The 1,119,933-nt window shown below is 33.6% G+C and overlaps 25 protein-coding genes and 1 long non-coding RNA gene across 45 annotated transcripts; 17 read left to right on the top strand and 9 right to left on the bottom strand.

Annotated features, from left to right (window-relative positions):
• The first annotated feature begins 28,684 nt into the window (after positions 1-28,684).
• Positions 28,685-34,089, top strand: LOC128983937 (peptidoglycan-recognition protein SB1-like). Its single transcript, XM_054403213.1, has 5 exons — positions 28,685-28,819; positions 29,563-29,798; positions 30,675-30,805; positions 31,732-31,846; positions 33,825-34,089. Exons 1-5 carry the CDS (start codon positions 28,814-28,816, stop codon positions 34,000-34,002), a joined length of 666 nt encoding a protein of 221 aa, XP_054259188.1. The 5' UTR covers positions 28,685-28,813; the 3' UTR covers positions 34,003-34,089.
• A 3,065-nt stretch (positions 34,090-37,154) lies between these two features.
• Positions 37,155-42,559, top strand: LOC128988026 (peptidoglycan recognition protein 4-like). Of its 2 annotated transcripts, none has more exons than XM_054409200.1 (4): positions 37,155-37,322; positions 39,251-39,473; positions 40,245-40,381; positions 42,175-42,559. In XM_054409200.1, the coding sequence occupies exons 1-4, from the start codon at positions 37,289-37,291 to the stop codon at positions 42,339-42,341; spliced, it is 561 nt and encodes a 186-aa protein (XP_054265175.1). In that variant the 5' UTR covers positions 37,155-37,288; the 3' UTR covers positions 42,342-42,559. The 2 variants fall into 2 exon arrangements, with proteins under 2 accessions (XP_054265175.1, XP_054265174.1); XM_054409199.1 differs by lacking the exon at positions 42,175-42,559 and adding an exon at positions 41,839-42,093.
• Positions 42,560-55,651: 13,092 nt separating this feature from the next.
• LOC128983911 (uncharacterized) lies at positions 55,652-61,718 on the top strand. 2 transcript variants are annotated; one of them, XR_008489970.1, is made up of 5 exons: positions 55,652-55,710; positions 56,169-56,406; positions 57,151-57,476; positions 59,878-60,028; positions 61,616-61,718. XR_008489970.1 is itself a non-coding variant. In XM_054403174.1 (5 exons), exons 2-5 carry the CDS (start codon positions 56,178-56,180, stop codon positions 61,716-61,718), a joined length of 804 nt encoding a protein of 267 aa, XP_054259149.1. In that variant the 5' UTR covers positions 55,652-55,710; positions 56,169-56,177. The 2 variants fall into 2 exon arrangements, 1 of the variants encoding a protein (XP_054259149.1); XM_054403174.1 differs by having other exon boundaries at positions 56,169-56,401.
• Positions 61,719-67,942: 6,224 nt separating this feature from the next.
• On the top strand, positions 67,943-70,587 carry LOC128984934 (peptidoglycan recognition protein 3-like). The gene is made up of 4 exons (XM_054404303.1): positions 67,943-68,032; positions 68,368-68,557; positions 69,894-70,012; positions 70,367-70,587. The coding sequence occupies exons 1-4, from the start codon at positions 68,014-68,016 to the stop codon at positions 70,585-70,587; spliced, it is 549 nt and encodes a 182-aa protein (XP_054260278.1). The 5' UTR covers positions 67,943-68,013.
• A 153-nt stretch (positions 70,588-70,740) lies between these two features.
• On the bottom strand, positions 70,741-74,336 carry LOC128984932 (peptidoglycan recognition protein 3-like). The gene is made up of 4 exons (XM_054404302.1): positions 74,333-74,336; positions 72,344-72,557; positions 71,404-71,531; positions 70,741-70,868 (listed from the first exon to the last, which is right to left on the bottom strand). The coding sequence occupies exons 1-4, from the start codon at positions 74,334-74,336 to the stop codon at positions 70,741-70,743; spliced, it is 474 nt and encodes a 157-aa protein (XP_054260277.1).
• On the top strand, positions 74,335-77,568 carry LOC128984931 (peptidoglycan-recognition protein SC2-like). Its single transcript, XM_054404301.1, has 4 exons — positions 74,335-74,353; positions 75,091-75,280; positions 76,531-76,649; positions 77,295-77,568. Exons 1-4 carry the CDS (start codon positions 74,335-74,337, stop codon positions 77,546-77,548), a joined length of 582 nt encoding a protein of 193 aa, XP_054260276.1. The 3' UTR covers positions 77,549-77,568.
• A 758-nt stretch (positions 77,569-78,326) lies between these two features.
• On the top strand, positions 78,327-83,210 carry LOC128984930 (peptidoglycan-recognition protein SB2-like). Its single transcript, XM_054404300.1, has 4 exons — positions 78,327-78,446; positions 79,729-79,948; positions 81,602-81,720; positions 82,870-83,210. Exons 1-4 carry the CDS (start codon positions 78,350-78,352, stop codon positions 83,208-83,210), a joined length of 777 nt encoding a protein of 258 aa, XP_054260275.1. The 5' UTR covers positions 78,327-78,349.
• Positions 83,211-259,705: 176,495 nt separating this feature from the next.
• Positions 259,706-262,266, top strand: LOC128984371 (peptidoglycan-recognition protein 1-like). Its single transcript, XM_054403686.1, has 3 exons — positions 259,706-260,182; positions 261,002-261,123; positions 261,950-262,266. Exons 1-3 carry the CDS (start codon positions 259,878-259,880, stop codon positions 262,147-262,149), a joined length of 627 nt encoding a protein of 208 aa, XP_054259661.1. The 5' UTR covers positions 259,706-259,877; the 3' UTR covers positions 262,150-262,266.
• Positions 262,267-266,625: 4,359 nt separating this feature from the next.
• Positions 266,626-283,204, bottom strand: LOC128984929 (uncharacterized). Its single transcript, XM_054404299.1, has 4 exons — positions 282,950-283,204; positions 279,070-282,510; positions 267,276-267,374; positions 266,626-266,640 (listed from the first exon to the last, which is right to left on the bottom strand). Exons 1-4 carry the CDS (start codon positions 283,202-283,204, stop codon positions 266,626-266,628), a joined length of 3,810 nt encoding a protein of 1,269 aa, XP_054260274.1.
• A 4,686-nt stretch (positions 283,205-287,890) lies between these two features.
• On the bottom strand, positions 287,891-294,399 carry LOC128985858 (bifunctional 3'-phosphoadenosine 5'-phosphosulfate synthase-like). 2 transcript variants are annotated; one of them, XM_054405803.1, is made up of 7 exons: positions 294,310-294,399; positions 292,658-292,871; positions 291,706-291,936; positions 290,193-290,390; positions 289,288-289,494; positions 288,515-288,791; positions 287,891-288,000 (listed from the first exon to the last, which is right to left on the bottom strand). In XM_054405803.1, the coding sequence occupies exons 2-7, from the start codon at positions 292,847-292,849 to the stop codon at positions 287,906-287,908; spliced, it is 1,200 nt and encodes a 399-aa protein (XP_054261778.1). In that variant the 5' UTR covers positions 292,850-292,871; positions 294,310-294,399; the 3' UTR covers positions 287,891-287,905. The 2 variants fall into 2 exon arrangements, with proteins under 2 accessions (XP_054261778.1, XP_054261779.1); XM_054405804.1 differs by having other exon boundaries at positions 292,658-292,860; positions 294,310-294,326.
• An 879-nt stretch (positions 294,400-295,278) lies between these two features.
• LOC128985857 (uncharacterized) lies at positions 295,279-317,577 on the bottom strand. Its single transcript, XM_054405802.1, has 16 exons — positions 317,468-317,577; positions 315,466-315,679; positions 314,542-314,697; positions 313,058-313,264; positions 311,647-311,823; positions 311,138-311,246; positions 308,981-309,086; positions 307,265-307,287; positions 302,239-302,334; positions 301,660-301,755; positions 300,871-301,007; positions 300,050-300,245; positions 299,654-299,870; positions 298,241-298,453; positions 296,921-297,051; positions 295,279-296,349 (listed from the first exon to the last, which is right to left on the bottom strand). Exons 2-16 carry the CDS (start codon positions 315,551-315,553, stop codon positions 296,097-296,099), a joined length of 2,205 nt encoding a protein of 734 aa, XP_054261777.1. The 5' UTR covers positions 315,554-315,679; positions 317,468-317,577; the 3' UTR covers positions 295,279-296,096.
• A 12,055-nt stretch (positions 317,578-329,632) lies between these two features.
• LOC128987156 (uncharacterized) lies at positions 329,633-334,606 on the top strand. Its single transcript, XR_008490196.1, has 3 exons — positions 329,633-330,888; positions 332,502-332,761; positions 334,406-334,606. It is a non-coding gene; the product is annotated as an uncharacterized LOC128987156 (long non-coding RNA).
• A 1,427-nt stretch (positions 334,607-336,033) lies between these two features.
• Positions 336,034-372,986, top strand: LOC128988171 (ribosome biogenesis protein BMS1 homolog). Its single transcript, XM_054409406.1, has 20 exons — positions 336,034-336,245; positions 337,517-337,637; positions 338,269-338,459; positions 342,008-342,156; positions 342,929-343,184; positions 343,654-343,782; positions 350,127-350,320; positions 351,080-351,219; positions 351,714-352,337; positions 352,681-353,060; positions 354,049-354,227; positions 354,939-355,146; positions 355,582-355,733; positions 355,946-356,134; positions 360,930-361,060; positions 361,787-361,895; positions 368,329-368,599; positions 369,077-369,252; positions 369,591-369,740; positions 372,042-372,986. The coding sequence occupies exons 1-20, from the start codon at positions 336,194-336,196 to the stop codon at positions 372,240-372,242; spliced, it is 4,002 nt and encodes a 1,333-aa protein (XP_054265381.1). The 5' UTR covers positions 336,034-336,193; the 3' UTR covers positions 372,243-372,986.
• A 6,307-nt stretch (positions 372,987-379,293) lies between these two features.
• Positions 379,294-393,652, bottom strand: LOC128986308 (uncharacterized). 3 transcript variants are annotated; one of them, XM_054406605.1, is made up of 6 exons: positions 393,595-393,652; positions 386,569-386,689; positions 385,480-385,568; positions 384,816-384,996; positions 383,822-384,087; positions 379,294-382,758 (listed from the first exon to the last, which is right to left on the bottom strand). In XM_054406605.1, the coding sequence occupies exons 2-6, from the start codon at positions 386,650-386,652 to the stop codon at positions 381,792-381,794; spliced, it is 1,587 nt and encodes a 528-aa protein (XP_054262580.1). In that variant the 5' UTR covers positions 386,653-386,689; positions 393,595-393,652; the 3' UTR covers positions 379,294-381,791. The 3 variants fall into 3 exon arrangements, with proteins under 3 accessions (XP_054262580.1, XP_054262579.1, XP_054262581.1); XM_054406604.1 differs by having other exon boundaries at positions 393,564-393,633; XM_054406606.1 differs by having other exon boundaries at positions 393,590-393,614.
• A 334-nt stretch (positions 393,653-393,986) lies between these two features.
• Positions 393,987-424,067, top strand: LOC128986095 (phosphatidate cytidylyltransferase, photoreceptor-specific). Of its 2 annotated transcripts, none has more exons than XM_054406223.1 (10): positions 393,987-394,240; positions 402,942-403,060; positions 404,481-404,577; positions 412,532-412,708; positions 413,564-413,766; positions 415,449-415,605; positions 416,017-416,169; positions 416,943-417,074; positions 420,628-420,762; positions 421,835-424,067. In XM_054406223.1, the coding sequence occupies exons 1-10, from the start codon at positions 394,154-394,156 to the stop codon at positions 421,922-421,924; spliced, it is 1,350 nt and encodes a 449-aa protein (XP_054262198.1). In that variant the 5' UTR covers positions 393,987-394,153; the 3' UTR covers positions 421,925-424,067. The 2 variants fall into 2 exon arrangements, with proteins under 2 accessions (XP_054262198.1, XP_054262196.1); XM_054406221.1 differs by having other exon boundaries at positions 420,628-420,774.
• Positions 424,068-431,202: 7,135 nt separating this feature from the next.
• LOC128988000 (bifunctional 3'-phosphoadenosine 5'-phosphosulfate synthase 2) lies at positions 431,203-470,482 on the bottom strand. 3 transcript variants are annotated; one of them, XM_054409162.1, is made up of 12 exons: positions 470,175-470,482; positions 454,533-454,562; positions 441,642-441,756; positions 440,141-440,376; positions 438,973-439,111; positions 438,494-438,612; positions 437,909-438,112; positions 436,397-436,624; positions 435,210-435,407; positions 434,885-435,091; positions 433,645-433,921; positions 431,203-433,048 (listed from the first exon to the last, which is right to left on the bottom strand). In XM_054409162.1, the coding sequence occupies exons 1-12, from the start codon at positions 470,214-470,216 to the stop codon at positions 432,951-432,953; spliced, it is 1,893 nt and encodes a 630-aa protein (XP_054265137.1). In that variant the 5' UTR covers positions 470,217-470,482; the 3' UTR covers positions 431,203-432,950. The 3 variants fall into 3 exon arrangements, with proteins under 3 accessions (XP_054265137.1, XP_054265138.1, XP_054265140.1); XM_054409163.1 differs by lacking the exon at positions 454,533-454,562; XM_054409165.1 differs by lacking the exons at positions 454,533-454,562; positions 470,175-470,482 and adding an exon at positions 459,254-459,399.
• A 1,673-nt stretch (positions 470,483-472,155) lies between these two features.
• On the top strand, positions 472,156-495,539 carry LOC128985583 (putative ATPase N2B). 3 transcript variants are annotated; one of them, XM_054405197.1, is made up of 7 exons: positions 472,156-472,852; positions 475,289-475,474; positions 476,028-476,269; positions 477,678-477,855; positions 478,320-478,460; positions 491,440-491,559; positions 494,354-495,539. In XM_054405197.1, exons 1-7 carry the CDS (start codon positions 472,415-472,417, stop codon positions 494,474-494,476), a joined length of 1,428 nt encoding a protein of 475 aa, XP_054261172.1. In that variant the 5' UTR covers positions 472,156-472,414; the 3' UTR covers positions 494,477-495,539. The 3 variants fall into 3 exon arrangements, with proteins under 3 accessions (XP_054261172.1, XP_054261173.1, XP_054261174.1); XM_054405198.1 differs by lacking the exon at positions 494,354-495,539 and adding an exon at positions 492,547-494,094; XM_054405199.1 differs by lacking the exon at positions 494,354-495,539 and adding an exon at positions 492,547-494,097 and having other exon boundaries at positions 472,723-472,852; positions 475,294-475,474.
• A 5,343-nt stretch (positions 495,540-500,882) lies between these two features.
• LOC128984928 (arginase-1-like) lies at positions 500,883-511,673 on the top strand. The gene is made up of 9 exons (XM_054404298.1): positions 500,883-501,169; positions 501,621-501,693; positions 502,189-502,316; positions 502,744-502,938; positions 505,161-505,231; positions 506,135-506,191; positions 507,568-507,749; positions 509,505-509,741; positions 511,567-511,673. The coding sequence occupies exons 1-9, from the start codon at positions 501,047-501,049 to the stop codon at positions 511,671-511,673; spliced, it is 1,173 nt and encodes a 390-aa protein (XP_054260273.1). The 5' UTR covers positions 500,883-501,046.
• An 11,732-nt stretch (positions 511,674-523,405) lies between these two features.
• LOC128986460 (arginase-1-like) lies at positions 523,406-539,284 on the top strand. Of its 3 annotated transcripts, none has more exons than XM_054406842.1 (9): positions 523,406-523,738; positions 526,558-526,663; positions 527,110-527,182; positions 527,679-527,806; positions 528,235-528,429; positions 535,102-535,172; positions 537,222-537,278; positions 537,937-538,118; positions 538,990-539,284. In XM_054406842.1, exons 1-9 carry the CDS (start codon positions 523,695-523,697, stop codon positions 539,232-539,234), a joined length of 1,101 nt encoding a protein of 366 aa, XP_054262817.1. In that variant the 5' UTR covers positions 523,406-523,694; the 3' UTR covers positions 539,235-539,284. The 3 variants fall into 3 exon arrangements, with proteins under 3 accessions (XP_054262817.1, XP_054262818.1, XP_054262819.1); XM_054406843.1 differs by having other exon boundaries at positions 526,529-526,663; XM_054406844.1 differs by having other exon boundaries at positions 526,511-526,663.
• Positions 539,285-542,969: 3,685 nt separating this feature from the next.
• Positions 542,970-556,870, top strand: LOC128987126 (uncharacterized). The gene is made up of 4 exons (XM_054407842.1): positions 542,970-543,345; positions 546,920-547,156; positions 553,931-554,015; positions 555,944-556,870. The coding sequence occupies exons 1-4, from the start codon at positions 543,145-543,147 to the stop codon at positions 556,120-556,122; spliced, it is 702 nt and encodes a 233-aa protein (XP_054263817.1). The 5' UTR covers positions 542,970-543,144; the 3' UTR covers positions 556,123-556,870.
• Positions 556,871-561,151: 4,281 nt separating this feature from the next.
• LOC128985599 (inositol-tetrakisphosphate 1-kinase-like) lies at positions 561,152-629,839 on the top strand. Its single transcript, XM_054405224.1, has 10 exons — positions 561,152-561,627; positions 565,339-565,363; positions 566,184-566,282; positions 567,568-567,712; positions 571,081-571,173; positions 572,548-572,591; positions 585,284-585,443; positions 621,659-621,761; positions 624,316-624,455; positions 625,874-629,839. The coding sequence occupies exons 1-10, from the start codon at positions 561,518-561,520 to the stop codon at positions 626,143-626,145; spliced, it is 1,191 nt and encodes a 396-aa protein (XP_054261199.1). The 5' UTR covers positions 561,152-561,517; the 3' UTR covers positions 626,146-629,839.
• Positions 629,840-634,168: 4,329 nt separating this feature from the next.
• Positions 634,169-1,079,414, top strand: LOC128985324 (apoptosis-stimulating of p53 protein 2-like). Of its 6 annotated transcripts, none has more exons than XM_054404718.1 (20): positions 634,169-634,277; positions 698,090-698,123; positions 732,613-732,665; positions 756,475-756,616; positions 799,862-799,972; positions 861,959-862,014; positions 1,029,909-1,030,182; positions 1,063,957-1,064,132; positions 1,064,982-1,065,193; positions 1,066,189-1,066,887; positions 1,067,434-1,067,554; positions 1,070,104-1,070,214; positions 1,070,650-1,070,894; positions 1,072,275-1,072,552; positions 1,073,563-1,073,826; positions 1,074,650-1,074,807; positions 1,075,109-1,075,242; positions 1,076,120-1,076,286; positions 1,077,313-1,077,512; positions 1,078,373-1,079,414. In XM_054404718.1, exons 3-20 carry the CDS (start codon positions 732,645-732,647, stop codon positions 1,078,409-1,078,411), a joined length of 3,408 nt encoding a protein of 1,135 aa, XP_054260693.1. In that variant the 5' UTR covers positions 634,169-634,277; positions 698,090-698,123; positions 732,613-732,644; the 3' UTR covers positions 1,078,412-1,079,414. The 6 variants fall into 6 exon arrangements, with proteins under 6 accessions (XP_054260693.1, XP_054260692.1, XP_054260695.1 ...); XM_054404717.1 differs by having other exon boundaries at positions 634,170-634,277; positions 1,070,101-1,070,214; XM_054404720.1 differs by lacking the exon at positions 1,070,104-1,070,214 and having other exon boundaries at positions 634,170-634,277.
• Positions 669,936-678,278, bottom strand: LOC128984927 (uncharacterized protein K02A2.6-like). Its single transcript, XM_054404297.1, has 4 exons — positions 678,253-678,278; positions 677,073-677,270; positions 672,141-672,888; positions 669,936-671,864 (listed from the first exon to the last, which is right to left on the bottom strand). Exons 1-4 carry the CDS (start codon positions 678,276-678,278, stop codon positions 669,936-669,938), a joined length of 2,901 nt encoding a protein of 966 aa, XP_054260272.1.
• On the top strand, positions 723,662-728,842 carry LOC128984926 (uncharacterized). The gene has a single exon (XM_054404296.1). It carries the CDS (start codon positions 723,662-723,664, stop codon positions 728,840-728,842), a length of 5,181 nt encoding a protein of 1,726 aa, XP_054260271.1.
• Positions 1,079,415-1,082,192: 2,778 nt separating the features above from the next.
• Positions 1,082,193-1,091,725, bottom strand: LOC128987464 (TLC domain-containing protein 5-like). Of its 3 annotated transcripts, none has more exons than XM_054408320.1 (4): positions 1,091,585-1,091,725; positions 1,085,380-1,085,635; positions 1,084,197-1,084,375; positions 1,082,193-1,082,646 (listed from the first exon to the last, which is right to left on the bottom strand). In XM_054408320.1, exons 2-4 carry the CDS (start codon positions 1,085,615-1,085,617, stop codon positions 1,082,344-1,082,346), a joined length of 720 nt encoding a protein of 239 aa, XP_054264295.1. In that variant the 5' UTR covers positions 1,085,618-1,085,635; positions 1,091,585-1,091,725; the 3' UTR covers positions 1,082,193-1,082,343. The 3 variants fall into 3 exon arrangements, with proteins under 3 accessions (XP_054264295.1, XP_054264296.1, XP_054264297.1); XM_054408321.1 differs by lacking the exon at positions 1,091,585-1,091,725 and adding an exon at positions 1,091,324-1,091,389; XM_054408322.1 differs by lacking the exon at positions 1,091,585-1,091,725 and adding an exon at positions 1,089,388-1,089,502.
• Positions 1,091,726-1,092,465: 740 nt separating this feature from the next.
• Positions 1,092,466-1,096,968, bottom strand: LOC128987353 (protein dpy-30 homolog). The gene is made up of 4 exons (XM_054408153.1): positions 1,096,811-1,096,968; positions 1,094,759-1,094,844; positions 1,093,453-1,093,607; positions 1,092,466-1,092,857 (listed from the first exon to the last, which is right to left on the bottom strand). Exons 1-4 carry the CDS (start codon positions 1,096,818-1,096,820, stop codon positions 1,092,770-1,092,772), a joined length of 339 nt encoding a protein of 112 aa, XP_054264128.1. The 5' UTR covers positions 1,096,821-1,096,968; the 3' UTR covers positions 1,092,466-1,092,769.
• Positions 1,096,969-1,119,933: the final 22,965 nt, after the last annotated feature.

Below are 1,119,933 nucleotides of genomic sequence, written 5' to 3'. Positions count from 1 at the left end.
AGATTACCCAATCATTATACCTCCTTTACAATTTACAATCAGTAGAATTGATAAAAAAATGAATATGACAAGGTAAATTAATATTTTTTGTCTTAAACAATAAAGCATAATATTGTGATTACCTCAAAACAAGCACTTGTTTCCAATGTGCTAAAAAACTACTTCAAATTTGTCAACCCAACACATAGTTTTTAGCTATTTATAATTATTCCTATATTTTAATATCTTACTCTGTCTAATGGACTTAGTAAAGAAACTTAGGTAAGCCTGCGACCACAGTGGTATAATCCCTGTCAAGCCAATGGCTAAACACAAAATGCAAACCCCAAAACTGGATGTGGTGGTAAGTGGAACGTTAAGTATTTGAAATAACCTCAATACTACTGTAAAGGTACTGTGTACTTTTTAATTGTTTTTAAATGTTTATGTTAATGATCACCAATCTTATTCTTGTTGAACTGCTAAAACCATTTTATTGTATACAAAAAAAAGTATGAAAGACTCCAAAGTTATAAATGATTTAACACGTACCATAGAAGACAATATAAAGGATTTCTTGATTAAAATTTAATTACCTTCATGTAAAAAAACTACACAATTAAAAAACGCCTAATATCAAAAGGGAGTGAATTTGTTCGTAAACAGTTCAACTAAGCCATACATAAATTATTTAATTTAGTTGGGTTTTTAAAAATAAAAAATATATTTAACTTTTTTCTCATATGCAATCAAATATTTTTATCATATAAATATAAGGTTTTTGATACTCAACCTTAATTACGCGTATTGTAGGCTTACTTTTTATAATCTAACATTACATAACAACATTAACATATATTTTAAATAAAAAATATATAACACATTTTTTAAAAATCTTCTGGTGATGTAAATGTGATCAAGATTATCCTGAAATCACCATAGAATACAAATACCTGATGATTTATAACTGCGTTTAAGTGAAAGTAAATTGCCAGAGGTTCCCTAATGGAAAATCAACTGCGCCAAAAGTCACTATGATTAATCATCCTACGGTTGCTTTCTTGTTACATAAAGTCTCAGGAACGGTGATCGATATATTGTAGTTTAGTAGACTTGGCTCTAAACTTAGGTTTTGTGAACGTAAAGATGATGCATTAATTTATCGCCGGAAAGTAATCTATTTTACAACTCTTAACATTACATTGTAATGATAGTTGCAAAGTTCTGCCTACAAAAATTAAACAATGTGATGAAGGACACGTCATTATTAAGATTCGGCTTTGCATACTTTTCTAATGGATGGATGGATTATAGTGTAGGAACACATACTTTCTGGACCTCTGTAATTTTTGTTTAAATGTTTTTGGAGCACAAATAATATTCTTATCTGCATTTGATTTTTCTTTTAAATTAATTATAGTTCTCGTATAAATTTTCTTAAACCCAGGTCCGAAGGGGTTTGGTGGAAAGCTTATGAAGTGGGAAGGGGAAGTGTACAGTATTCAGGAATTCCTCTCCATCTGATTTCATTAGTATATCATTATTATTTATTTGTATTGGTCTGTAGGTTAACTCATCAATTATTTGTTTAAAACACTGAGTTTTAAACTATCTTTGACGATTGAAATGTGCGTTGAATTTTTACTCGATTCATTAATTTAATATGTCTATGTCTATAGGTGGTTTGTACCAGACAATTTCAATACGGGACATAACAGCGTAATCTTAGCTTTGTTACATATTAAAAATAAGGATACAAATGTTATGGTAAGATAAACTCCTAGAATTGTAATGGTACAGTGCTTGAAGGATAACATTTAAAAATACACCATAGGTTCAGTATAAACCGTCGTAGATAACATAATTTTCTTAAGTGGAAAAAGGTTTACCATCTAATCGTTGTATGATTTGCATTTATTGGTTTACAGATCACGTAATTAACAACAGCTATTACAAGACACAAAATCAATCACTACCTTTGACGAAAAGACTGTATAAAGACTAAATATTCATCATTTAACAAATTGGAAAATGTCACGATTAGTAATAAAGATTTCATTGCGTTTCAGGATCTGGAATCTGATGTCGTCCTCAGGTGTGAACGTCACCAAAATAAAAACAAATATTATGATACACAAGCACAGCCAAAGGGGAAAACTAAAGGTGAGCACTAGGGGAAATAATTTAATCCACCGTTGAGTAGTTATTTATATACACTAAAAACATTTGGTATATTTCACCTCATAAAATAACTATATTAAACATTTTAAAATGAAATATTTCTTAACTTTACCAAACCTCTTATGGTAACCCGATTTCCCCCAAATTATATAGTGCTAACTTATAAAATTGTAGAACGATTCATGAAGGTGAGTAAATTTAGAAAATAATTATTGTCATAAAAATAGAAATGATAAAATGAGATTATTTTATTTTTCTAAAACTATTTATAGTTTTTTTCCTTAGATATTTGGGGATTCACAATAAGGATTCAAATGCATAAAATCATGCTAATTATAAGTTTATAGAAAGTACGGGACATACAAAGGATTAATCTGATAGAGGTATCAAATCCTAAGCATGTGTTTCTCTAATCCCCATTTATGTATAGTAACCTTTCTTGTAAAATACCCTTTCTTTGCTGGTCTTTTGCCATTTATCATTATTGTATTTACAAAGGTTCGTTAGTTCAATTTGTACTCAATGTTTCCGTAATTTGTTATTTTGCTCTTAATTTCTTCATTACATTCCTCTTGTAACAGAATTCCAGTGTTTTACTGTTCCTGTACCTCAAACTTATGTCAAGCGAGTTCTGTCAAATTAAATTAATTACTAATTCTACAAATAAAGGTTACAGTATCTAAAATCCTCAATATACTGAATATTTAAATACTTCCTTACTTATCCTATAAAACTAAATCCAAAGATTTAGCATTAACTTAGGGTTTGCCAACGATGAATAAAACAGTAAAAAAGACAAATTATTATCAAAAATTATTTAAAAAAATAATTGTTTTTTTATCATATTATTAAAAAAACAGTAAAATGTTATCCATTGACGACTCATTGGAAAGAGCGTGTCGCGTAGATTTGCAAACTGGCCTTACATTTTTTTTTAAAGTCCCTTGGGCTCTGCCCCAGTGGCTTTGAAAGTTCCCATGTTATCCTTAAGGAGAACTTAACTGTTTACATTTTGATCAGCTGTATAATTTAATTGCTGTTATTTATTTTTCAATTCAATGAAACGCTTTGAGTACATTTATTTACTATTTACTAAATGCGCCCTAACACTACCCCAAAACGATTTTTGTGTTCTCAATTGGCCCTCTATCAATGACATGCGTTGCCTGTACAGCGAGACGATTTGAGAAGGAGAAAACCGACCGGAATGCTTTAGGTTTATCAAAAACTAAGATAAACATGGTCTGAGTTACACACCGGTAATTTTTGAATTTACTCTTTTAAACTCATTGTAAATATAACTGTTATTCGTTTTGAGATAACTCCTGTAATACTTTGAAATTGCTCGAATTCGAGCAACATGTGTAATTTATCAATAAAACGTTCATGACTTAGTTACAACATTATTTTAAGTAACTAAGATAAATTGAATTACCATGTATGACAGTAATTATAAACTTTTTCCTAACATATTTTTGCTCTTGATTAGTCATAATCTTTCTTTCCTTTGCAAAAAAAAAAAACTGTTCTTACATAGGCTATACTGTATACAATATTATTTTTTACGTTAATTGTATGAAACCAACCGTACACAGGTCATACATTTTTCTACCTTGAACTGAATTAATAATTGTTGCCACAAAGTAATTTATAAATTATTTTTTTCATACTAATACAATATATGATTAAGAATTTATTCCGTTACATAATAGGTTGTATTCTAAATCAAGAATTAATATTTTTTAAATATTAAATTTTGGTAAAATTTTTGACAAATATATTTTAAGATTAAAAGCCTCTGAAATCCTTGACGATGAGGAAAGACACATTTCCCCGTCACATCAGTCTTACTCAGCGCAGATCCATCACTTGGTTAAGTGACAACCGCAAGTGACACTGGTATATATCACTTTAACATGTAACACATTATTACCACCGTGACTACATTATGACCTTCTTAAGAACGGGACAATAACACCTCTTGAAATGATAAGTAGCTTATATTTTCAAAATTTTAATAATTTATTTACTCTCTTTTAAATTATAAATTTATTATTACGTACTTCGAAGACAATTACTATAGTATAAAAGTATGGAACTGCTGGGATATATTTCCATTTATGTCTGTACTTACATTATTAATCCACTTCGTTTCTTGTAATAAAGGTGATGTGTATGCCAAACATATACAGGATTAAAACGTAGATTTTAGACTTTGTTTATAAACTCATGACGTAGGTACTATGGATAGCTTTTTATTAAAAATGTATTCTTTCAATCTGTAAAAAACAGTAAAGTTATTTTTAAATATTTATTGGAATGATCAGTTCATTAGGAAATACTGCAAAATTCTGAACATTCATTAGTTAATGTTTATAGTAAAACATGCAAAACCTTGAAACCTTAATCATTCAAAATATAATAAATCGCATTGACGAGAACCACAGATTTAGGAGACGCCCTTTTTGTTAAGACGGGAGGGTTGCAATTCACAGGATATCAATCTATCAGGCCCTTCTATTCAGTGAGAAATGGCCATGAATATACTTTTCTAGGTAGGCTATACTGGTGTACCTTTGCCAATTAACACGTTTTAAGTTTAACTATTTACCTACGACAGTTTTTTACTTTCTCCCCTTATACCATAGTATATGGAGAAAGTATAGTTTTCGTCAACAATTTTGAGTTTGTGTTTTGAGTGGATACATCCGTGTTGTGTCCCCCTGGACCCAATAAAGTGGTTTTCGAAGTGATGTATGTGTGTTTGTCTGGATGTGTACAGAGCTACAGACCACACCTGTAGTCCGATTTTGACGAAATTTTTCATGTAGATACTAATTCATAATATCTCCAGGCGTTTTTTGTTTTGTTTAGAAATTTTGATTTATAATGTTAATTTTCCATAAAAACCCATAAAATAACGGAAAAATCGAATTTTCTCAAAAATGACCCAAACTATTTTAATAAAAATTAAGTATGTAGGCCTTTAAATTATGAACAAAATTGTGGAATTCCCATTTCTGTAAAAATTACGGTTCAAAGGTTATTGTTAATTATGTTATTTCCCCATAAAACGCCAATATAAAAAATGAAAATCGGAAAAATGTTTGAAACAAAAACCGATTCTGATTGAAACTCTTCTGTTATAATTCTTATAATCCTAAACAAAATAGTGCATCCCATCGTTCCTGTTAAAATTACTTTTAAAAAGTTAGTGAAAATGTTGTGATTATATCTATTAAATATCATAGTTACTCTCATCGTTTACCCAAAGGTTGTTGACGAGGTAATGGTTAAGGCAGTACCAGGTCTGCAGATGTTTTCTTCAGGGCGCAGTACAGGACTAACTACCTAATAGTCCGATGATCCGACTTCAACGGCTAGGAAACGAATTCTCAACTCATTTTGACCTCTACAGCAAAATTCTACACGATTAACTAATGCACACCCAATTACACTTATACATCCAAATAAAGTTATACACCTTAGACTTGAGGAACTACACCACTTACATTAGAATACAGTTAAAACCCTACACTAAACGATTCAGATATACATATTATTATCATTGTTATTGTTATTAATATTTTTTGTGCATTGTTACTGTTATTCATGGTCATTATGCAATTGTTATTGTTTTTGTTATGTCATAGTTTTATAGCTGTTATTGTTGATTGATTGCATCACAATTGCTGATAAAATGTTGTTTTGTTGTATAGTTTATATTCTAAGTCAGTATTGGAGCTATATAATCTTATTATAATCTTAACTGATTGTATTATTGTAAATGGCATTGCCGTGGAAAATAAAAATAAAATAAAATGAAATGGTAGATAGTATGTGTTAGATTGCTGATATCGTTTATTAAATTAGCCGTTTCAATTCATTTCTTAGAATTAAATTGTTTCACATAACAGCATTGTTTACTTTCATAACATGATAGGTTTACTTAACCACGCGGGTAATGGACCAATGAGGTTCAAGGATTGATACAGAATGAGTAAAATTGTAATGATTCAATCTTCAACTAATCAGCGTTTCCGGACAATTTAATTGTTGAGTGCTGCAATTAGTGTTTGGTACAATGTTTCGTTGCTTTACTATCAGTGGCAATGAGAGGTTATAAACAAATACCCCCGCCGCAGCAAACCTGCCGAATAAGCGAATTTCCATTTGTCTGAATTGATTTTCAGTTAAATATATTTTAATAACATTAGGTTTAACGAGTACCTATGTTTGCTGCTACAAGGAAACTAATAAAGTGTGTTTTTGAGTAAAATATTGATAGCTTAGTACAAAATAAATAAATTTGCCAAGTTTTATCAAAATATATCCATAAACAAGCAAACTACAAAATTTGACAATATTCTCCATAAGAATATAATGGGAATTTTAAATTTACAATTTTTTTAATTTTCTCCGTTACAAATAATCGAACAAAAATACTTTTATATACTAAATTATTTGTTTTTTTAAGCTCTTTAAAAAGGTCTAAAGAGAAATCGGGAAATTTTGTGTTTTGAGAGTCAAAAGTGAGAAAAACCAATTTTTACCCCATAAAACCCCCCGTAAAGCCCTGTTCCCATGGTCCGATCGTGCTGGTTTGCGAACTCATTCAAGTTTATCCCGCTTTACACCTTTAAACCAAATTTCATCAAAATCGGACAAAAATTACTCAAGTTATCGCGTTCACGGACGTATATATATATAATTCTATATATATATATATATACATATATACATATATACAAATTTGAACAAATGGTGTTTTTGGCCTCTGGGGACATCAAAATGAAAAAGTAAATCGGTCCCGGGTCTAGGTCTTACCGTGCCACCTACGGTAATAGCTACTTCCCTATAGGGAAATTCGCTAAAACATATCTTCCATTAAAAGTTATGCGTTTTTTAGTAATCAAAACACTATCGTAGATAAAGTAGTGTACAAAACCCGCGTATATATTGTTAACGACACTCGTATAAGTGCTACAGACGTTAACAGTATGTTTACCTAATCGTTGCGTAAAATACTTATTAGTAGCTTAAGATAATAAACCACTTATGTATTATTTTGGTTACAAAAAGTTTGGAGTTCTTATTGTTAGATAAACAACATTTCACTTACATTTCATTCCCCCTATATTCTTTTGTATTCAAAGTTTTTACTCTTAGATTTACAAAGACATAGTTAATAATTAAGTACTCAAAAACCACACAGGTTGTTACCTATACAGCATTACTTTCGCACTCTGTCTAATGAACATAGCGCAGTAAAGAAGTTTAGGTCTTTGTTAAGTCTGCAAACCACAGTGGGATAATCCATGTCTAGCCACTGGCTAAACCCAAAATACAAACCAACTAGATGTTGTGGTAAGTATAACGTGAAATACTTGAATTTAAATGTGCGTCACTGCAATAGCTCTATTATTTGTCAAATAGGTGTTAAAGTTTTATTTTATCGTGTTATCAAGACTATAACATAAACGGAACATTAATAACAGGATTTTAGTCGTACTATTTAACGTAGAGTGTAATTAGTTTGTCTATTTTCTACATTTGTAAATTTTTTTTGATGAGTCATAGTCAGTTATCTAACCAGCATTACGTGAGTTAGTATAACAAATTGTTACAGGTTTCTTTTGCATTTGACGTTATAATGATACAAGTGTATTTTATATGAAGTAAGAATTTTTCTGATAGTCCTAGTATTACGTATGTTACGGAGCTTGTTATTAAAACATTACATACAAAAACAGATGATATTTAATTGATCTTTAACTTATATAATTGTATTTGCATATCATTGCGTCCAGTTATGGATTCCTCACCCTAGTCCCTGCAGCAAGAGAAATGTTTATAAAGACATTCTTCATTCAGTTTCTTGGCACAATCCAAGTTACATTACCAACTTTGAGACAATTTATTTCACTTGTAGAGAGCCATACATCTTAGTTTCAATAGATTTACGATTTCAAATTTATGTAAAGTACCACTAGAACATAATACAATGGGATTTTTTGCAAACCCAAAAACTAGTATTTTTATATGCATTGTCCATGAATGATACCGGCTAATGTTTTTGCATCACTGCTTTCTTGACTTGATTGATGATCAGATGATATGCATTTAGCATTGGCGTCTACTTTGTTTAGTGTTTTGGGAATGTATTAAGAATAAGACTCAACATGGTGTTTGGCGAACCCAAAGGGCCAGTGGAAGAATACATAAAAAATAAACTGCTCATTTAAATATGAGATTTTGAACCTTAAGTTTCTAGCTGAGATTTCGGCGCCAAATAAGTGAACCACAGGTTATAAAAAGATTATTAAGTTATACATTTTTTTTCCACATAAAAGCATTTTTATTCTTTATCTTTACTAGCATTTGAGACCAAAAAACATATTGAATCTCAATCACAATAAATTCATATCACTAATCAGTAAAATAGTAAGCAATGGGCTACTTGATCAGTCTATAGAGAGTGAATTTTTATATACTTTTAATTTGGTGTGCGTTAAAAAACACCCTGTATAGCACAACACTTTTAACTGGTTGCCAAGTTTATAATCTCCTTGTTTACTATTTGAGACCCCATTACATGGTCTGTGGTTTTATTGCTTGAAAACCCACAAGTATTGTAAAATTTATGGACAACAACAAACAAGACAAAATTTGAGTTATTTAGAAAATCCATAAAAGTCTGTAGAGATACTGTATTAGAAATAATTATGCAAATACAAATAAGATAAACATAAATCTGAACATGCGACTGTTTGAATTAAATAACTTTAAAACTTAATATCGATAACCGTCATGTCTTTAAAAAAAGATATTGAAGACTTATAAAACGAAAATGTGTTTTCCACTAATCCTAAAACAACGCAATTTTAATGCCATGAAATGTTTGTTTATCCATCTATCTCCGCTAATCCGTTGACAAAGAAAGCCGCTACTAAAAGTGTTAATCCAGTTTAGTTTCCACAACAATGAATGTAGACTTATGATCTACTCACTGTATTTCTAGAATTCGTTACTTTTGTAACTAGGACTTAAAAATGCCATTTGGGTGTTCGCAAAAACATCGTTCCAACGAAAGTTTTTTCGTTTGTAATTTGACATTACCATTTGACATTGCTGTGATTTTATGAGATAATCTATAAAAGAAATATAAAAGAATTGTGTTAAAATAGGCAAAATTTAGCACAGTCTATTACCTGGGTAAATGAAAATAGGCGTGTGTTTTGTAACATAGTTCGTATGTAGTTCATTTTGTGTGTTGCATTCCGGATTACTCAAAAATGTTATACGAGAGGTTAAAATACCCCTTTCTCTCCAAGTAATCATCAAGTCGTTTATATTGCGATAGGTTTCGACGTCTATGGCATTATTTTCAAGCTGGACGTAAAATCCACTCGATGTAGGTCTTAAAAGGCTATAAAGTCTTATAAGTTTATAAAACACGAGTAACATTCTGTCACACACGAAGACAAATTGTATAAAACATGAAATGTTTAGCTATAAAAATTCTTAATACAACGCATTATTTGTCAAAAGAATTCGTGATGAGTTAGTTCCTATCTTTTATCGTGGCAGAGATGTTTTGAAACAATAATAGGCCTACTATATTTTTTGTACAATTAACTAAAGGAAAGTTGTATATTTCTTTTGCCACAAAATCACAAAAGCAATACCAGTATAAGTGAAGAAAGAGGTTTACAGACATTACTCATTGTTGAGGAAGGTCTGATAGATAACATTATGGATTGTGACCCTTTCAACTTAAAAAGTGGCATCTCTTAAACCTGTTGTGGTCCTCTTCAAAGTAGTTTTTTTTTTTTTTTTTTATCATTCACGGTTTCTTTTACTATTACTTTTCAAAAGTCGATGACTATTTAAACTTGGTCAAGATGTAAGGTATTCTTGAATATTTTGTGCCTGTATTATGTGTAATATTTATGATTGAATTTAAATTTAAATACTTATTAGTACGTCATGATTTACAATTGTCTGTCTGCAGTTATAAAGTAACTAATGTTATAAAGTAACATTTGTTTACAAAGTAACTTAAGAAAATATATGTTTACTGGTATGAATGATTTTGTAATAACATATTTTTTTGGATCTCACTACTGTTATTTTTTAATACAAACAATACTTGTTAAATAGTCTGTGCCTGATTAAAATATGTCGACCTCCTAATAACAGAAACTTATGTTTGACGTTTATTTGTTTAAAAGATTTTTTAAAGCTGGAATATTTTTTTCTTTTATGGTTTTGTCAATTTTTATATCCTAGGTTAGAAAAGGTACTAAGCTTTAAACAACTGTTGTAAGAAAGGCGTTGACAAGTGTTGGAGCAAAGACTTACAAAATATTGTTTCTAAAAATAATTATTTTTTTCTTAATTTGAAGTGGGTTACCAGGAACATTTCTTTTCTGTAGGAATTTAATTTACGTGAAAGGCTTTTGTTTTGGTTAATAGAATTAATTCATGGGAGTAATTAAATCTTAAATCACTTTTGAAATAGGTAGTTATATAGGATTTTTGTTCAACCTATTTGTTTTAATACTAAATCTATTTTCTAGCCATCAATATGTTTTATGAATATAACATAAAACAGTATTGAGTATTGTGTTCATCATGTAATGATAATTACAAATCTATTCATAAATAAAATTATCGAAAACTATTAAAAGTATGAAACAAAGATTTGGTTAATGTTCTCAGAATACACAATTTTAAAACTAAATGAACACATTTACCCTGCAAGCTTTATAAATGAAACTACAAAATGCCGCATGAATGGAGAGAAATCGCCCAATTAAAACAGTGTTAGAGCTTTGAGAGTTAAATTTACATTCGCTGAACCAAGCGCCTAATTGCTACTCAATTGCTTGTCATAGTGTATATTTTAACTTAAACATTATTTCACCTTACAAGTTAATTGAAAAAAAACCTTAACTATTATAATAACATCAACTCCAACTAAAGAATATATAAATTTTATAAAATAGAAAACCTCTCTGTAAATGCCATCATTCTCCTTTTGACTTCCTCTCTTTGTAGGTCAGACAAGTGTATGTCCTTTCTTCTTATATTACCAAGTAGCTTGCGCAAGAGGCTTCTACTGTACGATCTCTTATAGCTTGAATCAGACGTGAAGACATACACTGTACAGGGTTCGTCAGAGAAGAGCAGGGTTGCGTGTCTTGTCGGTTCTACGATTAGAAATGCCTCTCCAGTTTTAATGATCAAAAACCTTCATTACCAGCCAATTGAAAGGTGTCTTCAACCCCTCTACCCGACACTTTGACCTCAGTAACATACTGGCCGCCAGACTGGCGTGACTTTAACGAGACATTAAAATGTTGCCTGTTCATGTTTGTTTCTTGAACCTGTAAGTAGAACATATAGTTAGTCAAGAAACGGTTTAAAGCTGTACCCCATTTTTTGTCCTTGGGCGCTAGGCACGAGTCCACGATTGTTTTCCCCATTACTTCAGGCTAGATCTAGGGGTTGCGGCATTATCACTTTGATAAAGTCCATTGGTAATTTGGCAGAATTCAAACCCGGGACCTCAGGGACCGAATAAAACATTAGACCAGCTCGCTCCCCACTATACCCCCTTTGAATAACGGTAAATATATAAGCTTATTAAACTACATATAACAATTTAAAGTACAATAATTTTCTTTAGTAAGAATGACTTTTAGTAAATTTTAAGTATTATTAAAATATGTATACTATACAGAATAAAGCCTGTTTACTGTAGACCAATTACAAGTGAAGGATGGTCGTGGAAAGGCAACGATAGCTTGTATCATTGACCATGTACGCTAATATTGATGTTGAGTTGTTTTCACCATATTTTATAAAAGCTTGTAATTTTTTATGTTAAAACTAATGAGGAAAGATTTGTGTGGTTACTGGTTTGGGTATTCGTTGGAGATCGCCTGTAATAGTCAACAAACATGTCGTCTTCCATTAGAAACCCATGTATACTGTATAGAAGACTATTGAATGAAAAATAAAATCCAAACTAACCTGAGTTTAATAATAGAGGAGGTTTCTTCTTGGTCGGCACCGTTTCTTCTTCTTGGGTTTATTGTATGTACTTGCTGATAAATAAAACATAAAATTTGTCATGTCCCATGATAATAATTAGAAACTTGCAAAACTTTTGTTCTCGTAAGCTCTATGGTAACGAGGGGGCTAGAATCAAAAGTCACAACATCCAAAATTGTCGAAATTGAGTTAACAGAGGTTCCTTATAGTATTTGTTGCTAGGAAACCGAATTTGCACTTCTTTTGTGTCAAAACTCACTCAATCATACCGAAAAACAGCTTTAAATTTGGGGTTGGTATCAAAAGTCACATAATCCAATTGATTATGTTAGTTTTGATGCCAGCTGTTTTCCAGCCAATCAGCTGCCCGGTTTCAGCAATGATTTTTAGGTTATGTTTGTGGTTTGCTATTGCGGTGTTTGTTGTGTGCGCTTTCAGCAGTGATTATTAATGCTTTTTATGTTTATAAATAATTAGGATGGAATTAAATGTTACTCCTGTTGAAGAAGGTCAGAGAAGTAGAAAACGAGTTCGGCAACCACAAAAATGGACGAAAAACAAAGCCAAAGTTGCAAGGTAGGTTCTTACCTACACTTTGTACTAAGGTCTATTTAACACTATAACTATACCAAATGTATGGCAGTTTTTATGGGTTTTGCCTTATAAATTTTACTTAATAATAGGTGCTTATGTACTTAACATAATTATTTCATGATCTAATTGTTTCATTTAAGTTTAGGTAGGAATAACAACTAGGCCTACCTAGGCCTAGGCGTAGTTTATGTGAGCCTAGGCTATATCGAAGTTAGGTAAACACCGACTTTAATGTTATCGCATATGCCTATTATCACTCTTATCTGAAGCAGAGACAACCCCTATTAGGTTATTAAAAACCCTAATAGAGTTTGTTTCTGTTTCATGTACTCAGCATATGCTGCTCCGGAATACCCACAGTGTAACCATACAGATGGAAGGTTTCAATGCAAGCAACTAAGTATGCGAGATGTGATGAACTTCAATAGGTTGTTTTAAAAAAAATGTGACAGGGAATACCAAGCAAATTTCATTTTATATACTTTTTTGTATAAATTTGGTGGCTTTTTGTTTTATAAATTCGCACTACTTAACAAGTGTTTGGATTAGGCAGTATAGAACATCTTCCCGTTGCAAATCACGAGTACAGCAGCTAGTAATAAAAGGTATATGAGTGTAAACTAAAATTGTATCAAATAACGGTAATCCAAATGTTGACAAAGAAACGATGATTATAATAATAATACTCACTGATAGCAAACGATACTACAACTATACTTTTTGCGATAATTTACGGGTAATTTTTAAATTAATACGTTTATGAACCTTTCGAAATACTAAACAATACTACCTTAACGAGACTTTCAGTTCATATAATCCGTTGACAAGTAATGATTCCCCTACAAGTCTTAATTCAGGTTTATCCACCACAACAATGAACGTAATCTTATAATCTTCTTTCATTCCTTCTAGACGTCTTTGTGTATGTTATTAAGCCTTATATAGGTTGAAAATTCGCTTTCTTAACCAATAGAGCTGTGGAATAACTTTTAAGGTGAATTGTTGAAGATTTTATAGTTTTTGACTATATTTTAATTGTTAAAAATACAAAACTTAAAGTTTGGCCATCAAACTATGAATTGTTTTAAAATTTAATTATATTTGCCTTTATTTAAGAGTTTTGGTATTTGTTGTCTTAGTATACAAAAATTAATATAATTCTACCAATTCAAAATATATTTAAGTGGCTTAAAAATGTACATCACAGAGTAACAAGTCAAAAAACATAAAAATATTATAATCCAAATCTTTGTTATTTTTTGACTTTTTTCGTTTTTGTCTCATGTCTTTATTTAAAATAACATCGTGTGAAAATATAACGCTACAAAATTGATTTCAAACGGTGCTTTAACGTTAAAAGATGATTATAGAGTATTGTCCAATGGGAGTTCCTTGTAGTCCGTCAGAGATCTCGCAAAATACAGGGTGGTCATAAATTAGTGGACACATTTTAAGATTACATAAACCAATAACCAAGCAACTTAGAAACTTGGGAATTGTTTTATTGAATGGCAAACTGAAAATAGTTCTATACAGTAACTGCAAAACAATAATTACATGAATGTCAATAATTATAAAAAGTGGTTATAATAAATGTGCAAAAATCACTCAAACAGTTTGTATAAGTTTTTTTTCCTCAATGACTCTTGTTGTGGCATATACATTGCATGGATAGCATGGCATAGTTAGCATAACAAAACCAACAATGGACCTTTCTACACCAGCTGTGAATGATATTTTGTGAATCAAACCTTAAACCGACTTAAAAGTAACAATTTTACTAGGGTTCAATAAAAAGAAAAGTCTTTGGTTTAATAAAAGGAAATCAGCAATAACTGTTCGAAGAAGGTTTTGTTTAGAGTATAGCCGTAATTCCCCGTGTAAAAATTTTATAAAATGGTGGTTCAGTCAGTTCGAACGACTGGGAAGTGTCCAACATATAGTCTAAAGGGTCCTCGTCTTAAAAGAACATAACTTACAATAACAGTTTAGGTGATTTTAACCGTGTTTTTATAACTACTTTTCATAATTGCTGACATTTTTATAATTAATTTTTTGTAGTTACTGTATAAAACTGTTTTAAATTTGCTATTTAATGAACCAACTTCCATGTTTCTATGTTGCTTGTTTTTTTTTTTATTTATTTCATCTCAAAATGTGTACAATAATATATGACCACCCTGTATATTTACACTAACACATTTAATTAAATCTCAAATTACCTTGTTAGTGTTTATCATCAGGTTGAATGAACAATGTTATTTATGTTACCAGAAATGGTAAACTGTTTCAATAAATATTAGGTAGATCCTGGCTTTGAATATGATTAAAATTTTCTATTCGCTTTACCCTTTCATATGTTTTACAGTTCCTAACATAACTACTGATTATAAGGGATCGCTAACTAGTACTAAAAACAATTAAATAAATAAACAAAATAAGAAAACGTAGAATTTTTGGTGAACAAGAAGAACAAGGCCAAAGTGGCAAACTGCATGTCGGTTGTCTTATGTAACTAATATTCTAAAATGGAAAAGGGATTACTTCAATATAATTACCACTTGCTTAAGAAGGTCATAATATAACCACAGACGTAAGGTGTTACATGTTAAAGTGATGTATACCAGTGTCACTTGCGGTTGTCACTTAACCAAGTGATGGATCTGCGCTGAGTAAGACTGATGTGACGGCGAAATGTGTCTTTCCTCATCGTCAAGGATTTCAGAGGCCTTTAATCTTAAAATATATTTTCAAGGATATGTGTACATTACTTACGTGCTATTGTTGCCCGTTAATCTTTTACATTTAATGCCTGTTGTAATAAGTAAAACCAAAACGCAATTTAATTTAAGTTTTTTACTTATGGCATTATATAAAAATCATATTCCGAGGCGAAAACGAACAATTGTTATTATATTAGAAAGTTATAGTTAAAATTTCCTAATAATAATATACTTTTACAAAAAATTTTCGTCAAGAGCGCAATTTCTTTATCAAAACGGAAAATTGCTAAAGAAAACATATAAATAACTGCATTTGAAATACAAACCACTCTCCTATTCCCAGACGTACCTATCAAACTATACTTTTATAAAAAGCCTCTGTTATAAAACTGATTATTAACGAACTATAACTACGACACAAGCAACAATTAAAGTTGATGAATTCGAAGTATTCAATATCAGGTACCGTGGCTTTTGTCGTAAGATTTAGAACAACCATCCTACATATGATCCTAAATTTTCTAGATTTAAACATAAATATTGAAAATAATCATATTTTCCCCTGCAAACCTATACAGCAGGTTACAATTTACATTCCATATTAAATAAACACAGTTTTATATCAACTAGTTACAATATAATACATATTAAAATGTATTAAAATATAAACCCTGTCGATTTAGTGAATATACTAACGTATATGTTTAAAATATATTTCGTGGTTGCTCAAAGAAAAAATACTAAAAAATAACGTAAGTTTGGGACACGCCACACAACATATGATTTGTACGTCAAACGGTTGATGCCAAAACGATATTTTATCAACAAAGAGGAATAGACAGTTTTAAAGAGATATTTACTTTTCGACTTTACCTATCGTGATCTAAATAATACAGAGGACCGTTATATTTTATAAACATTTAGTTTCACAACGAATTAATTATTGACAAAACTGCTATTGGAAATTTTATTTTTGTTAATTTATTATTAATAAACATCATTACAAAATCAAATAAGGCTTTAGGACCTATCGGACATTTAGGTTACCTCGCATGTTATAATATTTATTGAAATCATGTAAAAGGTTTTTAAACAGTTTAAACGGTGTTTAACCAAACATCGATTGTACACCTTAGAACGAAAACCTACCATGGTTGTACAAAATGTGGCATTTAATTGGTTTAAACCAGTTGCGAGGAATATTGGAAAAAGTGCGTTTGACAGTTTGTTTTCAAATGCAAACGTGTAAATATGTACGCAACGCAACGCAAAGGTAAACATCGCGAGTTTTATCATTGTTGTCATTGGTCCAATCAATATTTGTTTACCCTTAAACCCTCATCTAAGAGATTATAAAGCCCACGAGATAGAGTCATAGAACAATATTGATGCGGGGAAAGATCTAAACGAATTCTCAGTATATTAGTTATAGTATATTTTTGTGATATAAAATTATTTTCGGTTGGGTAGTTTCACATTTATCCAATAAAAAAACAGACTAACAGATATCATTTCTAATTTTTATTTTCCCCCTTAAGTATTAAATGGATGAATTATTGTTATCGTCAATATTTTTTTTTAGTTTTAGTTTTGAGTGGATATATTCTTTTGCATGTCTACATGTGTGGATTTGGCAAGGCTACAGACAACACTTTTGGAACAGCTGATCAAAATGTAAACAATTATGTTCTTCATAAGGATAACATGGGGACTTTCAAAACCACTGGGGCAGAGCCCGAGGGACTTTTTTCAAAAATGTAAGACCAGTTTGCAAATCTACGCGATACGCTCTTTCCAATGAGACGTCAATGGATAAAATCGGTTAAGAAATGGCGGAGGAGTACAACCGACAAAGTTTCATGTAGCCTATTAATTATATAGATTTGGTATGCGAGTGGTATCTATGGTATCTCCAGGTAACTTTTTAATTTTTCTCCGTTTGGATTTGTAATAAAGATTTTCTAATAAAATCCCATCAAATAACGGTAGGATCAAATTATCACAAAAATGGCCCATATGATCTTGATTAAAAATGTGCAAGGTCCTTTCAAGTCAAAACAAAACAGTACAACAAAAATTGCTGTAAAACTTACTTTATACTGTCGTAATTTGTGTGATTTTCCCTTTAAAACCCCATAAATCGAAAAAAAAACTGCTCGACCAAATTCAAATCAAAACATCATTTCAAATTTACAATTATAAACAAAAAGGTACCCATCCATTGCTGTGATAATTACAGTTTAGGCGTTATTCCAGCTTTTTTTTATATTTTCTCTATAATAAACCATAGCTACTCCCACCGCTTACCTATGATAAAGGTTGTTGACAAGCTAATGGTAGAAAGTATGTATCAGATTGCTTAATCGTTTATCAATTAGTATATTAAAAGTTGAAACTTTTACTTTCTACTTGTCAACTTAATATGTTTAATTTTAAAGAGTAAGAGTTTTAACTCGAGAATTTTGACATGACGATACACAATTTACGACTATTTTTATGTAATTTAGTTCATAATTTGCCATCGTAATCCTTAAATTGTTATACACTACTGAATTTAATTTGAGATGATTAATAAAAATACCAAAGACAGTAATTGTTAATTGCATGTAAGTCAACCCTTAAATCAAGAATATGATGCCATGTAAAGGATATTAATGTAGTTCTTTGGTAAAACACCCTACCCGTAGATGAGCCATACCTTTACAGTTTTCATCTGTCATAAGCAATAGTGTAAAAACACAGAAAATAGAATTTGCGTGGAATTTTATTGCACTTTACTACACGATATTCCCTTTGACAACTCGCTGCACCATTGAAAATCTAGTTGAAATAAACATATTTTTTTACGATTTATCTTTTATTGACAAAAACCCATAAAATAATATTTAAAAAAATGTTCTGTTAATAAATTAATAATATGATATTAACTTTCTTTAATGGAATTAAAAGTAATAGAAATAGTTTAACTTTACTCTATTCCTTAGAGCGTATTTGCGTCTCAAAATATGCATAGAAGATTCTTTGAATATCGGATTTCCATATCAATAGTTTACCTAAATACAGTGAGTTTTAATGTAATATATATATATATTTATTTATTTATGTTAAACCACAGCACAAGATATGTTTAATTACTTTGTAAAATCCTCCAGAAGTGTTATTGACAATGAAGATAAAACAGACAATCTGGAATCTGATGCCGTGGTCCAGCATTTATGTACTTTATCTAGCATATAATAAAATTACAGTTTTGTTCGTACATTGCTTAGAGTTATTACAATTTTGGTTATTTTCATGTGTTATACCCTAAGCAAGCCACAACGATTCTCATCCCAATTTCATTCCGTCTTAGTCTGTCACGGTGTGTTTTAATATAATTGCTGACATTAAAACAGTATTATTTATTGTTTTGACCATATAATAAAAGCATTTAACAATTTAACCATATTTATCAAGCTGCTGTAAATATTTTGCTGTTAACCTGCACAAATAGATATGGGCTACATAATTTGGCTTCCTACATGTCGATTTCCCAAGCATAAACAAATCTCCAAATTAATCCAGGCGCTGTAATAACATGATGTGATAGGTTGTCCGAACATATCATCAATGTTGTATCATATGTCAAGTTGAGTATTCCGTGTCGTTTGATTGAACTATCAAATGTACGATGTCATATCAACGTATGATGACTCTGCAATCGTAATCTCCACAATGAATGAGCATCGACAGTTTATTGAAGATATACCTAGATAACTATTATGTAATATAGCTAACTAACTTTGTCTTATATTTTATTTTAATATTTTTTAACATATTTTTTTAAATATTTATTTTAATTCTATGTTTCAGCGTAATATTATTTTTTCTGCTAATAACAATGTAGGGGAAACATTTCTCAAAATTGCTCACTATCTTAATGTTATATTTCTATAAATTTTTAACTATTGCAATCAGCCTAATGAACACGTCACAACAAAGAAGCTTAAACCCTGGTTAAGCCTGAGGCCTTATAGGATAAGCCTGAAAGCCCACGGCTAAACAGACTGCAAGCCTACTAGCTGTATGTAGTGGTAATTATATTGTAATTAAATGTGTATTATTTTAGAGTGATTTAATCGTAATACTATTGCAGAAAAAGTTCTGGTTACATTTAAATGGTTAATGATTTTAGGTGTCACAAACCTTTTTTCAATAATGTACCATTAAAGAATTGAATTATACAGCATAATGCAATGGCTCGATTACATAAGGAACAGTTGTCTTCTTATAAGCATCATTTTTTAATAGTAGTTACAAAATGCTTTAATACGTTTTCAAGACTTGAACATTAAAAAAACTATATAAAAAAAATTAATATCTATTTTTTTTCAGTTGTTAAAATTAACAAAATATTGTAGTATTTGAATAAGGTGAAGGTTTAGAATTAGAAACGTATGTTTCATAAAAATGAATGTACATGATTAAGTAAGATAACTAAGATCATTAATACTAAAATCATATATTAGTTGTTGAATTTTCGTTTCTCATAAGTTATTTTCTGTTTCGTTCAATTATAAATTTAATACTATTAAACGTTTTATTACTGTATTCATATTAACGATTGTAATTTATTTACAAAGGAATGTTTTAATCTTTACTTACAGCAAATATTTACTATAAAGTATAATAAAAAAATGTCTATTTTCTTTTATGTATAAAAGACTATGTCTTCTGAAAACATCATAGTATAAATAACTGTATTATTTTTTAGCTTAAAAATTTGTGAAGTTTAAATATAAAATATAAATTCTAACAAAATCCTACGTGGTATTACATACGGGGAAATTAGTAGTGCTTAGACTGGGGAAATGTGCTTGCACATTTTAAGGGAATGTTTAATAAACCTAAAGTCCACTGAGCAAACTATATTATAATTAGACTGTACGATTCACCTAGAAGCACAATGAAGGGAATAGCTTAATTGCATACGGATGGAGCGAAATAGTCCAATTAATTCAGTGTTAGAGCTTAAGAATTAAATTACCATTTGTTGAAACAAACATCTAATTGCAAATGACTAATATTTTCATGAGTTGTACATTTAAGCAATTTAAAGCTTATACAAGTTGTACATATGTAAGCAACAAAAAATTTATGCTCGACTGGTAAATATTCTTTAATGTACAAGACATAATGTTTATAATGGAACAAACAAATGATACTGTTAATTTTTTATATATTAACTAAATATATAGCTAAATCAGTCGCATACTAAAAAGATTTTTAAACCCTTTAGGCATTTTCCTTTTGACATAAGAAACTAGTAAACTCCTTAAGTTATTATAAGATTTGGTGGCTTATAAGCTTATAAGCTATGGTCTACACTATATAGTCGCTATTTATAGTCCGTTCTTATACCATGCCGACCACATCCTCCTTGACTACGTTACTATTGTAAAATAATGTAGTTTGCTTGTTTATGAATATTTTTTATCAAACTTGGTAAATTTATTAATTTTATACTAAGCTATTAATGTTTTACTAAAACACTTTATTAGTTTCCTTGTAGCAGGAAACCTAGGTAATAGTTAAACCTAATGTTATTTAAATATATTTCATTGCAAATCAATTAAAACAAATGGAAATTCGATTAGTAGGCAGGTTTGCTGGGGTGAGGGTATTTCATTACGTTGTCCCTAAGGGAAAATCACTATTCGTTTAAATGTTTACATGTGTATACAGGGTGTTTTTTTTTTTAAACTTGCATCTTTTATTTATATAAAAACTGAAATAGATAGAAATATGCAGTTTGCGGGAATCATCTATTGACGTAGGGGGCCCAATTGTTTTGAATTCAACGTTACATTCACATTCCCCCCCTTTCCCCCCTGCCTACAACTTAATTTTTTTTAAAGCAAGGTACCCCTTGTGACATATCAAATGAAAGAGCATGAAAAAAGAAAATTTTTGGAGAAAAAAAAATTAAAATCGGCTCATGAATTTGTGAGATAATCTCCCACCTTTTCCTCTACCCATAACTTGTTTTTTAATAGCAAGGTACCCGCCCTTGTGACATATCAAATGAAAAATAAATTTCACCAAACAGTTTTTTTTTTCATGCTCTTTCATTTGATATGTAACAAGAGGTACCTTGCTTAAAAAAAAAAATTAAGTTGGGGGCAGGGGGAAAAGGGGGGGAATGTGAATGTAACGTTGAATTAAAAACAATTGGGCCCCCTACGTCAATAGATGATTCCCGCAAACTGAATATTTCTATCTATTTCGGTTTTTACATAGATGCAATGTTTTAAAAAAACATCCTGTATATATGCGTCTGTGAAAGCGATAGCTTGAGTAATTTATCTCAGATTTTTATACAATTTTGTTTGAAGGTAAGGTGGAATAAACTTGAATGAGTTCTCGAACAAGCATGATCGGACCATGAGAACATGGTTTTACAAGTGGCTTAATGGGGTAAAAAATGTTTTTTTCGACCCTCAAAGAAAAAAATTTTCAATTTCTCTCTATACAATTTTATAGAGTTTAAACAACAAATCATTTAATATACCAAACAGTTTTGTACGGTTATTAGTTACGGAAAAAATTCAAAAAAACCAAAATTTAATGTTCCCATGTTATATATGGAAAATATTGTAAAATATTGTAGTTTTATTGTGAAATTTTAATTTATTTATTTTACAGTAAGCTTATTTAGTTTAGTAACTAAATAATAAGTTTATTTAGTTCTACTCATATTTCACTAAAAACCACACTTTATTAGCCTCCCTGTAGCAGCAAACCTAGTTACTTGCCTTCTGTTATTTAAATAGATTTAATTTATTATCAATTCAGGCAAATGGAAATTCACTTAATCTGCAGGTTTGGTGCGGTAGGGGTATTTAGTTGTTTCTAAAACGGGATAGAATAAGGCTGAACAAGGTTTGCCTCACTTTACAACTAAAATTGTTTTGTAAAAAATACAAAATAGTGGCTAGCGGCTAAACGAATTTTGTTTCAACCTATGTTAATATGGACCTTTTTCTTCAGATTGATGAGTACTATGAGCCCCTGAAGTGTGTGACACCCCTTTATAAACACCCTATATATCCCCGTGACACTTACGGTATTAATTTATTCCCTCTCAATAAAAACATTATAACCACCAGGCTAATGACCCTGGAATTTAATGTAGTTTATAAGTACTCACTAATAATAAAACGATTATTACTCATGTTATCATAAAACCATTTTTTGTCATGCAGGCCATTATTGAGTTATTTTAAAGACTGACCCATGAGACGTTTACGGTCAAGTTCCAAGGGTCAAAATCCACAGTGTTATTAAAACTAATTAAATAATTTAAACTTAAAACTTTTATAATTATCTATTAATATATGAACAAAACACTATATTTTTTATCACTCCATTTTCATACTACTACTATTGACTCTAATATGTTCATGATGCAATTCTAATATGTTCACCTTGCCCTTTTCTACATATTAGAATTTTTAAATAGAATAGTTACACTACCAAGTGTAAAGTACCATCTAACATTCCTTCAATAGGCAATTGCCCATAAGCTAACACTAGTAATACACGGTAAGCAAAAACATGACGTAAAATTTCAATCACTCAAAAATAGCCATTTCATTAGCATCTACTTTTGAAAAAGTCCAAATCCCAGAACACTGTAATTCAATTATAGCGGATGTGCACAGCATAATTTGATACTATACTCTACAAACATAAGTGCCAAGAACCGTTACCACCCGTTTGGATTTCCAGTTATTACATGTTCATCTGTCTGCATGAATGGTTTATTTAAGACCATTTCATCTGAAAAATACATATGCGACAATTTTATTTAAACATATTAAATACACGTGTCCAAACGGTGTTAAATAAAACGTTCATAACTAACAGATAGCAAATAAAAAACGACCATTGAAATAAATATCAAATAGGTTCGTTTTAAGTAACATTTTTGCATGAATGTTACAGGTTTTTATTGTTCTAAGTAGTTAGTTGTTTACACCCAACATCCTGTATTAACGAAATAACATTAGAAACGGTTCATAATCTTTTCATCTTCTATATTGATTATTTTCAACTCATAAATATTTTTTAATTATACAAAGCTGCAATGTTTTATTTAACAAAATATACTGGTTTATGTGTGAGCGTGTTTTAACAACAAACACGTATTTATTATGAGAGTTTAATTACGTTGGAGATGAAATTATTTTGAACTTATTCATTATAAACTGTTATACAGCACCGGAGTCCTCAGCTATATTTAGGACAATACACCACACCACAGAACAGGTCTCAAGTCCAATAGCTGTTTCCTTTTGTCACTTATATTGCTTGGGAATAGTCATTCCCTAGCTCTTCATTGTCCATTCCCTCCAGAGTACTGTAATCTGGAATAGAATTGAAATTGATATTCTATTGCAAAGGAATTTAAAAGCTATTAATCGGTAAACAGTTTTAACCAAGTTGATGAATAATTTGGTAAATTACCAATTTGTATTACGGGACAGTAAAATATATTATTTAAATTTAGTTATAAAAAATAAAGTGATTACCTTTTTACAGTACAACTACATTAACATATTCAAATAGGATTGAGGGTAGGAGGGCGAACATTTCGTGTCAAATAGAATAAACCACGATACAAAGGATTTTGTATGTAAACAAATATTTAAAGTTTTTTTAGCAAGGAAATAGTTAGACAAAAATTTCCAAAAAGACTATAGTCATTGTATTTTGTGTAAATTATTTCAATAAATTCTAAATATTTAAAATAAAAAGTCCATTAAGTGCTGGCCCTAAATGGTCAATGCAAAAGTAATCGTTAACTTACATTTAATGTTCGGTTCAAGATAAGCCACCTATTGAGTAAAGTTCACGCTATTATATTGTAAAACCTAAAATGTTAACCTGAGATAATAAACTACATAATCATTTACTATAAAACGCTGAATTGTAGTAAATCACCCCACTTAAGTATTGACAACAACAGTACTTAATCTTGTATTATGTGCTTGAGACTACTCTTCAATCTAATCCGTATTCTCCCATACTGTTGTGGAATCATATTGAATTATGTATTCATTCAATGATTTTACTCTCGCATATTACAAGTGACCTTGATATTTTTAAAACTATTTAAGTTGTGAAGCTTGAGCAGATTATAAATAAAGTTGTATAAAACACAATTAAAAATATTAAACAACAAAGTCTGCTGTAAACCTTTGTTTCGTGTATCAAAGTATGGTGATATAAATCTATATATGCATTTTATGTTTATTTACTAATCGTTAAATGCCACGTTGTAAAAAAATCTCTAAAAAATGGTCTAAATTAAAATGTAAAGCAGAATAACATTTCAACAAAAGCACAAATGCAGTAACACTGACATTTTTTGAGTTGGTGAAGAACAGCAAATTGCCTAATGTTTTATGGTAAGGAGAGTTTTGCATAACATACAAGGGATTTAACGGGACTCGCAGCACCGATCCTAAGCCTGTAATATGCTTATTTCACTAATCCCCATCTACCTTTCTGAAATACTCGATCTCAATTTACTGCAAAGCTCTAGAACACAAATTATAATTTATTGTAATTATTTATTTGCTTAATGTTGTATTTTCTGACATTTATCTATAATAAGGTAGTATTTTGCGTTAAACAACATATCGTAACGCAGTGTAAACTTCTAGGTCAATTGTTCTTAACCTATATTTTGTGTTTAGAATTCTTTATATGAATGAAAACCAAACCACCCAAAAAAAGCTTATGGCATCAGAGTGAATTAGTAAATTTGGATTCTTAAAGCTTTGAAAGATTATTTTTGTCAATAAATTAATTATTTTCTGAACGAAGATTATACTCTCATATAGTACTATAATACTATAATATGTTTACAACATGGTTAGTATTGTATAAGTTAACAAATGTATTGTGAAGTTTTAAAAAATATTCTAAACATAAAGAAACACTTTTTTTAGATTGAACAAATGCAAAAAAACATTATTATTAATTTATAAAAGCTTTACTATCATACTCTCTGCTTTGCATCACATTTTTATTTATTAAAATCAACAAAGTGTTTCCTGAATTAAGGAAAATAATAAATTATACATTTTAATTAAAAGATAAACAAAATGGCATTCAGATGAGAAGAGTCTGCTCAATTACAACAAGGTTACAACTCTGAGAGTTAAATTTCCATTTGCTCAACCAAGAAGTTAATTGTAGCTCTATTCCTTGCATCGGATGTACTTAGTTTTGTTAAAAGCCTGATTGTCTTTTAAATTATAGTATATCGTATGAAATATTGGAATATTGCATTTTCGAAGGTGTATTTGAGTTTAAAATCGTGACGGTTAAAACTTTGTGGGTTTCTTTCATCGAAGCTACAAAAAAACGCTTTCTCTAATTAGCTTCAGATTACTGTTTAAATGGAAGCATAAACCAAAAGCCTTCGCATTCTTTTGTTTATTAAAATATTTTCTCAAATTGTTTACAGAGTTATTAAACAGTTACTTATGAACTCAATCTTATTGGTTTTAGTATATGCATGCTTACCATCCATATCGAGTTTTGTTATGAAAGATTAACACAATTAATTAAACCTACGTTTGAGTGTATTATTTCACAAATATATTTCGCCTTCATTTTCAAAGTTGATAGAGTAATAGTATGATAGTTAAGTATGCTATAATACGCTTCATTTTACAAATTCCTTTAAATAATCAACTTGATTGGTTAAAAATTAGAGTACCAGGATTAATATAAGTATTTGACTTTACCACGTTCAGTTAAAGGCTTGATTCAACAAAATTAGTTTTAATGACTTAATCATGTCTTACTTTAAGGTCGTACAACCATAATTAAATTTTGAATTAATACATATATTTAATTTATTAAGTCTGTACTAAAGAACCATGACACACTTGTGTCCAAACCTATACAAATATTAACCATCAAACTATTTTAATAATCACAGTACTAATGTCAACTGTTTTAACAGCGATTATTAATTGTGTGACAATCATTTATAGATAATATTGTTCAACATATATCTCATATAAAGAAGAATCGTCCCAATATTTAGAATATAGTAAGCTAGAACCTACATTTACAATTCATCTAAGTTTTTTATATCGAAAGCCTTTTTTGGAACATTTTTTCTCTTATATATAGCATTTACGTCAAATGCGCTACTACTGTACTATAGCAGCACTGGACCAAGGTAGCCACTTTCTAACTGAAAATATGCTATAAAAATAAATGATGACTATAAAAGTTTTAATAGCCAAATTAGCCGAAACTTTGTCACTTGTGGCTGTCACTTATTTCAAGATGGATGGTCCACTAAGCAAGACTGATGCGACAGGCAAATGCTTCTTTCGTCATCATTTGTGGCTTTATTTGCCATTTAATTCAATTCAGATCCCTGTTTATCCCTTATTTCTACGTTTTCAACGATATCAACTCAGCCTAATGATATTTATTGATTGAGGGTTTTATAAACAAAATCCTACCTTTATAAAGGAAAATATATACATTGTTATTTTTCAGCTCATGCTTAGAGCACTTCGCTTACATCATGACAGGCATTTGCCTTTACAATTACAATGTTTCACTTAAGAAATATAAACGTAGCATTTCTGTTAAAACCCAAAATTCAGATGCACAATAAAATTTTAACCTGAAATTTTGATATTTTCGTCAATGAGAGTACGACATTCTGAATATGTAATTTGATATATTTTAATTCATTCGATACATAGATTAGGTACTCTTTTAACAAACCTTAATGACAACACTAATAACGTTCAAAGTGAAGCTGTGAAAAGACAATTAAAATTGTGTAACCTGTAATAACCGTGGTAATCTTATACTAACATTATATTATAAGAAAACGTTTTTATTAGTTCGCTTTCTTGTCCGGTACAAATTTTTAAATCAATTTTATACTAACTTCCCGACGAGCTAGAGACTTGAAACTTGAAACATAGCTCACAAATGGAAGACAATGCAATATTATATCATTTAATTTTCATATTTCCCTTGGGCTACGCCCCATGGGCTTGTTTTTATTAAATCACTTTCTTGCAAATTTTGATACTTCCCGATGAGCTAGAGACTTGAAATTTGAAACATAGCTCATAAATGGATGACAATGCAATATTATATCTTTTAATTTTCATATTTCCCTTGAACTACGCCCCATGGGCTTGTTTTTATTAGCTCGCTTTCCTACAAATGTTGATATCAATTTTAAACGAAGTTCCCGATGAGCTAGAGACTTGAAACTTGAAACATAGCTCACAAATGGATGACAATGCAATATTATATCATTTAATTTTCATATTTCCCTTGGGCTACGCCCCTTTGGCTTTAAATTTTCTATGTTTACATTTTAAAAGAATGTAAACATATAAATTAATTTAAGTCAACTGTAAATACTTAAATTTGACAGTTAGAAGAGCAGAGGTTAAGAGGTACAGGTTCTGCTCCCAAGATATTGTAAAAATATAAACCAATCATTTCAAACTAAAGATAAAACATCTGATTACAGATAATAAGGTTTTGGGTTTTGGTTGTGTATTAAGAGGCTATATAAAATAGATTTAACATATTTACACATTAAAGACTAAAAACTAGAAAATAATTTATAAATAAAAATACTTTTAAAAAATGCCACGTTTTTAAACGCACTAAAAAGTATAAAATAATTTATACAATTTTGAAAGAATAAATACTTGTAAGATTTAAAACGAAAAACGTGGGGCGCATGCAATAGATCATAATAGTTCAATGGGTGAAGTTAATTGTTTAAATCAGCATGCGCCCCATGTTTTTCGTTTTAAATCTTACAAGTATTTGTATTAGGTCTATGTAATAGGTAGTGATTTTTATTTAAATTTCGTTTTAAAACGAGGTTATAGTTTGAGTCTTTAAATAGATAATGTTAAGTATACAGTACATAATACATCCTAAATAAGTCTTAGCCATATTCCAACGTAGTATCCCTTGTTTCATCATAATACAACATTATAGTACATGTTATCTTATGTTATATTGGCTGCTCTGATAACGTGCGGCTACTCACACCACTCTAGATGATTTAACAGTCGAGCCTAAGCTTTGTACAAAACCAACAAAAAAAAAAAACACTTTGAAATGAAATGAAAATCAAAGGAGATTTCCATGATAAGTGAAATAGTAAACGATTAGTATTTACTGGATTTTCTGTGAATTACATCAATAACAAAATGCAGGTAATATATTATATTGTTATTACAACATTCTTAGAGTAGATGTGTGTGTGTTAACTTACAGTGTAGCTAAGGTTCTATCTGGTGCATTAAGGTTTAATACACCAAACATAAAAAATACTAAACATGTTATGCAAAATGTCACCTTTAATGTATTTTTAAACAATATATCAAATGCTTTGTTCTTATTAAGATGTAAAAACACATAAGAAGGAAGGGAAGTATCAAAACAATTAAGAAACTGAGTATAAAGATTATGGGTATTAGATACAATTAAATTGTATCTATAATGTTGCAGTAAAAATACGTAAAAATACGTCAAATTTTGACGTATTTTTACACGTTTTCATAGTTTTGTACTATATTATGATTAAAAGTCACCTTGGATGGTTTCGGGTACGTAAAATGAACGGATGAACTAATTTACGAACACATTACTTATCGTTTAGTAGTTTTAGTAGTAGTTAAGTGGCAATCGTTTTAGTATAGATTTTACTAAGGTAACCAAAATCAATTTCTGTGTCTATAAGGTATCCGATGAAACTATAAATGAAACTCCCCTTTTCATTTGCCTTCGGTTAACCTGGAATCAAAACTAATATAGCCTTTTCCATATCCGATAATTAAATCATCACAAACGTTATGCTGCTTCTAAGAATATAAGCAGAGGGTATATAGCCATGCAAATTTCTAAAGCATTACTATAAATTACTTATCACATTACTTTTCCCATGAATCATTTTCAGACTAAACTCTGTAACGGATGGGACCCCCGCTTTGACTTACACATTGTGCCGAGGGAAGAATGGGCAGAGGGTCCTAGGAAGAGTTTGCCCCCCTTTACCAAGGCTGTGAAGTACGTAGTGATGACCTACAACACTCCAGCCCCAAGATGTTACAATAAGGAAGAATGTGTCAAATCCATGAGGGAACTCTACAAGTACTATGTGGAGAAGATGGAAATGGAAGATATACCTTTTAAGTGAGTACAGGAGGAACCATTTGATGAGTATTTCTAGTGTGAAAATTTCAAACTAAGTTGTTGTATTGGAGTAATATATTTATAGTGGATTTTACTTTTTTTTGCAAAGGCGGCTTTAAGTGATATTTACATGTTTTTGTTAATGGAATTTGAAATTTGTATGCTTTGGTTTTCGAAATCATGGTTTAGAAATTAAAAATTGTATAATGTTTAAGTATACAACTGTCAAAAATGCTAAAAATACGATTAGACAACATTTAAGTCAAAATATGAAATGAAGCAAGAATAATTTACATTTAACGACAAGGTTTGAAATTTGTTAATGCTTAACCAATAAATAGGTATGCTCTCAGCTTTGATAATTATTTCCGTTTTTGTAATACATAAACACTCTGAAATACAAATATACAAGCTACAACTTACAACACACCATTATTTTTTAAATAAAATATGCTGAAGATTTTTTGAATATTCAAAGTTCTGAATATATTCCTAGATGAATGTGAGTTGATTAATTAAATCACATTTATAACTCATTATTAGGCGTTCAGTAAATTACTGTACCACAAAAATAACGGTAGTATAAACTTCTAATTAACTAATTGATACTAAATTACTGAGTCGTATTCAAATAAAGTGCATGCAAGTAAATATATGAACAGTACCTAAACAATGGCCGTGAGGCCTAAAAACCACAGCACTTATATTCTCAGTCATACTTGGATCAGAATTTTAAAAATTACTAATTGTTAAGTAACATCATCATAGCTAAGAGCCCACGATAATTCGTATTTCAGAAGTGGAAGTGTCTCTATCAGGGGAAATATTTCTTAACAAAGGCCACACTATATTTTGTATAACAGAACTTTGCTTGAGTTTTCTAGTGAGTCATGATGGGACCGTGTATGAGGCACGGGGGTTTGTTGCCCAACCCTGTGGATTCCTCCCTTACTTTAGGGAACACGTCGGCAACAGATTTGACATAGCTTTCATTGGCGACTACGAACGTAAGTTTTTTACATTGCCTATTTGTAAAAGGAAAGTACCGCAGAGTATCTTACCACTGTATACTATGGTGGAGCGAGATGGTCTAGTGGTTAGAGCGCGGGGCTTCGGTCTAAGAGGTCCCGGGTTCAAATCCCGCCAAATCACCAATGGATTTTATCGAAGCTATAATGCCGCAACCCCTAGGTCTAGCTTGAAGTAATGTGAAAAACAATCCCAGATTCGTGCCTATCGTCCAGAGACAAACAAAAAACTCCTGTATACTATGCTAGATTTTTACCATTGACAACAGTAAATGATTTTTACATCCTACCCTTATACATAGTAATGGAGAAATAAATGCTTTCTTAAAAAGTTTTGGTTGCCCACATTCGTTTTGGGCCCTCCTGACAAAAATAAGTGGTTTTTAAAGTAATATCTATGTGTGTGTAGGTGTACAGAGTTACAAACTACACATGTGGCCTTACCCATCATTATTGTTTTGACAAGTTATTAGGAGAAAGTATGGGTCAGATCCCTGACATTGTTTAGGCTTAGCATTGTTTAGAAATACGTCTAATATGTGCACTATGCAGATGCAATAATTAAAGTTCATCTTTACAATACTTTAAATTAAGCTTTCTTTTATATTTTCTACCACCACAATTCGAAAGCCAAATATAGTTATCTATAGATCCAAAGTGATCTTTTGATCGAGAATAAGACTCATTTTCTCATTTCATAATATGTATATTTTTTAAACTTTAACAGGCTGGTTTATGAAGGACTGTTTAGTATTTTTAGGGTGAAATATAATAAAATATACATGTTTAAACTTTGTTACGTAGAATATATTTAATTGAAATATTTACCGGTTCTTTCAATAATATTGTATTAATAATTAATTGAATAAGTATGTAAATCTGACGAACTCTATGTATTGTTTTAGTTGAATTATATCCTGACGTGATGATGAGTACGACTATGGCCATTGTCAATATGGGGGTCGACAAAGACGTTATCAGAAAGTTCCATGATGCCCTGGAGTACAGGGATGAAAAAAGGTAAGCAGGAAGATACTTAAGCTTAATTGATTGATTTGTGTTTAGAGTCCTTGGAGCCTAGACGTCATAGCCCATAAAACAACTACAAAAGTAGGAAGACAATTTTTAATGTCACAGCGCAATTGGTTTTACAAATTACTACCACTTTGGTATTAAAAAAATGTTTTGAGATGGTAAATAAGTCTTTAGAGGCTGTTTGAAGTTAAAAAATAACATTTCTCTTATGGCATACGAATCCAAGATGGTTGTTAGCCTTCATGGACTACAATTATAAAGTGAAAAAAAGAAGAAGACTACAAGGAAAACTTATAATCTCTGTATATATTTAAAATACAATAACTTTGGTATTTGAAAAAAAAAATTTTGAATGATAAATAACCCTTCAACAGCAATTTGAAATAACCCAAGATTGCCACTAGCCTACAAGGACTATTAAACCTAGTAAATAAACATATGTATTATTCAATGAACAGATTCTTATTTTTCACAAAACAAAAAAAATATCACAGTAATAGAATTGAACGTATTACTATTTAGATTAAATTATTTAATATTTAAATGTGTTTTCCATATTGTCGTTAGCAGATTTAAAATAATAATTTGGTATTAGTATCTTGGTATATATTTGTGAACTATTTAGACCAACATGCTAAACACTGTTGGACTATGCTGGAACACGCTTCGTTTAACCAATAGTACATGTTTTAAAATAATTTATAATTTGTGGATTAGGTAAATTAACCTAATGGAATATGTAGTTTAAGATACCCTATTACATCCTACACTATTCATAGAGAACTCTTTCATAGAATGGTCAAGCATTGTTACCCTATTTAATAATATACAGGGTGATTGAAAATGAATAGCACAACTTTAAGATTTGAAAGCTCTACAAAGAAAAAAAGGTAATCCAAACACTATTTGTGGCGAATTAAGTAAGCTATAAAGTTTCGTAACTGCTAATTTGTTCGCTTGAGGCGCTGTTGACAAGGAGTCAGCGTCAGTTGATGCTAAGATGGCAACTGCTCAACAGAAAGCTTTTTGTGTTATTGAGTACGGCAGAAGTGAATGACAGTTGTTCAGCGTGCATTTCGAGCAAAGAACGGTGTTCACCCTCCTGATAGGTGGTGTAAACGTAGGTAGAAACAGCTTATAGAGAATGGTTGTTTGTGCAAGGGAAAACAGTTCTGGAAAAAAGTAAAGAACGAGTTTAAGTATCGGGTTGATATTGCTCGGAGAAAGTCATATTGAACATCTCAAAACCAGTTAGTGAATAAAAAACCCCTTTTTTAAAGTTGTGGTATTGTTATTGAATCACCCTGTATATAATAGTTTTGGTTGGACTTATAACTGAATAGTTATACAAAATTGGTTGATGTTCCATCTTAATTAACAATCATCACAAAATAAAAACACGACGTTAGATAAGTAACATTTTTAAGAAAATGTGATTTCCCTTTGATTTGATATTTAAATTATACTTTTAAAAATACTTGCATGGTAAAAAAATCAAAACCATAAGACGCGTGGTCCTATTAAAATCTTAGACACAAATAAATTAATATGCAAATACATGTGTTTTTTAACAAAACAACAGTAGTCACACTACAGTGATATGTCCTGTAGCATTAACCTATACATTGCATTAGAGTCGTTACAGTAATGAGAAATCATTACTGTGGTAATTAGTTCCCACATCAGAATGGTAGCCAATAATGGGCTAACTTTACTCAGTTAATTCTGATAATGTTAACTCATTGTATCTACTTGACAAGGGTTGAACGCTTCATTATATTAGGGGTGAATTTTTCAACCCATTAAAAAATAAAGTGGTTTAAGATATTTATTTAATTTGTATAATTAGTATTTATTAAGTACAGAAAAATTAGCAGATTTACATCAATTCAGTAACAACATATATTTTTTATGTAATGTAATCACGTTTTTAACCAAATTTTGCAATACACTTGTTTGCTAGAACACTACAAGCAGTGGCTGCAGTGAAGGAAAACAGCCCTTGGGAAAACTGGCAGCTCCAGTACATTGCAGAGAAAGTTTATGGGGAGAAATTGGAATATAGGGAATGTCAAAAAAGGCTGAAACATTTAATACCTAAAAAGAATATGCCGGTAGGAGATTTGTGTGTCATTATGTGAGTCTTTGATAATAAAGTAAATGCCTTTAGTAACTGTAAAGTAAGTAAATACGTTTTAAGTAAGTATAAAGTAAATGCCTTTACTGCTTTGATATATTCTATTCGTATGGATCGTTGAATGTGTTGTTTCCTAATTCCTTGTTAAAATATTGAAAATATTATTAACATGTAAAATGACTGTTGAGGTTATGGCATATGCATTTGTAAAACATAGATGGAGGGTCGTTTAGATATTTAAACACAATAAATGAAATGTGACTACTCAATTTAGTTTCTTTCCAAATACTAGTATAATTGTTCACAGACATATTTTAAAATTCCCAATGTCTATACATCTTTAATTTTTGCATCTAAGACAATTTTTTTTTCACTTTATGAAATCCAATTTAATTTTTTACTCATTATTTATATCATAGACTTTATGTAGCTATGAATATTATAATTCCTTCCTTTTTTAAGGTTTTATGGTATTTTTCATAGTTTTTGATAAACTGGACATAAATCCTAAAGACAGGAAAATCGATTACAATATGAAGATATTTTAACTTGAAAAACTGTTTTTTGGTTTATCTGTGCTAGATTTGAACACAATATGAACGGAGATTTATTTCACGCTATTAATCAGCAGGTTCTTTATAAATAGGATATTTACAAAGGGTAAGTTTTAAATAAGAGAGCATGCAGCTTAGAAGTGTGAAAGTTGTTGACGAAACCAATCCTTGAAGTCCACAGGGATCGGCCACCCTGTTGTCTGTCCAGTTAAAGATATAATATAATACTATAGCAATGACTATTCAAAGTGCTCTATTGAGAGAATACTAATTCTGAATTCAGATAAATCTATAACAAATCTAAATTATTGCTAAGTAAATCTTTTAAATAAACGTTGATTTATTTATAATTACATGTTTTAAAACGAAATAGTAAATAAGGTCATGTTTTGATTTACTGTTGTAAATAAGATTTATAATAACATTAGAAACATTTAACGGTATTTTCCAGTTAAATACTATCGAGTCCTGTCTTCATCTTTGCTGATAACCAATAACATTTTGGAATAAAGAAAATAATTACAAATATTGCCCAAAGTAATTACGAATAATGTGTTTAAATAATGCATAATAAACCACTGATTTTATAATTTAATGGTTAAGGAAAAAACCATGTTATTTCACGAATTTCACCAACTTCAGTCAGTTTAGTGTAAACTGTGCAATTAATACACATTTTTAAAAATACTTGTGTTATTTACACATAAACAAGTTGTTAGTTGTAATTTCAACACTGTCTTTCATCTACTCATTTACTTACAGATTGTAAAACAATCCATAAAAACATAATTAGGTAAACTATAATAGTAAAATAATTTACTGGTGCTTTTTATTTTCTGAATTACTCTTTCTATTATAAACGCTGCTTTATCACTCACACACGAACACAAATTACTCGTTGACACTCCTGAAAGTCCACAAACAAAAGTCACAATTGAGAAGGGTTACAGGAAGATGTATTGCAACCAAGTTAGAACACACAGCTTTACTCAGATAGAGTGTGTTTGTTCAAACACATACATGACTCCGGCTTACTAAGTGTATATTGACCGATCGAGATAACAAATACACTTCACCTAATCCTGAAAAACCGGTGTTCAATTTTGATTTACTGCCTGCAAACCGTTACACATACTGTTAGGCTGTTGATGTGTACGATCATTATATGCTTGATTGCTGTAAATTATTAATACCCCGTATTAATTAGGGTGGTTACGTGTGCACTCAAGCATAGACCGATTTAAATTTATTTTTTAAATTATATAACTTACTGTGACTCGGGTCAAATCTTTGGATGGTTTAGGTAAAAATGTATCTGACTCGTGCGTAATCTTTGGACAGTTTAGATAAAAATGTATCTAAGCCTTGGGTTGTTTGTTTGTAGTTTTTTAAATAAGGTCTATACATTCTCAAATAGTTTGGTTTATAATGGGCTACAATGTATAAAATCAAAATATGGTGCATTTACCAAACCTGTATGGTAGGTTTGTGGTCTCATCTTATGGTAGGTATCTTATCATATGGTAGATTCAACATATCAAGCTATCAGTCTGCAATTTACTATCGATCTAGTTTTGCCATGAAGGAGGCAATATTTATTCTTTATTTAATTGAGTTTAAAGAGATTTACGTTGACTAGAACTTTTATGTAAGAAATTTGATGTAAAAAAGCTCGTCCTATGGGATTTCAACGATTATACATGACTATTGCATCACTCTACTAACATAATGATAGATTTCTTGAGAAGCTCGACATATTGCTGGAATTTTCGATAGATATTAGTTAGACATTGTAATGTGTGGCGATCTCAATATCGATATGTATACAGTCTTATTAACGGTTGTTAAGAAATTAGTAACTATTGTCGTAGAATATTATGTTTTAATGCTAGACAGAATGGGATTTTCCTGTCAAAGGGTAACCATAATGATCCGTATAGGTAACGACCAATTTCTCTTATCACCTTTGTTTCCACAAAAAAAATTAAATAGTTATTAACAACCATTTAAGTGCCTTTTTTGGACAACCCTCCTTTTTCAATATTTTTCAGTACCTGTTTAGGCTTGAGGGTGCGTCTGGTAAGGGTCATCTTAGGTCCTATTGATTTAAAATTAAATACTGTTAAGCACCTTGTTTCTGTGAAAACTTTTTTTTGTCAACAAGACCTTTACATTCCGTGAACAATCAATTAATACTATTTCCCAAGAAGTGGAATTCATTTACTCAACATTTAATGGGCTTATTTTCAATATGTAAAAATATATTTACATGCTACATACAAGATAACTAACTTATTGTAATGTTTATCAAGTACTTGTACAATAATCATTTTAACAATTAGAACAAGCAGAGAAAAATAAGGTACAAAACTAAAACTCACTGTTGAATAAACTGTTTTTATATTCACTACTTGATATGCTTAGCATGATAAAAACTACTCCTTTAAACGAAAATGAAATAAAAACTTGAAGTTTAAGATGTGTTTATTGAACTAAGACTGACAAATTAATCTACTTTATTACTACCGAGCAATCATACAATACCAATGATTCTTTCCGAAGGTCACAATGACACAATCTACAATGTACTGTTATATAATAGTTTAGTAAACTAACTTAATATTGGTTATCAGTAACATTGATAAGGTTGGCTTGACTATTAAAAATAGTATCCGTACGTTCCCTCTTTAGCTACAATAATTATTTTATACAGGGAAATGGTCTAGTGAACAGATAATGGAAAATACTACTTCCGATGGACAACCTACAGGTGGGAGATATGATATTTAGAAATGTATTCGCATGGCTCAATCACGTCCCGGTTGAAGTTCGTTCGCTACGCTCACTCACCTTTAGGTTGGAGCTCGTTCGCTGCGCTCACTTGTTTTCAGGTTAGCTCGTTCGCTACGCTAACTCGCCTCCAGGTTGATGTTCGTTCGCTACGCTCACTCACCTTTTGATTGCAAATTAGCTGTTGTCATCAATTTTAAAAAGTCATCCCTTGTATTGTTTATAATACTTTGATAAAGGTTTTTATGTTTTAATATTTAACATTGGAGAATTTAAACGTTGTTAAGTGCACAGGTGTGCTGCGATTGGGGTTTAATACATTTGGACTTATTCAAAAGTAAAATAGTTTTCTGTGCTGCACTCTGTAGAAACACTGTGGCACTATTTCAAATCATGACTAATGCTAATACAGAATGTTGTAATTATTCAAACCTACAAAACAGTTGGTAAAAGTAAACATCTGCTTTTAAATTATATTTATTTGTAAACATTGTAAATCAAAAAGTCTGACATTGACCCACTTAAAACCCTCTGGGGCAGAGCCCTTTTGATAGATCTGCACCAAACTTCACTCGAACCATCCTTGAAAGATGCTTAATAATGCCTGAAAGTTTCATTACAATCTGTCGAGCGGTTTCGGAGTCCATAACGTATATACATACACACACACACACATACATAGTTCCTCTTTTATAGATATAGATTAATCGGGCACAGCTGACGCCAGCTTGTTTTGATATTTTAAGGCTTATTACACCGCCAAATTTGCTTACATTACAATTGAAAGGTTTGAATGAGGTAGGTAAAACATAATTTTCTCCCCTTGTTCTTGAAATTAGGCTACATTATTGCCTGAGAACGATATTTGTTATGTGTTCATCCTAAAATGCCCAAAAGCTTAACACCATGTGTAAAAAATATAATTTGGATAGTGTATAAGTAACACTGTCTACAAAAACGCTATCTTTCAATAATTCTCCTTTTAAAAGGTTCAATAAATTATGTGCAAGTATATAATAGTGATCACATGTTTTGCACAGTTTATGGCAACAGACATAATTTTGCAAATAAAAGTAGTATTTATATATTTACCAAAAGGGGAATTTTTATTTTTACACATTGGTTAATACTTATACAATGGTTTTTCATAACCATACAACCGGTTCAACCCTGAAACTAACCAGTAGGTTTGTTCTGGCTCGATTCTGGCCTAGCCTTAATTATCAGTTTGGACTAGCAAACTTTTGCCAAAAGAAACAGTCTATTTTAGTCCCCAACAAAGACACACAGATAATCTCACATTGTTCCAATTCTTTACACATATTCCTCTTAAAATATAATCAAGGTGGCAATGCACTGTCAAGCATGTAATGTAAGGATATGCTTTTGACACACCTAAGATTCATGGTTCGCTATACATTACGTTCTATCATTAGAGACTTTCTGGAAATGTTTGCTAATCAATTATATCAATTATTTTAAGTTTGGGACGCCACTGTGTGCGTATTTTAAACCAAATATGATTGAAGGATGAGTGTATGATGAGTGGCACGATCTTGTAGTCTTGTTAGGGACTAAGGCCGATATATCTCTCAGACACATCTGTTAATTAAAATTCCAAACAGCTAATGGCAACTAAGGGACTTACAGTTTATGGTGGAATCCGAACCACATTCTTGCCTTGGTATTAACTAATTGGTCTAATTACCAAGATAGTACTGTGGATAGTAGTAGTACTCACTCGTGCGGACATTAATCCATACCAGGGATTGTCGCGTCCACAGTGCATCCCTATAAATATCCACAATTCGTGACCTCCTAGTAGGTGGATTACAGGACGACACCAAACGACCCAGTCTACAAGACTTTTACAGCTTAACTTACGATCTCTGGACTTTCTTTCCCCAGGTACATATCCCCGCTCCAAGGGCGTGGTTGAGATAGTGTCCCGTACACTATGGGACTCGCTACCCCCGCGGAAGGCAGAGGCCCTACCAGGCCAGAGACTGGTAGTATGGTTCTCGGACACGGCTACTCCAGAGTGTAAGAACTTTACGGATTGCATGTCTACCGTGCAAGAGCTGCAGATTCAGCACATGGACGTCCTTAGGCTGCCAGACATCAAACACAAGTAGGTGTTAGATGATATAATAGATAAGTTCTATCTTTGAATGATTTTGATAAGGTGTTAAGGGTTTAAGGGTTAAGCTATCCCATAAGATGAGTGGTTTATGGCAGAACGTTCTCAGTTAAGACTAGAAATTGTGGTTCAAAATTGAAATCAGCTGGTAATCAAACTTAGATTGTTTTTCCTTTCTCGTATTATTCTACACTACTTTTTAAACATTCGGACTGGATAAGTACAAGTAACAGTAGTACAGACATTCAGTCGCAATGACGATTAAAATATTAAATGAAATATTAGAATATTACATTTTGTGTATTTTCTAGGGATGGAACTCTTAGGACTTTAAAATGATACTTTGATGTTCCATTTGTCGTTTTAGTTATTCTTGAGACAAAAGTTTATTTTTTTTTAGAGATTAATAACGTGTAAAACTGGCATCAGTGTTGATATTTATTCAGTTTTATTCCCTGTAATTTGAGTTTGTAGCTAAATACAGCAATATTTCTCCAGTATATTAGCTTGGAAGTAAGAAAAGGTTCTGATCATAACATATCATTTTAAATTGGCATTGGTGTTTAAAGCTACGCCTATTTATTTATACTACATGATTAGTTATCCATTTTCTCAACAGTGTTTGTAAATCTTTTTTAAAATATTAAAAACTTAAATTCACAATATTACTGTCACTTTTGTTATAGCTATTCTAGAAAGCAGATAGATTTGATACCGAACGGCAACCCTATTCTCTCTTACATGGAAGATTATTATTTTCAGTTTCCTGATCGGAGGAGACGGCAGAGTTTATGAGGGTCGAGGGTTTGGTGTCAAGCCCAGCAACGATGAATACATTAAAAAGATGTATCCTTTGGTTGAAGACACGCTGGACATAGCGTATATAACTACATTGGAAAGTACGTATTTATTACCGAAGAATATTGAATGTTGAATAATGCATGTTTATAACTGTATACCACGCATAGCAAGGGATGAAATGTCATAAAGAGCAATTTATTCAACATCCTATTGGGACAATTCATTTCTACACAACAAGTTTTAAGTTAATCACCATTTATACACGTAGGCCTACATGAAATATTTTTCAACTCTGAAAGTACTTGGCAAAATGTCTTAGAGGCCACAGACTCTTTTAGACTGCTTTTAAACTTTATATTTTCAAATAAAAAGGCTGTTTAGGGTTTAAATGACGTAAAACAATCAATTCTAAACAAACTATTAATGAGTACGTTTTAAAAAAATTAAAACCCATGCATGAGTTTGTATTGTAAAGTTTTTTTTTTACTTTCATCGCTCATCTTTTAAAAACCCATTTTTGTTAAAGTTTAAGGTTTTAAAGACCTTTGATAAACCAGTAGTAAATTATCAAAATATTTTGTAATTTTTAAGATTTTATAACAGTTATTTTCATGACAAGCGGAGTGTTAAGGGTGAAAAATGGATACAGACCATCGATGTATAAAACTAAAGCGTTATTTTAACATTTTTATTACTTGTACAAAACATCATGACAAATGATTATTAAAATGTCTTGCAACGTTTTAGTTAAGTGTACAGGGCTGAATGAAGTGCTCCGTTCTGGCCGCGACAATGCTAGATGTGCGGGACGCTTTATCTTACATGACGCCTGCAAAATCCAAAAAAATCCGCCTTAGGCTCGGGTCGCGGAGACTAGCGGCCGATCCAGTTAGTTTTATAATCAACTAGCTGTACCCGCGGGCTTTGCCCCGTTTAACTTCTTAATTTTCAAGATAAGCTCGTTCGCTGCGCTCACTTGCCTTCAGGTTAGCTCGTTCGCTACGCTAACTCGCCTCCAGGTTGAAGTTCGTTCGCTACGCTCACTCACCTTTTGGTTGCAAATTAGCTGTTGTCATAAATTAAGAAAATAATAATAGTGCTGCACCCTGTTGGCAATCCTAGTAACTTTAAAGCTATTGAACATCATAGAACAGAACCAACTTGTTTAATTGAAACAGCTGATAACATTCATTAATTCCTTTTATATATGAAAAATCATAAGGTTAACATGGGAAACTCCAGAGCCACTGGGGCGGAGCCCGAGAGTCCGATCAGAATAAAAACAACTTAGTTTTCCTATTTAATGGCTAAAGAATCGATGTACCAAATTTCAGCCTCCTAGGTAAATGGGAAGTGGGAGAATTAGTGATGAGTGAGTGAGTGAGTGAGTGTGTCAGTGAGGGCTTTGCCTTTTATATATTTAGATGATACAGACTAAAATTCTCCATTGCATTACTTACATAAGGTAATTTTTAAATATTCCTATCCTTTTTAATAAGCGCAGTTATTGGAAAATTTTACATTCTTTACCTCTAAGTTTATTTTTGATTTTCAGAGGGCGATGTACCTTCTGAGATAATGCGTGAGGCCACCATAAACTTTCTTAAGTATTCGAAATACCAAGGGCATTTGACCTTAGTTGTCCACCACGAAGTTTGGGAATGGGAACACACTGCGAGGGACATTTTGCCCTTTATGAAACCAGACTACCAACCATCAAACTCTTATGAAAGAGAAATTTCAGCGAGTAAAAGACTGTGACGAAGCCGATAATCCCACGAATTCGTGTATATAACATATAGTGTAAATAAAAAAAAGGAGATATGTTAAGTTTTTTTTTGTACGGTAAAATTTAAAAATAAAATACATTTACAAACCAAATTATTTTCAGATACCACTGACCAACCTACGCCTCTTATGCTGGAAACGGCAAGAGATCTAGTTGACTACGCTGTAAAACGTGGATACGTAGTACGTAAAGATGTTAAGAAAATTAACTACTGGGAGAAAAAATTAAAAACCGTGACAAACCTACAGTACGACAATATTTTTATTTAATACGTTTAAAAATAAACTCAAGCGTCTATAATAACGACTGAAACTTTATTGGAGATAATACTCTGATACAGAACAGGTTCTTCACCTAAAAGAGCCAGTCTTCTTTGTTTTATAGAGGACAGATAGACCTAGATATTACAGATAAGTTCTCAACCATCAGAGTACGACAACATTATATAACTGAAATTCAATATACTTGAGTTGAATTTAGAGTAAACTTACCCTTTTTTGTGATCTAGGCTATATATTTTTTTTTAACTTTAGAAGGCTAAAAAAAACTTTGTAAATGTGTTGAAATAATTAAATATAACTTATTGAGTTGATAGAGGATTAAATTATAAATCATTCTATCAGGTACTCATTTTACAGCTGAATAACTGTCAAAATGAACCAAAAGCATTGCACTTAAAAGAATTACTTAGAGAGTATACGAAAAGTAGGAGTCTATGGAAATAATGTTTATTAAAAAAATCATGATTTTTACAGTGGATATGGTAAAACAATAAACGTAACATTATTGATTATAAAAAAACCCGTTATAATAGTTTCAACATTTTGAGTGATCTGTCATATAATGTGTTGTATGTTAAAACAAAAAGTAACACAGTTGATCATAAATTAACTTTGTATGATTTGATGCCTTATTGTTCTAATAGTATCTATTCAATGGTAGCTCATATTGAAAAAGTGTTAAGCATGCCTGAAGTATTCTATAGCTGAAGACAGCTGGAGTATGGAGCTAGGCTATATTTTACAGCGCTATATTTTAACTCTGAGAGACCAGGGTCAGAAAATATTTACTTATTAAATAATTCTAAAGTTTTTTCAGCTTATTACAGTGGTTTAAAGTCCACCAGTACATTGAAGTCTATCACAAGTCTATCTATCCGTAGTACAACACAATTGATGCCGTAGTTGTCGTCGACTAAGAGGGTGTTTTGTGTACTTCATAATCCCTTTTGTTCGAATCTACACTATAAATACATTGATTTATTGTACAACATTAAGTGGAATTTCTAAAAATGCTTTCTGAACGCTTTTTGAAATAATATCCCAAGAATTTTAAATTATTATGTGGATGATTTCAAAGTATAATAAAAATGCGGTTGGATGGTGTCATAGCCGGGGACATTTTAGCGAGACGTTAAACGATAACCGTGACTCGCTGGCGAGAGTCCAAACGGCAATCGTCATCACAACACCCTTCTGCCCTTACATGAGGCGAAATAAATGCTATCACAAGAGTGCTTAGTATTTAAATAGTTTTGTGAAGCTTCCAAATTATAACACATATTTTTTATTACTTAAATGTTTATGTTTCCAATGTAATTACACTATGTTTTTATGCGATTAGAGTTTAACGCTGCTACAAAATTTAGGTAGTGATAAAGGTATTAAAACAATCTATTATATTTTTAAAGTGATACCATCAAATTTTATATAAACGGTTAAGGTCATTTACGAAATAAACATATAGGCATATGGCACATCAAAATAAAGCTTTGAGTGTGTAAATTTGCCGAAAAGTATTGATATGGACGAATTTCCTAAGGGCTCTGCCCCACAGGCTGATTTCCAAATGGCTGTACACCTGGCATGCTTCCAAAGTTTTTCATGATTTAATTTAATTTAGTTAATGAAACAGCTGGTCAGTACAATGAACTGGTGTTTGTTTATTTACTCGAAAAAGATGTTTGTGATTTGTTTGCTTTATATTTAGGAGGGTTATGTTTGGTTTAAAAAAAAGGTTGTACCGTATACGTTTTGTAAAGTATTGCTCAAAGTTTCATTTTGTAATTTAATATAGTATAATATAGTAAGCTACATGTAAAGAGGCTTGACTAAAGTTGAAGAATAATGGTATCAATATGGAGCAATTGATGCTATTGCTACACTAAGGTATGTTGTCATATACTTTTGGATCTATTAACATAAAAAGTAGGAGTTTGAAAGTAAGTAGGTTTACACTTTTAAATAAGTTTATATTTTCAAACTAAATCATAGATTTGCCGTATTTTAAAACACACATCAGAATTACTTTAATACCTCTCTAGGTCACATTTTCTTCCCGTTGCAAAGCATGGGTATAGCAGCTTGTAATATTTTTATTTAGAGTACGCATGTCATTTAGTTCGGGAGTTTCACTATTATTGAGAAGATTAAACAGATATGTGTACGTAATGGTAAGGGTAAATTTCGTGCATCTGGGCCATCGCGTACTATTTTTGCTAAAGATCAGTAATCGGGAAAGTTAGACTTTTTAGTATTGAGGAAAGAATTGCGTACCACACTCTAAACTCAACCCTAACTGACCCTTGAGATATTATCATGCGTGTTTTAACCGCTATAGGTAAGTAAAAAGTGTAATTTTTTTAATATATGGGTTTGTGCCAACATGTTTTATAGCTATAAAAAAGTATTGGTTATAATGTTAATCGAAATAATTTTATATTGTGATATTTTAAAATGTTTCTTTATTGAGTCAGCTGCTTGGTAAGCTAATTGACAGCCTATAAAAGCAATGCTGTAGATTACTCTAAAAAAATTACAAAATTTTGCATTATAAATATAATCATTTTGTATCTAAAGATTTACTTCATATATAGTGGTAAGTACGGCCCAAGCTGTTCTTGGCATATGTTAAAGGGGACAATAATCACATAATCTCATAAGACAAAATATTAAATATAAAAATAAAACACGTGAACTATTATACAACAATAGCTTATATTTTTTAAAGACTACCATGATTGTTTATTTCATGTCTGAAAAGCAAACATACACAACACAGACTATTCGTTTTACCGTCTAAATTATAAGGTATTTCCTTAAAATAATTATTCTTTTTCTGAGTCAACTAGTTGCAAAAGGTAAATGATGTTACTCATTTTCCCAATGTGTACTAAGGTACATTTATATTACTAGTTACTACAAAATAAAAGATTAAAATAAATCGTACTTTTATGGATTATATGATGTACTGATTCTATGATAATGTATTTGAATTTTGAGGCTAAATCAGTGACCATTTATGTTGATATTAAAAATGCACACAGTAGGGCCTATCTGCAAAATATTTTAAAGTAAAACTATATTACACTTCTCAAAACACAGTGAAGTGCAAAACATGGTACAAGGCCTGACACAACTGCTAGCAACTACAACGTTAAAGCTATGGCGTAATGAATGGTTCGGACGTGCTTATGACGACCATGTGGTAGAATATACTTGTGCATGTTTATCAATAAAAGCGTATAATACAGTTCATTTGCATTTGCAAAATGATGAATCCAAGGTGGATTGATTTATTTCGTTCTCTTTAATTTCATTACGAAGTGATATTTTTCTTACAGGCTTTCCTAATGGTTCTTCAGTGGACAATTTCGTTCCTAATTAATTTACAAATACAATATTAAAGTTGCCTACATGTAATGTATTAAATGGTTTGTAATTATGTATCACATACTTGTGAGTATGGACGATAAACCAACCCCGATAAAGGTTCATGCCTCAATTATATACATTATAACAAACTTCCTCTAAGGCCTAAAGTTCAAGATCAAGCACTTTAGGAGCAAATGATCAAGTGATCAACAACCTTACTGAAGATGGAGGTCAATTTAACCAACCTCTAGCTGTTCTAAATAGTCAAGCCTTAATCCCTGCTTTAATATGAAGGGCAATGAAAAAAAAAAACTGGTGAACATGTGAATCCATATCCATCCTTTGTTTACGTAAATAATGTTTCACTGATGAAAAGTTAACTAAATTACAAGTTAATTTGGTACAGAATAAAAATATATATTTAAAACATAAATCAACTTTATTTTCATAGTAGCAGATGGCATGTATACAAGAATTTGTGATAGGACAATCCAAGATTCTACGAGACTATTTGTAGTTTCATCCAAGACAAAGTGTTGAAAGAAACATTTCACAGCACCAGAACGACCATAACGAGGACGTTATAGCGAGCGGTTTAAACCACAACACACCTTGACTCGCTGGCGACGGTCCTAATGGCAACTGTTTAGTGAGGATATCAACAAATTCTCTAAACCACAAGATTAACACCAGTAAAATGTATTTTGTATCTTGGTACTGTCTCAAGATATGTAATGTAATGGTAATGGTACGTTACTAGTAATAAGAAAATAAGTGTATATTTGCAAGAAATAGGGCCTTGGTTTCGTCATTAAAGAAATACTTTGAAACCCCCCTTCCAGTAGAGTAGAAGCTATCTAATCTATTGGGCTGTTCACGCCATACTTAAGTTTATAACGCATTTTCTCAATGTCTACTTATGTTGCCTTATGTCAAATGTTGGAATATAGAAAATATGTGTTCTTTCGTACTATCAAATCAAAAGATACGTCACATGACATTATGAGATTTGGAAGTTGATGTTTCATAATCATATTTTCAGCAACAGGACTATTCTGTTTTATGTTTATAAAAATAGTACGTGCGGTTGTTGCACAATATTTCGCACTAGTACAATGTTCCGCTTCACAAAACACAGTCAAGTGCATGGTGTAAATGAAGACAAAACTACTAACAGCAAGACCGCTCTCTGCTAAATGCCACCGTAATGAATGTTTAGAACGTGCTTATAGCGTATGGCGACCATATACTGTAGGGTAGAATTTATTTATGCACTTTGTATCATCAAATTAAGTGCAAAACCTTTTACGGGTTTCTTTATTTTCAATAATAAACATTGTATTGATTTTAATTCGGAAAATCAGTTTTATTTATTTCCACTTTAAGATATTAACGCTAACGTCTTTAGTTATTAACGCCTTTCTCAATTTTAAAAATACGTTGAAACAAAACTTAAAATATCAAAGATATCGTATTAAAATCCAAAACGTTTCACCTTGAATTTATCAATGTACAATCAAGTAATTTTATGTCTTATTACCAAGTTATCCGATCATTTAAACACATAACCAAATACTGAACATGTCAACATTTAATAGACGAAACAAGATTTAATTACGTTTCAACTGTAAGCAATGTTATCTTATATTTACCAATGTAGTAAAAAAGTCACTTAATTTTAGTGTATACTCTTATAAATAGTAATTATGTATCATAAGCGTGTTTGTATGGGCCACATTAACCCTATTGCATGCTTCAAGTATGTTTAGCTGAATTTGTTTAGGGACAATCCAATTCTCAACTTAAGTAGTCGTTTCCTAGATAAAGTGTTGAAGGTAACATTTCACAGCGCCAGAACGGCCCATAACGAGGACGTTTTAGCGAGCGGTTTAAACAACGATACACCTCTACTCGCTGGCGATAGCCCAAATGGCGACCGCACTTTAATAACATCAACACATTACACTAACCACAAGATTAAGTCCTATATAGAATGAGTTTTTTTTTTATTTTGGTACTTTATATTGATAATGTAGTTAGTTTTATGGGCAGCAAGCTGGTCTAGTGGTATAGCTCGGGTCTTCGGAGCCCAAGGTCCCGGGTTCAAACCCGGACAATCACCAATGGATTTTATCCATGTGATAATACCACGAATCTCTAGGATTAGCCTAATTAAAACAGTTCCGGGCTAGAACCTAGCATCGTGGGCTGGGATGGTTGGACAGTAAAAATATTAAAAAATAGAAAGTTTTTTAATCATGATAAATATGTCAATAAAATAATGACAATACATTAAGTATTGAACTATTCCTACTACTATTTAACTATTTCTACTGTAAACTATAAAGACATTTTTATTAAAAAAGTTTAACCATTCCATTATTAGTATGTATTAAATAGCATTAAAAAATCATTTAAATAAGGTTGAACAACGAATTGACTCTGAAATGGCTAGGGATGAGAAACTGCAAGGTTACTAAAAGGGTATGGAAGTAATAAATTTTGAATCTTGTAAAAAATGACGCAACAAGGCATGTATTTTGGATACATAAAATCCCTGCAAATCGTTTTCCCTAGTAAACAAGACATGACAGCCTAAGCCTCAGTGTTCAGTAGAGTGAACCTTCAATATACGGCCTGAACTGATATTTTCGAAACGGTTTTATGTTTCCCTACTCTATATACATAATACAGTACAAATACAGTATTATAGTTTTAATCAAATTAATCAGTAATCTATAGGTGAAAAAATGTTATTAAATAATCCAATTGAAAATGTAGGCGTACAGAATCATTTGTGTTTGTTAAAATTCTGGGCCGTGTGTGGGCTAAAAGTTCTCGTTTCGTACCTCAAGTTAAGAATTTCGAGTTCAATCCTCGAAGTTCAATTAAAGGGTCAATGTTCAAAATAAATTTAGCTTCCGTAATAGTAAAGAAATTTAAGTTTTGGTACTAATAGAATCGAATATGACAGTGTATAGCTGTTAACAGATATTGAAAACAATTGGATCCAATTAGTTTATGCATCAGAATGTATGTTTAGTCCAACAAATTGATTTTTTTAATTAACGTAGGCTATAATATACGAGATATATATTTTCAAACCTGCTTTTGTTAAATACAATGTATATAAAAGTAAACTTTATCAAATTGGCTAACGTGAGCACCTAGCGAAAATAACCTAGTGAGCAATACCTTGATTTTAAGTAACAAAAAAACTAGCCTAAATCTTTCTTTACATGTAACCTTTTTGACAAAATAATAATGAACCAAATTGTCGTATTAAAAACTAATAGAATATACATTAGATGCACGAGAAAAATGCATAAGAAGTGTATAAAAGTATTACTAGCACATCAAGGGGACTGTAAAACAAAGACCTTATTAGCAATGATAACAAAAAATAAAAATTATTACGAATTCTAGAACTGTTTACATTGTTTTGTTTTGTCCTTACAAAAATTATTCGTTCCCTTACAACAATGAACCATATAACTCCATCCAGAATTGAATCATCAATTCACTACTTTCTATCAGGGCGATCGTTGAGAAACACAACCTTATTTTTAAAGAGGCATAATCTTTTGCGCAATAATCTGAAGCAAGTGTTTTAAAACCGTTTAAAACAAAACATATTCCTGCAAATTTTAAACATCTAAATGTGTTGGTGGTGTTAAAAAGTGGTTGGATGGTGTCATAGCCGGGGACATTTTAGCGAGACGTTAAACGATATCCTTGACTCGCTGGCGAGAGTCCAAACGGCAATCGTCATCACAACACCCTTCTGCCCTTACACGAGGAGAAATAACCACTATCACGAGATTGTTTCGTATTTAAATGTGTTGGTGAATTGGACAAATGTTTGCATTTTAACCAAAACGTTTCATTTAATGTTGGAAGATAATAAAGGTGTATTAAGTATTCTATGGTCTACTAAATAATGGTTTCACTGTGTAAGTGTGATATGTTTGTGGATTAGGAATTCATAAAATCTAAGTAGTTTTTTGCTCACGTAAGATATTAACACTTTTATGGAAACAATGTTTAATATGATTTTAATAATATTCTGTTTTATTATTACTTGCTGTTTATAATTTGCATTACTGTCTGTATCCTTAATTTTTTTGTGGATATTTATTCCAGGTTGGTATTCATTGGCAGACTCTTTAGGACCTCTTGGAACCAAAAAATTGTTTTACGAAATTTGATTATGTCTTCTAAATCACTTTATCTACTTCTAAATCAGTATATCACTTATATTATTTTTATCTGCAAGATAAATAAATACGTATGATAAATTTCTCTTACGTAAGATTTTAGGACTCAGCCGTCCCCAATGTTCCAGGCTAAAGTAGTCTTGAAAATTGTCGAAAATTAGTCGAATGCTCTAATTAACTACAAAGATTTAGATTTTTTTCTGGCGACAAATTTAACATGAGGGTGGAATGTCTAACTGTATCAATAGTCAAGGTTTTAGCAGCATAGACTTTAACAACATTATAAGTAAATACTTATCCTGAAACTTAACGTTCCTAATACAACTATATTTTATTATATTTTATTCTTTTATTTCAATAAGAAAACTGAATGCATCATAAGCTGCAAGGGCATATTATTAAACAATGACATTTGTACTAAACATTTTGTATCCAACTGAAAATAGTACGTTTCCTGCTCTACAAAACACGTCAGACAAGTGCTAAACACTACATACGTCCTGGCACAACTGGTAGAAGCTACAACGTTCTCTGCTAAATTCCACTATAAAGAATGGTTCTGACGTGCTTATAGCGACCCTTTACTATGTGTGGTAGAATATACTTGTACTTATTGTGCATATCTATAGAAACACTTTTCTATAGTATATCCTTCTGGACTATACACATTGGTTACTATTTGTTCAGAATGTTATGCGCTACGGTGAATAAAAGGAGAAAGTAAAACAAGTCTTTCATCCCTACTACATTGGAACAATGTATCGAATAAGCTGATTATAAATTTTTAGAATGATTTTGACAGTGTTAGTGATCACTATTTATTGAAATAAAAATCTAATATATATGTTACAATTGCATTAAAAGTTTGGATACATGGATTCAACCGAACGTAATAATTAATCATTGGAACGAAATACATATTTTATTTGACAACTATTTTTCATAGGTTCAGAGTTGTTTTTTTTTCAATTTTTATAAAGAATAAACGTATATTTATTAAATGTCAATATTTAGTAATCAAACGCATACTAAGTATTTATGGACCATTAGTACACGGCAAAATTTATTATTATACATCTGAATGCGTATATTTTTCATTAAAAATACTACCAATAAACAAAACAAACTGTATTTGTAAATGTTTAGAACAATACATGAGAACATTTGCGCAACACTTTACCTTATAGTTTGATAAATGTGTTGCTTAACTTATATAATTCACCTGTCCTATATAAAGTCATTGGATACCTAAGAAACCTAAATTATATAATTTAATTTGAAATAAATCGTGCCAGTTATTATATGTGAAAGATAAATTCCTATGGCTATTTATGGTTCTTAATACGTCAACTTGGTTTGTTTAACAAAACCAAGTTTCTACTCAAGTTGTCGATTAGTCCAAAACAAAGTGTTGAAGGTAACATTTCACAGCTTCAAATGGGCAATAACGAGGACATTTTATAGCGAGGGGTTTAAACAACGGTATACCTTGGCTATCCAAACCTACTTACTTAACTTACTTGGCCTTTGGCGATGGTCCAAGTAAATGGCAACTGTTTTATAATAACATCTAAAAATTCTCATTATTGAGCAGAAGATATTGTATTAAACTAAGTGTTTTGGCACTTAAATGGCTCAACACAGCATTGACATAGTAGTTGAAGTGATTGGTAAGCCTAAATAAGATCTTAAACAATGTACTCAGTGGGAATAATTTGTCTAGGCTAGGTTAGGTTAGGTTATTTTCAATTTCATTAAACTTGGTACATAAAAGAAGTAGTTAAGGTATGGAGGACTACAATGTGTCCAAACATAAACAGTCTAAACTAACACTTTGCACAACTAAAAGCTCTTAGAATCTCCCAAGCTGAATGCCAAAGTAATAAATGGATAGTACGTGCTTTTAGTGGAAGCAAGTGTTTAAAGGACATATGGATACTGGGTAGCTAGCCTTAAGTAGCTCTATGTACACATAAGGATAGTAAGCTGGTTTATAATAGGATTAAGTATTGTTATCATAGTTTAACCAATGAATAATCTTATTATAAACCAAAAATCTGGGTAAATACTCAGTGGACCTAATTACTATCGATTATGGTAACATATGGAATAATTATAAGTAATATGTTTTTATTTTTTATCAAGCTTTAATCCCGTTTCATTCCTAAAAACCATACTAGTTCGACACATAGGCCTTTTACCAAAAGCTTAAAGATGAATGGTGTATGCTTCGAATTTAATACACATACTTTGAAAACGTGATTTTTTGTTAATTTATATAAAGCTACACTGCTAGACATTAAAAGTGAATTTATTATTCGTTTTGTAACTATAAAAAGTTGATGAAAATATTAGCTATAAACGTAATAGTACAACAAAAGTTTATTATTTTAATTTTGCACAAAACTACTTTGTTTAATGTTTACATAATATCATTACCTAACTTTTACGCCTAACTAAAATGCGATTCATAGTTATTTAAACCAACAAAACGCAATAATTTGTTAGACCTGTGATCAAAAGTACATTTAATAATACTTTGAGTAATTAACTAATTTGATGATAAGATATGGAACTCAATTTGAATCCCTCCCAAGACAGTCTAGTTTTATATTATACTGTGAAGTTTTATCTTTAACTGTATCCTATTCTCAAATTGAATAAAAAAAAGAATGACCCAAATCACAAAAAAAACGTAATTCATAAAAAGTCATGAAATGTATTCGAAAAATTATCAAAGAACTGAAAAACATTCCAACAAGTTTTATGAATAAATTCTGAAACGTGTAAAAATAATGCAGCAAGGCAGAAATTTGGATACAGAAAATCGTTTTCTCTCAAAAACCCAACATGACAGCGTAAGCCTCAATGGTCGGCTGAGTGAACCTCCGATATGCTGTCCAAACCGATGTTTTCTAATCTGCTTTACGTTCTATCTTGACATGGATAGTACACGAACAATAATTTTAAAATTAACTTATTCAAACATTCGACCAGGCTATGTTAAACCCGTTCTAAAAACATTTGACTTTATAATTGGGTTACAGTGTTAAGCTTTGTGAGCTGTAAAACCGATACAATTGATATTCTTAGTAATAGTTTGTGTGTACTGCTAGTTATGTATATAACTTACGTATTACGTACTGTTATGCGTGTAAACTGTTATGCAAAGTTCCCTTTTTAATTGGGTTTCATTGTCAATTTGCTGTTACTAATAAATTTAAACAATTGATTTTTACTGCAATACTCCCGATGTGTCGCCAGTTGAGTGATTTTACATGGTTTTCACGTTGATGCGCGAAAAACGGGTGATTCCCCGGTAAATGTAGGAAGTTTGCCTTTTAACTTCTTTTATGTCTCGTTCTTCTAAAATAAGCGACATTATTTAAATACTATGGTATAATATGTTATGTCTTTAGAAACACAATGCGCTATTTACCACTACATTGATCACGTTGAAACTTAAAATCGAAGTCTCTTACTGATTGTGGATTTCGTGACACTTGGCTGCAGGAACAACTGCCTATTAGACTCGGGATATTACTTTTTAATATTTAGAAATTTGTCATAGTTGTAAAAAATTTACATCTCTGGAAAACGCAGATTAAAATACAGGGTGAACATAAAAGAAGTGAACAACTTTGAACATCAATTTATCGAAAACTACGGGTCCGACATCGCTGCGGTTGGTACCAGTGAGTCGGAAAACACCTTAAGTTTTGTCTCAAACAGCTGATTGCTGTCAACAATACCAAACATGAGACAAAAGATGTTATTTATTGATTTGTTTGAAAATGGTCAATACGCTCTCAGAAAAGTCTTTTTGTGTGTTAGAATTAGAGATAACTCAGTCTGCCACCAGTGTCCACTTGTGACTTTTTTTGTGGGGTATGTGAAAGACAAAGTTTTTGTTCCTCGATCCTTAAGGAGCTCCGAAATCGCATTACTACTGCAGTACAAAGTATCAATCAGACCATTCTTGAAAAAGTTTGGGCAGAATTTAGTTTTAGAATAGATGTGTGTAAAATAAACCGAGGATCTCATATTGAGCACTTGTAATATATAGGAAAAAACTTGAGAATCTTAGCTTTCTAATGGTGTATTTCACTTTCTCCTATGTAGTATAACTTTCCTGTAATCTTTCATTAAAGTTGTTCACTTCTTTTGTGTTCACCCTGTATTATTAAAATTAAAAAAAAAACATACGTTTTTGTTGTAATTACTTAGTGACTAGTACCTGTTAGTATGTTACTATAAAACCTCAGTTAAACATCTTTGAATTTTATTTTTGCACTTTACTGGTGATTCAGTACTTGTAATTTGTAATAACAATACCAAAAAGTTTGAAAAAGACATTTATACAAAGTTGACAGGAATAAATTTAAATCAAGTTACGCAAAGTTAGTAAGGTACAAAAGTGAAGAGATCTCATTAATATTCTATTTGGCTGATTTGCAAAGTAGGTGTTGAAAGTAAAATAAGTATAATTAAGAAACTAAGACAATTTGGCTTTGTAGGTAATCAACTAATAAAAAAAAAACACGTTATTTTCCTTATTATTCTTTTACAAAATTCTTAACTAAAAATTGTGTCAAATCAAAATCAGCTCTACATTGTTAAAGCTTTGATTCTAGAATAGGCCTACATAATCTCAAAAATAGTGCAACTAAACTTAATACAAATTATTATTCTTTTAACAGATAAAATTCTGTTTGAATAGTTTGAACCAGTTATTTAACTAAAGTTTTTGTGGTTAACTATGCCACCCACTAGTATTGCTGATATTAAATATAGTTCTTGGATTAAGTTTCAAACATATTATTTACAATGGGGAAATCAAAGATTATACATTCTTCTAAGGGAACATTCAACATTAGTGATTAATTTACCCGTAAATATATCGTATAGCTAAATTAATGTTATAAATAGTTTATGCAAAGTAACTGATTACAAAATATACGACAAAACAAGTCACGTTTGAAACTAAAGCTGTGCATGTTTAGTAGCTGAACGGTTAGATGTCAAAACTTCCGGCACTTGATATATGACAAATAAATGGGCGAAACGTGCTGTGTTTCCTAGACCTGCTCTGGTTACACGATTGTAGGAATGCACTTTAATGGGACATTACCTTAAATGTTGAATTACCATTTGAACATAACTTAACATTTTTTTCATATGCATATAAATTATTTCAAAATTGTCTACCTACTTTCTACGTATTTAACGTTAAAAAGGGAATAGTTACAATTTAAATGTAAATGGTTGTTCATAACGATCGAATAATAAAACAGATTTTCAGTGTGGAACTATATTCAATTTATCTGTTATCATCCTATAAAACAATACAAAATGCCATTAGAACTGTGTACGTAATAATTTCGCAAAACGTTAAACAACTAGTTCCCCTGTTGAATGAATATATGAATTTAAACCAAAACCTGATGATCTTTAACAAAGTGTAACATTACTTTGAAGCGTTACTGATATTTGATATCAGATAATAAATCAACTTTAAGCACCATGAAACATGATAATGTAGCTCCTTCGTTACATTTACACCACCTCATTAGTACTACACTATCAGTATTATTCTAGTTCCCATTACACTTCATACACTTTACTTATTTTTGGGGTTCAGTGAATGCTGTATTTTATTAATCTAATTAAAGAGCCAGTTACCAGTATTTTCATTAGGTTGTCTTTCTCTTAACTTGTACTCAAAATGTTGTCACAAATAATTCTATGTTGGAGCAAACTATAAAAAGGTAACAGCATTAAAATAAGGTAAAGGTAAAATGTGTTTTTATATTTACTAGTTTCATATTTAGAATATTTTTAGCACTATCACGTCAAAATAGTTTTAACTTCATCTGTAAAACCTATGTATCTATTTAATGAGGCTGTCTTCAAAATTGAAAGACAGTTGTTTTCATACCTTTCACTTTCATCTATTGAGACATATTTTAGGAAAAACAATTATGTTTCCTTAATATATAAAAGGAACTATTCAAACGTATGTTATAATTATAATGACTGATACTTTATTAAAAATAACTATTTTCATAATAAGCCAATGTTACAATAATGCACTTAACTTAGGTTTTTACAACAATTATTTGGTAAGACGGACTAAGTTTTTAAAATATGATATTTAACCCCGAATACTAGTACACCCAAGTCATAAATGTTTGTTGCCATAGTTAATTTGATTCGTGTTTTCTAGGTCCTTACAATGTCTAGGTTCTTAAAGGTTCTAACGAAAGAGCAATGGGGAGGTCTACCTTTAAGGACGGACTTTGAGGATGAGGTTATAACTGAAGTGGAACTCCCGGCAAAATATGTGGTTATTTCAACTACTTGCACTAGGCCATGCGTAGCCCTAGAAGACTGCGCCATTCTTATGAAAAGATATCAGGAATATTTTCATTTCAATGAACATCAAGATGTGCCGTTCAAGTAAGGTAAACACATTCCATGATTGTCCTAACGTCCAATAATTGTTTATCTTGAGAACGAGAAAACATCTGTAGACACCCAAGAATACTCTAGTAAAGAATTAGTATTTTATTTCCATGGCTATTTATACTTAAAAAGGTATAAGCTATCTGCTGACTGCGAAATCTTCCTTTAGTCCTGTATTTCGTCTTAATTTGTCAAAAATGTTTTCATGAATTGGGCTGAAACGTTTTCCTACCTTTTTTACGAAATCTTCATCCACCCACCTTAGTAAATACATTGTCTCAGCCCTCACAAAGCCCCCACAGTTTAGCATGGACGTCTAGTGTTATAAACAGACCCCATGGTTTCATAGTTCTTATTGATCCAATTTCTCCAAATGCAAGTAATTATTAGTGTTTACACATTGAACATTCTAAACAACAGAAGAGTGAGTAGTTAACAAAAAAGTTTAGCTCTTTTACTATGACCTTGGAATTTATTGCTGATCATTCGCCAACCTGCTTTTTTTTGCATTTACAAGTATTCCATCCAAACACAAAGAGCCTAACTCTTGAAATTTGCACCAAACAAAAACTCTACTATCTTTTGCTACACATGTAACTCTAATTACGATTGAACACTTAAAGAATATATACAAACAATATGTCGTTCTTTTAAAATTATTTTAATTTTTAAAGTAATTTTAATGCACAATTTTAACTAGACTAATACCCATTTTTTATGTCAATGCGAAAATTCTTTTACAGTTTTATGGTTGGTCCAAGCAACGTAGTCCTCGAAGGGAGGGGGTGGAAGACGAACTGCATAGAGTTCAAGCAAAAAGACAGGGAAGAAGTACCGGTATGGAATCCGTCGACAGAGACTAGAAAATCCGCTGAAAAAGCCAAAGATGTAATGTTATTGAAGGATTCGTTAGGATTCAAGAAACCTGCGACGAAGCAAGAGAATTTAAATAAAATAATGGAGGAAATAAGGTGGAAAAAGCTTGCAGAAACGCTTGAGACAAGTACAAAAGACAATAACAAGTATTTTGGCAAGACAATCGTTATTGGAATGATCACCGAGGTATTTTGTAAGTAACTGGTTATCCAATTCCATTGCAAGTGATCCAAGATGTCTTGTTTATTAAACACCCTAGGCCATATAAGTTGAAAATACTAACATATTTTTTTTTATGTTTACAATCTTTTGCATCTGTGTATTAACTTGGTAGAGTTATCATTGTAAGAAACATTGATAAAGTGTGTATAACTAGATACAAAAACATAAGGACATAATTGGTTGATAATCATAATATTAATAAAAAGGTTAAATACCTGTAGTACTGTCAGTGATCCTGGAATTTAGGTCAGCGACCCAGGTTTCGAACCTAAAGGTTCATTTTCAAGCAGGTACCAGTTAAAAACACATAATCCTCTTCATAACTGTGGAGAGTCGTTATAACACGTAAGACACGAACACGAAAACACTAAACATTAAACAAAATTGGCCAATTATAATACTGGTACGGTAGCGTGCGTGGTGTAGCCGGCAAAAGATGAGTCATGACCGGCTACACCACGCACGCTACCGTACCAGTATTATAATTGGCCAATTTTGTTTAATGTTTAGTGTTTTCGTGTTCGTGTCTTACGTGTTATAACGACTCTCCACAGTTATGAAGAGGATTATGTGTTTTTAACTGGTACCTGCTTGAAAATGAACCTTTAGGTTCGAAACCTGGGTCGCTGACCTAAATTCCAGGATCACTGACAGTACTACAGGTATTTAACCTTTTTATTAGTAAATTACGTGATCCAGAGGCTAAACATGCTATAATATTAATGGTTAATCTATACAGGGTGATTGATATATGTGTGCCAGCCGTTTTATTCAAAAACTATAAGAGATATCAAAAAAAGTTAAATGGTAAGTGCCTTGGATTTTTTATTTAAAAAATTGTAGTCAAAGTCAAAAAATTTATTTTAGCCGCCATTTTTCCAATATGGCTGCCAACTTTGATTTTTCTTACAGAACACCCTGTATTTTATGATGTATTCTGGTAGAAAAGGTAATTTTAAGACGATTTTATACTTGTGATTTTTTTCATAAACCTTACCGTTTTAAAGATAATAATGGTTAAAGTTTTGAAATTTCTGCATGAGAAAGAGTTTCGATGCCAGCTGTTTTGCTCCAAAACCATTCAAAATTTCACAACTTTAACCATTATTATCTTTGAAACGGTTAGGTTTATGAAAAAAATTACAAGAATAAAATCGTCTTAAAATAACTTTTTCTACCAGAATACATCATAAAATACAGGGTGTTCTATAAGAAAAATCAAAGTTGGCGGCCATATTGGAAAAATGGTGGCTAAAATATTTTTTTGACTGGACTATAATTTTTTTAATAAAAAATCCAAGGCACTTATTATTTAACTTTTTTTTATATCTCTTATAGTTTTCGAATAAAACCGCTGGCACACTTATATCAATCACCATCTATATCTATATATACTTATTTAATACGCAAACAGGTTTTTTGTGACAATTACTCCTCCGAAACTACTTACCCGATTGACATGTTTTTGGTGTCATTGGAAAGAGGGTAACGTGAAGTTGTGCAGGAAACTTTCTTTTTAGGGAAATAATGAGAGATTGAGGCCCTGGAGCCCTTTAAAGTTTCATATTTCTCCATAAGGATAACATGGAGATAATTTTTATTTACAGAAACATATGTTTGTTACTTGAAAATAGTCAAAGTCTACTACATAATGATTGCTGTGTATTATGACTCTTAATGTATACCTACTACATTTCAATCAAGGATTGTGTAACTTAAAGTTTACCCATAATAGATCTTACTACTTTATTTTAATGCTGGGAATAGTAAAATTTAGTGGAGAATAAGTTACCATGATTTAGAAAACTTTACAATAATAATTTATGTATTTAAATCACAAATATTTGACATTATTAATTCATTTGAAACTAAACAGCTGATCGACAAATCAAACAAATCATCTACTTCATGTGAATAATGTTATTACACAAACATAAAATGTTTTAACAATCTTTAACTACCCTATAACCTTGCTCGCTGCCGATAACATACTTGAACTTGAAAACTTATTAATTTACTAAATATAATACACATACAGCTAGAAAATGGCTGGACTGCTTCCCTTCTGAGGCTTCATTATTACTGTTTATTTTTGTTGTCGAGTCAATATATAATACGACGAATTTGTTTTCTAAATTCATGTGTTATTTTGCGGGGCATTGATCCGCACAGGTTCACTAGTTTTAAATTTAAACTCCGTCAATCAACTACAATACTAACCAAAACTTAAAATAAAAAATCGTTTGTCATTACAATACATTAGGTTAATATTAAGCTAGTTGTTATTACTCTGTCCCTGCAAAGTGATCTGTATAAACAATTTTTTCACACGCTTGCATAAAAATCAATGTGCCTTAAGCTTGTAATTTTAGTTTCAGGAAACCCCAGTACAAGGGCGTTGTCATCGGCCTTAAACTTAATCAAATATGGAGTCAGACACAAATACATACAGAGGAAACATCGTATTAAATATAATTTTGACCCCATATATAAAACGGACGAAACAATACCAGAATCTGATATGTAAGTAAATCATGGTACATTGAATATTTAAAAATCAAAATATCAGAATAATAGAAATCACAAAGAATTATTTCTAACATGCTACATGCTGCATCTATGTTATAACAGAACAAAATACCTATTCTAATAACCTTTATATGATACCATACAGTTTAAAATCGGATTTAAAATATTTTATAGCTCAAGCATTGGCTCTGTTTATTGTAAAACTTGTTTTTAAACACATTCTACTGCATTTCTTTTCAATTATAATCATGCATATTTTTAGTTCTTTTCTGATATTACAGCCTCTAACTTAAATGGGTTTTAAATTACAACCCTTGTAATCTATGTGAACTCATTTTGACTCAAAACTTTAAAATAAGTAGTTCTTAAACACTTTGGAGCTAATAAGCTATAAACGGGGTCTCTTAAAAGTGTAAAAGTACTATTTATTTTAAAGCTATGAGTCAAATCATTATTGTGATGAAAGGAATTACTGGCTAAAATAACCTACCTCTGTTCCCTTCATTTGTATTTTCCGTCCTGTAAATCTTTGCTTTATTATGTCATATAATGAAATATTTTGGAAAAAGTACTTTATTATATTCCTGTAATAGCAACTAAGCGTTAAATGAAGATCTTGTTATTTATTTTCGTATATGCTAATCTCTGTGTAGTTTTAGAAAGACTTTGTAGTATCAGAAGGACTTTGTATTATCAGAAAGACTTTGTAGAATCAGAAGACTTTGTAGTATCAGAAAGACTTTGTAGTATCAGAAAGACTTTGTAGTATCAGAAAGACTTTTTAGAATCAGAAGACTTTGTAGTATCAGAAAGACTTTGTATTATCAGAAAGACTTTGTAGTATCAGAAAGACTTTTTAGAATCAGAAGACTTTGTAGTATCAGAAAGACTTTGTATTATCAGAAAGACTTTGTAGAATCAGAAGACTTTGTAGTATCAGAAAGACTTTTTAGAATCAGAAGACTTTGTAGTATCAGAAAGACTTTGTATTATCAGAAAGACTTTGTAGTATCAGAAAGACTTTTTAGAATCAGAAGACTTTGTAGTATCAGAAAGACTTTGTATTATCAGAAAGCCTTTGTAGAATCAGAAGACTTTGTAGTATCAGAAAGACTTTTTAGAATCAGAAGACTTTGTAGTATCAGAAAGACTTTGTATTATCAGAAAGACTTTGTAGAATCAGAAGACTTTGTAGTATCAGAAAGACTTTTTAGAATCAGAAGACTTTGTAGTATCAGAAAGACTTTGTATTATCAGAAAGACTTTGTAGAATCAGAAGACTTTGTAGTATCAGAAAGACTTTGTAGTATCAGAAGACTTTGTAGTATCAAAAAGACTTTGTGGTATCAAAAGAAAGTGCTCGACGTTTATTAATGAAAAGTACATGATCAGATACTTTTTCCTAGCGAATCTTAATATTTGCAGCAAGATGATAAGTGCTAATTTACTATTTACTCATTACATCTTGAAAGAAACGTTAAATTTTTCCATGTTTAAGTGAAGTGCGTTTAATGTGAAGTGTGTTTATGTTACCATTGATTAAAGACAGTTGAAGGTTTGAAAAAAATAATATTGTTTCAGGCCAGTCTTAGGCTTAGGACCAGCTTGGATGACACCTAGAATGTGTAAGATCGAGGAATTTGTAAACTTATTCCAGGAACCAACAATGAAACCAATTAACTAACTGTCGTTTTATTATTTGAGAAAATTGCACGTCAAGATAATAAAGAAGCCTTTTAGCCAAATTATTTGGTTAGGTACTTACGTATTATACCAACCACACCTAATAATTAACCTAACCTAAGTGTGGTTAGGTTAGGTTAAGTTAGGTTAGGTTTGGAAGATTTTGTTATTTAATCTAATAAAAATCATATTTGGACTTATTTATCGGTGTGGTCGGTGTAATACGTAAATACCTTTGGTTAATCAAGGGAATTCTGTTTATAGTCATACAGAACGTCCGTAAAGATAAACCCTTCTGAAATTTAATGTTATATTTTGTTTTCTTTGTTTTTTTTTCATTCCCTTTGAAATAGTTTAAAAATCGTATACAATTACAAATTTATTTAAATCTATCTGTTCTAAATTATTAATGTTGTTTTTTATCCTTTAAAAGTCAAACAGCAAAGTTTTTATATACAGATATAGTCCCTATGATAACACTAGTTTATGTAAGTATTTGAATAGTAAAGGATTTATCCTTGTTTATTGTAAACACTCAAAGGCGATTTTAAGTTGACAATGCTTAAAGTAGTTGTTTGCATCGGCATACTGGGCAAAAGTAAGTTTTCTGCTGATTGGTCATAGTAAATGTCATTTAAAAAGTTAAACAAGTTAAAATAATTTTAATAGTGAAATGTAGTTTGTGACTTAGTGTTAAGAGGTAAAGTTCGTTTTGTTTTTGCTCTGTAAATCTACAATACATTGTATACAGATTGTAACGCTTGTCATGAAACGTGGAGTAGGACAATTCATTGTCACTGGACCGAATTAAAGCTGGCCTGGTTTATGAAATTAAAGGCCGAATTATGAATAATAAACAGTTTGCGTTGGACTAGTGCTTTAACCATGACGGTGATTGTATATTTTTGCGTAAAACTGGCAAAAAACCACTTGTGTTTATAGATATACGGTATGTTATTGTAAGTAAAATTCTTCAGTGGCTATAAATCTTAACCTGGAAATGAAACAATCGATTCCACTATCAATACCATGAAAATGAGGGGGCGAGCTGGTCTAGTGGTTAGAGCGCGAGACTTCAGTCCCTGAGGTCCCAAGTTCAAATCCCGCCAACCTCCAATATATAAGTGATAATGTCACAACCCCTAGGTCTAGCCTGAAGTAGTATGAAAAACAATCCGAGGCTTGTGCCTAGCACCTTAGGACAACAAAAATTACTATCAAATACCACTACACAAACCCGTTAGAAAACTAAACATAATATAAAACCATGTGTTATCTTTAACAATACTCTTGTTCCTTTACTCTTTTACATTGCCAAGATGTGCATACAAATATTTTAAAAATCAGTTTGCAATTTCAAAGGAGCTAACAATATATGTGCTCTTTTAAGTAATAGTTACGTTTGAAAATAAAATAAATATATATATATGCAAAACGATGCCTGTTAGAAACATACCACGATAAAATGTGGACAAGGCTTGTCACAGGATTTCATTTGGAGCATGTCCAATCCATTTACTACATCGCCATTAAGCGCAGAATGTTTGTTGTTATGAAATGGTTGCCAACCCGATGCGCTACGGTGTTAACTTTTCAGATTTAACTGTTAAACGAATCTTTAAACGTTTTTGTTGTATCTTTAAATGAAAAAGGTTTAATTTATATTCTTATTAATATTAGTCAGGTTAAATACTGATGTTGATATTTGGGGTTCACAGTACGAACGAGCTGGTTATTTGAGAAATAATGTGTAAAAGAATCCCAGCTTATTTCATAAACGGCATTTGCAGCTGGTGATTTACGAGAAAAATATGTCAACTTATCCTTTAAATAGCCAAGTTATTGTTTCTATCAATGGATCAATTTGAATCTGGTGGGTTGAGTACAACACTTTGTGCTAAAACCCGGGTTTAAATTATCCTTTAACAAGGCTATAACCCACATGGCTCTAGTCATCCTTTAGCCGATTTTAATGCTGTAACCAAAGATTAAAGAGGAAAACATAAAATTTCTTAATACAATATATTTATATCTCAGGTGAAGAAAATGAGTCTTTAGGAGAAGGTAGGTGGATGTGTAAAATTATTTATAAACAAATGGTACAATGGTGATTTTCTATTAGTTTTTTTAAATTAAAATTACGAATACGTACTAGCGAATTCCTAAAATTTTTTGTAAGAAGTACTGGTTCAATTCCCGGCCCAATGCAAAGACAATAATTGGTTTTGACTGATTTTCCGTAAAAGCGTATGCGTTGATTTAGTTATAATAATAATAATAAATGGTCTTTATTCAGCAAGCGTTTTTCAGATATTTACAATTCTGCTTTACAAAACAACTCTTGTCATTAACCTACTTAAACTATAAATAAAAACAATCCATCAAACAATCTAAAAACAATATAAATAATCAATCTTCTCTGTGGTGATACAATGTAAAAACAATCAATGATAGCGATCTTTAATAACAATCTAAAAAAATAATCTATAAAACAATCCATAAAACATTCTATAAAATCAATCTATAATTTAACAATCTTAAAACTATCCAAAAATCAACTATTTACAACAACAATAGTTTGTAGCAAAGAACTCAAAACTCATCCAAATATGCTTTTAATCTTTTTTTGAATGAGTTAAGAGTGTTGGCCCCCTTTACCTGATTAGGGAGAGCATTTCATTTGGAGCATGTCCAATCCATTTACTACATCGCCATTAAGCGCAGAATGTGAAATTATACAAGGCGGGACCGAAGTATGAGAAGGCGCGCCTCCCCACCGAATGCTTGACTCTGCGAAAGTGTAACAACTTGTCCTGCCTCGTGCTGCGGGCAGAGACATCTCGACGAGACAGAAGTCTCTCACACAGGTACTCAGGCTGGCCGAGCTCTATAGCTTTACGTATCAGGCTGCAGGTTAGGTATATACAAGTTTTATTTATCTGCATAATTTGCGCAGCGTTTCTGTACGGAGTTATGTGATCTCTTTTTGTACAATTGAAAATAAACCTAAGTGATGAGTTTTGTAGTCGTTGGATTTTATTCAGGTCGCCTTTTGTAATGCTGTTTCCGTAAGCCGGAAGACAATAATCAAAAACAGACAGTACTAGGGCCCTTACAATTTTTATTTTGGAATTTTCAGGTAAAATTGCTTTTAATCTATATAGACCTCGCAGCCGGCCAAGGGCTCGCTGACACATGAGGTTTACATGGTCAGATAGCGTCAGGTCTTCATCAACAATTAATCCAAGCATTTTCAATTTGTTGCATATATTTATGGCCTTTCCATTTATTTCTATCTGTCCGCCATTACCTTGTTTAATTTCTTGTAAAGTATCTAAGGGTGCAATATGGAGAACTGAACATTTCTCTTGATTCAGTTTCAATCCATGGCTCTTTGACCAGTCAGAGATCGCATTCAGCTCATCATTAATGGCATCAAAGGCCTTTGCGTAAGAGGCTTTATCATAAGATATTCGAATCTGACAATCATCTGCATATAAATGTAAATTGCTAGTTTTCACAACACTTGTAATGTCAGCAGTGTAGATGTTGTAGAATATTGGTCCTAAGCATGTTCCTTGGGGAATTCCTCTTTCTTTTGACAGGGGAGCTGATATTTCATCGATGATTTTTGTTACCTGACTTCTATTTTTGAGGTACGATTCTACCCAATTCACTGCTGACTCATCAAATCCGAAATAGTGTAGTTTTGCTAACAACAATTTGTGAGATATTGAATCAAATGCCTGGGAATAATCCAACATGACTACAGAGCTGCATTTACTAACATCCTTCATTTCAAAGAGATCACTCATGATATTTAAAAGGGAAGTGTAAGTGCTATAGTTTTTCCTGAAGCCTGATTGTTGTTTTGGTAAAATGTGTTCTGCTTCAATAAATTCAGTAATTTGTTTTACTACAATTTTCTCTAAGATTTTAGATAACGTTGGTAGTACAGATATAGGCCTTAGATGATCTACATTCGTCGGGTGTTTAGTTTTGGGCAATGGGCTTACAATGCTTTGTTTCCAAGCATCTGGAAATAACCCGGTATTCAGTGACTGATTGATCAAATGGGTGATTGCTTCAAGGCAGAACGGACTCGTTGATTTAATCATGAAAATATCAATGCCATCATTTCCTTTTGCTTTTGAGCTTATACTGTTAATTGCATGTTTTACTGCAGGTCCGTTACATTGACAAATTTAAATGCTTTAATGTCATTCATTCTGTTGGCTCTATAATACTCAATCACGTTCTGATCTGGGCTAAAAATAGATCCCATGTCAATAAAATACTTATTAATCTCATTGATGCTTGCAAAAGAATAATCATTTAGTTTACTATCCTCACCCCCTACACTGCAACTTCGTATGACTGACCAGAACTCATTTGGTTTTTTTTTAATCATTCAGGGTTTTTATGTAATATGAAACCTTCGCTTTGTGTACTAATACATTTAAATGGTTTCTAATCGATTTGTATAACAAATTACACTGGGCTGGGCACAAGAAAAAAACCCTCAAAAATTCCAGATCATCATTTATGACTTTCAAATACAATTAAAATTTTAATACGTCATTTAAAGTGAGGGACGTCAAAATATAATAGTTAAATTGAAGCTATGATTTTCTACCCAGTTTACAGCGCGGCCATGTTAAGCAACAACTTAGTAAAAAGAACTTAATGAGAAACCTTTACCAGAACCTGGTTATTTTTAAGCTTTAAAAAAGAGCACCCCAGTGGTTATAAATTACAACAAATCTGTTAAAACATTTAGAACAGTAAAGAAATTAGAAATCTGACGATTTTCAGTTGCAGTTTGTGTATTTTTATACATCTTTATTAGAGATTTAACACTGAAGATTAAACATAGAGCTTAATAGATATATGCCTTTTGTACATGAATTTACAATCGCAGCGTTAACCGAGCTACAAATCGTATATTGTTTTAGAAATCATCCCCAGCTTTATCAGGGTAGGGCACAACACTTGTCACACTTAATGTTTCATTTAGTACATGTCCGACCCATTTACCATAATCTACTGGACGGGTTTGCTGAATAATTGCATTTCAACTGAATGTTTCAATATAAATCCATGTACAATGAGAATATATAACAATATGTATCTTTAAATTTAACTACACTATGATATTATTAGGCCTAAATCAGTCTTATAAATGATCAACATAAAATCTGCACTACCAAACTTTATCAAAAATACATTTTCACACAAAAAGCATTGTTGATAGTTTACACGTAAATACAAGTACGATTTAAGCTTAAATGTTAGACTGAGTTCTACGAAGAACTATGAGTAGAAAACCACAGAGATTATAAACAAAAACAAAACTCATGCGATACATGACACATACAATACTAGAATGTCTCGCTGTGTCTATGAAGTGAAACAAGAGGTAGATTTGGTTAGAAGCTTTCTGTGTTTCGCAGAAAACCTTAATATAATTTTAAATTTGTATGAAACCAACCTGGGTGACATTGTTTCTACTCGTGTACAAACCTTTATTGTTTCAACGAATAATAGTTTATTTTCCCCGTGAAATTATGACGTTTTAGATATGTCTCTAAATCAAACAACTCGCCATTTATTTTTATCATGTAGATTATTCGTGATACAAACCCAAAAACACAATTTTAAAACTTTAAATGTCTGTTCATTAAAGTTTATCTTTAAAAACATTTTAATCTTTTCAAACATAATTCTTTCAAACTATTCAACAATTTTTCTACCTGTTTAAACACAAAATAAAGAAATTACCATTAGGTACAAAGGGTAACAATATTTCATTTAAAATACTACGTTTGCCATATAATATTGTGTACCTTTTATTGTAACTATAGTAAAAAATTAACAAAAAACTGCAAAATGTTTCAAGATTATTTATTATAGAGTCACTTTAGAATAACACCAGAAAAAAAACTGTAACATAACTGTAACTGTAACTTTAGTAAGATAAACTTGAATGAGATTTAACTTGCTAAGCCCTACATTGATAGGAAAGTAGATTACCGTAACCATATTGATTTTTTTATATGGGGCTTTTAAACATGTGTAAAGGCGATATCAGTTTTGTTAATGTATAAGTGATATTTTATATTAACAAGTCTGCGCCAATCTTAAGCTCACTCTAGAACAAATTTTGAAGGAAATCTCTTAATATACAACTGATGTTGTCATGTTAAACAATACTTGCGGGTTATAAGCTAGATGACCTAAACACAACCACATTGCCTGTGTAGTTCCATATAAATTTTACATCAACAACAACAACAATGTTTACAACCCTTACAAGTATGTACATTTTGATTTCTTTAACCATTTGCTGTGTGGCAAACTTGAACAATAGTTTTAATCTTCCTTGATTCACATAACTTTCAAAATGTCACTTTACCTGCAATCGTAAGATGTAAGAAATGTTTTTAAGTAGATTTTGAAGGATAAATTACATAGGTGCAGCCAAAAGGTGGAGAGGAAAAAGCTCTTTTAAGCATACTCATTTAGTTAATACTTTATGCATGTTTAAGATTAGAATTTAAATTTTTCTATTATAAAATAATAGTCTAGCCATACTGAAAACAAGGCTTCAATTTACCATCGTGTTTTAAAGGTTATGATTACTATTTCAGCTGTAAGTCGAAAACAATGGGACGCCAGAGAATGTAAGCCCAGAAAAAAACTGAACCACCCGGTCAAGAAAGTAATCATCCATAAGACAAATTCTAAGGAATGTTATACTAATCATTCCTGTGAGTATTTAGTTAGAAAACTGCAGAAGTTCCATATGAAAAAGGATAAGAAGGCGGATATAAAATATAAGTAAGATAATCCAAATACTTTAGCAAATAAAAATATTCCACAAATTAGGTGATTTATCATAAAATGAAATTTCTTCAATTATGTGACTTAATCGTCTTAAATAATTTTTTTGTGTTACATTTTCAAGGCTTCGCTCTTAAATTTAATGTATTACATACTATAGAGTTTTATTAGATAATAAAAAAAAATATTATTATACCTCCAGCTATTTTTATTAGTAAGGGAGTTGTAAATATAACGTTAAGGCATATAATAAACCGTTTAAATTTCCGATGCATAAAATTTGTGTTATTAATATAGGTAAAGAATTTTTACTGAGTACTAAAAACTCTAAACATTAAATGTGTAAATTTGTCTTAACTGATATCCGATTTGCTGCCCCTATTAACCTATTTTACACCCCCTCCATTATCCAAATATGTTTCTATAACAGTATAATTTTGACGCAGTAGTATATTTCATAACAAGAGTAGAAAGTGAGTCATTACATATTTGAGACCATGCTTGAAGTGCTAGATTTATAGAGCACTTTAAATGGTGAGACTATGTATAGATCCACTTTCACTCGTGTTTTGAACGTTACTTTTCGATACACTACAAAGAGTGATTATTTTTCTTCATTATAAAACTCATAGAATTTTTTAGGTTATGCTTAATAGTTACTGGTTATATTTTTATACGGTTTTATTTTTAGTTAAGTTAATATTTGATTTAGTTTTTGAAAATTGAAGCAGTTGATAAAACAATAACAAATTTTTAAGTTGTTGACAGTGGAGAATTTTTGGTTGTAAACAATGTTACTTTCGTTAGTAAACAATAGACAGCTGTTAAAAATATGATGTTTCGCAGGTTATATAGCATCAAAGAGATATCTCAACTCAAGGGGGGTTTTCTATTTTTTCATTCGATTACAAAAGATAGACTTACAGCTTAGCTAGATCCCTAATTGTAAGCTATGCAGTATGCTACATTTTAATTGCACAGGTTATTCATATAGTAATCCTTTAAGGAAAAACATGCTCAATATTCAGTAGCTTCCTTTACTTTACTACCTATCAGCTTATATGCATTACTGTATTGTATGCTGTCTACATGGTTTAAAGTTATTGGGAATTTATTGTAAATAAAACTCATCATGATTTTCGAAGGACGTGTAAAGCATTCGACATCATCATTGGCCATTAAGAGTAAGCCAAAGTGTTATACAAACTTATACAAACTAAAAATAATGTAGATTAGTCAAATTCCATCCAATGTTTTCGAAATTGAAGTGCTCAAATAACAACTATTCCCTGTGAACTTGTCTATTTACTGATACATGCATGTATTTTTGAAGCTTTCTAATCACAGTCAACAACAATATTTACGAGGGCAGAGGCTGGCAGTATCAAGGAGAACATACCGAAGGGCTGGACGACCAGAGCATCGGCATCGCGTTCCAGATGCGATACGGAGGTATGTTTTACATACTCTGTTTATATTTTGTAAGCTCTTGCATATTAAAATTTTTTTTTATCATCACTAGCAAAATTCTTCAAGCCCCAGCCTTTAAATACTCAATTAGGCATAAAAATTATCCCTGTATAAAAATATCCCAAATATCCCTGTATGGGCTCCTGCCATATGTGTTAAGGATATCATTTTCTGGTAGATCAATGAGGTGGTTATGGATGGCTATTGATATTGATTTAAATATTCCTCTGATATTAGATAATTTCAGAAAACGAATTATTGTAGCAATTGCCTACTAACAGTATATATTTTGTATTAAAAAAAAATATGACGCTAAACTCAAATATTTATTTTCAGACCGTCCACCAGACGCAGAAGAAATACAGCTGGCAAAAGATATAATTCTATATGGAATAAAAAAAGGCTACATTGACGAAGATTTTGAGGTTATACCTCACAATGCCCTTTCAGATGATATTGTCTGCCCGGGACTTGTAATGCTAGAAGAGTTGATAAATTTCCCGAAAAAATTAAAAAGACAAAAGGAAAAGGAGAAATTAAGAGAACAATCGGGTTAAAGTTTTCCTAACTCTTACTTTTCTATAACAGTAGACAGCGTAAAATTCTAAATCTAAGCTGGGTAAAAATTTTATCGTATCCACAGTATTAAAAATGTATGCAATAAAAACACATTAAATACACGCATGTAAAATAATAATAAATATCATGTTCTATCCTGCACTTTCTAGCTCATGAGTTAATCCTTCAATATTACAGTTCTCGTCAATATATCCATTTTGTATACCTTCTTGAATAACTTCTTTCACTTTCGAAACCATCAACTCGTTAGGTTGACTTCCTGCAACAGAGAAATTACGTAATTATTTATTAACATATGATAATAAAACAACGTGAGCTAAAATGTATCGTTATCGAAATGCATAGGTTATTTAAATTCATTTAATGTACTTTTGACGGTAAAAAGGATTAAATAAATCAATATACAATCATATCAATAATATTAATATGTATGTAAACGAATATACATACAGAAATCCCTGAATTAACTAGCTGGCTAATCATAAAATGTAGAGCTTTGGGCTCAAAGCATACGAATCGCTAACGGAGTTTACCTAATGATGTTATTTTCATGAGGGTTCCGGAGTAAAAGTGATTTTAACGAATCAAAGATTTGTAATAGCAACACTATGTTAGCAATGAGGATGTTACAATAATCACATTTAAGGTTAATATTTCCACCCACTTGACAAAGATTTACGTCCTGGACCAATGTTTCCTTGAAATCTGTGCTACCGTTTGGTACTTGCGCTTAAGTATTTATTTTATTAGAATAGACAAGTATTTAAGAGTTCACTGCTATATGAATATCATACCTGGAATCGGTCTTATATACGCGATAGCTAAACCATCCACGTCATGACTTTCCCCTTCATGCTGTAATGTGGGAGCTACTTGCCATCCTCTGCCTTCATATACGTGCCCATCCCCGCCAACGTAAAAGCTGAAATATTAATTTATTAATTATTTATTATATTGTAACTCTTAAAAAATTGAATGGTTAGGTTTATGAGCTCAAAATTATATACAATTGTTTATTTCAAAAGTTTTTCTAATGTTAAGAGGAAAAGTACCACACATAACCAAAGTATACGAATAGTAGAATTTTGTTTTAAACTATATGGCAGATGTCATGAAACACCACAGCTGTTTTTCTTCCATTGTTGTATCAGATACAAAACATGGCTTGTAACAATGAAGTTTGAAGCTAAAAAGCTTAAGAGCTGCTTACATTTGCTCAGCTACTAGCTTCAGACGGCTTCAATGACGTATTCAGTTTGAAATCTTGGTCATCTACTAAATTTGTAGTAATTATAACATTAAGGAGACCCATTACAACAACAATGAAACAACAACAACACAACACAACAACGACCAATGAATCTATAATTATGGTTTTTTATTCATATAGTTTATTCGCGTTAGTTTCTCTGTTTAATTATAACGGCCAATATAATAAACCTGTGTTTTTTTAGCTATAACGTAAAATTTATATATTTTTTAAATAGTTGAAAAATGCCAATACATTTCTTTAAAAGGTGGTTTAGCATAAATAAGGACGTGTTGAATAGGTGTTCAAAATATCAGTATGGTATCTTCAATAGATTACTTGCTATATGTACTTGGACTTATCGAGAATCTATTTTTAAAAAATCATTAAACAGGAAAAGGTACTGTCTCCCCTTAAAATCCCGTATAGTAAATTGTTTACAAATACTTAAATATCTTAATACGTCTTAATGAATATATTTTTACTTATAAGCAATATCAGCAAGCCCTTCGTCGTAGATGTCTTTCTTCTGCAGCTCCCTGAGGAACCTGATACAGTCTTGTACGTAGAACACGTTCCTCAAGTAAGTCTGTCCTTCTACAGCTGTCACGTACACATCGGTCACTGGATGGTCGAGGGTTGTGACCGCCAGAGGGTCCACGGCATCCCAGGTATACCGATCTACGTAGCTGGAGGGTTCTGCAATCGAAAGTAAATAAAGTTGTTTGAAAATAATGCCAGCAAGGATAACTGGTTCGTATCATCCTTGATTAAGCAGTTGACAAATTCAAAACTCGAACTTGTCCAACTTGGAATGTTTGAGTTGTTTTAATGAAGGGATGACAAAACTGTTAAATAAACAGCAGTGTAAGTCCATATAATCTGTTTAGATATAGCACTATGTTCTCTCCAACCCAAAAATGATATACGAAAGCACCTATATACCATATACCTATATAAGCAAAACATTCTGTCTGCAATGCTAACTTTCTGTAATTTTTTAGATCCTGCAAATATTTACTTCATGTTGATTATTTTTCATAATTTTAGGCTTGCACCTTTTTAATTTTTCCTTTTTCACTTAAACAGCTTAGCTTGTTGGAATGGTGGTTAGATGTTCGATCCAGCTGTCTTGGTTATAGGCTTTTAGAAAACCAAACGAAGACTGAAGATTTCTTTAGTCAGTGACAAAAATATACAAGGACCAATCAAGATCACAAAAAGCAACTACATATTCCCGACCTTTTGAAATTAATAAGCATTTTACAACCGCAATCAAGATACCTGAATAACTATATCCTTGGTTTATAGTTACTTTACATTTGGGTTAAAACACATTTATATTAGTAATTGTGTTACCATCTTGGTGAGATGGTTTACTTCTTCAATTATGAGTAGTAATATCCAGCAAATTGTTGGTGGTTTTCGTTACACGATTATTTTGCGATCCGATCTTCAAAAACTATTATTCAGAATAGGTCACATACATTGTTATTTTGACTGCGCACTGTTATTTTGACTGTAAGAATAAATTTCCTTAAATAACCAGCAACTGTGAGTATAAAAACAAAAAAATACCATAATTGAGTTTGTTTCAGTTTCTAATCCATAAAACGATGTGTTGAAGTATTGAAGGAAATGTGTAAAAGTAAGTAAACATACAGTTCCTCCAAAAATTAATTTTCGATTAGGTACCTATTTAAGAGGTAGTTTAGCCTGACAATTTTGTTCAGAATCATGGACCCTGGTTAAAACTGCAACACATTAAACCCACAAATACAGTCAAGGCATATTATCCCTGCCAGATATCATCTATGAGCAATATTTCGTTACTGAGGAGAAACCATGTGAGTTTTAAATGTTATACATTTTTTAAGTACGATTTGCTTGTATTGTATACTAGTCTTGAAAAATACTTACTTGAAGAAAATAAGCCCATCGTTTTAAAAATCCATTTAATCACAAATTATTTAAGAAATTGACATCAAAGTAAATAAACGAAAGAGTCCTCGGGAAAGCTAATTTTTACATTTTTACCTAATTATATACATTTTGAGAGTAATATTGTATTCAAATTGACATACAAATGTTACACACACATCAATATTGTTTTACTCTCAGTGAAGTTGTATTAATACTTATAAACAAGGAAGTTAAAATTGTTTTAGTCAATTAAAATTCAAAACAAACTGTTATCTTCATGTTTACAAATATTTTCGATCACAACTCTTTCACAACCGATATAAACTACAGTTCTGTAGCATGATTCATGAAAGTTTGACTTTAGCCAAACATGATAAGCCCGCTATCACCAATCTAATTTAACAATGATGATTTACAAACAGTTTCAGCTGTAAAATGGATTCATTTAACCAGTGCAGAGTAAATTTACAAGTAGCAATAAGAGCGACTAATGGAAAGTCAATAGTGCTTTACGAAATGTCAATAAGTGGTATAACGTATTATTTACCTACTCATGGGTCCTAAATTTGGAGGTAACTGAAAAATTGTATATATTAATGATTACTATATAAGCTATTATAATTTTATAGTGAGTCGGTGGCTTATTCGGTAGCGTCGTGGACTTTGGGCCCAAGGCAGCGATGTCGTGGGTTCGGATCCTGGTCACTGCCGATAACATTTATCAGTACAGTTCACCTTTGTACTGTACCGCCTCACTCCTTGCTTTACTGTAAACGTTCCACGCACGGGTGGTTAGTCTATGTGGACGGGCAAATGCAAGGTTAAAAGAGGCTCCAACCTTTAAAAAAAGCTTCCATGTTTCTTTTAGTTTTATTAGCCATAGTACACGTATTTTGACTTTAAAAAATTCCAAAAAGAAGTGTATTTTACCTATTTTTATGGTAATGCCTAGACCTGGACAAAATATAATAAACCAAACCAACAGAATACACCGTATTGTAAACTTAATTTCATTATTATGCGGACTCCAAACTGTGCACTTCAACAGCTGTTTACGTTCCATATGTGATATCCTCCATTCATATGATACTTTGGTTTAACTAAAGAGATCTTCATTTTCTAATAGCCTTAACAATTATTTTGTCTATGTTTACAACCTGTTGGATTTTCTTGTCTTACACATTAATATATTTGTACTGTTCCTTACTGTCAACATAAAAAGTTTACAGGAATAAATACAGTAATACAAACATAAAAGATCATTGAAGCTACCTTTTCATTACTTTGTGAATTTTATTATGGCTTCCAGTGATCAGAAGATCGGAATGGGGAGCCGTAGAGCCCAAGGAAGTTATCCCTCTGAAATTACCCGTCACAAAAGTAGTAATTCACCACACATGTGGAACAATATGTCCTGGGAAGAAAAAGTGTTCAGAGGAAATTAGAAAATTACAGGAGAAACACATGAATGAAAAGGGGCATGCAGATATTAAATGGAAGTAAGTCATATCATTGATATCTTTATAATAAATTTTATGTTCTCATCAAAATTTCAAATTTTATGTTGGATTTAGTTCAAGTTTTTTTTTATTATTTAATGTAAAAATGTACATTTATATTTGAGTTAGTTACACCGATTTACACTGAATGGAAATAGTTTAGTCATTTTTTAATGTGTACTTGACTCATGTTGTTTAGCTAGATATATTTTATTTGGTAGAAGTATTTTTTAACTAATGAATTGACCTAAATAATAAGACAGGATATAATGAAACTCGACTTTAGTTGAAGGTAAAACACGTCTAAATAGGTTTCAACTTCTAATGTAGAATTAGAACTCTATTGCAATACCACAAGCCAGTGGTTTTATTTAAGGTTAAGTGCAAATTTGTACTAAATGCCCTAGGTATTGAATTATATATGTCAATGTAAAATTCCATGCCGGTCAACAAAATTATGCCGGTCTAATATATTATAATAATATGTATAACATACTACTCGCATGACTTATTATGTTAGCATCTTGGTCGAGTAAATATCACATTTTCAATATTATTTTTTTCTCTTGTAGATTAAGTAGATTTAGCAGGAATGAATAAACCTGATCCAACAGCTTAATATTATGATTTTTTTAATTTTATAATCTTGCTTGGTGTTTTGGAAAATTATCCATTTTTTCACTATAGGTCTAACGGGAAAGCTGGACACGGGACCGATTGTTTTTTTTTTTTTTTTTTTTTTCATTTTGATGTCCCTAGAAGCCAAAAGTTGCCCGTTCAAATTCGAATACACCATTTAAAAATATCTATATCTGTAAGTGTCTGTCAGCACGGTAACCCAAACACCAATCATCCAATTTTGATGAAATTTGGTACAAACGTGTAAAATTAATTTATTCGAACGTGTTCAGTATGATCAGACCATGAGGACGGAGCAAAGTGTGTGGCCGATGTGGGACATAATTATGATTTTCTCAATTGAAGGATGATCCTCAGAATAAAAATATTCCTAATTTCTCTCTACCCTTTTTTGGAGAGCTAAATAAACAATTGTGTATTTTGAAGTGATTTGTACAGTGATTGGTTACGGAACAAATTTAAAAAATTTTAAATTTAAAATTCCTTTGTAATTGACATGGAGAATAATTAAAGAGTTCTAGTTTTCTCCTTTAATCCTTTAATGATGTTATTTGATGAACTGTATACATATACGGAAGTTATTTCTTATGTGTTTTTATTGTATTTTGTAGTTTCCTTGTCGGAGGGGACGGAAGGGTGTACGAAGGTCGAGGTTGGAACGTTCAAGGAGAACACGTCAAAGCCTTTGACCATGAGACCATCGGGGTCGCCTTCATGGGCAATTTCTGTGGTAAGGTAGTATTGGAGGCAAAAGATTTTTTTTTTTTTTTTTTTGGGAGGTATGTTCTGGCCACAACTTGAAATTCCTTCGCTTTTCTAAAAGTATAAGGTGACGTTTAGAAATTAATCTCTATCTGCTTAAAGATTGCCCTGAATAGATTGTGACAACGATTTGAACTTGCTAACAGGTCTTAATTGTACCAGTTTAAAGACTATGTTAGTAAATGGCCCCAAGCGGTCACGTTTATATTGGAAATTTATTTGTATTGCTTAGTGGTACAAGTGTCTTCAGTATTATTGTATTTGCTTAACGCTTACAAGCCTTAGCAGCTTGAAATCTTACAGAAAAGTGACGAAGAGATTTATTATTTTAATAAAATTAAAGACTGACTTTTTAAAACTACCTAAGCACTTCTTTCACATTGTGTAACAATGTGTGACGCCAAGCTTAGCAAAAGCGCTAACGTAGCAAATATTAGGGCAACAATTAGGTATTTCACTCCCACCTCGCCCTCCAGAATTGGAGTTATAATAATTGGTGGTTCACTTGCCCATTATGCATCAAATTGAGTGAACTCTCATTATGGCCGACGATTTTCAAGCTGTATGATATTAGGATTCCCTCCTAACTCTTACCTTATATATTTGTCTTCAGATAACGACCTGCCTCCTGACATGGCAGAAGCTTTCCGTGCCTTGGTGTACTACGGGGTCCGGTTCGGATATCTCAAGGAGGGTCATGAACTACAGACTATCCTACACACTGATCTAGACTTCACCACGTATTGTCCAGGATACTACACCATGGATCTGTATTTGGACGAGACTGTACTGGCTGCAAATGAACACTGGTCCAAAAGAAATGTCATAGGCAAACTTTGGGATAAGCTTGTAGGCTTTGAAATATAATATATTTACTTTTTAGTATGTAACCCTTTTGAATATAAAGCATTTTGTAGACTAGCATAATATTTTTATATCCATCTTGTCTCAGTAGGAATATAAATGTGATTTTACAGCTTGAAGGAGTAGTTAATGTATGCGAGTAAAAATTTGTGTAATTTACTATGTAAAAAATACTTAGAAGAATCAAAACAATCATCATGTTGTATGTTGTTTTTTCTGAATCACTGAGATATAATATATATGAGTTGAATTACAAATGTGTTTTCCAGTCAAATGCATTGTTTGAATCCCTCATAAAACTAAAGAGCTCACAACTATATATATATATATATATACATATATATATATACTTCAGAAGTACTATATACATATATCTATATATATATACATATATAAAAATTTTAACGAATGGTGTTTTTGGCCTCTGGGGACATCAAAATTATAAAGTAAATCGGTCCCGGGTCTAGGTCTTACCATGCCACCTACGGTAATAGCTTACTTCCCTATAGGGAAATTCGCTAAAATCAACCAAGGGTTTGTGAAACTATGGCTAATGTTATTAGCAAATAAAAGAGTGTTATGGCAAAGAACCGTTTTCGTTGGAGCTGAATGTATAAACCACTTAAACCTAGCAATTTGCCTGCTTACTGTTCCTTATCAAAATCATATCATGATTTTATCTGAATTATCTTTCCCATTACTGAACTTAGTTTCTATTTTGTTATGAAGCATATTAGTTTGTTAGTGCAGTGTTGAAAGTGGAAAGAATATAGTGAAAAACTATTAGCTAAATAATATAGAAAAATGGCTCTATTAAGAATTATAGGATTTGAACATTTAAAACGAGTATTTGAAAAGTTAAAATCCAAATGGGAAGATCTTGAGAAGATTCCAGAATGGCGTAGGTAAATAAAATACTTAGCCTATATACGTTAGTATAGTTTTGATTAATTATATTGAAAAGAAAATAATAATAAATAAAACGTAATATACAGTACTTATTTCTCATTTTATAAGTACATGAAGAAAAGAAAATATCCCCACCACAGCAAACCTGCTGACTAAGCGAATTTCCATTTACCTGGCTGGATTCATAGTAAAATATTCCCTTAGCCTGAAATTGTAATTTTTTAATTTCCCATTTAAATAACATTAATTTTATTGCGTACTTAGGTTTTGCTGATACAAGAAATGTATTGAGGTGTTATTTTTTGTTGTTGATTGCTTAGTATAAAACAAAAAATGTTATTAAATTTTATAAAAATATATCCATAAACAAGAAAAATTTCAACAATTTATTTATAAGCTAAATGGTTTAAGTTACCTGGCTTCGTCAAGTGATCCTTCTTCAGTATTACACTACTATAGTTTCGGACTTGAAAATAAGTCCATCTTCAGGTTAGCAAAAACGTCAATAGGTCATCAAACCAATTTGGTTAGATTCGTCGATACACTTAAAACACATACACGAACACGAAAATCATATCTTTGTTAACCTGAAGATGGACTTATTTTCAAGTCCGAAACTATAGTAGTGTAATACTGAAGAAGGGTCACTTGACGAAGCCAGGTAACTTAAACCATTTAGCTTAAATTTAGTGATCCAGAGGCTACCTCACCATGAATTTATTTATAATCCAAAAAGTTAATTTCTTTTTTAAGCTCTACAAAATGGTTTGGAAAGAAAATGTGAAATTATAAGTTTTTAGAGTCAAAACTGGGAAAACTCAATTTCTATCCCACAAAACTCATATCCCTGTCATTCTGGTTCGTGAACTCGTTCGAACAAACGTAGGTTTACGCGTGTGTTCCATATTTTTGTCGAAATCTGATCAGTTTTGCTTGAGTTATCACGCTTATGGACATATATATATATATATAAATTTAAGGAGAGGGTGTTTTTTAAACGAAAAAGTAAATCTGCCCCAGGTCTAGGCCATACCATGAGACCTACTTCAATAGCTTATTTCCTTATGGGGAATTTGCTAAAAACATAACGACCCCTTATTATTTTTACCTAAGTTTGTTTTAAAACTTGGAACAATTAATTTTAAAAGGTGTCAACATGTGTATAGAAATATTATTTTAGCAGGAAATGTCATTGAGTTTGCATTTAAATCAATAAAAATAAAAAAAGGAAATATTTACCTCGATTAATAATGCAATGCAATTTTTCTTTGCAGTCGTCCCAAGGGAAGACTGGGGTGCAAAACCACCAAAAATCTATGAAAATAGTATAATGGACGACGTGTTAAACTACCCAGTTTCCTACGTAGTCATTCACGATACGTCAAACTATGAGAATCCTGGAAGGGACTCTGAGAAAATCAAAGCGATTCTGAGAGAAATGCAGGAAGACCACATGACTGAAGACTACTTAGACTGCGACGATATTATGTACAAGTAAATGCAACAAAAATGTTTGAAACATTTCCATTTTCAGTATTAAGCACTGTTTGAATTTATTGACTTCGGTAAATTGAACCATAACATCGATTACACCTCTTTAATCAAATATTTTGGAATTTTTTCAAGCTGAAAAAGAGATTATGTATAGTATTTTGGATCACAACAAACGACATGTTAGTTAAAATAATTACAATTATGATTATAGCTGGATACCTAAGTAGTCAGAGTACTCAAATAGCAATCACAAAAACACCAGTTCAACCCTGAGAAAACCCAACAGCTTTTCAAAGGTTTGAAATTAGACACAGCTTCTCATGGTCTTGGCTTTAATAATTTGCCTTGACGATGTCAGCCAGATCATATCGCGTCATTTGCACTCACCTTGCCCGTAAATTTACGTAAAGTAAATAAAAATAACACATCAAACATATATTTACAATTATGCTGTTGAACCATAAGCCCGTAAATATACAGGGTGTTTTTTTAAAAACTTGCATCTTTATTTATGTAAAAACCGCAATAGATAGAAATATGCAGTTTGCGGGAATCATCTATTGACGTAGGGGGACCAATTGTTTTGAATTCAACGTTACAGTCACATTCCCCCCCTTTCCCCCCCTGCCCCCAACTTAATTTTTTTAAATAGCAAGGTACCCCTTGTGACATATCAAATAAAAGAGCATGAAAAAAGAAAATTTTTGATGAAAAAAAAATGAAAATCGGTTCATAAATTTGTGAGATATTTCCCCCCTCACCCCCCCGGAACTTAATTTTTTTTTAATAGCAAAGTACCCCTTGTTACATATCAAATGAAAGAGCATGAAAAAAGAAAAATTTTGGCTAAATTTATTTTTTATTTAATATGTCACAAGGGCGGGTACCTTGCTATTAAAAAACAAGTTATGGGTAGGGGAAAAGGGGGGTGATTATCTCACAAATTCATGAGCCGATTTTAAATTTTTTTCACCAAAAATTTTCTTTTTTCATGCTCTTTCTTTTGATATGTCACAAGGGGTACTTTGCTATTAAAAAAAAAATTAAGTTCCGGGGGGTTGCGGGGGGAATATCTCACAAATTTATGAACCGATTTTCAATTTTTTTTCATCAAACATTTTCTTTTTTCATGCTCTTTTATTTGATATGTCACAAGGGGTACCTTGCTATTTAAAAAAATTAAGTTGGGGGCAGGGGGGAAAGGGGGGGAATGTGACTGTAACGTTGAATTCAAAACAATTGGTCCCCCTACGTCAATAGATGATTCCCGCAAACTGCATATTTCTATCTATTGCGGTATTTACATAAATAAAGATGCAAGTTTTTAAAAAAACACCCTGTATATAAAATTTAGTGAGTTGTGATTGATTTAGATTGGACACTACAATAATCATTAGATCCAAAACGTTAATGTTTAATATCATAGGGAAAATGCTATATTTAGCAACAAAATATAGAACGTCCTTTATTGTCTCAAAATAATACTAGTGCAAATTATAAGATTAATATTTTTATTTGTTTGTACTAAAAATGTCTTACCATTTAGTTGTAATGTACTGTATTTTATATAGGCTTTTTTTTTAACAATTTATGTCTCTTTTCTTGTTTGTCTTGTGTTGTCTTATCACGTTGTCGTAATTTGTTTTATTTTAGTTTCATAGTTGGTGGGGATGGAAAGGTCTATGAAGGTAGAGGATGGACCATGGCTGGGGAACACACTCAACTGCGCAATCTTGACAGTATCGGAGTAGCCCTCATAGGAGACCATAGGGGTACTTAAAAATATTAAATATAATGTTAACTACACTATAGACAAATCGAATAAATATAGACTGCCAAAGGAAGTTTCCACGATGTGCCGCTAGAGCGTGCTTGGTGTTCGATGCGTCGTCGGCTCCTTGCTACCAGCAGGGAACGCTGCAGTGGTGTGTGCCGTAACTACACGGCACTCCTAGCGGTGGACGCCAGAACATATGCTAACCACAGCACTGCTGTCGGTCTTTATTATTTATTCTATTTGTCTATCACTACACGTATTCTTTAATGTTTATTAAATTTAGAATTGAACATTTATAGACTATTTTCATATTATTATAACGATATTTTTTATTTGTAATACTGGCCCTTATTACTTTTTTTAGTTTAATCACACCTATGTTTTATGATCAGCGATAATATAACCTTGACAAAAAAAGTTTATTTCCGTTGGTTAATAATATTATTTGCAGGAAAAATATGGAATCGGAAATGTTACCTATGATGTTAATATGGTACACAACGATTAGCTACAAAATAATTTAAAATATAATCTAGTTGTTATGAATATTTTAGAAAATCATTGAATCAATTTGCATTGTCTATTATTACATGGACAATTGAAACTAGTTAATTGTAGAACGCTGCTTTTCTTGGCACTGCAGCCACATTTCCACGGGTCTTCTTCTTTAACAATCTGTTATCATCTTCGTTGTTTTCTTTCATTCACCTATTTTAAGAAATTGACCCTAGATAATCGAATTAACCTGAAACTAAATTAATCACAAAGAAGCAGATATCTTGTACAAATAAACGGAAGATTAACTTTATTTTCTTTATGGTCAATATTTCAGTTAAAAATAAACACAAAATCGTATATTTAGTACTGTTAAGTGTACCTATCATGAGAGCACATATTTGAAAACTAAATGTTTAGTTTCAAACCATACACGTTATAACTAAAAAATCTCTTTAACCCTTGGTGTTTAAAGAGACACAATTGGCAATTGACATGAATACGAATTTTTGTATAAGACAATATAAAAAGTACACCAAACCCTAAACGATAATAATAATAGCAGACGTATGGCACAGTATAACTTGGCATTTTAAAAGCCTCTAATTGCTAAAAAGTGGTCATAAAAGTAATAAGTGAAAAATTTCAGGTAAGCCTCCAATAGGTGATTTGCTCCTAGCCACACGGAAACTTATAGAAGAAGGAATGAAGAAGCGCTATCTGAAAGCAGACGTGAAGGTCGTCAACCATTCTAAGCTGGTCAGAGGTGCAAGATGCCCCACCAAGCATCTTCACCAAGCAGTGGAGAGGGGGGTGCTTCAGCCGGACCCCGAGGAGGGGGAATGGGCGTGGCTCTGGACAGCTAAGAGGTGGCTGAACCTACTACCACAGAGGGCTATGGATCACATCAGGGGGCAGATAGACTTTTGGATTGATGAGTGGAAGACGTGCAGCACTCGTCAGTTCTTTAACTTTTACTGGAACAATTAAATCAATACGTATAATGTATTTTAAATCAATTTTGTTGTAAAGTTTTTTATTTAAAATCGCACTATGAATTTTGGTTAATTAGTAATATAAAAAAGTACAAGCATTTGTGAACAAATACGTTAGTAGCAGATTTTGGCATTGATTTTTTGTAGCTCGAGGCGTTTATGCTTAAATGGTACAACCAGTGATTCATCATAAATATCAAACGTAAGTACATGATCTGTGTTGGTTTTTAGCCCATCGGTTGACAGACTAAGTCATCGGTCCACCATTTCTTCGGGTATAACCTCAATTGAACCATATTGGGTATATGTAGACCTTCTGTTACATTGTTTACCGTAGTTCATCAAATCTCAAGAGATTATCTAGAGATTTTATTTCTTTCCAATTGAATAAATTTTGACTCAACTTAATAAACCGCAACCTAACATTTAATAACATTTATTTATTTATTTATACCAACGGTCAAACCAATACATAGATATGACAAAACGTTATTTGTTAAAACATCATTTGGGTTTAAATACAACTATTCGACTGTGTACTGTAATGACACAAACAATAAAAGTTATCTAAAAAAACTTATTAAAGTCCTATTTTATCCGTTAAATATAAGAAAATAATTATTTGACGGGTATATACACACCTTCCAGATTATATGGCAACGATTATAGGTATTGAATGTACAGAGACAAAATTAAATTACTATCGTACTATTTTGAAAGTTCAAATAAAAAAGTACACATTGAAAACATAATCTATTTTAGTATACGTATCAATGTAATACGAAATGTTTTAGAAAGATTAATAAAACGAATAGCATGCGAATATGTATACAGCTCTAAACAATGACAGTGGTTTTTGTATTGAAATCTGAAAACAATAAAATGACCACGATCAGAATGTGTTGCTGCTAGTTGACGCAATAAAGTTTATTAACTGGGCTGCAATACACTACAATGTATGGACTGACCTAAACTTCTAGGATTTTGTCGTGTTTCAAAATAAAATTATGTCTAAAGAGACAAGGACCTTTATTTCATTGTTTAATATTTTCACGTGCGAAATTGAAATATAAATTGAATCATTGAAAAATGTTTAACAAAGAAAAATAAAACACAAAACTTCAGTTTTTCATACTCACTTACTTGTAATACATACTTAATTAGTGCCATGGTCACTTGTACTCGAGCTTGGACAAGTGGCCAATACTTTGTCACCAGTTCTCTCGGTCCCCCGAATCTTCCTCTACATTTTTCATTGTTTCCATAACGTTCCAGACTTTATTCCACCACCTGGCCTTTGGTCTCCCAACTGGCATAGGCCCCCTTCCCCTCAGATTTCCCCTTACCATCTTCAATAAGCACCCCTTTTCACAAAAGATATGGTCGACCCATCTCAGTCTTCTTTTGCCTTTCCTACAATATATAGGGCTCGGAGTAGTGCAATTAAAAAATGATTACATTTATTTAACACAAATAAATACAAAGAATGCAATTCCTTAGAACTACGTTGTCTTATTATATGGTACTTGTGGAAAACGTAAAAAAATAAACAGTTCTATTAAATAACTTAGTGAGTCCAGTCTCTTCACTTGAAAAATGCATTTAGCCGCTCTCTGTGGCGTCCTAAATATGGATTTAAAACTGTAACTTTAATATTTCAGTATCTTAAAGTTTACAAAATAAGGTTATAACTAAAATTTAATTGCCTAGTATAATTTAATTCGCATAACTCTTGGTTGTGGTGACTTCTCCATACTCCATCCTCACATACTGGACAATTATATAGCTCTCAGAACTTTATTCTAAAAGGTTAAAAATAATAATTTACGTGGTCATAAGAGCTATCTATTGTAAGCTATAACCGCATACATTGGTCTTATAAATTTGTGCTCTCTGTGTTTTATAAAATGAGGAGATACAAAATTTATCCTAATATAAACAATATGCTTTGCTGTGAAAAACCAATTTTTAGTTCGTTGACACAAGTATATTTATACGATGAAATACATATAAATTGTCCACATTTTTTATATTTTAATAATTTATATGATTTTTGTTGTAAATTGTCTATTATGTAGTTTTTGTTGTTACGTCCTGTTAAATCTTTGTATATTTAATCAACAAAACAGTGTTGTATAATTTATTTCACCTAATCTATAATATTAAAACGAAACAGTGTTTTTTTATTTTACGATTCTGAATCAACCACTCGACGGATTTCCATGATTTTTGTGTTGAAAGAAAGATAACTTTGAGAACTAGGGAATGTCGAAGCCATAATTTTAGTTTAGGGTCCCAGTTTTTTAGAAATTAAGTTTAAATTTTTAAAAAGTCTAGCAGCCGACGCTAAGATTCTAAACTAGCTTTTGGCATAAAATAATGTGCTTAACATAACAGCTGTAAACATTCAGCTTTTGTGTCACAAATTCAGCATTTGGATAAAAATGTAAAGACATACTTAGGATTGACTAATTTATACTATGCGTAATGCTAATCATTGATACGTTCAAATCTTCTGTAAGAGGATGACAGATTAATTAAATATACATAGTAAAATACTAGGATGATCAAATTATTTTTTAAAGCAATCTTTGTAATCTTCGATTTGTTTTAGACCAATATAATTTGTTTTAACTAACAGCTGGTTAAATATAAACAATGGAACTATGAGGTTATTTTATTTACTCTTATTTTGTCATTGATTATAGGAAATAAGTAAGATTAGTAGAGATAATTAGACCACAGTTTAAAATAGTTTAGACCAAAATTAATTAAATCACAGTACAAATCGAGGCTCTGTACGCGAGTCTTAATAAAAAAGGATAGATGCAAATTATTTTACTGCTCCACTTTTCAAGGAAAGATTAGAAAAATAACAATGTTTACATGTTTTAATTCTTCATGGTAGCTTTTTGTTTACAATTAATGTTTGTCTGTTTTAACTTTGTTTGGATTAGGCCCGGATATATTGATGTCATAAAAAGAAGATCAATAATAATCAGGAATCACGATTTTAAATTACCACCACAACCTCAGCCGGGTTTTATATAAAGATAAACAGACGGATGACATAGATTGAACACAACGTCAACATTGACCTAGGATACTGCAATTAGACAAACCATCCTTTTATGAAATCGTGTTCAGTTGGGGGTGCCTATATCAGCGCCCCCAAACGTGAAAATATCACTTTTATTTCAAATATGAATATATTGTAGTTTAAATGAACTAATATGGTAAATTACGATGTACATTTATTCAATGAGGGTGGATAATTATCAAAGATAGAACTGATAACGGTATCGATAATAAACATTGACAATTACGTCATTAGCTTTACTAGCGTGTTTACTTTTTATATTCCTGCTACATATAAATAATTTGACAAGTTATTTTTTTTTCAAATGAATGTTATTTGAACCAAACAGCTATTTCAAAACACACTGTTATTGTTTTTACTTTTCTTTGTTTTACTTATTTATTTAGCAATTAAAATTTAGCAATTAATGCAGTGAAATTGATATAAAGGATAGGTGTGGACGATTCGTTTAATGATGTTAGGACACCAAAGTTCAATTATGTGTACTGTGAATTGTATTGGATATTATCGTTTTATTTTAGGTCGTTTCATTCAGACCTACTGGAAATTGTGTATAGTAGTTGTATTGTGGTGATAATAATTATGGAAGAGGCAGGTACCTATGCTATGGAAGGTGGTATCGTTGACTAGGTCTATACACTTCTCAATTGACTATTACTCTCTCTACTGTAGGCCTACTTATAATCAGTGTGCGTCTGTCCGAATCGGCTGCAAATCTCCCTTCAACGCTTTTCACATCGTAAAAATTGCAGAATTGCTGTTCTATTGTAAAATTATCGGATTTAAAATGCATATCGTATAGGCCTATGATGGAATGAAAAAATATTTGGTCACACAAAATTTGTTTACAAGATGATTTTTCACATTAAAACTGCAAGAAACTTTGTCTTTATATGTGTAAACTAGCTGATCTGAATTGTACACGGTTTTAACTGACTACTGATTTCCCGTACGTAGGACGGGCTAACACCTCGTATTAATTATTGCTTACGCACATCTATTTCACATCAAGTTACTAGTTTATACCAATGTCAACTCAACTCAACACTACTGTAAAATGTCGTTTGCCGTGCATGACTTAAATAAAATACAATTTCCCAGTGCATTTACAGTTAAATTATAAGTCTTATTGGTAATCATGTTATTGTAAGACTTTCCAAATAGTGGTTTATTGGTTCAGAGACTCGTGAAACTGATTGAGGAACTCAGTAAACTCCTGTAAGCTTCAACTGTCTTTCAGTGATAAATGTGGTCTGGTGTAATCCTTGATAATCTCTCACTGATTCCTCAAAGCTTTTGAAGCAGACTTCGGATGAATGTGATTGAACACACTACCTTAAATATAACACATAAATTGGCGGTATATTGTGTAGGGTTGTGTTTGAATAGTATAGATTAACTACTAATTATACCAATTTGAATAAACCGGTGTTTGTTTTACACATGATTTTATTACGTAGTAGAATCGCCTTGTATCTAATAAATAAATAACTTCTTCATCAGAATCGTACGTGTAATTAAAATACCAGAAAGTACAAAACAATTTCAAATAACACTTGTATTAATATATTTACACATTCTGTTAACTCACAAGACGGTAAATACATATGAAGGATGGGAAGTGGTGAGCGATTTCGATTGGACACTCCAATCATCATCAGACCCAATTTAAATGGCGTTCCTTTGTCCATGTCTCTGCATCGTGAAACAACCAACCGTAAAGATCTAATGTCACACAACACTTGTTACATAATGGCCACGCATTCATGAAAATGGAAGATGACGTATGCAATTTTAAGGATTGTAGGAAAGGAAACGGGATGAATGCTTGGGAAGAATTTTATATTTACAGAGACAATTTTTAAAATAGAAATAAGCTAATTAACGAACAAGTGAACTTTGACTATAGTTTTACTTATTGAAACTTATTGGCCGGTACATCCTGTCGTAGCTAATAGTAAGAGACGCCATTTGAGATTCTTGTTGTTCGCCTATTGGCTCTGATGATGATTGGGTTCTCTGATGATGCCAATCAAAATCGATCCAACACTTACCCTCTTTTATATGTATTTACTGTGTTGTGAGTAAACAGTATAAGTGTAAATATATAATTACACTTGTTATTTGACGTATTATTAATTTGTACTTTCGTGTAATTTAGAAATGTATAATGTCAAATCGTGTAATTGCCAAAAAATATATAAATATAGCAAACAAAATTTCATAATGATGATAATGAGTTTGTGAGCACATATCTTTAACTAAATAAAATACATCACTAATATATATTGCTTCAATCTACAGTCCAACAGCTAGCCATTGACATTCTTTCGCATTAACGACTATTAAATTTATTTTGTAAACTTGCATTCCAGTTTCGAGTAAACACATTAAGATACACTGAGACTCTTACATTTATTATATATGAAACATTAGTTTACTAAGATACTTATGCAAATTATTACAAATAATCATAATACTTACAGAGCCACTGGGGCGGAGCCCGAAAGGATTTTTGAGATAAGAATATGCTTTAATGTTAATCGGGAATGTGAGCTATCATCATGCCAAATTTTAGCCCAATCCGTCCAGTAGTTTATGCGTGATTGAGCAACACACACACAAACTCACAAACTTTCAGATTTATAATATTAGTAAGATAATATTTAGAAAACAAATTACGTACAACCTGATAAAATATTTAGATGCACTTTTTCCAAAAAGCTTAACAATTTACTAGAAAATAGTTAACTTTATTTTGAACCCCTCTACAGCTTACTGTCAATTCATGATCCCCTACTTTCAAGAAAGATGCAGTAGCTCAAATTAAGGTATCGAATCAATTTTTGACTGTGTAAAATATTGACGACAGTTAAAATCAACTGTTCCTTTTATTTCTAGACAATGGGGGATAACTACTTGACGTGTTTTTTTCATAATTTATAAGGTTGTCCAGTCCATTACCCTCAGATCATCTCTTATACATCTCTTGTAGCTGAAAGTTACTTATACTGTAAATAAATGGTAAATCCAGACAATATTATTCGCAGGACCGGACCCAGCTCGTTTATACTAGTCAACTAAGAGAGTAGTTGTATGAATCAAGCCTAAGAAAGGTCTTGAATACAAAGTAGTTGTGTAGCTGAGAGTAGAACTGAATACAATGCTAAAGATAAAAACGTTAAAAAGTATTCGTTGATCATGCATTGAATTATTTGCAACCAAAATCAATTGATAAACATTTTAAAATTTTCATTTCCCCAGCAAAACTGCTGCTTTCAATACACACGTTGAAATACTAATGCATTGTGATATACCTAAAGGTTACAGTTTTCAGTAAACACATTTGTCCATGCCTGACCTTCAAATAATAATAATTTGAAAATTTGATTGTTGGATAAGTTGTTTTCAATTCATTCTGTGTATAAATCGAACTGTGAAACTGGACATGTTTGCAACCCATCATATTTGTATTACTTTTGTATTGGTGTATCGCCGTTTGTAATAAATAAATAAATATTGAAGCAAGAAAAAACACCACATAAAAAAAATTCTTTTTCGCTTATGCTTAGGCTCATGAAAGCAAGAAAACAAAAACGCCATCTTTATATCGTTGTGTGAGTTAATTATGAAAACATTCACAAGACAAATGAATGTCCAAACGTGTTTTCAGAACGAGTTTCAAGTTTGTGCTTAGTGTTAGTGAGGCGAGTAAAGCCGATTATAGAAAACTGTCACAACACCATGAACTACAGATTTAATAAGATTATGTTTTCATCTGCAATCCAGTAAACAATTTAACTAACCGTTTCTATACTGAATACAATTAACTATAAAATTGAGTTTTAAAACCCTAAAGTAACGTTATTGAAATAAAGAGAATAGTATTATACCTAACCATGCAATTTAGTAAAATGTATAACTGTATATTATTTTTATCGATAGTTACAAAAAATCTTAAATTAATTTAGAATTTGGATTATTATTGATCAAAATTGTTATAATCATTTCACGCGAGCACAAGGCTCTTTACAGGGATATTTTATTTTTAAAATGTAAAATAAACAAAATTAAACTCAGAAAAATAACCTTTATGATTTTTTTGTATTCGTACTATCAAGAACAATGCATTGACAATGTAGGTCAAAACCATAGTTACCTAAGTATCACACAATCATGAAGGTCAAGTTAACTTTACCTCTATATTACATTTAATTCCTTCATCAAAGGTTTATTTTAAAAGACTATTTGTGTTGTCTCAAGTGTGTTATGTTGTGATATCTAGCTAAAACCAATTGTTTTTATTTATTTACATTAATTTTGTTTAGTTCAGGAAGAATACAATTGGTTTTGAAAATCGTACCACTAAAAATAAACAATGAAATCAAAAATATTCTGCACTAAACAATAGCAGTAGTTTCGTATGGTATGCCGATAACAATGGAATGACTACAATCTGAATGTATTGCCACTAGTTGGTTTAATACACTTTATTAATTGGGTAACAATAGTATGTGACATTCGATATGTGCAACTGTATCGACATTTTAAATTTAGAAAATCTTCCTTTTTATGTTTTTCTTTTACTATTAGTTACTCTAGTTTAGGCACAACAAGGTGTAGGAGGTTTAAAGTAATACTTTTAATGTATCTTGTCAACAAAACTAATGTGAATAGCTCAAATATACAAAATGTGTATTGCCTACAAATTACTATTTTACTAAATTTGTATAGGGTTCCAAGATGCGAAATAATAAAGTTTGACATTATTTTTATGTATCTAAAATATGATGGTTACTCTTTAAAACTGAGAAGATGAACAGATACATTTGGCGTTTTGTTACAACATTAACCTAAAGTAGGAGAAAAAAATTGTATACATATTAATTATCCTATTCAACCTAAAATAAAGCTTATCAACAAAATAGTTAACAAGGAGTGAAACTAAATCTTAATGAATCCCGTAACCTTTATACAAAAATCAATTACTAAATACAATTAATGTATGTTAATAATAAGATAAAGAGCGTAGTTTAATGAAAATGAGGAATTTAAGTCAAGTAGATATCATTAATATAGCACCACATAGGTATTTGCATGGATATAATGATGTTGTCAGCTAAATATGCAAATATATTTTTTATATAGTTAAAGCAAAGGTAAAGATAGGATATATTAAAAGTCTTACTTTGTTATCATGTTCGTTCAATTGCAAACTAAACACAAAGCTATCCGGAGGCTTACAAAGACAAACATCCACAACTGAGGCTCTAGGCTACATGTGTTCACATCCACAACTTCCCACAACAACTGTAACTGAGTTGAACAGTTCAATGAACACATAATGTTCAGTGTCACCATTAGACACAATGCCGTAGCTAGTCTTACAAAGACAAACATCCACAACTGAGGCTTCCGGCTACATGTGTGATCACATACACAACTTCCCACAACAACTGTAACTGAGTTGAACAGTTCATTGAACACATAATGTTCAGTGTCACCATGATACACAATGTAGTAGCTGGTCTTACAAAGACAAACATCCACAACTGAGGCTCCCGGCTACATGTGTGATCACATCCACAACTTCCCACGACAACTGTAACTGAGTTGAACAGTTCAATGAACACACAATGTTCAGTGTCACCATGATACACAATGTTGTAGCTAGTCTTACAAAGACAAACATCCACAACTGAGGCTCCCGGCTACATGTGTGATCACATCCACAGTTTCCCACGACAACTGTAACTGAGTTAGACAGTTCAATGAACACATAATGTTCAGTGTCACCATGATACACAATGTTGTAACTAGTCTTACAAAGACAAACATCTGCAACTGAGGCTCCAGGCTACATGTGTGATCACATCCACAACAACTTTAACTGAGTTGAACAGTTCAATGAACACATAATGTTCAGTGTCACCATGATACACAATGTTGTAACTAGTCTTACAAAGACAAACATCTGCAACTGAGGCTCCAGGCTACATATATGATCACATACACAACTTCCCACAGCTACTGAAACTGAGTTAACCAGTTCAATGAACACATAATGTTCAATGTCACCATGATACACAATGTTGTAGCTAGTCTTACAAAGACAAACATCCACAACTGAGGCTCATGGCTACATGTGTGATCACATCCACAACAACTTTAACTGAGTTGAACAGTTCAATGAACACATAATGTTCAGTGTCACCATGATACACAATGTTGTAGCTGGTCTTACAAAGACAAACATCCACAACGGAGGCTCCCGGCTACATGTGTGATCACATCCACAACTTCCCACAACAACTGCAACTGAGTTGAACAGTTCAATGAACACACATTGTTCAGTATCACCATGATACACAATATTGTAGCTGGTCTTACAAAGACAAACATCCACAACGGAGGCTCCCGGCTACATGTGTGATCACATCCACAACTTCCCACAGCAACTGCAACTGAGTTGAACAGTTCAATGAACACAAAATGTTCAGTATCACCATGATACACAATATTGTAGCTGGTCTTACAAAGACAAACATCCACAACTGAGGCTCCGGCGACATGTGTGATCACATCCACAGTTTCCCACAAAAACTGCAATTGAGTTGTACAGTTCAATGAACACATAATGTTCAGTGTCACCATGAGACACAGTGTTGTAGCTGGTCTTACAAAGACTAACATCCACAACTGGGGCTTCCAGCTACATGTGTGATCACATCCACAACTTCCCACAACAACTGTAACTGAGGTGAACAGTTCAATGAACACATAATGTTCAGTGTCACCATGAGACACAGTGTTGTAACTGGTCTTACAAAGACTAACATCCACAACTGGGGCTTCCAGCTACATGTGTGATCACATCCACAACTTCCCACAACAACTGTAACTGAGTTGAACAGTTCAATGAACACATAATGTTCAGTGTCACCATGATACACAATGTAGTAGCTAGTCTTACAAAGACTAACATCCACAACTGGGGCTTCCAGCTACATGTGTGATCACATCCACAACTTCCCACAACAACTGTAACTGAGTTGAACAGTTCAATGAACACATAATGTTCAGTGTCACCATGATACACAATGTTGTAGCTAGTCTTACAAAGACAAACATCCACAACTGAGACTTCCAGCTACATGTGTGATCACATCCACAACTTCCCACAGCAACTGCAACTGAGTTGAACAGTTCAATGAACACACAATGTTCAGTATCACTATAATACACAATGTTGTAGCTGGTCTTGCAAAGACAAACATCCACAACTAAGGCTCCAGGCTACATGTGTGATCACATCCACAGTTTCCCACAACAACTGCAACTGAGTTGAACAGTTCAATGAACACACAATGTTCAGTATCACTATAATACACAATGTTGTAGCTGGTCTTGCAAAGACAAACATCCACAACTAAGGCTCCAGGCTACATGTGTTATCACATCCACAGTTTCCCACGACAACTGTATCTGAGTTGAACAGTTTAATGAACACAGTATGTTCGGTATCACCATCATACATAATGTTGTACGACTATTATAAATATATAAATATGATGGAATTTTTATTTTGATCCTTTAGATGAACAATTAAGGCTTAAAAAGCTCTTAGGCCAGCTCAAATTTCTATTTATTAAATATTTATAATTTCTGAAAAGACTAGAATCGTGTTTAAAATATGTTGAGCTCAAGCAACTTGTGTGCATAAGGTGTGTGCTAAAGTAACAAATGATGTTGAAGACGGCCGATTTATCTTTACAGTGAACTCACCCAATTGTGTTAAAAGACAATATATCTTTGTCAGCTGTATTAATAGTGTACAATAATCAATATGTATACATATTAGTTATATTGGTTTTACTTAAATTAAATGCCATTAGTTTTATTGTTAAAATTGGAAATCTTTTTTAGTTATAAATAAAAATATGTTATGAATATTCTTATCATTTAAAGGAACTATTTAATATTTCTTTTTATTTTACCGCCATAATAAAACCTGTAATATATTTCATACATATATATTACATATTAAACAACTTTTTGCATCCGATAAAAACTGAATCTATATATGTAATCGGTAGGTTAGGTATTATTTGAGTAAGATAAGGTAAGAAATCAATTCTAATGCATGGCTTACACTAAGCGTTTTGTGGATATCAAATGCCAAAATGAGCAAATTATTGTTTCTCACAGTTTAACGTTGGAAAATATTTTCACTTTCAATGGCTCTAGAACGTTTGCTTTCCGTCTGCTCCGTTTATATATAAAGTATAAAAATCAATCACAGAAAAAGGTAAAAAGGTGAGATTTCTCGGTGGGAAATCATAACTATGGTGATGCCGCATCAGAATAGTATTCAATAGTGGTCTTTTAGTCCTAATATTGTGACTAATTGTAGCTTTTGGAAAACATGTTCATTATTCAAACAGCACATACGTACTGTACTGTTTAAAAGAAGGCATTAAAGATATAATAAATATAATACACGCTTTATGTATTAATATTCAAGGTGAATTGTTTATATATTATTACAATAAATGTTTGTGTAGGATAGAAGAGGCACATGTATATTTTTTACTGTAAAGCTTGTAAAATTAGGCCGTTTCAGATACCAACTAGTATTTATACAATATATTACTATGATGAGAGGTGTATAAAAAACCTTCGGTCCAAGGTGCGTAATATTAACTACTGATAATGGTAAAAAAGAATAAATTTCCAGCTACAAAGTTTTCATTGTTTTAATTAACTTTACGATCAAGCCTATCCAGACAGCTTCTACCAATTGAACATAGATTCTACTGGCTAATGAGAAACTTCACCTGTAATTGTTTATCAGTCAAGAGGCAAAGCTGCTCCTTGAATCAAAATACGCCATATAGTCTAGCAGTAATAGTACATAGAATGTTAAGTAGCAAGGAAGAATATAACGACATTTATCTGAGAAGACCAACTAACCTGCTTGACAAGTGTTTACCTGTCAAGAGGCAAAGCTACTCCTTGAATCACAACCCACCCTAGAGTCTAGCAGTGGCCGTACATAGAATGTTAAGTAGCAAGGAAGAATATGACGACATTCATCTGAGAAGACAAAATGACCTGCTTGACAAATGTTTGCCTGTCAAGAGGCAAAGCTACTCCTTGAATCACAACCCACCCTAGAGTCCAGCAGTGGCAGTACATGTAATGTTAAGTAGCAAGGAAGAATATGACGACATTCATCTGAGAAGACAAAATGACCTGCTTGACAAATGTTTGCCTGTCAAGAGGCAACGCTACTCCTTGAATCACAACCCACCCTAGAGTCTAGCAGTGGCCGTACATAGAATGTTAAGTAGCAAGGAAGAATATGACGACATTCATCTGAGAAGACAAAATGACCTGCTTGACAAATGTTTGCCTGTCAAGAGGCAAAGCTACTCCTTGAGCCACAACACATTCTAGAGTCTAGCAGTAGCCGTACATAGAATGTTAAGTAGCAAGGAAGAATATAACGACATTTATCTGATAAGACAAACTAACCTACTTGACAAGTGTTTACCTGTCAAGAGGCAAAGCTGCTCCTTGAATCACAACCCACCCTAGAGTCTAGCAGTAGCCGTACATAGAATGTTAAGTAGCAAGGAAACATATAACGACATTCATCTGAGAAGACAAACTAACCTGCTTGACAAGTGTTTACATGTCAAGAGGCCAAGCTACCCCTTGAATCACATCACATTCTAGAGTCTAGCAGTAGCCGTACATGGAATGTTAAGTAGCGAAAAAGAAAATAACGACATATATATGGGAAGACTAATTAATCTACTTGACAAGTGTTTACCTGTCAAGAAGCAAGTCTTCTCATCGAATCACAACACACCCAGTTATAATATTTTTATTTATGTCTTGAATTAATAAGGCCCCTACAAAAAAGCACAATTTGATAGTTTCGACAAATGCGTAAATCATCTTTAGTTTGTGTAATAATGATAGTGAAATATGTTTAAAAGCCTTAATTTTATTGATAACGTAAAATAATTATTTCCAATCACACAATACATAAACCTTTTTTCATTAAATAGCGTTTTAGTTAGTTTGTTTGGAGAAAATTACACCTATGTTGAACATAAATAATAAACAACTTATGACTACTTAAAGCTATAGAATATTGTAAGTTTTTTCTAATAAAAGTATAAATATAAAAATTGTTTATCATGATTCTTTTCTATATTATGAACACTTATCGAATGTTTCAAAAAATTTTAAATAAAATTACAATCCATGTAATTCATAATGCTTTATTTAAACGCGCCATATAACAAAACAGATTACTTTCTTTTACATTGCATTCCCAAATTCATTGATACAATGTAGTTTGGTGGACTGGCCAGAAGCAACTGGTAGAGGCACACTTAATGAAACAACTTGAACAAAGCCAGTAACTTGATACAAACCTCAGCCACGCCCGACACTGTCAAACTTACGGGCTCATACCTTTCCTTTTTAACCAAAGCCTTGCGGTATTTATCATATTATGGTAACTCTGTCCAAAACTTACATATAAAGCTACTGCAATTGTTGTTGGATATTATTAACACCCTTACAGATTAATTCTACGTACACATATTGATACATGATGCTAAGGTTAAATTTAACAGCCACGCTGTTTCTATACTCCTTTTAATGATGCCATTTTTAACGGCATATGTTTTCCAACTAACATGAGTATGTAAAGCGTAAACTATGAGTTTTAGTTTTCAATTAACTGTTCGAAATACAAAAGCTATGTAGTAATTAGAACAACGAGGGAGTTAATGTTCACGTAAATTTCTGTTGAAATGTCCTCCGTCCGATTTTATCCTCAAGACTGCAAACAAATCGTGTTAACATAATAAACCTTATCGTATATGCTATATATTAGTGGAGGGGATTCTCCATTGCAAGAAACGTTGACATCCTAAAGAGAGACAACTTATATACCAAAACACATTCCAACATTCCAATTGTGATTGGTAAGATTTAAACCTTAGAACCTCGTCTATAGATATCACGAACTAACCACGGGATCGTCTATTAAGGAGATTTCAATCATGTAAAGTATCTAAAACCTGCAAAAATAACTCTAAACTGTGTCAGATATTATCGGCTTAATATTAATACCCAAAAATTACATTACTACAGATACTTATTATGCGTTATTATAGTTCATAAGTATTTCAAAGTCAACGCTTTTATCTTTGATGTCTTTTAAAGGAACTTTAAATACCGGTATAAGATCTTAACAAATATTACTATTTTAATGAGTCGAAAAGCTAAACAGTAAATGTAGTATGTGTGTAATTCTACTTATAATGAGAACTTTGTAACTTGAAACTATTTCTACAATTCACCTTGAATCTTAATATATAAAGCGTGTATTATCGTTATTATATCTTTAGCACCTTCTTTCAAACAGTACAGTACGTCCGTGCTCTTTCCATATTGAAAAATACAGCATTTAAAAAAAACAACAATTAGTTACAATATCAGGACTGAGCAGTACAATACGATAATTGGCTACCATTCTGATGCGAAATTTACATAGTAGTGATTTCCCATTATTGTAACCAGTCTAATGCATTGTTAATGTGATTGGTTATTTCACTAAATCGTAATTACTGCTAATGAAAGTCGTGTTTTTTATAAGTTTGGTAAGAATATATGTTTTTTTTTATTTGAGAAAAACTTTTACTTTATTTCACTGATTGATCATTATAATATTTACTATAAATAACACTGATTTTATTTATAATGATGTAACAGTCCAATTTTATTTTATAAATTGACAATCTTGAACAAAATTCTAAATCTAAAGTGAAAACACAAAATGATTTAAAAATAATGAATTCATCAATATATGTATTCAATCTTCAAGTATTGGTACCAAAAGTAATTTTTTACCTAACGTGAATGTGTATGTTTGGTTCGTAAAATTGATCGTAGTTAATCATTTTTTAAATTAGTAAATCTAGATTAGTTTTTAAATTCTAGACAAGTATTTAAACCATTTCATATTAACCCTTAGTACACCAACTAACCGTTCAATTAATTTAATCTAAAAAAGTATATGGCATGTAATAATTATGTCATTTACAGTCTTTGTTAAATTATTACTATTTCACATCAAACGTATATTATCCGAAGCTGTACGCTAGTACGCATTCTGATGGCCAGTTTTGATGGTTATACATTAGACTTACTCTAAAACTTAACAGACAACAGATTTATGATCAATTTTTTATAGTATTTTTTGGATAAGCATAAATTATGTCAAAACCATCAATCCTCTACAACACGTAAATCCAAAACCTCAAAAGCATATTTTCTCTTTCTTTAAGTTCGTTTAAATAGCTTTTAGCTTTTTCCATTTAGTTATAAACTTTTGATTTCTATACGTCTGAATTATTTGATCAAGAACAATATTCAATACGCACACATATCACCATATCCAAAATTTATACTCAAGTCCTTTACCACTGATGACAAATTCAACTCTATATTAAGTAAGTAAGAGTATTATGTAAGAGTATAACTTATCTTGCATGTTTCACAAACATGAAAACGAACTCAGAAAACCCCGCAGATTCTGTTTACAAAACACGTTTCCGATTGAGCTGATCATTTATAACAGCTGCTGTCATACTTGGCAGATTTATATGTTTTTCTCCGTCTTTTATTGCCTGGATCAACAAGTAATAACAAGTATTTTTCTTATTATTGAAATACACAACTGTTGTATTTGTAACTATTCATTAATAACTAATACATTAATATATAGGTATTTTAAATTGTAAAAATTTTAAATATGGGTTTGTGTGTTGAAAATGATATTTCAGACCAGACATTGTTGTATGAATGTTAAATGAAGACCCACTTTTTCGAATAAATTTGGCCTTTTTTTATTTATATAAATTGCACTCGTATTCTGTTTACAACTCTCCAAATAAAAAGAGTACCTATAAAGTTCATGAAGTTTTGTAAAAACATTTACAAATGTAATTTACAATCTTCCTTTTTCAGCATGTTTAACACTTAACATTGTTTAACTAATGGTATTTTTGTTATAGACTTCAGTCATTTTGCTAGCCTCCCCCGATTAAAAGGTATTAGTTTTATCTTCTGTCATAAAATATTCCTATGTCTCCTCAGACCATAAGTTAGGTGCACCAATGAGCAAAATACACATGATTTAACCCCAGTACTTTAATTTTAAGGTAATATTTCCACAAGACCAATTTGAAATATTTTTCTGTAATTAACGGTGAAATACTGAAATTTAGCACAATTTAAAACCAAACTGATGTAAGATAGCACTCTAGCTTATAGATCAAAGACAACCCAGATAGGCTATGAACCAATCTTTTTTCTGGATCTTTATTGAATAAGTGCCTTAAGTTTAGGCATGCTTTTAACCATTCGGATATCCAGTCTATTGAACACATTTTAATAACACAAAATAATAAAATGATCAACTATATTAACTTTGACTTACATGTGTAATGCATAATAATGGTCCATTTAAATCACAACGTTTGTTTGAAAATAAACTGACTAACTCTATACTCCCTGTACCTTATCAACACCCTTCAAAACACATTAAAACTATAATGGTATCCTGTAATGGTATAATGGTATTGTGCTTCCTTTCTAATAATTTAATGTTTCTAACATAACTTGTTTGTGTGTTTATGTTTACAAAGAAACCTATCCTTTATCTTATACAACAAAGATATAGTGAATTATTGATAATAAGAAATAAAACAATACTTCGCTCATACACAGTTAAGTAATAACTTAATAAAGCAATCCGACATTGTTACTAACAAACGTTTTTAAATTTGAATTAACAATATCAGATTGTGTACATTTTTTGTACGTTTCCATCCAAAAACAGAATCTACTCACTGTTAGGAATTTAAAATTACCTTACCTCGTTTTTCCTATTGCTTGAAATACAATTTGCATATTCAATTTGTAACAATATATTTAAATTTAGATCAAGATAAGCTACAATATGTTTACGTATTATTTTTAAAGCATTTTAAAGCCAGACTAGCCTTTGTTCACACAGCGTTATCAAGATCTAACTTTAAGATTTATCCAAAAACCCCTTCTTCATAAATAATTCATTTAATTACACCAAAGCTCTCTTGTTTGACCTTATCTACGTTCTTTGTACAGTGTTAGTGACCTGACACGGGCTAACAACGTTTGTAGGTTTGCTGGTCAAAGCAGGTTTAATGTAATCACTTCAGTACCACGGTCTGTACGTGTAGCTAATCCCTACATTTGCATTAATGGATGTTGGAGCAAGTAGGGCTCATGTTAAGGCTTAGTATACATCGTGCAGCTAAAATGTATATAACACACTCTCTTAGGTTTATGTATATTTAGTGTAAAATATGTGTATTGTAATGTAAATAATACGAATATATAAATACTCGTACACGCATATTTAAGGAATAATTTTAAATGTCTAAAAGCGTTTATATAGCTATACGTGTTAAAAATTAATCTTAATATACCTTAAGGTACGTCAATAGGAAGAGATCAATCATTTACTTTGCAGATGCGATTCTAAAATCATTCTGCATCAAACACAGTGAATAAAACACTGATTAACCACTAGTTTTTTTTTGTTTTTTTACATGAAATGAGTAAATTATTTTGTTCCCTTTTCTATTTTCATTCCAACATCCATTCAAAGTATGCCATATTTCCCAATTTTAAGTCAGAACTTTTTGTTTATTTTTGCATGTTCTAAGTTAAATAAGCCAATTGAAGCTATGTATTGTCTTACAGTGATTTTTAACATTACAAGTATCTAATATCGTACATTTATATTGCTAGTATATTCTATTGTGATTATTGTGATGATCATTTTGGTTACTTTTTTAAATGTGTAACATAATTAGATACGAAATCTATTTTGATAGTACGTTAGTTATAAAAATCCATTCATATGAGAATGAGGGCTGTAATTATTTGAATCTATATCCATAAAAGAGGAATTATGGAGTATGCATATATACCATATGGACTCCAAAACCGCTCGACAGATTGTAATTAAACTATCAGGCGTTATTAAGCATTGTTTGTTGATGGTTTGTGTGATGTTTGGTGCAGATCCTTCAAAAGGGCTCCGCCCCACAGGGTTTTAAGAGGTTTGTACAATATATGCTTTGTGTATATGCATGTAGCTAGGGGGCTCACTGAGATTATTTAAATAGATAAAACTGAATGTGAAGAAAGTAGATTTAATATTTTTGAAATATTTTTTATAAATAAGGCTCAACAGAAAGTCATGATTAAATTTCTCCCATTAACCTATTAACAATATACATGAACAATGACAACGTCTGTAAGACAATTTCATCTATATTAAACTGAAAATGAACTTAATATTTTATAACATTGTGTCATAATTTTAATCAAGCAATCAAACAAACTAAATCAAACTAAACAACTGAGGCTCCGGCGACATGTGTGATCACATCCACAGTTTCCCACAAAAACTGCAATTGAGTTGTACAGTTCAATGAACACATAATGTTCAGTGTCACCATGAGACACAGTGTTGTAGCTGGTCTTACAAAGACTAACATCCACAACTGGGGCTTCCAGCTACATGTGTGATCACATCCACAACTTCCCACAACAACTGTAACTGAGGTGAACAGTTCAATGAACACATAATGTTCAGTGTCACCATGAGACACAGTGTTGTAACTGGTCTTACAAAGACTAACATCCACAACTGGGGCTTCCAGCTACATGTGTGATCACATCCACAACTTCCCACAACAACTGTAACTGAGTTGAACAGTTCAATGAACACATAATGTTCAGTGTCACCATGATACACAATGTAGTAGCTAGTCTTACAAAGACTAACATCCACAACTGGGGCTTCCAGCTACATGTGTGATCACATCCACAACTTCCCACAACAACTGTAACTGAGTTGAACAGTTCAATGAACACATAATGTTCAGTGTCACCATGATACACAATGTTGTAGCTAGTCTTACAAAGACAAACATCCACAACTGAGACTTCCAGCTACATGTGTGATCACATCCACAACTTCCCACAGCAACTGCAACTGAGTTGAACAGTTCAATGAACACACAATGTTCAGTATCACTATAATACACAATGTTGTAGCTGGTCTTGCAAAGACAAACATCCACAACTAAGGCTCCAGGCTACATGTGTGATCACATCCACAGTTTCCCACAACAACTGCAACTGAGTTGAACAGTTCAATGAACACACAATGTTCAGTATCACTATAATACACAATGTTGTAGCTGGTCTTGCAAAGACAAACATCCACAACTAAGGCTCCAGGCTACATGTGTTATCACATCCACAGTTTCCCACGACAACTGTATCTGAGTTGAACAGTTTAATGAACACAGTATGTTCGGTATCACCATCATACATAATGTTGTACGACTATTATAAATATATAAATATGATGGAATTTTTATTTTGATCCTTTAGATGAACAATTAAGGCTTAAAAAGCTCTTAGGCCAGCTCAAATTTCTATTTATTAAATATTTATAATTTCTGAAAAGACTAGAATCGTGTTTAAAATATGTTGAGCTCAAGCAACTTGTGTGCATAAGGTGTGTGCTAAAGTAACAAATGATGTTGAAGACGGCCGATTTATCTTTACAGTGAACTCACCCAATTGTGTTAAAAGACAATATATCTTTGTCAGCTGTATTAATAGTGTACAATAATCAATATGTATACATATTAGTTATATTGGTTTTACTTAAATTAAATGCCATTAGTTTTATTGTTAAAATTGGAAATCTTTTTTAGTTATAAATAAAAATATGTTATGAATATTCTTATCATTTAAAGGAACTATTTAATATTTCTTTTTATTTTACCGCCATAATAAAACCTGTAATATATTTCATACATATATATTACATATTAAACAACTTTTTGCATCCGATAAAAACTGAATCTATATATGTAATCGGTAGGTTAGGTATTATTTGAGTAAGATAAGGTAAGAAATCAATTCTAATGCATGGCTTACACTAAGCGTTTTGTGGATATCAAATGCCAAAATGAGCAAATTATTGTTTCTCACAGTTTAACGTTGGAAAATATTTTCACTTTCAATGGCTCTAGAACGTTTGCTTTCCGTCTGCTCCGTTTATATATAAAGTATAAAAATCAATCACAGAAAAAGGTAAAAAGGTGAGATTTCTCGGTGGGAAATCATAACTATGGTGATGCCGCATCAGAATAGTATTCAATAGTGGTCTTTTAGTCCTAATATTGTGACTAATTGTAGCTTTTGGAAAACATGTTCATTATTCAAACAGCACATACGTACTGTACTGTTTAAAAGAAGGCATTAAAGATATAATAAATATAATACACGCTTTATGTATTAATATTCAAGGTGAATTGTTTATATATTATTACAATAAATGTTTGTGTAGGATAGAAGAGGCACATGTATATTTTTTACTGTAAAGCTTGTAAAATTAGGCCGTTTAAGATACCAACTAGTATTTATACAATATATTACTATGATGAGAGGTGTATAAAAAACCTTCGGTCCAAGGTGCGTAATATTAACTACTGATAATGGTAAAAAAGAATAAATTTCCAGCTACAAAGTTTTCATTGTTTTAATTAACTTTACGATCAAGCCTATCCAGACAGCTTCTACCAATTGAACATAGATTCTACTGGCTAATGAGAAACTTCACCTGTAATTGTTTATCAGTCAAGAGGCAAAGCTGCTCCTTGAATCAAAATACGCCATATAGTCTAGCAGTAATAGTACATAGAATGTTAAGTAGCAAGGAAGAATATAACGACATTTATCTGAGAAGACCAACTAACCTGCTTGACAAGTGTTTACCTGTCAAGAGGCAAAGCTACTCCTTGAATCACAACCCACCCTAGAGTCTAGCAGTGGCCGTACATAGAATGTTAAGTAGCAAGGAAGAATATGACGACATTCATCTGAGAAGACAAAATGACCTGCTTGACAAATGTTTGCCTGTCAAGAGGCAAAGCTACTCCTTGAATCACAACCCACCCTAGAGTCCAGCAGTGGCAGTACATGTAATGTTAAGTAGCAAGGAAGAATATGACGACATTCATCTGAGAAGACAAAATGACCTGCTTGACAAATGTTTGCCTGTCAAGAGGCAACGCTACTCCTTGAATCACAACCCACCCTAGAGTCTAGCAGTGGCCGTACATAGAATGTTAAGTAGCAAGGAAGAATATGACGACATTCATCTGAGAAGACAAAATGACCTGCTTGACAAATGTTTGCCTGTCAAGAGGCAAAGCTACTCCTTGAGCCACAACACATTCTAGAGTCTAGCAGTAGCCGTACATAGAATGTTAAGTAGCAAGGAAGAATATAACGACATTTATCTGATAAGACAAACTAACCTACTTGACAAGTGTTTACCTGTCAAGAGGCAAAGCTGCTCCTTGAATCACAACCCACCCTAGAGTCTAGCAGTAGCCGTACATAGAATGTTAAGTAGCAAGGAAACATATAACGACATTCATCTGAGAAGACAAACTAACCTGCTTGACAAGTGTTTACATGTCAAGAGGCCAAGCTACCCCTTGAATCACATCACATTCTAGAGTCTAGCAGTAGCCGTACATGGAATGTTAAGTAGCGAAAAAGAAAATAACGACATATATATGGGAAGACTAATTAATCTACTTGACAAGTGTTTACCTGTCAAGAAGCAAGTCTTCTCATCGAATCACAACACACCCAGTTATAATATTTTTATTTATGTCTTGAATTAATAAGGCCCCTACAAAAAAGCACAATTTGATAGTTTCGACAAATGCGTAAATCATCTTTAGTTTGTGTAATAATGATAGTGAAATATGTTTAAAAGCCTTAATTTTATTGATAACGTAAAATAATTATTTCCAATCACACAATACATAAACCTTTTTTCATTAAATAGCGTTTTAGTTAGTTTGTTTGGAGAAAATTACACCTATGTTGAACATAAATAATAAACAACTTATGACTACTTAAAGCTATAGAATATTGTAAGTTTTTTCTAATAAAAGTATAAATATAAAAATTGTTTATCATGATTCTTTTCTATATTATGAACACTTATCGAATGTTTCAAAAAATTTTAAATAAAATTACAATCCATGTAATTCATAATGCTTTATTTAAACGCGCCATATAACAAAACAGATTACTTTCTTTTACATTGCATTCCCAAATTCATTGATACAATGTAGTTTGGTGGACTGGCCAGAAGCAACTGGTAGAGGCACACTTAATGAAACAACTTGAACAAAGCCAGTAACTTGATACAAACCTCAGCCACGCCCGACACTGTCAAACTTACGGGCTCATACCTTTCCTTTTTAACCAAAGCCTTGCGGTATTTATCATATTATGGTAACTCTGTCCAAAACTTACATATAAAGCTACTGCAATTGTTGTTGGATATTATTAACACCCTTACAGATTAATTCTACGTACACATATTGATACATGATGCTAAGGTTAAATTTAACAGCCACGCTGTTTCTATACTCCTTTTAATGATGCCATTTTTAACGGCATATGTTTTCCAACTAACATGAGTATGTAAAGCGTAAACTATGAGTTTTAGTTTTCAATTAACTGTTCGAAATACAAAAGCTATGTAGTAATTAGAACAACGAGGGAGTTAATGTTCACGTAAATTTCTGTTGAAATGTCCTCCGTCCGATTTTATCCTCAAGACTGCAAACAAATCGTGTTAACATAATAAACCTTATCGTATATGCTATATATTAGTGGAGGGGATTCTCCATTGCAAGAAACGTTGACATCCTAAAGAGAGACAACTTATATACCAAAACACATTCCAACATTCCAATTGTGATTGGTAAGATTTAAACCTTAGAACCTCGTCTATAGATATCACGAACTAACCACGGGATCGTCTATTAAGGAGATTTCAATCATGTAAAGTATCTAAAACCTGCAAAAATAACTCTAAACTGTGTCAGATATTATCGGCTTAATATTAATACCCAAAAATTACATTACTACAGATACTTATTATGCGTTATTATAGTTCATAAGTATTTCAAAGTCAACGCTTTTATCTTTGATGTCTTTTAAAGGAACTTTAAATACCGGTATAAGATCTTAACAAATATTACTATTTTAATGAGTCGAAAAGCTAAACAGTAAATGTAGTATGTGTGTAATTCTACTTATAATGAGAACTTTGTAACTTGAAACTATTTCTACAATTCACCTTGAATCTTAATATATAAAGCGTGTATTATCGTTATTATATCTTTAGCACCTTCTTTCAAACAGTACAGTACGTCCGTGCTCTTTCCATATTGAAAAATACAGCATTTAAAAAAAACAACAATTAGTTACAATATCAGGACTGAGCAGTACAATACGATAATTGGCTACCATTCTGATGCGAAATTTACATAGTAGTGATTTCCCATTATTGTAACCAGTCTAATGCATTGTTAATGTGATTGGTTATTTCACTAAATCGTAATTACTGCTAATGAAAGTCGTGTTTTTTATAAGTTTGGTAAGAATATATGTTTTTTTTTATTTGAGAAAAACTTTTACTTTATTTCACTGATTGATCATTATAATATTTACTATAAATAACACTGATTTTATTTATAATGATGTAACAGTCCAATTTTATTTTATAAATTGACAATCTTGAACAAAATTCTAAATCTAAAGTGAAAACACAAAATGATTTAAAAATAATGAATTCATCAATATATGTATTCAATCTTCAAGTATTGGTACCAAAAGTAATTTTTTACCTAACGTGAATGTGTATGTTTGGTTCGTAAAATTGATCGTAGTTAATCATTTTTTAAATTAGTAAATCTAGATTAGTTTTTAAATTCTAGACAAGTATTTAAACCATTTCATATTAACCCTTAGTACACCAACTAACCGTTCAATTAATTTAATCTAAAAAAGTATATGGCATGTAATAATTATGTCATTTACAGTCTTTGTTAAATTATTACTATTTCACATCAAACGTATATTATCCGAAGCTGTACGCTAGTACGCATTCTGATGGCCAGTTTTGATGGTTATACATTAGACTTACTCTAAAACTTAACAGACAACAGATTTATGATCAATTTTTTATAGTATTTTTTGGATAAGCATAAATTATGTCAAAACCATCAATCCTCTACAACACGTAAATCCAAAACCTCAAAAGCATATTTTCTCTTTCTTTAAGTTCGTTTAAATAGCTTTTAGCTTTTTCCATTTAGTTATAAACTTTTGATTTCTATACGTCTGAATTATTTGATCAAGAACAATATTCAATACGCACACATATCACCATATCCAAAATTTATACTCAAGTCCTTTACCACTGATGACAAATTCAACTCTATATTAAGTAAGTAAGAGTATTATGTAAGAGTATAACTTATCTTGCATGTTTCACAAACATGAAAACGAACTCAGAAAACCCCGCAGATTCTGTTTACAAAACACGTTTCCGATTGAGCTGATCATTTATAACAGCTGCTGTCATACTTGGCAGATTTATATGTTTTTCTCCGTCTTTTATTGCCTGGATCAACAAGTAATAACAAGTATTTTTCTTATTATTGAAATACACAACTGTTGTATTTGTAACTATTCATTAATAACTAATACATTAATATATAGGTATTTTAAATTGTAAAAATTTTAAATATGGGTTTGTGTGTTGAAAATGATATTTCAGACCAGACATTGTTGTATGAATGTTAAATGAAGACCCACTTTTTCGAATAAATTTGGCCTTTTTTTATTTATATAAATTGCACTCGTATTCTGTTTACAACTCTCCAAATAAAAAGAGTACCTATAAAGTTCATGAAGTTTTGTAAAAACATTTACAAATGTAATTTACAATCTTCCTTTTTCAGCATGTTTAACACTTAACATTGTTTAACTAATGGTATTTTTGTTATAGACTTCAGTCATTTTGCTAGCCTCCCCCGATTAAAAGGTATTAGTTTTATCTTCTGTCATAAAATATTCCTATGTCTCCTCAGACCATAAGTTAGGTGCACCAATGAGCAAAATACACATGATTTAACCCCAGTACTTTAATTTTAAGGTAATATTTCCACAAGACCAATTTGAAATATTTTTCTGTAATTAACGGTGAAATACTGAAATTTAGCACAATTTAAAACCAAACTGATGTAAGATAGCACTCTAGCTTATAGATCAAAGACAACCCAGATAGGCTATGAACCAATCTTTTTTCTGGATCTTTATTGAATAAGTGCCTTAAGTTTAGGCATGCTTTTAACCATTCGGATATCCAGTCTATTGAACACATTTTAATAACACAAAATAATAAAATGATCAACTATATTAACTTTGACTTACATGTGTAATGCATAATAATGGTCCATTTAAATCACAACGTTTGTTTGAAAATAAACTGACTAACTCTATACTCCCTGTACCTTATCAACACCCTTCAAAACACATTAAAACTATAATGGTATCCTGTAATGGTATAATGGTATTGTGCTTCCTTTCTAATAATTTAATGTTTCTAACATAACTTGTTTGTGTGTTTATGTTTACAAAGAAACCTATCCTTTATCTTATACAACAAAGATATAGTGAATTATTGATAATAAGAAATAAAACAATACTTCGCTCATACACAGTTAAGTAATAACTTAATAAAGCAATCCGACATTGTTACTAACAAACGTTTTTAAATTTGAATTAACAATATCAGATTGTGTACATTTTTTGTACGTTTCCATCCAAAAACAGAATCTACTCACTGTTAGGAATTTAAAATTACCTTACCTCGTTTTTCCTATTGCTTGAAATACAATTTGCATATTCAATTTGTAACAATATATTTAAATTTAGATCAAGATAAGCTACAATATGTTTACGTATTATTTTTAAAGCATTTTAAAGCCAGACTAGCCTTTGTTCACACAGCGTTATCAAGATCTAACTTTAAGATTTATCCAAAAACCCCTTCTTCATAAATAATTCATTTAATTACACCAAAGCTCTCTTGTTTGACCTTATCTACGTTCTTTGTACAGTGTTAGTGACCTGACACGGGCTAACAACGTTTGTAGGTTTGCTGGTCAAAGCAGGTTTAATGTAATCACTTCAGTACCACGGTCTGTACGTGTAGCTAATCCCTACATTTGCATTAATGGATGTTGGAGCAAGTAGGGCTCATGTTAAGGCTTAGTATACATCGTGCAGCTAAAATGTATATAACACACTCTCTTAGGTTTATGTATATTTAGTGTAAAATATGTGTATTGTAATGTAAATAATACGAATATATAAATACTCGTACACGCATATTTAAGGAATAATTTTAAATGTCTAAAAGCGTTTATATAGCTATACGTGTTAAAAATTAATCTTAATATACCTTAAGGTACGTCAATAGGAAGAGATCAATCATTTACTTTGCAGATGCGATTCTAAAATCATTCTGCATCAAACACAGTGAATAAAACACTGATTAACCACTAGTTTTTTTTTGTTTTTTTACATGAAATGAGTAAATTATTTTGTTCCCTTTTCTATTTTCATTCCAACATCCATTCAAAGTATGCCATATTTCCCAATTTTAAGTCAGAACTTTTTGTTTATTTTTGCATGTTCTAAGTTAAATAAGCCAATTGAAGCTATGTATTGTCTTACAGTGATTTTTAACATTACAAGTATCTAATATCGTACATTTATATTGCTAGTATATTCTATTGTGATTATTGTGATGATCATTTTGGTTACTTTTTTAAATGTGTAACATAATTAGATACGAAATCTATTTTGATAGTACGTTAGTTATAAAAATCCATTCATATGAGAATGAGGGCTGTAATTATTTGAATCTATATCCATAAAAGAGGAATTATGGAGTATGCATATATACCATATGGACTCCAAAACCGCTCGACAGATTGTAATTAAACTATCAGGCGTTATTAAGCATTGTTTGTTGATGGTTTGTGTGATGTTTGGTGCAGATCCTTCAAAAGGGCTCCGCCCCACAGGGTTTTAAGAGGTTTGTACAATATATGCTTTGTGTATATGCATGTAGCTAGGGGGCTCACTGAGATTATTTAAATAGATAAAACTGAATGTGAAGAAAGTAGATTTAATATTTTTGAAATATTTTTTATAAATAAGGCTCAACAGAAAGTCATGATTAAATTTCTCCCATTAACCTATTAACAATATACATGAACAATGACAACGTCTGTAAGACAATTTCATCTATATTAAACTGAAAATGAACTTAATATTTTATAACATTGTGTCATAATTTTAATCAAGCAATCAAACAAACTAAATCATAGGTAAACCAGTGCAATTGTTTTATTCTTCAGATTTAACACTAATTATTGACATTTTTTAGCATAAAGAGCGAAATTGTTGATCAATTTGTTTAAACATAGCAGTGATATGTGAAATTCTCTGCAAAGATATAAAAAAAAAACTATGTATATGACCAAACAGCATACACATCTGAATCCAACGCTAAACAATAGCGATGGTTTTTGTATGGAATTCCGATAACAATAAAAAGACCACGATCAGAATGTGTTGCCACTAGTGGACGCAATAAACTTTATTAACTGAGTTGCAATTTACGACAATTACTGGTGTGACTGACCTAAACGCTTTCAAAAGTTTGGTTTTGTTGTGTTTTAGATTAAATTAGGTCAATACTGACAAGGGTCTGCTAATTATATTACTTATGTGTGACTAGAGTCACTAGCACAATTTTGATAGTTGATCAAATAAAAATCATACAGCTCTATTAAATTTATTTTGTGGACCATTGTAAATACAAATTTTTAAACATTTTTCAGATTTATTTTGATACTGAAGTAGTCATAATTAGTTATAATATAAGAATATTAAATATTTCATCATTTGGTGATTAAAAGTTTACTTAAATTTCTATAGTAAATGCTGCACTTTATGCAACACCAGTCTAAAGAATACGACAGGCCTACATTTTACGTAATTTTATAAAAGTTAAAACTTTCTACCTTACATTTTTATTCAGAAGCCTTTCAATTAAACAAAGGCTAATCTATCACGCTCATAGTGAACTATTTTACTTATCATTTCTATTTGTATCAATCATTTGTGATACAACCACACATAGTCCTAAGATCATGTTATTTTTAATATATATCTTCGAACTTAATTTTTGCATTTTCGTGGTATGTTCAATTACATTATAAAATTGTATGAACTAATCAAACCTAAACTCTTGCAGGATTTATTTCCTTAAAAGATTTCCTTAAAGGCAGTTTATTGGTTAACTCCTGAAACAGATTTAGTAACTAGTCTAAGCTTCAACTGTCTTTCAGTGATAAATTAATGTGGTGTGGTGTAATCCATGATAATCTCTCTCGACTCTTCAAAGCTGTAAAAGCAGACTGTGTATGAAATGTGATCAAACAGTATCTTTACAATGTCATATATTTAATTAAAGATTTTGGAAGATTGGTTAACTATAGGTTGTCAATTTCCAAAACAAGTATTCTTTGTGTATTATCAGATTAAACAATAATTGTCAATTAATTTTAATTTTGTTTCTGAAAATTTCACTTTGAATTTTGAGTGGGAGTTCCTTTCAAAATCAGGCTTAGAGTAAGTTACAGTGAAAGAGATTTAGGGAATACATTTAAAATAAAGGTTATGGTATATTTATGTGTCTAATTAATGGTAATATCAAGAAACAGCTTATTAAATATGTTAATTGTTTGCCTTTGTGCTTTTTCAAGTATTTTATATTCGCTATAACACATTAAATATGCACTTAATCCAACATTTATTCAAGATATAAATTAATGTGACGACAAAAAACCTATAAAACCATAACCGTTACAGATACATTACACATTACAGACAAAGTTTATATAACTAAGTACCAAAATGTTTTTATCTACTGATAAACAGAAGAAACAAAATATATTTAATTTTGGTTTTATAAACATTGTACTATGTTGCTGTGACAATATTGAAGGGCGTTCAAGTCATTAATTAACTACATATTAACAATTTAAATGAAAATTTAATTGTAACCATATACCTTTTAGAAATACAGAATCTTTTATTTGAATTTTGGATGGAAGTCCAAACTTAACATCATCCCTTATTCATCTGTTAAAGCTGAGAGTTATAATATAATAAATATAACCCCATCAAAACCTCATTTTACCTTTATTTTTAGACCATGTTAAATTTTGAATATGTTTGTTTATAATTCATATGGTTTCCCTTATCATCGTCCTTTATTCATCTGTTGTAGCAAAGAGTTGCGTATAAATTGTAAATCCAGACAATCTTATTCGCAGGACCGGACCCTGCTCGTTTATACTTGTCAGTTAAGAGACTTGTATGAATCAAGCCTAAGAGAGGTCTTGAATACAAAGTAACCGTGTAGGAGGGTGACGGGATTAATCGTTGAATTTAAAAATATTATGTATTCAGCAATTAAAGACTAATATAAGTGTGGCTACCTAGTATTGTTTCCTTACGTCATAAGTCTTGTGCCGTTTTTTAGCTTTTTTTCTTAAAACACATGATTAACCATATGTTTTGCAGTATACTGTCTGTCAGTTAGTCTATTTTGTTCTCTATATAACTCTTTAAATTAGATTTAAATCATGTATTTTGTATATTTTATATTGCTTGAATAAAATTTCCATTTTCATTCATTATAAAAAAGCGTATACCTTATTGAATCGATTTTATATCCTTCTATCATTTCTTTTTCTCGTGCAACTACATTCTAAATTTGAGATAATTTTTTCAACGTTAAGATTTAAGGCTTTGGTGGTTTTCAAAAACACCAAAGCTTCATAGGCACGCCCAAAGTGTTTTAGTAATATTACTCAAATCAAATCAAAATCCGTTATTTCGTATAAAATAGAGAATATTTACAAAATGTAATATATGCAATAGAAATAGGTTTTAAAATGTATAGCTAAAAATAAACTCCCACATGGGTTAACTCGTGCTGGGAGTGAGTCGTATGATGTTTGGTTAGAAAGAAATGAGAAGGTTTGATAAAAAAAAAACTGTACTTCTAATAATTACAGTGCGGGCAAGACTCCAAAGCGCCAGCGGAGTCATGACATAGTAGATTAGGCCCACTATGTACTATGTACTCGTGTAACAGAAAACTATAAGCAGTCGTATATTCTCTTGAATACTATTATGATGTTTAAAATATTCTAATAGCATAAGATTGATAAACTTACTGGATCTCCGTGGTATACGTGGTAAATGTAACCTTTTTTGGTAAAAAAGTTAACTAAAATTTGAAAAATAATACTGATGAATTGCATAAAATCCATGGAATGGTTTATTTTAAATTCTATTGACGAAATTGAAAATTTTCCGCTCAGTCAATTTTTTGATGATACAATCACTTGTTATATATTTAAAAAAAAAACCAACAATCAGAGAAATTACTTGCAACTAATTACAATTAACACTAAATGACCATATTTTTACGATTCCCAATGAAATCAGCTGAAAATTTTACTCAGAGTAAAACATTAACTTAATTTGATCAATCTTTTTAAAATGTAATTAGTATTAGCAGCGATTTCGTTAAATTGTAAAGTCATAATAAAAATAGTTTAATTTTATCTTAATTAAAATATTTACTTTAATAAGCCAAACAACATGCAAACAGAGAATATCCACATGTTTTACGGGCTGAATATATGTTTGTGTAACATTTTAATGATTAGAATAAGGCTTGTTATGGAAAGCCACCACAACGACATGAACTTAGTACGTAATGAGGCTGTTGCTTGCTTCGGAAATCGTAAAAACATCAGTACTTCTAAATACGAATTACAGTACTAAATGCAATTAGGTAGGTAAAATTACTTACATCAATATCTGTATAGTTATTAGCGTATTCAGCTATATTTACGTTGGAAATATAGGATTGTTCATGCATCAAAGTTTGCCGAATTCTGATTAATCGTATTTGTTACCAATATATTCACGTTACATTCTATTGTTAAAATTTAATTTAAATACATTGGAAACTGTTTCCATTGTATATAATTTAGTTTTTAACATGCTATCTCCTACGTCATAATTTGTAAACCCCAATGTTTGTAATATTTTTAAAATCTTTTGCTTTCTAAAAAAAATCAGTCCAAACGAATTTTCACGGTAAACAATAATCATTAATATTTATTTTAAACCATAAACGTATGAAATTTTTTACTAGTTTTATGGCAACGCTTATTAAGGTCATTTTATCATATACAAACTAATATATTCAGCACAAAATAATTTCTGTGGTTTTGTATTGAACTTTGCTCGATTACAGTAAAACAACCACAATCAGTATATGTAGGCTCTAGAACGTGATTAGTTGAATTTCGTAGGCTGCAATATGTGACATTGGCTAATATGATTGGGTCGTAGTTTTTTTGTTTTGAAATACTAACTTTTATTTTCATTTTAGCTAATTTCCATTTTGTCTCTGAGGTATATAAGCATTTTTTTAAAGCATCAGTAATGATTTTTAAGTTTGTTTGTATCCACCCGCATCATATTTTAGGGTGGTTAGCAACATTTCTACCATATAACTGCATTGTTTTTTTTGTATAACCATAGATAAAATGAGTAGACGACTACTTCGTTTATCTATGATATTCCCATAAGAAATTTATTGCTAATAATTTTTTTTACATAACTATCGTATAATAAAATCGTAAAGTACTTTAATTTCTTCGTGTTGGACTCAAAATGTGCAAGACACTGTATACAATGTGGTTGAAAAGTCTCGATAGGGTCTGGGACCTTTCTACCACACTGTTTAATGACTTTGGGCCTCAAGTCATAGATTATATGCTTGTCATTGTACACGCCTAAGAGCAAGTATATGTTCAATTTTGAAACGGTGTATAAACTACATTAGGCCTAGTTATTTGGATTAAGGAGACTTAAATAAACAAGCGCAGGAGTCTTTTATTATTCATAATTCAGCCATGGTAGGATATATATTGCTCATATAAAAACTTGTTCTTTAGATAGTTATCTTTTTCAATTTATTTAGAATAGTGCAACACTCCAAAGACAATATGTTATTATTCAGATATATTGATACAGCTAATAAAAGGTTAAAATATTGCTATGGACGCAATTTAATATATTTCAAACACCTCTTGGAATGGTTTGGCGTTGTCATGTGGACGGGGTGACAAATCACACGAGTTGGCGGTTTGCAAATGGAAAAATAACAACAACAAAGAGCATTGAAACTCGGTTAACGGCTCTTTGTATGGTCGCCACAGCTGACAACATGGGATAAATCATATAGAGGCTCCACACAATCAGTATGGCACTGTTGAGAGGAATTGAGTTTTTTTTATAAAGAATATAACCACATTTATTTATTTATCCAAACATAAACTGTTATATAAACTAAACTATTTTTTTAAATAATATTGATGTAAAAACTAAATTGCCCTTGAATATGAAACGGAACGCTAATGTAATGCATTTTCCCTTCGAAATCGATAATTTAGTTTAACCTAGGCACAATGTAGTTGGGTTACTAGTTACAGACTGACCAGTAGCAACTGGTAGAGGCAGACTTAATGAGACAACTTGAACAAAGCCAGTAACTTGATACAAACCTCAGCCACGCCCAACACTGTCAAACTTACGGTCTCTTACCTTCTCTATAGAAAAAAATACTAATTAGTACATTACATTCCATTTAGTTGTAAGCATGCTGAATTGGAATAATAAATTATATTAACACACTCAATAACGCGTGTCTGGAGACTCCACATACAGAGAAGTGTGACGGCTGGGACTGAACCTGTTAACAATTCATTCTACTGATAAAACTAAGAGTATTCACCCCTATGTTGATTAGTTCATCAATGATTACCTGATCTTACTCAGTTGGAACTGATAATGACAACCCATTACAGTCAGTTGACATTATTGTATGCTTAATTATAGACTGAGCTAAACACCTTAATGCTATTATTTATAATTAAAGGTAGGCTATAAAACATAGAAATATTTTAATATACATAAAATCGTTGTTTATAAACTAGCAGCATTATATAGGAATATATTTAAGGGGCAAGAGATTTGGGTGTAGTAGATACAAAGTAGATACAATCACATTTAAAGTGGAGAAATTTTTAGTAGTGTAAAATTGATTGCGAACGCTTTTTATTATGCAATAAATGCAATAAAAATTATCGATTAATCGTTGATGCCACGCCATATACAAAATGTATTTTTGTCAAGCAAAACGACAATCTTATATTTGAGTTATTATTCAAAGCGTTTGCTTCACTAAAATTTAATGAACAGTTAGAAACAATTTGTGGAAGATAAACAGTTACATGCATCTGAAAAGACAGTCAAATCTACTTGACAAGTGTTTACCTGTCAAGGGCCAAAGATACTCCTTGAATCACAACACACCCTAGAGTCTAGCGGTAGCAGTACTTGGAATGTTAAGTAGCAAGCAGTTATACCAGTAGAATAATACAGGAGGAAAACGTCATTTATAAGTTGAAATTACAGACGAACATACTTCACATGCATATTTTCATTCCAGTTTTACATAATAGTCTAAAACGTATACGTCACAACCCGTACGTATTATATAATCACAGTTGTTATTCCTTTTGTACTGTATATTTCACTTCCCCTTCGTGCTGTTTATAATATCATATGTTCAGCAGGTATTTTATTTATTTTTTGTGAATGAATTTTAATTAAAGTCTGTTTTTTATCAAAATTAGAAACTCTCTCTTCAATTTATCTTTAAAATCTGTATTTATCTCTTCAAGTTCCAAATGTTCTGCCGATATAGTTGATGATGTTCTCCGGTATGAAAGTGGTGGATGACAAACTAAATAATATTCGTGATGGCGGGGCACTGGTATTAACGGGATACACTAACAAAAAATGCTTAAGTTGCTTATTAAATGTATTAGAATATTTTTTTATTCATCAACTGGGGTAAATTGATAACTTGTATAGGTCCATTTATTGTATTACTAACATTTTCAGACAACCTGGAATGACATTAATTATGATATTTTACCACATTTGTCTATACATTATGACATTAATTCAAATGTTATTTCGGTGAACACAATTTTATTTTATATCCATGGTACATTTTCTTACCTGGCCTATAACACAAAATATATAAATGGAATACTAAGTCTAGAGTTATATTCTAGTATATAAATAGCAATATTTTCTATATTTGTTACAACCGAAAAGGAAATATGGATTATAGTCATAAAGGTAACAATAATCATAATAATCATGCCAACGACAATAATCATGCCATAGCAAAGCCTTTTTAATACTACAGTGGTTAAACGTTTATATTAGCCTAATTTAATAGGAGTCGAATCACCTTATATATTATTTATATTTATGACATACACAGGCTGTTTCATTAGCCAGGACTATTTAATTAGCAAGGGCTATTTAATTAGCCAGGACTATTTATTAATAGCCCAATGATAAAAACTCCTTAACGTTTCAAAACAAAATTATATGTTTTCAAATTATATGTTTTATAACTATAGATATTAAATGGTTGTCAATATAACGTTCTAAGCTATATGTATTGGCAATATAACCCTACATCAATCTGACACTAGCAAAACAGAAGACAATGATAGATTGTATTTTAACACAATAGGATGAGGTCACTGGAAAGATAAATTGGCCGTCTTCAACATCATTCGTCACTTTTGCGCACAGTTGCTGCACTTCACCGGCTTCAAACTTTCCGAAACATTGCTTATCAATTACCCTATTTTCTAGATCGGATGGTAGCCATGATATAACAAAATAGCTTCACTTTGGAAACACCTTATACTACTAAACTTTAAGTGCGTATCTCAATAAAGTTTTTATTTTGAACATAATATATACGTTAAGAGCAATATTAAGCTAAATAACATTATTTTATGCTAAACATGTTACTACTGAAAAAATTTCACTATGACCTGTTGATCAGCACATTTTAGCGTAAAAACAGTCAAGATATGCTGTATGATAAAGGTTCATTGTAATTGCAAAGTATGATTACAATTCGTATTTTTTTATACTTGCTCTTTAAAGTAATTCCTGACTAAACTAATAAAGGTAATTCGTGGAACCGTCATCAAAACAAATCATAAATAAATTATCATGTTATACCCAAGAGCATTTTGACATCGTAGTATCTAGATTATACTTATTCTTTACGCTATGTTTGTGACCTTAAATGTGCTAACGTTTGTAGTTTTGATGATCAAAGCTGGTTTAAAGTAATCACTTTAGTAACACGGTCTGTACGTGTTGCTAATCCCTGCATTTGCATTAATGGATGTTGGATGAAGTGTCTCATGTTTGCAAGTAGAAAACCATCACACATAAAATTATAATAATGATTTTTTTTTCAATACTAATCTATGAACTTATTTTAGTTTGTTACTCAATGTATGTATAAATATTATTACTATAGTAATATTTATAAACAATAAAAAACATAGTCTTTTGCATATTGGTATAACCGTTGATCATAGATATATTAACATTGAATGCAAAAAAACGTTAAACTCTTGAGTGTTTAACAAAGTTAAATAGTGCCTATGTTCCTTTTAATGCTGACCCAATATAGTGAAATACAATAGTACCAAACTCGAAGTTTAGGTCAGTCACACGTACATTGTCGTATTGTGTCAAAGTTAATAAAGTTTATTGCGTCCACTAGCGGCAACACATTCTGATCATGGTCATTTTATTGCTATCGGAATTCCATACGAAACCACCACTATTGTTTAGAGCTGGATATAGATTTGTATGGTGTTTGGCACTATGTGTAGTTTTTCATATATCGGGGAAGTATATGTTGGATAAATAAATGTCTCCTAATAAATTTATTAAATTAAATAAAATAAATTTTTTTCACTTAAGCTATACATTGTACTCTACTCACAGTACAATTAACCTTCATTTCATCCTCTAATGCAAATATAGGGATCGACTACACTTAGAGAGGGTGTTGGGTACTAAATAATTACATTGAACCTGCTTTGACCAGCAAACCTACAAAATGTTGTTACCCCATGTAAGGTCACAAACATAGCGAAAAGAACCAACTTTGTAAGTGAATTAGGTTGAGCAAGCGTACTTTGAAGTAGTAAATTGATTGATTTATGAAGAAAGGGTTTTGAGATTAATCATAATTGAAGAAGGGTCTTAGTGTGTTTCACAGAATGATAATCTCTTGATATGTCTGTATCAACGAGGTTTTGTGGTGTATAAAAACATAATACATACGACGTTGTATTTATTTTATTATAATATACGTACATGAAAATCCATATTTTTACATTTACTGCAGAAAACTGTTTTATGTAACGGAGGGTGAATTTTAATTCGTTTTCACAGTGATAGAGCAACAAATAATTTTACCTCAACGACGAGCCTTACATTTTTGTATACAACACTTCTGAAAATAAAATTATTCATTTTGACACTTGGTTGGAATATATTATTGATAAAATAAAATGATTACCTTATTCAACCACAGTTGTTAGTATGATGACTAGTTTTGTTCCTTAGAACTTCCGGGTGTCCACAAAGTCTTGGTCTGATTTACTAGCTTTGCTGTACGAAAACCATTAGAGCCACACTTAACTTGTATGCCTTGTTTTGAAGGGAATTTTATCAAGTTTTATTTAATAAAATTGTTAATACCTAAACACAGCTGATTGACAACAATACAATCATGATTCAATATAATAACAAATCAGAAATGGTGAGTTTACAAGAGAAATCACCGTTTGTGTTGTTGTTTCACGAAACCCAATCACCTATAGCAGCTCAACGACTATCCATTTAATTAGGAGGATAACAGACACAATAATTGTAGAATTTGGGGGACTCATTGGGCTAAATCCGTGAGGAATTTTTTAAATCTTCACTTCACCGGTCACTGGATCGGGTGTGATGGCCTGACCAAATGGCCACCTCGTTCCCACCATGTAACTTTTTATCAATTATCAATTATCAATCATTAAGATGGGGACGCCACTTAGGTGCGTATTTTAACCCAAATATGAGTGAAGGATGAGTGTAGAATGGTGTGAGATGATCTGTGTAGCTTTGTTACTGACTAAGATCAGCTGTTTCATTAGCCAGGATCATTTATTTAAAGCCCAATGATCAGGAACAGCTGGGTCCAGTTTAACCTCCATGGGTTTCTTTTTGTAGGTATTAGTCAAGGATATTTTCTATTCTTCCCTGGTTCATAGTTTACACACACTTGTGGGAGGGATTCAGGAATTCTGTGGCGTCTGTAACTCAGGATATGCTGACTAAAAACCTGGGACAATCAGAAAAGACGTCTAGAAGGTCTGCAGGCCACTGGAGGCGCACACGTAGAGTTGTGTTACGTTTGTACATAGTTATAAAATCTAAAGAAGCTACCTGTTATATCTGTAAATAAATCTTTATCCTATTATCCCTCGTTTTCATACTATGCGGTTTCCTTATCAGACCAAGACTTTGTGGACACCCGGTACAATTATTAAATACAATCTACTATATATGTAGTCAATAATACAAGTCATTTTTTCTAAGATGGTACAAATCTGAACTAAACTTCGTTGGACGTTTCAACACACTCTCATTTCATTTAACGCGATATTTACCTTAACATTTCATTTTTCACAAAATTAGGATTTGCACACTTTTAGCATAACACAATTCTGTTATACTTAGCACTTAAGCATATTTAAACTAATAAAACCAATTTTTTTTTGGGGGGGGAGTGATTAAAACAAGCCAAGTGCAAAAGCTGAGCGCAGAGTTGACAAATGATGTTGAAGACGGCCAATTTATCTTTCCAGTGACCTCATCCTATTGTGTTAGAAGACAATCTATCTTTGTCAGATATTATGTTATTGTTAGTTCAGTGTAATATATATATTTTAATACATAGAAAAAATACAAAATATACTGTAGTTATGTTCCCCCTTCACTAGACCAGGTCGCTTCCCACTGTACTTATATTGTTAAAAATAAATAATATAAAAAAATATTAAGTAAAAAAGTAACAATGATTTTGCAGTTTTAAACTTACAAAATTTAAAGCACATATTTGGTTGTAGCTATATTTATAGCAGTAAGAGACGAAAGATGACAAATAAATATTCAACGATGACAGCAAAAGATGTAACATATACCTCAACTACAAAAGAGTTTTTTTTTAGGGAAATGTCTAAAATTACAGCATTTCTGTCAATGTTTAAACCAACCGAAAGAAATGCTTACATGCTGTTTATCTATTTAATATGTCTATTAAGTTTCATATGATTTTATTAAATATGTTTTAAAATAATATTTCAAAACTATTCATAAGGGTTAGGGAAGATGTAGAAATTGTACAATTTGTTGAAAATAAATAAAAGGTTGAACTACCTGATAGATTGAAAGTTACATAAAGAAGCAAAAAACAATGTTTAAAAAAATATGTAAATGTGAAAATCAACAAAACTGTAAGTCCACCTACAACCCATGCAATACAGAATACCCGAATGTTGTTTCAGAAAAGAGAAAAGCGAATAATAGAAATGTTGATTTTACCCTACTACACTTGAAACATACTGGCGTTGTTTAAAGAACACCACCAATAATGTTCCCAAGCTGTATACTAAAAAGCATTGTTTATGTTTACAACATGTATTTTTCAACAGATATTTTATTTCAATGCCAACCAAATTACTATAGTTTCTCAATTTTAAATCGTTATATTTAAAAAAGCGAATATCCTTGATTTGAATACTAACCAAAGGTTTTTAACCTCTCATAAATTATATAGAAGACATGTTAAGATGTTAAATAGCGTTTGTAGCTTTGTGCAATAGCTTTTCAGGTAAGTTTTATTGAAATTACATATTTTTGTCATCAAGTTTGTTTAATTTAATATTAAAACCTAGTAAAATTGTGCTTTAATGTAATATGGTTGTATTTATACATAATAAATATGAAGATTTGTTTGATATCATTTATGAGCAACGAATTAAAGGACTCATTTAAAGTTATTTTTAATTTGAGCTGATTTGAGATCTTGTGAATAAACAACCAGTCACCTGTTATCGGATATAATATTAATATGTACAACAACGATGATGGTAATATTGGCGAAACAGAATTTTTAACCAATATATAACTGTGCATTCAATCATTATTAATAGTAATTACGCTATAGTGAAACAACCGATCGCATTAACAATGCATTAGACTGGTTACAATAATGAGAAATCATTACTATGTTAATTGGCTCTGCATCGAAATGGTAGCTAATAATTGTCTAACTGTACTTAGATTGTTCTGATTACTTAGAATCGTTGTAGCTTGTAGAATAGGGTTGGTCATTTCAATAGAGTATAATTTGAAATTTAATTTGATTCGCAAACATTTTGGACTTAAATTAAGCTGTTTACATGTATATGGTATTAATGAATTTTACACGAATACAGCCCTTTTCACAAAGATCGACGACATTCTTCTGAGGAGACAAACTTACCTGCTTGACTAGTGTTTACCTGTTAAGAGGCAAAGCTACTCATTAAATCACAACACACCCTGAGTCTACCATTAGCAGTAAATGTAACGTTAAGTAGCAAGGAGTAATACAACTCTCTGGATGTATAACAAAGACATTCATCTGAGAAGTCAAACTAACCAAGCACACCTAATTAGCTAATGAGCATTTAAGGAGGCACACCTAAGGAAGGGTAACTTAAGGAGAAGTACCTAAGGTGTATGCCTAAAAAGAACCTAAGGTGTGTTTCAGAAAGTAAATCTAAGGAGTGCTTAAGGAGGGCACCTAAGGATGGATAGGTATATAATCACCTCAACCTTAGGTAAGGTTAGACTTTAGGACCTTAGACCTAAAGGAGGGACACCTAAGGAGTGCTTAAGGAGGGAAACCTAGGGACGAGCACCTAAGGAATATAGCATGATTTGAGTATTTAGTTTTAATCTTGTTTTATAACTATAATGTACATTTCTTGCTGAAAAATCGCCGTAGGGTATCTCAAATTTTGTTTACTTGTTTTTAAATTTTACACGTGCAATTCCTCACCAAAGTTAGCAATATTTTTTCCTTTCTCGGATATTAAATTTTTAAATAATTTAAAATGAGCTTAGAAACCTCTGGATGTATATTAGTTTAAAAAACTGTATTTATTAATTTTCATAAATCAGTTTTACCCCTTGTTACACAAGAACGAAAATAGTAACGACCTGTATAATACAACTAACCGATTTAGTTTAGTCTGGTTTATTGTATAATTTAAATTATAAATAAATTCGTCTCAAAAGTGCCATACTGATTGTATGGAGCCTCTATGTGATTTATCCCATGTTGTCAGCTGCGCCAACCATACAAAGAGCCGTTAACCGAGTTTCAATGTTCTTTGTTGTTGTTATTTTTCCATTTGCAAACCGCCAACTCGTGTGATTTGTCACCCCGTCCACCCCCTTGCGTTTGTAGCTTACAGGCTATTTCGTCCATGCAAATACCATGAATAAAGTGGAAAAATTTTAAAACTTGAGGCAGTGAGAAAGGATGAAAGCACTCTAAGCTAAAGGAAAGGCTTCTTTGATCAACGTTTTATAATGTTTATAGCATATTGAACTTAGCTCTCAATCATCATTACTAAGTTGCGGTATTTATGAAATGTATTTTACTCAGCCAAAAAATATTATTTTTATAAACTGTATTTTTTTATTAGAGGCTCGTTACTGATTAAAATGGTTTTAGTTGAGTTGATCAACAAACATAAAACGTCGTCCGCTTTGTTACAAAAGCGTCCTGTGTTCACCAATATTCTAGATTGAAATATTTTAAATTTGACCGCTTACGATTCCTTTTCTTTTATTTAATAAGTGGCCAAACAACCTTCAGAGCAATACTACTAGCTAAATTGCTTTTATAACTAGTAAGAATGACGTAGAAAATGATTATTACGTTTTTTAATGGTCGTAAACACGTATTTTCTTTGAATTTTTTATGACCGTTCACATACTTATATTGCAATCACGTAATAAAATACATGTCCAACAGCTCAGGGGCTACACACATGGATTTAAATTAAAATACATTCTTTTGAAAGCTGAAAAATTGTTACAAGTAAACTAAACAGTGTTATTTTGAAAAAGTAATTAATATTGGGTTTTCTAAATTAGTCAAATGATATACCAATTTGAATCAATATGTAATTGTAATGGACACAAAATGTTTAACTCATAGTCTAGTGCCTTGGTGTTCAAAATACAAGACACGGAAATAAGAACAACTCACTTGGTAAATTTATCTCAAAACACAAATAGTTGGTTACTGAGAAATTGGACGTGTTCCTATAACGGTTACATGTCATAGCCTTAAGCTTACAAAGACAAACATTTAGCTGCAGGCTTTATGTGTAAACATATCACTAACTTCACAAACCGCTGCTTAATCCTCAAGGACAGTTTAATGTTCACCATTACATCATAAAGAAATTATAAACTCTCAGTACACAAGATTAGTATTTATATGTATGTAGTAATTATTTTGTTGAATGCAATTAGAATGTGATATTAAATCATTCAGGTTTTAAGCTGATCAAACGGCTAATTATTGTTTTAGAAATTTATGAAATCATCAGGAAAACATTAAAAAAGTACTTTATGCTTGATGTACTACACACGCCCTCCAAATTAAGTATCAATGATCCGATATCTGTGTACTATGTAATTGCATGAAATATAAAGCAAAAAAGTTAGTAAAATATGTGAACCGATCATCATTTATAAATTTATGGCTAATAAGAATTTGTTATGAGTTTCTAAAATGTTTACATCATATAATACAAAAGATAATTACGTATGGACAAAAATGTAACCACTTTTGCCGTGTTTGTATTTATGCAGTGTGTGTACACCAAAACTGTTTTACAATTACAACGCTTTCAAGCCACGGTGGTTATCATTAAAGATAATAAAACCAAACACAGCAAATACAGTTTGTATTTTCCGTTGTATTCTGTCCCCCTGTTACACAACTACTTTATATTCAAGACCTTTCTTAGGCTTGATTCATACAACTACTCTCTTAGTTGACAAGTATAAACGAGCAGGGTCCGGTCCTACGAATAAGATTGTCTAGATTTACCATTTATACGCAAATCTCGGCACATGGTCTACAAATAAATGTAAAATGTACACATTGTACAAGAAATGTTGACGGAGAAATGTCATTTTTTTTATTTTCCTAGTCCAGGTTTTACTTTTAACTTTGGCTATGCTTTTGCCTTTTACTGATAGTTTAAATTTAAGAGTGTCTGGAATAATGTATATACAGTATATTGGCATCCATACAAAGCTAAGCAAAAGTATAAATACATCGTATAATTGGTTACGCGAGGAAAACGAAACCTCTGCATACATTTGTCGAACAATGCACTATTTCGCTGGTGTCACCGTTTTTCCCAACACCCAAATTTTGAACACCGAGAAATTTTTAACATAATTCCTCATTGAGTGACATCTTGTTTTTAAGGTCTTTATTACAGAGGGAAGTTTTTAAAAACTATGTCCCATATAGTGGCCATTTTAAAATACATAAAACAAGTTAATAAATAAAATTATGTAACCAAAAGTGCCTGTTATGTCCTACTTGAAATGAAGACAGTACAAAGTTTCAAAATATTTTACGCTAAGTGTTTCCACTTTCAATGAAGAATTTATCTTTCCATATTTATGATAAGCTCTGTATTTATCTAGTAGAAGATTGCAATACACATAATAGTTTGGTGGAAAGATGAATCAGCTGAACTACCAAACCGTTACCTTTCAGGAGAAAAAGTGTCATTAATCTTCCAAAGTAATTTGTTTTATTCACTGTATTCCGTACAGAACGGGTTAAAATAAATGTGACTCATCTGCAGGATGAATGATTGATCTCTTCCTATTGTCGTTGCCAACTGTCAATGATTTATAACTTTTTTTAGGATTCTCCAGCCAAGGTTGAAAAAAACAATAAAGTTATGATCTAGATGTAATTATACACAACCTAACAGCATAAGGTAAAAACGTCTGTGGTTGTAATCTAGGAATTTACCGTTTAGCTGTGAAAATTAAGTTAAAATAATTCTATTAAAAAATACAACTACAGATGGTTGATATATTTTTATAAATTTTCATATATTTTCACACACAAACTATACGAAACCACGGGTACGTTTTACTAGTCTGTTTTAGTTGTAAAGTTAGCCTTTTTACCTGTCCAATTTGTCTTATTCTGTTTAAAGTACGTTATACATTGAATTTTGGTTGCGGTCCTTAAGCTGGATTACATTATTTTAATTTGTAAATTACATTTTTTCCAATGAAAACAATAAACTGCTTGTGAGGTCTATTTAGTGTGTGTCATGGGGCTTTCGGCTAGTTTAAATCCAAACAAAATTCATAATTTTAAATTTTTTTCTGTTTTATTGTTGTGACGTTTTTAGACAAAATATTTGGCAACAATATGATATTAATTACATGCTGTCACCTTATTTTCTAAGCTATTGGATTATGTGCATTTTGGCGTGCCCACCACTATCAAATTATAATATCCCCTATCAAAAGTTTAAAAACAACACAACAATAAAAGTGATGTCGAATTTTTTTACGTAGTTCACTCTTCAACGACACACATGCAGGATGCCCCATACCATCGTGCACCTGACGTCGTTACATTTTATTGAACCATTTTACTTTGCATACCATAAATTATTTTGTACATATTAACTAACTTAACTATTTTAGTAGTGCAAGCATCTAAAAACTGTAATAATCAAAATTTAATAAAACAATTATTATTTTAATACTGCTTCATCTTATGACTTCGCTTTATAAATATTTTTACAAACCAACCTGCGCATGCTTTTGAGCAAAAGAATTATTTATCACGAAAGTTTGTAATTTAAGCAACAAATTTTGATTTACTACGGAATAATCTGTAAGCAACGTGAAGAAAGTAAAATATAAGTTTACAGTTGAAATTCCAATCGTTAACTTTTGAAAAGGTGAGGTTTTCCATTGAATGCATTCAAAATATGTTGTAAATAAAATGTGTGCGTTCATATAACTGTTTCCGTATCACTGATTCAGCCACTCCTGTTATGCTTTGTAAATTCCTACACATTGTTCAATTTTCCAGACGCTTCAGTAACCATTTAACCGGAAAACCACCAGACCATGTATTTAAAAACACTTAGTTTCTATTTTAAATTTGTATAGAAACTTAACTCTCTGACTATCTATATGTAATCGTTATATTTAATTGACATTATATATGGATTGCAGAAATTTATTGTTTACTTTGTTTCATTGCAGTAAACCTATGAATAAAACATTGTAATATGCTTACAAATATGTTCTTTTTTCTAAAGGCAGATTAAAATCTTATCTATGCGTAGCTAACTTACAATATTTTAAGTGGTAAAAGGAGAATTACATAACCTTAAGTTGTGTTATATAATAGCTTTATTTATTTTAATAACGTAACATCCATACTCAAAATGTACATTGAGCAAAAGTTTACCATTGTATCGCTTCTGTCATGAATTTACCAATCTAGGGTTGGCTTTTCTACAAATTCCAACAAAAATGTATGAACTATAATAAAAATATTTGTTATGTACAAACTTACACATATAACCAAATAAGTTATAACTTTTTTCAATGAGTTTTATTTTCCTAACCATACACAATCATACGACAAATTCAAATTATACTTTGGAATAAAACTACACAAAGGTAATCATTTAATTATATTCACCGTTAATTACTCACACTTAGACCGTAAGCTATAATGTATTCTACTTCTAATCCTTGGACACCCTTCCCCCAACATCCATTAATGCAAATGTAGGGATTAGCAACACGTACAGACCGTGGTACTAAGGTGATTACATTAAACCTGCTTTGACCAGCAAACCTACAAACGTTGTTAGCCCGTGTCAGGTCACACACATTGTACAAAGAACACTAGTAATACGGAGATAAGGTCAAACGAGAGTGCTTTGGTGTAATTAAATGAATTATTTATGAAGAACAGTCTCGGTGTATTTTATGATATAATGAAGAAGCTTGCTTCTTCTGCTAAAGCATAAGTGTAGTGGTGTAAATATTTCACAATATAATTCACAACACCCTTTACTTATGTAATTAGGAAAACTAAAAATAAAATTATAAGAAAATTCGTATAAAATGTATTATTTAATGATACACAATTAATAAAGTGATATTAGTGCAAGAAGTCTTTACCAACAAGGTAGGAGTGAAATAATTCGACGTAAACATAATTCATAACCTTGATTTTGCCACTATTTTAAGTTTTTTACTATAATAATGTCCATGAAAACCCACGTATGTGTAAGACGAAGAGATATTATGCAATAGAGGACGAAAGTTAATCAATTTCGATGTTAATAAAAAAAACACATACATTTAGTAACCTAACTGATTTATTTTTATATGTATTATTACGTTTTTATCTCAGGTTTGTAGCATATTTGCCAATAAAAACAAAATTTTGACTGAACTCATTATTTAATGTGTGCATGTTTGTAAACACTTTATTAAAAAAAAAAAATAAATAAATAAAGCTTTAATTTGCAAGCGTTCATCAAAGTACAAACTCTGTTTTTCATGACAACTTTTGTCAAATTAAGTAAATAAAACAATACAATATACATGAAATATACACGAATATAATGTAATTATGGTAAGCTAAGTGATGTATTGTACCTTAAGTTCTAACACAAAACATTTTTATGGTAAGAAAAATGTAATACATCTTGACAGCCTGGATGTTAATACAACTTATTTTATCTTCGGCAGTTAAAAATTTCACATTTAAAAGAACCTACTAATTAAAATAATAATTTTTTTATAGATAGGTTAGCAAACAAGAGTAATTTATTCTAAAATGTTGGTAATTTAAACCACACAACAAGGCCTACTTTTATGTCCTTTAATATTTTAAGTTCCCTGTTTAGCTATGATCAACCATTGACAATTAATTTATACAAGAAAGTGCTACAATTTTTTTGTTATTCAATAGTTATTAAAAGCAATATTCCTTTTTTTCAATTTAAAACTAGCCAAGTGCAAAAGCTGTGCACAAAAGAGACAAATGATGTTGAAGACGGCCAATTTATCTTTCCAGTGACCTCATCCTATTGTGTTAAAAGACAATCTATCTTTGTCTTCTGTTTTGCTAGTGTCAGATTGTTATAGTATGAACTGGAAACTACACAAAATATAGAATAAGTTAAAAAACTGTCAATGAAATTAAATATTTGTGTCGAACTGACTGATAAACCAGTCAAAATATATTGAGTTTATGAACAACTTGCTAAGCAAATAATTAAATGAATGTGATTATTTCTTTGAAAAAAAACCTACTTGTTTTAAATTTTCTGAACGAAATTATAAAAAATAATTATATAATGTTATTAAATTGAATTATAATGAACTATTTATCAAATTGATTATAAGGTTTTAAAGTATTACATTGAAAGAAGAATTCAGGTAAGACTAAAAGATACATCGATATCATACTGTCAAAACCCCATAAAACTAACATAAGGATGATATTAAATAGGTAGTAAAAGACGGTGAAATTTAGCTAACAATGTAAACAAACAGATGTCAAATATAAAACTATCTGCAAAAATAGCTAACAAAAGTTGCTAATTGAATGTATGTAATAGGATGGAAATTCCTATTAGACAGTAAATACACTGATGTATTTTGACAGAACATCATGACCATAAAATGATGTTGAATTATAAGCTAAAAGCTTAGACAGGACTACAGGCAACATAAAAAGTTAATTGGTTATACAGTATAACAAATGTGATACTCGGAATTAGTGATATAAAAAGGTTCTTATCCATTAGACACATCATACTAAGGACTTGGTTCAAAACTAACTAAAAGTTAAAGTACCAACATCTCACTACGGATTCCATGCAAGATCTCTAATGATATAATACAGTATTAAAAGTTTGTTTATTGTGCGATAGCTTGTGAACCGAGGGTTTAAAAACTATAATTTTGTCATTAATAGCCATGGTATTATTTTATTTATCAATTAAATACGGTTCATGTAATGTTGAAGTCAATTGTAATCATGCTTATATTATTGAATATGTTAAATGTTTATTTGTAGTAAAACAATTTATAAACTAAAAATTATAAATAAATTGAGCATGTTAAATATTCATAAATAAAAGATGCTTAGCATAACATACAAACATGTTATTATTGAAAATATCGCTGTGAAAATTTATAAAAACAAATGTTTGCCAATATAAAAATGGCTGAAAAAATAATCATTAGTACAAATTACACTAACTAGAAACAACCAATCTCATTAACCATGCATTACACAAGATACAATAATGAGAAATAATTACTCTGGTAATTGGATCCGCATCAAAATGGTGGGCAATAAATGGGCTAGCTTTACTCAGTTAGTTCAGATAATGGTAAACTACTACAGCTTGTTGACAAGGGTTTTTGTTTCAATATATCGTGTGTTCAATTGGAAATCAATATATATTTACTGTAGTGTACAATGCAATTAGTCAAAGGGGCGTTGCAATGTTTGAAGTTTTTAAAATCTTTGAAGATTCAATTGTGGGCAACGTTTATCATATATATCACTACTAGCCCCGAAAGTGACTCATTTTGGGGATAAATGGTTTACAACTACGACTTTATTTTATAACTAATGATGAAACCAACATAAAACTTTCTAAACTCTATAATAGAACACCTATAGGACTCCGGAATGGATTTTCGTGACGAGTAGTGAACGAGGCTTTTTATCGAGATGCAAAAAATGAAACAATGATTTTTTTGTTTTAAATAGTAAAAATTATTCCATAGCCTAGTAACGTTGTTTAAAGTTTAACATGGGTTTGCAATTTATTTAGTCAGTTGTTTAAAAATATTTCTCACACAAGTAATTCTGTTAAGCTAAATGAAAAATTCGACGGTGTGTATAAGATACAATTTTGTATGGGGAAGCCAAACGTGTCTTTTAGTGGGGAAATGTAATGCTTAGAACAAGCAATACCTTATGTTTTAAGATTAGTGGACTACTCAGCAATTCCAGTATGAGCTATTTTGGTGCACTAAGGGATTAATATAATTTATTTAAATTTTGTTGGTTAGTAATTGCATGTTAAATATTTTATCATAACGTTTGTGTGACCAGACTATTTTTTTGTACACAAGAGATATGTCAACTCCAAACTAATAAATACATTGTGAAAATAATTTTGAAGCTTTAAACAAAACAAGATATTTATTTGTGCTAAACGTCACCGGTAGCTTATGTTATACAGAAATGTTTCTATATAAAATAAAATTAAAACAGTTATACTTGGCAAATACAAGTCTCATAGTCCAAAGACATATATCTGAGAAGACAAACTAACCTGTTTGACAAGTGTTTGCCTGTCAAGAGGCAAAGCTACTCCTTGAATCACAACGCACCCTAGAGTCTAGCGGTAACCGTAATGGAATGTTAAGTAGTAAGCAGTTATACCAGAAGAGTAATACAAGAGGGAAATGTTATTTGAATTATAAAAATGTATCCAAAACTACTTTACATGTTAATACGTTTTTTAATCCTATTTGTTGACCATAGTATGCAAATCCTTACTGTAAAAAATCTTCTATGTGTAAATAATACATTTATTAAGCTAGATAAGTCGTCTTGGACATTATATTTATTCCAAATTTATTTGATAGCTTAAGTTCGTTGGTTCTATCAGTACTTTAACACCACAAGTTAGGAAAAAAAACTAACTGAAAAAAACTAACAGGGAAGATAAGAGACCGTAAGTTTGACAGTGTTGGGCGTGGCTGAGGTTTGTATCAAGTTACTGGCTTTGTTCAAGTTGTCTCATTAAGTCTGCCTCTACCAGTTGCTTCTGGTCAGCCTGTAACTAGTTACCTAACTCCTTTGTACTGAATTACCCTTTTCAAGCATATTTGTAAAACTACACGATAAATCTGTACAAACGCGTTCCAGCCACTATCTCAATTATACAGAACTGGCACATAAACTTTACTTTTTTGTGTAATGTTCTTCCATTATAATATGTGATTAATTAATCAAATGAAATAATGTATATGTTATAAGTAAAATAATTTCACATTTTAACCTTAAATTTTTATTTACGTTTGATTTACTGGTGCCCATTAGGTCAGAAGTGATTACACTTGTATATTTTTTCTACATAACATTCCTCTGCAGTATTTTGCAGACAACAACGTAGCAAAATACATACATTTTGTCATGAATGATAGAAGCTAACATATCACTTACAGGGGTTTGTGTAGTGTTTGAAACTACTAACTTGAAGGTCAAGTCCTGTCATTCAGTAATGTCTAAATGACAATATGGTTTCCAAACTACTTTAAGCTTGTAATATAGTTTAACATTATACCCTCTTCGGTAAATCCTATTTTATCAATTCAATTTGAGTGAATATCCAAATACAATTTAAATACAACCTAACCATTCAAGTTATTATAGAATCATTTGGCAGTAGATTTCTCTATTTCTTCGTACAACCGTGCAATAATTTCCTCTCCACGTTACCATGCTGATTGTACTGTATGTCCAGCCTCTATGTGATTTATACCATGTTGTCAGCTGCGGCGACCATACAAAGAGCCGTTAACCGAGTTTCAATGTTCTTTGTTGTTGTTATTTTTCCATTTGCAAACCGCCAACTCGTATGATTTGTCACCCCTTCCACATGACAACGCCAAACCGTTTCTCTGAAAGAGATAGGTGGACTATAGGTTTGTGGTCTGAGATTTATGTTCTGTTCAGGCTTAAAACATGTTTTCTTTGTAAAAAAAAATTAGGTAAATATTCTTAGAAGATACAATAACTGACTGTTTGGTTTTAAGTATTGTACCGTTCTAAGATAAGAGGTAGTAATAATTAAAAAATGCCATTCCTTTTAGGGAATTCGCAAAATAGTCCTATCAATTTGTCAAATCATTAGTTAAATTATTATAAATTGAGATTAAAACTCAAATTTGATCTGAAAATTTGCATTTAAATTCAGGTTTTACAGGATTTGCAGGAAACATGTGTGATAGGTATGGAACATTGAAGTGGTAAGCCAATCAGGATATGCCTACTGACCAAACACTTAAAGGCACTTCTTGCTCAAACCTTCCTTGTTTCTTTGGCCACCAAATAGTTAAAAAACACACTCTCAATGAAACAGAGTTCAATTGTTTGCATTGAACAGTTGTTCAATTCTTCTGAGTAAACCTTTTGAGGGTAAGGTTTTTTTGTGAATAACTAGATTAAGATGGAATCTTACAAATCCTTAATGTAATTGTAGCAGTAAAATTTTACAATTTGTCAAAACAAACCTATTGCAGCTTCGAACCTTTTAAAACAAGGTAAACACTTAAACTATCAATATTTCAAATAAAATAAAGCTTAGTTTTTTCTAGGGACTCACGATTTGGATAAGACATAGTTTCTAAATTTATAATGTACCATAAAATTATTAGGAACTCAAGTAAAAAATTTAAAAAGTGAGTAGAAAATTTTTAATTGTTAAATAAAACTACGACTATTGAACAAGAAATTATTAAGTTATTTTGCCTGACTTTAATTATTATAAATTATGGTAAAGTATAGTTGTATATTTTATAAGACAATAACCATCTAAACTATCCTACATTTTGTTATATACCGAACTATAGATATCTTAACAAAATATCTTTAGATGACAAAGACCTAAGCTACAAGGATGGCAGTTTTCCAAAATCCTTTTCAAATTCACTAATGTTATTATATATTTGTGCAAATATAATTAGACCTCCAATTCAATAAATTTAGAAAAATAATTGACCTTTATAAATTGAAATTCAACATTGAATACAAACTCAATAATAAGGCTACTCGTTCTGGAAGGATGTTTTTACTAAATCAATATGTAAAAACTGGATCTTTTCACTATTGAAGATATTTAATGACAAATTTAATTACTGAGAAATTCCCTACGTTCGTACAATTGTCACATGATATTGCCTTAGGCTTACAAGGATAAACATTTGGCTGTAGGTTGTCTGTTAAACCAAATCACCAACTTCAGAACAGCTGCTTACTCGTATGAATAGTTCAATATAATATATGATGGCAATAGCATTTGATTACAAAAAACGTCATTTTTAGTACGAATCCAGTTTCGTTGTTTGCATCCATATTGTTTGCAGCTCGGTCTTGTAATAAACAACATTATTTTAATTTAAAACTTATTTAATGCTGGACAGGTTCTTAGGCGTAAAATTAAAGGATAACTAAAAGTTATTTGTGTCCAATAATAAGAATGAAAGTGTAGTATCGTAAATTATGCTATACTTTGTAGTAGTTGTAGGGGTATTACGATTAGTATTAGTAGTTTTAGGGTATATTATTCTCATAGTTCTGTGTGGTTTATTAATTGTTTACCGGTTTGCAAACGCAAACATAATCTTATTAAATCTGTAGTTCATGGTGTTGTGACAGTTTTCTATAATCGGCTTTACTCGCCTCACTAACACTCAGCACAAACTTGAAACTTGTTCTCAAAACAGATTTGGACATAAATTGTTACAAAATCAGCGATATTTTTATGAGATTTTACAAACACAAACACTAAACCTTTATATAACTTTGTAATAGTATAGTTTTTCAAAAAAAAATTCTACTTTTAACGGTCTACAGCGGATAATGAAAATAATATTACCATGTTGAATAGTGGCAAAATAATATGTACAATCTAAAATCCTGATGATTATGAACTGTTTAACGATAAATCTATACTGAAATACTAAAAAACTGTAACAAATCTATCAAAATAAGTAAAACTTCGTTCATTTATTTTAATATCCATTAAACATTATATAATTTTTCAGTTCATTTTGTACAAATTTTCATACGGATTTTAACGTTGTACGTTTAAACTATTCATTTTTATCGTCAGAAGTTATAAAAAACTTTAGACTCAAACCCAAATTTCTTTGGTGTTACAAAACGTTTTTTTATATCGAAAACAACCGTTTACCTGCTGCAAAAAAGAGACCCTTGAAAATACAACGATTTCAAACAACTGTCGTTGCAAAAAAAGAAAAAAAATTGCCTTTTATATTTGCCGTTGTTTTTGGTCATTCAATTTCACAACTACTTTGTATTCAAGACCTTTCTTAGGCTTGATTCATACAAGTCTCTTAACTGACAAGTATAAACGAGCAGGGTCCGGTCCTGCGAATAAGATTGTCTGGATTTACAATTTATAAGCAACTCTCTGCTAAAACAGATGAATAAAGGATAGTGATACTGGAAACATATAAATAATAAGCAAACATATAAATATTTCTATATGGTATAGAATAGAAGAAAAATGCTATTTCTATGGGTTTAGTTTTATCTTTCTTTCCAGGCCTTTTCGTTAAAATATTCTGGTAAATAGTAAAAGATTTAAATTTAAATGTTAAATTACTATCGCGTTGGTTTTTGACATCACTTTTGGACAGAATCATATCACTTATAATACAGAATTAAAACGATTTACACAAAAAGTTTACCTTCTGCAGCAATCATTTACTAAAAGTCTGCTAACCATTTTCAGATTCACGGGGTAGTGCGGCTAAATGATGTTAGATGAGTCAATATTATATAAATTTAACAAATGGAAACGTATTCTACCAAACAATAAAACTATTATTCGGGGAAATGAGGCAGTTTAAATGATAACATCATCAGACAAAACAGTCGAGCAATGTATGGAACTCACAGTAGTAATCACACATTAAAGCTGTATACATAGCTGAAATTTCAATTATATAGTATTACTAGCAGAGTACCCGTCCTTCGTACGGGGTTGGCATTTAAGTATAAATGCTTATTGTAGTTATGGGAGAGGACACGGTTTAAGAAAATTTGGTCTTTTAATTTATACGGTATCCTAGTGTCCTACAGTATCTACCATAGCCCTCATTTTCTACCACTGCATCTAAACCATGAAAAAAAGTTAAGTTCTCATTGTGTACCACTACTTTTTGTTGGTAGTTGGTTAAAATTAGCTGTGGTCATAAATGCAAAAAACATAATAGTGCTGCACCCTGTTGGTAAGCCTTATACCTTTTTAATGCTATTTAATATCATAGAACCAACTTGTGAAGTTGAAACGGCTGACAAGATTCTTTAATTTCTTTAAATATCATAACTCATCAAAATAAATATCATCTTTAAATATCATCTTTATATCTTTAAATATCATGACTCATAAGGTTTACATGAGAAACTCCAGAGCCAGAGCCACTGTGGCAGAACCTGAAAGGATTTTTGAGGTAAGAATATGTTTATATGTTAATCGGGAATGTCAGCTATCTAAATTGCTAAATTTCAACCTTGTCGGTTTAGTATCTTTCGCGTTTACTTGTCACAAACATCCATCCATCCATCCATACATCCGTACATCCAAACTTTCTTACTCATAATATTAGTAGGATAAGTAAACTGTTGTAATATTGCTTGTTTATGGATCGATTTTTATCAAACTTGGCAAATTTATATATTTCATAGTAAGCTAATGATATGTTCCTTAAAATCACACTTCGTTACCCCCCCTGTAGGCAGCAAAAACCTAGGTACTCGTTAAACCTAATGTTATTGAATTAGATTTAATTGAAAATAAAGTCAAACAAATGGAAATTTGCTTTGGCTGTAGGTTTGCTGCGGTGGGGGTATTATGGAATTGTAATTTATGTAGAAAGAATACTTTGTGGTAGTACATGATTAATTCTAATTCATATTAGATACTAAGCAAATCAATCCCGTAGGTGCAATTAGTAGTGCCATTTGAACAGCTACTGTAAATCAGCTCTACTATTCGTATTTGCTAGCAGCTATACCCGTGCCTTGCAACAGGGTCAGTATGCAAATGCAAAAGAGACAATGTTGGTTCTTAGAAACATGCCAAATAATTTTCCAAATGCCAAATTTAGAAACAAAATTTAACTGTACTACTTAACTTGATGATAGTACGTTTTTGTTAACTCTTACTTACTTATGCTACCTACAATACAAAACCAAAGATAGATTTTAAGGTATAAAAAAAGAATGTATTTCATGGTTTGCACTGTAAACGAAAATTTATCAGAATAGTTCCAAACCGAAAAATAGGAAAATATGAATAAATATGGAAAATAAGGATAATTTTATGTTATTACTGTTTATATAACAATATATAAAAAAATAAACCTCATAAAACTCAGGATAAGAAAGAGCCTAGATTGATACGGCAATGATTATAGAATCTTAATTATTTCCTATATCCATGAACAATTTTTTTTACAACGAATTATTCCTTGTAAAATATGATTACAGCATTTCACAAATATTAGAACAGACTCAGTAGAATATATCATAAACATAAACAAATGAAGTAACTGAAAGAATCATGTACTAATGAAATTCAAATTACATTAACATACGGTTTGACAGCTCCATTTAAGTAATGTTAAATAATGTTTACATCCGGGCTAGTGACATCATTATTTTAAATTTATAATCCTTACCCTCTCTGTTCTAATATTCGTGTAGTATTTAATATGTTTGAACCAGCTGTGTGGAATTATGAAATCAAAATTCATTTGACAGTTAGTTGTGCTTGTTTACTTTTTTAAACTGTGTAGGTTTGTTCTTTGTTCCCATGGATACCATCAATTAATATTTACTTTTAAATCTCTCACCTCAAATTTTTGAAAGCCCACGGGGCAGAGCCCTAGGACAATATCGAAGCGGGAATAGTTCTATATGTATCCTCGGAGCTGTAGCTTCATTTGTGTGAATTTGAGCCCAGTCGGTTCAGTAGTTTTTGAGATTACCTCATACAAACACACACACACACAGACACCACCTCTCCTTTATAATAGTATAGATAGATAGATAGATAGATAGATAGATAGATAAAAGACAGGTAAGAGAGAAATGTAACTGATATTTCTACAGTATAATACATGTGTGATATTCCTACTGCTTATATGTTTCCACCCGTTTTGTGTTACTGGCAATCTATATGAAACAAATTTGTTCTAACGTAACTATTTTCTGACAAAATGAAAATTAGTTTTTGTTAAAGGTGTTTTTCTCCCTTTTTCTGTGTCTATTGACACCATTGGAACTTTTAAAAGAGAATAGTAAAATCCTAGTCTTGTTACTACGTATCTTACGTTGGTCTTTTGTCAGGTAACATCATTACTTGATAGCCCAATTATAAATGGCTTCTTGGTCCAGTAACAGTTTTGGATCCGAACCAGCTACCTTTAAATTTGAAGGCAAGCAGTATAATAACTCGAATACCCTGGCAAGGCAACGAAGGGATATTTACCTTCCAATAATTGCATGCCATAACAAGATAAGGTTATCAAACGTATATTTTAGTTTAATTATACTAGAAGAAGTCAAAGCCTATCCCCTCCTAAATAGAATTATTTTATTATAAATTAAATATATTTTCCAGTTATAAGTCTCACATATTTCACGTTAAAGGGTCTATTAGTAAATGTTTTTTTTTTTTCAATAATACTGTATTTTTTTAGAGGCTGGTGGCCTCTTTTAACCTTGCATTTACCCGTCCACATAGACTAACCACCCGTGCGTGGGGCCAGTACAGTACAAAGGTGAACTGTACTGATAAAATGTTTTCGGCAGTGACCAGGATCCAAACCCACGACATCGCTGCCTTGGGCCTGAAGTCCACGACGCCACCGACTCACTGAAATAATTACATTCCTTATAATTATGATGCTTGCAGGCTAGTTTTTTTAGTAGATCAAACATAGTCTAGTTGAATCAATAAATAAAATCTACTCTAGCTGATTAAAACATTTATTCCATGTTATTTTTTTATATTTTCAATGTAATACTTGATTGATATTAATCTTTTAAAAGACACGTGCTCTTCAATGTTTTGCCGCAATATGGATTTCCAGCGATTTTTATCAGGTCATTGGATAATCTGATTGCGTTTCGCTCTGGCTTAGGTTTCACCAATATGCTTTGATTTAAAAAAAAACACACACACACACACATTTTAACGGCCAAATAAGATGGTGGTGTTGAAACTATCGTTGCAATAATGTAACAAGTCAGTTATGTTGCTGTGCAAGTTCGATTAGCATAGAACAAGTGAACATATATATTTTGATCTTATTTAAAACAAACGGATCCAACTATGACACGAAAACTGTTATACCTCAACACTGTTTCATAAAGTATAGAATTTAGGAGTTTTTTACCTTAGTTAATATTAAGCTTAACCTCAACGAACGTCACATACTGTAAATAAAATATCTTTTAAAGCTGTTTCATCATATGAATACATTTTATTCATGGAATAAACATATAATATATCGATTAACATTCCTGCCTTTATTCGAAACTATTTGGTCGTACTGTAGTTGTAAAAAGCCTTTTTTCATATTACTAAGATTAAATTGGAATATACAATGCTAAAATACATGTTTCTCAACAATTGCCAAATTATCACCTTAGCATGGTGGATACGTATACTTTGGATATATAAAGATTTTTATACATTAAAAATTGAAAACTGAGTTGACAAAAGCAGATTTTTACTCTCAGGGGCTAAAAATGATTTGTAGTCACTAGAGAGTAAAAATGCTACTTTTTACCCACAACGCACGCATTAAAAACTGGTGTTTCATCGGCAGTATTACGAAAATGTAATTGAGAACTAGTAGTTTCCAATTTAAAAGTCAGATAATTCGCAATATTTGTAGACGTTTAAGTAATGACATGGCCTGTTTTTTATGTCTGTAATTGTATAAAATAGATAATTAATTAGTTCCATTTGTACAGTAGGCTATTTAGAGATGTAAACATAACAAGAATTCTTTACATTCGGTTCAAATCCAGAAAGATACCTGGTACGTGAAACATATTTTTTCGTATAACCTGCTTTACCTTAGACCTATAATTTGCTCAAAGGAAACTAGGCTACTTTACAATCACAGGAGCAAACACAATTCTGAAAACACTGAAAGGCTTTTACAGCGTTTGTCGTACGAATTTTCATCTACCTTTAAAGTCAACAAACCTATTTAATCGTACACCATATAATAATTTGAATAGTATTTGCTTATGGTTGTTAATTTACTGTAAAAGGAACATTTTTTACATTCGTCCACACTGTAAATATATTATTTTCCAAACAAAATGTAATATAACTAAAATGAAACAAGTGTATTCATGTGTGAGGGTTTGATTGAGAAAACGTAGGCTTAGCAAAATTCACCATCTTTAAAGTTTGATACATCTGCAAAGGATGAACTTATTGTCTATAAACAACAATAGTTTAAACGATGATTTTCTAATGATTATTTTCGGGGGATACGTGTTTTTACTGAAGTGCTACGACTTGATACATCTGCAAAGGATGAACTTATTGTCTATAAACTACAATAGTTTAAACGATGATTTTCTAATGATTATTTTCGGGTTGAACATGATTTTACTGAAGTGCTACGACTATTATGATAAATGATTTATGATGGATATTCAAAATATTTCTGAGCCCTTTTCAAGCTTTGTTTAACAAATTTATAAAAAAAGGCATTTTACTTACTCATAGGTTATCAAACTATTTAATTTAGATTTAGTTTTTTGTAGTTCAAGTTTAAAAACATATTTTACATTGATTGAATGAACGAAGTGAATTCTCATACATGACAAAATGCATCTCGTTGAAACGCAATAGCCTTAGAAATACTATGTATATCCAACTTGAAGTGTTGCACAAAGATTTTATAGCATAATATCTTGAGAATATCAGTTTTTGAAGAATATTTATTCTGTAATAATTATAAAATCTTAAAAAAACCATTTTAATTTTCCCCCATAAGAATAACATTAAGAGCTACCTTCTTCTTCTATTTTTTGTTTACATTTTACAAGCAACAATTTTGTCGTTTATTTGAGACACAGAGAACGACTAAAGTCTCTTGTTTCTTCTGTCCATGGAGTATACAGGTTTGCTTAAGAAATCTTTCATTCTACGGTTTCTAAAAAATAACAATTGGTCTACTAAAAGAAATAGGGAATTTAAAATTCATATTTAATCCACATAAGTTTATTGAAATCGATGAAAATATGTAATTACTTTTTTTTAGTTTTACAAGTTGAAGTTGTTAGTTACAGTGTCTGTAGCCGATGGTATGGTGGTTTTGTAGGTTATGTTATTGTTATGTAAGACCAGTGACCACAGACGTTTGGGGGGGGGGGGGTTGCTCGTTAATAATATTATACTTTTGTAGTGTACTGTTATCTTAACCTCGCTCAAAAGTTTAATTGAGTTGGAGCTATTCATTATGTTAACTTTAAATACTAACATTAAAGCACACTAGGCCTATTATTGCCTTTTTGTCGTCGGATCTTGGTTGTCTGCTGTTATCCTGTAGGTAGGTAGGTAAGAGCAAGAGCTCTGTGAGTGATTGATGAAGTTTTAGGGGTTTGTTTTACTTTGATGTCCATCTAGACCTGCTCAGCCTCCCTAAGACTTTTTGCACTTAAGTTAGGCCTAACTTGCGATTAATTAATGTGGTATGGTTAGTTATGATTTCATGCGTTTGCGTTTGGTAGGGTACCGGCAGTAGCAGTAACAACCTGTGTAGGCTAATTGACAGGGTGTTCCCTTGGCCCATCATGTCAAGTTCATATCAGCTACAACTTAACTTACAGTTCCGCAAAGGACCTACGAATGCAATTTATATCTTAATCGGTTGAACTGCATAACTTAAGTTTAAGTTAAAACTCTTTGGGTGGGTAAGTTAACTTTAAGTTCCGCAGAGGACCTGCGAATGCAATTTATATCTTAATCGGTTGAAATGGATAAGTTAGTTTATAACTCTCTTTGGGTAGGGTAAGATAACTTTAAGTTCCGCAAAGGACCTACAAATGCAATTTATATTTAATCGGTTGAAATGCACAAGTTAGTTTAAAACTCTCTTTGGTTAGGGTGAGTTAACTTACAGTTCCGCAGAGGACCGTGATTTATATCTTATTCGGTTGAAATATTGATAACTTTTGTACCGGTAGCGATTATTATTCGGTTTAAAAACTTATAAGTTATCGCTAAGTACTAAAAATTGTTGCTGCACTTGAATACCTAAGTTAAAACATCTGTCCTACACTCATTCAAATAAATATATCAATTATTTCTTACGTACCGGTTGTTCATTTGATATATCAAGTTCGGTTAGCCTAACCTAATTAACCAAATAAAATAATCGATATAGGCCTATTGATAGTTTGCATTTGAATGAGTGTAGGACAGATGCTAAAGTGCAACCAAAAATGTTCCCAATTTAAACATTGAATTGAGTTATAAACTGTTAAAGTTTGTATTGCTGTTAAATTAATGTAAAAATCTATCTGAGTTAAGTGAATTAGAGTTTTATTGATGTTTTGGAAATGAAACTAGGCCTAACTTTACTAAGCAAGTTATTGAATCAAAAACAAAATATATTTTATGAAAGTTTAAGGAGGGTCTACACGCAAGGATTTCGCGAACGTTTTATCTGCGCAGGTTAAACGTTGCAGTCAAGTCGTTGCAAAGAAATGCATCCACACGGTACAAGTTTTAGCACCAACTTTTAGTGTAGTTTTGCGATAACTTTCAGTGTATGTGCATGTAATATCATGGAAGATGTGTTACTGTGGTTGATTTCTGTAGCCAGTGTTACAAGAAAGCAAAGAAATAAGTCTGAGCGACGACGGCACTCACCATGGTCAAGACGTTGGTTACTAAAAAGAACCAATTTCATAATAGTTTCTCTGTTCATGTTTGAATCTGATGCTTTGTATTTTTCAAAAGTATCTAAGTCTTTTTCTTATCACAGTCACTATGTTCCTTACTCTTGACCCTCCATAAATAAGGAAAACTTCTGTAGGCTACAGTTCTATGAATTGAAAAATAAAATCACGGGAACATTGGCGAAGATCTGCGACTGTAATTAAAAAACACAGTTATACCTCTGACAGCACGTGAAGACAACACTGCATACTGGGGTTTTCTAGCGTGAAGACGGAGTTGAAACGAATGACAGTGTACACACGCAACGACTTGTCTGAAAACGATGTCAAAACTATTATCTCCGCAATAGTTTTATCGCTCCGTCTTCCGTCTCTGCGCCGTTCTCAAAAATGTGCAGTTTTGCGGTACACACGCAACGATTTGACTGCAACGATTTACTTGCGCAGGTAAAACGTACGATAAATCCTTGCGTGTAGACCCGTCTTAACTTAAAAATACAGAAACAATAACCCAAACTTGTTATGATTAGTTATGAGACTAGACCTCATAAATCAACTTAGGGTTCCAAAATGTAGTAATTTCATTTTTTTTTTGTCATACAAATTTACAAAAGTGATCAAAAAGAAACAAATTTATTAGGCTATTTTAAGTTAAATGTTTTTGTTATCTTAAGCCTATTTTTAAGCAAATTTCCCATCATAGGGAATAAGCTAAATGCTGTAGTACTCATGGTAAGACCTGCACCCGGACCAATTTGCTTTGTCATTCTGAGGTCCCTAGAGGCCAAAAACACCATTCGTTCACATTCATTTTTATGTGTGTCCGTTAACACGATAACTCAAGGCAAAAATGATCCAATTTGATGAAATATGGTAGGCTATGCATCTATTCTAACGAGTTTACGAACCAGCATGACTATGGGAAATGTGAACTATGGGAACAGTGGTTATAGGGATTTAACTAGGTGAAATTGGGTTTTTTCCTTTATTGACTCTGAAACATACAATTTTATTTACAAACAATTTAGTAGGCCTATACTAAAGCGTTATTATGGGCATAAAGGTTACAGAGAAATTAAAAAAAAACTAAATAAAAAGTATTCACATTATACAATACAACACACACATTATTGTCATGGAGAATAAACATCCTAAAACACTTTTTTAGTTTTACCGTACCCTGACGATTGCAGCAAACCTAAGTAGACTCACTAAACCAATGTTATTTAAATAGGGAATAACTTAATTGTGATATTTTAAGAAGCTACTTAAGAGTAAATCCAATCAGGCAAATGGAAATTCACTTAGTCTTTAGGTTTTCTGTAGTGGGGGTTATTTATATCATAGGCCTATGGGAAATAGTTATTTGAGAAATGTTTCGCACGAGCTATAGGCGAGTATAGAAAGTATTTTGAGTGCATGAAAGGCTGCATACACATTACACATTATATATTTCCTACAGTAACTAAGCTATAAATAAAGCATAAATGATTAGTCTTTCGAACACTGTGCCACACGTTTTTAGGTTCACAGATGATACGCATCCGGTAACCGGACATAGACTAGGCGTCTGGCAGTGATGGCACCGGGTTGTGGGGGCCCGGAACGCCATTTCTACAACGATACGATGTACTGCAATTGGCGTTTGTGGTGTAGTGGATAGAGTGCTCGGCTGATATGCAAGAGGTCCCTGGCTCGAATCCCATCGGTAACTAACTTTTTGTCAAAGATTTTGCTTAGAATGCAATTTCTTCTTAACTGTCCATCTTTTGTTAGAATTTTTGGCATTTACAATTTTATTTTATGAACAGAATTTATCCTTCATTAGATTTTTTCATTATCAGCAAGTTTGGTTGGTTAGGTTAGGTTATGACAGTAACTGTCGGATGCCTAATCCACATCCGGTTACTGGACGCGTATCCTCTGCATTTTACGTTATGTTAAATCAAATCCAAAAATTGAACAAAATAGGAAATACATGCACGCTGCACTAGATGATCGTAATCGTAATATTTTTAAGTATTGCCCACTTATTTTCAAGCGTACACGCTGTTTTGTGTTGTTTGGTTGGAATAGGCTACTGGTGTGTGGCAAAAAAAGTGTCAAGTTTGATGTAGTAATCCTAAGCAGCTATCTGTGCTGTGATCAGAGCAAGGAAGGCAACTTTGTCAGGTAACTGTAGGCAAATTAAATTTGATGCAATATTAATATTGAACCAAATTATAACTTAAACGATTTAGGGTGTATTGACATTTAATCCAATGATAAGTATTGCAGATTCTCTGTGGAACTGTACCCTTCTCTTTGAATCCCATTTAATTTGGCTTAAACATCGATAGTTGGAGCGTAATTTGGATTTAAACAATGCAGGCACTATCCCAAGTGATGAAAAAGTTATAAGTTAAGTTGGGAAAATAACATAGGTTAGGTATAGGTATCCCTTTATGGAACCTTACAGTAGGCGCAGGCTTAAAGCGTCCGTAATTTATCACAGTCGATAAAAATTCATGTGACGAGAGTTACAAAAAAATTTACCACAGAACCCCACATTACCTATTTCTTGGTTTTAAACTGGCTTGTATCACCATGAATATACAGGGTGGCTAAAAAGTAACTTGCACCCCCCTTAACTTTTCAACCATTTGAGATATTTGAAATCGGTTTGCGGCAACCTTCTTATATATAAGGGGCTACAATAATTATGGTCAATTTTGAAAATTTTGCCCTTAGGGGTAGCGGGGGTAGGGGGTAGCTCAAAATTTTCAAATGACAAGTATAGTCGAGTTTGGTATCATTTTACAGGTCTTGACAAAACATAAAAATTGACATAAAGAAAACCAAAATCGGCTCACTAATAACAAAATGGCGCCCTAAAACGTTTCAAATCCAAATAACCATGAGGGTGGCAAAATAATTAACTTGCATCCTCTTTAACTTTTTAACTATTTGAGATATTTGAAATCGGTTTGCGGCAACTTGTTTGGAAATGAATGGCTATAATAATTATGGTCAGTTTTGAAAATTTTGCCCTTAGGGTAGCGGGGGTATGGGGTAGCTCAAAAATTTCAAATAGCAAGTATAGTCGAGTTTGGTATCATTTTACAGGTCTTGACGAAATATAACAAATAACATAAAGAAAATAGAAATCGGACCATTAATAACAAAATGGCAGCTAAAAATGATTTAGACAATGGTTATAGTAATTTTGAACTGCCATTTTGTTATTAATGGTCCGATTTATATTTCCTTTAAGTTAATTGTTATGTTTCGTCAAGACGTACAAAAGATACCAAACTCGACTATACTTGCTATTTGAAAATTTTGAGCTACCCCATACCACCGCTACCCCTAAGGGCAAAATTTTCAAAGCTTACCATAATTATTGTAGCCCTTCATATCCAAACAAGTTGCCGCAAACCGATTTCAAATATCTCAAATAGTTAAAAAGTGAATGAGGGTGCAAGTTAATTTTTTGCCACCCTCATGGTTATTTGGATTTGAAACGTTTTAGGGCGCCATTTTGTTATTAGTGAGCCGATTTTGGTTTTCTTTATGTCGATTTTTATGTTTCGTCAAAACCTGTAAAATGATACAAAACTTGACTATACTTGTCATTTGAAAATTTTGAGCTACCCCCTACCCCCGCTACCCCTAAGGGCAAAATTTTCAAAATTGACCATAATTATTGCAACCCCTCATATCTAAGAAGGTACCCGCAAACCGATTTCAAATATCTCAAATGGTTGAAAAGTTAAGGGGAGGTGCAAGTGACTTTTCAGCCAAATGGGATAAATAATAGTCTACCATTACTGTAGTGGTGAACCTGTTAGGCCTAAGCCTACCATAGTGATAAAAAGATTAAACTTATCGAGAGTAGCCTTCCCTTTTATTTTAGAAAGTCATCTGAACCATTTAGTCGAACAAATGAAACACCTGAACTTGTTGTCTAAGCGCTGGCGAACCAAACCCTGTGTGATTACTTTTCTAGCATTTTGCTTTAGCTTCACGCTTACGATTAAACGCTCGCTGGTAACTTTGAACATGGTAGATATTAGCAGCGGTTTTGCCAAACTTGCTTGCAAATCAGTGCTGTGTGATTGGGTGATTGCAGTTGCTGGTAATTCGTTATTGACAGTGAGAGTTAGCCAGGGGTGTCGTACAAAAACAATTTTGGGAGGGGGACACAATTTTAATGTTTCACATTAATTATAATACACAGATTTCCCAACTATTATCTATTGTCTATTGTCTATATTTCTCAGATTTCCCGACTGTAGGCCTATTACTCAGATTCCTCAAATAGCCCAATTAATATTAAGTTTTAACTGTACAGTAGACCACAGAGAAGTAATATAAAACTTCTCTGTGAGTAGACTCCCTCTTTTCCGGACACCTTTTAACTGGACACTGGTTTAACCGGACTACACTCGACGGAAATCACATCTCTTTAACCGGAAAATTTTTATCAGCACATTGGTTTAACCGGACTCGATCGGCAGGAAGGGGCCGGTACTGAAACGACTGTTCAAATTCAAATTATTTATTTATTTAATTATTTATGTTCTCGTGGGAAAGATTTGAGAACAGTAATCACATGTCTAAATACAATGCTCTCCTAATTAAATTCTTAGTCCTATAGGTGTTTCAATTTCTCTCACAACACTCTCACATAACTCTTGAACACCAAACTGCAATGTTAAACTCACATTACTACTTACTCCCTCTGGCAAAATGACACTCAAAAAAATAGGAACAGGAAACATAGCCAACTCAATAATTGACTAAAGCAAAAGCGCAATTCTCGTAGCTTTGTATGAACTGTTATAATCGAAAGAGTGAAATAATGCATGTAGAAAAAGTTTGAGTACTTTCGTATTATACGGAGGCCACCCAAACACGGCGCACTGCGGTGGTTATCTTAGGTTGGGTTATCATAATTTTTTTACGACCAATCTGCCATCACATGATTCATAACAAAACGTGAAAAGTCCTACAAAAAAACAAATTTTAGATAACCCAACCAAACATAGCCACCGCAGCGCGCTGTAAAATTAGTGGCCTCTGTATAATGTGAAAAATTATTCCCTGTTATATTATTTATTATTAATAGTATTATCATAATAATGATTTTTAAGTTTTGGGACCTATACCCCAAAATTCAAACCAAAACAATTCAAAACAATTGTATGATTTTTTGTTCGGTTTCTATGCTATTTGATAGGTGTGGCATTAGTGAATTTCCCATAGGCTATATAGGGAATTCCAATGCTGGTCATGCTGGGTACTTTAAAACAACATGTCGATGACAGCAGTTACGGCAACTGAGGTGGCGTTCCATTGTCGTAGGTGGTGATGGAGCGCGGGTGCTCTGCCAATCTAGCATTAGCTTCAGGCCAGTTTCTGGAATGCTGCGCTGCTCGTCGGAGTCAAAAACATATTCTCCTGGGTTACGTAATCTTAGTTGTCCACCAGTAAACTGGGTTCGGCTGGCAGCTGGGGTGGAAATCATTAGCATCAAGTGGTCAAACGTTGAAGAAAGGGGTACGCATTGTCTAAGTGGCACAAAACTAGGGAATTCCAATATCCCTAACAGTTAAATTTTTATGTAACCCTGAAAAGTGGCCGGACAAATTCAGGACAGGTACACTGAGGTGGCTTAGTGTGTTTCCGGAAGACGATAGACTGATGGTTGCTTGCAGAGTAGTCTTCAGAGACTCGCCAGTCCCCCATACGGTAGGCTAAGGCTTTCAATGCCAGAGAGATGTCAGGAACTGCCTCTTCATTCCCAGGGGGCAACAAACGGTGAAAACATCACCCGTGTTCCCATTCCACCTTGTATTGAAATCCCCGCAAACAGTGACGCTACCATCGATGTTCACAATCTCGTCCTCCAGAGTGTCAACCATCTGGCAGTAGCCTACTCTGCAATGGGCTGGTTGGTTGTGAGGTAGCAGTATAACAAATATACTTGATATTTAGAACCTACATATTCATGTATTGTCATCCAATGATAATGTAGAATATTCATCCAAAATATTTCAGTTTTTAAAGTATCCCTCTCCTGTTAAACATTTTGTTTAGTCATTCACATAACAAAATTAGCAGTAGGTTGCAGTATGATAATTATTTATAATTTTAGCAAATTTCCCCTAAAGGGAATAAACTACTACCGTATACCTCATGGTAAGACTTTCCTAGACCCGGGACCGATTTACTTTTTCGTTCTGAGGTCCTCAGAGGCCAAGAACACCCGTTCAAATGCATGTATAGTATATATATGTGTCACTTAGTGCAATAACTCGAGCAAAAATGATCCAATTTTAAGAAAATTTTGTACAAACTGTAAACCTATGTTTATTTGAACGAGTTTGTGACCTAGCATGATCAGACTATGGGAACGGGGGTTTATAAGGTAAGGTGTTTTATGGGTTAAAAATTGGGTTTTCCCATTTTTGACCCTGAAACACAAAATTTCACAATTTCTTTCCAGATCATTTTGTATAGCTTACAAGAGAAAATAAATTGAAGCGTTATTTTATGCCTAACGGCTTAACTTACGGAGATATTGTTCAAAGGTTTACAGAGATATTGGTTATGTGTTACGGAGGTAATAAAAAAAAAATTTAATTTAAAATTTCCATGTTATTTTTATGAAGAATAAATAAAGTGTTGTTTACTCGTCTATTGATATATTTTAATCAGATTTATCAATTTTGTTTATTTCATACTAAGCTATGAACATTTCAATACAAAAACCCATCTGGATTCATTTTCTGTATTTCAAACCTAATTACTCATTAAAATAAAGTGATTTAAATCCTATACTCTAATATGAGCAATGTTTGCTTGTATGTATGTATTTATATATGCTTGCTTGCAGATAGATCTCAAAAATGGCTTCGACGATTTTCTTTAAATGTTGTAAATAATTTATTTCTGACCTAAAAACGAGTTTACTGCAGTTAAAACTGCCAACAAATATCTAATTACTTAGAAAAATGAAACTGAAAGTCACATTTTTTTAACAATAGTCTTACGGGTTGCTAAGTAACCATGTTAGTTGAATTAAATAACAAGAAAAAATTAAACAAAAGTCTTGTAAGTTGTAGCATGTGTTCATAAAGGCATCCACCTACAGTATACTAGCAAATAGCAAATTACAAATATAGTACAAAAGGAAAAACATCACTTGTTACTATTGATCAAAGATTATACTGAAGATTACTCGATACATTGTAGTAAAGACTAGCAGTGCGGAGTGTGGGATCTGATATGACAATTAGATTAAGGTATCTGCAATCCTAAAATGCTATGGGAAGAGAGGGGAACAGGTCTGTGACATAGGAAGTGGTGAAGGAAGTAAAAAAGGCGAGCAGTCCGGAGTGTGGGAACTGTTTATGACGATTAGATTAAGGTATCTGCAATCCTTAAATGCTATGGGAAGGGAGTAAAACAGGTTCGCTATGTAGAAAGTAGAAAAGGCGAGCAGTCCGGAGTGTGGGATCTGTTTATGACGATAAGATTAAGGTATCTGAAATCCTAAAATTATATGGTAAGGGAGAAAAACAGGTCCGTGAAATAGGATGTGGTGAAGGAAGTAGTCAAGTCAAGGCGAGCTATCCGGAGTGTGGGAACTGTTTATGACGATTAGATTAAAGTATCTGCAGTCTTAAAATGCTATAGAAAAGAAAGGAAACAGGTCCGCGACGTAGGAAGTGGTGAAGGAAGTAGTCAAGGCAAGCTATCCGGAGTGTGGGAACTGTTTATGACGATTAGATTAAAGTATATGCAGTCTTGAAATGCTTTTGAAAGGGAAGGAAACAGGTCCGCGACGTAGGAAGTAGTGAAGGAAGTAGAAAAGGCTAGCTGTCCGGAGTGTTGGATCTGTTTTTGCCCATTAGATTAAGGTATTTGCAATCCTAAAATGCTATGGGAAGGGAGGGGAACAGATCTGTGACATAGGAAGTGGTGAAGGAAGTAGTAAGGGCGAGCAGTCCGGAGTGTGGAAACTGTTTTTGACAATTAGATTAACTGCAATCCTAAAATGCTATGGGAAGATAAGGAAACATGTCCAGCGACATAGAAATTGGTGAAGGTAGTAGTAAAGGCGAGCTGTCCGGAGTGTGGGAACTGTTTATGACGATTAGATTAAGGTATCGATCTGCAATCGTTAAATGCTATGGGAAGGGAGGAAAACAGGTCCGCTACATAGAAAGTAGAAAAGGCGAGCAGTCCGGAGTGTGTGATCTGTTTATTACGATTAGATTAAGGTATCTGAAATCCTAAAATTATATGATAAGGGAGAAAAACAGGTCCGCGATGTAGGAAGTGGTGAAGGAAGTAGTCAAGGCGAGCTATCCGGAGTGTGGAAACTGTTTATGACGATTAGATTAAAGTATCTGCGGTCTTAAAATGCTATAGAAAGGGAAGGAAACAGGTCCGCGACGTAGGAAGTGGTGAAGGAAGTAGTCAAGGCGAGCTATCCGGAGTGTGGGAACTGTTTGTGACGATTTGATTAAAGTATCTGCAGTCTTAAAATGCTAAAGAAAGGGGAGGAAACAGGTCCGTGACGTAGGAAGTGGTGAAGGAAGTAGTCAAGGCGAGCTATCCGGAGTGTGGGAACTCTTTATGACGATTAGATTAAGGTATCTGCAATCCTAAAGTGCTATGGGAAGGGAGTAAAACAAGTCCGCTACGTAGGAAGTAGTAAAGGTGAGCTGTCTGGAGTGTGGGAACTATTTATGACTAGAATAAGGTATCTGCAATCTTAAAATGCTTGGAAAGGAGGAAAAAAGGTCCGCGACGTAGGAAGTGGTGAAGGAAGTAGTAATGGCGAGCAGTGTGGGAACTGGAAACCGTCTGTAACAGTTAGATTTATGTATCTGCAATACTGAAAGGTATGAGAAGGGATGGAAACACGTCCACGACATAGGAAATGGTGAAAGAAGTAGTAAATGCTAGCAGTGCGGAGTGTGGGAAATGTTTGTGGCAATTAGATTAATGTATTTAAAATACTAAAATGTTATGGAATAAGATGAAAACAGGTCCACGAAGTAGGAAATGGTGTAGAAAGTAGTACAGTGTAGCTTCGCAGAGTGTGGGAACCATTGTGTTAGTTAGATTAATTTATCTGTAATACTTAAATGCTATGAGAAGGGAAGGAAACAGGCCCATGACGTAGGAAATGGTAAAGGAAGTAGTAAGGCTAGCAGTGCAGAGTGGCATTTACAATAATGTATCTGAAATCCTAAAATGCTATGGGAAGGAAGTAGTAAAAGCGAGCATTATGGAGTTTGAGATGGATTAATGTTTTTGCAATACTAAGACTGCTTTCAGAGTAAACTCTAATGATTTTCTCCGGACAAAGCTCAGTCCCCCGGTACTATGAAATAATTCTTACATTTATAAGGGAATATTTTAATAAAAATCCAGCTAGGTAAAGGGAAATTCACTTAGTTTGCAGGTTTGCTACAGCAGGGGTATTTGAAAATGGTACAGCTCCTGGTGATAGATTGTGAAACCGATATTACTATTACTCAGCATATTAGAGCAATTGCTGTTTTTGTAACACATTGAAATATATTCTTTGATTATAAATCGCAGAAACTGGGAATATTTACCTGTTCCTTTTTGTGGATTTGATCAAACCTGCCTTAAGACGTTAGACCAAGGTTGGCTTTGCCATAAACCATCCTGCTTAATCAGCTGATATGAATATGGTTATTGTTGGCAAATTATTTGTATGTATGATATGGTCTTCGTTCATTCTCATACGCGACTTCGGAGCGTACTCCTAGTTTAGTATTAACTGATTACGGGAGTAAAGTAGGAACAACCTGATTAGTTTGGACAGTAAAAAAGTTGTATTTAAATCCTGTCTTAATAGACCATTTTTACTCTGCCTACAAAATAAAAATGTCAGGACTAGTTTTTATTTCACAAAATAAACCTGTTAATTCACATTCATTTTGTGGAACTTTATTTAATAAAAACAAACATAAATAACATTCCCACTTAGATTGCTATAAATCATTGGAAATATGAAGCCTTATAATATATGTGCTTGCTTGTTTCATGGTAAATTTTTATTGATTTGTTTAGCTTGTAATTACTTAGCCTATTATTATTACATTATTATTAAACAAGGGCTAACATTTTCACCTGCCTCTCTAACAAGGGTTTCTCTTTACTTATAAATCCGATCGTTTCATCCAATCAAAATTGATAGCTAATTCCTCTATAATGTTATTATTTCTATTATAACAATAAAAACGTTTGATATATATTTAAGCCATTTTCCCAAGATATTTGTAATACATTTGAAAAAAAACTGTATCATGCTAATGAAAACTACAATTATTTGTCTGATGTTTTTCCATACAGTTTTCTTACCAATCAAAGTAAAAAGTTACCTTTTAACTAATTATGAAAATTTAAAAAAGAACAAGGTTAGAAAAAGATTTATCATTAGTAAGATGTTGTGCTATTGACTGACTATGTATTTAAAACTAACATTGTTCATGTTTATGAACGTACTTTTTTTAAATTCTTTTAATAAATGACACTATTATATATTGTTAACACAGTGGATGACCAATTTTTATAGGGTAGAAAAAAAATAACTCAGGTTAACGGAATAAAATAGTTTGATATAAAATACAATACATAAAACGGTACCGAACGAATAACTCTACAAAACACATTAAAATAAGATTTTAAAAGCTACCAAAGTGAAAAACTGAAATTAAAACTCTATGAGTGAGCAGCATATAAAACCGCATCCAACTATAAACAATAGCGTTGGTTTTTGTATTGAATTCCGATAACAATAAAATGACCACGATCAGAATGTGTTGCTGCTAGTGGACGCAATAAACTGTATTAAAAGTGTTGCAATACACGACAGTGACTGGTGTGACTGACCTAAGCAAATAGTTTGGTACTGTTGTGTAAAAAAAGTAGGTTAAAACAGACAAGCGACTTTGATAATAGGTTTCATAGTTAAAAACCGAGTAGCCTAGACATTACGGTAGTTGGCTTAATAACAATATGAGTGTTTATAATACCCAACCCTTGTCCATGTCCTTGTCTATTGTAGTAACTTTGTATGTAATTTTGTAACAGTTAAAGTTGACTTTTTAAGATTTCATTTTGCTTAACAAGCATAAGTGTCTGCATTGGCTTGTTGATATATTCATACTTTAGTGCTGGTATTCATCAGAGCTTATTGGAGCTAATAAAAATTCAACAAGTAGTAACTTGTTACGAAAGTATTCGTTTGATAGTTATGTCAAAATAATAGCTGTTTTTGATATAAAGTTCAATGATTATTCTGATAATGGTTATATTAGTTTTATTCAATAATCTATTTCTAAGATTTAATATCGTCCAGTGAGTAAAGGCCCTAACGTCACTTGTTGCATTCCAACTAATCAAGTTAAACGTTAGGTTACTAAACAATATATGTTTTACCCTTAAAAATTGTTTAACTTGTCCGAGGGTTGGATACTATAACCACTTATGATCATACTACTACTGTACATTTACAGCAACTCATTTACAGTAAAATATTTAAGTAGCATTACGCACCAGATTTCAAAAGCTATGAGATTGTATACAGCTTAATGTGTTTTCAACCTATTTATAAAGCAATCATAGTATTGGGCACGTAGATACGATCCAACTAGAGACCCTTTCTAGGACAGTCTCATTGAATGAAATCCTGAATAGTGGTTCAGAAATTCCTGAACCAGATTCAGTAACTGGTAAACTCGTCTAAGCTTCAACTGTCTTTCGGTGAGATAGATTGGCCTCGTGTAATCCTCTAACTTCCCCAGACTCACCAATGCTGAAGAGCAGACTTTGGATTGAACTTTTGTGTAAAATATTGTGTTTGCAAATGAATAAAGAAGCTCACAGCTGAATTGAAGATTCAAGCTTCAAAAAGACTTAATTTATCATACATTACAAAATTTATATACATGAAATTAGGTCTATTGTTACTTACTACCTAAATTAGCAATAAGAAACAGTTAAACATTACAAAATACTATACATTATTTAAAATTAAAATTACTAAAATCTTCTATAACGTAAGGTGCAAGGTAAAATAAGAATGCCTCCAGTTTTTTTTTTTTTTTTTTCAAAAATTTAACTATAAATAAACTATAAACTTTAACTAAAAAATTTAGATTTTTCTTTTTCGTTTTTAAAAAGCTAGGCAGATTTCTAATAAATATTTTATCCAATATAAGAAGGTTTATTTTTTAAAAGGTCAAGTCTTGGTTGTTCTTTACCTAATAATTCTTACCCCTCGAATTAATAGGCAGAGGTAATTCTTGAGTTTTAGAAATATTCTAAAATATTTAATTGTTTCAAAAATATATAAGGCTTGAACAGTAAAATACCTATGGCTTTAAAATTTTATTTCATGGACTGGTTGATTTTTGTTTATTTTATTTTTAAGTTTAAGTTAAATAATACTGTAAGATAAAATATACACATAATTTCTAAGTACAAACTCAATCCATGTTAACTGTGAAGAGTGAAAGCCTTAATAAACCCATTGTTTCAAATGTATGTACTGTTCTTCATGTCTAGCCCCAAAGTCAAGTCAGATAATACACTAAAGTGTATGTAAAATGAAGTCAGTTCAAGTCAAACGCGGGCATTGGTCCAAACAATGTTTTTTAAAATAAATTTACAACTAAAACGAAAACATAATGTGGATGTCATATTGACATGGATCAAGACCCGTTGCTTGCTGTGTGTTCAATTAACATAAAACAAGTTAAAACCTTGTAATTTATTCGAAAGTGGGTGACTAGTTCAAACTGTGACACGAAAACCGTTACTCCCACAACTACTACAAAGTACAATGCAGTTTTTTTTTACATACCCATAACGATGCTCGTAATTTTCACGTTACTCGTTGTGTCTGTTCGTAATAGTCATAACTATTACACCAAAGTGATGAAGAGTTAGAACGTATTATGCTACGTAATTACCAAAAGGTAAGAAATTGTATTAATTGGAGAAATCAAATTTTCCATGTTGCCTTATGTAGCCTCGTCACCTGATTTGATCAGACAGATCACTAAAAGCGTGAAAACAAGTTTAAAGTATTAAATTATATTGTGAACCTAAACAACAAATATATAGAGTTGATAGAAACTTAGAATTATAATGGGCATTTTTAGTCATTTCTTTAACCTTTTAATTATTTAAGATATACAACATTCACTAAACAAAGTAACAGTCTTTTATAAAACATGTCATTACAACATCCATCACAAAACCAAAACCAAATGTAGCAATTTATATAATTTGATATAATTATGAAATTAACAAATGGTAATATGCCTACTACATATCTCAGGTATCCACTATTGACTCAGCACCATCAAATCGAATGTGATGCAACATATCTTGTCACAGAATAGACCACACTAAGTCGTCTTAAATTTTGTCTTTTTTTATAAATATTTGAGTAAAATTATTATTAAAATGTCCTGTCTAGTTTATTTTCTAATAAATGTCACCTATTTTGTAAGCCACGACCATTCGGTCAGGCTTACAAATACGGGGTTTTTTTTGGGGGGGGTTTGCAAAGAAGATAAAATTTCCCCAGAGTATAGGTGAAGAGGGCGGCAAGCTCTCAAGCCCATCTTTTTTAGACCTGGTCGTGTCCAACTCTCTACTTAACATAAGTTATCACATTCCTGACTTTAGCCTAAACAGTTTTTTTTTTACACCCACTCTTCTCCTTGGTTTAATCTGAGATGCAAATTAGTATATTAAAGTTGTAGATCTTTTCTCCGCGTGCGCCTTATATAGGTTTTTGTAAGTTACCTAAGTTATACAAATTCATCTACATTATCATAATCAAAAATGCAATGCAACAGACAATCACATTGAATTTTTTGGTTATCATTGTCTAGGTTAGAAAATTTGTTTTCAAATAAAAATAGAAATATCCTAAAATGTCATTATCCTCTAACATGACATCCTAGAGGCAAATAGTTAAGGATAGCTGGGTATAGGTTTGGTATTTTACCGACTTGAAAAAACGGGTTGAACTCAGTGAACAGTTTTACTTACTTCAATTTGTTTGGAACTTGTCTAATGGTAGAGTTTGGAGGTTCAGAGCCTGAGTTCCTTGGTTCAAACACCGATAATCACCAATTAACTTGGTCTATGTGACACCGCGACCTTCTAGAACTAGTCTGAAATAATGTATAATACCGTTCCGGTCTAGAACCTAGTGTTCCAGAATTTGAAATTGGGACATGAAAATACCAAAAACCACTCCAACTAGTTAATATTTCTTAGAAACCTATCCTAAACAAAACCTAACAAAAATATAAACTAATTAAGTTAAACTTAGATATACTAAACAATAATTGTATGCAAAGAAAATAGAATATCTCTCTAAATCGTTGTCAAGATTCAAATATATTTTATACTAAATTAATATTTGTTTACATTGTTTAGATAAATATATGTGGTTCCAATCATAAGAGTCTGGTTTATAAAACACAGTTTTACTTCCGCAAACTAAAGCTCCAATTCTTTTGGCTTCACATTTCTCAAAGGAAGGAAAACCAATTACAATTACAGGGGCAAACACAATTCTGAAAACATTGAAAAGCTTTCACATTATTTTGTGCCACCTGATTTCTACGTTTGAAGTCAGCAAACTCAGTTAAGAGTAGGAAATATAAAATGACAAATTGTTATCTTTCGTTCTCGTTTTACTGAAGATAAAGTAGTCGTTATTATTACACGGCTATACTATCTGAAAAGAATTGTGATTAAGAATAGGATCACCTATTTATTTTTATATCTAGAAATTTATTTACAGAAGGTTCTTTAAGTAAATTAAACATAAATATATATATTTTTTAATTTTCTTTGTGTGTTCGTGGCAATAATATTAATAAATGATTTATATAAAAAGTTATATGTTTTAATTTTACAACAAAACTGATACATAATTAAACACTTGTTTCAAAACGTAGGCTATAAACATATGAATTTTTAGTGCATTGTTTTTATTATTAAGATTGCTTTCCATGCAATTAAATGCTTCTTTTTATTTTAATACATCCGTTAAACACATAATTTATTTCCAAACGTATTTCGTGAACATTGACCTTTGGTACGAAGCAGCCTTGATTGACAGAAGAACAATTCCATAGTTCGGTTGAAATCTATTCCTATTTATTACAATTATATTTTAAACTTTCTGAAGATCTGGTTGTGCATATTTTATATTTTACTTTAAGCTCTGGAAAGTACAATATATAGTATTGTTACATCTATATCCAACCATATTTTACATTGAGCTATGTAGCAACATAAACGTTGCCACTACAATGTATCATTACTACTGCCAGTTTCAGCCATTGTTGGCATACCTCGACTGGTATGTCTAACTGTTATATCTGGACATTGTCTAATAGTCACATATGTTATAGTTATAATTCACAATGGAGCACAAACTATAGAATACAATAGCTGCATTCAGACTATTGTTTTGTTTTAGAGTTAATTAATAATATTGTTTTAACTTTTTAGAAAATAGTAACACAAATATGAAAGTATTTAGTAGTGAAAGGAAACAATGTATCACTATTAACAAAAACTATTTGTCTTTTTACATAATTATATAATAAAATGTTGTTTAACAAAGCCATGGATATAATAGAATAAGGTAGTTAATCATTATTGATTTTCACAAATAATAACATTATTAGGCCTACTATCTCCTAATTCACTTGCATCGTTGTTAATGGAGTACGCAAAGATTATCATCAGTTTAACAGAGGAGTTTTGTTTTACATACAATTTTTTTCACAGAACGGTTTTAAATAAATGCGACCCATCTGCAAAGAGATTGATTGATATCTTCCTATTGTCGTTGCCAACTGTCGGTGATTTATCTTATTTTTTCACATCGCTATGTAGCAGGCTGGAAAACTATTTGTTACAGCAAAAAAAAGTATGATTTATAGATAAAAGGTGTCAATTTAGCTTAGTGAATAGCTTTGATGCAGAACGATGTATTTAAATATTTGTTTACAAAAAAGTTATTAACGCGTTATGCAGTTAACTATTTATTGTCTAAAAGTTAAATCTACGCGTAGTAACAAATGCAATTGTAATATTTGTATTATTTAATTTGATTTTCATTAGTTAAATTTTTTAACCTTATTTTACACTTATGTAAACTTCTATTAAAACCAATTACGTATGTTTCTAAAACCAAAGATTCTAAAGGAACTTGCAATAGAAGTCTTGAAAATATCTATAACCCAAATAACCCACATTGTGGAGTTATACGATAAAGCTCTTGGAGCGATAAAGAACAAGAAACAATATCGCACTCCAAACTGCAATATATTGACCACCAAATGGATATTGCTTTCCACTTTGGTGTCTTATAAAAAAACAAGTGCTGAGGTGAGAAAAATTAATTGTTTGTAATAGAAATTTACAGCTGAGTACTGCCTAGGGGCTAAAAACGGGTTTTACTCCCTAGAGAGTAAAAATGCTACCTTAGACCCGCTACATATGCATTAAAGAAGGCTGTTTTTGCTGCAGTATGACGCAACATATTTTTAGCTAGCTTTACGAGATTGCTTTCTTGTTGCCGCATATACAGGGTGAATTTTAAATGAGTTCCCCCCCTACTTTTTTCTACATTTCTTAAGATATCAACTTCGGACCACGTCAGATCATTGTAGTGTAGTAAGTTCTTCATTTTGACTGGATAAACATTTTTGGCCGCCATCTTGGATCCACCATATTGGATACAAAATTTTTTTTTCAAATGTAAAGGTAGGGTTGTGACCCATTGTTTCAAACTAGAATTTTACGCTGATTACAATGCCGTAATTAGTTTTAAAAAATCTTGATCCGTTCTAAAGTTATGAGGACTTTTTATAACTTTATTTTTAGCCCATTTTAACATTGTGCATTTACAAACTAAGACCATAATCTCAAAATAGTGCTAGACAAAGATAAGTATACACCACCATTCATTGTCGACCTATTATCACTTGGTTATGACGGATTATTTTTTTCGGCCGCCATCTTGGATCTCCCATTTTGAAATGTGATAAATTAATTTAAATATGAAGGTGGTGTTGTGACCCATCATTTCAAACTACTTTTTTATGCTGAATTTAATGCCGCAATCCGTTTTGCATTTTCATATTTTTTTTTTGAAATATTGGAAATTTAAGTAAGATAATTTTAATATTTCATCAAGAAAGCCTGAGAAACAAAAACGGATTGCGGCATTGAGTTCAGCATAAAAAAGTAGTTCAAAATGATGGGTCACAACACCACCTTCATATTTAAATTAATTTATCACATCTCAAAATGGCAGATCCAAGATGGCGGCCGAAAAAAATTAATCCGTCATAACCAAGTGATAATAGGTCGACAATGAATCAATGGTGGTGTATACTTATCTTTATCTAGCACTATTTTGAGATTATGGTCTTAGTTTGTAAATGCACAATGTTAAAATGGGCTAAAAATAAAGTTATAAAAAGTCCTCATAACTTTAGAACGGATCAAGATTTTTTTAAACTAATTGCGGCATTGTAATCAGCGTAAAATTCTAAATTGAAACAATGGGTCACAACCTTACCTTTACATTTGAAAAAAAAATTTTGTATCCAATATGGCGGATCCAAGATGGCGGCCAAAAATGTTTATTCAGTCAAAATGAAGTACTTACTACACTACAATGATCTGACATGGTCCGAAGTTGATATCTTAAGAAATGTAGAAAAAAGTAGGGGGGGAACTCATTTAAAATTCACCCTGTATAGTATTGTAGCCTAAAATCAATTTAGTGTTTTTATATAGATTATTTTTTTAGTTAGCCTTACTGTGGAATGTTTTCAGTTATTATTCTTAAACAATTTTACTGGTTAGTCCTATATTTTACATGTTTTTCATCGATGAAATCTATAACATTGGTCCGTTAATTAACAATGTAAGCGCTATATACCACATGCATTTTCGACAACCCAAACATGGCTGCAATACCTAGATTGGTTATTTCCACTAACTTCGATTAGTTTTAGTTTAATTATATAAAAGCATTTACTTTAATTTAGTGTGTAAGTACGTTACCGATAGAGGAAATCTGATCTTATGTTCAAATGGAAACTGTTTATTTTATATTTAAATTATTAAATAAACTTTTACCTGTTCAATATCCTTTGATATTGTTAGTTGACGACCGGTTTCATGTAGAACGATTGGTAAAATACACTTAAATTTTATACCAAACACGGAAGACGTTATATTTAAAGAGTGGTACAGTTATTTTCTAAAACTGTCACGGAAATAATTGCGATTTTATTGTTGATCGTGGTTGATAAATATTAAGATTTTATATTTTTGACATTAACTAACTCATCAGTGGTATCAAGTATTTTATATAGGCTAAATACAAAGTAATACAACACAATTACCAGGGGTGCGATATTGACCTCCTCTGGTTTGCGCCATTCAATTTCTCTTGATAAATCCTTTGAAATGAGGGGTCACAGGATAGGTATTTACTTTTGAAAATTTGGGGCTGTCACCAAAATATCCCATTTTGGGGGCTGGGGAAAAGTTGTAACTTTGATGAAAAGGTGCAATTTCTTATGTTGTAAATATGTGCCAAGTATGGTTTTCCTACTGCAACGCGTTAAAAAGTTAACTGGGGGGCTCCAGACTTTTGCCTAACCCTGTTTGAAAACTACACTGTTGATGATATGTATTGAAATGAAATGAAAATCGTCTTTATTCTTGAGCGTTTTTCATATTACAACATATGTTTTTCAAAACAACTCACGTCAACATAAATAATATAAAACAAAGGCAACTTTCAAATCTTAAGTTAGGCTAATTAAAAATTAAAATATGTTCTCTATTCCTTTTTATTTTACCACTCTTCAAGCCATTTGTTTTATATTTTTTAAACGAATTTTCACTGTCCAACACCCCTGGCTCAGTCCTGGATGACAATATATTCCAGATTTTATTATTTATCCAGATGTATTAATCATCTGCTCTTGTTTCAAGCTATAGATATTGAATTAGAGTATATAGAAGCTTGGAGTCAGCGAGTAGTTGCAGTTACTAAATATGTGTTGAACTCTAGCAATTTATATAAATAAAATTACTATTATATAAAGTAAGCATATTAAAAATTTACGGGAAAAATTGTATCCGTCTGAACTTCTAGCAAACTGATAAGCTTCGTATTCGCTAGGGGAATCAGTCTAATCTCTAATCAGGAACAGTAGTTTGTTTAACAATGTTATCATGTAAATCAGCCTTGTAGTCAGTGGCATTTGATGGCTTTGTTCATGATGTCTCAGCCACATCTTGAGGCCCTCATTGGTATGAAGGCAAGACAGGTCTTGACACTTAATGACAGCTTTATGTCTATTTGCAAGCAGCTTTCCTACCAATCCAATAACTATTTTGCACAATAATTTTGATGTGATATGCATTATTACATTCTATTATTAGTAAATGGTAAACTCTAAATGGTTTTCTTTCAGATGGCACACATCTACTAGAACTGGAAGTAAAGCAGTGAAGAGTTTCGTTTCATTATTATTTATTTTATTAGTCTTGCCTTTTGAGTGCTACATACTCAACTAATGATTATAGAATTTAAATAGGCCTATTTTAAAACACAATTTACCACAAAGTAAATGATGGAAACAACGAATGTGAAATTTAAATCTGTTTTGTGATATTCACCCGCCACTGGTGTTAATATTTTTTGACAGTACAGTTCAATATGAATCATTGAATTAGAAAGAAAGTTAAAATCCTTTCCTCACGCAGAAAATCTTACTTGATCAAATATTAGACGCCATATATATTTTTATCAACTATCGTTTTACTTAAAAATAACCCATTGTACTTTTTAAATTACATTATTTAATAACAATAATGGTTTTTTAAGAGATACGGGAATCATCTTGAGCTATGAGTCATGTTGGAAGATCCGTCAGATTTAGAGACGAAATGTTTGTAATTTCTCCAGAGACCATCTGGTCGTTTATCCTCAGCTGTTGGCGGGTTTGTGTCAATCTGATGATTATAGTTTTTATATCGAATCAGGCTTTTCTAAGAATATTAGAAAATGCCTGAGAGCAGTGTTTTGCGAAAACACAAGACTCTACTTATATAGATAATTTGTTCAGTCACAAATTGATCTTACTCTCAGTTTAAAAGTTGTTATGCATTTTCTACTTTATTACAGGCATGCAATATAAAAAGAAATTTTGAATCTGGAATGTGCCATTAAAAGAAGCTCATAGTACAATCATATCTTTTGCACAAAAGTTAAATCTGAAAAAAGTTTTCTTACTGTAAAACTGTAAGCTTGGCAATACAAAAAAAAACTTAATTTATTAAATTGACATGTTTAATTTAGAGATAAAATATGGATTTTAAGTAACTAAAAATTAATTTCAAATAATTTTTTTCGTCTTTGATCGTTTACTCAAATGGTTTGTAAACTATAATTAAAAGGAAACTAAGACCTTATAAGCGCTTATTTGAAACTGTGCAGCAACAGAATAAGATTAATTTCTTAACAATTTACTGATGATTCGTTCAATGGTATTTCTCTGTAGGGTATTACTAAAAATGCTCAACTTTGTTGGGTTTTTTGTCGATGTTCACTGATTGAATTTTGTTAGCGTTTTTACTAATCGAATCAAACAAAGGAAAGAAAGTTGGAAACATTCCACTACTTGTTTAAAGTGTTGAATTGTGAATTATTGTTGATTGGCTTGGAAAACACTCGAATCATCACAATCGAAACAATCGAAATCATCCGACTTCATACTTCTCTGTCAAAATCTTAATAAGGAAATTTTATTCAAATTTACATTAATTGCTGCACCGTAAAGTTTGTTAACTGGTTAACATTTTTAGGTACCAGTAATATCTCAATTTATAGTGTATGAGATATTTTTTAATCTGTATTTTAAGAAATGGTGTATCACCTTTGATTATGATTTAAAGCAAAAAATATATATTTTGTTTTTCTATTATTTTTCTGCCCTGTTTGTACTTTAAGGAATATTTTTAGCTATGTTTTGAAGCTACGGTTTTTACATTTTTGCAATACTTTTTCAACAGCTCAACTAATCACAAAATATAATGTGCCACTAAACTCAAAACTGTCAAATGGGAAAACCTATTTGCTTACTTCTCACCAACTGTCCTCAATGTGGGTAACTAATGCTATTTAAAACATTGAAGCTAATTCACTATAGTAATATGGCTTCAATAATTTTTAAGGTTTGTGCAATTAATTTTCATAAAAAATATTTAACCCATTTATGACCAATATTTTACACCAAATAAAAGCATAGCCTAAGAGTGTAAAGTTTATGTAAAAAAATGTACTGTTGTGCAATCTTGACTTTTTACTTTCTCCCCCTATACCATAGTATATGGAGAAAGTATTGTTTTCGTCAAAATTTTCGAGTTTGAGTTTTGAGTGGATATATTCGTTTTGGGTCCCCCTGGACCTAAAAAAGTGGTTTTCGAAGTGATGTCTGTGTGTGTGTGTGTGTGTGTGTGTGTGTGTGTGTGTGTGTGTGTGTGTGTGTCTGTGTGTCTGGATGTGTACAGAGCTAGAGACCACACCTGTGGTCCGATTTCGATGAAATTTGGTATGTAGGTTCTAATCCATGGTATCTCCAAGCGATTTTTTCATTTTTTTGAAATTTGGATTTTTAATGGGAATTTTCCCATAAAAACCCATAAAAAACCGGAAAAAACAGATTTTCTCGAAAACGGCCTGAACGATTTTGATAAAAATTTAGTATGTTGTAGCCCTTTAAATTCTGAATAAAATGGTACAAACCCCATATCTGTAAAAATTACGGTTAAAAAGTTATGGCCAAATATGTTATTTTCCCATAAAAACCCCATAAAACAACAAAAAATAGGATTTTAGAAAAACATCCGGTTTTGATTTAACATAGTATGTTATACTCCTTACAGTTTTGATAGTTTTTTTTAATTTTTTGGAAATTTTTATTTTTAATGGGGATTTTCCTATAAAAACCCCATAAAATAACGAAAAAATATGATTTTCCCAAAAATGGCCGGAACGATTTTGATAAAAATTTAGTATGTTATAGTCCTTTATATTCTGAACAAAATGGTACAAATCACATTTCTGTAAAAATTACGGTTCAAAAGTTATTGTAAATTATGTAATTTTACCATAAAACCCCCTTAAAATAACAGAAAAATCGGATTAACTCAAAATTGGCCCGAACGATTTTGAAAAAAAAATTTGCATGTTATAATCCTTTAAATTCTGAACAAAATTTTACAAATCTCATTTGCGTATACAGTTATCTACTCTCACCACTTACACATGATAAAGGTTTTTGACAATTTCATGATGTTTCATAAGTTTTTGACAAACTTATGGGAGAAAGTATGTGTCAGAATGCTGATACCGTTTATTTACTATCTTTAGTTGAATTTCTTTAATTGTTATTCTAGCCCCACTTTATTTTTTACCAATGGGGGCTATCAATATATCTTTTCTCTGGAGCAATCATAATTATACTTTTTTAATGATTTCGTTGTAGTAATTTTCAATTTACAGTATATGTTCTGACAATCATTAGCATGCTTTTTAGCTCATACTTTGGACGAAAAAGATCGATGTACGAGATGAGGGAGTAAGATTTATAAGGTAATACTTTGTAGTCTATGATTCTTACCTTCTCCCCAAACAAATATACATATTTCCAAATAAGATGGGAACGTTAATTTTAACCGGAAATGTGTAAGAGATGATGCACGAATAAGATACTCTTTTAATTTTAATTTACTTCTGTTAAAGCCAAATTTCTTGGCACAGTTAACAGAAAATATCTTAGATTTAGTCAAGTGTTCAATCACGTCTAGTTGGACATCTTTGTTGTATAACCAAGACACAGCGATAGTCTGACAGCTCCTGTCATCTAACATAACACGTAAACATCATCTTTGTCAAGAAGACTTATTGCACTAGTAATTATTTGCTTGTAAATCTTCTATATAATATCGGTTTCTATCTCAAAGAGCTCTCAGAATCTCTTCCCTGTCACAAAAATAAAAATAGTATTTAGGAACTTAATGGAAATTCCTTTCGTCTACATCTTTCGTAAGCATGTTCCCTAAAATGTATAGATTTTTTTTTTTACTTTTGATAGTAATAGTTAATGTTGAAACCTAATAGGGTAATTTGGATTCGTATTTTTTTGTATTTATATATTTTATGACGTATGAGTTATATAAAAACACAATTGTAAAATCTTACACTTATTAAAAGCCAAAATGTTATAGCATTCAAAATATGGTGTTTCCTTTGTATTTTTTTAATGTCTCTTTACAAATAGTGTGTTATATTCTCAACACGTTTAATAGTTAAAAACTTATTTATTATTTATATTTTGTTTGGTTTATTATTTTTGTTTTTAAACTACATAAATCTATTTTACAGAGAAATCTATGCTTTAAAAATAATTAGTGATATATCTATTGGTATTTTTCCTTTGCTTCGTAAGAGTGTTGCCAGTAAAGGATGTGAAATATACGGATTTATTGGTTTGAAGTCTAGTTAATTTCTCGCGGGATCTAGTATGATCGAGCACCATTTTGATATATGTGGCTTAAAGGAATTTTACAATATTTTCCGAATGAATTTTACAATATATATATTCTTTAAATTCAGCATTATCCTATATACAGGGTGTCCCGGAACTCTCTACCAATATTTTAGGGCATTGCTCCTGGGTAGGAAACGTACCTAAATATCATATTTAAATTGTCAGGAAGTCCTTAGTTACTCACACAGCCGCCATTTAGTTTTTTCAGTTATTAATTTTTTTCTAAAGAATGGTTAAACATACGAAATGGAAACTTCGCACAAACATTTATGACAACTAGACAAAGCTACAAAAAAATTATCACGATTATTCAAACTCATAAAACAAAATGGCGGCCATTTAAAATTTTTATAAAATCATTAGTTTTTGAGTTATTTAAGAATGAAGATTTTAAACAGAAGTCTGTCATTCTCGTTCTCCAAGAAACAAGTGAAGTTTAAGCGCATAGTTTTGTACAACATATGTTATATTTAGAAGATATTACCGATGAGGTAGGACGTTTTATATGAACTTGAGCTTTCATGAGCCCTTTACTTAAAACGCAACTGGCATGGATACAAAAATAATCAGGTTAAAAAGGTCCAGCCTATAAAATTAACAACGAAACAAAATTATTCCAAACACGGTGATAAGGACTAGTCCAAAATATGTTGTCTGGTTTTCACACTTATGTAATATACTTTGACGGATACTTCTTTTTAGAAATGATTTATGTTTCAACGAGTATATTGCACAACAAGACACAATTATGTTATTTTAATGCGTGTTTATGATATAATTGAAAACTCATAAAAATTTAAGATAATTTACTTACAGCAATTGCACACGAGCATGAATTCTACAAATAGTTTTAATCGGTGCAATAATTATTGAAAATATTAGAATAAGTAATTGATGTATGGTATATTTGTATTGACCTGGTTAATGCAAACTGTATCATTGTTACTCTGGCCCAATAAGATGATTTGATTTGATTTGAATATGGTGAGAAAATTAAACAATGCTAAATGACTAGGAATTTCAAAAACTTATGATAAAATACGGAACCAAGAGTGGGGGAATTTAACTATAATTAAAGTAAAAACTTTCTAACTTGGTTGATTTATCAATGTCGTTTCGTTTCCACAGCAACTGTTTACAACTGCCTTGCCAGCTGCTTTAGAATGTGTGGTTTTCACGTACCCCGTGCTGACCCCTACAACGACCATGTGGATGAAGGTGGGTAGACTACATGTTTTTTTTTTTTCAAATTTCAAAACAATGGTGGTTCTGTTTATGGAAAATACTGAGTTGCTTTAAAAGGCCTTGGAAAGGTTGTGGGTAACATATAATTAAGATGGCAAGGTAGGATGATGCAGCATAGAATCCGTCAATCGTCTTTTCATTTATATTTTATTTAGTTACATTTTGTACTTAAGTTTTAGAACAATTTAAAGTCATTGCTACTGAATAAATGGATGATTTTATAACGCCTGGGTGTACATAATCGACTTGGTGTGACTGAAGAAGACAGCTTAAACTCCTCCTTGAAATTGCATGTAAAATGTAAATGGTATAAAAATACAACAAATATCATAACACTTTTTATAAAATACATTGCTGATAGGATTGACTCTACTGATGTTATTATTTTAACTTTGATTGTCCAGAAAACAGATAGAAACACAGTACTATTTAATTATTAGGATTTGTTATTCGTTAAGTAGGAATAATGTAAAATAGTAAGGGTAATACGCGTATTATGTAAAACTCCAATACAGTACATTTATATTTATATTTTTTAAAAGATAAATATAAACACATTTTAATAACCTCATCAAACATATTACAAAGAGAGCTTATGATAAGGTAAAGTTAAATATGAGCAGTTAAAAGCAAAGCTTTGTTAAATTGAATTTTATTGTAGTTTTTTATACTTATTTTGGTCTCATAATTAGATGATAATAATTCTAACTATGATGATATTCCTTAATAAATTACATTATATTATTTTAAAATTAACACAATCAATCTTATCACTTTTCACTTCTTAAAAATTATTACTTTAATTACAGCTAGATTTTATAATTAGTTCGCTTTACATGTATTGCATTAGATTTTTCATTATTATTGAAGTGTCACCGCTATAAATCTAACCAGAAAACCAGTTTTGTACCATTTGATTTGTGAAAACCGTTTCAAATTTGTTGTGTAGATGTTTTTTAGTTAATTGGTCATTGACCTATTCAATGTGTTTATAATTTAACTACCAATTGAAAAATCAATCATACCATGATTGTTTCATCCACTTGGAAAATCTGTATCATAGAAGTTTCGTACAGTTATATTGAAAGTATGTCTATAAAGTGTTATTAACATTTTAAAATTGCAATTCTTACGATTTTGAGAGTATTACAAGTAAATTTGAAAGTTTTTTGAGATTTTTACAAATGTGTTTTGTTTTTATAGAGGCTGTTATTGACATCGTCCATCAGCCTAACGATCAAAAGCCCCAGGTATACCATGTTGAGGGGTGCCCGTTCTACAAATAAAGAATTCAACAAGGCACGGAGAAGAATTTAAACCCAAACTACCACCCTACCTCTTTTGCATAATTTTCAAATATTCATAAACTGTATTAATCTTTCTCTGGCGTCAAGTAAAGAAATCAGAAAATCATATGTATTAAAGCCAAATTTGGTATGTTTTTTCACATTTTTTTAGATTCGCAGCAACATTGTAAGTATTTATGTACAGTTAAACGTTTGTGTTGGATATAAAAATTAACGTTTTAAAAATGTTATTTGAAATATTACTTTTAAAAACTCTAATTAATACAACTTGTTTACAACTAGTTTTCCAAAGTGTTGAATTCAGAGCGGAAAATCCTTGCATCTTTATGCGTAAGAGGTAGAGTGGCACTGGGTGTCATATATATGTAGTGTTTTATAGAATTGTAGTAAATATAGCGAGCATCCACAAATTTTGTCATTATTTGTCCATGCATGCATTCATTAAAAAGGCTTTAGTTGTAATTATACATTCATTCCTGGTTTTTGCGAAAGCGCTTAACCTTTTCTGGTTATTAATGTTTAAAATTAAATGAAAAATAAAATTGAAAATTAATTTATTTCGACAGGCAAAACTTTTAATTTTAGTATTAGTGAACTGTCATACATTAATAATTCCTTCTTTTTTTTAGTTCTTAAGAAAAAAGCTATCTGTGAAGTGTAATTTTTAACTCAAGATATTGTTTTCATGATCTGTACTTTATAAAGATTAATTTGTGAATTTTATCTTTCATCTTTCAATTTTAGGTATTTAATCTTAAAAGTTTTTTTTATTTTATCTCTAGGTAAATTGGTTAGCCAAAAAGATTTTTAATAGGAATTATGAAGTTAAATTGTGATTTTATTTGAAATACTTTTGGTGTTTGTTATACGATTAAAGGACTATTTATGAAAATAAAGTATAAGAGAACGAAGCAAGGGAAATAATAAGAATAATAGTTTGAAGGAACACAACACAAAGCTAGTGTTGAGAAATAGAAATGTTGAAATTAAAAGAAATTGAGAAACAGAAAATATAGAACATACTTTACAATGACTACAAAACAGCAACACTCAAATATTATATTTTTAAATTAACATGTTCCAAGCAATATATAACATAAAAATGATTAAATTTTGTATCAAACATACTGTATAAGAGGGAACAAAATTAAAATAACTAGTAAGCCAAAGATCATAAAAAACAAAAGTTCATTGAACTTACCGGGAGTCTAAAAATCCCCAGTGGATTAAACAAAGTGGTTCACAAATCTACAATTAGCAGAAGAACACCTTGTGGGCAGGTCTTGAGTGACCAATTGAGAGGTGTTCATGTCTACCATTCACACAACTCTGTCAGCTCATTCTATTCGCAAGGAATATTTCCCTTTACTGGTGTTTCTGGTGTAGGCTACCCCACTTTTAGATTAACTTTCAATGACTTTCGAGAGTAATTACTCTCGTAAGTCATTGAAAGTTAATCTAAAAGTTCTGCAAATTTGCAGAATAGAAGAAACCTGAGTTAAAGAATTCCTTCTTCCAAAGCCCATACCATTAATATCCTAAATTTAAAAAATATATTGTTACAATATTCTCAAATAGAGCAATGTCTGTTTGTCTGTCTATAATACCCCAGATATCTATATCTCAAAATCCATTGGAAGGATTTTGACAAAATTTTGGAATTAGAGACTTATAGCCCAAAAACGTGATTGGCAACAGCAACTTCCTCAGGAAAATTCGTATTTTGCTACACAACTCGTTTGAAAATGTATAATTTTAACATTGGCCTTATGGGTCATGTCAACAGCTGCAGTAACTATATTTTAAACAAAATAACATGGAAAATGTGAACAAAACACACTTGTAGCATCTGTTTATATTAGCTCACCAAAGTATACTAGCAAATTACCAAATACAGTACAAAGGAAAAAACATCAGTTGTATTTTATAAGCAAATATTACACTAAAGATTTCATTGTTTCTGGATTTACTGACTAAATTATTAATAACTAGGGGAAGAATATGGTTGTAGTTTAAGGATTAGATAATGTTGGACCTAACGCCTATCACAGGGAACTGTAAGTGTTGCTGAAAAAAACAATAATTTGGTAACGGAGAAATCTTAGCACTAGAGTTATGTGGTATTAGGAAAATTGCAGGATCAGAAATCGATTTGATCATATTATTATACATAATAATATTCTAAGTAAATTATTTACATCTGGGTGTTTTATGTGGTATAAAACTATTACCGTATGCTAAATCTTAATGGGAAAAGAGATAGAATTTCTTCAGAAGTAGTAGCGCAAAAATCAAGAGTTTTTGAAGCTAATATGATTTTGTTTTAATCATACTTTTATCTGCTGTCATCGGTGAGGGGGAAAGCCGAACTAATTTAATGGCTAGATGAGATCAACATTCTGCGCGAGGGTCGCTTAAACTTAATCACTATCATAAAAGTGTATCTTATTTTCGTTTAAAGTTGCATATTCTACAGTATAGTAGTACAGAGTTGTTTCTTATTTCAGCGATCAAATTTGTATGGTTTGTGATAAAAAAAATTGTTCGTAGATAATATGATGTGTCTGTTTACGATATTGTTTTAACGATTAAACCTAATTAATCATAACCGAGCAAGGCTCGGTCCCCCGGTACTAATGTTGTAATGATGGTATGCATAGCATTCTAAAAGCATGGAGAGTGACGTCATAATCTTATCACAAGTCTCCACATTCTAATTGGTCAGCGGCGCCGCACCTGACGAATATACAGGATGATCGAAACCCCGGCCCCTCGTACAATAAGTTACAATGAGTCGAATAGCAGGTTTGACATAAGCACCTTTTTTAAATACACTCAGATCCCAAGTAAAATAAGAGAGTTTTGTATCAAATATGTTTCTATTTGTGCTGGAACATTATTTTCTAGCTTTAGTTTAGTAAGAATTTGCGTTTTTAGATTACAACTAAAATATATATATTTTTTTTATTTTAAAGACCTTGAGCATTTGAGTTTCTCTGCATTTATTAAGTTGTTTTTTTACCGTGGTTGAGCCCTCTCTGGAAATGCATCAAATACTAGCAATATGTAACTAGCAGGACAGCATGATCTTTTATGGTTATTTATTAGTGTTAGTGAGGATGGTAGAATTTTGCTCAGTTAAGCCCAGTTAGTTAGCCATAGATGATATAGAGAAGTTAATAACACCAACCCAACTGCTAATGTTTTTGTCGATGTTGGCGAGGTATTGTGTAGGCTTAACAGCTTCAACTTTGCTGATAGTTCTGCCGTCAATTAAAAAACCAAATTGCTGACTGTTCATATCACCATTGGTGATGATTTAAAAGGGGGTATTTTATAGTTTCAAATGATTATGAAAATCCTTAGATCAACCTTTGTGTTTTAAACAGTTATCCAAACAACTAATATAAAATAAAACTGTTTTTTAGGGTTGAATCTCGCTCGAAAATGTAATACTTTTTATGTATATACTATTAAGAAGTGTTTCACTGTTTATTAGCAATTCAAGATCAAGATTCAAGATTTAAAATTGTGATTGCTATACATGAAAGGTGTTTTTGGTCAATTGTGGTTACATAGGTTACAAATATTTTTAAATACAAACTTAATTAATATCATTATCATCATTATGCATGCTTTTAAAATATTTTTATTACTAACTTTATGAAAACAATTTACCTTAAAAGAAAAGTCTTTTCTTTTTTATAAGTTATATGTTTCTGAGTTTTTTGCGGATAATCTCTGTGAGTGGTATGTGTCCAGCCGTCTGGGCGTCGAGGTCCATCTATTGGTGTGCGTGGTATGTGTCCTTGAATAAGTAACGCTATCCAACTGAAGGTGTACATTTGCCGTCGGGCGTCGGTGTCCATCCATTGGTGTGCGTGTTTTATCTTGTGTATCTTCAATCATGCCTTATCCTCTAGGAGTATCCTCTGGGATTTTATTATTGGCATTTGGAAAATTTACGTTGATATTAATTTGTATTTGTGTGACTATTACAATTTGTTTAAATCATGCTTTATCCTCTGGGAGCTTTGTTTTAATCTAAAATGGCACCCTGCATGTATATATTCACTTGTATGTTTATTTGAATGTATTGAATGTATATTTCCCTACAAAATTGGCTTATACAATGTCAGGACTGTCCGGCAGTGCGGGGCGCTCTAGGGTCTCCACAACAATCACGTCGTCATTGGACTGTTCCATCGGCTCCCCTGAATAAAAATATGTTAATCCCACTGTTAATGTTATCCCACCTAATAACATTTAATCTAGGTTATGGGAAAGAGCTAACCCACCCGGTAAAGGACATAAGGGACAATTCTTTGTCATGGTTTCAATTGCAGACAGTCTTATGACTGACCTGTCCCCACTTATGTTTAGGAGTTACACTCCCTCATGCCTATAGTCATAGCCATCTCTAGTATATAATAAATAAAATATAATAAAATAATATAATAAATAAAATAATAAATATATAAAATAAATAATAATAATAATAATAATAAATAAAATAATATAATAATATGTTGCATAGTTACATAGTTGTATAGTTACAAATAAAATCGAGTGAATACAACAGAATGGTTTATAATTGCCTCGTAAATTAGGCTTTAAAAACACAGAACAAATAAATGTTCATATCATATGTTTTTCTGGTAAAAGAATCTACTGGACAAGCAAAGAAGCCAGAGTTTCAACCAAACCAATTAATTTCTTTGTTATTTGTGAACTTATTGTAAGATCAATGTAATCAGAAACACAACCCAAATCAAAGTCAACATTTATCTGTACAGCGTGTCGTGTGATGATAGGTAGGACAAGTACAGGATCGTTTATCATTCCAATGTTGATATTTCCGAAAACACAGTTTACACTTGGACTGTTTGAGCGGATGTAGCTTTTGTAACATGTTGCGGTATTTTTATAACTGTGTTCAATTTGCACGTAGAAGAATAAAACTGTTTTATGGTTTTTCAACCTACTTTTATGTTATGACAAAGTAAAATAAAACATTTAGTATTGTGTTGGTTACATTTTGTGTCAAAAATAATGAAACTTACTATTTTAACTACATCAGAGGAAAATCTGTCAAACATCAGCTGGCTACGTTCGCCTTTCCGTAAGCAAAGGTGGAGACAGTATGAAAATATTTATTTATAATGTAAAAAAAGTTATCCACATTAATTACTTCAAAATCATGATAAAAAAGTACTTTGCTTGGGTTACGAAGGTTCAGTTTTTTTTTAATTTGTCTTACAGAAAATGACAGAAAGCTAAATTTGGTTTTCACCACTTTTAGTGTTGTCGAAACTATTTTAAACTTTATATTTATTTCCGTATCAAATTTACACATAGATTTGTTAAGATGTGCGGTTGTTACTTATTAACTGTATAATACGCTACAACGGGAGTAAATATTTGTTGACAGTGGATACATAATTTTTTTACCCTAGTACCATTATTACCTTCCCGGATGGGTCCCGTACAATAGTTTTTGCCACATTATAATAACAACAAATCTACGGGATAAGTTAAATACCCTCCATACACAGTACACAACGTTAAATCAACTTTTTAACATAACTGTCGACATTTTATATACGGGTAACGTTTTTAAACCCTTTCAATGATTTTTTTATTGCAATGAGGGTGGCCAAACCTGTCTAATATTTACTGTGTAAATTCGTTAAGAGCATTAAGAAGAAACTTAAGAACCTTATAGTTGAGAAACTAATACTTACAAAAACTGCTACTCTGGATTTCAAATTGTCGCGTGATCGATAAATTCACCAGATTCCAGCTAGTTTTACCCTATCTATAATCAGCGACTGTTTAGTATACAATGAGTACTGGGTAGTGCGGCAAAAAAGTATTTATGTACTACCAAACATCTCGGGGAACGGATTTTTTTTATATAAACCACCCATTTTAACAATAACTCTGAAACAAAATGCATTCATTTTACTTCCGAAAATATATTAGGTATGTATTACGTTTGAGTATATTTTCTTAGCTATTTTTTTACGATTATTATTTGATGTAAGATATGTTTGCCATTTACATCATACAATCATATATAATTATTCTTTGAGTTGCATACGCATGGCTGTTTGGATCTCTATAAAAATTACTCTGTTCAGAGCTGACCGTAACACACTGCCACTTATTCTCATCGGACACTCATTCAATATTTGCAAAATTAGGGGATTTACGAAGCCTTGAAATTCAAATGTATTGAACTGTATATGTCAACTATCTTTAAAGAACTGATCTTTCCGATTGTTGTTCCGACTCATTACTTTGAACAGAGAGTCAGATCCGTTACTGATCTCGACGACGAGCAAGACCGATCAGTCCCTAGGGAAATCTTCTAGCGAGGGTTTAGTGGCACAATCCACAATACAGACTACTGAATTATTGCTCTACACTACCATTAGTGGTAATCAAGCACTGTACTTGATTTTGTTTTTGTTTGTTCTTTTAAAACTTCCAACTTTTTTTATGTTTAACAGTTTTAGATGTTCCCTCCTAATATTATATTGGATGAGATGAGCAACCTTTCATCAAAGGTATTTGTATTGCAATAAAATATATGGGACGTATCATAAAATTAAAATGTATTATTTATTTTTGTTTATTTCTGTGCATGGCTGAAGAAAAAAATTTATTTCAAATAAATATAAATATTAAAACATAATTTTCTACATTGTTAATTTTCTTCCCGGTGAATAAATTAGGAATGTATTCATTGATCTTCGTTATTTGGAAACTACCATATAAATATTTGATAATGATTTGGATTTAGATTTAGCTTCTCTGGCCTTGTTTAAAGTATCACTGAATGAAAGTTTGAGTAAAAATCCCAACATTAACTTACATTAATAATGTATAGTTTAAAACAGTTTATGATGTTTACAAACTATGTAAACCCGGACTCCATTGATGGCCAGAAAAGATCACTGGATATAATGTGTATTGAATAAATATACAAAAATTCAATGTTAATAATAATACTTAATACCTTGAATGTAGAAGAAATTAAGTGGTCCTTTCTTTAATCTTTAAAAAAGACAACATAATAACCCCTATAGCACAATGTGTACCTGATGAGGTTAAGTAGTGATTAAACTTAAAAAGGTTTAAACGTAAAAATGCATATAAAATACATACAATAATAGATTTCTGTATTCCTGTTGTGTTTAAACTTTAATCTGTAAACCTTTTTGTCATCAAACAGTTATATTTACATTGAGACAAACCATAGCAAGAAAAAACATTTTACAACTATTTAAGGAAAGAAGAAAGCTTTTCAAAACGGTATGAATTTTGCGATGCAAGTTTTGAAACTGTTTTGTCTCAAAAAAATATCGTCACAAAATAACATACATACAAAAGGTGAATCAGTGAATCACATTGTTTGTGTGTTGACAACCGGATACGTCAGTTCCAGAGCGTTTTTGTACATGTAATATGCACAAAAAGTGTACCATTGACTGTTATTCATATTTTAGTTGAAATGAAACAACATAAATTATCTATTTTTCGTTGTTCACTTGAGTAAATACCATTGCATTTTAACCATATTCATGAAAAACATAGTTTGGTTAAAAGATCACGGTCAAATCGATTCTTAAAATTACGTTTTGACAAATTACACCTCGAGGGGGGACTTTTTTGTAATATTCTCTGTTTTTGTCTGATTTTGTATTAAAGCTTTGTTCCAGAGCATAATAGCCAAACTGCCACTGTTGAAGACCGTTCCACACTTGGATGTATATATATATTTAACACTTATATATTTAATTCTTCTCTCATTAAAACCCTTGCTCGGTCAACTATAGTTTAAAAATTGGTTCACTATTTTATGTAAAAGTGTTACAACTATTGTTTGTAAGAGCAATTTGTCAATAAATGTAAGTGTATAAGACACGGCCAATGTTTATGACTTTGTTTTTATGCTTAAGATGATTAAACAACATTAACCGATTACCAAACAAACTATGTCTAGGATTTCATCGTAACATTTTGGATACATGGACAAATGTGTTATTTTGAAAAAAAAGTCTATCAAAATAGATCCGCGGTTGAGCTTTGACAAACTGGACTAATCCTTTGACATGTTTTAAAATACTGGATTTACTGATTAAACCTAAGCTGGGAATCGTGTTTCAATCCGAACTCAACGCTGATTGTCACTCAGCTCAAACTCCGCTTTAATTAGTTTCCATATGATATTTTCTATTTACTAATGGACTATCTTATTTATATTAACTTTAAATTAGTAATTTGTCTGACCGAATATTTTTTTTATATTTGTACTTTCAATCCTTTTGGTATGATTATTGCCGTACATCTTAAACTACCAAATACAACATGTCGAACAAAGCATATTTACTAAGATATTGACATTTATCCTAAAGTATTTTAATCACTGTGTCATATAAGGCAAATTTATGCTTTAAAATGTAAACTGATTGCATTGGTTTTATAACTTTTAATTCATGAAGTTTACCTTAGCAAAAGTAATATTTTTGTTGCGTAACAATTACACAAATTGTAACAAATTCAGGTCATAGTAACCATACACGAGTTGAATATATGCTCTTATAAATATGATCGGTATAATTGTGTATTTACAATAGGGTATAAATAGCGCTACAGTATGATAAATAATTTATTTGTTCAAACGAGAAAATTAGTGCTAAAATATAAGACCAAACAAGTTTACTGGTAAAGAAAACATCAGCTACATCCAGTGAAGTGTGAACTGTTTATTTTATCAAGAAACGTCAACAATGGAATCAGCTGACATTCTCACGCTGTGTAAACATGTGTTCTGTGACGTAAAAACTTTACCGGTGCAAAGTACGGGTAAAGCTACTGATGTTTGTTTTGGCTATAGGGCTCGAAATTATAACTTTTGATTCTAAAACTAGGTTTCAAAAATATATCGTAGCATTTCTGTACGATTTCTTTACTAAAGTTAAATATAACTATGTATTTCATTACCATTAAGTAACAAAATAAAATTGACGTTCTTTGTCTTGGTAAACATGGTTTGTTTAATTATTTTAACTGGCCCTCATTTACGGAGTTGGTTCATCCGACAAAGATGTCAGTTATATTTAACCATTAGTGATGTAAGGAGATCTGTAATATTATGCAGCTCATTAAGTGTAATTTCTCAAGGGAATGCACAACCGTTTGTCTGGGGCTGCCTCAAGACTTGTGTAAATCATATCATTTAAATACATTATTTCATCAGAAAAAATCTTTTATGAGTTTTAAGTATAGTTTGGCTGTATAAAGCCTGGTCTAACGTAGTGTTTTTTACTAAGAGGGATAAAACATAAAGTTTACCTACGATTGTTTAATTAAATGACCTTTTCAAGCCAATTTGTAGATTCAAAAGATTCACTTTACCGCATTGCTAACTTACTTTACTGCACTGCTAAGGTAATGGTCCGATGGAGTTCAAGGATTGAGAGGAATTAAGTAAAATGTTATTGTTTTCAACACCAACTTATCAGCCGACAACGGCCAAGTCAATTGTTGGCCTGCCGACTCCCACTGGAAACTCACACATAACCTAAAAAAAATTAAACTAAACTATCAGTTAAGTTAACATGTGCTAAATGACAGTTGCAGGAGATTTTACTATAAGATTTTGAAAATTTTGCATAATTCTAATGAAATATACAAAGTTGAATTAAGAGCTTAAACTGTAACTGTTTTACACCTAAATCAAAGAATCGTCACGAAAAATAATATGAGTGCAAAACTGTTAATGATCATCCGTTACTGATACTATAAATAATAAAGATGATGCAGTATTATTTGTTTTTGTAAGTAAACTCGTTGAGATTTTTAAGGCACTCGCCGAAGCCATAAAACTTAAATAAGGTGTTTGCTTAATCAAGCAACACGTTACTTTTAATATGAATAACAACAAGACAAAACATCATTTTTGGCTGCTTATCCAAAATTCCTTCTAAAACAGAAAATATTATAATTTTGTTTCTTTTACATTCTTGTAGCTTAAATAAAATATATAATTATTACGTCTTTAAAATATTTGAATCGCTCTTACAAAATATATGTAGTAGTTTAGAAAAATAATACCCCCGCCGCAGCAAACCTGCCGTCTAAGCGAAATTCCATTTGGCCGAATTGATTTTCAATTGATCTATTTAAATAACATTAGGTTTAACGAGTACCTAGGTTTGCTGCTACAAGGAAACTAATAAAGTAGTGTGTTTTTAGTAAAATATTGATAGCTTACTATAAAATAAATAAATTTGCCAAGTTTGATCAAAATATATCCATAAACAAGCAAACTACAACATTTTACAATATTCTCCATAAGAATAACATGGGAATTTTAAATTTACCATTTTTTTAGTTTTCTCCGTAACCAATAACCGTACAAAAACACTTTGATATACTGAATTGTTTGTTTTTTTAAGCTCTTTAAGAAGGTTTAGAGAAAAATTAAGAAATTTTGTGTTTTGAGGGTAAAAAGTGAGAAAAACCAATTTTTACCCCATAAAACCCTGTTCCCATGGTCCGCGAACTCATTCAAGTTTATCCCGCCTTACACCTTCAAACCAAATTTCATCAAAATCGGATAAAAATTCCTCAAGTTATCGTGTTCACGGACACACACATATATATATATATATATATACATATATAAAAATTTGAACGAATGGTATTTTTGGCCTCTAGGGACATTAAAATGAAAAAGTAAATCGGTCCCGGGCCTAAGTCTTACCATGAGACCTACGGTAATAGCTACTTCCCTATAGGGAAATTCGCTAAAAGGGAAATTTTTTATCACTATTTGTAAAATACAACCATCATTTCCACAGTCCAGATAAACATATAACTTTTTTTTAGATTTTTTCAAGCTGAGATACAAGTTTGTACTGATAGAAGTAACGTTGTAACATATAAAATTGAATTGGTTATGATAATGTAACTTTCTTACATGGAAAGGCTTTCTCTTTCAGTTCTTGAACTTTTATATATGTGTTAGACACTTTAGTACACTTTTAAAACAACCATTTCTTATTCGATTTTTTAGTTAAAAATGTTTCATTTATTATAACTAGTATCAACACGTTTGCCTACATCATCCATGTATTTAGGTCTGCTACTTTTTCAAACAGTTGACCATTTAGTGAATGTAACTACTTATAATACCTTTGCTAACTGTATAAATTAAAAAAGATAAGCTTCAAAGTAACGGCAATTGAATTTCAAGTGGAAATGCATGAAATTAAATCCAAACAAACACACCACCACCATATAAATGAAATACACAAGAAGTTTGAATGTTAAAAGTAATATCACTTTCATTTTACATCAAGTAAAGTACCGCCGAAAGGGATTAATCTAATTTTGTGGCTGGCGTTTTACTATCTTCCCAATTTGTCCTTCAGGTATGCGTCTTCATGTTACTTTGTATATTAAATAGAAATAGGATGTCAAAACAAACCTCATTTACCAATGAAAAGTATCCAGTTTATTTTGTAATCATTTCATTTGAATTATTTCAGTTTGTAATTAACAAGTACGTTTTACTTCAAAAATACTAAGTTAGTATTATTTTAGAGTGTATTATATTTTTCTAAAACTTACATTAGTTTGAAAACTAGTACAAACAGTAAGAATACAGTAACATTAATTTGCATTAAAGAAATTCTAGATGTCTTAGTTAGTACGACTTAAAATCAAATTCTGACCTAAACTAGAAATTAATTCTAATAGAAATATTCAAATTTAGTGGATGAATAAGAAAAGATATTCTAAAGAGGTAAATGAAAACAGTAGTTTACGCAACGATTGTGTAAAGGTAGTTTTAATTGATATTTAACATTTTTTGTACCATCGTATGACTTTCTTTATGTGTAGAAGTTGTAACATCGCTTATCAATAGTCCACTAACAAGTGATTATTAAATCATAATTAATGTTAAGATTTGATCATAATAAACAATTTTATACTGGTGGATAATATCCTTTTTTAAATTATTCAAGAATTAATGCCAACCTTTAACTGGCCCCTACTGAATTCCGAAATCGTTTGGATTTCGCTATACCAAGGATTGGTTAAATAAGGAATTTAACGTTAATTCCGACATCAAATAGCATGTCCTGATTCATTAACGAAAAAAATATATGTCAATAAGTTTTTTTATTACAGGTCTTCAATGTCTATCTGGGTATTTGATGCGGTTTGCGTTAATGTAATTTCAAATGGTAACATCTATTCCAAAAAACCTATTTGAATAAACATACTGGGTAGTTGTATGTACCTTAAAGCGTGTATGTGAGCAATCAATAAGCTGGTTTCCAATTAAACATATGATGATACTAAACATGTGGGATTCTTTGAATAATGGATGATTACAATAACATTTTTTTGACAATACGATACAATATTGTATCAACATACAATATATATTGTATACAAATATCACTTAGTTAGATTTTTTTCTACGTTGATTATTTATCTTATTTACAAAAGAATACACCTTTAACATAAATTGCTACTATCTCTAAAGAAGCAATCGTTTTGTCTACAATTTAGTTTGATCGAACAGAAACTAAGATCAGTTACTGATCTCGACAAAAGCAAGATCGTTCTTCCCCCGGAGAAATCACCTAGTAAGGTTTAATGGCACAATCTACAATACAGACTTTTTATAAACTATTGCACTAAAATACCTTAAGCAGTGATCCGAGACGACTATAGGTTTTATATTACCACTTTCATTTGTTGCTACCATGGTTGATGTTGGCTCAAGAACGTTACCTTGCATTTTATTGACTCATATCACTCCTCACTCCTATGAGGATTTTCATTTCCTACTGAATTATACGTTACTCGTATGAATATTCTTGGTTCAATAAGTTCCTCCAACGTTTATTTAGGTAATAAACCGTTCTAGGTCCTGAGCTATCATAGCTTAAAACTTTAAAACATGTTGATTTAAAAACAATTCTAGGCCTATTTAGTATTTTACTTTCTATAATAATAAAACATAATATTTGTGAAATAATATTTTCTACCTAGATGGCATTTTTCTACAATAAAACTTCATTTCAAACGAGTTAACAAAAAATTACATCGTTATCTTAGCATTGCTAATCTTGCCGTTAGTTCCGGGATTTCTGTTACTGACAGAATGCGGGTGACACTATCTCAATATTTTTTAGGTTTCTGTTTACACAAACTGGTTTAATTTTATCAAACGCTCGTGTAAAGGTGCGTACACTTATTTAAAACTTTAAAATTGTTTTAAACATTTTATTGAATTGTTATGTGCAATCAAATGCCTTGAAAATATTGAATTATATTATCTAATAAATATCAAAGGGGTTTTTAATTTTTTTAAGTGGTAACCTTTTGTAAAGTTTCATAGATAATCTTTTGAAATAATTTGGGATATAATTTTTAAGACAAGTCTAGTTTTCAATACCTTTTAGTTTAATTTCATATATTTTACATTTGACGAATTTGGGTTATCAATGACTAGAACTAGTGGAAAAAACAATTGTTTGTGTGAGATATAAACAAACACTGGCCAGCCATAGAGTAAAAACACGCTTGTAATAAAGTAAATTCAATCGCAACATCCTGTTTCCAATATTGAAACAATATTCCCGCCAGCATCTGGAATTTCTACCCTTTCTAAAGCTTGCAGTGTATTTTGCAAAAAGGTTTTTTCATTACGGGAAACTAGTAATAAATTGCAATCAGGGTTAGAAAGAAATTTAAATTGTTTTATTTTTTCTTCAAACCCCCTATAACGATATAAAATTATATTTCCAACTCGGAAGCACGTTCAAATGCTCAAAACGTAAAGCTGACATCCTCAAATATAGAATATTTCTTCTTTGTTCTGTGCGTTGTATAATACTAGCTCCATGTCACAAAACTGTAGATATGTACTATTGTATGGTGGAGAGTAATTTTACGTTCTCAATTTTGTTTGCGATTTTTTCGAACAAAAGATAGATCCGTTAATGGACAGGGTAAAGCACTAAAGCTAATGCACCTTCAATAACCCAAACATGACAGCAATATTGGTGTTACCTTGATTGGTTTAATTTGATTAAATTTATTCGTTGCATGTGATGAAATAGAAATGGACCACGGCTCATAGATATACTTTATCAACGTACAGTAAAGTAAAGTATATATGATTAAGTAAGTTAAAAAATGACAAATACTATAACACATACAAATAAATTATTATTAATTTATTTATTGGCTATTTTAACCATTCATCTGGTAAGACCCTGTGTTTTTACAGTAATCTTAGTCATAATATTCTTCACCAAAATATAGTACTATGTTATAAAATTATATCGAAGTTAAAGTGGCTCATGTTAAAATATTAAAATTCTTTTTAGATCCTCAAATGTTGTTCTTTAGCTATACAGTATACCTTTTAGCACTCATAAAATAGAAACATTATAACGCTTAAACTAGCAGACGTAGGCTATATTATGGAATAAATTTTAAATATTTGGTGCTCGTTTGGTTTGATTTTAATATGTATTGTACGAGTGGTTGAAAAACATGCTTAAACAAATATTTGTGTAATGTCTCCTTTCCGTAACCCCACTTTCTTTTCTTGTTCTCAAGGCAAGTGCTGACTTTTTATCATTTCTCTAAGTTGAGTTCAGAATTTCTTTCCACTATACTTCAGGCTAGGTTAAGAGGGGGGTTGTGCCATTATCACATATATCTACTAGTGATTTCCGATATTTGAATCTGAAACCTCAGGTATCGGAGTCCCAAGCTGTAACGTAGAACCATCATTTAGGAAAAGTAGTGGGAGTAGCCTATTATGGAGAAATAACTGTATACTGTATAACAACACTACTATAATAATAATAAATAATATCAAAAATAAAATAATAATATGTAAATAATAATAATAGTAATGTCAGAAATGTGAAGCGTATACTGAAATTGTTTGGAATTGCAAATCATTTTGCTAATTTGGTTTCACTACATTTAAAAAAATAGTTATTCTCTATCAATTATTTTCAGCTTGACGCGAGTGACATATCCACTGAGACCGGAAGTAAGGTTGTGACGGATGTGACGAGTGAAATAGCTGAACAAACATTTCCGGAACCGCTGACAAACATTACTGTTGACCTCCTTCTGTCATTTCTATTTAGAATATCAAAAAATGTGACCTTTTTGTAATTTGTAAGCCAATAACATTGAGAGCTTATAAAACTTCTGTTTTCAACATTGGCGATTTCCTAGAGAGCCCGAATATTTCACAATGGCTTACTTAAAAGGCACTGCAAAAAAAAGATCTTTGGGTTTTAGACCCAATTAATTACATTTTGTTTCAGCTACTAATAAAATTAAACCATTAAAACATAATTTAGTAAAAATTTCAAAAAATAAATTCAAGATTTTTCTCTTGTCCCTTTTTAGCCGCCTTAATAAACAGATTTTTTTTTTATATTGAGGTTAATTTCAAAACTTATGATTAAAAGGAAGGACGAATAGTAATGAAAAGGTAAATTTAGTTAAGGCTTCACCCCCTTGCGTCAATATAAATTGTAATTTAACAGCTGTCTTTGGTTAAGCATTTTTAGTTATCAGTTAAATGTTTAACCATGGACAAATTGTAAACGGAAGACGGAACATTTCATGTAAATGGATTTCAAAAAAGATACAACACTTGCTTTATCAAACTGGTTGAAGGAGGAAAAACTATCTATAACATATGAATCTAAAAATCTAGTTTATTGATTGTAAATTAGTAGTTTTATTAAACTAACTTTGAATAAAACTAACTTTTACTAACTAGAAAAACTCAATTTTTGTAAGGAAATAGGGGATTAAATTATTCGATGTGACTATAAGAGGTTTTGAACTGTGTATCAAAATGCGCGGTTGGATACAAGTCGCCTCGTAAAGTTAACTTCAATACATAGTTTGAAAATATTATAATCATAAACTACAATGTTAAGCGTATTGATTTGCTAACCTGTATTAATTTGATTTGTATACCTGCACGGAAATTCACCCAGGACATTAATTAATTAAAATTTCACACACCTTACAACATACAGCGTTATTAGTGCAACTTTATCAATTTGTCTGACAGTTTTAGTATATATTTGTTAGCTTAGTAATATAGTTAAGCCCCGTTTAAGAATTCTATTACTTTTTTGGCAATAGAGGACAGCTTTAGAGAAGTTCCATTTAAATATTCTCTCTTCTTGTCTGGTTTAGTCATAAAGCTTGACTGCAGAGTTTATTAGCCACAGCTGAAACTGTTACATGGCTTGCTTTACTTGTATAATCACTATAACGTTTATAAACTTTAAACTCTTCTCCAGATAAACTCGGTCCTCGGTCAACCATCGTACATTCTATAGATGAGTACTTGAACTAAAATGATTTCAATTAATTGTTGAAAATACATAACTATTTTAGAAAACAAATCATAGAAAACATAAGTTCTAAAAAGGTTGGGGTTTACTAACCGAATTGAACAAAATCATTGTAGGAGGTTTTTCGTATTAATTTTATGGACTGCTTTATCATATGTTTAAATAAAAATGTATAAACAATCTTAAATATACATGGTAGTAAATGTACTAAAATCTGGTTTCATTGATAAGACTTAAACTGTTAACCTGTTGTGATCCAAACAAATCCCATTAATTCCCCATTAGTTCCCATTAGTTTCCCATTAGTTGCTGATTTCCCATTAGTTCACAAGTAACCCTAGTCTAATCGTCGTATGACATTTGAATGTAACCATCATACAATTAATTATGTTTGTATTCTATTTTATAAATAAGTTTAAAATAGATTTTAGTATCGAATTAAAAAGGCTTCCGTACTTTTACTTTAGTAGACCTAGTCATAATTACACCTGTTTTATTACGGTTCACTAAAGAACTACTAACAACAAAATAACTCCATGGTTTACAGTAACGATCATTAGACAAAAGAGTAGACCCGATGTATTTCATTTATCATGTACTTATATGTCTCGTCTTAATCAATATATTTTATGTTTTGTATTCTCAGTACCTTTGTAAGCGTATTTATTTACATATGTATGAGAGTCTTATCTTCATGTGCCAAATTGTTGTACTCCCATAGCTGTTCTGTCTTTGTATTCTAGTCACAAGTCTCTCATTGTTAAGTTTAAGTACTATTATGTAATAACTACACTATTGTTGCACAACCGTGCTCCTACTGTATTTGTATGTATTATGTAAATCAAGCACCGTAAATAAATGAAAATAAAAAATGTAAATGATGTATGAAATTTTTAACAAAGTTTTTTTCACATTATTTGTAAAATATAACCATCATTTATACAGTCCAGATAAATATAACTTAATTTTAGATTTGTTTAAGCTGAGATACAAGTTTGTACTGATAGAAGTAACAATGTAACATATAAAATTGAATTGGTTATGATAATGTAACTTTCTTACATGGAAAGGCTTTCTCTTTCAGTTCTTGAACTTTTATGGATGTGTTGGACTCTTTTGTACACTTTTAAAATGACCATTTCGTATTCGTGCTTTTTATTTAGTTAAACAAGTTTCAACCTTTATTATAACTAGTATCAATACGTTTGCCTACATCATCCATGTATTTAGGTCTGCTACTTTTTCAAACATTTGATAATTTAGAGAATGTAACTACTTATAATACATTTGCCAACTGTATAAATTAAAAAAGATAAGCTTCAAAAGAACGGCAATTGAATTTCAAGTGGAAATGCATGAAATTAAATCCAAACAAACACACCACCACCATATAAATGAAATATACAAGAATTTTGAATGTTAAAAGTAATATCACTTTCATTTTACATCAAGTAAAGTACCGCCGAAAGGGATTAATCTAATTTTGTGGCTGGCGTTTTACTATCTTCCCAATTTGTCCTTCAGGTATGCGTCTTCATGTTACTTTGTATATTAAATAGAAATAGGATGTCAAACAAACCTCATTTACCAATGAAAAGTATCCAGTTTATTTTGTAATCATTTCATTTGAATTATTTCAGTTTGTAATTAACAAGTACGTTTTACTTCAAAAATACTAAGTTAGTATTATTTTAGAGTGTATTATATTTTTCTAAAACTTACATTAGTTTGAAAACTAGTACAAACAGTAAGAATACAGTAACATTAATTTGCATTAAAGAAATTCTAGATGTCTTAGTTAGTACGACTTAAAATCAAATTCTGACCTAAACTAGAAATTAATTCTAATAGAAATATTCAAATTTAGTGGATGAATAAGAAAAGATATTCTAAAGAGGTAAATGAAAACAGTAGTTTACGCAACGATTGTGTAAAGGTAGTTTTAATTGATATTTAACAACTTTTGTACCATCGTATGACTTTCTTTATGTGTAGAAGTTGTTACATCGCTTATCAATAGTCCACTAACAAGTGATTATTAAATCATAATTAATGTTAAGATTTGATCATAATAAACAATTTTATACTGGTGGATAATATCCTTTTTTAAATTATTCAAGAATTAATGCCAACCTTTAACTGGCCCCTACTGAATTCCGAAATCGTTTGGATTTCGCTATACCAAGGATTGGTTAAATAAGGAATTTAACGTTAATTCCGACATCAAATAGCATGTCCTGATTCATTAACGAAAAAAATATATGTCAATAAGTTTTTTTATTACAGGTCTTCAATGTCTATCTGGGTATTTGATGCGGTTTGCGTTAATGTAATTTCAAATGGTAACATCTATTCCAAAAAACCTATTTGAATAAACATACTGGGTAGTTGTATGTACCTTAAAGCGTGTATGTGAGCAATCAATAAGCTGGTTTCCAATTAAACATATGATGATACTAAACATGTGGGATTCTTTGAATAATGGATGATTACAATAACATTTTTTTGACAATACGATACAATATTGTATCAACATACAATATATATTGTATACAAATATCACTTAGTTAGATTTTTTTCTACGTTGATTATTTATCTTATTTACAAAAGAATACACCTTTAACATAAATTGCTACTATCTCTAAAGAAGCAATCGTTTTGTCTACAATTTAGTTTGATCGAACAGAAACTAAGATCAGTTACTGATCTCGACAAAAGCAAGATCGTTCTTCCCCCGGAGAAATCACCTAGTAAGGTTTAATGGCACAATCTACAATACAGACTTTTTATAAACTATTGCACTAAAATACCTTAAGCAGTGATCCGAGACGACTATAGGTTTTATATTACCACTTTCATTTGTTGTTACCATGGTTCATGTTGGCTCCAGAACGTTACCTTGCATTTTATTGATTCATATCACTCCTCACTTCTATGAGGATTTTCATTTCCTACTGAATAATACGTTACTCGTATGAATATTCGTGGTTCAATAAGTTCCTCCAACGTTTATTTAGGTAATAAGCCGTTCTAGATCCTGAGCTATCATAACTTAAAACTTTCATGTTAATTTAAAAACAATTCTAGTCATATTTGGTATTTTACTTTCTATAATAATAAAACATAATATTTGTGATATAATATTTTCTACCTAGATGGTATTTTTCTACAATAAAACTTCATTTCAAACGAGTTAACAAAAAATTACATCGTTATCTTAGCATTGCTAATCTTGCCTTTAGTTCCGGGATTTCTGTTAGTGACAGAATGCGGGTGACCCTATCTCAATATTTTTTAGGTCTCTGTTTACACAAACTAGTTTAATTTTATCAAATGCTCGTATAAAGATGCGTGCATTTTTTTAAAAACTTTAGAGTTGTTTTAAAAGTTCTATTGAATCTACCATCAAATGCCTGGAAGATATTTAATTATGTTATCTAATAAATATCAAACGGTGTTTTAATTTTGTAAAGTGACAACCTTAAGTGGTAAAGGTTCATAGGTAATCTTTTTAAAAAATTTGGGGAAAAAATGTTTAAGTTAAGTATAGTTTTCAATGTCTTTTAATTTTATTTAATATATTTTACTTTTCACGAATTTGGGTTATCAATTAGTAGAACTATTGGAAAAACAATTGTTTGTGTGATAAATAAACAAACACTGGCCAGCCATAGAGTAAAAACACGCTTGTAATAAAGTAAATTCAATCGCAACATCCTGTTTTCAATATTGAAACAATATTGCCGCCAGCATCTGGCAATTTCTGCCCTTTCTAGAGCGTACAGAATATTTTGCAAAAAGGTTTTCAATTACGGAAAAATAGTAATAAATTGCAATCAGGGTTAGAAAGAAATTTAAATTGTTATATTTTTTCTTCAAAACCCCTATAACAATATAAAATTACATTTCCAACTCGGAATTACGTTCAAATTTTCAAAAAGTAAAGCTGACGTCCTCAAATAAAGAATATTAATTCTTTGTTCTGTGCATTAAGTATAATACTAGCTCCATGTCGCATGATTACAAAACGGTGGATATGTACTATTGTATGGTGGAGAGTAATTTTACGTTCTGAAATTCGTTTGCTATGTTTTCGGACAAAAGATGGATCCGTTAATGGACAGGGTAAAGCACTAAAGCTAATGCACCTTCAATAACCCAAACATGACAGTAATATTGGTGTTACCTTGATTGGTTTAATTTGATTAAATTGATTTTTCGTTTGTATGCAATATAATGATACAATAGAATGGACACGGCTCACATAGATAAATTTAATCAAGGCACAGTAAAGTAAATTATGTTACATGATTAAGTAAGGAAGAAAATAAAAATTCGGTAACAAATACGAATAAAGAATTATAAATTAATTTATTGCTTAATTTTTACCATTTACTTTTTAGGACACTGTGTTTTACAGTGATCATAGTCATAATACTCTTCACTAAAATATAGTATCACTCTGTTATGAAATCATAGCAAAAGTTAAAGTGACTCATGTTAAAATATCAAAATCTTTTTAGATCCTCAAATGTTGTTCTTTAGCTATACATCATACCTTTTAGCACTCATAAAATATAAACACTATACAAACTCTTTAACTAGCAGACTAAAGGCTATATCATGGAATGAATTTTAAATATTTGGTGCTCTTTTTGTTTGATTTTAATATGTATTGTACGAGTAGTTGAAAAACCTGCTTAAACAAATATTTGTGTAATGTCTCCTTTCCATAACCCCACTTTCTTTTCAAGCTACAAATGTTCTCAAGGCAAGTACTAACTTTTTATCATTTCTCTAGGTTTTAGCTTAGAATTTCTTTCCAATATAATTCAGGCAAAGTCTATAGGAGGTTGTGTCATTATCACACAGATCTACTAGTGATTTTCGATATTTAAATCTGAAACCTCAGGTATCGGAGTCCCAAGCTGTAACGTAGAACCATAATTTAGGAGAAGTAGCGAGAGTAGCCTGTTATGGGGAAATAACTGTATACTGTAAAACAATATTACTATACCATGGTAATGTCAGAAATGTGAAGCGTATACTGAAATTGTTTGGAATTGCAAATCATATTGTTAATTTGGTTTCACTACGATTTAAAAAATTGTTATTCTCTACCAATTATTTTCAGCTTGACGCAAGTGACATATCCACTGAGACCGGAAGTAAGGTTGTGACGGATGTGACGAGTGAAATAGCTGAACAAACATTTCCGGAACTGCTGACAAACGTTAGTATTGACCTCCTTCTTTCGTTTCTATTTAGAATATAAAAAATGTGACCTTTTTGTAATTTGTAAGCCAATAACATTGAGAGATTATAAAACTTCAGTTTTCAACCTTAGGTGATTTCCTAGAGATCCCGAATATTTCACAATGGCTTACTTAAAAGGCACTACAAACATACGATCTTTGGGTTTTAGACCCATTAAATTACATTACTAATTACAGCTACTAATAAAACTAAACCATTAAAACATCATTTAGTAAAGAATAAAAAAAAATATAAATTCAAGAGTTTTCTCTTGTTCTTTTTTCAGCCGCCTTAATAAACTGATTTTTTTATATTGAGGTTAATTTCAAAACTTATGATTAAAAGGAAGGACGAATAGTAAGGAAAAGGTAAATTTAGTCAAGGCTTCGCCCCCTTGCGTCAATATGAATTGTAATCTAACAGCTTACTTTGGTTAAACATTTTTAGTTATCAGTTAAATGTTTAACCACAGACAAATTGTAAACGGAAGACGAAACATTTCATGTAAATGGATTTCAAAAAAGATACAAAACTTGCTTTATCAAACTGGTTGAAGGAGGAAAAGTAATCTATAACATGTGAATCTAAAAATCTAGTTATAATTGATTGTAAATTAGTAGTTTTATTAAACTAACTTTGAAAAAACTAACTTTTACTAACTAGAAAAACTCAATTTTTTTAAGGAAATAGGGGATTAAACCATTCGGTGTGCCTATAAGAGGTTTTGAACTGTGTATCAAAATGCGCGGTTGGATTACAAGTCGCCTCGTAAAGTTTACTTTAATACATAGTTTCAAAATTTTTTAATCATAAACTACAATGTTAAGCGTATTGTGCTAACCTGTATTCATTTGATTTGTATACCTGTACGGAAATTAACCCAGGACTTAAATTAATTCAAATTGCACACACCTTACAACGTAAACATTATGAGTGCAACTTTTTCAATTTGTCTGATAATAGAATTATAGATTTGTTAGCTTAGTAATATAGTTAAGCCCCGTTTAAGAATTCTATTACTTTTTTGGCAATAGAGGACAGCTTTAGAGAAGTTCCATTTAAATATTCTCTCTTCTTGTCTGGTTTAGTCATAAAGCTTGACTGCAGAGTTTATTAGCCACAGCTGAAACTGTTACAAGGCTTGCTTTACTTGTATAATCACTATAACGTTTATAAACTTTAAACTCTTCTCCAGATAAACTCGGTCCACGGTCAACCATCGTATAATCTATTGATGAATACTTGAACTAAAATAATCTCAATTAATTGTTAAAAATACATAGCTCTTTTCGAAAACAAATAATAGTAAACATAAGGACTAAAAAGGTTGGGGTTTACTAACCGAATTGAACAAAATCGTTGTGGGAGGTTTTTCGAATTCAGTTTATGGAATGTTTTATCGTATGTTTAATCAAAGTAAATTAATGTATTTAAATATTTTACTTTTTGTTAGCTGAAAAAATCATACATGATAGTAATTTAACTAAAATCTGGTTTCACTGATAAGACTTTAACTGTTAAACCTTTGTGATCCAGACAAATCCCATAGTATTGTTGATTTCTGATTAGTTCAAAAGTAAGCCTAGTCTAATCGTGATATGATATTTGAACGTAACCACCGTAAAATTATGTATGTATTCAATTTTAATTGATAAGTTATAATTAGATTTCAGTATCCAATTAGTATAGTGTTCGTACCTTTTACTGCAGTAACCATAATTACACCTTTTTAATTACGTTTAAGTAAAGGAGTACAAACAACCAAATAAGTCCATAATGTACAATAACGTATATTAGTTAGAAGAGTAAACTCGATGTATGAAATTGTTAAAAAATTTAATGAAAGTCATACCTTTCTCATTTTATTTCGAAAGCGTTTTACCATTTAGTAAACATGTTTATACACCTGTTTAATTACGTTTAAGTAAAGGACTGCCAACAACCAAATAGGTCCATAATGTACAATAACGTATATTAATTAGGTATAAGAGTAGATTTGATGTATGAAATTGTTAAACAAGTCAATGAAAGTCAAGCCTTTCTCATTTTATTATATTTAAGGGTTTTACCATTTAATAAACATGTTTATAATGCATAATTTGCCTTTACAATTCATGTTATACTTAGGATATAAATAAAATAAAAGGTTTTGAATTGTGTAATGATGCCCGTTTTCAACAATACATCGGAAGTGCGAACAGCTATATAAGTAACCTTGAATCTCAAAGTCTTTAACATATTGTTGCATACAGTTACCATCTGTGCTTGAATAAAAAAACCCAAACAGGTTTACAAGAGAAGAAAACATCAGCTGAATCCAGTGAAGTGTGAACTTGTGATTGTATCAAGAAACGTCAACAATGGAATCAGCCGACGTCCTAATGCTTTGTGAACATATTTATCGTGACGATATTTACTAAACTACATCGTATTTTTGCCGATGTCTCAACTATAATGTTTGATTCAACTGAACGAGGTAAACCAGTTACAAGGTTAAAAGTTTGAAAATTATCTGCTTGAATTGATTTATATTTGCACTTTAATATGAATCATTGGGACATACGAAAACAGATTTCTGGAGCGTAAAACCATAGATTAAACATACTCCTCTAGGGAGGAAATTACCTCCCTCTAGGATATAACCTCTAGGAGGTTTAATCTCCTAAGGGAGTATGTTTAATCTATGGTAAAACGCCAAAAATTCTAAGAAATTATTAAAAAAACGATCGAATAGAAGAATTTCTACCTTGCAAAAATATATTCATTACTTTTTGCATTACATAATATCTATTATTGAGCGAAGCGAGCGGAGCGAGCGTAGCTCACTTTCCCTCACTTTGTAACTTCTTTGTAAGAGCATCAGAATGTAATGGCTTGGCCAATTGATATGAAATTTGGCCAACAGCTAAAGAATACTGAGCACAATGTTTTGGTAAAAAATATTTGCAAATTTCCTTCTGGATTTTATTTTACGGGTCACGCAATTTCGCTTGTTATTTTAATGTAAGTTAAAAGAAAAATTATATTGGGTTTGGGTTTATCTTGTTTTATTTAAATAAGATAAACATATGTTAATTGTTTGTAACTGTTTTGTTTACATTTCAACGTTTAACTTTATCCTAGGTTAAAGTTAGTTTATCAATGGAAGTAACAGTTTTGCTATGTATTCGTTTTGAGCATGGTTCAAAGACCACGTCGTAATATTGGTCGTCGCACCAATAATGCAAATATTGTAAGATAGTGGCGTCGTGAACAAGAAGAACCAGATGAAGCAGTGGCGGAAAAATCTGATAATGATAGGCAGTTAGCTAATCAATTCCAACATGAATTAGATGCACTACAATTTTATATTTGCACTAACTATCATCGCCAACAACTAACAGCATCAAACCAATCACCGATTTGTTCGCGTTGTCGTTCAAATGCAACTAAATTCACGGCGTTAGATAATATGGATGTGTCAAGTGTCCCGAACGAATTAACTGACCTGACGATTGTGGAACAAATGTTGATTGCACGAGTACATCCTGCTATGCCCATTTACAAAGTACAAGCAAATAGTCAGGATGGCCAGTTTTACTACAAAGGTACAGTATGAACTATCAGATAAATTTGTCATTCTTTAGAACTTAAATAATATCAGGCAAACAAACGGTGAATCTGTTGAATGGGAACATATTGTAGGGTGTTAGCTGCTTTAGCCATTGACAATCTTTAAATAATGCTTCGCTCATTTATGTGTCTAAAGTGTAACGGCAGACCACCCTAGTTATAACTAATAAGAATAAGGAAAAATGTGTAGTATTAAAGTTTAAATGTAAATCTAAATCCCAATTAATACTTACAAGTGATTATAAATGTAAAAAAAGTTCAACTGACTTTATTCTAACTTTAGAGAACTCACTGTAAATCCAAATAAGGTCAGATTTATTATCAATTGTTTATTGTATAGTTATAGTTTAGCATATGATGTTACAGGTTATTCCCCCTTAGCCCTTTCAATTTCTTTCGTTTTGAATATAACTGAAACTTGCCAGTAGGATGGACAAGCTATGTGGGCAGTTTTTTATTAGTTAGTAATTCCATTTTTTCAACTTTAAGGCCATTTAGTGACAATCTCTTTTTTCAAAACTTTGTTCAGTATAATATACTTACGATTTATTAGAAAAAAATGCAAATACAAATAAACTGACACATAGATAAAAAAATACATGTAAAATAGTAGCACTTGTTCCTAAGACTGAATCATATGGTTTCATATGATTCACTCTTTTTGAGTTGGAAATGAGCCTATTAATATTTTCTTCTCGACAATCAATTAATAAATCAACCCTAGTTGGAACATTGAAACCTGTAAATAAGTAATCAATAAATGCACTCGTAGAAAGCCCTATAATAGCCGAGCGTTAATATTATCCACATAAAAAAATACATCTACATAGGTTCTATGTTAAACGCATAGTTTATTTTAATTAATGGTTGAATAGGCTTAAAATGAAAAATAAATCGTTGTTAAATGCACTTAAAACTGTCACAAATCAAAATCAACATAACTGTACACATTTGGTGTGATTTTAAATAACACAAGTACAGGATTGTTTATCTTTCCAGTGTTGATGTTTCCGGAAACAAACACAGTTTACACTTGGATTGTTTGAGCGGGTGTATTTTTTTAAACAAGTTCGTTCTTTTCCAAGCAATGATTTTAAAAGTTAAATACTATAAATATTGAAATTTATGTTTAATTAAAATTGAGAAGTAATGTAAGCATTGCAACTCTTGGGTTTTATGTACAAGCAATTACAATGAAAAAATCCAATTAAAACAAATATATTTACATATTTTAATTATAAAATTTAAACTAAAAACTATTGAAAATGCAAAGCATGCCTCATTTTACAACTAAAACTCATAATATTTCCGCTATTTATTATTCAATATTTTTAAACCTGGTGTCGTTTGATAATTTAAAACTTTAACTTAAACTTTAAACTTAAACTTCCAAATAGAGGTGTTTTTGACATTTTTATTTTAAATCAGCCATTTTTGTAATTTTAATTTTTTTTGCCTCCATTTTGAGATTTTAAGTTGAATCAAGATAACTTTTGTTCTAACACTGTCCTCACCTAACTTAACATACATACCAAGTTTAGAAATTATCCAAATATAAAAATGTTTATGTAAAAATGCAAAATGGCGGATATCTGGTTAACAAAGTGATTTTGGAAAAGTATTATCCTCGATTTTCTCTTTTTTCTAAGTCAAAGGCATTTCACAAGAGAGATCACAAGAGAATAAATGTTTTCCTTATTTTAACCCAAGAAATATCCACATAAGTTATCATCCTACCCTTTTCTTAACACCCTGTATAAAAATTATTAAATAAAAAAAAGTTGTTAATCAGACTTGATTTACCACTGATAGCGGATGGTGCCGTGGCATTGTCTCAATGCAAATACCGCAACACTTCCGTCGCTCTATTTTCCTTAGTAACGCAGTTGTTCTATATTGTAAATTATAATAATTTAATATTAGTTTTAAGACTTTTTGTACTACATGAGCTTTGCTTCTCAAATAGGAAACAATCGTAGCTAAATGATACCTAGTCCAAGCAAAGAAAAAAACAGACACAGGGATCGTTAAAAGATTGCAAGTGCAAGAAAACGTTATATGGTTTTATTTTGTAGTGTTGGATGTGCAGAGTGACATACTAAAACTAAATTTTCACGAAGATTTCAATGCTGAATCCATTTTAAATATCTCTTTTTGACTTGAAGATACATTCAAACGAAAACTCTTACCATATATATCTTATGGACGTTTCATACTTTGAGCATTTTTTAATATTATTTTTCCTATATCTTCAGTTCATATGAACGCTTGCAGTTCCTTATAGCCTTAAAATATTCACTGATGTAAGGGCTTGCATTTGAGCTATTGATCATTAAAAATTTACTACTTCGTGACCAGCTACGAACCCCAATACAATATTAAATTTAACATTTTAAAAATCAGTTTTTATTAAAAGATTGATATCTTAGGCTGTTAATATGTCATCATGTTATTTCTGGGCCCATATTATTCAGTAAATGTTTGTTTGTAATTTTATTAATCACTGAATAAAATCAAATTTAAAATGAATCATTGACTTTCATTTAAAATTAAATTATTGTTGTTTTTTTATTGTCCTTAAAAAGGCATATATCCCCAATTCTAAATAACTTCAAATAAGTAATCCACAGCTAAAATAAAAGTCAATACTTTGAAAAATTATTTAAAAAATTTAGAAAAATAAGAAATTGTCATCAAAATATAATTTCCTGCAATATATGTTACTCCTTACTACTAAATAAAATTTTTATTTCGGAAATTATCCTGATTATAACTTTAACTTATTAAGTAATACCATTTAGCCAAAGGAATTAACATTAACAATTGTTTTTGCAGCAAATTATAATTAACTACCAAACTCTCTACCGAACTCTGAATCTTCAGCTAGATTAAGTTTATAAACTAGGACCAACGCGAAATTGAATACACCAGTGGTAAAATTATATCCATTAATATATTCTTGGCAATCATCCTAAATTGAAATTTTTGGTCTTCTTAATGTTTTGAATCAAAATTGTAAAGTGTATTTGGCTTATCCACAACCAAGAGACATAATTCTCTTTAATATTGTAAACGCAACCATGTAAATAATTACCAGTGGTTTCTATAACAGGTTAAATGAACTGATGAATTGATGAATCTAAATAAAACTAATAAACTAACAGTAAAATTGTGTAAACTATATACAAATGTATATTTAGTACATTGGTTTACAGCTAAAATGTTAACTTTCATAATTTTACTGCGATGTTTACAAACCAAATAAAAGATAATCCTTTGAAGGACAAGGTAAAGCACTATCGCTAAAGCACCTTTAATAGCCTTGATGTGACATAGATATTATTACTAACCTTAATAAGGTTGGCTCAATTAAATTAAATTTATCTTTATTTATAAGGTCATGAGAATAAACATAAGAATGTGGCAATAATACTCGGATGCTAAGTTTATTCTCAAAATGCATCGGTATGTCTTAAAGTATGAAAAAATACACTGTGGCAAAAAAAACTTTTCAGTGTTTTAGGATATGATTTCTCAAAAAAAAGAACAGATTTTCAATTAAGGTATTTCAGAAAATATATATATTTATTCAGATATCCACCATTTTGTTATTTATACATAAACGTATTTAACATTGAATTTTGTTGACTGATCGAAACTTGGTGTGTATTATGAACAACAGACCTTTGTTAGATTAAGCATCAAGTTTATATAAGCATATTAGGTTTGTACTCTCTGTACATCAGCAAAGCAGGAATACATAACACTGTAAAAGTTCACTTTACCCATCGCCAAAGTATTAATCTACAGTACTTATAAAATGTATAGTGTTTTTTTCTTCTTATTTTAGCAACATCGATCATGCCAGTAAAAATCACATTTAACCACTATAAAATCAATTTGTGGCCTAACCAAACAAAAAATATACAAAATTAAAATCTCTAAAATATGGATTAGAGAGAAATTTCTAAATTTCATGCTCTGAGGGGGGAGGGGATTTACAACCCCAGCTTTGACCCTCCTGGGTACAGAAACAAAGTGTATCGATTCCTGGTATAGGTCTTAACGTGAGACCTACGATAACAGATTTATCCCATATGTGAAATTCGCTGACAAAAATAATCCCCAGTCTACTAATTCGTAATAATGCTATTGTAGTGTTAGCGTATAGAGAACTTTACTTTAAAATGCTGTACTAAAACATTCTTGTAACCTGTGTTTGGCAAATGTATTTTCAACTCAACACCCTAACTAGTAAACCCTATAGTTAGTTTAGGACTTAGGGCTCTATCCACCAATAGTTTTCAATTCACTGCAAGTGTCATATCAACTAAGACCGGAAGTAAGGTTGTGACGGAAGTGACGAGTAAAACGTTTGAACAAACATTTCCGGAACTGCTGACAAACATTTCTGTTGTCCTCTTTTCTCTCGACCTTTTAAAACCTCAAACAACGTTGACCTTATTCTTTAAAAACTTAAACATCGACGTTTATCACATAACTGTGTTTTAACAGTTACTTTGTCAATCGATTGTTATGAATGAGCTTGGCTAAAACCCAATATCTAAAAACTTATTCAGTTAATTCAGCGACTGTAACCGTTAAATACATAATGACTGAGATGGCAGCGTCGTCTTGTAATTCAGCTACTAGGAGGTCACAAATTGTGGATATTTATAGGCATACACTGTGGTTGCGATGTTCCCTGGTGTGGATTGAAGTCCGCACTAGTGAGTATTACGACTATGCTCAGTATTATCCTGATAATTAGACCAATTCGTTAATTACAAGGAAAAAATGTGGTTCGGATTACACTATAAACTGTAGGTCCCTTAGTTGGCATTGGCTGTATGTGCTATTCATTAACAGCTGTGTCTAAGGAAAAGTCGGCCTTAGTCACTAATAAGATACAAAATCGCGTTCATCCTACACTCATCCTTCACTCATGTTTGGGTTAAAAACGCACATAGTGGTGTCCCCATCTTAAATAATTGAAATAATTGATAATTGATCACTTTACAGTAGGAATATTATAAATTTACCAAAGCAAATTTACATATACTTAGTTTTGATTGTGGCTATATTAGGCTTGCAATATATTAGTTTAAAATTGAAAATAAAGTGTATACCTTAATTATTGCTGACACAACAATAGTTTATTTTCAACACCAAAACGTCAAAAGTTAACGTTGTACTATATTCAACCCACGCGTTTTTTGTTTAGAAATAGTTCATTCAAGAGATGGCAATTATCTTAAGCTTTGATTGATGCGAGAAAATCCGTCAGATTCTACGGGAAAAGTCTGTAATTTCTCCAGAGACCGTCTGATCGTTCATTCTCAGCTGTCTCCAGACTTGTGATCATCTAATTTAAAACATGTTTTTCCATGAAAAAAATTCCCTTTTGAGGACTCAATAATCAATAATAATAATAATCCGAAAATAGTCCTGAAGCCCGGGCCCTAAACGTAGCTTTCGTCATCTACTATATTAGGAAAGCGCAATAATGTTTCACAGTCAATAAGACTTTACTTCAAGTTTAACTTTAAGTTTGTTGATTACATTTTCTTAAACCCGTTCATACAACAGTGAAGTCTACAGAGACATAAAACATTTCATCTTCTTGAAATGGATCGTTTTTATAATGTCTGATATAAATGGGATGTTTGATATAAGATTATACAGGGTTAGGGAAAAGTCTGGAACCCCCCAGTTCACTTTTTAACGCGTTGCAGTAGGTTTACCAAACTCGGCACATATTTACAACATAAGAAATTGCACTTTTTCATCAAAGTTACAACTTTGCCCCAGCCCCCAAAATGGGTTTTTTTGGGGGCAGCCCCAAATTTCCAAATGTAAACACCTATCATGTGTGTGTATGTGTTGACCCCTCGTTTTAAAGGGTTTATCAAGAGAAATTGAATGGCGCAAACCAGAGGTCAATATCGCACCCCTAATCAAAATGGCAGCAATTTTAATTATTTAAAATGAGCAAGCAAGATAAAGTCTGGACAGCCCCAGTTAACTTTAAAAAATATATATTTTAATACTGACCAAAAGGTGAATTCTCTTTTTTTACAAAGGTATGCTGAGTTTAGTTTTCCTGCTATAACCTGTTATAAAGTTAGTAGGGGATATTTCAAAATAACTGCCATTTTTAATTAAGGGTGCGATATTGACCTCTGGTGTGCGCCATTCAATTTCTCTTGATAAACCCATTAAAATGAGGGGTCACAATAGGTGTTTACATTTGAAAATTTGGGGCTGCCCCCAAAATACCCCATTTTGGGGGCTGAGGCAAAGTTGTAACTTTGATGAAAAAGTGCAATTTCCTATGTTGTAACTATCTGCCGAGTTTGGTTTTCCTACTGCAACGCGTTAAAAAGTTAACTGGGGTGTTTCAGACTTTTGCATAACCCTGTATATTATAGGTTTTAAGACTAGTTAATTTCTCGAGGGTTCAAGTGTGATAGCAAGTTATTTTATATCTGCAGTTGTTTTATACAAATGCTGATCTCTATTTTCTTAGCTATCTTTAAGGCCTTTATGAAATATATTAATCTAGTGAATCTTAGTATTTCATATAAGCATTTTTATACATGTAACCTTTCTTTTAAAGCAGACTAAAATACCCTAAAATAATTCATAACAATAAAAAATGTAAAGGACTTTTCGCTACACTACTTTGAGATCACCTATTTTCGTTACATGTTTATCACCTGCGAAAATTCATAATTACATTGTTTACTATGCAAAGAGAATGTTTACTTTCTTTTTTAAATCTTGCCGATATAAAAAAAAACAACATTTCTTGTTGTATCATGAACTGTTTCAATTGTCCAAAACCAAAACTGTACAATAAATGTAAATTTGGACTTTAATTAGAAGGCTTAACCTAAAGATTAAATTAGTTTTGAAATGTTCCTAGCTGTAATAAAAAATATTCCAATGTAATTTTTTTTACTAGTCTTTGTAGTGTAGCGAAAAGTGACGTTCAAAACACGATTGAAAGAGGTCATTACATGTTCTTGCCCATGTTTAAAAAATATGAAATGACTTCTTACTCTTGCCATGAAATATACTATTATCATCCCGGTATTTATCAATCAGTTTCCAATTACTACTGAGAAAAAAGACTTGTCAATAATTACATTAAAGTGTTACTTAAAATATATATTTATAAATCTCTTAAAAAAACTACAAAAAAAACTAAAACCAACAGTTACAATGGTTTAACATGGCCTCAAACTATAAAATTAAATCTATTTAAGGCAAGCACTTAAAAACTGTATAGTACTTTTACTACGTAAGTACACAAAACAGTTCTTCTAAACCAATGAATAAAGCTCGTAAGAATGTAAATCGTTTATACCGGTAGTGTAGTTTCTTTTTTTATTACTTGTATAAAAAATCACCTATTGGAAATTGAATTTTTCTGTTCGTCATGTAAGGTGTTTATGCTACTGTAAGTCTCCTTCCACCCGAAATTCGATATATTTTATGTTTCTGTAATTATTCAACTAGTTATAAGGAACAAACTCGTATATTACTGAAATGTGTTCATTATCAATACATTATTAAATAACAGAATATTAGACCACTTACTATAAACTTAAACTCATTGCGCTCTAAGAAGACCAAAGTTTTCGGAAAAATATTAACGTTAAATAGGCTACTTACGCCAAACTTTAAATCGGATTAAGCTTTTTACTGCTCCTGCCTCTTCGAAAATACTTCATATTATAAATTGTATCTTTAAAGGTTTTTTTCCATAAACGTTTGTTTTATATTGACAAAATGACTGCTATTACCGTATTACCTACAAATAAAGATATAAAATACACTAAAATGTTTAATAATTTAGTGGTGTCAAGTTGAATTATAATATTGCAAATGTTTTGCTAAACGTAATAAACAATTAACGTGAAAACAAAACTAACAAACCTATAACTTGTTTTGGAAGAGGCAGTTAAAACACCATCAAATAATTACTTCCGCTTGTAAAATTGATGAATGTAAACACATTTTTCTATTTTAAAAATGTAAGTTAAATCTTTATCAGAAATTTTATAAAAGTAATTATGTTCCATATACAGCAAATGAACTTTTTGAGTTTGGATGAAAACTTATCATTTGATAAGTAAGTAATAGTAAAAATACCAAAGAAGTATTCAATATAAAAACATTATTTTCCTGAAACATTAATCAAATAAATGTGAACCAATAAGGATTACTGTTAATACAATTTAGACAGGTTAAAAATTAACAATATATTTTACTTTGAATGTTAGAGATTTTTGATAAATTTTTGTATAACTAGTTATAACAAAGTTATACAGTAACGTTGTAAGGCTATTTTAGTGTTCATTAAGTAGTTAAGAATAAATATAGTATGGACTCGAATAAAAAACTATTCTTACAAAAGAAATTTCAGGATAAAATTATTACTTTTTTAAATCGGACGTTGTCTAAACTCTCAGAGGTAATTAATAAATAACATTTTAAGGTTCCTCAGTGGAAATCTTTGAACTAAATATTATTTCTACGTACTACATAAGCCAGTCTTACACTTTATACTAATAAACTTTGCAACGCTAATTTTGTAAAAGTATTTTTTGGCAAATCATAGCACAAGGGAATGGAAATATATTGGTGTGTTAATCTTCAATTGTGTTCCATTACACATGCATTGGTTTAAATTATTACTGGTTGAACAAATACACTTTTATATATTTAAGTTCTAATATTGTTCTAGCGTTGACCAAAGATACAACTTTAGTATCCGATAGTGAATAGTCCTATCATCCCAAAAGCGTTCTTTATTTTGTGACATTTTTTTAAGTAAACAGAAAGACATCTTATAAAATCCTCAATTATTTATTGTCATATTTTGTAACTAACTGTAGGAAGCTGATGTACAGATTCGTTTATTATTCCAATGTTATTATTTCCGGAAGCAACACAGTTTACACGTAGATTTTTTTAGCGGATGTTTATAATTTCAGTTATTCCCGTGTCTTTATAAAGAGTATTAATTTGTTTGAAATTAATCTTTAGTATTTAATTAGTCAAAGATGAGCATATTACAACAAATGTTGTAATCTACTGTATTGTTGATACTTTAGATTTTTGGTGAAACAAAGCATTATCTGTACATCTGTTTCAATTGAAACACTTTAATGTGATCTTCGTTGCAGAAATTTTAGTAGCCATTGAGCATAATTCATCCAGATAATTTTTCGTAGGTTTGGTCTAAGTATGAAACTGTCTCTCTTACCATAAACCTATTCCGAAAACCATTTAAAGTGCATGTAACAAATTCATATATTTATACGATTTTTCTGCAAGTGCAACCAAATATTTGTATACTGTTCAAAAGCATTTTAGTATTAACTATAGAGTATTATACAAAGATACCAGTGCATACTCGTTTCTTACAACTACTCAAACAAGTGAATATTTTCTGTCGTCTACACAAAAATGATGATGAAATGTCTTGAAGTGCTAACATGAGCAGAGGCGTAAGTAGCAAAAGTTTAATCTGATTAAAAGTTTTCGAGTCAACATCGATGTTGTTTCCTAACTCTGTTCCCAGAACCAATAAACCCACGGTTTAGCCAATACAGGAGTGTGTGGGACCTAACTTTTGTTTTGGCCTTGGTCTCTTTAACCATTGAAATACGGGTTTATCACGTAACAGGCTGATTTTTGGGTACGACTCTCAAATAATAAATGTTTGAAACGTTAAATAAATATGATGGAACATTCAACACTCTTATTATATTTTACGGGAAACGAACAAAACAATTCTAATGAGTACAACTATGTTTCTACAAAAATTGATTACCTACCTTCCACAATTCAATAATTTTCTCGAATACAACTATAAGTAGTTATGTAATACAGTATATGGGTGCAGTACCTAACATTAACATACCATGCAAATGAATCCAGACATTTCATGTAACCTACATTTTAAGAAGCTATTTCACTCAAATTGAATATGGTCTTTATGTCAGGAAAATTGAATAGCAAACGGACTTAAGGTTTTTTTTTAGGGATTTTCTGAGTTTCTTTCAGTCCTGTTTAATCATGAGAACTCAGTTCTGTGCTAAGCTATTTAATAACCTCTATAAATGTTATCTCGGATAAACTTCTACATTTTTCCCTGGCTCCATTTAAAATGGCTTTGGAATGAGGCAAAATTAACTAGTGGGAGGTTTTAAAGTCAGGGAATTAATGTGGTCTTTAAAAAAGGTCTGTTAAGAAACAACCATAAAAATAATTTATTTACCCCACTATGATGTTTTTAGCTGTTTAACATACGTTAATTGGTGGTTGAAAGTTACATTTTACTGGCCATACCAGCTGTCATCATCATTTTGGGGCCGAACAGATTTTTACATCCCTAGGGCCACAAAATGAAATGTTCGCTTATTTACTTAAAACAATAATTTATATTAATTTATATAAAATACACAAGCTGTATCCATAGCATTGCAATAGACTTGTTTTTTGTCAGCGCTGCATAGCAACTTTTTATTATTATTTTTCTTCAAATTATTTCTTCGCATAACCTTAGTTGTGTTGGCTGTTAGTGTACATTATTATTGGGGTGAATAGTGGTAATAGGGTATAGTGTGTTGAAAAGTACCTTTCGTACAACGGACCGAAATGGTTTTGCAGCTCTAGATCGTTTTAATTTCTCGACTTCGTCTCGAAGCCTAAAACGTCTTTTTATACGTATTTTAGCTCTACAATTTGCTCAAGCTAATAATATTTATGTAAGCTAATAAAATATAAAATATTTTGGGGGGATATATCCCCCCTCCCTGGGACCGCCACTGATAATAACTAACTAATACTATACAGTATTGGAAAAAATCCTTTTAAGAGGCAGGCGTAGTAAAAAGTGTAATCCGATTAAAAGTTGGCTGAAAGGATCCAACGTTTATGTTTTTCCGAAAACTTGGATTTCTTATACGAGAGCAATAAATTAAGTTTGTTAGAGACTTAGCCTTCTCTTCCTTTAGACTTTTACGTGTCTATCTTAAAAATAATGTTTGCAAATTCTCAAGCACCAACGTAATATTATGCAAAGTACGCCTACAACTTAATATACCCAAAGATAACTCAAACAACCGTAAGTTATGACTAAAAACAATTTATTCGGTTATATATTGAATACGATAAGCAATTAAGTACAAACTAAGGAAGCATTATATAACTAGTAGTACGCTTATTCTGCGCGTAACGGGATGAGTGAACATGAGCGCAATAATGAAAGAGTCCACCCACACCTAGCATACTTACCGGTGTCACTGGTGAACACAATAATGTTATTTGTATGGGCAAATCAACCCATGAGTCGGGGCAAATAATGGTGAGTCGGTGGCTCAGTCGGTAGCGTCACGCGGACTTCGGGCACAAGGCAGCGATGTCGTGGGTTCGGATCCTGGTCACTGCCACTAAATTTTATCAGTACAGTTCACCTTTGTACCATACCGGCTCACCCTTTGCTTTGCTGTAAACGATCCACGCACGGGCGCTTAGTCTATGTGGACGGGCTAATGCAAGGTTAAATGAGGCTGTCAACCTCTTAAAAAAACCAAATCTCAGTCAACAACAATCCTAACTTCTCGTCCATTAATTAACCAAAAACATTGGTAATATACGTAATGTATTTCCTGTTTCCCTCTCTTCTCATAGCATTTCATTATTGCAGATACATTAATCTAACTGTCACAAAGGGTTCCCACACTCCTGACTCCTCGCCCCGACTACTTCCTTCACCACTTCCTACGTCGTAGACCTGTTTCCCTCCCTTCCTATAGCATTTTAGAATTTCAAATAGATTAATTTAACTTTCACAAAGGGTTCCCACACTCCGGACTGCTCACCTTGACTACATCCTTCACCGCTTCCTACGTCGTGGACCTGTTTCCCTCCCTTCCTATAGCATTTTAGTATTGAAGGTATATTAATCTAACTGTCACAAAGGGTTTCTACACTCCGGACTGCTCGCCTAGACTACTTCCATCACCACTTCCTACGTCGTGGACCTGTTTCCCTCCCTTCCCATAGCATTTTAGAATTGCAGTTACACTAATCTAACTGTCACAAAGGGTTTCTACACTCTGGACTGCTCGCCTCGACTACTTCCATCACCGCTTCCTGCGTCGTGGACCTGTTTCCCTCCCTTCCCATAGCATTTTAGAATTGCAGTTACACTAATCTAACTGTCACAAAGGGTTTCTACACTCCAGAATGCTCGCCTCGACTACTTTCATTACCACTTCCTACGTCGTGGACCTGTTTCCCTCTCTTCCTATAGCATTTTAGTATTGCAGGTATATTAATCTAACTGTCACAAAGGGTTTATACACCCCGGACTGCTCGCCTCGAATACTTTCTTTACCGCTTCCTACGTCGTGGACCTGTTTCCCTCTCTTCCTATAGCATTTTATTATGGCAGATACATTAATATAACTGCTACAAAGGGTTCCCACACTCCGGACTGCTCGCTTCGACTACTTCCTTCACCACTTCCTAAGTGTCGTGGACCTGTTTCCCTCCCTTCCCATAGCATTTTTAGAATTGCAGATACATTATTCTAATTGTCACAAAGGCTTCCCACACTCCGGACTGCTCACATTGACTACTTCCTTCACCACTTCCTACATCGTGGACCTGTTTCTCTCCCTTCCCATAGCATTTTTAGAATTGCAGATACATTATTCCAACTGTCATAAAGGCCCCCCACACTCCGCAGCGCTCGCATTGACTACTTCCTTCACTATTACCTTCACTACTTCGTATATCGTAGACCTGTTTCTCTATTTTTCCATTGCATTTAAGTATTACAGATACGTTAATTTAACAGTCATAAAGGGTTTCCGTACTCCTTTCTTTTCACTGCTCGCCTTTCCGCTTCCTTTACCACTCTCTACGTCGGGGACCTTTCCCCCCCCCCTTCGCATAGCATTTTAGTGTAAAAATATACCAACATCTTTGAATATTTAATATTCAATGCCAACATTAAATTGAATAATGTAAAAAGCTGCTTTGTTCTAAATACATACATACCTATTTATATACTTTTAATTTAAAGGTGAAATTTAATACTGAAAATAAACGGTATATAACTGCCGACTAATATTGTTAAGTTCAATTTATTATTCTGAAAGTTGTGAAATTTAATTAGCTTAAATAACATTATTCTGAAAGCTGTGAAATTATAATGATATATATATTCATAGACGCCAAACTGTTTACTCTATGAATGAAAGAGCTTGGAGTAAAAGTCGTTCTCTCTGTCTTAAGTAGACAACAAAATTGTCGCAAAACGTAAACAAATAAAAAGAAGAAGAAGGTAGCTCCTAATGTTATTCTTATGGGACAAATTTAAAAATGTTTTTTAAGTATTTTATTATTACTACTGAGTGGAATCGTCTAGAATTTTAATGGTGTCTTTACACTGGTGTCATAACTATTTGTGCAAAATTTGAACGCTATAAGTGCAACGGTTCTTGAGTTTTAGGTGCGAACACACACACACACACACACACACACACACATACTCCAGCGGACAACTTTTCTCCGACTCCGCTATACACGATACATAGATTCGTTCACTTCGTTCACTCATCTATCAAAGAATAAACTTTAAAACGTTCAAAGTCCAAGAACATTACTAAATATGGATACCTTGTTATTTTTTCATTAAACTAAGAGTCGTCATCTAGGAAACTGTTTTATTCTTTATCAATGTGTTATACATCCTACTATAATGCGCAATATAATGTACCATGCGTTGGTTACATTTTTAAAATTGACGTCCTCAGTGTTATACAGTAAAATTTTTGAAATTTTATAAATTTATAGTTCTAATTTCAACTTTTAATAATATTGTTGCTAAATGTATTTGTGAAATTTAATGCATATCTGTACACGCACGTTTATAAAAGGTTGCAAGGTTTTAACTTGGATCGTTATAAAATAGCACGTTGTGGCTGAAGGAAAATAAAATTTAATCACAAAAGCTCCAACTTGTACAAAATTAAACTATACATCTTTAAAAAAAAAACTAAATCAATTCGATAAAATTAAAATATTGTGTATTTGCTAGGTGTTTCAGCATTGAGACCAGTAAAAACTAAATTTAGGTGTTAAAATAACAGATGATTTTAGTTGAAACACACTTGTAAACTCTGACAACATCAAAGACAACAAACACTGTTTGTTTCCAATCGTTTCGATGTACAGACAATTTACATTGTTTACTTACCTATTTTCTGGATTGGTGTGAAAACCTCATCTGTGAAATTTACTTAATTTTATTCTAGACTAAGAATTAATATTATAGAACCATACTAAATTATAAATTATATATTACGTATTATTAAATTGTTAGCAGTTAGTTTCAATATGTAACGGATCTTTGAGAAAGAGACTAGAAATATAAACTTCGTGAGGTTGGAAAAATGTATGACATTGATGAGAAGAATAAAAATTAGAACACTTAAAAATTTGAATGAAACTCCCTTAAAGATGTAATATAATAAAAGAAAAATATGACTTTTTAAAGGTCATTAATATAATTTCACATTGTATTTTTTTTTATCTTAATTGACGACAGGAGCGGTCAGACTATAGCTACGTCTTAGTTTTACAATAAAAAGACGTCCTTGGATTTTTACAAAACAACGATTATACAAGACATTGTAAAACTGAAGAGTTTAGCCTGAGAAATTGATGTTATGTAAATAAGTACACATTTGTGTAAGCCTTTAGCTAAAATATATGTAATAGCTATATTTTGGTAAAAAATAATTTATGTTGAAATTGTGACGGTTTAAAACTTGCATACAGGGTAATGGTAGTTTGAATATAAAGATATGCCAATAATGTTAATTTAATTAATCTTTTTTTCGTATCTTCATATGTGTATATATAAAGGAATGTACATAGTGTTTACATTCTAATGTGTCTTTTTTTTAGATTGTCAGGATTTACTTCCTTTCTATTATTTATATAATTGCAGCTTTGCTAACATTTATTTTTAATACAATTACAGCTTATAAACTGCCTTTCCATTTACTCATTTTTATCTAAAGTAAATATTTTAAGAGTTTTAAGTTATTTGTAAAAACTTTATAAAACCATGGAGTATGTTTTCATAAAGAAACATCCGCTCCAACAGTCCAAGTGTAAACTGTGTTTTCGGAAATATCAACATTGGAATGATAAACGATCCTGTACTTGTCCTACCTATCATCACACGACACGGTGTACAGATAAATGTTGACTTTGATTTGGGTTGTATTTTAGATTACTGTATATTGTTCCAGCAAATATCATCATAGGACACAAAATTATCATTGTTAAGAATACTAGGTCAACCAAATCGTGTTGATACCACAACTTTTAAATGCATGGGACAATATTTTTTTATAGTTTTAATGATACAATAAAAATTAAATCAAGACTTTGCTAACTCAAAGTTGAATTTAAATTGTTGACTAGAGAAAGTTTTATGTGTTTTAGTATAATATAACTTATTTTTTAATAGTATTACATTTTCTTTTTATTTGTATCAAATTAATCTATAATTTAAATTAAATTAATTTTAGAACATGTATTTTTCAATCAAGTCAAAAGTCATACCTATCTTTGTTTTAAATTAACCAAGTATTTCATTGGAATCAGTAATCTCTAAGAGGCCGGTGCAGTAAAAAGTTTAATCTGATTTAAAGTTTTCTGAAAGGATCTAACATAGATTTTTTTCCAACAACTTGTATTTCTTAAGCGTAATAAATCTATGTTTGTTGAATACGCCCTCTTCTTCCGATTTAAGCCACTTTGAAGTGCATACTCGAAACAGGTAGCCAACTTAATACAACATGAACTCTTATATAATATTAATCCTAATGCATACGTTTGATAAAAATCAAAGGCTCAAGTATTACACACATAGCTTAACGTACCTTAAAAAGAAATGTACACTTTAGGTATACTAAACAGATTTTTTTTGTATATAGTGTATACGGTAAGATTTATAAACACACAACATGTGAGCCATATAGGTTCTTATAATAAAACCAAAGTCCAATATGGGTATACAAATATTTTCCTATAAATTATAAAACTATAGCAGCGCACAATAATTTTAGATTCATATTTCAATTAAAATTACCGTTTATTTTAATTATTCCCTGGAGCTTAAAGTAAAATATTTAGATATTAATGATTTATTATTTTTTATTTAATTTGATTTAATATAGTTGTAAAATTTAATAATTTGTTTGATAAGTAATTACATAATTACCAGTTTCTCTGCCCGTGCTACGCTACGGGGTGAGAATGCAGAAAAGAATAATTTGACTTTTGAAATATACTATAAGAACCAGTTACAACACACTTACCAGGAAACATATAGGTAAAGCTCAACCGCACTTATTGATTATTTAAATGCAGATTTCTTAATGTATTACCATTAGTTTATACAGTGCATTGCATTTAAAATATGCAAATGTCTAATTCATTGACCACCAAGAAACAAATCTTCATATTAACAAATTTAATGAAATAGCATAACGAAGCATAACAGCTGAGTTAGTAAATGTTCTTAATAAAACATACATAAGAATTTAGATGGCCTGTTGGGCAAAGCCCAAAGACTTTTATTACAGGAATTGGTGAAAGGGGGCGTCTCCACAAAAAATGCTGAATTTTGACACATTGCATCGTTTGTAAAAATCTGTCAAGGATAATTTAAGGAGGACATTTTACGTTTTATGTTACATAATTTCATAATTAATAGTTTGCAACTGAAGAAATTACTAAGGTTTTGTAAGTCTGATTTGTTTCCAACAAAATTATGTAAGTTAACTTAAACAGTAAACGATATAGCAAAACTATCATATCTAATGAAGAAAGCTTGTATTTGCCTATACGTAATTTTTTTTTAAAGAAATATATGTGATAAAATAACAAGAGAGTTTCTATGAAACTCCTGAACAAACGTGCAAACTTTGACAACGTCAAAGGCAACAAACACTGTTTGATTTCAATCACTTCAATGTACAGACAGTTTTATTGTTTACTTGACGTATTTACAAATGTAGTGTGAGAATTTAATTTGTTTACATCATTTATTTATTTGTAATTTGAAATCTTTCAACTCTTATCGGTAAGTTAGTAATTCAAAATAGGGTGTCCTTAAATATTTTGTATTTTTAAGTTCACTGAAAACGTAACGGCTTTTTGAGAAAAACTCGTCAAGAAAAATTATATTTTTATCATTATGTTGTGTTTTAAAAATGCATATTTATTAATATCTAAGGGTTAAAAAAAATCCTTTATTTCATCAACACAAAACAAATTTTATTCTACTTTTAACCTTCCAAATTTTCATAAACTAAAAAAACCATATAAAACTCTCTAATTTATCTTATATTATTTCTTAACAGCTTAAAAGATTTTTAGTGTCTTCTAAGGATATTTAGGACAGATTTTTGGTTTGATATAACTTTTCGCATAAAATGTTTTAGTTATAATTTAAATACAGAGCACTCTGTCAACATTTACAACGAACTGATCCTATATATTTTCCTATATCTTAAATCACGAGTACCATATTCTCCTGGACAGGAATGCAGATATGATGTCCAAGTGTTATGATGAACGACAGGAGCTGTCAGACAATACAACAAATACATCGCTCCACTAGACGTTGTTGAACATTCGGCTATAATGTCAGATCTGTTAACTATTCCAAGACATTTAGCTCAAGCTATGCTGATTGAACATTGAACAAGGCTGTACAGACATTAGCATTGTCTTAGGATTGTATTTTGGTGAAGCAACATTAAGTTCTCTGCATTTCAAAATATTTTTGTAATCTATGATAAAATTAATTTAGGACACATATTCGAAAACTAATAAGAACAGAGGAAACTGAACTTGTTGTTACCTATATTTGGTTATAAACTCTAGACAACCAGCAACATCATTAGAAACCAACTCAAGAATTTGTCAAACTAATATATTGTTATCGAACCCGAACCAAATGGACTGATAATTTTATCATAGTGATAAGGCATTTAATCCAGTTCAATATTTACGTTCAGGATGTGTAGTTTATATTTTTAATTAATTGGTTTTTAATTTTCAATGAGTTTTTTTACGTTTACTTTCCAAATTGGTTTCGAAAGAGTATCAAGGAATATTTTGTAGCATTACAATTTTAAGCCTATAAACCTAAAAACTTTTTGGTTTTTAATCCATCTATTTCCTACTGCTGGTACTCGGTAAGTTTAAATTAGACGTTAAATAATAAAATTAATCGTGTAAAAGTTTCTTTAACTAATTTGTAACTTTATCTCTCTATTTCTCTCTGTGAATGCATAGACGGGATTGTTTCGTGTTTGGTGACAAACAATAAGGTAAAACAAAGCCAAGTTGACAAAATCAAACATCTGTTCCAGCAACTGGAGTGTAAATTGTTTATTGGTTCGGAAAATATCAACAATAGGATCATCCGGTGGACTTCACTCTTTTCTGTCAAAATCCAAATGGAAAAACTCGATTAGAAATCGTGTAGAGTTACTAAAATAATCACTCTTAATATTCTACTATGGTAAAAATATGACATACTATTAATATTTTATTATTAACTACTCTAAATAAGTAGTTTAAGAAAACTTACTTTAAAAACTTATTCCCTTCAACTGTGGTTGATGACTTTGGATTGATTAGTCAGCAAAGGTACTATAAATATAAAAAAGGTCAATTTTGCTGCTAGCCACGCCCACGAAAGAGCCATCTCTAAAACACATAGTACAAATGTTTTAGCGTACAATAGACGGCGTTATCAGCTTTTACTGGACATTTAAAGATTAGTTTAGTTAAACGAAAAAACTTTTATTTTTCTACACGATTGACTCAAACCCGCAGACAGCTGAAGATGAACGATCAGACAGTCCCTGGAGAAATTATAACGATTTCGCTGCAGAATCCGACGGATCTTCCTACATCACTCACGGCTCAAAATTGGTTCTTAGTGAGATTTACAGATCTGTTTTAGTCAATCTTAACAAATATAATGGATTAAAATATCTTAAGTAGAGTTGGTTTTATATGCGTTATATTAAATATATCTAGGCTATACAATATACGTACGTATTTTAATATTAATTTGAATACTATTAAAAGCTAACATACAATAAAAATAAAATACCCCCGCCGCAGCAAACCTGCAGACGCTAGCTAACAGACTAAGCGAATCTCCATTTACCTCGCTGTATTTCTACTAAAGTATTCCCTGAAAATTGTCAGATTTATTTCATATTTAAATAACAGTGAATTTTAATGAGGCTTCCTACAGTTAAGGTATTGAGGTGTGTTTTTTATTTAAATTTTGATAGCTCAGGTTGAAATAAACAAAATTGCCAAATTTGATTAAGATTTATCCATATACAAGCAAAATACAACAAATTATATATTCTCCATAAGAACAACATGGGAATTTTAAATTTAAGTTTTTTAATTATCTCCGTAACTGTACAACACTGTAAATTGAAAATTAAAAAACCTTTCATGCCCTCTTATCCAGCATTGGCCAATAATTAGAAGGTAAAAATTTAGGTTTTCGCATTAGCTTTATTACAAGATTTATTGCATTGTATATCTTTCAAATCGTTAAGTCAATATTACGTATGGGCGTATTCACTCCAAGATATTACGTCACTGAGAATGTGTTCACAAAGTGTGAGAATGTCAGCTGATTCCATTGTTGACGTTTCTCAATACAATCAACAGTTCACACTTCATCGGCTTCAGCTGATGTTTTCTTTTCCCGTTTACCTGTTTGGCTTCCGTTTTCGAAACTCTGAGAGATTCCGTAAAAGAAACGCTATTTTTTATATCTACATTGATTTTTAGGCCTTCGACTTTCATTTTCGACAACAATGTCCCTTTTTAACATGTAAAGTGTATCCCGGTGGAAGCTTATTTTAGGGAAGCGTTAGCAAACAGTTTTACAACAAACATAATAATTATGATTCACTAAACAATAATAATAAATGTTATTTGTAAGAGTTTGGTATAGTAATACTTATAAGAACTATGCAAAAGCGACTAGCCTCGTAACAGTTACAGCTGTGGCTAATAAACTCTTTAGGCAAGCTTTATGACTAAGCCAGACAAGAAGAGAGAATATTAAAACGAAACCTCCTTGAGTTGTTTTTATTGCCGAGGGGAATCAACCCCTTTCAAATTTGTCAGGAGTTTAATTTACTATGACATGCTAATCTTCTTTGTTCTAGACAAATGTATGAAACCTTTATTTGATATAACACATTAATACATTCAATCTGTGTATTTATTAACGTGATAATCAATACAACATGGTGTACTGGAATTATTTTAATAAATATTTAAATGTACATTAATTGCCTAAATTAACAAGTTGAATCTTACTGTTAATTGATTTCTTTGTGTTTGAGCTGGTACTGTACGCATTTTGTATTGTAGTACAAGGGTGAACTGTAGTGATAAAAATCAATGTCTGGAAGGTACTCTGAGGCCCTGAAGAGGTACTGAATGAAGAGTTGAATATTGTCTCGAATTGAATTCAAAATCAACCGTAAAGTTTTACCTGAGTTTGTATCTACTGTACTCTAACAAAACCTCCTTTTAAACATCCCCTACGTTTGACAATACAACAATGGTTGGTTTATAACTGAGAACCAACTGTTGTAACAGTACAATAGGACATTGAGAGAACAAAGAACAACTCTGGAAAATTGCGGATCTCTTCGCATGATGAGAATGATCAAAGAACTGTGTCAGGCATGACATTGTTTGGGTATAAAATGTATCATTAAATCTGTTTTGAAAGGAAGGTTCGCTGTAGTGTTTTTGTTATTTGTGGTTTTAAGTGTTTAATAATACCGTATCATTACATTTCTTTTGTATTTTTATTTACCTACTTCAAGCGATCTCAGTTAGCCGATAACTGTGCCGAAGATTTTACACCCATCTTATTAATAACGAACGGGAGGCCACCGGATGGTGGATAAGATTTTAGGTCGGAAAGATACTATGACGACATCCGATCCACTTCCAAATCAACGAAAATGAGGGTTGTAGCTGTTAATTAAAAGGACAGAGCTTGAAAAAACTATCTACAGCCTTGTATATATGGTAAACTGCAAAGCATAATATTTTTATAGATAAGTTGAAGATAAACAACGATACCAAACACATACTTAATAATCCTGTCCTTGAATGATACGAAAACATATTGTGGAAGGGCAGTTAGAATAAACTTAATTGCCTATTCTTATCAATTTATTTAAAATATCACCAATCTTGTATTCTCCCTACCCTGTACGAAACATTAGGTAAGGCTTTAATAGAAAATGTTAACCAATACGGGAAAAAAATACCTGGGAGATATAAATAATGTTTCTAATTTCATTTAGTAAGATAAATTAACTAAATTAAATAAACTTTTAACGCATCATTTTATTTCTTTATTATTTTTATCTACCTACATTAATCGTTCCCAGTTTGCCAAATATACTATATCTTTGGAATCAATTAAATCGATTGGTCAGTTAATAATACATAAGAGTAAGCTTTTTTTTTATCCGCCATTCGGCAAGTTTGAGTACAATATGAATTCAGTATTTTAATAATAAATTGTATTAATTGTAAGTTATCTATTATGATAGCGAAACTGTTTAGTATTTTATATATTAATAAGTAAAAATTATTTACACTAAATAATATTTTGTTCTAAAAGTTTTATGGTGTTTAATCACTTTCTTATATTACAGAGAACACGTTTTTGGAAAGAGTTTGGTAATACAAATACAAAGAACGACAGACTTTGCCAGTCCCTAGCGGCATTATTGGTTAAATATTGAAAACAGGAAGAATGGTTAAATTAACTTTATAACAAGCGACATTTTTACGTTCCCAGGAAACAGTGTGTATTGAGTGGAAACTTTACTTTTTTTAAATACGCAAACTATGTGTTTTACAAAGTTACTCAACACTAGAAATTTCCTACAAATAATATAAACCTATTTAATTTATTTTGATGCAAATTGGAATGAATACCATATATATTATCTTATTTTCTACATATAGGTAGTAATATTGTTAAGCATAGACTATCTATCTACAATACTCATAGGAGGGAAAAAGCCACTAAATTTATTATTCACCGCCATTTTGAATCATTTTTATTTCAATATTTTATTTTAATTATTTTAAAATTTCTGCAAATACAAGGATCATATAAAAGTACTATGTATATTAATCAATCAAGTTTCTAAAAATCAGATACACATTTTCAAACAAGAAAACCTCAATGTTTGCAGCGTTGGTTCCGGTAGTGTTTGTTCCCAGACCGTTTCAAACGTCACTTCCGCAAAGACCTTACTTCCGGTCTTGGTGTTTCCGACCTCAGAGTTCAATGCAGGTGAAGTAGATCAATATAATAGATTGGTCAGTTAATAATGCATAAGAGTAAAGTTTTCTTATAAATATTACACGAATAATTGTCCTTGAACTAAATACAATAAAGGCTTTTAAATTTATGGTCTCTATTTTGAAAACATCCATAAAGGAAGAGGATACAATTTATTAAAATCATGAATTACATGAAAAAAAATAATTAGGTAATAAGGTATTATGAATTTTTAACTGTTTCAAGAATATTTATACGCATTTAATCCAATATAAAACTCAAAATAATTTATCATCGACGACAAATTGAATTATATTCATTCAGTGAAAACTTACCATTCCAATTGCATTAATTCCGTTTAGGATTTTCAATATATGAATGGCTGTGTTAACACGAAAGAATATAAAACTAAACGTCCTACTTCATTAAATTGTTCTATAGTATTAGTAAACCTATGTATATACATTTATATGTGAGGATAGCTACGTCAATGATTTATATTTGTTCGTTATACAGACCAGCATTGTTGCGTGTAATTTATAATTTTAGCAAAACCACACATACTATTATTGAAGTGTACAGGATCAGTTTTGTTTTAGACATTGGACTATACTTTCGCATTTTGTTTGAAGACATAAGAGGTCAACGTCCGTACAAAATATATCCAGTGTAGTTTGTTCTTACAAAAGTTTATAGCTTCTAATTATTACAAATTTTTAGTTTAATAAATACTATCCCTAATGCTCATTTGTTTTATTCTCTTTTGAGTAAGTAGCAAATATCTTATACACAAATGGTTCTAGTTATTCAAGTGTATTACAATATTAATTTAGATAAACTTAAATAGAAAAGAAAACATTAACCAACCAGGAGCACACAGTCAGAGCTGTTAAAAAACTCCTTCAACAAAAAACGAAATACTTACATAGAATTAACTGAGACAAACGGTTTTGCTAAGGAGATGACTGTTTATAACATTCTCTGTAGTTTATTGCTCCAGGAATGGGCCGTGTTCTTCGTCACTTAGAAACAAACAACCCAGCTATTATATTTTTCCTTAATTTGTTAATAAAGAAATGTGAACAAAATACTGCTAAGAAATTTTTAGGACTTTTAAAATTACTTTTTAGCTGTAGCAATAGTTATTCATTTTTTTCTTATCGAATCTGTAGCCAAATAATAATAAAGTACATCATATCATTGGAAGCAGTAATATTAAAGGATTAGAAAAGCAGAGATTTGTCTAGTTTAAAGTTTGCAAAAAGGATTCAACTTTGATATGTTTTCAAAAACTTGCGAAAGCAATAAATTTACGTTTGTAGTAAACTTGGCCTTTCTTTATTGTAACCTTTTTAAAGCTGCCTTACATTTAAAACTTTGAATTGGGCCGAGTTTTAATGTTTCCTTTCGTTAAAATATTTATTATATTTTTCCTACCACTGCATGGAAATCTTAACATTGCCACAGCTGTAAACAGTACACAAAATAGCTCATTTACGGTTTAGCGGGAATGAATCGTAACCTAAATGAATAAAATTAAATGAAATGAAATTAATAAAATGAAATGAATAAATGAATGAATAAATCGTAACCTAAGTGTTATACGACTGAAAATTTAATCTTTGGGCTAGGATAAGTTAATTGAGTTATTAATACAACAATAGCTATTAAATACTATACAATTCTTTATGATGATTTATAATAAAATTATACACCTAATAGAGTGCACTTAAATAGAGGCAACTAATTTTACTTTGTCGTAATTTTCCGAGCCTCCGGTGTACAACTAGAAGTACTAAAAAATAACACTTTGGGGATCCAACCCACCAAAATTCGTTAAGATATAAAATGTAAATTTTAAATAAAATACAATGTTTATTATTACGTCAACATTTTTGAGTCGTCGTTCTTTTTTTAAGTTGGAAGAGTAATTATTAGTTACAGTATAGTAATGGTACAACTAAATACACAATTTAATCATTGTCCTTTATAGTTAGGTATGTTTTAAATTAGTTTTGTATAGGTATAATAGCTTTAGATTTGCATAAAATATTAACGTTATAGTTTTGTTTATTTTAAAGCACTTTATTAGCCAATAAAAGTAATTATAAGTGTTTTACTTTAAAATAAATAAACAACAATTCATTAAGATAATTAAGGGCATAATAATGAAAAGTATTTAAAGTGATAGAGATTATAATTTGGTGCCGTCATAGAAATGAATGTTGTGAAACAAAACCAACGTGACAAAATGAGTCGAGTGTTTCGCGGAACCACCAAAACAAACTTTCAAATTCTGACAGTGACAGAGGCGAACAACACTATTTGATTTCAACCACTTTGATGTAAAAACAATTTTGTTTACTAACATGGTATTTATTTTTTATTATTATTATTAACAAATAAAAATGGGCAGGTGCGTATTTTAACCCGAATATAAGTGAAGAATGCGTGTAGAATGAAGTATGATGACCTGTGTAGCTTTGTTATTGACTAAGATCAGCTGTTTCATTAGCCAGTATCATTTATTTAAAGCCAGGAGCATAAATGTTCACACAGCGTTCAAATGCCAGCTGATTCCATTGTTGACGTTCCTTGATACAAACAACAGTCCATACTTCACTGGGTCCTATGTTTTCTTTTCCCACTGGCCAGCTTGGTTTTTAGTCTAAGCACTGGGGTAGCAGAATACTAAAATTTAAATTAATTGCGGATTTGAATTAAAAGTAAAATAAGAAACAAATTTTGAGAAATAAGCAAATCTTTGGTTGTCACTCAGAAATTGCAATGGTGAATTAAATTATTTCAACATTTCTTATACACGGTTAATAAAAAGTCTGGAGACCCCCTGTCAATTTTTTAATGGCCCATACTAGAAAGACTAAACTCTGCACACATTTTTTGTGTATAACCGCCACTTCGTGTACATCCCCAAAATGGGGGATTTTGAGGAAACTAAAGAATTTCAAATAGTAAGACCCACCGAGTGACCTCTCATTTTGAAGGTCCTGATAAAAGCAAACCAACAACGTAGGCTAAACTAGGGGTCTCTATCTTAACCCAGTAAAAAGTGACAGTCAATTGAAATTCTCAGAAGTGAAATTTAACTTACAGCTTTCCAAGTCAGACCCCCTGTAAATTTTGTAACGACTCACACTAGAAAAACTAAACTCTGCACAACTTTGTGGCATGTTATGAAGTACTTTTTGAGTCTAATTAATTGCTAATTGGTTCGCAACCCCAAAATGGGGGATTTTTGGGGAAACTCGAAAATTTGAAAAGCTAAGGCCCATCGAGGGACCTCTCATTTTGAAGGTCGTGATAAAAGAAACTGACAACGCAAACTATAGGTATCTTAACACAGTAAAATATTGCGGTCAAATGAAATCAGAATAATCATAATTTGCAACCTTTGCATGAACCATAGTAAAAATCAAAATCAATTGGAACCAGGATACTATCTCAAACATAATTTTGTCATGGGAAGAATACGCCCATGATAAATTTCATACTAAAACCTGTGTAGGACTATAGTGTAAACCCACTCTATAGGCCTATAGATTTTCATCTTGATTTAACCATCAAAACAATGTAAAGGTTGGATCTGTCTGCTTACATTTTCTGCTTATCATACACACATGATGATTGTAAAACTAAACGCAATTTTTGCTGTAGATATGATCAAAAGTAATTATAAAACTCACTGAACTGTCCTCAGATAAAAACCGATGATTCCAATTAAAAGATACAAATCCCATACTCTCCTATATGCGACTGTGGTATTGTGTGCTAAATTGAACCTCACCATTTTGTACTAGACAAATCTATTGTTTTTTATCTGTTTTAAAGAATAATGTTTACGATATAAATAACCTAATTACAACAATATGTTTTTAATAACTTTACCACACTCGAAACTTATATGTATTACTGTAACTATTTTAAACTAAGTGAAGTCCATTTGTTTCACTTCAAACAAAGTATATTTTCATTGAAATATTAACGGCAATATTAAATATTAATATTAAATATTATTAAATATTAAATGTTAATTGAAATATTGAAATATTGAAATAGTAATGGCTTAATGTTCTCGCCGCACCAAACCTGTAGACTATGCACATTTAAAATTTTGTTATTTGATTTTGAACTAAGATACTGCATTCCATAAACAAGCAAACTACAACAGTTTTCTTTTTCTGCATAAACATATAGTCTGGAGCACTGGGGACATCGAAATGGAAAAAGTAAATTGGTCCCGGGTTTGGGTACGTGCTGCCTACGGTAATAGCTTCTTCCGTTATAATAATACATATAATTTTTAAATGTTCATTGGTCTACGAAATAAATTATCGCATGTAAAGAGAAAGAATAATTTTATGAGGAGTATATTACGTTCTGAAGTGTTTAAGATTTAAATGTTTTTTTTAATAGTTATCTTATACAAGAGTGACAGGCTTTAAATGTGTGCAGCTGTCTCTGAATCAAAGCTTTGTTCAGAAAAGAAACAAGACTAGACGAAAGAAAATTAAAGCCAAATTCCAATTGAATTGTGTTTAATCGCAAGGGACAATAACAACTTTTAAAATATTGTTTAATTTTTATTTTTACTAAGCTGGTATTTTGTCAGGATAGCTATAAGATTATTCTACTCTGTATATAATTTGAATACTAACTTTATCTTTATACTAAATACACGTTTAACCTCCTTGGCCAAAATTACCAAAGTAAATGTAAACTGCATGGATTAAAACACAGAAAATGTTACCTGGAAGTAACTTAAATCAAATTCAATAAACTCAATTCATACAATAACTGGAAGTATATACAAAAGCTATTTCAACCACAAGGTGAAACTGTAAACAAAAACCTCTCTTTCAACTTCCTCTATAAAACTTTAACAATACAACAATTGTTGGTTTGAAATCGAGAACAAAATACAGTGACAGAACAAAGAACAACTCTGGGAAATTGCTGGTCTCTTTCGATGATGAGTTGATCAAAGAACTGTGTAAGGGCTGGAAATTGTTTGATTTATAAAACGATAAATTCATCTATTTAATAAGAATAGATTGTCTTAAGTACGTTAAGGTCAATAAGTTTGGCCTATGTCAGGCTATTCATCAAATTACTTAGTACTAGTACATATAATGTCTTAAACATGTTAAGTTTGACCAAGGTATTCTACATTTTGTATAAACCCACATTTTATCACCTATATGATGCTTATTTTTAAATATAATACCATCAATAGCATTTTACTTTTTAACTTTTGTTTCTAACTACACCACGTGGCTCCTTACTATATTAACACTAACAATATCCGAAAGCACCATGTTACCGCAAACTGTTTTACATGTCTAATTAGTTGTTCCGAGGATCTTAAAGTTAAGACGTTAATGTTTATTCCTCCATTACCTTCAAGTGTTATGATCTTTTTGAAATTGTATGTCACCGTCCTTTTTTCTCCATCCCTCTAGGCATTTTGTTATAGCGCTGGTAAATAGTGTTCGCTAATAATGAAAATGTATTATTTTATTTTTAGAATGACGGAAATGCTGCTAAGGTGTGTTTTGAACCTCAGAGCTACGTCGTTATAACTTTTAAATCTTGAATTGGCGGGATTTCATTCCAGGATATGGGTTCCACGCTACAATCAACAACCCAACATTTATTCTAATATACATACAAGCTGTATATAATCATCGAGTATATACGTACTTGTATAATCTCTGATTTAATGTAAACAGGCCAATCATGTTACTGTAGGTAACACTAATATTGCTGCCATGTTTTGGTTATTGAAGGTGTATTATCTTCAGTGCTTACCCCTTTCCATTAACGGGTCTATCTTTAAGTTTACAAACGACACACAAACTGCTTTTATAAATTACTTTTAAGTACTATTCATAAACAAAATATTTTTGGGACAACATGTATGATACTGTAATATGACGTGGGTGGTAAAAATGAATCGGTAAAATTATTTCTCAATTCAGAATCGTTAAGGATTTTCTAATAATTGTGTAGTATTCAGTGATAGAACCTTTATTTATGATGGCAACACTGATTGAATATTGGAGACAGGATAAAGTGATTGAATTCAATTTAAAGCGACATTCTTCACGCTGCCAGCGGACAGTGTTTATTGAGTGAAAAGATTGTTTCTTTGATAAAAGGAAAAATTATAAGGTTTACTGAACATTAAATTGAACATTAAGTAGTTGACGTCAAATCCTATTTTTCTTTTTGTATTCCAATGTATTTAGTTATTTCCATAAACTATTTACATACCTAATACAATAGAATTATTATCCTCTGTCACTCTTCATTGTTTTGCCAATTTGATAGAAGTTCTGTCGTTGAATATTAAGCTTTTGGTAAAGATGCTTTCACTAACACTCAAAAATGTTGGTTATGAGATGTAGTGTAAAACGAAATGAGCAGATTATGCTTACATTTTGCTAAAATTTTATTGTTTACATTAACAATGTATACAGGGTGAGTTTTAATTGTCCCCCCCCCCAACTTTTTTCTACATTTTTTCAAATATCAATCCCAGACCACTTCCAAACATTGTTGGGTAGTAAGTACTTCATTTTGACAAGGTGGTCATTTCCGGCCGCCATCTTGGATCCGCCATATTGGATGCAAAATATTTTTTTCAAATGTAAAGGTGGGGTTGTGACCCATTATTTCGAACTAGATTTTTACCCTCAACGCCGCAAACCGTTTTTAAAAATCTTGATTCATTCTAAAGTTATGAGGCCATTTTAAAACTTTATTTTTAGCCCATTTTAACATTGTGCTTGTACAAACTAAGACCATAATCTCAAAATAGTGCTAGATAAAGATAAGTATACACTACCAGTCATTGCCAACCTATTTTCACTTGGTTATAAATGATGTTTTTTTCTGCCGCCATCTTGGATCCGCCATTTTGAAATGTGATAAATTATTTTAAATATAAAAGGGATGTTGTGACCCATCATTTCGGAATACTTTTTTAAGCTGAACTCAATTCCATGGTCCATTTTTCATTTTCATATTTTGATTTTGAAATATTAACATTTTTAACAAAAATATTGCAATGTTTCATAAATAAAACTTGATAACAAAAAAATTGATTGCGGCATTGAGTTTAGCTTAAAAAGGTAGTTCAAAATGATGGGTCACAACACACCCTTTATATTTAAAATAATTTATCCCATTTCAAAATGGCGGATCCAAGATGGCGGCCGAAAAAAATACATCAGTCATAAATAAGTGAAAATAGGTTTACAATAACTGGTAGTGTAAACCAATCTTTATCTAGCACTATTTTGAGATTATGGTCTTAGTTTTAAAATGGGCTAAAAATAAAGTTTTAAAAAGGCCTCATAACTTTAGAATGAATCAAGATTTTTAAAAACTGTTTGTGGCATTGTAATCAGGGTAAAAATTTAGTTCGAAATAATGGGTCACAACCCCACCTTTACTTTTGAAAAAAATATTTTGCATCCAATATGGCGGATCCAAGATGGCGGCTGGAAATGACCACCTTGTCAAAATGAAGTACTTACTACCCAACAATGTTTGGAAGTGGTCTGGGATTGATATTTGAAAAAATGTAGAAAAAAGTTGGGGGGGGGGGACAATTAAAACTCACCCTGTATATCAAACTAAATGGTAAAAACGTTTATTCTAGATTTTAATACAATTCTAAGAGTAGATTTAAAGGTGGAATTCATTGGGTCCGATAACATTTTCTGTAGGCCTAGCACAAAATTTTGTTTATTTAAAATGGTTTTCAATCACTTGGGAAAACAACGATGTTAACTAAATGCTGTATAGCCTATACAGCGCCAATACCTTAGCATGATAAATTGTTATTACATTTGTTTTATTCCAGTATACCATTTGTTTCATTCCATATCTTAGACTGTATTTTGTACTACATATTATGAAAATCTTACTTTTGTAGGACTATATTTTATTTTCTAACCTCTTGATCAATCCACCCCTGGTACTATTTATTATTACATTAAACATAGAAGAACTTTTTTAAGAAATGGAAATACACTAAAATTGTATGAGTATGAGATAAATATCGAATAACTCTAAATGTCTGTAGTAAAGCAACCTTCCTAATAGACTAATTAGCTTCGTCTTATTTAAAAATTATATAGCAAATAAGAAACAATCACAAAAAAGTTTAGTCATAATACTGATACATCATTATACTCAGTTACTATTAAATTATTCATAGTATAAAACGCTGAGCATTATTCGAAATTAGATTTTCAATAAGTGATTTCAGGAGGTTCAAGTATGCACAACGGTTTATTTTCGGAATCAATATAGCATGTACTATTAAATACCCGACACACACTACAGAGAAGTATCCAAGTTCCACAAGAGCACATACACAGTCTCACACAGAATGTTTCACACAGAATGTTTGCAGAGGTGGTTCCGGAAGTGTTTGTACCCAGACCGTTTCAATCGTTCCTTCCGGAACGACCTTACTTCCGGTCTCAGTGATTCCGGTCTTGAAGTTAAATGCAGCTGAAACAGAAGAGGTCGATTACGAAATAGAAAATAAGTAAAGAAATTTATAGATTCACAAGAGAATTTGGATTACAGTACTTACAAAGTTTTTCTTACAATCTTGTTTTTGGTGTGAAAATAAATTAAATATCGATCCTGGGTGACTAAAATGATTGTAACTAAGTAAATTTATTAACAAAAAATTGTTGTATTATTTAAATAGAAACTTTAGGCTACATAATTATTTCCATGATCCATAAAAATAGATTACAATATAGTTATTAGGTAAAACGAAAGTGTTGACATTTCCTAAGTATTTCATCGCATTTAACACAATTTTAGATCATAATGAATCTATTATATTTTAAATTCATCATCTGATCAATCTGGATTACGTTGTGTGTTATCACATATCAGCTGTAAATTTATCAGCATATCATTTTACAGAATTCGTTTAATACTGTTGAAATATCATTGCTATTAAATTTGCTAAGTACTTAGCTAAGAGATTAAATTAATAGTGCGTATAATACTGTAAGTCCAAATATTATAATAATGACTGAATGATATATTTATTTTGCATTTATAATCCCAGCTTTTATAAAAAAACGATGCAAAATAGACTAAATTAATATTGTTTTTAGAGATCGCTCAAACGATATCAAACAATCCGGGCATCGCTGCTTAGTTTGTTGGTTTTTAAAAGGATCAATAAATTAGGATACGGAACCAGATATTTTTTCAGAAGCTAGCTGGTTTTGCCGTCCTAGTGTAAAATTTGGTGACCGCCCAACATATTTGTCTACACTAAATATCACCCGTAAAGTTTATTCTATAGGTTTTCACAGTTTTCAAAAAGGTAATAATTTAGGTTATTAAATAAGCTAAGACACTTTTTTTGTTCTCATTTGTTATGATTTGTTTTTTTTTTCATTTTGCATTTTTGTAAGGAAACCTTGCAAAAACTTGTCTACTTTCAATCCAATATCAAACTCTTTTAGACAGCACTACTTCCGATCGAAGCAACATAGACTTCTTGACAGCAAGAACTATCATAATAACTAATATTAATCAATATTTTTACCAACCACGATACACGACTTTATGCATGGATTTAAATCTATAACCACAGAATAAATAAACACAACGGTGTTTCATTTAGTAATGCAAAATAAACCCAAAAGGAGCGCACAGAATTTAGCAGGTGTAAAACGTCTTCAACAAAAGAGGAAGAACCTTAAGAAGAACTAACTGAGACAAATGTGTTTGTTAACGTTGTAATTTAAGGAGGTGACTGTTCGTAACAATCTCTGGGTTTTATTGCCCTAAGAATGATCTGTGCCAAGTCATTTTGAAACAAAAAGTTGTAAAGGTTTTTGCTACATAGTATAAAGGGTGATTAAACGGTAGGAATGTTATTTACGTAGTGATTCCTTGGATCAAAATAAAGAGAAAATGAAGAATAAAACCTTTTCCGAAATCGCTTCGTAAACAAGATATCCACCATGGTGTTTTTTACATAAACATTTTTATCTTTGGATTGCTTCAACCGATCTTTATGAAACTTGGTATGTATAAGCGACCCATGTGAGAAAAAGAATCATCTTGATCCATTCATAATGTCAAAATGGCGGCTATTTTAATTTTTGCAAAAAATGGCTTATTTTATGAAATAATGTCAAGAAGACCTTTATTAAGCATACCAAGTATAAAATAAGGCATTTTAAATACTAAATAAAGGTATTCTTGAAATTTTTTTTATAAGTTTAGCAATTTTTCTGTGATTTAAATGTAAAGATTTAAAATGACAACTATTTTGCTATTTCGCACTAGACCAAATTTTTTTTCTCGCACGGGTCGCTTCTACCTCAACATACAAGTTTCGTAAAGATTGGTTGGAACAATTAAAAAAAATGTATATTAAAAAAATACAAAATGGCCAATAACTGGTTGATGAAGTGATTTTGGAACAAGTTTTATTCTTGATTTTCCTCTTATATTGACCCAAGGAATCACTAAGTAAATTATGCCCCTTCCTTTCTCGAACACCCTGAATAAATTAAGTTGCATGAAAACAATATTTATCATTTACAATGAGCATGCTGTGCATCGATTGTATACGGTAGTATGTAATATCGCAGGCAACTGGGTTTTTATAAAAAAAAAACTGGGTGAAACCTGTCGAAATCGACGGTTATTTTCAAGGCTTACGCTAATTCATCTAACTGCGATAAATTGAGTGAAATTATACATATTTTGACATTGATAAAAGATTAATAAGTGTAAAAACAATAATGATATTGATAGCGTTAGTTACCAAAAATGGTTGATCATTTAATGAATAAAATATTTCCCATACCGTACGTCATCGGAGTTATTATTAGTATGTTATCTGGTACCTCTTCCTTTGGAAGAACCTATGAGTATTAAAATCGTATTGGTGGATCTTTTGTAGTTAAACACTTCCGTGATTTCATCCAGGGATTTCATCAGTGTATATCTGCACGTTTGAAAAAAATATCGGGACGTTTACATGCATTGTTAATCAACGTATCTTATAAAGGATGCTGTGATCTAGTTTAAAAGTAATATGACCTTTCTGTTATGACAGTAGCTGCTTAAATAGTATTTACTCATTGGGCAATTTTTACAGCCAAAATGTTGTGTTATTTTCAATAATGTTACCAACGCAGTGGGCTACGGTCCGTAATATAGGCCACTGCAAATAATTTGTCAAGATAGGTACTATTTTAGGCAAGGTTTCTGTGTTTGAATGTTATTAGGCACGGTAAAGAGCACAATAAAATTTTTCTGCAGATGAATTTTCTGTTGGAGAAATATAAGCCGAATTATAAATGTCACAATGCGAATGTGAGCATTTTGTAACTCTATTATATGGGTTTTAGGCTGCTGCTCAGTGCACTTTAAGAATATAAATTTTTGAGATAAATTAAATGGATTTTGTTGCTGAGTAGCGCTAGTAAACATACACAACCCTTTTCGTTAATCTAGTAACATTCAAAGGCTCTCTAAGAGTTCAAGTTCTTATTTGTATACATATCTATATTATGTTTTCACTAAGCTGAATGAATACATCGAAGTACCCTCTCTGAAAAGTCTGCAGTATATTGCAGTTTTCCAGCTTGATGACTTTCTAAATCATGCAAATATTTCTACATAAATATTGTAAAATGTTTTTACCTACGACCGTTTTTTAATGTAGCCATTTCAGTCCAGTTCTTAGAATTGAAAAGTTTTACTTTACAGCTGTTTACTTTCATATCAGCATAGTTTCATTACATATCAGCATAGTTTTTCTCATATCCACACAGTTAATGGACCAATGAGGTTCAAGTATTGAGAGACAAGAATTAAAATTGTAATGCTACGAACATCAACTAATCAGCTGATCAGCTGATCAGTTGACCAATTTAATTGTTGACCCGACTTGTTCATGTTGATACTGGCGTATTCTTTAATTAAGTTGGTGGAAGTCCAAAAATAAATTAAATATTTGCCGAATTGTACCTGATACAATATTATTTATGGTAAGAATGCTGCTAGCAATGTAATATTTAACGAAGTTTAACAAACACGTAATTACAGGAAATCAGCTGATTATACAACAAGTCGTTGCATCACTTTCAGTAGCAATGACAATACACGAAAACATAACCTCTCTAAAAAGTTATCAGTAGTGATTGTTAGTAATTAAATCCAGATTGATAGTAATTAAAAAACGGTGGTAGGTAAAGTAGTGTACGCAACTCGCGTTATAGTCTTTACGACACTCGTAGAAGTTTTTAAGGCACTCGCCAAGGCTCGTGCCTTAAATTTTCTACTCGTGTCGTAAAGACTCACTTAACGCAATCGTTGCGTAAACTACTATTAACTCATCATTTTATTTCTTTTTTTATCTACCTACATTAATCGATCCCAGTTTGCCAAAGATACTATATATATTTGGAATCAATGAAATCGATTGGTCAGTTAATAATACATAAGAGTAAGCTTATTTTTTTATCCACCATTCGGCAAGTTTGAGTACAAAATGAATTCATTATTTTAATAATAAATTGTATTAATTGTAAGTTATCTATTATGATAGCGAAACTGTTTTAAGTTTTATATATATTCATTAGAAAACATTATTTATATTAACTAATATTTTTTTCAAAAAATTTCAGGTTTTTAATCACTTTCTTATATTACAGAGAACAGGTTTTTGGAAAGAGTTTGGTAATACAAATACTGTACAAAGAACGACAGACTTTGCCAGTCCCTTGCGGCATTATTGGTTAAATATTGAAAACAGGAAGAATGGTTAAATTAACTTTATTGCAAGCGACATTTTTACGTTCCCAGGAAACAGTATGTATTAAGTGGAAACATTACTTTATTTAAATTGGCAAACTATGTGTTTTACAAAGTTACTCAACACTAGAAATTTCCTACAAATAATATAAACCTATTTAATTTATTTTGATGCAAATTGGAATGAATACCATATTTATTATCTTATTTTCTACATATAGGTAGTAATATTGTTAGGCATAGACTATCTATCTACAATACTCATAGGAGGGAAAAAGCCACTAAATTTATTATTCACCGCCATTTTGAACCATTTTTATTTCAATATTTTATTTTAATTATTTTAAAATTTCTGCAACTACAAGGAGCTTATAAAAGTCCTAGGAATAGTAAATCAATTAAGTTTCAAAAAATCAGATACACATTTTCAAACAAGAAAAATCAATGTTTGCAGCATTGGTTCCGGTAGTGTTTGTTCCCAGACCGTTTCAAACGTCACTTCCGCAACGACCTTACTTCCGGTCTTGGTGTTTCCGACCTCAGAACTCAATGCAGGTGAAGTAGATCAATATTATAGATTGGTCAGTTAATAATGCATAAGAGTAAAGTTTTCTTATAAAGATCACACGAATAATTGTCCTTGATGAACTAAATACAATAAAGGCTTTTAAATTTACGGTCTCTATTTTGAAAACATCCATAAAGGAAGAGGATACAATTTATTAAAATCATGAATTGCATGAAAAACGATTATTAGATAATAAGGTATTATGAATGTTTAACTGTTTCAAGAATAATTATACGCATTTAATCTACATAAATAAAATTTAAATTCAATATAAAACTCATAACAAATTTATCATCGACGACAAATTGAATTATATTCATTCAGTGAAAACTTACCATTCCAATTGCATTAATTCTGTTTATGATTTCCAATATCTCAATGGCTGTGTTAAGACGAAAGTATATAAAACTAAACATTAGATTTTATTAAATTGTTCTATAGTATTAGTAAACCTATGTATATACATTTATATGTGAGGAAAGCTACGACAATGATTTATATTTGTTCGTTATACAGACCAGCATTGTTGCGTGTAATTTATAATTTCAGCAAAACCACACATACTATTATTGAAGTGTACAGGATCAGTTTTGTTTTAGACATTGGACTATGCTTTCGCATTTTGTTTGAAGACAAAAGAGGTCAACGTCCACACAAAATATATCCAGTGTAGTTTGTTCTTACAAAAGTTTATAGCTTCTAATTATTACAAATTTTTAGTTTAATAAATACTATCCCTAATGCTCATTTGTTTTATTCTCTTTTGAGTAAGTAGCAAATATCTTATACACAAATGGTTCTAGTTATTCAAGTGTATTACAATATTAGTTTAGATAAACTTAAATAGAATTTAAAATATAAACTCATCAGGAGCACACAGTCAGAGGTGGTAAAAAACGTCTTCAATAAAAAAGAACAAACCTTACGGTAACAAAAAAGAATTAAACGGTTTTGCTAAGGAGATGACTGTTTACAACATTCTCTGATGTTGTAAACATAACAAAGTAACTAATTTTACTTTGTCGTAATTTTCCGAGCCTCCGTTGTACAACTAGAAGTACTCAAAAATAAAACTCTGGGGATCCAACCCACCAAAATTCGTTAAGATATCATGTAAATTTTAAATAAAATACAATTTTTATTATTACGTCAACACTTTATATGCTGATACAAGTAATTATAAGTGTTTTACTTTAAAATAAAAAAGCAACAATTCATCACGAGTATAAAGGGCGTAAAATAATGAAAAGCGTTTAAAATTATAGATATTATAATGAACCATGCCCTCGTGCCTGCACCCAGACTAACGAAATGGAAGCGTGATCCATGCGCAGGCCCGAGGAGCGGCCCACAAAACTTTACTTAACAAAATGAGAACCATGGATGGAGGTTCAAGAACAACACGCCATTTGAGAGAAACGAGCTGTAATTAATCATTTAAATGAACACAACAACAAAAATCAACAACAATACATGAATTAAATACTCTCAATTAAACTTTAAATAAATTTAGATACCACTCTGACCTACCAACTTACAAACATTAATTTAAAAAAATTCAAAATAGTCTAATTTCAGTCAAAGTTAATTTAATTTTCATCCTTCGGAAAAATATAGGATAAATATTGAGTAATAAAATAGTAACAATAAATATATAATCTTTTCATCTAGTGTTTGGTATCTTGTATAAATTAGGGGCCCCAAAAATTGAATTTAATAAAAAAAGTAATCAAATTTTAAAATATCAACAAGTAGGCTAAAGAAATTTAAAATTTAAAAGGAATAACAATAAATAGGCTTTAAATCTTTAACAGTCACATAAAAATCTAAACATTAATTAACAATAAATGACAACAAATAACAGTGGTAACTTGCGGTAACTGTCTAGGGCATCTCAGTCACTAGGTGGAAGGGCTATGACACTGAGCAGAGAGGGGGCATCCCAGGGTCCAAGGGATTGGCCCCAAGTTGGACAAGTTTCTCTGCTACCGGTTGAAGGTCCATCTCCCAGGCGAGCAGCACCGGAGGGGAAAACCAGTAGGACGGAGAGGGAGACCATAATCCACTAGGTAGTCAGGCATCCCAACGATATAGCTCCGCCAAAATAGCTCGGGTCCATCTGATGTCCTCCTCACGGGCCCTGAGTGGCAAAACCCAGAAAACACAGTAGTCACAGTCTAAGTTCATTACCGCAAGGTTCACTGTCACACATTTGTTTTGTTTTTCACTGACTTCCAAAAATCCACAGATTAGGCCTAACATAATATTTTCAAAAAAATTATAAATTTTTAAAAGGTTTATCTCTCTTTAACAGCTCTTTAACAATATAAAACATTTTAAACAGTAACAAAAATTTAAACAAACAATTAACAGGTGAAACAGTACAAGCTCGGTAACATTAATATTTGCGGTAAAAGTGTCAGCAGGCCAGACGGGTATGTGACAGTGGTAAATTTCACCAATAGAGAGAAAAAATTTAAATTGTCTGGTCCAAAGTGGCCAGAAGAACAAGTTAACAGAGAACAATTGACACTTAAACACAGAAAAATACTTTAAAATTGACAAAAAACGTTCCATACAAAGATTTAGGCCTAACGCTACAACTCATGTATTTTTGCTAATTTCTCCAAAAGTTGTGATCCGAATTTGTTCGGAATGGTCTTAAAAGCTGGGGGAAATGTTCCAGCAGCTTTTCCAGACCATTCCAAACATTAACTCAAAGGCAGGAACCAGTGGCCTTCCAGGTTACCCAGTTCAAACCTGAATGGAGAGTTGCCAAACTAAAAATTACTGTAACTTTCTTAAAACTTGATTAAAATGACTCAAACTTTCTGGGGAGCTTTAAGAGCAGTTAAAATAACTTAATTTAACTAGTTTGGCAAGAACAAAGCAAAATAAAAGACTTTAACCTTACTTGACTGGGTAACACAAACTGAACATTTTACAAGACAAAACAACACTAAGATTTTTACGGGACACAGAGCAAAGGGCTACCAAAGGTAGTAGCCTAAGACATTTACATTTAAAGAGCAAAATAGTAAGCCTAGGCCTACCACAAACAGTCAGAAGGACCAAAAACAGACTTGGCAGTTTCTCTCAAATAGCGGCCTTCCAACAAACATTTCTCAGTCAATTCTAGGCCTAGCATTTCGGACAAAGCCCTGAATTCTATAAAAACAACAGAGAACAGGGAAACTAACTAACAAAAGGGTTCCACGACCCCAAGACTAGGTTCCAAACCTAGTGCAACATGTGTCTAACCTAACTTTAGAAAAATGTGAAAAACTCACCCAAAAGGCGCGCAGGGCGTACTAAAATTTACTCCATTGCGTAGCAGAACAAGAGGAATGAACAATGAACAAAACTGCTTTGCAAAAGGTAAAGCATAGGGACAGATGTAAAAGAATACTTTGTTCAGAAAATCCTCTGCGAGGCAAACGGCTCTGACGTCGCTGAACCTATGAGTTGCTGGCGGAAAGGGTAAAAAGAACAAAACCCCACAGCCTGGTTCGGGGTCGTGGAAGTAACAAAACGACACACTAAACTAGCCTACTATAAAAAAAAACACTTGAACCATTGAATATGAGTCGTGACATTCGCCCGGTGGAAATAGTCACGGCTCAATAATTTGGTGCCGTCATAGAAATTAATGTTGTGAAACAAAACCAATGTGACAAAATGAGTCAAGTGTTACGCGGAACCACCTAAACAAACTTTCAAATTCTGACAACACTATTTGATTTCAACCGCTTTGATGTAAAAACAATTTTGTTTACTAACATGGTATTTATTTATTATTATTATTATTTACAAATAAAAAGGGGCTGCCACCTAGGTGCGTATTTTAACCCAAATATAAGTAAAGGATGCGTGTAGAATGATGTTTGATGATCTGTGTAGCTTTGTTATTGACTAATCAGCTGTTTCATTAGCCAGTATCATTTAATTAAAACCAGGAGCAGGAATGTTCACACAGCGTTCAAATGCCAGCTGATTCCATTGTTGACGTTTCTTGATACAAACAACAGTCCATACTTCACTGGGTCCTTTAAATGTTTTCTTTTCCCACTGACCAGCTTGGTTTTTAGTTTCAGCACTAGGGTAGCAGAATACTAAAATATAAATTAATTGCGGATTTGAATTAAAAGTAAAATAAGAAACAAATTTTGAGAAATAAGCAAATCTTTGGTTGTCACTCAGAAATTGCAATGGTGAATTAAATTATTTCAACATTTCTTATACACGGTTAATAAAAAGTCTGGAGACCCCCTGTCAATTTTTTAATGGCCCATACTAGAAAGACTAACCTCTGCACACATATATGGCATGTAATGAAGTACTTTTTGTGTATAACCACCACTTCGTGTACACCCCCAAAATGGGGGATTTCAAGGAAACTACATAATTTCAAATGTCCTGATAAAAGCAAACCAACAACGTAAACTAGGGGTCTCTATCTCAATCCAGTAAAAGGTGACAGTCAATTGAAATTCTTAGAAGTGAAATTCAACTTACAGCTTTCCAAGTCAAACCCCTGTAAATTTTGTAACGACTCACACTAGAAAAACTAAACTCTGCACAACTTTGTGGCATGTTATGAAGTACCTTTTGAGTCTAATTGCTAATTGGTTCGCAACCCCAAAATGGGGGATTTTTGGGGAAACTCGAAAATTTGAAAAGCTAAGGCCCATCGAGGGACCCCTCATTTTGAAGGTCGTGATAAAAAAAACTGACAACGCAAACTAGAGGTATCTTAACACAGTAAAATATGGCGGTCAATTGAAATCAGAATTATCATCTGCAACCTTTGCATGAACCATAGTAAAAATCAAAATCAATTGGAACCAGCATACTATCTCAAACATAATTTTGTCATGCGAAGAATACGCCCATGATAAATTTCATACTAAAAACTGTGTAAAACTATAGTGTAAACCCACTCCCTATGCCTATAGATTTTCATTTTGATTTAACCTTCAAAGCAATGTAAAGGTTGGATCTGTCTGCTTACAATTTCTGCTTATCATACTCACATGATGATTGTAAAACTAAACGCAATTTTTTGCTGTAGATATGGCCAAAGGCAATTATGAAACGCACTGAACTGTCCTCAGATAAAAACAGATGATTCCAATTAAAAGATACAAATCCCATACTCTCCTATATGCGACTGTGGTATTGTGTGCTAAATTGAACCTCAATATTTTGTACTAGACAAATCTATTGTTTTGTATTTGTTTTAAAGAATAATGTTAACGATATAAAATACCTAATTAACGGTATGTTTTTAATTAACTTCACCACCCTCGAAACTTATATATATTCCTGTAACGATTCTAAACTAAGTCAAGTCTGTTTATTTCACTACAAACAAAGTAGATTTTCTCGTGTAGAAACGTTTACTGTCTCGTATCGTATACAACCAAAACCTTTTTTATTTGAAATAAAAATAGCTTAATACCCTCACCACTCCTAACCTGTAGACTATGCGCATTTCAAATTTTGTGATTTGATTTTGAACTAAGATACTGCATTCCATAAACAAACAAACTACAACATTTTTTTCATATATAAACATATAATCTGGGGCTGTTGGGACATCAAAATAAAAAATTAAATCGGTCCCAGAATTAGGACTTTCCGTGTTACCTACGGTAATAGCTTCTTCCGTTATAATAATTCATATATATTTTTTAATATTTATTGGTCCATGTATTTATATTATATCGCAGGTAAAAATAAAAATTATTTAATGAGGAGTATATTGTGTTCTGTTCGAAGAGTTTAAGATTTAAATGTTTTTTTAATAGTTATCTTATACAAGAGTAACAGGCTTTTAAATGTGTTGCACTTGTCTCTGAATTAAAGCTTTTTTCAGAAAAGAAACAAGACTAGACGAAAGAAAATTAAAGCCAAATTCCAATTGAATTGTGTTTAATCGCAAGGGACAATAACCACTTTTAAAATATTGTTTAATTTTTATTTTTACTAAGCTGGTATTTTGTCAGGATAGCTATAAGATTATTCTACTCTGTATATAATTTGAATACTAACTTTATCTTTATACTAAATACACGTTTAACCTCCTTGGCCAAAATTACCAAAGTAAATGTAAACTGCATGGATTAAAACACAGAAAATGTTACCTAGAAGTAACTTAAATCAAATTCAATAAACTTGATTCATCTAATAACTACAAGTATATACAAAATCTATTCCAACCACGAGGTGAAACTGTAAACAAAAACCTCTTTCAACTTCCTCTATAAAACTTTTACAATACAACAATTGTTGGTTTGAAATCGAGAACAAAATACAGTGACAGAACAAAGAAACATTGAGAGAACAAAGAACAACTCTGGGAAATTGCTGGTCTCTTTCGATGATGAGTTGATCAAAGAACTGTGTAAGGGCTGGAAATTGGTTTATTTATAAATTGATAACTTCCTCTATTTAATAAGAATATATTGACTTAAAGTACGTTAAGGTCAATAAGTTTGGCTTATGTCGGGCTATTCATCAAATACTTAATAGTAGCACATATAATGTCATAAATATGTTAAGTTTGACCAAGGTTTATATATATTTGTATAAACCCACATTTTTATCACTTATATGACATCAGCCTATTTTTCAATTAAATACCATCAATAGCATCGCATTTTAACGTTATAGCTTTTGTTTCTAACTACACCATGTGGCTCCTTACTATATTAATACTAACAATATAGGGAAGCACCATGTTACCGCAAACTGTTTTATATGTCTAGTTAATTGTTCAAAAGATCTTAAAGTTAACACGTTAATGTTTAACGTCCTAAAACTCCTCCTTTATCTTCAAGTGTTATGATCTTTTTGAAATTTTATGTCACCGTCCTTCTTTCTCCAACCCTCTAGGCATTTTGTTTTGGCGCTGGTAAATATAGTTCGCTAATAATGAAAACATATTATTTTATTTTTTGAAAGACGGAAAAGCTGTTTAAGGTGTGTTTTGAACCTCAGACTACGTCGTTACTTTTTAAATCTTGAATTGGCGGGATTTCATTCAAGGATATGGGTTCCACGCTACAATCAACAACCCAACATTTATTCTAATATACATACAAGCTGTATATAATCATCGAGTATATACGTACTTGTATAATCTCTGATTTAATGTAAACAGGCCAATCATGTTACTGTAGGTAACACTAATATTGCTGCCATGTTTTGGTTATTGAAGGTGTATTATCTTCAGTGCTTACCCCTTTCCATTAACGGATCTATCTTTTAGTTTACAAACGACACACATACTGGTTTTATACTTTTAAGTACTGTTCATAAAAAAAAATATTTTGGGACAACATGTATGATACTGTAATATGACATGGGTGGTAAAAATGAATTGGTAAAATTATTTCTCAATTCAGAATCGTTAAGGATTTTCTAATAATTGTGTAGTATTCAGTGATAGAACCTTTATTTATGATGGCAACACTGATTGAATATTGGAGACAGGATAAAGTGATTGAATTCAATTTAAAGCGACATTCTTCACGCTGCCAGCGGACAGTGTTTATTGAGTGAAAAATTTGTTTCTTTGGTAAAAGGAAAAATTATAAGGTTTACTGAACATGAAATTGAACATTAAGTAGTTGACGTCAAATCCTATTTTTTCTTTTTGTATTCCAATGTATTTAGTTATTTCCATAAACTATTTACATACCTAATACACTAGAATTATTTTTCTCTGACACTCTACATTCTTTTGACAATTTGATAGAAGTTGTGTCATTGAATATTAAGCTTTTGGTAATGAAGCTTTCACTAACACTCAAAAATGTTGGTTATGAGATGTAGTGTAAAACGAAATGAGAAGATTGTGCTTATCACTCTTTGCTAAAGTTTTATTGTTTACATTGTGTTAACAATTACAATTTATACATCAAAGTAAATGGTAAAAACGTTTATTCTAGATTTTAATACATTTCTAAGGTACATTTATAAGTGGAATTCATTGGGTTGGATAACATTTTCTGTAGGCCTAGCACAAAATTGTATTTATTTACGTACAATGGTTTTCGATCACTTGAGATGACAAGGATGTTAACTAAATGCTGTGTAGCTTATACAGCACAAATACTTTAGACTGATAAATTGTGATTACATTTATTTTATTCCATATCTTTGTATTTTGTACTATTATGGAATTCTAACATTTGAATGTTTATATTTTATATTCCAACCTCTTGAGCAAATCACGCCTGGTACTATTTACAATTACATTAAACATAAAAAAATATTATTTACGAAATTATAATAGACTAAAATTTTATGAGTATGAGATAAATACCGATAACCTCTAAATATCTTTAGTAAAACAATCTTCCTAATAAACTAATTAGCTTCATCTTATTTAAAGATTTTATAGCAAATAAGAAACAATCACGAGAATAAGTTTAGTCAAAATGCAATTACACCATTATACAGAACTCAGTTCCTATTAAATTATTCATAGTATAAAACGCCGAACATTATTCGAAATTAGATTTTCAATAAGTGATTTCAGAAGGTTCAAGTATGCACAACTTTTTATTTTCGGAATCAATATAGCATGTACTATTAAATACACGACACACACTGCAGTGAAGTATCTAAGTTCCACAAGAACACATACACAGTCTCACACAGGCAATGTTTGCAGAGGTGGTTCCGGAAGTGTTTGTACCCAGACCGTTTCAATCGTTCCTTCCGGAACGACCTTACTTCCGGTCTCAGTGATTCCGGTCTTGAAGTTAAATGCAGCTGAAACAGAAGAGGTCGATTACGAAATAGAAAATAAGTATAGAAATTTATAGATTCACAAGAGAATTTGGATTACAGTACTTACAAAGTTTTTCTTACAATCTTGTTTTTGGTGTGAAAATAAATTAAATATCGATCCTGGGTGACTAAAATGATTGTAACTAAGTAAATTTATTAACAAAAAATTGTTGTATTATTTAAATAGAAACTTTAGGCTACATAATGATTTCCATAATCCATAAAAAATAGATTACATAGTTATTAGGTAAAACGAAAGTGTTGACATTGCCTAAGTATTTCATCGCATTTAACACAATTTTAGATCATAATGAATCTATTATATTTTAAATTCATCATCTGATCAATCTAGATATAAATTTTAACATCTGTGATATTTTTTTTATTTTCCTTCACTCAATTAAAATAACATACCATTTCTTAACGCACATTTTTGGACTTGTACGACTTGGTTTCGGCGTTGGTATGGCGCAAGCAGGTGCCTATTACGCTACGTAACATAAAATGATGTTAAAAGGGCTGAGGAAGTAGGTTTAAATAGAAAAAAAATTATTTTAATTTTATGCTGTGGAGGTTTGGATTTCTTTATTTCTCGATTTAAGGCAGGGAAATTTGTTTCACAGTACAATACAACAGTAAATAACAGATCATTATTTAATTTATTTTTTCTGAATACAGAATTCTAACAGAAAATAAAAACAAAACCACCAACTAAAAACTTCGCTATACCTAGGCCTGGGCGTGGGCCATGAATGATACATTATTAATGTTTTCACCCAGTTTTTTTATAAAAACACAGTTGCCTGCGATATTACATACAATCGATGCACAGCATGCTCATTGTAAATGATAAATAAATATTGTTTTCATGCAACTTAATTTATACAGGGTGTTCGAGAAAGGTAGGGGCATAATTTACGTAGTGATTCCTTGGGTCAATATAAGAGGAAAATCAAGAATAAAACTTTTTCCAAAATCACTTCATCAACCAGATATCGGCCATTTTGTATTTTTTTAATATACATTTTTTTATTGTTCCAACCAATCTTTACGAAACTTGTATCGGTTGAAGCAATCCAAAGATAACAATGTTTATGTAAAAAATACACCATGGTGGATATCTTGTTTACGAAGCGATTTCGGAAAAGTTTTTATTCATCATTTTCTCTTTATTTTGACCCAAGGAATCACTACGTAAATTACATTCCCACCGTTTAAACACCCTTTACACTATGTAGCAAAAACCTTTACAACTTTTTGTTTCTTAATGACTTGGCACAGATCATTCTTAGGGCAATAAAGCCCAGAGATTGTTACGAACAGTCACCTCCTTAAATTACAACGTTAACAAACACATTTGTCTCAGTTAGTTCTTCTTAAGGTTCTTCCTCTTTTGTTGAAGACGTTTTACACCTTCTAAATTCTGTGCGCTCCTTTTGGGTTTATTTTGCATTACTAAATGAAACACCGTTGTGTTTATTTATTCTGTGGTTATAGATTTAAATCCATGCATAAATTCGTCGTGTATCGTGTTTGGTAAAAATATTGATTAATATTAGTTATTATGATAGTTCTTGCTGTCAAGAAGTCTATGTTGCTTCGATCGGAAGTAGTGCTGTCTAAAAGAGTTCGATATTGGATTGAAAGTAGACAAGTTTTTGCAAGGTTTCCTTACAAAAATGCAAAATGAAAAAAAAACACAAACCATAACAAATGAGAACAAAAAAAAGTGTCTTAGCTTATTTAATAACCTAAATTATTACCTTTTTGAAAACTGTGAAAAGCTATAGAATAAACTTTACGGGTGATATTTAATGTAGACAAATATGTTGGGCGGTCACCAAATTTTACACTAGGACGGCAAAACCAGCTAGCTTCTGAAAAAATATCTGGTTCCGTATCCTAATTTATTGATCTTTTTAAAAACCAACAAACTAAGCAGCGATGCCCGGATTGTTTGATATCGTTTGAGCGATCTCTAAAACCAATATTAATTTAGTCTATTTTGCATCGTTTTTTTATAAAAGCTGGGATTATAAATGCAAAATAAATATATCATTCAGTCATTATTATAATATTTGGACTTACAGTATTATACGCACTATTAATTTAATCTCTTAGCTAAGTACTTAGCAAATTTAATAGCAATGATATTTCAACAGTATTAAACGAATTCTGTAAAATGATATGCTGATAGATTACACAACGTAATCCAGATTGATCAGATGATGAATTTAAAATATAATAGATTCATTATGATCTAAAATTGTGTTAAATGCGATGAAATACTTAGGAAATGTCAACACTTTCGTTTTACCTAATAACTATGTAATCTATTTTTATGGATCATGGAAATAATTATGTAGCCTAAAGTTTCTATTTAAATAATACAACAATTTTTTTTTTATAAATTTACTTAGTTACAATCATTTAGTGAAAACTGGTAAAACTTTGAAAGAAATTTACCAAATTTTGAAAGTAGGGAGTTTTTTTAAGCTGAAGGAGTGCGATTTTCGGAAAACGCCGAAGAGGGTTTTGTAGAAAGATTAATTTCCTTTCGCTAAGATCCTCTCAAATCTTTTCTAGCTCTTACCATTTTCGAGCTATAGGCGTTTGAACAAAACGTGTTTTATCGTTTTCAGAGGTCCGCCATTTTGGATTTTTGTGGTGGTTAAAATTTGAAAATGGGACTTTTGCAAATTTCACCGTTAATGGAAGATCCCATACTACAATACTACCAAGTTTCAAGTCTCTAGCATGTTTCTAAGTTGTTCAGATGAGCATACTAAAGTCGGCATTTTTCAATGTTATTCTCCATAACAATAACATGGGGCTCGTGAAAGTGGCAAAAAACCTTCAAATTTTGAGATTAAAATTAAGTTTTGGGGGTCAAGGAGTAAAGTTACGGAAAAACATGTACTGTGTAAAATTTAAAGTAAAGTAAGGAGAATACAAAGCAATAATCATTTTTGAAAAAAATTATTTAAGTATGAAAAAATGGCGAAAACCGGTAAAAATTTTATAAAAGTTTACCAAATTTTGAAAGTAGGGCGTTTTTTGAAGGTTGAGGAGTGCGATTTTCGGAAAACACCTAAGGGGGTTTTGTAGAAAATTTAATTTCCTTTCGCTAAGATCGTTTCAAATCTTTTCTAGCTCTTACGGTTTTCGAGCTACATCCGATTGAAAAAAATGTGTTTTTTCGTTTTCAGAGGTCCGCCATTTTGGATTTTTGGGTGGGTTAAAATTTGAAAATGGGACTTTTGCAAATTTCACCGGTAATGTAAGATCCCATACTACAATACTACCAAGTTTCAAGTCTCTAGCACGTTTCTAAGTGGTTCAGATGAGCATACTAAAGTCGGCATTTTTCAATGTTATTCTCCATAAGAATAACATGGGGCTTGTAAAAGTGTTAAAAAACCTTTAAATTTTGACATTAAGTTTTGGGGGTTAAGGAGTAAAGATACAAAAAAACATTAAATGAGTAATAAAGTAAAGTAAGAAGAATACAGAGCATTAATAATATCTGCAAAAATAAATTATTTAAATATGAAAAAATAGCGAAAACCGTAAAAAATGTGAATGAAATTTACAAAATTTTGAAATCAGGCCGTTTTTTGAAGCTGAAGGAGTCCGATTTTCGGAAAACCCCGATGAGGGTTTTGTATAAAATTTAATTCCTGTTCCTGGATATAATCTGAGGTTTACACGTTTATACCAAATTTCATCGAAATCAGATCGTTTTTGCTAGAGTTATCGCGCTAACGGACACTTGGTTCTCGCTCTTAACTTTGCACTCTGATTTCCCTACCCCAATTTGATGCTCGCAACAACCTATCGTCGTTGTGAAATAATTATTACTTCAATATCGATTTTCGCTATTGCAATGCCAATTATATTATCACTTCGTTTGACCAAAAACTCAGTTGTAAACATACTTTACTAACGTACTCTCTTACCGCAACTTTAAAATTAATGTTTTATAATGGATTCTTTAAGTTGGAGCTTAAAATTAACTTGCCAGCCTCCTCAAATATATTCGTAAATTGTTTTTATATAACCAATAAGAAGACATCCCATCTATATGGATCAGCTGTCGCCAATTTTTTACCAAAAACTAATGTAGTTGTGTGAGCTAGTCACAGATTGCACTAGTGTCTTACACTATTTTGTACCTTATTTTTTTGTTAGAGACATATTAACTGGGTCATAAAAGTTGCTATAGCTCATAATGTAGAAACCATCGTGTAATTGGCAGAAATCAGTAATTTAGATAAGCACAATCTGTAGGTGGCTCACATCAACTAGGACAAATTTGATCAAAAACCTGGTGAGAACTTTAACATGGGAATGGAATGTCTAGTTGTATTAATGGTTTGACTGACTGCTTTGTTACCCGCTTTGTAACTACTAAACTACTATCTGCTAATGACGACTAACAGCTAGGGGGCCTGGGGGCGGAGCCCCCAGCGAGCCAAAGGCGAGTCATCTATATATAAAGCCAAAAGTACCCATGAACTTTTGAGAAAACTACAAGTCACACCCCCATAAACCATATACTTAAAATGTTCGTCATGACGAGAAACCTTGCGCAAAATTATCCATTATTTCATAAATTGCCCTATAAGGTCGTAATTGCTTTCCAAAGGGAACTTTCCATTTACCTAATGTTAAAAATACCTCAGCTGTTATTATTTGTTTGTATTAACATTACTGTATTCTGTTATGTTTATGTCAGCTTAAAACTTAACCAATCAATAGTTTTATTAATACTTCTATAGTAAAACCGGGGAGCCCGGGTGGGTAACAGCATAGACTAAAGTAGACTTCTCATCCCATTGTAAATTTTGAAGCTCGTTTTTCATGTCTAGTTCATGTACGCCACACTGAGCGCTAGTGTCGACGAAATTTTGTTTCTATTATTTTAGGGTTAATTTCTTGATTTGTGCTTTACTTTTTGGTTAAATAACTAGGGGACAATTTATTGTTTATGATTAGATCGTATTATTTGGTTAAACGAGGTTTTAAATGACTGTACTAGTTAACCGCCCGTGCTCCGCCACGGGAATATTGTCAACAATAAAAGAAATAATAATTAACAAATAATGTTTATCTTTGTATTTTATTTAGGGGTTGTTTAATTTTTTACATAAAATAGAACTGATAGTTTGCCTGTATAAACTATTTTACGTTAATCAAACCGATATATTATTTTAACTAAATGAATGTTTTATATTATTTCGAGTTTCATTTGAAAAATAAATAGTATACGAACTGGGCAATGCTGATAACCTAATAAGCAGCAGTTTATTTATTTAGATAATTTGTTCAAGTATATTCCTGTAGCCTATTCGTAGTTTTTTTCATTACATTTTTGTATGGAATAAAGATAGTCACTTTGCCTACATGTAAATCACGCATCAGCAGTTGGTCGCATTACACGAATCTTACTAAATATAATATAATAGTACTAAATAGTTCACTGATAAATTGTAGTTCCAAATATCCCAGCGTACTCCCCATCTCGAGAAGGTAAAATTTGGACGTTGAACACCGATCTTGAGTAAGATTAATCACTTACGATAAAATGTTTGTATGTTTACCAATCCTTGGCAATTATGTACAACTTGCAAGCGGATTTCCCTATGATTGTTCTGGTGGCTATAGAGAATAAATTATATTGATCAAAACGATAAGTTTCCGTCCCCTGGGTATTATTTCACATTCCATACTCAAACTTAAACTCAATTACCACTTTCATTCAGATCACTTTGCAGGAAAACTAAAACATTTTTGTGTCCCAGTTAGTCTGTTCTGACTCGAAATTCATAGATTTGAAGTAGTGACAAATCCAATCTAACGATCCCAATTCAAAAGAGTTGGTTTTTCTTTGTAGGGACTTCCAGAGCACATTTAACACCAACACCGCTCTTTACCTTTTTAGTTCGATGGTTCACTACGTGTTTTTTCGTTATGTATGTCTCTTTACGCCCGGTTAATGATTACATTTTCTTTTTCTTTTTGTACTTTTCACACCCTGGGGTTAATGATAAAGTTTTATAACACTATAATGACCCGAGTCAACATTGCCAATAAACATCAAGTCAGATACTTCTTCGCCAGAACCGAATGGTGGTCACAGTTTCTCAAGCAACTTCCCTGTGTACTTGAAAAAAAAAAATTCACTGATATATTGTAGTTCCACGTATCCCAGCGTAATCACCATCTTGAGAAGGTAAAGTTTGGTACCACTAAACGTCTAACACTGATCTTGAGTAAGATTCTTCACCTACTATAAAATGTTTGTATGTTTCCCACTCATTAGCAATTATATGTACAACTTGCAAGCGGATTTCCCCATGATTATTCTGGTGTCCGTAGAGAATAAATTATATTGATCAAAACAATAAGTTTCCGTTTCCTACTATGGGTATTATTTCACATTCCATACTCAAACTTAAACTCAATTACCACTTTCCTTCAGATCACTTTGCAGGAAAACTAAAACATTTCAAAAATAAGTTAACAAATACACTTTTCTTGATCAAAATCGTGTGTTTATAAACAGAAACTCCAAGTTTAATTATTGCATATTGAAAGTGAGGTTATAAAAATAATAACAAATGTCTGACAAACATTAAACAGCTGACGAATAATTTATTAACTGTGTATTATATTCTTCAATAAGAATTGTATTGACTCGACCTTTGAAGGGCTGTAGGTCTTAACCCTTAGAAAAAACGTGAATTCTAATGAAGTTCGGCAAATCTATGCATTATGCCCTTTAATTTGACACATAGATCTTGTGGATCGGTCCAGTAATTACTGAGAAAACACTGTTACAACTGTGTATTAAATATATAGATTAACGGGAAACAAATTGTAAACAAAACACGACCTCTACATAAACCGTACAGAACTAACAATAAAATTGTCTTCAGCAGTTCCATTAGGATGAGAAATCTACTAAATGAGTATGTTTTATCTATGGTAACAGCTAGTAAAATTATAATTTTCCAAGTCCTGATCATAATACTAAAATTAAAAGTGTCTAGATAATTTGACCTGATCATTAGAATTATTTCAGGAACAATTAAGCCTAGGAATAGTAAAACAGCTGATAAAAACCAGAATTTATTAACAGATAATAGTAAACATTTTTGCACAAAAAACTTCTTTTAGGCTAAATTATTCTGCAAACAAGGAAGGTTCCCTCTTAAAAACACTTATTATAAAGCTTAGAAGTAAAAAACAGTCATAAATCAAATCAACTTATTAACAAATTGATGACCGGCTTGAAAATGAAACAAATGTAATTAATACCGGTAATTGTCATGGTTTTTCATTGCACTAAAAAAACCTCAAAAGCAAATATTGTCTGTATTAATTATCAGATTTATCTGAGATCACTGGGATATTTTCCCAAAATGAGAAACGGCTTTGCGGAACAATACCCTTTTTGGAATGTAATATATTCTTCAATATTGCATTTTTTTCTTGATGTCGATATTCCAGTTTTAGTCCAGTTTTCAAACTCAGTGGGGTGAGAAAATGTAATTCTTTCCACTCTTCATCGTCATAGGAGGTTTTGTAGAGGAGATGGAAAATACCTCTCCTTGCTTGTACCTGAACCACATCTCGTAGATATGGACGGCTACCCAATGATAAACAAATATTTCAGGAAACGTACAGACATATTACAGGAATATTTATAAAAGAGTAAGCAAAACTGTTAATGTTACCGATAACTTATAACTATAAAAAATAGCATAGTACCGGTAATTGTAAAGTTAAAAAGAGTAGGTACCTAGCCTGTATGATAAATTTTAATTAGGTATTGCCTGAAAGTGCTTAATATTTAACTACAAAAAAAATTAATTTAAATAGCGTAATGATTTTTTTAAATATTTAAATTACAAATAAATTTTGTTGATTGCAATTGGTTCAATTAAAGGTGCTTCTTATACTTAAGTGTTTAGATAATCTTGTTGCCTGTCTCGTCTTTCTTTTCCTTTTCGTTTTCTGCATGATCATCTAATTTTGTTAGTTACTAGAACAAACAATTCTTGCAAACATGTGAGAATGTTGCCAACATACTAAGGCCCCGGCCACACGAGGCGGTTTAACCGCGCGAAGTTAAGCCGCGCGAAGTTAAGGGCTTCGACAACACATTGAATCAAATGAGAGTGGCCACACGAGGCGAAGTTTAGCCGCATGTGCGGTTGAGCCGCAACATGTCGTCCCCCGACCGCGCGAAGTTAAGCCGCGTTGGAGGGGATGACAAACGTAGTCTTATGAGAGTGGCCACACGATACGGTTCGACCGCGCGGCAGCCGCGCTTATTGGAGATATTCTTCGGACATTTCCAGTGGTTTTTGAGTTTGTTTTGTGTATTTTTTACCAGATGTGTGTTGTTCAAACATTGTTTGATACATATGAACTCCGAACTATGGTTTCGCATGTGCTCGTAAAAGGTTTGGAACACAAACAATTGTTTTTCCGCTATGAAGGGATGGACCCAATGATTAATGTTAACGTTCCAGATCACCACACGCTTTTAATGGACAATCTAACATAAGTGTTTCGCCCATGACTAAAAAGAGTGAAGTGAACTATGTTTTAATAGAGTACTGATACTGGGAAAACCCAACAGGAAGCGGTTCATCCGCCCCGTGTGGCCAGGCACTTCGCGCGGCTTAACTTCGCGCGAAGATAAGCCGCGCGGCTTAAATTCGCCTCGTGTGGCCGGGGCCTAAAGCAAAAAGGTGGCAACTGCTACTTTACTAAGATATAAAAGTGGTATGTGCGTATTAATAAGGGAATAAGTCGTATCTACAGCAGATGCGACTTTTATTGCTTAGTGAATGTCACTTACAGCTAAAATCCCCTAGTAAAACATGTCATTCGTGCAGATACGACTAACTAAAAAATACTTTTTTAAAGGAAATTATTTGTTGTTACGGCTAAAATACCTTAGTAACTGATAGGTAAAATCAAGCTGTTTTAGTAAGTATCAATATCTCAATATAGCCAAAAATTGCAGATACCCCCTTTGTGCTTAGCACGGCAGTCTTGACTTCATTTCCAGTTTCCTCAGCTTTCTTGACTTCATTCCCAGTTTCCTCAGCTTTCTTGACTTCATTTCCAGTTTCCTCAGCTTTCTTGACTTCATTTCCAGTTTCCTCAGCTTTCTTGACTTCATTCCCAGTTTCCTCAGCTTTCTTGACTTCATTTCCAGTTTCCTCAGCTTTCTTGACTTCATTCCCAGTTTCCTCAGCTATCTTGACTTCATTTGGTTTTAATTTTATCTGAATCTCCAAATTGAACGCCACTTTGTTGGCTACTACACGTAGGGCCAAAACGGCCAGGACGCAGACGAAGATACCCTTCAAAATTAGGAAATCCATCTTGAGATATTGTACGGAAGGGAAGTTATAGAATAATAGAGTATTCTCACGTTCTTTGGTGAATTAAAATTACTTAAATTTGCAATTTACACAAGATACGAGTCAAGTAAGAATATTTTTGTAACTAATAATTATTTTGAAATTTCTATGGTTACCAATAAAAATTCATTCAACCAACACTTTCAGTTCTTAAGTGTAGAAGATTAGTGGTAGTAGATTTGTCATCCTCATGGAACAGCCGAAGCCTTTATTGTTAGTTCTGTACGTCGCACTGTAGAGGTCGAGTTTTGTTTACAATTTGTTTCTTGTTATTTCAGTCATTTAAAACCTCATTTAACCAAATAAAACTATCTAATCATAAACAATAACTGGTATTCTAGTTATACAACCAAATAGTAAAGCACAAATCAAGAAAATACCCCTAAAATAATATTTAAAAAAAATTTGTCTGGCGATCAGTGTCGACGTACATGAACTAGATACAAAAAAACAAGCTTAAAAATTTACAATGGGATGAGAAGTCTAGGTAAAACCTATGCCAAAGAAAACTCCCTATTATGCATGATTTTTTTCTGAGCTCCAAAAAGACGACTTTCTAAAACAATAGCCACATCATATTTTCTGTTTTAGTCTACAGTGTGTAATGATGAACCATTATTAATTTACATAGAAATTTACTGACTTTCCATTACTGTCCATATTGTGGTTTAACATTTTTACTTTTTAGTTTGGATTTGTTTGTGCAAAGCCAATTTTAGTTTACTATTAGCAATATTTATAATACAATTATCATATTTTTTTACAGGATTTGTGACAGCCATAATAATAATTTTATTTTTTATCGCAGTGTTATTTAGATTGTTTATTATATTTTATTGTCAAAGATATTATTTATTTATCTACTGATAATTCGTTTCTATATGAAAAGAACACTATTTTAATTTACTTACATTTCCAACGGATCAGCAAAAATGTTGTACAAGCACACAGTACTGTAGAAGTTTGCACCTACTAAATGTTCTACCCTACAGTATTCCTACTGTATTTGCCCTTTAAATACAGTTCTTAGAATTGATAACTGATATGGATTTAACAATATAACCTTTTTGACAACTATGTGGAAACGACAAAACCAACCGTAACACTAGGTTGTTAACTCTTCTAGTTTGATAAGAGCTAAATTGGTTGACAAGAAACATGAGTATCCAGATGTTGCACAATTTTTATCTGAGCCAAATCCATGTTTTATTTTTATTTTAACATTTGAAATAAAATGTATTTATTTTAAAATTGTTTGCATCTTTTTTGTCAAAAATGAGAAAAACCAATAATTTTTACGCAATAAAATCCCCCGTAAAACCCCGATCCCATGGTCCGATCATGCTGGTTCGCGAAATCATTCAAGTTTATCCCGCCTCACACATTTAAACCAAATTTCATCAAATTCGGACAAAGATTACTCAAGTTATAGTGTTCATGGGCACACACACAGACAGACATCACTTCAAAAACCACTTTTTTGGGTCCAGGGGTGCCCAAAACGTATATATCCACTCAAAACTCAAACTTAAAAATGTTGACGAAAACAATACTTTCTCCATATACAGAAAGTAAAAATTATTCATGTTATTTTTGGTACCATGAGTTTAAAATTGAAACAAAATTGTATAGATCGTGACAATTAGGATGGGTGAATTTAGGTTGAATGATTGAAAGGTACATAACAACATTAAGAATCACACAATACGCTAGTTTACATCCATTCATAGGTAATTAGTTGATGAGATGGCCGTGCAAAAACAGAAGTGACGATGGAAGAAGTATTTTCACACACACGCATCCCACTGGCCAATGTAATTGACACGATCTACACTGTGCTAGTTTTGGTCCACCCTGGGGGTCCATTCCCAGTTCCCGCCATGTCTGACGAGCCTTCCCATATCCGCCACCTGGGGAGGCGCCCGATAGGAGACTAGCAACTCCACACGGGAAAAATATGGTAGAGGTGGGCGGAATCATTTCTACAATATTTAAATTTAGAAAAGTCACAAAGCACGATACCTACTGTGGAAGGTGGTGATATAGTACTTTCCAAAGACTTCCTAACTTTTTAGGGATATTACATAAAACTCTTCCAATAGATAAGAGTAATTTATATTTACAAATAAAAAGCACATGCAGGGTATAATAGTTCTGCTGCTTCCCAAAAGGTATTATAGTACTACTCCCAAAGATAAAAAATATGACTCCGGAAGTAAACATTTTGTGATGTTAAAGTATAATAAGAACCTTGTATTGAGAGATTTTCTAGAACAATAATCGTTAATAAATGTTAACATAAGTGGAAAACTTAATAGATTGTCCCCTACCCATCTGATACAGGCCACCTCTAATACTTGACCTAACGTGACTAACCTATACTGCCAATGAAGGTGTAGCCATAGAGATTAGTTATACCTACTAACTGAAGGGGTATTTTCAAGAAGAGAGAGTCTGGTCAAAATCATGTATATCCTCGAAAATGCATTGCTCCTAAATACAATATTCAAACGAACGCAATTAGCCTAGTTTAATCTCTATAGGTACACCTGTAAATAATATATAGGTGACTACAATATATATTGAAGGCCCAGTTTTAAAATAGTAATATGTACCTTAGTACGTTATTAAACTGAGATCCTGACAATCCAAAAGTAAACAAATTAAAAAATACTACGGGGCCTTTCAAATATGCAATAGTAGATTAATAATATTAACATTAATAGAATAACCCTTACTACTAAGGCCAAGGCCAAGATACCAGCCTAAACATATGAAAGTTATTATATATACTAAACCAGACAAAAAGCAGTGTAACTAAACCAACCTGTTTTCTTAGTAACGATGCAGAAGTCACAGTAGGTTTCTTAATGTAATATATCAACTAAACTTTGCAGCTATCAAACTCATTTAACACTATTCACTGTTCCGAAGTTAACAAAAGTATAACATTGTTATATCTTTACAACATATATATTAATTTAAATTGTATTTCAAGTCACTCTTTAACCATTACCAAGTAGGCCTAGTAAGAAATTTCGTTTAGTAAAGCCAATCACAGAATTAATGTTGACAGATATATTTCCTTGTATCCAGGCTAAATTAAAACACGTAAATCTAAAACAAAAGAAATTAAATGCTTCCTACCTTTGATTGACTTCAGCTGAAATTTGACCGATATGATGTGAACAAAGGCATTCATAATTATGTATTTCGCTTTGGGTTTTCTCCAATTTATTTACAGCTATGTTACTTAAAGCTCCCAGCTTCTTATCATGGTATGGCCTGCTACACTATAATTAACCTGTATATAAACATATTTTTTGTTTCCAAAACCTATATACCAATGGACCCATGCATAACCTCCTCTAATACGTATGCTCACGATTTAGCCAAACCCATGTGAAAAACATCTTTTTTATTTCACTTTACTACAAAAAAAGATAAAACCAAAACTTCAAGGTTAATAGCTAATCTAAATATGCAGTCTATTTCAAAATTTATTTTGTTTGGGGTTTATTTTACACGAATTATACATGTTTACTGTCTTGATTTAAAAATATTAGTTCCATACTGATCACTTGCGTACTATTTTTATTTCACCTTTAATAAATCTGTACGATAGAGATTAATTAATTTTTATCGATTGCTTGGTAAATTATTCTCTATGCAGCTTGATGAAGGTGTTCACATCATATTGGACTTTTATTAGCAAGACACTAGACATTAACAATGAAATAATGTATACAATTGCCAAGATACATGTACCTACGACATAAAAAATGTTCAGGCATAACAAGAGAGTATAATGTGGCTTACATTTACGTAGGCACAAGAAATGTTAATTTCGTCGACTAAAACTGTCAGCGTCGATTCAAACAACATATCGGTATTTAAATCATCCGGCGTGTGGTTGGAAAATATAAAAAATGCGTTTCTCGATAGTCTTCTTTCTGTTGATATTTTGGTTAACTGGCCAACAACACAAACTGACTAACACTTCTTCCCTTCACGTGGTTGAAATAGTACCAACTTGATTTGATGTATGTTTCTATAAGGTACTTCGAACCGGTAGAATGTATTCGTATAGTAAACCTAACCGAAGCCTGGATACAAGAAATTATTTAACACCTTAAACACTCAGATATATAAATTCTTACCTTTGGTACGACTGCAACCACTAACCTGAGAACAAAGTTGTTTTTACTATTTATGTGTTTAAATAAGCGTTAAAAGCGTATCTAAGGTACACCAGCATATACTTTGACCATAACATTTATTATACAGGGGGTATCTTCACAAGATGTTTTATGTTGTATTAAACTATCGGAATTATAACACAAAAGGAACACTTTCCAATAAAATTGGAGTCAAAAAAGCCTGCTTGAATTTCCTTCATAATATTTTATTGAAAATGGCAACTTATAGAAATTTAAATTTTGCTTGAAATGCAAAAATAAAAAACCAGTATTAATTTAGAGTTTCTTAAAGCTTAATAATTCACCCCTCAAAAATATTAAACAGAGCTTACGCAAACATAGGAGATAAAATATCATATTTTGTATTTTGTTAAGAATATACCAACGACTTATCTTAATTTTTATGGCTTTATTTTGTTGTTGATGATTTTTATCAATAGGCCTAATAACATATAAATATATACTATTTTGTTTTCAGGCTAAAAGCAGTTAAAAAAAACTCTTAAATAAGCTTGTTAGTAATTATCTTTCTATAAAAAAATGTGACCCTCGTTTGGGCTATGCTAAATTCAATTCTAAACTCCATCGTAATTGGAAATTGATTAATTCAAGGCTTAGTCACAATTCAAATACAACACTGTCCTTCAAAATGTGGTTTATTATTGTTAGCCTTAGATTAATTATTTATTTATTTATATCCTAACGGCAGCAATCAATGGTAATACAGACCTATCAAGTTAGAGATGATAAATAGGGCCAAGATTTAAGCTAATTATCCCTTAATTTACATGGGCTATCCTTATTACGATTATGACTATGAAGGTCAAATAAAAATAACTACGTTAATATTTTACCAAAAGGTTGAAAATATGTAGTTGCAAAAGTTTGTGAACTTAGCAAGAATATCAATTTTATCATTAGTACCGTTTATCAAGCCTTCATTCAGTTTTAGTAGGCCTAAATAAAGCACTGATTCAGCGAAAACATAATTAGTAATTTTCTAAAACAAAATAAGCCATATGAATGATAAAGCCATTATTTAATTATTCTAATGTACGCTAGACTAGGATATTGGGTGAGGTGAATAAAAGGTAGTATTTGGTAGTACGTACTTCTTTTTGAAGTATTTACTCGGTTTTCGGTGAATAAACATGCTAGTTGATACTAGCCCCTAGTACAAACTACATCTTGCAGGTGAATAAAATGCTAGTTCGTACTACCCCTAGTACATACTTCGTCATTTAGGGAACGTAGTATCTACTAGGCTTTTCCGGTGAATAAAAACCGGCCCGCATAGTAGTTACTTCATTTTTATGTAGTACGCTAATGGGCATGCTTCAGTTTGGTCGTTTACGAAGATGGCGATGTTTATACAAGTCCATACCAGTAAAACGTACCTTTAAATAAGAAATTTTGTAACTGTAAGAAATTACTGTGATTTGAGAATAATATTGTTGATTTGTTTACTAACTAGTTTTTTTCTTATCATTTCCTCCTATCAGATCTCTATTCCTTCTCTAAGCTTAGTCGGTTTATTTTCCATAACATTCCTCTCCGTTTTATTCTTCATCGAGTTTTCATGTTATATGTTAAAATCCTTACCAAGAGTTTTGTTGTATCATCTAAAATGTTCAACCTCACACTCTTTTCCCCTTTACCACGCCCGGAATTTTAGATTTCTCAAAGTAATAGAAATGTTTTTTTCGCAGCTCACTAATCACTATTAAAGCCCCATCACCCCCTAGCAGTACCTGGTCAACGCCATCAAAATCGTCGCCAAGCGCAGTTAACCAAATACTACTATTTGATCAACACGACTGAGAAAACCGCAGGTGCAGACAGAAATGGCAAACGGATTATCGCCGCGCGCCAGTTGTGTCTTGATTATGAGTACGTACTAGGGAGTAGTACGTACTAAGAGGGTAGTACATACTACATCATTTAGGGAACTCCTAGTACTTACTACCTAGTTCTAGCTAATTCTTATTCACATCGATTTGAGCAAGTGCTCGAACTACGTAGTATGAACTACGTAGTATGTACTACTTTTTATTCACTTCACCCATTGTCATAAAATAACAAGTAGACCATTGCGTAATCAACTTTGGTTTAATTTTTGCAGAAAATTTAAGCTTGTTTAATAATGCTTAGTAATTGAAAATACATACCAGAATTAATACTGCAGTGAATCTCCAGAACAAAGATGCATGTCGTCGCAGGAAAATCTGCATAACTATTATCACTGAATGAGTCACTTGACACTAACACTTTTACCTAAATGTCCACTAATACATACTAACAAACACTACGTGATACAGATACTGACATTCACTACAAGGTCACTACGAATACTACGGGTAGTAACATGAAATACATCGTACAGTTCAACGACAGTTACAAGACAACAATGGACCAATAAGAAACGAGCACGTCATGCGAGTAGAGGACTTGCTGATCAGCTGATCAGCTGACAGTGAAATAGGTTTTTGGGTAGTTTATCAGCCAACGTTTTAATGCACTACAATACAATGTATTATAATATTATTTATCGTATTATTAATGGAATATTAATTATATAGCCTATGTATGTATTATATACTATTTAAATTTTTATAACATGAAGAATGCAATGCAATATTTAGATCAATTCCTAATTTTGTGAATAATTGAATTGCGAATATCTTAATGCTGTGCTTGTACTATGATTTAAGAAATGTTAACTTTAATTATGCTATATTATAAGAAATGATTGTGTTAATGCATGATATACATTGTGATTAATAACATTGAGAGTTTATTACTGTGAAATGGGATAAATACGTCTGTTTCTACCTAGAGTATTTAACAGCAAAAACTATAAATTACATTGTTAGACTAGAGTCTTGAGCGTTGTAGCACAGACGATAGAATATGTAATGGTTTACTCTATAGTCTGTGGTTGTATTTTTCGACTACTGGTTGTTCCATGATCCCATTGTTGCGACGTTCCGCAATCCCAGTGACTAACGCGTCGCAACAATGCAGGCGAACAGCTGTTATTATGAGTTTGTTGTTGCTTGAATATATTGTGGAAATTTTCAACATAAATTTTCGTATGCAGATAAATGTTTGTTATTGTAAGTAAAATATATACGCAAAGAAGAAGGGAAATAAACTGGTTTTCTAGCTTACTGCTATCTCCTAATGTACACATTAACAACAGTTAGGTTGTAAAAATCTTATTTTAAAATGTTTAGATTTACTTCTAATCTGCAGTTGCTAAAGTATATTACAATTGACCACATTTAGTTGATTTGGGTTTTATTCAGTCATTTATTAAGCATACACCATTACAGATTTACAGTTACTCTTGTACGACTAGCTGAATATGGTTTTTATATTTTTCTGTCCGATATACAGTATATTTAACCCCTTTTAGGAGGTCCGTGAAGTTGGCGTACCCATATTAGCGTATCCACTTTTGATCATACCAATCGTTAGTTCATCGTTAGTTCTCGATAGTTCCCAAATTTTTTCGTTAGTTATCAAAAAATAAAAAAGTTATAGCCTTTTATAAGTGGGTACGCTAACTTCACACTTCCGGGTTCTAGCGCGTGCCGTTTTCTGATGAGAAATGTTTACATCTATATATCAATCGTTAGTTCTTCGTTAGTCCTCGATAGTTCCCAAATTTTTTCGTTAGTTCTCAAAAAATAAAAAAGTTACGAAGCATACAAAGTGGGTACGCTAACTTCACAATTGTACAATTTCCAGCGGGCACAGTTTTTTTACTATAAATGCCTATATCTATATACCAATCGGTAGTTCTTCATTAGTTCTCGATAGTTCTCCAATATTTACGTTAGTTCTCAAAAAATAAAAAAGTTACGAAGCATACAAAGTGGGTACGCTAACTTCACAACTATACAATTTCCAGCGGGCACCGTTTTCTGACTATAAATGCTTATATCTATGTACCAATCGTTAGTTCTTCGTTAGTTCTCGATAGTTCTCCAATATTTACGTTAGTTCTCAAAAAATAAAAAAGTTACAAAGCATAAAATGTGGGTACGCCAACTTCACAATTATACAATTTCCATCGGGCACAGTTTTTTTACCATAAATGCCTGTATCTATATACCAATCGTTAGTTCTTCGTTAGTTCTCGATAGTTCTCCAATATTTACGTTAGTTCTCAAAAAATAAAAAAGTTACGAAGCATAAAAAGTGGGTATGCCAACTTCAAAATTATAGAATTTTCAGCGGGCACAGTTAACGATTGGTATGATCAAAAGTGGATACGCTAATATGGGTACGTCAACTTCACGGACCTCCTTTTAGGAGTTTAATACCAGTATAACACCATTATTATTTACATTACATAACCAACTTAAATGGCTTAACAATTCAAAAAAATTAAACAATATTTTTCGCGAATTTCCCCTCTCTATATAGAAGTAGCTATTACTGTAGGTGGCACGGCACCTTAAGAACCAGACCCGGGAACGACATAATTTTTCATTCTGTTGTCCCCAAAGGCCCAAAAACATTATTAGTTCAATTTTTTATGGATACCGGTAACCTATAATACTAGTGCACCTGTTGCTCGAATTCGAGCAATTGCAAAGTATTACAGGCGTTATTTGAAAACGGAATAACCCTAAAAGTCAGATAATTTCCGATGTAAAAGAGTCAACTCAAAGATAATGTAATCAATCACTCCATACCAATTATCGAAACTAAAAACGGACGTTCTTGAGTGTATCATGTATTTATTATGGACAGCTGTCATTAATACGAATTATTCATCTGTTTAGGTAAACAGAATCTTTTCTTCATAAGATATGCATTGGAATTTTGATAGCCTGTGGGGCAAAGCCCGAGGGCTTTTATTACAGGAATTGGTGAAAGGGGGCGTCTACACAAAAAATACTTTATTTTGACACGTCGTTTGTAAAAATCTGTTAATTATTAACAGAGGAGTAGTGTTTACATGGTAAACAAAAGTGATTTTTTCTGGTGATAAACATATTTCGAAGATAAAACAAAACAACATATATCATCAAACAAAAGAAACATGTTAAATTTAATTTCAAACCGTATTAAACTGTATTACTTTTAAACTTTAAATAGCTTGGCCATTCGAAATGCCCCTTTGCGCATGCGCTAGACAAAACTCCCGCCGCGGTACTCTAAAAAAAAAACCGCTCAGCATGCGGACGTGGCGGACACTACCGCACGCCCGCGGGCGCGCGGTAGTGCGGTGTGACTTGGCACATTTGATAACATGGTGAGCGAGTTTTCAAAGTTCGCTCCTGCCGCGGGAACTAGATCGGTGTGACTTGGCCTCAGGTCTGTCCATTGTCCAAAATCTGTCTGCTCTTAGATACTAACCGTTCTGTTCTGGCATCGTACTTAGTGAAGTGGCATGCATTTCCCACAGAGTAGTTATGATACATAAAATGATCAAAATAAATCATTCATAACCTAAATAAGAAGTTACAAAGTGAAGTCATTTTATGATCATATATTTTTTTTTCTCAGTAATTTCATTTTGTCTGAAAATCTGTTCGGACCTTGGCCATGATTTTTCATCATCATTTAAGTTTCCTTACTATTGGATTGGTAAATTTGTAAAATAACTACCTAGTTATTTTTTTTTTTAACACCAGATTTTATTATACCAACAAACCTATATCAGTCTTGAACTACCTTAATGTGAAAACTTTCCCCCTTGCTAATTTAAAAAAATATGACAAATTTTAAATAGCTTCAGCTTTTTCTAAAGAAACAAAGTTTATTCCTGACAGTATTGTAAGTAACGTCAGTCAATTAAATGAAATAACAAATCTGCAATTTACATAATAACTAATTATTATGTAAGAAAGTTGTAACAATATGAGCTGTCTAGCTTATCAACACCAGTAGGCTGGATATCAGTGGCTTTTGATAAATTATGTACTAAAAAAGATTACAATGATCAAGCCTGGAAAGTGGGCAAGTCAGACATGTGTTCAAAAAACTGTTTAGTTTGTGTGTAGATTACATTGTGTTATATATTGAATGACATTATGTATTATTTGTTCTTTTTTGTGTAACTGTTGTCAATTTTACAAGATAAAGGTTGTGTTTAAAAAGTCGAGCTTGATAAATTGATACATTTTTTAATGGACAGTGTTATTTCAAATACAAATATAGATTAAGTTTAATATTTATTGGATTTTTGTAATACATGAAGGAGGACCTAATAAAAATATACTCAAAGAAGTATTTATGTTTTAAATACTTTGGCTGTCTAAAGGCTTTCGTTGTGATTATAGAGTGAATAATCAAATAAAGCTTTGTAATAAAGTACATGTTTTCGATAACAATTTAATTATATCAACTTACATTATGTCAGGAAATAACCTCGATTACGAATATGTTTTTCCTTATGATGGAAAAACACTTTGGATAGATAACGACAACGAGATAAAACCTTAGTCATAAAACATATCACTAAAAGAAATAGCTTTTACAAATTTAAAAATTTATAATCTCGAGGATAGTGGGGGACACTAGAAATGCGGAAAAAATCGAAGAAGAAAGTGCGGAAAAAACACAAAAGTGAAGAAGAATTACTTGAAGAGAAGAAAGCTGAAGAAGAAAAGAAGGAGGAAAAGAAGTTATTTTTTGAATTTATAACGAGAGACAAATGGGCCGCGGAGGAACCAAAAAATGCTTTAAGAACCTTTAGAAAACTCCCTGAACTTGTAAGGGTGTGTACAACAGGAACCCCCCCTTGTAGTGAGATAGCTGAGTGTAGTGGGTTAGTACACAATATGCAAGAGAGGGACTTTGATGAAGGAGTTCCAGACATCAAATACAAGTAAGAATTGTGCCAAGGTCAAATAACTTTCCTCCTTTTTTTCTTAGTCAAATAACACATCTGATGGTAAAGGTATTGAGCAAACAACTTAAATTCAAGAGAAAAGTTCAACTTATAATTATCAGGATTCCTTAAGGATGATGCATATCCTGGCAACCTAACCTATGGTTTCCAGGATATGCATAAATAATCATACCTATATGACTATTTATTCTTGAACACTAAACACAAAATATAGGAGACAAATCTCAAAAATACGTACTTTTCAGTGATTTATTTCTAAAGTATTGAGGTGATGCATTTTAATTATACTTTTCAGCAATAAATCTTGACCGATTTAATAACTATTTTCATTAGTTTGTTTTAAAATATGGTCATCTTGAACGCCTCAAATATTTATCGAAAGAACCTCACATGGTTTTATTTTTTTACAATTGACTTCATATATGTTACTAAAAACATTTCGATCTTAAAGTGAATATACTTATCTTTTCAGCCAAGCAAAGTTACTTCCTCATGGTCAAGAGTGAACTATATTTAATTAAAAGATGCAGTTATACTTTTATTCGTAATTTTAGTATGTGCTAAAATTATGATCCTTATATTAGCCTATTTAAAATCATATTTCTACAACAAATAGATGTACTTCCTTACTTCCTTGTTAGTATAAATGTTTTAAATCAAGCTCTTTAGGCTTATTGTTTAAGTGGAAACATATAAGGAACTATAATCAAAAATGTAGATAATATTAATCAATAAAAAAATATTATAATCTTCTTTTGTTCTTACATAAAAATGCATTCGATTTAATATTTTCAGTTTTCTAGTCTCGCCCGAAGGGGTGGTGTTTGAAGGACGTTCGTGGAAGCAGATTCCCCACATTAGAGGACAAAGATATAGAAGTCGATGTCTTCTTTTAGGTATCATAGGCGAATATCTTGGTATGTACATTTCTGACTTATTATTAGTAAGTGTACTATTATGAAATCGCTTAAGAAACCTTTGGGTGGAAAAAATAAACCATACTCAGGGAAATTATAGGTTTTTAGCTTATTTTTTTAGTTTGCTTCACAATGGGCGTGTTACTTGCACATTTAGTCCAGTATATAAAAGCAATTTTACTTTCAAAATAATTCAGAAGTAAGAGAGAAATAATTTTTCGATCTGTGAAAATATCCACTCTTGTTTTCATGTACCGGAATGGATATTAGTTAATGTACTTTATTTCTAACTGTATAATTTTATCATTTCTTAAGATAAAAAAATTGGATGTAATTTTTTTAATTTTTTATGGAAGAATTTTTCATGGAGAAATATATTTTTACCGTAAACCAAAGTGTATAAATGTGTAACTACTGCGTCTATTAACAGATGCAAACAATTAATTAAGAAGAAAACACACGTTATATTATTTCACTTTACTTCGCTCTTTCAATATACATTTTATTATATCAACTAGGTACTCCTGAGAATTAAAGAAGAGAATAGTTCCAGATCATAGTAAGGTTGAAGGTCACAAAGTTACTAATATTATAATAAACATTTAGCCTTTGCAAACATTACGAGGTGAAATAGGTCGATTATACATCTTATATGAAGGCAATTGAATGGATTTATTTTGCTTTGTTTTCAACAATGTTTCTTTCATAATTTAAAATTACTTTTGAAACTTAAATTGTTTTACACAGCTCCCTTGGTCATAGGATGTTTTCAACTATGGTTGTAACTAGTACACTTATTTATAACCTATTCATGATTTTATTTCAGATGTTATGCCACCAATACAATCTTTAAGGTCGATTGGCGATCTTTTAAACTTGGCTATGGAAGAGAAGCATCTAGATCGTCATTTTAAAATGCTCCCTTTCCAATCGTTCAAAATACCAAAACCTGATTATTTCCCACCGCCGAGAGTAAGTTTTGATGAGTTTGAAGATATGGTGCCCGAATATGAAATGTTTATTTGAGTTGTAAACTAGTCAATACTTGTAAATACGATTTGTAAATATGCGGATTTGTTATAACACATAATATGGTTGTTTTTATGGCTGTTGATATTGTTAACTGTTTTAATCCGATGTTGCATGGTGTAGTTGTGTTTTTGTCGTTACTATTGCAAAACGCTTATTTTTGTAAAAGCAGATAGTTTTTATATAAAAAAATATTTTGTTGTTATTGTTGTTTAGCTTTGCTGCACCCAACGATCCTGCAATTTGCTTAACAATGTTTTAGGTTTAACAACAAAAAAATGTTGTTATCTTAAAGCTTGTGTCGTCTTTTGGGGGATACATTCTTTGTTTTTCTTATCTTTTTTCAACTGCATTGCTTTTAATTCACACATAATCGGTCAAACCAATCGGCAAATAACTTATGTTTAATCTTCTGGAAACCACTTGGTTAAGACAATCTTTTGTGTGTATTTGTTCAATTTTCCCTTTGATCAAATATTCATATCAGTATCAAAAATTAACTGGTAACATCGGTTTTCTAAAGATTTTTTTAAGTACTGTCAATTTGCCAATGCCAAATGTCCATGTTGAACCTTTCCCATACTTCAGAAAACGCGAACAGTATAAATACGACTGTGATAAATATAATGCTTTAAGTCCAACGAGATATAAAGTCTTAAGTACTACTCTCGGTCGACTGCATGACTAACTGGCAACTGTTATTGCAAAAGCTTCCACAAGATATTGTCATTTTTCAAAATCAGTTTTCGATATTTAAGTGGAAGGCGATATATTTTATTGGTCGAGACACAATACAATTGGTTCATTTCATTTATTATATTTAGCTTGAGTTTTATTCCTTTGCTTATCAAAATTAAAACCCATTGTGAGAAGGAAAGTAAAGCCCTGATGACATTTTAATGTCAGAATATATATCTTTTTAATTAAATATCTTGTGAAAAATTATATTCTACAGTATATATATATGATACTTTTTATTTCAAGTCAATTGTTGGTAGTGATGGTTCTATGTCGTCTAAAGGATAATTGCAGATATCACCAATGATTGTTAAAAATTAAGTTTCTAGTTTCAGTATCCAGCCCAGTTTTAAGGTGTAACTTTGACCTTAATCTTTGACCTGGCTCATGAGAGTATTATATAAAATGGGTGGTGTAGTGTAACACAATGTTTTAACAGAAATACGCCTCCATGTCTCTGACTGAACTGTTTCAGTTGGGTGACTTTTGAGTACACAAAACTCAACTTTTTATAATTTTTGAACTTTTTTTTTGTTGTATACATATTTTTAGTTAAATTCTCCAAACAGTCCAAACATTAAATTGCAGCCACTGAGATACCAATGCTGTCCAATTTCTTTGGTAATCATGTCATGTGATTATTTCCCACCCGAAGATGGAACAGATTTTATTTCCTAAAACATTGGTTGCCTTTTTTTTACTAATTTATGGGAAAATGTCCACAATAATTTTTAAACAACATATACAGGGTGGTAAAAAAGTCCCTGGACAGTTAAATATTTTAAAAAATAATGCAGATAGAGCTACAATACTTGGTACAAAGTTACAGGGCATAAAACTCTATTTTAACACATATTCAGTGATCCAATAACTCTTTAGGGGGACGGCCCACAAGGAGTCGGAAGAAAATCTTAAATGGAAGCATAGGTCGATATGCACATCAAATTAAAGGTCTTCACTAGTAGATTACGATGCCGCAAACCGCACTTCAAAAGGTTGATCCTGCGCAAAATGGCAGGTGTTCAAAGATTTCTTGAATCCGCCATTTTGAATCTTTGAACGACTGCCATTTTTTACTCAGGCATTCTGTTGAGCTTGAATTTACGGCATCGTAATCTACTAGTGAAGACCTTTAATTTGATGTGCATATCGACCTATGCTTACGTTAACAATTTTCTTCCGATTCCTAGGGCTGTGCCCCCTGAGGAGTAAGCGTATAATAGCAATGTAAATTAAATGAATCTTTGAACAACTGTCATTTTGCGCAGGATCAACCTTTTGAAGTGTGGTTTGCGGTATTGTATTCTACTAAAAAATACCTTTAATTTGATGTGCATATTGACCTATGCTTCCGTTTAAGATTTTCTTCCGACTCCTTGTGGGCCGTCCCCCTAAAGAGTTCTTGGATCACTGAATATGTGTTAAAATAGAGTTTTATGCCCTGTAACTTTGTACCAAGTATTGTAGCTCTATCTGCATTATTTTTTAAAATATTTAACTGTCCAGGGACTTTTTTACCACCCTGTATGTGTTTTAAAGTCACAAGTTCTAAATATCTAAAAAATCTAAATATCAATTCGGATACAAATCGTGGCAAACGTATTACGCAAAGAAACTAAATTGTCCCGAAAACTTACTCAATAAATGAAAATAAGTACCCAACTTTACTTGTTTGGAAAAGCAACAAACTAGAATTGTCTCGTTAGGAAGGAAATTGTCGCACACCGGCATAAAGCCAAATGTCCTGGAAACACCAAGCCAAAATTCGGGGAACAACAGGACTGAATCTTTCCTGCCAGTGAATTATCATAACCAACTACACTCAGTGTGTAAGATTTGTATGCCTTTCAATTATTTATTACAGTAAAACAAAGTATTATTTTATTTCATTGTGTGGTTTTGTCCTGTGCATATTTTGGCATATATATTTCTATCTTGCTGACATACAAGATGAATTTTACATAATTGATCAGAGAATTCAAAAAAATAATATTCGATCTTAGTTTTTTTTTTCTGTAGGTACTTCAGTTGTAATTTATTTTCATTAGCAATGGATGTAAAGAAGCTCTACAAGTTAAGAATAAACACAATGTTTGACATCAATCACGCAAAATATTTGTTTATGTACATCTAGTAGAGCAAAACAATAGTAAATCTTTTAGTGGTTTTATCGTAGCTTGGGTTTGAAGAAACCGCGTTTATCTTGTTTTCAAAACTAATAATAATATTTCTATTCGAATTTTCAGTTCACTTTTCATAAAGATTTGATGGATTCAAATCGTCTAAATATTAACAAACAACGTGTATACACTTATTAACATTAATTTTGCAATACCTTTCAAAAATGTAATCAATAATTTATGTTGTTGCTAAATTTAAAAAACCTGATTTTAGAAAACTACGTTAAATAAAAGGATGGTGAATTTATTTAAGAGTTGCCCGCATCTTGTCGGATATCGACACATTTTTGGAGCCAGGTTAGAGGTAAGATTAGCCCCGACGAGGTAACATTACTTTTACATTTGTTAAAGTATTACATTGAATGTTCAAAATAACAAAGTTTTGGTGAGTAATATTTGTTGTTTCCAAATCTTTTAAGCTACTGTGCAAATAACTGTAAAAATATCAATGGTTATATTTTTGTATTATAATAAGTTAGTTACACTATATGGTCATGGATGAAAACATATTACTCTATGGTATGGTTAAGCCACAATTACACTGATTAGGTATGAACTGAAAGCAATAATATACTAATACTAATAAGAATACAAATAAATTGCCAAATAAAATACATCCTCTAAAACTACTACTACTCGATATATTTATCGTTATATTGGTTTTTTTATATAGCAATAATAATAATACTACTTTATTGCCTTGACAATGAAACTAAGGACTTGTGAGAATGTAGCTTATAACCAGATATCTTTATTAATTTTACATACGTCTTTTGTTGCCAACGACCGTTTTCTAGAAAAATACGTGTTTTCATTTCTTGTAGGTCGTCAAAAAGTTTAGACAACCAAGGTTACGTTGGCAACAAAAGGTATATAACCTCTAGAATAGTAATTGTTAGTTGTTAGTAATTGTTGTAAGTACTCCGGAAGGCAACCCCTCAAAAATTCAGATTTCTTTATTGTCCTCCTTAACATGTTCTTGTAGATTTTTATGTATTTGGGACACTTTTGGGACCATAAGATAAATAAGAGAATCTACAAGATAAGATTAAATTGTACTTCTGTGAACATAATTAAAGTAAAAAGGCATGAATATTCTGTGGATACATTCAAAACTGTTAACCATTTCAATATTATAAAATATTGAATTACCCCAGTGCTGGCTCCCACCTATTTCGATTAAAGAATTTCTACATAAACTATGGAATAACACACAGCAAATAATGATTTTTGAGCTCCGTAGTATGTGAAAAACAAGTTTTTTCTTTTATTTGACCTAGAGGTAGAAAACATACATTTTTGATTATCGTTTATAATATGAATTGTGCATTCATTATGCTTATCATAAAGTAATAAAGAAACAATTAGTTTGTTTATACTCTCGTAGTCAATTTACAAAAACAGTTTCCCGTGAAGAATATATTGGCTGAAATTTTAAATAAATCATTGACAGTTGGCAAAGACAATAGTGAGGAAATGATTAATGATTTGGCATGGGAGACTCATTCATTTCAAACCGACGTGTAAAAATATGTGAATAGATTCATTATTTTTGTCATAAAACCTTGTCCTGGTAAAGGAAACTCCATTAAAATAGCTATACAGCAATAATTTTACACGCAGTTTTTAAAAATATCTACGTAAGAATGTTTTATATTACAAAAATTATTGCATTTGGAAAGTGAATCCTATAAATAATTTAGGTGTTAAAGAGTACTACCTATCCGATGTTATCCACGAACAAATGATAACGAGATCCAATTATGGAAATCGCAAACTTTTCATTGAGAATACACAGACGTTAAAGGTACAATTTTGCATTGAGCTTGGATAATTAAACAATACCTGTACCTGAAGTATTAGTTAATTTTTCTTTTTTTCTTTAGGTATACGCCTAATTTAAACAACACCTGTATTCTTAAGCAAAGAAAACTATCAAACACGAATGCCTTTAGTGCACTCATAAAAAACCTTACAGTACAACGCACTTTGTGTCAGTTACAAATCTTGTAACGTAAACGGAAATTTAGGTTATCAACAAAATGTTCTAAAACAGTAATATTTTACCGTACAGTAACATTAATATTTGAATTGTTCCGCTTATTGCGTCCCATTAATTCTCTTGAATGAGTGTTTGTATGATTTAAATAAAATGAAAGACAAATTTAGAAATAGAGATAGTTTTATTAGCACACTTATCTTTACGACCAAAGGTACTGTGGATTCATCAAAGCCGTTGTAGATGATTTCCTTAGGGATTGATTCATCGTTCCTGTTGTTGAGATCAGTGAACGGTGTGAATCCCTGTTAACATCAAAGTAATGAAGAAGAACAACAATTGAAGAGAACTAATCTCGAACTCTCAAAAGTAATTAGGAAGAACAATGTCTCTGAGACCGACTAGTCTAAGGGATCGTTGTGATTAAAGTATATTTTATCAACTGAAATAGATATAAGAACAACAAATAACTTTAGACAACAATTCCTTAGGACACAAATCGTTACATTACGTAACCAGTATCTGATCCCTATTTGGCATCAACGTAATAAGGAAGAAAAATTCCTCAGGGATCGACTCGTCTTAATCTTCATAATCTTCATCAATAACTGATCTCAAGCTCTGTTAACATCAAGTTAATGAGGAAAACACATTTTTTAGGAAAACGATTCATCAGGTACCAAGCCATCCCAATATTCTCTGTACAGGGTTATTACAAATGATGTTCCTGATTTTGATTAAAAATATTGCTGGGTTATTTTGTTTCAAGACTATTTTAGTTGGTACCATTGGAAAGAAAAACTCAAAGAGTTTCATTTACATTGATTTGGGTGCACATCAGCTGTTTGTCAAGTCAATTGTTGTAAGTGTTGTGTAATGGCTAAATCTGAAGGCAGGAAAGCTTTTTCCAGTTGGAATATTACATTAACCAATCTGTTATTAGTGTGCAACGACACTTTAGAACCAGGTTTAAAGATTATCCTCCTAGTAACCACTATATTGGCAAGTTACACTTGAAATTTAAGAGAAATGGCTGCATTTGAATGTTACTTGTAGTAGGGCTGAACTTAACAATGTGCTGCCTGAGAAATGGAACGAGCTCGGTGGTCCGAATAATGACACACCCCTGAACTGGCCTACAAGATCTCTGGACATCACCCCCTGTATTTTTTTCTTGTGGGGATACATCAAAGATAAGGCGTACACACCACCATTATCAGATAGCATACTTGAGATCCAGCAACGTATTACCAATGCTATCGAAACAATAGACCTAGACACACTTTTCAAAGTCTAGCAAGAGCTTCACTACATTATTGACATCTGTCGTACCACAAGGGGTTCCCGTATCGAGCATTTACAGTTCTGTGTATCTGTGTCGAAACTTTTTGAGTTTTTCAAAAGTTGTAACCATTTTATTTCTTTGTATAACAAATAAAACTATATTTTATGTATGTATGAAATCATGAACACCATTTGTAATAACCCTGTATAAAATGAATTAGAGATCCCCTCATAAAGACATTTTTCTCAAGGATCGACTCGACTCAGTAGAAATCGTGATCAGAAGCCGATCCCCGTTTCTATTAAATACCGTGTCAAAGAGGATAACAATTACAATAACAATCGATCATCAAGTTTACCGTCCGTGTTCAATCTGAAACGTCGTGGTCAGTAACTGATTCAGTTACTGTTCAACATTAAAGTAACAAGGAAAACAAAACAGCGAGTGATTCCTCAGAGACTGATAAATCTAAATCGACACTGTGATAACTTCTAGGTCTAAGTAACATCAAAGTAACGAGTAGTAACACCGGTGAGAACATTTTTTCACGGACCGATCCATCTTCTCAGGATCAGTTTTGTAGATCTGATCTCACGTCTGTGGAGATCAATGTAAGTTGAGACAATGAATCAGAAAGAACTGTGATTTAGGAATTGGCTGTAAGGATGAGTTATTGTATTATGTTCTGTTTTCTGTGGAGATCAAAGTAATTATACAGCAAGAATGAATAACAAGTTGTAAAAGCCTAGTGTTCACCTGGCAATCAAAAGGTCCCCCGATCGATCCTGAGCAAAGAGAAAAGACCTGATTTTTTCCCAAGTACGAAGAAAATTTAAAAGCTTGCGAAACTAGTTTGCCAGTGGTAGCCGCTACGTTTCCACCTCACGGTTCAGTCAACCAATAAATTAGAAAACTACAAAAAATGTATATAATTCAATTTTTCTCAGACCAAAATCAGTCATTGATAAATCGAATATTGATGTAAAATGCATTGAATCTTGAGCTTATGGTATTCAAGAAACGTTCAGCTATTTAGAAAATACAGCTAATGTCATTTCTACGAACCCATGGGTGTATAAGTGGTTATAGACATTGTCAGGCGAGCACAATGCCTTTTTATTTTATCAAAACGTCACCTGATAAAAGACAGTTTAGTAGACAAGGAGTTTTGTCAAGAACAAAGAAAAGCCACAAACAAAAGCAGGCGAAACCATTTGGCTAGTGATACAGACACTTTATTTCCACCACACAATGCAGTAAAGATCAATTATAGGCTAAAACTAAAAAATACAAAGTTTATATAAATCCATGTTTTCTTAGACCAAAACCAGTTATTAAAAATTAATAATGAGTTACAATCCATTGAAAGTTGAGCTAATGGTTTTCAATAAACTTCAACAATGTAGATAATGTAGTTTCCACGAACCCGTCGTTGAATCCTATTGATTATGGTGATTTTTTTGTAATTGAAGAGACCCATTTTTCACCGCACCAGTCGTGCGTTATTTTTTTACTGTTTTTGGAGTAATTAAGCTAAATATCGTTTTGCAGGCCATAACCACATAACCCTACTTACTCACGAGCCGTAGGCGAGTGAGGAATGATTTCTCGAGTGAGGCAATTGCACTTTGCACTCTGGAGTGCAATTGCAAAATTACATAACGGATAATTTGTTAGCTAATCAGCTGTTGAATTATAAACCTCAATTGTTTAAAGCGCCATTAAAAATTAGTGGTAACTTCATAATCTAATGAAATGCATAATTAAATTTACAAGTTCATAATCTACATTGTTGTCGTTGCCTAGCAGCCATAACTTTTTTTATAGTTCAAAACTTGTAAATGTTGTTGTTGTTGTTGTTGCTTTATGGATTTGGTAAATAATACGACAAAATAATTTTGGTCTCCAAAAGTTATACTCGTTTAAGTGTTTTACTTAGCGTTTATTTTTTGAGTTGTGATACATTTTCTGTTTAATATGTTATTTTACGTGAAAGAAAAAATTTAATTTGTCATGGAATTTTTTATAAATTTCTTACCTAAGACAATAAACAACGTTAAATTTGTAAATTGCAAGTAAGTTAAACTCAAACTAATAGTAACATAAAAAGTTATTTTAATGTATTTAAAAATCAAGTTTACAAGGAAATATGCTCGATCTGTTAGAGGATGGTAAGTTCAACAATACATCTGAGGCAATCTTTTTTAAACGTTCCACAAAAAGGTGAAACGAAAGACCCGCTTTAGGTTGTAACACTGACAAATGGAGATAAACTGGAGGCGATTTCGTCTTCGTGAACTCGGCAGATTGTAAAAACACGAAAGGCGTTTGTTGTGCGACATTTACCTTAGGATTGAACATTCTTGCAGTTTATTGCAGAGCAAACGTTTAATACTAACGTGTTATAGTGTATTTAAAACAAATCTCGTACAAATTCACATGTTGCATTAAATTTTCTAATTAAATATCTTTCATGATATAATAATTTACTAGTGTACATGTTGCTCGAATTCGAGCAATTTCAAAGTATTACAGGAGTTAAAAAAGAATAACGCTATAAAACGGATAGGCTATTTACAATGAGTTCAAAACAGACAACTCAAAGATTACCTGTGTGTAACTCATGGAGATACTCACGATGTATATAACAGTAATTAACATTTCCTGTAAATATTGTATCATATTTCATAACCTGGTATTGCTTTTTAATGTTTTCTACAAACATTTCCTGACTTATAGCCATATAAGGTTGTCCATGTTTATCTTCGTTATTGATAAAAAAAGAACTCCTGCCGGTTTTCTCCTTCTCAAAATGCCTTGCTGTACAGGCAACACAGGTCATTGATAGAGGGCTAATTGATAACGAAAAGTCGTTTTGGGGTAGTGTTAGGGCGCATTTGTAACCTAATAGTTGAGATTGTCCATAGTCAGGTGCTGACTGTGATGAGTTAAGCCTATTATCATTGACTATATTTTATAGTCAATGCTATTATGCGCCACTGTTCTGTAGCTGCGGTCGTTATCACGATTACGCCTCCGTCTATGTTTCGTTGTCGTCACGTCTGAGACATTTAAAAGAAAAGAACAACAAATAAACAAATTATAGCTACACAAAACAACGATAAATGCACAAATTTAAGTTACAGTCATGCTAACACGATCCGTCATAGCGACACAAAACAACGATAAACACACAAATTTCAGATACAACCATACTAACACGATCCGTCTTGGGGGTTATGTTTACACAAACTCAAATAGTAAATAAATGTACTGCTCAATGCGTTTCAATCGATGGTTTCATTGAATTGAAAAATAAATAACAGCAATTAAATTATACAGCTGATCAAAATGTAAACAATTATGTTCTCCATAAGGATAACATGGGAACTTTCAAAGCCACTGGGGCAGAGCCCTAGGGACGTTTTCAAAAATGTGAGGCCAGTTTGCAAATCTACGCGACACGCTCTTTCCAATGAGACGTCAATTGATAAAATCGGTTAAGAAATGGCGGAGGAGTTCAACCGACAAAGTTTCATGTAGCGTATTAATTATATAGATGTATACGAGTAGCATATTCTACTAGGCAAACTATAGACTATTTATATGGAATTACCATTAACTCTGCCGGGAAAAGTAGCTATTTTCGATGACAGATGATATCAAACAGAATTTCATCATACTGTCCGGAAAACAGCCATTTTTAGTTCTCTAAATCGTAAAAAAACATCGTTTTTGGGCAATTTCAAAAATAGAGAACCGAAAAAAAACATAATGGTACATTTTTCGGTTCACTAAACTCAAAATTTGTTTATGGCACATTATAAAAATGTTGTTTAATATTCAAAACAGACATTAAGAAAACGCTGCTAATCACACGATATTTTAAGTTATGTTTGTAAACAAGTAAACATTGATGACAGCTTTGTATAACCTCAAATTATTTTGTCTAATTTTGTAATGATTAGAAGTTTATTTGGTCAAAATCCATTACTAGTGCAGGCTCATTTGTAATAAAATAAAGATTCGTGTTTTTTTTTTTTTTTTTTTTTTTTTTGTTAAAGGCAAAAACTTAATATATTTTGAAAGATGATATAGTAATCTCCAAAAAAAATTAGGGTGTCATTTTTTCCAATCCAAGATGGCGTCCAAAATGGCCGCTGTTAGGTACCATTTTTAGGTTTTTCCTAAATATCTCGAAAACTATCAACTTTTCGTATACTATACTAAATTAGGAAATTAAAGAACATTAAATTTCCTACAAGAAAAGTATATAATGTAACTATTTCCGTTCAACCATTTACAAGATATAATAAATAACTTATTCAAATACTCCTTCCATAAGGAATACATGTAAATTTGTATGTATAATAAATGCTAAACGTGACAAAACCTATCCACCTAAGGTCAATATAACCGATATTCTTGAAATATTGACAAATTTTCCAGCAATTTGACACTTTAATAATAAAAATTGGTCAAAAATTAAGGCGAGGGTGAGCACACAAAAAGTTGTAATTATTTAAGAAACTATTGCAATTAATGCGGTTTTTGTGAGACCGCCAACGCCTTAATTTTGGACTAATCTTAATGATTAAAGTGTTCAATTGCTGGAAATTTGGTCAAGATTTAAAAATTATCAAATAAAAAACCAAAATTAAAAAAAATTAATGAAATTACGTATGGACAAGTGTAGGCTCATTTGTAATGAAATAAAAATTCGTGGATTTATTTAGTTAAAAGCAAAAGATTATTCTAGTAAAATATGATGTAAGCATAAGGAAAAAATTAGGGCGTGATTTTTTCAAATACCAGATGGCGTCCAAAATGGCCGCCGTTTAGCAATAATTTAATTTCTTCTGTAGCACACATGTAATTTAAATTATACTGGAATTGGAAAGAAATGTACAAACATGAACGATTGTTAAATTACTATATTAGCCAATTAGTATAAATGATACAGTGTAATCTTTAAAATATAGTCTAACTATTTAAATCACGTTATTACTTAGTGTTCAGTGATGTATGACTGCTAAAATTTATAAACACTGTGTGATATGAGTAGCAATGGACATCAAATGTCTTCGCGCTCTTCTTTTATTCCTGGTTAACTTGTTGTGTTGTTGCAAGTAAAAGCCCAAAAACCACAGATTTCAGTACATGGGAGATTGTTTGTGCAACAAAAAATCACAAAAAATCTAAAAAATCACGCCCCAATTTTTTCCTTATGTTTACATCATATTTTAACAGAATAATCTTTGCTTTTAACTAAATAAATCCATGAATTTTTATTTCATTACAAATGAGCCTACACAGGTCCATATGTGATTTCATTTATTTTTTTTTAATTTTAGTTTTTTATTTGATGATTTTTAAATCTTGACCAAATTTCCAGCAATTGAACACTTTAATCATTAAGATTAGTCCAAAATTAAGGCGTTGGCGGTCTCACAAAAACCGCATTAATTGCAATAGTTTCTTAAATAATTACAACTTTTTGTGTGCTCACCCTCGCCTTAATTTTTGACCAATTTTTATTATTAAAGTGTCAAATTGCTGGAAAATTTGTCAATATTTCAAGAATATCGGTTATATTGACCTTAGGTGGATAGGTTTTGTCACGTTTAGCATTTATTATACATACAAATTTACATGTATTCCTTATGGAAGGAGTATTTGAATAAGTTATTTATTATATCTTGTAAATGGTTGAACGGAAATAGTTACATTATATACTTTTTTTGTAGGAAATTTAATGTTCTTTAATTTCCTAATTTAGTATAGTATACGAAAAGTTGATAGTTTTCGAGATATTTAGGAAAAACCTAAAATTGGTACCTAACAGCGGCCATTTTGGACGCCATCTTGGATTGGAAAAAATGACACCCTAATTTTTTTTTGGAGATTACTATATCATCTTTCAAAATATATTAAGTTTTTGCCTTTAACAAAAAAAAAACACGAATCTTTATTTTATTACAAATGAGCCTGCACTATACGTGCCTACAAAACATAAGAGGTTGTGTGGATTCTTTTTGTATTTTTTTCTGAAATATTGAATATTCTAATAATTTTTAAACAACTATCTGTACCGATAGTTGAAGATACTTGTTAAGTAAACTATTAAACAATGTTTGATTGACAGTTGGTTATCCCCTCATTAAAGCTTGTAAATTAACTAAAATTTTAAAGTAATTACAATTAGACTTAAATAAAAGAACAATTCAACCAGCAAATTTATTTATCCATGACAAGTCGATTACACAGTAAAAAGACATTCAGCATAAAATATACTGGTTTAACATGGAAAAATGTTATGCCGAGTAGTTTATCATTTTAAATCTAATATTTTTTTCAAAGCACTTGTAAAATACCTACAACCTGTTAAGTTAAACAGTAATGCCATATAAAATTGTAAAAGAATTTAAGAATTAGTTGTTAGTTCTTTGTCAAAAAGTTTAATTAGTTTATAAACCTATGACAGGCCAACATAAATTTGACCTTCTGGCTCATGTTCTTTTCTTCAGTTATTATTGGATATAAGTTACTTTTCAAAAGAATAGGAAACACGAAAGAATAGGAAAATAAATTGTGTTCCACTCACAATAATACAATACAGGGTAGGCCTACTAAAAGATTAATTTAATACGCACTTGTTTCTTAAAAAAGGGAATAAAGTACTATTCAGACTTGATAAATATAGAATGTGGAATTCCTCAAGGCTCAATTCTTGGGCCTTTATTAATGATCATCTATATCAATGACTTGCCCCAAAAAATTCTTTCAGAATTAATACTTATCGCAGATGATACCACAGCTTTTGTGAAAGGCAACTCAATGTCGGAAGTGCAAATTTCAGTAAACAAAACTTTGGAAAATCTCCGTGAATGGTTTACAGCTAATGACCTGGCACTAAACAGTGATAAAACAAACGTCTTATAAAAAAAAATCAAATATGATAGATATTTCACAACAAAAATTTCTTGTAGCGATTATTGGTCAAAATTAAATTGGAAGGAATATATTGATTATTTGTTAAAAAAATTAAGATAATTATTTTTTGCTTTTTCAGTTCTTTCTCAGAGTAATAATTTTGAAATTCGCTTCCATGTAGTTTGCTGTATGATACTATCTATAAGAATGTTGACAAATCAACACTCATTTCTTCCAGTAGACAAAAGCTATAGTTTTCAATAACCCTCAGAAGAATCTTTATTATTTTTCCACCCTCGTTCTTATATACGACAGCCAAGTGGAAAGCAATATCCATTTGGTGGTCAATATATTGCCGTTTGGGGCGAAACATTATTTCTTGTCTTTATCACTTCAGATGCTTTATCTTATAAATCCATTTCTCCTCAATATTGTTTTATCTATATAGTGTTTTTCAAATGATTTGTATTATTTTTCTAAAATGGTTTAATCGGTTAAGGATTTTATTACAGGGAAGTATGTTTTAGTATAACAACTAATTACTAAATTAAAAACTTTAAATAGAGTTAACCACAGTAAAGAAAATATAGATGGCAAGATGGGAATATCAAAGAAATTAAGGTCTAAATTTATTTCAAACAGGGCCGGACTCAGGACTACAGGGGCCCCGGGCAAATTTTCCAATGGGGCCCTAGGATTTCAGTTCGGGGGGGGGGGTCCTCCAGTGAGATTGGGGGGACCCCCCGGGAAAATTTCTAAATTTAGGTTTTAAATAGAGCAATTGAAGGCCAAATAAGCAATAAGTTCTATATAAAAAATTGTTCCTAAAATATAACTATTTTTACATATTTTAATTTTATACACAAAAATAAAAATGTATTGCTTTGTAGTACCAGTGACGGCATATTTGGTATGGTAGCATGGTAGGCTACCATAATATATTTGGATTAGAAGTATTGATATATTTTTGTTTATTACGTATTTAAATTATCGATTATTGCCGACGATTTGTATGGTTTTTCAATATTACTACAATATAGGTGTGATTATTTTATTTTCATAATGTTTTTGGTACCTATAGCATTCTCGTTTTTATAATATGTTAAAGTCCTAGCATGAAAATTACCATTGAGGACTTTCAAGGTTGAGTTTTTTATTGACGAGCAAAATCTTGCAATGTCTAATAAACACTCACAAGCTAACTATTTATATGAGAAACTGAAAGATGTTTAAATGGATCCAATATCGATTAATACAACACAAACATAGCATTGAATCAACGTAAGACAATTTCAACCAACTTGACGTGACCTCTAGTCTCAAAGGACAAACTATGGGAGTAAAGTGATTTAAATTGTTTTGGATAGGCGATAAGGCATTTTATGTGTGTGTATGCGCGTGCGTGAGACAGAGAGGACTAGACAGGATCCCTTATCAGCTCATTATCATTTACTGTTGCAGCTGCTTCTGCGTATTCGCTTATTTTGAATTTGACTCCAAAGACTAAATTGGAGATCAAAATTTTGACGCATAACTTTAATTAATTACTATTTTACAAAACCTTTAAATTGGACGGATAATATACTTCTACCCCTTAAAATCCTGATTGGTATATACTTAGAGGTAAAAGAAAAGAAAAACATTTAATAAAACATAAACGGAGCAATATTTTTATTTTTTAAAGTATTTGAACACCAGTGAATCTCCATTTAAAACAACACAATTTTACAAGTTACGTTCTACGTTGGGACAAGAGTTTTCATATTTATTGTATTTTTGCCCCAAGCGCGGGACCCCCTTCAACTCATTCGCCGCGGCCGTACGTTCGGGCGAGCGGCTTCATTGAAACTGAAACTTGTCCGTCACAGCCTATCACATGCTCAGCTCATGTAAACCAGGCCTAAGCGTGGGGCCCAGTGCAACTCTGAGGTAAAGTCCCTTAGGGTCAAGAATTTCATTCCTAGTAATGCCTTAAAATGCACCTAACAATAGCCTTGAACATAGGATAGCGAAAATGAAAATAAAGCTGTTACAAAAGAAGGCCATTTGGTAAGTGTCTGATCAATTTTCGAAGTTAATGATAAAAACTACTGTACAAAGGGGGCCCCTGTCGGGGCCCCCCTTGGCTCGGGGGCCCCGGGCGTTCGCCCCCTTCGCCCATAGGTAAGTCCGGCCCTGATTTCAAAGAGTTTCAGTTTAAACAGAGTGAAAACTTAAATGATACAAATTAAAATAATTGATGCAGTCTATATCCTTTTTGTTTACGTACAAACTTAATTTTTTTGTTTAATTAATTAAGAATTTAAATTATTTTAAGATACTAATCATTGAAATAATAATAATAATAATACTTTATTCTCTTGACAATGTACATTGTATAGTATACTTTTTTTGTATTAAGATGTTACATAACATCAATCATCACAGCAAAAACCATATAGGCCTATATAATAAATGTTTTAAAATAATTATATAATGAATACCTGCAAGTACTGTATATACTAGTCAAGTAACAGACAAAATTGAAATGTGTGTCTCTTTAATTAGCTTAAAAATGAAATGAAATATTATTTATTTACCCAATAAGCAATAAGTTATTACCTTTATTAATAAAACAACTAGACATTCCATCCCCATGTTAAAGTTGTAGCCAGGTTTTTAATAAAATTTGTCTTAGTTGATGTGAGCCACCTACAGATTGCGCTGATCTAAATTACTGATTTCTGCCGATTACACGATTGTAGGTCTCATGGTAAGACCTAGACCCGGAACTGGTTTACCTTTTCATTTGGTTATAGGCTTACCTAGAGGCCAAAAACACAGTCACATTTTTACATGATACCTAATTAGTTGTTTCATCAAATACATTCTTTACTTTAAAATTTCATTGTAAAATTTACGATTCATATTCACATTTGCTTATAATAAACAATAAATTAAGTATAATATAAATTTAATTTCATTCTATTGGATACTGTATTCAAAATAACAGGATAATTTTCATACATAACGGTACCACATTGTAAGTCAAGTTGATAACCAAATTTAATATCCTACTGGAACATAAGGAAACATTGCCTGAAGGAGAGAGAACAGGATTGCATAGCGTCAAGCTACAAAATTAGATTTGTACCTTCAGGCTTTGTCAGGCTTCATGAATAATTTAAACAACACAATAATAATACAAAATGTTTCTATATTATGATATGATGTTTGTCTCTAATATTTGGTTGCTGTTTATTAGTTACTAGCTGAGTACCCGTCCTTCGTCCGGGGTAGATGTATGTTTAAATGGTGCTTTTTGAAATCTGAAATTAAAAACATTGTAAAATAAGTAAACTCAAGGGAGGTGAAAAAGTTTTAATATGAACATGTTAAAATAAAATATATATTTACAATACAGACTTATAAACAATGTTTACAGCTTTCCTATCTTTTGTGAAAATATACAGGTTTTTTCCACTAGAAACACGTGAGCAAGCAACGTATAATTGCCCATGGGAGAAACATTGTGTTTCCAAATAGAGGCCTGCAACCTGTAGAGTCTGTCCTTGTGCTTTATTTATCGTCATTGAAAAAGCAACCTTTAAGGGGAACTGAAGGCGCTTAAAATTGAAGGGTAGGTTTGCTGTTGTAATGGGAATCCTGGGAATGAGTACTTCTTCCCCCTTTGCAGAACCAGTTAAAATCTTAGCTTCTATGACATTTTCTTTTAATGATGTAATTAAAAGCCTAGTACCGTTACACAACCTAGGTGGCGCTAAGTTCCTAAGTAGTATTACTGGGATTCCTAATTGCAATTCAAGCTTGTGCGGGGGAATACCAGGCAGTTCCAAGGTGTTAAGAAACTCAACAGGGTAGTGTAGTGCTTGCTCCTCTTCTGTAATTGAATCAATGGACAAATAAGATTTAACTTCACCATGAATAATGTTCATAATTTTGCTGTTTATTTTGTTCACATCGTCATTTTTGGGGGCTAAAATTGCTCTGCAGGATAACCATTCAGGATCATAGTGGTTGTTTTGTAAGTCAGGAAACACACTTGCTATAAGCTCTTCCGCAGAAGCAACCATGTGACCAAAGTTTTCTGGGAAGGAAATCATCTTATGTTGGTCAGTTTTCATTCTACCTTCACCAATCTTGAGCAAATCACCTGAAAATTGTCTGGCATCACAGTCGTTATGGAGACTTACCCTCATATTTTGAACCAAGTGATACTGCTCAATATGACTCCATAGGACAGACTTTTTCAAACAGGAATTGATTTCATCTGCTGGAGTTCCACGTTGGATAACTGGTAGGGTTTGTCTAAAGTCCCCTGACAACAAAACAACTAAGCCCCCCATTAAATCTTGACTATTTCTGATGTCTTGAAGTGTTGCATTCAATGCTTCAAATGCTCGTTTGTGAGACATTGTACATTCATCCCACACCAGTAATGTACAACGTCGGAGGACTTCAGCTCGATCAGAGGTTTTGCTGATATTGCATTGTGTGGTTTCAGCAGTTGCTAGGTTAAGTGGTAGTTTCAATGCAGAATGTGCAGTTCTTCCACCAGGTAGAAGTGTTGAAGCAATGCCAGAGGATGCAATCGCAAGAGCAATGTGATTTTCTTTTCTCAGCTTAGCCAATATGAGAGTTATAAGAAAAGTTTTACCTGTTCCACCTGGAGCGTCTAGGAAGATAATTCCTCCTTTTCTACTCTCAATCCTCTCTAAAATTGTATCATAAACCACTTGTTGCTCGGGTAGAAGTTTTGGTAACATCTCTTGTACTTGGAGCTGCATATCGTCGATGTTATATGCCATTTCTTTTAGAAGTTCAGGGTTGATTCCATTCAATAAGTTTGGAGCGGGTAAGCCAAACGAACTTAAATCTTTCCCACTCATAGACTTCACCAGTTCTTGGATATTCGTTAGGGCCTCATTGTAAACTATGTCATTGTACTGAAGGTCAGGGACGACTTCCCTGTGTCGATGTAAGATATCATCAGACAAATCATTTCTGAATGATTCCCACAAAGTTATAGGGCTTGACAACTCACACGTACTTATCAATATTGCAAATAGATGGCGTACACGAGAAGCTGAGCGAGTCAGAACAGCTTCTTCCATCGTTGACTCCCAATGGTTGTCATTCTCAAGCAGACCAAGGGCCTGACAGGCTTCTCTGTATGTGCCACAAATTTGGTTATTTACTGTCCTTAGTTGCTGAAAAGATGTAGGGCCTCTTACTTTATGAAGAAGCAAACGAAGACAATAGCACTCAAAGTTTGCCGGATGAACAGTATATACACGACCTAATGCATCTGAGTATTTAACATCTGCATAACCATGGACAGGTGTTCCTTGAATTCGGCGCCTGAATACTTTCTCGGTTGCGTTGAAAGTGAAATAGTGTGGAACTTCATGATACAAAAGTGTTTTTGCAAAATCATCATTTTGGCATAGATCAAAGAGTGCAGTCAACGTGGTTGGTGGTGGGTTTTGCAATCTTTCATTCATGTTTTCCTCATTAAAGTATACCCGCTGACCATTTTCTAGGTGTACTGATAGATGAGTCACAGTTGGTTTCCTCTCATGCACTGGGAATCCAAATATGCGCCAAGCAGCCTCATTACTACTTAAGTAACGTCCGGTTTGATAAATAGTCACTTCATCCTTTAGATTGTCTAATTGTGCGCCTTTCACCAAATTGAATGCAGCTTGGTCACTTCCCTTGTGTATGTATTTACAAACGTACTTTATGGCCTTAACTGAGCTGCAGTATTCTACATTGATGTGCGCATTGAAGATCTTAATCAAAGTTGGGCAATATGGGACAATCCAGCGGTTGTCTATCTCCACAGCAACATTTCCAGCAGCTTTCATATTAATATGACCCGTGAATCCACCATCATGTGGACTCCGTCTACGGTACATAGGATAACCATCATCATTTGTTTGGGTGTTTTCAATCAGGGGCCTTGGGTAGTGTTTCGTACATTTGCCGTCTTTCATGCATGGAGACCGTTGGTTGTAAGCACCACAAGGTCCGTGTACCATATGTTTCAGTACATACTCATGAAGAACCGGATCAGAGGTACGTTCTGGGATTTCAGAACTAATGACACTGTCAATCTGATTAGGACGGATTTTTTCACATAACCAAAGGAGGTAATGGATGTGAGGTAATCCACGTTTCTGCCACTCTACAGTGTAGATAAAGCATCTGACAGAGCCAAAAACTTCCCCTTTGTTGATCACTGCGACAAAAATCTTTATTTTTTGATGAAACACACGTGAAACAATGTCATGTCTGTCTGTTGCTTTCTGCCCTGGAAGCAAGGATTCCAATATTTCGGGCCATTTTGGATTGCATGTTAAAGTTATAAATAAGTCCGGGCGACCGTAGTTTTTAACATAGGTCAAAGCGTCTTGTGCCCTTTCACTTAAATACCTCGGAGATCCTACAAAACTTGAAGGAAGGATAACAGATTGGCCAATATCATTAGCACTCAGTGTCGCATCATTGTTCAAAGCATCTCTCAAATGCACGTAGCTCTCAGCCCTAAGTTTTTTTTGATTGAGCTTAATGTACAGTAGGCGTTCAGTTTCTATTTTGGCGTACATGTCAACTATGAACTGGTTTAGGAGCTGTCTATACCTCAAGATAGTATTAAAATCGTCTTCGCGTACCATTAACATGTACGCATAGAAATCCATTGACGAAACCTTCTTGTTTGTAGGGAGATTAGTATTTGGATCCATCATGGGGATACCAAAATGATACCCCTCTTGTCCTTTTGAGAAAATTAGTGGGTATTGTAGTGCATCGTAGAAGCGGTGAGTTTCAGACACTCGGAGAAGATTGCCATCACGTTTCCTTAATACAATGTCTCGGCTCTCAAACTCATTTCCAGCAATGACAATCGCCACTTCATCTGCAGTAGGAGCATTGTACCGGCGTTCATGTTCACCAGGTGGACGGCGGTCAGCACGAATTACAACTTTGTAGTTATCTGTTGGAAGAAGTTCCATAGCAGTTTTAAAAGAACGTACTAATTGATTTTCTTCATGAAACATTTGCTGTATATCTTCGACCGTTGTACGACAAACACCAGGTATGTTGTTGCAACGTGTGTCTGTTTCAATGTCCTGATCCCCAATAAAATATATTTGTAGAAAGCTATGGGGCTTTCCTGAAGGAGGAAGAAGGCTACCAATGCGGTGATAAACTTGTCCCTGAACAGTAAAAGTAGTATGAAAATGAGGAACAATAGTCTGAACAGATGCTCCAAAAGATGTCATTTGGAAACACATATTATATTTTCTAATATTTTGTAAGAAATCTTTTGATTCCCTTGTTTCTCCCTTGAGCAAAGTGATAAGGGGTTCAGGTGGCTCTTCCAAATGAGTAACTTTGACTTTGCCACTTGAGCAACACATTCCAACAGATTCTCCTGGCCACTTGGCTGCTCTGCAATGCCTACATATACTATTAATATGTCCAATTGAAAGAAGATTGTGGTTTTTGTAATCAATTGTTGGGTCATAATTAAATGCTATGTGTTTAAATGAATCCCACTTTCTTGTCATAAATTGTTGCCTGTCATTTCTTCGAGCGAATAATGGCTTCATGCTGTTCATTAGTTTGAGTTAAACGCTGTGCAGCGTGTCTTACTGAATCCTCTTCTCTACGTAGCAGACGCTGTTGAGGAGTTTCTTGGGACCGTAGGTAAGCAATCCTGTTAGCATTGGTTTGTAATCGAGCCTGACGACGTTCTGAAGTTTCAGAGAATCGTTGTAGTGCTGTAGTTTCTGTGTTTTTTTGCAGACGGACTTGTCTCTTTTGAAAGGACTCCCTTTCTCGCAAAGATGCCATTGCCCTTGCCTTAGCAGGACGACTGGAGAGGTTGCTCTTTTTTCTTTTAGGCATTTTAATATCCGAAAGTCCCACATGTATGTTAAAAAAGATTAAATTCCAATAAATCAAAAAAAACTTTATATAAAACTTAATATATCAAAAACTTTTAACTTTCTAATTACATTTAAAAAACATTTTCAAAAAATAAACAAATAAAAATCTCAAATCCTTTACTTACTTTTAAATTATAAAATAAAACATAGACAAACAATAATTTACAACATCTGGTTAATATTATGGTATAGCATTTAATTTGAATGAAATGAAACAGGTGATCTTGCTTCTAAAAAGCATTGCTCACTCAGCATTGAATATAAAAAAAAACTTATTATATACTATGTGAACAAACAAAAACATTAATACTCTTACTACTAAAACAAAACAAACAGAAACATACTATTTAGCTATTAAATAATAGGACTATTTAGTATTTAGTCCTACTATTTATAGCTCCTAATATTTATGCACCAAAGGCAAAGGCATATATACAACTTTTTTATTGTTGTTTTTAATTTGAAATATTTGTATATCAGCTTAGAATTAGTAAATTTAATGTCATTCAAACAATGTCATTGCAAGGGTAGGTTAAGTTAAGAGGAACTTGGTTGAAATTATACATGTAATGACCTTGAAACGCTCGTAAAAAGATATTCATTATTAGAATAGAATGTAAAATCTACAGGAAGTGTAAAAAGTTATAATATAGAGTAGTAGCTACCTCTGGATTAGAAAACATCATAACTCTATGGGTAGTAATATGAAAATATGATTTAAAAATTTGGGAAAAGGCTAATGGTGTGAAAAATATTTCGCTCAAAATGGCAAAAATATACAATTAATTATCTCCTTGAGAAAAATGTTTCAATTTTTAAGGTGTGTGCCCTACTCTAAACACATGTTAATTGTTCAAAAATGTTAAAATGATTCAAGTAAATGTGAACTTTATAATTTCACTATTTTTACACCAAACTCTTTCAATACAATTATTCACATTAGCAAAATTTTAAATAATTAATTAGGGTTAGATACAGCATCAGATATACAATCTCACTAATTTCATAAAATAAATAATCAATGAACCATCAAATATAAGAATAAATAAACATGATTGTAGAGAATATTATATGCCTCCTATTTATAAACCAGCTGTGGCATTGTGAATTAATGTGGTTTGACAGTTCAGCTTGTTTACATTTGGGTGGCATAGCAAATTGTAAACATTGTGTTTGTTCTCATGGCAGCCATGGAGACCAATCAATATTTACTTTTAAAATCCTCAACTCAGAACTTTTAAAGCCAAAGGGGCAAAGCCCACGGTCAGTATCGAAGTGTGAATAGTCCTATTATGGTCCTTGGTATGGTAGCTATATTTCTGTAAAATTTAAGCCCAGTCAGTTCAGTAGTTTATGCGCCTATTAGTAATACACATACAGACACCACAAGATTTTTATATAATAGTATAGAAGTATAGAAGATATAGATAGATATAGATTAGTTATTAGTTATTAGTTAACATCATTGTTGTCTTTTTTTAATTTGTTGTATCATAGAATTGGTGTTTATTTATTCTATGGTTGTATTACTATATTAAAAATACTATCTATAATCTAAAACAAGCGTGTGTGCGGACAAACTTTATTTTTGTCCGCGGATTTTTTTTGTTTATAATGGGGTATTTGGGCAAGAGAAATCAATTGGAGTGAATAATAATAATAATAAAACGTCTTTTATTTCAAGCGGTTTTCAGTAGCAATACTGTTTTTCAAAACTGCTCAAGTCAATACAAAAGATAAAAGAAATATTACAATAAAAATAATTGACTTATTAACTAAGAATACCTTAACTTAAATTTACAAAAGACATTTATGGAGTTCAGTCAAAAAGCATTATAACTAAGTTTTTTTACATTTTCTGGCAGTTGGTTGTATTTCTGAGGAGAAAAAAAAGAAAAACCCTTTTTACAGGCCATCCTGTCTTGTACTCCTCTCTCTCACATCTCTTCTAGATTTTAACTTATCTTTCAGATAAGTGGGTCTGCTAGTGTTGGTGACCCTGTGAACAATAGCCACAGTCTCTAACAAACATTCTGTCTGCACAGGCCACATCCCACTTTGCTTTCTGAAGGAAGATATGTGGTCAAATTTTCTCAAATCATACACAAATCTTAAAGCGTTGTTTTGCAGACGATTGATCAAATTAGTATGTTCAGTTGACAGGCTGAAACCAAAGGCAGGCAAAGCAAAATTAATGACAGGCATTACCAAGTTTTACATCTTCTGTCAGTATTTTCCTAAATCTATTGAACACCCTGAGCAAAGTCGTGACCTTTTGGACGATTGATTTTACTTGTTTTGAAAACTTTAACTCCATGTCAATTGTGAGACCAAGAATTTTAATTGTCTCAGTAGACTTCAATATCATGTTCTCCAGAATTACATTGAGATCGCGTTTGTGACTTAAAGAATGCAGGCTGCAAGAATAAGTTAAATGTAATAAAGAGCACTTCTCAAGGTCTCAAGGCTGGGAAAATCCAGTTTTTGCCCTACAGCCCTTTAAAGTACCCATATTATTGTCAATACCTTTTTGTAGCTGCAGATAATTAAACAACTGATACAGTTAGCTAAATAACTTTAACTTACCTAATAATTTTAATGTTAAATCCGAGCAAAGCTCGGTCTCCTAGTACTTTGGTTATAAAGAAGAGAAAATTGTTATTTAAATACCCGTGACACTCATTAAAAAGTCTATATGTGTTTCCATGAACATAACTCGAGTGACTGGTCCAATTTTGATTAAATTTGGGATGATTTTTTATAGCTGGAGAAACTTTATTCAGTTTGTGAACCAGCAAGATTAGGTAATAGGAACGTGTGTAAGTGTAATAGACCTTTTGAATGTTTAAAAAAAAAATATTCCAACCAATTATAAAAAAAATACCAAATACAATTTTGTATTACTTAGGGTGTACAGCTTAAAGCATTTTTGTACAATCGAAGGCTATGGAGATAATAAAAACAGTACTAGTACTAAGATTCCAATGGTATTCTTAAAATAAATTCTTTTGTAGTTTGCTTGCTTATGGATATAAACAAATACAAAAATTTTCAACTGTATAATATTATTATGATTTTGACCAAATTTGGCAGATTTATTTATTTCATACTACCAATTTCAACACTTAACAAAAAAAAACTACTTTTTTGTCCTTCCCTGTTGCAGCAAACCTAAGTACCGGTACTCAATGAATCTCAAGTTATTTAAATCAAGAACAAATCTGACATGTATGTTGATGGAAATATTTTAGTCTAAATTAATCAAGCAGAGGGAATTCATTTAGTCTGCAGGTTTGCTGGCTAATTCAAATTCAAATTCAAATTATCTTTATTTATATTATGTACAAAACGTACAATAAATAGTGTCAAGCTTATAATTACTATGTACAAATACTTAACCTAAACAAAAAATACAGAAAATAAAACTATAGCTGTAAAAATAATATCTATAGCTGTATACATTCATAAACAGTTCATCTATTGAGTAGATGGGTTTTTCTATCAAAAATTCTTTAAGTTTTTGTCTAAACTTTTTTTTATCTTTAATATCTTTTATTTCATTTGGTATTATCTTTAAAAATTTTACACCGGCATATGAGGGCTTATTTTTATACATTTCTAAGTTGTGTTTCGGTAGAACTATATTATTTTTGTTTCTAGTGTTGTATTGATGTGTTTCACAATGTGTTTTAAATTTGTCCTGGTTATTTTTTACATGTATGATACATTCGAGTATGTACAAACTAAACACAGTTAATATTTTCAAATTGACAAATTGTTGCTTTACAGACTCATTATAATCTAGATTTAACATTATTCTTATTGCCTTTTTCTGTAAAACAAGTATCTTATCTAAATTTTTCTGGGAAGTGCCTCCATACACTACTATTGCATAAGATATATGTGATTGGATATGGGAATGAAAAACTATTTTTAATGTTGCTAGGTCACTTAAATAAAACATTCTTTTAAAGGCATAGATTCCAGAATTTACCTTACGCACAATGCTTCCTACATGATGATCCCACCTAAGACATTCATCAATATGGATACCTAAAAATTTTGTACAATCAATTTGATTTATTGTGTTGTTGTCAATAAAAATATGAGGGCTACACTTATTTTTGTTCTGCCTAGTGCTGAAAGAAATAAAATTAGTTTTTTTGTGAATTTAGCATTAATCGATTGTTTACAAAAAATTCTTGGATTTGTGATAATTCTATATGAGCTGCTACTCCAAATCAATCTGACATTTAGCAGATACAATAAGATTAGAATCGTCAGCATACTGTACGAGTTTAGAACTATATATTACGTTGTTACATAGACAGTTTGGCATATTCTTAACGTAACAAATAAAAAGCAAAGGTCCAAGAATAGACCCTTGCGGGACGCCATGCTTTATACTTTGTGTTGCGGAGGGAATTTTTGAAATTATAGCGTTGTTTATATGACTGATTTGTGATTTCTGTAAATTGCTGCCTGTTGGTGAGATATGACCTGAACCACTGCAAAGGAGTTTTTTGAATCCCAAGATAATGCAATTTCTGTAACAGCCTTTCATGCGATATACTATCAAATGCTTTGGATGCTAGGGTATTTAGAGTTTAGAAGATCAGTTGCATAATTAAGACGGAACAAAATCAATGATTTAAAAATTTTATTTTTGCAGAGATTTGTAATAGTTAGAGAAGACCCTCCATGCTGATGGTGCCATGAATCCTTCAGGAGGAGTTCCTCCGGATCTTGCAATGGCTGGAAAATATAATCATTTGTATCAAAAAACACAATTTGTTATCTAGATAAACTCTAACCTTTTAGGTACCGGTATTTTACTAATATTTTTTTAAAAGGAAAAAATCATAAAGAAGAACCAATTACAATGTTACTATATCTTAATTTTCTTATATTTTGTATTATAGCTCTAGTAATCAAATGATTAGTTCACAAAATTATATCTGCAGTATGTGATTAACAGTTAACTGCAAAAAGCCTATCAAGTTCCTAAGGCAAATTATTATTCAGAACTAATATCATGAGTGATACAGATTATTTACATTGAACCTATTGGTTACAATAGATTTAAGGCCAGATTTCTATGAAAAAATATCATAATCCTAACATTCAATGTTTGATTTAATCTTAATTAATGTAGGATAACCAAACAACAGAGTTGACAGAATTTTTATCTGGGGATCAGTATTGTGATTTTGTGATTGGAAGACACAAAGCTGAAGTAAGTTCAATTAGTTTGAATTTGAACTCCTACCTCTCATTTTAGTGCCAGATATTTTCTCAAAGTCATCTTTCCTATTAGGATCGTAGAAGTCCATCTTCTTCTTAGTCTTGTCGTAAGCAGCCACCCTGAGAGGTAAGATCTCTAGTTGGGACAGGTAGGGTGCCATTTTGAGCACCCGAGCCCCATGGGTGCCGTCATAGAGGTCCCGGTCCAAACTCGGGTCTGGGTGAGGAACACCAGCTGGGTCACGACCCACGATGTAGAAGTTGGCTCCAGCGTTCATCCTAGCCTTGGCATGCCATTGAACCTGTAAAAGCAAGAATTTTGAAATTAATATGGGAATTTGAGATTAAAACTTAAAAATATATTAATACACAAAGACACAAAGTGGCACTGAGTTTATTAAGATCTTTTGCTCAGATATCAATCCATAATTATCTTCTTAAAAAGGGGAAATTATTTTTATTCTTAAAATAACACAAATTGCCACGCAGGTCAATGAGAATGGTCATCTAAAAGTAACTGCACTTCCTTCTTGGATTTTCTTACAGAGTTGAAACAGCTTTTGGTACAAAGCTACCTAATACATAGTCAGGATCTGCCAGCGGGTCAGAATGAACCTTGTAAATATGGTTGATCTACATAGTGACATAGTGTCTGCTCTTTCTTAATTTATTTTAACGACCGTTCAAATAAGCGATGGGCACTGGCCGATTGCTTTTGCGCTGGTTTGGGCAGATGAAGCAAACAGGGAGGTTGAAACAGGGGTCCTTGTAGGGTGAAATTTCTAAATTAGTATTTACCTCAGTTGGTCCAGCATACAGCATGGGAGATGGGAAGATAGCCAACACAGTAGACTTGGAGTCCAATATTCCCTCACTGAACACTGCAGCATGTTGCTCTATCCTGGTGTGCAGAGGAACATCATCGTCCTTTGTCCAACCTCCAAGGGGGTGGAGAAGAAGAACTGGATTCTTGTAACCTCGCTCCACCAATTGCCTCCTAGTATCCTTTAATTAAAAATCCTAAGTAATAGTTCAACACTACTTTAATCTTTAAAGCCACTTTTACACGAGGCCAGTTGGCGAGTAGGTTACTTGCAGCAGGTAACTTGAAATACATTAGAGGTAACCTGCCCCGTTACCTGTCTGCTCTACTGGTCTCGGGTAAACGCGGCTAAATTGATAGGAATAACTGATTACATGTACGCTGCTAATCCGTACATCATCCTCTTTAACACAACTACAACTAATCAACAATACTTGCTAGAACCATTGTATTTTCAGGTGTTTTGACTAAAATGTTGGACTTTATAGTGGGCATTACCATATTAGTTTGATTTTAATTTACTGTTTTGTTTTGAATGAAGAAAATATCAATCTGAATTATTTTATCTAAGTTATTTAACACCTTTGACTATTGATTCAACCCAATAGTCAATGCTAACAGTCTCAAGTATCATTTACTTAAATGAACTAATTAAGTAGGCCTACCTATAATAAACAATGGATTTACAAATTTACATAGGGTCATTTCTCAAGGTATTAATGATTTCAGTCCATGCTTTTGGTTAGGTTTCCAATGCTGAATTTAATTTTATATATAGTCTTTGCAGTCATTTGACTTCCGTTACATTTTTCTTTCATAAAGTGGTATTTACAGTATTTAAACTTCAACCGAAAGTTATAAAAACCACTATGTCACTGACCTGCATGAGAAGAGCATGTCCGTTGTGTATTGGGTTGCGCAGCTGGAAGGCGAATACAGCATCAGCTCCAATCTCCTTGAATTTCGCCCTCAACTCGTTGGGTGTGAGTCTGTACTTGTCTAAGCCATCGTTCCAGCGAATACGTTCCAAAACCTCCAACTCTCCTCCTACCAGCCAGTCCCCACTCTCGACGATGATCTAATCACAAGGAATATTAGTTTAGCTTTCAAATTTCAGGATTGACGTAGCAGTACTTTCAATTACAACAATTAATGCTTGCAGAACAATAATTACAGCTGTAAAGTGGACTGGACATGTGCCCTTCCTATGAGAGATGCTTTTAACTGTCAGGATAGGTTTTTAATTTATATTAGGTCTGATCAAGGGCAAGGCTGAGTGGTCTAAAGTGTTGTCTCTGTCTTCCTGACCAGGAGAGTGATCTATGGATCAAAAGTTTAAATCCTGCCTCAGGTCTGGTGTACCACTCATGAGGAATAATTTTATCTCGCTGTGATACATAACTCAGTGGGAGAGAACCCGTGAGAACATCGTAAAAGTGGGCATAATCAAATCTATGACAACTGTGAAGGGCGCTTGAGTCCTACAGAGGCGGTTCCAAGGAGGGGCTAAAGGGGTCCGCCCCTTGGATCCTGAAAAGAAATTAAAACAAAAAATAAAAAGCTTTTGGATATAGTTCTACATGTTAAGAATGGCTTTAAGTCACTAAACGGCTTCAAAACTACCAAATTTTCCAGGGGTGGACCCCTGAACACCCCTCTTTTTTGGGGGTGTCGGACACCCCGTAGCTCTACCCCCTTGACAAGATCCCAGAACCACCACTGTTTGGTTAAAAAACGAGCATATTGCCACTAATCTTTCCAGATTAGTTGATCTTTCCAGAAACAATCATTTATTTCTTAAATAATTATTGTGATTGCCATTTATATTAGTTTTCTTACTATGCATTTGCCTACCCCATAGACCTCGGGCCTGTGAAACGAATCCAGTAGAGCAAGGGGTGAGTTAATACAGTACAAGGGTGGTACAATGGATACTAGAAAAATACCTGTATGGATCATAAACATAAACAAATGACGTTTTTGGCCCAAAAATAAACATGATTCAACATTGCTTAAATGTAACTGCCAAAACATATGTTCAATGCTATTAGTATAGGATTCGGGCCAACAACGTCATTTGTTTGTGTTTATGATCCATACTGGTATTTTTCTAGTATTCGTGGGTGGTACTGATGAAAAGTAGTGGTAGATACCAGGATTCAAACCAACAATATTGATGTCTTGGGCCCAAAGTCTGTGGCTCTACCAACTGAACCGCCGACTCACCAATGATTTGATGTTGTATTCACCAAAGATTTCATCATATTGGATATACAGTGTTAGCAAAACGGGAGTGCCGATGGAGACCAGGTCAAGTCCCTTCAAACGCACGCACCCCCACAGGTCTCCATCGGCACTCCCGTTTTGCTAACACTAATGTAAGGAAAACCCACCTTGATATATGGATGGCCAGTGTGGCAGTACAATCCAAACTGGCGAGTGACTCTTTCTTCTTTGCGATGTTGGTAGAACTGAGGCCCCCTCAGGATTGCCACTACGGTGTCTTTGTACTTCAGACTGAAAGCTGGAGCTCCATCAAGCCTCTCCTTGTCTTTGGTACAGACTGGCAACACGATGGCAATAGACTGGTTGATGTCTCTCCCCAAGACATTGAAATGAATACACTGCAAACAAAATACCATGTAGTTTGTGGTTTTGGATTTATAGACATTTCAGATTTGAGAAATAATAAATATATAGTTGGTACAAAGGAGTTGTGCGCTTTTTTACTAGTACAAAATATGTTTTGGTATGAAGGAATTTTTCCTGACGTTACAAAAATTAAAATAAGAACTATATAAGCATAATGAATGGATTAATTTTGGATTGAATCAGTCTAAGATAGTTTCAAACTATTTTGTTTTAGGAAATATTTTTTTATTTTCCAATCCAGATGGGGACGAACTGGGCGTATTTTAAACCAAATATTAATAGAGGAGTGGTGTAAAACTAAGTGAGATGCCTTGTGTAGTTTTGTTAGGGACTCAAGACTATATTTTCCTTTAGCCAGGACAATTTATTACAATCCCAATAGACAGAGCTGTTAAAAATAATATCATAATTTTTAATAATCCAGAGCATGGATGAATTTGGAGGCTTTTATTTAATCCATCACGTTTAGTCAGATTATGGTCATAATTTTAATTGTTAATCCGTATTAACTAGAAAACACGTCCACCAAATACTTGACAACCCTTATGTCAAATTCCAGAATGTTGTTTTTACCCAAAATTCTCTTTTACACCACAACTTTCAAATATTTCCTCAATTTATCAAAATTTATAGTTCTAACCCTTGATGATTGTGTATAGTGTGTAAATAAAGAAGACTTATTCTGATTCTAACCGTCAAGAACTGATTCTCCGTCATGAAGCCACGGAGAGGAGAGGCCCATCCCTCTGCTAACACCTGGATCCACTGTAAGTCTAGTGTGGTGATGTCAAGAGATGGTAGTTCAGAAGCCTCCTTGATTGCAGCAGCCTTCTGAGTTTCTGGTACAAACAACTCGACTACGGGCCGTTGTATTGAACACGCCATCTTGATTCTGTCTACGAGTTGTCTATAAGTTGGTAAACTTTTGTTCATGTTACTGGTTATTAGTGATAAACATTGTTAGCCTATTGATTGTGTTTGTAAAAAATATGTTAAATGCTTGTTGTACTGTCACAACTCATGTCTCAACATTTGCCGGATGTTAGCCTATTGATTGTGTTTGTAAAAAATACGTTAAATGCTTGTTGTACTGTCACAACTCATGTCTCAACATTTGCCGGATGTTAGCCTATTGATTGTGTTTGTAAAAAATACGTTAAATGCTTGTTGTACTGTCACAACTCATGTCTCAACATTTGCCGGATGTTAGCCTATTGATTGTGTTTGTAAAAAATACGTTAAATGCTTGTTGTACTGTCACAACTCATGTCTCAACATTTGCCGGATGTTAGCCTATTGATTGTGTTTGTAAAAAATACGTTAAATGCTTGTTGTACTGTCACAACTCATGTCTCAACATTTGCCGGATGTTAGCCTATTGATTGTGTTTGTAAAAAATATGTTAAATGCTTGTTGTACTGTCACAACTCATGTCTCAACATTTGCCGGCTATTCCACTCGTCTTCTAACTTGATTAACATTAGGTCAATTTTTTTTATGTTTTTGGGTTGTGTAAGTGTTTGTGACAACTCTTCATAACCCCAGAGACAAAAAGGATTTTTCCAAATACTTTTTAGTAAGATTTAAAAAAAATATTTGAAAGTACAGTAAACATATATTTAACAATTGTTTAAATGATGTTAACTTGAATTGGACGTGTTTTAAGTTGATTATAGATAAAGTCTGCGTTGCTAAATTCATTAGCTATTTTCTTCTGTCAGCTTACTTTACTTTTATTAAAATTATGGTTGTAGTAATAGTTAGTTACCATGAAGCAACTCCGTTGAACTTGAAATAACAGGACATAATTAAAAATTAAATATCTGAACAGGTGCATAGTGTATTCAAACGCCCAGTAAGCTTCCTTTATTTCAAAACTAAAAGTACAAAGTTGTGCACAATTTAGCCTTTACTAAAAACCAAATTTACTCATGTAAATTTAATAAAATATTATTAGTTATTACTGTGGGAAGAATAGTTGGTTTAAGAAAATAACCGTCAAAATTATTATTTTATTTAAGTTATTTAGCCCAGTTAAGTGTTGGAAAATTATTGCCCATCATATCTAAAATATAGAAACGTATATTTTCCTTTGAATTAAAAAGAACTTAATTAGACAAAAGGTTTCACTTAAGATTGCATAAAGTAAAACATAAAGCTACATTCCAACTTGTGAAAAGTGATATAACTGATTATATCTATAGTAAAAGTATTATGAATTTTAATCAATGCCTGGATATCATTTGAAATATCATGTATTAAGCAATTTTAGAAATGTAACAAGCATTGTTTATTTATTATTTTATTAAAGCAGTGAAAGAAAAATAAGGCCTACTTACAGAAACACAATACAGATGAGCTAAATTGTAAAATGAATAGAATGAATTAACCATTTGGCATAACTTAAATACTTGAACTGATCGATTAAAATATCAATAATGTTAAACATATCCGGGGCAGATTTAATAAGGTTATCTACACATCAACATGATGAAACTTCAAATTAACTATATTTTTTACAAAAGTTAACGTTTTTCATCGTGTGTTTGTTTACTATGAATAGGTAAACACTAACACACTCCATTCACTGAAATAATAATAATATCGAATTATCAACTTAATTTTATGCATTGAAAACTTATCAATGGGTTGAAAAGATTACTGTAAGCATAGACTTTAACTTTACAACGGTAAATTATATTACAACTTTGCAAGAGAACGGTTTGAAAAATGTATAAATGTTGCAGCATTGACTCTGGCTGGATACTCAAATATGCATCCCATTGAAGATACCAGTGGTATCTAGTTTTTTTTTTTTTTTTATACTAAAGAAAAGTATAGTTTATAAACCTACCTATTAAAGTAGAATTTTTTTCTATTAGTTTTTCTTTTCTTAGATAGTTGGATATGGTATTGCAAGGGGATGCTATTTAAGCAGTACTTATCCAGAAACTAAGCCTTTTATTTTGGCCACTTTTGGCGGAATTCATTTGCCTCAGTTTGTGAGCTATCAATTGAGATTGGGTGAAATGAGAAAAATGGTAAGTTACCAGTAGGCCTACCTATTGAAAACTCTTAGCCTTAGAGGTATTTTTTCCTACCTCAAAATAAGAGCTAATTTAGACGTACCTCTCTTATACATACAAATACACTACCGATAAGGCCTTATTCGGCTTTAACGAGCCAAAATAGCGAGTTTCTAATATTTTGACAAATAATTTTGAATACTATCTTATTTAGGAAAAAAATTTTGTTAGTAACACATTACATCCAGAAATATCTTTCGATAGAGGGGTAAGAATCAAAACACAAAATTGTAACACAGAATAAAAAAGTATTTAATGAAAATACAGTAACATATGATAGTTTATGCCATCGCTAAATATGCTAATATTCAAAACCAAACCAAAACTGTGTTATGAACACTTAAAAATACAATGTGTCTGCGGAAGGATTAACACATTTCCACAAGTATGAGCCAGTGAAATTTAAAAAAAGGAAAGCCATTGTTTTCAATTTATGATTTTGGCAAAATATATTCAAGGACCAGCTAAAAATATATTTTACACTGAAAGTAAAGTAAATAAGTTTTCATCCCCTTTTTGTGTAAGGGATTTTCAACGTAGTAGCTTCAATATTATTTGAGTATAAAACGATTTCTTTTCCAAAATATGACAGTAATGAGTAATACCAATTGTTATTCTCACCGACTCATTTTACAAATAAATAAAAAGTAAAACTACAAACACTACCTAACTAAAAAGGTCTAAACTGGAAAAATTCAATTTTAGGCCTTGGTTCGGAAAATTAGGCCTATAGGATCTTGGAAAAAAACAAAGATATTTTGTAACGAAACAAAATTGCAAAACTCAATACAAGACTAGTCAATACACAAGTAATCATATAAAAAAATCAAACATATAAAAAACAGTTGAATATGGTTTTATCCTGAAGGAAACCACACAATAGAAATCCTGAACACATTCACTTAAACCTGAATAAAACTGATCTTAATGAAAGAGAACACTTTATTCTCATTTTGGAATACTTCAATGTGCACTTATAAAACTAAACATTTTACAAAGAGAACACTTTGGTCACATACCACTGTGCACTTAGGAAAAGTCCTATTTTACTCAAGTTGGGTGATGGTGATGAAGATCGGAATGATCTGGTGGCAACAATCAGAAGGTCGGTAAAGTTGAGCCATGTCTATGTTGATGCTGAAGTCATCTCGTAAACACAATGGTTGACCTTGCTTGAGTGTGTCCACGTGAGTCGTACGACTGTAAGACAACTTACGGAACGGACTCACTCTCTGTTTCAGTTGGAAAAGGTACTCGAACTTGTCTGCCTTCTCTCTAGAGCCAACGTAGACCACGCAACTGAAATGATAAATTGTTTCTTATCGTTAATTGTTGAGGTGTTATTTCTTAATGTTGTTTATTGGTAAAGAGATTATTGATGTTAAGAAAAGACTACATTTTGTACAAGATATCTTCACCAAATACGATATGTAGAGACATAGAATTAGCCTCATTATTTCAAGGTCATACTATCAAGGTGTGACTTTGTCATTTCAAGCTCACAGATCACTTAGCCACTTGAAGAAAGTCAGTGATGTTTATCTGATAAAAAAAAACTTAAAATCCGTGAATTATTTGTTGTTGTTAGTTTTTGATTAAGATTTAACAAAGCCAATAAAATCCACATTTATATGACATTGGCAGGGCACATTAGCCACTTGAGGTTTAATAGTCTATTCTGGCATTAAAAAATGGCATGAAAACATTTAAAATAAATTGGTTCAGTTTCAAACCTTTCAAAGATTTCAAAATATTCTACTTCTCCTGACAAAATGAACAAGCTCATAGTTCTTTCTCAAATTTAAACTATAGTTTATATTTTAAAATTCACAGACATGTGGTCAAATAAATATGGTCGGATGGAACTTACCCTTTCATAATCCTTTTGAAGGTATCAACATTGAACACCACATGAAACACTTCATTGTGAGCGGATTGAATCCAATCGTGGACGACAAAACCTGAACCTCCGATGATGCCACTGATGGGTACAAGAAGCTCCTGCAAAGGTGCATTGTAAACGTAAATAAACGGTATCAGCATTCTGACACATACTTTCTCCCATAAGTTTGTCAACAACCTTTATCATGTGTAAGCGGTGAGAGTAAATATACGGAAATGGGATTTGTACAATTTTGTTCAGAACTTAAAGGTATATAACATGTTAAATTTTGATCAAAATTGTTCTGGCCGTTTTTGGGAAAATCCGATTTTTCTGTTATTTAAAGGGGGTTTTTTGGAAAAATGACATAATTTACAATAACTTTTGAACCAAAATTTTTACAGAAATTATATTTGTACCATTTTGTTCAGAATATAAAGGACTATGACAGACAACATTTTTATCAAAATTGTTCGGGCCATTTTTGGGAAAATCCTATTTTTCCGTTTTTTTATGGGGTTTTATGGGAAAATCCCTATTAAAAATAAAAATTTCTAAAAAAATTTAAAAAAACTATCAAAATTGTAAGGACTATAACATACTATGTTAAATCAAACCCGTATTTTTTTCTAAAATCCTATTTGTCGTTATTTTATGGGTTTTTTATGGGAAAATAACATATTTGACCATAACTTTTGAACCGTAATTTTTACAGATATGGGATTTGTACCATTGTATTCAGAATTTAAAGGGCTACAACATACTAAATTTTTATCAAAATCGTTCGGGCCATTTTTGAGAAAATCCGATTTTTCCGATTTTTTATGGGTTTTTATGGGAAAATCCCCATTAAAAATCAAAATTTCGAAAAAATGAAAAAAACGCCTGGAGATACCATAAATTAGAACCTACATACCAAATTTCATCGAAATCGGACCACAGGTGTTGTCTCTAGCTCTGTACACATCCAGACACACAGACACACACACACACACACACACACACACACACAGACATCACTTCGAAAACCACTTTTTTGGGTCCAGGGGGACCCAAAACAAATATATCCACTCAAAACTCAAACTCGAAAATTTTGACGAAAACAATACTTTCTCCATATACTATGGTATAGGGGGAGAAAGTAAAAGTTAAGAACTGTTATGTTAGACTTAGTATTAGGCGTGCTAACCCAGCAGACAACCAAGAGAGCGTAGGCACATTCCCTGTGTGGTACAAATTTGTAATTTGTATTTTTAATTTAGAAAAAAGTGCTTTATTATTTAATTTTATAGTAATATGTTAACGCACCTGAGTAGCGCCTGTGATCAGTTTGTCCGGATGGCTACTCTGCAGGTGAACCACCAGTTCAGGCTTGTAGCCTTTCCAGCTGCAGGCGTCCACAATGCAGGCGTAGTGGCGGAACCCGCAGCCGTCTTCATGCGCCTGTTTGTCATTGAGTTTCAACATCATTGTGCAGCCGGTCACCGTGTTCTTGCAAGGGTACATCAGTTTCTCTGCCACCTGAAAAATCACATTTGAAATATAATAGTGTGGTTTTAAAATAGTTGAAAAACGTAGGAACAGAAGACTGCAAGCACAGACTTGCAGTCTATTTTGGGAAACATTTTTGATCAAGTGTAATTGTTAGGCTTGTGTTTTTAGTTTTTTTTTTTTTTTATAAACAGTTTTATTATTTTATTTACCTACAGGAAATAACGGTAAATAAAATCAAGGTATATAAACAAAGGACTTACTGCTATACATTTGACAAACAATATCAAGTAGGTAGTAAATCAGATTTTTAACAAATTTGAAATTTTCAGAGTTATTAAATTGTTATTATATTTTACTCTACACTGTTTTATCATAGGCTGAGGCTCTTCGACTAAACATACGGTATTTAAGTATGATAAAATGGTAGGGAGAATAAATATTATTTCATATTCTAGCCTTCAAAGAATTCATCTAAGGTTTTGCCCTAAAAAGATTTTATTGGTTGGAAATGTGTCACCAATGGAATTTACAGCTTAACTGAATGATTCAAACTGGTCTTAAACTCAGTTATAATCAATTAACTAACAAGTAATTGAAAAATCTAATGTGTAAACAGGAGTAAAATTAATCAATAGCTTACCATAAAGTATGTCCAGAAAAACACTTAAATTGCAGATTTTTTTTAAATAGGCCTAATTCAGAAAGTTCTGAGCTAGTTTGATAGCAACATAAAGACAAGTTTACTCTAGTCACTAAACAGATGGTTGATCGTTTCACAATCAGCTGATAGTATTAAAGACAGTGCCTTGGCAAATAATTATTGGGTGATGTTTAAATTCAAAGGCCCTAATTAAAGTTTTAAGTTCAGTATTTTTAAGTTATCTTTTTTCTTAGCATTTTAACAGTCAAGAATGCAGAAAAATCTTGCAAAAGTTTACTTACTTACTTAAGCGTTTCAAAAATAGGTCCTCTTTTTTTAAGTTTATTGGTGTAAAAAAACTATGTGTATTTATTTTCTTCTAAAACTAGGAGTGACATATTACATAGTGTAGTGTATCATCTAATACACTTGCCAAACATGTTTGGACAAAATAAAACTGTTTTTCTAGATGTCTAACTGATAGAATATGACATTGCCAAATAGGAAGTTTTACAGATTTTTGTGGATATTAATATTTTTCATTGGACATTTGTAAGGCTAAATTTATCAGAATAGTATTCACCAACCTTCTCCATTACACTATTGCGGTCGCCTGGCAGACGTGATCGACACATGGGACACAACGTGAGACGAGGATGACAGTTCTGACACAAGATGTGGCCTTTCATACACTGGTAGATGGGAGGAGTAGCGTGGTCTAGACACACTGGACATTCCAACAGAGCTACCAGTGATTGGTTTAGTTCTGGCAGTGTCATGGGCACCTCACTGCTACCACTAGACCTGTACACGACACAAGGTTCACAAATGTGACAAAAACAAAATGTCAAGTGTTATTTGTGTGACCTATTTTCCTGTACTAATGAGCACCTGGGCTCTGATTTTCTCAGTTGAACTAGCTAAACTCCATCTCTTAATTATTTGCTAAAACCTTACGTACAAGTAATCTGACAGTAACTTACTGCGGCTTGTCCACCCGAGGCGCTGGAGGGATGGCAGCACTGGTAGGTTGGAGGGGTGATGCCCTGGTGGGAAGGGGGAGAGGGGAGGGGGAGGGGCTGCGGCTGGAAGGTACAATGTCAGGACTGTCCGGCAGTGCGGGGCGCTCTGGGGTCTCCACAACAATCACGTCGTCATTGGACTGTTCCATCGGCTCTCCTGAAAAAAAAATATGTTAATAAATTATCCCACCTAATAGCATTTAATCTAGGTTATGGGAAAGAGCTAACCCACCTGGTAAAGGACATAAGGGACAATTCTTTGTCATTCAATTGCAGACAGTCTTATGACTGACCTGTTCCCACTTATGTTTAGGAGTTACACTCCCTCATGCCTATAGTTTAATAAAACCTTTTCTTTATGGGAAATCTGAATACTACAGCCTACTGTTTATCAGGGATTCTACAAGTTCAAGAATTCTCATAAGTAGACAATTTAAGATTTTGTCATGAGATTGGAAGCATCTTTTAAACTTTGCATTCCTGTATCTACATGGGTCTCAGAGGCATAAGCATGGAATGAATCCGAGGAAAGCAATCTTTCAATCTGTCAATCTTTAACATCAACACCCCAAACATAAACCCACAACCCAACATTTGCTCTGCAAGCCGTTATACTAGAAAACTTTCAAGAAAGATTTTGTGTCTTTTACAATCATTGAAAACAGCCTTGTACTATTCTTACGACACAATGTGAGACATAAATGTGGTATAGTTAAGTAACTGTGTACATTGTGGTAGTTAACCACGTTGGAAATGAATAAATATCAATGTAATATACACACCAGGTTCTACAGGGTCCAAGTAAGAGTTGATCTCGCTGATGATGGAGTGAGCGTGACGATCTATGATGTCAGCTGTGCTACTACTTTGCTGGTCCAACAAAGAGCTTCGCTCCAGCGGCACAGTGACTGGCGGAGATCTGCACATTACATTTAACAATTCTTCGGTGATAACGATGGTGTTACAATCATGGAACATATTCATGACAACATTGTGATAAATGTATGTTACACCAAATTTATGTTTACTAAAGCTAGCACTGCTTTTATATTGGTAACCATATAATTTTAAACCTATACAGTATGAACTTTGGGGGGGGGGGGGTTGAAAGGTAGTGAAATTGTAAACTATATGCTTGATGAGTTTTGTTCAAGGAAAGGCTCTCTAGGCCAGGATTTTGAATCGTAGAATGAGGAGGATAGCAGCTGGCTTGCCTTGAAAAAGTGTAGGTAGGCCATAAAACATACAGAAGAGACACTGTGCACATAATATTTCGTCCCCTGAGGGACTGGGGAAAAGAACACCCAGGGGACAAAATAAGCTAGCTGCTATCCTCCTTATTCCATAAGCTTCATAAACTTGTGTTGCTGGCATTTAAATTTTTATTTTTTTTCATTGGCCTAGTTCATTTATTACGTATCACTATCTCATGTTTTTAAATATGTTGAACAGACCAGATAAAATATCACCCTTCATCTACTCAAATTTACCAACACAAATTTCTTATTAGAATCAAACTCATCCCCTGCAGTCTCCTATTTATTCAATACCTTTTCTGGTATTTGTCTTACCTTGGGTTTTCACTAGACTGTGAGGATGATGGGTAGTTAAACAAGAAGTTTCCGACCAGATCACAATAATCGTCAAGAGACGGAGTATTTCTAACACTGAAACAAATGCCAAATATTATATTTCACAGCCATTATGGAACTTGTTACTATACACAACGATTTGGTCAGTTGTGAAAAGTAGGTAATGCTTTAAAAAGCAGTTACAGCACTTCTTACACAAGGTTTCATTGTTTCTTGGTTCAATGATCAAGTGCCTTTTATAATCCCTAATGTTAAAAAAGTTATTAATATAGTTTGTACACTCTCTATAACTCAAAGGGGCATGTTATAATTTATACTTGCACCATAAAGTCAAAAACTACAATGTTTGCAGTCTCAGAGGGTCAAAATCCCATTGAGTCAAATAATAAAGTCACTGCTGAAAAACGTAGTCTCTGTTAAAGCAATTGACACATTGAGATTTTGATCTGATGCAACAGCAGTTTTAATAAGACGAAATATGATAAATTACACAATTTTACACCAGTAAAAATATAACTAAAACAAAATACCTAAATGTAAAACTGACGGTTGATTTACCTGGCAGATATAGATGATGAGGGCAATGAAGATGGTTGTATCAGGGAAGCTGTTTCATTGGCAGGACCATCTGAGTACCTTGGTACCTCCAGAAATCTGTTGAAAAGTACACTTATATTATTGCTTTCATACAATAATGGCAAGATTACGTGTTTAACACGTTGGGTGCTGATGACGGGAATTCCCGCCATTGCTTAACATTGAAATAAATGCAATTTTCATGTTCAAACATGTCAAGGGCACTTTAAGTGTTAAAGGACTTTTTAAGATTGTTAGTAGCCTTTTTAGATTGAAAAATGTATCAAACTATCGACCAATATCTGTGCTCCCTGATATCTCTAAGATGTATGAAAAAGCAGTATACATTCAATTTTCCAAATTTTTAGAACAATTTAATCTTTTATATGATAATCAGCATGGATTTCGGAATGGAAGATCGGTTGTGAGTGCTGCTGTATCTTTTATTGAAACTGTAATTGAGTCGGTTGACAAGGGAAATGTACAACTGGTATTTTTATGGACCTATCTATGACATTCGACAGTGTTAGGCATTCTACTCTACTTGAAAAACTTCAAAGACTAGGAGTAGCAAAACAAACTCTTAATTGATTTACGTCATATCTCACTGAAAGATCTCAATACGTAGAAATAACTCACTTGACAAATTACAATATAATTATTAAATCATGCTCAACTTATAAGCCAATAGTTTTCGGGGTGCCACAAGGCTCAATATTAGGGCCCCTGCTTTTTTTGTGCTATCTATGTGGAATGAAAGATTCTTTAATATATAATAAAAATTCAACACTATGTCTGTATGCTGATGACTCGAATTTGGTAATATCATCCAACTCAATAGAGCAAACAGAAATGTTCGCTTATGTAGAATTGGAAAGTATTGGAAATTGTCTTAATAACCACAACTTGATGATGAATTTACAAAAAAACTAAATTTATAAATTTTAAGCCAAAACAAAATAGACAGAAGGAGCAACAACAATAAGCTATAACTTACAAAATATTGATGAATAAATTAGTACAAATTTTTTGGGTTTAACACTAGATCAGCACTTGAATTGGGATAAACATGTCCAGAAATTTTAAGTAAAATTAATTCCGGAATTCATGCTTTATCAAGTATGTCTTTTTACTGTGATTTAAAAACTTTAAAAAATATATATTTTGCACATGTGCATTACATATCACGTTTGGCATAGCACTCTACGGCTCAACAAAAATATGTAATCTAGATAGCATTTTAAAGGAGCAAAAAAGAGCGGTTAGAATCATGCTTAAGCTGCAGCGTGATGAGTCAGCTAAAGAGCATTTTAAGGATCTAAAAATCTTAACTGTTTACGGGCAGTATATATATGAATCAATAATAATTGCAAAAAAACAAGAAGTATATTCGGAACCAAAAGAAAAATCCCATTCTTATAATTTAAGAAATAAGAACGAAAATGTACAACCACACAGGACTAAATTTTTTGAAAAGAAATCATCCTATGCAGGTAATAGATTTTTTAAATTTATTCCAAAAAATATTAAAAAAGAAACAGATCCAAACAAATTTTAAAAAAATTAGGGATGGACGGGTCCCGAAATTTCGGGAATTTTTCGGGAAAAAAATATTCCCGATTATCGGGACGGGATTACATTTGACTTGGGAATTTTTCGGGACGGGATTTGGTCCGATCGTCGGCGATTTTTCCGCTTCGCGAGTGCCGATAACGCCGTTATTGCGAGCGATAGGTCCGCGAACGCAGGAGACGAAGTCATACCGACGATCGCGCCGTGACCGCGGAGTCCTACCGGCGATCGCGCCGTGACCGCGAGTCATACCGACGATCGCGCCGTGACCGCGAGTCATGACGACGATCGCGCCGTGACCGCGGAGTCATGCTGACGATCGAGCCGTGATCGCGAGTCATACCGACGATCGCGCCGTGACCGTGAGTCTTACCGACGATAACCCCGTGACCGCGGAGTCATACCGACGATCGCACCGTGACCGCGAGTCATACCGACGATCGCGCCGTGACCGCGAGTCATGACGACGATCGCGCCGTGACCGCGAGTCATGACGACGATCGCGCCGTGACCGCGGAGTCATGCTGACGATCGAGCCGTGATCGCGAGTCATACCGACGATCGCGCCGTGACCGTGAGTCATACCGATGATAACCCCGTGACCGCGGAGTCATACCGACGATCGCACCGTGACCACGAGTCATACCGACGATCGCGCCGTGACAGCGAGTCATGACGACGATCGCGCCGTGACCGCGAGTAATGACGACAATCGCGCCGTGACCGCGGAGTCATGCTGACGATCGAGCCGTGATCGCGAGTCATACCGACGATCGCGCCGTGACCGTGAGTCATACCGATGATAACCCCGTGACCGCGGAGTCATACCGACGATCGCACCGTGACCACGAGTCATACCGACGATCGCGCCGTGACAGCGAGTCATGACGACGATCGCGCCGTGACCGCGAGTCATGACGACAATCGCGCCGTGACCGCGGAGTCATGCTGAAGATCGAGCCGTGATCGCGAGTCATACCGACGATCGCGCCGTGACCGCGAGTCATGACGACGATCGCGCCGTGACCGCGGAGTCATGCTGACGATCGAGCCGTGATCGCGAGTCATACCGACGATCGCGCCGTGACCGTGAGTCTTACCGACGATAACCCCGTGACCGCGGAGTCATACCGACGATCGCACCGTGACCGCGAGTCATACCGACGATCGCGCCGTGACCGCGAGTCATGACGACGATCGCGCCGTGACCGCGAGTCATGACGACGATCGCGCCGTGACCGCGGAGTCATGCTGACGATCGAGCCGTGATCGCGAGTCATACCGACGATCGCGCCGTGACCGTGAGTCATACCGATGATAACCCCGTGACCGCGGAGTCATACCGACGATCGCACCGTGACCACGAGTCATACCGACGATCGCGCCGTGACAGCGAGTCATGACGACGATCGCGCCGTGACCGCGAGTCATGACGACAATCGCGCCGTGACCGCGGAGTCATGCTGACGATCGAGCCGTGATCGCGAGTCATACCGACGATCGCGCCGTGACCGTGAGTCATACCGATGATAACCCCGTGACCGCGGAGTCATACCGACGATCGCACCGTGACCACGAGTCATACCGACGATCGCGCCGTGACAGCGAGTCATGACGACGATCGCGCCGTGACCGCGAGTCATGACGACAATCGCGCCGTGACCGCGGAGTCATGCTGACGATCGGGCCGTGATCGCGAGTCATACCGACGATCGCGCCGTGACCGTGAGTCTTACCGACGATAACCCCGTGACCGCGGAGTCATACCGACGATCGCACCGTGACCGCGAGTCATACCGACGATCGCGCCGTGACCGCGAGTCATGACGACGATCGCGCCATGACCGCGAGTCATGACGACGATCGCGCCGTGACCGCGGAGTCATACCGACGATCGCGCCGTGACCGCGAGTCATACCGACGATCGCGCCGTGATCGCGAGTCATGACGACGATCGCGCCGTGACCGTGAGTCATACAGACGATCACCCCGTGACCCGCGAGTCAAAAGGTACTATAGGTACCTGTAAATTGTTACCCATTTTTTGGTTTATATAGATCAGTGCCACAAATGGTAAAAATTGATTTAGTATGTCTTTTTTGGTAACTGCAATACAGTACTTTCTTTTTATGCACAGAAAAAAATCCCGTCCCGTCCCGTCCCGAAAATCGGGAAGGAAATAAAAATCCCGTCCCGTCCCGTCCCGAACTAAAAATTCAATCCCGTCCATCCCTAAAAAAAATATTGAAAGAGTTTTTAATAAATTTAGCAATTTATTGTTTTGACGATTTTTTTACCTCCCTCAGTTGCTATGATAGTTGAAATTATCTTACTAGATTTGTAAAATGTATTTGTTGTTTTTATAACCATTACTCATGTTTTGCTGTTTTTTATCCTGTTGAACTATTTTGACACTATTTTTATTGTAATTATTTTGACACTATTTATTGTACAATGTACATAAAAACAAATAACATATGAGTAATATTTGGGTTAAAACAACTTTGAAATAAAGATATTTATTGAATTGAAGTTACACCGGCGTACTGTACGTCCCAAACGTCCAGAACGTCCAGTACGCGGTCTTTCCACACCGCCCAGCAACGTACCAAACGTAACCTCACTTGCTGTATTTATTTTACCGGTGCAAGGATATCTTTTCCGCAGGTTCCTTAGTGTGGAACCGTGTTTACTGTTCCATGGATGATCGAACTGAGTGATAGTGATAGTGATGACTTAGTATTATTACACTTGTTAACAAAAAAGAAATAAATGGATTCATCACATTAATGCAAACGGAAGAGTTTTGGAGAAAACCGTAATTTGATGCGTGATCCATGCTCCAGCTGGATATAACTTAGATAGATTTAGAACATATTTTCGATTAACTCCAGATTAAATGTAATGTAAATAGTAAATACTTTTTTACTAAGGCAAACATTATGACCATATAACCCTTTCTTGCAAATAACCTCTCAGATCAGTTTGAAGAAGTATTGTCAAACACAAGTACCAAAATCATGACGTGGGAGCGGAGCGCGTGGTTTTAAGTGTTCACAGCGTATGCACTAGGCCATGGATGTTTGAGAAAAATAGCTCCCCGAGGAATGCACTGAAAGCCGTCTCAGACGTCCAGAACGTCCTGGACGTGCGGTGTGAACGGTCTCATTTGATAGCATGGGAAGCATTTAGTTTAAACAAAAACGTACCAAACGTGTTGGACGCTGGTGTGAAAAGGCCTTTAAGCTAACCTTGTGTCAATAAATGGGATTAATTGTATAATTTTGTAACTAGGCCTAACTTGAGTTTTTTTAACTAAAGAGTTTTTACCAATACTAATCTACATTAATGGAACACACATAAAAATTGTGGTATATTATTAATACAACAAACCAAAATTGAAACACAACTTAAATGAAATATTAAACAAGCTTACCTAACATATTTCCTTCTTCTGGGCTAAAACAGATCATAAATTGCATTAATTTTCATTACACTCAGTCTAATAGATTTGTTTTAATGTGTACTAGATAAAATTGATAAAAAAAACAGAAGATAAGCATCTAAGTACAGTAGTCGCAGCTAGTCTGGGCGCGCGGCCGCGCTAGGGCGGGGGGCGTAGAGGGGAGTGTTTATTGCTCATTTCCAAAAACATCTGGCCCACACGGCTCTCTGGGGTTGTTCAGCGAGGCTGTGGGGGTGAGCGAGTCGTTACTCTCAGCACGGCTAGTACACAAGGGTCCGCGCGCCCAGACTAGCTGCGACTACTGTAAGTGTAGGAATTGAACCAGGTAACCACTTCCTTTGTCCCACATATTACATGCAAAGGAGAAGTCTATGTTGACAAGCAACTGCAAAGTTAAATAGTTTTTAGTTGTTCTATCTATAGACAGTCAAATATCGTTGCAAGGTCACATGAGCAATCCAATGGTGATTGCAGTGAAGAGAGTGCAAGGGTTAGGCTTAAGCTTATAAGATGCTACCATTAAGGTACCGTGGTTGGTCTAGCTAAGCAGGGTGTCCAACGTTCCATCAAAATAAAATTAAAGGACAATTCTAGGTTTTCCAGGTTCAAAATTTCCAGGGCAAAGCTTGACGATCAAATACGCAAAACTTACTTCTTTATTTACACCTGCAAGTACAATTCAAAACCCTTTGGTGAATTAATTCTGTGATGATTTATTAATTTTTTAAGATAGCAGCAATATCGGTGATCTTATTTTTCGATCAAGGCAAAATTTGTGAGGATTTCCAGCAATCGCGGCAACATCCTTGATGATATCCGGCGATTCAGAAACTGTGTGGTGAATTTAGGTAATCGCGGCAAACACCTCTGGTTATTTCCCACGAATGCAGAAATAAGTGTGATATGATAATATAATTTGCCACAACCAAGGCAACACCCGTGGTGAGTTTTCACAATCCATGGTCAATACTTGCAATCGTGGCAAAATCGGTGATAATTTCTCTAGATCACGGTAACACACGTTACGCCTATAATGTCTTTCGATTGCGACAACATCCGTTTATCTTCACAATGATCATCTCAACTCCTTAGATTATTTCTCTTCATTGCTGCATAACTGTGATAGAATACCAAAATAGTAACAAATTCTGGATTTTTTTTTGCGATCACGGCCAAATCTGAGATCATCTTTGCAATCACAGCAAAATTCACGATGATATCCGGTTATCCGATTAATATCAGTGATGATTGCCCATTATTGTGGCAAACCCTGTGATATTTCTTGCGATCGCAGCAATGTCTGCTAAATGCTATAGTTTCCCGCAATGGTGACTTGTAACCATCCCAAAACCAAAAAAATTGGCTACTTCGGGCAGATTTTTCTATGATTATTCAAACATTTAAATTTCCTGGTTCTTTACCAAATTCAAAGATTTTTTTCACTTTTATGAACATTTTGGTTCAATTCCCGAATTCCAGGACGACTGGACACTCTGCTGAGTTAACACTGAAAGAAAATATTGAATGAGCAAGTAATGTTCATACTGCTTTTGCAGTCATTGAAGTGGTATAAAATCAAAAAACTAGAAGAACATACCTGTAAAATGCTTGTTAAATCACACCTTCAGTACCTCAGCTTACCTACTGTTTACTCTTTAAACTACACATGTTGGGTAGAATACTTACAGGAGTTGTGCCAGTTGAACACATTTCATCAAACTGTCTCAGGATAGAAGAACTGTTGGTTGACGACTGGCTGTTACGTGTAGGAATGTATTGTGGAGCGTTGGTTCTGAAATTACAGGACAATAACTGAACCAGAGATACAAATGGAGGCAGCACAGAGTGAAAGAATTGCAATATGTTGACCAGCTTTTATAATGGGGGCTGAAGTACATTGTCTTTGTATAACTAAACTAGGGGATAGCGAGTACACACATAAAGCCATGAGCCAATGAGCAGATTCCCCCAGTTGGTACCAAATTGAAGTGTCAGTGCTACCTCCAGTTATATTCCTTTCCTAGCTCAGTGAGGACAGTGTGTAAATATTAGGGTGAATAGAATTTTTTTGCTTAAAAAATAACTTTATGTTGATGTCTATCCAATAATATATACGGTTAGGTTTGTTGAAAACGTTAGATGAAGTTTCCACTTCCAAACACTAAAAATTGAATTACAGATTGTTTTGTATAAATTGTTATTTAGTTTGTCAAAATACCTCGTTATTTTTTATTACCAAATTTCAAGTTTTTTTTTTATTTTTTATTACTATTTCAAACTATTAAATAACAATAATTTCAATACATGAGTTATTTTGAGTTTTATTTCTGAAAAACTCCAATTATAATTTAACAATGTAGCAATTAAGGAGCAATTGCAGATATTTTCTATCAGAATTAGTAAATACCCCCGCCGCAGCAAACATACAGACTTAGCGAATTTCTATTTGCCTAATTGGATTTAAACTAAAATGTCTCCTTAAAAATATCACATTTATTCCCTATTTAAACAGAATTAGTTTAATGAGTACTTAGGTTTGCTGCAACAGGGAGGGTAAAAAAGTTTTTTTTAATGTAAAATGTTAAAAGGTACTGTGGTTTAATAAGAAATTAATGTACTTTCCAAATTTGATCAAAATATGTTCATAAACAAGCAAACTACAACAGTTGACTTATCCTCCATAAGAATAACATGGGAATTTTAAAATTAAAATTTTTTTGAATTTTCTTCGTAACAATTAGGCGCATAATAACGCTTCAATATACTAAATTATTTGTTTTTTAAGCTCTACAAAATGGTTTAAAAATAAACTGTGAAATTTTGTGTTTTTAGGGTCAAAAATGGGAAAACCCTATTTTTACCCCATAAAACCCCCCATAAACCCCCGTTCCCATAGTCCGATCATGCTGGTTCGCGAACTCATTCAAGTTTATCCCGCCTTACACCTTCAAACCAAATTTTATCAAAATCGGAAAAAAATTACTCAAGTTATCGTGCGGATGGACACATATATATATACAGAGTGTCCCGGAACTCTCTACTAATATTTTAGGGCATTGATCCAGGGTAAGAAACGTACCTAAATATCATATTCAAATTGTCCGGAAGTCCTTAGTTACTCACACAGCTGCCATTTTGTTTTTTCAGTTATTATTTTTTTTCTAAAGAACCGTTAAACATACGAAATGGAAACTTTGCACAAACATTTATGACAACTAGACAAAGCTACAAAAAAATTATGAAGATTTTTCAAATTCGTAAAACAAAATGGCGGCCATTTAAAATTTTCTTTCTTAAATAACTCAAAAACCAGTGATTTTACAAAAATTTTAAATGGCCACCATTTTGTTTTATGAATTTGAAAAATCGTGATAATTATTTGGTAGCCGCCAAATACAATACAATACAAAAAAACAACTATTTGTACAAATTGAGAGGAAATGAACACAGCTTTGATTGAGGCAAGCATTGTAGCAAAAATAATAAAATATGTAAACAAGCATATTAGCAAGTTATTATACCATCTGGTGCGAACCAAGTCCTATGTGTTCGCCTGCCCTCTACTTAAAATTATTGTTACCTACATTCACTGGTTTTTTTTTATTACTAGATATTTTACTTTTTACAGTTGATCTTTTATGATTCTCTAGTAGCCTATTAGCTTGTGTGTTAGGTACTTCATCTCCTGAGGACAACATAATAGCCTACTCAAGATCCCAAAACGTTATGAAAACTTGTTTTTAGTTATTGTGATGTAAGATTTCTACAATAATCCCTAGAATAACATAAACCAAAAATTAACTTGAAGCGAGGAATAAATGTAAACAAATAAATTAAACAAACCGAGAGGAGTAGAAGGAGCTGTGAGTAGTTTCCGGTGTGTTCGGAAGTACTGCATCTTGCAGACTAAAGCTGGAGGACACTACTGGGGGCGGAGGCGCAGCGGCAGAGTCTAAAATAGATCTTCATTTAGGCAAAATCAGGTTATTAGTTTTTTGTATCAAGGGATTGTAGGCACATTTCTATCTAAACTTGGCGAGTCGGAGGCTTTTTCCTCAAGTAAGTAACTATTTAAGACAATAATAACCAAGGACATGTGTACGTATGTAGGTCAAATTTAATAAAAGCTTACTGGATATCTAGGAGAATACTGTACCAGATTTAGACTATTATAAAATAAAGGTAGACCTTGATCTCCTTCCAGTGCAGACTTTACCCCAGATAATGTGACTTTACCAGATACCTAGTGGTTATATAGGTAATCAAGATTTTACAATACTAGCCTATGTAAATTAGTAGGCTTTTTCTGTTTATAAATTGTCAATAATTCAATAAATCTGCATCCCTCTCACCTCTGTTAGATATGGTGGGGTTTGAATCGTTGGGGATATTGAACCTCTTCAACTTGTAGGAGGAAGAGGAAGGCCTGATAGCGTTGGTTTGCCAGATGTCCCTCATGTTGCAGAAACTCTTGGGTCGGATCAAGTACTCTCCGGGAGGAAACCGCTCAGGCGATGTGCTGCTTCGGTCTGATGACAAAAGCAACATTTACATTTCCAAACATAAAAATTGATACCGTAAAATTAAGAAAAGAAATTCTCACTAAAAAGTTTAACTGTTGAGAAAAATTAGTAAGGCTTATAAACAGTAACAAGGGGGATGAGCTACAGGTACACAGTTAGGATTCACTTTACTCATCAGTCAGTGTAAGTCTTACCAAACTATGGAGGATCCAATAGGCAAATGTTGATTCGCCTAGATATTCGCATATTGAGTCTGATGATGATTGGAGTGTCCAATCATAATTGATCACCACTTACCATCTTTTAGCGAATTTCCCATATAGGGAATAAGCTATTACCGTAGGTCTCATGGTAAGACCTAGACCCGGGACCGATTTACTTTTTCGTTTTGAGGTCCCCAGAGGCCAAAAACACCATCCGTTCAAATTCATATATATATATATATATATTTATATATGTGTCCGTTAGCGCGATAACTCGAGCAAAATTGATCCGATTTTGATGAAATTTGGTACAAACGTGTAAACCTACATTTATTCGAACGAGTTCGCGAACCAGCATAATCGGACCATGGGATCAGGGGTTTATGGGGGGTTTTATGGGGTAAAAATGGGGTTTTCTCATTTTTGTCCCTAATAACTTTAAATTTCTAAATTTCTCTCTAGACCATTTTGAAGAGCTTAAAAAAACAAATAATTTAGTATATTGAAGTTTTTTTGAATGTTCATTGACTACAAAAAAATTTAAAAAATTGTAAATTTAAAATTCCCATGTTATTCTTATGGAGAATAATAAACTGTTCTAGTTTGCTTGTTTATGGATATATTTTAATCAAATTTGGCAATTTGGCTTATTTCATACTAAGCTATCAATATTTCAATTGAAAAAACACACCTCAACATCTTCCCCGTAGCAGCAAACCTAACTACTCACTAAAATTAATGTTATTTAAATAGGAAATAAATCTGAAAATTTATAGGGAATATTTTAGTAGAAATCAAGCCGGGTAAATGGAAATTCGCTTAGTATGCAGGTTTGCTGCGACGGGGGTATTTTAATATTTACTGTCTTCCTTGTGAGTAACAACAGTATAAATGAAATATATGTTTTTAGTGTCATAAGATGTTTCTTTTATTTACTTTCCGTAAATTTAATAACACATACAATGCTAATCAAGAAGAAATTTAAAAAATATTTTTTAAGTGTTGGCCTAATAATGAATTGGTAACAGATTACTCACTGTCGGTTATTTGCACACTCATCGAGCTGTTGGAAGAGATGAGTGTGTCAACGCTGTCGAAGATGACGGAGGCAGCAGACGATGTGGCAGATCGTTTACGCCGTACCACGTCCTGTGTTGACTGTGTGGAGGGACCCTCCCCCTCTGGCGATGGGCGCGATATTGGTGACAGAGTCACACGCAGAGGAGTCACTGGGGGTGTTGCTCCTGCAAAGTGAATAAAAATTAAAGCCGTACAAACATACATACAATGTATAGCAAATTTGTAAATACATCCATTGGTTAAAGTTGTTGGTTTTTCATGTGAAAAATACTTAACCTATAAATTTATAAACGTCTACATAGAGTGTTGGCAGGCCTATAGGCTATATGAATTGGTTTCTCAAACACCCAAGCTAATTTATTGGAAAGGAATATAATTGAATGTAAGTACTTCTCTACTGCACTAAAATGACTGATAGTACACCCTAGATAGTTAATTAAGCATCGCATATGTAGATTTATCTTGCTCTTGACCGAAGTCGACCAGAATATTTATATCAAAGAATGGGATTAGGGGGGCCTATTAGTTTTTTGCCAAAGTTTTACTCCGTTCACAGACTTTGGGCGGTTTGAGGGGAACTTCCCCACTACTTTTATACACCCATGCACATTAAGATACTTGAAAAACGTTCCCAGTTTGTGGCGGCACTGAAGAAGCTCTACTTTGAGCAGATGGTCTCGGCTGGCGTGTCCTAGACCTACTGTTTCTTTGCGCGTTTGCTAATGCGTGTATGCCAGAGTATGTAAATGAGTTTTATTTTAGTTTTTTTTGTTAAAATTGGCATGTCTTTTCTTCTTTTCTGAGAAAATGTACTTATATTGTTAAATATGTTTATGTTTAGTTAGATTGAGTAATCCCATTGCATTATTATTTCTATACATTTATGAATGTCAGGTTAAGTGTAAGAAAGGGCCATGTGGCCCAAACTTTGCCTGAAAAAAATAAACAAATTGCATTCATTCATACTTTTTTCCTTATGTTATATAAGGCACAGCTGATTGGTGTTTTTACAATCTCAGCTGTATCATTTTAAGTAGAGGGATAAATTTCTTCTAAAACCGCCTAATTTTGTGAACGGTGTATGGTCACAACATCAATACAGATGTTTAAACATAAACAAAACAGAGCTACCAAAACAAACTTTCTCATTAAAATTTTCAACTAACCACATTGTTATTTTATGACAACTTTTTTTTATTAACTGTCAACAATGTAGCTACATGCTTGATCATCATAATAGGCCTAGAGTAGATCTTTGATAGCAAATTTTCTTGGATTGTCAAAATAGACTTGTTGTCAAGATAGACTTTTAATCGAGGTTTGCAATAACTTTTGATTAAGGATAGCCCAATATAAAGTCAAAGGTATTTGAATATGACTCGTGTTATCAATGTGACTTTCTAGGGCCTTGTTATCGAGGTTCAAATGTAGGCCTACTTACGTAAACTGCCAATAGAGTTCTCAGTCGGAGCCACATTTCCAGCTGGACCGGATTGGCTACCAGATGAAGTTGAGGGTCCTGCATTACCATTCGTTGATTCCGACTGATAAATATTTGTAAAAGTTATTTGTATAGGAACTTCATTGTCGTTAGTTTCTGAAACAGACAAATCCACGAGATGTTAGCAGTATTATTTGATTTACTTAATTTACCAACTAAACAGTTACCGGCATATGTAAAGTCTTATTTTATTGAACCTAACCTAAGTTGCAGGATTGTACAACATTTATCAAATAGCATGGTGTTATAATTTAACAAGAATAACACAGCCATCATCTGTTGTAACTTTTAAATTATGCCTTTGTTTGTTTTGAGTAATAATCTAGTAGGCCAGCTTATGTTTTATCATAGACTAAGCAACACAACACAAGTAGACTCCTCATCCCATTGTAAATTTTGAAGCTTGTTTTTCGTGTCTAGTTCATGTACGTTTACACTGATCGCTGGGGTAGAGGAAATTTTGTTTCTATTATTTTAGGGTTATTTTCAAGATGTGTGCTTTACTTTGGTTATATAACTAGGAGACCAGTTATTGTTTATGATTATATCATTTTAGTTGGTTAAATGAGGTTTTGAATTACTGAAATAACAAGAAACAAATTGTAAACAAAACAAGAACTCTACAGTTGGACGTACAGGACTAACAATAAAATTGGCTTCAGCTGTTCAATAAGGATGACGGATCTACTAAGTTAAGGGAGTATAGTAGGCCTATGTTTTATCTATGGTTTTACCAACAAAGAAAATAGGCTACTGTAGGCTATTAAAATTACAATAGCTCAAACTTAGTTAAAATATAAATAGGCCTACTGTGCTCACTTAGTCGACCCACAAGAACAGTTGAAAAAACATAGCTCCACTTACCTGATTCCGAGTCAGAGCTGAATGAGGGACGAATGGGAAAACGGTTAGGATTAGACTTATGTCGAGAGGGTCTCTCTGGTCTTTCCATCCTCAAGGCTATCCACTTCTCAATTGTAACACACTAGGCTGCTGAATATTGGTATAAATTAATTCAGTAGGCCTAGTTGTTGAGATTCAGTAGTTTAGTAACTTAGTTTCTGTAGCCTTAAGTTACCTGTAACCAAAAGATGCCATTTCAGTTTTTTCAAAATTTTTGTTCATTTTGTGATGCCTTACTTTCATTAAGTAAATAACATGATAACTTATCATGTGCCTCTGCCTTACCAAACCAAAGTTCACAACATAAACACTTTATACTAAATTATTTGTTTTTTTAAGCTCTTTAAAAAGGTCTGGAGAAAAATTGATAAATTTTGTGTTTTAAGGGTACGGTAACAAAATTAGAAAACCCCATTTTTACCCCATAAAACCCCCCGTTGCCATGGGCCGTTCATGCTGTTTCGTGAACTCATTCAAGTTTATCCCGCCTTACACCTTCAAACCAAATTTTATCAAAATCGGACAAAAATTACTCAAGATATCGTGCGGATGGACACATATATATATATATCTAAATATATCTAAAGGCAAAGCCCTCACTAACTGACTGACTGACTGACTGACTGACTGACTCACTCACTCATCACTAATTCTCCAACACTGCAAACCTTTATTTCAAGAGCTTGGCATCCTGACAGTCTATAGGAACTATGTGTTGAGCTCCCTCCTCTACGTAAAAAGGAATTTAGCTGATTTTCAAATAAGAGGGCAACTTCACGGTCACAATCTGAGAAACAACAACCTGATCTCTATTCCCAGATGCCGCACTTCTAAAGTGAAGGACAGTTTCCCACTACTGGCTTGTAAGATGTTTAATAGACTGCCTGAGAACATTAAGAACCTGGATCCGAAACTGTTCAAAAAGAAGTTAAAGTCGTGGTGTTGCCAACAGAGCTTTTATTCCTTGGATGATTACTACAAAGCCCAGTTAGTTTTTTGTAATATTTTTTATGCCGCCTGACACTCAAGCTAATTAATAATAATTATATGTTGAAGTATTTTTTATTTGTAAGTTTTATGATATTTGTATCATTACTGACGCGACCTATCCAGAAATGGTCAACGGTCAAGAGGATGGTAATTATGGTAAGATAAGTTAGCCTACCTAGTCTAGTATTAGAACTGTTAGAAAAGTAACTTAAGTCACTCCCATCATGACATATGGTGTAAACATATTGCCAGATAAAACTTTTACTCTACGCAGAGGATACGCGTAAGTTAAGTTACAGTTAAGAAGAAATGGCATTCAAAGCAAAATATTTTACAAAAAGTTTAAGTTACCGATGGGATTTGAACCAGGAACCTCCTGCATATCAGCCGAGCACTCTATCCAATACACCTCGAACACCGATGGGTGTAGGCTACATTGTATCGTTGTGGTAGGCCTACAGTGTAGATGTTCCAGGCCCAACAACCCAGTGACGTCACTGCCGGACGCGAAGGCCTATCCTCTGTGTTTCTGATAGACCTAACCCAGACCTAGGCCTGACTTACTCAATAGGCTATCTAAAAATACAGACCCTTCATGTTTACATAATATTAAGACTAGGCTAGGCTATAAGGTAAGGTTGGGACAAATTGACTTGGCAATAAGCAATACGCAATGGTAAACTAACCCCACCTTTAAACTAGCCAGAATTATGACTAGGTAACTTAGACCTAGGCCTAAGTTAAGCAGTAAATTTTAAGTTTATGCCTTCCAGAAAATGGCAGCACGACAAGGTTACATTAACCTTCTATGACTATGATATTAAATATTTATATGTACCACTTTCACACAACTCTAAGCCTAAGTTACCTAATGTAAAAATGACCGAACATTGTAATAATGATACACCAAAACCTAACAACAAAATATTAAGGTTTAATTTTATGGAGAACTAACTTATCACTCAAAACAAACCAAATTCCAATTCCACTCCACAAGTTCCACTCAATATCAAAGTCCAGTAACAGTTAGTTGTGATGATGAATATTGTGGTCGTGGTGTGGATGTCTCGATGTCTGTTGTTAGTAGTTGTTTGTTACTTCACTACAGAGCTAACACAACAATAAAATACCGTTACTGTTACACTGTTACTTACCACAGTAACAGTAACAGTAGTAAGTAAGTAAGAACGAACCAACAACAAAACTGTTTCCTTCAATCCTTCCTTCCTGCTTCCTGGTTTGGTTATCTCTCTCTGACAGTGTTGCCAATCCAAAATGGCCCAATTACCCCCTCCAGAGCAAAGAATTACCCGCTTTTTCTCAAAATTACCCTCAACAAACCAAAAATTCCCTTTTAACACTCTTGCCTGTCTCTAAAAGTAACGAATACAAATCCTGATAAATTAGTTTTGAGTAATCCCACAAATTAAGATGTAAAGAACTAAATATAGGACTTGAGACTTGTAATTAACCTTCATAATGAAATTTTCAATCTTACTGACCTTAAAAAAATAATTACATTAAGTTACTTAGGCCTACAATGATTTGGTTTTTTTTATGATAGCCTATGTGATATAATTATTTAGTAAATGAGAAAGTACTGTTAAAAATTTAATTTTTTATTAGTTTTAGGGAGAAAATATAGTTATTATAACCAATCAATATTATTATTCCCCTGTTTTATGTTTTTCATCCTCTTTAGAAGTAGACTAGAGACTAGACTATATAGTTCGGCCGCTTAGAAAACGACCTGCGCGCTAATGCTAAACCAATGCTGGAGGAGGTCGCTTTCTAAGCGGCCGAACTATAGTACATACGGTATTTTCCTTCCACCATGGTATCAGCCTAAGGGACTTTGTTTTATCTATGGTATCAGACATTAAATTAAGGAAGGCCAGGCAACCAAAAGTTTTTCCACTCCAATCCAAAAGAAAAGACTACAAACAACCGTACTGACTGAAACTGAAACTGAACCGAACCGACCGACTGAACGCTGTAGCCTACAAGCCTACTAGTGACTGAGTGAGAACTGAACCAAACTGATGAAGGTTAAGAGAAGTAGTGTAAAACAATAAAAAGTCTATGAAATTACTTTAATTAAAAAAAAAACACAGGGAAATATTTTTAGTTTAGTGAAATATAAAAGTAATAATACGAAAAACAAATAATATTTGATCAGTTGTCATTTACCCGCTTTTTACCCGCCTATTTGCCATTACCCGCAGCATTACCCCCAGGTAACTAAATTACCCGCTTTTCGGGTAATTACCCGCTTTTTGGCAACACTGCTCTCTGAGCAAGGCCCCACTAGAAAAAATCTGAGTCTGGTCTCTCTCTCACACTCTCTGACTCTCTCTCTCTCTCTCTCTCTCTCTCTCTCTCTCTCAAAAAGAATCGTGATAATTTGTTTTCCTTTTTTTGTATATTATACTAAAGCCTGGTTTGCACGGGTAGAGTTGTTGGTAGTGTAGAGTTTATAGTAGAGCTACTTTCTTGTCCACTCTACCGATTTTAAGCAAGCGACTGTTCACACATAGTAGAGTGTTGATGATAGTTTGTGAACTGTTTGTTCCACCTCCATTCCCAAAATGAGTGTTATAAACCAGTTACAAGACAGTGTCAAGTGTCACTCTACCAGAAACTCTACTCTACTGCCGCGGATCGCGGATCTCATTTACACAAGTATAGTGTGCAGGAGAGTGACAATTTTGCTAGTGGTGGGGGAAGTAGAGTAGAGCTACTATGCCACATGTTGCTAGTAACTCTACTCTACCACCTACTATCGCTACTATACTAGCTACTAGGCGCCAGTGGGTGTTTAGGGGACGCGGAAAGGTCGCCCCCGGAAACATCACCCCCCTACGTCATATTGACGTCAGAGACCGAGGGGTGATGTTTCCGGCCGCGGACACTAAATTTCAGTTGCAGCATGCACTCGTTAATATGACGAGTTATTTTTGAGTTTGCGTATTAATTAGATAATTATATTCACTTATCATATACAATTACCAGATTTTCTAATTAGAATTGATGTTAACCGGATACGTTAACCCCGATCGTTTTCAAAATGCACACCCCGGAAAGGTCCCCCCCTGCCATGATCTCCCCCGGTATACCTGCTGTAGGGCTTGGGCTCGTGACTCGAGCCAGCTATTGTTCACAAGGGTAGAGACTGTCCCATATTACCACCGCTCGATTGAACTCGCAAGAATGGGAAGGATTTGGTATTACGCAAATGTTGTGGATATTAAGATAAATACAAATTAACACTTTGATATTGTGCTTTCTCTAGACATTTCCCCTTAATTTTATACATCAAATGATGTATAAATTACATATAGTTTTTTTTCCGTCAACGTATAAAATGTATTTGAAAAACGTGGAAATGAAATAAAATGTTTATAGTAATAGTGACAATTAAGTAAGGAATCAACTCGTATTAATATGAGCGTGCTTCAACCACTCAACATCATAATACAGTACACACTTGACAAAACTATTTTCACATTTCCTAATTCTTAAATTGTAAACATTGAGCAATAAATGCTGTATATAATTTTATACATTTAAATAATTGTCTGGATTTTATGGTAAAATAAATGCATTGAGAATATTCCTGATTTGATATTGGTGAAGGACTCTTTTCCGTAAAAAGAATTTAGAAAGTAAATATTGGTTAGTTTCTTCGGCAATAAACAGGAAAAAGCTCACACTGTTTACGTATGCGTTGACAGAGAAGCAAGCAACAGTGTCACATTCACTTTATTTCATGATTTCACACTGCTGATATTAAATAACTAAATTGACATTGAAGTAGTACAGTTATTCCATGAAAGGTCGCCCATTGTTTTGAAAGTTACACATTTAAATCTACCAGTAGTTCGCAGAATATTAATACGTATAACTTAAAGTTTGCAAGAGAACGTAATCCTAAGTATAGTATCCACTATTCTCAGAGTATTGATTTATGGAATTCGTCTGTAATTTGCAGACTATTAATTCGTAGAGTACAACTGTATTTATAGCGGGAAGTATTTTTTGTAAAATAGCTTAGACTTCCCCACTTCAGGTATCCCTCCCAGGAATACCTGAGCCAAATACGTTTGTTTAACATGGTCAAGGAAAAGTTTAGTTAGTTATTTACTAAAGTCAGTTTCATCTTTTTACCATAATTCGTACATTAACATAATTCATAATTATCAGTGTTATCTAGCCTATGTACTTAATTAATTTGGAAGGTGTTAATTTGTGAACAGAACGCCTCATTGAGTTTTAAACAGATTTTGAAAAAGTTAATGTAATTTGTAAAAAGTATGCTCTGAAGTTGCACTAACAATAAAATCAGCTCAAAATATGGTAGGGGATTTTCCCCAGTGTTTTCTAGAGACCTGCTACACCGGTTTACATTTTTATAACCCTCGAAATTTTGGTATATCGATATAGACTACACACATTCTACAAACATGACATAACTTTCATGGCATAAACTTATAGGCCTACTTACACAGATTTGATTTCAGACAAATCTTGATTTTACCCAAGGGTAGAAGTATTAGAGATGTATAGTTCAAATATACAGATTTCCTAAATACGAAGATCCGTTACGGTAGGAAAAAACAACATTTAAAATTGAAACAGTATGCGGGCAAACACCGACGATCAATATTTAAGTAAACTACTTGTAACATAAAAACGTCAATGACAGTTTGAAACCAGCTGTTAGTTAAAACAGCACTAAAACGACTTTAAATTATTAGCGTCGGCTGCTAGACTAAAAAAATTAAACTTAAAAAATAAAATCATGGCATTGACATTCCCTTCCTTAGAAAATTATATTTATTTCAACCCAAAAATCACGAAATCGCGAAAGTGGTTGATTCAGAATCCTGAAATGAAAAAAAAACTCTGTCACGTTTAAAAATATAATATATCACAATTAATTGCACACTCTAGTGGAAATCGATGAAATCCACCCATATGAATTCTTGCTTATCCGTTTACTTTTCCACTCTTTGCGTTTGTGTACATGCCAAGTCAAGTCTTAAAAACATTACATTTAAAACAATTGTATTAAATCTTCCATAAATTACAAGAAACAGTGACTCGTCTATTTTCCCCGATTCCGAATATTTGTGCGCAATCTTGGCGACTTATGTTCAGTCTCCAGCATTTTGGAGGTGTTCGCAATTCAGACACACCCGTTCCCATAGTATAGTCCGATTATGCTGGTTCACGAACTCGTTCTAAAAAACTTAAGCTTACACGTTTGTAACATATCTCATCAAACTCGCAGCGTTGTTGCCCGAGTTACCGCGCACACGGTCACATATACAGAGTGTATTTATAATGTCCCGCATGGGCTTAATATTTTCAAAACTGCAATAGATAAATCAATAAGATTTGGTACATAAACACCACACCTAAAAACAACGTTTTAAAGACTGTCAGTTTTCTGTCATATAATGGGGACATCCCGCAAGGAGTCAGAAGGAAATCTTAAATAAGAGCATAGGTTGATATTTACAGGCATATTCTAACACTTAGTAAAACGTTATTTTTTGTATTAAAGCCATTTTTCATTTAAGACACAAATGATTTTTATTTTTGCTTTCTTTATTTGTTGTGCTCTTGGTCTTTAATGTTTACCAGGTTTTTAATGATTTATTTGTTGCCAAAAACAATTTAAGAAAATATTTTTAATTATTTACTTACATTATTTTTTACGTAGTTAAAATGACTAAATATTTGATTTGATAATTTGAAATATTATCAACATATTTTTCAACCTTTTCCCATATAAGAAGGTGTCCAAACACTACCAAATAGGTAAAGGTACTACAGTAGCAAAATGTGTATTTATAAAAAGAAATAAAAATAAGAATAAGAAACGAAACACACAAATTTAAAGTGCGTAACACAAAAAATTTATCTTTATGCTTTTTTCTTCTTTTTGTGCTCTTGATTTTTATTTTGATATATTTTATTGTTTTAAATTATATTGTAAATGAAGTTTGTACCGGTACTGTATAAATTCCTTGACACTTTGTAGAATATTAAATTGTTATTCAGTTATATTTTTGTATTTTCTTTCCATAATTAAAATGTATAGGCCTAATAGACGATTTAGTACTCATTGTGTGTATTTATTTCTCAATTTAAGTACCTGTCTTCCAAACTTTGTTACAAAATCCTAAATTTGTGTTAGCGAATTTCCCCTATAGGGAATAAGCTATTACCGTATTACTCATGGTAAGACCTGGACCCGGGACCGATTTACTTTTTCGTTTTGAGGTCCCTAGATGCCAAAAACACCATCCGTTCAAATTCATAAATTTGATGAAATTTGGTACAAGCGTGTAAACCTACGTTTATTCGAACGAGTTCGCGAACCAGCTTGATCGAACCAAGGGAACGGGGGTTTATGGGGGGTTTTATGGGGTAAAAATTGGGTTTTCCCATTTTTTACACTAAAAACTTAAAATTTAGCAATTTCTTTATAAACCATTTTGTAGAGCTTAAAAAACAAATAATTTAGTATATTGAAGCGTTAATTATGCGCCTAATGGTTACGGAGAAAATTCAAAAAATCTGTAAATTTAAAATTTCCATATTATACTTAGAATAAGTAAACTGTTGTAGTTTGCTTGTTTATATACATATTTTAATCAAATTTGGAAAATGCATTCATTTCATACCAAACTATTATCATTTTACAAAAAAAAAAAAAAAAAAAACACACTTTTTTACCCTCCCTGTTGCAGCAAACCTAAGTACTCGTTAAACTTTGATGGTTCAAAACTGGACCCAGCTGTTCCTGATCATTGGGCTTTAAATAAATGGTCCTGGCTAATGAAACAGCTGATCTAAGTCAGTAACAAAGCTACACAGATCACCTCACACCATTCTACACTCATATTTGGGTTAAAATAAGCACCTAGGTGGCGTCTCCATATCAATTGATATTGATATTGATATACATATTGATATTGATATATGTATATTGAACTAATGTTATTTAAATAGGGAATAAATGTGATATTTTACAGAGACATTTTAGCATAAATCCAATCAGGCAAGTGGAAATTTGCTTAGTCTGCAGGTTTGCTGTGTCGGGGGTATTTTTAATTATAATTGGCACTTTGTGATACATTAATAAATATCGTATATACGAATGTTTCTATCGTTTAAGCGATGTAATACAAGTTTACAGCTCAACATTTCAAATTTTGATTACATATTAAAAATTTGAACTTACGTATATTTTCCCCTTAGTAATTATGAAACATAATTTGGCAAACTTCAGTAGCAAAAAGGTTTTCTAAACATATACATCTTATAACAAAGCTAATTTATTGGTATATCAACACTGATTGCAAGTCCTCTTCTCGATTTAAAGTGATTCTGATATTTTGATTAAACTTTCATTATATTTTGACTCTATTCCAGTGATATGAAACTAGCCTAGGCTGTTTCTGAATAAAGGTACTTTTTGGCATAACCTTTAGAATAGTATCATTTACATATTTGTAATTACTAACAATTAATTATTTCGATAACTTTAAGGGATTAATCCCCTAAAAGATATTATTATGTTTATTCTTATTTAATAATCTGTTTCTAATTTTCAAATTATTAATTAAATCGGGGCCAAACCTAAAGCAATGCGATTCATTTTTAATACATTTAGAAATTATTCTATTTTTAACAAATGTGTTGCTTAACAATTACCATAGGGTGTAAGGTAAGTTTACTGATGTTGATAAGTATAACTCTACCTTTTAATGCAACAGAAAAAATGTATACTTTACGCATTATCGTTGGTTATGAATTAAGTATAAAAGAATCATTTTTTAAAGTCAATCTTTGCTCGCATTATTTAGTTGTCTTAGAAGTTCATACACATCTATATCTACTGATTGATATTCCACCACAGCGTCTGCAATTTTCTTCTGTGGAAAAGCTGTTGTCCAAGCGACAATAATAATGAACGAGCGGCCGACCCTCAGAACAATGGACTGAGGAGGACGGGCAGCAGGTAGGCTGCCGAGCAGCCCAGCCCTACTAGGGGTAGCGTTTCAGGGGGGGACGATTCCGGGGTGTACATAGGGGATGCCTTGCCGGGGAAGACCTTTCCGTTTCTACTTGTTTGAATTAAAATTAATAACATAATTAGTTCATATCAACTAGATTTTGATAAATTACTTGTCAAGCCCTTGGGGGGGAACGATTCCGGTCGCGGACATAGATTTTATACCAGCTGGTTGTCTGGTTTCGTGACGTCACGTTTAGCCTGGGGGGTGATGTTTCCGGGGGCGACCATTCCGGCGACCCGGTGTTTACACGGGTAGAGTTACTATACTAGAAACTCTACTCTACCCATAACTCTACCCGTGTAAACCAGGCCATTGTTGGTTTTCTTTCACTGTCTAATTGTATAACATTTTGTTGTTGTAGTATAGCTATAATATTTTATTAAACAACTTGTGAATTGATATAAAATTCGGCATTGTATTAAATATGTTAGGCTGCGGCCACACGGGCGTTTTTTTCACGCACAAACGCAGCGTGAAAACACGCGAAAAATTAGAGAAGCATTGAAACAAATAGGCGCCCACTACTGCGGGAAAACACACTACGTGTGGCATACCTCATTTCATTTAGTGCTGCTCATATTTCTTGCGTTTTTTCACGCTGCGTTCTTGCGTGAAAAAACGCCCGTGTGGCCGTAGCCTTGAGTGTAACCACAACAATATATTGTAATGTGTTTTAGCGAATTTCCCATATAGGGAATAAGCTATTACCGTAGTACTCATGGTAAGACCTGGACGCGGGACCGATTTTCTTTTTCGTTTTTAGGTCCCTAGAGGCCAAAAACACCATCCGTTCAAATTCATATATATATATATATTTATATATTTATATATTTATATATATATATATATGTGTCCGTCAGCACGATAACTCGAGCAAAAATGATCCGATTTGGATGAAATTTGGTACAAACGTGTAAACGTACGTTTATTCGAACGAGTTCGCGATCCAGCATGATCGGACCATGGGAACGGGGGTTTACGGGGGGTTTTATGGGGTAAAAATAGGTTTTTCCTATTTTTGACCCAAAAAACATAAAATTTAGCAATTTCTTTCCAAACCATTTTGTAGAGCTTAAAAAAACAAATAATTTAGTATATTGAAGCGTTATTATGCGCCTAATAGTTACGGAGAAAATTCCACAAAATTGTAAATTTAAAATTCCCATGTTATTCTTATGGAGAATAAGTAAACTGTTGTAGTTTGCTTGTTTGTGAACATATTTTGATCAAATTTGGAAAATGTTTTTATTTCTCACTACCTATTCACATTTTACAAAAAAAAAGTTTTACCCTCCCTGATGCAGCAAACCTAAGTACTTGTTAAACTAATTCTATTTAAATCAAGAATAAATGTTATATTTTTAAGTAGACATTTCAGTGTAAATCCAATCAGTCAAATGGAAATTCGCTTAGTCTGCAGGTTTGCTGCGGCGGGGGTATTTTGTGCCTGTTGTGATGGAAGATTGGACCATCGAGGTCACAGCAAGGCGAAATAAAGAAATGACAAATGACTCACTCTCTCTCTCTCCCTGATTTATATATATATGTGTGTGTCCGTGAACGCGATAACTTGAGTAATTTTTGTCCGATTTTGATGAAATTTGGTTTAAAGGTGTAAAGCAGGATAAACTTGAATGAGTTAGCGAACCAGCATGATCGGACTATGGGAAAGGGGGTTTATGGGGGGTTTTATATATGGGGTAGATTTTTTCCTATTTTTGAACCTAAAAACACAAAATTTTACAATAACTTTCCAAACCATTATGCAGAGCTTAAAGAAACAAATAATTTAGTATTTTGAAGCGTTATTATGCGCCTAAGGGTTACGGAGAAAATTCAAAAAAATGTAATTTAAAATTCCCATGTTATTCTTATGGTGTCAACTGTTGTAGTTTGATTATTTATGAACATATTTTGATCAAATTTGGAAAGTACATTTATTTCTTACTAAACTACAGTACCTATTAACATTTTACATTAAAACACTTTTTTACCCTCCCTGTTGCAACAAACCTAAGTACTCGTTCAACTAATTCTATTTAAATAGGGAATAAATGTGATATATTTAAGGAGACTTTTTAGTGTATATCCAATGAGGCAAATGGAAATTCGCTAAGTCTGCAGGTTTGCTGCGGCGGGGGTATTTTTGGATCAAACAGCTGACTTAATTCTTTAATTCCCTTTAAATATGAATACTCATAAGGTTAACATGGGGAACTAAAGAGCCACTGGGGCGGAGCCCGAAAGGTTTTGAGATAAGAATATGCCTATATATGTTAATCGGGAATGTGAGCTATCATCATGCCAAATTTCAGCCCAATCCGTCCAGTGGTTTATGCGCCAAATGCGTGATTGAACCGCAAACAAACAAAAAAACAAATAAACAAACACAGAAACTTTCACATTTATAATATCAGTAAGATTTCCTATCGAATGACACCAAGTTCAAAAATATGGAATAACGATGTTTATAGTTGTAAACATTTTGAACAAGGGTGAGCTGGTCAGATTTCATTGCCACATTTCGATTTGTCTCGTGCCTAAATTTTCATTCAAATTGTAACGTCAATGAAATTGATCTGTTAATGCTATAGTTTTGTTTATCCATGAAAATGAAAGTTTGGAATGCCATTTTCAGAACGGGACCAAAATTATTCGGTTTTGGAATTGGAATCATGAATAATAAGCTGTTTAAAAAAGGTGACACTATATGACAATTTTCGTCATAATATAGGCATTTTGGAAGCACAGTCGGAATGACGAAAATAGTCAATAGACAATAGACAATAGACAATATATATTTATTCCTTTAAGCATACAGATAATGCAATAGGACAAGTCAAGAATTATATATGGTAAAATACATAGAGTTGAGACACATAGCTTAAAAACAAGATAAGAGCAGACAAAGATTTAGATAAAGTGTTTACATCAGATAAACAGGTCATGATGTGAGGCGATCGTCCATGAAGTCTGCAACAGAGTAGTAGGATTGGTCCTTTAGAAATAGAGTTACAGTTTTCTTAAATCTATTGAGTGGCAAATTTCTAATAGCTATTGGGAGTTTATTATAAAGAGCGAGTTGATGGTAAACATGACAATGCCGGGTTTTTGCAAGCCTTACATATGGTATAACAAGGTTATGTCTAAATCTAGTGAGGTGATCATGATGAGCATTTTGAGGAGCAAAAGAGTTGATATTTTGTTTGACATATACTAAGGTGTTTAAAATATACACAGATGGCATGGTCAAGATTTTTAACTTCTGAAAGCTAGTTTTACATGATTGACGATCTCTTAAGTTGTCAAGTAGTCTTACCGCCTTCTTTTGCCATCGGAAAACCTTTTTTGCATGGCATGAATGACCCATAATTATATATATCTTAAGCCCACAGTCGAATACCATAGCTGAAAGTAGCATGAAAGAGTCCATAGTAGACAACTAGCAGTGTATCAGAGCTTACTGATTGCTTAAGCCTTCTTATTAGGTACACAATTCTTGATAGTTTTTTACACAGATTACGGACATGAGGTTTCCAAGTGATGAGGTGGTTGTCTAAAGTGAAACCCAGAAGTTTGACATCACTTCTTGCATTACAGGTTGTCGGAATTTCTCTAAGAGAGAAATAAATTAAATCTGTTTTTTGCTCATTTATTACTAAATTATTGGATGCAAACCAGTTTTTGGAAGAGATTAAGGCATTTGAGAGTAGTTGATTGGCATGTTCGAAACAACTATCTGAGCAGATCAAGGTTGTGTCATCAGCGTAAAGTACTGACAAAATAGGAACATTACAATACATATCGTTAACAAAAATCAGGTACAAGAAAGGTCCGAGCACGGAGCCTTGGGGTAGACCAGCCTTAACATCAATGAAGTTAGAGCTAACATTAGTCATACAGTATTGCCAGTCGTAGGGTTGAAGGAGAATATAAAAAAATGTACAGTATATGTAAATAAAAACTATCATGTTGAATGAATGAATTAGATTTATTTCTATATTCCAACAAAGTATATACAGAATATGTACACAAATATTTAAAGGAAGAAAAAAAACATAAGTGAATTTAAGAATAAAATAAAATTAACCTTTACGTTACATCTATGTTATTCTTCTTTTGGAATCAGAGAGCTGTTGTAATAGATAGATTTTGATAAAATTTACCAAATTAATGTAGTTATTTATTTATTGTATTGTTTTATGAATAATAGGCTTCCCTTTGCAAATAAATAAATACATTTATTCTATACTATTGACATTTAACAAAAACACTTTTACCTTCCCGTAGCAGTAAATTTAAGCAATCATTAAATCTAATGCTATTTGAATAGGGAAATATTTTACTCTTGTTCATGGATACATTTTACTTAAAATTCAATCAGATAAATTTAAATTTGCTTAATCAGCTGGTTTGCTGCTTGGGTGATTAATATGAACTACGCAGCTGTATGGTTAAAATGTGAGAGATTTCTTTTTGCAAGTGAAGAAGAAGTAAGAACGTAACACAACAAAGCACAACACATGGTGAGGTGATGTGAATGTCGCCGTCGTCTGGATAGTGCTGGGTTCACAACAGACCAACCGTATGATTCGGTTGTGTGTCGAAGAATATCGAACATGTTGTAAGTCGTATCTGTAATCGCATTGCATCGCATCGCACTCGCACAGGCTAACATTAGGATTGGATTGGAGTGCTGTCGTCGTGTCGTCTGCCGCTCAATTGCAAATGTGAAATAATTGATTGAGGTTACTCAGGTTATGTTTTTATCTATGTTGAGGAATTTCAATAAACTTAGTTTATTTAGTTATTCCCAATTTTAAATGAGTTTGAAAACGCTTTGCCCTATTAGAGTCAAACTATTAATAGCTTAACTGAATCAGCAAAATAAAAATATCAAATCAATTGCGCAAACTATGATGTCTTTTAGAAAACCAATTTAGGCCTTTTACTTATGGTTTCTGAAGTTCAAATATAAAAAACCAAATATTATTACTCCAGAATTATTATTCTAGGTTCCAATTATTGTTTTGGGAGGAGGGGGATTTATTTACATACAATTCCCCCATTGATAATTATATTAGGATGTAGCCTATTTAAGTTAATACAAATAAAATTAAAAGTATGCTGGTCATTTAAAAGAATGAAACTGACACAATAAGTTAAGATAGGTAAGTCATATAGTATGTTGGAAACAGAGCATATTTTAAGGGATTTCCACTGGGCAACAGAGGCGCCGGACTTACCGGGTGTTTATGTGATACCTGGGGTCGGAGGGTTCCCCCGGAAATTTTTGCTTAGCTTAAATTAAAGTGAAAAGAACACATATTTCTACGCATCTTCTAATGAATTTTTCGATTATACTTATTCGCTTGTAAATAGTCCATATAATCTCACTTAATTATGTACCGGAATCCTAGAATGTCATAACAGGCCAAGGCTCCCTTCACAACCTCTTGGGCCAAAATCATAGCTCAATAGCCTACTCTAAAATATTTACATATTTTTTTTTTTATTCGTATACATTTCAAATGTGAATTATTAAAAAAAATATGCTGGCACCACCCATAGTCACTGGCGACAAAATCTCAGCACTGTGTCACCCATTTAACATGTTATTTTATATGCCCTGTGTTGGAATGTAAAATAAAATAAGGCCCTAAATAAAAGCTTGCTTCAGCCTGAAACTTAAGTGTGTTGGTTAGGTAAAATTTTAAAATTTAACAAATTTTACCTTCAAATTAACTCATAGAACACATCTTTTTAACAGGCCCTCTGGTGAGTGGTGAAAAAACAGTAACACTTTACTCTTTGCATGCATCTTTACTAATCAAATTCATTCAATACTTACCTACTAGAAATAATTATTTTAATAAGTCTGGTTAAGTTAGTTATTTTTTTCTGTATACAAATGTTACAGCTTTATTTGTTTTAATCTACTTATGGATTGTAGGCTACTGTAACTTAAAATTGACTAAAATACAGCCACAATTTTAACTAGAAATGTTGGCATTCATTCTTATAATCCCACCAAGATGCCTTAACCTATTAAGGATAACTTAGACTATCTGGGTGAGGTTTTAATTACCTTAATTACCACTGTGTTGCCGATGACAGATGATTTGGATAGGGGTCCTCCAAACAATTGACCTTTAATGAACGACAAGATATCTTATTGTAATTATGTTTATCTTAATTATGTGAGTGTGAGTCAATTAAGCAAATTTGGTTAGATATTGTATTGAATTTGGATGCAAAGAAACGTAGCCTACAATAAAGGAAATGGGATCCACTTTTACAAGTAAGTTTTAAATAATTACTTACTGTATCAAGAAATGTTGTCGCTAACTTAAGCCGGGTCTTTCCTAGGCGCGGAAGTGGAGAGCGGAGAGAGGAACGCGGAGAGCGGACTCCACTTGTCTTAGGTAATTTAATGTTACTGTTTTCCTAGAAACAGAGCGGAACACCATGTTAATCTCTTTTCCGCTCTCCGCGTTCCTCTCTCCGCTCTCCGCTTCCGCGCCTAGGAAAACCCAGCTTTATGCCTAGACTGGTTAGGGCTTCAGATAACTTCTTACTGTTTAAAATCAGAAGTGCATTTTAATTTGAACTATTAATTAACTGAATAAAATAAATTCTTGTATTTTTATTTTGGTAATCATACCTACTAGCATGCTACTACAGTACTGTAAGCGCACGACTTGTTTGCGAGCCGGGTGCGCGGGGGGAGAGCGGTACCAATCTCCCACCACGCAGCCAAAGTTTCTGTAGCATTGGTCGGACTACGCTTTCTAAAAACATTCGACTAGCGCTGTTCGCGTTGTTTTCCTTTTTTGCGTACATTTTTTTTAAAATTTAAATTTGAATTTGACAAATACCAAGGGTTCTATATTATTGTTTTGTTACTGTAGTAGAGTATTTTATTTTGATATAACTATTTTTTTACTTATTTAAATGTACACCAAACGGTAAAATCATATTAGGCCTATATTCCAATTTAATCGTAAAGTTTGACTTTTTAGGTGTAAATTTTTAACGTTTATAGGTGGTATCTTCAGATATAGATATAGATGTATGTAAAAACACATACAGATATATCTATAAACAGAAAACCACAAGGCTTAGTACATAAAATTATGGAAACTTTTGCTTATTTTCATATTATGTACAATAAATAACACCTTAAAATATCGGACAGGTTTTCCGAACACCCTTTAAAACGGTTAATGACTTGCAGTTATTTATTTTATATCCCTAAGTTGATAAAACGAAAGTCGGTCTCTTAATGTCGTACGTAAAGTATTTTATGACATTTTATGATTTTATTATCCTATTTTATGACCAGAAGAGTATTGTATTCTATCGTGTTCTATCAACTGTCAGTTTATTGGACTGTGCTGTTTAGATGAGTAGTGCGGTTGAGTAATTATTGAGTGATTGTTAAGCCGTGGGTTAAAAAAGTGTCAGGCTAGGCTAACATAGATTAATATTATGGCAACCACCCGTAAAAAGGGCAAACCATTCACAGAGAAGCGATGGAAATATTATAAGATCAACAGGTGCCATGTGTTGGTGTTACGCATCCGCTGGGAGTAGAAGCAGTATAGACAACATTTTTAGGGCGACTAGTAGCAGATTGGCCAAGAGCCGGGCAGTGGTGGGGGCCCCTCCTGGCTAAGGAGGCGGTGGAGGGGCCACGCGCAAACAAGTCGTGCGCTTAGAGTAGCCTATACTCGCACCTATACTGACAAGTAGTAGCGTCAGCTCTATTTATCAATCATAGGCCCTTCATAGCTATTATGCTATTATTTACATTTCCAGGTATAGGTGTTGAACTACAATGTATGTGGATTTATGGAAACTAGGCCTAAAGGTTACTGTGAATTAAGTTTAACTATTTTTTAACAATTTCAGATTTCTATTAACTCGCCCAAAGCTGTTGAAATCCTGGGAAAAGGCTGTCAAAAGAAAAAAATCTGAAAGAAACTGTTTAGTATTGATTCTTTGCAGTAAACATTTATCTGATGATGAAGTTTAAGTTAGATAAGACTTGGAGCACTTGTCAAGCTCCTTAAAGATGACGCTGAACTCACCGATTATGTAGGTACAGCAGTTCAGAAAAAAAAAAACACCGCCGTGGACAACTTTTCTATGGATAGCCTGATATTGTTGAGGTAAGATAAGTTATGCTTTTACATCTTAATTATATATTAAGTTAAGGTTTTATCATAATAACATAATGATCATAATAAACCTAACCTAACTCTGCAAAGCGCTGTACAGTGACATTTCAGGGGGTTACAGAAAAACTAAGGCCTAGGTTGTTTGACAGTGACTGACTGACCATTTGAAATGTAATCGTTTGCCAGTGGTCGTGCCCCCGTCTGGTATTACTCCACCAGAGAAGCAGTCCATCTTTAAAATACCGGTACAGTACCTTAAAATGAAAGTCTTCTGTGCCTTAGAAAAATGTTAAGGTTGTTTTCATGTATTATAAGATCGTAGGAATAGGCCTACTTAGTTTTAGGAAAAAATAAGCTGGCATAGCAAAATTTCACAGTCACAGAAATCGGTGTTTATCAGCTAACTTATAACTTATGATAATATTTTGGCCTTAAAACTCAAGCAGACATATAACCCTATCAGAACTACAATACTGTACTACCTACTATAATATTCAGAAATAATTAGGCTGTTGTCCTATTAAAGAATACAATTTAGCCTACAGTGTCAACATTTTCAGGTGCTAAGTGTCTTTATCGTTATTCATGCAATGTTTTAAAGTCCTCAGATTACCCTAAATTTTTCCTTCCGGATCGATATCTGCCATATGAATCTGGTGACAACCTTACTTAACATAGGCCTAACTGCCACAGTGAGAGTAATAGTGACACTAACTTATTACTCTCACTGTGGCAGTTAATAGTGGCTGTAATTTTAATGAAATCCCTGTAAAAAAAAAAAAAAAACAATAAATTGTATTAGCTAATTTTGGTTGCACTTCCATATAAGGCCTGTGGCACAGCTACATGGAAGTATTTAGTGTAAAGTAATTTTGTTATCTAACGGGGTAATTCTGAGCAATTACTTGGTCAACCCCAATTTTTTTCATATTTTACTACGGTCATCAGGAGGTTCTCAGAAAGCAAGAAACATATAATTCAAGGCCCGCAAGGCCATCGTACAGGTTGCCGAGCGATAAGAAGGTTCAAAGTCCAAGCGATAACAGTGGCTTGCGGGAGACGCGCGGAAGGCCAGTTGTGACAGTACCGTTATGGCTATGGCTAGTGGTTCCTCCGACAATCCTTTTCTATGTGACGGGTGTGAAAACACGTTACTTACTTATGTTTTTTTTTAGTCTCAAATACATCTCTAAGGCCAATTGTAACAGTACCGTTACGTTAGGTTAGGTTAGGTTAGGTTAATTAATAACCTAACTTAACCTAACCTAACTTAACCTTGCGGGGCTTGAATTATATGTTTCTTGCTTTCTGAGAACCTCCTGATGACCGTAGTAAAATATGAAAAAAATTGGGGTTGACCAAGTAATTGCTCAGAATTACCTCTAACGGAACTTTGAAACCTAACTATACCTGATTTAGTATTCTATTATTTTTACTTTTATTACTTTTACCTGGTGTCAGCGCAAGTGTAGCTTTGATTTTTTAATTTTTACAGCTCATTTCAGTAGAAGCGAATTATTATCTCACACTCACAGTTTTGTCTAGTTTGGTTTAATCTTGATTAAAGTAAGGACCACCTCTTACTTTTGTAATCGAGTAATGTTTTAAAAAAAACTAAGGCCTTATTTGTTTCAGACTCCAATTGAACCCATGGAGATTAAGACTCCAAGACAAAGCACAGGGAAAATCAAACGGAAATCAACCAAATCCACCACAGCAAACACACTCAAATTGATAGTTCAGTTTCTCCAATGAAAAAACTCCAAATGTAATGACCTAAGACTTGGACAAAAGAAGAATCACTTTGTTTTTGTGAAATGTTTAAATACACTGTATTTGGACTAATTAATTTTTTTTATTTACTAAACCTCAACTTCCTCATCAATAAAATTTCTATTGTGCCTATTGGGGTTTCAAAATTAGTTAAGTTACTCTTGCAAAATATATTTTGTTTTATTTCACAGTCATTGTTTTTTAATATTTTAATTCTTGTAATTTTGAACTTTAAGTTATTCAAAATACTTAACTGTCCTTCAGCATTGGAATTGTGCAATGTCAATGTTTCACAATAATTATAATTGCCTAATGAAGATCTCAACTTATAGCGAAGACAGTCAAATGGTAACAGTGGTAAAAAAATAACATTTTTTAGGACTCCAACATGGATTTTTACATAGCCTAACTTGAAAGAATCTAAGTTTCAGAGGTTTACTGTTTTCATGCGTCTTGTTAATAGCCTAAACTTAATATAATATAAGCTATTTTGAAATTTATTTAATTACCCTTAAAATGGTGATTCTAATCTAGTAAGGAATAATTTCTGGTATTGTGTCTTTAAAAGTATGATATAACAAATTCAAGAATTTTATAAATGTAGCCTATTAGTGAGTGAATCAGAATCATAGCCTACAGTAACAGGCCATAAATTGCATTCATGGTTCATGGTTCACCTTAAAAGGCGTTCATGGTCATGCCTTAATAAAAATAATATATTACTTTTATTTGCTTTTACATACAGTTCTGCAGTGCTAACAGATTGTTATAATCAAAATTATTTTAACTGTATTAAAAAAAAAAAAAAACTACATATCCTATTACTTTCAGGTCATTTATGATTAGTTAGAAACGTAAAAGTATGATTTTTAGCCAGGATATATACTCTCTAGTTATAAAACAAAGGAATGCTTGCCATACTAGAAGCTTGATTATAAATTTGTTTAGAATTTTATTTTGGGCCCCAAGAACTGAATATGCAATGAAAACCTACTCACAGTTCAGATGTTCAAATGCAATTTATCATGTAGATATATTACATGTATCTCTGAATTTTCGGCTATGTCAGGTAATTGTAAATAAGTAGTATTAACAGAAATGTTATCACCACAAAACGCATTTATTTAACTTTTTTCAAGTAAGAACTCGAGGGTTGAACATGCGCTAACAGCCCATTTATTAGCATGCAATTTTAAATTTCGCGCCAACTCCGGCCTCACGCAAATGACGGGCGTATGATTCGGTGGTGGGAGAAGGCGCTGATGGGTGGTGTTACGAGAGACAAGGGTTCGTGAAAATGAAACAAGGTAGGCAACCATATTTATTTCACTTCACTCTCGCTCGTAACGTAACTTACGATAACAACATCGGTTCGATTCTCTACGATTACGATTTCGACTTTCAGTTGATAACAATCGAAACACAACCGAATCATACGGTTGGTCTGTTGTGAACCCAGCACTATCCCCGTCGGATAACCTCAAACTTCTTGTAACATAACCTAAAAGTTTCATGACGATTCTCTGTCCATTGAAATGATTGGTATTAAATGTCAATCGTTATGTTTAGACTGAATTTGTCAATACTAAGAAACTTTTGAAAATTGTTCATTGCAAACTAAAACAACAGCAGTTTTCATTAAAATCAACAATGGAAAACAGCAATGAAGACAAGAGAAAACCTCATAGAGAACGACACTCAGGTAAGTTTAAGGCGTTCACTTATTCTGAAGTCATCATCAATTTATTGTTAATCATATAATCAAATTTACTGACGATCTAAGTTTTATATTGATATGACAACGTTCAATGCTTAAACTGGTAAAAGAATGTTTTTGATATTAGGTTAGGCCTATTTTAACTTATTTTCGAATTTAACTTAGCCTTGGGCCTTTATCAGAATAAGTTATGTACAGTACTTCACATCACATTATGAATTGGAGTAGGATAAAATATCTCTGAATATCATATTACAGTATAAATTTTAAGCTATAGCATAAAATTGGTTTTGATTACAGTGACACATAAAATTTGCATGAAATAGTAGACAATACGAGGCTGGGAAGTAAGGTGCGGTAGGTATGTTTACGGTGTGAGAATGATAGTTGTCATTTGAGTAGGCTACCTTTAAAAACTCCTCAGGCGAGTCGCATAATATAGGCTAGCCTAGCTACTTATTTCCACACTAACAGGGAAAAAATACAGTTGAAATACTGTAAAATACAATCCATACAAACAATCACAACACTGTTGGTAACATACACTAACTTAAAACCACAACAATGTCAACGGGTACAGTGTGTATGTCAGGCCTGTTTGACGTAACTTTTGTATTTTTTGTTAAAAGTTAGCTTAGTTTATGCTACGTATTTAAACTGTGACGACCCTGCTTCAACTGAAGCTTCAGTGTTACTGATGATGGTTATTGTAATGCCAAAACGGCCATAATCTTACTCAGTTGGCCTACAAGACATTGAGCTGGATTGACAAAGAAAAAATCAACTTTTTAATAATAAGTTATCACAGCTCAAGGATTAAAACATGGATTTTAAAACTTTATTAGGTAACTTTTTTTTACAAGCAAATGTTTTGAACCCATCCTAATGTGGCTGATGAAACCCATAATATGTCTCGTTATGATGTAGCATTGTGTAGAGCCTGCTGAAGAAACTCCTATGAGCTTAACTTATGCGTTTTTGAAATAGTGCGCTCTAAGAATAACTTAGTCAGTAAATCTCTTGATTTTCAGCTGTCTTTACTGATTCTTTCTGTAAACACAATAACTTTCCAAACCAGCTAATTACTGTGTAGTAGGGTGAAAATAGTTGTTGTCTATTAAGTTAAATTGTATCCCTAGTAAATTTATCAGATATTTACAAACTTACGGTTTGATTGATATCATATCATCAGTAAACAATTTGTAGTATTGCATCAACTCTTATTTTTCACCATTGGTTCAACCTTTTTTTTCTAGGTCGAAAGGCAGAAAAGAAAAAATTGAAAAATGAACATGTCCAAGAGAAGACCGACAAGCAACGCAACCCTAAAGCTTTTACGTTTAATTCTGCTGTTCGTGCAGAACGACGCTTCAGGAGGTAACTTGTTCCATCAATCTTTTTCATAAGTGTATTTGCAAATTCGCTCCAAAACCCAACTAACTCATATTGTGTGTAAACAATTTGATTGAACAACTTTGGTTATGTGCGAAGACTTGAAATGACTTGACTGACATAATAATAAGTTTCTATGGTTTGAAGACCATTTTTACAGAATCTGAATGCTTACACCCTTACTTTTGTAATCTTAAATACTTAAATAGTTTAAAATAGTGCTTAACATTCCCTATTATCTACGCCTTTAATTATCGGAAAATGGAAATAGAGCTTCAAATAGAAATAACAAATGAAAATAATTAATATATATCCTAATTCAGCATTGTGTCTCTTTCAAGTTAATATGAACCTAGAGTATTTTTGGTCATATAATGTCATCAAAATGGTTTGGTTAGGAACTAAGCTTACCATGAACCCACCTTTTCAATAGGTAGGCCTACTGCACAGCTAGTAGGCCTACACCCTGTACAACTTAAATTAAACTACACAATCTTGCTAATTTTTTCTATTTCAAGTGCCAACATATTTAGTACTATTATGTCCATGGATATAAGCAACTGAATATCTTTTATGTAAAATTAAGCTCATTGTATTAAAACTAATATCTGCCCAGGACTCAAGACATACAGACCAAGAAGCAGCATGTTCCTGTGGTGGATCGCACTCCGTTGGAACCCCCTCCGATCATGGTGGCAGTGGTGGGTCCGCCCAAGGTGGGAAAGTCCTCTCTCATACAATGCTTGATCAAGAGCTTCACGAGACAACCTCTTACTACCATCAAGGGACCTGTGACTGTTGTCTCAGGTTTGTCAAATTAGTTTTTTTTTACACTTTTGCTTCTAAGAATTCACGGTGGTAAGAGATAATATTGTAGACTCACAGTTTTAGATGTTAATTAGACATAAAATTAAAGTTTTATTGTTGGGTGCTGAATTTTAAAAGTGATTTTGCTCAAAAAAGACCTATTTCCCATTCAACGCACTTTCAACAACTCCGCCAGCTGTCACGCTTGCAGCTTCCATTGGTCACAGCTGCTTCTCTGCTCTAGCTCTTCTCTGTTCACCCTGGTTTTTGTACTGTCGCTCTGATGGTGTGTTACAAAGAACCTCCAGACATCTTATAATTGCTGTAGTAATATTTTCAGTTTCGAGTTTTTCATGTAGTTTTAGACATTGTCAACGATGAGGCCTCAAAGCAAAACCAAACCTACAAATCTCATTCTTCTTATTAAAATTAGCAGTGTCACTGTAAAAAATCCCAAATTAGCGTGTTTGGATATGGTTGCCAATAAGGTAATTCAACCTAAATCATTTCCATTATCAATATTACCTTGCTAATCTTTTGTATCTAGTTCAAATGTATTACAGGTCCGTTAATGTTTGAACTATTCAAATTTTGCTGGAAATTTATTTATAAATAAGATTAGGCTGCTACAAAATTTGGGGCTATAGTGGTATACACTCAAACTTGTATAAAATCTATACTTATTTAATACGCAAGCACGATTTTTGTGACAATTACTCCTCCGAAACTACTGAACCGATTGACATGTTTCTGGTGTCATTGGAAAGAGCGTAACGTGAAGTTGTGCAGGAAACTTTCTTTTTAGTTAAATAATTAAAGAGTGCGGCCCTGGGGCCCTTTAAAGTTTCGCATTTCTCCTTAAGATTAACATGGGAAACAAACATTGTTTTGAAACTCCAGCTGTTGTCAGAAATTAAATATTAAATAATTGGTCTCCATGGAAGCATGAGAAAATTCACAATGTTTACATTTGCTTTGACATTTTTTTGTAAACAATCAGAACTGTCAAATGTCTATTTCACAAATTCCGACAGCTGATCCAAAAAATGTATTTTCCTTCCACCATGTAAAACAACTATGTGGTAGGTTTATTTAATCTTAAACTTTATGATAGATTATTTATTATAAATCTATTTCAATGATTATGAAACAGATTTTTCCCGTTGCGAAGCAAAAATTAATTGTGAGAAGAAGAACATAATGTAAAACAGTCAATGTGTAAATTATCTATGTTGTATTAAAAATATGTTTAGTTTTGGATGTTGGTTTGTGTTAAATGATATCGGTTATTAGTTATTGCATTTTTATTCTAAGGATTTGGCATATGAGTAAGCCTATGATAAATAACACCATTTCAGAGTTCTGCCAGTTTTTGCCTAACTCTATCCTGTAGAGATTAGTAGCCTACACCTTATTGTCTAGATATTGGCTAAACAACTTAGGTACGGTAATTTATAAAAGCTGACGGCCTTTTTACGTTGACTTAAATTGTAAGCTTATCTTTTCCCGTACATGGGCAGATTGATTGTTAAAAATTAACCCTTTAAACTAGAATAGGACTGTCATGTAAATTGTGAGTATTTCCTTTAGTTAATAATCTTTTAGTTGACTCTTTTAAAATCATCATAAATTATGACTGTTATTAGTTTTTAAACAAGTTATTTGTTTATAAATAACTCCTGTACTTCTTTGCAATTGCTCGATTTCGAGCAACATGTACACTAGTATGTTTTTAAAACCCTTTCACATAACTATATTTTTCATTGATCACTTAGGCTATTCTTTTTAGCTATCCCGTTATGCTCTATTTTTAATCAAAATTCATGTTTTCGGCCCCTGGACTATATTGTTAAGACAATAATAGGTTTTTTACATACCTCAGTCAAATAGTCCAAAAATGGTATTGCTCAACAGCTTACATGTTTCGTTGCGAAGACAACATTATCAAAGCTTGCAACTCGTCAAAAACACATTTAAAACACGAACACGAACACAGAAGACATTAATACGGTACGAATACACAATTGACATTTAGATAGCGCTATCATAATACTGATTTGGTCCGGCGCGGCGCGGGGCTGGTAGCAGACTGGAGGTCACGTCACATCGTCTCCTCTACTGTTATCACTGATGTTATCAGATCTTCGATCAGCTGTTCCTGAGTTTAATATTGTATTAAAAATCGAGTGAGACTGGAACTGTAATTTTTCGTTAAGGATGTGGTCCTTACACTGTTCGTCATTATAAATTTTATAAATCTCGAACTCCTCCAAGGTGTCAAGTTTGCTACCTTTCCCACAGACATGTAGAATTTTTAAACCATCGTCAATGCTACTCATTGAGTGATTTGAATCAACCAGGTGTTGTGCGAAGGCTGATTTTTGTTTGACCATTTTTGGAGTAGGCCTATGTTCTCTGTAGTGGGTTTCAAATGCCCGACCCGTCTGGCCTATATACTTGCATGGGCAATCTGGGCAACTGATCTGGTAAACACCGGTGTTATTTAATTTGTTGCTAGACCCTTTATTATGCAAGATGTTCCTAGTGCGGTTGGTGGTTCGAAACGTTAAGTCGATGCCTTGCCTATTTAGTTCTTTTTTAAGGCTGTTTTCTACAGAGTGGCTGTACTCCACGCAAACATATTTTCTCTCACTCTTATCTGGTTTAATATCTTGTTTTCTTTTGTTCTTACATTTGCTAATTAATCTGTCTACCAAATCGTGTTTGTACCCATTGGCTGATGCGATATACTTTATTAATGAGCATTCTTTGTTATAATTATCGGGGCTTAATGGAACAGTTAACATTCTGTGGATCATGGAGTTGTAGGCTGCTATTTTTTGCGAAAACGGATGGTAAGAACAAAAGAAAACAAGATATTAAACCAGAGAACATAGGCCTACTCCAAAAATGCCTACAAACAAAAATCAGCCTTCGCACAACACCTGGTTGATTCAAATCACTCAATGAGTAGCATTGACGATGGTTTAAAAATTCTACATGTCTGTGGGAAAGGTAGCAAACTTGACACCTTGGAGGAGTTCGAGATTTATAAAATTTATAATGACGAACAGTGTAAGGACCACATCCTTAACGAAAAATTACAGTTCCAGTCTCACTCGATTTTTAATACAATATTAAACTCAGGAACAGCTGATCGAAGATCTGATAACATCAGTGATAACAGTAGAGGAGACGATGTGACGTGACCTCCAGTCTGCTACCAGCCCCGCGCCGCGCCGGACCAAATCAGTATTATGATAGCGCTATCTAAATTTCAATTGTGTATTCGTACCGTATTAATGTCTTCTGTGTTCGTGTTCGTGTTTTAAATGTGTTTTTGACGAGTTGCAAGCTTTGATAATGTTGTCTTCGCAACGAAACATGTAAGCTGTTGAGCAATACCATTTTTGGACTATTTGACTGAGGTATGTAAAAAACCTATTATTGTCTATTTTTAATTGTTTACAGCTTTACAGCTAATTAGGTTTATTAACCATATTAGTTTCATAGCAGTACTATTTACTACTTCCCACTATTGTTTACAGGCAAGAAACGCAGAATTACCCTGGTGGAATGTAACAACGACATCAACAGTATGATAGACCTGGCAAAAGTTGCAGACTTGGTTTTACTCTTAATAGACGCCAGTTTTGGTTTTGAAATGGAGATATTTGAGTTTTTGAACATCTGCCAGGTATTTGACCACTTTATACAAAATAATCACTGTAAATATTTTAGGCTTAACAAAGACGTACGTATTTGGACATAAATGTGTGGTTTTCACCTTACAGTAGACTCCCTCTTATCCGGACTTCTCGGGACCGAGGCCAGTCCGGATAATGGGTTTTCCGATTAAGCTGACGTCCCCAAAAACTCTTTAAAACGGTCTGTTTAAATGTTCAAATAGTACTGTATTTGACTAAAATTTAGGAGAGCATTGTATTTAGATACGTGATCACTGGTCTCAAATCTTTCCCACGAGAACGGTCGTTTCAGTACTGCCCACTTCCTGCCGATCTAGTCGGGTTAAACCGATGTGCTGATAAAAATTGTCCGGTTAAAGAGATGTAATTTCTGCCGAGTGTAGTCCAGTTAAACCGATGTATCTATTTGATATAGGTAGCCACTTTTATCATAGTAAAATTTTCCTGCATAAAGAAGTTTTTATTAATATGGAACGTTGTAATGTGGTTTCTTGTAACATTAGAAACGTTTCTGTTGCATATACTTCAACTTTCCTACTTATAAGCAATAACTTAAGTGATCTTTTAGCCTAATTTAAGTACTAGGCCTAACTTAAATTGTGTCAGCCTAGTTGATGAACTAAATCTATAGAACACCTAAAGGTATTATATAGAATTAAAGAATAAAAGTCTTAGGCAAACAAAATATTTTGAGGTTTTCATGGAAAAGACACTCTGAAATGTCAAAATCCGCATTATTTAAATTTATTTGTTAACTTTCAGGTCCATGGTATGCCTAAAGTTATGGGTGTTTTGACTCATCTGGATATGTTGAAGAACGCCAAAACACTAAAACGTACAAAGAAAGTACTGAAACACAGGTTCTGGACAGAAGTTTATGCAGGAGCTAAGCTTTTCTATCTTTCTGGACTACTTCATGGTGAATATCTGCGGAATGAGGTCAAAAACCTTGGCCGCTTTATATCGGTGATGAAATTCCGACCGTTGACATGGCAGACGACTCACTCATATTTGCTCGGTGAGAACATTTACTTGGTCTTAACATATTTTGGATTTTTAAGAATATTTTCTAGGAATTTTTTTAAGACACAAACAAACGTTCCTGGAAATGCAATCAATAGCCTATAGCTTGAAATAAAGTAAACATGTGAAATAAATCTTTCGGAAAGATAAAAATAAGAATTGTGAAGAGTTTTTCAGTTTCAGTCCCTAGCTACTACTACCAGTGGCCGCTCCTATGTGGGTAATTCCCCCTTCCATCTTAAAAGTTAAAGAAAAATTTAGACAGGGAGGAGATTACTGGAACTCAGAGCACATGTTCATTCTAAAACTGTCATCATACCAAATTTCAACCGAATCCGACCAGTAGTTAATGTGTGATTGAACTTCAAACAAAGAAACTTTCACATTTATAATATTATAGTATAGTATGATTAAATGAAATAAGTACATTCCACAAATAAATACACAGTAACGTGTTTTTCTAGCTGATAGATTAGAAGATCTTACTCCACCTGAAATGATTCGACAGAACCCGAAGGTAGATAGAACAGTCAGTCTTTACGGTTACGTCCGTGGGATTCCCCTTAACAAGGCCTGCAGTGTTCATATACCTGGTAAGTATACATGCATTTGATGCATTGTTTAGCCTTGTTTGTTTTTACTATGTACAACATAGGTATGGAGGGGAGCGAGCTGGTTTCGTGGTAAAGCCTGAGGCTATGGTCCTCAAAGATCCCGAGTTCAAATCCTACTAATCCCCAATGGAAAGACATTTAGTATGATATAGCTAACTTATTTAAAGAACTGTACATGATACTAGACCCAGCCTCATGTAATGTATTAAACGCTTCCGAAATAGACCCTACCATCTCAGCATGTAGGTGTGGGGAATAGAGTAAACAATGTGATTTATGGTGTACACTGGGTGTGAGTAGACATATTTATTTAGTCTCTGATCCACGATTTCCAAATTATTTAACAAAGCTGAGATCTATATGATGGTATAATTAACAATGCTTGGTTTCTATGAAATATGTTATTTGATCTGAAGTACAAAATGTTTCTCCATCGCAATCCTTTCCATTTCTCTCTCCTTCCCAAGGACCATAGTAGTCTACACTTTTTCATAGGGATGGACGGGATTGAATTTTTACTTCGGGACGGGACGGGACGGGATTTTTATTTCCTTCCCGATTTTCGGGACGAGACGGGACGGGATTTTTTTCTGTGCATAAAAAGAAAGTCTTGAGTATTGCAGTTACCAAAAAAAGGATACAAAATCAATCTTTACCGTTTGTGGCACTGATCTATAAAAACCAAAAAATTGGTAACAATTTTTCAGGTACCTATAGAAACTTGTGACTCACGGTCACGGTGCGATCGTCAAAATGACGGCGGTAACGGGGTGATCGTCGGTATGACTCCGCGGTCAAGTCGTGATCGTTGGTATGACTCCGCGGTCACGGGGTGATCGTCGGTATGACTCTGCGGTCAAAGGGTGATCGTCGGTATGACTCGCGGTCACGGCGCCTTTCGTCGGTATGACTCCGCGATCACGGCGTGATTGTCAGTATGCCTCCGCGGTCACGGGGTGATCGTCGGTATGACTCCCCGGTCACGGCGCGATCGTCGGTATGACTCCGCGGTCACTGCGTGATCGTCGGTATGACTCCGCGGTCACTGCGTGATCGTCGGTATGACTCCGCGGTCACTGCGTGATCGTCGGTATGACTCAGCGGTCACGGGGTGATCGTCGGTATGACTCGCGGTCACGGCGCGATCGTCGGTATGACTCCCCGGTCACGGCGCGATCGTCGGTATGACTCACGGTCACGGCGCGATCGTCGGTATGACTCCGCGGTCACGGGGTGATCTTCGGTATGACTCGCGTTCACGGCGCGATCGTCGGTATGACTCCCCGGTCACGGCGCGATCGACGGTATGACCCTGCGATCACTGCGTGATCGTCGGTATGACTTAGCGGTCACTGCGTGATCGTCGGTATGACTCCGCGGTCACGGGGTGATCGTCGGTATGACTCACGGTCACGGGGTGATCGTCGGTATGACTCACGGTCACGGCTCGATCGTTGGTATGACTCCGCGATCACGGGGTGATCTTCGGTATGACTCGCGTTCACGGCGCGATCGTCGGTATGACTCTCCGGTCACGGCGCGATCGTCGGTATGACCCTGCGATCACTGCGTGATCGTCGGTATGACTTCGCGGTCACTGCGTGATCGTCGGTATGACTCCGCGGTCACGGGGTGATCGTCGGTATGACTCGCGGTCACGGCTCGATCGTTGGTATGACTCCGCGGTCACGGGGTGATCTTCGGTATGACTCGCGTTCACGGCGCGATCGTCGGTATGACTCCCCGGTCACGGCGCGATCGTCGGTATGACCCTGCGATCACTGCGTGATCGTCGGTATGACTTAGCGGTCACTGCGTGATCGTCGGTATGACTCCGCGGTCACGGGGTGATCGTCGGTATGACTCACGGTCACGGGGTGATCGTCGGTATGACTCACGGTCACGGCTCGATCGTTGGTATGACTCCGCGATCACGGGGTGATCTTCGGTATGACTCGCGTTCACGGCGCGATCGTCGGTATGACTCTCCGGTCACGGCGCGATCGTCGGTATGACCCTGCGATCACTGCGTGATCGTCGGTATGACTTCGCGGTCACTGCGTGATCGTCGGTATGACTCCGCGGTCACGGGGTGATCGTCGGTATGACTCACGGTCACGGCGCGATCGTCGGTATGACTCCGCGGTCACGGGGTGATCTTCGGTATGACTCGCGTTCACGGCGCGATCGTCGTTATGACCCTGCGATCACTGCGTGATCGTCGGTATGACTTCGCGGTCACTGCGTGATCGTCGGTATGACTCCGCGGTCACGGGGTGATCGTCGGTATGACTCCGCGGTCACGGGGTGATCTTCGGTATGACTCGCGTTCACGGCGCGATCGTCGGTATGACCCTGCGATCACTGCGTGATCGTCGGTATGACTTCGCGGTCACTGCGTGATCGTCGGTATGACTCCGCGGTCACGGGGTGATCGTCGGTATGACTCACGGTCACGGCGCGATCGTCGGTATGACTCCGCGGTCACGGGGTGATCTTCGGTATGACTCGCGTTCACGGCGCGATCGTCGTTATGACTCCCCGGTCACGGCGCGATCGTCGGTATGACTCCGCGGTCACTGCGTGATCGTCGGTATGACTCAGCGGTCACGGGGTGATCGTCGGTATGACTCGCGGTCACGGCGCGATCGTCGGTATGACTCCGCGGTCAATGCGTGATCGTCGGTATGACTCGCGGTCACGGCGCGATCGTCGGTATGACTCCGCGGTCACGGGGTGATCGTCGGTATGACTCGCGGTCACGGCGCGATCGTCGGTATGACTCCCCGGTCACGGCGCGATCGTCGGTATGACTCCGTGGTCACGGCACGATCGTCGTTATGACTCCGCGGTCACGGCGCAATCGTCGGTATGACTCCCCGGTCACGGCGCGATCGTCGGTATGACTCCGTGGTCACGGCACGATCGTCGTTATGACTCCGCGGTCACGGCGCAATCGTCGTTATGACTCCGCGGTCATGGCGCAATCGTCGAAACGACTTCGTCTCCTTCGTTCGCGGACCTATCGCTCGCAATAGCGGCGTCATCGGCACTCGCGAAGCGGCAAAATCGCCGGCGATCGGACTAAATCCCGTCCCGAAAAATTCCCGAATCAAATGTAATCCCGTCCCGATAATCGGGAATATTTTTTTCCCGAAAAATTCCCGAAATTTCGGGACCCGTCCATCCCTACTTTTTCATTCCTCATCGTTTACCTGGATCATCTTCAAATGGTCCAAAGTCGTTTGGTCCACAGTTTATATTGCCGTTCGTTTGGTCCAAAATCGTTTGGTCCAACAGTTAAAAACTCGTTCGTTTGGTCCAAAATCGTTTTATCCAATTTCATTTGGTCCAAAGTCGTTTGGTCCACAGTTTATATTGCCGTTCGTTTGGTCCAAAATCGTTTGGTCCAACAGTTAAAAACTCGTTCGTTTGGTCCAAAATCGTTTGGTCCAACAGTTAAAAACACGTTCGTTTGGTCCAAAATCGTTTGGTCCAAAAGTACAGGCCAAACTAGAAGTAAAATGTTGCATTGTAGAGTAAACTTATGAAATATACTGTACGTTTATATTGCCGTTCATTTGGTCCAACAGTTGTAAAACAGTTCGTTTGGTCCAAAATCGTTTGGTCCAACACATTAATACGAGTTCGTTTGGTCCAAAGTATAAACTATTGCGTCCCTCACATTGAAGGCGTTCAAATATCCGCCGTCGTATACAATAATAATATTAATACAATTTTTGCTTTAAACTTAAACATGTTGACTTTCTATGTTTTTAACGTTAAAGACGCCATGTTTTGTTGTATTCAAACCACTAAAGCGTACATAAACAAACTTAAAGCTCAATAGTGTATCATACGGTTGGAAATCTTATAAATTAACAGTTTTTATCACATTTGGCGACCTTCTAATATACAGAGTGTTCAGTGGACCAACGTGTTTTAAATGTTTATCATACACCTTAATTTGTATTGTTGTACCGGTACCTATTTACAATGGAGTGTTTACTATTGATCATGGTTGTCTATAATTCTTAATCAAAAGGTTAAAATAGAACATGAAAATTACATTTATTAGCCTAATCATATTTTCTGGACGTCCACAATTTCCTGGTAAAAATTTTGTCTTACAGAATTATATATAAGGATCTTATTTTCTTATTTTAAAATTGATGTTCTTCTGTATAATGTCATGTTTAGCAATATAACGTTCCATTACGAACAGTTATATAATCTTAATATTACAGTAACTCTTTCAATCATTTCTTATTGCATTATGTTATATCTATTGTACTGGTTGGTGTCTGCCTTTTTGACTACTTTTGCCCATATTTTGTCTTATTATTCAATACTGACAGATCATCACGAGATTATTGTTATACATGTGTATTTAATCATTGGACAATTTCCCATTATGTAATACGATACAGAATAATAAAAGTGCAGAAGGCTTTTACAGTCTATGAAAATGAATGTTAAATAGGCTACTTTTATTTATCATAGACATATCATTAAGGTACATCAATTATAGGTCTACTCTTTGTGATATGCATAATTGTCTGAGACAAACATTCAGGCACGTTGCCCATATTTTTTTAAAAATAATAGTGGTTTTCAGTAACTGGATTAAATTGTTAATAATTTTATGAATAAATGCATGATAAGTTATAGAAAGTTATTAATCCTAAATTCCAGTTTATTACATACTTTTAGAGAGTTTACTTTGATGCATTCATTCAGCTTAGTGAAAGAATACACAATGGAGTCAGTGAATGTTATTCAACTAAAGATGTGATGGTCGAACAACGGATCTAAACCTCACTATACACAAACAATTCGGAAACACAACAGTGTCATCACATCTCATCGCATTTGCATAATTTTTTACCAAGGCTGGACTAGGTTATGGATTTGGTTCAGCAAATGTTCAAGATTTGTGGTCAAACTTCCTACAATTATGGTTCATTCCATCCACGAAATACATGCACAGCTTTATGTGATCGATATGGCCAAGGCAAAACTACCCCATAAATAAACGAATTATCAAGTAAGAACAGGATGATTAAATACATGGGTCAATATGGCAAGAGAAGGAATAAAACCAACTATCACAATTGCTTATTGGTAATTGCTTAGATCGAAGTAAGAATGTTACTGCTTTCTGGAGAATCAGATATTTTTATCAAATAAAAAAAAACTAATTTAATATGCTGATAAAATTCTGTATTTTTATGACCAAAGATGAAAATTTACTTATAAATCCGGATACAATCTGAATGATTTTCCTAAAGCAGATGGAATTAGTTGTTAGTAATAAATATTGACTCTTTCCGTAACATGATAGACCAATTATATGAACTCATTCTCCCATCTAGTGAAAGTGGCTTTGACATGAAACAAACTCATGAACAAACAATTATAAGACTCCTAAAAAACCTTTTGGGCAACCAGCCGATAAAAAGGTAGGAAATATTGTGTTAAACGAATTCATCAATCACGTTTTTTAGGGAACACAATCGTCACCCTTACTATTGCTTATCCTCCCTTCATTTAACTAAGATTTTAATGACCACTCTATCTATCACAGGAAGCTGAATTTACATAAAACCTCAAGATTAACCGTCGATTTCGACGGGGTTCCACTAGCATATATTATTTAGAAACATATCACAAAACAACAAATAATAGGCCTCGGAAGGCAGGCGGTTGGGTTGACGACGTGACGGCGATTATTTGAACGCCTTCTATGTGAGGGACGCAATAGTTCATACTTTTGGACCAAACGAACTCGTAATAGAGTGTTGAATAAAACGACCCGATCGAATGGTCCACAGTGAAACGTACAGTCTATTTCATAAGTTTACTCCACAATACACAATCGTAATTCTGGTTTTGCCTGTACTTTTGGACCAAACGATTTTGGACCAAACGAACTGTTTTAAAACTTGTGGACCAAACGATTTTGGACCAAACGAACTGTTTTACAACTTGTGGACCAAACGATTTTGGACCAAACGAACTGTTTTACATCTTGTGGACCAAACGATTTTGGACCAAATGAAATACTCCCCAACTGGATCATAAAACGATTTTGGACCAAACGAACTGTTTTAAAACTTGTGGACCAAACGATTTTGGACCAAACGAACTGTTTTACAACTTGTGGACCAAACGATTTTGGACCAAATGAAATACTCCCGTTTACCTCTTCAACAATCAACTTGTTCATCTATTTTTTTCCTTTGTTAAGCCTTGATACAACAGTTATCCTATAAATCAAGATATGCCTTGTTTTATATTTTTCTCTCAATACTCTCTTGTAGGATGTGGTGATTCTGTGATCAGCGATGTCTGTTTTCTGCCCGACCCTTGCCCTCTGCCTGATCGACTCAAGAAGCGTTGTCTTGTAGACAAGGAGCGACTCATCTACGCTCCGTTTTCCGGTGTGGGCGGCATCGTTTACGACAAAGACGCTGTTTACATAGAACTTGCCGGTAGCCACTCTCATCACAACCAGGTGATTAAAAGCCTGACTTGTTGTAAATTAGAAAAAACTTGATTACAAGAAAAATGATTAGTAAGTTCTCCATAACAATTAACAATAGTCTCAAGGGGATAATGTATTTAGACTTGTCACAAAGATGCACTTAATATTGTCATTATAAATTATAAACGTAATTGTTGCTGATCGTTAATAGTAGTAAGCAGGGTGTGCTAGCACACATGAACCCCTCCTCTACCTCTGTCACTTTTGTTTTTTTGACAGTCATCTCAACAATTAATTGCCATTGCACTAATGTAATACTATTGTCATCTAGTGGTGTGCCTCTTAGTGTTGTTGGGAGTCTCTCCCTCATCCCTGTTGATCCTAATTGATTATTGTCAACTACTGCCATAGATATCTAGAAATTAGAAATGAAACTTTTGAAATATTTTTTTTTTTACAAAACTGCTAATCTAGGTGCAATAATCTAAAGTTAAGGAAGTATGTTTTTGGTATGAATGAGTAACATGAGCCAGCCAGTGGTTACTGGCTTCAGTATACCCTTACTGAAGGGATAAGAATGTGCCTAAGGCTGATCTCATACTTTACCTATGTCTTTCTTATCAGCCTACGACACCACTGATTTAATGTGTGCGTTCTATGTATCCTCTTTCAATAAAATGTCATTAATTTTGTGTTAAAATAACTTCTACTACACGGTAAATATATTAAAAAATTGTACAAAGACATATTTGCTCTTTGAAGCTGATATCACCAATTTTCATGTTTTAGGTCACAGGAAGAGATGAGTCAGAGAGAGGTTTAGTTTCCTCCCTGCTAGATACCAAGGAGACACTGGACGCTAAAATTGCAAAGAGTCAAATGCAGATATTTTCCAACACTGCGCCTATCACTGCGGATGATTTCCAATCGTATGTCAATCAAATTATTATGAACCATTGGAAAGGGAATGCAACACAGGTTTAGCTGAGTGGTCATAGTGCTCGCTTCGTAATCACTCACCAATTTGATCTAAAAAAAAAGACAGTTCTCAGCTTTTTGATAGTTCTAAACTGGATCAAGTCCTTGATCACTGGGCTTTTAATAAGTGATTCTGCCTAAATAAATCGCTGTTCTTACTTAGTCAGAACACAAAGCATCTCACTGAACGATCATGCTTCTCTCATAGTTAAGGGTTTAAATAATAAAAAAAGCCAGTAGGGTATCATTTGTCATAATAATTACAATAATGGTATAACCTGTGTGGTCATAGTTTTTTTATTTAACTTGACTAATTTACATTTATTTGTTTCTGTTTCTTCTGTCAAGTGTATTGATTTTTTATTAATAAAATTTTATAAACATTTACTGTAGATATATTGATATATTTTTGCCTGTTGAATTAACTTTTACGTAATTGTTTCAGGAACTCAGTTAAAAAGGTAAAAAACACAATCACAGAATTGAAAATACCTGATCCAGAAAGTGGGCGTGATAGGAGAAAAGCTGTTTTTGAAACAGAAGATGATGATTTGGATATTAAATCTGAGGACGAAGAAGAAAGTGACGAAGAAGATGCTGTCGTGGAACAGTCTGAAGATGAATCAGATGAGGAGGAAAATAATCAAGAAGAGGAAGATAGTGAAGACAGTGATGAAAACGAGAGTTCAGATGATGAAAATATGATTAATAGTAAAATGAAGAAGAATGGCGGTACCAGTAACCGAGTTGAGGAGGATAGTGAAGACGAGAGTTCAGAAGATGACAGTGTGATCCATAACACAAAAACGAAAAACTCCAGTACTCTTAAAATAAAAAGTGGAAAGATAAGTCTAGGAGCTAAAAGTGCAAGTGTTGGTTATTCATCAAATACCAAAGAAAAACATAAAAAAGATGAGACCGAAGATAAATCAAATAGAAATGGGAAGAAACGTAAATCCGTAAAGAACTTGGGTGCGGAAGATGATTCTTCTGGCAGTGATGATGTACAAGAAAGCTTAGTCAGTAAAAGAAAGAAAGTTACCGAAGAAGAAAAGAAAGAAGAAGTAAGGTGAGATAAGCAAAAGTTTAATTGTAAAACAACATTATCCTAATTAGATCTTGTATTCATTTACAGCCAAAATGTCCACCCTTTAACTAAAACTTTTTTATTCCAAATGTTCAAGGTTTTTTTACTGACACAGGCCAAAACATTCCTATTTCAAAAACGAAACCCATGTGATGTTTTGACTTCTTGAAAATAATGTACTAGACTCTAGAAGTTGGAGGTATTTTAACATTTGAAACTCATTTTAGAATAAACTAATTCTGTCCAGTAGTAATTTGATATTTCTTAAAAAGCTATATTATATTGACTTCTAGTCACCACTAACTTAAGTTTAAAAATTTTTTAGGTACCATGCAACACAGTCTGACAGAGACAAAGAAATCAAGACTAAAATTGCTGAAGCGCTGCAAAAGCTTCAAAATCCTAAAAAGAAGGATTCCCAGTCTGGGTTGACTGATAGTGCATTTTCTGACGATGGAAGTTCAGAAGCTTCAGGAAATATCTCACAACCTGAGAGTAGTGAAGATTCTGATGAAGAATCTGGAACAGAAATGAAGAATGTAGGTAGTTCTGATGAAGATGAAATGTCCATCAAATCAGAGCCAAGTAGTGACGATGATGAAGATACAACAGCTTTTAGTTGGAAGGCAAATCTTGCACAAAAAGCTGCAGATGCATTTGTTGAGAGACAAAACAGCACAGCAAACCTTTGGAAATTGGTTTATGGTGAGATTCAATAGAATTACTTAAGATCTTCACCTTATTTCATCTACATATTTTTTTCTTAGTTTATACCGTGTTAACTTTCAGTAAGATATTATCTCCAGGATTGCTATTGTAAGTAGATTTATCCATACAAGTCAATTTTTGGGGTCTGACTTAGGGGAGGTACGAATGAGGCATTAGTTCAAAATTCCTCCGTGAACAGCGCTGTAGTAGAGAGCACTTTGGCAATGAAGATTTACTAATCGGAAAAATAGTTCTGTTCATAAAGTAAAATTATAAATGCCTCAAATTCAATTTCATTATTTTTTAATTATAAAATTAAACTATCATAACCTAACCGAACTAACCAAACTTGCTGATAATTAAATAATATAGGTAACAAAAGTTTAGTAATAGAAAAAATAATTCTGTTTATTAAATAAAACTAGAAATTGCTCAATTAAAATTTTACAATGACTTAATAATAAAATTAAACTCTCATAACCGAACCAAACCAACCAAACTTGCTGATAATAAAAAAAATCTTGGACAAAAAGTGAATGCCACCAGCGGGATTCGAACCCGGGACCTTCAGCATACCAGTCCAGCATGCTAACCATTAGACCACCCAGCCTGATGGCTACAGAACGTTTTGTTACAGTAATGGCGTTCCCTCAGCTAATAAGAAGCCCACAGCTGTCATCGTAGCCTCTTCTATACCTCCCCTGAGTAAATACCCAATTTTTGCTGTACAAGTACATACTAATGCCTCATCAATGGAAGATAGTGAACCTTGCAAAAAATATACCTTTAAATGATAAACCACTTAGGCTCACGATTATACTATTTTTCAAAAGCAACAAATTGAAGTACAAGAACCGCCATGGTAAATTGAGTAGTAGTACTTTAAAGTCAATTCAATCATGGTACCGACATGAATAGAAATTAAGGATTTGGTATATACATGCATATAAGGTGGTACCAAAAAAACATGCAATTAATTTTTCAGGTCAAGATGAAAATGAGCAACCTCAAGAAAACAAAGAAGAAGAGGATGAAGAAGTTGCTGGGCTTTTCAGAGTTGTTGGGAAGAAACAAGAAAAGAAAATCCAGGAGAAGGATTCGATGAATGCGCCCGACTCTTCTAAATTTGTTCAATCTCAGCTGAGGGATTGGTCAGCCGAGGCAGTGAGTTTTGTCTTACATTTTAACAAATTTGTTTTTTTTGTCGTTTTTTTTTTTGCAAAATAACTAACAAGTATCATAAACTGTCTTTGTATAGCCAACACCGTCATTGTTTTTCATGATCGCAGCCAAATCTTAATATAAATATATCCTGCGTTCATGTAGACATGATCATCGTCTCCCGCTGTCATGGAAACTCGTTATCGTTTTCCTTGATTGCAGCAACATCTTGTACATCATCCACGGTCTTGAAGACATCATCATCGTCTCCCGTGGTCACGGGAACAACGTCAACTTTTTCCACAACAGTGCGAACATCTTGGATAGGCCTATCTTCTTTGGTCTTGTAGACATCATGTTCGTCTCCCGCGGTTGCGACATCTTTTTCTGAGACAGCGACAAAATCATGAATATCTTCTTGGTTCTTGTAGAAATCATGTTCGTCTCCCCCAGTCACGGAAACGACGTAATTTTTTTTTACGTGATTGTGGCAAAATCATAAATAACTTCATCGGTCTTGTAGACATCATCTTCCTCTTCTGTGGTGACATTCGGACCTCAGTGCCCCCCCCACCCCCCGAGTTGTTATTGCCACTGTGTATAGCAATTCCTCAAACCATGCAACCCTTTTATTTTGGCCAAAGTTATATTAATTGTGATATTAGGAAAGTTTGATTCATATCCGTAAGTTTTTAAAACTATAAATTGTTTCAGGTGAGGGAAATGATCAAGGATTGTTTTGTGACTGGGAAGTGGAAGAGTACCGAGGATGCTGGAGAATTGCTCCGTTTGGATGATATGTCTGATGAAGAGATGTACGGGGATTTTGAAGATCTGGAGACAGGGGAAAAGCACACGTCTAAGGGTAAAGGGAAGGATGTGGCTGAAAGCGATGGTGATGATGATGATGAAGAAAGTGAAGGTGAATGGAAATAATTTTAGCTTTCTTACTGTAATTATAATTTGATCACCTAAGTAGATTTTTTTACCAACTCTCTGTATGGGTACATGATTACCTACCACCATAAACATTTGGGTTTAACTGTATTGCAATTTACAATCCCTTTTATAATGTTACAATATTCTCAAATCAGGCATAGGGGTTGTTAAATTCTCTGTGAAACCTGCACCGAATAGTGAATATTTGAGCTGTATTTGTTTTCAGACATAGTGTAAAGCAAAGTGGCAACTTTCATGCAGCCTAACTTTCTTATCTTAACGAAAAATTGAGCTGGGGCAAAACTTATTTTTTTAATACATTTAAATGAGTCTAGTTTTTTTTTTAAATTTTTGTTAGAAAAATGATATTTTAAGTTTGCAATTTTGTTTTAAATTTATGTTCCACTCTGCTTTGTAGAAAAGCCTAATGAGAAACCAATGACAAAAGCTGAGTTAATAGAAAAGAAGAAGAAGTTAAAAGAGAGGTTTGATGCTGAATATGATGAAAAGGACGGGGGAGAGACGTCATTTTACGATGACTTGAAAAAAGAAGCTTCTCAACAATCTGAGGTATGTACTGGAGAATTTTGTCAATTGATAAGTTTTACAAAATTAAGACAAATTAAACAAAAAAAAAACACTTTTTTTGTTGCCAAAATTGTGGATAGACACATATTATATGAAACATTATAGGTATCATCCCAAACCATCGTAGTCTTTCTTTCAATCATCGTTTGGTTCAATTGTCAGATTAATATAACCCAAGATGAACTGTTTTCCAGTTGAACCGTAGCCAGTTCGAAGGACTGGATGACGCAGTGAGGGTGCAGCTAGAGGGGTTCAGAGCTGGTATGTACGTACGTGTCGAGCTGCAGCAGATGCCTTGTGAGCTGGTGACCAACTTTGACCCGACCTATCCCCTCATAGTTGGTGGGCTGCAGCCTGGCGAAGAGAACATTGGATATCTCAAGGTTTGTACTGATTGTTCGTAGTGTTTGACGTTTTGATCTAGCTTGATGAGTTGTATCATTCACTTGACCAAAATTTTTAGTTTGTAAAGGATTTAGATTTCTTTGTTCGACCTGAAATCCTAATTCATCAGAATCGATGAGTTTGAAACAAATATTTAGCTTTATACAGTCCAACCTCAGTATAACGAATCTGAAGGGACCGAACTGAATATTCGTTATACCAAGGGTTTCGTTAAAACGAGGTTCGTTATATAGAGGTTATGTTTGCAGGAATTTCGCTAAGTCGAGGTTCAGAACCAGCGTCGGTCAATTTAGGTCGGGATTAGACATCATTAAAACACAGTTAAAGTAGCATAGGCTACAATACTTTACAGTACAGTGTTTACATTGTACAGTAGAACCTAAATTATCCGGCATAATAAAGGGGAGGGATCTTGAATATTGCGCAATCATGACAATGGCATTGACCTTGCTTGGTACAGGTTAAAAAACTGTAAGTTTAAAATCACAGCTTGTTCTAACCCTCCTAAAACCTAGCCAAACACTGTATTGCGTAGTCATTAGTCATAAACCATGTAAAGAACAAAACAAAACAGTAGTAGAAAGTTTTGTAAGCTACTGCTCGTGATAGGCCGGTAGGCTACTTACAAGGGTGGCGTCGTTATGCTTTCCCTGAAGGGTTTGAAGTGGAAGCGGGTGGATGTTCCAAATTGGTTGTCTGGTAGTTTACTTCAAGATAAGCAATTCGAATTTTGTGCCTGTAGCTATATAATTAATGGATTTAAAATTTTGGCAATTGGAGTGTATAGGTCACCTAGCTCAGATTGTGAAATATTTTTAGATAGATTAAGCATGTTAATTTCCCACTTTTCCAAAAAGTTTGTTAATATAATTTTAGGAGGGGATATAAACATTGATGTTCTAAAAAATAACCCTAATCATAAATTACTAAAAAGAACACTAAAAGTTCATAAAATGTGGTATCTGGTCAATTTCCCAACTAGAGTTACTGAGGAATCTGAATCGGCAATTGATAACTTTATAATTAAAAACTGTCATGATTGCAAAGTGACTGTTGAGGGAATTGTAACTTGTCTATCAGATCATGATGGGCAATTGCTCCTTATAAAAAATAAAAACCTAAATAATACAAAAGAGGTTCAATCAACTATAAAACGTACAACTCGTAACTTCAATATTCAAAATTTGAATTTATTTAAAAACCTCTTGGAAAATGAGATTTGGGAGAGTGTTTACATGGCTCCTGTTGAAAGAAAATATGATGAATTTTATAGTACATTTAAGCATTTTTTTGACATTTCGTTTCCCAAAATTACTGTAACAGAAAAGAAACGCAAACAAAATTGGATCTCAGAAGACCTGAAAAATGAAAAAAAAGAACTACTACAATTGGCCTTAAAACTTCGTAGAAACAAAAATCCTGCCTTGAAATACGAGTTAAAACAAAACAAACTGAAATATAAGGCAAAACTAGTCAGAGCTAAAACAAATTATTTTGAAAATAGAATACAAAAATCAGCCAATATACAAAAAACAGTATGGCAGATTATAAATTCTGAAGTTGGGAAAGGAAAGGGAACAAGAAATAAAAATATTACTTTGAAAGAGGGAAATTGTAGCTTAAGTGATCCTAGAACTATTGCTAACATGTTCAACAAATATTTTACTAATGTTGATCAGGATGTCAGTGGCAACCAATGTGAGAGCAAGATTGAAAATCAAAGTCTTATTGAAAATGAGCAATGTATTAAAAGAGGTTTTGATTTAAAATTTATTGATGCGGGGGAGGTGGAAAAAGTAATTAACTCTTTAAAAAACAAACATTCTGTTGGACACGATGATGTCCCTATTAAAGTTATAAAGCATGCCAAAAAATGTCTGAGCCATATTTTAAGTCATTTAATAAATTCATCTTTTGTATCAGGAATTTTTCCAAATCAATTAAAAAAATCTAAAATAATACCAATTTATGAGAAAGACGACCTAGAAACTGTGTCAAATTACCGTCCTATTTCTCTCCTACCAGTAATATCAAAAATTTATGAAAAAATTGTTAACAGTCAGTTATTAAATTATTTAGAAGAATTTAAACTATTAAACAATACTCAGCATGGATTTAGGCCTGGAAAATCTGTAATTACAGCAGCAGTGTCATTCATAGAATCTATAATTGAATCGGTTGATAAAGGGGAGTTCATAATTGGAATTTTCATGGACCTAACTAAGGCATTTGATAGTGTCAACCACACCCAACTGATAGATAAATTACTCATTTTAGGGGTTACAAAAAATCAATAAAATGGTTTCAGTCATACCTAAATAATCGTTGTCAGTTTGTAGAAATCACACATAATCATGATAACAGAATTACGACATTTTCTTCTGAAACTGAAAGGGTTAAATGTGGGGTACCCCAGGGGTCAATCCTTGGCCCCCTGTTGTTTTTATGTTATATAAATGATGCTGGTGGTGCACTCTCATGTTTGCCTCAGAACAATCTTTGTTTTTATGCGGATGATACAAATCTCAAAGTATCGGCTGAGTCAGTGCAACAAGTTGAAATTTTGAGTTTTGTTGAATTGGCAAACATTGGAAACTTTCTAGAGCAAAACAAATTGAAGCTTAATCCCAAAAAAACTAACTTTTTAACTTTTAAAACAAATCAAAACAAAAAGTTAATTAAACCAAATATCATGTATAATGCAGAAGAAATTGAACATAAACAAAGTACACAGTTTCTAGGTCTAATTGTAGACCAAAATTTAAACTGGGATGAACATGTTGATAAACTCCTTTCAAAATTATGTTCAGGACTATATTCACTCTCTAGAATGTCTTATTTTTGTAACCATAAAACATTAAAAAACATATATTATGCTAATGTCCATTCGCATTTATCCTATGGTTTGTGCCTTTATGGTTCAACTACAATAGCAAATTTGGATAGGATACTTAAACTTCAAAAAATAGCAATAAGAATAATTTTGAAATTAGAACACAACGAAAAACAAAAAAAAAAAAAAACCAAAAACAAATTCAAAGAACTGAAAATTTTAACGGTATATGGCCAATTCATTTACGACACAATTATTCTAGCAAAAAACTCCTTGAGCACCTCTGAGACAAATTATCACCCATACAACACTCGGCATAAAAAATTCCTTATTTCTAGTAAACACAAATTAAAATTCTATGAAAAAAAACCATCCTATATAGGATTAAAATTTTTTAAGCATCTTCCTAATGAAATCAGAAATGAACAAAGCAGGAAGAATTTCATGAGAAAACTAAAACTTTATTTAGTAGAGAAAGCGTTATATCCCTGGAAGAGTATTTTTCCACCTCCCTTCTTAGCATTAGTAATTAATTCAGTTTTGATTATTTTCATTTCCTGGTTCTTGGTTTTTAATGTACATAATGATCCAAGATATGCAAATTTTTAAATTATTAATTAAGATAGATTTAAGTTTGTTGACGCCATTCAATGTACAAAACTGTACTTTATGAATAAAGCATATTTGATTTGATTTGATTTGATTTGAGTACAGTTCTGATTTATCACAACAGAGGTATGTCAATAATAATCATTAACTATAGCATTGGTGTTGCTAGTTGAAACAAATCGTATTGAAAACAATACAGTAAATTATTAGATAAGACATTATAAAAGTGTATAATCATAGCCAACTTAAAGATAATAAAAAAAAAACTCGAAAAACACTCGAAAAAGGAATGTTAAAATAACGATGTTGCTATTCTTTCTCTTTGGTTTTTGTTTTTATATTCTTTCTTAGGTTTCTCTTCATCCAAAAATTGTACAATTCACCATAGTTACTTATCGCCCAATGACAGCTTACTAAACATTACATCGTCATCTCAGTCCTCAGTGAATGAAATCAGTTCTCAGTTGCAACATAGCGCGCGCAGCGAAAGCAGACAGAGATGTGTAAAACCACGTAAAACGGAGCAGACGAATGTTAGCGCAAGCGATGACGTCACCTTTCCATTTCATTTGATAAAGAAACAAATTTTTCAAAAACAATAATGGGGTGGGGGATTTGTTATATCGAGGGAAAGACGTAGACAATTCGTTATGCAGAGGTTAAATTCGCAATGTAGAGGTTCTGACAATGATAAATTCGCTATATTGAGGTGTCTTATTTTAGCCGAAATCACGAAAAATTCGTTAAATCAAGGTCATTGTTATGGTTTGTTCGTTATGTAGAGGTAAAATATACATTGTGTCTTATGGAGAGTTCTAGGGGATTTAAAAAAATTCGTTATATCAATGAATTCGTTGTATCGAGGTTCGTTATATCAAGGTTAGACTGTACATACACTAATTGATGCTAGGTTTATGGGCAGAGTGTTTTAGCTAGATAAGTACATTTTAAATTCTGTACATCAAGAAGTTTTGAAATGTTATTTTTCTGCCTCTACTTTCATGGTTGTTTGAGGTTTTTTTCTTCCTTTCCTTCCTGATCTCACTATTTATACCAGATTCATTTTTTCAAATCCATTTTCAGTCTTTTTGTTAATTGAATAAAGCTATAATCGATTTATTCCATTCTCTAACATGAATGCAAAACCTTAGAGCACCCAGTTGATTTTGTGATTAGTTCACCAAGATAATAAATGCTACCTAAAATTAAAATTGTTACCTCTTATTGGTTCCTGAGTATTGGGTAATGTATAATTTTATCAGCTCAAGTCCTAACTCAATTGTGGTTCATGGAATGATGAATTTAATTTTAATAATTCTCGCTTGTTATAGGTCAGAATAAAAAAACACAGATGGTACAAAAAAATCTTGAAAACCAGAGATCCTTTGATAATTTCTTTGGGATGGAGAAGATTTCAGACGTTAGCGATATATTCTAAACTTGAAGATAATCTCAGGCACAGGTAAATAAATATATTTGTAGACACAAATTATGTGGTCTAATATTTATTTATTTTATTTGTTAAGTTTATTTAGACTTTTATAAGTTTATATTTAGTTGTTCTTAAAAATGACGGGTTTGTTTTTAGGAGAGCGATGTCGATGACCTTGAAATTTAACAAACGTAGGTTTACTACTACTGCTATTGGAATACTATTTATTTAGTTTGAATGGTAGTTGTATAACATCTGTTTATAACAAATTACGGAAAGTAAATAAAAGAAACGTCTTATAACACTTAAAACATATATTTACGCTTATACTGTTACTCACAAGACGGTAAATATACAAAAAAGATGGTAAGTGGTTACCAATAATATATGTTAAAAGTGTTAAATTAAATAGTGTTAAGTGTTAAGTTAAATATATGTTTTAAGTGTTATAAGACGTTTCTTTTATTTACTTTCCGTAAATTTAATAACACGTACAATGCTGATCAAGAAGTTATTTATAACAAATTGTAAAAGATGTTCACAAGGATGCATTTATGCAAAGTAATTGTTATCAAGGATAGTGAGATGAATTATCAGATTCAGTACTCCAGGTAGAATTGTACTGTCATGTTTTCTTAGGTTAGGCTTGTCTTGTCACATAGTTTGAATTTCTCGTAGTTTTCAGTAAAATTGATATGGAATAATATTTTATTATTTTAAGGATTTTACTAAATTTAATATTTTAATTGTCCTCAGAATGCTGAAATACACTCCTGAACACGTGGTTTGCATGGCTCATATGTGGGGACCGATCACCAGGCCTAACACTGGGTTTCTGGCTGTGCAAGATGTGGCCAGTAAACAGGTTAGTTACAAAAAAATCCCATGTAGATTGATTACTGGTACAAGTGGGTAGCATATTTCATCAAAAGAGTGGCTTGAATAGATAAGCAAGTTTGACAACCACCTTTGGAAAAAATGAATGTGCGTATAATTTCAATAACTCAAAAATTTAGCTGTCTATTATATAAAAAATTAATAAAATTCAATAAAAACAACAAAATAAATAAACAAAAATAATAACAATAATAAAAAATATTTTGATAATGCCTATTTTTCTTGCTGTTTTGCCTTAATGGTTCGAGTCGTTTAATTCTTCTTTCTCACCATGCCCCTATTTCAAATTGTTAGTTTTACCTAACTGTACAAAATTTTTGTTACTAATAAATACTTACCCCGCCAAAAAAACTGAATACACTTAATACAGAGGGAAACAGACAAACCCCGCCAAAAAAACTGAATACACTTAATACAGAGGGAAACAGACAAACCCCGCCAAAAAAACTGCATACACCGAACACAGAGGGAAACAGACAAACCCCGCCCAAAAAACTGAATACACCTAATACAGAGGAAAACAGACAAACCCCGCCAAAAAAACTGATTGAAAACACAACAATCAATTCCACACTGGACCTGGGCCAAACAGCCTCTCTTATTCCACTCAGTGACGATGAAGATGCTGAATCCACCGAAACAAGAGCACATCCAGGGAAATTCATTAGGAGTAAATCTGTGAACACAAACAGCGGCAGAGTATCTATGATTACAGAGGAAGACCATCGTAGCCTCGAAGGACAAAAGATTTTTGCATTTCCACCAGAAGATACCCCGCTGATAAGCACACAATTAATGACAGATGAGGATCTACAGCACACATGCCGCATCCACCTTATTGACACACAACACCCAACATCATGTGAATACAAAACACTGCCACCCGAAGCTAGACCTACTATAATCAGGAGACTACAAAATAGAAACCTATCCTTTAACAACTTTATTACAGCTCAAGACAACGAGGACAACACTCACATTGTCATATGCTCAACAGGAATAAATGGCAATTGGAAGAGGAAACTGTTCCGGTTCCTTGAATTGGCAAACGATTGTATAAAATTCCCAGTACTTTTCTCTATCAGACTCGAAGAATTCATAGAAACTGCCAGCCTCAGCAAACTACACATCAGAGAAATAATACAAATACTACTACAATATTCATGTAATGCCTACCTACATCGTTTCCGGATTTATACACAAACAAAAGACTACAAAAAAATTATTGATGATCTCATTGACCACACTACAGACAGGGTACAAAGGAAAATAGCAAAAATATTCCCAGGAAAAGAAAAAACCTCGTACTACAGTACTTGGAGAACAACTCGGGGAACGTACACAGGAATTAACACCTATCAACCTCCATGTCTACCATCCAACAGTGAGGAAAGCTTCGCTCAAGCAGCGATGCTTGAGCAAAGAGAACTTTGGAAGTCAAAGGAATCGATGTTGCTACACCACCTTAACACCATATACAAGGAGTACAATATAAGCAGCCTCCAAAAAGACGACCCTAAACTCCAAGACTTCTGCAATAGAACCAAAAACAAATACGCCATCATAAACCTGAACACTGGAAACTTCCTCACCCAACAAGAAACAACACACCCAACACCTTACCAATTCGGTTTCGATGGAGCACGTCTAGTGCAACTACTGAGGAAAGGTAATGGAAATTATGCAACTGCCCCAAACAACATAGCAATTAATCAAAACATCTTAGTATCAGACGAGACAATACTCCTAAACGAACTACATCTCTATAATAGCACAAAACACATTGACATTAAAAACTCATACAACACTAAACTGAACTTAGTCCAAGGTGTGCCAGGATGTGGGAAAACAACTTTCCTACTCAACAACTATGCTACAGGGGACCTCATCCTGTTTCCTACAAGAGATGCGGCAATGGACTTCCGACAGAGATACAAAACCAACCACCCAGACCATAGCCAGGCAAAATGCAATGACACCTTCCGAACCGTGCATTCATTCATAATAAACTCCACCCAACATCTTAAGAGAGGAAACACCTATAACAGGCTCTTCATCGACGAAGCCCTAATGATGCATGCCGGAGAAATACTCTTTGCAGCCATTTTATCAACTGCTAAAGAAGTATTGCTTATTGGCGACATTAACCAAATACCATATATAAACAGAGCAGAGAACCTAGAAGTTAAATACCACAACATTACAGAAATAGCCACAACAACAAAAATACTAAACACCACATACAGATGCACAAAGAGCACCACAGCCATCCTCTCAAAATTCTACAGCCAAGGAATGCAAACCACCAACCAGACGGAGAAAGAACTGGCGACACAGCAGTATCAGGGACTAGAAAGCCTGAACCTCACTCTCAACAAAAATAAATACAAATGCTTGGTCTTCAAACAAGCTGAGAAAAGAGAACTAAACAAGCTAGGTTTCAACGCATCTACGATACATGAATTTCAAGGACGGCAAGCAGAAAACATAGCTGTCATACGAACATCTGCTAAAAGAGAAGAAATTTATGAATCGCAGCACCACTGCATCGTTGCTATCTCAAGGCACACACACTCATTCCTTTACATAACACCCAGCAGTAATGATAAACTAGGCCGTTGGATACAACAAGCAAACTTGCTTAGCTCCCAGGAACTTTCCAAATACCACATCAACATTGAGAAAATCGCAGAACCACCCCTCCCAAAGTATAAAAACACACTACAAACTAACAAAAACCAAAGTTGCACACAAGAACCCCTAAACACTCCCACCTCCCAACATCATTTTTTAGAAGAACACCCTCATCCCAGAGAAAAGCACAAAAACCAGCTCAAAGATGTAACACATCCCCTCCGACACTCCGTACAGTAAAATTCCAAACACCTAATAGCCAACAAGGACTTAAAATTCTACACCAAAACATAAATTGGTTATCTAAAAAAACTGATAGACTAGCACACTTCCTCCAAGATGAAGACCCGGACCTGATCATAATAACAGAGCACGGCGTAGCACAACAAAACTTGCAAAACACGTGGGTAGAAAATTACTCACTTATTGGAGGCTTCTCAAGGAAATCCCATGTCAAAGGAGGAGTGGTCGCTTATGTAAGAAGTGGCTGGGAAAAGCATGTATCACTCATATGCACAAGTAGCGAGGAAACAGAACTAATTTGCGAAACTGTGCTCTTTGAACTGAAGCTAAACAGGAATCCACTGCTGGTCCTCGGAGTATACAGGCCACCAAGTGCAAACCTAGACCAAGCCATCGATATACTCTCTGAACTATATAGTGGTTTAAATTACCTTGTTACTGTCAAAACGATCCTTTGTAGTTAGTAGACTACAGCTGTTTCATGCTACGAATGGAGCACATCATCAGGTCAGAAGAATGTCAAGTAGTCATCATATTCCTCGCAGTGGAGTTCGTCAAAAGTTTAATAATAAATAGAGAACAAAACACATAACACACGGAAACACGAAACATTTAATATTGGTCGACCAGACGACGGTAACAACACACGTGATACGGCGCCGGTAGAGGGTGAGTCGCGACTGTCACGTGCCGTCGGCGTTGACCCCTACTCCTACTCCACTGTTATCCTTATCTCGTTCCTTTGTTTTCTGTTTATTGTGTATATGAATAGCGGTATTGTAGATGATGTTTGATTCGAATGATAATTGTTCATTTAATATATTCTCTGAACAACTGGAAACAGTGCTCACTACGGATAAGCAAATATTAATAATGGGAGACATCAATGTAAACAACCTAGTTGATGACAATGAAAACGAAAAAATTGAAGAACTCCTAACCTCCTTCAATATCTCAAGACTGAGGCTACCTCCCACTCGAATTACAAGTGACTCAGAAACATCAATAGACTGGATATGCTCAAACATTGATAATCAACAAATAGAAACCTCAGTTATAACATCAGGACTATCTGACCATACCGCACAAATCGCAAAAATCATCACTAGAAAACCGATCATCAACAACATCAAAGAAAATAAACGAATCTTCAACAGAACAACAATAGATAACTTTAAGACACAGCTACAAGAACAAGACTGGGAAACTATAATACAAACTCATGACGTAGATGAAGCCTACAACAATTTCAGCAACATCATCCAGACAACACTAAACCACGCCTACCCTCTTAAAACGTCAAGAGTTAAACAACATAAAAGGAGACAGTGTTGGAATCAAGAATCGGCTAGACTTAAAAATGAATATATAAAGGCCTTAGAAAAGGAGCAAACAACCGGACTTATGGAAGACAAAGCCAGAACAACTATTAAAAAAAGGGAGTACGACCAGCATTTGAAAATGCTTCGGAAAGAAAACAACACAGCTCACATAAACCAGGCTGAAAACAAGTCCAAAGCACTGTGGCAAACAATAAACCGAGAAAGGGAAGCGAGATCAAATACTGAAAACCAAATCCATCTTCAAGTCAACAATAAAACAATAGACGACCCAATAGAAGTTTCAAACTGTTTTAATGATTTTTTCTCATCAATAGCCGACCGAACACTCCAAAATAACAATAACTCTAGAACCAATGCCTTAACAGACCACTTACCAGCAACACATCACACACTCCAGTTCAGACGGGTCACACAAGAAGAAGTGCAAAAGGCCATTCAATCTCTAAAGATGAAAAATTCATCCGGAACTGATGAGGTATCAGCTAAACTTCTAAAAAACTGTAAAAATGAAATAGTAATACCCCTGACAGACCTCATAAATAAATCACTCTCACAAGGAAAATTCCCAGATAAATTAAAAATAGCTAAAGTCTACCCAAAATACAAAAATGGACCAACGATAGAAAGAAACAGCTACAGGCCAATCTCCCTAATATCAACATTTTCAAAAATAATCGAAAAGATAGTACTAGCCCAACTCCTACACCATCTTCAAGAACACAACCTTCTCAATAGTCAACAGCATGGATTTATCAAAGGCAGATCGACAGCCACAGCCTTAATACAACTGACGGAGCACATACTAGACCAACTAGAAGAAGGCAGCACTTCAACAAGCCTCTTCCTAGATTTTAGTAAAGCTTTCGACTGCCTAAACCACGAACTTCTTCTACTCAAGCTGGAAACACTAGGCGTGAGAGGAAGAGCAGCAGAATGGTTTAAAAGCTACATTAGTAACCGGAAACAGCTTGTGGAAATAGCCTACATAAAGAACAACACTAAGTATAAGGCCCAATCCAAAGCTGTAGACGTGCAAAGAGGAGTACCCCAAGGATCAGTACTTGGCCCAGTCCTTTTCCTCCTTCTCACGAATGACCTACCTAGTTGGATTGGGGAAGATGGACACACCACCATGTACGCAGATGACACGGTTCTCACATTTGCGGACAAAACAATGGAAAATCTGGAAGAGAAAACCAACACACAACTCCAGAGAACAAAGCAATACTGTACCTCCAACGACCTAGTTCTAAACGAAAGCAAAACCGTTCAAATGACTTTCACCACCAAACGCAACAACACAGACATTACAATACCGGGACTACAAACACAAAACACCACAAAATACCTAGGCATCATAATTGACTCCAAGCTATCATGGAAACCCCACATAGACCAGCTCTGCAAAAAGCTAAGTTCAAGTCTCTACGTTATACGTAGGATCAAGCAAGCTTGCAGCCCAGAAGTAGCCAAAGTTGCATATTTTGCTCTATTCGAGTCCCACCTCAGATATGGCATTGCGACTTGGGGTGGAACATCAAAAGGCAACCTGGAAAGAGTACTCCTAAAGCAAAAAAGAGCAATTAGATGCCTTGCCGACCTGAACTACAGAGACAGTTGCCGAGAAGCCTTCAAGAACCTTAAAATTCTCACATCAATTTCACTCTACATAAGAGAAGTCATTATCCACACCACTAAAACAGCCCAGCCAAGACACAGAGACATACACCAGCACAACACACGACATGCCGCCAATTTTTCCCTCCCACAACACCATCTGAGTCTGTACGAGAAGAAACCATCCTACAAAGGTGCTCTGTACTTTAACAACCTACCAGAGCACCTCAAGAGAGAACAACCCAATCTGCTCAAGAAGCACCTGACAACATGGCTTATGGACCGGCCGTTCTACTCTGAGGATGAATTCTTAAACAATAAGCTACCATGAAAAAAAGAAGAAAAAAATTATAATTGTAATTGCAAATTACTGTAATAGTTTACGTACATACTGTACATTTTATGTACCTGACGCATGAATGTTCTCTAGGAATATTTCAATAAAGATTTTGTCTATTGTCTATTGTCTAATATGTCTTTCTAGCGACGCTTTGACAACAAATTTGTTAACCTTCATAACCTTACATAAAATAAAGTTATTTATCATGCAATCTGTTTCTCCAGGCAGGTTTCCGCATAGTTGCCACTGGGTCTGTGGTAGATTGTAACAAGTCTACCGATGTTACAAAGAAACTGAAGTTAACAGGAGTTCCGTTGAAGATTTATAAGAAAACTGCCTTCATCAAGGGAATGTTCAATTCTGCGTTGGAAGTCGCCAAGTTTGAAGGAGCTCGAATAAAAACGGTTTCAGGCATCAGAGGAATCATAAAAAAAGCTGTCAACAAACCCGAGGGAGCTTTTCGAGCTACTTTTGAGGACAAAATTCAACTTAGTGGTTAGTAGAAGATTGTAATATACAATTGTCAAATTTAGTAAAACCTGATCCAGCATCAGATTGAGAATGTTTTACACTGAATAAGTCTTTGAGGCATGCTTTGCAGAGTTTGCAAGTCATTGGCTGAGGTCATGGGTACATAGCACTTAGCTTAGCAGTAATTTTTTCCCTTTTCCCATACTTTTTTTTATCTAGCTTCTACTCATCAATGCTATGGTACGGTGCTGCTTTGTCATGGAACTGTATCAAAATATTTTACAAAACCACTTAGGTAAAATTGCTATTATTATTGTTTTTCTCAATACCGAAATTACAATAGGACATGAAAAAGTGATCTGTAACCTATCAATAGCCCGTGTACCCTCTATTAGTGATATTTATGCTATTCTTGCATTACCACTTTTTAGGGTGATCAGTTTGAACTTCCTTTTCAATTATTTTTGAAAATAATCATAAACAAGTAAAATTATTTGACAGACATAGTGTTTTGCCGAACATGGTACCAAGTGGACATCCCGAAGTTGTACAACCCTGTGACATCGTTGCTGTTACCTCCGGATCAGAAGAATCTGTGGCGAGGGATGAAGACTGTTGGTCAGCTCAAGAGGGAACGAGGACTGCGAAGCGAGCCTCAGAACGACAGCTTGTACACGGTGAGTATTGCAGACTATACTAACTTATTCTTACTCCCATGCCCATGTGATACCACCAAGATAATACTTGGCCTTACAAACCATATGCTAAAGCAGTTTATACGCATTAAATGTTTGATAGATTTATATAGACTCCAGCCTATCCCTAGGACGTATGAAAGTATGATTTGAAACAATATTTTACTTCAGGCCTGAATTTTGAACTCTTTTCCATTCAGGTAAAATCAAAAAAATCTAGGCCCTTATGCTCTATGATGTTACATCCTCAGTTTGAGGTTAGGAGTATTTCTGGAGCGTGCACAATTTCCTTGTTACTTAAACATTGCTGTCTTTCACAGCCTGTTGAGAGAGAACCGGTTGCCTTCAAACCACTGGTGATACCTAAGAAACTCCAGAGGGCTCTCCCTTACAAGGACAAGCCCAAGGTTTTGGCCCCTGTGAAGACCAAAGAGAAGGTGGCTGTGATCAGAGATGTGCAGGAGGCCAAGGTAAATATCTTGTTTATTCATGTAGTTTTTACAAAGTACTAGAGTATGGTAGAAGTTATGGAATAATAATTATTTTGCTGTAAAAGAAAACCAACTAACTTAAATAAATAAGTTGTCTCCATTATCTGCCATTTTGTCTCATCCCTGTGACAATTGAGTAATCCTGTGCTATTCCATATATTACAACTGTACAATAAAGCAATTACATTGAGCCAACACCGTTTGTCGCTCCTGTCCTTACTTGGAAAATATGGGCTTCGCTTTCTGAACCTTAACCTTTGACTATGGATAAAGCTAACCTTTCTATTCCCATGTTAAATTTGTTATCAATTACTGACAATGTAAATGTTAGTTCTGTTGAGTACACCTACTTTTTAACTACCCCGAACCGAAGACATATTATTGTAAACTCTAGAATTTTTAAATAACATCAACATTTTTTATCATGTTTACTCACAGTAATAAAAACTAAGGGTGAAAATAGAACTTAAGACTTAAGTACACCCTATGAGTTTTACTCAACTGTGTACTTTTTAATAAGAAAATGGCCACAGCTGGTGTATTTTGATGGGATGTCTACTTTTTTACTTTAGTATCCAAAAGTCAACACCTCAACTTGACTGTACCATCTTATTGTTTTCGTGCGCTGCATGACAAATTGTTTATCTAGCCCTCATATGTGCAATGTGCATACCACGTAGTCAAAGTGCAAAAGTAGATCTGTGGATTAGGATCCCAGACCATTTACCCTAGCATCAACACAAAGCTCCACTGATTTCCCTTGCTTCGTTTGCTCTAAACCTGGACACAAAGTATATTCCTGTACTTTATTCAAAGAAAAATCTCCTCAAGAACGGCATGAACTAATCAAATCCAAGCAACGTTGTTTCTCTTGTCTTGGAAATCACAAAGTCAGTATCTGCAAATCGAAAAACTCTTGTTTTAAATGTCATAAAAATCACCACACCCTGTTACATTTAGAACCATCGAAAAACCTCACATCAAGAAACTCAGTATCAAACCCTTCTCTCACCTCCATGTTAACTGTCTGTGATTATGAACATCATTCCTCCTTTCCACGGTTTATCAAACAAGAAGAAACTTCCTCATTTTCTAAACAAACTGAAGACAACATTTTGAGAAAAAGACATTTTGTGAAGACTTATTCTAGACAACATTCTAGTATACACCACGATAAGCTACCATTCAAGCGTTGTCACCCTCCTCCTGAAGACTATTACACCACTAAAACAAGATTTTTCCCACTAGAAAAGAAATTCAAACCTCGACTGTCTTATAAAGAAGCAATCCAGAACTCTCAATTTCTAGCTCCTCTCTCAGCAGATCCATCAGACCTATCTTCACCAACACCTGAACACTTTCTGCATAGTACACCTCATGCGATAAAAGTCAAAAGATGGCATCGATGGAGACTACCTTCATACTTTGAAAGAACGCAACAAGTGGAACAAGCAAACACCAAACTTGAAAGTTGGTGATCTCGTTGTGATTCAAGACATCCTTACACCTCCGATGTGTTGGCCACTGGCTAGAATTGTTGAAACTCACCCTGGTTCAGATGACATTACAAGAGTTGTCACAGTGCGTACGAAGAGTGGCCTTCTCACAAGACCGGCAATCAAGGTTTCCCCACTGCCTGTACTTGAAGACTAAATTTTATTACAGTTCCGCCCCTTTTGTTGCTTTAACTTTCTCTGTTTTAATTAGGCCTACTGTTTCTGTACTCACTTGTTAAATTAATTCATTGAACCTGCGGTTCAAGGGGCCCGGCATGTTTAGTATTCTATGGTTTATTTTATTTCAGTCTGGCTTCAACACATGTTTTGGGGGTTTTCAATTTTACTACATGTGATTATTGTTTTGATAATATCAATGTTGTTAGAAATGGTCAAGAAATACATCACAGTTTTTTCCTAATTCATTTTGCATTTATTTGTTGGCGATTTTCTCTATAGATTATGTAATTGTATTTTAAAGTTATATAAAGGACTTTCTCATTCTTCGACAATATTAACCTCAAGACTAAATTCAAGATTGGTAAGATATAATTACTTATTCATGGTAATCTCTATTCAGTTCCATTACATCAAGCCTAAAATTATATTTTACAGTGCCAGGAACAATGTTTTACTGTATGGGGTTTTTTTTTGTGATGTTGGCTTCAAAGCAGGAAAATAAATGTTTCAATGGATAATATTCTTTAGGCCCTAAGCCTTGACTAAGTTGGATAAAAGAGAGACATTTACTAATTTAAAAACATTTACACCATTCTTTTTTTAGGTTGCATCAATGATGAAAAGACTGAAGACAATATACAACCAAAAACAAGAAGATGAAAGAAAAGCTAAAGTAAAACGGCTGAGAGAATTGAAGAAGAAAATCGAAGCAGAAGAAACTAGAAAGCTACAGAAGCAGAGGACAATGAAAAAAGAAGTGTTCAGGACCTTAAGTAAAGCAGACGCTAAAAAAACTAAATTCTGAATGTAGCTTTTGTGAGTTCCTCTTTTCACACTCAAGGTGTAAGATAAGCACATATTTTTATCGTCTTGAGGTATTTAATTTTATAATTTGTTGACAGATCAGAACAACCACTTAAGTGCCAACAAAATTAGAAAAGTGAACATTAATAATACCGTTAGAAAGTGTTATGTTAATGAATGATGTATCATAAGACACAAGGACCTAGGTTTTAATTTATAATGATTTCCGTTTTGTTAGCAGACTTACTTGAGGGAAAAACATCAAATACCAAAAATTAACGCAAATAGGTACACCAAAATACACGAGAATACAACATAAGCAGAGACACAGAATTTATTGCACTGTATGAGGGGGCAGACTCAGGTTCCCGGCCGTCAACTGAAGCTTATTGCGCATTTTGTTTGTATCAGTTTGTTTTGTACTCTTTCCTACTCAGATAAGCCTGATCCCAACTTAACCCCTTATAAATATTAAATCTGAAGGGAAGATATTAAAATTGCTTGTATTTTAAAATTTTTGCTTCATACAATTCAGCTTCAGTAATATTGAACCACATCATTTAACTATATTTATTGTACCTACTAATTATTTTGAAAGACAATAGACCACAAGATTTGTCATACCTTGTACAAAGGCCAAAAAATACAACTGTTGTTTTTTATCATTGAAGTTACACGTGAAAGTGACTGTTATTTTTTTATAAATGGTTGAAACTGTTTTGTAAATACAATATTTTAAAAGTAACCAGTTTTTTACATGTTAATTCCTGACCCAGTGTAATCTGTAAGAATATTTACAGATTTTTTTAATTTGCCAGGGCACCATTTGCAAAGATGAAGTCTTTCACACTAGCCAGGAAGGGTTTTATGTGCCACCAATTTTTGTACCGACCACTTAAAAAGTATGTGCCCAGTGGTAACTATTTCTTGTTGTTGAGCATGTCACATTTCCATGAGGTAGGCGTCTTTAACAATGTCGATCAGTCTTGCTTTTTTCCTGAGGATGAACAAATAAGGCGATCTTTTCCAACAAACCTTTCACTCTGAAGGGGGTGCTGGTGGAACCCACTGGAAGTGAGACAACGACTTGTGTAATCAGCTGATTTCCTGTAATTATGTGTTCGTAAAACTTCGTTAAAAACGTGACTTTTTCAAGGAATAGGGTCTGCTAGCAGCATTCTTAATATAAATACTGTATCAGGTACAATTAGGCAAATATTGCATACTTTTTTGGACAACTGAATAATATATTGAAACAGTTAATTTACGGTTAGATTTCATCATTGAATATATGGTCCACAACGAGTTGGGTGTAAAAGTGGACAAGAGGTTTTCAAAATAAACCAAAAGCACATTTTCATTTATAAATTTAAATTTGACCTTATTTTGTTTCGTCCATTTAATAAATTGCTGGTATGTTATTTCATACCTTTGTTTCGATTATGGTGGCAAAAGATTAGCACAAACAGTTTGTGCTCTCATTTCCATCCCGTCAACCTCACTTTCACGATCAGACATTTTTAAATCTGTGTAATCTACCTTCCTTAAACTTCCACTAACTTAGGTTAAGAATACGAGAGTATCAACAGGAACAAGTCGGATCAACGATTAAATTGGTCAACTGATCAGCTGATAGTTGACGTTCAAAACAGTACCATTTTACTTTTTTCCTCTCAATCCTTGAACCTAATTAGTCTGTTACCCATGTTGTTATGAGAAAAGATATGCTGTTATGAAAGTAAACAGCTGTTAAGTGATACTTTTCAATTCTAAGAACTGAACTGAAAAGACTACTTAAAAAAAAAACGGTCGTAGTTAATACAAGGCGAGTGCCTTAAAAACTTCTATGAGTGACGTTAACACTATTTACACAAGTTGAGTACACTACTTTACCTACGACAGTGTTTTAATTGATAAAAACCACTACTCATAACTTCTAAGAGTGGTTGTGTTTATGTTTGTAACCTCTCATTGCCACTGACAGTGATGCGACGAAACATCGTACCAAACACTAATTGCACCACTCAACAATTAAATTGGCCTGAACGGCTGATTAGTTGAAGTTCGAATAGTTACAATTATATTTCTTCTCTCTCAATCCTATACCTGATTCAAGTATGAGTCTATGGTGTTATGAAAGTAAACAATGCTGTTATGAGACACTTCAATTCTAAGAACTGTACTGAAACGGCTACTTTAAAAAACGGTCGTAGGTAAAGATATTTAGACAATGCAAAAGGAGTATTAGCATTGTTTAGATAAAATATAGAAAAGTGGTCATACATTACAAAAAAAATACATTATTTATCTGTTGTTATTTATCCAATCTTAACAAATAAGGTTTCATAGAAAACTACATAAAATTTACAAACTTTTGTCTTTTGCAACTTTTGTGTCATGTTAAAGGTTTTAGTGAAATTTGGCATCAAATACTTTAAATAGTCGCCATTTTAAAATGGTTTACGATTTTTTCGTGTAGTTTTAAACAAAAATAGGTACTAATAATGTTACATAACAATTTTGCAAAATATCTACGCTGTATCTCAAGCCCTTTAGGTGTTATTAAATCGCTTGTAAAAACATTAATACTGACTGTCGGAAAACAAGGCACCACAGACCCATGTTCCTATGGTGAAATGTGTTTGTATTGGCCTAAGTAATAACGACTATGGGAAACCCGTCTAAATCGAAAGTTACTCTTGAGGTGTAAATTCATCTAACTACGATGGATAGAGTGAAGTTATTAAAATCTTAGTTAAATGAAGGGAGGATAAGCACAATAATGAGTATGGCGATTGTGCACCTTAAAAAACATGATTGATGATTTAGTTCCTGTCATTTATCGGCTTTTGTTTAAGTTGTCCTAAACATTTTTTGAGGGGTCTTATAATTCTATAATTGTTCATGTTAAAGCCACTTTCACTGTATGGGAAAAGGAGTTCATATAATTGGTCTGTCATCTTACGGAAAGAGTCTATATTACTAATAACTGATGGTTACATCAACTTTAGGAAAATCTTTCAGGCCGTATTTGGATTGCTAAGTGAATCGCCATCTTTGGTCATAAAAATACAGAATTTCATCACCATATTAAAATGTTTTTTTTTTAGCGAATTTCCCTATAGGGAAGTAGCTATTACCGTAGGTGGCACGGTAAGACCTAGACCCGGGACCGATTTACTTTTTCATTTTGATGTCCCCAGAGGCCAAAAACACTATTCGTTCAAATTTTTATATATGTATATATATATATATATAGACTTATATATATATATATATATATATATATACGTCCGTGAACGCGATAACTTGAGTAATTTTTGTCCGATTTTGATGAAATTTGGTTTAAAGGTGTAAAGCGGGATAAACTTGAATGAGTTCGCAAACCAGCACGATCGGACCATGGGAACGGGGCTTTACGGGGGGTTTTATGGGGTAAAAATTGGTTTTTCTCACTTTTGACCCTCAAAACACAAAATTTCCCAATTTCTCTTTAGACCTTTTTAAAGAGCTTAAAAAAACAAATAATTTAGTATATAAAAGTATTTTTGTTCGATTATTAGTAACGGAGAAAATTAAAAAAATTGTAAATTTAAAATTCCCATGTTATTCTTATGGAGAATATTGTCAAATGTTGTAGTTTGCTTGTTTATGAATATATTTTGATCAAACTTGGCAAATTTATTTATTTTGTACTAAGCTATCAATATTTTACTCAAAAACACACTTTATTAGTTTCCTTGTAGCAGCAAACCTAGGTACTCGTTAAACCTAATGTTATTAAAATATATTTAACTGAAAATCAATTCAGACAAATGGAAATTCGCTTAGTCGGCAGGTTTGCTGCGGCGGGGGTATTTTTTTTTTGTATTTGATAAAAATATCTAACTACATTCATAACCTAGTCCGGCTTTGTTGGCAACAAATCATGCAAACGAGATGAAATGTTATGGCACTGTTGTATTTCCGCATGTTTGTATGTAGAGAGGCTTAGATGCATTGTTCGCCCTAGCAACATAGTACATGTAGTATATGTACATCAAAATAAAAACCCTGTACACATTATTTTAATACAGTAGAGTCCCGCAAACTCGGCGTAATGTGGACTGGAAGGGCGCCGAGTTTGTGAAATGCCGGGTTATCAGGAACTAGGGTTAAGAATAAGCTTTTTAATCGCCTTTTTTATTCATATTTATTTTACAAGTCAGTAACAAGTCATCAGATGTAGTACAACAAATCCTTGGTACGAGTTGTGAATGATTTGACTTGAGCTGGCTTGAGTCCATGTTTAACTGGGACTAAAAAAATCACTAATTTTCTGAGCCAGGTGATGGCCGAGTTATCCAGACTGCCGGGTTATCGAGTGCCGAGTTTGCGGGACTCTACTGTACTTGATTTGACATTAATTCACCGACTTCACTAAACCCATATAGATAGTGTGAACTTTTGGAAACAATATGATTTGGACAGATCCTTCTTGAAAATTATTATTCATGAAACATTAAGAGGTTCATTGACCATAATGAGAAATCATCTATATGGCAAACATCAAAATTAATCAGTATTATAGCTGTATAATCCTTTGATATTTTATGTGTACTATTTTTCTGTGTCATTGGCAACCTTATTTTTTAAGGCAGAGGTATTTATTTTTATAAATAAATTCTTTTCTCTCATACTCCCATGGTTAGTCTATTCCAAAACTTGGAACACAGCTCACATCTTCAATGTACTAATTTACAATGTTGAAAGTAGACCAAAAAAGGCAAGTACCTACCAACCCCACAATAAATATAATCTAACGCGATAAGGAATAGTTATATGTTCCTTTGACATTGATAAATCCAACTTATTTAATAATATAACATTGTCTAAGTGCATTAAATTCATGATTTTGATCAAACTATAGAAGACTTGCCATGCAGTGGAGAATAAATTTGAAAAATTAAAAATAACAAGTCAAGATTCATCATTATGAGACAAAATTATATTAAACAGAGGTTTGTTACCATAGATACAAGACTTCCTTCCTTAAATTTTCTATGAAAGCGAAGAATTTTTATTTAGCTTGAACAAAACTAAATTGCACTGTGAAAATGAGCTTGATCCATCGAGTGTTTTACACTGTGACTGTGGCAGCTGTGGTTCTCAAGACTGCTCACTCTATAAAAAATGTCTACGAGTACCAAAAGGAGGAGGCCTTGTACAAAAGAATAAACAGGATACCCGAAAAACCCAAGAATGCTAAAAAACCCCCTACTGATCCTGCTCGTTAAAATTGGGGCAAGATGTTCAAATTCCTGTTGAAATGGAATTTAAGAGTGGAACCAGTTTTTTTTTTTCAATGCAAGCAAAATTTATGTAGTTTGCCACTAATTTCCAGACTGATGATTTGGCTTGCGGAACTGGATGAATGAATACATTTTACAAATTTGACTTCAAGTGGCCATTTCAAGAGTTGTTTTGTGAATTCGCAACTTGATTGTTTGGCAGATCCTGCTAGAAATCTTCAGCAATGCTGGAATCTGAGGAGAATCTTTTCCCAAGAAGTTCATCATTCGATTGAGGTTTTCTTTCATCAGTTTCCTAGGAAGATTCACAAGTGTTCTTTCGTATCATGGAGGAAACAGCCTGATTCGATCACAGAAGATTTCCCCAGAACACTATGTTGATATTCTTCATCGACTCCTAAGGCCAACTGTAAAGTATTTTTTCATGATAGAGTAAACATCCAGGATTCAATCAGAGGAATGTGCCACAACCTCTAATCACATTATCTTAACATCCTGGATTCCATACTAAGAAATCAATGTGGAAAAGCTACGCAGAAGAAGATGAAGTCGGAGGTCTACGAACTTCTCAAGTAAGTTCTCAGAAGAGGAGTCACAAGGCAAGATGCAATCCACATTGATTTCTTGGTATGGAATCCAGGATGTTAAGATAATGTGATTAGAGGTTGTGGCACATTCCTCTGATTGAATCCTGGATGTTTACTCTATCATGGAAAAATACTTTACAGTTGGCCTTAGGAGTCGATGAAGAATATCAACATAGTGTTCTGGGGAAATCTTCTGTGATCGAATCAGGCTGTTTCCTCCATGATACGAAAGAACACTTGTGAATCTTCCTAGGAAACTGATGAAAGAAAACCTCAATCGAATGATGAACTTCTTGGGAAAAGATTCTCCTCAGATTCCAGCATTGCTGAAGATTTCTAGCAGGATCTGCCAAACAATCAAGTTGCGAATTCACAAAACAACTCATGAAATGGCCACTTGAAGTCAAATTTGTAAAATGTATTCATTCATCCAGTACCGCAAGCCAAATCATCAGTCTGGAAATTATTGGCAAACTACTTATGTTAAATTCCTCAATTTTTTGTTTCATTAAATTAATTGCATTTTTTTAAAAAGGTCTCGTTTCTGTGAATTCATCTAACAAATCCTTTTTATGCATGAAGAAAACACAATGGTGTTCTACAGTGACAAACTTTTAATAGTATTGAAACTTTTATAGATGTAACTTATCAAATAACTGTATCACAAATACTAAGGATAGAGTTAACTCCAATCGTAGAATTTGACTAAATTTGAAAACACATATTTTAATATTTGTAGAAAAACAATGATATTGTGATCTTCAATACTGTACCATATAATCTGTGCCCGTTCTACGTACGGGGATCTTAGTAAGTTGAAACCTTCTTATATTCAGAACAGGAGTTGTTTGTGTATTTTATGTGCATTTTCCTTTCCAGATATGCTGGCAAAACTAACTATTTTGTCAGTCATATAAAAAAACAAATAACTTTAGATTAACTGAATACCGTGTTGTTGGGAGCCTTTCCAACAACCAAACCTTTGAAACAGCTGACATTCAGGTCAACAACCTGGCCAGTTTGACTGGTCAACTAAACTGTTACTATCCTGACTAGTGAACAAACAGAGTTAATTGTCGGTTGAGAGATAACCAAAAAAACTAGTGGCTACTTGTGTAGTCAATTCTTATTGATACTGTAGCATTAAGTGAAGGTTAAAATAACAACCCATGTATATATCATTATTAGTTTATTTACAAATAATATATTTACACTCATGTTTGTATCAATCAATTCCAACACAATTTATCACATTTTCTAACGATTAACTGTAAGCATTAAGTACATGTATTATCACGAACTGTGCTACTAACATAAACTTAATCTGACACTGGTGCTATGCAATTCTGCGTCCACAAGTACACAAAAGTTTTTGTGTATCGGTGAATTGATAAGAACACCTACAGGTAGACATTAAACATAGAGGTTCCAAACGTTTAGTGAACATAATAAACGGGTTTCCTACACTGACGGATAGAGAAAATAATAATGTTCGCTTCCGATCCAAGACTTTAGGAACTATACAACTTTTACTATGGTAATATCACAATCACAACAACACCTGCGTTGATTCATTACGAAATAAGGCTTGTTATTTTTTGAAAAATTTATTACAATTCGCATACAACTATTTCAGTCTCATTCTTTGACTTAGTTGGAAAAAACATTTAGTGAGAAAGGGAAAGAAAAGGTCTGCGCTGTTTTAAAACTAAAATAGAAGAATCACAAAATGAGATTGAACTTTTTTTAATTCACTAAAACAAATTTAACAGTAAATGAAAAAAATTGGTTTTATGAAAAAAATTGGTTTTATGAACAAAAAAGAAATTAGAAAAACAAAATACTCATTGCTACCCGAAGAATTAATTCAAACTAATTGAAAAGGTTGCACAAGAGCTGACAAATAAAAATAAGTAGTGGAATTTTCAAAGAAATATTAAGTAGACACTTCTATTCACTTAGATGACCTATTTTATTCTTAGCACTGAATAGTAAAAACAGCCCTTGCTTTAAGGTCCCAGCTTAAAGGTTATTAAAATTAAATGAGATGGTAAAATAATACTGTAATTTTTTTCAAAGATTTTAAGAGTCATAAATTTCAAGTTAATGAAAGGCAGAAGCCTCATTTCTGTAAGATGGTATAATAAATTGTTTATTATGGCAGTGGTGTTAAGTTTTAGCTTTGACTATTAATACAGCAATCTGTATCCAATAGTCAATGGTTTTAGTCACAGAATCGTCAGTATAACTTCAGCGGATCATAAATCACATAATAGCAAAGACTGGAGCAAAGATCTGTAGCATAAAAAAAAGTAATCGGTGAAACTCTGCCGATAAGGTTTCAGTCATAAGCTATGACCATTAATTTAATCTGCTGTTATAAATTGTTATCCTACCATGAAACATTAAATTTGATTTATACTGTACCTGATAGGAAAATGAAAACCAACTCTTTCAATATACGTTAGTTTACAGTAATTAAATAAAGACAACATTTCATTAACATTGCTAGAATTCCTCTTATTTATTTCTGATAAACAAAGGTTGAAATGTTTGGATAGTTATTTACTTTTTTCCAAAGTAATAGTGACACAACAACCTATTCAATATTGGTTCAACACATAATACAGACGGAAAATTCTAAACACATAAAAAACATAAATGGAAAATTCTAAACAATTAACTACTTTTTGAATGGTACATCAAACACAAACAACATGGAAAAGCTTCCTACAAAAAACAAATTAGTTTTCTTACTAAAGTTGTAACCGAAATACAATTTGACTCGTATACAATCTACTCTCTAATGAATCTGTAACTATTACTCAACTTCTAACCTACTTGAGCGATCTTAAAATTACTTCATGAAAAATTTGCATGTAGGAAGAAAACAGATTATATAGTGTTTAGTGTTAAAGATCAACACTCATTTGTTTTAAGCTTTTTACCATGCATACTTACTAACAGTTCTTAATAAAAATGTGATTTGTACATTATTAAAAATCTTTCCTGTCAAACGGGTTTTGTTTGTAAGGTAGACAATAAATTGTAAGTGACGCTTAAACTTTGAACGTTTGAAAATTTAAAAAAAGAAACACCAGATCATTTGGTATGTAACACTTGCTTCTATGTTAATTTAGCAATGTAAAAAAAAATAAAACAAACAAAAGTTGAGCTAACTTACTATGAGAGAACATAAATCATGTTTAAATTGTGAAACTATGAACTGTCTGACAATAAAATTTAAATATAAGTAAATGTTAATTAATCAGCAATAATCATAATCAAAACCCCCAATAGACTTATTAAATCTATTAACATTTATGCAAACATTATTTACCTTTTGAATGAACATCAGGAAATGTTCAAATTTGAAAAAAAACTAAAGCTACAACTTTATTACTAACAGTGATTATTGATTTGTATTCTGTATCACAACAGTTGCTATATTGTTATTATCTGGTTATATGAGAGCAAAAAATGCTTTGTCAACATTTTATTTTGTGCAAAAATGTCCGGTTTGAAAAGTATAAAATGGTATGATCAATCCTTAAGGGTAAAAGGATAGAATTTGATCAAATTGTTTGAAAAGAAGATAAATTTACAGTCACAAACACTAAAAACTAAAAGAACTCACAAAGCTGACAAGAAATCAAAGTTTCTTTAAAATGTTTATAAGGAAACAGACTGGGTGGGCAAGTCTTGTTTGTTTGCCAAGAGAGGGGATTGCGAGCCAGATCCGGGCTCGGAACTTGGAAAATTCTCCGTATCCCTCTCCAACAAAGCCTCACAGACAGCTTCTTTGCCTGAATCATCACAGCCTTCAATCTGTCTGTCTTCGCAATCTTTTCGGAAATCCACGCGAATCTGAACTGGATTTTGCGAATCGCTTTGTTCACTTGCAGGTTTCATTTGATCATAGCTGTTCTGGACTAAGTCGATAACTATCGGGTCACTCATGTCTTTTTCTCTGCTGTCAATCTGAATATTGAGCGATGTGTCATTGTTTCTATCGTCAATCTGTTTATCGTCCAAAGCTGCTAAGTCGGTGCCACTGGATTTCTGACCAAATTTGATAACTATTTCTGCTTTCTTGATCTGCAACTTCAACACAGGAGATTCGTTCATTCCGTTGGCTGTGTCGTTGTTTTTGACAGCCAATAGCTTTTCGTTTCTCCTGGCGACTTCTCCAACTTCTGAAGGAACGATTGCTCCGTAATTATCGTCGCGGTTGTTCGCTATAACCTCGTTACTTTTTCCGTTTGGTTCTTTGCTCTTGCCGATCTTGATGTGCCAAGATGTTCCATGGTCGGCCTCGTTTGACTGGGAAGAACAGCCTTCACCAGCGTCGATGTTTTCCAAATCAACAGTGCATGATTGCACGTTATCTTTTTGTACCCTGATTCGGTTTTCCTCATTGAAGAAAATGTGTAAGTTGCGTACACCTTTGAGATCAATGCTGGTTTCGTCTCTGCTGCCGTCCTGGTAGGGTTTGAAGTGGTTGTCAGAGGATGTAGGGAAGCTAGCTGCAGGTTCACTAAGCTGCGGAGGATACACTGCAGCTTGTGATTTTACCACTGTCTGCGCCGCAGGGGCTGGCAAGGTCGGCTTCTCAGGAGCATTTTGAACATATATCACTCTGGAAAAAAACTTCCTATTTGTTATTTAATCAAAATTCACAAGGTAAACTGTCTGACATGCAATGGCTTGCTGTAAGAATGTTAGTACATTACTACTTAATGAAACTGACAATTGGCATATTGGACAATCGTACAATAATTGACAAAGCTTGCTGTGATATTGAAATATTCCAATTTCTTTTGTTTATAGTCTTTGACTATTGATACAACTGGACATTAAATACCCATGTTGTTATCGAACCCAGTTTTAAAATCAAATTCGTCATAGTTGATGTGTGCCAGCCGACAGATTTCGCTGATCTAAATTGCTAATTTCTATCGAATACACTATGGTTTTTTATACCAAGTAAAACTGATGGAACGACTTATTATGTTCTAGAGCAACTGTTATGATCTATAAACTATGTCAGCAACAAAAATAAGGTATAAAATAGAATTTTAGACACTAGCACATTCTGTGACTGGCTCACACAACCACATTTTTTAAAATAAAAAATTGGTTACAGCTGGTCCATATAGATTGGATGTCTACTTCAGAATCCATTAGTCAATGTGTATAGTGTATAGGTAGTATAGTGTATAATAGTAGAATAGTATTACTATACTAGTAGTAGAATAGTATAGTGTATATGTATAGTGTAGTAGGGTTTGGTATTTGTTGTTCAGGCAAAAAAAAAAAAAAACTGAAAAATCTTATTGAGAAGAATTGCAGGATAACTTACTATTTATAATTAAAAAGATCAATAAATAGTATTTTATAACCACCAGCAATGATGTCAAGGCCGAATGGCAATGAAAAAACTGAAAAATCTTATTGAGAAGAATTGCAGGATAACTTACTATTTATAATTAAAAAGATCAATAAATAGTATTTTATAACCACCAGCAATGATGTCAAGGGCCGAATGGCAATGAAAAAACTGAAAAATCTTATTGAGAAGAATTGCAGGATAACTTACTATTTATAATTAAAAAGATCAATAAATAATAACCACCAGGAATGATGTCAAGGCCTAAATAATAGTCAGTCAAATTTCACTTTCACTATCATTATTCACTAACCTGTTGAATGCCTTCCACCGCTGACATATCTGGAGATATGCCTTGCACTGGATGTACATGAACACTGCACCTCCAGTGAAACCGATGGCCACCACAATCAGTTTAGTCCAGAACGGCCACTCCAACATTCCGTTCTGTATCTCCTCAGCCGTGCGGTCGATGAGAACGTACAACGACCAGACTACACAAGTCAGCGCGACCGCGTGGAACATGACGGCGCAGAGTAGCTTGCGCCTCTCGAACCCAGACATCTCCAAGTGTTCCCACTAAAACAGTATAAGAATTTTTTGCCATTTGCTTTATTAATATTAAGAAATTATTTTAATACTCTGTTATTTTACTTCAGAAAGATGGTATGAGATGCCCAGATATTTGTTCAAATATGACTGGAAGAAGGTATTAGATGCCTCCTGTAGCTTTGTACCGACTAAGAACTTAGCTATATAGCTGGACCATTAATTTAAATCGTATGGGTCAAAGACAGCTTGGCTTTGTTTTAAATTTAAAAAAAGCTGCAACATCACCTACAACATCACAACATCACTAGTACAATAGACAACATCAGAAAAACAACGGTGAAATATTCTAGAAATTTTCCAACAGAGTAAAAACCATGTCATGAATATTGGTAAAGTTTTACATATTACAATACAGGTGATTTACTAAGAAGTTGTATTTGGCTAAATTTACAGATTTAATCGTTCCAACCAACTTTACGATAAAAATGTCTAACTAAATTATATTTGAATCCTCTTGATGTTGTAACTGTGTAAATCCTTACGGTCAACAAACAAGGATTTATTTTCTATAACAGACCAGTAAGTTGTGAAATATAACATGGCTCTGATCAACAGTGCGACTAACCACTTGGATGATGAAACATTCTAGTGATACATACTCAGAAGGAACAAAAAAACAATATTTTAGTTTTTCAGAGACAGTTTAGTGGCCTTGTTGTAATGAAGAAAAAGAATATAAATTTTAAACAAATTACCTCGCTAAAAGGCTTGGTCTTGGTCTGCATGATGAACTGGAACTTGCAGAGTTCACAGCATCGTATGTTGGACGACTTGATCCATTGCTGCAGGCAAGCCTGGTGGACGTAGCGTAGTGAGCCGGCACAGTAGCACGGAGCAATGAGAGGCACCTCACTGTCTCCTTCACAGTGACAGATCCTGTCACACAACATACATATCATAACATTTTAACAGGTGTAACGACTACCTTACAGGTAATCTACCTTACCTGCAAAAGTAATCCAAGTTCCTTGAATGGTCTACCAATTTCACATGGAATCTTCTTCAGGCAAACGCAAGTGGCCAAGTTTAGAGAACATTGAGTTATACCACAAAGGGAGAGAAAGACTTGTACACTCACAAATTATATGTAAAAAACATTTTACCAAAAATATTGGCAAAAAGGACACCACTCAATGGCCGTCTAGACTCAACTTTTGGGCTGTAAATCCGCCCACATCGACACTGTGAGAGTTGTGAAAATGAAGCAACTAAGTCATCATCAAAGTTAAACCAATCACCCTGAGTTGAATTATCAATAAGTTCCACTGTATTAAGAATCAAAATAACTAGGCATGCATTTTACAGTGAGATGTGAGATTGAATGGCAAGATAAATCAAACATGAATTAGGAAAACTGACCTGCAAATGTCATAGTTATTAGAGGATAGGCTGGAAGACTGGGAATCACATCGTCTTGAGAGTTCTTGATTTATATATCTCCCTGGCACCTAAAAATGAAGATTGTTTAGAAAATAAATAGGCTACTTATAAAATTAATATTTACAAAGTCTGAGCACAAAATTCTTTGATAGCCTAATATGCAAGTTAAACCAGAAAGTAGATTTTAGCGGAATGAATATTTCTCATATATATGCAAATCCTCTGTTTAAATTTGAGGTCAAAAATGAAGAAATAGTCAAATAATTTTGTCAGAAATGCTGCAGCATCGACTTTGTAAAATAATCAAAAATTATAGACCCCTAGTCCAAATAATACAAAACTTTTGACTATTTGGTTATTTTTACAAACTAGTTCTCTTTTACAAAATTTCCCCAAAGGGAAGAAGATATTAGCATAAGTGGACCTAAACGTGGAACCGATATGATTTGTCATTATGGTGTCCCTAGAGGCCAAAAATACTAGGCCTATTTGGTATTGTACCTAAAAATGATGTAAATAAATTTACAAACTATTCCAACATGTATTCATTCTAGTAACTAACAGCATTGTTTTAGCTAATAACTTAGGTTAGTAACTGTTTTTTTAATCATATCATATTTTTATTTCAAGTTAACTTATAATTGACATAAAGTAAACAACAACCAATGACCAAGGTAGAATTACAGGAAAGTACAATTTTTTAAACATTATGTCCCTTTGTAAACTAAACCACAATTATCATCATATTATCTTTTAACTGTGCAATGTAGTTCTTCCTTCCTTGTTATTGTGCAGTTTTCCTTTTAAGTTATAGTTTTCTTAATTTTGAAACCCTGTATGAATTCCTGAAGGAAAAAAAAAACAATTATTGTTCTATTTCATACAAGTAGTTTCATTACAAGCTGATTTGATTCAAAATACAGTACAATAAAATGAATCCCAGCCAAACTAGAAAAGTTAGAAGTACCTTAGAAATAATCTACAATAATAATTGAATCTTAATGAAATTATACCCTACATTTGTTCCTATTCCAAATTAATTACAGTTTGCCTCAATGGGCTGATTACCTGATGATGTGTAACTGTGCCAGAGTTTTCGATTTCGTCAGATTTCCATTCAATTGGCGATACGTTTATTGTCTGCAGGGGCATTATTAGGACACAGGTCAATTGAATTCATGCATTTTGTCTGAAACAAACAGTCAATTCAGTTTATTCAACAGGTATAAACCATATATGATAGTATAAATCACTATCTACCCTAAGAAATTTTGTGGTGTGCCCCTAAACATGTATTTTATGTCTGGTGTTCAGGGACATTCTCATATTATTGCTTCTCTAAGGGTATAAATGAAAATGTTACCTCATAAGCATATAGAAAATGTATTACAGCTGCTATAATTCAACAAGATAAATTTGAATTTAATTTAACAGAAAATTTTTCTAAAATTATTACAAAGGAGGGGAGCACAAACACCAAGAGATCCCAAACCCCCATAAAAATCTATTGGGCTTGTGGGGCATTATCTTTGAGGGTTCACAAAATAAATGTCCGTCAGTGATCCTATAAACCATTTACTTCAATAAGTGATCCTGGGCCACTAAGCATAATTAAATTACTTTGACTTAGAATACAGTACCTTTTCATCTGTAATATACCACATACTCTTTCAATAGCCTACAGTAGAAAATAACAATTTGATTTCTATAATTTTTCAAAGGAAAATAAACGTATAGTTTGATACCAACCATTTCAATTTGGAACTTCACTTAAGATGTCAAAACCAATTTATTGGAGCAAACAGTCTACTTTATCCTGTCTCCTTTATCAAAGAGCCGGATTGGTTTTGTAAAAGCAATCAAATACATAAATTTTGTTTTATTTGTTTGAGACAAATTAAATGGTTTTAGGTAGATAAAATTGTTGTTTCTGTAACATAGATTTTGGTAAAAACATAATTAAATACTTATTTGAAAAAAATATAAATTAATCATGATGGGTTTGGTTAAAAATCCTACATGATTATTTTTATTTTCCTCGACTCAGAGAATCCGCAGGAATGAAGCTATCCAATAAGCAAGAAGGGTGGCAATCAATCCAACGCCTTGTCAATAATGTTTTGTTGCACACAAATCAACATTCAATGAATATTTCACGCAGTGAATCTGGAAATGGATAGTCTACTACAACGTATCTGGTTCTTCGTCAACAAAAATATAAGTTTTGTTTTCGTAAAGTTATGTTCTGTAACATAAAGCCTTGTAGGCACAATAAACCTCAAATATATCTAATAAAAATTTTAAGTAGGCCCTACTCTTGAGGTTTACAAATAATTATTTGCACATAATATGTGTTCAAAATTACAGCCTATATAAGAGTTAGAAATATTATCAGGGATTAAATTCAATTAGATTACGGTAAACCTAAACTGGCACTAGGATTTATTTTAGCCCTGAAATAAGTAGTTGGCTGGTCAGTGTTTTATTTCTATGAATTTTACTACAACTATGAATCTTACAACTAATGGTCTATGAATTCAATGCAAGAAAAATAAATTCAATACATAATTCTTCTGAATTACAATGGTAGTTCTGTGTTATTAAATCTGTATATTCAGCTACATAGCATATTATATTATCATCAGACTTATTTAATGTAGCTATCCCTAATCCCTCTAAAGAAGACAAAACCACTGTATATAAGTCAAGTGTATGCCTATATATTACTGTACCTATATATAAGGGCCCCTACGGCCCTACTCAAACTTGGAAATGCAATTCACAGTTTTTTCTCACAGTAATATATCTGTACTAGATACTTTAACTATTTTATGTTTAGTTTTTTATCAAGCAATTCTGGGAAAATATCAGTAGTTCAGTCCATCATCTATTATTCATTTACAAATGTTTTCACTACATTTAACTAGAAACCACTAAACTCAACCAACAAAGGTCCTATATTAATTGTCATGTATTATGGTTATCTTGTTTTACAAAAGCATACATCTAACCTAGTGAAAGGAACAAGATTAACCTAGAAACTAGATAAACTTGCCTTGCGTCACACAAACTAAACAAAAACAAAAACATATTCACACAAATAATTAAATTGATTAATAACGATAGGCGTCAAATCATTCACATTCAATATAAATATCACAGAATGACCATGTATGATTCAAACATTATAGTGTAAAAATAGCTAAGTAATCTTACTATTACAACTATTTTGAAAACAATTTTATCTGAAGGGCAAAGTTGATTGAAAATTTATCTTTCAACACAGATAACGTGGTATGTCAATGAACTAGTAAAACAAACTACAAAAGAAAATAGCTTATGTATAACATATTTAACATTATGACTGGCCTTTATTTTAAACACAACAGGAAAACAATAATATGAATTGATAACAAAACCGACCATGTGAATAAATGTTTATAGGACCAAGTACGGCCTATGTTAGAGGTCAAGGTGCTTGGTACAATGATGTTTATATGCATTTAACATTTACATAAACACTATTGTGAGTTGAGAATTTTTTCCAGGACAAGTAGGTTAAATTTTTGATAACCGTAGAATGCAAGCAGACAATTTAAGTAGCAAAAACCTAATATTTGCTTAATTTATTTCAAATTACTGCAGCAAAAACAAATTCAAAACAGTACTTTTCAGCTAAAAAGACGATGCATTACTTGATTAGTTAATTGTTCATTAAAATAAACATGTGTCTTTATACTCTTAAAATCAAATCCCTTATAACAGCCAAATATTTGTCAAAACAACAAAATAATTTTACAACGCAATACTTAACTTAAGAAATACAAATACAACACATTAGCCTATATACTTTACCAGCGTTTCACAAGATTCATTAAACATTTTTACCAAATGCCTACATCAAGGTCATTAGATGAGGGACTGTAACTTAACTTTTTACCTAAATGACAAGTTAAGCTTTAACAAGACAAAACACTCACTATATTGTGCTATCCAATATTCTTAGATAATAGCTATTTATTATCATCTAACCTAAACTGTTCTGCAATATCAGGAAAGAAAAATAGTGGTAGAGTAAACTACTGTAAAATAGTTGGTAAAAATAGAATCGAAAAAAGCTAGGCTACTAACAATTTTACACAAAAATCTTCACCCCTATTTTGTTATATAAATTTGACAACATTGATAATTTCTTGGATTATTTTCACAAAGACTACTTTAACCCTAGCAGTATTTACAAGAGGACAGTTAGGCAGGAAGGTTACCTGACTCAGTTAATGTATTTTAAGTTACCTTGCCTGTCTACTGGATTCTAGTAAACACGGCTTATGAGCCCCAGGACTAATATCAGGCATAGTTTTCCGCTGTTTTGTTTAGTTGGGCTTGCACTAACGGTTGCAGATTATTTTAGATTTACAGCTTCACACAAAGGTGCATATTTTAAGGTAAATATGTGATTTAACTAAGGGCATTTCAATTTTGTATTAATGTTTTACTGGTTAAGTTTAAGTAAGATGGTTTTTTATTTTTTTTGTTACATTACACAATTGTTTTCTGTGATCCAACCATAGGCAAACTGAAAAATGTGACTTTCCTTTTTGTACACTGATGGTCATGCAAATTACAATTATTGTTTGAAGACTGAATAAATGATTATTCACTTACAAGTGAAGGATGATTACCTAATGAACGAATTAATATCATAGCTTCATTATTGACCATCATCATTTTATTAGCTGGTTTTTAGCCAAAACCATTAATCAAAAGCTCATGGATCAAGAGCTTATTTTATTAGAATTTCAACCAGAAACAAAAACTTATCAATACCAAAATGAAACTTAAAACAGACAACACTGGAAATCCCAAATTACTGAGAACGCATCATAGGAAACATTTCAGTTACGGCAGAGATAATCAGGTTACGTCGGTTATGACTCTTATTGAATCCATCACGACTCGGTTGTAAGGTTTCCGAAGCCTTATCACTTCACTCTTTGATTGCTTACAACTACTCGGAGTGAATATAATGAAAAATGTTTGTATGGCTTTGTAAAATGACCCATCTATATTCAGAAATAGAGATGGACATTTACTAAATCTACATAATATATTTTATCTTCTTTGCCATTACCTAAAAAAAAAAAAAAAAAAAAAAAAAAAAATTTGATCCAAACATACTTTATACTTTTAGTCAAGGCTCGATTGAAGGATGGCACATTTGAAAAGCGTTCAAGGAAGGCTAATTTTGTGTACAATTTTACTGCTAAAATACAATAGTACAGGGGAAACGGAATGAGAAGGTTAGTTGAGGGATCCTAGGACCCAAAATAAAGTTTACCTAAAGATTGAAATACCGAAGTAATAAAGACAGAATAAAACATTCAAGATGTGTCAACTTTTTAGAGACAAAAATTCATTAAAGGCTGATAAATAATTTACACTACAGATCAATCGCATAAATATTGGACAGCAATTTAAAGTGCCGTCAGTAAAAACAAACAACAAACAAGTCAGTTCAATACAGAATACATACTCAGATAACATAAGACAGTGACTGCTTGTTCTGCAATGTTTATAAAATGATGTTAGGTTGGATAAACACTTAACATTGATATTTTGGAAAGTGAATGCTCATAAATAGTTTATTAAACATTATGGTTATGAAACATAGCTTGAGGAAGTTGTATATAATTATTTCTTTGTTTAAAATAATTTAGAATTAGATTTAGGTTCATTAAATGTTTTTTAGGTAAAAAATGTCATGACTTTTGAACTCTTTGGTGCAGAAAAAAATTTACAAAAGGTGTGGCGTGCAAATTCAATCCACGGATGATGACCAATAAGGATTTTATTATTATTTTATTTTTAAGGTTTCTAGAGAGCACAAGAGTAAAAAAGTTTTTGCTAGCCTAAGCCTAAATGTTGTTGTAGGTACTGCATATTTTATAATCTGTGGATTAAAGAAGCACGAAACTGGAAACTGCAAAAATATGAACGAATAAAAGGAAAAATTCCTAACTTACGTCTAGGGAACAATTTTATTTTGGAATGTCTAGATATTAAAATTTGAATCAACTGTGCTGGGTGGATTAAATTTTAAGCTTAACACACACTGGCGTGTCTTGAGTAATATTTGTCTGTGACCTACAGAAATATATGCACTTTGATCTGTACAACAACCATGAGTTAATGTAGGGAAAACTCAAATAAATAGTGAAAGGCACACACTGATGTCATATATACATCGTCTACAGCTTTTGTGTCCAAGGCACGTGAAACCGACTTGTTTTTATCTGAGCTCCTTGCAACACAAGTTTGTGAAATCATCTGTATAAGTTATCGGACATGACTGTGTCGAGCGAGGCCAATTAGGCAGTGTTTGGTGAGACAATTCGTACAACATCAGGCCTGGCGCTCATCCCTCGAGAAACAAGGCTATTCAACTGCATACAAAGTAGGTTTTGATTAGGTACCTAAAGATAATTAATTATCACATAGCTTAGTGATATTTCATTGTGAAATATTCTTGAAACATGTGTGATGGTTCAGTTGTCGGACGTAATAAATTGGTTTGTATTATAGAATGGGTTAACCATATTTAAAACCCTGCACCATCGACGGCAAGGATAATTTACCACTTTCTTGTCAAATTCTGACAACATAACTTATCGTGTTTCATTGATTACACAGATACAGTAGGCCTTTAGGCCAAGTACTGAAATACTTTTATCTCAAATGGCAACTATACAAAGGTAGGCATTAATGGCCAAGTATGAATGGAGATGAGTGTAGGATGAGTGGCATGATCTTGTAGTCTTGTTACTGTCTAGGCCGACATCTTCCTTAGACAGGACTGTTAATTAATAGCCCATACAGCCAATAAACCAGAAACTACAGCCAACCACGGGACAGTAGCCTACAACCTAGTAGGAGAAATGTCTCATACAAGCAAAAGACATGAATGTTTCTTGCAATTTTATCAGACACGGCAGCAGTCCAGATTTGTGACTGTTTGCAGTTTACAGATAGACAGCCAGCTTGACACATTATCTGAGCTCAAATCATATATTTGTAGGCCTATACTGAAATAGATAACTAAAATATTAAGTAATTTAATCAAGTCTTCAGACTTTTAATTTATTGAAATGTGATGACTTTGTTTTACTCATGGCCTGTTTTAATGTGATAGACCTATAGTAGGCCTATTCTAGAACCAATTTAACATTCAGATAGGTTTATTAAAAAAGAGGTATAGACCAATTAGGCCAAGTTGGTTGATTTGAGATATATATTCAAGATTAATAAGTTAAGCCCAAATTAAAATTTAACACTCGCTAACAGTAAATTATACTTAAGTTACATGAGCTTAAGCCTGACTCATTAGTTTTAGCATCTAAATCTAATCGGCCTACAAGATTAACATACTTACAGTCTATTAATTTGTAATGTATTCTGTTAATATAAACAGCCTAATTTTAGCTAAGTTAAACTTATCTTAAATAGTTCCTTTTACATTTGGAAATACCTGAGTAAAAATGGGCCTAAGCTTAGAATACCCTATATTTTTTATAAGTTACTTTACCAATGCATTTGTTGAAGTACAATTTATACTTTAACAGCTCCTTAGCTCAATACCACTGAAGGTTTTAAAATAATGCCTAAACTTCAGTAAGTTAGTGAATTAAAGTTATAACCTTTAAAGTTTTTTATGTACTTACACAGCCCCAATAAGTTAGCAAAACTTGTAAGAGGCTATTAAAAAGGAAGACAACGTTTATTTGGCAATCAAAGGGAATCCGGCTTTCATGAAACAAACTACACCATGTCGCCCCTTATTGTTTCATAAATAGACCATATTCTTATGCACACCAACCTCTGTGGGAACAAAGAGTCGTCGATGAAATGAAGCAAAATTAGAACTACTGCACCAACACCAACCAATCGTGTAATTTCAGAGCAATTAATGTTTGCTAAATGAAATAAAATAGTATACACACACACAGAAGCAATTAGCTTAGTAAGTAAAATGAAAATAGAATAACTACATTAACTACTTAACTTACTTTGTCAACTTTGGTTTCTTCCTTACCTTACCTTTTTGTTCACACTTCTCGGCTCGCCGTTTGGTGGCTGGTGCTGTAGTAAACATCACTCAGCTCAGCTGAGGAACAGCTGCTAAAACATGTGAAGCAGTGTTCAGTTGCATGGACACCAACTGAGAAAATGAAATACAATTCTTGAAAGATAGAGATTTTAATTTATTTAGCCTATTAAATTTTGATGGATGGAATTTACTTAAATTACTGAATTAAATCATTAAATTTGTGTATTTTGTTATCCATTGAAAATACTAAATAGTTAATTACAATTTTGAGGAACATTTAAATTGAATTTATTTGTTTTGTTCTGTTGGTACAGGATATCAATACCAACTAACCCCCCTCCTCATGGTCTATTGTGGTTGGTTGATTTGATGCAAATTTTGAGCTGTCTGCTGTCTGCTAGTGTAAGGCAAGAGTTTGTATGTAATTTGATTAATGCGTCGGTCCATACGACGGGGATGACGGAGCATAAACAAAAACAAAGTGTTTTTCATCTTTAAATCAATCTATGTTTATAACTGTGTAATTAGTCTGAACATTTGTTAACAGTTATGGCGGATTTACGCAAAAGGAAAGTGGACACTGAAGAAGAAAAGTTATTAGAAAAGCAAACTGCCTCAGGAACAGAAAGTGACCATGTAAGTTCTAGGACGAATATCAATAATGTATACTAACAACTTAATTGTTGTAAATAAAGTTGGGCGTATTAAGTTATTTAGTTACTATAAATAATGGCTTCGATTATTATGATACAATGATAGGCTAACTAAAGAGAATATATAAAAAATGATATTGTATTTCAGCAGACATAACACAACTACATTAAAATTAAATGGATTTTCCATGGAACTTACGATTTAAAATCATCCTAATCTTAGGTACAGCCAACTAGCAACTTATAGGTACCTTTAAGTTTTAAAATAGTTTCAACTTGAAAGTGTTGTGAATGTCAAATTTTTCCTGTCGTTTATTGAAGTCAACTATATTAGCCTTTAAACACGTAAGTTATACCTATGGTTTCTTTAATCATAGGATAAATTAAAGAGCTTAAAATTATTGTCAACAACGTTCATATAGGAAACCTGCCCATTCAAAAAATTCATTTTAAGTATTGGCATGATTTTTGGCAGTTAAGCGGACAATTAACAGCTGATCGAAAGAATGTTAAAAACTTACCAACAATTTTAAACTCCTGACCTATGAAACCTTTAGATTAACTGGGGTCTATCAGTGACAGGTCTAGGACCTCGTCAAGGGGAGGGCTACTGGAGGATTTGGGGGGTGTAGACCAAAAGGATGGGGGCCTGGGGTTCCCACTTTATGAAAAGTTTGTGTTTTTAAAGCCGTTTGGTGATTTTCCTAAGTAACTTTATTCCCAAGAAACTTTATCCAAAAACCGCCGTTACATTTGTAGGCCCAAATTAACGTTTAAAAACCTATTTTTCCAGGATCCAATGGGGGAAGGTTAGCCCCTGTAACCCCCCCCCCTTACATCCACAAAGCTGGGGACTTTAATAATCCTACCTTATTAGGTACCGGTAACTTAAAACCCTTTATTGAACTTTTATTGAAGTAGCTTAATGGGCCCTATTTGAGGTGTTGGTGTGTGTGTTATTCAGAAGTAAGGTTGCATAGGCCTATTGTTACTTGGGTTGTGGTGGCTGTTTTCAGCTTTATTGAGTTAAATGTCTTTTTTCACTATGGTTTAGGTGTTGATTTCCCTTGGTCTGATTGTCCATGATCCTATCAATGTTTAAATGAAGCTTTCCAATGCTACCTCCGCAGAGTAATGATTTGTTCCGCAGGAACCTAGTCTCTTTCAGAAATGTTTAACTGGTGATCAAGTTCATAGTGGGAAAAATAAATTTTAAGTTACACTGCTGCTAATAATTTGAGTTGCTAATGATTTGTTGCATAGCCTATTTATTTAATTTTTGCCATGTTTAACTTTTCTCTGAAAACATCATCACTTTAGTTATTGTAGTGTTACCTGCTTAGTGATGATGGAAATAGTTATTTGTGCAACTAGTGAGAAAAGTGAGCAATTGACTCACTCGAGAGAAATCCTTACTCATGAGCCGTAGGCGAGTGAGGAATGGTTTCTCGAGTGAGGCAAAGTACTTTGCACTCGAGTTGCACACTATACTTTTCCTACAGTTACCATAAAACAAATAAATTGGTAAAGAAACATAACCTATTTTTACACAGAAGTGAACTTTTAATATAACATTTAATGTGAAGTGACAAATACAACAGCTGACCAGCTGATTTACAGCCAGTGCTGCCAACGTATTTCGCGCGCATACGACGTTGCCTGCATGCTATGCGCTCATTATTTCGTGCCTTCACGTTGCAAATCTGGAGTGAGACAAAGTAATTAGAGTGAGACAATGTTAACATTGTCTCTCTGATGAGCGAATTGGCCACTTTGCTTTCTCAAATCAGTGAGAGAACATGTACATTGTTAGGTAACTGTAGGAAAAGATAATTACTTGTCACACAGAGTATTATTTTGCTTAACTGTTGTTATTATATGTATTTATCATATAGGTTACAATAAAACACTTATAAAGAGCAGATTTCAGGAAAATTTTAAACTTCCCTGGTAACTTTACGGGTAGGTAACCTTTTATACAACACTATTGTATTATTGGCATTGCCGTTGTTAAATGAATTAATAAAGAAATAAAATAGTGTTGATATAGTTATTAATCAATCATTGAGATGGGGACGCTACCTAGGTGTGTATTTTAACCAACATATAAGTGGAGGATGAATGTAGAATGGTGTGAGATTATCGTTTGGCTTTTTACTGACTAAGATCAGATGTTTTATCAGTCAGGATCATTTATTTAAAGCCCAATGATCAGGAACAGCCGGGTCCAGTTTCAATCCATCAAAAAGCTACTGACTTTTACCTATTAATTTGATCCTATTATTTTGACATTTTTTGTCTCTGATTTCACTTCAACCCTAGAGGTTTTTAAACTGCTTTTGAAACCAGTTAATGGATTCAATTTGTTAATTAAGAATCTGACCCTCTCCTTTCTCTAAATTGCCAGACAATGGTAAACCAACTGTCCAATGGAGGAGATCAAGCTGCATAAGCTGTTCACTTATTCTGGTGGCTTTTGGTTCCACATGGTTTTATTTTGAGTAATTTATAACACATGTTCTTTGGTGTAAACAGCTGGTATTATTTGACCTATTCAAAAGTTTTCATTTCATTGAAAAGTTTTTGTATTGTTTAGTAGGGGCGGGTTTGATTCCTGGCAAATCCCCAACTCATGGTTTTGGAGCGTTTTCCCACAAAGCATCAAGTGAACACTGTACATTGTTTTTGTCTTAAAAGGCCATTGGTGTTGAAATGAAAAAAAATCCAGGGATTAGGTTCACTTCAAATTGAGCACTGTTTACTTTGTTTTGAAAGAATTTTGATTTTTGGCCCATTAGCGTTTGGGAGAACTTAATATCAGTAAGAGTGGCTGGGAAGATAAATGGTTATAGTGCTTTCTTGACAATTAAAAGGTCACTGGTTGGATCCTGAGAAAAGTAAAATATTCACGTCTCAGTTACGGTATATTGCTTTCTAATTTTTTTTCCAACTTTCTTCAACACATTCAATACCAGATATCGTTAGACTACACATACAGAGGAGTGTTGACGTCTAGGTGAGAAATTTTTACCTAATCAATTTTACCAGCTGTTTCTTATAATTGGGCTAAAAAATAAATGGACCTGGTAAATGAAACAGATTATCTTATTTAGTTACAAAGCTACACAGATCATCTCACACCATTCTACACTCATCTGTCACTCATATTTGGGTTTAAATACACACCTAAGAGACGTCCCCATCTCAGTTGATAGTTGATAATTAATTAATTCATAATAAAGTCTCTAAAAAAACCCTAGACTTAAAGTTTTTTTTTTATTCATAGAAAGAGGAAATTAGTTAATTTGGTGAATTATGAAAAGGTTTCAAGCTTCTTAAATCTAACAATCTGATATTACGTCTCTGACCTGTAAAAGCTCAGCCGATTTAGACCTATCTTTCTATGTTATCAGGCGAGATAAGATACAAACTGGTTACATACCACAGATGTCCTTGATCATTGCGCTTGCAATAAAGTGATCTGCTATAAAATGTTAGCTGGTTTTAATTTGCGAATCTATTGTGTTGTTTATTCTATATTCATCTTCACATAAAGTACACACCATAATTGTTATTTTTGTAATCCAGTAGTTTATTATATTAAGAGTTATTGGTCCTTCTGTTAATTGGAAATAAAGTAGACAGTCGTTGGATTTGTTTATGTTACGGTACAGTGAAATTAATTAAATGTTGAACATATTCCATCCATAATACGTATGACAGGCCTATAGGCTTACCTATATTAGAATTTATAAACCTTATTTTCTGTTACTGAAATACCTTTAAGTCAACAATTTTTAGAATAGGCCTACATAAAATTTAGGAAGATCAATTCTCTTCACATTCTTTGTAGGCCTACTCTATTGTGTCAGGGTGGCAATTTTAACTAATCAATCAAGAGCTTAGCATGAGAAGGGGTTGAAATCCCCCTCCCTTCCACCCATTGAGTCACATAAGAAGATTCCATAAGGGGTGGACTTATGTGACTCATAAGTTCTTCCGCTAAGATCAAGAGCGAACAAAATACCCCCGCCGCAGCAAACCTGCCGACTAAGCGAATTTCCATTTGTCTGAATTGATTTTCAGTTAAATATATTTTAATAACATTAGGTTTAACGAGTACCTAGGTTTGCTGCTACAAGGAAACTAATAAAGTATGTTTTTCAGTAAAATATTGATAGCTTAGTACAAAATAAATAAATTTGCCAAGTTTGATCAAAATATATCCATAAACAAGCAAACTACAACATTTGACAATATTCCCCATAAGAATAACATGGGAATTTTCAATTTACAATTTTTTTAATTTTCTCCGTTACTAATAATCGAACAAAAATACTTTTATATACTAAATTATTTGTTTTTTAAGCTCTTTAAAAAGGTCTAAAGAGAATTTGGGAAATTTTGTGTTTTGAGGGTCAAAAGTGAGAAAAACCAATTTTTACCCCATAAAACCCCCCGTAAAGCCCCGTTCCCATGATCCGATCGTGCTGGTTCGCGAACTCATTCAAGTTTATCCCGCTTTACACCTTTAAACCAAATTTCATCAAAATCGGACAAAAATTACTCAAGTTATCGCGTTCACGGACGTATATATATATATATATATACATATATAAAAATTTGAACGAATGACGTTTTTGGCCCCTGGGGACATCAAAATGAAAAAGTAAATCGGTCCCGGGTCTAGGTCTTACCGTGCCACCTACGGTAATAGCTACTTCCCAATAGGGAAATTCGCTAAAAGACAACTATTACACAATAAAATATTTTAACTTTGCTGAGTCCAATTGGCATTCTGTATAAGTGTATCTTAACAAAATAGTAAACCAAATTAGGATTAGTTTACTCTCTAATTAGAATATATTACAATATTTTTATAAAATTAGAAGCAAGTATTTTCGTGAGACATTGTAGCTTTTTGTCAGTAGCTCTGTGATGGTTTAAAACTGGACCCAGCTGTTCCTGCCTGATCATTGGGCTTTAAATAAATTATACTGGCTAATGTAACAGCTGATCTTAGTCAGTAACAAAGCCACACAGATCATCTCACACCATTCTTCACTCATATTTGGGTTGAAATACACACATAGGTGGCGTCCCCATCTCAACGATTAATAGTTGATTTAAAAATTTTCCCCAGTCCACCCTCCCACTATGACAGGTATATCTGAATGTTGGTCATAGAAAAAAATCCTTAAACTTAAACCAAAATTTCCTTTGGAACGTTGCAAAAATGTAAAGTCATTAGGCATCTTGAATAATCTTTTAGCCCATCCTTCTTGCACTGAGTTACTAAACACTAACCTGTGAATTATTTAAACAAACATTTGTAGTTTGATCTTTAATTTTTTGTTTGATTTGAAAATGATTACTCAGGTTAATTTAGAAACAAAATATCCACCTATAGTACTTGCATACCACTATATTAATGTGTAACTGACAATTAAATTGTAAATCGTAATTTCCATCATTGTTAGATATGTTCAATTTATTTATTTCAGCAGACTCTTTATTTTTCTCTTCTTACTGCCTTTATCAAAGAGTAGTCTAGCCCTGGTTTGCTTGATGTTATCAGCCAATAATTATAACATTGTCATCACCCCTTCTATGCAGATAAGAATAATGACACTAGAACTATTTGATTACTCAGAAGTCTTGTGTAGTGTTCAAATGTGCCCATTATTGGATGAGGTTTGTGTTTTTTGATTGGTTGCGAATAGCAATTGCCTTTGTCACCTTCATATATGGTTGAAATTTCTGTTGTGATAACATATTTATAATTCCACACATTAAATGCATTTAAGTAATTTGTTTTTGAAAAAGCAGCATGTTTTACAATTATTCTTCAAACAATTGATCTTTAGCATGATATTATTTGAGATAATTATAAACGTGAGGTATACATACTTTCCCTGTAAGTGTAGACCATTTGTTTACACTATGCCAACCTGGCAGTGATTTTCCATCGTGTGTTGTGGTTGTGTTCACTTAAATCCTTACTGTTTTTTTAGGTTTGTGAAATTGGTTTAGACAAGGCATACAATGATACAATTGGTAGTAACAAGGACATAGTATGCTGAAATGCATGTATGAAGTTATTTATGTTTTGAGTTTGTCAAAATTTTATGTCGTTAGGGAATTTCAGGCATACAAAACTCAGTTCTGTGTGAAATACATAGGCCTACATAGATTCTAACAGAATAAACATAGGAAACATAATTAAACACATACCATCTATTAAACTTTTCCAACTATATGTTTGTCAACTTACCAGGATAACCAGAAATAAACTCAAATCATTGGGAAATGCATGTTCAATAACAGTTAAATGTATAATATTCAAGAAAATGTAACCATGTTCTCTATACATTTTGTGGTACACTTTAGGCTGATCAATAAAACAGCGATTTACTAATGAACATTAAAAATTAAATGCAAACATTAACTATAATACTAAATTTGCTATCTATCTTCATTAAATTTACACTAATGTATGTAGACATCTGCTCTATATTGTTCAGACAAAAATTATTCGGCTACAATCAAAAAGTAATTTTTTTTTTGCAAAACATTTTTTTCTAGATAGCTATAAGCCTATAGGAAACATAAGCAAGAATAGTTTCTGGAAAGTTGTTAGATAAATTTTATCAAGAGTAGTTAATATGTCCTATTCATGACTTACTGTTTATCATAATTATTTCACAATTTACCTAATATGAAACCGACCAGAAGAGGTTGGTTTCCAGTCACCGACACACTGAAAAGTTATGTCTGGATTTCTTATAATTTGCCCTGAAATTTCTTAATCTCGTTGAAACCCGTATGAAATCCAAAATTAGCATTGTGTGTTTTTCCATTTTAGGAACTATTGTTGATGATAGATACGCTCACTGGTACTGTTGAAAAATCGTTAATCGATGAATACAACTACCCTCAACTCTAAAAAATGTAATTAATAATAAATATTTTAAAAGCAGCCTTGCTGATTTTCTGATTAGCAAAACGTATTACAGTGTTAATGATTACCTCAATGAAACTAACCAATCAATATGACTCTATTTTGTATGACATAGAAACTAATTTTTTTTTCTGTCATCGTTTAACTAATTTTGCCAACTTGTTTACAAACATTTTTTATGCATAAGACATATTGTTGTACATTAGGTTAAGTTAGTAATAATTTTGACAATGTCATCTGTTTTTTAGCTGTGCTATGATTTAAAACGTTGATGTGACAATAAAGAATTATTTATTTATTTATTTATTTATTTACAATATTTTTTAAAAATGGAAAAGAATATTAATTAAACTTATTTCACCAACACAGAGAGAGAGCTATAGTACTTTAAAACAAAGAAAATTGAAAAACACCAATAACAATTAACTATGCTAAGTAAAAAAAAATTTTATAAAAATATACAACACTTTTGTAGCCTAAATATCTTAAACATTTTGTTGCCCGAACATTAAATGAACAAACCCACAAATAAGGGCCTGAGTTTGGCCCGCTCTACAAAACCTTAAAAATTACCTGGCTTGAAAAACAAGTTTTAAGGTACATTAACGTATTTGTCTTTCCTTAGCGGCAAATGATTAATGCTTCGCTATTTTTGATACCTCTAACTCACCTTTTTAATGGACTGTAAAATAACAGCCGTTAGATGATATTATTGGTTAGTGATTCCGTTACTTAGATTTTCAGGATCCAACGATTGAAAAGTAAAAAACAAACCCATGTTAGTTGAGTTGTCAAAATGCCAAACGTGGCGTATGATGTTTCTACTCGTAACTTGTCGAGGCTTGAGTTGTATAAGATTAGGATTGTGACTGTTCTTTTACACCTGATGCCCTTTCTTCTACACTGGTTCGGTATCTCGGCTGTCAAACAACTGATACAAAGGGTGAGTCGGTGTGGAAAGTAATAACAAAATATTCTTAAGAGCTTTCCGTGTGATAAGTTAATTGGTTTTTGATAAATTTTACTCATTCTCAGGCTGAACGTTCGATAGGTTAGTTAATTTCTACCCTGACACAATGAAGTGCGCTGAAGGTAAAGAAGATTGATCTTCCTAAATTCTAAGCATCCTAAACATGGGCTAAAACATGATTTCAGTAACACAGGCTACATGGTTATCTAAATGCCTTGTGACCTAGTGGTCATTGAAGGTAGATTCAAAAAGTACTTCAACATTTTTTAAACTGAACACAGAACTTATAGATTATTGGACAAGCACTTTGCTACTCAGTGACCCTGTCAGAGTCGTGAAATTTTCTTGAAAATATGTTTGAGGCAAAAGCAAACTCTTAACAGACATATGGAATTTAATAATTTGTCCTGAATAAAGGAACAGCTGTTTTTATTTTGTAACAAAGCTGCATAAGACATTTCATTCATCCCACCCTCATCTTGCATGTTTGAGCTAAATATGCCTTAGTTGTGTCTTTTGTCCACATCTTGTAATAGCGATGTTCTCCGTAAAAGTTTTGTGTTGTGTTTTCAATGTACGGTAGCTAACTGGCTACTCCCACATGAACGGATAAATCATATTCTTGCCATCTGATACAGTTGTAGTCAAACATGTGGTAAATAGTAAAGCTAAGGAATTTTTGCCACAAAGGTGAATAGCCTACAGCAGTCCTAATTGTAAATTTTCATCCGTTTTACTTTTTTGCTGTTTCAGAAGGACGATGTTGATTCTGAGGATGACAAAGTGTCTCAGGACTTGTCCAAGACAGTTCCTCAAGGAACGGACAAGGTACCGGACGTCCTGGACTCAGCTTTGAAAGGACTTTCTACCAAGTAAGTTTATAATTCTGAGGAGGAAGGCCAGAATGCATGATATTCACAAATTAGCCGACTCATATTGTGCAAAAATCCACTTTAGCTCATTAAAATTCTCACATGGTAATTTACTATTTCAAATCCATCTAGATTGGTGTGCTTTAGTACAGCTGTCCTTGGTCATCAGGCTTTTAATAAATAGTTGTGACTTAAGAAACCTGCTAATGCTAGTCGGAAATAAAGCTGCAGAAGTAATCTCATTCATCCTACACACCCCTGTTCATATTGGGTTAGAATACACCTTTATAGTTGCGTCTCTATCTAATCATATTGATATAATGATACCTTCTGGAACACCGTGTGTCTCGTATCTTATTAGTTTCTAGCCAACCGGTATTGAATGTTATGTTTTGTTTTCCTTGTTAATTTGATGATTTTAAACATCTGACAAATTCATCCATGATTTTTATGCTAATCATAATACATAAGACATAAGACATATTTTATTTACACAATACGTTCTTTATAAAGTACATTTCATACATAAGAACAGGTGTTTTGTCATAGTGATGTACTATATAGTAAAATTAATAGTTAAAATAATTAAAATAAACTCATGTAGGATATCAGAGAATTTTTATCTACATTATAGGGTTCTCCAAAAATTCGTCAAGTGAATAGTAGGCTTTCTCAATTATTTTATCTTTTATTTTATCTTTGAATTGAGTAGCATTTAAATTTTTAAGATACAGGGGTAATTCATTGTACAATCTAAGTCCCATATATTGAGGGCTGTTCCTAAAAGTCGTCAATTTGTGATGTGGTAATCTGAAATTATATTTATTCCTTGTATTATAATTATGTGTAAATTTGACTGCATCTGACAAATTTTCCTTAGTGTTATGTATCCAATTTAGAATTTCATTTATGTATAATCCAAAAATGGTGTGAATTCTAAGATTTTTAAACAGGTTTTTACATGATTTTCTCCTTCTTGATTTGGTTAAGATTCTAATAATTTTTTTCTGTAAAATTAGTAGGGATTTGACTTCTGTTGACACTCCCCACAGTATGATTCCATATCTCAAGATGGATTCAACGTATCCATAGTAAACTGTGATACATGTATCCTGAGGTACACAGTTTATCAGGTGAAAGAAAGCAAAAGAAATAGATCTTAGTTTGCCTTTCATCTTATCTATGTGAATCTTCCAATTAATATGAGTATCAAGCAATACACCCAAAAATCTATGAGATTCTACTAAATTTGGAATTTTATCAAGAATTACATTGTTTTTTAAAGAAAATTTAATTATATGAGTTTGGTCAATATTCACCAATAATCACCTTGACAATGTTGCCCAAAATTTGCCCCACTTTCTGCAGCACAAAACATCTGTAGTATTATTAACCTAATGGATCTGTGTTTGTGTGACAGATGGCGGAACTGGGTGATCCGAGGGATCTTCACATTTCTCATGATTGGAGCTTTCTGTCTCATCATCTATGGCGGACCTCTGGCTCTCATGGTTACGGTGAGTTTTAACTCCTTTTTGTAATTTCGCTGTCGTAAAAATCTGTGTTTCATGATTCACTCCCTTATATATTTTCTCCTAGAAATGGAGCCCTTTTTCTTCTTAACAACAACACATTAGAAAAGCAAAACAACTCAATTTGTATATACTACATACAGGTTTCACAAAGCTCAATTACACGTCATACGGTGAGTTTACAATTAACCGGCAAGTTTAGAAGCAGGCTTATCGGCAAACACAACATATAACTTTTGCGATCAACCAATCCCTGGAAATCATGAAAACTAATCTACTTGCCATATTCATAAAAGAGGTATTTTATAAACTTGTCTATTATTTTATTGCAACCTCCCTGAATTCAAACCTTATCTTAATACCTAGTTTGGGTCAGAAACACTTCTGACACAAAACCACAATTTTATTTTTGTTCATACATCTCTTGTGACTTGTCTCAACCGAGAAGGCTTCAGCTATGTAGGCGTATGTATTGATTGTTTAGAAGCCTGTAAAGTATATAAGCTGCTGTCTGGTTTCGCATGTGAACTACTGAGCTGTGGCTAATTGTTCACACCTGTTCAGTATTACTTTCTAATTATGAGACACTAGCTGTACCCGCGGGCTTCGCCCCGTTTAACTTCATAAGCATTCGCATGGCTCATTCACGTCCTGGTTGAAGTTCGTTCGCTACGCTCACTCACCTTTAGGTTGGAGCTCGTTCGCTGCGCTCACTTGCCTTCAGGTTTGCTCGTTCGCTACGCTAACTCGCCTCCAGGTTGAAGTTCGTTCGCTACGCTCACTTACCTTTTGGTTGCAAATTAGCTATTGTCATAAATTAAAAAAAAATAATAGTGCTGCACCCTGTTGGTAATCCTTGTAACTTTTATGCTATTAAAGATCATAGAACAGAACCAACTTGTTTAATTGAAACAGCTGTTAAGATTCATTAATTCCTTTTAAATATGAAAAATCATAAGATTAACATGGGGAACTACAGAGCCACTGGGGCGGAGCCCGAAAGGGTTTTTGAGATAAGAATATGCTTTAATGTTAATCGGGAATGTGAGCTATCATCATGCCAAATTTCAGTCCAATCCGTCCAGTAGTTTATGCGTGATTGAGCAACACACACACACACAAACACACACACAAACATACACACAAACATACACACAAACTCACAAACTTTCAGATTTATAATATTAGTAAGAAAGATTAACATTTTTTGTCATTTATGATGGGCCAATGTACAATTAATTCAGTCAAATTTGGTATCTTGTTTGCTATTTTACTAATATTTTAAAATTTGAAGTTTTGTCTTTATTTGATAACACTGTATCTACTGAACTCATTGAGTACTTTTAGGTTAATAATTTTGAGTTCTCATTTAACAATTGGTTACTAGAGGTTAACCAATAGTAGCACTGTGTTTGAATTGATTTTCTAAAATACATTTAATCAGCAGATAATGGATAATACAGTTAAACCTCGTTTGTACGAACCTCAATAAAACGAAATTCTCGATCTGACGATTTTTTTCATCGCCTTGAAACTTTCATATAGGTCAATGCTAAAAACGCCTCTATACAGGGTGTCACAAAAAAGTGTGATGGGCTATACAGGACCTAATTCTACATGCAAAAATAAGTCAAAAATGAAGAATAAATTTTGTTGGATTTCGGCTTAGTTTAGCCGTAATCCGCCATTTTGTTTTTTGGGGAAAATATTTATTACCTATTTCAAAATCCCTTTGAGATATTTTTACGAAACTTGGCAAAATTTTTTACACTATAGTAAGTAACATTTTATAAAAAAAATTATTATTTTAACTTTCCAAATTTCAAAATGGTGGCCGTTTGAATTTTTTAATGCCAAATTTCATGAAAACCGGTACCTAAATCAAAATTTTGTAAGAGACAAAAGTTTTAGTATTTATTATGACAAATCCAACAAAACAAAAATGAATAAAATCGGCTCATAAATAAAGAAGCTGTGTTTATTTTAGTAATTTAGACTGAAATTACTTAATACGTTACATAAATTATTACATTACATTTAATACATTTTAATATTAATAATTTCAGTCTAAATTACTAAAATAAACACAGCTTCTTTATTTATGAGCCGATTTTATTCAATATTGTTTTGTTGGATTTGTCATAATAAATACTAAAACTTTTGTCTCTTACAAAATTTTGATTTAGGTACCGGTTTTCATGAAATTTGGCATTAAAAAATTCAAACGGCCGCCATTTTGAAATTTGGAAAGTTAAAATAATAATTTTTTTTATAAAATGTTACTTACTAAAGTGTAAACAATTTTGCCAAGTTTCGTAAAAATATCTCAAAGGGATTTAGAAATAATAAATATTTCCCCCAAAAAACAAAATGGCGGATTACGGCTAAACTAAGCCGAAATCCAAAAAAATTTATTCTTCATTTTTGACTTATTTTTGCATGTAGAATTAGGTCCTGTATAGCCCATCACACTTTTTTGTGACACCCTGTACAATGTAGTAATTAAGTTAAAACCCTCCATAAGACGAATTTGTTTGTGACATGGGCTAGGACTGATTAACCTCTATACAACGAATATTCTTAGGACAAAACCTCTACAAGACGAACGTGACCTCTATAAGACGAATTTACCATAATCTTAACCTCCATAGTACGTAGTTTTCAAAACAAACAGAAGCTTGTCTCAACATTAAACCCCCACCCATCCCTCCTCCTTCCTCATTCATTGTTCGGAGAAACCTTGGAGCGAGGAGAAACCTCTATAAGAAGAATAACAGCTGCATTAAACCTCGATAAAACGACCCTCTTTATTAAGAATACCTCTATAGTACGTATTTTTCCCGTACCCCTTGAAATTCGTCTTATAGAGGTTCAACTGTATTAGTTTTTACTTTCTCCCTCTACACAAAGTATAAATATGGAGAAAGTAGTTTTTTTGCCAAAATTTTCAAGTTTTATTTTGAGTGGATTTATCCGTCTTGGCCCTTCTTGGTTTTGGAAGTGCTGTGTGTGTGTGTCTGTATGTGTGGATGTGTCCAGAGCTACAGACTACACCTGTGGTCCGATTTTGATTTTTGTCCTAATCCATGGTATCTCCAGGCGTTTCTTTTAATTTTTTTTAATTTTGATTTTAAATGGTGATTTTCCTAAAAACCCATAAAATAACGGCAAAATCGCCTTTTCTCAAAAATGGCCCAAACGACTTTGATAAAAATTTAGTATGCTGTAGCTCTTTAAATTCTAAACAAAATGGTAGAACTCCCATTCCTGTAAAAATTGTTGTTCAAAAGTAAATTATACTATTTTTCCATAAAAAACCCCCCATAAAATAAGAGAAAATCGTATTTTTGAAAAAATACCAGTTTTTATTGAAATTCGCATTTGATAGCCTATCCTTATAATTCTTAACAACATAGTACAACCCCCATTGCTGTAAAAATTACGGTTCTAAAGTTATTGTAACTTATGTTATTTTCCCATAAAAACAACAAATGGTATTTTAGGGAAGAAGCTGGTTTTGATTGTAATTAATTTGTTAATGGTCCTTATAATTTAAAAAAATAGTGCAACCCGCCTGCTGAAAAAATTACGGTTCAAAGGTTATTGTAACTTTTGTCATTTTCCCTGTAAAATATCATAGATACTCGCACCACTCATGAGAAAGGTCGTTTACAAGCCAATGGGAGAAAGTATGTGTCAGATTGCTGATACAATTAATTTTTTTAAGTTACAATACCATGATCTGCCATGTGATTCTATTTTGAAGTTTAAGAAATATTAGTCAGCTGTGAAGGGACCAAGCTATATCAGTTCCTGAGTGGCAGCCAGAAATAACAACCGTCACTTGTTGTTGAAGCTGCAGAATATTCATCACTCATTGTCCAGGGTCGAATAATGGGCTTGTGAATAACAGGCTGTATCTATAGAATCACTTCGCTAATTGATATGGAATTGTACAATGTACATGTAGGCCTACAATTTGTAGTAAACGTTTTTGAAACTAAGTGTATTTTCACATTCGTGTGCGTTCATAGGGACATCGAATGTTGTTAATTGACAATATAAATTTTATTGCAAATGTATCTATAGATATATTCTTACAATGTATGAGAAATGTATTTGAACTACTTTGATTTTTAATAGTGATTTTCCCGTAAAAACCTATGAAATAACAAATTTTCACAAAAACGGCCTGAACGGTTTTGATTAAAATTTAGCATGTTATTGTCCATTTAACTTAAATAAATAATAGTACAACCCCCATTAATGTAAGAATTGTGGTTAAACAATTACTGTAATTTATGTGACTTTTCTATAAAAAATGTAAAATAACGGATAAATCTGATTTTGAAAAAAAACAGCTCAACCGATTTTAAATTTTAATACAAATTTAGTATGTTGTGATCTGTATGATTCTAAACAAAATGGTACAACCTCCATTGATGTAACAATTACAGTTTGAAATGTATTACAACTTTTATGATTTTCTCTTAAAAATATCATAGTTACCTCCATGTTTTACCCATAATAAAGGTTGTTGACAAGCTAATGGGAGAAAGTATGTGTCAGATTTCTGATACTGTTTATTATAGAGTCCAGAAGAGTTGAAAAATCATAATTTTTGTATCCAAACCTAGCTGAATTTCTTCTTCCGTTTAAGCCCCTAATTTCCTTGGTAGAGGTCCCCATTTTAGTATTATAGCTAAGGGCCCCAAATGGTCCCAGTCCAAGCCTGCCTACTATACCGGGTGTCCGAAAAATAACTCCCTAGTTTTGATAAACGATTGTTTATTGTAGAGAATATATATTCTTATATCTAATACATGAAATTAAAGAGGGTTTACTCAAGTTTATTTTGACATTAGTACACCTCGATATGTGACCCATTTGTAGCTCTACAGATATCTAACCGGTATTCGATCTCTCTCCAAGTGTTAGTTAACATATCAGGTGTCACTGATTCTACTGCAGCTACGATTCTTTGACGAAGATGGTCAATGTCACGTATCTTTTCTGAATAAACCAAGTTCTTAACGTAACCCCACAGGAAAAAATCCAGTGGTGTTATGTCTGGGCTACGCTCGTTTCCCGGCAAGATGGATGGGGAGAGCTGGCCCGATCGCGTGGCCTCCAAGAAGCCCAGACATAACACCACTGGATTTTTTCCTGTGGGGTTACGTTAAGAACTTGGTTTATTCAGAAAAGATACGTGACATTGACCATCTTCGTCAAAGAATCGTAGCTGCAGTAGAATCAGTGACACCTGATATGTTAACTGACACTTGGAGAGAGATCGAATACCGGTTAGATATCTGTAGAGCTACAAATGAGTCACATATCGAGGTGTACTAATGTCAAAATAAACTTGAGTAAACCCTCTTTAATTTCATGTATTAGATATAAGAATATGTATTCTCTACAATAAACAATCGTTTATCAAAACTAGGGAGTTATTTTTCGGACACCCGATATTTATAAGTTACTAGCTTTGCAACGGGAAGAGGACACAAAATAGAAACATTTTGATCTTTACATCAGTTGCATATAGTAATTACACATCCGCCAAAGCTTTTAGAAACAAAATTAAACATTTATGGCCTTAATAGAAAGGTTTAAATTATGATTTTTAAATCTCGTAAGTAGTGGATACCACCATTTTGGTTTTGATTAATTTTAAATCTTGTGTAGGCTGATATGAGAAAAACTGACCAAATTTTCGAATTAAACTTTCACATACGATTTACCTTCATCTCCCTTAATTACATATCTTTTTATTTATAATTGGCATTTTAAATTTCAATTTTGAAGTTGCAAAAATACTTATTATTAAATTTAAATGGACATTTTTTTTTAAATTTCACTCTTCTTCATAATAAATAACAAATCCTTCAATCTTCAGTTTCTTCACTCACAATAAATCATGAGCAAAACTAAGTCAGCTGTTATAAACTTTAGAAATATTCTTGTGCCTTATCAATACAGTCTTTTGAAATATTAAAGAAACTATATATATACTATAAAAAATGTTAAACAAATAATTTAGCAATAAAGACAGCAGACAAAACTAATATGATTATCAAAGCGTCGAGGACTAAAAATGTAATAGCAAATACAGTATATGTTTCATTGCATCTCTGATTCTACTCTACAAAAATATCAAGAAACAACTTAATATACAAACCAGTTCTTTTAATCAGTTCCATCATCCATTGCCTTTAAATTTTCACACTTACCATTAAGTAAACATAGGTAGTAACATATATTTTATTGATTTTATAAACAAAAGAACACTGTGTACTGCTTAGTTTTATGATACTTTCCTTGGTTTAATTTAATCAGTGGTGTGGCAAAACACAAATAATAAATTTATCAAATAAAGTAAATGTGAACTAAAAGCTATGTTAAGATAAATAAGAGTATTTTGTATTACCATTTGATAATTTAATATAGTTACACATATACAACAGATTTTAGAACACAAAATCAATGACGTACAATTTTGTTATTGATGATATTCTTTAGTTTAATTTAAGCATAGTTTTAGCAAAAAACAATAACTAAATTTACCTAAATATACATATAAAAAACCATGTGATGTGCAAGTTATGTTAAGTTAATCTAACACATGTAAAGCAGTTCAAATTTATTTAAAATAGCCTCCAAATTCATACAAAACATCTATAGGGATTGTAATTTTCATACTGTATCCATGAAAACATATCAATAACATTATTTTCATAACTGAGACGAAAAATCCAAAGCAGAGCCGGAGTTGATACAGCAACGGTTATAGAATTTTTTTTCTATAATCATTGACAGTTTTAGAATAAATAATCCATGATAAAAGGTTAGATTAAAATAAACCTACCTCATAGTTATGGAAAATATTATATTTAACTTCTTTGTATCAGCTGTCTGAAATTGTGAAATATGCAATTTAGCAGTTCTTCTTGTTTACATTGAATTGAATCAAATGTAAACAAACATTGTTAGTGTTCTAATCGCAGTCATGGAGACCAATCAATATTTACTTTTAAAATCCTCACCTCAGAACTGTAAAAGCCAAAGGGGCAAAGCCTACGGTCAGTATCAAAATGTGAATAGTCCTATAATGGTCCTTGGTATGTTAGCTATATTTTTGTAAAATATAAGCTTAGTTGGTTCAGTAGTTTTTGCACCTATTAGTAATACACATACAGACAGACACCATTAGATTTTTATATAATAGTATAGATATATGCTACATAAGTACGTATATCAATACAAAAGTGGAGGGTATTAATTTTGTTACCCTAAAACCGCCTAAATTTTGCGAGTTGTGGGGGGGGGGAGTGTAGTAACTAAATGCACAGCAAAATATTTTATGCATTTATCAAACACTTTGCATTGCCAAACAGGAAAAACAGCTGATTTCAATAATAGAAATAAATTGCAAACACTAGCACCAGTAGTGAGTAAATGGAGAACTGATTGCTAAAGAAAGTCCCACCCATTAACAGAAGTTTTGGTCTTCTCAAGGGTGTGTATATTTCTTCGCAAGTTAAAGCAAACTTGTTTTGTTAATTAACAATAAGTTTTGATGTACATTGTAAGTTTATAAATAATTTGTTTCTTAGATCGTTGTAATCTATTGATTTATTTATTACTTGTTGAGGATTAAAGATTTATTATTATTTTATTGTTTATTCAGAGCAAGGGCAAATCAGCTGATTGTTGTTTTTCTTGCTCTAAATTAAAGCTTGGGAAACAATTACTTTCTTTGATGTCAGCTGTTATTGAACATTGCAACTTTCTGTAAGGAGTGAAGGAGTGATGACAAAATAGTTCCAACCTGCTATCTACACAGAATCTCTAATGAAAGCAATTTCTCCTTGCGTTTTACAACATAGTTGTTATAGTTTGTTCCCCTCTCAGATTCTCACTCTCTGTTTTTTCCCAGACGCTGATCGTCCAGGTGAAGTGTTTTGAGGAGATCATCAACATCGGCTACACAGTTTATCGTATCCACGGTCTTCCTTGGTTCCGATCTCTCTCCTGGTATTTCCTCATCGCCTCCAACTACTTCTTCTACGGAGAAAGTTTGGTCGACTACTTTGGTGTTGTCATCAACCAGACGGTAAGATCTTGTTTCTTGCATGATTTCCAATAAATTAATCTAAATCTCTGTTCTGAACTAGCTTTTATTTTACATTTAAGGTTTCTAGAAGTTGAGATAAGCACATACTTAAAATGAATGTTCAAAACTGTTAGTTTACTGTTATGTTTTACCAAACTAACCTAACTACCACTGTGATTTAAACACATAAATCAATAGGCCAACCCAGGCATTTTTTTAGCAACAAACCGTGCATCAGGCTTGTTAACAAAGAGAATTATTTATCTCATTAGGTTTACTGTATAAAATAGTTACAAATCCACTTATTATCCAAAAAACCAAACCTAACCAAACCAAACCTAATTGATCGCCTAAGTTAGATCCAGGTTAAGGGTAAAAATTCCTGAAGACATCTAGCACAAAAAATAAAAAGTGGTGATGAACCTACTTACCTAATGTAAGATACAACAAATTTGTCATGGCCATTTGATTGATCGGTGTTGTATATTAAAAAAAACACACACACATGAAATAGATGTACAGTAAAACCCCTGTTAATCGATGGTTGAAATTTTAGTTTAAAAGAATTAAAACATTAGTTTTTTATGCTATTTATGTTACTGGCATCTTAAATTTTATAACCATATACAAAAAATCTATTACTTAGAATAACAAAATTGTTTTCTGAGTTTTATCTTTATTACAGATGATATATGTGTTGTCGTCTCCTCCATTACATTCTGTTGTCTAAGCCGGGCCAACTACCTGTGCTACTGCAGACGATTCCCATTGCCTAGCCAATTTGCCAATTGATTTGAATTTTTTATTTATATTTGAAAAGTTAGCAATATACAGTACCATATCTGTATATTTCAGGACTACCTGAGGGTTCTGGTCACCTATCATCGGTTCATCTCGTTCTGTCTGTACGTGGTCGGGTTCGTGTGGTTCGTTCTCTCTCTAGTCAACAAGTACTACATGAAGCAGTTCTCCCTGTTTGCCTGGACACACGTCGCTCTGCTCATCGTCGTCACTCAGAGTTATCTCATCATTCAGAACATCTTTGAAGGGCTTATCTGGTGAGTAGTTCTAAACTGTTTGCAGTTCATTAATGTGTTTTTCACGCCAAACCCCAGTCTTGATGCCTTAGACTATTGGCAGAACAGGACATCCAGCTCCATGTATAAGTTGTCGCGACTCAAAATGGACGGAAAATAGAGTCCAGAATATGCTAATGTAAATATCTAATTTCTGTCAAATATGTAAATTTTAACTGATGGGGTGCCTTATTGCAAGCTGTAGAATAAAACATGTCACATAAACTATCTCAGACAAATAAACTAAGGGGAAAATATAATTTAGGACTGCAATGCATTCTGTGAGTGACTCATTAAATTATGTTCTTAGGCTCCAACTAGTCCTTATAGATGGCCTGTCTTTCTATTTTTTTAATTTATCTATTACTTTTCTCTTCAACTTGCTCTCTGAAAAAGTTCTACATCTAGACAAATTGTCAGTGTTATGTTGTGTACTTTTATTTATCATGTAGCCCCTGTACTATGATGTTATTATAGAGCTAGCTAAAAATGCCTAGTTGTATCAATAGTCTATATATAACCTAATGTCGACCTTTTGTGAGATGTTATCATTAATGGGTGTCCAGTAACAGTGTTCAAAATATCTGGAATTCTGAAAAGGGATAGTTTGTGTTCAGCTAGATAACCTGAGGAAGAGTCCAAGGGCTGATATGTCCACAATAAAATGTTACAAAACATTAGACTTACAATACATCCTATAGTATAACTATAACATTGAAGAGAAATACCCTGTGAGAAATTACACTTCTTTTTGAGACTATTTCTGATAGCTCAACCTAATGCTTTAAAGACCTGGGACAAATTACTAAGTCAAAGTATAGAAGTGGTAATATACCTATGTCAGCTAATATAGTCAGTCCATCAGTTCTTGTGTATTGCAAAGACAAACAGGCACACTTATTTTTTTTACTGTTAAACATTGCTACCTGTGAAGGCTATGTGTTAAAAAATGTATCTAAACCCTTAACCGAGCAGAGCTGATCTGAATTGTAAATACTAAATGATCCCTTTGCAGCACAAGCATTTAATTAATGTTTGCTTTTTGGATATTAGCATCATGAGAGATGATAAATAAATAATGAATATATTCCTATTATTTTGAAGTTTGTATACCACAAAACAACAACGTTTCTATAAATTGGTTTAAATACCTGCTTCTGTGTAATCCAATAATCGCAATTAATGTCACGCAACTAGTTTCCACTTCATGAAGAAGTCATCTTCAGGCTCCAGTGGATGTCAAAATAATCACTTCATCAGAAGATCGTTGATATACATATGGTACATTCACACACGTCTGGACGCCACATTCACCCGGTCGTGACGCATCATCCTAAAGTTACCATTAATTTGTCTTATTCTCATTGTAAATGTACCTTTTTTATGTAACTATGTCTGTGTTTGTGTGTGAATGTACCATATGTGTATCGACGACCTCCTGATGCAGTGATTATTTTGACATCCTCTGTAGCCTGAAGATGACTTCTTCATGAAGTCGAAACTAGTTGCATGACATTAATTGCGACTATTGGATTACACAGAAGCAGGTATTTAAACCAATTTATATATTCAGCGTAATCCGGAGGCTAACATAAAAAATGAAACGTTTCCTTAACTATCTAAAGGTTTATGATGTTTGTAACTTTAAATCTGTGATGTTCAAGGTTCATTGTACCAGTGTCGATGGTTGTCTGTAACGATGTTTGGGCGTACTTGTTTGGATTCTTTTTCGGCAGAACTCCTCTGATCAAACTGTCACCGAAGAAGACTTGGGAAGGATTCATTGGAGGAGGTTTTGCTACCGTCATTTTCGGACTTGTGGTAAACAGTTTTTTTTTATTAATTATTAAAATACTAGGGAATCTCTTTGAAGATTGATTTACGAATGCAGTTTGTTGGGTCAACCTAAGAAATAAAGATTTATAGATAAAAAGTGTTGCATAATGAACATTGTTTTTGTGTTATCTAATTGACTTAAAAATCTGTCTTTCCCTCCTTAATTGATAGAAGTAAATTTTTTTCAGGTGATAAGTACACCTATAAGGGTATGATGAAAAAGTATAACTGTCTAGTGCTTTGTCCGATATCATTAGTTTTGCATAAATGCTGATAAATAGAAGATTACATGATAAAAACATGATGCAGTCAGGGAAATTTACAACAATAGTTTAGGAAAAGTCATGCAAATCAAATCACTCTTATCAAAATATCACAACATTACTTTGTTTGTAGGTATCCTACTTCATGTGCCAGTACAAGTACTTTGTGTGCCCCATTGAATTCAGCGAGAAGCTCGGCCGCATGACCATGGAGTGTGAGCCGTCCCCGTTGTTTCGTCTGCAAGAACTCAGACTGCCAGAGACTTTCCATAACATCTTGGCGTTTGTGAGTTCATACATGATTTTAAAATTTAATACTAAGTGATTTTGATAGCCTACATATACAAATCTGTTTCAAAAATAAATATTGTTGGTACAGTAAGAGTGCCACTATTCCTGTACGGATTAGCGGGAAGTCGGGATAAGCAGATTGTGTAATAATTGATCAGGGCAATCACGGATGATGTTCACGGTTTTGCTGCGATCGCAGAAGACGATGACGATGCAATCGCAGAAGATGTTCATGATTTTGCCGTGACTGGAAAAGATATTTTCCATTTTTCCATGACCGTACAATTTTGTAGTGACCCTGATTTTGTGGTGATGGTGGTAGTGGTGTTTTGTAACCTCAGAAGACTCTAACAACTATGCCGTTACCGCAACGAGCTTTTGTTTTTGTGATCTTTCGACATGACCACAGAAGATGTTCTCATTTCCACCATGATTGTGGAGGATGTTCTCGCTTTCATGTGTGCTTCGTACTAACTTCTTAAATAAATATAACAGCCTCTAAACTTAAGTTTGAATAGGCGGATTTCCCAAAAGCGGGACTCTGTTGTATTGACATGTCTAAGCCATCAAGAATATTTCTTGTCTAATAGGAAAATTAAAGTATTTGTTTGTAGTTTATACCAGCTATGTTTCACATAATAACATTGTTCAGAAAACAAATCACAGCGTATTGACCTACTTATTAAAGTTATTAAATATAAATACTTATTTATAATACCAATATAGTATAGATTAACTTTATTACAATTTTTTTATATTTTGTTCCAGTTTGGCTACGAAGGTGCAATAAGGATCTATCCCTACATGTACCACTCTTTATCCTTGTCAATCTTCAGTTCAGTCATTGGACCATTCGGAGGATTTTTCGCCAGTGGATTCAAGAGAGCTTTCAAGATAAAGGTAGGTTGAATTAACCGGTACATTTTTTATAGGACATTTTGGTTCTAACAGTGTTTTGTAGACCTTGGTACCATCCCAGCTAGTCTTAGTCAATTAGTGAGTTTAAGTCTTGTTCACCATTATTAGTGTTATACTAGGCGAAACCCGTCGAAATCGACGGTTACTTTCAAGGCTTACGTTAATTAATCTAACTGCGATGAATTGGGTGAAATATACATATTTTGAGCATTTAGCAATAAGTGTAAAACAATAATGATATTAATTGCATTAGTTGCCAAATTTGGTTGATCATTCAATGAATAAAATATTCCCCATACCGTACGTCATCGGAGTTATTATTAGTATGTTATATGGTATCTCTTCCTTTGGAAGAACCTTTAAATAATATTAAAATCGTATTGGTGGATCTTTTGTAGTTAAACACTTCCGTGATTTCATCAGTGTAATATGATTTTATTTCAAAAGAAAATATTTTTTGGGAAGACATATTCTAACTTCAAAGGGAGGTATATCCGTTACAGTGTAAGTTAAATTTTTCCTTCGTCACGTCGCGTCAGTTAATATCGTACTTCTGTGCCAATGAATGAACCCTCTAGCATAGTTTTGAGAAATTGATTGTGGGGTTACCGTTAAAGCTGAAATTCCTTGACATGGGGGATGTCAGTTAGTTTTCTCAGCCTTATCAATAACATAAAATTGTCAATATAATCTCTCTACGGAATGTTAGATGTAGTGGAATAGTTAAAGTGAAGTTGGCTTTTATTCTTTAACTGTTAGGGGCCTCCTAGTTTATACAGGGTGTTGAAAATGTCTGGAACCAACATTATATCTGGTGAGTTGTTAAAGAAAAACAACTGATATTTTGTGTACGGATATACTATGGTTTTACCTATCTTTTGGTGCCTTATGAAATTTTTTACCACTTATAGGGAACATCCTGTGGAGGATGCAGTAAAAAGTTTTAATGGAAGCCTATGGTAAATGATACATCATTTTAAAGGCAATTTTTTTCTGAGTAAGGAGCCACAAGTTTCATCTCAAAAGGGCCACCCTAGCAAAAATGGCGACTGTTTGAAATTTAAAAACCCACTTATAGGGAACGTCCTGTGGAGGATGCAGTAAAAAGTTTTAATGGAAGCCTATGGTAAATGATACATCATTTTAAAGGCCACTTTTTTCCGAGTAAGGAGCCACAAGTTTCATCTCAAAAGGACCACCCTAGCAAAAATGGCGACTGTTTGAAATTTAAAAACATTGCTATCCGAACAGTCGCCATTTTTGCTATGGTGGTCCTTTTGAGATGAAACTTGTGGCTCCTTACTCAGAAAAAAAAGGCCTTTAAAATGATGTATCATTTACCATAGGCTTTCATTAAAACTTTTTACTGCATCCTCCACAGGACGTTCCCTATAAGTGGTAAAAAATTTCATAAGGCACCAAAAGATAGGTAAAACCATAGTATATCCGTACACAAAATATCAGTTGTTTTTCTTTAACAACTCACCAGATATAATGTTGGTTCCAGACATTTTCAACACCCTGTATAGTCTTGCGGCTTCGTTGGCAACAAATAATGCAAATGACATAGCAATGGGACATTTCCAAACAGCAAAAATACTGTAAATTGGCTGTTACGTATATATTGACGTTTACATATTGTCAATCAACGTATCTTATAAAGGATTATGTGATTTAGTTTAAAAGGAATATGACCTTTCTGTCATGACAGTAGCTGCTTAAATAGTATTTTATCTTTGTACCATATTTTACAGCCAAAATGTCGTGTTATTTTCAACAATGTTACCAACCCAGTGCGCCAAAGTTCGTAATATAGGCAGGTGCAAATAATTTGCCAAGATGGGTACCATTTTAGGCAAGGTTTCTATGTTTGGATTTTATTAGACACGATAAGAGCAAATATTGCTACATAAATATTTAGGGATGGACGAGATTGGATTTTGAGTTCGAGACGAGACGAGACGAGATTTTTTATTTCTCATAAAATTTTGAGACGAGATCGAGACGGGATTTCCCTTCTCATACACAACGGGAAGTGCACGTTCGGAATTTTTACCTGATTTTGTAACATTGTTAGATGACTGTTTAAATAAAAAATAATGATAATAGGCAAGAATATTTACAATCTTTTATTAAAAAACATCAGTATAACATTTTTTTATTAATCACGCCTAAATTATTAAAAATGCCTACGATGAGGAAACATAGTGATATCAGTTAGGATAGAACTGAAGACTAGACCTTATCCTAAAATAAAATAAATCATAAAATAAAATATTAATTTTTATAAAATAGTTACTTGTTTTGACTTTTTTTATAGTAATAAAACGTTCCTCACACTGCTAACACTTAACAAAACTTCTCAAATGTTATTAAAATAATTAAAGTAATATTTACATTTGAAGAATTAATTAAATAAGAACGCCTTCACAAAGGAAACGCAACTACAACACGCTCCTGTATTGCGGGTATTGCATTGACTTTCTGCAGGCGTTTTTAATTTTTTTTTTTAATTTTTTTTTTAATTCTCGTCTTGATAAAAATCTCGGCCAAAAAAAAATCTCGTCTCGTGTAACGAGATTTAAAATTTCCCGAAAATTTCCCGAAATTTCGAGACTTGACCATCCCTATAAATATTTGATATGTGTAGAATAATATGATAAAATGTAGGCAAAAGTGGTGAAAAAGGTAGACACCAACCCGTACAATAGATATAAGATAGTTCAATAAGAAATAATTTAATAATTGCTGTGATAGGATTTTCCACTGATTTCGTAATGGAACGTTATATTGCAAAAAAAAAATGACATGATAAAGAAGAAAATCAATTTCTAGATCAGAAAATAATATTGCAAATACTTATTTGGTAGAATTCAGTAACTCCCAATATGTCTGTTGTTTGAAATACAATTTAAAAATGAACAGCTGTTTCATTAAAAAGTATTATTCACATGGCCAAAATGTAAACAACTCTGTGGAGGGATCTTTAAAGGCTTCTGGGGCAAAGTCCTAAGGGATTTTGCTTAGGTTTTTCTTTTGATAACTCATCTACAGACCAAGACCTTTCTTTGGACACCTCTACCAAGTTTATACGCCCAGCCGTTCTCTCAAATTAGTGAAGACAAAGTTTCCAATTAAATATTTAGATTCCCCCATGTTAATCTTATGGGAGAAACTCCAACTTTGATGGCCTGTGGGGCAAAGCCCGAGGATTTTTATTACAGGAATTTGTGAAAGAGGGCGTCTACACAAAAAATATTTATTTTGACACGTCGTTTGTAAAAATCCGTCCATTATTAACGGAGGAGTAGTGTTTTGTAGAAATTGCCTTCACGTATTATATATAAGGATTTTGTTTCACATATGTTCTCATAGTTAGGATCCTAGTGTAGGAAAAGTGTTCTTCCACAAGGTATCTTTACTATGAAATGCTACCATTTAGATTTAGAATAACTCTTACTTAACTCTTCCATCCAAACTGAGCCATTATGAACTTGGCCAAGTGAATAACTCTTAACACTTACATATGTTTCAGGACTTTGGAGACGTCATCCCCGGCCATGGTGGCATCATGGATAGGTTTGACTGTCAATATCTGATGGCGACTTTTGTCAACGTTTACATTTCATCTTTCATCAGAACTTCCTCACCTCAGAAGCTGCTTCAGCAGGTAAGCTACGATGTACGTTTCTCCTGTTAAATTTAGCTTCATTTAAGTGTGTAAAAGATGTTACAGCACATAAAAAGGATCGAAGAAGGAAGCATATGGCTACAATCTGGCTCGAGAAATGAATCGGTAAGAAGTAGAGATGTGTCGAATTTATCAAAACTTATTGATTCTTGATACTGATACCTATACCTGAAAAAAAATTTCTTGGTACTGATACTGTACCAATTTTATTTTATGTTAACAAATTTTCTATATGGATTCATCATACTACACCAACCGCTGTCCTTATGCTTAAACAAAGTAATTTTGGGGCTACTGGGTGTTTATTAAGTAATGAGCAAGAAGAGAAGTTATTGAAATAATTTTTTATTTAGTCTGCAAATGAACACAAGTGTTTAAAGTAAATTATAACATATGGTTTATTGTTTTTATAATGTTTGTTTACTTGTTGTAATGTATTCAGTTTGTGATTTTGTCAGTAAAACTACAAGGAATTATTTTTGTTAAAAGCAGATTTTTATTTAAAGAGAAGTAGTTTACAAAGACATTAGAAGTAACAGTAGATAGTAAGTAGTTATTGTCATCATATACCAGGCAACAGGAACGTTATCGTCTTCTTCCACCATTGCAGCAAAATTCTGGTCATCTCCAGCGACCGTGGAGACAGTAGACTTCATTGTTGTCTGCCGCGGTTATATAAATGGCGAAATGTTATTGTCATCTGCAATTGCGGCAAAATTCTGTTCATCTACTGTGGCGTTATGGGCATCATCATCATCTGCTGGGGTCACGGAAACGTTATTGTTGTCACACGCTATTACGGCAAAATTTTGATCATCTCCCGCGGATGTGTAGACATCTTGGTCCGCTGCAGCCACGGAAAAGTTATCGTTGTCAGCGATGGCGGCAAAAGTCTGAATTTTTCTATAGCTGTTGTCACCAAATGCTGTCAGTTTTACTGTAGTTTGAAGCTGAGGCTCCGCCTATGTAGCATCAAAAAAGGGTCAGAGAACTTTCTCTATATTGGAGAATTCTTTCAATTGGGTTTAACTTTAATATTTAAATGTTGCAGGTATTCAGCCTGAAACCTGAACAGCAGTTGCAACTGTTCTACACCCTAAAGACGGCGCTGGAAGACAGAGGTATTCTGACGACACCATAGACATCTGCGTCGTTCTGGCCAGACACGTCGTCGGCCCAACCACTCATCTTTTGATCTTTCCCTCTTGATCTCATTGGGTATTGCTAAAGAGGTGATTGTGTGTTGAAAATCACACAAGGTTAACATTCTAAACTTAGGTGACTTTTATGTTCTTCCATGACAACCCTGTGGAATATTAGTGCAAAATGTTATCTTTAGTAAACATTTTTTCACCATTTGATGATTAAAATCAAAATGTTTGCTTTGAAAACTAAAATATTTTAAGTGTAAAAGTTTTCCAGTTTTTTAACATCGAATGTATGGATAAGGTAACGTTTAATAAACAATGTTTCTGTTAAGGTTATTTATTTTGTTGGTGTTCTAAGTTAACTTATTTAACCTCGGGTGATTGGAAGTGGTTGGGCGTTTCTCTCAGTATTTAACTCTGTGTTGTTTCTCGTCAATCGTTGTGTGTCCAAAGAACAATCTATTTCCGTGTTAGTCAGCTGTTCACGGACGTATCGTGTCGATGTATATATTAGTGAATATTTTGTTTAGAGACTAACATTCCAGGTTTGTTGGTTTCCAAAAGAGCTTTTGTATATTTTTTAGTTTAAGTTTCACTCAGGTTACCGTTACCGTACATTTGTTGATTATCAAATGTTTTCAATCACTATTTTACTTTTGCCTATCTAAGAAGTTTATTTGTATCAATGTTATTTTATTTTGGTAATTTTTTTAAACACCGTTTGCCTGGTGGGGTTTACACTCATTCTAGTTTTTGTGGTTATGTACCATAGAATATGTATGGTTTCAATACAAGTTATGGCTAAATAAGCCTTTAATTTGAAAACATTATGTTTCTGAGATACTTTTTAATTTAATAAACTTGACTTGTATAAATAAATTTGATAATTCCTTTTCAAATTTAAATAATTTAAAATTAATTTTTAAAAAGTATTTAGATAAAATCAACATCTACTGTTGGCATTCTTAAACAAGGTTAATGTAGATTGGCGAATTTTAAAACCACAATATATTGAAGTGTTTCCATTAAAAATAATATTCCAATGGTGGTTGGAAAATCATAAAAGCATTTGAAAAATGTTATATAGTTCTTGGTTTAGCATTAACGCTCAGGTCGTTTTCGAAGCGGCTGAACTATAGCAAAGTGTTTTCCATTTTATTTTTAGACATCTTGCCTCTTGTTCTTGTTTTGTCCTAAAATAGTTTTGTGTTTGTCACTAACAGAAATATATATGTTTATTTTTTATATTTTTATTGGTGCAATATCGGACTATTTTTTACTTTGTTTTATAAGATTTTTCACTGAGGAGAAAAACTGTTGTGTGTGATTTTTTCTGACTTTTCAAGTGCATTAGAAACTATTTCATCGATTTAATTGCATCCCTTCCCTAATTTTAGCCAATTGTTGCAGATTTGAAGTATTGGATTTACAAATATTTAATAAAATAAAAGATATTTATATTTGTTAATTTAAAACTGTTAATTGACCAGTGCCTAGTTATTAACATTACATATTTTGCATTTAATTTAGTATCCAAATTCCTAAGTAAAGCTAATCTCTTAAATAAAATCAAATAATTTTTTTCAAGAAATAATGTTTAATTAATTTTAAAAACTGTATAAAAGTCTGCAAAACTGATTACTTAAGTATGTCAATGATGATTTAAACTTGAAGTATCTTATAAACCAATAATTGAGTTATAAATAAAACTTTGGTTAATTGTTTGTGAAATAAATCAGCAATAGCGTTTTCAATCACTGTTATATTTATTTAGCACGTATAACAACCTGGATTCTGAAAGAAAAGGTGGTGCATGTGGTAGGCTCTCTGTTAGTGTTATTTTATGGATCAGCTGGAAAATGTCCATGTAGCTGTTGATCGGCTAGCAAGTTTCTATATAGCCGGAGTAGTTGAACAGCTAGCAAGTTTCCATACAGCCGGTGCTGTTGATCAGCTGGAAAGTTCCCATGCAGCCGATGCTGTTAGTATTTATCTCACCATAACCAAATGCAATTCTATATTCCTGTTGTATGTAGATATATTGTATTGTTACAATGTTTAGTTACTTTTGTTGTTAATAGTTACCACAGAAATGATGTATATGTGAGAAAATAAATAGATGTTTTTTGAAAATCATGAAGTGTCAGTTCATGCCTTTAGTTTTGAATTGGTTTATCAACTTTCTGCTTGAAATTTTGTGTCATTGCTACGCCAGTAGCTTATGATAGTATCTAAATCGTACAGTTGTTATGATTTTTTTCTTGTAGTTTTGTGATCTTTTGGGTATACAACTTCAAATTTTACTATAGTGGTTTATATTACATTGTTACTGTCCAAAACAATCCTTTGTAGTTTACTAAGACTATACTACAGCTGTTTCATGCTTTTTTGTTTTGTTGTTTCTGTGTTATGTGTCATGTTATTTGCATACTAAACTTTTGAGGAACTCCACCACGAGGAATATTTAATGCCATTTCGACATTCTTCTGACTGGTGATGTCTTAGTAAACTATAAAGGATTGTTTTGGACAGCAACAAGGTAATCTATAATTAATTTGAAACTGTTTTTCTTTGTCACAGCTAATTTGAGAGAATGGCTGGGCGTAGAAACTCGGTAGGGGTGTCTAAAGAAAGGTCTTGGTCTGTAGATGAGCCATCAAAAGAGAAACATGGAAAATTTCCTTGGGGCTCTGCTCCAGTGGCCTCTAAATTCCCATCCCATGTTATTCTTATGGAGGAAAAACGGGGTTTTTGTCACAGCTAATTTGAGAGAACGGCTGTGTGTAGAAACTTGGTAGGGGTGTCTAAAGAAATGTATTGGTCTGTAGGTGAGCCCTCAAAAGAGAAACAAGGTAAATTTCCTTGGGGCTCTGCCCCAGAGGCCTTTAAAGTTCACTCAGCAGATCTGTTTACATTACGACCATATGGATCATTTTACACTACTACTTTTAATGAACCAGCTGTTAATATTAAAATTGTACTCAAAGGTCTACTGAAACTGTCAAAACTAAATGTTTACACATTATTATTTATGAGTTAGTTCCAACAATACCCCCGCCGCAGCAAACCTGCAGACTAAGCGAATTTCCATTAACCTGATTGGATTTACACTAAAATGCCTCCATAAAAATAGCACATTTATTTCCTATTTGAATAGAATTAGTTTAACGAGTACTTAGGTTTGCTGCAACAGGGAGGGTAAAAAAGATTTTTTTATAAAATGATAATAGCTTAGTAAAAAATAAAAGTATTTTCCAAAATCAATCAAAATATGTCCATAAACAAGCAAACTACAACAGTTGACTTATTCTCCATAAGAATAACATAGGAATTTTAAAATTACAATTTTTTTGAACTTTCTCCGTAACAATTAGGCGCATAATAACGCTTCAATATACTAAATTATTTGTTTTGTTGCTCTACAAAATGGTTTAAAAAGAAATTGTGAAATTTTGTGTTTTTAGGGTCAAAAATGGGAAAAACCTATTTTTACCCCATAAACCCCCGTTCCCACAGTCTGATCATGCTGGTTCGCGAACTCATTCAAGTTTATCCCGCCTTACACCTTCAAACCAAATTTTATCAAAATCGGACAAAAATTACTCAAGTTATCAAGCGGATGGACACATGTATATATATATTTATATTAAATAAAAAAGAATATAAAAAAAAAGGGTACTCATGTTATTTTACATATTATTTATTAAATATTTATATATATATTCTTGAGAAGATCTTGATAGAGTTTATGATGAATGAAACATGAAACATTGCAAATTTTCGTTTAATACAAACGTTTTCAAGCAAAGAGAATGAAAAATGTAAAGATGAACAAAACTTTGATATATAAAAATTTGAACGAATGGTGTTTTTGGCCTCTGGGGACATCAAAATGAAAAAGTAAATCGGTCCCGGGCTTAGGTCTTACCATGAGACCTACGGTAATAGCTACTTCCCTATAGGGAAATTCGCTAAAATGAGGAATTTATGATACGTTTTAAATGTTTTGTTCAAAAATCTATGCTTTATTGCTTTAACGAAATTATGAAATCAGTGCGACATATCAGTTTCAAAGGAACATATAATTATTCCTTATCGGGTTAGCTTCTTATACATATTGTAAGGTTCAAGAATATTATTGAATTCAAGAAAGGAGACCAGAAATTCATTTATTGGTATAAAAGTTTTTGATAATCGGGTTGAAAATTGTGTCATAGATGAGTACGTTGGGAATGAGAGCTGTGTTCAAGTTTTGGAATAGACTAACTACGGATTATGTTTCATCTATGGTTTTGGGGAAGTAGGTAGGCTAAATTAATGTCAATTCAGGTATTTAAAAAAAATTGTACAGGGTTTTTACTTTGATGTACACATCTAGCTAGGTCGAACAACGCATCTAAACCTCAATACATACAAAACATTCGGAAACACAACAGTGCCATCACATCTCATCGCATTTGCATAATTTGTTACCAAGGCTGGACTAGGTTATGGATTTGGTTCCGCAAATGTTCAAGCGTACAATTGGTCAAATTTCCTAAAATTATGGTTCATTCCATCCACGAAATACATGCACAGCTTTATGTGATCGATATGGCCATTGCAAAACTACCCCATAAGTTAATCAATTAGCAAGTAAGTACAGGATGATTAAATACATGGGTCGATGTGGCAAGAGAAGGAATTAAAATTGTTTGGATCGAAGTAAGAATGTTACTGCTTTCTGGAGAATCAGATATTTTTATCAAATACAAAAAGAAAAAAGATTTAATATGCCTCCCGCTGATAAAAGTCTGTATTTTTATGACCAAAGGTGATGATTCACTTATACAATCCAAATACGATCTGAATGATTTTCCCAAAGCAGATAGAACCAGTTATTTTAGTAATATTGACTCTTTCCGTCAGATGGCAGACCAATTATATAAACTCCTTTCCCCATATAGTGAAAGAGGCTTTAACATGAATAAAAGTCATGAACAAGAAACAATTAATTGTAAGACTCCTGAAAATCCTTTTGGGTGACCTAAAGCAGATGAAAGGACAGAAAATATAGAATTCAACGAATTCATCAACCACATTTTTTAAGGTCCACTATCGTCTTACTCATAATTATGTTTATCCTCCCTAAGATTTTAATAACTTCTTTCTATCCATCGCAGTTAGCTGAATTTTTGTAAAAACCTCAAGAGTAACCGTCGATTTCGACGGGATTCACCTAGTATAAAGATCATTAATTTAAAACGATCCAGAGGCCAATCCATTATTAAATTTAAATTTATTTTGCCCACCTGTTCAACATATGTAGGATACTGTAGTTTTAACAGTCATCTTTGGATGCAGGTGTTTAGGATATAAGTGTAACATAAGATCACAAGGGGGGGTTAGGATTGTTAAGAGTATGGATGGAAAGAGTCCGAACTTGCACAAGAAACTCTAAACTTTACACTATGTACACAAAGCATTAGAATATTCACTGTCACTGACAGCATTTTCAACTAAGGAAGGTAGAGTTTTTCATAACAATCTTAGGTCACCATTAAACCTGAAAAAACTCATCTTTAGTTAGACTCTTTCCCATTTAGGTTAGCACTTAAATTTATATTGATTTTACCTTATTATTATCTTGTTACTGTAACTGATGATGCCTATTGTAATCATTGTATTACTCAATGGAGAATAAACTTCTTGATTCTTGAAGTATGCTATCCTCACTAAAAATGACGTTGGATGTAGTTTATTTTATAATGATATCCTAAGATATCCTGACAAAGACCAAATGCCTGCTAAACTAGTTCTAGACAAATTTTATAATCTCAACAGTGTAAAAGCTCAGAGTAATATTAGCTCAGATTCATTAAAAAACAGCGATACTTACAGTAAATTTAATTTAGTAATGCACTACAATTGTCAAGGGTTAAATTCTACTAAAATATCAGAGCTCAATTTATTTTTATCACAGTCCAAATTAAATATTAAAGTCATGTCATTAAATGAACTTTGGTTAGATAATGATTCTATTTCTTTACTCAATACAATAGATAATTTTAGAATTGCTGACTCTTATGTAAGAAATAGTAGCCTAAGGGGTGGTTCATGTATATTAGTTGATAATAATTGTAAATACTTAACTGTACAGGAGTTTTCTTATTTAAATGAAGATTTTATTTTTGAATGTTCTGCTATCGAACTTGTAGATTTCAATTCAGTATTTTTTTCCATTTATACAGTGCCAAATTATAATTCAAGTAAATTGTTTTTGGACAAACTTGAAAAGCTACTTGTTAGTTTACAAAAAAAAGCCAAAAGGAAAAATGTTTTTATAACAGGGGATTTTAATATAAACATTTTAAAGGATGATGCAATCACAAGTAGGTTTAAGGAAATTGTTGAATGTAATGGTTTCTGTTTGCAGTTTAATGAGCCAACTAGAATAACTGCCAATTCATTTACTTGTATAGATAACATGATTACAAAAAAAATGTATAAAGTAGACCACAAATTGAATAATGATTTAGGTTTATCTGACCATAACGCCATATTCCTGAGCCTCCCTGGGCAATATAAGAATATATTGACTACTGGTAATAATAATAATACAAGTTCCTATACCAAAAGAATAATTTCAAATAGAAAAATTGATGAATTTTGTACATATTTAAACCAAAATATTAATTTTACATTTGATCCAGTCCTGAACCCAAATGAAAACTTTAGTAACTTTTTAAGTGATTTTCTTTTGACTTTTAATTCTATATTTCCTCCAAAGTTTCTTAAAAATAATAGTAATAATTCTAAAACCAAGTCTTTCTCTGTAAACTGGATTACTCAAGGTATAAAAATTTCAAGTAAAACAAAACGACAATTGCACATGCAAGCCAAGCTCAGTAATGACCAACAGTTTATTACATATGTTAAGCATTATAAAAACATATTTAACAAAGTTGTAAAAAAAGCAAAATTACTAGCGAATAGCAATTTTATAAAAACATCAGAAAACAAAACTAAGGCAGCTTGGCAAATTGTAAATCAAGAGCTTGGCAATACAAACCAAAAACCAAAAGAAAGAATAGTTTTGAAAGATACAAATGGTTATGAGCTTGGTAATCCTGGAACTATTGCTAAAGTTTTTAACAATTTTTTTTCGAATACAGTAAGTAACTTAAATGTTCAAAAGGCTACTGTTAATGGAGTCCACGCTTCAGTGAAACATATCTGTAATGATAATGGGATATCATTGTGCAGCCTCAGGCTAACTAATGTGGAGGAAATCAAAAAGATTGTTTTGTCACTAAAAAACAAATCATCCGTTGGCTGGGATGAGATTCCAATTAAATTGATAAAAGCCACTGTTAATATCATTGCTGAACCTTTATCTCAAATTATTAACCAGTGTTTAATACATGGAATTTTTCCGGATAAACTAAAACTTTCCCAAATTTCACCAATATTTAAAAAGGGCCTAAAATCGGATATTAACAATTACCGTCCAATTTCTGTATTGAGTAATTTTTCTAAAATATTTGAGAAGGTCATAAATTTGAGATTGGTTAGTTATTTTGAAAGCAATCATCTATTTTATAACAAACAATTTGGATTCAGGAAAAATTTAAGCACAGGTTCTGCACTAACACAGTTTATAAATGAGGTTACCCAGGCTTTGGACGGGTCTCAGGCTACAGCTGGTGTTTTCTGTGACCTGTCCAAAGCTTTTGACTGTGTTGATCACTCAGTCCTTCAGCTCAAGCTGAGTGATTATGGTATTAGGGGAAGTTGTCACTCTCTTTTGAGTTCTTACCTTTCTAATAGAAAACAAAGAACTGTAATAACACTGGATAAGATCAAGTACTATTCGCCATGGGAAAACCTATCGGCAGGTGTGCCCCAAGGTTCAATCTTAGGTCCTCTATTCTTTCTAATTTACATTAATGACCTCCCTAAAGCTATTGATCAGGAACTAATTCTTTTTGCAGATGATACAACAGCCTTGATAAAAAATAATAGTACTTCTGAAATGCTATCTTCTCTTGAAAATGTGGTTCATGACATGGAAGGTTGGTTCTTGAACAATGGATTAAAACTTAATCTTGAAAAAACGCAAACAATAAAATTTTCTGTCAGAAACAATGGTAATAAAATTGAATCCCTTAAATTGGCAACGTCTCATAAATTTCTAGGTGTTTACATAGATGAATCACTTAAATGGGATGTACATCTGAATCAATTAAAAAGTAAACTTAGATCCATGTCAATTGTATTTCTGCACTTAAGGGACTGTGTTCCTAAAGAAACTCTGAAAATGGTTTATCATGCTTATGTAGAATCAGTATTGAGGTATGGTATAATCTTATGGGGTCAGGCTACCGGAGTCAAATCAATATTCAGGCTACAAAAACGCATTATCCGTATTATGACCAGCTCTCATCCACGTAGTTCATGCAAAAACCTTTTTCGAAATTTAAAAATCCACACCCTAACAGGACTGTACATCTTGGAATCACTAAACTACATTCATTCCGCTAAAAACGACCTCCCAGAATCAATTCAAATCAACCATAGATATAATACTCGAAATGAAAACATTTTTAGATTTCCAAGGCACCATTTGACCCTTTATGAAAAAAGTCCACTATATGCTGGGCTGAGGCTGTACAATGTGCTGCCTGCAAACTATAAATTGCTAAATGAAAATAATTTTAAAGATAAAATAGGTGAACTCTTAATTGACAGAGCCTTTTATTTAATTTCAGATTTTCACAATGCCCCTTTAGTTTAGAATAGTTTTATCATGCAATCTTGTTAATTTATATTATCATCTTGATTACTATTTTATTTTTTATATTCTGACAATTCAAACTCTGACAATGCACCTATTCTGTATGTAACACATGTAAAGAATGTTATGTGCAAATAAAATATGTCTATGTCTATGTCTATGTCTAATGTGCATTTAATATTAGATTCCCCCCAGGTTGCATATCTTTGATTTTAAGTCAAAGTTAAGTGGTTAATCAAGGAGTATTTTTGGAAAGGTGAATAAGTTCAGCTCACTTACTTGACACTTCACAATTTTTTCTTAAGTAAGTTAAACTAGACATTTTTCACTATCCCTAAGATCCAAGCTGAATGTTAGCTAATATGAACTATTGTTTAGTAGTCTGTGAGAGTGAGAGTACAGTATATATACAACACTGTCTCCTTATGCTCATATCCCTTCCTTAAGCTTTGCTCAACCCCACAAACTGTTTCAAGGTTTGAGAATAACTAGCCATTAAATGTAAAAACCAATTTATTTTTAAAACCTAAACAATGCACTATAATTTACAATATTTTACAATCACAGCTTTTGATGATATATTCTACTGCAAATTTTTAATTTAACATTACCAAGCAGTGTTAAATAAAAACTTATAAAAAAATCTTAATTTTAACAAAACCCTTGATTTTAAAATTGTACTTAATGTTATCCTTGCATACATACACAATTAAGCTACAATATAGATTGAAAGCAATTGTTTAGGGTGCAATATAGTAAGTAGCCACAGTATAGTTGTTTTTTTTTTAAATAAATAGGATAAAGTTACATTTGAAATTTTAAAATTGCAAGCTTAATTCTCAAAGAATAATTTTATATTAAATTGATTTTTTGTAACAAGTTTATGAGAACATTTTTGTATGTACAGTTAGTAAATTAGGACAGAGTGGTGTTTAACCCAATAATCAATGGTTTAACTTATAATGTGAATCATTACGTTTTAACAAATAATAATCTGTGTATGCCGAAATGGAATGTTAGAGAATAAAAAAGCAAACTGGCAATCATCTAGACCTGGAAAACTTGTACAAAAACCAACACAATACTGAAAAAGTTTTTGCTTATAAAAGTTCATATAGACTAGTTAGAAATGAAATCGATACTCCAACACTGTATACAAATTTAATTATAACATTTTCTGATCTAATAAATATGCTATGTGTGATAGATACTTTTATAACTATGTTAACATGTTGATAAAAATGTACAATAACAACAACACATAAAATATATAAAACAATAAAAAATCAATTGTGCTTTAAAAGCCATAGATATCTCAAGAGCGTAGAAATCTTAAAGTTATAAGCAAAACAATATGTTAAGATAAAATAAGTTTTTAAAAAATCCGGTACATCAACAATAACAATACTTGCTTCCAATAGAACTTATACTTATTTCAAACAAGTACCAATGTAAGTTATAATTTACATAATAACAAAATATAAACTCTAAAACTAGTTTTAAATAGTCAAATTAATGCAAAAGACACATAACGATAAAGGAAATAACAAAAACATATTTTGAACAAAAAAAACAGACAATTAAGAAGAATTATGAGTTTTTTAAGACCCAAACGTTGCAATAAAACTAAATAACAAATTTTCTCGGGAAGTGGAGCCTTATCGGTAAATACAAAATAATAAGTAATAAATATTTTTGAGCTCCTTTACCACTTCTGAAATACCAACCACTTTACAAGGTAGGTAGTTAAATGCGCAAAAAAGCCTGAAGACAAAACACTCCTTGTTTCCAATATTAAAGTGACATTTGATACGATAAGTGCGAGCGTAAAGCATCTACCTAGTTGTGTAAATGCTGGAAGGGAATGTGAATTAGAGATCCCAACACTACTACTACTAAACTAAAAAATATACAGTAAAATAGTAAAATTTTTTTGTACCTCCTGTCAAGATTAACTCAAGTCATTCACAATTAAGTTTGCTATCTCAATAGTAATTCTTGAAAACTATAATATATTCTTATGTCCTAAATATACCAATTTTCATTTTGTCCAACAAAATTCTCAATTCCTAAATTTTTATGTTTTGACAACATAAATTTCACCACTAACATCTCAATTTTGTTTGACGAATCCACACGATTGGCAAGAAGTAGTCAGCGTAAGTTGGTATGTAGGTAGCATTGGGGTCACTAGGTTGTGCTTTAGTAGGTTGATAGCACCAAGTGTGGTTTAGCATGTGCAATCACTGCGATGCCAAAGACCTGTAGTACGTTGATAGAACCTTCCATGCAGCTGGCGCCATGAACCCGTCTGGTGGAAGCTGGCCAGATTTCGCTAAACCTGAGAAAAATAAGAATGGACAAGTGTTGAAAACAATTTGTCTCACAAATTTTACCACTAGATCATGTTGACATTCACACTAGCTTTTGATAAACAATATTAGTTCATTTATAAGCAATGGATACACAACTAACTAAAAAAAAAAAAATAATTCCAAGCATTTGACATCACAAAAAAGTTCACAGCACCATTATTGAATTTATAAGAAGCAGAATTGCTGTAGTTGTCTGAATTTTTTTCTTGGATAAGTACCAATATATTGTGCATGCATTCTATCTTCCTTGATATATTCCGACAAGTACAGTTTCTTATTAAATTTAAATAGTTAATTAACCATTAGAGACGTTTAAATACAATATTTTATACTTTACAGAGATATTTTTCCTTGTAGTAGTTAGCTATGAACGTGAATATAACCAATCTTTCAACACCAAAGACTAGGAAAGTTCAATGAAAATTAAATTACTGTATTGAACAATTTTGTTGACTTGTAGTCACTCTTAACTACTCGTTACATTTTTTTTAATATCAGTTCTAGATTCATCTAAGTACCTCATAAATGTAAGCAAAAAGTTGACACTGAGCAAACAACTCACCCCTCATTTTTGTTCCCGAGATGAACTCAAAATCGTCTTTCCTCTTTGGGTCAAAAAAGTCCATTTTCCTCTTGGTTTTGTCATATGCAGCCACCCGGAATGGGATGATCTCCAGGTCAGCCAGACCCGGAGCCATGGAGAGCACCCGGCCCCCGTGGGTGGGCTCGTACAAGTCCCCTCCCACACTGGGGTCTGGGTGAGGAAGACCCGCCGGGTCACGACCCACAATGTAGAAGTTAGCACCAGCCGTCATCCTAGCCTTAGCATGCCATTGAACCTGGAGAAAAAAATTCTCGGTTTTAGGCCTATAATGTTTGCTTAACAGCAATACCTAGGTATTGTTTGTTTTATGATGAAGTAAACACCACTCTTACAGATGTTTAGGCTGCTGCAGTGGATTTTCTTTGAATTTAGTGAACTTTCAACCGAACGAACGTTGTTTTGAATAAATAGTAGGGATGGTCAAGTCTCGAAATTTCGGGAAATTTTCGGGAAATTTTAAATCTCGTTACACGAGACGAGATTTTTTTTTGGCCGAGATTTTTATCAAGACGAGAATTAAAAAAAAAATTAAAAAAAAAAATTAAAAACGCCTGCAGAAAGTCAATGCAATACCCGCAATACAGGAGCGTGTTGTAGTTGCGTTTCCTTTGTGAAGGCGTTCTTATTTAATTAATTCTTCAAATGTAAATATTACTTTAATTATTTTAATAACATTTGAGAAGTTTTGTTAAGTGTTAGCAGTGTGAGGAACGTTTTATTACTATAAAAAAAGTCAAAACAAGTAACTATTTTATAAAAATTAATATTTTATTTTATGATTTATTTTATTTTAGGATAAGGTCTAGTCTTCAGTTCTATCCTAACTGATATCACTATGTTTCCTCATCGTAGGCATTTTTAATAATTTAGGCGTGATTAATAAAAAAATGTTATACTGATGTTTTTTAATAAAAGATTGTAAATATTCTTGCCTATTATCATTATTTTTTATTTAAACAGTCATCTAACAATGTTACAAAATCAGGTAAAAATTCCGAACGTGCACTTCCCGTTGTGTATGAGAAGGGAAATCCCGTCTCGATCTCGTCTCAAAATTTTATGAGAAATAAAAAATCTCGTCTCGTCTCGTCTCGAACTCAAAATCCAATCTCGTCCATCCCTAATAAATAGGTAAAGAATATATTACAAGTTCATGATTTTAAGCATCCTACCGTACTAACACAATGTCATTGTTTACCTCAGTTGGTCCAGCATACAGCATGGGAGATGGGAAGATAGCCAACACAGTAGACTTAGGGTCCAACACTCCCTCACTGAACACTGCAGCATGTTGCTCTATTCTGGTGTGCAGAGGAACATCATCGTCCTTTGTCCAACCTCCGAGGGGGTGGAGAAGAAGAACTGGGTTTTTGTAGCCTCGTTCCAACAACCGTCTTTTGGTATCCTGCCAAAGGAAAATAAGAATTATTGTAATTTAAATGGGCTGGATTAGCAGCATTTAAATGCAGCTGGACTTTGCAAAAATTTGACTTTTAGGATTTTATTCAAACACTACTAGTTACCTGCATGAGAAGAGCATGCCCGTTATGTATCGGGTTGCGCAGCTGGAAGGCAAACACAGCGTCAGCTCCAATCTCCTTGAACTTCGCCCTCAACTCGTTGGGTGTGAGTCTGTACTGGTCTAGACCGTCGTTCCAGCGAACACGTTCCAAAACCTCCAATTCTCCTCCTACCAGCCAGTCCCCACTCTCGTATATCATCTGCAGCGAACATAGAAATTCATAAATGAAGTACAGTAAAAATCTAAGTTGACAAACAAGAATTAAACTCTTTAATTTAACTCTTTGAATTTAAGTCTTTACTACTGTTAAACTTGGGTGAGGGTAATGACATGGTTGCTAAAGATTGTTTCAACATTTGAAACCTGAATATTGCTCCTAGCATAATTTTAAATCTATTGGTAAAGTACACCTACCACCTAATCAAAAATACTGTCAATATTTTAAAGTGAAGAGTGTCCTAATGTTGAAATGTTGTCCAATTTCTGTGCTCTAAAGTTCTCAATATTTTCATCTTTGTTTTGCTATTTGAACCCCTTAAATAATTGTTGAAAAAAAACGAAAGAAATCAATAAATTGTAACCAATCCATACAGTAGTTTATGAATAAATCATAGACAGTAAATTCCATCTATGAATGAAAAAGCAAGAAACTGATAGAAAAGTCGAACTTATCATTTCAGCACCTCATGCAGTACTACTGATTTATGAAAGAAGTCATACTTTCAGTAACCATCACCCTTATGCAATGCACCCTACAAGCTCTTTACCGTACACTGATCCTCCATAGTGTCATATCTTTACAAAGTATCAAGCAAAGACAAGATGTATCAATCAATTGTTGAGATTGGGATGCCACCTCGGTGCGTAGCCCAATTGTGAGTGAAGGATGAGTGTAGAATGGTGTGAGATGATCTGTGTAGCATTGTTACTGACTAAGATCAGCTGTTTCGTTAGCCAGGATTATTTTTTACAGCCAATGATCAGCAACAGCTGGTAAATTGATTACCAATTTCCCACCCAGATGTCACACTCGTCTGTACATGTAGTCTGTACCTGGTAGTGAATGTGTTGAAGAAAGGGTAAAAGAGTTAAGAAAGTAACTGAAACGTGAATTTTAGACATTTCCTAAGACTTAAGGCATCTCTACAATATTGTTCCAAAGTTCATTAAGCCAACTTATTAACTCACCTTGATGGTAGGATGGTTCCTATTGGTTGTGCCAAACTGTCGAGCGACTCGCTCCTCCTTGCGGTGTTTGTAGAACTGCGGTTGTCGCAGGATGGCTACGGGGCGACCCTCGTACCTAAGGGCGAATGCAGACACTCCGCTTAGTCTCTCCATGTCCTCCGTGCTGAGAGGCAGGACGATGGCAATCGACTGACTCATCTCATCTCCCAGAGTGTTGAAGTGAAGGCTCTACAACAGAAATATTTTTTCATCAGAATTTGAGTTAAGATATTGAAACTTATAGTCAATCAGGCATAATTTCAGTGGTGGCTTGATGTGGTGATAAGAAGGCAATTTGATTGTAAGCTTGATCTTTCAAAAATCACTGTAGGCCATTGCTTGATATGAAATGGGATACAGTTTCTATAGTGTATTTGTTTAAACTATTTGAGTTGAAATTAGGAAAAATGTCTCTTGACTTAGGGTTAGATCTGGTGTGCATAAGTATGGATACCATAGAATTCTCTAAGCTCTGTGTTTCATACTGTAGGCCATAAAAAATTAGCCAATAGTTACCATAATGAATTCCTGGCATAAAATGTACAATGAAACAACAATGGACTGTAATTTAAAATATGTGTAGTCCCTGAGTAATTTAATCAATTTGACTGAATTTCTTAAGATATGACCTAGAAAACTAACAGATTCTTGAATGAAATAACATTTATTTTTTTTAACAGTTAAACCACTGGAGCTTAGTCTAGCTAGCACAGCCCGTAAATTTGTTAGAAAAGAAAAAATAAAAAATAAATGTGGATTGTTGTATTCTTTAACAGGTTTTTCGTCATACTGTAGCAAAAACAGCTGTAATGCATGTGCTGCGGGTATAAAGTAGCATTTTTACTCTCTAGGGAGTTAAAATTAGCTGTTGTAAACAGTTGTAAATTTCGATTGTGGCAATTGTATCGATCAAAATTATTTATCGATCGACTTATTAAGCAAGGTTTTACCCTATTTTTGTCGATTGTTTGACATATTGATGGTATAATGTACTGTAACACAATCGTAATAGACAAAATGATTGAATCACTTACTAAACAGCTGCTTATTTGCATTAGCAGAATTGAAAACAAGCTGGAAGTCGTTTTGAGAAGCTATCATTACATAAAAATAATTTTGTTTTCTAGCTTTGTTTGAATTAATGATGCAATATGACAAAAAATATAGTTCACCACACAGGAAAAAAGTGGCTTTTTAACCCTCGCTTGGGTCAAAAAGAGTCACTTTAAGGCATGGTTTAAGGCAAAGACAAACAAAGATTTAGAGTAGGATGGATATGACAGTAAATATTGAAAAAGATTATGGTTAATAACTGGCACCAATCAGTGGAACATGTGATTCCGGGGCAAATAAATTCTAGAGGATTTGAAAATGACTATGACACTTTTTATCAATGGTGACTTGTTATCAAGGTTCCACTGTATGTACAAATAACTGTGCGTTATGGAAAGTTATTTTGCTTGATTGCCTCACCTGTAGGTACTGGTCCTCCGTCATAAAGCCTCTCAGAGGTCTCGCCCACCCCTCGGCCAGCACTTGTACCCACTGTAGGTCTACTGTAGTGATAGCGAGCGCAGGAAGATGTGACGCCTCCTCTATGGCGCTCGACACTCGGTTCTCCGACACAAACAGCTCAGCTACCTTGTCACTCTGACGGATTTGAGGAGGGATTATGTCCTGCAAAAATAAGTTTGGTTAGGTTCGGGTGATTGCTGCAGGGGGATCTCAAGGGTGAACTACTTTTGTTTAGTTTTGCTTTTATCACTTATAAGTTACAAGTTAATTTGGTCTAATTTATTTTTCTCTTGGCCAATACTGTTAAATTATAGTAGCACATATAGTCTTAAAATATAAGGAAATGACTATAATTAATAATTATAAAACTAAGAGAAGTACAAAATTCAAATGTTCCTACAACCTCAGCTGATTGTTTGCAAGCTTGCTGAACGCGTCTGCAAGATTTGTATTCATTGTTTAGACCAATGAATAACATGGATGACCAATGGTTAATGGATGACATATTTGCAGGGTTTTATGCACTATGTTTGCCTTACTCACATTTTCCTCCAGCAGTTGGACAACCTGCATACAACTCTCTTCCACGGTTTCACTCACAGTCTTCACCACCATGTCAGGACATTCAGGCTTCTCATATTCCTGGTCCACCCCCGTAAACCCTGCAAAACATCATACGTTACATTATAAATGAAGAAAACAGTAAGAATTTCATAAGATTATTTGTTCCTTGGAGAAAGCTATTTATTCCCTGGAAGAGTACTTTTAAACCTCCCTTCTAATTATAGATGAAAATCAACTTAACTATGCCAGAAGGTGTCAAATGTAAATTTTCAGGCCTTTTATAAGGCCCTGTCTTTCTTTTGTATCTAAACTTTGCTGGAGATTTTTATAGCATTACAAAATATGTATCAACATCAACCCTAACTGACACCCTGCCTTAGTTTACAAATATGTATCCAAGCAATATAACCTTTTAAATATCCTAATCTATCATTACAAAGCTATCAACATGACCTTACCTTTGATAGAGCCTTGTCTCGCTTTCTTGTACAACCCCTTGACATCTCGTTGCTCACAAACGTTGAGTGGAGTGTCAACAAATACCTCGAAAAACGGCAAATCATTCTCTCTGTGAATCTTCCTGGCCATTTCTCGGTCCTAGAGGCGTAAGAAGGATTAGAAAAAAATTTAAATGAGGCCTTACTTTTACAAGGAATCCACTAGTTTTGTAAGCTTCGACAGAGTCTGTTCCTGCCCATGCATGGGCATGGTATCTATCTATCGTTGATTTATTTATTGCCACATATTCATGTGTGTTATTTGTGGGTGTGAATGTGTCATGGATGAACCTACTGCGAATAATTCTTGTTACCGACAAAAAGTGTTTGATAGTGGCATACCAGGTGAAACCTGTTACACTATTTAAACAGTTTGAAACTGCAGACGATCAAGTTATTTATAGTTAATATAAATTGTCAGTCAAACTATGGTTTTCAACCATTTACAATATAAATCAATCAGAACGAGTTTTTTAAACCATTTACAGTTGAGCAGGCTAAGCTTCACTGATAGCAAAACTCAATTATTTTGATTTCAGCATGCAATTACACTAAAAAGGTGTGATTGCCAGATTTTTATATTTAACAATTTGGTTAAAACGTATTAATCTTAATGCAGTTTAAATTTAAATTAGTTTAAGAAGCAACATTTTAAGTAGTGATAATGTAATAATATTTTATGATGCACCACTGGCACACATCTATTTCAAAGCACAAAGATAGATTGCATCATCCTATGCATTGGAGTACCGGTACTCATAATAATTCCAACCAAATTTTGATTCTTAACTATACACCCCACTCAACAAACCGTCCAAGGATCGTCTAAATTATCATAATATGGTAGTTTAGAACTTTTATATTATAAAGGTTTTCAGGATAATTAAAACTGTCATAAACTTTGATGTATTCTATTTGCAACCTTCTAAAATGATAAATATTGTTTTTTTTCTTTATCTCAACGGCTGGATTTGCTACCCACAGCACATTGTACACCCTAATTCATAGCATCTTGTCATCGTAAAATACAAAATGTTTTCACAATCTGATATCCTCCACATGGTTCCCTACTCCCCTTGATATCTCCAAACTCTCAAGATTACTAATGGAAATGTGTGAACCACAATACCTGAGAGAAAGGAGACACAAAACTGCACAGGGCAATCACTCCGCTGTCTGCGAACAATCTCGCAACCTCGGCAACTCTCCGGATATTTTCCTCCCGATCCTCCTTACTGAAACCCAAGTTCTTGTTGAGTCCTGTCCGGATATTGTCTCCGTCCAGTCCATAAGCGGGGATACCTCGAGCGACCAGATAAGCCTCCAGCTCAAACGATATTGACGTCTTTCCAGCACCTGACAATCCTGCAAAAGATTTAAAAGTTATCGTATGGATTTTAGTGAAAGGTGTTCTCTATGAAAGTTTGCCTTGTCCAAGGGACCTTTATGTTAACGATGGATATACAGCTAAGGTAGCCCTTTAACCACTGAGTCATAAAATTGCTAAAATCAATTAGTTATTGGCAGATTTTTTCCTGAGTCTCTAAATGAAAATCCTGCGCCCAAACCACTAGACCAGGAACAATACCGCTCCTAGTATCCTACAATTATAAAGCTTGATTTTTTTTGTTCTACGTCACTTTGGTCGCTTAGCCTGCTTAGCCCGAGATCGTTTTCCACATTACTTCAGGCTAGGTATAGGGGTTGTGGCATAATCACTTAGATAAAATCCATTGCTGATTGGCGAGATTTGATCCCAGGACCTCATACATCAAAGTCCCACGCTATACCACTAGTCCAGCTCGCAAACCAAGAAAGGTTGAATTTGAAAGTTACACACTCTACTATAAAAACACGACTTTGATGGCTTGAGATTAAGTACAGCCAATCTCAACTTGGTATTGGTGAAGAGAAATACAACTGCCCGAGTCTTGGTGTCAATAGTTTGTTGAGCAGCAGCTGTGTAATGTCAGCCTTCCCTGTTGAGTAGCATGTAAACAACAGGTTTGATCCTAAACTATCTTACCTTTTGGACAAACTGCTAATACATGTATAAAAAGCAATGAAAATTTGTTTAGCCTTTTTTACCACTCGGCAAGGGAAACATCAAGTAATCAGATCGCCTTAATATATCAATTTTGGTAAAATACACAATAATGTTGTAGATCCATGGGAATTTTGAGAACGCCTCCTAGCTTTTGAAAATGCACCTTTATTATGTCTAGAAAAAGATTTTTTCTGTCCCCAAAATGATATCTCTCACATACCTTCTAAAAGTGTTCTACACTAAAACACATGAAAACAGTTTAACCAGATTTTATTTTAGCATCCCCCATTTAAAAATTAAAATACTTTCAGTGGAAAGTTGCCTCTCCTATTGTAAGCCAATCATTTTGACAAGATAAGAAGAGAAAGAAAGATAACGGGTTCTCACAATGAATACCCTTTGTGCTCACCTATTCAGCCAAACAAAGAGTGATTTTGTTCATCATCCACTGGGTAATTAGGTTCTACATTGAAAAGGATCGTGTAGAGGAAGTGATACTGGACAATTGCGCTCAAACACATGGACATTTTATGAGTCAAAGTTCAGCTGTTTGATAAAAGTAAAAAAAATATGCAAAACACACCTGTAAACCAGACGGTGCAACCTCTGAAGCCTCGGACATTTCCGAGAACTTGTCCTCGCTTGTCTCTGGACACATGGTGCTTCTGCACCGTCACGTTGGTAGCTACTTGAACAGCCTGAAAATGAGATAAGAAAACATAGTAAAACTCATAAAATGCAGTACAAGTCATATGTATAGCAAACAATAACAATTTCCATTGGTATGCTGTATATGCTTAGTGTCAAGGAAAATCTTAACTAGAAGTCCCAGAATCCCTCGGAGGCAGAAATTGTTAAATTGATTAAGATGATGGTAATAAATTTGTATAGGTCAATTAACCAAAGGTGTTATAAGTGCTTCATTAAGGCTAATGAAACTTAACTATTGTGTAAATTTAAATACTTTAGTTTAAGTACATTGAACAACATCCTTTCCTACTAGGATAATAGCATGGCTAAGCAGAGAGAAAAAAAAATATTGCCATGAAGCTTTTGAACGGAGCGGTCGAGCAATAAGTTAAAACGGCACGTGGTTGATATACTGATTATCTACAGTTTTCTGGTGTAGTATAGCTCAAATTCAATAGAAGTTTTCTACAAGTATAAATTGTGTAATGTTTGAAGAAGACTCCATTAGAATTGAAACAATAGACAGTGTGGCAACACCTAAACAAGAATAGACAATGCGGTAATAAACAAACTCTACCTTACAATTAATTAGAACCTACAGACAAACACTTTGACAAGAAATTCATTAATTTTTTTAACTTCTATTAATAATTCTTCAGCTGATGAGATAAATAAAGTTAAGTCAGTAACGGGTATATAGTACAGTAAATTAAATTTTAAGATTGTTTTAAACGAGAATGCATTGCACATCGTTAATTATCCATACAACCAATAAAATTTAAACATTTTAATTGCAACACCTTCAAACATTCATTTTTTATTCTTTACACTTGTTATTCTAGATTTGAATTTGTACACAAAAACCTAATCACATGCTCTAAAAATTCAACAAAAAACTTCAAGTTATTGAGACGTGCAGAAACGGTAAGTTCAAAGGGAAAACTAGTGTTTGAATTGGCAGGCCAATAAATGTTATCTTCTGTACCCATAACGCATCGACCTTGATCTAAATGGCTGGGAGCCAAACAAGGTTAAACTTGGTTAACTGCTTCCTCAGATGAATGACAACGTAATTACTCGTCCATTCATCTAAATTGAGCATTTCTCGTGTTGACAATACTCCTGTGATGAGTCCCAGTGTATATATTTGTGGAACTAGAATTTTAAATAATTTTACAACATGTATGATATCAGTTATATTGTTGTTTGATTATTTTGATTTAAGAATGATTTAGATGTTGTTTTTTGGAATCCCCTACTTGATAAAATCATAAAATAAACAAAACACAGTTTGCCGCGAAAAGAAAAATATCGAACATTATGAGGAACATTCTGTACAAGAACCTTTCCCCACCATTTTTCCTTTTGTTATTTTCTACAGTCATATGAAAAATTAATTGCCTTTGGATTAATAACCCCAGTAGCGTCTGAGTGGTGTAGCTATCAGTGTTGTTGGGAACCTTTCCCTTATCACTCCCTTCGTTATCCTAAATTGCGTTAAATCAATTGTAATGCTTAAGAGCAAGTATTTTAGCCTACGTTCAAATGGTGGACTGCACAAAAATGGACCTCTAAAATAGCAACAACATATTAAAACGTTCATTGGACCACTTTCATGCAGTCTAATCTAGTTGAAATTGAAATTTCAAACTCAAACTGAACTAATTGAATCTTAAATTGGATGATAACATACCTCAACGTAAGTTCAATAAGATGTATGAACAGAAAAACTTATGAAAAGAAGATGTTGACACAGCTAATGAGTGTGAGAGATAGCAAAAATAGGTCATTATGTTAAATGCTGCTGTGATAAAAAATTTCCTCTGATTTATTTAATTGAATTGTCTATGATTACCTCAGAAAGTCTTACGATGGCTGGTGAATAGTGTTGGTTAGTGTTGCCAATTTACACAAGAAAGTTCTGTCAATACAAAAACTAAAATTCATCCAAAATATTAGCTGCTCATAAATTACTTCCTTAACTGTTAACACAACACCTAAAGCCATTCAGAAATTAAGAGCTTACATAAAAAATTAGTTCCCATAACTCAAACTAGTCACGGTGCATTTAAATTTTTTCCCATTAAAAAACCAAGAAAACATGAACCTTCTGATGTCAACTGGTGTACAAGGAAGAAGTTGTTCCAACTGGTTGTGGTAATTCAAACAGGTTTTAAATAATTAAAATAATTACCAAACTCTCCTTCAAACAGAAATTGTTTGTACTCTGTACAAATCGAAACTATTACAGTATATCTGACTCTGAAAAGTAGACAGACTTCCCATTTCTATCTTAAAGTTGTGGTCATTTTTAGATTAAAATGTGATTAGTTAGAAATTAGCTGACAGAGTGTGCTATTGTCAATTAATTATTTCTGACCTACCACTAACACAGTGGTTTTGACTTCTTAACCAAAAAGGACGAGTTACTGTAAACTATAGCACCTCAGTCACATTAGTTATAAAAGTATTGAAAATAAAGAGAGAAAATAGAATGAATACTTGTTGAGCGGTTCATTAAACTAATTTCTATGTGAATGAAAATTTTATTACAGCAGGTCAATAGTAGATGGTATATCAACTCTAACCTAAAGTCAATGCACCTACTTATTTGGACTACAAAAAGGAAAAAAAATACCAGCTGGATCTAGATCACAAAAGTTAAACTGGTAACAATGACGTTTCTAGATCAACGAAAACTTGATAAGGCAATCGAACACATTCAGCAAACCCAAACTTGACCATGACTCTTCCGTGGGTCACCGAAACAAACCATTAAACTGATAAAATTTCTCACAACAAAACTGATAGTTTTAACTGGAAACACAGAATTATCGGAAGTGATGAAAGGCGGAAGATATCGCTTGACCCAGATGTGAGCCATAGTTGAAGTTCATCAGGCCACATGGTCAAGTCATAAGTCTCGACCTTGACTTTGTTGCATTCAACACTTTGCTGTTTGCGGTTTGCAACTATAAGTGTTGCGATTTTTTTACCTTTCCGTGAGTCATGCAAATAAATAAGTTTCTAGAAGCTTGAAGCTTCCATTAACTTTGAAGTAACAAAGTTGGATAGGTATTTCCCTGAGAATAGAGTAAGCTGTTGTACAGTTTTTACATTCAATATTTTTACAATTTTTCTCCGTTTTCAAAAAATTAAACGTAGTGTTTTAAAAAGTGTGTATTCCAAACAGACTAGTTTTCCCCTTACTATTACTTTTGGGACAGAAAATAATTTACCATTATTAAGCTTCAAAAATATGAAATTTCTACAAAATAGTAGATTGTTCTAATTCACATTATGAAGACATTCTGGGAAAAAAGGACACATCTTAGCAAGTTTGACTACGTTTACAGTAAGTTACTTTTCTAAAACCAAAACAATTTTTAAACCACCTACAAATAAGAAATACTCTTTTCCCACACATAGTCAAACAAAATGTCTTTGTAAGCTAACAACTAGTACCGATCTTACCAACAATTATAGAATTGAGTCTAAATACTATACAATCCGATGTGTAACTGACTGGGGATACAAATTCTAGACCACTTCTAGATGAGCTAGAGACTTGAAATTTTCGGTGGTTGTAGGTCTAGTGCCCAAACCACCCATAAAATTCCAAAAAGTCGCATTTTCAAATTTTAACCCCCCCGAAAATTCGAATTCCCCCCCCCATGTTATTCTTATGGGGAATAACATTAAAAATGGCCGACTTTCGTGTTCCCATCTGAACCACTTAGAAACGTGCTAGAGACTTCAAATTTGCGTAGTATTGTAGTAAAAGATCTTACATTACCGGTGGAATATGCAAAAGTCCCATTTTCAAATTTTAACCCACCCAAAAATCCAAAACGGCGGACCTCTGAAAACGAAAAAACACTTTTTTTTCAACCGGATGTAGCTCGAAAACGGTAAGAGCTAGAAAAGATTTGACAGTATATCCAGGAACAGGAATTAAATTTTCTACAAAACCCTCTTAGGCGTTTTCAGAAAATCGCACTCCTTAAGCTTCAAAAAACGCCCTACTTTCAAAATTTTGTAAATTTTTTTCAAATTTTTATCGGTTTTTGCTATGTTTTCGTACCTAAATAATTATTTTTTGCAAATATTATTAATGTTTCGTATTCTCCTTAGTTTACTTTACATTTCACCCTTTACATGTATTTTCGTAACTTTACTCCTTGACCCCCAAAAACTTAATTTTAATGTGAAAATTCGATTGGTTTTTACCGGTTTTACCAGCCCCATGTTATCCTTATGGAGAATAGCTATGTAATTTTAATACTTTGGTATGCTCATCTGATTAGTTTAGAAACGTTCTAAAGACTTTAAATTTTTGTAGTATTGCAGTATGGGATCATCCGTTAATGGTGGAATTTGCAAAAATGCCTTTTAAAAATTTTAACCCCCAAAAAAATCCAAAATGGTAGACGTATAAAAACGAAAAAACACGGTTTTTAATACCGACTATAACTAAAAAACGGTAATAGCTAGCAAAAATTTGAAAGAATCTTCATGAACAGGAATTAAATTTCCTACAAGACACTATTACGCGTTTTTAGAAAATCGCACTCCTTCACCTAAAAAAAACGCCCTACTTTCAAATTTTGGTAAATTTTCTTCAAATTTTTAACGGTTTTTGATAATTTTTCGTACATAAAAAATTTTTTCTTCAAATATTATTAATGTTTCGTACTCTCCTTAGTTTACTTTACATTTCACCCTTCACATGTTTTTTCGTAACTTTACTCCTTGACCCCCAAAACGCGTAGGTCAGTAACGCTGTATAGTCATTTGGTTCTCGCTCTAATTTTTGCTAATGGATTTGGCTACCCATGATTAAGTTTCACTGTCACTTCTTCCTATTTATTGGACTTGTTATTTTGGCGATTTTGCTGCAATTTTCTGTAAGCATGGAATTCTCTTGCGTTGCTGCTGGGTCGTTCCACCAGGGAGATCCCAGATTTACCGAGAGCAACAACGCTCAATGCATGGCAAATGCAACCTGTGCCCTCGCATGGCAAGGATTCTGCGGCGGATTCAGTACCAACGCTATTGACGCTATACTCATGGCGGGCGATAGCTTGTATACACTATCTCGCCGTGAGCATAGCATCACTAACCGGTATCTGTTCCCTGAGGACCTCGCCAGGCACTTCGTGGTTGCACACCATCGTGTTACCATCGAAGAAATTTCTTGTGTTTGGGACGGGTTGTATCCGTTACGAAACGATGGCCTAGATGAGGTGACCTCTTCCTTGTCTTCGGTTTTGGAAGCAGCTATGCCCGGTGACTCCGTTGATAGCGGTTTTTTGTTTACGGGACAGTTGGTGACAGTCGCTTTTTGGCGTTTCCAAGGGCGGCTGTACCTCTTTGATTCCCACGCGGTAAACGAAAACCGTCGTCGAGACATTGATGAGGCGAGAAATAAGGCTAGGGTGTTCGTCTGTAATAGTTTTCGTTCTCTAGCTTCCCTCATTTTGGTGAATTCTGCGTTCGTCGGTGGGCAGTACTCCGTCACAAAAATAAAGTTTTCCGTCAACGAAACTCAAACTGTCCACACGGTCGACTGTTCGGACAATGACTTAACTCAGTTATCAGAATCTGCCTCTGAGACAGTTGTTCAGAAAACCAAATGTCCTGGTAGACCAAAAACAATAAAGCGTGGTCGTCCAAAGCTTTTAGACACGACCCGAGAAGAGCAAGTGGATGCGGCGAAGAAGAAGTATAGGGAGACGCACGCTGACAAACTCCGGGATGACAGTCAACGTTACACTCAAACCCACCCTGAGGTGCACCGAAAGGCTGTTCAGCAATACGACCTGCGTAATCCCGGTGCTTCTGCTGAGAGTGTTCAGATTTTTCGCCTGAAAAATCCGAAAATGTCTGAACTTCGCTATATGCCCGCATCACTTGCTCGGTCCGTAGTCAAAAATGGCCCCATGTCTGTTTGGAATGGGGAGCCACTCAATGAAATACAACCATACAAATTAAAAAAAGTCAGTCTCTGGGTTGACGACGTTTACAGATGTCGTCATTGCCAAGCACGGCTCTTCGAGGAGGAGAAGAATAGAAAGCAATGGTGCTGCGGGGAAGGAGCGTTCAATGTTCTCGACATTCCTCCGTTGCAAGAACGCTTTTATTCCGACCGTCTCTTCCTGGAAAGAGCCCGTGCGTACAACGACCTGTTTGCTTTCTGCGCGCTCGAAGTGTCAGGCGGGTATCGTCATCCCAGTGGTCTTTCTTTTTTCAAGATCGAGGGAAGAATGTACCACCAGGTCTACAATCTGGACGCCCCAGGACAAAAGTTCACCACTCGTTCTGGGAACGTTCAGTTTGTGAATCGGTCCCGCCTGTATATTGACGATGGCGAAGAGCGCCGTAACATTGCGATGGGTAGATCGCTTGATGCCGAGATCATCGACGGTATTGCTGATTTCCTGTCTAGGGAAAATCCTTACATTGAGCATTACCGTCGATTGAGCAACGAGCCTTCCGTAACAGCTCACTTGGCTTTTGAAGTAACAAGCAGGTCTACCCATGGCCCTGTTCTCGGTGATCGGCAAACAGGCGTCGAAGTGCACGCCGTGCTCAGCAATGATGAAAACGACACTGAGCCCCGGAGACTGACTATATGGAAATCCGGTTCCGATAGACCTACATTTATTGATCTTTTACACCCCCTAATGGAACCTTTCCAATATCCCCTACTTTACCCGCAAGGCACTGTGGGATGGCACGTTGGCCGCCTTGATAACAAGGGTGCCAAACTGACTCAATTTAAGTACTCGCGGTGCCTCCTACTTTCTGAACCTCGCTTCTCTCACCTAGGCCGTCTCTCACAAGCTTGGCAGGTTGAGATGTTCGCGAGGTACGAGGAGGAGAAACTGCGTTACATTAAGTTTACGCAGCTGAAGAACACCGATAGTGCCTTGCGGGTGGGGCCGGTTGACGAGATTCGGAATGCACAGCAGGTCTTGAACGACATCGCTCGTGATGAAACCGTCCAAGGCGAGGGTGGGGTGCAGGCAGGAAAAGTCTACCTCCCAAGTTCGTTCACCGGGGGGCCCAGGTACATGAAAGTAAAATACGAAGACGCTATGGCAATCGTATCGCGCCTGGGTTCCCCCACTTTCTTTTTGACGTTTACTTACAACGCGACTTGGGAGGAAAACAAGAAAGCTTGCCCTCGTGGAGGTACTCGCAGTGACCCTAGCACTGCTTGCAGAGTTTTTAGGATCAAACTTCTGGAACTTCTCCGAGACCTGCGCAGCGGAGCAATGTTTGGACGCTCTGTCTATATCGTCTACGTCATCGAGATGCAAATGAGGGGCCTTCCTCACGCCCACATTGTATTCAAGATTGACGGCGACGGACCAGTTCAGGCGTCCGAAATTGACTCCATCATCCGCGCGGATATTCCCTCGGAAGAAGAGGCCGGAGGCCGACTGAGAAAGTTGGTCCTCAAACACATGATCCACGGTCCATGTGGTAATGATCATAGGACTGACTTTCTCTGTTGGGACTCTGCAAAGGGTTACTGCACCAAATACTTCCCCAAGCCCTGCTGTGAAACCACCCACGTCGACGAGAGGGGATTCGTCCAGTACAAGCGAGATTATACCAATCGGGGGACAATTGTATCACGCAATAAGAACATTATCGTACATGACGGTTGGGTTGTGCCTTATAATCCCGCACTGATGTTGAAATACGAGGCTCACATCAATTTGGAGCTGGCGTCTACTCGCCGCGTGATTAAGTACCTCTTCAAATATCTTATGAAGGGAGGATCTCTCCAGAACGTCACAGTTACTCCCTTCAGTAAGCAAGATGATGAGGTACAGCATTACGTGACGAAGAGAATGGTGGGTGCCAGTGACGCGTGCTGGCGTTTATTAAACTTTCCAGTATCAGAATCTGAGCCGGCGGTTGAATGTCTTCCCGTCCATCTGGAGGGCAAGCAGTCCGTCCTGTTTAGACCTGGCCAACTGGCAGAGGCAGCCGCTAGGAACAGCTCCAAACTCACCATCTACTTTGACCGGCCTCGTATTTCACTGTTTGACGACCTGACTTATCAGGGGTTCTATGAAACGTTTGTGGTTCATGCCAAGCGCCCAAAAACTGCGGAGATATACGAGCACCCCGATGGCGTCCATTTTATCACTGCCCGACAGCGTGGCGAGAAGGTGTGCAGACTGTTTTGGGTCTCACCGAGCAGGACAGAACAGTATTACCTGCGTATCCTGCTTATGACTGTATCTTGCCGTGGTTATGCCGACCTCCTGTCCCGCGGTGGACCAAACTGCCGCACTTTTCAAGGGGTCGCGCGGCATCTTGGCTTGGTGCAAGACGAACAGGAGTACCACTACGCACTGCGCGAGGCCGCCACTTTCATGACTGGCCCGAGACTTCGTTCTTTCTTTGTGATCCTCTGCAACATGGGGGCTCCTGCAGCTCTCCTGTGGGATGCTTTCCGTGATTCCATCTGCGAGGATCACATAGAGCGTAATCCTCTCGATGTTGAACTGGCCTACAAGCTAGGTCTCATCGATATTGATCGGAGTCTTCGTCGGCAGGGTTCTTGCGTCGCAGATCATGGCCTCCCCGATGTACACGATGACACGACGGAGTTGGGCAGAGAACTGCTCTTACATGGTGAAAATCAACAGAGAGTGTTTGTGGAGGAGTGGGTGCCAAAGCTCTCTGAAGATCAAAACCGCGTATTTGAGTACGTTACCTCCGTTCTCAATGCCCCTGCCAGCGGAACGTCGTCGAAAATCATTTTTCTTGACGGCCCGGGAGGCTATGGGAAGACCACTCTGATTCGTGTCATTCTCGCATACGTGAGAGGTTGTCGTCAGGTTGCACTGGCAGTCGCTAGCTCTGGGATCGCCGCGGGTAACATGCCTGGTGGAACTACAGCTCACAGCATGTTCCGGTTGCCACTCGACTTCGGTGACGGCACCGGCTTTTGGAACATCACCAACGGCTCCCAGCGAGCAGAGCTCATCAGGGCCGCAAGGCTCATTGTCTTTGATGAGGCCCCGATGGCACATCGGTTCGTTTTCGAGGTTCTTGACAGATCCCTGCGAGACCTCATGCGTTCCAGTGAGCTATTCGGTGGTAAAATATTCCTCTGTTGTGGCGACTTTCGCCAGATCGCGCCTGTCGTTGTAAACGCTCGTACTCCAACTGACATTGTTTGTGTCTCACTTCGGGCTTCCCATCTGTGGCAGCATTTCAAAATTTTTGCCCTGACAACAGCTCATCGGACTAGTAGTTCCACAGCCTATTCCGAATTCCTTCTTAGGGTAGGCAACGGAACTGTCAGTTCGACCACTTTCTTGGAGGGACGGAACGAACAAAGTCTAATTCCGCTGCTCGGGATTAGACAAGTGACGTCTTTGACTGATTTGGTCGATTCCGTCTTTCCCGCAAACGTCCTACTCGACTCTGATATGTGTTCGCGACGCGCAATCCTCTCGACTCTGATAGTGAACGTCAAGGAGATCAACGACCACATCTTGAACTCCCTCGACAGTCATCTGTACGAGCTGAGGAGCGCCGACACAGTCGACAGAGAGAACGACGATGGCCTGGATGTCGACGTTCAACTCCTGAACACGGCTACTGGCAAGGGCGTACCAGACCATGTTCTGCGGCTGAAGATCGGTTCTGTTTGCCTCATTATGAGGAACCTCAACATCGCTGAAGGACTCGTCAACGGCACTAAAGTCATCGTAATCGGCATCACCAACCGCCTGATTACAGTGAGACTTCCCGGACAGACGCAACCTATCGGAATTCCCCGGATTACCTTTACTTTTGCGTTTGTCGAGGGTTCGCCGTTACGTGTTCGTCGACGTCAGTTCCCACTGATGTTGGCCTATTGCATGACCGGACACAAGAGCCAAGGTCAGACAATAGATTCAGTCGGTGTTGATTTACGGACCGATTGCTTCACGCACGGGCAACTATACGTCTTGCTCAGTAGGGTCAGACATCCAGACCATATTGTTGTTCTCGTACACCCCGAACGTGTCCGAGATGGAATCGCATACGCAAAGAACATCGTGTATGGCGATCTCCTTCTCTAAACCTGATTTGACATTAGCAGTAGGCTAGGGGATCTGCTTAATCAAAACTCCCCGTTGTGACTTGACAACATCGGCAGTACGATAGGGGGCCTGCCTTATCAAAAGTCCCCGTTGTTGTATAAAGTAGTTAGTAAAGTTTACTAACTTGTACATTTGTAAATAATTGTAAATATGGTTCCGACGTTTCCTGGCCTCCCCGTGGCGGAACTGGATATGCCATAAATTGTATGGCTAACCGACAGGGAAACAAACATTACTTGATCTATTTTCATAAATATATACATGAATATCTACTATAATCTATTTAATTCATATGATACTTTACTATTATCAACTTATTCACTTATCAATCGACATACTAATCAATCTACTCATCTTATACAACAGTTCTCTAATTTGTACATTTGTAAGTAATTGTAAATATGGTTCCAACGTTTCCTGGCCTCCTCGTGGCGGAACTGGATATGCCATACAGTTTGTGGCTAACTGACAGGGAAACAAACATTACTTAATCTATTTTCATAAATATATACGTCATGAATATCTACTATAATCTATTTTCTATTTACATCATATATACATGAATATCTAATATAATCTATTCACATCATATAATACTTTACTATTATCAACTTATTAACCTATCAATGAACATCAATATAAATTTACTTATCTTGTACAAAAGTTTACTAACTTGTACATATTCAAATAATTGCAAATATGGTTCCGACGTTTCCTGGCCTCCTCGTGGCGGAACTGGATATGCCATAAAGTTTATGGCTAACCGACAGGGAAACAAACCTTACTTAATCTATTTTCGTAATTATATACTTGAATATCTACTATAATCTATTTACTTCATATAATACTTTACTATTATCAACTTATTAACTTATCAATCTCCTCTAATAAATTCATGAAATCGTTATTACTTTAATGTCGATTTTTACTATAACGAACCCTTCTCTCCTCATATTATTACTTCCTTTGACCAAAAACTCAATTGTAAAAATACTTGACTAACATACTCACTTACCGCAACTTAAAAAATGATTTTTTTATGAGGTGTTCCTTAAGCTAGAAGTTATCTTACTTAAAGTTAACTTATATAACTTAATATTGACGGTTTCACTTCTTGCTTTGTTACAACTTAACTCTAATCTACTAATGACGACTAACAGCTAGGGGGCCTGGGGGCGGAGCCCCCAGCGAGCCAAAGGCGAGTGTATTTTCTACAACTAATAGTATTAGCAGGGATCAGATAAACCTCCAGCTTAGTTATCAAACTACACTTTATTCAATCTAAATATGGGAGGAGATTTAAAGTAAAGAGCTTTTGAGATGTACACAAGGGAAATGTAAAGAATTATTGTAATTTTCCTGCATAGAAACCAATTCTTTTGAGCTTACGGTGGTAACATTTGATTACCTTTGGGACTGATCCCTAATATAATATCGAAACAGAAATAAAAAAAAACGGCGCATACAAGTCTCGCCAAGTTTACTGCGAGAGAGAACAATCACATACAGTTTGAGAAACAAATTGTATACATTCATGTAGATTTTAAAAACTAATATAGATGTAAGAGTACTCCATTTTACTAAATAAAACTGATCAATTGGTCTACTTTAGTTAAGGTAAGTGAAAAACAATATCGACCCTACCGTTTTTCATCACCTCTCAATTGGTTTTAAGAGTGAAGGGACCAAAGTGACATATAGGAGGCAGTGGCAGGGTCGCTAAACTAGGTCACCGTAAGTCCTTGATGTAAACATTATCTCAAGATTAGCCTAACAGTACTTGGCTGACTAGATATGAAATGCACCAAGGTTGGCGAGTAAACTGGCACTACAATGACAGTGCCATTTGAAAACTTGTCTAGTTGTAAATTAATATGTGTCAAGTCATTGACCATTCCTACTCACAAAAAAGGTGTGAGTAGAATATTTTACCACGAAAACACTTTTTGTAGTAAAGTAATTGTGTGTCAAGTAGTCTAATATTCCATACCCATTAAAATCTTTTTTAACTTTTTTAGTTGTAAAACGATGATTTTGTGCTATTAAAGTGTAGCTGTTTGGTCAATATTCTTCTTTATTTTAGAAGCAACAGAAATACTGAAACTAATTGAGGGATTCAATTTTATAAAGGCTTATTTACTATGATATTAAACTGAGGAAACATCAATGAAATGATAATGGTGTAGTTAAACTGTCTTTAATTTGTCATTTTTCTCTAAAAATCATAATTCTTTTGTTAAATAGTTAAATGGAGATACTTTAATGTACAGAGAAGGCTTGGTTAGTACCTAGGTAGGTACCAGTATAAAATGTATGTAACTTTTGTTTTAAATTTTTCCTTGTAAATACTTTTTCAAACATATCAAACAAAAGTCAAAGTTTACCCCCAACGTTAAATAGAAGACCTAGTTATTTACTGACACAACTGTCAAATTGTTAACATCTAAAACACTTAACACAATAACAAAAACTGTGCAGCGATCCAAAATAACATGCTCAATCAAGGAATAACACAAAGTAGGCCTACTACACAATTACAAAAATTAACAAAAACCTAAAACAAAAAGTGTAAAATCCTATGGGAAAATTATAAAAACAGTGGTAGAAAATTAAATATAAATGTTAAACAAAAAAAGAAACACTACACAGGGATTACGTCTTACCCAAGCTGACATGGATGGTGAATATAAGTCCTGTAGAAGAGAATAAAACATTAAATTGCATCACAAACTTACAATCCTTTCACAAAATCTTGGCGGTTTTAAGGGAATAAATCTATCCCCTCCGCTTGATCCTACCTTTGAAACAATACAGCTGCCAACAATACAGGTTTGCCAAAATGTTAAACAGCTGTAACATAAATATTAGGCAAAAAAGTAGCGGTGAACTTCTCCTGAAACCGCATAAATTTTGTGAACGGACTATAGTATGGAATCTGTTCAAAACGCTAAGAGATTAAGCCATGAATTACCTGATCTCAACTTTAAGAACAGATATTGTAAAAGATAACACAAATCATGGAATACAAAATAATATTAAAGCTCTAACCAACATAGATTTTTTTACATTTTCAAACGCTTATTAGACATTTTTGTTTCTGACATAAGCTCAATTTGTTATGACGCTACGTTCAAATTTTGGGATAAATATCATTCTCAATTAATGTACGATGAATTTTTATGGTCCAACCAACCTCCTCCTAAGCTCTACAAAATGGTTTCAAAAGAAATATCAAAATGTTATACTGTAGAACCTTGATAACAAGACCCTCGATAACAAGTCGCCCTTGATAACAAGGGTCATTTTCAAATCCCCTTGAAATTATTTTACCCCTAATCACATTTTATTGCAAACCTCAATAAGAAGTCAACCTTGATAACAAGTCTTTTTTTATAATACCTATGAGAGTCTTGTTATCAAGGTTCTACTGTATATTAATGGTAAAAATGGGAAACCCCAATTTTTACCCTATAAAACCCCGTTTCCATAGTTCGATCATGCTGTTTTGCAAACTCGTTTTAATTTTCCAGTCATCAATGTCAAATTTTAACAAAATCCTACCACAATTTCTCAATTTATTGTGATCACAGACAATCACTAGTTATGTAAATTTGAACCAATAGTATCTTTGACTAGGGATATCAAAATGAAAAAGCAAATCGCTCCCCGGCCTAGGTCTTACCAGACTACTTACGGATAATAGCGCCTTTCCTACAGGGGAAATTCGCTAAAAATTGTGGTATCCAAAGAAAATTTTAATAAGGCAAATTTCATATTTCTTTAATGCTTGTTTCATTCTCAGGAAAATCAAAAGGGCAAATAATGTAATTAATGTCCAATATGTAATGAAATATTTAAGTACATTTTGGAAAAAATAACACAAGAATCAAAGATTTTCTTTTGGAATAATCAAAGACACAAAACCATTTAAAATCACACCCCTCCCTCCCCCATTAAAGTTGACTACCTTGCCTCCAGTGTCAAGACTGGTCTAGGTCAACGACTTCATACTTTCTCCTATCTTACTTTCTCATTCACCTTCTTCCGTTTACCTGATCGACTGTCTAGCTACAATCTCGAGGCTAAATTAGACTGAGATAATCTTAAACTATTTATAACAATTCGGTAACACATATTTGTACTTCTTAGAAATTAATGTTTGATGTATTAGCTAAGGGAAAATTCCACCTGGGTGCTTCAAGTTGAGCTATTATTATAAGTTTTGAAAACCTTTATGTGTTTCAAGCACTGAAACAAGAGAAGCAATAGTCATCAAATGGTGCAAAAAGTTTATTTTGAAAATTTGTTTATTCAAGCCTAAGTGTTTCCCTAAAAAGTAAATAGAACTATAAAATATATATATATATTTCCGTGAACACGATAACTTAGGTAATTTTTGTTGGATTTCGATGAAATTAGTTTTAAAGGTGTAATGCGGGATAAAGTTGAATGAGTTTGCGAACCAGTATAATTGGACCATGGTAACAGGGTTTTACGGGAGGGGGGGGGGGGGGTTTATGGGGTAAAAATTGGTACAAAAACAAATCATTTAGTATATCAAAGTGGTTTTGTACGGTTATTGGTAACAGAGAAAATAAAAAAAATTAATTCAATTTAAAAATTAATGTTATTCTTATGGAGAATATTGTAAAATGTTGTAGTTTGCTTGTTTATGGATAAATTTTGATCAAACATAGCCAATTTATTTATTTTATACTTAGCTATTAATCCTTTACTCAAAAACACTTTATTAGTTTCCTTGTAGCAGCAAACCTAGGTACTCGTTAAACCTAATGTTATTTAAATAGATTTAATTGAAAATCAATTCAGACAGATGGAAATTCGCTTAGTCGGCAGGTTTACTGCGGCGGGGGTATTAATATTTGTTACAAAAGGATTACAAAATTAATTTTTTTGTTTACAGTAAAACCAAGCTATAGTTCGGGACAACTTTGAGTGCTTTTCTTTGATAATGGTTCTGTTAAATCAAGGTAGACAAATAAAAAAAACTTTCAATAGGTTTTTCAAATAGTTGCACTCTTAAGTCAGCTTTTTATTTGTTTTTCAAATAGTAGGCCTACTTTGTATGGTTATAGTAATCTATATAAATAAAATTAGAGTTTTGTCTGTACATTGCTCAGAATCATAAAATGCTAGGTTATTTTTACGTGTTATACATTAAAGAAACCGAAACAAGTCTCATCAAAATTTCTGTCTGTCTGTCTGTCTTCCTGTCTGTCACGGCCCAAGAGCCATTTTACGCGGCCTTCTCCTGAAAAACGAGAGTACCTATCAAGTTCCAAATCATTTTAATGTATTCACTGGATTGGCGAGATTGTCTTTAGCCATTAAAATATGGCGTCACAACTTTGTAAATAAAATGACGGACGTTTAAAAACCCAATTTTGTGCGATTTTTGGAAAGGTTTTTCTCAATTTTTATCACAAATTCATCTATGAAATAACGAACAGCTGTTCGAATCAAGATTATTTCTTCTAGCTGTCACTGATATGTTTACATTGAATGTTGTTTACAAATACCGCAACCATTTCCGATCATGTTTTGAAAGCAAATCCAAACCTTACTTTGAAAACGTTAAAATTAAAAACGTTTTTCCTTACATAACGGATTTAATTAATCGCAAATGCAATAATGTGTACGGTAACCGTAAATGAAAATAGAGATTCTTTGTGTATAAAATTGTTCTTGATTTTTGATAACCGGGAAAAAGACTTTGAATTAGTGTTGTATATGGCTGGGAAACTTACATTTTTTAAATGAGCGTTTTCAGTCGAGACTCGGCACACGACCTACGGGCGTCTACATGTTCATAGTAAAACTAAAAGTAGGCCTACCGTGTATTTATGTTTTATTCGTCATGTGTATAAAAGTGTACAGTTTGTGTATGTGTTTCAAAAACTCCTAGACCAAAAAGCACCTAATGGGGAAGCTCAAGACCTTATTAGGACTGATGATGGCGATTTAATTTCGCCAAAATGCATCTTCTGTAATAGGATACATTAAGATCGACCGGCGGACACAGGTAATTAAACCTTGTATTGATTGACATACCAATCCGGAACGAACAACGTAAAATGAAGGTATGTATAATAGTTGGCCAGCATATCTGAAAATATGCAAACCAACTGCTGTTCTTTATATAAGAAGGTTTCAACTGAATACTATAAGATCCCCGTGCATAGGATGGGTACACAGCTAGTGTATAAATAAATGTGTATCAACACAATTTCAGTGCCCGATTTGGGGGGAACACGGCGGAATGGCAATCCGGTACCTATCTTTTGGAAAGATAAAAATATTGGCATAAATAGGTAGGCCTACTAAACGTTAAATAGGGCACCTCATTATTTACACATGAAACACTGTATATATATATATATATATATATTGTACTGGAGTATGGTAGCTCAAAAGGTTGTCACCAATTGAATAAAATAAAAAGACTTAAAATGTATAAAAAATAAGCTTTACAATTGAATTTAGTTTTTAATCAATGGTAGATGTGTAAATAGTTCATAAACAAAATTGAATGAACCAAATTTTTCTTTTCCGAGTCCTTTCCCCATTGCAAATGCAAGCAATAACACAACTAACGGTAATCATCACGTAAAATGTATACCCTAACACTGTATGAAAAACGGGTACTCCGCTAAGTAATATTTATAATAAGTAATAACATAAGAGAATAATTAACTATAAGAATAATAACTTTAAAACTTGTAACTTTCTTTAACTTTCCAGTTCAATTACTTTGATGCTCTCTCCCACAAGTCATAAAATGGCTGTAAAATGTATGAATGAAAGATTTGCTTTTACTGATAAGAATAATAACTAGGCCTACACCGTGTTGTTCTCAAAAGTTATGAATTACAAACTCAACAACAAATAATAAACATAACAATAAAACAAAAATTATGCACAAACAATGTCAATTGTGTATTATAAGAGTTTGTAGAGTTTCTATATAAACAAGAACCGCCATAAATTATTTTTTAATAAATAAAAACAAGAGATTGAAAATCTATAATATTAAAACGAAATAATGATAAATTAATTAGGGATCAGGACTATATTTCAATATTTAAATCATTTTGGCTTAAAAGTTTCTGATAAATTTAAATATTTCATTTAAAAAATGTATAACTTAGGTTAAAATGTCAAGCTAGAAATATATATAAATGGTGAAGTCTGAAAATTTAAAATTTCTTTAAATTTCTATACCACTCCAAATTTATAACACAACCAAAATCTACATAAACATTTTTTTTACTCAGCACGCAAATAAAAAACTTGAACAATCAATATCAACACAAACTCTAAATTAATTATAATTATTAAAATTTAAAAAGCAAATGTAGCTCACATTATTGTAAGATATGATCTTGTCGCGTCGACTCATGATGCTGTACTGATAGGGACAAGAGCCGCACCGCTGCTAACACTACACTCAATGCCAGTACTGTACCTGCAGGGTTATATAACTCAATGTCACTTCGTACTTTAACTTCAATACGGGGAAAACTGAAAACAACTACTTCGACTTCAACTAGTTGGAAAATTATATTATTTTATAAATTACCCACTCTCTTCAGCTGTGATTAGATTATGTCGAGTATTTCCGTTCCGCATTTTAATTGTGATATCTTATTATGAAATTTGATTTGGTAATTGTTTGGTTTGTAATTGAGTCTAAAAACTTTCAATAACACTATAGGATGCCAGGCTGTAAAAGACTAACTACCGTAGTTATTGCCTGAAAAATTATTAAGAATGTAAAATATTTTGTAACAAATAAACAATATGCAATCTAAGATGGTAGCCTATTTTATTTAGAATCATTTTTTGTATTATGTGTCTGTAAAACTACAAGCAATTGAATTGAAGGTTCGCCAACAGTCAATTAAATTTATTGTTCCCACCTCAAGTTCAATTTAATACTGTACTATACCAGCTTACAGAACCTACTCCTAATGCTTGATGCGCTTCATGAGCAAGAAATTGCTACAAGAAATAATTAATTGTCATTTGAATAAATATATTGAACAAATTTTTATAGCAAACAATGGTGCTGCTATATTTCAAACAAAAAACAAAATATGAAATCAAATAAACAAAAACTAAAATGGATTATCAAAGTGTTTTTGTATTAAAGTTATTTTGCAGACAACAATCTTGAAGCCAATATAGCAATATACAATTTTAAAATGTTTGGTGCTATCAAATAAGGGAATGGACAAAGTTTGCCAGAGATAACTATGGTGCTCTAATTAAACTGTAAAAATGCTTATATTTAATTTATGAAGACTGGGGGCGTACAGCTGAATATTGTTAGAACGTGGAATTTAATTCTTGGAAGTTCATACAAAACACCAAAGGCCTTAAGCTTGGTAATAAGGAGCAATATAACTTTTTGTCGGGTTTTTGTTAACTTATTAGGGAAAAATGGATTAGTTTTCAGAGAATCTCTGGATTGGACACATCCTATAAAACCGCACAGACAGACTAGTTGCTGGAGAGAGACCTATACACTGAAAAAAAGTTTTTCCAGCAATTATTAATTTTTCTTTATCATCAATTATCAATTAAGATGGGGACGCCAAGGTGTAATACCACTGTGTGTATTTTAACCCAAATAAGAGTAGAGGAGTGTAGAATGAAGTGAGATGTCTTGTGTAGCTTTGTTACTGTCCAGGACCACCTTCATTAGCCAGGACCATTTATTAAATGGTTATCAAACAAAAGCTACACACTTTTCTCAAGGTCGAACTGGCAACCTATTGATAACTCGGTGAGCACTACATTTTTAACCACTCCACTACCCAGCATGGAAAGAAAGTGTATAAACTTTCCTAATTATAAAAGAGAGCACATTAATCTTTCCTCTGCTAGTCCACTTTTCCAAACACATAAATAAAGAATATTATTGCTTCCCTCCACTAAAATCAAAGATATTTTTTGTTTTATTGACAAAAATACACAAAGCAAAAATAATTAGACAGACAATGAATCTCTCTTTGTATCAAAAATTTGCACAATAAAATTATGTCACAAACATGAGCAAAATAGTCGACCATTCATTGTAAACCATTGAACCGGAAGACTGATCGAATGATCACGTCTGCAATATCACGGACATTAGAGCACAACGCAGGTGTGACTTCCAACAAGGTCAACTCTGCTAGTGAAGCGTGATGAGTTACGCTGGACCACAAAAGACTTCGAGGACATTGATTTGAAGGTCAGCAATAACTTGTGCACGCTTTTTGTTTTACAAGCTCATTATTTTGGGTTAATGCTAAAGATATTTTATGTACAATCAATGGTTTTGTTCGTGTCCGTTTTCAATATCATAACTTGACCTGAGATAAGTCAGTGGTGTTTTGATAGTTTGAAACTAAGGCCAACCATCCTTGATCATTAAGCTTTTTAATGGTTCTGACATTTAATGGTAGAACTAGGTATATTTCAGTTTGTTGTGAGGTGGATACTGTAAAAGAACAAGCACATATGCATCACATAATTTTATAACTGAATTTTATAACTGAACTCATTAGAAGATGCTTCAGTTTTTTACATTTGGAAATAAAAAGCCAACAGTTCATTGAGGCACATATTATAAACCTAATATGCACCTACCGGTACCTAAAAAAAATCATTTCCTTTTCAATTAATTTCCAAAACTACGAGAAAAAAAACAATTAAAAATGTATACCATTTGTGCCGATTTTAAATTCAAAGATTTAAAATCCGCGCCAGGCAATGGACAAGTCAGTCCAACATGACGTAACGCGGAAGGATACGAACTGGAAGACCGTTGGGAGCCGTGCCGTGTGCAAACGTCTCGTCGTCACTCGTGGCTCAGTACTCGCGTAGTCAACATGTGAAGTCGCGTTTTGTCGCTGGTGTAGGACGAATTTATTAATATCTCAATTCGTAGCTCGGAAATTAGCGTTCGGGCGGAAATTGTACGTGCATCAAACGATCGCAATTGTCAAAATTTCGTCGAATTGCATTTGGGGGTGTGTTTTATTAGTATTAAGTCGAGACAGTTGAGATGCCGGATTGATTGTTCGCGTTCGTGATGAAAATTCGTACATGCATCATATCGATAGCAAATGTCAGTTTCTAGCGAATAGCGGGTCGTCGTGAAGGTATTTTCAATTGAATCATTAAACGCCAGCTCGAAAAAACAAGAATTAATAAGTCCTACACCAGAAAAAACCGTGTCGTGATATTCCGCTCGGTCAGACAAAAAGTCACAAATTACCACGAGTCAGTTTTTAAATGTTCGGTACGCGTGAAACTTCGTCGGAATGAATGTTAATGTGTCGACATGTGTACGTAAGTAAATGTTTGTGTTATTTGTGTTTTAGTATTAAAATAGTCTTGCCAATCTGCCACATTTTTTCACATGTACCACTCGTTTTACAAGTTATGAATCATGTTTTGTTTGGTCTGAGATTTTCATGTTTCATTTGGTCTACTTAGAGCACATGGTCACGATTCAGGATAAAATGTTTTATTAAATTTGGTCATGTCATACAAAGGATTTAAGTTATAATAGTGAACCTAGTCAAATGAAAATTATTTCTTAAATTGAATTGAAATGGTGTATTAATTTAAAGAGCAATGTTTATCTGTGATATTATTATTTTTGTATTCTATGTAAAGTCAGATTCTATCATCATCAGTATTATTATTTAAAACGTTTGTATTTCATGTGTAGAATAATTTTTGAACAGTATTACATTTTTTAATAGTGAGAGTTTGATTGTGTAACGTAAATGGGGGTAACAGAGTGCTCGGTCGAAGGCTAGGGTTGATAAAGGGTCATGAGGATAGACTCCTATTAAATTCATAAATATTAAATACTAAATAAAAATTATCAAATAATCGACTCAGCAGTCGATTGGCCCCGTTGCACTGATCAGCAAGGAGTGATGTAGATCACAAACCTACATAATAGTCCCTGTTTGATTAAATTGTAAACTGGCCAGTTTGATAATTACGAACATCTTTGGGGAGTCTGGTGATCCAAAACAAATAAATAAAATCATCAAGGCTAGGTTTTCCCGAGACTCTGCAGTTTTAAAAATGAACAAACCGTCAATTTGAACGTTCAATCTTACAATCAACTCTCTCACTCTCTCTTTCAAAATATTATTAAATTGTGCACAAAAAAGAGTATTACATTGTTTATATCTGTTACTTGTACCACAGCTCAATTCAACTCATTACATAGCATTTTTACAAATCATCATCTTATCATTATCCTGTGTTTTGTATTATATTATTAATATCAATCTGGTATAAATTTAAGAGGTAAATGGCTTAACTGAAAGAAGTATACAAAGTATACACAAAGAATATTGATGTTTACATTCTATAAATATATTTTGACAGTACAACTTTTATAGGTTCAGTTCATAATATTTAATATCAAGTTGGTGAATTCATGAGTAATCGGCTTAACCGAATCCAGTATATATATAACATCTTGAAGTCATACTTTTGATAAATATTTCCTGAACAAACAGTTTCACAAATATTTTCAATCAATATTTCAATATTATTATTTGCACTTTTACAGTTTTACAGAGTATCAATTCATATCACAATCTTTCATCAGAACAGCACGTTTTAATTCATGGAGTGATCAAATAGACACATCTATTAGTTTTAAGAAGTGTTAGAATTAAGCTGAAGAAGGTGTGAAGGGGGACAACATATCAGACCTCTCACGGTCCATAAATCGGACTTCTGGGATATTTAATTACAGGGCCCACACTTAACATCTTTATTTCCACTGCGCAGCTCTGTGATTGTAATGTCCTCAGTAGTTCAATTAAAATTGAATTAAATTCATTAAAACCCCACCAGGGGGCAACTTTTTGTTATACTCACACCTGTATGAAATACCTAAATTGTATTACATAAAGGTGTGAGGTGATTTTGCTTGATGGAATGATCAATTAAGTAAAGAGTATATTTTGAAGTAATAAGTAAGTAAAGAACGTTTATTTTTTTCTTTACAAAAAGTGATAGCACTAATTTGAGAGGTCTGGTAACAAGGAAGCAGATTGGCATTACTACCAAGGCAGGTTGGCATTGATAAGGGTATCAGTTGTTATCTCTAAGGCAATTATCCACATTGATATTTCTGTGTTTGTTTACTTGTTTATTTATTTGTGTCATATTCGTACAGAGATTATTTATATTTATATTTACATTTATATTTACATGTGCAATAGTTTTCAATTTTGAGTAAATAGAGTCAAACTGAGGTCAATTGTTTTAAACATTTTCATAATTACATATTTTGAGAAACAATGAATCATCTGAGTCATGTTATGTAACCACTGTGAGCGACATGAAGGCTGGCCAACAGAGGTTACGTTCCAGCTGTGGTGGGGCGAGAGTAGAACCTACCCGCACAGACAGGCAGACATCGGGCCGTTCACCACAACAATGTCCCCCGCCCCCGACCACTCCATCGGCAACAGCTGACTGTCGACTGCGCTACGGGTCAATGAACTGATTGTTGACATCTACTCAACGCTGAATGCTAGATAATTCTACAGTGTGTTAAGCGTGCGCGTTTACACCATTCAAATTGTTGATGGATTGATGCAGTTTTGGTTTATGACACAAGGTGTTAGTTGACAACAATTTTTAATTTCTCAGTACCGACCTCAAAGCAAAATGTTTATTATTGTTAAAGTTTCAGATTTTCTATTTTTGTTATTCAAATTTCAAATGTTTATGTGTAAAATTGTTTCGTGTTAAATGTATTAAATGTAAATCAATGGAAAAATGAACAAAAAAATGTGTCGTATGAATGAAGCGTCTGTTGCCACGTCAAGCGTCGTCGCGCCGGATCGAAATTGTCCCGGGATGGAAAAGGCCTTCGTGCGGACCTGAAGGTCGCTCGGGCCAATTCTTTTGGCAGGGGAGATTTCTGTGCCGATTTTAAATTCAAAGATTTAAAATCCGCGCCAGGCAATGGACAAGTCAGTCCAACATGACGTAACGCGGAAGGATACGAACTGGAAGACCGTTGGGAGCCGTGCCGTGTGCAAACGTCTCGTCGTCACTCGTGGCTCAGTACTCGCGTAGTCAACATGTGAAGTCGCGTTTTGTCGCTGGTGTAGGACGAATTTATTAATATCTCAATTCGTAGCTCGGAAATTAGCGTTCGGGCGGAAATTGTACGTGCATCAAACGATCGCAATTGTCAAAATTTCGTCGAATTGCATTTGGGGGTGTGTTTTATTAGTATTAAGTCGAGACAGTTGAGATGCCGGATTGATTGTTCGCGTTCGTGATGAAAATTCGTACATGCATCATATCGATAGCAAATGTCAGTTTCTAGCGAATAGCGGGTCGTCGTGAAGGTATTTTCAATTGAATCATTAAACGCCAGCTCGAAAAAACAAGAATTAATAAGTCCTACACCAGAAAAAACCGTGTCGTGATATTCCGCTCGGTCAGACAAAAAGTCACAAATTACCACGAGTCAGTTTTTAAATGTTCGGTACGCGTGAAACTTCGTCGGAATGAATGTTAATGTGTCGACATGTGTACGTAAGTAAATGTTTGTGTTATTTGTGTTTTAGTATTAAAATAGTCTTGCCAATCTGCCACATTTTTTCACATGTACCACTCGTTTTACAAGTTATGAATCATGTTTTGTTTGGTCTGAGATTTTCATGTTTCATTTGGTCTACTTAGAGCACATGGTCACGATTCAGGATAAAATGTTTTATTAAATTTGGTCATGTCATACAAAGGATTTAAGTTATAATAGTGAACCTAGTCAAATGAAAATTATTTCTTAAATTGAATTGAAATGGTGTATTAATTTAAAGAGCAATGTTTATCTGTGATATTATTATTTTTGTATTCTATGTAAAGTCAGATTCTATCATCATCAGTATTATTATTTAAAACGTTTGTATTTCATGTGTAGAATAATTTTTGAACAGTATTACATTTTTTAATAGTGAGAGTTTGATTGTGTAACGTAAATGGGGGTAACAGAGTGCTCGGTCGAAGGCTAGGGTTGATAAAGGGTCATGAGGATAGACTCCTATTAAATTCATAAATATTAAATACTAAATAAAAATTATCAAATAATCGACTCAGCAGTCGATTGGCCCCGTTGCACTGATCAGCAAGGAGTGATGTAGATCACAAACCTACATAATAGTCCCTGTTTGATTAAATTGTAAACTGGCCAGTTTGATAATTACGAACATCTTTGGGGAGTCTGGTGATCCAAAACAAATAAATAAAATCATCAAGGCTAGGTTTTCCCGAGACTCTGCAGTTTTAAAAATGAACAAACCGTCAATTTGAACGTTCAATCTTACAATCAACTCTCTCACTCTCTCTTTCAAAATATTATTAAATTGTGCACAAAAAAGAGTATTACATTGTTTATATCTGTTACTTGTACCACAGCTCAATTCAACTCATTACATAGCATTTTTACAAATCATCATCTTATCATTATCCTGTGTTTTGTATTATATTATTAATATCAATCTGGTATAAATTTAAGAGGTAAATGGCTTAACTGAAAGAAGTATACAAAGTATACACAAAGAATATTGATGTTTACATTCTATAAATATATTTTGACAGTACAACTTTTATAGGTTCAGTTCATAATATTTAATATCAAGTTGGTGAATTCATGAGTAATCGGCTTAACCGAATCCAGTATATATATAACATCTTGAAGTCATACTTTTGATAAATATTTCCTGAACAAACAGTTTCACAAATATTTTCAATCAATATTTCAATATTATTATTTGCACTTTTACAGTTTTACAGAGTATCAATTCATATCACAATCTTTCATCAGAACAGCACGTTTTAATTCATGGAGTGATCAAATAGACACATCTATTAGTTTTAAGAAGTGTTAGAATTAAGCTGAAGAAGGTGTGAAGGGGGACAACATATCAGACCTCTCACGGTCCATAAATCGGACTTCTGGGATATTTAATTACAGGGCCCACACTTAACATCTTTATTTCCACTGCGCAGCTCTGTGATTGTAATGTCCTCAGTAGTTCAATTAAAATTGAATTAAATTCATTAAAACCCCACCAGGGGGCAACTTTTTGTTATACTCACACCTGTATGAAATACCTAAATTGTATTACATAAAGGTGTGAGGTGATTTTGCTTGATGGAATGATCAATTAAGTAAAGAGTATATTTTGAAGTAATAAGTAAGTAAAGAACGTTTATTTTTTTCTTTACAATTGCCATAAAAAGTCAGCTCAACAGACACATTCAACTGTATCTCATTAACACATAAAAGATAACGTTTAATGGGGAATTGCGCAATTTTTATCATGCCTGCCTGGTTAAGGTTTACTAAAGATAGCGTTTAAAGTGCAATAATCACTTTGATAAATACAATTATACCGGTCTAATGGATTTTCGCCAATTACAGACATATACTTATTGCACTAATGAGGTCTTAATTTCCTGATAAGAGAAAGAAATTGTCCCAATCCTTAAAAAACATCACATGGTGTTTGTTAATTCATTTAAAGATCTGATTACACAGAAGAGGTTGTAATAATAAAATTAGCCTAACAAATTTTCCTTAAACACTACTTGAGTCTTCAATGCCATTTCATAAAAATACAGTCATAGCAAAATAACATAACCGAAGACATTTTCAATAGCGTTCAAATTGCCAAACTTGGTACAAAGATTGACGATTAGTGCTCCTCACTTACTGTAAGGTTTTTAAGATGTTATTGTATATTTTTACTTTCTCCTCCTATACATAGTCCTATGTAGAAAGTACAGTTGCGTCAACATTTTCGAGTTTGAGTTTTGGGTTAATATATTTGTTATGGGTGCTCATGAAGCCTAAAAAGTAGTTTTTGAAGTGATGTCTGTGTGTGGGTCTCTATGTGTGGATGTGTACAGAGCTACAAACTACATCTGTGATCCGATTTTTATGAAATTTGGTAACTTATGTGGGTTGTACTAATGCATAGTATCCCTCTGGGACTTTTTCATTTTTCAAAAATTTTTATTTTTATGTTAATTTTTTATAAAACCCAAAAATAACAGACAAATTTAACTTTTTCCCTTTAGCTTGCTTTATCCAGTATAATCCGAACATGGTAACAGGGTTTTAGCTATTACCGTAGGTGGCACGTTAAGACCTAGGCCCGGGACGGATTTACTTTTTCATTTTGATGTCACCAGAGGCCAAAACCATCATTCGTTCAAATTTTTATATCAAATCAAATCAAATTTTATAGGGTTTTATAGGGTAAAAAATGGTTTTTCTCATTTTTGACCCTCAAAACACAAAATCTCCCAATTTCTCTCTAGACCTTTTTAAAGAGCTTAAAAAATAAATAATTTAGTATATCAAAGTGTTTTTGTACGGTTATTGGTAACGGAGAAAATTCAAAAAATTTTAAATTTAAAATTCCCATGTTATTCTTATGGAGAAAATGTAAAACGTTGCTGTCTGCTTGTTTAAGGATATATGATCAAACTTGGCAAATTTATTTATTTTATACTAAGCTATTAATATTTTAGGTACTAAAAAATACATTTTTTTAGTTTTCTCTTAGCAGCAAACGTAGGTACTCATTAAACCTCATGTTATTTAAATAGATTTAATTGAAAATCAATTCAGACAAATGGAAATTCGCTTAGTCGGCAGGTTTCCTGCGGCGGGGGTATTTCATTTTTGAACCTCAAAACACAAAATTTCTCAATTTCTCTATAAGTTAGACATTCTTTTAAAGGGCTTACAAAAACAAATATCAAAGTGTTTTTGTACAGTTATTGGTAACGGAGAAAATTGTTTATGGATATATTTTGATCAAACTTGGCAAATTTATTTATTTTATACTAAGCCTTAGGCCTATTAATATTTTACTAAAAACACACTTTATTAGTTTCCTTGTACTGTAGCAGCAAACCTAGGTTAGGTACTCGTTAAACCTAATGTTATTTAAATGGATTTAAGTAGCCTAATTGAAAATCAATTCAGACAAATGGAAATTCGCTTGGTCGGCAGGTTTGCTGCGGCGGGTGTATTTGTTGTTTAGGTGTAGTGGTAACACATTATGGCTATGGTGTATGTGTTACACTATAGCTTCCGGTTTCGTTTATTAAAAGAACCAAATTTTCTCAAACAGTGACCTCTTTCATTGCAAACGCAAAGTATGAGTAGCCTATAACTGCAATAAGCATTTTATACTTATACGAGTCCTCCAAATATAAAGAAAGGTGGGTATCCTGCTAATATTTAAAAGGCAAAGCCCTCGCTGACTCACTCACTCATCAATAATTCTCTTACTTCCCATTTACCTAGGAGGCTGAAATTTGGTACACTGATTCTTTAGGCATTATATAGGAAAACTAAGTTGTTTTTATTCTGATCGGGCTCCGCCCCAGTGGCTCTGGAGTTTCCCATTTTAACCTTATGAGTACTCATATTTAAATGGGAATAATTGAATCTTAACAGCTGTTTCAATTAAACAAATTGGTTCTGTTCTATGATGTTCAATAGCATTAAAGTTACAAAGATTACCAACAGGGTGCAGCACTATTATTTTTTTTTAATTTATGACAACAGCTAATTTGCAACCAAAAGGTGAGTGAGCGTAGCGAACGAACTTCAACCAGGACGTGATTGAGCCATGCGAACGAGATGTAATCCAGCTACCAGGAGGTCACGAATTGTGGATATTTATAAGCATGCACTGTGGATACAATACTCTCTGGTGTGGATTAACTTCTGCACGAGTGAGTACTACGACTATCCTCAATACTTTCCTGATAATTAGACCAATTCATATATACCAAGGCAAAAATGTGATTCGGATTTCACTGTAAACTGTAGGTCCCTTGTTGCCATTAGCTGTATGGGCTATTAATTAACAGCTGTGACTAAGGAATGTCGGCCTTAGTCACTAACAAGACTACAAGATCGCGCCACTCGTCCTACACTCATCTCCATTCATACTTGGCTTAAAATACCTACTTTGTATGGTTGCCATTTAATAAGAAAAGTATTTTAAAAAAGTACCACACACAGTAACTTTTAACAAAGTAATATGTTTTTTATAGTTTGCGTGGTCAGAAACAAAAATGCTTTTCCAAAGTTGGAAACAGTAAGCTAAACAGCATGTTAGTTAGGTAGGGCCTATCCAACTGCATTTATTAATAAATGTAGGCCTAGACCTTAGGTTACCTTATCCTTAAATACATGATATTGAACTCACAGTCTTTTGTCGTTTGATAATTTCTTGATCATCTCCCGGCATATTGATGACTGGAACTAGGAGTATGCCTACTAAGAGTACAAAATAAACAAAGCAAATGTCAATTGTAATTTAATAAGACACAAAAAAATTTCTTGGGCACAATTTCATCAAATACTTCGCTAAATCTTGTAAATCTATTTTAATCGCAAAAGAATGAGCTACCCAACCCCTCTACCACGTCAGACTTACAGATTCTCATTTAATAAATGAATGTTAGTTTATATCCTACTTTCTCCCTTCACTTTCGACAAGCCTAGAGTTAAGAGTAGTAGAGTAGTTAGAGAGCTAGCAGACGATACACTATAGACGGCAATGATGTTGATGTTAAACAAACAAAACAGCTGTTCTGAAATTCCTCAATTTTTAAAGCACATTGCTTAGTCAAAGGTGACAGAAATAAAAATAATAATGTGCTTAAACCTGTATCATAGATTAAATAAACCACAACATTGCATTGGCGTATATGAAACATACTCTCTTTGTAGATTTATCATCCTTATTGATCAGATGAAGACAATTTTATTGTTGGTTCCATCCGGTGCACTAGTAGAGGTAGTTTTAAAATAACGCCTGTGATACTTAGCAATTGCTCGAATTAGGGCAACAGGGACACTAGTGAAAAATGAATACCATTCCCATGGAAAGTCAACTCAACAGACACATTCAACTGTATCTCATTAAACATAAAAGATAACGTTTAATGGGGAAATGAGCAATTTGTTATCATGCCTACCTAGTTAAGGTTTACTAAAGATATAGTCTGTCTAAAATAATTGTGCGGTTGGAATTTGACATATGATTTCCCCACTGAGCTATAATTCTAACTGGATGTAGCACTGAATGTCAAAGATGCGTGTCGCCAGCCGCCATGTTTGCGTGAGGTGGGTGTCCATAAGAAGCCATGTTATTGCTATGACAAAAAAACTCACTGCTATACAACCTAGTTATAAGAAGCCATGTTATTGCTATGGTAAGAAAACTTACTGCTATACCAACCTAACAAAATCAGCGACTCGCTTTTGACAGACTTCTGCCATGGCAGTGCTACCTCCAGTTATAATTTTAGCTCAGTGGATTTCCCTATGGTAAATCTCCCACTCATTTACCTTTTCTACACTGAAATTATGATTGAACTACACACATAATAAAACTAGAAGATAAGATTTATTTGAACAATAAATAATCTACGTATCAATTTTAATTTCACTAGAAGTTTTGTTATAATGTAATATACATAACCCTGTACTAACATTTATCCTTTATGCTTTCGATGGATTCTTTTAAATACAATTTCAGATCTGGCAATGTAACTATACATGATTAAATTAGTTAATATATTGGTGAACTGATTTCAAAATTCTAAAGTGATACTTTTAATACTTAAATACTTTTTGATGAAATGGCGACCATAAAAGTAGGTATTTTAAGTTAAGTATAAATGGAGATGAGTGCAGGATGAGTGGCGTGATCTTGTAGTCTTGTTAGTGAATAAAGCCGACATATTCCTTAGACACAGCTGTTAATTAATAGCCCATCAGTCCATACAGCTAATGGCAACTAAAGGACCTACAGTTTATAGTGGAATCCGAACCACATACTTCACTTCTTAACTTGTAAGACATCGCTTTTAAATCTAAATCATAGATCTTTTTGTTCGAACAATAACCTTAAATATGTAATGAGGTTAAGGATATCTAGATACTTCTACCAGTGCACGTTTCCAAAAAACAGTGTATTGCTTGCATGGAAGTAAATAATTGCATTCGCTTCCTCTGGTTATTCTTTTTATTATTTGATACTAATTTAGATTATATACATATAGGAATTTTATTACTTTATAACACTTTGGAATATCTTTTAGCCTTGTTCCAGATTCAGAAGGTTTCAGGATTTTTGAAGGTGATTCTGTCTGTTTGTACCTTGAAGCAGACGACTTACTTTTACTTAATGTCATCATGATCAGATCAGATCATAATGCGATAGGTTAATTATTTGTCATTTCAGTAATTTAATTGAATGACGATTGTTAATTGTTCTCAAAACTTAATGTACAATACTTTCTGTGATAGTATATTTGTTATTAGTTTGTGTTTTATTCCAAATCAAATGTTTAGTTTATTTGGTTCAATGATGCAGTGTAAAATGTTGTAATGTTTTTGGTTAGGTATTGTAGTGCCAAGGGATAGGCCTACCTCAAAATGTTATTTGCAAGACCCATTAATTTGACAATGTACAAGGGTGCAAAGTATTTTTTAAATCCTCATAGACTTAATTTGTGGCAAGTATGTTATTTAGATCACAATTTAAATAAAATAGCTTTAATATATAAGCCAAAGAGACATATTTCACTTACTACTTGTAAATGTAACAGTGAAAATGGTTTAGGACCATCTTATGTATTAAGGAACAAAATTAATTCAGGAGAGCTTTTGTCCGACGAGTATCAAGAAAGAGTCGCAGAATCTTTGCAAATTGTTTTTAACAATATTCAAGACTATACACCGCCAGTTAACAATATTTTCTCCAAGTTGTTTGCAAAAAAATCCAAGAAGAAAATACCCAAAGGACTATACATTTATGGTTCTGTAGGAGGAGGGAAAACTATGCTAATGGACTTGTTTTATGAATGTGTTGAGGTAAGATATGCTTAACCTTATGTTATCTTATTAACTTAATCTCTCAATAGCCTATTTATTAAAGCTTTTGTCTAGTCCTCTTTTTACATTGTTTGTGCGTGTATATTTATGTACTTTTTTATCTTTGCCTTAGGATTATTTAGATTTTAAAATGCAACTCAAAGGAACAGTCCAATTACTGGTCTTGTTACTGTCTAACGTTGACCTTCTGTTATGACCATTCATGTTAAGCTCAACGATACTTGATACTTGTGTGCTACGTCGCTGACCGACAATGTCGGATAGACTGCATCAATATAATATAGGTACATCAGTGGTTTTTGGTAATATAATTATGCATGTAACTCTCAATGGAATGTTACGACACTCATAGAACTGTGTTGATTGCTGATTGAACTCAACTTTATATATTAATTAACTAAATATGTTTTTCATAATATGTTGGTGCAGACAAGCCTTGTATGGTTTTTGCACCTATTGTATAATATGCATGTATTCATTATAGTTCAATAAATAAATTGATTGATTGATTGATTGACATTTAAAAATACCGGTATAACATTACTATTTACATACCGGTGCATACAAAACTTAACCAGGCTGTGGCGCTAAATTATACGAGTAAAACATTTTTAGGGAAGGGGTTCTAAGTAACTTTTAGGGGCTCTTCACTCAGCTCCTCCAGCAAATACAGTGGCCAAATACTAAGCTGTTTCTAATTGCCGCTTTGAAAGAGGTGATGTTCATATCCCACACCTTATCCGGCAAGGTGTTAAAAATCCTTCTGACATAGCGGGGATAGCTGTTGAGGGTGCGGGTGAGACGACATCGCGGCATGTCAAGGTGTAGTGATTGCCGATTGTCATAGAGGTGATGAACTTCTCTTCGGTCAAACAGATGGACATTATTCTCTTTCAAAAGGATTTGGATGTTCAATACGTATTGACTTAAGACTGTAAGAATGCCCAGGTCTTTAAAAGGGGCCTACAATGTTTGTTGTAGTCGGCTGACATTATAATTCTTACAGCTTTTTTCTGAAGCAATAATATGTCCTGTGCTGATGGTGAATGACCCCAAACTACCAAGCCGTAACTTACATAATATGGTTATGAAATGGAGCATGGTACACAGTTTCAGTTATCAAGAATTGCATCGGGATGATGTTCCGAAGTTTCCTTAGGAGGCAAATTACCCTAGATAGCTGTGCGCATCTATCAATGTGTGAGCTCTAGCTCAGTTTGGGATCCAACCAGAATCCTAGAAGTTTAACCCCTCATCCCCTTTTGTTGAGTGGCTTCAGTGCGCAGAGCAAGCGGACAAGTTTTGGCTGCATTTAACTTCAGGCGGTTTGCTGTAACCCGGATAGATTATTTTAGGCTAGATAACTGAACTGTTTTTCTGTCAGCACTCATTCAATATTTTTATGCTATCATCAAAGCCATTAGGCCTAATAAAGAATTGGGTTTGTTTTAAAGTGCTATTTAATTTGTAAAATAGAAATATTAAATTATAGTAGGCTAATATTGCGTTAGCCTACTTGTCTGGAAAATATGTTTTACTGGACAATTGTGGATATATAAATATTTTGGTTTTCTTTTACAATCCATTCCTTCTGTTTTAATTAAACACATTTAAATTAAAAATTGGCAACTGATCTTGTTTTAGGCATGTTGTGCCCTTAAATATACTAAATTAAAACCCATTTTTGTAGAGCAGCTTCTTTCATTGTATTTCACAACAAAAACCAAAACATAAAGTAAACATACAGTAGAACCTCTTTAATCCGAACTAATTGGGACCAGGGGTAGTTCGGACTATTGAATAGTTCGGATTACCGAACATATTGTTGTTTTTACTTAACAATAGCTAAAATTGACCAACATTATTTTGGGAAAAGTGGAAAAATGTTTTATAAAGTAAAATACAGTGTTTATTACAGTAGTAAATATGATGAATAAACAGTACTGTAAATTAAATACAGTATACAATAAAGAACTACTGTACTGTGTGTAGAGTACAGCAATGAGGGGTTCGGGTTAGTGGACGTTCGGATTACAGGGTTCGGATTAAAGAGGTTCTACTGTATATAAAACCAGGTGACAACCAAATAAACAAACTATTAATTTCACAAATGTATACCTCAGGACATCTCCCTCTTAAAGTTCTTCTATGAATCTCTTGGTAGGTTTAACAATTCTGGTAGGTCTTGGTGAAGGTCTGTGTGTGGTTGAAGGATGATTCTGTAAGTTGGGTTTTGGTGTGGATTGCTGTCTTTGTGTGGTTAGAGAATGTGTCTGTGTATGGGGGATTTTCTCTTTCAAAATTTTCTCTAGCAGGATTTTCTCTTTCTCCAGAGGAGAACATTGGAAATAAGAATTTTGAATTCATTATATTGTAGTTATCATCCTGTTTTTTACTATACCAATTTTTTTCTAGAACAGTCAAAAGAGGAGAGTCCACTTTCACTCTTTTATGATGGATGTTCATGCAAGAATTCATGAAGTACGTAAACATATTGTTAGGGACGTCACAAGTACAAAACCTCAGCCATTCGATCCGATCCCGCCTGTTGCAGAAGCCCTTAGTGCCAAAGCATGGATGCTGTGTTTTGATGAATTCCAAGTAAGTAATTTATTGTTTTAACTTCTACTTGAAGCCATTAACTTCAGCTGTTTAAAAAAAAAAAGTTAGGCCTCAATTTGAATTTGTTGAGTCCTCCTTTTGTAAGTTTTTAGTTCACAACCCTTTTAACTGCCATACAGTACCGTAACGATTTAAAAATAAAGTGGACCAACACCGATTACTAGTTCAAACCTAGTTTTTTTTATACTAGGCTTCCTCTAGTTTTAAAATAAGCTACATTTTTTCCAACTTTATGCAAGTGGTTATAGCAATGGACTTTTGTCCTGGAAGCACAGGTTGAATTCCACCTATAACCAATATGTTACCTGGTAGTTCAGAGTTTAGTTTAAGCTGAAGGTACATCTATGTAGAAAAATAGTAGACTATATTTAGTTGAGGAGAACCTTTTATTTGATTTATGTGTAAATATTTACTGCCAAATAAAGAATTCTGAGTTCTATGTTTTAGAAAACTGCCTCCTATCCTCAAAACCCACACATTGTCTATCTATGACTGTCAGACACTATATCTGTTTATGTTTGTTGATTGCGAGGTGACGGACATAGCTGACGCAATGATCCTCAAGCGGCTGTTCACGGAACTGTTTGACAGGGGAGTGATTGTTGTCGCAACCAGCAACAGACCTCCAGACGATCTTTATAAGAACGGACTCCAAAGATCCAACTTTGTTCCCTTCATCCAAATACTGAAAGACCACTGTGAAATCACATGCCTTGATTCTGGCATCGATTACCGAACAAAAGCCAACCCAGCAAGTGAAACGACTTATTTCGTGTAGGTTGAATCAACATTATTTTGTAGTGATAAATTTGTACGTACAACTAAAACCTTTAATGAGGATTAATTTAAAAGAGACCAAAAACTTACAAAGATAAGAGGCCAGATGGCTTAAAGACTCATAGTACATTTAACCATAGATAAATCATACTCCCTTAGTAGATTTGTCATCCTTATGGAACAGCTGAAGCCAATTTTATTGTTAGTTCTGTACGTCCAACTGTAGAGGTTACCGTATGTTTTGTTATCAATTTGTTTCTTGTTATTTCAGTCATTTAAACCCTCATTTAACCAAATAAAACGATTTAATCATAAACCATAACTGGTCTCCTAGTTATATAACCAAATAGTAAAGCACAAATCATGAAAATAACCCTAAAATAATAAAAACTAAATGTTGTCAACCCCAGCGATCAGTGTGGACGTACATGAGCTAGACACGAAAAACAAGCTTCAAAATTAACAATGGGATGAGGAGTCTACTTGTGTTGCTTAGTCTATGATTTAACTCTACCAAGGCTGAATTAAATAAAGGGCTTGAGCTAAAAATAATATTTTGCCAAAATTTAATAGCTTAAGTGGTTATGTTTTGTATTTATTTTGCTTGAAATAATTCATGGATCATAAACAATTTTCCTTAGCGCTGAACTAATTTTTGTACAGTACAAAAGTTGTGAAGAAACATACTCTATGGCCCAAAATAGCTGAAACAGCTGCTGCAATTATTATTGCCAACAACAAAAGCAAAACTCATTAATAAGGCAGTATAATGTTTATTTTTGTATCATAAACAATCTGTATGTATATTGATTTGTTTTTTGGATGGGTATATCCGTCTGAAGCCCAGAATGGAAATTTCTTGTAATAGATATACACGTTTCCCTCCCAGAACGTAAACGGAGATTGTTGGATATATCCGTCCATAGCCCAGGAAGGATTAATACCGTACATATATTTTACTTATGTTTTGTGTTTTTTTAAATTCCTGTTTTTGGTTAAACTTTAAAATTGACTTTAATCAACACTACTAGTAAGAATGCGGTCTACAAAGAGTAATTTGGTTGTAAAAATACTATAATCTTAACTATCCTTTGTTTATAGCATGCAAATATTACGGTACATGAATTGTGTGGACAATTTTATCACCTCATTACAAAATAATACCAAAGAAGAAAGGTAGGCTAAAAGGAAAATACTGGTACTATCATCTCATTCATGTTTTGGTAAACACCTAAAGTTTTTAAAACCTCTAAGTAAATATTACTACTACCCAGTGTTCCATACTATTGAACTCTTAAGCATATTAAAAGAACAACGAACAAAGTGATTCTTACTGTTTTTGGTTGGCACCTTTGTTCTGAAAATTTGCAAATAAAAAGAGAAATTTATTTTACAAATGTTTCAGGAAGTCAGACAAAAACACTGATGCTGAACGAGGTGTCAATAAAATATTCAAGATGCTGTGTGCTAACGAAAACGACATAATTCGACCAAGGGTGCTGAACATCAACGGACGTAATGTAACCTTCAACAAAACATGCGGCCAAGTTTTGGACAGCAATTTTGAGGAACTTTGTGATCGGGTAAATGTTTTAGTCTAAACACAAACGATTGTAGTCGGGTTTCACCTCCATGTAGGGTTGCCACCTTAGGTAAGGGAAAAAACGGGACATTACCCCCTCCCTCCCAGATTAACATAAGCTTAAATACGGGCATAAGAAACCAAAATTGGGACTATCCCGGCAGAATCGGGACGGGTGGCAACCCTGCCTCCATGCGATGATTAGTCAGATATTAATTGAAAAATATGTGAGGAAAAATAGATTCTGTCGCCAAGATTGAAACTTTGAAACGGGTACTGCAATTAGTTTACTAACTTATGCATGCACTGCTTATTTTTTTGGCCTTTAAAATGAAAAAGTAAATTGGTCCCGCATCTAGATCTTGTCATACCACCTACAATAATAACTTTTCCCTGTAGAAGAAATTTGCTAAAATTGACGCTTGCATTAAGACATATGTTTTAATATTTATTTGCATTTTCCAGCCATTGGGAGCGCACGACTATCTACAAATGTCTCAAGCATTTCACACAATAATCATCAGAGATGTACCAATCCTGAGTTTGAAGAATCGCTCACAAGTTCGGAGGTTTATTACACTGATTGACACGTTGTACGATAACAAGGTAAAAAGTCCACAGTATCAGATATTTAAAAAAATAACCATTTAAGAATAAGATATAAGTTTAGTTAAATTATGAGAGATTCTTCTATTTACTTTTGTATACTTTTGATTTTGATCATAATTTTAATGTGGAAAAGCAAAAGACTTAATCAATAAAATATGTGGGAAAATGAATAAAAATCAAATTAAACTTACATTATTTTCTAACAGGTAGATAATTACTAAAACATTTGAAATTTCATCACAAATAAAATATTTTGTGTTACAATTTTTCTTTTCACAACAGATTTTTGTTAAGATAGGCTATATAATTATTTGCCTTCCAGAATTAATTAGGAGTAAAAATGTATTGACTTTTTTCACTTTCACCAATCGTTATTAACTGTTGTTTAAAAGTAATGGTGGAGATATCAATAAGATTGTGGAAGATGCTGTTTAATCCTAAATACAAATTAACAATAAAACACCTTACCTCTGAAACTTTAACACGTTCGCTACCCGACGGCTAATGAGCCGCATCCGGTCATTGTGGTAGCCCGCAATACTAAAAAAAGTCCTTTGCTGTGGCCCAGATATGTATAAGTATTACCACTCCCACAGCCCGGATAAAAAATGTGTTTTATCTATTAGTTTTAATTACATTTAGCTTATATATTAGTCTGGTGGCAAATATGACCTTTTTAGGATTTACGCTCTTTTTAGCTTCTGCTCATGCTCATATATGAGCCACCCGGTCTACAAGATCTACATAAAACATGTTACCATAGTTACTACACGTCTCACCTCAACCATCTACAACACTAAAAACAATTGTTCGCACTGTTTAGGCTAGTTTCCGGTTATAAAAAACTGACCGGCTGCAAGTCAGCTGTGGTTGTCCAGGAGTACCAACATAGCAACACTGTATTTACCATATATGTTAAGAAACCCAGAGACCATACATATAGCCTACAGTATTTGTGGTCGTATCCCTACAGCCTCTAAAATAGAGGGGTATCTCACAAACGACCATTTAGTCGCACTATATGAGACCTTCAAATGATCCTCAACAATACAGCAATCAACAAGTACAAACTTCATGTAATACAAACCAAAAATGTAATTCACAAAACCAATTTAAAATGACACTGACAGAAAAACCAATGTTTGATATTATAGCACAATACCGGCATCATGAATCAGTTGGGTTTGCACATAGCATATCGGCAGACTTTAATCACCCTCGACACATGACAGCAGGGGTGGCAGTGATTTTCAAAAATCACTTTGGGAAACCTGAACCTCATCACCGTGTCTCAAGTCATCTGGCAGCTCAACACCAGAAACCGGGTGCTACCGTGTACAGCCTAATTACAAAAGACAACTATAATGGAAAACCAAATATAAAGGACTATTATGCTGCTTTTAAGGAATTGACAACACATTTTAAGGAACAGAACCTAACACATCTGATTTGTTCGCCAGTTGGTTGTGTTAGAGACAATATATCCTTGGCTGATTTCTTAAATAACCTTACAACTTTTCAAAACGAAACAGGAGCAAAAGTCACCATTGTGTCGTACTTCCAAAAATCATTGAGAAAATTGAGAAATGGTTTATCACACAATGAATTTAACAACCAAATAAAGACTTTTATCCATGGGCATCAACTAAATCAAGAGAAAGAAACAATGAACTTGTCTGATGCAACGGAAGAAAACTGCCACACTGTCACACCACCTATGACAGCCCTCCTGCCATCTCCTGCCCTGGAACCGACGGACGACACTGCGGCTCTGTCTGGCCAGCCAACACTAACTTCAATGGAGGAACCACAGAATGGAGAAGTTATAAGTGTAGTGCCCGGCGACCTCACGTTTTGTGAGGCGCTAAAGCAGAGTACAAGTGAAAGTGCTAAAAGTGTTCCTGTATCTCTCTCTGTAACTAGTCCTGTAAATAGTCCTTGTATTTAACACATCCAAGGTCCTTGCTCATAATGGTACACCTTCATCAAGGCGAAATGATAGTCTTAATATTTTATATTTAAATGTCCAAGGTTTAAAAGACAAGGTTTCAGCTTTGGAGAGTTTTTTAATTAACACAAATATTTATGTTATTTGTCTCTCTGAACACTGGTTGAAGGAAGACGAAATAAAATTAGCTTTTCCTTATAATTTTCATTGTGCCAGCTCCTACAATAGAATCAAACATATAAGAGGGAATACTTGTATATTTGTACATACTAAATTTAACTCAAGATTGTGTGATGTAAGCCAATTCTGTCAGGAATTGGATTTTGAGGTTTCATCCGTATTTATAGATTCTTTAAAAACTATATTTGTTTCTTTGTATCATTCGCCTAATGGTAGACCTTTGGAGTTTTTAAGGATTTTGGATGTTTTTTTACCTTTTATAACTCAGTGGAACAACTATAATATTGTCATCGGTGGTGATTTCAACCACAATTTTGATGTTACTAAAAGCAAAAGAAATGTAAAATACTTGTTAAATCTATTTAAACAGTACAACTTTTATCATTTAAATAATTCACCAACTAGAGGCAAAAACTGTCTAGATAATGTGTTTGTAAACCAAAAATCTGCTAGGCTCTCTTTTTTAAGTTTGTTCAAATTTCCTTTTTCGGACCATGATGGAATTATTGTTAATATGCAGAATGGACCATTAGTTATAGATAATACATCTCATTTAGTCTCAAAAGATCCCATTCAGTTTTATCTACCTATTAAAAGTCATGTACATCTGTCTCTAAAATTGTCTACTTATGATTGGCTATCTTTAATGTCCAAGTCTGAGAGTAGTAGTGCTAATATGCAGTTCCAATGTTTATTTAATATACTAAACAACAATATTAATTATTTTATGGTCCCGAATAAAAATAAAGGTAAACTATTCAAACCTAAGTATTTGAACAAACTGAACAAGGGATGGTATACTAAAGAGTTGGGTCAAATGAAAGAAAGGCTATTGTGTCTGTATAGTTTGCTTAAAGATACTGGAAATGTGAACAATACTGAACTAAGGTATAAATATTTAAAACTGAAATGTCAATATAAAAACTCTTTAAATGAAGCAAAGCTAGAAAACAATGCTAAATACATAGAAGAAAGTAATAACAGATGTAAAGCCGCATGGGAGGTAATAAAGAATAACTGTGAAATAAAAAACACAGCTGATTTGCAAATTGAGCCAAATACTTTCAATAGGTTTTTTGTTGACAGTGTAGACAAGATCAAACAAATTATTAAAATTCCAGGTATAATCACTTCTTGTAATGATTTTTTGAAAAAATATGAAATTGATAGTTGTAATAAATTTTGTTGGTCAGCCATCACACCTAGGTGATATTCTTAGTGCCACTAAAAGGATGAAAAGATCAGCTAGTGTGGATGTGTACAATATGTCAAACAATCTATTAAAAGTTATTATTGACTGTTTGGCTAACCCCTTGGCAATATGCATAAATAACCTTTTATCAGAAGGGGTTTTTCCTGACTTGCTCAAATTTATTTATTTATTTATTTATTTATTTATTTTCCAATAATCACATAACATCATATTCAGACAGGTGATTCGTCATTGTTACAATATTTTATAGTCTCTATTATACTAAAATTATTCTAAAATAAATTTCATTGCTGAGCCTTAACATCTACATAGCTTCCATATATTCCTCCAATGAGAAGAAGGCCTTCTCCAAAAGAAAGTTTTTTAACTTCTTTTTGAATTTAGGGAATGAATCAGTGTCCCTAATTGAAGAAGGTAATTTGTTATATATTTTTGGGCCCATGTACTGAGGAGATAAATGGAATACTTTAAGTCTGTGTTGAACTGGTTTTATATTGTTTTTAAATCTAGTGTTGTGAGGATGGGCATGTTGATCTTCCATGAATGTGTCAAAATCACTTTTAACCATTAAAGCTAGTTTAAAGATATAAGAACTATACAAAGTAAGAATTTTAAACTGAATGAAAAACTCTTTACTGTGAGTAATTCGAGACACTTTCGCTAAGACTCTAACTGCTCTTTTTTGGAGGATAAAAATTTGTTCGGCATGACTAGAAGAACCCCATACCGTTAAACCGTAATTCATAATGGAAGAAAAATAAGCGTGGTATACTGCTAATTGTGTGTCTAAATTTGTAGTATGTCGAATTACCCGAAGAACAAGTATAGCTGATCTGAGTCTCTTTGATAGATTCTTAATGTTTGTTTGCCAATTAAGTTGCCAATCTATATCAATTCCAAGGTAATTAACTGAGTTTTGAGAATATATTGATGTTTGGTTTGAATTTACAACAATGTCTCTATTCTCATTAGCAACTGAAAAGTGAATTAGTTGTGTCTTTGACACATTCATAGATAGACCATTTACTGTGAACCAGTCCCCGAGGAGTTGAAACTCATTAGTAATTAAGTCTTGCTTAAAATCCAATGTTTTTTGTTCGGTGCAGATTAAAGCAGTATCATCTGCATATTGAAAAGTATGCATTTTTGTAACATTACATAAATCATTTACATAAATTAAAAATAAACAAGGTCCAAGAATGGAACCTTGAGGAACTCCGTAGGGTGTGTAACCCCACTCTGACTTATATTTGGTTTGGCATTTCTGTAATATAATTCTTTGTTTACGGCTTTTTAAATATGAAATGAACCATTTTAATTCCACATTTTTTATTCCATGTCTACTTAATTTTTCTAGCAATATATCATGATCAACACAGTCAAAAGCCTTGGACAGGTCACACAGCACACCTATTGTGCGCTGCGACCCGTCCAAGGCCTCCGCAATGCAGTTAATCATCCTGGTAATAGCCTTTTCAGTACTGGATTTTGAGCGGAAACCAAACTGAGATGGATTTAGTAAATTATTTTGTTCCAAATAATCTGTAAGTTGAGTTTTCACAATTTTTTCAAAAACTTTGGAAAAACAGGGCAAAAGAGCAACTGGTCGGTAGTCAGAAGGATTGTTAACATCACCCTTTTTAAAAAGAGGTTTTATCTCTGCATATTTAAGTTTTTCAGGGAAAATTCCTTCCTCAAGGGACTGATTCACTAGTGTGCAGAGAGGTTGTTCAATAAGTTTAAAAACTCTACTAATAACAAAGGGGGAAATTTCGTCCCAACCTGAAGATTTAGTATTGCTAAGACTGGTAAAAACTTTTCTTAGATCCTGAACTGAAATTTTCCTAAATTTAAATTGTAAAGCAGAATTTTGAAGTCTAATTAAATGTTGACTATTGTTTAGTAGCTGAATGGATTTATCTTTATCTGTCATTTGGTTAGCAATTTGTGAAACATTTATAAAAAAATTGTTAAATTTATTTGCTATTGCCAATGCACTACCATATTGGTCGTTTCCATCATTCAATTGGATCTCAACCGGTGTGTCCGAGTTTTTTCTATTTAATCCAATTTCTTGTTTTACGACTGACCAAGATGCTTTACTTTTATTTTTGGACCTTTTAATAAAATCATCATTTGCCTTTAATTTAGCTAATGCAACGACTTTTTTGAAAGTTTTCCTGTAATTGTTGTAGTAAGTTAAAAATTGTGGGTTTCTATTCCATTTAGATTCCTGGTGCAATTTTCTTTTATTTTCTGCTGAAATTTTGATTCCTAAAGTAATCCAATTTTTCCTTTTTTGTGTTTTATTTGATCTTGTATTAACTGTTTTTGGAAAAACCTCATTAAATAAATTTAGAAATGTATTAAGAAAGTTGTTGTAGTTTGTATTTACATTTGGTGTGTTAATATCATAATGTGCATTCTTTAAAGCCATTTCGAAAGTTTTTAAATTTTGTTCTGTAAATTTACGAGTTAGTTCTTTGTTTTTACATCTAAGTATTGGAGAAGACCTTTTCTCAAATGACAATATCAATACTTTATGGTCTGATGCACCGATGTCTACAACTAAGCTACTAGTATTCTTAGCTCCGAGGTTAGAAAATATATTGTCAATGCAAGTACTAGAATTTTTAGTTACTCTTGTAGGTATAAATACATTTGGTACAAATCCAAAACAATCACAGATTTCAAAAACTTTACAGGTACTAGCTTTGTCAGATAACAGATTAATATTTAAGTCAGAAGATATAAAAACATTTTTAGATTTTGCCTCCAATGCCAATTTGTCGAGTAATAACTCAAATTTTTCTAAAAATATTTTATCAAAATTATCTCCAGGAATTCTATATATTGATATAAAGACCGAATTCCACTCCTTAACTTCTATAAATGACCCTTCAAAACAATATGGTTCATTCAGAAATTTCAAGTCATTTCTAATTTTGAAACTTACATTTTTATCTATCATTAAACATGAGCCTCCTCTCGATTGATCAACTCTAGCATAAAAATCAGCAATTTTAAAATCATCTAAACTGTTTAATAAATTTATACATGTTGAATTTAGCCAATGTTCATTTAAAGATATTACCTGAACCTTTCTTTGTTGACTTTCCAGGAAGAAAACTAAATCTAAATAATTATTTAAGAAGCCCTGGATATTAAAATGTAACAAAACAAAACTGTCATCAAGATTCTTTCCTAACTCATATTTTTTCTTGGACTCCTCAACCTGAACTACTTCTCTAAAAAACATTCTGTATTATTCCTAAGACTACTATTTACAATTTCACTCTCAAATACCATGGAATTAATATGTACAGGGGACTCATCTTCATCTTCACTCTCCATATCTACACTCACTTCACCAGACTGACTTTTTGCACTGCACAATACACTTTCTAGTGGTTTGTTGGGCTGCATCGATGCTTCAAGCTGCATCATCGTTTTCGCTGCTGCAACATTCAAGACGTTAGCTGCATTGTGTTCCTCCGTTGGTCTTTGCCATTCTTCAAGTTGATTTGAGATTTCATTATGTAATGCTGTGACAAACGCTTCATGTGACCGCCCCCTCCAAAGAGTTCTTTGTGCTTTTTGGTCATAAGAAACTATGCAGACCTCAGCACCAGTAGCAAAATGAAATCTTACTAGGTTTTTAATGAAGTGACGAGGCTCAATCATATCCCTAACGCAACCCATTGCAGAGCAAAATAACTTTTTTAAACCATTTCTTTTGAAATCTAGTTCCAGGTCACTGAAGGCTGCATCATAGTCCTGATTTCTTGGTTTTCCACAGTAGGAGTCTTTAGTTACCAAACTGTACACTAACGGGCCATTTTCCACCTTCTGGAGAGCTAGATTTTTTGTGACACAGTCAGAGATCTGAGGTCTGCCGTATCGTTCCCTGAAAGCCACTGCCACTCCCGCTGACATGTGTCGGGGGTTGTTAAAATCAGCAGAAATTGTATGAGCCAGTGCTACAGAGGTGTCATTTTGTATTTGATCAAACACAAGTCTCATATCTTTCTGAAGAACTGAGATTTTAGCATTTGGTGGTTTAGCATTTGGGTTGACTGTCTTTAATGAAGTTGAAGAAGAAGGCAGCAAAGGGAAGGCATTTGTGTCTTGTATATTGCCATTAAACTGCAATGTGGCTGGCTCAATACCAGGAGAGTCTGATGTATCTGGGCAGGTGAAGGACGGAACAAAGTTCACCAGTTTGGAGCATGAACTGCGCTCTCTATTGTGCCTAAGTATGGAACTGGTTAGGGCATTACTAAGTTTACGCTTCCCGTTGTAATTAAAGTGAAGTCCATGCTGAGTATGATCCCTTCTATAAAACCTAGTCTTCTCCATGATAACGATTCCAGGGCATCTATTGTGGGGTGCAAAAAAAGTGTTAATGAGATTGTTATTAAACTCAGAAATGCTTTTGTTTTGTGATGTTGTGTCATATCTCAGAGGAATTCCTGGGAACAGAACATTTGTTCTTTTGACGGTATCCAATAGTTTAGTTAGGTCAATTCTCTCTTTAGTACATGGTTCACTGAAATTGTTAGTGCCGCCCAACACTATTATGTAGTCTTTTACAGAAAAATGTTGACTGATCTTTTCCAAATCTTCAATTACTTCTTCAAATTTAGCATTTGGTTTTATGATTGACGATATTGAGAATCTCTTGCCAATTTTGTTGCTCATTAAGTCTGATAGTTTTCTCCCATGACTATCTGAAAGAATTAATATTTTTGATTTTTTAGTTGTAGGTCCACAATTTATTTTGGTTTGACTATTCTTAATCTTCTTGCTATGTGAGGTGTATTCATTTTTTTCATTATAAGTACTGCATTGAGTTACATTTTGCAAGTCAATTAACTTTGTAAATCTATTTTTTAATGGTATGTCTGATGTACCTTTTTGTACAGTGAATGGAGTTGCTGGATTCCATGTAGAGATGTCTTTAAAAAAATCAAGTTCTTCGTGAGCCTTTTTTAGTTTTGATTCTACTGTCCTGAGCTCTTCTATCAAGCTTCGATTGTCGATTTCAAGGACTTGTAGACATGTGTTAAGATCCTTAATTGATTCACCAATTCCATAGTCCGTTTTTTGTGCTTCAAGACATCTGATAGATTCTAGCATCTTAGCTGACTCTTCCTTTAATATCTTGCACTGTTCACATGGACTCTTGCGCAAATTTAATTCATTGATTAAACTGTCTTTTTCTGCTTCAGCTTGATCAATCAACGAAACCTTATGAGCCATCTCTGTTTTGATTTTATGTTCTAAGGCTTTGATTTTCAGACCAAGTTCGTACTTTTCCTTGTTGAAAAGGGAATTGCATTGTTCAAGTTGACTTTCTAATTGGGTAATCTTGTCATCAAGTTCCAATTTGGATTGAGAGTAATTTTGTCTTGCGTTATGCAACTCCTGTTTCAGCTTTTCATTTTCCTTTAGCAAAATATTACCTGCCTCAGCAGCCAGAATTAGTGAACTTTCTAAGTCTTCGTTTTCATCAGAATTCACACTTGTAACCTTTTTCTCTAAATCAACTATGCTGGAACTTTTTTCATGACTATTATGATTTGATGTTGAGTTACAATCAAGACACCTCCAGTCCAAATTTTCTCCTTTATAAATTTCATTATAATCACTATAAGGCATATTCAAACATTTTGTATGAAACCATTTGTGGCATATTCCTTTGCATTGTACAGCTGAAGACCTTACATTTCTTTTACACACACCACATTGGCTCATTTTAAAAACTTTATTATTATTTATATATATATATATATATATATATATTTTAAATAATAATACTAAAGTCTTATTTTTATAATAAATTATCCCATTAAATAAAGGATAACAGTGTCAATTTTATTTCATTAAAAAACCATGTAGCAAATAGTCATAACAAAATAGGTGCTGTAATTGTTTTAAGTCCATAAATAAAGATGATAACAAATCTTGATTAGGTCTCGGCTATGGGTACACTGGAACAAGTTAGTAGTGCCAGTTGTTATCTATTTCAATGCCGTTGTAGTAATTGCAGTGCAGTTATTGCTGTGACCATTTACTCAATTAAATCTTCTGCAGTTTTACTTCATTATTTTAAATCATTGTATATTATGTTATTGTTCAAAAAATAAAATTATGGAATATACGGTGTCAATATTCAACAGCAATAAAACTTGAGAAAATAAAATAGGCTTAAAAAAGGTGACAGCTAATTCCAGATAATTTGCAACAATGATTTAAAGAGTTCTATTGGCAATGTAAACACAGCTGGAGATACTGTATCCAAGGGTCAGTTCCAAGTGATAAGCTGTCTGCAAGTTAGTGATGGGTAGGGGGAGTGGAGGTCCAGACGTCATCAGCAGAAACCTGTTGCATGAGTCAAGTGTAGGTTACTTCCTGTCTTGAGTGTATTATTTAATTTATTTTTGCGAAATATTGCAATAGTCCAACGATTAAGTGTTAATAATTGATAATAATTAATCAGCTTTATAAAGAGTGCATTATATGGTCTTGCAGTTTTCACTAGAAGAATTTTCATTTATTGTTAAAAACATGTGCTTTTTGCTCAGATTAAAGTGAGTATTTTTGTAATTACATTTTTAACTCAGTTTTAATTACCCATTTAAAGTCTTATGTTTCCATTTATTAAGTAATACTTTACCTATAGTTTAAACTATTACTTTAGTCACAGAACTTTTAAAAACTATCAAATTACTGAAATTAAAAGCATCAAAATTTACACACCAACAATATTGACCACTCAGCAGACGAAGAAAAAAAGAATCAAAGTCTCTCGAGTCTGTCCTATTTACAAAAAAGGTCCTAAAGACCAACCTCAGAGCTACAGACCAGTTTCAATTATACCTGTATTGGGAAAACTAATAGAAATACTTATTTACGATCAAATCAGAAATTATTTTGAAAAAACAACATCTTGAACAACAACCAATACGGTTTTAGAAAGGGAAAATCCACTATCAATGCATTGGACAATCTAGTCAGGCAAGTTCATCTCTCATTCGAAAATAAAACTTATGCTCAGGCCACCTTCTGTGACCTCAGTAAAGCTTTTGACTCTGTTGACAGTAATATTCTCATCTCTAAATTACAGTACTATGGATTTGATGGCCCTCCATTATCTTTTTTAAGAAGCTACTTGCAAAATCGGAAACAAGCAGTTTGTATAAAAGGAAGATGGTCAGATGAAGTGTCAGTCGAGTGGGGAGTGCCACAGGGTTCAGTCCTTGGTCCCCTTCTTTTCTTAATCTATATAAATGATCTACCCTCTTCTGTTGATTGTAAAACCATTCTGTACGCAGATGACTCTACCATTTTATCTACTAGTAAAAACTATAAATAACTTGAAAAATTGGCTGATGAAACATTAAATAATGCACAAAATTGGTTTCATAGTAATGGACTTTTGCTTAACAAAGAAAAATCACAAAAATTGATATTTTCCTTAAATTATAATTCAAGAGAGTTTTTTGAGAACAGTGATAAGGGTAGTAAAGTTTTTTCAGCAAAGTTTTTGGGAATATATGTAGATAGTCAGCTAACTTGGGATTCTCATATAGACTATTTAAATACCAGACTTTCTCGTGTAATATTTTTACTAGGTCGTCTGAAAAAATGCATTCCATTAAATTATGTCCGAACAGCATATTTTTCATATTTTCAATCCATTTTCAGGTATGGGCTAATTTTTTGGGGCAATTGTGCTAGGGTAGAGGAAATTCTTGTTTGGCAAAAGAAAGCGGTTAGAGTTATCTCTAATAAAGGACCACCACCCAAACCTCACCTTTACCAACGAGTTTGAAGAAAACAAAAAGATCAACTTCCTGGACCTCACATTAGAGAGAAAAGACAGCAAGATAGAGTTTGACATCTACAGGAAACCTACGCAAACGGACACTACAATCAACAGGAAGTCTATCCATCCGACAATCCACAAGACCGCAGCCTTTAGATCTATGCTGTACCGTGCCTATAAGATCCCACTTAGCCAAGCTAATAGGAAGAAAGAACTGGACACCATTAAGAAGATCGCTCAAGTTAATGGATTTCGAACCAAGACGATAGAGGACATCGCAAGGAAGACGAGGAGGAAAATCGATAGGCAGAATACACTACACAGCAGAACAACATTAGAAGAGATAAAAGAGGAAAACACCAGATATATCACATTTAGCTACACGGGGACTACGACACAAAGGACTGCTAACAGATTCAAGAAATACGGAGTATCAATAGCCTACAGGACTCAAAACACCATGAGTAAAATACTGCATCCGAAAATAGAAGATTTCAACAAATTCAACGCTTCGGGCATCTACAAAATTAATTGTAACGATTGTGATAACTTCTACATTGGACAGACTGTGAACTTCGTTAACCGCTTCAAAAACCACATATCTGCGTGGAGGAACAACAAACCGGAAAGATCAAATGTCGCACAACACCTGTTACAAAATGGCCACTCACTAGGAAAAATTGAGGATAGTCTAGATATTTTAAAGAATTGTAAGAAAGGATATGTAATGAATGCTTGGGAAGAATTGTATATTTATAAGGAAAAATGTAAAAATAGAAATAAGTTGATTAATGAACAAATACATTTTGATTCCAGTTATACTTATAAAAATGTATTGGCCGGTGCTTCCGGTAGCCAATAGGGTATAAGTAGTGACGCCATTAAGATTCTTGTCATTCGCCTATTGGGTCTGATGATGATTGGAGTGTCCAATCGAAATCGATCACCACTTACCATCTGTTTTGTATATTTACCGTCTTGTGAGTAACATTATAAGCGTAAATGTATGTTTTAAGTGTTATAAGACGTTTCTTTTATTTACTTTCTCTAATAAAGGCTCAAGAGACCACAGCAAACCACTTTTTAGAAATCTTCAAATCCCTACTATTATTAACGTTTATATTTATGACTTAATAGTTTATATCTTGGAAAATCAACATCTTTTAAAATTTAGAAACCATACTCATGATCATAATACCAGAAATAAGAACCATACCACAATAGAATTCCATCGTTTAAGTAAAACTCTAAATAGTCACATAGTTTTATCACTTAAAGTGTACAACTTTCTTGAATCCATAATTAAATTACACAATATAAAGGATTTCAAAAGTAAATTTTATTGTTGGCTGACCAATAACCCATTTTATAGTTTGGAAGATTTTTTTAAGAATAAGATTCTTCAGTTGTAATTATTCATTTAGAATATGTATTATAATATGTCTCCCTTTGTTAAGTTAGCTATAAGTATTTTATTAATTAATTACCTGACTATGCTATAATTTTAGCTGTATCTTGACATTGTCGATGATTTGTACAAATTCAAAAGACAATAAAGCATATTTCATTTCACTGTAACAACGGCTCATATTAGAGCCCCCAGGCTATTCGTATTTTTGTATGCATACCGGTAGCAAACGTATTAAGTGTTATTTGTTCCTTTGCCTGATTTCTCAGCATTAGCCTCTCCTATTTTTCCATTTCAAAAGGAGATGGTAGTGGCTTTTGTTTTCTTTACTCTCTTTACTCTAATTTTCTATTGATATACGCTATTTATTGTACTAGTGATTATTTTTCTTCCCAGGTAAGAGTGGTAGTGTCCGCTGATGCGCCTCACAAAACACTGTTCATTGCTCATGGAGACGAGGAACACACGGATGAAAAGAGAATGCTCATGGATGATCTGAACATTGCCCCAGGATCTGTAAGTGATTTTTAACACTCCCCGGACCATACTAAAGTAGTTTTGTCTCAAATCGAGCTAAAACAACCCTCGTTTTGCCCTTTCCTGGTTAGCATAACAAAGGTGTTTTTTACTCAGGTGTTTGGGGTAGCGGCACTATCACTAAGATAAAATCCATGGTGATTTGGCTGGATTGAACCCGGGACCGAAGTCCCGAGCTCTAACCACCTGACCAGCTCGCTCTCCCATAAGTGTGATTAAATTCATATTCATTTCTTAAATTTGGTAATAAAAAAGAATGCAAAATATACCTAGAGAGTAGGCCTGTCAAATGAAATTTTAGGTCTATAGGTCCATATTTACAGCTCAACAGTTCCCTAAAGGGTGTATTTTATAACCTTGTATAGTACCAAACCAACCTTCCATAGTTATAATACATCTGTTTGAAAAAAATGTGGCATACAGTCCTAGTTTGAAATAGTTCACTGATTCGTTGTCAGATGCTACCACCTACCAGATTGCGTTATGACAAGAACATCTCTTCAATCTCAAACCATAGCAATATTTTTTCACGTGTATGAGAAAGGGTCGAGCAACTGCCTTGAAAAGTAAAGAAAACTTGCACTAATCTCGATTCAGTTATTATGAGTATTTCAATGTTGTTTCTGTAACATACTACAATAAGTACAATAAAATGGGTAACACATGATTATGAATCTTTTTACTTGATAGCGTGGGCTGCGCTTACAGTCAAGGTAGGTTCTGAAGCATCAGGCAATGACATTATCTTGTAGTAAACTGTGATTTTCTCATTAGTGGTGTTTGAACTTGAGGCCTTCGGGACAAAAGTCTTACACCCTAATCACTAGACCAGTCTCACCCCTTGTCTTACTATCAATCTAGGTTGTTTATTTTTGTTCTGTTGTAAAATTGAGTAACTACATAGTAAGTAGTCCTCTATACTTTTTCACACAGCCTTTTCCCTATTCAAACATAAGTTTATTCCAGGAAAATGCAACAGCAACAATATTCACTGGAGAAGAAGAGATATTTGCGTTCCATCGAACAGATTCTCGACTCTCGGAAATGCAGACGGAGGAATACTGGAGCCAGTGGGACAAACTGAGATGAACACAAAGTTTTAGTTTAAAATCAGGGTGTTACTTAATGCTGTATAGTTTTTAGAAATTGTATTTTATTGTATTGTATTGGATTGAGATTGGGTTGGACACAGGGTCCATGCACATCAACCGATGCTTATTGTGCATACCCTAATTGCCACTAACTGTAAACGTGGTGTCCTTGCAGGAGCTTTTGTCCAATGTTAGTGGCTGATTCATCACGTAGTTGCTGTAGACCAAACAGGGCCCTTCTATAGCCCCAAGTCTGTTGCAGTGTAGAATAATGTGTTTTGCAGTCTCATCGGAAATGGTTGCAAAGTCGACACTCCTCATTGTCAACGATTTCTAGAGTGTGAAGGTGTTTCCTGAAATAGCCCTGTCCAGTTATAAGAGCAAGTACCTGTTGACCTTCCAACCTTCCTTGATATTGTTATACTGTCCTTTAGCAGCCAGCAAGTGAAGAGAATGCTAGCTTCTGAGAGCAGTTTCTTGCCAAGTGATAGTCCAGGGTATTTACGCCAACACTCTAGGTGCTGTTCCCTGGACCATTTGTTGATTGCATGTTAGGCGGTAGATTTGCTAGTGCGACGGAATGGCTCTGGTCCAAGGAATGGCATGCTCGCACTTTTTTTTGCCAGCTTATCTGCACTCTCGTTGCCACGTATTCCTACATAGCCCAGAACCCAGCCAAGAGTTACAGAGCTGTGTGTAGATAGTTTGCAGGGTGTTGAAACACTCCCGGGCTAGCTTTGAAGTGACTTCATTTGAATCAAGAGCTTTAAGAGCAGCCTGACAATCAGACAAAGTCACTATCTTCATGTCTTGGTAGCGTATGGCTAGTCCTAGGTTGGCACAAGCCAAGATGCCACAAATTTCTGCCTGGAAGATGGTATAGTATCGTCCCAGACTGGCAGAAAGTTCCGTTCAAGGTGATCGACTGTATACTCCGAAGCCTCATTTTCCATCAATTAGGTCAGTGTACTAGACGAAGGTCTCTGTTTCTTGGAGATGTCCTTCCCGACGTTACCACTTATCCCTGGAGCGGAATTCAACAGTGAAGGGTTTGGTGAAAACTGCCTCTGTGCTCAGGACATCTGAGGTCATGTCAAGCACAGGACATACAGCTTCTGTTTTTTTATAATTTGGCTATGACAGTTACTTGATTCATCTTTGCCCATTAGACTACCGAGAACCATAGGTAATTTGAGGCCTTACCACAGCCTCATATAGCCAGAGTGTTACATGGTGTTAGTTCCCATGCAAATCTCCTGGACGTCATGAGCGCCCATTTATCCTTATGCAGTGCATTGTTCAGGTGGTTGTTCCACGTCAGCTTGGAGTCAAGTGTCAGTCTTGAATACTTGACTGTGCTTGACACTCCCAGCGGAGTAGTACCAATTTTCAACCTGGAAAGAGAATCTAAGTTCTTTTTCTTGGTGAAAGGGACTTAAGACTGTCTTAGAGGGATTAATATTGAGCCCCTCTCACAGACACCATGCTTTAACACTTAGGTTGACATTCATGACATCAGCTACAATGTTCGTGAATTTTTCCTGTACCACGAGGACTACGTCATCCGCATAGCCCTGGACGAAGATGCCCTGTTGTAAAATTGAGTAACTACGTAGTAGTAAGTAGTTCTCTCTACTTTTTTCACACAGCCTTTTCCCTATTTAAACATACATTTCTTCCAGGAAAATGCAACAGCAACAATATTCACTGGAGACGAGGAGATATTTGCGTTCGATCGAACAGTTTCTCGACTCTCGGAAATGCAGACGGAGGAATACTGGCGACAGTGGGACAAACTTAGATAGTCACAAAGTTTTAGTTTAAGTAGGCTGTTACTTAATGCTGTATCATTTTTAGGAAAGTGCCTTATTTATTTTATTTATTTAATGAATAATTTAAAAATGTGTTTCATGATTTAGATATGAATGTGGTAGTTACCATGAGTAGTTTGACATTAAACTATTCAGTACAAGGATAGCCATGAAAACCTGGTAATTTTATTTTTGTTTGGGTGTGAAACATGGGTTGGGTTGAATTTGTAGTGTTGAAGAGTAAAAAATATTTTTTCATCCAAGAAATTTAAAAAAGACGACTTTGGTTTAACCCGTAATCAGTTGGTGCAAAGTGACAAAACCCCTTAAATTCTGTAATCACGCTAAAAAAATAGTTTCCTTATAATCAATTCTATAGGTTGAATTAGGTATATTTTTAGGTTTCGGTGGCTTTTAGTTTTCAGATGGTTAATTGATAGAGTTTAGAGTTTGTGACAAAACAAACTTCTATGGTGAAGTATTATATTGTTCTGTTTGAACATTCAGTATTATTTATTTAAGTAATTTCTGTCAATTATTATTATTATTTCATCTTTCAATTTTTTTAGTTTGTTTGTTAGATAACAGTATTGAGCAAGATTCCATACCGAAATCACACAGATTGATTTATTTTTAACCACAATTCCTCAGTTTTAGCTTTTTAACTTTAACTTTGCACTTAACTTTTTTAAATTTGCATTTGATATTGTAAAGTAGAAAATTCCATTCCTATGTTAAATTTATGGCCAATTTTAGAATTATAAAAAAATGAAAAAACATATTTCAATTGAGCCACCTAAACAGCTGCTGTAAAATTCTGTTCTCTCTTATGTAGTAACTTTTTCTTCACAAATAAGTTTGGTGACAAATTATAATAGCATCTTTTTATCAAAATAATGTCATAATACTACAAAATATTACAGAACTAGAGATATAGACAGATTATTATAAAAATATAGAGGATGAAATAGTATTTTTCATCACTAGGGTCTAATGTGGCTCTTTTCGACCCAAGCTCAAGTTTTACGATTGATGCAAAGCCGAGGTCAAAAAATTAGGCCACATACAGATTGGCCAATGGTTTAAGGGTCATTTCTAACATACAGATTGACCAAAGGTCCTAATGAGCAGGGGCAAAAAATGGGGGAGGAGCTTACAGCAGCGATGTCCCGTGGGGGAGGAGCTTGTCTATTCAATCAAGTGTTTGTTAACTTTTTCTAATCTTACCAGTAACAGAGGTGGCCAAACTCAAGAGACGAATTTTACTTTTTAAAACACTAAGTTTTATGTAAACTGTTAATCAGAATTCATTGTCCTACTTCTGGATATTGCTTTAACCTGAAGGCAAGTGAGCGCAGCGAACGAGCTCCAATCTAAAGGTGAGTGAGCGTAGCGAACGAATTTCAACCAGGACGTGATAAGTACACAAAGTACATTTTTTGGGAGGTCGAGTTGGCTACGAAATTGTTAGTTTGTTTGACCTAGTTATAGCAATAAGGATAATGTTACCATTTAAAAGTCCTGAAGTGTTCTTTCAAGATCCAAGTATAAGCATTCTCGTTTTTATGTGTATACACATTGTTTGAAAATTACCTTGAATATCCACCCGTCTTAGTATTTCGCACACGATGTTCATTTTTAAGTTCACAAAACCAATCTAGCAATATTCATTATAGGAGTAGTATTTTAACAAAAGTTAAAAAAAGGAAAAATATATTCCATTGGAAGTGAAATAACCCGAATATAATGTTCTACCACAGAATATAAAAATCTACTCACTTATTCAACATTTACGAAAACCAAAAATTAAAATTCTAAACTTCAAATAATTCTTAACATTTTGCCTTAAAATCCTGAAATAAATAATAATTTGTTATTAATATTCAGTCAGCTACATTTTCAGTTGCCGCTAAAAGAAAATAATAACTCCAAATTGGAGGTATTATTCCGTTTGTATGATATCCCGTGAAAGCATATAACCTCGTCATATTAGCTTTTAAAATTGCATAGTTTGTGCTGAATTCTGTTGTCAATAATCTGAACTTTTTCAAGTTTACAAAGAATTTTTGATTACATCAAAACATATGTCCATGGTACAATTTTGTTTACATCCATACGAAAATTGGGTTATCTGTAAGTCGGTGATGTTTAAGTTAAATAAAGAAAATGTTGTATTTTTTGTATAAAATGTAAAGAAGAAAATGGTTTACGCTAGATTTTGTGTTTTCATAGTATGTGTCATTAGTATTATTAATCTTTCTAAGTTGCCTTGAAGAGATCGCGCACGCAATGAAAATAATAGAGATATGATGAGACATCATGTTATCACCCTTAAAAACTACAATATATCGTAGTACTAATATTGTGAAATTTTGTGAATTTGTTCATTTGTTTGATATCCAATCACGCATTAACTACTGGTCGGATCGGGTTGAAATTTGGTATGAAATGAAGATAGCTCACATTCCCGATTAACATATCTAGACATATTCTTATCCCAAAAATCATTTCGGGCTCTGCCCCAATGGCTCCATAGTTTCCCATGTTAACCTTATGAGTATTCATATTTAAAATTAATTAAAAAATGTTGTCAGCTTTTTCAACTACACAAGTTGGTTCTACGATATTCAATAGCATTAAAGAGACCACCTCTGTATCTGGTAAGATTAGAAAACGTCAACAAACAGTTTACTTGAATAGACTAGCTCCTCCCCCACACACATAACTGCTGTAAGCTCCTCCCCCATTTTTTGCCCCTGCTCATTAGGACCTTTGGTCAATCTGTATGTTAGAAAAGACCTCGAACCATTGGCCAATCTGTACGCGCGCAAAAATTAGCAAGGGTTGAAAAGACTCTTTTTGCCCGTGTGATGAACTATATTTTTCGTCATAATGCACCATTATTTGAACAAACTATGTTACAAAACTAAAATACTTTTAATTTAAAGATAACCTCTAAAAACTTGTTGTAACTTGATTTTAATTTAATTTCCTAATGTAAACGGAAAACGGCAGCTGTTTAGTAAGTGATTCAATCGTTTCTTATATTACGGTTGTATTAGTGTACATTATACTATCGATATGTCAAACTATTTACAATAAGGCAGCAATTTATATATACTTTCGATACATGCAGTTGTTTACAATAGAAATTTACAACTGAGTTGACAATTAATAGCAGATTTTGACTCCCTAGAGGCTAAAACGATTTTTACTCCCTAGAGAGGAAAAATGCTGCTTTAGACCTGCAACACATGCATTAAAATGGCTGTTTTTGCTGCAGTATGACAAAATAGTTTTTTTTTTTTAGATTTCATTTCCCTTATGTCAAATGCAAAGTTCAAAGTGATCAGTGAAATAGTTTTGAGAGTTTGAGGTCACAAGATTCAAGATTGTCTATCTAAGGTTAGAAAAGTTTATGGCCTATATAAGTTATGGTTAGGTCTGATAACAACCTTAACTTCCCTAATGTTTTTCAACATTTCTTGATCATCCATTAGCAAAGCTTTAAATCATAATATTTAAGTGAAATATAGCTATCTTCAAGTCAATTTTTGTCACAAGTCAGCTATTTTAGAAACCAAGTCAATCCGATTCTTTAAGACATGGCTCAATTGATGACATGATATGTTCAATCTGAACAGTAGATTTTTGTTACAATTGGTTCTTTTAGAAACTGAGTCACGTCTCAATTCTTCACCTGATTCGTTCAATCTGAACTGAATTGCCAATTTGTGTTGCAAGTCAGTTATTTTATAACCGAGTTATGACTTAATTCTGAACAAAATTGATTGTATTTGGACTGGTTTTAATTCCTTAAATGATCAGTAAGGAGTTTGGTACTTAATTTTACATGACTTTGGACAGTATTTATAATACTTAATGATAATTATCTACTGTTGATGGTATTAGTAAAAATATCAAGTATTGTACTAGGAACGCTTTAATATAGTTTCTAAATTATTTTTCTTTCACCGGTACTTTATTTAACTTTTGTTTGTATAATCATAATTACACTGACGATCTAATTTTTTCTAAATATTGAAAGTTTCCTCGCTTTTTTAGATATTTCAACTTTAAGATCAGGAAGGTTTTTATGCAAGCAAAAAGTATAGTTTTAATTTCTAAAATTCTGTTGGATGCTACTTATTGTTAAATAAAAATTTGTTGATATATGATTGTTTTAATACCTGTTTATATTGTAAGTAAGTAAAAATAAATATTATGGTTTTTAAGTCCATTAAAACCCTTAGCAATATGGGAGTGCTCCTGAATGCCAGGTAAAATAAATATGACCACTAATAATATGATAAACCTGATATAAATAAATACTAGGTGAATCCGTGCGAATTCGCACGAATAATAAATTAGGATATTATAGCAACGTCGTTAGAAGTTGCGTCGTTGTATCGGCGTTGGTCTTGAGCTCGATCGTTGGCTATATGCATTCTAAGTTCTTTTTGCTGTTCAGTAGGAGTATTTTGCAGGACGGAGCTCATCATGCTAAAAACTTGTACGTATGGATTAATATCAACCAAAGGTTGAGTCAAAATGTGCATGAGTTCACTTTTCCTTTATGGCAGCAGGATGAAAATCCTTCGCCTCGTGCTATTTCTTCTTCTTTAAAATGTAGCGCACCACATTTCTGACATTTTAATGCCATCTTGCCAAGTGAATGCTGCTGAGTTCTTGTATTTGTCAGTGTAATTTTGTAAGTACACGTTACCATTAACTATTCCAACTCCTCGTCTGGGCTCCTTTCGTTTTGCATTGCTTGCCGTATGTTGACTCTCCGTGTCCGACCGGCAATAATTTCTTTGTCGTCGGGTCCTTGGCATGTTTCAACAAAAATAAAATGTAAAACTTCTCCCATAGTGTCCTATAGGTAACATTATTCTTTACCGGGTTTCTAATTATTTTTAAAAACATGCAAACTGTTTACATTTTTTAAACCAAACAAAACAGCTGGGATTTATTTATTTTCTAACTAATGATATCGGTTTCAGAATATAATAACATTCAATATAATAAATATAATAAATCAATCACAATGTTATCCTTATGGAAGGAAATTTGAGGGCAGCCAACGCCCTTAAAAAGATATATTTAAAAAATCTAAAGCCAGTTTGCACATCTACACACCTAGACGAACATTTTGGTATATAGTATGTGGGGTTAAATCTTAAAACAAAGAAGCCTTATTGTTCACAAAGTTTCATGTCGCGTATTAAATATATAGATGATATAATATGGACACTCGTGCATCGCAATTCATATTATTTAAGCGATTACATCTTTTTGGTTTGTAATAAAACTGTTTTTGTAAATGATAAAGTGTGTGTGATCATGATATTATTTTTACGGAAAGTAAATAAAAGAAACGTCTTATAACACTTAAAACATATATTTACGCTTATACTGTTACTCACAAGACGGTAAATATACAAAAACGATGGTAAGTGGTGATCGATTTCGATTGGACACTCCAATCATCATCAGACCCAATAGGCGAATCTATTAGATTCGCCTATTGGGTCTGATGATGATTGGAGTGTCCAATCGAAATCGATCACCACTTACCATCGTTTTTGTATATTTACCGTCTTGTGAGTAACAGTATAAGCGTAAATATATGTTTTAAGTGTTATAAGACGTTTCTTTTATTTACTTTCCGTAAATTTAATAACACGTACAATGCTGATCAAGAAGTTATTTATTATTTTTACTGTTAAACCCAATTAACTAAAACCGAGCAAGGCTCGGTCCCCTAGTACTATATACTTATATGACAGTTATAATAAGATGATTTTCTGTTTGCAATCTGGGTGATGCCTTAATCCCCCCCCCCCCCCCCCCGCCGTTTGTGACGGCATTGCAAAACTCTAATCTCTTTATATATTCTCATCATATTGTGACTTGACACCTGTTTTCATGAGTGTGATATATCCAATTAGGATTGATTGCATTTAAGCATGATGATGTGAAGAGACAATCATTGTTTACACTTGAACTTTGTTGTCTTATTTGGGTACAAACTTTAAAGCTAGTGAAATAACAAATAATGCATAACCAAACACACTCAACAATACTGTCTTCAACTGATCCGTATATAATAATAATAAAACTGCAAGGGAGTATTTATCTATGTTAAAAGACCTGGTTATAGCTGGGCTATATGGATCGAATGTAAACTTCAGTTACGTTTATGGTAAAATTTCAATTTAGGTTTTACTTTTGAATAGACATTGCATCCTTATGTTAAAAGCTGTATCCCAGTTTTGGAATGTTTTATTTGCATGGAACATTTGCTACAGCTGGATCAATATTCAATAGATGAATGTTTACCATAGTATAGTAAACATCAATAAAAGCATAAATAAACAGTCAGCTATATCTTGTTTGTAAATCTGTCATCAAAAGATAACCTCTTGCCATCTAAACAGAGGTACATTGATAGTTTAAAACATCTTAATTCTTGGCTGACTAGACAAAATGTTTAATGTAATTGAATCTCAGTGTGATGTTTTATATCAGATGAGCTGTTGCTTGTAGACTAAGTGAGAAATGAACACCTTTTTAAGATCCGTGGTGAGAAGATTCTCTTCTCTGGCAGATAAAGAACCTGTTAACGATGGAATACCTTCGTTAAAGATCGGTGTTATCGGTGTTCCACTCAGCAAAGGTCAGGTAAGAATACTTCAGATTTATAACAGTAAACTGCCACAGTTAACATTTGGCTGATTCTACAGAATGATTACGTAAAAGAGGTAGTAGGAGTATTTTAAACCTGAGCCATGGTGTTTAGAATAACAACAGTTGGGAAAGTTTTCCCAATAAACCTATAAATTAAACAGTTTTTAAAACATTGAAGTTATATAATTCTTCACATTTTTTATGATAAATCTGGTCACATTGATTTGATTCCATAGAAATTACGTAGGTTGGCAAAAAAATTACTTGAAATAATTTGAAATTACAGTGAAATTACTTCGGCAAACCTTAAGTCACAGAAACAAATAATTTTTTCAAACAGCATCACACAATTGTAACTGTGTGTTACTTTTGCAGTTATCTAATAAAATGTTTTCTGAATCCATCTAGTATTAATAAATGCTAATAAAGTAAAACTTGATTTCAGACCAATGAAGGTGTTAGAAAAGGACCTCAGGTTATCCGTGAGCGAGGAGTTTTGAAGGAATTGAATGCTTTGGGTAAAAAAAGTTGCATTGAATCTTTTTAGGAGTACCTTACAGTATTCACAAATTTATGTCATTGTATGTTCAAAATTATATTGTTTTCATAGTTATTTATCATTGATCAATTATTACTTTATATACAAGGGCTATCCGTAAACTATAAGGTCCCCATCAGCTCATGTATAACAAAGCAAGCTAGTTAAAATCTTAAGACCATCTTCCTTAATATTTAGCCCCATGGCCATTCTACTTTCTTCTGAAGAGGCCCCTTGTAGAGGGGAAATATCAAGTTTATTGTGTTGTGAACTTTCTTTGTGCTAAAACTACCTGGAACTCTTTTCTTAGATATAATAGTTATGTATCCAATATCCTTCTTCCTTAATGATGTAGAGATTAGTTACCAAAAGTATCTATGTAATTAGAATCTGAATCAGAATCTTGCAGCGATTTAGTGTAAAACCCTCTAAAATTTATCCTACAACATTCAATATTTCCGTTGTGTTTACACAGGTCATAATGTAAGGGACTACGGTGATATAACGTACAAGTTCAGCCATGATCAGGTACAAAACACCTCCAACAGCTCTCATGTCAAGAACATGAAGGACTTGGAGGATGTGGCTGCATGCAACAGGGAAGTAAGGACAGTAGAGCTACATGGAATAATTGTTTGATAATTGAAAAGAGTGTAATGTCCAATAGAGGTGCTATCCTCAGTGAATTCTAAGACATGTTTAGGGTTTAGAATGATGTTCTTAAAATTTATAGTATTCTCTCTTAGAAAAATGCTACTGGTGTTTAAACTAAAAAAATATACCTCAAACCTAAGACCTATCGTTTCAAATTATTTGGTGAGTAAAGCTTAAGGTGAAGTAAAGACCCATGGGTCGTTAAATTTCCATTGATGATTGGGAAGACGTTAATTTTAGAAAAACTTAACATATTACAAAACGATAACCAACAAAAACATATTGTTATCGGCTGACTAATTTTCAACTTTTAACTTAACGTGAGCTGCTTAGGTCAACAACCACTGTAATATGCATTATCAAATGACTTTTTCAGGTTAGTAAGAAGGTTCAGGAGATTCTAGCAGAAGATAGTCAAGTATTGGTTCTCGGAGGAGATCACAGTGTTTGTATCGGCTCGGCGGACGGACTCATACAGAAGTACGGAGATATTGGCCTCATCTACGTGGACGCCCATGCTGACCTTAACACAGCTGATACTTCGCCTTCAGGGAATGTACATGGTATGACAGTAAGTACAACTTGTCCTTTACTAACCTAGGGATGACGTTTATAATTTTAGCCGTAATGGGTAGAGAAGGTTATGACAAAATTTCGGGTTGAGAGACAAAATTAGATTTTATAGTACGTAATTGTCGTCTCACCTGAAATTCTGTCACACCTTAAATCTGTCCAGATAGCTTAGTCTACTATGAGATAGTCCAGGACTCTAACTTGGTCGTTAATTAATTATCGTTTCGAGTTTATTGGCTCAGAATATTAATTACAACAATAATGCTTACAATGTTAAGCTTACCTTCAACAAGTGCTCATCATATCCACTCGAAAAATATGTAAAGTTAAATTTAGAATTTTGAATAACCTATCGAAATGCGAATAACCTAATTAATTAGAAACTTAACTAAAACGAGACTCGGTCGTTATACTTGGTAATCACCAAAGTAAACGTGTCGGGGAAAATTTAACTCGGTCGATCACCAGAGTCGGTCCGGGGTTTCTTAAACCAAACTTAAGCAGGACGTTCAGGGTACCGGAATAAGTACTACGGATATCGTTCTGGCAACTTAAATGATTTCCGCAGCTGGTTAAAGACAAAAGGGCAGTGTGCTCGTGCTCGTGCTCGTGAACGTGCGGGGTGCGCGTGACTGCGGCACAATAAAATAAAAATAATAAAACCTCTCTAAATATTAGATTAAACAAAAATAAAATTGGTAGCACACTAACCTGATGCTTTAGGATTCTACCAGGAACGGGGGAAATCTTTAATTGACCAGAATTTCGTAAGTTTCGATTGTTGGATTTATCTCCAAACAGCTAGCGTATTGACGGTTCGGTAGCGGGTGGACAACTGACCGAGAGGTCTGCTCTTCTGGTCCTTCTTCGCCATCGCCCCTGGCGGCGGGGTAGGTAACTAGCGTCATCCCCTCTACGATGACGTAGGACCCTTGCCCCTACGATGCCGCTGACAACACGGGTGCGGCTTACCCCGAACGTAGAAAATTATAATACTTAATATGAAACTTTTAAAAATCAGATTTTTACCCCTTGACAGATTTTGGGTCGTTACAAGGTGGTTCAGATTAAAGCAGGCTTACATAGCATCACATTTTATGGTCAGTACACTTTGCAGCCTACTCAACAACAGAGAATGTATTTCTAGACATTTCCGCAAAGAGATGTATCTCGGCCACCTTTAACCCCAGGCAGCATCCTGGTATGATTGGCAACGTTGCAAGTAGTGTGGTCTAGTGCCAGACGTCCCATAAGATAACATGGCAGACAGATGATACCAGCTCATTAATCTGTGTACTATTCATTTAAATTTTATTAAAAGATTGAACATAAAACCTATAGAATTCAAATATATATTTATTTAAATTTAAAATATATTTTTGCACATTTCAAGTGAAGTCAATATTTTTAGAGCCCATAAACCAAGCTTTTGTATTCTTAAAAAAACAAATCACACAAATACCATTAGCTGCCTCCAAACAAAACAGCTGTTACAACACTACTTGCGATGTTACCTTACAAAGGCCGCAGCCTGGAGTTAAATGTGGCCGTGGCTGTACACAGTGCTCAAAATTCATAGCTAAGAAAATCCAGCTTAATCCAGTAAAAGCTTAGTTGTCTATGAGATTTGAATCGATTCTCTTACCTCATTCAGGGTTGTGCAATGTGCAGTCCTAAAGTAAATGGTGTTAGTGTTCTTAGACTTCCCACATTTCCTACATTGGTTGCCCCCATTGTAGATTCTCAAGCAATTAAGGTATTTTCTAATGAAGGTGGCCTATGACCATTCCTCTAATCTGTCTTTGGTGCCTGGTGCCTTCTGTCTAGTTATATAAAGTTTGAGTCAACTGTAGGAGAAGGAAAGGAGTTCAGGGTTCAGGGGAGACCCAAAACAGATATATCCATCCAAAACTAGAACTCTAAAATTTTGGACGAAAACACTTTGGTTCTCCATTTACTATGTATAGGGGGAGAAAGTAAAAACATCTGGGATGTTGAAAAAAGGATGAACAAATTTTGCACACTGTACTTCTGTATTTTAGTGTACCATTACTTTTTACAATAATTTGCATTTATTTGATTTATGTTCTTATATGTTCCTATTCCTGACAATTTGCACAACCGGTACCTCCTATGTCAACATGATCGTGCATTTGTATTTGTGTTTATACAATAATAAATGTTGATTTGATTTGTTTGATTATTACAATATTGTTCTAGGTGGCACTCCTTGTAAAAGAACTCTACGATTATTGGCCTTACCTGCCTGGAATGGACTGGCAAAAACCTGTGTAAGTACACTACTTATTTGACTTTAATTTAGCTTTAGCTTTTTTAATATAGCTTCTTAAAATAATTTATGTTTGTGAGCTAAATTTTACGTTCAAAAAAATGTTCAGGAGCCCTGAAATATTACAAACCGACACAAGGATTATAAATGTTTGGTTATGGAAAAACATGTAAAACAAACAAGCGTACGTTTTGTAATAATTATTGAAGACAGAAAACTCAGTACGTTTTATATAGAGACATCCATGGAAAAATGTAAATACGGTTTTACGAGATAAAATTGGTCAGAACTTATAGGATATGAACATCTATATAAGTTTGTAGGCAGTGGCGGATCCAGAGGGGGGGCGAAGGGGGAGACCGTCCCTCCCACGGGCATACATAGACATATATTTTTTACTGCATGTAATACAGTAGTGCATACATATTGTGTAAAATAATTTGTCACACTTACTTTGGACAAAGAAATGGTATAAAACTGCCATTTTGGAGACTTAGTTTACACAAATTTTTCGGAGGGGTACCCCCGGTCCCCCAAACCCCCCAAACTCCCTGGTTCTCCCTGGTTCCCCTTGTGACTGTTCTAGATCCGCCACTGTTTGTAGGATCCTCAATAGTATAAATTTAAATATTAAAAATTTATTTTATTTAGTTTCATTGTGATTTATTTCCATGGGACGAAAATACTTCTTTTTGAGTTTGAGTGGTGTTGTATGAGTGGTTTTATTCAGGGATGATTTTTGGGTAAATTAATTACATTGTTCACAATTTTGAATTAAAGGTTTTAAGGGTTCAATACAATTAATTGCTTTGGTAAATTTTTGTCTAATATAACCCTAATACTTTTTTAAATGTCTCAATCCTTATATTTATGGATTTTTCAAAAGTAGTTTTCTCTCTTTCAGATTGCCTGTTAAGAAAATTGCCTACATCGGTCTTCGTTCTGTAGATAAGTATGAAAGGTTTGTACAAGATACCATACATAATTTATAACTAAATTAATTTTTTTAAAATTTAGAGGTTATAGTGTTCTATTATAGTACACCTTTTTTAGTTTTCACTATATTAACTCGTTGACTGCTGAAAACATAAATAATAGTCAACAAATAAAGTCAACTGCACAACAAATAAAGTCAACTGCAAACCTTTCTTTATAAATAATAATATAATGACAATTCCAAGTATTTATATTTTTAATAATTTAGTCTATGTTGAACAAAACATTACAAATTTTACTAAATGTCACTCAATACATAACCACTCAACTAGACAATCAAACAACCTGTACATCCCACCAGTTAGACTTTCAAAATTCACAAAAAGCCATAAATATTAACAATTACAACTTTTCAATAAACTTCCCATTCCATTTAGATAAATTGATAACATAAACCTTTTCAAATCAACATTATCAAGATGGCTAATTAGCAAAGCTTTTTTTTCTATAGACGATTTTTTAAACACAAATAATTACTCTGACCTCTTAACACTATTGGCCACTAGGAGGCAGCCTGCATGATCAAAAATCTTTTTACTAATTTCCTGAATATTTACAAATTGTTTAGTTTTGAGGCATTATTTACTTAAGTTTTTTATAAATTTGTGTTAGAGCATTCAATCTTAGAATTTTAAATTTAAATATTAGGCCTGTATGTACAGTTTATGCAACAAAATGTTCAATGCTTCTTAAGATGATATAGATTTAAGCATGATGTCATATTTGTGTCCTGATTTCTGACGTTGTCTATTGTAATTTTATGTTGCTGAATGACAATAAAGATTATTATTATTATTATTATTATTAACAACGTAAAGGCACTCACCCGTGGCGGGCGAAGTCCCGGCGTGCCACCAAATCAGCAAACGCAATTGGAATTCAAATATTTCAGTCTGACGAATCACAAAAGAGCAGTGGTGATTGTGCTGCGCTACCCCGAGAGTGGAAGTAGTACTTACATAGTTCACTGAAACACCCAAATGAAGCAGCACTGCCTGAATCCGTAGCCAGTGTCTTTGTAATGTGGGCCGAAGAGAGAAAATCAGAGAAACCGGTACAAAAGCATTGCCAGACGGGACTTTACGGGAAACTTTAGTACCAACCTACACCAAAATAAAGCTCACATCCTAAGCTACAAGCTTGCAACGATTATAACGGATTCTGTCTGAGGCTAAGCTCATACTGACTCAATAAATTTTAGAGGGTCTGGAGCCGACTTACGTTGGCGTGTGCCGCATTAAAGTGCTAGTGACGCCGACTAAAGTCGGCTTTTGTAGTCAACGTGTTAACTGTTTATAAAAGTATGTTTTGGCCTATTTTTGTGCATTATATTTTTTGTAGAGTGCTTTTAGACAAGTTCTCAATCCCTGCTTACGGAATGGCTGAAGTAGAGAAGTATGGAATAGACAAAGTAACGGAGATGGTGCTTGATCAGGTGGACCCCAAAGGGAACCGAGCTTTACAAGTGAGCTTTGACATTGATTCATTGGATGTTTTGGAAGCCCCTTCCACTGGGTGTTCAGGTAAGTTAAAGCCCATGTTTTACTTACACAATTTCTGCCAGACAGCTCAAACACAACATTAGTTCCAAGGACATTTTTTGGTGCAAGAACACCATCGTCAGCTGAAGTTATATGTGAAGTGACTCAGTTTGGAAACTGAAAAAAAAATCTTTTTTTCTGATATACAGACCACGGCACAACTACATCTCATTTCATTTCAATAATATTGTTTGTGTAGAACTAAATTCTACATTTTTGGTCTTATCTGCTTTAAACCGATTAAAAACGTTTTGACACACACCAAAATTACTATTTAACAAACCCCCTGGGCTTAACTCAGTTTCAAATTGCTACGTTTGAAGTTTTTGAAAACACGTGTTAAACTTGTAGTCAACAGGGCGGTTTTTTCTATATCTGATTTTGTTAAGAATATTATTTGTTTTACACTAAACACACATACTTTGCAACTGCATTAAGTTAATCTAGTCATCATCCATTAATATAGGTTCTGTGTCTGGGGCTGTAAATTCATCAATGTTCATCTTGAACAACATAAAATGCGTTTGGTGTTACATAAGTGTCCTGATAATTAAACCTGTATATCTAAAAACTGGTGTAAATTGAGCCCTTATTATAGAAGTAAAAACGTAATCAAACAGTTTATGTTTGTTGGAAATAGCATAAGGCAAAACAAATATTGAAAAACTAATTTATCCTAAATTTACATATCACTTTTTAATTGCTTGTTTAACATACGTAGAGTGATTTTCCCGATTGTTTTATTTGTTTTAGTGTATCAAAAAATAAAACAAACCTTAAGTACACGATAGGATGTCTAGTGTAGATATAAAGTCAATGGTACCAGTACTACGTTTCAAATTCCTAGGTTTCATATGTTTTGATAAGTAGTATTAAACTGTTAAAAATGACGAGCTGCTGTACCAGTGTATCATCGGTACACTGCATTTTTGTAATGGAAAGTATCGGGGAAAATCACTGTTCTAAGTAATTTTATATAGTAAGTAGTTCAAATCATTCGGTATACCTGAAAAAATGCTTTGTAAAAGTTTTAAAATAGTTATCAGCTGTTCCTATGAATTTCTCTAACATTTAATTTAGTTGAGATTTAATCGCAGCTGGTCCTTCTTTTGTTTTGATTTTAATCCCATGTTATTTAAATGGGCCAAAATCGTACTTTGAAGGCTTCCCAAGGGTTTATGGGTCAACTCACCGACTTGAGACCCTCATAAGGCACATCTACACGTTAAGGGTTTTCAAACAACATAAAGAACATTAAAATTGAGCCAGTGGTTTGGGCTGTAGGTCCGTCAACATTCAAGGAGAAGGAGGAGAAGGAGAACACAGAAAATTTTTGAATTTTCAAACTAGTTTTTCTTGGCTCAAACACAACCGTTTTTTAAATTCTTTTTTTATTTTGTTGAGAATGAGTGCCCCTATCCAATAGATGAACAATTATTTTAATAGCTTTTAATATGCCGGTCTTCCTAACTAGGATATCTTTGTAAATAGAAACTTAAAACATTTTTTGGTGGGTGGGGGGTAAAAGATATTTACTTTGCAATCTTCTTTACTAGAAATTAATTTGTATATTCAAAATGGGATTGTTTCTGGTGAGTTATGCAGTGAACAATCTGTTGGTTAAAACTGAGGTTTAACAATTGTTCTACTCATAATTGTATTAATTTTTATTATTATGGTTAATTTGCCTAAAAATTATGTTGTAAGTTTATAATTTACAATAATTTTTCTCAACAGTTTGTGGAGGATTAACTCTGAGGGAAGGAATTCATATATTGGAAATTGTCCACCAAACTGGCAGGATGAAAGTTATGGACTTAGTAGAAGTGAATCCAAATATTGGGTCAGAAAGGGATGTGAAAAAGACAGTTGATGCTGCACTTCACTTAATCAAAGCAGCATATGGATTTTCACGACTCGGAAATGTTCCCAGGCATATCAAAGATATACCCACTTACAACAGTTTTCAACCAAGTAAATAATTTTTACTAGTGATTTACTATTTTGTAAATAAACTTTAAAAATTTGGTGTATGTGGTTTATTATTTTCCTAAAGCTAATAGCAATAAAATAATAGATTGGTAATTTGGTGTATAGGTAGGCCTACACCTTGTGCATCCTGGTGGATTATAATGCATCCTGGTTTTCTGCTAAGATACTGGTAGGTATATTTTTTCGTTGGTAGTGACGTTTCCGTGACCATGGGAGAATATGTCTACAAACGGCCGCGAGGGATGATCAGAATATTGCCCCGATCACAGAAGACGGTGATTAAGTTCACACGAGCGCAGGAAAAAGCAAGAATTGTGCCGCGATCGCAAAAGACGATGATGATCTCCACATGACTGCGGGCGGGATTTAACATTTTTCCGCAATCGCAGGAGACGATTGCTATGTCTTTACGACCGCGGGAGACGATTAGGATGTCTACAGGACCGTGGGAGATACAATAATGATTTCTATTGGCCGCGAGGGATGATAAGATTTATGCCACGATTGCGCAAGACAATGATAATGTCCACACGATCGCGGGAAAAGATAAGAATTTTTCCTCATTTGTGGAAGACGATTATATCCATATGACCGCGGGTATAATACCAATTTGCCGCAATCGTGGGAGGTGATTACTATGTCCACACGACAGCAGGGGGGGCATTATAATGTTGACTGGAGTCTTAAACCTTCGCTATATCATCACGATGTTGTCCCCTGGCACTGCGGAGTGGGGGAAGGACAATTTTTATTTCAGCTGCAGTTTTTTAATACGAACAAATGAGAGCATTCTATTGGCTGAGGGAACACCATTACCGCAACAATACGGTTTGAAGCCAACGGCCTCGGTAGATCTAATGGATAGGATAACTTGCCGGGCTGAGAAACTCAGGTTCGAGGTTCAAATCATATCGGTGGCGCTAACTTTTTGTCTAAGATTTTTGCATTGTCTCGGGAAGTTTGGTTAGGTTATGACAGTTTAATTTTACAATTAAAACATAATAAAATTGAATTTGAGCGATTATAGTTTTAGATCTATTTTTTAAAGATGAAATTGAATTTTAGGCATTTCACAATTTTTTCGATTAGTAAACCTTCATTTGATTTTTATTTTAAATATTTTTTATATAATCAGCAAGTTTGTTTGGTTAGGTTAGGCCTAGTTTATGACAGTTTAATTTTATAATAAAAAAATATTTTATAAATTTTTATTTTTTAACTCTCATTTCGTCCTTGTTGAAAAACTGCAATATAGGTTATGTTATGTAAAACAACACCAGCTTGTTTGGGCGCCGTCTAGAAGAAGAGGGGAGGTGGGAGGGAGAATCATTTTCCCCACTCCGCAGCGCCAGGGGACAACATCGCGATGATTCAGCGAAGGTTTAGACTCCAGTTATAATGTTGTCTTCACGGCCGCGAGGGGTGATCAGAACTTGACCAACGACCGCGATCGTGCAAGACTACGATAGCCGCGATCATAGAAGATGATAACTATGACCACACGACCGCATAAAATAGTGTGAATTTTTCCACAAACGCGGAACACGATTAGGCCTACGATGTCTACACGACCGCGAGGGATTATCAGAGATGATTACAACGGTCGCAAGCAAATACAAGCACCATTTCTTTTATTTTCCAATTTTTTGGTGCCCCTAAAAAACCAATTGCCTAGCGCCCTAGGCACGTGCCTATTCGATAAATCGGCCCTGACTAACCTAACATAACCATGCCAAACTTGACTGGGACGGGTGGCGTCGTCCTGTAATCCAGCTACTAGGAGGTCACGAATTGTGGATATTTATAGGCATGCACTGTGGATTCGATACTCCCCAGTGTGGACTAACGACGTCCGCACGGGTGAGTACTACGAGTCTATGCTACGACTATCCGCTGTACTATCCTGATAATTAGACCAATTCGTATAATTACCAAGGCAAAAATGTGGTTCGGATTCCACTATAAACTGTAGATCCCTTAGTTGCCATTAGCTGCGTATGGGCTATTAATTAACAGCTGTGTGTAAGGAATGTCGGCCTTAGTCACTAACAAGACTACAAGATCGCGCCACTCATCCTACACACTCATCTCCATTCATACTTGGCTTAAAATACCTACTTTGTATGGTCGCCATTTCATAGAACAGTATTAAACAGTACCATTTAAAAATTCCGTTTAATAACAGTAAAGGCAAAGAGGAGGATACTAAACGTAATTTTTAAAAATGTTACAGAAAGGTTAGCTTAGAACAGTTTCATTTCAATATATTTTTGACAAAGTCACAAGATGCAGTGCAACTGCCAGGTCATACAATATGTATTCACTTTTAAAACTATCTTAAAGGTAATAGCCCAATATTGAAGAGAGAAATATATATATATACATATTGAAAAATGTACATAACAAGTTAAAAAGGTACAATCACAAATTAAAAACAGCAACTTCTAAAATGATAAAATGTCAAAGAATACTACACCTAAAACTGGACATCTTCACAACTGAAAAAATCGTCCAGTTTATAAAAGGGGTGTCCCAACAACCATAAGTAAAGCTTATTTTTAAATTCTTTTAATGGCCTATTTGCAATTAGCTTTTTGAAAAACATTGTAAATTTTTATAGATAAAATTATGTGGCTACTTGAGGTTGTATTTAAATGATGTGATTCTAAAGCAGCATTATGTTTGTTTCGTGTATTATACCTGTGATTGCCAAATTTCAGATTGTTATGTATCCCAAGGTTGTACATCATAATATCATATATATATACTAGGTGGCGTTCGCAGAGGCATCCACAAAATTGAGCGGAGTCATCAAGGGTTCGCATTATATTGTTTTTGTTAGTAAAATCGGAAACATTTAGCATGTTATAGTCCTTTAAATTCCGAACAAAATTGTACAAATCCCATTTGCGTTATTTACTCTCACCACTTACGCATGATAAAGGTTGTTGACTAACTTATGGGAGAAAGTATGTGTCAGAATGCTGATACCGTTTATTAATGCATGCGTTGCGGGTCTAAAGTAGCATTTTTACTCTTTAGGGAGTAAAAATAGTTTTTAGCCTCTATGGAGTAAAAATCAGCTGTTGTCAACTCAGTTGTAAATCTCTATTTTAAACGATTGCATGAATCGAAATATGTATCGATTCGTGCTTCGTGATCATTATAACCTACAGTCTACAGTCTCTTCCCATAGCATTTTAGCATTGCAGATACATTAATCCATTCCCACACTCAACACTGCTCACCTATACTACTTCCTTCACCACCCCCTACGTCGTGGACCTGTTTCCCTTTCTTCCCATAGCATTTTAAGATTACAGATACATTAATGCAATTGCCAAAGACAGTTCCCACACTCTGTACTGCAACCCTTACTACTTCCTTCACCATTTCCTACGTCATAGACCTGTTTCCTTCCCTTCTCATAGCATTTAAGTATTCGATACATTTATCTAACTACCCAAACAGTTCCCCCACTCTGCACTGCCAGCCTTTACTACTTCTTTCACCATTTTCTATGTCGTGGGCATGCTTTCATCCCTTCTCATAGCATTTCAGCATTGCAGATACATTAATCTAATGGCTAAAAACGGTTTCCAGATCCCACACTCCACACTGCTCACCTTAATAATTCCTTCACCACTTCCTACGTCTCGGACCTGTTTCCCTCCCTTTCCTTGGCATTATTGGATTGCAAATACCTTAATCTAATCGTCATAAACAGTTCCCACACTCCGGACAGGTCGCCTTTACTACTTCCTTCACCACTTCCTACGTCACGGGCCTGTTTCCTTCCCTTTCCATAACATTATTGGATTGCAAATACCTTATTCTCATCGTCATAAACAGTTCCCACACACCGGACAGCTCGCCTTTACTACTTCCTTCACCATTTCCTACGTCGTGGGGCCTGTTTCCTTCCCTTCTCATATCATTTTAGGATTGAAGATACATTAATCTAACTGCCACAGACAGTTCTCACACTACGGTCATATTTTACTACTTCCTAAGCCACTTCCTACATCGTGGACCTCACTTTCCGTAGCATTTTAGTATTTTAGATACGTTAATCTAATTGCCACAAACATTGCCCACACTCCGCACTGCTAGCCTACTACTTCTTTCACCATTTTCTATGTCGTGGACATGCTTTCATCCCTTCTCATAGCATTTCAGCATTGCAGATACATTAATCTAATGGCTACAAACGGTTTCCAGATCCCACACTCCACACTGCTCACCTTAATAATTCCTTCACCACTTCCTACGTCTCGGACCTGTTTCCCTCCCTTTACTTGGCATTATTGGATTGCAAATACCTTAATCTAATCGTCATAAACAGTTCCCACACTCCGGACAACTCGCCTTCACTACTTTCTTCACCACTTCCTACGTCACGGACCTGTTTCGCTCCCTTTCCATAGCATTATTGGATTGCAAACACTGTAACATTAATCTTTTGGTAATACAGAGTTCCCACACTCCGGACAACTCGCCTTTACTACTTCCTTCACCACTTCCTACGTCACGGACCTGTTTCCCCCCCTTCCCATAGCATTTTAGGATTGCAGATACCTTAATCTAATCGTCACAAACAGTTCCCACAGTCCGGACTGCTTGTCTTTACTACTTCTTTCACTACTTCCTACGTCACGGACCTGTTTCCCTCCCTTCCCATAGCGTCATAGGATTGCAAATACCTTAATCTAATGGTAATAAACAGATCCCATACCCCGAACGGCTGACCTCTACTACTTTCTTCACCACTTCCTACGTCGCGGACCTGTTTCCTTCCCTTCCAATAGCATTTTAGGATTGCAGATACCTCAACCTAATCGTCATAGACAGTTTCCACACTCCGGACTGCTTGCCAGCTCGCCTTGACTACTTCCTTCACCACTTTCTACGTCGCGGACCCGTTTTTCTCCCTTCCCATAGAATTTTAGGAATGCAGATACCTAAATCTAATAGTCATCAACAGTTTCCACACTCCAGTATGCTAACCTTTACTACTTCCTTCACCACTTCCTACGTCACGGACCTGTTTCCTTCCCTTCCAATAGGTTTTTAGGATTGCAGATACCTTAATCTAATCGTCATTGACAGTTCCCACACTCCGGACAGCTCGCCAGCTCACCTTTACTACTTCCTTCTCCACTTCCTACGTCACGGACCTCAAGATAGTGTCGTCATTTGATTATATTTATGATCCATACCGTTTCTGTTCTAATATCTGTGAAATAATGCTATCAGCTATTTCTTTATCTACTGCATTCAAAAGTCAACAGCTGATCATATGTCTTTGTTTATGTGTCAAATACTGCTTCCATAAGGATTACATTGAAACTTTGATACCCAGTGGGGCGGATTCCTGAGAGACTTTTTTAACGCCATATAGATGTTGGCACTCACCGATATGGTCTTTATCACCATGCAAAATTTGAAAACGATTGATTCAGCCGTCTAGGAGGAGTTTGCGTATTACGAAATGCATAAAAGTCGACGTATAAGAGCTTCGCTCGCTCCGCTCAATAAATTAACAACAGTCTGAATCTCCCATTCTATGAACAATTGTTTACAGTGCTCATTCCGATTAGATCTATTCATTATTCTTAAAGCTTTTGTTTGTAATTACAAAATTTTTTTAATTCTCCTGCATCCCCCCCAGAATATCAACCCATATCTTATAATGGATTGAAAGTAAGCAAAGTATGCGGTTTTTATATAATTGTTTGGAATTTGGTGTCTTAGGCGTCTCAAAAGAAAAATGATTTGGGATAATTTTGAAGGCAGATAATCAATGTGGGATTTCCAGGCTAACCGATGGTCAATGAGTATACCCAGAAATTTTGCTGTGTGTACATAGTTTGTGTTAGTTACGGAGAAGTCTTGTTTTAATGTAAATACAATGTTTTGAGTTTTTTCTTCATTTAGTAATAATCCATTTGAATGGAACCACCTTGATGCAGCCAACATTGTCTGATGAGTTGTACTGTCTAGCTCACTCAGCTTACTACCGACATGAAAGAAAGTGGTATCATCTGCATATAAAATGGACTTTTTATTTAAAGATGATGGCAAATCGTTTATATAAATGATAAACAATAAGGGACCCAGTACTGAACCCTGAGGTATACCCCATTTCAAACTTTTTTCTTGAGAGATTTTTCCATTGGTGAAAACTATTTGCCTACGGTTTTGTAAATAGGATGAGAAAAAACTAAGAGATGAACCAGAAAACCCAAGATAATTTAATTTGTTTAAAAGAATATCAAAGTCAACACAGTCAAAAGACTTACTCAGGTCACAAAAGGTGGCCTGAGCATAGGTTCTGGCTTCAAAAGACCGGAGGATTTCTCTTATTAGGTCGTCCAAAGCATTATTTGTGAATAGACCTTTTCTAAAACCATATTGGGATGGGTTTAAGAGGTTATTTTGTTCTAAAAACTTGCTTACTTGCTCATACACCAAAACTTCAATCAATTTACCAACCACCGGAATAATTGAAATTGGGCGGAAACTTTCAGGTTTGTCCCTAGGACCCCTTTTATAGACTGGACATACCCGAGAAATCTTTAATGAATCGGGAAATTTACCCTCCTGTAAAAGTTCATTAATACAGTGTGCAAGAGGATTATCTAAACTTTTTACTGTGTGTTTAAAGAGATTGTTTGATATACCATAAATATCTTTGCTTTGGGAACTTTTCATTTTTTTCACAGCAGACAACACTTGCTTAGGAGTAACCTTTTTCCAACTAAAATCAACATTAACTTTTCCAACATATTTTGTACTGAAATCTATGGGCACAGAGCTTGAAGTTAAAGAAGAGTTTTTAATCTTGCCTTTAATGTCACCAATGGATTCAGTAAAGTATACATTAAACACATCAGGATCAATGTTTGAGTTACCAGTATTTTTACATATATTATTATTCTTAATAATATCCCAGGCTGCTTTGCATTTATTGCTGCTATTTTATTTGCTATTTGATTTGTGGTCTTATAACTTTTTTTCTTTGTAGGTTTTTTGAAAAAATTAATGCTATTAATTCAAGTTTCAAAAACAAGTTGAAACAAGCTCTCAGAGTCTTTACCCCTAAATTGCTGTGACATTTTTAACCAGTCATATGAGGATAGTTTCAAGAGTAGATCATTAACATTCCTTAATGGAAAGTGGAACTCAACAAAGTTTTCAGTTTCAGCATTGGCTATATGTGTGGAAATAAGTTCGAAAGCAGACTCATTTTGATAAGTATACCATCGTGGTCTGAGAATGGAAATTTGAATAAACTGACAGAGGTTATAGTGGCATTCTTCTTATAAATAAATACATTATCCAGACAATTATCGTATCTTGTAGGCCTATCATTTAAGTATTCAAAATTGTATTGATTAAGGATATTTAACAGTTCAGTAACGGTATTTGAAGGTTTTAAAACATTAAACTTATCATTGAGGTCTCCTCCAAAAACAATATTATAGTCTGACCATTTTGTGATGAAAGTTAAAACCTGATCAAGTATGTTCAAAAATTCGTTAGGATCTCCTTTAGGTGAATGGTATAGTGACATTACGATTAATTTTAAGTCATCAATAAAAATAGCAGAGGCCTCAAAAGTAAATTCTTTACAGAAATGACTTAAATCACATACTCTAGAATTTATATTTTTATTTAAGAAAATTGAAGTTCCCCCTCTTATATGTATGTGTAGCAGTTCTACAGTAAGCATCTGCACAGTAAAAATTCTTAGGAAAAGCCATATTAATTCCACTGTGCGAAAGACAGTGCTCAGATAAACAAATTATGTTGATTCCTGAATTAATTAAGAAGCTCTCAAGTATTCCAACTTTAGAGTTGTTGATACCCTGAATATTTAAGAACAAGAAGTTGGCCACATTATTTTTGGATAGGAGCTTTTCCGACTTCTTTCCACTGTGCAGATTCACAGGCATGAATGTATTATCAGCAGAATCTAGGCTAAAGACAGGACTCACCAACAGGTGGTGGCGTATCCACCTGGGACCAATCAGACACACAGCTCTTATCACTGATGTCACTCAACTCGATCACTAGAGACTCACTTTCACTTGCACTGGTCTTGTTATCTTCATGTGGTGGCGTGTGTGGAGATGTAGTAGGTGCAAGGTGATCCAGGGCGGCTCTCTGAGTAGTAACAGCTGGGGTCTTTTGGTCCACTGTCTTCTTGGATTGAAGCTGTGTATTTGCTAAAAAGGTGACAGAGTTCTTTGGTGAGGTTTCTGACACTTCAGTCCCTGGTCCAGGCGAGGTAAGCATCAAGAACACAGATCCATTCTGCAAGTCTCCGTTCTGATAGTCTCGTACTAATGTAATCTATATGTGAGCTCCAAGTTAAATGATTGTCTAAATAAATACCTAGGAATTTAGCATTTGTGACTAAATCATGATTAAAATTATTTGGGGTGTTTTTTCAACTAAAAAGCAAATTTTGTGTTTTATCTGTGTTGAGCAAAGGTCCATTGCATTGAAACCAATCAGAAGCCTGAGACATTGTTTTTGTGACTAATTTATTTAGATCATTAATATTTTTATTAGAATTAAAGAAGGTTGTATCATCTGCATAAAGTGTAATATTAGAATCTACCGCAAATGGTAAGTCATTTACATAAATTAGAAAAAGGAGAGGACCTAGGACTGAACCCTGTGGAACGCCCCATCTTACTGTAACCTCATTTGACCATTGTCCATTAACCAGCACAGTTTGCTTCCGATTACTAAGATACGATTGAAAGAAATCTAGTGTTACTCCTCGGAATCCATAATAATTTAATTTTGTGTTTAATTTATCTCGATCCACGCAATCAAATGCTTTACTAAGGTCGCATAATGTGACCTGAGCTAAATTTTTACTTTCAAATGCCGATATATTATTTTTCTTACTAAGCTATCTAGAGCATCAACAGTGGATTTATTCCTTCTAAAACCAAACTGATGGTTACTCAATATATTGTTGTTTTCTAAAAAAGTATAAATTTGTTCATAAATTAATATTTCTATTAGTTTTCCAATAACAGGTATGACCGATACTGGTCGATAACTGTTTGGTTGGTCTTTTGGACCTCTTTTGTAGATGGGACGGACTCTACAAATTTTAAGAATATTTGGAAAAATCCCTTTATTTAACAGGCAGTTTATACAGTAGGCAAGAGGCTCTGCCAAACTATGTACAGTACTATGTTTTTCAATAAATTATTTGATAAATTATAAATGTCACGACTATCTGATCTATTCATCTTTTTAGCTGCGTTTAAGACATCTCTAGGTGTGATTTGCTGCCAAGAGAAGGTGATGAGACTGTCAATGTTTCTTCTGTTTAGAAACTTAGAGCTTGATTGACTATTTATATTAGGGCTATTCCCAATTTCCTTTTTAATTTCATCAACACAGTTGATAAAATAACTATTAAAGGTTTCAGACTCAATTTGAGTCACAGAGGTGTTTTTGGGCTCTGTATATTTTTTAATAATGTTCCATGCAGCTTTGCACTTATTTTTACTTTTTTCTATATACTTAACGTTATTTGCCAATTTAGCACTTTTTACAGCGGATATATAACACTTTTTCATTTCTTTGTACTTAATATTGAGATCAACATTGGTGTTATTGTTAGGTGAACTTACCACTCTGCTTAGAAACAAAAGCCTATCCTTCACAACAGCCAGATCCTCAGTATACCAATTTTGTTTATTGTATCTTGGTTTAGGTTTACATTTATCTATTTGCATGTAATAATATAAATTGTTCAATATAACATTAAAAACAAATTCAAACATATTCTCTGATTTATCCTCATCAAAATTAGATAATAAAGAGTTCCAATCATAGCATGCAAGCCTATTTGTCAGAGCCGGAATATTTTTATGAGGCAAATAGAGTTTACATTGGTTTACTATCCACTGACTCTCTTTTTGATCACCTTTATTAAAGCATTTTGTCTTATTGAGGTTTACTAAGATACCATCGTGATCCGAGTAAGGAAATTTAAAAATATTTGAAAATGTAATTTTAGCAGATTTTTTATGAACAAACACATTGTCGAGGCAGTTTTGGCCTCTAGTGGCTTCTTTGTTTAAATGGTAGAAGTCATATTGTTTTAGTAAATTTATTAGTTGTGATGTTTTAGTATTCTTTGTTATATCAAATTTAACATTAAAGTCCCCTCCAATAATAATATTGCAATCAGCCCATTGGGTAATGAATGACAATAATTGATCAAAAATATGTAGAAACACAAGGGGATCTCCACTTGTTGAATGATAGACTGTTATTATTAAGGTTTTAAACTTGTCAATAAATAATGCTGATGACTCAAAATTTAACTCTTCACAATAATCGGTTATGTTAAAATGCCTTGAAGTAATTTCATTGAGTAGAAATATAGCAACACCACCTCTTATGTGACGAGTTCTACAGAAACTTCCAGCACAGTAAAAGTTATCAGGAGATGTCAACTTAATTTTATCTTCTGAGAGCCAATGTTCAGTTATGCACAATATCTGTATTTTTGAATCTAGAATAAACTTATCTAGGGCCAAAAGTTTGTCAAAATTTAGGCCTTGTACATTCAAGTAAAGTATGTTAAGGTTTTCAGAGATATTTATTGGGTTTATCAAATGTTGAGAGTGGCATTTTTGGTACAGAGGAAGGCTACTATAAACTATAGACTTTACAGGTGAATACTGACTAAATACAAGACTTGACACTGGTAAGATCTGAGGATGAGGGGATACTAACACTTTTGCCACACACACTGCTTATTTCAGAGACCTCATGCACATCACCACTGACCACATCACTTTCACCGTTGGCTATTTCAATGGATGCTGCTGGTAGCTGGTTTGGGGCTGTTGGGCTTGATGTTGATGCCAATGACTCCGTTGAAGGGACTCCGACTTCAGCAACAGGGGCAGGAGACTGTGTTTTCAAAGAATCTGATGTTTCAAGAGTGTAGTAGTCATCCTCATTTTGGGTTGTAGGTAACAGGTTCTTGATTTTGTTAATGAATTTTTCATGAGATAAGCCATTTCTCAACTCTCTGTGTGACTGTTGAGGGTATGATACGATAGTGATATCAGCTTCTGTCTCTTGTTGAAAGTTAATCAAGTTTGCAATGAAATCTTCCAATTTTACTTTGTCACGCACACATCCAATCGGGGAGCATATAAGATGGTGGAAGCGCCTCTTTTTGAAATCATTCTTCAGGTGTTGAAAGGCCATGTTATAGTCCCAACTGTTAGGTTTGCCGTAGTATTTGTTTTTTGTTATGAGACTGTAGACAGATGCTTCATGTCTGCTGTTTTGTAGAGCCAAATATTTATTAAGGCGTTGGGAGATACTTGGTTTGCCAAAGAGGGTTTTAAAAACTACCGCAACTCCTGCGGACATATGGCGAGGGTCGTGAAAATCTACCGATATGCTATGGGCAAAAGCCACATTATGGTCTGTCTTGTGTTCCTCTATTACCTTTGACATGTGCTTATCGGTGACAAAGATTTTCGGTTTGTCAATATAATTATTGCTAACTTGATCGTTTTGACCGGTGGTCATTTTTACCATTTGGTTTGTGATTAATTCAACCACTTTATTTTTTCCTGTATCATTTAAATGAAGGCCTTGATTTGTAAAATGGTATCTTCTTAGGTGATCCAGATCTACTATGTATACAGACTTCAGCCGAGCTCCCAGTTCTCTGATGTAGTTGTTAACCAGAATGATATCATTGTGTATTGGATGTGTTTTATGCAGGTCATGTCTTGTTGGAATCGTGGTCAAGATTACTGGTTTGGTTTGACTTAGTTTAATTAGGCTTTCTTCTAACGATGAAAATATGTTAGATGTGTCAGCCCGTAATGTATCATTGGTTCCTCCAATAATAGCAATTATGTCATCCTTACAGTGCATTGCAGTTTCAGCAACCTGCAGAAGACATGCATTAGGCATTACTGAACCTATTACTAGGAATTTATTTGGATTACACTTTTCTATTTTAGGGCCAACACTTCTTCCTTGACTGTCTGAGTATACAGATATTTTGATCCTACTATCCTCTTGCCGTTTCAAGTGGTTCTTGCTGCAATCTGGGTGAAGTATTTTTAGATGTCTTGTTTTTGTGAATGTTATTTTTGTGGTTCTGAATGAGTCTACTACGGTTCTTGGTCAGTTGACTTCCAGGCTGGACAATTTCCTGTGTAATTGACTCACAACTGTGTACCATGGCAGTTGGACTTTTCAGGTTTACTTTCAACAGACTGTCAAACAAAAGGTGAAGTAATATATCTTGCTTTAAATGTATGAAAGAATTATTGTGTGTTATTAATGCCAGTTTTGCTCTTTCACGCATGTTGGAGGTTAGTGTTTTTCAAGGAGTCAAAGTAGTAAAACACATTTTGGAGCACATCCCACAGCAACAGACTCCAATGTGTTCCTGAACCTCCAACTGCTTGAATGTTTGATGAATCATTAATTGGAATGAAAACTAACTTTTTGCTATTAAGATTTTGTGGTTGAAGGATGTCTGTATAATCGTTGAGAGTTTTTATGGCCACTGCGATGACGGGATTAAGAAAAAATATGTTTTTATGGACAGAAGTATCATTTAAAATATCAAATATAATCCTAATTGTGTCGTCAGTGATCCACTTGGACTCCAGTAGTGAAAGAGTAGTATTTTCCTTTGTTTCTGCTTCTTTTGACGTTTTGGAACTATCTTCAAATGCAGATATTGGGGTTGATGTGATTGTCTGTAAGCTGGATCCTGTAGGACTGCTTGGTGTGGAAGTAACTTCGGAAATGTCGAGGGTTAAATTGGACATACTGATCTTACTTAGTTGGCGGCTGTCACAATTTTTGGGCTTTGAGTCATTCTTCAGTTCCATGCTGCTGTTAAAACTAAGTTAAAACTTCAAAGCATTATTAAAAAGAGCATTTTTTACTTTAGGTATTCCATGTATCGATTTATTCTCCAGGAATAAACAAATATAATTTTCCTTGACTAAACCGATCTCTTTAGTGCCATAGAATACCACTTTGTACTTCTTAATTTTATCCTTGGACCTATCAAACTCATTAATGACAGCAGGCCAGTATGGATGACCCCTTATTTTGGCAAAAACCCTATCACCTATTTTAAACTTATTTTTACTGTCCATGAAGTGAAAATAAATTTACAGTCTCTACTCACTGTTTGAAACCAGTTTTGTAGTCTTGTAATTTGAATTTATAGATGTGTATATAAATATAATATTAACACAGCTTGATTAACAGTGTCCCAATGTTATATTATTTATTTTTCCATCCATCCCAATTTATTAAAATATATATTCAACCTAGAAAATTTACATTTATATCGAAAATAGATAAAAATATATATATATATTTGATAGAATAATATAAATTATTTGTTAATTTTCATTGCCGTAACAAACAATATAAATAACAACAGCAGATATTTATTCAGAGAATGAAGTTGTAAAAAAGTGTCTAACAGATTAGGAAAGTAGGATTCACTCAATTAGTGAAGCTGAAAGGTCAGTTCCTCAGAATGATCAATGCAGCTGATAAGAGCTTTGCCGATTCTGCTGAGGCATGAAACAAACCCAAGCATGTTTCCTTGGTTCAACAGGTTTCACTGATGCTTTGAGTTCGGTGGTAGCTATCTCTTCTGTTCGAAAATACTAGTTTATTAATTTTGCAGTCTTTTCTTGAAGAGAAAGATTTTTTACTCAGTAATTAGTATTAGAAAAAATAGTGCTTCAGTTAATAAGTGAATAACTATGCCAATTTAATAGTTTAACCTGTTTGATAGTGTCACTGTGAAGTGGTGTTGCAGGCCTAGCACAACAGCTTGGAAAATTGTTTTCAGTATTTTATCACTATTCCGGCACTTCTTTCATGAATTTACTACTTACAAATGTCCCTGTAAGGCTGAATATTGGGTATGTAATACTTTTAAGACTTAGAAAGTACTTATTGATTAAAAAATTTGATTTTAGTGCACTGGGTTTATAACTCTTGCTTACATCTTAAATAGTCAAATCACCAAAAACAATAAAACAATAAGAAACAATAAGAACAATAAAACTATATTCACTATTTTTATCTCACGTTTTCACAAGTTCAATTGAGGACTACTGGTCTAATTGAGTTACATGGGTGACCGAAATTTACGTAACAAACTCATCGTAAACCGACTGATTCTGACCAATTTTGGGTTTTCATTGTTTGTTAGATATTAGATGACAAAAGTTGTAAGAGAATAACAGTTTTGTAAAATTGACTTAACACTTGAACCAATAAAGACAATTTTATTTTATTTAGTAGACTCTTTAAGGAAAGTTTTTTTTTACAATGGTATAACAAAAAGCACAAAGGTATTATAATAATTTTGTTTAGATAAAATAGCTTGATTGACTGTTGTATTGTATATTTATTTTATGAATTGTATCAGTCGTTTGCGCAACACTGGATGTCTCGTCAAGGCAAGGAGAGAGCCGAGGCGAGACCCGGGGCTTGTATCTAGCGAAATTTCAAGCCCCAAGATCCTAACATCGATATATAACTTTGAGCGCCAGAGAGAAACCGGTTTTATGAGTCGACTGTCAATCAAGAGTGAGGACGGCACTACTTTTGCTAGTAGTGCAACGTACTGTTGTCAGTGCCGACACCACTTCCTGTGTCGGGTAGTTTTAGTTCCAACTCGCCCCGTTCGCAGCGTTAGTGTCAGCGAAGATTTTTAATCTGACTCCAACGCCCTCTTAAATCATAATATTTAAGTGAAATATAGCTATCTTCAAGTCAATTTTTGTCACAAGTCAGCTATTTTAGAAACCAAGTCAATCCGATTCTTTAAGACATGGCTCAATTGATGACATGATATGTTCAATCTGAACAGTAGATTTTTGTTACAATTGGTTCTTTTAGAAACTGAGTCACGTCTCAATTCTTCACCTGATTCGTTCAATCTGAACTGAACTGCCAATTTGTGTTGCAAGTCAGTTATTTTATAACCGAGTTATGACTTAATTCAGAACAAAATTGATTGTATCGTGACTGGTTTTAATTCCTTAAATGATCAGTAAGGAGTTTGGTACTTAATTTTACATGACTTTGGACAGTATTTATAATACTTAATGATAATTATCTACTGTTGATGGTATTAGTAAAAATAACAAGTATTGTACCAGGAACGCTTTAATATAGTTTCTAAATTATTTTTCTTTCACCGGTGCTTCATTTAACTTTTGTTTGTATAATCATAATTACACTGACGATCTAATTTTTTCTAAATATTGAAAGTTTCCTCGCTTTTTTAGATATTTCAACTTTTTAAGATCAGGAAGGTTTTTATGCAAGCAAAAAGTATAGTTTTAATTTCTAAAATTCTGTTGGATGCTACTTATTGTTAAATAAAAATTTGTTGATAAATGATTGTTTTAATACCTGTTTATATTGTAAGTAAGTAAAAATAAATCTTATGGTTTTTAAGTCCATTAAAAACCTTAGCAATATGGGAACGCTCCTGAATGCCAGGTAAAATAAATATGACCACTAATAATATGAATATGATAAACCTGATATAAATAAATATGATATAATATGGACACTCCTGCATCACAATTCATATTATTTAAGCGATTACATGTTTTTGGTTTGTAATAAAACTATTTTTGTAAATGATAAAATGTGTGTGATCATGATATTATTTTGACTGTTTAACCCAATTAACTAAAACCTCTTTTCATGAGTGTGATATATCCAATTAGGATTGATTACATTTAAGCATGATGATAAGAAGAGACAATCGTAGTTTACACATGAACTTTATTGTCTTATTTGGTTACAAAATTTAAATGTAGTGAAATAACAAATAATGCATAACCAAACACACTCCAAAAATACTGTCTTCAACTGATCCGTATATAATAATAATAAAACTGCAAGGGAGTGTATTTATCTATGTTTAAAGACCTGGTTTTAGCTGGGCTATATGGATCGAATGTAAACTTCAGTTAAGTGTATGGTAAAATTTCAATTTAGGTTTTACCATAGACTAACCAACACAAATAGACTTCTCATCCCATTGTAAATTTTGAAGCACGTTTATCGTGTCTAGTTCATGTACGTGACACATGGGCGCTAGTGTCGACGAAACTTTGTTTCTATTATTTTAGGGTTAATTTCTTGATTTCTGCTTTACTGTTTGGTTATATAACTAGGAGACAAGTTATTGTTTATGATTAGATTGTATTATTTGGTTAAACGAGGTTTTAAATGGCTCTAATAACGGGAAACAAATTGTAAACAAAACACGACCTCTACATAAACCGTACAGAACTAACAATAAAATTGTCTTCAGCTGTTCCATAAGGATGAGAAATCTACTAAGGGAGTATGTTTTATCTATGGTTTTACTTTTGAATAGACATTGCATCCTTATGTTAAAAGCTGTACCCCAGTTTTGGAATGTTTTATTTGCATGGAACATTTGCTACAGCTGGGTTAATAGATGGATGTTTACCATAGTATGGTAAACATCAATAAAAGCATAAATAAACAGTCAGCTGTATCTTGTTTGTAAATCTGTCATCAAAAGATAACCTCTTGCCATACCCTAAACAGAGGTACATTAATAGTTTAACATATTAATTCTTGGCTGACTAGACAAAATGTTTAATGTAATTGAATCTCAGTGTGATGTTTTATATCAGATGAGTTGTTGCTTGAAGACTAAGTGAGAAATGAACACCTTTTTAAGATCCGTGGTGAGAAGATTCTCTTCTCTGGCAGATAAAGAACCTGTTAACGATGGAATATCTTCGTTAAAGATCGGTGTTATCGGTGTTCCATTCAGCAAAGGTCAGGTAAGAATATTTAACATTCAGAGTTATAACAGTAAACTGCCACAGTTAACATTTGGCTGATTCTACAGCATGATTATGTAAAAAGGAAGTAGGACTAATTTAAACCTGAGCCATGGTGTTTAGAATAACAACAGTTGGGGAAAATTTCCCAATAAACCTATAAATTCAACAGTTTTTAAAACTTTGAATTTATGTAATTCTTCACATTTTTTTATTATGAATCTGGTCACATTGATTTAATTCCATAGAAATTACGTAGGTTGGCAAAAAAATTACTTGAAATTACAGTGAAATTACTTTGGCAAACCTTAAGTCACAGAAACAAATTATTTTTTCAAACAGCATCACACAATTGTAACTGTGTGTTATTTTTGCAGTTATCTAATAACATGTTTTCTGAATCCATCTAGCATTATAAGTGCTAGTAAAGTGAATTTTTATTTCAGACCAATGAAGGTGTTAGAAAAGGACCTCAGGTTATCCGTGAGGGAGGAGTTTTGAAGGAATTGAATGCTTTGGGTAAAAAAAGTTGCATTGAATCTTTTTAGGAGTACCTTACAGTATTCACAAATTTATGTCATTGTATGTTCAAAATTAGTATATTGTTTTCATAGTTATTTATCATTGATCAATTATTACTTTATATACAAGGGCTATCCGTAAACTATAAGGTCCCCATCAGCTCATGTATAACCAAGCAAGCTAGTTAAAATCTTAAGACCATCTTCCTTAATATTTCGCCCCATGGCCATTCTACTTTCTTCTGAAGAGGCCCCTTGTAGAGGGGAAATATCAAGTTTATTGTGTTGTGAACTTTCTTCATGCTAACTACCTGGAACTCTTTTCTTAGATAAGATAGTTATGTATCCAATATCCTTCTTCCTTAATGATGTAGAGATTAGTTATTAAAAGTATCTATGTAATTAGAATCTGAATCAGAATCTTGCAGCGATTTAGTGTAAAACCCTCTAAAATTTATCCTACAACATTCAATATTTCCGTTGTGTTTACACAGGTCATAATGTGAGGGACTACGGTGATATAACGTACAAGTTCAGCCATGATCAGGTACAAAACACCTCCAACAGCTCTCATGTCAAGAACATGAAGGACTTGGAGGATGTGGCTGCATGCAACAGGGAAGTAAGGACAGTAGAGCTACATGGAATAATTGTTTGATAATTGAAAAGAGTGTAATGTCCAATAGAGGTGCTATCCTCAGTGAATTCTAAGACATGTTTAGGGTTTAGAATGATGTCCTTAAAATTTATAGTATTCTCTCTTAGAAAAATGCTACTGGTGTTTAAACTAAAAAAATATACCTCAAACCTAAGATCTATCGTTTCAAATTATTTGGTGAGTAAAGCTTAAGGTGAAGTAAAGACCCATGGGTCGTTAAATTTCCATTGATGATTGGCAAGACGTTAATTTTAGAAAAACTTAACTTATTACAAAACGATAACCAACAAAAACATATTGTTATCGGCTGACTAATTTTCAACTTTTAACTTAACGTGAGCTGCTTAGGTCAACAACCACTTGTAATATGCATTATCAAATGACTTTTTCAGGTTAGTAAGAAGGTTCAGGAGATTCTAGCAGAAGATAGTCAAGTATTGGTTCTCGGAGGAGATCACAGTGTTTGTATCGGCTCGGCGGACGGATTCATACAGAAGTACGGAGATATTGGCCTCATCTACGTGGACGCCCATGCTGACCTTAACACAGCTGATACTTCGCCTTCAGGGAATGTACACGGTATGACAGTAAGTACAACTTGTCCTTTACTAACCTAGGGATGACGTTTATAATTTTAGCCGTAATGGGTAGAGAAGGTGGTTCAGATTAAAGCAGGCTTACATAGCATCACATTTTATGGTCAGTACACTTTGCAGCCTACTCAACAACAGAGAATGTATTTCTAGACATTTCCGCAAAGAGCTGTATCTCGGCCACCTTTAACCCCAGGCCGCAGCCTGGTATAATAGGCAACGTTACAAGTAGTGTGGTCTAGTGCCAGACGTCCCATAAGATAACATGGCAGACAGATGATACCAGCTCATTGATCTGTGTACTATTCATTTAAATTTTATTAAAAGATTGAAAATAAAACCTATAGAATTAAAATATACTAGAGGCCGTCCAGTGGTCGAAACTCGACCAAAAATATACTTCTTAATTTTTATCCCACACTGTGAATAAAACATGTGATTGGAGTTTCTTTCATTTGTTTTGATTTTCTATTTATATTTCGATGTTATTTCGTCACCAGCATGGCAACCAATAACATCCATGTTAATTTATTCAAGATTTTAAATTCATTTTCTTGAGCTTATTTTGAGCCTATTTTAATTTATAAAAGGATTCTGCACTATTAGTTTTTAAAGGGTTTTAAGTTTAGTTTTAAGGCAGTGATTAGGTTATAGTAAAACACCATTTTACTTGAGAAGATAGTCTCTAATTTCTACTAGCAGAGTTGCCAACATTACAACAGTGAAAAAAAAATACATTTTTACATTACACAGAGATAACTATTACATAGGCCTAAATTGATAACATATAGCCTAACAATAGTTTATCCAACACACTCCCTTAATGTACAAATGTTTTTTTTTTTTTACAAATACAGAAAAATAGTGTTATTTTATTAGAACATGATATTATTTTACATAAGAAATTGTTAAGTACCTATCATGTTAACAAATTATAAGTATAAAATTGACTGTAGGCTGTTTATTTATTTTTCTCTAAAAAAATATTTGCCATTTAAAAATAGTATGCTAAGTAGCCTGTATGATTTGTGTAGGCTAAATTATGTCTTTACACATTACTTAATAGCTGACTTGTAAACTTTGAAAATTTTGTGCTGGACAAAGGTTTTGTGAATATGTCAGCCAATTGGTCCTCTGAGCAGCAGTACTTTAAGTCAAATAGTTTGGCATGAAATTGTTCGCTCACAAAGTGAAATCTCACATCAATATGCTTACTCTTTCTGTTCATTTGACCTGATTTGATGAGTTTTATGGCACTTTGATTATCAACATTCAGGGTGGTTTTCACAGTTTTTTCGGTCAGTTCTGTGATTAGAGTCTTGATGTATTTTATTTCCTTGCAACATTCAGCTGCAGATATGTACTCAGCTTCAGCTGTTGATAGAGCAGTTATTGGTTGTTTTTTTTTAACTCCATACAATTGGTGCACTTCCTAACAGCAGGACATATCCGCTTGTACTTTTTCTATCCTTTACATCTCCTGCGTAGTCTGAGTCACAGTACGCTTGAATACTTAGGTCTTTAGAACTTGTTGAAGGAAAAAATATTCCTTTGTTTTTTGTTCCTTTGAGGTATCTCAAAGTTCTCTTGATGTTTTGGACATCCTTTTTTCTCGGATTTTCGGTAGAGCGGCTTTCAAAATTAACTGCAAATGTCATGTCTGGTCTAGTTTTATTAGTCATGTAGAGAAGGCTTCCTATAGCTTCTCTATAAGGAAAGTTAGTTTTTCCATCTTCATCAACAATCTTAGTCTGTTCTTCTAAGGGAGTAGATACTGACTTACACTCTGTCATATTAAAGTTGTTGAGTACTTGATTTGCATAGTTTGTTTGACTGAGATAGATGCCTTCCTTTTTCCTGGTTATTTCCATTCCAATATACATATTTGGATTCTTGTTAATTGTCATCTCAAAATTAGTTCTGAGTTTTTCTAGCAGGTCTTTAAGTTTATTTTGATTTTTCGCCATTAAGATGCCGTCGTCAACATGAATAGCCAAACAAAGTTCATTTTTAATATCCTTAAACAGGCATTGATCGGTTTTGAGCTGTATTAGTCCTTCATCTTTCAGAAATGAGGTTAACTTCTTATTCCACTGACTTGGAGCTTGTTTTAAACCATAGAGGGCTTTCTTGAGTTTGCAAATTTTCCCTTGTTCCTTAAATCCTTCTGGTATCTTCATATAAATATCATTCTCAATTTCCCCATACAGGAAAGCAGTCTTTACATCGAAAGTTTGGATATGTAAGTTTTCTTGAGCAGCTAGTGAGAAAAGAATTCTTAAAGAAGCACTTTCCACAACTGGACTGAAAGTATCTCTAAAGTCCAAATTTCCTTTCTTCTGTTCACAGCCTCGAACTACTAAACGGGCTTTATATGTCCCATCCTCTTTAATTTTAAACACCCATCTACTTGTTAGTATTTCATCATTTTCATTCAGTTGTTTTTCATCTATTATTTCCCAAGTCTCATTCTTCTCTAAGGATTGTTTTTCTTTCTTAATGGCCAATTCCCATTTTTCTTTATCGCTACTAGACATACATTCATTGTACGTCAGCAGAACTTGGCCGTTTTCATATTCTTCTTCATATCTTGAAGGTCGTTTCATATTTATTCTTGGTCGCAGATTGTAGTGTCGTTCATTTTCAATTTCTTCATTTATATCAGGCCTTCCAATATTTTCTTCTTCTAGGTTTGCACCTAGTTGGTTTTCTTGATCTTCTTGAGTTTCATTCATGTGTTCTTCTCTTTCTTCATCTTCTGCAGTTTGTGTACAATCTTCATCAGAAAAATTATTTTGCATCTGTTTTATTTTAATTTGTTCAGAGTTTGCATCTTTGAAAATCACATCTCTAGAGATAAATATTTTTCTTTTTTCAGGATCCCACAATCGATAGCCGTTCATTGCATATCCGACAAAAATAGCTTCTTTACTTCTTGCTTCCAATTTCTTTAAATAGCCTAAGACTTTTGCATAGGCTACTGTGCCAAATATTTGAAGTCTTGAAAGGTCAGGTTTTCTGTCGTACCATTTTTCAGCAGGTGTTGTATCTAGGTTAACAGTAGGGCTTCTATTAAGTAGGTATGCAGATGTTAAAATAGCCTCGCCCCACATTTCTTTATGTAGATTAGAGTCAAAAATCATCGCTCGAGCCTTTTCCATTAATGTGCGATTCATTCTTTCGGCTGTTCCGTTGAGCTGGGGTGAATAAGGTACTGTGTAGTCTATGACAATTCCTTTGGATTTGCAATACTCTTTCAGACCACTGGCAACATACTCACCACCATTGTCGCACCTTATTTTAGAAATTTTAAGATTGAAATGAGCTTCTGCTTCATTTACATATTCTTTTAGGTAGCTAAACACTTCACTTTTACTTTTTAATAGATACACCTTACAAAAATGAGAGAAATCATCAATAACAGTTAAAAAATACTTTTTACCATCGTGAGTCAAGGGTTCAATCGGACCGCAAAGATCAGAATGTATCAGTTTTAAAGGTCTAGAAGCTTTTACTCTAGATGTATTGAAAGGATTCCTTACTTGCTTAGATTTAATACAAATATCACAAAATTCATCTTCACACATATAAACATCAGTTGGAATGCCATTAGTAATTTTTGTCAACTTTTTCATATACGGAAAACTGATATGACCTAACTTTCTATGCCATTCTAAAGCTACTTCATTACGTGTAGTAGGGCTAGTTTTTGACTTTATGATTACCGGTACATTGGTTTGTTTTTGGATAGGTTTTACACTTTCTGTATCAAAAGGTTTAGGCCTACATTCATTTTGATCAAATTTGCTTAGGCCTACAGTAGCGACTTCATTTACACTTTCCGTTAACTGAACTACATACAAACCACTTTTATTTTTACACCCTTCTAAAATGATAGACTTATCTTTGAGAACTTGTACCTTGTTTTTTGTGAATAATACTTCGCCACCGTTTTCGGTAATTGCATTGACAGACATTAGGTTATTACTTAACTCTGGTAGGCCTACATAAGAAACATTTTTTAGTGTACATTGGTCAGAGTCAACATTTCCTACAGCAATTTGCTGCATGCTTTGATTTTTCTTTGCAACAGAAATACTTTTAGTACATGATTTTACATTTTCTAAGATAGAAATATCATTTGTCATGTGATTAGGGGTACAACCACTATCAATAATGAAAGATTTGGTATTAACGCTATCGCATAGGTTAACACAATAGCCTAGTTGTGTAGACTTGTTTGTTGGCAGATTTACATGACTCAGAAAAGATGTTTTACAGTCATCTTTAGGTTTAAATTTAGATTTGTTACGGAAAAAGCAATTCTTTTCAGAATGGTTAGTTTTCTTACATATATTGCATGCTTTAGGCTGCTTATTTTTCAAAAAACATTCACTTTCTACATGATTAGGTTTCTTACAGTATGAACAAAATTTTGATTTTAGGCCTACGTTAGGACAGTTTTGACGAATGTGTCCTGATTCCTTACAAGAATAACATGTTACAACTCTAGGCCTACCTTGAGATTTGGTTTTAAAAGCTACTTGCTCACAGTCACTCACGGTCTTCGCCTCTTCTTGCAACAGTCTAGCCTTCAGGTTCTCGAGGGTTTTCTCGGTTGCACTGGTAGAATCCCACGCACTGGAGAAATGTTTATATTGGTCTGGAAGGATACTCAGGATCTTTGTGAGTAGCATCGTGTCGTCCACTTTTTGGTCAAGTCTGTTAAGCTTAAAAGCAATGTTCTGTATGTAGGCTATGTTTGACATCATGTCCTTTTGAAGATCGAATTTGAAGTTGTAGAATTCTTGCAATAAAGAACACTTTTGCTGTGTCGTATCTCTTTGAAAAAGGCGTTTTAAAGTGTCGTACATTTGTTTGGAAGTGTCACAAGTGACTACATGCATTTTAACTGATTGGTCTATAGTCATTATTATGATGTGTTGTGCTTTTGCATCTAATGACTTCCAAGCCTTCTTTTTCTTATCATCTTCTTGATTATCCAAAGTTTCTGTTCCATCAACAATATCCCAGAGATTTTTGGACTTAAAAAGAATTTTAACCTCGAAGTCCCACATGGTGTACGATTCGACGTCCTTGAGTTTGCCGACATTGTTCAGTTCACTTTCACTCCCGGAACTCATGATAACTTTATTCCTCTTTTTCACAATGGTTTTAATGTTTTTATGGTTTTACTATATATCTGGCCCCATAACCTATTAGTTTTTAAAGGGTTTTAAGTTTAGTTTTAAGGCAGTGATTAGGTTATAGTAAAACACCATTTTACTTGAGAAGATAGTCTCTAATTTCTACTAGCAGAGTTGCCAACATTACAACAGTGAAAAAAAAATACATTTTTACATTACACAGAGATAACTATTACATAGGCCTAAATTGATAACATATAGCCTAACAATAGTTTATCCAACATGCACATCTACAGGTAAATATCTTTCCAACAGTATGCGTAGATTTTCGCTGCGATGCACACGAGCTGAGAAAAAAGGTTTTAAAGAAACATGCTTGCCTATTAATATATAGATATTGTCGGGACCACGTAAGTTTGCAGTTGGTGGCAGCCAATCACAAAACGAGGCTAGTGCGACGTTGCCACATCACCCATTGACAACACTAAAAATATACAAAGCTATATTTTCAAATCAGCTGGTATTGTTAGATTTGGCAACACCACACCGTTCTCATTGGTTCATTGAAAACCATATGGTAAATAGGCTCCTCCCTCAACTGCAAACTTATGTGGTCCCGACAATAGATATTTATTTAAATTTAAAATATATTTTTGCACATTTCAAGTGAAGTCAATATTTTTAGCCCTTACACCAAGCTTTTGTATTCTTAAAAAAACAAATCACACAAATACCATTAGCTGCCTCCAAACAAAACAGCTGTTACAACACTACTTGCGATGTTACCTTACAAAGGCCGCAGCCTGGAGTTAAATGTGGCCGTGGCTGTACACAGTGCTCAAAATTCATAGCTAAGAAAATCCAGCTTAATCCAGTAAAAGCTTAATCCAGTCTTAGTTGTCTATGAGATTTGAATCGATTCTCTTACCTCATTCAGGGTTGTGCAATGTGCAGTCCTAAAGTAAATGGTGTTAGTGTTTTTTAGACTTCCCACATTTCCTACATTGGTTGCCCCCATTGTAGATTCTCAAGCAATTAAGGTATTTTCTAATGAAGGTGGCCTATTATCATTCCTCTAATCTGTCTTTGGTGCCTGGTTCCTTCTGTCTAGTTATATATAGGAGAAGGAAAGGAGTTCAGGGTTCAGGGAGACCCCAAACGGAAATTGCCACCTAAAACTCAGGGCTACAGATATGTAGCCCTGCCCAAAACTAGAACTCTAAAATTTTGGTTGAAAACACTTTGGTTCTCCATTTACTATGTATAGGGGGAGAAAGTCAAAAAATCTGGGATGTTGAAAAAAGGATGAACAAATTTTGCACTCTTTACTTCTGTATTTAAGTGTACCATTACTTTTTACAATAATTTGCATTTATTTGATTAATGTTCTTATATGTTCCTATTGCTGACAATTTGCACAACCAGTACCTCCTATGTCAACATGATCGTGCATTTGTATTTGTGTTTATACAATAATAAATGTTGATTTGATTTGTTTGATTATACAATATTGTTCTAGGTGGCACTCCTTGTAAAAGAACTCTACGATTATTGGCCTTACCTGCCTGGAATGGACTGGCAAAAACCTGTGTAAGTACGCTACTTATTTGACTTTAATTTAGCTTTAGCTTTTTTAATTTAGTTTCTTAAAATAATTTATGTTTGTGAGCTAAATTTTACGTTCAAAAAAATGTTCAGGAGCCCTGAAATATTACAAACCGACACAAGGATTGTAAATGTTTGGTTATGGAAAACATGTAAAACAAACAAGCGTTCCTTTTACGTTCTTTTAACATTCCTTTTAACGGAAATATCTTTGCTTTTGCTGACATTGCTCTTTTTTACACACAAAACGATTTGATGTTGATGGAAAATTTAATAAACGATGATCTTTTACTTTTAAGAAATTGGTGTTTGATCAATAGAATGCAGGTAAATGTAAACAAAACCAAATTTGTTAATTTCCACTCAACCGGTTTTGAATTGCCATCTCCTTTAATTTTTCACTCCTCAAATTGCAGTCCACAACTATGTAATTGCCAGCCGTTAGAAAAAGTAAAATCTATAAAATATTTAGGAGTTCTACTCGATGAAAAAGTCACCTTCGAACCTCATATATTAAATCTACATGCTAAGATACGAACACAAATAAGAAAATTTTATTTTTTAAGAAATTTTTTTAACGAATCACTTTTGAGAACATTATACTTTGCACTAATCAACTCAAGATTGCAATATGCCTTGCCATCCTGGGGAGGAACTTATAAAACCTTGATAAATAGATTAAGAACAACACAAAACTTTTTTATGCGGATAATTTTGAAACAACCTAAAAGAACAAGTTCATTTCCACTCTACCAACAGTTAAAAATTTTGCCCATACAGCACCTTTTTGTTTTCAAAGTTCTTAGACAGGTTTTTTGTTCGAAGTGGAAACAGAGTTAACGTCATACCAAATATTACACACACATACATAACAAGAAGCATTACCAATAATACTCTGAAACTACCCAAAGTAAATAAAGCTATTTTTCGTCACTCTTTTCAATATCTAGGTCCAAAATACTATAATTATCTACCACTTCAAATAAAGAATAGTTTAAATTTAAAGCAGTTTAGCAAAGCAACGATAATTTGGCTTTCTTCTCAGCAGGATATAAATTATATCAATAATATCCTGTTGTAATAACTTTCATTGTTTATTAAAACAGTTCTTGTTTTGTCCATCAGATGCACAGTTCAGGCGGAATTCAATGTTTTATAACAGATGCTAGACCATAAATTACAACGTCATGTTAGACGATAAGTTAGTATAAGCAAACTGGTTACACTACTGGATCAAGTAGCCAGTCATATTTCTCTACATCTGATGTATTGTTACATTGTGGTTTTTTGTGGGAAATAAACTTCATTATTCATTATTCATTATTCATTTTGTAATAATTATTGAAGTCAGAAAACTCAGTACGTTTTATATAGAGACATCCATGAAAAAATGTAAATACGGTTTTACGAGATAAAATTGGTCAGAACTTATAGGATATGAACCGGATATAAGTTTGTAGGCAGTGGCGGATCTAGAGGGGGGGCGAAGGGGGAGACCGTCCCTCCCTCGGGCATACATATACATATATTTTTTACTGCATGTAATACAGTAGTGCATACAAATTGCGTAAAATAATTTGTCACACTTACTTTGGACAAAGAAATGGTATAAAACTGCCATTTTGGAGACTTAGTTTACACAAACTTTTCGGAGGGGTACCCCCGGTCCCCCAAACCCCCTTGTCCCCCCCCCCCCCATGTGACTGTTCTAGATCCGCCACTGTTTGTAGGATCCTCAATAGTATAAATTTCAATATTAAAAATTTATTTTATTTAGTTTCATATTGTGTTTTATTTCCATGGGACGAGAAAAAATTACTTGTTTTTAAGTTTGCGTGGCGTTGTATGAGTGGTTATACTCAGGGATGATTTTAGGGTATATAATGTTGTTTACAATTTTGAATTAAAGGTTTTTAAGGATTCAATACAATTAATTACTTTGGTACATTTTTATCTAATATAACCCTGAAACTTTTTTAAATGTCTAGATCCTTATATTTATGGATTTTTTAAATGTAATTTTGTCTCTTTCAGATTGCCTGTGAAGAACATTGCCTACATCGGTCTTCGTTCTGTAGATAAGTATGAAAGGTTTGTATGGGATAACATACATATATAGACATAGTTTATAAATCAATAATTTTTTAGGTTACAGTGTTCTATTATAACTACACCTTTTTTAGTTTCCACTATATTAACACGTTGACTGCTGAAAACAACGTAAAGGCACTCACCCGTGGCGGGCGAAGACCCGGCGCGCCACCGAATCAGCAAACGCAATTGGCATTCAAATATTTCAGTCTGACGAATCACAAAAGAGCAGTGGTGATTGTGCTGCGTTACCCCGAGAGTGGAAGTAGTACTTACATAGTTCACTGAAACACCCAAATGTAGCAGCACTGCCTGAATCCGTAGCCAGTGTCTTTGTAATGTGGGCCGGAGAGAGAAAATCAGAGAAACCGGTACAAAAGCATTGCCAGACGGGACTTTACAGGAAACTTTAGTACAAACCTACACCAAAATAAAGCTCACATTCTAAGCTACAGGCTTGCAACGATTATAACGGATTCTGTCTGAGGCTAAGCTCATACTGACTCAATAAATTTCAGATGGTCTGGAGCCGACTTATGTTGGCGTGTGCCGCATTGAAGCGCTAGTGACGCCGACTAAAGTCGGCTTTAGTAGTCAACGTGTTAACTGTCTATAAAAGTACGTTTTGGCCTATTTTTGTGCATTATATTTTTTGCAGAGTTATTTTAGACAAGTTCTCAATCCCTGCTTACGGAATGGCTGAAGTAGAGAAGTATGGAATAGACAAAGTAACGGAGATGGTGCTTGATCAGGTGGACCCCAAAGGGAACCGAGCTTTACAAGTGAGCTTTGACATTGATTCATTGGATGTTTTGGAAGCCCCTTCCACTGGGTGTTCAGGTAAGTTAAAGCCCATGTTTTACTTACACAATTTCTGCCAGACAGCTCAAACACAACATTAGTTCCAAGGACATTTTTTGGTGCAAAAACACCATCGTCAGCTGAAGGTACATGTGAAGTGGCTCAGTTTGGAAACCTCATCATGTGGGATTCGAAGAATCACAGGTTCTCTTCCAGAAAATGTGTTCTAAAAACAAATTAAAACTGTTTCTTCTCTTTATTTATGCCTTTTTGTCACCCCACCTACATGAGTATTCACGCCTGGGGTCAGTGGCAGTCCCAGGGAGTGTAGGATGGAAGAAATATACATTCCCCCCCCCCCCCAAAAATATTTTATATTTTATTAGCTAACATAAATACTATTAGCTTGAGCATATTTTAGAGCTCAAATATGTATAAAAATATGTTTTTAGGCTTTAAATTCTACATTTGGATATTCCATACCCCCCCTCCCCCCAGACAAAAAACAATCTCCCCTCCCCCGCCGGCTTGATGGTCATCCCCCCTCCCCCCGAAATAAAATCTGGGTCCGCCACTGCCTGGGGTAGTCTTCTTACTACAAGATGATATGCAATGTTCTTATAAACAATATGCCGGTCTTCCTAACCAGGATATCTTTGTATATAGAAAATTAAAACATTTTTGGGTGGGTGGGAGGTGAAAGATATTTACTTTACAATCAATTAATGAGATTCTATCGTCTATTCAAAATGGGATTGTTTCTGGTGAGTTATCCAGTGAACAATCTGTTATTTGAAACTGAGGTTTAACAAATTGTTCTACTCATAATTGTATTTATTTTTATTATTATGGTTAATTTGTCTCAAAATTATGTTGTAAGTTTATAATTTACAATAATTTTTCTCAACAGTTTGTGGAGGATTAACTCTGAGGGAAGGAATTCATATATTGGAAATTGTCCACCAAACTGGCAGGATGAAAGTTATGGATTTAGTAGAAGTGAATCCAAATATTGGGTCAGAAAGGGATGTGAAAAAGACAGTTGATGCTGCACTTCACTTAATCAAAGCAGCATATGGATTTTCACGACTCGGAAATGTTCCCAGACATATCAAAGATATACCCACTTACAACAGTTTCCAACCAAGTAAATAATTTTCTTATAGTGATTTACTATTTTGTAAATAAACTTGAAATATTCTGTGTATGTGGTTTATTATTTTCCTGAAGCTAATGGCAATAAAATAATAGATTGGTAATTTGGTATATAGGTAGGCCTACACCTTGTGCATCCTGGTGGATTATAATGCATCCTGGTTTTCTGCTATGATACTGGTAGGAATATTTTTTCGTTGGTAGTGACGTTTCTGTGACCATGGGAGAATATGTCTACAAACGGCCGCGAGGGATGATCAGAATATTGCCGCGATCACAGAAGACGGTGATTAAGTTCACAGGACCGCGGGAAAAAGCAAGAATTGTCCCGCGATCGCAGAAGACGATGATGATCTCCACATGACTGCGGGCGGGATTTAACATTTTTCCGCAATCGCAGGAGACGATTGCGATGTCTTTACGACCGCGGGAGACGATTACGATGTCTACAGGACCGTGGGAGATACAATAATGATTTCTATTGGCCGCGAGGGATGATCAGATTTATGCCACGATTGCGCAAGACAATGATAATGGCCACATGATCACGGGAAAAGATAAGAATTTTTCCTCATTTGCGGAAGACGATTATCTCCATATGACCGCGGGTATAATATCAATTTGCCGCAATCGTGGGAGGTGATTACTATGTCCACACGACAGCGGGTGGGGGGGGGGGGCATTATAATGTTGACTGGAGTCTAAACCATTGCTTTATCATCACGATGTTGTCCCCTGGCACTGCGGGGTGGGGGAAGGACAATTTTTATTTCAGCTGCAGTTTTTTAATACGGACAAATGAGAGCATTCTATTGGCTGAGGGAACACCATTACCGCAACGATACGGTTTGAAGCCAACGGCCTCGGTAGATCTAAAGGATAGGATAACTTGCCGGGCTGAGAAACTCAGGTTCGAGGTTCAAATCATATCGGTGCGCTAACTTTTTGTCTAAGATTTTTGCATTATCTCAGGAAGTTTGGTTAGGTTAAGACAGTTTAATTTTACAATTAAACCATAAAAAAATTGAATTTGAGCGATTATAGTGTTGGATCTATTTTTTTTTAGATGAAATTGAATTTAAGGCATTTAACTATTTTTTCGATTGTTAAACCTTCATTCGATTTTTATTTTAAATATTTTTTATATAAACAGCAAGTTTGGTTGGTTAGGTTAGGGCTAGTTTATGACAGTTTAATTTTATAATAAAAAAATATATTTTATAAAGTTTTATTTTTTAACTCTCATTTCGTCCTTATTGAAAAACTGCAATATAGGTTATGTTATGTATGTAAAACAACACCAGCTTGTTTGGGCGCCGTTTAGAGGAAGAGGGGAGGTGGGAGGGAGAATCATTTCCCCCACTCCGCAGCGCCAGGGGACAACATTTCGATGATGCAGCGAAGGTTTAGACTCCAGTTATAAATAAAGTTGTCTTCACGGCCGCGAGGGGTGATCAGAACTTGACCAACGACCGCGATCGCGCAAGACTACGATAGTCGCGATCATAGAAGATGATAACTATGTCCACACGACCGCAGAAAATAGTGCGAATTTTTCCACAAATGCGGAACACTATTAGGCCTACGATGTCTACACGACCGCGAGGGATTATCAGAGATGATTAGTTGATTACAACGGTCGCAAGCAAATACAAGCACCATTCCTTTTATTTTCCAAATTTTTGGTGCCCCTAAAAACCAATTGCCTAGTGCCCTATAGGCACGTGCCTATTCGATAAATCGGCCCTGACTAACCTAACATAACCATGCCAAACTTGACTGGGACGGGTGGCGTCGTCCTGTAATCCAGCTACTAGGAGGTCACGAATTGTGGATATTTATAGGCATGCACTGTGGATTCGATACTCCCCAGTGTGAATTAACGACGTCCGCACGGGTGAGTACTACGACTATCCGCAGTACTATCCTGATAATTAGACCAATTCGTAATTACCAAGGCAAAAATGTGGTTCGGATTCCACTATAAACTGTAGATCCCTTAGTTGCCATTAGCTGCGTATGGGCTATTAATTAACAGCTGTGTCTAAGGAATTTCGGCCTTAGTCACTAACAAGACTACAAAATCGCGCCACTCATCTCCATTCATACTTGACTTAAAATACCTACTTTGTCGCCATTTCATAGAACAGTATTAAACAGTACCATTTACAAATTCCGTTTAATAACAGTAAAGGCAAAGAGGAGGATACTAAACGTAATTTTCAAATGTTACAGAAAGCTAGGTTAGGTAGAACAGTTTCATTTCAATATATTTTTTTAAATTATTGTTTTTTGATACTGAACAATATTTATTTATCGTAGTTGTCATCGATAACAATGAATGCTCCCTTTGACAGGATCTTTTTACCGATATTTATTAGGCATCGATACTTTTCTTAAGCCATCCCGCTGTCCCGTTTCCAGACGGATGACAAAATAAAGAAGCGTTCGGCCACGGCTACCTTTAAAGAGAGTTAAAGGAGGCCGTGGTTACCAAAATTGGCGGGGGTTGTTGTTGAACTGTTGAGGAGAAGTTATCGTGAACTAACACAAATCACAATATGTTTATAAGAGTTTTTTTTCACGGCCGCCTTTAACTCCAGGCAAGGCCCCACTAGAAAACACGGCTACCTTTAAAGAGAGTTAAAGGAGGCCGTGATTCGGCGGCTAAAATTGGCGGGGGTTGTTGTTGAACTGTTGAGGAGAAGTTATCGTAAACTTAACACAAATCACGCCACCTTTAACTCCAGGCAAGGCCCCACTAGAAAACACGGCTACCTTTAAAGAGAGTTAAAGGAGGCCGTGGTTCGGCGGCCAAAAATGGCGGGGGTTGTTGTTGAACTGTTGAAGAGAAGTTATCGTGAACTACCACAAATCACAATATGTTTATAAGAGTTGTTTTTTCACGGCCGCCTTTAACTCCAGGCCGCGACCTTCGATGAGGCAACGTCGCAAGTGGTGTTGTAACAGCTGTTTTGTTTGGTATCAGCTATTTCTGTATTTACGAAAGATTGGCTACTGGATTATGACAATATTGACTCCACTAATAAATGTACATATAGATTTTTATCGTTTCGTCTTTCAATTCTGTAAGTTTTTTTTTCAATATTTAAAAAAATGTATGTTCATAAATTTAAATCAATAAAGTGCGAATCATTGAGCTGATGTCACCTGTCTGCCATGTTATCTTATGGAATGGATTCAATTACAGAATTGAAAACCGAAATGAATAAAAAAAATCCATATCCTTACATTTTTAAACGGAGTCAATATTGTCATAGTCCAGTAACCAATCTTTCGTAAATACAACAATAATTTTATTAGCTCATTCCAAACAAAACAGCTGTTGCAACACCAATTGCGACGTTGCCACTTCGAAGGCCGCGGCCTGGAGTTCTAACCAACGAGCACGTGTACTCGATGGTTCTAACGGCCGTTTCCGTTCTAACGGCCACGCTTCTCAGCGGCCGTTCCTGAGGCCCTATTTTTGATGAAATGGTTGAGAGTTGAGTCAATCGTCAACAACACTCAACTCAACCAACAACAGGATTTGAAATTTTTGAAATCCAACAGTTGAGAAGTGAGTTGGCAATCACTAGTTGGTGACTCGTTTGGAAATGAAAGCGGCAACACCGCACGAAATACAGATGACGTCATTTTGAATTGAACCAATCACAGTTCTGAGCTCAGCTAACCTTTCACGTTACGAACGGGCTCTTTCTGAGGTTTGGTTTAATGGTTGACAGTCAGTTTAGTTGAGTCAATCGTCAACGTCAACCAACACTCAACATAAACAACAGTCAACAGGATTTGGTATTTTAGATACTGGAACCTCCCGCTCTAGGTACATCCTTTTCCGTTTCCCGACGCGGGTCCATAACGATTTGGCATTTTGGCTAGTGTAAACGCTATGAGTTCATATCAAAGTGGGAAATTGTCAGAGAGGCAACGGGATTTTCTCATATCTTTTTTAGAAGAAAACCCGAAGTTGGCAAAAAATCAAATTGACGCTAATTTCACCAGAGAAATTGCTAACAAAATGTGGCAAGATGCTACTAAACAGCTCAACAGTCTCGGTGGAGCATTCAAGACTGTGAAGCAATGGAAAAGGGTAAGTAATAATTGGGCTAATTTATCTGCATTAACGAGAAAATAGGCAAATACTAAGTTAAGCACCACTAGATACAAGAATGATTTTAACAAAAAAGTAAGCTCTCGGTTTCTTAAAAAAATATTTTACCACTAAGTTTAACTTAGGCCTTTAAACTTGATGATCATGAAAATTGTTTCAGTTTGTGTTACCGTTTTAATCATAGTCCTAGTTTAAAGATGGGCTATGATAAGCCTAAGCTAACTTATTTAAAGCTTAAATATTCTCAAAAGGCTTAAGTTATTGTAACAGTGCCATTAGGACTAGTTTTCAAAATAGGCTATGATAAAAACTTCTCAATAGGCTGTTTAATAGTGCCATTTTATACATAATTATAGGCCTACCTTAGAAATCAGAAATCAGAAATCAGAAACTTTTTATTGCCGTAATTTGCAAGGTACATGCATATGACAAAGTCAACAACAAATGAGGTTCAAGTTCAACCAAGAAAATAAAACTAGATCCGGTAAAACATGAATAGACAAAACATTTGTCTGGGCAGTCATAATAGATCAAAAAATAAAAATGTAGCTATGCAAGCATCGAGCCTATCAGAAACAAGACAGTAAAAATAGAAGTAAAATCTACCAGAAATCTTATGTTCCCAGTAAAACTTAGTTAATTAAGTAAACCTACCTAACTTAAGTTAAAATAGGCCTAACTCATGTGATTTGTTTGTGCGAGTGGGATGATGAACACCAATTTTGTTTTAACTTATAACAGAAACTTATTTTAAATAGGTTCATATAAGTTACTGTAGCCTACATACATACATAGGGCCTACAGCTGACTTAATATTAGTCAAATCCACATATAAATGTAGACAACTTATCCTACTGTAATGAAAAACATACATTGGGGCCGCACACATGTGACACGCGAGCAGTTCGTGGCGCATGTGCCTATGCTCACAACGCACTTGCGAGGCACTGCCGCCAGGCCTTCGAGCATCGTCAGAAGTGTGCAAGTTCGTGACGATGCGTGCCAGTCTGTGGGTAACCGAGGTTGGCGTACATGTTTGCAAACTAGCAGCAATATCGCTGCGTTTAAATCGTGAACGTTTTATTTTTTGCGTTTAAATTCATTTCATATTGTACTAGGTCTGCGCCTGCGTGGAGAGGCTGGCGGCCTCTTTTAACCTTGCATTTGCCCGTCCACATAGACTACAGATCTGTGCGTGGAACGTATCCAGCAAAGCAAGGGGTGAGCCGGTACAGTACAAAGGTGAACTGTACTGATAAAAGTTAGTGGCAGTGACCAGGATCCGAACCCACGACACTACTGCCTTGGGCCCAAAGTCCACGACGCTACCTACTGAGCCACCGACTCACCATTTGTTCTCATTTGATTTGTTCTTATTTGTTTGGTTATTTAAACTTAGGGTACTTCTTTGTTGCGCGGTTAAGATGTCCCTCAATTACCAAAGAAATTTTTGGTCTGAGTTTATTGACCAAAAATAAACTTTAAAGATATACTTTATAGAACTCGGTTAAGCTTTATAGATCGAGACGTGTTTGTGGGATGTGAAAAGTGTAAACTTTTCAAACAAATATTTGCAAAAAGAAAGTATGGAACTATTAATAACAAAATGCAAGGAAGTGTTTCCCGACAGTGATGAAAGACTAAAATTCATTCTTTGAGATCTTCATATCGAGCTAACATCATGTCGAGGTGAACTAAAAAAAGCTTCTTCAATTTAAATTTACAACCTTTATAGGCCTACTCTAAATAAGTGCCTTAAATTCCTTAGTTCTCACTCTTTTTGGTCTCATAAACATATTGTAAACCCAAAAACCATAATACACTAATAACTCAGCCATTGATTTATTTAAATATGACCACGTCTGATGTTTTATTTGAAGGCAAATTTCATTCTATATGATTTATTTAGCTAGGATATGCACATTTAGTAGGACTTTGCTAACTACTAAAAATGGCCCTTAGGCATGTGGCTGCAGTGTGTGGTGACATATGCCTCGAACCGCTCGCTGTCACCCCACCACGAGCCATGCAAGGCACATGCACCCTAGTGTTTGGGCCGCTTAACTCTCAAGTCCCATCCTTTTCCACTTTTCAACGAGTTGAATTGTCAGCATAATCTTATCTTAATTCCATTGCTCCTAAGCAACATTCATTTTTAATTTTCTACCAAAAGTCTCCTTAGATAAGTACTTGTACCTTATGTGTTAAAAAGTTTCACATAAAAATAGCTTACTTACCTTTAAGCAGTTCCCCTTACATTGGTCAAGTTACTTGACTCGAGTCTAATTGGACAAGCAAACTTCGAAACTTGAGTGAACTTTCCCCGTGTAAACCCTTGTTCAAGTAGTTAATTGCTTGTTCATGTAAAAATTAACTTCAATTATCAACTTGATTCAAGTGGTAAGTACAAATTGAACATGTTTAATTTTTCAGTCAAGTTGAATGCACTTTAATAAAGAGTGTAAACCCACAGTCAAATCCGATCAAGAAATAAACCAAACATTCAAGTGCCCCACTTGAATTCAAGGTAGCGAAAATCGTTCTTTTAGCGAATTTCCCATAGGGAATAAGCTACAGTATTACCGTAGTAGGCCTACTCATGGTAAGACCTCTAGACCCGGGACCGATTTACTTTTTCGTTTTGAGGTCTCTAGAGGCCAAAAACACTGTCCGTTCAAATTCATATGTATATATTAATTTATAGGTAGAAAGAACCGTGGCGTCCCCATCTCCATGATTGACAATTGATAATAATTGATAATTGATAACAAGACTCTCATGGTGATTATAAAATAAGTCTGGTTATCAAGGTTGACTTCTTATTGATGTTTTGCAATAACATGGTTTAAGTTAGAGGTCAAATAAATTCAAGAGGATTTGTAAAATACACTTGTTACCAAGAAAGACTTGTTATCAAGGGTCTTCTTATCGAGGTTCCACTGTAGTAAATAAAGTAAAACTGAGCACCCTGAATATTATATTTTTAATATAAGTTACATGTTTCGGACATAAGTCCGTTTGCAAACTTCAAATAACACTAAGTAAAATTTGAAGTTCTTCAAATAACTTACTTAACTTTTTTAAATGCTGAAATATTAAACAGCAACGAGTGTTAAGCAGCTCAACACTTGGCTTTATTGAGTTACAACTGTATTCAGTTGATTGGCACTAGCACATTATAAATTATATTAATTGCCTTAATAAACTATAAATCATGTAATATTGTACTGTAAGTAGATTAAAAAAATGTTTAATATCTTTATAGTAAAATATGGTTACTTTGATAACCCTAAAATCGGTCAAAGCTTCAGAGATCCTGCAATTTGTATCATTATTATCTCCTTTCTCTAGCCTACCTAATCATGTTGTAGCATTAAAGTCTGTTACAAAACCCATGTTTACCCGTATAGTACCTAATATTAGGGCAGAAAATGGACTAATAATGTATACCGGTAGGCCTAATCAATAATATTAATAATCTAAATCTTGTTGATCAATACCCGGCTATTACTTAAAAACTTAACTCAAAATCTGTTGGATTTATAATTTATAGACATGGACTGATCTAAAAATCGCCAGCAGAAAAAAGGCAGCCAACTTGAGGAAGCATAGCTTGAAAACTAGTGGAGGGCCAGATTCATCTTCCTTGGAAGACGATGACACCGATCAAACGGCTATGCCTGGAACCAGTGAAGAACCCGCAGCCTCTATGCCAGCAACTGAGAGAGTGCTATTCCTCCTTGATGACACAACTGCTTTGGAAGGAATCGGAGGGATAATGGAAATAGGGGTAAGAAAAATAAACAAATATTATTCACTCATTTTTTTGTCTTAAAAACTTATTACCAAGTCCAATGACTGAGGGTTTGTTACTTTTACTTTCTCAATTCAAAAAGGTGAAAACATTACACCCTATACTATTTACTACGATATCGGCAACATGCCCAAGATTGAACTTTTAATTTGATATTTTAAATGTTACAAAAAAATTTACATTAATTTGAAAGTTTTTTTAAGTAGGCCTAATTCTTTAAAATTGTAAATAAGATTTTCAAGCAAGTGATTTCTTAACAGAAACTTTTCTATTTCAAGGAAGAGCAGTGTTTTTTCTATATAGGCCTAGGAATTATTTTTAAAAATTAAAAATAGTTTTATAAGTTATATCATTTAGAGTTGAAACACATTTATAAAATAAATAAATCTGAGAGTTGCATAGTTGGTATTAATGAAAATGAGAGGCAGGGCAGTATTTCCCTAACAACGGTTTCTGGGGGCCTCACTTGGGCCCATTTTTATTTTTGAATTTTTCTTGATAAATTTATTTTACCGATAATCTGTTTTGCCATGATTTGTGGGAGACGTTTATGAAATCTGCGCAACCGCAAAAGATCTCCACTATTTCGCCGTTAACGTAGGAGTTGTTGTGTAGGAGTTGTTGTAACGTAGGATGTTGTGACGGAGGAGTTAATGTAGGATTCATCCGCAATCGCAGAAAATGTCCAGGGTTTTATTGCAACCACGGGAGTCGAAGATCATGTCCCCGCAAACGCAGAAGATCTTCACGATTCTTCACAATCGGAGGAGACGAAGATGATGTTTCCGCACTTGCGCAAGATGTTAACTCTTTCAATTCGATTAAAAAATCTTTATTTTATGCAACATCATGCTAAATATTTCACCTCCTCTTGTGCACACGTACGTGCGAAGAAATCTTTATGTACCTGTATTGTTACTGGCAGAGTCTATTCACTGTTAATAACAATACACAAATACAATAACTAATCATGGAATTTAAGCTTACAACAATGACGGAGCGATTTTTTTATTTTACTAGATAACCTGTTGCTCGAAACCGAGCAAAACTGCAGGCTGTAATAAAAGAATAACCAGTAAAAAAATAAACAGCAAGACTTAATCAAAGAGTCACTCTAAAGTAATTTCTGTCTGATTATAGAAATATGAAAATTATAATGTTGTAAAAAAATTATAAAAGTAGTACAGTATATACAATATTTAAATGTAGATCTGCTCTCGTAATGCTTTGGCTATCTCTTATGTAATGTAGGCGGTTGCCATCTATGAGAACGTATATGTCAACCACACACTGTAAAGTGAGTTTTTCAGACTTTTTGTAGCAAGCTAAATCGCTCTCTTGACACCAACCAGTACGACCCGTTCTATAGCATTGTTAAATTATTTGTACCACCTGTATGTCCTGTTTTTAGGCTTTTTTAAATTAGGGGCGCCAACGAAAGTCTCCGATTGGGAACATAAGAGGGTAAGCAAGTGGATCTAACGACGGATCTAGAACGGATTCGCGTTTAACATTATTAGTTTTTGGAAAAAGACCTAAGATTTATTTGGCCAGGTGGTGCTCTGTTTTCAGCTTTAAAAATAGCTGCGACATTTATTTAAGTAGCATAAGTAAGCACATGAATCTCACTTGACTCCTCTGACCTTTCGTCCCTACACATTTCCGCCACAGTTATTAAAGATTAGGCAAATAGTTTGGCAATGTGACCCTATTCCCGCATATTTTTTTATGGCATTTTTTGTTTGAATTGTGTTTCAAGCGCTGTTGGGTTCCAGTGCCAACGTCGTACTCAACTATACCTACATCTGTGCGGGTTCACGATGACCTTCTAAAGGAATTAGATTATTTACTCGGAGATAACACATGTCATGGATCTTTAAATTGTAGATGCCCTGTGTGATCCTCTCATATAAATGAGCTTCAGAGCAGACCATGGCAAAGGCAAAATTGAATTGACGAATTCTATCCAAATAAATTCTAGATCAAAGCCTCGCAGCCCTGTTTTCAGATTGGGAGTTTCCAATAAGTTCCTGAAAGTATAGTGAATTCTGCAGATGAGGTAAACGGATCTTTCATTTATGGTAACAATGAGTGAAAATTTAACTGCTTCGGTCGTCTTTCCGTTGCTTAAAATGTAAGCCACCACAATGTAAAGATTTAACGTTCATTTGTCTGAGGAGATGTATCCATGATGTATCACCACGGTGGTACTGCCACTCTGTATCCTTCAAAATGTTCCATTGGTAGGTTGATGCAAGCGGTCACGTCCGCGTTCCCTCCAGCCACTCACAGTTCTTCATCTTACTGGTGGCTTAATTTTAAATTGAGATAAAATACGGAAGTTAAACAAACAACAGAAAACACTATAACGGAATTTTGATATACATTGTAAATTACGTGATACGGTAATGCAACGGGTGGGTAACTGCACTGTGAATAATCACTTTCAAACATTCACTTATTCATCACACCGAACTGTAACCGAAACTACATGATAATTCAGCAAAATAACAAGCAAGTTAGATGAATTCAAATATTATGAAAAATTTGTTATCAAGTTTTGCTAGGAAACTATTTTATGAACCAGACTTATTTAACAGATGTTTAAATGAAAATATGTATTCCGGCTTTGCTCTGTAAGTTTTAAGTCCTGCAGTCTGTGGTTAACCCTTAACCTTAAAAACTATTTCAAACTACGTCCATATGTTATTTGTAAACAAAGGGAAATGACTTTGATCAAATGTCAACAGATAGCGCCGCCTTCCAAACTTTAGCCCTTAAGTGTACTTAAGCGATGCCCTTTCTTAATATTCTGAGACGTATTTGCACATCTACGTGAAAATACTTTTAATTTGACACCTCAAACAACTTAAAAATCCATCAAGCCGTTATTGAGTTATGACTGTGAAAAGAAAACTGCTTGCGTATTAATATATAGATTTTTATTTTTTATCCTACTAATAATATTATAAATGCGAAAGTTTGAATGTATGTATGTTTGTGACTAGTAAACGCGAAAAACACTGGTCAGATTGGGCTGAAATTTGGCTTGATGATAGCTCACAATCCCGATTAACATATGGCATATTGTTATCTCAAAACTACTTTCCGGCTCCGCCCCAGTGGCTCTGAAGTTTCCCATGTTAACCTTATGGGTATTCACATTTAAAAGGAATTAAAAGGAATTAGGGTTACTTTGTCAACTGATTCGACCAAACAAGTTGGTTCTATGATATTCAGTAGCATTAAAAAGTTAATAGGTTTACCTTTTAGCTGAATCAAAAAGCTGTTATACAAAATGAGAACTGTCAGAGTAGGATATACTATACTATATCTGCAATACTATAGTATACAGTAAATATAAAGAATCAAATTCTTTCAAGCCTTTTCCTCCCCTATTTCAAACCCAAAGCTAGAATATAACTGCAATAAGCTTTTTATACTTATACGCCAACCCCGTACGAAGAACGGGTACTCTGCTAGTAATTTATAAACAAACAAACAAACAAACAAAAACATGCAACAATGAACAATAAAAACACTAATGCTTTAACAAGGGAAAAGGTTGTTTAAATTTCTATGAATCTATATCTATAAAAGAGGAACTATGTATGTATGTATGTGTGTGTGTATATACGTTATGGACTCTGAAACTGCTCGACAGATTTTAATGAAACTTTCAGGAATTATTAAGCATCTGTCAAGGATGGTTCGGGTGAAGTTTGGTGCAGATCCGTCAAAAGGGCTCTGCCCCAAAGGGTTTTAAGTGGGCCAATGTCAGACTTTTTGATCTACAATGTTTACAAATAAATATAATTTAAAAGCAGATGTTTACTTTCACCAACTGTTTTGTAGGTTTGAATAATCACAACATTCTGTATTAGCATTAGTCACGATTTGAAATAGTGCCACAGTGTTTCTACAGAGTGCAGCACAGAAAACTATTTTACTTTAGAATAAGTCCAAATGTATTAAACCCCAATCGCAGCACACCTGTGCACTTAACAACGTTTAAATTCTCCAATGTTAAAAAATAAAAACCTTTATCAAAGTATTATAAACAATAAAAAGGATGCTTTTTTTAAATTTATGACAACAGCTAATTTGCAACCAAAAGGTGAGTGAGGGTAGCAAACGAACATCAACCTGGAGGCGAGTTAGCGTAGCGAACGAGCTTCAACCAGGACGTGATTGAGCCATGCGAACATATATGAAGTTACTAAATTGAAATTTTACCTTTGTCATCCAGCTCCTGATATTATTATCAACTTGTTACAGCCGTTTCAGCATCACTGTGCCATCGTCGGACTGTTCAGCCAAAAGGCGTCGTTAAAACACAAAAATATTTACACGAAACACACACATATTTGTCAAAACGGGGTTTTGACAAATATGCAAGTAGCTGACTCAGCCGAGTCAGCTACTTGCTCAAGTTCGGGAATGTACTATCCTCAACAGGCCTGTTTTCAAAACCCCGTTTTGACAAATATGTGTGTGTTTCGTGTAAATGTTTTTGTGTTTTAACGACGCCTTTTGGCTGAACAGTCCGACGATGGCACAGTGATGCTGAAACGGCCGTAACAAGTTGATAATAATATCAGGAGCTGGATGACAAAGGTAAAATTTCAATTTAGTTATAGAACCAGCTCAGGGGCTAGAAAATATGGATTATAATATATGAAGTTAAACGGGGCAAAGCCCGCGGGTACAGCTAGTTATATAGTTATTTGTGTAACTAGTGGGCAAAGTGGCACTTTGCTGCACACGAGAGCAATGTTTACACACGAGTGTGGAATGATCTTGAGTGCAGCAAAGGCCTTTTGCACTCGTGTTACACATTATATTTTTCCTACAGTCTTTATAAAGCATATAAATAATTAGTCTTTCAAACTATATACAACACGTTTTAAGGTTAGGTTAAACCCAAGCCATGAACGGAATAGGAAATTCAGCTGATTGTAGTTGTAATATCTTTAAGTGTTACTTATTTTCAAGATTACAGGTATAAACAGTAATAATCAGTATAAAAACATAATAAACAAGTAGATTGTTCTTCAAAATATGGCAATAAAACATTTTCTGACAGTTTTGTAACTTTATTACTTACTCGCCAAAGAGGAAATTAAACAGTTTGTATGCTCGTTCATACTTCATTCTTGATTTTTCAGGTAACAGGTTTAATGAAACATGTTTTCAGTTTCTGTTAGTTCTGTTCCACCATGATATTCACAATTACTTTCACTGAGTACATTATTTTTAAACATGTTAGGCCCACTTATAATTCATCTTTCAAATACTACACTTCAGGTTGTCTTCAAACCAAAACGTTGAACGAAAATAGAACATAAACTATAAACACGAAATGACAGGTTAAATCGTAGTTATAATAGTCAATCAGCTGCGATCATAGTATTATTATCTTTAAGTGTTGCCAACCTATTTCTAAGCGTACACGGATTATGTGCATAATAAAACCACGCTGTTTTGTGTTGTTTGGTTAAAATCCTGTTGTGCGCCAAAGTATAAACCGTACGACAAAGTATAAACCGTATGACAAAGTATAAATATGTAGCAATTAGCAGCTTTCTGTACTACAAACAGTACAAGGAAGCCAACTTTGTCGGGTGACTGTAGGCAAAATATTTTACAAAGTTCTTAATTTTTTTCTTAACACTAGTTACATTATAGGAACTATTTTAAAAGGTTAATAATTGTTTCGGAAAATTTATTGAACATCATAACTAATGAGTAGCACAACTGCTCAACAACAACTCTTTTTCCACAGCCACATGAGTCCTTCATGGTTCCGCCGCAAGCGGAGGAGACAAACATGATGTCTCCACGTCCGCGCAAGATGCTAACTATTTCACCGTGGCCATAGGATACGTTCATGATTCCACTGTGATCGGAGGAGACGAAATAGTTACTTGTCCTTTGTTGTAGTTATCGTCCCTTGCAGATGACGAAGATTATGTCTTCGCAATTGCGCATGATGTTCACTATTTTGCCATGAACGTACAATATGTTCCCTATCCTTTTGCGACTTCGCAGATGTCCACGATTTTACTGTGTCCACAGAAGACGCTTACAATTTGGCTGTGGTTACAGAATTTGTATAAAAATATTATAGTTTATCAATTAATATATTTTTAATTAATTATTTCCAAAACTACCCGTTTTTTACTTAACCCAAAAGGAATGAAAAATGTCTGACCCAAACCTAAGACCTCTAATATTAGATCTATTGTTAAAAAAATAAATATAGGCCCTACTTATTTATTAGCTGGTTACCTAGGTCTTTTTGCCAGTTGGATTGCTATTGCTGGAGACAAAAGGTCATTTCATCCAGTTGAAGTAATACACGGTGTATTTCTAAACCCTTAAGTTGCAACCTACGAAGAATCAGAACATGTGTCGCCGGGGGCCTCATCAATTCTAAATACGGCCCTGATGAGAGGACCCCTGCACAATTTTATATTACTTTCATAAGTGTTAACATATCTTGTTTTCAATTGGATATCATTACCTGTTTAATATCATAGTTATTCTCATCGCTCACCCATGATAAAGATTGTGACATGCTAATGGGAGAAAGTATGTGTCAGATCGCTGATACCATTTATTTTATATTGCAAATTCAATTTTATTTTCATAATTAACTGGGTTTAATGGATTTGACACTTTACTAACTTTATCATTTATTGTTGAATGGGTTAAATATTTATGAAAAAACATACTTTCTTTTTTCAGATTGATGAAGCACAGAATGCACAAAGCGAAGACGAAGATGACCCCCTCTCCTCCCTCCCAAAAAGACCTAATCTTAGAACTGGAGGTAAATATTTCACCACTTAATGTCCCACCCCTTCATTTGATTGTTATTAGCAAGGACAACTTATTATTTGACATAACATAAGTTTTTTCAGAATTTTAATAGACACCTGACAGTAGGCTATTCTTCAACTACTGAAGGAATTACTTTAACTTACGGTATTTAGTCTATGACAGGGTTGTATAGGTATATTTAATGATGTATCTCATGAAGTTCTCTGTACTGTATTCTGTTTTTAAAGTTACTTAGGCCTACAAACAAAATTACTTTAGCTTTATTACTTTTAGCCAATTTCCAGCAGTCTTCGTGTTTTCTGCGAAGGCTGCAGATATTTACTTCAATATCCAGTAGTAAAAAACAGCTTAAGCCAAATGATTAAAGGCCAAATTTAAGTGACATACCGTGATATCTTACTAATATTATAAATGAGAATGTTTGTGTGTTTGTTTGTTTGAAGTTCAATCACGCAATAACTACCGGATGGATTTGGCTAAAATTTAGCATGATTATAGCTCACATTCCCGATTAAAATATAGGCATATTCTTTTATAAAAAATCCTTTTGGACTCCGCCCCAGTGGCTCTGTGGTTCCCAATGTTAACCTTATTAGTATTCATATTTAAATGGAATAAAAGAATTTAGTCAGCTGTTTCAACTTAAAAAGTTGGTTCTATAGTATGCAAAAGCATTAAAAGTTATAAGATTTACTAACAGGGTGCAGCACTATCACTTTTTTGCATTTATGGAAACAGCTAATTTGAATTCAAGCAACAAAAAACTATGATATGTAATGTGCACTCTCAAAGTAGGATTGTTTACAGTTACTTTTATGTTTTTAACTTCATGAATCATTTTGTGATATTTTGCGAATATTTAATATTTTTATATTTCTCTATTGTTTAGGTGAAGTGGTAGAATATTATGGCTATGGTAGATGTGTAATACTATAGTATAAAGTACCGTAAATATAAAGAAGCAAATTTTATCAAATCGTGTCCCCCCCCCCATTGCAAAAGCAAAGCTTGAGTATAACTACTGCAATAAGCATTTTATACTTATATGCCAATCCCGTACGAAGGACGGGTACTCTGCTAGTACTTTCATAATTTGATCCCTTAAGGCCCCTGTACAGGTAGCTAGTTTACTAGCAGCTAATATTCGCTATTAGCACTAGCTGGGAACACTGGCACAACAAATTCCATCTACACGTTATTAGCGCTTGTTATTAGCACTAGTCATGTAGAAGTGAAGTGTCTATTGGTCGCAGTTATCATTTCAGTTTGCACAAAATGTCTTCTGTTCCTTTAAATTGAAATATTTTGAGACAAATTACAAAAATTGGTACCTATACAAGAGTTGTGTGAACATGAACTTAATAAAAAGAGACTAACTTTGTGGGTTCGATATTTGTAAAAATTGTATGACCCGGTCAACATTCCACTTCAGTTCACTCGTTTTAACTTGACAGACAAACAACAACTGTACTAGCACTGGCGTGTGGCGAGTGGCGAATGGCGATTAGCACTAGCAGAGGTGTAAACACATTGCTAGTAGTGCGCTAATTCGCTAGCGCTAGTGGTCACATGACCACCCCCTCCACTTATGAGCGCTTGTATTACTAAACATGTTCAAAGCGACTAGAATGTTGTGTTGTTCCTTTTCAATATGTTTTTCATGACAACAATTCAGCTCATTTGGCATGCAATGTTATGTTTATCTGCAACAAACATATTTTTTAACACTTACAGTACCATAGTCATGCAACATAAAAATACATCCATACATACAATCACGTTCAAAATATTTGTAGTTTGATGATTTTAATTTGTTCTGAAAGTTTAGGTTTTGTTAAAAAATATGCTTTGTTGCTCAAAGAACACAAAGATGTAGTTTCATAGGTAAACTTAAGTAATTGTTAATTAATTTTTCAGATCCTCATCCAACTTTACATGTAAATTCCAAGAGGAAAGTTGTGGGAAAGTGGGACAAGAATTCAAAAAGAAAGGTTGAAGCTATGCAGAGCATTGCTTCTGCCCTACATAACATCGCCCATCAAATTGGTAGATTGGCAGACGGTTTTGAAACATACAATAATGCCACAATTGGATAAATAATCAAATTTTGTGAACATTTAACCCTTCCCGGTCGGGTGACGGATATATCCGCCTAAGTCTTTGGCGATAAAGGACAGGTGTCGGATATATCCGCTTATGGTTTTTGATGTTCCGGACGGGAAGCGGATATTTCCGCCTTCTCTTCAGACAGACAGACTCTTCAGACAGGTGCTTTTTGCGGTATCAAGGCGCCACTTTCCTGCTTTCTCCATGGCTGCGCTCACTCCCGCACTCCCCCCTCTCTCCCGCGCCTACGCCTCTCCCACGCCTCCCCCTCTCCCGCGCACCCCCAACCTCTCCTAGCCCCCCCCCCCTTGACGTTTTGCGCTTAATACTACATTGTCTTTAATTATAGTTTACATACCGTATTGTTCTTTATTTATTGCCTAACGTTGTCTTTGTAATTTCTTTAAAGACGGGTGGCGGATATATCCGCTGCTTTTCTACTCATACGCGGATGGGTAGGGGATATATCCGCATAGTTATAAACGAGTTAAAAATTATTTTGACAGTATAAAGTGTTCCATTGTGTTTATTTTATGTATACTTATAACAAAACACAAAAAAGGAAAATTAGTTTTTATTTTTTCCTATACCTTATTTTTTCCCGTTCTATGTTACGATTTCTCCCGTCCGGGAAGGGTTAACACATTGTGTGTCACGTGTGTTTTTTATAGATAGGCTTAACATTTTTGTTAAGTAGTCTATTAGTTAAGTTCGTTGATTTAATTATGAAAGGTTTTAGAGAAGTTAACTTTATTGATTTGTGTAAATAAAACTTTTTGAATGAAAGAATGTGTATAACTGACTTATATTTCCTATTCCATTTTCATCCTTATGTATATTTTTTCTCTGCCAATTTGTGCATTAAAATCGCCAAGTAAAACCTTTTTTGTCATCTTTTGGAAACTTGGCTATTACGAGTATATTCTCCAAGTTTTCCCACAACGGTTCTGTTTGTATAAGATTTTTCTTATTGTCTCCATTTGTAGGAGCATCCATGGACATTAATCATTGTTTTTTTTTTTTTTTTTTTTTAGCACACTGAAATCACACCCCCATAAACCATATACTTGAAATGTTTGTCATGACGAGATACCTTGCGCAAAATTATCCATTTCATGAATCTCCCTTTAAGGTCGTAATTCCAGGGAACTGTCCATATACCTAATGTTAAACAGTACCTCAGCTGTACTTATTTGTATGTTATTCTTTCAATTCATTAAAATCAGGTGTGATTATTTGTTTGTATTACTGTATTCTGTTTTGTTTATTCGAGCCTTACCTTAACCAATCAATAGTTTTATTATGAAGTCAAACGGAGTGAAGCCCGTGGGTAACAGTCATCGATGTCTATTTGGTAACAGCTCTAGTGTACAATAAATGCCATACTGTGATGAGGATAGTGATGGGGCATTCGAATACAGAATCGAATACTTATTCGAATACAACCAAGGTATTCAAAGATTCGAATACTTCTGGCTGTATTCGAATATTGACATTCGGCTGGGTTCAATAATACTTTGAAGCCAAACCAATCTAGTTTGAATAGCCAGAATGAATGAATTCGAATTCGGCCGATGTGTTCAGAGTTTGAATACACTGAATACTAGTGTTATGAATACCTTTTGCTTAATTCACAACAACAACTAATACGTTTAGGTACTTGGAATGGAATCTTCACTGTATCCGACTCAGGAGAGATCAATAAATTGTCTCCTTAAAATGTTAAATTTGGAAAATACCAGCATTTATTAATTATGTTATAAAATAATTCAATGAAATAACAAATAGCACTGTTTTAAAATTAAAATTCACTTCTCACTAAATCTATAACGAATATAATGAATACTTTTGTCTAGTTATTTCACAATATAAAATGATTCATTACCTAATTGAGTGAGAGAGAACAATAATCTATTTAATTTAGGTTTTAGTTTGTTTGAAATTTAACCTATATAAGTTAGAGAAGAACTGAACTATATTTATTTTCATTTAAATGTATTTAGACATGAATGGCAACAATGCTTTGATTTACAATAGACTTGGGAAAATTGAAATTGCCATATTGGTTTATTCACACCATGTAGCCATACAAGTATTCGAATAATTATTCGAATAATTCTAAGTATTCGAACACATGTATTCGAATAATTCTAAGTATTCGAACACATGTATTCGAATTCTCAAAAGTATTCGATTATCCCATTACTAGATGAGGAGCTCATCTTCCAATTTGTTTTTCTGTCTTGCTTTTAAAAATTCTATAATTTTCATAATCAGCTGTATCTTCATCTGTAAAACTGTTTCTTGTAAAGCCAAAATAGCTATCTTTTGTTCGTCAAGTTCTGTAGTAAGGTTTACAAGTTTTCCTGGTTTGATTATCTGGGGTTTGTAAGTTGCCAGAGAACTTTGACTTTCTCTGAAAGGATCATGTAAGTCCAGGTTCCCCAGAATCCGAATTCCTGGTTGCCATCATTTGATGGGTGGATTCTGGATTCGTTACCACCTGGGGTATTATTGTCATTACTTCCACGAGTCATAATTGCTTGTCATCTAGAAGGTCCAGTTTTTCTACTGGGTGTTTATAGAACCAGGAATTGTTAGTTCCTGGAGCATTGTAAACAGCCCACATTCTGTGAACTGAACCGACGCTGACTAAAAGATGCCAGATTATTGTAATTACAGCACCTACTTGCCATGACACAGCAACATCTTAGGGCACAGTGGTTTTTGATGAGTGTGACCCTCACCAGAAAGTAACCCACGTGATGCTGCCGCCTCGGTCCAGGACTGCTTATTCAGGTTGTCCCTTATTCGCAGCGTTCCACCGGAGCATTCGCCATCCGCCACCTGCTACCCACCCTGTACCTGTGGCTCGGATAGGGCAAATATATAATATTCCTGTATGAATTTGAACAGAGGGTGTTTTTGGCCTCAAAACGGAAAAAGTAAATCGGGCCCAGGTCTAGGTCTAACCATGAGACTGGTCAGCCTATTCCCTATATGGGAAATTTGCTAAAAGCGAATTTTTGACTGTCTCTATAAATTGCAAAACAAACATAAACTTAACTATAACCCTTCATAATCAAGGGTCAGAACTTCATAGTCAGAACCATTTAGTTTTTCTCAGGGGAATTTATATTTATACTAGCTTGTACCCGCGGGCTTTGCCCCGTTTAATTTCTTAATTTTCAAGATTATCTCGTTCGCATGGCTCAATCACGTCCTGGTTGAAATTTGTTCGCTACGCTCACTCACCTTTAGGTTGGAGCTCGTTCGCTGCGCTCACTTGTCTTCAGGTTAGCTCGTTCGCTACGGTAACTCGCCTCCAGGTTGAAGTTCGTTCGCTACGCTCACTCACCTTTTGGTTGCAAATTAGCTGTTGTCATAAATGTAAAAGAAATAATAGTGCTGCCCTGTTGGTAATCCTTGTAACTTTAATGCTATTGAACATCATAGAACAGAACCAACTTGTTTAACTGAAACAGCTGTTAAGATTCAATAATTCCATTTCTCATAAGGTTAACATGGGAAACTCCAGAGCCACTGGGGCGGAGCCCGAAAGGATTTTTGAAATAAGAATATGCCTATATGTTAATCGGGAATGTGAGCTATCATCATGCCAAATTTCAGCCCAATCCGACCAGTATTTTTCGAGTTTACTTTTCCCATACACACATACAGCAACCACCTCTTTTTTATAATAGTACTAGCAGAGTACCCGTCCTTCGTACGGGGTTGGCATATAAGTATCAAATGCTTATAGCAGTTATGAGTGAGGACATGGTTTAAGAAATTTCGGTTCTTTTTGAAGTTCGTTCGCTACGCTCACTCACCTTTGGGTTGGAGCTCGTTCGCTGCGCTCACTTTCCTTCAGGTTAGCTCGTTCGCTACGCTCAATTGCCTTCAGGTTAGCTCGTTCGCTACGCTCACTCGCCTCCAGGTTGAAGTTTGTTCGCTACGCTCACTCACCTTTTGCTGTTGTCATAAATGTAAAAAAGAAATAATAGTGCTAGTGCTGCACCCTGTTGGTAATCCTTGTAACTTAAATGCTATTGAACATCACAGAACAGAACCAACTTGTTTAATTGAAACAGCTGTTAAGATTCAATAATTTCATTTCTCATAAGGTTAACATGGGAAACTCTAGAGCCACTGGGGCGGAGCCCGAAAGGATTTTTGGGATAAAAATATGCCTATATGTTAATCGGGAATGTGAGCTATCATCATGCCAAATTTCAGCCCGATCCGACCAGTAGTTTTCGCGTTTACTTTTCCCATACACACACACAGACACCACCTCTTTTTTATAATAGTATAGATAGATAGATAAAAGTATGCGATATCGCCAGCTGGCAGTTTAAAGAGCACTTCTTTCTAGGAACGGATTAAACATATAGTCCAACCCCTTCCCCGTACATATTTTAATCAAATTTAACCAGTTGGAGTCAGCTTCAGTTCCGTGTGCCACTGCTAGCGCTAGCACTACACTGTTACAACGTACTAAGGTTCCTGAAATGTGGGAGTTCAGTGATTCACCTCACCTGGGTGTTGCCTTTGTTTTCTATATATTTTTATAAATATGTCAAGTGATCTGAATCGAATACTCTTAATCGCTTCTTCTATCCTACTAAATATAACAATAATAATATAACATCGCATGGCAAAAATTGTGAGTACAAAAATTATGAGTACACACGTTCCTATAAATAGTATTATGTCTAGTAATTCGTACAGTCTTAAAAAATACAGATTTATTAATTAACCTTGTACAACCGCATACAAGGGGACGATACTTTATCCTTGGACATTGATTTACATAATCAATTTTTGCCGTAAAAATAAATAAATCATTGGCAACTGACATAACACACACTACGCCCAAGGCCTGTCCCAGCATAACGTTACCATAGAAACCAAACCAATTTCATTTCTTCAGTCAGTGCAGTGATTCAGTGAATTCAGTCCAGCTTGAATTCGGATCGTTGGTGTTCTGGTTCTGCGCGTTCTGTTCTGCCTTTCTGGTTCAGGTTCAGTTTTGTTTTGTTTTCATTTCACTTCAGTTCAGTGTTCAGTGTTATTGTGTGTGTGTTTGTGTTAGTGTTTTGGTTTTGGTTATGCGTTGTTTGTCGTCAGACAGAAGTCTTTCAGTATTCATGTGCAATTTATTCATAAATTGACGTAAACTGTATGACATTCGTGTAAATAAGGTCAAATTAACTCTAAGTAGTTTTAAAAACTGATTTTCTTGACTTGGTTGACAGTGACACTTTTTAATTTGATCTCTTTAAAAACCTGTTGCTGTTTCAACCCCAACCTTAAGCGGGCTATCCTTATAAATTACCTCTGGAATGAAAATTAACTCGTTTGTTCTTTAAAACTTTGAAAATGACAGAATTAAAAATGAAACCCAACAGTGATTCAAAAATTATAGGATACTGGATGTCTGATAAGAAGAGTCAGAAACTGAAATGGACAGAATTTGCCAGTGTTTGTAGGTAAGTGATTTCTTTGATCAGACTGTAGAACACTATTCTCCAGTTAAGTTTCACGCAGAGGATACACGTCATCTGGTAACTGAACGTGGTGTCCGGCAGTGATGTCACCGGGTTGCTGGGGCCCGGAACACTATGAATACACCGAGCAGCCATAGGTGTTCGTGGTGTAGTGGTTAGAGTACTCAGCTGATGTATTTATTCACAACGAACCCCAACTAATATTTAAACTTAAGTTACAGTACCTATTGTAGGGCCTAGATGGAATCCTATCGGTGACACTAACTTTTTGTCAAAGATTTTGCTTAGAATGCCGTTTCTTTTCAACTGTAGCCTACATCTTTTGTTAGAATTTGAGGTATTTTAGGCTAATCCATGCCCGGTTACCGGACGTGTATCCTCTGCCTAAGTTGTAAGTGTCTGGTCTCCATCTCGTCTCCACATATTTCGCATATGGACAGTAGACTCCCCTCTTATTTGTTCACCTTTTAACTGGACATCGGTTTAACCGGACTACACTCGGCGAAAATGACATCTCTTTAACCGGTCAATTTTTATCAGCACATTGGTTTAACCGGACTAGATCGGCAGGAAGTGGGCAGTACTGAGACGACTGTTCTCGTGGGAAAGATTTGAGACCAGTGATCAAGTGTCTAAATACCGTACTTAATGCTCTCATAAATTTAAGTCGAATATCACATTAAACAGTCTGTTTTAACGAGTTTTTGCGGACGTCGGTTAAGCCGGAAAACCCCTTTATCCGGACTGGCCTCGGTCCCGAGAAGTCCGGACAAGAGGAGAAAGAGTCTAGGCTACTGTAGCTGGTTTTGGAATCAAAATTTCTTCTTTGAGAAAATCACTGCAATTTCATAATTTTTGACCCTCACGAACGTCATACAGCTGGCCTAACTTAAGGGTCCGCAGGACATCGATTTGGAAATCTCAGCTCGGGCTTCAGTATAGCTATGTTGCGCCATTGAACAGCGCCGCGAGAATCGCTTGCAGACGTCCACGGCAACTGCCTATTTGTGAACTAGGCCTACCCATACATGCTAGTAAAAAAACAATGAGTAGGGTTTTACAGAACAAAGAACAATATATGCGTCTCTGGTTTTAGAATTTTAAGTAACAATTCTAATTAGTTAAAGCAGTTTAAAATTGCCATTTTTTGTCTACATTCAAAGAAGATTTTCAGGCTTTATGGTATGATATTAAAAATATTGAAACCACAACACTCTAGATAATTTAATCCTCTCCAAATCTTTTTTTTATTTTAAAAATACCTATTAAAAAAAAAACTTTTTGTCTTAGGATGCTAGGCATGAGCCCGGGATGGTTTTTTCACATTACTTTAGGCTAGACTTAAGGGCTGCAGCATTATCAATTAAATATTTTTGAAAATCCATTTGTGATTTGGCGTGGTTGGAATACAAATTTTGGTTTTGGATTAAGCAGACTTTTGGATTACCGGTACCGAAGTTCGGATTATCGGGACTTCACTGTATATATCAATTAACCTAGGCCAAAGTTAGCTTATATATAAATTTTTAATTAGGCCTATAAACAATCGATTTTGAAATTGTTTTGTTTAGCCTAGGCCTGGACCTCTTTGTACAAAGTTAATGCTTGTCGTCTTAGGTGTCTTCTTCTTCCCTAGACGACCCTTCAAATCATTCATGTTTGTGTTAGTATTCAATTTCAATTTACTTACTTAACTTAACACAGTAACTTAATGGTGAAAGGGACAATCAGACAAGAGGCATTTCAGTTATAAAATTCAAACAATCGTGTGTAGTTTATTCAGTGTTTGTGACAGCTCAGAAACATTTTTGCATAATTTTTTGTTCAGAAAAAATTTAGTTTTTTAATGATTTACGATAGGTTCCCTTGAACAATACAGATAATTTCCCCACTTAAAACTTATAAAAAAAATTATCGGTTAAGTTATTTGTAGGCCTAAATGCAACTGAACAGATTATTGTTAACTAACTTAAAACCGGGGTGAAGATGAACAAAACTCGGAAAATGTTTATTATATATTTTTTTTTTTAAGAAATCATAAAAAATGAAATAAATAAAACATATTTTATGAATCAGCATCTTTTTGTCTACATAAAACACAACGATCATAACCCCATTGGCGTGTTAAAAAAAAATTATTTTAAGCGACCGTGTTTTTTTGTAAAAAAATTATGTCTCCCTAAATCCATGTTTAATAGACAATTTGTCAAAAAACCAAAAAAATTATATAAAAAAAAATTTTAACCTTAAAATAACTTTATTAGGCCTATGTTCAGTTTTTTGTGCTCTCTTCAGATGTGGGGTGAAAATGAACACTAGAGCAAGGCCTAATGCAAAATGTATTTACAAGGTGTTCATCTTGACCCCAAACCCAGGGTGAACATGAACAGGTATAATTTATTTTTTTAAGTTAGATTTTTGTGTTAAATTTTTTTTAACTTAAGTTATTATATTACCATAAGTCAAATACAATATAATGATATCTTATTTAACAAGAAAGTTATTCAAGAAAAACCTAGAAAAAGTGTTCATCTTCACCCCGGTTTTCGGTAATCAATTATTTTTTAGACATGTGAGGTAGGCAGGTTGGATGTTTTTTGGATTTGTGACTGTACAGTAGACTCCCTCTTATCCGGACTCCTAGGGATCGAGGCCAGTCCGAATAACTGGTTTTCCGGTTAAAGCAACGTCCCCGAAAACTCGTTATGTAACCCAAATAATTTGACTTAAATTTAGGAGAGCATTGTATTTAGACACGTGATCACAGGTCTCAAATCTTTCCCACGAGAACAGTCGTTTCAGTACAGCCCACTTCCTGCCAATCTTGTCCAGTTAAACCAATGTGCAGATAAGAATTGTCCGGTTAAAGAGATGTAATTTCTGCCGAGTGATGTCCGGTTAAAAAGTGTCCGGATAAGAGGGGGTCTACTGGTAATACACAGTATTACCCCATTACACAGTAGGCCTATTACACAGTAATACCCTAGTAATACAGTTGTATTAGGTAAGTGTTTTGAGAAGTTAGGTTAAGTTAGATTAGAAAGGTACCGTAAAATTTAAGTTTAAATACGGTTACTTAAGTTAGGTTATAACAAATCGAGTTGTTGATTAAGTTATGTTATCTCTATGTTTGTGCACATTTGAAATAGCCTAGGTAAGTTAGTGCTTTAACACAATAAATACTAATTAAAAAAATGCTTGAATACATTTCATTAATAACAAAATGTTTAGGCTAGGCCTAAGTTTTTTTAAACTGTAAGGTAAAGTGTATGCTGTGACGCACACAACACAAGGCTAGTTTCATGGTGCAAGACACACATTGCACAAATATTCAACCAGCGCTTTTTGTTGCGAAGCTCAAACACTTTCCTCAAAGATCGACAATTGTTGCCTAACTTATTTTATATTGAATATAGAAAGGTTAGCGCTCGTGTAGACATTTAGCAGCGATTTTTCTAAACTCTAGACCTCTCCAGTTGTCGGTACGGTAATGCAGTGTCGGGGGCGGTTGTGCACTAAGATCAATAATATTTTAAGTTAAAATTATTGGGACATTCTTTTTTATCACCATGCATAATTTAGAAGTGAAGGTTTGATATAATAATCAATAGGTAGCCATAGCCTAAGTATTGTAAGTTAGGCCTTAGTGTAACATTTCCAAAATTAATTTGATTTTCTGTTTTTTTTTTTCAGGAAACACGGCTTCTCATTAGTCAAGGTAAGATAATTACTGTACATTTCTTTTAGCAGATTTCCCTATAGGGAAGTAGACATTACCGTAGTTGGCATGGTAATACCTAGACCCCCCGGGACCTTTGATTTCCCCAGAGGCCAAAAACACTCTTTGTTAAAAGTTTTATTTATATATAGGCTATACAGGGTTAATAAAAACTCTCAAGACCCCCTGTTAATTTTTAACTGCCCAAACTACAAAAACTAAACTCTGCACACCTTTATGACATGTTATGAACTACTTTTGGGGCATAACCGCCACTTCGTGTACATCCCCAAAATGGGGGTTTTTGGTGGAAACTCAAAAATTTCAAACTGTAAGACCCATTGAGTGACCCCTTATTTTGAAGGTCAAGATAAAAGAAAACTAACAATGCAAATTAGATGTCTCTATCTTAACACAGTAAGATATGGCAGTCAATTGAAACCTTAGTCTAAATTCTATTTTTTGCCAGGTTTTCTGCGGCAGGGACATTTAAAATACTGAAACTTTCTCAATATAATTTCACCAATTTTTACTTAACGTTTATTTACAGTGCAGTGCTATGAAATGGTGGGAGGGATGCTGGCACTTCAAACAGCTAAACTATATAGGAGCTATAGGCTATAGGAGCTTTAAACCTGGAATTAAAAAATTAATGACTGTGCAGAAGATTCACGATAAGGAAACCATTGCAATGTTAATTAATTATTTTTACTCATCAGGCATCCAGACATGGTTTACTTATTGGGGTCTATTGTTTTCAATAATTAAATAATAAAATGTGAAGCATCTAGATGTTTTGTACAAAATTGAATGTTTTCAGATTAACCTCGACCTACCGCTAGAGTCTCAGGGACCATTCGCTGTCATTGTTCACAAGCTTTCTGACATCATTGTTCAAACGTTCCACGGAAATACTAAGGTAGCCTAAGTTATGGTTACCAATATGACAAGTTAGTTATTGTATAGTGGTTCTTTTGTTACTTATTGGTTACTAAGTAAAGAGCAGCCTACTTTTTCAAGGCTTCCCTTTTACACAAAGCTATTAATTAAGCTAAATATGTTCCAACTACGTTAAGATCCATATTGTAACGTTGTACATTAAAACTAATAGATTTTTAAGGTCATTTTCTCCTTCCTCAAGACTACAATTTAGTGAAAATTACTTTAGATTGGTTGTAAGATTTTAAATGAGGAAACAGACAAGTTTTGCAATATGATTTGGTGGTTAAAAACTATAAATGTTGTAGCAGACTGAAATTGTATCAATTTATCATTGTAGGAAAATTTTATATCCCAAATGATTATATTTTTATTATCAATGTTTTAGTTACACAATGAAATATGGTATCCATTTATCAAATGTAGGAAATAGTTTAAATTCCAAGTGATCATATGTGTTATTTTATAAAGCTGTTACTTAGGAATTTATTTTATCAAAATCAGCTAACACCAATGAATAACTGTCCCAAGTAATCTTGTGGTTTCCCAATGCCACAATAAGGTCATATTATGGTGGACTCAGTTTCTTTTATCGTTTGCTTTGACTAACAAAATCTTACATTTTTACACATATTTGTTGCAGATTCAACATCAATACTCAATTGTATTTCACATTTAAAATCATTTACATTAAGCTACTATTGCCAGGCATTAGTTGTCAATGTTTATTAAGAACTAAAAAGTAACATGTATGCAACAATCGGTCCAACAAAAAACTAACTAGGTGGCAAAATTGAACAGAGTTTTCAGGGCATTGTATTATTATTGACCCCATCATCAAGCTTCAGAATTATTTTTATCTAGAATTTTAGATGGAGACAATATTTAGATTTAGACATAAAATATTGGGGTGATTAAAATAATGTGCAAAAAGCAGGCTACTATTTGTTTGAAAATAGGGTTTAAAAAATTTTTTTGGATTGGACTGTTTTGTAGATTTTTGATGCAGCAGTTTATTTAAAATTTTTACATATATTGTGGCTGTTAAAAAGTCTGTTAATGGATAATTTTAAGTTCTGTCGATTCCTAGTTCAACAGAAATAATTGTTTAAAAAAAATTTTAATTTAGTTTTGAAAATTTAAAATTATTGTTCCTAATATGTAGGTACATAGATGTACATGCAATTATGTACATCGATTGTACATAGATGTATAGGTACTGTTCTGATTTATATTATTACCCATCTAAATTTGTTTGATCTTAGGCGATGGCAATGATAGAAAATGTCGAGTCTTACATGAAAAACCACCCCGAAGTGGCAGTAATTGACCCGTTAAACAACGTCCGTAAGCTGCTTGACAGATATGTCGCCTACAGAATCATCCACGACTGTAACTTGGAAGATATTGGTGAGCAACTCGTCTAAACTTAGTTTACTAGTAGAAGTCATAAACTGATAATTAAGTTCTAAACCGTCTGATGGGTTTTTTCTGAGTCGGTTTGTTGTTTTATTTTAGCTGTATGTTTTTGAACTTTGAACAATCTGGGATTTAGGTGAGTTACGGTCAAATGTCGACTAATTCATAAACCTCACTGACAAAATCATATTGGTTGTAGTGGACAAATTTACTTAAGATATTGAAGTAGACACTCATCTATGCAGACCAACTAGCTAGCTTTAGCTAGTTTTAACTCTTCAAAATAAACATTAGTTAAAGTCGACTCTTTTAAGTACTATTTTATATTTAAGTTTTTTACACTTTGATAGTCGATGAAGATGTTTAAATAAGTCTTAGTTTATGATATATTTAGGGTGTGGTGTAAAGCCAATTATAGTGGTATGAGGGTTGCTCATGTCACTGGTTTAATCATCGAAAGTCAGTAACTTTTAATGGTTTAGAAATGGACCCAGCCACGTGTGATCATTGGACTTAAATGGTCCTGAGTAATGAAACCGTTGCTCTTGGTCTGTAGCAAAGCTACTCAAGGCATCTCACTACATTCTACACCCACCCTTCATTCATATTCAAGTTAAAATATCCACTGTGTTTCTGACAATGCAATGATAAAAGTGATACTTTATTTGGATTTAGAAAAGTTATCAAATTTTTCCACTCTAGTTTTAAAGCCAAATTAAAAAAGAACTAAATCATTAAACGAGCAAAATAGTATAACTTATTTATAAAGATATAAATAGATGCAATCCATTTGTGTGACGCAAGTTTCAATAATAGATGCAAGTCATGTCCACAAGTCATGTTTAGCTGACAGAAGCAATAATATTGATCCGCGTGTGGAATATAGATGTTAGGGTTTAGCAAACTGTTTGTGGTACTCGTCCAAACTCACGGAAAAATCCTCGGTTCTATTTTTAACTGTGTAACACAACTGGGTGATGAATTGGTTGTATGTGTGTGGGATTCCCTGTTCCACTCGTGAGTTGGGCTAAACAATTGTTTAGACCTGTAACACTGTATTTTTGCAGTTCATTGTGAACTGTAGCATATTTTATGATTGGATTGGTTATCGTAGTGTAACAAACCAACAGAAAAAATAGGACATATAGCATCATTATACAGGTCTAACCATATTAAGCTTTTAATTCAAATGGACCTAGCTACAACATATGTGATCTAGTACATTCATATCACTTTTTCATTATTCTCTGATAGTCAAGTGGTTTATCTAAAGACCACTGGGTTTGATTCCAAGCAAGATCAACTAGACCCAGTTGCCATTTTGTCATTGGATCATTAATATTGATTCTATCTTTAAAATTATTGCTCAATGTTTAGAAAATAAAAAGACCAGAATTTTGATTGTTCTCTTAAAAAAAAATTAAAAAAATGCTACACGAAGTAGATGTGTAAAAATTAAACACTCGTCCTTGTTGCTCTTTGTCAGTTTACTGTCATATAAGGCCCAGTTTTAGTTAATCTATCAGGGTGTTACAACATTTAAATGTGTGTAGTAGAAATACACACAATAGCTGATTAAATACTTTTGTCTCAAATGTTATGTAATATTTTTGCATTGATATAATAACTTTCTTTAGCATCCTGATCAACAGTCCTACAAAAGAAAGGATATAAAAAACTATGATAACTTGCATTTTTAAAATATCAAATTATCATCAATTTTGTTTCCCTTCAACATTAATTTGTTTTTTATTGTTAAACTCAATAACATTCCAAACAACTCCTTATTAAGATAAAATGTGTGTAGTACTCCTTGATCAATACGGGCCCCTCCATGACAACAAATTGTTTTAAATGAGTTTTTGGCCGCTTGTCAACTTGTTCCTTCAAGGTCAACCAAGTGCTAATGTCAAACAGCCTGACTCATCTATTAGGCCGGTGTCCTTGTGGGTGCGAGTCATTGTAGTAGAATCTGGTTGCCTTTCAGATCTATTTTTGGGATCAGACTTTTCATGTCATTTTACAATGTGTTTGTAAATTTGTTTTTTTTATGAACAACTTTCTAGACTATAACTAAACATATTTGTAGTAGGATATAAAAACTATGGATTTTGTTTTATCAAAACTGTTGTGATTATTAAAGTATGTTTTTCCAGTTCCCAAATTGATTTGTTTCATAAGATCCAGCTTTTAAAAAGTAGTTGGATTTCAACTTTGAAAATAAATTGCACTAACTCCACCTTAATAAATTCTGTGTCTTTTTGGAAATGGATTTTTTTTCAAGTGTTCCTCATTAGGGTGTCCTTATGAACACTTCACATACACTTCCCTACACTTCCATGTATTAAGACATGATTTATTAGCTACAACATTAGTGTACAATACTGCAAATACTTTGATTGGGAGTAGAATAAAAATTAACAAACAGAAGGATGAAAATAACTGTACAAAATCAACCCTCCCCTTGTACTTTGAGGCATATAATCATATGCTGTCATAAGGAATACCATAAGGTGAAACATAGATGTGTTAGGTGTGTTGGTGTACCTTCGTGGTGGTAGATAACAGATATTTACAGTATTAAGCGGTACTTACTTAATTACTAAGGTAATTAACTTGTACTTGCTTGTAAAAGCTCAGTTATTTGAGTAACTAATATTAAGCTGATTTATACTCATAATGATAAAAGTAGGCTAACTGTCATCCATATTTCACTTGGAAGAAACCAAAAGTAATAATCCATCACCTTTTTCATTACAGTATCCAAATAAACTTGCCATGGCAAGATCAGATAAAAGATGAAGGTTGTATAACACAGAACTATTAGAATGTTGTTGAAAATCATTTATAATATAGGTAATTGCAAATTTTAAAACATGCTATTAATAATTAATTACATAATAAGTGGACTTATATAGAAACCTTTTTCATTTTAAGGTCAAAAACAAAATAAAATAAAATCACTAATTTTGTAAGAGTAAAACATGCTCACCAAGCCTCTGGTCTCCATTTACAATGATGTGGGGAGTTTAGTAGCAGCGACGTAAGTATAAGGAGTTAACAAATTGTTTGGTTTTTTTTTTCTATGCTGGTGTGCATTGCGCAACTTCAGATGGAAAGTACAGTCTAGTGAGGGGCTTGAACCACATCGTGTATCTTCTGCGTAAAGTCAGGCAACAAATGGGGTTGTCTGTGCTTAGTAATTGTTTAAAAATAGGTTTGTGATTCCTTAATATTCAAGCAGCATTCTAGGGAAGGTCAGACCGAAGATTGGACAATTTAGATTCAACTGTAATAAAAAAAACTGCTGAAATCTTCTAACGCTGATGTGTCTGAATGTTTTGTTTCTTCATGTTTAGGCGTATTCACACCTGCATTTGTAGAATTGACAAGTGACGATGTCCGCACGAATAGTCTCAGACTAAAGAGCTCCGGCGTCAAGTATCCTTTCGGTGAGTGATTTTAGCAATGTTTGCAGTTTCACTTTAGTGGTACATAGTAGATAGTACAAACTGATGTAATTAAATATTCAAAGATACAGTAAACTTAAATATTTGATTTATTTGCTGAAATGATGAGAAAAAACTACCCTTTCATTAGTCGTAAAGTTCTATTAATACCACATAACTTTTTTTGCTTTTGTGATTTTTCCTCTCTCCGTGTAGGTACCATAAGTTTTGAAGAAGATGAAAGAAAATAAACATTTCCATACTTCAAAATATTATATCCACAATAGTAGTTTTCATTACTGGTCTCAAATGTGACTTATTGCGGGGAGGGATTGCATTTACGCGCGAGGCGAAGCGGAGTGTGGAAAAAGCTATCGAGCCCCGCAATGGCACTTTTGAGACGAGTATTGAACATTATTTTTCATTACGATATCAAAAAACTTGAAAACAACATGAATATTTTTGTTAGTTCATCTTATTATAAAAAAAAACCAAACTCATAACGCTAAGTTCCTGTGCTTATGTCAAGTTACATACACACGAAAACTCAGTGTTATGCATCAGCTGATCGGTCTGCACCGCAAAATCCCATAACGGTTACTTTCCGTGCACCACAAATACACAAAAAGTTAACCTTATGTAATTTTGCCGTGCAGTAACAGGAATAACCTATTTTGTTAGCTTATTTCACGTTTTGAAAGTGTACTTTTGTGTGTAGAGTAATTAAAATTCTGATCTGTATTTAATGAAATGTAAGTGTTGTACAATACTAGAAGTGGAAGAAAATTGTTTTATCTTTTTCAGAAGTCGAAAAATTTGAGAAAAATCTCTTATGTCCAGGTCTATAGCTATACAAATATTTGCCAGACAAATTTCATTAATTGGCTGTAAATGTTTATAAAATCTCAATCAAGGGAACTCAACTAGAAAGGGGTTTGTTATTGCCTAAGACTACCCTGCGGACACCTCCCTTGATATTATATTGTAGTTTTTATTTCACTCAAATTTGGCTTAGACCTATGTGTTTCAACTTGTTTTCAATTAATTGTTGAGATATGATAAATTAGCAAAACTAATGTTTCTACGCAAAAGAAAATTTATATAAAATTTTTTGACAAAAGTATCTTTTTCGATGATGATCGCCTCAAAACAACTCGAGAATATTTAAATTATCAAACCATGTTTGAAACATGTATGGAATGTGGCCTTGATATTGTATTTAAATGTTCTTCGCAGTTTCAGTTGACAGTAAGATATGGAGGTGATGCCAGCCACAATTTAGACTTGGTGGCCTTGACCTAACCAGCTGTAGCCTTGAGAGAATTCTCAAATGAGAGATGTTTGTTTGCTTGCTAAAAAAAGTTGTGTTTTTTTCAGTATGCAAAACTTCTATTGCCCAAGGGAAGAGCGATTGTCATAAGGTGAGATTATGTTGATATTTTGCTGGTTTAGTGGTTAAGATGTTGGTTTTTTTGTGTGGAGTGATGTCTTTATAGTGGATTTGATATATAAATCAATCAATAATAATAATTTTTCATTTAAGATTTGTTGCATGGATTGAATTATTAATTATTGTAATCCATGGTGATGGTTTTCGGCGTAAACCGCGTCGTCAGTTGTATATCACTGCCAGACGTTTCGCCCTTACTATGAAGTGGCATCCTCAGTGGCTAGGCTGAGACTAAGTCAGAGAAGTCCGTCCAGGTATACTATATAGCTGGGGTGAGGTCATTGGCGTGCGCGTGGAATGCAGGAATGCATACTCCCCTTGCTCTGGCTGTTTCTAGTAGTTTCTAGTAAACAAGGTGACGTAATACCGGATTCCATGACTGTGGAAGCTTGTAGTTGTCATCTTTATTGAAATTATCTGGATGTTTTTGATTTCAATAGCTTCTTTGATTTTTCTATGGTAGAAATAAGGTTCTTTAGCGAGTACTTTAACTTTGTCAAATTCTATGGCGTGTTTCGTTGTAAAACTGTGTTCTGCTACTGCCGATTTTTCAATATTTTCCTGTTTTGTCTGGCGAATGTGTTCTTTCAATCTAGTTGAAATCATCCGTTTGGTTTCTCCGATGTAAACTTTTCCACAGGAACAAGGAATCTTGTATACACCCGGTGCACTTAGGGGTAATTTGTCTTTTCCATTGGGTAGGAGTGAGCTAATTTTTCTCAGAGGCCTATATACTGGTGTGATGTCGTATTTTTTGAGAATCCTGCCAATCTTCTCCGATGTCCCTTTCACATAAGGAAGATACGAATTGTGTTTTCTCCTACTGTTGTCACTGACTTTTTGTTTATCGGTTGCTGCTACTTGTGCTAGCCTACAATCCTGTCTCTTAAAAGCTCTCTTAATATCCTTTTTACTATAACCGTTGCTTAAGAGGGCCGAAGTTATAATTTTTTCTTCACTAATCCAATCAATCAATATCAATTATTGTATTTACTTGTGTCTTACTCTTAAATCTAAAAGTAAATATTATAAATGTTTAACCAAATCATCAGTTATTGTTATTAATTAGACATTCACAATCGTGCAATAGACATGGTCATGTGGTTTTACAGATAAAATTAACATTTGTTGACTTAAAATTAATAATAAATTTATATAGACAACAGTAAAATTGAATAAACAATAAATTAATATAATCATTATTTTATAATTAATATTAATATTTTATTATTTATATAATTACTAGTTGAGCTATGGACGCCACAAGTAGAAAACTGTTGAAACAAAACATAAATAATTTTATTCAAACACAGCTGCTTTCAAAAGTTCATTTTAACCCACATGGAATGTCCGATGCGTGGAGAGTCGTTGAGTAACATATTGATATATATATTTTTATAAAAGTAACTTTTAGTGAATCAAAGTAAAGTTTATATTTTAAAACTAAGTGTTAACAATTAATCTTTAACTATCAATGGTGGGTGTGTAATGGTTTTACAATAGCTTAAAGCCCGTTTTCTTCTCTTATGTGCTCATACCTAGTTGCAAAGCCTATACTTTATTCTGAAATGGCGACCACAGGATGAAGGTATTTTAAGCCAAGTATGAAAGGAGATGAGTGTAGGATGAGTGGCACGATCTTGTAGTCTTGTTAGTCACTAAGGTAACGCTATTGTATAGGTTTATTGTATAGGTAACGCTACTCATAGCTCATAAAAAAAGAAGAAAAATAATCCAGTTGTCTTAGTGACATATTTTTCCAATATTGTTAACGAATTGTAAAACACGCACCGTTCTGAATTCTTTGTCGGTGGCGGTAACAAGAATGATTTAGTTATATGAATGCTCTACAAATTGACATGGAATGTCAGACAAGGTTGATGTTTGTTAATATGGAGAGAGAATGTCCAAGCGATATTCTCTAAAGAATTTCTTGATTAAACCAAATGTTACGTGGACGGCCAATATATACTCGACAATATTCAACTTAGAATTTCTCGGTAAAATGAAAAGTAATGTTATTTAGATTTTAATAATCCAACTAGAAGCGTGTGTCACTTTGTGACTTCAAAATCCGTGATGTATTTGAATTAATTTACAATTTTCTATTGCTCTGAGTTAACTTGAAAATTATCTATTTTTTATGTGATAATCATTAACTTATCACCGACTTGTAATTTGTTTAAGCAAACCCTGAAAACAACTTTGTAACCCAATACAATATGAAATCACGCATAAAAAAGTGAAACAAACTTACAATATTTAAAAAGCCAAAATCCTATAAAAACGCAAAATCTAACGCAAGTCATTTTCTTCTTAACATTTTATACAAATAACATTACTGTACAACATTTAACTTGAATGCACTTAAACGTCACCAACTGTAATGTCACAGCTGTGCTGCTGTTGATAAGCCCATTTTCGCATAGTTCATAGTTGTAAACAAAATTGTATCATGGCCATCTGTTTTGATGTAATCAAATGTAAACTTGAAAAAGTCCAGATAATTGACAACAGAATTCAGCACAAACTATGAAATTTTAAAAGCCTTGAAGATGAAGAGCTTTCACAGGATATCATAAAAACTCGCAAAAGGCACATCTAGAGGATAAATATTTAGGGGTCAATTTGCTGAATAGAAAAATCCAACAAATTCTTTTAACAATATAGATAATTGTTTGGGTTTGTTAAGTTGCATTTATTTATACCTTATTGGATGGTAAAAGGTTTACCACTTGAATAAAAATTTAAAATCCTTTTGAAGTGCATATGGGTGTATTTGACCAAGTACAGTTTATGTTGAGAGATTGGCCACTTTCTCTGGGGTCATTGACTCTAGTTTCCTCGTCAACCAGGTGTTTAGTACTTAATAGACTAGATAAAATGCTTCAGTTTCAAATCACAGCTTTTAATATTCATTATTATAAGCAAATAAATAAAAACAATCAAATATTTTCATACTAATGCAAGGTAAAAAAATCTGACCCTTAAATTGTAAAAAAATTATGTATAACATATAAAAATATATATTGATAAATGATTAAATGATTTTATTTCCATCAAAAATTTACAAGGTGAACACTTGTAATATTGGAAATATAACTGACCACTTTAACAAGTTGTGTGGTCAGTGGAAAAAATTAAAATAATCTAAAATTAAACATTAAATCAGCCTAGCTCAACATAAAAAATGACACCTGCTCTCTGTGATGTTTGAATAAATACTTAAACTAATACTTAAACTTAAATTAATACTTAAACTAAAAATCAAAGAAAACCATACTTAATTTAAATTTGTATTAAAACTACATTTAGATTAGGTATTTTCATGGACAACATCATGCATCATGCTATTTCCAAAATTTTATTTTTTTCTTAACCTCATTCCCAATCTAAATAATGAAGTGTACAACAAGGATCATGTAAATAAATGAGTGACCTAAATTGCTTTTGTATAAAAAATGCTAATGCGTTCTGCTAAAGGCTAAATTGCTTGGCTAAATGGATAAATTGTCCCCCTAGCTGTCTTAAACAAACTTGATCATTGAAAGGTAAATTGAATGATTTGTTTTGCCTCAAAAAGTTTTGAGCCCTACTAAAATTCACAATTTGCGCACAGGCATTTTTATGATACAATATATCCGTATGACATTTTATTGTACTTCGATAGGGACATTTGCTTATGTTGAAATTGTGAACGTGCAGAAAAGTAGTTGACAATGGATGACGTGGACGTTAATTACAGAAATGAGTCATTGGTGAAGAAAACTAATCTGACTCGATGACACATCTCTTCCGCTTACAACTACTTAATTACTTGGAGTATGTTTCAACCAAATCATAGTTAAAAAGCAACCAAAACTATATGCTTTTAGATAATAATAAACAAAACACAATATATTAGTTGAGATAGGCCTATACTTATTATATTACTTACAATGTATACAATGTACAAGTAACTAAAAAAAATTAACATATGATGGAATGATAGTCTGATATTATGCAAAATGGTTATAAATACCTGGTGTTGATAGTATCTAAATTCTTGTTTGTTCAAGTTGCTGACCACAGATGCAAACATTTATTTATGCAGATATTTAGATTGTTTTAAAAATTCAAGTAAAATACTCTATCTAATACACCAAGTCAAAAGGTCCGTTTTGTGCCTGTTATATGCTTGGTTTGCCTATGCTTGTATGCTACCAGCCGCCTGTACAGGGCATGTAGCAGTGAGTCGTTGCATGCGTCTGTGTGTGTGTGAGTGTGTGTTGTTGTGCGTGAGTGTGGGTAGAAGATGTATGAATGGTTTCCAAGTCCCAGTGCCTTTCACAGTATTATTAATTGAATGAATTGAATTTCTAAATTTGTGTATATACAATACTTGGTTCATCTAGAAATTATACACTGTGTGTTTCAATCATTACTAGAATAATAATTCCATATTTAAATAAGAAATTTGCTATGATAATAATCTGGTAGAACATAAATATTTGCCTAAAATGTATTTTTGCTTGAATTTTCGTTCCACAAGAAATGTATAAATATGTTGACTGCAAGATAAGAATATCTTTAACCATTACTTTAAAGTGAAGTCATGTTTTCTTATCTTAACTTGGATTGTATACTGTGAAAGGCGAGTGACTTAATTGCCCTACCCACTGGGAAAACTGTAAAATTTAAAACCTGCTATTTTATGGCAATGCTTGGTTTAATTTAAACATATCTCTTTGGTAATTAGTATGAGTTATTTATTTCTACCATTAAAAATGTTCAAGTACTTTTGAAACATTAGATTTTGTATGGATATGAAATAAAAATAAACAGTTCAAGTGTTCAAATAGGTATTCTATGTTAATGCTGTACCTATAAACAAGACTGCAAATTTGTATAAAATATGATGGGCGGAAATTGGTTAAGGTTAAAATAAAAATTTTAATATTATCACTTTTTATTTCAACCAATATGAGAATGGCAAGAGTGAATATTTCATTAGATAACTACCAGTATTGTTTTCTATAAGTTTTGGAGGGAAACATTCCTGAGGTATCAGAATCAGTGTTAGCAGAGTCAAAATTAACTTTGTAAATATATAAGGAATAGTTCATTGGATTTCTACATAAGAAACACAATTTTTTTTTTTTTTAATTAATCTCATCTTTTTTGTATAGGCCTATGTAGGATTTATGTTATTTTTTACTTTAAACATTTTATTTAAATAAGATTACCAAACACAAAATGCTGTGTGGTTATATTATATTTTGTCAGAAAACTCATTAAATCAAGTGTTTAGTTTGCTTCCTCAAGTGCATAACTAACCTCCTCTTACACTACAGCATTTAAAAATAAGGGCGAAATAGAGATTATAGGCCACATAATCTACCCAGATTTATTTTTCGGATCAATTGAGCTGACATGTCTAAAACATTTGACTGGGACGGTGGCGTCGTCCTGTAATCCAGCTACTAGGAGGTCACGAATTGTAGATATGTATAGGCATGTACTGTGGATGTGATACTCCCTGGTGTGGATTAACGTCCGCACGTGTGAGTACTACGACTACTCGCAGTACTATCCTGACAATTAGACCATTTTGTATATATCAAACGCAAAAATGTAGTTCGGATTCCATTATAAACTGTAGGTCCCTTAGTTACCATTAGCTGTAAGGGCTATTAATTAACAGCTGTGTCTAAGGAATATGTCGGCCTTAGTCACTAACAAGACTACAAGATCGCGCCACTCATCCTACACTCATCTCCATTCATACTTGGCTCAAAATACCTATTTTGTATGGTCGCCATTTCACTGAAAAGTATTAAAGTACAGTTGAACCTCGTTTGTACGAACCTCGATAAAACAATAAATAAATAAATTTGTAAATAAATTTGATTATTTACAAAACATTGTTAGCGGTGCATTCAAATTTTGATGACTACATTAGCGAAAACTTTGACCACATATATAACACTAGAATTAAAAATAATTTCCAATATCCGAGACACCGACTGAAGCTTGTAGAAAAAACACCTAAATACATGGGAAAAACACTTTTTAATAAACTACCCTCAGCTCTAAAAAATGTAATTAATAATAAATCTTTTAAAAGCAGCCTTGCTGATTTTCTGATTAGCAAAACGTATTACAGTGTTAATGATTACCTCAATGAAACTAACCAATCAATATGACTCTATTTTGTATGACATAGAAACTAATTTTTTTTTTTCTGTCATCGTTTAACTAATTTTGCCAACTTGTTTACAAACATTTTTTATGCATAAGACATATTGTTGTACATTAGGTTAAGTTAGTAATAATTTTGACAATGTCATCTGTTTTTTAGCTGTGCTATGATTTAAAACGTTGATGTGACAATAAAGAATTATTTATTTATTTATTTATTTAACAAATTCCTCGATAAGACAAATTTTTTTTAATCCCCTTGTCACTTTCATATAGGTCAATGCTAAAAACACCTCTATACAACGTAGTAATCTATACTTATTTAATACGCAAGCACGATTTTTGTGACAATTACTCCTCCGAAACTACTGAACCGATTGACATGTTTTTGGTGTCATTGGAAAGAGCGTAACGTGAAGTTGTGCAGGAAACCTTCTTTTTAAGGAAATAATTAGAGAGTGAGGCCCTGGGGCCCTTTAAAGTTTCGTATTTCTCCATAAGGATAACAAGGGAGATAATTTTTATTTACAGAAACATATGTTTGTTATTTGAAAATAGTCAAAGTCTACTAAATAATAATTGCTATGTATTATGACTGTTAATGTATACTACATTTCAATCAATGATTGTGTGCCTTAAACTTTACTCATAACGGATCTCACTACTTTATTTTCATGCTGGGAATAGTAAAATTTAGTTGAGAATAAGTTACCATATTTAGAAAACTTTACTATAATAATTGATGTATTTAAAATCACAAATCTTTGAAACAGCTGATCGAGAAATCAAACAAATCATCTACTTCATGTGAATAATGTTTTTACACAAACATCGTTTTTTTTAACCAATAACTTGATTCTTTTTTACTTGTGGGTGTATTTTGAGTTTGCAGTTATGAAAGCACCAAGCCAAGTACTTTTTATCTAATTTTCTTTATATACTAACAGTATTAATGAATTACTACATGAAAACTGCGCTTCAGCAAGCAAAAGCCCACCCACGAAAATAAGAATACTCCAATGTAATCTTGGGCGATCCAGGACAGCTGACGCGCTTCTCAGTCAGCTTGCCCTCGAACACGGTGTCGACGCGCTCTTGGTCAGCGAGCAGTACCAGTACCGGAATAGGGTCCCACCCTTTTGGTTCCCCGATAGTCTTGGTACTGCTGCTTTCTGGGTGCGTAATACAGCTCAAGTGCAAGTGCGGGGTCATGGAAAGGGCCGTGGATTTGTTTGGGTTCGGTGCAAGGACGTCACCTATTACAGTGTCTACCTCACCCCTAACGAGGCTATCCATGACTTCCGCGAGAAGATAGACCTCTTGGAAGAGAGCGTGCAGGACACCACAGGGCATGTGGTCGTGGCTGGTGATTTCAATGCTAGGGCCGTCGAGTGGGGACTGACCCTCACTAATTCCCGGGGGAAGTACACCCTGGACTTTGCTGCCAGGGCTGGACTCGTTGTAATCAACGAGGGCAACACGCCAACGTTCCGGCGACCCGGGATGAGGGGAACGATCCCAGACATAACCCTCGCATCTGAGTCTCTTCTGCCAAGGATCACAGCCTGGAGAGTCTTGGAGGATTATACGGCCAGCGACCATCAATACATTATTTTCAATGTCTTAGATCGCATCCCGAGACAAGTTGCTGCATCTCGGGAAGTGCCCGTTCGGTGGAACACCAAAAAACTGGACGTGGCTAAATTCACCGAGGCCATCCTGCGGGGAGTGCCAGCGGTGCCTGCCGCACCTGGCATGGCTCATGCAGAGGCTATAGTTACATAGATGATGGGGCTGATTGCCTCGGCTTGTGATGAGTCAATGCCCCGCAAGAGACTCCGTTGCGATAGGAGACCCGTATACTGGTGGACTGCAGAGATCGCGGATTTGCGCCGAGCTGCTTTGAGAGCTAGACGACTCGCTACCAGGGCCAGGGCACCCTTGGATAGACGCCGTAAGCTGGAGAGCTACAAGGTGGCGAGGAAGTCTCTCCGCCGGGCCATCAACCGGAGCAAACACAATTGCTGGAAAACACTAAGGGATGATGTCGATTCCGACCCGTGGGGCCTGGGTTACAAACTAGTAACCCAAAAACTCACCACTCGCTCTCCACCTTCCGTCATGGAGGGGGCCGCTATGGAGAGGGTCGTCAAATCCCTTTTTCCGGATCTTATTCTGCGCCCACTGCGTGAGTTTGAGATTATGGACGATGTCCCACTCTTCACTCATGAGGAGCTGGAGACTGCCGTTTTATCCCTGAAAAACAACAAGGCTCCTGGACCTGATGGGGTACCTGGCGAGGCTCTTAAGAAGGTTTTTTCAATCAATCCCCTGATTCTTCTGAGCATGTACAACGCCTGCCTAGCAGAGGGGGTATTTCCGTTGTGCTGGAAAAAAGCTAGGCTCGTGCTCGTAGGGAAGGGGAAAGGAGACCCAGAATTGCCGTCCTCTTACAGACCCCTTTGCATGTTGGATACGGCTGGGAAAGTCCTAGAGAAGTTGATCCGTTCCCGACTGAATTCAGCCGTGGTTGCTGCGGGGGACCTGAGCCCTCGCCAATACGGCTTCAGGAAGGGGCGATCAACGGTCGACGCTATTGAGGAGGTGAAGCAAGCCGTGATGAGAGCTGAGGATTTTAATCACTACTCTCGTAGGGTTGTGCTGCTCGTTACACTCGATGTGCGAAACGCATTTAATTCTGCAAGATGGTGCGATATGCTGGACGCTCTGGAGAACAACTTCCACGTCCCGGCATACCTCATGCGCATTATAGAGGATTACCTCCGGTTCCGCCTCCTCATGTATGATACTACAGAAGGCCCGCGGACGATGAGTGTCACTTCTGGTGCTGCCCAAGGTTCCATACTCGGCCCGGACCTCTGGAACGTTGCCTACGACAGCCTCCTTAGGTCTGAAATGCCTGAAGAAACCGTTTTAGTTGGGTACGCAGATGACATTGCAGCTTTAATAGCTGCTCGTAGTGTTGAGCTGGCCCAGCTAAAATTAAACCGAGTCATGCGAACTATAAACGCATGGATGGCAGATCACGGTCTCTCACTCGCGCTGAACAAAACTGAGATCGTGATTCTGACCAAAAAGCGGATTGACACCATTGTGCCGTTGAGGGTGGGGGACGTCGAAGTCCAGTCCGTTCGTGCCGCCAAGTATCTTGGTGTCATGGTGGACTCTAAGCTTAGCTGGCGGGACCAGATATTCCGAACAGCGGACAAGGCCGCTAAGGTTATCTCTTCTCTTAGCCGGTTAATGGCCAATGTCGGAGGTCCTCGTTCCAGTCGCAGAAGGCTGTTGATGTCTACAGTTCAGTCTGTGCTCCTGTATGGTGCGGAGGTGTGGGCAGACGCGCTCAATAAGGAGGTGTATAGGATGCGGCTTGCCAGAGTGCAGCGTCAGGCAGCACTCAGGGTAGCATCCGCCTACCGAACAGTGTCTGAACCTGCCATCTTGGTGGTTGCTGGAGTAATCCCCGTCAAACTTTTGGCGGCGGAGAGGAAAGCGATTTATCAGCGGCGTGGAGAGGACCATGCAAAAATGGAGGAGCGCAACCGCACCTACCAGCTCTGGCAGGAGAGCTGGGAACAGGAGTCGCGGGGACGCTGGACCAGGAGACTGATTCAGCAAGTCCAACCATGGGTTGACCGACGGTATGGTGAGGTGGACTATTACCTTACCCAGTTTCTGACAGGTCACGGGTTTTTTCGGTCGTACCTGTTCAGGATGGGCAAAGCCGTGTCACCCGATTGCATCTACTGCCCAGGCACTCCCGACGACGCGGAGCACACCTTCTTCCGCTGCCAGCGTTGGGAAGGTTCCCACCTGGAGGCTGAACAACATGTAGGGCAGTTGTTGGTGGACACGGTCATTCCGATGATGACGGAGGGTGAGGACAATTGGACCTGTATGTCACATTTCGTCCAGGATATTCTCCGCACAAAGAAGCTAGAGCTTGACCGAGATGCAGTCTAGGTCATAAAGAAATTGAATGCCAGAAACGGCGCGAGCCCTGAGGGCTTAGGTCACACGTTGACCTGACCTGAAGTAATGTGACAAACAATCCCAGGTCTGTGTCCAACAGAGTAGAGGGGGTTTTTTTAGTGAGTAGTCTGACAAGCTCAGGAGTCTCACACTACAGGCTGGCTACCTGTGTGCGTAAAAGCATTTTTACCTCCTCTCCCTTATAAAAAAAAAAAAAAAAAAAAAAAAAAAAACTACATGAACTTTACAAGTTAGGTAATTAATTGTCAGTATGCCAAGGGGAAGAGTGGATCCTTGAAAACAGTCGAAGGCAGAGGCACCCATCTAGAAAATCCAACTGAGTTTTTAAATATAGAGGTCAGTGGATTGCCAAGACACAGATTATACTAATAAAAGGAGTCAGCGGTTTTATTGATATTAATACATCAAAAAGGGGCTCATTAATGGCACGAGGCTTCGTGTGATCAGAACGGTTAACAACAATGTAAAGTAGAAAGTATAGTCCTAACATGGAACAAGTGAGTAGGGACATATTTTGATTTCGATGATAAAAGATTTGCCCGTCTGAAACAAAGTTATCTTTTAAAATGGAAAGATGCTAATTTCTGTTATCTTTGGCATTTGCAGCAAAAGTACTTTAATTAAAGAGCAGCAATGTTCTTAGCCAGACCAATTTCAGTCATGAGCAACAACTATATACTGTATATGTTGTTTTAAGTAAGGCTACATCTTTTAATAGTAGGATAAGCATATTCATTACGGAAAATTCTGACCAGGGTAATATTCCTGAAGGTAACTTTAAGACTAAAATCGTAGTATTTATGGAAGTGCTTTTGTGATAAAAATATTGTTTTTTAGTGTTTATTTTTAAAAGTGTTTTCTTCAAGCAGCATTTTATGACCCTCACATAGGTATATGCTACATTCACTGCCTATTGGTTTGATATGATAAAATGTTTTGTTAAATGTGTTTTTAAGAATCTTAAAAAATAACTACCATGTAACATACTTGAACTTGAACACTTATTAATTTACTAAATATAATACGCATACAGCTAGAAAATGGCTGGATTGCTTCCCTTCTAAGACTTTATTATTACTGTATTTAATTTTCGACGAGTCAATATATAACACGATGAATTTGTTTTCTAAATTTATACAGTATGTTTTTGCGGGGCATTGAGCCGCACAGGTTCACTAGTTAAGTTAAAAACCTCCATAAGACGAATTTGTCTGTGACATGGGCTAGGACTGATTAACCTTTATACAACGAATATTCTTAGCACAAAACCTCTACAAGACGAACGTGACCTCTATAAGACAAATTTATCATAATCTTAACCTCCATAGTACGTAGTTTTCAAAACAAACAGAAGGTTGTCTCAACATGAAACCCCCACCCATCCCTCCTCCTTCCTCAGTCATTGTTTGGAGAAACCTTGGAGCGAAGAAAAACCTCTATAAGAAGAAAAACAGCAGCATTAAACCTCGATAAAACGACCCTCTTTATTAAGAATATCTCTATAGTATGAATATTTCCCGTACCCCTTGAAATTTGTCTTATAGAGGTTCAACTGTATTGATAAATGTAGACCTCCCTTCCCAAATTAAAGTGGTAGCCAGTTTTAGAGTGAAAGTTACTAATTTAATTGAGCTACCAGCAAAGTGATTTGATGTCAATTACTGATTATGGTCAATTACAGGTTTTTTTACGTAAACTGTTTTTTACGCCAAACTGTAAAGTCAACTTATTAAGTATAAGAACTTGTATGCCACATTATCTGGTATGGATAAACGTAGAGAGAAAGTATAACTTTATAACTATCTCTGTGAGTGGCTCATTCAACTGTTCTATTAGAAAAAAAAAAATTACAGCTGGTATTTGTATATGTGATATCAAATCCAAAGAAGAATCCAAAAGTCCACGCTAAAACGCTCTAAAGGCTGATTCACACTTATCAGTCCAGTCACAGTTCTGTTACAGTCCAATCACAGTTCAGTCTCAGTTCCTCAGTCATCTGTCCATCAGTTGGTTTCAGCCAGTCTTCCGTCACTAATATTTACAGTGATGTTAAGTCAAGAATTTTAAATTAAAACACTATATTCTATGAAATTTTCACTGTCCATCTTCTTGTTGATTGTTACAAACAGTACTTAAAATATAAACACAATCATTTACATAACAAAAACACTATTTTATAAACGCCCGAATAATCCAAAAATATCAGGGGAAAGAAATCAGAAATTCGGAACCATGTCGGATGAGTGTAGAGAGCACAATAGAAAGTCCATTAAAGAATATTCTGTGGCTAGATTGATGTGACTGAACTGTGCCGTAACTGGTATGTGTGAATCAACCTTAAAGCTGTGTGTTTTGAGTTTGTTTTTTTCAATCAGTCTCCCCTGTGGACATCTCATGTATAATACAATTATAGTTTGATAACCTAAACCTTAATGTGAATGTGAATGTGATATCCTCGTGATGTTTCAGATGACAGTGATCTTCAACGAGGCAGGCCTAGTAGACTGCAAGCCTCCCTGTGTAGCCCAGACCTTCATCAACCACAACGCAGTCCTCTACAAGCTCTACGTGCTGGGGGACGAGTACAGGGTGGTGGAGAGGCCTTCTCTCAAGAACTTCTACCCTTCAGGTCGGTTTCAGTAATGTCAAATCTTTTGAAGTGGAAGGCTCATTGTAATTCTCTGTGGGGTAGCGGATTTCTACCCCCATGAAAAAACGCCTACGTCATTTTGACGTCACAAAGGGCGGAGCCAATTCGAGAAACTGGCCTCGACTGGAAATCTACCTCCGGAAATCTACCCCCCGTGGTCAGCTCTGCCACGTATCAGCCAATATTCATTGTTGTCTCTTCGGTTAATCATTACCCTCTAATATCTGGTATTAAGCATGTGATATGTCATTGTCTTGATTAACATTATCTATCTTCCTAATGAAATATGCTGTATCAGCCCTTTTCTCACCCGAACTACTTCACCGATTTTTATGATTGAGGTGTAATTTTAAATCTTAAGATCCAGCGCAACGCAAAATGGTAAGTAAAACAATATTTGATAAAGGGCTTCAAAAGTTTGACCCTTAAGCATTTGATTTATTTCCAGACAGTGATTTAAAAGGTTGACCAACTTTCACTTTCACATACAGTAACAGCTAACAGCGCATGCATGAGTGCAGATCGTGAAATTTAATACATATCATAATGAAGGATATATCATTGAAGGAGGTTATTTTCTGATTACTAGAGGTAAAAATACAATGCAATTGTTGATAAAAAGCCTGCCACTGGTTGATCAATATATTAATTAACTAGAAGAGTACCCGTCCTTCGTATGGGGTTGGAATATGCTTATTGCAGTTATACTCAAGCTTTGCGTTTGCAATAAGGGAGGACACAGTTTGATCAAATTTGCTTTTTTAAATTTACAGTATTCTATAGTATTACACATCTACCATAGCCATAATGTTCTACCACTTCACCTAAACAATAGAGAAAAATAAATTATCAACAATTCGCAAAATATCACAAATTATTCATGAAATGAAAAACAAACATAACTGTAAACAATCCTACTTTGACAATTCTCATTGCGAATAGTTTTTTGTTGCTGCTTAGTTCAAATTAGCTCTTTTCATAAATGCAAAAAAATATAGTGCTGCACCCTGTTGGTAAATCTTATAACTTTTTAGTGCTTTTCCATATCATAGAACCAACTTTTTTAGTTGAACCAGCTGTCTAAATTCTTTAATTTATTTTATGATATAGCCCAGTTTCAAGAACAGTTTTAATCAATTACCTTTTTGGTTTTTGTTGCCATGATGTTCTTGTTGATTTTTGCACAGATGGCAAAAATCAACAAGAACATCATGGCAACAAAAACCAAAAAGGTAATTGATTAAATTCTTTAATTCCCTTTAAATATGAACGAGCTGGTGGCCCGTCCTACATACGGAGTTGTCAACTAAAACGGAATAATTCAGAACAGTTTACACGCATAGACAAAAATTCTGGCAGTTGGGGAAGATCACCTTATAAACAAATGTTACGTGACCACCTATTTATTCCATTTGAATATAGACCTAAAATATGGTGATACCTATGTATTTTAAATCCGATAATTTTACCATTAAACAGCATTTGTGTCAATTTGAAAAATCTTGAAGTGAGTTTGGCGACCGATTCACACTGGTTTTGAGTAGAGTAGCTACATGCCACCTCCAATTGCATACTGTACTACTTATGTACCTACTTACCGTACCTTATCTTACCTCCGTGACTACTGAAACTTTTATGAGGATTCTCTTCTATCACCTGCCTCTTCTTATCTAGATCCCAGTCTGAGGATGCATTTCATAACTTGATATTTCCCGTCTATCGTGTGGTACTCCTTGGAATATACTTTTTAAAAGTCTATGCAGAGCCTGTCCATCCAAGCTTTACCTACTTCTGGAAAGCATCCCTATATTTTTCTTAGCTCTCTGTTCTTTTTTATTTAGACCTGCGGGCCGTTATCGTGAACTGGTCTGTATATTTTCTCTGCACTTTATTATCTAACCCATCATTAAGGTTTTTCGGTTCTTTGGTCAGCCCCCAAGTTTCTGAATCATCAGTACTACAGGGATAGTTGGTTTGGTATGAGTCGACTTTGGTTTCTGCTGCACCCTGCAGTTTATTTAACAGTTTTTAGAGACCTACTACACCGATTGACGCTTTCACTACTATCCAAAATTTTTGTATGCCGATATACTCACATTCAAACATACAGAAAAAGAAGCATCAACACGTAAACCACTTATGTCTTAAATAATTAAGCGATAAACTGCTGAAAAATATTTCCCAAATATGAGTTGAAATTTGCAATGCATAAACTAAATACTTACACAGATTGCATTTACGACAAAACTTGATTAAACGCAAGTGTTTGAGATGTTTAGTTCAAAATAACACATTTCCTGATAAAGCAGATACTTCACGGTAAGGGAAGACTACCTATATTTTAAAGTGAAATAGTATGTAAGCAAACACCAACGAACAATATCTTTGTAAACAAATAACTTGTAACATAAACATTTCAATGACAGTTATAAACCAGCTGTTAGTTAAGCCAGCATTAAAAATACTTTAAATTGCTGGCGTCGGCTGCTAGACTTTAAAAAAATTAAAACGTAATTTCTAAAAAACTGAAACCCTAAACTAAAATTATGGCTCCGACATTCCCTAGATCTCAAAATTATCTTTCTTTCAACACAAAAATCATGAAAATCCGTCAAGTGGTTGATTCAGAATCGTGAAATAAAAAACCCCTGTTTCGTTTTAATATTATAGATACTCATAAGGTTAACATGGGGAATTACAGAGCCACTGGGGCGGAGCCCGAAAGGATTTTTGAGATAAGAATATGCCTTTATGTTAATCGGGAATGTAAGCTACCAAATTTCAGCCCAATCCGTCCAGTGGTTTATGCGTGATTGTACTTCAAACACCCATCAAACAAACAAACACACAAACTTTCACATTTATAATATTAGTAAGATTATTTCATTATCAATTCCCCTCTAGTAATAGGAAGTAGCCTAATCCCTTGGTCGTATACACTATCTGGAGTTGTTTACACAAGGAATTAATTGACAAAAAATAAAACATAAACACATTTTATGATATTTGTCAAAGCTGGTTGGGAAATAACGGATAATATGAAGGTAATGTAAAAGGATAAAATGGTGCACTTCGGGATAGGGATGGTATTTTTAACATCAGCTGATCGTTTTGGTTTTACAAATCTATTTAAATACAATTAGAGTTTTGTCTATACATTGCTCAGAATTATGATCTTTTTAGGTTATTTTTACGTTTTATACATTAAAGACGCCGAAACAAGTCTTATCTCAATTTCTGCCCGTCTGTCTGTCTGTAACGGGTCCAGAAGGCATTTTACGCGAACTTCTCCTAAAAAACGAGATAAGATTCATGCATCCATCGGGATTTGATTCAAATAGTCTTTTTGGATTCACTGGTTTGGCAACAATGCCTTCAGCAAATACAATATGGCCTCACTGCTTTTGAATTAAAATAACGGACGTTCAAAACCCCAATTGTGTGCGATTTTGTCAAGTTTCCCCCTAATGTTTACCACATACGTCATTTATGAAATACTAATAATCTGTTTATAAGCAAAATGCTGGAAGACCAAATTACATTTTCTTACCTTTAAATTTGATTTTTTAATGTGCGCCTAAAATAAATGTACGTACTGTAAATTTCTACCGTTATATTGATGTAATAGTTGTATTTTGTATTATATCTATACATTTTTTTTCTTGATTGCTTTAATAAAAACCATGAAACGTGATCGCTCCACTCAACTGGCTTTCACCATGAAAACAATCCTAGTTAACAAAGTTGCACCTAGCGTAAATGTTTATGATTTTGTTTATATCATTGTTGATTGAAATGGCTTGTAGTACAATGTTTAGCTTTCCATGCAATGAGCAAAGGTTTGCAATTTATTACATGCACTATCAAGGTATAAAATTTAAAGTACGTACATTTATTTTAGGCGCACGTTAAAAAATGAAATTTATTTTGATGAATATCTAAACTGTAATAGTTTAAAAATATTGCAATCAGTTACAAGTATTTTGTAGCAGAAAGGGGTTTTTTTAATTTTAAAACTTCTGAGAAAAAACTCTTAGAAAAGGGTATTCACTAGTATGAAGAACATGTTGAGCCGATCAGGTAGACAGACAAACCCTTAAGAAAATTAGAATACTTTCATAAACCTATCAACAACAATCCGAGGAAGAACGGGAAATGCTATCAGGTCCGTTTCGGAATGCCGGGGGTTGAAACTATTTGAACACCTGCGCTGCCTCCCGGGAAAGGTTACAGAGTAGCTGTTGAAGGGTCCAGGGGAAAAACGGGTTAGGTAAATCTTTTTGTAATTTTTGGTTTAAAACGCCATTTTGTAGTGTTATCAAGCTCCACACGATGGTATGCTCATAATTGGGAAATACGGGTCTAGTCATGGTGAAATAAATGCTTCAAATATGAGGCACCTGTGGAAGAACGGGCTAAGTATCCAGTGCATTTAAGAAGTTTTTTTTTAAATATATTCTAAGTATTGAATAGTGTTTAAAGTACTACATACCTTAAATTTAACTATATATGGACATTTATAAGTGATAAATTCCGTCAAGAAAAACACAAATTACAAGGAAATTTGAAAAATAGTTTTCCACTTTCTACAGCAGGCCATAGCACATAGTTACACCATTGACTATACACACTGACTGAAGCAAACTGGCAGGAAAAGTATAAAGTCTTATTAATAAATTATTAATAAAGGCAAAATACATTTTGAACTTAATTTCTTAGCAAAATAAAATAATATTTGTTCTTTTAACACAATGAAAATTTTAATTTGTAATTTAAATTAGGCCTATACAAGAGATACCAACTACGGAACTCAAGAAGCACAAGTAAACCTGTAAACTAAGGATAACCTGTTGGAGTTTGAAACCTGCTTCAGCAGAATCGACAGACTCCTTATCAGCTGCTTTGTTTCCTCGGAGAACTGACTCTTCAACTGACCTACTAATAGAGCTATTGCCGCAATATTCAAATATTTTAAATATTTTATCACTTCTCATTGCAGAATTGAGAACTATTGTTATTTAATATATTACATACATTATTTAACGAAAGCAATTTAATATTTTAACTTTAAATTAATATAATTATTTTACTGGAAATATAAACTGCAATCAAAAGTAGTTTTGATTTTATTTTGTGTTTATGTTTTATACTTTTTGATATGGATAGCAAGGATAATACCCCCCCCCCCCGCAGCAAACCTGCAGACTAAGCGAATTTCCATTTGCCTGATTGGATTTACACTAAAATGTCTCCTTAAAATATCACATTTATTCCCTATTTAAATAGAATCAGTTTAACACATATTTAGGTTTGCTGCAACAGGGAGGGTAAAAGTGTTTTTTATGTAAAATGTTAATAGTTAGTAAGAAATAATTTTAACATTTTCCAAATTTGGGCAAAAATGTTCATAAACAAGCAAACTAAAACAGTTTACTTATCTCCATAAGAATAACATGGGAATTTTAAATTTACAATTTTTTGGAATTTTCTCCGTAACTATTAGGTGCATTATAACGCTTCAATATACTAAATTATTTGTTTTTTTAAGCTCTACATAATGGTTTGGAAAGGAATTGCAAAATTTTATGTTTTTGAGTCAAAAGTGGGAAAACCCCACTTTTACCCCATAAAACCCCCCATAAACCCCCGTTCCCATGATCCGATCATGCTGGTTAGCGAACTCGTTCGAATAAACCTAGGTTTACAGGTTTGTACCAAATTTCATCAAAATCGGGTCGTTTTTGCTCGAGTTATCGCGCTTACGGACACATTTAATTGAATTTGAACGGATGCTATTTTTGGCCTCTAGGGACCTCAAAACAACAAAAAAATCGGTCCCAGGTCCAGGTCTTACCATTAGTACTACGGTAATAGCTATTCCCTATATGGGAAATTCGCTAAAAAATTTACGATTCCCAAAGGGTGGAAAAGAGAGGAAATAGTTAGAAAGAAAGGGATTCATAAAGGAAAAATTGATGTATACATAACCTCACCATCGGGCAAGTTATTTTGTTCTAAAAAAGAACTAGCTAAATAAATTGATGAGAAAAAACTTGCCTACAAAATTGAAGATTTTAATTTTTCTGTTAAGAATACAAATCAAAATTTTCTGTTAGAGCCTCCTGGTGATATAAAGTCTGTTGATATTTCTACTTGTACAGGGTGTTTGTACTTCTGACGACTCATACAGCTTAAGAATGGTTAAATGATGATATGATTATAATTTATCTTGAAATGCTGAATGATAAAATAGTAAACAATGAAAACATCTATTTTATAAACCCTGTTGTAAGCCAAGCAAACAAGTGCCTTGATGATACAGATTATTTAATAACACCTCTAAAACTACAAGAAAAATCATTTATATTAATACCAGTAAACGATGCAAAAGCTGTTTGTGCAGTGGGTGGCACACACTGGAGCTTATTATTATATCAAAAATCAAGAAACACTTTTTACTACTTGGATTCTTCAAAACAATACAACTTGGAATCTGCCAAAGAAATTTTCCTGAAAGTCGGTTGAGTCATTACAGATAGTCCCGAAAATGCAAATTTTCGGTGGACTGTGGTGTGTATCTGCTTCTGTTTGTTGACCACATAGTGAAGGGAATTCTAAATAACAATATTGATCTATCTCTCCAACAGTTTCATGTACTAAAAATAAACAGGACTCAAGTAATCTCCAAACAAGCCACCCTTGCCTACCTAATGTACAACAGTCAACACTTGTTCATTGGAGCACCTGATGTAAAAAAATTGTTCTTTGAGCAGTGCATGCCTCAGACCTGCTTAACAGAGTCTACACCTCAAGTCACAGACATCCAATCCACAACATCTACGGACCCTAAAACTAAAGAAAAAGGATTTTTAATCAGAAACAATAATAATAGCCAAAAATGGGAACAACCTAAAAAAGTGTCAAAAGCAAAGCAACAGCCGAAAACTAACCTTAACCTGAACACCACTACAATACAAACAAACAACCGCTATGTACTATAACATAATCATGGGACAGAATACTTAGAAGATACCAGTAGATCTAAAAACTTCACAAGCCCAGTGCAAAGTACAACAAAAGATAAAAGAAGATCTGCTGTGCCTAAATGGATCCATGCCAGGGAAAATAGTACTAAAATGGAAATATAATTATATGCAGATAGTCATTGAAGACAGCTTCCTGAAATAATAAATTTCTGCAGTACAAATAAAATAACAGTTAGTGGGCAAAAGATGCCTGGGGCAACTACTGAAAAAGTGTATTATGAGGCACCAAGAAGTAGAATTTAGAAACAAGATGCTGCTTTTAATATCGGGCTCAAATGACGTAATTAAAAAGACAACCAATAATATCTATGAAAAGTATCTGAAAAACTTGATTGCTGGAGACAACAGTAAAACAATAATAGTCACTACTATTCCTCACCGCTATGATCTAAATGCAAAGGACTCAGCCCATGATCATATAACCATGATCAATAACTATATCAAAGAAATTGCCATAAGAACTCCTTGTGTAAAAGTTATTGATCTTGACGAGCTAGAAAGGTTTCATTTTACCAATCATGGATTGCATCTGAATCATCGAGGGAAGAAAATGCTATCCTACATGATAACTTCACTCATAAATAAACTTAAGATAAATAATGTCACACATGTTATTGGAGGTGATAGGCCTGTAAATAGTAATTCTGTAAATTGTAAATCTGTAAATAGTAAATCCGTAAATAGTAACTCTCCCAGACAGATAAGACATTCAGCTGGTATTAATATCATCCAAGCAAACATGAAGGACATTATAGATGGATTTCAGAACAACGAGACTGTGGGTTTTGCGCATACAATATCAGCTGACCTGAATAGTGAGAGGAGTTTGAGTGCTGGGTTTGCGGTTACCTTCCGGAATCGATTTGGCAAGCCCCTCCTTTCAAATTGCCTTAGCAGTCACTTGGCATATCAAAAGATAAATAAAGGAGCAAGCATATTTAGTCTCATTACAAAAACTCAATATTTTTTGAAACCTACAAAATTTGACTAAGACTGTGCTTTTGAACAACTGACAAATGAATTTTAAATACCCCCGCCGCAGCAAACCTGCAGACTAAGCGAATTTCCATTTCCCTGAATGGATTTACACTAAAATGTCTCCTTAAAAGTATCACATTTATTCCCTATTTAAAAAGAATCAGTTTAAAACATACTTAGGTTTGCTGCAACAGGGAGGGTAAAACAGGGGCGGATCCAGGGATTGGCCCACCTGGCCCGGGCCCCCCCCTTGGTTCTTGGTTTTTTCAACCCGGTGGCAAGGCCATACACTAAAAACCAGTGGCCTTTTAACTATTGTCACAATAATTATTATTATTTACGTAATTATTTTATTTTACAACGGTTTAAATTTAAAGTATATGTGATACATAATTACATGAAAAATTTGTAAAATCTCATCAAACTGTGGTAACGTAATCTCAACTCAAGAATGCCAACACTGCATGCTTCAAGTTTCGTCCAGTATTCCAGTTCCATTCCGATTCCAGTCCAGAGTCCAGTCGTCCTCGTCCAGACGCTAGTGCAGTGGTGAGGCCGCTGAGTGAGACTTACAATTACAGCTAGATAGCCTAGTAGATACGGCGATACGGGATACCCAGTCTTTTCTTTTGTTCATAGTACGTAGTTGTTCTAGGCACCGTTAAAAGTGTGTGTAAATACTGTCCATAATATTTCCACGTGATTTATCGTCATGCAATGGTAAGAAAATTTCAGTTTAAATATTATTTGGGTTAGGTCTAAATTTGATTTGAAGCTGCCCTCTCGCCACCATTTTTCTTAGACTAGTTGGCCTAATAGTGCGGTTGCGGGGACTAGAAAACTAAAGTTTTCATTTCCATCCAGTTTAATTACAGTCATTTCAGTTTTAGTATAACAGGTAAAAACTGTTATTTTTTCTTTATTTTTCTTAAAAAATTAAAATAAGTCAGACGAGCTTTATCATAATGCAGCATTTTCTAAAACTACGTAGGATTGACTTGAGTTATTCTGTATTTTGACACCGAGTACTTAGTACTCAAAGAAACCAAGAGATAGCAGCACCTACTGGGACACTAGGTTAAGCGCTGCCGTCTGTAGGCAACAATGGGAACTACCAGAACGACTGACTGAAGGGTAGACATTATATGGATGTAGGCCTATGGGTTATTGTTTTTAAAGTGTTTAGTTTATATTCATAGTGGTTTGCAGCAATATAGTTTAAGCTAAAAGATAACATTTTTAAGCAAATTAATTACAATATTTTTAGATTTAACACGGTGTGTGCGAGTGTGCCTGGTCTGAATAGCAGAATTTTTAGATAGATTTATTTATACGAATTATCTGGTCAACTAATAGGGCCTATTTTCTTCCTGCAAATTAATTTGAGCACTTTTTCAATCTCGAATAAGTTACTAATGATAATAATTAAATTTTAAACAGACAAAAGGTAAGAAATAAGCCAAAAAATTGAAGGTAAAATGGTAAAAAAGAATTAATGGATTAATCAATATACAATAATCACTGGCCCAAACTAAAAAACTAAAGGGGCAACTAATAAACACCCTGAGTTGTGTAAAAGGCAGGGGGGCTGAGGGTCTAGGCAGGGGCAACTAATAAACACCCTGAGTTGTGTAAAAGGCAGGGGGGCTGAGGGTCTAGGCAGTAAAAGGTCCTGTACATTATTTTATTATGCTTGAAAATCACAATTGAGCTATATTTTTACACATGATTTCAGGCAGATCAAAGTATGAACAATAAATCTTCAATAAAGAGAAGTTCAACGCAAGCAAAACTATCAGACTTTTTCTCTAAAAGTGTTAAACGCGATGGTGAAAACTCACTTTTAGAAACTCTTAGCGAGGATAAGGAAGGTCATGAAGTTGAAAAAGTTAACTATCTACCACATCAAGTCACAACAAGCTCAGAAATCATAATACCAGAACCAACAAGGGGAACTGTGTATGATATTGGAGATTATATTGGTAAGTCTACTGATGACTTGACAAAAGAACAGCTGTTAATTAATCACTGGAAACCATCGAAGGATTATGTATTTCCATGCATGGTTGTGAAAAAGAATGGAAAAGACAGCTTCAGACGGCCTTCACATGATCTTTTTAATCAGTTTCAGTGGTTAGTTTTTTCTGAGTCTCAGAAAGGATTGTTTTGCGTGTACTGCGCTTTGTTTGCCTCTACTGCAGCTGGTGGCGTCACTTTGAGAAATCTAGTTTCCAAGCCTGTGACAGATTATAAACATCTTTTGGGAAAAGATGGGTACCTTACAACACATTCTCAAAACGCATATCACTGTATGGCAATGGAAAAAGGAAAAGAATTTCTAAGAAGAATTAATAATCCGAATCTCCAAGTAGAAAACCAAATCAGCAAGCAGCACCAAAAGGATGTTTTGGAAAACAGAAACAAACTGAAGTCAATTTTGAAGTGCATAGTTTTTCTCGGTATGCAAAATATACCACTTCGAGGACACCGAGATGATGGAGATTTGTGTTCAACTGGCAATGAGAGTGGCAAAGAGAATAACAATGTTAATAATGATGGAAACTTTCGTGAGCTAATTCGTTTCAGAGTAGAGGCTGGAGACAAAGTTCTTGAACAACATATGGAATCTGCACCTGGGAATGCTAAGTATGTAAGCAAAACTGTTCAGAATGAACTGATTAGTTGTTGCGCTGAAGAGATAACGAAGACAATCATTGAAAGAGTTCAGCAAAGTAAATGGTTCAGTATCGTATTTGATGAAACGACGGATGTGTCACATATGTCACAGTTAACATTTGCAATTCGTTATGTACATGATTGTGATATCTTTGAAGATTTTGTAGAGTTCGTGAATCCTAGAAAAGAAAGAACTTCAGAAGATTGTGCAATTGCTGACAAGCCGCTGACAGGAGAAGTTATTGGGACAATAGTACTACATTTCATGGAAAAGCATGGACTTCCGAAAATGAACTGCGTTGGCGTGGCTACAGATGGTTGTTCTACTATGGTATCTGAAACAAAAGGAGCAGTTGCAGCTATCCTTAAAGAATGTGACAATGCCATACAGTGCATTTGTTTCAACCATGCATTGAACTTGTCCATCTCAAAATCATCAAATGTGATTCATGTGAAGCGATGTTTGGGTGTTATCAAAAGTATTGTTGCTTTTTTCAATGCATCTTCGAAGCGGAACACAGTTTTAAAGGACACTTTGGGAAGGCAATTGATTGGTGTTTGTGAGACTAGATGGATAGAGCGCCACGAAAGCATTTTTCTCTTTCAGAAGGAACTGAACGGAATCAGCGATGCTCTCTTGAAGATTTCCGAGTGGGATGAGACTGACACAGCAGCAATGGCACATTCTTTGCATTTGTCAATAATGGACTCTTCTTTTATTGTCACTGTCATGTGTCTGACGAACATAATGTCAATAACTCTGCCTTTAAGTAGGATGTGCCAAAAGAAAACTGTAGACATTAGTTTTGCTAAAAGTGCAGTAAAGGAAACCTTAGAACTACTTGAAGAAAAAAGAGCAACCAGTCAAGAAGTGTTCAGTATTTTGTTTTCAGAAGCTGAAGAATTGGCAGAATCCTTAAACACCAGCATCACTATCCCTAGAGTTGCGTCAAAACAAACAAAAAGGGATAATTATGCAACAAACAGCCCTGAAGATTATTACCGATTCGCTACATTCAATCCTATTTTGGACCATGTAATTAATGATGTCAAAGAGAGATTTTCATCTGACAAATCCTTTGCCACACACAACCTCTCCATGTTTATTCCATCAGAAAACAATATTCTTAAGAATCTGTACATGACTGGGACTGGCGAGCATGTGCAAAAGTTGTCTGATGTTGTAAAGGATTTTGCTTTTGCAATTGAAACAAAACAGATTTTAGAAGGGGAGTTCCTAAATTGGGCACGAAAATGGAAAATGGCAAAACAATGCCAACAAGAAATTCCAGATAGTGCAATAAGGGCTTTGAAGGAATGCGATAGGGACGTGTATCCCAACATTAATGCTCTTCTACAAATATTATGCACGATACCGGTGAGCGTTGCTACTGCTGAACGGTCATTCAGCACATTACGACATGTCAAAGACTGGATGAGGAGTACCATGGCTGAGACACGTTTAAATGGACTTGCCCTAATGTATGCTCACAGGGACATTGTTAAAGACCTTAGCCATGACAAAATAATAGACAGATTTGCAAAGAAAAACAAAAGAAGGCTAGATTTTGTCTTATAAGTTTAATGTTATTTGCTCTGTGTAATTTATTTGCTTTGTTTTACTTAAACCTTAAACCTTGTTTATAACTATGTATGTTCAGGTATTTACTCAAAGGGAGGTATAGAAGAGCCTTAGATGACGTCAGTGTAAAATCTCTTCTCTTCAGGGAACACTGTTAAATAAAATAAACAATAAGTAGTAATTACATGACAAACACCATTACCGCAACGAAACGAAGTTGATCATAGGCCACGGTGGTGAAGTGGATAGCGAGTCGGGCTGATTTTTGGTTAGGTTATGACAGTTTAATTTTATAATTAAAAAATTATAAATTGAATTTGACGCATTTATAATTTTATTTAATGAATAAAACTATTTTTTCGATTAGTAAAACCTTTATTAGATTTTTTCACTATCAGCAAGTTTGGTTAGTTTGTTAGGTTATGAGAGTTTAATTTAATAAATGAAAAATTATAAGATTAATTTTATAATTGTTCTTATTTTATAATTAACTAATAGTGAAATAAAAATTAGGCACTGTGCTCTCTACTACTGTACAACGCTGTTCATGGACGCATTTTGAACTAAACTATGATGTCATCGTTGCCTCTTTTATACCTCCCGTAAGTCAGACCCGTATATTCATTTCTGTTGGACAAGTAAAAAAGAAAACACAAAAGAAAATTGTCTTTTAAGGTTTTGTAAATGTCAAGGAATAAACCGAATGTGTTATAATATTTGTTTATTTATAACAAACAGATTTTTTGTTGTGTCAAAATTTTTCAGGTGTAAATTATAATGATAACAACATGAGAATGACTTGTAAAAATATAGGCCTAAAAAGCATAATTCTGCCTTTATTTTTCTAAAAATTTTCCGTACCCCCCCTTAACTGGGGGGTATTCCATACCCCCCAGACCCCCCGGTGAGTTGGGCCCCCCCCTTCCTCACATCCTGGATCCACCCCTGGGGTAAAAATGTTTTTATGTAAAATGTTAATAGTTGGTAAGAAATAAAAACATTTTCCAAATTTGGGCAAAATATGTTAATAAACAAGCAAACTACAACAGTTTACTTATTCTCCATCAGAATAACATGGAAATTTTAAATTTACAATTTTTTGGAATTTTCTCCGTAACTATTAGGCGCATTATAACGCTTCAATATACTAAATTATTTGTTTTTTTAAGCTCTACAAAATAGTTTAGAAAGAAATTGCAAAATTTTATGTTTTTTGGGTCAAAAATGGGAAAACCCCATTTTTACCCCATAAAAGCCCCCATAAACCCCCGTTCCCATGGTCCGATCATGCTGGTTCGCAAACTCGTTCGAATAAACGTAGGTTTACACGTTTGTACCAAATTTCATCAAAATCGGATCATTTTTGCTCGAGTTATCGCGCTAACGGACACATATATATATATATATACTAGCTGACCCGGCGAACTTCGTATCGCCTAAGTTATAGGTTTCCCCTAAGACAGACCGATGGAAAGAAAGTACCGTTACGTTTAATTTTCAAGATGATCTCGTTCGCATCGCTCAATCACGTCCTGGTTGAAGTTCGTTCGCTACGCTCACTTACCTTTGGGTTGGAGCTCGTTCGCTACGCTCACTCACCTTTAGGTTGGAGCTCGTTCGCTGCGCTCACTTGCCTTCAGGTTAGCTCGTTCGCTACGCTAACTCGCCTCCAGGTTGAAGTTCGTTCGCTACGCTCACTCACCTTTGGGTTGGAGCTCGTTCGCTACGCTCACTCACCTTTAGGTTGGAGCTCGTTCGCTGCGCTCACTTGCCTTCAGGTTAGCTCGTTCGCTACGCTCACTCGCCTCCAGGTTGAAGTTCGTTCGCTACACTCACTCACCTTTTGGTTGCAAATTAGCTGTTGTCATAAATGTAAAAGAAATAATAGTGCTGCACCCTGTTGGTAATCCTTGTAACTTTAATGCTATTGAACATCATAGAACAGAACCAACTTGTTTAATTGAAACAGCTGTTAAGATTCATTAATTCCATTTCTCATAAGGTTAACATGGGAAACTCCAGAGCCACTGGGGCGGAGCCCTTTTAAGAATTTCGAAACGGGAAATAGTTTACTTCCTATTCGCATACCTACAGAATTTACACACCAAATTTCATAACGATCGGTGAAGTCGTTCCGGAGGAGTTTGCAGACAAACACCGTGACACGAGAATTTTATATATTAGATATATATATATATGAATTTGAACGGATGGTGTTTTTGGCCTCTAGGGACCTCAAAACGAAAAAAAAATCGGTCCCGGGTCCAGGTCTTACCATGAGTACTACGGTAATAGCTTATTCACTATATGGGAAATTCGCTAAAAAGACAGCTAAAGATACTTATATGTTCAGCAATGGGTTGCGTTAGAGATCAAATATGGCCAGATCACTTTATACAAAACTTAATAAGATTTCAAAAAAATACTAGAGCAATTAATTGTAAATATTATGTGCTATTATTAAAACTCAAATAGGCTTTTATACAACGGTGTACCCTATAACTATTTTCTGAAACGTCTACAACAAATTATTGATGTCCATCACACCCAACAGTCTTCGCCTATCAGCGAGCTTCATTTGGAATCACCTGCATCTGTTTCCAATGGATCGACACAAGACCAAAGAACTTCACCTAAGCCGACTCACAACAGCCCAACCTCCACTAGTAACCCTGCCAGTCCAAAAGTCACTCCTGGTGATGTTCAGTTTAGTGAAGTGGTCAAGCTTCCGGGAAGTGTTAAAAAGCAGAGCAGTGGCGCATTAGAAAGTGTAAATATTCAAGTTCCACCATGTCAAATGTCTTTAAATAATAGTAGTTTTTTATGAATACCAATTTGTCATCAAATTTGAAGGGGGTTGGCTTTAAGTATATCATGCCCATGAGTATATCATGTGTTAAAACTTATCCAGAGTTTCCAAAAGAATCCAATTCAATCAATACATTAACTACTAAACAAAGAGAAATTGAAGAAAATTTATCTTACCACAGAGAAATAATTCCTTTAAATGTTGATAATAATTCATCTTTTTTAAATGCTGATAAATCCTCTAATGTAAGCCTTTTAGACCAAGATAACTACTCACCGTATGTAGCATGGTAAGACCTAGGCACGGGATCGATTTACTTTTTCATTTTGATGTCCCCAGAGGCCAAAAACGCCATTTGTTCAAATTTTTATATTCAATTCAATTCAATTCAATATTTCTTTATTCATTGAAGCACAAAGTACATGAATAGTGTCATTCTCTTAAATGTTTTTATATTACAATGTTATATTCTATGGATACAAAGTTCTTAAAATCTAACATAAGTTTATACAAATTACAAATGAATGCTCCTTCTAAAAAATTTAAAGTTCATCAAGGGAATACAATACCTTGTTGATGAGAAATGTTTTAAGACCCCTCTTAAATTCGACCATGCTTTTTGCCGATTTAATTTCATTTGGAATTTTGTTGTAAAATTTGGAGCCGGTATAACTTGGTTTTTTACTGTAAAGTTCTAATCTGTGGCGGTTTAGAGCAATGTTGGTTTTGTTTCTGGTATTGTAGTGGTGGTGTTCACCAGTTAACGCCAATTGAGAAAATCTGTTTTTAACATATAGAATTGTTTCATAGATGTACAATCCATATACTGTCATTATTTTTAATGATCTAAAATGCTCTTTTGAAGTTCTCGAGTCAAGGTCCAAAATAATTCTTATAGCTCGTTTTTGTAATTTTAGGATTGTTTCTAAGTTATTGATAGATGTAGCGCCATACAGAGATATTCCAAAAGAAATAACAGAATGTATGTACGAAAAGTATATTGATTTTAATGTTACTTGATCAAGAAGATTTTTTAATCTAGTTAATGCAAATAGACCAGATACAGTTTTTTTTATTACTTTGTTTGCGTGAGAATTCCAAGTTAAATTTTCGTCAATTTCAAATCCTAAGAATCTAATATTTTCTAATTCTTCAATAGGTTTCTGATTAATTTCTAGTGAAGGATTAATTGAAAGTCTTGTCTGACGGGTCTCAAAATTTATGAACTTTGTTTTATCTGGATTCAAAAGTAACTGATTGTTTTGGAAAAAATTTGAAAGTATATCTAGATTAGCATTAGCTGTCTTTTCAATTTCCTCTTCAGAATTAGCGGTAACTGTAAGATTTATATCGTCTGCATAAAGGTAAAGTTTGCTAGATTTAGTCAGCCCTGGTAGGTTTGTAACATAGCAAATGAATAGAAGGGGACCCAAGATGGATCCCTGTGGTACACCATGTTTAATAGTTCTAATTTTTGACTTGTGAGTAATTTTCATTTGATTATTGAATTGGATAGTTTCTACAAATTGTTTTCTATTACAAATGTATGATTCTAGCCATTGAAGAGATTTATTTTTTACTCCGATGCTTGACAATTTATTTAAAAGTAGATTGTGGTTTATAGAGTCAAATGCCTTGGTTAAATCCATGAAAATGCCAAGAGCCTTTTGTTTTGCATCTAGACAATCAATAACTGACTCTAAAAACTCTGTAGCAGCTGTCACAACTGATCTACCACTTCGAAATCCATGTTGACAGTCCTCAAAAAGGTGATTACTTTCCAGGAAGCTATATAAACGGTTGTACATGGCTTTCTCAAATATTTTGGACATGGCCGGAAGCAGAGCAATTGGACGGTAGTTTGATAATTCATATCTATCTCCTTTTTTGAATAGTGGAATTAATTTAGAAATTTTTAGTTTATTAGGAAAAATGCCTGATACAAAGGAAGAATTTACTAAATGAGCTATAGGTTTTCTGAGGGGTAATTTTGCTTTTTTGATGAGCACCACAGGGACCACATCATAGCCGGTGCTAAATGAGTTTTTAAGATGACTTATTATTTCGTCTATCTCTTTCTCATCAAGAGGTATACAATGAAAACCTGGAATTATATAATCTGACTCAACTACTTTTACACTGTCCACTGACAATATATATGTATATTGTATATATATATATATATGTAGGCTATACATATGTGTCCTGAACACGATAACTTGAGTAATTTTTGTCCGATTTTGATGAAATTTGGTTTGAAGGTTTAAGGCGGGATAAACTTGAAGGAGTTCGCGAACCAGCATGATCAGACCATGGGAACGGGGTTTTATGGAGTAAAAATAGGTTTTTCTAATTTTTGACCCTCTAAACACAAAATTTCACAATTTCTCTCCAGACCTTTTTAAAGAGCTTTAAAAACAAAATAATTTAGTATATCAAAGTTTTTTTGTACAATGATTGGTTACGGAGAAAGTTCAAAAATTGTTATTTCAAAATTCCCATGTTATTCTTATGGAGAATATTGTAAAATGTTGTAGTTTGCTTGTTTATGGATATATTTTGATCAAACTTGGTAAATTTATTTATTTTATACTAAGTTATTAATATTTTACTAAAAAACACACTTTTTTACCCTCCCTGTAGCAGCAAGCCTAGGTACTCATAAAACCTAATGTTAATTAAATACATTTAATTGAAAATCTATTCAGGCAAATGGAAATTCGCTTAGTTGGCAGGTTTGCTGCGGCGGGGGTATTATATGTATTTACCATCTTGTGAGGACAGTGTAAGTGTAAATATATTATTATAAGTGTTATTTGACGTATTTTTGTGCTATTAGGTAATTTAAAGTAGAAAAACTTAGAAGGATTACAGTATAAAGAACATTTAAAAAATACATATAAATTTGTTAAAGAGTTTATAAGCATTTAAGAACTTGAACACTAAAAAAACAGCGACGCAAACTGTGTCCAAAAAATTTATTGCATTATTATATAAAAAATAATTAAACAACAAATTTTAACTTAAAACTTTTTTCTCATCATCATGGCTTATCTTCCTTGGGTTTATCCAAGTCATTTACAATCTCCTCGAACCAAAAAGCCAAACGTGTAGCAATAAGAGTTAACGTCCTTTCACGCTTAGTTTTAGGATATTGCAACGATGTTGTGTTTCCAGTAACATTACAAATATCATTAAGTATCCGTTCGGCAATCCATTTTATTCTTGTTGTTTTTTTAGTCATCAACAAACTGACAATGTATTGTTCAATCCTACTAGCAAACACGTCTGAAAACTTTTTTACCCATTTATGTTTTGGACCGAGATTAATTATTGCCTTAGATTGTTTTTTTACACATGGTGTTGGTTTTCCCACAGTGCTTTTGCAGTCGAAAAAATCTTCAGCCTCCCTGAAACATCTGAAATATTTCAACATTATACAAAATAACAATTACCAATTACACAGTATTTACTTTTACCACAGAAAAGTTAAAAAAAGTCTATCTTTAATATTTCTTTGTCCAACCAAATTGTTTAAAGCTTTGTCATAATTGAAATTACCTCGAAAAAATTTGACGTGTACAGTGCTATAATCTAAATGAGATTGAAGTATATATTACTTACTCAACAGTCATTCCAAATTCACTGACAAGAAGGTCTATCAATCTATCAGCAACTTCTGGTGACATGACGTTCCACATGTCGTTTATAAACTCTTCAGCAAAGCTGAAACTGAAAGATTTATGTTATTTCTAGCTGACTTTTTATTAGGTATTAGTAATACAATGTCATGTGTATTATTAAGGTGGTCATTACTTAGACTAAAAAGTAGTTTAAACTTGCTTTAGGAACTAAAACTTTATGTTTTTTTCCTTGGAACTTTTACCGTTATTTTTTATGTTGGCCTAATCACTATACACTAAAGGTGTTTGTGATTGTGGCCATACTCACATAATTTTATATTTTTGGTTCTTCATTTTTTACCAATAAGAAAACAACTTGTTTGAACAAATATCTTAAATATAACCTGCCAATTTACACCCACTAAGGGTGCGTTCACAAAGAAAGCTGGTTACTAGTAACTTACTTTCAGCACTTGTTCCAAGCGCTTGAGAATGCTGTTGTGTGTTCACAACAAACGCTTGCATTTCAAGCTCAGCGTAGTCTCAGCTCTGGTTGAGAATATATCTTCCTCAAGTGATGAAGAGTTATTTTTTTATTGAAAATGTAGAATTAAAAGGATGTAGAATTTGGAAGGTGTTCATGCAATTAACCGCGGAAGTTAATCACGTTTAATTACATCCTCAAGAAAATTTAATGTGTTTTAGTGAAGTTTTGGGGAGATTGGCAAAAGCAACCTATCCATGCACCAGAACGAATTTTGGGTCAATAATAAAACCTAAAAAATACTTGAAGGGAGTTTTAAACACCCTATGTAGCTGATTAATTATGATGCAAATAATATTGTGAGATATATTCAAATGTTTTAATTTTCTAGGTAAATAAAGTAAAAGTATACAAGTTTCATCTATAAAAAATCCAACACAACACTTAATTAATATTGAATTAAATGTGTTTGTCTATCATATTAATACATATATGTTATATTTGTCCTATTGGTTACGTTATTGAACATTCTAGGGAAAACCCACAATATGTGGGTAGTATATTTTTTTGGAAATTGGAAGCTCTAAACTTTGAGCTATCAACTCATCGACATCCATACTGCACTGTTGTAGTTTGTAACTGACTGGTTCGGTCAACAAGCGCCGGAAAACAAGTACGAAACGTTCTTGCGTGCTTGTCAGAACTTGTAACAAGCGCTTGCTAGCCGGCACAAGCTTTGTCTGTGAACACACACGCTTGATACTATGTTAACTTTTCTCACGCCGGTTCGAGCTTGTAAGCGCTTGCCAACAAACGCTTGTAACCAGCTTTCTTTGTGAACGCACTCTAAACACTGCTGGGAGCTAAAATATTGTGAGTCTTAACATTACAAAACAATAAAACATACTCAACACAGCGGAATTCTTGGCTGGGCACCTCTTCTTCACCTCTCTTGTATTTCTTTTTCTTTGACTTTTTACTGTTTTTTTCATCGTATTCCTGAACGGCTTCTAGCCACGGGTGTCTGTAAAAATGTTTCACTATACACTAAAGGTGTTTGTGATTGTGGCCATACTCACATAATTTTATATTTTTGGTTCTTCATTTTTTACCAATAAGAAAACAACTGGTTTGAACAAATGGGGAGAGTTGCCGATATTGGACTGGTGCCTTGAATGGACCACCGTAATTTCTGGAAACGTAGGGAATTTAGAGTTTATAATGTTGGTCACACTGACTGTCCTAGGGTGGGAGAAACTACCGCGCCTAGTTGTTGGGAACAAACTACTACGCCTCTTTGTTTTATCTGGCGACTACATCTTTGGATGATAAGTATCCTCATTATCAGTTATATCCTTTAAAACTGCAATAATCATGCTATATTTAGGGTTACTAACTTAGAAATTATGTCTAACGGTTTGTGTTGAGGTTAGGTTTTCTTAGCCCATGCGTAGTTGCCGATATTGGACCGCCACTAGTTTCCTTGATTGGACCGGTCCAATCTAGGAAACTGTTTTTACTTCCCCTAAGCCCGATTAAAAAAAATTAATCCTCATTTGTTATTTTAGATATCCTGAATGGCAAAACGAGGAAAATACGGGAGTTGGGGGGAGGAAAACCTATTGCTAGCAGTGGCGGCTTACAGGAACGGGGACTATGGACTAAACGAATGTTCTCGTATTTACAATGTGCCCAAAGCAACAATAAAAAGGCATGCTGACGGCAAAAATGCGAATGCTAACGAAAAAAAAAACTACTGTCCACGAAATATGGACTTTTTGATAAATTTTTGCAATACTTACACATTATTGGTTTTATATTTCATACAAATGAGTTTTTTGTTTTGTTTACCATTTGCATATTTTACACTTTATAACTTTATTTCAAGTCTCTTAAGTGCTTTGAACACTTTTGTATAGTATAAACCTAAATAAAGTGTTTTCTTGTATTCGATTTTGGTCAATGGTCCGATTAAGGAACCTGGTCCAAAATAGGAAACTCACTGGTCCAATCTAGGATACCAGTTTCCTAAATCGAACCACTGACAAGGTGTATGATAATAATTTTTCCCTTCTCTGTTTACATATGTACAGACCTGGAAATGTGTATATTACTAGTAAACCCTCAAATGTTTAAGATGAACTCGTTCCTAAAGAAATTTAACTAAGGAATGAATTTTTAAAAATTTAAACTGAGCAAACGGTCCAATATCGGCAAATCTCCCTATCTTAAATATAACCTGCCAATTTACACCCACTAAACAGTGCTGGGAGCTAAAATATTGTGAGTCTTAACATTACAAAACAATAAAACATACTCAACACAGCGGAATTCTTGGCTGGGCACCTCTTCTTCACCTCTCTTGTATTTCTTTTTCTTTGACTTTTTACTGTTTTTTTCATCGTATTCCTGAACGGCTTCTAGCCACGGGTGTCTGTAAAAATGTTTAGAAAATTAAGACAGCTCAAGATAGCAAAAAAATTCAGTTAAGTATTTAGTAGGATCAACCACATAAGAATAAATAGAATTCAAACATATATCTAACTTACGCCTTTGGAGTACACAGCATGTCCACATATTGTTCAGGAGTCAGGCATTCTTGCTGATCCAACTCAGTTCGGAAATATCGATGAAGACATCGCTGAAACCTCGGTGGTTCATAAACGTCTTGCAACTGAAATATTGAAATACAGTATTGTAATTGTGTAACTGGTTTACTGTAGAACCAAACAAACTTTCAACCATGATTATTTTTAATTTTATCCAATATTGACATTATTAAAAATGGTAAATACTTTTTTACAACAGTTTACAATACCACACCCTGTAAAACATGGGTGTTAACATTAACTAAACGAGGTGTTAGCCCACCCTACGTACGGGAATTCAGTAGTCAGTTAAAACCGTGTACAATTCAGATCAGCTAGTTTACACATATAAAGACAAAGTTCCTTGCAGTTTTAATGTGAACAATCATCTTGTAAACATATGTTGTGTGACAAAATATGTTTTATTCCATCATAGGCCTATACGATAGGTATGCATTTCAAATCCGATAATTTTACAATAAAACAGCAATTCTGCAATTTTTACGATGTGAAAAGCGTTGAAGTGAGATTGGCAGACGATTCGCACAGACGCACACTGATCATAAGTAGCCTACAGTAGAGAGAGAGTAATAGTCAATTGAGAAGTGTATATAGTTGTGTAGAACTAGTCAACGATACCACTTTCCATTGCATACCTGCCTCTTCCATAATTATTATCCCCACAATACAACTACTATACACAATTTCCAGTAGGTCTGAATAGAAACGACCTAAAATAAAACGATACTATCCAATAAAATTGACAGTGCACATAATTTAACTTTGGTGTCCTAACATCAAAACTAATCGTCACACCTATCCTTTATATAAATTGCACTGCATTAATTGCTAAATAAATAAGTGTAAACAAAGAAAAGTAAAAACAATAACAGTCTGTTTTGAAACAGCTGTTTGGTTCAAATAACGTTCATTTGAACATTCATTTGGTCACATGTAGCAGGAATATAAAAAGTAAACACGCTAGTAAAGCTAATGACGTAATTGTCAATGTTTATTATTCATACCATTATCAGTTCTATCCTTGATAATTACCTACCCTCATTGAATAAATGTTCATCATAACTTCCCATATTAGTTAATTTAAACTATAATATATTCATAGTTAGATAAAAGTTATATTTTCAAGTTTGGGGGTGCTGATATAGGCACCCCCAAACGTAACCACAACTGAACACGATTTCATAAAAGGATTGTTTGTCTAATTGCAGTATCCTAGGTCAATGTTGACGTTGTGTTCAATCTATGTCATCCATCTGTTTATCTTTGTACGTATAAAACCCGGCTGAGGTTGTGGTGGTAATATAAAACCGAGATTCCTGATTATTCTTTATCTTTTTTTATGACATCAATATTTCCGGGCCTAATCCAAACAAAGTTAAAGCAGACAAACATGAATTGTAAACAAAAAGCTACAATGCAGAATTTAAAACATGTAGGTATTGTTATTTTTCTATTCTTTCCTTGAAAAGTGGAGCAGTAAAATAATTTGCATTTATCCTTTTTTAATAAGACTCGTGTACAGAGCCTCGATTTGTACTGTGGTTTAATTAATTTTGGTCTATAGTATTTCAAACTGTGTTCTACTAATCTTACTTATTTCCTATAATCAATGACAAAATAAGAGTAAATAAAATAACCTCATAGTTCCATAGTTTATATTTAACCAGCTGTTAGTTAAAACAAATCGAAGATTACAAAGATTGCTTTAAAAAATAATTTGATCATCGTAGTATTTTACTATGTATATTTAATTAATCTGTCATCCTCTTACAGAAGAATTGAACGTAATAATGATTAGCATTACACATAGTATAAATAAGTCAACCCTAAGTATGTCTTTACATTTTTATCCAAATGCTGAATTTGTGACACAAAAGCTGAATGTTTACAGCTGTTATGTTAAGCAAATTATTTTATGCCAAAAGCTAGTTTAGAATCTTAGCGTCGGCTGCTAGACTTTTTAAAAATTAAAACTTAATTTCTAAAAAACTGGGACCCAAAACTAAAATTATGGCTTCGACATTCCCTAGTTCTCAAAATTATCTTTCTTTCAACACAAAAATCTTGAAAATCCGTCGAGTGGTTGATTCAGAATCGTGAAATAAATAAACGGTATCAGCATTCTGACACATACTTTGTCCCATAAGTTTGTCAACAACCTTCATCATGTGTAAGCGGTGAGAGTAAATATACGGAAATGGGATTTGTACCATTTTCTTCAGAATTTAAAGGACTATAAAATACTAAATTTTTATCAAAATCGTTCAGGCCATTTTTGGGAAAATCCGATTTTTCTGTTATTTTATGGGGGTTTTATGGGAAAATAACATAATTTACAATAACTTTTGAACCGTAATTTTTACAGAAATGGAATTAGTACCATTTTGTTCAGAATATAAAGGGCTATAGCATACTAAATTTTTATCAAAATCGTTCGGGCCATTTTTGGAAAAATCCTATTTTTCCGTTTTTTTATGGGGTTTTATGGGAAAATCCCCATTAAAAATAAAAATTTCTAAAAAATAAATAAAACTATCAAAATTGTAAGGACCATAACATACTATGTTAAATCAAAACCAGATTTTTTTCTAAAATTCTATTTTTTGTTATTTTATGGGGTTTTTATGGGAAAATAACATATTTGACCATAACTTTTGAGCCGTAATTTTTACGGAAATGGGATTTGTACTATTTTATTCAGAATTTAAAGGGCTACAACATACAAAATTTTTATCAAAATCGTTCAAGCCATTTTTGAGAAAATCCGATTTTTCCGGTTTTTTATGGGGTTTTATGGGAAAATCCCTATTAAAAATCAAAATTTCAAAAAAATGAAAAAAAACGCCTGGAGATACCATGGATTAGAACCTACATGCCAAATTTCATCGAAATCGGACCACAGGTGTAGTCTCTAGCTCTGTACACATCCAGACACACAGACACACACACACATACCTACAAATGTGTCGGAACGAGATCCGAGTAAAAATCCAGCTGTTGGAGACCCAGCAGAAGGGGTGCTTTTTGAAAGAAAATACGTGATACTCTATTTAATTAGAATGTCTGATACATGTTTGTCATGCCATATTTCAAATAATGCTAAAAAAACTCCATTTGATTTTTCACATTTACAGTGAGATCCAGTATGTAAGTCGATATGAGATCCGCTTTGGCCTTGAAACTGGCTCTAATACACGCGTTTAAATTTCACAGTCAATCTGAGATCCGACACTTTTTCTAATCTGAATTATTTCACTGACATTTGCATTGCTTAAAAGACTTGTTTGTGTGTTCACTGTCTATTTAAAGACGATCACTTAGAGATCACATCTCCAGAGCTGCAACGATAACTGCTCCGGCCCGGAGACCAATCTGTTTGGGGAGGCCAACGTTCATATCCGAGATTCTGACATGTTGTGATGGGTGCAAATTTACAGAAGAAAATGATTTTTTTTCTTCACTGCTGTGTAAACACCTGTTTTTGTTATTTGGTTATGTTTATAAACTGCTAAATCCATCATTAACTTGTTTACTTTGCAACAGTAATGTTTATTGTCTTTTTGGATTTTGCCGTTATAAACAATCAAACATTATGTTATTGTACCATAAACTGTTTAAATTTGTAACGACAAAAACTGTAAAATCAATGTAAATTTGAACTTTATAGAAGGCCTAACCTAAAGAATGCTATAGTTTTTTAAATGTTCATTTTTATGCCTTCTATTTAAAGTTCAAACTCAAATTGATTGTACAATATTGGTTGTTGAAAATGAACATTGAACAGTTTATGAAACTTTAACAAATGTTCGTTTTTTATGTCGGTAAAATCCAAAAAAAGATTAATAACCTATCTTTTGCATTGTAAACATTCTTTTCGCTTCTAATTAGCCTTAACAATGTAAAGATAATTTGTCAAAGGTGATTATTTTGTCATGACATAACAACATAAAACATGAAAGAACAAAAAATAACGAAACTAGGGGACTTAACAGTGGCGAAGCGAAATATACTATTTTTTCGTAGGCCTACTGCAGCAGAAACATTATTTTTTAATACATGAGTTGCGGGTCTAAAAGAGCTCGTTTTTTTCCTTAGTAAAAAACAACAACAAAACAGTGCCTCCGATGTCGTAAACTTTGATTGTAAGCAATCGCAAGTATCGAAAGTAAATATCAATTGTTGGTTGCAGCCTAGTGTTAAATTTTTACCAATAGATACATTACCACCAAAATATAAAAAAAACTGAAGTAGTTTTGATATTATTTTTGCATGAAAAGTATATTTGCTATCTAAACTAGTTTTCTTAATAGCCTAATACTGCAATATTGACAAAAAATATAGTTCGTTACAAAGGCAAAAAGGGTTTTTTCAACCCATGCTTATTTCCCTGAAACTCGAGCTCGGGTTGAAAAGAGTCACTTCCTGCCCTAGTGATGAAATCTACTATTGTTTTACTTCATAAATATTGCTAACAAAGTATGAATAATTATTTTTCACGCACCCAACTACATCTTTTCTCATAAAATAGTATGTAATTTGCATATAAAAAAAAATGATTCTCTCCAATATGTGACGTTTTGCATATACAGTCCTAATCAGTGGCCTGTAGATTTTTGCCATCAAACAAGAAATCTTCGAAATTCCATCAGGGCTCAGCCCCTGTGGCCTTCAAAGTTCCCATGTTATTCTTAGGGAGAAAATGTTTGTTTACATTGGAACAGATGAATACTTAAATGTTGGAGATACTAAATTTGAAATTAATTTATTGAAATATCATGAGCTATAAGGATTTATTAGATTTTTTTTAACGATAAAACTTTAACACATAAAATAGTATATGTAATTTGCATATAAAAAAATTCTGCTCATTGAAGAAAGGATTAGGATTTTGGAAGACTCCTTGTCTTTATAAACTTTTCCATGTTTTTATTTATCTTCAATAATAATAATAATAATCAAAGGATGACACCCGGCATTGAATATTAGGCATCCGTAAAGTTTATAATGGATCTTCATTAAAATACATGTGGTTTTCAGGTCTGGGCGAGCCCACAATGTTATTATTGTTAATTTCTTGTTTATTTTGTTAACACTACTGTGGATAATGTCATCATTGAAGTTTATAATTTATAAAGTTTATATTCTCCTTGGTGGGTACGACTACGTCGGAAAGTAAGAGTGTCAGAAGAGAGGAGACATTAGATGAGTGGAAAATGCAAGGGGGCTGGATCAAGATAGGGAGATGGCCCATTATTGAACACAGTTTCTCATAGGACATGGAAACGTCAAGGCGAATTTCAATTCAATCAAATTTAATTCAATTCAAGTATTCAATTAAATTTAATTTGCACACATAGTGTATCTAGACAATGATTGAAAGTAGGACAAGCATAAGAAGAAAGAAGATTTTTCACGGGGAATCGGCCTGGCATTTAAGTCCCAGATTTGAGACAGAGGTGGTGGTGGGGCCAAGGGGCTTTGGTCTATCATTTAGGTTATCGTCCATTAATCACAAGAGAATCTTTTAATGACTTTCAAAAGAAACTGCAAAAACAGTACGTAAACTGTAAACTTAATTAGGCCTTTTACCATCTCCGCCTAACCAAGAAACCTGAAAACGCTAAATAAAATAGATCAATACAAATCCTTCTTCTCGTACGTCTAGATTTTGCACGATTTCGTGTGCAAGGTTCACTAGTATTTCATTATGCTGAATAAATAAGTATAGGAATAGAAAAATAAACCAACTATTAGACACAGTTGTATCATAAATTGTAAATAGCAACTTTAGCATAAATGAAAACAAGTTGCAAGTCGTTTGAGAGGTTATCTTTACATGAAAAGTATTTTAGCTTTCTAAATTAGTTTGCATAAAATAATGTCTCAGTATGACATAACATATCGTCCCCAAAAATTTATGTTACCCATAATTGGAAACTTGAATATGTAAAACTGATCATGAGCTTGGCTCATAATCTGGTCAAGTTTTTCTCGAATTATGGTAGGCCTATATGGCGAATGACTGGTGCATATCAAGTCCTAGTTAGTTCTGAATTAACGAACAAAATATTTTTTTTAATTCTGTGCAAATAAATTTACCTAACTTTTTAAATGACAGTACCTGTTTTTATTAATCTTTGATGTTGACATATTTGATAAGAAATGGTACTTCTAAAGTCAACTTAAATTTTTTATCAAATTAACTTCAAGCTGGCCACAGGAAAAGCATAACTAGGCTACTTTAAACGCATTTTTCCTTACACTATTACAATAAAACTTCTCATATATTGTTATGCCAATGAAATACGCATAGGAATAGAACAACAAACCAATTATAAGAAACGGTTTTATTATAAATTGTAATTCACTTATAACCTAGTATTAAAAAATTAAAAAAGGTAACTTTCTACCTTGGAACCCTGATGATTAATGAACAATAAAATATCTTGGAGTATGGCTGGACAAGAAACTTAATTGGAACTACCACGTCAATAAAAAAAACTGTCCCAAGGTTATGCACGTCATGCAAAGCTTTTCCCTTTAATCAATAGGAAATCTACTCTGAAGCCAGCTTTTACAGTTCTAATCTACAAATCAATAATTCGGCCCTTGATTACATATGCATCTCCTATTTGGGGATTAGCTATATCAAAAAACAAACTATTCAAAATTCAAGTGATTCAAAACAAAATTCTAAGAATAGCGGTGAATGCTCTTGGTTTGTTAGAAACAGGCATATACTCGAAGAGCTAGGAGTGGAGACTATATCGGCCTTTATTGAAAAAACCACCTCAAAATTTCTGAAATCTTTAAACAATGTTCCTGGTGCATTAACTTTCCATCTTGACGAAGCAACTGAGAGCAGGAGGCTACGTCGAAGGCTCCCTCGAGATCTATTGAATGAATTAAGCATAAAGAAGATTAAATATATTTCTCTAAATTAATTATGTTTTAGGGTTTTCAGGTCTGGGCGAGCCCACAATGTTATTATTGTTAATTTCTTGTTTATTTTGTTAACACTACTGTGGATAATGTCATCATTGAACCAGAAATAAATGCTTAAAAAAATGTAATCACAAAAAATAAAGATAACATAGATATGGTTTACATAATCAAAGATATGTAAAACTATTATTAATGATAATGACCATTTTAACAGGAAAAATGTAATATCGAAGATAAATAAAGTCTAAACAAAAGTATTCTGAATAATAATCAAAGGATGACACCCGGCATTGAATATTAGGCATCCGTAAAGTTTATAATGGATCTTCATTAAAATACATTTACAACAATGTGATTACTACAAATTGAACAATGTAATCAAACATTTGCAAAAGTCTTTGATAACGAAATATAACGTAGTCGTGAGGACACATGGTAAAAGATTTAATGATTAGAAAAGTCAAGACCTCAATCACTTAAATAGTTTTTGACGTAGTAGGCTAACTACTAGACTACAGAGCCACTTGGCGATCGAGCTAATGCAATTTTATATATAGATACATCATCAGTGATTCACTAAATTCAACCACTTCACTCCGTAGTCCAACTAGGATCAGACCAGAACTACTCTTTTTTCATTGGTCAGTTTAAGGGATCTCACTGTGACCGGGTGTGTATGATCGGTGTGCGTAGGCGACGCTAGCGCAACGTGGTGCCGGATTTCAGAACTAAACCTAACGCACACGCACACTATAAAAAAACCAGCCCAAATGAGATCCACCTGTTTTCAGCAAACTTCGGGTATTTCCGTGATCCTGACAAGCTCAGGAGGACCAATCAGAGGCTCACTATGCCGTTGTGTAAACAAACTGCGGATCTCGTTTCGACACACTTGTAAGAGCACAGACACACACACACACACAGACATCACTTTGAAAACCACTTTTTTGGGTCCAGGGGGACATAAAATGAATATATCCACTCAAAACTCAAACTCAAAAATTTTGACAAAAACAATACTTTCTCCATATACTATGGTATAGGGGGAGAAAGTAAAAAACACTGTTTCGTTTTAATATTATAGATAGGAGTGTAGTGAAATTATACTTACTGGGGAATACATGCTTTGTTTTCTCTTTGATCTGGTACCAATTTTTCCTGAAAACACGATCATATTTATTTTTCTATTCACATTTTTATTCACCAAAAACAAAGACCTATAAATTACACAAACACAAATCTTGGTAGTGTAGTGAAGATACTATTTTGAAATCAATTATTAATATATTGAAAGAAGACCCATCACTCGTTTGGAACTCAATAGAGCTGTTTGAGTTTTATAAATCCAAGGGGGGTCAAACATAACACGTACAACTCTGGTAAAAAAAATAACAGACATAGTAGGACCTAGCTTGATTGTGTTCTCTTCTCCTGGAAATACTAACATATTTACGTTTAAAAATCAAATGCCATTTGCGATGAAACTGGCATTATCTGATGAAGATGAAGAATGTAGTTTTGGAAAAGAAAATTGAATCATTGAAAAATGGAAAATTGAAAATTGTAGGTGATAATTTCGATACATTATTATCTACACAGAATTGCTTACGCCAAACCCGCAGCATGCCTTTACTTATGACTCAAGCAACTTCTCAGTTAAATGCAATAACTCCATTATTTACATTACTTAAATATACACCTGTAACTGTACCAGTATTTTTATTTTATCATCACGCCAATAAGTGCTATTGATGCTTATAATAAACCGGGAAATTCTCACTGTACCTGCAGATTGGGGGAATACGAGAATGTACAGTGTAATTGTTTATGGGTGGGGGGGGGGGATCTTTGAAGGCACTAATAACAATTATTTTTAACAAATGTTACTTGTACAAATGTATAATGCATAATATAATTCTGTTTTTTGAAGAAATAATGTAATATGTCATAGGTATTGGCACTAAATTACAACTTTATGTTAATAATAGCTTCAATTTCACAAAATTGTGCTAAACCGTGAGGTTTACCAAAAAAAGTGTAAACATCATTTCTGTGTAGTTTTTTATGCTCTACATTTTATGTCTCAACATAAATATCACTAAAATTACCGTTTTCGAGTATTTATCGAAAAACCTGTTTTGGCCACCATTTTTCCAATATGGTGGCGTTTGCCCAAGGGTGCCAAGGTGGCACCCGGCATATTCGTAATCAGCACATGAAACTGTGTCAGAATCAGTCAAAAAACCTTTGTCCACCCAAATTTCCAGGCCCCCCTAGCTGACGCCCAGACTATAAAGCTTTGTCCAACCACTTACCCCATTCTTCTCCAACATTCGCTGCTTCTAAGGTCCAGCCAGCCCAATCTTTAGTATTTTCACTAGGCCTATTTATTGGAGACATTGAGCGGGGAAGTTTCTTTCTTCTAACAGGAAACTCAATACTCTTCACATCAGCCACCTTTGCAGCAACTGTGGTTGAACTGACTTTGTTCACTTCATATTGACTGCCTTCACCTACTGTGATTTCAAACGCTGAACCTTGTTTCTTTATGAGTGATGGTACTAATGACAGTTTAGCCATCTTTGCAGCAACTGTGGTTGAACTGACTTTGTTCACTTCATATTGACTGCCTTCACCTACTGTGATTTCAAACGCTGAACCTTGTTTCTTTATGAGTGATGGTACTAATGACAGTTTAGCCACCTTTGCAGCAACTGTGGTTGAACTGACTTTGTTCACTTCATATTGACTGCCTTCACCTACTGTGATTTCAAACGCTGAACCTTGTTTCTTTATGAGTGATGGTACTAATGACAGTTTAGTTGAAATGTCCCCTGATGGTAAAATATCTTCCACAAAAATATAAACATCATTGGTTTTTTTGTCAATATCAAATCTTACAATGATCAAATTTTCTTTGGCTAATGCTTCAGATCTGTTTTCGATAATATTTTTTACACCCATTTCATAGTCAGTTTTACTCATTTTTACTTCATTTGGTATACGCTTTAACTCTTCATACAATAGTTCTAAGATATGTAAACCTGTCCTTGAGGATTCACATGTGTCATCGACTTTTTCTGCGCTTTCTTTAGATTCCATGATTGTAGGTTCCACTCTGTGCTCCTCTATTTTTTCCTCTTCAACTGTATCTTTATCACCATGATATTCACTTTTCTCCCCCTCAGGTGGTTCATAAACGTCTTGCATCTGAAATATTGAAATACAGTATTGTAATTGTGTAACTTGTTACAATACTTTGACCATTCTAATCGTCCTTTATGAAGGGGAACGAGCTAAAAATTAGTGTATGAAATAAGGAACACGGTGTTGTTCTCAAATTTGATCTAGCTCTTTTGGGTGTGATAAGAGCTTGATGGAGAACCTATATTGATGGTGAACATCTATACTTACTCCCCAGCTCCTCCGTCTTCAGATTTACAACCATTGTTTTCTCTGCTTTTATTTTTACATGTTTTGTTATTGGTGTGTTCTTTCCTGAAATACAGTTATAACTACAGTACTGGTAAGTTACAATGATAATAATTCATACTGATAAGAATAAATACTTCAAAAAGGTCTTGTGACTACATGGGATTGTTTCTTGTGATAAATGAACTAGATTTCAATAATCAAAATATAAAACAAAATAATAATTTAGTTAATTCAAAAGTACCTGGGAACCGAGCTTTGCTCAGGGAAAATCATTACTTTACTCTGAAAGCAGTCTTAGTATTGCAGATACATAAATACATTCCCAAACTCCACACTGCTTGCCTTTACTACTTCCTTCACCACTGCCTACGTCGCGGACCTGTTTCCTTCCATTCCCATCACATTTTAGGATTCCAGATACCTTAATCTAATCGTCATAAACAGTTCCCACACTCTGGACAGCTTGCCTTGACTACTCCCTTCACCAATTCCTACGTCTCAGACCTGTTTCCCTCCATTCCCATAGCATTTTAGGAATGCTAATACCTTAATTTAATTTTTCTAATCGTCATAAACAGTTCCTACACTCCGGACAGCTCGCCTTGACTACTTCATCACCACTTCCTACGTCGCGGACCTGTTTTCCTCCCTTCCCATAAGATTCATTACAATAGCGAATGTAGTGAAATTGCACGTGAAATAATAGTTAAGTCAAAATAAATAAAGCACAAATCTGCTACCCAATAAATATAAAAGGAGGTGTATGAGTTAAAGCTGATTAAAGATTATTCCATCCTCTCGTTAATTTAACCACCATACTCGACATTGACAGAAATTGGTTTTTCAGTTGTAGTATAATATGCTCAATGGGATCATCTTGTTCATTTCTTTTGATTTTTCCTAACTCATTGTTATTTCCTTTTGGTCTGCGTAAACATATGCTACATATTCAGTATAGTTCAATAAATAAATTGATTGATTGATTGATTGATTGATTGATATTCTCGGAAAGTGCTTCAAGAGCTTTCTGAGCATGCGCAAGCTGAGGTGCCTGTGGGTACAGAACGTCACGTTATGTCTTAAAATGTAAACAAAATGACAACAATGGCGGAATGTTTTCTCATAAGGCCCATGTTAAATTTTCAAAAGTTTGTACTCATATTATGGCGAAAATAGGTTTTTCCTGGCTATACCACTGGTCTAGAACTTATTTTTGACACAGAACTTAGTTATTCCGTAAATATAAACGTTTTTGTTAGAGCCGATTCCCAGATCGAGTTGACAAGTATTCAAACTTTACTCGTATTATATATAGGATTTAAGTCTGAAGCATTGTTTTTGGAACAATCATAAGTTACAGTTTTGAAGAGGGGTCAATTCCTCAATGATCCCCTTGAATCGTTGGGTGCTGAAAGTATTAAGATTGTTTAGATGCGTTTGATTGGATGCCGAAACCTAAGGGTATGTATTTTAGATCTGAGATGCATGAAGGATGAGCAATCGAGCATTGAGTGAATGAGGTTACAGCTTTGTCCCTATTAGGCCTAGGTAATGAATCAAATGAAAATGAATATGAATAAGGAAGCTATACTTCTTTAGCCAAGCCACCCGCCGCAGTAAACTAAGCACATTTCCATTTGCCTGATTTGGATTTACACTAAATGTCTCCTTAAAAATATCACATCCATTCCCTATTTAAATAGAATTAGTTTAACGAGTACTTAGGTTTGTTGCAACAGGAAGGGTAAAATGTTAATAGTTTAGTAAGATATAAATGCATCCTACAAATTTGATAAAATATGTTCATAAACAAGCAAACTACAACAGAGTTTACTTATTCTCCATAAGAATATAGCATGAGAATTTTAAATTTACCATTTTAGTGAATTTCCCTATAGGGAAGTAGCTATTACCGTAGGTGGCATGGTAAGACCTAGGCCCAGGACCAATTTACTTTTTCATTTTGATGTCCCCAGAGAGGCCAAAAACACCATTCGTTCAATTTTTATTATATGTATATATATATATATATATTTATATTATTCTTGAGGATTTCTTGATAGCGTTATGATAAATGAGACATGAAACATTGCAAATTTTCGTTTAATACAAACATTTTAAAGCAAAGAGAAATTATAAAATATGTAAAAATGAACAAAACAAACAAATATGAACTGTTTACAAACACAGTAGTTGAATTTTGAGAACATATGATTTATAGATTTATATATATATGTGTGTGTCCGTGAACGTGATAACTTGATTAATTTTTGTCTGATTTTGAGGAAATTTGGTTTAAAGGTGTAAGGTGGATTAACCCTCGTGGTGTCTGTCATTTTTTCTGTAGTGTCAGGCGATTTTTGGGCGTTACGCAGCATTATGTATAAAAATTATATAAAATTTTTTTTTCAGATGAACCATACCATGTTATATATTTTTGTGAAGCTAAATACACTGAGATCATAATGCAGCATAGATGTTTGGGTTTCATGCATATTTGATGAGTAAAAAATGCTTTGAGAAAAAAAAATTTAAAAAAAACATTTCAAATGTTTGTGCCCCTTGTTTTAGAAACAAATTCAACCATATGAAAAATCCGAGATAGCCATTTATTTCTAAATATTATAACAAAAAAGATAACATGCATTTTAGTAGTTTAGCTTAATTTTTAGGTTAGCTATATGAAAAAATATAATACAAGAACAGTTGCGAAATCACTCAATATTACAAGATTCTATGAATTTGCAGACATACTTCAAAACACACATGCATACCACAAAATACTCATTATTTATTGTTTTACATCAATGAATGCATAAAAATAAATGTACTTATCTAAAAAATATTTCAATTACTATCGACCATGAAACTGAAGGGGAGGCGGAAATGTTTTTACTTCAAGTGTTCACTCAACCAAAACAATCAAACAAAGTTATAAAAAAAATTCACTTTTTGTAAAACAAAAATTAACTACCTAAATAATCTTTGGAACAATGTATAAAGAAAACAATTTTTAGGCACAGTAAAAACATTAGTCCCCTAGAAGACAGAAAGAAATTGTGATCACAAATGTTATTCGGAGTCGGAACTTTCTCTATGCAGTCTCCGCTTAGCACCACGAGTTGGCCTCCAGAAGTGCTGTAGGTTATGGTAGCATTCACGGTGCACTCCTATGTTGCATCCAGGGCACCAGAATCTTGTTCTTCCATTGCTGCATACCATACACTTCCTTTCACATTTCCTCGGCAGCTTGTCAAGGCGGTGTCGATCTCCAACATAAATAAATCGGCAGGTCCAGGGACAGGTAGAGGTTCCTGAGGAACGCCTGCTGCTACAAGAGCTTCGATGATTTCTATGTGGAAATCTCTTCTCTCCAGTGGGTTGTCCGTGTTTGATTTGTAGAGAGTATATGCATTTACCATACAAATGTCTATAAAGTTGAAAAAAAAATCTTCTTCCAATACTTTGTGGTAGAACGGTTACAAGTCATATGGTAGACCGACTTATCGTTGACGTTGATTCCACCCATTGATTGATTTTAATTGTGTATCAAAAGAGGCTTTTGGCCAACAAGTCCCTTTTTGCTTTGAACAATTCCATCCTCAGCATTGTGGGCAGTTGTGATTACAAAATCGGGCTTCCGGTTTGCTTTTTGCCTGTACTGTACAAGTAACAGATCACCTTTTCTGAAATAAATACTTTCCACCTAGAACTGTACTTTTGGCGAATTACTATAGCTGAAAGTGAACGGACGTCCCATAAGCGTGTTTTCTCTTTACCTTACTTCTCTGTGCTAAATCAATTAAATTATGATTCAAGAAGGTTATATGGTGTAGCAAAGGAGGTCTGTGTGTGCAGATGATCTCTGTACTGCTGCGCCTTATCTCTTAAAAAAAAACTGTGAATCCTTGGTAAAAATATTGTTTGATAATGGTAGTGATTATTTTTATTTTACCTCATGATTTATGTTAGTGAATATTTAGTTACATATTGGTTTTTGTCAACAGATCGAGCAAGCATTTTCTTCAACAGCCACGACGTGTCAAAACCTGATTCCACATCCAGTCTTAGTATCCTAGATCCAGATGACTTGGCGGAGAGCAAAACTAGGTAACAAAACTACTTCACGTTTCAAAAGTAGCTTTATTATTTTTTTGTTACGACCATTACATTATCTTCACGGGCAACTTAAGACACAAATTTCTTGTTTAGTGCAACTCAGACTCTGTGGGACTCAGGCTAGGCCTACTTTAACCCTTGTTCGTTTCAGGTTCTCACATGTAACTCTGTAGGTAAGCAGGGCGAAACTACTTAGTTTATTGCTCGTATAATTTAGTAGTTAGTAGAATTTTAAGTAGGTAGCACCCACAGAACCATGTAAAAATTATCGTTCCCCCCATAACCTCCCCCGACTAGAGCAGTGATTATAAGCGTGGTGTCTAGTGACACTTAATGTTGTTCTAAGCCATCCTGATCACTAGCGACTCCTGGGATATCCCAGCAACCCGACTTGTGCGATTCCTGGAAATTTGTCGATTGTTTGTGTGGGCGGAATTTCCTGCGTTACCGAACAAGTTTTTGCCAGCAGGATATTTGCGTAACAAATGAGTCTACCCACTCAAACTTGAAAACCTTAAAACTTTGAAAGAGCCGTGAAATTTGTTTGCTGTGATAAAACGTGGAGAAGCCATGAATGTTTCAGTAAAACCTTAAAAGTAGGAATGGGCAATTGCTGATCCTCTATTCCAAAAAAAAAAAAAAAAAAAAAAAAAAAAAAAAAAAAAAAAAAATTGTAGGCCTATTCAAGTTATTGTGTATTTACTATTCAGTGATCATCCACTGCAACTCTGGCAAAACTAAGTAATGATAATTTTCTTTTGGGATCACAATTACATAAAAAAACTACCCAAACTAAACATATAGCTTTCATAGAGCATTTTAATATTCCGAGATTACACTCCCCAAAAAAGGCTTTTCTTATAAAAATTCTATAAAACAGGAATGAAGAGTTCTTAAATTTTTGGCCTTTAAAATATTTTGGGTATTCATCACAACAACATCATGAATATAATCTATTAATGCTGTAAGTCTACTGTCTTAAAAATCTCTGACTGTGACACCATCATCAACCGCAATCGCTGCAGAATCAAAACTTGTTTTACTGTCGCAAAGATAACACATCGTGTCCCACAGTCATGTGAAAATTGTAATCGTCTTCTTTCACATGGGGAATTTTTGTTCACAAAATCATTGCAGACAGTTTCCGCGATCAGGAGAATATAAACTAACTGGGCTCATTTTTCTGACTTGGTACTTGGTCACTCAATATTTAAGTGGCTAAAGTCTGAACTTAATCTTGAATCAGAATCATACCCAATTTGGCTAGAGTCTGTCGATAATGGATGCAGCTACATTGGAAACATCACACCGGTGTCCCTATACTGCTCTCTTGTCTCCGAGGTGAGGTCCGCCATGACACTTTGATTTTGCTACGATTCCGCCCTTATCCGGCCTGATCCCTATCTGTCACAAAAAATATGCACATGTTATCCTGAAGAATTGTTTAAGATCGGGAGGTAGTAAGAAACTCAATCATCAGGCAATTGTGAAAGATGATCACAGATATTTCTGAGTTTGAGGAACAAGAATATGGGTTCGTAATTGCTGGTAATGATCACAATGTTGCCCTTGCTGTGTGTTTGTGGTTTTAAGAGATGGAGATAGTTGTGGTGACCACAGGAGCAATGTTCTCCCATTTACTGTAGTAAAAACAAATTTGTTATGTAATTTTACCACATTTCTGACTAATGCTAAGACCATGTACACATGGGAGCGTTGCAACGCGCGTCCTAGAAAAACAACAATCAAACAGCGCTTCGGCCAACGCGCGCCTTGAGTTACGAAGGTTCTAATGGGACCGTACACATGTTAGCATTGTAACGCGCATTTTGGAGTAGAGAGGAGTACGTTTTATGTATGTTTACTGAGTACTTCTATATACAATACCAATACCTTATGGTAATCACGAGGTTCTCTTAATAATCCCTAACAATGCTCTTAAAAGGTGCTAGACATACTTTAACTTACGTTAAATGAAGCAATGAGCATGCTTTAGTAATTAAAAAGCTTGCGTTTATATAATTAGGTTATTAAATAAACGATTAGGCTACAAAGTAAAACAAACATACGAGCTATACGTTCGTGTAAAATTGGATATCCCAAGTGTTCTTAGGGGATTTTTCCCGTCACGGTTACCCGGGACCGCTTTGGTTTTTCATTTTGATGTTCACAAAGGCAAAAATTCATAATATTAAATAATTTAAATATATAAATGAAGCTGCAATGGGGGTATTTTTACTTTTTTTTGTACTTTATTTTTATGGTACAAATCCCAAACAAAAACTACCTTTTCGACTTTCATGGCTATACCGGGACGTGCCATGTCTCAATAATACGAATTGCTCGAACGCGCGTTGCAACGCTGTCTTGTGTACGCAAAGGCTTATCTGAAGCATGTGACAACGCGCGTTGCAACGCTCCCATGTAGCCTAACAGAGTTAGTTCCTCGTTAGTTTAACTGATGTAATGAGAATTTTCAGTTGTTAGTGTGTGGAAAATAGTCATTACTCCAATACTCACAAGTTTATTGATATCTTGCACACAGTGTAGCTGTTGACCCAGAGAGGCTGGCAACCATAACAAAGACTGTTAGAGAGAAACTGGGTATGGACCTGTTGAGTATTGACGTGGTGGTGGACAACACAACGGGACGTCATGCTGTTATTGACATCAACGCCTACCCAGGTCTATAATATTCACTAGTCTATTTAATTATTTAGTTGCCATTGGCGATATCATCCCAGTTAGACTTATCATGGATCAGCTGTCGCCAATTTTTATTTAAAAGAATATAGTTGAATAAGCCAGTTACAGAGTGTGCTAGTGTCTGAAATTCTATTTTAGTATTTTATACTTTATTTTTTGTTTCTGAGGTAGTTATTGGTAAATAAAAGATGCTATATCCACAGAGAAGTAAGCCACAGGAGGAAATACACTTACGGGATAGCTGTGCACTTTCAGCTCTGGTCTGTTGGGGCGGAAATGTTCTTGTGACGAGCAAGGAAGAGCCCGAATGGCGAGCACTGTGTGGAAATTCCTATCACTGAGGGCTCAGGGGCTTCCTGTGAATGTTGTACATAAGGGCAAGGGGGGAGGTGTTGGACTTTGCCTTAGACGTGTACCATGAGAGTGTATCCTCTGTTCCTTAAATCTCTGTGCTATAGCCTAGAATAAGTTGCCCCATAGTTTTACTTCACTAAACAGTTGGTGTTCTTTTTCAACAGAAATCAGTAATTTACATTAGCGCAATCTGTCATGAGCTCAATTCAACCAAGTCCATTTTAATTTAAAACTAGCAACAGTTTTAACATGGGGATAGAATGACTAGGTCCATCAATAGTCAAAGGCGACAATCCCTAATGTCTAGGTCATTTTTTACTATAACTCTCAGTACTTGAACTAATAAATACAAACTCTGCAATTGTTAGCTGTTTCATTAAGATCAAATATCCAAACTGTGGTAAACTCGTGGTATGTTAATTGCTGAAGGCAATTGAGATACCCACAGTTCTTGGGAAAAAATTGATTGTAGCATCGTTATCTCTCAGTCCATCAGTCTTAGATTGTTGGTGAAACCTATGCTCCGTTCAGAAAAACTATACGGTTTGAGAGGAAGTTCCCTCACTACCTTTTTTTCTTTATATAAATGGTACAGCTGATTGATGTTTTGGCAAACCTCAGCTGTTGAGCTATTATTTCAAAGAGGTAGATTAAAGTGGAGGGGATAGATTTCTTCCCCTAAAACCGCCTATATTTTGTGAACAAAGTATAATAGCTTTAAGACACCCATTTCATTTATTTTATTTATAGCGACATGGTTGTCTTTCCTAAGAATTTCAGTCTTAGCAAGAGTTGGTCAATCCAGCAGTTAAGTGTATTCTACTACTATTACACAAAATCAACATTAATCTGTTTGTTAAGCACTGTTTTTTTAAAGATATTTCCTTTCTGATCCACAGCTAGAAAACAACCATAGTGGGCTGATGTTCCGTTTTCATCCCAAAATTCCTTTCCAATCCTTTCTTGAGAAACCATCATCTTGTCTTATTTGCTTACTTTTCCCGACCGTATTCAAACAGCAAGACTCAATTGATATTTTGCAGGTTACGACGGATACCCCGACTTTTTTGAAGGTCTGATGAGGTGCATACTCAAGCGAATCACCGACCACGAAGCCGAGTTGGCTAGAGCGAGTTTGTCCCCAAGCGAGACAGGAGACGAAGCGAAGGCAGATCAGGATGACTCAGGCTTTGACACAAGCGACTCCAGTGACGAAAAGAAGAGGAAGCAGAGGCTGCGCTGTTCTATCAATAGTGGCGGGAGAACCTCGACCAATCAGGTGATGAGCAAGAAACACGCAGAGCGGCAACATTAGCCAACACGAGTGCTACTAGTGCCTACAACCTCCGGTGTATTGGGGCGGAGACTGATGGTGTTTATTTTTGTAATAGTTCAACGCAAAAAGAAATTAAAATTTACAAATTAAATTTTGTAACGGTCAATTTTTTTTAGTCAACTCTAAGGAGATTTGAATACTTTTTGGTTGATGAGTAAATTATTACTACGCTACGCTAAAATGATGTTAAAAAAATTTGTTGGGTTTTGTAACATTTTTGGAACGTTAATCAGTTTACCACAATAGGGTGAAAAAATACTAAAGCTCTCCTTCCTTACTGATTAATTAACTATGATTCCTTTCTAGGAAAACAAACACAGTCATTATATTTTTGGTTGGTTTAATCCTAATTTTTTACTAATTTAATTTTTACTTTCACAGACACTTTTATAAGGCACACAATTCATTTTTAAAGGTTCCTTGTCCTTACAATAAAGGGGACTTACGGTATGCCATGCCAAGTAGCGTGCCTCCCAACTACACGGCAATACAATTTTTTTTTTTTTTTGAACTGGTTAATTGTCTATACTAGTAGCTGTGTGACTTAAGTTGATATTTTTATCAAAGATGTATGTTTCCCAAAGGCTGTTGAAGATCTTTGTTCGTTAAAACTAATAGTTTTGCTCGGTCCTCAAGAATTAAAAAAAACTTCTATCCACTCTTTCCTCTATATAGTCACAACATGAATGATGTTTCTTTTTTTCAAAAATCACTATTCTTATTCTAGTGATTCTTTTTCCTCTGGAAATATTTTGTTTGCAATTTAATATACAATCAAGATCAATCTGGTTTGTTTTCCATCTTCAAACTAACACATTTGATGGTCAATTTACTCAACTACCAACTGAACAATAGTTTTGGTAAGATGTGTATCACTGAGAAGAAGGTATAGAGGAAATATTCATTGGCACACTTAAGTGGTGTCTAGCACTAGTGTTGGTGTCTAGCACTAGTGTTGGTGTCTAGGACAAAGTCCAACACTGCCCCCCTTGCCATCATGTACTACAACGCACTAGGCGGAGGAAGTCCTTGTGCCCTGTGCAATATGAATTTCCACACTGTGCTCACCGCTCGGGCTCTTCCTTGCTGTTACAAGTATATTTCCGATTAGAGCTGAAAGCGTGCGGTTGTCCCATAAACAAGTCTCCTTTGTACCTTACTTCTCTGTGGTTGTATAGACTACCAGCATTTTTACAGAGGCATTTATTGTATACTGGTAAAAACATGATCCTACTCAGGTAATAGTTCTACTAATTATCATAATTGTAAATTATACCTATTGGTGTCCTACATACACCATTTTGAATGCATTTAAGTTGTATCCTGTGTAAGGTGCCTTTTCTTGTATTACTCTTGGTGATGCAAACATAGAAAACGAATAAATTAAATCAGAGAAGATTTTAGATACTCACAGAAAAAACAAGTAATAATTTGCTGAGACTTGTTGATGTTTTCTAATAATAGTTGATAATTCAATTTATACTATTGCGTCACATTGTTTAGTGAGTAATTTAAAAAAATATATAAGACTTAATACAGAAATCTTCGTAATCTAAATTTAACAATAGGTAAAGAATAAGGTTTTTTAAACGTGATAAACTGTTCTTGTATATTGAGATAGTGCTTTCTCAACTATGCTAAAAATAAGTAAAAACAGCTTGCCAACCAAAAGCGATGGATTCTAAACAGTAACTGAGTTTTCAAATCAGGTTTTGAATTTAGAATGGAGGCTAAAGTATAATAGACATTCTATTATATTTTTATGGATTGTGATTCTGATTTCCTTGAAGGAAACTAAGCAAAATGAAAAATGAAAGGCTCAAGTAGTCAATTATAATTTTGTTAAAACAAAATTGAAAAGTGTTCAACACTAATATAACTAATATTTATTATTAACTACTGTATAACTTATCATCTTCTAAATTATACTACATAATGAAGACTTGATATGAAATAATCGTAAAAGCTGTAACTTTGATTTAAACTCCGTCCCAATGTATTCATTGTTTTACACCACTACAACATATTCACATTCCAATAGATGTGAGATATATTTTTGTATTCTTTAACCCCTTTAATGTAAGTTTGTATCAGTAGCTGCTTTTATACTTAGGTAAAATGGTTTGCTGCCTGGTTTATAAAGTTTTGCATTATCAGATTTTTCAAGGGAAATCCATCAAAGTTTTAACATTCACTATGGATATCGATATCGTACAGAAGATAAGACTTTTTAGAGTTATGACTTGTAGGCTTATTGGTTTGTAAAATGTTTTCAAACACAGAATTTTTTTGAAAGTGACAAACTATTTTTTTGGGATTCATTGACTTTCCTACTATTTTCATCCAAGAACAGCAATTTACATGGTAAAAACTGTACTTCATTTCCTTTAGATAAACTATAAAATCCCTCTAAAAATAAAAAATTATTAGTCTGTGGCCTAAAGGCTCAGAAAATACAATATTTAAAGTACTTCTATTTTTATTGTTATTTTTTTATTTTTCAGTCTTTATCTACTTGTTGTGTTCATTCCCATAGTCAAAGAATGTAAAGACCAGAAATGGTTCTATGTGATCTTTAAAGTATAATTAATGCAAATAAATTGTTTGCTCAATTTGAAAGGCAGCAAACCAAAGCTATGTTATCGCTATGTACGACATGTAAGATTTAACTTTTTACAATCTTCTATAACCGCAATAATATTGTACAAAGTATAATTAAGGTTGGTTAAATTGAATATGCTGTTATTCAAAATATATTAGTCCTATACATTCAATATAATTCATCCAGTATGATAGATATGCCTTAATGTGTTATTTTTACTAATTCATTTTTGCTAAAATGAGTTTTGAGCATTTGTAACTATTTTATATCTTTTAATTCGCTTATTGGTGCCATTTCATTCAATGAAATATTCTGGAATTCTACTGCAGTCAGGTCGACTAAAAATATCCTCCTTAATTTTATATGAAAAACTGAGGTGTTCTATGACAATTATCCTCCTTAATTCGTATTATGATTTTGATTGGAAATATTCTCTATCATTTTTGGGTGTTATAATGTTGAATAATTTAAAGCTAATTTGCTGTTAAAATAATGAAACTGAACGTTCTGTAGCTAACGTGTTTCATTTTTGTAGAATAGAGTAAAGAGGGTAAAGTTAGTTTTCGAAGTAACCATGAAAAGAATAAATTGTAAATAGTTGTTTGTACATTTTGTTCATAAAAGTTATTATGTTTTTGAGGTACCTGAATTTTCATATCAATTGTTTCTTGTTTGTAAATTTTGTTGTTTGGACAACTTATGGCTTGATGTTTATTATTTTTAATACTTTGACCAGGTGTTTCAGAAAAATACCTAAACAATAATCAAAATAAATTCAGCTCAAAAGTTTGCAAAACTTAGCATTTTTAATATAAACATTTGTACGCTTGTATAGTTTTTATGTTGAAATCTTACTTTAAGTAAAATTTTGTTGCATATTTTGTCTCATGCTAGTATATTGTTTCAACAAAAGTTTCTTAGGTTCATTATTAAAATGCCAAATTTCCATGTATGATTATACTCAAGCTATGTGTATTTTCTATTGTAACTTACACCTTTAGATATGAAAACTACGTGGTGTATTTGTTAAAAGGTAAATGGACATATTTTAATACAAGATGTTTACAATTACTTTTGGTCGTTACTTACCAATTCCTAATCGTGTTCGGTTTAAGTGTATATTTTCTTAAAAAAGGTAAATACTTTTCCATAAAATTTTCTTTTGTCTTTCATGAAGTACATTAACAACAACATGTAAGTGTAGTTATTGTGTGTATTTGCAAGATAATCATACTATTCATGTTGAAGCCTTCCGGAATTGGTAATCAATTATAACAGGCTACGTACCTTGACGTCCACCATCTTTTAGTCAAACTTCCGTTGACTAGTTAGGACTACTAAGTAGTCATTTTCATTTTACAGTTCCATTTTGAAAGTGACTACTTTAGTAGTCGAAACTACTAAACGTCATTTTGACTGAGGAATTGTGTTCGTCAAGGTATGTAACCTGTTATAATAATCATACTGTTAACCCACTGGCCCTCAAGTAGTGTCCGTGTTCCGGCTCCTCCCCTCCACGCTCACTGTACAGTACATCAGTCAGGTTAAAACTAGAAACGTCCGTGGAAAAAATTCAGCGAGATAAGATGAGTGTGTTCACTCCCATAAGCCGCAATGCCCCGCGACTAGTTATACGTGGAACGCCCGTGGAATGTTAGTAGAGAATTCACGTGCAATTCAGTTGACAAACACGTTCACGGACGTTTTTACTCAAGTGTGGCCTGCCCCATATACCGTAATGTATCTCTCAAACCCACGTGTAACGCCCGTGGAAAAAATTCAGCGAGATAAGATGAGTGTGGCCCCGGCCTAAGTAGACTCCCTCTTATCTGGACTTCTCGGGGCTGAGGCTAATCCAGATAGTGTTTTTTTTTCGGTTACACTGACGTCCTGTAAAACTCGTTAAATTAGGGACGTCCTGAGAATCATTTGAAAACTAACCCAAATATTTTACTTGACTTTGGGAGATCATTGTATTTTTAGACACATGATCACTGGTCTCAAATCATTCTCACTAGAAATGTTGTTTCGTTACTGCCCACTTCTTGCCGATCCAGTCCGGTTATACTGATGTCACTTCTGCCTAGTGTAGTCCGGTTAAAAGGTGTCTTTTTAGCTCAGTTGGCTTGGACTGACGATTGTAGCATTGAGGTCTTTCTACATGCGTGGGTTCGAATCCCATATATAATTTATGCAATCCATAATGATTAGAATGTGTGGCATACTTGGAGCGGAGGGCCCACCATAAATTAATGGTCTCTTGTGGTTCTTGGGGTTGAGGGAGGTGGGGCTTTAGCCTCTGTAAAGAGGTTTTGGACACAGTTCTAGACATTTAAAATCTACAACTATAAACACACCAAACTATAAGAACACCCCTCCACACTTATCTTTTCAACAAACATACCCTAGCTAAAAAAATACACACTGTGTCCTCGATACAACATTTGAATCATCTTAAGACCCTACTGTACGTATGAAGTAGACATTCATTTCCATCTTAAAGTTGTTGCTAGTTTTAGATTTAAAAACTCTTCCCCGTAGTCCGTAGTTCAATTCACAAAAGAACTAAAAAGTATATTTCAGGACGAATTTTGTTAAAATAGTTAAGGTTCAGGGACTGATGTATTTTTAATATAATTGTTTGACACTATTTATATGTACCTATGTGCATGAAATAAATAAAGAATTTTGATTTGATTTACTTTAATTGAGACGGTGACAGACAGAATGAGCTAGCGGTGCTATAAAATATTGCTCTTTCTTGAACAAACACCTACTTTTTACAAGGCCAAACTGAAAGGGCAAAGCTATGTAATCTTTATGTCCCCATAAACAATAATAATATGAAAAATGAAAGGGAAACACAATTTCATAATAGTACACTCTATGAATAAAAGTTAACACTTTCATTCACATTCACAGTCAGTACTTTGCCAATTAATTACAATGGAGATGCAAATGATTCAAATGATTTTATTGGCCATTCACTTACATACAAACAATAGGCTATGTCAAACAATAACAATAAATAATAAATAAACATGCCAAACTTCTTCTTGCACTCTTGACTAACAAGATTAAAAGCTGAAATGAACACATGCAGGATCTCACTCAATCTATAAGTATAAAAGAGGATGTTTGTATATATATTTGGCAGTGATAAACTCAGACACCGCTGAACAGATTGCCACGAAACTTGGTACATACGTGTAGAATTTCATGGAATAGGTTTATACACCATCAATTTTGTGATCCGTCCAATCGGCTCCGCCCCAGTGGCTCTGGAGTTTCCCATGTTAACCTTATGAGAAATGGAATTAATGAATCTTAACAGCTGTTTCAATTAAACAAGTTGGTTCTGTTCTATGATGTTCAATAGCATTAAAGTTACAAGGATTACCAACAGGGTGCAGCACTATTATTTCTTTTACATTTATGACAAAACAGCTAATTTGCAACCAAAAGGTGAGTGAGCATAGTGAACGAACTTCAACCTGGAGGCGAGTTAGCATAGTGAACGAGCTAACCTGAAGGCAAGTGAGCGCAGCGAACGAGCTCCAATCTAAAGGTGAGTGAGCGTAGCGAACGAGCTCCAACCTAAAGGTGAGTGAGCGTAGCGAACGAACTTCAACCAGGACGTGATTGAGCCATGCGAACGAGATCATCTTGAAAATGCTGTCATTAATAACCATGAATGAAAATAACCATTAATAATTAAGCTAGCATAACCTAGCATTGATATAAGAGCAATAATAAAGAATCGGTTATCCTTTGTACTATATGTGTTTCATTAGTTGTCGTACGTATTTTAATTTAGTTATAAGCACTTCATTTACAATAAGACAATTAAACGTTACGGTACTTAAACTATAAATAGTCAAAGGCAAGACAACGTCTGCCGGGTTCAGCTAGTAGTCAATACAAAACATGCAAAGCAGTGCATGCATACTAAAAATGAAAAAAAATTAAAACTACATGCTGCAAGCCATGCAAGGCAGAGAAAAATAAATATACAATTTTGTAATACCTCTACTGCAACTAGGCCAACACATTAAAACCCGGATATGAATAAGGGATGAGTGCGGAATGGTTTTAGATGCCTTGCGTGGTGTAGCTTTTTTCTGAAGATCAGCTCATCTTTTTTATACAGCTTCAATTTTTTAAAGCCTGATAAAGTACAGCTGGGTCCAGTTTGGAACCATCTGGATTTATGGTTTTTACTCAGGGGAGGTATAGAAGAGGCTACGATGACAGCTGAGGGCTTCTTATTACCTGAGGGAACGCCATTACCGTAACAAAACGTTCGGTAGCCATCGGCCTCGGTGGTCTAATGGTTAGCGTGCCGGGCTGGTATACTGTAGGTTCCGGGTTCGAATCCCGCTAGTAGCATTAACTTTTTGTCCAAGATTTTTTTATTATCAGCAAGTTTGGTTGGTTTGGTTTGGTTATTACAGTTTAATTTTATTATTAAGTCATTATAACATTTTAATTGAGCAATTTCTAGTTTTATTTAATAAACAGAATTATTTTTCTGATTACTAAACTTTTGTTATATTATTTCTTTATCAGCAAGTTTGGTTAGTTCGGTTAGGTTATGATAGTTTAATTTTATAATTAAAAATAGTAAAATTGAATTTGAGGCATTTATAATTTTATTTTATGAACAGAACTATTTTTGCGATTAGTAAACCTTTATTGCCAAAGTGCTCTCTACTACAGCGCTGTTCACGAAGGAATTTTGAACTAAATGCCTCATTTGTACCTCCCCTAAGTCAGACCCTGGATTTATAGCCCAATGCTATAACCTAACAATCTTCAACTTTAATTACCTTTTAAGCTGATTGCTGATTCATCTTGCTTTTAAAGGATAAGCATTCTGATTTAACTGTTCTCTTCTAGTTGTAACTTACCTACAACTGGTAGTCCTAGGCCTGGCCTACTCAAGAATGATAATTCTTTCATTCCTTTTGGAACAAATTCATTGGTTCGAAACTGTTGAAGATCAATTCTAATGTTTATGAAAAGACTGTTTATAAGTATTTGAATTTAGAACATGGTATGTTTTATAAGTATTTAAATTTAGAACTTATGTTATGTTTTTAGTATGTTCAATAATATTATTTGTTCCGTTGTGTGTATGGTTTCAGTCCCCTATTTAGTAAGTTAAAATAAAATCGTTGTTTAAAAACCAAGTTTAAGGTTTCCCAACTTTTCCAACAGTAAAGTGTAACAAAACATCTTGACCAACTCTAGACTGGAGTTAATCAGTGAGGCTTTTGCAGACATGTTGGGGCAGGTTCGGTCATGTCTGAGTGGTATCAGTCACATGACCTTGAGGCAGATATCACGTGACTGGTCGTCCGCACTCCGCAGTCAGTCGTCCGCCGGTGTCGGTCGCGTCCGCACGTCTGTCCGCTAACCGTAACTGCGGACATCGCGTCGCGTGTGTAGTGTCTAGTGTTGTGGATTATCATCTCTGGATCCTATTGACTTGTGGATACTGAAAAGGTGAGTTGACATCCAAAATAAAATTTTAAGTTAAATATTTGTTTATTGGTTTTTGAATTTGTCTTAAATTGGTTTGGTTAAATTTGTAAAGAGAACAACTTGTCCCTTACGAAACGAGCAGAACATCACTCCTACAACACCAGAGGTAAAGACCAACTCGATGTGCCATTCTGTAGGCTAAGTAAGAAGAAAAACTGTTTCCCGATACTAGCAATGAAACTATATAATGCATTGCCAGCTAGTACCAAGGATCTTGATCCCCGCAAGTTTAAGCGAACAATTGAAAAATGGCTGAAAAAAACACCTCTCTTCTCTATTGAAGAATTTTTTGAAGAGGTCAAAAAACCATAAATCCTGCCGCCAATCTGTAAATATTCAAACAGTAAATTCAAGTTTAAGTTTTTATTTTTCTTTGTGACGATGGACTGCATAGTTCTAAATATTAGTTTAGTTAGTATCGACTCAATCTATCAAGCAACTGCTGGTCAAAGATGAAGAAAAGAAGTATGAAGTAAGAAGTATGAAGTAAGTAAGTTGCGCACTTAAGAATTTGTTTGCACTTCAACAATGGTTCTTTTGGAATTTCTGATTGAAATGTGAGTTCTTTATTTAAACTGCACAAGTCAGTAACATCAAGTTACTGAATTAATTCATAGGCTAGTATAATTTCCCTAAGTTAGGTAAAGTATTATTCAAGAAAATTTACCCTCATTTTATCCCTTTGTATCAAACATCGCGGATTCTAATAGCACAACTAATACAATGTTTTTTATTTGTATAGCCTACTGTATATTTGAATGGGATCGTACATCCATTTTAAACAAGTGTACCGTTTGATATAGCCTAATATATGTTTTAAGCCCGGCAAAGTTTAGTGAGGTAATGTTGATTATATTTTCTATTATTTTAATTTTACTGATTACTCTTCATTCTTTGGTTCTAATAACAGAAAACAAGCAATATGCCTAAATTAAGAATAAATCATTTTATTGGGTAACACGTCATGTTTGCGAAATAACAAGAAATTATACTTCAACACATAACTAAATAAAAATTTAAAAATATAGAAACGTTCTTTACGCACCGGACAGAAATATAGCTTTATTATCTTTAGCTGCATGGTAGCAAATATTTAAGAAAGTAATACAAACACTATTTATTTCAAGTTAGTATTTCATTCGGTTATATCGTTGTTTACCACTTTAACACTTTGAGTCCTAAATGACAATATATAGATGTCTTCGGTTAACATGAAAATGAAAACTAATACCGGTACCGGGCTAGTTGTAGATAATACAATACACATCTGATAAAGCAAAATAATTGTCAAGAATCAGCTGGGATGATGTCATGATAACGCTGTGTGATTGGTCAAAGTTCAACAATGCATTGTCGTCCAGTAATTGTGTTGCACTGCTTAGAACCTTAGATAGAACTTGAACTTGTAGGCTATGAATTGAACTTGTAGGTGTAGGTGTGTTGAATTGTGATTATGAATTGTAGGTTCTCTTCTGTAGCTCGTACTTTGTTCTGAGGTGTGCGTTTGCCGTTTAGTGGCCAAGTTGGTTGTAATTTGTAAGTATTTCAAAATTATTGATTTTACCAAACTTTTTTCACTATCAAGCCACTAAGTCAGAGACAACCTAATGCCGCATTTATACCGGAGTTATAACACTACTTTTGTAGTTAGAAACAGTTTATTTTAGTGTTTACAACAGAAATTTTGTTTCCCCACCAGAAGTCGGTAAAGATCAAAGGGTGTCCCAAACCTAAGGAAACATTGGTTTTGGGACAAATGTTTCTGTACTTCTCATCACTTTAATAGACACTTCATCATAACCACTAGCAGGTTTGTTTTTTACATTTTGAATGATGGTTGGTATTTCTTTTTCATCAACTGGTGTTAGCCTTTAAATGGAAAGGATTTTTGATATTATTCCTATCTACTTGATTACAATTTTCATTGGCAGAACCAAAACTATTGCCAGTTAACGATTCCTGTGTAATATTAATGAAATAATCATTAAAAGTATTAGTAAAAGTATAAGTAGCTACATGTAAAGGATCAGTAACAGTGGTATTGTGTGTTTCTAAATGTATGTTTTTTGTATTCAACTTACATGAGCCGGGTTCCTGATGAATTATTTGCCAAACATCTTTACTAATATTTTTTGATCTTATGATTTTCTGCTTGTAGTAATTTCATTTTGTTATTAATGACATTTTTATGATAGTTTATGATTTTTGTTTAATTATTTTACCTAGCATTTTATTTTTGTTTGATCTATAAGTTAGCGCCAGCTCTGATATTTCTATTTTCTTCTATTGGTGAATTATATATCCGCATGTTTCTAGCATTATACCACAGACAATATAATACTCTAATGCACATCAAAGACGAACTCGCTTTTTCTCATTTTGACAGATATTTGAGATCAAATAAGCAATAATATCTAGCAACCAAAAATGTGTAAGTACAAATATTTGTCATGACTCTACATCACTATCAAACTACAATTGCGAGAACATCCAAACACATTTTCTACTTTGTCCTACGTTAAACTAATTGGCAATAGAAATTGGGAAATTTTGTGTTTAGACGGTCAAAAAATGTAACCCTCTAAGTAGAACTCGATAGTTCAAATAAGATGTATGCAGTAAAAGCCCCTTTTACTCCATACATATTGGGTATGGAATAAACAATATTCAGTTTTACAATGTTTGGTTTCAGCTCCAATTCAAATTCAGTAATGACTAAAACGTTGAAAGATTTGGTCTTTTTAATTATGAGTGCACGCTTTACATTCAAATGCATACAAGTATAGGAACACAAAACATGACTTACTAAGATTAAAAAATCTTCTCTAAATCGAAATATTAGGGATACGATTAATTCAACGAGTACGACAAGTTTACATTTAGAAAATGCACACCAGTGATGCCTATTTATTACTAACATGTCTACTCATTTAGTATCTATCTAAATGAAAAGTTATCTACTATGGAGTTATCTACTCATTTTGAAAATCTATTCAACAACTGAATATTATTTTGTTACACTTTTTGTTCTCAATTACTTTTAAAAGAATAATGCAGGTGTTTATTAATAAAACGTGGCTTAAAATGTTACACGTAATTCATGAAGTTTAATCACGAATGATAAAACTTAACTGTAAGTTGTGAGCCTGAAGTTATTGAAACTTTCATAACTGATCACTGGACAACCTTTAAGTCATATTGAATGGAGTCCTGATAAAGTGCATGTACCAAGGAATGAAAACAATGAAAATCAGTTATGCAAACTTGATGGTATATAAATATTAATAATGTTAAAATTGCAAACAGTAACCAAAACCAACTTAAAAAGCAAAAAAATAAATAAATATGTCGGCTCTTGGCTGTTTGGCCGGATTTTGAGAAAACTAGATTAAAAATTGTCCAGGCTTTTGTGAGAGAAGATTGCCAAAATGCAACAGCAGGAGTTGTATGTCGTACTAGCCAAGGCTGTTTGCTAATAGCATGGAAGCCCTGGTACGCTATCGAGTTACAACAGTAAAATAACACAAATAAGTAATTTGCGTGTAGGTAAGCCAGAAACAGCCTGATGCGATTGCCAATTTCAAAACTACCTTTGTACCGTACGTGCCACTACAATGTAATTCATGCCGAAATGTGGTTTGGGCGGGTAGCAAGTTTGGTCGGTATATTAGTTCTGCAAACACGGACGACCTTGTATAACCGCAGGTACTTTTGTCGCAACCGCAACCAACAACCACAACCGTGGTTCGTGAGGTTCTGCCACTTCACAAGCCGTCGGTTACGTCGTTACTTCCAGTGTTTGCGGTGGTCTTTGATGAAAGTTCTATTAAAGTTGCATTCTTTTAGTTTTGAGCTGTTTACTTGCAGAGATTTTGTGGCGCTTGACTAATATTTGAAATGTAAAGAAGCTAGAAGCTACTGACTTTGTGGAATTGGGTCAATGGTATTATTCATATTTTGGTAGACACAACAACACTATATGGACCAGCTACAGCTATTTTTCAAATCAAATAGAAATACTGTAGAACATTGTTTAGTGGCTGTGACAATTTTATTTTATGCCCTAGTTTTTTATATCTCGGTGGTTGATGGGCCATAAAAGATGCTATATTTTATAGCTCTTTGAGCATTGTCCTTTCAATAGACGAATATTATACATTTCCTCTTATTTTAATAAATTCAGAAGTTTAGAATGGTAATTTTATTTTGTACCATAAATTGAATCATTGACTTTGAACACTGGCAACTTGCAAGTAACAATTCTCGTCTAATTATAATATCATTGTGTGAACAATATAGAGAAATAACTTCATCCCCGCTCATACTAACGATACTAAAACGGTCATACTAAAACGATACGCTTAATCCTTTCTTGTACTAAACAACTAGCTACAACTAGTCATTTATTTGTATGCTATTTGCTATTTTAATGTTTTAGTGGGCTAATAAGTAAACAACAAAACCCAAAGGCAAAATACCCTAAAAACTACCTTTTCCCTTATTTCCCATTAATACATTTAATTTAAACACTGTTACTCATTTCCACACGAATATAAACCAACAACATATCACAAGTAGAGTTCATTACATAATCGCAACCAATCACACATTTTTTAGTTCGACAAACAAAAGTTCCGAAAACGATGAAACGATTCATAAACAATACAACCGTTTTGTGGTCAGATGTGTCATTTTAAGTGTCACCTGTCAGTGACACACGCTCGTCTGTCACAAACTTTGTCACATAAATTTACTCTCTATCGTGTGACAAACACTCTTCAGCGCGACCGGTGGGACCGGTGGACATTGCTATTGGACCAATTATGGCATTTGTTCGGTTAGTTAGCAATGGTTAGCAATAAGTGTTGGTATCCGAGTGGTTGTGCTGCTTGCCTTTAACACGTTCACTGCTAAAGGAAATTATAAAATCGAATCGTATTGCTAAAAAACTTTATTGTTGTATATCATTCCTTTTTGTGTCCTTATTGAAATACAATATTATATAATACGATCGGAAGTGAATATGACGTCAAAAAGTGACGTCATAATAATGGGTCAGTACTGACCCATCAGGAGCCAGAGTCAGAAAAAAATGGAAATGCCACTGAATACATTATATATGTTACTAAAAATATATGTTCTAAATATATATGTAGTCATTATGATAAAATAACCAACATAAAAAAGTATATCAATTGATTGGAATTGATTATGACTTCATAATGTGACGTCATATACATGGGTCAGTGCTGACCCATCAAGAACCGGAGTATAAAAAATTTAAATATTAAACAAAAATTACAGATATAAAAGATATGAAATGTTAATATTATTGAAATAAAATAGTTTAAAAAATAATTGAAATTGAATATGACGTCATAAAGCACAAAAAATTAGCAAAGTGAGGGGCGTTCACAGTAATGTGGGTCAGTACCGACCCAGCCGCCACGGCGGGAGCGGGCCGCGGGAACCAACTCAACGGTGAACAAAGCAAGTCACACACTACACGCTAACGTGGTGTAGGTCCACCTTCGACTGACGCTAGGCTAGCACTGAGCAACATATTGATTCACTGCAGTGTGGGTTAGTACTGACCCGGCAGCATGAGCGATTCGATCGCCGTGGGTCAGTACTGACCCACCCGCAGCGAACGTGTTTTAAAGGTCGATTCACACACATCAGTTACGGAACGTCGCTGTCCAGTCACTTCAGGAACGTCACAGTTAACAAAAATATTCTTTAATGGATTTTCTATTGCGCTATCTACACTCATCCGTTGCAGTTCCGTCAGTCGCTCTGCTGGCGTCCGACAGTCGGTTTCAAATTTCTTTCCACCGATATTTTTGGATTGTTCGGACGCCTGACGGACCTGTTTGAGGTTAGAAAAAAGTGTTTTTGTTATTTAAATTATTGTGTTTATATTTTGAGTACTGTTTGTAACAATTAACAAGATGGACAATGAAAATTTGTTAGAATATAGGTAAATAATTTAAAATTTTTGACTGTAAATTAATGTAAATATTAGAGACGGAAGACTGACTGAAACCAACTGACGGATAGTTGACTGAGAAATCGCGGATGCAACTGAGACTGAACTGTTACTGGACTGTAACGGAACTGTGACTAAACTGATATGTGTGAATCGACCTTAAATCGTCTTCGTCTATTCCAAACATGGATGAGATTTTATTATTGTGCTTTCAATTATTGATAAGAACGAAACCTAGCGCTAGTAACATGACCGGGGTTTAGTGTGCTGTGGTTATGTGCGCTACGCATAAAAAGTCGCTTCACACCATAGATAGAGTGAGGACCAAATATTCTTATTGTATGAGCATACGCGACATCTACATTATTTTGAACATGGCAGTAATATACTGTAGAATGAGACGATACCATAGCATGGCTTCCTAGACAATCCACCCCTATCTAGATTGTATGGTTTCATGTCAAGTTAGGTCATTATAGATTCGTGCGAGGTTTTATTGTTACAAATTGCTAGTTAAATTATACTTTTAACAATGGAACCGCTACCAAGATTCACTAAGTTGCTAAATCAGTTATGGTAGAGTTTTGAATAAAAAATTTACTTTGTTGAAAGCATGTACTCCACTGGTATGATTGACTACGTACTCAAGTCCTAGACCTAGGAAAACAAATGATAGGTCCTGTCAACGATCTTTTTTTTCCTGGAGAGAGTCATAAATATTACTTATGTTATACATTCAATGATAGCGGGGAATAGATATTCGATTTAGGGAGATGGAAAAGGGGAGAACGAAAACTCCCTTCTAATGTTCTATGGATTTTGTGGGACACCCTAAATTAACTTGGATTTTATTTGGTTAGATTTGTACGATTCTGACACGTCAAAAGGTGAACTTTAACGCAAATATAAGTGAAGGATGAGTGTTAAATGAATTATATCATTGATTTTTTTATTGACTAGTATCAGTTTGTGATTTAGCCAGGACCATTTGTAAAGGACAAAGGCCCAAATGGTTATGTACAGCTGGATCCAGCTTTGAACCTTCAAAAAGCTCAGTTTTCTCAGATTGAACCAGTGATCTTCTCAACACTAGGCAAACACTATCAATCTAGATTGGGATTACTGCACTTTTTGGCATGTTTACGACTTGCAAATCTCACAGTAACAGTATTTGCCACAGCTCTGTCATTCAGTCCTGGGAGAAATTGAGAGGACAGTACGGTATGTTGTGGGCGGACCCAGGATCATCATGACAGTCGCAGGATGAGCCACAAAAGAGGGTGCGGCCCGTCACAGACTACTGGGCCCAGGACGCAATGGGCCGTGGACTCCGATTGTTTATAATATGCGACATGAACCCTACACGCCTTCGTTTGTTGTCTGTGATCTGACCGGAAATGTTTATTAAATAGATGTCCATGGTGGTCTCGCTTTGGTTGTTGAAAATATTCGGAGGTCTTTAGGGTAGAACGACAGCTAAGTGGACTCCGATGTGCGAATGTCGCGTAGTATGGAATCGGCAATGAGTGGTATTTGAACTAGGGGTCTCAGTACCGAATTCTTACACCACAGCATTGTCTGTGCTTGCACCTAAATTAAAATTATCTATACAAGTTTCGATCATAGGTGATCAAAAATATGCACTGTACAGCAGTCAAGTCATGATACAACATGCAAATAATAACCAATCACAAAACACTATAATCTATAAAAGGTGTATAAAGGGTGTTCACGACCCATATACCGATATTAATGATCTTCATCCCGTTTAAAGGACACATTGGTGCTTGTAAGTTTCGTTTTACAGTTTATATGACACTTTTTTGCTTGTAAGTTTCATTTTACAATTTGTAGGACACTTTTTTGCTTTTAAGTGCCATTAGGACACTGTTGCTTGTCATTTTACAGAGGTGAACTATAAATTGAATACAGTATTTTTTTAGACAACTTAGTTTTGAACTGGTTTCATACCGTTCTTTTGTGCTGAAAAATAAGGAGTCCACGGAAAAGAGACGATTTCTGAGTAGAAGAATATCTCTTATAGTCTTATATCTGTGGTAGAACTTGAAAAGATTAAAAAGAGGGAACTATATGATAACGCGATATCTTTATCACACATGATATTTTCGTCTCGTTGAGTTGCTACGTTGTGAGTTTGATATCAGATTATCTCCAGGGTTTCAGAAACCGGAGCTGCATATGAAACCCACTCCGGACTTCCGGTCGCAGAGTTATCCGACTTCCGGTCATCCTATCATCCGGCCTTCACTTAGTGCATAATGAGACCGACTGTCGCAATCCGCCGTTTGCTTTTAATAGGTTCGACTCCGACTGAAGTCGAGATTAGCAGTAAAGCTTTGACCAGTCTTCCACAGCTTATTAGAACTAATTGCAAAGAGTTCACCTCGACATGTGCTCTTTTATGTGTTCCCGTACGTTTTATTGAGGTTTTTGTGTTGGTTGTGTTTAAGATAAGTGGCTTAAATGTAAGGGGTTTACGTGGAAGATAAATAGGTGTCTGATTACAGTACAACTGTACAAGTCGCATGTAGGATCAATAATACTCTGACAGTTGAGAGGAATGTACATACCTTTCCCAGGTTTAACTAGTTATTGAATTGAATAGTTATAAAAAACATTAAAATTACGTTGAAAACGGACGTTGGTAAATAGAGCAGCTGACAAAGTTTATTGCTAACAATAATCACTGATTTGTATCAAATACCTCAAAATTTGAACCAAACTATACAAAGATAAGCTAATTGGAAATTATAGCATTCCTCATGTCACATTAATAATCAACGTATCTGAAAATAAGGATAAAAGTGTAATTTTAAAAGCATTGTTGGCATTTCTCAAAACTTAATATAAAAAGGCGCTAAGCTAATTAATCAGATACTATACCAAGGCAATGTTATGTTGGTCATCACAGTTACACTATGAACTGTGCAGTTGTTTAATTTACATACAATATATCTGGTTATCGAGTAGTAAGCTGCTGAAGTAGCACAGACTACAGTCTACTCAACTGTAAATGCAGAATTTCCATGATTGGGCTGAATGGGAAACCAACCAACAAAGACATACTTTAGTTTTTTTCTTTTGTTTTTAAGGGGGGGGGGGTTAGAAAATTCTAATGGCGATGTAACTATAAATTAAAATCATGCATATATTTTTAACATTTTGTAATACACGTGCTGCTATTACATACTCATTATACTTTCATTATACAATTAAAAACATATTATTATCCAAATAGCCGTTTTTGTGGACACCGGGTTGTGAAAATCTGGACGAATGACAACAACCCTACTAAGTGATGAACTTGCTAGTAACGATAACAATTTTGATCTACTTTAAGATGTTTTTAGTTTTATTTTAATTAAATTGCATTCTGTATCGGCTGTAGTAAATAGGAGTTGCCTAATACAGAAAATTTGTCCTCGTCTGAGAGACTTATAATTTTCTAGATGTTCCGCAGCTGAAAGTGGGCTCAGAACCATCGTGTTATACCACCAAAAAACATTGGTGATTGGCGGGATTTGAACCCGTGCCCTTAGGACACAAGTCCTGCGCACTAACCACAAGTTCAACCGTGCCTCCGTGTGCACGAATATAACAATGTAAATGTGTATTGCAATTTAATTGACTTAAAGTAACATAGCATATGGCCATAATTTCAATAGATTCCACCATAATGATTCTGTTGCAGAACACTGAAGAAATGACAATTTAATAGTCAAAGGTTTTACTAACCTCTAGCTAGACTGTTGTGTTCTTTTCACAATAGCGACCGTTAGAGTTGTGTTGCTAGTTGCTGTTTAAGGATCTGCACGTGATAGTATTGCTGATGTCCTATACTGTACAGTGTGACACCGTCACATACAGGGCAATGACACTAAGGCGTGATGTTGTTATGGGGCAAAGACAACACTTACTTAACAAATATTGCGAGTGCACTTAATGACAATGACATATTTGAAAGCCTTTTCAAGTAATGTATTTTTGAAAATGTAAATGTAAGAGATATCGACACACAGTTGTTGAGATCGTTAACTTGTCCTCTTGTGCACAGGTTTTACTTCGTAGGAAATCCATACATTTTTGTTGCATAAGACCACGTGCGTGGGCCTTTTATATTGTTGCGATCTATAAAAATGCAATAATCGAGTAAAACAGCTTTTTAAATACCTCTGAACATGTAAATCCTGAAAATTGGTCTATATATGTCGAAATCATAAACATCTCCTTTTCTAGATAGATTTGGCTTCGCAGAAAACCATACACATCACAAGAGCGTTTTCTTCACGTTTTGGATCTCAAATGTGTTCCCTGCTGGTTTTAAGATTATTTTAAATTGTGCTTTATATCTTTGTCGAATGTAATAGCAGATAGTGAGTTCGCATAATGTCAACATTACCAAAATATGAAAACCTATTGAAATAGCCTTTTCAAATCTTCGAAAATATATGTGCAACAGAAATTGGTCTGTCGTCGTGATCGTCAACCTTTCCTTATTTGTGAGCAGGTTAAGTAGGAGACCCTGTATGTCAAAGGTGTGTTTCTTCACGTATGGCATTTTTAGGTGAAATACGTCACTTTATGGGATACAATGAGTTTTCTTCACCTGTGGGTTATGCTTTTGTCGAATTGGACCACGGATTGCGAACGCGCCGCGACCGTGAAATCTCTCAGCGGATTATCAATTGGAGAGAAAGTCCGTGGAAGAAACCAGTGACATGATTGGACACAACAGCACGGTTAGTGTCGGCGAGCTGGGCACAAATGGGTAAAACTACATGGATCCGGAAACTGCCTACCGTTACATAATGGACCTGTAGTAATCTGCAATTGGAATCCGAGATGGCTACTGGCTATAGCGGGATTGAAATTGTAGGATAGTGTCGTAGGAAGAAGTAATCAACTGTATATCAATAATGTCATTGGTAATACATTGATGAGATTTATCATAAGCTGGATGGTAAGTGTTTGCCTGGTAATCGAAGGTAACTGGTTCGATGAGTAAAGTAAAGCTTTTGATGGTTCAACATTGGACCTGTCCGTCATCGGGGCTCAGAAACTTATGGTGTTTTAGGGAAAGAAATCGATCTCCTCCACTTGATCCTACCTAAAACCATAGCTCAGCAGCTGAGGTTTGCCAAAACGTCAATCAGCTGCATCATATTAAAAAAAAAAAAAAAAAAAAACGGTGGAGAGACTTTCTTTAAAACCGCCTACATTTTGTGTACGGACTATAGTATGCGGTCCTGCTTAGAGAAACCGTTAATAGTCAGGAACAAAGCTAAACTAGGTATTTTTTATACTTATATTTTACTCATATACACTCTGCGTTTGGCTAAACATACGCACCGAAGTATCTCAATTTGAATAGAAAGTAACAATATTGATGTGTTAAATACATCCATAATTAATCTTTGTCAACGCATTAAATCAATAATATTTTTTCCAAAACTTCACAAGACCTACGTTTTAATTAGGTGTCAATTTTATCATAAGTCACCCTGTGTCAGTCAATGTATATTACCACGAATACAAACATAATATCAAAGCCTAAGGTATTTTTTGAAAAAGAAAAACTAATTTCTCAGATACTAAAAGATATTAATAGGATGGAATTTTAAAGACTGCTTCCTTGTAGCCTGAAGATACTTAATAGGAAATATTTTTGAATAATTCATTTGGGAATCCTCCCTACGGGCTTTCAAAGTCTGTGTTATCCTCATGGAATTAAAATTCTATCATCAGCATAATAATATTTAACATTCCAATTTTGTTGCTTATAAGTTTGATGTAAAGTAATATTTCACATATATTTTGTGAATTATGAAAAGTATCAATCCATTAAAAGATTAAATGTATACAAACTAATACAATATTTCTCTTTCTTATTCGTTTAGTATGTATTCTGATAAGAAATAAACTCTTTAGAAAAGTAAATGGTCAATACAATGGCAAATGGCCTACGTTCCCATTTGTTTTTCTGTAGTTTAAATACACACGTGTCGTTAATAAGATATCTTATGCAGGCAGTGGTAAGTTTAATGTGAATGTAATGGCGATTGCCGTTTTCGAAGAAAAGAAACATTTTTGAAAATAGGACTGGTCATAGTTGCGACTGGTTAATTTACCTAAGAAATAATAATCAATTAAGTGGGAAAATAATGAAACAACTGGATATTCGCCGGGTATTGAGCAGAAAAAACTACGGAACAAAAATAATATTACCATTTTATTGGTACATTCCAACTGAAGACAGCTGGTTCCTATTTAATTCCAGATAAGCCCAAATCCAAGGCTAACTTGACGTTTTTGTCATCCGAAATGGCTTTTGGCTAATGTGCAAAAATCCGGTTCCACCAGTACATTAGGATTAGGAAGCCTGTTATCAAATAACTTTCTTAATAAAGATTAAATTCTCAGAACATCGAGTTGAATGTGTTTGGTTAAAATACTCGAAAACATTCTGAGAGTTTCTCCTTAATTGAATATTGGAAGTTTGAGTCGTTGAAACCACGGCGTTGACTCTGACCAAATCTTGTGCAAAAACATTTTCATTTATGTATTATATTCGGTTTGATTTATATTTTGGATGTGTAAATACCGATAACTAATAAATTATTGTTTTTTCATGAATATTTAACTAAACTGAACCCAAGAATTCATCACGCTTTAAAATAATACATAACAATCGTGACTATGTTTGACATGTACAAAATTATTCTACCAGTTGATGTAGGTTACTGATCACCTGATACTTCTTTTAAAAGTTAAAAGCTGATCTTATGCCTTTGTCTAAAAGCTTAGGCAATCGTGCGTTTAAGTGCCAAATGCTGCTTCCAAGGATTGCATTAAAACTTTGAGATCGTGTGGGACGGATTCCTATGAGAATTTTTAACGCCATATAGATGTTGGCATTCAACGATATGGTCTTTATCACCATGCGAAATTTGAATACGATTGCTTCAGCCGTCTAAGAGGTGTTTGCATGACCATAGACTAAGGAACCTATTAGTGGTGTTCTATTATCTGTGATATAACGAAATACATAGCCGCTCATTGAATTATTTTTATGATTCAATTTCAGTTTTCAGGCGTAGTGGTACAAAGTTGGTAATAACGTCAACTCATAAACGAACCCATTTAGAATGTGTTCTTCTCAAGTGTATCTAACTGCGTATTGAAGAACAAACGCACCGCTTATGCGTGGAGAAAGTGGCGGGAAGTGCGTTGCGCCTTCCCATTTTGGTGGTAAACGACCGGTTTACCGCTCAGACGTCAGATTCTCTTTCACATCTGAAACTCTGAGAGAAGAGAGAAGTGAGGCCGTGACAGTTACCTAACTTTTGGCGGGGGCGCGACAAAACGCGGGAAAGTGAAATGGGCCGTCAGATTTGGCGCGTCGTGAGCTAAGCTGATAGATCTCACACGCACCAGTCAGATGAGTCTTAAGATATTTTACTTTCGTTTTCCAAAATGTGTCAACTACTGATGGGATGGATTTTGTAAGATTGTTAACCCTTTATTATGGTTGTATAGTATTGCCATTGCCAATTGTTTGACGTTAATATGGGTGAAGGATGGAAGTACTGTAGAATGAAGTAACTGCCTTATGTAGCTTTGTTTACTGACTGAGACTTTTCCAGTCAGTACAATTTATTAAAAGCCCAATGATCAAGAAAAGCTGAGTCCAGTTTTGAACCATCAAAAAGCTGCTAGCTTATATCAGGATCGAACAGTGACCTTTTGATAAAAAGGAAAATACAATAGCCTAATACAAGGCACATGAGTTTCATGAAAAGATTAGTTTAAAACCCAAGATGAGACAGGATCAAAACAAAAAAAGAGAACTTTTTTACGAATCAGGATGACACAACAGAAAGTTGTCACATCAAGATGATTTTGGTGATATTGGTCACGTAAAAAGTGTAAGCAGGAAAGATGGAAAGATAAATCGGTGGAAACAAATTCAACTACTAAATAAATGGGTTGACTTTATGAAATAAGGTCTAATGCTGAAAGGAATAAATTAGTGGCAAGTTGAGTTAGAGGTACTCCTTTCTTTTAGAACTAGAATCAAATCTGTCATATATTCAATTTTTCTTGTTATAAGGCCGTGACGCGAAATGTTAAGGAGTTCGCGAAAGCGGATGGGTCCACTCATCCACAAGAAATACAAAAGTATATGAATTTCTTCGAGTTTACGCAGGTATTTCCATTTGCAGACTCTTTGTATACAGTTATCATAAGCTCGTTTGGTGAGTGTACATCTGTGTAGGTGTGTGTGCATGTGTTGGTGTGCGTAGGTAACAAACATTCTGTTCAGCTGATCTATCGCCTATCACCATCCTGTAAACCTACTCGTCTATGTTTACCAGCAGACACACCTAACAAAAGTAAGCAATGTCGTAACCAAACAACAAAACATATGGCTGAGTCGTTTGAATGGTAATTTTTCTTGTTGGTAATATATCGTTTGTTTGGGTACTGTTGAAACGTATGTTTCCTGAGTGAAAACACACAGATTAACACACTCCTTATGGATTTTTCACCCTGATGGGTTAGTTGAAGACAATTTCATGGCTAGTTTCGTCTAGTTTTTGTGGTGACATTTTGTTGTTTATATTTTTCTGGTTCCTTAACTAATTTAAAACTGTCTTAACCAAATATTATTACCGCCGCAGCAAACCCGCAGACTAAGTTAATTTCCGATTGCCGTCATATTTATAGGTTTGCTGATAAGAGGAAGAGGATAAGTGTTTTTTATGTTAATTGTATAGGATAAATAAATTAGTCAAATGTGATCAAAATGTATTCAATCAAAAATAGAGATAAACAAGCAAACTATATAGTTTTCTCCTTTAAAAATAACATAGGAATTTTAAATGTTCAGTTTTTAAATTTTCCCCTAAACAATTAGATTTACAAAAACGCTTTAGTATTATTTAGTTCACACTAAATTGTTAGTTTTGTTTCAAGCTGTACAAAATGCTTTGGACTTAAACTTCAAAATGTTACGTTTTGTGCGCAAAATATGGGAAAACACAATGTTCCCCCTAAAATTTCAACCAATCACGCTTGTTCGCGAACTCGTTCGAATAAAATGTATGTATACACGTCCTAACAAAATGTCATCAAGATCGGGTTTAATAGTAAAGCAAAAGATCTACCTTGAAATAAGATAAAAACAAGTTGATACTACTGTTTCAAAATCACTAACACGAAACATAAATAGAACAATTCACAGTTTTTACAATACGATGTGTAGACCACTTGTATGTTATTCAACTTTCATTGATTATAAACATACTTTCTTATACTTATACGCCTTATCGATCAGTTTCACTGATGAGTTTTTTCAACAATTGCGTGCAAATAGACAAATTTTTTTTAAACTGTAGGTTGCCCTTGCGCAGCAGGTTTTGAAGTTACAATGCAAGACTTCTATCCTGGAGGTTTTGGTTCAATTCCATCTGATAACCAACTGCTTTTACCTGTTCAAATCATTTATTTCGGGTGACATATAAGTGGTTGATAAAAAGCAAAAAATACTGAAAGATAAGCTATCAAGTAAGGAGGACTTATCAGTAGGAGAAATTATTCTACGGAAAAGCTTTCCTTTATTTTTTCCTCACAGTCAATTTAACACAATCTAGTCGACAAAGGTAGACTATTTGTACCTTTCCTATAATTAATTGTGTTAGAAAGAAGAGCCTCTAGCAAGGTACCTCAGTTTGTAGCAATTACTTTAAAAATGGCTGCGACTTGAAACCACTTCTCCGAATAACAGGCGCTCGCTGCTGGTAAACGACAGCGCGAAAATGACAGCAATTTATTGACTTTTAAGTGGCTTGTCAGCACTCTTTTCTTTTGGGCGCTAATTATATTATTGTTTCATCCGACTGTAAAACAAACACTACTTTAAAATTACTCTAGAATAACTGTTATCATGTGTCATTATGCGTGTGAGAGAATAGTAGCAAAACGTACGAACAGATGTAAAATTGATACCCCTCCCGCAGCAAACCTGCAGACTAATCGAATTTCCATTTACCTGGCTGGATTTGTACTAAAATATACCCTGAAAATTGCTAGATTTATTTCCTATTTAAATAACATTAATCTTAATGAGTACCTAGGTTTGCTGCTACAAGGAAGGTATTGAGGTGTGTTTTTATTGAAATCGCATACCAAAAACAGGGGGGATGTTACCCATTAATAAATGCAAAATTAATGTTGTATCAGTCAGTTAAGACTTACCGGTACACTATCAAAATATTATTAAAATAATTTCTTTAGCTGAAGCTTTTTTGAGTGAATTCATTGCAAATTCATTTCTCCATAGTCAATACATAAAATTTAAACTGACACTAGTTAAATGTAGTTAAACCCAACTCATAAAAATATACGTAAGAATGACCACGGACTGTATACTTTTAAGCGATAACTTCTCCTAGATGGCCTTGGCCTTGGTTATAATCACCAGATACTTAAGTGTCAAAACCAAAAATATGATTGGCTGTGTCACGCACACGGAGAGCAATCTTCTAAAATAATAGCCACTTAGTGACTTGTGTGTCGGAGGAATTCCAGAAGCCACGGAGAATGAATTGCCAAACACGCCATTTTGGTAATCATGCAACAAAGTATGGGAACTGAAACGAGAGAAGGAAAAATTGAAGAATGATCAATTTCCAAAGTGTATACTTTAATTCACTCGGAATACATGTAGCTGACATAAAACAGCTGTTAATTATATCCACGCGACTTTTTTATTGTCATCACTGAAACAGGTTGGTTAATGGTTACCTGTTACCGTCGTCTATCCTATAGTTTTTTTAGTAGGGATGATCATAGCTTCAAGGCATATTGCTCCCATGTCTAATCTTCCATATTCTTATTTCTGCTAAAGATAGTAAGAATAAATAAGGAGTTGACAATGGGACAGCATTTGAAACTATAGTTATCTAATTTATTGGAATGACGACGTTGTCAGCAACCCAAAGTCAGTTGTTGCAATGATCAAGAGCAGCTAGTTCCTGATCATTGGGCTTTAAATAAATGGTCCTGGGTAATGAAACAGCTGATCTTAGTCAGTAACAAAGCTACACAGATCATCTCACACCATTGTACACTCATCCTTCACTCATATTTGCGTTGAAATACGCGTCCCCATCTCAGTTGATACCTTCTCAGCTTTTAAACAGCAGACACATAAGATCAAAACTACCTATACCAAACAGTTATTTACAGCCTAAAACAGTTTCTTTTGAGGTACATGAAAGCATAAATGAAAGCAAAAGGTATCAAGAACAAAGATCAGCCTTGAAGAAAGAAGATGAATTCCAAGTGGGAGAAGAGGTTTTAGTACAGGATATTAAAACCAAATTTTGGAATCCTTGTGTGATTTTTAAAAAATTACCGGAACCTCGTTCTTATTTGTTAAAATTAGAAAGTAATATTGTTTTAAGAAGAAACTCACATCATATAAGAAAAATTAAATCTATGTTAAAAAAGAAGGACAGTCAAGACGGCTAAAAAAGGGAGATGTTTGTATATTACTTACTTACATATTAACTTACAAGTCTTTGTTTAAAATAATTTGTTTAACAGATGTTGTCAATAATAAATTAAGCAATGATATTGAATTGTAAACAGTTATGGAATAAAGAGAAACAACTTGAATGTTAAAAAAATCCTTTTAACTTTTTGTAAAATTAAACATAATAATAACAATAATTATACGCCTATTTCATTTAGTACCAGTTTTCAATCCAGGATGCAAATAATATGAATAGATTGTCATCAGCTTTCCATAAAGGTTCTTCTAGCTGATGGGACTTGGGGGTATTCCTTGCATAATTTGTAACTAGGAGTGTGTTAGATTCTGTAGATCCGTAGATTATTATTAGTATATTAATTTAATGGTGAATATATTGTTTGTATACAATTTATAACAATAATGATACTTCTAGATCAAGTGAGATGTAAGTGTTGTGTGACCATATCCTCCTAAAATAGGCAATCTTTCATTTCAAAGAGACACGAACTCTTACTAGTGGCCAAATCCTAGCACGACCCCCAGGAGACCTATCCTGTGGTAGTTTGTTGGTCTAGGAAGTGTAGGCGGTCGTCCCACCACAATCTCCCACACCACAGTATTGTGGTGTAGCGTACATTGACGTATGGAAACACCAAGACATTAACATTCGTGAATAGATTAGATGCGAACTGTGCGACCGCGGAGGTCAACGTACAAACTGGAAACTTTGTACTGTGGTAATGAAATTACAATTGCTTAAGGCGGGTATACTTGCATTGCAATTGCTGGTGAATTAGTGTGTTTACTGACTATGTATTACGGAATAAAGATAGAAAAATAGGTCTAATTAGGGTAAAAATGTATTTTCTATGGACAATCCTACCCTATCCTATATTCTAATATGAGCTATGTCTGTTTGTCTGTAATATGACTCGAAATCCAGCGGAAGGATTTTGACTAAATTTTGGATTAGGTAATATAGCCTTAAAAACGTGATTGGTGACAGCCACTACCACAGAAAATTCTTAATTAAACTATATCGAACTATGGTACCCCGGTATTTATGTTAATATGACCTTTTTCTTTATATCTCCTACAGTCACATGTTAAATTTGCGTACTTGCTTCGTGTCAAGCATTGGCGAAGGAACTAGTTATTCTATAATTTATAAGAGATCGAGTGGCGGGCGACGAAGAATGAACCAGAAGGCAGTGGGATAGATGCCAAGATATTTGTATAATATTCCTACCAAATCATTGCTCGGCATTCTTGTCAGTTTAGTGTAAACCAGGTTAGAAAATTAAAAACGTAAGTAAAAAAATCCATATATTCTATACATAATAAAGGGTTTCGCTGTAATGTTTATTTTAACAGTTGTTTTTGTTCCAAGGGCGTTATTTCACAGAATTCGCAACTTCTAAGAACGGAACGAAAAATCGCTACTGTATTCAATAGAAATAGAACACTTCATATTGCTTATAGTGTTGCATCTAATGAAAATAACATATCCTAATAACCTATGTATAATTTAATATAGTTTAGTTTAACTTAAAGACATTAGATTATATTATACAATTTTATTGTTGATTTTACTCCATTTTTATTTAAATTCCAATAATCATTGTATCATTGTGAGTATCATTGTAATGGTTTTTAAATGTGATTTTACCTAATTGAAGTTGAAAAACAAGGTATGCATTAAATGTGCATAGGCCAATCCTTACCTTTTATGTAATGGATGTACCCCTTAAAATCCCATCATATACTAGTGGCTATGAAGTAATTATACTGTTGCATTTTATTCTAATAAATTTATTGCTGTTCTAAAGCATTTCACTACACGTAAAATACCTCGTTTAAAAGCCTTACAAAAATGTAATAATATAACAAATTCTTGAGATCTCCAGCGTTATTTTTTTTTTAAACTAAAATGTTTAATTAAATAACTTACTTTTAACACATTTTAATTTAATTTTTAATTTGCAGACTTTTAGCTGTACTCTTCTTTAGATTATTACATTCTTTCAAAATTTCTTGCTAGCTATGAAATAGTTAAGTTTTGCAATTACTATACGTTACGTAAATTTTTAATTAATACTTTTCCAAAATTCAATATCGCTTCAACACTACTACGTTGCTAAAACCTACTTATGAATCAACCCAATCGATTTACGAATCGAGAACAATAAATTTGAATATTGGCCGCTAGCCTACTGAGCGTATTGAGAGATCAACAATGAATCAGCTGATCAGTTGTTTATTCATTGTCTACGCTCTCACACACACACGGAATATTTTGCCAGTTTTGACAAGCGCGTCAAACGGTTTACATTGTGATCCGTGTTACTTGATTGATTAGTGGTTTTCTTCAGTTCAAAGTGCCTGTATTCATCTAGGATACTTGCGTACGTAAACATATGTTACAATTGTTTTTGTGATTAATATGTGGTTAGTTTATATTAATATGGTTCATTTTATTAGAGGTTAGATTGAGAAAACCTGTTATAATAGGCTTGCGTTCAAATTCTGCAAAATTTTCAACTACATACTTAAAAAATAATTTAATTTGAATTCTTTAGTAGTTGACATCTTAATCATACAGAACATTCTGTAACCATTTTTTTTTTATATTTATAAAGAAGATACTGACAGTTAAATAAGACTTAGGCCTATGTTATTATAAGTTATTATGACTCTATTTTTAAATATCAATGCATTTGTTTATATTTTATTATCGTTGATTCTTGCTGAAGTCATACTGTGGTTTACAATAGGCGCATTTTTCAGTTTGACTTGGTTAAAATTAACAAATGTCGATCAACATTAAATACACTCTGTCGATGGAGAAGTTGTTTGATTGTGCAATGTCCAACTTTAGTTGATAATCAACCTATCATCCTAGTTTAAAATCTGAAATATGTTTTAAGTGCCCTAGAGTGGGAGTCTACTAAAATTTTCCCTTTTGTTTTAGAATTATTTTACCATCGTTACTTTGTCGTTTTGTCCAAAACCAGAGGACAGACTATGGTTTATTAGTCATATCACTTTATTTTGTAAAACAATTTTTAAAATAAGCCAGTAAGGATGTTAAATCTTTACGGCAATGTTCAAATCTGTAATTAAATTAATTTCCACTTTGTGGTAATGTATTGACAATCAAAGCTAGCTACAATAAACTGCAATTCAATTCACCGGGACTATGAGTGTAATATTTTCCATGAGATAAAAATTATTCAAAATATAGAATAGAATTTATTTTATTTTCTCAATTCAAAAACCCTACAATATTTACATTTTGCATCGTTCACAACTATTGTAGGCCTACATTAAAATTTACTTAACGGAATACAAAAAAAACTTGGTTATGATGAAAATAGTTTTGAAATTTATCGTATGGGACGAGGAGGGATTTTTAGTCAATATGCGGGATTTCTTATCTTATAACGAGAAGAGACTAGTTGACCTTGACTCTTATTCACATCGGCCTTGCAGTCACCTGCTCTGCTATTTCAGTTTTATTTTCATTTTCAGTTTCTTCTTATTGCATTCATTCTTTTTATATTCGCATTCCTATTCCATATTTGAATATGTATGACCACTCTGAATCCAGGTCTATACGTCAATTGGCTGTCAGTGAAGTTTTCTAAAAACTGGTTTTTCTGCTTCTTTAAAAAGTCTATAAATTACAAGCGTTGAAATACAAAACTAGATCTACATTGAACTGTACACTACCTCTTTTAGCTGCTTTCACATGTATCATTATTATTGACTTTATTGCACTTTGGTAGCAAATGTATGTTGTCAATAATTATTGGAGCGTTTAAACATTGATCAAGAATACTGCAATTAAGTGTGACCTTTCTAAGTGTGTTTAAGTCTTATTTTTGAGTTAATTTACACAATTTGCTCTTCTTGCCTTTGGTTATACTGTAATAGGATAGGACAAAGAATCCTTATATACAATACAGTACGTGAAGGCGATTTCTACGAAACACTACTTCTACGTTAATAATGGCCGGATTTTTACAAACGATGTATTAAAATTGTCTCAGTAAAAACTCCTCGTGCTCTGCCCCACAGGCCATCAAAATCACAATGTATTAGGCATACTTATGACGAAAAGATTTTGTTTACTTAAACAGACAAACTATTTGTATTAATCGCATACTAAAACCGCTGTTCTTAGTAAACACATGATAAAAACAGGAGCGTTCGTTTTCAGAGTGAGTTCGTTTTCAGTTTCGATAACTGTAGTGGAGTTTTGATAACATTTTCTTTGAGTTGACTCTTTTAAAGTCGTCCGAAATTATGACTGTTATTCGTTTTGAAATAACGCCTGTAATACTTTGTAATTGCTCGAAATCGAGCAACAGGTGCACTAGTTGCTTATAATAGTCGTTGTTTTTATTCAAACAGTTTTCAGAGTTGGTCATTTACAATATTAATTGCATACAACAAAACACTATTTACGGAAACATCAACTCAAATAATCAAGTTAAATTATTAGGTACTATTGTCTTTAGCGACCATATGCTAATTTTTTTGTGAGTTCGTTTGGTCTATTGTTCGACTAAAATTTATTTTCCTCTCCCTAGGTGCGAAATAAAAACCTAATGCTATTTAAACGATTTACAAAAAATTAGCAAATTTAAATCGTAGCTCTGAGAGTTCGTTGACTTTTCTACATTCACTATCTACCTTAGCATCTCTCGCCATTGTAGATATACAGTTATTCAGTTGTTGTATAAACCCCAATCATGTTTATAGGGGTCTGGTTCCTAATTCGCTTTACAGCCTGTTTATGTGTTTATTGTTACTAATGAGAAGAGCGTTTCTTGGAAGGAACAGTAAACGCGGCGACCGATCCTTGAAATAGCTGTTTTAAGTTTGTTAATATTCGCATTTTGTTAACATTTATTACTTTTCATAGCTAGATGTTTTTTTCAGAGTGATGTTTAATTTAGAAACAACAATCGATGTTTTTGTTGACTTAACTCGACGAGTTGGTTAAAATGAATGTAAAATGAATCTGTAGGCTACAATTAGCAACAATGTGATATTTGTCGTGTGTGCGCACAGTGGGTTAAACACATTACAACTTTTGTGTGAGTTAATTATGTTATTTAAAACTAAAATATCCCCGAAAATAAAAACAATAGAATAACTACAATGTTTACTCCAGTTTTTTTTATCAACTTCCCTTAACTTAATATTTGATTTGATTTACAATCGGTTAACAAAAACCAAAAGATCTCGGTAAAAAAAAACCAAAAGATCTAGTATTGTAGACTATTATTTTTTCCCCTATCATAACTAAAAACATGACAGTTAAGTTAGTGATATGTACAATTGATTTTTTAAACATTAACTAAGGAATAAAAAAAGTTAGTTTATAAGAACCCCTTCAGAATAGATTTTTTCACCCATAAAGACAGATATTTGAAAATTGAAGTGGTATGTTAATTTATCTCACAGTTATTCAACATACCTTAAATCTATACAACCAAAGTTAGCAGAGGGTATTTTTGCAGCAGCTTTCAAGGGGTTATAATGCTACTTTTTGCTCCGTTACAAAACAAGGGACAATCTTAAGTTATTCGAAAGCTTTGAAATACTCAACATTTTGACATTAAATCCATCCCACAAATTTGATGAATGCGCCAATCCAATGATTGAATCTGTTATTTCTTCGGTGTAATAAAATAATCAAAACGTGTAGGTTTTCAATTTCTATGTTATTGATTAATCCAGATCGACCAAGGCGCTGTCTCATTGGCCCAGACGAGGCTATCTAATTTGAACACTGCAGACTCGGCCTACGCTGAGGACCTCCTATTGTCATTGTAATTAATGTGATTAATTAATTTCGTGTGTTCGGGTTTGATTAACCAGGCTTGTCATAAGTTCTACGCAAAACAGATTAACACGGATGGAACGCGGAGTCCGCAGAGAAACAGTAGAACATTGGTTAAATACTGTATGCGTTTGGTTATTAGGTTAGTTAAATTTTTAGGGTAGTGTATATTTTAACGAATTTGTTCGGGGTCAAGATTTGAATGTTGCTTTAGTGGCAATTCGTATAATGAAGTCGTGTAACCATTTGTATATAATATATAATATTACGCTTTCAATAACTGATTTTTGTTGGATACGCAAAGTTTTTACCGGACACCAGATTATATTTTGGCAATGAGTGGTTATAAACAAAAACATAAAGTAAGGTTATGAGTAGTGAAAGATAATTACGAATATATAAGGATTTTTACAGATTTTTTATTGTTAAGCTAGCTTAGAGGTATGGCGTAAGTAAAATATTGTGCGTCACTCGTCCAAAATGTGTTTACCGAACTCTTATGGTAATCTCGCACTCGACTTCGTCTCGCATGGGAATGACCACACTCGTCCGGTAAACGCCTATTTCCAGGACTAGTAACGTAATATAGTATTACACGAATATTTCACTGTTCAAAATATTTAGTTATGTAACTAGAAAAACATGGCAATTTGCTACATTCGAGGGAAATGCTACTCCCCTGCGGTTTCTACGGAATAGTTTCTCAAGTGCAGAGATACTTTACACACGAAATACACGTTATATTTCTTCCTAAGACCACAAAGACAAGAATGAGGGTTTTCTGTTGGTGGTTTAAGTATCTTGTTTACGCGAAAGAAACATGCAGTATGTTTGATCGGATATTTCTCATAGAAGGCTTGACGAAACATTCTTTGAGGTGATATTTATCGCAATTTTCATTGAATTGACTTATGTAATTTTTTGTTGTCAAATATATGTTGTTGTATTTGAAAACATAAAAATAAAAGCACAAAAACTGACATTCGAGTATTTTCAGGAGAACGTTCGTATGGGAAGGAAGAAACACGGAGTGCGGTGGAGAGGTGTTGCTCTAGTCTTTAGACGGGTTTCCCTTTGTGATTGTGATAACTTCTTTATAATTGCCATAAACGTAAAATAAATACGAAAAGTGAATGGATTAGCTATTTTGGTTGTTTTAAACAATGCGAACACAGCTATTTTTGACGGTAGGTGAAATTTAGGTGTTAAAAATCAATTCGCCTTACAACATCCTACAAGGACCAGCTGTTGGACAGTCCGTGTGCGATGGCGGGAACAGCGCAGTGAAAGCGCGCGAAGGCGGATTGACAGATAATCACAGGTTGTTGTAGAGTCGTGGCCAGTTTGGCAACCAGCAACCATCGGCTAGGCGACAAAGGGTAACATTGCAGCAATCCTGGGTACTCATCTTGGCAGACCAACGTTCGATTGTGCACATTCTCCTAGAGATGACCGTCTACGCAGGCGTAAAATAATTGTACGTTTTGGTGATGTCTTTATGATGTGGGTTCCGAACCACTAGGGTATTGGTATTTGTAGTGGAAATTTAATCACTGTGATGTGTATCTCGCGTTGCATTAGGTTAAACTTCATATTTTTGCGTATCTATTGGTTAGACGGTTAGTGACGTAATCTAAAGTTTGAAATTTGTGAATTTAGGATAAAGTAAATTAACAGTAATCTAAATTCTCATCACACATAATTTAAATGTAATATAAAAAAGTTTTCATCATAATCCGTATAACATGAGATAAAAATACCACCCTCTTCCAAAATACTGAAAATTATATTTTATCCAATTGCTTCACTTGATGTGCTTCTATCTGACTGCATCAAAGAATTAAATTCGTTCCCAGTTTAATTAGTTACAGTTCGCGATTCTTGAAAATAATAAAACGCTGAAGACCATAAATAATTTCGAGTTTTCAAATAAAAGTCGACATAGGCATGCACGAAAGACTGAATAGCTTCAAAGGACATAAAAAATGCGACTCGTTTATGATCCCTGTTTTTAATAATTGCCAGTAATTAAAAATGTTGCCAGTGTTGGATTTTATTGTTGCCTACAATAGGACCGCCCCTCGTAAATTCTGTTTCCACATCTATAAAACATTAGTGTTTTGTGTTGTTCCTAAAGGACGTGTGTAGTGAATACAAAGTATAGCATTTTCCTAAACAACAGAGCATAAACAGATTTTTTGTTTCTCGGTTCCATAATTGTTGTTTTGGACAGGTAATTCCTTACTCGAACGTTTAATTTAGCTTTTACATGAATACACTACTTATTAAATTGACTTTTTCACGTTTTATTTTATATTTTTTCTATAAATTGTTATGATGCATATTTTACGAGTCATTACGACTTAATTTAAATTTATTGTAAAAATAAAACCTAAATTCTAAGCTGCTGATTACCCAGCTATTGTAGGATAGTGATATGATTTATTTAGCTTTGATACTGTTTAAGATATGGTGTTTTTCTAACAACGACCAGGCAAAGTTTTCAACCATAAAATGTGTTTACTTAATCGCACCAGTGTATTTCCGATTAGGCGAGCACTATAACCAAACCACTCATATAGGCCTACCAAAAACAAATTCTTTACAAAACTCATTTAACCCGTTTAACCACTTAGTGTAGAAGTTCGCACCAACTTCAGCTTGTTCAGTGAAGATCTAATCCGTTTAACGTTTACACTCCGTTTAGTGTTTGTACTACGCATTTCCCAAGTCATCACGGCTTTCTCCGCTCATTGTGTGCGCCTGTTTTGCATATACTCCAAGGCTACGGGACTGCATTACCCTGTTCGGAGCCTGTTTTTGCCTATTGTGCACAGCGTTTCCGTAGAAAGCGATTTGACCGCACGATCACCTGATTACCCGCACATGTTTGTTCGCCTCACTTTCAAAACCCGTTCGCGGTTGGGCCAGTTTTCCCAAACTGTGGCTGCGGCATTCATTGTTGTGGTTTGTGACTGTTTAATTTCTTTGAGAGAAGTCGCGGAGTCGGTTGAAGAAGAACACATAGTATTTCAAATTGTTATGTTTGATCTAAGAGCGTTATAGGTAATAATGTGTATATTTTTTAGAATTTTATTAATATAGTTTACGTAAGATAATACAAGTGTATTTCATCGAAACCTAAAAATGCCTCTTTTTGAAAATAGCTTTGGTGTATAATCCGAGGTGAATCCAAGGTTGGTAAATGAATGAGGTTCGAAAAGACATTTGGGCTCAAGTAAAGAACACAATTTTGCGTCATACTTTGAGTTCAATAAATTGTCAAAACGAAAACTATTTACCTTTGTAAATTATCTAGCTAAATGGGCTTCTTCTTGAAGGAGAAAATGTGGTTCGGATTCCACTATAAACTGTAGGTCCCTTAGTTACCATTAGCTGTATGGGATATTAATTAACAGCTGTGTCTAAGGAATAAGTGGGCCTTAGTCACTAACAAGACTACAAGATCGCGCCACTCATCGTACACTCATCTCCATTCATACTTGGCTTAAAATGCATACATTTGTATGGTCGCCATTTCATTGAAAAGTATTTAAGTATTTGGAATACATACGAACAGTTGTTACCGCTATGTAATATGCAAATGGTATTACTCCGCTAAAACACAATAGCAACATTAAAATTCTTTAAACTAATACAGAGGTCTAAATTGAAAATAATTTATTACAGTTACAACCTCAATCCAAAATGGATGTTAATCAAAATTACCATGGACGTTAGTGTAGGACGATTCTTGTACAGAGATGGTACGTTGAGTAATAGACTGATAATTAGTAATAGATTGAGTAATATATTGACAATTATCTGTTATAGAAGAATATAATTGTTATCGAGGATAGAAGTCCTGTGCAATCGATTTGCGCGAAAAAAAAACTATTATAATATTTTAAAAACGTATCGTACCAACATATTTTATCAACATTCGCCTATCTTGTCTGATGATGATTGTAGTGTCCAATCGAAATCGATTACTACTTATCATCTTGTATATATATTAACCGTCTTGTCAGTTAGCAGTATAAGCGTAAATATGTTTTCAGTTATTTTCATATATTTTATTTACTTTTCGAATATTTTAAGTAGGCCTAAACGTCATTCCTAGCTAATGCCTATACCCTCAGGGACATTTAGAACTACCAGTTGAAAACCCAGATTTTACGATTGGACAGTTCAAAAGACCGAAAATTTACTGTGAACCTTGAACTCCAGATGGAGGACTATTCACTGAAAACCATCAATGACGCGAAGGCCGGTTCACAGTCGTTCCAAATCTTAGAAAGGCCGAGTCACATCACGACTCGGACCTGCGCACGGCAATTTCCTTTCTCAAACCTTCCAAAAACAAAAGGACAATTATTAATTCCTGACCTTTGTGGAATTCATGACAGCTTCGAGAATTTACTCTTCTACCTCAAACTAGACAAGGTTTTCTTAGAGCTGGGTGTACTTCGATACAAATGAAAACTAGATCAAGGTTGGAATATTATTATTTCAATTTGTAATAATTATAGCAAATATAATTATCTATGGTGTATAAAAAACCTTCATAATCCCCTAGTAGTACTGGCCAACAAGAAGCTGGTCAAAATGGCTGAGCATTGGACAATTTCTGACTCTTTGAAAATCTCATTGCTTAAAATAGCGTTGGGTGAGAACTAGTTTAGTTTGAGTCTGTATAGACCTCTCCGCATAGCCGAAAATTGTACATCACGTGATAAAGTATAGCATCCTATATTCTAAACCTTCCTTTAAATTCAGAATGGTCTCCAGGCTATCCAGCAGATCCAACATCCTTTACAACAATCCACTGCCTGTTCCCGGAGCGTGTACACTAGCCGAGGATGTTCCAGGTCCATTGTTGCCGGAATTGGCAAGACCATCTGTTAAGGTCAAAGTACAAGTTGCTACATCACGAGTTTCAGTTGTATTCCTCCGCCGTTTCATCAAGCCCCTCCGCAGGTCGAAGAAATTCCTTTTCGGTCGCATGTTCCTTGTTAGCTCTTGCTTCATGTTTGGTTCTTGACGAAGAAGTTGCATTTGTTGCTGTGAGAGATCTACATTAAACTTACTCATTCTAAGTTTAGCAAGTTTGTTGCTCCCTTTTTTTGAATTTGTACTTTTAAAAAGTGTTTATGCGAAAAGTATCATTGCACGCATTGAATTACACTTCTCATGATGCTGCTGTAGAGACTCTGGCAATTTGGTTCAACCGTTTACTTACCTTAATTATTGTTTATTCATAAGATATTTCTCTCATTGAAAACTATCTTGTCTACTAGCTCACGCTATGGTACATGTCGGCTTTAGTAAAAAACACTACAAGATCGCGCCACTCAAATAATAATCTCCATTAATACCCGGCTTAAAATACCTTTCCATTTGCATGATTGCCATTTCAACTAAAAGTATTAAAGTATTTAAGTATGACAGAACGAAATGCAATCAATATTGTGACAAATCTAAACCAGCAGACCAAACTTAGCACTACGTCCCAATGAAAGTTTCCTAATGAACACATGCAAGTCGTCGAGTCTGCAGGTTTGCCGCGACGGGGATATTGTTTGTTATTCCACACAGATTCAGCCAAGTAGTCATTAATCAAGTGCGGCTCGAGTGTATAGCTTCAGTCGTAGAGAGTGAGATAGGAGAGAGAAGATATAAAGGTGCGCTCGACGGGTGGACCTGGACCACCGGGACCACCACGGAGGCTTTGTACTTGGTCTATTGTCTACTGGATTGAAATGTCTCGTCGATTCAATCAAGACACTTGCAGTACCTTGGCAATAACTCCAGGAATATTAATTAAACACGCGACAGTTATTCAACTTGTTGATTGAGGGAGTGTTGCTGTTGCTAGCCTAGTGGTTAGCTTCTTGGACTTTGTTACCAGGCGGGCAGGTTCGCTCTTTGACTAGTTCACGAAAATTTGATTGGTTTAGATAGGTTTGTACTTTAATGAAAATTTCACTAAATATTGTACTTGTCAATGACGTAGTTAGATGTTAAGTCGAAGAGTATTTGTTAGTCCTCCTTAGCATAGAAATATAATTATTGGATGGAATCTAAATTTTCTAATCACTGTACTCTGAGACACTATAACCAAACTCCCGTCCAATTTGTAGCCTACTTACAACCGTTACCGTAAGAAGAAGTGAAGAAAACTAATGTAAGTTCGATAAGTGGCACTTAACTGAAGTAAAAAGTTTCCGATTGCACACTACCAACGATACATCTGTCTGTACTGCGACTTTAAGTGCTGTATTTAAAAGGTTTTTATAAAATACTACCCTATAAGTACAGCTTACTTTTCGAAATTGTTAGTTTGGGCTTTGTGGTTTGGTTTCACCATCAACAACAACTTTGATTGATGTAGTGGAAGTAGACATTTCACGTGCAACTTTTAAAGTTTTAATTCCTGTTTCCAATACTATGATGGTTAATATGACATAATATATTCTGTACTTTACAGTTAGTTGTACTTTCAGTTTTACGTGTTAGAATGTTTGTTGTCGCCGACCGAAATCCTTTTACACCCACAGATATTCTAAGCGTTTTCACATTGCCAAAAGTATTCTGATACCTTGACGTTGCACTACGCGAAGCTTTTGCTGAAGGGTTTCACTAATTAACAGACAACAGGAACATAGTTGTGTGGGAATGCGGCAACAGTCAGTGGAACAGTGGAAAAGGAACAGGTCGATCCCACGGCCTTGACCGCCCACCAGCTGATCTCATCAGGGCCTACATTTGGCGGGTAAAATGGGCGGCAACCGATTTGTCAACTCTAATGTTTATACTGTATATTAGCGAGTCATTGTGTGTTTGGTTTGGTAGGTCTAGAGAAACATTACGAATGATCAGCCGAACAAGCATAGTGTTGTACCTAGTATCGTCCCTTTTTGGTGGTACTGTATTCGATACTAAATTGATGTGATAGCCCACTACATTGGATACCGTCTTTAGATTTGATGTAGATTTAGTTTATTAGTGGCCATTAATTAATTTTCGAGAAAAGTTGTTTAATTTGTTTTCTCGTTGTTGGAATTGCTGTTTAATTTGTTTCAAATAGTCAAATGATGATAAAAATCAACACTTTGCTATGCAATTGATATAGAAATCATCTAATTTATAGTGGAGTGGGTGAGTTCGCAGCCTAGATGGTTGGCTTGAGCACACTTCACATTGTAAAGCCCATTAGGCCAATACAGCCAGTTTCTGGCCTCTTGACCGATCAAGGGTAATGCATGGTCTACTAGATATGGAGAGGGGCGAAATTTACATTAGTATTAGCAAATACGAGTATTTGAAGTTCAGGAATTTATTGAGTGGAGTGTAGTGATAAAGTATTTCAATGACCTGATATAGAAACAAGCAAAATGTATGACTTTTTGATAGGCGTAGGAGTTAGTGTATAATCACTCATATTGTATCACGCGTGTATAACAAGACTCCTTTACTAGATATATTTTAAATATTTTAAATAATTACAAAACGCAACGAAGTGGGCTTTAATACCGCTAACTGCAGAGCAATTCCTGTTTAGAATAACTCTGTGTAGGATACTTCTTCACGACTCTTTTCTTCCGTTTAGAATCCGTCAGTTTTTTTAAAACTAGGTTTATGCAGTAAAATGTATTTAAATCTCTTTTATTACATTTAAAAACGGAATATTTGGAAGTTAACAACCTATCAAATACACTTGAAAGATGTATCAAAGGTGGTTGATTTCGACCAGTAACACCGGTCTCCGATTTGGCATCAGTTGAGATACCTACTAACACATCTGGAAGCATCAAACCTAAAACCATCTCAAATTATATAGTAAGCCATACGGTAAAAACTATGTCAATAAAATTTCTGATATATTACTAGAACTGATAGTAAGTCAGCTGATGGTAACAACACAGCTGATAGAACGCTGACGATTGTCACACAGCTGATCGGTGTCAGTCCCCATCATTTACCAATCCATCATTTACCGTTCCACAGAGACCAGAGACGGTAGAATGTATTCCTTGAGGGGATCAACTGCAAATGCATACATCCTCCAAACATTCTATGAGTGAGTAGTTTATTTTTTTCAATTTTCAGTTTTCTTTCAGAATTATTAAGCATGTTATATTAACATGCTGAGGTTGTTTTCAAATTCATTGAAACAGATTAATCAGATAATTAATTAATTAATTTAAAATTGTCATCATAATGGCTTATATATAAAGATAATTATTTCATTATATTTATTGTATATTTATCCATCTATTATATATATTTACAGTCTTTTTAAACAATATAAGTGTAAATGTATGTTTCAAGTGTTATTAGACGTGTTTTTATTTCCTCTCTGTATATTTGTTGTCTGGTACTAATATTTAGGTTAAGTTGTCATTGTAGGTTTACTATTATTATACTGCCTTAAAAACTCATTTAATCATACTCCCATATTTAAAACTATACATAAATAAAAATAACGACACGGATTGTATAATTTACCCTGAAATAAGATAAGCAAATATTATTTGGTAGATTTTTGCGAATATTCTTAATCACGATTAGTAAATTTATGTAGGTCTGACGATGTTTCGGGATCTGGAATACCAAACATGAACTTCAATCATTGAAAAAAAAAAACATTTAAGACCCGCACTCTTAAAAGTAATCTGATTTTAAATACATCTAAAAATACTTAGAATGTATAATTGAAGGTTGGAAAAATTAAACCTTAAAACCTTCATATATTCTTACAGGTTTATGTAAACTCGGTATAATAAATCTAATGTAACACATAAAATAGCAACACAACTGCCTACAGTAACCATGGGAATCGGGAATCACTATGTTATAAGTGGAGCAAAATGTAATCAAGGTCAAGACAAGACGATCAGACACTGACATAGTATCTATGTTAGTATTATGTAAAATTACATGCTAAATGTTTACTTGAAAGGAATTTATGTAATGTGATTGATGGATGCTCTACATGTCAATGCTACAAAGCCAGGCTTAGCGAGCATGCTCGTCAAACAACTGTGTTTACCTTCAAATTAAAATCATATTACCTTGCTGTAGAATTTTAATATTATTACACCTTGAGGGTGATAGAGAGTTATATGTAAAAATGTGGTATAATTGTAGGTAGCTCACTTAACTATGCAAACTTTACAGGGTAGGTCTTTGTAAATTGTAAATTTCTCTATTCGTGTTTCATGTTTGTGTTATTTGGAGTTTGCCGATGTCAACATGTTTCTCTTATTTTAAGGTGAAAATTACAAATGTGATTTGCTGTAGGGCTATAATGATATAGGACAAGCTATTGCTTGAAATTTGAAGTTTTATTTGGCGACTTGAATAAGTTAAATAGGGAATGAAACATTTAACACAAAACATGCTCTATATGGATCAGATGGAACACACGTTAAAATTATTAAAATATTTTTATTTAGCCTCCAAATCTATATAATTAATACGCTACATGAAACTTTGTCGGTTGAACTCCTCCGCCATTTCTTAACCGATTTTATCCATTGACGTCTCATTGGAAAGAGCGTGTCGCATAGATTTGCAAACTGGTCTTACATTTTTGAAAAAGTCCCTTGGGCTCTGCCCCAGTGGCTTTGAAAGTTCCCATGTTATCCTTATGGAGAACTTAATTGTTTACATTTTGATCAGCTGTATAATTTAATTGCTGTTATTTATTTTCAATTCAAAACGCATTGAGTACATTTATTTACTATTTGAGTTTGTATAAACATAACCCCCAAGATTGATGGTGTTAGTATGGTTGTATCTTAAATTTGTGTATTTAGTTATCGTTGTATTGTGTCGCTATGACGGATCGTGTTAGCATGATTGTAACTTAAATTTGTGTATTTATCGTTGTTTTATGTAGCTATAATTTTTTTATTTGTTATTTTTTTTTTCTTTAAAATGCCTCCGACGCGACGACAACGAAACATAGACAGGACGCGTAATCGTGATAACGACCGCAGCTACAGAACAGTGGCGAGTAATAGACTTAACTCATCGCAGTCAACACATGACCCTGGACAATCTCAACTATTAGGTTACAAATGCGCCCTAACACTACCCCAAAACGACTTTTACTTACTTGATACTTACTTGATACTTGATGATGTCCCACTAGCATCGCTCCTGCGACGTGGTCGTCAAAATGGGTAGAAAACACAATAATAGGCCTAATTGAAAAGATCTTCTACTTAAAAATAGGCTGCTTCACATAAATATTCCTTTAACATCTTCTTGAATTTATTGATATTTTGCTCTCGAAAAATGTTCCTTGGTAGCGAGTTGTAGATCTTGACACTACTAAAATATGGGCTCTTGCAGGCCAAAGTTGAGTTAACTTGAGGTATATGTACTTGATTAGCTCTTCTCGTGTTGTACTGATGGACCAGATTGTTTGTGAAATTCGTTCTCAATTGGCCCTCTGTCAATAACCTGTGTTCCTGGACAGCAAGGCATTTTGATAAGGAGAAACCCGGCCGGAATGCTTTAGGTTTATCAATAACGAAGATAAACGTGGTCTGAGATACACACCAGTAATCTTTGAGATGACTCTCAAGAATCAAGAATTTGTATTCATCGTTAACGCTATGTACAATACATGCAATGGATGAACTCTTTTAAACTAATCGTAAATATGACTGTTATTGTAATACTTTGCAATTGCTCGAATTCGAGCAACATGTACACTAGTAAACACAAATGTAAGATGCAAACTATAACACATGATTTATCGTTTTTATAGTGATTGTTTACTTTTGTAATAGTAGTTTACGCAACGATTGCGTTAAGTGAGTCTTTACGACACGAGTAGAAAATTTAAGGCACGAGCCTTGGCGAGTGCCTTAAAAACTTCTACGAGTGTCGTAAAGACTATTAACGCGAGTTGCGTACACTACTTTACCTACGACCGTTTTTTAATTACTATCAATCTGGATTTAATTACTAACAATCACTAATGATAACTTTTTAGAGAGGTTATGTTTTCGTGTATTGTCATTGCCACTGAAAGAGATGCAACGACTTGTTGTATAATCAGCTGATTTCCTGTAATTACGTGTTTGTTAAACTTCGTTAAATATTACATTGCTAGCAGCATTCTTACCATAAATAATATTGTATCAGGTACAATTTGGCAAATATTTCATTTATTTTTGGACTTCCACCAACTTAATTAGAATACGCGAGTATCAACATGAACAAGTCGGATCAACAATTAAATTGGTCAACTGATCAGCTGATCAGCTGATTAGTTGACGTTCGAAGCATTACAATTTTAATTCTTTTCTCTCAATACTTGAACCTCATTGGTCCGTTACCTGTGTGGATATGAGAAAACTATGCGGATATGAAATGAAACTATGCGGATATGAAAGTAAACAGCTGTAAAGTGAAACTTTTCAATTCTAAGAACTGGACTGAAATGGCTACTTTAAAAAACGGTCGTAGGTAAAATTATGTTTTGTTATGTTAGTGAAAATATAAAGAGTTTAACTTTGTAAAAAGCAGTTTTTGCTTTTAATTGAGTAGTTTATAAATGACAGTTGACTTTAGCGAATCCAAAACGATAAGGGATACATAATAAGGGATGTATAATCTATGGTGTTTGTCATTACATTACGACTGTAGGTCTTCTCACTTTTATACCTTTCTATTTAGAATCGCTGTAGTTAATATAAAGCAATCGATCGCAATAAGTGGGCAGCTTCGTTCAGCCCCATTACATCTCAATTACAGGAACCGCTGCTCGAGCTTGAGTGGCAGGCAAATTTCAGACACATTAATCTTGGTTTCTTTCTATTTCCTGGAAAAGGATATGGACACTAATATCTTGTGTTACAACTACACGTATCGTATATTACGTCCACTAACCTCATTTGCTAGACTGCTTGTCTCCGACGACGGGCTGTGACGTCAGCTGTTGTCGTCATCGGTGGTCAGTGTAGCCAATTCATAAACTTAAATTCCTCTTGCTACTTTATTTTAATAATATACTACACTCGCCCCAACTTAAAATCAAGCTCTTCCTTTAATAGGCCTAAATAATAGTCCTAGGCCTAATACCAAAAATCATTAACCAATTTCAAAGTCCATAGTTCATTGCATTTAACTTAAAACTTTCTTCAAATAACTCAAAATAAAAATTACTTCGTCCGTTACACAGTCGACTGTTTACTTAAAGATCAAGCCTCCTCGGCTTACGAACGGCCCGTTGAGACCGTCTAAGAAGTTGCGGGCTTGACTGCACTTCATGTCTTTCTTCAAGTCTTGGTAGAGGGCTAGATGCTTCTGGCAGGCTTCGCCTCTGATGTGAGGGCGTTATCGCCGCTGGCTGAGGGCTAGGTATCTTCACTGGTGAAATAGGCCTAACCGGAGGTGATGCCTTGACTGGTGATGGCTGTGGAATTCGCCTATCCACCAAAGTCTCCTCTTCGTCTCCCAGAAGACTGGAACGCAGATGGTCCGCATGACAGAACCGGACCTTGCCTAACACACTTACAACATAAGTCGCAGGGCTTCTTTGCTCCATCACTTTTCCCGGAACCCAGGACACATGCTCCCCTCTGACCGTCTTCACACACACCTTATCTCCTTTGCCAAAATGTCTAGCACCACCTCGGATGCTGTTTGCAGCTGAACGTTGCTGTTCCTTCTTTTTATCAATCACTGACAACAAATTAGGCTTAAGTAGGGTTAATTTTGTTCTGGGTTTCCATTGGAGAAACAACTCGGCTGGTGAGAGTCCAGTTACTGTGCTGGGTGTGTTCCGGTACACAAACAGGAAGTTGTCTAATTTATGCTGTAAGGTAACACCTTCCAATTGACTTTCTATCACTTGCCTCTGCAGATTTTTCTTTACCTCTTGCACACATCTTTCGGCTGCGCCATTGGACGCAGGGTGATAGGGGGGTGACAAGGTGAATTTTATACCATTCCTACTCAGAAACTCCCTGAACTCGGCACTCGTAAAATTAGGTGCATTGTCACTTACCAGTTCTTCCGGCAACCCATAAGCAGCAAACAAGGTTCGTAATCTTTCAATGGTTTTGAATGATGTAGTTGATTTCATAAGAAATACTTCAAGCCATTTTGAAAAACTGTCAACTACAACTAACAGCTGTTGTCTAGTTTGCGGATCTTCCGCATAGTCAATATGAATTCTCTGCCACCTGTTGGTAGTTCTAGGCCATTGATACAATGGCACCTTAACGGCAGCATTTCTAGTGCACTGACAAACAGTGCAGGTAGACACTGTTTCCTCTAAATTTTTCTCAAGACCAGGCCACCAGACGTAGCTCCTGGCTAACATTTTCATACGCGATATTCCTGGATGCTGGTCATGTAGTAATCGGATTACAGCACTCCGAAGCTTTTCGGGCACGACTACTCGTGCTCCCCAAACGACACAATTGTTGTCAACCGACAGTTCATCCTTCCTTCTGAAATATGCAATTAACTCAGGTTCATCGGCTGAACGCCAACCGTGCCAAATAAAGTCCCTTACTTTTGATAACACAGGATCCCTATCAGTCAATCTAGCAATATCTTTAGCCGTAATAGGTGTGTCGTCACTCACCAATTTGTAGCAGCTAAATACTTCCACCACATTTTCCACGTGAGAGAGGTGATTGGCCTCCAATTCCATGGTCTCATCATTGGGCAGCGGCAATCTTGAAAGGGCATCAGCATGAGGGAGATCCACCCCTCGCCTGTACTTCACCTCGAAGTTATAGGCTGACAAAATCAACGCCCAGCGTTGAAGACGAGCCGCAGCTACACACGGCACTCCTCGCTTACTTCCAAAAATGGCAACCAAAGGCGCATGATCTGTCTGCAACACAACATTTGAACGACCATAAATGTACTTATGGAACTTTTTGACTCCAAACACAAGCGCCAACGCTTCTTTGTGAAGTTGAGAGTAATTCTTTTCACTTGCACTCAAAGATTTTGAGGCAAACGCAATTGGTTTTTCCACACCGTCAATGAGATGAGAAAGTACTGCTCCAACACCCCGTGGGCTCGCATCACATGTCAAAATCAAAGGTTTATGCACGTCATAGTGAACCAATACATCAGTAGACAACACCCATTGTTTACTCTGCTGAAAAACCTCTGAACACCTTTTAGACCATACCCAAGGTTCGTCCTTTCTAAGTAGGTCATAGAAACAGCTTATTTTATCTGACAGGTTACAAATGAATTTACCATAATAGTTGATTAGGCCTACATAGGCCTTGAGCTCTTCCTTACACGTTGGTTCTGGAGCGTCACGGATCGCTTCCAAAATACTTTCCTGGGGACTAATTCCCTCTGAAGTCAAACAGTATCCCAGATATTGAACAGAAGGCTGTAAAAATTTACATTTGCTTTGGTTTACCTTAACTCCATAGCTTTGAAGTCGCTGCAGAACATGTTCCAATCTTGTTAGAGCCTCCTCTCGGGATGATCCACCAACCAACAAATCATCCAGGTACGCCACTGTACCTGGGAGTCCTCCAATTATCTTGTCCATCGCCGCCTGGAAGAGGGCCGGGGCTGACGACAAGCCATATGGTAAGCGACGTAGCCGCACGAGACCTTTATGTGTCGCCAATGTCAAAAGTTCCTGAGACTCCTCTGCAACAGCAAGCTGGAGGTACGCCGCCTCCAAATCCAACACAGAAAAACATTTACAGCCTGCTAACGAGGCAAATATATCTTCGGGCTGCGGCAACGGATAATGTTCTGACTGTATAACCTGGTTCAGAGTAACTTTAAAGTCCCCGCACAAGCGGACGCCTTGTTTCTTTTGTATAACTACTATTGGGGTAGCCCACTGTGAGCTTGTAACAGGGTAGGCAATACCTTCGGATATCATCCGATCAATCTCTTGTTCAACAGAAGTACGCAATGCATACGGAACAGGTCTATATTTACAAAACTTAGGGATATAGTTTTCTTTTAAGACTATCCTAGCCTCAACATCTTTGATCTCCCCCGGACCACCTCTAAATACAGAGACATATTTTTGTTTTAATGCCTTAACCTCATTAGGTTCTATAGAAACCTTTCCGGTTAGGTTAGGTGAAACCCCATCTTTGGCTGCCTCATTAGGCTTGGGTTCATGACTACCAGTAGCGGTTGCGCTAGCAAAATTACATGAGAAAATTGATTTCCAATCTAAATCAATGTGCTTAATCCAGTTCCTTCCTAAGAGTATTGGTTGGTTAGTACGATTTATTTTAACCACAATCATAGGCAAACAATAAGAATGGTCCTTGTAGTCAACATTGACTTGAGCTTGCCCAGTTACTATGACTTCGTTGCCAGAATAGGTTAACAACTTAATATCTACAGATCTCAATGGAACGTGAGAAAAATATTTCTTAAATATTTCCTGAGGACACACTGACAGTGCCGAACCAGTGTCAATTTCCATAACTACAGGCACATTCTCTATAGCTAGCCTTACCTTGTAATCAGAGTTACTTGAGCATGAACCAATATTATATAGAGACAAATTTTCCACTTCCTCATTTATATCTAGGCTAGGCTTCCCTTTATCTTCCAGTTGATGCACCTTATACCTTCCTTTTAGGCTTTTTGCGGCAGTTTCGCCTTTAGATTTGCACGCCTTGCTAAGATGGCCTACTCTTCTACACAAATTACACCTATAATTACTATAAGGACACATATGAGCCTTATGATCCCAACTTGTGCAACGATAACACTTTATCTTGTTATCATTATTTTTCTCTTCAAAAGATTTTAACTTGTACCCAGCAGGATTCCCACTTTTCACAGGACCACGTGCACACTTTTTCACACTAAATTTGGAAATATCTTGCACAGGATGATTCCCGAATAAGCCTGTTTGCCTTTCAGCCTGTTCTAGCATGAGCGCTTGAGCAAAAGTTTTGCTCAAATCTAATTCTTCGGAAAGCAACTTTTGCCTTATTCCATCATTACTAATGCCTGATATTAGTTTGTCCCTCAAAGCATCATTTAAGAATGTACCGAAATTACAAGTACTGACTAAATGTTTGATAGCGACCATAAATTCCGCTATTGACTCTGCCGGTTTTTGACAACGACTATAAAACGTATATCGTTCCGCAACAACGAGCCTTTTAGGAGCAAAATGTTCTTCCAATGTTTTACTTAGGCTTTCTAGTGCAGTAAAAATAAGAGAAAAATTCCATAAACCTAAAAAAAATTAGCACAACCGGGGAATTTGGTACAGATGTTGGGTGTACCTTCCTTTTGAACATACTAAAAGTCCCCTAAAATTGAAGCTGTGCTACGGCCGCCATATTGGAAAATGGCGGCATATTTCTGTATTTTTCGCTATAGTGACTTTATTATTAGAGATACAGGAAAAAGCTAAATATACAAAATGTAGGTCATCTAAAAATACACATTTTTTGTATTTACCATCTTTCTCTAAACCCAACGGTTTTTGAGTTATTTGTTATTAAGTATAGATAGTTTTTTCTATTTATCAAAAATAGGTGAAACACATGGAAATTGTCCGTTCCTTTCAAGGATTATGATAATTTATCCAATTTAGTTAAATAGTGTGATACTATAAAATCTTAAAATGTAGGCTTATTTTATGAGTAAAACAACTCTGCCACAGCAAACCTGAAGACTCAGCAAATTTCCTTTTGATTGGATGTTTTATTAATTGTATTTAAATAAAATCAGATTCAACAGGTACCTAGGTTTGCTGCTACAGGTAGGTTATTATAGTGTGTTTTTTTTTTAGTAAAATATCAATAACTTAGTATAAAATAATTAATTTTCCAAGTTTGATCATAATAAATCTATAAACAAACAAACTGCAACAGTTAACTAATTCATAATAATAGCATGGTAGCTTAAGATTTACAATTTACAAATTTAAATATAAAAATTTTGGTTGTGTTTACTAAAAATATGGCTATTATTCGTCACGATTCGAATACTAACCGAAGGGGTTTTCAAAAGGAGATGAAGCAAGTAATTTAAGTACTGTAATATTAACTCGTACCAAATATCGGAAATATTGTATGGAGTGAGGAAATCAACCATATTTTGTAAACTACGTAATAGTCATATTAATATTTTATACTCATTTGTACCCATTTAATAAATTAACATTTTAATATTTTGATGGCACTACCACTATCACTCTGATATCAACTAAGTGGGATGAATAATTGTCGTAAACCTTGAAAGTAACCGTCGATTGCGATGGGTTTCACTGATTTTTGATAAATAAAACTAACTATACCATGCTTAATTAGTCACCAACATGAACTAGACACGAAAAACACCCTTCCAAATTTACAATGGGATGTCAAGTATAGTTAGTTAGTGTGGTGGTGCCATCAAAATACTAAAATGTTAACTATTAAATGGATAAAAAATAAGATAAAATATTAATATGACTATTGCGTACTTTACAAAATATGGTAGATTACCTTACTGCATACAATATTTTCGGTGCTTGGTACGAATTAATATTACTTAAATAACAGGCTCCATCTCCTTTTGAAAACCCATTTGGTTAATATTCTAATCGTGACGAATAATCGCCGTCTTTTTAGTAAACACAACCAAAATTTGTATATTTAAATTTGTTTATTGTAAATTTAAAACTCCCATGCTATTCTTATGAATTAGTTAACTGTTGCAGTTTGCTTGTTTATAGATATATTTTGATAAAACTTGGAAAATTACTTATTTTATAGTAAGGTATTGATATATAAAAAAAAGAAAAAAAACACTATAATAACCTTCTTGTAGCAGCAAACCTAGGTACCTGTTGAACCTAATTTTATTTATATACATTTTTTAATAAAACTTCCAATCAAATGGAAATTTGCTGAGTCTGCAGGTTTGCTGTGGCGGAGTTGTTTTACTCATAAAATAAGCTTAAATTTTTAGATTTTATAGTATCACACTATTTAACTAAATAGGATAAATTATCATAATCCTTGAAAGTAACGGTAAATTTTCATGTGTTTCGCCTATTTTTGATAAATAGAAAAAACTAAATATACTTAATAACAAATAACTCAAAAACCGTTGGGTTTAGAGAAAGATGATAAATACAAAAAATGTGTATTTTTAGATGACCTACATTTTGTATATTTAGCTTTTTCCTGTATCTCTAATAATAAAGTCACTATAGCGAAAAATACAGAAATATGCCGCCATTTTCCAATATGGTGGCCGTAGCACAGCTTCAATTTTAGGGGACTTTTAGTATGTTCAAAAGGAAGGTACACCCAACATCTGTACCAAATTCCCCGGTTGTGCTAATTTTTTTTGGGTCAAAACATATTTTTACTGTACTATTCGTATGTTTCATCGTCAATCTTCTTAGGGGATATTAAGTCCATTAACACCGCCAAAATCTTAGGCCCAATCACTGGACATCGTTGGCCTTGAAGTAATGCTTGAGTCGTAATAAATACGAACTGATGTCCTCTTCGTGGGGATTAAATTCCGAGACTCTACCGATACTCGACATTTCGCACTTTTGCGGTTTTAAAGAACGCACTTTACAAAACTTTCACTAGTTTTACTGCGACAAAACCAATATTTAATCCGGCGACTGCGCCATTATTACAACTACACGTATCGTATATTACGTCCACTAACCTGTTACTCATTTGCTAGACTGCTTGTCTCCGACGACGGGCTGTGACGTCAGTTGTTGTCGTCATCGGTGGTCAGTGTAGCCAATTCATAAACTTAAATTCCTCTTGCTACTTTACTTTAATAATATACTACATCTTGCATGTTCAATATGCTTGGATATAAGGATATGAACACTAATATCTTGCATGTTCAATATGCTTTGATATAAGGATATGGACACTTATATCTTGCATGTTCAATATGCTTGGATATAAGCATGTTAGGTAACTCTGTTGATTTTCATCGAGTCCGAAACAAATAAAAGTTAATGTTGTAGTTTTCATGTGAACAATTCCAAGTGAATTGGGCAATAATGTTTTGGAATAATACGATAGACAAGAGTCTATAAATGTTTTGTAAGGCTTTGGAATGTCATCACAACATGCAAATAGATACATGTAACGGGTTGACTGAAGTAGTATTATAAACTAGAGTATAAATGACTGATTTGGTAACTCCAGTAGTTGAAATTTAAGCGAGAAATTAAGGTTTTGAATTTAGTAAATACAGAGTGAAGAATTCAGTTGATTAAGGAGAAATGCCAATTTAAATTTGTTCGCACATAGGTAGCCACATTGGTCAGTAGGACAGCCAATTTAGTATTTGTTAGTCATAATAATCTTAGGATAAAGAAATATACTTAAATAGAAAGTCGGTAGACGGTCCACGACAGACGGTAGTGACGAAATGGTAGCGGTAGCGGTAGCAGGTTGCCGGTTGGCGGTAGTCTAGTCGGTGTCGTTCGTTATTCGTAATCGGTAGACGGTTGACGTTAGTCTGCATTCCACATATGGACAGCGTTATCGCCGTTACATGCAGGTTGCTGCCGTATGAGTCGCTGCAATTGCACCAATTACTGAATAGTTCATATTCAGTTCATCATCGCATTCCTTAGTAGAGATCTCGAATCGTTAGATTTGCTATGTGTACACAGCCTCCGTGTTAACCTATAGTATAGATCACCCATACTTGTCTAAATAATCAAATTGTATCTATCAATAACATTTTAGCTTTCCCATGTTCATTAGGACCCATGTTCATCCCCATGTACATGTACTAGTGTAAAAGATTAAGATCCCCATTTAGGTTCCAAAAAATAAACTTTATGTTTGTAAAAAGTTATAAATACACCGTTAGCTTGGTAGTGAAAATGCTACAAAATGTACACCTCCTCCATTCGTTCAGAAGTTATTCATGCCAGGAAACTTTCATACAAAATGTTGATAAATCTTACCTTGTGTAATTCTTTAACAGTTTTGTTCTAGTATATAGTAGTTAAATTAGTTTCCTTTTATTGTTTTAAAAGGGTTAATCATATTTAATATGAGGTAATCGGGTCGTGCAAGTATATTACGTCAGTTTAAGATTTTGTTAAACCATGATTCATTGCCTTACGCTAAACTTATATTTCATTTTCAAAATGAATGTGCTATGTTTAACATCCAAACTCTTTTTCAGGGTAAGTCATCAGAAACCAGGCAAGATATTTACTACAACCATTCGGGGGAGATGTAAGTTTGAAATTGCTTTAAAATAATCTTACTTACCTTTATATATTTGATTTTAATCTATAATGCCAGACCTAGGAAAGCTTATCACCTTTACGATTTCTATTACTATGTTATGCCATTTTAGTGCATACCACATTACACCCAGCTAACTGACATATTTACTAGTATACCTAAGTACCTAACATACCTTCACATCTGCCAACCAACGCCTAGCTGTCCAAAGACACGGTCACCTATCTTGTCTGCTGTTCGTTCGCAGGTGTTTATTTGTGTCTGGGCCCAGACTGAAGTGATTAGCTCCGCACTTACCTTCCGCTCAGACCATCATACTCCATACTCTATACTCCACCTTGGTCTGACCTTGGCTGGAATCTGTGCAATTACAGCCGTGCTCTCGAAACAATTGACGTTGTCCAGGAGCACGGGAACACAGAATGAGAGATTGTCTATAAAAAAATCCAAAGTTGTGCTGGACTGTTCTAAGCACACAAAGTTCGAGATATAGGTGAAAAGTCAAGCTGAATCCATCAATAAACGTGTTAGGCAAATTAATGTTATTTTTAAACTGAGAGATGGTAAGTGTCAGCAACCTAAGTGTCATGGATTGTTTGACGTTTGGTGCTGTATTCGCGTTGACTTATGTCGTCAAAAGATTTCTGTATGGATTTTCCATCAATGTATAGCATCCCAATTACAAACTGTGAATCAGGAAATGAAAACTATAATTGTATTACTAGTTTTTACCTTGCACCGTCGCGAAAAGGTTGTATGGTTGTATGGACTTCGTAGATTTCAACCACTGATAATACTGTTTCAAATATACTAGATGTCCATTGGTTAAAAACTTGACCAAAAATATGTTATGTACACTTTTTATTTTCACCCCACGGTGTAAATAAAACATGTGATTGGAATTTCTTCTTATTGATTTTCTGTTTACATTTCGTTGTTATCTCGTCACCAGCATGGCAACCTATAAGACCTATGTAGATTTTTAAAATTTTAAATTTATTTCTGTGCTTATTTTTTAGCCTACTTTCATTTTAATGGGATTCTGCACTTCTACAGGAAAATATCTTTCTAACAGTATGCGTTGATTTACCCTGCAATGCATACTGTTAGAAAAAGGTCGCGAGTTGAATAAAAAGGTTTTCAAGAAACATGCTTGCCTATTAATATTTAGGAATACTGTTAGAAAAAGGTCGCGAGTTGAATAAAAAGGTTTTCAAGAAACATGCTTGCCTATTAATATTTAGGATGATTCCAGCGTCAATTATATGAAATAAGTTAGTTTGTTTCCCAACAATCCAGTAAATAAGTAAAAAAAAAAGAATGACCAATGAGTTGCAATAATGTCTACGTATGTTAATTTAGTCCAATCTTAAATTTCGTCATACACATCGGAAACCTAGTAGCCGACTAGGCCTATTCCATCCTTTGACTACCGAAATTCCACTCGCATTCCCCGGGAGTCAGACCAGAACGGCGATTTTCGAAATAAGAGGGAAGTCTTCGGCACCGGAGTCGTATCGGGATTCCAGAGTTATCTGGAATTGGTCTAATTGAAACCATAAACTAGAGATTCCCAGATACATTCCTGGACGAAGTGGCGACATGCGGACGACGAGGATGATCGGTGACTGGGTAGAAATATGTTGGATCAAATCCGGTTGTCTGGTAAATGTCAGAAGAAACACCATGGGTTGTCCGGAAAATACCAGGAAAACATCACAAGTTGTCAGAGAGATGACTGGAAATCTTCACTGGTTGTCTAGGAGATGACATGAAACATCATAGGTTCGCCGGGAGTATCAGGGAAATATGACTAGTTGTCAGAATGATGACATGAAATGATGCATGAACCATCTTAGGTTTGCCGGGAGTATCAGGGAAATATGACCAGTTGTCAGAATGATGACATGAAATGATGCATGAACCATCTTAGGTTTGCCGGGAGTATCAGGGAAATATGACCAGTTGTCAGAATGATGACATGAAATGATGCATGAACCATCTTAGGTTTGCCGGGAGTATCAGGGAAATATGACCAGTTGTCAGAATGATGACATGAAATGATGCATGAACCATCTTAGGTTTGCCGGGAGTATCAGGGAAATATGACCAGTTGTCAGAATGATGACATGAAATGATGCATGAAACATCTTAGGTTGTCCGGGAGTATTAGGGAAATATGACTAGTTGTCAGAATGATGATATGAAATGATGCATGAAACATCTTAGGTTCGGCGGGAGTATCAGGGAAATATGACCAGTTGTCAGAATGATGACATGAAATGATGCATGAAACATCTTAGGTTTGCCGGGAGTATCAGGGAAATATGACCAGTTGTCAGAATGATGACATGAAATGATGCATGAAACATCATAGGTAGGCCGGGAAATATCAGGAACATCGAGTACATGGCTACACGTTGTAGAAAAAAATGGCACGAGACTGTTCAGGTTGCCTTGGATATGACATGGAAATATACACACCAGTTTTAGGTGAAATGACATGGAATCAGGAGATTCTGCTTTAAAGTAAATAGCAACTAGTAGGATAATGCCATTTTTTATTTTGATGGTAAATAAATGCAATCATTTTCAAAATTAGGTTTTTTTCAATACTGTACGAGTCGGCAAAACAAAATAATGTTACCATTCAACCCTAAAATAATCAATAGGTTAATTTAAAGTATAGAGATGAGTATAATTTTATAAGATGTATTAACAAATTAATGAAGCTTATTAATGACATAAATGAAAGTTAACTAAGCTTTTCAATCGCGTTGATTAATTTATCTGGCAAATTTATCAGCCCATTACAGGATATATTCAGTACATTTAGAACAAACTGAATTTAAGGAAAGTTTGCAATTTTTTGAATCTGATGAACTAATAAAAAAACTACACATACCTAAGTGACTTACTACATTAGCTATACTTATTGATTTTAAGTCTCTTTTAGAGCCATGTGCTCATTTCATGTCAAGTAATTTTGTAAATATCTTCCTAAACAAATTGAAAACAATTATACCTGTATTTTATAAACATAATTGAATGTGCCCAGCGTAAATTAACATAAACAACGTTAAACGATTAGTCGCGCCGAAGGGTACGACAAACCAGGTAATTAATACAATCAAAACATTCACACAATTTGCAAACAATGTTTTGTAGATTGTCGTTGTATGTACGTGGTAAACACAGCTATCAGCAAGACGAATGGCGTCGGAAGAGGTGGTAATTTATCGGTACAAGGTGGAGGAAGGTGGTAATGGTAATGGTAATGCAATGATGTAGAGACTGATGCAACTTTTATGCTAATCCACCTCGTACAACAGGTCTGTACTATCGGGCAAGGTTAATTGTTGGTTAGGCTTCAACGAAGGTTTACAATGTTGCTGGGTTAATAGGATTTTATGTTTACTCACATATTTTTTATTACTCTATAAATGATACTATGTGTGAAAAATACTCCAGTTAAACTTCTATGCAAGTGTTGACGTTATTTTGATTACTGTAATATGCAAAACCAGCTAGCATAAATAAAAATAGTATAATTCAAAGTATTATCATCCAATGTACTGTACTACTGTTCAAAATATCCATATTAAAATTACTAATATCTGAAATACGATTATGAGTTATAGTAAGATCTAAGCGTTTTCAAATACATTTTTCGAAACATGCTAAAGTAAGTGATACAAACTTTAAATATTGTTAAAGAGTTGATCAAATTGTACAGTTTTATTTGATACATTGGGATATCACTGTTTGCTTTGACAGATATTCTTTTAGATCGAAGCATTCCAAGTATTTTCAAACACACTGAATTTAATTTTAAACATACCAACTATGTAAATAAATAATTTTTATTCATGAAATACGAAACATGATAAATAAATACACAAAATAATTAGATCATAAAGGTTGTCTATAATAAAGTTCGACCAGGTCAAGCGTGAATTAAGGTTAGTTAACCCCGCGCCGATGACGTCGTGGGATCATGTGTCAATTATCTCGTCCAGTGATCTGTCACTAACTCTGAAGTATCTGATATTGGACAACACGAGACAATCACTTGTCACAATTAGAGTTCAATCGTGATTCCTTCGTAGGTGCAATGTGTCGAAAGTGTTAAAACAGAAATTAACTATAAAAAAAAATGTTGTATGATTTAGTTATTATTTGTTGTATCTAGCACATCCAAATGAAAAAAAGTGGTTTGCATAAGAGGATATAGTTTTTGTGTGGAGGTATGAAAGCGTTTCTCTCATTTAGGAGGCTGAGTTAGGTATTTAGGTTAGGTTAGGTTAATCAGTTCAGGCCTAATCCAACCAAGCAACTCGAACAGAGGTTTGGCCAAAGTGAAGGGTGTGTATTTGGCAAATTTTTACCCTCGTAATTCCATGAGAAAGTACTGGACATAATTATTAAAGCATGTCTACAGAGCTGAGCAAGTGATCGACAAACTTTTTAAAACTTCAGTGCCCATCACAACCAGTATGTTAGGTTGGTAGACTAACTCATTTGGCCGACCAAGTTTGCAATCCTTTCTGTTATACACCGTGCTAAAACTGTTGTATAGAGCGCGCTTCTAAATTAAAGTAATTTTTTTCTTACACTTCCCGAAAATCAGGAGAGTTCGCCTGTTGAAAATCAGCACATGCCCTGTTTTAGCTTTGAATCGTACTGATATTGTAAAAATGACAAATTTGTCAAAGTTTTCTATTGGATACTTTGACATGCTTTCAACGAATTTGGTGTTATGAAAAGCAGGCGTATATGAAAGAAGTTAATCAAAAAAGTGTATAGTTTGATCAAATATTTGCAATTAATAGTAGTGTTTTGACCTTACAAGATGACGACATTAGTTGTATTAACAACAGTGCGTTTTGAGAAATGTCTCTTTCAAGATCAAAACTTTCCCCTCAGGGTGGTAGATAACATCACTAGCATTGTGATTTTACTACGCATCTCTACAATCTCTGCGCAGGTTCACAGGACCTTGAGCTCGGCGCACGCGCAACAACAAGATGTACCAGTAGGTCAGCGATAAAACTGGGCGGTCACCTTCCCCCACCACTTCTGGCGCTTCTGCCTGCGTGATACGAGCAACTTGTAATACATTGAATACATGCGGCCTAGCCCTGGGAACAAATACGATGATTAAGTCGATAAAACTATTGAGATCGCTTGAAATAAGGTTTCGAGTTGTTTAGATTGGTGATGCCAACGAACACTGCTCAGTGAAATCAGTATTTTTCATTATATTTTTTCTACGTGTAATGAAGGTTTATAACACATCATTTGCTCAGATTTTTGCTTTACGTACAAATTAATAATCAATAAAAGAATTGTGCATTTTTGTAATTATTTGTCATACAACACTTAGAATTTTGTTCATGTCTGTGTTTATTTTGTTGTTATTGCACACTGATTGCTATAGTTTGAACAAGCACTGTTTCGTATACTAACTGTCTATTATCCATTGCATTTGCATATTTTTATGGTTATTTTTTCATTTACTTTACATTGTTCTTTTCATTAAACGACTGTTAATTTATATTGATTTTGCAAATCGTATGCTTTATGTTCTAACCTAACATGGATAACATACTCACTTAACTTTTATTGCAACCGAGTAAAATCTCGTAATTCGTCAACGTTTCTGAGTGAATAAAAAAATACATACCTAACTAAGAAAATGTATTACGCAAGCAGAAATTTAAAATACATTTTCGGAACTCATTTGTGTTGCCAACAAATTTTACATTACGAGTAGTTTCAGCCACCCAAATATTCTTGTAAGCTCTTTTATATCCCGAAGAGGAGTATTGATTGGACCAAGAAGACCCTCACTCTTGTTAAGCTTCTCTGGTGATTCTGCAAGCCAGAAATAACTTTTGTTGTTCATCAAACTACACAACAACCACACTATCAAACTGGACCGATTCTGGATTCCATTGGTGAGTCACACTACAAACTTAGCTCACTCCTGTTGCGGTAGTAAATTTAAAACGTTTTACAGAGCGCAGAGAAGAGCATTACACATAAAAATGAGTATTTGGTAACAAGTTTGTTTGATTGTGTAAACGTTTTCAGCCGTCTTGATTCAGTATCGGGAATACATTTGCGTATGAACTCCTTGAACAAGAATTCATAGCAAACCACATACATGTGTTTGATGAAGTCCCAGCTTTGTTGTAAACTGTCGTAGTTAATATTATATCCCAGTTTACTGTACAAACAGAAATCCTATGGTTATCAAAACCTGGCTTGCTCACATTTTAAAACCAAATATGGACGGTAATAGGATTATCTGCTAAATCAAAAAATGAAGCATTCCAAAGGAGTAGTTGACTTTCTTAACCTCAAGTTGTGTATTTTTTCAAATGATTTTCAGTTTCAAAGAGAGATGTGCTATGTTTTTCTTTACATAATCCGATAATTACAGCTTATGGTGGGCTTCCAATCACCGGGTCTTGGTATTTCCACGTAACAAACCCCTTTGGTCTTTGGTAGGATTTGAACCCAAACCTTTAAAGCAGACATGATGGCTCCAATAGTCCAGTCACGCTGCTGGCAAAAACCCGTACTGTACAACAATTTGCAACCGCTAAAAATCACTATGTTCCAAAACACGTCAATCCCTCATCCATACTTTATTCCAAACTTATTTAAATTTTGCTTTAGTAATGGCATATATTTAACTATACGCTTTGAGGAAGAGGGAGTTTCCATAAACAAGCTCTCATCAAACTCTTATATTATGATTCGTTAATCCTCAGGGTTAAAAAAAAAGAAATTGTTAGAATCTAGAATACTATAAAACGTGAGTTAACATAGACCGTATCTCACTTTAATTGTAAATGCACGACTCAAGCTGTCAATGTTGAAGCATTTCTATGGTTTCACTTACACTTCTTGGCAATCTTTCTTCAGACTCCATCATGATCTTGCCAAAGTAACAATCGCGTGCAAAGGTCAGAGGGAGAAAGTAACTGAGGAATCAGGAGTGACAAATGGAGTTTCTTCCCACCCAAGGAGATCTTTGGTCAGGTGTATATTCGCGATTTTACCCTTAGGCCTACGGACGATAGTGGATGTCTAAGTAACGGGTGGGGTGACTTTTCTATAAGACTATCATGGAGCTCTGGAACTTTTAAACACACTGATCAAGAAAGTTTCCTCAAGTTCAATGGATGGAGACCTTAATTTACCGACAAATCTCGTTCAATATGAGTGTTATCTGTCTGTGCCTTTGGCGTTTGTTCTTGGTGAATCCAAAACATACATCCTTCTGGGACAGTTTTCTTCAATGCAAATCATGCGTTAGGTCAATAAATATGCCTATTCATGGCTTAAGTTCTTCGGCCTACGCCTTGTAGACGTTTCAAGATTTGAGGTGAAGTTTTTGAAAGTTAGAATTGACTGCTCATGGAAACAAAAATAAAACACACTGTTTACATTCTGTCTACTTACATTAAATTGTTACCAATTTCGATCAAGCAATTGAATTGAATTTATGAGAATTTGACTAATTTCATTACATTTCACCGAAACCACAAAAATGTGCAGTTAAGTTTGATTAGATGGTTGATGTCTAAATATTACCCTCATATTGATTAAAACAACAACATTATTCTATTCTTATTCCTCACACCGTGGATGAATTTGAATGGAACGGGAAAATTTTCAGTGTTAAATAGAACGACTTTTGTAAACTTATAAGCTGTTTCATAATAATTGTACTTTATATATACAACGTTAAACAGTTACGTTAAAAAATACAGTTTGAATTGCACACCTTGAGGTGTCTAATTTCGTATATTAAATGGTATGTACTAACCTAGAAGTACCGTTTAAAGTGGTGTTGTTTTTAGGATAGTTTGGAAATATTGGGACATCTCGATAAAATATAGTTTAATCGTGTTTGGTTAGGTGGAAATACTGGCAAATCACAGTAGAAGTAGGAATATACTCAACAGCTACGGTAGAGAATAGTAAAAAAATGTACTTCTACCAATGAAGTGGACATATTTTTACCATTAGGTATACCTATGTACGTGTAAGAACATCCAAGGCAAAATGTGATACGTAGGTTTTAAAACATGAATTTCGAATGATGCTGCAAATATGCCTCTTTTTTTACTTACTACGAATCATGAATTACGGTTCACCATTTCATATAGGTAGGTACGAAATTAGACACCTTAAGGTGTGCAATTCAAACTTTTTTAACGTAACTGTTTGGATATTTTTAAGCGTTTTCAGCAAATAATTACCTCCAGCTGCGCTTTCAGAATACTAATTACAACTGCAAACTCTCACGTATCCATTGACCTTAGGATCTTTACTGTATTGAATAGCTGGGTTTCATGCTCAATTGGCATTTGCGGTTAATGAGAATAAGACGAACAGCTCTCCGTTTCTCTGACGATAATCGTTTTGAAATAGGGAACGATTAATCTTGACTTACTAAGTGGTTCTAGTCGAGAGTTATTATGAGGTTTGAAGTCAAAATTGATCATTCATGTTCATAGGAAATGCATATAATGTTAAATTATAGCACAGAACAAAGAGCGGACTCACTGTGATCGTAGTCAAGCTGTTATGTTGGTTTGTAGTCGAAAGTTATCTTTTAGTTTCTTAGGCAAGAGTTATTACATTGGTTTTTGGTCAAAATATATTTGAGGTCGTATTTTGGATCATAGTCAGGGGATATTATTTTGGTTTGCAGTCAAAGTTCTCATCTAAGGGTCGTAGCAAGATGTTTATTATTTTCCACCACTTCCTTTATTAAACTGTTAAATCTTTAACAATACACCCATAATGCGCGCAAAACATTCTTTCCTGAAAAATAAATTAATTGTAACGAACGGATGAGTGAATTAAAAGCAGTTTAAGCTTTAGAAAGTTTCAAATCAAATAAGCTTCGTACTACGCACAGTTTAAGCCAAGGTGTGCACCGGTTGAATCGAGAATGGAAATATGAGAAAAAAATAATGCCCTAAAATTAAAGGGGCTTTATTAAAAATAAACAAAATAATGAGTATATAAATTATTATTATTAATTTTATTGACAGAATATATCAATGAGGATATTAGGCCTACTTCCATCAACTTGCAACTACAAAACCTCTGGAAACATATGTTTTAGTAATCCTAAACAGTATGATTGATAACCAAAGAAAATGTCTTAGAGGCTGTCAATTTGTTTTACAACAATACATAAATGGCGTTACCATTGTTGTATTTGTAACAGTTTGCGCAAACGAGCCAAATGAGCCATTGACCATTAAGCGCGCAGCGACGAACAGCTCAGACGAAAGACGAAACACTTTCACTTGATGAGCTTACAAATGCGAACATTTTGTATTGAAAGCGTTTGCCGGACTTATGCAACGATTCCGATGAAAATATCTAAAAGGTTTTCCGTGTTCCAGTCGAACGCTTGGATTAGGATTTGAGTTTAAATGTAGAATTGTAAAAACAACGGATTGCGAAACAAAGAGAGTTTTACGGTTTTACTTTTCACCGTATTTCTTGTTAAGTGATGGATTGATGTATTTAATGCATGTTTGATTAAATTTTATCTAATTGTATCGTCCGATTCGTTTATTGCGTATTGGGATTCTTTTGTTTGGTGTCATAATTATAGATTAAATTTAGATCTTGATATATTTGTTGTTTGCTTTTCCACAACTCCAATGTGCTCTCAACGTTTTCATTGTAAGGAAGTTACTTTCTGTCGATTCCAGAAACGGATTAAGTATATCTTATATACTGAAAAACTTTTGTAAAACTTACGACAGCTAGCCTGGCCATACTACTGGACCGAATTACACGTGGTTGGTACCAAATGGAAGATATTTTCCTGTAGATGTGCAGAATGCCTTTATAAATTAAAATAGGCCTAGGCTAAAAAATAAGCACGAAAAATTAGTTTGAAATAAAAAAACTAAGATGGGCCTTATGGGTTGCTATGCTGATGACAAAATAGCACCAAAATATAAACAGATAATCCAATCAAATTTTAATCACATGTTTGATTTACAGCGTGGGTTGAAAATAGAGAAAAGTTTGCACAATACATATTTTTTGGTCGAGTTTTCAACCACGGGGCGAGTTCTCGTTTTATTTCTACTCTACCTACATGCTGTGTACAGATATATTAAACGCAGTACGTTGTCTTACATGGTATACTAGTGAAGGACTGCAGTTATTGCTGCAGACTAATTGATATCTCCCTACTCGGTTTGTCAATATCTCCACGTCTTGGCAAACACTAGTGTGTTTCATGTAGCTGCAAATTCGATGTACATATTGATATTGAGCTTGTATCAAACCAGTTCAGTAATGACAAATAATATAACACTATATTGTTTGATCCAGTGGAAATCAACTACGGCACTGACTGAATTCGATTCTGTTTACACTATTTACAAAAACCACCTAAATGAATGAGATCCAGTTCCTCGAAAGCATTAAAAAGGCATTTAAAGGCCGCATTGCCTAACACGCTTTTGTCCATTAACTCTTTACAAGAGTGGAAACTTTGGCTATGCGCTCGAAAGGAGAGTAACAATTGTAAACTTTAATTTGAATGAAACTGAATTAAATCAGTAAGTTAATAAGTTTAGTCTGCATTATATGTGATGCATGTATTAATGTATACACATATTTGTTGTCAGCCAACTCGTTAACCTCACTGGGCTCATTATTGTATTTACTTATGGATTTCACCACATAAAATGAGTAATCATGAATTTATTTGCACTGACTTTAGACACCGAAGTAGCCGTCCCATATATGTGACCAATCTGTTTACACTAGGGAACTAGGGAAACATTTGATTGAGCTTCTCATTAAGGGATGCTCTAATTTCTCATTTAGTTTTCCACATCATAGTTAATTGGGACATCAGAGTTGCTACGGTTTAAGCTGATAAAATATAGCATTAAATAGAATCACGTTCTTTCGACGACTCATGAAGTCAAACAAATTCTCAATCCCAAACTTGAATGTCGATAAGATTAAAATTGTTCAGAGGATTTCAAAGACTTTATAATATACAATAAGTTGTTCTTCATGTTTGGCATGGTTATATAGTTGTTGTTGTTTAAGTAAGATATTACATGTTATTACAGTAAATAGGAGGCTTAATTTAACCAAGTTATTTTTATTAACCGACTTCCCCACTACCACCAAAAGGAGGAGGTTCTCAATTTGTTTGTGGCGATGTTTTTTTTTTTCTATGTATGTTCCAATTTCTCTGTGATTCTTTTACCGATCAGTGTGGTTCCACCACCAAAATAACCAGGAGAGTTTCTATTTGGTACCTTATATATTATGTTTAAGTATAATATTTGTTTCGGTGAAAAATTCTGAAAACCTTAAATATTCAACATTTATTTTGTTTACATTTGTGCAGATTGTTTACATTTGTGCAGAGAAGGCAATAAATAATAATAACATTCCTACAGCTGTTAGTTGAAACCATTTAAATGAAGCTACAGACAATTCTTCATGAAACAGTTGCTTCATATTGATCAATAAACTATTTCTTGCCATGGAGCCTAAATTACATTGAGAAAAATGAATTTTGTTTTGGTTACTATAAAAAATGTATTTTAACGTTTGACCTGATTTGTGTATAAAGTAATTCTGCTTTTATTAGTATTGAATATTCTGACTTACAAAAACATATATGTTTCAGTGAATAGCTGTGTGATATTGACAAATAAAGGTGTATTGTGAAAACCAAAGCATTCGTAAAACAGGTCTAAATATAAATCAAATGAAATTATTCCTTACACGACCTAAGAAGTGTGACAGTGCATAATCGTCAATTGTCTTAAAAGTGTTAAATATTTTAATTACTAAACATGCATTTGCAGATAATTGATATTCTCTACCCAGTTAATAATCAATAATCAATCGTTGAGATGGGGACGCCACCTAGGTGCGTATTTTAACCCAAATATGAGTGAAGGATGAGTGTAGAATGGTGTGTGATGACCTGTGTAGCTTTGTTACTGACTAAGATCAGCGGTTTCATTAGTCAGGATCATTTATTTAAAGCCCAATGATCAGGAACAACTATATCATATCAATACTATTATGCCTGCTTCGGAAAGTCCTAGAGGAAGATGATTTGCAATTTCGACTAGGCTATATCTTGATCAAACAAAACTACATGGCTTGCACCACTTTTAGCTGAACCAATCTTTCATATACATATTTCATTTGCAGATGTGGAATGTTTATTAATATTCTCTACCCAGTTACTATAACATATCAATACTATTATGCCTGCTTCGGAAAGTCCTAGAGGAAGATGATTTGCAATTTCGACTAGGCTATATCTTGAGCAAACAAAACCCCCTACATGACTTACACCATATTTAGCTGAACCAATCTTTCATATAATATTTTCCAAAGGTACTATACGTGTTAACGACCAATTTTCCACTTTTGAGAGATTTTTAGTGCTGGTGGCTGAGGAATAACTTTCATATTGTTCCAATTAAAAGGCTTGAGACGTTACTGTATTTCTTTTTATAATGTAGAAGTACACTGATTGCAGGAAACGATGATGTCTGACATTTCAATGTATCTAGAAAAGACAATTAGTTTTTCATTAGGCCTAATGTAATGGACAACTCTTTCTTTCTTAAGGAATATCTAAAAATGTTTATTTTCATACCCATTGATATAATAGAATGTAGAATGTAACCTGTTCGTAATGTGTTGTAATGTGTTGTTTTTATGTAACCTGAACAGGTGACTCAAGCAGTTTTAAAATAATGATTGTTCTGTGGAACTTTTGATTGTTTCAAACAGTTTTGCTTATCAAAAAACCTCAAGTAATTAATACATAAAAAATTATACAGTCACTAAAAATCATGAAATAATTTATTTTTGTAAAAAAAAAATACAACCGACTTCAAACGCTCTAAAAAGAATGAAATAATTTCAATTAAGTAAAGTTTTGTATTAGGCAAGCTCACGTATTTCAAGTCGGCGCGGCTCAAACTGCAAATATGATTGAAATTAAATATTGTGTGTGTATTTTGAAAATCAATAAATTGTAGCTGGATAACATAAATATATAAAAACATACTGAACTGTTTTGTTTATATATTAAAAGAAATTTTCTTGTATTTTATGTTTACTTCAGAATAAATGCATAATGAAAATAACACACACAAATGTTCTATATGAATAGGAAAATAATTTAGTTTGATATTATGACAGGGAAAAGAAGCTAGTTTAGAATGAAAAACATTACTTTTCCAAGTTAGAAACATTTAAATGCGTTATAATCTTTTTAAAGATACTCGTTAATACCACTATAATGCCGATCTCTGATTACGGTAATAAAATAACACTTAACGCATAACTATGAAAAAGACATGCAGATTAACACCTTTAGTTATAGATAGTCACCTGCAATATGGACACCCTCTTTCAATGTTGTATCAAAAATCATCATAGAGCCGCGCCGACTTAAAATACGTGAGCTTGCCTAATACAAAAGTTTACTTTATTGAAATTATTTCATTCTTTTTAGAGCGTTTAAAGTCGGTTGTATTTTTTTTACAAAAATAAATTATATTTATCTCACTGTTTTGTTGTTGTACAGTGTATTTTTAGAACACGGTGCAACAATAGTCGTTAATCATATGGCACACCGTAACTTACTAAGAAACCTTTTCAGTAGCTCCAGATTTGTATGAATTTTTATGTAAAAACTTCGTCTTACCTTTTGATTTGTTGCAACGGGACGTCTTTAAGTAGACAAACGCAAAAAATGTTTATAACTCCTTTAGCGACAACCTCCCCCCCGTCCCTTTAGCGTCTTCCTAATTTAACCTCGTTCCATGATTTACAAAGCAACATTTTCAGATTTCCATATTTCTTTCCTTTGTGTTGGAGTGAATCTCCGCATAGTTCGCAGGATTGTTGCTAGGCGTTTTATAGCAGACAAATACAACATTGTGTGACTCTTGCGTGCCTCTGAGGGCCTCCTATCAGCAAGACGAGGTCATGATGTAATGTGAGTTTTGAAGGTCCACCATTCACTGGCTTCGTGGCCTTGATGACTTACGATACGTGCGGCTTAATTCACCTGTTATTCGGCGGACAACGCTTCAAATTGTTCTAGTCATGACTCGCAAAAATGTTTCATAGAAGAGATACTTTATATTTTACATAAACTTAAATTGTCTGGAAGATTAAGAGGTTTTTTTTTACAGCGTAAGGAATCTTGCAGCCGCGGCAGAAAGTTAAGTCGTATGTATTACTGAATTACTGTCCAAAAAGCTTATTTTATAGAAACTTTAAAAAAAAAAATGTGATCGATATGTAAACCTACTCTCAACTGAGCCTAGGGGTGCCCTTACTATAGTAAAATACTTTTATCGCAGGGGGCAATGAAAGTAACAGAATATCAAGTAGGAAAGATCGAGATCGTAGTCTCGGACCATTTAAAAATGGGAATTTCGACATAACTTTCTTACACGAACGTGCATTGAACAAATTAATTAAAAACCTAACGGAGTGAGTAGAGCTTCTCTCTCATTTCCTGAATTATCGTATCTAGTTGCAACCTACGACCTCTAAAAAACGTTAAGTTAATAACCATCCATAGCATAAATAAATAAATAAATTTAGGGTTGAAATTGAGATAACTTTCGAGATACAAGCAACAAAGAACGAAATATACACGGCGTAAGGTTTCGGCTGTTTCATTCATTGTCAGTGACAAATTTGTCACGTAGTTCTAGATGCATTATGTTTTTGTCACTTAGACTGGTGAATGTAAGAAACAGAGCATTTTGCTCCAGCTGTTGGATGCAACAAGTAGTCAGCTGGCGGGACAAGCTACATCCGACATCCGGTGACCGCTGCAGCCTTCACAGCTTCCGGTCAGTAGATTACCCGCGAAAATCACACCTCGCAAACCCGCCTTTAATGAAATTTTGTATTTGTTATGTTTTGTGGGGAACTGTTTTGCTATACTTCAGCTCAGTATAAGGTGAAAATAAATGATAAGGAAAGATTAGGGAGAAATATCGTTCGCTGAATCCCCTCAAGCTGAATGAGTCGTCGTATTATATTCTCATAAGGGGGTCTCTTCTTAATTAAGATTTATTACATGCTTAACGGGAAAAATACAATTTCGTTTACAAAAATGTCCACACAAAGTTTCTCAGCTTACTAAATTTCAAGTACCAGATACCTAATAAATTTTGAAATACGTTAAAACTTGTGTGGCCGAAAGACCATTGAAAATACTATAATGTAACACTATACAAATACAGGTTTATTGTAGGCTTATTTGTGAAAGATAGACAAGAGCTTTTCTAGTCACAATGTTACAAAATACATAAATAAGCAATGATAACGTTGACACGATATAAATTTTGAAACACTACCAAACCTATAAAATTTATCCCCAAATAGATTACGAACCTTTAAACAGTTTTAGAGCCCTGTTCGGGCGGCGTTCATCAAAGAGCACACACAACCACCCAAGTATTGAGCCTGTTTCTGAGTTTACCTTGTTTGATGTATGCGGCAATTCATCACAAAAATGAGCCAATGTGTTCATTCTGTGGGGGGGGGGGGGGTTGGCGTCAAATTAAATGACGCAATCAGTCACTCAGCGATGTGTCACGGACATCCACCTAGGCAGACGTTTTTGACAAACAATTCTTCAAAGGAAAATTTGATGGGGATATGATATGAATGACAATCTTATGCAACTTAGGTGTTTTATAAAACTGGCTTTGTACGAGTAATTATAGGATTTCAGTCAGCGTGTCGGACAATCCTTGAAAGTTATGTCATGGGTTCTCATCTTGTTGACGATACTAAAATGCATAAGCGTACTTAATTCTTGCAATGCATCGGATTACGAATTGCTTGCCTTTTACATTTAGGCAAAGGGTTGGGGTCAAAATGTGGTTGGACAGATGGAAAATTGAAAGAGACCGACAATCTCTTGCATAATATTGGAAGAGAAATTGCTGTTTGTCCTAAAAGGACAAATGCACTTTTTATTCCAATGGGGCTTTTAAGTAGTTTACCCTAATTGTGAGTTTTACTATGTAAAAAGGCACTCGAGTATGTGCGCATGGAAAAGTGCAAAAGTGTCTACTGTATCTATATGCCAAATATTAGTTTGCATTTTTAATGCAATACTCAATGCAATGATTTAAATGCAATACTGTACTCATGATGTGTAAATACATTATGTGTATAAGGTTGATTTACGAATTTTATAATGTTCAAAGTTGATATTATTTTTGTTTGGAATTATTCAACGAGTTTATTAATTTGTAAGTGTTTAAAACTATGTTTAATTTAAAACGATAAATTTGTTTATGTAAATTCACCGTTTTAAATTACATTAACTAAAAGAAATGTTGTTCAACAAACTACTTTAAAATTTTTATCTAAAGCTTGCGTTGGTAAAATGTGTTCTGAGTTTAATATTTACATAAATGTTTCGATGAAATTAATGTTAATAATGACGTAAGCTAACATAATTTTTCGTGTGTTCTCCACTAATCGGATTATCAGGCAAATTGTTTAATTAACGAATTGTTTCGAACAAAAACACTTCAGTTAGGCGTGGGACAGGAAATGCTGTCTGGTTGGTTTAACACACATCTTGTAGTATTTCGTGTGGATTAGCTAATTAGACATTGAGTCTCTTATTTTTTTACTAATCTTTATACTTTTAACCACCTAAAAAACAAAGAGCGCTCTACGTAACAGATTAGCACGTTTAGACGTAAGAAAGTTGTTCTACGTTCAGATTAGCAAACAACTTACGATTCGGTGTGAATCATCGGTGAAATCCATTCACACCCAGGCCGACAATTAACACAGGCTGTGTAGGTTTAATTCAATTTAGCAACAGGTTATTAAGTAGTTAGAGCCTCCCACTAGTACGCCCTACCAATACCACCTCGGTCCGCGAACGTAGAATGCAAGCTGTGCGATTTACGCAACGTAAACTAACTTGGCGGATAGTTTATGAGAGAAAAGGAGTGTTAGGATAACAGTTTGAACCTTAAATTCCATATCCTGTCGTCAGTAGCTTAAACGTTGACATAGTTTTCATAGTTTGCGGGGATTTTAAAACAAAAAATGCCCCCTTTATGTTTTGATTTACTGTGATTGAAGTTTTAATCAGGATGTTGTATACCCGTGGAGTCATGAGTTATAGAAAGTGTAATAGGTCATATTAGTTCTAAGTATGATTGTCCAGTATGTCATTTTAGTCCAGATGTTTTAGCGTGATCGAATAACAAATAAACATACACAATCTCAATTTGGTAATATTGTAGATAACAATATAACTTACCATTACTCCATACTTTGCCTATAGCAAAATCAGAGGGTGATATAAAAAACTACATCTGATCGAAATTTCATTGCTAAATATTTTCACGATTTAAAAACCTCACCCACCTGTACGTAGTTACATTCAAATTACCAAAAGTGTGTTATGCCAAACGACTAGCACATGTCACGCACGTACTACCATGCCATTAAGGACAAATTGCCCAGCGGCTCGTAGTGGAAGGACCTTCTAGAGGTCCTGGGGCCGTGTTGAGGTGCTCCTACAAGCCTCAAGGTACAAGGTCGTGAAACTTGGGAGTGTAGAAGCTCGGTCACTGCGATAGATACTCTAGACTATATCAGGTCAGATTACAGGACATCACACCCAGAGGTGCGGTTAGGGACGATATTGGGTAAAAAACAAATAACATGATACAGCTTTCGTCTTCCAAGCCTCCAATAAACCCTGCTGCACATGAACCCTTATTCATAAAAAAATTGTTTATAATGATTATTAACTTGTTTAGTAGAGGGTACAAGGGCATGCTTAGAATTAGCGGAGGGAAAAGAAGAGGATTATATCTGACAACTTCGTATTCATCCTATGGATTTTACCTTGTACACTATAATTAAGACAAGGAAATCCGAAATCCCAACCAATCAAGGAACATATTTTGTTAGTACAGTGCTAACATTGACTATGTTCTAAGCGTAAACAATGAGCGCCCATCTAAATAATTTTATATAGGAGTAAGGGGGTCTGGGGGCACTTAATATTTTCCGTAAAGAGGGGGTCGGAGCCTCCTCCGGAAAATAGTTAAAATATTTATATTCTAATGTTTGATTTTACGCATTTCTCACAATGCGTGGATTATTAGTTTTATGTTTTTAGTGCACAATATAAAGAAGTTGGTTGATTCAAGGTCTTATAGAGGGGGGCTTGAGCCCCCACTAGCTTATATTGATGGATGCCCATGGCCTAATCAAGTTCCTGTAAAACTAATACCCTCAATAGTAGCCCAATCTATGATAATCCACTCCTATCTCGTAGCACCATCTGCAGCTGGTCCATAAATATATAATTTTCATTGTACAGTTCATTTTCATTTTTTTTTTTTTTGAATAATTGATAATAATAAATATTTACTCTCTGTCACTTTATCCACTTTTATAGCATTATACCTTAGACTTTGGTTCTATGAAATTAACTTAAGGAGATCAAAGGCGTGGGAAAGCAAACGGGAAAGTTTTGATCTGGCTTCCAAACCTTTGGCACTTCTAAAGACTCTCCGAGCTTCATCGCAAATCTAAAATAGAATTAATGTAAAAAGATGGAGGTAACCCCAACCAAATGTGAGTTTTTACAATGTAGTTTTGCTGCTTCTTGTGATATAAATATATAAACTTTGCTATGTCTGCAATGTGTAAAATGTTTTATACTAACTTTTAATTATTTATGGACTTGTAAGCTCAGCAAATATGTACACATTTAATAATATAAGCAAAATAGGTGCTTCTAACCATACCTATAGCAATTAACACTAGTTTGGGTTGTTGAAAAAGTTATAAATGTGGTAATCAGTGAATGTAGTTTTCTTGGGTTATCGTGTCTCTACATTCAAGATACTCAAGACAATTCATTGTGCACTTAATAGATAAAAGTTATGTATTTACAACCCACTAGGTCCATATTTTGCCGTGATATCTCAACATTATATCACAGTAAAAGGCGTACCACAAACATTTAAAAAGTTACAAAAACTTAAAGGTAGTATTTGTTTATTTTTTTTTCTATAAATAATTTTTTTTCTAAATAAAATACTCACCTTACTGATTAAATTTCTGCCTAATAGCCCCAATCTGCTGCAATTTTCCTACCTTTAATGTCTTAATTGCCACGTACTGTTTTCTTAAATCTCGATTAAGTATGTTAATAATGTGTAAATAATATGTGCATGAGACTCCCTATATAATTACATAAATTTGTTACACTTTATCAAGGAGAACAAGTACGTAGAAAGGATATGCGTAGTATATCAAATTAGACAACAGTAAAGTTGTATCTCGTGCCGTGTTAACAAAGTGTTCGTACACAATACGTTAAACAGTATATTCATGGTACATCCATACAGTATACAATACGTTTATAACATGTGTATGCACATTGGATATACACATGGGAAATCCTACAGGATGTCTACCCGGTGTGTACTATTTGCCAGTCAGGATGATTAATTCAGTGAGAACGGCCTTGGCTGTCAAAATATGTCCTGACCTTCACGCTGGAATTACTTAGAAGGCATCCTGAATCGTTTTATTATGATTACATGTTTTTAACCAAGTTTTCCTATAGCTTGTAATAAAATAAAACACCTCACCGGAGCAAACCTGTAGACTAATCGATTTTCCATTTAACTGGTTTTATTATCATTAAAAAATTCTCTTTAGCCCTTTGCGGTTCCGACTGCTCTAATGGCAAACTATACTCCGTGAAAAATGGCAAAACAATTTGACCTCAATAAATTGTTAGATTTATTTTCTAATTGAACATTAATTTTAATGAGTACGTATATTTGCTTAATAAAGTTAGTAAAGTGTGTTTTTCATTATTGTGATACTGATCGTCAATTTCATTGATGATTATTATTTTAGAGATGTATTAGTGTCATTTAACTTGTCACGTTTGAAAATACCATTTTTTTAGTTATACTATAAATGTTTATCTGGTTATATGGCTTTCATTATACTTGTTTTAACAGTGTATTGTTATCTATTCCAGATGGTCGCAGGAGAAACGATGTACAGATGACTCGGTAAGAAACCTTTTTCACTTCTTGTTAATGATAAATGTGTACAAAACAAATTGTGTCCTCATCCCTAATACTTTTTATACTTTTAGTACTTTACAATGAAATGGTTACCATACAAAGTAAGTATTTTAAGCCATGTATGAATGGAGATGAGTGTAGGATGAGTGGCGCGATTAGTGACTAAGGCCGATATATTCCTTAGACACAGCTGTTAAATAATAGCCCATAATGGCAACTTTTGGTACAACAATTGGTATTAACGAATTGGTCTAATTATCAGGATAGTACTGCGGATAGACGTAGTACTCACTAGTGCGGACGTTAATCCACACCAGATAGTATCGCATCCACAGTTTGAGTACGGTATCAAAACAAATTTGAGGTTTGACTAAGTTTTTCTGCATTTACTAGAAGAAACACGGATGGTCTGATTTTTATAGCTCAGAGCTTCTGTAATGCAGGCTCGAATATACATTCACAAAACACCAAATACCTAAAGCTACCAAAAGAGACCAAAAGCTATGTAAAAGTGTCATGACCCGTTAATTTAACAGAAGTTACTTTGCGCTGCAGATCCACTTGAAAATATGATATTCCTTTAATGTGAAAAGGACTTTTTATGAATTCGACAGCTCCTTCCATCCAGAGGTGAAAGATGAGTTTGGTGCGAGAACGAGCTGGTCGGGAAGATCTTGATTGAATTATTAATGATTAAAGGACCTATGCCCTACAATGACCGCCCTTGTGAATAGCACACTTTACTTAAAGTATGAACACGTGAAAAATTACAATACACGAAAATACTAGGGTATAGAATCAATACTTGGATTGTTTGTATGGGGTTTTGGATGTTCTCCAATACAGTATAAGCATTGAGAGACCACCTTTTTGTTCTAGGTAATGCACTTACAACTAACCTCTGTACCAGCAGTGATAATTTTAATCCTCAAGCATAATTTTTTTTCTTTGGCTATTCTTAACTTCTTGTGATTTAAAAAGAATAATTGAACTTTTTTAATTGCCTGTCTTCATCCCCTTAATTGCTATTACATTAAAGTGCCCACATTTTTAAGAGACCAGCACTTAAATTACTAAACCAACCGTGATGATATTTAGTAGTTCAACAGGAAAGGATTTTAGAGCAGTTTATCGAGAGGAATGTTACTCAAGCTATTGCAGAAACTAACCTTATTAAAATCTATTGTAAAATACACTAACAATTATTTGAAAAATATAAGGACGTCTCAAAATGGACCCTAGACACACTATGTTTAATGTCTTAAAAAGCAACCTCTTTGGCGTAACAGCTATGCTCTTCACCAAACGTATCAACCTTAATTTTTAAATGAATGTCTTCAAATCTTCTTAAATACATTGAACACAAACACAACACGTACACGGTAGACATTTAACATAGTTGGCCGGCCGGCGCACGTCACTGAACTGGTCGACGATGACTGTTTACCACACACAGGGGGTACTATAATAAATGTCTATCGTGTTCGTGTTGTGTTTGTGTCCAACTTAATTTTTTGTTGAAGAATAGTAGATTAAATATGTGTCTAGTACCCAACGAATGGATAGCGAACTAGGGGTACATCGCAATTCATTTCCTAAGGTCCCGAGTTAAAATCCAGCCAATCGCCAATGAATAGTCATGTAATCATTTTTACGTCATGACATTCCACGTCCCTCAAAGCATAGTCTGAACATACAAGTAACGTGTGTCTCAAGTACATGTAATATAAAAATCCAGGCTAGAAGCCTACCGTCCTAGGATGTGAAGGTAGGATAAAAACATCTTGCCAAACAACATTCCTAAAATCAAAAATAGTCCAATAAACTTTTTACTCAACCATCTATTTTCCTGGTTCCTAGGAATACCATCCTTATTGCTCCAATTATCGGTTGGATTAAAAACATCTTCGCCTACCTTAGTGACATTTCCATCTAGTCCCGGAGACAAAGCCGATGGTTCAGCTACGCTCAGCGCTGTCTGAGCCAGTTTTTGCTATGTAGCCTAGATGCCACTACATGCCGCCTATCCTGTCCTGTGCGTGGTCTGAGAACTAACTAGTGGCTCTAGGAACTGGCTGATCCTTGTTACTGAATTGCAGGAAAAACTGGTGTGAACGTTTATAGTCCTCGTCTTTGCCCAATTACTGGAAACAGTTATGAATCTCTGCTGAAAAGATGTATATTTATGCTGACGTGTGTAGGGTTGTACAAAATTCATCCTATGTGGTCGTGATGGTTTAGTAGATGATGAGTCTATTGTAATTATGCTAGTTATGTACTCTTCAGCATAGCTACAATATATGTTGAAAGGAGTGTTTAGACTGCAGAAAAGGCTGAGGATAGTTTCGGAATTGCGGCTGAGAAAATTGAGTAAACAAAGATTTGAAGGAGTTAGGCTTTCTCATGATACACTTCCTCTAAACCTGGATGTAACAATATACAATTTACTATTACTACTACATTCATGAAAGTTTATTTAAGAAAAAAGAGGCAGAGACAATTATCAAACTCAACTACGTCGACAAGTCGAGTTCAAGCATTTGCTGTCTCACATTCCGAGAAAAAAATCCTTGATGACATTAAATAAACTGAATTAAAAAAAAATCTAGACCTAAACGATTTTTGGTGGCCAATGCCCTGTATTTAGCCGACAATTTCAAAACAACATCTGGGATATCAACATTTTAGAAAATTTTTCGGAAATCATTTAGACAATAGCAATAAGTTTGTTAAAAAAAAGTGTAATATAACGTGGATTGTCTTTCCCAATAAAGTATGTATTTAAAGATTGTAATGCGATGCGATGCGACTTAAATAAACGAATACTTTCGTTTTGCTTCTTAATTAACGTTAATCCATTGATTATAAATACTTAAATTCGACGTTTTTCATTCTGATGTAAATGTTGAAGCATTTTTAATGACTTATCGGTGATCTGTAGTGATAGTAAGTATGTAATGTGTTCTATTTGTCTTTTTACAAACAATCAATGTTCATCGTAATTAAATTTAGGTTTTTAAGTTGGTAGCGCTGAAAACCCGCAGTTTATTATCTGTAATGTAGGGTTTACGTGAAAAGAAGAATAACAAGAGCAAAGAATAACAAGCTATAAACAAAGCAGATACCGCAATTGGATTAAAAGTAAACAATCCGCGGAGTTTGCATGACAATTCATCACAAATGTTTATTTTGGGAAAATATTTTTCTGTTCAAAACTTTTGAAACCGTTAATGAATCAATCACCGTTTTGTGTATCATTATATTTTGCTGGTCATGTTTTACAAATTATCAAAAGTACTGTAACCCTTATCTGAGTTATATTATTTATCCTTGCCCCATTATGGTGTAATCCTTATCCTTATTCATAATACTGAAAATAACTATTTTGTAGCCTATAACTGTGTAAGTTATTATGTTTACAATTTCTGCGAATCCATCATATCTCATAGTAAGACTTGGTCCCAGGACCGATTTACTTTTTCGTTTCGATGTCCCCGGAGGCCTCATTCATTAAAATTATCATTTATATGTGTCCATTAAAATGATAACTCAAATAAAAATTATGTAATTTTCATGAAATTTGGCACAAACGTGCAAACGTCTGTTCATTCTAACGAGTTCGCGAACCAGTATGGACGGACTACTTAACAAGGGTTTACTTAAGATTTTATGGGATAAATATTATACAACCTATTACCATCAATTAATTACATTACAATTTCAAATTACCTATTTTTATGTCATACCAGCCACGCCTTCAATGGACCGTTTTCGCTATGTTTATTCACACCAATCAGGTGAGATCTGCAAGTCATCTGTAGTCAATGTAATCAGCATACAATACCGGACCCGCCCACTGCGGCCGTGTCCTTCATACGTTAAATGGATTCTTCCATCCTGATAACATTGACTAATCAGAAGGAAATATACTAGAATGACAGACCAAAAGTTGATTGTTTGTTTTCTTTTCTGTTTTTATTTATTTTTGTATGTTTTGCGAATAGAACTTGTACATCTAAAGGCATAGGCATTTAGATACCTAGATAATAGCTTTGACTATATAGTCAATGATAATAGCTAACAAATACAGGGTGAGACAGTAAAACGGCACAATTTTGAAAAATCACAAATAATTCATTTAGAAAAAAGGACAGTTTTTTTAACATAAATCCAACATGACTGGAAATTAATGTTCCACCTTAAAAAGAATTATATTTCGTAATACAGTGTCAGTAAAATGGCGTACTTGGTTTTGTACACATTGTTGAATTATGAATTGAAATCAGCCCATGACGTTTTTAGCGTTTGCATAACGTCTGCAATCGTTTTATAGCGCTTTGTCGTGCTAGCAGTGGCTTCAAGTTCTTCACCCAAAGCACAGAAAACGTACGTTTTCTGTGCCCAAAGGAGAATAGCTTTCCTGGATTGCACGGAAGCCCACGGCGATAGATTGAACTCGCAACGGTTAGTGCGCTGAGCACAAACCATAATCCACTATTTTGTAATATGCCTTTACAGCAAACGCGTGTTGTGCAATCGTCCAACGCTACATGACTACTGAAATTTCCACTTTTTTAGACGCCTATGTTCGTTTTCAACGTACTCTAACAGCCCCCAATTCCTTGTCAGCCGGTATCGTAACCGTGCCGTTTCACTGCCTCACCCTGTATTAGGTGGCGAGAATTAGTTCTTCTAGTGGTTAGTTCTTAGAATTGAAATGATTCACTTTACAGAATTATTTACTTAATTTACAGCTTTCGTTTTCTTCACAACACTAGTAACGGACCAATGAGGTTCAAGGATTGAGAGAAAATTGTAAAATTGTAATGCTTCGGACGTCAACTGAACAGCTATTAAGACCAAAAACGATCGTAAGTAAAATAGTGTACTCGCGTAAGTAGTCTTTACACGATCGTTGTATAAAGTACTATTACATTTCCGTAAAATGAACTCAATTTGGAATTAAAGTACATTTGAACGGTTCCAAAATATTTTAAAATGAATAAAGAAGTTTCGTTCGGCCACATAAAAGGTTGACATATCACGATTGCCGTTTTGTGTTACTGGATGTTTGATGTTTGAGTGTTTTATGTCACTTAATACAATCAAATAAAGAGGCATATGCACATGTATTTGATTCAAGGTGTCAAGAATGTGTTTCCAACACTTACGTGAAACTATCTTTAAAAAATTATTAAAACTTACTAATTTACAAATAGATTTGAAGGTGATATTTGTTGATTATCATCTTTTACCTCCATTAAATATATTTAAAAAAAACTCAATGGCTTGTATTAAATCAAACCATTTTCATGGAAGTCATGTGAAGAGAAATCATGAGTTAAAACAGCAGTCAGAAGAGACATTAGTTAAAAGTTAAAGACCACTCCGGTGACCGCAGTGCGTCCTTTTAACTATTCACTTCTTGGTCATTTCACTGTCGTTTCTCTGATTCCGGCGGGAAAGTGTAAGCTCTGTAATGAACAATATTGTTGAAACTTCCTAAGTATTTTAAATTGTTTTAACAAACGGCCAAGTTAAAATCAAAATTATGTATACTATGGCATTTTGAGCCTCACCGAAGAAATTTGTTGTTAGAAAAGGTTGGAGTCAGGAAATAATATAATTCATGTAGAGCATGCTTACATGATGTTATTCATAAGGTTAAAGTTCACAACAGAAGTACACAATGCATGAGTAAAACTTATGTAAGTATGAAGTACCAGGAGACCGAGCAAGCTCGGATTGAATTAAACAAAAATTTTAGTAGATAAGTTATTTTACTAAATTAAAGCTATTTACTATGTACGTTTACCAATGTAAACCAATTTTATATTATAAAATTAAAATATTTTGATACATCTTTATAAATACTGTACATAGATTGCTATACAAATTACATGCATCAGCTTTATTAACAGCAGCTACAAAAAGGTATACTAAAATCGGTACTTTAAAGGGTTGTATTGTGGAAACTTGACTTTCCCAGCCTTGTGACCAACTCCAATCGATTTCTCGTGGCTAAATACCCCATAATAACAGAATAATTTAAAAATCCTCGGACGAAAATAAATGTTTGTCCGTACACGCGCTTGTTATAGATTATAGTACATGATTTTACTTAAATAATAATGAAATATAAACAAAAATGTTGATACGCACTGTTACCTGTTGTATTATTGAGCTAAATATATCCAATTACTTTGTCAACATTTAGTGACTGGGAGAGGTATAACTTGTTTGAAATGAAAGATGAGAAGACAAAGTATGATGGGCGAATCATCGCTGGTTTAAGGTATAATGGTGCTATGGGCTCTCGGCCAAATGTTTTCTCTTCCTGACGGGATAAAATGTTTAGTGCTAACGGTTGTGTGCTGCCATTGAGAAAGTTATACTCGAAATACAATAAACTATACTGAAGATTGAGTTGTAACATCATATATGAAAATTTCAGCTCAAATGTTCCTTTTATTTGTCATAACTATTTCAAATAAATATGTTTAACGCTTAAGCAAATACAATCGTCAATTGACTACAAAATATCTTAATTTTTGTACGAAATTTATGTTCTTGATTTTAAGTAAACTCATCATTAAAAATATTCGACGGGCGATAGTTAGTTTAGTTCGCTGTTTTCCTCGTGTATAATTGGAAGGTAGTTTTTATCTCAAAGTTTAATGAGGTAAAGTTTGTGAATACAAATATTTGAAAAGGTTATCAGATCGTCAGTAAATCTACAATCCTCTTAAATATCCAGTTGGTGAACCTTGGTAATTAGCTATTAACAAAAGTAAGTGTCATGTCGTCGAAAGGGTGAACCACTTCGTTTTATATTGTAATAATATATTATAATGTAATTGGTTTATAGCTGTACGATACAGTTTATTAAAATATTATGTTTTGGTTATCTGAATTAATTATTGTGTACTGTGTACAACGATGTAATATTACCTGCATATGACAGGTATATTTATTATGTATTTAGCAATAAGTTGAATTAATTGATAAACAATTCAAACATAAAGGTTTCGTACTGAACACAGGTTTCAGAAAATGTAAACCTTAAGTGCAACATTTGAATCAGTTGTCGCCATCGAAGATAATGTCGTACTGATACTTGCAGAAGACAAGTAAATCAAGATGATGGGTTTTCAATAGATCAAATCATTTTTTGATATATTCTCTTACCTACAAGAAATTGTTGTATCTAATTTGGAATGTCAAACAATTTAAACAGACCATTACATATTTATTTGTCCTAAGCTTATAGGGAAGGTGTTAGGTTTTAAGTTCGATTACGGATTTAAAATTAGTTACGATAACTTTTTGTATAAGAGATACACCCCTCCACTAAGAGCAATGTGTTAATTTTTGTTTGAGTGAAAGTTTTAAGGTCTTTAAATTAGTGTAATGACTTAAACCTATTTTGAAATGTCGACAGAGTTTATTGATTTGAGGTTAGTGAAAATACTTTAATCTCAGGTTTTCCCTTAAACGGGTCAGTCTCGTGAGGATAAAAATTTCATCCCCATTGAAAGAGTACAATCTGCCCTTAATTTAACCGTTTCTTGTCATTAAAATTTGATAAATTGAGTAATACAAATTATGAATTGTGTGACGTCGGTGGCTCAGTTGATAGAACGATCAACCTACGTCCATTGCAGCGATTTCTTGAGTTCGTGTCCTGTTGTTCGCCACAAAGTTGAATCAATATTGTTCACTTTTAGCGAATTTCCCTATAGGGAAGTAGCTATTACCGTAGGTCTCATGGTAAGACCTAGGCCCGGGACCGATTTACTTTTTCATTTTGATGTCCCCAGAGGCCAAAAACACCATTCGTTCAAATTTTTATATATCTATATATATATATGTGTGTGTCCATCCGCACAATAACTTGAGTAATTTTTGTCCGATTTTGATAAAATTTGCTTTGAAGGTGTAGGGCGGGATAAACTCGAACGAGTTCGCGAACCAGCATGATCGGACTATGGGAACGGGGGTTTACGAGGGGTTTTATGGGGTAAAAATAGGTTTTTCCCATTTTTGACCCAAAAAAAATAAAATTTTGCAAAATCTTTTCAAACCATTTTGTAGAGCTTAAAAAAACAAATAATTTAGTATATTGAAGTGTTACTATGCGCCTAAGGGTTACGGAGAAAATTCCAAAAAAATGTAAATTTTAAATTCCCATGTTATTCTTATGGAGAATGAGTAAACTGTTGTAGTTTGCTTGTTTATGAACATATTTTGATCAAATTTGGAAAATGTTTTTATTTCTTACTAACTATTAACATTTTACAAAAAAAGTTTTACCCTCCCTGATGCAGCAAACCTAAGTATCTGTTAAAATAATTCTATTTAAATAGGAAATAAATGTTAAATTTTTAAGTAGACATTTTAGTGTAAATCCAATCAGACATATGGAAATTCGCTTAGTCTGCAGGTTTGCTGCGGCGGGGGTATTTTGTTCTGTATCGGTCACCCTTTGCTGGATACGTTCCACGCCCATACCTCGGAACCATGTAGATGGGCAAATGCAAGGTTAAACAAAAACATCAAATCTCCTGAAACAAGTAAAAATATTTAAATACATTGCGGTACACGAAAACAACGTTGCATATTTTACAACATATTTCAGGTGTAAATTTGATTCGATTTAACAGGTAATTTTAAAAGCTTTTTTTAATCATATGTAAAACCAATCATATATAGACAAAACAAATAATTTAAACAAAAGTTAAGTAATTAGTATTTATTGGAGTTTAAAATGCCTAAGTCCGAAACATTTCACTTCAAGTAGTAAATATTTTAATTTCAAGCGTTTAGTTGTTATATTTTTAATTTACTACCTTAATTTGTTAGCGGCCCTATTTAGTGAACATCAAAATCAAATCAATATTATAATATCAATATCACTATTAGTAAGAGTATACTAACGTTTATCAAATACGTACTGATGTTTACGCAATTAATTGTGATGAATTCCCTGAATGATACGTACAATGAATAAATCTATTAGCAACGTGGTGTAGGATATAAGTATTTCGAACTCCTTTATGCTAAACTGTAACCAACTATTTACAAATAGTTAATTAATGCAACATTGACATTTACACGTCACATAAAGGGGGTTTACCCTCTAAACAGTATCTGACAAGCTGTCAATAACCTGTGTGACCGTGAGCTTCGCCTCTTGAAAGTAGTTTAACTCTAATCGCTTGTCAACGGTAAACTCAGCAGACGTCTCCTGGGACTTGACAAACTTACTTCGCTTTGGAACAAAGTTTGTCAAGTGGAGTTTGGTCTGTTTACGAATTATGGTGAGGACATGTTATTGAAAATGTGTTAAATTGCCAATTGAATTGTAATTGCAGTTTTGATGAGTTATATAAGCAGCTTTTAGGTTTTGATGGAACCTTGTTACGATTGTAAATTTTACTAAACTATTATGTGGATTTTCGTTTCCCCAGCGTTCGTAGTATTTAGTTTCTAAGTCACTTTTAAATGGAATGGAATGTGTACACATTGGAGTAGCTGGATATTGTAAGGTAATCCTGGTTCTGGTTACCCTCCAACCAGGTAATTAAATATTATTAATTAATCACTTGAAACTTTTGTGATACCTACACCGATTTATATATTTGTGATACAGTACGTACATATTAGTCCCACGTAAGGTGTCTCAAATTGATTACGGACGAACTGCTCAACGTAAAAGGATGAAATAAAATTATTTCCCGCTAAATAAACCCCGAAGAATAACGCAATGTTTTCAATTTTTTCTGATACAGGGTGTGCCGAAAACTGAGGGTCGCTAGTTCGAATCTTGGAATTTTCAAATATAAACATATGTCATGTTAGCCGCCATATTGGAAAATGGTGGCCATTTTTGAAACATTGGAATTAATATTTTTTTGAATGTCATTAAAAACTAGTTGAAGTTCCCTATTTAATGTTTTCTCTAAATGTTATAGTTTCTGAGATACTAAGTGTGGCACAGTTAACTTGTTCACCGAATATATTCAAAATATTTTTTTACCAAAAAATTCCGTGTAATTAATTAAAAATTACAGGTAACATTGCATTAATTATCAAACTAATATTAATTACTCAAGAATATTTCTAAGAAAATAAATTGCTTGGTGGTCTGAAGTCTTCAAAACCTAATCAACTGTCGAGACTGGTTTTGTCGAAAATTTCTTTCAGCTCATCTAAGTCGGAGATAAGAAGAAGAATTCGCAACTCATTTGTATCTGCTTCCGTCTCATAAAAACATTTTCTTTCGATTTCCTGTCTAGCTCGAGTAATGAATATTTCAAACGCTGAAGTATTTTATTTTTTAGTTTTAGCAGAAAATTAGATTGCCAATTTTTTGCCAACGTTAAAATGCATTGCGATAACGATGACCGTATTGCTACTGATCGAAATTCAACTAAAAGATTTATTAAATTTGAAAAATTTGTCGAAAATGTATTCGATGAATTCCAGAATATTTAAAAATTGTACTATTCAAGAAGTTAACCAAGGATTTCTTTGGCAACCAGGTATTTAATCTCTGATATAGTAGTTTTAAGCTCAATAGTTTATTAGAATACTAGCAGAGTACCCGTCCTTCGTACGGGGTGGCATATAAGTAAAAAAATGTTTATAGCAGTTATACTCAACTCAAGCTTTGAACTTGCAATGGGGGAGGACACATTTTGATAAAATTTGCTTCTTTATTCCGGTATACTATGGTAAAAACACATCTACCATAGCCATAATATTCCACTACTTCATCTAAACAATAAAGAAAAAGAAATTATTAAAAGTTCACAAAATATAAAAAATTATCGATGAAATTAAAAACATAAACACAACTGTAAACAATCCTACTTTGACAGTTCTCATTGCATATCACAGTTTGTTGTTGCTGCTTAGTTAAAATTAGCTGTTTTCATAAATGCAAAAAAAAATATAGTGCTGCACCCTGTTGGTAAATCTTAAAACCTTTAATGATTTTGCATATCATAGAACCAACTTTTTTAGTTGAAACAGCTGACTAAATTATTTAATTCCCTTTAAATATGAATACTCATAAGGTTAACATGAGAAACTACAGAGCCACTGGGGCAGAGCCCGAAAAGATTTTTGAGATAAGAATATGCCTATATGTTAATCGGGAACGTGAGCTACCATCATGCCAAATTTCAGCCCAATCCGTCCAGTAGTTAATGCGTGATTGAACTTCAAACAAACAAAGAAACAAACACAAAAACTTTCACATTATAATATTAGGAAGATTGTACAGGGAAATGATAATGATAAAATCTTAGTTTATTATTGAGATCTCATTGATATTAGAATATTGTACAAAATATTAGATATATCAGTAGAATATTGTGTATGGGAATTGATGATATGATATATAATATATAATATGATATTCTAGTTTACACAAAAAAACTTAGTTTACTATTGAGATCTCATAGGTAAAGAAATTAAATTAATGATACGAATGTCTCGTGGTCAAAAATCAAGCGTTTATCTATAACATTTTACCATAAATCACAGAAAAACATAATAAATAAATTGATTACACAAAAATCAATTTAATTGCAATTTGGTCTCTAAATAAAAATTGTGTTAGCTTTAATCAAACCATTTGTTACAAATATGTAGGAGAGTTAGTTTAATTCACTAATAATAGATGTTTATTTATTATGCACGAAACTAAAATTTAGTTACAAAATGCTAAAGGCCAGTATATTATCGCAATATCAGCTGTTTCTTTTCGTGCATTCAACCATTGTCGCCAATTTTTTACTATAAAAGAATGTAGTTGTCTGAGCCAGTCACAGATTGCTCCGGTGTCTAAAACTCTATTTTGTACCTTTTTTTTGTTACTGGCATAGTTGCTGGGTCACAACAGTTGCTAGAGCACATAATAAGTCATCAGTTTGACTTGGTAAAAGCCATCGTGTAATTGGCAGAAATCAGTAATTTAGATCAGTGCAATCTGTAGGTGGCTCACATCAACTGAGAAACCTGGCTACAACTTTAACATGGGGATGGAATGTCTAATTCAACTTTGAAAAAATGAATAAAAATTCATTAAGTGCCACTTTGACCTGCATTCCAACATTACCAAGGGACAATATTGGTTCAGTTCTAACAGCAGATGAGCCTTTGGAGCACCGCTGGCCCATTAGACCAATGTTGTGATTGTGTGTTTGTTAACACTGAACAGTAGTGTGGCACTTACGCAACGCCGTAACCACAACGTGTTACTCTATGTCGAGGGAAAAAAATTGTGAAAGCGATTTTAAGTCTGTAAATGATTTAGAGACGATTAAGAAGAAATTTTAGTTTGTATTTTAAACTATAACAAATTAACTATAATAAATTACATAAATGTTTGTATTTTAGTTTTTCAAATACACACTTTGGTAAGAGTAGCGCGTGTGGATTGATAAGAACATTATCTTACTTTATGGCATCCAAGGCATGTTTAGTCCATGGAATATAAAAGAATATTATTATGTTTGATATAATCATGATTTTAAAGTGAATAGTTTAATAATTACTTTTCCTCTAAAAACATTGACTAGAATGAGTTTAGGCCTAAATGAGTTGTTTTGGTCAATATTATAAAAAATAAAAAAACTATAGTGAGTTTTAAAGTTATTTTGAAGTTAAGAGCTATCATAAAGATATTTAAGTTGATATTTTTGTTAATTAGTTATATTTAATTGTGTCTATTATGTTTTGGTAATTTAGATTTCCTACCACGAAATGGCGGGACATATAAAATAATGTGTAAATATAAAATAAGGGTGATTTTAATGTTGGATAAAATGTCATATACAAAAAAGTAAGAACGTTTTTAACATCTTACTAGCATTTTAAATATATTTAATTACATCCTATGTATATACAAGAATAGTTCTTGAAAACCTCTTATCTCAACTCGTGTGCATCGCAGGGCTAATCTACGCACACCGTTAGAAAGATATTTGCCTGTAGATGTGAAGAATCCCTTTATAAATGAAAAAAGCTATCAAAAATTAGCGCAAAAAAAGTAAATGAATTTAAAATTTAAAAAATGAACATGAGCCTTATGGGTTGCCATGGTAATGAAATAGAAACGATATTTAAACAGAAAATCAAAATAACTAGAAGACTTTTCAATCACATGTTTTTTTTTACACTGTGGGGTGAAAATAGAGAAGTCTGTACATAACATATTTGGTCAACGTTTCGACCACTGGACGACATCTAGTATTATTTATCAAGTAATTAGCGTAATTTAAATTTATATCCAGCCGAAACTGAATCATGAATATCCTATGAAACAGTTTTGTCCCAGATGTTAATATAGTGGTTACTCACTAAGTCCCTTAAGCCACATCAATGAGTTGGTACAAACATCAATATGGTTCTCAGTTTTTCAAGTTTATTTGTTCCAATCAGTAAAAGATTTGCAAGTCATCAGCATACAATGCCAAACCACGCCTACTCGTTTCTCGAAATTGCAAAGAGGAATTCGTCTGCATACAAGCAACTAATCAGGAACCATTTGGTGAGATAAATACTAAATTGTACACTTCCTTCCTTTGATACAACGATAGTTTATTGTGGAGAATAATTGCTGCCAAGTCATGTTTACAGTGCGTGATTACTGTCTTGAACATGATTAATTGAATAGTTTAAACATTCATTTGTTTATGTAGCTATTCGTTAAATACATAATTACGTGGTTTTTTTTTAATTAAATCAATAATGATGAATATTAAATGCATTTGACTCTTTGTAATGTATGTCAGAATGTTTTCGTGGCAATCGGGATTGGTTTTGGGCTAGGATGTAATGTTTTACTTAATTAAAGTGATACCAAATTAATACGCTGTACAGTTAAAGGTAGACGTTATATGGTAAACAACTAGCGATTGCGCTGTTCACGCAAAAACTAAAAAAATGCCTTAACTAACTAAAAATGCCTTTAAATGCCTTTAACTAAAAAAATTGAGTTAAATAACACAAAACTACAAACCAGACGTAGCAGTTAATTTATATTTTCTAATACTTGTATCTTGTAATCTTGTGCTATTCCCAAAAATGTTTTATACTTGGAAACAATTGATCTAAACCCCAAAAACTCCTCAAAAGAGGAGATAAAATAAACCATTTAGGACGGAGTTGTGATCAATTAAAACAAATGAAGGTAATTGATTTAATTGGGAAGTTGAGTTTGGTGTTTGATACTGATACACTTCTATTAAGTTTTTATTTTATTACTGTACAACTATTTTCAAATGACTTTTTAGTATTTCATTTCGACGATTTAAATTGGCTCACTTAATTATTTCCTCCGAAATGGCATTTAAACCTTGTTTATTTGACAAAATGCATATGGAACTGCAGATTAAAATAATATTTAGTTAAAGTAAGTGCTATTGACCTGTAGTGGGTATACAAGATAGCATCAAGTTTAATGTACCACACTGTACAAACTTCAATCAAAAGCCTTTGACAAGCGTTCAATATACTCAGAGCCTAGCATACAATTACACAACTGAAGCCTAATGTATACAGTATATCAAACTAGCATGCTATATTATGTTGCAATTAATTAGATCGTTCTTTTATTAGGGTTTGATTTGGATTCATACAAAATTAAAACAAGGTGCGTTAGTAAAAGTTTATAAAAATATTGTACACGATTTTGTACAACGTAAAGTGGTGTCGAGGGATCAGTGAGGATTTTAAACTCACTCAACAACAGTAGTTTACGCAACGATTGCGTTAAGTTAGTCTATACGACACGAGTAGGAAATTTAAGGCACGAGGCTTGGCGAGTGCCTTAAAAACTTCTACGAGTGTCGTTAAGACTATTAACGCGAGTTGCGTACACTACTTTACCTACGACCGTTTTTTAATTACTAACAATCTGGTTTTTAATTACTAACAATCACTTCTCATAACTTAGAGAGGCTAGGTTTACGTTTATTGTCATTGCAACTGAAAGCACCTGAAAGTGATGCAACGACTTATTGTATAATCAGCTGATTTCATATAATTACGTGTTTGTAAAACTTCGTTAAATAATAAGTTACTTTTTTCAGGCAATAGTTTCTGCTAGCAGCATTCTTACCATTAATATCAGGTACATTTAGGGAAATATTGCATATTTTTTGGACAACTGAATAATATAGTGAAACAGTTAATTTACAGTTAGATCTCAGCATCGAATATGTGGTCCACAACGAGTTGGGTAAAAACATTTTTAAGAGGTTTTCAAAATAAAGAAGCACATTTTCATTTATCAATTTAACCTTATTTTGTTTCGTCCGTTTAATGAATTGCTGGTATGTACTTTCTTACCTTTGTTTCGATTTTGGTGGCAAAAGATTAGCACAAACAGTTTGTGCTCTCATTTCCATCTCGTCAACTTCACTTTCACTACCTAACTGACATTTTTAAATCAGTTTAATCTGCCATCCTTTAACCACCAACTTAGGTTAAGAATACGCGAGTATCAACATGAACAAGTCGGATCAACAATTAAAATTGTCAACTGATCAGCTGATTAGTTGACGTTCGAAACATTACCATTTTACTTCTTTTCTCTCAATCCTTGAACCTCATTGGTCCGTTACCCGTTTTGTTATGAGAAAAACTATGCTTTATGAAATGAAACAATGCTGTTATGAAAGTAAACAGCTGTTAATTGAAACTGATCAAATCTGAGAACTGAACTGAACTGGCTACTTAAATAAACGGTCGTAGGTAAACGTTTTTACGGAATTGATGGAGATCTTAAATATATTAAACGCATAATCGCATTGGTAAATTTGAACATTGTAGTTTTACCTCTACAATAATAATACACACACAAAGAATAGTTAAAAAAGGTTAGAAAAGGTATTATCTATGACCAAGTTTCAAGACTTTTTCTAGTGCACAGTTTGAACCACCGTTCTATTTTTACGACAAGAATCATAGGCAAAAAAGACAAGCTAAACCTTTAAATTTAACCATTCATTACGTTTTAGTTGATGTAATCATTCATTAATAATCTCAGATTATATCAGTGATGGTTAATTACAGGCTGTGTATGGAGCAAAGCTAATACCAAGGGATTTAGCATCAATGGATGCAACGTCGGTGGCCCACAGTTAATATAGATTCATTAAACTATTAATATGTACCCATATATAATAGAGGTTAGGTGTAAACAAACATTTAAAAGTAGTGTATAAACGTTTGCGTTATACAGAAATGCTTTTAAATTTCAATTACCCTTTATTTTCTTATTTGTTATGGGTTTCTAATGCAAAAAATAAAAAGATTATTTGTAAGATATGATGAATTCGGATTTTTATACTGCTTTGTAACCGCTAAAACTAGAGTTTGGTTTCTTATATGCTCATTAACAGAACATATTTTGAATATGCCGAACGTTTGAATGTTTACTTAAGTTAAATTGATAGATGATTGGTTAAAAAGAATAGAATGGTGATTAATGCATGTAATTGTTAAATGACAAGTGAATAATATAAGTACGGTTAGATGTATGATGTACAAACCAATGATAATGGATAGGTGAGGTTGTAACTTAAGGGATGAGTGAGGAGGAATAGTAATTCGGCCGAATAGATTACATATGTCTATGGATAGATTGTGTTGTTGTTTTTTATAATTGTGGATAGACAACTGATGTATGGATTGACGGATTTATTGATAGTCGATGTGAACCATATGGAGAAACAGCTGATTAGTTTGCTGTCTAGATGGTTTAAAAGGTAGTCATTATCATTTATTAAGCATGAACTATTATTGATTTGTTATCCGTACATTTCAGAAAAAAAAACAATTTTATGTTTTATTGCAATATAATACATTTTGCTAGCTATTGCTATTGCTAAATTGGACATACTATAAACTTGGTATACTATCAACTTTCAAATCATACAAACCATGTACTAAAATTACTGATATTTCCCTCACGCGCCTAGTACAATCCAATAAAGATATCACGTAAAATTCTTGCACATTATAAAAAGTGAAAAGAGTGTGCATCGATGCCCTTTAGACCTACCAGTTATGTAACATATTATAACGATTATAACATGCTTCAGATTGTACAATGGGACGAACAGTAAATGGCATTTTTTGGAGTATGAGACAGAATTCACGTGCTTAATATCGGTTCTTAGATAATACTTCGAGAAGACTTTTACTAAAAAAAGCAAGATCGAATCATACCACTATTTTGGAAAAACTCCTGTACTATGGAAAATATTTAACAGTTTAAAGATCAATGAAACCTGAATAAATACGGAAATGCTGGTAAAAACCACTTACTTGATTGGCCGTGTTCTGGTCAATAGAACTGATTGGACAAGAGGTTCTCATGTGAAGTGGTTAGTTACATCAAAGCCACTAGTTAGTGTGGGACTGTATCAAAGGCGATGGTGGCTAATGGAAGTGGAGGCTACAAACATGTACATTACCCGTATGTGGTAAGTATATGCAGGGTGTCCATACTGTCCAGGAACGGTCTTGATATTTTTCGTGAACGCCATTTTCATTTTGTGAAAGAATTACACATGCTTTAGTGGGAAAGTGGTTGAATCACAAAAAATGTTTGCGGACGTGTAAGGGGTCCAGCCTCTAAGACAGCAACACTATTTTTATTGGATAGTTTCTTTGAATTTACACGATGGTTTTCTTATGGTTCGTCAATTTGGATGCGTGTGCGTTAAACTCCGTTGATGATCATAATTTTTAACCCACGACCCTTTACTACGTTACCATAGAGCTTTTTTAACCTGTGCGGTATATATAGCACAATTTTTTGTGTCCCACCTTCACATCCTTGGACGCTAGTTTCTAGCCCGGATCTGTTTTATACGTTACTTCGGGCTATTCCAAAGAGACTCGTGGCATTATTACATGGTTGAAGTCCATTGGTGATTGACGGAATTTGAACCCGTGACCTCGGGCTTGAAGCCCCGCGCTCTACCACTAGACCGACTCGCTCTCCACAAAGTACAGAGTCTAAGCAGTTTTTCTCTCTGGCCAGGCAGTAGTGCATAGTAAGTTTTTTTGTGACCTGGTTGTGTTACTATAACCGTTACTGTATGAGTCACATAGAGGTGACAGTTGGAATATAATATTAGTATCAAGTTTAAGTTTCAAAAGTACACATTTTTTTAACTATAGGTATGGTTAGCTAAGAGAAATGCCGTGGTGTGGTTTGGAGCGTAAATTAAGCTAAAGATAAAGTAAAAAAGTATGTATTTTAGGTGAGGAGAACTGTCTTGAAGATTGGAGATCTCAATGTACGTAAAGCGAACTTGTTTTAAATTATGTACGAGTTGCTAAAAAAATTCCGATACATAAAATAAATTAGATTTAGACCTATTGTTAAATTTATCAAGTAAGATATTTTAACTTGGGTAATAAGGATGCGATATTGAACATAACAATAAGATGTCAGAATATTTTACCAAGTTAATGTGATGTGGTTTCATTTACCAAACTAATAAAACAATATACGCTCTCTGAAAAAATTACTTCCAATTTCTGACCCAACGTTATTTATTGCCCGCGTCGTGGTGTAAAACAATTAGTTGACAGACGCAAGAAGGTAATTTCTCTGCCACAAATTACTCATAGTTGACAAATGTGTCCGGTGACAACATATCTGACACGGCGACAAATTACAAAAACTCCCCTCGTCACGGGTGTCACCTTTGTTTCCATCTGCAGTAGTCCATCGGGGAATTAACTGGATACTTTATGCAGTTTGTTGAAAGTTTATTATGTTTGTCATTTAAATCGAACGTAATGTTGTTTAGGATAGTTAGTTGAAATTTAATTTTGCTCCACTCAAGATTATATGTATGGTTCATTAATGGTTCTTGTTAGTTTAGGGTTTTTAGCATCGTCATATATCTCTTCTTTAAATATACCTCTTATGAATTAACGATAATAATATGGCTTAGCACACGGGTTTGATTTGACTGAGATATTTATAAATTTAATGGAAACGATATTATACGTATTTTTGAATAGAATATCTCAGAAACTATTCGATGTATGACAGCCTTAAATCAAAGATAGTTAAAATTGTGAGCTTAAAATGGAAATATTCAGTCACCATTGTGCTTTATAAGTGGTTAATTAATTTAAAAATATATAAACTAAATCCAAGTTTAAGGGGTTGGTGTAGAGCTAGTAATGGTGTGGGCAAATGTCTAGATAGTTGTTAGGGTACATGCAGATATGGGTAGATTTACAGATATTAAGGGAATATATGTAGGTTTATATAGTGATTGTTTTCGTAAATGTAGAGATAGTTAAGGCTTGCAGATTTTTATTGTAAGGTTACGGATAGATGTAGAGTTAGTATTCTATATAGGAAGGGTATGAGTATTTGTATGTTTATATAGTACTGTAATGGTATGATTAGTTGTAGCGGTAGTTCAGGTTTGATTACATACTGATAGATGGTTTAGGATATGAGTACATGCAGATTTTTATAGTAGGTTATGGGTAGATGTAGATAGCTAGGGGGAGTATACATTCAGTAAGGGTGAGCGGTAGTTTAGAATTTGCAAAAGTAGATTTGAGTGTAAAACTAAGTGTATTCAATGACATAGGGTTTGTGAATGTGTTAATGCACCGTTGCCAAGAGAAGGGGTAGTTGTAGAGACAAGGGATGGTGTGGAGTTTGATGATGGAATAATTGAGAAGCTGCAATGCGACTCTTAACTAACATCCCACCCTGTGTCCAACGTGTATTGCTCCCTCTGATACAACCTGTTGGCTGTGCCATGCTGTGTGTTAATGCACAGTTGCCAAGAGAAGGGGTAGTTGTAGAGACAAGGGATGGTGTGGAGTTTGATGATGGAATAATTGAGAAGCTGCAATGCGACTCTTAACTAACATCCCACCCTGTGTCCAACGTGTATTGCTCCCTCTGATACAACCTGTTGGCTGTGCCATGCTGTGTGTTACCGTAATCAACTTAATTTATTGTGTGTGTTTTATTTTATAGCTGTTTTAATTTGTATTAATTTTTGAAAAAAAAATGCGTTGCCTTCAAAATTTGGCAATGAATAAGTCTCCGATAGTTACAAAAGTATCACCAGGCAGTAGAACGTTAATATAGACATTTGTGAGTTTGATAATTTGCTTGATGATTGAATTTCACTCTGACGTATTCTTTCCTGTTTTACTAAATCTCTCTTTACCCTATATTTTTACTTATTGTCAGCATTTAACACTTGATTTGACATTTATTTACTTTTTTCATATTCAGTGTCTCACCCTTGACTTTGACAGCTCATCTTTTCTAGTACAGTAATCCCAACCTTTATATTATCTAAATACTATAATCCCGCATATGTAACTCACTGGGGGATACAAATTCTAGACCACTTCTAGATGAGCTAGAGACTTGAAATTTTCGGTGTTTTGTAGGTCTAGTGCCCAAACCCCCGGGAAAATTCCAAAAAGTGACATTTTTAAATTTTAACCCCCCCGAAATTAAGGGTTTCCCCCCCATGTTATTCTTATGGGGAATAACATTAAAAATGGCCGACTTTGGTGTGCCCCTCTGAACGGTTTAGAAACGTGCTAGAGACTTCAAATTTGCGTAGTATTGTACTATGGGATCTTAAATTAACGGTGAGTTTCGCAAAAGTCCCATTTTCCAATTTTAACCCCCCCAAAAATCCAAAATGGCGGACCTCTGAAAACGACAAAACACGTTTTTTTCAAAGGGATATAGCTCGAAAACGGTAAGAGATAGAAAAGATTTGAAAGTATATCCAGGAACAGGAATTAAATTGTACACAAAATCCTCTTTGGCGTTTTCCAAAAATCGCACTCCTTTAGCTTCAAAAAACGCCCTACTTTTAAAATTTGGTAAATTTTTATTACATTTTTACCGCTTTTCGCCATGTTATCATACTTAAATAATTTTGTTTTTCAAAAACTATTATTGCTTTGTATTCTCCTTACTTTACTTTAAATTTTACTCATTACATGTTTTTTCGTAACTTTACTCCTTGACCCCCAAAACTTAATTTTAATCTCAAAATTTGAAGGTTTTTCGCCACTTTTACGTGCCCCGTGTTATTCTTATGGAGAATAAGATTGAAATATAATGACTTTGGTATGGTCATATGAATCGGTTAGAAATGTGCTAGAGACTTGTAATTTGGTAGTATTGTAGTAAGGGATCATAAGCTAATGGTGAAATTTTCAAAAGTCCCATTTTCAAATTTTAATCCCCCCAAAAATCCAAAATGGCGGACCTCTGAAATCGATAAAACACGTTTTTTTCAAACGGATTTAGCTCGAAAACAGTAAGAGCTAGAAAAGATTTGAAAGTATATCCAGGAACAGAAATTAAATTTTCTACAAAACCCACGAAGTTGTTTTCCGAAAATCGCACTCTTTCGGGTTCAAAAAACTCCCTACTTTCAAAATCTGGTAAATTTCTTTCAACTTTTTACCGGTTTTCGCTATTTTCTCATACTTTAATCATTCCTTTTTGCAAATACTATTATTGCTTTGTATTCTCCTTACTTTAGTTAAAATTTTACACGATACGTGTTTTTTCGTAACTTTACTCCTTAACCCCCAAAACTTAGGTTTAATTTCTACATTTGAAAGTTTTTACGAGCCCCATGTTATTCTTAAGCAGAAAACATTTACCCCTTAAAAACCACCATAAGTCCCCGTTCCCATGGTCCGTTCATGCCATAGATTTACTCTGGTTTACTTAAGGTTTTATCCCCCTATCGTATTTACAACCCCCCCCCCCCAAATATTAAATCCCCCCAATGTTATTCTTACAGGTGCATAAGTCTAAATCACGTTTACACATTTCTAGATTAACTGGATATCTGAAATTTTGCATGATTGTAGATCTTGCGCCCTTTCCGAAAAGTGATATTTTACAAATATAACTCCCTCCCCCACGAAATATAGAATCCCCCCCCCCAATGTTATTCCTACAGGTCCATCGGTCTAAATCAATTTTACCCACTTCTAAAATAGCTAAGGATCTGATATTTGGCTCAATTGCAGGTCTTGCGCTATGGCCCATTTCGGTAAGAGATAGAAAAGATTTGAAAGTATATCCAGGAACAGGAATTAAATTTTATACAAAACCCTCTTAGGCGTTTTCCAAAAATCGGACTCCTTCAGCTTCAAAAAACGGCCTACTTTCAAAATTTTGTAAATTTCATTCACATGTTTTACGGTTTTCGCTATTTTTTCATATTTAAATAATTTCTTTTTGCAGATATTATTAATGCTCTGTATTCTGCTTACTTTACTTTATATTTTACTCATTTAATGTTTTTTTGTATCTTTACTCCTTAACCCCCAAAACTTAGGTTTAATGTCAAAATTTAAAGGTTTTTTTACAACTTTTACAAGCCCCATGTTATTCTTATGGAGAATAACATTGAAAAATGCCGACTTTGGTGTGCCCATCTGAACGGTTTAGAAACGTGCTAGAGACTTCAAATTTGCGTAGTATTGTACTATGGGATCTTAAATTAACGGTGAGTTTCGCAAAAGTCCCATTTTCAAATTTTACCCCTCCAAAACTCCAAAATGGCGGACCTCTGAAAACGAAAAAACACTTTTTTTTCAACCGGATGTAGATTGAAAACGGTAAGAGATAGAAAAGATTTGAAAGAATCTTAGCGAAAGGAAATTAAATTTTCTACAAAATCCTAAAAAGCGTTTTCCAAAAATCGCACTGCTTCAGCTTCAAAAAACGCCATACTTTTAAAATTTGATAAATATCTTTCAAATTTTTACTGGTTTTCGCTATTTTTTCATACTTAAATAATTACTTTTCGCGAATATTATTATTGCTTTGTATTCTCCTTGGTTTACTTTAAATTCTACTCCTTTAATGTTTTTTCGTATCTTTACTCCTTAACCCCCAAAACTTAAGTTTAATGTCAAAATTTGAAGGTTTTTTACCACTTTTACGAGCCCCGTGTTATTCTTATGGAGAATAAGATTTAAATTTAATGACTTTGGTATGGTCATATGAATCGTTTAGAAACGTGGTAAAGACTTTGAATTTGGTACAATTGTAGTAAGGGATCATAAGTTTATGGTGAATTTCGCAAAAGCCCCATTTTCAAATTTTAACCACCCTAAAAATCCAAACTGGCGGACCTCTAAAAACGACAAAACAAATTTTTTTTCAATCGCCTATAGCTCTAAAACGGTAAGAGATAGAAAAGATTTGAAAGGATTTTCATGAACGGGAATCAAATTTTCTACAAACCCTTATTGGGTGTTTTCCGAAAATCGCACTCCTTAAACTTCAAAAAACGCCCTACTTTCAAAATTTGGTAAATTTCTTTAAATTTTTTACGGTTTTCGCCATTTTTCATACTTAAATAATTTGTTTTTGCAAAAATTAATATTGCTTTGTATTCTCCTTACTTAACTTTAAATTTTACACATTACGTGTTTTTTCGTAACTTTACTCCTTGACCCCCAAAACTTTGGTTTAATGTCAAAATTTGGGGCCCCCCAATATTATTCCTACAGGTGCATCGGTCTAAATCAATTTTACCCACTTCTAGATTAGCTAAAGATCTGAAATTTTTCTCAATTGTAGGACTTGCGCCATGGCCCATTTGTGGTTACCCCCAACCAAAAAAGGGGGCCTGGGGCGTCGTATTTTCACCCCCCCCCCATTTTAAATCCTCCCCCCTAATGTTATTCCTACAGGTGCATAAGTCTAAATCACGTTTACACATTTCTAGATTAACTGGATATCTGAAATTTTGAATGATTGTAGATCTTGCGCCCTTTCCGAAAAGTGACATTTTACAAATATAACACCCACCCCCACGAAATATAGAATCCCCCTACCCAATGTAATTCCTACAGGTCCATCGGTCTAAATCAATTTTACCCACTTCTAAAATAGCTAGATCTGAAATTTGGCTCAATTGCAGGTCTTGCGCCATGGCCCATTTCTATTTACCCCCTACCAAAAAAGGGGGCCTGGGGGCGGAGCCCCCAGCGAGCCAAAGGCGAGTCTAAATACTATACAGCCGCATATGTAACTCACTGGGGGATACAAATTCTAGACCACTTCTAGATGAGCTAGAGACTTGAAATTTTCGGCGTTTTGTAGGTCTAGTGCCCAAACCCCCGGGAAAATTCCAAAAAGTGACATTTTTAAATTTTAACCCCCCCGAAATTAAGGGTTTCCCCCCCATGTTATTCTTATGGGAAATAACATACAAAATGGCCGACTTCGTGTGCCCATCTGAACCGCTTAGAAACGTGCTAGAGACTTCAAATTTGCGTAGTATTGTAGTAGCAGATCTTACATTACCCCCATTTTCAAATGTCCCATTTTCAAATTTTAACCCACCCACAAATCCAAAATGGCGGACCTCTGAAAACGAAAAAACACTTTTTTTTCAACCGGATGTAGCTCGAAAACGGTAAGAGCTAGAAAAGATTTGAAAGTATATCCAGGAACAGGAATTAAATTTTATACAAAACCCTCTTAGGCGTTTTCCAAAAATCGCACTCCTTCAGCTTCAAAAAACGCCCTACTTTCAAAATTTGGTAAATTTTTATAACATTTTTACCGGTTTTCGCCATTTTTTTATACTTAAATAATTTTTCTTTTCAAAAATTATTATTGCTTTGTATTCTCCTTATTTTACTTTAAATTTTACTCACTACATGTTTCTTCGTAACTTTACTCCTTGACCCCCAAAACTTAATTTTAATCTCAAAATTTGAAGGTTTTTTGCCACTTTTACGAGCCCCATGTTATTCTTATGGAGAATAAGATTGAAATTTAATGACTTTGGTATGGTCATATGAATCGTTTAGAAACGTTCTAGAGACTTGTAATTTGGTTGTATTGTAGTAAGGGATCATAAGCTAATGGTGAAATTTTCAAAAGTCCCATTTTCAAATTCTAACCCCCCCAAAAATCCAAAATGGCGGACCTCTAAAAACTACAAAACACGTTTTTTTTCAAACAGCTATAGCTCGAGCACGGTAAGAGATAGAAAAGATTTTAAATCATTTTCATGGTCAGGAATTAAATTCTCTATAATATACTCTTCGGCGTTTTCCGAAAATCGCACTCCTTTCCCTTAAAAAATACGCCCTACTTCCAAAAATGTTAAAAAAGTTCTCTATTTATTACGTGTTTTTTTTAAATTTTCGGACATAAAGTTTTATTTTTTATGCTCCTAATTTTTTTATGATGAAAAAAAAATACTCTAATACACATTAAAAAACTTTCAACCTTTAAAAAGATTAAAAATTGCGGATTTTTGGTAAAGCAGTACACACAAGTCGCTAATGCAGTATAATGAGTTGGTTCTCGCTCTTATTTCTGCTACCAAATTTGACTACACATGTTCAAGTTTCACGATCACTTCTAATCCTATTTGGACTATTATTATTCCGATTTTTGTGATCTATACTTGTTATTCGCTTTAATTGTTGGTATGGATCACTCTTGTGTTGCTGTTGGGTCTTTCCATCAGGGAGATCTGAGATTCACTGAGAGCAACAATGCTCAGTGCATGGCTAATTCAGCCTGTGCCCTCGCCTGGCAAGTGTTCTGCGGGGGGTTCAGTACTAATGCCATTGACGAAATACTCATGGCCGGCGACCGTTTGTACAATCAATCCCGCCGTGAGTATAACGTCATGCATAGGTATCTCTTCCCCGAGGACCTTGCCAGGAACTTCGTGGTTGCAAACCATCATGTAACCATAGAGGAAATTTCCAATGTTGGTGATGGATTGTATCCTCGTTTCTACGCCGAATTGGACGATGTGACCACTTCTTTAACAGCGATGTTGGAAACGGCCATGTCCGGCGACTCTGTTGATGGCGGCTTTTTGTTCACGGGTCAATTGGTAGCAGTAGCTTTTTGGCGTTACCAAGGGCGACTCTACCTCTTCGACTCACACGCAGTGAACGAGAGTCGTCGTCGAGACATTGATGAGGTCAATAATAAGGCTCGGCTGTTTGTGTGCGACAATTTTCCTTCCCTGGCCTCCCTGTTATTGGTAAATTCGGCGTTCGTCGGTGGACAGTACTCTGTTACTAAGCTTACATTTTCCGTCCATCAAACTGTCCATACGATCGGATGTCCAGACAGTGATTTGACCCACGTTTTAGAATCTCCCTCTGAGGTAGTTGATAAGGGAACCAAAGGTCCTGGGAGACCAAAGAAAATTAAAAGAGGTCGTCCAAAAACTTTAGACACTACTCGGGAAGAGCAGGTAGATGCGGCTAAGAAGAGGTATAGAGAGACGCACCCTGAACAACACAGAGATGAGAATCAGCGGTACTCACAAAATCACCCTGAAGTGAATAGAAGGGCTGTTCGGGAGTACGACTTGCGTCATCCTGGTGCTTCTGCCGAAAGAGTTCAGATTTTTCGACTGAAAAATCCGAAACTGTCTGAACTCCAACACCTGCCAGGTCCACTTGCTCGGTCCGTAGTGCAACATGGCCCACTGTCTGTTTGGAGTGGAGAGTTACTAGAATCAATAGAGCCTTATAAATTAAAGAAGGTCAGCCTCTGGGTGGAAGACATATTCAGATGTCGTCATTGCCACGCACGGCTCTTCGAGGAAGAGAAAAACAGAAAACAATGGTGTTGCGGAGAGGGAGCATTCAACGTTCTTGACCTCCCTCCTCTGCAAGAACACTTTTATGCTGATCGTAACTTCCTGGAAAGAGCCCGTGCATACAACGATATGTTTGCTTTCTGCGCGCTCGAAGTGTCAGGCGGGTATCGTCATCCCAGTGGTCTTTCTTTTTTCAAGATCGAGGGAAGAATGTACCACCAGGTCTACAATCTGGACGCCCCAGGACAAAAGTTCACCACTCGTTCTAGGAACGTTCAGTTTGTGAATCGGTCCCGCCTGTACATAGACGACGGCGAAGAGCGCCGTAACATTGCGATGGGTAGATCGCTTGATGCCGAGATCATCGACGGTATTGCTGATTTCCTCTCGAGGGAAAATCCTTACATCGAGCATTACCGTCGATTGAGTAACGAGCCTTCTGTTACAGCTCACTTGGCTTTCGAGATAACAAGCAGGTCTACCCATGGCCCTGTTCTCGGCGATCGGCAAACAGGCGTTGAAGTGCACGCCGTGCTCAGCAATGATGAGACCGACACTGAGCCCCGGAGACTGACAATTTGGAAATCTGGTTCTGACAGACCTACATTCATAGATCTTTTACATCCCCTGATGGAACCTTTCCAATATCCCCTACTCTACCCACAAGGCACTGTGGGATGGCACGTTGGTCGTCTTGACAACAAGGGTGCTAAGCTGACTCAATTTAAGTACTCGCGGTGCCTCCTACTTTCGGAACCTCGCTTCTCTCACCTAGGCCGTCTCTCACAAGCTTGGCAGGTTGAGATGTTCGCGAGGTACGAGGAGGAGAAACTGCGTTATATTAAGTTCACGCAGCTGAAAAACACCGATAGTGCCTTGCGGGTGGGGCCGGTTGACGAGATTCGGAATGCACAGCAGGTCTTGAACGACATCGCTCGTGATGAAACCGTCCAAGGCGAGGGTGGGGTGCAGGCGGGAAAAGTCTACCTCCCAAGTTCGTTCACCGGGGGGCCCAGGTACATGAAAGTAAAATACGAAGACGCTATGGCAATCGTATCGCGCCTGGGTTCCCCCACTTTCTTTTTGACGTTTACGTACAACGCGACTTGGGAGGAGAACAAGAAAGCTTGCCCTCGTGGAGGTACTCGCAGTGACCCTAGCACTGCTTGCAGAGTTTTTAGGATCAAACTTCTGGAACTTCTCCGAGACCTGCGCAGCGGAGCAATGTTTGGACGCTCTGTCTATATCGTCTACGTCATCGAGATGCAAATGAGGGGCCTTCCTCACGCCCACATTGTTTTCAAGATTGACGGAGACGGACCAGTTCAGGCGTCCGAAATTGACTCCATCATCCGCGCGGATATTCCCTCGGAAGAAGAGGCCGGAGGCCGATTGAGGAAGTTGGTCCTAAAACACATGATCCACGGTCCATGTGGTAATGATCATAGGACTGACTTCCTCTGTTGGGACTCTGCAAAGGGGTACTGCACCAAATACTTCCCCAAGCCCTGCTGTGAAACCACCCACGTCGACGAGAGGGGATTCGTCCAGTACAAGCGAGATTATAGTAATCAGGGGACAATTGTTTCAAGAAAGAGAAACATCAGCGTTCACGATGGCTGGGTTGTGCCGTATAACTCCGCACTTTTATTGAAATACGAGGCCCACATCAATTTGGAGCTGGCGTCTACTCGCCGCGTGATTAAGTACCTCTTCAAATATCTTATGAAGGGAGGATCTCTCCAGAACGTCACAGTTACTCCCTTCAGTAAGCAAGATGATGAGGTACAGCATTACGTGACGAAGAGAATGGTGGGTGCCAGTGACGCGTGCTGGCGCTTATTAAACTTTCCAGTATCAGAATCTGAGCCGGCTGTTGAATGTCTTCCCGTCCATCTGGAAGGCAAGCAGTCCGTCCTGTTTAGACCTGGCCAACTGGCAGAGGCAGCCGCTAGGAACAGCTCTAAACTCACCATCTACTTTGACCGGCCTCGTATTTCACTGTTTGACGACGTGACATATCAGGGTTTCTATGAAAAGTTTGTGGTTCATGTCAAGCGCCCAAAAACTGCGGAGATATACGAGCACCCAGACGGCGTCCATTATATCACTGCCCGACAGCGTGGGGAGAAGGTGTGCAGACTGTTTTGGGTCTCTCCGAGCAGGACAGAACAGTACTACCTGCGTATCCTGCTTATGACTGTATCTTGCCGTGGTTATGCCGACCTCCTGTCCCGCGGTGGACCCAACTGCCGCACTTTTCAAGGGGTCGCGCGGCATCTTGGCTTGGTGCAAGACGAAAAGGAGTACCACTACGCACTGCGCGAGGCCGCCACTTTCATGACTGGCCCGAGACTTCGTTCTTTCTTTGTGATCCTCTGCAACATGGGGGCTCCTGCAGCTCTTCTGTGGGATGCTTTCCGTGATTCTATCTGCGAGGACCACATAGAGCGTAATCCTCTCGATGTTGAACTGGCCTACAAGCTAAGTCTCATCGAGATTGATCGTAGTCTCCGTCGGCAGGGCTCTTGCGTCGCAGATCACGGACTCCCCGATGTACACGATGACACGACGGAGTTGGGCAGAGAACTGCTCTTACACGGCGAAAATCAACAGAGAGCGTTTGTGGAGGAGTGGGTGCCAAAGCTCTCTGAAGACCAAAACCGTGTATTTGAGTACGTTACCTCCGTTCTCAATGCCCCAGCCAGCGGAACGTCGTCGAAAATCATTTTCCTTGACGGTCCGGGTGGCTACGGAAAGACCACTCTTATTCGTGTCATTCTCGCATACGTGAGAGGTTGTCGTCAGGTTGCACTGGCAGTCGCCAGCTCTGGGATCGCCGCGGGTAACATGCCTGGTGGGACTACAGCTCACAGCATGTTCCGGTTGCCGCTCGACTTCGGTGACGGCACCGGCTTTTGGAACATTACCAACGGCTCCCAGCGAGCAGAGCTCATCAGAGCCGCAAGGCTTATTGTCTTCGATGAGGCACCGATGGCACATCGGTTCGTTTTCGAGGTTCTCGACAGATCCCTGCGAGACCTCATGCGTTCCAGTGAGCTATTCGGTGGTAAAATCTTCCTCTGCTGTGGTGACTTCCGCCAGATCGCACCCGTCGTCGTGAACGCTCGAACGCCATCTGATATTGTTTGCGTTTCACTTCGGGCCTCCCATCTCTGGCAGCACTTCAAAATCTTTGCCCTGACCACAGCTCACCGAACTAGTAGTTCCACGGCCTATTCAGATTTCCTTCTCGGGGTAGGCAACGGTACTGTTAGTTCGACAACTTTCTTGGAGGGACGGAACGAACAAAGTCTAATTCCGTTGCTCGGAATTAGACAAGTGACGTCTTTGACTGATTTGGTCGATTCCGTCTTTCCTGCGAACGTCCTACTCGACTCTGATCTGTGTTCGCGACGCGCAATCCTCTCGACTCTGATAGTGAACGTCAAGGAGATCAACGACCACATCTTGAACTCCCTTGACGGTCATCTGTACGAGCTGAGGAGCGCCGACACAGTGGACAGAGAAAACGACGATGGCCTGGATGTCGACGTACAACTCCTGAACACGGCTACTGGCAAGGGCGTACCAGACCATGTTCTGCGGCTGAAGATCGGCTCTGTTTGCCTTATTATGAGGAATCTCAACATCGCTGAAGGACTCGTCAACGGCACTAAAGTCATCGTAATCGGCATCACCAACCGGCTGATTACAGTGAGACTTCCCGGACAGACGCAACCTATCGGAATTCCCCGAATTACGTTTACGTTCGCGTTTGTCGAGGGTTCGCCGTTACGTGTTCGTCGACGTCAGTTCCCACTGATGTTGGCCTATTGCATGACCGGACACAAAAGCCAAGGTCAGACAATAGATTCAGTCGGTGTTGATTTACGGACCGATTGCTTCACGCACGGGCAACTGTACGTCTTGCTCAGTAGGGTCAGACATCCCGACCATATTGTCGTTCTCGTCCATCCCGAACGTGTCCGAGATGGAATCGCATACGCAAAGAACATCGTGTATGGCGATCTCCTTCTCTAAACCGGACTTGACACCAGCAGTAGGCTAGGGGATCTGCTTCATCAAAACTCCCCGTCGTGACTTGACAACACCGGCAGTTGTACATAGGGGGCCTGCCTTACCAAAAGTCCCCGTTATTGTACATATTTCCATTTAGTTATTTTTTTTTAGAAATAAGTCGTTTTTTTGTGTGTTTAGTATTCTAGTTTGACAATACGATAGCGGGCCTGACTTATCAAAAGTCCCCGTTGTTGTATATTTTTTCTTTTTTTAGTAGTTAGTTTAGTTTTTGTATATATTTCCTTTAAGTAGTTAGTCAAGTTTACTAACTTTTCCATTTGTAAATATGGTTCCGACGTTTCCTGGCCTCCTCGTGGCGGAACTGGATATGCCATAAAGTTTATGGCTAACCGACAGGGAAACAAACATTACTTAATCTATTTTCATAAATATATACATGAATATCTACTACAGTCTATTTACTTCATATAACACTTTACTATTATTAACTTATCAATCAACATCAATCTACTTATCTTATACAGAAGTTTACTAACTTGTACATTTTTAAATAATTGCAAATAGGGTTCCGACGTTTACTGGCCTCCGATCTACTACAATCTATTTACTTCATATAATACTTAACTATTATCAACTTATGAACTTATCAATCTCCTCTTATATATTCATGAAATCGTTATTACTTTAATGTAGATTTTCACTATAACGAACCCTACTCTCCTTATATTTGTACTTCGCTCGACCAACAACTTAACTCTAATCTACTAATGACGACTAACAGCTAGCTGGATTAGCTGTATACTAATGACGACTAACAGCTTGCTGGATTAGCTGTATACTAATGACGACTAACAGCTAGGGGGCCTGGGGGCGGAGCCCCCAGCGAGCCAAAGGCGAGTTAGACTTATATTGGTATTTAGGTGTTGAACATTGTAATGCTGTGTATAATAGTCAGACCGTGGTATTACAATGGTTTAAAAATAAACACTATTCAGTTCAATTAATTCATATAGCCAAATTGTTGATTTAGAAAAGTAGATTTTGTTAGTTCTACTATGGTTATTATTTTTTCTATAAATATTTAGAGGTTTAACTGAATCTATTCTTGTAACTAAAATTATTCAGCTTCATAAGTTAACACTCGATTATTCAGTACTCATATCACAGAAAAACTTAACAAATAAAAATTGGATATAGGCTATTTTGATTACTTAAAAATAAAAAAAAACACCAGTAAGTGCAAAAGTAGGCTACTGGAACGATAACACGTGCTTATTTCAGTGGGAGTGTTTTCTTGTTGGTAAAACTTTCATTATTGTATCTGTTTAAACTTGAATTATTAGTAGTATGGTCTACAGCGGTGTACCAATTACGTGTTTTTCATAGTTCAAACCGCAACGATCTATAAATGAACGGCTAGTTACGTTCAGTTGGTCGATTGATTTAATTCAAATATAAAATGCCCTTACGTCTGCAATCTGGCTGTAAGATGCAAGGTGTTTGTGATGCAAGTAGCTTGTAGTGAGTGTTTCGCACAAACAATCTAGTCTTGAACCTTCGTTGCATATTCATCTCTGGTTCGTAACATTGGCCGAGAATATAAACGTAGGGAAATCTCCTAGTTCAATCTGGTCTCATGCTCCTTACAGCATAATGTTAACTTAATTCTCCTTGTTCATTACCTGCTATGATTACTCAACATGAAGGAGTGTTTTGCTCGAAGATTCTGATTGAACCACTTGATGGATTTTTATGATTCTTGTGTTGAAAGAAAGATAACTTTATGAAGGAGATAATTTCGAATCTATAATCCTAATTTTTTGCTTCGTGTTTTAAGACTTTAATTTTTAATTTTTTAAATGTATATCAGCCAACGGTTACATTTTAAGTTTGATTCAGTGCGTTGGGCTTTGGGATACCGTACAGAAGTTTTAACAGCTGGTTTTCTTAACCAATATAATTTAATGACAAACTAATAGAGTGTGTCACTGTCTTAGTATTTACTTGATAAAGATCCTTTCCGAGAACTGTCAAAAATAGTTTACTTAAGTTGTTCACAAAATATCGTTTACGTTCATTAGAAATGTAGTTTTTCCTAAAGTAAAGGATTTGCGTTGGAAAAAGATACTGGTTATTATGACTGCTATATTTTATTAATTTAGGTTTAGGTTTAAGTTTAGGTTTCATAGTATGTAAGTTTTAATGTTTCATCGATTAATGAAATATATCAGTTCTCAATGCTCACTGGATTTGATCAAAAATATCCTTTACGTTTTCTATCTTAACAATATAATTAAAAAGATATTTCAGGAAACTTCTGTTATTAAACTAATTACGTACATTTATATTTACGGATTCATGTTTAGACAAGAATCCATTTTCCTTGTCAATCACAGCACATAATCTATTGTACGTACGTCCAGACTGTCTGCATTGCCCCAAAAACTTCGTCGCTAAACTTTAATTACGGTTGTCGTGAGAGTGATTTACTCTTGCACCACTTTCTCCGACTCTTAATGCTGCGGATCTTAGACAATCACTCTTGAGTGTATTTTATTGTGTCAGAGTGAAAAGTTTGTTATGTGAAAACACGAACGAACTGCATTTATTAAATTTGTAACTATGTTTATTATAGCCTTTTAAAGTGGTCTTATTTGTTCAACAGTCTTCTTTTTGTATATTAAGTGTAAGCACAACATTCATTTGTTGGATTGGCCGAGAGGTATATTTAAAAACTCTTGGTTAAGGCATTGTTAAGGTAACTAAAATATACTGTACAGCCACCTTGACCTCTTTTAAAGATTTTGGTAAATTGAATTTCAACATTTAAAAAAAGTTGCACGCGAAAGACAATTCTTTGGAAAAAAACTCAAGTTTGATTGAGGAACCGGTCGAAGCCACAATTTCTCTTAAGTTTTCTATGTTTTTCTATATAATTTTCCTTCGTCCACACCGAGCTCAAAGTAAAGCTTCTTTTTAGTTCAGAAAAGTTGACAAAGCCTTAAAACATTCGGAAAACGGAAAACATATTTACATATACATAACGACGATTAAAACTACTGTAAAATATGTTCATTTTCGAAAACATGTTAAGAAGTAGGCCTACTGAATTACTTTTTATAACAGATAGTAGACAAAAGAAAATAGTAGGCCTAATGAGAAACAAAAAGCAACACGAGCAGTATTAATTCTAAAATATTTTTAACATAATTTTGTTAAACTGTTCTATACATACGTTTTAAACAGAGTATATAAAAATGGAAATGTCAACGATAAAGTATGTGAGGTGAGATTTTGTGATGTTTGGGTGATGGATGCACGAATGATGGATCACACTTTAAATCTCAACTGAAGAGTTTCCAGATGTGAGTTTCGTTGCATTACCAAAATTGTTTACTTTTCACCCAGCGATCACACAACTTCCATGCGTGTGTTGTGATCCGTCTTACGTTCATCCTTTACGTGTATTTTTTGTATCCTGAAAAAAAAAAACAAAGACAAAGAACGTTCAAAATCCTTCTTAGTAGAATATAAAATAAAAAGTGTAATTTAAAATCCATCCACTATTAATAAAAGTACGTAGTAGCAAGTATTCAAATGCTTGCGTGATTCTAATCATGTATTTTTATAGATTTTCTGGCAATCTATAAAAAAATGTTTACACGTGTTGAAATAATAAGTTTTAAATAAGTTAAATTACGACAGAAAGAATGGTTTATTTCTTGAATTAATCATTTTTATTTTTTCAAACATATTTGCTTTTTTTTCAGATGTTTCAACGAACGATTAACCATTCCTACAAATGGTCCCTTCTATGGTACCGGTGAGTATTACATTTCTATTTTACTACTACTATTATCATTTCTAGGATAATTCTCTAATATAGTTCTAAAAACAAATTACTGACATATACAACTGATTCAAGTAAGGTATTTAAGTTTCTTTTATAAATAGGGATGGTGATAAGAATACAAAAAAATCCATCTAAAGGTGTGCTAAAGGAAATTATTTTCTTGTTTTATGTATGTATCTGTAGAAGGTGTCAGGATTACTAAAAGTACTGAATACTAACTTTAATATAATGTCACCCTCCACAAGAAAGCGTGGGATTTATAGTTTATTTTAACTCTTCCTTTCCTGTTTACCAACACAATAAAAGAAAGTGCAAAACGATAATTTGTCAATAGTTTTTACAAGTGAACTAAACATTCTGAAGTGTGTAAAATATCTAACTTAACACTTGTCCAAGGTTTTGTATAACAAGATGGTCAATTTAAAATTATCAAAATAACTGGAGTAAAAGTTTATTTAAAATACGGATAAATATTGTATATATTATATGTAATATTATATTTTTAATTATAAATCATTGTCATACAATTCAGTAGTTATTTTATGAGAACTTAACTCATTTCGCACACCAATTGAATTTATTTCATTTACATCAAGCTATAAAATAGATAAAATATTCAAAACAATAGATCACACCAGGGAGTTAGAAATGTATATAAGTTAGAGTGAAATACCCACGCTATTTACATTCATTGCTGTTTTTATTGCCTTCTTTACATTTATATAGCCCAAGCCTGGGCACACAATTCAATTAGCACTAGTAATCCAAGCAGAAATTATTACCAGGGGAAATTGAGATACAACGCTTAGCGTAGGAAATTTTAATTATTTTGGAGTATCAACGTTCCTTATTAGTACCCTTACCTTTCTATATTTTACCATTTTATTTCAACTTGATAAAAAACTATTGGTATTAATATTGAAAGTTATTAATTTAGGGCAAGTTATCCTTCTGTTTGGGGTTTTCAGGAGACACAAAATACCCAAATAGTTTTTTTACATGTTGAAGTTGGAAGTTACATACGAGTAGGCGCTTGATTTAGAATTAATTAGTTTTCGTCGCTAAAGTTAGCAATGGGTGTTGGAAAATATCAGAAGCGTTTGAGAAACATAAACAATAATAATAGTATTAAACTTAGTTTATGTTTTTAGATTATTTTGCTTAAGTTTTTCGTTGTATTTAAGAGTCACAAAAGTACATTGAGTCTTGGAATTGCATAAACATAATAAGATAATTAAAATATTCAGAAATTCTGCAGAAATATTTTCACGCCTAGATAGACTGAAGTCTTGAATAAAAATATAAATGTCTTTCATAAATATATAGATACCTGAAGTGACTAATTTATTACACATAAATTTTGTATATCATCAATCATCTTTCAACTTTGTCTACAATGGGATAAAAACAGTCCACTTAAAACAATTCCAATAAAAATTCGTCTCCATGCTCACTACTATCACAATAAAAATATCAAGTCTTTTATCATAACAAATAAACTGAATTTGTAGTCTTAAAAGTGAGGAAAGAAGGGTAGAATATCTCAAAATACGACTGTGAGAACCGTACTAAAATACGCTAGTATCTTTGGTATGGGCTATCAGTGGTTTTCCATTTGGTCGTATCGTTGCCTGGGTTATTGTAAAAATAATATAACGATTTCAAATATAAATACTAGAAAACGTATTTTGTTTTTATTATGAAGATAAAACATACGAGTTTATAACAAAAGTAGAACCGGTATTAACAATTGCTAAACATTTTTTTATGTGTGATTTTTATTTAATATTATCACTGTAAAATAAATAAATAATAAAAAAAATGTCTTTATTTAGCCAGCGTTTTTCAGATACAATTCTGCAATCCGATTGACGGTTTGGTGATGAATTCATAAAAAATACATTTATAAATGTGATTTCGTCCAAATAAACTGGATAACCTTGTAATTTATTTATACATCCATGTGTTTATTGTATGTATAAGAAAAACTTAACGCAATCTTTTTACGACAGGAGTAGGTAGTTCCTTCACTCTGAACTGCTGCAAAATACTTGCACCTGTAGCAAGATTGCATTCGCCGGAAGCAAGGCGATTTTATCCACGCTGTCAGTAAACGGCTTGATGCAATGATGTTAGACATATCAACACTGATTAAATATCTATACTATTATATACAAATCTAATGGTGTCTGTCTGTATGTGTATTACTAATAGGTGCAAAAACTACTGAACCAACTGGGCTTAAATTTTACAAAAATATAACTACCATACCAAGGACCATTATAGGACTATTCACATTTCGGTACTGACCGTAGGCTTTGCCCCTTTGGCTTTAAAAGATCTGAGGTGAACATTTTAAAAGTAAATATTGATTGGTCTCCATGGCTGCGATGAGAACACTTACAATGTTTGTTTACATTTGCTTTGACATTTAAATATAAACAAGAAGAACTGCTAAACTGCATATTTCACAACTTCAGACAGCTGATACAAAGAAATTAAATATAATATTTTCCATAAACATGAGGTAGCTTTATTTTAATCTAACCTTTTATCATGGATTATTTATTCTAAAACTATGTTAATGATTATAGAAAAAAAAGATTTGATAACCGTTGATGTATCAACTCCGGCTCTGCTTTGGATTTTTTTAAAGCGTCTTGAGTTAATAATCTTAAGTGAAAATAATGTTATTGATATGTTTTCATGAATTTGGAAGCTACTTTAAATAAATTCTAACTGCTTCACATGTGTTAAATTAACTTAACATAACTTGCACATCACATTGTTTTTTATATGTATATTTAGGTAAATTAAGTTATTGTGTTTTGCTAAACCTATGCTTAAATTAAACTAAAGAATATCTTCAATAACTAAATTGTCGTTGATTTTTGTTTTCTAAAATCTGTTGTATATGTGCAACTATATTTAATTATCAAATGGTAATACAACATACTCTTATTTTATTTTAACATAGCTTTCAGTTCACATTTACTTTATTTGATACATTTAGTATTTGTGTTTTGTCACACCACTGATTACATTTAACCAAGGAAAATATCATAAAACTAAGCAGTACACAGTGTTCTTTTGTTTCTAAAATCAATGAAATATCTGTTACTCTGTTTACTCAATTGGTAGTGTGAAAATGTAAAGGCAATAGACGATGGAACTAATTAAAAGAACTGGTTTGTATATTAAGTTGTTTGTTGATATTTTTGTTTAGTAGAATCAGAGATGCAATGAAACATATACTGTAGTGTATTTGCTATAACATTTTTTAGTCCTTGATGCTTTGATAATCATATTAGTTTTGCCTGCTGTCTTTAATGCTTATTAGTACCTGTAGATATAGTTTCATTAATATTTCAAAAGACTGTATTGATAAGGCACAGCAATATTTCTAAAGTTTATAACAGCTGACTTAGTTTTGCTAATGATTTATTGAGAGTAAAAAAAACTGAAGATGAAAGGATTTGTGATTTAATATAAAAAAGAGTTTAATATAAAGATATTTAAATAAATTTAATAATTAGTATTTTGCAACGTCAAAATTAAATTTAAAATGTCAATAATAAATTAAAATATGTGTAATTAAGGGAGATAAAGGTAAATCTGGTAAATCATGTATGTCAAAGTTTTACTCGAAGATTTGGTGAGTTTTTCTCATAACAGCCTACACAAGAATTAAAAATTAATCAGAACCAAAATGGTGGTATCCACTACTTACCAGATTTAAATGTCATAACTTAAACGTTTCTATTAAGGCCATAAAAGTTGAATTTTGTTTCTAAAAGCGTTGGCGGACGTGTAACTATTATATACAAGAGATAAAGATTAAAATGTTTCTATTGTGTGTCCTCTTCCCGTTGCAAAGCACGGGTACAACAGCTAGTCTTTCATATTAATTCACTGGTGAACATGGTTCATGAAGTGTTCGTGCTTTTGGTCTGTATCAAATTCACAACATTTATTACCATATGTTACAAATAACAAAATTGTTAACTTTTTGTTGTCACTTAGTTTTCACATGATTTAAGTCAAGTTTCGTTTTACTAAGTTGTACTTTTTAATTGTATAACTGAATACACGTCAGTTCAAGTGTTAATATATTCCCTATGTAGTGTTCGAAAATTTAACTGTGCATGTTTACGGTGACAGTATAATAGTTTGAGGTCTTAATATCTCAAAAATCTTTTCCGATTTGGTAAAAAAAACACGGCTGAAAAATGGATATTTAAGTTTTTTTCTGAGATAGTGTTTTTAATTCTTTGAATTCACGTTTTTATGTAAGAATTATTTTTTATAGCTACACAAAATAAATACAGATATATATATATATATATATATATATATATATATATATATATATATATATATATATAAAAATGCGAAGAAAAGAAAAACAGCTTTTATTATGTGTATGTATAAACGCATTACGTAATTATATTTACAATACTATTATTTCAGTCGGTTATCTATATATATAATTCTGTAAGACCAAATTTTTACCAGAAAATTGTGGACGTCTGGTAAGTCGCAGAAAAGTGGGAGGGGTCTTAAATTAAAGTTCTTGACCCCACGGACTCGGGAAAAATAGCAGAATTCCCATAAAATTACCAGAAAACGAGATATAACGTAAAATATCCACCATAAGAAATGCATGGGGACTGAAAAACGTCTGCATTCTATCAGCTGTTGCTTATTTTTTTGCAATGTTTACATTTATTCCGTAAGTCAATGTTGGTAAATAATGTTTTAAATGAGTTGTGTTTAATTTTTTGGTTTTCCGTTTTATAATGAATGAAGTAGCTAGACAGGAAGACTTGCAAGACGTGGAAGAGTGTCCAGGAATTCAACAGACTTAAGAAATGCCAAAGAGAACGTCATGTAGGGCCTAACTGCGAAAGAAATCCAGAAGCTGTTTTACAACCTGTCTTTAGAAGAACGCTGGAAAATGAGTTGAGTGTTGTTTCTCACAATCTATGTCCTCTTAAAGCACTTGCATGCATTTTGGCGCATGTCACTTCGCAGAGGAGGCCACAATGGACATTTCAATGCATGTTGCCACAATGGACATGCCACAACCACAAGTAAATGACGAACTAAAATACCTAACTGTTTTTACATGATTCGAAATTCATAAAAAACATAAGGCAATAAAACAGTAAGATGGCTTTTGTGTCGCTTTGCGCTACACAAAAAGAGATTCCGGGAAATGGGCCTTACTGTCTTAAAATTGAAGGACAAATTCATAGATATATTTCTGACTTACTACCGCGAAATGGGGAATTGCCTTCATAATAATTAATAATAATTTTAACCTTTACATTTGGTTCTCAAAATGGATACTATAACAGAATTCGTAAGATTACAAAACAAATTTTCAATTTCAAACTAAAAAAGATGTGCAATGTTTGGATGTATGATTTCAGCTCTGATTCGTCGTTCTCCGGGCTCAGGCCAAACCGTGTGCACGTTTCCATTTGTTAATACAGTATGTTGTGTTATTGATTTAATCATTATTTTACAATTGTATTTCATTGACACATCAGAAGCAACTAATATACGACTACAACGGAAGGAAACCCAAGATATAAAACAAGATACCCCCACCGCAGCAAACCTGCAGACTAAGCGAATTTCCATTTGACTGATTTGATTTACACTGAAATGTCTACTTAAAAATATAACATTTATTCCCAATTTAAATAGAATTAGTTTAACAAGTACTTATGTTTGCTGCATCAGGGAGGGTAAAACTGTTTTTTTGTAAAATGTTAATAGTTAGTAAGAAATAAAAACGTTTTCCAAATTTGATCAAAATATGTTCATATACAAGCAAACTTCAACAGTTTACTTATTCTCCATAAGAATAACATGGGAATTTTAAATTTACAATTTTTTTGAATTTTCTCCGTAACCATTAGGCGCATAATAACGCTTCAATATACTAAATTATTTGTTTTTTTAAGCTCTACAAAATGGTTTGGAAAGAAATTGTTAAATTTTATGTTTTTTTGGTCAAAAATGGGAAAACCCTATTTTTACCCCATAAAACCCCCCGTAAACCCCCGTTCCCATGGTCCGATCATGCTGGATCGCGAACTCGTTCGAATAAACGTAGGTTTACACGTTTGTACCAAATTTCATCAAAATCGGATCGTTTTTGCTCGAGTTATCGTGCTAACGGACACACATATATATATATATATATATATATATAGATATATATATATATATATATATATATATATAAATATATATAAATATATATATATAAATATATATATATATATGAATTTGAACAGATGGTGTTTTTGGCCTCTAGGGACCTCAAAACGAAAAAAAACTCGGTCCCGCGTCCAGGTCTTACCATGAGTACTACGGTAATAGCTTATTCCCTATATGGGAAATTCGCTAAAAGAAACACTGTTAATTTTAAGTAACATAAAATTAAAATTGATAATTTTAAAAACATATTTCGAATATTTGTGTTTTTATATATGTTTTTTTTATTGTAGTCTAAATTAGGGGCTATGGCCCCTACAGGCCACTAGTAACTAAGTAATTATGTTTCAGCATGACACAGCAGTAATTATAGCAAAATGCCCTTTTATTAAGGTTTCACGCTTGAAACCCCAATTACATCGACGCTCTAAAGTATTGTTGTAAATAAATTAAATGGCGTTATTAACCGTATAATGAGAAGTTATTATTCTCTAGATGAATACTACTTTATATCCTAATATTTATTTTAAAATAAGATGAACGCGGTGATAATAACAACAGTGTTAGCTCATTCATTCGCTTGTGCTGAGCGCAGGCCTATACTTCACTGGCGCTTAGAATAATCCTGTAATTTATTCTTGGTGAAAACCCTCGAGTAATCATCGTGAATATTTTCAACGATTTATTATATTTTGTTTTGCCAGATATATTAGTTCTTAATTTGGAAAATGTTTGAGTCCTCTAGTATTTTACGTGCCAAAAAATCAACTTATAAAATTCTAGTGTATAATTAGTACACATACACTGAAAAAATAATACAAATATATGAATAAACTGTGTTATTGTTAAATATAAGAGTAAAAAGAAGAAATACAATGGTTCGTGATAAAATAGAATAGTTTACGAAAATAAATAACTAAACAACACAAATAATTGTGCTAATCTATACTAGAAGAAAATATAGATAGTGGGTTAAAATTATCATTTGAGGATATACTGATAAGTTGATAAGAACATTAAAACCACTCAGTTGTCACTGATATAGATAAACTGGTTATATAGCCACGAGCCCTTGATAAATATAAACCCAATAATTAGATTGGTTTTTAACCTCGCTAGCTTATAGACCTATTTTGTTACTAGTTAAAAGAATTTGTTTTACAGACAAGTATGGTTATTCCCATGCGAGGCAAATTCGAGTGCGGGAATACCATACGAGTGCGGTAAACACATTTTCGACGAGTGGCGTATATATGTTTTGCCACTTCTAAAAATACTAACTACTACTAAATAAATCAAACTAACTACTAAACTAACCTAAAAATATAAAACCACACAAATTCGTTACATATTCACACACACTATATGGCTTAACAATCACTACTCATAACTTTTAAGAAACGTTATGTTTTATTTTATAACCACTCATTGCCAATTATTATAATCTGCTGGTGTCCGGTAAAAATTCATTACAGTACAGTAATACCATTGACTATTAGTCAAAGGTAGTACCTTTGACTATTAATACAACAACGTAGTACACATAAATTCCATTTGAATAATCAGGCGGCAAACAGTTTTTTTCTGGACTAAACCCTTGCGTAGGAATCTCGTCAAAACAGTGTAGTGCTCGTAAAGTCCATTAAAACAGTGCTGTATGGCATAAAAGCTTTTCACTTTTCTCAATATCGATTTGGCAACATCAAATTACTAGGTAATTGTATCAACTAACCGATGCACATTGTACACTTTGGCATGTGAATTCACAACTCTGCAATAAAAACATGTTACATTATAAAAACAAATGTTTAAAAATAACTTTCCCTGTTATTCAAGAGGATGTACATAGGTAGGCAGCTTAAGGGCATCGCCTCCGCAGAGAGAGGGATACCGCGCAAAGTGTTGTTTCATTTCACTAAGCAGCGCTAAACTGATGAATAGCCGTTATAACGCGGCTTTAGCATGATCCTCGCCGAGTCCTTAACCAGGCTAAATATCCTGGCGTGCATTACCTTCATTTATCTAAACTTGTATTTTCGTATTTAATAGCGTATCCAGCCAATGTAATACTTAACAGTCCAAAGTGTGATAAGAGGGAATTTTAAGATAAATCTCTAGTAAAAGTTTGGACTTTGTGGTGATTTTGTCTATATTGTTGTTAGTTAGTAAATTGATTGTTACGTACTAATGTCTTGATAAGTATTAAATGCATTGATTGAATAAGAACTCATTTTTAATTAACGGAACATTTCCATGAATCATTATATCGTTTAGACTAATAATATTTCTATTGTACTTTAATTCTGTAGTCTATTTCCTATGAATTTATGTTATGTCGTGTTACGGGTAATGCGTTATGTAAGGAAATAAAATATATCATTTTTTTTCATCAGCACAATTTCATATATACTTATATAATATAACATTCTTAGAAAATTTCATGAACAATATTAATCCTTACTATATTTTTATTTCTAAAAAATCGTGTTTCTTTGAAAAATATTTTCTGAACGAAATCTAGCACAGTAAATACATATTTATAAGGAATATCTTGTATTAGATGGTTAGCCCTGTTGTAAGTGAGATATAAACTGTCTATAAATAGAAATATAACATAGAAGATTGTAACAAATGTGATACTTCATCTACAAAATCAATTGTAACGATTGTGATAGCTTCTACATTCGACAGAACGTGAACTAATAACCAAAAAACCTCATATCTTCGTGGAGGAACAACAAACCGGGAAGATCAAATGTCACACAACACGTTTTACAAAGGCAACTCAATAAAAAACGTTAAAATTAGTTTATGTATGAAAAAAAATGGATATGTTATGAGTGTTTGGGAAGAATTGTATATTTATAAGGACAAATTTATAGATAAGCTAATGAACAAGTAAGTTTTGACTCCAGTTGTTTATAGTAATGTGTTGGCCGATATTTCCGGTAGCCAATAGGATATAATCAGGGACGCCATTCAAGAATCTTGTAATTTGCCTATTGGGTCTGATGATGATTGGAGGGTCCAATCGAAATCGATTGCTATTTTATTTTATTTTATTTTATTTCAACGGACATTCCATTTTGTTTGATGTGGTACTAAAGATAACATTGTCCATTAACATTACATAACCATAACATTGCTATTACCATCTTTGGTATATATTTACCGTCTTGTTTAAAACCGTATAAGTGTAAATATATGTTTGAAGTTTTATTAGACCTATTTTAATTTACTTTACGATTAATGTATTGTGATAAATATACAGTTCGCAAAGCCCGAGGTATCGCACAAGGGCGGGAAGATTTATACATTCCTGTGAGTTGTGAACTCAATGAGAGGAAATCCTTGGCTTCCGTTGCATTTGTCTCTGTTATGGAATCTTCTCCAGAAAATAAGTGTTTTCTCCTATGTATTCCACAACTGGTTGTTGTACAAATCCTCTTGTGTAGTTTAACTGTTCAAATAATGTTGGAAATCAACTCAAAATTATACAAATGTACATTTTTAAGATTTTTAACGTTTGAATTAGTGATTAATAAAAAGGTTCAAATTTAAACTTGTAATACCTGTTGTAGACTTACGATTTCGTTAAAACCTTAATCTATAGTACTTACATTTTTTGTACAATGAATACAATGAATACAATGAATTTATTTGGCCAATCAACAACAACATTGTTACAGGCTATGTCAGTGTACAAGCATAATGTACAAGCATAAAATAAAATAAATATCATGAGTTAAAAATCAAACCAACCAAAAATCGATCAAAACCAACCATGTGAAAAAAAAAATATGTTCAAGACCATGCACAAAAAGATACAAAGCAAAACAAATGCAGTTCATCAAAATGCATGCACCATGCAAAAACAGCAAACAGGTTGTTTAGAGGAAAACTTAGGCTACTCAACTAAATACAGTTTCAAAAAACTCTTTAAATTTGAAAAAAGGATTTTCAGTTAGCCAGTCTAATACTACGGTTTGGAAGTTCTTTCTTTCCAGATTTCTCACATGACCAGGAAGATGATTGAACAGTTTTATTCCTGAAACAGGGTATGACCTAGCTCTTTTATCAGTCCTGGACCGAGGAATAACAAGCTTAGAACTAAACCTAGTGTCATGATTGTGCACTGAACTGGTTACATGTAAGTCATTCATGCTGTTCTTAATACTAACAAGGCATTGGAATATATACATATTTACAACTGTCAGAATTCTTTGTCTCTTAAACAAGGGCTTACTGTGTTCTTTATAGTGAGCATGACAGAGAATCCTTACTGCCTTCTTTTGCAGTCGCAGGATCTTTTCGACATTGGGTGAGTGGCCCCACAAAATTAACCCATAGGATATGTGAGGTTGGAAAAATGCAAAGAAGGACATTCTAAGGGTACTCTGTGGCAATTGGTCACTTAGACGTCTTAAAAGATGTACTACTCTACTTAGTTTAGTACAGACTTGGCTTATGTGGTCTTTCCAATTGAGACAGGGGTCAAGGGTTATACCAAGGAGTTTGACAGGCTCTTGGAAAGGAACAATCTGGGAATCACATAGGCTAAATGTTATGTACTGTGTTTTCTCATTATTGAGCACTAATTTATTGTCAACAAACCAATTTGAGGCTGACTCAAAAATCTTCTTAACAGACAGCTCTGCTTGTTCACGGGTCGCTTTACATGATATAAGGGAAGTATCATCTGCATACAACATGCAATTACCTTCAAGTCTAGTATAGAGGTCATTGATTGTTACTAAAAATAACAGAGGTCCCATAATGGAACCTTGCGGAACCCCGTGTCTTACAGCTAATGGTTTAGATGTAATACCATTCCAACTTACAACCTGTTGGCGATCACTGAGGTAGGATTTGACCAATCTCAGAGCACTGCCTTCTAGGCCATATTTTCCCAATTTCAGGAGCAAAATTTCATGTGACACGCAATCAAAAGCGCGAGAGAGGTCACAAAGTATTACGGAGGTAGATTTCTTAGACTCAAAAGCATCAACAATTAATTGTACAATAGAATCAACAGCCAATATAGTGGATTTGGCTTTCCTGAAGCCAAATTGACCAGGCACCAGAAGGCTGTGTGCTTCAAGGTGGTCGTACAATTGAGCAAACATAATAGCTTCAAACAGTTTAGAAAATACAGGAATCAACGATATTGGTCGATAACTTGCAACATTGTCACGGGACCCTTTTTTATAGACAGGCACAGTTCTAGAGACTTTTAATGGAGCAGGAAAAATACCAACTAAAAGCATACATTAACCAAATGGGCTAGTATAGGTGCCAGTGCCCACACAATGTGTTTCAAAAGATTAGGTGTCATGCCATACACATCTTTACTGTTAGAGAGTTTAAAGCCCATAACAGCATTAATAATGTCTTGGACCGATACATGTTTCCATTCAAAAGTAGGTGCACCATCAGGTATGCTTGACAGGATCACAGGAGAGGATTGCGTTACATTTGGAATGGTTGACAAGATGGACTCAACAGACTCAACAAAGTACGAATTGAATTCATCAGCAGACGCAAAAGACGGATCAAGAATATCAGACTTTGTTTGAGGTCTATTTTGATTTATTAAATTCCAGCTGTTTGCTGTTTATGGTATCATCAACCATATTTGCTGCACATTTTGACTTTATGGGATCCAATGTCGGACTGATAGGAGTAATAGCAAAATATGTTGAATGTCTTTTAATTTGGTATAGAAATCTATAAAAAAAACTCTTTGGTATATTTTTCTTCAGTTACTAGGTGCGTCCAATCATGACCATTTTTATAAACTACGTATTATTATAGTAGGTGCGATAATCAATAGCATTTTTATCTTAGCAGAAAGTACATATAAGACTATTTGATTACTTCGTCAAAGACGTTACATTATAAATTATATTTCGTCACATTCATTGTCTGCTTTATAATATGTATGACTCTCACAATGACCCAACAATAGCAATGATGGATAAAATCATCTTTACGACAGAAGTTGAAGGATCCATCCATTTCCTGTTTGCAACTCAGTAGGAAATGACGTCATCCCTCCTTCAACACTTCATGGCTTCACTTTATGTGCGTCATAAAATGAGATCAATGGTAATTCAAGAGACAAAGACTGAATTTAACTAGAGGATTACGAAAAATTTGATACATATTCTCGATTGTAATTATATGATCACAATATGTGAAATATATGCTTAATTACCACCAGTCGTCACAATGAATGTTCAATGATTGTTAAAATTACATCAAGAGTATAAACAAATCTATTGTTTTATCAAATACGTTTATGTTAAAAAAAAATACGTTTAATTTATGAATCCTGATCTACAGTAGTTGGATGTATTGGTGTATTTTATCAAAACTTTAGTTGCACTATCAATATAAATTACAGTCTATTGGTGTTCAAATAGTTGTCGATTGTTCGATAAAGTGTCTATCTTGTCTTGATCTACACAAGGTTTTAGCGAATTTCCCTATAGGGAAGTAGCTATTACCGTAGGTGGCACGGTAAGACCTAGACCCGGGACCGATTTACTTTTTCATTTTGATGTATTTATGTTTAGTCACTCCCCCTAAGCTAAACTAACTTGGTATTTTTGAGAATGTTACGTGATATTTGGTGAAATGTTGATAACAAGATGACTAGTCTAGTAAACTGTTAATGACATGTCTGTAATAACAAGAACGGTCAGAAAGAATTAAAGAAATGTTAAGTACAAAATCATAAGTATAGAATATACAAACTACAATTATAATAGCAAATCCTTATGTCAATGATTGTATTACTTGTCATACTTTACTAAGCTATTAAAGCAATAAAACAGTTTGTTTGCTGTCAAAACAGTTCTAAAGCAAACAAGGATCTCACTAAAGACTCGTGGAATTGACAATATAATACCTTATAAGAAGGTTTTGCAGCTTATGACGTCAATGCTTTATACCGATGGACAGTGTTGTAGCTTCTTATACCAGTTAAATACCTTACTCTAAGCTTGTAGAATGTCTGTTGGCAGTTTCTGCAAAATATTTTCAGGGTTGACATATACTTCAATAATATTATAATAATGAACATATTTTTACTACGATTAAAGTTCTGCGATGAAGTGAAATGGTAGGAAAACAAATTGTCAATGATGTTTTATGAAGTTTTAATATTGTTTACTTGGGCAAAGAATTTTACTCACTTAAAATACTGTTTGTGTATATTTTAGCTAGTTTGTAGTTAATCATTTAAAGAATCTATATTTTTAATACAATTAAAATAACTGTTGTTACATCTTAATAGATTTATGGTCCTTATAGATCTACTGAAGACTATTTTATACTTGTAGACGGATTACCTGGAGGTGCTTTGTTCATTGATAGGCCTATAGTATTTCCCCTCACTTAAAAAGTTTATGTATATTTTATAACAAAAAATAGATCATTGAACTTGAACATTTTAGAGATAACAAAAGGAGAACAAAGTCCGCTGCTGAGACGTAATTAACACAAACGGTTTCCTATGTCCTATAACATGGTGTCCGGTCTGTGTTGACAACGTTGTACTAATAGAGAAGTGAATCTCAGACGCCTAGCAGCATCGGTCCTCCCGCTGAGGCTAAAGTCGGGCGCGGTATATATGCCAGGGAGAAGCGCAATGATTCATGCGAGAACCAAATATTTTAATGTAACATTTAATCCTAGTTTGGTGCTATCGTCTTTTCTTGAGCACGTATTTGAGTTCTTCTTATCATAAAGAGTGTGTAGATAAAAGACACAATAATAATTAATGTGACTTTGTGTAATTGAGCGGAGCGAGCGAAGCTCTTATACGTCGACTCTTATGCATTTCGTAATACGCAAACTCCTCCTAGACGGCTGAATCAATCGTTTTCAAATTTTGCATGGTGATAAAGCCCATATCGGTGAGTGCCAACATATGGCGTTAAAAAGTCTCTCAGGAATCCGCCCCACTGGGTCTCAAAGTTTCAATGTAATCCTTATGGAAGCAGTATTTGACACATAAACAAAGACATGATCAGCTTTTGACTTTTGAATGCAGTAGATAAAGAAATAGTTGATAGCATTATTCCACAGATATTAGAACAGAAACTGTATGGATCATAAATGTAATCAAATGACGACACTAGCTTCAGGTCGAGGTGGTCCGTGACGAATCAAGTGGTGAAGGAAGTAGTGAAGGAAGTAGTAAAGGTAAGCAGTCTGGAGTGTGGAAAATGTTTATGACGATTAGATTAAGGTACTGTATCAGCATTCCTAAATTTCTATGGGAAGGGAGGAAAACCGGTCCGCGACGTAGGAAGTGGTGAAGGAAGTAGTCAAGGCGAACTGTCCGGAGTGTGGGAACTGTTTATGACGATTAGATTAAGGTATCTGCAATCATATTATGCTATTGGAAGAGAAGGAAACAGGTCCGCGACGTAGGAAGTGGTGAAGGAAGTAGTAAAAGCGAGCTGTTCGGGGTGTGGGATCTGTTTGTGACCATTAGATTAAGGTATTTGCAAACCTATGATGCTATGGGAAGGGAGGGAAGCAGTTCCGTGACGTAGGAAGTGGTGAAGGAAGTAGTAAAGGCAAGCAGTCCAGACTGTGGAAACCGTTTGTGACGATTAAATTAAGGTATTTGCAATCCTATGATGCTATAAAAAGGGAGGGAAACAGGTCCGCGATGTAGGAAGTGGTTAAGGAAGTAGTAAAGGCAAGTAGTCCGGAGTGTGGGAACTGTTTATGACGATTAGATTAAGGTATATACAGTCTTAAAATGCAATGGGAAGGGAGGGAAACATGTCCGCGACGTAGGAAATGGTGAAGGAAGTAGTCAAGGCGAGCTGTCCGGAGTGTGTAAACTGTTTATGACTATTAGATTAAGGGATCTATAATCCTAAAATGCTATGGAGGAATTGAGGGCGTCGAAGGAAAACAGGTCCGCGATGTAGGAAATGATGGAGGAAGTAGTCAAGGCGAGCTGTCCAGAGTGTGGAAACTGTTTTTTAAAATTAGATTAGATTAAGGTATCTACAATCCTAAAATGCTATGGGAAGGGAATAAAACAGGTCCGCGATGTAGGAAGTGGTGGAGGAAGTAGCCAAGGCGAGCTGTCTGGAGTGTGGGAACTGTTTATGACGATTAGATTAAGGTATCTGCAATCCTAAAATGCAATGAAAAGGGAGGGAAACAGGTCCGCGATGTAGGAATTGGTAAAGGAAGTAGTAAAGGCAAGTAGTCCGTAGTGTGGGAACTGTTTATGACGATTAGATTAAGGTATATACAGTCTTAAAATGCAATGGGAAGGGAGGGAAACAGGTCCGCGACGTAGGAAGTGGTGAAGGAAGTATTCAAGGCGAGCTGTCCGGAGTGTGTAAACTGTTTATGACGATTAGATTAAGGGATCTACAATCCTAAAATGCTATTGAGGAATTAAGGGCGTAGGAGGAAAACAGGTCCGCGATGTAGGAAGTGGTGGAGGAAGTAGTCAAGGCGAGCGTTCTGGAGGGTGGGAACTGTTTATGACGATTATATTAAGGTATCTACAATCTTATAATGCTATGAAAAGGGAGGGAAACAGGTCCGCGATGTAGGAAGTGGTAAAGGAAGTAGTAAAGGCAATTAGTCCGGAGTGGAAGGGAGGGAAACAGGTCCGCGACGTAGGAAGTGGTGAAGGAGGTAGTCAAGGCGAGCTGTCCAGAGTGTGGAAACTGTTTATGACGATTAGATTAAGGTATCTACAATTATAAAATGCTATGGGACGGGAGGAAAACAGGTCCGCGATGTAGGAAGTAGCCAAGGCGAGCTGTCTGGAGTGTGGGAACTGTTTATGACGATTAGATTAAGGTATATGCAATCCTAAAATGCAATGGGAAGGGAGGGAAACCGGTCCTTGACGTAGGAAGTGGTGAAGGAAGTAGTAAAAGCGAGCTGTTTGGGGTGTGGGATCTGTTTGTGACCATTAGATTAAGGTATTTGCAAACCTATGATGCTATGGGAAGGGAGGGAAGCAGTTCCGTGACGTAGGAAGTGGTGAAGGAAGTAGTAAAGGCAAGTAGTCCGGAGTGTGGGAACTGTTTATGACGATAAGATTAAGGTTAATACAGTCTTAAAATGCAATGGGAAGAGAGGGAAACAGGTCCGCGACGTAGGAAGAGGTGAAAGAAGTAGTAAGGTGAGCAGTGTGGAGTTTGGGAACTGGAAACCGTTTGTAGCAGTTTTAATGTATCTGCAATGCTGAAATTCTATGAGAAGGGATGGAAGCATGCCCACTACATAGGAAATGTTGAAAGAAGTAGTAAAGGCTAGCCGTACGGAGTGTGGGAATGTTTGTGGCAATTAGATTAAAGTATCTAAAATACTAAAATGCTATTGGAAAGTGATGAATACAGGTCCACGACGTAGGAAGTGGCTTGGGAAGTATTTAAGTATGAGCATAGTGTGAGATCCGTCTGTGGCAGTTAGATTAATGTATCTTCAATCGTAAAATGCTTTGAGAAGGAAGGAAACAGGTCCCACGACGTAGGAAGTGGTGAAGGAAGTAAGGCTGGCAGTGCAGAGTGGGGGAACTGTCTTTGGCAATTACATTAAAGTATCTGCAATCCTAAAATTCCATGGGAAGAGAGGGATACAGGTCCACGACGTAGGGGGTGGTGAAGGAAGTAGTAAAGGTGAGCAGTGTTGAGTGTGGGAATGGATTAATGTATCTGCAATGCTAAAATGCGACAGGAAGAGACTGTAGACTAAAATGATTACGAAGCACGAATCGATACATATTTTCGATACATGCTATCGTTTACAATCGAAATTTACAACTGAGTTGACAACAGCTGATTTTTACTCCATAGAGGCTAAAAAGATTTTTACTCCCTTATTATTAAAATGCTACTTAGATACCCGCAACGCATGCATTAAAAACGACTGTTTTTACTGCAGTATGACAAAAACAATATACTATGAACCCTTGATGACTCCGCTCAATTTTGTGGATGCCTCTGCGAACGCCACCTAGTTAGATCAAATACTAGGTTTAGCCTACCTTATTTATTACGACCAAAACCCAAGTAACCCAAAACACCTGTGATAACAACTGATATATTTTCGCTGGCCCAAGTATGTTGAAACTATATTAAAACTAATAGAATGTGTAACCTATTTGTTTTTCATTCAACAATTTCGACTTGCTACGAAAAAAATAAACAAACTCCATTACTATCATAGGTTTTTCGTTGCAGAATTTTGACATTTAGTGATAAATAGATGGCTCTTTCGTGCGACAATTAATATTTATAGTGAAATTAAGATATTTTGTGCGATTGCTTGAATGATTGGTGGAGTTTTGATTGGATGATTGATTCCCGGGATGAATCTCAGCATAGTAAAACTGAAAAACATAACAGTTTTGGTAAAAAAAAAACTAAATAAATTAGCCGAATTTTTTATATAAATATACAGACTGACTAATCCACCTATTCATATTCATCTATTCAATCAAAAAGATAAGTAAATACATGAATCGTAAATGCAAAAATTAAAATGAATTGTACTTTTGTTTATAAACTGTAACAAGAGCGGCACGTGTAAAAGTTTAAGAGCTTGGTGATTATTCTATGGCTAACTAACATAATCCCAAATAGTATATTTTAAGCTGAACACAGTTACTATCGGTCCTTAAACCAAATCCACTTACTATTGGTCCCCGTTATAGTAATAACCATTGTCAAAATCAACGTGGTCAAAGTATAGTATTCTTCGACGCTTACTTTGTATTTGATTATTGAATTATATACTGTTAGTAAAATTCCCATCCTATTAAAATGTAAAACTTTTTAGCGAATTTCCCTATAGGGAAGTAGCTATTACCGGCACTGTAAGACCTGGAGCCGGGACCGATTTATTTTTTCATTTTTTTGTCCCTATAGGCCAAGGATTATATATATACGTCCGTGAACGCGATAACTTGAGTAATTTTTGTCTGATTTTGATGAAATTTGGTTTAAATGTTTAAGGTGAGATAAACTTGAATGAATTCGCGAACCAGCATGATCGGACCATGGGAATAGGGTTTTACGGGAAGTTTTATGGGGTAAATTTTTTTTCTTATTTTTTACCCTCAAACACAACATTTCACAATTTCTCACGAGACCATTTTAAAGAGCTTAAAACACAAATAATTTATTATCTTTAGGTGTTTTTTATGACTATTGGCTATGGAAAAAATTTAAAAAATTCCAAATTTAAAATTCCAATGTTATTTTTATGGAGAATATTGTAAAATGTTGTAGTTGCTTGTTTATGGAAATATTTTGATCAAACTTGTCAAATGTATTTATTTTATACTAGTCTACTGATATTCAATAAAAGAACACACACTTTATTAGTCTCCCTGTAGCAGCAAACTTAGGTACTCGTTAAACCTAATGTTATCTAAATGGATTTAATTTAAAACCAATTCAGGCAAATGGAAATTTGTTTAGTCTGCAGTCTTGCTGCGGCAGGAATTTTTGTTGTTTTTGGGAGAGTTTTGATTTCGACTTAATTTCTTCCCCTTGTTATGACAAGGAACTTGTCATAACAACTATTTAATTGACTTACACTATTCAATTAAATAATCAAATACAACGTTAACGTCGAAGAATACTATACTTTGACTCTGACCACGTTGATCTACCATAGTAGATATAACTCGTCATAATGTACCAGTTGCACACTTTTATTATTATGTTAAATTTGGAATAAATCTACCTCTTTCACAAATACACACACCTCAACGTTAATTATATTGCAATTATGAAATATGAGAGGATACCTTTCAATTATTTCAGCGAGTGTACTTAGCAATATTTTATTAAAAACTCTGAAGAAATCCAAAGTGTTGATGGGTTTAACACTAATTGTTACACTTCCTGGAATCTCAACCTCCCGTTTCCGAGGCGGAACCGTTAATTAATATCTTTCCTTGAAGTGTTTCACGTTACACAGGTAATTTATTGTAGGTATACGTTATTTCTGTTGTGCGTTAACTTATTGATGAACGGAATTAATTTTATCTTCGTAAAGTATTAGGTAGATATGTTCAAGCGCGTTAAATGTTTGTTTTTGTTTGGAATCTATTTGAGAATGCACTGTATAGTTTATTTCTGAAAGGATTTCCAAAGTCACTATTTTAATGTTAAATATAATTAACTCATATTCTAATGAGACCCCCACAAAATATTATTGTTTAGGTGAATAATCAATTCTCACAAAACATTTAATGATAAGTACTTCTTTCAAGGTCCATAAAGCATGTCTGGCTTAAAGCATTTCCAGAGTATAACCCACTTTTGTTTTAGCGTTATATTGGGTGCCACAATACTATCATGGGTCTTTAGAATGATAAATTACATTGCGATGATTTAATGATTACTATTTACACACCTATTTTACGTATGTCAAATTGCCTAAGAAGAAAATCTTTTAGACACAAACATTTAACATTTTCCACACATTTGGATACATATTAATGATCTTGAAATAAATAATAATCTCAACTACGCTAACAAACATAATTTAATAGTCCAGATTTATTGCTAAATACATTGAAAATATACATATTTCTATGCCTTATGCAGGTTTTATAAGGATTTATTAACAAAAAATTTTCATTTTAAAGTTAGTGGTACGATAAACGTTCATAATCTTTACCATTATATCATTTTATTTCGTAGTGCACTTTATTGTACTCTGATCTCTTAACCACAGACATATGACCAATTAATTTATTTAACTTAACTACAATATCTGGGAAGTCAAGAGGATATGGGGCTAGCCTTCAAATTTGAAAGTAACTGGTTCAATTCCAAACGATAGCTTTCAGAATCCATAGGTAAATTAATTAGGTTATCAGTTAAGGCTATCTAACAACAAGTTGACGATATAGTGACAATATTAGTGTAAATACACATTTGAACACGTATTGTACGCTAAACATTTTTTTAGAGTTAACCCAACCTGTTAAAAACCCCAATATCAAGCCAGGTATACCTCTCTGTACCCCATCGCCCTTATGAATATCGAGAGCTACATTCAGCAGGCAATCTAGACCCGGAGTGGGCCTTTAATAAGGGAGGCTCAGGCTGGTAACCAACGTAGCCAATACACGGCGCGGCGTCTCTCACAGGCTTATATTGCACAACGGTCGTAAATTTGTATTAATCGCGTCTCTAAGGTGTAACAGCTCAATGGCGAATTTCCTGATTGAATTTTGATTGGATTACATTCTCAAGTGAGGTGTTAATCGTAATATTCTACTGAAGTAATTTTAAAATGTTTCAGGGGTTGTATGTGAAATATCTTCAAGTGGTTAAACGTGTAATGTTTGTTATTACACTGATAGAAATATTTACACGTTTTTAAGAGTCTACATCGGTGGCAACCATATTGGATTTTAGTCCCATAAGAGCAATGTTAACTTTGTAACAGAATTTCTAAAAAAACCTGTTGTGATAAAATAACGATTGAGGTGTAAAGTTAAGGTTTAGTGGTCCTCTAGGGAGTAAGGATTTTAGTTTTGTCATTTTTCCTCCAATTAATAAGTCTTTTATAAGTTTAAAATCTTTTATAAGTTTTTTAAGTCTTTTATTAATAAGTTATTTATAACTTATTAATAAAAGACAAAAACAAACATTTGATACCATTTCCTCATTCCCTATTACTCTATAACCCTAATTATACATCTTCAAAACTATATCTCTATAATTAACACAGGCGTGCTGCTTCAAATTATGGTATGTTCTGTCAATGCTCTTATGGGACTAAAAACCAATATGGCTACCACTGATGAAGACTCTTAAGTTGGAAGGGAAAATAATTAAATTATGAATGAAAGTATGAGATATATGCAAGAGTTTGGCTGGTTTAAGTTTAGAACAAGAAACTTCTGTTCTTGTGTCCCCGGTTAAAATACTTTAAATCACAAATTTTATTTAGCTCACCAACAATGCATCCCCCAGTAGTTCGGAGCCCTCGTGGATAATTAAATGAAAATGTCTTGAAAATAACACTTGCTCCGACTAGTAAAATCCTTTCTCTAAAACTCTACTATTCATTTGATAAATTTAGAAATCGTAATTTGGAAATATATTTAGTGTAATCGAATAACCTTTTATAATACTTTACTATGTATGATGAAAAATTATGTAAACTTAATTTTAAAACGTCTGATATCGGTAAATGTGAATTAATTGTCATTCATGAATAACAAATAATAATGTAATCTAAATAAAAACAAATCTACCGATTCTCCAGTTGTTTTACAACAGGTAGGTTTTGATTAAGTAAATTTGACACCCGTTCAATTAACTTTTCATGTGATATTAAATCAAAACCCAATTTTTTTGTGTTGACGGCGTAACTGTTCGTTAACTCAATTTTACAGTATTTATTTTGGTCTTATAGGTCATAAAAACTTACATTTGTTAGGAACCTCTTTTATATAAATAGTTAATAAAAAATGTAGTTCTACTAGTATGCAGTTTTTCTACGATAGGTGTATTTAAGGTATCTACTAGAAAGTATTTTTAATTAATAAATGTCATCGTGTATGTATTTAGCATGGTCATTATGGCTCTTCTGTGTACCTTAGTGTATAAAATATCCATAAGTACATTTGAATTCATATTTGCCATTCTAAGTGATAATAATAAAATGTCCGTCACACCAAACCCAAACACTAAACATTTGCCCAAAATGAACATCATTATCTCACCAAATATATATCGGATAGGTACGCTAACATTTAGTTGTCTGTGCCTAGATTGCCTATCTCAGCGCCGTCACATTTTGAACTGCCAACTCTCTCTGTATTATTTTTTTGTCCAAGGCTTATAATTTTACAGCTTTGCTCTTTAATAAAAATTACAGATTAGCTCTCTTTTCAGGATAAAATATAAACTTACATCTACGTTGTGAATTTTTGTAATAACCATTTTCTATTTGTGTGTGTATACATTTTATTTTCTGTAAACAGCACTCTGTATTCGATAAATCCCCCTTTCCTGTAAGGTTATGCTTCAATTTAACAATTGACTCCTATTAAACTGTTGAACTCATCGCAATACAAAAAAGGTCTCCTTTCATAAGAAGCATATAATTTTTATTTTCTTGACAGGTAGACCTCCAACTTCATACATTTACGTCTTAGATCCTTAAAATATTCCCCCTAGCCGTTGTTTCGCTTGAAAAAGACTCTTCTCGAAGGAGATTATCTTTTGACTGTCAATACCATTCTCTTAAAGAAGAACAGCCTCCATTAATTCAAAAGTGTTTGTGAAATCGCAATTCAATTCTACTTCATTAGCATAATGGCTCACGCAGTAAAAACTTACGAGATTCTTATTTCCAGGGGGTGAGTAGAGATTTAGGAAGCATTATTCTCAATATTGATCAATCCTTAACGCCTTACGCTTGTCTTTTCTATTAGAAACCTTAACAAAAATATCACGGTACATTTTAACCTAATTTTCTTCCACAGTTTGGGTATATTTTGTTCATTTACGTTTCAAACAACGATAATAAAGATTAATGTGGCAATTTTTGTATTAAGATTGCAATGACAGTTTGTGTTCGTAATACACAAACACAAAGGATATTTTATACCACCATAATTAAGTTATAGTAACACAAAGATTAACTTTTTAATAGTATATAAAATGCCATTAAGGTTATGTTTCCTTTTTTTACAAGATTTTTTCTTACCTGATGTTAACTAACGTGCCAGTTCCACGGCTTCACGGCTATTTTTGGTGTAAAATCGACAATTGTAAAAGTGGGAGTGGGAATGATTCATTCGAGCCCTAGAGCGGCAAAAAGATATTTCGCGTACTCTTTACGGGTATGAAAAAGTAATAATTTATTTTAAAAAGTAATAAGTGGCAGGAAGTTGTTTTTGTTTGCACTTTATGATTGATGATGTACTGGGCTTAATTATTGAATTTGAATAGTGCAAGTGGACTTCTGAATATAATCTGTTGCATATTTTATGGGTTTCCTCTTGATTTTTAAATTAATAATTGTATCAATTATTTAAAAAAATCAAGAGCCACATAGGTTTAATTTTGTATGTGATACACTTTTCATTTGGTGATGGTGATGGATAAAAAATCAAAATTATATGAGTTTGGATGAATTAATTTAAGTTATTTGATGTTAATAGTAGGCATGGTCCTTTATTGCTACATCCCACAGTGTTGAACGGAAAATTAATCTTAAAGCACAGAATATCATAGTTCTGAATTCTTTCGGTACTATTGGACTAGTGCTATAGGAAGCGTTATTTTCGGTCCAAGGAAACTTTCTTATTTTGAAGCACCGAATGAATCAAATATAAGACATTCTGAGCTGCTTTATTTATGGAAATGTATCGAAGTTTTCAACATTTTCAATGTGTGCCTTAAGCATTCTCAAAAGTGGGATTCGGTACTGTGGGATTCTGTACTGTGGGATTCGGTACCATGGGATTCGGTGATATGAGACATTTCCCCTAATTATTCTGTTCATGTTCCAGCTGATAGTACGGGTGTACGTAGAGGACGCCGTGGCTGAGGTGCCTGTCACACCAGATACAACATGTCGTGACGTCATCGAGTGTGTACGCGACCCTGGTGACGAGCAGTGCAACCTGGTCGAAACCTGGGGACAGGGATGTGGTAAGCTCATTTCTGGCATACAGTAGTTGTAAAATTCATGTAGTAGTGATTTATTAACTTATTCCTAGTGTTAAGTGCTAAGTCATATTTCTAGTTATTAGAAATAGAGGGTAGAAATAATTACAGAGGATTTATTTACTCTGAATAGAATATAGGGTTAAATACTCTTGATGAGTCAAGCTGTGGTGTGACTAGGTGTGTGTCAATGAACGATCGGGGGTTAAATTTAGATTAATAGCAATGCGGAAAAGAGAGTGGGGATGATAACTTAGGCAACCCGTACGTAAGCACAAGAATAACCTAATAAATACACAAGAATAGCTCCCTCTTACACCTTCTTATGACAGAAAAAATTTTTATGAACACTTTGAAACCATGTCGCATTAAAATTTAATAATCTCATCAAAACTCAAACTTTACTGCTGAATCTTTGAAGATTTCCGAAACAAAATATTTACTGGATTTGGAACCCTATCGAAATCTCATCTTCATATTTTAGAAGATGTTGAACAGTATTTTCTTTAGGGATTAGACTAGGTTTCAACTTTATTTGTATTCTTCTTTTCTAGCATGTATCGTATTACTTCCATTTTCGATTTCCATGCTGATATAGCCAAACTACTTAGAACACTGGTTTTATTCAAAGAGTATATGAATGAGTTTCTCAATTATTGTCCTACTATACAAGTTTGGTTTTCTTCTAAAGTGTTTATACTGTCATGGTTTATGAGGACTTAAATATAGTGTAGTTTACAAAAAATCTACAATAAGAAGGAAATTAAGTGTCCGTTCAGTCTAGCGACATCAAATTGGTGGTAAAAAAGAAAGCAGTATTTTAAAGCAGCAAACTTTGTCTCTAAGGTGTTTTCAATTTTTAAAATAGTTACGTTTACAGCATCGAAAGTGCAAATCTACTTTATGTGTTTCTACAATGAAAGTAGTAACCCATTGAAACACCAACATATCCGATGAAATAACCTTCTTTAACCTACCTACAATACTCCCTGCACAATCTAACAACTACACAATCCTACAAAATAGTCATACCACCTTCATCGAATACCTGGGTTTAGTTATCACTGTAACACCGGTAAAAATATAATTTGTGTGAAATAAAACATAGTTAGTTCCTACTTGCAAAAACCTCGTTAAAATTCTGAAGTGTGCTAGTCTCTGACTATGGGACAGGAAGGACGGTTTCAATTCCCTGCAAAATAAAAAAAAACACAGAGGGTTATTAATTGTTTTCCTATAAAAGCTTCTGTGATACTTTCTCAAAATGCTCCTGCGTTAACAGTATTATATACATTACAAATTTAATTAACACATTTTACATATTGCACCAATCACATTGAAAGATATCTTTACTCGATCTGTTAGCGGTGTATCGGCTATCAGGTTTGGACGTGACCGGACTGCTGACAGTGGCGCTGCAGTGGCCAGTGGCGAGTAGTGGAACTTCGTTACTGTTAACGTAAACTTATTGTTCTTCGATACCAAGACTAATACCTCGGCTTGCCTTTATTGCTCTTATTTGTTGCCGCAGCTTTGCCCACTTAATTTTATCGCTATTTCATTCTCTGAAAGTTTTTAGTTGATATTGCTTTTTGTATATTTCTGTGTGGTTTTTTTTTAATATCATGGAAAATTATGTTATTTTTTTACTGAAAATAATAAATGTTTGATTCAATAAGAAATTTATAACATTTGGTATTGACAAATTTAAGATAAAATTTCTATATATTAAATAATTGCACAATTTGCTCTTGATTGATTATTCGATATTTGACTTACCCAATATGTATTCAAGCTCATTAAAGATTACGTATGGTCAGACACTGGAAAAGAAATAACACAGTTCATAATTAGTACATTATGTTATAACTTCAGAAATGGTTAAACATTATGAAAACTAGGCTTATGGTCACACTCAAATTTAAAAGAAAAATTAACAGACGGAGACGACGTCTAGACGTACCTGTCATCTTCATCTACTGTAGACTGACGATTTCTGCGTGGTCAAAGGTAGTGGGGGTTCTTATAGGTCACTGTAATCTATTGTACTATTGTAATAACTAATGTAAGACTTTGCTTCTGCCAAATCATGTTGCATATTGCAAATACTAACTAAAGATGTTTCTTCTGGATTTCCTTATAGGCTAATTTAAATCAAATAAATATTCCTTTTTCGTTTATAGCACATCACACCTCAAAACTGGTCATAATTGTCTAAAAAAAACAAACATTCTTTGTGAGTATCGTATTAATGATCGGCTACTTGATGATTATCTTCAGGAACCATTTATTTTAAAATATGTATTTCTTTTTGACATAACTTTGGTTTAAGGTATATAAAGCCAGCATTTTATGAATATTTCCGGTGTAAAAGGGAACTGAACAATTGGTTTTAGAAGTAGGACATTAACTGACTAGACAATTAAGTGTATTTATGTGTTAATTAAGATAATTTCATTCAGTTTTTTTTTTAGGAATTGAATAAAGTTTGGCGCCTTTAAAAAGTTGAATTAACGCCAGCTTAAGATAGGTATTTAATTTTGATTTTTCTGTCAAAGAAACGCGATTTCATAAATTACTTGTGTATGGATGCGTGTATGAATTTTCAAACGTAACTAGTTATACAGGATCAGGTGCTAGTGCAATTAGTTTATGACCACAGACGGGACTGTTTATGACGATTGTAGGTCATAAGCTCGTCCCATAAATCACTGTTTACAGTGGTCGGACGGTGAGGTGAGCTTATTTCCTTCACTGAAGACCGGAAATTAAGTGTTCTAACTTGGGGCGGCCGCCTTTTATTTGGTGGCGACGCTATTTGTGGCGCTGACTTTTTACGAACATCAATAAAGTATTTGTCTCTTTATGTTTACAAATTTACTTCTGATAATTAATAATGAGTCCTTGAAACATTTTTACGAAGAGATCTGGACACATTGTTTAAATATTGTAACGTTACTTGTATTTAGAAAACATGTAGAACACATAGAGTGTAACATTTATTGATGTCGGTGATCCCATCTTTTGAGCTGTTTTATATGTGTTTTTTCGTAATAGAACATCCCAAACAGGTCTTTGACCTAGGGATGAATTGTTTCATAGTTATAAATAAGTGTGTGAGTTAGTTAATCTAAGTTATTCTTAAGTACTCTGTGTAAAAGCTTGTAAAAAATATGAAACAATAAAGATTTTCCGATTTCTGATTTCTGATGTTAAAATACATGTTTTAAGTTTTTCTCGGAGGATTAAGAGCTCAGTTTTTCGTCATGAACTTTGTGTGTAAGTGAAGGTTCGATTACCAGCACATTCACAAAATTATACGGGTTTAAAAGCTTTATTTAAAGGTCTTTATGTTTTTTTTTTACATTTTTTCTTTTACTTGGACTTCTGCTCTTTTTGCGGGGGGGGGGGGGTACGAACTTCTGAACCACGCAGTTATCTTGTTAAATAAAATCGATCGATGAAGTCAGTTACTATTATAGTGTTCGACGGAATTAGATCCTCGGTATCCAAAACAGTCTCTTGCTGCAGCCTCTAGACTAGCTATGGGGAGCGAGCTGGCGTAAGTGATAATGCCACAACCCCTAGGTCTACCCTGAAGTAATGTGAAAAACAATCCCAGGCTCGTGCATAGCGTCTTAAGAGTTTTCCGTAGTGGAAGCCATGTTGGATTTCTTCCCCATAAGAACAATGTTAACTTTGGGTCCAAATATCTCATCAGCAAATTGTCATATAATTATGGATAAGGAGTTAAATTTAAGGAATTGCGGTCCTCTAGAGATTGACGTTTTTTATTTCACAATTTTTAATTTTTATAATGAATAATTGATTATTAATTAGCTTAAAATTCAGCTAATTATTGAAAGGAAATGAAAATGGATTTTCGAAATTCAAAAACCTCAGTCACGAGTCTATTATGTTAAAAATACAAATTATAAATTTCAAAGCTATATCTTAACAAATAACGCCGTTACGTGTCCACAAATGATGTAATGTTTAACATTGTTCTTATGGGGAAGAAATCCAACATGGCTTCCACTACGGAAGACTCTTAAGGACGAAAAAACCTCTAGACTAGCAGCACCTCATTGGCAAATTAATAACAATACATAGAAATAAGAAGCATGGTTAGTTCTTTTCGACATTGATTTTTACTCATGACCTAGGCAATAATCTCACCAGTTTGACAGTTGATGGAGATATAGTTGATGTTATTACATAAGCGGCTAGACAGCGATGTTTAAGCTCTAAGGGGTGAAGCTGGATGGGGTGGCCCTTGGGATTTTAACTCGACTTCACTCGTAAATAGTTGATGCGGTTTGGGATGTGTATGCACCAAAGCTGTAAGCACTGAGTAGGCTGTAACTGTTTGCACTCGTAAAAATATTTCCTCTTTATTTTATATAGCCTATTTGAGTAGTTTTGTAAAAAAATTATGTTATGTTGATAAAGTTAATGTTATTTGACAGACAATAAAAATCAAAACTTAATAGTCAGAGATGTAAAACGTTTTGTTGTTATTGTTCAGGCTAGTTTTAAAATATTATTTGTTGAAAACCCAAAGTACAACTTTATACTGTATTAAGGAGCACATTTAACTTATAAGTTTAGGTACCCTTTAACAGGACGACAATAATAATTTTTATCTAGTTCTAAAAATTTGAAAATGAAAGATTTTTACTGATTTGTAATACACAACAATAAATGCAAAAAATATAGCTTTGAATTCATCGCTGAAAAGAATTTTTAATCTTCTCCATTCCTAAAATGGATGATACGGTATTCCAAACAGCTGATGCGCCAAAAACCCAAAGTGTTTTTGCTTGGTATTGGTTTCTTCATAAATGTTTGATGAATTGGTTAGAATAAACTGTTATATATGATTTAGTTGTTTTAGCCAGACGATTATTTTGTTATCACATTTAAATGTAATTATATTTTACTCGTACTGTACAATGTTTGCTGATAAGTTAAAATATGGTTGTTCTGTAAACTAGTCTACCGTAATTTGTATACTTACTCGACTAAAAGATTTATTCCTAATGAAAATGTTTGAATACATCATTAAAGAATGTTTTCTAGTCTACGTTATTTTAATGTATTCAGCTACACTGTATACAAATGTGCTCTGGTTTTATAAGATGGTATAAAAGTGGGGTGGCTTAAGCGAGAAAGGACGAGCCATTTTATGAAGGTGATACAGTAAAATGGACATTACGGTAACTGCAGTGCGTTTCTCTTAATAAATTACCACTCTTCTTTTCTCTTTTACTCACATTATTTAAACATTTAACGAATTGAAGTACCTACTTGTAGTTAATATACTTAGAGTAAGTTCTGTTATTTATTACTTTATGCATTTTAGCAGAAACAATAAATATATATTGCATTAATCTGAAATACAGAACTTTTATGATCCTTTAATTTGATCCATACAAAAAAGTCTTTAAATATTTTGCTCAAAATTGCTCACGTGCAACAAATAAAACTGTAACTGTCATTATAATTTATTATTTTTGTTTTAATTTTAGAATCAGCGTCTAATGTATATACGCCTTTCCTTTCCTTTCCTTTTATGATATGCATGCCTTCGTTTAGCTTATAAACATATTAATAAACTGGTTTTGCAAAATTTAACTAATTTCTTTAGCCTTGTTGAGGGAGATGCGAGTTAAGTTAGATTTTTTTTAACATGTAGTTTGCCAATTGACCTTAACTAAGTGTTTTAATAATCATACTATTTCTATCCAACAAATAAATAATACACTCCTTATCGATGTTTTTTTTTTGTTAAACATCCTAAATTTAAAAGGAGTCATGCAAATACTTATGTTTTGCAAAATTATTTACTGATGTAGCTCTTTTTCAACAACACAGCTTTTATTCTCCTGATATTACATGTAGACTTAGAAATAATTACAGTATATCATCGCAATTCTGTGTAACAAAAAAATATATGTACACTCTTATGAATCCACATAAATGAACGCGAATAACTTTAAACGACAAGTTTCCAATTTATATCTTCCAGTTACCGGTATTTGTTAACACAACGTTATGTGTTATTAGATGCAATTGTGGTTTTTATATGAGTTGTGGTCAATGTTTATGTACGATAAATGTTTGGACTTAATTTTATATAACTGGTATATATACATATTTATATTTTCTGACACTACGGAGAATTCATCGTAATAACGTAGTAAAACATTTTATATCGCAATTTCAACACAATATATTTTTTAATCTTTTCGCAATTATTATTGGTTGTTATATTTTCATTTATAATTTTCTTGTTCAGCCCCTATACATTTTATTCATTATTTCCTCCATTACTTGTTCACGATTCTGCGTCTCAAGTCAGCGACGGTTGTCAGACTCGACAATGTGTTGACTCTGGCAGATTGTGTTTACCTTCTGCGAGTCTACCTTTACCTTTACCTTTGCTTGTCCCTGACAATTGTCAAGGCAAACGTATGTTTCCCAGCTTGACAAGTGGTGGAATGACTCTGTGTAAATGTGTTTAATTGTTCTACCTGTTTTGGAGTTCCCTTAATGATACCAAACTTTTAAATGACCCCGCCGCAGCAAAACTGCAGACTTATTTTCATTTAACTGGCTCAAAGTCAAAGTCAAATAATCATTTATTTTGCAAAAACAGAGATCTTTCATATTATGATCTCAGTACAAAAATATTAACAAAACTATTGATTTTTCTAAATTATATAATATTTTCTATAAAAGTTTTTTAAAGTAAGCGAAATTATCCATCACAAAGGAGAATAATCCTGTGAGTGGGATTTTTTGAAATGATGAGTAGTAGTTAGCTATGCTGTTACAGGGAATGTAATGAGGTTTTTTTATTGAAATATTGATGGCTTAGTAAAAAAAAACAAGTCAAATTGCATCGAAATGTATCCATAAACAAGCAAACTACAACAGTTTATTTATTCTCCATAAGAAAAACATGGACATTTTTATTAAAACACTATTTTTTTATTATCTTCACAACTGCTAGGCATGTTATAATGCTTCAATAAACGACATTATTTATATTTTAAGCTCTGCAAATTAATTTAGAAAGAGAGTTTAGAAAATTTTTCATTTTACATTATACTATTACAAATATTGTATACTGTTTTAACCTAAAAAAGCCAAGAAATTTAAGATTGTCATTACGGAGTAAATGTTGTAGTCAAAGAAACAACCAGAGCCAAGTTAAACTTGTCTGTGGTTGACAGGCGATGATTGTGTACTTACCTTACTGTTGTGGGACTGTTTAGTTTACCTATCCTGCTTCAACAACCTAACCTTGCTAACCTTGCTAGGATTTAAGATTATAATTTCAAAGTAAATGTTGTAGTCAAAGAAACAACGAGAGCCAAGTTAAACTTGTCTGTGGTTGACAGGCGATGATTGTGTACTTACCTTACTGTTGTGGGACTGTTTAGTTTACCTATCCTGCTTCAACAACCTAACCTTGCTAACCTTGCTAGGATTTAAGATTATAATTTCAAAGTAAATGTTGTAGTCAAAGAAACAACGAGAGCCAAGTTAAACTTGTCTGTGGTTGACAGGCGATGATTGTGTACTTACCTTACTGTTGTGGGACTGTTTAGTTTACCTATCCTGCTACAACAACCTAACCTTGCTAACCTTGCTAGGATTTAAGATTATAATTTCAAAGTAAATGTTGTAGTCAAAGAAACAACGAGAGCCAAGTTAAACTTGTCTGTGGTTGACAGGCGATGATTGTGTACTTACCTTACTGTTGTGGGACTGTTTAGTTTACCTATCCTGCTACAACAACCTAACCTTGCTAACCTTGCTAGGATTTAAGATTATAATTTCAAAGTAAATGTTGTAGTCAAAGAAACAACGAGAGCCAAGTTAAACTTGTCTGTGGTTGACAGGCGATGATTGTGTACTTACCTTACTGTTGTGGGACTGTTTAGTTTACCTATCCTGCTACAACAACCTAACCTTGCTAACCTTGCTAGGATTTAAGATTATAATTTCAAAGTAAATGTTGTAGTCAAAGAAACAACGAGAGCCAAGTTAAACTTGTCTGTGGTTGACAGGCGATGATTGTGTACTTACCTTACTGTTGTGGGACTGTTTAGTTTACCTATCCTGCTACAACAACCTAACCTTGCTAACCTTGCTAGGATTTAAGATTATAATTTCAAAGTAAATGTTGTAGTCAAAGAAACAACGAGAGCCAAGTTAAACTTGTCTGTGGTTGACAGGCGATGATTGTGTACTTACCTTACTGTTGTGGGACTGTTTAGTTTACCTATACTGCTTCAACAACCTAACCTTGCTAGGTTTTTATGTGATGATATTCAAAATATAAAAATGCGAAATTTAATAAATTAGGTAATATGTTAAATATGGATGTTTGGAATAGCTTCGTGGAGGTAGAATATTGTAAAAAAATGTTAAACATTCGTAATTAGTTGGTTACCGTATTTTCTTCTAAACAGGATAGATAAGTAGGTTAACTCAATGTAATATCTACGTAAATGACCTTTTGGTTTTAGCGAATTTCCATATAGGGAAGTAGCTATTACCGTAGGTGGCACGGTAAGACCTAGACCCGGGACCGATTTACTTTTTCATTTTGATGTCCCCAGAGGCCAAAAACACCATTCGTTCAAATTTTTATATATGTATATATATATATATATAGACATATATATATATATATATATATATATATATATACGTCCGTGAACGCGATAACTTGAGTAATTTTTGTCCGATTTTGATGAAATTTGGTTTAAAGGTGTAAAGCGGGATAAACTTGAATGAGTTCGCGAACCAGCACGATCGGGCCATGGGAACGGGGCTTTACGGGGGGTTTTATGGGGTAAAAATTGGTTTTTCTCACTTTTGACCCTCAAAACACAATATTTCCCGATTTCTCTTTAAACATTTTTAAAGAGCTTAAAAAAACAAATAATTTAGTATATAAAAGAGTAGTGGCGAACTAGCAAAGAGACATCACTTTAGGCACGTTTTCCCCATAAGAATAACATGGGGATCATTTTTTGGCCACCAAAACCAAAAATCCTGATCTTTGCCTAAATATCCCTATATAATTGTCAAACCTTATTCCTTACTTATTCCCCATAAATATATTTGATATTAAGCTAAAAAGCTATTTCTTATATTTATTGACCCTTACAAGTGTAAATTTAGAGTAGAGGCAATAGAAGAATATGACGTCACTTGGGGCGTTTTTCCCCATAAGAATAACATGGGGATCATTTTTTAGCCACTTTTTTCAAAAATCCTGATCTTTGCCTGTACACCCCTATATAAATGTTCAATGCCATTGTACAACTTCATTACTATTTTAAATCCACATCTATTCACATGTATATTCTCAAAATCGAGCGAGGTTTGTATGCGAACTCGGGCGTGCTCCCGGCTCACGGCGTGGGCATGCTCCCGACTTATGGTCAGGCTTCTCGCTCCTGACCCATGGTCGGTCTTCTCGTCTCTAGTGGCAGCTCTTGATTAAGTCCTGGGTGGGTGACCTCCTGTTGAAGTAATTTCTAGTTAAATTGTTTAACAATTTTTAATTTCTAGTAAAAATATTTTTGAAATTTTAAAAAAATTTGAAATTTTCGAAAAGTCTATAAATAGAAGTGACATTCGGGTGATATTTCATTCTGGACCATGAGGCCCACCTGTCAACACTGCTCCGTGTCGCTCTCCACCAAAAGTAACCTGATTCGCCACTACAATTTGATACATCAAATCAAGGTAAAACTGTGTAAAGTTTGTAATTTAATCTGTGATAGTAACATAGCTCTAAAATCTCATATATTACAAAATCACAAGACTTGTAATTTCTGTAAAACGAATGTTGTTGGACATTTTAAAAGACACGCCAATTCTTGCATAAAATGTCCATACACAATGATTAAATTTGTTGGTGAATCGATTAGAACTGAACTTAAAAATACTCTTCAGTCTTGTCCTCTGCCAATAAAATGGACTTTAGTAAGGAGAATTAAATTTATAAAATATTCAATGGATCAAAATGGACAATTAGTTAATGAAAAAGAATGTATTGCAAATTTTAGAAGCCTTACTACCTTAACTATTGAGAAGAGAGATTTAAAGCCTCAAATTGAAAATGCATTTTTAAAGATTGATGCATCCATACACAAATATCAAGCCCAAGGCAGTGGATGGATTTATGACCATACTAAATATTGGCAGTTACATGTTTACAAGTATAAGCCCCTAACTCCAAAGTCATACATTCCCACACCAAAAACTATTCAATCGAAACATGCAGTGTTAAATATAAAAAATGCTGATAATAAATGCTTCCTTTGGTCGATATTAGCAGCTTTATATCCAAGGAACTCTAATGAAAATGCTAATAGAGTCTCCAGCTATGTACCCTACATAGGTCAGCTGAATATGACAAACATTAAGTATCCTGTGAAAATATCTGATATGGATAAATTTGAAACACAAAATAATATAAGTGTAAATGTATTTGGAGTTGAAGACCAGAAATGTGTATATCCATTAAGAACAACCAAACTGAATAGTAATACTCACATCGATTTATTATTATTACAAGAAGGTCGTAAATCACATTATTGTTTAATTCGTGATTTTGGTAAGTTAATGCTGCGGTCTACAAAATATGACCATAAGAAGCATTTTTGCAAGTTGTGTTTGCAACATTTTTACACTAATGATATATTAGAACGTCACACAACGTATTGTAAAAACTTTGATGCCCAACGAGTGGAAATGTCTAAACAAGATACATTACAATTTAAAAATTATAAATATAAACTTAAAGCCCCATTTGTTATTTATGCAGATTTTGAGTGCTTTATAAACTCTAATATACATACTCCATCGGGATTTGCATTTGTCGTAGTAAAAGATTCAAAAATTATTTCTGAAGAGTTGTACAGTGGTACAAATGTTATGGATGTGTTTTTTGAAAGACTATTTCAGACTTACAATTATATTAAAAATCAAATGGCAATATATATTCCTCTTCAAATGACTCCAGAGCAAGAGGCGTCTTTCCAAAACTCGACACATTGTTATATTTGTGAAAAGCCCCTATATTTTGATAGGGTGAGAGATCATTGCCATTCATCTGGCCAATACCGTGGAGCTGCCCACAATGATTGCAATTTAAACTATAAAGTAACAAAGAAAATCCCAGTATTCTTCCATAACTTGAAAAATTATGACGGTCATTTAATAATGCAACACTTGGGAAATTTTAATCGTAAATTAAATTGCATAGCTAAAGATATGGAAAAATATATATCATTCTCTGTTGATGATTTAGTATTTTTAGATTCATACAACTTTCTGTCCCTTCCATTATACAAATTAGCTTCCAATTTAAATACATTTAGATTCATAGACGATCCACTACTACAACGTAAAGGCGTATTTCCCTATGAATATATGACGGGACCAGATAAGTTTGCAGAGTATCTCCCTCCTATAGAAGCATTTTACAGTACTCTAACTAAAGAACATATCTCTCCCATTGAATATGAACATGCTAAAAATGTCTGGACCCATTTTAATATAAATAATTTACAAGAATATCATGATTTATATCTTAAAACAGATGTATTGCTACTGGCTGATGTGTTTGAGACATTTAGAGACCTGTGTTTAAAAGATTACAAACTTGACCCCGTACATATGTATTCACTTCCTGGATTAACATGGGAGGCCTGTCTTAGAATGACTGGTATAAAATTACAATTATTTCAAGATATTGACATGCATTTGTTCATAGAAAGTGCGATTAGAGGAGGAGTCAGTATGATTTCTACACGTTACGCTAAAGCCAATAATAGATATATGGGCGAACACTATGATCCCAATCAAGAGAGTGTGTATTTAATATATTTAGATTGTAACTCGCTATACTCCACAGCAATGTGTGAGCCACTACCTGTGGATGGATTTCGTTGGACTAATGAGATAGACTACAAATATAATCAAAATGATGAGTTTGGATACATTTTAGAAGTTGATTTAAAATATGATAAAAGCTTACATGATTTACATAATGACTATCCATTAGCACCAGAGAAAATGAATGGCAAATTAATACCTAATTTACATGACAAAACTAAATATATTTTACATTACAAAGCATTACAAAAATATGAGGAATTGGGTTTGATTGTTACAAAATACCACAGAATTTTAAAATTTAGACAATCAAAATGGCTTGCACCCTATATTAATTTTAATATTGAAAAAAGAAAATGGGCTAAAAATGATTTCGAAAAAGACTTTTACAAATTGTTAAATAATAGTCTCTTTGGTCGGACAATTATGAATCAACGAAAGTTTCGTGATATATATCTCAAGGATGAGTCACTATTAACAAAATATGTCACTAATCCAAGGTTTGATTGTAGCAAAAAGTTTGATAACAATTTACATGCTATACATTTAAATAAATTAGTTGTAAAGTTTAATAAACCAATATATTTGGGAATGACCATTTTGGATATTAGTAAAGTAATAATGTATGATTTCCACTATAACTATATGTCAAAATTTAAGAATAAAAGATTTCTAATGACAGATACAGATTCTTTAATGTATGCTATAGTTACAGAGGACTTTTACAAGGAAATAGAATGTGACTTACACTATTTTGACACCTCTGGATATAGTAAAGACCATTTCTTATACTCTGATAAAAATAAAAAAGTCACTGGAAAGTTTAAAGATGAATTAGGTGGTCATATTATGTATGAATATTGTGGTTTAAGACCAAAGTTATATTCTTACATTCCTCTAAAATGGTTATATGAAGAAGACAAGCAAGCTTTAGAGGTGAAGAAAGCTAAAGGAGCTGATGGTGCCACTGTTAAACATCTCCTCAGACATCAACATTATTTGAACTGTCTTGCAACTGGGCAAGATTACTATGAGAATGTGACAAGAATTAAATCTACAAATCATCATCTTCAAACCTTGACCATGAACAAGAAAGTACTATCCTTTGACGATGACAAGAGGTTTATTCTTGAAGATGGCATTAATACTCTTGCGCTTGGTCATTATAAAATTGATCAAACATGAATTGTATGTGTAGATATATAATAAATACAAATGTTAAAAAACTCCAGTCTTTTATTTATTTACCCTTACCATCCTCTTGATAGAATTGGTCAAACATAAATCTATATTTACCATTATTCTTTGACCTTTCTTTGTCTATTACGAAAAAGCCATATTTAGTTTTATCCCAACATTGGTGGCAGAGATTTCTAAATTGGTTAAATGAAAAGTCATTACTAACATGATTGTTATATACATGTTTTAAATTTAAATCATCTTGTTTGAATAATATTAGGAAATTTACATTATCACGTAAATGTTTGTGTACTTTGCTGTAAGATTGACACAAGTAAAAACAGTTAATATTTTTATGTCGACCCATTGAGAAAAATTGTGTAATATTTTGACTATTTATGTCATCAAATACAACAACTGACTGTGATTTTACATCATTTGGTGTGATTTCACAGTCAGTAAACGTGTGTAATTTCACTTCATCACACAAACTAAATATTTCAATTATTTTTTTATATTTTTCTTGTTCTAATGATTTAGATATTAAATATAAGTTTGTAAATTTTAATCCTTCCTTTCTTACAATTAAGTTATAAATTACAACCGTCTTCCCACTTCCACTTGGACCGCAAATAACACATCGAATATTGGTAGGAAATAGACCCAACTTCTTTGGTATATTTTCCTTAGTATGTACTATTTTAAATTTATGTTTTTGTTGAATAAAAGACATTTTTTATATAATAAAAATGGTAAAAAATGATAATAAGAAAACATGTAAAAAGGGCAAAGGTTTATTCCTAAAGCCTTACAGAGGTCGAGGGTTATTGAATACTCTTATAAATAACCTTCCATTTCCACTTCACATACCATCATATCGGTACTGTGGACCTGGAACGAATATACGTGAGAATCTAGCTAAAAATGTACCTCCAAAAAATAAACTAGACTCTTATTGTAAAGAGCATGACATATTCTACATGAATAATCCTGATACCGCTGCTCGGAACAAAGCAGACATGAGATTAGCAGACTTAGCTTGGACTAGAGTAACGGCCAATGATGCAAATCTTGCTGAAAGAGCAGCTGCTTATGCCGTGACAAATTTGATGAAGGCAAAAGCAAAAATGGGAATGGGATTAAAATTTAATAAAAAAGATGGACAACTACCAGCTGTTAGAGGCCGCAAAAGACGTGCCTCACTTCAGGGGGGTGTACCTAAAAAACGAGCTAAAAAATCTAACACCAAGAGTAAAAGAGTGTGGAATAGTTAATTTAGACAGTTCATCTGGCACACATTGGACAGCTTATCGTAAAAATAAGGATATTGTAATTTATTTTGATCCATTTGGAATCCAACCTCCAAAAGAAGTAATTAAATATTTTGAGGGATATAAAATATTCTATACAACCGATCAAATACAAGATTTAAATAGTTCTATTTGTGGAATTTTATGTTTATCATTCATAAAAAATATTTCTTTATAAAAATGGATTCATTTACCATAACATTTTCGGGTACAGAGCCAGAGCTAAAGTCAGTATTCTTTCCTCCCATAGAATTAAATGATGATTATGTAATTGGATTGGTAGATTTTCAAAGTTATAATTCTATATTTAATGTTAAAAAACCACTAAATACTTTAACATATTACAAAGTAGAGAAAATGACATTACCAAAAGGAGAGATCTCTGTCGATGATTTAAACCAGTTATTAAATGGTAAACTTAAAGTTATAATAGATAAAAATGGAGAAGCATTAATTAATACTAAATCTAAACTTTTATTCAAAGGGCTTATTCCAAAATTAAATCAACTTAAAGGCAACAAATTAACCATTAGAGAAGGTGATGATGTTTTCTATTATGACCACAATGCTCCAGTTACAATAGAAATTTCTGAAGGAACATATGAGGTGGTTGAGCTAGCAAAGGAAATTCAAAAGCAAATCCCAGACTTTTTCCTTACAGCTAATAATAAAACTATGAAAGCGACATTACTTTCTAACCACGTGTTTGATTTTACAAAACCATGTTTAGGGTCTGTTTTATTGGGATTTAAAGGTGTTTCTACTCCTGGTGTTCAGTTTGAATCTACAAATAAAATAAACATTAATAATGTAAATGTGATTAGAGTAAAATGTAATATTGCAAACGGGTCCTATTTAAACGGAAACAAATCACACACCATACATAGCTTTTATCCAGAAGCTCCTCCTGGCTACAAAATTATCGAAGTTCCAAGAAATATTATATATTTTCCTGTAAATAAGAGAAGTTTAGATGTTGTCAGTATTACATTTGCCGATCAGCACGACAAGGCAATTGACTTTAACGGAGAAGAAACTACAATTACTTGTCATATAAAAAAGATATGAGAATTTATAAGAATTTATCTATAAGTGTACAAAATGCTAGGTTCCTAAAGTCAATAGGACTAAAGTTAAAAATTTCTATTAATAAAAATGGAAGATTTTCTAGATGTTACAGGGAAATCCCAATTCGACGATAGTGTGGTTAAAATTACAAATCACTCCTATGTTCCCCACAACACTTTGGCAATAAATAATTCTGATGAAATTCGAATATGTATTAATAATCAAGATTTGCTAACTCTCCCATGTAGGAGTTATCTGTATATTAAGGGAGAAATTGAAAATCATGATAAAGGTCATTTTATAAATAACGCATTTGCGTTCTTATTTGATGAAATTAGATACGAAGTTGCAGGTAAAGAAATAGACATTGTAAGAAACCCAGGAATTTCTAGTCTTATGAAAATATTGAGCTCTTACAATAAAACTACTAAATTGTCAAATGTGGCATTTGATTCTGACACAAATTTAAAAGATTTCCATAAAGGTGGTAAGTTTAGTACATGTTTGCCATTAGAGCTGTTAATGGGTGTATTTGAGGATTTTAATAAGGTATTAGTAAATGTCAAACAAGAATTGGTGTTGAAAAGATCCAAAAATGATTTGAATTGTATATTAACAACTGCTAGTGCTCCAGCCAGTGGCACTGCTGATATGATTCCCAAAATTACACTTAACTCAATTCAATGGGTGATGCCACATGTGACACCATCAGATGGGGAGAAGTTACAATTACAAAAGATGTTATTGCAAAATAAAAATTTGCAAATTGCATTTAGAAGTTTAGAGTTGCATGAACTTCCATCATATCCCAATACTACAAGACATACATGGTCAGTAAAGACATCTTCAAGTTTGGAGAAGCCTAGGTATATTATATTTGGTTTTCAAACAGCAAGGGATAATAGTGCACGAAAAAGAACTGATGAATTTGATCACTGTAAGTTAAAAAATCTCAAAGTATTTCTAAACTCTGAATATTATCCTTATAGTGATTTAAATCTCGATTTTGAAAATGGAGATGTCTCTAAAGCTTATGAGATGTTTATGAGGTTTAGAGAGACTTACTACAATACTATCCCAGATCCTATGATTAGTAGGGCTGAGTTTATGAAGAAATATCCACTAATTGTAATAGATTGTTCTAGACAGAACGAAACAGTGAAGGAAGGAATTGTTGATATTAAATTAGAGATTGAAACTGCAGAAAATGTACCAGCAAATACATCTGCATATTGTTTGATAATACATGATAAAGTGTTTGAGTACAATCCTTTGTCAAATGAGATAAATAAAATTTAAATAAAAGATGAAAAACATTCAACAAGAATTGGTTGACTCTGCAAATCAAATACGAGAGAAATATAGAGCTTTAAAACGTGGCAAATTTCTAGAGGCTGAAGAGAGGTTCCAAACATTCCAACCTTTAATAGAGCCATTACAAGAATTAAAAAAAATCGCCAAAACAGAGAGGCCTCGAATGGAGATACTCCCAATGACTCCATCTAGAATATCAATGATACCAAGATTACAACCATTACAGCAATCCACTCCACAGAAATTAGATTTTGGTCTTTTAGCATCAGACTATTTAGGAAATTACCTCAGTAAAAGTAGTATGACAGACACTACATATGGTATTAGACGAGAAGCAAATAAATTTTTTATTGGAAATAAGGAAGTTGATATTGCCAATGATGATGTTACAGTTGCAAATAAAACTTACAAGGGGACAAAAGGCTTGTGGCAGTTGTTAACTTTAAAAGAACCTGAGGATTATACTCCGGCTGATTTGCAAAATTATAAAGAAATTTTGGAAGCTACAAATGGGCATTTAAAGAGTTACAAAGATGGTGCACCAATTTCAAGTAATAGACATACTAAATATCTTAATATAATTAAACCTCTATTTAAATCTGTTGGTGAAGGTTTGAGACAAGTGACTGGTAATAAAATAGACTATATTTATTGGGATGATCCTAATGAGCTTGTAGATAGGTTAAGACTTCTTTGGCTAAGTCGCCAAGCCGGTAACTCAGGAGTGGATAATGAAATAGATTCCATTATTGAGGAATTGAGAGAAAGTGGTATTATTTATTAAATAAAAATATGTTTATAGATAAATTTTATCGTTTATATAATCCATATAATAAACCTGCAGAACCCAGGGCTAGTCATGAACCTACTTTAAATTTACAAGACGATAGTTGGAATGGTTTAAACCGTAAAATTGGTAATGTTAAAGATGGGGAGATTGTAGATGATGTATCAACTTTGGGACAGACATTAACTAGAAAAGGTGATGTCTTTTTACAAGGTAAAACTAAATATGAGTTTTTAGAATCTAAGAATAAAAATTGGAATGCTAAAAAACAGAAAATTACTAATGTGAAAAAAGGTGAAAGTTTAGATGATGTGCCCACTTTACAACAGACTTTAATACGTAAAGACGGTGGTACATTTGTACAAGACAATAATAATTATGAATTTTTAGAATCAGAGAATGGTGTTTGGAATGCTAAGAAACGGAAAATTACTAATGTGGAAAAGGGTGAAAGTTTAAATGATGTGCCCACTTTACAACAGACTTTAATACGAAAAGAAGATGGTAAATTTGTACAAGATGATAATAATTATGAATTTTTAGAATCTGAGAATGGTGTTTGGAATGCTAAGAAACAGAAACTTAGCAATTTGATGGAAGGTACAGATAGTAAAGATGCTGTGAATGTTTCACAAGTTCCAAAAATGGAAGCAGGCTATTGGGATTTTAATAATAAAAGGTTAGTACGTGTAAAACCCGCCGTTGATGACACTGACTGTGTTACAAAAGAACAGACTATAACTTTTGATAAAAAAGAAAAATGTTGGGATGCCAAAAAACAATTTATAAGGAATCTGCCAAAGGGGGAATATTTAGATGATATTTGTTTAATGTCACAAGCTATGTATTATGATGGATCAAAATTTGTATATGCAGGAAGAAAATTTAATTTGATGGAATACAATCCTGATTTATTAGTTGCCGACCCTACATCTTTGAGTGGATTTAAGTATATAGATAATAGACCTTATATACCAGAAAACTATGTATTTAAAAGAATGGAAGATAATCTATTGATTGGGGCTAATGGTAATATATTTACAGTACAAGGAAAGAGTGATGTTATAAAAAATGAATGAAATTGCATACGAACTTCATAAGCCTGCAAGAAAGAATTTCATTAGAAGATCTTTTAAAGTATTAGGTATAAACGAAACCTTACAAATAGATTTAATTGATATGCAAAACTATGCTAGAGAAAATTCTGGCAATAAATATATTTTAACTTTAATAGATACATTTTCTAAAAAAGCTTATGCTGCTCCGCTAAAGAATAAGACAGGGTTGGTGGTTACAGAAGCCATTAAAACCATTCTACCAAAGGGGGTTAAAAACATTCAATCTGACAATGGAAAAGAATTTTTTAATCAATATTTTAGCAAACTAATGAAAAACTTAAATATTAATCACTATCACACATTTTCTACAACTAAGGCTGCAATTGTGGAGAGGTTTCAGAGAACTTTAAAGAATTGGTTATATAGGGAATTTAGTGCTCAGGGGAGTTATAAATGGTTGGATTTACTTCCAAAGTTAATTCGAAAATATAATAATAAGGTGCATAGATCTATAGGAATGAAGCCTAACCAAGTGAATATTAAGAATAGTAAATATGTGCATGAGAGGTTGACTTCTAAAGTAGTGCAAGTTAAGAAGCCAAGATATAAGGTGGGTGATAGCGTGAGAATTTCCAAGTATAAACATGTTTTTAGTAAAGGTTATACCCCAAATTGGACAGGTGAGCTATTTACAATAGCAGAAGTTAAGAATACTGTACCGATGGTAGTTAGTTTTTATTTGAAATAACAAAACAATATTATTTAATCATTGGCTAGAAAGATTAAGAAAGAGTGACCAGCAGTTTAGAAGTTTTAGTTTTGTAGGGTTGGTAGTGGTTAGTGATAACTAGGTTCAACTTTGTCAGTTTTAAGTTCACTGGAAATATGGTCATCTAAGTTGTGGTTGCTGTAGAAAATTGTAAGTAGTTTTAATATTGTTTAGTAATAAGATTTTAGCTGATTTATTGTATATAGCTTTGTAGAAATCACTTTTGGAAAAAGATGAAAAGGAATGAATAGTTTTCAAATCAATTTTAATGCATTTCACAAGAAAAGAAAACAAGTAAAGTTTATACAGACCTGTTGAGTTTTGTTCTAGGAGAAGCACATTTTCACAAGAAGTTGTAAAGATCTTAAATCTACTTTTAATTATTAGAATTTGTAGAGAATAGTTTTTATTGGGTTTGTGTGATGTTTTCAGACAGATATCAACCACTTCTTGGTACTACCACTTCTTGTTCACCTTCTTATGATTGGTCCAGTAGCTTTTTGCACCACTTCTAGTTTGCATGGTATCTGCTAGTGCCTGTTCTGACCATTAAACCAGTGTCTCTGTTTAAAGTAAGATCTTTCCACTATTTTATTATTTAGTATAATTTTTTGGAAGTAACAATTGGATATTTAATTTCATTTGGAAAGTGTATTTTGAGAAATTTGACATCCGTAAAATAAATGCATCTTTGGCCTACTTTGTCTTTTAATTTATCTCACTTCTACTACCAGCTTAAATTAGATTCATCCTAAATTAAAGTATACTACCTAATTGGCTACAAGGTAGGGGTATACAAGTGCGCCACTCTGCTTGTATACCCCTACCTTGTAGCCAATTAGGTAGTATACTTTAATTTAGGATGAATCTAATTTAAGCTGGTAGTAGAAGTGAGATAAATTAAAAGACAAAGTAGGCCAAAGATGCATTTATTTTACGGATGTCAAATTTCTCAAAATACACTTTCCAAATGAAATTAAATATCCAATTGTTACTTCCAAAAAATTATACTAAATAATAAAATAGTGGAAAGATCTTACTTTAAACAGAGACACTGGTTTAATGGTCAGAACAGGCACTAGCAGATACCATGCAAACTAGAAGTGGTGCAAAAAGCTACTGGACCAATCATAAGAAGGTGAACAAGAAGTGGTAGTACCAAGAAGTGGTTGATATCTGTCTGAAAACATCACACAAACCCAATAAAAACTATTCTCTACAAATTCTAATAATTAAAAGTAGATTTAAGATCTTTACAACTTCTTGTGAAAATGTGCTTCTCCTAGAACAAAACTCAACAGGTCTGTATAAACTTTACTTGTTTTCTTTTCTTGTGAAATGCATTAAAATTGATTTGAAAACTATTCATTCCTTTTCATCTTTTTCCAAAAGTGATTTCTACAAAGCTATATACAATAAATCAGCTAAAATCTTATTACTAAACAATATTAAAACTACTTACAATTTTCTACAGCAACCACAACTTAGATGACCATATTTCCAGTGAACTTAAAACTGACAAAGTTGAACCTAGTTATCACTAACCACTACCAACCCTACAAAACTAAAACTTCTAAACTGCTGGTCACTCTTTCTTAATCTTTCTAGCCAATGATTAAATAATATTGTTTTGTTATTTCAAATAAAAACTAACTACCATCGGTACAGAATTTCCCCTCCTTAACTTGAAATTACATAAACAAAATTATACACTCTTTCTCAAAATTAATATTTACATTTCCTTTTAAAACAACAACTCTACAAAAGAAAATAAACAAACCTTTTAAAACAAATAATAAAACTCTAACTCCGTTTGACACTTCAACTAGCGCTACCTATCAACAAATTCTACAAACACTAACTCCTAGTTCGAATAGCCTCCACATGTTTACAGCACCTTACCGAACCTTCTACTCAAAACAACAACTTCTATTTACACAATTTTTCATTTTGAACCATTTCATTTTCCTATGACAATTCAAATATTATCAATCTTATTTACAAAATTTATACCTTAAAATAAAACCTTTCTTTAAAACCCCCAATTACTTAAGCGATCTTAAACAAGCCTATTTAAATCTCTTTTGAACTCTTCACATCCGCTCACAGTTCACTGACCCCTCCCAACATCAACTCCAGACAAGACAAATAAACTTTCACTTCTCCAGTTTAGTTTAGTTATGTCGTTTGCGTGTGCTGTGTTTTTCTTTAGTTTTCCCTTAATTTATTTATCCCAGTGTGTTATATTCCCTGTTTTTATGTTCCCTCGTGTGTTTCGTGTGAAGTGTTTTGTGTTCTGTGTTATTCTCCCTGTTTACAAGTGCAAATTTAATCAAAATGTTATTGTGCGTCCTTTAGTAAAAATCCCACTCATACACTACGTTCAGACTCCATTTTAGATTCATACAGATTCATACTACCTTTTGCTGCCACAAATACTCACACATTCACCAATACATACGCATTTATACACTCTCTTACTAAAAACACTTTAAAACTTTGAAAAATTCTTAAGTACCTAAAACAACTCCCACAGTACTAATTTACAAAATTTCAAATTCCCTCTTAGCTTGCTAAAATCCCTTAACTAATTAATATTTCAACTAAACAAATCTAACTTCTACTTTACAGACATTTCATAAAGACCAATTTAGCTTCAGTCTTCCGTAATCTTCCATTTAATTCTATTTTTCACATTTCCTCTTCCATCAATACATTGGTTACTTTTGGTCCTCTTCACTACTTAACTCTTCTTTAAATCAATTATATGAATTTTCTTCACGTCTTCTAACTTGCTAGGATTTTGTACTAGTACTGTTGAATCACTCAGAAAATAGCGTATTACGTAAGGTCCAACGTATCTAGGTGCTAACTTCTTGCTGAATTTATTCCCTGTATTACTTAAATAATGTGTCTTGATGTACACTTCCATATTCAACTTAAATGGATGGTTTCTCCGAGGATAGCTATATCTCTCCCTTCTTTGATTTCTGGCAATGCTTCTTCTGACGTTATTTATGGCTTTCTCCAAATTTTCCCTCCTTTGATCAGGAGTTAACTTCTCCGAAATAATGTCATTAACATTCCATAAGTTTGTCAGTGCATTGTTACAAGGATGGGCAAACATTAAACCAAAAGCAGTTGATTTAGTCGAACTATTTACAGCAGTATTCAAACTTGTGGCAATCAGTCCCAGATTTGAATCCCATTTATCATGTTGATTACCATAAAAACTCCGTAAAGCATTATTAGTCTCCCTCAAATATCGTTCCGACAAATTTCCGTTTGCTCTGTACGCAGCTAGCTTCCTGTGTTCCACATAGTTATTGAACATGAATTTCTTAAATTCCTTGGATGTAAAATAACTGGCATTATCAGACACAAGTATTCGGGGTACTGAGAAACTATCAAAAATTATCTTCAATTTTTCTATGATGAATTTTGTCTTGCAATCCTTCAGAGGGTACAACCATATAAAACGGGTAAATGCATCGACCACAATTAAAATGTACTGATTGAGTTTATTTGATCGGGGAAATGGTCCAGCTAGGTCAATAAACACAGTGTTTAGAGCTTGAGTTACAGGAACAGATATCAGTCGACCTTCAAACTTACGTTGTTCCGACTTAGACATCAGACAGATCTTACATTCACGGACTTTACCTTTTACGAATTCATTTAATTCAGGATGGTGAAAACTTTCATTTACTTTACTTTGAGTCCTAAAAATTCCCATATGACCACCAATTAATGAGTTGTGATAGAATGCGAATATTACACTAAACAGTTTCTTGGGCAAATAAATCTTCTTTTTAAACAATAAAACTTCATTTTTCAGGGTATAATTTTCATTATTAGTCTTATTCTTGATGCTTTCAATGATTTTCTTACACTCTTCATCGCTCTCTTGATGTACTTTAATGTCCTTAAGATCCAATGGTATTTCATTTAACACATTACAAAAATAGACTTCATTGTTGATATTGCTTAACAGATTTGTTTCGTGAATTTCCGTCTCACTCTCTTTCTCTCCACTAAACATACGTGATAACGCATCAGCTATTATATTCTCCGAACCTTTTACATGTTCAACTGTGAATGGAAGACTAAACAACCTTTCAAACCATCTAGACAATCTTCCACGGCTTTTTCGAGATTTGAGCATGAAACTAAGACCTTGACAATCTGTAACTAATTTAAAACTTCTTATTTCCAAGAATTGATGCCATTTCTCTACACACAATATTACACTGTAAGCTTCCTTTTCGTAAGTGCTATAACGCATCTCAGTAGGTGTGAATTTCTTCGAATAGTAAGCAATAGGCATTAAATTCCCCTCCTCATTTCTTTGCAATAAAACACCAGCAGCTGCAAGGTCGCTTGCGTCGGTATGCAACTCAAATTCTTTAGAAAAATCGGCCATTTGTAGTATAGGCGGATTTGCTATCTTACTCTTTAAGGTTTCAAATGCATTTTGACACTCCTCGTTCCATTTAAATTTTACACCTTTCTTCTTCAGCCCAAACAGAGGTAAACATATTTCAGCATATTTAGGAATATATCTAGACCAATAACCACACATTCCTATAAACTGTCGCACTTGCCTCACAGTTTTTGGAGCAGGAAATTTCATTAATGAGTTAGTTCGCTCGGGATCTATTGTGATGCTATCTTGTTTAATAATATGTCCTAAAAAACTTATTTCCTTACAAAAGAATTTGACTTTTTGTGGATTTACCGTAAGTCCGTGTTTTGCTAATCTCTTAATCACTTCTGTAACGTGCTCAATATGGTTTCTCTTATCAAGGCTATATACAACTATATCGTCACAAAAGTTAATCATATACTGAAATTTGATGTCATTAAATATTTTGTCCAAATAACGTGATAGTACGCTACTGCCTATTTTCAATCCAAATGGAATTCTCTTCATACGGAATTTACCAAAAATTGTACTAAAAGATGTTAAATCTCTGGATTCTAAAGCTATGGGACATTGTAAAAATGCTTTGTTTAAATCTATGACTGTAAAATATCTAGCTCCTTTTAGATGCTGATACATATTCTGCATATCTCCTAGCGGGTAATCTACATTGATTAACTTCTTATTGAGTTCAGAGTAGTTAATTACAAGTCTGTCATCTTGAGTCAAAAATGCAGGGGCGCTATACGGACTAGTGGAAACTTCCGCGACATCTTGTTTTATCCAGTCATCAATTATAGCTTTCATCTTCTCTACTTTGGGTGGACTTAAAAAATAAGGGCGGATACTAACAGGTTTATCATCCGTCACTTTAAGCTCAATTTCCAAATCAAGTGCTGATCCTATCTTATCCGTAAAAACAGTAGGAAAATTCTTAATTAACTTCTCAGCTTCTTCACACATTTCAACATCTCCTACTTTAATACTACTTAAGCTTAATTCACTCAGGTTAGTACTTGGAATTAACTTAATTTCATCTTCAGGTTTAAATGTAAAATAACCCATTTGTCGATCCATATTTAGGTTTAACTTGCTTGCACACATAAAAGGGTATCCTAAAATCATGTCAAAATATTTTAACTCAACCACTAAAAATGTTTGTTTCCAGGTAAATGATTTTATCTTAATCAAAGTTTCACATTGCTTATTTATGTTCAAAGGTTCATTGTTTGCAGCAACTATGGTTCCCTGCCAAGTATTTTCACTCATAATTAATTTATTTCCCAATAATCTGTTGTATAAATCCAAGCTTATAAAGTTTTGACTAGCTCCAGTGTCTAACAAAGCTCCCACACTTAATTTGTTTCCTAAATCCACAGAAATACAGGGTAAATGTGTTACAGTTTTAGCTTTTACTTTCTTTAATCCAGGTGAATTTATTTTATTAAAATCCTTAACAACTCTTCTCAGTTCAGACTTAAAATTGGGACTATGAGAACTATATACAGGTTTATTATTTCCGAATTCTTTCTTGCCGTCCGGAAAAACAGATTTGTAGTCTAGGCTACGTGTTTTTCCTGGCTTAACTAGTTTTTTGGATCTGGTCTGTAACAATTACGAGCAATATGACCTACTCTTTGACATTTGAAACAAACAGGCCTCTCATTGTTACGATTTGAGTAGTGACTTTTAGGTCGTTGAACTCCTGGGTTAGGTTTATCCATCCTAGGCTTATCATCAGTTGATAGATAAGGCTTGCTAACACTACTATTACTAACTGGAAAACCTTGATTTCTGAGGTAATCATTGTATGTTACATTATTTAAACTTATACAAAGATGATCTAAGTCTAAAAATGTTTCAGGGTTCTTCTCAAATATTAGTTTGTTGCGCAAATCAGGATGTATTCCATTCTTAATAAAACTAACAAGTTGACTCTCAGTTAAATCACACTTTAATACCTGGTGGTTTATTTTTATTTCATGCACATATATAGACAAAGGTTCAAGGTGTTTTTGAGGTCGAAAAATTAAATCTTGTTTCAGCTTTTCCCTTAAGGTGATTGGCAAAAATGTAGTGATTATATTAGCATGCAACAAATCAATTGATTTTGATTCCCTTTTGAATTCTAATATTTTATTCACTAATGGTGCTGTAGAATAAATTGGTAGAATCTCATACAAATCTTGCTCCGATAAAGAAGTTTCATTTCGGACAGTAACTAGGTTTCTCAAAAACTGCAACAACGTGTTTGTTTCTAAACCATTACACACAGGAAAATTTTTTAAATAAATTTCCAATGGGTTTGACAACTTTGTAAAAAGGCTACTAGGACTTAGGCTACTATTTACAACTGTACATGAGTTTGGTTGATTATTTATGACTTGACCCGGCACATTTTGTTGAAAACAATCAATCTCTACTCTTTGAGGTGTAGATGAAGTGAAGTTTTCAGTTGGTGGAACTACTGATTTAGACTGATTTAATTTTTCCCCAATTATTTCATTCTCAACTATAGAGTTATTCAGCTCCTCTTCAAAATCCCCCATCTCCTGGTCTGAGAAGGTATGCATTGTTTTAAATTGCTCAAAACTATTTAAGATTTGCTGATTTAATTTGTCTAAACTAACTTTCTTATCTGGATCCAGCTTACATTGTAATAGATTAGTAGTCCGGTTTTGTACATGCACTAGTTTAGCCTTGATTTTAGCTATTTTGAGTTTAGTCACATTTTCCCTACACTGTTCAATTAGAGAATCAATTTGTTCACACTTTTCCCCAATTATAGTTATTTCCCCAGATAAAGTGTATGAACCTTTTAAATTTGTTAAATCGGTATTCTGGTTAATACAAGATCTTAAAGTTTTTCTTAAAGAGTCTACATCACTATCACTCGTTTCTTCCCCTCTTATTCTTATCTCGTACAGAAGTTCTTCTTTGTTTAGATAATTTAAATTGTATTTTGACATGTTGAAAATTTTCAGCCTCTACTTGTTTGCTGTAATTCTTCTAACATAGGCATAATCCTCAATAATCATGTAGGCCTATGTATTTCTCACTTTTACCAGCTTCTAATTTTAAATGATTCATAAGCAGAGTTGCGCACTTCTATACCCCTACCTTGTAGCCAATTAGGTAGTATACTTCAATTTAGGATGAATCTAATTCAAGCTGGTAGTAGAAGTGAGATAAATTAAAAGACAAGGTAGGCCAAATACATATATATTTTCCGGTTCTCAAATTACACCAAATACACTTTCCAAATAAAATCCATTATGGTCATATTACTCCCAAATCTTGTACTAAAAAATAAAATAGTGGAAAGATCTTACTTTAATCAGAGACACTGGTTTAATGGTCAGAACTGGCACTAGCAGATACCATGCAAAGCAACTAGAAGTGGTGCAAAAGCTACTGGACCAATCATAAGAAGATGAACAAGAAGTGGTAGTACCAAGTTGTGGTTGCTGTAGAAAATTACAGAAATCAACCACTTCTTGGTACTACCACTTCTTGTTCATCTTCTTATGATTGGTCCAGTAGCTTTTGCACCACTTCTAGTTGCTTTGCATGGTATCTGCTAGTGCCAGTTCTGACCATTAAACCAGTGTCTCTGATTAAAGTAAGATCTTTCCACTATTTTATTTTTTAGTACAAGATTTGGGAGTAATATGACCATAATGGATTTTATTTGGAAAGTGTATTTGGTGTAATTTGAGAACCGGAAAATATATATGTATTTGGCCTACCTTGTCTTTTAATTTATCTCACTTCTACTACCAGCTTGAATTAGATTCATCCTAAATTGAAGTATACTACCTAATTGGCTACAAGGTAGGGGTATAATACAAAGCCTGTGACTTATATCTTGAAAGATGAAAATGGCAATATAATCAGGGGAGGCTTCTATACAGAGGAGTTGTTAAAGACCAAATATAAAGACATGTATTTAATAGAAAAAGTAATTAGAAGGAAGGGTGATTTATTGTATGTCAAATGGCTTGGGTTCCCAAGTAGTCAGAATTCATGGATTTCCACTAAGGATGTCCAAGGGAGCGCGCCGTGAGCCGGGAGCACGTACAAACCTCGCACTGTCAAGTTGATGATTTTGAGAATATACTTGTGAATGCATGTGGATTTGAAATAGTAATGAAGTTATACAATGGTATTGAACATTTATATTGGGGTGTACAGGCGAAGATCAGGATTTTTGGATTTGGTGGCTAAAAAATGATCCCCATGTTATTCTTATGGGGAAAAACGCCCCAAGTGACGTCATATTCTTCTATTGCCTCTACTCTAAATTTACACTTGTAAGGGTCAATAAATATAAGAAATAGCTTTTTAGCTTAATATCAAATATATTTATGGGGAATAAGTAAGGAATAAGGTTTGACAATTATATAGGGATATTTAGGCAAAGATCAGGATTTTTGGTTTTGGTGGCCAAAAAATGATCCCCATGTTATTCTTATGGGGAAAACGTGCCTAAAGTGATGTCTCTTTGCTAGTTCGCCACTACTTAAAAGTATTTTTTTCAATTATTAGTAACGGAGAAAGTTAAAAAAAATTGTAAATTTAAAATTCCCATGTTATTCTTATGGAGAATATTGTCAAATGTTGTAGTTTGCTTGTTTATGGATATATTTTGATCAAACCTGGCAAATTTATTTATTTTGTACTAAGCCATCAATATTTTACTCAAAAACACACTTTATTAGTTTCCTTGTAGCGGCAAACCTCGGTACTCGTTAAACCTAATGTTATTAAAATATATTTAACTGAAAATCAATTCAGACAAATGGAAATTCGCTTAGTCGGCAGGTTTGCTGCGGCGGGGGTATTTTTATAGTTTTGTGTACTTACTGTTGTGGAACAGTTCAGTTTACCCATCTTTCTTCTACAATCGGATTTTCCTTTAATTTGTTATTACGACATTTAAAAATTTGATTAAATGTTTAGTTGATAACTAGTAAAATTAAAATTTAGGTAAAAATAATTTTTTCCCAGAGGTAGGCTACCTATATACACACTATTAGTATTTTAACTGAATAGTAAAATGTTGAATGAACATTCACGTATTTTAATACTTGCGTGAATAGTTTTTGTGAATAATTTGGCATTACAAAATTCAAAGTGTAAAATAATTGATTAATATAATTAATTGTTAAGTAACTAGGGCCTATAAGGAACAACTACTCTTAGGGTTAAAATGACTATTCATTGAATACAAAACTTAATAATTGTTAGACTATTGTATATAAATTTGTTTTAAATCAAGTCTAAAGTATTGGTAACATTAAATGTTTAAATTTTAAAAGTGTATACTTCAAAATAGTGGTAGGTTGCGTACAGAAAGATCGGTTACAAAAGTGAAATGATATCGAACATTGAATAGAGGTTCAAGAAACTGAAAGCTCTGTGTGGGATTCAATTCCACAAATGGATGTTCTGAGTACTTTATATGATTTTTTCCCAAACTACAAAGCTATGCTAAGGAAAATAATTTAACTTGGCAAGAAAAATCTTTGTCTAAAAAGATTTAAGTGATGGAAGTATGAAATTGTTCTTCTTTAACAAACGCATGTTAACGGAATGTTTCGTGATTTTAAAAATTTAATTGAAAAATCATTGAAACTTTTATCCATTAGAATTTCAACTAAAAGACACTCCTAAATATAATTGTAAAACTGTAACCTAATATTTTTAATTTATAATAAAAATGGATTATAAGATCCAAAATTGTATTGTTTATTATTAGAAACTAGAATATTTTCGGTGTTTTTTCACATAAATAGAGGGCTGTGTCAAACAAAAGAGAACTTAGAAAAAGATTTCCGAACAATCCTGATCAAGTTCTGTTTAGTTTACATAACTTACATAAATATTCCTCGCAATACTTGTACTGTTATACGTTAGTATTAAAATACAAAAAAAAGGAAACAGAAACAAAATCGATGTTATATTTTCTTACCATGCAAAGCATAGCACAAATTACGTCTATATAGTGTGTACAGGGGACCATCATGTGTTTACTACCACTGTGTAATAAACATTAACCACTATGGACTGTGGTCAAATCGATGAGGTGGCCTTATTTCCTTTACAGAAACGACGGAAATTAAATTTTCATGGGGCTAACAGATTTGGAATAACAGTTTTTTTTTGCCAAAGTGTGTTTTAAAATTCGCTTTAGCTCTGCACAACGTTATTATGTTCTATTGTAACAATTATTAATTTGGTTACAAACACTAGTTTTTGTATTATCTCAGAGAATAATTCAATTATTTTTTAAGCTTGTGACTCTTGTCAAAAATGTTAAGGTTTGGAAATTAATGTAATATTTTATTTTGACATGATGTACTGTTTCCAATAAAAAACTAGAAAATTGTTGCCAGTAACGCTTCGAGCATAATTTATTTTAATTTAGTGTGTAAATTTAAATTTAGCTAATCACTGAAACACAAAAAGTGGGATTAAAAATAAATGAAGAGAAAACTAAGATAATGAAGATAAGTAGACTACCTGATAACCAACCATACTTGGAAGTCTTAAATTTTAAATTCACAAAAACTGACAATTTTAAATATCTGGGAGTGACAATAACAAGTGAAAGCAGACAAGACGACGAAATCCAATGTAGATTAGCAGCAGCTCAACGGTGCTATTGGAGTCTAACAAAACTATTTAGAAGTAGACTCCTGACCAGAAGAACTAAAATAAAGATGTATAAAGTAATAATACAACCAGTTCTACTATATGGAGCAGAAGTCTGGACACTTACAAAGCAAAATGAAAAGAAATTGATAGTTTTTGAAAATAAAATCTTACGTAGAGTGTTTGGTCCTATTAATGACAATGGTGAATGGCGGATAAGGAAGAACCAAGAATTAAGAGAACTTTTTAATGACCCAGATATCATAGCAATGGTAAAGAGCAGAAGATTACGATGGCTGGGACACGTATATAGAAGAGATGATAACAGTATGATTAGGAAGGTATGGATGGGGCAACCAGAAGGACGACGGCCGCTGGGACGGCCCAGATTAAGATGGAATGACCAAGTGAGGCAGGACCTCAGGAGGTTAGGAGCAAGTTTGGAGGCAGCAGAAGATAGGCAGCAGTGGAGGAGCATTGTTGGCGAGGCCAAAAATCACTTGGGATTTGTGTGGCCACAGGAGTAAGTAAGTAAGTAAGTGTAAATTTAATTTAATAAAATTGCTTCAAACCAAAATATTGCATTTTGCAAATGTGATGGAATTTATTCGTAATATACGCTTAGAAATATAAATTGTTGCCAACCGTTAATTTAGAATTCTCGATAAGGTTCATCTCATCTTTTTTTACAAGCGTACAGTATTAGAATATTTATGCTGAACATTTAATTCTGGAAAATGCGAAATCAATGAGGTAGACTTAGGGAAAGTTTTTATAAAGTTATATTTATAACTCGGAGTTTTCTTTGGAAGTTAAAGTCTCAACTTAACCCTGCACCGTTTCCTTTAGAAGATTTAAAACTACACACCTTCTAACATTTTATATATTTTTCAAGTTTTTATCTTTCTTGAATATGAAATAAACTTTGATGGAGAATCGGGGTACGGAAAAGAGTTTTTTATCAATTATCATTGAAGACTTTTATTGAGTTGACTTATTGGGATTTACATAGAAAATCTTTATTTGCTTGTTTAACAAACTATTCGTTAAGTACTGGTTTCATGATTCCCTATTAAACTGTAGTTAGTATGGTAAAAAGGCAAATTAAAGATCTAGTAATTTAAAAGTATAACTAAAAAGGTAGAGTTAGCAAACCTAATGTTAACACTGGTTACCTTAAAGTGATTTAATACACCAACTAAAGTACATCAGCTGTAATTTTCACAAAATTTAATGTCATCTCAATAACTAAATATTTGAACCGGTAAAACAGATAATCTATAAATGTTGTAAAAAAATAAACGTCGAATAGCAAATATATTACCTGGTATATTTAAAAATTGCCAGAAATAAAAATTTCCACCTGGACTATTAACGTACAAACTATAATTACATGCAAGTTATTTCCACTGTACAGTGAACTAAACCGTTCCACAATACCAAGCTATGTAAACCATTATCTACTTGTCAACTACAGGACAGTTTAGTTTCTGCTTTCTGTTTGCTTTCATGCTTTTACCTTTCTTTCTCTTTCCTTTACACTTTCTAAAAATGTTAACCTTATGTTGAAACCTGTAAATGTATCTTAGCATTTGATTCATAATTTAGTTTATTATACGTAGTTAGCATTTTGTATCCGGAAGTTTGATATTAACTTATGTTTTATATATATTATGTACCTGGTTATATTGTGTGAGTCAGCACCTATATTTTTAAATGTATTTGTGAAAAATAGAATAAATATATCTCATGTTTTAGTATTTTTTTTTTATGAAAATCAGAGTATCACTTTTATATTTTAACAATTTGTTAAACTTGATTAACGTCAAATAAATATAACAAAGAAGAAATAAACCCTTCTACTAAAACGTACTTTTTCTTTTTAAATTGTCTATCGAAGTAAAAAACAGAATATAAATTAAAGATTGAATGGTTTATAGACAGGAATAAATTTAAATGGTAGAATTAGCTATGTTCATTTTACGCTTTATAAATGAAGAACGTTCGTTTTAGTCATTTTTTTAATTTTTTGTAAGAGGTTTACCAATACTCTTACTATGTTTTTTTTTTATTCTCACGTAACTTGATAAGTGGTTACATATGAACTCATATATATACACTAATGTTAGTTATTCCTTGTAGATCTAAAACAAATAATAATATATTCCTAGAAAAATTAAAAAAAAATATTTCATCACAAGTTTACAGTATCTTTGACGCACTCCAATGTTTATACCAATTATATATTACCATAACTCCCCAATGCAGTCTTGTATTATTTACATTGTTTATTTTACACTCAAGTCAGTTACATTCTTAACTAAGTGGTCTGTGGTTTTTATTCCACAGCGTCGTATAAAGACTGATATATCTCTTGAGAGAAGGAAAAGAGGAAGTGCTTACTTTTCATTCAACGTCAGCTTAGAAGAGATCATTTGGTCGTGTCTTGAATACGAACTTGTAAAATACCCTTGGACGTGTCTACCATGTGGTGAAATATAGTATAAAATATCCTCTTAACTAAACTAGTAAGCATTCGTCCTCGGAACCTAGCGTAGTTGTACTATAATTCTTTACTACATAACTTTTTTATCCACTTGGATTTTCTTACCGTTTTAAGAGGTTGGTGGCATTTTTTAGTTTGCATTTGCTTGTCCTCATGGGCCACAGAAGTATGTGCATGGAATGTTTACAGCAAAACTAGGAGTGAACTATACTGATAAAAAGAAGTGGCAGGTACCAGGATTCGAAACGACGACATCGCTGCCTTGGACCCGAAGTCCGTCTGAGCCACCGACTCACCATTTTTATTTTAATGAAACGGTAGAAACTAGAAACCTAGGCTTGTTACTATCTAACGAATTTGTTATAGAATCATCAATTGGTAAACCAATGACAAATGGCATCTGAATTCAGAAACGATTTTGCTTTGAGTATATTTGCACGTATATTTAATACTATTTAAAATGATAATGTTAAATACTAAATTATCAAAAAGTTAGACCAAAGACAAGTTTTTTCAAGTTATTTTATGTGAAAAGTTTTCTTAAAGGGTTAGCGTTTACTTCGTCAGAAAATTTGAAGGTAAACATTGAACACCCTTTTACGCTATGTTACTTCCAGTCCAATTTGAACTTATCCACATGAGTTAACAGATTTGACATTATCTGATTATGTTTTGTTAACATCATATTCCCTTTTGCCAATTTATTGTTTTCATTTAATTGTGACGACAGTAAAAAAATATTGTCTACAAAAATTCTTAGCCAATGAAAAGTAGTATAAACATCTGTTAAACCGATCTAAAAGCAAATAATTAAAATGATAAAGGAACTCACCATTACTGTTATTGAATCACAATGGGTTTTATTCATACTAATTTATGTGATGTGACGTGATGTTTATGTGACGTGTTAGTTTAATTACTTAACTGTAACACTTGTCGTCGTAGTTTTTTTTTAAGCTTTTATTATAACTTTTACTGTATTTTTAGGATCATAAAAAGAAATGTTTACCAAATGACTTATGGAAAAAACTATTACCGTATAGTCTTATACAACTTGAACGAAAGTGGTTCTAGTTTTATGCTTTGAAACAAAACAACTAAAAGACCATGTCTCAAGATTAAGGTAATACAGTCTCTTCACTGCTGGAGTAAATCGCCAAAACACCATTGGAATTTACGACGTTACTTTCGGTAATTGAGGGTAAATGTTTTAAAGCTGTTGAAATAAACATGCAATAACGTTGAGAGTTGTACAGGGAGGTGCGTTGACTGTCATGAGATGGCTGCTGCTATACTGGTGTGTTATAACAGTTTTGGCTGTTAAATAAAGACCCCTGCCAGTCGCTGTGAAAATTGTTTTAGTTAATTTGTATTTACTTTGCTGTAAATATTACCAATATTATAAATGTAAAAGTATGTGTGTTTGTTTGTTTGTTTGAAGTTCAATGAGGCATTAACTACTGGTCGGATTGGGCTGAAATTTCACATGATGATAGCTCACATTCCCGATTAACATATAGGCATATTCTTATCTCAAAAATCGTTTTGGGCTCCGCCCCAGTGGCTCTGTAGTTCCCCATGTTAACCTTATGAGTATTCATATTAAAGGGAATTAAAGAATTTAGTCAGCTGTTTCAACTAAAAGAGTTGGTTTTATGATATGCAAAAGCATTAACAAGTTATAAGATTTACCAACAGGGTGCAGCATTATATTTTTTGCATTTATGAAAACAGCTAATTTGATCCAAGCAACAACAAAAAACTGTTATACGCAATGAAAACTAACTGTCAAAATTAGGATTGTTTAGAGTTATGTTTTTAATTTCATGAATAATTTGTGATATTTTGCGAATGTTTGATAATTTATTTTTCTCTAATGTTTAGGTGAAGTGGTAAAACATTATGGCTATGGTAGATGTGTACTACTATAGAATACTGTAAATTTAAAGAATCAAATTTTATCAAACTGTGTCCTCCCTCATCGCAAATGCAAAGCTTGAGTATAACTGCAATAAGCATTTTATACTTATATGCCAACCCCGTACGAACGACGGGTACTCTGCTAGTAAATAATATAAGTAGGAAGTATTCATGATTTCGAGAATGAGAATACATCAGGAAACATGTTGTGTATTCAAAAATTTATTTTTTTTTTGTATTTTATTTTAGATTTTGTGCTAATTACGCATGAGGGAGTGGTAAATAAATTTACTCTAGTAGTATAAAAGTGCTAAAAGATTGACGTTAGGGGTTCAATTAATCGTATCGAAGACTTTTGGATACTGATACCATTCTGATACTGAATATTAACTTTTGGATTCTATCAGTAGTCAAGGCTTTTCAGATATCTATCGAAGGCATACTCCACCCTTTCAATTATAGCCTCCACCCCTACGTACTTCAGGTCGTCACCTGCTAGTTGTCGATGTCTAGTGCCCTTGTCGATGCAAGGGTCGATATATCGATGAGCTGGCTCTGCTGTCCGTCCGTGTGTCAGTAGTTGTCGATTCTCTTTCGTTGATCGTCGTACTGTATCCGTCTTTTCTTTAGCCCACTTGGAAGCTTAAAAAAATTGGTCAATACTTAAAATTTTTTGAACTATAAATCTCAAATTCATCAACTATAATATGGTCCTTGCTAAATTATTTTATTTTTTCTACTCAGTCTGGTTTGGTTTAAAAGGTTCTTGTGAGTACTGTTGAACTAAACTATTAAAACTAGTGGCTTGAGTGTTGTACCTTTTTAATTTATTATAATTAATCCTGGTGGTTCAAAAAAAATCTGTTCGTTGGAATACTCATACTAAATTTTTGTGTAAAACCTGTGGATTAGTTGGATTCTTATAAAGTAAAAATGATGTTTGTGACATCAACGAAAACAACCGGATATAGCCGATTGTCTCAGGAGGCGTCTCCAAAAAAAGGTAAATTCTCCAATTATTTTGATTAATAACTTTTATTGAAAATATTATTCACCAAACTTGATATTACAGTTTTATTATTAATAGTGCGCATTTTAATGCAATTAGTCTTCCAGGGTCTCTAAATTATAAGATGTTTATTTTAGTATTATTTATATAAGGAGTTCTGTTTGTAAATTAATTATTTATTTAGAAATATTAGCATCTTCAGACTGTTTTTGTAAAGCAAATATAATGAGTTTACTAAACTATAAAATTTGGTTAGAAGGCTAATTATTGTAAATCTGAGCTCTTCACAGATTTTTGTCTTAAAAAATTATATTAACTTATAATAGTAAACAAATGTTAACGAAATAGCATCTACCTTTATACTTGCGAATTAATTTGTTTATCAAGCATTTTAAACTAGTTCTGAGACAAATTATAAGACAAAATATAAAATGATTGCTTTCAAAATTATCTGGATAAAATGAACTAGGCTAAGAGGTTGTAGGAGAAAAAACTAAAATTTACAGGGTAGCTATGAAATGAAACCCAAAAGTCCAAGCTTGATAACAGAATCCAACCTAACCTAACCCAATCTGAGATCATATGCATAGTTTAGTTTACTTATTCTGAGTTCAAAGGCTCGTACCGAGTAATAATATTCGATTTTCATTTATATATTCCAACAAATTTCATTCATTCTTGCATTATAACATAATTGCCACATTTATTGTGAAACTTTACATTTTTTACAACAGGAATTTGACTATATATGCATTTGTATGACAACATATCTATCATAAAACTAAATCTGTCTTTTTTAGCGAATTTCCCTATAGGGAAGTAGCTATTACCGTAGGTGGCACGGTAAGACCTAGACCCGGGACCGATTTACTTTTTCATTTTGATGTCCCCAGAGGCCAAAAACACTATTCGTTCAAATTTTTATATATGTATATATATATATATATATAGACTTATATATATATATATACGTCCGTGAACGCAATAACTTGAGTAATTTTTGTCCGATTTTGATGAAATTTGGTTTAAAGGTGTAAAGCGGAATAAACTTGAATGAGTTCGCGAACCAGCACGATCGGACCATGGGAACGGGGCTTTACGGGGGGTTTTATGGGGTAAAAATTGGTTTTTCTCACTTTTGACCCTCAAAACACAAAATTTCCCAATTTCTCTTTAGACCTTTTTAAAGAGCTTAAAAAAACAAATAATTTAGTATATAAAAGTATTTTTGTTCGATTATTGGTAACGGAGAAAATTAAAAAAATTGGAAATTTAAAATTCCCATGTTATTCTTATGGAGAATATTGTCAAATGTTGTAGTTTGCTTGTTTATGAATATATTTTGATCAAACTTGGCAAATTTATTTATTTTGTACTAAGCTATCAATATTTTACTTAAAAACATACTTTATTAGTTTCCTTGTAGCCGCAAACCTAGGTACTCGTTAAACCTAATGTTATTAAAATATATTTAACTGAAAATCAATTCAGACAAATGGAAATTCGCTTAGTCGGCAGGTTTGCTGCGGCGGGGGTATTATTAATATTGATCTAAGTACAATTATGATTTAAACAATTTTCTCCCAACAAACAGAGTTTATCCGATAAATAAGTTAAGTTCTGTTATAACCTAAGAGTATTTGCTTGCTCTTTAGCTAGCTCATGTCAGAAACAATTGTGTGTACGATTTTTAAGCGTGGACATTGTATTATGGTTTTGGGAAATTTCCACAAAAATTTCTAGATTTTGTAGTAATAAACCACGAACTTGACTGTTATTGACTGACACCACAGATGTATTGTCGTGCCGGCTGCTGCCCCGCCCATAGACCTTGATGGCAGTCGATACTTACCCTGTGCGTTTCTGGGTTCCGTTTGAATAAAATATCACGGCTAATTTAATAAATTATATTTTATCAGCTCAAAATATTCTAATAAGTTTATATTGAATTATTTTCGAATGACAATTATTATATGTTTATCCCTACTCGTATATGGTCGGATCGAGATCCAAGGGAAATCGATAAAATAGCACAAAGAATAGTAATGTTTCTTCTGAATGTTAGTTCGTCGTTCTTTCTAGTAGGCCTGCTGTGTAAGGGTGGATGTGTAACAAACAAGGTTATTTAACTTTTTTATTTATTATGAGATGACAATCAAGAACCCCTATTAACTATGTGGATTAATAGTATAAAAAATAAATCCAGTAACTTAAAATAAACCTGTTAGCTTACTGTAATAGTAGTCCGAAAACAATGTTTGATCAAGAACTAATACGGAATTAATTATTTCAAGCCTAGTATAAAGTTTAATGACAACATTTCATTTGAAACAATTCTTCATCAGATAATAAAATTATTCACAATGTCTGTAGTAAAACAAGAACAGTATAATATCGTTCTCAAATAATCCCAAAGAATTAACCCTACTTCTTAATTACTTACTTAATCATTCTAATAAGCATAGTTGTATTCATTTTTGTTCATGCAGATAAATATCCTTTTCAAAGTATAATTTAAAATGTAACTCAATCTATAAGACTTAAATATATTCCAAATATACACAGCTCAACATTTGAACTTATATAAACCGTAATATGGCCGATAAAAAGTTTTTCTTTTAGTTAAAACATCTTTCACTACTTTGCATGTAATTCATCCAAGTGGATATTTTATGACTGACCACTAAAGCCAATAACCAACCATAAGGTCAGGTTTTATTGCCGTTTTCACCGACAGTAAAGACTCCCAATGCTGATAACACCTTATATATCATTGAAACTGCCTCTTAAGCGAAAATATCCAGTTATATCGTATGTGGCAGACCGGTTTTATTGATAATGTGATTATATTTATTTTGTTGTGATAACTTTTTCTAATTCCAACTAGATGCATAAAACTTAGTAGGCCTACGGTATGCAATTTACCACTGACTAGATGTGTTTTTAGGTAGTACTGTTCAACCAATATTATTCTTAGGGCTCCGCGCCCAATTGGCTTCTATACATATGTGCTTCACGATGGTAGAAAACGAAGAATTAAAGGGAATACATTCTTAAAACAAGTCTAGAATCCTGCTAAATTGATATTGAACCTTTAAAGTCCAATTGGGCTAAGCCAAAACAATTAAATTACTTTAACTATCAAAATTCACATCTAGACCATAATATATCATACTATACAAAATTTGCAGGTGCTAAATAGAATAGGAAGGAACCATTGACAAGGATTAAAATATATTAGTTTAATAAGACGCTGAATCACCAAGGTGCGTATTTAAACGTTAATTTGGGTGAAACTAGTAAATTTGAGTGAATAATATTATATACAGGGTGGCTGGTCATCAGTGTGACAAAATGTTTTTGGCGTAAGTACAAAGTAAATGCAGTGTAATGATGCATATAAAAGGTTCCAAGTCCAAAAATTAGCTTCCCAAAGAATTATTTTATGTTTTTCAAAAATAACTATGTTTTCAAACTAAATACAGCTATTTCTCAATTACCTGTAAATGGATTTGAGTAGACAATGTCATTTTCGTGTTCTACATTAAATTTTGAATAAGAATAATATAAAATGACGGATGATCAGTTGTAAAAACTCCATTGTAAATAGCTTCAAAGATAAAAATTAAGATGTTTGATAAAAATTTAAAAACATAGGTCTATTTTATTTGTTCACACCCTGTATGCAAGAAAGTGTCCGAATATGTTAAAAGCTGCGCCATTTTATACGCTTTCTAACCATATGCTACACTATTGAGGTTTAGATATTCTGATATTTCTTTTAGTGGTTTGAATACCAGAAAACAGGGAACTTTTTTACTGTTTTTACTGTTCAAGCTGAAACAAAAATACAATTTTTGCTTAATACATACCGGCTTTCTACGTTTTAAATGTTAAAGACACCCTGTTTTCTGGTATTCAAACCACTAAAACAAACAACAGAATATCTAAACCTCAATAGTGTAGCATATGGTTAGAAAGCTTATAAAATGGCGCAGTTTTTAACATATTCGGACACTTTCTTGCATACAGGGTGTGAACAAATAAAATAGACCAATGTTTTTAAATTTTTATCAAACATCTTAATTTTTATCTTTGAAGCTATTTACAATGGAGTTTTTACAACTGATCATCCGTCATTTTATACTATTCTTATTCAAAATTTAATGTAGAACACGAAAATGACATTGTCTACTCAAATCCATTTACAGGTAATTGAGAAATAGCTGTATTAAGTTCGAAAACATAGTTATTTTTGAAAAACATAAAATAATTTTTTGGGAAGCTAATTTTTGGACTTGGAACCTTTTATATGCATCATTACATTGCATTTACTTTGTACTTACGCCAAAAAAATTTTGTCACACTGATGACCAGCCACCCTGTATAGCTATGCTATTAACTAAGATCAGTTGGTTGTATGGCCAAAACCAAATATTAAAATCATAATAATCAATGGCAGCTAAGTCCTGTTTTAAATCATTAACAAGCTTCTGATTTTTCTCATAATTGAACAGCTTGAAAACAATGTTGAAAATCGATCAGTCAAATTCAATGACAGTAGAACAGTTGAATTAATCAATGGATTTTCGGATGACTCCTAGGTTTTCATATGGTAGGTCAAGGGCCTTTACACACTAGGCCATGGTGGTGCCACTTATAGGCTACAGTGCCACTTTGGAATTGCTTTTGGTGGCGAGTACCTTGTGTAGTGAGCCACTTCAGCAGCCACCACACTTTATCAGTTTATTCATATTAATTGTTTTCTAATTATCGTAAGGATGTGGAAGAAACTCGTGGCATAGCTTTTGTATTGGCGGAAAGGGGAACGAAATCAGGGGAAAATAATGGATACACTCGTTTTACGCGATCCAAGTTCAAAGGAGTGACTTTTACTAGGGAGCTCAGAAACAACCAATTTGAGTTTTAGATATGCCTACATATGTATTCAAGAATGACAGTTGGTGTCTTTGACGAGTTATTCAGAAGATTGGAAGTAATGATTACAGGAACGAACCAGATTCTGAGATTGTGTAACGCTAGAGATTGAACCCTCGCCATGTAAAAAAACCTCCCGAATTTGGTCCTGCGTTTTTCCACTTATTCACGTACTAGAATATGTTTCCATATATTTTTTTCATAATATAGCAAAAGCACAAATTTATGTATACAAATCATGCATTAATTAATGAAACTGTAAAAACCGAGAATATATTCACATTCATCTTTACCAACAAGAATAAAATAATTTCTCAAGAACAGAACACTTGTGCAATACTTGCTTTTAATATGAGAACATTCCATTCATGTTGAATATTTCTTATCAAACATTTATCGCGTTCTTTTTCAAATTACAAATACTTCCTACTTGATTTGACACGTGTTTTATAACTTACATTGTTTCCTTCGTCGAAGTAATATAACTCTTGTTATTGAATTTATCTGACATTCTAGGGAAGTTATTAATATGTCAAGAATATTTCACTGTTTATCACAATCCGCCGGATTTGAAACATTTTATAAGTTTAGTATTTAAAAAATACAAGGGGAAAGCTTCAGTTATTAAATATAAGGGATAATGTATGTAGGGGGGTTTAATGTATGTGTGGTGTTATGAGGTTTTAAGTTTGATATCTGAGTACCACTATACTACATATTACTTTCTAAAAAACCTAATCTTAAAGATCCAACTTTACATTTAATTTCAATCTCACTCCTTAGTTATCTTGGATATTTTAATTATTATGGTGCTCAAAACTTTAAATTTTATAGTTAAAAGTTATTTGGGAGGGTTGTAATCCATCTAATTTTACGCATTACATGTTTAATTACATAAAAACTTAGCATATATATATATATTTTCAAATCAACATTTTAATTTTTAACCTAAGTTCATTATTTTACGTCATTTACGAGAAAGCCTTCAAATACTTTCAGAGTATTCTTTAGCTAGGTAATCCCGAACTTCAGGACGATGAAACTGTTTTAAATTCAACTCAACACTTTGGACGGTTATCTAAGTGAATCTGAGCTTATCAATCCTCCTAAAGTCAGCTGTAAGCATAAAAGTTGAGAGCGCTCATTTCGGAGCAGTCTTCTTTATTATCTTTTGTGAATCAATTTGCAATGAAGTACGCCCAGGCTGTATAAAAGCTTCTCTATTTATTAGTTGAATAGGTTGTTTTTTAATCGGGTGATTCTGTTGCATTATCAACAATTACAATTAATAGTTGCAAGAAAACTCTTGTATAACAGACATAATATATTTAATGTACAATTACTGCGCGTTGAGAATCAATTAATAATGAAGAGAGCAAAACTATTTATTATTTATTAAGAGAATCCTAAGCGAATTTCCATTTGACTGATTGGATTTTTACTGAAAAGTTTTTTTCTCATACATGTCAGATTTATTAATTATTTAATTAACAATTGTAACGTATTATGTTCGCTGCTACAGGGAATGAAACAAAGTGTTTTTTGTAAAATGCTAAATTTGATCACAATGTATCCATATTTAGCAAAATATAACATTTTACCATTTGTATAAAATATAAATAATTGTAAATGTATAGGTTTTAATTGTCTCCGTATTCTTTAACGATTATACAAAAACTTTTCAATGTACAAAATTATTTGTATTTTAGCCAACTGCGGTAATAGCCATCGACCACAGAATTAACTTTATTTCTGTGCTCGCTGGTAATAGCTCATTCCATTATGATAAGTTCGATAAAAGCTTATCGAACCTACTACTTTTTCAATTATTTTTAATGCTATAATCATTGGTTGTGATTGACTTAAGATTTTTCCCAAATAATTTATTTTATTGTTGCTTTTATCTACTTTGTGTTCTCTATTCAAAGAGAACTACAAAAAGTGATTGCCCCTGATGGTGTTAGACAGTGTAGTAATAGATTACAAAATTTGGCGATGTTTGTAGTAAAATATTTTACATACATTTAAAACATTGTTTATCCTTTCAGTTATATACAGTACTGCCATAATTTTGCACCTACGACGCTCCAATGTAATTTCACGATCTCAAAACACTCGAATAAAAAGGTCAGTACTCGTGGTCAGAAAAAAGGAATCTATTTATTATATTTTTGAGCAGATTACAAAAAAGGAATCATTTGGATTTATATCCAGCCAAGTGTTGACATAAACGTTTTTTAACGAATGGACAACTTTATTTCTATGCACATTATTAACTGTCATGAATGTAACAATAGCCTAACTGAAGTTATTTGTTAATAAAATAATTGTTAATTAATTAATTGATTGTTATTGTTCCAGAGCGAGTCCTGCAGGATGACGACCGGCCACTGGAGGTCCTACAGGAATGGGGGACTCACCAGGACCAAGTACGGCTCATCCTGCGTTACACTGTGCTCAACAACAACTCAGGTAGGTTCACACATGTTTGGTTTTACTTCATACATCATCAGACACTGAAAATTATATTCAATGCCTAAAGCACGTACTGAGGTTGTCATTTATTAAGTCTAGCTTAATGAAGAAATCTTTTAACAATGTCAGTTTACTAGATCGTTTTGAATACGGACTGTATCCTAGTGTTTTTTTACATTTATCTACACATTTGTCTACAACAGAGTTACTATACTATGACAACTTGGACTGTTGATTCACTTTTTGGAATTTCATACAAAAAAGCTATCTTCGACGTTCTACACGCTACCCTAGAGCACGTTTATCAGTTTTGAAAGTGTGTGGCAAACCAACAGGATTGTTTTCAGCCTTTTTAACACAGTAAATATTTATCCACATGGTAGTCTAATTATATGTTGATTTTTTTTACTTAATTTTTCCTTGAGACAAATACATCTTACGTAATTTATTGGCACTCAAGATTGGGTATAAAAAGTAACTCGTCACCCTTACTTCATTGCCAACCCTTTAATATATCAATGTTTTCTTAAAAAGCAATTTTAGAAATATGATATTACTATAAGTAAATAAACTTTACCATAACAATCAAGGCCAAACGTTAATCAATAACTTAGCTAACATATTTATTTACGTAAGAGAATAAGAAGAGACGTAGAGAAAGGAATAAAATGTACTTTGAATATAACAGCACTTAAAATCTGGTAAGTTTTATATTTATTATATTCCCCGTTGTAATATTAATATAAAGGTTACCTAGAAACAGTTTTAACTAGACATAAGATTAAAATGCGTATTTATTTAACTTTACATTGTTTTAAAGTGTAGGATTTTCTCTAACAACTGTTGCTTACCTTTGGCATTTTTAACAGTTAACTACTGTTAAACCATTCCCAAAATAAAAGAAAAATATTTGATCGGTTTTGGCATACGTTTAAATTTTACTTTAGGATGATACTTTCTTGTTACGTCCAAAGCCAATGATATAAAGCAACAGTCGGATTTACCTGGGGACATGAATTGTACAATTATTTTTGGGCGTTGAGCTGAAAACAGCCCTGAATTGTTTGACAAACATTAAAGTGATTCGGTTGGTTTGAATGCAACAAAGTCATGATATCTGAAACCGGCAACACGGCTTTTCCACACAAAGTGCAGCGAAGCCGTGTTATTGATGGTTGAATGGTCCTAAGCAAAATTGGCTGTTGGGTAGAAAAGGGACAAGTTTTGATAGGATTCAGTAGCTTGAGTGAGCAAACAAACATTAATGGCAATCGTCTGCTCAATGAGAATTGCTATTCACTTGCTATTGATAACAATGGATTTTATATTTGACCTAGCTACAATTTTGAAACAAAATCGAGGTTTTTTAAGTTTGACCGCATAAATGGTGTGGTTCTACAGTACCGAATTAGGCGTATTGTAGGAATCGTACAAAAAACGTGGTGTACAAAATAGAAAGGTAATATACAAACTGAGTCATCAATACTACAAAAGATTGAATTAGTACAAATATAAAATTAAATTGCATTATTAGGTAAACTTAACGACATGTAGAATGGAACCAATCGTAAGAAACTAATTAAAAATTAAATTCTGTCCCATCACAAATAAAATTACGAAAGAGTGTACTTGTCTTTGCATTGAGAAAAGTACAATGTAATAGATTAAAGTTGCGATGTTATTATTTTCTTCATAGAATTTCTAATAGGCTATGCCGACTTTCAAACACATTACAATTGTTTAAGTTAACATGTTAGTCTCCCTCTATGGTTAACTTTTAATCCCACTCATTATAATTTCACTCTTAAAAGATAAATTTATGAATTATGTTGACTTTTGTTAGTTACACTTATTTAGGACGGTGTGAAATGTCTTAATTTTTTAAAATTTTATTTACAACTAATTTCAACCTAAGAAGATGTGACTTGGCGAGTGTCAAGCACGATCCCCAGCAACAACTCATTCAGTTAGTTGACAGCACTGATATAGGCCTGTTGTTCTCCTCGTTCTGCAGTCAGCTCAGTGACCTCATCAAGACTCACTCTCCCTGGAAACGCGTAGGCCACTCTCACTTTCCTAGATGGTTCTCAGTGGAACTTAAACATCTAGTCATCCTCAAGAAGACACTCCACAGGCAATACAAAACATCTCTTGATTGGCGGGACTACCAATCATTTTGCAGAATTCGTGACCAATGCAAGTCTGTCTCCAGAGACTGCCGATCAAGGTTCATCGACCACGTCAACTCAACCATCACCTCCAATGTCAAGGTGTTCTGGAGCTTTGTTAAAGACCTCAATCGTTCGCCTCCTATTCCTGCAAATATCAGACTTGGTTCGTATGAGGCTTCTAATCATGTGGAGTCGTGTCAACTCTTCGCTGACTTCTTTTCGTCCGTCCACTCTCCCACTCACCATGGTGAACTGCCTGTGCGTGTGTTCAACACCCCCTTCATCTCCGAATGCTCCGTCTCAGTTCAAGATGTCGACAGGAAGCTACTGGCGCTGGACGCAACCAAGGGAAGCGGGCCAGATGATATAACTCCAGGAGTGCTCAAGTTCTGCCACTCTGAGTTAGCCTTTCTACTCCAATACTTGTTTAACCGCAGTCTGTCCTTTGGCACTTTTCCATCGGTCCTGAAGAATGGTTATGTCGTCCCCATATTTAAGTCGGGAGACAACCGTGACGTTATGAACTATAGGCCAATTGTCCTTTTGTCCGTTATAAGCAAAGTGTTCGAAGGCCTAATCTTAGATATAGTTCAGCCCTTGTTCAGACAAGTGTTGATAGACGAGCAACACGGATTCACCTCTGGCCGCTCTACTGTGACCAATCTCCTCCCGCTTCAGTGCCAAGTCATGGATGCCTTTAGCCGACGAAGCCAAGTTGATGCTATATACATAGATTTCAGCAAAGCCTTTGACAAGATTAGTCACCGTCATCTTCTTGCTAAGCTGGAGGGCTATGGTGTTGTTGGCACGATGCTTCGATGGTTTGAGAGCTATCTGTCTGGTCGACGTCTGACTGTTGTCTTTCAGTCCCACGTCTCTGCTAGCTTCGTCGCGAGTTCCGGCGTCCCGCAAGGTTCCCATCTTGGCCCACTCTTGTTCTCGATCTTTATCAATGACATTAAAGATAATATAAAGGTGCATTTTCTGCTGTTCGCTGATGATATTAAGCTGTTCGTGGAAGTCAACACTCTCTCTGACTGTCAACTACTTCAAGAAGCCCTCGACAACGTCGTCAGTTGGTGTTTGGAGAATGATATGTCAGCAAATCCTGCCAAAACGAAATGTATAACGTTCAGTAGAAAAAAGAACAACTTGGAAGCCGACTATTTCCTTGACGGGAACAGGGTGGAAAGGTGTGACACCATCAAGGACCTGGGCGTTCAGATTGATGCCTTGTTTGATTTTGGACCGCACATAAGCCATATATTTGCCAGGGCGTCACGCATGCTGGGACTGATCTCTCGGACGGCAAGACATGGGTTGAGTGCCAACTCCTCAGTGATCCTGTTCAAGGCCTTAGTTCGCCAGCTGCTCGAGTACGCCTCTGTGGTCTGGTCACCCTACCTCCTCGGCCAAATCAATCATCTTGAATCAGTACAGAGACCCTTCGTGAGACATCTTGGTTGCCGCGCTGGGTTCAATTTCATGGACGTCCCAGTCGAGGAAATATCTGCAGCTTATGGTCTCCAAAGCTTGGAGTGTAGAAGAAGAGTTGCTGATGTTGCCTTCCTCTTCAAGCTGCTTAACAACCAGATCAGCTGCCCTTTTCTGCTCGAGAGGATCAACTTGCACGTCCCCAGAAGTACCAGGCATCAACGCTTGTTTGAGCTAGACCATGCGTCGACCAGCTATCTACGCTTCTGCCCCATACCACGTCTGATGCGCTCCGGGAACGAGATCTGTTCGTCGGTCGACCTTTTCGCTTCCAGTTTGGAGGCTGTTAGGCGAGTGGCAGCAGAGGAACGTGACGCTCTATAACATTTCACTGTTGGTGTTGTTTTTGATCTTGTTGTATCTCAAATCATTATTATTGTTGTTCATTTAATGCTTTATTATTGTTATTCATTTCATTATTTATTATTGTTACTAGTTAATTTCTACTTCTGTTATTCTTTTCATTGTTTATCGTTGTTAATGCCTAGCACAAAACACAAACATTCACTGTTGTAGCTTTCAATCTTTATGTTTGTAAATTGGTGTATTGCCGTTGGTAAATAAATAAATAAATAAACCCTAGAGTTTCACTCCATCGGCTTTGATAAAATAATTTAAAAAATTGTTATTTAAGCAGGAACAGTTTTTGTGATTAGAGTCTAGTATACTTGTTATAATAGCCTATATACATTACCCATAAGGGGAAAAGTTCCCAATGCACACAAATTGTACATACTAACAAGCAGCTCGTCTATTGGATCTTGTTCTGACTCAGTAGGAACAATACTGAGTCAGCTAAACAACAACTCTTTCTGTTATTGTTTTTGTCTTGCAGAAACATTGTTTTTTCTTCATCTCGTAACAATGCTTCTTATCCTTTATTGTTTATCTGATAAATCTATATGTTTTGTACAAACAAACTAATATCATATTTGTACAACCAAAGCAGAAAAAAATTAGATATTCTACTCACTGGTGTTCAAAAATATTAAAATATAATATTACAAATTAAAAGAAATACTTGTATGCATTAAATAGCCAAATATGTATGGGCAAGGCATTTACTAGCACAAATAAAAGTTAAAATATTGAAGTAAAGTTGGATCGAGGTCATAAATTGTAAGTTATAGAAATATTTGTTAAACAGAAATGTGTAATATTCTTAAAAATATCTGGAATTTCTATGCTAAAAATAGAAATATGTATGCATTTAATTTAAATTGAATAAATTGCCAAATAAATTAAGTCTTTCTGGACAAAGACACTCTTGTGTTTCCTCGACTAAAGACCGTCTGGATCTGCCAATTAAATTGGCGAAATAGTTTTCCTCGCTGAAATTCAACTTGAAAATAATATTGTTGAGAATTGCACTTACGGATGTATTATTTTTTGTATGAATTACATTTAATAATATTCGTGCAACACATTGTGTTGTTACTGAGATTGTTTGTAGCTACATAGAAAATCTATTTTTTAAAACTGTTAGCAGCATTATTGACGTTTTTAGGTCACAGTTTAGACGCTGATCTCTAGAGCTTAAGCCACAACACGTAGAATAGTTAATGGTGACATTCACCAGTACATGCCGTGGTTAGCCGTATGCTGTATATGCATCTACCCATGGCATCGGTAAAATGGATTTACTGTCAAATAAACCATACTTATAGTTTTATACAGGGTGGTAATAAAGTCTGAAGACAGTTAAATATTTTAAAAAATAACATAGGTAGAGCTACAATACTTGGTACAAAGTTACAAGGCATAAAACTCTATTTTAACACATATTCAGTGATCCAATAACTCTTCAGGGGGACGGCCCACAAGGAGTCGGAAGAAAATCTTAAATGGAGGCATAGGTTGATATGCACATAAAATGGAAGTTCTTTTTAGTAGAATACAATGCCACAAACCACACTTAAAAAGGTTGATCCTGCGCAAAATGTCATATGTTCAAAGATTTTCAAAATTAGCCAATTTCTTTAAATTAAAACACTATTTTAAATTTTTTTTTTATCGAATGATCCTTCAAACCCTCTAACCCTTTAATCACACATCCATACAGAATTTGATTGATTGTAGCAAAAATAAGATTTTATAACTATGTATGTTAGTATCTTCGTAAGTTTTTTTATTAATTTCGGCCCCTAAACAAACAGAAATAAGCAACATTATACTACTAATTGAAATAAACCCTTTAGATTTTGACAAACACAATATTTTACACACTTGTAAAACAGACAAAATCAGGATTAACACGTGATTTAATTGGGCTGAAAGCTGTTTGAAATCAAATTCATTTAGATTGCCATTGGAATTGAAGTATCAAAAGCTGATAAGTCGTTTAGGACGAGATTGACTTTAATCGTGAATCAAAAGATCGTAAAAAGTTACAACCGAAGCACCGTCAACCATTCGACCGTAAAACTTCGTCATTCGTAGTTAAATATTTTCGTTTACATTGCTGTTCCGGTCAAAAATAAATCAAATATTTTTTTATTTTGTCTGTAATAATTTTTAAGACGCACTGTTTTATAATTGTTACACAGATTTCGTTGACTTGAGCCTAGGTTAAGTGATACCTCATTTTAAAATATTTTTTCATTGAAAATTTTGATGAATAATTTTATGCTTATCTTGACGCTCATGTACAGGGTGTTTAAAAATGTCTGAAATTCAGGGTCTTGCAGTTAATTTTATTGCAACCGCCTACGATCACAATTGTTGCACAGTTTAAAGAAAATACGCCCTTTAACCTAAAATGTACCACTACGACAAAGTTTACTAATTTAACAAATACAGGAAGTTTTGGATAATGTAAGAGTTTGCATGTGAATAAACTCAAATAGCAACATAGGTTTTGTAGTACATCATTAAAAGGTCTTTTAAAAACAAACGTTTTCTACATTTAAAGTTTGGTTCTATCTTCAAAAATGTCGAAACTGTAGCCTTTCAATTTTTTTAAAATTATTTTTCATTTGTTGGCTAAAAGTTCACGCTTACATTATGGCAAATCAAATTGGGAGAGATATAGGAAATCATAGTTTATTTGAATGATTCACACAGCTCACACAGTTCACTCAATTCTGGTTAAACCGTTTGACAGTGATACACAAGAACCATTCTCCCAATAACACTGGCTTTCTGACCACTGTATCACCCCTCTAGCCGCTGGATAGCCTTTGTACCTGTGAAATCAGTTAAACTCCACTTATCGTTCGATTTGATTGGGCTAGCGCTTGTACGTTTATGTAGTTTGTATCGTGGAGCTTAGGAAAGGGCATAATTAGTTAGAGGATTTAAAAAAAAGTAGCCGAGTTTCATTAGGTTTTTAAAATACAATATTAATCATCATTTTAAAGCAATACTGTAATTCTACGTAAAGCTAAATATGATTACATGTTAAAATCTAGCTTTGTTACTGGCTGACACCAGTTTTTGCTTTTAGCCAAGACTATTTATTTATCAAATGACTAGTACAGATTGGTCCCAGTTTTAAGTCATCGAAAAGTGATTGTTTTTTCTTAAAGTCGAGCCAGCATGCTTTTTAAAATAAATATAATGCCTAAATTCCTGAGCTACTCTTTTAGAAATATACTGAAAGGTTAATTTTACACAAATAAAATAAATGGAATAGCATTTACGTCTCTTAAAACTACAGTTTTCCATAAGTTTTTATATAGTCAAAATTATATTTTAAACTAATACGATGTTATTTATAATTTTAATTTATTTTGGTATATACAAACATTCTATGTTTTTAAAAATTTTGTATATTTTTGTAAAACTTCCTTATTTTGTCAAAATGCTTTTGATTTGATTTTAATTTTACCGTACACATTACTGTAATCAAAATATTTAATTATTATAAAGTTGCATGAAACTATTTATAGGTTTCAAATTCAAATAAATATAAGAGATTCCGAAAACAGAACTGAGCATTTTAAGATATTTTTATAAAGTAGAAACTGACCGACAAAGGGACAGTGTGTGTGCAAAAATATATGTTTAAATAATTACGTATTAAAAACGTATCAATTCCAACATACAGATTGCAAGTACATATTTTTCACCTTTCCAAGGTTTATGTTTGGACTTTGCCTCTAGTCAAACAACCATTGAAACAAGCAACAAATCATTAAGAAAGAAAACAAAAGAAAAGTAAATGACGTAGGTGAAGATGTCCTTTTTTAATTGGAGGACCTTGACAATGCGAGTCTACCTGCTCTGGGATGGCGTGAGCAACTTGTGTTGACAGTTACAGAGAAATTTAGTGTTTCGTTTCAAAAGATGATCAAGAAAATAATTGTAAAAACCCCCAAGGCACAGCGTCGAACGTCATTTGGATAGGAGATAATTGTGTACAAGACACTAATGTCCCAATTTCATTTTGATGAATAATCTGCACAGAGTTGTGTAGTTGAATCATTGCAAGGATGGATAAGGAAAGTGAATGCTCATTTATCGCTACATAGTATCGGTATTCAAATACATTTTAAGTATTGTTGTGGCCAAGGTCAAGCAGTATATGGCGAATTGAACATTTTTAATTAAAACACAAATTAAAGCGACTCACACATCTGTTACGCTGTTAAAAAAGTAAGAAAACATTCTCTCTATATTTTTTTTTTTACTTTGATTATTCTTATCTCCACTCTTATCCTGTCGCGAAGCAAGGGTTAAAATTTGCCATGTAGCTATCAAAATCATGGTATTGTCTCCTGTTGATAATAATTATCGTAATCACAAGGTCTGTTGGAAGACTAAGAGCTGATAAGGGTCTTCACCGCCTTCTAAGCTGATTATGGAGAAGCTTGCGGAATAAACTTTGTCTTCAGCCCATGATTAAGGGCGAGTCCTAAGGCAGATAAAATTATGGTAACAATAGTAGATAAGATTTATCAATGCGAAATTCAATTCTAGGTTTTTTTATTTTTGAAAAGAGTGTTGCGAGTTTACAAATATTTTTCATTTAATATGTTTTGATTTCCCTACATTCATGTGTTTACCATTCAATGTTTTTGGTAGAACAAGCGTCACCACACAGTACAGTACTACAACATTCTAATATCATGTAAGGGACATTTTAAATTCGAACTATAACAGTTTTAAGTGGGAATATAATATTTAGTGTGGTTATCTGACGATCTTTTACAACCGCAAGATAATACTTTATCACAACTCAAATAACTTATTGTCATACATATTAAAACACATACACATTATGATTGGATTTATGAGACCAAGCTTAGTAGAAATTACTTTATACGTAAAGGTTTTCCTAAGACCTAAACGATATTTAAATAGCAACCCAAAATGTAATTAACATAACCTTTTTATCTTTTAGTAAGATTGGTTTTTAAAACGTGCTTGTATTACTTAAAAGTATTGAGAAACCTAATTTAAAAAATATTTTATCTCGCTGTAAAATTGTACTAGACATAATCAAGGCTTATTAAAATTAAATGTGACTTAATACAAATTAATCGTGTAAATGAAAAAAAAACACATTTTTTATGGACATATTTTGTAAAATATGTCAAATGTGTTCTTAAAAAGGAGAAATATTTGCTGGAGTGAGCCATTATTCCTCATTAATAAGATTATAATCGAATAAATCTAAATAATTGCCTATTTCAAAATTATTCAAATTTATTATCGATCATTTTCTACTGCTATCCCTTTACTATGGGGATTTTATAGAAGTCTTGCAATCATTTAAATGACAAGTTGATCTCAACAGTTTAGGCTTGGGCCGACCAGTTAAGAGATGCGAAGTAAATGAATATTCAATGCAGGTTTAATGGATCATGGTCAGATCTCGACAACGGAGATGTTTTATCTAAAGGACATTTGAATAAAAGGATTTCGAGGACCTCTTTAGTCTGATTGGACTAATGAGTGGCTAAAACATAACGTAAATATTGTGTCTTTGAGTAATCATACTTTTAAACGTTTAACAGTTTGATTACAAAGTTGGAAAGCATCAAATTAAATTAGAGGTAAAATTACATTCTTTTGAATGGCAAACTCATTAACAAACACGTAATATGTTACAAATCTCTTAAGAGTTCTTCAGTTATAAACTGTATTTTACAACGTCTAAAGTTTAAACTTAAAATTAAATATTAAAAAAATAAATTAGTTAAATATAGGATGTGCTCATTAGACATACATCAAGTGCAACAAAAAATAATAACGAAAACATTGAGACAACGATGCCCGTTGACTCATGAAAATGAGTTTCTTAAGGCTACTACCTAATACAGGGAGCGGCAAAATTATCTGACGGTTTTCTTTGCCGCCCTGTTGAGCGAGTGAGTGGCGGAGGGTGGTGGGAATAGGGGCGTTACAAAGCCTACGTGCGAATATTTTTAGTAGCCATGGACCTAGGGACAGCTGAGCACCATGCATTTGTAGTGGAAGTGTTTTTTAAAAGTGACAATTCTTGTGAAGCTGTTCAGTAGGCATTTCAATGTGGGTCAAAGAAGAAAAGTCCCAACTCGAAACACCATTTTGCTGTGGGTGGGTAGCTTTAGAGCTACTAGTTCAGCATTGAAACTAAAATCAACAGGCCATCCAAGGTCAGTCCGGACGACAGAGAACGTCATGAGAGTGAGGAAGACCGTGTGGTGTGGTTGAAAGTGCGATTCGTCGCTCATAATGACTATTTTGTCACGTGTAAGTAAATCAATCACTTGTTCTGAAAATGAGATGCGCTTTATGTAACCACTGTGCTTCAACTGCTGCACGATTGCCATTTTGTATGAATGAAAGTGCGGGTCGTGCCGTAATACTCTTATACCGAGCGACCAGACATGTGCAGAGCTGCAGCTTATTTACGTTCAGGCCGCTGAGGACTAGCTTCCACACCTTCTCTCACTCTCTCGATGTTCTCTGGCGTCCGGGCTGACCTTGGACCTGTTGGACTTTTTTTCAATGTTGAACTAGAAGCTCTGAAGTTACCCACCCACAGCAAAATGGTGTTTCGAGTTGGGACTTTTCCCCTTGGGCCCACATCGAAACGTCTACGGAACTGCAGCTGAACAGCTACACAGGAATTGTCACTTTTAAAAAACACTTCCACTACAAATGCATGGTGCTCAGCTGTCCCTAGGTCCATGGCTACTAAAAATTTTCGCACGTAGGCTTTGTAACGCCCCTATTCCCACCACCCTCCGCCACTCACTCGCTCAACAGAGCGGCAAAGAAAACCGTCAGATCATTTTGCCGCTCCCTGTATATAGCATTAGCTGTGGCTACATAAACATTTTAAATTAAAATCGTAACCAACAATTATAAGACATTCCTGATTTATTATGTTTTACAGGTGAGGACAGTATGATAACTTCCATTGGTTGGCAATTTAATTTGGTAAGTCAATATTAATAAGGGGATGTGTATTATTAATCATTCATTGAATTTGCTTTGAAAATTGATATAACTTAATTTAATTTAGTTTAAAAGCTTAAAGCATTTATATTATAATAAGTCAAAACGTCAATTATGCATAAGATTGCAATTTTATTGGGCCATTCGTTGTATAATACATTAAGACATTGTTTAAAGATAGTTTACATTTTGTATAGATATATTAATTAGTTCTTTTTACTTCTCTTTTTTAGATTACCGGATTCATATTAACATGTGTTTATTGAAATGTACGAAATGTTATCGTGAAATGTAGAAAATAAGAACGGCAATTTTAAAAAATTGTTGTACGGATATAGAATTGATGTATAAGGGAAATAAATACTAATTGAAGAAATTATAATTTTGATAGAAGTACAATTAGCATTGGTGTATTGGTTGCTTGCTGCATCACTGCGCCTAAAGTTAAATAATGATTTTATAATTTAAATAGACTTCTTAAAAGTAGCATAACAGTTGAAATCCACAAAGTACTTTATTTGAAATAGTTTTTACCAAAACGCCAAAAAATCGACGATTTTAGTTTACAAACAGTTAACCTTCGTTATTAAACTTTCAAAATAGATATACTAAAAGTTATTCGCTTTTTGCACAAGCCTTTCACTTTTCGCAAGGTCTACGACTGGACACCTAAAGTCGGCTGTAGGATATTTTTTTTAGCCTAGCAAACGTAAAAGTGTAAACAAAAGACGTGAAGACTGCTGTTTTAATTGGAGGACTTCACAATGGTAAAAGCTCCACTCGAGCTTTGGGCATCTTCACTCAACGGGGGCCATCTGTTGATGGGAGGGGCAAGCTTTAACTTTTCGTAAAACTTATATATAAATATAATATCTTATAGTATGTTTTATTTAAAGTCAACTTAAATGAGCCAAGAAAAAAATAAGTTTTTAAATTTATAGCTTTGTATTGATCTATTGTCTCAAACTATATCGCAAAGTTATCGAATATACTTAGGTTATCGGTGCAGGAAAATATTCGTAATGTCGACTATACATAAAACATAACAAGTATAAGTTGTTGTTCGTTATACAGTAATTTTTGCTTCAGTTACGTTCACAGTTTTATCTAAAACTGCGCTTCCAATTTAAAACTTATTCAATATCAGTTGATGTATTAATGGTTTTAACTTCTATTCAAAATTTTAAACCCTATTTTACAATTATAATTGTTAGTGGATCAGGAAACAGGCCCTACTGTAATGAAACTGTCAATACCACTGACAATTAATTGGCGATTACTCATTATTGTCATTGTTAGCTTAGATAATGAGCTGGAGTCAATGGAACTGTTTCACTTACCCTGATATTACTGTATTTGGAACATGTTGAAAATACCTTGTTACTGTTCAAACAGCGGTGTACTTTGAAAAGACTACCTGTGGAAATTAATTTGAGAAATGTCTAACTGTTGGCTTAGACCACATTTACTCTGAAATCATTTTGCAGAGCATCTTTGGAAATACGTTGTAAATGATGGAACAGGTTAATGCTCTAAACCTGCTATATGTGGATTATGTTTTTAATCGGTTGTAACTGTTCTTTGGAACAGGTGATAACTTCGAACTAAATGCGAAACGTGCTTAAAATAATTGTTATTGTTGGAACAGTCAATACTTCGGATATATCTACATTTTGAACATAATTAAACGGCGTAGCTCTAAAATCATTGTTCGTGGAACGTGATTAAAATACGTTGTAACTAATAGAACGGATAGTTATTCCGATATCACAGTTTGTGTAACTGTTCCACAATTAGTAACTGTTGAACCCTAACATTTGATTACTGAATCTTCTTGATTGAGACATAGCTTATTACGTATGTTAATATTGAATTAAGGACTGCAACTTAAATATAACGTATTATATAAATATATAAACTATTCATACGTATTTTGTTCAAAACGATATTTTTTCCTATATCAACACGTAACTCGCAAGATTGCTACCTAAGTGTAAATCGTTCTAATTAAGAAGTCTGTAAGGATGGGTGTGGACGGATAAGGACCTCACTGTCTTCTGAGCTGATTAAATACAACTAAAACCTAAATGTTATTTATCTCCAAAATATTGATCATAAAATGGCATATTTTTACCTACTAGGCTAAACACATTAGCATTTACAGAACTTTTCATTCATTTTGTCTTTCGTGATAGTGTCGGCACAATCAGCTGTTCATTGGGCACTCAATGTTTTCAGCCATATTGCATTTACGTAAATAACAATATTGTAACAGCTGTTGTTTTACAAACCTCATTTTACTTGGTCAATAGAAAATGTAATAAGCGTGAAGCTTTAAATTTACCACTTTAGTGTATGCTTTAAGAACAGCTGCTTTTTTTCTGTTGTATCAAAATATCATTGCCTTATTTACCTTACAGGTTTTAGAATTACGATGTCCAAGTCCAACTTGAATGCAATCTACTATATTATTAAAGTGATACAATCAAATTTTATGTAAACGGTTAAGGCCATTTACCAAATAAAAATATAGGCATATGGCACATCAAAATGAAGCTTAGAGTGTATAGATTTGCCGAAAAGTACTGATATGGACGAACTCCCTAAGGGATCTGCCCCACAGGCTGATTTCCAAAGGGCTACGCCTTGCATGTTTTGGAAGTTAACATTATTTGATTAGTGAACCACAGCTGGTCAATGGAATTAACAATATAGTTTGTTTGTTTACATGTTTTGTTTACTTATTTTATTGTTTACTTTTATATTCTTAAAAGAGGCGCGGTGAATGGACTCTGAAGCTATTTCTAGCTGTTTGATACAAGTGAGTGATTAAAGGTGTTCGAAACACGATGAATATGAGATTAACAAACCATGTTTGTTGTTCGTTCTAAGAGGTTGTCCGGATCATTAATAGGTCGCCAGTTCATTGAAAAGTATTAAAGACGTCGTAAAAAAGAGAGCGGCGAGTTCAGGTACAACCGTACCCACACCGGCCACCTTAGGACGAAAGGTATGAAGGTTCCACTGCTTTAAACATCCTTTTCAGATGACAATTTCTCGAAATTGGGCCCTTTAAATGAAATATCAAAGTCAAAAGTCATGAAAAGTCAAAGTTGATTAAATTAATTTAATGGTGGCTTCTGTACTCCCGTGAATTCGCGGGTAGAACCTCTTGTTTTAATTTAATAGTGCAATGTAAATAATAGTTTGTTTTGTTTTCAATTTTTCCTATCTTATTTTTTTAAGTAAAAATCTTCCAATCATCAAACAAAATCTAAAAAAATGTCAATGAATACAGTTGCTGTGTAGTTATTATTGTTTAAAAATAAGTACATAAACTAAAAATCGTTTTTCGTTTCTGAACGCGACATAATGGATCAAATAAACATCATAATATCTTTTTTTTTAATAATCCAACAAGTAAATAAAAGCTAATTTATTGACAGTTGTTACTTTTTACTTACAGATAACGAAGCCACCTTAGACCATAACTTTACTCTCAACAAGTTAGGCTGGGCACGTGGGACTTTAAATCTATCTTAACAGCTTATAAAACGTTCTTACACTCTAGTTAATGGTTCGTAAAATTATTCCTGGCGCAAAAGCTTGCGTTAGCTTTTTAGTTAATTTGACACGCGCCATTTAATGCAATATTTTCTAACCATTTCCATGTTGTACTCCATAATAGTTTGTTAAGAATAATCATATAGATTTTGTAATTTTCAAAATGTTGAGTATGCATTTAGGGTTTGTTTTTAAGTACGGCTATATGGAGATTACCATACAGACACAATATCGTTTTGTTACTTGGTCGTACTGTCGCTTTTTTGGATATAGCTTACTAAGTTTCTCATATTTTTGACAATAATTTCGTTTTATTGCTCTGAAAACTAAAAGCGCTTCATACATAAAATGTAGCACAGTCAAACTTGGTTTTAAAATAGTAATATGAAGTGAGGGAATAGACCATCGAGTTTTGAAAACACCAACGAATACCCTTGGGCTAAACTTGCATAACTTTGGCGTTCAGTTTTATTCAATAAGGATCTTTAGAATCTACATTTCTCTCATTTTTCTAGCTCTGTGATTAAACTTCATGCAGATAGTTTTTAAACCCATTTTTTTTTTTCATTTTTAAGTTGGATAAATTTTTGTATATCGTAACTGTCCGCTTTCTTTTTCCCTCCTGTATAAAGGATATTCGTCAAATATCATACAGTTTTAAACACAACTAAATTTAAATTCAATGTCCAGTAAATTAATTTCACTAATGGAATTTATATAAATAATGAAAATAGTTTTTAAATAACATTAAATAAATAACATACGACGGGTAATTAAATAGTTTTAGATAATAAAAGCCTTCGCAGGGCACATTTGCAAAGTGTTGGAATCAGCGAGCACAGGGGTTGGAATAGATTGTGTTATTTTATAGCTGGTGGAATAACTATAAAAACTAGAGTGCCAATGCGTATAATTAAAGAACTAGTGTTACGAAATGGATTTAACACCTATCCCAATTTTTCTTTCAACAGTTACTTATAATTTATAAACTTACGTACGTTTTTACATGTAGAAAATTGTTTTAAAACGCTAAATCCAAATAGAATGATTTCCTGTTTAAATATACGATGTTTTAATGATTGTTTAAGCTTTCTTGGAGCGGTTTCAAAACAAGAGTAGATTTCGAACAGTAGTACCTTGTAATTATACTGATAATTCTAATATGGACTACTCTTAACCCAGAGGTTCCGGGTTCAAATCCTGCCAAATCACCAATTTGATCAGATCCTTTGGTGATTTGGTAGTGATAATGCATCAACCCTAGGTCTACCCTGAATTTATGTAAAAAACAATTTCGGGCTCGTGCCTAGCACCCTAAGACCAAAAAATATCTGGACTACTCTAACATATAAAATACCACAGGAGTGTCACTTTTCTATCTGGCCATATGTAAAGAAATACAATATACAATATACTAATGGGGCTTATTTAAATTCAATGTTTCCAGTTTCTACACTTTACGTTTGACTGATGGTTACGTACGACTAGTCAAAGCGACTAACTTCAAACAACCACAGTAAACATGTGTTCCACTAACATTCGGTGAACTAAATTGAATAGTTGCTTTACTATTTACCTTTCACCGAATAAATGTTTTCATTTTACAGAGTATGAATTTATTGATCTGTGATCAATTAACGTTGAAATCCTTTTGTTTAAAGTTACTGTTACGTGCAAAATAGTTTTGAGTATAAGGAAGAAGTAATATGATTAGGTATTATATTATATTACCAATTGAGATGCCAGTGGGCACTCCACCTATTTTAGGTGCGTATTTTAACTCAAATATTATGAGTAAAAGATGAATGTAGATTAATGTGTGATAATCCTCGTAGCTTTGTTACTGACTAAGATCAGCTGTATTATTAGCCAAAAACAATTATTTAAAGCCCAATGATTAGGAACAGCTGGGTCCAGTTTGACATAGTGTAATACAAAAGAAATATTTGGCTTGCATAGGTTTTTGGACTAAGTTGTGGATGAATTATAATTTCCTAGATACATTATTTAAAATAAATTATCTTTAAATCCTCTAAAAATCAGCAAACGCTATAAAGACTAAAACCATTATACTGATCAAAAACGTTATACATACTAAATTGTAAGAACCAGTGAATAAATGCCTAAGTTACATTCAAGAAAGCTCAACAAGTCAAGCTACTGTTACTTAAAATTGATTACAACTCAGGGTTTAAATTGATGTAAGCTGCAATAACAGGAAACCGTCCTGAAAATAAAAATATAAACAATGACAAACTAATTGCCGATTTTACTTTGACTTATAATTTCAAGCACTCATTATCATCGTCCAACATTATCAGGAGCAACAACGTAAAACGCAATAATCTCAAACCATTACTAAAGCATATCGAAAACCTCTTCTCTATCTCAAATCGTTATGATAGTTATACAGGTAAAGTTAATTTTATAAATTAATTATCTAAAAACATCCCAAACAATTTAACTGAGCCGATCCTAAACGAAAACCAGAAAACTGCCTTAAAAGATCAAACACAATGGAAAACCAGGGCAGTGTTTTATTTTGGGTCATAGCTTCAAACATTCATCATAGGCCAACATTATACGGAGTCAAGCAATATACTAAGGCTCTTAGAGTGCATTAAATTCAAACAATTACTATAGCTTATCTAAAGCCTCTTCAGACTATCAAGACAAGTGGAATGGCATAATCAGCTTTGGTGGGCGTTAAATGCTTATTGTACTTAGGCAAAGCGGTGATGCAGATAATTCTACTATGAAATGATACACATTTTGGATCGTTAGTTGTCATTAATACTCCTGCCTAGCGCCCTTGGACGAGAAAATATATGGGTATAAATATCATATTTGTCTCAATCGCATTTGTTATATCGTACTTGTGGCGTTGCAACGGGTCTAGGATTTAAAAACAGCTACTATTATACCGTTGGTGATACAGTAGAGTTTTAAGTCTTTCCGTAATACCGTAACCATAGAAATGGATCCCGTTCACTATATGTTTAATTTGGGTTTTTATTTTCATTGATTTGTTGATTTGTTCATTGATATGTGTAGTGGCACTGCAAAACTATAGGCTACTAGCTGTACCCACGGGCTTTGCCCCGTTTAACTTCATAAGTATTCGCATGGCTCAATCACGTCCCGGTTGAAGTTCGTTCGCTACGCTCACTCACCTTCAGGTTGGAAATCGTTCGCTGCGCTCACTTGTTTTCAGGTTAGCTCGTTCGCTACGCTTACTCGCCTCCAGGTTGATGTTCGTTCGCTACGCTCACTCACCTTTTGGTTGCAAATTAGCTGTTGTCATACATTTAAAAAAGTCATCCCTTTTATTGTTTATAATACAGTACTTTTATAAAGGTTTTTATGTTTTAATATTTAACATTGGAGAATTTAAACGTTGTTAAGTGCACAGGTGTGCTGCGATTGGGGTTTAATACATTTGGACTTATTTAAAAGTAAAATAGTTTTCTGTGCTGCAATCTGTAGAAACACCATGGCACTATTTCAAATCATGACTAATGCTAATACAGAATGTTGTAGTTATTCAAACGTACAAAACAGTTGGTGCAAGTAAACACCAGCTTTTAAATTATATTTTTTTGTAAACATTCTAGATAAAAAAGTCTGACATTGGCCCACTTAAAACCCTCTGGGGCAGAGCCCTTTTGACGGATCTGCACCAAACTTCACTCGAACCATCCTTGAAAGATGCTTAATAATGCCTGAAAGTTTCATTACAATCTGTCGAGCGGTTTCGGATTCCATAACGTATATACACATATATATACATACATACATAGTTCCTCTTTTATAGATATAGATTGGAAATGAATACATTATTATATTACCTCATCTATGTTATAATTATGGCTTCGTTGCCATAGAGTTTAAAGCAGTATTTTAATTTCAAAAACGCTACCTTAAATCCTTAAAAGCTCGGAGCCAAAGTACAGTAGTTAGAACTAGTGTACCTGTTGCTCGAATTCGAGCAATTGGTAAGTATTACAGGCGTTATTTTAAAACGAATAACAGTAATAATTTCTGATGACTTTTAAATATTCGACTCAAGATTATGGAAATACTAAAGATGTACATAATAGATCAATATAATCAACATTTATTGTAAATAGTGTTTTCTACAAAAATAGCCTTACTCATAGCTGCATTGGGTTTTGATGCAGTGTTTTTTTTCTTCTGTGATTAGGAAAGATATTAAATATGCACCCGATTTGTATAACACTTAGGATATACTACGGACAAAGAAATATTTAATTTTATTTTTCACTTACAAATAGTTTTTGCCAAAAAAATCAAAAGGTTTTAACTATGGCATGAGTTATTTTTGAGTAAACTTGGGCTGTATGTTCTCTATACTTGACTATTCTGTTTATCGAACCACTTTAAATATTTCCTTTGGTCATTACAATTGCTGGTGCATGTTGGAACTTGCAAATTTCCGTACACATAACATTGACCAAAGAATTACTTTAATAAAACGTTTTGAACAATGTTACACACTGTCAAACCCTTTTGTCTGTTTAAGAACAGTTGAGGTACTTTTCGTTTCAGCCGAATTCCGTTCCAAATGCTTTGTGCCTATGATTTCATGTTGGTTATTTTAATTTACTTTCCACCAAAGTTTGGTTCAATAAAATTTTATAAAACCCTTTGCAAAAATTAAAAAGTTATTGAAAATGTTTGTGAACATAACTATGTATAAATCAGAACCTTTACTGGTGTAATGGTTTTAGCTAACCACAATGGAGGTAGAACAAACCAACACAGCGTAACTTTCATTTATTCTAAACGGATATTTAACTATGTACAATATATAAATGCGGTTACATTCGAGTGGTGAACATACATTACATATTTGCAATATGCGGTTTGTGTGTTTGCCCAAAGCTTTGTCTGGAGCCAGCAAGAAGGCCACACCAACCACAGAGATTGTGGCTATGTGGAGAGTACACAAACTGTTCGGATACACAAACAGCTTTATAGCTAATACACGAAGTGTAAATAGCATGTTACTGTAGACAGAATAAATACCCCCTCCGAAACTAACCTGCAGAAATCGAATTTCCATTTGCCTCATTTGATTTTTAATTAAATCCATTCAAATGACAGTAGGTTTAATGAGAACCTAGGTTTGCTGCCTATAGGGAGGGTAATAAAGTGTGTTTTTTTAGTAAAATGTGAATAGCTTAGTATAAAATAAATGGATTTGCCAAGTTTGATCCAAATATATTCATAAACAAGCAAACTACAACAGTTTGCTTATTCTCCGTAAGAATAACATGGGCATTTTTAATTTACAATTTTCTCCGTAACCAATAACCACACAAAAATACTTTAACATAAAAATTATTTGTTTTTAAGCTCTTCAAAATGGTCTAGAGAAAATTTGGGAAATTTTAAGTTTTGATGGTAAAAAACGGGAAAATCAATTTTTACCCCCATAAATCCCCTTATAAAACCCCGTTCCCAAGGTCCGATTATGCTGGTTCGTGAACTCGTTCGAATAAACGTAGGTTTACACGTTTGCACCAAATTTAATCAAAATCGGATCATTTTTGCTCGAGTCGTGCTAACGGACATATATAAAAATTTGAACGAGTGGTGTTTTGACTTCTGGGGACATAAAAATGAAAAAGTAAATCGGTCCCAGGCCTAGGTCTTACCGTGCCACCTACAGTAATAGCTACTTCCCTACAGGGAAATTCGCTTAAACTAATACCGAAACACAGTCGATTGAAAGCGTCGTCAGTGTATAACTAAAGGTTAAACATATTCCATTATAAATCTATTGTTTATAATTCACCTAAATAAAATGTTGTTAGTTTTTTCCGGTTCGTGTAGCTTATGTATTTTGTTTACTATTCCTTTTTATTTGACTTATTTCAAAACTAGATTTACCCAATGAAACTATCTGATTAGGTTTGAATTCTTCTTTAGGGGGCTTGGCGAAATAGTAGAACCATTGAGTATACACGTAGACGCTCAAAATGATATGCTACTTGACATTTTTATGTTACCATTTGATTTTTTATTTACAGGTTTACCAAGATTACAAAAATTAAAATGTTGGTAAAAAACGATAATTAAAAAAAAAATATTACATGTGACACATCATTGTAAAGTTGTGTTTACCAGGGTTACGTAGTTTCAATCAGAACGGAAAAATGTTTGAGGTTTCAAAAATACTGGGTATTACGTCATTACGCGAAAAATCACAAAAATGGCCGCAATTTTTAAACAAATTGAGATAGGTTCTGTTTTCAACAAAATGTTTCTCTAAGCAAGAATTTTTTAAACATGTACAGGGTTGGCATAAGGAAATGTCAAGATTCGAACCCGTGACCGTCATTTTTGGAACAGCCTGTGATTAGATTATGTTCTACGTATTTGAAATGGATTCTTCATATGTAATTTCACTTTTCTAGGTGATAACGTACTCCCGTAAAAGTATGTGCATGTGGTCTGCCTCACCCTTTAATTGATCAGTTAGTAAACCCATTCAGTAAAAACTAGGAGAATTTATTATAGAAACCACTTACAGGCATTTGAACAATATTATTCCAAATTTAAATCATTGATATACAAATGATTTAAATGATCAGTGATTTGCAATAAACTACGATAACATAGTTATGAATATTATAGGAATTTATGTTTACTGGTTTAGTTCAGTTTTAATACATAAGATTATACGAGTGCCTTCAATCTGGATGCAAGCAACATGCATGTAGATGTGTCAAGTAACCGTATAGCGACATGTAGCAGGCGTTCTATATACAACATCCAGTACTGGATACAAACGTTCACTGTACAGTAGCGTTAGTTGACATCATGCAATTTTACACCATTGAATTGCATTAGATACACTCTAATATTGTTACTGTTAAAGGATAGTGATGGTGGTAAAGGTACTTCACACTGAAAGGACAATTAGGTTGCAGTTATAGTTTTTACCTCAACGGTACATATACGCAGGGAAAGATTTTACCATTTTACCTACGACCGTTTTTCGGTTCAGTTCCTAGAATTGAAAAGATTCACTCTACGTACAAACTTTTAAACGTCAACTTATCAGCTGTTAGACCAGTTTAATCGATTGAACAATGAGTGAGTGTTTGGGAAAACAAGTCGTTGCATTACAATCAGCGGCTATGAGAGGTTATAAACGAAACATGACCTTCCTTGGTAGTTTATGAGTAGTGATTTTTAGTGAGTAAAAAACTGTCGTAGGTAAAGTTCTGTACGAAACTTGCGTAATTAGCTTTGCGCGATCGTTGCGTACACTACTATTGCCTCAACGGAACATACAGTAGTGAGTACATTTAAATATTTTGTATTTTTTTAGAGAGGGGTCACCAAAATTCATCTTCTCTTGTGATAACTTTATAATCGAAAGCTCTTGCAAATGTTTGCAGCAAGGTGGATTCCGAACCATCGGATTAGAAGAGTTAGATCATTGAATATATAAACAATGTTTATATAATCAATAGTTAGATAGGAGAATTTCTGTCCCAAACAACCCAGTTCAAACGATCTCCAAACGTATTTCTGTTTTATTTGACAGTCTTTTTAAATTTTTAAACAGAATTCTTAAAGTGGACATTTAAAGAAAACCCATTCTTCAAAGAACCTTGTAAAGTATCACTTTCACCTAAAGTGCGATGAAAATTAGTTTATTATTACTCGCGGTTGAATTTTATTTCGATGTAACTGAACAAAGACGCGTAAGTTTATTAAATTGATTTCCGCTCTAACAAACTCACATCTCCCTTAAGAGTTTTTGCTTTGACGCTTATTTTCATTTATTTTTATTTGATACGCATGAAAAAGGTCTTGTAAACAGCAGTTCAGTTACATTTAATTTTTAAGCATAAAAAAACCTAAATTACTAATGATTGTTAGTTACTGAATCAATTGTTAGCTTAGTCGAACTTACCAACTATTTGTGGTTATCTTTAATGCTATTCTAATCAGTTGTTTAAATGTTTGTTCGACGTATTAATTAATCGCTTTACTTAACTATAGCGAAATATTTTGTTTACGCATTTTCATGAAGGGTGATTGTAGATCTCTTTAGGCGGGGTCAAATAAATGAAAGCCCAATGATGAAAGGCAGCTAGGATTAAATTGAGGCCCTCAAAAAGCTATGCATCTTTTCAGGATCAAACTGTTAAAATTCTAATTTGATAGTAGAATGCTAAAGCTACCTTAACTATGATAAACCCCCGCCGCAGCAAACCTGCAGACAAACCGAATTTCCATTTGCCTGATTGGATTTACACTAAAAAGCCACCTTAAAAATATCACGTGTATTCCCTATTTAAATAGAATTAGTTTAACGAGTACTTAGGTTTACTGCAACAGGGAGGGTAAAAAGTGCGTTTTTGTTGTAAAATGTAATAGTTTAGTAAGAAATTAATGTATTTTGCAAATTCGATCAAAATATGTTCATTAAAAAGCTAATTAAAACAGTTGGCTTATTCTTTATAAGAATAACATTGGAATTTTTAAATTAAAATTTTTTTGGGGATTTTCTCCTTAACTATTAGGCGCACAATAACGATTCAATAAACTAAATTATTTTTTAGGCTATATAAAATGGGTTGGAAAATAATTGTGAAATTTTGTGTTTTTAGGTTCAAAAATGGGAAACCCCTATTTTTACCCATAAAACCCACATAAACCCCGTTCCCATAGTCCGATCATGCAGGTTCGCGAACTCGTTCGAATAAATGTAGGTTTACACGTTTATACCAAATTTCATCAAAATCGGATCATTTCGAATATGAGTATGAATTTGAACGGATTGTGTTTTTGGCCTCTAGGGACCTCAAATGAAAAAGTAAATCGGTCCGGGTCCAGGTCTTACCATGAGTACTACGGTAATAGCTTATTCCCTGTATGGGAAATTAGCTAAAAGCGTATTGTGTTTACAACTCATTATACAACTTAGAAATATCTTATTCCTAAACCGGTACAAAGCTAAAACAAAGCATCAGTAGTCAGTGTAATCGAGGTAATGGGCAAGGCAGAAGATAACGGCTAATGGTCCCTGCAATGGTCACCTCACCACGGGAAAGGTGTGTAAAACTGCGCAAACGGACCGTGGAACCCGGTAAATGTAAAACACTCTCACACTTACCTGCGAGACTCAACTCGTACTACTGAAAATAAACTCTTCTCGCTACGAAAACCTGATGGTGTTTATCTGTTAGTTTGAGTGTTAAATGCAATTTTTATGTTCTGAAATGTTATCCAACTTTCATTGAAAATTATTGTTATTAATTTTAATTATATAAAAGAGACCAATAATAATTTTGGTTTAAGAAGCTGTCAATATTAGTACGTTTACTAATACCTCAGTAAACCAGGAAACACCTAGGTCGAAACAGAGAGAAGAAAAAGTTGTGGGATTTCAGACCTATCTTTTAAACCTATAGCCCCGCTTTTAAACTATCAGTTGGGCTTTTGAAGGGTGGGCTCCGCCCGCAATAAATAGATCATTATCCTCGAACCAGAGCCTTATATTTTTTGTTTTCTAGATAAAACTGGGTTGCCTAAACTGAAGAATGACACCGGTTTCAAGTTTTGGATATGTTTATCTTGATATAATTTTTTAAAGAATATTCGCAATAATTTCTAGGTCTTTATGACATGAAATTACTAATAAACAAACACAAGTACCAGGGCAGTACTAGGGGGTAGGGGGGTTCTAGGGGAGGTACTAGGGGGGTACTACTGGGGGGTACTAGTGGGGGGTACTAGGGGGGGGGAGGTTACAAGCAGGTGCGGTCAGCTGGGTAGAGGATCCGGAAACAGCAACACCGGAAGTAGATGTTATTACCCAGATATCATCTGCGTCAACACACGCTCTAATTATTCCACTTAGTACGGTTATTATTTAATTTTTTCTTAGTCAGATAATTAGTATATTTTAAACCGTAAAATTATAATGTGGCTCATGGAGCTACCGTTCAGAAGGTTGAATTTCAGGCGTAATTATTTTATGGGAGTATAAAGTGGGGTAGGTAGTAGAATGGGCTTATTAGGACTTTAAACTGACTTATCTGACAGTATACAAAAAGGTTTGACTAGATATATAAATCTCATTACTTGAATCTTGCAAGTTATAAACATTGTATTAATACATAATTTTGTTGTTGCATTATTTAGTGTTTTTTTACAATTAGACGTCGTCTGTTCCATTTATTTGCTGCCTCAGCAGGCTGTACGTGGAATTAATCAAATATAGGAGTGAGGTAAAAAAGGGGTAAGTACCTACTTAATGAGCTAGCTACTAATGGGGGTGGAAAAGTACGTGAATGAACTTTATTTGAAAATATATAAGTGGGGAAACCAGCACGCAAACATTTCGAAAGATTTTCACAGAAATGGTTTGATATTTAAACTGTTACAATATTTTAAATCCCGTTTATTATTTTACACGATCATAGGCATTTTCAATTTTAAAGCTTTATAAATTAACAGGAAAACGGGAACACTACTACCATGTTTATGAGTATGACTAACATCAGAAAAAATGAAATATAGATTCTTTTCTTTGTATCAAGATAAATTGACGTTTAAAGACAAGAAAAGCTTTCTACGATTTTATAAACAAGGAAACCCTCGTGTTGAAATAACCTGTTAGGTGATATTTTGCCTCAACATCGAGGGGGTGGGGTATGGAATATCGTGTAAATTTTCGTGTTCAGTGTGGCTTGGCTCGCGCCTTTAATGCCGCCTACATTTGCATCAAATTATCCAAATAGCTCAGTTCTCCCGCTTAAGCGTAATTAGGTAAACGCAGCTTGTTTAGCACTTAATTTGACACGAATTTGGCATCACAGACCAAAATTTTGTAATTATAAAGTTTTTAAGTTACGTCATTAAGACGGTTATAATGTAACTAGATCAAAGAGAGAGGTTTAAAAAAATGTATAATTTGTTTTTGTTTTACGGGAACTGTTGGTAAGGGTTTAGTTTAATACCCTTTCTAAATTGTAAGGGTTTTATCATAATACAACTACAACTACTCAGATATAAAAACATCATAGCTTGTTGCATTATTATGGTACCAATCGCAAAAGATTGTAAACCATAGACTATGGCCTATAATAGCATTTTAAAAGTACAAAATTCCTAAGTTTTGTCATTACCATAAACATAATAAAATAAAATAATTCTACAAATCTAGATATTGAATTGTATGGAATAAGCACTCTAAACTGTTTGATGAAATAAGACTGTGTCCAAGTTCATCATAACTGACCCTCAACAAAACATGAGTTTAGAAAAGCATTAATAATTTGTGTTATAAAACTGTTGCTAAGGATTGTTTATTTTAGTTGCACTAATATAATTGAACTTTATGCAATTGCTGTAGGGCATACACGTCTCAAGTTTCTTCATCACACTAAAAAACAATAGTACAGAACAATGAAACAATAACAAATCTAAAAATTGCAAAACACATCCATAACTGTCCGTGTATTCCATAATCGTTGCGTTTGTTATGGCAACGGTTGCTAAGGATATTGTAGTGGCCCTGTGACCTAAATTGAGCAGTCTGCGATAACTTTCATTTTGTACAAAACATAGAATCATAAAATGAGTAGGTAATGTGGAAATGAGGAGTGAATAACATTAATACCATGTTACACGATCAGTACAATAATGTCCAAATACATGATGGATTAGAGAGTAAAACACATGATAAATACATGATAAAATACATGATAAATACATGATAAAATACATGATAAAATACATTAATAAATGAGAGATTAGAGAAAGTGAGTTGAACATAGTTTTTGTACTAAATTTTCCTAGAGTAATTTCTCCCCTAGGTTTTCATTAATTTCTAGGAATAATTAAATTAGATTTGCCATCGCAGTAAGCTATTTAATTTAGTTTGATTGCTGGATTAATTGCTAGTGCCTGTCAATAACTGTCAGTAGGGTACTATTTGATGGATAAGCTGAAGTTGTACAGCGATGAAAAAACAATGTAGTTTTTTGGTATAGGCGCATACATAGTTTAGGTTTATTTTAGAATACATTAGCATTATATAAATCAAGTTGCTTAACCCCTTTCCTTATACAGTACAAATAAGCCCACCGAAAGAGAAAATGCAATATTTTCAAATAGCTCTAGGAAATTCTTGGGTTAAATCCTACAAAATAGGGTGCTTTTTGCTCAGTTAATAAACGTAACGTAGAAAACTTTATAAAAATCTTTAAAATGCTGGTAGGGTTACTGAATAAAGTGTGGAATATAGAGTAGCTACTCGCAACTCTGTGATAGAACGTGGAATATTAAATTTTCCTTGTCAAGAAGCAATTTTGGTAAATTTTATGGATAATTGAAATCTCTTGATGGAAAATTAAACTTTATATTTTGTGTGTTTTTTTCCACGCCAATGGGGCAATGGCATTGTAAGTTTTGAAAGGGAAAGGGCCAAATCCTGGTCTCGTTACTATCTAATGTCAACCTTTTGCTACATAGCTTCATATATTGATATCGTAATTACAAATGACATCTGTGTATGTAACGGATCTTGCTTGCAAATGAGCCAGTCAGTGACCTACAGATTTGATGACGGGCTATATAACCACTAGCCAATTACATTTTTCTTACTTCAGATTCTTCAAAAAAATTTCAGTGAGCGATTCCGACCTAAATTTATTCAAACGAAAAAATATGATTAAAATTATAAATTTCCCTTTTAGTAAAATATTATCATGTGTTGATAAAGTGTAGTGGTAGGTCCATTTCGCGGATCCATAGGATGTCTTGGGGTTTGTAGTCCGTCGCGCTCCGACGGAGCCCACTGCCACTGCCTCACCTATGCCGCTATGTCTACCCCATGGTTATTGTTTATGTCCGCTATGTCCACGGTTTGGGGGCGGGGTTGGAATGAAACACCGTGACTGCCGGAAGCCACGACCCCGGAAACCGGAAACACACAATATCTTCAACACACATGGCTACTGCATACAGCTTCTCCTTTGTATTGTTGAGATCAATAAATGAAATTTGCAAGATATTATTAATTTTTTTTCTATTTTGGTTCAAAAGCATTCTTATTAGTTAAACAATAATAATGTCTCAGTTTAATATTGATTGTGTTTATTTAACCATTGCCTTTTAGGTCTAAAGTACAAAGTAGACTTCTATTGTTAAACCGGTTAAACCTGAAGTCTGTGTTTGTCTTTTACCGTTTACAGTAGATTAAACAGATTTTTTATGTCTATATTTTTAGGGAAGATTTTACGATTTGTGCTATATTGTTTTGTTGAAATACTAGAGGAAAACTATGTTTTATGGTTGGATCGAAATGAGTTGAATAAAAAATGGTAAACATGAATCTGACTAAACTAACTTAAAAATTATCTCCAGCTGTCCCATGACAAGATAAATCTATAAAATAGTCTTCCTAATGCACGTTTTACACTTAAAAACAATGATTAGTTGTTTGTAATGATTGTATAATTGTACACAGTGTTAAAGCTGGTAACACAACCGTTGTCTGTTGAACCGTAATCAGCATCAGCGTATCGGCCTTTAGTGGTAATTGGGCACCAAACTAATATTACTATCAACACAAACATTGCTATAATGGCGTTTAATTTGAATTATAATCACTCGTTATTGATCTATCCGAATAGGGCCCATTGTAACTTGCCGGAACCGGAAAATTACGCCTATTACAGTTGTATTTGCTTATGTAATCTAGAATTTTAGTCCCTATAAGCATATTTTTGCGATTGTGCTATCGATTTTTGTGGAAGGTTTAACCAATTTTGACTACCTCCTTTTGGTCACACTAAGAAATGGCTGTATTCATACAACTTAAAAATTTGTCAACCTTTAGCTTTCCATCTATATAATAAAATTAACTAACCCCTCCCCTAAGAAACATATTCTTCTTGGTTTTTTATATAGGTGGGTTCAATTATCTAGTAAGGTATTATCTAAAAGCCATCGCTGTGAGCAAAGATTGAACCTTAGCTTCCAGTACCACGATCTAATGCATAAACTAATTCCCCATCGAAGTATATAACACATTCGATGTAATTCCCTGACATTGTCCAAAAATTGTTGTTGTTTAACAAGGGTCTATAATTTTAAGTAACACAGGTCAACATTAATGTTTTCAGTTTGGTCCGTACAAAACACCTAGAAAGGTCACACAACATGCTCGTAGTACACACATATTGCGTAGGTTTACCTTTGTCCACTTAATCACAATTTTTGGCGGGTTTCGCAGCACAGGAGATTGCATTGCCGCACGACGCAGCATCATAAACATGTGCGCCTGTGCGGTGGTTTTGGCGGTTCTATTGCTGTCGGCCGCGGTTGCGCAGTGCTCTGCGACGTTGCCAGTTCGCCGCTAGGAGGTCAGATACTCAATGGAATTCCTGCGCGGTGCTGACGTTAAGCTGCCGACACAGCGCTTGCGCAGAACATCTTGGCGTTTCCAAATGATTTTAATGCGAAATTTAATTTAGTATAGTGACGACTCTGAAGGAATATTATTGAACTATTTAATATTGGTTGCTCAAGGTAAGGTTGACAAGTGTTCTTTGGGCATAGACTGGGGGGGGGGGGGGGGGGGTTTATTCGAGAAACACGGAAAATATAGACAGATATTCTTCATACTCACTTGCTCTACTTATACAATATTTTTAATGACGGAACAATGGAGATTGTTTATTTTAGCGAATTTCCTTATAGGTAAGTAGCTATTACCGTAGGTGGCACGGTAAGACCTGAAGGCGGGACTGAAATACTTTTTCATTTCAATGTCCCTAGAGGCCAAAAACACTAATCGTTCAAATTTTTATATATGTACCGGTATGTAAAAAAAGCGATAACTTGAGTAATTGTTGTCCGTTTTTGATGAAATTTGGTTTGAAGGTGTAGGGTGGGATAAACTTGAATGAGCTCTCGAATCAGCATGATCGGACCATGGGAACAACGTTTTACGGGGGGTTTAATGGGGTAAAAATTGTTTTTCTCATTTTCGACCCTCAAAACATAAAATCTCCCCATTTCTCTCTAGACCATTTTAAAGAGCTCAAAAAACAAATAAATAAGTATGGAAAAGTGTTTTTGTAAGCTTATTGGTTACGTGGAAAATTAAAAAAAAAAATGCAAATTTAAAATTCCCATTTTATTCTTACGTAGAATATCGTAGAATGTTGTAGTTCGTTTGTTTATGGAATTATTTTGATCAAACTTGGCAAATTTATATATTTAATACTAAGCTACCAATTTTTTTCTAAAAATACAGTTGATTAGCCTCCCTGTTGCAGCAAACCTAGGTACTCGTTAAACCTAATGTTATTAAATAAGATTTAATTTAAAATCAATTCAGGCAAATGGAAATTCGCTTAGTCTGCAGGTGTGCTGCGGAAGGAGTATTTTATCAAAACATGATACGCTAATCTAAAAACTGAAGGGCTTTGAGGTTCTAACCATAGACTAAGGAGTCTAAGTTCTAACTATGGAGATTTTAATCGAAATGTGTCAGTTGCAGAAAAATATTCAACTGATAACCGAATCATGTGACAGTTATCGAAATATGAGACGCTAAAGAGCATGTCAAGTGCTTTGAAAGTCCCCGGGGCTTTTTGTTTGGGACAACTTGGTGAACCTTAGCAAAATTAATAATCATTTTGATAACAAAATCAGATAGGGAAGGAACTTATTTGATTTTACATCCACGTACAGGACATGAAAAGTACTTCGAGCATCTAACAGTGGAAATTTTAATCAATATGTGGGAAATCATAGCAATTTCAATATATCAAGTTTATCAAATAATAGACGTTAGTGCATGGACAAGTAAATCAATTCAAACAATCATGTATTGAAGTATTTAAGAGGTTTTTTTTTTAAATGTGGGAGCTATAAATGAACAAATATTTAATGCAGGGCATGCTCTACAAGAGTATGTTATGTGAAATGCTTTGACCAGGAGGAAACCTGGATTTTAAATCCAAAAAAATTTAGCTGCAACTTGTGGGATTGTGTGGGAATCTTTAAAATGTGTTTGAAGGATACATTGTGTTGGGACAATTCGAATACAATTTGGCTACATATTCTTCTAAAAGTAAATTGTATAAGAACACTTTTCTTCGATAGTTGAACGTTACATAGGATTGCCGTGTCAGTCTGTGTCTTTGTAAATTGCAACACCTATCACGACTTGCGCATCACTAATGATTGCGATGTTGAGCAAGTTGCGCATTGCGTGGGATTCTCCACCAGTTCTCACGGAACTGCTGTAGTATAAACTAGTTTATACTTGTATATTTGATAGTCATCCATGCTATCTGGGCAATCAAATTATTACGTTTTGCATAGTTTTAATTGCATAAATACAAAAAAACCTTGATACGCGTCACAGTTTCATGAGTTATTTGTTAACATTATTCTAATCGGTTGATTACACAGTGCAAATGTTAATTTCAGAAATAAATACAAATCTATAAATGGATTTTTCTACAAGAATCTTAGGTCATAAACAATGATTGCATTCTGCAAATGTTACAAATGTAGGCAATGTATTAGCTCTTTGTATGATTTATTTTTTGTAAATAAATCATGCAACTAATTAAAAACAATGGAATGAAAAGGGAAAATTTAGTGTATTATAGATTCTTTGCATGAACAAGAGAGAAACTTATACGATTTTTTGTATATAGATGGTACTGAGAAAATTGTGTTTTAAGCAAGCCATATAGCCTACTATTTTTAACACTGATCCATACATGAAAGTAAAGAGTACTTTTCTCAAGAATACATCTCAACATGCCACAAACTTTTTGTAAAAATAAAAAAAAAAAAATAAAAAATACGACGCATCAAAGTTCTAAGTCGCATAATGTATATATGTTTGTATGCATGTTTACCAAGGGCAAATGTGAAGTATTTATTGATGAGTTATTATTTTCTTCAAGATTGAATTTGGTTGATAAATATTTATTTTAGCCGTACAACTGAATTTTTTAACCTATATACAGGTGTAAGCATTTAATTGATTATACAAATGTGAGTCCGCCAATTGAGCGGTGCAAACAAAAAAATTTTTCTCTCCATCAATACTTTGTTTAAAAAGGTTATAGATTATAACATAACAACTTTAGTAGGTAGTATACTGGATTGTTTATAAACATGTTATACCTCTTTGTTTACATTTATCCTGCTATATTTTAAACATATTGGCTACCCCTAAAGTGTAATTTTTAAAATTTAAGTCAGTTTAAAATTGTTGGATATGGATTTGTTTCCTCAAAAAACCTCCCTACTAGTAGTCTTAACATAACGTTTAGTTTAGCTAAAATGTGATCTGTTATTGCATGATGAAGTTTGAAAGTTTGCATAAGGCCCGATTGCAATCCTTTTAAATAATAAATCGTCTAGGTTCGATCCTGGCTTATGGAACCGATTCTTGACCCAGATTAATTTGTTCATAACTTTGTAAAAATTAATGGTTTTACATAATAAAAGGTCGTTGGCAGGTACCGAGTAACAATAACTGGCTTTGAACTGTTCCTTAGCTAAAACATCTTGTGGTTATTGTGGTTGTACAGTGATAAATGAATTTCATAATGAACATTTTATAAGGTTTATTGCATTAATAAAAAATATAACATCCATGAAAAGAAAATTCAAACAAGAAAGTAAATATTTAGTTAACAATAGTTGCTAACATATGTTTTAAGTTAAAATTAATTGAATACTGACAGATGGTTAGGTACAGCCACAATCTTAAACATTCCAATAGCATAAAACATATGCACCCTCACGATAAAACACGTAAGAATTAATCCATCCAAGTATTTATATGAGACCCATGAACCCCCAACTTTTCTGACCGGAGAGTGGACTATGAACTGATCTGATTACTTCATCTACGATAATCCACAACAGTTTTCTAGTAGTCTACAACCAAATAGCAACACCATTGTTGATCAGCTGACCGCACATCTGTTCAGCAGCGACGCTACGTCAGCGCCAGATGTTTTCTGGCCAGGTAGTAGGTCCGATGACCGCCACGACCGTTTCTTTTTGAAATTTCCCTCTCTCGGCGCGCGGTGTTGCCATTCTCCGAGGCGCAGTCTGGTGGCCGCTCGCTCAGGCAACGTGGCATTCTCGACTCGACTACCTGTTGCAGCCAGTGTCAGTGTTGTAGTGTCAATTGGCTGGGCCAGTTTTCGGTGTTCGTGTGCGGATTTTTTGTTTTAGTTTGTGCGTTTCGTTCGTTTTCCTGTGTGTAGGTTACATTTAGTTTTCCACCTGTGGAACCTGTGTGTTTTTACCTTACAGTGCAGTGATAACTGGTTTGTTTTGAAGCTTCGACGCTAAAGGTAAATCGAGTGAACATGTAGGCTATATTTTCAAATGCGCAGCAATTGCATTTTGAAGTGTTGCATTATATAGTTGTTTTCTATCTCCGGAATATAGGTTAATCGTGCAGTTTTACATCTCAGAGGATAAATTAGGACCTAGTTGTAATTAAATTATTAGTGAAAATATTTCTCTAAACTTCGATTTACCTGTCGAACGTTTGGTAGGATAAACAAGGCTATTATTCGATATCACACGGTTGAATATATTTTCGTTTAAAATGATACGTTTTGGGACCTAAATTTTATTTCTAATTTTGTCGGTAACTGTCCAGGAAGACCGGTAGTTTCGGATTTAATTTTCGTCTATACAGTAGAACCTCGATAACAAGACCCTCGATAAGAAGACACCCTTGATAACAAGGGTCATTTTCAAATCCCCATGAAATTATTTTACCCCTAAACATATGTTATTGTAAACCTCGATAAGAAGTCAACAATGATAACAAGTCTTATTTTTTCAAATCCCCTTGAAATTAATTTACCCCTAAACACATGTTATTGGAAACCTCGATAAGAAGTCAACAATGATAACAAGTCTTATTTTATAATCCCCTATGAGAGTATTGTTATCAAGGTTCTACTGTATCTATATAGACATAATGTGTTTCGGTTATTCTTGTCACGTTTTAGAAACATAACATTTTCTACCTTTTCCCCTAATAATCGCTTCAAACCATTTTAATTTGACTAAGCGCCGAAAACAACTTAGACGAAAACACTAAGTTTATAACTTATCTAGTTTCAGCATACAAAACTTTTAAAACGTACGCAGTCTATGGTTTTGTATTACATCTTGGGCCCTCTAACCCAGTTGAGTTCAAATTTCAAATTAATGTAACGAATCAGTCAACCAAATTTAGACACCTAATTACTCATAGGCCTAACTAAAGAACAGCACTTGAGGTGAGGACGGTGAGGTTTTCAATGCCAAATCCCGTTGTTTTCAAGGTTAGTTGGGGTGAACCCTTGAGGTTTACCTGAAAGATCCAATGATATAATTAGACAGTCGACGTAAAAATTTGGGCAACTATTAATCACGACACTGTCTAGAGCAACACTTTGTGATAGATCTTTCAACGCTTTTCCAATATCCGTGGTCAACTAAGTTAATCGGTAACGATTTTTAGTTGATTCTACTACACCAATTGATATAAATGATTGTGTGTAGTATGTCGTCATCTAAATTTAGACAGCAATTAATCTTGTCACTCCGACTTAAAGCAACACTTGTGACTTGAGGTAGGGTTTTCAACGCAACCAATGAGACTCAACTATTCACATTCATCAGACAGACAAGACACGCGCGTAGATCAATCCAGTTCTTGTTCTGAAGTGACATTGTACCAGAACACTGCCTTTCATATGCTAAACAGTTCTGTGTTCCTCTGCAACTCGCTGCCACGAGCATGATATTGTCGCCTTTTGTACCCCACCTGAGATCGTGCATATCAATGACTTTGGCTTACATTGCTGGGAGCTATTTTAATTGAAAAGACTAGATACGACGGGTATTTTCGTATTTGTATCTTAATATTTTGCTTACAGCAGTCTTGAGAGCTTGCTTTTGGTTGGAGGTGGATAATATCGTTCTCTCTTTGGGAAGTTTAGGTCAGAGATGAGAAGTGAATGCAATAAACCAAGAATAATAGAGCCTATTTTAAAAATGTACGACAAATCACCAACGTTGTTAAGCCCCTTTAGATAATTCTAGAATTAGGTATCCAAACCCAAACCACTAACCCGTTGCAATAATGTAGAGAACCTTCGATTTTGGGTTCCGCCAAGCCTGAAAAAGTATAGGTTTCAAGCGACGAGAACTTTTTCTGCTATATCTCCCTTCGAGTGAAATTAAGGCGGCAATTTATACAACTTATGGTTTTTTTGTGCTAATTGGCCTTTTGTCTCCCTTCTTACATCTCACTAATTAATTAAGACTTGAAGCCTTTTCCCGCGAACCCGCTGCCATGGGTGAATGGCTGACTATGAATGAATGTCCCGGAAGTTTAGTCAGACGGAAGTAGCTGTCTACTATTGTCGGGTGCTTTTTACTTCCATCATACGAGTAGGTCTGTTGTAGTTGATTGGTTTGTCAAATCTTTTGTGCGGGTTGGAATGCGTTGTTCCCGAAAGAATAGATCCATGAGCTCCTCTGGTGTTGGAAGGCCTTTATAGGGTTCTATAATTGAGCGCGAGAAAATTTAGCCTACATGCGGTAAGTCTTGAGCAAATCATGTTTTTAGGTCTTGAAAACTTAAATTGAAACTATTGTGTAAATTGATCTAGAAGAAACTCGTCTGGAGCAAGCATTCTTCACCCGCTCTGCAAGAAGTGTTTTCTTACTTTCATAGTCAAAGGATCAGTGTTGTGCGCGTGTGACGGTGGAAGGATAAGTCCGATTGGTAAACTCACGAAGCCAAACTGTCAGAAGGAATTTACAACCCGACCGACCCTGGATTCCGAGGAAGAGGTGAGTGTTAACATGTAAAACCAATTTGAAACTTTTCTTCTGTTGTTGTTTGTGGTTAGATTGGAATTGTATGGCTTAGATTTGATAGTGTACTTTACTGTCAATTCTTGAGTGTAGTTCAAATTGACTCGTATGAAGCGTAGCCACTTTAGATTCCTTCTTTTATTGACAATTGAGATTTGGATTCAATCTTATGACGAAAGCCAATAAATGTAGAGCTGTAGCTGATAAGTGTCGATTCTTGAATAAAATTTGGTTAGAATCCTATGGCAGTGACATTTTCCAGGAGGGAGTGGGCTACATGGGCTGAAGCCCCCTCATTGGATCCAAGAAAAATTAATTTAAACAAACATTTCGTCCTAAGTCGTAACTGAGGTTTTTGGATACCGTATAGTTATAGACGATAAAGATTGCTTTATAATGTCACCAAACTTCTTAAAATGTATTTTCGAGTAATTTCTCAGGAGAGGGACCCTTAACCCATTCTTTTTCTGGGGCGGACCCCTGAACCCCTTCTTTTCTATTGGCGGACCCCTTAACCCCTTTTTTCCTGGGGCGGACCCCCTAAACCACTCCTTTTCCTGGGGGGTGTGAGATACTTTTTCTATTCTGTGCTCTCTGGGTACTAGACATTTTTTATTCTTTTGATTAACAAATCCCTGAGATCATGTTTTAGGAACGAAGCTTGTACCTACTGTGAAAATAGACGTTTTGATCATTCGTTTCGTAAAATACTTAGGTAGCAATAGTTTTATGGGAAATGCAATCTTTTGTCAATTCGGTTAACAGATAGAGAAGGTGCATTCTCTTCATATATTTCCTATTGATTTAGGTTGTTGTGGAAAGTTAAAAAAGATTTGGTTTTAGAAACTTAAAACCTAAGGGCATAAAGAAGTAGGGCTATAACTCTTAACTGATGCCATCTGGAAAATGTATAGGTAATATACTGATAAACCTTGCCTAATAACTATCTGTTTTTAAAAGAAATTGCCATTCAAAATTCCCAGACACATCCAGTAAAGTCACCCCTTTTCATAACAATTTCAGACAAACGCCATCCTAATCAATTCGACCTATTATGTCGTCATATGGAAAATGAGCTAATCTTTATGCGCATATTTATCCCACATTGTATCTTTGTTCAAATTGACACTTTGTTGTGAATGTTATCTACTCCGAGTGGAAACCCGTTTCTTTTTCTCGTTCCTATTGTTGTCCAATACTATTTTGGAAAACAAAAGGTTGGTATGGTCATGTGGACATAAAATAGCTATAAATTTGTCAGGTAGGGCGTGGTGTCGTGTCGCTGTGTCCCACCTACGATGGTCACCCACGCTGTTTATTTCACATGATTGGGCATGTGGGATATATTGTACCCACAGCTGTCACTGTCTTTGATTTTGGATAGTAAAGTGGGTTACCTATTTGGGCTAGTTGTTGTGTAGGGCCTAATTAGTTAGGAAATTTAGTAGCCTGCTCGGGTTTCACGAGGGGGTACCCAAAAAAGGTGAATAAAAAGAACAGCTGCTATCACTAATTGATTGCAGCTTTTGATATCAACATAACCTTTTAAGTAAACGTTTCCCTAGAAGCTGGGAACAGTTAACTAATGTTGTGATTAGTCTACGGCTTGTCTACGGTTTAAAAGACGGAATCTTACTGTTTAAACAGCTGGTTGGTGGCATATATGTAGTAGGGCCTAAAAACTTTTGACTTTTGATAAAAGTAGACTTTCCTCCATTCCCATATGTTAAAGTTAGGCTTATTGCCAGTTTTTGAATAAATTATTACGTTGTTGGGTCAAGCCGCCGACAGACACTTAGACTTATTTAATTTTCTGATAGGCGAATTCATAAGATTTTAAACCAATGCAAACGGAAAAGAATTGTTTAAAGGTTTAAGGTTTGATAGGATCTTTTATAACACATAAGTTGTTTTACAAGTATCAACAGCTAAGGTAGATAATATAATTTAACTGTGGCACACCACACTCAGTCAGGCTAATTCGAATATGTTCTATTTGAATAACAAATTACGACAGTTTGGCCCCAAAGCTAGTCGAGACGTTGACTATAAGACAGTTTTGCCCCAAAGCTAGTAGAGACTTTATCCAAAATTCAATGATTTTAGAAGGATTCGAATAGAAGAATTTGAAAGGAAGAATGATTTTAGAAGTCTGATTGAAAGGTGAGTCGCAAAGGATACCGCCTTGTGATTCGTTATTCTTGCTTGTCACTTTAAAATTTTGACCCCAGAGATTTTGAAACAGCTTGACATTTAACACGAATGTGCGAATAAACGATGAGGAACCGCTGTGGTTCTTATTCTTGCAACCGCTAGGCTAATATCAAAGAACAAAAGTCAGTAATTAACATTTTACAACAAGGTGAGTGTGAGATAATTCGGGTAATCAACACTTTTTTCCGAAAACACGCGTTTTCTATTTGGTTTATTTGCCTTTAAAAAGGATGAGTAGGACAAACTACTACAACTGCCCCAGTAGGCTCACCACTCACTGAAACGTCACGTTACGTCCGTAACAAAAAACCGGAGATTTACCATTTTGTGGAAATTTACTATGACGAGTGGGTGCAACGGTGCAGCATGCAATAGTGAACAACTTGCCTCCATCTAGCTACGCCCATTGAGAAATGAGGATAAAAGAAAACAAATATTCCTGAGGGCTAGACCCAGACAGCACACTTTCTCCTCAGGACATCCCACGGATTTTGCGACAGGATATGCAAGATATCCCATAGTGGTCCTATTGTCAACTTGGGATATCACAGGATATCCACAGGAATGCCTAATGTCCCCGCCCGGGGATGTCCTACGGATAAGCTCACACGCATATCCATGGGACATCCGAGGTCATCCCAGGGTAGTCTTCAGGACATTCTCAGGACATATGGGACTACTATGGGATGTCCCTGGGATAAAGTGTGGTCTGGGCCTGAACATAAAAAACACAAAATAATATAGATTTAGTATGAAAAGCTTAATTATAAGTTTAGTAAATTGATTAAATAGTTAATAAACACAAATTTTGAAGAAAAAAACGAGAAAAAAGTTTTTGGCCCAGACGGGTTTCGAACCTGGTACCTTCGCCTTGTGAGCCTCTTACCTTACCTCCTGAGCTATCTGCGCTTGTTAATTATGAGTGTTTTCAAGTGGTTAAAGAGTAGCTGACAGTTGCAATGGTCGCAATACTTAAAATATTTTTGATACTACAGTATAGGCTATATATGATTCTGTTTAGACCTCAAGTAGTTGAATTGTTTTTCTGATAGTTGGAGAGGATACTGGTATTTGAATATAGATTATTTAATCACCATTAGATTAGCACTGTAATAATTGATTGTTATATGATTAAAATTAGTTTTTTTGTTTTATTAATTTAAAGTTATAATTAAATTCACATTTCACACAACTATGATAGAACTCTAGTTTTCCTGAACTCAGTGGTAGTAATATGTCAGTAAAGTAAAGTCAACCCTTGCTAGCCATAGTATTAACAAGACATATTTTCAATCTGGGAAACCTTAAACTTTTAAAATAAATTATAAAACCTCAACATCTTAATGCGTGGGAATCTTATTTTTAGAAAAAAAAAACAGACCAAAATTATTTGTTAAATAATGAAGACGGCCCAATTATAAATTCGGAATTACTGAAAATAATTACATCAAGAACAACACTGTAACATATCCAAAATTCAAAAGATTAATTTTTCTAATATTATTTTTTATTTTTCCAATATCCTTTAAATCATCTGTTTTAACTTTGTTTAAAATTAATTTATTAAGTAAATATTTACTTTTTGTACTAGTGTAAACACAGCCTGAAGATGGAAACCAAGTTTCTGAAAGCACCAGTGAAAAAAACAAATTATTATATATTGGCCTTGTTGAACATTTAAATTTAGATATACTGTACATTCCATCAGTGGTAGTATTTTTTTTCTTCAGTTTGTTCCCGGGACATTACGGTACATTACAGGATATCCAGTGGATTTTGTACATGTCCCGGGATGTCATGGGACATTCTGGGATATCCTATGGCATTCGTACATATCCCGGGACTTTACAGGATATCCTGAGGTTAACTTACAAATCCCGGGACATTACGGTATATTGTAGGATATCCTGTGGATTTCGTACTCGTCCCGGGATTTTGCGGGATATCCTGAGGATAGCGCACATATCCCGAGACATTCTCAGGACATATGGGACTACTATGGGATGTCCCTGGGATAAAGTGTGCTGTCTGGGGACACTTCTTGCTGGTCTATCCGGGTGCCATTGCCCCCGTCCACTCTCTTCCGTTCCCAGAAGACGGATCTTGAGTCACTGATGGTCCGAGGGGGCGTTTCTCCTGACTCTTCTCCAATCATTACGTGCCCGTGGTACGGTACCCGGACTTCTTGTGCGATCTCGGATCCAGTCTACGGTACTCTAGGTTGAGAATGCTCATGACTAGTGCAGCTTTCAGTTTTCAAATATTACTATGCATTTGCATTTTATCTAAGTGACTGGATGCATTTGAGATCTTGTCTCGTAAATGTTTTCCTGATCTGTTGATCTTCCAAGGGATATTTAATTCATTTAAAGAATAATATAAAGTTTTTACCACTTTGCAATCAGGAAGGAGACATTAAACTTTAAATTCTCACAGGAAAAGCATTAAAACACGATTAGGTAAATTAAATGGCAGTCACTTCTTCGTAGCATATGAATCAAATGAATGCATTGTGGCAAGTATTTCACTAATTGGAAAGTATATCTATTGGATCTCAATGCTGTTCTAAGTGGTGTTATAGTTTGTTCAAAAAGCGAAGGCGGTCGTAGATGGGCCTACCTAAGGCCATTAAATACAAACCTTATTCATTGGCTGCATGTAGGTCCCATCCCCTACCTCCTCGATCACTAGATCAAACTTTTACCAATATGATAATCCTGGGTGTAACATCTTTCATCGACTATCATAATGGTAGATGGGTGGATCTAGTAAGATACAGAAATTGCTACGAAAGGCATAGCTTCGCCAAAGGAACTGCTCCAAAACACATTTTTGGAATAGTGCCTTCCATTGGAATACTTTTCTGAGACATACCATATTGTACTCATTTTTTCGGAACAATGCCGCACACTAGACTTACCTACATACCCGAGCTCCGTGTCAGAATGTTCCCCATATCTGCTACTGTGAGATCTGTGTGTGTGTGTGTGGAGTGGTTGTTATGCACTAGGCCTTGGCCCAGGCTTGTAGACGTGGCCGATTGCCAAGTTCTAGCTATATGTTACTACCAGACAGAGACTGGTTGGGCGACTTGGAAAGTAAACTGTTTTGTGTTCGTGGCCCTGAACCCGACCTCATTCCCCTATCGGCTAAAAATACTCAAGTCTGACATTTTTCTCAGTTCAACCATCCGCCATTTACTATTTTGAAAATATCTAGCCAACATTCCAGTCTCGTTTTTAAAGCTCTTGTGTTCCTTCCAGTTTTGACTCAACATACTTTATCCCGATAAGTGTTGACGTTTATAATCTTATTTCATCCCAAACTCCCATGAAGTTGGACCTTTCGCTTTTATTTTCATAGGTTGTTCATTTTATAAGAATTAACGAAGAGGTAGGCTACAGTTACATTTTATCTCAGTTCTATTCAGTCAAAAACAGATTTATTAGTATTCCTGTAACTAATTTAGTGGTTATCGTGGAAGTACAGGTTTAAAATGCTAATGTTGAGATTGTAGCACAACGGATTGAGTTATCAAATAATTAAATAACTTACGTCATCAATCCATAAATTGCTGTGGAGTACGCGTTTCAACCATCAGGTCATCCTCAGCTCCACTGTCACTAGGTTGAATTTGCTTCTATGTTGCATTATAGCAACAGCGTCGATATATTAAATAAATAGTCCAGTGTATGTGTGATAAATGTAAAATATGTTTGGACTATTTATTTAATATATCGACGCTGTTGCTATAATGCAACATAGAAGCAAATTCAACCTAGTGACAGTGGAGCTGAGGATGACCTGATGGTTGAAACGCGTACTCCACAGCAATTTATGGATTGATGACGTAAGTTATTTAATTAAAATGCTAAGTTACCAAAAACATTATGTCTTTCTCCGTACCAATTGAGAACACCTAACCAAAGGCTCTGAGACGAATATTATAACTAACCACTACAGAGCACACCAATGGATAAAATGTATACATATTTATGTTGAAATCCACAAATCATTCTACCAGGTCTGAAAGAGTTCGCTAGAGACAGAGAAGTATTTATTTGAGGTAACCTAGCTATCTCTTTCTTACGTGTGAATGGACCTTCTCAATCGCTGGGTGTTGGTCCGTGAAATCATTTAGTGCTTTTAGAGATCTCCACTCACACTCACACCACCTACAGCCACTCCTTGTATTGTGTTTGTGGTTAAATACTTCCCACCCAATACCCAATGCTTACAGTACGTTTGGTTCTCACTTTCTATGTTTATTGAACGTACAACTGTTTTTATTGTTGAAAATATTAGATGCAGTAATAATGTTGAGTCTATTGACATGCAATCGAACATGACATGAGCACTCGGTCTTGACCAAGCAGATTTATGTTTTAAATTACCAACTTTAGAAGCCTGTAAGAACTTCTTTACTACCGGTACTGGTTTCACATGTTCTAATAAGGTAATGTAGCGAGATAAATTTAACATATTCTGATAGAAGTGAAACTACTGTATTGTAAAATTATTCACTCTAAACATTAGGTCTTGAGGATCTACCTAAAAAATAAAGGTTTCGCCAACCATTGCACTGTAATGTAGCACGTCACGGAGGTGAATTTGTTATCCGTTTTGCGGTTTAGGTGACCAGCACCTCCATTACCCTGGTCGCTTGGGTCACATTTCTTCACGCAGTGTTGTCCCCGACCAGACCTTGGGCGATTACCGATTACCGGTGATTTACTGCGGCCATCGCCGATTCACCTGGCCTTGACATATCGGCAACGCCGCCAGACGCGCACTACGCCTGCGCCGCGCATCCGCCAGTCGCTCTGTCTTTGTCTTATTCGCAGGTCCAAGGTTGGCGCGCTCTCTCTCTACCGGCGCGACGTTGCCACATCTCCCGGGCGCTGAGTGCTCCCAAACCTGACCTTTTGGAGGCGCCGCATACTGCACATAGTTGCGGTATGAGTCGCAACGTTGCCGAATTCAAGCTTTGCTTTTGTTGTGCTTTTTGGGGTTCTAATTTATTTGTACGTAGGTTTTTAGGATAGGCTATCAGATTTGATATTTTTGGTGAATATAAATGTGTCCATCTGGCAAAAGAAACTACAGATTTAAACTAAACACTCAAATCAGATTCTCTCACTGTCTCCGATAAGAACAAGGTATGAATTCAAACTCGGTTGAAATGCTGTTACTCTCAGTAAAATATTCACAAATTGTATACTGTAAATTTTTTTAAGGGGTTTGTGACTGACGATTTGAATGTTCGGATTGAGTTCAACGCCTTATTTTCATGTAAACCATAGTAAATATGTGGTAAAATTTGCATTTAAAACTCAACATGTACCATGGACCGTGTTCACTGTAAGAGAGTATGTTTATTTCGAAATCAGGACATAATAAGTTTCTGAATCAGGATTCCGATCGATTCATTTTATTACCATCATTTTATTTCTGGTTTACAAATCGTTAATCGATTCGATGTTATACTTTTTCTGACATAGCAGCATAGATTAAAGGAACAGACACTCCTTTAATCTATTGTAGCAGTAATTATTTAAGTCAGAAATAACGTAACGACATTTTACTCTTGTGGTCAAAGACCTGAAATGTTTTCTACCTAAACGGGTGATCTACAAAAACACTGGATAGTCAGAAAGTAGAGCTAACTAATGAGGTTTCTCTTTTGATATCCAACTTTAGTCTCGGTAAACAAAATTCCCGACGATTCTTTGTCGGCCACAGACGTATTTTATTAGCTGGATGCCCCTGGAGCCTGGCCACTAATAAAAGAGAAAGCTGTCAAAATGTCAGTCAACTCGGATGAGAGAAAGCTTATTGTTTCTGTGACTGATGGATTCTTGGAGCCTGAAGATGCGGGACCAACAATTAAAGATTGTAGTGGGATTATTCTAACTTGTGGGTTGTATAGCTTACGTATACTGGTATCGCATTGGTTGCGATTGTGAGTCTCAAATGAAGAATTATTCAACCATAGTTGATTAGCTTATGAAAGATCATTATCGTTGCAGCAATTTAAATACTATATTATATCTTTTCGATGATAGGTTCTTGGCGTTAATAAACCATATAATTAGACAACAATTTACTAATATTATAAAAGGTTACCTTCAGTTTCATAGAAGAGGACATAGTCCTAAAACAGCCTCAGTCCAGCGGTTTCAGCTCACTGGACTGGAACATTACGAGAACAAACAAAATATAAGACTGATTAAACACCAGCGAACACAGAATTGTTCGCTGTTAAACACATCCAAAACATTGATTATTCTAAATAAGTTAAATAATTGTCAATACATTTTGTTTGAATGGTGGATTCTTAAAAAGGGCTCGGTTATATAAAGATACAAAAGCTAGCGAAACGATACATTTAACCCTTTTACAGAAAAACAGACATTCATGTTGTGCTGTTTATACTTGATTATAAATTGTTTAATAAACGAATAGAGTCTTAGCGTTTTTCTGCAACTATTTATTGTTAGGTTTATGTTTTACCTTGGTTTGCATGAAACCAGGACATTCAAGCTAAAGAGCCACTAAATAAATATTATTTGATTAGTTTATTGTTAGCCTAAATATAGAAGCCTTTTAGTGCTGTGGGTTCTTAGAGTTTATTGCACCAGGAGGATACAAATTACCATTCGGATTATTCTTACCACGGACTATAGTTAATGCCGACATGCATTGACCAAGCATAACAAAAGAAGAATTATTCCATTGTAGTTGATTAACCCTACTAATGAAACGTAGGACTTCCTTTTCACCGACCTATATACACGATTGGGAGTGGGCTTTGGTAACAGCTGGTGGGTAGAATAGCCATGTCAGCAACGTAGGGGCATTTTCAACAATTTTTATTTACCATGTGCCGATTGTCGCTACACTAGAACCTGATTAGGTGTTTTAAATCGCTATTCAACGAACAGAAAATAGTCTCGCTAATAGTTGTGTATAAACTGCTATTTCATTTTGTTGAAAAATTCCCCGCCATCACAACCATTCAATATTAGTTTAAACCACAAATCACGGAAACTTCATTACAGTAACTGCGCTATTGCCTGGTTACCATTACCTCTAAATTCAATACATTGTACTATTGATCGTTTGTTTATTGATTAACTTTTAATTGACCTAATGTTCATTCAATGTATTCAGTGTGGTAAAAATAGCTCAGGCAAACGGCAATAACGATTTGCAAGCTTGATATCTTTTCAGTAGGTACATTTTGAACTTGAACCACATTCTCTTATCCAGACTTAAAATCCGTTCCATAATTTAATTTATGGAAACTGTAAACTCATTTTTTGATGGTTATGTATCAAATTTACGATGCTTTACGAATAGAAAATAATTAGTTTACACTTTAATTTTCACCTATATGTTTAGTAAGCCAATCAGAACCGTATATTGTTTACTGGATGATAATCTAATCAATGCATTGGATGAGCACTGCTACTGTTTAAGTCGGTCAATTAGGAAGCTTTGTTAGTCTATAATCACAGATTGCCTGAACCGTTATTCCCCCCCCCCCCCCACCATACAACAACATGACCCATTCTGACTCCTTGCTATTGGAAAAGTAAATTCTGTCACTAATCTGTGATTTTAACCCCCTTAAAGTAATATTAGGCAAGATAGAACTGTATACTATATATTTAAGTTTCCTCTATTTAATTTTTTTTATAACTTAAAAGCACTTTATTATTTTATTTAAGAATCCCCCTAATAAAGTTAAAAATATCTCCTATTGTTCAAAATTCTACGGTTCTACATTGTAGCATTGATTTTCAGTCAAGCCATATTTGGATTTAAAACAGGTCGTGTTATTACAACCTTTTTAGTTTTTAATTCGTTAATGTTTTGTTATTTTTAGAGCTAGTATTTGGTCTGAAATATGCCTTAAATTTGGTAAATAAATTCAAATTTGTGATTAAGGTATGTATTCATTTTAAGTGTTGTTTTATATATTTCCTTATTTACACTTTGTGTTACAAATATGTGAATATACCTTTTGCCTATAGATTTTCCACGTTTCCTATATTTGCTGTGAGGTTTCCCAAAGTTATATTACATCATCTTTATCATAATTTTCTATTAAGGTTTTCTTTTTCTCTTATACTATGGTGCTCTCAGCCCTAAACCAATCATTCTTTATACAATTTTCTTTTGCGTCTAATTTTACCCTCGTTCTTAGTTTGTGCTATTTTTTGCTATACATTGCTATAGGCTATAGGCTATATGTATAGTTATTCAATCTAAATTATCCTTATGCATATAGTTTTTCTTCTAGCCCCTACGTTTACCATCTAGTACTATTATTAAATTGGATTTTTACATCGTGTCTTGTGTTTAAAACTACACAACGTTTCTGGAGGTAGATCAACTCCTCCCGTCATCAAGTGAAAATTGCTGATTCTACATGATCTTAACTTGCCACCAAAAGTTGGCCAGCAATAAAAAACTGTTTACTGAAAACTAATTTTCACTTGTTGATAACGGGAGAAATTGGTCCACCTCGAGAAACGTCTAGTTTTCAACACAAGACTCGTTAGAAAAGTCAAATTGAACAATAGTAACATTTAAGAACCATCCTTTCAAGTTTTCCTTTTGCATCTAGTTCCCCTATTGTCCTCCTCGTCGTGGGGTCTGTTATCAACCATTCCCTTAACAGAGTTATCCTTGCTTCATTTCCCTTTACATAGTTTTCCTATGTCTTCTTGTTCTACTACAGTCCACAACCGTGTTTTCCTATGTCTCCTTGTTCTACTACAGAGTCCATTCCCGTGTTTTCCTATGTCTCCTTGTTCTACTACAGTCCATCCCCATGTTTCCCTATGTCTCCTTGTTCTACTACAGTCCATCCCCGTGTTTCCCTATGTCTCCTTGTTCTACTACAGTCCACCCCCGTGTTTTCCTATGTCTCCTTGTTCTACTACAGTCCACCCCCGTGTTTTCCTATGTCTTCTTGTTCTACTACAGTCCACCCCCGTGTTTTCCTATGTCTTCTTGTTCTACTACAGTCCACCCCCGTGTTTTCCTATGTCTTCTTGTTCTACTACAGTCCATCCCCGTGTTTCCCTATGTCTTCTTGTTCTACTACAGTCCACCCCCGTGTTTTCCTATGTCTTCTTGTTCTACTACAGTCCACCCCCGTGTTTTCCTATGTCTCCTTGTTCTACTACAGTCAACCCCCGTGTTTTCCTATGTCTTCTTGTTCTACTACAGTCCACCCCCGTGTTTTCCTATGTCTTCTTGTTCTACTACAGTCCATCCCCGTGTTTCCCTATGTCTTCTTGTTCTACTACAGTCCACCCCCGTGTTTTCCTGTGTCTCCTTGTTCTACTACAGTCCACCCCCGTGTTTTCCTATGTCTTCTTGTTCTACTACAGTCCATCCCCGTGTTTCCCTATGTCTTCTTGTTCTACTACAGTCCACCCTTGTGTTTTCCTATGTCTTCTTGTTCTACTACAGTCCACCCCCGTGTTTTCCTATGTCTCCTTGTTCTACTACAGAGTCCATTCCCGTGTTTTCCTATGTCTCCTTGTTCTACTACAGTACATCCCCATGTTTCCCTATGTCTCCTTGTTCTACTACAGTCCACCCCCGTGTTTTCCTATGTCTTCTTGTTCTACTACAGTCCATCCCTGTGTTTCCCTATGTCTCCTTGTTCTACTACAGTCCATCCCCGTGTTTCCCTATGTCTTCTTGTTCTACTACAGTCCACCCCCGTGTTTTCCTATGTCTTCTTGTTCTACTACAGTCCACCCCCGTGTTTTCCTATGTCTTCTTGTTCTACTACAGTCCACCCCCGTGTTTTCCTATGTCTTCTTGTTCTACTACAGTCCATCCCCGTGTTTCCCTATGTCTTCTTGTTCTACTACAGTCCACCCCCGTGTTTTCCTATGTCTTCTTGTTCTACTACAGTCCACCCCCGTGTTTTCCTATGTCTCCTTGTTCTACTACAGTCCACCCCCGTGTTTTCCTATGTCTTCTTGTTCTACTACAGTCCACCCCCGTGTTTTCCTATGTCTTCTTGTTCTACTACAGTCCATCCCCGTGTTTCCCTATGTCTTCTTGTTCTACTACAGTCCACCCCCGTGTTTTCCTGTGTCTCCTTGTTCTACTACAGTCCACCCCCGTGTTTTCCTATGTCTTCTTGTTCTACTACAGTCCATCCCCGTGTTTCCCTATGTCTTCTTGTTCTACTACAGTCCACCCTTGTGTTTTCCTATGTCTTCTTGTTCTACTACAGTCCACCCCCGTGTTTTCCTATGTCTCCTTGTTCTACTACAGAGTCCATTCCCGTGTTTTCCTATGTCTCCTTGTTCTACTACAGTACATCCCCATGTTTCCCTATGTCTCCTTGTTCTACTACAGTCCACCCCCGTGTTTTCCTATGTCTTCTTGTTCTACTACAGTCCATCCCTGTGTTTCCCTATGTCTCCTTGTTCTACTACAGTCCATCCCCGTGTTTCCCTATGTCTTCTTGTTCTACTACAGTCCACCCCCGTGTTTTCCTATGTCTTCTTGTTCTACTACAGTCCACCCCCGTGTTTTCCTATGTCTCCTTGTTCTACTACAGAGTCCATTCCCGTGTTTTCCTATGTCTCCTTGTTCTACTACAGTCCATCCCCATGTTTCCCTATGTCTCCTTGTTCTACTACAGTCCATCCCCGTGTTTCCCTATGTCTCCTTGTTCTACTACAGTCTATTCCCATATTTTCCTATGTCTCCTTGTTCTACTACAGTCCATCCACGTGTTTCCCTATGTCTCCTTGTTCTACTACAGTCCATCCCCATGTTTTCCTATGTCTCCTTGTTCTACCACAGTCTATCCCCATGTTACAGTACGTTACTCTGCTAGTTCTACTTCAGTCTATCCCCATGTTCCCTATGTCTCCTTGTTCTACTAGTCTATCCCCATGTTCCCTATGTCTCCTTGTTCTACTACAGTCTATCCCCATGTTTTCCTATGTCTCCTTGTTCTACTACAGTCTATCCCCATGTTACAGTACGTTACTCCGCTAGTTCTACTTCAGTCTATCCCCATGTTCCCTATGTCTCCTTGTTCTACTAGTCTATCCCCATGTTCCCTATGTCTCCTTGTTCTACTACAGTCTATCCCCATGTTTTCCTATGTCTCCTTGTTCTACTACAGTCTATCCCCATGTTACAGTACGTTACTCCGCTAGTTCTACTACAGTCTATCCCCATGTTTCCCTATGTCTCCTTGTTCTACTACAGTCCATCCCCATGTTTCCCTATGTCTCCTTGTTCTACTACAGTCTATTCCCATATTTTCCTATGTCTCCTTGTTCTACTACAGTCCATCCACGTGTTTCCCTATGTCTCCTTGTTCTACTACAGTCCATCCCCATGTTTTCCTATGTCTCCTTGTTCTACCACAGTCTATCCCCATGTTACAGTACGTTACTCTGCTAGTTCTACTTCAGTCTATCCCCATGTTCCCTATGTCTCCTTGTTCTACTAGTCTATCCCCATGTTCCCTATGTCTCCTTGTTCTACTACAGTCTATCCCCATGTTTTCCTATGTCTCCTTGTTCTACCACAGTCTATCCCCATGTTACAGTACGTTACTCTGATAGTTCTACTTCAGTCTATCCCCATGTTCCCTATGTCTCCTTGTTCTACTAGTCTATCCCCATGTTCCCTATGTCTCCTTGTTCTACTACAGTCTATCCCCATGTTTTCCTATGTCTCCTTGTTCTACTACAGTCTATCCCCATGTTACAGTACGTTACTCCGCTAGTTCTACTACAGTCTATCCCCATGTTTCCCTATGTCTCCTTGTTCTACTACAGTCCATCCCCATGTTTCCCTATGTCTCCTTGTTCTACTACAGTCTATTCCCATATTTTCCTATGTCTCCTTGTTCTACTACAGTCCATCCACGTGTTTCCCTATGTCTCCTTGTTCTACTACAGTCCATCCCCATGTTTTCCTATGTCTCCTTGTTCTACCACAGTCTATCCCCATGTTACAGTACGTTACTCTGCTAGTTCTACTTCAGTCTATCCCCATGTTCCCTATGTCTCCTTGTTCTACTAGTCTATCCCCATGTTCCCTATGTCTCCTTGTTCTACTACAGTCTATCCCCATGTTTTCCTATGTCTCCTTGTTCTACCACAGTCTATCCCCATGTTACAGTACGTTACTCTGATAGTTCTACTTCAGTCTATCCCCATGTTCCCTATGTCTCCTTCATACTTGGGAATAACGAATAGAAATTCTATCGAATAGCACTATTCATTAGTTTTTTTGGCTAACTTCTATTTTATTAGTTTGTTTTTAAATTAACTAACTAATAACTTCTATCAGTTACTTTTTACGGGACTAACTAATAACTTCTTACTAGTTAGAATTTTCAACTAACTTTCCCAATTATGCGGAAGCATCTCAAATACTGGTTATTTATTTCACGTGATCAGTGAGGGTTGCATGCGGCCGTGAGAGGTCAGTGCCCTTGTAGACAAACAACGCGGGGGGTGGGGAAAGAGAAAGTCAAAGTCCAGTTGCTATGGAATGCAGTGGGCCTGTGGAAGGGTAGTGACGGCCATTATCAACACCCCAAGCACTGATGGGTGGGAAGGGCAAATGTTTGTTTGGTGATTGATATATCATCTTAAGTGTCAAAACATTGTCTTAGTTGATGTTCATTATCTGACAAGTTTTATGTCATTTGTACATAAACAAATACAACTGATGTACTGTACTACAACATAATGTAGTAATGTAAATAAATGTGACAATGTTTGATTAAAACACAAGTACCAGGGGACCGATCTTGCTCGAGGTGTTTGATTTGTTCAAGAGGTAAAAAATAGAGCTTATAAGCCTACAAATATTTTCAGTCTTACTACGATTAATTAAGTAGTAAAGTCAATTCGTTTTTGTTAGACATCCACTTATCCTCAATTTAGTCTACAAAACTTTTTAATTTGGACGATCAATCTATAAAATGTCCACAATAAGCTTCAATCAATATAAAACTCATGATACATAACATCTGTTATCTGACGACCGTTATTGCATTAAGTCACTGGGATCGTGGAACGTTGCAACTATAATTACGGGATGGTGTAATAACGCATCAATTCGTGCGGTGCATCGTCGAAAACTACAAATCTCCTTGGCCTTTCCTTTAGATTTTTAGTTCAATGTCAGTGTATATTGTTTTGCAGTAAATCACTTAATGTTTTTGAACAGTCGTAATTATTCCTTTGGTTAGTAAGACATCATACAATGCAAATGTATTATACAAGCAATTTTCAATAGCATTGAAATTGGAGGAAATCGTAGGAGCCATTTTTTAAATCATATCTTGCGCAATCTTTACTCATATTATAGTATATATTAGCATAGACATTAGTAACCAAGATGTGACATTAAAAAATACTTTAAAACAACTGCCCAGTGAACAACTAATTTCTACTAAAACTAACTGTATTTTCTATCAGTTAGTTTTTCAACTAACTAATAACTTCTATCAGTTACTTTTTAAACTAACTAACTTATAACTTCTATCAGTTACTTTTTACGGGACTAACTTATAACTTCTAACTAGTTAGAATTTTTGACTAACTTTCCCAACTATGGTCTCCTTGTTCTACTAGTCTATCCCCATGTTCCCTATGTCTCCTTGTTCTACTACAGTCTATCCCCATGTTTTCCTATGTCTCCTTGTTCTACTACAGTCTATCCCCATGTTACAGTACGTTACTCCGCTAGTGTGACGCAATTGTCGGTCACTGACTCTGTCTTGCTTCACTCTCTACTTCTACTTCCAACTTCCACGTCGTCCGTGTTCGTGATCCTCATCACAATCAGATCATTGGTTCATTGTGCCGTAATGTTCATTACCAGGTCGAAAACTTCCCAGCCAATCGTTCAATTAGTCCCAAGACACATTTTTACATTGAGAAAATTCTATTACATATGCCACACGTTAGGTTTCGGTCTTTCCATATAGGACTAGGCAATATATGAATAGAACCGTTATGGATAAACATAAACAAATGACGTTGCTGGCCCGCCCGAATCCTATACTATAATAGCACGTATGGTTTAAGCGGCCTACACACTACACGTGCATTGCACGCCGTGCCATTTTTTATATTGGCACGACGTGCTTTGCACGGCACATTTTGCCCACACACTTGATCTCCAGTGTAGCCTGCAACGTGCTAAATTACATCGTCTGTTCGTACAAATGAAATGCAGATCACACACATGTTTTAAGGACATAGGACATGATTAATTGATTAATCATTAAAAATAGACACAAGGCAGCAGCACTGAGCCGCCATAGTGCCTAGGTTAGTCGAGACCTTGTATCTCGCTGCCGTACAGATATACGCCGGCAGGGTACTTGGTTCACAATACTGTGGTGGAGGATGTATGCTATATGATATATAGAGATCTATGACTGCGTCTCGGGTCACGCATCACATACAGCGTGCGATCCATTGTGTTATAATCTCGATGGTCGTGCCAATTATCAATTATCAATAATTATCAATTATTTAAGATGGGGACGCCACTATGTGTGTATTTAATCTGTGTTGCAAATGGCCAAGACAAAATGCTGTTGATTCAATAATAAGAAAGTACTATTATAGGGTCAAACCCTGTCAAGAGTGGTTGAACTACCAGCACGTGGCACGGGGATCGCCTACACACTAGCACGTCAGAATGGCGTGCTTTGGCACGGCACGCCAAAAATCAAACTCGTTTTGATTTCCACCGTGCCATGCCAATGCACGCCGTGCTTGCACGGTGTTCACCACACACTTGCACGTTTCGTCAGTTTTTGGCACGACGTGCTTGCACGGCGTGCAATGCACGTGTAGTGTGTAGGCCGCTTTAGACAGTTCCATTTAAGCAACGTTATATAATGTTTATTTCCAAGCCGGCAACGTCATTTGTTGATGTTTATGATCCATACCGGTTCTGTTCAAGTATTTCTAGGGGATCTAGAGAGTTTGTATGCACAATTAAACTCCTTTTGAAAGTTAGGTGATTATAGGACAAGAAATCTATTCCGTCCACTTAGAATCTTTAAAAAAGATAGTCAAACAGCTTAGATTTGCCAAAACGTTAATCAGCCACAATAAATACTTAAGCAACAAAATTAGTGGGGGACTTACTCCCAAACCACCTACATCTTGTGGACAGACTATAATTTGGTAATCAAGCCGTGAACTTTATGTTAGGTTTGTCTTCAGAAGTGCAATTACTATCAATGTTTTCAAAACAGCTAGTACATAGCATACTACAGTAATATTGATTCGGTCACACCATGTATTATTGGTTTGGGTTTACCATTGTGGTAAGTCTGTGTGAAACAGGCTATTACACTTCGAGCGTGGACAAGTATACTGGTTCATCTAATTTCGGTTAGCAATAGTATTTATTTGTTTAGTGAGTACATTCACGGTTATTAGCTAAAACGAAACGCTATAGTATAAGTTTAGAATTTGGAGGATACAGCCTGTATGCATTATACTAAAAAAAATAATAGTAAATTTAGATGAGTAAATACCCGATTTGATTCGCATAGGCCTACAATATCTAAAAATTAAGGTACATACCTTCACGTCCACAGTTCAAATATGTATGGTTAAACCCACTACATGTTTCGCCTATACATAGGCATTGTCAAGTGGTCCTTCAAGAACGTTTCGTCCATTGTAGACTCGTCAAAAACATTTAAATAAATACACAAAACACGATACGAAACATTTAACAGTAGGCCTACTATTTACCGGTCGCGGTACGGAGGCAGACTGGCTGGAATTACGTAACCCCGACCCCTTCTCCGTTATCAGTCGTACTGCAAAGGTCAAACTGTTCCTGTCTATTGTTGTGAGCTATTATGGCGTTAAAAATTGAATGATATTTGAAGTTTAGCTGGTCATTTAAAATATGGTTCTTATTGTGGATGTCTTGGAAACTTTTATAGATTTCAAATTGTTCCAGAGAGTCTAATTTGTTACCTTTGTTACAAATGTGAAGGATTTCCAGGCTATTGTCAATTACATCTACGGTGTGATTGTTATCCATTAAATGTTGGGCAAAAGTGGATTTTTGTTTGTCTGCTCTGGGGTCGGGGCGATGTTCTTTGTGCCGTTGGGTGAAGGTCCTGCCAGTTTGTCCAATATAAAAATCAGGACAATCCATGCATTTTAGTTTGTAGACCCCAGACTTTTCAAGCTTATTTTCATCAGTAATTTTATTGGACAGAGATTTCATAGTCTTATTTGTGGTCCTGAAGTTTAATTGAAGCCTACAATATCCTCGTGTATTAAAATATTACAACACAGTCTGAAGCAGTATTGTTTTTCTCTATAAATAACCACAAGACAAAGGAAAAGTAGGATCAATTAGTTATCATCGTTAAAAATATACGAATCCTGAATTAATAATTGGGCGAGGAACAAGTTCATTCTTTGTTATAACTTAGATTTCAAGTTTAGAAGATTGTGAAGTTTGATTTCAGTGTTAAGTACTCTCAATTGGACGAAAGTTCAGTTTTGCATCTGATCTTTTCGCCAATCATCTTTATTTATGAAAATTGGTTTCAGTATAATCAGTGTATGTATGTTTTGATTTAAATACTTTCGAAAAACTTGTATTATATTTCGGTATATTAAACATAACAATAACTAACAGTACTAATGAATAATGTCTACCATGCTGTGATAAAACTCAGTCCTCGTACATATTATCTGTTGATGTTAATTTATTCTTCTAAATTATGTTAAATTTGCGAGTATTGTAATACTGCGAGTGTTGTATAATTTTCCAATATGATATTGAACTGTTACTGTAGTCTTAACAGTAAGACCAAGGTACAGAATCACAGTCCTCGTGCTGTTTGGATCTCTAGAAGCCAAAACACCGGAATGGTTCTCCGATTTTGACTTAATTGGGATTAAATGTTTAAAAGGTAGGACTTTAGATTTTTAATTTTGCATCCGGCCTGATGAGGAGGTGTCAAAGGTTCAAAGGAGTTTCGTACACCAAAATAATTTATACTTTTTCGCCAAATTTACACAAAAACCTCATTTGTAAAATTGATGATTACTAGCAAACTGACAACTTGTACTCTAAAAGGTTTTAGCAGAAAATGTTTAAAGGGATACCCTCAATTCCCAAAGAACATTAGACTATCTAAGATGTATTCATAATTTAATTGCAATTTCCAACGATTATACGTTTCTTGATTCGAAATGATAAACCATTATAATGAAACCCTACAACATATAAACCATCCAAAGGGTTATAGAAAAACAAATAGTAAAAAGCAGAAAGTTTGATATCATTTAAGTGAGTTTAAGGAGAGAATTTCAGCAGGAATCTGAGCAACAGAGGAGAATGTGACAGTTGTGAAATGTGAGGGCAGACAAGGATTGCTGCGGGACTTGAATAGTTTATAAGACGAAGGTTGGCTACACTGTATCCTGTACTGCTGTGATGTCGTCAAAATATACTGTCACTTTGGTGTACTTACAGTTGTATAGTTTTGTCTCAAAGTTTTCTCTGTAAATAATTTACTGAAGTACTGTCACACTTACCAGTGATTGTGGCAGTAAATAATGTTGTCCGGGCAACTGCGGAGAAATATTGGTGACACGTTTAACAATACGCGAAAATAAATATGCGTAGTAGTACGTGATAAACAGATCGTAGACAGAACCAACTATATAATAGAACTAACGCAAACTGAAAAACCAAGTGGAATGCTCCTCGACATTCTCGTCACAGTTAGATACATAAACAAAAATTATGCCCGCGATATTCCGGGTTTGACACAATTTAATCCTGTGAACACCTTGTGAGCACAATAATTGTCCGCTTGTTGGGTCCACAATATAAATTGTCAAAACATTGACAATCGGCTGGTATTCGTAAATAACAGTTTAGAAACGAAGGTTGGCTGCACTTTATGTGCTGTCGCATGTCAAAATATACTGTCTCTCTACTAAAAGTGTTGTCGATAAATCGTACAATTATATTTTGCTAAACAAATAATTTTACTTACTACACTTCACGTTTGTAAAGCTTATAAGAAACATGTAGTTAGCGATTTCGGAATAATCAACTTACCAATCGTAAGACTTAACTAGCCTATTGTAATAATTTACTTCAAGTATTGATTTGATCTATTTGTTTGGTGTACTGTATAGACATTAGACATTGAATGCTTGAAGCGACCTATTGCTATTTGCTATTTGCATTGTGCAGACAAAGCACTGTTTTTGCTTCATATGTGATTTGTTTGGTAGAGTGTTGTATTCTGTTCAGTCGTACAAATTACAAATTCTTTTTGCTACCTTGTTTGGTGCAGCGCTTTGAATTATATCTATTACAGTATTAATTATGTGGGTTTTCATGTATAGTATAATTAATTAGTTTATAAGTTACAATTAGGTTCCAAACCCTATCATATAACACCTCTATCTATTGCTGTTTTATTTATTTTCAAGAGTTTAATTTTCTCCACCTCCCATTCTACGATACATATTATAATCAAGTAGTTAGGTCTAGTTCAAATTATCATAATAAACCAAATCGTACAATCATAACCCTCGTCAAATGTGGATAAAAAGTCGAAAGGTATGGAACAACTTCTTAAACAAATATCGTTTAAACCTTTGCTAGATTTGGGTTATGTGTGTATATACATGAATATTTATTTCCGTTGGTCCATGAAAAAATATTAATTAGATCATAAAATTGGCACGAAAATGAGTACGTTGTTGTATGTAGTTTGTTGATTTCTTTTAAAACGTCACCTGTATCAGTCATGTCAGCTGTTTACATAGTGTCAACACTATCAGCTGATAAAACATATGTTTACTTGGATAAGGAGTTGTTCATTGATAAGCGTGTTGATTAACTGCTTTCACTCCAATTAAAAACTTCGTTGATAGGGATTTTGGTTAATCAAACCTATAATTTGTTGTGATTTCATAGCCTTTTCCATTTATCAAATAGTTCTAATGTTTCAACGCAAAACTTTTAAAATCTAGCTTCACTCATTCCATTCTCCGATGACGTTTCAGGTATCAGAATGATGTTTAAGCTATCAAATAACGCCTAGGATGAAAATCAATCCTTCAAAGGAAACTCAGTTTCCTTTTGCTGGACAGTTTCCTCATAGTGTTGGTTGTCTACGCGGATATGACGTAGCCTAATTTGTGCTCGTTAGATCTTTCTAGGGAAAACTTTCGTGTCAAGTTTCCTATGGAAACGCCAAATCCGAATGCTTGAAAGGAAAACTTGTGTTTGTTGGCTATTTTCCAAGTGTTTTTGTCTGCTCATATTATGTGACGTTCTTAGAAAAACTTTCACTCTCATTCTCACTTTCATTTGTCAGATTCCTTTGGAAACCCCCCATTTGCACTGCTTATGCTTATAGTTAAAATCAATGATTACACATGTACACTATAAAGTATTGTGCATCCAATATATTCCTATTGGTGTTCGTAAATCTGAGTTTGATCCAGACTATTGTACAACTATTGTTCGACTTTGTTTCTCGCCGATTTAGAATTGGCTGACATCGCGTCTGGATGCCAGTCGAACAAAAACTCTTGCTTTGTCCGATTAAAATTCTCCCTTTGAATTGCCCGCCGATTAAATAGATAATCCCTATCCAGAGTGGCAAGGTTAAATTTACGACCTGAACGTCGTAAAGTGTTTACGATTTCACACATTGCAGTTTAATTACTTAAGAATTATTTCAATGCGAGGGTTTGAACATTTAGCAATTACCTAGGTAATTACAATATTCTGTTGTCATTAATTGGTATTTGGCGTGAAATAGCATTGCTTCTCGTATATTATGTTGAGCTATTTATAAAGTTTTGCCTTGATTTCGATTAGGTCATGTCAACATGTATAAGCAATTATGGGAAACAATTGTAAAAAAATAAAATTAGATTATCCGTAGTTTTTGCCAGATTCAGCATTGAGTAATGGAAAATTGCAGAATATAAAAGGTTTTACCTACTGTATGAATTTAATGTTTTTATTTACCAAACTTACGGCATTGAATTTCGTAAATACAAGCAATGCCTAGTGTATCAGGAAGCGACTTTTAATTAGTTAGTTGCCAGTACCTAATCAACAGTAACAACAGCATTATACGTTCACATTACACAAATACATAATACATAATAGTTTTAGAAACAACTAGTTAGTCTACTTTCTAACTAACGTAATTACTGCTAACCAAAACACATTTGTTCAACACTAAGTTCTTTCCACTGCTACTTCGTTGGAAAAAACCTACTATTTTAGATTCACAGAGATACAGTGTAACGTGAAAATAAAGCATACTTTGTAGCGTCCTTTAGTAAAACTATTTATTTATTTATTCTCAACGACAAACACCATTTTACAAACAATACATTAATACAATTCAATACATTAGTAAGCAAACAATAGTAAAAGTAATTGTAAGGTAGCATATACGAGAAAACATCATAAGAATCAACCAAAACAACAAGAAATAATTCTTAATTGCCAATAACAAAAGTAAAATTTTAACAAGATAACAGGAACTATTCTGACATTGAAACAGGGAATAAAACATTAACAACATAACAGGAACTTGGATATTGAAAAACAGAGAGTAAAATATTAACAAGATAACTGGAACTTAGATGCTGAAAAACAGAAATAAAGTAATGTGAAACAACAACCAACAAGAAACAACACGCAAAAAAAGATAACAGCAATAAAGGCATAATGTACAAAACATACAACAAGTTTAGGTGATGAGCAAAAAAATAAAAATAACTTGCACAGATTAATTTGTAATACAGAACATCATGCACATAGTTTTTTGTGGCCCAAAACAAAACTAGTTCGTTCACAATATTTGGGTGGTTTGAGGGGAAGTCCTCCCACCACTTTTGTAAAATGAATGTAACAGCTGTTTGACGTTATGACAAATCTCAGCTGTTGAGCTATGTTTTAAAATGGTAGGATTCTGTGAACGGAATAGTGAAACAATCATCTAATAGTGTTTCATCGCAACTACACGATTTGCCTAAAGCATTTTAACACCTGTCAAGGAGATTAGGTGTGCACCCACCATGTGGTAACCTGAGCCGAACTTTGCCGAGCGGAACCGAGTAAAGCCGAAGCTGACACCTTGACCGAATATCAGGTGACATGTTCGTCCCACGTGCCTCACTATTGTGCGTAGTTTGGGCTTCTAGCGGTCATGCTGGTTAGCACCTTTGTTTGCTAGAGGGCCTTGGAATTTAAATCTGTTTGCTTACTCTTGAGTTTTCACATGGCTTCGTGGCGAAGACTGCTGAACTTAAATTTCGGCTTTATGTTACACTATTGGCGTTTTTTACGGATTTTGTTAGAGGACGGTCCAAATCTTGGTTTTGTATCGTTATTTATTATTTCTTGGTTTGGTTCAACTGTCATCTAGCCGTGACTGTAGAAAAACTATCCATGCTCTGTTTTTGGTTAAATGTAGTCAAGCTATCTTACATTTAGCATCATTCAACAGGAGGGAACAAAAATCCTTATTGCATTTAGGCGAGCACTATAACCCAAGATTTATGTAGTATGAAGTGTATTTACTTTTTACTCCATACCTCTTGACTATAACCATAGACTAAGCAACACAAGTAGCCTTCTCATCCCATTATACATTTTGAAGCTCGTTTCCTTGCCTAGTTCATGTGCGGTGACACTGACCGCTAGTGTCGACGAAATTCAGTTTCTATTATCGAAGGGTAAATTTCATGGTCTGTGCTCTATTGTTTGGTTATATAACTAATGGACTAGTTATTGTTTATGATCAGATCGTTTAAACAAGGTTTTAAGTGCCTGAAATAAAAAGAAACAAATTGTAAACAAAACGCGACCTCTGCAGTGTCCCGGACACAACTAACAATAAAATTGGTTTCAGCTGTTCCATTAAATGAGAAATGTAATAAGGAAGTATGTATGATATAACCTCTTGCCTATCCTTGTCTGGTTACACTAGAAATCCACAGATTTTTTAAAATTTAAAGGTAAAAATGAGTAATAATTATTTTATTTTTATACCATTGCTTGTGTGCACATTGTATTATGATCAATTTGATTTAAGTTTGAGTTTATTACTTATTTTCATAAACTTTTAAAACATTCACTGAGTTCACGACGAATTTCAAAATTTCCTTTTTGTAAATGTTTAGATCAATTATATAAACACATTTTAGATGTAAATGAAACCTAACCAAAACAAATAATAACAAAATAACGAAAGCAGGATAGTTTTTGTGTAATATGGCTCAACGTCGACTTACAGTCCAATATTAATGTTGAACAACTCTCATGGAACAAGCCATTTTTGTTGAGAACGGATCTGTCTTGAGGGATACGAGATACCAGCTATAACTGGGTCAACCAAGACAATTGCACAGTTTACCGAGCTATTCCTGCCATTGTAGCCTACATACGCCATTGTTGTACAGTTTGTGTACTACATGCACAGCTGGTGTAACAATCGTATGGAGCAGACGCCTAGCTCAGATGTTTACTTTACACGAGAGGATGACGGAAATAAATTCCAATATCTTGAGCTAGAGTAGATATAGTGCTTGCGTGGTAAGAAGATTACTGGTTCAATTCTGAAAATGTTAAAAATCTATTAATGGCTCTAAATTTGAATTTTCTGTCTGGACTTGTAACAATCAAACAGTGAGCCTGTTTTTTTAGATGGTGATTTTCCAACACAATGCACTTATACAATTCTTGACACATTAAATCTCTATGAACTTTGCCACCAGTTTTGTTAATCAAAATGGTTGTAGTTGATGTGAGCCATCGAAATATTTTGCTGGTCTAAATTACTGATTTCTGTCGAATATACCACTTTTTCACCAAGCCAAACTGATAGATCAACTAGAGCGATTGTGTATATAACTGATATGACCGATAAACTATGTTAGTAATGAATATTAAAATAGAAAATATAATTTAGTAAAACAAATTGGTACACCTGGTCCATATATGTAGATGGAATGTCTACTTCAGTATCCAATAGTCAATGTTATTGTTATGATTGTTGTGGTTGTTGTGTTTTGTTGTGATTGTTATTGTTATATGTGTACATATTTATTGCTGGGTTGAAATGTTTTACAAAAATGTATTTAAATTCTACAGTCACTTAAGAGAAATATTGTTATGTCTAGTCTACAAAATTGGAGATGTCCGTTGGTATATAAAATAAATAAATAAAATGTTTTTAGGGTACTTGGTCAAAATAATTTACAGGTAGTTAGCTGAAATAAAAAAACACAGGAAAAATAAATCAACACAGCTTATTTATTTTTAAGATTAGGCAAATGGAAAGTTCTTCTCCTGAAAAAGCCTGAAAATCATCAGCAAAGATTTCACATCAAGTAAACATTTTAAATATATGGTTCAAGATTTAAATATATGGCGTGACTTGAAGTTTTCTCAAGAGTTCATTTGGTACATTTTTAATGACGAATAGATAGCTAATCTTAGCCAAAGACATAAAACAAACAATTACGATTACCATCATATTCATTCGACGCTCAGGTGGACTTATCTTCGCCTTGAAATGATCCTGGCGCGTCGGCGTCTTAAACATTGGATAAATAATCTGAAACTAATCCATACTTCAGAACACTAAACATTATAGAGATTTGACTAATTCTTTCCCAATGACACATCAATACGCGAAGTAGTCCTTGATTACTGTATTGAACTTCGGCAGTAACAGTTCAATGTTCAATACTACCTCTGGGTTGCTTTTCCAGTTGTTTTGTGATGTTTAATTCCCGACGAGCTGCACATTTAAATTAGAAAAGTTGTTCTGTAGTAGAACACGATGAACAGCATTGCGAACGGTTGTATTTGTTCAGTTTAAAGGTTAAAAGATTAAAATGTTCGAGAGTTAATTGTTTGAATCGTTAGGATGCTGGTTTGTTAATTTTTGCCAATGGTATTTTTAAGGAATTTTTTACTTACTGTAGTGAGTCTACATAGTGTTCTCGTAAAGAAGCCATCAGACGACGTAATTTGCTTCAAATTTTAGTTTCATAATCCTTTGTTTCAACATAATATAGCTGTTGTGTGTGTGTTTTTTGGTAGTTTATTTGAAATTTTTGTAAGTAACAGCACCATTTTGCAGGTGGTGGCTCCGAAACGAGAAATGGAATGAAGGAGCCAGGACTGATCGGTGATTCGGTAAGCTATTTTTATAAAATATACTTTTTGTATTTATATTCAACTAGATACATTATGAATTATTATGGATTGTATAGTACACTAGTCCTTCCATGTACAATATAGAGTGAAAAACAAGGCTGCACTTTAGTTTACGTCCTACACTCATTCGAATGAAAAATATCGATGTATAGGTTATTCAATACATCGATTATTTCACTAGGTTAGTTAGGTTTGGTTAACCGTTGTAGTAATAGAGCTCGATTGGTTAACCTAACTAACCAAACTTGATGTATCGAATGAAACAATTGATCGATATATTCATTCGAATGGGTGTAGGACGTAAACTAAAGTGCAGCCAGAAACCAAATAAAATATTATAGAAGGACTAAGTAACAATGTCAATACCTCGTTTAAGAAGTAACAAAATATGAAAAGTGTCATGCCTCAAGTGTATGGTTAAATAAGTCCACTTTTAATATTGGAAAACATATTCATTATCTCATTAAGTGGTTGTAAACAGCTGTAGCTTTCGACTAGAAAGAACGTTTTTCTGCATCGTCAGCCCTCGCATTATTCAAATTGGTAATTAAACAACGGACTCAGGTTACAACGGCTGGGTAACAAATTATGTTGAAACTCAACGCGATTTGCGGCGATACAAATTATGACATGAGGCGGAAAGTGTATTATAAGAATGACCTACATTTTATTATTTTTTATACAGTGTGATAATGTTTGTTGTGTTATGGAATTTTGTATTTTTTATGAAAGTTGTGTTGATGTTTTCAAGTTATTTTTGCGTGTTTTGTGACCGTGATATTTTCACTTTATCGTGACGAAACGGCCAAAACCTGGTCTTGTCACTACGTAACTTCTACATTTTGCGATGTGAATAATTAACTGATAGCCCAATAATAAATGGTATATACGAGTATATTCAGATCAGGCCCCTACCCCCCTAAGAATCAAATAAGCAAAATTGCTTGTTAAGTACAAAATGTATCATTGTTACTTTCTAAATACTATTGACCATTCAAAATTGGAGAAGAATTATAAAATTTCAATCTTTCTGATATAAACAGTGCATTTAATCTAAACATCAACAATAAAAACAAAAATTTGTGTTATCAAAACGAATCGCTATTTTTCTACTTTTATTTTGCATTTTTGGTAAGTTTATCCTTAATCAAATATTTTTTACAAATATTTACTAAAAAAAATTTAAAGTCAAAGTTGTCAGATAGATGCCTATCCACTTATGATATGTGCCTGGAGATGATAGATCACAGTAATATCTCGACCTGACAACGGCATACCTGACTGACGACATTATGGCGGGAGAGGGTTGGAAAGCGATGGTGAATGGCGGGAAAACTCTGCCAAAGGGCCCATCAAATATAATATAAACAAAACTTTATCTTAAGTGGTTTAGTATGCAATTGGAAATTATTGAACAATGTATGGGAAACTCGAGCTTACCTGTCACGCGTTGCTGCGATTTCAAGAAAATAAACCATTCCATATTGAATATCTAGAAATTCTTTAACATTTTTCGAACACTCCAATTTTTGTTGTTTAATATACATATTTATTAGTACTGGGGAACTGAGCATTGCTCGTGGTTTTTAATTTGTTCGAGATACTAAGAAATAAACATAGGCCTATGTACAATTTCCACGATGGTATAAAATGCAGTCTTAAATATGTAATAAAACAAATGCTACAAACAAATTTTATCGTGCTCACGTATTGGTGCTATTTAGACAACATTTGTTGTAAGACGTTGTGATCTCAAGTCATTGATAACTATTGTTGGCCTAAAAAAGTAGTAAACTCGCATTACTGACATATACAAATTAACAAAATAAAAAACCTGCATTTAAAAATAGTAACATTATTTTACGGTATTGCCATTTTTAAAGCTCAGGCATTGTACGGTATTGCCATTTTTAAAGCACAGGCATTGGACCGTTGTAAGCATTTAAGACTTAATTTTCATCTAGGTCCCCAAAATTATTTGTTCAGGTGTTCGATTAGCCGGATAATATAATTAGCTTAACTAAGTAATGTTAGTAGATGTTTTAGATTCCCCGGCAATCCACAGATATGTAGGAATTTCCCTTTTCCCCCTTAAGAGTTTGTGATTCATCCATATAAAATACCCCTTAGACACTAATATTTATAAAATACACCACTTGGCCTTAAAAAGTTGAGATACGCGACAAGAAAATCATTGTAGTTTGAGAAGAAAGAACACACTGTCACAACAATGAAATATGAAAAGCAAGCTTAGCACTTAGCATAATGGTGAAGCAACCATCTATCTGTGCACTCTGTTTGAATTCCATTGTTGTTTTATAAATGGTCCTCGAAGAAGTTCGGGTGGTCCAAAGCCCCATTGTGTAATGTAAGATGATTTGTCAATCAGTATTTGAGGGATTTAAATAAACCATTGAGAAATCCAAGGACATTACGTTATATATATTGTGTTTGTTCGAATAGGATGTACGGTAATCCTTAGAGAAGATATAGAACAGGCTGATCTAAATTTATCAGTTTGATAAACAACAAATATATATTGTGAAACATTAAGTTCCAAGCGAATATTTACGTAAGAATTGTCCATCTTTCATTGTTGAACTTATAAGGAGTTAAAATTCTCGTAGCTTTAGTACCGGTATAAGTTTAGTATGATATAAGTATACAAAGTTTGAGTGTGTGGTAGTGTAACAAACGAAAAAGCATGGAATTTAAATTTTTTGTTTCCAAAGTACTGTATTTATTTGAATTATCTGTGATACCTATTAATCCCAGTGTCAAAATCACAGTGACAATTCCAATAGTGTCTGCGTGTATTTAATGGAATGCAAACGTTTTTGTATATAAATTAATAATTACGACTAAATAAATTAATGACATCACGCCAAGCCCAGTTTCTTTTTAAAAGTTAGTTAAACTTCTACTAGGCGTCACTACGACCAAAATGTTTCTTTTTTCACAAATTCAATTCAATTCTAAATAAATTTAAAAATATCTTTATTAATTCATTAATACAAAAAAACAACAATTGACAAATAATTTATATTACATAGAATACAAAAAAACAAATTAAGAATGAATAGTTGGTTACTCATTTTCTCCTGTTGAGGAATCATCCCTACCTAAAAGACGTATTGGAGAACAAAAACAGATATACATTAATGCGTGTACCTAAATGTATGCGAAATGTGGAACATTTTTCCGCAATATATTAAATTTCGCAAATTTAATAAAAAAAATGTCTTAAAACACAATATTTGATTAACTGAAACATTTGCTAAACATATGACAAATCATGTCTAACAAAAATACTATTCGTTGATAAAACGGTGTTCTACTTAGTTATCCGGTTATATAGGTAGCTTGATGGTGAGTAGATATTGTGCTCACTACTCTTGATGGTCCCCAGTTCGATCCTGGTGAAATTCGTTATTTTTTTGGAGTTAAAATTGGACTCACAAAAGACCTCGATGAAAAAAAGCTTATATTCAGAAACAAACCACAAGACATCCCACACCTCTCCCGCTCATATTTGGGCCAAAATACATTAGGGCCCATTTCTCCCAATAGAGTTATAATAACATTTTTAGTTGCCCTGTTATTACAAAAACAACAATGGATATGTCCATTCATTGTTAACTGGAGGTAACTAGTGATAACTAACCCTGGTTCGTTAACGGGTATTTTTAATTGGCTGGACGGATATTGCTAACTACGGATTACTACGAGGCATGTTTGCTAACAAGCGTACAGATCAGGTTTGATTTTCAACATGGTTTGTTTAAATATCGAAGTAACTATTGAGCCATTAGTGAATATATTTTGTCCATGTTGAACTAGCGAGTTTGTTTGACTTTAAATACAATAATGCAAACTAAACATTTCATTTCTATATTTATTATGTACAGTAACTGGTTTTAGAATAAAAATTGCTTTGTTAAATTTAAATTTAGCTTCTGACCTAGTGTTTTCATAAATCACTAACCTTGTTATTTTGATAATAGTGTAAAGAGAAATTTATTGCAAACTATTTTAAATTGCTTTTAAAACATTTTGTTTAAATTATTTATTATTTGAATATAAAATAATAATTGTATAAACACATTATTTAGTTTATTACAGTCATTGTTGTTGCAAACTGTTTTCATGGAAAAGTAATGAAAATGAATCGCACAAATGCTTTTTGGTTTTACAATACCTATTGTTGTAAAGTAAACGAACAGGGGTTTACCATCGACTAAAACGCTTAAACAAGATGAAGCCTAACCTGTGACCTATTTTTTGTATAACTGACCGCATTGTTTTAAACGTTATTGCAAATGTTAGCTGGGAATAAAAAGAAATACAAAACACAGTTTTGCCATCTTTTTGAGTAGGTAATATTTCACAAACAAAACATTAATTTAATCGTGTTTAAAAGACCATTCTAGCATTTAGTCTTTTTACTAAATTTATGGAGTGCATGTTATTGAATGGAATTCTGTTACTAATACATCATAAAATACTCAAGTTAACATAAAAAAATAAAATAAAATATTCATTGGTACGAAATAATAAAACCCAACACTCTATAAAATGAGCCCCAGTCTAAACAAATTTGTGATTTACTTTGATGAAATGTCTTGATTTTACCCTTAAAATGTATGTTGCCATCCTGGAGTTTTCCTATCTATGTAAATTGTTTAAACCGTTAATCATATATTAAACACTGTGTATGTGTGGGCCTATGTATACAGTGCTTGTTTTAGTTTTATATATGTTCGTCATAACACATTTTTAATTCATCCTATGTCTATAATTTTTTTTGGTAATGCAATTATGTAAATGTAGGCTTATATTGCAGCACAATTATGTGTGTATGTTAAATGTCAACAACAAATACAAACGTGATGAAAAGAAAAAAAATAACTTAACTTAAATAAACTTTCCCTCAAGGACCAGAAAGTTTTCAGCCCTATATAAATGCAAATTCAAACAAAATACTCTAAATTTAAAATAAGGGAGTATTACAGTCTATTGTGGGAGGCTTTAGGGTTTAGTTAGATAAAATAAACAAACTGTGAAGGAAGAGAGAATAATAAGACTGTTACACTCTTAATTCTTGGACGGAGGAAGCAGTTTAATAATACAAAGCTTAGTTTGCTTTGGTTTAGTTCATGGAGGATAATAAACGTCTCCTTGAACAGTTAAAATGTACATCAATTTATTTCTGTCAGCAAAGGATACATTTTACATCTACATATAAAAATGTTTTTTCGCATTTCATTGTAATAAATAAAGAAGTTATTTAACATGAAATATAAAACATACAATAGGTATTGGCAAAATGTTGGATGGTGTTAATAACTCAAGATTGTTCAAAATTTTTATTGATTTGCTTTATCGTGCAAGTTCTTTTCATATTCTAATTTAGTGAGGAAACTATTTCACGTGTCTTTTTTGTTTGTATCATTTTAGTGCGCTTTATTGAGTGCTTCTTATTTTCGTTTTTACGATCCGCATTGCACTCTTTAGTCGTGATAGCAAAACAAATAAAATCACTCAAAATATATGTTCGTGTACAAAAGAAACAAATATAAAGTTGCTTGTATACGAGTGAACGCGTTACTAGAAACACATAGTAAATAACAAAACTGGACCAACCACACCTTAAGCGTAGTCTTATGTGATCTTTGCATTAACCTTAGTGAGTTTATTTTTTCTTTGCCACTATAAATTTGTAATACTCTCTAATAGATGTACCACTTTTATGGATAAGCTAAAAGAATTAGAATAGTTCAGTTTACTTTATGTAAAGGTTTTTTTACTATATTAAGAGTGTCTCGTATTACTCAACTGATTCTTAATTTTCTTCAAGTGATTCTAAAAATGATATATCGTCGGTATAAACACGGTTATTGGACAGAAAAGCTGAAATGTCAACGTCCTTTCATCTACCCCGTGCAAAGAGCGAGTGCACCTTAATATTTATACCATAACTCATGTACACTAAACAACACATCTTTCTTAAACTTAATTAAAAAAAAGAAACACCAGTAGCAGGAGCCGCCAACCTGTTGCCTCTTCCCTTACACCTGAACTTCTACCGCCCTTTGAAATGCTAATGACATTCACAGCTTCTGGAATGCACCCTTCAAGGCTACGCCCATTAGCCCTTAGGTCATCCCTACAATGCTCTCATCCCCAAAGTAATGCTTTGATTTAAGAGGCTATAATGGTAGGTATTTTTTTCTTGTTGTCAACGCTATGGTATTGTGTACTTTTTTGTGGAGACGTCTCTAAATCTTAGTCTTGTGGGAATAGGAGAGTTGTAACTGTGCACCAGAGTCTAGAACGTTTGTTGAATACGAAACCTTATGTTAAAGTAACTGTAGGAATACCATACAAAAGGTTATGAAATATATCAAAATCAAGAACCCCAATTGGATGGTATATTATTAGTCGTACAACTTGATTGATGGCAATTTTTAGATGGTATGATTTTAAGCAGTGTACACTGTTTTATAGTAGAGGGAACATAATTCTACCAAGGCTGAAAAGAAAATTTCGTCCTGTCTCGTGGCTGGCCAAGTCTTTTTAAAGCAATGCTTAAGCCTTGAGGTCCCGTGTTCAAATCCGGCCATTCACCACTGTTGTTGCTTTGGGATGTTTCACAATGAGATGCGGTGGTCCATATTTTTCTTAAAGGAAATAAATATGTCAAATAACACTTGTAATTATATATTTACACTTATACTGTTTGCTCACAAGACGGTAAATACCAGCGACCACAGACATTTATAAGATGGTAAGAGGGGATCGATTTCGATTGGACACTCCAAATCATCATCAGACCCAATAAGCAAATGGCAAGATTCTCAATGGCATCCCTTATATACTATTGGCTACCGGTAGTACCGGCCAAGAAGTTTCTATTGGTCCAACTGGTGACAAAATTCACTTGTTCATGAATTAGCTTATCTCTATTTTATCATTTTTCCTTACAAATTTAAAATAATTCTTCCCAATTGTACTTATAAAAACTTCTTGGTCGTGACTTCTGTAGCCAATAGCATATAAGGGACGCCATTGAGATTCTTGTCATTCGCCTATTGGGTCTGACGATAATTGGAGTGTCCAATCGAAATCGATCACCACTTACCATCTTTTATATGTATTTACCATTTTGTGAATAAACAGTATAAGTGTAAGTATATTATTACATGTGTTATTTACGTATTTTTGTACTTTAAGGTAGATTAACACGTTCGATGCTGATCAAGAATTGATCAATATTTATTTTTAGAAAACGAAATAATTATGTTTCTCTGATTAGCAGTTTCTATCAGCAAACTACCTCCTCTAAACGATATTTTTTTATTTCTGAAACCTTTTTAACAATTCAGGTGACTGGCAGACGACACTGGGTGAGTGCCAGATTTCCCAGTACAACATAAACATATGATTTACTTGACGTGTGTTTAACCTCAGTCGCCGAACCTTGTGACGGGTCATGGTGTCTGGTGTCTCTTTACGAGACCGTCGACTTTCTTGTTGTAAAACTATTTCTAGTTCGCCAACAAGCCTTGTTAGCATTAGAATATGACAGGTTAAGGTGTTGTGCCCACCGAATTGCTTAAACTATGTGAAACGAGAAAAAAATATTTAAATTTTGACTTGAAAACTAACTAAAACTATATTATAATTGTATCTGTTAGAGTACACTGCTTGAGGATTGGCTGAAAAGAGTAAATTGGTGCAACGAAACAGAAAAATCATGTAATTAAATGGTAGATATAAACACTTATTAAAATTTCCATGAGAGTTTTTGTTTGATTCACTTATGCTGTTTACAGTACTATACATTTTTCTTGTTCTGCCAAAAAATATTTCAGTTTTGAATCAAACTTTTGGGATCATTTTATTCGTATACATTCCAAATTTCGTAAATTCTATACTTTGCTTTGCAATATTGTATTTTTTCAAATCCATTCAGTTGCGGAGTGCATAAAACAACACTATTTATACGACACACTCGATGGAATGACGGTTGTTATAACTTTAGCAGCTTCAAATTTTAATAAATCTATTGTTAGTCAACCATAGTCCTGAAGCTTGTGTTTGTGTAACAAAAATAAAAGTGTATATTTCAGTGAGAATCACAGGCTGCGGTTGACCACCAAGTCCCTCCCACAGAACTAACCAGACTTAATCAAATCGAGAGTTAGTTGTGGGGACCGTATTGATTACAATGTTGAGGTTGAGGTTAGGAAATTAAATGAAAGGGACGTGGACATGACGCTTGTATGTGGTCAGTGATGCCTTGACCAGGGAAAGGACTACACGAAACATGAAAGTAGACGAGAACTACTACCAGGAGTTGAGATCAGGAGTACAGAATCGTATTACGTATCTATCAAGTGAAATGAGGGTAGTGGTATCAGGAGTGCGATAATTAGATGTGTTTGAAATGCTTGTCGTGGTGTTTTAGTAGAAATCAATTCAATCAGGAGTATTTGTATTATAAACGTAAGCTAATGAGATGTCAGAAGGGATAGGAGAACTGGGAGATGTACATTTTGTTGTATATCCATGGAAAATCATTGTGTTTCCAAGGGGAGCCAAGCATATTGGAAAGTAGAATACGATCAGGAGTGTTTTTAGTATTGAATATTTATATATCGATAAGGAGTAGGCCTACAGTTTTGATAGTATGTTTTTAGCAAATACACCTAACATTATTGTGGTTATGGTAGATAAAAGGAGTGTTGGGATCAAGGTGTACCTATAACAATTGTGTTGCTAATGTGGAGGGACATTGAAATTCAATTAGGAATCAGGTGTATTGGGGCAACAAGATTTATTTTTAAATTTCGCCAGTTGTTGATGGTCTGAAGTACTAGTATACACATTTTGATAAAGGGAATCGTTCCTTCACAGCTTTGGCGTATTACTTAATTTCTAGAATATTTGGCTGTAGAAGGAATACATCAATACATCTTTTAAGTTTGTGACGTACTAGAAAAGGATTCAAAACGCTATTGTAGTCCTCATTTATTTAAATTCCGATAGTAACCAGCGTTTAGGATATACTCAAACTCCAATAATATCAGGAGTTAGCGTATCCTAGGTCCCGTCTTTCCCACGGAGTGACGCAGTGTCAGTCTGGAATGGCTCCGTAAATGGGCTGTAAGCTATAAACTGGAGTCAAACGGCCCGACTCACCATGGTGGCTGTGGGCAGATTCACCCCTGATTTACGTGGGTTGTACAGGTGTTCCCTTGTTAGGAGGGGCGGGAGTTATCTTTTGACTGCAGTCAGTGGCGTGTAGCTTATCGGGGTCAGGTGTTATTTTTGTTGGGGGGTAGGGGGGGGGGGGTAGACGTTGTCAATCATTCTATCCTATTCTTTAGGGATTATGGGTACGTTTTGGATTTCCAGGCATCCATTAGATTTAATGGAAGGTAGAATGTTACGGGTGCAATAAATATTTACTACTTACCTAGCAAGATATAGTACCATATTATGTTTAAATGTGTGTCTTGACGTTTAGGTGTTTTTATTAGTAAACTAAGCTAACTAACCTCTAAATGTCGAATATTGGACAGTGTAGCATGTTTTGTTAATTTACATGGATAATGAATGTTCTATGAACTTAACGGTGGCCAGCATTTAAAGTTAAAATAAACGGTATCAGCATTCTGACACATACTTTCTCCCATAAGTTTGTCAACAACCTTTATCATGTGTAAGCGGTGAGAGTAAATATACGGAAATGGGATTTGTAAGATTTTCTTCAGAATTTAAAGGACCATAACATACTAAATTTTTATCAAAATCGTTCGAGCCAATATTGGGAAATTATGATTTTCCGTTATTTTATGGGGTTTTTATGGGGAAATAACATAATTTACAATAACTTTTGAAACGTAATTTTTACAGAGATGGGATTTGTACCATTTTGTTCAGAATATAAAGGACTATAACATACTAAATTTCTATCGAAATCGTTCAGGCCATTTTTGGGAAAATCTTTTTTTCCGTCATTTTATGGGGTTTTATGGGAAAATACCCATTAAAAATAAAAATTCCTAAGAAATGAGAAAAACTATCAAAATTGTAAGGATCATAACATACTACGTTAAATAAAAAGGAATTTTTGTCTAAAATCCTATTTTTCGTTATTTTATTGGATTTTTATGGGAAAATAACATAATTTACCATAACTTTTGAACCGTAATTTTTACAGAAATGGGATTTGTACCATTTTGTTCAGAATTTAAAGGCCTACAACATACTAAATTTTTATCAAAATCGTTCGGGCCATTTTTGAGAAAATTCGATTTTTCCGGTTTTTTATGGGTTTTTATGGGAAAATCCCCATTAAAAATCAAAATTTCAAAAAAATGAAAAAAACGCCTGGAGATACCATGGATTAGAACCTACATACCAAATTTCATCGAAATCGGACCACAGGTGTAGTCTCTAGCTCTGTACACATCCAGACACACAGACACACACACACACACACACACACGCACACACACACACACACACACACACAGACATCACTTCAAAAACCACTTTTTTGGGTCCAGGGGGACCCAAAACGAATAAATCCACTCAAAACTCAAACTCGAAAATTTTGACGAAAACAATACTTTCTCCATATACTATGGTATAGGGGGAGAAAGTAAAAACATCGAATGATTTTGTGCATATTCAAAAGCGGTACAAACTACTAAGTACAGTACCTTATTTACAAGAATAGAATACGTAAAATAAATATTTATATGTAATAAAACGTTTGTATTATCATGAATTTGGACAATAGGCCTAAAGCCTATATTGAAAAATTATAAAGTAATAGCTATCATTACGAAAATCTCTTTGTTGAAGACGAAAGCGTATGCTTTCTTCCGAAAATATAGCTCATATTGGTTTGTTAGTGGCAGGTAAATTAAATACATATTTAACCAACAATACATTGATCTTCAAATTTATTGGCAATGCAAAACGATTTCTAACGTATTGCTGTACACAAAGACATCAAAAGGAAAAGCCAAATTGAATTTGAAGACGAATAAGAATGGGAAAAATATTTCCTTGGATCTACTGTTGCTGTGTAAATTATGTTTGGAATTCTGTGGCGATTCCATTCCGTTCGGCCTACGTTTCTCAATTTTTGATAAAACCATATGTGATACTTTCCTTGTCCAGTCTCTACAGTTTGCTGCCCAAAATTAATAATCTTGATATAATTCTACTATTTTATTTTAGTATAGAGCGATAATAACAAACTTGAAATATGGAGAATTACTGCAACTAACAATTGATGTATTTAAGTTTATGGAGTACTTTTTCCATGTTTTTTTATTTTGTGGAATAAACCATTTTAACTGTAGAGTAGGAAGTGTTGAATTTTTCAATTATAATTAATTAGTTCTATGTAGGGAATATAAGTGGAGATTAAGCGGTCAGCTAGCGAATAATTCACATCACCTTGGACTAATGCCATTTACCTAGGTAATGGTTCGACCGAGCTATGCACGCGAACTCTTCATTGTCTTTTACAAAAACTGATTTAGAACGGATTTAATTTGAGCTTGGTTCTGTTCTTTTCGGTTTTTTTTTAAATTTAGTTAGACCTTTTTACTGTGCTATTTTTATTGGCACAGTGTTTAGTGATCTGCTATTTATGATGATAATTGTCATAGAACAACAAATGATTTTATGTTCAAGGTGGTTATATATCATACTACGCTACTGCATAACGTTTAAATGATATCAACCGTTTAAATTCAGCCGTAAAACCTCCTTTTAAAGGCCGTAAGATACAAGACATGTGTTTTCTTTCATATGTGCATCAATTCGCCTCGATGTTTTTGAGAGTGGTTTTGTCGATCGGCAAAGCTGAATAAGAGATCAAAGAATATCGGCATCAGCATATGTAATGATGCTTCGTTAGAAGGAGCGGAGTGGTTTTAGGTAGTGGGTGGTTGTAAGGTGGGGGGTTTGTATGAAATGACGAACGTTTCGGTTTTATTTGCCTTTTGATGCTCTGGAAGATGGCTTTTTGACTTAGACCTCTTCTGAGAAAATTCGGCTGTGAATATATCTCTCAAGTATTAGCCTAGGAACATAGGTTTGTAACAGAAAACAAATAGATAAAAAACAACACTGTACTGAAAATACAAAATATATTTTTGACATAGGTGAGGTTTACTTAAAAAAATGGAAAGTAAAATCTTCGAAAGAAAGAATTTTAAGTAATTTGAGATAAAGTAAGGAACTTAGATAAGCAAAATTATCAGGAAAGTTTACACAACTGCATCATTCTTTATCACAAACTGTATAATGCTAAGTAGCCACAAGCTGATAATTTTACCAGTTATCATATTTCATTATCAGTAAAAATTTACCGTGGGTAGTTGAATTTTTATAACTGTTAAATTAAGGTCACACTTGAGTATTATCATAAAGAATACAATGTGAATTAGATTAAATTACAAAATTGCTCATAAATATTATCTGATGTCGTCGTGTGATTATTTTACGGGGATAATTAAACCAACTTTAGCATTTTTGTCTTATCCTCAGACGCAGACCTAGCGATAGGCTCTAGTATGGAAAGGTTTTAAATTTTTTTCTGCTTTTAGAGCTCTGAAAAATAACCGGTAGAGGGTTTTAGCGACCTTTGGAATCCATTTGTGATTAGTAGGGTTTGAACTCGTAATATCGGGGACCGAGGCCCCGCTCTCTACAAAACCAGATCGCTCCCCAAACTTCTTCAAAGTACAGGTGCTACATAGATACACAGACTTGTTATAGATGATAAAACTACTTAGGCTGTTATCTATCACTTTGTGCCATGAGTAGATGGTCTGGCCGTCGTCTGATAGTGCTATCAGTTATCAGGGAGTTCATTTACCGAACAGTATCAGTATCAGTAACCGCCCATGTGACAGCTGCATTGATTATGAAATGTTGTGTAAGCCACGTAATTGAATTACGTAGGTCAACTTGATTGGCTCTCGGAATTTGATTGAGATTATGAACGATTTGGAAAGAAGGAGACAATTACGTGTTGCTGAAGTTACTTCATGTATAAAAAATTATTGCTTTCTCTAAAATACGTTAAAATATGTATTGAGAGCTGTGTGTGCAAACAATTAGACAAAATATACAGTAAAATTATGATCCACAAATGAACTAATTCAAAGTGATGCCGTTTATTTAGGAGAACATAGGCAGTTTACCCAATACACAAATTAAACTTTAAAAGAACGTAGTACAGTATTTGATTACCCATTATTTCAATTTATTGTGCCCTCTCAAATTCAAGAGAAAAGATGTTTGAATTATGAGTCATGGTAATTCAAATGCACAGTTGATAGTCGTCGAATAGTCTGTCGATACGTTATCAAGTTAGTCAGATTGAGAGAGCTGTATTTGGAAACTACGTTTCTAGGATTATAGACTATTTTCTTCACAACTTCCACCTTGAGCCTAGTACAAGAGCGTCTACGCAACGCGACGTTGCCAAATGTAAAATTTACATTGTTATATTTATAATCGTGTTGAAGAGTCTTCTACGGTACTTAATCTGGATTTGTTCAAGCACCTTGATGATTATTGTTTTGCTTCAGTAGACTCGTCTGTAGTTAAAGTTATTTTACAAATCTAAAAAAAATAATGTTTTTTTAATAACCCATCTGTTTATTGATTTTTGGACAAGTCATAATAGTATGCTAGTTCTGAGAAATTATAATGCTAAATTTGCATAAGCCTGAATTTGTCCATAATTTATTCAATTAATTTTTATTTTATAATTTAGCAACCTTCATGATGAACACTAGGTTCAGGGATCTTGTTGTAACATTAATTTCAGTGAAAGGGTAGGTTTGCTGCATCCGGTATGGTTTTTATTGCTTACGGATAACCGTGTTACTTTTCAACGAAAATATAAGGTTTTTAGGTTACCAATGTGAGTTTATTTTTTTTATACTTGCCACTACCGGTACCGCTATTTTTTCACATGCCTATTCTATTTGTGTATTGAAATGACTATGTCATGACTCCGCTGGCTCTTTGGAGTCTTGCCCGCACTTTAATTATTAGAAGTGCCTGTTTATTGTTTTTTTTTTGTTATCAAACCTTCTAATTTCTTTCTAATCAAACATCATACGACTCACTCCCACGCACGGGTTATCCCATGTGGGGTTAATTTCGTTTATTTTTAGTTATACTTTTAAAAACCTATTTCTATTGCAAATATTACATTGTAAATATTGTCTATTTTATACAAAATAAGTGATTTTGATTTGATTTTATTTTATTTGAAATTGTACTAAACACCCAACCCCTTCCGATATTACCTATCTACATTTATTTTCACTACCACAAACTAAAGCATGACCAGTTTTTGCTTAAAAACAGCACCACTAAATCAGTATAAAAATCCACAAATCCTAATGAAATCTTAAAAAAAAAACCGGGAATGCATAAATCAAAAAGTTGAAGCAAAGTTAATAATCGCCCCATTCGTCATTGCCAGGGGTTTGATGCGACTTGTGCAATCGATATATCGAATGGACGACAATGATTCACTCGGTGTCACCGTTATTGGCATTGCCGTTCTGTCCAGATTTACAGTTTCAATTAAGTGCATACTGCTGTCGCGATTCATGCAAATACTGTTTTAAGTGACCCGGGACTCGTTTGCTAATAATCTGCACACTGCACAGCGTTCAATTTGTCCTCGTTCAGGTTTATTTCGTTTGTGTTTAATACTTTTACCATGATTAAACTAATTGTAATAAGTACTTACAAATTTAGGATTTTTGTATTGAAAGATAATAAAGTGATTTTGATTTTGATAATGTAATAGGTATGCAACTAAAAGTCAAATAATCAATTAATATTTAGACACTAGTTTTTTTATTTTATTTTTATTTTTTTTTAGCTACAAATATGCTTTTTCTCAACGACAAAATGGTAAAATGCAGCTAATGTTTTTAGTCCTATTCTTTCTATTATAGTATGTGTTCTTACTACAAAACATCAGATGCTCATTGCGATTATTTTAATTAGCAAGTAGTTGTTAAAAGGGAAAACCGTCGTTTTACAGGCACACCCCTTTATTGACTCAATTCAACTAAGTTATACAACTTTGGCTTTGAATGTCCACATTTCCCTAGTTTATTAATATCCTTATAGTCTAAAGGGTCCTGACTGGGACGGTGGCTACTAAGAGGTCACGAATTGTGGATATTTATAGGCATGCACTGTGTATGCGATACTCCCTGGTGTGGATTAACGTCCGCACTAGTGAGTACTACGACTATCCGCAGTGCTATATCCTGATAATTAGACCAATTCGTTAATACCAAGGCAAAAATGTGGTTCGGATTCCACTATAAACTGTAGGTTCCTTAGCTGCCATTAGCTGGATGGGCTATTAATTAACAGATGTGTCTATGGATTATGTCGGCCTTAGTCACGAACAAGACTACAAGATCGCGCACTTATCCCACACTCATCTCCTTTCATACTTGGCTTAAAATACCTACCTTTGTATGGTCGCCATTTCAAAGAAAAGTATAAAAAAGTATTAAAGTATTAAAAGGGTATTGTTATTTTATGGGAATATGATAGAAACTGTGTACATAAATAAAGTTTCAGAACTTGGATTGTAGATTAAATTTATTATTTTTGAGAAATGTTTGCTCTAAATAAGACAGTTTTATTCTACATCGTCTCCTTTTATGTGCAACAAATCCGTCCTCTTTTACGATGTCCTGTATTGAATCCCGGAATCCTATCTCATGCAACACTCATTTGACGGTCTTCTTATTTTTAACAAATTCCCTTTTTAAACAAATAGCACATTTTGGTACACATTATAACTCTTTACATTATAAAATATTATCTAAACTATTGTTAACCCTTTCTCAATTTATGGCTGACCTTATATTGAAAATAGTCTATATACCTGCCTATGACAATCTCTTGAGTCTCTTTCAGCAAAAACATTTACTGCTGAATCGGTTCCGTAATTTGTCAAACAAATTCACTTGTTTGGTTCGATTTTAAATAAATGTATAATGAATGTGAAGAACTGGATAAACTTGAATGAGTTGGTGAACCAGCAAGATGTAGTTATGGGAACGAGATGTTACGAGAATATGAGGTTTTCAAAAATGGGTTTTGTAACATAATTACCCTTAAAATATGGAATACCTAATTTTAATTACACGTTTATCCTATAAAACTTAAGAAACAAACAATTTTGTCAATTGAAGCATTTATGCACAACTAGCAGAGTACCCGTCCTTCGTACTTGGTTGGAGTATAAGTATAAAATACTTATTGCAGTTATACTCAAGCTTTGCGTTTGCAATAAGGGAGGACACAGATTGATAAAATTTGCTTTTTTAAATTTACAGTATTCTATAGTGTTACACATCTACCATAACCATAATGTTCTACCGCCTCTCCTAAACAATAGAGAAAAATAAATTATCAACAATTCGCAAAATATCACAAATTATTAATAAAATGAAAAACATAAGCATAACTGTAAACAATCCTACTTTGGCAGTTCTCATTGCGAATCATAGTTTTTGTTGCTGCTTAGTTCAAATTAGCTGTTATCATAAAAGCAAAACAAATATAGTGCTGCACCCTGTTGGTAAATCTTATAACTTTTTAATGCTTTTCCATATCATAGAACAAACTTTTTTTGTTGAAACAGCTGACTAAATTCTTTAATTCCCTTTAAATATGAATACTCATAAGGTTAACATGGGAAATTACAGAGCCACTGGGGCGGAGCCCGAAAGGATTTTTGAGATAAGAATATGCCTATATGTTAATCGGGAATGTAAGCTATCATCATGCCAAATTGGGGAGCGAGCTGGCGTAGTGGTTAGAGCGCGGGACTTCAATCCGTGAGGTCCCGGGTTCGATCCCCGCCAAGTCACCAATGGATTTTATCTAAGTGATAATGCCGCAACCCCTAGGTCTAGCCTGAAGTAATGTGAAAAACAATCCCAGGCTCGTGCCTAGCGTCCTAGGAAAAAAAAAAAAAAAAAAAAAAAAAAAAAAAATTCAGCCCAATCCGTCCAGTGGTTTATGCGTGATTGAGCTTCAAACACACAAACAAACAAACACACAAACTTTCACATTTATAATATTAGTAAGATCTATTATATTATTAATGTGATACAATAAAATTTTATGTAAACGGTTAAGGCCATTTGCCAATAAAAATATAGGCATATGACACATCAAAATAAAGCTTAGAGTGTGTAGATTTGCCGAAAAGTATTGATTGATATGGACGATATTCCAAAGGGCTCTGCCCCACAGGCTGATTTCCAAGAGCTACGCCTGGCATGCTTCCAGAGTCTACATGATTTAATTTAATTTAAGTAATGAAACAGCTGGTCATTTACACTTTTAAATCAGTTTATATTTTTGAACTAAATCATAGAGTTGCTGTATTTTAAAACACACATCACAATTACTTTAATAGCTCTCTAGGTCACATGTTATTCCCATTGCAAAGCACGGGCACAGCAGCTTGTATTTCTAAAAACCGGTAATTTGAAATTCCCATGTTATTTTCACGCAGAAAAGGAAAAATCGAAGTTTGTTTTTATGGATATATTTTAATCAAATTTCTTTCTTTCATATTATACCATTGATATTTCATAAAAACCGCTTCCCCCCTCCCCACAGTACTTGTCCAATATAATGTTATTTAAATGTTGAATACAAATTTAAATTCACATAGTCAATAAAACTAGTACATATTGCTGCTGTGGGGATAATTTAATCAATGGTGTCATTGATTTGACGCTAACGCATAACAAATTAACACCACCATACCATTTACAATTAAATACCTAAACCAATTAATACTTAGGTTGGAATGTTCTCACATGGCTTTATAAAAGACGCAAGACAACTTGATGGCTATAAAAATAACGCTGGCAAACCATGGCTATTGGCGAGGCGGTATTTCATGTCTGCGTAAACCAGCTACTGTATCTGTCACGGGTTTATGAGGACAAAACTCGTGATTTACTGCGTACTCAAAGATGCAATGACCCTTGCGACTGGTCAGTGTTCAACGTCGTCAAATGGTGGTGTATGAATCGTTACAGAAATATAGTCAGAATAGTGCGACATAACTATGCAGTCAGTGAGGGAAAACGTATGAGTACAAAAAAAAATTGGAAGAAATAATAATTGATAAGCAGGCGTTTTGTGCATTAATCGGTTGCATATATTATTGAGTAGTTTCTCACAGACGGTAATTATTTACAATGATTTTTTAAAATCGTTTAAAATATTTATTGAGTTATCCGAACAGCCCAAAAGAATTGCAGGGTACCTACTTTGATTGATTTGGATAGTAATTAATCGTTTAGTTATTAAAATTATATATTTCTTTTTGAACCAAACCAACCGATGGGTATATTATTCATGATATAAAATGGTATTTTAAATACGTGGGATATCCTGATGGTTGTTCTAAAAAATGAAAATAATAACGGCTACTAGGTTGGCATGGGAACGGAATATTTATTTAACAGTTTGGTGTCTTAAAAAGTTAAAAAAAAAAATACATTAAAGAGTGTATTCAAGCAAAAACAAATCAAATGCTTTTATTACATGAGAGTGGCATGGAAACCACACTATGTATTTTTACATAATAATGTCCCCTTTGTTTATGTTTTGATAGGCTTTCATTACCACATGAACGTACTCAGACTTGTATACAGCGCATCCTTAGACTGTCTAAGAATGCGCTTTCGACTATATCATTCTAAAATATAAAGCCATTTAGAATAGTAATCTTCGGCTTCGACTGCGTTATCAGTTGGAAACACCCGCCAAGCCACTAAGGACACCTCTTAATTAAGGACGGAACATCTGTTGTAATCACAAAATGACAACACGATTGGCGCCGAAAATCACCATAGATTCGACATCACTGGTCGCGAAACCCTAATATTTTAAGTCCTATAATTATCATATCCCAAGGTTTTTCTCTGTTCGAATACTTCCACCACATCCCGTTACTCCTGAGGGCCGGCGCGCACTATCCCGACCACGACCACGACCACGACTCCGACTGGTCGGATACGACCAGTTTTACAATAGGAATAAATGGAACAGCGCGCACTGGTCGACTGGTCGGACCCTGGTCGGGCCCTGGTCGCACGACCAAAATTTTCCAGTTTGGTCGGGCCCGACCCGCTGGTCGTTGCAGCCAAAAATAGCACACAATGTAATGGGACGACGCGCACTACCCCCGACTTGCCTCCGACCCGACCAGTACACCACTCAACCCCCAGTATTCCTAGACTAATCAAACGGTGAGCACTAGTTTTTTGCGCCGTTCTGTGAAGTGACTCATTTGGTAAAATGTCGCAGGATTTTGACACTTTTGAAACCTGTCTTCATATTGACGTAGCTCTTCATAAAATGTTGCAAAATGCCCTTTCAGACCTAACAGTTAACATTGGATATACCCAGTATAGTGTCTTCTTCCGCTTAACGTACTTACAATACAAATGCACCATAACAACTACTTCTTCAACAATCATCTTGACACTGAAGTTTGTAAAACATTCGTTGCCTTGGTCGGGTCGTGCTCTGGTCGCATGGTGAATGACAACCACTGGTCGGGCGTTTGGTCGTGGTCGTGGTCGTGGTCGGGATAGTGCGCGCCCGGCCTCTGACCAGGCGACTCCCCCTCACCACGCAGGAAGTTGATAACTACACTGGAAATATTGCTTCCGTGCTATCTGAATCTTGTTATAACTGTTCTGTGCACTTGTTTGTGTACTGACTGCATTCAAAATAAGCTGAACATCCTCAGGAGGGGTGAAAGGAATCTAGGCCAGTCATCCGGTAAAAGAGAGTGTAACCTAAGAAAAAGAAAAAGAGAGTGCAGGTTAAGTGTAAGAGAGGGCCATGTGGCCCTAACTTTGCCTTACTAAATAAATCATTTTTCATTTCATTTCATTCAACCTAGGAATGCAAGTTGAAAGGTGCCGCCAACCTTTTCAAATCCATGACTTGTTTATGTTTTATCGATCACAATTTTATACAAGTGTTGAAAATTGTCGACGGACACCCTGATAGCATAAGATAAAAATCAACAATTTTTTCAGAAATGTCAAGGATAAGCATGCAAAAAATTATCAAAACTCGGACGACCTAGCGGAGTCTCATAACCTATTACAATGCTTAGGTAGACACTGCTATTCGAATTGCAGTCGAAAATTTGTTGATGAGCCCTTATCGTCTGTTTCGATTGTTTCCAATGATACGCTCGGGGAATAGTGAGGGTGATTAAATGTCAAATCTTACCGATGGATTGATATATCTTCCCGTAACATTTCTTGGCTTGATTGTGACTTTTCGCTGGACGATAAGTAGTGGACTGTTCTAGGACTTTTTCTTTCAGCCTCGGGTCACTTGAGGGTCTCTTATCGCCGCGCGTCGCGACGTCCTCTGCCACGTCAAAGCGCCGTAGTTTCACACGCACACGTCGTGCCAGATACGGCGCTTTCTCCGATATCCGCGATGTGTGGCGGAAGGGAAAGTAAGTGAACCGTCGCACGTAGTCGCAGAATGTGGGCCAAATCTCACACCTCACACTTATCTGACTCTCTAATGGCCAATGCTGTATATAAAATGGCTTAAAGTCCAAAGGCTTTTGGTTGACTAACGTAGATGGAAATTCTGGGGTAGCGGATTTCTACCCCCGGATATTTACCCCCATGAAAAAACGCCTACGTCATTTTGACGTCACGAGGGGCGGGGCTTATACACGTTCGAGAAACAGCCCGCGACTGGAAATCTACCCCCGGACATCTACCCCCGGACATCTACCCCCAGACATCTACCCCCGGATATCTACCCCCGGACATTTACCCCCAGACATCTACCCCCGGACATCTACCCCCAGACATCTACCCCCATACATCTACCCCCGGACATTTACCCCCAGACATCTACCCCCCGTGGTCAGCTCTGCCGCGTATCGACCAATATTCATTGTTGTAATTTATTTTATAAATTTCTTTACCTTCTTATATCCAGTATTAAACATGCGATATGTCGATGTCTGTTTTAACATTATCCATATTTGTAATTCAATAAGTTGTAACAGTCCTTTTCAACCCGACCTACTTCACTGATTTTTACGATTGAGATGTCAATTAAAAGCTTAAGATCTAGCGCAGCACAAAATGGTAATTGAAAGGATATTTCGATTAGGGCTTCAAAAAGTGAAATGTGAGTAGTACTTGACAGATTAATTTTTAAGTCAGGTTGTGAAAACATGAATAGATCGTCTGCAACTGTAATATTATGAGATGAACAAGTTATGAAAATAATATAATATTGCGTAATTTTCACATGGTCAAGTGTTACATCGTACTGAACCATTGTTTTTACACACATTTCTTAAAGGATAAAGTGAATAAACTGTGGTGAATTTCCAGTTTATTCAATGTAGGCCTAGTAGTAATAATTGTTTGGTAAACCAAAACTCAGTTGTAAACTGTTAAATTGAGAAAGAGGATCAATAAAAGTCAGGTGAATAATGGTAAATTTTGCATATCACCTAGTAGTAAAAAAAATTGTTTCTAAGATTTTAGATGCGTACTAAGAAAGGATTTTAAACTATTTTCTCTTAAAGACCTAAAATAAGACAATTATTAAAATTCAAAATAATGACCACGTTCAATTTTTTAAGCATAGCCTAATATCTTTTAATATATATATATATACGCCTAAATGCCCCCATTGCAGCACATTCGCATATTCAGAGAATGTATAAAGTCTTATTGAAAAATTCTGCCTTAAAACAAAACTTGTCAACTTATGTCAATAAATAAGTGTTCAAAAGATTCATTCATAAGAATACCATCTGGAAGTGAATAAGCAGGTTTCCTGTCAGTAAAATGTTAAAATGAGGCATTTTAAGGTAGTATACAGAACAGAATTAGGCGAAACCCGTCAACATTGACGGTTACTTTCAAGGCTTATGCTAATTCATATAACTGCGATAAATAGATTGAAGTAATAAAAATTTTGAGCATTTAGCTCTTTAGCTTTTTTGGTGAGTAATAAGTGTAAAAGCAATAATGACTATTGCATAAGTTACAAAATATGGTTGATCATTCAATGAATAAAATATTTCCCATACCGTACGTCATAAGAGTTATTATTACAATGTTAACTGGTTTCTCTTCTTTTGGAAGAACCTTTAAATAGTATTAAAATCGTATTGGTCAATCTATTGTGATAAACACTTCCGATTCGCGCTCATGCGTGCGCCGTTAGCTGTTACTGTAGGCCTATGTGAAAGTTGGTCAACCATTTAAATCACTGTCTGGAAATGAATCAAATCCTTAAGGGTCTTACTTTTGAAGCCCTTTATCAACATATAGTTTTAAATACCATTTTGCGTTGAGCTGAGGATCATAAGATTTAAAATTACACCTCAATCATAAATATCAGTGAAGTAGTTTGGGTGGAAAAGGGCTGTTACAGCTTATTTTATTAGGAAGATAGATAATGTTAAACAAGGCAATGACATATCACATGCTTAATACTAGATATTAGAGGGTAATGATTAACCAAAGAGCCGTTGATTTACATAAAGCAATTTATAAACTCAATTACAACAATAAATATTGGCCGATACGCGGCAGAGCTGACCACGGGGGGTAGATGTCTGGGGGTAAATGTCCGGGGGTAGATGTCCGGGGGTAGATGTCCGGGGGTAGATGTCTGGGGGTAGATGTCCGGGGGTAGATGTCTGGGGGTAGATGTCTGGGGGTAGATGTCTGGGGGTAGATGTCCGGGGGTAGATGTCCGGGGGTAGATTTCCAGTCGCGGGCTGTTTCTCGAACGTGTATAAGCCCCGCCCCTCGTGACGTCAAAATGACGTAGGCGTTTTTTCATGGGGGTAAATATCCGGGGGTAGAAATCCGGCGACCCGAAATTCTGGTCGAAAGCCTTTCAAAGAGCAACTGCAGTGAGATAAAAAGCTTTCCACTTTTTGCTCGAAAGCTTTGCAAGGTCTGTGTGCCTAAATGGCCTATCATGAAGACCAAGTGAACCATCGTCCTTAGGATTCCATGGTTGATAATGGATTACGAGGAATGTGATCCTTTAAATGAGGGTGCACAATAAGCTTATTTAGCTTCACTAAAACTTGCGAAGGAACTAATCTTTTCAAGAAAAATATCTCCAGAGTCATCATGACATATATACATCTTGTGTGAAATCTAATATGAGCTACTTGCTGTAGTTACTGGAGAGCTTGCTTGCACTTTTAGACCTTCACAAGTTTGTGTTAATTATGTTACTATTTATTAGGAAATACAGAGAAATCTGTGAAAGCTTACTACTGGAATTAAGTTGTATCTTTGGGATACAGGAATGCTTGGATAGTACATCTTATTGCAATCATTATTTCATGAAATACATTAGGTTATCAGATCTTATTAGTAAAACAAATGTAAAATATTAAGAGTATTGAATTTCTATTAGGCCCTACAACAACAATTTGTGGATAAGTATTATTAAAAGCACTCAAATAATTTGTACAGTATTTGAATAGAAATTTTTCTCAATTACTAATTAAACAAATTATAACAACCAATCACAATTCATTGGCTTGAAGTGGAGGGAAAACTAGCAAAGAAATTGTAGAACTCTTGACACTACAAGAACCAATTTCCGACGTGACTAAGTCAAAAGAACCGTAAGACTTTTGATAACATTGACTCCTATTGAGTTTTGTCTTGAAGTGGCTTCGGCTCTTAGTTGAGGAGGGGAAATTTTGCCAGGGGGAGGGGGGGGGGGTTTGAAAGAAAGTGTTTCTTTGAGATGGTGGTATATCTAGCTAAAGTGTAATTAAAAAAATATAGTGTTAGGAAATTTAAACAATTAGACTGAATGAATCTTTATTTAAATTCTTTAAGCTTGTGGTTTAACTTTACTTATTCATTATTAGTTGCTGGGCTTGGATAAAATTACACCTTATAAAATTCACCATCATCCTGCACAGTTATGTATGGTAATAATCACTCGTCTAATCATTTATTTGCTACAGTTTATTTTAATCAAAATATTTGTGGAAACTGCCCTTAAGTGCTCGTCAATATATTGGTTTTATAATTAATTGCTGGAAATAGTTGCTAAACCCACAGAGAGTACTTTATGATGAGTACTGGTTGGTGATCAATTTGTATCTTGCTATAAATATTATTTAGGTGTTATGTAGAAACTTAATATTAACATACTCTCGTTTGGTAACCTATTTATACTTTTACTGTATTATATTTTTATTTGATATTAATATTCATCAGCATACCGATATTTTTTATAACAAAACTTTAAAGTCGAGTTTGACTAAAAAACTGATTTTGGACTATGTACATATTCAAAATACTGATTCAAATTGGAGTTTTAGATTCAAGCGCCGTTCATCTGTTTTGAAGGTCAAGGGTAAAAAAGTAATATATATAACACACGACTAACACTGTATACATTAAGAACCGTTTATAGTATCAATAACTGACACAGTATTTTCTACAGTATGACCTAATTGTCAAAACATCCACACTGGCCAACTAGGTCTGCTCAGGTGCCAAGGTAACATACCAACATTGACGTCGTGTGTGTGTGTTAGTGGTTGTGTGTGTGTGTGAGGTGTCATGGTGTGATACGTCGAAGGCACGTGCCCACACATACTAGGCTCCATGTGAGGAGAATACCAAGTCGATGGAGAAATGTTCCCGATATTGGCCAAACGTGCTGAGTTGAATTCTTGCAAGGAGTCTTTATTGTTTAGGGACGTGGATTACGGTTTAAATCTTTCGAACTGTGATGTGAAGTATTTCAGTTGCTTTGGGATTAAGTTGTTGTTTAGTAGATATTGCGATATTTTCGTAACTATTCAATAATCGCATTCACTTAGCAGTTATGTGTCTAAATTTATCCATTTGCCTAAATAGATCTAGTATTTAATCTCAATTGAAATACAGAGGCTTAGTTCATTGTGTTAGACACGATAGCTGTTATTTGATCAATTTTTAAATTCCATTTTCGCGCGAGCTAAACTGATGGTGAACACAGTAATGGAATTTATTATCATATTATATAAAATATCACAGTCGATAACTCAAAACAAGGGGTTTTAATGCTCCCACATCATTTTAGAAAATTTTATGTAATTTTAATGTAAATTAGTTCGTTCATAAATTTATAGAAGGATATATGATTTATGTTAACTTTTGTTTATATTTTTGTAAAAGTTAACATAACCCATCATCGCTACTAGTTTATAGACACAGACCGAATGAAAATTAGTTATTTAGATAAGATAAAATAAATCGAGCTTTTTAATCACGATTACACGAAATATTGCATTTTAAAGCATTTACTCCTGTAGGATTTATCACCACAATCATTTTATTAATATTATTTACTATTAATATAAATATTCCTGGAACATATAATATTATTTTTACAGTTTTTTAAGATTGACTTTTAGTCTTGTACAACAACTTCTTATAAGATTTACAATATTACTAGCTGTTGTACCCGTGCTTACGGGAAAGGACACAAAATAGAAACATTTTTTTATTATTGCGATTCTACTATTTTTCGCAGCTTTTTGTTGCGAGTTGGTTCAAATTAGATGTTATTATAAATGCAAAAAAATTAATAGTACTGCACCCTGTTGGTAAACCTTATAAATTTGTAATGCTATTCAATATCATAGAATGAACTTGAGTAGTTGAAACAGCTGACAAAACTCTTTTATTCCTTTTTAATATGATTACTCATAAGGTTACCATGGGAAACTCCAGAGCCACTGGGGCGGAGCCCGAAAGGACTTTTGAGATAAGAATGCGTCTATATGTTAATCGAGAATGTGAGCTATCATCACACCAAATTTCAGCCCGATCCTATCAGTATTTTTCGCGTGTACTTGTCACAAACATACATACATCCATACATCCAAACTTTCTCATTTATAATATTAGTAGGATTGGAAAAAGTAGTAAAAGTAATTTACTTTGTGGAACAGAACAGAAAACGACTTACATGTGGGATGAAAAAAAATATATAAATACAAACAAACTCACATTCACTACACTAACACCAAAGTTGACAAGTACGAAAGTCTAAAGTTGTATCCGCATCTTACAATAAACTTGGACAACATACTTTGTCTACAAACCGAGAGAGTTTTCTAAAGGATTTGCTCGGATGAAGACGTTGTTTAGGCAAGCTAAGTCTTGCTCTACATTGTACACAAGTTTGCTAAAATAAACTCAGCTTAGAGTGCAAGTTACTAGAAGCTACTTTCGGCTTGTTTTGCTAAGTATCCCCTACATTTGGCTCAAGTTCATCCTGACAATATGTCGTTTAAACTTGGGAGTTTTACATGATATTATGACTTTGTAAGTGAATTTTATCTACTGTAAATACGTTTAACTTTGTACTGTATATTGTAATTTGCTAGTATACTGTGAATGGCTTGTTATAAACACATGTTACAAGTCTTTTGTTTACATTTCCCTTATTATTTTATTCAACCAACAGTACTGGATATAGTGGAGATGATCTTACTTGTAAACACAAAGTTTGATGAATGCAACAATAGTCATCAGATCATTAGACAGTATGACACGTCTTTAGCATCAAGGTTAGTTATTTCAATCTCTGTTAGGACACAGACCATTCATTATGAAAGAGTGACGGTCTTGTTCTGCATATAGTGGAGTTGATCTTACTTTAAACATGGAGTTAATCATTTGCACTGCAAACTTAACCTAAATTATTTACATTCAATTTGAATTACATGTATTTAATACTTGTAAATTTCAATACTTAAAAATTGTTAAAGTAGCATACTACACGTATATTTGACGTTTTTAAGGTACGACATCTTGTCAAATTAAAAACATTTAGTTTGTATATAAACTATGTTATTTTTGTTAATTTTTTAGATTTTAGTGATATTGAAAGTTTATTTTCTTCTTTGTTTTGCAATAATCTAAGTTTATTTCAATAAGAAACAAAGGTTAAAAAAATCCAATCCACGTATTTTAATATTGAGTTTACACTTAAATTTGAATCAGTGTGGAATTTTTAAGTGGAACCGTATAATGTGTCCCTTAAAGACTGTCCTATAAGAGAAGAAATAAAACAAAACTCTTTTAATCCAAGCACACATGGTATAATTCTACAAAATAAAATCAAATCAGTGAACCGGCGAACTCATCCGACAAGAAATGAAACCATGAAAATCTGTCGTACTGAATAATGCAGATCGCTTCAATATTCCACGTCTAATATTTGGCGCGCTTTCCACGTAGATTGCGCCGTTCATGTTATATTAATTCCTTTCGGCGGGAAAAATGTCACGTGCCTCGCGTTGGAAGACGCAGTTTCCAATATTGAACTACTTTTATACTACGTGGTAAGGCGTTGATAGTTGCTATTTACACTTTATGTTTCCTGGAATTGAGTTTGTAAATAAACAGTTCGTTCATGATGAAAGCTTCTAAAATATTAATTTCGTGTCGTGAATTTTCTATACGTATATCACTTCTAGTTTGGTCCACCTATATAAATTGAACAAGACTGACATATTCAATATCCAGAACATTTGCTTGTAAAATTTATTTTTCATTTTGTGTGAGTCAGCAGAAGTTAGTTGCAGTTGACATCGCTCATGTAGTTCATACATTTCTCTCATCAGAGTGAAAAAAACTACCAGCGATGATGTCACCAATCAAAAACATTTAATTTGTCTGCGATTACCAATTCAGAGTTGGTAGCTACAGTATGTTGATAGCGCCGACTACTATCAACGAATCTTAAGCAGCAATGTAGGGGGTTTGGCGTCTCGGAACCTCTACTAAAATTTACCAGTAAAGTCCATTCTTGTGCTGTACCAACTCACCCCTTGCTCTTTTGAAACTTACGAATATCCTAGGAGCCTATGTGGACGAGCAAATGCAAGGTAAAGGTAAAAGCTGCCAACCTATAAAAAACAAAAAATCCAATCTTAGGACCTCCAACCCTTACAATTCATTCATTTTTCACAAAGGCAAACCAATCACTAATTAAACGAATTACAGACAGCCATATTAAGTTACACAGGCGCAGTTAAGCTTGTATGCGTGTGCGCGTATGTGAGTGTGTACAGCGGACAGATATAGCTTTAGAGATGAGCCAAATCTTCTCCCAGTCTGCGCGGTGCCAGGCTCTAGCTCTCTTCGAGTCTTACGTTTTGTTTGTCGATTTGCAAATTTGTGTTATATACATTTGAAACTGTATAACTTTTCACCAATTTCTCTTTTTCGTAGTTTTTTTTAAGTTGTTCATTGTGTTCTAGTTGTTTAGTAGTTGCGACAAGTGCGTTTCTGTCGCAATGTTAGCGTTGGATAACAGGTGTGCTCCCGAAGTAAGTGGCGAAGATGATTATGTTCTCGCCAAAGCTTCCAAGTTCCAAAGAACTTGTCGGTGTGAGGGGTTTAAGCAGGTGAGTTTAGCAACAGTTCTAAGTGCAACATTGTGAAACGTATTTTACTCAACCTTAACCTTGAAGAAGTTTAAGAAAGTTGGGAATGTAATGATTATTAAGTTTGTTTTTATTTTAGTTGATTTTCCAAAGTCGTTTATTCATATTAGTTTTTTATATATTAAATGTTGCTGTCGACAACACGTTTTGTTACTTGGATACAACTATCAACTACAAGGAGGTAAATCAATCACTTCATTTAACTGAAGCTCTGTTCATTGAAGTTAAATATTTATTTTCCTTCCTAACCATAATGATCGAGTTCCCTCGTCAAATATACACCTTGTTCAGTGTCATTTCACCGTCATGTTTCTACATAGGCATAGTCTATTATTCTGCACATTTCTTCCAATACACATTCCGGGTTATAGGTTTCAACAGTAAATCTATTATTCCTGTCGTACATCTAATCAACCAATTTAAAAAGGTATTCCATTTTGTATTTTTTGTAGTATTTTTATCAAGAAGCAAATATTTAATCTAACTTCACTGTCCAAAGCTGTTTAAAAAAGACTCCATTGAAAGACAAACGAAGTTTAAATGCAGACCAAAGTATTCATCGCTCAGTCCAAGTTATCTATGAATAAAACAACTCAGCAAGTTTAGTTTCTGTTCAGCTTTGTTGATCACCAAGTGCGAGGTTTAACAGTTTTGCCAACCGAGCAACAGCGAAACAATGTTTAGAAATCATTGTTTTGTTAAATAAATGTTTTCATTGTTTTACTATAAGCAAGTCTGTATTTCATTCCCTCAAAAAAACTCCCTTGGTAATCCCTCCTCCATTTTTCTCGATATGGTTATCATATTGATTTTAGGCTTAAGATACACAGGTAAATTATTTTTTTTAGTTTCGCTTGACCTGAGGTTAGAGATAATAATGGTCTTCTTATATTCTTTATGGTTAATTTAATATTTTATATTACTTTTACGAAACATGTAAGGCTCACAAAAACTATATTAAATTTTATTTATGAAAAATAGAAAAATAGGGCTACTATATATAAATAAAGATTAAACATTAATAAACTTAGTACCCAAGTAAAATTATTTATTAAAATATTTACTGATTATAGTTTCGGCTCTAAGGCCATTTTCAAAGTAAACAAAAATCAAAATAAGATATGTAAATAAATAAATAACATATGATATTATAAAACTTTTCTAACTTGTAACATAATTTTGTCTTCATTGATTAATTTATATACTATATGATGTGTTGTACTTATTTTCATTAATATTTTCTCAATTTTGCTATTTTTTCATATATTGGATTATTCAATTTTGGAATCATTGTATTTAAAGTTGTATTTAAATACAATGATTCCAAAATTGAATAATCCAATATATGAAAAAATAGCAAAATTGAGAAAATATTAATGAAAATAAGTACAACACATCATCTTACTAATATTATAAATGTGAAAGTTTGTGTGTTTGTTTGTTTGTTTGTTTGTTTGAAGTTCAATCACGCATAAACTACTGGACGGATTGGGCTTAAATTTGGCATGATGATAGCGATAGCTGACATTCCCGATTAACATATAGGCATCAAAATTGAGAAAATATTATCATTGTATTTAAAGTTGTATTTAAATACAATGATTCCAAAATGAATAATCCAATATATGAAAAAATAGCAAAATTGAGAAAATATTAATGAAAATAAGTACAACACATCATATAGTATATAAATTAATCAATGAAGACAAAATTATGTTACAAGTTAGAAAAGTTTTATAATATCATATGTTATTTATTTATTTACATATCTTATTTTGATTTTTGTTTACTTTGAAAATGGCATTAGAGCCGAAACTATAGTCAGTAAATATTTTAATAAATAATTTTACTTGGGTACTAAGTTTATTAATGTTTAATCTTTATTTAAATTTTATTTGTACGGCTTGTTCATTTTTTAAACCCCACAATTCAAAATATTTTATGCTTAACTTTGGTAATCTGTATTACATCTTTAATATTTTTTATTATTGATATTGATATTGATTGATATACCTTTTACGAGATGAGATAACAAATGTAAAAAAAACCCATCTAGAAGAACGTTGATGTGCAATAGTATCAACTTATTAATTTAAACCTACGCGAATGACTAAGAAATCAATTACTCAGATGGTATCACCAATAAGAATCGATTCGTGGTATTTAAGGTCGATGGGCGTGTTAGGTCAAGGATCTTACTCTCTGCCAAAACATCTGTGTTAACTCATTTGGCTGTGAGCTGCCAAAACGCCCTCTAACAATATCATGATATGACAAACTCGTCATGGTCCGACTTAAAGTTAACAATTACACTTCTCGTACCTACTTTGACAAATTAATCCGTATACTCATCTATGATTACGTTTGAGTTCGTTGATGTCAATTGAACGTTACTTGAATGATTTGAAAGGGTTATGCCTATTTTTTTTTATTTTTTTTTTTTTTTAACACAAAGGCAAAGTAGTAGTTTAATATTCACCCCTAGCAACTCCCAACGCTCTGAAAACTGGTGAAACCTTACGGAAGTGCCCCTAAACACCAGGTAAAATAAAAGAAAAATACCCCCGTCACAGCACATCTGCAGACTAAGCAAATTTCGATTAGGTACTCTGATTGGAATTTTACTAACGTATTTCCCTAAACAAGACATATTTATTACCCTTTAGAAAACATTAGATGCTTAGGTTTGCTGCTACGGGGAAGGTAAACAGTTTTTTTTTTACCAAACATAAATAGTATAGGATGAAATAAGTAAATTTACCAGATTTATTTTTATCTACATAAGACTAGCTCAAATGTTAAACATGAAGATACTACATTTTTTAAACTAGTGATTAATTTACAGTTTATTTAATTGTCATATATGCATTGTGATTTTTTATATATTATTTGTAGTATTGTGGTACTGTGTAAAATAAACAGTCACTAATATTTAGTTTTGTTACAGGTGAGTTGGTGTTTAGCGTTGGATACATCCATATCGTAAGTGTTTTGAATGCTTTATTTTTTATTACTTTCGAATCGACTACAGTAACATTGATAAGGCTATAGCACGAATAAAACCCAGCACTAAAAACGTAAAATAATACATGTGTATACAATTCTATGATAACCATAGCAGTTGAAGACTTCACTGGCAGCCTGTTGACTTCGGGGGGCACAACCTATCCTAGGCGAAAAGTTTTAGAAAAATAAATATGGTTAAAACATTGACCTTAAGTACAAGATGTTTAGGTGCTATTCCCTCGAATAAAAAATACCTTTAAGCTACGTGATGTTACCTTTACGGTACAGGTAATTTGAAACCCATCTTAACCCAAGGATTACTTAAAAAAGACAGCCAGACGAGGTGAAATTTGACTGTATTTGAGAACGTACTCAGTTACAAATCGTAAGATCAAATTGTTTTTTCTAGAGTAATAGTCATGTCGATATTTTATTTTTACAAAACACCTTTTTAACTTAAACATTTCCAAATCTGTAACTTATACTACAAAATCGATTTAGTCATGAATCCAGTGTCGCGTCAATTAAAATCGACTGAATTTAAAGTAGAACTGAAGAAATCACTATCATCTTCTTTAGGACCCTCAACTTTCTGTGTCAATTAAGTGAGTTTTTGCTCTCTTGTGAAATAACAATAGCGGGTTTGATGTAATTAATCACTCGTAAAGAAAGATTTGAGATCTAAAAAATGACCAGAGCTAGGAATCCTTGAAAATATGTTTTCAATTTTCATCAACAAAGATGCCTTCCTTGCAAACGTCCGAATTAAGTCCAGACTTTGCCAGTCTTCTGGCAAGTTCTATTTGCGTTGTTATCAGATAGACCAGTTCTTATCACGACTGCTTTCAAGTGGTACATGACCACCTAGTGATGTTAGTGGCCAGAAATATCCCATTTCTTTGAATCGTTGCTCTTTTAGGTTATGACTTGGTTTTGATGGGTCTCTGCATGTTGAATGAAGATGATTACCCACTATTCTCACTCAATAAATGTTTTACATTTATGTATCAATGATATACCTTTTAAATTTAACTAAAAAATAACTTACTACAGAATGATTTGTAAATATTCGTACCTGGGAACAAAATATTTTGGTTATGTTGGTTAGAAACAAATATTTATTAATGTTAACGTTATTTAGCTTCGTAATGCCTTTTATACAATTAAATAATAAACCTTTGGTAATGATGTTGATCCATTATAGCCAGTATAACGTAAAATAGTAAAATTTATATCCTCGTACGGGATTTATAGTTTTAAATGTTGTGTAATTGTAGTCTTTTATGACACATTTAACTTTCTTGAATTTTAAATCGGTCAAATTCAAATATTTATAAATTTTGAATGTTAATAATGTTTTGATAAAATAGGAAAAAACCCATTTGACAAAGATGTGCTAACTGTTGTTTTATATAATTAATCATAAAATATTTACGTTTAAAATGAGTCCAACTTACATAAAAAAACTTCAAAAAATTTAATTTTGTTTCAAACATATTTAATAACAAACTTAAGGATAATGTATACTGTGTACTAAAAATAATACACGTTTTAATGAAGATTCCCTAGTCTGTATCCGTAAGAGGATGATTATACAAAACAATTGTACAACTTAACTAGTTACAACTTAAAACATTCTTTTACCAATAAATTAATACAAACGGAGAGTATTTAATTTAATCAACAGTATAATAGAGTCTGAAATGAGCAGTTGTGTTGAGTAGCGGCGAATGTAATCAAAACTTGAGGACCTTTTGTTTGTATAATTGCTACCGGCATGGAACGAGAGTCCCTAGAAGCCGCTTTGATTTAAAGGGCTGAGATATCATGAGAATCCTTATAAGTTCTTTGTAGAAATTGAATACACAATAGTGTTCTGTGAGGACTATTACAAAGAGTAATTAATTCGTTTGCTAAGAATTGAATTTAAAATCAACTCTTTTCATCACTACATTAATTCTAACCCCATTTTAAGAAAATTTATTTAAATTGTTACAAAAGCAAAACAGGAAGTGGTTAAATTTGTTACCTAAAGCATTATTTTCAAGGAAATAGGATAAAGTAAATAGTTTTACGGTTGGCATCACGTGCACTGCAAATATCCTACAGTTGACGGTTGGCAGACCTGTCATATGTAAGGTCTGGCAGCAATTGGCCGAGCAGTAAGTGTAAACGGCCCATAACCCTCTCATTGCACTGTCTGTGGCTCGTTATCATTTTAGAATCTGACATATTACTACGTACTAGAAATTTGCACCTTTAAATGGTGAAAATGTTTTAACGTAATATTTTTCTAGTTCAACCCATTTTCTGTTAATATTGTATCCTTGTTTGGGTCTTGGTTGAAATGGAGAGTACTACTTCGATGGTTGAAAAACAGATTATTAGTCATTTACGGTTTTTAAGTTCCATGTTTTTGTTTCCATTACAATTCGGTATCCTACCGAATCTGATTGGATCTTGAACTGTTCATTTGACAAGATTCATTTCCAAAACTGAAATAGATTAGGCCTATACTTACTACATCAATACAATAGACCACGGATATCAAAACGCAATTCGGTATGGACCATAAATATAAACAAAATGGCGTCACTGGCACGAATTTTATACTAAAAACTGTAAGAGTGGGTTCGAACAAATTTGACAATTACATTTTAATATGCAATACAATCATATTATTGGGCCGGTGACGTAATTTTTTTTGTTTGTGATACTTACACCTTCTGTTCTAATATCCGTGCAAAATAATATTGTGTTACACTACGTTGCCAAGGTACTTATTTATAACGTTTCGTGTACCTTTTTATAACCTTCTGTTTACCTACGAACCAATGAAATATTGATGAATATACCCAGGCGTGTTTTACCATCAACCCCACCTGTAATATCTGTCACCAGTTTAAACCATACTCAACTTATCGCCTTTTAAAAATGCCGAAATTAAACTCTATGCAACTTTTAGAGCAGTCCAAATTTAGAACACTAACACTAAAAGTCGAGATTTGTAGCACCTTGCTAAGAGGGGCTTCATTTACACCGGCTATATCGGGGTTACTATTTCAGTCACCCTTGGGGGGTCCGATAGCACGGGACAAACGAACAAACACACAGAGACAGGTACTATCAACAAACTTAGCACCCTTTTTACGTTCGGAGAGAGGGAGATTAGGTTTTTACCTTAGATTCGGGTTAAAGATTGTGTTTCGGTTTAAGGCCTTTGAACAATTAATTGTAACCGCTCGAAAACTGTTATGAAATGGTTATGACGCTTGGTGTGATTGGTGTAAGTGAAAAACGTTACGTAGAAATTGTGAAACGAGCGATTTAAGTAAATTTATACCCAACAAGTTTTGGTTAGGCCTCTCAACTAATAGTGTTCATCACATTTTAAACATTAATTTAATCTAGAATTTTGTCATTGGGGTAAGAAAACTTGCATACAGATCTATCTAATGTTTGTTATTGTTTGAGAGAACAGTTTTTAACTGTTCAATTACGAATAATTGGAAAATCTTAATATTACAGTAACTCTTAAAATGATTTCTTATCGAATTATCCTGTACAGTATCTATTGTACGGGTTGGTGTCTGCCTTTTTGACCACTTTTGCTGATATTTTATTTTATTATTTAAGACAGGTCATCATACGTTCATGAGATTATTTTCATACATGTTTTCAATTATTGGAAAAGATTTCACTATTAATGTATTTCGCTACAAAGAACAGTAAGAATTTCAAATAAGCAGACGTAATTTAATTTTACATTCTGTAAGTGAGGTGACAGATCTTACATAAAAATTCAAAGTAATGTTTGCAATCATTTAAGAGTAATTGATGAGAAATTGATGCAAACATTTAAGCACCCCGAAAGCAATTAAGACGACAAAAGGGCAAAGCAAACTTTTGATTACATTTACTTAACTTTCTGCAGTCGCTCTTTCATCGCTCATTTATTGGCAGAAAAATAAATCGACAATCACTTGTGACGTCATGCCTATTTTTTTTTTATAAAGAATTATTCTCAAATACAATTACTCACTAATCTCGTCTAAGTCTAAGTTAAACCTATCTTTTCGTAATATAAATGTCTGTAAATTTAACTGACTTAACCAACATGAAAATGCAATTTTTGTATAATATATATTATATACATATCATATTATATCATAATACATATTATGTGACTTTATGTTATAGTAGAGTAAACCTTCATTAATGTAATGTCATTTAAGTTTGGCTTAGTTAACTGTTTCAAAACTGATATTTGCACTTCCGTAATATTGTTGTAGGTATAAAAAACTAATATAAAAGGAATTTTAGACCGTTTCATTGCTTGTCAACAATCGGGATCAACCATTTTTTTGATATTTGAGAGCTCTATTCACTAAATCATATGATAACCACTAAGCTTAGGCTATCACTCTCAACTTCCGTTTCCCTGTAATATTATATTATGGATTTTGGTAACTGGACACGCAAACGTAAATAAAACACACTTATCAATTGTTTTCTTTGAACAGCGTTTGCAAAAAAATCTCTTAAAAAATATATGTTTATGATTATCAATGTTTTTAGTAAAAATATTTACAAATCTCAAAATACGACGTTTACCTGAATTATTCAATGTAAAATTGTATCGATAATTTAATTTAAAAATAAAATCTTCTTTAAAAATATTCTCTTAAAACTTAAAAAGAGTCTACAACTTGCCAAGAACATCAAAACTCAACTTGAAGATGTCTTCTTTTATTCATACCCTTCTGTCCTCGCTACTTAAGTTTCTTTTATCCCCCTTTTATCTCCGCTCGTTACTACACCTTCTATTAATTTAAAATTTCAAACACTTTTAAGTGCCTTTTAGCATCGCCGTAGATTGTAACAGGCATGGTGTTTTATAATTATTTGAAGAGACATTATTTATATTATTATTATTATATATTTTATTTAATATTTACGTTGAGAAAGTAGTAAGTCGAATTTGTTTTGTTGGTAAAACTATATTTTATATAAATGTTTTTATTTTTACTTTTCATAGAATCGAACTGGCAACATTAGTGGGTTAGTTTCAATCACCCAGCTAACACATGGGTACAACTTAGAATAATTTAAAACCTTCCATAAATAAAACATTATGTTTAATTAGAAAATGCATGACAGTGTTATGGTTTTAACTAAATATAATGCGATATAATTTTCATCCCATCTGTTTCAAGTACCGAATCACTAATAATAATTAAATTACTTGGGTAACTATTTCCAGTAGAGGGAATATATTGCAGTCTTTGTTCATGTGTAATTACTAGACTGGCGTACATTGCTCGGTTTCAATACGCGCTCAAAAAAAAAAAAAAAAAAATCAAAAGGTTTTCCAAAACATAAAGAGTCAAGATGATTCAAAAGTAAAGTGCAATTCATTCACCACATTTTATGCAGTGCAATTCTTGGGGTCGGGATTTACTAGACTTTACCAACAGTATTTGTAAATATTTGTAAATACTATTGGTGGAAAATATTTCATTTCTTGTCCCTTGATGTCTTGTTTGTTCTCTGCTATTACGTCGGCGCAATTGTTGCATTGTTGCGCATTGCGACATGCGCAAGGCGCGGCGTGATTGCGCATGAGCAAACTACAAATACGAAAATCGTGCGTTGCAGCCCACGACACAACGCTGTTCAATGGCGGTGGAACTGATGGGTTTGTTGTGATGTTTGGTCAATATTACATGTTTAATGTGAAGTTTTTTCACTTTATCAATTTGACAAAAACTGCTTGCAATGTGTTAGTACAACTATTTGACGAGAAATTGATGGTTTAGTGTTCATCATTTATAAATGTCTTGCGGTCAGTGAATCTAATAGTTAGATCTTGGGATTTCTGTTCTGTTATGCCGGCCGCTGTATTTTCCCTTATATGAGACCAGCTTTTAGCTACAGAATTCAGCCCTGCTAAATATAAATAAATAAGTAGCGTATTCGAACTTGTATTAGAATAATAGATAAGTTATGTCAGTAGTTCTTTAATTTGCGTGTAGTCCTTTTCATTCTAAATTAATTTCAGAGGAGAATTTTAAAAATGGTTAATAATTTTACTTTGAATCTCTGCTGATAATACAAAACGTAGTTGACTTCTTACTATTTTGAATTACAACCATCTCCATCATGCTGGCAATTGCAATTGAGTTCGCGTTAGCTTACTTGATAGACAAATGCCATTGATTGTTGCTGGTGAATAAATTGATAATAGTTTGAATTACGTTTGACATTCAATGCAGTAACTTTCTTAAATTTCGTTACATATTCTCATCAATATTATATCACTCCGTTCAGAATTTTCTTCTTAAGTCTAATTCTACTGTTTATAAATCAGATTTCTTACTTTTATTCTATTAGAACATAATGTATTGATCGACCTCTTAGTGAATGGACCTATAACGTGCTTTAGGACCAGGTAGGGGGATCGAATCTCAAAATAGCCCGGTTTTCCTGGTTCTATGGAATGTAGACCGAGTCAGGTTTCAGATACTCGGTCCTCGATGCGCTTTTAGCCCGCTACTCTTGAGCATAGATCACTTGGAATACACTCTTCAACAATTTTGACTGAGGACATTATATCATTGATCTTCTTACGTTCCAAATAATGGCATCTTCACTATACTCAGTGGCACGCGATATGTAGGCCTACTGAAATCAGTTGCATTTTAGTCAAAATATAGATGGCAAGCTAGTGCATTTATTTATTATAGAGTAGGTAGAACAACAAGTCTACTTTGCAAAGTAATGTCGATCTAGGTTCAACCTAGTTGTAGTGTGTTCCCTTACCCGTGTAATCACGACGATAATGAAGTTGATGTAAACGTGCGAACTGCTGATAAAACTAATCTCTGGCGTGAACAGATGGTGTAACGCTCTCTCTAGTAACTACTGTGTTACTAGTACAGTAAGTACAGTAAAAGTACTACACACTACACAGACGATGCTGAACCCAAGGAATGAAAAAGAGGTACTTCTGCTTCTGCATGGGTTTATGGATGAAAATCAATTAATATATTTTGGTAGCTGGTATACTCTGGTAGCTGGAACAATTTCCCTGTAATATCTTCAAAGGAAAAAAAAATTATTCGAAATTTTCTCACAAAACGAATAAAACGGACGAAAAAATGAGTAAATGCCTAATGAGCGTAGAAAACCACAGACTCAGACAAAATCTGCTTACAGCGTGGTCCAGTTTTTGTACGAGGTCGCTTTTTATATGCGCAGAGTAATTTTCTTACACGGATTGACATAGCATAATATTCTGAGTCTAAGCGGATAATTTATTACAAATACAGGGTCTTTATGTACGCCTCTAATCTTAAATCTGGTCTACATAAATTTAATAATTGATTTAAAACTTACTACAGGGTTGAGAATTGATCAAGCAACTGTTCAATATGTCCTAGAGAACCTTATACCATAGAATAACCACTTGTGAGCATATTAACTAGATTTTGATAATGTTTCGATTTTTTAATAAACACTGCCCCGAAGACAAGTTATACAGTTGGGCATAATTAAAAATTATAGTATAGTTAAATACATAATGTTTAAATGGATGTACACTATTAAAATAAATGTAAAAGAATACATTTTACTACTACCTAATTAACCACCCCATAATATTTTATTATAATTTATTAATTCCTCATCATTAAAATTAATAACTGGCCTAATATTTTACGTATTTTTCTGATAGTATGTACAATTTAACATGAAGCTGAATACATTATTGTTGTCCAGCAATTCTATTCACTCGTAGTCGAATCAAAAGTAATATAAAAATAAACTATTTCCAATTAGACAGCCAATGAAGAGCAAGAGACGCAATTCTTTCAACTGAGCTCCATCGAGCAATACAAGAGATTTGTAGACTCAGGGTATATTAGCTGGAACAGTATCATTGTTTAGAGGATAAAAGTGATATTGTTTGAAAGGACTTTTGTCTGATACGTGGCATACAGTTGCAACGAGTTTCAAAGGTCATCAATTTTATCAGCAGTGTATGTTAATTAAATTAAATTTTGTGATGATTATTTTATTGGTAGGTGGTTGTAAGAGGGTATATTATAGCTTATAAGCTTCTCACCACAATCCGTTAGTATTTTTGTGGTTGTTGCCAATATTTATCGTCATAAGCTATATTTTCATGATTTTCAATGTAATAGACGTGATCTTTCTTACCGGTTGTTCGATGACGTATTATTTTTTTCATTGGTATCTGCAATCTGGTAATAAGTGCATGCATATCGTATGGATTTTTTTCAATATAAAATTATGGAACGTATAGATATAACCTAATAAATTATATAAACATTTATTTACATTCTGTGAAGCCTGATTGGACCGATTCTCACAAGTTACAGACTGTCTGATACTCAGTAGCTTATAAACATGTTTTATGACAACAGGTAGTGCTTTCCCAAACCCCCCTATTACAGTAGTTTTTTTTCTTTTTTTCTTTTTTTGGTCCTAGGACGATAGGCACGAGCCCGGGATTGTTTTTCACATTACTTCAGGCTAGACCTAGGGGTTGCGGCATTATTACTTGGATAAAATCCAATCGTGACTTGGTGGGGATCGAACCCGAGGCCTCAGGGACTGAAGTCCCGCGCTCTAAACATTATTTCAGCTCGCTCCCCCTATTACATTAGTAGGCCTACCTACAAACGTAAAGTTCAAATCTTAATATTCAAGATTTTTTTTATTTTAAAGTTGATTCATAATATTATAAAGCAGTAGCAAAACCGTCCCAGAATAGCGCTCTTCGTATTATTTCCACTCATTCATTCCCATATTTTATTAATCCGGATTCTAATCCACAATCAGTTCGGAATAATGAGTGTTTACTGGTGACACATATAAAGTTTGAGGTTAATCAAGAAACTATTCACAATTGATGATTTTCAAACCACCATTTTCAACTAGCAATTCACTCCTCATTGCAAACAATATGTCCCCAGCAGCGACGGTGGAGATGGCAGCCAGATTGATCAAAAGATTGAAGCAGCAATGCTTTTTGTTGGACGTCCAATAGCAGATTGTAACGGAGGATTCCTTCACAATAACTCAACCTGGGGTGATTTGGCGAACCCATTTTCCACTATTTAATCAGAGTTTCAAAATGTTGGTTGTATTTAAAATCGTTATAGTTATATTTTAATTATTCAATTGGATATTATTGAACGTATTAATGCGTTTGGGTACTTTTAATATTAGGATGACCATTATTTTTTAGTACAATATAATTTTATGATACTTAGAGTCAATCATTGCAGAATATTTTGTTTGTCTTTAGACGCTAGGCACGAGTCTGGGATTGTTTTTTACATTGCTTCAGGCTAGACCTAGGTCGCGGCATTATCACTTTGATAAAATTAATTGGTGATTTGGTGGGATTTGAACCTGGGACCTCAGGGACGAATGTCCCACGCTCTCACTATTTACAACTAGACCAGCTCACTCTCGTAATTTGAGTATTCATGGCCATTATTGTTTTAAAGCCCCAATGTTAGTTTTAGTTTGATTGATTTTACACGTTTACTAACATTGTGTTATTATTGAGCGTTGGGGAGCGAGCTGGCGTAGTGGTTAGACCGCGGGACTTCAGTCCCTGAGATCCCGGGTTCGATCCTCGCCAAGTCACCAATGGATTTTATTGAAGTGATAATGCCGCAACCCCTAGGTCTAGCCTGAAGTAATGTGAAAAACAATCCCAGGCTCGTGCCTAGCGTCCTAGGACAAAAAAAAAATATTTAGCGTTAAATGTTCAGTTTTAACATTTATACATAATTAGTGAAGCCTATGTGTAAACATGAGAGTTTGGTGTCATTTTAGGTTTCATGTTGTGTTCAAACAGGTATATAGTTATACATAGCAATTAACATATTATAACGATAGGGCCACGATTTTTTAACCTTGTGATTCCACCCTTGTGAAGTTATAGTACATTGAATCGCAATTTCTTTAGGGAGGTGATTCTAAAAATTTTTGTAGTGTAGTTTTGTTTGTTTGTGGTAGTTTACTTACCACCTTTCTATACTCCACCAGCTGTTACACGTCACAGTAAAGTTCCCGCGCATACTCAGCTGACGGTTTACACTCCCGCCATTTCTCACGCCCGTCACGCGTGTGTAAACCAGGTCAAGCCTCACGCTTTGTGTGGTGTCTTCCTCCGACTATCCTCATCAGCGGCCTATATACTGTAGATGATGCGGTCAAACGTGCCATCGATGTTGCATGCCTCTCGCAGACAATGTCTTGATAGATTAATGTTTAATCGTGAACCGTAAAGCATATTTTGTTTTGAATTTTAAAGACTTTTTTGGATTATCAATGAATGTCTAACAAGAGGTAGTTCTGTACTTAATAAGAATTAACTGAACAATTGCATGCATTGGCGCGCTTTAGTACGCAAACCCACAACATCGCTGACATGGATTTTTGGTCCTTCGCGCTACAAATTCAGCATGCGATTCACACTCTCTAAGACCGACTTTTGACCATTAGCTTTATTTTGAATTACACAACGAGTAGTTCTTTAATATGGACAGTAAAAAGTTGAAAATATTGTACTACTTACTAAATCTTATTTGAAGGCTGAAACCCTTTGAAAATATGTTTAATGTTATCTAAAGGCACATAAAAAAAATTCAAGCATATTTGCACGATTTATTTCAGAAATATCAATTAATACTCTAGATTTACAATTGAGTAATTTTATATATAACCTTAAATTCTATAAAAACATTTCATAGATTCGAAGCGTACCTTATATTCGTATAAGAGAATATTCGGCGGAAGAGTTTTTATTTGGAACCTAATATTAAAAGCAATATGTTATGATATTTTTACATTGTTGTCAAGTTTAGAACATCAAACGAGCTTGATTTCAAACAATATAGTTAATCTAAAGTAGAACCCTCACTATACATAGGCTACCTATAAAACATATCAACAATGTAGTAAATATTTACAGAGATAATTCAGGTCATGTGAGACGAAGCTCGTTAATAACATTAAATATGCTTACAATCTGCTTAACCTATAGTTTAGCGTATAGCGATGAGAGATCGGGTAATATAGTGTAATGAATGTTGTCTCTGCAACATGCAATATACTCTGGAATATGAAAGCTAATAAAGTCTTCTTGTCTCCACCTTCATTAGAGTTGAGCAAACTGCAGACATTCTCATATGAATTTCGAACAAACTTCTTAGTGGTGGAGCTGTTTGCCGGTTATATTTGAAAGTTCTTGGGAATCTATTTTTGTTAATTTGTTACAAGTTGAATAATTAAATTTAATTATTTTGTATATGGAATGGGTATGGGGAATATGTCAAATTTAATGAACACCGTAAATATTTAGAAAATTGTTTCCAGGACCAAAAAGAAAGAGAATTCAAATCCGAATCAAACGAGAACTGTTTTGGTAAAACTGTATGACAAACAACCAAGTTATCAAATTCGTCTACATTCTTTTACGCAATTTAATAGGACTACCCAAACTGCTCTGTAAATTAACAAATAAGAAACAGTATGGTAGTGCTATTATATTGCGTAACCGAATGTAGAAAAAAAACCGATAACTCGGTTGTTTTTCATCCCATTTTAACAAACAAGGTCTCATTTAAATTTTATTTGAATTCCCTTTTTTTATCCTGGAAACAATTTTCTAAATATTTACGGTTTTCATTAATTTTTTGTATTATAGACTTTAAATTGCTGCCATATTGAAACGGCTTGAGATATTGGAACGAAAATGTGTAAGCCTTTTTTAACCTTCTAAAATACACATGTATACTAATTTTAAAAGCTTTATCTTTAAAAATGCCCAAGATGTAAAATAATTCTTAAAAATCACAAACAGACCGACAAACAGAAATCAATGCCTTTTAGACCCATGCTTATATTGCATTTTATGTTTGTCTTAGCCCAAGGAACAAATCCACAAAATATGTCGAGACAATTTGGAAACACGCTGTATACCAAACCATGATAAAGGAATAGACCAGTAACTTAGGAATAGGTAGTTTGTTCTCGTAAATTAAAAACATTTTTTGATCATATTACAATGTCTATTATGGGTTTTGTAGTAATCTTGTTCTTGTTTCCAATTTGTTGTAGGCTAGTCTATTTATTGTTATATTTTTTGTCAAAGTTTATAAGTTATTGTTATTCATTTTTTGAAGTCTGTTGTTTTTCATCTATTATTGCTTTTTGTACAAATGAAATGCTACGAACCTGCCTTCATTGAACTTCAATCTTGAAGATTTGATTGTTTGTTAGATGTAGTAGTTTTTAAGTTGATGAATTAATACCGTATAAATCAATCAAACGGTGAAATCGGACATTGTTCTCAACGCCATCATATTTGTTTTATTTTTGTATTGTTGTATCGCCGTTTGCAAATAAATTAAAAAAGTACAGTACAGTACACTATATACAAGGCCACACTAAAAAAAACCCAAGATAGGACAGTCCAGTGGCAGTGGCAGTGACAGGTGTTGTGGCTATCTACGTGCGTCACAGCTGACCAGATGTGCTGGAAATAGTCTGTATGACACGTCTGATGTGCACGAGTCTCCCTCTGGTCAATATGGGGGATAATTGAAGTAGAAGCAGTTTTGAAACTGTTTCTCCGATAGGATCACATAGCTAATATCCATTGTTGATTCGTTCAAAACGTAGAGGTTCCTCATAGACGTACTTCGAAAGAAGACTAAGAAAAGTAAGTGAAACCGATAAAGGATCGAAATCCAAGTGGTATGAAACAACGATGGCAAACAAACTTGTTATTTCCTTCGTGAATCCTTTGAACATTTCACAGTATAAATCGTTGAGGATCTTTCATTCGCGGGTGTAATATATTTCATACCTGGCTAAAATAGTCTGAGCTTAGCCTATTAATGTTTCAAGACGCTGATATGCCTATCAAAACGAATTTCCATAAAATCACGATTGTACAATAACAATTTAAGCTTTCGGCAATACAAAATTGCATTCTCTTGTTAATCACGTAATTACTCCATAAGGTTTATCTGCTGATATATTAGTAGAGTATATTACAATTTCCTATCATCACAGTCGCCAGATCTGCACTGATATCCCGCCTCGTTCCTCAGCAGTCAGGCCCAAGGTCGTGCTAAGGTCACATAACCAGTTCCGCTACAAGTAGACCACCGCCCACCTTCCAGCCAGACTGTCTTGGTATTTCTGTCCCGAAATGGGATATGTGCTGTATGTGGGATGGAGTTACTGTAGTATATGGGAGACAATCAACATTATATTTGTATGTCATCAAGGGTAATTTGATACGACTTTTTAGTCAATGAAGGTGTAAAGGGATTGCAACAGTTTTAAAGGTTGAGGCTCGGAGAAAATGTAAACAATGTTTTGTATGCAGATGGAATTTCGAAATCACGTGGTAATCTTGTGGTAATTCTTTATACGGCGATACACAATCACAAAAAACTTACAATATTGATGGCAGAAGAAATCAATAATATCTTTTCACAGAGTATGATTTAACTTTTACAGATAATTGCATGTTAAAAACTACCTTAGTCAAGGATCGCTGAAATAAATTACCACATCAACAATTTAGACTAACAGACATTTCTTCTTTTGTTTTAAGCGACACTAAAAATTCTAAACATCGGTCTTTAGTTACCAGGGAATTCATTACACCTTTGCAGACTTTTCTAAATACAGTGTTTCTAACATTATATTTTTATATAATCTTTTTTTATTATTTTGTAATTTACCCAATTTTACTATTTAATCCAAACAACTAGTGTTTGTTAACTTTGTTTTGTTCATTTGCATAAAAACCGAAGGCACACGTTGAAGAATTTGCTTTTCGACCGAGGAAAATTAGGTAATAATTAATTACCTAACGTTAAACGCCCATCAAATCATGTGTCATATGTCGAAACGTTGAGAAGTCTACTTAATGGTTAAATATATTTGACTCGCATGATCTCATGCATACAAGCTGACGTTTGGCACGGTCTACTTTGCGTTCCTCGTACGACGGATGTTGGTCCATGATAACTCACATTGCTCGCCTACTTTAATCAAATACTGTATAACTTATAGCTTAATAAATCAAAGCTCGGCCCCTTAACGGGTTGTAAGAAATCCTTCAGGGCATATAATAGACCAAATGTCATGTCGATGTGTATCTAAGATCCGTTTGATCAAAGAGCTGCGATATCTCTTGTCTGATAGACAAGATGTTATCAAAGGGTTTTGATTTGACAGTTCTAAGACCAGATGGTATCTGTTGTATTCAGGACGAATTATGTTGTAGAACGGTCATGCGGGCCAATGTGATTCGGCTATGTGATGATTGGCTGTGTTACGGCTATTTGATTTGTTTTGGTACAATATGTGGACAATTATCGGATTATACAAGCATATCTATAATAACACAACAATTACCTTGCAACTGATATTTGTTGTCAAACTTTCGTTTAGCAAAATTTAAACCTATTCAGCCATATGAAAAGCAGTAGTTTTATGTAGCAACCGAAAATCAGGTATTTCAGTTATTGATTAACTAAAATCTATTGGTTAAATCTAAACACTATTAGTTAAGAATAAATATTTATGAATGGTTACTACACCACACCCACTTAATTACACTTTGTAATGATCATTGTAAATGGCTTCTAGACTCTTTTTCGTTTACTATAGTACAATTTTAGCTAAATTTAGTCATTTAATTGCTTGGGGACGCCACCTAAGTGTGTATTTCAACCTAAATAAAAGTGACAGATGAGTGTGAATTGAAATTAAAAGGTTCCTTGTAGCTTTGTAGGACTTGAGATTTAGCCAGTATCATTTATTGAAAAACCAATGATTAGGGAGAGCCGGGTTCAGTTTCGAACTTTCAAAAAGCCACTCACTATCATGATCGGACCGGCAACCTTTGATTGCTGGGCGAGCACTATAACCACTCAGCTACCCAGCCAGTAATGAAAATTGTAACTGCCCAGGCGTACCTTTGAAATCCCCTACAATGGTATTGGCCTTAACGACTTTCCACGATGTACAATTAGTTTTGTCTTTAACCAAAATACGTAGCTTGTATTCAATTGACTATCAAATTTTCAAAGCAGTTCAAGAAAATGTAATATTTTGTTTAGTTTGTTATTTAATACGATTAAGTTGCATTTTTTTTACCCGAACCTAAGTAACAGGTTGTCTCATATATTGTGAGGAGAGGTTGTTAAATCATACGCAGGCTGAGAAGCTATTCATCTTCTCCTGTGACGCGAGACTTGATAAATAGTTGTGACATGGACGTCAACGCGGTCTATATATAGCAGATGTAACTAGCGGAGGAACTCTGTCAGGGGCTAGGAGTACCCCCGTCGCAGCGAATCTGCACTATAGGCATCCCGAGTTCAGTTCCTTCATGAGGTGTGTACAAATTATGAGCTAAGAAAGACTAGAGAGATGATTTTGTGACATCGAACATACTTAACAAATTAAACTCAGGCCATATAAACAATATTGAAATCACCAATTCCACGTAACTAAACTAAGGATAGAAAAATCATGCGTTTAATCAATCGTAGCTAACGAAACTTACATTAGCGACTTAATGAAGAAGTAATGATTAAAGTCAACGAAAATGCTATTTTATAATATTTTACCAAATGTAAAACTAACAATAGCGTTTTAATAGCCGCATTCTTACCCTCATGGCCATGTGTACCTAAATATTAAGCTAAATATTGCGCAGGTTAGGCCTATATTAAATTTATTTAATGTTAAATCAACATATATTCCTCTAAAAATTCAAATAGAGCTGAATCCAAGCCGATTATTATAAGATAAGTATATTTTACCTATACCTTCTCTCTCTCACCTATAATGGATTAAATCAATATTTTTTACAAAATGGTTTTTTAATTAATCTATAGTGTGATCTTTATCGTGACAAAAATCTTTAAGAATCGTTAATTGTCAATAATCGTAGTTTGTCTATCGTTTTCAAAAAAATATTGTTTCAAATACCCTTTGAATCTGTCTTTTTTCCAGATAGATAGACAGACATGTTTAGGAGACCGAACACCTCAATATTTCGAAACAACGTTATCATTTATAAAGAAACGTTATACTATTCTGTGCGATGCATTACTCAAAAAATACTGATCTGAAAGAATATTTATGGCCAGGAAAACATGTTATTACCAGAATACTAGAAAAATTTGTTTAGTAGCGGCTTAGGCTAATAAAACGTTGTTAATTCTCATTTCTTGCCTAAGTATGATGCGTTATATTTTACTTGTGGCGTAAGAAGAAGCACCGTGCTATACGAGGGTTCATTTAGTCCGGACTCTTGGCCTAATTATACGCCAGTTGCTCCGGGGAATCCCGCAAAATTTTCATTTTAGCGAGGGAATTCCACAACGCATGTTTGCCAACTGCTATTAGATTGGAGTGCGAATATTTTGTAACTGCTCCAAGGCTCATGTTCTGTTACGTCTGAAATTGTTATGTTTTTGGTTAACTGAAATTTGACTTACAATTTCTATATAAAAAAAATTATCAACTGTGTAATTCTTAACCAACCCATCAATCAGTTCTTATAAATTCTGGATTACGTCGGCAACAAAAGGTTTTTTACATTTAGAATAGTATCAAATTAAGTTACAGTTTTTTAGAAGTAATTATATTTGTGGTTAAGTTTGCAGAAATTATGTTTAAGACTGAAATTATGTTGCAGATCGTTGTTTAAGACTTATGTTGTAAATCCGTTCCCCCAAAACTATATATAATCCACTTGATGTTTTATGTGAATAAAAAGCGTTGAATGTTTCCACATATGTGATAGGTATCCACAAAATTTGAGAAGTGTTGACTATTTTTACTTCTAGTTTTTTTTTTTTTTTTGGGATTCTTTTATGTGAAATGACACTAGCGTGCACACTAAAGGAAACTGATGAATCCGACACTCTTGGATATTTAGTGTTCGTAACTTAATTTTTGTTCTTTTACTACTTTTTAATTTGCCTCTATGTTACACTTATGAGAATATCAAAAAGACAATAACATCGAAATATTTTGATTTAATCACATAATACTTTTGTTAAGATACATATACACAATCGCTCTCAACCAATTAACTACGCCACCACTCAAATCTCTGCGCCTTTCGATCTTGAAGTTCTGGGTTCAAATCCTTGCAAACATGTTTTCCACTATCCACAATTACGCCACTAAAGTGCAATACTAAGTGTTTTTCGTGGTTTATGATACTGGAAATCTTTTTTTTAGGCTAAGACATGTGTAAAATAATTAACCTGTTTACCAACTCTCACTGTCGTGTCCTGCACTTATCCTGCCCCAGGACGAGGGGAGATCTCTTCATTATAATGTTCCGCCCCACATACTCGCTTTGTCGCAGATCCTGCGCTGCTTTCGCCTGTCGCAGAGGACGTGATGACGTGTTAACAATCCTAATTGAAGGCCTTGGTAAAAACACTAGCAGTTAATATTGACGATTACACGTTTCAGGGTAAACAGTGAACTTAATAATATCCATACTATAAATAAGCATTCTAAGAAACGTTAATATAAGATTTAATCTACTATGCTTTGTTTGATATTTTAACCAAACATTACACATGACCCAATACGCATTGATACAAATACAAGTATAAGAAACCAATCCACTATGTTTTGTATTATATTGTAACTATAACACATTATACTATAACGCATTGATAGAAACGTTAGTATAAGAAGTCAATCCACTATGCTTGGTTTATTGTCACCAAAAATTAAAGCGGAAAAAGTCCCTGAAATAGTAAGGACTCATATAATAATTATGAATACACTCCGGCTACTGGACCTCAAACGCATGTCAAAACTGATTTAATATATTAAATGAGAATGGGAAATCACTTAGGTGCTAGAGACTAACGGATTTCACTTCTGCTCAGTAACGAAATACAAGTACTTGTTTTTAAAGAATTCTGAAAAAATGATAGGGCATTTTCCCTTAGATTGGATTATATATCAAGTCTACTAACGTTAATTATTAATACATTTGTTTATTATTAAATGTAAGTAAATAGGCTAATATTTTACACACTATTGGAGTACTCCTACAATGTTAGGTCAGTTAAAGTTGCAATTTAGCGATCTTTGACACACAAAAAAACACGATCTTGGATGATTGTTAAATGTTTATTAGAGATAACTATGACTTTAAGTAAAGTTGCACCAATGAGCACAAGCAATTTTCACCTTCGTTAACCGTGCAAATGAATTGAACATGCATTGTTAGAAAAAAATAATCAAATCGAAGTGCTATTCAGGATTGAATGAATCCCCCGAGCAAGGCGTAATCCACCCTGTGTCCTTTCAGGGTTTTATTCAGCCTCAGATTAAAGAGCGCCACAAAGACATGCGGCCTTTATGGTTCCTTGCAAAGCTTCTTTGCCGCAAATTTTCCCTCTTCCCCTCTGTAATATTTAACACTAGCAGGCAAAAAGATTTCTTCTGGTGAAACTAGGATTGAAATATGTGCGATTTGACTTTTGACTGTTTTCATAACTTAATGGGTAATGCTACTAGTGCTGTAGACATAATTGAATTACAAGTTAACAAAATTGAAAAAAAATTTAAACGAAAAGAATCAATATGTGTATCATGATGCGTTGGTGAATCAGGACCAGCCATTTTAATGATTAAAAACTTTAATGTATTTGTGTGGATCCATTTTAGACGTCTCCGTTTATCGATAATCTTTAATAGACAGTTTTACTCATAATATATTCTGTAAATGGTTTTGAAATATTATTATCCAACAACGCTTAGTATTAAAGTTTTTCTCCCTTTTATTTGCAATTTTATACTGTGTGCTTTACTTGCTGGTTATTAAACCACTGGATAAGCAGTCGTTTTTCACAATACTATTTGATTATGAGGGTCTTATAAAGTTATTAAAAATAGTAGTCCGGGGAGTTTATAAGGAACTGTTGATTAAGTAGTTATTAATCCAAATCATTTTATAGATATATGAGTTAGATTAAGAGTTATTAGCTTACACATATAGATAAGACTGAAAACGTAACCAACCGGTTATATTGAACATATTATAATATGCCTTAAAATAGTGTTTATTTTAGCTTATTATTGTGGTTGCGAATTATTCAAGGGAGTGTGTTTAATTTATACTCATTGTATTTACTTTGTTCTTGTGCGTTTTAGTCTGTTATGTGAATGGATACAAATGTTTGTTGTACTTTATATATTTTGATAACATAGTTCTAATATTTATGTTTTCTTTTCAGGTAAGCTTTTTTGGAGTGGAGATTGCTGGTTGTAAGTAGATATAAGAATACTAGTCTTGTGACTTAGTCTATGGCTAATTTGCGAAATAATTGCTATTTACAAACTGCAAAATGGAAAAAAATCTTTTACTAAAAGGCAACGCTTCTCTTACTTGTATATCTGCATAGTACAAAGTTCGGAACTTTTTGGAGTAATTCATATATAAATAAAACAACAAGTTAAACATGCAACGGAAAGTTTGCACGTGTTTAAAGCCCGATCTAAATTAAACTGTTGTTATAAACAACATGTGTTATGGCTTGGGAGTACGAAACTGCAGTAATATATTTTGAACTACTCGTTTCACTCGGTATCCTATGGTTTTGGTCTTACACTTTGCATATAACATAGTATACTTTATCTCAGTTCTTAACTCGTATGGGATAACTCTTGTGTGAAATTTGTACATTGGAAGTCAGGTACATTTGCCATATTCATGTGTTTGTAATGGTTTTTGAGTAAACTAAATAAGTAAAATTGTGCTAGTTCTTAGATTTATGTTTTTACTTTCTATATGGGCTTTAGAAAATCTAATGGTCACAACTAATCTGCTTGAAATAGACTATCTATCAATTTTAATTAATCATAGTCACACATAGTTATCTAGACAAGTAAAAAGAGTCAAAAAAGTTTGAGTCTTTTAATTTATAGTTAAGCTGAAAAATAATACGTTAAATTTAATTATATAATTTGCCTCAGCACACTACACACTTTCAACTATCTTTCGAAGGCAATTGTCCTTGGTATGGCTACATGTCTATGTAAACATAGGAGTTCCAACTATAAAAACCCAACGATATGGCATCCATGGAACAATTTTGTTACCGATGTAGGATGTTGTAATCCCCCAAAATATCAGGGTTTCGATTTCTATCGATGTTTTGTTGGCCTTCCAACAAAAGGTGCCTCAGTGAATGCTACAATATATAGGCCTGGGGATTTATTTGTCGAAAGTTTTCTACGCGCAAAACATGAATCGCAACAGTTTTGCGTAAAATAGTGAAATTTGGCCATTAAACCAACGAGTAAGGTGAATAGTCCAAAATATATTTGAAGACAGATCAAAATTAAACGTCGTCAACACCCTTAAGTATTAAACAGGAGACGTATACCAAATTCGTTTTAGATTTTACGGTAGCACTACAAGTATATACTATACTAGTAGTATAGAAATTCGATCCCCGTAGGAAACTGTACTAACAGAAATAGATAAAATATGAAAGTTACATTTTTCAGAGATGAGCTGAAAAACATCTGACTAAACGCACGAGCAGTAAACTTATTATTATTCATTGCGACAGCTGATCCCAGATCACCAACATATGATCAACGGCATCGTTTTATTGTTTCAAATCCTTGTCACTTTTCACATCGTTATTTAAAAAATTCCAAATCGTCTTTTGAAAAAAAAGTCTTACGAGTCACAATCATAAATATTAGTTACAAATTGACGAATAATACGAAGTTGTAGGCAACAATTCGTTATATTACTTCCACCTTTTTTACACGGTACTATTCACAAACAGCTGCCTTCAGCTGATCCATAAGCACATTTAATTTATAAGTGGGTTAGCTATGAAATTTATCCGTATAATACATTGATTTCTTTTACACAAATCCCAAAAACCCTATCAATCAGATATTTCTCTAACAATCGTGTTGGATAAAAGTGAACAGAATACAATGGATGGTTTAACTTTCTATATTCATATAATCAGTACACGACCAATATAAGCCTGTAACAAGGCACGGTGCTGCAGGTACATTAAACAATGACTCCAGATCTATTGTTGGCCAACAAAGACTCTAAATTGTAACTGGACTTAACGTGTAATAAAGCAGCCTTCTGAAACTGAATACAGAACTGCAGCCTTTGTAATGGAAAAGCTGGGTCGAAGTCCGTTTCTATTATTGGTGAGTTTAACAGGTTGTTTTTACGTGGTTATGACTGTCTGTATACAGTGAGATATAAATTGTACTACAAGTACTTCAAATGTGATGATCTAAGAATATTTCGTTTTTAAACATTTTTTACATTTTCTACGAGTAACTTATAATAACATTTCTTAAAAATATAAATTTTATATGAATATTACTTATGAAAAAGGTGCTATTTTTATTACAAATTGATTTTAAAAACCAATTTACATTTTTTAAGGAGAAATATACACATTTTTCCTTCGTATTGCACTAAAATAAGACTATGGCTCGCTTTATAGTACGTAAACTTTACCATTCCCCCTAGTCCAGTTTATAACTGGTTCACCTTGGACTGTTAAATAACTCAACTAACTTTAAGGGCAACCATATAGTATATTACTGAGAAATTATACGCCGTGGCAACATGAGGCAAGACCTTAAAGGCGGGGACACACTTGTCATACACTCTTCCGACCCTACTGCGATCCGATTTGCGGTATTCCAGAAGGATCGGTGCGGGATCGGAGGGGGTGAACACACATGTCATACACGCTTCCGACCTATGCCCGATTTCCTCCACCGGTCGATCATCACTTGCCAGTCTGATTTGTAAACTACGTGCAGCAGAAGGTGGTAAACATGTTCAAAAACTTAGGACTTCGGGATTCAGCAATGATGGCGGTTTGTCTAGATGAAGAGGAAGAAAGTCAGACATCTCTGAAGGGCAGTGGAAAACGAAGAATTTGGGTTCATTCTGTATGGAAAGAAAGTTAGGTAGTTTACTTAAGTGCCCATCTTATATATTAAGCACATTGGGTTTTCTCTCTCGAGTTCGTTTGGCTTTTCTATCCGTCCGATTTTCATGATTGAGGTCTCAAATTGAAGGTATACACGCACAGATTTCACATCAAGCATCAGCATATATTTATCTTAAACCATTATTCTTAAATCTTATGAATAAAGGTGATTTTAAGAAACAACCCATCCTGCATCCGACAAACGAATAGACTGCAGTGTCGGTGCGTGATCGGATTCAAAATCGGAGTAGGATCGGAGTATGACGTGACGCGTGTCGGAGAGGTGTAAACAACCGCGTTCAAAGTTATGTACCATTCCCCTCTCCGACAGTCGTACCACAGTATGATCGGAGTCGGATCGGAAGGGTGCATGACAAGTGTGTCCCCGCCTTAACAGGAGTTTGATAATGCGTTTACTTATTTTGGGTTATCCAGTCAATATTTTGTCCATAATTATCTATAGTAGTATCATAGATAAAATGTGTATAGACAGCAGTGTCAACTTCTTTTAATGTATGGTTGTATCGCTATATTCAGAAAGTTATATGTAAACATAACAGCTTGTTCTGGTAATAATTGTCATACTAATATATAGTTTAATCATAATTCCCTTGCGTCCTTGGGGAATTATCATTTTTGCTATATTCCCTTAACACTTACATTTACCAAGCCATGTATTATCAAATACATTGCTATTTAAATACGATATTGTAGACATAAGGGTACATACTTCAAAAAGTACAATTCTATCTTCAGTAGTTGCAAAATCTCATCTAGTGCAAAAAGTTTAAAAACACTGATGTGTACTACAGATTAATGTACACAGTATAATAAAGGTGTTGTTTGTTTGAATTTTACTTTTTGGTGTTAGCTACTTCATATTATTTGTTTTAAAATGGTTGAAATTCGAGTAATGGAAATATTTTAATAACCGCCGTAAGAAAAATTGAAAAATCTTTAAACAACACTTTTCAATTTAGTTATGAGTTTAAATACATTAAAATGGTACTGGAGTAACGTACTGAACTAACTTAGAAGTCCGATAGTCCTAATTACATTGGGGGGTTTGTGTCAATCGTATATTTTTCAAAACTTAAAAAAAATTATTAAATGCTTGGTTTGACACAGTACAAAAATCAAAACCAATCCACTAATTTATCAATCACACTGTTTAGATAAATAATTTTCTAAGATTGTCAAGAGGTATCGGAGAAGGCAGAGGGGACCAAAGGCAAGCATGGATGAAGTTAGCGTCTATTACTTGACAAAGGGTTTAATATTAAGTTATAGTCGCACCGGTGTCTTCGACTTGATACATCTTCTATCTCCGTCACGCCGTACTCACGTAATTACCTGACGACCTGTTGTGCATAAATATGTGAGAATACCGAGGTGTCCCTGGATTACTAAGTTTATGTAAGTATTATATTTTCAACGTAGTAACGAAAGTGTACTCCATTTGATTTATGTTGATAGGATCTTAGTCAAATCTTTAGTTCATACATCATTTTAGGGATAAAGTCATTTAGTTTTTACTCATTTTTACTATTTTTGTTAAAGTTTATTAAACACCGATAGCCTAATAAATGTGTGAGTTTGTCTCTCGTTTTACAAATTACCTAACTCAACCTTACCTCCCTGACCTAACCTAACTTAACTAGTGCTAAATAAAGTATATACATTTCAAAAATATGTAATAAAATAATAGTGGAGATGAATTAGCGGAATAGGGGTAATTGATTTTAAAAGACAGGTTAGTTTACCATTATTTGCATCTTTATTTTTATTTGAGGTGGAATTCAGTTTAATCGATGCTTGAATATATGCCACAGAGCATTTATTGATCGAAAGAGAAACTAACAAAGGCATAATTCTCGATCCTACAATTCGATTTGAAATAAACATGAATCAACCTAACGAAGTAGAAGAAAAGAAAACAAATTATTATTCTATCTTTGAATATTTCAAGCAAAATTTTAAAATTTTGAAAATTGAGGTGATTGGATTGTTTATTGGTTCTAGAGGAACATTATCAAAAATTTTTTGAACTTTTTGGAAACGATATGATTTGGACAGATCCTTTTTGAAAATTATTATTCATGAAATATTAAGAGGTTCATTGACCATAATGAGAAATCATCTATATGGCAAACATCAAAATTAATCAGTCTTATAGCTGTATAATCCTTTATCTATAATATTTTATGTGTACAATTTTTCTGTGTCATTGGCAACCTTATTTTTTAAGGCAGATGTATTTATTTTTATAAATAAATTCTTTTCTCATTAGCGATAGTTTTAAAACACAATGCCATCGTAGTTAACGATCTTGACGACTTTCTCATTAAATATTTACCAAGTGCCTTCTGTTGCAGTTTTTGGTTATAAATCCACCAGTTATCATTGGTGGTTAAACAATATTTCCACTATCATACTTATAGTTTATGGTTTAAATATAATTACAGCAATACCACAATTCGACAATTAGTGACAATGTAAAATTTATTTACAAAAATTTCATGGAAATGGATCCAGTATTATTTTAAATTACCAAATAAATAAAATACGAATTCTAACTGACCACATCCACTTTTGACGTTTCACAACAGTCGGTTTTGTTCGGTTGCCACACTTGTTGTCATTGTTGCCAATCGTTCACACTCGTTATCAGTTGTACCAACACTTGAAAACAGACACAAACACTTACCTCGCTGACATGTGCGGCATTCAATACTGTTGAACGGTTTCTCTTTGTAGAAATATGAAGAGTTTGTTTTGCATTGTTTGGATTTGTACGCAGGTTGTCCTCAACAAAGAGGTTTCTAAAAATTTAAACCTTTGTGAAATCAAAGTTTGTAAACAACGCAGGACCACAGATTATAGAGGACTGTGATGATTCTTTATAATTGGTTTTGTACATATTTTAGACTTTATTTTGTAATATCATGGAAATTGTACATAATGTAGGCCTATGAATATTTTATATCGTCTCCTACAAATTAAACAACACGAGCAATGCTCGGTTCCCCGGTACTAATTTTTAAATGACCAATGAGCCGGTTATAACGATACATCCCTGTATTTATTTAAAACAAACACTGTATACCTAAACGGTCACCACTTTCCATATGACCGGTACAGCTTTGTTTTGTACAAAACTCATAGGTGGAATTCAGCAGGAAAGAATCTTTAACAATCATACTGCAATTATTTTTAAGGGAAGTAGTTCCAACACAACAAAACCGAAGATTGAAATAGTCGCAACACTAAATCCAGATTTTAGATAGAATCATAAAATATGTAAAACTAAAGCCATGTTTTATAACCTGTTAAAGTACTTTATTCACAATATAGTTGTAATATAACTACTTAACAATAGAATGTATGTTAAAAAACCGAAAGGTCACAAAATCACAATAATAAATTCAAAACCATGCAACATCACTTACTTATGCACATTACTTAGGCAAGATAGTTTGCCATAACTGTTCAGTAATATCAAACCGAAAAACAGAATCCGACCCAAAAACTAAGGATAAATTTAGACCGACAATGCTTTACAATATGTTAATAATTTAATTTGATAGTGCTGTTAAACTAGAAAATAGAAAGCCTGTTTGTGGGCGTTTCATGTCCTGTGTGTTTGATTGCGCTGTCGGTTAAACAGTAAATTTTATTCTATTTCATAGTGCAAGCTTTACAGGTCGATAATAAAAATAGAGGAATCTTTATCCGTGTATTTTTTTTTAGTATATCTTTTGTTATATAGTTAACAAATGAATAAACAAACAATAAAGCGAAAGAACACTAACATACACCAAAAAGAAGAAACATTTCTTAAAATTATCAACATTTAAATAAATTTTCCACGAAATATGTTAGATCTATATTATTTAATCAAAACGATTTTTAGTCAAATTTCAGTTAAGATTTTCAATCAAATCTGTGTTTGTTAGTGGCTTACAAATTTGATGTGTTTAGTCACTTGATCACATTTACTGCAGTATTTTAATACATAAGATGTTTAAAGTATGATTAGCCCAATAACTAATCATTAAGGGTCTCGACCTTAGAACCTTTTGATTTCGTTCTGAAAACAGAAAACACATTTCGAGCAATGAACAATATTTTAAAGTAAGGAATCCAATAGTGAACGTCGATTTTCCAGTTGAATGCCTTGTCATTCCAGTGAGTGGTCTACCAAGATAAGGGTCAGGACTCTGGAGATGCATACAAATACAAAGATCGACTATCCCATGGGATAATCAGGATCCTTATTGTCATGGGAGGGATTCCCCCAACTTGGGATACAAAATGGAGCTGTTTTCTTTTATTTGCTTTTTTGGTTTGACTTTTTACTTTACTAGACTACCATAAAACTTACCTTTCTGTAAAGACCAAGCGAATTAAGTATATTATCCCTTGGGCCTTAAGTAACTCGTTTCTTCAATAGGTCATGTTAAACACAAGATGTTGACCGATTTCGAAAAATGAGGAAGAGTCGAACGGGCACACTTTTGGCCCGTGATCGTTGGGCCTGACGATGAACTGCATTATTTGACCTGCATAATTCACCTCTCTTTAGCTGAATCTATAACAGAACATTTAGCATATTGTTACCTTGTTATGTTAGTTCTCCAAATGCCTACCATCTTATATAATAATCTGCAACTCGTCATAAAGCACAGTTTTTAAGCCACTTGAAGTAAACAAGTTTAAACTTTATGTAATTTTGTTTTTCAGAATCCATTCGAGTATATTTTAGGGCAAAAAAGGGATAAATAAATGTAAGGGTATTGAAAAAGACGTACAGGTAAAAAAATCATCAATTTCTACTGAAAGGTGTCACTCTAAAAAAACAGACTGTAGATTGGATTTATACTACCATAGAATTAAGGTTTTTTTATTTGTGGTTCTATGACGACCATCTTGTAAACACCAAGCAATAGAAATCATTCTGATTATTTTCACCGAGGTAACCCAAATGACCAAACGTATAGGTTATTGTAAGATTCTGTAGAAAACTGTATATGAGTGGATTGTCTAGGCTTGAGTCTAGGCTACTAGTAGTGAAAGTGAGTGATATCTTGTGTGGAGAACGGAAATGCTACCGAGGGCAACGACCAATGATTGACCAGCACACTTCAGTAGTGGGTCATTCTTGAGAGGGGGGGGGGTCTTGCGGGCTTTCTACTGAAGTATGAGTCATGCGAGCGTACATAGAGGTCCAGCCTTGCTTCAAAGTTGATCGATTCCCATTTGTTTTTAAAAGGTTGTGGTGGTATTAACTGTCACACTAAAGAAAACATGATTAACTATTGAAAAATTAAGACGTTTTGCAACCAACGTATTTCATTAGCTAGATTCTAAAAAAATAATTACTGTGGAAGAGTTACATGCACCATTAAATTAGTTACGCACAGGTTTGAATACAGACCAACTTTAGCTAAGGAACATAAATAGAAGTGCATTTCTTAGAGTTTTTAAACTATTTTTTGCTGCATTTAGTGAAGTTAATGAAACGAAATCAAATAACATTTTGACCACGAAACATAATTTTTTTTGCTGGGGTAAGGTGGCCTAATATAGAGGTTCATTATATGGAACTATAGGCTACTGTGAGCTAGTGCGTACAGTTTAAATCGTACAATAAATTATGTGTGTTTAAAGGATTATTGTTGAAATGAATAAGTTAAATATATTCTTTAAGACTTACGTCTTTTAACCCCCTTAACAGTCCTTGGAGGCTAGCGGCTATCTTGGATTATTTTAAACAACTGCTGAAGAGTTATTTACCGCTAAAAACCATTTTTTAAACACCAAAGTGATTATAATTTAAATATCTAGTATACTATGAGATTATAAATGTTCTTTGCATTCCATTTTTAATGTCAACAGTGTCAGCAAATGTGCAGTGACCTGTATTATCCAATATAGGCCACTACTCGAGTAGTTATACTTGATATGAGTAGTGCAGCTTAATATGGCTGACGTAACCACATCCTATAAACTCGACCTTACCTTTAACACTTGCAGGATCGTAGGTCAACACCATAAACCGTCCCTAACAACCCCATAAAACACAGACTAAACCCCATAAAGCTTACGTGTTAAACTCGTCCTGTGTGCTTGTGGATAATATAATGTTTAAAAGTGATTCAATTTAAGGGAAATATAAGTTTTTTTGCCTCTTTTGTGACGTAATGTATGTACATAAACGTAAAAATCCAAATTATCTACTGTATTACCTGTTAATTATATAAAATATTTTTCTTGACACAAATAAAAAAAAAGTATCAATGGTAATTTGCCAGGAATGAATATTCAATATGTCATGGGCTTTACAATAATACTACTTTTGAAGCTGTCGTTTTTGATTCTCAGTGAAATATACATATTGTTAGGGTGACTCATTACTTAGTTTGTACTGTTGCAGGAAAGTTGACTTTGTCCTAATTATTACCAATATAAGGTTCCACCTTTAGTTGCTGAAAATATGACCAATGCATGAGCATTGTAACTCAAAATTCAAAGGAAATTTTAGCTTTTAATAAAAAAATAACTAAATTAACCTCTACGCAGTTAATTTAATTTTCTGAATACTATACTTAAACTATAAATAACGTTTTGTTAAAAGCATTGTGAAAGAGTTTCTAACTTAATTACAGAAAGTTGCTCAATAATATTGTGTTATTTATTTTATTTTTAATTTATCTTCTAAACCCAACACAAGTAGTTATTGAAAAATAGTAATTTATATTTCAAAAGGCCAAGCATATACGAAAATCGGAACAGGTGGGTCATATCTAAGTTAATATTCATGTTGTAGTCAATGTTTAGACTCAACTTCAAAGCAGTAACTTTGCTCTGCTCTTCTATGAGTGTGATTTGGCCCGTGTTTCGATATTCCTTCATATATTTTACTGCTTTGAAGTTGAGTCTAAACATTGACTACAACATGAATATAAACTTAGGATATGACCCACCTGTTCCGATTTTCGTATATGCTTGGCCTTTTGAAATATAAATTACTATTTTTCAATCACTACTTGTGTTGGGTTTAGAAGATAAATTAATGTTATTCATTCGTTAAAAACATATCGACTTTAAGCCGGTAAAAGAGTAAACACGTACAAAATGTTAAAATATAATAATAAAAAGAATCACTGTACAATTTAAGAGTAGGATAAAGCTATTACTGTTCTATATATTTCTTACAATCATCTATACAAAATGGCAAATAGTGTAAAATTCACATTTATTTATTGATTACCATTATATACATCGTGATTATATTTCATAACTTTTTATTCCCAAAAAGAAAGAATTTTGACAGCCTTAAAAAGATTATTTTATAAAGCAAAATTTTGGATTCAAGTAAAACTATAGATTATTTTCATAGTATAGTTGTTTTGCACACTATATAAACGAAATCACTGGGTTTTGTAACTGCAGCTTCTCTTCTTATATGATTTTATGATTTTATATGAATTGTACAGTTCTACGTAATATTGAACCAATAAAGTTTTTCTAATATATAATATATATATACAGGGTGTTTTTTTTAAAAATTTGCATCTTTATTTATGTAAAAACCGCAATAGATAGAAATATGCAGTTTGCGGGAATCATCTATTGACGTAGGGGGACCAATTTCTTTTAATTCAACGTTACATTCACATTCCCCCCCTTTCCCCCTGCCCCCAACTTAATTTTTTTAAATAGCAAGGTACCCCTTGTGACATATCAAATAAAAGAGCATTAAAAAAAGTGCTTGATGAAAAAAAATTGAAAATCGGTTCATACATTTGTGAGATATTCCCCCCCCCCTCCCTCCCCGGAACTTAATTTTTTTTTAATAGCAAGGTATCTCACAAATTTATGAACCGATTTTCAATTTTTTTCATCAAACATTTTCTTTTTTCATGCTCTTTCATTTGATATGTCACAAGAGGTACCTTGCTATTTAAAGAAAGTTAAGTTGGGGCAAGAGCGGAAAGGGGGGGAATGTGAATGTAACGTTGAATAAAAAAAATTGGACCCCCTACGTCAATAGATGATTCCCGCAAACTGCATATTTCTATCTATTGCGGTTTTTACATAAATAAAGATGCAAGTTTTTAAAAAACACCCTGTACTGTATATTGAAATTGTTTGATTACTTAAATGTTCAATTAATTACGTGTTTTCGTAGTACAATTAAATTATATAACAATAAATTATGAGGGAAAAGTGGGAAAAACTTAATTGGGTCGTATTTTGTTTCGTTTGATTATTTAATTCCGCTGATTACAAATAGTTAAAACATCACAACATCACAGATTGTATTAATAGTCGCAAACCAGCCTGTCAAGTTAAATAAAGTTTCTTCATGAAAAAAACAACCTTGGTAAACCCTGGGTAATTTATAAAGCTACAACTTGAATACCAGCAACATTGAGGGAAAATGGAAACACAAATCAAAAGGGTTTAATGGCATGGCACGCACAATCCCGGCACATATGTGTCTATCATAAGCAAATGATGACCGACTCTGTCCGACTACAGCTGTTACCCTGATGAACATTATGACATCAGATTGTGGCAAACTGACTGAAACGATGGAAATATTTTGTCTAACAAATCTTCCAATGAATATTTCATTTTGTATTTTTTATACCAGTGAATTTTCAAGTTCTTTGGACGCGGTACGTTTTTTATTTTTGTATGCAAACTGAAAATGTATCAGTTTTGGTGGATAATCAAGCGTAAAACATAAATTTCGCTGGTGAAATTTACAGCAGTTATTTTGTATTTTTGATTTTGATTAGATTTTTGATTAGATTAGATTATAAATTATAAAATATATTTTTAATTTTTAAAATTAACCTGTCATAACATAACCTAACCAACCTGACTTGCTGATAATATAAAAACTATATAAAATAAAAATCTAATTAATGATAACTTATCATTTTTAATTATAAAATTAATTTTAAAATTTAGTATTATAAAATTAAACTGTTATAACCTAACCTAACCAACCAAACTTGCTTATAGTATAAAAAGATACAAGATAAAAATCTAATAAAGGTTCAATATAAAAACATTTTCTGTTCATAAATAAAATTAGAAATGCATCAAATTCTAACGTTAAGAAGTATTCGCATTCTAAGCAAAAAATCGTTGACAAAAAGTTATTGTCCCCGGTTGGTTTTGAACCCGGGACCACCTGTACATCATTCCGAATCACTACCACCATTGAAAGGATTCATAGTCAATGCTACCACCTATGCCACGTACGCCATTGAAGTCAAACGGTCTCGTTACGGTAGTCATGTTGCATCAAGAGAAGACATTAGCCACTAGAGATATGAGTCACTACACCTTTAGCCTTAGTCCCTCCCGTGTGCCAATTCCGCAGAATCAGCTCCATGTTCAACTCACAAACGTTTAACAACACAAAAATGTGTGCAAATTTGTCAAGGAATAAAAAAAAAAATAGTTGAGAAAACCGACAGGGTAATTGAATTATGATTTTAAATGCTTTTAATATTACTATGGAAACTACAAACTAAAATTCTATTTTATCTAAAAACATACTAAACATTCTCAGCAATAAAATCCAAAATCAAGTCAAAATGTTACAATAAAGTATAATACAGACTTTACTGAAACAATCTGTTCGATCCATCCGCACCACAAGTTGTAATACCGTGCGGCAATGTCCACGTCCACCAAGGAAGGAAATTAACAAGGAGCGTGGTGTCGGAGGAGTGCTCTTTCTGGCCGGCATAGCTAGTGGTATTACGGGACGATGTCGAAGTTGGACAACGTTAAACGTGGACTACGTTAAAAGCAGACACCGCCTCCATCAGACAACGATAAAAGCAGACAACGACGAACATGGACACATTCAAATGTGTCCAAGCTTAACGTTGCACGCAAACGACGAACCTGGACACATTTATAAGTTGTCCAGGGGTGGCGTTGCACGACACGACGAATATGGACACATTCAAATGTGTCCAAGTTTAACGTTGCATGCAAACGACGAACCTGGACAAGTTTTCAAGTTGTCCAGGGTTGTCGTTTGCGTGCAACGTTACCCTTGGACACATTCAAATGTGTCCAAGTTTAACGTTGCATGAAAACGACGAACCTGGACAAGTTTTTAAGTTGTCCAGGGGTGGCGTTGCACGACACGACGAAACTGGACACATTCAAAAGTGTCCAAGGGTGACGTTGCACGCAAACGACGAACCTGGACACTTTTAGTTTTTGAATAGACTGTACACCAGGCTCATCAAATTCTCAGTCTCGCTCGGTTGGTAAACTCTGAATGAGCTTCCTAAAACAGAAATGCCGTGAATACGCCTTATTGTTACAAGGCTTCTTTCTAACACACTGTTACTAATACACTGTGTTGTAGTGACTCATAGTCCGCGAAACACATTGTACATTATAAATTCGGAAATTTAATTGCATGTTTATTTGGTCGTTGTAAATGTTTGCTGGATATTAATAAAAAATTAAAACCTATGGGACCTGGATACACCGTGTCCCAAACGGACGGTTCAAATCTACAGCTTTTGTTCAATATACGTGTTGCTAAGTGTCGTAGAAAAGTTAATTAAGTCTCATTTTAAAACTGCCATATTTAAGTGATTTTTAGTGCCCTTCAATAGTAATTAGCTGTCCATTGTAACTGGCACATTTGAATCTTCAAAACATACATTTGCAATATGGAGCTGCGGCTGAAATCAAAATTTGTTAATGGTTTATAGAAACGAAATATGTGGAGTGTTTTTGTCTGGGGGTTTGTCCTTGGTTTTTCAATGATTGATCAGTCGTAAACCTCTAACATGGATAAACTAACAAAATAAAGCAAACAGATGCCTTAGATTTTAACATTTTCGTGGCGAAACAACTGCAATAGAGCAGTCAAATTGTTATGGATTATTTAATTACGGTATGTGTAAATGGATCCTGCTCGACTAAACCTGTTTCACAATGTGCAGTCTATCGTATCCTACGATCACATATCGTACCTACATAGGTTGAAATAATAAAACTGATTCGTTTGAGGATTATTTGAACAAAGCAGCAAAATAGCGGTGACACACAATGACAACATATCAGGCGTGTATTTTGAGATCGTTAGTGAATCCACTACGGGTAATACTTTGCAAAACCGTTACGGAACTATAACTACACCCGCCACAACGAACCTGCAGACTAAAAGCTACTTTACTTTAGTCTGACTGTGTTGTCAATAAAATATCTCCTTAAAAATGAAATATTTATTCCCTATTACTATAACATTAGTTTAACGAGTTTTTGTGTATGCTGCTACAGGGAAGGCTGTAAGGTGTTTTTATAGTTCAATGTTGACAGTATAGTATAAATAAATACATTTTCCAAATTTGATCATATTTTGTTTAAAAACAAGCAAACAACAACAGTTCACTTATTCTCCATAAGAGTACTCTCCTAGGGCTCTGCCCTGCCTGCCTTAAAAGTTTCTACGTTATTCTTATGAATACACTTAATATTGGAATTTTCAAATGTATAACGTAATTTATTTCATTATATCGTATAAATTTATACGAAAAGTAATTTGAAAATGACCAGGCTGCTGATCTATCGAAATTTTGTTTATTTATTCGTTGGTTCTTTTCATCCAGTATATCTATGGAACATATTCTCTCTCGTTGCGAATCACGGATATAGCACGGACGTAGGAGGGAAGGGAACACGGTGAGGGAAGTAATAAAGGTGAGCAGTGTTGAGTGTGGGAATTGATTAATGTATCTGCAATGCTAAAATGTTATGGGAAGAGACTGTAGACTGTAGGTTAAAATGGTTACGAAGCACGAATCGATACATATTTTCGATATATGCAATGAAAGATTGGCGACAAACATGGACAACGCAAAACAAAAGCCTGAGGGATGCATTTTCTTTATCCTAAAGGCGGTTCCAGACATGCGCCAGTCACCAAGCACGAAATATTAACGTTCAGTGATTTAGTTGTCTTGCTATTCACCGATTAAAAAGTAGACTTATACTACACACATGTGTTGTTTTCCGAGCAAGTGTTAGTTTTTCCGTCCGTAGGGAACAGAAAATATTCGTTTACTTTTATGTATGCAAAAATACCGATTATGTGCAACACTACGTCACAGTGGTGGATAGTTGTACGAAAATGTAACCGTAAAATCTGAAAACAGCCAGCTTTATTACCTAAAACATATGGGATATTGCAGTGAATCTATCCACTAGTGTGACGTCATGAACCTTCAGCATGGCGTGTTTTTCTAGTGGGGCCTTGGTCGAAATCCCAAACAATGGACTTTGACAGGTAGAATGTACAGTCAGGTCCCAAAACAAGAGACTTAAGACAAATGTCCAGATTCGTCGTTGCACGACACGACGAAACTGGACACATTCAAATGTGTCCAAGCTTAACGTTGCACGCAAACGACGAACCTGGACACATTTATAAGTTGTCCAGGGTTGTCGTTTGCGTGCAACGTTACCCTTGGACACATTCAAATGTGTCCAAGTTTAACGTTGCATGCAAACGACAAACCTGGACAAGTTTTTAAGTTGTCCAGGGTTGTCGTTTGCGTGCAACGTTACCCTTGGACACATTCAAATGTGTCCAAGTTTAACGTTGCATGCAAACGACAAACCTGGACAAGTTTTTAAGTTGTCCAGGGTTGTCGTTTGCGTGCAACGTTACCCTTGGACACATTCAAATGTGTCCAAGTTTAACGTTGCATGCAAACGACAAACCTGGACAAGTTTTTAAGTTGTCCAGGGTTGTCGTTTGCGTGCAACGTTACCCTTGGACACATTCAAATGTGTCCAAGTTTAACGTTGCATGCAAACGACGATCCTGGACAAGTTTTTAAGTTGTCCAGGGGTGGCGTTGCACGACACGACGAATCTGGACACATTCAAAAGTGTCCAAGGGTAACGTTGCACGCAAACGACAACCCTGGAAACTTAATCTGTCCAACTTTAACGTTGTCCGCGTGTGTCGTTGTCCAAGTTCGGCGCGGTCCCTGGTATTACGTGTGGTGTAGTGATGAGAAGGACCAGGGTGACGGGATCTCAAGGAAGTTTGAAATAGAGGTTAGAGCAAGAGTGGGCATTTTTAAAGACTGAAAACTGAATAACTGTTTGTGAATAACTGAATTGATCTAATAAATTTGCAGCTTTGTCCTTGTATCAACTTGTTTTTTCAATATTGTGTTTCGGTGATGGAAATAATAGCTTGTTTATGATTTAGAGTATCCATATTACGAGGGAACAGTGACAACGTGCTGTAACTTTAAGTTGCTTTAGGAGAAGCAAGCGTTGTAGTGAGAGACTTCATCCCCAAGGTACTTACTTCCGCAGCTCTACAGGCCTTTGCGACCTTTGGCTTCCGATAGATTAGATTCGATTAGTAGTTGTATGTAGATTCACGTAGTTATGCTGAATGATGAAGGTTGTTAGTGAAAATAACGGTTATCTTAATGCATACTGTCACCAGTTGAGCTTAGACCAATCAAATAAATGTTATCGTTTAATTTAAACATGATACTTTAAAGGACAAGTTTGCCCTAACAAGATTTACCACGCATAAATTTCATTTCAGTTTATGTAGGCAGATTACGGTGTGATCTTTAACCTTTAAAATCATTATCGTTACACCTTTATTTAAAGTCCCATTCTGGGAATTAAACATTTTTATTGTAGACAAGCTTTTAATTAAAGGCAGTATCCGTGCTTTTCGAAACACCTTTAATAATCCTACCTATATTTGATGTAAATGATAAATAAAAACAAAAAATAAATGAAATAACACATTCCTTGTAATAATCCAGTATCTTTAAATTCGACTTACCCGCGATTAGAATTCTCAACGACTATCGTAGTAAGAAACAGATCTTTCGTATAGTTATATTTTTTAAATGTTGGATACCTAAAAATAAACCTTACAAAAACATCATCCTCCACATACCAAAACCACGCTATTGGAGCTACAAAAAGTGTTAATACAAACTCAAACTAAACAGATCTGTTACATTGAGAACATTTTCTCCCCCCCCCCCTAAACAACCCCCCAACCCTCTTCCGTCTAACTACACTGCCGATGACGCAGACTGATTTCCGATTGTGTTTTGTTCCGAGCCAAAAACCACCGTTTAGGTAACTCCGCCGAGTAGATTAGTGTCTATACAAACGCTTAAAATCTGGGTCCAAAGTTAACTTCGCCAACTACAAATGCTTTCCTGTGAACTCACCTAAAACCTACAGCTACCTGGATTATTTGAATATCAGCCATGTGGAAATGTTAAATTGTGTTGTGAAATATAAAATATGTATATATAGCCTAATTTCACTAGTTTTATGTCTTGATAAACATGTTGTAGGTGGGATGTGAAAAATAAAAATTATTTTATTTGATAAGTTACCTACTGTCAGTTTACTTTAAAACAGAAATAAATTAAATCTTTTGAACGTGTTATGTTGAAAGGAAAGTCCACTTAAATGTGTTTCACCAACGTAAAAACTGCCATTGCATTTTACGTTGACATGTTTATAGTTTGAACTTTCACCATAAGACCTTTCATTATTCGAGAAAATGTGTGTTTCCTTTATCTACTATTCCAACTCTAAAGCATACAATCGTATACACATTCGCGCTGTATGTTATGTGGTTTGTTGTTGTTTAGAAGAAATTTAAATACCAATTGCTCCACATTTTTGGATAGTTGACTTTCATTACCAGTCAATGAATTTTGTTAAAGCCTATTACGATTAGGATTTAAATACAGTTAAAATAAACTAATTTACACTATATTTTTGTTGATATTCCACCAATTTATTTCAGTATTCCTACAACAGTTCCTTGATAAGCTACATACTAAACTGGTCTTAAAGAAAAAACTTAGTATTTTTGTAAAATCTTTGACAACTACGATTTTTTAAAGATTTTAAAATGAAAGCTGAAATGATTAGAATAAGTAATCTAGAAATATACTGTACAATGGATCGACAACTCGAAAAGGTACGCAACATATAATGTATAGTTATAGTATGATATAACCTACAGTATTTAGTTGATTAGCCAATTCTGGGGCAAAACTGTTTAATTGTCTACAGTTTAATTACATAACAATGTGATTAAACATTAGTAAATATTTTATAACACTATTTTTATTGCCATAACAATATGTGTAGTTCCCATGAGTTAGCCATAACATTATGTAGAAGATATTATTATATAATAGTGAATATTCTGAACTCTCGTCTCTTCTTATTTAGAAGTTGTGGACTGAAGCATGTTTTCATTGTAAAAGCAAAAGAATTATCCGTATAGTAATAGTGTAAAAGTGTATAGAGACGAGTTTTCTAAATAGTTAACTGCACTAATTTGTAAACACGATTCTTGATTCTGACAAATGTCGAATAAGAATGAAAGTTTTCAATATAAATTAGTGAACTTATTGACCTAAACAGTCTAGTGTCGCCCTTTAAACCAATTACCTAAAACTAGCAGTCATACAAATACAATGTGAGCAATTATTATTATTGAACCTTAGTAGTCTACCATACAGGACGAAAATGTCGAACAACAAATAAACGTGCAAATCATTAGATACAAATGTAACACCAGGAATCAAGCTTTAATCTTTCAAACCGTTTACCCAATCGTGTAAATCAGTTTGTTTTGTTATCAATTAACTTAGCAAATGTAACACAAGTGAGGCAATTAACGTTTGTAGATAACAAGAAGCGTTCAGTCGAAGTTGTTCTGATCATTAGCTGACTATTCAAGGCGTGATTTGTAGGGAAATTCAAATGCCATTAAGCTTTCGTTAAACGATCCAATTGATCAAACAGGGAAACTGCATTTAATTTTTAAATTAATCATTTAGCTGTGACAATAACTGTAGCCTATATTTATTAAACTAGGCCAGTAATGTAATTAAATTAGAGTTCTGCAGATAGTAAATAATTTTTCCTACAGTTACCCAACAATGTACATGTTCTCTCACTGATTTGAGAAAGCAAAGTGGCCAATTCGCTCATCAGTGAGACAATGTTAACATTGTCTCACTCTAATTACTTTGTCTCACTCCAGATTTGCAACGTGAAGGCACGAAATAGTGAGCGCGTAACATGCAGACAAGGTAGTATGCGCGCGAAATACGTTGGCAGCACTGGCTGTAAATCAGCTGGTCAGCTGTTATACTGTTGTTGATCGTTTTGATCATTAAATGTCATATTAAAAGTTCACTTCTGTGTAAAAATATGTCACGTTTCGTTACTAATTTATTTGTTTTATTGTAACTGTAGTAAAAATATAATGTGCAACTCGAGTGCAAAGTGCAATTGCCTCACTCGAGAAACCGTTCCTCACTCGCCTATGGCTCGTGAGTAAGTATTTCTCTCGAGTGAGTCAATTGCTCACTTTGCTCACTAGTTGCACAAATAACTATAGATTACCATTGGTTACTTAAACGATAACAAATTAAGTTATTTTCTCTTTGATAACTTTGATACCCTACCGAATCTACCCATAGCACCATAGTGAAATCAATTTAAAGGCCTCTAATTGTGATTAGGCTAATTAATTTAGAGTATATTTTATGCTCAGTTTATATTTTGGTTGAAATGCTTTGTGTTTTTTTTCAAGCAAATAAGCTGTTACCACTGTCCACAAAATACTTAGGCTACGTATTTTTGTTTATTTTTATTTTACTTGTTTAAACTAGCTGTAGTATCGTTTTTCTTTGAATACATTTTATATTTCAAGTTTATCAGTTCTCTGAAAAATAACGTTGTTTCGAAGAATATAATGTTTTGAACAAATGGATAAAGTAATGTTGCTAATAAACATTACTTATATGCTAGACATAGTTATAAATTATTGAAACGAATGTTTAAATGCGCATGTATACGCATGGAATTTTAAATCATGATGCAACCGAAACCCAAAATTCAATATTACCGTTGTGTCTAAAACTTAATTAAAAACTATTCTAAGAAGTTTTTCTTAAGGGAGCGTCGGACACGTATTGACGTAAATTAAATTCCGATCCTGAAATACTTTATTTCAACGTCATCGGATAGTGGGTTGATATCTTGTCATTTTCCAATATTTGTTCGCCTTGGGGTAGGCATTTAATATTTAAAAATGCCATAATTTGCTGCTGCGTACTCGTATGTATACTAAACATATGATTGTTTGGTTTATTTACTTAAAGGTATACGAGTAAGTTATACTAATAATTTCAGGTTCATAAGCAGTTGCTGTACAAAAAGTCATTTTGTTTAAATTTAACAGCGTTCTTAGTAGATGGACGGGTAAAATTGAAGAAAAGCAACAATCAATAAAGTTTTAATATTCTTCCATAGCACTTTAAATTATGTCAGTATTAAATAGCCTAATTTCTTTGGACAAGTTATTCCGAATCTATGCATTTAATTACGTAAGCCGATTCTGAGCGTCAAAATTGTGGGCGACTGGGAAGTCGTAGAACGACGGCAGAGGGCTCAAGTTAAAGCTCTCTATTCCGTGACGGTGGAAAAATAGTGAGATTCCCAAAATGTTCACTCAAAATTAGAATAATTTTAATGTTCTCCATGACAATAACATTAGACGCCATTTAAAGCTGATTTTTGTTTACTTCAATACGTTTTTACACATAAAAATTATGGTGTACAGGGTTAATCTATCTAGACACATTGATGTTGAGTCTGACTTGATACATTGATTCTGATTTTGTTTAAATATTACAATAACTTGTTTTAAATTGGAGCTGTTTAGGGACTTCACTAGAAGCCACTAGTTTATATAAAAAGTATATTGTTGGTTTAAACTATTAGTTGAAACCTGCGACATTTCCATATGCGTTTAAAAAAAAAACAGTTCTGTTAATACGTTCGTTTAAATAACATAATAAAATTTTAAATGTGGTGACTGGTTGACCATAAAGAGGGTATAACCGTATAACTAATCCATCTAAGTCATAATCTCATATTCTGTGTGAATCCAACTTTAACTTTCAATTTTTCCTCTTGTTAATCGTTTAAATGTTAGTCTAGTTAAATTTTTGATTAGATAAATCTCATAATTTTTGTAGAAACTGAAATACATATGAATTACTGAACGTATCCCTGGTTGGTTCTAAATTTAAGCGGCCGCTCAAACTACTTTGTATGAATTTTTAGTACAACTATGCCCAATAATTTATCAGAGTTTACTTATATTAATATACCTCACTGGGGGAGCGAGCTGGCGTAGTGGTTAGATTGCGGGAATTCAGTCCCTGAGGTCCCGGGTTCGATCCCCGCCAAGTCACCAATGGATTGTATCCAAGTGATAATGCCGCAAACCCTAGGTCTAGCCTGATGTAATGTGAAAAACAACTCTAGGCTCGTGCCTAGCGTCCTAGGACAAAAAAAAACTACGTAAAAAATTAATATGATGTTTCTCTTATGTTTTTACACCCACTAAGATATCCGCGAAGCAAATCCGATGTTCGATTCACACGAGTTGCCAAAGCTAATGGCGGTGTTGGTAATGACAGAAACTTTCCAAGCCAAACAGACAACTTGGTCGATCTCGTTACAGGCTCTTAAAAACTTATCTGCACTAATCGATTTGATCATTTAGCAGACGCGATTCCCTTGGGGAAAATAAATACGCAATTACGTGATATGCTTTTTCGAACTTCGAAATGGATCACGATAATATACATGTTGTAAATAATTAGTTGGATTTAAAATTTGAAATTGAATTTTGTAAAATTAGGGTGGCTTTACGCAATTACAATACTCAAGTTGTTTTTTGTTATTGTAAGGTGCTAGTCCAAGCCCATGTTGATTTAACCTTTCTCAAAAAGCACCATTAATTGGTAGCCACATGATTTAAATACAAACGAGGTTCAAAAATGTAAATACTTTGCTTAGGTTTCATAATCCATCAATATTCATCAATAATCCTTCATACTGTTTTTTTTACCCTTTGGAGGGATAGTTTTCTTTATACACTACTTAATTCAATTAGTTGGTGAAGGCAGTAATCAAATAGTTTCAAATGAGTTATCTCGTCTGCGGTCAAATTCCGCCGAAAAGTGCCGTAAATCTACTGGTATTTTTACACAGTTAAAACCAAACCAAATTCAATTAATATATTCAGAAAAAATATATATAAAATATAAAATAATATATTCAGGTTCAGAAAATAAATTTTCTGTTTTATGTGCGTTTCACGTGGCGGTGAAATGAATATAGTATCATTAACAGAATCTACTGGACAAAGCGGTTTAACCGGGCTTAGGTCGAGTCGGACAACGAAGCAGGTTTAATTAAGTGATAAATCTTCATTTTTTATTACGAGGCGTTTTCTGCGGCTAGGCGTATCTGTATGAAGAGAGTATGTATAACATCATGGACATAATGGATCCTGATGTCTTTTTTATACGGTAGAGCCTATGCCTAGGGACCATAAGAAAACAAATTATTGATAATTATTGGTTCAGGATGGTTGGCTATATTTCTAGTGCTATATAGATGTTTTGTGTACACGAAAAAATTTAGTTTGTGTTGCACAGCAACTGATATTGCCTCATTTTTTTATAGCTTTCGCGAATTCAAGCTGTTTTAGTTTGGTAAAAATTGATATTTGTTCTGTAGAAAATTTACAGCAGAGATTATTAAATAAGTAACATCGCTGAAGTCATCATACTATTAGTACATTCGTGTGTAGGGCGAGCGCCCATTTGATCGTACACGCCACTGCGAGTACCTTTACCTCGCAGTGGCGTGTACGATCAAATGGGCGCTCGCCCTACACACGAATGTACTAATAGTATGATGACTTCAACGATGTTACTTATTTAATAATCTCTGCTGTAAATTTTCTACAGAACAAATATCAATTTTTACCAAACTAAAACAGCTTGAATTCGCGAAAGCTATAAAAAAATGAGGCAATATCAGTTGCTGTGCAACACAAACTAAATTTTTTCGTGTACACAAAAACATCTATACTCAGTGGGTGACGCGGCGCGGCGCGGCGCGGAGAAAAAAAGTTGCCACGTATCCGTGCCATGTTATCTTATGGACTGACGCCCACCTAGCAACCCAGCGGGTGGCGCGACGCGACGCGGAGAAAAAACTTCTTTTCGAATCCGGCAGTGAGAATTCGGTGGAGAATTTCTTCCTCTCGTGTTGCGGCGCCTCCGTTGAGTTGCCTGGTGGGCGCGGGGTAGAGGCACGGAAACGGCGTCTGCCCCTCGTCTGCCGCTCATTCGGGTGTTTTCGGAAAGTATCGTGAGCCCTTCGGGAGTGTTCGGGTCCGAATCGAAGTGCACTGTGCATCCCCTCCAAAAGAATAATTCTCAGCGCTGCCCCGCGCTTCCGCTAGAGTTGCTTGGTGTGCGCGAACCCTGGAGAAGCGGACGGAAGTTTTTCTCCGCGCCGCGCAGCGCCGCGCCGCGCCGCCGTGGAAAAAAGTTGCCACGTATCCGTGCCATGTTATCTTATGGACTGACGCCCACCTAGCAACCCAGCGGGTGGCGCAACGCGGCGCGGAAAAAAAACTTCTTCTCGAATCCGGCAGTGAGAATTCGGTGGAGAATTTCTTCCTCTCGTGTTGCGGCGCCTCCGTTGAGTTGCCTGGTGGGCGCGGGGTAGAGGCACGGAAACGGCGTCTGCCCCTCGTCTGCCGCTCATTCGGGTGTTTTCGGAAAGTATCGTGAGCCCTTCGGGAGTGTTCGGGTCCGAATCGAAGTGCACTGTGCATCCCCTCCAAAAGAATAATTCTCAGCGCTGCCCCGCGCTTCCGCTAGAGTTGCTTGGTGGGCGCGAACCCTGGAGAAGCGGACGGAAGTTTTTCTCCGCGTCGCGCCGTGCCGCGCCGCGCCGCGTCACCCGCTGAGTTGCCCGGTGGGCGCCTAGCTTTAGACAGTCGTACGACAGTCGTGTATCACAGTGGCAGTGGACGACTGCTTCACGACAGTTTGTGTTGTCGTGAGATTATCGTACAGTGAACGAGCTCTCATAAGATCCAATGGTTCACTGTTGAAATGTTGTCGTTCCGACACAGTGTAGTACGACCGAAATCGTATAGTGGGCGAGGGGCCTTAGGTTGGGTGAAAAAACTAAATCTGAATCTTTGGTTGGGGAAGATGTATGGGTATTTTCAGCTATTTGATATGGATCAATGATTTTTTCAATACACTGGGTATCCTTTGTTTTTGTAAGATTAGTAAAAAGAAAAAATAATTCAAATTATTTGTAGGAGTTAATAAAAAAAAATCCTAAAAGTAAAGATTTAAGCTGACTAAACTCCCGTTTTATTATCACACATAATATAAATTCACGACAGTTTATTACCGTAGTGTTTATGCTAATGTAAGCCAAGCTATACGACTGATGCATGCAGCCAGCGTTGTATGCGTGTTGCTGAATTGTCAAGTTGTAAAGCCACAGATGCTGATAAGGCACAAGGCTGCACTGATAACATCGCTATGTAGATCCGCCCTCTTTTAACTTAGTGGTTGAAAATCCGCTGATTTAAATTATTATTGACTTCGGGTAGGTAGCGTAGGTTTCTATTCTTTCAGTTGGATACACGTTTCTCTAAAACATGACGTTAGAATTAGCTTTTTAAGAACATTTTTAGTTTTTCTCATTGCAGAATACTATTTTCAATTTGCACTTCGTCCTTTGGTTACGCATTAGGTATAGCATAAAGGGACAAGTAATAGTACATTTACATATTGTTATATTTTGTCCAAAAAGTTTAAATGCTGGTGAAATTACAATTATTTTATAAGTTATAATAGTTATCACACTCTAAATGCACTGGAAATAAACGATTTAAACTGTGATCAGTTGATTCAAAACTTTAAAAGTTTTTTACGAATTATCGTTAACCAGGGTGATACTCATCAAATACATTACACGTTGCCTCAAATTTTAGATTGTATTGCAGTTTTTGTTTTCTAGGAAGATAATTAATAATAATAAATCGCCTTCTAAGAAAATAGCTGGCTGAAAGTTAATAAACTTTAACATTTTGGAAATCTGATTTCTCCATTCTTTTTTAGTGACAGATGGTTTTAAAATAATAGGTTTCTATGACTTAACATTCAGTCGGATGTACTCAAGAACCCTCTTGAAGAATTTCCTTTGGATGTGTAATCTTTTGTTATACAACTAATACCAATGATTATATTTTCTAAAATATTTTTATTACAAGGTAAGCTGCTCATAGAGCTGGCGTTTCAAATGTGCATTAATTTAAAAGTGATTGATTTAAAATGTAATCAGTTTCCTCAATAGATTGATAATCCATCTGTGTATTTTCATTTCCTTTATGACAAATGTCCAAACCACCAATGAAATGCTTTCGTGAAACACTACATTAACCATGACGCACACAAAGTCAAAGAAAACAGAACCTGGTCAAACCACAGCTTCAAACACGTTTGTTCTAATACAAAGAAACTAAATGAGAGATTAAGTGAATAGTTTAAGTGGTGAACGTTTCGGTCAGTGTTGTTATTCTTTATTGTATATTTTTGTTCAATTTTAGCCCTTCATAGATATAAAATTAACTTTTTAACTACTGATCTTGTTTTGCTTACTGGTACGTATTTTTAAGAATTCTGTTTGTTATGTGTTTATTTATTGTTTTTTTCCTTTCAGGTAAGTCATGCTGTCCATCGAGAAGAGTAAGTTTTACACCTTTATTAGTTATAAAATTAAAGTGCACGGCACAAATAATTGCAGGCTTGTATCGATAAAAAATAGCAAAGAACAAGTTACTTGAATGTATTATGTACAAACTGCAATCCATGTAAAGATTTACTTCAGTTTTGCTACCAAAAGGAAGTTTAGGATATTGAGTAGAATGTTTTCCGATTGAAATAATGCGTAATACTAGGATTTGGTCATTCAATCGCATCAGTAACTCAATGCTACTTTTGATGATTCTACGAATTATATTAATATACAAGTTTCATGCTTGTATAATTCTGTACAGTAGTTTGCAAAAAAATCTAGTTGTTTGATATACACATTCAAATTAAACAAATAAATCCCCCTAGAATACTTCCAAACCAAGATAGCAAACATATAACACATTTTTACAACAGTTTGTGTATTTTCCCAAACATATAAGTCAGAAACAAAATCGTTGCAGAAACAACAAATCCGCGTTGGGCGGAGTCGCACGTGTGTAAAATATTGTTCCCGGAGGTCTGTTCTACTGGATAACCGATATGGGTGAATTGTTCTCACTTCGTGTCTCACACACTGATACACGATGGTTTCACAACAGGTATCTACTGAAAAGAATTCAACTGTATTTGATTAGGAAGTGTAAAATATTGTTACCGAAGGTCTGTTCTACTGGATAACCGATACAGGTGAATTGTTCTCACTTCGTGTCTCGCACACTGATACACGGTGGTTTCACAACAGGTATCTACTGAAAAGAATTCAACTATATTTGATTAGGAAGTGTGAAATATTGTTCCCTAAGGTCTGTTCTACTGGATAACCGATACAGGTGAAATGTTCTCACTTCGTGTCTCGCACACTGATACACGATGGTTTCACAACAGGTATCTACTGAAAAGAATTAAACTATATTTGATTAGGAAGTGTGAAATATTGTTCCCTAAGGTCTGTTCTACTGGATAACCGATACAGGTGAAATGTTCTCACTTCGTGTCTCGCACGATACACGATGGTTTCACAACAGGTATCTACTGAAAAGAATTCAACTATATTTGATTAGGAAGTGTGAAATATTGTTCCCTAAGGTCTGTTCTACTGGATAACCGATACAGGTGAAATGTTCTCACTTCGTGTCTCACACAATGATACACGATGGTTTCACAACAGGTATCTACTGAAAAGAATTTAACTATATTTGATTAGGAAGTATGAAATTTTGTTCCCTAAGGTCTGTTCTACTGGATAACCGATACAGGTGAAATGTTCTCACTTCGTGTCTCGCACACTGATACACGATGGTTTCACAACAGGTAAATACTGAAAAGAATTCAACTGTATTTGATTAGGAAGTGTAAAATATTGTTCCCGAAGGTCTGTTCTACTGGATAACCGATATAGGTGAATTGTTCTCACTTCGTGTCTGGCATACTGATACACGATGGTTTCACAACAGGTATCTACTGAAAATAATTCAACTGTATTTGACTAGGAATGTATAAAACATTGTTCCAGACGGTCTGGTCTAGACTCTAAAGCCATTACTATAGATAAGCCTGCTTGTTAACAAAATAAAAGAAATTCTGGTATCATTGTCAAGGAATATTCTGCTATAATACTTATTATTTGTCAGAAACTATCAAAACCGAATGAAAATAGGTTTTTCCTACAGTGGGTGACAAAGTGGGCTTCCTTGCACTGATTATATTTACAGAAAGCTGATAATTGCTGCATTTGCTTACTTTGCCCCACAATTTTTACTTTGTCGAACACCAGTACTCCAACCAAACAACACAAAACAGCGTGTTTTATTTTGCATGTAACCCGTGTACGCTTCGAAACTTGAAGATACTACGACTACGATCAGTTGGTGCAGCATTTCTTATTTCGTTCATGTTTTTATTTAACCTAACCTAAAAATGTGTTGTTCAGTGTTTGAAAGTCTTGTTATTTATATGTTTTATAGCAACTGTAGGAAAAATATGATGTATAACACGAGTGCACAGCCATTGCTGCACTCGAGAAACTTTCCACACTCGCCTACTAGTTACACAAATAACGATAGAAAATAAATGCTGTTTAATTATAGAAGTTAATTATATAATAATTTGCGTCTAGTTGAGGCTGTTGAAGAGGTCCAATTGAATATGGTAGGTTTTTTATAACTGGACCTTAAATCTCAAGGACTTTGCTAAATCTACAATAGACCTACTTTTTGTTACGGAGAAAATAGAGAACACATTCACATTACCATATATTTATTATATTTGGAATCAGCAAAAGCACACAATGTTCTTTAATTTATTATAATAATATATTTAGGTCAAGTTTAAATTAAGGTAATGAAGTAATTCAGGATTGAAGTATAATAGTCAGTTTAAATGATACCTTAGACCTTAGTACCCACTGTTTGCTGTTTAAAAGTATGGTTATAATATCTGGAAACTTGGTTATGAACTTAGGAAATCACTTTAGCAGTCTTTGACCTAGTTAGGGAAGTATTCGTATTGAATAACTTAACCTATATCTAATCTTTTTTTAGTTCCTAATACTCAACCATAAATTTTAAGAAATATTAAGAAATTGCGATTTTTTTATGTTGGTAATTTGTTTTTAATTTATTCTACTATCCATACACGCTTATTATTTAAACCCAATTTAAAAGCTTTACCTACAGTAATTGAACTGCGTTTCTTCGTTTTAAAGGTCAATTAATATTCATGTTTACGATACTGTAGTAGGATTTTTAAAATTATGTACGCACTAATTTTAAAACTATATATTATGCTGCACACGATTATGTATAACCATCGCATTGTTGCAATTTTAGTTTAGACTTGGTGAAGTATACAGGTAAAATAAAAAAAAATTAAAATAAAATATGAATAAAATGTTTTTGGGAACCATACCATACTATGCCAATACTTTGACAAAGTCCTAAGAACGCAATCGTTTTCTTGATTAAAAAAGATTAATTTAACTATTACTCTTTATTTTATGCCTTTTAAATTCTTATTTTGGAACATGATTTCAAATTCAATGAAAGTATTTTGGTAGTAAGATATTGTACCATTTTTCAGAAAATGTTTGAAAATATATATTTTCTTTTGGCTTTGTATTTTTACGTGTAATATTGTTCATTATTTAATATTGCAATACGGATAAAAAAGGAGTAAGTGTGATGTGATTTTCATACCAAGGACCGATATTTTTTACTTTAGTCGTTGCTGTTTTTATAATATTGCATAATGCAAGAATGAATTGGGTTGCCTCACGTTGTTCAACTAGTTTTAATCAATAATTCTGAACTCTAAACCAATATCATAATGTTAAATAACCCTTTCACTCAAAAACATACTCTTTTAGACATTTCTATGTAGGCTATTCATTAAAAACACTCCGTTGGGATAAGATAATTAAATTTACACAGTTATAAAACCAGCATGAGACTGTCGTCGGTTGTATTACAACTAGAAGCAGTGGTTAGTTACAAGTTACCCGGGACAAGATTCGTTTAAATGTAGTTGGAGTAAACCTATTTACAACTGAATAGTATCTTGATGAGATCGAGCAGTAGGGCTCGGCTATTCAGTTTAGTTAAGCGATTGAAATACTGTTATTCAGAACTATGTGGTGTATTTAAGTAATTGTAGTATATACTTTGATGTTTCTAAATCATATAAGTATTTATTGAATACATGTGAAATAATTTATAATGATACAGAATTTATATCACTACATACATTGGACAATATGCAATGGTTCATCAAAGTGAAGATAATTTTTATCTAGTATTTAGAACGTAAAATATAACTATAAATTCAATGGTTGCATTTGAAGGGCAGGGAAATACAGACTATGGATAACATTGGGGATATTAGACAACTATATTTTTATTGATGTGATAGCATATTTTTCTAACTGGACAATTAATTGTTGTACAAGAATGAACATGTTAAGGATGAAATCATGAATATACGTGATTCAATTAATTTGATATCAAAGACGATTACTTAAGAAATGAACTTTAGCAATGACAAATTAAATATTAACAAAAACCATCTTATTTTTTATCAGAACTAACACACTGAACTATTTTGTTGTTACAAAACAATTTCAACATTTGACTGTTTATTTGTTTTAATCAGTAAACAGTCTTTTGGCAAACTTAAGGAAATATCTATTGAGTTTTTTATAAATGATTAATCATAGTACGTCAAGGTAAAATATCGTTAGTATTAAATAATTTAAGTCAATAATAACGAAGCAAAAAGTTACCGGTAACCTTTAATTCAAGTTGAAAAAGAAAACATTTTAAAAGTAAACAGTATCATAAAAAGTTGCGCAGAAAGATTCATCCTGTTTTCCTCCTAATCTGCATTTATGAGGGTTATAATTCTCTCAAATTGTTTCTTATAATTCTCTGTGCATTAAGCTCATTAACGCCATACTAGGTCCAGGGAGTTTATTTCCATAAAATAGTGAGTATTTAACATTGTTGATGTATTTAGTTTGCAATCACAAATAGTGCAATGTACCTTACTTAATAACCTGGTAATATTTTAACCTAATTGTAACAGAGAGTACAACAACATGTAATATAGAAATCTACGTTATTCTGCTGACATTTAGTCTGCTGTATTTTCATCACCTAAAACATGGATAAAAATATCCCCTTAGTAGATTTCTCATCTTAATGAAACAGCTGAAGCCAGTTTTATCGTTAGTTCTGTCCGGTGCACTGTAGAGGTCTTGTTTTGTTTATAATTTGACTCTTGTTGTGACAGTCATTAAAACCTCGTTTAACCAAATCAAACCATGTCATAAAAACGATAATTCGTCCCCTAGTCATATAATCAAACAGTAAAGCACAAATCATAAAATTAACCCTAAAATACATTTGGCCAACACTAGCGGTCAGTATTACCAGACATGAAATAGACACGCAAAATGAACTACAAACGTATCAATACGTACAAACAAACTAATACATATAAACAAATAATTGCGTACGGACAAATCAATACGTACAAACAAATCAATACGTACAAACAAATACATACGTACAAACAAATCAATACGTACAAACAAATCAGTACGTACAAACAAATCAATACGTACAAACAAATACATACGTACAAACAAATCAATACGTACAAACAAATCAATACGTACAAACAAATCAGTACGTACAAACAAATCAATACGTACAAACAAATACACACGTACAAACAAATACATACGTACAAACAAATCAATACGTACAAACAAATCAGTACGTACAAACAAATCAATACGTACAAACAAATACATACGTACAAACAAATACATACGTACAAACAAATCAATACGTACAAACAAATACACACGTACAAACAAATCAATACGTACAAACAAATACACACGTACAAACAAATCAATACGTAAAAACAAATCAATACGTACAGACAAATCATTACGTACAAAAGTATCAAAACGTACAAACGTATCAATACGTACAAACAAATCAATGTACAAACGTATCAATACGTACAAACAAATCAATGTACAAACGTATCAATACCAGTTGTGACAAAGGTTCCGATGGCGCAGGAACTTAGTCTTGATGTTCCTATGTCAATACAGATCGGTCAAGCAATACAGCTGTAGCAATACACTACAATACAGTGTATCACTGATTGACGCCGTAGCTTTGTATTGTAGTAGTGTCATGTTACATTATATATTGAGCTAACACAATACCTATATTTGATAAATACAAGATGTGTGCTTATATTTATTTCTTGTTTAGCTACAATGGCGGCATTTTGTACATCTAAACCCCCGTATTTCTTTTTAACGTTGACATTTTGATAAGACTGCGGCATCAATTGATTGCGCGACAAATGACATCGGTCGATCTCTAGTAGGCTAAATTGATTTTGATTTAAATGATATCGTTACGATGGCAATAGAATTGTGTAGCTGCTCGTCAATTTGGGATTACCCCAGATGGTTGTAAACTTTGTCTTTTAAATGATATCATTTACAAAACTAATGATTCAAAAAATGACTACATTATTTTATGGTGTTCTACATAATATGTAGGACGAATCTTACACAGATTTCAAGTTTTAAAATAAACATTTGGGGACTAAAAAGATATAATTTATTCAATTTGAGATTGGAAAAACCTTGTTTTATTAACCGTACAAATATTTGTAATGCAATTATTCCATGTAATAAAAATAATATTTTACTAATCGAGTACCTGAATCAAAAACTAAGTACAAGAAATATATTTTATGTGCAAAGTAAATCCCTATAAAAACACATCGTCATTATATCTGTACTCTTCACGATTACCGTATAACAGAGCTACACAATATGTATATTTAGCATAAAGTTATGAGCTTGAAACGTTTCTCTTTGTTTGTATGGTAATTTATTAGTAACAAAGTCTATTTCAGAAATATTTATTGAACAAGTATTGCAAACACAAATAAAAAGTATCTTTGTAAATACAATTATTATTCGTCGGTATTTAAAAGTTAGTAGGCCGAAACTTGGTCTCTTTAACCTTCTTTGGCGTATTTAACTGTATAACAAATTTAAATACTACTATAAAATTCTAAAGTTATCGTGGTGTTCTAATTTCCAACTCAATATTAACAGTTTGACATGACATGTAGGGTGGAGAGGGTGGGACGGAAATTGATTTCATCGTAAAATTACCGCAAACTTTTATAAACCTCATTTTTGTTACTTGGGTCACGCGATTTTACAATTTACTCTTACAGATTTGGATTAAATCTCCGTCGCATTCTGCACGGTATCTAATTTTGAAGTTGTTACAACGATTCTGTAAACCACCGTCACATGATGGTTTAAAGATGTTTAGCCTTCGGAAGATTCTTACCAGGTGTTTCTTCCTATCAGAACTGGCTAATACCACAGAACACTAGTGCTTGCTAACTTCTGTTGTAAAGGCTCGGGGTTCAATTCCACTAGTAATCGTAGCGGCTACCAATGTCATACAATCGTGTCGAAAACCGTTGTATTTAGCTTACCATTTGGTTAATACACCAATAAACTAAAAGCACTGTTCTCTCGGACAAAGATAACTTTATCTATATATTTTAGTATAGACCACCTACTAAAAGTGAAAAGAAAATTAATTTTACAAAGCATGTATTAAGTGCAACATCTATACGAAGCGACAACGATTCGAACTCAAGACACGATTGTTATTAAGAGTATTTATTGCACGAATCGAAAACCAAATACGTAGAATCATTTAAGAGTTTCCTTTGATTAAAAAAAGGTCTTACGACTCAATAGATTTATTTTATACCGGTGTTGAGGGTGCATTGCATTTAAAATTTTATTGTATAATTTAAAATAAACCCGTTTAAAAGCATGTTAAAACACTTTGTACTTTTCATATGCAAAATTATAAACAAATTACACACCTTTCATTTTTAAAGGAGTTTAAAATCTTTTAATATTCTAATATTTAACATTTGTATATTTGAAACATCTTGAGAAACTCTTGAGACTTTTTTTCACGAACGCAAATTAAGAGAATGATCATTGTATGGATTTAGTAAGTTTATACGTTTGTATTCTGTTGTACAGTATATATAACTAGAAGGATTCGTTTCCTCTATCAAATAACGAATGCCACATATAACATTGTTGTGAGGGAGTTACATTTCCAGGAATAAGAGAAGCAACCAAAGACATGTAGGCCCCTGAGACGTGTTTGTAGCCAACGCATATGTTAATGTCTATAAAATATGTATGTCATGATGCCTTTTTGTGAGTAACTTTAGCTTAATTACTAATTTAAATTCGAAGACAAGAAAAGGATGAATGGTGGATCTGAAAATATTATTATTATCATAGACAATATTAAAGTCATGCTAAGAAAATTAGAAACATAGCCCTGAATCGTCATAGTATATGCTTACTGCATAGTGTAGTTAAAGAATCAAAAGCTAACCATAATCGACAACAATTAACATATCTTACATGAAAATACCTCTTGCGCATAACCGACCTTGTTTGTGTGAAAATTATTGATTTGTTGTAAAAAAGCGAGGACAAAATTGTAAACCCGCAATATTCCCCTCCCCTCCACTCAGTACAGCATCCTGTATTAGCGGATTAATTACATTGCAGTAATTTGCAATTAATTAAGCATGTTTGTCGCATTTGGCTGACAAAAAAACCGCACAGTGTTCTGTACAATATTGGTAACCGTTGTGAATTTTGATCGAATCAATTTAGTGTTACATTTAGTTATTTTCTGTAGGTGTTGATTCTTTTTGTATTTTGATTATTCAATACATTTTTTTAATATTAAAATATTTTTGAATAAAAAACCGGCTACATTAGAATATTTATGTAGTTATAACAAAATTCAAGTTGTAACAATTAAAGGGTTTACTTAACAACTAAGTTATATTTATATGTAAAATGGGTTATGTATTTTATTTTTTAATAACTGTCCTTATACGAGATTTTAGGTTGTATGTCCCAACATGTAGATATTCAATAAATGTTTAAAGTTAAATAGTTTTGCCCACTACGGTAACACGAGAGGAATGTTTCGTGAACTAAAAAATGTAAATTCTCACCTAAATAATGGTTTGTAAACTCTACAAGTAATTTTACACATCTTATATTAGTTTCATGATTTTAATGAGTTTCCAATTCTAAGACTTTATGTTAGTAGTCTAATAAATACCGCAGGCATAGTTGTTTACTGTACTTGAAACCAGCGGTTTACCATGATGAAATTTAATACATATTACCTCAAACCGTGTTTTCAATGTATTTTTTCATAATCTATTGAATACAGGGACGGTAGCCAACTAAATTAAAGACCTTTACTACGAAAAAAGGTTCTTAAAAGATTTAAATAACTGCAGATGTATAGTGTCTATTTGCAAAAATTCCATAAATCACATAAGTTCTTTAATTGGATCTTAAAATCATAATTTGTACAGCTATAGCTTAACTTGCCTATCAGACTGTGCAAATACCGAAGATACTAGTTTCGTTTCACGATTTTGACGCAGAAATAGAATAGTATCCTTAATAAAATTAACTAGGTCATACATTACTGCATTGCAATTCTTCCTTGAAGCGGAATCCTTAATAACATTGACTATTTCATACATTACTCCATTTTTCCTCATGTCCCTGCAATAGTTAAATGCCGCTAACAGAATAAGTAGTTCCTAACTCGTCTTGGCAACGTAATATCATTTAATTGAAGTCTCAGGTGGCATAATGAGTTTTGAGGCAAAACTTAGTTTATTTCGAGCGTTCGTGTCTTAGTTTTAATTGACAATTGTCTGTAAGATTGACAGTCAATTTTGTGCCATTAGATTTGTATCTCAGTGATAATTGCTACCAACAAAACAAGTTAAATTTCATCTGAAAGGAAAATTAAGTTTGTATTTTTTGATTACGTAATTATTTGTAGTACGGTTGGTAACTGTATAAGTTGCAGCTTAAGCAATTGTATTTGTAAAATGTAATCTTTATAAGACACATGAGTTAACATTTTGAAGACAAAGTTCACCCTTGTATGAGGCACCCGAGACACTCTAATTATGAAATATCAGATAAAGCTATCAAAGGCGGTGCGTGCAAAGGATCTTGGAGAGGTTCTCATTAAAACTGAGAAAACGTGTGTGTACAAAGAATGGAAGCTTCTTATTCTAATCATCTTACATCAACAGTATTTTAAGAAATGTCGTTAGTGAATAAAGATATAATTTCCCTCAATGAATGAACTACTGGGTTGTTTGTGCGTATTTTGTTCTTTTTTTACAAGTACTGTATATAAACGTTGCTGACGTAGAATAAAAATGATTACAAGTGGAACCTCGATAAGAAGACCCTCGATAACAAGTCACCCTTGATAACAAGTGTCATTTTCATATCCCCTATAATTTATTTTACCCTTAATCACAAAATGTTTTGCAAACCTCAATAAGGAGTTAACCTTGATAACAAGTCTTATTTATTAATCCCCATGAGAGTCTTCTTATCAAGGTCCTACCTATTCTTTGGGGGAAAACGCTTGTGTTAACCAATAGTAGTTATTTCAAAGAGGTAGAGATTATTATTTTGAACTCAAATTAATGCACTGTTTCGAATGCCGGTCACCAATAGACATTTTTTGCCACATGACAATGTTGCTTGAATTAGTAGCTTCTGTACCCCTTATCAATTACTGTTGTGACTATCTATCAGTCAAATAAATAAGGTAGGTGTCTCAATGAAAGAAAATATTTTTTACAGACATTCTCCACGTCGAAATTGTCTACGCCGTTACCTCAGTTCTCTGGCCTGAGTACAGCAGTAACGACGTGATCGTGCCTGCGTTGCGTGTTGGGACAAATAAAAAGTGCTACCGCATTGCCTGATAATTTGGGTCAGCTACGGCGCCGAGGGGCAACCCCAGTCTAGTCTGGGCTTGCTGGTTTGGGGCAACTTGGTAACATACTCAGGAATGTGGGTGAAATCAGTATATGGGAGGTAATGGTAGAAATTAAAATGGAATTTTGCCGGACTCAGCTACGAATATACCACTGAATGCAATCTCAAATATGATTTTATGTAGGTATCTGGTTACATAAACCCCGGAGCAGGTAAATTTGGTGTTTACGTATAATTCCAACTTATTTAAACACGATGTTTTACAGGTTTCAGTATGTATCAAGAAAGAAGTAATTAAATTTACATATAGCTCGCTCTGATGTAGTTTTATGCTGTTACTGTTATTATTAAGATGGGGGTATTCGAAATCCTAATATGAATTAAGGGGGAATAAAGTAAAGTGGGTGAATTGCCCTCAAAGTATATCAGAGGTATAACCCTTCAATACACCCTAAGTTAAATACGACATGTAGGGTTTTATGGTAAATAAAAACCATGAAGTAAGCATAGTTTATGTACAGCCGTTCACTAAAAGCCTATGCACGATGTTAACTTTGCCCCGAGGATAACTGTTTACTTGTGGATAACTTTACCCCGAAGTAAACAGAATTAATGTATAACCGTTCTTCACGAAAATCCTATGCACGATGTTATACTTGAGGATAACTTTAACCCTAAAGTAAACATAATTAATGTATTACTACGAATATCTCACTAACGATGTTATGCTTGAGGGTAAATTAACCTCGAAGTAAGTACAATTCATGTATAGTCGTTCAATACGGTTGCGTGTACACAAATGGTCGACTGGCGTGTGGTGGTTTAACTATGGCGTGTAGTGTCGTGCAATGAGCTCTGTCTTCGCCGACAAACCTGGTTGGTAACATAGGTTACCACTGTACTGTAGATAGGCTACAAAGCTACAAACAGCTGCAGGACGAACATTACAATTATGTCGGTAGGATAATCATTTTTTGCGGTTTTTAACGTATATTTTGTCATAGGAGTAGTGCCCCTTGCAGTATATTGTGTCTTACTTTCACCTACTAGAATGCAAGGCTCTAGAGTCTAGCCCGTAGAGATTTTGCTGATTCTGGCTAGGAGTGGAAGATCTCAACATTACAACACAGTGGAAAGGCATTGGTGATTGGAGGGATTTGAACCCGGGATCTCTAGGAGCGAGATCCCGCTCCCCTTACTATTAGGCCAAAGTGCTCCCAAGCTCATTTTACGTTATAATTTGTTGTTTTCTAAAAGAGAGTTGGTAACATAGTCTTGTCCCATTTAGTTGCAATTATTTGTAAATATATCTTAGTTAAAATACATTCTAACATAAAACAACCCTATAATTTACTCAGTCACACAAACACAAACCAACCCTACATAGTGGGAAAATGTTACTTTGTACAGTATATATATATAAAAAAAACTAACATTGGCTCTAAAAGCAGATGGTTTTACAAATAGAACGTTGTACAGCTTCGCTCGTTATATTAGATAATGTTTAAAATAATATTGTATATCGTATGATTTTGATAATGGCAAAAAACATCAAAATAATTAGTTAAAAACATTGTAATGTTGCCAACCTAAAGTTTGTGCAAAAAATTACAAAAAATGTTAACAGATACCACAACAGCGTTAATACGAGTATCTTTTAACTTGGGGTGGTCAGTATTTCACAAACATTACCATACAACGGTGTCTCTTTGATACAGACAATTTATTTACTGACCGATAAACTCTCTGTTAACCGTTAATAAAACGAAATGGTTCTTTTGACATTTAAATGTTTTCTTGATACCGCGACATAACAGCTGATGTGTATTAGTTATTATCGTTTATTTCTTTTAAATACTTTAAAAATGACTTTACTTGAAATCTCTTCTGTGTAATACATTTTTATTACTGTTTTTTGGTACTAGTAACATATGTTGTACTAATTTTTTGATCTAGATTATATTATTTAATTAATATTAGGTACCGGTAAGCTATTGTATTTGCTTGATTATTTTTTTACAGCATATCAGATAATTTGGTAAACTAGTGATTTGAGAAAATTATATTGTGTAGTATTAATAAAAACTTAACTTTTTGTTCTGTTTCAGGTAAGTTTCGCACTGCTTGGTGTTCCTATGATATTCCATGTTGTAAGTACGTTAATTTATTTTAATAAGTTCAAATATTGGAAATATTTGTAAAAAAACACATATACTTCCTTAGTCTTACAACTCAATTATTTATAAATTTAGGTTACTGTATTAACATTTGTTGGTTAAAATGTTTTCATATAAATTATGAGTTTCGATGTAGGCTTGAGTTTTTTTAGTCACCATGATATTCCCGTTTATTTGTTCTATCACGTTACTGAATAAATAGAACAAAATTTAGGTCAACTACTAACAAAGTCTCTTACTGCCTGTTTTATCTAACTTTCAACAGCTTTAATCTTATTAATTACTTTTTTGATGCCTTCGTTTTCAAGACCATTTGTATTTGCTCTATGTACATTTTGCCACCTTTTATTACCTTTTAGGGAAGCCTTTTATCCTCATATTTTCTATAAAACAACACTACAAATTGTCTACTGTATATAGTCCATTGTATAGTTTCACTAAATATTTTCCCTTATCACTGTAAGTTTACTAAACTGTTCAATATTAGTTTACACTACAAATTTCTTTCTCCTGCACCTGATATAATGGCAAACTAAAATGGAAACTATAGCGTATTTTATGCTCCTATTAAATATAACGTTATGAAAACTAAAAGATATACAGTACCACTGTGTGAAAGGAATATTCTACTGTGTTCATTTTAGAGCAAAAATCATAGTTAATGCTTCTACCAAAATTAATTACAATATTACGGAATGCATTCCATATATTTTAATTACATTACTCAAACTTTTATTTGTTTACCAATGCATTTCCGAGACCAATATTACATTACGTATTCAGAATATTGCACTGATGTAATTAGTGGCGTGTGATGGTAAGCAGACTATCATATTGATAGTGTTGTGTAACGGTTTATTCCACCCTCTACCATTCCCTTTGTCAACCCCATCCCTTGCAGCTGCATTGGCTTCGGCGAGTCATCCACTAACTAGGGTTATTTTGCACCACCTGCTTATGCCACGTCAATGGGGTTGTTGGTTGTCGGATAGTCAAGAGACTAAATTTATTTAATTTTTAGTCCAAAAATTGATCTAAATAAAATTAATGTTTCCTAAATTAATTTGTTTACACAATCATTTTGAGTTAACGTCATTGGCACCAAGTTCTTTTAAAGAGACGTTCCAATTCCCCAGTCGTGTTACTATCTAACGACATTTAAACCATAGAAGTTTTGGAACAATAATGAACCTAGTTGAACTGAACTACTGTTAAAGCGCACTCATTGCAAATTATTCATTTCTTTCAAATCCACCAACATTTTCAACGAAACCAATCAGAAATAACTGTTCAATAGCATATTATCTCACATTAAGTCACGGTAGCAAAAAAGCTGTGGATGAGACTTTGTAATGATGGATATAGATTATTATTTACGCTAAGTCTGCCATCAGATTGAACTATAAATACCCAACCCGGACAAGTAGAGCTTTGTTTACTGTTATATCTCCCGCCAAAATGTGCAGCTTCCCGCGTAAATAACACTCTTGCAGCCGACGGGACTCTCAATTTGAAAAAAAGTCGACTTTGACGTTCTGCCACTTACCCAAAATAATTTGAGATTAAATACCCTAGAGAAAATAGCTTAATAGAAATAAAATTACTGTTTTTTTTTGTAATTTAAAATGCATTGACTGTACATCGAAAATATTAAACTATATCCTTAAAACGAATAAAATTAAACTATGTTTTCTCTTCTGATATTTTTTGGTTATTTTTGTTTATCAGACTTTTTACGCAGGCTGGTTTATTTATTTAGCCTACATTTATTATTTAGTCAAAAATTACAGTTAGGACAACCCAGTCGATGGATTATGAAAAAATATCCGTTGTAAGGAACTATTAAATAACATTTCAATGCAATATTGAAATATTCAAATGCTATGTCATCGAAAATGAAGAGAAACCATTTAACAACCATAAACATAATAGTCTTTATTTTAATTATTATATTCAGCACAATCCCTTTAAAATCGCAATCAAAGATGTTTTCGAAAAAATCTTCTTTCTCTTCACCTCTGTTTCATAAATCATTTACATTCTTTTTATTAAAAACCCCGCAATGTTTTTCACTTGTAATTAGAAAAGAGAGTGCTACGTTGTAGACAAACAAAATGGTATACTAACGTCAAAGGCGTGCTTTTATCCTCGCAGAAGGATAATATCTTTTTATTTGTTTAGAAGCAAGGTAATGAACAAGCTAATCCCTGTAGTTGTCGCTTTGCGTTTCTGTATTGACGCTGTTTGGGTCTCTCAGTTACAAATGAATATTTCACCAGTATACCACGTTTAACTTTTACATAAAATTATTTTAATGTCGGTTTTTGCTAATATGTTAAATTCGTATTATATAGCTTGGATGTAAAATAACTGGTTACAAGAGTAGCCAAGTTGTTAAAAAGCTCACCTTTAAATCTGAAGTTCGAGTTTCGATTCCAGAAGAAATCGCTTTTGGACCCAGATATAATTTGTTAATGATTATTGTTAATTATATTTGTTTATGAGATATTGACTGTTATTGATTTGTTATTTATTGAGATATTGATTGGTCGTAAGTACGTTTTTCATTGTTCTAGGATTGAGTAATGAGTAGTGTTACAAATGTGTATCATGTACTCATGAATTTTACACACCTTGTCACATAAAAAAAATTTGTTTTCCTGACTTAACACATTTCATTGTAAAAAATTTTAATAATTGTGTTAAGTGCTTACACCAAAGGACAATCATCAATATACAGTATACAGGGTGTCTCAGACCACCCGGCCGGCTTGTATAGCTCCAATATGAAAGCAAATGGAAACCTAATTGCAACTGGAACCCCCTATTTTGACCCCAAGGAATTCAGCTAAATTATTTTCAACCCCAAAAAAGCACCCCAAAGGGCAGATTTTGGGGGGTGGGGGTGGTTTTTGGGAAATTTTCAAATGTAAAGGGGGGTCGTGTTATACCTCTTTTTAAAGGTCCTTTAGTCCTGAGTGTTTTAGTGGAAAAAGATTTAAATTATCTTCATCCCTATTTACAGGGTGTTCAAAAACGTACAAAAAATAGCCCTTTGAACTACTTTTCACTGTAAAGAAGTGGAATTTTGTGGGGGGTTCAAATTTTGATAACACTTTAATTGCTAAATGAGCTTTCAAAAAACCCTGGTTTCAACCCTTTTGCTATCTTTTTACTTATGTTACGCATTTTCAAACTTTTTGAAGTTTCAAAAGCTGTTATCTCAAAAATTTCAAATGGCAACATGGGTTTCATTACAAACCACATTGTATACCTTAAAATTTGCTATAATTTTTGTATTTAATGTTTTTTGGTATCTTCATTGGTTAAAGAGATATAACGAAATTAGTGTATTTTAATGGTTTATTAAATGGTATTCAAAGTGTTTACTGTGGCAAATGTACACCTCTAGGTCTCAATTAAAACAAATCTTGTCTAAAAAAATAAAATAGTACTCAGATTGTTGATCTTGGAAGATTGATAAAGGAAAGAACACAACTGCAAATGTTCTTAGTTATTTTACAATTCCATGGCTCTAATAGTTCTTTGAATGAATAATTTGTTTGAATCAGCATTAATAGCCTACATACTGATGGACTTCTACAAATGCTTAAATTGCCTTCCATTTTGTTCCATGCAAACCCCAACTTTGTTATGCATGTAGTACTTCTTCTCCACTATTATGGTACTGTATTGCTGTTTTACTACCGCAGGTGCATTCACCTCTCGTACAAATCCAGTAAGTTCCTTATAATTTGATTTATCTAATCAAACGTGACCAGTTTCATGCACACGCTCATTGATTTCATGATGATTTTTTTTATTTACCAGTAGCATTTATAGACAGTATTCATTCAAAGCACTATTAGAACTTTGTAATTGTAAAATAACTAAGAATATTTGCAGTTGTGTTTTTCCCTTTATAAATCCTCCAAGTTTAACAATCTGGGTAGTATTTTAATTTTTTAACATAATTAGTTTTAATTGAGACCTAGAAGTGTACATTTACAACAGCAAACACTTTGAATACCATTTAATAAAACATTAAAATACACTAATTTCGTTATATCTCTTTAACCAATGAAGATACCAAAAAACATTAAATACAAAAATTATAGCAAATTTCAAGGGCTACAATGGGGTTTGTAATGAAACCCATGTTGCCATTTGAAATTTTTGAGATAACAGCTTTTGAAACTTCAAAAAGTTTGAAAATGCGTAACATAAGTAAAAAGATAGCAAAAGGGTTGAAACCAGAGTTTTTGAAAGCTCATTTATTAATTAAAGTGTTATCAAAATTTGAACCCCCCACAAAATTCCACCTCTTTACAGTGAAAAGTAGTTCAAAGGTCCATTTTTTGTACGTTTTTGAACACCCTGTAAATAGGGATGAAGATAATTTAAATCTTTTTCCACTAAAATACTCAAGACTAAAGGACCTTTAAAAAGAGGTATAACACGACCCCCCTTTACATTTGAAAATTTCCCAAAAACCACCCCCACCCCCCAAAGTCTGGGGTTGAAAATAATTTAGCTGAATTCCTTGGGGTCAAAATAGGGGGTTCCAGTTGCAATTAGGTTTCCATTTGCTTTCATATTGGAGCTATACAAGCCGGCCGGGTGGTCTGAGACACCCTGTATTAACAATAATTGTAATTAATATTTCTGTCAGCTGTTTGAAAGATACTAAACACTTTATGTATGAAAACTTTCTGTTATTCACAGAATGAAATTTTTTTTAACTCAATGTTATTTTGTTAACATACCCAGCTTCGGCCAAATAAATTTATTTCATTTGCTAATCATTTTTAGACTATACATTATTTCTTTATATATTAGATGACAAATTTAGAATTTTGTGTATTTTTAATGTATTATACTCAAATTGTTGATACTTCTACTAAAGTATTCTAATGAAGTGATTTATAAAAAAAATTGGAATCCAAGAATCGTGCACAATAGTTATAAATTTTGCAACAAGCCTGCGTGCAATCTCAAGTATTAAAATATTTTATATTTTACCAAACAACAATAATTTAGCCACAAATTACAGTAGTATCTGTTATGGTTTTTTTATCATAATACACAGACTACATCTTTGTTTCTAAAACTATAAACTCTGCAAACCCACAAAGCATAAAACATTCTTTCCGCCTCGAAATATATTTACGCTGTCAGTTCTTGCTTTTTAAGGTTAGTGAGTTTATTTTCATGTCAGTTTTATGATTTGTTTGGTGAACATTGTGTCACACTAGGTAGAAAACCACAACCGCCTTTAACACATGACCTTTGCCTTCAACATTTTTTATCTAAAATTATTTGCGTATTTTTTTAAAACCTAGTTAGCGGTTTGGTTGTTTTGGAAATATGTCCATGCGTATCCAAAAATAACTTGAATTAGAGGGACTTGTAAGGAGCATGTGCCAAATTGAGAATGACACTGGCGTAGACATAGTGAAAAATACAATTTTATAAATATATTGACAATTGAAGCAAAACTCAATGCATTTTTTAACAGGATGGGTCAGAATAAGACAGAAGCTAGTCCCAATGTTTGCCCAATTTTACAACTAAAAATCGTAATATTTAAGCTATTTCTTATTTGATCTTTTTGAGCTTGGTATCCCTTGATAGGGAATAATTAAAAATTATATATAAAAGTGTTCTTAAAATTAGCCGTTATTGAGTAATTTATGTTTTGAAAATAACATAACCGCCATTTTGAAGTTTTAAATTGAATTATGATGTATTTTTTAAGATGGGTTTCTTCTACCTTAACATACATACTAAGTTTCATAAAGATCGGTTAAAAAATCCAAAAATAAAAAATGTTATGTAAAACATACATAATTGAGGATATCTGGTTAACGAAGCGATTTTGGATAAATTGTATTCTTAACTTTCTTTTCATTATGACCCAAGGAATAACTACGTAAATTATGTCCCGACATTTTTTCAACACCCTGTATAACAATGCAACACTTTTACTCAAGTCCTATGTCTCCATTTGCACTATTTTAGGAAATACTCTTTGTAAAAATATGCAGTATGAAGGGACTACAGTTGTGGGTTGAAGTCGTATATAAAAGGTGACACAGAATACCACGGCGTGGCTCTAAATGAAATACCTGTCAGGAGCTAACTTATGTAGTCTCGCACACGTATTCACGCAACTAAACCAGTCAGGGGGATTTGGAGGGTTCAATTTGTATTTCGCTTGAATTGTTACGGCGAGATTTTATGTATATGTTGTATTTCTTTTACGATTTTAATTATTTTCTTTGGTGCTTTCACCTGTAAAACATTTAGTATTGTTTTTCGTGTAAATTATGTGTTGCTCCCAAGTAGATGGACTCAGTGATTAGGAGCGGTTCGATTCATCGCACACAAATGTGAATGTTTAGAGGACTTTCCTATATCTGAACAAGTTTATCATGCAGTTATTTTGTTTTAATTAATTCTATCCTAAATTGATTCTTCTGGGAGTGAGCTGGTTTAGTGGTTAGAGCGTGGGACTTCGGTTCCAGGGGTCCCGGGTTCAAATCCCGCCAAATCACCAATGGATTTTATGTAAGTGATAATGCCGAACCCCTAGGTTTAGCTTGAAGTAATGTGAAAAAAAATCCGGACTCGTACCTAGCTTCCTAGGACAACAAAATTGATTCTTCAATTTTATAAATTGTTCACCAATAATTCCACACGGAAAGTATATTTAATTTAGTCTTTTTACTTAATAAATGAATACTACATATTTACCCTAGATTGTAATACAATTTTGCATATTTATATAATGGAAAGTGTTCTCATTGTGTATTTTTATCCGGCTTACGTGTCGGAACTTCGTGCAACCAACGAAAATAACCCTTAATTTGTATCCAAGCAGTTATACGTTGAAATATATTAATCGAGCTTTACTAACTTGAGTTACAGAGATGAGATTGCCCACTAGATTCGGAGATCTATAAATATGCGCTGGAGACAGCAACGTCATTGTTTATTGTTATTGCGAGCTCTTAGTAGTGCCAAGTTAAATAACATTTACACGTCACTCATGAAATATAACGTTTCAAAAGCTCCTTTGTTATTGTCCTTCCGTTGTGACAGGTCACTTTAGCTCATTTTGACAGGTTCCACCGATGTTGATTTTATTTATAAGCTATGAAGTGTGTAATGACTTTTGTTGTTGAATATAGTGATGTAGTTATGACTTATTAGGTACTAAAAATAGTTTTATCAGCTTAATCGTTGACTATATACACCTAATTATGGGTCAGACAGTCCACGCTTTTAGTTTTCATGTTTTCATTTATTAAAATTGTAAACTTGTTATTTCGATTATATAAATTATTTCATAGACTTTTTTTTAAACATTTACGGTTAGAAAAATATTTTATTATGTACACGAATTATAGAAATAATGCTAAAATGGAGTGAAAAAAACTGTTTATTTCTACAGGCAAAAATATTATGCACATAGCATACTTTAAAGAATTTATAATAATACTGGCGCTAATGAAACATAAAATTAATTATATGTGTATATTGTAAAAACATAAATCTTCTATGTTTTATATTTATATATGTAACGAGTTCTTTTAAATTACATTTTCAACGCCGTTTGGAAATTTCAAGAATTAAAAAAATTCTTCTGAGTGCATTTGTAATATGAAATTCGTAATTTCCAAATAAAATATACATATTTTCACTAATTTGCACCAATATTCAAGACTGTATATTCGCATTGCTCTACCACTTAGCTACATCGTGATGTTATGGTCTAATCAATCAGTGTGTTATTAGTGGTAGACCGATCTTAACCTCCCCCCCCCCCCAAACCTAAGGAGGGCATAATCACCACTATTCTATCTCTCCCGCTGTACCCTAATATTCCTGCAAGAAGCCCGGACATTTTCTTTTATGACAGTAGTATGAATGGCTACGATAGTTATTTCATTGTAAAAGTAACAATATTTTCTTTTATGACAGTAGTATGAATGGCTACGATAGTTATTTCATTGTAAAAGTAACAATATTTTCTTTTATGACAGTAGTATGAATGGCTACGATAGTTATTTCATTGTAAAAGTAACAATATTTTCTTTTATGGCAGTAATTTGATTGGCTACGATAGTTATTTCATTGTAAAAGTAACAATATTTTCTTTTATGACAGTAGTATGAATGGCTACGATAGTTATTTAATTTTAAAAGTAACAATATTTTCTTTTATGGCAGTAATACGATTGGCTACGATAGTTATTTCATTGTAAAAGTAACAATATTTTCTTTTATGACAGTAGTATGAATGGCTACGATAGTTATTTCATTTTAAAAGTAACAGTATTTTCTTTTATGACAGTAGTATGAATGACTACGATAGTTATTTCATTGTAAAAGTAACACTTAACACCTTTTTCCATGAGTAAGTTTCAATATTTTGTCTAAAGTACTTTATGTACCCAAACTTAAGCTGTTTATACGTAGCAACTGAGAATAAACCCTTTTCTATTCTGGATAAAGTAGAACAAAGAGAAACAACAAAAAATAAAGATTTTTACTTTTACAACAATGGATATTGTGTCGTCTGCCGGCGGTAGGGTTTATACGACACCACTTGTATTCAAATCTATGTTAATAAAAGTTCTTTTTGTTATGACTCAAACAACTGTAAACCATTTATGAATGGATACGGATACATACAGGTACATCCTAATGAAAGATTTGAAAATGTCGATGGAAATGAAATGGAATGAAAATACATCTTTAGAGTTGACGAGAATGAATACATCTTCCTCAGTAGTCTATTGAACGTCTGTGCTATTAACAATGAAATGAAAAATGTGTTTATTTAAGAGGCGAAGTTAGGACTTCGCAGCAAGTCCTCTCTACCACTTAACCACAAAAACATAAATAAATAAAACCTTATTCACTTATATAAGCAAATTTACAATAATAAAGTTCAGTTACCTACTACCATTGACTATACTGTACACCTCTAGTCAATGCTACTACTCAATAGTGTGGTTATCAAAAGATTTGTCATAATATGTTATTCTAATTCAACTTAAAAAATTTCAACACAAATACATATATTAAAAATTTTTACTTTAAAACAATACTACACTGAAACATAGAGACGCTAGAATTGTTTTTTCTTAGTGAAATACGACTGCTCAGTGCTCGCAGATGATGTATGTCCAACAATATTTGTGTTTTGTTTCAATGTTTCCCTTTTATTCGTAATTTACAAAAGCTCTCTGGCTATTCACTTTTACCACAACTACCAACATTGGTCGTCAATATAGTAATTCGATTTAATTTAGTTAACGCGCTAAATAAATTTGTATTGCCCACATCACACTAATTTTATTAGTTTAATCACACTACTAATTTTTATTCGAACAAAATTTTTATTGTACATATTTTTAGGCCTGTGCTGATTGTTCTGGTATTTTCTGTGTGGTGGATTAAATATAACCTTTTTTGTAAGGAAATAAAAATAAGTCTCATAATTACAATAATTTTTGTAAGGTTTCCTTCCCTAAACTTACTTATTTTCCAATTGGCTATTAATATATTTCCTTCACGTTTTGGAAATGACTAAAATGTTCTCTAGAATAATTCCTGGTAGAACGCAAAGTAATGAACATTTTGAAGCTTGCTAGAAAAAACATTCTGGTATTATTATTCAGAACTAACTGATTTAGTGTTATTTTGCCATGTGTGTAATTTATTGTTGATACAAGGAAATAAAGTAAAGCAATGTGGTAGTAACATAGAAACGCTCAGCAACAGGGGACTTACTTCTCCATCCTCATAATATTTCCGTAGCAAATCAAATTAATAAAACAAGGTGATATACAACTACTCATTATCAACTGGAACTGCTTGGCTTAAAAATTTTGGTGTTTTTTTTTACAAAGTATTTTATAATGTAAGTAAAAGGGTACAGCTTGTTACGTTCTTAAATAAATTAAATTGGAAATACGTGTAGTAACATGATTAACATAAAGTTGGAATACACCCGAAACTTTGTTTTCGCTGTCAATACAACAATGCTGTACTACAATACATTCTTGTTTATTGTTATTGTTGACGTAGCTTGATGTTTATTTGGACCCATCATTGTCATTATAACCCACAAAGGAGATAGATGTAATAGACCTTTTGTTTATAACTCTGTACATGGATAACACTATCGGTGTTCTGTCTGTTCATTAAATAATAGCAAACGTTCAGTACCATTAATAAACATGAGTTTTAAACAAATCTGGTTTGCTTTGCATTCATTATTATTGCAAGTAATTATTATTTAGCGTATGACGATTACATTATTTACCAAACATTTATAATTTAAAATAGTGACCAATTACGTGGTTTGTATCTGATTCTTTATCTCTTTTGTTTTATAACTAGATGGAAAACACCTACAAAAGCCTAGGCTATTTTGATAGAACTCGAAATCTATATCATGTATATGGAGTCCAAGTTTTTGCTGCTTAATAGAAATTCCTTAGTTGAGCGAACTCATGTTCTCTAAATGCAATCATTGTCTAATACTCCTCGTGTTCACATGGCTGACTGGAACTATGAGTTTCTAGGGGCCTCTCCAGCCGACATTGGTACAACAATTAACTACTGTACATTTTAGGATATAATAATTTTTAACAACATTATTATTTTAATTACCTTACTTAATATTAAAGTTTACGAATGAATGATTTTCGTATTTGAAGTTTGGTGTGTTGATCATATTCTAGTGAGGGAGCTTTTCGAGGAAAAATACTCCATCTTCGCGTACCAAATTGTTAACACGTGTTTTTGTGAGCAAAACTAAAATATTAAAACAGAATGTTATGTAAAATTTTGGTTAAATTGTATTATATAAATCTAGAATCTCAAAACATATTTGAATCTTATAATTACTTCTAACATTTTTACTAAATATCAAAACTTATGTCCACTTACCATTTTTTTTAAATTGTAGTGAGAGTAATTAGATTGCCTTGATATAAACATGAAATATTTAAACAATTTCATCGTAAAAACTCACAAATATATATTTTTTTAATGCAACACAAGTTATAAATTCAAAATGAGAATAGTTTACATTATACTGTATTGACGTTCGATTAAATCTGGTGTCTAATACTCAAAGCAGGCTGTATCCGAAACAGCTACGATATCAGATGATCAGCAGCAGCTTAGCTGTTAAATAAACTGTTTGCTTAGGCGATATTGGAAAACTTTGACCCTTCCGCTCCAAACAGTGCGCTCACATTTCAATAACCTTCGTATCAAGTTTTCTGTTTAAACAGCAGAGGCGCGTAATGGCTGGATTTGCTTCTATGTATTGGTGCGATGAATTAATGTGAAACTAGGTTGTACAATGTAGAATGATGCTTATCAAAGTATTAGCAGCAAAATATTTACAACTACTACGGAAATATTCATAATTTTAAGTTCAAAAGGTTTTGGAAGACGTTGTTACTAAAGGAAAATATCCAATATTCTTTTATTTCTTCTACAAACCTGTTTTAAAAATTGTTGTTTTTTTTATAATCGTTTTTAGTACCAGTGCTAGAATATCGTATTGTCTGAATATAAGGGTATCGTAACAAAGAGTTATTATAATTATGGGTTTGTCCTTTAACTAAATCTTTAAAGGCTCTAGAATCGAAATACTGTGTTTAGACAACGATATGAAACTACTGTAGTACATCGTGTTACATCGTTGTTTTTTGGACAAATTAGTTACATCGCTTTATTGTTATTGTTGTTATTGTTTCCTGTAAAAGAGTGGACAATATCCTTTAGTCTGGGTCTAACAGTCTGTCCACCCAGGTGATGTTTGTTAGTTAAAGGGTTAAAGTAATCTGTAATGGATAAGTACGACGATGAGTACTATCCGTAAAACTTGTATTACAGATAATTCTTAAATAGAGAAAGTTTTTGAATTGGATACCAATTATTTTTCCAATATAGTGGAACCCATTAGAAGTAGTGGCAGAACCACCGGGCGCTCTTTCAGGTGGCTTAGGCTTCTCTAATTGGCTATGCTTGAAGACAACAGTGATAGGCGGGTTTTAAGTCCCGTCCTCTAGAACACAAACTTTACTCAAAGCAGTACGATTTTACAAATAATATGATACCTCTAAGTAAGATATGAGTAGCCTCTGGAAGATAAAAAATCAATTTCATTACATAACAGCTGTTTTTTCCGCTGTTGATTCAAACTTTTGTATAATTCCGTAAATACACAAAATATATCACTCAAGAGCAACAATATCAGCTGTTATCTATTCGCACACGCTATTTCATAACCTAACAGCCGTTTTATTTCTGACGTTTGTTTAGCTTTGTATAATACCTACGTAAGTAACACCGTAACACACAATATATCTCTTAACTGCAACAATATCAGCTGTTATCTACTCACACCAGCTGTTAGACGCTGTCGATACATCAAAACAGCTGATTTCACCTCTGTTATTGACTGTCTTTCCGTTCCAGTTGGTGGAGAGTGCCAATTTCTTAACAATCTCTCTTTGAAATCGCCGTAGTGAAGTAATTTCATTCTATATTGATCATAGATTCAGTTATTGATTTGGAATTTTGCAAGAGGAATTATCACGCGTTATCATTATCAATCGTGGTTGTACAATTGAAATAAAAAGTTATTTGGTTTGTTTCACGTTAAAGTTGAACGCAATGATGTGAACGAAATGTACCTATATTTCTCGTTTCAGTTGTACATTTTAAAATTGATGCTGAAAACAGTTTTTTGTACTAGAGGAAAACTAATTTTAATTATAATATGATAGTTTTATGTGGTTAAAATCTATTTCAAACTGGTTATAAATAAATTACAAAATTTTTTCCTTTTTATTTTTTAAGGTGTTAAAAATACATATTTTGAAACGAAATTATGTTAATTTTCTCTTTAAAATCCGAAATTAATAAAATTTTATGACCAATTCTTTCTTAATCCTTATCGTGTAGTTTAATTCTAGCCCTTGCCCCTTGTGTAATGTTTTACGTATTGTTACAAAAATGATCGCTCGAGTAGTTTTCACATAAATCACCTAAGGTTAACCTGTGGGTCGGTATCGGTGCGGTGCAGGCGTGGAGTTGCTGTCACTTTACACCAGGTGATTCCATCTCAGATATTGTGTTATTGTTTCTTGTCTCTCAATGTGGATGGAGTGTTCGAAGAGTTTCAAGGCTTTCTTTTCCTTGGAAAGTATTATTACTTCTGGTATAAACCGTACTTGCACTTGTGGAACAAATTCTTCTTGGTTCGATTACAAAGGCTCAGTTTATAAACTATGTGGGTTTTGTATAAAATACACTGTTGATCTTCGACTTATCGAAATAAACAGTACGTCTGTTTATGAATACGATTAATAATGTTAACTTTTTCACACATTGATAAAGTATGTGTAGATCCGAGTGAGTAAGCACTTTTTTCTCCCTTAGAATATTTCTTACTTACATTTACGTACATTACTTACGTACATTTACAAAACAGGTTTGGTTTTACAAAATGAAGGGGAACACTTTCAAGTATTAAAAAAATATGCTTTATTTTACATGCAACAGATCTGTGCGGTTTAGTTTAAAGCTAATGGAAGCTATAATGGTAAGCTATTGGAAGGAATTTTTTGAAAACGCAGAGTGGAGATATGCACCAGAAACCTGATCTCTGAAAGCGATATTTTCTAAAACGAAACTCTCGAGTTTGAAATAAAACAGTGACGACCACCCTGGAGGTGAATCTGACACTGGTAGGGTGGTTTTTGCCCAAACAACCCCTCCTTAATAGATTCACAGACGCATTAGAGGCCCATCGATAAGGTGTTGTTTTTCTTATACTGAATTAGAATTCAGTTTGCCAGTAGCTTTTGGTTACACTACTGTATCTTATTAGACACCTATCTTTTGAGTCTGTCAAATTCAGTCCCTGATACGCGATCTTTTAAGTTGAAGTTTGAATATGCCTGCGTACACAGGAATAAAATCATTTTTTTGTTTGGATGGATCACGCCATGGATAATTATCTTATTTAAAATATACATTCATGACATAACTAATTAGTAATCAACACTAACAAAATTATCTTTAATTTTTTTATTCTCAAACCTCAGACATCAAATTCTGTGCTTATTCAAATAGCATTTGATCGTGATTGAAACACAGCGCTCTACTCATTTTTTCAAATGTTGTGGACCGATCCCATATGCCGGTGATAATTATCTCAAAGAGCTTTCATAAAGGAAAAATCTTACTCAAAACGTCATTGTCACGAAAATGACAAAAAATCCCTGCCACATAAACTTAAAAATCCCAACAAAAGTCTTATAATCTCTCTAAAAATATTCACAAAAGTCAGTTTCCGGTTTTTTCATGGCGGAAATATAAAGAAAAGAATTTGGTCGAAAATAAATCGGCGTAACGAAGTGGCTTGAGTTCGAGACAAAGGAACCGTTCCATAAATCGGCCAGATGTGTGGAGGCGCGGCCAAGGTCAGAGTTCAAGGGGCAAGAGGTCAGTCAGTCACGCTGTAGAAACCAGGGACATTACGGACGTATGCAGAGCAGGCTGGGCTTGGTGGAGTGGTGACCAACAAAAAGATCAAGAGAGAAATAAAAACCTCTATGGTATATTGTAAAACAGCCAAGATTGTCCACATTTTGGAAAGTCATGGAGAGTCATCGAAAAATTTTGTTCATTGAAAGTCATGGAAATTGGCAAAAAGTGATGGAAAGTCATGGAAATCCCCAATGATGGATGGATTTGAGGGTTTTCAATGCTCTAGTCGGCCGTAACCCCGACTATTGTAGCATTTTCAGGATTTGTTTGATAAATGTACGACAATCAAATTTTTACAGTTGTTTTATTTTATGAGTTTTGGGTTTCGTATATATTATTCAGTTCATTCTTGTATTTATACACAACAACTCCATTACTACCCTTACTCCATTACTCCATTGTTATTTGTTAATACATATTTCAGTATTTTCTGTGAAATAACTTGTCAAGGCAGTATTATTCATTCGTGTGTGTATGTTGTGTTATAATTTTTGAGTAAAGTTTGTGAGTCATGGAAATCAATGGTAAATGGTCATGGATAGTCATGGAAATTAATGACAAATTTTCTGTGGACACCCTGAAGAACCATGTTTCATAAGCTAACAAAATCATTTGTATCTCAATTGCAGGACAAATTTGATCAACTTATTTTTTACTTTAAGTGTGGATTTTTGACCCAAATAAAAAAAAATGATACTCTCGCAGAGACTGGCATGGTCAAAATTCTATACAATATAAGACAGTAGATTAAGCCAAGCGAACGACTGAATGCCCTGATGCCAAGTACCGATTTCCGTCTGAATTTAGATCTGGTTCTAATCCTCACACTGGCCAACTCTTGATGATTAAAAAATGTTCAATTTGATTTTTTTATGGCTACCACTGATTCAGAAGATAAATTGTTAACTTAAGTACCCAAAAGGTAATTGTCTAATTCTGCTATAAAATATGAGTAAAATTAATTGTTTTGTATTTTTACTCATTTAAAAAACCTGCAGTTTAATTTAATACACACTTAACTTTTCTACACAATACTCGATATAATGTGCGTGCAATCGATGTGTACATTAATACAAGCTTGCATTCTTTTAAAGTCAAACATTTATGAAAGGCAAATAATTAACTAATGTCCCTAATGTGCAACGATCCAATAAAAACTTCAAACAGAAAAACTAAACGAATGAATCAGTTGATTAAAGAACTGAAATGCAATCGCAAGGTCTAATGCGTTTGATCAATATACTGTATCTCTGACACGATTCTCGGTAAAGTTCAAATATGTTTTCTATTTGCCAATTATCGTTCTATTATTGGTTCTAGTTTAGTTATTGGACAAAGTGAATCTTACAATCTTCGATTTTTTTCTCTCATTGTTTTGATGTTTTGATCATTATATTTGTTAAATCGTCCTAATTACCTTTGTAAAATCCATTAAAACAACTGTTTGGTATACCGTCTACATATCAATTAATTTTGTCAACTCTTGTTCATTAAAATTTCACATGCCCGACTAAATTACTACTTAACAAATTGCGTTATGTTTACACATTTCTATGCAGTGGTGAGCGTTCGTTTAAAGCAGTATTTTTGATATACCTCCCAAATATTTTCAAATCGTAATATACTCTCTCATTATTGTTCATCCTTGTCGAAAGCATTATTTTACATTTCATATTTTTATGTGATTTGACTCCTCGACGAATAGTTAACTTCCAAAAATTCCAAAAATAAAATTTTAAATAGACATGCACTGCCCGAACACCTTATACACATTGTCAAAATCACTACTGTACTTAAAACGTGTATAAACTCTTACTGTGAACATAGTACACATTTTTTAAGACAACTCGTCCAACAGTTATTTTTGACATTAGACATAGCTCATGCAATGTCCTCATTTGCAATTCACGTAGCTATTGATATTTGACGTTTGGTAATTGCTATTTGACACACAGACCAGATTACTATTTGACGTGGTGACAATGGCTTTGATATAAGTGCAGTGATCAACATCGCTCTAACAACCACTTAAACAACATCGCATCGTTCAATCGTTGATGGGATTTCGATAGAATCTGTGTTTGACAGTGAAATAATTAGAGATTTTAGTCGGTCGTGATTATTTCTGCTGTTTTGTGGAATCGTGCGTTGTGTATGGTGATTAAATTGTTAAATTTGTTTTCGCAATTGTTCTTTCGGTCAAAAATGTTATAATCTTGCTTTCCAATAAAGATTTTTGTTCTTTAATTTTTTCTCTGTAGGATAAACAAATAGTATTAACTTTATTTAAGCTCTGTTATAAGTTATGCCAGTGATTTCATGATGATAACATCTATAATAAAAACATTATGTAGTGGATATTGAATGCGTCAATATCTATACGAGCACAAGATTACCATGTTACTGCAAAGATATTTCAATTTTCTTATAATTTCTATAAGGAGCTACGAGATATTTTGGAATATAATCCTTACATCGTTCAAGCTACACCTGTTAAATAAGTACTTAGTTACTATGTAAGAACTTAACAGTGGTTCTCTCCATAATATTAGAAAAATGTTGGCATTTAAAAATCTCATAAATTAATTCACAAAACCGTAGTTTTCTCAGAATTGAACAAATTTTAACGTTTGAATGTCATAATTGTCCTACATTTTAAATATATGCTGGGTTTCTATTTTGTATCAACAGAGAAAATAACTAAAAACGAAAAGGGAATATAGTCGTACCCTGAGCTTGGAGGAGAACATTCCTATACAGTAAAGAAGTGGAATAGACTCCAACCTTATCGGAATCCAATAGGGAACAAAAAGAGGAAGACTCCTATAATCTTTATCGAAGTTTGTAACATCTCCACGTTATATGCCTGAGTCGCTTTGAGAACAGTATAAGATGAGTATCATAGTGACTTAAAATATTTTGTTGGTCCCAATTAATTAAAACTTGTTCTTAGCAATTTGATGTTCTGATAATTTGCCATTTGTTTTAACACTCCATTAATTACACTTTTTGGAATGTTGATATTTTTACTTAGTTTTCTTTATTTCTTCTATGATAAAGGGTATTTTGTGCCTTTAAGGATTATTAGAAGATACTTGGACACTTTCTGAATTATATCTTGGAGTTTGAAGTTGTGCCTTAGAGTTAGATATCGTAGGTACAAATATGTTTCAATAAATTATTGTACATACGGCGTTGTTCCGGATTTTTATAATGTGAACAATAAGCAACATATTTTGCGTTTCTCAACCGGTAGAAAACAATGTATTTTACGAAACGCATGTAAAATGTATTTTAAACCAAAAGTTTACATTTGTTCTTTAAAAAGATCGTTTTATATATTTATTTGTTTTTGTGTCGAGAAAATACTATTTGCCACAATATGCTCTTAAATTTAATCCTTTTGTATAATTATAAATCTCGAGTTGTAAGGAACGAGATTTATATTAAATCGTTATTTGCTTACAACGGCCTTTATGGCAGATAAAAATAATACAGCTGAATATAATATAAAAAAAGTATGTTCATCGTATGTACTGTTTTATGCTGTAAACATTTGTCATTTCTTATAATTTAATTGCAAATAATTCCGCAGTATAGATTACCCTTCCCATAATGCAATCAGATTTATAAGGGACGGGGGTAAAAGCTTAAGCTGCGTAAAATAACAAAACAACACAATATCGGTCCGGCAAAGTGACGTACATTATTGGATTTCAGAGTTGTTACGAGAAAACTAAGAAATATCGTTGTACTTATGTTCTGTAAGAAATTAATTGTTCAAATTAAACGTTTCTTGTGTGTTTATGGTTATGTTCATTATTCTTTATAAGCTTTTACAAAACTTAGTTGTTCGTTCTAACTAGTTATTTAAATAACAAATGATATCCTGTTTCAATAATGTATATTGTGTTTAAGTTTAAAGATTCTTAATTTGTATTGGGGGAAGGTGATTCGATGAGAGTCTATAACAAGATTTTCTTTTGATCTAAAAATGTGTTCATTTCTACATGTTTGGTATGTTGTAAAATTGTATTATATATGTGAATAAAACTAAGTAAATGGTAAAATATGGTAAGGTAATCTATGTGCAGAAGCTAAAAACACTTGGTTTCTCCCTTGGTGGTCTAGGTTCAAATCTTACTAATCAATTTTTTTTCTTCATATAACATTTTTCTGTTTTAGCGAATTTCCCTATTTTACGAACTAATGCTATGGTTAAAATACGCATGTTATACGTTTTAATAATCTCTTTATTATGAATTTCAAATCTACTGTACATGTTATATGCAATTTTGACGTAACCGATGCCTGTAAATATGTTTCAATTCAAGTGAATAAACTAATTAACACTTGATGTATAGTGGTGAATTTTCGTTTCCTTAAATCAGTTAAACTCACTTAATCTATACGGAAATCAAATTTTTACACCACTTTAATTTTTAATAGAGATCTCACTAAGAACTAGTTAATAAATAAGTAAAATTAAAAGTTAAACCGCCAAATAATTCTAACTAGTTTCAGTAAGGCGTTTTTTTCAATTTTTGTAAGAATCTGTTTTAGAATCTATTTTTACTATCTAGTATTTCTTGAGTTATCTCTTATGTTAAATAATTTAATAGAGTCCTTACACTACTATAACAATCAACCTAGATTCGAAATAATTTTTAATTTTACCCTCCTTCTCTCACGTAGAAGCAATTAAAGTGGTTTAATTCGTAAGATTGTATCAGTTGATGTATTTACATAGCTGAAACAATTGATTTAAACTTTAAAGGGTCTACATTGTCTACAAAAGCTCTTAATCAACTTCAACAAGAATATGTCCGGGAACTAATTAATGTTGCTTCAAGGGCTGACTTTCATTAATTCCAACCCCTTTAAATAATTGACGTAACCTCTGACAGTATTTTCACAACGTTGTTGGTAAAAGAAAAATCAATTTTGTTTTTCGTTTTGAAATTTTATAATTTATATAATTTGTCGAGGCCTAAAGCTGTGGTTATAGTAAAATTGTTAACAGAATTTTCATTTGTTAATTTTACTTATCGTTATATAGTTTTATACAAGGTATCTAAATAATTGTATACGTATTACTGATAACAAAAGAAAAAATCATTAATGGTAGTTATAGGCTGTTCAAATATTTCTCAATTTCTATAGGAATGCCAGGGTAAAAGTATAGTAGCAAATGTAGTCGTTACAGAAATTAAATAACAATATAAATGCGTTTATCTTAAGCTTACCATAAATAATTTGTTATTGTTCAGATCACGATTTCAATGTGAGTTTTATAAATCTTTGACATATATCTAATTTAACAATAATTATCGCTCAAGCACATATTTTTACTAATTTTTTGCGATCTTATCAAATCTAACGTTATCAAAAAATAGTTTGAAAGCTTTACTATTTCATAGTCTGTTAACTATAAAAGTATTTATTTGGATCATAACTTAAAAATATTTTATTGAAGTCTACGTCAAAACAAGTTATTATTGGAATATAGTAGCGGAAAATATCTTTTAATTTTTTTTAGAATAACGCAGTAGCAATTGAGATCTTTAACGTAATTTTGGTCGCAGTTGGGAACGATTTAAAGCCATATGAGGATTTGTCTTTTGTAAGATTTACAATGTTTGCAATCCTTATGATATGTGATGACTGTAAACATATATTAGTATTTATTGCTCCAACCGAGCCATTTTACGTCTTCTCGTACCGATGCACACCTGATGTTAGCAGAATAAAACCACAATGCGAGGCTTATAGTGCTTTACTTTAACTGTGATCGTAAATAACTTCTTGATCAGCATCGGACGTGTTATTAAACTACCTGAAAGCACAAAAAATACGTCAAATAACACTTGTAATAATATGTTTACACTTAAACTGTTTACTCACAAGACAGTAAATATATATAAAAGATGGTAAGTGGTCATCGATTTCGATTGGACACTCCAATCATCATCATAGTATCATAGTATCATCATAGTATCATAGGCAAACATTCCAACATCCATAAAAAATATTTTTTACTTTAGTTAAAATTTACAGTACAATGTAAGTTAACCTAGTATCATTTATTTATTTCGAGTTTCACTTAGTTGTAAACCAGTTCTCTTTAATTAGCTAAATAATTGTCCTTTTTTCTATAGAATAAAAATGTTTATTTGCCGCATCCCTATTACTCAATTTTTCTGCTTTAATTAACACCCAGTAAAGATAAAACGTGCTTTTAAAGGCAAAATTTATATCTTAAACTTATTATGGCTAAACCTCTCACACTTAGATACTGGTTTGATTGTTAAACATTTTACAATAACTTTTTATTTTATGATATTATATTATCTGTAAGGTTTTTTTACACTTGTTACACCAACTGGATTTGAATTTAATTAAAGCTCTGAGAAAATATTTTTTAAATAATAATCTTTATCTTTTATTTATTTATTTAATACAATCGCACGTAATTTAATCCTCTCAAATTAGGACCCACAGGTCTCCAAACGTAATCAAAACTTTGCTCTTACCGCTTGGTCCCAAAAGGAGCGCGCTTCCATCTTCATTCTTAAATGTTTAATGGATTAAAGATTAAAACATGTCACATTTCCTTAATTATTCATTGATCTTGAAAAAGTCTTACAGCTTTAAAAACATTCAATTTAAAATTACCAGAAAAGATAAACCAGCAACGTTTTATTCTAATAACCATTAGAATTATTTTACGCTTTACAAAATAAATTATTCTAAATTTTCAAACCGGGAAAATTGGTTTTCAATTGCATTTTTACATGTTTTATTTAAAAAGGTACACTTAATCTGGTAGTTAACAAGAACGTGTATAAAAAATTTTAATGAATATTAAAAGAAGTTCATCCAGCTTACTAATTTGTTGATCTAATTTGTTTAACTTAGGACACTTTCATTTATATTGTGTTCTCTACCAATTTACTGTGAATGTTGTTGTTAGTTACAGTTGATGTTATGTTTCATAGAATAAATAATAAGCACTTTACCTGTTTATGAAAATTAACAAAACCAACTCTATGTTGTTAAAAATACGATATAAAGTTAATTATTTAGTTTATTTCCAGTGCTTTTAATTTCAAAAAATAAATAGAAGAAATAGTTACTAGTTTTTTTAATGTTTGCTTTCACGTGGTTTTAGTATATTATTTATCAACTAGTAAAAGCTCATTATAGCTTTTTTATTTATTCAACACTTATCTCCTAAGTTTAAGCCTGTCCATTCTCTGATAAAGGACTACAAAAGAAATATCTTTCGCTAAACTCGTTTTTTTCATCAAAAACCAATAAAACGATGTTTAACACAGTTTAAACTTCACTAACCAACATTTATCGTTTGGTTTACCTTTTCAGTATGGTGTTGTAATATTAACACGTTATAATATTTCATACGGATGTAGCAATTTTAGTATTCTAATCATGTTCAAAATAATAATTGTTTTTATCTGATGAGCAACTTCTACAATTACGTCGTCATCAAATAAAATATTATAATACAAAAATACCCAGCCAGTTTAATCACCATTATTTGCTCACTTGGCATCCATATTAAAGCTCCATACAAAATATATTCTTTTCAATAAAACTGTTTTCACTAACGTTAAAATTTAGTAAACGTTTTTTTTTCTGAAATAGAAATCAAAGCGTTAACAAATGTTATTGTAACCTTTTTACCTACTGGAGGAATTAAATGAGACAAACCAGCTAGTCTAGTTGCCAAAAGGCATTTTTCACCCAAACCTGGAAGTAAGGTCCACCCGATGTTTTTTAGTGTTTTCTGTTTCTTTAAGACCTACATAATTAAAATCTGCAGGGTGCCACTTTGTCACCCTTGAGCAATTTGAAATATTCAAAATGGTGGCCAAGATGGCTTAAAACTGTATATTTGCTGTATCTTTCCCTATAGAAGAGACAGGATAATACTTTTTGTGTCTAATTTTATGTTTTAAGGGTCAGAGAATACCAATAATTGATTATCTTAGTAATAAAATACCCGGCCCCGCCGCAGCAAACCTGCCGACTAAGCGAATTTCCAGTTGCCTGAATTGATTTTCAATTAAATGTATTTAATTAACATTAATTTTTATGAGTACATAGGCTTGCTGCTACAGGGAGGGTAAAAAAGTGTGTTTTTTAGTGAAATATTAATAACTTAGTATAAAATAAATAAATTTACCAAGTTTGATCAAAATATATCCATAAACAAGCAGACTACAACATTTTACAATATTCCCCATAAGAATAACATGTGAATTTTAAAATTACAATTATTTGAGTTTTCTCCGTAACTTATAATGGTACAAAAACCCTTTGATATACTAAATTATTTGTTTTTTCAAGCTCTTTAAGAAGGTCTGAAGATAAATTGGAAAATTTTGTGTTTAGAGGGTCAAAAATTATAAAAACCAATTTTTACCCCATAAAACCCCGCGTGAAACCCCGTTCCCATGGTCCGATCATGCTGGTTCGCGAACTCATTCAAGTTTATCCCGCCTTACACCTTCAAACCAAATCTCATCAAAATTGTATAAAAATTACTCAAGTTATCGTGTTCACGGACACATATGTAATTGTCTATTATGAAAAATTGAATTTTGGTATGTTTCAAAACCCCTACTTTTTCAGTGTTCTCATGCTCGGATTTTGTCAGATTTTTTTATACATTGCCCTATATGTATGAATGTATGATTCCAAAATATGTCTTAAATGTTCTCAAAGCAATTTTTCCCACCTCAAAGTGTATTTCAATCGGACTAGATGTAGTGGTGCAGCACGGCTAGCGTTCCAAGTTGAAGACTAATAACAATATATCCCATAATATATCTTCAAAAGAGTTCAAAGCTATATACAAACTGATATGAGGTTGATAACTGTTCAAAATTTTATGCAGATTCTTTTAAGAGCCACAAAATATGAATGTTCTTATCACCTGAGTTTGTATTTGCAAACATTTAAAGGTTTTACAAAAAAAATCTTGGAAATTTGGTATTGTTTCTATTTAAAGCTGTCTCTTTTAAATAAATCAATATTGAAATGGTATAAAGTTATTATTATCTTAAAGTAAACTTGATGAGGAAGCTATTAAGACAAACCGCAGATTGTTAAGACGATTAGTTGTCAAATTATTGATGTTTTACTAAAAGCTTACATAAATCCAATATGGCGGAAGTTTTTTTCAAAAATGGCGGCTTTCCGCCACTTGGATTTTTAGTATAATATTCTTGACACCTTTGTTGACAAAATCCCATATATTTTGGAATATATGGGGAAGAAATATATTTTATTTCTTTTACCTTAAGTTTGATGTTAGACCGTATTTTGACTAGCCTAAAGAACAGTGTTTTTTTCTTAATTCAAGAAAACTATAATTTAAAAAGCAGTTGATAAAGTCATTCACAGTTCCTGAAGAAGGATAATGCACTGTCCACAGTACAGCACAAGCATCAATTAGGAGAACTGCTTGTAAGTTAACTAATTTGATGACTGTGTTCTGTTTGAATGTTGCACTTATCCTCAGAAACCATAGATTTATATTGTTTTAAGTCAAGTAAATACTTGAAAACATTGTTGATAGGCTTGGCAACCTATCAACAATAGGCTTGGCAAACTTGGCAACAAATTAATGTGGAAATTATTAAAAACATATATTGATTTATTATTCTGGGTAATTTTCCAATTAAAACATCAAACTAGGCACAAAATGATTATCCTGTCTCTTCTATAGGTAAAGATATAGCAGATATACAGGGTTAGTAAAAAGTGTGGAGACCCCCTGTTTATTTTTATAATGGCCCATACTAGAAAAACTAAACTCGGCACACCCTTATGACATGAATTGTTTGAAGTACTTTTTGGGCATAACCGTCACTTGGTGTAAATCCCCAAAATGGGTGATTTTGGGGGAAACTCAAAAATTTCAAAACATAAAGACCCATCATGTGACTCCTCATTTTGAAGGTCCTGGTAAAAGAAAACTAACAACGCAAACTAGAGGTTTCTATCTCAATCCAGTAAAAAATGGAAGCTGATTGAAATCTTTAGAAATCGAAAATAACTTGCAATTGTATATTCAATTGGCTGCCATATTTTACTGTGCTAAGATAGAGACCTATAGTTTGCGTTGTTAGTTTTTTTTTATTATGACCTTCAAAATGAGGGGTCACTCGATGGGGCTTAACATTTAAAATTTTTGAGTTTCCCCCAAAATCTCCCATTTTGGGATTGGGAACTTATGAGAATTTCAATTGGCTGCCATTTTTTAATGAACTGAGATAGAGACCTCTAATTTGCGTTGTTGGTTTTCTTTTACCAGGACCTTTAAAATGAGGGGTCACTCGATGGGTCTTTGTATTAGAAATTTTTGAGTTTCCCCCAAAATCCACATTTTGGGGATGAACACCAAGTGGCGGTTATGCCCAAAAAGTACTTCATAAAATGCCATAATGGTGTACCGAGTTTAGTTTTTCTAGTATGGGCCATTAAAAAAATAACAGCGGGTCTCCACACTTTTTACTAACCCTATATAGTTTTTAAGTCATCTTGGCCGCCATCTTGAATATCTCAATTTGCTCAAGGGTGACAAAGTGGCACCCTGCCTATTTTAATTATGTAGGTCTTGAAGAAACAGAAACCACTAAAAAACATCGGGTGGACCTTACTTCCAGGTTTTTTGACCTGCAACCAGACTAAGCTGACAGAGTAATGTCGTAGAAGGGTAATGTCAAGGGATAAGGTAACTGTTGGGGAAACGTGGGGGGAGAAAAATGAGATCGGCCATTGAAATAAAACATAGTTCTCCATCAGAGTCAGCAATTGTGGCTCGTTTGTTCAGGTGATACATTGTAAAAAGAATAATGTAATAGTAGTTTACGCAACGATTGCGTTAAGTGAGTCTTTACGACACGAGTAGAAAATTTAAGGCACGAGCCTTGGCGAGTGCCTTAAAAACTTCTACGAGTGTCGTAAAGACTATTAACGCGAGTTGCGTACACTACTTTACCTACGACCGTTTTTTAATTACTATCAATCTGGATTTAATTACTAACAATCACTACTGATAACTTTTTAGAGAAGTTATGTTTTCGTGTATTTTCATTGCCACTGAAAGTGATGCAACGACTTGTTGTATAATCAGCTGATTTCCTGTAATTACGTGTTTGTTAAACTTCGTTAACTTACCATAAATATATTGTATCAGGTACAATTCGGCAAATATTTAATTTATTTTTGGACTTCCACCAACTTAATTAAGAATACGCGAGTATCAACATGAACAAGTCGGATCAACAATTAAATTGGTCAACTGATCAGCTGATCAGCTGATTAGTTGACGTTTGAAGCATTACAATTTTAATTCTTTTCTCTCAATACTTGAACCTCATTGGTCCGTTACCTGTGTTGATATGAGAAAAACTATGCTGATGTGAAATGAAACTATGCTGATATGAAATTAACAGCTGTAAAGTGAAACTTTTCAATTCTAAGAACTGGACTGGAATGGCTACTTTAAAAAAACGGTCGTAGGTAAACATTTTTTCAGTATTATTTTTACCTTAGCTTCTTATCCTGGTAAAACACAGAAAAGGGTATCAGTAATGTAAATTTACTAAAAACCCCCTTTTGTGTCTTACTATTGACTATTTTTAGTTAGTGTATTTTAATAATTTTGCCATGAAACTAATGAAAACTGTTTTTCAATACCAGTGTGGTAGAGTAACATTTATTTGTATAAAAAATGTAAGCAAATAAAATTTTACCCATTTTATTGTCTTAGGAACAAGTCAATATTTAGCTCTCAAGTGTCATCTTTTTATTTTTTGGTAAAGACATGTTCAAGTATCAACATGGGAATTAAATACGCCTACAACATTTTCCTTACATAGACTATCTCTTTGTAAAGCTTTAGCAAAATCCCTCAAGTTACTTTGTGAACAAAATTTAGAAAATCATACACATTAGTTTTATAATAGTTTATAATAAAATAGATTTATTCTATTCCGTGATACTTTTGTGTTGTTTTTGGGAGTGAACTACGATGGTAATACACCATGATTAAAGAGTGTCTACTCTATTCTGTGGTTACACCTAAAAGGTCGTAATGTAAGATCTTTAAAGCGAATAGAGTTTTTAGAATTGTCTCATGACTTTAATTACAAAACGGACCACTAAAATAACACAACCTGTAAAATGTTTAGTTTTTGAATCTATATAAAGCTATTCTTAAACTACCCTTTCCTTAAAAACAAATAGTTCCTATAATTAATTATTTTAATTATTATTCTTAAACTAAGTAACATACATTTCATACATACATACATACATACATACATACATATATAACATACATACAAACATACATTTATGTTACTCTAATTAGTACCTACCATTAAAAATTAAGCCAGGTTGTGGTCTCGAGTACAAAGATTTTAATTAGAAGTAAATAACAAATAGCTTCAGATTAATGTTTTCACTCAGCGTTAAATATACACATAGATAAACTAGGAGTTTGGCCAAACTTGGGGAATTTAATCAAAACTTGCGTTTCTGCGGCCACATGGGTTTTGGCGGGAGTTTCACCCGCTTTTTGGTTCACCGTTGACTTATTGGCGCCAGAAATAGAGCAGTTAAATATTATTAAACATGATTGCTCATTTTTCTCAGATCAACTATTTATTTAATTAGTTTGTGGATATCTATAATTAACTTATATGTGTATCCACAATAACATTAAGAAACCATACATCAGTGAACGGGTTTATAATCAACGTAAATATTTGTTAGAAATGGACTTCTATATTTTCTGGTATAAAATAATTTATTTTTATTGGTATAGTAATTCCTTTGGCAGCTTTGTATCAGTTTAAATGAAGGTTCATAAATAAAATAGTTTATTATGATAAGCCGTTATCCTATAGCTTAAATTACTGAATTTTATGTACTTGAGTAACATTTTAAAAATATAAAATAATTTGAAATGATTTTGTAAATAAAATTGCAAAAACCACCGTTATTTCGATGTTCTTTCCATTTATTTTTTTTCTGGTTGGTCGCAACCAAGTGAAGGATGGATTTTTACAAATATTTTTTTGTAACTATGGAATTCCGTGTTTGTTGTTTATTCGTCTGGTTCTGATATATTAATCAAAAATGGCAACCTCTTCATGGGATACATCATACCTCCTATCATAGATAAAAGGAGTATAGACATGCTCCTATACATTATATGTAAAAATATCACACTCTTGTGAATGTAAAACTCGTAGACAAGTCTAGATTTATCGAAAACGTCAGAATCCGTGTTTTAATTATACTGGTAACACAGTACCAAATGATAATCAAAATGTTATCTAAAATAAAAAAAACTTGACAAATCATTCAAAATTAAATAATTTGCATAGCCTAAATGTATTTTTTCAAATTCTTGTCGAAAAGTAGGCCTATCATTTAATGTAAGAAGTATAAAATAAACTCACAAATTTTAAAATATGAACATAGTTAAGTGCCCTTTATTCAACGGATCCCATCTAATGAAAGTCAGTGCTTCCATCGTTATTAATTACTTTCTTGGACCTCTCTGAAACTGTTTAACGGTTTTGACATCAACAACCATTAGGATTAATGATACATTTAATATTAGGACAGGGATTTAGATCATGCATAGTGTCTGCAGATTTAATAAGCTTAAATTCTTAACCAATGACTTGTTCGTATTTTCTGTGTGTGTTAAATATATGTCTTTAGTTATTTTTTCTGATCATCCATCGCTCTTTATGTGAATATTTTTTTGTACGATTTTGACAAACAGTTTTGTAATGCATGTTGGGAAATAATTCCAAATGATCTAAGTTGAATATTTGTTGAATCCCAAGAAAAAATATACTTCGACTTTCTATGTTGGAAGTAATATAATTACAATATAATTACTATCATGAAAGAGTATCATGAATACATAATAAGTCATGTTTACAATCTTGTAATAGGCTACTTTTGTTAAAAAGTCGTTCCATAAAAATTTACGATTGTAAAAAAATTAACCACCCCCCCCCTAAAAAAAATCGTTTACATGTGGAATGCATTTGGAAGTTGAAATTATATGTACAACAGTGATACAGGTGATCAACCAAGCAAAGGTTATAGTGTAATGTTGGTCAGTGTAATGTTGGTCAAATCATTCATAGGTTCATTATTCAACTAACACGTTATTGTTTCGTAGTAAAATATTCATGTTCGTTCTCTACTTAAAAAAAAGACTGCTAAACCCCATATAGTCACTCCTTTTCTATATAAAAAAAACTTTTTGATAACTACCAGTTCAGCAAAAAATTCACATTCTGGTGAAAACAATGTTCCCTCGTCTACTAGTAATTCAGTTTGACCGAAGATCAACATCTTGTGTACCGATATCTCCTAAGATAACATTGGCTGTAATAGCAGTATGTCCCGTATTCTCCCCCCCCCCCGCCTTTTTGAGCCCCCCCCATCAAATCGTGCAGCCCCGACACGACCCGCGTCACGACGGTGATCCCAGCCAATAAACTGTGGGCCGTGATTTTGGGATTTATGGGTTGACGGAAAGCAAATTAGGGCAGCGTGCAGTTTATGGCCGCCCCGACTGGTCCTTTGTTCCCGTGCCCGTCCACCCGCATTTCGGCACTCGATGAGACGTAGCATGATGTAAAGTTACATTTTGTGGATTTCAAAAGTTTTTTTTGTGTAGATACATTTCAAATCCATGTTTTATTCGGAACATTTTGGATGATTTAATACTAGATTATTTATATAATTATTATTGTTTTCGAGCAGTATTGTACATACTTTGATGCCAAAGTAAGCAACATTTGTAAATGTATCAGTCGGTGGAATCGTTGGATAAAATATTTAAGAATAAATTATCTGAGAGGTATGAATTTCGTCAATTCTAACGCACGAATAGTGTAAGTATTTTTTTTTTAACTATTTGACTACGCTACCGACTAATGAGTTTTACTAGTACAGTACTTGTTGACATTGTCAAAATTACTATTTAACTACTACTAAGTCAAAGTACTACTACATCGAAACTTGTACAAATTTCGTAATTTTCAGCTGTACTGAGGAATATTTAAAGAAATTACTTAGCTTACTTCGTAAGGTAGTACACTTATAAATGACGCATGTGAGTAAAGTATCGTTATATAGATTTAACCGACACTCATACAAAGGAAGTATTGGAAGCGTATTCCGTCATACAATTATGGACCTTGTGGATAAGTTGTGTGTTATAGTAAGTAGTTGTAGTAATAAATGTTACAGTAACGTTCTATTTATTTTTTTCTTTATGCAAAGTTAATTTCACTAACTCAAAATTGTTGAATACAAAACTACTATATTATAAGCTATTCTATGGTTAACTACCAAAGTATAAACGGAAATTTTCAAAATTTCCCGAAGGCTAGAACACACCCTGCAAATTATGACTAATGATAAAAGCGCACTTTATAAATGACAACCAAAGTGAGAATGTACACTGTATATCTAGATCCGTGTATCCACATGGTAAATAGTATATACCGCACCTAGGGCTGAAAATGATGTTTTGCCGGCTCGAGATAGTTTTTAAGTTCGAGACTAAGTCGAGAGCATATAAGCAATAAGAAATAAATTTAAGAACTCGGATATAAGGCAAAGTTACATAAGTATAACAATATATTCCAATTAATTAATAAAGAAATAAACAATACAGAAAACAATAAGGACGAAAAGTACAACAAATGTGTTTGTGAAAAGTACAATTTGTGTTTATTTTTTGCAGGTAAGGCTTGTTCAATATTTGGAAGCTGTAGGCTATAAGTAAGTTTGCCTATGTTATATTATTAAGTTAGCCGACAATTGTTTGTATAATTTTCTATTTTTAAGTGACGTAATTTAATGAAAATGTAAGGAGACAGAATACTTAAAATAAAACGACACTTTTCTTGATTTTGATCTTAATTAACCTTATAATTATATCTTAAAAGAAACATGGAAATAGTTCAGCTATACAAAGGTTGTGTTCAAATTAAGGTCTCCAAATCCAACTTATTTGTCAAATGTTTCTTACTAAACTTCAATTAGCACCACAGATGAAATCTAAGAACCGCCAGTTGCTACACAGGACGAGACATTGTGAGCTTATATTGACGCAGAGTTTCATGTCCCTTAATGTTCAACATATGGGGGACCTGGAACCTTCTGTATATGAACCAGTAACACGTGTAGGTACTCTTGTAAGCTGTTGTAATTCAATCGTTGCGTTTTATGGTAGTTTAAATGTTATCAATACTTTTTTTCTTACCTTATATTTTACGTCTGAGAAAGATAATTTATACAATTATGATGGCATCAGTTATCGATCAGTCGAATATAATACAAACATTCATAATGAATGTAAAAAGAAGAAAATCATTATGAGGTACAGGATCTATTACAAGAAATCGTGTTCGGTATCAAAGTTCGATAAGATACATAATGCCAAGCCAAACTTTTTGGCATTATCCTATTACAATTATTCTCAAATGAGTACCTATTTGCTATTTGTTATTCATATCAACGAATTTGTATGGCTATGAATAACAATCAATTGTAGCGTTGCTGTCAAATTAGGAAAGAATTAATATCCTGGTTATAAAGGACGTTTAAAATTATCTGGTGCGTTAAATATTAATATATCAACATAAAACTGACCCTACGATGTGGGCACTTATTGTAGGCTTGTTAGAAGAAACAGCACCTAACGCCCATTTTTAAAATTTCATTTTTTTATAAAGTTGCAAATTCAAGATTTCAATGTTATTTTAATACGGAGTTGACCTACCCTTAATAATTATTGCATGATAGTTTTCAAAATTTGTGAATGGATCTTAAACTCCTAGTAAATATCGTTAAAGAAACCGATTCAACTAGAAAAGATAACTGAAATAGATTTATTATGCAATAAATTTTATGAAATAGCAATACTATCTCGATACAGCTATTTATATACATTGGCACATATGTATATCTTTGCTAAGTCTTTTGGATATAGTATTCGAAATTACTTTAGTTACTTTTTATTTATAAGTAATAAATGCTCAGCACATATTAGATTTAGCAAATCATCCATTAATTAATTCCAAATGTCCATTATAGAACCATATCACATATTGTGCAACGTACAAGGTCAGAATGTTTGCAAATGTTAATACCAGTACACGCAAATACAAGCCCGCAGATATTATTGGGGAAACTCATTAGCATTCTAATTTGCACTTATATCCTGACTTACTGTGGATTGTTCGCATAAAGTTTTGTACGGTAAATAATGTGCGTTACAGTAGAATTAGAATACATTTGTAGGAACGGTTTATATACTCAAGGAAATTAGTTTTTGGGTATTTCGGTTTAATTAAATATTTGATTTATGTAAGTTTTGCATGGGCGTAGGACTCAGCTTATATTATTCTGTAGTATTTTTTCATTTAATTTATGCAAATCAAACACAACAAATGCTTACCCCTGGATTACTTAACACTTTTGTGTCATACTGCAGCAAAAACAGCTGTTTTCTATACATGCGTGTGCAAAGTAGTTTTTTCCCGAGGTTTTTAACTCATTTTTTACTCCCAAGGGGATAAAACTCAGCTGGAATCTTTATCATAGAGTTAAAAAATGAATTCCATTCGTAACTACATTTTTCTTCAGTTTATTAACTAAATCCAAACATTATTTTGGCAATCAATTATATTCTTCCAGCCTATAACAGGCTCAGAGGTAGAGTTGAAAACACAATCTTGGACTAGTTTGAGTCTTTTTAAGGAAACTCTAAAATCGAACTCCTCTTCGGTCTAATGGGGTAAGATAACACGCTCTTTCAGCAGAGTAGAGTGTTAGATACAGAAACTGCCTTCTACCTAAGATATATTGGAATAGGTCGGGGTATGGAGACTCATTGTCGGTAGGGAGTGGCACGAAGGGAGTTTGAAAAATACCTTTAACACTTAAAATAAATATGTTACTTTGTATTGAAAATAATATAAACCTTAGTATACACAAATTCGTAGATAAAGTTCCTGACGCATAAAGATAAGGGAATTGCTTAGTAAAAATAGTAGTTTTCATCACGAGGAGCGAAAGTGTCTCTTTTTGGTACGCAACCGAAATACGATTAAGTACCATAAAGACGCTGCGTCTGATGATCACGTATTTTCATCATACTGGGAATTATCTTCTAATCATTAAAAAAATTGGACCACATAATTTGAGGCTATGCAAAGTTGTCATCATTTTACATTTCTCTTATTTAGAAACATAACTCTAAATAGGGTGTAATTTGTAGCGTTTTCATAATAAACTGATAAATTTCGAGGTTAACTAACCGAAAAACTAACCTAATGGTTTTTTTTTCTGTTTCCTATTTGAAAGTACCAAAACACGATGATTTTGCTGACGATTTACATAACTAAAAACGGCTGATTTCCGGACGGAATTATGAAAAAGCGTTTTAATTATTTTTAGAGATTACATTTCTTGAATCACTAATATTTTTTTCACAACGATGTGATTATTTTTTATTATATAATTTGTATTTTTACCTATATTTCCTGGGTAACAATTGGAAAAAAATCTTTATTTGGTGCATTGAATATATATGAAGATCTGATATTAATTATCTTGGATAGCTCTGGAAGATCTAGATTAGTGTACTTTTGAGACATACCAAATGGTTGCCGTTTACTATCCTTACCAAATAGAATCACTAGTTTCAACAACGTATTGCAGTAGTGCTAAGGGCATTACGGTACATTAATTGTATTACCAGACACTATTGCTGTTTTATAAGTTCAATTAATAAAGAATTTTTATTTATGATTTATTACCCGGACTAAAAGACTAGACCGAGCCTTGTTGAGACATAATTGATTATTTAGTACTTAGGGGTTTTTAAAATTTGAAATATACACCCGAACCACTTAGCTAAATTTATATGACATTGAAAGTGGTTGGTAAGGGTAGGCCTACCATTTAACACCGGTACTGAAAAAATGTGTATACAATGTTTACCATTGCAATGTGGTTAAAAAATTATTTGAAACCTTTCCAAAACTTGATTTTTTATTGTTGTATTCAAATTAATCTTAGAATGTGATAAGCACTAACCAACCATTTTAAAACTTCGGTATAAATTGCATATTTCCCCTCTAAACATTTTGTTGTCCGCACGACACTAGCGCTGGGCAGCGTCAGCGGCGGGCGGCGTAGTTACTCAATGCGAGAGCGGCAGTTGAGTTCCGTAGCTTTGTCAGTGAGTCACCAGCTGTCGTTGTGCCCGGAGATACGTCATTTTGTGTTGTGCCACGCCGTGTGCGAGTGACCGTGTAGATATGGTACTTACCCTACCCCGTGTATGTATTACCTAATCCACTCAATCCTGTTGTCTATTTTATTCATTTATATAAGTATATGAATTTATTTTTTGTTGAGGCATCCCCTAAGATAAGATTGTTTTATTTGCTTTTTGGGCGGTATTATTTTTTAAATTAAATTTACAAGAAATTACATTTGGTGATGCAAATGTAGGTAAAGCGGTCGAATTGTTCTCTTTAGTACCACATTTTAGCGAATTTCCCTATAGGGAAGTAGCTATTACCGTAGGTCTCATGGTAAGACTTAGGCCCGGGACCGATTTACTTTTTCATTTTAATGTCCCCAGAGGCCAAAAACACCATTCGTTCAAATTTTTATATATGTATATATATATATATATATATATATATAGATTTATATATATATGTGTCCGTGAACACGATAACTTGAGTAATTTTTATCCGATTTTGATGAAATTTGGTTTGAAAGTGTAAGGCGGGATAAACTTGAATGAGTTCGCGATCCAGCATGATCGGACTATGGGAACAGGGTTTTATGGGGGGTTTTATGGGGTAAAAATTGGTTTTTCTCACTTCTTACCCTCAAAACACAAAATTTCCCAATTTTTCTCTAAACCTTCTTAAAGAGCTTAAAAAAACAAACAATTCAGTATGTCAAAGTGTTTTTGTACGGTTATTGGTTACGGAGAAAACTAAAAAAATGGTAAATTTAAAATTCCCATGTTATTCTTATGGAGAATATTGTAAAATGTTGTAGTTTGCTTGTTTATGGATATATTTTGATCAAACTTGGCAAATTTATTCATTTTATAGTAAGCTATAAATATTTTACTAAAAACACACTACTTTATTAGTTTCCTTGTAGCAGCAAACCTAGGTACTCGTTAAACCTTGTATTGTTAAATCTATGTTATTTAAATAGATCAATTGAAAATCAATTCGGCCAAATGGAAATTCGCTTAGACGGCAGGTTTGCTGCGGCGGGGGTATTTTATCCTATTGTAGTCCACCAAATGCCTACCTTTACACTTTTTGAAAAACTTATGAAATACACTATTTTGATAGAGGTGAACATACACCCTCTTTCAAAACCTGAAGAATATTTTAGTTAGATATTTAAATAATTTAGCAAGATTTTATGGAACAATTAGGGATACCATAACTTTCCCTACCAAGTAAAATAAAAAAAAAACACATATAAATCTTCTATGCAAAAAAAATCGGATCCAATCAATTATTATAAAAAACGTACCTATTTTATGTGAACCTATTTGGAATTTCATGATACGTATTGCATACAAAGTAAAATTAAAGCACGACTCGTTGATTTAAGTAAATCTAATTAAATTCGACTGACAGTGTAATTAACCTGTGAACTTCTTTTAAATGTTAAATAAACTCAAGATTTCATAGGAATCTGTTAATTTATGCACGGTGATGTTAAAGTAACTTGCTAGACAGGAGAAAGGTTAAGGAAACACTGAAAATTTGAATAATGAATTCCTTTATGTTTACTTATTGAGCTTAAAATGACGGGATAGTTAAAAATTATAACTTTGTTACATAAGTTGCAATCTGCATACAATAATAATTAATAGATTTTTATGATTAAGATTAGACCAGTAATATTCGAAATTACGTGGTTTTTTATGACTTAAACTCTATTTTATGTCATAATCGATTATTACTGTCATCAAGTTTATTTGCAAAATTATCTTTTAGAATATTTATTGAAATAAATTAAATAATTATTTATTCTTTGTAAAATAATGTTTTGTAATTTGTATAACACCCTATGTGGTGAATATATGAAACACTATTCAAAACTGTCTATACAATGTCTTATGGTTTTACCACATGATCTGCTAGTAAAAGTCCTTAACATGTTATTTATGAAATGATTTAGGTTTTATCTCAGACAATAGACCACTTTTTGATTTATAATGTTTATCATATATAATTTTATTTACCATTATTTATTTATCACGTGGCTATGGTTTTATTTATCAATTTATACGATTAAAATAAAAATAAGTGTAGTAACCTTTTTTTAATTTTATGGCAATATTTTCTAAAATTTCATTTCATGTTTAATTTTAGTTTCTTCATTTCGAAGTAAATTACTATCGCAGATGGATCCCACGTTTGAAGATAGCGTACAAAAATCGAAAACTAAAATCAACAAAAAAAATTAATGAATAAATTCTATGGGCAAATTTTATTCTAATCCTATCATTTTTTTCTGGGTACATTGTCACGATAAACCCCTTAATCACCTCGTTCATGATTTAAAATCTAAAAATATGAAGGTAACCAAACGACAATAATATCATACTGTCTCCAACACGCTAATCATAAATATAATTTTACTTTTCATTGAACAAAGAACACGCTAGGTAAAGTTGGGCCATAAACATACAAGAAGGTGGAATGGGTTCTGTTATTGAAATCGGTAGCCACGCCGTCTGTGATTTCGCCGATTATACCCCCCTCTCACCCGCCAAAACTTGCCCTCTCCCGCCGAAACTACAGCTGGGCTAAAGGGTTTGTACCGCCCCCTTGATCCCATGCTAAACTTCATTCTGAGGTTGGGCATTTCATTTTTGCAGAATATTGTAATTTCAATATATTTTTTTTTGTGTACCAATTTCTTTTGTGTATATGTTCGATTTTCATTTTGTGGTTTACAAAATTATTTTATATATTTTTTACATAACAAAGAAAAACACAATTTTTCACGAGGAATATTAAATGAATATAAGACAATATAGGTCAATATAGGTTAGGTGTACACATTCAAAAACACAAATGCAATTAGCATGAACATTGTAATATAAAACTTAATCTCTGTATGAAAAATTATTTTTAAGTTAACAGATCATATATATTGGTCTAAACAATCTGAAGGGTGCTTAAAAAATGTGTGTACTAAATTGCAGTGAATTAAATTGCTCAATTGAAATAATGAGCCCTAAGATTTAGTAACGAAGTTTTAGTTCTGTATGTCCTACTTCATAGTTATATGCAGAAGGCTAGCTAGAGTCAGACGTCTCACTAAAGCACCGATGTTAGAGAAAGACCATTCGGTATGCGTAGGGAGTGAGAATTGTTTTGACAAGGGAAAACAAAAAGAGAAAGTAAGACGAAACGTAGGCCATAAGTCATTCATTCTCAGTCTCAGTTGTCTACGCCTCAACTGCATTTCTACAGTTGGATTTTTAGGACTTGTAGTCCTGGCAGCTTACATATTGTAAAAATGTTGTCTATGCACAAATGCAATCGAAATTGACTACATCAAGGAGTTGTAATAACTATTTCTATATTACAATTTCATATTATATTCTAGATATCGTCCCTAGACTAGATGCTTTTTGCTATGAGGAAGTGAAAATTATTCACCAAAAAATAGTTTTTTTAAGAAATCTACAATTTTTTACAGCAAAAAGCAACTTCGATTTGACGTAAGAATATAGAGTAAATTGTACTATAGGATTGTGTCAGTCGTCCAATCAGCCAGCCTTGTAATAGGCACTCGTTAAAGCACAGACGCTTTCTGCCAGTTTTAACAAGGATTTATTTGTTTAAATACCTACTTCCCTATAGAGAAATTCGCTAAACCGGGGTTTATTACATGTTTTGTTTTGTATGACGAATCATTGTAGAAAATTGGCATGACTTAAATGGGTGTTCACAATATTTCTGAAGTATTGTCTGTATTAACAAACGAAATTCTAATTGGTAGCACTGAAATTACAGACGAAACCCATTTAAAATTTAAGGTTTAGTAGTAAATAATTTACATTTTGATAGTAAAATACGTATGTCTAAAGTAGAGGGGCTGTTCTTCTATAGAAGAGGCTATAATCACTATTTATTTTTTATACTTGATTGATGACCTTCAATCTTTGGTGCCCTTCGAACCATCGAGTCCAAGCAATGTACCTTGGCTAATAATCAGTAAGGTGATGTATAATTTGATATTGAACGTCTACAACCTAGGTACAAGTGCCATTTTTACCTCTAGACCCCTATTTACATTTATAACAATTAATATTTCCTCCATTATCGTAAGCATTCACCTTACAAAAACTGACATGAGTCTAAGTCTTCGGGGGCTGTCCGCCTAGTTGAATTAGCGCTGACAGAGACATGACTAAATCATTATTAGTTTACATAATTGATTTTTTTAAAGACAAAATCGATGTTTCAGTTCATAACCTATGCTATTTCAAACCCGATTAATAGCTCTGCGAACCGTGAGGTTAATATCGACGCCTGGCAGGTGGGCCTTGTCATAGTTCTGTCGTCCAATTTCGCGCTTCGTTTCCCCATTTCACCCCCCATCGCCCCCACATCCCTGTTGCACCAGGGGGTTCATAGAATAAATCATTGGTGTTGAAAACAAGTACTAGAAGTTGAAGATTGAAGTTAATTGCTCCAGGTTTCACACTTATCATTGAACGAGACGCTTATTTTGTTTTCCATAAATTCGCTGGAGATTATTTCTAAAAATATTGATTCATTTCGAAAAGGTGAAGTTTTCTTGAATAACCTAAAGTTGTCTCGGTAAGGATAGATATTTAAGGGTGTACAAATATTCTAAAGGTTTTTAGCATTGTTTAAGAAAGGTGGTAAAGATAGTTTATTTCCAAAATAACTGGATGCAATTTTAATATTTATTTGGATCTGTTTTTATCAAACAATCATCCAAAGATAATCAATTCCTTCCCAAAAAAGGCCAGGGTTGTTTATTTCTCTTAAAGGAACTTGTGGTTCTCAATTTCTTTGTAAAATTTGAAGAAATAACTGTTTTATGATGGTTTAGTGCAGTTAAACCTATTGCAACTTCAAATGTGTAATATTTTTGACTTTTCCCAAATAATTATGAAATATTCCTTTTTTCTTCTTTTAAGGTGGGGTTACGTAAAAAATATCCAAAGAATTTAGAACAGGGTTATTTTAGCCGCATTTCAAATGTCCATGTGCTAGTTGTTCCTGAAATACGAACGCAGGTATTACAATGTAGGTATACAGATTGAATAGATTAATTTGTAAAATCCACTTTAACTAGTAGCCTAACTAATTTTAACCAACCGATTATTTATATCAATTCGTATTGAACGAGTCAGGGAAGACACAGGAAAAAAGGGACACATCTTTATTATCAATCGATAGAAGCAATAACAGGATTTGAATTGAAAGATAACAAACAGTTCTAAATTTTCAATCCCAAATTTGTCATTCACTTAAATTCAAAGTTTTTGTATTATTAAATGTGTGTAATTTTAGTGTTGTAAGATTATTCAATTCGATACGTGATGGGAACCCAAAATAAGTATTTGTGAAGAGGTTAGTTAATTTCAATAGTTATTTACTAGAATTTGTATATGAAACATAACACATTTACTCATTGTCACCTGACTTTTCATCGTGAATTTTTAAAACTACAATTTGGTGATATAGTTTCAAACTTTACCCTCCGCCAAGCATTGTAAGCGATTCACTACAATAAAGGCGCTTGATCAAAATTCTAGTACTCAAAGTTCGGTCACATTCTGTACAGTTCAACTCTTCATAATTCAAACCATTGGTGTACACTGGTTTTGTGCTATTAGATGAGCGAATCGTGGCTATATATATGTAACATTGACTACAAACAATCGTAGTTTATAGTACACTATACACTTAGTATATCTTTCATTACCGTTAAGTAAATGCCTAAGCTGTTGTCCGTAAAATAAAAATCAACGTTCAATGGAGCCAACCATTGAGTTTAGTATTGTAAAATAACGTTTAGCAAAACGTTTAACTAATTGACTTCACCTTTATATCCCCACCAACCATTGAATTAAAGGAGTACAAAGAACCTAAATAGCAGCATATTCGAAATACCTCATTCAACTTTGTTTTCTTTAACTAATCTTAAGCTGGTCTATATAGATTTTATGTACTGCAGTTATCAAAGGCAATGCCTTAATATTTCTCCATATCCATTGTAGAACAGAAAAATGAACTACAAAATAATAATTCAACTTTATTAGATTTTATGTACTCACCCACTCAATAAGATGTACTATTAGTTATCAGTTTTTTTAAATATTTTACTCATAAGTAAATTTGTAATAAGTTAAGCAACAAGCATATGCACACATAATTGTTCACAGGCTCTAAGCTATACTTCTTCATAAAGCTGGCAATAACCTTCGCTTCATTCTAGTTAAAATAAATTAACATAATAATGAAATACATGTAAAGAAAATTAATTTCAGACAGTTCGTTTGACCATAGACATTGGAATATTAAAACCGTCTAATCAAACGCTTCAGGCTGCAATATTCATTTATAATTGAAAGTCTTTAATTTTGTAAAAGCAATAATTTTCAGAGTCACGAAATCAAACTGAGTTGCAAAAGAGAAAAATCTTCATCTTTTAATGAAGTTCTTTCCGGTCCAATTACGCATTGAATCTTCTTTATTAAAACTCGTCTCTTTTGATGAACAGACGAGATTGGACGACATATTAACTTTTTTGATTAATTATTGCTGTACAAAAACCATGGTAATTTAATTTCCAATTAATTATTACTTTACCTCCTGTACAATAGTATATGGAGAAAGTATTGTTTTCGTCGAAATTTTCGAGTTTGAGTTTTCAGTGGATATATTTGTTTTGGGTCCCCATGAACCCAAAAAAGTAGTTTCCGAAGTTATGTCTGTGTGTGTGTCGGTTTGTGTGGATGTGTACAGAGCTACAGACTACACCTGTGGTCCAATTTTGATTAAATTTGGCATTTAGTTACTAATCCGTCAAATCTCCAGGCGTTTTTAAAATTGGCTTAGAAATTTTGATTTTTCATGATTTTTCAATAAAAACCCATAAAATAACGAAAGAATTTAATTGTTAAAAAATGGCCCGAACGATTTTGATTAAAAAAATTGTATAGGGTACTATATCCCTTTAAATTCTGAACAAAATGGCAGAACTCCCATTCTTGTAAAGATTATGGTTCAAAAGTTGTTGTAAATTATGTTATTTTCCCATTAAAAAAAACCACAAAAAAACAAAAATTCTAATTTTTTGAAAAATCCAGTTTTGATTAAAATTAATGTGATAAGTTCCTTATCATTCTTAACAAAATAGTGTAACCCCCCAAATTGCTGTAACAATTACTGTTTAAAAATTATTGCAACTTTTGCGATTTTCCCCATAAAATATTATATTTACTTCCACCTCTTACCCATGATAACGGTTGTTGACAAACTATTGGGAGAACACATACGTCAGATTGCTGATACCATTTATTTAGCTTATTGTTATCTTCTGGAAACCTAAGTGTTATTGACATTTAAAAAAAATATTTAACTTTATTTACTATTGTAGCTACTTAATCAAACTAAACCGTGGTTCAATTGTATATTTATTTTTATTACTGATATATATGTTGTATAAAGAAATTTGGTAAACACGTTTGCATTTCTTAGATAATAAATAAAAAATCAAGACATTTATTATACCTCACAATGTAGTACATATGCCAGTAGTGAGACGGCAAAGGTGAAATCTTTGAGACAAATCAAGAACAACATTAAATTTACCTACAACTTACGTATGAATTTTCTAAAGTGGTGTAGTTGCAAGTTGTTTTGGTTGTTTAGAGGTTTGTTGTGCTAAAATAAGATGACTTGCTTATTAAAATTAGACTATTGTGATTGGTTTTACTCTTGAATTTATTCCCTGCCATTAAGCATAGTTTATAGAGATTCCTTATCTGCATTGTACATTTGTTGCCACTTAATTGAATACAATAATATTGTTTATGCATAAAAAGTGTCCAATATTTACCCCACCTGCGTACATATAAGGATTATTAGTAAAATAATAGACTAACCAACTTAGTCTTATCATCCCTTAGTAAATATTGACGTTCGTTTTTCGAGCCTAGTTCATGTTGGTGACGCTAATAGGGTCGAAGAAATTTTGTTTATAAAATGTATTTGTGCTTTACTGTTTGGTTATATAACTAAGGAACAAATTTTTTATGAGATAGTTTTATTTGGTAAAACGTTGTTTTTAATGACTGAAATAACAAGAAACATATTGTAAACAAAACACGACCCCTACAATGCATGGGACGAAATTAACAATAAAATTACCAACTGATCCATAAGGATGAAAAATCAACTAAGTAAGATCTTTATTTCTTTAAAATAAAATACCAACCTCTGAAACCAGAGAGTAGTATCTTGTCTTTGGATTCTAGAGTAGGCTCCCGTTTTATTTAGACCAGCTGCACTGATGGAATTTTCATACTCCCTTACTTATTCCCTCATTTAAGTTTTCATACTACAACAGCTTATGGAGACCTAAAGAATATAGTTTGTAAAATGGTTATTTCAGTTTTGCTTGGTTATAATCACGTAAACGTCTTAAAAAATAGTTTCCTTGTTTACTTTTTCGTGGTTAAAACTTAACACACATATGTTACGTAATCTTTACTCTCATTGATTAGTCTTGTTTGTCAATCGTTTCATCCAATTTCAGTAAACCATCGAAGCCTAGGCTATTGTGGGTGTAAGATTCAAGCTGCCACTTCACAGTTGTTGTACCTTGCTGCACCAGACCATTCTGTGGACTTTGAAGTGTTCAGTGGCTTTTATCAAAGCCGGTATCTTTGAACCGCACAACTCAAAGCCATCACCTCCAAAGATCAACTCAATCTGAAGACTTGAAACGCTTTTGTCAATTATTGAGCGCACCAAGTACTTCTTCATCATAAATGAGTGGATTGTTATATAAATTGAAATTTCGAATGGAAATAGCACAGATAAATCAAACGTAGTACGCCTTAAATTTTAGACATTGGCCAATCAATAATTTTGCGTTTTGTTTGGTGGAGGGGATATAACGTTGAAAAACCTATATGGCTTTCGTTATTTTTACGATGTACCTTTAATCTATCTATTAAACTAAATAGGTATCTCTCGCGAAGACAAATAGATTAAAAAGGCACCCTCCAATTAAAGCATAAATGATGACTAAAGTAGTAGTTCAATGGTACTGTAATTAATTTTCGCGGCTAAAATATGAATGAATAATATGTTATTTTTCTTGTATTCACCAATACAATATTTTTAGTTTAAAAATTATTTTTATGCAATTTTGGAAATTACAAGAGGTATTTTTCACACACATTATATCGAACAAATTTTTCACGTTTATCGATTTTCAATATAACCTAACCAAGTTCAACTCCCAAAGTACGCTGTACACTTTTACAATCGACCTAGGAAAATGAAATCACAGACACATCTTCTAAATAACCAAGTTCACACAAAACAAATTATGCAGATACAGCCCTTAACCTAAATAAGAAATATTGTTTAAATCTGTTGTGCACAAGTATACAGTTTTTACAAGCTATTTTATACACTTATTACCAAGAGGGAAGCATTGGGCCAAAACAAAACGCTCTAAACTAACCTCGAAATTGGGATTTCCCTCTTCTGTTTGAAGTAATATTCATAAAGCTTATCTTGAGAACTTCCATTTTTATGGTAATAAGCTCTCAAGTTGGGCTTTAAGACGGTTTGGACGAGAGCCAAAAGCTGGTTAGTTTCACTTAGTTTTGATTTGGAATTTTAATTAGTTTCTTTACAATAGGGATTGTCGTTGATCAGAGCATAAAAGCGCCCTGTTATTCTTCTTCACTCTATGATAATCTCTTTTACTTATTTTAAACTTAAACCGTACACAATTTAAGCCTGCTAATTAGTCCTGGATTAATATTACTTTAAAGATCCATTCTAGATGTTAGCATTGTACTTGATCACTCACGCTTATGTTTTAATGTTTACATAATAAATAATTGAAATCGTAAACAAATTTATTTTTCTTGGTTGCGCTTTAATCCCAATTTTCTAAATAATTTTGGTACAGTTGATGGAACTGAAAACTATTAATTAGTTTACCCGCTTCATAGACGTTTATACGAAATTATAAACAATAAATGGAAACACCCAATGTGGATATTTTGTGCTAAATCCCCCGCAGTGAATTCAATTAAACAGTTAATTACCAATCGGGTTTTGACCTCAAAGGTAAGTCGCAATAATTCTCACTTTGGCGGCTGTTGATAACTTTAATATTCAATGTTTTCATTTGTCATCAAAATTAATTTAGCTCTTGTAATATAATAGATAATTGCCTTTTCCTCTGTAGTTGCCTTTATATTCTTTGCAGTAAAACAAATTCAAATCATAAGGCAATACTTTTGTCGAGGAAGTATTTTAAAGATGTTTATTTAATTGTTGTTTTATTGGAATGTGCAAAGTAAACGGTCCTTGATCAAAAATACGTAAGAATATTGTATTTTAGAAATAAAACAATATCTCTTTCTACAAACCAAGTCTTCTAGTTGGTTTTTATGTTGTTTCTGATATGTTTTTGTTTCACTAAAAAGGGTTCTCACCTTTTAGTAGGTAATCATTTTAGTATTCGACCGGTAGAATATTAAATGGTTCCGTTTCTCTTTCATTCTTACAAGAAATAATGGTTATTATTTCGTTAATTTTAGACTAGCATTATTTAAAGTAAATGTTAAACAAGTTAACCAGAGAAATAAACAGTTTCGGTTTTTAAATGTGACTTCTTGGCTGTAACTCTATAATAAAAGACTTTCCGCAATTTAATTCGCTAGAGTGCTTAATTATTTAACTGATTTTTGAAATTTTAAAACATTCAACTGTAAATAAATAAACTCAAACATTAGGATTAAAGTAAATGGGAGTCACTCCAATGCGCTTTTGGATGCCCAGTTTTTAAACAGAAGCTGGAAATAGAAATTAGGCGAAAGAACTGTGAAATTATAAGGACCGAGAAGGGTATTAATTTGGGGCGGAGGGACAGGGCTAATCAAAAGGGAAGATGAATGTTGCCAAGTCGCTGGCGCTGTAATTATTAACGACCTTTCCTCAATTGTGGCATTATTCACTTTAAACCACTTTGATTTAATTACTATTGAGACATAGGCACTTAAAACAAGCGATTAAATAGTCAAGATATTTACGTCGGTTGTAAGTGACTTGGAACTTTGTATCCAAACTGCATTCATTACCGCTAAAATAAACGTTTACATCTTTTTACGTTTGGAGACCTAAAATCTGACTCAGTATTTAAGTTGGAAGGTTAATAAGGTTATAGTACTTAAACATCAAGAGATAAAAAAAATTGGAAAAAAATACTTCAAATAGAAAATTGCTATCGAAATATGTTCCCCCTAATTTGAAACGTATTCTACACTCTTTTTCTTCAAAATTAAAGTTTCCTGGTTTGATTCTAGCGCTGAACCACGACCCAGTTTTTTCGAGCTATATTTTTTAACTATGATATTCAAACTAAAGGTCACAGTGAGACACCTTGACCAAATTGTTCACTTTTCCTTCATATAACACTCGAAAAATCCAATAGGCCTAACCTTAAAACGCCCAAGTTCCGAAGTCGTTCATGCTATTTTATTTGAGCACAGCCATGCGATCTCTTTTTCTTCTTTCAGAATCCTGCACACTGTAAGGGGCAAGGTTTGAAAGAATGTTCCATTCTAGCTCAGCCACCGTCAAATCCTTGTCGGTATGCGGATTCCCTACCTGCTCAAGGTATTCACTTGCCCCACCTGTTGTGCACTCACCCTCTACTCCACCAGGTCGCCTACCCCTGGGGCGCCGCCCCTCCCGCATTCCAAACTCCTCGTAAATCTTGCAAACCATCCCTTTCCTGGAACAGATGGGGTGAAATCCTTTCAAAAACAATGAGCGTATTTCCGCATCGGAGATGTGTGAGTTAGCTATGCTAAATTGTCTGATGCATTTGGATGTTTTGTGATGCGCATTAGAAGTTTTTTTAGACGTTCAGTTTGTTTAGTTTGACGGTGTCAAAAGTTGAATTAATGTTCACTTAAAAAAACAAGTTGGCAATACTGTTTATTATACAGACTGTCCCAAACTCCCGGACCGGTTTAATATTTTCAAAACGACAACAGATAAATCAATAAGATTTGGTACATCAACACCACACCTAAAAATCTACTTTTTTAAGGAACTATCAATTTTCTGTCATATCATGGGGACGTCCCGCAAGGAGTCAGAAGGAAATCTTAAATAGAAGCATAGGTTGACATGTACATCAAATTAAAGACCTTTACTAGCAGAATATAATGCTGCAAATTTGAACTCAACCGGATAACTGAGTAAAAAAATGGCAGCCGCTCAAAGATTTCTTGAATCAGCCATTTTGAATCTTTGAACAACTGCCATTTTTACTCAGGCGTTCTTTTGAGCTTGAATTTACGGCATTTTAATGTACTTGTGAAGACCTTTAATTTGATGTGCATATCGACCTATGCTTACATTAAAAATCTTCTTCCCAATTCTAGGGCTGTGCCCTGAGGAGTACGCGTATAATGGCAATGCAAATTAAATGAATCTTTGAACCACTGTCATTCTTGGCTCGGTTGTCCGTTTGAGTTCAAATTTGCGGCATTATATTCTGCTAGTAAAGACCTTTAATTTGGTGTACATGTCAACCTATGCTTCTATTTAAGATTTCCTTCTGACTCCTTGCGGGACGTCCCCATGATATGAGAGCAAATTGACATTTCCTTAAAAATGTAGATTGTTAGGTGTGGTGATGTACTAAATCTTACTGATTTATCTGTTGTCGTTTAGAAAATATTGAACCGGTCCGGGACTTTTGGGACAGTCTGTATATTAGGTAGAACAGCTGTTACAGTTATTGTTAATGCTTGAACACAACCGTTGACTTTTAGATAGTTGAGGATATAAGTTATCATGGCTGACTGTTATTGTACATTTTTGATAGTCAAAGATACAAGGTATTATAGCTAATATACATTCATGTGAACATATACATTTATTATTTATACCAGTACACATCTTTGAGTGGTTATTATTTCGTCCAATGAGTTCAACTGAATCAAATAATCATAATTTTAATAATAATAATGGTTATGCGATGAAAAGTGTTGGTGTAATAGTGTTGGTGGCAATGGTTTATTAGGTATTCTAAATGATCGATACAAACAAATATACTACCGCAAGTACGATCAGACAATAATTGGTTAATTGTAGAAAGAAATTAATGTTTAACTATTTTCAACGTAGAATTTATCCAGCTCAACATGAAATACATAAATTGCGCCGCTGCCTAAACCAATGCAACACTTCCATGATTGCATTTCGGTTAGCTCGGTTGGATATAACGCAGTTATAAATTCTAGGCTAACATAGGGAATAAGGGTAATTAGCCTGGAGTGCCTGGGTAATTCGCGGAGTGGTTTACGCGCATTTGGGCGCAGCGACAGTGGATTAGGCGCGTTATTAAGCTCATTGTGGGGGTAATTACTGATGCGTTAATTCCCCCCCCCCCCCATGTACTTGCGCCATCATTGAGATGTCAAAATATAATGAGCAATGCGCTTTTGCCAAGTGAATGTTTTAGGGCAATTATTGTTTGTAGTTGGATGCCAGATGTTTGTCTAGTTTGTAATTATCAATGGTATTTGCAGTTTTTACGTTTTTGTAAGGGTAATGTTTTTCTAAAGTCATTTTTTTGTATGTTTGTACGTCATAAAGAAATGAGGGATTTAGAAATTGTTTACGTCGTTGACAAACTAGGGTGCGTATTTAATGATGAAGGTAAGTGAAAAATGAGTGTTGAATTAATGAAACGTCAGCTGTTTTATTGAATTAGATCAGCTGATTCTTCAGCAAGGATCATCTGTTAAAATCCTCAAGACTGAGGGCAGCTTGGTCCAATCTAAATCCACAAAAAAATATTTTATCTTTTTAAGGGTAAATCTTAAATACACAAATCGCTGAATACGTAATTTTAACACTAATCCATTATGTTTTGTGATCACATAACTTTGTAAACCAGTATTGTTTGACATGTCAAAGTTCATGAAATAGCTACGCTACTTCAAGAGCGACTGGGTCGGTCGTCAAAACATTTGTTACATCAGTTATAAGCCTTTGTATTGTCCCGCATTTCAAAATGTTACTGGCCTTTGACGTCAAGTTGTGGTGTTTGAGCATTAATAGAACTTTGCAAAACTTTTGGATGCTTGTAGCCTTTAACAAACAGTCAAATATGGACATACAACTGTGGAAAGGGGTTTGTGATGTAAATAAATCGTTTAATTAAGCTACACTCTAGTTTACGTATATGTTTTAGAATGATTGATCCAATAAGACTGTTTTGAAATTCGATTGCTTTCTTAAAAAAATATATAAGTACACATTGGAATTAATTTAATCCTCAATCATTGTCACCTTTATCATTTTGTGACATTTTCAGACGTAACGTATTCTGTTGTAAAAGAAAGTACCGGTAGCCATTTATGTGCATAAAACTTTAAAAAATTCTATTTCTTAGCTTGGAGTGAATTTGTTTTTTTTTCGTAGGAAAGTTGAAACCGTAGACAATAAATAACTGTTTTAATAAAGTGTAGTAATTTTTGTTGCAGAATATAAATATACGGTATTTTAAAATGCATTTGTTTGTAATTATCCCTCAAACGTTTTGTATTTTTCTACAATAAAAATTTAACATTCCTAATTTTCCTTTCTGTAGTCAGGAAAACGCAATCTTATTATGGAAAAATATTAAAAGCAATGGAGGAAATTAAGAGTGAATCCAAACAGAAAGGCGGGGCAGATGATGGATTGAAGGGAGTTTTTAGGGATAAACTTGCAAGAGTTCGTATGTTACAATTTCGTTAATCGATGGAAAACAGCCATCGGCGGCATTATACAGGTTAAATCGGTGGTTGTCATTTTATTTTAATTTATCTTTTATGTGTGGTTTGAATGAAAAATTGCCATAACGATAGCTAAGTTGTACAAATTAAACTGTTTAAATACCTGCATATTCGGCTGGTACAATGGAACAGTCAACTATATAGTTTTGTAAAGTATAATAATTCATTTAACAAGGTGTAATAATACAATAAGTATTGATAATGTGTTTTCTTCATAATTATTAATATTATCATGGCACAACAAATAGTTTTTCCGTCGTCCAAAATATTCCAAACATTATATTGACTTAACATTGATACCAAACATATTAAGTACTTATTACCTGATGTTATATCACCGCAACTATTATAAACCGTGTAACATGTAAAAATCTGCTAGTTCATATACAGTATTGATTTAACAAAGTGAGATGAAAAGATAAAAGAATTACAAAACTAATTAATTCCATCCGTCGCATATTTACTGATAAAATTATTACTGTGTCACTTAAAAACAGCTGTAATATTCACACAAGAGTATTTAAAAAAAAGCTAATTAGTCTGTGTAAATTAGCTTATTGTCGTGTTAATACAGATTATTTCACAGCAATTAACTACATCCGGTCGAATCCACTATAATTTATGAGGTTGAAAACACATTAGGCCGGGATCATGAAGTTGTAGGGCTCATTGGCCAGTTAGCTGTATTTTGTGTTTGTGTATTTGTATTTAACTACCCACCCCATCCGCTCGCACCCACACATGACTTACATAGGGGTTGTTGCGTTTGTCTTTAGAAGTAAATACCAACGATGTTTAGTGAGATTATTTCGCATGAATATATATATAATATTTTCTTCTTATTTATTTACCACCACTACTTTGATGGAATGTTAGCGTATATTGACCAAAGTATGCATGCGTGGGATTATTGAGGACTTGTATAGCTTGCATGAAAACCCAATAAACAAGGAAACTACGTATAGTTTCGAACCATTAAAATGTTGGAAAGGTATAATCTGTTTATAGTCATGCCAAGTTGTTTGATTTATGTTGTTAAGATATTTACATTGTTTTTTTAACATTAAATGTTAATTGATTTCTGAGTGTTTATTGATCGAAATTATTTATTTAAGAGATGCGTTACCCGATTTTCTACGAAGATTCGTAAAAACAAATGAAATAATTGTGAAAACTATGTTAAATATAAATACAGCAGTTATCTGTTTTACATATTTTGTACATGTTGGTATGCATCTTGTATGGTTTTTAAAGTAGGTGTGAACAATTTTTATACCTTTCTTTACCGGATAAAATACTTTCCCCTAATAAAAAAAAAATGTATATTGAGGGTTATTCCAAATTAAACTACCCATAATTGCCTTAACAAATTTAGTATCTTATATTTTTTACGCTTAATTTTCAATGAGGTAAGCTTTTCTATAACAAAACCTAACAGATAACCGAAATACATTTTTTTCTGGCATTTTAACTTTAAATACAAACCCGCGATAACGCTAAGGTAAATAGGGATTTCAATAGGAAGAAATTAAAGCCGAAGCGAACTGATGGAGACGCAACTGCTGGTAATGCTTGGTGATGGATGTACGTGGCTTTTTGTGAGAGATTAAATATACATTTACGGGCCAAGGCAACCCAAGACTGCGCATTTCACTTCGGATGCAACATTTATCTGAATGTAGTATCACAAAAATTGGTGTAGGTCTACAGTTTAGTCAAGTTAGTTTTATTTGCAAAGGTCTTTCATTTAGTTTAAACGTTGTATTTGCCACTTTTCGGTGGCAAATAACGTTTGTCATTATATAACTTGGTGACAATGTCTTGGAATCAATGAATGTTTGCCAATACGCGAATAAAAACAATAACTGACTACTGAGCCTTTGAATATATATATTTTTTAACCATATGTATAAATGGGCCAAGGTAACACAAGACAGTGGCTTATCCAAATGCAACATTTATCCGAATGTAATACAATATCACAAAGTTACTTTAGGTGTTTAGTACTAGTTAAGTTAGTTTTCTTTTAAGAAATTTTTTCCTAGCTGTTTAATTTTATTTAAAAGTTCAAACGGACACTTTTTAGTGCACGATGTCTAAGAAAAGATTTAATTCGTCTAATATTTACTACTGACCCTTAGACAGTATACATTTAAATTTTTTTAACTACGCAGTCTGATTTCGCCTCTTTCGTAGGGGAGCGTTTCATAAACTCCAAATTTCACAAACTCCAACGCTTAAAATATTAAATAAACAGAGCGGTTCATAACCTCCAATTTTCATAAGCTCCAAATCTATAACATTCAAATAATCACTGTTTCACAATGTCCAAATTTCACAAACTCCAACGTTAAGATACCAAATAAACAGTGCGGTTCATAATGTCCAATTTTCATAACCTCCAACGGTACAGTCTGAGTCAGAAGTCTCTAGTAGTGGTCTGTGGTTGCCACAGTCAGATAGCAGGCATCGCCAGCGCTCAACTACTGATTATACGTGCATTTTATGATTGAAGAACACTCAGCTGTGTGACTCAAATATGCGTTAGCACACAATGTGCAAATCAAATTTACATTTTTACATTTTTAATACCTTTAATTCAAGCTTTCAGCTGAGTTTCTTTACAAACAATGTTTCTGTAGATTGCTTAAACAGGTAGGGCAATTTAGCATTTTGCAACGTGTAGAAAGAAACTACAATCGTACGCGTGCCGTATGGACTAATGTTTAATTACCTAAGGACAAAATAAAAATTAATTTATCTTTTACTGAATTAAAAAAAAAAAAAAAACTGCAAAATCGGCATGTAAACTGCGAACTCAATTAGGCCTTTTACCATCACTAACTTTAACAACAAAACCAAGATACCGTACCAGAAAACGCCAAATAAAATTTTAACACAAATCACTAATTTCACTAGTTAATTATGGATTCAATATTAAATGGAAAACTCCTGCTTTGTTTTTATTTCAAAAACATTATAATGAGATAATATATTCTAAACGTTTCTGTAAACATTTGACGCTTACTTTAGTGTTTAATCAATATTTTGTTTAAAGTGGAATGACCTCAACGGCTACTCTGGAACTAACCTGAGAATTAAACTAAAAAAGTTCGTAGAGACAATATATTTTTTCACTAAAGCAATTACTATGACAAGTTCCAGTGAGCGGGATTTATTAATTTTGTTTGGAGAAGGTTTTAACTAGGTACATTCTGTTTCTCAAAGGAAAAGGGGGTAAAATCATATAGACTAGCATGCATAGTATGAATAAAGTACAGGGAAAACCTATAACAGTAATATTTTGAGGTAGTTTCCTTTTCTTTATATGCTTGTCAATGCTGGAGAAACGTAATTTCGTGATTGGTTTCGACAAATGGGTAATCAAACCCTAACCATGCACTGCAGTGGCAAAAATGTTAGACGTGAGCCGTTGATTAGCTTTTTCAAATATAGATGAATATAAACTCGTTAAATGTTTTAAAATAAAATCATAATATATCCATTGAATATAACATGTAATACTATCTAACAACTAAATGGCTAAAGAGGATGAAGAAGCAAATAAATAGGTATTGTAATGTGGTCTCAACCATGGTCTCAACTATGAACCCGCTGAACGTTTTAAATAGGCCTATTTCGATAGAATGTAAAGTCAATCGCACTTTTAGCAGGAATTCCACCACATAAACTTAGAATAAGAGTAGTTTCTATTTTTGTTTATATTATTTTGACCAGAACCAAATCTAGGGTAAAGTTTAGTCAAAGGGATGCATTTACACTAATTTAGTTTACCTTACCGAAAGGAGAATAAAAGTAGAAATAATAACTGGGCCAGGTCGCTAATTCAGTGGATTTTACCAAGAACTTAAATTATCTCCACATCTTTATATGCCTTTTCATATTTCACGAAGACAATTTCCGAAATTACAATTGGGGAAGCATTTATATCAAAGAATTTTGTTAACTATAGACTACCGGTAAGCATTAAAATGCACAAACATACGCCTGTAAATTAAGTTACCATTCTTCGTAATGTAATGACATATTTGATGTAATATAATGATAATTAAATGCTAGAAACTCAGTTTCTATATCCCGTAAACTGATGCTGAGCCGGCCAAACTCCTAGCGCCAATGCCGCGCCAAGCGATTTTATGCCTATTTTTAATCGCTTAAAAATGATACAAGCAGGCTCCGTATCAAAAAAAGCTTCGATTAAAAAATAAAATTCATACTTTGATCTAAAACTTTGCCGCAGGAATTTTTTTCCTGACCAAAAAATAAAAAAGTTCCTCGCTTACTACATTTTTCATGTTTTTTATGGTGTTAAAAAACAATCATCTGTTTTAACTTGCCTAAATAAATTATAAAAATTATGTTAAGGTAAAAACTAGCTACATAGTAATGAGCACTGGTTTTTCCAGAAAAATAATATATCAATTTGAAATTTGTATGTTAACAAATAAGTGTAGCAGAGCAGGTTGAGTGAATGTATGTTTGTGTAAAACAGAGAGGTTCATTCGGCCCGTCCGCCTCGGTATCCCGCCGATTCGATTGACTTATGGCAGAGACTGTACCATTGGAGCTTATGAAACTTGGAGGTTATGAACCGCTCTGTTTATTTGATATTTAAAAGTTGGAGTTTGTGAAATTTGGACATTGTGAAACTGTGCTTATTTGAAAGTTATAGTTTTGGAGTTTATGAAGTTTGGAGGTTATGAAACACACTGTTTATTTAATATTTTAGACATTGGAGTTTGTGAAATTTGGACATTATGAACCTCACCCTTTCGTAGGATCAACTTTGAAAATTCTAAATAATTATTTTTTGCCTAAGAACTTGCATTTATATTTCCTAGTCTAAGCTGTATGATTTCCTTTCGTAGAATCGGATCAGTAATCCAAACTTTTTAGACTGATCTTATTTTCAGGATATTATAACGGACAATATTCATATGGTATATTTAGTTTTTCACTGTTTAAAACTTTTAATGTTTCTTCATCTTAAATCTAGCTGACGTTATCGGCATTGAAATAGGTTTTGGCAAACAGAATCGAAAACACAGGGATCAATTATAGTATTATTGCATAGCTGAAATAAAGCAGATGTGAGATTAACTTAGGCGTTACGTTACTATAAACATAAGAATAAAAACCTATCCAGTTCTTAACTCTGACTAAAGATCGAATTTGATTTCTAATGTTTCTGCAACCATATGCACATTTATTCCCTGTATTTTTGTATGATAAATTTAATAGATGTACATTAGGTAAGGGTAAATTTGTCAGAGTCCAAGTTATGAGTCAATATCTCACTTTCTGCAGGCGACTTACCCTCGGGACTTTTTTGATAAATCGTCTCAACTACTGGGAGTGTCTCCTTGACTCGCTCCGAACTTCCGATCACAATCTCAAACAGACAACGGATTTCCTTTTAATTCAATATACTACGTAATTCGTGTTAAGTTCCTGTTGTTATGTCTCAAAATGTGGTCCAATTATTTTTTTGATTAGTGCTATCGTTGTAATACTAGTAGGGAATATTTTGATAGTAATTTAGTAGTTTTAGCGAATTTCCCTATAGGGAAGTAGCTATTACCGTAGGTCTCATGGTAACACTTAGGCCCGGGACCGATTTACTTTTTAATTTTGAAAACACCATTCGTTCAAATTTTTATATATGTATATATATATATATATATATGTGTGTGTCCGTGAACACGATAACATGAGTCATTTTTATCCGATTTTGATGAAATTTGGTTTAAAGGTGTAAGGCGGGATAAACTTGAATGAGTTCGCGATCCAGCATGATCGGACCATGGGAACAGGGTTTTATGGGGTAAAAATTGGTTTTTCTCACTTTTGACCCTCAAAACACAAAATTTCCCAATTTTCCTCTAAACCTTCTTAAAGAGCTTAAAAAACAAACAATTCAGTATATCAAAGTGTTTTTGTACGGTTATTGGTTACGGAGAAAACTAAAAAAATGGTCAATTTAAAATTCCCATGTTATTCTTATGGAGAATATTGTAAAATGTTGTAGTTTGCTTGTTTATGGATATCTTTTGATCAAACTTGGCAAATATATTCATTTTATACTAAGCAATAATTATTTTACTTAAAACACACGCTTTATTAGTTTCCTTGTAGCAGCAAACCTAGGTACTCGTTAAACCTAATGTTATTTAAATAGATCAATTGAAAATCAATTCAGCCAAATGGAAATTCGCTAAGACGGCAGGTTTGCTGCGGCGGGGGTATTTTTTGTTGGTTTAGAAGAAAATAATAAACGATTTTTTTATAAATTGTCAACATAACTATCTATTTGTAAATGTAACTAAGAACTTTTATAATTATTTAATGAAAAATAATGTTTGGAAATTGTTTGTGTGAAAAATATTTCAATTTTTTAATTTGATTGTTACGGTGTAATTATTTAAAATTTAATAGTTAAATCAAAATTACATTCTCAAAACATAGCTCTCATTTTTTTATACTCGTAACCGTAATTTACCTGAATATAGAGTGCAAGTGAATGTTTACTTATATCTAAAACTGATTCAATACCAACTGTATATTTAAATAGTTTAAATTATAATAATAATAGTGAATTTTCATTTGCGAAGTGATTGAATATTCGGTTTGAATATAGTTGAAAATTACTCAATATAATAATAAAAACATGTGTGAACTGTCAACGTATGTTTTTTTTTTTACAGACACGTAATCATTATACACAATATAAGATGAAGCAGCAGTTAGAAAAAATGTTAGAGCTTATATTAAGAAGCATCTATTTCATCTTCTCCCGTTATATTTGAAGAAAGATTAACACAGGGTACGTTGAAATGTTCCGAAAGGTTTTTTTGTTTCCACATTAATATCTCATATAATTTTTTAACATCATACAAAAATATCAATAATTTATTTGGAATATTCGACTTACATTATCTCACAAGATTCTTTGTACCTGGCTTTCAGCTGTTAACCTTTGTCAAAGAAACCTTGAAAAGTCAAACAAATCGCAAAGGAGTCGAAATAAAAAGATCAAATGACAAAACTGTAACAGGTCACCGTTAATAATTCAACTTAAGCCTTGTACTCTAGCAAACTACTTTATCGAAGTCAACAATTCTTTTCCAGTCGGAATCAAACATTTCCGAATGAGCAAACCTTTTCGGAAGAGTAAATCTTGGAAATTTCTGAGAGTTATTATTTTAAATTAGCCACTTCGCTTTCCCCTCGACGATTCCCTGTGATGAAAAATGGTTGTTTCAAAGAAAGTTTTCACTTAGACCACCTGAGCGCTGATACCGGCCTATTGTGTCAGGGGGGAAATGGTCGCTGAAATTGGCCATATATCAATGGAAAACTAGTTTAGATAAATTTTTAAATAATTATTATGTATTGTTAATTTTTGTATAGCATAGTTTTGGTTTAATAGATAAAACGTTCCCCATTTCGAGTCATGGCTGAAATGTGATCGGTATAAATGTAAATAAAGTATTTTTAATATATTTATTTTGACGTATTTTTATATGTAACTATTGCGTAAACATGGGTTTGCCAAGATAAAACACCCTCTTTGCTATGATATTGCGACTGAAAATCGTTGAAAATGCTTATGTACCTTTGAACATTTTTATAATATACATTTTGGTAATATTTGGTAATTTTTCGTAAATATTGTTTCGTAAAAAAACTACAGGGAACGTTTCCAAACTTAATCTTCTCTTTTATGTAAAACTGCAATATTCCAATGTCTTAAAATATAAAATTGTATGCATCAGGTTAAATTTAATTCACAAGCTTAATCACACAACAGGGAACAACTGGAGAAATTTATTATTCTTGAAATTTTTCACACTAATTGATCACACAATCTAATTAAAATATATTTGCATTTATTAATAATTCATAACAGGAAAACTTTAAAAGAAAATAATCAAAAGTTAGTGTTGGTATCATTAAAATACCTTTGACGTAATCCATACCGTCGCGACGGCACTCTAGACGATACCGCTCCCATATGCGCTTTAAATGAAGCCAATACCTCCCCCCTACCAACAACCCTTCAATCCATCTTGCCTCTCAACAAGGTACGATTAAATTTCACACCTTCTATCTTCCATGGAAATTTATTTTATTTTTTAGAAGTGAGAAACTCCGCCACATGTGTATAACTAAATGCTGATTTGGTTTGAGCTAGGATATTTGATTCAATTAGAAGGCACTCATTTCTATTCGCTTAGCTATTATTATTATTCGGTGTGTACCAACCACGGTAACTATTTGTTGGGTTTCATAGGAAAGGTAAAGGGTTAAAATTTGCTCCATGATTGTAGTGTGAAAAACAAAATCTTTTGAAAACTGAAATGAAGTGCCAATGATATTTTATAAGCACTATACCGGAAATAATTGATTAAAACTCTTTTGAATTATTGCAGTAATGAAGTTGTTTATGTTGGTGTTAACAGATATTTTCTATTAATTTAAGCTGAGCATTTCTCTTCACTTATTGCTCACTTTTTGAGAATAACTTCATCATTTTGATAGACAACTTGTCAAAGAAACCATCTATACAAGTCTGTTATCTTTAGACGATTGCAAAATTGATTTATAGTTTATATCATCTCTGCTTATTTTTAATAAAACTAAAAATATTTTCCAATCTTGGTTGATTTGGCAAAATTTAACCTAGATTTTAACTAATCACAGTAATCTCATTAATATAATTCAGAGATTTAAAATATGCGTTGAAGGTCAAACAAGATCTTGTTATACATATGTATCGTTACAATCTAGTTAACCTTGATCCAGTGGCAGTTTTTGTACGTAAATTTCCAGACCTTCCCAGCGTGCTTAGTTTGCTACTATGTATAATCTGCTTAGGATTTGCATTTCCCTTTACATTGCAAAAAATGTGTTGAACTAATTAGCACATGTAAACTCAAAATTCTATGCATAAATCAAACTCTAAAAATGTAGTCGTGTTAAACATTGCATAAATTTCTAAATTTAATTTTTAAATCAGCTCTTCTAATAGCTTGGTTTGATGTCAATATAGAGATAAAATTGTAAAATTAATATATTACAAACATTCCTATTAAAACAGGTGTCCTAAAACTTATAGTTTTACCGAAATTAATGAAATGGCTGGCACGTTTTATTGTAGCAATAGGAGCAGGTTACCGATTAATTTTTGTGAAGCCAAATGTCTTGTATACGTTGAAAAACAAACCCCACAATTAAAAATACACAATTTGAGAGAAAAGTTACCAAACCCGTATTCCATTAGAATCCGAAATAAAAATATGTAAACCTTTAAATTTCATAGCGTCTTCTATCTCTAAGATGCGTTTGTTTTTCGCTTCTTTCTTTTTACCGGGCTGTAAGTTACTCACCAATTTGCGTTCGTGCCTTAAAAGATATTGCACAATACAATACTTTTGTTTTTTGCCTTGTTACTATATCAGTTACCATCGGGTCCATCTACAAGTGACATTAGCAACTTGTTTACAAATAATTAACCTTTGTAAACTGGTATAACGTAAAATTTCTTATCTTGGACGAACGTAGTGGTTGACTCTGTTCTACGCCTCTTTCACACGAAGCGGCGCGCGCCGTGCGGCGCTACGCCGGACAAGCGTGTGTCTTCACACTAGTATGGTTTCGTGCGGCGCGCGCCGTACGGCCCTCCTAAATATTTATTATTTTCTGTTCAGTTGTGGCTTTTAAATTAATACTCCACTTAAAAGTTCAAATAAAATGAATACTGTAGGCTAATTTAATTTCCGTTCAGTTGTGGCTTTTAAATGAATACTCCACTTAAAAGTTCAAATAAAATTAATACTGTAGGCTAATTTAAAATATAAAAACTAGTGCACCTGTTGCTCGAATTCGAGCAATTGCAAAATATTAAAGTAGTTTTTTTACGAATAATTGTCACAATTTCCGTCGACTTAAAAGAGTCAACTCATAGATAATGTAATCAATCACTCCACTCCAGTTATCGAAACTGGAAACGAACTCACTCTGAAAACGAACGCTCACTCCACTCCATCTATCGAAACTGAAAACGAAAACTCTCTGTGTATCATGTGTGTACTATGAACAGTTGTAATTAATACTAATTATTCGTCTGTTTAACCATAGATAAAAAATACTCCCCCTAAAATAATAGAAACAAAATGTCGTCGACACTAGCGCCCAGTATGGCGTACATGAACTAGACATGAAAAACGAGCTTCAAAATTAACAATGGGATGAGAAGTCTACTTGTGTTGTCTAAACAAAATCTTGTCTTCATAAGATATACATTGGGATTTTCATGGCCGGAGGGCAAAGCCCGAGGACTTTTACTACAGGAATTGGTGAAAGGGTACACAACAAATACTTAATTTTGACACATCGTTTGTAAAAATCCGTCCATTATTAACAGAGGAGTAGTATTTTATAGAAATCGCCTTCACGTATTATATATAAGTATTCGTCATATCTGAAAATATTGTATTCTAGAAGTTAAAAAAATGTTACATTACGTATAAATTACTAAATTATTAACTTAATACTAAATATTCTCCTCTAGTTATTAAAGAAAAAAATTTGTTTTAATACTTTAAGTTGACCGATTTTTTGTTTGGGATGAACATAAAAATATATGTTTTGTAATAGCTTTAAATATATTATTTTCCGATACAACGATATATAATTTCTTAATTAACTGTTGCACCTTCTTGGTCAGGTTGTTTGCCTAAATTGAGACAGCGTAGGGGTTGGGCCGTGCGGCGCGCGCCGCACCGTGTGAAAGCTCCTATAAGAACCAATGCACCTTCACCAAGTGGTCCGGCGTGGACGCCGCGCGGCGCTGTCGTCCGGCTCAAGGTGCATCCGGCGGTAACTCGCGCGCCGTGCGGCGAATTCGCCGCGCGGCGCGCGCCGGACATAGTGTGAAGGGACTCATTTACTCCCATAGCCCTACGCCGGATCCGGCGGGCGCCGCACGGCGCGCGCCGCGTCGTGTGAAAGAGGCGTAATACCATTCTGCACCTAGCCCAAAGTATCTTTTTAGTTCACCCTCTTTCCCCCTTTCTTACTTCAACCCTGACTTGCAGTGGTGACGATGTTGGCGTGCGTCTATCAGCCGCGCGCCCTACAACCCCCAGACACCTCCCCCCCGGACAAGAAGCCCCCCATGGTCATAGACCGCGTACCCGGAAGAGCCTGCAAAATGGTAACTTCCTCCTCCCCAACCCCAGCTCAATCCTGCCGACTCCCACTGCCCAAGCTGGCCAAGGCGAGGGTCTCCCCCAGTGATAAGTGTGATAGAGTGTCCAGTGATAAGACCTGGGATAAGGAGCTCCCAAGGGTGACGCTGGTCGGACGTCCGAAGGAGGAATCGACCGAGAAGGTAGGACATAAATGTATAATGTGTGTAATTTGGGCCTCCATAGCCCTAAAAAAGTTGTTTTCGAAGTGATGTCTGTCTGTGTGTGTATGTGTGGATGTGTATAGAGCTACAGACCACACCCGTTGTCCGATGTTGATGAAATTTTGGTATGTAGGTGGTATCCATGATATCTTTAGGCGTGTTTTTAATTTTTTTTGAATTTTGATTTCTAATCGCGATTTTTTCATAAAAAATCGAAAAATCAGATTTTCCCACAAATGGCCCGATTCATTTTGATAAAAATTTTGTATGTTATAGTCCTTTAAATTCTAGTATAAATCCCATTTTCGTAAAAAATATGGTTCTAAAGTTATTGTAACTTGTGCTATTTTCCCATAAAAAGACAAAAAATCTGATTTTAGGAAAAAGCCGGTTTTGATTAAAATATGGTTAAAATATGGTGTTATGGTCCTTATAATTCTAAACAATGTAGGAAAACACAAACTGCTGTAAGAATTACGGTTCAAAAGTTAGTGCACTTTTTATTATTTAATAAAACTCAGGTACTTGCTAATTTTGTTCAATTGTTTAGTGACACAAATTTAACTAAAATAATCATATAACTATAAATTAGTTTCACTTGCCATCAGTCCTATGTTCAATTGTTTCAGCTTTTAATAACATCTGTTGAGTTGCATCAACGTTTAATTTACGATTAAATTTTAAAACTCTGAAAATATATCTTAATTCTCCAAATGTTTTTGCATCGCTGAACTAATTATTATAGCTTACTGGCTTTCACAAATGAATTTTTAAAATGGCATTCAACTGCAAAACACACTAGAATTGTAATTCAAATAGATCGAGTCTTGAAGCCACATGGATGAACCTAATATTCATGATATTATGCCCGACGGCAAGAATGCGAATGTGTTTGACAAATATAATTTTCAATGCGGAGTATTGATTATACAGTTAGGTTACTCTGATTCTGTAGATTTTTCCTTGTTTGGTATTATTTGTGTATTAATCTAGCATAAAAATCGCTAATATTGTTTGGTTTTTAGATGATTTGATAATGTTTTGAAGGATTTCATAGATAAACGTACTGAATATTTCTATAATATAGGGTTTTATCAAATAAAGTTGTCCTTTAATTGTTTGATAAAACAAATTGGGGAGATTATATTTTTTATTGTCTATGTATAAACTATTTTGTAAAAAAATTTAATACACTACATTGTGGCCACACTATTTGTTGATCAGAAATATTATAATCGTATAGTTCAACCCGCTGCACAACATTTCTCTCGTGACAACACAGACTGACAAAAAATATAAAAAAAAGAAAAAGAAGGAATAAAATCTATTTATGGATGGAGTCTATGCAAAAGAGCTTCCTCTGCTTATTCACCTACGTTTAATTGTTTTATTAATATAAAAAAAGGTTTTGACAAATTTTAAGAAAAAATCGAATAGAGAAATAAATAAGTTCGCAACAGTTGTTGCATGCACATGAAACTAGGTTGCTAAGCCGTTAACCCAAGTTTGTTTTGGTGTTGCTAGGCGACCGCGGTAAGACCTTAGTACTATTACACGGCACGCCTACCATAGTAGTCGATAGTTAAAACTGTTTCAATCGACCTTGGGTTAGGACCCTTGGAAATTATGTTTGCTTTTTATCTTAAAAAAAAGTCTGCAGCTCACAAAAATTTCAATACTATTTACTTAATTTGGAGTTTGCTTAAAAAAGTAATAAAATCTCAATTTTCTAATGTTGACTTTAATGGTACTGCAGATAAAACTTACAATAAAAGATGAGTTTTTATGTTACTGTCAAAATATTAAATGTCGCCTTTTTTTTTATAATGATCGGACTTTGGTTATTTTAATTTGCAGCCTTAAAACATATATCGTTAACATACACGCAAGGTTAAAAGAGGCTGCCAAACTATTCTATATAAAAAAAAGAAATTAAAATAATAAAATATGTAAAGTACAAAGAAACATTAAACAACTCTTTGGGCTAAACACGTTCAAACAATGCAAACGTAGCTTTGGCAGAAACATAACTAGTTCGTTTGATCAAAATGGAATCCTTAATGAGATACACAGTACAATAAATCAACTATTTGAAACTTTTCCGATAATGGTTTACTTGATGAAGTCCCACACAATTAATATCCCGGCCTTTGTAGCAGTTGGTTACATTAGGAGATTGAAATTAAAGTGTGTAATCATTTAAATGGTTTGGCCCCTGTTCAGCTCTTGGCGCCGACGTAAAATACTGCCTTTGTTTATAAACTCACAATCGCCCGTAAATAAATTAAATGGCCGAGGTGAAAATGGACACAGTGGTTTCTAAAATGTGCAGTTTTGTGTTTTTCAAAGAGCTACAGAAATTATTTACTATGTAATATTCTCTTTAACCTATACAAATACCTATATCCCACTCAATTATTTGTTTGCTAATAAATACCGTATTACTTTATTTGAAGGGTTACTTTATTTTTATGTACCGGTAGTTACTGTACCTCGATACCTTCCCCAAACAATTAATTATCATTTGTGTCTTAAAATATTTTGACCAGAGACAAGTTATAAATGTGTTTTAGTGTATATATTTACCCGTCGCGTGAATTTCTTTAAATATTTTTGCTAAACGTTTGAGAAATAAATTATTTACAATCCTAATAAATTAGCTGTGGATGAAATAATAGACAATTTGGTTAAAATTATTTGATCCAATATTTAAGATGTAAAGTGTAACGACAGCAAGACGTACCTCAATGTTTGTTCTCAAAACTATGTTTTTATAATATAAAAGGTTGGTTATAGGGGCACGAAAATGTCGATTTTAGTTCAGCAAAACTGCAATCCCCAATAATTTAACTAAGAAGTACATATGCTGTAATCTACTTCACCTAAAATAATATAAAAGTAATTTTTAAAGGGAGGAACTAGATGTACATCGAAAATATAAGAAACCCCTGTTCTACTGTGAGTGTGGATGACAGATTTTTGTGTGGGCGATCGTTTGATCGAGGTAGTGTAGAATGCCGTTAATAAAACCCATTTTTCCCCTTTTCGTGAGGGTAAAATTGTATTTCCCACTGTATGCATGAAACCAGGAAGTATGCTTTACATGTAGCATGCCATTATTTTCATTTGGTCGTAAAACTTTTAAATGGAAGAAATAAAAGCCCCTCTACTTAAAAATACAAATTTAACCGATGGCAATACTTTATTCTTACGAATTTTGACATTTGTTTCCAGCGACTAACACCATCTGGTTTTAATAAGTCAAAATAACTATATTTGTATTGGAGGTCGTTCTTTACTGTATAAAATTTCATTAAAACTGGCAGTGCAATGAAATATTGATCCGTAAAATATTACGGATTTCTATGAAAACTGTACACGTACATTTTAAACGAACCATTCGATTTCAATATCAAAAGGGCGTTTTTATCCAATTTCAATTTCCCAATGTCATAACTGTTTGTTCATATCGTTGCGGTTGACAATATTGTTCAGGCTAAAAATAGTGTATGTTCATTGGACCACGATATAATTGTTGGATTTTTATAAATTAAATGTGTATTGAAATATTATTTATTGATAATGTGATGTTATTATAGTAAAAACTTAACTCGAATTAAAGATATATTTTTCTATACAAAGAATAGTAATTACTTTTTTTATATAACTGTAGGTTTAGTAGAAAAATCTATCGAATTTTGTGTGATTTATACGTCAACTGTGTACCGCCACTAAATAGCTAAGATTTTGTTTATAACTTAAAGCGTGTAAATATGTTCTCTTTCGTTGCATTGTTATTTTTTAACTGAAAAATAAGAATGCATAAGAAACATGTTTTTATAATACACTTAAAAGAGTATTATAGCTTAGCAATCCAACATAAAATTGCAACATCATATGAACAAATTGTTGCATTAATTTACAAAACCTATTTAAACGCTAATGAAGCTAATATTGTTAACCATGATCGTATGGAGAATATTGATCAAACAGCGTACAAATGATGTCATATTTATGTCAAACTGTCATTGACTTATGACACGACCAATAATATACCCCCATCAACGCTCTAAATGACGTAACATCTGTATTGTGTACTATAGACCTACAACTGACACTTGTGTATGTGAGTATGTGACTGTACTGATTGCTTTGTAGTCCATCAGCAACAATTATTAATTTGTGAATTATTTAATTTATTCCACAATTTAAATTGTTAATTTACTGGTCAGTTTTAAAGTTGTCCTTCATGAATAGGCTACATATTCAACTTAGAAGTGAGGAAAATTGGAAAAGTTACTTTTATTTTTCATATGTGTGTCGACAATTCATTTTTTTTGTATTTATAAAATGAAGTTGCATTAGTTTCAAGCTGTTTAAATTGGTACCGGTAGTAAAAAGGTATTTTACGGGTGTTGGAAATACTATGATATCTTATATTACTGAATTACCACGCATTTAATTATATTTTAAGCAATTATATGCCTGTATATTTTTTACAAGAAAAGTTATTTTTTACTTCAATAGGCCTACATTAATAAATATTTGTAATTCCCTGATATATGTTTTTGTCAAAACATTATCATTTCGTGGAATCAAATGTGTCATATTGTTGTATGCTTGATGTATCATACAGTAATATGAGGAATGATCTGATATCCGACAAATCAAATGCCACAAAGGATGATCCTGATTTAGGCGAGGATATGCTGAGATATTCAATGGAGTGTATCCCTTAGAGGATCATATAACCGATATTGTGTTCAAACTTTAGTTATAGCTGGTCTATTTAAACTAAGTTATCTGTTTATGTGTACTAATATGCAATTTAACACGATTTTGAACTTAAAAGTTTTATCTGGAAACAGTGAAATGGAATTATAATTGGCTGTTTTCTACTTATTCTCTCAACAAAGTGATTTAAATTATAATCTGTTAGATTTATTGGTGAAAATTATACAGTTTTACGCCAGTACAGGTTTAAAAGTATATTTTTATTCAAATGTCCATTTCGACTTACAAGACATTCAATTAAATAAAATGGTAAATGCGTAAAATATGAAGAAAAAACAATTCGTATTCCTGTTTTTAATAAAAAAAAAATAAAAAAAAACTTATAGCTCCAACTTTGAAAATGTTGTTTAAACATTCTTAAGCTGTCAAATATCAGTACACAGTTTAGCTTAGAGTTTTTTTTTATTTTATTTTACTTACAATTTCTCAAAATTTTCAATGTAAGATTTGTTTATATTCAGAATACTTTTAAGTATAAAGTCAAATATACTTGAAATACAAAAACCTACATAAGTGGATATTTGGTTTGCAAACGTTAATACTGTAACAATATCAACATAACCAATAAATAACATACTACTAAAAAATGTTACACTAATTATTATAATTAATGATAATACTTGTTGAAATCTGAAATACATTTACAGCCCCAACTACAGCGTTGATTATCACCATGACATTTACGTCTGTTGAGTTGGTACTAATGAGAAGGCAGGGATTGTTGTGTTGGTACCACCGAGGCTACTAATTAGCCTCTACGAAGAGTGTACTGCAACGATGCCACCCTTAACACAATGCAAGTGCACTCATACAACAGAATGTGTTGATAATAAATAGGTTATGACTTTTGTTATCAATAACACTGTCTGTAAATTTGTTGCAGTATATTTTGCAATCAGTCTGTATTTATATTCATTAGTAAATATGTTGTTTGTTAGCAATTTTGAGTCAAGTAATGAATTGCACAATGTTGATGAAATTTGTTTAAACATGTATTTACATATTATATTATGTAGTTTCGGCTACAGTTATTTACCCATTTTAAAAGAGTAGCTTTTCAAAATATTTATTCAAGGGATTCCATAAAATACGACTATTTGAGCTGGATTTTTATACGAGTGAAACTTGAATCGATGAATGTTTTCGAGCTAAAAGAGACTGGCAAGCAATAGGGCTTGAGCGAACAATAGTGAAAAGACATATTTTATAAATTTAAAGTGTTTTTGACTTTATGAAATATTGCTTCTACAAAAAATTTATGTAACGCGAGATAAATTATCTGAACATTCATTTGCTAAATAAATATTTAATTGGTGTTCGCTAATATAATTTGTAAAATTACTGCCGAAAAACCATGTTTTTGAATATGTTTTTCATAAACATGTTTGTGTTGAGACTTATTATAAGAATCACTCTAAGTATTTGGTTAGCGTACCCAATTTTTTCAAAATTTTAAGATTATTTCGTGAAATACCATTTCTACATGCTTTATTTTAGTTTCATTAAATTCTTTAGTGTTGTAATAAGTTTTTTTTTTATTCAATACTGCACATCATTGTTAAGTATTTATTGTAAATTATCATTAATTACCTAAAAAAATGAGAATTTTAAAGGACTTTAATCGTAACTTCGTCGTTTTAATTATATGCTAAAATACTACTGTATTCAAATACAATTTTCTAATATGTTCATCCAACCTACAGCCCTAAGGTTTAAGTATATTGGCAGTGGAAAGGATAATTTAAATTTTTATAAAATATTGAGAGTGTCCCTTTAGAATAAATGTCATCGCCGAGGGCCTTGCCTCTAAAATCCCACTTTTCAATTACATGGAACGCTCCAATACACTTCATCATTATTAGGGCTTAGTCAAATTGAATTGTCGATTTTCAATTTCGAATCATACGACTAAGTTCATTTAATTTTCCTACGAAATTATTAAGGAGCTTAAAATGTCTGTGAAAGCAAACGGAGTATCTTTACCAAATTGTGATATAAACGTGTAACTATATTATATTCTCAGGGTTCTTTTAAATTAAGGTAATTTGTTTAAATAAATCGCTGGTTTGTCTTGACAAACCTTAATTGTTTAAATTTGTTTGGAGATTATAGATAATTAAAAATCAACAAAACACACTATTTAATGCATAGAGATGAATTTGTTATGAAATAAAATGCTAACGGGCATTTATTTACACATACAAATCAATTGACCCAAGCTTACAAAACTAAACGTGTCAATTAATGTAAGTCAAAAAATATTTTGCAAACTATTTTCCTTATTAAATAAAAAAGTTAATTATTGTTTAAAAGCTCAAAAAGCGGAAAAGAGTAATATGTAATAGTATATTTCGTACCTAGGGCCGAAAATGATGTTTTGCCGGCTCGAGATGGTTTTTAAGTTCGAGACGAAGTTGAGAACTTAAATCGATCGAGAGCTGCAAAACCATTTCGGTCCGTGGTACGAACGCTATTTTTCACCACACTATACTCCACTACCACTATTCACCACCATAATAATGCACACTGATAGTAAACACAACTACAACTTTAAGGTTATGGGAAGAAATATTTTGAGGAATCAGCAAAAATAATAATAAATAGTTGCTAGGCAACGGTGAGAATAACACAATTATATTGCAATGCTATGGATTTTGATTGTGTATTTAAAATGCATTCATGTTTTAAGTAAGTAAGCGGACAGCTGATTTTGCGGCCCCGGCCTGTAAAAACCTGCTCGGTCCCCAAATTACGATGACAGCTGGCATGGCCAGCAAAACGTAACTTTCAGCCACCAATTAACGTATGTAATACAGCCAAAAACATCATAGTGTGGTGAAAAAGAACTAATGTGTGCAACAGCTGTTAAAAGTTGGACGGAGGCTCCAATTAAATATCTGCTTAGTCAGGCGGGGTTTGGCCGAGCAAATCATTTCATTTCCAGAACATGAAGAATACCGTGTTAGCCTACGAGTCATTTTTATTTTCCGAATTTTTATAACGGTTTATTTAATCAAATATATAATCATTGGTAATACAGATAGATTTATTTTACATCGATTCGTATTGTTACGGTGTACTAAAATTACTTTTAATCCAAGAGATTGTTTTATTTGAAAATATTTAAATAGTCGATTTATTAAATTTTTTTATGAAAACGATGGGTCTTGAATATTCTAAGTCTGGGTACACATAACAAAGTCCAAAATTGGCTCTTAGTAGTAACTTTAATCTGGTAAGTTAGAGCCACATTTTTTGGTTCTTTATTTAGATTTTTTAAACAGTGTATACTGGTCGTATCGTAAACTGGTAATTTATAAGATAAAAAATATGAACAAGACATAAAGAATGTATCGGTAAATAACACTGAACTGGTTAAACAGTTTTTAGTTGTACCTTTAAAATGCATTTATATTTTTTTTATTTTCCTTGTTTTGACCATCGCGGAGTGAAATGTTTGTGTTGTCCCTCTTCATTTTGCTGCCGCTGATTGTTTCCAAATTTTACTAAGCAGGAGGATAATGCCTACTTGCGTTCTATTTATATTCTACATTAGATAAAGTGTTAGCTTTAACATCTAACATTGAATGTTTCCCATATGGTACACAGAAAAAACACAACGCTAATAAGCTAGAGTTTTCACTTTATTATTCATGCATGCCAACAGAATCATTGATTTCACTGCAGGTAATTTGGTTGTTAATTAAATTTACATTCCAATTCATCAATTATTCAATGCATAGTTATGACCGCTACTTTAGTTCGATGATTTCCACTCGTCCAGTGCACTTTGACCTTCAACTGACTAATAGTGCGTAGGTCAAAGTCATATTGCTAAATGATTTTGTACCTGTAATACTAGTATCTTGTTATACTTAACCCGTTTCATAAAAACAAATAATAGCTTCTGCTCTGGAAACCAAAACCTAAACAAGTACAGTACCAGTGCATGTACATAGGATAAAATTATGCTTGGGTGGCGAATGGATAGGAGTTCATTTTCCTACCACTGGACATTGAAGATTTAAACTATTACATAAACTGTTACCAGTTCAATATCATTTGATTTTGTCTTATGGCGACCGGTTCAAACATTAAGTGTATTAAACGAATCGTTCTACGAGGATCTACCTGATGATGTGGCCGTCGTCACGAAACCAGTCGTCATATAATACAATCAGAGGATATTGAACTGGTGACATTTTATTTAATAATTAACATTATTCACCACTTTAATTGTCTCTTATGAAGTAACTAGATGTTGATGTTGATAATAAGCATGGACCACGCCGTAATATTCGTTGTTACGGGTTAATAATAAAGACTGAATTAAGACGAGACTGTTCTATTTATCAAACAATAACTAGTTTTATCGTTATTGCCTACAAAGTAAATCCCAATTTTACCGACTATTAGCAAACCGGATTTTAACTAGCATAGCAATACTTTGATAGTAAACTGTGTTCCACATTTTTGCAACATTTTAAAGTGTTGTTTTGGTTTTAGAAAACAAAAAAAGTTATTTTTAAACATCAGGTCTCAGGGGACAACATATAATTCATGAACATGCAAATTCGGTATGATTCGAGTGCCCCATCGCCCGCCTGGTGTTCAGGATTTCCATATTTATTGAAGGTTTAGAGTCCGTATTGGAAAAACGCATCCGACTTAAAAACGTGGAAATATGAATGGTGTGAAGTTGTAAAAAAACTGATGGTCAAACATGTGTCTGTGATGAATGCTTTGATGTATTATGGAAACATATCCTTACAAATAGTCTGCGATATAGTTACTTTATTGATTGTATATGGTAATTTTGAACCTATATACAATTCCAGTGGAATGTTGATTTGTTAAGGTTGATCTTCAGGGTGTTCACAAAAGGTGGGGACATATTTTACCTAGTGATTTCTTGGGTCAAAATAAAGAGAAAATCAAGAATAACATTTTTTCCAAAATCACTTCGTTAACCAGATACCCGCCATTTTGTATTTTTTACATAAACATTTGTATATTGAAATTTGTTCAACCGATCTTTATGAAACTCGGTATGTATGTTAAGGTAGAAGAGACCTATTTTAGGAAAGAAAATCATATTGATTCGACTTTAAACCTCACAATGGTGGCCATTTTAATTTTATACACACCTTATGAAATCGATCCTTTTAAGCTATGACTTGGTGTATCTTTAATCACTTTCGTTTAAGAGCAAACCATAGTCATGTTGTTCAAATTAACCATACAACGCTTAATTTTTACTGATTAGCCTATTGATGGATTTTTAAATAGGCTAATCGTCACATAAGTGAAGAGTTACAATTTGTAATATTCGAGGAGATATGCTTTCACAATTTGTCATAATGCAAATAAACTCGAATTTGATAATTATTTTCTTTTGAAAACACCGATCGTCATCAAGACCAGGTCCTAGTCCATGTTGGGGTCAACACTCTACACACTAGCGACCGCTGGATCGGTCACGCCTAAGACCTCGATTGTCCCCATTCTAGACCCTCAATGGTCAATAGCGGGCCTGTAATTCGCGCTTTTTGTCGGAAACGTAATCCCGTCCATGACCAGAACTTGACAAATAGCTTCTTTCACAGCGCTCAGTGTTTGCCCTCTAGGAAATTGGAAAAAAAATTAGTGACTGGTTTGTGAATTGAATAATGAGAATCTGTTGTATTGGAATCTTGGGGGATTGTTGTTTACAATTATATTTGGGTTAATGTTAAGCATTCGAATGTTACCAGGTATATTTGAAGCTTAGTCTTCTAATTCAACGAATAATAGTTATCTTAAAATTAAAAAGTCCTACAACAGATCTTGTTACATCTTGATTCAACAAATACCGAAACGCATTTTTTTACAAATTCTTCATAAATAAGACATGTTGTAATTTCTCAAGGATATCAAAATGTATTAATTTATCACGTGTATCAAACGCAAACCGTAAAAATGCTAATAGGTTTACTGTAATATTTACCATTTAGGTACTATCCTCCACATTTTGAGGATTTCCCAGTGACCTAGACACATCTTAAGATAAATTTACGTGTACGAAGTAGTAGCTTTTAAGTTAACTGCCTACGTTCAAGCATAGATTAAACATTATGTGTAATCTATGGTTCAAGTCTCACCAAACACTATTTCAACTGTCCGTTTAGCCGCGCGCCCTGGATTACAGGAGACTTTCAGGTGCAAGCCTCATTATTTGTTCTCCAAGTTCACAAGAAAGGGAAGATAGCAAGAAGAAAAGGATTATTGCATTGTTTTAAAGGATTGTTTCTCGAAAATAAATATGGATGAGGTGCAATAAAACGGTGAAGAACTTTATCACTTCAAAACTGAAGTTCTGAACTCTCGGACACGCCTTGCAATCGATCGATTTATTACGCTAAACTTTAAATCACCATTTGTTCAAACTTCTCGCACAACTTGTACTAGTTTTCTCATTAACCTGGACAAAACTCGTTTCTTTCATTAAACTTGCTAACAAGTTTGAGCATTCATGGTTGACTAATTAATTCTAAGAAATAATAACAGATAAGGAAAAACTGTTGGTTTATTAGCAACCAGTATTCTTTTTGTTTCAGTTTATTTACTACTATTTTTAATACAGTTTTGTACAGATAGATTGACCAGGCACTTTGACACATCTAACAATTTGATAATGTAAATACAAAAGGTTTGGTGAATGAGATCCAATGAACGTCACATAACCTAACCTAACATAACCTAATACAATCGATCGCAGATCCAACCCAACCTAGATTAATCTGTTCAAGACCTAACCTATCCAAACCAAACTGGCGGTAAATACTATAACTCGCGTATAAGACCCCTTATCAAAATATTTTACACAGTTTCAACTTTTAAAATAGTAGTATTAGTATATTGTATTGTTATTCTGTTCATTTTTCATAATGACTTAATTTTTGTCCGAGATATTATTGATTTCCTTGTCCTACAAAGTGATGTGTTAGTTTCGGACTATCGTTTTCCCATTAAAATAACGCTTCGACTATATATTATATCTATTTCAATCCCAAACCATTTCTAAATCTGTTACATCTTACAATCATGCGTTTGTGGAAAAGTGTCGAGCAATCGTTAGTTTAGAGAACAAAAATGCTTCTTGGCTGAAAACGTATTCTTCTAACAAAAGAAAAAAGTTTAAAATTGTCAGATTGTTTTTTGGAGGTGCCTCAAAACTTAAAATACCTCTGTTAATCAATTAAATACTCTCAAACTATAATTCGTAAATATAAACCTATATGAAATTGCAACTACTTTTGTATATATATATTTATGCAGAGTTTTCGTTAAACTGCGAAACCTTGCGTTTTAAATAAAACAGATTGAAAACTGAGTCAACATAATGAAGTTACGTGCAATATTTTTCCGTCATTACCATTGCCAACATAACTGTCCTAACATGGAGTTGTTGTATTCCCTAAAGCTCTGACCCGGACGCAGGTTCCTTTATTTACATCAGTCCCATTTAGTGTAATTGTAAACATGTTTCTCGCAACATGGAGACTTGATGCGCCATTTTTTGTCCGCATTCTTCTTGTTTTAAATCAACAATATACTTTTTTCTTAGAATTATGTTTTTTAAATACTCGTTGAAGATAAACAGATTTTAATGAATACAAGTCTGGAGTGTTTTAGATTTCTAAGTTCTAAATTGTTAAGGTATTTCCAGTTTTAATTTATTGGAGTTAAATGTTTCCAGCAGTACTTTGACATCACTTTCGTAATAATACCAAGCGACGAGGAGTATAATTTAATAAAAGGGAATAGATCTCACGATATATTCATATTTATTGAATAAAATCATTTGCTGCAAATGAAACATTAATTTAACCACTTTTTATATACCATAGATAGAACATACTCCCGGAGAAGATTTCTCATCTTATGGAACAGCTGAAGCCAATTTCATTGTTAGTTCTGTCCGGTGCACTGTAGAGGTTGTGTTTGTTCACAATTTGTTTCTCGTTATTTCAGTAATTTAAAACATTGTTTGAACAAATAAATAACTCGTCCTCTAGTTATATTACCAAACAGTAAAGCGCAAATTATGAAATTAATCCTAAAATAATACCAACAAAATTTCATTGCCACTAACAGTCAGTGTCACCGGCCATTAACTAGACACAAAAAACGAGCTTCAAAATTTACAATGGAATGAGAAGTCTAAATTTATCTAAGTTTTTTTTTACGTAGAAAATTCTTGAATTTAAATTCGATGATTGGATTTTATCTTTTGTGTTAGATTTATAAATCATGCAAAAACGAGTAGATGTCGATGTAGTGGATGAATACTGTGGCAAGCAATGTGCGTGTTCATTTAGGATTAATGTGTCAATTTTGAATCGGTATTAAATATTCAATCCAATTATCAATATCCTATTAAAGTTATCAATTGAAAACTACAAATAGCGTTTATATACACAGAAAGGCTATCTTTTACGTATTCGCCTATGTACACATTCGTTTCGAAAGATCGCCTAACAATTTACAAGGATGATGCTTTCTTATTCGGTAAAAATCAATTATGACGTATAAGACTCTGAAAACAGATGTGCTAGATGATTAAATTCGATAAAAATCGATTCTATTTCATCCAGTAACGATACCAATAGTCACTTATTGTATTTATATAGTTCTTTTTAACTGGCAGGATAAAACCTTTACCCACACTTAAGTACTCTAAAATGGAGAGATTCGAAAATGCATGTAGTGTCTGCCAAGAGATAAAACATCTAGGTGGAGAGAGGGGTAAGGAAGACTGTTTAAATCCCATTTCCACAAGAAACCGATGCTTTCCACGTTTTAGTAATGTCGAATTGAACATTTTAAACGAAATTTCCTCCTTAATGAAAAATAAAACCGCAACTATTTGTTTTTAAACTCTAACGTTTTTTTTTTAATAATACTGCACATATGCAGATTTTTTTATATCAAACATTCCTTTTCAAAAACTAAAAATGCTAAAATTTTATTTGATGTGTGATGGTTTCTGTACCGTTGGGCTTAAAAAAAATTTCAAACATTCGGAATTAACACTAGATTTTCATAGTAAGTTATAGAACATCACATTTTGTTTTTACTAATCCGTTATGATGAATTTATTCGTCAAGATCTTATGACATTGGATATTATTAGGATTTCACAAAATTGCCTTAAAACTGTATTACACTAATTGTTGTAAGGTTACATTTTCTGAGCTTTCCATGTGGCTCCTATTATGGCTTGTTGAATTTATTTAATTATATGATATTCTGTTACAATATATCACAACTATACTATTTATCCAACAATTAAGTACTCACAATAGTACTCATTGTATACCGTTAGCAAATGTAAGCAAGTATACGACGCAAATTAATCTTAATCCAATTGACAACTCTCTGGCTTAACTAACGTATTTACTTAGTTTTATAAAACAACGACTGGAGTGTTTTGATTCAACAATTTACTCTTAAAAGCGTGGATTAAGGACAGGACGCATTGCAGCAGTTCTAAGTAGTTAAGGGTTGTTGCAAGCCTGTTTTGCTACAAGGTTTTCCTTTTCTGAGGAGTTTGTTAAAGAACGTCTAAATCCTGTTTTGAATCGCCCACAGGTGCGCCTTTTCCGGTTATGCCGGGAACCAAATTGGATTACTAATTGTCTTTTCACTCAGACTGTATTTTATTGTAATAGTTTTCCATTAATTAGAATTATTTCTAAAATAAAGAGAGTTTAAAAAGGTGAATTTTTTATCTGTTATCTTTTTATAATTGTCTTACAGTTACTTATTTGAAGTAATCTTATACTATTAGAGTGTTTTTAGATATTTCGGAAAGGGTCATATTTTATTTAGGTTTTTTTATTGCCTTAAGTTGATTCGTAAGATATGGGGAACAAAAAAAAAATTCCTTGTCAAACAAACTAAGCTATTGATTTGTATTGAAATTACTGCTAATTAGGACTTCAACCGATCAGGGCATAACTGATACTCTCGATATCATCCACCAATTACAGAAGTTTGTTAAATATTTAAATTTTTAGTTCTGATTCCGATTGTCAGACAGGTTTGTTTAAATATCTATCAATATTAGCGAATTTTAGAATTGACGATACTGTGGATTTTGATCGTCTTAAATGCACGTATAAAGTATTAAACATACACAATCAAGGCGCAGTCTTTGAAAAATGAAAGTTTGGTATTTTCCGTTTGGTACCAAATTAGACAGTTCAAAATTTAAAATTACGAACGTTCCAGTTTAAATTTATCACTAAAGGATTTTGAATGTCTTAAAACACGTTAATATTCAAGCCCTTATACAATATTTTTCGTGTGGTACAAAATTAGACTGTATAGAGAGATAAAAGAGGTGGACCTTCAAAGGAAATTAGTATGCAGGCACGTCTTCTTCGTAGCTCCTATCCTTATACTTTCCTAATTTATTCAATTTCTCCTTTAGATTCCCTCTATGTGCTTCCCTATTTAAACTTTGCTTTATAATTTCTCTTCTCGTTGTACCTGAACTCTTTCCCGCCTTTGAAGCAATTATATATACTTTTAGCTGTCATCAAACCGTCACATGTGTATACGGCCACAGCTAATTACGTTCCTTTAAGTATTGCTTTGCTTTTGCCATCTGAAAATCAAAACCCCCTCTACTTACTTATTTCTATTTAAACCCCTAAGCTCTCACCCTTCTTTAAACACCCTCTAAATCCCATGTAAACTCCCTTCATACCCTCTTCTCTCTTTTTCCATAGTTTTCCCTCCTTTAATTCCCCTAATACCTCTCCTCTTAACCCTCTTATTATCTGCGCCCACTTTAACTTATCTCCTCCCGTATATTCTATCCCCTCACTAATTTTCCCCTACACACTCACGTTCTGTACCTATACTGTATATTCGAAACGCAACTAACTTGTGTTTAATCATTCAAACTATCGACACTGTTGTTGTTCACACACATCAACGTGTCACATAGTTTGTCACATGGTTGTCATATTCGTGACGTCATGTGACACTGTTGCGTCATTACCATCATTACGTGAGTTTTAAACAGAATCAGCTGTGAGTTTGGTTAAGCGATTACGTGAGACTCGGTAATCCGATGAATATAATTGTCAGAACTTTTCAAATTGACAGCTTTAAAGTGTGTTCTAATATAAAAAATAGCAAATTTGATTAAGATAAGGGGGTAATTTCTTAGAGATAATATTTTTAGGCATAATTTTTTTACTCAAAATAATTGCTTTTTTCCTGGTTGAAAAACTTGAACATCGGTTGTAATTTTGCGTTTGCGAATTAAATAAGAATGATTGTTTCTTTGTTTTGCGTTAACCAGAGTTATATTTTGTAAATACTTCACTGAGAAATATTTACACGAACATACGGATTAGATTTTTATGGTTAATTTAATTGAAAAATATATTTTAAAGTTATATTTGTATATTAACTTAATGCAATTTTCTAGAATACCCACATAAACCTTTCTTTTGGTAGGATTAATTATATTTTAAATATATCCAAGCTTTTTTAGCTTTAGAGACGTTGATAGATAGTATTTGATTATATCCATAAAGGTAACTTCAATTACATAAATGATCGTAATTTAATTACTTTATTAGGGGTTGTGGATCCCTTGCCTAAACACTATTCACCATAGTTAATTTCAAATTTAGAACAGTCGAAGAGGTAGCCTATCACAAATAATTAAAATTGTATAACGATTACAAATATATTAATTCGCGGGAATTAATATTGTTTAATTTCATCTGCTTATGTGCCCTACTGACAAAGGCTGGAGTTTAATTAATTCATCGACCAAACGAATGCTGTACTCCTTTGATGTATTTTTGCATGGTTTGATGCAGTCATTGATTTTTCGAGCAAATAACATATTCATGCATTAAACAATTGTAATTAGGATTGATAAATAGGTTTCCCATCATAATTTAAAATTCTTTGAATTGGTCATAAATATTTGACAAAATAAATATTTTAAATGAGTTATTTTAGAACGTTATGGGTAATTTATTAAGGTCGTCATTTAAATATTTATTGTTTGTTCAACACCGAATATATGGGTTAGTTAATCAATTATGATGTACTGTATAAATATTGAAACTTTATTTATACATGTGGATTTGTAAAGTACAACAGCTTTTATAGTTGGAATAACAAAAATTATGTTTATTACATTATTTTTTCAAAAAAATCAACACTTCGTAATAAATAAATATGAAGAAATAATGACAGTATTCATAGTTTAAATTTTATTTTTAACTTGAACGTGTACATGTGTTATGCCTAACTATTATTTTACTATCTAAAAGATTTATTATATAAACTAATCAAATGAAGAAAATTGTCGTTGAGATGTATCCTCCTACTTAAGTAATTTAATCCAACAAAATATAAGTATATTCCATGTTTAACTTGACGAATTAAGACTGTTGAATAATTGTGAGCAATAAGTAAAGTAAATGAGGATCGGAGAAATTAATTGTCTCTTAAGAATGGGAAGTGCTCGACATTAACTTGCGTCGATATTTCAAGTGTTATTAGACTTGCTGAGATCCTTTGGCATATTATCCAGGATGCAGAGCATTCCTTGGAACTTGTAGGCAACCTGGGGCGCATTCCTTAAGGATCATCGCAGACTCTTAGCAACTCGGGAGATTAAAATGAATTGATGTTCGAGATATTCTCGATTCTCCCATTTGTTCCTGTTTTAAACTTCCACAGTTTTAAGTTAATTTTAAATTTGTACGAAATTTACCTTAAGAATTGGGTATTAATGTGCGTTTTTCATTGTAGTCATTTTACGTAATCTTTGTTTAAAATAACCACAATCATTTTTAAAATTATTTTTTAGTGCAAGAAACATTGTTTTTCTCACGGTTTGAGATTTATGCTGCTAAAAACAATGCACTTAATTTTATAAAGTACCATTTATGTAATTTTTTTAATACAGATATATACATTTTCCAAACGGGACCTAATACACCCAACATAATTAAATAAAAAATATAAAATCAATGTTCAATCCCAGTAAATATCTCGTAACGACTAGTTCGCATCCAGTATCTTTATGTTTATACTATAATCATGCATATTCTACCGTTAAAGGCGTTATTACACATAAAACCATTTATAGCGATGTCATGCATTCTACTGTATGGAATAATGTCACGTTTTTATCTAGTCTATTCTAGTTCTCTATAGCATAGCAATATTTTTTAATATTAAATGGTTGCTTTGAGTGATTGGGACAACGGTGAATCCGAATGGATACCTAGTTTTTGGTTCAATAGACTATACAAAAAAGTACGACTTCAATAGGTATTCTTAGACCAGTGCTTTACGCAGTTCATTAGAACAATTTTATTTTATTTTAATTTGCCTAAACGTTTAAAGTTTGTGCGAAGACACAACTTATCAGTCGTAGATAAGCTGACGTGAACCCAGATGTTAATGTTAGTAGGTAATGTTAATAATGTCAATTAATCCTCCTATAGGTTGGGCCTGTTCCCCAAGATGGCATTTTCACAGGTTCAGCGGCTGTTCCCTTATTTATGACTTGCACCGTCTGAATTTTACTTTCTTTACCATGTTTCATGTAGTTCCTCGCAAACATTCCCAACCTGTACAATGTCTATCCATCTCTATTTTACCAATCTAACTACTGTACGGTTCGTGTTTCAGCTGCGGGACGGGGTGGAGTTGACGCTGAGCGAGCTGGAGGAGATGGCTTGCAGGCAACAGCAGCAGATAGACTCGCAGAGACAGTTGCTGGCGGCCAAGGAGCAGCGGCTGAGGTTCCTGAAGCAGCATGAGGCGAGACATCAGCAGGTGGCGGCGGAGCACGAGCGGCTCAGAAGACTACGAGACCGCGTGGAGGCGCAGGAGCTCAAGTTGAGGAAGTTGAGAGCGCTCCGGGGACAAGTCGACCAGAACAAGCTGAACAACGCCTCGCTGAGTGAGTAGCTTTGAATTTCATAGGCTTATGTGTTTGATCCAGCATTTTGTTAGTGTCAACCTAAAATCAGACTTCTTGGCCCTGTGAAGAAGTATTTTCAGTGGGGCAGGCAGCAAACTAAATATAAATTAGTTTTAATAGCCTTCAAATTCATACTCCCTGAGTAGATATGCCACCCGTACGGGTCAGATGAAGAAAATTGTAGTGTAAGTTCCGTCCTGTGCCTCTAGAGGCGTGTTAAAAAATAGCTTGTTTTTGTTTATTTTAAAACTACTTTAACCAAATAAAACGAGCTAATTATAAGCAATAGCTCTTTCTCTGATTTTCTTAATAAAGCACAAATCATAAAATTTACCCAAAAAATTGGAGACCCAACATTTTGTCAAACGTACGTTGTCATTGACATGAGCCAGCCATCTTAAACAAGTTTCAAATCTTATAATGTGATGAGAAGTCTACTTGTGTTAGGTAGTCTATTATTACACTCATTTCACGCTCATATTTTACTCGTATTTTGGATTAAACACTGAGTTACATCCTCATTTTGATTTGGTTAATTATAGTTTGCAGTTAAATACAGTAATGAGAACATTTTAACCGATGATATACACATAATCAATGTATTATTCAATTTAATTCAGCTGCTAACTCATTTATTGTAGTAACTTGTTTGTTGCTGGCATTTCGGTGATAGTTGAAAATATAGCAAAACATTTTGAAATAGAAATGTTTAATTTTAACTCTTAACTATAATGTAAAACTCACTACCAGTACCTTTTAAAGTGAAAAGACGAATTCGTCAACCGCTCTATAGGTAGAATCGCATCTAAATTGGATTATCCACAAATAAAGGAGCTCTCTGCAATATCGGGATTACGTAAAGAGTTCTTAACTGATTTAAATAAACTCAGGTAAATAGTTTTCAGAGTCAAAGTAAACGTACATCTTTCTCTGCAGTCTTAAGCTGCTATATCTCCGAAACTGCTCGGGTATAATGGTTCTTTGAATTATCCCGAGTTAGCTTCAATATACTTAAACTTCCGTTCCTGAAGTTCTTATCTTAAGTTGACGCCAAGGAAATGTTTTGCTCAATACTGTTAAATTGAATTAAATCTGCAATTTTGTGATAGTTTCTTAAATGTTAGTGTTGGAATGTAAATGATCTTCCTTAGGAATTTAGTAAACTGTTAAATGTAACAAATTCATTTAATCTAATAAAATTTATGATAACATTTGATGAAATTGATTGATTTGATAAAATTTTTGAATCGAACAAAATATATATTGTTTAAATTGAAATACTGTACTACCATGTCACTGTATATTATTTATGGTATGTAGTCGATGGTAGTACCTTGACTGTAATGCTAATTTAATACATACACTATATATGCATTTACATTATTCACATTATAAAGGCTATTTGTAACATTTAACAATTTCGATTATGCTAATATCGTACTTATGGTAAAATACTAAAGGAATTTAATACACCGGACCACTTACAGATCGTAATATTACATAAAATAATATTTGTAATTTATGAAATAAATACGTATTTACTTTAGGTCATACTTTGACTGATAAAGGTTAGGTTTTTCACAAGAATCTTGGATACCCTAAATAAAAAATAAATCAATTGGGCTATATATGTTTCTTTAAATAAATCCAGATGTGTTTAAAAATACAAATTTTCAACTGAACATAGTATAAAAACACAATACTTTTGTCTTTCTCTCCAGGATACATTCGCAGAACACAACAAAGTATTTAATACTGTTGTCGCTATTGCTTCGATACACAAAGGGCCATACAGTGACAGATACATAAGCATTTAAAACGATAAAGCGGGTTCAAGTTATTGTTTGCCAACAAAGGTGGTTTTTGAAAAAGAGTCCTTCAAAGGAATCAGTTACTGCAGATAAATACAATACAGAAATGTCTCCTCATACAATAGCACAGTATCCTGCTGTGTTACTTCTAGTAACGTATTTTTTCTATCTTGTGTTTTTTTTTGTTTTAAAAGTATTTGGGAAGCAAAATTGAATTTACCATCGTAGGGTTACTATTTTATTTAGTAAATTCAAATAATAGTTCAGGATTAATTTAATGGAGACAGATAAATCGAAATGTCACTAGTTTATGATAAATATATAACATTTAGTTTACGTCGGTTACATAAACATCTGTTACCAACCGGTTGTCATTATTGTTTAGATTCGGGTGTTACTGAGTGTTTTGGCCCACATTACTGTATCATAAGCAATTTTCATACTGAATTAGCTATCTTACTTATTTTTAATCTTCGTGTTACTATCTGATATGATTCTCAATATTATATTGTAAGTTACTGTACAAGCCAAACTATTTATCTGTTATATTCTATGTGTTTCTCTATGCCATTTCGCACATTTATGTTCTTTGATTTATTTTATTTTTATTTTTTAAGTTTACTTGAGTTGCATTACAAGTTGAGGAAAATGGAGTTTAAATGAAAGTTGTCTGAAACAATCAAGTTTTTGTTTTTGCTTTTCCATTTTATGATTTATATTTACGCTTTTCCAAGTATGTATTGGTGATGTAATTCCCTGAATAATATTTACTAACTAATCATACATATCTCGGTAATTCTTCGTCGTATATAACATAATAGATATTTTCATGTGTACGCTCATATTAAATGTTTTCTTAGCGTAATAGAACACATTTCTGTGATGTTCACTAGCTACATGTATCTCCAAAACTGTCTCTCGATGAGTTAAATAGTTCAACTATTTACCAAATTGGCCTACATTTTTTATATTTTGCGTCGTATTTCTCCATCTTTCCTTTATTATTCCTCAGTATTTATCTTATCCAAACCCCTCTATTACCATTTTTCACTGTAAATTAATTTCACTATCCCTTATTCGTAACTTTGTTTTACCAAACAAAACCATATATTTTTAAATTAAAATAATTGCTCCCTAGTGGAAAATCCAAACCTCAAAGCACGAGGAAGTAGACGATTCCCACGGTTTAGGAATGTATCGGCAGGTGTCAAGAAGACGGTAATCCCTTGTGTCAATAGTAGATTCGGACTCACAGAAGCGACTCAACAATAGGTTCGACCCCGCAGACGTGCCTCAGCACAGCTGTTAACCACAGGGATATTTCATCTCTCCGTCGAGATTATTGTAAACGTTCACATATTTTGTAACACGTTCGTCCTGGCACGTTTTTCTCGTGTGATTGTCACGGGTTTAACGTTGAATTGCCGAGCTTCATGGTTAAAATGGTTGTTAATCGTTCAAAAGTAATAAAATATCAAATCATGATTTCGATACAATATTTATACAATTAATTGTTACGTAACGTTGATGAATCGAGCTAATTAGTGGTCTAATTTGTTCAAAAAGATTCGTGAAAATTTTAATTAATAAGCCTCCAGACTACAAACTACAATATGTAAATCTGGTGTACAAATAGTAAAAATAAATATACCATGTCATCTTCTAAATTGTGTAATTTATTTTATGCATGGTTTAAAATTGTGATGTGCTACGTTGTAAATATCACTATTGCGACTTAAACATTAGTAATGATTGAATGTTTTATATATTAGGTAGTGTAACGAAATAGATTAAATTTAATTGGCTTTTTGTCTTATTTAACAATTTAAGATTTCCTATTAGCAAAATCGTAAATCCAGCCAACACGCTAATTTAGGTATTTTTGTGAAATTTTACATCTAATTTTTCCCAAAAGATAAACTCTGATTTTCACAACTGATTTTGCAACGTCGTTCTCTAAACTGAAAACAAACAAGATAAAAATAAAAATATGTTTTATTACATCATCAATCTTGAAAATAAATACAACTATATTAAGAATAGAACCCTTGTTTAAACTGTTTTTCGGGAGCCCTACGGTTGTCCAGTTGTAATAACTCTAGGCTAGTAATCAGCAAATGCACCCCTGGTTGGTCCCAAGTTTGAGCCTAACCGTCCACTGTGGACTTGGACAATATCCATCCAACTAATATTCCCTTCAAACTTCTGTAATTTATCAACACTACCTCATATCATTGTTATAACTTGTTTAGTGATTTGCAACAATATTTAATTTGGTTATTGATTTAAAGTTATGGAACCAACGACCAAATAAGACCAATCGTTAGATTTTAATTGTTAAAATCTCAAAAAAAAAAAAAAAAAAAAAAAAAAAAAAAAACTGTTACTGATTTATAACAGTCAACTAGTTCGTACAAATAATATATAACAGATTCCTTGGATGCAAATTTTTGAAATCATGTCAATAATTAAACAACTGACCTTTAACACTGCAATAGACTGTTAACCCTTTAGCAAAAATTAAATTATGTTCCGGTTGATTCTACTCATATATCCGTATTACAGCTCAATCAAGATTTAATCAGTGAATAAGTTGACTAAATCACATTCTACAACTTGTTTTCTATGTATTGATTTTTTCTCTTCTACGATCGAATTATGGTTCTGGTTTTATTTCAATAGTTTGTTTCTTTCTTGTGATGTTAAATCTGCTCAAAACACTCTAAGCGAAAAATATTAATTATTAATATTTAGAACCAGTAAATCATTCAATGAAAAACACAGTAATCAAAAACTTACAAAACAAAATAAAATATTTACGTATACAAATAAAAGCGTTTCGCGTTACTAGTTTTTAGTTTGATTATCTTTAAGTTGAAATTAATTAAAAAAACAATAAAACTATCTTGTGATGCTACTATAAAATATAACTTTTGTAGCATTTACATAATCAATATTTTGTATTGCATTGCTGCAAATATAATCGTTATTTTAATAATAAAATCCATATAAGTGCGGCATTATGTACGACGAAGTCACAAATGCAAGGCCATCTGAATAATGTCGTCGTCTGCGATGCATGTGCGTTTTGCAATCACACGCCTTCATGATTATTTGTGGGATTTGTTTCTTTACTCAGACACAAATAGGAAATGTGTGTTACGGAAATTTTAAATTCTTTAAAAGTATGTTTTTGACAATAAATTACACATAAAAATTTTACTGCAGAGTAAAATTATAATTTTGTCAAATTACACTAATCTATTTTGGTTTTTATTTTGTATTTTGTGCGTTTTTATACCAGTGGCGTGTTTTACGTTTTGAAAGGGAACGGTCCAAACCCTGGTCTTGTTACTATCTAACGTCGACCTTTTTGTTAGATAGCATCATTACTTCATAGCCCAATTACAAAAAATGGCTCCTGGGTCTGGAAATATTTTGGTCAAATCGTACGAAATTATTTTAATTTTTTAACGACCAAAGTTATTGTGTAGTACTAGCTATTTTCCAACCACGATCTAGAAAAGTGAATAAATTAACTGTAGGACTATAAATCGATTTTTCCAACTATTTAGTACCGTAATTTGCTTAATTCTACGTACTACTATCTCAAAGTTGTAGGGAAAAACAGATATACTTTTTTTTTCAAAGAATGAAATATAATGACATTACTAAAATGACAAACCGAAAAGAACAATAATTTAAAAGCTTGAAATAAAACCACTTAGCAATTTAGCATTTCCTATTTCAAAAACTAAAAGCGTTGAACAATAGAAAGTCTAGAAATTTATACTAGATTTAATCCACGAGAATATTTTAATTTGTACTATGTGTTTTATTATGTACCACAACATACTTAAATTATTTTGCAAAAAAAAAGATAACTTTTACAGAAAACTATTTATGATAACCACACTATACGATGCAGCAATGCACGAGACACTCTAATGTAAATTTAATGCATCTTTTATGAACACCCTATCTTTTCACATCTTTTGTTCACGGTGATAATGTCGCGTAAAGTATGACATCATTGAATAACGATAAAATCTCATTGCAAAACAGTTATTGTATATTCAACGTCAACAGGATACGATCTCTGGTTTATTTTAATAGTGAGTGGTTATTAGCTGTAGATCCGATATTGTAGAAACTATCTGATGGAATTTTAATTTTGCTATAAACTTGTTTGCTTGTTGGTTAAATGTAAATCCGTGACCATGTGATAGTCTTTATTGGGCTTTTAGACGTTGTTCTCTTAATTGGATGACAATAAAGACTGGTTTTTGCATGACGAAGTTTCTTTTCACAGAATGTTGATCCACTGTGTTGGGTGGTTTCAAATAAATTTATGACATTTTCTTGGGGGTGGATATGAAAAATAAATAAACCTTTATGAGTTAGTAAAAATTAGCGAAATAGGTTTTTAAATTTCTAACTAAGATTGCAGATCCTAAAACGCCGTAAAACAAATATAATTATTGGGTAATATCTTCTAGATATTAAAATATCTTGAGCAACATTACTTTTATTCATGTGATTGTTGCAATGGTAAAACTTGTGATGGAAAAGTCGACATAAACTAACAAAATAAAGTCGCCATTGCGAAAAATTAACTTGGAACTAAATATACGTATTTTATTCATATGCATGCGCTGAATATTAACATTCTGTAGGTGTTAAGTAATTTTACCTGTAGATAAATATCCGCCCACGTCATATGATAATGGATCACTATTATAAACTTGCCTCATTAATTATAAACAGTTCTCTACTCAAATTATATGCCTAAGGGAATACTGTTGACGCGTCGAATATAACACTGCTTATACGATTTATTACTTAGATATATCACATAGGTGTTATACTCGGCGATCATTTTGGTACTTTCGTATTTACGGGTGTAAATTTTGGAGGAGAATGTATGTGTATGTGCACTATAAAATTGTGTTTGAGATTAATAAACAAAATATATATTTAAATTGTGTTTATCTGTAATTTGAACATGATAAGAAAGGAAAATACAGTACAATTAAATGTAGGGGTGGGTGTGAGGAATGAAACCCAATATTTGATGATTGGGTTTAGCATTCTCCTATCGGGTTTTAATGATCGTTGAAGTTTCTAATCGAATTCGATCACTGACATCTTTCCTATACATTTACCGATTTGTTAAAACAATTTAAGTGGCAATATATGTTTCAAGTGTTATTTGATGTACTTTTTATTGTCCGTAAAGTTAATAACACATAATATGCTGATTAAAAAGTTTTTTATACATTTTCATCTTACTTGTACAACGGAGCATACTCTTTCGGTGCACGGTTTAAGTGGCTATAGTTTATTTATTTTTTTTTTTTAAGTGATAAACAAATTTTAGATGGACGTTCACAAATATTGGCATGTTGTCAGGGGAAATTTAATAATTGAATGTTTATAATTCCAAAGAAGCTAGTCGTCATACTTAACGTTGTGTTTCTGTCAGAGTTAGATTCTTAAGAAGACGTACAAGAAGAAACGTATGAAGCAAAGCAAAGGGCGAAGAAATGATCTAGTTTCGTTGACAAAACTTTAAAATGGACTGTACTGTTTTTTAAGTGAAAGTACCTAGTGACGAACTGAAGACATCGCATGCATAATGACTCCCAATAGAAGTTGGCGTTTTTACTCATTTCGTGGTTAAAGAAATGTCCTAGAAGAATTTAATGTTTTATTTCAAAATGTTATGTCGAAACCATTAGCAAAACTTTAATTACTTTTAAAATGAACCAAGTAATATTACTTTTTACATACTGTGTCCTTTCGTTGTTCTGTGGACAACGCATTCATATATATATATTCCATGCTCCATATATTCTACTTAATTAGCTACGTTCAAATCGCGCTCATATTCTTAGTCACGTGCAAAGTGTAATTTCGTAGGGGCAATTAGTTCTCATCCTCACCTTCTTACCTACGTGGATATATGTTGAGAATTACAGCTAGGAGTTATTAACAGACTCATTTCTGTTAAATTAATTACATCTTATTCAATCGAGTAATTGGATTTTTAATTCCTACTGGTAGTTTATATATATTTATTTTAGAAAATCTACGCGAAAAATTCTTTGTAAACGCAAGGAATTTGTTAAAAATAAGTACTAAAAAATATTCCCCAGATTTTACAATGGGAAGACAAGTCTACTCGTAGTATTCTCAATGTTGATTTTTTTAAAGTCAAGATTGTTTTCAGTCAAGGACCTTTAAAAAATCAATCCAAGAAAATGATAGCATTTTTTCAGTCCTATTAGGCCACTTCTTGATCAAGAATGCTTACCTAATTACTTAGTTATAAAGCTGTTACGAAATACAACTTCGTTTTTGGCTGGAATCGGTAATTAAATATATCGGCCAAACAGCTAATCTTGACCTAGCAACAGAGCGTTAACTTTTCTTCGTAAATTCAGTAGGCATTTATTATGTTAAAAATTCGGAAAAAGTTTTCAGTCGAGGCTGTGAATTTAGTTGATCCATTTTAACACGAAGTCCTGGCCTAACTTTGTACTTAGTGAGAACGCAGTTGGGCGAAGGAATAAAACTAACATCGCGAACATAGGTTTGGGTAATGTCAGTTCTTAGTTGAAAACTCTCTTTTGTGCTTCGCGAAGTGCTCCAGTGGACACATTTCAATGCTAAATTCGTGTGTTGATTCAATATAAAATGTGAAAGTTGCTGAATTAATCTGAAGTGGGAAAATTCTTAGGATGCTATTTATCACAGGGCTCATCTAATGGTGTTGCACTATCTAACAACAGTTTGTAGTCGATGGCAAGGTTTGGACCGTTCCCAAATATGTAACACAAGTGACCATTATTTTTAGGTGTTTTAATACATAAAAATACAGTAAATTATTCATTGTGTCCCACGAAGAGTTTTAAACGTGTGATTTTATTTTACTTTCCCAATTATGCACCGACAATTTTAAAACCTTACACAAACATATTCTACACATATTCTAGGATTTCAGCTCTTTAACCATAGAAAGAAAATCGTGGCATATTGAAACATGTTTCTTTAAAAACAAAAAATGTTGTTTTTGTGCCAAATCGGTTTCAGTAAAACGGTACCGGAAAATATATCTTATGTTTTTATCCTTCAATCAAACGGTTGTTCTTAAAAAATGAACGTCAGAACAGCAACGTAGTAAACAAATCAGATAATTACAAAAAAAAGTTATTTTTATAGGCAGCAAATTGGTAAAACTTTCAATATGCCACCATTTTGTTTCTACAAGGCTAAGGAAGTGAACATTTTTCCAGAATATTTTTAAACCCCTACATTTTAAATTATGTAAGGTTTCAAAATGTTCGGTCTATAAATGGGCAAGAAAATCAAACGTGTAAACCTCTTCGTGTGATACCACGATCATATTAGTTATGATCGGCTATTTCATTAGCCAAAATGTTTTTGGTTGTAAAAAATAATATTTTCACAACGTTTCAAGCGCCGAATGACTTGGATATTTTCCATGCTAAGAAAGTGGGGAAGTTTTAAATGAACACTTCTGTTTTTATAGTTAATGTTAAATTTGTCTACACATTATTGTAATACAATATTTGTTTATTGTTGAATACATTTTAGTAGTATGACAAAAAAAGAAAATACAGCCATTTATTACATGATCAGCTAAAGACGGTAAAACATATTAGGACTAACTGGAAAGTTGTATTATACTTAAGTTTAAATGTAATAGTGAGGTTATTTCGTTAAAGAATATTTCAAACAATTCCGAATGTAGTGAGTGAAGAAGGTTTTTGTCAAAGGTTATTTAAAACCAGCCTTCAAGAATACAGAAGTAGATAATTTAGAGATGGAACGATGGAAATGCTGACAAACAAACTCAGTCAATAAACAAAAGAGGAATGAAGAATGACGAAAACGACAGCCGCAGTCTGCAATGCTCGGTCCATCTTGATTTTTCAACGGTTTCTAAATTGTTTTCTTTTTGTTATAAAATACCAGAGTGTTCATTGTTTTTGTTCGTTAACTAGCGATGAATAAATGAGTGTTGAAAATTAAAGGTTAATTTACATATGTTACCATAATAATTTGTGGGTTTATACCATAGGTAATTTAAACCCTGATTATAATAAATTTGAATTTAAAGAAGTACATTTATACACGGTTTTTCAAATTGTCAGGACTTTTTTGTGGACTTGTTCCTTGGGCTAAGACAAACATAAAATGCCATATAAGTATGGGTCTAAAATTCCTAAGTTTTTGTTTATGATTTTTGAGAATTATTTTATAGCTTGGGCATTTTTCAAAATAGAAACTTCAAAATTGGTATAAATGCGTATTTTAGTAGGTATAATCGGTAACGTAATATAATATGACTTCCATATTGTTTAGTACTATTAAATTGCGTAACCTAATGTAGAAAAAAACTGATAACTCGGTTGTTTGTCATCCGATTTTAACAAACAAGGTCTCATTTGATTTGGATTTAAATACTCTATCTTTTAATCTGAAAAGCAGTTTTCTCAATATTTACAGTTTTCATGACATTTTGCATTACAGATTTCAAATAGCCGGCATACTGAAACGGATTGAAATATTGGAACGAAACTTTGTAAGCTCTTCCTACCTACTAAAATACACATTTATACCAATTTTGAAATTTATATCTTGAAAACTGCTCAAGATATAAAATGATTCTTAAAAATCACAAACAGATCGACAAACAGAAATCTAGGTATTTTAGACCCATACTTATGTTTGTCTTAGCCCAAGGAATAAGTCCACAAAATATGTCCAGACAATTTGTAAACCTCTGTATAATCAGAATTTTGTAGCCATGATTATTATATTTATTTTTCTCTTTTTGTAGAAAATGTTTTTCATTCTAGAATAACACCAACAGAAAATAGACAATTATTGGTTAATCTCAAGTTGTTTAATATAGTTAGAAACCTTTGTTATATAGTTTAGGAATACAACGCTCATTCTTTACAGCCCTTACAACTTTGTCGATAATTGGCATAGCATCCTTCAGTGAATGTTGGCAAGAGCAGTTAAAACCGTTAGTTGTATCAATAGTTATCTAACTCTGTTAACTATCTTCAATTGTCTAACCATTCTGACTACCGAAATATCAATCAAGTGATCACCTTAACAGGTCAATGACAATCAAATAATTATAATTATTGAATAGTGATAATCCAAACTGAATTACTGATTGTGGTGTGATAATTAAATTAATACACTTATAGGACGACAGTTATTGGTTGAGCGATTAAAATAACGGTTTAATTAATTTTAGCGGAATGTCAATTACACTGTGTTAGAGATGCCCCCAATGTTTAACGCGTGTGTTAACTTAATATATTTTTTCATAAAGGAAACAAATATATTAAACGTATAAATATATCAAATAATCAAGAATTTTCTCAAAGAGATTTTTTTAAAGCTTCTCGTGTTTATAATTTAAGGCGATTTAAAACACTCTTTCCGAAAAAAAGTTCAAAAGAAAGTTTATTTAGATATGACGTACTTTTATTTCATTTTCATCGCGATCCTTTGTAAGTTCTTCTTATATTCTGCAAAGGAAATGTAAGTTGACTTTTAGTGGTAAATGTCAAGGGAAAATGCTTAACTTTGGTGGTGAATGTTGTTTATATAATATCTCGTCAGTGTCCTCTTCAAGCTTGAAAGACCATTTTTTTTAAACGCTGTTATAAAATTAGCTTTTTTCAGCTAAAAAAGCTAAAAAATAGCTAAAATAAAAAGTTAAAAAGCTAAAAAACTGGTAAATACAGTTCTTTATAAATTCTACGTTCTTTCAATGGAAATTTGTAATGTAAGATGTATTATCAAATATAATATGATACATTACATTATGGTGCAACTTGAACTTGGCGATGTTAGAAGCATAGAACTACAACAAGTTTATAGTTCTATGGTTAGAAGAGAATAAAATGTCAACTAAGTTTATATAAAGAATGTTTTTATCTTTTTTAACAGAATTCATAGACAGTTGTTAAAAGTTATTCTAAAACCCCAAAATTGTTTTTTAATTATTACCATTGATTTACGCCCGCTATGTTAATGTAACCAAAATGGTAACGTCTTGAACTTTTTTATGTGAAAAAGCAGTGTTTTTGTTTGATAACTAACCTAATACTTAGTTTTATATCAGTAATCTTGTTAAAGATAAGAAAAGGCCATGACACACACATTATAGGCACATTATAGGCAACTTTTGCATCAGCTTTGTACATTTCAATGTTCTACGTCGTAATTATCTTGAATTTGCACCATTTCGGGTGTTGTAACGGCTTCATAAATATAACAGAAAAAAATGGTATTTGACGTATCAAGCGTTTTTACTGTCTTCATTTAATTAAACCAAATTACTGACACTCGTATAGTAGTCAGCTTGTTTAAAACAAAAGGTATAACACAAAATAAGTTAAAACCGCGATAGTCATGTACAGAGTTTTAAACACGTTGCCAAAACATTTATCAGCTTCTACATGCTGGAAGCGCTGTTGTCGCTAACTGTCAAACATTTGTGTTTAATTTTGGGTCAACTTTACCCCTCTCACGAGCTTGTTATTACATTATATTGTAAATTTCACATGTTTTGCGTATTCATTAACCATAAACTAAATCCACATTTGTACACAAAATATTCCATTTCGTGTCCTTTTTCTGTTTAAAATGAAACTAAAAAAAATACACTTTATTTTGGTGGTTATAATTGAAAAAATAATTTGTTACAGTATTTCTATATTGTATTTGATTATGTAAATTTGCTTTAGAAATTGACAAATGAGGTTCCGCTGTAGTTTATACCTCATTTATATGTATTTTGACCTCATAAGAAAAGTTTAAGTGCAGTCATAGCAAAGCCTCATAATAAGTGTAGACTAACCTTACAAGAAAATACTTTTTCACTAAATGCATTTACAGTTGCTGAATAAAAATCATCAATATTGTAAAAGTTGCAAAAACCATATACCAATATTGTATATCAAGGCATTTCTATCGAAGTTTAAGCAATTGCGAATTTCACAATTATTTATATACAGGACACATAAAACAGTTGTAATACATAGGCTAAGTTCAACATTTGCAACTGATGAAATACACTAAATGGTTCATTGCTGCCTGTTTTTTTAAACAACAGAACATCAGCGTTCAGCAGTTCAGCAGTTCAGTTGAGCGTATACTGCCAATACCAACAGAGCAACAGATCTTCTTGAGCCTCCGGGGACGTTATAATGAACAAAACAATCGCTTGCCTCCTGTCTTTTTTTAAACTCCAATTTTATTTTTTATTTAATGATTGGCAATTCGGAATAAGAAATTTTCTAATTATTGTAAAATAGTATGATGCAAGCCTTTGGTTCGTTAAAAATATCTGTGTGTGTTTCAAATCATTAATGTTTAAGTGGTGTATAAAGTTTGGATTTTTTTATAATGTATGAGAACTTTTTTTCATTATTGTAATCCTAAACGAAAAAAATATAGCATAATAGTTACAAAAGGTCTTAATAGTTACTACAGTTAATTAACATGACTTAACAAGACGCTCTTGAGAAAGTAACCTTTTGAAAATTAAAAAATAGTAATTAATTTATAAATATGAATTGTCTGTCAAAGACAACTCAAATAGAATCTTATATAACAAAATTCGTAAGCATTATTTTATTTTGTAAACGCGTAATAAAATAAATTATCAGGTTCAAAAGGGGAATTTTAGTCTATAATAAACATTCATTTAGCAAATAACTATTGATAATGTATTGTTAATTGGGAATCATTATAATGTTGATTTAATTGTTTGCAATGTTGCTTTTTTATATTAAGTATAATTAATTAATTACTGGTGTCCTAATAAAACATGTGTTAGGTCAACTAATCTAACTCGACAAAGTGTATTTAAATATAGGCCTACTAGTAGTATTAACCTAAAAAAATTGGAAATCCATTTCGTAAGAGATACGTGTTTTCTTGACCCCAAGCGCCTCTAAGTAGGAAGTTAGGCCTAAACTTTCCTCAAGATCAGTTAAACTCCTTTAGCCTGTACAACGTAGAAATGTGATTTGCAGAAGTTTCTTTACTCTTGAAAGGAATTTAATGTCTTTGGCGAATTTACGCGTACTTGAACTTTCACTTTATCAGCCTCACAGCATTGTTCGTCTACACACAATCACTTTCACAATTTACTTCAAAGTTGTGACAGCAGCCTCAAATGTATTGTATTGTCATGAAGTAGATACAACTCCAGTAGCAATTGTTTGTATGTGTTTTCAACCAACTAAAACAACTGAATTCGCGTTCAGCCTAAATTAAAATGAATTGTCTAGACATTCACTTAAATAATCTGATCTTAAGTGGAAAAGCTTTGATTCCTTGATGTAACTTTGATTCCTTGCAAATATAACCTTTTTTAATCCACATGCCAAATTATTAGACTAACCTGGTTAGAATCATAGTTATCATATGTAGTTTTTATGGGAAATTAAGAGGGAAATAGGAAATTATTTATTTTACTCTAAAAAGTAGGATGTTAAATCCAACATTTCAAACCCTAAAATTGGTATCCTTAAATTTAAATATAAAAAACGACACTTACACGATCACAACACCAGAAATACTATCTACTGCATTATTGTGTTCACATCAAATTTTAATCTTACAAAAAAAAAAAAAAAAATAGTAGCTTAACACTTGAAAATATTAGTTGGAAAAAATGTAAAAGTGCGTTCAGTAAAACAATGTTTGAAATTATATATTATAACAGAAATTCTGTTAAAGTTTTTCTGTATAGACTAATCATTCTAAGCAGGTGGAACAAATTACATTATACTCCTTTTTCTATCCTTTTATTTTTTCATTTTTCTATAGTGCAAAACCATTAAACAATAGTAAAAGCATAAAGTAGTAGGTAAACAGTTGAGTTCAATTATTTACCCTACATACGTATTAGATATACGAGTAAGGATTACCCTAAACCTATTATGCGATGGAGTTGTTAATTAGCTCAGTAGAATCCAATGCGCTGGCTGGTGGAATAAACCCTTTAGTCCAAAACTTAGAGCTTGCATGTTTGTTTTAGGGGGCGGTGGAGAGGGGGGGGGGTTAATCCTCAAAACGCATGGTCGCGCAATCAGCGAGCACATAATAATAATAATAATAGAGAGGACACGGCGTTTAACCAAATGCACTGAAAGTGTGGCCAAATCCGCCATCTTGGTCCGTCATTCAGCCTGAATCCAAGACCCGCGAGCACAGTTCGCATTAAAAACCCCGCGACAAATACACGATCATAAACAACATTAATAGTTGACCAAAAATTCTGAAATTTTGCACACTTGTAGATATGATACTGAGGAAAACGATGGTGTTAATATAAGTGTATTAGTTATGATAGTAATTGATTTATAAATATTTGTATTACTTATGTAGTTTAATTTTTCACATTTAGACATGAAAAAGTTGTATTGCGAGGAAATTTTTTATTTTTTGGTCAGAGTAATTTCGTCAGCGGGAAAGTTGTGGATAAATAACCAAATTTAACTATCCGATTCACCAAAAATTTTTATCCTGCGTGGTTTTCTAAAAATATCAGGTACAAAAGGGGTCCATTGCCGCTGCTCCGCGCCACGCCCGCTGCCCTGCCGGGCCGTCGTCAATACATTTAGCGTGCAGTGTTTTAATGTTTTATTTATACTGTTGTACTGTAATATTGTATATATTAAAGACATTTTCAAGTACAGAAAGAATTACAATAACTTAAGATTTATAAATCTCTTATTTGATTCTAGACTCAAAAGAATTATTATTATTTTCTTCATAAATTATTCATTTTTTTTTTATAAATAATTTACTTCGTAACGTGTAACACTACTTAAATTAAGACCAGCTTTAATTTCTATTATAGTTTACTCTTTTTTTTATCCGTCCAGAGTACATGCTGGTTATTGTTATTTTAATTTATCATTAAAATAGAGTAATTATGTTTGTGTTTATTGGTAATCCGGAGGCTAACATCAACCTAAACGATTCTTAAACCATTACTTTGGAAATAGCCAAGTAAACTCTGATTAAACGAATTTGTGCTTGTCTAATCAGTTAGGAATAATTCATTATAGGAACTTGAGGGTAAAGGTTTTCATTAGATAAATTTTATGTCGGCAATAATACAGTAAAAACAATCGATTTACTACAAGATATTACCAACAATATACTAATATGACAATGTACTTCCAGAAAAACCTAAGTAATTTTTATACAAAAGTATTTTTACATTCAAACAAAGCCTATGTAAACAACACTGACAAGAAGCATAGTAGACGACCAGCGCGATGCAGACGTCGGGACTAGGCTAGCGCCGCCATCTTTGTCCGTTTCGTCGGCTAGTCAGACTGCCACGCTCTTGCGCTCCGAGTAGCGCTTCTATTTTGTTATGTGTTCGCTGCGCGCAATCCTTCCGACCCTAGACCTTAACACTGTCCATAAACACATACATAATACTGAGGCCATTATTCTAACTGTATCATTCCTTATAGTTCAAGGTGATACTATATAAAAAAACTTACCTCAGTTGAAATCTTTCTAACTAATAAATACTCTATAAGGTTTTTTGTTAAATACCTGTTAAACTTTAGATTTGGGTTTTCTATAAAATACCCGTTAAATATTTAAATATAGTTATATAAAAGTCCGTGAACGCGATAACTTGAGTAATTTTTGTCTGATTCTGATGACATTTGGTTTAAAGTCGTAAGACGGGATAAACTTGAATGAGTTCGCGAACCAGCATGATCGGACAATGGGAACGGGGTTTTACGGGGGGTTTTATGGGGTAAAAATTGGGATTTCTCATTTTTGACCCTCAAAAGACAAAATTTCCCAATGTTTATCTAGACCTTTTAAAGAGCTTTAAAAAATTTTTGTATATAAATCTGTTTTGTAACAAAAAAATTCAACAAAAAATTAAATTTAAAATTCCCATGTTATTCTTATGGAGAATATTGTAAAATTTTGAGGTTTGCTTGTTTATGGATATATTTTGATCAATCTTGACAAATTAATTTATTTTATACTAAGCTATTACTATTTTACCAAAAAAACACATTTTATTAGTTTCCTAGTAGCAGCAAACCTAGGTACTCGTTAAAACTAATGTTATTTAAATACTGTAGATTCAATTGAAAATAAATTACGACAAATAGAAATTTGCTTAGTCGGCAGATTTGCTGCGGCGAGGGTCTTATACAGTTACAACATGATGTATTCCTGTAGGATTAACTTTTCAATTAGCTAGAGCGTGATTCAGGTTATTTTAGCCAGCTTAAAAGCTCACTTTGTAACTTAGTTATCAATTATTGAAATCTTCTCTCTTTGGATAGAAACTAAAGGAGCAACACGATGAGGAAAACTGCTGATTGTATAACCAATTTCCAATAGAGCATTGTAATTTGGTTAGTAGGCCTATGTTGAGCGTTACACAATTGTTATATGATTTTAACGTTATTATGATTTTAGTTTCTGTCTTTATTAAGGAAATCCCGATGGGTTTCTATTAATTACCAGGGTTTTGAGGGCTTAGAAATTTGGAATAACGTAGAAGTGGTTTAAAAAGGCTATAAGTCAGAGGAAACATCCCAAAATTAATTAAAATATATACATACTTTAGTGCAGGTAGAAAAAAGAACGTGTGATGGTACATTTGGTTTCCATCCAGTTTTTATAACAATTGTTGTGTATATCAACAAGGCCTAAGGGTGGGTATAGTGGATGGTTAAAACAATTTTTTTTTTTTTATTTTGATAAATATTCCCCAAAATTGTCATAGTCAAGGAATTTTACAGTAATAGGTCAAGAAAACGAGAAACTTTGTAGGAACTCCAATATATGTACACACTTCAGAATTACGTAAGAGTTGTGTATTTTCTCATGACGTTGGCTAAATATTCTTTCGTGATACAATCATTTGTCTTAACAACTTACACACAAGCAAGTGTGCCTTAACTTAAATGACATAAGTGTCTATGTTAACATGTTTGGTAGACTCTTCGGTCTACATTATAGTCAGTATCTATAGTAATAGACACTTTGGTATTCAAAACTCTGCCCCATCCTCCCAAGAGGTGAGATCGGTTCGGAGATAACGCCATGTTATAATGGACAACTACACTCGGGAGTGTATTACCGAAACTCCAACATAGGAACGTAGACTGATCTTGATCAAATTGTTACTCATATCGAACTTGCTGAAGAAACTTTTCAACATTACGGACTTGGTTACGGTTCCGGAAGAGTATAAAATAGGTCTCATAAGCGATACGAATTTTTGTATAACGTATAGCCTAACTCCCTGATACAATATTTTATAAAGTAGTTTTTTACTGTTAATTAATGTAAAAATATGAAACTTTTCTTTTATTTAGAGAAAATTTCATCTCAGCCGTTACGTACTCTCTTGCAAAAGATATGCGGTGATATATAGAACTCGGGGAAATCTTTTAAAAGCAACTATTTTACCTAGATACTAAACATTTATAATTTTTTCTATGGTGTTTGAATGATAAAACATAGTTGAAATTGAAAATAATATAAAATAAACTTAAATATCGAGACCTTTTTTGCCTATAAATTATAGTTAGGGGCCTACCATTAAATAAATGTGTCATTTTGATGATTTTTTGTCACAATCTGTTATATAAACAACTAAATTAAAGCAAGATAGAAAATCCCTATGAAATCCGCTGTTTTAGCTGTCACAGTTACTTTTTGCTAATTGCAACGTTTGCACAAATTACATTGCATGGATTATTAAAATCTTGAATAACTGTTCTCAAGCTTTATTTATGATTTGAAGGATTTGAAATATTGAGATAAACATTGTTTACACTTACTATTGAACAAAATGTAATCAAGGTTTTTAAAAGCTAACAGGTTTTCTCCTGATAACGTATATGATCTTTAAAAAATGTTTTGTTGCTAAAAGAAACACCGAATGCTGGTTTAGTTCAATTAAAATGTGAAAGCTTTTACTATAGTGTAAAAGTTCTGACTTAAAAAATTTGTAGGTAGTTTGAGATAAAATTGATTTGTTTCCATAAAAATCTCTAGATATTTTAACATATATTTTTAATCACTATTCAGCACTTCAGGAATGAATAAATTGTTATAGTACATGAGTTTACTAATTAATAACACACCTATAATATGAAGTTCTAATTAGTATAAAACTAAAACGCATAACAGTATAGGATAAAACAGTGTTTTCCTCCACATTACAGCAAATAGGGACACAAATCATGAAATATATAGCTCCATTATGTTACTTTAGTGTATTTTAATTCCGGGTCATATAATAGGTAATATGTACATATGGCATTTCATGTTTTGACATTTGTTGGTCATTAATCTAATACAAACATAAATCGTGCAACGTGTATTTTAGTATTTTTTTTATTTTTATAAAAATGTACCTACCAATCATTTCTAGTCAGCATGGTTCTTTACTGTGCGCGTATATTCTTTGTTGCATATAACAGTAAAATTAAAAGCAACAATTTAAATTTCACACTATTAGGTTTTACGTGTTAATTTGTAAGAAAGTTGTTTTTTTATACGTTTGGTAGTTGAACCCTACATTACAATTCATTAACGATTGATACTTTATTTTTTGTATTTTTTATCGTACTTTATTATACAGTCCGAATCCTTACATCAGGTCTCGTTCATCAGATGAAATGGTACAGAATTAGTGACGAAGTCGTTAACATAGCTTGAAGATAGTTGATTTTGTAATGTATTAAAACATTTTTATCCCAAACAAAATTTAACTATAACCTAAATATTCCAGACCTGCAGCCTACAGCGTATTGAAATATTATAAAGATTACAACACTTGTAGGTAGTGTTTAGAGAGATTTGCTGTCGGGGAAATACCTAGGGAATGCAACGTAGCGATGTCGTGAAGTAATAACATAGAGTAATGAACACCTCCCCTCCTCCCACCACAACCATAGAGTAACCCTTCCACTCAGTAGCAAGCCGATTATTGTAACAGGCTATCAGTATTGTGTTGGTTTCCTGATGAAGATTTGGTTGTTTATTTGATTTTTGGTGTGGAAATATTTTTAACGTAAATGTTATGTGTTCTTCGTCGTTTAAGATAGTGAATTGTAGAATATTTTCTTACTGGTTTAAGAGAGAAAATTTATCTTGATGGCCAGATTTTAAAACCTAGATACATAATTTAACGCATCTTAGAGCATTCAGAAACCTTCAGGTTTCTCTATAAAAAAATTAATTGGTCTATCCAGCTGAACTTCCTAATTATTAAATAACTCACTATTTAAGACAATTCTAACGTATACAGCACGAAAGTTTGAAACTGTGCATTATTTACATTGTCCAGGAAATGTTACTGCACTCCCCGCGCCGTTATTTGGTTTAAGCATTAAGAGGCTGAGATGTGAAATATCACTAATTAAACCCCGCTTATGTAGGTTCCGGGGTGGAGTTTCTTCCCTAAACCTCATTTTGAAACACAAGTGGTCGCCGACACGTTCGCCGTTTCCTTTGTGTAATTTTAAACCTTTATAAAATCTGGTGTAAATTGTTCAAAGAAATATTAGCTCCATTCTCACGTTTTGGGCAATTTACCATATTTACGATTATTCTGATGTTTTGATATTTTATTACTTTATTTTATTGTTTATTTATTTAGTTCATTTATATCGAGTATCCATGTTTAAACGTAAATAGTTTATTTTATTTCCGTTTCGTAAATGTACAGGTGAGTTTAATGGTAATATGTTTTGTCATTTGATTTCTTATCTGGTTATAAAAGTATAAACTTTCTTATTTTATAAAATCTTTGTTCCGTGTTTAATGGATGTACTGTATTGCGAGTCATGAAAGTGAGAATATTACATTCCAGATTATTGAATAAATTCACTGTATTATTTTATTTAACAAAGCCCGTTAAAGATTTAATTTTTCATGAATTCTTAATATTTTTCCAATGTCTATTATAAAAACCACGGACAATTAGGGTAAGTCTGCAATGTGTGTATTGGTTATACACTTTTAGGTCATGATGTATTATTTTGTGTCAATTGTGATTTGTTGTTTTTTTTCAGATTGTAGTTATTATTTTGAGAAAAGATTTAAGATAAAATGTGTGCATCAATACAAAAATATATCGAAATAAACAAGAACATTTAAATTATCTGGAAGATTTAAATTTTCAATCGTCCATTTGCAAATATTATTAAAACTAAACATGTTTAAACAATTCAAATAAACCTATCCATTACACATGCATAAGTAGACTTCTGTGTTTTAATAAAACAAATGTAGAAACAGACTGAATATGTAAAACTACTGCATCGTCTTTACGGACGAAGTTGCTCCAAAGTTGAACTCGTAAATAAAATCAGGAAACTTTAAGGCCCTAGTTTACCCCCTCTGTCGGGCCAGCTGTTGCTACATCTACTACTTTGTGTTCGTATTATTGTTTATATTTTACTTACAGTGGTGAAAACTTAGCTGATGCACACTGTACAGTTCCTTAACGTCAAATTATTGTATACTGTAAAATAAAATTAATTGGGAAACATAATTAAAATCTTTTATACTCTGTCGTAAAATAGGTCTGTGTAAAAACTGAGCTTAAATTTGGTAAAATAATGCCATAAAGTCAACCTAAATTTTAATCTATAAATTCATTACGGCATGTATATAGGCGTATAATTAAGTTCATAATAGTAAAATAAATTTGTAATATTTTAGGGGTTGTGTAGTTGTAAAGAAGGTGCATAACGATCTAGATATATGTAAACAAAAGTCATCATTATCGGTAAGTGTACAGTAGTTAATTATAGTTCATTTTTATAATATCATAAAATCCACTCAAGAATGCTTTTTAAATAATCCAATTACAAAATAACAATTACTGTACGTATTATTTTCCTCGGAAATTATAAAGTCACAAAATGAGTCTGGCTTCATTCACAGTAAGTTTCAGCGCCTCCGAAGCAGGGGCAGGTGTTTTGGGAATTCCAGTGTTGTCAAGTAATTACACAGAGTAATGAATAACACAGCACAGTGTGTCCTACCTTACCGTCTAACGTGTAGGAGATGTAATATAGCCGGTGTTGTCAAGTAATTACACAGAGTAATGAATAACACAGCACAGTCTGTCCTACCTTACCGTCTAACGTGTAGGATATGTAATATAGCCGGTGTTGTCAAGTAATTTACACAGAGTAATGAATAACACACCACAGTCTGCCCTACCTTACCGTCTAACGTGTAGGAGATGTAATATAGCCGGTGTTGTCAAGTAATTACACAGAGTAATGAATAACACAGCACAGTCTGTCCTACCTTACAGTCTAACGTGTAGGAGATGTAATATAGCCGGTGTTGTCAAGTAATTACACAGAGTAATGAATAACACAGCACAGTCTGTCCTACCTTACCGTCTAACGTGTAGGATATGTAATATAGCCGGTGTTGTCAAGTAATTACACAGAGTAATGAATAACACAGCACAGTCTGTCCTACCTTACCGTCTAACGTGTAGGATATGTAATATAGCCAGTGTTGTCAAGTAATTACACAGAGTAATGAATAACACAGCACAGTCTGTCCTACCTTACCGTCTAACGTGTAGGATATGTAATATAGCCGGTGTTGTCAAGTAATTACACAGAGTAATGAATAACACAGCACAGTCTGTCCTACCTTACCGTCTAACGTGTAGGAGATGTAATATAGCCGGTGTTGTCAAGTAATTACACAGAGTAATGAATAACACAGCACAGTCGGTCCTACCTTACCGTCTAACGTGTAGGATATGTAATATAGCCAGTGTTGTCAAGTAATTACACAAAGTAATTAATAACACAGCCCAGTCTGCCCTACCTTACTATCTAACGTGTAGGAGATGTAATTTAGCCAGTGTTGTCAAGTAATTACACAGAGTAATGAATAACACAGCACAGTCTGTCCTACCTTACTATCTAACGTGTAGGAGATGTAATATAGCCAGTGTTGTATAGTAATTATACAGAGTAATGAATAACACAGCACAGTCTGTCCTACCTTACCGTCTAACGTGTAGGAGATGTAATATAGCCGGTGTTGTCAAATAATTACACAGAGTAATGAATAACACAGCACAGTCTGTCCTACCTTACAGTCTAACGTTTAGGAGATGTAATATAGCCGGTGTTGTCAAGTAATTACACAGAGTAATGAAAAACACAGCAAAGTCTGGCCTACCTTACCGTCTAACGTGTAGGAGATGTAATATAGCCAGTGTTGTCAAGTAATTACACAAAGTAATGAATAACACAGCACAGTCTGCCCTACCTTACCGTCTAACGTGTAGGAGATGTAATATAGCCGGTATTGTCAAGTAATTACACAGAGTAATGAATAACACAGCACAGTCTGTCCTACCTTACCGTCTAACGTGTAGGTGATGTAATATAGCCGGTGTTGTCAAGTTATTACACAGAGTAATGAATAACTCTGTACAGGCTGTCTTCACTTACCAACTAACGTTCAAAATATCACTAGTTATTAAAAATAAACCGTACGTGCGGTATATTGTTAGAAACACAATACTTTTTACGTCCTCACATTATACGCAAATTATGTTCGCTAGTTCATTCCTGAAACATGATGAAGTGGTTTCCGAGCATCCGTTGACAGTTCCAGCGGCCACTCAACGTTTGCATATTCATAATGGCTAAGTTGTTCGTCCTGTCAAATTTTGGGAATACGTAACTCGGTATTGATGTCGTCTCCATTAGCAAGCTAAGTCCTGCTTGTCCAATACTCGTTTGGCCTTCAATAGCAAATTTATGCAGTTATAAACATTTAGTATTCAAAGAAGTAAATCTTATCGTCTCACGTAACTAACTGCCCTTATTGTCGTTACTGTGCGGGAAAATATGTATTTAAATAGAACGTTAAGTTATTGTGGTGTTAAACACTCAGAGAACTTTGTTTACCCTCTGAAACAACCCTTTTAATAAGTAATAATCAAATAATAAGAAGCAAAAGAAATTATATACAGCAAAAATGTTATAGTACAGACCTTCCACAGTGTACATCCAAACCATAAATAATAACGAGCAGAGCAATAACAAGCTTCAATAAATTTCAATTTCAATAAAATTCAATTTTCAAATTCAATTTCAATTTCATATATTCAAAAAGTTTACATATATAAACCCGATTTTGACTCAGAAATATAATAATCATCTCTATTGAAATTCGATTATCAAGATTATATCGGTTAAAACTATTATCGAAACGATTGTAGTAATTTTCATCTAATTTATTCATAATCTCGGATCATTTACGGGACTCATTGAAACCTGATCGTTCTATGAAATAGACTCGACCATACCGGTATTACTAAAGTTAATTTTGTGAGATATTTATCTCATTTTATAACATTTTTAACCAAACAAATCTCTCATTTCATTCAAAAACAAAATACCAATAATCTATTAAAGTTAATAACTTAAACATATCAACTACATATACATAAATGAATGGTACGTTAAATAGGTTAAAATTCTTTCCAAGGTTTTTATAATTAAAACGAACATTTGTGTGGGTAAGAGGTAGTGTTGATATAGGTGATGAGGGGGGGGAGGGGGGTGAAAAGAGGTTACTGTCGGAAGATTGTTTGTGACAGCATCAAGTAAACTCAAAAGTATTCGGTCTCTTTTAAAAGAAGGGGAGGGATTTTTCACACTACACTGCGCTTTTTAACTTGACGTCTTTTTAATATCTGGGCTTTTAATTGCGTAACCCGCAAAGGTATGGTTTATTGTTTGTTTGAAGTTCATTTCTTTTCTGGTGTTAGTGAGTTTTATGTGCTATACAAGACGCTATTGCGAAAACTTCCCATCACGGTTAAATTGGTTAAATTTAATTATGAAACAACGTGGTCACGTCGTTATTTTAGGTTCTAGTATTTTTGAGTTTTATTTTTGTTTATCATTAGACTGTCTGCATTTTGTTATAACGGCATCGTCTTACCAACGGTTTTATTTTTAACTACTAAACTTTGTTATTTTTTAAAGAATTAATCAAATCATCTGTCATTTTAGGTAGTGTAAAATGTTTTATGGCACAAAAAAACTATACAAGATTCCGAACTGCCAAAGAAGTTATAATTCACTGAAAAGAATTAATAAAGAAAGATAACGTTATTCTATAATCCTTACTCGTGTCCCAATCTTTATTTTATGATCGTTGTTCCCAGAAATAACGAAATTTTTTGAAGCGTTATTGGCGATACTTTCATGAGAAATTCATTAAAAAGTTGTACGTAGTAGTCTCTGGAGTGTTGTTCTTTGCAAACTCTGGTGCAATTCCAAACAATCACAAACTATCTATAAGATAATTCTGTGTTTCGGTAGTTAAACGCCCATATTTATTATAACCTCACCAATAAGTAGAAACCAAGTCCTTTTATGGTGGAAGAACAAGGAATATCTGTCTACGAATTTTAAACGTTTAAAAATCATAATCAATCAATCGGTAAATATAGTTGTGCTAGTTAAAAGACAAAGCGTTCCTATCGATTGTTCTGTCATCGGGCCGGTCAGAAATGATGCATTTGATACGTCCGTCTAGCTAGGATAACCAGTGCTAGTTTAGAATTAATATATTCCCTATATGAATATATTAGCCCTTAGAATTAATATATTCAAGCATTCATGTTGTATCCACTTATTTATTTATCTTCCAATACGTGAGGGATACATATTCGATTACCTAAAACACACACATTTGTAACTAACAGCAAACGAAAAAATAACAACCAGTACATTGGTTGAATAAAAAATGTCTTGAATGATGTTGCATTTCAATTTTATCTAAATGGACCAACTATAACAATGTGTAATACGTATACTATATACATATACATTTGCAGTGTACATACTATAACCATAATATTGAATTTATCCATAGTTTTCATAAGCTACTTTAATAGTCTAGTATTTTACAATAAATCGCCCTTGCTTTTACTGTTGGGACACAATAAAATGCGGTATTATAAAACTAGCTTAAACTGAATATAAAGGCAAGTATGCTTCACATTAGTTTCCCTGTCGAAAGTCCACATTCAAGCTTTGTTATTGTGAGTAGATCACTCAGTTTCATGTTTATTCCTGAACATAGATTGGGAGATGGATAATCGAATACCTGACACGAACATAAATTGGTTAATGACAACAATGCATTGTAATCAGCTGATGTGCTTATCTCACTAGCAGTCGGTAATTTCAATGTAATGTATTACTCGGTATATTCCCAATAGAATCAATTACAAAGAAAAATACAAAAAAAACGTCTACTTTTTTAGTTTTTGTTTAGTACGTCAAGCACTACTTTGGTCAGTTTACGTGTCATCAAGTTCAATTCTAAAAGGTCACAACATCTTTTCCCCACATATTTTTCAATAACAATACAAAGATAGTAGTTTTTAACACTTTGAGCGAAAATTGCTCTTTTTGGTGGAAATACGATTAAATACCAAAAAGACACTTTTGCTCCGTGTGATGAACAACTATTTTCATCATACAGTAGAATTAACCTTCTAATCTTTACAAAATTAGACCACCAAGTTTTAGGCTATACAAAGTCGTCATCAATGTTTACATTGCTGTTGTTTACAAAAATGACTTAAAGTATCGCGTGATAGCAGCTTTTTTAACAAATTTTGAGGCTAGCAAAAAAATTTGCCATATTTTTCTGTTCCCTATTTGAAATTACGCGAAAAAATGAGTTTACGGACGTCTTAGATAATTAAAAACAACTGCTATCCGTATGATGAAAACTATTTTTTCAAATGTATTCGAGGAAATGCGTAAAAAGAAATAGAAAAGCTCAGTAGTTCCTCCGGGTACAACAGAATACCTCGGACCACTCTTTGTGGGGAGGGATGATTTGTTGGAGAGAAGGGATGTTTCTCCTGAGGAAACGGTCTGTCAGTCCCAGTTGGGTTGATGGATGACGTCACCGGACTTCAACACAACCCTTTAAATCCTGCTTCCCAACCTTGTCTTGGCAAATTGGATTTATTTACTTTCCCAAAGACTTTCAGTGAAGGCCGAGAGTTAAACCGATTTGGTCGCTGGAGAGTTAAAAGTCTAAGAAAGCTCTGTTAAAGATTTTCAGGTATAGCCTAAATATTTTGTGACAAAATCATCTCAGTTTGTTTAGCACTTCAAATTTTGATTTTTTTTATCAGGGATGTATTCCGTTTTGTACTAGTTTTCCGAATTAGTGTAAATAATGTGCAACTAGCCTATTAGCTCATTGGAGTGTTTACTGAAAGAAAAAAAATACTTGGTCTTCTTTTAAAATCTATATAATAATATATTATTAATATGCTACATGAAACTTTGTAAAAAATAAGGCTTTTTTGTTTTAAGATTTAACTCTAGATATTTTGTACCAAAATGTTAGTCTAGGTGTGTAGATTTGCAAACCGACCTTACATTTTTGAAAAAAGTCCCTTGGGCTCTGCCCCAGTAGATGTTAAAGTCCCCATGTTTTCCTAATGAAGAACATATTTGTTTACATTATGATTAGCTGGGTAATTTGCTGTTAATATTTTAGTTGCAATTCAAGGAAGCTTGTGCTACAAACATTTACTGACTTGGTTGAAATCAAATATTTACTATTTGAATTTGGGTTGGCGTAAATATTATAATGGAAAAAAGCGAGAAAGCCTGGACCATTTGATATACTAAAAAGAAAACTCAATTAACAATGTGCTGCATTTTTTATCAATCATATAAAGGGCCGATTTGTAAACTATGGAAACATAGGAAAGTCATAGAACTCCACCAAGTAGAATAAATGGAAATAATATGTTTTTTTAGAATTTATAACCATTATAATAGACAACCTAATGCAGCTATGAGTGGGAAACACTTGTAGAAAACACAAAAAAACAAGATCAGATTTTAAAAAAGACAAGATATTTACAAGAAATGTTGATTATATCGAACTTTTATGTACATCGTGAGTATTTCCATAATTTTTGGGTCGCCTCTTTTAAAGTAATCGGATATTATGACTGTTATTCGTTTTAAAAACACGCCTGTAATATTTCGCAATTGCTCGAATTCGAGCCACAGGTACACTAGTATATTATTACATGCACAGAAAAATTCAACAATGACTTGTTTCATCATTGTATGTTGTTATACAGTATGTTCCGTCAGGTCATAACAATATAATTACTATTTTGATTCATAATTTCATTCAAATTTATATTTCAACTGCTAATGCAGTGTGTCCTACAAAAAAGTTACCGTATAAAGCCTTTTTACATTGAAGAAACGTTTTATATATTTGAAAATGTGACATCGCCGTTTTCGTAATATTGAGTCTTGTCGAGTTTTCCGCAAAAATCTCTTAAATCCTCTTTTTCCGCAGTTTTACCACAGATCCGGATGTATGCTGCGCATAATGCATACGACCACACTACATTAGAAATCCATCGATGAATAAATCTCCATGCATTTGTAAATTTGTTTTACATCCTTCTCAACTCTTGTACAGTGCTTAAACTGTTTAAAAATTGTTTTAACAATAATGTAACAAAAATAATAATAATATACAACAACAATGTATACAACACACAACAACTACGATGGCAATTACAATAATATTTCATCCCAAAGACCAAAATTGACTCTATTCGACAGTAGCTTGAGTTTAACTGAAAATGACCCAGGGTAAAAATTACATTTACGTTTTGTGTGATAATTTTTCGTCATACTGGACCACTCCTGGCTAAATTATATCCAAAACGCAAATTTCGTTCATTGTTTACCTTCATTTGCTCTAAAATGGCTTCATTCTGGATTTGATATCATATTGGAGCAACTTTAACTTGTCTTTTATGTATTGTCTATTTACGTAACTTGTATCAATATAAATAAATGTGTTTGTACTACAGTTTAATATACAATATGAGATGATGATATCAAAAGATTTGTAATTAAGGGAGTTGAAGGTAAATCTGGAAAATCATGTTCAAGTTTTACTCGAAGATTTGGTCAGTTTTTCTCATGTCAGCCTCCACAAGATTTAAAATTAATCAAAACCAAAATGGTGGTATCCACTACTTACCAGATTTAAAAAAATCATAACTTGAACGTTTCTATTAAGGCTATAAAAGTTGAATTTTTGTTTCTAAAAGCGTTGGCGGATCTGTAACTATTATATGCAAGAGATAATGATTAAAATGTTTCTATTTTGTGTCCTCTTCCCGTTGCAAAGCACGGGTACAACAGCTAGTATAAATAAATGTGTTTGTACTACAGTTTAATATACAATATGAGATGATGATAAAAAACAAATTTGGATGCGATAGTATTTTTGTTAATTTTCTAACTATTTTCTTTGACAATGTCAGTGGACTAAACAATAAACACGCTTTTAAGTTTATGCCCTCTACTACAGCTGATTATGTTTTGCCCTAGAGGGAAAAGTGACTTTAACGCATCTATTGCAACAGATTGGAAATAAGTTATTGTTAAGGACATAAAACTGTCTTAAAAAGTGTCTGAAGAAGTATTACGTTGGATGTGCAGCGGTAAATACAAATAACGGGTTGCTTTTGTGTTGTGCCACAAAGGTTTGTAAGTTTGATCAAAAGAGAAAGACACAAAGAGGGTATGACGGACTAATGACTGTTGCTTTTGCATGATGCGGTCATACAACGTACACTGTTCTGTGTCTTGGTTTGAGATCCTTACTGTCCTCATTTGTAAACAGCTGATCTTAAAATATGTGTTTACTGAATTTATAATCAAAGCCATTATGCAGTTCCAAATAATTACTCACATAAAGATTCGCATACACTAAAATCATTTGAATTCTAAAATGTGTTATCAAAATACCAAAAAAGCTATACATTTTTTAAACATTTAAAAAAAGGACGTGTGTGTTATTTTACCTCTAAGTCAATGCGCATAACATCTCTTACTCATATTGTTGTCAAAGCTACATCAATTGTTCATTTCACCTAATTAAGGTTTGTTTTTTTTCTAGTTGGTTGGTGCGTTTTTAACGTTTACTTTCGTGATATGTCTTTTTACGACTGTATTTCGTATACTTGTCATTTTTTCACGGTTAAGGTTCCAGTGTGTGTGTTTTGTCCTAAATTTGCTGTAATTCGTCCATTCTATTTTTGTTTACATTCGTGTTGTTTACATCGACACTAGCTATTCCTTTTAGCACTGTTTAGTTCGTGAGGAAAAAAAATAAATAAATACACTCGTCATATGAAAAGAGCACGCTTTCTTGACGTTGTCATATGCTTGTATTTTTTACTATTGCCGTTGAACTGTCAATGTGTACTTTGGTCCAGATAAGCTAGGGTTCGCAAACTATGAATTTACACATTGACTTTGATTCTTATATGAAATAGGTCCTTTATAGTAAACCACGTGAAACCTTAGATTTTTATTCGATTGCGACAACATATTTTTATTTGTTTTTACCACCCAACGTTCCTCTAGTAATCTCTGGGATCTCCCTACTTCCCCGTGGCGGTAACGTTCAGAAGCCTCGTCCCTGATGGGATTCCCTCGGCAAGGTTGGTACACCTGCTGGAGAGCTGGCAACACTGCAGGTGTGACTCAGGAATGCGGTCTTCTGGCGGGAACACCTAACCTAACCTTGGTCCGTTCCCGCTCAAATCTAGGTTAACGACCTGCTTTGAAATCACCGGCCTTCCGGTAGCGCGGAGGGCACAACGAAATTGAAACTCTATTGACCTTGATAATCAGTTTGATTCAGATTGTGGACCATCCTTTGACACGCAGCATTCCCGCGTAAATAGACCACGTATAAATTGCCGCGAAAATATAGGCTATATAGTGTCGGTTTCGGGGTGTTGTTGTCTGAATTGGCTAAAATTGCATATTTTTTTCCTCCATAGTTTACTTTCCTGGTATCTTTTCGGAATATCGCTTATCAAAGAGTGGTTCTGTGATTTCCCGTGGATGTGAATTTTTGTTCAGAAAGATGGCTGATAGGTAGAGAGCACAGAGGGGGAGTGAATCTAAAGTCCACAAATATTCCAAAGTAGCATGGACATCAATTTTATTTCGAAACTATGGTGGGGGAAATTTAGAATTTTAGACAGAAGTCAAATAGAGTGCCAAGAGGGCTAACTACAAAAATATTAGAGTCGAACATGGAGGTTTCCACTTATACGCATGGTGCAGTGGATTAGAGAGTGGTTTTTATGAGTGTACGTTTGTGGAGAGCCTTTTGTTGTAACATGGCTCTAGTCAGTGTTAATTGGCACTCACGTTACCGAGCCTGGCTTTACTGACTCTAGCCTTTATTTAGCTTGTAAATACGTACTATGCAATACTTTGCGTCATTTGGAAAACTGGTGTAATAGACCAATTGGTCGAAAATAAAAAGGCAATCTTGTGTTTGTGTGTTACTGTAGATTTACAACGCAGCTATATTCAACTTACTGTGCACCTATAGCAACCTTTGCCATAAATATAAGACCATAATAATAATAACCAGTATGTTTGTAATTGTTTGTGTTATTTTTTTGTGAGGAAACGGCCCAAACCCTGGATTTGTTGATGGTTACTCTCAACGTAGACTTTTTTTTTTTGCATTATCAATTAAAAATCAACACAAAATATAATCTGGGTTCAAAAACTATACGATGGACAAGTTAAGTTGACTTTGTTTAATGACTTTGTAAACATAAAGCCTTTTAAAACTTCATTTATCGTTTATAAAAACTGTCGTTGTTTATAAAAACTATCGTTACGATGAAACGAGAAACCATCTCCGCTACCGATCTTGCCACAATTCACTACGGGGGGAGTTTCGATTTCATTCGTTACTGCTTTTGATCGCGATGCTGACATCTGTAAAATCCTTGACATGAATATAAGCTGTTTCGTTGGGGTTTCAAATATCACTTCAATCTTGCACTACTTTCGATGAAGATCCCGGTTACAGTTTAACATGGTGACCTAAATCTATTTACATGGTTATTTTTTTATATATTTGTTAGAGAGAATGAAGATAATTTTATTTTCCAACTATTCACTGTGCCTTGAAGTATGAATCGTTTTGTCAATATTTTATCCAGCACTGCATAGGCTAAATAATGGAATAGAATAGATACTTGAAACTTTACTACTGCATTCAGAAAATTGCAAAATATTAAAATTGCATAACCCCTTAAACATTTGTAAACTAACAGCCTATATGTGGTGTTTCTTACTACTGATAATGCCTTCTAATGTCTACAAATTTTAATTATGTTTGCTATAATTGCCAAATAATTTTTCCTGACGGTTTAAAGAAAATGAACGCCTGCAAAGTGGCGGACGCTACTTGATAGCCTTTGATGTCTAGCGGGGTTTGCGTTGGAGTTTAGCAGGCGTTTGTTACGGTCGGGGAATTTTTATATTTTTTTGTAAATTTTACTTTTTATGGACTAATTGAAATAATGATATATTTGGTGGATCCTATGATGAAAATAATTATCCTCTACACATATTCCCTAAAATGTTATTATACATTTAAGTTATCCTATATAAAAACAGAGGTTATCAAACTTTTTATCAAGGTAAAATGTTTAAATTTTAACAGTTAAATTTACAAACAACAAAAGTGTATTTATTCTTATACGATAATTTTGAATTTTTAAAATACTACCAACAAAAAATTTAATTACATTTTAGTACTGCTACAGTATTGACAATTGTTATTATTTTTATAAGATTATTGTGCAACGAGTTTAGGTTTGATTGTAAACTAATAAATTGTCTTGTAAAATTCGTCATTATTGTAGTCAATGACACTACACTAGTACTCAAAGAGCTACAACAAACCATTTAAAATGTGTCCATTTTTAAACGATTATATCAAGTGAATCCCCCATTATGTACAAATGGCGGTAACAAAGAAGCAATTAGTGTTTTAACATTCAAGATTTCTTTTTAAGCTCTATCCAGTTGTAATGTATTGAGCTATTAGCATTGATTGTACACTAAAATATAAATGTAAGATTTTGTATATTAGTTTAGTGAATAAGCGATTGAAATGGCAAGGGGCGAGTAATAATCAGTATAACAGTGGCAGGCCCATGGAGAGGAAAAGGAGTCAATTTCCCCCTTCCAAATCTTAAAAAAACCATACAAAAATCATAAAGCCTAAGAAAATTTAATTGCACACTGCATACCTTTGCAATTATGTTTCAAAATCTCTTCTATGGGCATAGAAATTATATATATATATATATATATATATATATATTTCTGGATTCTGTACCCATTCCCCCCCAAATTTTCTCTTTGAATCCGCCCTTGAATCAGTAATAATTGCCTCTTAGTCTTATGGGGGTGACTACTTTATGTTGAAACTTTTTGATAAGAATCCAGCCAATTTCAATGTTTCAAGATTTTTATGTTTTAAGTATCCTGGCACTAATTTTGTCAAATTTTTGTTTGGACTTTCTAATATTTTTACCCTGAAAAGCTTTAAGCTACCCTCAAAGTTTTACTCCCAGTGCCATAAAGAGTTTGTGGACTAATGCTTAAATAAGTGTCAATCTTTTTGTGATATGCAATACGATCTCATTACGCTGACTGTGAATGTGAAACATTCTTAGCCAGTAGTTGTACTGTAATGCCATGAGACTGAACAGGATTAAGACCTAGAACAACCTTATTGGGCTCATCGTCCATTCAAACATTAGGATCATGTCAGAAGCCAACCCAATATCTGCCAATTTCTGTAAATTATCCACAAATAGTCCTAGTCAGGCTTATCTTTCTCCAGTCAATGCTTTCTGCTACTCGGACTCAACTGAAGTGTTTTGTTGCAGCGTCAGACCTGGACAGTATCCGTGCCTTGTTCAATGAGAAGGAGAAGGAGTTGTCAGTGGCCGTGGCCAAGGTGGAGGAGTTGACGAGACAACTGGAGGAGTTGCGGAGGGGGAGGAGGGAGAACACTCCCCCCTCTACAGCGCAGGAACTCGAAAAACTCCGGAGAGAACTCATGGTAAGTCAGGGACTCCATGGATGTTAGAACAAACAGAAGTCCAGTTTTATGTAGTTAGAAGTTTTTTTTTTTTTTAGGGGAGGAGGGAAAATGCTTGCCTTTTTATGAAACTATGGTGCAGTAACTGGGGGTGATTTATCTAAACTCCTCAAAGTGGTCTGTTAATGATTAGAAGGGGGGGGGGTTTAATGCTAGGAATCACTTTTTCATCTATATCAGAGGTGTTTTGCCAAGAGAGAAACTCAAGGAAAAGGAATTCCAACTTCTCAATTATTTTGAACCCCCTTGAATATTTGTATGCTCTTCAAAGTGCCCTTTTAACTTCACCATTTATTGAAGAAACATTTTTTCATCCATGTCTGATGTGATTTATTTAGAGAAGAGAATATCAAACACTTTAAGTATAAACCATTTAAAATTTTCAAATGATATTGACCTGATAAATGTTTTGAACCCCTTAATTTTCTGCTTTTTTAACCAAGCTTTCATTTAGGGAACACTTTGTTAGCAATATGAGTTAAAAACCTGGTAAAGAAATAATATAAGATGTAATTGGTATTAAAAATCATGCTGCTTTCGAAACACATGATCTTGTTGCAAAGCTACACAGATCATCCATATTCTTGTCCATCATTCACATTCAGCTTAAAATATTTTCCTAGTTATGCATTGTAGCAGGATTTAAAACCTGCAAGTTTAGCTAACATTTAAGAAGGGACATAATATTATCACTAAAGCTATCGTTACTTTGGTGTTGAGATAGTTTCTACCATCGGTATCACAGTAAATTTATTCCTTGAAACAATAACACTCATTAAACAAAAACAATAACCATACGTTTGTTCACAGTACCGGAACAAACTGAACGATCAGCAGAACGCAAGGTTAACTCAACAGAAAGAAGCTTTATCACAGAGGCAGGAGGAGATGGAGTCGATAGACAAGAGAATCTCGGAACTTCAGGATCGGCTTCACCGCAAGCGACTTCTCAACCAGCAACTGGCCAATCAGATCACAGCAGCGAGCAACAAGGCCAATACCACACATCAGCAACGACTGAGGTAAGCTTAGTCAACTTTGTGTCAGCAAACTTTGAGTTTAGAATAGTCATTGCTATACTATGGCGTATATCAAACTATCTAGAATCTGAACATTTAAATCCATTTACAGCCGTAAAACCTAACCTACGAAATATATGTCTTTGTATGTTAGACACAAAAACACACTTGGGGTGGAGACGTTGTGCAAAGGGCTGTTTTTAAAGAGAGGACTATTTCAACTGTCCTCCATGAAAAATCTATTTCAGATCCATATTTGACAGCAATTAATATTTTTACGAAAGTTATTTTTATATTGCAAATGGGAAAAAGTTTGTTAACGCAATCAAGATGCACTGATTAAGAAAAACATTTTAAATGCAAGCCGAGACAGCTTATAGAGAAAACTACCTCTATAGCAAGCCGAGTAACACAGTTGTGCACAGGAATCTACCAAACATAAGTTTAAGTTAATTTTAGAGGCCGTTTACTATGTAGGTATTTACTCCTTTAATTGCCTTTTATAACATTTTGTTCTAAGGAAACCGTCCAATCCTTAGAATCTCTATTTGCTGCTAGTAAATTTGTCATTGTATTGTAAAAATCTGAAGGCTGAAAGCACCATCGTCCATCTGTTTAAACAAAAACTGAAAAGGTAACATATTACACCATCATACACTTAAGCAATGTAAGTAGTATTATTTTTGCCTCCATCAACCGCCATTAAAAAAAGGAAAAGAATATAGAAATTCAATACTACTACACTCAATAAGAGGCTTATTCCTTAATGTTATCTTTCAGTAAAAATGTGACTACAGCGGACCATAATAGATGCAATGTTTACTACAGTAAATTATTTTTAGTGAAGCATCTCTTTAATATTCAAGTTTTCAGTTAGTACAATCATATATGAGTTTTTCAAACTATTAAAATTTCTCTTCTCCCTACGTGTATTGCTTGATGGTTTCACATAGGCTTAGCTAATGTTTTTGGTTTTAATGTGACTGATGTTTATGCAGAAGTACGTTGTCAACATCTGCCATTCAACATCACCAGCAGCAGCAGTATCAGCAGCAACCAGGCAACAAGCAGTTGCTGAGGCCACTGACTGCTGGCAACATAGCAGCCATCGAGCCGTACCACCACGTCCCCTCTGACACCCAGGAGCACGTGAGACAACCGCTACGTCCAGAAAAACCGGAGCGGAGAAGTCACCACTTGGAGGTGGTAAACGATCAAATATACAACCACGAGAGGTTAACAGGGTCGCAGGACGATTTCAACATGAAGTCATCGCACAAGAACCAAAACTCACCGGTGGACGACAACTACAAAGTGAAAGAAGAGGAAAACCTTCCGGAGTTCGGTGCGAGTAAAACGGACCCTAAATATCAAACGTTGCCTTACAATACAAAGTTTACGGTAAACTATGTTACGCATCCCCTGACCGGTGTGAAACTAAGGAGACTTCAGGGGGAGGGAGGGGAGAGGGAGACCGTTTGTGATTCGGAGTTGGTGAAGAACAACAACAACAGTAACCATGTGAACAACAACATGATGAGTGTAGTGCATAGTATTCCCATACCACCTGGAGTCAACAAGGGTCTAGCGACGCCGTTGGCCAACCAGAAACTCTCTCTGTCTCCTTCTATGATGTCTTCTTCTTCTTCTACTTCATCCACCTCGTCGTTGTCTGTGTTGGGGAACCTGGGTCCAAGGTAAATAGATTCTTAGTATGCTCACTCATGTAATGTTAATGATAATGGGTTAGCTTGAATACACAACCTAAATGAAGCGGAAATAACTTGGAATAGTGAGGTAGATAAAGCTTTGTTAGGGAAGACCAATGTTTCTGAAAATAAAATTTAATTGACACAGGCTAGGGATATTTTAAATTATATATTCAGCAACAAGAGCGTTGGACAACGCTCACCCAACTACAACATCCCAAATACCCGCAAAAAACCAAACAACTTCCAAAAACCACCATGCCTAGCCTATAGCCCAACGATCACCCAAAACCATACAACCTGATCCTTACCAAAGGCTGTGACAGGTAGCTTTGTATTGCACATTGTTGGTAACACACTTGGCGCCTGTCAATCCTGACCTACCCAACTTGCAGAATTCTCCAAACCCCTCGAAGACCAAAGTTCTAGAACACTCCTGTAGGCTCATCACCCATTACGTCATGGTTTCATGCTATATTGAGTTGTATTGCTCATAGTAACAACCATGTGTTCTAACTCCTGATGACTTTCCAGGGTGTACAACACAAGTAATGTCGGGGCCTCTCTCCTAGCCAGAGGACAGCCTGTAGGAAACTCTTCCCCCACCTCCTCCGTAGCCACCAATAGCAGCTCTAGTTCCACATCCAGTCACCAGGTACTGTATCATAACATAACCAGTGTACCGTTTAAAGCTGCTTTCAAGATCTGTGAATATTTTCTAGTTTATTTAAACTCGATAAACACTTTAATAATGCAACGAGGTTTTTTTGTAGGACCATGTTATGTGGTACGGTAACCAACCGGCGGGTGGAAAACTCTTAAAGAGTAGCCGATAACCCAAATCCATATTTACACTTTTATTTAATTTTTATACATTTGCATTCTTGTTAGTTTATGATAATAAGCTATTGTATGGCCCCAATTCAAAATTCGTGTTTATAAAGGTTTTTATTTTATGTGGCTTCACTTCCCTTTGACACTCACTAATCTCAAGTAGGACATTATCATGCCTTTGATCAAACTTGTTTGTTATGCTCTACTTCGAGGGTATTGAATTAATATTCAAAACTTTGTTAGCACTAGACAGTGTGAATTTAGCTAATCAGAACTTTTAATTGAAAATGCACAAATTTTTACACTATATTATATTCTGCAATATCACACTGGAATGTTTTTGGTATATGTGTGTGTAAAAACGTAACCATGGCATATTTTATAAGAGATGGTCTAGGCATTTGAATGTTAACAGACATAGTTAACACTTCAAAAGGGTGAACAATGATTTTCGAATGTGAATGTCTTTGACATTCCATGCGATATTTATGTGCCAAAATAAGTAGTTAAAGAGCTGCTTTTAATGATGTGAATTAAGTCAGTTTTCCACATTTGATAAGTTTACCTAAGTAGTTTTAAGAAAGTTTAAGAGTGACACTAACCTAGCCCAATATCTGGATTAACATTGTCCACTAACATTTTACATTTTTATTCCATCCTTGTTATTTTATTGGAAAAAGCTTTCTTTAAATATTATACTCATTCACACGAGCATAAGTCAATAACTTAAACAATCTCTTTAACATTTCATTCTCTGTAATTTTACACAAAGTTGTACTATTTCTCCTTCCCTATATGCTTATTCTCTCTTTCATCATCCAACTCAACCTTTTTTGCTGATTCCCTCTTCCACCATCTTACTCAGCCCTTTTGAGGATTCTCTCTTCCTCCATCCTACTCCACCTTTTCCTAAATATCTTCTGAGCTCCTTCCAACAACCTCTGATTTTCCCTGATAAAAATCTTCCTATAAATTGGTGTAAATACCTGTATCAATATGATCCTTTACTATATTCCTTCTACTCATGACTGCCTTTTCTTAACTTCTTCTCCTACTACCCAACTTCATCTATAATCTTTTGAGTTCAATTGCAGTAAGTCTTGTCTTACTATCAAAAGCATGCTTTCTTCCACAGACTATGGTTCCATTCACCAAACCCAACTCCTCTCATTCTGCTAATGTAAATAACGCTTCCTCTTCATCTTCAAATTCTGTCCCGATGGTAACGGGCTTCGTATTGCCACCAACTTCCTTATCTGAACAATTCCAGGTGAGTTGGAATCTGAATAGGCTGTAGCATCTTGGTCAGTCACGGATTCTTTCTTTAACTTTCACTTTGGATCGTAGTTTTGATTTTTTTGTAATATATTTTCATTTTGTTTTAGTTCGGTCATTATGCACCTCTCATGTCATTTGGCAGCTTGTTTGAAATGTATTCTGCTTAAAAAAAAGTAATTGATTTAGTTGTTATGTTACAAAAAACTTACATTTTGTATATTGTGACACTAGAAAGTAAATGCTATTCTTACCTAGGTACTTATAAAGTTTTTTTTGCACATTGTATACTACATAAATAAGTAGAATCCTTCCTCGATATTTTAGGTTACATATTTAGTATTTTGATTGCAGAAATTACATAAATAACATTCTTTTTAGCCAATCTTTTACTATATTGTCATCAAACTTTACTTGTCATATTGGTAAACTCTCGTAGTAATTTTTTATAATTTAACAATCAACTAAAGATATACATAATTTAATTTCTATTGGTGGTTGCTCCTGGGGTGGGGGTGTATTCTCCCCCAGAAAGCTAAGGAAATAATTTTAAAACGGTATTTGTACGAACATTTTATTTTATATTAAAAAACACATACTTATGGCCAGTAGGCCTGCGGTTTGGATGTCCTGCGCAATGTCCCCCGAGAGATAATTGTGCCCCTCCCCACCTACATCGTGAGGGGATTTTTCTCATCCTTGCACCCCCAACAACCCAAAAAACCTCTTGCGCCTCTGGGCCTATTTATAAAAGTGGTTCTGATAGCCAGAATATCAGGAATTCATATCTTCAATTATTAAATGTCAGCCTTCTGAAATATCTAGCCTACCAGTTAGGGAGGAGGGGGTATGCACAGTATTCAAACTGCCAGGCAATGCCATACCCCTAAGAATCCACCTCTAATTTCAATATTTTTAAAAACTTTATACTTATAAATTTAATTTTCCCTAACACATTCTCTAACAATTTTCACAACTCCTCTGTTGTATGTGAACGTAAAAATTTGATGAACATACATATTTAGCTATTCATTCAATTTAACTGTTAAAATGGTAGAGTTTTTTTTTTTATGTGTTCCTGACTTGTTTCAGAAGCCCGTGAGCAGTGTAGGCCCAAATACTGTACAGCTACCTTCACCTATCTACCAAACCTCGTCCACCAAAATACATCCTGTACAGCCTCAGACACTAAGCTCCACACCACAGGTACAATACAACAATACAGTTATAGATTTACAACACAAGCTTCAAGCTTACAACACAAGGTAGTTTATAAGGGTAAGGTGTGAAGCAATACAGATTAGGATTTAAAAAGGTTTTTTTTTAATGTGAGTGATCTAGACAAGGAGTAGACATGTACCAACCATCCAACGAATCACCTAGAACAACTGCACGAGCCACTGACAAGCTGTTCTCACAATGGTTATTAATACAAGCCACTGATCAAGGTCACAAGGGATATTCAACGAACCTCGTGTTGTGAGAACAAGGCTTTAAAAGTACATATCAACATGCCAGCTGTAAATTAAAAGGCCTATATTGATCCATGTTAACAACCAACATTTCCAAAACCCAGTTCTAGAGAATCAACCATAGTATCTAAATAAGTTGATTTATAAGTATAACAAGTCGTTTTTTTAGGGTATTCTTCGGGACCAAAAAGAAGAGTTGCCTTTATCTCAACCCAGTGAACCGCCAGATTCCCCGCTGAAGCCAGCGTTGCCTCCAAAGCCTGCACTGCCTGTGAAGCCCACACCTCCGCCACCGCCCCGCCAGGCTCACTGGGCGGGGGAAGAGGAGGACAAGCGACCCCGACCTGTGGACACGTCCTCGGAGGCTGTGGACACTGCTCTCACTGTACTCAGAGGCGCTGCACTCACCTCCAGGTATAAATAATAAGTATAAGAAACCATGAATAAACATAAAACAAAACATAATAGAAGAAAATAGTAAAAGAAACAAAAATTAACTAACCAAATCAATCTTGTAAACATTTTCTATGTAGTAACCACTTTAGACAGGTGGCTTGGAAGTGAGACGCTATGGGCCTGAAAAATATTTTTCCTACAGTCACCCGACAAAGTTGGCTTCCTTATACTGTTTATAGTACAGAAAGCTGCAAATTGCTGCATATTTATACTTTGCCGTACGGTTTATACTTTGCCGTACGGTTTATACTTTGCCGCACATCAGGATTCCAACGAAACAACACAAAACAGCGTGGTTTTATTATGCACGTAATCCGTGTACGCTTGGAAATAGGTTGGCAACACTTAAAGATAAAAATACTATGAGCTGCTGATTGACTATTATAACTTATAACTACGATTTAACCTGTCATTTCGTGTTTATAGTTTCGGTATTTCTGAACTTTCTGGACTTTTCTTTTAAACGTTTTTAAAACATTCCTACGATCTTAATAAACAAGAAAATACCTTTAAAGCATTTTTTTAGGCGCGGAAACCACTTCAAATTAGAAAAACATACGGAACTATATTCTCAAAACGCGGAGCACATTTCTTGCCGAGGAAAAATAGCGGAGTGATACGGACCGCGGGTACTACTTCCTCTAGGGCACCATTTGTGTCGCCAGCTGAACCTAAAAACGTGTTGTATAGTGTTTGGAAGACTAATTATTTATATGCTTTATAGTGACTGTAGGAAAAATATAATGTGTAACACGAGTGAAAAAAGGCCTTTGCTGCACTCGAGATCATTCCGCACTCGCCTGCGGCTCGTGCGTAAACATTGCTCTCGTGTGCAGCAAAGTGCCACTTTCACCACTAGTTACACAAATAACTATATGCTCCCATTGCCCCTTACTTGCAACTGCAACAGACCGAAAACCTCTTGTAGCCCTGACTCTATATAGTGTAAAGTAGACATACCAAACTTCCTATTCTACAGTAAGTTAAAGCTATCTTTAGCATTGACTTCAAGCATAGCTTATTAATTGAAGTAGACCTTATATAGTCAAAGTATTCATGAATTATATTATTTTTGCTACAGTAGTGTTGTATATCTGTAACTATTTTTCTCTGTATATGCACCAATAAATCATTCTCATTCACATATCTTCTAACCACTAAAAGTCATATACAGACTTTGACATATAGATGAGAAGGTGTTAAGGTCTCTGCCTAGGAACGTTGTATACATTTTAATACCATTATGTACCTTAGTTTCAGGTATGTTAGCAGTTAATAGAAAGATAAACCATGTACTTGTAAATGTTCTGGAATTACTAATTTCAACGTTGTTTTTAGGGGGAACGACTACCCATCTCAGAAGCCCCACCCATACCAAACACAACCTCCTCAACCGGCCAGTGCTACTCTGGTAGTGTCCGATCCCCTCCCTCCCCCACCACCTACCACTGAACCTCCTATTGACGACCTTCCTAAGAGGCCACAAGACCAAATAATCAAGGCTCGACCCCTCACGATACGAAAACAACCTCCCTCTGAAATCCCGAGGTTAAGAAACGGAAGTTTGCCTGTGAATCAAGGATCCGAAGTCAAGAGTACAAAAGAAGAAGGCGATGGTGAGTAGTAAAATGTTTGTGTTTGAGTGATTTTGAGAAATTATTGTTTATTCACAATTGAAACAACATTAGAGTTGAACAATCGCTTGCCTATATGCCCTCAAACCATGCCAGAAGAACCCAGAACTTATTTCAATGAGTGATGAAAACGGTTACGGTACATACAAAAATATAATATAAATACCTCGTCACAGCTCTGTAGTTTCTGTAGATTACAGCTGTTTCGGCATTAAAATGCCATCATCAGATACACACATCCACCTGAATTGGCGTCGTTAAACTGTACATAAACACGAACACGATAAAAACACAAAAACACGTAAAAGAAGAGACAGGCCTGTCGCGTACATGATTGCTCCGAGTACGGAAGTGGGTCAGCTTCTGTACTCGTAACAATCATGTACGCGACAGGCCTGTCTCTTGTTTTACGTGTTTTTGTGTTTTTATCGTGTTCGTGTTTATGTACAGTTTAACGACGCCAATTCAGGTGGATGTGTGTATCTGATGATGGCATTTTAATGCCGAAACAGCTGTAATCTACAGAAACTACAGAGCTGTGACGAGGTATTTATATTATATTAGTCATCAATTCAGCTCAGGGGCTAAACCATGTCTATTGATACATACAAAAAATTCAGTTTTATTTCATAATAAGATTGTTTTTAAGAATAGTAAAAAATACTTTCAAACAGCATATTATATTCTCTATATTTTAAGATAGTATGGGCATAATAAAATTAGTTCATCAATACAGTAATGTAAAATAAATAATCTCACAATTAGGAATAAAAAGTGCTTTTGCTTGGGTACTATATTTTCGATTTTTTCACAGCTCATTTTTTGTGGAGAAGGTTGGGGTAACCAAACCCAGATATTTAGACCTGTTGATCCTATAGCACCTTTATTCTCAATCTGACAGTATCTCTTAAATCCTAACAGCAATAGAAAACTCATTTCCCCAGACAAGTCATTGCAAGGCATGCCAAATAAAAAAAAAAATGTTGTTTCAGTGAGTGAAAACCTCTACTCTGTAGAGACTAGTGGGTACAGTTCCAACAGAAGGATAGAGATGCCACCAGCTTTCTTGTTCCCCGAGACGGAGGCGCCCCCGGCAGATCTGGTCTCGAGCTCCTCGGAGTCAACGGACCAAGTGGATCGTGTTGCTCCTCCGAGTCCAGAGGATATCCACAACGAGGACAGCCATCACAGCGATAAAAGCTCGGAGGGCAGCACGGATGTCGAGACTAGGAACAGCCTCAATAAGGAACAAACCGGTAGGTTATATGACACAATGTTACCTCAATCACTGAGTAGTTCATCGTGGTAGCTTTAAAGTCTGAAGGTTATTGTTTTAGCAGGGTTGATTGTGGATCTAAATGCTATTTGTCATTTGGATACCAGTTGATGACGTTTTCTAACAATTAGTGGATGTTAGTGTAACTACAAAATGTTTAGACAGTTGCCTTATTAAAAGCGTAAAAAAATTACGATGGTATAGAAAACACAAGAAATAAAACACAGTAGTATTTCTCTTTTAAACATTGTCTGCATTTTGGATTTCAGCTGTTTTAGGCTGGATATAGTTATAGTGCTCGCCTGTCATTCAAAAGGTCTTTGGCTTGATCCTGACTCCTGAGAAGTCAGCTATTTGATAGTTTGAAACCGGGCCCGAATAACCGAATAAATAATACATTTTTCTGGCTAAACAAACATCTAACAAAAGCAACACAAGGCGCCTCTCTCTATTCTACACTAGACTTATCCTTCATTCATATTTGGGTTAAAATATGCCTAATTTCCCTTTGGTCAAAGCTAAGTTTACCACATAGAACTAAAACAACATAATTTTGGTTGCCCAGATAGAAATACAACTGAAATTGAAATAATCTGCAAACTAAATAAGAAGGCATAAACAAAAGGTTGAGTGAACACATTCACTTTTCACATAGTAGACAAAGGAGGTAAAACGACACTAATTAATCTCCAACAGTGTTGACCTAACTATAAAGTATGCATACCAAAGTATGAAAAATATAAAGAAAATGTTGCTACTTAATCTCGTATAATACGCTATTCAACTGCTCCGATATATTCCAGGGGAGGTCGTGATGAGGAGAGCAAAGAAGGGTAACCTGAAGGGAGGTAATGGAGGACACAAGCAAGTTACCAGGAGAGTGTCCTTCGATCCTCTAGCCCTGCTGTTGGACGCTTCATTGGAGGGGGAACTTGAGCTAGTAGTGCGGACTGCTGGACAGGTAAATTAATATATCAGTATGTGTTACTTTTATATATTATTAGTTTTTTTGCAAGCCGGTCTAGTTTCTGTTGAGCCAAAGTCTTCAAGGTTCGAGATTCAAATCCTGCCCACCAATGGAGCTATGTGATGGTGCTCTGACCCTCTAGGCCTAGGACGTCACTCAATACAATATTACCTAAGTAATATCAACTCATTAGGCAATTTCTTTCTGTCCAAATTTAAGTGTTTATCATTTTTACCTAATAATAAAAAAAATTGTGAGGTAAACTATAACGTGATTAACTGTTTGTATTACCCAGGTGCGAGACCCAAGTGCGGCGAATGACGAAGGCATCACAGCACTTCACAACGCCATCTGTGCCGGTCACCTGGACATTGTGAGGTTCCTGGTGCAGTTCGGCTGTGATGTCAACGCTCAAGACAGCGACGGATGGTACATAGTTTTAGATCTTGTGTGTTAGATTTATTTTGAATCATTCATGTTTGTTTAGAGCTGGATCTACACGAAATACTGTGTTGGTTTTGGTTGAGATTTGTCCCTGACCTAATATGCCATCAATACAATATTAGGCCAGGGACAAATCTCCAAACCAACACAGACTACACAGAACAAGTAAAACCCCTACATACATGGGAACAACTCTTTATAACACTCTTCATCAAAACATAAAATCGATAAACGAAACAAAAAAATTCATCACTAGCCTTAAAAAATACCTCCTGAACAAGCCATACTACAGTTTAAAGGACCACAATAATGTAACACACTTCTAAAATAAATAAAACACACACACTCACACATTTAACACCACACATAAATACAACAAACCCCCTTCAAGAAATTGACAACTCTCCGGTCTCCACGACTGTGAAGAGGAGCGCCGATGTAAGATGTACTCACATAATGATCAAGTACAGTCAGTCTAGATATAGGATAGCCTATCTTAACATTAAATTACTTTTTAATCTGATCCTATAGAACCCAAATCAGTCTTGATTTACTGTACTTCATATTTTTAGTTTTGCCACACCACTCACACCAATTCTGCAAACTTTGATATTTTTTTAAAATGGTATCTGACTGACCTCCTGAAAGTAAATTGAACATTTATAACTATAGAAGTGTGATATTTCAAGGACATACACACTTAACTTGAAGAATTTTTTACAGATTTCTTTAGGGAGCTTTTAAGTTCCATTAAGTCTTTTGGTTTAGACTCCAGGAAATATATTTACAGCATCCTTGATTTAGCTGATAAAAGTACTTACACAAATTATCAAGCTTTGTAACTTAACGTAATCTTGTGCAGGACACCTCTGCACTGCGCTGCTTCATGCAACAACCTGGCAATGGTTCGGTTCCTGGTGGAACACGGCGCTTGCATCTTCGCCACAACCCTCAGCGACCATGAAACTGCGGCCGAAAAGTGTGAAGAAGACGAAGAGGGCTTCGACGGCTGCTCTGAATACCTTTACAGTCAGTATTGCTTATTAGATATTTGTTTAAATTCTTACTTTTTTGTAATATAATTTGCGCTCTCCATAGCATCAGTTAAAACAACTGTTATGTTATGTTTTAAGATAACAGGTGGATGATATAAATGGTTTTTCTGCAATCACGGGAGACGATAATGAAGTCATCGGCAGATGATCACAATTTTGTGAGACCACAAAATATGTTTAAAATTCTTCTGTGACCTTGGAAAGATATTCGTGACTTCATTGTGATTGCGGGAGATTATATACATAATTGTTTAAACTAAATATGGTATAAAAATAGTAGTTTACACAATTTACAATTATTTACACAATTGTGTAAAGATAGTGTTAACGACACACGTAGAATATAGAAACTTCTACGAGTGTCGTTAACACTATTTACGACCCTCTAATTTTTAAATTTCATTTCTTTAATTTTAATTTTTAATTAATTTCTTTCAATCTTCTGTGATTGTGGCACTTTCTGATCATCCCTTGCGGCCGTGTGTTGGCATATTATCGTCTCCCTCGGTCACAGAAACGTCACTGTTGTCATGCGCAATCACGCAAAATTGAAACCTCCAGGTAGAAATACAAAATGCATACATAATTCCTGGTTCAAAAACTCCCGCATAGTTCCCAAATTCCCCGGTTTTCCCAGTCGGTGGACACCCGGTTATATATTACAAAGGGGCGCTACTATTAGTTAGTTGTGGCTATGGCCCTAACAGGGTCGAAAACGGGCCTGTCCGAGGCCAGAGACCCCAAGCAAAAGTTTTTACCCTGCTTGACCCGAATTGAAAAAGTCTTGTCTGCAGATCCCCTAAACATGTTATCTCACTGCAAAGTTCTTTAACAACATGTTTTTATTTTAACGTAAAGTTTTGAATACATGGGCTTGGAGATCACTTGAAAAGTATGCTTTGGAACTTTTCACATATGTTTCATGCATTTACAATTTTGTTTATAAGTTTTAGTGATTATAACTAAGTGATTCAACTAACCATTTTAATTTTTATCATAGGTGTCCAAGAGAAGTTGGGTATTCTCAATAATGGAGCTGTATACGCGGTGTTTGATTACGAGGCTCACAACACGGACGAGCTGAGCTTCAAGGAGGGGGAGAGGATGATTGTACTGAGGAAGGGAGACGAGTGGGAGAGAGAGTGGTGGTGGGCTCGACTGAGCGACAGAGAAGGATACATACCTCGCAATCTGTTGGGGGTAAGTGATAATATCACTCATGGCAAAGTGCGGAAACACTATGTAAAGTATCTGTTCTCTGAAAATATCCACCACTGATGGTTAGACATCAAGTCTGTAGTTGGTTGCCAAATTAGCTACATGAGAAAAAGTAATAAAAATAAATATGTGAAGATGTTCCACTGGTGCATTGATTCCACTAACAGAACATAATGTAGAGACGCACCAGTCTGACATCTTACTGTAACTTTACCTATAGGACAAGCTTAATTCAAAATAAATAGCCTACAGATGAAGTTATAAAAAATAAATGCGCTTTATGTCATCATAAAAATTGTTTCCAATCAATGAGGGAGAAAGTGTTGGTACTTTGAGAAAGAACAGAATGCTAATACTGCTAATCCACCTGATTTGTGTTGCTACCTTTAATTAGACCATAGACAAAAAGAATAGTGCTGCGGTTAGCTGTTGTTTTGGCGTCCACTGCTAGGAGTGCCGTGTAGTTAAATAAAATCAGAATTAAATAGCGAGGAGCCGATGACTTCAGCGAATCGAACACTGAGCACGCTCTAGTAGCACATTGTGGAACCTTCCTTTGACAGTCTATATTTATTCTTTTTGTCAATGATTAGACCCTGTATCGATTGTTCCACTATTACCAAACTTTTTCATAAATTAAAAATGTTTGTGCTATTCTTTGGAAAGGAGCTAGGTTTTTAACAGGATTTAGAACTGCTCTTCTTAAGTAATACAATTTAGGCTTGAAGCTTATTACACTAATTCAGTTTTCGATGATAGTTTTCATAAAGTACGATGACTTTTTTAACTGTATTTATTTAGTGTACTGCTTGTTTTATAAACTAACAAACTTTGTTTTTCAGCTCTATCCAAGAGTACACGCCAACAAGAACGTGGATTGATGCTTTATGAAGACGAACGTCAGAATGTCTTATCTTGCCAGACTTATCGTTAGTCACGGAGACGGTCAACTTTTTCGCTAATGAAATCACCTTGAATTTACAACTTTTATCTTTTTCATTTTTCCAATCAATACCGCAAGTGATTTGTTGAGTTTTAATGTTTAAATGTGATTACGTCTAGTTTGTGTTAGAGTTAGAAATTTATTTTCATTTATTGAACAAGCGATGAATCGTAACTTTCTGTTATTGCCACTTGTACAAGTAAAAACTACTTGGATGGATTTTTTGCACTTGTATTTGTGACTCTTTACACTGAATTCAAGTTTTTGCAAATTTTAGACACATTAGGTGTATCAGGTTCTAGTTGATATTTTCAGTCAACTGTAAACCACATCGTTTTGGTCACATAAAAAATAAGTTGGAGACATTGCAGTGGCCTTGAAATATTGATTGTTTCACGTTTTCTGTAGTGTTTAATTTTGTCCCTGGAGGCCTTATTTTATATCAGAGGGCCGCTTTAGTACCTGTTGTCTCACTATTTATTTACACCTAATATTACAAAACACATATTTTACTAGAGCTTATGATGCCGAACGCAGGCAGCACTAACTATAAAACGTTTCACGATGGCTACGAATGTGTATATAAATAACTATATAACTCTGTATTATATTTAAATAATGACTAGACCAAATTTTAAATATTGTATTTTATAAATGATAAAGTTTGTATAATTTGTTATAATTTTGTATATTGTAAAAACCAAAAATGAAAGTATTGTATATCAAATTACCTAAGAAACAAATGTGCCTTTAATTACACATATGAGATAGATATTTGAATGTAATCCTTTATATTGTTATAATATGTGTAAACTATTTTAAATAAGAGGAAACTATTACGTTGTGATCAAAATCAAAGATCTAGCATCGCCAGATAAAGGTTTAGGTCTGTAAAGAATGAAATAAATATATTGTACATTTTGTTGATGCTTATGCACATATTTATTTGTTTTATTTTCCCTTTTTAATTTGTTTTGGAATTATATACAGGGTGAATTTTAAATGAGTTCCCCCCCTACTTTTTTCTACATTTCTTAAGATATCATCTCCGGACCACGTCAGATCATTGTTGAGTAGTAAGTACTTCATTTTGACTGGGTATACATTTTTGGCCGCCATCTTGGATCCGCCATATTGGATACAAAGTTTTTTTTCAAATGTAAAGGTAGGGTTGTGGCCCATTATTTCAAACTAGAATTGTACGCTGATTACAATGCCGCAATTAGTTTTTAAAAATCTTGATCCGTTCTAAAGTTATGAGAACTTTTTATAACTTTATTTTTAGCACATTTTAACATTGTGCATTTACAAACTAAGACCATAATCTCAAAATAGTGCTAGATAAAGATAAGTATACACCACCATTCATTGTCGACACATTTTCACTTGGTTATGACGGATGTAGTTTTTTCAGCCGCCATCTTGGATCCGCCATTTTGAAATGTGATCAATTAATTTAAATATGAAGGTGGTGTTGTGACCCATCATTTTGAGTTACTTTTTTATACTGAACTCAATGCCGCAATCCGTTTTTCATTTGCATCTTTGGATTTTGAAATATTGTAATTTTAAATAAGAGATTTTTAATATTTCATCAAGAAAGCTTGATAACCAAAAAAGGATTTTGGCATTGAGTCCAGTATAAAAAAGTAGTTCAAAATGATGGGTCACAACACCACCTTCATATTTAAATTAATTGATCACATTTCAAAATGGCGGATCCAAGATGGTGGCTGAAAAAACTACATCCGTCATAACCAAGTGAAAATATGTCGACAATGAATGGTGGTGTATACTTATCTTTATCTAGCACTATTTTGAGATTATGGTCTTAGTTTGTTAATGCACAATGTTAAAATGGGCTAAACAATAAAGTTATAAAAAGTCCTCATAACTTTAGAACGGATCAAGATTTTTAAAAACTAATTGCAGCATTGTAATCAGCGTAAAATTCTAGTTTGAAATAATGGGTCACAACCCTACCTTTACATTTGAAAAAAAAACTTTGTATCCAATATGGCGGATCCAAGATGGCGGCCAAGATTGTATACCCAGTCAAAATGAAGTACTTACTACTCAACAATGATCTGACGTAGTCCGGAGATGATATCTTAAGAAATGTAGAAAAAAGTAGGGGGGGAACTCATTTAAAATTCACCCTGTAGAATGATAGCAGCTAATCAGTTTGATCATTTACATGTTATAGACTTTAATATAAAATGTTTTGAGTAATTCATAAGAGTCTCTCTACTTGTACTTTTATACATAAGTTGACACTTCTTTTAAATATACAAAAGAAAGACATTAATATTTCCAATAAATAATGCATATTATGTTATATCTCTAGAGGCAAGTCTAAAGTTGTCGACCATAAGGTAGTTATTAATTTTGGGGATAGTGAAAAATAAAGTATCCTAAGATCAGGGAGGAGTTTGAAAGCAGTGGTCAATATTTTGGTTAAAGTTTGCATACAAACTCACATGTTAGTCTTCTGAATTTCAAGGCACTTTGACGTTTAGTCAAAAAGATATTGAGTCAAGAAGTTATTCTGATCTCTAAAAGTCACCTGATTTCTTAAGGTCTAATTGCTAGGTGCCCACTAAGTTTGACAGTTCTCTCTTCTGCTATAAGGACATTGCTCTGAAGTATTTAATTAACTTTTTCAGGACGCTTATCACTTAAAGTCTATTCCTTCCAGAGTTCAATAATCTATATGGCGTTAAAAAAATCTCCAAAGAATCCGCCGGCTCTCAAAATTTCATTTCTTATGGAAGCAGTATTTGACACATAAACAAAGGGAAAAGATCAGCTGTCGACTTAAAGGAATGATTGTAACTGTTATCACGGACATTAGAACAGAAACTGTATGGATCATAAACATAAACAAATTATGTCACTAGCTCGAATCAATAATAAAAAAACATATGGTTTGGATGTTTTTTGACAGTTTGATTTAAAATAATAATACGAGGCATGTTTTTTAAGTAAGTGCTGTTTTTAAATTTCTCCATTCCAGCGCTGCGATTGGCATTTTGGACATTTGTACTGTGTATGTGCATCTATTGGCAAGCCTGCACTGGAAATTCGGCAACAATCAGCCGTGTTTACATGCGGTTTCGAGCATTCAAAATGGTGCCACCAATTGAGACTGCCGCCGACTGTGAAATGCGCACTGTAATTAGTTTTTTAAGTGCTAAAAGTGTAACAGCCATTGAAATTCATCAAAATATTAGTGAAGTGTATGGCGAGAACATTATGAGTGACGGAATGGTACGCAAGTGGGTAAGGGCATTTAAAGACGGCCCCACCAACGTTCATGATGAGCAACGCACTGAGTGCCGTCATTACTGTCCCCAGTACCCAGTGCTTTGAGAGACCAAGTCCAAGTCCAAGTCTATATGACAGACCCTATTGGATTCCTTGTGTTTTGTTTTGCTGAATAGTTTTGTTTTAGGTTTGTTATGTTATGTTATGTTGATGTTCAATAATGTTACAATTTCCATATTTCTATGGGAAACAGTTAATAGTTTCAGTTATCAGAATTTGACCAAGTGTTTAACTGGTTGGCACAATGAGAAAATTAGTTTTTGCATCCTACCAACAATCCTATCTTAAAAAGGAGGTTTATCATGGTGGCTATCCATTGCAAACTCTTGATCTTAATATACTGTAAAATAATGTAAAGTATGTAGGAAGTATAAGGGAGGAAGTACAAAACATTTTGTACTTAAATAATCTATATTTACATCAACCAAACTAAATTATCACATTGAATGTCTATGCCTTCAACTTGTAGTTAACCAGAAAATTAGTTAACAAGTTTAAAAGAACAAATTATTAATGCAGTTCACTATTTTCAAGTAGACAAGCTCAACTGCTTTTTGCTTTTTTGAAATACTTATTAATCATATACGCCAATGTATAATACACCATGACAAGAGATATTGAATAAAATGTTGAGTAGGTGATTTGAATGTGAAGTTGTGAAGACGGGTCGAAGAGCACAAAAAGAGTTGTGATTCCACAGGGTATTACTCTGATAAGAGTAAAAAATATTACAAAACTCCATTCCACAATCTTGTAGAATCTTCCGTTTTTGTACTTTGTGAGACGTAAAATCTGACGAACTTGTAACAACGGGTTGGTGCTTTCCAACATGAGTATTCCAACCATCTGCAAATTATATCATTGTGTTATTCAGCGATGTATATTGTATGATAGGAAATCTAGGTGAGTTTAAACTAGTATCATTTCTTAGCGATATGCGATATTTGATGTCTGAGGAGGTCAAGGTCAGATCCTTAAGTGTTGTGAAAATGAGTTCTACACCATTGAGGCATGACATGTATAAGACTCCACAAAAGGTACTGTCTAAAGAATCAGCCTATCTTATTCAGTAAGAAAGCTACACTGATCATCTCATTTTTGTACTCTGCACTTTGCATTTATAGTAGGCTTAAAATAAAATACAGTGGGTGAGTTTCTAAACAGAGGCATAACAAAATAAAAATCCCCGATCTAAGTCTTAGCTTATTCCCCAAATGAGAAATTTGCTGATAGTTTTTTTTAAAAGTTAAAAATTGGGAAGCGTTTTGGGGTTTTGATTTTTTTTACTGCTAAGTTAGTTGTTACAGCAAGTCCTCTGTTTAATACTTTTCTATTAAATACCATAGTTTTAGGCAAATTTATTGGATTCCTTGTGATATGTTAAATAGCTTTAGTTTTAGATATGTTGATGAATATGTCACCATAACCATCAGGCCCGGACTTAGGGCTTTAGGGGGCCCGGGAAAATTTGCCAACGGGGCCCCAGTATGAATATACTCATATTATAAACTTAATATAATGGGTCTTAAAAAAACACTGTTTTTCACTCTTATAAGCAATAATGTGATAATTTAAGCAAAATAATATTTCAACCTATTAGAATATCAGTATGCTGCATTTTGTATAATGTAGTTTTATATAATATATTAACTGTCAAAATGTGTTTAATTCACAAAATTCAGGTAAGAAATCAAATTAAACCCGCTGATCGCCCTAAGTGTACAGATTTTGCCAGTTTTAAGATTTTTTTTGCTCATTATAAGATTGATGACAATATGAATTCCATATTTTTTAGAAATTCATCAAAGCAGGTAAAAAAAGAATAAAAAAGTATAAAAGACTGGGACGGGTGGCGTCGTCCTGTAATCCAGCTACTAGGAGGTCACGAATTGTGGATATTTATAGGGATGCACTGTGGATGCAATGCTCCCTGGTGTGGATTAACGTCCGCACTAGTGAGTACTACGACTATCCACAGTACTATCCTGATAGTTAATTAGACTAATTCGTAAATTAGCAGGAAAAAATGTGGTTCGGATTCCACTATAAACTGTAGGTCCCTTAGTTGCCATTAGCTGTATGGGCTATTAATTAACAGCTGTGTCTAAGGAACATGTGGGCCTTAGTCACTAACAAGATTACAAGATTGCGCCACTCATCCTACACTCATCCTTCCCTCATATTTGGGTTAAAATACGCACATATTGGCGTTCCCATCTTAAATAATTGATAATTGATAATTGATAAAAAACTTTGACGTAAATTTTCAAATTAGGCTATCTTTAAAAGTCCCCAAGCAAGGGGCTGTTCAAAATCCTGGTATTCTTTTTCGGATACTCTGTATTTATCAAACCATCTAGCTAAGTTGTCATGTGCATTTAATGATACAGACTTACCATTTCAGCACCTCCTTCCTGGATCAGAAGAGCTGTGCCAAGTACAAGGACGGAAGCGTAATGATGAGCCACCATCAGAGATGGCTCTTTCTTGACTACTGAGGCGAGCGCACACTCCAGCATGAAGAATCCCAGGGACCAAATCAGGACAAGGTTGTGCAGAGGAATATTATCCTCACCTTTAAACAGTTAAATCTTGTTAGGCAACTAGTAACATTGGAACGGCTGTGACACCCCTTGACACAGTCCATCCAGAAATTCAGGCCATCAACATCGCAGGGAGTATTAAGGTTTAAGGCATGAAAACATTTGGAGTTGATCTGTTTAATATTTCTCAAAAGTAGCATGGGTGTCTACAAAGAGATATGGTCAGTTGGGCTATGCCCCCTGAGAAAAACTAAAGTGTTCACAAATTTCTAAAGAGATTGTAAGATAACTCCAGCGGTTGGATAACCAATAAATAATGATTTAAAGGAGTATTTTACACAAAGTTGTTTGTGGAGGAGGGCTTTTTCCTCCAACCCATAGAAGAGGATACCGAAGGTTTGCCCCCCTTAAAGAAATTTCCTTCGGGGGCTCAAACAATGAAAAATAGTAGTACCTATTTGAGAATATTTTCTTCTTAACAAAACATGCAATATGAGGAGCAATATTAATCGTAGGGCTATATTAAGACATATTTAAAACCTATTTGTCTTAATAATGGTATTATTATACTGGATCATGGTATCAGGTATCACCAAAGACCAAATAAAATATTACTTGTTGTCAGAAAGATTTGTTCTATACATCAACCTGCAGCTGTTTCATTCTGCAAAAAAACAAAACAGAACAAATCTTAATTTTAGAGTGTCTAGCTAATAGCTATTGAAAAATCCTTCATGGAAGAGTCAGTCAAAAGTTACAAACCAACCATACAAAACACAGGACACAACAAATACATGAGACGTAACATTTCAAGCAAGCTGTCGAGGCTGGTATAATCATGAAATTATGAGATACGGGACTGTTGAATTAAAGTCATATGTGATGAACGCCATCATTAGGGATTTTTCAGAATCCAGACATTCTGACCCGAGAAGATTGTGGATGTGCCCCACTTTTCGCAACACGAAACAGCAGTAGGCAAGACTTTTTGAAATAGAAATTCCCTAAAACTTTATAAAACATCAAATTCACTCACCAATCTCTATGAAGGGATGTGGACGATGCTCGGTGGCAATCATAGTGAAGATGATAGCCCCTACGGCATGCAGAGCTCGCATACAGCAAGACAAACATTCCAACAGAAACTGACTGCCATTTGCTGCCAAGCTGCAGAAGTAGTACACCAGGCACCAGCACAGGAATGATGTTAAAGCCCAAGCAACTGCTGCGGCTACTGAGATATGCTCCGGACTCAGGATGTCTAGAGGTAGCATCTTTCTGGAGGCCAATCACTGTAAACGTTTATTTTTGTCACATTCAAACTCTCAAATAATAATAATAAAATTCTAGTAACCAGAATAATTTTGTACAATGCATCAAATACAGCTGTTTTCAATACATCAGTGATGTGTCAAAACCAATGATCAAATCTTCAAACCAACAAAATGTTGGACTGTGGTCTTGAAACTGCTGACATATTTTGTCATTATTTACTTATTTCAACCTTAACCTTAACCTTTAACCTTATTTCAAATAAGCTCTGCATCGGTGGGGCACACGGGAGGGACTAAGGCTAACATATCTTGTAGTGTCAGCGTTCGCCGCTAGAACTGCTAAGTTGAAAAAATTGAATTTTTTTTAAATTTTAGTCATAAAATTAACTTTTTAACTATAAAATATTGTTTTAAAATTATTAAATTAATTTTTAATTTTTAAAATTAAACTGTCATAACATAACCTAACCAACCAGACTTGCTGATAATAACAAAAACTATATAAGATACAAATCTAATTAATGATTACAGTACTTTTAATTTTTAATTAATTATAAAATTAATTTTAAAATTTAGTATTATAAAATTAAACTGTTATAACCTAACCTAACCAACCAAACTTGCTGATATGAAAAATTTGTTGACAAAAAGTTAGTGTTGCCGGCGGGTTTCGAACCCCGGACCTCCTGAACACCAATCCGAAACGCTACCAACTATGCCACGAACGCCGCTGAAATCACATCGTTTCGTTACGGTAATCGTGTCGCCTCAAGAGAAGACATTAACCACTAGAGATATGACGTCACTACACCTTTAGCCTTAGTCCCTTCCGTGTGCCCATTCCAGCTCCGCATTATCTGAGGTTTGCAGTTTCCGAATTAGAAATGACTATATAACACTAGTGTACAATAGTACAATAGTAGTAATGTGTGTAGTGGTAGTGTGTGTATGGTGGTGTGTGTAGTGTAGTGTAGTGTGTGTGTAATGCTAATATACAGGCATACATACTTTATTAATTTTATTTTGTAAATAAAAAAAGTTGTATTAGCTGTAATCCTATATTCTGGATACGAGCTATGTCTGTCCGTTACATCTCTGTCAGAAAGATAAAAATATTGGCATAAATAGGTACATAAATAGGTTCTAATCACATTAAGGTTACAGTTTCAGCACCTAATTTTTAACAAATCAAGCACTGGGACTGTAGATATATATAAATTATATATATCCGACATCCGTAAATGTGATAACTTGAGTAATTTCTGTCCGATTTTGATAAAATTTTATTTAAAGGTGTAATGCGGGATGAACTTGAATTAGTTTGCAAACCAGCATAATCGGACCATGGGAACGGGGAAAAATTTCTTTTTCTCATTTTGACCCTCAAAACACAAAATTTCCCAATTTCTCTTTAGACCTTTTACAAGAGCGTAAAAAAAGTATATTAAGGTGTTTTTGTACTGTTATGGTAATTGGAGAAAATAAAAAAAATTGTAAATTTAAAATTCACATGTTATTCTTATGGAGAATTTTGTAAAATGTTGTAGTTTGCTTTTTTATGGATACATTTTGATCAAACTTGGCAAATTTATTTATTTCATACTGAGCTATTAATACTTTACTAAAAACACACTTTATTAGTTTCCTTTTAGCAGCAAACCTAAAATAGGTACTCGTTAAACCTAATGTTATTTAAATAGATTTAATTGAAAACCAATTCAGACAAATAGAAATTTGCTTAGTTGGCAGGTTTGCTGCGGGGGACTCTTATCAAAAACCTAATTTAACAACCCTAGTGGAAGAGATCAATATATATCAATACAAAAATTGTATATTGATACGTATTGATACGTATGTGTATTTGGGCCAATACACATCAATACACATCAATACATATCAATACAAGTAAATAGGATCCGAGTCATTAGCTTATTTGAAAATAATTTGTATCTTGTTAAAAAACCATTTTTAATTTGTTTCAAAACATTAAATAATATCAACTATGCACTAAAAATAAAATAAAAATTAAAAAGTAAAAAAAATCTTGACAAAAAGTTTAGAGGATTCCCGAGATTTGAACCCGGGACTCCAGCATGGAAGCCTGTTGCCTTAGCCATTACACCACGGACGTTTCATGTCTGCCTGAGTAATGATAGCCATTTTGAATACGTCCATGTCACTGGCCCGGCCATGACGGAATTAGTACATAAGAATTATGCTAATATTTAGTACCTATTTCGTACTATTTAGTACCAACAAACAAAAAATTAGTACCCCACTCGGTACCGGATAACTAATTAATTTAGGATTCCGGGCCAGTGACATGCTGGCCCGGCCATTTTCGAATTTGATCCTAATATGTATACCATCATTTAGTACCTATTTCGTACTATTTTGTACCTCCATTAATATAATTTGTACCTCAAAGAAAACCAAGCTACGGGCCCATTAACTGTACAGGTCAATGACCTCTCAGCCCGGCCATATCGTAACCTATGGTTATAAAATATACTACTATTTAGTACTTATTTCGTACCCGAGTGGGGTACTAATTTTTTGTTTGTTGGTACTAAATAGTACGAAATAGGTACTAAATATTAGCATAATTCTTATGTACTAATTCCGTCATGGCCGGGCCAGTGACATGGACGTATTTTGAATGCGAGAAGCTGTGTTAGGCCTCATAATTTAACTTGAAAAAGATTTTCAATGGCATTTGTGTCATTTCAAGCATGTACCTATATGTTTCAACATGTACCTTTAACATGTTTCAAAACTGTTTTATTACCAGTTCAAACTGTTTTCTTGCTACTTGGGTGATATGAATAGTGCCAATACAATTTATTTTTTATTGATTTCTAGAAATAAGGAATTCAATAATGAATTTGTGAGGGATTTTTATCCCTAACGATAACTCAATAAGCAAAATATTGTTTAAAGTTGTCGAAAGCTGTATTACAATAATTGTTGTATAACAATTTTCAAACATTTTGATTTAAAATTCATATTACAACAATTTTGATATAAGATTTAAACAATTTTAAAATTGTTTAACAATAAGTTTTTTGGAGTTGAAAAGAATAAGTTTCAATACGAGCTGTAACTGTTTTACAACAATTTTAAAATTGTTTTACAACCACTTTTTTGAAGTTTAAGAAAATCAGTTTTAATACAAGTTGTAAACTGTTTTACAACAATTTTAATGTTTTAGCAATCAGTTTTTGGCAGTTTAAAAATAAAATTTAATAAAAATTTAATAAAAGTTGTACCGTAACTGTTTTACAACAATTTTAAAATTATATATTTTTAAATTACCTATATTGAGTTTTAGGTACCTCAGCTAACACCTATGACCTAGAACTAGAGTTTTTCCTTTTTTTAAAAAATAACATTTTTATTACTGTTTATTTCACAAAGTTTACATTGGTATTTTGTATACCGTAATCCATAATGTTCATATGTGATACATTTTAGAAATATTTTGCATTTTATTTATCCGTATTGATGTCTATTGATTTATATTTACATCTAACATATTTAAAAAATATTCCCTATTGATATCAATGAACGATTTGTTTGCTCTAATGATCTATATTGATATATTTTATGTTTATAGATGTCTAGTGATATGTATTGACTAAGTTTTCAGTGATGTCTATTTGTTTGTATTTACTTGTAATGATATCCATAAACATCTATTGATATCACTAGATTTTCTATTGATTTCTATTGATGTCTTCCACTAGGGAAATTCACAAACTCAAACTAACCTTTCTTAACAATCACTCATTCTTGAGGAATTTGAAAGAGAAAATAAGTTAAGTATGTTAAGTGAACACTTAATAAATAGTTCATGAACACACCACATTTATCTGTCAATACTTATAACAAATCACTTCAGCATCAGCACAAGCACTAATAACAACACTAGACTTTTCAAGCAGCTCAAAAGACAAAGTCAAAAGTAAACACCTTTGCAATGCAAAGTTTGCAAATGCAACTAACTGTTGAAACTATTATCCAATAGTCAATGCTATTATCTATAACCTCGTCCAAGAAAGAAATACAGTCAAGGTACTACACAAAAATAGCTGTTACCCCCAGGAACTGTTCCAAGGCCATCTGCACATGGTAAATAAATAACAACAATATTACGATGGGGATTATTGGGGAGGCCTTAGGTGCCCATGGGTACACAATGTCGAGTGAAACTTTCCACATGTAAACATTTCTCTAATGTGCAGCAAAGTGCCACTTTGCGCACTAGTTACACAAATAATTATTCCCATGTTGAATTTCTTGTCAGGCTAGACAACAAAGTCTTTGGACTGGCAGTGGTAGAAAGCTGAAAAAGAGGTCAAAATTCTTGTTTGCCCTACAATGTACCTACTGTCCTATTGCTCTTTAAAAAGATGCAGCTCTTTATTAGCTTTTAAACTCAAAATTTTAAAATAACAGCTTTTGAAAATGTTACGAGATTTTCTAACTTGTTTACTATCAAACTTATCCAAAATATTTCAAAATGCAAAGTCCTTACTCATTGTCAAATAAATCTGAAAGAATCAAGCTCACCATTACAGGAAAACCTAAATATTTTCACAACTAATTAAAGTGACAGAGGGGTTTTTTTTAATAAAGGGACCATGTTTCGATGTTTCTATACTACATACAGTCATATGGCCCATCCACCATTTGGAAAGTATCAATAGTTATTTGTGTAACTAGTGAGCGAAGTCATAGACAAAAAGAATTAAATATAGACTGTCAGCCGTGCTGCGGTTACCATAGTTACTATAGGTTCCGGCGCACACCGCTGTAGTTTACGTAGCGTGTACGCCGTAAATACATGGCGCTCCAAGCGGTGTGCGCCAGAAGCTATGGTAACCGTAGCACAGCTGACTGTCTATATTTAATTCTTTTTGTCTATGGCGAAGTGGCACTTTGCTGCACACGAGAGAAAGTTTCTCGAGTGCAGCAAAGGCAGTTTGCACTCATGTTACACATTATATTTTTCCTACAGTTAATAAATCATTAAGTCATATAAATAATTATCTTTCAAACACTGTACAACACGTTTTTAGGTTAGGTTAAATCCAAACATTGAACGAAATGGGAAACACTGCACTAGCTGATCGTAGTCGTAATATCTTTAAGTGTTGCAAACTTATTTTCAAGCGTACACAGATTACGTGCATAATAAAAGCACGCTGTTTTGTTAGATTACTGGTGTGCGCCTAAGTAAAAACCGTCCGCCTAAGTAAAAAAGGTGCGCCAAAAGTGAGGCTTTCTGTACTATAATCTGTGCAAGGAAGCCCATCAATTTGTCGGGTGACTGCAGGAAATATTAATTAGGCTATAGAAACCATTGTAATACATAACAAATTATAAACTACCAATTTAATTTGACTATGCAACAATTTTATTGGCTGCTGTTTATAATTGCAAGCTTTTTTTAATATTAGCAGATAAACAATAGTAGTAAACGATGATATTACATTGAAAATATAATATGTGTCTGGCCAAACTCATATTCCACCATGGATTAAACACATATTTTTATGGACAGGTTGTACACATAGGGCAGGTGAATTTCAAAGGGATTTTTCCATAATGTTTTTTGATGGAGTCTATTAGGATTCTGCGTATAAAGTATTGTTTATCATCTCTTCTGGTATTATGAGTAAAGAGCTTTACTTATTTACTCACCTTTGGCCTAGTTTAAAAGATCAGTCTTGAAACTCAGAATAAGTATTTATTACACAAACAGCCAAATGCAACTCAAGTACCATACTACAATCAGTTAGCCTACTACACTCCACATAATTGATCAATTATTAACGGCTGGCAAATTAGTAGGTATACTTCCAGTTATTTGTACATAAAATCATCTGATATGAATCATAACAAATATAAAATATCAATCGTAACAGGATGAAATTAATAAAATTTTGAGTTACATTTACATACCTGAAGAATGTCCAACTGGTAATGGCCAACGAAATTTGATTAACACATTTTGTCCCAATGTAAAAACTTACTGTGTTCCAACAAAACAATTCAGAAGGCTTTTACAATATAATTGAGTTTTCAAGACATTTGACACTACAAGCCAACACGTACCCAATGTCAGGACTCGCACTTATAATCCTGATGTCCCAATATGAAAATGTGCCTGGCTACCTTGAATAATAATGAATATGGTATTATCATTATGCATAGGCTGATTAACATCTGGATAATCGTTTTGCTATATTTTAGTTAGTAACTATAATTTTAATACTGCCTTGATGTAGTTCTAGATGGATGTGAAAACCTTAAATTTCTCTTCAGTATTGAGGGCATGCCAGTCAAAGTTTTAAACGTCGTGCTATAAGTTGACTTAACAGAACAAGAATCATTTTATTATGTAGCATCGTTGGCATCAGTTTTCTGATTCTACACCTCTTGGAATCGAAGATGCGACCTTCAAATTTAGAGGCAAACACAAAAACCACTCGGTCAAACAAAACAATTAAATTAATTATACCTATGGTTGGGTAGCTGAGTGGTTATAGTGCTTGCAAAGATTGACAGAGTGGAAATCATTAGGAATTGCCTCTCATTAGCCTACATGAAACTCAAAAGAGTAAATAATTATTACTAATAATCTAGAACTGTGCTACCATTTAAAACAACTATTACTGTACGTAAAGCCACAATTGCCGCAATCGCAACGTTAAAAATTTCACATCTCGAAGTTGCAAAGCAGAATTTTACCAACATAACAGAATAAAAACATTTTTTGTCATAAAACATACCCACTTTTCAATTTAAAAAAATGGGAAAAGGTTTGTTAAAGAAAACAATAATTTAAAAAACAAAACTTTAATCATATAAGACAAATTATTACTGTTAAAAATCTACAACAAATTATCAGTCTATTGTTTGTAATTCCTAAATAAATGGAATCTTCGACATCATTGTTAAAACACAAGATGAGGCTATAAAAGTAACATGGGTTGTGTTTAAAATCAAAACGAGATTTAACTTAGTTATTTAACTTGAGACACAAAATTACACGACTTAAAATTACATTATGTTTATTCACGTACTTGTAACAATGTAACAAAATAATTTACACATAATTTAGACGGAAGACAAACCAAACACAGATTACTGGGAAGAGCTTGCAGAGGCGGCATCGTATTGTGATTTGTTTTTCAGCAGATAAGCAGAAAGGTAGCTGATCGGGTCGTCAGGCCTGAAAAATAAATCAACATGTTATTAACTAATTTTTTAACTTAGGCAAAAAATAAAATGGACTAGCAGCCAGCGTCACTTAGTGTCTTCAAAATCTGTGATATAATCGATTATTTCGAGATAAGATCGAGTGTGTTCACTCCCATAAGCCACAATGCCCCGCGACTAGTTTTACGTGCAACGCCCGTGGGATGTTAGTAGAGAATACACGTGCAATTCCGTTGACAAACGCGTTCACGGACGTTTTTACTCTAGTATATGGCCTGCCCCATATACCGTAATGTATCTCTCAAACCCTCGGGTAACGCCCGTGGAAAAAATTCAGCGAGATAAGATGAGTGTGGCCCCGGCCTATGACTCCTGCTCTTTATTTGGACTGTGAAGTCGTGTGGCTTGTGGTAGGTATACCCAGTTTAAAAAGCAATCCCCGACTGCCCTATGACTCCTGCTCTTAATTCGGACCGTGAAGACGTGTGGCTTGTAATAGGTATACCCAGTTTTACTCACCTTTATGTCTTATTATGTTTCCCCCCTGATGTATTGTGTTGGTTTACAAAGTAACTAACAACACCCACTTTGATAAATAAGTGACATACCTCTCCTTGGAGAGAGCCGAGAGGGCCTGGAGCAGTATTGGCACCACTGTCTGGTCGAGGTATTGTCGTGTTGGTAGAGACTTGAGGTCCACTCGTGACTTCTTAGCTGTCCCTCCGTCAGGCGCCTCACGCTCTCTCTCCGCTGATATCACCTTCTGTCAGTTAAATCGGACAATAAGATAAAACACTTTGTAAAACAAACTAAGAGGAGACAAAAATTATACACTAGGTCCTGCAATTTTATAATACCATACACATCCCATCATGATCCCTACACTACAGTGGCAGAATGATTTTTAAGACTTTGAATATTGGTAGACCTATCGACAGCACTGTAGACCGCTTGACCATTAATCAGAATTAACCAATAACCATAATAATATACCTAACATCATAGCCATTGTTCTAGGCTTGTCTAAAAGGTTCGTGTAGCCTACATGCTACTCCGTTAAGTCTCATAAATTGTAGGCCTTCTTAAAGGTGTTATTGTGCTTTCACAGTCACACTTGCCAACAAACAAGGCACAAACATCTACAGAGCAGTAAACATAATGCTTGGGAGTTTAGCATAATTATTTTAACCAATACTCTACAAGCTTAGATTAAGGACTTGCAGTGGATGAGAACAATCTAAATTCATTCCAGGTAGCAATTTTGCAAAGTCTTTAGATATGACACTTTCACACCTGTAGTGGAATCCAGACTAACTTATCCTGACAGTTTACTCCTGTAAGCTCTTGTCAATCTACTCTCACATAGCCGACACCAGTAGTAGTGCTCTGTTACTTCTCTAAAGATGCTATCAGCAACAAGGCTGGAATATCAGCCAATGTTACCTGTAGGACTAATATTAGGCTAAATGGTATTATTCATAACACCCAAATATTAATTAAGTGATGTCACCTACCTACCTTTGATACCTATATCAACTTTAGCATGTTTAGCCTCTGGATCACGTAATTTACTAATAAAAAGGTTAAATACCTGTAGTACTGTCAGTGATCCTGGAATTTAGGTCAGCGACCCAGGTTTCGAACCTAAAGGTTCATTTTCAAGCAGGTACCAGTTAAAGAGGATTATGTGATTATGAAGAGGATTATGTGTTTTTAACTGGTACCTGCTTGAAAATGAACCTTTAGGTTCGAAACCTGGGTCGCTGACCTAAATTCCAGGATCACTGACAGTACTACAGGTATTTAACCTTTTTATTACTATATCAACTGTTAGAGCTCAGGGGTTAAAAAGAATAACATAATCACTATATTTGAAAGGGTACATAATTCTCAAACTAAGAAGCAGTGACTTACATGGAGGGCATCAGAAATGCCATTAGTTCCGGCAACACCTCCAGCAGTCTGACTGGTTGTTTCTGCGTCTCCACTACCAACATCAGCTGGAAAAAGTAAATAACTTTCTTAACTATCAATACAGTAAAAAAAAAACAAAACAACAACAAAAAACAAAGGCCCAAGGGCCCAACAAACAAATAAGACTAAACACTTTTTGTATCAATAAATTAGAATATTTAAAAGAATATTTTTAGAAACGTTTGAGGAAAACTGACAAGCCTAAACCAAGACTACTTCAACATTCACATTTAGGCTAGCCTATATAATTCAATGGTACAACTACTGCCAGCAGTAACATCTTAGGACTCCAAATAACAGTAGAAACCCTCATCAGGCCTCGCTTTTACCGCACCTACCCCAAAACAGTTCAGTTCAAAGTTTTTATCGCTCCTAGATTTGTCTGGGCACTTTTCAGAAGCCAATATCGAAATATAATTCCCGCTGATAACAGACTTGTAGGCTTAGCTGCACACACTAAGTTAAACTTAGTCTCCATGACTTGAGCACTCTATTATCATCTAGGCCTAACTTATACGTTTGTTTAGATTTTACTGAGTTTACTATTCAGTTTAAAAAGCACAAGTAGGCCTAGGCCAAACCTCTGAACATTAGTCCTAGATGGATTAATCCAGTGCAGTGAGTACAGTACAGTAACTTAATTGTTTTGTTTGCGGCTCTGAAAAGCACCTAAGATAATATTATAGGCCTATGAGATAAAATATTAGTTTACTATAAGTTAAGCCTTTAACTTAACCATAGATAAATAGAATAAATATAGACTGTCAAAGGAACGTTCCGGCGCCCACCGCTAGGAGTGCCTTGTAGTTACAGCGCACAACGTTGCAGGCGAGGAGAGCAAGAGCCGTATGCTACCAGCAGACGCTGCAGCATTGTGCGTATAGGCTAAAATGAAGTCTCAACTAAATGAGTAGGCGTAATACCCTAATCAAAATCTCTTTTTGTTGTATTTCTTTTATCCTTTCTTCCCTTTTGACACTAAAAGCACTCCTTGTAATTTCTCCTCTTGTAATAAATCCATAGTGGCATCAGTCTTATATAAAACGGGAACATCAAATAAGTTAGTCATAGGTATACTTCACTAACAGACACAACTAAAACGGTCACCTCTAACACTGAAGAGCGCATGAGGAAATAAACTCCACAGTAAGGACTCACACGATCGTATGCACGTGGAGAAAACCTCTGCAAACTGACACCGCGTCACTGAATTGCAACTGACAACATAAGTTAATAAGGAGGAATTTTGGGGTAAAAATAGCTTAGGGGCATTCCCGGGATGAGGTGCATGAAGTATGGAGCCGGACACGACTACTGACACCCATTAACTTTAAAAGTGTTAGCATAATTATTTTAACAAAAACTACAAATGTGGAGAAAAACTCGGCTGCACTTTACTTGACGTCCTACACTCATTCGAATGAAAATATCGATCGATATATCGATTAATCGATTGCTTCATTCGATATATCGTTTGGTTAGTTAGGTAAGGTTAACCTAACCTAATTAACCAAACGGTATATCGAATGAAACAACCGAATGAAAATATCGAATCGAAAAAACAATCGAATGAGTGTAGGACGTCAAGTAAAGTGCAGCCAAAAACTCCACAAGCGCCCACTCGAGGGTTAAGTTAGGTTTGTTTAGTTTAGTTCAGTTTGGCTTAGTTTAATTTACGATAATAACAAAAAAAGTTGATTTGTTGTGTAGGCTCAGTTTGTTTATGCGATAAATTTACAAAAAAAAATGTATGTTACAGTGTAGGATATAATTGAGTTAGGCTGTGTTAACACTAAGCAATTATATACAAGAGTACCTTAGGCCTAGGCTATATAGCTTACAGTATCCATTCTGTATCTATCCATCAAACTTATAAATGCAGGATCTAAGAACTGAACCGGTAAAAAATTAATTTACCACAGCAAACTTGTGATAATGTTAGGCCTATCTATTTTAATTTTTTTATGAATAGAAACATATATTTTAACTTACTTGAAGACATTGTATTGTTTCCTTGCTTTTGCCTCTAATTAAATCGTTATTCACTTAAAATATTCAAATTAGTAATGTATTTTTTTGATTAATTTGATCTAAAGCAACCTCATTAGAAGTAAACAAAAATGGCGAATTGAAGAAGACGGTAAAACAAAAATAAAGGGAAGGCAAACGAAAGAAAAAATATCAGCAGACCAATTTTTAATAAACAGCTGTTAGTTTTAAACTTTTAGCGGCTGCTTTGCAAGCACCTTCAAAGTAGCGTTTCAAAGACCTAGATCAAGTAAACATGTTTCATCTATGATCATAGCCTCCTCTGATTCATACTATTATGTAGTATGCCCTATTATGATGATAACGGTATGATCATGTTAACATATATATTATAACTGTACAGTATAACTGTGATATTGTCTAGCAATAGCCAAATTATTAAGCTTTCTGGTTCGATTCCAAGAAAATTTTAAAACATTTTAACGGCCATAAACAAGGTCTATCCTATAGAGCCACACAGAGAGAGAGAGAGAGTATAGAGCTTAGTAGAGATTTATGTTGCTTGTGATTTTGGGTAAAGATTTATTAAAAATAACTAGCCTAGCCTAATAACTTGCCATTAGTGTGTACCATCCCACCATGGACTAACCAACACAAGTAGACTTCTCATCCCAATGTAAATAAATCTGAAGCTCATTCGTTTCTCGTGTCTATTTCATTTCCGGTGACATTGATCGCTAGTGTCGAGAAAATTGTGATTATATTATTTTAGGTTTAATTTCATGATTTTTTCTTTACTGTTTGGTTATAAAAATAACTAGGGGACGAGTTAAGTTTTATGACTAGATCGTTTAATTTATGGTTTAACGAGGTTTTTAATTACTGAAATAACAAGAAACAAATTGTAAACAAAACACGAACTCCACAGTGCACCGAACAGAACTAACAATACAATTGGCTTCAGCTGTTCCACAAGGATGATAAATCTACTAAGGGCCTATATGTTTTATCTATGGTACCACTAATGATAGTATATATATAACAAACTCTCTTAGATGTCATAACCCTTTTTAGGGCTTAGGGGTCGCCGTCAAGACCCCTATTTGGTAATAGTGTGTTGGTGGCAACCAAAACTCTCTGCTCTGTGGTGGCAACCCCGACAACCCGCCGCTCCCACCAACACCAGTTTTTATGAAAGGTGGTAGCTCGGGGTGGTGGATTGTTTTGTACCCTTCCGTCAACCCTCCACTATGCTTTCTGGCCACGCCACCCTGACAAACTGCCCCATTTTTCTCGTCAAAGGTGTCAGGTGCTTACCCACCGGAAACACACTCGTCACTAGGCACACTGGCGACAGTATACCACCTCGACAACTCGCCACCATTTGACGTCCCTCCAATACACATCCATCCATGCTCCAATCCAAACACCATCCCGACAAAGAGCCCAAAGAGCTATTCCGAAGGTGCAGACAATTATAAGGTGCCACCAATCAGTGCACAAATAAGTTCTGCGAGGAAGGTTAAGATCCGCACCGAAAATGAGCCATCCTCAAATTCCTCTTTTTGTTGCTAGCTTGTCACAGTATTTGTAATCTGTAAAGTACATTGTAATATAGGGGTGAAGTAAATATGGACCAGGAGAACAGGGAATTGTGGGATTTTAAGCCATGAGCCAAGCCAACAGCCAAGTGAGCTGGATTCTTATAGTTGGTAACAAAATGTCAAAATGCTGAAGCCTGTCGATTTTCTAACAGAGTTGCCGTGCCATAGCTATTACCTCAGTCGGTTCCACTAATTTCATATAACTTTAATCTTTTCTCGATAAGGCTCTCTTGTTTTCTTAGGGTGTGCCCTACCATTGCAATTTACGCTCTTGAATCTGCATCTTTATTAGTGCTTATGCCTCCCATAGTTGCTCATTCATACACGGTTTCAGGACGACGTATATTCGTTACTGCGAAGACCTTAATATTAATGAAAACTTGTAGTTTGGAGGTCATTATGGTTGTTGCCTTTCATTCGTGTCTCACTCGCATACAGCAGGATGGACTTGACATTTGTATTGTAAAAATATGTGCAGTTTTTGGCCCTCTTTGAAAATATCTGCTTCATCAAACTGAGTATCGTAAAGTCGTACAAAAACAACACTTACATATTTGCATTTCTAATACAAACCTGAACGCCATTCTTAGCTCCTCCTATTGTATATATACCTATTTTACCTGCTGTCCTGCTGTATATACTTTCTATAGGTATTTGGTATTTGAAACTGTCTACCTTTTTAAAGCTCCTCTTCACCAATTCCAAAGGGGAACTGCTGCATTGTTTTTGTTTAAGAATTAACTTTATTTACACCGTTCACATTGTGTTGCCACTGGGAAGCAAGACAGATGTCATTAGTCTTGGTTCTCTAGTCGGTCATACACCTCCAATGGATCCCTTGATATTCGCCGCATACCCTCTCCAACCAGTGTTCGCTTCTCGTCAGTGCATCCAGTATAGGAAGAAAGAAGGACCTCCCAATATATCTCAAGTATGTATCTCAAGTAATATTTTGAGAATGTTAAATATATGTTCAATATTTTTTCTTTGACAGTGTGACGCATCATTATTTGAGTTCCATGCTGAATATAAATGAAGGACGAGGAATGTCGTGTTCATTTAATCCGGCCTGTTCTACACTTCTTTCAGTTTCTATGTATAAGGTTGATTTCGAAGGGAAGCGGGTTATTAGCCCACCTTTTCAAAGCCTGGCAATGGGGCAGCCACTTAGGTATACCTATAACTATAACAACAGGCTACACGTCTGTCAGGGCGTTGAAATATACAGGGTGGCTGAAAAGTAACTTGCACCCCCACTTAACTTTTCAACCATTTGAGATATTTGAAATCGGTTTGCGGCAACCTTCTTAGATATGAGGGGCTACAATAATTATGGTCAATTTTGAAAATTTTGCCCTTAGGGGTAGTGGGGGTAGGGGGCAGCTCAAAATTTTTAAACGACAAGTATAGTCGAGTTTGGTATCATTTTACAGGTCTTGACAAAACATGAACATTGGAATAAAAAAAACCAAAATCGGCTCACTAATAACAAAATGGTGCCCTAAAACGTTTCAAATCCAAATAACCATGAGGGTGGCAAAACAATTAACTTGCACCCTCTTTAACTTTTTAACTATTTGAGATATTTGAAATCGGTTTGCGGCAACTTCTTTGGAAATAAAGGGTTACAAAAATTATGGTCAGTTTTGAAAATTTTGCCCTTAGGGGTAGTGGTAGTAGGGGGTAGCTCAAAAATTTCAAACAGCAACTATAGTCGAGTTTGGTATCATTTTGTAGGTATTGACGAACCATAACAATTAACATAAAGAAAATAGAAATCGGACCATTAATAACAAAATGGCAGCTCAAAACTACTTTAAATAACCATTGTCTCAATCATTTTTAGCTGCCATTTTGTTATTAATGGTCCGATTTATATTTTCTTTATGTTAATTGTTATGGTTTGTCAAGACCTACAAAATGATATCAAACTCGACTATAGTTGCTATTTGAAAATATTGAGCTACCCCCTACCCCCGCTACCCCTAAGGGCAAAATTTTTAAAACTGTCCATAATTTTTGTAACCCTCCATTTCCAAAGAAGTTGCCTTAAACTGATTTCAAATATCTCAAATAGTTAAAAAGTTAAAGAGGGTGCAAGTTAATTTTTTTGCCACCCTCTTGGTTATTTGGATTTGAAACGTTTTAGGGCGCCATTTTGTTATTAGTGAGCCGATTTTGGTTTTCTTTATGTCAATGTTCGTGTTTCGTCAAGACCTGTAAAATGATACCAAACTCGACTATACTTGTCATTTAAAAATTTAGAGCTACCCCCTACCACCACTACCCCTAAGGGCAAAATTTTCAAAATTGACCATGATTATTGTAGCCCCTCATATCTAAGAAGGTTGCCGCAAACCGATTTCAACTATCTCAAATGGTTGAAAAGTTAAATTGGGGTGCAAGTTACTTTTCAGCCACCCTGTATAACTACATGATCGTGGCCCCTGCTATATTCACCCGTTACAGGAGGGCTGTTTCTTCTGCCGCCAGGACAGTGTTGTACCAGAGCCCATTTCCTCTGCCACCACTGATGTTGAGATCTTCACCATAACCCTTGCAGGGAGGCCTGTAACTGGGTGCTACCACCAGGGACAAGGAGGACCCAGGTTTTTCAACGAGGTTACTCCTCCTTCTCCTCCTCATGGCTCGAGTCCTCAGCTTCTCACCGGCATGGCAGAGCTTAAAGTTTATACATAATATTATTGATTCCGTACCTTCAACCAGCTTTCACCCCCTATTTGTAATCTCGCTGAGACAGAGTTTGAATTTAACTGCAAGGTTCTAAAATATCGTTTTAAGACTGCAAGATGTGATTTCCTTTAATTTAAAATAATTATTAAATAGTTAAATATTATTTGTGTCCTAAATTTTATGAAAGTTATGAGAATAAGATGTAAATGAGAATCGTTGCAATGTATTCTGATTAGTGATTGTGAACAACATACTGAAATAAAACAAAAAATGTATTTAAAATGCAAATGCATGCTGTATGAATATTTATGTCTCTTTGTGCAATCAGAGCACACTGTTCTTTGTAATTAAAAATGTAGGTTTTTGCTCTGTTGCACTGTACAACAAAACAAATTTGAATTGTATCTAATTTTGACATCTATTACTATTCCCAAAGACTTTATGTCAGCACATTTCCCTCGTTAATGTATTTTACTCTAACGTATACTGAAAGTATTCCAATTACTCTTAAAAATAGTTTTCAAACGAAACAAGTGCGTTGTTCAACAGTTGCTTAGCATAAAATATAACAATCGAAGTGTGCCTGGATAAGTAAGAAGATAAATAAACTGAGGATAAAATTGATAGCAAACAGGTTCTGAATATTGCACTGCTAACCCTAGAAGTTTGAAATACGATCAGCCAAATGAGGAAAGCTGTTTCAATATAGATAATTGGTACATGTAACCTAATTCCAACAACTACTCCTGAAACTAAAGTTGGTACTAATGGTTAGGAGTTGGTAGAGTTGATCTCAGAACTGAAACAATTAAATTATACAACATTCAATGTTACTGCTGTTTTGAGTATGTTCTATATTCAACGGGTTAAACAAAATTCAACTGACATGTAAATTAGTGAAAGAACTAGAGAACTGTTCTCATTAAGATAGGTAGTTCATATTCAATCAATTATAGATTTAAATATAGAGTAGAAATAGCAACTTAAATGTCAACAGGTATAGTTTGTTTACATAAAATATAAACTATGAACAAAACTTAATCAAAATCCATTACTAGTATCAAAGAAAAATAATCACGAATACTAGACCAAAGACGGCATGGGTCATAAACATAAACAAATTATGTTACTTGCCCGAAATTAAACATGAAATAACATTGCTTAAATGTAACTGTCTAAACCATATTTTAATCCTATACTCTAATACGAACAAAGTTTGCTTGTATGTATGTATGTATGCTTGCACCAAGATCTCAAAAACTGCTCCGACGATTTTCTTCAAATGTTGTATATAGTTTATTATTGGCCTAAAAACGAGTTTACTGCAATTAGAACTGCCAACAAAAATCTAATTACGTAGAAAAATGAAACTGAAAATCACATTTTTTTAACATTAGTCTTATGGGTTGCTAGGTAACCATGTTTGCTGAATTAAATAACAAGGAAAATGTAAACAAAAGACTTGTAAGCTATCTATCCACAGTATACTAGCAAATAAAAATACAGTACAAAAGGAAAAACATCAGTTGTTACTATTGAGCAAAGATTATACTGAAGATTACTCGATTCTATAGTCAAGGGTAGCAGTGTGGAGTGTGGGATCTGTTTATGACGATTAGATTACGGTATCTGCAATCCTTAAATGCTATGGGAAGGGAAGGAAACAGGTCCGCGACGTAGGAAGTAGCAAAGGCGAGCAGTCTGGAGTGTGGGAACTGTTAACGACGATTAGATTAAGGTATCTTCAATCCTAAAATGCTATGGGAAGGGAGGGAAACAGGTCCGCGACGTGGGAAGTGATGAAGGAAGTAATAAAGGCGAGCAGTCTGGAGTGTGGGAACTGTCTATTATGATTAGATTAAGGTATCTGCAATCCTAAAATGTTATGTAAAGGGAGGGAAACAGGTCCACGACATAGGAAGTGGTGAAGGAAGTAGTAAAGGCGAGCAGTCTGGAGTGTGGGAACTGTTTATGACGATTAAATTAAGGTATCTGCAATCCTAAAATGTAATGGGAAGGAAGGAAAACAGGTCCATGACAAGGGAAATGGGGAAGGAAGTTGTAAGGCTAGCAGTGCAGAGTGTGGGAACCGTCTGTGGCATTTATGTATCTGCAATTCTAAAATAGTATAAGGAAGGAGGGCAAACAGGTCTACGACATAGGGAGCGGTGAAGGAAGTAGTAAAGGTGAGCAGTCCGGAGTGTAGGAACTGTTAATAACGATTAGATCAAGTTATCTACAATCCTAAAATGCTATGGGAAGGGAGGAAGGAATCAGGTCCGCGACGTAGGAAGTGGTGAAGGAAGTAGTAAAGGCGAGCAGTCTGGAGTGTGGAAACTGTTTATGACGATTAGATTAAGGAATCTGCAATCCTAAAATCCTATGGGAATGGATGGAAAGAGGTCCGCGACGTAGGAAGTGTTGAAGGAAGTAGTAAAGGCGAGCAGTCTGGAGTGTGAAAACTGTTTATGACGATTAGATCAAGTTATCTACAATCCTAAAATGCTATGGGAAGGGCGGGAAAGAGGTCTGTGACATAGGAAGTGGTCAAGGAAGTAGTAAAGGTGAAAAGTCCGGAGTGTGGGAAATGTTTATGACGATTAGATTAAGGTGTCTACAATCCTAAAATGCTATGGGAATGGAGGAAAACAGGCCTGCGACGTAGAGAGTGGTGAAGGAAGGAGTAAAGGTGAGCAGTCCGGAGTGTAGGAACTGTTAATAACGATTAGATCAAGTTATCTACAATCCTAAAATGCTATGGGAAGGGAGGAAGGAATCAGGTCCGCGACGTAGGAAGTGGTGAAGGAAGTAGTAAAGGCGAGCAGTCTGGAGTGTGGAAACTGTTTATGACGATCATATTAAGGAATCTGCAATCCTATAATCCTATGGGAAGGGATGGAAAGAGGTCCGCGACGTAGGAAGTGGTGAAGGAAGTAGTAAAGGCGAGCAGTCTGGAGTGTGAAAACTGTTTATGACGATTAGATCAAGTTATCTACAATCCTAAAATGCTATGGGAAGGGAGGGAAAGAGCTCTGCGACATAGGAAGTGGTGAAGGAAGTAGTAAAGGCGAGCAGTCTGGAGTGTGGAAACCGTTTATGACGATTAGATTAAGAAATCTACAATCCTAAAATCCTTTGGGAAGGGATGGAAAGAGGTCTGCGACATAGGAAGTGGTGAAGGAAGTAGTAAAGGTGAGAAGTCCGGAGTGTGGGAAATGTTTATGACAATTAGATTAGAGTATCTGCAATCCTAAAATGCCGTTGGAAGGGAGAGAAACAGGTCCGCGACGTAGGAAGTGGTGAAGGAAGTAGTAAAGGTGAGCAGTCTGGAGTCTGGGAACTGTTTTTGGGAATTACATTAAGGTATCTACAATCCTAAAATGCTACGAGAAGGGAGGAAAACAGGTCCATGACGTAGGAAATGGTGAAGTAAGTAGTAAAGCTAGCACTGCTAGCAGTGCAGAGTGTGGGAACTGTCTGTGGCATTTATGTATCTGCAATTGTAAAATGGTATAGGGAAGGAGGGCAAACAGGTCCACGACGTAGGGAGTGGTGAAGTAAGTAGTGAAGGTGAGCAGTGTGGAGATTGAGAGTAAATTAATGAAACTGCAATACTTTTCAGAGTAAACTAATAATTTTCCCCGAGCAAAGCTCGGTCCCAGGTACTGTTATAATAATAAGGATTCAGACCAATTACGTCATTTCGATTATACCTATATGGAGTTAAAACAGTTGTCTGATGGAAATCAGCTGTAGTTTGGAACATGTGTTAGGATTATTGCTGATTTACTAAATTTAGTAGATCATGTCCTTTTCTTCTTCACAACCTAGGATGCTTCAATCGCTTGGATCTAGAACGGAACCGTTTTACACATTACTTCAGAGGGTTGCGGCTGATTGGTGAAGTTTAAAATATCCACAGCCATTGTTGATTGAAAGCAGTCGAACCTCTACACAAGACAGACTCTCTATCACTTGGAGTATGTGGTTGTAGCAACACAAATCTATTTACCTACTTTTGAGACATTTTAAAAGTTTTCAAACCATTTTAAAAGGGAGTCGAGATTGGCGTATCAACCATTTTGTTAATTTAACTCTTTAAAAATAAAGAAACTGTGTACACATTTTTGACACTTTCCTGTAAACCAACCAAGACTATTGTGAACAAATAGAATAAAATCCCTTGAACAAACTGAATAATAAATATTGCGTGTGAATGTGAACATAGTGCCTAAAAAGAAATTGCTTACACGTGGTTTACTTATAGTAGTTTTCAAATTAACCGTATTTCTTGTTGAGAAGGTAGTTCTACAGTGATAAAAAAGTGTTCAAGAAAATATCCCTGGTCTACTTGATAAGAGTAGATCTGCAGTATAAAATAATCTCCAAATCCCCAAGACAAATATGAGCCTTTGGTGATTAACAGAACTTGAACCCAGAACTTTACGTTGTGTGCTCTAAACAATAGAACAGCTGTAATTTTACATATATTTATAGTTTGAGAAATATGTAAGGGAAATTAATTATTGGAAAATACTTATGAGCACTAATAGTTTTTATCGATAAAAAATTACTCTGGTACAAGAAGTGGATGCAGATTTTAAATAAAATTCAATCAAGTAAAAGCCCTGTTAAGAGGTTTATCGGAAGACTTTTAATTGAAGGCTGATTAAAGTTGAAGGAGTCCAGGTCCTTGATATTGGATTCTTTGCAGTCGAAAGGTTTTCCGGCTCTTAAAAATTCACTATACTTTATGCGATTAAAACTATCTTGGATATAGCTTAGAAAATACTATTGGATGATTATTATTTGGTACAGTTTTTATGAATGGAGCTGTACAATTTTAACACAATATTGTTCAAAATAAACTAGTCAGCATAGTTTTTAGACCTTGTAAATCACTTGTATTTTAAAATATTTTAGTTTTAACGGTTAGAAAATTTTACTTTATTATTGAACTATATCTACACAATTTTCATAAAAATTTAAAGATCAAATGTTTGGTAGGCATACTTGGTATTTTTTAAATAGCCTACGTTGTTGTATACAACATTTTTAGCAGATTTTACTAAGATAAAATAAAAAAAAATTTAAACGCTATATTTTATAATAGTGTAGCAAACTATTAGGCTCCAATGAAACTAACTCTAAAAATATTTAATCTAAAATAGTAGGTATATCAAACTAAATAGTGGCATTTTAGTCTTATGACATGCTACATTGTTAATTTTTTCCGAATATATCTAGTCATGTAAAAAGTAGAAAGAAAGAAAATATATAAAAATAAAAATAAATAAGCAAGTATATACAAATATTTTCTCAAAATTCCATTCCTAAGCAGTGTTATTATAAATTACCCTATATTTTTATGACTAGCATAAGGACATTGACTGTGCACACATAAGGTAACATAAACACAAAGTAGCTTACAAATATGTAGGCTAAATGTGGAAGATTATCATAAAGCCTTTTTAAGATCATTAATATTTGTCAATAATATTTACTCTTTTTACCTACTTAATAAAAAAAATATTGTACACCTAATATGATGTGCATGTTTTTCATTGCATTATGAAAATGAAACCTTTCATGATTGTTACTGTATAACAAAACATACATTGGTACAAATTTGTTCTGTAATTGATAACTTCAACATAGCCTATATTAAACAATATTACAGAATTTTAAAGTTTTATCCTACTTTGCTAAAAGAATGTAGATAGAAATACCACAAGCGCCAAAGAGGAATGCTTTATTATAATATCCCATCTCAATTCGGAATTCCTCATGATAATGAAATATTTGGCTCAATACTATTAAGTTATAAACATAGTTTTGTGAAGAATTGGTTTTGAGTTCTTGTACTTTGACATTTTGCTAAGTGTTATGTGTTATCTTGGGTTTTTAAACTGATGTAAAAAAACTTTAAAAATAAGTTTATTTGCCTATAAAACTTTTTACCAATTTTTATATTGTATTAAGATGTGCAGATTTTAGTTAAAAACCTATTTTAAACTGATTACAAGGCAAAAAAACATTTCTAGTCACATTTGTTATGAGTTGTAAAGCTTTGTCATATAAATATTATTAAAAATTGTATTCATAAAATTACCATGTAACTGTCGTATGGATAAGTTTAAACCTATTACACAACTAAATTCAGGTGATTAAATACAACATTTTTTACTTAAAACTTTTTAAGGTTCTACTTCCAATGATTCATATAAATTTACTGTTATGCTGAAGCTGATACCTAGGGGGTCTTAGCCTATTATAATCAGTAGTCCTACTTTAAAAATATTGGTTATTTAGGGGAATAAAATTTGTCTTAGAAAGAAGAAGTAGTTTGTTTTGTGATCAGGTTATGTTTGTTCTAATTATGATTCATTTGGAATATTTACATTTGGAAATAACAAAAGATAGAGACGAGCAAATATGTTGAGGAAAACCCCTTTCAGAATATTTACATTTTATAAAAAGAATAAAAGTCACAGACGGATGGTGATGGTGATGGTGTATGTATTATGTAAATGTATTCAGCTGAGTGATTTTGAACGTCAGGAGATTTCTTATTAGAAAATCCTTAGCTTTTTACAAAGTGTACTTTGTAACAATTGATTACTTAATTATTTTTTTATGTTCAATATGCCAAAAGTAATTGATACATGTTTCATATTTTGCATTAAAATTAATTTAGATTAGTCAACTATTATCATCAATATACCCACGAGTAAAATGTATTAATTATTATACTAATATATATTTGAAAATCTTCAAAATCAAACTCTTACGTAATGTTGTAGCTAATTTTGTACACAATTGTAATATCAATTTAGAAAGAAATTATTGGTCATGCATACAGCTTTTCTCCACTAATACAAGCATACATGTTCAAGGTACATTTCTATCAGTAGGGCAATGTTTAAATAAATCAAAAGTTTGTTCCCAAAGCACTAGCAATCAATGTAGTTTTGCTGAAACATTGTGGGAAATTGGCTCTACTCCTGTATATTCAGCCACTTTATCTTCTCAAAGTTTTCTGGGTCAAACAGTTACTCGTAGTAACGATTCAAAATGTATCAAACTTGATTTTGAATTCGAATTTCATGCCGGCAAGTGTGTGTACCTTCTCTTTTAGTGTTTTAGGCGATTTAGTGTACCTTCGTTTTGGTTATCTAATGAACCTTCAGTTGTGGTGATTTAGTTGATATCACATTCAAGCTTGTTGCCAAGATGTGAAACACACTTCAAGCAAGCTTCACAATAGGTTGACAGGTTTAATCAAGACTTCAAAATGCATATGTACTGAATTAAATTTATTTAAAAACGTTTTGCTACCCAAAAACCAATTTTGGATAGGCTTATGAATATAATAAAGTAATAATCAAATAATACATCATTCTGAAGAAGATTGAATATTGTGCCATAGTCTCCAGTATAATGAATATGAAGTCATGTAGCCTAAAAATATTTATTAAATAAAAAAAATACTACAACCTAATTTAGTTTTAACCATCGAATTTCGCCCAGGAATGAAATTAGAATGGCATTTTTGCAAAATATGATTGAAAAAAAAAATTAAATTAACGTTAATGTTCATTAGTGAATACAAATATTAATTTTAAAACATCAATATGATCAAAAATTATAACTTTTATAGTTATTTTTTTTTAAGTTTAATGATTTTCTTGATTAAATCTCTGCCAAATTCCTTTAAATATTGTATAGTTTGCAAATCCAAGAATATGTTATAATTAAGGTTAAGAGGAGGTTATATTGTAGGTAAATCATCGGTCGGGTTCAGTATCGACATTAACTAATGTATTGCAGACATGTATTAGGTAGCATACCCGGTCTCTATATCTAAACCCCCCGTTCCGATAATTTATTACGATATTTGGTAATATTTATAGTAAATATACAAATATATATGTAAAATTCTATTGACATTTTTAGAGTCCGAGGAATAGCTTATCATGGCTTATAAAATTTCTTCCTAAAATAGCATTTAATAAATGAAAAATCTGTATTGCCGTGTTAGAATATGACCAGTGAAGCAATCATGGAAGTAATATACTTTTATTTTGCTTTCATCACTTTACAGGATGAAAATAACACCTTTAAATCATACTTTGATGGGTTCAATATCATTTAACTAACAGCTAGCTTGATTTTATTACTGTCAGTCAGAAGTTATAGCGTTTCAAACAAAAATATCTACTGTCGAGTACAAAAGTTGAATAGGTTAATTAATTTAAAAAAAAACTAAACAATTTAGTTTTAGTTTTCAATGTACAAAATTATAGTTATAACACTTCCAATGTTATGTTTAAAGTTTAACTACCACAGTTACCACACGCTATTTCCTGCGACAAATCAGTAAACCAAGAGGCAATTTACTGTCTGCATTGCAGTTTTAGTTAAAATTACAATTCTCGAACTTTTGTTCCTCTTTTATTGTAGACATTTCATCCATATGTTAAATTTGTAGCTAGATATTGTATCTAATCATGATCTAATCTAAATCGTCGTAGTTGATGTGAGCCTCCGACAGACTGCGCTGATCTTAATGACTAAATTCTGTCGAATATACCAGTTTTTAACAAGTTAAACTAAGTGAATAACTTATGATGAGTTGTTATAGCAATTGTTAAACCCCATCAACCTGGTCAGCAACATAGAATAAGGTATAAAATATACTTTTAGACACTAGTGCATTCTGTGACTGGCTCACACAACTACATTCTTTTTTAATAAAAGATTGGTTACAGCTGGTCCATATAGAGGGGATGTCTACCTCAGTATCCAATAGTCAATGCTTCTTGCATGTATTTCATTATTTTATTCAGGAATATTTTTTTTTATTATTATGCATTATCAGTCAAACGATTATGCCGTAAAAATGCTGGTTTGTTTGGTAACTCATCAACTCATTTATGCTCACTAAATTACTATTTACACATGATTCGGCATTTAGTAATGAGCATCATTAGTTTCGTTCAACGTAAAGTGCATACTTCCACAAGTAAATATTTTTTGGACAGAGTTTTCTAAAAATGTGCAACTATAACGAAATGATGCTTTACCTTATAACACCATTTTTCAAGTAGATAATTTGGATACATAAATGCTTCACATCCTGTTAAGTATCACATTTGTCTACAAATAGTTAACATTTTAAGCTGTAAGGAACGAATACACTATTATTTCCAAATAACATTTGTAATACCCATATGGAAACAATTACAAATGACTAAATCTATTTTCCTAAATTACTTTTGTAAGCAAATAAGCAATGTATTTAATAAACTGCGTTTAATCAAGAGAAACATTCTAGACAAAGGAGATTAGTAACGCTAACCCAACAAGTGGAGTACAATGCAGAACACTGATGTAATTATGATTTAATTGACCCAATCTGACCTCGACCCTACAACAATCATATTTCCACCTCGGGTTTGTGTCCTTTGTGGTTAAACTGCTTGGTACTTTCATTGTTAACAATATTAATCATACAGATCGATGAAAAGTGCAGAAACAAGTTTTATCGTTTTATCGTTGGTTATTGCAAGTACTGTTAGAACCCAAGCATGTTTGGGTGTTTGTTTAACAATTAGGTATGTTTAATTGCTCTGATGTTAATAAACAATATATTCTTTTGTTATTTGACTAACTTTGATTGTTTAAGGTAGTTAAGAATAAAAAGGATAAATTATTTCTAGACTAATAAATCGCATTTAGTGATACAGTATAATAGAAGACCCAAATTTCTCTCAATGAGTTTAGGTCTTCACCATAAAACTGTTCCTCAAATAAATTGTATTTGTTAATGTCACCACACTTATACGTTACCACACATATACCTTGAAGTTGTTTTTAGCTGATCTATACGGATGATAATTCTACAACTTTTGCAGTACATTTTACTGATGGTACGCCTATACAATGTTAAGCCTACATTTTAGATTCAACAATGAAATCTCCTGAAGTCTATGGATCCAGCTACAAGTTACTGATGAGTAATTTCATTTCTACTGAATCTTCCTTCCGTTCTAGCTGTTCCATCGTATGTGTTGAATAATTGTCAAGTAATGCCAATGTAATGTTTGTTGTTGCAATGTATGTATTGTTACTCTGAGGTAACAATACACACACACAATAATGATTTGTGCAGTATCATTAATTAACTACCACAGTTACCACACGCTATTTCCTGCGACAAATCAGTAAAATATCAAAAAAATATCAGTAAAATCTCACCAACTACATTATTGTAATTACCTTCCAATTATCAGGGGTAGGAGTTGATTACTTGAAACATCAATCTATCTTGGCGTCATTCACTAAAAGATGAGACACCGATCTCACCAACTACATTACTGTAATTACCTTCTAAGTATCAGAAACTCTTTTTAGTAGTATTTAGTATTTAGTATTTGTGATCATCAATATTTTTTTTGGGTAACGTTGACAAAATTCTTACATGATATAAATTTTATAAAATCAATAACTTGTTTACCTATTTAATTTGTGAACTGTTTTCTTAAACAGTTAGTAGATTAGTTGCATTTGAAACAAGGGAATAAACATGTAAACATAGAACTCAGATGAGGATTAAGGAAACCTTATCCGTGCTGTAAAAAATCAGCAAAGTATTAAAATTAAATCATCAAAGTATTGTTATTATAGAAAAAAATTGAACAAAACACATAGACAATATGAATTAACCATTGATACTTGAATATCATCAATATTTACGAAAAATTACATATAAATGGTAGAAATGGATAAAAATAGTATGCTTCTTGCAGTTTGAAAACAATGCTAGAACTAAGTAGGTTGAGCTAAAATACACTAGGAAATAAGTCATTTAAATGCGACCTAACTTAGCTGTGGGGTTGAGTCTACATTACATATGTAGACTCAACAATTTAAACTCCTGAAGGCTATGTATCTAGCTACAAGTTACTAATGAGTAATTCAATCTCTGCTCAAAGTCACTTCCATTGGTCGTATTTAAAAGGAAAGAATACTAATGTATACTTAGACTTCAAATGTGTTTTAAATGAATATCATCAATATTTATGAAAAATGCATGAAAATGGCGTATATGAATTAGTACTCTTAAAAGAAATACATGACTTAATTTCGAACTAAATCCAGAAAACAAGTTAAAATTTACAGTAAACGTTTCTATATCGTTGTAGAATGTTGTAAATGAATAATCACGCCAAATTATAATAACTTACCTGTAATTTATTTAAAAAAAGTAAATCTGTATGAGCTTCATAATATTAAATAAACAAGTTAAGGCTGACTATAAATAAAAAATAACTCATTTAAAGTAAAGACTATTTGTAATTAAATAAGGTTTAACCAAAGTACCTTGATGAACGTAGTTTTTAACATACATGTTGATTTAGGTTATGGGAGGAAATATATTTAGCGCACAGTTCTTAACTTAACATGTAACGGTGCAATTTGTTCAACAAAGAGACAACCCGTACAAGAGAGAAGGGTGTGTTTCCCAGTGTATTGTGTTGAAGGGCGGGTCCGTTCCTGGTTCAGACACTAATGTGGTCTGACGTTGCGTGTTTAGTGTCTGTTTTATTCTTTTATCACTGCAAAATTCAGACACTCAATTGTTTTTGGCATGTTACATATTTGTTGTACACATGGTGCAATCTAGTTTAGATAACTGCACGTCGCTGCTACAAATACTTGCCTAAAGGAAATAAACGGTATCAGCATTCTGACACACACTTTCTCCCATAAGCTTGTCAACAACCTTTATCATGTGTAAGCGGTGAGAGTAAATATACGGAAATGGGATTTGTACAATAACTTTGGAACCGTAATTTTTACAGAAATGGGATTTGTACAATTTTTTTTTCAGAATTTAAAGGACTAAAAAATACTAAATTTTTTTCAAAATTGTTCAGGCAATTTTTGGGGAAATCCTATTTTTCCGTTATTTTATGGGGTTTTATGGAAAAATCCCCATTAAAAATAAAAATTTATAAAAAATGAAAAAAAAAACTATCACAATTGTAAGGACCATAACATACAAATGTTAAATCAAAACAGGATTTTTGTCTAAAATCCTATTTTCCATTATTTTATGGGGTTTTATGGGGAAATAACATAATTTACCATAACTTTTAAACCGTAATTTTTACAGAAATGGGATTTGTACCATTTTGTTCAGAATTTAAAGGGCTACAACATACTAAATTTGTATCAAATTCGTTCGGGCCATTTTTGAGAAAATCCGATTTTTCCGGTTTTTATGGGTTTTTATGGAAAAATCCCCATTAAAAATCAAAATTTCAAAAAAATGGAAAAAACGCCTGGAGATACCATGGATTAGAACCTACATACCAAATTTCATTGAAATCGGACCGCAGGTGTAGTCTCTAGCTCTGTACACATCCAGACACACAGACACACACACAGACACACACACACACACACACACACACACACACACACACACACAGACATCACTTCGAAAACCACTTTTTTGGGTCCAGGGGGACCCAAAACGAATATATCCACTCAAAACTCAAACTCGAAAATTTTGACGAAAACAATACTTTCTCCATATACTATGGTATAGGGGGAGAAAGTAATAAAAAGGGTGAAGATATTTTGTGAAAATTTTGCTTTTGTGGTGGTTGAAGTAAGGTATTCTTGTACAAGATACCCAAGCTCTAATTCCACCTATCTCCTAATACCTTATAGCTTTGTGATATTGTCGGGAACTAATAGTTTGGAGTTTTCCCACCCCTAATTATACAACAAGGTCATGCATGTGTTCAAAGAGAATTGAACTTTCTCCATATTTGGATATTCACCTTTACTAAAAGGCAAACGATATTTATTTGTATCGTAAGCTATAGCTCTTAGCTGTATTTAATAGCTGAAGTAATTTCACATTAAACGTAAAAAAAACTCAAATAACTGTATTAGAGGTAGAAGTTTCTTACTGAAACATCCATCTATCTTGGCGTCATTCACTAAAAGATGAGACCCCAATCTCACCAAATACATTACTGTAATTACCTTCCAAGTATCAGAGGTAGGAGTTGCTTACTGAAACATACATCAATCTTGGCGTCATTCACTAAAAGATGAGACACCAATCTCTCCAACTACATTACTGCAATTAAATTCCAAGTATCAGAGGTAGGAGTTGATTACTTTAAACATCAATCTATCTTGGCGTCATTCACTAAAAGATGAGACACCAATCTCACCAAATACATTACTGTAATTACCTTCCAAGTATCAGAGGTGGGAGTTGCTTACTGAAACATACATCAATCTTGGCGTCATTCACTAAAAGATGAGACACCAATCTCTCCAACTACATTACTGCAATTACCTTCCAAGTATCAGAGGTAGGAGTTGATTACTTTAAACATCAATCTATCTTGGCGTCATTCACTAAAAGATGAGACACCAATCTCACCAACTACATTACTGTAATTACCTTCCAAGTATCAGAGGTAGGAGTTGCTTACTGAAACATACATCAATCTTGGCGTCATTCACTAAACGATGAGACACCAATCTCACCAACTACATTACTGTAACTACCTTCCAAGTATCAGTGGTAGGAGTTGATTACTTAAAACATCAATCTATCTTGGCGTCATTCACTAAACGATGAGACACAAATCTCACCAACTACATTACTGTAATTACCTTCCAAGTATCAGAGTCAGGAGTTGCCTTACTTGAAACATCCATCTATCTTGGTGTCTTTTACTAAACGATGAGACACTAATCTCACCATCTACATTATTTTAATTACCTTCCAAGTATATTAGGTAGGAGCTGCTTACTTGAAACATCAATCTATCTTGGCGTCATTCACTAAAAGATGAGACACCAATCTCACCAACTACATTACTGTAATTACCTTCCAAGTATGAGAGTTAGGAGCTGCTTACTTGAAACATCAATCTATCTTGGCGTCATTCACTAAAATATGAGACACCAATCTCACCAACTACATTACTGTAATTACCTTCCAAATATCAGAGGTAGGAGTTGATTACTTGAAACATCCATCTATCTTGGCGTCATTCACCAAAAGATGTGACACCAATCTTAACAAATACATTACTGTAATTACTTTTCAAGTATCAGAGTCAGGAGTTACCTACTTGAAACATCCATCCATCTTGGCGTCATTCACTAAACGATGAGACACAAATCTCACCAACTACATTACTGTAATTACCTTCCAAGTATCAGAGACTCTTGCGAGCAGATACTTGGTCTTATATCCAACTACCGTTGACTTTCTAGTCGTTCATTACAGTTTTTTCATGTATATCTTTACGCACTCGTCCGTAATCAGTTGTAGTATTATCGTTTAATGTTTTTTAAATTTTCCTGTAAAATAGTTACAATTGTGTTATACATTCTAGAAATATGATGAACTAGTTAAAAACTAATTATAAAATCTCATTTTACCTTAAAGTTGAGAGAATATAAAAACCAATAACGTGTGACTTTTACAAGAACATAAGGTTGTATGTGATTTTTTTAGTAAATTTTGAAAGAAGGGTAAAAATCTTGTATGCATAGTAAATTTCCCCTCTGTATGTGAAAGCACGATAGAATTATGATTTGTTGTTATTAATATTAAGGCGAGTAAAAAAAAATGTATAAACTAGGAAGTAAACAAAAGAAACATTTAAAAATATAAGGATCATAAAATAATTTAGTCCGAAATAAAAAGTTTTGGAGTAAGCCACAACGATCTCGTCAGGTGACATTAATTCTCTGCCTTTTAGAATCACTCCGCTGAATACATCTGCATAAATACATCCCATTTACAAAATATTTCCCTTGGGTCAGTCTTTTCATTAAATGTTTTAATGATTTCCGTGTATAAAACGAATTGGGGGAAAACTTGCATGACTGGTTTACTGAAACGTAAGTTAATATGGATATTTTCATGTATGAATAAAATGTAGGCGATTTTACTTAAGATTGTCAAAAATATACAAAATGATAAATATTTCCAACCAATACTTGAATAAATATTCGTTATATTTGCACAAACATTTCAATAAATTGGCTAGTTAGTTTAGCCACTGAGTAATAAATTATGTATTCAAATAAATAATGATTTACATTGAACCCAGGCAAATATCAGAGTTATCACTTATGCAACGATTCAGTCAATAACATTTAAAATGTGTATCTATAATAATATCAAAAAGTAGCTAAAGAATTACCATGTAGGTTATAGTAACTAAATAAAACGTACCAAATGCCTGTTTGTCAATGAAAATCAAAAGTGTAAAATACGTGTTAACATCCTCTGACTAGTTTTGACCAATATTCAAAATTTAACAATTAGCAATTAAAAGAAAAAACACTACGTGAAAATTAACAAGTATTAAGGGCTACTTTTTAATGATCAGGATAATATTTGGTCTTCTAACAGTTTTATAGAAAGCTTCAACTGCTTAAACTTTGATTAGTCATTAATTAAGTCTGTTTCAAACAAATCTATAAGATGGTTTTAATTTATTAAATTTTATTTCTCATGGAATTGGCTCTTTTCATTGCTCAACAATTTTAAGTGTTCTCTTTCCTGTTTCGATACTTAGTTGAAATCTGCTTATAACAAATTTTAAGATATTAATGAGTTGTTTGATCATTTATTACCACTCTGAACTTATGAAAAAGTTCTAAACATATTTGCATAACTGAATATTACTTTTTTTCTAGTCTCCCAACATGATGAATTAATCTAACACATCTATTCAGCTAGTCTTATATCTTACATTATGGTACAAGAGGGAAATCATAAAACCCAAATGAGGTTTAGTACAGACCATTTGTTTGGCCTAAAAAACTAAAACCCTAGTAAGTGCAAAGCCCTCACGGTGATTTATTGTCCAGTGGAGTATTTCTGGCGCTCAAGAGCCATTCAGGTAAGTAACTGCTCTTAACTCAATTGAGAGGGAAAATGGTTAGCTGTAGAAAAATATTTGTTTTATAAAAAAGAGAAATGTCACTTGTGTGCCATATTTTTACTATATTGAAGTCACAATTCAATTGGGAGGAGAAGTAAGTTTGTGATAAAAGACTCTTTCTTTTATATCCACGTAATTTTCATGGAAAGCCAGTACTACTAAAACTGTATTATAAAGAAAGCTAGTGCATACTAAGAACGCTAATGTATTTTTTGAAAAGATTATGCTAGTTTAATTTAAATATAGATATATTTGATATTCCATCCATTTAATTGTCATGAGACTCAATAGTACAGTCATTTCAACAACCAAAGGTTAAACTATACACTTGTAAAAACTGCAATTTAAACCAGGAATTTCCATGGTAAGAAAATTCATATTTTGTGACAACGATAAATACAATATTCAGCATGTCTATTTAGTGGATTCCGTGAAATTTGCTGAAACTACAGGAAAAATACAGTATTGACGTCGTTGCTTCCCAGGGATACTAGTGGCGGTTGCTGATACATTTAGATATTTCTAAAAAGTCAGAAATAATTTTCCGACTCACGGTAATTAAAAAGTAATGCATTAAAAAAAAATCTCGTGCGCACATGTGTTTCTAATTTTATACATACAAAAGTGTAAAATGTACAATCTACAAAAGACACATTTTAAAAATTGTAAGAAAAATATATAAATAGGAGACCATGAAAAATAACATGCACAATTAAAATAAATCAGATTGAAGCTGTGGTTTAATATTAATGGCTATTTTACTGTCTTAATATTTTTTTACTTATAATAGTGCTAAATTTGGAATATATGTTTCTCATTTTTACTGATTGTAGGATAAATAAAGCTATTACCTGACTGATTGATTCACTTCGTGATTGGAAGCCTGATTACATTCCTTTCTGCCTCACTGATGTTAATCAAGTTAGTCCCCGTCAAAGCTTCATTGGTGTGCTCTTTTTTATTGACACTGACCAATACTTATTTACCTTTTGCTTTGTTACATTTTGTTATCCTCTGTCTTGATTAGAGTCGATAACGTTTGATTAATGGCACTAATCCTTTGGCTTTGACAAGAGTTTATTATTATATTTTACGTGACGTGAAACAATTTTGTTTGTTTGAAAACCATGGTACTTGTTAAACCCAATGTTATTTAATTAGATTAATTTAAAATCCAATACTGGTAAATGGAAATGTGCTTGGTCTGCAGGTCTGCTGTGGTGGGGGTGCTTTATAAATGCAATCAGTGCATTTATTGTTAATGTAGCATATAGATTATATGAGCTTTAATTTATGCTATTAAATTAAATTATAATGGATACCATTTTACAGTTTTATGGCTGGAATATTAAAATTGGTTCCACATCATCATTTCTTGGTAGTACACAAAACATATTGAAAATGAAAAGTTTGCGAAAAGATTGGTCTACACAATTGGAGATTTAAAACGAAAGAGTGCAAACCAATAAAACAATATAATATTTTCGTACAATTTTTAAATGTGTCTTTTGTAGATTGTGCATTCTGTTTTTATGTATAAAATAAGGAACACAAGTGCATCATCCTTTTCTCATATTTGGGTTAAAATACGTAAATAGTGGCATCCTCATCTTAAATAATTGATATAAATGATAATTGACAAAATAAAAGGTTTTTAAGTAACATAACTAATTTCTATGAATTAATTTATTACCTAACTAACACGATTCATTTCACTACCTTATGATGGTGTATTATGAATATTCAGTAAATATTTTTACACAGAAAACTATTTTCCCTCTCAATTGAGTTAAGAGCAGTTACTTACCTTAATGCCTCTTGAGCGCCAGAAATACTCCACTGGACAATATATCACCACGAGGGCTTTACACTTAATATTTTTTTTACTAATTATAGTGGTAATTTCGGAAAATATGTTTCTCATTTTTACTGATTGTAGGATAAATAAAGCTACAGAATTACCTCACTGATTGATTCACTTCGTGATTGGAAGCCTGATTACATTCCTTTCTGCCTCACTGATGTTAATCAAGTTAGTCTCCGTCAAAGCTTCATTGGTGTGCTCTTTTTTATTGACACTGACCAATACTTATTTACCTTTTGCTTTGTTACATTTTGTTATCCTCTGTCTTGATTAGAGTCGATAACGTTTGATTAATGGCACTAATCCTTTGGCTTTGACAAGAATTCATTATTATATTTTACATGAACAAAATTGGGTCAAACAGAAGAGACATCCAACAATTAAATTTGTAAAATGAGCTTAAATTATGTTGACGACTACTCTGACGTTTTTTATGCTTCTCTTATCCAGTGAAGAATCTTTAACCTATAACGAGTTTAAACATCTTAAAATAATATAAAATAAATGTTGACGCCAAATCGACATTATTAAGTGGGCTCCAATCATTGCATTTCGTATTTTAGTGTTACGATGTTGGGCGGGATTAGTGGATACTTGATGTTCGTGATCACCGATTCCTGTCCTACGGGTTCCGTGTTTGATAACATATCAACTATATCAGCCGAACGAATTAGTTAAACAACGCAACAAAGACAGATGTATCTTTTGTTTACTGTAATCTTGTTTCTCGATTTCAATAGTTTTGTTATTTTACTGAAGATGTTTTATTTTTACATTTGGCGGGGTTTTTCAATGGCTTTTTATTAACTTGCTTGGTATTCATTGTTATATATTTAACTGGAGGTATATAGAGCTATATAAAATATATAGGTTTTAGATTAAAAAAAATTGAGTTCTTATAAAAAAGCAAACAATCAATTTTACCTTAACCTATGATATTAAAATATTAAAAAAACATTT

This window comes from Macrosteles quadrilineatus, unplaced genomic scaffold, assembly GCF_028750875.1.
Source record: "Macrosteles quadrilineatus isolate MER2022 unplaced genomic scaffold, UCM_ALF_1.0 Scaffold_2__2_contigs__length_208266976, whole genome shotgun sequence".
In the NCBI taxonomy this organism is placed as follows: domain Eukaryota; kingdom Metazoa; phylum Arthropoda; class Insecta; order Hemiptera; family Cicadellidae; genus Macrosteles; species Macrosteles quadrilineatus.
Note: the sequence above shows the minus strand (reverse complement) of the source record. Positions and strands in the feature narration are given on the sequence as shown.

Coding starts and splice junctions, on each gene's coding strand:
- LOC128983937 (XM_054403213.1), top strand. Junction 30,806..31,731: donor TTTCATTGGCGACTACGAAC/GTAAGTTTTTTA, acceptor GTATTGTTTTAG/TTGAATTATATCCTGACGTG. Junction 31,847..33,824: donor GAGTACAGGGATGAAAAAAG/GTAAGCAGGAAG, acceptor CTTGTTTGCTAG/AACACTACAAGCAGTGGCTG.
- LOC128988026 (XM_054409199.1), top strand. CDS start 37,289: ATGGAAAATACTACTTCCGATGGACAACCTACAG. Junction 37,323..39,250: donor TTCCGATGGACAACCTACAG/GTGGGAGATATG, acceptor TTCTTTCCCCAG/GTACATATCCCCGCTCCAAG. Junction 39,474..40,244: donor CTGCCAGACATCAAACACAA/GTAGGTGTTAGA, acceptor TATTATTTTCAG/TTTCCTGATCGGAGGAGACG.
- LOC128983911 (XM_054403174.1), top strand. CDS start 56,178: ATGTCTAGGTTCTTAAAGGTTCTAACGAAAGAGCAATGGGGAGGTCTA. Junction 57,477..59,877: donor AATGATCACCGAGGTATTTT/GTAAGTAACTGG, acceptor TTGTAATTTTAG/TTTCAGGAAACCCCAGTACA. Junction 60,029..61,615: donor ACAATACCAGAATCTGATAT/GTAAGTAAATCA, acceptor ATATTGTTTCAG/GCCAGTCTTAGGCTTAGGAC.
- LOC128984934 (XM_054404303.1), top strand. Junction 68,558..69,893: donor AAGGCGGATATAAAATATAA/GTAAGATAATCC, acceptor GTATTTTTGAAG/CTTTCTAATCACAGTCAACA. Junction 70,013..70,366: donor GTTCCAGATGCGATACGGAG/GTATGTTTTACA, acceptor ATTTATTTTCAG/ACCGTCCACCAGACGCAGAA.
- LOC128984931 (XM_054404301.1), top strand. Junction 75,281..76,530: donor CATGCAGATATTAAATGGAA/GTAAGTCATATC, acceptor TGTATTTTGTAG/TTTCCTTGTCGGAGGGGACG. Junction 76,650..77,294: donor CTTCATGGGCAATTTCTGTG/GTAAGGTAGTAT, acceptor ATTTGTCTTCAG/ATAACGACCTGCCTCCTGAC.
- LOC128984932 (XM_054404302.1), bottom strand. Junction 71,532..72,343: donor CTTGCTGATATTGCTTATAA/GTAAAAATATAT, acceptor TTAATATTTCAG/CTTTTACGTTGGCGGGGATG. Junction 70,869..71,403: donor GTATATAAGACCGATTCCAG/GTATGATATTCA, acceptor TCTCTGTTGCAG/GAAGTCAACCTAACGAGTTG.
- LOC128984930 (XM_054404300.1), top strand. CDS start 78,350: ATGGCTCTATTAAGAATTATAGGATTTGAACATTTAAAACGAGTATTT. Junction 79,949..81,601: donor TGCGACGATATTATGTACAA/GTAAATGCAACA, acceptor GTTTTATTTTAG/TTTCATAGTTGGTGGGGATG. Junction 81,721..82,869: donor CCTCATAGGAGACCATAGGG/GTACTTAAAAAT, acceptor GAAAAATTTCAG/GTAAGCCTCCAATAGGTGAT.
- LOC128984371 (XM_054403686.1), top strand. CDS start 259,878: ATGCGGAAAAAATCGAAGAAGAAAGTGCGGAAAAAACACAAAAGTGAA. Junction 260,183..261,001: donor GTTCCAGACATCAAATACAA/GTAAGAATTGTG, acceptor TAATATTTTCAG/TTTTCTAGTCTCGCCCGAAG. Junction 261,124..261,949: donor TATCATAGGCGAATATCTTG/GTATGTACATTT, acceptor ATTTTATTTCAG/ATGTTATGCCACCAATACAA.
- LOC128984929 (XM_054404299.1), bottom strand. CDS start 283,204: ATGCCTAAAAGAAAAAAGAGCAACCTCTCCAGTCGTCCTGCTAAGGCA. Junction 282,511..282,949: donor TACGTAGAGAAGAGGATTCA/GTAAGACACGCT, acceptor TTTACTGTTCAG/GGACAAGTTTATCACCGCAT. Junction 267,375..279,069: donor AATTGCAATTAGGAATCCCA/GTAATACTACTT, acceptor TGATGTTAACAG/GGATTCACACCGTTCACTGA.
- LOC128985858 (XM_054405803.1), bottom strand. CDS start 292,849: ATGGCGTGTTCAATACAACGGCCCGTAGTCGAGTTGTTTGTACCAGAA. Junction 289,495..290,192: donor GACATGCTCTTCTCATGCAG/GTCAGTGACATA, acceptor TTTTAATTAAAG/GATACTAGGAGGCAATTGGT. Junction 288,001..288,514: donor ATCTGGCACTAAAATGAGAG/GTAGGAGTTCAA, acceptor TATATTTTCCAG/CCATTGCAAGATCCGGAGGA.
- LOC128985857 (XM_054405802.1), bottom strand. CDS start 315,553: ATGGAAAGACCAGAGAGACCCTCTCGACATAAGTCTAATCCTAACCGT. Junction 299,871..300,049: donor CCTCGGGTGGACAAGCCGCA/GTAAGTTACTGT, acceptor TGTCGTGTACAG/GTCTAGTGGTAGCAGTGAGG. Junction 296,350..296,920: donor TTCAAAAGGATTATGAAAGG/GTAAGTTCCATC, acceptor TTATCATTTCAG/TTGCGTGGTCTACGTTGGCT.
- LOC128988171 (XM_054409406.1), top strand. CDS start 336,194: ATGGAAAACAGCAATGAAGACAAGAGAAAACCTCATAGAGAACGACAC. Junction 361,061..361,786: donor GAAGATAATCTCAGGCACAG/GTAAATAAATAT, acceptor AATTGTCCTCAG/AATGCTGAAATACACTCCTG. Junction 369,253..369,590: donor AGAACGACAGCTTGTACACG/GTGAGTATTGCA, acceptor TGTCTTTCACAG/CCTGTTGAGAGAGAACCGGT.
- LOC128986308 (XM_054406605.1), bottom strand. CDS start 386,652: ATGCCCCTGCAGACAATAAACGTATCGCCAATTGAATGGAAATCTGAC. Junction 384,088..384,815: donor AGACCAAGCCTTTTAGCGAG/GTAATTTGTTTA, acceptor ATACTGTTTTAG/TGGGAACACTTGGAGATGTC. Junction 382,759..383,821: donor CGGTGGAAGGCATTCAACAG/GTTAGTGAATAA, acceptor GTTTTTTTCCAG/AGTGATATATGTTCAAAATG.
- LOC128986095 (XM_054406221.1), top strand. CDS start 394,154: ATGGCGGATTTACGCAAAAGGAAAGTGGACACTGAAGAAGAAAAGTTA. Junction 394,241..402,941: donor CAGGAACAGAAAGTGACCAT/GTAAGTTCTAGG, acceptor TTGCTGTTTCAG/AAGGACGATGTTGATTCTGA. Junction 417,075..420,627: donor AGAGAGCTTTCAAGATAAAG/GTAGGTTGAATT, acceptor CATATGTTTCAG/GACTTTGGAGACGTCATCCC.
- LOC128988000 (XM_054409162.1), bottom strand. CDS start 470,216: ATGCCGGGAGATGATCAAGAAATTATCAAACGACAAAAGACT. Junction 440,377..441,641: donor TTGCACCGTCTGGTTTACAG/GTGTGTTTTGCA, acceptor AATCTTTTGCAG/GATTGTCAGGTGCTGGAAAG. Junction 433,049..433,644: donor CTCGGGAACAAAAATGAGGG/GTGAGTTGTTTG, acceptor TATTTTTCTCAG/GTTTAGCGAAATCTGGCCAG.
- LOC128985583 (XM_054405197.1), top strand. CDS start 472,415: ATGTTATTTGCAAGACCCATTAATTTGACAATGTACAAGGGTGCAAAG. Junction 475,475..476,027: donor TGTGTTTTGATGAATTCCAA/GTAAGTAATTTA, acceptor GTTGATTGCGAG/GTGACGGACATAGCTGACGC. Junction 491,560..494,353: donor TGAACATTGCCCCAGGATCT/GTAAGTGATTTT, acceptor CATTTCTTCCAG/GAAAATGCAACAGCAACAAT.
- LOC128984928 (XM_054404298.1), top strand. CDS start 501,047: ATGAACACCTTTTTAAGATCCGTGGTGAGAAGATTCTCTTCTCTGGCA. Junction 506,192..507,567: donor TCTGTAGATAAGTATGAAAG/GTTTGTACAAGA, acceptor TATTTTTTGTAG/AGTGCTTTTAGACAAGTTCT. Junction 509,742..511,566: donor TTACAACAGTTTTCAACCAA/GTAAATAATTTT, acceptor GGATATTTATAG/GCATGCACTGTGGATTCGAT.
- LOC128986460 (XM_054406842.1), top strand. CDS start 523,695: ATGAATTTACTACTTACAAATGTCCCTGTAAGGCTGAATATTGG. Junction 526,664..527,109: donor TTCCATTCAGCAAAGGTCAG/GTAAGAATATTT, acceptor TTTTTATTTCAG/ACCAATGAAGGTGTTAGAAA. Junction 528,430..535,101: donor GGAATGTACACGGTATGACA/GTAAGTACAACT, acceptor ATATTGTTCTAG/GTGGCACTCCTTGTAAAAGA.
- LOC128987126 (XM_054407842.1), top strand. CDS start 543,145: ATGAGTTCATATCAAAGTGGGAAATTGTCAGAGAGGCAACGGGATTTT. Junction 547,157..553,930: donor GAGGGATAATGGAAATAGGG/GTAAGAAAAATA, acceptor TTCTTTTTTCAG/ATTGATGAAGCACAGAATGC. Junction 554,016..555,943: donor ACCTAATCTTAGAACTGGAG/GTAAATATTTCA, acceptor TTAATTTTTCAG/ATCCTCATCCAACTTTACAT.
- LOC128985599 (XM_054405224.1), top strand. CDS start 561,518: ATGACAGAATTAAAAATGAAACCCAACAGTGATTCAAAAATTATAGGA. Junction 585,444..621,658: donor CAAGAACTTCTACCCTTCAG/GTCGGTTTCAGT, acceptor TTTTGTCAACAG/ATCGAGCAAGCATTTTCTTC. Junction 624,456..625,873: donor TGACATCAACGCCTACCCAG/GTCTATAATATT, acceptor GATATTTTGCAG/GTTACGACGGATACCCCGAC.
- LOC128984927 (XM_054404297.1), bottom strand. CDS start 678,278: ATGGAGTATGATGGTCTGAGCGGAAG. Junction 677,271..678,252: donor TATGATGGTCTGAGCGGAAG/GTAAGTGCGGAG, acceptor GTGCAATTGCAG/CGACTCATACGGCAGCAACC. Junction 672,889..677,072: donor TCTACCGACTTTCTATTTAA/GTATATTTCTTT, acceptor TAATTTTGCTAG/CGCAACCGCTACTGGTAGTC.
- LOC128984926 (XM_054404296.1), top strand. CDS start 723,662: ATGGATCACTCTTGTGTTGCTGTTGGGTCTTTCCATCAGGGAGATCTG.
- LOC128985324 (XM_054404717.1), top strand. CDS start 732,645: ATGGTCCCTTCTATGGTACCG. Junction 732,666..756,474: donor TGGTCCCTTCTATGGTACCG/GTGAGTATTACA, acceptor TTCATGTTCCAG/CTGATAGTACGGGTGTACGT. Junction 1,076,287..1,077,312: donor CTGCTCTGAATACCTTTACA/GTCAGTATTGCT, acceptor TTTTTATCATAG/GTGTCCAAGAGAAGTTGGGT.
- LOC128987464 (XM_054408320.1), bottom strand. CDS start 1,085,617: ATGCTACCTCTAGACATCCTGAGTCCGGAGCATATCTCAGTAGCCGCA. Junction 1,084,376..1,085,379: donor ACATCCCTTCATAGAGATTG/GTGAGTGAATTT, acceptor AACTGTTTAAAG/GTGAGGATAATATTCCTCTG. Junction 1,082,647..1,084,196: donor AGGAAGGAGGTGCTGAAATG/GTAAGTCTGTAT, acceptor TATAATTTGCAG/ATGGTTGGAATACTCATGTT.
- LOC128987353 (XM_054408153.1), bottom strand. Junction 1,093,608..1,094,758: donor GCATTTCTGATGCCCTCCAT/GTAAGTCACTGC, acceptor TTTAACTGACAG/AAGGTGATATCAGCGGAGAG. Junction 1,092,858..1,093,452: donor TCGGCTCTCTCCAAGGAGAG/GTATGTCACTTA, acceptor TTTATTTTTCAG/GCCTGACGACCCGATCAGCT.